At 35.2% G+C, this 1153433-nt stretch overlaps 1 protein-coding gene, 2 non-coding genes and 1 pseudogene across 5 annotated transcripts; 3 read left to right on the plus strand and 1 right to left on the minus strand.

Annotated features, from left to right (window-relative positions):
• The first annotated feature begins 47021 nt into the window (after positions 1-47021).
• LOC136319421 (nascent polypeptide-associated complex subunit alpha-like) lies at positions 47022-83790 on the plus strand (annotated as a pseudogene).
• Positions 83791-102267: 18477 nt separating this feature from the next.
• FSTL5 (follistatin like 5) lies at positions 102268-801817 on the minus strand. Of its 3 annotated transcripts, none has more exons than XM_066280011.1 (18): positions 801438-801817; positions 759283-759415; positions 749419-749560; positions 660318-660348; positions 541520-541768; positions 439742-439938; positions 424342-424462; positions 329197-329363; positions 275589-275709; positions 241108-241269; positions 235469-235603; positions 203358-203384; positions 197870-197988; positions 170452-170601; positions 162312-162419; positions 156388-156512; positions 102830-105465; positions 102268-102552 (listed from the first exon to the last, which is right to left on the minus strand). In XM_066280011.1, exons 3-17 carry the CDS (start codon positions 749542-749544, stop codon positions 104763-104765), a joined length of 2541 nt encoding a protein of 846 aa, XP_066136108.1. In that variant the 5' UTR covers positions 749545-749560; positions 759283-759415; positions 801438-801817; the 3' UTR covers positions 102268-102552; positions 102830-104762. The 3 variants fall into 3 exon arrangements, with proteins under 3 accessions (XP_066136108.1, XP_066136100.1, XP_066136102.1); XM_066280003.1 differs by having other exon boundaries at positions 660318-660351; XM_066280005.1 differs by lacking the exon at positions 759283-759415 and having other exon boundaries at positions 660318-660351.
• Positions 490083-490158, plus strand: TRNAT-AGU (transfer RNA threonine (anticodon AGU)). The gene has a single exon. It is a non-coding gene; the product is annotated as a tRNA-Thr (tRNA).
• A 101433-nt stretch (positions 801818-903250) lies between the features above and the next one.
• LOC136321410 (U1 spliceosomal RNA) lies at positions 903251-903414 on the plus strand. Its single transcript, XR_010728661.1, has one exon. It is a non-coding gene; the product is annotated as a U1 spliceosomal RNA (small nuclear RNA).
• The last annotated feature ends 250019 nt before the right edge of the window (positions 903415-1153433 follow it).

The following is a 1153433-nucleotide window of genomic DNA, read 5'->3' on the forward strand; positions in this document are numbered from 1 at the left end:
GTATAATTAACGTTAATATTTAAGTTAGATATTACATAAAAAGACTTCATATCTTTGTTGAGTATGAAATGACAAATAAACACAATTTTTGGTATGCATTTAGTATTATAAAAAATACAATGATCCAAAAAAAAATAAATGTTATATAGAGATTAAACATTAACTTTAAAAAATAAAATAATAGGAACATTATACTTTGAAAATATTAGAAAATGTTAGTAATAGTGTTAACCTAAAAAAATGTATTTTCCACCAAATTTAGTATATAGAATATTGTCTGAAACAATAAATTGACATTTTTGATTATATGAACTTTTTTCTTTTATCTCTTAAAATCAACAGACTATATTTTAATGACTGATAGAAGGAATATAATGAGAGAATATAAACAGAAAAAATAATAAAAATAATTTTAAAGTTAATTGATTTTATTTTTATAACACACTTAGCAAGAACTTTTAAAAATTAAGGTATCTGGCCCTGGCTGGTGGCTCAGTGGATAGAGTGTTGGCCCGGTACATAGATGTCCCTGGTTCGATTTCCAGTCAGGTAACACAGGAGAAGCAACCATCTTTTCTCCCCTCACCCTATCCCTTCTGTCCCCCTTCCCCTCCAGTAGCCAGTCACTCAATTGGTTCAAACGTGGCCCCGATAGCTCAGTTGGTCTGAGTGCATCAGCCTCAGGAGCTAAAAATAGTTTGGTACTCAAATCAAACATTGCTCCAGTCAGGGTTGCTGGGTAAATCCTTGTTTGGGCACATGTGGGATTCTGCCTGACAATCTTCCCTCTTCTCACAAAAAAAAAAAAAAAAAAAAAAAAAAAAAAAAAAAAAAAAAAAAAAAGATTAAAGTATCCACGATGGGTGGGCAAAAGTTGGTTTACATAATAATACAACAATTAATAAGAATAATTTCAGTCAGTTTCACATATTCACAATAGTAAACCTATTTTTGCCCACTCCACCCCTGTATTTAGTTATAAAAGCCAAGAGTCCTTATTTTTATTAAATTATAAACTAAACTTATAAAAAGGAAAACTAAGAGTAATTTGGTCTTACACCCTAGATACAAATTCTATTATTGTTTTTGTTTCTTTTATCCTAAACTTTATTCTGAATATGTACCTTTTAGAATCAATTAAAGGTTAGATAGTAAAATCTTGTGTTGATATTTTTACATATATTACAAAGTACATATGTTCAAAGTTATTTAAAATTAACTATAATAAGCATGAATTTCAGTTTATGGTTGTACCATAATATTCTCAAGCATTCCACAAATAAAGGATATTTAAGTGTCTTCAATTTAAATATATATATAAATATATATATATGTCAGTAGTATTTTAAACATAAAGGACTGGTTAAGGTAAAAGCAGAGGTGCTAGTACAATGGCAATAATTTACACACTGCCATTGTCACCTGAGACCTGTTCCTATTCTGTAATTCCGAAGGAGAGAAAATAAATTATTAAAGGTACCAGTGGGAATAAGGCCTAACCCGTTTACGTATAGAGAAAAGTGTAATGCATTTTCTAGCAGTGAAAAAGGAAGGAAAATACTCTACTTTGAAAATTTGGGAGGCCACAAATTTTAGCTCTAGTGAAGAATAAATGCATTGAGAAAGTGATAATAGAAGTATAAACTGAGAAAGGATATTCTGAGCCAACTTCTGGGAGCTTTATCACTTTCTCTTATCTGGGTGTAAATTAAATATTTTTAGGGCACAATATGATTCATCAGAATATTTACTTTCATTTAAAGATCACCTTTCCTTTTAAACCATGCTTTCTTCAAATAATTTTAAAATAGTTTCTAATTTTCACTTTATGAGTATACTTGAAATTAAAAATTAAACCACTGTGGTTTAATGATTATGACCTCCCTCCAAAGATTTCTTGTATCTTGTGAGAAAGCAGTAGCTTTCCAAACAGCATCCACTCACTATCATGCATCTATGATCAATCTATTCTTTGCTTGTTACAGAAGGAAAGGCATACACTACAGTGACCTCAGAGGGAGATAAGCACCAGTGCAGTTCATATACCTGACTTCTCTTCTTGCCTAGAGATAAATCTCTGCCAAGGTGAAGTAAGAAGGAAATAGGAAAGGAAGGAAAAGCCAGAGGAGACCCATTTCTCTTATCAATTCCATTAACAAAATACAAAGATGAGGAATCTGAAGTCAGTAGACAGTAAATCACTTCCTAGCAAACTTCATGCTCATAGAAGCCCTCTGAAAGATTAACATACAAGGATTCCTTTTACTGCACAAACACAGACCAGAGATAATGGCAAGATTTCTCCTAACCCCTTGCTGAAAAATTAATGAGTGTTCAGATAATAAGTCCATTTTCCCCCTAAGCCAAATCAGGAAGTTATTTTCTTTCACACTAGGAAGGCACAGTCCAACTGGAACCAAATATTTAACTATATCTAGATGATTTCAGATCCGTAACTGTTCAAATAAATATTTTGTTTGTTTTTTCCCCTCAGAATGGAATATCTTATTCATACCAAGCTTTGAAAGGAATGTGGAATAATGGATTCAGTTCAACTAAGGTTGTCCTTTTTGTTCTTTAGTTGAAATATGACGGTTGTTACAGGGATATCAGCAATGCTTAACATTGGCGAGTTAGGCTGAGATTTCTTAAGAAACTAAATAAAATAAATGAGATCAAGTGACATTTAAATAATTTTAAGAATATTTGGCCCTGGCCAATTGGCTCAGAGGTAGAGTATGGGCTTGGTGTGTGTATGTCTTGGGTTCCATTCCTGGTCAAGGCACACAGGAGAAGCAGCCATCTGCTTCTCCCCCACTCCACTCCCCTTGACTCTCTGTCTGGGTCTTTCACTTTGCTTCCTGCATCCATAGTTCAATTGGTGTGAGTGAGTAGGCCTCGGCTGCTGAGGATGGCTCTGTGGCCTTCACCTCAGGCGCTAAAAAAATGGCTCAGTTGCTGAGCAACAGAGCAAGGGCCCGATGGATCCCGGTCAGGGTGCATATGTGAATCTGTCTCTGTCTTTCTGCCTCCCTTCCTTTCACTACAAAAAAAAAAACCCTACAAAACAAAACAAAAATTGAAAATAATCTTATGAGATTGTTTCCATAGCAATATTTCAATAAAGTAGGAAAATGCCTTACTTTGAAATGTTTCAGAGGCATTTCTAAACTAAAAACTCTGGTAAATATTAATCATACACCACTTAATATCCTAAGTATAAATTAAACTTGCATTATATTATAATTTTGTTTACTCTTTCTGTTATAGTCCTTCCTTATTATCTATCTCATCTTTGAAACATTTCTAGTTTAGCTATTTTAAGTACTACATTGTTCATGATTATGAAGATACTCATATTTAAGCTTTATAAAAACACAAAAAATCTTTTGAAAGAAGTTATGTCCTAGTTAGTCTAATTATGTGAAGTCTAAGTCCAGACTCTGAAAAGGAAATGCTATTGAGGTGAGCTGATTCTCTCCCTTGCACCAGAGGTGAGCACACCATCCAGAATAGCCTTATTCTGTACCCTTGATCACAGTAATTGTTTCAGGAGTAGGAATGAGATTAAGTCACGGCACAGAATAATTCATTGTTCCTTCACTACTTTTAGAAAGAGACCCTCTCTCTTTGATCAGAAATATGAACAGAAGGAGAAATCTAGCCCTGATAACAATATTTTGACCAAATTCAGCTGTACTTGAAATCAGAAAACTTCTGGCCCTGGCCGGTTGGCTCAGCGGTAGAGCGTCCGCCTGGCGTGCGGAGGATCCGGGTTCGATTCCCGGCCAGGGCACATAGGAGAAGCGCCCATTTGCTTCTCCACCCCCCCCTCCTTCCTCTCTGTCTCTCTCTTCCCCTTCCGCAGCCAAGGCTCTATTGGAGCAAAGATGGCCCGGGCGCTGGGGATGGCTCCTTGGCCTCTGCCCCAGGCGCTGGAGTGGCTCTGGTCGCAGCAGAGCTACGCCCCAGAGGGGCAGAGCATCACACCCTGGTGGGCAGAGCGTCGCCCCTGGTGGGTGTGCTGGGTGGATCCCGGTCGGGCGCATGCGGGAGTCTGTCTGACTGTCTCTCCCCGTTTCTAGCTTCAGAAAAAATACAAAAAAAAGAAAGAAAACTTCTGGTCTTTTCGATTTAACTAAATCAACATATACACTATATATGCCTGCAAAATTTATTTGAATTTTTGTCTATTATAAATGAAATTATAATAGACATGGCTATAATTATTGTCTAATATAAAAGGAATTTTTTTATATAAATAAATTTTTATTTTAATGGGGTGACATCAATAAATCAGGGTACATACATTCAAAGAAAACATTTCCAGGTTATCCTGTCATCCAGTTCTGTTGCATACCCATCACCCAAAGAGAGACTGTCTCCCGTCACCCTCCATCTAGCTTTCTCTTTACCACTCCCCCTCTCCCTCCCCCTCTTCCTCCTTCCCTCCCCCACCCCCCATAACCACCACACTCTCGTTCATGTCTTTTAGTCTCGTTTTTATGTCCCACCAATGTATGGAATCCTGCAGTTCTTGTCTTTTTCTGATTTACCTATTTCAGTCCATGTTATCAAGATTCCACCATTTTGTTGTAAGTGATCCGATGTCATCACCTCTTCTAGCCGAATAGTATACCATGGTGTATATGCGTCTCATCTTCTTTATCTAGTCTTCTATTTTTTTACAGTGATTAAAGCCTTTAAGCAAACTCTTGGTCAATACAGCAAGAATCCATAAAAGAGTAGTGTCCTTAACATGTTCACCAAGTCCAAGTTGGCCCCATCACCATGACAAATCCCTGAAAAATGCAACCCAACATTACAAAAACCTAAATAAAGAGATAACAAATATAAAAAAGGACATTGAAATAATAAAAAAGAATCAGTTAGAAATGCCAAATACAATATCTGAATGGAATAATTCCAATGGAAGGAATTAAAAGCAGGATGGATGAAGCAGAGAATCGAATCAGTGAGTTAGAGGACACGATAAATAAAGGCATGGAAGCAGAGCAGAAAAAAGAAAAGAGACTCAAAAAGTCTGAGGAAACTCTAAGAGAGCTCTGTGACAACATGAAGAGAAATAACATCCACATCATAGGGGTTCCTGAAGAAGAAGAGAAAGAACAAGGGATAGAGACTTTGTTCAAACATATCATAGAGGAAAACTTCCCCCAACTAAGGCAGGAAAACATTTCACATGTTCAGGAAGCACAGAGAACTCCATTAAGGAGAAACCCAAAGAAACCAACACCAAGACACATCATAATTAAAATACCAAAGCTAAATGATAAAGAGAAGATATTAAAAGCTGCTAGAGAAAAAAGACTATCACCTACAAAGGAGCCCCCATAAGGATGACTTCTGACTTCTCAACAGAAACACTTGAGGCCAGAAGGGAATGGCAAGAAATATTCAAAGTAATGCAGAACAAGAACCTACAACCAAGACTACTTTATCCAGAAAGGCTATCATTTAAAATTGAAGGAGAAATAAAAAGCTTTACAGACAAAAAAAAACAAACCTCAAGGAATTCACTGCAACCAAACCAAGGCTGCAAGAAATGCTAAGGGACCTGTTGTAAACAGATCAAAGGAAAAAAAGAATATAGCAAAAGAGGAATACAGTTTTAAAGGAATTTTAAGTATAGACTTCCAGGAACATTGGCTGAGAAATATTTTTAAAGAGATAGTTTTCCTGATTTGTTTTGATTTAAAAACTGGCTCCTTCCTCACAAGATGTCTTAGTTAAATCATGTCAACGTCAGACATAGATTATTAAACTTTTGATACCCAATTATCACTCCTGTTAGACATCATCTATATTTCTAAATAAAGAATATCATTGTACCTCCTATATTTTGGTAAGAACAACTTCTTTTTGTTTTTTTTTGTTTGTTTTATTGACATACAATTAGCATACATTATATTAGCTTTAGAATACAAAATTTACAAAATGATCACCAGAATAAGTCTAGTTGCTATTCAGTCCCATACAAAGTTACAATTTTTTTGTCTTCTTAAGAAATGTAAAAATTTAATTTCTTAGCAATCTTCACATTTACAATATAATACTATTGATTATAGTCACCATGCTGTACATTAAATCCTCATGGTTTATATATTTTATATCTGGAATTTTGTAGCCCTTGATTCCCTTTAGCCATTTTGCCCACCCACCACCTCCTCTCCCCCCTGACAACCATCAATTTCTCTGTATCTGAGTTCTGTTTTGTTTGTTTGGGTTCACATATAAGTGAAATTACACAGTATTTGTCTTTCTCCGGCTGACTTATTTCATTTACCATAATCACCACAAGGTTCATTCATCTGGTCACAAATGGTAAAACTTCATTCTTTGTAATGGCTGAGTAGTATTACATTGTGAATATATACTACATGTTCTTTATCCATTCATCCATAGATGAACATTAAGGCTCTTTTTATATCTTGGCTATTGTAAATGGTGCTGCAAAAAATATGGGATACTTATATTTTTTGGATTAGTGTTTTTGTTTTCTTCTGGTAAATGTTCAAAAGTGTAATTACTGGATCATATGGCAGTTCTATTTTTAATTATTTTAGGATACATCATACTATTTTTCATCATGACTGCACCAATATATATATTCCTTCCAGCAGTGCACAGCAGTGTCTTTTTTTTCACATAAAGAAAGAAAAAATCATAGAGAAGGTGATCAGATGTTTCTAGATCGGACAGTCTTGCTACAAGGTTTCTTTTTTTCTTTTTTTTTCTTTTTTTGTATTTTTCTGAAGCTGGAAACTGGGAGAGACAGTGAGACAGACTCCTGCATGCGCTCGACCAGGATCCACCCGGCACGCCTCTGCTCCTCCGGGCAGGCTTCGCTCTGCCGCGACCAGAGCCACTCCAGCGCCTGGGGCAGAGGCCAAGGAGCCATCCCCAGCGCCCGGGCCATCTTTGCTCCAATGGAGCCTTGGCTGCGGGAGGGGACGAGAGGGGGTGGGGTGGAGAAGCAAATGGGCGCTTCTCCTATGTGCCCTGGCCAGGAATCGAACCCGGGTCCCCCGTACGTCAGGCTGACGCTCTACCGCTGAGTCAACCGGCCAGGGCGCTACAAGGTTTCTTGCTATGCTTAATTATGACCTGTAAACTATTTAAAGAAAAGATGAAGTAAGTCCTTGAGATTTAAGCATCTGCATATATAAGTAAGATTATACTAATGGAGAGGTGAGATCATAAGAATGAGACTGTCATAGTCATGCATCTAAATAGGTAAGGACAGCTTATGCACATAGTTTGGGGAGAAAATGAGACTTATCAAAGCATTAATATCATGTTTATACAGCCTAGTTTTTCAGTCAGAATTCAACCAAAGAAGCAGAATTATTCTGAATGTTGTAGAATAAGGGATTTATTATACTATCTGACCTTTTATATTTGTTGATGGAGCTCAGAAAGCAAATGCCTAAGAGGGGAATTATAGGGACAAAAAACTCACTAACAAATTAATCTGAAAAGACAAGCACATTCACCTTTAAACATGGGCCTGAGAAGAAGAAACTCAGGGTGAGATCTATGGGCAGCTGCTGCTTCCGAGCAGCTGTTGTCTAGATTTACAGCTAAGCATATGGTTGTGAGTTTAGGGCCTAGGTTAGTTACCAAGTACAGCTATTGGAAAGATGATCCAAAAGAGGAAACATGATCAAAAAGAGGTTGGAACTCATGTGTTTGTGACAAGCATCAGTAATGGCCCCTGCTTTAATTTTCTTTCCCAAATTTCTTACATACTTCTCTTTTTTCCAACTCTCACCCAGAACCATTCAAGAAAAGGGATTCTTGAAAACATACTTCCATCTTAACCAAGTTGGAAGTGCACAAAGCATGACCAAGATCTTGTTCACTTATAATATCAAGTTGTCTGAATCCATATTGGAATTTTAAGTAAATACAGGAGGAGAAACTGAGTTGCAAAGTTTTCATATTATATTTACCTGAGGGGAAAACATGCCCTTTTGGATTGTGAGGTAATGGCTTCACAGTGATACACTTCAAGTATCAAAGTAACCTGAGCACACGGACAATGGGCTGACCTTTAGTTTTGGTGTAAACTTGCCTCAATTGTCCCAGGTAATCTGCACTAAGATGACATATGTGCAAACATATTGGGCAGAAGAGCTAAGGAAATTGAAACAGCCATTATAAGTCACTTTTAATTATTATGTTTGAATTATATAAAGGAAATGTGATAGTACTTCTTGCCTATAAAAAAATGCAGCTATTTTGATTCTGCAAATTTAAAAATGGAAATAAGGGAAATTATTTTAAAATAAATCAGTTATTTGTGAATACTGACCCGTTATTTGTATTTTTTTTGCACTATCACGTCCATTTATATTAATAACTCTCTTATTTGCTATTGTTGATAGGTTTATTACACCCAGACTATGGTATTCACACTTGCCTCACTCCCTGGCATTTCTCAGTTTAAATTAATGCTTTTTATTTTTAGCAGCTCATGTTAATCTGCCCATATCCTGAGCAATGTAGGCAATATATTGGCGACCTCATATGCAGCAATTCATAGGCTCTGTGGCTAGTCTTACTGAAGACCTGGTATTTAGTGTGCAGAAAAACCCATGGTTATAGGTAAGACCACTGTGTTTTCCTTCTCCTCATCTCTGCCCCTCCCACTGCTGCATTACTACATCAGTGAAACTGGATCTCATCCTCCTGGATAACCTGTTCTTGGATGCAGAAATTCTGGCACTACACCAAACGAAAGCACGCTGGTTGGGGCCTTGACACTCAGTCTTTCTTTTGCCAGTCTGCGCACACTGTTACTTCATCAGTGGTACTTTTTTAAGCAGGCTGGTCACTATTTCCTGTCTGATTGTAAGTATAGCTTGGCACCTATTTTCTTACTGTATCATATCTCACCCATCTTACTAGGCCTCCTGAGTGCACAAGGCCCACCTGAACCAAGACAGAGTTAAGCATGACCTCTTAGAATCAGCAGAACTCTGAAGTATCATATTTTTCTGCCAAGCAGGACCTCCTTAAACAAGTTCCCTTCTTTGGTCGTTTTGCTACTCAATCTCATCCATTTAAGTGCCTCTTTTCCTTCTTCTGTTAATATTGCTACCTGAAAGCCAATCTTTTTTCTCCTGGTTATGATGTAAACATTTCAGATTTTCATCTCTGTTACATACCATAGATCTCATAAATCTCACACTCTTTGAGAGCAAGATAAGCAGTTTTCTAGTTATATTAAAGAACTTATTTAGGCATGTTTTTCTGGATGTGTAGTTTTTACAAAGGTGAATAATTATCTACAGATAGTATCAGACTAATTCACAGATTAGGAGTACAAGTATTATTGGTTAAAAAGATTCCTAAGCTGTCGTACAATACACACACTCTTTTCAGTTGTTAATTTCTCAAGATATCTTCTTAAACTGTTATTTCAGTGAAAACAAATGGCCTTACCCGAAGCTTTACATAGATCAAAAACATGGGATAAAGAAATGCTAGATAACCTCTTGTCTGTAATGCCTACTGGCTCCACATATATTATTCTTTTGAATAGAAAGCCCCCTTCTGATATTTTTACTGCTATTAATCATGTACAGTACTTTTTCTGTTTAAGATATATTTTACATACTGGGAATTAATGTTATTGATATATCGATATGTTAAAAAAATTTAAACAGGAAAGCATTTAAGAAAAAAAGTACATGATTAATGAATTCTTACTTGTTGAATATAAGTGCCCATTACCAAATAAATATTTGCATCATTTGAAATTAATCCTGTACATTTTATTTTATTGGGATTTTTTATATTTTAAAAATTTAATAAATGAAGAAAATAATTTGTATGTTTGTTTAAAGCCTGAAATTCAGTAAAGTTCAATGACTCCAGGATAATCCCTGATCTCACACACTTAATTTAGTATGTCTCAAAAGATAGTGCATTATAAAATGATAAATTGATCTCAGCATTTCATTACATTGTAAAACCATTTTATCTTCAAAATCACCAGAATATAAAACCCTCATAATTTTTTAAAAACCAAATAAAATATTCAATTATCTTTAAAGCAAATAAAACTACCTGAAAGTTAATATCCCTCCAAAAGACTGAGGATATTTTGAAAATGTATTTTCTAATGGAAAATTTACAAAAATAATTTATCTGTATAGTGGTACAGAATGAAAAATAGAAACTTTGAAATGTAAGTCTTTTTATCTAAATTCTACTTATTTTAAACTTGAAGGTAAAATTCAGAAACCACATTTATATTTAATATATTGTTAATTACCATTTTGACTAGGTTGCCCATATATTTTATTCCTTTTAATTCTATAATAATATCTATAGTTAATATAATGGAATTATCTGTAACTTGGATTCTGCAGCAATTTAAAAAAAAAGTTTTAGGCAACAAAAACAGATAAACAAATGAGATTATATCAAAATAAGAAGCTTCTGCACAGCAAAGGAAACCATCAACCAAGTAAAAAGCCAATTTGCTGAAAGGGAGAACATAGTTGCAAATCATATATCTATTAAGGGTTTAATATCCAAAGTACATGAAGAATACATAGAACTCAATAACAACAACAACAACAAAAACAATGTATTAAGATAAAGTGATCAAAAATTAATCTGAGTAGACATTTTTCCAAACAAGACAGAAAAATGACCAGCGCGAAAAGATGTTTAACATCACTAATGTTCAGGGAATTGCAAATTAAAACCACAATGATATATCATCTCACACCTGTTGGAATGCCTATTATAAAAAAGACAAAAAATAACATGTTGGTGAGAATGTGAAGAAAAGAGAATCCTTATACTACTGGTGGGAATGTAAAATTGGTACAACCACTAGGGAGAACAATATAACTGTTTCTCAAAAAAGAAAAAAGAAAACTATCATGTGATCCAACAATCCAATTCTGTGTATTTATTAGAGGAAAACAAAAACACTAAATAGAAAAGATCTATTCGCCCTATATTCACTGCAGTGTTATTTACAATAGTCAAGATAATTGAAGCAACCTACCTGTCCATCTTAGGATGAATGGATAAAGAAAATATGAAATAGATATAGATAGACATACATAATGGGATATTAAACAGCCATAAAAATAAATGAAATCTTGATAGTTCTGACAATATAAACGGAACTTGAGGTCATTATGAGGGCATTATGGTATGTGAAATAATTTAGACAGAGAAAAGCAGTATTGCATGGTCTTACTTATATATGGAATCTAAAAAAAAAAAGAAAGAAACAAAGGAAGCAAGTACATAGAAAAATAGAACAGATGAGGGTTTCCTGAGTTCATATGTGGGTGCTAACATGGGTGAAGGGGGTCAAAAGGTGCAAATGTCCAGTTATAAAAATAATGTCATGAAATGAAATGGACAGCATTTTGATTATAGTTAATAATACTGTATTGCTTATTTGAAAGTAGCTATGAGAATGAATCTTGAAAGTTCTCATAACAAGAAAAAAAAGTGACAGTGTTAAGTGAATTTATATTGGTGATAATTTTGCAATATATACAAATTTTGATTTATTATTTTGTACATCTGAAACTTATATAATGTATGTCAATTTTACTACATTGAAAATAATTAGCAGTACAGTTGTCTTTCTTTGTCTGTGTTTTGGTTGCTTAGGTTCTAGTTACTCATGGTCCGCTATGCTCTAAAAAAGTTAAATGGAAAATTTCAGAAATAATTCATTAATTTTATTTATTTTTTTAAAGACTTTATTTATTCATTTTAGAGAGGAGAGAGAGAGAGAGAAAGAGAGAGAGAGAGAGAGAAGGGAGGAGCAGGAGGCATCAACTCTCATATGTGCCTTGACCAGGCAAGCCCAGGGTTTTGAACCAGCGACCTCAGCGTTCCAGGTCGATGCTTTATCCACTGCGCCACCACAGGTCAGGCTAATTCATTAATTTTAAATAACACATCATTCTGAGTAGCTTGATGAAACCTCACACATTCTGGCTCCATCCAGCCTAGAATGCAAACCATCCCTTTGTTCAGAGTATGAGCGTTGTATACACTCCTCTCCTGTTAGTAGTCATCTCGGGTCTCCATTGTCCTGGTATTACAGTGCTATGTTCAAGTAGCCATATTTTATTTAATAATGGCCCCAGAGTACAAGACTAGTAATGCTGAAATTTAGATATGCCAAAAGGAAGCCACGAAGTGCTCTATTAAAGTGAACAGTTGGTGTTATCAAGATCCCACCATTCAGGCGTCCCCAAACTACGGCCTGCGGGCCGCATGTGTCCCCCTGAGGCCATTTATCCGCCCCCCCTCCCCCCGCTGCACTTCCGGAAGGGGAACCTCTTTCATTGGTGGTCAGTGAGAGTAGCACTGTATGTGGCGGCCCTCCAACAGTCTGAGGGACAGTGAACTGGTCCCCTGTGTAAAAAGTTTGGGGACCTCTGATGGCTGAGTAGTATTCCATAGTGTATATGTGCCACATCTTCTTTATCCAGTCATCTATTGATGGGCTTTTTGGTTGTTTCCATGTCCTGGCCACTGTGATCAATGCTGCAATGAACATGGGGCTGCATGTGTCTTTATGTATCAATGTTTCTGAGTTTTTGAGGATACGAAGTGAAATAAGTAAATCAGAAAAAACCAGGAACTGCATTATTCCATACGTCGGTGGGACATAAAAGTGAGACTAAGAGACATTGATAAGAGTGTGGTGGTTACGGGGGGAGGGGGGAGAGGGAGAGGGAAAGGGGGAGGGGGAGGGGCACAAAGAAAACTAGATAGAAGGTGACAGAGGACAATCTGACTTTGGGTGATGGGTATGCAACATAATTGAACGACAAGATAACCTGGACATGTTATGTTATCTTTGAATATATGTATCCTGATTTATTGATGTCGCCCCATTAAAAAAAAAAGTGAAAAGTTGAAAGGTTTTAACTTAGTAAAGAAAGAAAAAGAATTGTATGTTGAGGTTGCTAAGATCTACAGAATAAAAAATAAGGTTTTTTTTGAATGTGTATATATTTTAATTGAATTTTTGGTGTGACATTTGTTCACAAAATCATATAGGTTTCTATGACATTGTGAAGAAAGATTTTTAAAAAATGTTAGTTTTCCTGTTGCACATCAAAGTGCAAAAATTATGGTCACTGATTGATTAAGTGCTTAGTTAAGATGCACAAGACATTAACTTTTGTGATGGCAGACACAAAGAGAAAATGTATTTCAACTGAGGGCAACATGTTGTGCCAGATAGCATTGAGCCTATGTGGGGACTTCAAAAAGGACCTCCTTAGACAGGTGACAACAAACCATTTACTACAATTAAGGGATGTTAACACAGATTCAAGAATTGGTTTGGACTGAAAATTATAAAAATTACTGAAGAGAGAAAGAGAGACCACATTCACATAACTTTTATTACATATTGTTATAATTATTTCATTACTATTAGTCATCAGTATTCTTCTACTGTGCCTAATTTATAAATTTTATCAGAGGTATGCATGTATAGGAAAAAGTCTAAAATATTATATATAGGGTTTGGCACTCTGTGCCATTTCAGGCATCCACTGAGGAGTTCTGGAAATTACTCTCCATGAGTAAAGGAGACTGTAAAAGCAGTATGCGATGCTGTTTGTGTACCTTACAGTAAGCATTCATTTATGATGTGTCAGGTGCAAGGTAATCAGCAGTTTTATAAAAATTCTGACAATAATAGAAGATAAAAATATTAAAAAATGGTTTTAGCTGAAGAAGGGCCAGGTGTAATTGGAGGTATTTGAGTCTTGGAATAAACAGCTAACTGTGGTTTGGTACCATCCTTAATAACCTGCATGAACTTGATTATTCTTTTAAGAAGCCTGTTCTCAGATCTTCTCTAATATTAGGGAACTATATTAAAAAAATTTATATAGCCCCTTACAGCTGTAAAATCCTATAGTTCTATGATTCTGTCCTAACCAGTGCATTGGCAATGCTTTCTAAATGAAAAATCGGGGCATATGGTCTCACGTTGAAATTTTGTATTCTTTCCAGCTGTAAGAGGCAGTTTAGGAGATGTCAAATGATGCCAAAATGATATATGTGAGAAAAGTGATAGCACAGTGCCTGGAGCATAATAAGCACTCACAAATATTAGCTTCCCTTATTTTACACTCTATCTATACACATATGGCTGGAATGATCCCCTCACATAAGTTTTGATGGAGAGGGGACATGGCAGGGTAATTTGGGAGGAGAGGAGGCATTGTAAGAGAATCTTATATCTATTACATTGTAGCTGAAGATGTTCTCCACTCTTCATGGCTGACATCTATGTATCTTAATCCATTTGTTGTCTATGCCTATTATTTATTTTTTAAAAGTTATAAATATATTTTCTGCTTAAGTACAGCCTTGCACTGAAAACAGCACAGAAAGGCTTCACAGGAATTCATCCTCTGTAACACCAATATGATCTGGCTTACAGAAAAGACTCCTTAACAACCATAAGTCACCTGAGCAAAATATACTCATGAAACTTCTTGGGTTCAACAAAACCACTTTCTATTTAGGTGCATATCATAATAATCTTTATTGTTGTTTTTTTTTCTTTTCAAATGACAAGTACCCCTCTTAACCTTTCTGGTGAGTATATATGACACATTGCAGTCTTCTACCTTCTTTCTTCTGTTAATTATTGCTGGTATAGTATGATGAGAATAAATGTAACCTTCTAGTGAGGATAAAAGGCTAAAAATGTAGCATGCTGCTATATTTCTTGATTATTCCAACGGACCGGCTGGTCTTATATAGCTCTTCCCAATGTCCTAATATATCACCTTTTCAAAAATATATCATAAAAATGTGCTATATACAGCACATCCTTGAATAACATTTTAGTTCACTGTCATTCATTATCAAGTTGATGAATTGCTGTAGGAACTTAATTCTAGTTTATATTAGCCTATGGTAAAGTTGGTTTCATTATATGATGTTTTGCTTAAAGGTGCAGGACTTACTGTAATTTCCCGTTTTGATTTATTTATTAATATGGAGGCACTGTAAGTGGAACAAAGCAAACACTTTTTAAATTCCTACCATTTTCTATCTGGTTGAACTTGGTACTGCAGTATTCAAGGTCTAGGAAATAATTGTTATGTATATCTGCAGTTTAGGTCTCTATGAGAGCTACCAATACATGCAGTTATTTAAGACTATGTATGCTAGATAAATCTAATTTTTTTTCTTTTAGATTTCCTCAGAGTCAAATTAATCTAATATTTAAGGAATCTTGGTTGAGAAAATAAGACAAGACATATAATACTTTGTATATATCTATACATCAAAGAGAAGTTTTCAATAATATGAATGCAAAAATATTTTTAAAACAATGAGTAGGGAAGGAGATAGTAAGAATATAGACTAGAGATCCATCAAGCTTCTACCGTAGTCAGAAGAAATTTGCTTCAGAATTCAAGGACCACACATCCATGAGCAAGTCTCACTTGTTGACAAAATTAACCAGGTAAGTCACTTACCAAACACCATAGATTTTAACTCACTGAATATTTGTCGAAAGGATAAACAATATATATATATATATAATAAAAGTGTTATGAATAATATTTTGGCCCTTCTTATGACACTTGGACCACCAACATAAGAAAATTAAATATTTTAAAGGAGAGATATCATAGATGACAAATTACCCACAGTTGTTCAGCAGATAAACCCAAAATTCTATAACAGAAAATAAATATGTCATATTCTTTCACTGAGTAAGTTATGACCAAATTAATAATTTACTGAAAGAAGAAAAATTCTAAATTATGTTCCTAAATTATGAGAAATTTCCTTTCTGTCAAAGGAGTCAGGGTGACTTCCAAAATAAATAGCATTCTAATTTCGAGTATGTCTAATATTTGGACAAAATTAATTATTGTACAAGATATTTTAATCAAACAGGTATTAAAAGAAGTGATCAGATAATTCCTGAACTATATTCCAAATTATGGACTTTTGCATATTTTAGAATTGCAAGTTGATTATAATTACCTTGTCCGGGTTTTTTTTCTGCCTTGGGAGATATAGGAAATTGAAGGAAAACTGTTTGCTGTTATTTGGTGCCAGATTCTTTTAGGTTAAGCAGTTACCCTCAGCATAGACAGTCACTATTCCCTAGAATGTAAACCATGAGCCACTTAAGCTTACATCCTATGCAGAAGCTCACAAATGCTTAGGTTTCTCCTCTTGCTCTACTTTTCTTTGGCTCAGATATACAGAAAATTTGGTATGATAGTGCAGAAACAAATAAATCAGCTGAGATTCTGTTAGGGATTATCAAATCTACAAATTAATCTTTAAGTATTGCTATCTTTTATTATTATTATTAATTTTAATGGGGTGACATTGATCAATCAGGGTACATAGATTTAGAGAAAACATCTCCAGGTTATTTTGATATTTCATTATGTTGCATCCCGTCACCCAAAGTCAAATTATCTTCCGTCACCTTCTACCTGGTTTTCTTTGTGCCTCTCCCCTCCCCCCACCCCTCTCTCTCTTTTTCATACCCCCCACCCCCTCCCTCTTCCTCCCCCCAACTACCACACTCTTGTCCATGTCTCTGAGTCTCATTTTTATGTCCCACCTATGTATGGAATCATATAGCTCTTAGTTTTTTCTGATTTACTTATTTCACTCAGTATAATGTTATTGAGGTCCATCCATGTTGTAAATGATCCAATGTCATCATTTCTTATGGCTGAGTAGTATTCCAGAGTATATATGTACCACATCTTCTTTATCCAGTCATCTATCGAAGGGCTTTTTGGTTGTTTCCATGTCTTGACCACTGTGAACAATGCTGCGATGAACATGGGGCTGCATGTGTCTTTACATACCAGTGTGTTTGAGTTTTGGGGGTATATACCCAGTAGAGGAATTGCTGGGTCATATGGTAGCTCTATTTTTAATTTTTTGAGGAACCACTACTCTTTATAACCAAGGTCCATGAGTTTAGTACCTATGTTTTCTTCTATGTAATTTATGATGTTTCAGGTCTTATATTAGGTCTTTGATCCATTTTGAATTAATTTTAGTACAAGGGGACAACCTGTAGTTGATTTCATTCTTTTGCATGTGGCTTTACAGTTTTCCCAGCATCATTTGTTGAAGAGGTTTTCTTTTCTCCATTGTGTGTTGTTCACCCCTTTATCAAAAATTATTTGACCCTATATATGTGGTTTATTTCTGGGCTTTTTATTCTGTTCCATTGGTCTGAGTGTCTTTTTTTTCTGCCAATACCATGCTGTTTTGATTTTCGTGGCTCTGTAGTATAATTTGAAGTCAGGTATTATAATGCCCCAAACTTTGTTCTTTTTCCTTAGGATTACTTTGGCTATTTTTATTACATAGAAGAAAACATAGGTACTAAACTCATGGACCTTGGTTATAAAGAGCACTTTATGAATTTGACTCCAAAGGCAAGGGAAGTAAAGGCAAAGATAAATGAATGGGACCACATCAGACTAAGAAGTTTTTGCTCAGCAAGAGAAACTGACAACAAAATAAACAGACAGCCAACTAAATGGGAGTTGATATTTTCAAACAACAGCACAGATAAGGGCCTAATATCCAAAATATACAAAAAACTCATAAAACTCAACAACAAACAAACAATTTAATAAAAAAGTATTGCTATCTTAACAATATTAAATCTTCCAATCTATAAATGTAGAATAATGTTCTATTTGTTTTAAATATTTTTAATTTCTTTTAACATTACTTTTTAGATTTCAGAAAATAAGTTTGTACTTCTTTTGTTAAATTTATTCCTGTACAGTTTATTCTTTTTTTCTTTCTTTCTTTCTTTCTTTTTTTCTTTTTTTTTTTTTTTTTTTTTTTTTTGACAGAGACGGAGTGAGGGAGAGATAGGGACAGACAGCCAGGAAGGGAGAGATAAATAAGAATTATCAATTCTTGCTTGCTCCTTTATTGTTTGTTGATTGCTTTCTCATATTTTCCTTGACCGGGGGGACTACAACAGATGAAGTGACCCCTTGCTCAAGCCAGTGACCTTGGGCTCAAGCTGGTGAGCCTTGTTCAAACCAGATGAGGCCCCGCTCAAGCCAGCAACATCGGGGTTTCAAAACTGTGTCCTCCACATCCCAGTCTGATGCTCTATCCCAGGCATGGCCAACATAAGGCCCACAGGCCGATTCCAGCCTGCATAACGAGTTTATGTGGCCTGCAATTAAATTTTTAATATTCTCTGCTACTTGAAAATCTCACCTACTCAGAAGCGAAAGCATCTTTGATTATTGGAAATCAAGATATTTAAGAAGATAGTGATATGCAGAAAAGAATTCCACGTGTGACTAATGTAGGGTTAACTTCTAATAATTGGTCAAATGGATTCATGAAACTTATTTTTTAAAAAAATTCTATTATAAAGATTTACAACTTTTGTACTCGTCTGTACTCGATATGAACTGTTTGACATTTAGCGGCGATATGAAACCCACGTTCTTTTAGGCAGAGTTTGCCAGTGCGCACCCAAAGTCAAGCAATTCATTATTTTTGTGGTCAAGTGTGCTGAATCAAGTGGCATTGTAGCATAGACAATAGCTACAGTTGATAAATAAAAATGTGTCCAGGCTGTTTGTAAAATGCAATAATTATTTTATTAGCCATATAACCCCTTCAAGTCTATTCTATTAATTAAATTTTGTTTTGATTCATTGTGATATAGTTTGGATATTTATATGGTATGTAATTATATTTTTATTAAAGTAATATTGTATATTAAAATTTTTTTCACTCACATTTATTCATAAACAAATTACATAATAAAATTTTGTTTACTTAAATGAATCATTTTTGTATTTAACATTTTTTAATTTTAATATTTCATCTGGCCCATGAAAAAAGTTTTCTTTCAAATCTGGCCCAAAGGCAAAAACTGTTGGCCACGCCTGCTCTATCCACTCTGCCACTGCCTGGTCAGGCTGTGCAGTTTATTCTTTTAGGTGCTGTTAGAGGGGAAATTTTGTCTTAAATTTTTTTGGAATGTTTATTCTGAGTGTATAAATATACAATTCAGTTTTGTATATTGATATTATATTCTCTAATCTTGCAAATTTGTTTCTTCACTAATGTGTATGTGTATGTGCTTTTCAAGTGAATTCCTTAAAATATTTAAGATATAGGATTATGTACAAATAGAGATTGTTTTACCTTTCTTAAAAATATGAATATATTTTATTTCTTTTTCCTGCCTAATTTTTCTGTATAGAAACTCTATTTTAGGATTACATGGTTATTAGAGACACAGAACCAGTGGAAAAACAAAGTATGTGTGTGTGTGTGTGTGTGTGTGTATGGAAAGATGTCATTTCAAGGAATTGGCTTATGTGATTGTGGAGTCTGGCCAGTTTGAATCAGCATGGCTAGTTAGCAGGCTGAGAACTGGGAAGCAGAGGCAATCTTGAGGCAGAATTTCTTCTTTCTTGAGGAATCTCGATTATCTTTTAAACACTTTCAAATGATTGGATAAAATCAACCCACATGACAGAGAACCTCTTAACTCTCTGATTACAGATTAGCTACATTACAAAACACCTTCACTTCAGAGCATAAATTAGTGTTTGATCAAATAACTGCTTACTGAGCCAAGTTGACACATTAAAATAATTATTACACTCCATTCCTTGGCAACTTGACATACACATTACCTTAAATAACAATCTCCAAGTAATGATAAGAGAAAAATCATATAGCCACCTAACATGATACAGCTATCCTGAATACAAACAAAAATGTATTAACCCTTTTCCAGAGGAGGACAAAAATTTCTTGGGTGATATATTCTGTAATCTAAATACTATGATTTTGCTATTATCAATACATCTTATGTTATCATAAAAAAAACAAGAGAGGAAAAAAATTAAGTCAATCTGATATAAACCAGATTAACATAACCAGTCATAACAAAATAAGGAAGAAACACACATAATATTTATACCCCTAGTTTATGCAATTAATTATGTGGCATAACTAGGACTTATGACTACATTTCCCACTGCCCCTTCTATAATCCTGTTTCTCTCAGTAAGAGCCTCAGCTAGTTGTAAATCTTTACCTGATGGGAAGACCCAAACCAACACTCTTAAAGTAATTCTGTGACTTTGGTTGTTGAAATTCACCATTGACTTTAGTTTCAGAGTATATTAATAGTAAGAGACTCCTAAGTAATCTCCCCTATTTCAGACCTACTCTTCCTTACCTCCATTGTGCAGTAGCAACTCAGTTTCCCATTGATAATCATAGTTAATCACCCTGAGCAGTATAGTAACTCCCTGTTTTTGCCAATTCATATGGAGACATGAGGAGCCCAAAATGCCTGGGAGGCGGCCAGAACTTCCAGTTCAAAGAAATCATGATTGTGTCACCTGTTGGAAGTATTCTTTCCTTTAGAACTAATATCTCTGGACCAGCAATGCATAATATCAAAATGAGAAAAAGCAAAAGGTTTTTTGGTGGATCTCTAGGGGTAATAGTAAGTGGTGCCCCATTTCTACCATGTGGTTCTTGGACTCATAAATCCTGGCTATAGGAAAATCAGCACCAAAATTGGACACTGATTCAAAGAATACATGGCCTTCTGGAAACTTTGCCCCAGCCCTAAAGTGTTGCCAGCTAGCTGGTAATACATATTAGAATGACATTCTCCCATTGGGTTTGCTGGATCATATGTCCCAAGTATAAGAGCAGTTTGTGGAGTGGTCTGGATCTGTTGCAGAGCCTTCTCCTGTCATAGACTCACTCAAAACTAACAATTTTATTTATTTATTTATTTATTTATTTATTTATTTATTTATTTATGTATATATGTATGTATTATGTATTTTTAGTGTGAGAGAGAGAGAGACAGACAGAAGTGACAGAGACAGACAGGAAGGGAGAGAGATGAGAAGCATCAACTCGTAGTTGTGGCACGTTAATTGTTCATTAGTTGCTTCCCATATGTGCCTTGACTGAGGGCTCTAGCCAAGCTAGTGACCCCTTGCTCAAGCTAGTGACTCCTAGCTCAAGCCAGTGACCCCTTGCTCAAGCCAGCAACCTTGGGCTCAAGCCAGCAGCCTTTTGGCTCAAGCCAGTGACCTAGCACTCAAGTTGGTGAGCCAAAACTCAAGCCCGATGAGCCCACACTCAAGCCGGTGACCCCAGGATTTAAACATCCACATCAGCGTCCCAGGTCAACATTCTATCCACTGTGTCTCCACCGGTCAGGCAAAACTAACAACTTTTTAAATCACTTAATGAATGGCTCAGAGTAGCACTCAAATAAGAAATGTGTTGTCTCCAAAATCCAAAGAAGCCCAATGGCCCAATGGGTGTGGTGCCTCTTTTTTGGTTGTAGGCAAGAGCAGATGCAACAATTTATTTTTACTTCAAAATGGATATATCAACATATTCCACATGACTGGACCCTTTACAAATTTCACTGAGGTATAAGGCCCTGAATTTCTGCCAGATGCATTTCTCAACCCTTAACACACAAATGTATTACCAATAAATCTAGACTAGTAGATAACCTCTCAGTCACTAGATCCAGTCAACTTAAGGTCTTCAATACAATGGACCAATGCAAAAACTTGAGAGAAAGAGAAGTTATCCACGTCACTGTGGAATAAATGGGCATTATACCTTCCATATGAATTTTTATAAAAATTAAATATGATAAGGTATTCAAGGTTATTAACAAAACACTAAGCATATAAATAGCTGTTCAATAGCACACTCTATTTTCCATATGTTTATATTTTTCTCTATACAGTTATTTTAATTATTCCCTAATTTACATACCAGATAAATTTTTCCCCTGGTCAGTTCTTTACTATGTTTCTAGACTGATTTTATAACTTGGATTTTCTATAATCACATCTATAACTTTTTGATCAGATAAATAATCATAAAATTTTAATTCTATTTACTTACATATCCTATTTTTAAAAAGTTAATACACCCCTAACCAAAACACTAATACCTTTAGCAGAGGTAAATAAAATAATCATGGCATTTTACAATATAGTCCCTTTCCAAATTCTTCTTATCCTACAACTCATATCATAGGTCCAAATTTAAAAAGAATATTTACCATTTTCAAAGTGGTCATGTATTATCTTTAAAAGTCTTCCTACATGCTTTAGGTTTACTCCAACTGAAACATTTTATTTCAATCTGACCACTTATTCTCTTTTTAGAAGAGTTATTAATTTAAAATTGTACATTGTAATACCTATCCATTAAACCATGCATAAAAATGACAGTCTACCAAAAATCTATTCTATATATTTTAGATAAAAACTATTCATATTAGAAAGGCATTTTCTCTTGAAAGCAACACAACCATTTTCTCTCTGCCACTTAAGTCATTTTTTATTCTTTATTCTTTGAGAGAATTTCACCCAATAGCTTATTTATTTACTTTTATTGACTATCAGTCTATATTAATTTGAATGGAGATTTCTTAGATCAACTAAATATATGACTGTGTGAAGCTCTTACAGACATGTAAATTATAAATTGTGCTTTATAGGACATTGATAATATTAAATAGCACATTAATGCAGAGATAAGGTCAATGCCCTTACTAGAACAAACACTGAGGCTTCAATTTGAACTGAGTTGTGACTAAATTGAAGGTGACTATAACATAATGAGTATTGTTACTACAATGAAATGTAAATGAAGTTGAAGAGGATGAACAGAGAAGGAGATATGAAATGCAAATACAACAGTGAAGTAATAGATTGCATTTCAGTTCAGTGTGTGCAAATTATAATAGTTCTGGTACCATATTTTCACAAGCTAAAATATTTGTATCTATATTCATAGAGATATGAAAAACTCCAAAGTGAATTCAAATGACTATCAAAGCTAAATTCTAATACTGTCAAAAATGCATTTGATTCATTTTTTGTAGAGGCTTTTAATTCTACAAGTTTCAAATAACATATAGTATTAAACTGAAATAATCATATTTTAAAAATCATTCTTGTAAAATTTAGGTATAACATCTTCATGTTTATAAGACATAATGTTCCTTTCTCTCTCTTTATTTTTGAACTGTTAATTATATTATGTGCCTGTGTTTATAAATCATGATGTTACCAACTTCTACATAAACCACATACATTGCATGTCCTTGAGTTCATTCATCTATATTGCAACATACTGCAAATATATATGTGTCTCTGCAATAGCTCTTATTAATTATTTTTATATTAATTATTTACATTATGGCAGACAGATATCTGGATTCGTGGTTAACATAATTACACAGGTTTCAGGTGCCCGATTTTATAATACATCTCTGTATACCAGAAAAAATAAAGATTTATAAATTTGACTACATGATGTCAAGAGTATATTTATATTATAAATTTTTGATTACTAGAGAGAGAGAGGAAAGAAGAGAGAGAAACATTGATTCGCTTTTCCACTTATTTATGCACTCCTTTGTTGAGTCTTGTATGTGCTATAAGCAGGGATCCAACCTGCAACCTTAGCTTACTGACGTGAAACTCTAACCAATAGAGCTACCAGGCCAGGGCAACAGTATCTTTTTATTATTAACAGGAAAAAAAGACATGATATCAACTGGGAGAAAATATTTGCCTCATATACAATGAAAAAAAAAATTTAGTTTGGAATATATTGTATTCCTCTTTATTTCTTATAAAAGAAATATAAGGGCCATAACAGAAAATTAGGCTAAATTCATGCTCAAATATTTCACAATAAAAATATATAGCTAGATGACATAGATTTTAAAAGCTCAACTTCAGTATTAATCTGGTAAGTACAAACCATTGAATTAAATATCATTTCATTTCCACCAGATTGAAAAACAAAATAATAAACACCAAGAAAAAGTTTGGAAGAATATCAAGGGTTAGTAAAAGATAGAACAATTAATAATGTAGGCAGAGTATAACTTCATATTAACACTCTTGAAAACAATTTGAGATTACCAAGTGAGATTGCAGATATACGGCTTTATTCTTAGAAATATTTTTGCATAACTGTGCCAGTAGATATGTACAAGAATGCACATACCAGCATGATTTCTGAAAACAAATCACTAGAAAGAACTCAAATACCTATTAGCATTTGAATGGATAATTAATATTTTTATAGTCATATAAAGAAATGCTATTCAACAGTGAAAATTAATGAACTGCCTTCATATTCATCAACATATATGAACCTTATAAAGATATTAAAATATCAAGTCACAGAAGAGTACATATGCATAATTACATTGAAATAAAGATCATCTGTACAAAATTTTAAATTAAAGCTACATGCATATGCTGTAACACAGTGGAACATAAAAGAATAAATAACAAAATTTTGTATAATGATTTTCTTGGGCAAGAGGGAAATGGATGATCCCTTTAGACCAGAACGAACGAGAAAATTGATTACAATGGTAATATTTATTTATGTTTGAGGGTGGCTATAGGTACTCATTTCATTATTAAGTTTTGAAATATTCTAGGGTTTTTTGCATTCTTTTATGTATATTCACAAGAGAAAGAAGAGTAGTGAGGGGAAAAGAAAGAAAAATAATGAGCAGAAACATCAAAGCCAAATGGGCTAGATTCAAATTTTTCTTTTGTCACTTGGCAGTAGTAACTCTGGGCAAGTTACTAGAGTCCTCTGGGTATTTTTTCTTAAGTGTAAAATGGTTAAATGTCAACATTTCTCTCAGAGTTACTGTGAGAAATTAATGAATTAAAATATATAAGGCATTTTAGAATGGTGGCTAGCAGCTATTATGTACTGAATAAATGTTAGTTTTTACTTTTAAATACGGAGGAATGAAAATCTCACCTATGTATTTTGTGTTATTTATGTAAACAGTAACTTGAAAATAACACTTAAATTAATAAATATTTGTTTATTTTTAATGATATCATTTATTACGAGAAAAAAAAAAACTCTCAGCACACACACATACCCACAATCATGCCATGAATTCTCTGGCTGTTGCCTATCTTTCCAAACTCTTCAGAATAGAACATGACCTCCTGTTGTTCTTTAGATACAACTTCTGTGCGTTTTTCTGTCTTCATCTACATAGAATTCTCTTCTCCTAGCTCTTTACATTTTTGACTTACCCAAATAGGTTAATTCTAGACCAAATGTCCCTAAGGTAGGACAACATCCCTAATCAAAGTTTTATTTCATGTGAATTTGATTACACTTTTTCCATAGTATTTTTCACAGCAAGTCATAGGATTACTTGTTTGTTGTGTCCTTGTTCCCAACACACAATGATCTGAATTTTATGAAGTCAGAAGTTGTTCACCACTGCACCCTCAACACAGCTAGTACAGGGCATGTGCTCAACATGCATTTATTAAATAAGTTAATGAATATATGGCAAAACAAGAAAATAATTTATAATATGGCTCTTAATACTGTTAAATATTTAGCTGCTTAATAACATAGTTGTATAAATTGCCTGATTATGTTTTCTTCAGTTATCTGACTTCGTGCAAGCTATGACTTCTTTTTTGAGAATAAAGAATTTTTATTTGACAAATATTTTGCCAAATACAACAGTGATTGTATTAGCAGAATCTTTCACTAAAATATTTAAAAGCCAATATTGGTCTGCTTTATAGAATATGGAAGTATTATATTTCAGTTGAAATGTATAATCAATCAATTTTCTCTTTGGTTTATAAAGGCTCATTCAGACAAATAATTGTCACAGTATAACTTGAGGGGTGGTACCCTAGCCCATTTATAAAATTGTTTACATGGAGATGTTGTCCTCTGCAAGTGGTACTAAAACTTTTGGCAAAAGTCATATTAATAACATCTGCAAAGGGAAAACGAGCAGACTAAATCTTTAGAGAAATGGTATTAAACACAAAATTTACACTTCTAAACTACTTTTATATGATAATTAAACATGGTTAGTGCTTTTGAAACACGGTTAAAGCACATAAAAGAAATTTGTGACTATTCTTATTTTTAAATGTAGAGATTTAAATGTACTTAAAGTAGTCAAATTTGCCTTAATATGAAATTAGGGTAGGGAGTGAGAAGGATTTATAAATTGATGCAAATTTTGTATTACTTACATATTCTGCTTTCTACATTTCCATCTTCTCTCTCCTCATCCTCCGGGAAGCTATAACTACATTTTCACCCATCAGTGTTGTCCTTAAACAATGTGGATTGCAAAAGTATGAAGCATCTTCAACTGTTTGTAACTTACCAAAAATGGAAACATTTAATAAGGAAGTTAAATGTAAATATATGTACAATATAAATGAAAACTAACTTAAAATGGCCATACCAAAATGCAAGTAAATAAGCCAACTACCTTCCAATTAAAGAACCCAATAAAGATAAAGCTACCCATTGATCATTCCAGTCTGTCACTTGTTTCATTATTTTTTAAGACACACTTTATGGATTCTAAATAAAAATCTACAGCAAACTAGTGTTTAAAGAACAAAAACGATGTGATGAATCAAATTCCTTCAAGTTTAAAAATCAATATAAGAAATCTTCCCCACACAGTGCGTCTGTATGTAGTCAGCTATTTCAAATGGTCTTCTTCAAGAGACTGACAGCAGGGCACTCAGTGGGGAGCCATAGCCATCACTGACAAATCATTCTAGCTCATTTAGAGATGAGAGCTAGTAAAAAGGAATCAGAATTTAAACTGATTTAAACTTGGTATAACCAATATGGAAGAATATAGTTTTTAATGGCTCTATATCATTTAGAGCAGTGGTCCTCAACCCTTTTTTGGGTCACGGACCAGTTTAATGTCAGAAAATATTTTCACGGACCAGCCTTTAGGGTGGGACGAATAAATGTATCACATGACCGAGACAAGTGTCAAGAGTGAGTCTTAGATGGATGTAACAGAGGGAATCTGGTCATTTTTTAAAAATAAAACATTGTTCAGACTTAAATATAAATAAAACAGAAATAATGTAAGTTATTTTTTTTCTTTGTGGACTGGTACCAAATGGCCCACAGACCGGTATCGGTCCGCGGCCCTGGTGTTGGGAATCCTGAAATTACCTTAAAAAAATAAATAAATAACTTGTCACTAAATTTCTAATTTTCACAAATCATTACTTCTAACATAAAGAAACTCTTTGATATGGATAGCAGTAATGTGGGGGGTTTATCTTGTAATTCATGTCACATTTATAAGCAATAGCATATAAGCTTTCTACTTTTAATTAAGAAGTAGGCAGTTTAAGCAAATTCATTTTAAGGGTTATACTATGATGCCAAATAAATAGTGACTATTGATAGGTTATAAAATGTCTTAATAATAATATTTACTGATTTTGAGCATTTAAAGAGAAATTTTAAAAATAACTATTGAAGATCTAAAAAGCCAATTTTATTATTTATAAACAATAAAACTTGTGAACTTAGCAACTTTGCTTATCAACCTTACTTACTGAGCCAGCCACCTTGAGAATGAAGAAGAAACGGTTCCATTTCTTGATTTAACATATGTTTTAAAATGGAGTTCTGTAACTCTACCTGCAAAGTGGTCTCAGCTTTTCTTTAAACATGTCAAGTAATATTGACAAAACATTGGATACAAATAAAAATTATTGCAAATGCTAGTTTGAGTTCTTGTTTAATGAGAGGCAATTGCCTATAGTGGACAATATTTAAAAGGCATGGAGAACCTTAGAATAAGAACAGCTGCAACACTGATAAATTTTGAACTTTTGACCAGTAATCTTATTTAATTTTCTGTGCCTTTGTTTTCTCTGGTTAAGAAGATAGAAAGAAAAAAGAAGAAAGAAAGAAAGAAAGAAAGAAAGAAAGAAAGAAAGAAAGAAAGAAAGAAAGAAAGAAAGAAGGGAGGGAGGGAGGGAGGGAGGAAGGGAGGGAGGAGGGAGGAGGGAGGAAGGAAGGAAGAAAGAAAAGAAAAAAGGAAAGAAAGAAGAGAGAGAGAAAGAAAAGACATATTACATCATTACCACTATTGTCATTGTTATATTTATTGCTGTCAGATTTGTGAATCTTTAATATTACAAACACCATTGCTATGATAGAATGAAATTAAAATTCAATTTCTAAAGATAATATACACATAAAATGCATGTGGCCATACTCTAGCACTACAGATCTTTTATATATACTATAGTTTATAAATAGTTACATGTTGTTTTCAAAAGGTATAACAGCAGCCAAAACAAGGTATTTCTAAGAGCTTTCATATAAAACAAAAGAGCTCTCTCTGCCTGTCACACTTCTAGTGTCTAAAAAAAGGATTACCGGGATAAAATAAAGTCAAACAGCTTGCTCCATTGAGTATTTAAGGATGTCTATCATAACATCGATAAGAGTTAAGGATGAGTAGGGAGAGCAAACCTCTCAGGTAGAGTATTTAGAATAAACAAGAACACAGCTCTCAACCTGTCATGCTAAATGTTTTCCTAAGGGGCTTTTATTTTTGCTCTGGGCTTAACTGTCTAAAACACTCCTTTTCTGCACATAAGATAAGTCAAATTTAATATCACTCTTCCTATGAAAAACAAAACTAGAGAGTGAATGAAATAAAATATAGAGGGTATCTGTGCTTAATTTGAAATATTTGACAACAACAAAATGAATGTCTGAATGCTTTCCTGTGTCTTCTAAGTCTGCATGCTTGGCAGAATATTCATTTATAAACATAAATGAATATTGAAATCAAATCATAGACTGTAAACATTTAGTTAATTTAGTTGCTATCTTGTTTGCCTGAAACATATTTGGGAAGAAAATTATTCTCTGTAATTAAATAAAATTAGTTATAATGTATTCTCATGAAAACATCTTAATATATATATGTATGTATTAGAAATTGTTTTAAAGGTACATGCTAGAAAATATTTGAGCTTCCATTTGAATTTTTATTTCTCATTGAAAATTATATTTTTCCATTTCTACTACTTGTTAGGTATCTGTGGTTTGAAAGACTTTTTCTACTTCTAGTTACGGTCAATTTACAACACTCTATGAAAAAACAGACATATTCAAATAGAGTTGGAAAGATATTTTCCATTGGAGATTATCCATATAAGAAACAGGGCAAAGTTTTACTAAATAAATATGTATTAAACGAGGCTGATAAATTAAACAACATATTTATTTAATACATTTTATATGATAAAATATATTTGAACTGCTACCTACCTGATTTGATTACATTTAAGTTTTAAAAAATGTTTTACAGTAAAATTATATATAAATTAATTTAAACATTTTAAACATTAAAAATTAGGAATAAGAAAATTATGGTAAGCCTGACCAGGTGCAGTGGATAGAGTGTCCGACTGGGATGCAGAGGACCCAGGTCCGAGACCACGAGGTCGCCAACTTGAGTGCGGGCTCATCTAGTTTGAGTAAAGCTCACCAGTTTGGACCCAAGGTCACTGGCTCGAGCAAGGGGTTACTTGGTCTGCTGAAGGCCCACGGTCAAGGCACATATGAGAAAGCAATCAGTGAACAACTAAGATGTTGCAACGCACAATGAAAAACTAATGATTGCTGCTTCTCATCTATCTGTCCCTGTCTATCCCTCTCTCTAACTCTCTCTTTGTCTCTGTAAAAAATAAAATAAAGCTTGAAAATTACAGTAAAAGTAAATTCTGTTTATTGATAACCTAGAAAAAATTCTCTATAAACATTTCTATGTACATACTCTTATGTTTATTTTTCTATGAATAGAGATGGTTTATTAGAAAAATGTGGAGTTCTTTCCATTGAACTTATTGGGGTAACATTAGTTAACAAAAAATATACCGGTTTTAGATGCCCAATTCTACACCACCTCTCTATACCCTGTATAGTTTGTTCACTTGCCCCAACAATTCTTGTTTCCATCCATCACCACTTGTCCCCGTATACTCTCCTTGGCCAGGCTAAAATTTGATCAATAATATCAATGAGGTTCTCTCCCGAACTAACTTGCTGTTATGTGTTTGTTTTTCAAAAAAGCATTTATGATAAAATTAAATTATTTTAAAGAATCAAATACAAAATAATGAAAGTACAGTATTCAAATTTTGGTAAAGAAATTATATATAAATAAATACATTTTTATCATCTCTTACTGTCCTTTAGGAGATGGGAAACAGACATAAACATAAAAAGTTATCTTCTTCCATCCCCCTGGACCTCTGTAATGAAAAGGTTCATAACACCTCCCTGATTTCTGCAGGAATCTAACTTAAAAAATACATTTGAGCTTTTTTTCTTTTTTTTTTTTTACAGAGACAAACAGGAATGGAGAGAGATGAGAAGCAGCAATCATCAGTTTTTCGTTGAGACACCTTAGTTGTTCAATGATTGCTTTCTCATATGTGCCTTGACCGCAGGCCTTCAGCAGACTGAGTAACCCCTTGCTCAAGCCAGCGACCTTGGGTCCAAGCTGGTGAGCTTTGCTCAAACCAGATGAGTCCCCGCTCAAGCTGGCGACCTCGGAGTCTTGAACCTGGGTCTTCCGCATCCCAGTCGACGCTCTATCCACTGCGCCACAGCCTGGTTAGGCACACTTGAGCTTTTATAATCCTTTGATACTTGATAGAGGAAAACCTTAAAAGAGGGATTTTTGAAATATTTGGCTTACACCTCTTTCCTTTATGTGTAAAATGAGATCTTGTAAAGAATACTGAACTAAAGGAAAAAAAAACGGTAAGATGCTAGAGATGACAATGGAGACTCAGTGTGAGAGCATCTGTGATAGATTTGATCATTGTACCCTGTCTTTCACCACCTCTCTACTATTGATTATACCTGCATGTAATTTTGCCACTTACCTTTTCAGAGGCCACCAGTAAAGTAGATAGAGTATCTACCATCATCTTACTGACCATGTGGCTTGCTTGGACAATAAAATGCTAACAAACATGGTGTATAAATAGAGATTTTAAAGTGGACTGTTGTTGTTTAGCTCAGTCATTCAGGCTTCTACACTTCCCATGAGAAGAACATGCCCTGGGTGATTGTTGGTCCGCAAAATGTTGATGACAAATGAAGAAGCCTAGTGTCTGTCTATCTAAGCCCAGCTTAGACCACATAAATTTAGCTGAGATCAGCCAAACTGCAGCCCAAATCCATTAATTCCAGAAAAATAAATATTTGTTGCTGCAAACCATTCAGCTTTGGCAATTGTTTAAAACACAATGTTATCACAGCAATAGCTAAATTATAGTTTGTATGGCCTTGGTGAGTCATTCCGGTTCTGCAGCCACACTGCCTTTTAATTCTAACTACATTGTTTTGTAACTGAACGATACTGGTTAAGTTGCTGACAATTTACTGTAAGAAAATTTACTGTCAGATTCTCTTATAAGAAAAGGAAAATATAAATAAATTAAGAGTGTTTATGAGAATTGAATAAGTGCAGACATACAATGTCTTTAGACCAATATCTAGAAAATAGTTGTGGAGAAGTCCTGCCGGGGGTGAGGACAACGGAGATGCAAAGACCTGACTCCCGGGACCAGTTTCAGTGACGCAGATCCACTTCATTCAGGAAGTAAGCTAGTTTATATACATGGGTTCAGCCAATAGGATGTTACTGTGTGTCCTTCATAGCCAATGGTTGTAAAGATCAGAAAGCTATGTGGTTAGCGTGCTAAGTCACTTCCCTACAGCCCGCAAGCTCCCTTCTTGGGTATGCCCAGGAGGGTTCTGGGAGCTGGAGTATTCTCAAAGCATTGCATCAGCCACAGCTGCTAGGAATACGCTCTGAGCTCCATCCACAAATAGTAAATTCTCATTACATGTAAATATGCCTCAATTATTAATCAAGTCTAAAATTTCATATAACTTTACCTAGAATGATGATCTTTGGCTGAAAAAAAAAATCCTTCAATGTCTCTTTTTATGACACTAAATAAAATCCCATTGAGCAATTTTTGTCTAAACATCACATTTAGAATAATACATATAAGTGAACTTCAATTGAAACATGAAATATATCTAGACTCTATATTTTATTCTTTTATTTTTTAATATTATCAAAGTTTATGGTTTCATTCTTTTTGTTTTCTCCCTTGTATTCTAGATACAACCTTTTATTTTTATAGAGACTGAGGTAAAATACTTTATAATGTATTTTGAGAACATAGTTAAAGAGGAAAGTATGATATAATTATCTTTATAAAAATGTGACCTGCAGTGCATGAACATATAAAGAATTAAGAAAAGAAATCCTAATTTAGGACATAAATGTTATTTCTTTTAATCTCTTAATCCTCTTTTTGGAACTGTAGTATGAGAAAGAAGAAGATGTGAACGTTGGAGGGATCTGTTGCTATTGCAGTCACTATTGGGCTGTTGAGTCAGTCTTATTAAGTACCACTTGACAGTGAAAATTTTGGGTTCAAAATCCTCTTTTTCTCCCCTCATTGTGACATTTTTTAATACTTCATTCAAACGATTAGATTTAATATGCTATATTCAGTTTCATTTATTTTTTAAATGCTGAGAACATAGTTGACTAAAAATTATTTATTGGTGTGACCGTTCTAAACAATTCAAGGATAAATCCTGCTGCCAGAGGGCCTTTGCTAAAGAGAAGTAACAATGTCAGCCATGTAACCTTTCAATATTTCAGACACACAGACATATTGCTGTGGATTCTGGAGAATAATACAATACACCGGTTTTCTGAGCATTTTAAGGCTTTTAGGCCTGCAAATAGCAAAAGCTACATGATTTAAAAGGAGGCTACAATCACTAAAGTGTATAATAGAGCACTTTTTAGGTCAATAGAGTTTTAGCTCCTAAGCTGGCAAAATAAGGGCCATTACTGAAACCTATTCTAACCTTAAGGTCATTGCCCTTATTTTTTTTTTAAAGACAAATAATAAATTTTAAGGAAAATGGCTACCAGATAAAATTTAACTATAAAATCATTTGTCATGTTCTCAAATGACAGACCCATATTAAAAATATAGCTCCTCAAATTGCTTTTAAATAAGAAAATGTTCTATTCCTATAGGTCACTTAGAACACAGGGTTTTTGTCATATTTATGCAGTTGTTTCCTTTAATTTTTAAGATCCTCTAAGGGAGAGAGTTTCCTTCATCTGTTCTCAGCTAGTTCTGATCTCTCATGCTCTTTTCAAGTGTTCGTAACTCTATGGGGGCTTAATTTTATGGCTTTAATTTTCAGTGTCATGTTCTTTCAAAATGCCAGTAAAATCTAACTTAAAACACAAAAGCAAGACATAGTTGAAAGTTACTTTAATTGACCCATGGGAAATAAAAACAAACAAGTTACCCATATTTGCTCATTTTTGACCATGAAAATAGAAATAGTTGTAATGGTGAGATATTTATTCTTCCTCCTCATTAAATTCAAAATATACTTTAAATCCAAATATATCTGATGAAAATTTAAACTTTATTTTTTTTTTAATAAATTTTTATTAATGGTAATGGGATGACATTAATAAATCAGGGTACATATATTTAAAGAAAACATGTCTAGGTTATTTTGTCATTAAATTATGTTGCATACCCCTTGCCCAAAGTCAGATTGTCCTCCGCCACCCTCTATCTAGTTCTCTGTGCCCCTCCCCCTCCCCCTAACTCTCTCCCTCCCGCCCTCCCATGTCCTCCCTCCCCCCACCCCTGGTAACCACCACACTATTGTCCATGTCTCGTAGTCTCGTTTTTATGTTCCACCAATGTATGGAATCATGTAGTTCTTGTTTTTTTCTGATTTACTTATTTCACTCCGTATAATGTTATCAAGATCCCACCATTTTGCTGTAAATGATCTGATGTCATCATTTCTTATGACTGAGTAGTATTCCATAGTGTATATGTGCCACATCTTCTTTATCCAGTCTTCTATTGAAGGGCTTTTTGGTTGTTTCCATGTCTTGGCCACTGTGAACAGTGCTGCAATGAACATGGGGCTACTTGTGTCTTTACGTATCAATGTTTCTGAGGTTTTGGGGTATATACCCAGTAGAGGGATTACTGGGTCATAAGGTAGTTCTATTTTCAGTTTTTTGAGGAACCATCATACTTTCCTCCATAATGGTTGTACTACTTTACAGTCCCACCAACAGTGGATGAGAGTTCCCTTTTCTCCACAGCCTCTCCAACATTTGCTATTACCCGTCTTGTTGATAATAGCTAATCTAACAGGGGTGAGGTGGTATCTCATTGTAGGTTTGATTTGCATTTCTCTAATAACTAATGAAGCTGAGCATCTTTTCATATATCTGTTGACCATTTGTATTTCTTCCTGGGAGAAGTGTCTGTTCATGTCCTCTTCCCATTTTTTTATTGGATTGTTTGTTTGTTGTTGAGTTTTATGAGTTCTTTGTAAATTTTGGATATTAGGCCCTTATCTGAGCTGTTGTTTGAAAATATCATTTCCCATTTAGTTGGCTGTCTGTTTATTTTTATATCAGTTTCTCTTGCTGAGCAAAAACTTTTTATTCTGATGTAGTCCCATTCATTTATCTTTGCCTTCACTTCTCTTGCCATTGGAGTCAAGTTCATAAAATGTTCTTTAAAACCCAGGTCCATGATTTTAGTACCTATGTCTTCTTCTATGTACTTTATTGTTTCAGGTCTTATATTTAGGTCTTTGATCCATTTTGAATTAATTTTAGTACACGGGGACAGGCTGTAGTCGAGTTTCATTCTTTTGCATGTGGCTTTCCAGTTTTCCCAACACCATTTGTTGAAGAGGCTTTCTTTTCTCCATTGTGTGTTGTTGGCCCCTTTATCAAAAATTATTTGACCATATATATGTGGTTTTATTTCTGGGATTTCTATTCTGTTCCATTGGTCTGAGGGTCTATTTTTCTGCCAATACCATTCTGTTTTGATTATCGTGGCCCTATAATATAGTTTAAAGTCAGGTATTGTAATGCCCCCAGCTTCATTCTTTTTCCTTAGCATTGTTTTGGCTATTCGGGGTTTTTTATAGTTCCATATAAATCTGATGATTTTTTGTTCCATTTCTGTAAAAAATCTCATAGGAATTTTGATGGGAATTGCATTAAATTTATATATTGCTTTGGGTAATATGGCCATTTTAATTATATTTATTCTTCCTATCCAAGAACAAGGAATATTTTTCCATCTCATTGTGTCTTTTTCTATTTCTCTTAATAATGCCTTGTAGTTTTCGTTATATAGGTCCTTTACATTCTTTGTTATGTTTATTCCTAGGTATTTTATTTTTTTTGTTGCAATCATAAAGGGGATTATTTTTTTGAGTTCATTTTCTAATATTTCATTGTTGGCATATAGAAAGGCTATGGACTTTTGTATGTTAATTTTGTATCCTGCGACCTTACTGTATTGGTTTATTGTTTCTAATAATCTTTTTGTGGAGTCCTTCGGGTTTTCGATGTATAGGATCATATCATCAGCAAAAAGTGATACCTTTACTTCTTCTTTTCCAATATGGATGCCTTTTATTTCTTTGTCTTGTCTGATTGCTCTGGCCAGAACTTCTAGCACCACGTTAGATAAGAGGGGAGAGAGTGGACAACCCTGTCTTGTTCCTGATTTAAGGTAGAAAGTCCTCAGTTTTATGCCATTTAATATGATGTTGGCTGATGGTTTATCATATATGGCCTTTATCATGTTGAGATATTTTCCTTCTATACCCATTTTGTTGAGAGTCTTAAACATAAAATTGTGTTGTATTTTATCAAAAGCCTTTTCTGCATCTATTGATAAGATCATGTGGTTTTTGTTCTTTGTTTTGTTGATATCGTGTATTATGTTAACCGTTTTACGGATGTTGAACCATCCTTGAGATTCTGGGATGAATCCCAGTTGATCATGATGTATTATTTTTTTAATATGTTGTTGTATTCGATTTGCCAGTATTTTGTTTAGAATTTTAGCATCTGTATTCATTAGAGATATTGGTCTGTAGTTTTCTTTCTTTGTGCCATCCTTGCCAGGTTTTGATATGAGGGTTATGTTGGCCTCATAAAATGTGTTTGGAAGTATTGCTTCTTCTTCAATTTTTTGGAAGACTTTGAGTAGAATAGGAACCATGTCTTCTTTGAATGTTTGATAGAATTCACTAGTATAACCGTCAGGGCCTGGACTTTTATTTGACGGGAGGTTTTTAATAGTTTTTTCTATTTCCTCCCTGCTGATTGGTCTGTTTAGGCTTTCTGCTTCTTCATGAGTCAGTCTAGGAAGGTTGTATTGTTCTAGGAATTTATCCATTTCTTCTAGATTGTTATATTTGGTGGCATATAATTTTTCATAGTATTCTACAATAATTCTTTGTATATCTATGATGTCTGTGGTGATCTCTCCTCTTTCATTTTGGATTTTATTTATTTGAGTCCTGTGCCTTTTTTCCTTGGTGAGTCTTGCCAAGGGTTTGTCAATTTTGTTGATCTTTTCAAAGAACCAGCTCCTTGTTTTATTGATTTTTTCTATAGTTTTTCTGTTCTCTATTTCATTTATTTCTGCTCTGATTTTTATTATCTCCTTTCTTCGGCTGGTTTTGGGTTGTCTTTGTTCTTCTTTTTCTAGCTCCTTAAGGTGTGAAGTTAAGTGGTTTACTTCGGCTCTCTCTTGTTTGTTCATATAGGCCTGAAGTGATATGAACTTTCCTCTTATTACTGCTTTTGCTGCATCCCAGAGATTCTGATATGTTGTATTTTCATTTTCATTTGTCTGTATATATCTTTTGATCTCTGCCCTTATTTCTTCTTTGACCCATTCATTTTTTAGAAGTATGTTGTTTAGTTTCCACATTTTTGTGGGTTTTCCCCCCTCTTTTTTACAGTTGAATTCTAGTTTCAAGGCTTTATAATCAGAAAATATGCTTGGTACAATTTCAATTTTTCTAAATTTGCTGATATTGTCTTTGTGGCCCAACATATGGTCAATTCTTGAGAATGTTCCATGTACACTAGAGAAAAATGTATCCTCTGTTGCTTTGGGATGAAGTGTCCTGTAGATGTCTATCATATCCAGGTGTTCTAGTATTTCGTTTAAGGCCACTATATCTTTATTGATTCTCTGTTTGAATGACCGATCTAGAGCCGTCAGCGGTGTATTGAGGTCTCCAAATATGATTGTATTTTTGTTAGTTTTTTGTTTTAAGGTCAATAAGTAGCTGTCTTATATATTTTGGTGCTCCTTGGTTTGGTGATCTGATCACTTTATTTTACTTTATTACGGATTGTTATGTCTTCTTGATTCAGTGTCTCCTTAATCATTATGAAATGACCATTTTTGTCTCTGAGTACTTTTTCTGTCTTGTAGTCAGCATTATTAGATATGAGTATTGCTACACCTGCTTTTTTTTGGGTGTTGTTTGCTTGGAGTATTCTTTTCCAGCCTTTCACTTTGCATTTGTTTTTATCCTTGTTGCTTAGATGTGTTTCTTGTAGGCAGCATATAGTTGGATTTTCTTTTTTAATCCATTCTGCTACTCTGTGTCTTTTTATTGGTAAGTTTAATCCATTTACATTTAGTGTCATTATTGACACTTGTGGGTTCCCTACTGCCATTTTATAAATTGCTTTCTGTTAGTTTTGTATCTTGTTTGATTCTTCTCTTTTGTTTTTCTATCATTTGTTTTTGTTTGTTTGTGTTCCATACTTCTTTCCTCTGTTGCTACCTTTTTTAAGTCAAGTGTTTTTGTGGTGGTTTTTTCAAGGGTTGTTTCCATTAAGTAATGAAAAAGGTACCTACCATATTCATTGTAGAACCCTATCTTATGAGTATTTCTGCACTTCATCGTCCTTTGCTACTGTTAATCTCCATCCTCTCCCCCCTTTTTTTCCTTTGTTGTCACAGTTTAAGTTTGGTTTTATTGTGTTCTTGGTGGAGCTGTTACTTGTGGTGTTGTTTTCTTTTGTTCTTTGAATCTGGTTGGAAAACCTCCTTTAGTATTTCCTGGAGTGGGGGCTTTCTGCTGATAAATTCTCTCATCTTTTCTGTATTTGTGAATGTTTTTATATCTCTTTCATACTTGAAGGATAGCTTTGATGGGTATAGTATTCTTGGCTGAAAGTTCCTCTCTTTCAGGGCTTTAAATATTGGGGTCCACTCTCTTCTAGCTTGTAGAGTTTCTGCTGAGAAATCTGATGATAATCTAATAGGCCTTCCTTTATATGTTGTACTCTTCTTTTCCCTGGCTGCCTTGAGAACTTTTTCTTTGTCATTGGTTTGTGTCATCTTTATTATGATGTGCCTTGGAGTGGGTTTGTTGGGGTTAAGAAAACTCAGTGTTCTGTTTGGTTCTTGAATTTGAGGCTTTAGTTCTTTCCACAGGCTTGGGAAGTTCTCATCTATTATTTGTTTGAGTATATTCTCCATTCCATTTTCTTTCTCTTCTCCCTCTGATATACCTATTATTCTTATGTTATTCTTTCTGATGGAGTCAGACAATTCCTGTAGGGCTTTCTCGTTTTTTATTATTTTTGAGTCTCTTTCTTCTTCTCTCTGTTGTGCCTCAAGTTGTTTGTCTTCTATTTCACTAATCCTATCTTCTATCTGGGCTGTTCTGTTAGCTAAGCTTGTTACCTCGTTTTTCAGCTCGTGAATTGAGTTTTTCATTTCTGTTTGATTTGTTTTTATAGTTTCAATTTCCTTGGTAATATATTCTTTGTGTTCATTGAGTTGTTTTCTAATCCCCCTAAATTGCCTTTCTGTGTTTTCTTGTATATCTCTGAGTATTTTTAAGATTTCTATTTTAAATTCTCTGTCATTTAGCTCCAAGGCTTCCAATATGTTAAGTCTTTTCTCCATAGATTTTTCCACATCTATTTGTGTTACGTCTCTTTCTTTTGTATCCATAATATTCGATTTCCTCTTTCTTATTGGCATCTGAGGGTGGTCTTGTTGATAGCACTAATTAGAATTAATAAAGAGTAAAAAGTAAAAAAAAAAAAAAAAAAGGTAAAACACCCCACAAAAAAAAACAGTAATAATTTATTATTTCCCCCTTTTTTCTTTCTTCTCTTTCCCTCCTCTCCCCTCCTCAGGGAAATATCATGATGACCTGTGAATTATATTATGCTAAATGGAACAAAAACTGCCTATAATGGAGGGCCTGATTTGGGGTGAAGAGTTTAAGGGGCAAAAAAAGGGAGTAGGGACCTACTAAATGCAAAAAAAAAAAAAAAAAGGAAGAAAATTTTAGACAAGCATAAGATGATTTGCTTGTAAGTGATGGTCAACTAAGAGATATAATGAGAGGGATAAGAAGGAACCAGAAAAAAGGAGAAAAAAAAGAATAATAAAGAAGAAAAAAATAAAAATAATAATTAAAAATCTGTTGTATTAAGTGGAGCAAAGACTAAATACAATGGAGACCTTGGGTTGGGAGGAATGCTAGTGAGTTAAAAGGCAACGTAAAAAGTACCCAAAATGCCACAAAAATAAACAAACAAAAAAAACAAACAAAAACAAAAGCGAAAAAGAAAAATAAAACCAAAAAAAAACCTTGAGTCCCAAATTAACTAATTTGTTCGTGATTGAGGATTAAATGGGAGGAAAAGTAAAACGAGAAAAGAAAAAAGGAATAGAAAGGAAAAAATAAGAAAAAGAGAAAAACGAAGGAAGAAAAAAAAGGAAGAGAAAAAAACAAAATAAAGCAAAACAAAAAAAAACAAAAGAGGAGAGAGTGAGAGTTAAGCGTTTTGAAGTATAACCTTAAAGGAGGGTGAGGATGAAGAAAAGAAATAAAATGTAACACTCATGGGTAGTGTAGTTCAAGAAAAGGGAAGCATAAGATAGGCAGAGAATAAAAGGACTGAGGTGGAGGAAATAGAAATAATAATAATAAAGGCAATAAGATAGAAGAAACAAACAACAACAAAAAAAAATTAGTGGAACAAGTTGTAAAGTCTGTGGATTTTTCTTGATTTTGAGAGGTTAACTTCTTCCTTTTTCTTTTCTCTCCCTCTTCCTGGTCGGTGACTCTGTACCCCAGGCTCTGCCCCTGTGTCATACTTAGGTAGGGATTTGCAGTTGATGGGATTCTATGGCAATGTCATATAATTGGCTTTAGTCTTGCTGGTAGTCAAGGCTTGTTGGCGTTTGCAGGGTCCAACAATGAGAGAGTTTGCTTTCCTGGAGTCTCTCTCCTAGTCCCCCTTTCCTGAATTAGCAGCCTGGTGATCCAGCTATAAGGCAGCTACTGCTTCTGCCTGGGGAGTAAGTGGCTCTAAGAGCTAGGAAATCCCCACTCTATGCCCACTCAGCGCAAGGCTTTGGGAAAGGCTCTGGCAGTCAGAGCCTCCAGTGTAATCAGGCGGGGGTGGGAGTCAATTGTTGTCAAGGTGACTGTTCAGCATCTAGCATTCAGTTGGACCACTCAACCCAGGTTTTCCACTCTTTGTAGCCTGTTTTTGCTGGGAAGAAGAGGCACTAGTCTCTGCTTGCGACTAGTGTAGTATAGATCTTATTATCTGCCAAGTCCCTCTTGTTAGCGTTTATATGGAGGCTCTATCAATCAGAGGTTGCCTCCGCCCCTTTAGCGAGAGGCACTAAACAATATCACGCCTCTTGTCTTGGATCGCTGAACTGAGAGAGATCTTATCAATTAGAGCCCCGTGGGTGCACAGATTTCATGGGTTAAGCTAATTTCAGTGATTGGGTCCGCAGCTGTGCTCCCGAAGGTATTTCAGGCTGCCTGCGTGCCCCTCCCCCAATGCTTGATTGTTAGCTTGAATGGCTGGGTGAGGTGCCCCACCCACGGAGAGAATCTTCCAAGTAGGGAAGACCGCCCTGGTGCCTCTCCCGCTGGCCCCGCCGCTGGCGGCTGGGGCGCACCAGTTGCAGGATAATGGGGCACCCTGGGTGTGCGGGCCAGTAGGGTGCTCTGGGCGTGTGGTATGCCCAGGGCACACGCACGAATGGGGTGCTCCGGGCACCGGTGGCTGGGGACTCTCACTCGCAGTGTGCGGGCCGCTGGGAACGTTAGCCATGCTCACTCTGCAACCGGACTGGGCGCGCGCCGGCGGCTGCTCGCCGCTCCCGAGTGTGGGCCGACTCACCACAGGCGCACTCCCTCCGCGGCTTGAATGAACGTCTCTGTGGTAGTTAGCTTCCTCCACACCCTCGTCTCTCAGATTCAAGTGATAACAGTCCTTTCGCTTTTAGTTTGTGTGGAACTCCGGAATGCTCCGAGAATAAATTTTTCTGTTTCTAGTTGATAAATTTGTTGTGATTTTGGGGAGATCTGTTGGATGCGCTGCCATTTCCGTGACGTCACTCTTCGAAAATTTAAACTTTAAAAACAATGATTGCATACTACTCATATGTATTCTAATGAGATATGCTTATATATAAAACAGAATTTAAAATATAGTGTATATAAAAATATTTACAATACAAACTAATTTTCTCTTGCTCTCTTAGACAATCTGAAGTTAATTATGAAGAAAATAACTCTTTTATCTATTATTTTGAGAACCAGAGAACACAATTTTTTGTCACTATATTTTTTAATTCAAAAAGCTTAGCTTGATGGTATGATATAAAAAATTAATGAGTAATAAAACAGTAAAGAAAAAGCCGCAGAGCTTGAAAATACTTCTGTAAATCTTAAACATGCATAGTCATGACATTACCCAGATATATAGTTAGAAGGCTATATTTTGACAAAAGAAATTTAATTAAATAGTTTTGTCTATAAAATACTCTGCAAAATCATACTTTCCACACCATTCCATTACATTTCTGGAAATATATAATGAATACAAGTTTAAGGTTTTGCATGATTTATATCATAATATTCACAAACTTTCCATCACTTATTTTAATTCAGTTACAGAACCACTAATTCTATCTTTGATTAAACAAAAGAAAAATGTGCATGCATAATGCTGTGGTAAATCTAAACAGAATTGCACTCACTGTATCTGAAATATATGCCTCTTATTCCCAGTTATTGCTTTAAATTTTTTAAAATAAAAACTCCTGACTACCTTTGCACATTTTAATGTAAAACCAAGCTGGAAGAATTTTTGTTTATGCTTTCCCTAAACATTCATTTTTATTTTTCCAAAAAGTGTGTTGATTCTCCTGACACACTCTCTTACCTAAGGAGTACTTGCTCAAATTGTCCCTAATACCCCCCCCTGCCCCAGGATACAGTTTTATACAATGAAATCGAAACTATATTATCACATTATACGCTGATGTGAAAATGGATACAAAACTGTTTATTCTTCAGGTAGACTAAATTGATTTAGGCATGGTCATACACTCTAATTAAGTAACAGAATTTGAGTGAAAGTGTTGGGAACTATTTCTAGGCTTGACCCATGATATTTCCTGTACACAATTCTCCATGCCTTTGGCCTTTACTTGGACCTGACCCAACGCGTATGAAACCTAAGCACCAAAAACATAAAGACTCAAGCTAAAAGAAACCCTGATTTGTAAATCACTACTAGGAAGAATGACCCAGGCCATTCAGAAACACTGGATTTGGAATTTACCTGAATAAAAAATAAACTTCTCTCATGTTTACATCTTTGTACATTTATTTATTAAAGCAGCTACCATTACATGAGCTTCTACTTAAATTGGAAAATGAAAATGTCTCACTGCCTTTACAAGCACCTAGAGCAGTGGTCCCCAACATTTTTTGGGCCACGGACCAGTTTAATGTCAGAAAATATTTTCACGGACTGGCCTTTAGGGTGGGACGGGTAAATGCACAAAATAAAATTACGCGATTGACGTAAAAACTGTGGTATTTTTAAATATAATTGTCGAACTTACGAGACAAGGGTTAAGAGTGAGTCTTAGACGGATGTAACAGAGGAAATCTGGTCATTTTTTAAAAATAAAACATCGTTCAGACTTAAATATAAATAAAACAGAAATAATGTAAGTTATTTATTCTTTCTCTGCGGACCGGTTCCAAATGGCCCACAGAATGGTACCGGTCTGCGGCCCGGGGTTGAGGACCACTGACCTAGAGTATATGACATGACATTGGCTTAGTGGTTGGATGGCGGTGATAAAAAAATAGATATTGCAAATTAGAAAGCTGAAGACCTGTGTTTTAGAATGGCAAAATATTCATTACAACTACTGCCCTCAGAACTGTTGAAAATTTTGAAAACAGACTATGTGCCTCCTAAACCTGAATTCAGGTAAATATAGTTAAAACAAGTAGACTGTGGCCTGTCCAGGCTGTGGCGCAGTGGATAGAGCGTCAGACTGGGATGCAGAGGACCCAGGTTCAAGACCCCGAGGTCACCAGCTTGAGCATGGGCTCATCTGGTTTGAGCAAGGGGGTTACTCAGTCTGCTGAGGCCCACAGTCCAGGCACATATGAGAAAGCAATCAATGAACAACTAAGGTGTGGCAACGAAAAACTGATGATTGATGCCTCTCATCTCTCTCCATTCCTGTCTGGCTGTCCTTGTCTATCCCTCTCTCTGACTCTCTCTCTGTCTCTGTAAAAAAACAAACAAAAAAAAAAAACAAAAAAAAAACACAAACAAACAAGTAGACTGTGTATTAGTTAAGATTGGCAGTTTTTAGCAAAACATTCTCAGATAGGGGCCTGGGTAAGAATTGATTGTCTTTCAAATGTGTATGTGAATAGGGAAAACTTAGAAATAAAGTTGTGGTTTTGGAAAAGGCTTAGCAATAAAGGTTTAATAAGATTCCTTAGTTGGAAAAGTGTCTTAGTCCTGAGATAAAGATAATTCAAGCTCATACTGGCCTACTTGAATTGTTTTCTTCAGTTTATCTCAAATTAGCCAAATTGAATGGGAGGAGAAGCCTAAAATGAATAAAGCAAATAAAGAAAAAAAACCTGAGAATTATGCACCTAGAGAATTTTATCTGAATTTGCTGGCATATTTGAAATGACTGCAGGCATAAAGATCAGAAAGATACTATATTGTGCAGAAATTATTTTGTAAAAAAAACAACAAAATCAGAATAATAATAATAATAAAAAAAACCCTTTGACTGTTTATTTCAAACTGCTGTTCAGTGCTGCACAAGGAAGAATGCTACCAGAGGAAATAGGTCATTCTGTGGAGTCATGGGAAAAGAATTTCAGGGACGCTCATGGAGGAGTTTAAGAGATGGTGGCAAGGTTTGTTAAAGAAGTAAACTGACAGTGCACTCTTGGAGATGCATAGAATGGCCAGGGTAGAGGGCAGCAGCTGCCCTGAGGTCTTTGTTAAACTGCCTTATATTTCCTTGGGTTTGGGAAACAGTAGGTTTTCTTTCAAACTATCCTACTTCTCCCTTAGTAAGAGGAATTTCTCTGCATCACCTCCCCCCAATAGTTAGTCAGATGGACTCCTGGGGGTGGTGACTGATAAACTGTGTTTTCCTACTTAATCAGGCTTAATCTGATAGCTGGTTCCATTTGCTTCCTTCTCATTTGTTTGTATCTAACTAACACGAAGAACTCTGTAAAAACTCTATAGTACCAAATAGGTAATTTTTAAAATTTACACATACTTCAGCCTGATCAGGCAGTGGCGCAGTGCAGTGTTTTTCAACCAGTGTGCCGTGAGACATGGTCAGGTGTGCCGTGGGGAAATTAAACATGGGTCCCCAAACTACGGCCCACGTGCCAGATATGACCCACAGAGGCTATTTATCCAGCCCACTGCCAGCCGCCTCCATCTGAACATAAACATTTCCCTCACAATCCCTCCAGCTATCAGCGACAGGAAGAGTGGAGGCACAGGGAACGCTCACTGACCAATCACCTTCTAGAATTCATCCCACCACTAGCGATGAACCAATAGTAGGCCGCCTCTCATCCACACCCAGGAAGGTCCCCCGCTCCAGCTGCCACGCACTTGTCATTGTGTGGCCGCAGCGAGTAGTTGAAGCCGCTACTCCTCCCCATGGTCCCGATTTCTAATCCTGGTCAGAACTGGAAGTAAATGTTGCCACCACTAGATGAAGCCTCAGCCTCAACTGGTTATGTCTATCCTGATGGTGTATATAGATATTTGACCTTTTTCTTTTTAAAAGAGGCCCCTGCAGAGGGTGATATACAATGCATCACAATGTTATCTAACTTTAAAGCTAAAGGTTGCTGATCTTCCTTTGGACAGTTTTTGGTTATCTGTTGCCAAGGAGTTCCCCATTCTGGCCAACAAAGCTATTTTGACATTGCTCCCGTTTTCAACGACATATCTATGTGAGCTGAGCTTCTCAAGCTTGACTGCGATAAAAACTTAAAAACAGAGAGAGACTGAGAACTGTTGAGGAAGAGCTTCGTGTGTGTCTTTCTACCATTCCTGCCAGGATATCCCTTTTGTGTTCATCGAAACAGGTCCAGGTTTTACACTAAGTGAGTATAAATACATTTAGAAACTATATTATTAATTATATGTATAATATGTACTATGTTAGAGTGTCATTTTGGTAGGTGGTGTGCCACAGGATTTTGTAAATGTAAAAAATGTGCCGCAGCTCAAAAAAGGTTGAAAATCACTGGCTCAGTGGATAGAGCCTCAGACAGGGATGCAGAGGACCCAGGTTCGAGACCCCAAGGTCACCAGCTTGAGCGCGGGCTCATCTGGTTTGAACAAAGCTCACTACTTGGATCCAAGGTCACTGGCTTGAGCAAGGGATTACTCGGTCTGCTGTAGTCCCACAGTCAAGGCACATATGAGAAAGCAATCAATGAACAACTAAGGTGTCTCAACGAGAAACTAATGATTGATGCTTCTCATCTCTCTCCATTCCTGCCGTCTGTCCCTATCTATCTTTCTCTCTGACTCTCTCTCTGTCTCTGTAAAAAATAAATAAAATAAAATAAAATTTGCACATACTTCAGCTTTAGTGTTGGAGCATAGCAAACAAAGAAGAATCCATTAGAAAGAAGAGATCCAGTAATCATGAAGAACAATGAACAGAGAGGAAAATTCGAGGGTCCACTAAGGTGATTCTTCAAAGCAGAAGTTCTTACAATGCCTGGACTGTGGGACTTGATTATTGCTCTGGAAAAGTGATTTCAGTGTGCCTTTCATTCTGTACTTTTCCAGATGAGAATTGTCACTACAGTTTTCCAGCCTCTGCTCCTTAGTTATATAAAGTGAGACATCTAAAAAACAGATAAGATGTCATTTGATTTATAGGTTTTCAAACAACTGGGAACTCACCAAGGCCAAATAGATAGCTTAGAGAGCTTAAACTTTGAGTTCAGTGAAATAATTGGATGTTTTTGTTTATCTTCTTTAAAAACAGAGTGAATTTTTTTCTCTATTTTGGGAACAAAGGTGAATCTAATATTGTGTGACCAGATGAGTTTTCTTGTGGCAGACATATGTACTTACTAAACCCATTTCCTCTCCTTGGAGAACCTGTTTCAGAATACCTGCTAGACTCCCTTGCATTTGGATGTAATTGAATTATAACCAATATAATATAAGCACAATTGATGTGAACCACTTCTAAGACTATCCTCTAAAAACCTCCTATGTGCATTCTCCATAATATTTCTCTTTTGTCAAGTTGATTCAGATAAGCATAGCAACCTTGAAAAGCTTATTGAGATGTTGGGCCTAAAAAAGGGATCTGCCTTTTATGTGGAATTCTTATATGTGGAATTTATTTACAATCTAAGAGGTTTACCTTAGCTACTTCCCACAGGTCACAGCCAGATATATGAAACAATAAAATATACTGTATAATTTGTAGTTATGTCAAAATTTGCTTTTATGATATATTTATAGGTTTAACCTAGTTTGTTATTCCATAGATCATCCCAAATTAATCTTCTCAATTAAACAAATGGTTCTGAGTTACTATTCATGTATAACACCAGGCTAGTATTAGAAATAAACCAGTGAATAATACAGAAATCTTGTCTTAAAGATTAGAGTCCAACAGAATTCAGATAAATAAAAAATAACAGAATGTAGAAAATTGCAACTGTGAAGTGAGTAGGAAGGACATCTGAATAAGTGCTACCTGGTAGAAGAACTTCAGAGAAAAATGACTAAACCTAAGCGTGAAGAACAAGGAGGAGTCTGTCCAGGTGGTGGCACAGTGCATAGAGCATTGGACTGGGATGCGGAAGACCCAGGTTTGAGACCCCGAGGTCACCAACTTGAGCGTGGGCTCATCTGGTTTGAGCAAGGCTTACCAGCTTGGACCCAAGGTCGCTGGCTCTAGCAAGGGGTTACTAGGTCTGCTGAAGGCCTGCAGTAGGTCTGCAGTCAAGGCACATATGAGAAAGCAATCAATGAACAACTAAGGTGTCGCAACGAAAAACTGATGATTGATGCTTCTTATCTCTCTCCATTCTCGTCTGTCTGTTTCTATCTATCCCTCTCTCTGACTCTCTCTCTGTCTCTGTAAAGAATAAAATAAAATGAAATAAAATAAAAAAAATTAGAAAAAAAAGAACAAGGAGGAATTATCTACACAAAGTTAATTGGGAGTAGGAATGAGATGGTGCATATTAAAACCTGTCATTATAACAGAAAATTAGATCATGAAATATTTTATGCCATAGTAAAGCATTGTGAAGTTTTCTAAAGACAGGAAGACACTATTTACAGGTTAAAATAAGAAGAATAACAATATTAAATTAGTACTTTATTATTATTATTTTTTATTTTTTTATTTTTTTTACAGAGACAGAGAGTCAGATAGAGGTATAGATAGGGACAGACAGACAGGAACGAGAGAGATGAGAAGCATCAATCATCAGTTTTTTGTTGTGACACCTTAGTTGTTCATTGATTGCTCTCTCATATGTGCCTTGACTGCGGGCCTTCAGCAGACTGAGTAACCCCTTGCTCGAGCCAGTGATCATGGGTCCAAGCTGGTGAATGCTCAAGCCAGATGAGCCTGCGCTCAAGCTGGCAACCTCGGGGTCTCAAACCTGGGTCCTTCCGCATCCCAGTCCGACGCTCTATTCACTGCGCCACCGCCTGGTGAGGCTAAATTAGTACTTTAGAAAGATCATTTTAGGCCTGACCTGTGGTGGCGCAGTAGATAAAGCGTCAACCTGGAACGCTGAGGTCACTGGTTCAAAACCCTGCACTTGTCTGGCCAAGGCACATATGGAGTTTTTTTTTTTTTTGTATTTTTCGAAAGTTGGAAACCAGGAGGCAGTCAGACAGACTCCTGAATGCGCCCGACCGGGATCCACCCAGCATGCTCACCAGGGGGCGATGCTCTGTTGCAACCAGAGCCATTCTAGAACCTGAGGCAGAGGCCATAGAGCCATCCTCAGCACCCAGGCCAACTTTAGCTCCAATGGAGCCTTGGCTGCAGTAGGGGAAGAGAGAAACAGAGAGGAAGGAGAGGGGGAGTGGTGGAGAAGCAGATGGGTGCTTCTCCTGTGTTCCCTGGCCAGGAATCGAACCCAGGACTCCTGCACGCCAGGCCAACACTCTACCACTGAGCCAACCGGCCAGGGCCCACATATGGAATTTGATGCTTCCTTCTCCTCCCCCCCCACCCACCCTTGTTCTCGCTCTCTGTCTCTGTCTCTGTCTCTCTCTCCTCTCTAAAATGAATAAATAAAAAGAAAAAAACATGTTTTAAAAAAAAGAAAGATCACTTTATCTTTCTGTCTGAATTCAGGATACAAAGTAATATAAAAATTTCATTGAGAGAATATTATGTCTGTCTCAACGAAGGTAAGAATAGTGGGTAAAAGTGTAGTAGCAATATTTAAGAGTTGTAAGGAAGAAATATCAATGGAAAGTTGTTAAGTACATAACTGTGGGATAAATATGCTCAAGTTGGAAAGTAGTTAAGATCTAGTTTCTGGCATAACATTAGTCATTGAGTTAGAGAAAACAGGAGGTAGAATTGGTTTTGGAATAAAGCTGTCTGTTAATAATTTTTTATTTATTTAAAAATATTTTTATATTTGCTTTTATAAAATTAACTTTGTCAAAATGATATTGATCAATAAGAGTATGTAGGTTTCAGGTAAACATTTCTGTAGCATTTGAACTGTTGGTTATGGTGTATACCCATCATCCAAAGTCAAATCATTTTCCGTCACCTTATATTTGTCCTTCTTTACATCCTTCTTCTCTTACCTTTGGGGTCAAATTCATAAATTGTTTCTTATGGCCACGAGCTTAGTACCTATGTTTCTTCTATGAAATTTATTGTTTCAGATCTTATATTTAGGTCTTTGATCCATTTTGAATTAATTTTTGTGCAGGGGAACAAAGTGTAGTCAAGTTTCATTCTTTTGCATGTGGCTTTCCAATCTTTCAAGCACCATTTATTGAAGAGGTCTTTTTTCTCCATTGTGTGTTTTTGTCTCCTTTATTGAAGATGATTTGTCCATATATATGTGATTTTATTTCTGGGGTTTTGATTCTGTTCCCTTAGTCTGGATATCTGTTCTTATGCCAATACCATGCTGTTTTGATTATTGTGGCTCTATATTATAATTCGAAATCAGGTAGTGTGGTAACTCTGGCTTTATTCTTTTTCCTAACAACTGCCTTGGCTATTCAGGTCTTTTTATGGTTCCATAAAAACCTGGTGGCCCTGGCCGGTTGGCTCAGTGGTGGAGCATCAGCCTGGCGTGCAGAGGTCCCGGGTTCGATTCCCGACCAGGGCACACAGGAGAGGCGCCCATCTGTTTCTCCACCCCTCCCCCTCTCCTTCCTCTCTGTCTCTCTCTTCCCCTCCTGCAGCTGAGGCTCCATTGGAGCAAAGATGGCCCGGGCGCTGGGGATGGCTCCTTGGCCACTGCCCTGGGCACTAGAGTGGCTCTGGTCGCAACAGAGCAATGCCCCGGAGGGGCAGAGCATCACCCCCTGGTGGGCAGAGTGTCGCCCCTGGTGGGCGTGCCGGGTGGATCCCGGTCGGGCGCATGCGGGAGTCTGTCTGACTGTCTCTCCCCGTTTCCAGCTTCAGAAAAATACAAAAAAAAAAAAAAAAACTGGTAATTTTTTATTCTGTTTCTTTAAGAAATGGCATTGGGGTTTTGATGAGGTTTGCATTAAATTTGTATATTACTTTGGATAATATATTTTAACATACTAATTCTTTCAATCCATAAACATGAAATATTTTTCCATTTTCTTGTGTCTTTTTCAGTTTCTTTCAATAATGTTTTGCAGTTTTTAGTATATAGGTCTTTCACATCCTTTAAGTTTATTCCTAGGTATTTTTTTTGTTGTCGCTGCAATTGTAAAAGGAATTGCTTTTTTAAAATCATTTTTTGATGTTTCATCATTGGTGTATAGGAAAGCAGTGGACTTTTGTATATTTGACTTTGTATTCTATGACTTTACTGTATTGATTTATTGTTTCCAATAGTTTTTTGGTTGGAGTCTTTGGGGTTTTCTATATGAAGGACCATGTCATCTGCAAGAGCTAATACCTTTACTTCTTCTTTTCCAATATGGATGTCTTTTATTTATTTCTCTTGCCTAATCACTCTGGCTTAAACTTCCTGAACTATGTTGAATAAAGGTGGAGAGAGTAGGCAGCCTTGTCTTGTTCCTGATTTTAGAGGAAAAGCCTTCATTTTTTCACCATTTAGTATGATATCAGCTAATGGTTTGTCATATATGGCCTTTATTATGTTGAGGTACTTCTATTCCAATTTTATTGAGTGTTTTATATATAAAGTGATGTTGTATCTTATAGAATGCCTTTTCTGCATCTATTGAGAGGATAATATAATTTTTGTACTTTGATTTGTTGATATGGTGTATTACGTTATTACATTGATCAATTTCCATATGTTGAACCATCTTTGTGCTCCTGGAATGGATTCCATTTGATTGTTATATATTATTTTTAATGTGTTGTTGTATTCAATTTGCTAGTATTTTGTTTAGGATTTTTGTATTTGTATTCATTAGAGATATTGGTCTGTAGTCTTTTTGTGTGTTGTCCTAGCCAGGTTTTGGTATGAGGGTTATATTAGCCACATAAAATGTGTTGAGGAGTATTGCTTCTTCTTCTATTTTTTGGAAGACTTTGAGAAAGATAGGTACCAAATCTTTGAATTTTGTTAGAATTTACTATTGTAGCCATCTGATCCTGGACTTTTGTTTTTGCAGAGGTTTTTGATAGTTGTTTCTACTTCTTTCCTGCTTATAGTTCTATTTAGGTTTTCCACTTCTTTGTGACTCAATCTTGAAAGATTGTATAGTTCTAGGAATTTATCCATTTCCTCTATGTTATTGAATTTGGTAGCTATAATCTTTCACAATATTCTAATATGATCCTTTGAAGAGGCAGATTAAGGTCGATTGAGGTTCCGGGAACAAAAGAAAATATTGGGCCCCTTGAAAAAAGAGACAGACAGAAAAAATAAAAATATATGTTAACCATATTTTTAAATAAATAAAAAATATTATGTACTATTAATGTTAAAATAGCACATATGAAACCAAACTTGGTGTCATCAGAAAAAAGTGTAAAGTTGGGGTTTTACAGGGCCCTTCAGAAGTTGGAGCCCAAGGTGTGTGCCTGGTGCACCTGCTGTTAAATCTACCTCTGATCCTTTGTATATCTACAATGTGTGTGGTAATTTTTCCTCTTTCATTTTGGATTTTGTTTAACTGAGTCCTTCTTCTTTTTTTTGTACTGAGTCTAGCTAGTGGTTTGTTGATTTTACTGATCTTTTTAAAGAATCAGCTCTTTGTTGTATTAATTTTTTCTATAGTTTTTTGTTCTCTATTTTATTTAGTTCTGCTTTAATTTTTACTATTTCCTTTTTTCTTTTGACTTTGGGTTGCCTTTGTTCTTCTTTTTCTAGTTCCTTAAGATGTGACTTCAGGTTGTTTACTTGGGATCTCGTTTATTGATAAAAGCCTGTAATGATATAAACTTTCCTCTTATTACTATTTTCACTACATCCCAGAAATGTTGATATGTTGTGTTTTCATTTTCATTTGTATATATCTTTTTATTTCTGCTTTTATTTCTTCTTTGATCATCATTTTTTTGAAGTATGTTGTTTAATTTCTACATTTTGTTGGTTTCTTTACTTACTTATTACAGTTGAATTCTAATTTCAAAGCCTTATGGTCAGAAAACATGTGTTGTATAAGTTCAATCTTCCTTAATCAGTTGATGTTATTTTTGTGGCCCAGTGTATGGTTTATCCTTGAGAATGTTTCATGCACACTAGAGAAGAATATATAAACTGACATTTGGGATGAAATGTTATGTAAATGTCCATTATGTCCATTTTGGTCCAGTATGTTGTTTAAGGCTGATTTTTTTTATTGATTTTTCTGTTTGGATGATCTATCTAGAGCCATCAATTTTGTTTTGAAATCTCCAAATACGATTGTGTTTTTGTCTGCTTCATTTTTAGATCAGTTAGTAGATGTCATATATCTTGGTGCTCCCTAGTTTGATGCATATATATTAAGAAGTGTTATGTCTTCTTGATACAATGTGCCCTTTAGCATTCTAAGATGTCCATCTTTGTCCCTTGTTATCTTTGTTGTCTTGAAATCAGCATTGTCGGATATGAATATGGCTACACCTACTTTTCTTTGGATATTATTTTCTTGGAGAATCATTTTCCAACCTTTGATTTTAAATCTACTTTTGTCTTTGCAGCTTAGAAGTGTCTATTGAAGGTAGCACATGGTTAGGTTTTGCTTTTTGATTAAATCTTCTACTCTGTGCCTCTTTATAGGTGAGTTCAGTCCATTTATATTTAGGATAATTATTGACACTTGAAGATTTCCATAGCCATTTTATGTTTTGTTTTCTGGTAGCTCTGTGTCTTGTTTGGTTCTTCTCTTTTTTGTTCTGTCAAGTGTTTTTGTTTGGTAGTAGTCCATACTTATTTCCCTTGTTTCTTTTTTTTTTTAAACTATATGTTTCTATAGTGATTTTTTCATAGGTGGTTACCATTAGATTATTAAGAGAAAATGTTCATATGTACAAGAATCTTTTGTCTTATGAGTGCTTCTGCACTCCATCCTCCTTTGTTACTACAGATCTTTATCCTCTCCCCTTTTATGTTATTGTTGTCACAGACTATCCTTATTTTTATTGTCACCTTGTTGTAGCCTTCACTTGTAGTTTAGATTTTTGTTCTTTGCATCTGGTCAAATAACCCCCTTGAGGATTTTTTGCAGTAGGGGTTTTCTGTTGATAAATTCCCTCAGCTTCTCTATGTCTGAAGTTTTTATTTCTCCGTCATATTTGAAGGATAACTTTGATGCATATATTAGTATTCTTGGCTGGCAATTCCTCTCTTTCAGTGCTTTGAATGTTTGGGTCCACTCTCTTCTGGCTTGTACAGTTTCTGTTGAGAAGTCTGATGATAACCTAATGGACTTTCCTTTATGTTATGTTCTTCTTTTTCCTACTTGCCTTGAAAATCCTATCTTTGTTATTGATTTTTGACAATTTTATTATGATATGCCTTGGAATAGGTCTATTTGGGTTGTGGTAAATTGACATTCTGTTTGCTTATTGGATTTGAGTCTCTAACTCTTTTCATAGGCTTTGGAAATTCTCATCAATTATTTGAATAGGCTCTCCATTTTCTTCTCCCTCTCTTCTTTTTCTGATATACCCATTATTTTTATATTATTCTTTCTGATGGAGTCATATAATTCTTGTAGAGCTCTCTCAGTTTTTTTTTTTTTAATTCATGAGTCTCTCCTCTTCTCTCTGTAGCATCTCTAATTACCTGTCTTCAGTGTCACTGATTCTTTTCTCTATCTGGCTTGTTCTGTTAGCTAAACTTGCTACCTCAGTCTTCAATTCATATATTGAGTTCTTAACTCTGTTTTTAAAGTTTCAATCTCCTTGGTGAAGCATTTGTTTTGTTCATTAATTTGTTTTCTCAGCTCATTAATTGCCAATTGGTGTCTTCTCACATCTCATTGAATATTTTCAGACCTTCAATTTTGAATTCTTTATCATTTAACTCCAAAGTTTCCATGTGATTGAGATTTTTTTCTGGAGATTATTCATTTTTTTCTGAACTATGTCTCTGTATTGTGTAGCCATGGTATTTTATTTTTTCTTCTTTTATGGCATTTGAGAGTTGTATTGTTAGTAACCGTAACAACAAAAATAAAACTAAAAAATAAAAATTAAAATAAATAAATATAATAAAAAATATAAAATTTTAAAAATTATGACAAATAAAGAAGTAAAACCACAGAGAAAAAGATTAAAATCAAACCAAAAAAATAAAAAATCACCCACATAAAATAAAAAATATAAAAATTAAAGAAAATAAAATCCAAAAGAGAATAATAGAAAAAAATGGGGGGAAAAAGAAAAATAAATTTCAATTTTGAGAGGTTTCTTCCAGTAGATGTTGCTGTGTAACAACTTTAGCTCTATGAGGTTCCTGGGCTAACCTCTGCTGAGATGTTGCTATCACAATGATCTAGGTGGGGCTGCAGTTGCATTGGTGAGTGGAGTATGTTGTGAGGGCTTTATAGCTTCAGCTTTCTGGCTTTATGGCTCTAGCAATGTCAATATCAGGCTTCCAGGCACTCCTTCCCATGTCTCAACAGACCTGGGGACAGGGTGAGGAGCACTTTTGATCTTCAGTGGAGAGAGTGGCTGTGGAGACCTAGCTCTAGGGTTTGTCTGTGCCACTCTCAGTACTGCAAGGTGAGAGAGGTGGAATCTGGGAGACTGGGGGGGCTACCTTTTAGTTTTCTCTGTCTCTGCCAAGTGTGGGCCGCAAGCAGACCACCTGAGCACTGGCTGTGACCCCACACCCTGGCTGCTTTGGTTTATCTACCACTCTGCCCATCTATCCCACTGTTCCTCGTGGCAGAAGGAGACCCTGTCACTCTGAATTTCCCTCTCTGTACCCCTCAGACAAAATCCAAAAATCTTGAGCTTCCCTCCTCCCCACAGTACTGCAGAGGAAAAAAAAACAACAACCGGTCACTCCAGGTTTGTCTCCTTTTCTCTCCAAAGTTCACCGTAAATGCATTATATATATCTTTCACTCCACCCAACCTTTAATCCATTCGGTATGTGGATCTTTCAGGCACACCTGCGAGCCCAGTTGGGATTTCTTTGCTGTATTATAGTTGTTCAATGTGTTGAAATTTCAAAGAGAGAGATCAGGAGTATCTCTTATGCCACCATTAGTCTACTATCATTCAAGTTTTGGGCATACTCTGTAGAAGTACATATTAGCTCTGTATAACTGCTAACAGAAATTATGCCATAAAACTTAAAAATTGATCTTAATTCAAAATAACTATATACCATAAATGAATACACCAAGGGCATAGAAAACATAACACAGAAAACTTGCACAGTATGTTATCCAATAATATAATATTAGTGACATCCAGAAAATCAACATTATAAATTGTGCAACTAAAATGGTTTTCTTTTAAATTTAATACTTTAATTCTCATTCCTCTGAGCTTAATTTCATGAAAATGTCAAAGACGCATGTAAGAAAAAGTTTAAAAGGCAGCACTATGAAATTATGTGTTTTTATCTGTTTGCAGTAGTGTAGCACTTGAGACATTAAATACTTTCAAAAAGCATGATTTACTACTATGGGTCCTAAAATTTGCTTGCTTTGCAGTCCACACTGTTTTCTCTCAACCCAGCATTCTGACGTCTCTTGAACTCCAGTTCTAAATGATCTGCTAAAAATGTGTTGTAGATCTGTCTACTTTATGCATGATAGCCTCTAGGACAAATCAATGGAAGTGCAGTGTTTCTATCCTGTGTAATAATTACTAAAATTAAAAATGTCACTGATTATATACACTTAGTAAATGTGGTAGTGGCATGATGAGTATGTTTTCAAAACACTCGCTCATATTAAATGACATGAAGGGAAAGTTGAAAATTGTGAAGTTTTTTGCAGCAAATGCTAGCAAGTCTACTTTGCTTTGAGATCCAGAAATAAAAAATGTAGAAATAATTCAATATACTATATTTGAATTATGTGCCATAAAAGAAATTTTGCATAACACAGTTATTTATTTTAATAAAGACTTGACTTGGAAGTTGAACACACAAAACAATGTACAGAAATGTGTTGTAGAACTGTGTACCTGTACCTGTATAATTTTGTTAACCACTGCCACCCAATAAATTCAATTAAACATAAATTAAAAAAATGAAAGAGTTAATGCATTAACCAATTTTTATATCATACACAAAGCTATTTAATGTAATCATGAAGTCATTTGATAGTTTAAATACAGTGAGTTCTGGAAAGTGAAACATTTGTGGCTGCACTCAGACTTTTAGGCAGAACTACTCCATTGCCATTTTTTTTTTTTTACTAAACACAGGGATAAAGGCTTTACTATGAAGATTTATTTATTTTATGTGGTTCTAAAGTATTTCATCACTTATTTACTGTTTGGGTTGGCATTATGCATTTACTCTTATCAAAATATGCTTTTGCAAGTACTACAGTTTTATGTTTGGGGATCCTCCATATGTAACATGTGCTTAACTAATGACATAGTTCAGTTATATTATTCATAAGAATTTCTATAACCTACCCTTAATGAATGGTGAGAGATATCTATACAGAAGATAGAAACATGTTTATTCATCTCATCAGCGGAATTGCCTCCAAAGAATTTGAGAAAAGGTTATCCTATGCTTTATAGACTACAATAAAGCCTTTGACAGAGAAATGGGCATGCCTGTATACTTGGCTGTTCTAATACCTAACCTGTATAGTACTATTCCCATAAAAACACTGTAAGAATAGAATATAGAGAAACAGAATGATTTCCTATAGGCAAAGGTGTCAGACAAGGGTGCATTTTATCTCCCTATTTGTTTAATTCACAGAACATATTATATAAAAAAAAACTGGGTTACACTCAGAGGAAGTAGGGGTGAAAATTAGTGGAAGAAATATCAATAACTTAAGACATGTAGATGACCATGTCTTATTAGCAGAATATAATAAAGATTTGAAATAACTTCTTATTAAAGTAAAAAATAAAATGTTAACACAGGACTGCACTTGAAAGTCAATAAGTCAAAACTTATTATTACAGACAAAACCCACAAATTTAACATAGATAATGAAGATATAGAAATTATTAAATATTTTGTTTACCTTATTTTAGTCATCAAATCAAATGGAGACTGCAGCCAAGATATCAAGAGAAGGCTGAGACTTGGAATTGCAACAATGAGAGAACTAGGAAAGATCGCCAAGAGCAAAGATAAGTCATTAGAGACCAAAGCTAAGATCATCTGCACCCTTGTATTTCCAATTACTAGGTATTGACAAGAAAGTTGGACAGTGAAGACAGGAAAAAAATTAATTGGACAGGAAAAAAATTGATTCATTTGAAACCTGATATTGAAGGAGAGCTCTACAAATTCCCTGAACTTTCAGAAAGGCTAACCAATGGGTCCTAGAGCAAATTAAGCCTGAAGCATCTCTGGAGGCAAAAAAATAAGAAGCAAAAATAAAAGAACTGAAGCTCTCCTACTTTGGACACATTATGAGAAGGCAGTGTTCTTTAGAGAAACAATAATGCAGGGAGAAATAGAAGTCAACAGAAAAAAATTAAGACCAACTATGAGATGAATTGACTCTATTAAAGAAGTCCTAGGTATGAGACTCTAGGAGCTGAGCAGAGCTGTTGAGGGCAGGACACTCATTCCTAGGGTTGCAAGGAGTCAGAGCTAACTCAATAGCACTTAACACACACAGACCTGTCTGTAAATTACAATATTTTGATGACAAGTCCAATTTCTCAAAATAATAGAATGAAAACTTATGCTGTATTTGTGAAACTGCAGGAGTCTAGAAAAATTATAAAATAACTGTTATACATTTAGATACCAATATGACAGAAAAGTTATAAATATTTAAAGATTTTAAAATTAAAAATAAAAGGTAGAAAGCTTTGTGTCATATTCTGCACTTTCTTTATATCTGGCTTCACTTGTGGTATATTAATTGAAACATTCCTTTGAGAGCTATAATCATCAATATAGTTTAATTATTATTTTTCACTATCATATCTTTTCCCAATTTTCTCCATTCTTGAATTATCCAACCTTAAATATAATATAAACTTTAAAATGACTATTTTAGTCCTGGCTGGGTAGCTCAGTTGATTAGAACATCATTCTGATATGTCAAGGTTGTGGGTTGAATCTCTGGTCAGGGCACATACAAGAATCAACCAATGAATGCAGAAATAAGTTGGACAACAAATTGATCTCTCTCTCTCTTTTTCTCCCTTTCCGTATTTTTCTCTGAAATTAATAAATAAAAACTACATATATATATACTGATATATATATACTGATATATATATATTTAAAATGACTACATTAAACAGACTAATGGTCTGCCAATTTCTGTGTTATACCTATAAATTTTGTATTTTTGAAATGGTGTAATATCCTGTAATGATGCTAAACTCAGAAGTTATAACAGTGTCCAAATATTACTATAATAAATTAATAAGCTACTATAGGATATTTTTCTAATAATTTTTTACCAATGATAAAGAGCATGCATTATTATTTGTTATTTAAACTATAGTGACAGTTCCTGTAGGTCTTTTCTGAATCTTGAATCTGTATAATGTAAAGAAAAAAATCAATGTAGAATTAAAAGGCATAGGTCCAAGTGCTAACGTTGGGTGATTTAGTTGTGAACTGTCTCTTTTGCTCAGACTCATTTGTCAAGTGACAGTTACTGAAGTTAAGAAAACAGAAAATCATCACAAAGATTTCTTTCAATTCTAAAGTCTTTTTTTATGCAGATAAAACTCTCCATATATTTGGTTTTTAATCTGCTAATTTACAAATACACTCATATTTTTATAATTAGGGTTGATATTCTTTTTTTTTTTTTTTTGTATTTTTCTGAAGTGAGAAGCGGGGAGGCAGAGAGACAGACTCCTGCATGTGCCTTACTGGGATCCCCCCACCCCCATGGCAAGCCCACTAAAAAGAGTGATGCACTGCCCATCTGGGTTGTTGATCCAATCTGACCAGAGCCATTCTAGTGCCTGAGGTGGAGGCCATGGAGCCATCCTCAGCGTCCGAGCCAACTTTGCTCCAATGGAGTATTGGCTGCAGAGAGGAAGAGAGAGACAGAGAGGAAGGAGAGGGGGAAGGGTGGAGAAGCAGAAGGGTGCTTCTCCTGTGTGCCCTGGTCAGGAATCAAACCTGGGACTTCCACACGCCAGGCTGATGCTTTACCACTGAGCAAACCAGCCAGGGCCGTGGGGTTGATATTCTTTATTTTCAAATATTTTTCTTTCATCAGTTGATATATATCAATATTACTTTGGATAAGAATAAATATTATTCTGTACTGAGTGTTATGTAAATGTTTTACTTCTTTATAAATTTACCTATATGAGAAGCTGTATGAGAAAAAGGGAAACTAACCAAATGAGACATTTACTCACAGAACTTTCACAGTAGCAGAAAATAGATTTGGAAACACAGCACCTTAGCTAAAATACATTTACATAGAGGATGTCAATAGTCTAAAGCAGTGGTAGTCAACCTGGTCCCTACTGCCTATTAGTGAGCATTCCAGCTTTCATGGTGGGCAGTAGCAGAGCAACCAAAGTCTAAATAAAAAGATAGATTTAACTATAGTAAGTTGTTATATAAAGATTTATTGTGCCAAACTTAGCGGAAATCTGACATAAAGTACTTGGTAAGTAATTATTATTATAAATATATGGTTTAATTTGCTATAACTTTGCTTTATAAATTGTATAAAGTAAAGTTACTTCCCTACTTTATAAATCACCATTACTGTGGAATCAATGGGCGGTTAGAAAATTTAACTACTAACAGAGATACAAAAGTGGGCGGTAGGTATAAAAAGGTTGACTACCCCTGGTCTACAGCATCCTCTATAGTTTGTACTGATGACATAGAAAGCTGAGATCAAGTATGACTGAAATCTCAGAAAATATTTTGCAGAGAAAACATTTGAGCTGCAACTAGTAAATACTTCTGACATTCAGGGTTCTTTGGGACAGTGTTCTAATGAGAGGAGTTAACTGTTCAACCATCACTTGGCCGCCTAGTACCAAAAATATTGTGACAAAGTTCATAAGGGTAAAATCCCTAATGACTTTTATATATTTTTGATAACCTCAAAATATTGACAAGTATGAGAATGTTTATTAAGATTTGACAAGCTACACAAAGGAAACAAAGCTGTCAGATGATTTTTTTTTTTTTGTATTTTTCTGAAGCTGGAAACAGGGAGAGACAGTCAGACAGACTCCTGCATGCACCCGACCGGGATCCACCTGGCACGCCCACCAGGGGGCAATGCTCTGCCCACCAGGGGGCAATGCTCTGCCCCTCTGGGGCATCGCTCTGTTGTGACCAGAGCCACTCTAGCGCCTGGGGCAGAGGCCAAGGAGCCATCCCCAGCGCCCGGGCCATCTTTGCTCCAATGGAGCCTTGGCTGTGGGAGGGGAAGAGAGAGACAGAGAGGAAGGGGGGGTGGAGAAGCAAATGGGCGCTTCTCCTGTGTGCCCTGGCCGAGAATCGAACCCGGGACTTCTGCACGCCAGGCCGATGCTCTACCACTGAGCCAACCGGCCAGGGCTTGTCAGATAATTTTTTATGTAGGCAAATAAAATGATTTTAGCTGGGAAAGGTCATTATGAAAATGGAATCATGAATTCTCAGAATGGTGGGGAACCAGAGAAATCACCCAATTTAAAATTCTATTGTTCAGTAAAGAAATCTCCAAACCTTTGACATTTCAGCCTTATATTCTTACTCTTCTCAACTTGAAATTTTTTCCTGTAAACATAACTAGTTTGAAGTCACCTTGCAGTTTTCCGAAAATTTCATGCTGCTTCATGACTGCATATCTCTAACAAATTAACTCGTTAGAATATGGTGGCAACCTGGAATCAGAGGTTTTCTAGTTACAATTAGGAACTTTTACTAGCCATATACGGAACATCAAACCCACAAATGTCACCCAATAGATTAAATTTGTCACAGTGTGACTGTCTTCTCTAACTTTCTTTTAATTACTCTTCTCACCAATAACAGCAAAGCCTTAAAAAAATGGAAGATTTCTCTTGCTGATGATTATAATAAAGAGGGAGGGGTGACGTCATGGAAATGGCGCCGTGAGCAGCGCGTCCGACAGATCTCCCCAAAATCTCAACAAATTTATCAACTAGAAACAGAAAAATTTATCCTCAGAGCATTCCGGAGTTCCACACACACACTGAAAGCAAAAGGACTGTTGCCGAGGAGGGAATACACCTGTGGTGAGTCAACCCATACGTGCAACTGCCCGCCCACACTCGGGACGGCAGCCTGGACACTGGCGGCCGCCCCAGCATACCCTGAGAAACCGCACGCGCGCCCTCCCCCCCCTGTGCCGCGGTCCGACCACTGGCGTGACGAGAAACCGCGTGCGCCCCCATGCCGCGGTCCCCGTCCACTGGCATGCTGAGAAACCGCGCGCGTGCCCCCCGTGCTGCGGTCCCCGGCCACTGGAGTGCTGAGAAACCACGCGGGCGCCCCGAGTCCCGGTCTGGGAGAGGCGCCAAGGCTGTCTTTCCTAGTCAGGAGATTTTCTCCATGGGCGGGGCACCTCACCCAGCCATTCAAGCTAACAATCAAGCGTTGGGGGGAGGGGCGCGCAGCCAGCTCGAAATACTTTCTGGAGCACAGCTGCGGATCCAATCACTGAAATTAGCTTAACCCACGAAATCTACACACCCACGGGGCTCTAATTGATAAGATCTCTCCCAGTTCAGCGATCCAAGACAAGAGGCGTGATATTTTTCAGTGCCTTTCGCTAAAGGGGCGGGGGCAACTTCTGATTGACAGAGCCTCCATATTCAGGGATATACCTAACAAGAGGTACTTGGCAGATATTAAGATCCATAAAGCAAACAGCAACTAGTGCTTCTTCTTCCCAGCCAAAACAGGCTACCAAGTGTGGAAAGCCTGGGTTGAGTGGTCCAACTGAATGATAGGCGCTGAACAGACACCTTGACAACAATTGACTCCCAGCCCCACCTGATTACGCTGGAGGCTCTGACTGCCAGAGCCTTACCCAGAGCCTTGCGCTGAGTGAGGATAGATTGGGGATTTCCCAGCTCTTTGAGCCTCTTACTCCTCAGACAGAAGCAGTGGCAGCCTCATAGCGGGATCACCAGGCTGCTAATTCAGGAAGGGGAGACTAGGAAAGAGACTCCAGGAAAGCAAACTCTCTCATTGTTGGACTCTGCAAACGCCAACAAGCCTTGACTACCAGCGAGACTAAAGCCAACTATATGACATTGCCATAGAATCCCATCAACTGCAAATTCCTACCTAAGAGTTACACAGGGGCAGAACCTGGGGTACAGAGTCACTGACCAGGAAGAGGAAGAGAAAAGAAAAAAGGAAGAAGTTAACCTCTCAAAATCAAGAAAAATCCACAGACTTTATAACTTGTTCCACTAATTCTTTGTTGTTGTTGTTTCTTTCTTCTATCTTATTGCCTTTATTATTATTTCTATTTCTTCCACCTCAGTCCTTTTACTCTCTGCCCATCTTATGCTACCCTTTTCTTGAACTACACTACCCATGAGTGTTACATTTTATTTCTTTTCTTCATCCTAACTCTCCTTTAGGGTTACACTCCAAAACCCTTAACTCTCACTCTCTCCCCTTTTGGTTTTTTTTTTTCTTTCCTTTTTTTCTTCCTTCATTTCTCTCTTACTCTTATTTTTCCCTTTCTATTCATTTCTTCTTTTCTCCTTTTACTTTTCCTCCCATTTAAGCCTCAATCACGAACAAATTATTTAATTTGGGACTCGTTTTTGTGGGTTTTTTTTTGTTGTTGTTGTTCTTTTTTTTCTTCTTCTGCTTTTGTTCTTGGTTTTCCTTTATTTGTTTGTTTTTGTGGCATTTTGGGCACTTTTTATATTGCTTTTTAACTCACTAGCATTCCTCCCAACCCAAAGACTCCATTGTATTTAGTCTTTGCTCCACTTAATACAACAGATTTTTACTTATTATTTTTATTTTTATTTTTTTCTTCTTTAATTATTGTTTTTTCTCTCCTTTTTTCTGTTTCCCTCTCATCCCTCTCATTATATCTCTTAGTCGACCATCACTTACAAGCAAATCATTTTATTCTTGTCTAAGATTTTCTCCCTTTTTTTTTTTTTTTTGTATTTAGTAGGTCCCTACTCCCTTATTTGACCCTTGAACTCTTCACCCCAAATCAGGCCCTCCATTATAGGCAGTTTTTGTTCCATTTAGCATAATATAATTCACAGGTCATCACGATATTTCCCTAAGGAGGTGATAGGAGGTGAAGAGAAGAAAGAAAAAAGGGGGAAATAATAAATTATTACTTTTTTTTGTGGAGTGTTTTCCTTTTTTCTTTTTTCTTTTTTTTTTCTTTTCCTTTTTATTTTTTATTAATTCTAATTAACACTATCATCAAGACCACCTTCAGATGCCAATAAGAAAAAGGAAATCGAACATTATGGATACAAAAGAAAGAGAGGTAACACAAATAGATGTGGAAAAATCTATGGAGAAAAGACTTAACATATTGGAAGCCTTGGAGCTAAATGACAGAGAATTTAAAATACAAATCTTAAAAATACTCAGAGATATACAAGAAAACACAGAAAGGCAATATAGGGAGATCAGAAAACAACTCAATGAACACAAAGAATATATTACCAAGGAAATTGAAACTATTAAAACAAATCAAACAGAAATGAAAAACTCAATTCACGAGCTGAAAAACGAGGTAACAAGCTTAGCTAACAGAACAGCCCAGATTGAAGATAGGATTAGTGAAATAGAAGACAAACAACTTGAGGCACAACAGAGAGAAGAAGAAAGAGACTCAAGAATAATAAAAAATGAGAAAGCCCTACAGGAATTGTCTGACTCCATCAGAAAGAATAACATAAGAATAATAGGTATATCAGAGGGAGAAGAGAAAGAAAATGGAATGGAGAATATACTCAAACAAATAATAGATGAGAACTTCCCAAGCCCTAAAGAACTAAAGCCTCAAATTCAAGAAGCAAACAGAACACCGAGTTTTCTTAACCCCAATAAACCCACTCCAAGGCACATCATAATAAAGATGACACAAACCAATGACAAAGAAAAAATTCTCAAGGCAGCCAGGGAAAAGAAGAGTACAACATAAAGGAAGGCCTATTAGATTATCATCAGATTTCTCAGCAGAAACTCTACAAGCTAGAAGAGAGTGGACCCCAATATTTAAAGCCCTGAAAGAGAGGAACTTTCAGCCAAGAATACTATATCCATCAAAGTTATCCTTCAAGTACGAAGGAGATATAAAAATATTCACAAATACAGAAAAGATGAGAGAATTTATCATCAGAAAGCCCCCACTCCAGGAAATACTAAAGGGGGTTTTCCAACCAGATTCAAAGAACAAAAGAAAACATAACCACAAGTAACAGCTCCACCAAGAACACAATAAAACCAAACTTAAACTGTGACAACAAAAGAAAAAAAAAAGGGGAGAAAGGATGAAGATTAACAGTAGCAAAGGACAATGAAGCGCAGAAATACTCACAAGAAAGGGTACTACAATGAATATGGTAGGTACCCTCTTCATTACTTAATGGTAACCACCATTGAAAAAACCACCACAAAAACACTTGACTTAAAAAAGGTAGCAACAGAGGAAAGAAGTATGGAATACAAACAAACAAAAACAAACGATAGAAAAACAAAACAGAAAAATCAAACAAGATACAAAACTAACAGAAAGCAATTTATAAAATGGCAGTAGGTAACCCACAAGTGTCAATAATGACACTAAATGTAAATGGATTAAACTTACCAATAAAAAGACACAGAGTAGCAGAATGGATTAAAAAAGAAAATCCAACTATATGCTGCCTACAAGAAACTCATCTAAGCAACAAGGATAAAAAAAAATTCAAAGTGAAAGGCTGGAAAACAATACTCCAAGCAAACAACACCCCAAAAAAAGCAGATGTAGCAATACTCATATCTAATAATGCTGACTACAAGACAGAAAAAGTACTCAGAGACAAAAATGGTCATTTCATAATGATTAAGGGGACACTGAATCAAGAAGACATAACAATCCTTAATATATATGCACCAAACCAAGGAGCACCAAAATATATAAGACAGCTACTTATTGACCTTAAAACAAAAACTGACAAAAATACAATCATATTTGGAGACCTCAATACACCGCTGACAGCTCTACATCGGTCATCCAAACAGAGAATCAATAAAGATATAGTGGCCTTAAATGAAATACAAGAACAACTGGATATTATAGACATCTACAGGACACTTCATCCCAAAGCGACAGAGTATACATTTTTCTCTAGTGTACATGGAACATTCTCAAGAATTGACCATATCTTGGGCCACAAAAACAACATCAGCAAATTTAAAAAAATTGAAATTGTGCCAAGCATATTCTCTGATCATAAAGCATTGAAACTAGAATTCAACTGTAAAAAAGAGGGGGAAAAACCCACAAAATTGTGGAAACTAAACAACATACTTCTAAAAAATGAATGGGTCAAAGAAGAAATAAGCGCAGAGATCAAAAGATATATACAGAGAAATGAAAATGAAAATACGACATATCAGAATCTCTGGGATGCAGCAAAAGCAGTAATAAGAGGAAAGTTCATATCACTTCAGGCCTATATGAACAAACAAGAGAGAGCCCAAGTGAACCACTTAACTTCACATCTTAAGGAACTAGAAAAAGAAGAACAAAGACAACCCAAAACCAGCCGAAGAAAGGAGGTAATAAAAATCAGAGCAGAAATAAACGAAATAGAGAACAGAAAAACTATAGAAAAAAATCAATAAAACAAGGAGCTGGTTCTTTGAAAAGATCAACAAAATCGACAAACCTTTGGCAAGACTCACCAAGGAAAAAAGACACAGGACTCAAATAAATAAAATCCAAAATGAAAGAGGAGAGATTACCACAGACATCATAGATATACAAAGAATTATTGTAGAATACTATGAAAAACTATATGCCTCCAAATACAACAATCTAGAAGAAATGGATAAATTCCTAGAACAATACAACCTTCCTAAACTGAGTCAGGAAGAAGCAGAAAGCCTAAACTGACCACTCAGCAGTGAGGAAATAGAAAAAACTATTAAAAACCTCCCCAAAAATAAAAGTCCAGGCCCAGATGGTTATACTAGTGAATTCTATCAAACATTCAAAGAAGACTTGGTTCCTATTCTACTCAAAGTCTTCCAAAAAATTGAAGAAGAAGCAATACTTCCAAACACATTTTATGAGGCCAACATAACCCTCATACCAAACCAGGCAAGGATGGCACAAAAAAAAGAAAACTACAGACCAATATCTCTAATGAATACAGATGCTAAAATACTAAACAAAATACTAGCAAATCGAATACAACAACATATTTAAAAAATAATACATCACGATCAAGTGGGATTCATCCCAGAATCTCAAGGATGGTTCAACATACGTAAAACGGTTAATGTAATACACCATATCAACAAAACAAAGAACAAAAACCACATGATCTTATCAATAGATGCAGAAAAGGCTTTTGATAAAATACAACACAATTTTATGTTTAAAACTCTCAACAAAATGGGTATAGAAGGAAAATATCTCAACATAATAAAGTCCATATATGATAAACCATCAGCCAACATCATATTAAATGGCGTAAAACTGAGGACTTTCCACCTTAAATCAGGAACACGACAGGGGTGTCCACTCTCTCCACTTTTATTTAACGTGGTGCTAGAATTTCTGGCCAGAGCAATCAGACAAGACAAAGAAATAAAAGGCATCCATATCGGAAAAAGAGAAGTAAAGGTATCACTTTTTGCTGATGATATGATCCTATACATCGAAAACCCGAAGGACTCCACAAAAAGATTACTAGAAACAATAAACCAATACAGTAAGGTCACAGGATACAAAATTAACATACAGAAGTCCATAACCTTTCTATATGCCAACAATGAAATATTAGAAAACGAACTCAAAAAAATAATCCCCTTCACGATTGCAACAAAAAAAATAAAATACCTAGGAATAAACATAACAAAGAATGTAAAGAACCTATATAAAGAAAACTACAAGGCATTGCTAAGAGAAATAGAAAAAGACACAATGAGATGGAAAAATATTCCTTGTTCTTGGATAGGAAGAATAAATATAATTAAAATGGCCATATTACCCAAAGTAATATATAAATTTAATGCAATTCCCATCAAAATTCCTATGACATTTTTTAAAGAAATGGAACAAAAAAATCATCAGATTTATATGGAACTATAAAAAACCCTGAATAGCCAAAGCAATCCTAAGGAAAAAGAATGAAGCTGGGGGCATTACAATACCTGACTTTAAACTATATTATAGGGCCACAATAATCAAAACTGCATGGTATTGGCAGAAAAACAGACCCTCAGACCAATGGAACAGAATAGAAATCCCAGAAATAAAACCACATATATATGGTCAAATAATCTTTGATAAAGGGGCCAACAACACACAATGGAGAAAAGAAAGCCTCTTCAACAAATGGTGTTGGGAAAACTGGAAAGCCACATGCAAAAGAATGAAACTCGACTACAGCCTGTCCCCGTGTACTAAAATTAATTCAAAATGGATCAAAGACCTAAATATAAGACCTGAAACAATAAAGTACATAGAAGAAGGCATAGGTACTAAACTCATGGATCTGAGTTTTAAAGAACATTTTATGAACTTGACTCCAATGGCAAGAGAAGTGAAGGCAAAGATAAATGAATGGGACTACATCAGAATTAAAAGTTTTTGCTCAGCAAGAGAAACTGATATCAAAATAAACAGACAGCCAACTAAATGGGAAATGATATTTCCAAACAACAGCTCAGATAAGGGCCTAATATCCAAAATTTACAAAGAACTCATAAAACTCAACAACAAACAAACAATCCAATAAAAAAATGGGAAGAGGACATGAACAGACACTTCTCCCAGGAAGAAATACAAATGGCCAACAGATATATGAAAAGATGCTCAGCTTCATTATTTATTAGAGAAATGCAAATCAAAACTACAATGAGATAGCACCTCACCCCTGTTAGATTAGCTATTATCAATAAGACGGGTAATAACAAATGTCGGAGAGGCTGTGGAGAAAAAGGAACCCTCATACACTGTTGGTGGGAATGTAAAGTACTACAACCACTATGGAGGAAAGTATGGTGGTTCCTCAAAAAACTGGAAATAGAACTACCTTATGACCCAGCAATCCCTCTACTGGGTATATACCCCAAAACCTCAGAATCATTGATACGTAAAGACACATGTAGCCCCATGTTCATAGCAGCACTGTTCACAGTGGCCAAGACATGGAAACAACCAAAAAGCCCTTCAATAGAAGATTGGATAAAGAAGATGTGGCACATATACACTATGGAATACTACTCAGCCATAAGAAATGATGACATCAGATCATTTACAGCAAAATGGTGGGATCTTCATAACATTATAAGGAGTGAAATAAGTAAATCAGAAAAAAACAAGAACTACATGATTCCATACATTGGTGGAACATAAAAACGAGACTAAGAGACATGGACAAGAATGTGGTCGTTACCAGGGGTGGGGGGAGGGAGGACGCAGGAGGGAGCGTGGGAGGGAGAGATTTAGGGGGAGGGGGAGGGGCACAGAGAAAACTAGATAGAGGGTGACGGAGGACAATCTGACTCTGGGCGAGGGGTATGCAACATAATTTAATGACAAGATAACCTAGACATGTTTTCTTTGAATATATGTACCCTGAATTATTAATGTCATCCCATTAACATTAATAAAAATTTATATAAAAAAAAAGAGTAACATAAAAAATAAATAAATAAATAAATAAAGAGGGAGAACTTTGTTTTACTACTCTTTTCTTCCAGGAATCATCCCAAGAAAATATTGGCTCCTTCTCCTCCCCAGAGGAAGATTTGTTACTTTTCCAGCATTAAGAGAAGGCCTCTTTTTCTCATTTGAGGAGAGAATAAGTAGGTGACCAGCAGCCTTAGGAAAGACCAGCATTTCCTTATCTCTGAGCCCTTCTCTGTGATGCACCCAGTGCGTGTGCAGGTGCCATCTGTCCCTCACTGTCTCTGGTTGGGATCAGGGCTTAAGGAGCCAATGCAACATATTGCTCTGGGTGCTGCTTTTATCATGAGTTATCACTCATGTCTGCGAGATAGGGTTCTCATATTTTATTAATGCAGTTGACCCTTGAACAGCATACGTTTGACCTGTGAGGATCCACTCATATGCAGATTTAAAAAAATGAATACACTGGAAAATTCTTTGGAGATTTTCTTACTACCGAAAAGTAACCATATCAATTACACTAGGCTACCATAAAGCAATCACATTGCTATTTTTCATTATCAATGCATGAGTGATCATACCTGTAAATAAATATGAACTTATTTCTCACAATTATTTTTTCTATTTTGATGTCTCGTGTTAATAATACTTCTAAAATCTACCTGGCTTTGTATCATATAAGACAATATTGATGTATGAACAGACAGACAATTTGTATTGGAAACAGATGATATAAACTTATGGTATCAATAAATACAGCAAAATACTGTAAGTGTATGTTCTTCACCTCATGATTTTCTTAATAATAATTTCTTATCTAGGGCTTACTTTATTGTAAGAATACAGTGTATAATACATACAACATACAAAATATTTGTAGTCAACTATGTTATTAGTAAGGCTTCTGTTCAACAGTAGGCTACTAGTAGTTAAGATTTGGGGTCTCAAAAGTCATACTTGGATTTTTGACTGCATGGGAGGTCAGCACCCTTAACCCTCACATTATTCAGGAGTCAATGATATATATGTTAAACATTATGGTAGGCTCACATGTTAATTTTTAAGTAAGGGGAAATCTCAGACCCATAACAGGTTGTTTTTTAACACCTACCTTCAGGATACTTCTCAGATCCTTCCAGATGTGATCTTTCAGCCCGCTATGGCTTTCTCTCTTTATCCTCTAACCTATTTTTGTCATCGTTGTTATGATTAGTATATTCACATTGAACCTACTTCTGAAGAGTAAGCTCCTAGAAGGAGGAAGTATGGTGACAGTGAACCATGTCTCCTTCCTTTTGTGCTCACATTTTCTGGCCCATAGGAAACACTCAATAAATACTGAGTTCCATTAGTATAAATTGAACTATACTTGAAAATGTTTATTAAAAGTTGGAAATTATTTCCTACTTTGTTTTTGCCTCATTTAAACTTTTCTTTGAGTTGTAAGCATTCCGGTGTCACATTTCTTTATAGCCAGTACTTTTTTCTCCAAATACATTAAAAATTGCAACAGCAAGGAGTTTTGTATTTAGTAACATTTGTTCCAGAAGAATCATATCTGCTACATCTGTTCTTGTTTTAAATCAGAGTTAATGGTTTTCCATTCCAATCAATATTTTCGGCTGTAGCTATAATGTGGAGCTATTTTATCATTTTTTATTATCTAAATAGGTTATATATTTTTCTAATTTTTGTATTTTATACATTGTTTACATAGTTTTTAAAAGTGTGATGTGAATAAAAACTCTCTTATAAACAAATATGTTGCTATGAAAGGGATTGAGTGAGCTGCCTAGAAGGATTAATATAATATTTATTGACTTTAAGTGTTTTAGTAGTAACTTTTGACCAGTACAGTTTGCTTTATGTCAAAGGATATATCACCAAGCACATCATCATGCATCTTGTTCAATGCACATTGGGTCAAAAAGTCTCTGAAAAAAATAAATATGTGTACCTAAATGTATGATAATTCCCTCTCAAGATACTTTTTTTCTCTTTCATTTAAAAAAAAAAACCCATTAAGTGTATGTTTGACCTCCTGCTCATTAAATAGGTTGCTTAATCAAAAATTTAAACCACCATACATATATTGAAAGCAAATCTGAAATAAATCTTTAATCTTCACTCCATTTATGCACTTGCAAAATGCTATATCTTTTACATGCAAAAATGGATATCAATATTTTGCAAACATTTTCAATAATGAGTTAGCTTTTCATAAATAATATTTCAGTTTGCTTTGTCAAATTAGTTCCACAAAAGATAATTTAAAAAACACAGGCATTTGTATTTATGTGTATTTGATTATTAAGTATGTGTTTGTGAGTCATAGTATGTTATAGTATGTATGTTAATATGATATTTATATATGCACATATGTGTGTTTTACCTCTTTAACTAGCAAGGACTAAATTTTATATAGTGTTTGTTGTTGTCATTTGGTTAATATCTGAGAAATATATTTCACTTTAAGAATAAGTTACCAGGGCCCTGGCCAGTTGGCTCAGTGGTAGAGCATCGGCCTGGCGTGCAGGGGACCCGGGTTCGATTCCCGGCCAGGGCACATAGGAGAAGCGCCCATTTGCTTCTCCACCCCCCCCCTTCCTTCCTCTCTGTCTCTCTCTTCCCCTCCCACAGCCGAGGCTCCATTGGAGCAAAGATGGCCCGGGCGCTGGGGATGGCTCCTTGGCCTCTGCCCCAGGCACTAGAGTGGCTCTGGTCACCGCAGAGCGATGCCCCGGAGGGGCAGAGCATCACCCCCTGGTGGGCAGAGCATCGCCCCTGGTGGGCGTGCCGGGTGGATCCCGGTCGGGCGCATGCGGGAGTCTGTCTAACTGTCTCTCCCCGTTTCCAGCTTCAGAAAAATACAAAACAAACAAACAAACAAAAAACAACAACAACAACAACAAAAACAAGAATAAGTCACCAGGCCTGGCTGGATAGCTCAGTCAGTTAGAGCATCACCCCAAAGAGCAGAAGTTGCTGGTTTGATCTTGGTCAGGACACATACAGAAGTAGATCAATGTGCTGTGCTCTCTCCCTCCCTTTCTTTCTCTCTAAAATCAATACTTTAAAAAAATAAAATAAAAAAGAATGTCATGAAAAACTCATCACCTAATTTTAAAAATACTTATTTTTTTTCTAGTTCAAGAAAAATGTTACATTTACTAACAAAATTTTAATAATCAAGTTAACCTTTCATTTGGTTGGTTCTACTCGATGACCTAGTAAGAGCATGTCTTTTTTCTGAGTTTCTTAGGCTGCTGCTGTGTGAGTGGCCCTGAGTCTTCTACACTAGGGCTCTCTTTACTGATCAATTTCACCCCAGCTTAGATGTTCATGACTTCATTCCCAAAAGAGAAATAACATATTCTTACATCAAATTAAAAAAAGCTTGCTAACATCCCAGGAACTTTAACTTATTTAAAATAACATTCAGATATGATTCTTAAATTGGGTAAGAACAGTCATACAGAATTAATTGTGATTTAGGTTACTATAATTATAATAATAATTTACTTAAAATGCTTTTGTCAAGAAGAGTTGTAACCTCAGCTATCTGTATTTCTATACTACTCCTTTTTGTTTTAGTTTGATGATAATATACAGATTTCAATCTCTTCTAAATCCACTTTTTCCCTGGATTGCCATGGCCTGGGGTTATGTTGATCTGGCCCATGAAAGTATCACTATGCTGAGCATGCATTCTATTTGCCCAGTGGTCATCCAACCAAAAAGCCTCCTAAAAGCCTAACCTAACGAAAGGTTCTCTCACTGCTTAACTTTCCTGTAACTGTCAACTACTCTTCTCTTTCTCTCTTTTATTTATTTATTTATTTATTTTTTGGTATTTTTCTAAAGTGTTAAGCGGAGAGGTAGACAGACTCCCACATGCGCCCGACTGGGATCCACCCCACATGCCCACCAGAGGGGATGCTCTGCCCATCTGGGGCATTGCTCCGTTGTAGCCAGAACCATTCTAGTGCCTGAGGCAGAGGCCATGGAGCCATTCTCAGCACCTAGGCCATCTTTGCTCCAATGGAGCCTTGGCTGCGGGAGGAGAAGAGAGATAGAGAGGAAGGGGCGGGGGTGGAGAAGCAGATGGGCGCTTCTCCTGTGTGCCCTGGCTGGGAATCAAACCTGGCTCCACACGCTGGGCCGATGCTCTACCACTGAGTCAACTGGCCAGGGCCTCAACTGCTCTTCTCCTAATAAATTTCAAATATTTTTATGTTTGGAACCCTTAACTGATCCTTACTCCTTTCTTAACTGAAACTTGTGTTTTACAAAGAACAGTTTTTATTCTGCCTTCCTCTTGAGTGGATTTCTCTCTTCAGTCACATTGTAAGACCTGGAGAGGCTGCTAGCATTCTCTCAGTCTCCTGATCCATGAATATGGTATAAAGCAGGGGTAGTCAACCCTTTTATACCTACATCCCACGTTTTTATCTCTGTTAGTAGTAAAATTTTCTAATAGCCCACCGGTTCCACAGTAATGGTGATTTATAAAGTAGGGAAGTAACTTTACTTCATAAAATTTATAAAGCAGAGTTACAGCAAGTTAAAGCATATAATAATAATTACTTACCAAGTACTTTATGTCAGATTTTTTTTGCTAAGTTTGGCAGAATAAATCTTTATAAAACAACTTACTATAGTTAAATCTATCTTTTTATTTATACTTTGGTTGCTCTGCTACTGCCCACCATGAAAGCTGGAACGCCCACTAGTGGGCGGTAGGGACCAGGTTGACTACCACTGGTGTAAAGGAAAATGCTATTGTTTTCTTTTGCTTCCAATGCTTCACTTCTGAAATACAATATGTGATTTTTTTCCACAAATTAAGCAATTCCCTGACACCAGCTGGGTGTCACACAGTTTGACTCAGTTCTGATGCTCTCTATCTGAGTTAGCATCAGATCCCATGGGTTAAAGGTTCCACTCATAATTTGACCTCTCAATTGGTCCAGAACATCAGCAAAGCACATGATGTCATTTACAGCCCACTCCTGCCTCAGCAGGATGTATGACAAACACTATGAAATTGTCTCAGGCTAAAGGCAAAGACCCAGATCATATCCCAGTGTTAGCAGGATGTATGACAAACACTATGAAATTGTCTCAGGCTAAAGGCAAAGACCCAGATCATATCCCAGTGTTGCAAACAAATTAGCAAAAAATCAGTGAGCGCTTCTTGCCTTAGTGTTATGCCAAATATTATTTATACTTAAAGTTAAATTCTTCTTCATATACAGATTACTTACTATTCCTGTCACCATCACCTCAAAATAGCACTTTAGCCACAGTCGCACCTGTTGGTTCCCCCCTCCAATTCCCTTTCCTTGACCAGAACCAACATCATTGAAACTTCCCCTTGTACCAGCAGCAACGGCTCACAACTGTTTCTTAGAGAGGTCTGAGATAAAGAATACTATAAATTTATTATATTGAAAACTAGAAACAAATAATTAAGTACTATATGAGGGAAGCCAAATACTAAATAAAACAATTTTCTTTTCTTTGCAGTTAACTAATATCTCATACTCATGTAAACCTAATAGTCATTAACAAATTAGTTAACTTCCTGTTTAAAAAAAAAAACACAGGCCATTCGATTAAGAATTTTATTAGATTTTAAATTATTTTTATTCCAGCATAGTATAAAATCAACTCATCTAAGTACTCTAGAAATAAACTACTTCTACTCAGTTATATAAAATCTAACTCACACCGCATTTAGTCATAATGCATCTTTATTAAGTTAATAATATGCAATGTGGCTCTGGCTGGTTGGCTCAGTGGTAGAGTGTTGGCCCAGCACGTGAATATACTGGGTTCAATTCCTGATCAGGGAATATAGGAGAAGTACCCATCTGCTTCTCCCCCCGCCCCCTCTCACTTTTATCACTCTTTCTCTCACTCTCTCTCTCCGCCTCCTGCAGCCATGGCTTGATTGGAGTGAGTTGGTCCTGGGCACTGAGGATGGCTCCATGGCCTCTGCTTCAGGTGCTAAGAAGAGCTCAGTTGCTGAGCAATGGACCAGTGCCCCAGATGGCAGGGCATTGCCCCTAGTGGGCTTGCCAGGTGGATCCCAGTCAGGGCTCATGCAAGAGTCTGCCTCTGCCTCTCTTACTCTCACTGATTTATAAAAAAGAAAAAGAAAGGTCTGAGTTGCTGTTATGCAGGATTATTCTTTTGAGAGTCTGTACTATGATAATCTTAAACTTTTCATTTATTCCCCAGATATAGGGTTGATAGATTCTTGTCACAGTTATTTTTCTGCCTTACTTCAGTGTTTTTGTTTATTTTATTTTATTTTTATTATTATTATTCCTTTTACTCATTCAGCTTATTTAGAATCTGTTTAACAAACTCCCTTTCAATAACTTCATTTCAAATACCTAATTTGATTTCTGTTTTTCCTGCCAAGTACCCTGATTAATAAACTCTCCTGGCCCATGTATTTGCAATGGTGGATCACCTAATTTAAGTCTCTTGTTGGGTGAAAAAGAAATTGTACATTTTATAACTTTTTAAATAAGTATGGGTATAAGTACACAAGTGCATCTGCTTCTCACAGCCCGGATGAGAATACTACTCTGCAAAGCTCTCCTCTGCTCAGCCGAGAGCTGACAGAGCTGAAACCACGCTGGCTGGAAAAGTGAGGGAGCATACTATTGTGCCATATCTTGTGGGTTTTGGTCCCTCACATTTTTAACCAACACTGTGTATGCCCAGAACCTGTCAATAGTTTTCAACTTTTCAACAATAAATAGTAAAATTTGTGCCAATATCTCTATTTCCCCCATCAAACAACCTTCTATTCACTCTATCCCATTTTTAAAAATCTGAACACATATCCAAGATTTAAAAGAAAATTAGACATTACCAAGCATATTAACTATTATAATGAGTGTGTGTGTTTCCAAGTGTATTTGTGTGTGTGTGTATGTGTGTGGGAAGAATGGTGATTCCAAAATGTCTAGTAATATTTTCATTTTAACCAGTTCACCTGAACCACCTGATATAACCACAATGCACAGAATTGGCATCGCCATTTGCTAGTTCTGGGATTTTGAATAAACTATTCAAACTTTGTGCACTGTGTTCCAGTTTTCTCATCTCTAAAACAGGCATTTTAAAAGTACCCAACTTGGCCCTGGCCAGTTAGTTCAGTGGTAGAGTGAAAGCCTGGCATGTGGATGTCCTAGATTTGATTCTCATTTGGGGCACACAGGAGAAGCTACCATCTACTTCACCTCTTCCTTTCCCTCTCCCCTTTATCTCTCTGTTCCCCTCCCACAGCTATAGCTCGATTGGTTAACCCTGGGCACTAAAGATGGCTCTGTGGAGCTGTTCCTCAGGCTCTAAAAATAGTTTAGTAGGGAGCATGGCCCCAGATGGGAGCATCTGCCCCATACCAGGGTTGCCAGGTAGATTCCAGTCAGGGTACATGCAGGAATGTACCCTCTCTCTAAGTGATACCTTTTCCAAGTGATAACTTCCTCTCACTTGGAAAAGAAGAAAAAAATATTATCTAACTCAAGGACTCTGAGTTTAGTGAGTTAATACATATAAAAGCTTAGAATGGCATAGCCATATGGCAATTGTTAAATGAAAGACAGTTGGTTTGATTTCTATTACTCCTCCTATTTTCAAGACTGGCATAGCCTGGAGAAATATTACTAGAAAAAATTATATATATATAAAATTTCCACAAACTAGAAATAGTTTGCTCAAAAATACGGGAAGAACAAACTTCCCAGACAATTTCTTCCTGATACATGGTCTATGAAGTGGGTGGACAGAGCCTGTTCATTATATTTCACACCTCTGATGAAGAGAGTTGCTCAGGTACAAAAAGGTGAGAAAACACTGCCTCCCCCTCATTTCTCCCGTACCATATGTTCACGGAAGAAATGTGAAGGCAGATGCCAATATCATGTCCATTTTTCATACTTCTTGTAGGAAACAACAGCAGATAAAGTAAGATTGCTATGAAGTCTCTTTTATTTAGAAAAACTTCTCAAGCCTGTATTTTTCTAGTTTTTGGGGGGAAATGGAGCAGCACTTCCCCTTAGCTCCTACCACCAACATATATACTATTGGCCAGCTCTTTCCTGTGTTAGATTTCTCTGATACTCAAGTTTTATACATGTAAACTGTTTTTTAAGGTATAAATATTTTATATATTCTATTCTAACTTATCATGGTTATCCTTCTTCCTTATTGGTAATGGAGCTGCATTCCAGAAGCTGAATGCCTTAGTGAAGAGGTTGAACCAAGGCTACTCAGGGTCTCTCAATTCTTGGCCTAGCATCTTTCTGCTAACATCTAGCTTCGATGTTAGCAGGTTCCCCTGGCTATCCAAAAGTAAAGTGTTCCTATGAAATGTTTTGTAAGCCAAAATGGTACAAAACAAAGAAGCTGTTTTTACTTTCACCTTTTTTGTAAGAGTGAAAATCCTCTTTGGCTTTCTTTTGGTTAGCGATAGATAACAGGCTTTAATGTAGGTGTTTTTGTAGAAGTGAAGTTGTGTAAAGTGAACATTTGAAAAGCAAGAGGTACCTGTGTAAGTTTGTCCCTCATAAAGCAAGGGTCAACAGCTTTTATTAGCTTCATGTGTGGATAATTATTAAAAAGTTGGTAATAACCAGAATATTTAAGTACTACAAGAAGCTGAGGTTGGAACAGTGAAAAGCTTGGGGTCCATTACCATTAGAGGTGGTGAGCACATTTCAGGCCTCTCACACTATCTCCATTTACCTGTAAGTAATTCAGGCTGAAGAAGGCTTTCTATTTCTCACCTTCAATGCTGATCCTGCCTCACTGAGACTTCTTTGAGGATCAGAAGACAAAGTAGTCCAGAACAAATGTATAAACTTTATAAACTTTCAGTGTGGTGGAGAGACAGATTTGACAAAATACATCATAAAAGCTCAACTTTGGCCTGACCAGGCAGTGATGCAGTGGATAGAGCATCAGACAGGGATGCAGAGAACCCAGGTTCGAGACCCCAAAGTTGCCAGCTTGAGCACAGGCTCATGTGGTTTGAGTAAGGCTCACCAGCTTGAGCCCAAGGTCATTGGCTTGAGAAAGGCATCACTCAGTCTACTGTAGCCCCCTGGTTAGGCCACATATGAGAAAGCAGTCAATGAACAACTAAGATGCTACAACGAAGGGTTAATGCTTCTTGTCTCCCTTCCTGTCTGTCTGTCCCTATCTGTCCCTCTCTGTGCCTCTCTCTATCTCTGTCACACACAAAAGAAAGAAAACAAAAACCAAAAAAAACCCTCAACTTTGCCAATTGGGTTCTAATCATAGGATACTACTTTTTTAAATGAGAACATATTTTCTACTAAAAAATATGGCCAGTAGTTAGTTGAATGTGCTACATTCTTCTAGGAGTATATAACGTGTTGCAGAGAAATAAACAACATGCACCACCAGATCCATTCATAAGTCGTCCTGGAAAGTCCAAGACTGTATTTCTATTTCAGAAGAGAACTTCCTGGAACTGGTAGCCAACATACAACAGGGCAGGAGAAATATAAAGAGGAGACGTCCCTGAGTTCTCTTAGTCCTCGTTCAGTCTACAAAATAAATGAAAGAAAGAAAGAAAGAAAGAAAGAAAGAAAGAAAGAAAGAAAGAAAGAAAGGAGAAATAAGTATAAAAAGAGTGGAATCTACTTACGTAAATTGTCTCACAACATGATACATTTATTACTGCAATACCTGCACTTTAATCTAATGTGAAATATAAATACCTCTGGTGTTGATATGCCTTCCTTTTTCACACTGAAAATCAGTTATTGTGGTCCTAGAAATCTCTCTTTTTCTTTTCCCCTTTCTTCTTCATTTCCTCTCTTTCACATACTCCCTTTTCCCACCCTCTTTCTACATATCAAAAGTTTTCTCCATAATTTAAAGCATTTTTGATTCATTAAATTTATTAACCTTCTACCTGACAAAACAGTTTGCTCTTTCAAGACAATATTTCAATAGGTTTACTTAATCCTTCAGAACAGCAACCAACACCCTCAAAAGCAGGACAAAATAAAGCCCCTGTGAAGGAGGAAGTTACAGGGACACTATGTTTCCTAAATAATCCTTGTGTTTTTATTTGTTACTGATTCCTAAATTTGCCTCAGTCCATCCTGTTGATTCCTAATTTCTAGCAACTTCACCATGAAAACTGCTCCTGTAAAAGCTTGTATACATTAAAACCAAGGGAACTCTGAGAGTTAGGTATATAAAAAGCGTTTCTTGTGTTTTTTAAACAAAACTCAATTTATCAATTTGAGAGAGGCTAGAACATAAAAGTAAAGAATGTTGCCATATAAGTTGGAAATATATCCTCTATAACAGCTTCTGGGGCCGATCTGCATAGCAAGCTCTTGCTTTTTACCCAGTGTGAAAGCTAATAAATCTATTTGTGAGAATTCCTAAAAGGCAACCATTTTCAGAAAGAGCAAATTCTGGCAAAAGCTATTGTTTTAGCAAATTCAAATGCGAGTGCTTTAATATGACAACATTTGCAGTTCCAGGGGCACAGTACATTTTGGAATCATAAAAGCAGCAACACATTCTGTGTGGCAAAACATACTGTGTTTGAATCCGTCCTCCTGAAACTTGCTGCTCATGGCTATGCAGAGTGTATTATTAAAATGAGAAAGAGCCTGACCAGGCGGTGGCTCAGTGATAGAGTGTCGGACTGGGATGTGGAGGACCCAGGTTTGAGACCCCGAGGTCGCCAGCTTGAACACGGGCTCATCTGCTTTGAGCAAAGCTCACTAGCTTGGACCCAAGGTTGCTGGCTCCAGCAAGGAGTCATTTGGTCTGCTACAGCCCCCTGGTCAGGGAACATATGAGAGATAATCAATGAACAACTAAGGAGCCGCAATGAAGAATTGATGTTTCTCATCTCTCTCCCTTCCTTGTTTTTTCTGTCACTATCCATCCCTCTCTCTGACTATCTGTCTCTGCCACCCCCAAAATGATGAGGAAGAAAGATAAATTATAAACCTACATGATCTAGTCATTTTCCAAGAAAGTCTTGGTTTTCTTTTTTTATCTTTTCATCGTCGGTTTTAGTTATACATGCTTTCCAAATTGTTAGACACTCTACCTCTCAAGAGCTTTCTCACACAGTTTCTCCTTTTCTTTAGAGGGTATGCATTAGAGTTTCCAATAACAATAACTTTTTATATTATTGGTAGTATCAAATAAAATGTAATTGTTTTTCAATTTCTGAATTAAATTACATATATTCTTTATTTTATTATTATTGGGTGTTTTGTTTTGTTTTGTTTTTGCTATATGTAGTAAGTACTGACTCCAGATGCCTAGGAAGGTGAAATTCAGAAATTCAGTTTTTATTTAATTTACTTCTTCAGTAGCTATTTTGTTTTTGTCACTGGATACAGGACACCGAACATTGCGGGAAATGAAAAGTTGATAGTCTTTGCCCGGAAGTTTACAATCTGAGAATCAAAACTTGAGACAGACTCAAACTAAGAAAGCTGTAGCAAAATGAAGCAAACACTGTTAGATGTAAGGCAATAGAAGGGGAAGCAATATGCTGTGAACTCGGAAGAAGAGACTAAAGCTGTGTTTACTTAAGAACTGCCAATCTCTCAAACTGCATGTTACAAGACAAGCACTCTTCTAGTAAGCTTAGATTTTTTTTTTTTTTTTTTTGGCATGGGTTTATAGAGATAGCTTTTTATTTGACCTCTCTGATTCCTTCCCCAATGCATATTGCAAAAAATTGCCAGGAAAACTCATAAAATGTTCCTTCGCACACTGTAATTTGACTCCTTTTTTTCTGTCACATTTAATCTAAACTTGTCAACCAGTCTTTTACATTTCTCAATTATGTGAATCCACCATCCCTAATAGGTCCACCCTTCAAAAACTCTCAGTTACTCAGTTATGGAAAGGTTTGGTTGTGGAATGTCAGTGCCTGTCTCTATTGCACCCTCAACTAGAAATGTGCTGTCTCAGGAAATCTATGATGCGGCACAAGCTCATATCTCTTAAAATGCCCCATCTTTGCTATAATCTCAATACCAGTTGTTTGTGATTAAATGACAAATGAATAGCTAAGTTTCTTAGCCAAGTTCTTTTGTTAATAAATATATTGATTCTTAAGTATGTAAATATAACTGACAGACAAATAAAAGTGTGTTTTTATCTACTCTAAGTCTTTACTTTTTTGTTGTTGTTTTTTTGACAAAGAGAGTCAGAGAGGGGGCAGATAGGGACAGATAGACAAAAAGGGAGAGAGATGAGAAGCATCAATTCTTCATTGCGGAATCTTAGTTATTCATTGATTGCTTTCTCATATGTGCCTTGACCGGGAGGCTACAGCAGACTGAGTGACCCCTTGCTCAAGCCAGTGACCTTGGGCTTAAGCTTGTGAGCCTTGTACAAACAAGAGGAGCCCGCGCTTAAGCTGGTGACCTCAGAGTTTCAATCCTGGGTCTTCTGTGTCCCAGTCCAGTACTCTATCCACTGCGCCACCACCTGCTCAGACTAAACCTTTAGCTTTTATCCTTAAAAATGTGTTTGGAATATGAAATTTGTGTTTAAGATAGATTTTCACTGTAATGTTTTTCCTAATTTTTCTCCAAACAGTTCCATCTCATTAATGTGAAGATTGTGATGAAGTGTCTCTTATAATTTGCAGTTGAAAATAATACAAGTAAGAATACTGTGTATTCTTTTGAATATAAGCATACATACATGCACAAATATTAAATTTGGCTAAAATATTTTAATGATAAACTTTATGTTATAATTAGAACACTTCTATCAAACTCTTCAAAACTTTTTTCTTCATAAATAATTTTCATATGCAGGCACTTATTTTTTTATAAACTTAAATTATTTCAGTAGTATTTAACTTGATTTTTACTTAAATTCAGTAGTATTACTTGACGTATAATACAATATAGATTAATGAAAATTTTCCTGAAGTAATTATACTACTATAGCTAGTATTGTTTCTGTAATAAATACTATGTTACAATATTGTTGGTCAAATAAATTTGTAAAATATGATTTTTATATTTGCTTGCATTTATATTTTGCATTGGGAGCTGGGTAGTGCCAGATATATGTGGTCTGTGAAATTGCAAATTACCTTCCTGCTTGGGAAAGGCCATTGTTTTGGTAATGTTTGCTGGAGGAGATGTTTTCATGCCAGAAAGTTTTGAAAAGAGGGAGAAGAGGCAGAAAGAAACCATGTTTGCCAGGAGAGCAGAGAGAATGCAAAGTGCTGAAGAAGAAGCCATCCTGATAGGAAAAGAGGTGTGCAGATGGGGAACCAGAGGTGAGGGGCTTTGCGAGCTCCACTGAGACTGGTGGGAACTTTGATTCTAGGAGAAACCAGAGAAAATTATTCTGGTTGTGGAACCAGAGAATGTGTCAGTGGCTTTGGGAGCCCTGAGTGAAAGAGAAGTGTTTTCCCTGTGTGTTTGCTCTTTGGTTGGTGCAAGACTTTAATCAAGGAATGGCCCACCATAATTTTGCTCCACTGTTTCTTTACTATATGTCCAGATTCAATGAGAATTTGTATGTGCATGGCCACGAGGGTGACAGCCCCTATCCATACAAATATCAAAGGGAATAATCACATTTTTTTTTGGTATGTCTGGGGCAGAAGATGTTATAAAATGGGATTAAGGTCAGTCTGTTTTCCACTCCCTTTTTCCACTTTGCAATCTATCTTTCTGTTTTGTGTTCAAAATGATGAAGTGATAATAAAGAATATCTCATTTATATTAAGTTCTAACATATGTAATTACTCATAATTATTTGTTAGGTTAGGTTTTTTTCCTTACCATGAATTTATGTTAAATGATAAATAACATTATTTGTCTCTAGATCATAAAAAAATATGTAGATTAGACTCATTCTTGTCTAAAATATATTTCCTCAGCAATTCTCACATTTCACTTAGAATAAATTCAAACTCTTATTTACCTTTTATTCAACTTCTCCATTGCCATGCTTAAAGGCACCCTGTACTAGAACTAACTCAATTTTCTTACAGTTTTAGACAAAGACCTGATTTTTTCACCAATCTTATCGCCAGTGCTCTTCTCTATGCCTGGGGTTCTTTCTGTTGTCCTCATAATTGCTTAAGTAAAAGTTCTTTGCAGGAGTTTCTTTCTCACATAAAAAAAAAAAGAGTTGCTTTCTCTTCTTCAAGAAGTATGGGTCACCAACCCTCTTTCTGCCACCATCTTGGGTCCACATTCCCCTCACAAAATGCAGCATGAAGCGCAAAAACTGTCCCTGCTACAGACTGAGAGTAGCAATAGGCGTGGGCTGACACAGGGTCTGGAACACAATCTGACAGTGATGAATCAGCTCCAGAACCTGAGGAACAAGATTCCACACAGGCAACCACATAACAAGCCAGCTGGCAGCTGTGGCTGAAATCCATAAAGAACCAGTCACTAATGCAAAACAGGGCTGAGTGAAAAGAAATCATGGAAGGTTGTGTCCAAATGGGGTCTTCTATGGGTTCCAGAGGTCACTAGGGTCACTATCCAGAATTCTAAGAATATCTTTTGTCATCACAAAACCAGGTGCTGTAAGAGCCCATCTTCAGATACCTATGTAGTTTGGGGGGAAGCCATGAGAGAGGATGTATCTCAGCAAGCACAACGTGGCAGTTGTTCAGAAATGTAAAGTTCAAGGTGAAGCTGTCTGAAACATTCAAGAAAACACAGACTCCAATTTTCCAAAAAAGAGAATGAAGAGGAAGAGGTTGATGAAATAGGTGTGGAAGCTAAGAACATAGAATTAGTCATATCACAAGCAAATGCATTGAGAGCAAAGACAAACAGAGTCTTGAAGAACAACAGTAATGATACTATACATACTGTTATGAAATTAACAATGTAATCACCTACAAATAAAGACTTTTTTTGATATGTCAAAAGAATTAACAGTAAAACTTTTGCATGTAATCAGCTTCTTTTTAGAACGTTTTGTTGTTGTTGATGAGTAAAACTAAAAGGCAGAAACAGTGGGCTGAACCAAAAACACAAGGCGAGTGTATTCAAAAAGGAAATGTATTTTAAAAACACCTGGGTGCAAGCAGGCTGAGACTGGAATAGGGCAGCGTTTATATGGACTTATCAAAGGGCTTTGGGCAAAAGTGGCTGATGTTGCTGCATCTGCTGGTGCAAGACAGTTTCCTCTGTTTGTGGATGGGAGTGACACCACAGCTCCTCAAAATCTGACTGTACCCCCTGACTCATCTGTCCCTTATCAGCATGAGGCTGTTGGGGAGGTTTGAGCCAGGTTACTAAGTAAGTAAGTTCTTCTTCCTCCTTCAGGCCTGCATTGTTCTCGAGATGGCAACTGAGTAATCATTTTATCTATCTAAAACATAATCTCATTAGTTTATTTTTGTTTGGAAAGAAATAGAGTTCTCATTATAAATTCCTTTATAAATTCTCATTATAAATTCAAGGCACTTGGCATATATTTAAGATCCAGATAAAACACCCCTATGCTTGATCTTATACTACAGTGATCATATTTTATATATCCTATAGGTACAATCTAGATGTTTGTTTCAAATGCTACCATTCTCTTTGAGCCTCTTCCAGTTTAAAAGTTAATTTTATTTTACAAGTCTTGTATTCACACTTGTTTCTCAAATTCTCTGTTGAAACCATTCCCTGAAGTTGGTTCTTTTGTGAACTCAAGTCTCTCCCTGTGGGTAAATAGACACTTAGAGAGGACCGTTAGTACTTGCGGTGCATGTATCTGCTCAAACAACACACAAGTGGCTCAAAAACAGTGATGTGTCTGATGCCGAGTATAGTTAGAGAGCTTGACTTTGGTATAGAAAAGAAGAAATAATGTGCCTAGGAGATTATCTGCTCTCGCCCCTTGCTTTCAAGCAAGCACATGTAGAAGCTTCAGGACAGACTGTTTTCGAATTATTGTTCCGGATAGTTCATGTTTATTTTTTCTTTTCTTTAAAGTTACACAGAGCAATTGTTACAGTGCCATGTACCTGATGCTTTCTAACACTTTCTGCATTAAATGGTTCCCTTGGATCATTTTGTTGTTGTTAAGTATCCACTTAGCGAAAGTGAATGTATTTCATTAACTTTTTAAATTGAAATAAATTAGAATTCTACTGGTTTAAATTTAGATAGCAAAGATAGACAACAGAAAAGCAGAAACAAATTCTTTATTAAGAGTCAGAAGAGTGGCAATCTAGGTCTGCCATTGGAGCCTTGCTAGTTTGGATGCTTTCCTCCCTTGTTAAATGTTTAAAAATAATATCTACATTTGCCACCTCATTGGATTGTTGCATGGATGAAAGAAACCAATGCATCTGACAGTGCCACGTAATCTACAGGGTACTATTCAATTATAAGGCCTTTAATCATTTTCCTTTCTGTGTCCCTGGCCGAATTCTGTTTACAAAGCTATTATTATAGCATTCAAGAAGTCATTTCTTAGTACTGAATGTCTCTCCTCTGTTTCCCATCACCAAGGTTGTCAGCTTTCAGAAAGCAGAGGCTTTAATTTATTATGTTCCCTGAAGGTAAACAAATACAATGGTACAGATATAATAGTCAATAAGTAAGTGTGGAATAGACTAAATAAAATATACAGATTTCCCTATTGATTATTTACAATACTAAGATGTTACTATGCTAAACTGGAAACAGAAAGCAAAGACATAATGCAAATAGTTCACATTCTGTATTTCCAGATTTCAATGATATAAAACACCCATGATGTAAATCTGGACCAAAAATATTACCAACACAAGTATTTTTAAATTTATTTTAAAAATCCTTTTATTGAATTTATGAGGTGATTTTGGTTAATATAATTATACAGGTTTGCTAACACAAGTTTTAAAGAGAATATCAATGCTCTAATTCTTTTAGAAAGGGGTAATGCAATCCAAAAACTTTATATATAGGTCCTCAGGTTATGTACAGCACAGTTCCTTTACTATGACAGGGATGTAACCTGAATTTTGGTGTAAGTCGAAATACACCCTAGCCTAAGTCACTTACCTATTCTAACAGTTGTAAAATCATAATCTAGAACAAAAAAAAAAAATACAACTAAGTCAAAAATGGTGTAGGTAAGCATTTGGGGGATGCAAACTCCCTCACTCATATGCCATGTTACTGCATGTTCTTCCATGCAGTACCAAACATGCACAACCAAACTAGTTCACCCACATAATCCGTAAGTAAGACACTAACAGTGGAAGTCAAAACACTCACATATCAATTTTTTTTAAGTTTCTACGGGAGTGAGCATCATAAACTCAAAATGTTGTAAGTCAGGACTGTTGTAATGCACGGACCCCTTGTATTATCACTTGAAATTATGTCTATTTACAGTATCAAATCCAGTATATTTTACTCTAAAGGGTGATGAATACCAGGGTTCAAATATTAGGTCAGTCATATTCTAGCTGATTAGTGTTGTGAGGCTTCTATGATTCATAAACAACAGGATGTCTACTACTTAACTTTAAAGTATTGTGAAGTGTTGGTAGTGTTTTTAACCATCTCAATCCAGTTTTTCCAAGAGTCAGTCAATTTTTTTTCAAGAATTGCTTGAATTGGTGGTAATTTGGAAATTTAGATGCAAAAAATTCAGCAAAAGTAATATGTTGTGTCTGTTGTAGCTAAAAGACAGATAAAAACAAGTACTACTTAAAATATTTGAATACACTCTTATGTTCTCATCGTACCTGAGAGGAGTACTTTAAGTCAATATTACTTTAATGTTAATAAAAGGAAGAGATATGAACAGAAATCTTGAGGTACAGGAATATCCAGACGCTGACAAAATTATGATCTATAACAGAGAAATACTATCCTGAGTTTCTGCTTTCCACAGGCCATTTCTACTCTTATATGCAATATTAATCAGGACCCTGACAGGAAACAGATATGTGGTATATGTTTTAAGGAAAGTTCACACCATTTAAACAGACACAGGAAGGGTTTAGAAATAGCAGGAAGGGGTTGTGCAGTCCTCCAAATCTAGTCCCACGGGGGAGCCCATCTCCAGGCGGAAGTGGCAAAGCAGGGAGCATTGGCTGGGACCTGAGAGAAGGCTGAATGGGGAAGGCTTTCTAACACAACTGTGTTCTCTGTTAGAGTGGCAATCCCATGGCGATGCAGTAGATAAGAAGCCAGGAAATACCTGCATTTCCCCATGTATAAGACGCACCCTTTTTTGAAAAATTTGGGGTCTCAAAACTGGGTGCATCTTATATAGTGGTTGTGGCATTTCAAATGCCACAGATGGAACTGAGAACAAGGAAATATATGAAGACAGTGATTTGTCATCAGACACAGACGAGGACAAGCTAATGGATGAGAGTTTTGACAGTGATGAAGAGTTGTATGAATTTTATAATAAATATAACTTGAGTTTAATAACTTTAAGTAATACATTTTTTTTTCAAATTTGGGGCCCCAAAATTAAGGTGCCTCTTATACATGGGTAAATACGGTACATACCCTTACTGGTCTTCTGTGTGGTATTCTGGATCCCTACTGTGCATACAGAAGACTAGAGTCCCACTGTTTTAGTCCATGTGGTTCATCATCCCTGGACACAGACATCTGGGAAGACAAGGGGTGATAGGGTCAGAGAGAAAGGTATCTGCCACATTTTTTTGAAAACTTTCTGTCCCTCTTCCGCTCCTCTTTTATAAAAAAAAATTATACTATTGCATGTACTCTTTCTATATATACAATTAGCTCTGTTGAGCAGGAACGTTCTTGTTTAAATGCAGTTTTGATATCACCTAGAACACTATTGGGATCTCTTTTGGTAGTCATTTTATATTCTTCAAGAATAGAACCAGTTTTGCTACCAACCCTTCCAGGGCAGGGACACACACCAAAGGCCCTCTGCCCAGTGCCTTTCATGCCAGTAGAGTGAGACTGAATTTAGTAAAGTAGAAGCAGAAACTTTATTCTTTGGTTGAAGAATGGAGAATGGTGAGCTCATGCTCAAATGCACGCCTTCTCTCAACCAGAAAAGGATCTTCTGTATTTACAGGCTGTGATGTGGAGGGATTTAATTCTTTTAGACATTTGTAGTTATTATGTTGCACTCAACCCTTGTGCACACGTCCTTTTTGCACATAATGTCTCATCGCCATCTAGTGTTTTCACTGGGCACCTTGGTCTTTGCATTCAGGAATCCTTTTCAGTTCCTGGAAGCAAGATTAGCCTGTGACATAATTTAGGTATTGAGAAATGTTAGGATCTTGTAGATCATAGCCTGCTGACAGTTTCAATCAATGTTAAGCATCGGACTGGTCACTGTCTTTCCAAAAAAAGGACTACAGAACAATATTTATAGAAGTCATTGTATCCAAAAACTATAGACACTGCGGATAACTTTTGATAATTTTTTTTTCTGGAAGTTTCAGTCTCTGTTTGTGTCTTAAATATCACTGAATGATTAGGAAAGTTTGTTAACTTCATCAGAAACATCCTTTTAATGTGGTTTGATGGGTGTCCCCAAATTATATCCAGTTTAAGGATTTGGTTTGAACAAAATCGAAATAATTTCACATCTTGATGTCTCACTTTAAGTCAAATTTGGAAGTAATTATTCTAAAAATTTTGTTTCTTTTAAAATTATTTATTGATTGATTTGAGAGAGAGGAAGGGAGAGGGAGAAAGAGAAACATCAATTTATTGTTCCACTTATTTATATACTCAGTGGTTAATTTTTGTATGTGCCCTGACTAGGATCAAACCCACAACCTTGGTTTATCAGGTCAATGCTCTACCCAATGGAGCTACACAGCTAGGGCCTTTTCTTTCTTTTTGAGCAGCTTATCTTAGTGTAGCATGTGCCTTCTGAAAAAGAGAAGTCATTTTTCTACTTATACATTATATCATCAATGTTTTCTATCAAAGTATAGGTCATGAGTACCATAATCTGGCATGATAGATTATACTTTTTCATGCTACATTAGTATCATTAAAGTAGAATTCACCTTTTGCTAGGACAGACTTTAAAGGTTATCTGATCTTTTCATGAGTAAATGCAAAATTTTATAATAGCAAAACTTTAATGGGAGAAGCTACATTGAACAAGATCAATAACAGTGTATCATTCCCCAGTCAGCTGCGCCTTTCTCTGTGATTAAAAACAGAGACTCTGAGGCTGGGCATCCTGGATTTGTATTCTAGTTCTACCTTCAATCAGCTGTGTCACTTTGGTCAAGTTATTTAATCTCTCTGTGTTTCATTTTTCTTAATCAGTACATTGAATTTTAATAATAACTACTTCCTAGAGTTGTCCTGAACATTAAAATGGTTAAAATACTTAAAGCATGTAATAGAGTACCTAGACATATAAAGAACTATGTGTTTGCTATTCTTTCTTTTCTTCTTCTTTCTTTTCCCAGTGAGAGGAGGGGAGATACACAGACTCCTGCATGTGCCCCAACTGGGATCCACCCAGCAACTCCATCTTGGGCTAATGTTTTGCCCATCTGGGTCCATGCTCACAATTGAGCTATTTTTAGTACCTGAGACGTGGCTCCACAGAGCCATCCTCAGCACCTGGGTCCAATGTACTTGAGTCAATCCAGTCATGGCTACAGGAGAAGAAGGGAAAGAGAGAGAGAGAGAGAGAGAGAGAGAGAGAGAGAGAGAGATAAGGAGAAGGGAGAGGGAGGAAGAAGCAGATGGTTGCTTTCTCCTGTGTACCCTGACCAGGAATCGAACCTAGGATTTCCACATGCCAGGCTGATGCTCTAACACTAAGCCAACTGGCCAGGGACTACTATTATTATTATATGTAAACCCTTTGTACATATCATTTCTTTAATTGGAAGTCATATTTTCTTAGGTATTCTTAAGAGTTGGTACTGTTTTAAATGTTCTGCTACTTAGAGCTTTAGTAACATCAGAGGTTTCTGCTAAGTATGTCTTCATAAACCTGGGAGAAGGGAGGGCACTCTATACATCAGCAAGGTTTCAGCATTGGTTAAAATCCCCACACCACTTTAGCATTGGGCTACAATTCTCCCTACCATACTATTGTAATTTCACTATGAGACTCAGTACAGAGCTCGTCCTAAATGTTTGTAACTTTTCCTTCATCTTAGACTTTTACTCTCAGAACCTGGAAAGCAAAACTCTGCTCTGCACCTGCACCAGTAGAAGCCAGCCTAGGACAGGAACCTGAAAAGGAAAGAAATCTGCTTTGCACCTGCATGACCTATATATAGGCAAACCCCCGCTGTGTACTTGTGTGAAGACCTCAGTCCCATATTATAGCCAGACCAGGGCTATAGCAGTTTGGAGAGCCATAATCTTCACTAATGTGTGCTCCCTTGGTGCATCGAGCTCCCTCCCTCTCACCATCCCCTCCACCTTGTTTCAGTAAATCTCTTCCTTTGAATCTGTTTGGGCTCCTCTCTTGATTTTTATCTTGAGGGAGGGCAAGAACGCCTTTTCCGGTGACACCATGATCAAACTATTTACAGTGGCTCATTTGTACCATTATTTGTAAATTAATTCTACAGTTAATGATTTTAATGAGTAAGATTTGACATTTTAACTTGGAAGATGTCCAGTGGGTTGATTTTTGTACCTTGGCCTATGAAGAAAATGCTCTAAGCAGCTTAGTACCTGGCCAGGCAAGGAGTCAGTGACTGTAGGTTGCGTTGAGAACAACTTGCCGAGCTTGATAAAAAGGGCATTAATAACTATGGAGAACAGTTCCCAGGCTAGCTGTGTGAAATTCCATGTCTCATCTAACTATGTTTTAACTTAATTAACATCAGTATGTTTGTGTACCTGTGTGTCTCTCAACTTATATGCTTTTCCCCAGGGAGGTCTGTACACTCTGATTGAGAACAACAGTAATTAAAATGGAAATAATAGAATCACTTGGAAAGGGATAAATAACAAAGCACAGAAAATAGAAATGGAAATTGGCCAAAGTCTAGCTTTTGAAGCCACGAAGAATAGCAGCAGCACAGGGGCAAGGAGTCAAAGAGTTTAAACATTTCTTTTTTTTTTTTTTTTTTTTTTTTAGAAAGAGAGAAGGAGGAAGAGAGAGAGAAATATCAATTAGTTGTTCCATTTATTTATGCATTTGTTGGTTGATTCTTCTACGTGCTCCACAGGAATCAAACCTAAAACCTAAGCATATGAGAAAAATGCTCTAAAGCTTAGCTACCTGGCCAGGGCAAGAAGGCAAAGTTTAGAGAGAAGAAAATTTTGTCCTCCTGGCTCCCTACCATTACCCCCTATAAAGCCAGTATACACAGCCACCATCACAGCCGCCTGGCCCATGCAGGTTTGCATTGTATTCGGACAGAAGGTAATGAAACAACAGAGCCATGAACTGGTGGGCCATCATCTTAAATCCTAGCTTGCATCTGGTGGGCAAGTAAAAACACACAGTGGGTTCCAAAACCCACTCATTCAGTGCTCACAAAGCTACTGACTTATCTGAGTTTCCTAGAATCAAAGGTTTCTAGCTCATCAGACTTATTTACTTCTGTTCCCCATCTCCTTCTCTCTGCACAAATTCTGCACAAACTGGCTTCTCCCTCATCACTCCACCATCTTGACTGCTTTTCCTGGCCTCCTCCACGTGGCCTTTCCCTGCTCTCCTCTCTAATGCTAATTTCAGGAACAGAGAGAGAGAGAGAGAGAGAGAGAGAGAGAGAGAGAGAGCACTCCAGGTCTGCCCCACTTTATAGTGCAGAAATCAAAACCTTTAATCCAATATACAAAATAAGGAAGTCTCTGATACAAAGTCACTTATCTGAGGCATGATGGGATTGCACTACCCCACATCAAAAAGGGTGGGAAAGGCTTAGTCCTAAAACCAACCCCCAGGCTATAAGGATCCTGCCTGCCCACAGCCTGCCCCCAACACACATTAATATCACCGGGGCAACAGGCTTCCACATGGGCAGCACCATTCTTAACAAAGTGAGTGTTGGGCAGATAAAATGTATTATGCTCACTTGGTTAAAGATAACACAAGGAGGCCATCGCCCAGGTGATATTAATGTGTGTTGGGGTGGGCTAAAGGAAAGCGGAATCCTTGTAGCCTGGGGCTTGGTTTTGGGATTAAGCCTTTCCTACCCTTTTTGATGTGGGGTGGTGCAATCCAATCATGCCTCAGAAGGTGACTTTGGGTTGGAGACTTCCCTACTTTGTATATTGGATTAGAGGTTGTGAAGCTACAGTATAAAGTGGGGGCAAAACGGGATTTTGCTCTCTTGGTTCCTGAGGTTAGCATGAGAGAGCAGAGAGAGTAGAGCCAGCAGCGGAAGGAGGCCACGTGGAGGAGGCCAGGAAAAGCAGCCAAGATGGCGGAGAGCTGAGTGAGATGCCAGTTTGTACAGAGTTTGTATCTGGGATAAGGAAGGAGATGGGGAACTGAGGAGAATAAGGCTGGTGAGCTAGAAACCTTTGATTCTAGGAAACTCGGATAAGTCAGTGGCTTTGTGAGCACTGAATGTGACTGGGTTTTTGGAGCCCAGTGTGTATTTTTTACTTGCCCGCCGGGTGCAAGCTGGGATTAAAGGCTATGGCCCACCAGTTTTTGGCTCCATGGTTTCTTTACCGACTGTCCGAATCCAATGCGAACCTGCATAGGCCTGGCTGCTCTAATGGTGGCCTTGGCCTTGCCTCCTGGCTTTACAGTGAGCATAATATATTCCATCAGCTCCCCCCCCACTAGTACTCAACCCCTTTCAAGAAGAGTCTTTGCCTGTTTTGGTTGGGTATAACCAGTGCCTAGAGCAGGGCCTAGCAATAGTTGATACTTAATATGTGTATTATAAATGGGTGAACAAAAGAATAAAAGTAGCACGGAAAAAGCAGAATTTGAAGATCAATAAATCAATGTAGCTAGGGACACAGAAAACTGCTAAAAGAGTCAGGCTGCTAATATAGGCAATGAAATCAATAATAAATAATAATTAATTAAAAATAAAGTAATTCTTTGGTGATTTGGAGGAAGAAGCTATATAATATATAAAACAAAATAACATCACATTTATATAACACCTATTAGCAAGTGCTCAAACTAGCAGTGCTACAAAACAAAATTGTAAGCTATTATTTGACAAAGTTTAAGAGTTGCTGAACAACTTCAACATATTTATTTTATTTGGTCCTTGTTCTTCACCAGATTGGAAACTTTTTATGGACAGCAACAGTATCTCATTCACCTTGTTTCCTGGCAACACACAGTATCCGATTCTGAGTCAGCATGCCTTTATTAATTTAATTGAACTAAATCCCAAGAAACTTTCTCAGTAAAACAGACACCCTGACATATCAAATAAAGCCTGTCTTAATCTCTGTAAGAAGAGAATGCCAGTGTTGTTACTTTGTTAAATCTCCTGTAAAACCGGTAAGGTGAAGCAATTGCTCCTCTAGTGTGAAAGAACCATAGGATTGACACTAATTTGATTTTTTAAATGTTGTCCTTTCTGTAATCCCATCACTTGGAGTATGCTCTGAAAATCTGTCTTGTCAGACAGTTTGTTGCCACCCACTACCTGATAGAAGTCATAGAAGACTATGTATGACTCCGTGGGAGAAAGTGCATTTACACCTCTGTGATCCAATCAGTCGGTTTCGAAAAGCACCACTTCTAACAGAGCACGAGTGCCATTGAGGGAGAGAGCCTTGCTTTCTAGTCCCTTGGGTTACAATCTGATTTGTATTGAAAAATATTATCTATTGCATATGAACCAACTGAGATGAAGATAAGTGGTAGAGCAGGGAGTACAGGCAGACATAAATATTTTAAATAAAATGGGAGATGAGATAATGTATAGAAACATGGACCTTAAAGTGTTGTAATTCTTTCATTTCAAAGGTATATGAGCAATGTCACACAGATTATGGCCTAATAGGGATTACACAGATAAGAAGTACTAAAACAGAGAATGTATATTGGAAGCCGGATATCCTATGTGCTCAATCAGAAGGCTTGTTTCGACTAAGTTAATAGTTTCTTTCTTTTTTAAAAAATTTTAATGGGGTGACATTAATAAATCAGGGTCAAGTTAATGGTTTCAAATTAGAATTTAATGGCTGATTCTGTCAAATACGGAAGATAGTAGCTATATGTAGTTGACACCAAAATTTAAATTAAAATGCAATGAATGTAATTTAATTAACTTAAATTATATCTGAAATATAGTACTATTCCTCAATCACACTAGCCACATTTCAAGTGTCTACCAATCCCAGGTGACACGTGGCCATGCATAGGACAGTGAAGACACAGAAGTTCTCTTTGGAACAGGGCAATCTGTAGACATCAAAACTCTAAAGACTGTTTGCCTTCTGATGGCTGCATCATCATATCAAATGAAATATTTCTGCAAATTTCTTCAACCTAATATATTTAAATTTTACATATAATTTTATTAAAAAATACATACCCTGACAGGATAGCTCAGTTGGTTAGAGCATTCTCCTAATACTTCAAGTTGGTGTGTTTGATCCCTCATCAGGGCATATACAAAAATCAACCAATGATGGCATGAATAAGTCGTACAACAAATCAATGTTTCTCTTCCTTTCTCTCTGAAAATCAATCAATAAATAAAAATTAAAATTAAAAATGATATATAGTTTTAGAAAATATGTGACTATCACAGCCACCTCTTGGCTTTGGTTTCTGTTTCTTCAGGAACATAGTGACACTCATAATGACACTTATTCCCAGGGTTGTGTCACAAAATAAGAACCTACAGGACTAGACTGTAAATCAAGGTTTTCATTCTGGCAAATATATATTTTACTCACTACATTCATAATAGTTGACATTAATATAAATGTAGTACTCTATTTCAATATAAATGCAAATTTTAAAACACTTTATTTTTAAATAATTATAGATTCACAAGAAGTTATAAAGATATATACAGTAAAATCCTGCATATTCTTCATAGAGTCTCCACCAATTTTAACATCTTGCATACTATAAATGTATCATCAAAACCAGGAAATTACCTTTATTCAGAAGGTAGAGTTTATTTCTATCTCAACAGTTATACATGTATGTGTGTGTGTGTGTAGCTCTATGTAATTTTTTTACATGTATAGCTTATTGTAACCACCATTAATCAGGATACTTAACTATACCATCACAAATTCCCTCTGTTATAGCTCTATCCACTCCACCTCATTCCCAACCGTGGTAGTCAATAGTCACCCCATTTCTATAATTATGTTATTTAACAAATGTTATATAAATGAAATCATGCAGTATGTGTTCTTTTGTGATTGCCTTTTTCCATTCAGCTTTATTTTCTTGAAGGTCATCTACATTGTTGTATTTATCAGTAGTTTGATTTTTTTTTTTAATATTTGAGGAATATTCCATGATATAGAGCTTCCATGGTATGTGAAATCATTAACTCATTGAAAAGCATTAAATAAACTTTCTGGTTGGGGCCATTGTAAGTAAAGCTGCTATAAACATTCATGTTCAAAATTCTGTAAGTAAAAAGCTTACAGTTCAGTTCTCAGGGAATAAATGTTTAAAAGTGCAATTGTTGGATAATTTATTAAGGTCATTTTCAGTTAGTTCAGGGGTAGTCAACCTTTTTATACCTACTGCCCATTTTTGTATCTCTGTTAGTAGTAAAATTTTCTAACCGCCCATTGATTCCACAGTAATGGTGATTTATAAAGTAGGGAAGTAACTTTACTTCATAAAATTTATAAAGCAGAGTTACAGCAAGTTAAAGCATATAATAATAATTACTTACCAAGTACTTTATGTCAGATTTTTTTTGCTAAGTTTGGCAGAATAAATCTTTATAAAACAACTCACTATAGTTAAATCTATCTTTTTATTTAGACTTTGGTTGCTCCACTACTGCCCACCATGAAAGCTGGAATGCCCACTAGTGGGCGGTAGGGAACAGGTTGACTACCACTGGTTTAGATGATTTGCATACTATTTGTGGGTCATGTACTCTTATGCTGAAAACTTCCTTAAGAATTTATTTTAAGTTAGTTCTGTAAGCAGTATATAATTTCAGTTTTGTTTGTCTGGAAATGTTTCAATAAAGTCCTTTTTTTAAGGGTAACTTTAAAGTTATTTGTTCTTATGACTTGCTTCTCCTCTGCATAATATCTGGTTACCACTCTAGAATGGGAGGTAGAAACAGTGACACATTTTTCTCTGGGTGACAGTAGGCTGATGTAGTCTTTGGTCTTCTTGAATTTCCTTACTTTGACTGAGACTTCAACATGAAAATAAGTTGGGGCAAAGTTGAACACAGCTTCAGTATTTTTGGCTTGTCTAGACTAGGGTGGGTTTTCTGCCTTATCAGTGGGATGCTATGGACATCAAATTTTTGCTCAACATACTGGATAATATCCATTTCATAATGTATATTTTAGTAATTTGGTAACGTTGTCTGACATGATCAAGAGGTTAGTCTCTGCTAGCTGCCAGTAGTAAGCAAGAGAGTACTTTCATTTCAATAATTTTTTTCTGGCAAATTATTGACATGGAAACCTAAGGGAGGACTTAATAGAAGCTCTTCCAGTAACAATGAGATTACAGAATTAACACAAACCAAGTAGCAGGGTGCCTAATATTGCAACCCAAAACTTTTATAAATCAAATCAGCATGAATCTCATTACCAATAATGGTTATTTTAAAACTTTTTATAATATTATTAAACTGTGAACCTTAAATTTACTTACCTTGGATCTATAGGTAACCTTTCCTCATACCTTACACAGACTCTATGTATCTTCCTTATAATTTCTTCCACAGTCCTCCATGTTATGTGTATTTCTCCTAACTTGGACTATTAAACATAGATCAGCTTGGTTTTTATAAGTTAAACAAATATATCATAATAATGAGCTTTATAGAAAAGAATTAAGAGGATTTAAAAATAAAAAAACTTTTAGTGAAGAAAAATTGAGTGTGAAATTATCTGGGACAGTTTGAAATTACAATTCCTAAATAACGTACCTCAGCATTTCAAGTATAATAGTACATTGGTTATATCTTTTTATGATGTTTTGTAAACAGTATAATTATATTTGGATGGTGGCACTTGGTCCAAGTATTCATAACTAATAATATTAGCAAAATAGAAACTGAAACAATAATGGAAAGAAAGATTGAATATAGTTGGATAACAGTGAAAAGTATTGTGCATGATGAAAAAGAGTGAGAAATCAAGGCTCATTATTATATCATGTTGCATTTTGGGGGAAACATAAATTCATCAAATAATAGAAGTTTAAAAATACTTGTTGCCTGACCAGGTGATGGCTCAGCGAATAGAGCAGGGGTCCCTAAACTACAGCCTGCGGGCCACATGTGGCCCCCTGAGGCCATTTATCCCCCCCACCCGGCACTTCACTTCCAGAAGGGGCTCCTCTTTCATTGGTGGTCAGTGAGAGGAGCACATTGACCATCTCATTAGCCAAAAGCAGGCCCATATTTCCCATTGAAATACTGGTCAGTTTGTTGATTTAATTTTTACTTGTTCTTTATTTTAAATATTGTATTTGTTCCCGCTTTGGTTTTTTACTTTAAAATAAAATATGTGTAGTGTGCATAGGGATTTGTTCATAGTTATTTTTATAGTCCGGCCCTCCAACAATCTGAGGGGCAGTGAACTGGCTCCCTATGTAAAAAGTTTGGGGATCCCTGGAATAGAGCATGGGCCTGGGACACTGAGGACCAAGGTTTGAAATCCTGAGGTCGCTGACATGCACGTGGGCTCACCAGCTTCAGTGAGGGGTCGCTGGCTTGAACCCAAAGATCACTGTCTTGAAGCTCAAGGTTGCTGGCTTGAGCCCTAGGTCACAGGCTTGATCAAGGGGTCACTGGCTCAGCTGTAGCCACCTGGTCAAGGCACATATGAGAAAGCAATCAATGAACAACTAAGGTGCTGCAAAATATTTGATGATTCTCATCTCTTTCTTCCTGTCTGGCAGTCCCTATCTGTCCCTCTCTTTGTCTCTCTTTATATATCTGTTGCTAATTATACACACACACACACATATGTATATATATGTCATTAATTTCAACTATTAATGATAAAGTTTTGACTTGATGGATTCATCTTAAACAAGAAATACAAATTTTTATCTCAAAATATGCTGATATTTTTGCAGAATGCTATATTTTTATTTAATATAAGCATGCTTCTTGTGGCAAGGTTTATATATAAAGGATTATTTGCTTATAAATAATTAAAAGATGATGTATATTAATCTAGAGTTGAATATTATATTAAAAGAATTAATCTTTCAGAAAACAAGCATCATGTTTACATAGGCAATTACATTTAATTTGAGATGGCAAATGTTTAAAAAGACCTCATCTATCCAAATATTCATTATATGTTTATTAGCTATAATACACTAGAGAATTGGAGAATATTAAATAGAAAACACCTGCTGGAATGTTGCTACTTTTAATTATCACCATTTAATAACATTCAAGGCATTGCTATAGTGATTTGAGACTCTCCAAAAGTTAAACATACATTCTATAAAGACTAATATTTTGAGTTCAATTAAAATAGCACTTCAATCATATCATATATGTTTATTAACTATTTAATATGTGCCTACTACATACAAAGCCCTAAAAACCACTGTTTTCATTGGGTTGCATAATGTGAATGTGTTACATAGGGTTATGCAACTAATAAACAAATACACAGTAAATTATATAGCATGTTAGATGCTAATAAAATTGTGAAAATGAATATAGACAAAGTGGATAGGCATATTGAGAATTTTATGATTCCTGAACTCTACTATAAAATGACAAACGTTAAAACTTTTCTAATTCACCAACTATAGCTGTAAATTACTGTAGAATAGCTGTGCAGTGGGTACATTTTGCTGATGAATATTAGCCAAGCACTTTCTTCACTTACTAATAGGATTATGTGATGTATTAATTGCAAATAAATAAAACCATGCTAATATGCTCTTGTAAAGACAGTGTTCTAGGATGATGAGAAGGTAAATGTTTGGAGGAAATGTAAAAATAGACTTTTGATAGATACTGCTTTTGTTCTCATTACCCATTCATATTAGAACAGCTAAATGATAAATATTTATACATGGACAAGTGACCATGGACAAGTTCCTAGTAGTGTAATGTTGGGCTGTAAATTGTGATTTTACTTTAAATTATATTGATTTCCATGATGACAATATTTTTCTTACTATTTCTCTCACTTTAAAAATTTAAGTTGTCAGCCCTGGCCGGTTGGCTCAGTGGTAGAGCGTCGGCCTGGTGTGCAAGGGGTCCTGGGTTCAATTCCCGGCCAGAGCACACAGGAGAAGCACCCATCTGCTTCTCCACCCCCCCCCCCTTCCTCTCTGTCTCTCTCTCCCCCTCCGCAGCGAGGCTCCATTGGAGCAAAGATGGCCCGGGCGCTGGGGATGGCTCCTTGGCCTCTGCCCCAGGCGCTAGAGTGGCTCTGGTCGCAACAAAGCGATGCCCCGGAGGGGCAGAGCATCGCCTCCTGGTGGGCAGAGCGTCGCCCCTGGTGGGCGTGCCGGGTGGATCCCGGTCGGGTGCATGTGGGAGTCTGTCTGTCTCTCCCCGTTTCCAGCTTCAGGAAAAAAAAAAAAAAAAAATTTAAGTGTCTTCCCTGGCTGATTGGCTCAGAGATAGAGCGTTGGCCCGGCGTGTGGAAGTCCAGGGTTCAATTCCCAGTCAGGGCACACAGGAGAAGCACCCATCTGCTTCTCCACCCTTCCCTCTCTCCTTTTTCTCTGTCCCTCTCTTCTCCCACAGCCAAAGCTCCACTGGAGCAAAGTTGGCTCGGGGCACTGAGGATGGCTCCATGGCCTCCGCCTCAGGCGCTAGAATGGCTCCAGTTGCCATAGAGCAACGCCCCAGATGGGCTGAGCATCACCCCCTGGTGGACATGCTGGGTGGATCCCTGTAGGGTGTATGCAGGAGTCTGTCTGTCTGCTGCCCCCCACTTCTCACTTTGGAAAAATACACACAAAAAAAATTACATTGTCAGATATGATTGAACATACTATTTCATTTCGTAAAATTTTATTTAGAACTTTTTTAAAATTCATTTTAGAGAGGAAAGAGAGAGAGAGAGAAGGGGAGGATCCTGCAGGAAGCATCAACTCCCATATGTGCCTTGACCAGGCAAACCAGGGATTTTGAAAAGGTGACCTCAGTGTTCCAGATGAATGCTTTATCCACTGCGCCACCACAGGTCAGGCCATTTTGTAAACTCTTAACTAGTGAATGTAAAATTCAGTCAATTCACCTGTTTTGTTTTTATATAAACAAAATCCTGTAATAAACTTTTGAGTGGGATCTGAAAGGTGATGAGGTTTTAAATTGCATATCTTTTAAAAATGCTTTAATTTTACATCGATATAATTAAATAGAAAGTGGAATGACTTCTGAAAAATTACTTTGGTTTGTTATACATGATGACACTCTTTTAGAAATATACTCCCTTGCCCAGTATTTTAATTTGTCTTTTACTTAAATTTTTCTCTCACCTAAATCTGTTTCTTCTTCCTGAATTTCTTATTTCTATAAGGACGTTATGTTTGAGACCTTTCATGTCTGTCTCTGATTAATATTTATCCATTTGCCATTTTAAGTATGTTTCCTTCACAAGCCCTATTTTATAATATATAATTTAATGTATTCAATAATTGTCTTATATTAAAGATTATTAAAGACCATAAACTTACATTGTTGCAGTGGTCTCCCAATTTATATCTTGTCCTCTAATTCCCTTTTTCTTCATTCAAATCTTCATTCCAGTGTGGAGATTGCTGGGGTAGTGGGATTGAAGCAGGGAGGAAGTGGAAAAGGCATGGGGGTGATAAATAGTTGTAGATGAAGACTTGATTTGGGGGGATGGACACACAATATGGTTACAGGGATGTGTTGTAGAATTGAGCTCCTGAAGCCTGTATTAACCTGTGTTAACCAGTGTCACCTCAATAAGGGTCAATTTAAAAAAATAGATAAAAATTTATAATAATAAATTTAAAAGTGTTGTTTTCACTGCCATTTCCCTTTATTAAAAGTAATTGTTGAGTCCTTATTGTCTTGATTTCATTCATATTCTTTAAATTGGTTTTATTTCTCACCTCCTTCCAAAATCTGATGAGAACCTATTTTCTTACCTTATCTATATCACTTTCCTTATATAAATATTTACTTCTTCTACATCTTATTCCTATTCTTGGTTTCACATATTTTCTCATGTAATGCCCTTTGTTGCATCCAAAAATTATCATGAGGTAATTATATAGGGGAAAAAAATCATTTCAACATGTTTTATCACTTTATACTTTTTTTTTACGTATTAAAAATTTATTATTTGATGTTAGACCTCCTTGATAGAGTAGTTACCACATCATTTTATTATAGTTTTTTACACATTATTGATGAAATCATTATTTGAAATATACTTTTATCAGGATGTGCATATAATAATGCTGATGCTGTGTATGTTCGCTTTTACTTTCTTTCCCCCATCCTCAATAAAATAAATATCTACCTCAAAATATATGGTATTGCATCTGCTTTTTTCAAAGAATCACAAATGTCAGTTTTATTTTACAATGTTTAAAAGAGTGGCTAAGTATTTGTTTGGTTAATGGTATACAGATGTGGAAAGAAAAGAATTTCCCTTTTTTACTTTAGCTATTCCATTCTGTACTCATTCCTTTAATTCTTTGGGTAGTGAATTTTTTTCATGCTCGCTGACCCCCAGGAGTGAGTTGTTTTTCCAAAAATGAAATTAGTTCCAGTTCCAGTTTTATTAACTTAAAATCATCTTTGTGTGATAACCAATTTATGGAAACAAGAAAAACATACATTTTCCTTTTTTTAATGTTGCCTTACACATTTTTAAAATAAATTGATCGTACTCTGGATGGTCAGGTGGCACAAGGACGCACACGAACATTTGTACTACTCGAAGGGTTAATGCAGAAGAAAGGATTCTAAAAAATAGACACCAGAAAAAGGATAAATTCCTTGCTTTAAACATTGTATATGAAGGGATATAGCAACTTAGAATTGTTTATACAAAGACAAACTAAATTGCTTTTAAAATATGTTTATTAAATTTATTGGGGTGACATTGGTTAATAAAATTATATAGATATAAATCAGAGTATATCATCTGTTGATTGTATTGTGCATTCACCCCCCCCAAGTCGTCTCCTTCCATCGTTTATTCACCCTTTCCCCTCTTCTAGCTCCCTCCACCCCCTTTCTCTCTACTAATCACCATGCTCTTGTCTGTGTCTGAGTTTTTTTTCTTTGCTTAATCACCTCACTTTTTTCACCCAGCCCTCCAACGCCACCTACTCTATGTCAGCTGTCAATCTCCTCTCTGTATCTATGAGTCTGTTTCATTTTGTTTGTTATTTTGTTCATTGGATTCTGCACATAAGTAAAATTACATCATACTTGTCTTTCTGTGACTGGCTTATTTCATTTAGCATAATAGTCTCCAGATTCAACCGTGTTAGTGCAAAAGGTAAATTTCCTTTTTTCTTTTTTTTACAGCCTAGTAATATTCCATTTTATAAGGGAATAAATTATCTTAATTGATATTAATCACCCTCTACCACATCCTATCACTTTTTATTTTTTTTTATTTTTTATTTTTTATTTTTATTTTTTTTAATTTTTTTTATTTTTATTTTTTATTTACTCATTTTTTAGAGAGGAGAGGGAGAGACAGAGAGAGAGAGAGAGAGAGAGGAGAGACAGAGAGAGAGAGAAGAGGGGAGGAGCTGGAAGCATCAACTCCCATATGTGCCTTGACCAGGCAAGCCCAGAGTTTTGAACCGGCGACCTCAGCATTTCCAGGTCGACGCTTTATCCACTGCGCCACCACAGGTCAGGCACCTATCACTTTTTAAATAATGCAGAATACCAGACTGTTTGAAGCAATACAAGGAAAACCAAAACATTTGTCTGCACATTAAAACAATGGACTGAACTCTCAAAGATTAAAATGTAAGAGATTTATTCTCCTTTGATCAAGCAGCATCTATAGAGCGAGCATCCACATGGTGTAGGTATCAAAGAAGGAGTATGAGAAAGACTTACATTGAATTACATTAAATCATTAGATCACGGACACTTTATATGGTTCATGTTTACAAAGAAGGAAATTGCTAAAAAGGAAAGCAGCTACGTAGAAACATAAACTGACTTTTGTTGTTTATGAAATCTATCTCTGAATGTTTCCTTAAGCTAAGAAATCTATTGTATCACACAGTTCAGGATGCTATATACACAGAAGATATTACACACTATAAAATTTCAGGTTTCTAAGCAGTTTTACACAATTGAAACTTGAGTAAAATTTGTGTTTAAAAAAGACCTTCTTGGATTACCTTCAGTAAATGGAGGTCATTTCAACAGTCCATTAGCATTTTTAACAGCAACAAAGCAAAAAATTAAGTAAGTAGCTTCTCAAAATAAGTAAGCTATTGTTTAATTCTATAATTATCTGCTTATTTCAATAAACCAACTCTATAGATCTAATCCACTTCCACTGGCTTTATGTTTACCCCTAAAAAAAAAAAGAAATACTTTTTTACTTCTATGCAGTGTCTCAAATGAGAGGTTTAGTTAGGTTTCAAACTACAGCACACAGTTAGTGAGTGGGTCATTTAAGGATTATGAAGGAATTGAAGAGAAGTCATTTAGGGAAGTTATTAGAAAATAAAGTTTTTGGTAGGTTATATTTAAATGGCAAAGGCAATGCCATACATCTTTACTCATCACTGTGGAGCTGTCCCCTAATCCTAATTTGTAAACTAATTCCCCTAAACATTACTCATCAGTTCTCTAGCCAGTTGTCTCTCCTTCATGTTAATTTCCCTATATGGGGTTTACTCTAAGCAGACAAATAATGCTTCTCTTTTTAGAAATGAGATTTCCTGCTGATGCAACACTGGGCTACACGAAAAAAAAATCTATTCTGCTAATAATAAATATTTATAAGCAGTTGACATTCCAAATTTGCATTATAAACATAATACACTCTAGTGATTGAAAGCAAAATGAATAGTGAATACATTGCAAACATTTTTATATTTTCCTCCTATTTCCCCATTTTCCAAAACCTGCTGCACCATAAGTGTCAAATCGAATTCCTCACTTGCATACAACCTAAGGCCAATTTATGCCTTCAAATGATATTCCATTAAGCAAATGACTAAAGGCAGGATTTAGTGCAAGAGATGTTAAACATCTTTCTTTTAATGATGGGATGTATAGTTATAAGAGTGTTCATTATGCAGCTTTTAATTTTCCTTTTCCTCTTGTGACATTCCCTTCAAGGCACAAAAGATTATAAACAGTGAATGGGACAGAATATTTTGACTTAAAAATTTTAGGGTTGCACAATACCTTTTATTTCTGCTTTAAGCATACAAAAAAAAAAACCCCAGAGAGAAAAATACCCCCAAAAAACCAATAAACCACCCTTGAAGTAAAATGGTGCTGAAAGTCATCTGAAATTCCCTGCAATGGTTTAAGTACATAAATTCTTATTTTATTGGTTTAAACCATAATTATAGATAGAATTCTTGTGTTAATATAGTTTCTCATTAAATATTGTCTTAAAAATTTCTAATTAACCTATGTTACTAAGCGTATGTTTTCTTTATGCCAAAAAAAAACAAAAACAAAAAACCTGTTTGGGCCAACCAAGTTAGTTATGTTTGACTAGGATATAAACTTAAAAAATTAAGCTGTAAATTTAAACAGTGACTTAAGTGCAATGTACTGGCGAACTCTTCATTTGATAATTATCTAATTAGGGTTCCTAGGCATCGCCAACCCAAACCACTGTATTTCCTTTCTCAACTTCAGTGATCTCACAGTTTAACTTATTGAGTCGTCCATCTAGTATAAAGAGAGAGTCCTTGGAAGGTGTCATCAGATATTGCCCAAATAAGCCACTGTCCTGGATTTGCCGGTTCTTCCGGTTCCAAGGCCATTCTTCCGCCGTGAGAGGTTCCTTAAGGCTCTTGACCATCTTCACCTTCCCCGAGGAGAGCTCCACGAAGAGCACCGCAGTCTGTGTGCTGGAGCTGCCGTAGATGTTGTACTGGTGCGCTTCCGTGAAGGACGGCTGGAATGCCAGGTCGGAGATGTGCACATTCGTGTGGATATCAAAAGCCTCCTGTATTTCTCCTCTGATGGTAATGTACTGGACCCTGACAAGACCTTTAAGGTCATTAACGCTGACAAGATAGTGCCCATCTGGAGAGATATATGGAGTGCCCGTCACATCTCTGTTGAATCCAATGACTGAGTCGGTTACGCTGTCCACCACGAGCTGTGGGGGAACTGCTCCAGTGCTGTCGGGCTTGCAGCCAATAAAGAAATATCCTCCCAGGTGTGTGTACGCCAGCGACTGAGGAATACACTTATAGTCCTTCAGGTTAATTGTCTTGATATATGACATGGTCTCAAGATCAATTTTTTGTAATGCAGCTTCATCTTTGTGAAGAATAAATCCAAACCTGAAAAGATGAAAAACTAAAGTTAGGCAGGAAAACAGAGTGGTGACTGTAAAAAGACGCACGGTGAACAGGTGGAAAGGTCTGTCACACGTCCAGGTGTCTGCTGCCAGGCTGTGTAGCAACTTGTATTACATTGTGTTAGATTTCAACTTGAAAGTGTGTGGCCCGCCTCCTTACTCCAGGTTGTTCTTTCATTACAGCTGAACAATTATAATTCATGCTGTAGAGAGCAAAATAATTAAAAGCAATATATCTAGTTAATTGAAACAATGAATTTTAACTTTGACAAACACAGTAAGAAAGTAAACATTATTTCGTATGTCACTAAACTTTCTGATATTGAACAAGCTTGGTTAACTGGTACAAAAACGAAACAATAAAGAATGTGTATATATATTTCACTCACTTCCTTTACCTCTTCTACTGTCTTATGATCACCTAATAAATCTGAAACATAACTATTCATTTACTTATTTTTATTTTTTTAGTGAGAGAAAAGAGAAAGGAAGGGAAAGAAAGGGAGGGATGGGGAGGGGAGAAGAGAAGAGAAGAGAGGAGAAAAGAGAAAAAAGAAGAAGTGGAAGTGGAAGAGGAAGAGGAAGAGAAGAGAACAGAACAGAACAGAGAGAGGAGAAGAGAAGAGAAGAGAAGAGAAGAGAAGAGAAGAGAAGAGAAGAGAAGAGAAGAGAAGAGAAGAGAAGAGAAGAGAAGAGAAGAGAAGAGAGAAGAAGGGAGAGCAATAAGACACATCAACTCATCATTGTGGCACTTCAGTTGTTCATTGAAAATGAATTAACATGAATTAACCAGGCTCTCATACATGAATTAACCGGGCTCTCCAGCTGAGCCAGTGACCCCTTGCTCAAGCTAGTGACCTTGGTCTCAAGCCAGCGACCTTGTGGTCATGTTGATGATCCCAAGCTCAAGCCAGTGAGCCCACAGGGTTTTGAAACTGGGTCCTTAGCATCCCAGGTCAATGCTCTATCCATTGCATCACCACTTGGTCAGGCTAACACATAACTATTTAAATAATTATCCACACTTTTCTCATTGGATCTGTCTCACAGGACTACCTTAATAGATGCAGATATATTGTTTTCTGATTTACAACTATTAGACTTTTATATATTACATTTTAGGATCACCTTTATCATTTTAACACTTGTACATTTTAAATACTAGTTGTGTTTTTTACTCTTGCATGCTTATATTGCTATTGCTTTTAATAATGTACCTGCATTGTATTGATTATCTTATATTGAACAATATTAAACTTTAAAAGTTTCTGGCATTTTCTATTAAATTTAATTAAAAATACTTATTTTAAAATTTGTTTTAATGACCTCTTTAATTACTTTAATGTTTTCCAAAGCATTTGTCCTGAATACTAATTGCAAAGTATTAGAAGTCCCTGTGACAAGGTTAGATATATTTTGAAACCCTGACCAACCTCCAAACATTGAGGCTTCCTATCAAATATAAGTAGGTTAATAAGGTAAATTAAGATAGAAACTACTATACAAAATTATATCTAAAATACATACTGGCCAATAGAAATGTGAAGGACTTTTTATTTTTGTTAGTAATATTGATTAAAGCACCTCCTAATATTTCCAAAATATCTATAAAAATAAAAATCAGAAATATTGTTACATTTTTATAAATAAAAATAACTTCATTGTATTAAGACAAAGCAAAATAAAACAAACAAAACCTCTAAATATAGTCTATTATGTTGTCATCTGTGCAATTTATTTTCAGTATGGTAATCCATACAGTTTTTTTTTAATATTTTTTTATTTATTCATTTTAGAGAGGAGAGAGAGACAGACAGACAGACAGAAAGGAGGAGCAGGAAGCATCAACTCCCATATGTGCCTTGACAAGGCAAGCCCAGGGTTTTGAACCGGCGACCTCAGTGTTTCCAGGTCGACACTTTATCCAATGCACCACCCAGGTCAGGCCATACAGTTTTTTTTATGTAAAAAATAACCATTTCTATATATAATGTACAAATATGGATCATCCAGGGTAATAGCTTCTTAAAATTGTAACTATAAGCACATGTTAAGTTCGAAGTATAAATTTATATATTTTTAATTTATATTTTTAATATCAGAAAAATAAAGTGAATTTTCCCAAAAATTAGTTTTGTAATTGTGTAAGCAGGAAATGCATAAGCAAAAGTATTTTAAGAAAATAAAATTATAACTGCTATGTTTATACATTACACACAACTGGGTACCATATTATAATTTTAACTAAATGAACATTTATGAAGAAACTATTTGATATCAGAGAGTACAGAGTCTTCTATACAGAAGAACAACTAAAAGTGTATAGTTACTCCTTTAAAAAGATGTCCTTTACTCAAAGGTAACCACCATTGAAAAAACCATCACAGAAGAACATGAGATAAAAAAGATAGCAACAGAGGAAAGATGTATGGATTACAACCAAATAAAAACAAAAGATAGAAAAACGAAAGAGAAGGATCAAACAAGACACAAAACTAACAGAAAGCAAGATATAAAATGGCAATAGGGAACTCACAAGTGTCAATAATTACACTAAATGTAAACAGATTAAACTCACCAATAAAAAGGCACAAAGTAACAAAATGGATTAAAAAAGAAAATCCAACTGTATGCTGCCTACAGGAAACTCATCTAAGTAACAAGGATAAAAACAAATTCAAAGTGAAAGGCTGGAAAACAATACTCCAAGCAAATAATATCCAAAAAAAAAGCAGGTGTAGCAATACTCATATCGGATAATGCTGACTACAAGACAGGAAAAGTACTCAAAGACAAAAATGGCCATTTCATAATGGCTAAGGGGACACTGAATCAAGAAGACATAACAATTCTTAATATATATGCACCAAACCAAGGAGCACCAAAATATATAAGACAGCTACTTATTGACCTTAAAACAAAAACTGACAAAAATACAATCATACTTGGAGACCTCAATACACCACTGACGGCTCTAGATTGGTCATCCAAACAGAGAATCAACAAAGACATAGTGGCCTTAAACAAAACACTAGAGCAACTGGATATGATAGACATCTACAGGACATTTCACCCCAAAGTGACTGAGTATACATTTTTCTCCAGTGTACATGGATCATTCTCAAGAACTGACCATATCTTGGGCCACAAAAACAACATCAGCAAATTCAGAAAAATTGAAGTTGTACCAAGCATATTTTCTGATCATAAAGGCTTGAAACTAGAATTCAACTGCAAAAAAGAGGAAAAAAAATCCCACAAAAATGTGAAAACTAAACAACATACTTTTAAAAAATGAATGGGTCAAAGAAGAAAAAAGTGCAGAGATCAAAAGATATGTACAGACTAATGAAAATGACAATACGACATATCAGAATCTCTGGGATGCAGCAAAAGCAGTAATAAGAGGGAAGTTCATATCACTTCAGGCATATATGAACAAACAAGAGAGAGCCCAAGTGAACCACTTAACTTCCCACCTTAAGGAACTAGAAAAAGAAGAACAAAGAAAACCCAAAACCAGCCGAAGAAAGGAGATAATAAAAATCAGAGCAGAAATAAATGAATTAGAGAACAGAAAAACTATAGAAAAAATTAATAAAACAAGAAGCTGGTTCTTTGAAAAGATCAACAAAATTGACAAACCCTTGGCAAGACTTACCAAGGAAAAAAGAGAAAGAACTCATATAAACAAAATCCAAAATGAAAGAGGAGAAATCACCACGGACACCGTAGATATACAAAGAATTATTGGAGAATACTATGAAAAACTTTATGCCACTAAATTCAACAACCTAGAAGAAATGGATAAATTCCTAGAACAATACAACCTTCCTAGACTGAGTCAAGAAGAAGCAGAAAGCCTAAACAGACCTATTAGTAGAGAAGAAATAGAAAAAAACATTAAAAACCTCCCCAAAAATAAAAGTCCAGGCCCTGACGGCTATACCAGTGAATTTAATCAAACATTCAAAGAAGACTTGGTTCCTATTCTACTGAAAGTCTTCCAAAAAATTGAAGAAGAAGCAATACTTCCAAACACATTTTATGAGGCCAACATAACCCTCATACCAAAACCAGGCAAGGATGGCACAAAAAAAGAAAACTACAGACCAATATCTCTAATGAATACAGATGCTAAAATACTAAACAAAATACTAGCAAATCAAATACAACAACATATTAAAAAAATAATACATCATGATCAACTGGGATTCATCCCAGAATCTCAAGGATGGTTCAACATACGTAAAACGGTTAACGTAATACACCATATGAACAAAACAAAGAACAAAAACCACATGATCTTATCAATAGACGCAGAAAAAGCTTTTGATAAAATACAACACAATTTTATGTTTAAGACTCTCAACAAAATGGGTATAGAAGGAAAATACATCAACATGATAAAGGCCATATATGATAAACCATCAGCTAACATCATATTAAATGGCACTAAACTGAAGGCTTTCCCCCTTAAATCAGGAACAAGACAGGGTTGTCCACTCTCTCCACTCTTATTTAATGTGGTACTAGAGGTTCTAGCCAGAGCAATCAGACAAGACAAAGAAATAAAAGGCATCCATATTGGAAAAGAAGAAGTAAAGGTATCACTTTTTGCAGATGATATGATCCTATACATCGAAAACCCCAAAGAATCCACAAAAAGACTACTACAAACAATAAGCCAATACAGTAAGGTCGCAGGATACAAAATTAACATACAGAAGTCAATAGCCTTTCTATATGCCAATAATGAAACAATTGAGAACGAACTCAAAAGAATAATCCCCTTCATGATTGCAACAAAAAAAATAAAATACTTAGGAATAAACATAACAAAGAATGTAAAGGACGTATATAAAGAAAACTATAAACCATTGTTAAGGGAAATCAAAAAAGATATAATGAGATGGAAGAATATACCTTGTTCTTGGCTAGGAAGAATAAATATAATCAGGATGGCTATATTACCCAAAGCAATATACAAATTTAATGCAATTCCCATCAAACTTCCAATGACATTTTTTAAAGAAATAGAGCAAAAAATCATCAGATTTATATGGAACTATAAAAAACCCCGAATAGCCAAAGCAATCCTAAAGAAAATGAATGAAGCTGGGGGCATTACAATACCTAACTTCAAACTATATTATAGGGCCACGACAATCAAAACAGCATGGTATTGGCAGAAAAATAGACTCTCCGACCAATGGAACAGAATAGAAAGTCCAGAAATAAAACCACATATATATAGTCAAATCATTTTTGATAAAGGGGCCAACAACACACAATGGAGAAAAGAAAGCCTCTTCAATAAATGGTGCTGGGAAAACTGGAAAGCCACATGCAAAAAAATAAAACTGGACTACAGTTTGTCCCCCTGTACAAAAATTAACTCAAAATGAATCAAAGATCTAAACATAAGACCTGAAACAATTAAGTACATAGAAGAAGACATAGGTACTCAACTCATGGACCTGGGTTTTAAAGAGTATTTTATGAATTTGACTCCACAAGCAAGAGAAGTGAAGGCAAAAATTAATGAATGGGACTACATCAGACTAAGAAGTTTTTGCTCAGCAAGAGAAACTGATAACAAAATAAACAGAAAGCCAACTAAATGGGAAATGATATTTTCAAACAACAGCTCAGATAAGGGCCTAATATCCAAAATATACAAAGAACTCATAAAACTCAACAACAAACAAACAAACAATCCAATAAAAAATGGGAAGAGGATATGAACAGACACTTCTCCCAGGAAGAAATACAAATGGCCAACAGATATATGAAAAGATGCTCATCTTCTTTAGCTATTAGAGAAATGCAAATCAAAACTGCAATGAGATACCACCTCACACCTGTTCGATTAGCTATTATTAGCAAGACAGGTAATAGTAAATGTTGGAGAGGCTGTGGAGAAAAAGGAACCCTCATCCACTGTTGGTGGGAATGTAAAGTAGTACAACCATTATGGAAGAAAGTATGGTGGTTCCTCAAAAAACTGAAAATAGAACTACCTTATGACCCAGCAATCCCTCTACTGGGTATATACCCCAAAAACTCAGAAACATTGATACGTAAAGACACATGCAGCCCCATGTTCATTGCAGCATTGTTCACAGTGGCCAGGACATGGAAACAACCAAAAAGCCCATCAATAGATGACTGGATAAAGAAGATGTGGCACATATACACTATGGAATACTACTCAGCCATAAGAAATGATGACATTGGAACATTACAGCAAAATGGTGAGATCTTGATAACATGATACGAAGCGAAATAAGTAAATCAGAAAAAACCAGGAACTGCATTATTCCATACGTAGGTGGGACATAAAAGTGAAACTAAGAGACATTGATAAGAGTGTGGTGGTTACGGGGGGGGGGGGGGAGGGGGGAATGGGAGAGGGAAAGGGGGATGCGGAGGGGCACAAAGAAAACAAGATAGAAGGTGACAGAGGACAATCTGACTTTGGGTGATGGGTATGCAACATAATTGAACGACAAGATAACCTGGACTTGTTATCTTTGAATATATGTATCCTGATTTATTGATGTCACCCCATTAAAAAAATAAAATTATTATAAAAAAAAGATGTCTTATATATTCTAATACAAAGTACTTGGAATATTTTGGAGACCAATAAACTCCTGCTTACAATGAGTAGAAATTTTTAGTGATAAAAATTGAAAACAAGATAGTAACCAATGCTTAATTCTAGAATTATGCTATACCATTACTTAATTTAGTAACTATAACTTTTTCTATATTTACTTGCAATGGAATAAAGTAATAAGTTTGAAAGTAGTATTCCTAGTGTATTTTAAAATGACACTTAGCATTTCTGGCTTTTATCTTGGAATTTTCTCTTTTCCTATGTCCTTAATAATTATCTGTGTTTGCTCAGTAAACTCAGCCCATACCATACCTATTCAGGATAAAATTTTGTTCTGATTACAGTTACAAAGAAACATATTAACAATTACTTCTAAATGTTCCCATTAAAGTATTAATGCACAGTGGAGGTTTTAAATACTACCTAAATATTAAAGAATTAAAAAAAATACTCAAACTGAAAACTGAGCCCCATTTTTTGTTAGCAACAAAAACATCATAAAATGCTAAATATTATACACTCTCTTACTTGTCTTAATAAATAAGTAACTCTATTTAAAATGGATGCTTTTCCATTAATGGGCAGTCATTAAGAATGTGTGTGTGGATGTACGATTGTGTCTATTATTTGTGAAATTATAAATTATAATTAAATGTACTGTCTTTTTTTCTGTTATACATTGCAAATGTGTTCAAAGGCAAAAGCAGTAATATGCACATTTAATAAAAGTGATTGACCAATCAAGTTATGGCATTTCAATCCTCTTAACCTTAAGTCTAGTTCCTTTGGACAGTGGTTCCTGAACACTAATGAGGAAAAACCAGACACACTTTAACTACTGTTGAACTATTTTAACTCTGATACTAAAGAATGTACTTAAGTTGTGATATAATCCAACTTCATTTGGAAGTAATTAAAATGAAAAAGAAATGGTTTGGTAAAAAATGTAAAAACTCCATGTGGGTTGATAAAATTATCCCTATTTTGACATCCACACTGCATGCTCCTTTAGAATTAGAGATCTAGCTACATAAGCAGATGCATGAGAATGCCTTCAATTTTTCACTACTGATTTACTGGGTAGGAAGCAGTGTCTCTAATTCAAAATTTCCCTCTAGTACAGATTGATATGCAGAAACCTCCCACTGTTCATTAGTCTGTGATTAATATTTACAAGGCTCTAACTTTCATGCCTCCTTAGTATAATAAAATCCTGCATAGTGCTTGGTTTAACGTAGTTTGTCTAATATTTATCAGAATGTGTATAAGAAATTGCAGACTGAAAAAAATGAGAAAGTTTAAAGTTAATTTTGAAATCACTTATTTTATTAGGAAAAAAGAAACCCAACTAAGAGAATGTGGCCATTGCTCAGCATGGCATTAAGTAGAATTGTTGTTAGATTTGGTAAGGAGAATTAGAACATTTTGTTTTCTCAAATTATTTTCATTTTCTAAATGCTTAGAGCTTACAGCTGTGTGGAAGGATGGTATTGCAGAGTGGAAGGAATGAGAAATTAAAAAATAGATATAGAAAACTCATGGATACAGGCAACAGTGTGGTGATTGCAGGAGGGGATAGGGAGGAGAAATGGTGATGAATGCAGACTTGGGGTGGTGGACAAAATACAGTGTACAAATGATGTGTTGTGGAATTGGGCACCTAAAACCTGTATAATTTGATTAACCAGTGTCACCCTAATCAATTCAATAGAAGGGAAACATCATGTACTGTAAAAAAAGCTCAACTTTAATTATTCTTTTTGTGCTTTAAGGTGGGATGCTAAAATAATTCAGACACAGAGAAGGTGCTTTCAATAAAGTAAAGGTTTTCAGTCTAGGCTGATTTAGTTTCATGATCCAGTGTTCCACAATAACAGATACATGACCTTACATAATGTCCTTGACTTCCATAAGTTTCAGTTTTTCTCAGCAGGGTGAGCATAAAAGTACTAGCTTGCTTTGAGGATGGGAGTCAGTGTGTTTATTATTAGCCAAACAACACATAGAACTTGTCCTTGATTTACTCCTTAAGTAGCATCATTTTCCCATTCTGAGACAAATAAAATCCATGGATGAGAAAAACCAAAAAAAATTATTAATTTTCTGTTTAGCTACTATTCCCACAATGTTAAAAATAAACTTAGGATCAATCCCTACATTAGAAGCTGGGAAGGGCGCAATATATTCCCTCTCCATTCCTATATTATCTCTTAACTCAAATCCTATCACCTGTACTTCCCCAGATTTTAAAACAAGTCTTTCCATGTGTATCAATGGATGCAAATAGGAGACAGTGAGTGGAGACTAAATGTTTTGGGGCATTAAATTAGCCACTCTATCCTATTATAAAACAATATTACTGCAATCTACATCTAAAACAAAAACTTGTGAAAATCTATAATGAAAATCTAGGGTCAAGTAGTTAGTGTTTCATAAATAAAGGTGAGTAGGATTATTAATAGCTTGTTTTCTAATTGTACAATAAGTATCTTGTTATTCCAATTAGAAGGTAATAAATGACAGATAAGAAACTAAAAGTATAACTCTCTCACATCATCAGTATATAAACTCACATAAACAGTGGGCTCTTGCAATGACATCTTCCACTGTGTTACAGCTGACAGAGTTCTCATAGAAACACACCATAAATCTGACACGAGCTATCCATTCACTAGTTTATGAATTCTTTTATATTTAGTTGCTTTCTATTATCCCAGACTGACCCTTGTAAGAAAAGATTGAATGTTGTTCCTATTCAAGCACCAGAGGATTTAGTTTTATCTGAACTTCACATAAATAGCTCAGTAAAACGTAGCTGTTCATAAAGAGTGGTCACATTCATACTCGGGAGAGGGGAAGCACAGAGAAACAGAATTGACACATTTGGAGAATATTTATAACTAGAACAAGGACAGTTTCTGAATACTCTTAATGCTTAGATGTGTTTGAGATATGAAAGTACTTTGATTTTTTCTGTTTTCACATAGGTTGAAGAAACTACAATGGATCACAAGATGCCTTCTTACCTGATTTTTACAAGTATATCATAGAAATTCTATATTAAAGACTTTAGCTACATCACTTCTTCCCTACTTTCACTTTTAGGTTTTTTTTCCTTAAAAAAAGGTAGAATGTATTTCTGAATACTAAATTCCCTACTTTCTTTCTTCTCTGGTATCTTATTTCTCTGATATGTAGGAACTCTGTTTTTTTCTACAAAGAATTGAGTCATACAGGCATCCTTTAATTACAGTATATTCAAGACATCTAATTGCTTGACAGAATTAAGATAGTGCTCAAGTTCTATCACTTCTAGTGAGTAACTGGACATACATAAAAAGAATTATTACGAATTATATACACAGCATATACTTACATCCTATCTTTCAATGGTTTGACTTAAGATTTCCCTATTTTATGAGGGTATGTAGCCATATGCATTCAGTAAAAACTGTCCTTTGATTTTGAATTTTGACTTTTTCGTTGGCTAGCATTATACAGCACGATGCTCTCTCGTCACACTGGGCAGCTGCAGTTTACACAGCTCCCAGTGAGCCCTATGATTACAAGGGTAAACAGCTGATACTCCATGGTATCATATATAATGTATTTTCAACTTAATGATATTTTGAACTTTCTATGGGTTTATCAGGACATAATAACCCATTGTAAGTTGAGGAGCCTCTGTATACAACAAACTATATTTCAAATACCAAAAAGTTCTCCACCTCTTTTTGAAGAGCTAAGAGCCTAAGGGGGGAATGACATTATGCCCTAAGATGCCATTTTAAAAGTTTGGTGGCTCTTCTTAACTTGGCTTTCAGATTTATGAAAATCTGAAAATAACAGCCTCCCTGATCTCACCCATTTTTCTGATTAAGGTGTGTTTTACACTGGAGTTGATAAATGGATCAGAGTTGGATTCTCTGTGGTCAAATTCAGTAATTATTCCAAACATACTATGTTCAATGTGCTTTGTAAAACTTTATGAAGAAAATGGAGAATAAATAATAATTCCTATTCTTAATGTAACTATAGTCAAGCAATGGGTGCTTATAATTGTATACCCTGGACTTTCAAAGATCGTTTAGGAAAACTCTTCAGAGATTAGAGGAGGAATGAGTATAGCTACATCCCTGTTTCAGCTTTTTTGTCATGCTAAGCTTTCACTTGAAAACAGTTTATATTAAGCTAGATACCCAAAGGAAAAGGAGAAAATCCAATTAGAATAAATCAGGGAGGGTGAAGTAAAGAGATTGTTTACAGACTAATAGGAATTGATCACAAGGGACAGTACAGTAATACAAGGAAAGTAACAATAAGATTGTTGTCCCTGCTATTCCCTGGAGGGAAGGAGTTATGTGGGGAGGTGTCTCTTGTCAGGGGCTGAGACCTTTCTTCTCAAGAAATAGCTGGTCTCCTACAAATCAGCAGACAAGTAGCAGAGGGGTGGGGATGACATACTTCACTCCCATTGTCCTTCTTCATGCAGATCTCTTGTCAGGCTTCTCATATGTCAATCAAACCAGAGGCCATATTAGTCAGCTTCCTGGGACAGAAAATGTGATGGAGAATGATAGGGTGTGTACCTGAGGATACAATTCAAAATGCAAGCACAGACTTCCCTGACCAAAGTGTCTGAACAACTCAAGTCCGGTGAATATCCAAAGATACGACAGAAACTAATATATACATTTAGTTTCTAACTGGGATCATTGACACTCAATAAAGAGAAATATTGTAACTGCAAGTTGGAAGAAGAAAAATTCTTGAATTTTTTCTTCTTCTTTTTTTTTTTTTTTTTAACCTGATGTAATGCTGGTGGTTGAGGCCAGGCAGGTTCACAGTGAATTCGGGCAGACGGTAGAGAAACTGCAGAGTGTATGGCCATTCCTGTTTATTGGAGGCTCGAAGAGACAGGTGAGCAAATAAACAAAGGAAAACCAATTTTCCCAGTGGAGGGTAAGGGATCAGGAAAACTACCACCCTGAGGAAATCAGGAAACACCACCTTGCAGCGGCTGGTACTTTCTGGGAGAATCACCCCTGAGGGAAAGCACCCATAGCTTTGCATAGACAAAGACATCGCTCTCTGCCACGTGCTTACGCACTAATTGTGCAAAGTGCTTGCAGCCGGGTAAACCAGTGAGCAAGCCAATAACAGCTGTTTTCCCCGCACCTGAGATAAATGTTTTTCTTTTTTTCCTTTTAAGTAAGAGGAGGGGAGATAGTGATCCTGCATGCCTTCGACCAGGATCCACCTGGCAACTCCCATCTGGGGCGATGTTGGCTCAGTGGATAGCTGTCAGCCGGGTGTGCTGACGTCCTGGCTTTGATCCCAGGTCAGGGTGCACCTGAGAAGCAACCATCTGTTTCTCTCCCTCTTCCCCTCTTGTAGCCAGAGGCTTGATTGGTTCAAGCGTGGGGCCTGGGAGCTGAGGATAAATAGTTCTTTAAATAGCATGTTCTTACTTCTGGTAAAGTTATAGAAAATGTCTCTTTCCTTTTAGTTATAGGTAAAATAATTTTAATAACTGCTGTGTACTGAATGTTTATGCCCTCCTCCCTCACCACATTATATATTGAAGCTCTAAATGCCCAATGTGATGGGATTTAGAGGTGAACCCTTTGGAAGGAAATTAGGTCATGAGAATGGAGCCTTCATGAGGAGTTTAGTGCTTCTGTTAAAAATTGAGAGATGATCATTCTCTTGGCCATAGGAAGAGATAGCAAGAAAACAGCCTGCAAGCGAGGCCGAGGGTTCTCACCGTACCCAAGTGTGCTGGCATACTGCTCTCTGGCTTCCAGCCTCCTCTTAAATCAGTCCCTCTTACCCCTCTTACCTAAGGCACACAGTTCAAGCCGGCTGAACTGTCTAAGACAGAAACTGGTGCATGAAGGGAGCTGCTGCAGGAACAAACACCCAAAAGTGGGAAAGCAGCTTTGGAGCAGGGCGATAGGCAGAGGCTGGGAGTGTTTGGAGGTGCCTGCTAGAAAAAGCCGACCTTGTCTGGAAGGGGCACTAAAGGCAATCCTGGTGAGGGCTCAGAAGCAAGAGAGGAGAACTGGAGAGAAATACTCCATCTTCGAGAATATATAAATAATCATGAACAGGATGGGAGAAATGTGGTTGGTAAAGTCCGTTTTGATGAGGTCTCAGACGGTTATGAGAAGTCTGTTATTGTAAACTAGAGGAACAGGCAATCCTTGTGATAAAGTGGCAAAGGACTTGGTTGAATCCTATTAGAGTTCTAGTGTTTTTTGGAAAACAGAATTTGGGAGTGATGAAATTGGATATTCAGTTGAGGTTTGTAAGCAATGTGTTGAAGGAAGGGCCTTTTGACTGTTGACAATATAGCGCACAAAGAGAGAAATGAAATGAAGAAGAAATTGTTATGCAAAAAAAGAGTCAGAATATGAAGATTTCTAAGGATGCTATACAAAATTTCCTTAAAAAGTCACTCAGCATTCCAAGAGCTAAAGCTCTTGCCTCATGTTTGCATATGTCTCGTTAACATAAATCACCTGGTCAACATGGGAGTGGACTACCCAAAGGCATTGAGACTAGGAGATATTAGAGTACTAGCCATTCCTCATACAAGGTGGGTAGCAATAGTGGCCAACAAATATCAAAAGATTTAAAACTTCACAAATGATTAAGAAAATAAATTAAAGGTAAAACCTGAGTTATTTATTTCTACTAATCTGCAGGTAACAATAGTAAAGTGAGTTTAGATTCAATAACGGTAAGGATGTGATTAAATATGTTCTCTCATATACTACTGGTGGAAACATAATTGTTTTCAGCTTTTTGGAGTATAATTTGTTATTACCTCTGAAATTAAAATATGACTCTGATTTAATGAAGCAATGATGTCTCACAGTATCTTCCCTTAATCAATGCTCGTAAAATAACTACAAAGTACCATGCACAAGCATATTTATGCAGCACAAGTTGTAATAAGAAAAATTTAAAAATAATATAAATGTCAAACAGTAGAAAAATGTTCAAATAAACCATGATATATCCACCAAGTGAAATTTCATACTGCAGTTATAAAATAAAAATAAGAACGTATTAATGATGATACAGAGGTATCTTCAAAACTGTTCATTTTTAAATATATAAGTACATATCAGATTAAAAGGAATACTATATATTTTAATGCAGATATATGTAATTGCTTCAAGAAATTAATTGAAAGATTTTTATTCATCAATCTATTCTTCTAAAAAGAAAAGTGTTATGGATGCTTACAAAAGAAAATGTTCACTTATTACTATATATACTTCTGCATGGTTTGAATATTGTATTATATATGTGTACCAAAATATATATACTATGCAATCTTATTATTTTCAACCAAATAAAAGTAAAGCAGTGAGAAGCCATTTTATTTGACAAATTAGCAATGCATAATGTTAAAGAGTGTTTAATCTGATTGGCATTTTTCTATATTACTGTATTGCTAAGTGCAACTTGCATGTAGAAAACAGTGATTAGCATAAAAGATCATTCACATATATCTGCCCTTTTTAGTAAAAACTTGCTTCTTATTTGACTGTCATATGGGAAAAATAATAAATATAGTTAAAGGTTTAGGCACAAATATATTCATAGTAGTATTTACTGATAAAAGTTTGTAAATAACTCAAAAGTCCAAATATAAGTGAATATTTATGTAAATGATTATATAGACATGATGCAATACAATATACAACAGAATTAAGTAAAGCACTAATTTAGGATTAATGTATATTCAATATTCAATAAAATTATAAGAAAAGAGCACACTATTGTGTGAATGGTATGATTAAACCATTAAAAATAAAATAAGCAAAGCCCATGTTTGACTGAAGGTAAATATGCCTAAAAATAAACTAGTCAAGTTTGGAAACTAATTAAGCTCATTTTTGTCTGGTTTTAAGTTTGCAATCATTGTTCAAAAGTATTGTCTACTTTTTATAAAAACATATATATGTATTAAAAGAAATAAAACAATATGTAAGAACTCTAATTAAAAAGCTCAGGCAGCCTGACCAGGTGGTGGTGCAGTGGATAGAACATTGACTTGGGATGCTGAAGACCCAAGTTCAAAATCCTAAGGTCACCAGCTTAAGCTCAGACTCATCCAGCTTGAGCTTGGGTTCACAGACATGATCCATAGTCACTGGCTTATGACCAACGACATTGGCTTAAGCAAAGGGTCACTGGTTCAGCTGGAGCCCCCAGTCAAGGCACATATGAGCAAGTAATTAATGAACAACCAAGGAGCTGCGAGGACAAATTGGTGTTTTTCATCTTTCCTCCTGTCTGTCTGTCCCTCTCTCTCTGCCACTCACTAAATAAATTTAAAAAAATAAATAAATAAATAAAATGAAGCTCAGGTAACTCTCATGATAATTACTGATAGGGATTTTCTTGACTATGCACTTACTAAGGGTTCTGATAAATGTACAGACTGTGCTTGCTGCTTCAATAAAGAGACTAATCCATGGAAAGACTCATCAAAGATAGATAAACACAACAAAAAAATTCTTGAAACATCAAAATATGTTTGCATATGAAATGAAATGAAAAAAAGTAAATACAATGACTACTTATACTGAATCAACCAAGGAGATAATGAAACAATAAATTCATAATACAAGTAAGAAAGATGTAGTAACTAAATATTAGAGGACCACTGAGAAATGCTGTGATCTACAATATCAACAAAAATTAAAGTAGTAGAATAAAAGTAAAAGTTTGCTACAAGAAATTGCTTGCAATGGTGATTTCAGTAGATAGAAGGGTAAAGCAGAAAGAATTACATAGAACATTTGGAAATAGGAAAGCTTTCTCTTTTCAAGATGTCATTCTACAATATTAATCAGAGATTTTTTTCTTATATTTTTTTTATGTTTCTCTAAACTATTCTTTCTTTGAAACTCTGTTTTGAAATCCAACCTGGCATAACTGTTTTTTGTTTGTTTGTTATAACATCTGTACTCAAAATAGTTCATATTATAATTGTCTTAACACTCATTTCAACAATATTGAAAGATTTTCTATTTTAAATTTATGTATAATTTGGTGACTGCACATAAGAACGTGGTTTAATTGCAAAGAAAGAGAATATTTATTTCAGAGATTGAACCAAGCACACATAAGTTTGAAGTAGTTGAATTTGTATAACTATTTTGTTAATTCTACTTGAATATTTAATCTTACTAAATGCAGTAGCCTTGCACTGGTGAATTCTTTTAACTGGCACATACTTCTATAAAAACATATGAAGTTTTATGAGCAAGTTGGAACAGAAAAACCAAAGTGTGCTTGATACTTACGTTTTATATCTGCCCAAATACTATAAATTCTTTATTTGTATTTGTTTATACAGTTGTGATTATACTAGTTTATTCCCAGAATAAATTAGTTTGTTGTTGTTGTTGTTGTTGTTGTTTTTAAAGAGACAGAGAGAGTCAGACAGAGAGATAGATAGGGACAGACAGACAGGAACGAAGAGAGATGAGAAGCATCAATCATCAGTTCTTTGTTGTGACACCTTAGTTGTTCATTGATTGCTTTCTCATATGTGCCTTGACTGTGGGCCTTCAGCAAATGGAGTAACCCCTTGCTCAAGCCAGTGACCTTGGGTCCACACAGGTGAGCTTTTTGCTCAAACCAGATGAGCCCGCACTCAAACTGACTTGGGGTCTCAAACCTGGGTCTTTCCACATCCCAGTCCGATGCTCTACCCACTGTGCCACTGCCTGGTCAGGCAAATAAATTAGTTTTAAGAATCTCTTGAACCATCCGAAGAAAGGAAATAATAAAAATCAAAGCAGAAATAAATGGAATAGAGAACAGAAAAACTATAGAAAAAATTAACAGAACAAAGAGCTGGCTCTTTGAAAAGATCAACAAAATTGACAAACCCTTGGCAAGACTTACCAAGGAAAAAAGAGAAAGAACTCATATAAACAAAATCCAAAATGAAAGAGGAGAAATCACCACGGACACCATAGATATACAAAGAATTATTGTAGAATACTATAAAACTTTATGCCACTAAATTCAACAACCTAGAGAAAATGGATAAATTCCTAGAACAATACAACCTTTTTAGACTGAGTCAAGAAGAAGCAGAAAGCCTAAACAGACCTATTAGTAGAGAAGAAATAGAAAAAAACATTAAAAACCTCCCCAAAAATAAAAGTCCAGGCCCTGACGGCTATACCAGCGAATTTTATCAAACATTCAAAGAAGACTTGGTTCCTATTCTACTGAAAGTCTTCCAAAAACTTGAAGAAGAAACAATACTTCCAAACACATTTTATGAGGCCAACATAACCCTCATACCAAAACCAGGCAAGGATGGCACAAAAAAAGAAAACTACAGACCAATATCTCTAATGAATACAGATGCTAAAATACTAAACAAAATACTAGCAAATCAAATACAACAACATATTTAAAAAATAATACATCACGATCAAGTGGGATTCTTCCCAGAATCTCAAGGATGGTTCATCATATGTAAAACGGTTAACGTAATACACCATATCAACAAAACAAAGAACAAAAACCACATGATCTTATCAATAGACGCAGAAAAGGCTTTTGATAAAATACAACACAATTTTATGTTTAAGACTCTCAACAAAATGGGTATAGAAGGAAAATATCTCAACACGATAAAGGCCATATATGATAAACCATCAGCTAACATCATATTAAATGGCACAAAACTGAAGGCTTTCCCCTTTAAATCAGGAACAAGACAGGGTTGTCCACTCTCTCCACTCTTATTTAATGTGGTACTAGAGGTTCTAGCCAGAGCAATCAGACAAGACAAAGAAATAAAAGGCATCCATATTGGAAAAGAAGAAGTAAAGGTATCACTTTTTGCAGATGATATGATCCTATACATCGAAAACCCCAAAGAATCCACAAAAAGACTACTACAAACAATAAGCCAATACAGCAAGGTCGCAGGATACAAAATTAACATACAGAAGTCAATAGCCTTTCTATATGCCAACAATGAAACAACTGAGAACGAACTCAAAAGAATAATCCCCTCATGATTGCAACAAAAAAAAATAAAATACTTGGGAATAAACATAACAAAGAATGTAAAAGACTTATATAATGAAAACTATAAACCATTGTTAAGGGAAATCGAAAAAGATATAATGAGATGGAAGAATATTTCTTGTTCTTGGTTAGGAAGAATAAATATAATGAAGATGGCCATATTACCCAAAGCAATATACAAATTTAATGCAATTCCCATCAAAATTCCAAGGACATTTTTTAAAGAAATGGAGCAAAAAATCATCAGATTTATATGGAAGTATAAAAAGCCCCGAATAGCCAAAGCAATCCTAAAGAAAAAGAATGAAGCTGGGGGCATTACAATACCTAACTTCAAACTATATTATAGGGCCACAACAATCAAAACAGCATGGTATTGGCAGAAAAATAGACACTCAGACCAATGGAACAGAATAGAAAACCCAGAAATAAAACCACATATATATAGTCAAATAATTTTTGATAAAGGGGCCAACAACACACAATGGAGAAAAGAAAGCCTCTTCAATAAATGGTGCTGGGAAAACTGGAAAGCCACATGCAAAAGAATGAAACTGGACTACAGTTTGTCCCCCTGTACTAAAATTAATTCAAAATGGATCAAAGATCTAAACATAAGACCTGAAACAATTAAGTACATAGAAGAAGACATAGGTACTCAACTCATGGACCTGGATTTTAAAGAGCATTTTATGAATTTGACTCCACAGGCAAGAGAAGTGAAGGCAAAAATTAATGAATGGGACGACATCAGACTAAGAAGTTTTTGCTCAGCAAGAGAAACTGATAACAAAATAAACAGACAGCCAACTAAATGGGAAATGATATTTCCAAACAACAGCTCAGATAAGGGCCTAATATCCAAAATATACAAAGAACTCATAAAACTCAACAACAAACAAACAAACAATCCAATAAAAAAATGGGAAGAGGACATGAACAGACACTTCTCCCAGGAAGAAATACAAATGGCCAACAGATATATGAAAAGATGCTCATCTTCTTTAGTTATTAGAGAAATGCAAATCAAAACTGCAATGAGATACCACCTCACACTTGTTAGATTAGCTATTATTAACAAGACAGGTAATAGCAAATGTTGGAGAGGCTGTGGAGAAAAAGGAACCCTCATCCACTGTTGGTGGGAATGTAAAGTAGTACAACCATTATGGAAGAAAGTATGGTGGTTCCTCAAAAAACTGAAAATAGAACTACCTTATGACCCAGCAATCCCTCTACTGAGTATATACCCCCAAAACTCAGAAACATTGATACGTAAAGACACATGCAGCCCCATGTTTATTGCAGCATTGTTCACAGTGGCCAAGACATGGAAACAACCAAAAAGCCCGTCAATAGACGACTGGATAAAGAAGATGTGGCACATATACACTATGGAATACTACTCAGCCATAAGAAATGATGACATTGGATCATTGACAGCAAAATGGTGGGATCTTGATAACATTATATGAAGTGAAATAAGGAAATTAGAACAAACCAGGAACTGCATTATTCCATATGTAGGTGGGACATAAAAGTGAAACTAAGAGACATTGATAAGAGTGTGGTGGTTACGGGGGGAGGGCGGAGAGGGAGAGAAAAAGGGGGAGGGGGAGGGGCACAAAGAAAACTAGATAGAAGGTGACAGAGGACAATCTGACTTTGGGTGATGGGTATGCAACATAATTGAACGACAAGATAACCTGGACTTGTTATCTTTAAATATATGTATCCTGATTTATTGATGTCGCCCCATTAAAAAAATAAAATTATTTTATTTTATTTAGTTATTTATTTTTTTTAATAAAATTATTTTTAAAAAAAAGAATCTCTTGTCCCTGGCTGGTTTGCTCAGTGGCAGAGCGTTGGTCTAGTGCAGTGGTTCTCAAAGTGTGCGCCTGGGAACACTTGTGTGCCCTAGAAGATTTCCAGGTGCACCCTATGATATTCCAGAGAACTATATGCCTGTTGGGAACCAAAAAACCAACAGGGTTTTGGAGTTTAGATTTTTGGGGTACAGAGGTGTGGGGAATTGGCTGTAAGCTCACAGTCTGCCCAACCCCCCACCTCAGTTGCCTAATTAGGTTGCAAAAGGCCTTTAAGGTGTGGTGCTGGATTGTTTACACTACCCCCATCTCCTCCAGAAAGGCTGGAGGCAAGTTTCTTCTATGCTTTGTTTGGTGTAAAGTGAAGATGATATGTATGGTAGGGGTTTTCTGCACTCAACACAATTAAGAGTAAAAAGAGAGGAATTCTTCAATGTATTGACAAGGAAATGAGAGTTTGCCTTTCAAATATATGCCCAAACATTAAAGAAATTTGTAGGACACATCAGGCTCATGTTTCTCATAAACACAAGAGTGAAAAAACTTAACACATTTGCACCAGGACCTGCCAAAGTTACTAAATCTTACTAAGAATGTATCTATCTATATAAAAAGATAATTTTTGGCATTTTTTATTTTTAACCCCTTTTTTATGAATTCTAAAAAGCATAACTCAAAAAATGTAACAAAAAATGTTTTTCAATGTCAGAATAAACTTAATTTTGTCATATTTATTTCATTTAATTACTATAAAAGCATGCTTAGATTTTATATTTTTTAATATTTGACTTTATTTTTATAACATATTTCTTAGAAATTTGTATATAGTGTGCCTACAAATATTTGTAGGATTTTAAATGTGCCTCGATTTCTAAAAGTTTGAGAACCACTGGTTTAGTATGTTGATGCCCTAGGTTTAATTCCCAGCCAGGGCACACAGGAGAAGCACCCATCTGCTTCTTCCCCCTTCCCCCTCTCCTTCCTCTCTATTTCTCTCCTCCCTTCCTGCAGCCATTGCTCCACTGGAGCAAAGTTGGCCCAGGCACTGAGGATGGCTCCATGGCCTCTGCCTCAGGCACTAGAATGGCTCCAGTTGCAATGGAGCAACAGTCCAGATGGGCAGAACATCCCTCCTAGTGGGCTTGTGGGCAGATCCTGGTTGGGCACATGTGGGAGTCTGTCTCTCTGTCTCTCTGCTTCTCACTTCAGAAAAATACCAAAAAAAAAAAAAAAAAAAAAAAAAAGAATCTTAAAATTCCTAGGAAGGGCAAAGGAAAAGTATTTATAATAATGGTTATATTTCACTTAGATGGAAATTAGATGGTTGCCACTGTTTTACAATACTTGTCAAGGTTCTAAGGCTATTCAATTGGATGAAATAATTTCTTCAGCTGAGACAAATGGATATACATATGTAAAATAATAAAGTTGGTTCCCTACCTCATATCATATAAAAAAGTTGACTCAAAATAAGTTTAAAAATTCTAAGTATAATCTATAACTATAAAAAACTTAGGAAATTAGGTATACATCTTCATGATCTTGGATTTGGCAATGGGTTTGAACTCTAAATATTGACTAAGCTATAAATGATTAACAGCAAAAAAGTTTAAATTGACAAAAATCTAACTTAAGATAACTGATAAAATCAAAGACTCTGTCCCTGCTTTGTGGCACTTTTGAAGAGTAGTTTTACTACATCCTCAGTTCATTCTTAATTTTGGTTAATGGTTAATCAAAAAACAATAAAAATTAAACATCTCATGGAAGGTCACTGTAGTCATTAGATGTAGAAACAAAACAAAACAAAAATATCATCTATCTAATTTATGCACCTGAAAGAAGCAAAGAAAAATGCATTTTTAATGTATTCATTTAGAAATTCTCTGAATCTACCATAATCTAAGAGCTGTGCTTCCCAAATCCTTAGTGTAATTACCATGTTTATTTCAAAGGGATCATTTATTTATCATGGGAATATCAGTCAGATATTTTAAATCATTTTACTCCATATTTATATATGAAGACAACCTAAATAATTTTCTAATATGTCTAAGAATCATTAAACTCATCAAAAAAGGAAGAAAAGAGTGTTGAAGGTTAGGAAGAAACAAAAGCCAAACATAATTTAGAAAACAAATAAAGAGGATAATAATAAGCAATTTTAGAAGCATATTAACTGAAAATTCTGTTTTGGTTTTTTTTTTTTTTGAATCTGGAAAGTATTAACAAACCTGTTATTTTCTTCCTCTAAATATTAATACAAAATCTAATGTCAGGCAAGACTATTCCAGTGCAGGTACCTAATGATTGTGTAGTGAACAGGTATGTTTTAGAGTCAGGAGATTAGAGTACTGGTCTCTTATGTATTAGTAGTTTGTGATTTTGAATAAATTGCTTTATCTGAGCCTTTGTCCTTTTCTTCATTATATATTCAAAGATGCATAACCCATGAAGTTTAGAGAAATACATGTGTGAAGTCTGATATATTGTAAGTGCTTAGTAAATTACAGCTATTATCACTAATGATAATTACAAGATGTCAAGAAAACATATTAAAATTACAAATAATGCAAATATCAGTTATCAATTTATTTTATGTACAAATTTAGATAATCTCCCTGAAAAAGGAAGATGAATACATTTAAGAACTATGATCCTTTTCCCTTCAGCAGGTTTTCTTATGTGTTCACCTGTTCTGAGACTCACTTAGCTTTTTTTTACTTTAAAATAATTTCTCATCTTCTACTTACTCAAAAAGATACAAGTTGCTTTATGGGGGCTAAATACTCAGCATTTCAAAGCACCAGCAGCTCATTTGTTTTGATGTTATTCTTTATGTCTACAATGTGTGGGTTAATGATGGATAGCCTGCATAGATCATTTCTTTACTCAGAGAATTTAGCATCCAGATATTTAGAGATACTGAATGGTGAAATATTTCCACTTAGCACATTAAAGCATATGAGTCTGTTTACTTTACACCTAATTCTATATCTTTATTATTGATGAGGTTTTTGATGCCAATCTGTCAACATTAAAATATGCAATAACAAATGATTTTCTCTAAAGTCTAACAATCTAGTGCAATACATAATTGAATGATTATTCTTTCAAGGGAAATATTTTAAAGGTTCATCTGATAGGTCATTAAATATTTCTTTCTTCTGATGACTATGAGAGATCAAGTGTATTGTCTCGTTATCATGGCTAATTAAAATAAACAACTATTTAGAGAATTGACAGAGCCAGTGACTCTTCACTTACCACTCTGAATTGCTTTGTGCCATTAACAATTTAAGTTGTCATAATATATTTCTCACAAGTTTTTTCTGTTTTTGTTTTTTTTTAATTGTTTCCAGAGATGATTCTACCCTCTTATTGTTCATTTTATTTTATTCTTTTTTCTTTTTTTTTTTTGAAGTTAGAAGTGGGGAGGCAGTCAGACAGGCTTCCGTATGCCCACCAGGGGGTGATGCTCTGCTCATCTGGAGCATTGCTCTGTTGCAGCCAGAGCCATTCTAGTGCCTGAGGCGGAGGCCCTAGAGCCTTCCTCAGTGCCCAGGCCAACTTTGCTCCAATGGAGCCTTGGCTGTGGCAGGAAAAAGAGAGAGATAGAGAGGTAGGAGAGGGGGAAGGGTGGAGAAGCAGATGGACACTTCTGTGTGCCCTGACCAGGAATCAAACCTGGGACTTCCATAAGCCAGTCTGATGCTCTACTGCTGAGCCAACCAGCCAGAGCCAGGCATTTTATTTTAAATAATCTTGAAATCATTACCTGTTCTCTTACCAGGCCAAACTTTAGTTACATACAAAGTGTGGATTCACTAGCACTTTTCTTCTGAATTAATTTCTGTGAGTTTTAAAAGTATCCTGTATGAAACCATACCCAACAGTGGTGCCCTTTCTAGTCATATAAATTATCCATTTCCCAGATCTAGGTTCAAAAATAATTAGAATTACTTTTAACATTTCGTATGTTATACTAATATCTGTGTTGGACACTATCTCTTTTTATGCTGTTTATTTAGCAAAGATAAATAATACTATTTTAAATTTCAACAGTAGCCTAATTATGAAGCAGTAAATATTTATGTAACTGGTTTATTTGTTTGTTTTAACGCACTAGTAAATTTGACCCCCAACCCAACAACTCCCAATGGTCATACAAATTGCATGAATATTTCTACCTTTGTAATTAAAACCATCCAAAAAAATAATAGGTTCAGAATTACCCTAAAGAAAATAAAACTAGAAATCCAAGGGGCTAAAATTAAAGTGTGGAGGTACTAGGAAATCTGACATAATGTGAGCATGAAGAATGGGCTTTAAATCTGGCTGTATTGCCTACCCCTGAATTCTTCTGGTTGACTGTAACGGAAAAAAAAAAGTGATATGAGATTTTCCTTCAGGATTCCCAAGTGCTACTTTTCAAGTGACCTGGGGAGTTTATTTTATTTTTTGGAAATAAAATATATGTTAATGTAACACATTTTTTCCTGATATAGAAGCCATTGCATTCCCTTGGCAAGGACCTATGGACTGAAAACACATCACAGTGTATTACAATGTGATCACAGCTTCACTTATCTATTTGGACGTGGCATTTATATTGCGTTTATTACATAGTACATGTTAAAGCTATTTATGGAGACCACAAAGAAGAAATAATTTTTATGTTCCTTTTAGTTTGCTATAAATTCAGAAACAATTTTGCTGGAACAACTGATCTGTGAATTAATAATGAGAGACTATAACTTTTTTTCACTATGGCATATCAAGTACTTCCCTTGTGTTTAAAAATCGATGAGGCTCAAAACTCCATTTCTTTACATGAAACAGATTTCAAAGGCATGTGAGACAATCGCCACTGTCTTCATATGGAAAATTCTTTCCAAGATCATTTCTTGGCTGGTAAAAAATAAATAAAACCAGTTGTGCTTTGAGTTCAGTATGAAATAAACTATAATCTTTCTTTAAGGACTTCCTGAAACTATTCTGAAAAATATTGTGAAGAGTAAATTCTAGTAATGTATATCATACTTTATCTCAGAAATGTTGGCTATCTAAGGAAACACTAACTTATCTTTTATGCAATGTGTATATTCCTCATAATTGTTTTCACTGGCTCTTGTATGTCTGAATTTTGAAATGGAATCATTCACTCTACCATGTATTTTATTCAGTTTTAGCTTGAAATGATCAAGGCTAAGATATTAGTGAGCATTCTACCTTTGGGATAATTGGACAGATATAGTCCATGGTGAAAAGACCCTCTTTTCCAGATATGATATCTTCAGCCTGGAACATGGAAATAGCAGTTGAACTAAAGTCATCTTGAAGGTAACCTGAGACCATTGTCATAACCCAACATTTTCTAGTATTTTATATTGCTCATCATCAGATGGTGGGGAGTAGAAGCAATAAAGCTTGTGCTGAGGTTGAAAGATTGCCCTCATGCCTAGCCTGTGGTGGCGCAGTGGATGAAGCATTGACCTGGAACGCTGAGGTTGCCGGTTCAAAACCCTGGGCTTGCCTGGTCAGGGCACATGTGGGAGTTGATGCTTCCTGCTCCTCGTTCACCCTTCTCTATCTCTCTCTCTCACTCTCTCTCCTCTATAAAAAATTAATAATAAAAAAAGAAAGATTGCCCTCATTATCCATGCAGTAAAAGATATTCTTACAGTAGTTTTAATATAATTATTTTGACATTGGAAACAGAATGTTAATTTATTCAAATATTTACTTACTCTTCACTGGAGACATAGGTACAGCAGTAAATAATACAATGTCCTGAAGGTAAAGTCTACCTTTTGTGAGGTTTTATTTTTGAGGCTCAGTGAGACAATTTTCTAAATAGTGTCTGTTGAACACACACTTTCTTTTAGAGAAAAGTTTTTTTCCATTCAATCTTTTTATTCATTTTTTTCCTATAAAAAGGGAATCTTGCTTCCTTACTACTTTTCTGTAGGACTCAGTTTGCTGATAAATAAATGTGCAGTGTCTTTATAAATGTACAGTGTCTAAGTATCAAATTTGGAACTTAAATTAGAACGTGTCAGCATGCTATTTTGGATCTTTGCAGATAACTCTTCAAATGAACTTCAGTTTTAAGAAATTAAAAAATACGAAAAGGTCATATAGTAATAGAAGAATTTTTTGAGAGGTAGAAACTAAGGTTGGGGGAAGCTGGAACTAGTAAATAATTTATATATATATCATAAAATGTGTTGATGCAACATTTATATTTTCCTTATTTAGATATTAACTATACAAAACTATGTTAAATACCAAAATAGCTGTTAAAGCTATGTTAAATACCAAAATACCAATAGTGTCTATTGCTGGCTGAATGTCAACAAAATAGGTTGAGGCTAGAATTTATTTGCAGTTAAGGGTATATTGGCAATGTAGTAAATTGAATTATATTACAAATATCACAGATCTTTGAATGATTATACATTATATTTAATAGCTATTCATTGCCCAGGAAGTTCCTGTTCCAAAAAACATTTGCCTCCATTGAGAGAATTATTAACACTTGGTAGTTCTTCTATAATATCAGAAGGCATTTGAACAGCACAGAGCAAGATGTTCTTGTTTGAGGCAATCTTAAAACTTAGAGTTTGCTTTGGGCCTGGAGGGACTTTAGAGATGATCTGGTTTAATCCCTTTTTTTTTTACAGATGAAAATCTTGAAACCCAGTGAGATTAAAGGATATACCTGAAGTCACACAACTCACTTATTGAAGAGCTTGGGCTAGATCTTACCTTCTTAAATTCTAGTCTGCTCTTCACTCAGGTCAGGAGTAAGACAGTAGTGAACAGAGCTTAAAACTAGAGTAAGAAAATTTTATTTTATTTTTTTAGTTAGCACATAAAGAAAAAGGAAAGTTAACTATTTAGGAATTGATTGAAGATTCTAAAACAAGAAGTGTTCTCCAAAACATAATTAAAGGGAAAAAGTGTACTATCTTCTACATAGTATCTCAACTTATACTATTTGCTTAATATTATTCAGGTCGCATGAGTTATAAATATTTTGATCTACATCTTTACTGTATGCAGAGATAAAATTTACTGAAGTAGAATGAAAATTATATTCAAATAAGATGTACTTAATAACCATTTTCTGTTAGGTACTGCACGGAGTAAACTGTTTTACAAATTTTAATACCTTAACTGAAGAATATGACTAGAGAGTGCACAGATAAACAAAGTACTTTAATATAAAATACAATATGATAAATGTTGCAATAGCCGTAATCACAATCAGCTTTGAAAATATAGGGAATGCACAGAATATTACAGGTGCTGAAAGGGAATCTACAGGAAAAATCCTTAACTAACTGATACAATGTAATGTGGGTTTTAAACAAAAGACAGAATCCTATAGGCAGATGCAAATGTGTTTTTAGCACAGAAACTATTCTGATTTAACTTCTACCACATGACCTTTTTCCTCTCAAGTTTGAGGGCACAAATCTCTTTTTATTTATTTGTTTGCTTTTTCTGACAGAGAGAGAGAGAGAGGGTCAGAGAGAGGTATACATAGGGACAGACAGACAGAGAGGGAGAGAGATTGGAAGCATCAATTTTTCGTTGCAGCACTTTAGTTGTTTATTGATTGCTTTCTCATATGTGCCTTGACCCGGGAGGCTACAGCAGACCAAGTAACCCCTTGCTCAAGCCAGTGATCTTGGGCTCAAGCTGGTGAGCTTTGCTCAAACCAGATGAACCTGCATACAAACTGGCGACCTCGGGATTTCGAACCTGGGTTCTCCGCGTCCCAGTCTGATGCTCTATCCACTGTGCACCGCCTGGTCAGGCAAGGGTACAAATCTCTTAATAAAGGAAGGTAATTTTTTATTTTAGTTATGAAGAAGACAATCACAACCATACTTTTTAGTGATCTCTAGAGAAGGAATGCTTTTGTGGGGGTTTTTTCTCATATTGGTTGAGGATTTATGATCTGTAAATGACAGTATGGGCAAAAATTATGAAGGCAAAGGACTCTTTCATCCCACACACATCAAGGCTGATTAGAATGAGAATACCAGGCAAGTGTGCAAAAGAAATCCTCAATAAGGAGAATTGAGTAAAGGCAAGAGCATAGGGTGAAAAAATCTGTAGATGTAAGTAAATTTAACTCAAATAGCTGTTTATAAAAGTGAGATAATGTTGAGGCATCTCAACTGATTCTCTGCCTTTAAACGCGTTGGGCCATTTGAGGTGTTTCACTCTCATCTCTAAGTACGCCCAAGTCTATGCAGTACTGTTTTTTTTTTTCTTTATAATGTTTGTAATATTCCAGAGAGACAATAACAACTCAAAAATAAGTGAGCAGCTCATTGTACTGGAGGCACTTATGGTGAAAAAAAATATCCCATTTAACAAAAGCATATTATCTAAAATCTTTCATTTGTGGTCTTTCAATTTCCCCTTTTATTGCTTCCTGGTGATAAAAAAAAAAAGCTGCCTAATTAGCATCTTATATGGCTATGAAATGGTATCTTTACAATGTCTCATGGGAAAAAAATGTATAAAAGCCTGAAAAAAAACAGGGGTTATTTTTCAGTTCTCCAATTTATATATCTAAATGAATAAATTATAATTGAATGAAGTATATCATTACTAAACAAGGATTCAAAAGTAAAATTAAATCGATGAATCTAATATAATGTGTTAACTAATATAAACAGAGGCTTGAAAATTTTTACAGAATATTTAATTATCATATGTGAAATAACATTTTCAAAGAGACAAGCAATCAGCTCTGGTATAATAGATTAGAAACAAAAATCTATTTATTCTTTTCTTGGATACTTTTAATGGAGGTATATATTGTATCTTTTCTACAGCCTGTGGCAATACTAAAGCTCATATATAATTGATCACAGTTTTTAACATACTGGCAGCTATGAAGGAGGGTTTTAAATGATGATAAAAATAAGGAATTAACATGTTTATTTTCTAATAGAAGTAGAAAATAGTTTAAAAAGAAGAAAATTTAAGCATCAGTCCCATTTAATATAAACACTACCCATTTAATATAAAATACATATTTTAATCAATATAATTTCATAGTTTTATGTTCTATAATGTGATATACTATTTTTTTTTTGCATATTAACAATGGAAATCTCTCAAAGGACTGCCTGTAAAACCAATTTTAGAAATATATCTGACCAAATAATAGTTTCAACATCTCTCCACAAAACACAAACACAAATTACTAAGTAAACCAAATCAAGCATATTTTAAATGGAGATATGTGTTAGAGAAGCAGGGAAGCTCCAGGCATGGAATGCCATCACCAGACCAAAGTGTTGAAGAACACCCAAAAACATGCTCCAGCATGACTGCGTTGGCTTGTACACCAGCTCCACTATTTAATAATGGCATGATGTTGTTCATGCAATGGGAAAAGTATGGGAGTTATGATCAATTATGGGTTAAAACATTGCCTTGCACAGATTAAACATTAAATAAAGCACAGTTATTTGTGAACTGCTATTCAGAGTATTTGAGGACTGATAAGCTACAGGTACTTAACAATTAGTATGCATGACAGCATGGTGAACACCTGCTTAATACAGTTCTTAATTATTCAACACACATACACAAATGTGCAAATGTAAAATATATGTACAGACAGGGTGATCTGAAACCAACTGACATGCTTTCAAATTTGTGTTACTGAAAAATTGTTACATATGTACCAAAGCTGTAGAGATACCCTTTTGTGTCAGGTAAGTTCTCCAAGTAATGGCCAATTCCAGTTGGCTCTGAGGGAGGCATTTACTCATGCCATATTCTGGCATATTTTCTTTAAGTGACTGAAGGTGAATTATTGTTATTTTCAAAAGCTGCAGGTCTTGACAGAAACAGATAATGCCAAAGGATACAATATCTGCTAATATTATTAGTGTCATGGAGAAGAAAAAGAGGACTTTGCAGGTCATCTCGCAACGACAAGACAACTTTTGATTTTAATTTCCCTTTTTAAGCAGAAAAGAGAATAGCCATAATGTTCCATAGGAAGCACTGAAAAATGAGCATGTCACCATCAAGCATGTAACAGATTCACCAACCTACAGATAGAGATGTTTGTTACATTCGTTTTCTATTTTGTTTTATTTATTTATTTTGCAGAGAATGCAATGGATGCAATGGAGTAATCACATCTCTGGACTTGTTGGTGCAATGTTTATTTTCCTTCCCTCTACACCTCCAGAAAATTTCTGACAACCTCATTTTCAACGGAATGGGGTCTTGTTTTCCTCATGCTGTTCTGAGTCTCCTAATGTACATCTACCATGCCAGCGATTTGTTTATTCTGTTCAAAACACCGACCTGCCTCGGGACCTGCCAGATCACATCTCAATGACTCCTTATTTTAGAGATTTTTGTTTTTTACCACATTCTCTTTTCAGCTCTGTGGAAATGGAGGTCTTTATCATGGCTGTGATTTCAACCCCTAATGGTGTTTTACTTCAAAGGACCTGAGATGAGTTACGCTGTGGGACTGATGTTTACAGCGGCATATATAGAGCGTAATAGAAGTAACTGTGAGAGATTCTGTATTAATTTTTTTAGTACATACTGCTATTTTTAGTAAACTGAGTGATATATTTTAATAGAGTTCACACATTTATCTGCCTGATGCTCGTTAGGTAATAAGCATACAAAGTTTAGCATTTTTTTACTTTGATACTGGTATTAAAAAGAAATTATCCACAATTCCATATGAATTCTTCTATATCATCTTTTTGATAAATTGTTTTTTCTCAGAATATTTCTGGTTACAAATGAAGCACTTCACAGAGCTCACCATAGGAATGTGTGAGTCATCAGAGCTTGTGATTGACAAAGAAACAACTCTTCGGTTTTAAACCTCTTCTTATATTATATATTTGCTGAAGAGTATAATTAGCTTTCTCTTCAACACTAATATTAAAATTCTAAATTAAATTGAGCAAATAAACAAGGCTTTCCTGAGACTCATGAGTTAATACACTAAATGTCAATTGCAGACGGTGTTTTTCATTGTGTTACACTTTGATAAATTTCACTTAAAAAAGAAATATACTTTAGAGATACTAGCCATGGCAGAGGTAGGGTTCCAATTCACTTACAAAGCTCAGCAATTATTAAACATTGCTGTAAACTAGGTTGATAGTACATTAAAACTGAGACACTTACTAAAATATCCACTCCAATATACATTGTTTTGAATCAGTGAAAATATTCACTGAGTAAATGTCTCCAGAGCATTTTCAGAGAAACATGAAAGACATAAATCTCAAGCAAACAATCCAGGAGATTTATAATGAAATGTACCTGAGAAAGAAAGAAGTAGATTTTCTAACCTAAGAAGCATTATAATATTCCCAAGATTCAAGGTTTTGTTTAATCATAAGCTCTAGTCAAATCTTAAATAAAATGTAAAATTTCCCTTTGAGAAAAGACCTAGTCAATTTTCTTGACTCTCAGAGAAAAATGTGGATTTGTACAAGCCATAGAGATAGATAGATGCTCAGACTGAATAAATAAGTAGTCCCATCTCAAACTGTTACCATTTGCAGGACTCTGAGAAAACTCACAGATGGCAATCCTACAGCTTTGGCATTACTCTTGCGCTGAATCAAGTGATTCAAATATCTTCAAACTGAGCTGTCTCCATATGGTCTTACAACGGCTTGGTAAGTGGCAACTTTCTGGCTCCACCGAACCTATGGCCACGGAGACATTCTCAGTGAGCTACAAACTGGGATGTAGCTCACTGGATTTTTTTTTTTTTGTACAGAATCACCATGCAGACAGACATACAGAGAAACCTGACTAAATGCATTATTTTTAAACAAATATTTACTGAGTGCTCATAAATGATACCAGAAAAGAAAAAAAGTCGCATGATTTACAGTGCACTTGAGTTCAGCCAGGATATTGATATAAATTAAGAGATCTAAAGCAGAATCAGCATTTTCTGATTCTGATTCTATTTATCTTTAGAGAAGATAAATAGTTAAGGGGAAGGAAGAAAGTATGGGGGCTGCTCAGGTTTACATTGGCTCTACCACAAGATATATGTAGATTACTTTTAAGAGCTCAGACTGCTAATGGAAGCAGGTTCAGTGTAGTTTGGATTTAATGAATATGCAATAAGAAATATATTAAGTTTTTTTTTTCTTTCCAACCCATAGTTGTATCACCACAGCTCTAAACATAGAAAAATCAGTGGTTCATTGTTTAATGAATTGAAGTAGAATAGGGAAAATGAGAAGCATGAAGAAGCAGTAAAGTGTTAATTGCATTACAAAGGGGAGGGATAAGTGAACTCAGCCTAGGGCCGTGTCTGAGGGACAGGGGAACAGATTAATAAATAGACCTTATAGAGTTAGACATGAGCAGACAGCAAAAAATTACTGCAGGTTTTACAGGGACCGTAGACACCACAACTTATTTTTTCTCTGTCCCTTCTGAAATCATTTACCTTTGGAAAAGGAAAATCAAACTGATCTAAGTGATATAAAATACTGTGTTAACGGTCTCAAAGGAGTTCAGGAGCTAGTTTCCAATCTAGGTCGGTGTGAGTCTCAATGACAAGTGAAAAATAATAAAAATTGAAAATGCCAAAGGGACTCCAATTAGAGAAATTATCGCAAATTTTAGAAAAGGTGGTTTTGAGATAAGCTTTGAAGGATATATTTGGCAGACAATGAAGAAACAAGGCATTCTGCAAATAATTGCAGATAGGCAAGAAAATGGAGTGAGTGTAGGTCTGCAGGTAGTAGAGTTTTATTGCAGCAGAGGCACAGGAAAGCAAGAGAAGGGAACATCTTAAAGGAGAGCTTAGATTAATGTGGAGAGCACATCAGCATCAGGTTTTGAACTCTGAAAATGAAAAAAAAAAACCCACTTCAATATATTCTAATGTATTAAATGCTAAAACATTGAATTTAGGCAGAACTGAGTTTATAGCTGGTTCCAATACTTATCAGATAAGATTTTACCATATGTAGGATAGGGATAAAAATTTAGTAGGTGATCGTTTTAAATGAGACAGTGCATAATATATTCTTAGCTCAGTGTTTGCTTAGTAAGTGTTGGATATTTTTAAATTACTATTAACATATTACATAATAATGGAGGTAATAAGAAAAAAACTACAACCAAGGAATACAACCTGAAGGCATGTAAGTAGTACAGTAAACTCAGACTAGACTATAATTTATACTTTAACGTTATACTAAAATAAGAAAATTATAGAGAATTATTAAAATGACTATTGTATGTAGGACAAGAAGAAAGTTAGACAATTACTGATGAAACTCTACTAGAAAATATGAAAAGATGGTAGGGAATAGTTTGTATTTCAAGTAAATTTCTTAGATTCCTGGCCCATTTTTTCTTAACACTGCATTCCTTTATTTCCTGTTAAATTTAAATTCTTGGTTTAATTCTGTGTATAACTTTAAAAAGTCTTGAATTTATTATAATAAATAGTGAATCTCTTTACAGTATGTACATTGTCAGCTTACAATAAAATTAATGTTATTATGATATTTTTCACTTGTATAAATGCAATAAGAAAATTTTTTCTTAATGAATTTGAAATTTTAATAATGACTTGATGAATCAGAAGAATAAATATAATTTATCCTACTTTTGTAAACCCCAAAATATGGTGGTTCAAAAAGTGTTTTCAAGTATTTTAAAATAGTAAAAGATAAAATGGATGACTTTAAATTAGCTAAGTGGTGGTAACTTTAAAAGAATTTTCAGCATAAATGTTATGTTGGCAGGGCACAGGTCAGACTCAGAAAGTGAAAATATGATATGTAGGTTATTGTAACCTCTATTTTCATAAGGACTCTGATAATGATACCCAAACAGTGTATCTTTTACTTTATCATAACGTACATCTCAAATGACTGTTGCCAAATGGTTTCTATTCTACTATACTTCTATTCTTTTTTTTTTTTTTTTTTTTTTTAATTTTATAATTTTATTTTTTTAATGGGGTGACATCAATAAATCAGGATACATATATTCAAAGATAACAAGTCCAGGTTATCTTGTCGTTCAATTATGTTGCATACCCACCACCCAAAGTCAGATTGTCCTCTGTCACCTTCTATCTTGTTTTCTTTGTGCCCCTCCCACCCCCTATCCCTCTCCCATTCCCCCCTCCCCCCCGTAACCACCACACTCTTATCAATGTCTCTTAGTTTCACTATTATGTCCCACCTACGTATGGAATAATACAGTTCCTGTTTTTTTCTGATTTACTTATTTCGCTTCGTATCATGTTATCAAGATCCCACCATTTTGCTGTAAATGTTCCGATGTCATCATTTCTTATGGCTGAGTAGTATTCCATAGTGTATATGTGCCACATCTTCTTTATCCAGTCATCTATTGATGGGCTTTTTGGTTGTTTCCATGTCCTGGCCACTGTGAACAATGCTGCTATAAACATGGGGCTGCATGTGTCTTTACGTATCAATGTTTCTGAGTTTTGGGGATATATACCCAATAGAGGGATTGCTGGGTCATAAGGTAGTTCTATTTTCAGTTTTTTGAGGAACCACCATACATATACTTCTATTCTTAACAGTCTTTAGTGCTCAACAAAATCTCTTTAAATTAGATTTCATTATTTGTATGAAAGTAGAGGTTTTTGATGTCAAAAAGTCAAGCAAGTTAAGGCTGTATGCAAGAAATCAAGAAGGTGTGTTTAACCAACATAACGATACATGTATATATGATCTATTAAAAATATTTCTTAGCATCATATTCTTATGTAAATTGATCTAATTTAAAAATATTCTTATGTATCAACTAAATTAATTTTTTCAGGTTTTCTAATAAAATATCTTTAGGGATTCAAAATACGTTACGTATTTGATATTAATACAACTAAATGTTTAAACGGAATTTAAACTGTGTGTGTGTGTGTGTATAAATATATATATATATATATTTTTATTATTTTTATTATTTTTTTTTCTGAAGTTGGAAACAGGAAGGCAGTCAGACTCCCGCATGCGCCCAACTGGGATCCACCCAGCATGCCCACCAGGGGGTGATGATCTGCCCATCTGGGGTGTTGCTCTGTTTCAACCAGAGCCATTCTAGTGCCTGAGGCAGAGGCTACAGAGCCATCCCCAGCGCCCAGGCCAACTTTGCTCCACTGGAGCCTTGGCTGCAAGAGGGGAAGAGAGAGACAGAGAGGAAGGAGAGGGGGAGAGGTGGAAAAGCAAATGGGCTCTTCTCCTGTGTGCCCTGGCCGGGAATCGAACCTGGGACTCCTGCATGCCAGGCCGACGCTCTACCACTGAGCCAACCGGCCAGGGCCTAAACAGTATATTTTTTAACTAGTTCAAAATGTAAGCAGTTTTTTCCAGCATCCCTCAAAATTGATGAATAATCTTAATTTATAATTAGGGGGGAAAGTCTATGTTATTTTAAGATTTCCTTGGCTTAGTTACATAAAGCAGCAACTATTTTCATAGAATATGCAAACCCTGATTCCCTTTTGTTTCAAAGAAACTAAAAGCTATATATCCAAAGTTACATAAGCATAAAATAAGCCATGTTATTGTAAAAAATGAATTATTGTAATTTAAGTTGTTTTTTCTTAAAAATCAATTATTAATACATAAAAAGATATGTAAATATTTTATTATCCCTCCTTTTTTAAAAAAAATAAAGGAAAAATAAGAAAGTAAAAGTTTCCATAGTATAAAAATTTCACCTATACTTAGTCTACACATATACAGAGGAGATTTTAAGCATAACTAACTCAACTAGCAGTTAAGATTCTCTTTAGGCAAATTTCATTTTTATTTCCCTTGAAGCTATCTACTTTGATTATTGCGTGAGGTGTATTTACCTTACACCACTCTGGTGTATATACCAAAGGATAAAACATTGCTAGTTTGAGGTTTGTTGCCTAATAGTCTTAATATACTCCTGGGATTATGTGAAATATTTCTAATTATGACTAATGACAGATTTGACTCAATAGGCAGTTTCTCCATATTTCTACTAATTGGTGGGTTTCTCTTTTAGATTTAATTTTAAAGGTTCTTTGACATCTTTTTCCTGTACTTTAGTTTTGCCTGAACAAAATCTTAAAGAACTTTTAAACCTGACATTTATCTACACCATTTCTTTTTTAAAAAGAGAAGCAAGAGATAGAACATTGTAATCTAACAAGTGAATGTTAACAGTGAGCATTCTTACCTTAATTTAAACAATAAAGGATGAAGACAAAACCTCAGGGACACAGACAGCAGCATGGTGGTTACCAGACAAGAGGGGCAGGAGAAGGTAATAAAGGGTAAAGGGGTTAAATATATGGTGACGGAAGAAGATTTTACTTTGGGTTAAAAATACAATGCAATATACAGATGCATTATAGAATTGTGCACCTGAAACCTATAAAATTTTAGTAAGCAATGTCACCCTCATAAATCCTATAACAAAGTAATCAATTGATAACTAATTTACTTAAGTGAAGAAAAATATAAATACTGGAAAACAGAATGCATTTGTCCAAATAGTTTTTGATTGACTCACAACAAATTACTAATTTCTTTTTTCTATATGGATAGACATAGTGGGGCGATAGCTACAGATGTACAATAACTTAAAACAATACAAAATATTAACTCAGGCAGATTCAGAGTGGAAAATTTTTAGAGCTACAAATTATTTTCCAGACAGAGAATATCAGTGCCACCAATGTTGTCTACCTAAAGACACTCTCCACTACCAACATTAACTTTAAATTAACTTTGCCAAACAAAATAGAAAAGTGGCCAAACAACATTTAAAAGATATATAGGATATAGATATAGATATAGATAGATAGATGTAGATATAGATATAGATATATATATATATATAATAGTATTTAGCCACAGTCACAGAACATTTCCAAAATGGTCTATTGACTATTATCAATTTATACTTGTGTTCTCAATAACAAAATTATTTATTTAATAGAGTTGCTTTGTTGAGTTATAGTAGAAAAATTTCATTCAAAAGAAAGTTTTTTTACACTCAAATGTAAAGTTTTTGCATTTTAATAAAACACCATCAAGAAACATTTATAGATTCATAAAAGAAGATGCCATGGTAAAATATCTTCCTTCAGCAAAAAGATAATATATTCGCTTAGAGTTTAAATTAGAAACCTTAGTACACATTAGACTTCTGTGCACATGTTTTCTGAGAACTAGTTAATGCCTTATATCTTTGTATCAAAATACAAGGTGGGTCAAAAGTAGATTGACAGTTGTTCATATGGAAAATAATACACTAAATCATAATCCAAGAATAAAACTGTGTTTTGCATACTCACAACTGTAAAGCTACGTTTGCCCAACCCTATCTTATCGTCTAATCTATTAAATATATATGTAAAATAGGTTATGCAATGTGCATATTAAATTCATATAATAAACTGCTTAAGTTTTTAAGATGAGTTCTGCCCCTTTCTCATGATATATTGCATTATATCTTAAATTTTGGTGTTTTTCTTTGTTTATCTCAATTGTTATATGAGTTTGTTTTTACTACTGTTGACCCCAAGAATGAATGTACCTGTTGGAAAGGGCTCCTGGTGGTTCACTGAGTTCAAATGTATAAACAGAGCCTACCAGCCCTTGCTAAACAGGGTCCTCTCCTGCAAACCATGCTTCAGGGAGAAGCATTGCACAGAACTGCCTGCCAGTACAGTGTTTTGCGACCTAAGCCAATCCTTATAAAGAAGTTTCTAGAAACCTATTTCAGCCCAAAAGACTGAGACTTTCCAAGTCCAATTGGAGCATATCCTAATTAGCTTATCAAAGCAGCTCTGTTCCCTCCAATGAGGACAGTGCTTTTTGAACCAATCAAACTGTGATGATTTGGAGTCCTTATTTGCATGAGAATAGATAGCCAAGTGCCAGGATTGAGAACTTCTCATTATATACCATTTTTTTACTCCATAAGATGCACTTGACCATAAGACGCACCTAAGGTTTTCAAGAGGAAAATAAGAAAAAAAATACTTTTATCCAAATGGTGTTTTAAAATATTTAATAAAATATACCACAATAATATTTCAACAATGTAAACTCAACAGCATTATTAACAGCCATTAGCACTGTTATTAACAAATGAGAAGAGACTTTAATGTTCAAATACTCTTCCAGTTGTTCAGGAACCCCAGGAACTCATCATCACTAGTGTCAGAATTTAGAAGTTCAGTTGCTTACAGTCACTGGTGTCACTTTCTTCACTATTTTCATATATGATACCATCTTCATTGCCATTTAAGGCATTGCTAATGCCACATTTTTTGAATGACCATACCACGGTTTGATTCTTCACTGACTGCCATGATGTTTTCACCCATGCACAAACTTGAGTGATGGTGGGTCTCTTCATTCGTCTAGCTGCTGTCAGATCATGATTACCAGCAGCCTTACATTTGTTCCACTCTTCTCGCGTAAAGACTTGAAACGGTTTGGCCCTGGCTGGTTGGCTCAGTGGTAGAGCATCGCCCTGGCATGCAGAAGTCCCGGGTTCAATTCCCGGCCAGGGCACACAGGAGAGGCGCCCATCTGCTTCACCCTTCCCCCTCTCCTTCCTCTCTATCTCTCTCTTCCCCTCCAGCAGCAAGGCTCCATTGGAGCAAAGATGGCCCAGGCGCTGGGGATGGCTCCTTGGCCTCTGCCCCAGGCGCTAGAGTGGCTCTGGTCGCAACAGAGCGACGCCCTGGAGGGGCAGAGCATCTCCCCCTGGTGGGCAGAGCGTCGCCCTCTGGTGGGCGTGCCGGGTGGATCCTGGTTGGGCGCATGCGGGAGTCTGACTATCTCTTCCCATTTCCAGCTTCAGAAAAAAAAAAAAAAAGACTTTAAACGGTTTGTTAATGGAAACGTCGAGAGGTTGCAACTGGCTAGTAGGAGCCCAGGAGATCACTCAGCAGATGCCGGTGTTCCGCTGCTGTGGCAGGTATGATTATGCTCCGCTGGTGCTCATTCGACATGTTTACCAGCGCAGCACCCGCAGCAGCTAAAACAAAATAAACATTCGCTCCATAAGACGCATGGGCATTTCCCCCTCCATTTTTGGAAGAAAAAAGTGTGTCTTATGGAGTGAAAAATACAGTAAGTTCAGCTACCCTTTGCTCTGAGAGCATGCATTCCTTTCTATAGAACACTGTGTTTACCTGCTTGAAGATAAAATGTTGGAGAATTTTCACAAGAACAGAGAACAGAGCTAATGGAGCTGTCCTGTCTCCATGGGCCAAAGTGGAGCAGAGCAGAGCTAAGCTGTCTAGCCAGAGATGGAACTCATGGAAGGACCGCCTCTAGCCTGAGGGTCTCTACCCGCCCCTGCTCTCCCACAGCCTTGCTGTTTAATCATTGAGCTGTGACACTACTGAGCTGTTCCACAGCTGTGCTGCCCCACAGATGTGCTACATCATAACTGAGCTGTTTGCACTGAATCAAGTCCTTCACTGCTCCCTGAATTGGGGATTCTTGTTGGAATTGAATTGGTGCCGACCATCAGTTGACACTACTAAGCCGAGACATAGAATCTATGCAACCATATTATTTACTTGTTTAGAGTAAAATACATTTGAATTACCATTTCCAGCAAAACCCAAAATACTATGTGACAAAGGACAAAAACCCCTAGAAATTTACAATCTCTTAAGGAGATTACTGGATCCTATAAAATGGATGGCCTTATATTTTACTGAACACTTTGATGAGTTAGCATAAGGACCTCTGAGAGAAAACACAAGAGCTATTTTACTTTGCATAATAAAACTCAAGAGGCAAATCTTCACTACAGAGTGTTTCTAAATTATGTCATTAGTGCTCCATTGATGTTGTCAGTAAAAAATGTTGTAGTATCAATCTATTTGTAGGACTTATTAAATCTTAGAGCTTGGTGTCTAGTAATCACACCGGTACAAAACTTTTAACTTTTTAAACTAGGGAAATTTCCACACTTAGAATATAGCTTGCTCTTTAAATCCAACTTTGTTTTCTCATACAACAAAATATCACAAAGCAAATGCAGGCTACTCATCTGACTAAGTGATTTTCTGTCAAAAGAGATGCTGGCCTATTTGGCCTATTTGGTTCACCTACTTTGGGTACTAGGCTCTTTTCTTACAAGACTCAGAGCCCGTTAATACAGAACCAAGCAGGGAGGCAGACAGGATTCTCTAACTTAAGAAGTTAGAGATAACAAACTAAATATAACATATAGTACTTGACTTCAAGCAGTCAGTGGTTTTCTGTATAAGTATTTTACACTCAATGTTAGGCTCTTCTAACATGCTAAAGGTTAAAAGTACTGCTTAAAATAAAGGAAAATCCAGTAACCATAATGAAAAAAAAAAAAAAAGAATGACATTATAGATTAAAGCTTGAGGCTATGGTGTGTTTACTTTTTGTAGAAATAAGATGAAGAAAGTTCCCAGTTGTCGATGCAGAGGAAGCTCGGCACCAACGTAAGACTGCTGAAAGTTTTACCAGTAGTGATTTGCATATGTATGTACATATGCACTCATAAAAATAAGCCCTGGCTGGTTGGCTCAGTGGTAGAGTGTCAACCCAGCATGTGAATGTCCAGGGTTTGATTCCTACATAGGAGAAGCGACCATCTGCTTCTCTACCCCACCCCCTCCTCTCTCTTTCTCTTTTTCCCCTTCTGCAGTCATGGCTGGATTGGTTTGAGAGCTATTGGCCCAGAAACTGAGGATGACTCATGAAGCCTCTGCCTCAGGCACTAAAAATAGCTTGGTTGCCAGTATGACCCCAGATAGGCAGAACTTTGGCCCGAGACAGGGATTGCCAGGTGGATCCCGATCTGGGTGCATGCAAAAATCTATCTGCTCTCCTCTCACTTGGAAAAGAAGGGAAACTGTATATACTATTTACACATACTATTTACAAACATTCTCTTTTTCAGATAGAGAAGACCTTAGGCTCAGGGGATGTATGGATCTCAAGAAATAGCAGAACACTAACTTCTGACAATCTAGAGTTGTTGTTTATGCACAGTAGAAAGAGGGACTGACAAAGCAAAGAACTCAGGAGAAAGGAAAGGTCACAGTTTCAGAATCTACATTTCAGATATGCACCATTTGTGAGAATATAGATAGAGCTCTGGCGATGGGCTATTCAGAATCATTTTTTGGTTGGTTTGTTAGTTTATTTCTCCTTGTGGGAGGAATTAGCATATATATAAGTATGAATGAAAGAAAAATATTGAATTGTACTGAATTGTAATTTTTGTGAGATCTTTATCTGAGAACCATTTTTTGAAACAATTTCAATTGCAGCTTATTATCCTAAAATGATACTTTTTCTAAAAATGCATTGAATAATTGATATTTTAAATTTCTGATGTGCTAGGATTTCAATACAACCAGACAATTTCCGTGCTAAAATTGTGTCTCCATACACTTGGCCTGGCCATGAATCAAGTCACAGATATCTAGTTGTCTTGATATATGGGTAGCCATATATATAATTTTGCTTTAACATTTTTTGATAAAATATGAGGGAGAATGATATACTTTACTTTCACTTTCACTTTCACAGACTGTTTATTTTTCCCCTTGGAAAAGCTTTAAGGAAACATACATCAAGCCCAACCCCTTCTTAATCATTTCTGTGCTGTAATTTATAACAGAAGGAGTGCTCTAGTCTTCTCTCCAGCCTGCCGGAGTGGTGCCCGCTACTTATTTCCCTGTTCTTCATCTCTTGCAGTGGAGCCGCAGCCCCTGGCTGTCGGGACTGGTTGATCCGAAACAGGATAAACCCTTGTATCCTCAGTCACATTTGACTGCAGGCACTCTTATATTCTAAAGCTGTCCTACTTTGGGCACATCATGAACATGCAAAAATTTTTGAAAAAATAATAATACTAGAGAAAATAGAAGGCAGCAGGAAAAGAGGAAGACCAAATAAGAGATGGATTGATTTAATTAATAAAAGAAGCCATAGGAACGGATCTACAGAAGCTGAGCAGGGCTGTGGAGGACAGGACAGTGTGAACATCACTCATTCACAGGGTGTCCAGGAGTTGGAGCAGATTCAAGGTCTCCTACCTAACACACACATTGTTACATTATACTCTTAGCACTGCTTTGATGTTTGAGGATCCTACTAGAGTGCCTCCAGCTACCCTGCTCTTTTGCAGTTCATCCAAATTGAAGAGTAACACTAGATCCACTTTCCACAATATTTCTGAATTAGCCAATCAGAGATATTCATTCAACACTAACAAACAATGTCTTGGGGTAGGTATGTGGTGGGATAAGGCAGAGTAGTACAAAGAAATTTTGGAATCATTATTTGTATCTGCATTTGTTAATTTTGTTCAGCAAGTTAAGTGCAAAGGAGGAAAAAGGTATGGGACTGGCATATTCAAGATTTTCTATAACTGACTGCTGCTTTCAAGGCCTCCTTGTCACTGTGATTTACAGATATACTCTATTCATCTTATTGCTTATCACGTAATTATTGATTGAAATAAATAGGCACACACACACATCTTCGCAAGTATAAAGATTACTTTTAAAACATTGCAAAACTAACCAATCAACCCACAAAGAAAAATAACAATAAAAATAAAAATTTCCCAACTGCTCTATTTTTCTCTCAAGAAATGGGAGCATTCTGAAGGTAAGTATCTGGAAATTTAACCAAAAGAAACAAGAGGAGGAGTTTGAAAATCTAGGCAACATAATCAATAGTAGTGTGGGGTGACTTAAAGGGTAGGCAAGACTTTCAAAGCATCTCAAATAGCATCACCTAAGCTGACATCTTCCTTTCTACTTACAGAACTAGTCCTGAAATAGTATGCAAATTAGAAGTAATTTCCTTCTTGTATTTACTCTAAGTATCCTCTAAGGCAATTGACATTGGCATGCTTGAACTAGATGGAATTAAATGTGTCTCTAGTCACACTCTAACTTGAGAGAGGACAAAAGATGGAAGAGGCATGATTTGCAGATGTCACAAGGGTCAGGCTAGAAGTGGCACCTGTTTTAAATTGTATCAAAGATATGACTTAGTCAATGAAAATTTCAAACAATTTCCACTTATAACGTTAAGTAGCTCATGGTAAGCTCTTCTTAAGGTGAAAATATCTTGCTGCTATACTCTTCTCGACCTTCCAACCTTTTTTACTAATGACAAGTAAAAACCTCTAAGAAAGACCTGCTGATTTGTGCATTCGTTGTAGCTTATATTTTCTGGCCTTCTTGGAATCCTTCGCTAAGCTTTATCAAATTTCCTATCTCTGCATCACATTGGCCCCCATGTAGTTCTTACTTTTATTCCCCACTAACCAATAAGAAGTAGTCCTTGGAGGAATTATCAACAACTTTTCAAGGAAGGACCTAGGCAACCATTTCATCACCCATTGCTTTGGTATCTGCCTTGTTATATTCTCTTATTTTCTCAGTTTTGCTTATCCCTCTAATTTTTACGTAGAATTTACAACATGATAACGTGATAAACTATGGCAAACCAATTGTCTTTTCATTTCTTGTAGCACCCACAGAGAAAGTTGTATTCTTCACATAGATCATGACAAGAAATTGCCATTTCTTTTCTCTTCAGAGTGGCACCAAAAACATAATTATGCAAATGTTTATTTTTTATGAGATTTAAAATCACATTCACTTTGAAATTTAACCATACCATTATAATACAACCACTTAACACCACCAGTTTTTCTCAAAAAAATGTATTTTCTAATTACTTTTTAATTTCTGGCTAATTTAAAAATAATAACAAAACTCACTAAATCCTCCTATGAATTAGCCATATCATAAAAATTTAATAGTAGAACTATAATATTGCTTAAATATATCTATTTACATATAATGATACTATAATAACTTCATTCTTTGGATACAAATTATGAGTAGAATAATGAAATATTTTGCTTTATATTTGTAGAGTACTTTGATTAAAAATAATAAATTATCATTTAATTCTTATACCATTAAGTAGAAATAATTGGTTATTCTGAGTATTATACATGCATATTCATTCTAATAGTTTCTTTTAATATGACTTATCTGGATAATTTTTGTATATAGATTTAAAAAAATCTCAGTTGAAATTCTTTACATAAGAAATTTATATTTCTCATGTCATTACAAAACACAGTTCTTTTGCACAGTATAATCTCTTTTATTTTAGAATTATGATTCATGGTTTATGAATTACTTGCTGAAGTGTAAAATCTTTTATTTTATTTTTATTTTTTTATTTTTCTGAAGTTGGAAACGGGGAGACAGTCAGACAGACTCCCGCATGCGCCCAACTGGGATCCACTCAGCATGCCTATCAGGGGGAGATGCTCTGTCTATCTAGAGTGCCGCTCTGTTGCAACCAGAGCCATTCTAGCACCTGAGGCAGAGGCCATAGAGCCATCTTCAGCGCCCAGGCCAACTTTGCTCCAAAGGAGCCTTGGCTGTGGGAGGGGAAGAGAGAGACAGAGAGGAAGGAGAGGGGGAGAGGTGGAGAAGCAGATGGGCGCTTCTCCTGTGTGCCCTGGCCGGGAATCGAACCTGGGACTCCTGCACGTCAGGCTGATGCTCTACCACTGAGCCAACTGGCCAGGGCCTGAAGTGTAAGATTTTTAAAGAAAATTTCTTATTAACTGCAAGTCTGAAATATGACTACTTAATTAATACACATTGCCAGTTAACTGAAACGTGCAGCAAAATACTAATGTTAAAAAAACCTATCACTTATTAAATATTTGATGAAACTATTTCTGTGAAAATGAACAAAACGTGAGATATTAAATTTTTATTCTTACCTAAAAACAAAAAGTCATAAAATTACGGAGTGATTTGAATCAGTATACTTCGATAAGCATCAGAAAATCATCTGTGGCCCTGCTTCTCCACCCCTCCCCCTCTTCTTCCTCTCTGTCTCTCTCTTCCCCTCCCACAGCCAAGGCTCCATTGGAGCAAAGTTGGCCCAGGTGCTGAGGATGACTCTATGGCCTCTGCCTCAGATGCTAGAATGGCTCTGGTTGCAACAGAGCAATGCCCCAGATGGGCAGAGCATTGCCCCCTGGTGGGCATGCTGGGTGGATCCTGGTCAGGTGCATGTGGGAGTCTGTCTGACTGCCTTCCCATTTCCAACTTCAGAAAAATACAAAAAAAAACAAAGAAAAAAAAAGAAAATTATCTGTGTTTTTAACGGATTTTTAAGTGATTTAAACTTTCCCTAAATAATTGGGGAGTGGAAAAATCAGCTCACATACAGGTGTATTAAAAGTATCTACTATATAGTTTTAATGATCTCTAAAAATAAACTTAGTCAATGGACATTTATTCAGTCCCTTTAAGAAACTCAGCAAGTAGCTAGAACTACTGAGGAGACTGGAGTATGATGCAATCTCTCTCATCTGACGGGAAGTTTAATCAGTGAACGGTATTCACAAGTGGGGCTCACAGGTGCATGCTTTTGCATACTGGCCTAACCTGTGGTGGTGCAGTGAATAAGGCATCGACCTGGAATGCTTGAGGATGCCTCTTTGAGACACTGGGCTTGCCTGGTCAAGGCACACACAAGAAGCAAGTTGATGCTTCCTGCTCCTCCCTCCATCCTTTCTCTCTTTCTCTTTCTCTCTCTCCCTCTCTCCTCTCTCTAAAATAAATAAATAAAATCTTTAAAAAAATGGTTGTATATTACTCTGGAGTTTTTCTGCATTATCTCCAGGACAAACACTCATATTTAAAAAGAGGAAGTCGGGGACACAGGTTGGTTCAGTACTGGAATTCTACAGTTTTAGAAACCATTGTGATTTAGATCAAATACAGGCTAGCATTGATGTATCTGGTTTATCCCCAGCCTAGGGCTCAGGTAATCTGATTTCTATGGAAAAGTGAGGTATAAATAAAATTAAAAATGATATTTTTTCTAATAAGCTCTTACTTTATAGTATAAAATGGGAAAAACTTCATGTAGGCACAGGAATGGGCTGAATTTCAAGTCAGGAGCTGAATTAGTGGGTGAGTCCAGCCCTCATTCACAAATATTTTTCCCATCGTAAAATTAGTATCCTGAAATTCAAATTCCTCAGGCCATTCAAAAGGGACCTAAATTGGATTCTTAAAGATTTTTAAAGTGCTGAGAATTTCAAACTGTTTTGTGAAGATTGATTAGTTTTTTAAAAAAATATCACTTTATCTTTCAGTATAGCCTTATAAAGAAATTTTGTTCTCTATAATTCCTCAGGTCTTGCTATGTTTTACAGACTGGATTAAACAAGCTTGAGAATTATAGACACAGATAAATGGAAAAAAATAAGTGGAGAGAAAAACAAGAAGAAACAAACAGGGGAAAATAGAGACTTTTAGCAGCATTGTTTTAGCAACATTATGACAAGTTTGAACAACTATTATGGGTAATTTAATATTCAAACATTATTTTATGCCAAGACATAGGAATAAAATGAAGTAAGCTGGCAAATGTCACAAGAGCCAATGGCAAATAGTGTTGCCCGAACACTGAGGCTTAGATGTGTCTGACAGGATGGAAGTTCTTATTACCACTTTTCACTGCTGGCACAATTCATGCGCTCCTGATGCAGAGCTCACTGCATGTTTGATATTTTGTTACATGCTGAGAAACCCAGTAAGGTATAAAAATATATAGACCTTCCCTCGATACTATATATTCTGGTTTAGGAAACAGTATAGCACTTTCTTCCTTCTTTATCTCCATTCCTATGAGAAACGTGAATAAGTGCCTACAGGTTTTTAGGCACAAAGGATATAAAATCCTGACACTTGACCAGGAGCTTTGCAGACATAAGTTATTTGAAATGCGGGTGTAGCCATCTGAGAGAAAAGCAAATAAATGTGAAGAGGGATCAGAGGAAGAAAACTAATATTAATTAAAAACACATGTGTCTAACCTTCTGATTGACCTGGAAATATATATGTTGGGCAAATTAGTTTGTAAAATATGACTTTTGAGTTTGCTCACTTTTATTGTTAAACATAGCGCTGCCCAGGTGAATCTGCTAATTATCTTCCTGCTCAGGAAGGACCATTGTTATGCTAATGTTTGCTGGAGGAGGGGTCTTTGTGGGCCCAGGTAGTTTTTTAGAAGGAGGAAGAAGGAGAAGAGAAAGAAACCAAGATGGAAGGGAAGGAGAGAGAGGCCAGTTTTGCAGAGTAAGAAGCCATGTTGGCAGATGGGAAACAGAGGTGACTGAGCTGGTGGGGGCCTTTGATTCTAGGGAAGCCTGGAAAAGATTCTCCTGGTTGTGGAACTGGAGAATGTGTGAGTGGGTTTTGGAGCCCTCTGTGTATTTTTACTCACCAGCTGGGTGTGAGGCTAGAATAAAGGAATGGCCCACCAGCTTTTGGCTCCACTGTTTCTTTACTGTCTCTCTGAATCTAAGGGGAAGTTGCACGTGCCTGGCCGTGACAGCCGAGACTACTGGCCCTACGTCTAGCGTAGTTTGCGGCAGGATTTGGATTAGATTGGTATGGAGCTGCCACCACCCTTGAGGGGTGGAATACAGGACTGGTTGTTGGGGTTCCTGTTGGCTGTCCTTTTGAGGACCGGGAGCTGGCTGATTTTTACAGCCTGTGAGAGGAAACCGAGAGCTCTGTGCAAGAGGCTGCCTGAGGCCTGCAAACTGAGCAGCCGAAGGAGTTGGAATGGCCACGGGAGAAAGATGCAGATCCTGGAACTGGAGCAAGCGCTGGAGAAGGAGGCCAACCAGGTTTGCGAGTTGTACCTGGAAATGGAGGAGTGTCTGAAGAAGGAATTAGGGGTTTGTGAGTTGCAGTTTGCCCTGGAAGTTACTGAGAGCCGGCAGCTGCTAGAGCCTAAGATGGAGCCAGGCCGGCACAGTGACTCTGAGTCAGTGGGAGCCGGCATTTCCAACTCCTATTCTGAAGATGAGAAGGCTGGAATTGCCACCTGCAGACTCCAGAAGGTAACAACAGTCCAGCAGCAAAGAGGTTTGCTGCGGTTTTGGGACATAGGGGTGGATGGTTCTGGATCAGAGGTGGAAATGTTGGCTACCATTGTCCCATGTTCCTCATTGGGACAGCGTCTTAAGAGCTGCCAAGATGTCAGGGATGGGGGGGGGGGGACCTGAGGCCCCATGTGCGTGGACTGACTCTTGGATTGTGACCAGAGGGGGCACCAACTTCCTTGTTGGATGGACTTGCTTTTGGACAATGTGAAAGACCCTGATGGGGTGGGGCAGCTCTGGTGAAGGGCACCTTTGTAATTGTTGAAATTGTATGACTTGTACCATTGCTGTAATTTGTGTGATGTGCCTCATGTCCTGAACAGGAATGCCTGTGGTATGGATTGGGATTGCAAAGTGGACAAAAGGGGTGGAATGTTGGGCAAATGTGTTTGTAAAATATGATTTTTGAGTTTGCTCACTTTTATTGTTAAACATCGTGCTGCCCATGTCAATGGTGCTGCCCAGGTGAAACTGTTAATTACCTTCCAGCTTGGGAAGGGGCTTTGTTATGCCAATGTTTGCTGGAGGAGGAGTCTTTGTGGGCCCAGGTAGTTTTTTAAAAGGAGGAAGAAGGAGAAGAAGAGAAAGATGCCAAGATGAAAGGGAAGGAGGGAAAAGCCAGTTCTGCAGAGTAAGAAGCCATGTTGGCAGATGGGGAACCAGAGTTGACTTAGACTAGTGGGGGCCTTTGATTCTAGGAAAGCCCAGATGTGTCAGTGGCTTTGGGAGCCCTGAACGGAAAGGGAAGTGTTTTCACTCTGTGTGTTTCTTGCTCCCCAGGTGCAAGGCTAGAATAAAGGAATGAACCACCATTTTTGGCTCCACTGTTTCTTAACCATGTCTGAATCTAATGTGAACCTGCATGTGAATGGCCGCGACGGTGGCTGCTACTGGCCATACATTATACCAAGCCTAACTGTGAGAAAATGGTCTACATTCTGCAAAACACATTGTATAACAAAATCAATCGCAGCCACACATGTAAACATACATAAAATTTGTTTAGAAAGATATGATACATGAAATTGGTAGGAAAAAGATGGTATCTACCCCTCAGGTTTTCCTGATGTTAAATAAAACCTCATAACATTAAAAATTTTTAAGTATTGGACAGTTTACTTTTGTAAATACTTTTTTTAATACATATTCTTGTAATAGAAATAATTACTTTGAATTGCAACAGGAAATTTGATGACCATTCATGAAAATGATATCTATATGTAGGTAGGATTACTATAATTTAATTTAGTAGTCTTACAGGTATTGGCAAAACATACACATTTCACTATACATCTCTAAAAGGAAGAAAGAGTTAAGAATATCCCATGCCTACCTTTCAGACTTTTTTAATACTGCAAAGATATAACTAGAATAAAATTTTGTCTTATATGTGTTCACACTATGTGGATGCTCTAATTACTGTTAGCTCCAACTTCAGTTAGGTAGTAATCATTTTGACCCTAAACAAATGTTGTGTTCTGAAAGTATATCAATTATATATATTATACAAACAGAATTATTCATAGCACTTACTGTATCCAAAGTTAAACTCCTGCCTCTGGAAGCTATTACCATAATGCTACAATTTACTTGTTGTAAGGTAAAAGAAATACCTAAAACACTGTTAACCCTATTGGTTTCATAACCAAAGAAATTTTATCCTAAAAATTGTATTAATAGTGCATCTTTTAAGAAAATAAGCAAAGTTGATAATAGTATGTATATTAAATACAAAAATAGAGAATAAGAGAATGAAGTATACAGAAGCAAGTGCTAATAATAAATTATTGATTAGTAATTTATTAGTAATTTATCAATGTGAAAATAACAGAATATTTATTAATCGTAATACTCAATGCCAATTAAATAAAATTTTATCTTTGTCAAATAAGTATAAAAACATATTTTCTTAGGTAACATTCAAGTGGTACTATTTTTAGTTCATATGCTGATTTCTTTTGTTTCTGAACTATTATAGTGTTTGCAGCCAGACCTTAAAAATTACTTTGATGCAAATAATATACATTTCAGTTCTATTTATTTTCCATATAAACATGTAATAATTGTGATTTTTTTAAAAGATTTTATTTATTAATTTTAGAGAGAGGCAAGAGAGAGAGAGAGAGAAAGAAAGGCCGGAGTGGGGTGGGGGGAGGAGTGGGAAGCATCCACTCATAGTAGTTGCTTCTTATACGTGCCTTGACCAGGCAAGCCTGGGGTATTGAACCAGCAACCTCAGCATTGAAGGTCAATACTTTATTCACTGCGCCACCACAAGTCAGGAGAACTTTATGTTTTTTAACGACTTAATTACTGAGCACATAATAAGGATTCTGAAAATAATGGTCAACTTGAGAAATATATTAAGCTCTTTGAAAACACATACTTGGCCACACAAAAACCTGTCCTAGATCAAGTTTTGACTGTGAGCCATAATTCTGATTTATTAATCTTTCTTTTTATTTTTGCAAGTTGAATTTTATACACTTTTAGAATTCTTACACCTCCAATTTTTAGGTGAAATATTTTTTAATTTAATACAGAGAACTAAATATACACAAGAATCAAATAATGACATATATTTAGGGCAGTCCTCACTCATCAGAATTCACTTAAGAAACAGAACAAAATATTAGTTTGGTTCAGATTCACTAACACTGTTAAGCAATACTTTAAAATTTTTCAATACATTATTATGATACATAACACCAGAATTTGTGATATTTCCAAAGTCTCCCCCTTTTAGCATTTAAATGGCTTCTATAAAACTTTCAAGTGATGTCACTAGAAATTACTACCTTTTACCTCTTGTAAATATATAGAGATAGAACATGCCAACCACATGCTTTCTCAAAGTGCAGACCTCAAACATTTTATTTCAACCTAACTATATTTCCAAAAAAATTATATTAATTTCTAAGTGGGCAAAAGTGATGCAAGAATGTTATAGCAATGTATTAAATAGATTTCTGAGAGGGATCTTTTCTTATGTCAAGTTCAAATGTCAGTATTTGCAAAAGCCTTATAAAAAGACTCTAGTGAGTATTGGCAAAATACTAACTATACAGTTGATTAAAAAGGCAATTTTATCTTTATAAATTCACTTCTCTATTAGGCTTATGAAGAAATATATGACAGGAAATTAATCACTCATGTTGATAAATAAAAGTTCATTACGCATTTCAGACAAAACTGACTCCTGTGCACTTCTGTGTGTCTTTGTTGGGTAATTGAAATGTTTGGTATAGTTTCTCGTGGCTCTCTGTCAAGATCAGAGAGACATCTAAAGCTGATCGCTCATTTCAGCACTTACCTCATGTGGGTGATGAGGAGAGTTGTAGTGGGAATGAAGAAATCATCCACTCGGTCAAACTGTTTCCCCACTGGCTGGGTGTGGATGGAGTGGTGCGGCACGTTCCCACTGGCCATGGTTATGACCTACACGGAACACACCCTGTTTAGATCTTGGCGATGAATTCCCCTTAATAGTACCCACTTTCTTTAACTTGGAGAAGAAGAAAAAAATTCCTGGCACAAACTGTTTATTTCCACCCTCAAAATCAGGGTGACAGTTAAGCAAACTGAAATTATTATTAAGAAAACTGAAATTCTGTAATTACTTATTTTCAATGTATAAACTTCTGTGTCTACCAAAAAATTTTAAAAAAGAAATCAGTTTGTCTTGGACAGTTCCTTTCTAAAATATAAAATACACATGTAATCGACTGTATTATAACATTTTTAACTTTGGTATAATGAGAAAAATAAAAGCAAGCACACAGATGTAAAGAGAATGGTAGCTTTCTTTCATTTCTTTTTCCTAAAACATTTTGTGAAGATTAATTGACGTACAAACAACTGCCCCTCCTGTAGAACAGAAAGGGAAGTATAGCACAGAAAACTACAAAACAAAACAAAACAAAAATCGTATGAAATAGACTAGATCTTAGAAATTCTAGAATAGATAAAATCTTATTTTAAAATCCTTTCTTCCTAGACATTGAAAATAACAGATTTAAGTAAGTTTTAATCAGAGGTTTCTTCTTTCCAGTGATTCATCATTAATGGGTTAACAGAAAACTTTTGTAATCCATTAAAGAAAGGATAACTACATTTAAACTCTTTTATTTCTCATACCCCATTATGTACCTAATTCTATCAGTTATTTTTTCAGTTTCTCATACCTCCACATTTTTTTCTACTCTCTTTGCTGCATAAGCAGAGTGCTGTTAGCTTTTTAAAGGACATTCCTGTTCCTTCTCCCCTTTAAATCCTTTCCACGTACGGCCCCAAATCAAAGTTCCTAAGTACTGACTGACCCTCCAAGACAAACAGACTTCCCTTCTTTTACTGGGTGTCTTCCTTTGTTTTTTTATAACAGAAGCAAATAGCATTTTTATTTTTAGGAGTTTTTTTTTTCCCCTGAAAGGTTCATTATCTTTTAAGTGAGTATATTTTCATTGAGTTTCACTGAAAATTGCCAATGTTCAGTATTAATAAGTTAGTTATAAGTCAGGATAAGCTCAGTTATGTTACTGTTAAAGAAAAACAACAACAGGAAACAAAACTTTGAGTTTTAGTGGCTTAAGACATAAAGATTTTGTTTGACACGTGTCATTTTCCCTGAGCGTTTGGCAGGCTATCTACGGCTGTCATTCAGAATTCCATGCTGAAGGAGCCTCTGACCACCTGGAATATGTCCATAGGTAGCATACCTCATTTGCCAGAACTAATCATATGGCTCCTCTTAAAGTCACTATACCTATTCTGTTAATAAATATCAGTGAGAAAGTCAGCACTGGGCTGTAACCATTCATAAAGATCAACAGAGTAATAGGGAAGGAAATCTCCAAATTTTCTTCTCATTGGATTGTATAGAAGTGCTTAGCTCTCAAAATGCATATACTTGTATTCTAAATTAATACAACTTAGACTAACCACAGCAACAACAATACTTTCTGAGAGCCTGCTGGGTGTCAATATGTGTTCTAAGTCATTTACAGGTATCACAGAATTTAATAATTAAACAACACTATAATGTGTGCATTGTATCCCAGCCTTCCTAAACTTACTGTTACAAACATTTATGCCACTGAAGGAATATTAACTGATCATCACTTATGTGCTTGGCATAGTTAGCTTATAAAAAAAACCCCCACAACAGCACTGCCCTGTTCCCCTCTACCTGGACTTTGTTCCCTGGTGGTTTGGGGCCTCTCACTGCTGGAATTGAGCAGGAAGTGATGGATTGCCAAGCAAGTTCAGGACTGACCTGACTCAAAGCAAGGACGCACCAATTGATCTGATGCACCTTGATCGATAGACCCTATCTTTCAACAACCCCTGGCTCATTCCTAAAGGCATCCTGCCATTGGTCTCTTTACGTGTGTGTGATGCCTTCCACTGACCCAGAGCCACAAGCTCCCAATGTTATCCCCCCCGCCCCTCCCCCAGTCATGGCCTACTTCCTGATCAATTGCAAAATCTAAAGACTTTATTCCAAGTTGTTTCCTGGGAATGTTTTCCTCTCTAAGTGTGTGCATTTGAAAATATATTGCATAGAAATTGTAAAACTGTACTGATTTTAGAATAGCATTTAAAATTTTTTATCAGTTATGATGGGTTTTTTTTTCTCATACTTGATCTGACTAATCACATTACACTTTTCTGCAGAGGCCCAGGGGTCCCTCAGAGATACACATAAATGCAGTCCTATCCTTAAGGTCCACCCTCTGATTATAGGGGTAACTTGGGGCTTGATTTACTCACAACTTTCTAGTACAAAGCTTGGGATCAGAAAATCTGGGCTTGGTTAGTGAGTCTACCCTTAATGATCCATGTGGGAACTTGGGATAACCATTGTACCTTCTTTTAGTCTTTCAGCCTTCTGCTGCAAAGTGAAGACAGAATTCACTGTGATGATGTTTTTTAAAAAGAAAAAATAAACTATGGTAAATCTTTGAAAATTCATTTGAGAACACTAATTGGAAAAATCACTGTTTTACCTAACTAAAATTACAGTTTTAGGGTTTTTATTAGTTTGTTATAAAAATCACAGAATATAATATGTTTTGCTTTCATAATTGGCAAAGATTTACTTATAATTGAAAGAACACAAATAAGGAATATGGGTGGAACTTTCTGAACCTTGATAAAATGCTTTTACTCCTTCAAGAGTCAGTGGCTACCATTATAAGATATATAGCACTAGGGCAAAATAGTTACCTTCTAGCCTTTACATTCTAGCATCGATCTCTCTCTCCAATCTAACCTTTTAATACTGAGGCACAGAGACGCTTTAGCAAAAGTGAGAGGGCACCCATGTTTTTCACTGGGTGAATTTGCTTTCTCCAAAGGAAAAGTGTTCCCATTTTCAAACGCATCTTCAATCTCATTTTCATTGGGGATGTTTCCTGAGAAATCCATTGGGAGATAATTATCCATGAGTGTTTTGACATTTGTGCAGTCAGGTCATGCTGAGCAAAGGGCACTGGCAAATTTGATTAAAGCACGATGGCATAGTGAAAATGCCTTGGAAGCCAGAGCTGGTGTTTTGCTCCTGAGAGATTTAGAGACTAAGGTCTTTGAGTCAATTACTGCCATTCCAGGCTACTGAACTGTCCCTCCTTTCACAGGCGAGATTTGTGTGTATTCCAGAGTAATAATCTCTATCTCTCAGAGGGGAGGATGGGCTGATGGGCTGATGGGCTAGCAACCTAAAAAAATGTAGGGAGACATTTTCAGGGTGCTTTTGCCTGTAGTACAACTATGTTGCACAGACAGGGTAACATTCATCTCACCACATCACCCTATGGGGGTCAGGGCAACAGCACCGGCACTAACATGTCCTTCAGGTAAGAAATGGTCTAGTCTCTGACCATGGACCCTGTATCTGTCTGTCATCTATCATTTACATATATATCCATGTGTATATGCACACACAAATCACATCCTTCATGTAAATAAATCTTCTCGTATATACTATTTTAAGAGTATTTCTCTATTCCTAAATTTTACTTTATATATTTGGTATGTCACTCACACCCAGAAAATATTTTTCTAAAATTCACTAAATCTTATAAATATATATATATATATATATATATATATATATATATATATATATATATTTAATTCAGAGAAAAAGAATCCATTTTTAGATGGCTAGATAATATGAGGAAAGTTACTTATCACCTCTACAAAGCTTTTCTTCCTTTTCTGTATGATATTAAAGATGCTGGCTTAAAGTTTTGTTCATTTTTAAAAATTATACCTGTTTTATTTATCTTGTCAAGATTATATTTAAGTACAAAATACCAAATGATTAGAGGCTATGACTATATTGTAATGGATCACTCTAACAACAAAGACTGTGTTCCTTCCACTAAGAGATCATCTTTATTACTCCATCCTCCTGAATTTACGTAGGCATTGTAACTTGTTTCCATCAATAGGTTGTGGGGGAATTTACTTATGGAAATCCTGGAGCCCAGATTGTAACCGACTTTGCGACTTCCACTGTTTTGAAACCTGGTACCACGATACGGTGAAGATGCCAATCTAACAGATGAGCAGGCACATGCAAGAGACACAAAGCACTCAACTAAGCACCACACCATGTGACACATGTGGGGCCATTTAAGACCTTCTGGCTCTTGTTATCAAACGATTGCAGCCATGTGAGTGCTCCCTGATTCCGCCTGCAGAAATACCCAGGTTGCCAAGCCATGGAATCTGTGAGAGCTAAATCATCCTTCAATTTGAAGATCTCAAGTTTTGAAGTGGTTTGCTTTGTAACAATTGATAACTGAAATACTATATCATATTATAGATGTTTCAAATGACACATATTTCTAGTGAAATATAAACCATTAATTTCAATAGTTACTTTGAAATATTTCATTTCAATAGACTCAATCTTTGTAAGGTCAATACTATAATACTAAAAATGCTTTAAAAATATTAAAAGTATTGGTAGTGATGATTGATTAAAAATAACATTGTATTCAACGGAGTTATTGAAAATTAGCTAAAGGTTATGCATTTAGGACTATGTAAGAAGAGACATATACAAGGCAGAACTATAATCTTAAAGTGGATTGAGAAATAGATGAATCACAGTTTCAGGGACAAACATTCCTTCCCATTCTCTCTCTGTTTCCTCTTAAAATTATAATTCCAAAAATCTAAAGACTATGCCAAAAACTCATTGTTAAAGTGTCTACTAAATTTTTAATATATCTGTCAAGTTCTCACGTAAACAACTTTAAGACAGAGGCAAGTTTTCTGCAATTACACTACATATTTCTCAATTAGAAATGAGCCTGGCTCATATAGAAAAATTCTGTCTATTTGGAGAAAAACAGAGATCTTCTTTGAGACCATGTTTACCTCTCCTGGTCTTTATTTCATGTATCCCACCCTACAAAATGAAAGAAAAATGGAGCCCTGGCCGGTTGGCTCAGCGGTAGAGCATCGGTCTAGCGTGCGGAGGACCCGGGTTCGATTCCCGGCCAGGGCACACAGGAGAAGCGCCCATTTGCTTCTCCACCCCGCCGCCCCTCCTCTCTCTCTCTCTCTCTCTCTCTCGTCCCCTCCCGCAGCCAAGGCTCCATTGGAGCAAAGATGGCCCGGGCGCTGGTGATGGCTCTGTGGCCTCTGCCTCAGGCGCTAGAGTGGCTCTGGTCGCAACATGGCGACGCCCAGGATGGGCAGAGCATCGCCCCCTGTTGGGCAGAGCGTCACCCCTGGTGGGCGTGCCGGGTGGATCCCGGTCGGGCGCATGCGGGAGTCTGTCTGACTGTCTCTCCCTGTTTCCAGCTTCAGAAAAATGAAAAGGAAAAAAAAGAAAGAAAAATGGAAATAAGAAAATTGTTATGAAAATTGCAGGGAGACTTGTTGAAAGGTAAACTCTTATGAAAATTGCAAGGAGAGTTGTTAAAAGGTAAATTTTGACTTTTTAGTTTTGTTTTTGCTTTTTCCAAACAGTGGCTTTATTGTAGAGGTTATTCTTTGAGCATATACATCCAATTTTTGATAACTATGACCTACAGTATTATTCAATCCAAAAAAGAAATTACTGAGAATCAACTTTCTTTTACCTTTTTCTGTGCAGATCTGGATGTGATTATAGTTCTCAGATGGAAGAATATCATTGTTTAACGGTGATAAATATTCAATGAGGTAGTTAAAGGTTTAAAGCTCCTTATTTGCTCAGATGTCCTGAGATGGACTTACCTGTAGTGTCGGAGATGTCTTTTCCATTGTCCCCCAGCTTAGCACCCAGACCTGATCGTGTGACTTGTCGTAGTGTAACTTAACTGGAACAGGGTCTGTGCTTACTGCCTGTAGTGAACAGGAGGTGGAAAACAAAATGTTTTCAGACTAAACATTAGTTTATAACTTGGCCAGCAATTATAGAAGAATCCAAGAGTTTAGATGTCAGGTTAAAAATTTATATTGCCAATTTCTAATTTTCTAAACTTTTACTTGGTTAACTTGGAAATGTGATACTTTACTAAACATGCTTTTGCAGCCTTCTATAAAGTCTTATGTTCATTCGTTGCCTGTGAAATTGTGTGTCATGGAGAAGCTATTTAAAAACTCAAGATATAAGTGATTAAAATGTGAACTTTAATCATTTATTAAATACAAGTGAGAACTAAGTTTATACTTTAGTATTTTCATCCCAAAGCTGGTATGAGACTAGACTATCTATAATGCAAAGATGCAAATGATATGATATATGGCTGTAACTCTAGTAACAGATTACCTAATTTAGTTTCCTTAATGAGAAATCTAAAACCATAGACATGAGAAGAAGCATTTTTTTTTTTTTTTGGTAGCATACATGCTATGGTAAATGTGTTTTCCTGCTAATATTTATAATATATATTTAGTATTCACTTAAAATAAAACTTCCAAAAAACAAATTGCTTTCAGGCAGTTAGTTCACTCACCTTAGTTTCTGCTATTTATATTACAAGCTAACCCCCTTTTCAAATAATTTCTTGTAGTAGCATATATAAATTTTATAACATAAAATAAACTATATTCAATAAAACAGCTTTTATTCAATATTGAAATCATTTCTTTCCAAAGCTCTGTTGACTACTATCCATGGAGAATTTCCCAAGTGCTGGTTTGTAATATAATCCTTTTCTCAGTGGATTTAGCTTGAGGTAAATTACTGTTGTGGTTGAACATATGGATATCTAACATGTTGGCAATTTGGTCTTGCTAAAGTATTATTTTTCTAAAACCTTGCCCTGCATTGTATCTATATTTTTAGAATGCTGAAGTAATTTTTAGATTTCTGAAAATATCTGTTTAAGTATCTTTGCGTCAGTATCCCCATTTCTTTCTTCCTGGATACCAGAGCCAGGATGTTGTTTATGTATACATTAGATGAGCAGCAGTGTTCTCAGGGATGGTAAGCACCAGAGATTTGAGCAATGACTAACCCCACTTTGCTTTGACAAACAGTTTCCCAGCCTCTCCAGAAGCTGGAGATGGTTGCATAGCACATTCTAGTTTATAAAGATTAGCATGATAGATGATTTCCAAGAATGATATTGCATTTCCATCAAAAGAGACAAAAACAGGAGAGCCTTCCTTGCACCGCCCTTTCTCTTTCTTCTGGTTTTCAAGTTGTCCTGTGAGACACTTAAGCCTGAATATCCAAAGTCACTTTGAGGCCATAAAACAGTGAAGTGAAGAAGGAGAAGTCAACACTTTGAGGATTCAGCCAGAGAAAAATAAAAGGAGACTGAATTCTTGATTATAACCTTAAGTTGCTACACAGACTTAGACTAACTATCCTCAGGCTTAATGTTATTTGAAATAATTAATGACTTTATTCCTTAAGGAATAGTTAGTCTGGTATTTTAATTGTGCTCAAATGCATGTCAAATGTTTCATGTAAATTCTTCATGTGCTGATTGGCAATTTCAATGCACATGTAGGAAAAAAGCCATCACTGATTATTACACAACAACAAAGCAGTAAGATTTCTTTGATGTTTTTATATTTTCCCCTTAACATGTTACACTTGAGCTATGTATGAGTAAAATGGCCAGCCTATTTTGTATGTGGCTTAAAATAGAGTAACCTTCAGATCTTTAAAATATTAAAGATAAATAGTTCAATACAAAAAGAAACACAATAATAAAGACTTCATTGTCATTCAATTGTTCAGACCCACTTATAAAAATAACAAAATCTTTAAATACATTTGAATATTAGGAAACAATTTTAATATAGTTTCCTATCTCTCATAAGGTTCTTATCTTTTCACCAGGCCCTTTCATAAGCATTGTCTAATATGGGCATGTCACAGTTCACAAGTTATATGAAAATATTTTAAAATAGAATACAGAAACTGAAACTTTGTCTTACCAGTAGTCATCTAGTCAGTGATCTGCAGGGCTGGGATTTGATAGTCTGTGTTCCTTCCCAGTGTGGTAACCTCTTTGCACATAGAAGACCATCCCTCCTAGTTAATAGTTTAATTGCTGACAGTAGGTGGCCATGTCACCTTCTTATTTATGTCTCACCAATAAGAAATGTTCTTTTTTTTTTTCTCTTTGGAAGATGAAAAGAAACCCATGGGCTCAAATAAAGGCACTATCCTCTGTATAAGCAATACAGTTTAGTGGAGAATCACCATGCTTATGAGTAGGCACTCCAAAGCTGACTTCAAATCTTAGCATTCACTCAAAACAAATAAAGAAACAAAAATCACTTATACTTTAGAAAGTTACAAAACTTTCTTGTGGCTTAGTTTCTTCTAAAATACAATGAAGACAGCAATAATAGCAACTTGCAAAAGTTGCTGTGAAGACTAGGTGAGGTAGTAAGGGGTGTGCCTGGTAATAATAAGCACTGTGGAAGTACTACTACTACTACTACTAGAAAAATTAATTGAGCCTGACCTGTGGTGGCACAGTGGATAAAGCGTCAACCTGGAAACACTGAGGTTGCCAGTTCAAAACCCTGGGCTTGCCTGGTCAAGGCACATATGGGAGTTGATGCTTTCTGCTCCTCCCCCCTTCTCTCTCTCTCTCTCTCTCTCTCTCTCTCTCTCTCTCTTTCTCTCCCCTCTCTATAATAAATAAATAAAATCTTTTAAAAAAATTAATTGACCTAGAGATACCTTCACAACAGTTAGCATCATAGCATTTCAAAGTTAGAGATGTAATACCCTGACTGAGCAAATGATAAAAGTAAGACCGAGAAGAGAAAGTAAATAAACAGTCTTTGTCCTTGACAAATTTATAGGCTACTGTGTGAAAGAACTAAAATAACTTGCTGCATGTCACAAAATAACAAGGAAGGACAAATGCCATGAAATCTCAGAGGAAAAAGTACAATCCAGGGTGAGGAATAAGAAGAAGTGGTGATGCTATTTAACTAAGACTTAAAGTATGAATATTTTTATAAATAGGAACAGACACTATTTTTTAAAGTTAACTTATGAAAAAATGTTCCAGGAGCTTCAGAAGCAGTTCATGATTAATAGCTTTCAAGTAAAGTAAGATATATGTATTTGAAAGCGAAAACTATCAATCAATTTTCAAAATGACTTCAGAATTTAAAAAAATGTCTGTTCAGTGATCTCCAAATATTTTGAACATTTTGTGCTTCAGCATTTCAAAGGTTTGGTACAGAATTCAGTTTATCTTGGTGTTCAGTTATAAAAGCACACCAGAATTGAAAAAATAGGCAGCTCAAAATGGAGAAAAGTACATCTAACTTATTTAATTTGGAAACTGTTTAAGTCTTGGGAAAAATCTTTTACAAGTTTCAAGTGTGTAGGTCTAACACATTTTACAGAGAGAAAGAACATTTATAAGGTTTTCAGCAACAAAATCATATAACAACGACAAAAATATTTCTAAACAAAATTCTTCACACTAATTTTGCTATAACCCAACTTTCAGCCAAAAAAAACTCCAGATATTTTTCCTACTTACATCATCCACTTTTGAAAGGGATAAATTAGATACGTAGGGTTTTAAAAAATGCCTGCTAGCATGCTCTGGAAATTACTCTAAATGTTCAGAAAATTGAAACCATTAGCTTTTGTAAAGGAGAGAGGCAGCATTTTTGACATTTTTTAAAAGAGAGGTTTCTTTTCACAATTAAGCCTGTATGTCTCAGTGTTATGAAGGAGTTAAAATGGTTTATGAAACATTTTAGGAAAAGGATTGCAAAGATTCTATTATCCTGAGTGTCCTCATCCTGCCCCACCCCACGTGCTCAGGAAACATGAGTGGGTGGGTCTGCCTTCGAAGCAATAACCTCCTTCTAGCAACACCCCTGCTGCCACCACCAGGGAGCCTCTAGCATCTCTAAGCTCATCAGGTGATGTCTAACTTCCAACTTTATACTCCTCGACTTTCTCAACAACACATCTGTCAGATTTATTTATTTATTTATTTGTTTATTTTTGGTAAGCATTAGACAGATCATGGCACTAATCTGTTCAAAACACTATAGTGTCTGCGTATGTCACTCAAAATAAAACCTAAAAGTCTTTATAATAACAGCCAGGCATGACCTGACTTGTCACTCCACAGTTTTTGTTTTTGTTTTTTTTTCTTAAATGCCCTCACCCACTATTCTTCCTTTGATTCTCCAATCCAGATGCTCTTAGCCTCCTGGCCATTTATCCAAGGAGCTGCACGTACGTACACCATGTAGAGGGCTTGTCATGGAAATGGTCTTTCCAGATAGTTCAACTTCAGCCTCCTCAACACCTGCTGCCCTCAAAAGGCACCTTTGGGGAGCCAGTCTGACCATCCTATTCCATACTGTAAGCAGCCTTCCTTTTGTGTGCTTCCCCTCATCCTTAGCTTTTCCGTCACCTATCTTGACCATTTTACCTTTTTCAATAAAAACGACCACCTTACAGATAATTTAATTTGCATTTCAGTATTCTTATTTTTCATTGTTTGTCTCTATGCAATTGATTCTAGACTACAATAAAGCAAGCTTTTTGCATTTAAGTCAATGATATTTCCTGCGTTCTAAGAACAACATCTTGTAAATAGTAGTACATAGTATATGATTAATGAACCTCTAAATCTAGTTATTTGGAAAAAGCAAATTGAAAAATTGACAATACCAAAGCTTACTATTAAGAGCATCATTATTATTTTGTTTAATAAAAACAATTATATTTTACCCCAAGTTTATCTGATCACATCCTTTTTCTAAATATTTTACAAATAAAAATTATTTTCATTTAATGGTCACAACCATCTTTTTGTAGGGGTATGCACTTTTGTTATCCCCTTTGTACAGATAAAAGTAAAGATAATTTCTCCCTATCTGTAAAACTCCCACTTTCAAGACACCCTCCTGTCCACTATGTGTTAGGTCAACACCCAACGTGCCAGAAGAATCCAGGCCTTCAACATCAGTTCATATATTAAAGATGTTTCACTGCAACATGATTTTTTAAGATAAAAGGAACTATGAATGACATCGTAGAATTCCCTTCCCAATGTCTCAGGGGGAAACGGCATTCTCTATATGCTCATCTTTCACCTCAAAATTAACCTACCTAGAAAGTTCATTTGTTACTTAGTATACATTTGCATTTGATTACCAACATTATTTTGCTAAAATAATTGTTTTCAAACTTTGCCTTGAGAAGCCAATGGGAATAAGAATTATTTATAGCAGGTGATTTGAATGCTCACCAAAATAAAACAAAAAAGATCAGCTTTGACTTATTAGATAATTCTGTAAGACTGTTTAAATCAAAGGTTCTGATACTATAATTTGGAAATTTCTCTTCCATATCATAAACGATACACTGTACACAGAGCAGACTATGCCTGGCCTAGTGACATTCAGATAATTAAGCCACAATCTTTTATCCAAAAATTTATTAATGTATTAATCATTTTCATAAATATCTTTCAAATAACTCAATAGCTTATTATTATAATTCATGAATAGTAATGATCTAAATATTTACATCCTAGATTCTGTGTTCCTTAATCATCCATGTGAGAGTACCTTTTTCAGAGTGTTATCACAATGAATTAATTTCTTATCCTATTGCTTTGTAAAAATGTTTAAAATATGCTATATAATGTAATAATAAAGTTTTTTATTCATTGCAACTTTATAAATATATTGCTAGAAATATTTTTCTTTAATATGTTACAACATTGTTAAAGGCTACAATTTACTTACACTGTGTGGGTTTCTCTTTGTTGATTTGATCTGTAAACCTTAAATGCTTCAAAATCCCAACATAACTGCAGGCACACAAATTCATCAATATTTCTTGAGGGGATGCAACAAATACAAAAAATCTAAAATGCCTGCTCCGCTGGTCACGGACCCATTGTGTCAGCTCCTAAAAGGTGGCTTATATTGTAAGGGTGAAATACTGGGAGTAGCAGCAGATACACAGACTAGGGGTTTAATCTTGACAGAAAGGAACAGTGTGGCACAGCTTGTTTATCAGGCCGACAAGGAGAGTACCAGCTGGCTAATTAAGTGAACCTAATTTAAACTAATGATGTAGATTCTCAAGATAACATGCTAATGGCTGGAGGAGACTGCTGATGACACTTAAGAATACTCCTGAGGTGTCACAATAAGCCTCTTCTGCATCCAAGCAGAACCTGATTTTGCTCCACAGAAGACAAAATGAGGTCAGTTGCTTACTAGTTAATCATCTATAGAGCAAAACATCACCTGTATGACATTCTTACAACAATTTTAATAATGAGAAAAGCAATAGCCATTTGATGCTGAGATTCCCAGGCTGGAGATTCCATTTAAAAATTGTAACCTTTTACTTTAAAAGCTTCAGATTGAAATGACATTGTATGTCTAGCTAGATTAGAATACCGGGTCCCTCCTCTCTCCCCTTCTCTATGGAAACAGGCTTGCAATAGGAAACAGGTGGCCCTGGCTGGATAGCTCAGTTGGTTAGCACGTTGTTACACATGCTGAGGTTGTGGGTTCAAGCCTCAGACAGGGAACACACAAGAGATAACAATTGACAGCACGAATAAGTAGAACAACAAATTCAAAAGTTGATGCTTCTCACTCTCTCTATTCCTCCATCCTCTCTCTCTAAAAATCATGGAAATAAAAAAGAGGAAATGGCCTACAAAAGAAACAGCAGAGATAAAGAAGAATCAGTTCTAGCCAGTTGGAACACACACCAGGAGCAAAGCTGATCTATAGCTAATTATAATGTTATTATAATATTATTAGCATTGCAGATGGACCAGTACCCATCATGCACTGATGCCATGACACTTCCAGAAAGGACCAGATAAGAACAAAAGCTCACCCTCCTGTTGGGAGGCAGTACCTCACCTGTCCCACGTCAACTCTGCCCAGATCCACTCTTTCGTCAATTCCTCTCCACTAGCCCAAAATATAAGCCTATCACCCAAAACCTATGGAGGGCGGTGACTCACTTCTGGAGTCTTCCCACCCTCTCTTAACTGTTGTACTTTCACTTTAATAAAACTCTACTGAATCTGTCTCATTCTTGAATTCTTTCTTGTTGCAGGGACAAGAACCTAGACTCTGCCACTGGGTGAAGCTCTTTCTTGGCCTCCGCATGTGCCTCCGACATCACATTTGTTACTTCTATTTATCCATACCTCATAAAGCTATTTTAAATTTGTTTCCTTGGAACTGAAAAGCCATAGTTCTTAATAGTCAAGAGCCCAGACATTGGAACCACACTGCCTAGATGCAAATCCTGCACTGCCCTTCCTTGGTTGTTGTAAAGCTAAGTTCAAGTAGATTTCCCAAGTTGAAAAGTTTTGGAAAAGAGCAGGAAATGAGCACTTGGTGGCTCAAACCAAAATGGTTTTTGATAACCGTGTCCATAGCACTATTTGTAAGAGATAATTGTCTCAGTCTTTGACCTACATGCATATTAGTACTCATTTTATTTCTATAGTAATACTACTAAATTACTATTATCTAGTAAAGCCTTTAATTAACTCAGCCTTTGTTAAGAATCAAGTGAGAAAGACATAATACTGTTTCTGGGATGAAAAGTAGTGATACCTTAATTGGCCTCTGACTGGGACTATCTTTGCTCTGTGCAGAATAAACAACGGTAATAATGATTTTTCTGAAATTGGTCATGTTTAGCATGATGATGAGTTCACAGAATCAAATATTTGAAAACAAATGATATTTAAGTTCTTTAGTTCACTAGGCTCAAGGAGCAGAATGAGAGGACTGTTTGCAGACAGTGCATATGTTTTTTAAGTAATGAAACAAGTTATGAAAAAAATCAAATGGTAAAGCACAAGTTATTGGGTACAGACTATTAAAGTAAATATTTTTAGTTACTTTCAAAAGTAGAAAACATTCATACCTGGACAACTTTTTGGGACTGCACATCCACAATGAGGACTCTGTCCAAAGTTGGCTGTGCAACATAGATGAACTTGTCTTTGACATTAACAGCTGAGGCCCACACACATTTCTGAACTTCATCTCTTTCAGATTTGGGGCAGACTTCATCCTATAATTTAAAAAATAGAAAAATGAAATGAGTATCTTAAGTTATGAAGTGGGCATGGCCATATTCTGAATAAAATTAATTGATGTCATAATACTTTCAGCATCAAAAGTTAAATATAATAATTGATAAATATAAATATAGAATGAGGTAAATCAGTCAAAACAGTGCAACAACATACTTAAGCTTGTTAAACATTTATAGAAATGAATGGGACTATTAGGTAGTGATGCAGAATGGTTACTTAATTTCAATTTGGCATGAAGGCCAAAATTTATAAGAATTCTTTAGTCTGCCCAAGCTTTTTTAATCCACTCCTTTACCCTATAACTTGCCTTCTGGTTGAATATTGCACAGTGTGGACTGGATGACCATAAATGAGATAAAATATACCTTCTAGTTCTTCATTTCCTGCTCTTTGTCAATAAGTGAAAGTGGAAGGTATATATAAACCTTTGAGATTTGCACTGACAGGTACATTGTAAGCAAAACAGACGTCATTTAGCTCACTACTTTTGTTTCAGATTTTCCTTTTATTCACTGATCTATTGGTTTCATAATTCTCTCAGTGTACTTGTACTTAGAAAAACCTCTAAGAAGAGATTTGTTGAACTGTATATAAAATATATGTGTAATGATAAATATTTATATACTGATGATATGACAATAAACACAGGTTTATGTATTTCATTTGTTTAATGATATAGGTCGGATTATTGATTACTGAGATCAAATTTATTGATTTGTATGCACCCATAGTAACTCTTAAGCTAAATTAGAATACTCTTCTCTGATTCAAATAAGAAACCTCATTTTTTACAAGATTTCATTCATCATTTGTATTTAATAATCACAAAACGAAATCAGCAATTTTTATTATCAACACCACTAAGCATTGCTTTTAATTTGAAGATAATGCTGACAGCAGTAAAGCACATTTAGAATTTAATTATTAAATAAACACCTCAACAATGTAACCCTTCTCAGGCAGCTCAAACATAACAGGTGGTATTCCTGTTGGCATAAAACTTGAAAGATAATATAAAAACCCAAGAACTCTGGAATGAGAAGCTTAGTATGTGTTCTACTGTATTTGTTCTCCAAAATTCAGATCTGCTTCAGAGAGAACCTGGAGAGTCTTCTAATTTTTAAGATCCAGTCCAGTAAATACCAAATTCATCCAGAACTCCAGGAATATACAGCAGTAAAGTCCTTTAAACAATATTGATTGTTCTAGGCTTCCAGGATGTAAGCGCTCTCTCTCTCTCTCTCTCTCTCTCTCTCTCTCTCACACACACACACACACACACACACACGCACATGCACACACAAAGTCACAAAATGAAACGTCTAATGTATGCTTATGGTAGGTTTGCAGGTATGAAATTACCTCCATTTCATGCAATGTACCATAGTTATTCTAAGTGACTACCTGTGGGGACATCCCGAGTAGGGTCCATGGCAGGCAGCACAAATCAGAAGGCAGAAATCTGTCCTCAGCACGTGCCCAGAAATGGACAGTACAGCACTTTCATCCATCAACTCACTGACATGTTGTTTTCCATGGCTAACATTTTTCCTCAGAAGCATATTAAATATCTTTGACAAGAACCTATTTTGTGAGAATCAAACACTATTAAAATACGTATTTGGGAGGACTGAAGAGGTGAGAAAAAAGTGGGACCTACAGTTGATGAAAGGCTCAGAATGTGGGGAAATTGTTTACAAATTCTTTGCTGTTGTGTAAAAGCTACCAATGAAACCTGCCAATATCACAAAAAGTGTGAGTGACCTGACACATAACTGTCAGCCAAACAACTGCTGAACCAGGAGCAATTTCCACCCCTTTGTTTGCTATAAAGCTATTCAACAGTAAAATAAATGGATCTGCAGGGAATTATTAGCTATTTGTATGCTGTCCCCATAGGATGTCCCTGACTAGACTCACAATCATTTTCACAAAGCCATTAAAAGTTTTCTGACAGTCGGCCTGAATTTTCTTTGCTTTACTTCATGCCATTGTTTCTGATTATAGTCTATTAGAACTCGTTTTACAATAACACTCTTATTTTTCTAGATTGCATAGTTTAATATTTATTTCTGTGGATAAAAATTGTAGAGGAATGTTTTCTGCATGCATTACACATTTAATGGAATAAAAGAGAAGGTAAAATATAAGAGATGCAAAATAAGATTAAGATAATCCATACAGATGAGGAAAATTGTCAGGAATTATGTCAGAGTGTAACATTAAATTACTTTTTATATAAATGTATACTACCTCAGAAATGAAGACTACACTAAAAACAATTAATAGGCTGGATAAAGCAGTAGATTGAATCAGTGATTTAGAAGACAAGATAAATGAAAACATGGAAACAGAGCAGAAAAAAGAAGAGAATAAAAAAAATCTGAGGAAAATCTAAGAGAGATCTGTTACAACCTAAAGAGAAACAACATCTGCATCATAGGGGTTCCTGAAGAAGAAGAGAAAGAACAAGGCATAGAGACCTTGTTCAATGAAATCATAGCTGAAAAGTTCCCTAAATTGATGCAGGAAAAGTGACACAAGTTCAAGAAGCACAGAGAACTCCATTAGAGAGAAACCCAAAGAAATCCACACCACGATACATCATAAATAAAATACCAAAGCTAAGAGATAAAGAGAAAATATTAAAAGCTGCTAGAGAAAAAAAGTTTTTATCACCTACAAAGGAGCCCTCAGAAGGATGAAATCCAACTTCTCAACAGAAACACTCGAGGCCAAAAGAGAATGGCAAGAAATATTCAAAGTAATGCAAAACAAGAGCCTACAGCCAAGACATCTTTATCCAGCAAGGCTATCATTTAAAATTGAAGGAGAAATAAAGAGCTTCCAGGCAAAAAAAAACTCCAAGGAATTCATTACAACCAAACCAATGCTGCAAGAAATGTTAAGGGGCCTGTTGTAAACAGAACAAAAAGGGGAAAAATATATAGTAAAAGAGGAATAAAGCTTTAAAGAATAAAATGGCAATAAACAACTACATATCAATAATAACCTTAAATGTAAATGGATTAAATGATCCAATCAAAAGACATAAAGTAGCTGCATTATATGAAAACAGGACCCACACATATGCTGTCTACAAGAGACACACCTTAAAACAAAAGATGCACATAGACGTAAGGTAAAAGGATGGAAAAAATATTTCATGCAAATGGTAATGAAAAAAAAGCTGGGGTAGCAATACTTATATCAGGCAAAATGGACTTTAAAACAAAGGCTATAGTAAGAGATAAAGAAGGTCACTACATAATGATAAAGGGAGAAATCCAACATGAAAATATAACCATTATAAATATCTACGCACCTAATATAGGAGCACCTAATTTTATAAAGCAGACTTTGATGGATATAAAGGGTGAGATCAACAGCAATACTATAATAGTAGAGGATTTCAATACCCCACTAACATCACTAGATAGATCCTCAAGAAAGAAAATTAACAAACAGCAGACTTAAGGGACACAACTGGATTTAATAGATATCTTCAGAACCTTTCACCCTAAAGCAGCAGAATATACATTCTTTTCAAGTGCTCATGGTATATTCTCTAGGATAGACCACATGTTAGGGCACAAAAGTGATCTCAACAAATTTAAGAAGACTGAAATCATATCAAGCACTTTCTCTGATTACAATGGCATGAAACTAGAAATCAACCACAACAGAAAAATTGAAAAATTCTCAAACATATGAAAACAATATAGCATGTTATTAAATAACAAACAGATTAACAATGAGATCAAAGAAAAAATAAAAAAATTCCTAGAAACAAATGATAATGAGCGTACAACAACTCAAAATTTATGGGACACACCGTCAGAGGACAAGTGGATTTAAAAGCTTTGGTATATATATATATATATATATATATATATATATATATATATATATACACACACATACATACTATGGAATACTACTCAACCATAAGAAATGATGACATCTGATCATTTACAATAACATGGATGGACCTTGATAACATTATACGGAGTGAAATAAGTAAATCAGAAAAAAACTAAGAACTATATGAATCCATACATAGATGGGACATAAAAATGAGGACTCAGAGACATAAATAAGAATGTGATGGCAATGGGAGTGGGGGGTGGGCGGAGGGGGGATGGTGCGAGGAAGGAGAGAAGGGGTGGGGGAGGGGAGGGGCACAAAGAAAACCAGATAGAAGGTGACAGAAGACAATTTGACTTTGGGGGAGGGGTATACAGCACAATCAAATATCAAAATAATCTGGAGATGTTTTCTCTCAACATATGTACCCTGATTTATCAATGTCACTGCATTAAATTTAATAATAATAATAATAAAGAAAAAAAATTTATGGGACACAGCAAAAGCAGTTCTGAGAAGAAAGTTCATAACACTACAGGCATACTTTGAGAAGTTAAAAAAAGCTCCAATAAACAACTTAACCTGCATCTAAAAGAACTAGAAAAAGAACAACAAGTAAAACCCAGAGGTAATGGAAGGAAGGAAATAATAAAGATCAGAGTGGAAATAAATGACATAGAGGCTAAAGAAACAATACAGAGAATCAATGAAACTAGGAGCTCAATCTTTGAAAAGGTAAAAAAGATTGATGAACCTTTAACCAGACTCACCAAGAAAAAAAGAGAGGACTCAAATAAATAAAATTAGAAATGAGAGTGCAGAAATAACAACCTACACAACAGAAATACAAAATATTGTAAGAAAATACTATGAAGAACTCTATGCCAAAAAATTAGAAAACCTAAGTGAAATGGACAAATTCCTTGAAACATATAATCTTTCAAAAATCAATCTGGAAGAATCACAAAACCTAAACAGATTGATTACAACAAATGAGATCAAAACAGTTATCAAAAAATTCCCAACAAACAAAAGCCCTGGGCTGGATCGCTTCACGGGGAATTCTACCAAATATTCAAAGAAGAATTAATGCCTATCCTTCTCAAGCTATTTCAAAAAACTCAAGAGGAAGGAAAACTTCCAAGCTCCTTTTATGAGGTGAGCATAATTCTGATTCAAAAACCAGTCAAAGACAACACAAAGAAAGAAAATTATAGGCCGATATCCCTGATAAACTTAGATGCTAAAATCCTCAACAAAATATTAGCAAACCGGATCCAGCAACACATTAAAAAAATCACACATCATGATCAAGTGTGATTCATTCTGGGGAAGCAAGGATGGTACAATATTCATAAATCAATTAATGTGATTCACCACATAAACAAAAGAAAGGAGAAAAACCACATGATAATTTCAATAGATGCAGAAAAAGCATTTGATAAAATCCAGCATCCACTTATGATCAAAACTCTCAGCAAAGTAGGAATACAGGGAATATACTTCAACATGATAAAAGCCATCTATGAGAAACCCACAGCCAACATCATACTCAATGGGCAAAAATTAAAAGCTATCTCCTTAAGATCAGGAACAAGGCAGGGTTGCCCCCTTTCACCACTCTTATTCAACATAGTCCTGGAAGTCCTAGCCACAGCAATCAGAGAAGAAGAAGAAATAAAAGGCATCCAAATTGGAAAAGAAGAAGTATAACTACCACTATTTACAGGTAATATAATAGTCTATATAGAAAACCCTAAAGTCTCAGTTAAAAAACTACTCGATCTGATAAATGAATTTAGCAAAGTGGCAGGGTATAAAATTAATACACAGAAATCAGAGGCATTTTTTATACAATTACAATAAACTGTCACAAAGAGAAATTAAGGAAACAATCCCCTTCACTATTGCAACAACAAAAAAAAGTACCTAGGAGTAAATTTAACCAAGGAGGTTAAATATTTGTACTTGGAAAATTATAAAGCATTAATAAAAGAAATAAAAAAAAGATACAAACAAGTGGAAGCATATACTGTGTTCGTGGTTAGGAAGAATAAACATCATTAAAATGTCTATATTACCCAAAGCAATCTATACATTCAATGCAATACCAATTAAAATACCAAGGACATACTTCAAAGATATAGAACACATATTCCAAAAATTTATATAGAACCATAAAAGAACACAAATAGCTTCAGCAATCTTGAAAAAGAAGAATAAAGTGGGAGGTATCACACTTCTTGATATCAAGTTATACTGCAAAGCCATTGTACTCAAAACAGCTTGGTACTGGCATTAATAACAGGCATATAGATCAATGGAACAAAACAGAGAACCCAGAAATAAATCCATACCTTTATGGACAATTTACATTTGACAAAGGAGGTAAGAGCATACAATGGAGTAAAAACAGTCTCTTTAACAAATGGTGTTCAGAAAACTGGACAACTACCTGCAAAGAAATGAAACTAGACCACCAACTTACACCATGCACAAAAAATATACTGAAAATGGACAAAAGACTTTAATGTAAGTCGTGAAACCATAAGCATCTTAGCAGAAAATATAGGCAATAAGCTCACAGACATCTCTCGCAGCAATATATTTGCTGATTTATCACCATGGAAGTGAAATAAGACAGGGTAAACAAATGGGACTATATTAAACAAAAAAGCTTTTTGTTCAGCTAAAGACAATAAGAACAGAATAAGAAGACAAACCACATAATGGGAGAACATATTCAACAATATGTCTGATAAAGGGTCAATAACCAAAATTTATAAAGAACTTGTAAATCTCAACACCAGGAAGACAAACAATCCAATAAAAAAATGTATAAAAGAAATGAATAGATACTTCTCCAAAGAGGACATACAGTTGGCCAATAGACAGATGAAAAAAATGTTCAACATCACTAATCATTAGAGAAATGCAAATTAAAACCACAATGAGATACCACCTCATACCAGTCAGAATGGTGCTCATTAACAAAACAACACATGATAGATACTGGTGAGGATGTGGAGAAAAGGGAACCCTCCTGCACTGCTAGTGGGAGTGTAATCTGGTGCAGCCACTGTGGAAAACAGTATGGAGATTCTTCAAAAAATTATAAATTGATCTGCCTTTTGACCCAGCCATCCCAGTTTTAGGAAAATATCCCAAGAACACCATATCACTGACTAAAAAAAGAAATGCACCCCCATGTTTATTACAGGATTGTACACAATAGCGAAGAACTGGAAACAGCCCAAGTGTCCATCAGTTGACGAATGGATTAAAAAGCAGTGGTACATATATACAATGGAATACTATGGGACCATGAAAAAAAAGGAAATAGTACCTTTTGCAACAACATGGATGGACCTGGAAACTATTATGTTAAGTGAAATAAGCCAGGCAGAGAAAGAAAAATATCATATGACCTCACTCATTTGAGAAATCCAATGAACAATGAGAACTGAGGAATCGAATTGATACAGAGGAGGGATCGAAGGGACCAGAGGAAAAGAGGACAGAGGGAAAGGGGATGATGGGATGGGATAAACCTGAAGGGAAGGGGGGAGGGTGCTATTGGGAGGGGGACAAGGAAGATGTTGAAGGGAATAAAGGGGAGGACAGATGCATTCGGGGCAATCCTATACTTTATGTAAACACTATTAAATAAATAAAAATAAAAATAAGAGACTAAAACACACCCCAGTCTTTCTGATAAGGAGGCCAGAGCAGGGATAAGGGGCAAGTTAAATAGGTGAAGGGAGGCAAAAGTTACAAAATTCCAAGTATAAAAAAAATTAGTTATGGAGATGTAATGAATAGCATGATGATTTTAAGTAATAATATTGTATTGCATATTTTAAATTTGCTAAGAATGTAAATCTTCAAAGTCTTCACAAGGAAAATAACTTGTGACTATGTATAGTGACAGATGGCAACTAGACTTACTGTGGTGATGATTTTGCTGTGCCTGCAAATGTCAAATCATTATGTTGTAAACCTGAAACTAATATAATGATACATATCAATTTTACCTCAACTAAAAAATAATAAATCCATAAATAAAATAAAATTTAAAAGGGAGTTAGGACAGCTCACATGTATATTTCTCTATTTGACTAGAAAGACTGTATATCATTACTGGGAAAGCAGTAATCATTTTACTTTTACATTTTACATTTAAATTTTTACTATGCTAATAAAAAGAGAGAAAAGTTGTCCTGGCCTGTTCGCTCAGTGGTAGAGCATCGGCCTGGTGTGCAGAAGTCCCAGGTACGATTTCCGGCCAGGGCACACAGGAGAAGCACCCATCTGCTTCTCCACCTTCCCCCTTCCTTCCTCTCTGTCTCTCTCTTCCCCTCCCGCAGCCGAGGCTCCATTGGAGCAAAGATGGCCTGGGGGCTGGGGATGGCTCCTTGGCCTCTGCCCCAGGCGCTAGAGTGGCTCTGGTCACAACAGAAGCGACGCCCCGGAGGGGCAGAGCATCGCCCCCTGGTGGGCAGAGCGTCGCCCCCTGGTGGGCGTGCCAGGTGGATCCTGGTCGGGCGCATGAGGGAGTCTGCCTGACTGTCTCTCCCCATTTCCAGCTTCATAAAAAATAAAAAAAAGAGAGAGAGGGAAAAGAAAAAAAGAAGAAAGGGAACATTCAAAAATAAACCAATGAAGGTAGGGCATAGAGACTGGAGTTGGGGTAGAAAAGGTAGAGCAGTTAACAAAAGAAAAAAAAGACATGTATACTACCATTTACACTGAAAGGAATTAGTAAGATATTAGATGTAATGAGGATGAGAGTCAATAAGAAAATGACAATTTTAGTTCATAATTAGAACTTATTTCTTTTCCTTTGCGTTATTTCCATACTTAACAACATATTTCCTTTGTATGTATTAATCTTTTCCAAAATTTGAAAGTAATACCAGAGATATTACTAGTCATGATGGAAGTTTTGATTTAGCAATTAAAATTGTATTGACATACTTAATTTGCTAAATGTGAGTTGGTCAAATATATGAATATATGCACTCATCTTCTATAGGACGTTATTATTTTTATTTATTGCATTGATTACCTACTGAAAATACTTTGCCCTTAAATCTCCAAATTCCCATCTCTCTCCCCACCCCTTCCTCACCTTCCTGTTGTTTCTCTCCCTCCTCTTCCTCCTCCTCCTTTTCTTCTATCGTATAGTCCACATTTTAGCACATCTTGCATCATTCATGCCAAGGACAAATGGTATTTGTCACAAGTAGCTCCATTTTCCTTGCATCCAACTCAACAAGTTTCTGTCATCATTCCTTCCTCTCATCCTTCTTTAATCATAGATTTGTCCACCATACTTTGCTTTTGGAAAGATCGGCCCTACATGTCATTTATTACTTTAGTTATGTCTCCAAGTTCTCAGACATGCACATTCTGCCATAATTTAAGAATCAAACAATATTACTTGGTGTCAACTGCTTTCCCTTTTAATCATCTAATTATCCTCAGACTTTGCACAAACTGCCTAGAACTTTACTTCCGTTCCCGACATTTCACTAGAAATTGTTCATACATCGGAGTGGTTTTCATGCCACTATCTTTTCCAAAACAGATGTCTTGAAAAGTCACCAGTGGCCTCAGAATTTCCAATCATTCGACTCCAGTTCTTGTTGGGGAGCATTTATTGAGCATTTACTATGTGAAAGATATTGGGCATAGCTATGTTTGAAAATAAAAACATGAATATGAAAGAGCACCTACTCTCAAGTTGCTTATAATTTCTGCTGCATTTGAGTGTTTCAGACAACTGATTCTTCTTAAAATGTTCTTTATTCTTATAAGGCAAGGATCATCAAACAAGAGCCCCAGCCAAATTCAGCCCACTCTCTATTTTGGTATGTGGCTCAAAAACTCAAAATGTTTTAAAATTTTTTATGGTTGAAAGTTAACAAAAAAAATACTTTTGCAACATATAAATATTATATAGGATTCAGATTTACATAATAAGGATTTATTGGAACATAGTAACACCCATTTATTTAAATACTGTCTATGATTTCTTTCATCCTATAGTGGCACAGGTCATATGGACTGCAAAACCAATAATATTTACTATCTGGACCTTGGCAGAATAGACTGCTGCTTAACAGGAGTTCTAGGATATATCCAACCCTAGTTATCATTTTAATCCTATTGGTTAAAATTCTGTCTAAAATGGCTTCTTTATCTTCTGTTCTCTAATTGTGACTTTAAGAAATCTAAACCTCAGACTGTGGTTTTCTGCTCTATTTCCTTTACATTAAATTCTTCAGAAAAATCATTCATTCTTATTGTTTCATTATTGTCAAGGTCAGAGGACAGTTACCAAGGTCTTCCTTGTTCAGTCTCATTATAGACAAAACTGTTGAATAGGCAATTTGAAATGAAGATATAATTGAGGGGAAAGTATACTATATTAATGGGAGTAGTAAAGGTGATTCAAAATAGAAAATGAATCAAGAAAAGTTAAAATTCATGCTCACACCTATGACCACACATATACAGATAGAGGATAGATGCATTAGATAGGTAAGAGATAGATACACAGAAGACACAGAGGTACCTATCTAGAGGTAGATAACAAGGCTTGATTTATATTAGGGAAGTTTAAAATCCTAAGTAGTTCTATAATAAAATAAGACTATTAGATAGCAAAGCAATAATAGTAAAATTGACAATAATAATCATGTGTAAAACTATGTCTAGAATATAATTATAGTTGATTTGTAAAATATATTCTCTTTAAAAAAGTTTAAGAGTAGATTTATTAATCTAAGGAACACCAGGCCTATTTGCATGGGTAACGAAAGCACTTAAAAGGCAAGCTGATTAAACATTTTTAGGCTAGTTTCTCTAACACATAAAGAAAGTAAATATCTGATCTTCTACAAAATTTGGAATACAAATGCATTATATAATATACATAACTTTGAATGAAAACAAGCTAGCATTGGTGTTATAATGAAGGTAGTGATAAGTATGGAACAAATAAAGTGACCTAAGATGTACATACCTAGTTTGGGCACTGAACTAGGCAGCAGTGTAGATTCACTCAAGGTGGTGGAATAGACATTCCAAGATAGTGTCAAACAACTAGAAATGTATATTGAGTCAAAGAAAGGTAGAAAGAGAGGGGGTGATGTTTTGATAAATATGTAAATATAAACACTCAAGTTTGAAATACTTCCTTAGTAAATGTGTGTTTAAATTTTAACTGTCACTTGTCACAGCAAAAATAAAGTAAAAAATGTATATTTTTTTAATCATGCTATTAAACACTATGCCTTGTCATACAGAATTGTATCTTCTGTGGAGAGGTACCAGTTGGCATATTACTTATTATTGAGTGACAGTAATAAAAATTTTTAAATAATTTAGAATCTTTTATAGCAGTTTGACATTGCCATAATATCTACATGCATTGGCCCTATTTCCTTGAACAGGATTTGGACCAGTTTAGGTCCTGGCAAGCCTGCCTGGAGGGTGTCATGGGATAGAAATTATCTACTGGTTAAAAAAAAAGATGAGCAAAAAGTAAAGTAATTCTTTCCCACAAATAGTTCTAAAAGCACTGATTTTGACTTTGCTTTATTTTCTAGCTCTCTCTTTTTTTTGAATAGTTTCTCTTTAAATCCAATAGTAACAATTTGAGTCTGTTAAGATAGAAAAGTGAACAATAGAACACTTAAAAAATAATGGTTTTTAAAATCAAATACAATAGAATGTGAATAATTGTTCTTATTGAGAATTTGTTTAGTTTATCATGAATCAAGGCAAAAAACCCACAAGGGTTATTTTGTTCTGGATTGGAATGTTTAAGTTTGGATTCTCAGAATACTTTTTATAGCCACGTGGAAATACATATCATTAAGGTTGCGCTGTTTGTGAATATACTAGGTATATTAATATTCTTTTTATCTTGTTTTATAACATTTAAGAAACTAGATCTTACAATAATATATTAAACAATTTAATATCAATGGCTATCTCACTTATTCGGCCATTAGAAAAAAAAGACAATGAAGTAAAACTACTTTAATCAATTTTTAATTGCGATCACTGCTTATAACCCAAGTGATACAACTGCTCTTTTTTTAAAATTAGATATATTCAATTTATCTCATTCTATTTGCCTTTTCATTTATTAAAATGTCATAAAGCATCTAGTTCATATTAGTCAAAGTATAAGTAGTCATGGCAAATTAGAGGCTGATTTGCCTTAATCTAGCTTAACTGTCATAGCAGGATTTTGATTCTAGTATATCAAGGTACAAAGACCATATTAAAGACATTTCATCATTTCTTTTGACATAACAATAATGTATTTATGTCTTTCAGTGTTACAGTAAAAATGGAGCTAATAACATTACACTGACATAAACCAAGGACTGGTTTTCCTTTAGGGACACGGATTAGAGATGCTAAAAAACAGGCTTTTTAGGTGAACAAGACCTCAATGTAATATTCAGTTTTATACCCATATTAACTATTTTAATACTCTTTTTAATCTTTGTTTACCTCACTGGTAAAATAATAATACATAGGATTAGTACAGAGGTTAAATGAATCATATTTGAATGTGATCAACAAATGCTATCTGTTATTTTCATACAGAAAAGTCTCTATGGGCTACATTTCATGAAGACTATAACAATCTACACAGTTTCAATAATTTTTTTCTCAAATTGGCATGATTTTTTAAAGAGAATTTTACTATATATATATAAAATATTCAGAGAGTTACTTTAAGTATGGAATGGCTGTTGAATATGTGATGAGGAGAAGTGTTTTTTTTTTATAATTTGCCAGTTTTGTGACATTGAGCACACCACTTCACCTTTCTCATTTCTCCATCTGGATATTAAAAGGATTAACTTAAGATATTACCAGTTGTTTTAAATAGTAATTCAGAGCTATTAAAAGAAAAAAAAAGTTTTACCTACGATATTAGGTTAAAATAGTCAATTAAAAATAAATTTTCAGATGGTTAAATTTCAAATGCCTACAGAACATAAGAGAAGGAAACTCCAGACATTTTGTAAATACAGGACCAGGAGGTTCTTGCTCTCCTGCTTCTTGTAAATGAGTTGGAATCCTAGATACGGTTGGTCCAGATGCCATCGACCACTGAGAATCCCTGAGACAGGCACTTACTATCTGTTGGAGAGATATTCATTTGAATAAGGGGAGATCAAATTAAATATCAAGTGCAAAGTTTTAAGTTAGGTTGAAGAACAAGTAAATAGAGATTAACAAAATGTTGATTGAATTAAAAGCTAACATTAAGCACTGAAGTAATCAGATAATTATGGTGTATGTAGCAGAAAATGTAAATTATATGGACCCATAGTGTATGGTTGATCAAGTTCATTAAATGGTAGTATGTATAGCTGGAACTAAAGAATTAGTTTTGTTTATTCCCCCCAATATAATGAAGATTTGATTTGTATAAAAGCAAGGATAATTTCTCCTAACTTTGTTTTACAAAGTCAATTAATGAGTTAGTTAGGGTGGGGAAGTAGCTGAAGGTGGGCAAAACAGGAGGAAAAGGGGACTGACAGAAACTTTGCAGGAGGTGACAGACACACAACGCAGTGTGCAGATGATGTTTTGCTGAGTTGTAAACTTGAAACATGTATGTTTTTGTCAACCAATGTCACCCCAATCAATTAAATAAAAAAAAAAACAACACATTTTTTTCTTACCAAGTAACACATCAAGTAACTGAACCCTCACCCTGGGAAAAAAAAAATCCAGCAGCAGTGTGTAAACCTTTCTTTAATAAGATGAAAAGCTCATTTTAATCATGACCGCTATAAAAACTAATGAATATCATGGAAAGATAGGGCTTCCTTCTTCCAAATAGGTTCTATACTCTAGCTTCTTTAAGTAGTAGTGAATATTTACTCAAATGAACCCTTTCAACTAATGCTTAATAGATTCATAATTTAAAAGATCAATACAACATTTGTTTAAAGACTCAAAGTATATACATGCTTCTGTACAATTTCTCTGACATCTGGATATCTAACAATTTTTTATTTTAACTTTGAAAATAAGAAGACTTCTTCAAAAGGCAGATTTTAAAATTTTGGCTAATGAGCTTAACTCTGCCTTTTTATATCTTCCAATCATCCAGAACGTGGTTCTTCCTTTTGAAGCAACATACTCTATTCCAAATTTGACATAAAAGTCCATCACATATTTAAAGATAGTTTGTGAGTGTGGTTTAAAACATGGCTGTTAAAACTGAACTTCAGGTTTCTTACTTCAGTCCTTTGTTGTGAAATTCATTTCATTTGCCTGCTGGATTACCCAAATCATAGGTATGATTTATTTCAGAATCTATATTTGCTTTGGTAATATGAGCAGAATGCAGAGAAGTAATATCTATAAAAATACAATTGCTTGTTTTTAAAAGACATTTTAAATTTATTTGAATTAGTTTACATTGAGGCTTTAAAATTCTCATTTTAAAATGGAGGCAATTAAATTATTTCTTATTGTTACAAGTCTATTAGATAAAGAGAAAATAAGGGTACACTTTTAAGAAAAAAATAAAACAATTGGAATAGCATAAATGTCAGAATCTATGTAAGTTCATCTTCCCTTCTTTAAATGTTTATCTTTTCTTTAGGAGTAGGACATGAGTTTTGATAACGTACATTTTACACATTTCTCTTTTTAGGGAAAATAGTTGAGGAATGAAAAAGGTTTTAGGAATTACATTTGCAAGTATGCATATGTAATCTCTCCCTGTGAATGGCTTTATAACTCTGTCGTGTAACTTTAAATAACGTTAACATAAAGACATAAATTAAATTACTTTTATGATTGGATTATCTTCACTTGGTTTAATGAAACAGAATACATTTTTCTGAATTGAACTTTTTTCTTTAGCACACAATCTCACAATGAAGATGGTGATGTCATTTTGATTGAGTTTTCCCTTCTCATATTGTCTAACACAGAAACGAGCACCTTATTTGGAAGACAGGCTTAATAGTTTTTTGTAAGAATACTATTGACTGAAAATATTTATTCTGAAGTGTGATAGACTAATCTTCAAAAATTATAAGGCTGTTTATAGAATATCTATTTGAATTTCTATATTTAAACTTTATTCTAATTTCAACATAAGTTTGCTCCACATATAAATGCCTAACTAAAATAACTTTATACTGGACCTGTAAGGTCAACCTTTTTTAAAGTTTATTTTATTTTTTTAATTGCATTTTATTAGAGTGACACTGGTTAACACAATTATACAGGCTTCAGGTGCCCAATTCTAGAACACATCTAGAATACATTGTATTTTATGTTCACCACACCCCCTCCAGTCAAGTCTTCATCCATTATCATTAATCACCACTAAGCCCTCCTCCACATGCCCTGGCAATCGACACACTGTTTAGAGTTTATTTTTGCCTGGGTTATATTATTTATTGGTTAGTTATTATTGTAAATGACCTACATTATGTTTTTTTAGGAATATTTAATGAAAAATACTAGCAAATAATTTGTGCACACATGTATTTTGCTATGTTTTATTAATATAAACTATTTCATAGTGTTAAGTCATATTTTATCAATGTTTAGAAGTAAATATTACATTAAAATTATTTAGCTCTGCACATACATTGTTTATAGGTAGCAAAGATAAATAGACCAAAGGTCCATTTACTTTGTCCTTCCTCTTTAAAACTGTATTTTTATTTACTATATTGTCCACAGAATTATATTTTTTTCTTTGTTTCACTGACATATTAAGAAGGAGTTCTACCACACTTATCCAGTTCAGAAAATTTCTTGGTAATAACATGGAAACAACACTGAGGAAGAATTTACCCAACCACCTTTGTAACTTAGTACAACGCAAATCTTTAAAACTATATACAAATTATATAATGAGATATTATTTTAGTCTATCTTTAAATTTTCAAAACAATAAAAAAATGAACTATCAGATATGTTAAATTTGTGCAAGGTCATACTCATAAATAACTGTATGTTGAAATTTACATAGTAAAGAGTTATACTTTAATGAAAATAATACTAGCATATAAATTTTTAAATATGTTTAATTCAATTTCTTTTGCTCTTATCATAAGGAATACATTTGTCTTCTTAATATGGAAGTGAGATAGGACTGATTATTGTTGTCCTTTTTTCAGGATGGAAGAAAGAACACTTAAGAAGAGTAGGTAAATGGATCCAGTCTCTGAATCAAGAAATACTTTCCTGGTGATTTCAGGCAATTTAGTTTACTAAGGTCAGGAGCTGTGCCACTTCATCGTGCCTCACCTGACATTTTCTTTCAAGCTGGAAGGCTGAGATTTAAAATAGGATGAAATAGTTGCCTACAAACCTAAAGTTCTTGTAGATTTTGCAATTCATTTGTTAAGCAAGCCATTAAAATGCTTTAATAAATTTGAAAATAACTATTAAAATAGGAAAAAAGGAATTTTAATGGGCAATAAAATAGCAGCTTAAGTAACTAAGAGATTGATAGTAATTTTGGAATTTAAGTTTTGTTTTCTTTGTAATTCTTATTATGCAGTTGTATCTTGAATTTCAATATAGAAAACAACATCATAACATAATAAAATACAGTGTGTCCGTAAAGTCATGGTGCACTTTTGACCGGTCACAGGAAAGCAGCAAAAGATGATAGAAATGTGAAGTCTGCACCAAATAAAAGGAAAACTCTCCCAGTTTCATACCTATTCAGTACAGTTCGATGTGGGCTCATGCACAGATTTTTTAGGGCTCCTTAGGTAGCTATCCCATAAGCCTCTACAGACTCGTCACTGACTGATGGCCTACCAGAACGGGGTTTCTCCACCAAACTGCTGGTTTCCTTCAACTGCTTATCCCACCGAGTAATGTTATTCCTATGTGGTGGCGCTTCCTTATAAATGTGCCTATATTCAGTTGCATGCCCTTTGGTCATGAATTCGAATTTAGCAAGCCACAGAACACACTGAACTTTCCTCTGTACTGTCCACATCTCGACTGGCATGGCCGTGGGCTGCTCCACTGTATACATGGTGTTACATCATCATCTGCGCATGCACACATGCTGCCACATCGTCCTACAGAAACTGGGAGGGTTTTCCCTTTTATTTGGTGCAGATTTCACATTTCTATCGTCTTTTGTTGCTTTCCTGTGACCTGTCAAAAGTGCACCATGACTTTACGGACACACTGTATATGGAAAATACAAACACCGTTTTAAGTTTTCAGCAATAAATTAATTTTTTTTAACAATTCAAACTCTTAATAAAAACATTAATTTATTGTATTGTTTTCTTTTTTTTACTTGACACACAAGTTTAATTTGTTTCATGACCAAGTTCATCACTCAATTTGCTCATGCGTCAAATCGAATTTCCCCATTTAAATGAATGGGAATGCAATTAATCCATTCCAGCCCCCAAAAATCACATGAAGTTTTTGTTTTATATGCTTTTAAATAAGGAAATGTACTTTATAAATTGGATATATATAGGATATATATGGTTAGTTGTATATATATACATACTAAGAAAGAATATAAAGAAATAATCTGGTTTATTTATTTATTTTTGTGAAAGAGAGAGAGAGTCAGAGAGAGGGATACATAGGGACAGACAGACAGGAAGGAAGAGAGATGAGAGGCATCAATTCTTCGTTGCGGCACCTTAGTTGTTCATTGATTGCTTTCTCATACGTGCCTTGATGGGGGTCTAGGGGGACTACAGCAGACAGCATGACCCTTTGTTGGAGCCAGCAACCTTGGGCTCAAGCTGGTGAGCCTAGCTCAAACCAGACGAGCCCGTGCTCAAGCTGATGACCTTGGGGTCTCAAACCTGGGTCCTTCTTCGCATCCTAGTCCGATGCTCTATCTACTGTGCCACAGCCTGGTCAGGCAGAATAAACTGGTTTATGAAATGTATTTACCTTCAGGGTCAGGCAAAGATGCTGGTTGAGGAGACATTAGCATAACAATGGACCTTCCCAAGCAGGAAGATTAATTAGGAATCTCACAGACAGCCTCCCAGCGCCATTTTTAACAATAAAACTCAGAAAATACAAATTTTACAAACTCATTTACCCCAAACTCATCATTTTCTTCATTGACTTTTGGCTTTTTCGCAACACTTTCCTTGCTTTCACTTAGAGGCCATTTCAACAAAAACTTTTTCATGGAAGTTTTCTTCCTCCCTTTCAGAACGTTCGGCAGGCTATCTAGTGGACAGTGGAGAAAGCTCATGATTCAAATATTCGCTCGTGACTTAAAGCAAAAAATCCTGCCAGTGACTGCTCATTTCTCAAATTGCTAGCGATTTAAAGTGTTCATGTCTCATGGTACCACTGTATCTCAATTATTCATCTGAGTTTTATGACCTTTCTGAAATATAAATGATATGGAAGACATGACAAGTCTTCAGTATTAAACTGAAATTTTGGGAACAATTGTTAAAATATAAAATGTAAACAATGAGAAATAAATCAAGAGCTAAGAAAATTAAGGTTAAATTATAATATTAAAAGTTTCAAAAAAATTAAGACTAAGATTTAAATAAATCATTAACATTGTAAATCTAATCAACAAAAGCTTTAAAATAATTGCATGATTTGAATACTTTTAAAATAATAAAAATTAGAAATTATGTAAGTTAAATTATCATCTTTCACAGAGAAATCCAATAGAAAATATATAATATTGTTCACTAAAAAATATCACTACTGAGCACATTATTTAAAGTGAGTAAATGAATTGATTGCATAAAGGAGGGCTGGGAAGCATGAAACAAGAAATCACTATATTTTTAAATTAAATTTATTGAGATGACATTGGTTAATAAGATCATTTCTTACATTTCTATAATACATGATCTGTAAATTGCATTATGTGTCCAATACCCAAAGTCAAATCATCTTCCAACAACATATATATGACCCCTGTACACTTTACTACCTTCCCAACCCCTTCCTTCCAACCACCATGCTATTGTCTGTGTCTATGAAGTTTTTGTTTCCTTGTTTGTTCATTTTTTTCCCTGAAATTAGAAGTGGGAAGGCAGTCAGACAGACTCCCACATGTGCCCGACTGAAATCCACCTGGCATGCCCACCTGGGGCTATGCTTTGCCCATCTGGGGCATTGCTCCTTTGCGGCCTGAGCCATTCTAGCCCCTGAAGCAGAGGCCATAAAGCCATCCTCAGTGCCCGGGCCAACTTTGCTCTGATGAAGCCTTGGCTGTGGGAGGGAAAGAGAGAGATAGAGAGGAAGGAGAGGAAGAAGGGTGGAGAAGCATATGGGGGCTTCTCCTGTGTGCCCTGACTGGGAATCAAACCTGGGACTTCCACATGCCGGGCCGATACTCTACTACTGAACCAACTGACCAGGGCCTGTTTGTTCATCTTTTGCTTTCAGTTTTATATGCTACATAGGAGTGAAATCATATATATGGTTTTTAACTTTTACTCTCTGACTTATTTCTCTTAGCAGGATATTCTCAAGGTCCATCCATGTTGTCACAAATGGCAGTGTTTCGTCTTTGTTATGGCTAAAGAGTTTTCCATTATATATATATATATCTGTCAATCATCTATCAAAGGTCTCTTCAATTGTTTCTATGTCTTGGCTATTGTGCAAAAAGCTGCAGTGAACATAGTCATGCATATATCTTTGTAAATAAATGTTTTCAAACTTTATGGGTAGATACCCAGAAGAGGTGTAGCTGAGTCATATGTTAACTCTAAATTTTTTGAGGAACCTTCATACTATATTCCACAGTTGCTTACCAGATTACATTCCCACCACCTGTGAATTAGCTTTCTTTATCTTCATAACCTTTCCAACACATCTGATTGCCTGTCTTGTTGATAATAGTTATTCTAACCTGTTTAAAGTGGTATCTCATTGTAGATTTGATTTGCATTTTCTTAATAGCTAGTGAGATTAAGCATCTTTTCATTTATCTGTTAGCTAATGGTATGTCTTCTTGGGAGAAGTGCCTATTCAGGTTCTCAGCCCATTTTTTAATTGGATTATTTGTTTGGTTTTTGAGTTGTATGAGCTCTTTATATATTTTGGATATTAACCCCTTGTTGGAGCTGTTGTTTGTAAATACCTTCTCACATTTGGTTGGTTGTCTATTTGTTTTGTTGCAGGTTTCTTTTCCTGTGTAGAAGATTTTTGTTTGATATAGTCCTATTCATTTATTTTTGCCTTTACTTCCCTGACTTTAGAGTCAAATTCTTAAAATCTCTAAGACCAAGGTCTATAAATTTACTACCTATGTTTGCTTCTGTGTAATTTATTGTTTCAGGTCTTATATTTAGGTTGTTGATCCATTTTGAGTTAATTTTCATATAAGGGACAAATAGTCTAGTTCCATTATTTTGCATGTGGCTTTCCAATTTTCCTGGCATTATTCATTGAGAGGCTTTCTTTACTCCATTCTACGTTTTTGGTGCCTTTGTCAAAAATTATCTGCTCATATACATGTAGGTTTATTTCTGGGTTCTCAATTCTTTTCTATTGTTCTGTGTGTCTATTTTCTGGCCCACATTATTGTTTTGATTATAGTAGCTATGTAGTATTATTTGAAGACAGGGAACGTGATACCACAGGCTTTGTTCTTTTTTTCCTCTGGAATGCTTTGTCTATTTGAGGTTTTTTTGTTCTTCCATACATATCTAATGATTCTTTTGTTCTTTTTTTTAAATGTTAATCATATTTTGATGGAGATTGCATTAAATCTGTATATTGCTTTGGGTGATATGGACATTTTAACTATGTTGATTTTTCCAATCCATGGACACAGAAGAACTTTCCATTTTATCCTGTCATTTTCAATCTCTTTTAATAATGCTTTGTGGTTTTCAGTATATGGGTCATTCACGATCTTTGTTTATTCCTAGATATTTTATTCTTTTTGTTGCAATTGTAAAAGGATTTTTTTATTTCTATTTTTGAAATTTCATTGTTAATATATAGAAATGCAGTGGAATTTTTTCCATTGATTTTGTATCTTGCAACTTTACTGTATTTATGTATAATAGTTTTTTTGGTGGAGTCTTTATGATTTCCTATATAAAGAATTAAGTCATTTGCAAAAAGTGACACTTTTCTTTCTTCATTCCCAAATTGAATGTCTTTTATTTCTTTCTCTTGCCTGATTGCTCTGACTAGGACTTCCATTACTATGTTGAATAAAAGTGGTGAAAGCTGGCATGTTTATCTTGTTTCTGATCTTAGAAGAAAAGTTTTCAGTTTTTTTCTATTGAGTATAATATTAGTTGGGGGTTTGTCATATTTGGGCTTAATTATGTTGAGGTACTTTCCTTCTATACCCATTTTATTGAATATTTTAATCATAAATGATGTTGTATCATGTCAAATGCTTTTTCTGCATCTATTGATAAGATCATAGGTTTTTTTGTTAATGTTTTTTATTTTGTTAATGTGGTATATTACATTGGTTGATTGATTTGCATATGTTGAACCATTCTTGTGCCCCCAGAATGAACCCCACTTGATTGTGATGTACTTATTTTTAATGTATACTTGTATTCTATATTTAATCTAAGCATTTTCAGATTATTTTTACCATGCAAATCTGTTTCTTTAAAAGAAAATAGAACATTTTTGTGAGTAAAACTAAATCTTAAGCAGACAAGTTTAAGATCCATATAAGATAAATTTATATGATTATTTAAAATATCAAGTAAAAAATTTTGTTTAAATACATTTGTATGAAGAATTTTTTATGTCAAACAGTTCCATTTTACCCTTAAGAAGCTTCTATTTAAAAATCTATATTGTATTAAATTAGTGTAAATATGTTTCTTCCTATGGTGCATAAAATGCATTCTTATATGTATATAGTGAATCCTTATTACTCACATAAAAATGTTTAAAGTTATAGCAATAGATTATCTGGCACATACATCATTCTGGTCACATTTATTCAAATAACTTGGTTGGTACTTATTAATAATCTCTTAAAGAAGACTTAATATACTACTTTTGATAAAATTACATGACCCAATTAACATGCTATACAACTCCATTAAAATGCTCTTGCACAATTAACATCCTTCTCACTGTTGTTCTCCCAGCATTAGGCTTTCATAAAACCTAACAGAAGCACAAAATAAGAATTTTAAAACTGTGTGATTTTTAATAAAAGATGAAAAGTCCTCTTTAAGTCTAGGGCTTCAAAGACCAATTTTATAAATTTCTTTTAAAATCTACAGAGTAATCTTCTGAGAACTAGTTAGATGTAGTTTACTCTCTTTAGAAAGCTCTTTGCAGGATATCATTGCAACCACAAAGGGATGATAGCTTAAATTTTTATCATTCTATAACTCTTTTTAAGTGAAGTTGTGTTTGAATAGAGACCCACTGAGAAAAGAGTAAGTGGGAAAACATTTTTACTACCTTTCTACAACATACAGTGATATTGGATTCAAAAGGTAACTCGACGGCTTCATGGGGAAGTGCATTGTCTGCATCATACAAAGGGCCTGGTTTTTTAACAGGTATTTTTGCAGATAGAGTTTAGAGAAATAGTAATTAGATTAGAAACAGAATGAAATGCTGAAAAGAGAGATTTGGAAGTGTGACTAAGGGAATTGATGAATATCCTAAAAGATGCTTGAGGGGAGGGGAGACACCAACAGAGATAGAACGGGGACTGCTGTGTTCCCCATTTCTAATCTCTGTTTCAATTTATTGAGACCTAAGTATTCTGGATATTATGAAAATCTGCTCTTATTTACAAATTTCATTCTAATAGAACACTAACAGTATTTATTTCTGAAGGTAGAGTAATTTTCATATGTGAAAATCCCAAACCAAGAAAACAGACATTTTAGAGGTGATTTACATCAGATATTCTGTAGAAAGGATGTTGCTATGCAGTTTAGTATTATTTAGCATTAACGCCAAGAATAGAAGAACATCTGTCTCCTAAAATATAAGACCCAAGCATGGTAAGATGTGTGTGTCTCTGACTTAAACTCTTCTAATAACCATGAAAGCATATAGATAACAGCAGGGTATATGTAAGGAATAACAGCTATATCTACCTATAACAAGGAAACATAGAAATAATTGAGTTTAAAAGTATTAAAGTTTAAAAGAGTGAGAGGAAAGATGTCACAATAGTTGAAAACAAGAAGAGTACAAAGCTGGTAACCTTGGAAAAGCCTGTCTTTCTTGAGCCTTTAATTTAAACATTTTGCCAAACCCATTTCAATTTTAGTCCTGAATTCATAAGTCTGGAGTAGCATTCTATTTGCTTGAAGTTCATACTGCTGGTGACAAGATGAAATCGTGTGTACAACTAGGATAAATATAACAAGAATCTTATCTAGTAAGGCTACATTACAAACAAGAAAATAAAAAAATGAAAGTATAACTGAAAACATGTATGACTTCTTGCTAAATCACTATCAGAAGAATGAAACTTGATGCAATCTGACATTACACCAAAATTGAATTTTTATTTAGAGCAAGCAAACAGCATCTTCTGAGAGGTTTGATGGAAGATTTTATGTTCTAAATATTTCAGTTTTTATCTAAACTTTATTGACCTGTGAGTTATTTTGGGAATTGCACTGCTGCTCTCTTAATATCAACAGTGAATCTGAAAAAAATATTATATCCCTCTTTAGTCCTTTTTCTTGAGGAAAAAAAATATTGCAGAAGGTTCATTTCCACTGCTCACCCTCAAGAGATTTATCTTTTAAAATTCTGATGAACTAATATTGTTTTTATAGTGTAACTCCTAACTATCACATACAGAGGATTTGCAGATTACATTCTGAATATGTAATACTAAATAGACCCATGAGATTATATTTACTTTGAAACAATTCTATGATAAATTATTCTATGAAACATTTTTTACAAACACATAGAAAGAACAGTATTGTTTTGTGGGTATTGTAAAATAATGAGAGGTATTATGATGAGAAAGAAATTAGATGTATACATCTTTAAATGTAAAGACTGCATCAAAGAATGAAGAGCCCCCTTCTCTAAGCAACAGAATTTTCACTAAATTCATTAATCAAGTGGTGCCTGACCACCTGCCATGTGTAAGGCACTGTACTAAGCATGTTGGGAATATTACAAACACTAACTAAACAAGATCCTTGACTAATAGAGAGTAAGATGTGATAGTTAATTTTATATGGCCAACTAGTTTATGATATCCATGTGTTTGGTCAAACACTAATCTAGATGTTGTTGTGAAGGTGTTTGTAGAGGGATTAACATTTACAATTAGTTGACTTTAAATAAAACAGATCCCTAATCTGAGGGGGCTTGATCCAATCAGTTGAAGGCTTTAAAATTTAAGAATGAGGTTTCCCAAAGATGTAATTCTGACTCAGACTTTAGGATAAAAATACAGCTTGAATTTACAGCCTGCCTACATATTTCAGACTCACGAGTATGATAACAATTTGTGTCTGAGTTTCCAGTCTGCTGAGTTTAGCTGTGGATTTGAGACTCAAAACTGCAACATGAACTCTTACCTGATTTTCTTTTTTTTTCTTTTTCTTTTTTTTCTCTTACCTGATTTTCTTGCTGGCTGCCCTGCCCTGCAAGTTTCAAACTTACCATCCTTCCTATAACCAGCTGAGCCAATTTCTCAAAATAAAGACATAAACATAGAGGGACAAATACAGATATACATATACATATAAATAATGCTCTTTGCTCTGTTTCTCTGAAGAAAAATTTTATAAGTATTAGTTACTGAAGTTTCAGCTTTTGTGATGTAACCAACACATCTGTGTCAGTTAACTACAAAACTACTTGTCCTGTAGGAATCAGAGAGAAACTCTCTTATCAGATTATTTTGCTTTTACTTAGGTAGTAATTTAATGCCACATTTTTATACCTATGTGTTATATTAGATTTCTAATTTATAATTTTTATACAAATATGACTGGTATAAAATTGAATGATTTGCATTATCAGAAAAATATTTATAGTTTTATATATCTATTATTTAGACATGTACACACATAACTTATTCAAAATAGATTTAATTAGTATTGATATAATATGGTTATAAAACAAAATAAAATTAAATGTATAGGTTTTTTGTTTTGTTTGTTTAGAGAGAGAGACAAGGAGAGAGAGAGAGAAAAGGGAATATTAAGCTGTTGAACTGGCTACCTTATGCTCTTTGACATGTCGCTCCTACCCAGTTATCCAGCCAGGGCTTAAGTTTTTATTTATTGATTGATTTTTAGAGAGACTAAGTCAGGAAGGTAGAGAGAGGGAAGGGAAAGGAAAGCATTCATTTGTTGTTCCACTCAATAGTACGTTCATTGATTGCTTCCCGTGTGTGCCTCTACCAGAGATCTAACTCATCACCTTGTTGTTTCAAGATAACACTCTAACCTACTGAGCTAACTCACCAGGTTAGTTTAAAATGTTTTCTTATTTGTAAACTATAGCTTAAAAATGATAACAATACTATTTAGAATTTATCCTATAATTAAAATATTTTTCAATTAAACATGGTTTTGTTTTAAACAATCACAGACATATTGAGTTAAATTGTTTTATTATTTAAATTAAGAAGTCATTAGATTATTTTGTTCTACAGAATATCTGGAGGGATGCTGACCTATTTTATCTCACTCTCATAATTTTTTTCTTCTCATTTTAGGGCAAGACTTTTAAAGTATAAATTGTTATCTCCATACAGAGGTGGGCAAAAGTAGGTTTTCAGTTGTGAACACAGGTATATTTATTCTTGCAATATTATTTATTTTCATATTTTTATTTATTACAACTGTAAACCTACTTTTTCCCACCCTTACATATCAATATTCAACAACACTGTTTACTAGAAGGCTGGAAATAAGATTTGAAAATAAAGAATCTCAACTATGGCATTGATATTTATTTTAGTCCTATCTCATGGCCATGCCGACCTTATAAATGAGTACGAAGAGAGGGTTACATGACAAGGTCTGCCAGTAACTTATTTTTGATGTTTGGATATGTCTGAACTTATGTGACAACACGCAGGAACATAGATACTTTAGTGTTATATATTTTGGTATACTGGGGGTTCTTGGGTTATAACAGTCTCAACATAAGACGTTTTGAGTTTACAACACTCACTCCCACAAAAAATTTTTTTTTTGAGACTTGAGTGTTTTGGCTTATTCTGTTAGCATGATACTTACGGACTTCACGGGTGAACTAGTATGGTTGCACGCAGCAGAAGAACATGCAGTAACATGGCATATGAGTGAGGGAGTTGGTGTCCCCCAGTACACTTACCTATGCCATTCTGGACTGGACTGTTAAAAGTGCAAATATGTCATTTGTATTGCTTATTTTGGTGACTGATTCACCTGACCCAGTATCTCCAGCACCTTCTGCAGGTTCTCCTGCCTCTCCAGCTTCCTCCTCCCAATAGGTCACTCTCTCCCACCTTGCAATGTCCCTTCTGTGTACAAGCCAACCACAGGAATAAAGATAAGGAATTTTTTTACACTCAGTTTCTGTTATTTTTCCTGTTACTACAGTACAGTGTACATTACAATATATTTATGTCTTTTTCCTTTTTCTGTGGCTTACTTGTGTTTTTATGTTCTAGATTATGATTTTATACCTGTGTTAGGATAGGTAAGTGACTTAGGCTAGGATGCATTTAGACTTACAGCAAAATTCCAATTACGTCACTGTTGTAGGAACGGGACTGTGTTGTACCTGAGGACCCCTGGTATACGTATTTATGTGGCAATATGTATAGCTATAGCAGTGTAAAAATAATTATAATTCCTTGTTACATTGTAAAAAATAGCCTTTAATATATATAATCTCATGTAAGTTACACATAAATAAATAAATTCATATTTTCCATGTAAATCTTAATTTTTCATTTCATTGAGACCTGATAAAAAAAATGCAATGAAGAGTAAAAGGAAACCTATATTTATAAAACACTGAATATCCTCCAATTTTCTACCAGATTATTTACATGCTTTTTTCTTCCATTTTGTTAAAGTGAATTTTGTCTACCAAAATGGGAGATGTTCCAAATTAAGGAGCAGGTGAAGTTATTATGTTGCATTCAATTTTGGTATTTTGCTTCTGTTGCCTTTATTTTAATTATAAACAAATAATTAGGAATGCATACTATAAATATACTATTTTCACTTCAAATATAACAGCACATAAATAACAGCCAACATCATAGTTTTAATATTTTTCTCCTGACACATCTCACATATGTGCATATTTCATTATATTTCTAAAAATATAATTCTACCTAACAAAACTGTTGCATAAAATGCAAAAAAAAAAAAGTTATAAAGTACTTGCCTGAAATCCAAGGAGCTTTTCACTAGGCTTAATGTGCCTCTGAAATTCACACTCTATGGGTTGTATCACTTTGATTCCATCTTCATAAAAAACATAGAACATGTTTCCAATTCCCAGGCCTTAGAAATAAAAACACATTCAAAATGAAATCATCAGAAAACTTTACAGTCGATGCTGGGTGCCCCTCTTGTTGCTGACAGATTAGTTTGTGAAGTCGTGTAATGTTAGTAAAGCAAACCATATGGGACCTTTATCCGTTGCCCAAGCACCTTTGTGATAGTATCTAGACATTCTGCTTTCTTCTCCCGAATCTGCAATTCAGTGATTTCTTTAATATGTCAATAAAGTTTTCATATATTTAGAATAATTATAAATGGAAGGAATAAACTCTTTGATACATAGGTTATGCCTGATACCTTTTCCAGTTAATTTAGGTGTTAAGAAATAAAAGTACCTTTTAAAGAATAGGATATATATTCTAGTACTTTTACTAGAGTTCCCTAGAGAAAATAAGATTTTATTCTTTCTAGGAGTATAGCTTATATAAGCAATTTAGAAACAACAACAACAAAAATACAAGTCATTCAGATTTGAGGGAGATATATATTTTCTTAAAGTCATATATATATTTTATGTCATTTTTTTTATCCTGGCAGTATTTGGGGCCTATTTCTACACTTTAAAACTTGAATTAATTTAAGGTTTTAGAGAAAAGCTCAGTGTACTAATTTAGAACATACCTTTATTTTTTCACATTAGACATCTAACTAAGTGTGTGGCATCTGAGGATTTCATATCGCTTTATAAATACAAACCTAACAGGTGCAGAACACTAGACATGAAATACCTGGAATGCAGTGGGGGTTCACTGAGGCCTGCACCTGGGGAACTTCTGCATATTCTTGCACACCTGCTCTTTGCATTTCTTCTGCTTATGCCTTGTTCCCACCTGTCTAGAGATCTAGCCTCATGTAGTCTCTCCTCCTCTGATCCTCACCTGAATAGCTCCCTTTCCCAGTTCTGTTGGTTTCCACAACCATCTTTATTCGCTCTAATTATACTGTACATTTTTCAGTGATAGCACGTGTTCTTTAAAAGATAACATTGACATAGAAATCTTGATACTTTGGAAAGCCAAACCATTGTTGCTTGAAATGTTTAAATTCCAAAAATATCTATAAACAGAAAACTAATTTATTTAAGTAAAAATAATTCTCTAGGCATTATTTTTATCTCATGTGAAATTATTTCTATCTAATTTTACATATACATTTTAAATGATTCCAGATTGTTTTGATGCATCTTTATTGTTTTATAAATATTTTACAGTACTTATATTTTAATACATGCCATCTTTATCAATTCATTAAACATTTTAAGTCTAGAGAGGATTTCATTACAGTGGGATAGAGAGTCCTGAATCATAGTAAAAATGGCAAGAACTGAATTCAAGTCATCTCTTTTAAAAAAATAAAATTTAATTGTTGTTAGCTATTCTTTTTGATCATAGTTGTGCAAAAAGAACTATAAATTCTATGCCCTATGGATAAGATAAAAAAAAAAACCACATCAGTTTTTATGCAAAACATTGATTTGTATCAATAAGCTTCCAGTAAAAATTAACCTAAGATTGATCAATGACTATCAGTTTAACATTAATTCTTGTTGAATCTTATGAACATAACCAAGTAGTAATGTGGTATCTGACCGACAGTTGATAGTTACATACTGTGTTTGAGGCTTATTACAAAGCGCATAACACTTTTGAATGAACATCAATCACTGTGTTCTTCTTCAGCTGTGCAAAATTGTACCCCACAATTAGGAATGTGAAGAAGTTTAAACCTGACATTACTATAAATTGAGACTGTAAACTTTCTTGAAAAATTCCTGCTCTTTCTTATTATGTTACTTTACCACATTCTATACACAATACAGTCAGTGGGATTCCACTGTATCATTGTACTGATGAAATTTCTGAGCTGTATTTTCCTCTAAAACCCAAGTAATCCAACCAAATCACCCTTTTCATCTGGGAGACTATTTGCTTACTTTTAAAAATATGAACGGCACATCAGCATTTTTACAAAGCATAAGCTACTTTTTAGGTTAGATGTTACTGAAGAAATACAGACATCATTATGTACGGTTTAGTTTGTTTTTGCATTTTGTTGTTTTCAGCAGGGATGTAACTCCTTAGTGTTTATGAAATAGTAATGTCAGCAAAATAGCATATGTAAATATCTACTTCAAATAATAATTATAAAGTGAACAGCTATGTATCAATCACTCTCCTGGGTAATGAAACTTTATCTACAATATACTTTTAACATCAGCTTTGAGTCCCTTCCCGTCCACAAGAGGCATATTTTGCCATTATTTCTTTGATAGATAAATTTTATTCATCAAGTTATAGTTGGGTTTTAGAAGCTAAATTTTTATATGAATATATGATGAATCTGTGTTTCTTTAAAATTTGCTGCTATAATTTTTTACATATATCCATTTATTATCAATAGAGTAGGCAAAGAACAATATAAATTACCTGATGATAGAGATGTTGGTAATTGAAGACAAATACAGATTTTCATTTGGGGCATTCATTCACTTATTTGTGAGGAAGCAATGACATATTTGTATATATTCATTACAGCTATTAAGTTTCTATGTCTTAACTTTTTTTTTGAGAAGGGATAGGTGGAATATAACAAAGGGAGATCAACTCCATTCTCTGGATTCATACAGTTCTGGGACAAATCATGACTGTAGAACTTTCTGGTGTATCAAGGAAAATTTAGTCTGTGTCACTATTTCCCCCTCTTTAATTTGGAGATAATAATACTCCTATATCACACAGCTGTTGTGAGGATTAAATGAGATAAAGAATTTAAAACATTTAGCAGAGTGACTGACACATAGAAAGATTTCAAGAAACAGTAACTGTCACTATTATTATAATTGACATAATCTCTTCTTTGGAACATCAATGAGGGAACTATTGGTGAAATGTATATCACCTAAATATGATAACTGCCCTCATGTTTTCCTCAAATCCATATGGTGAGATATACTGCTAAGTTTCAAGTTCCTGTGATATCAAATTCTATGAATCCATGAACTATGAAAAGTTCAAGCTGATTTTTTAGCAGAGCAGTTCTCAAAGTTGATCCTTTCAGTGAATTTACAAAGTCAAAGCTATTTTCACAATAATACTAAGATATCCTTTGTGTTTTTCCTTGTTAGTCTTACAAATTAGATTCTCACAGAAGTAGAGTACAGTTTTCTACAGGTTATATGACACACGATGTCACAACAACTCAATACAGAAACAGGTACAAGAATCCAGCATTTCTTATTCAGTCAGATTTTTAAGATTTGAAAAATATAAAACAATGTGAGTATCCTCATTCTTTTCTGAAACTATAGATTTGAAAATAATGTGTTATTTATGGATACATATAATCGGTTTATTATGGTTACTTTTAATAAATTAATAAATACCCATTTAACCTTTTTGCCTTACTTTCTATAGATAATATGGTAAATAGAAGTAAGTGGCTGAAAATAACCCCCATAGGCAAAAGCTTTTGTGTTCTCAAGAATATTGGAAAGTGTAATGCGGTCCTGAGACCCAAAAGGTTTGATAACCATGGAGCTGTCAGTTACAGTTCTCTCTTTATTAATGCTTTGTATTGTAGTATATTACAAAAGTTCTTGATTTTTGTGAAAGCTACACAGCTCTAGTCACAGTGAAGACTGGGACTATGTTATGTGCAGGTTGCTTGTTTTTCTTTCCCATCCCCTGGTGAAGCCAGACACTTGTACTTTATCTCTTCCAGGTCGATTGTTAATCTAATAGAGTGTAGTGGCTCCAGAATGTGATCCATAATTTGTTTGTTCCTTGTGAGCTTTCTTTTTGCTTTGTTATTCTTTCTATACAGAAAGAGGACATAAGCAGGAATTGCTTGCAGTCTCCTAAGAAAGAATTATTTTTCCAGAGAATTTTCTAATCAATATTGCACCTTTAAATACATACAATAGACTGAGAAAAAAGTAGATGTAATGCACATTCTTGTCTCAATACCTTGAGAATAGCAGCTCAATAATGATAGTGTATCATGATAATACAATTATATTATTCATGAGATATAGCAAATATTTTATGTAATTTATATCAACAGTAAATTTTGGTTAATTTCTGGTTACTGGATGAATATTTAAGTCAATAACAAAAGAGATTTTGTGGTGATAATGGTCTTTCTCTGACTTAATTTTACATTACTGTACCATTTATGTTTCGGTCAAGAGCAAATTATAATTCTGAAATGCAGTGATTTGGTAACCAGAAGTGAGTCAAAAAGATTTAGTGTTAAATAAAGCTCTTTACAGATTAATGCTATTATTTTTATTTTCAAGTGATTCTAAACTCATTCATCTTTATTTTGAAATATAGAAGAAATCTTTTCCTTTCTTAGCTAAAGATAAACATAGAAAAGAATAGATTTTACACATTGCATTTCTCACCTTGAGTAACTCAGCAGGGGTAGAGTTTTGATTCATGATGATTTCATCTTTTGTTTTATTTTGTTTTTTGTATCTATACTTTGGAGCTAATAATCTTTTCACACAGAGTAACATCACACCATTGTACCTCAATAAGATCTTTATATCACGTCCACTTAAAATAAGACTTACTCTTTCATTCTTACTAAATAGTTTTTGAGAGTGAATGAGTCAAAATCTTTACTAGGCAATAGTAATCTAAGAAAAAACAGTTCTTCTGAGTCAGTATATAATTCCCTTAACTTCTAAAAGTATGCTGGAAACTGAATTTGCATGATTAAGTTCACATTTAATGATTAACCTAACAAAAGTTATACTATAATATGGTGTTTGTTTGCTAAGTAATTACTATTAGTAATTATATATATATGCACATGTGTATGTATACATGTGCATATGTATATATACATAGTATATCTGCAAATAGATATCTCTTGTCCTATCAGAATGCATTTTTAATAAATAAAAATAGTTTCAAATAATAAATCTTTATTACATTTGTAGTTAGCCTGAAAAATATTATATTATTATTGCATATTCACAACACATTTTCTTAAGTAATCTGTTACATTTCCTAGGTAAAACAATGGTTTTTGTAATTTTTCTTTTTCTAACCTAATGAGGAATTACTATGTAAATTATGCTTAACTAAGGTTGCTTTTATTTTTAGACTTAATTTTACACTCTTAAATGCATATCAGTATATTACAATTTAATTTTCTGATTATATATCCACTATCAAATATGATACAAGCTAATGAGAAGAATTGATGTTTTTAATGGTAGAGGTTTTTATAAAAATGTTGAAATATAATCCAAAAAATATTAAATTAAAATAAAAACTGGTTATTAAAACTGATAACCAACAAATCTAAAAATTAAGCAAAATAATCACAATAATATAAGAATTAATAGAATCTGGTACCTTCTTCTCTCCATAATATGTTAGCTACTGCAGCATGTTAAAAGGAAAAAGAAGAGAAAGAAAAATGAGTAAAGAGGGTTTCAGTTGCACAGTAATACAAGTAACTATTAAATAGGTCACAATCTCTGAGATAAAGCATGTACCTCAAAGTAGTGAGGTAAATTCAACAAACTAACAAGACAGTAAAAATTGGGACTAAGTAAAAATGTTCTGTTCGTTTCTTGAAATAGCCTATTCTTCTTTGGCATAAAGATTTTGTTAATAAACAAAGAACATTTTATGCATCACTGAAAAGAATGGGATTTTTAAGTTAATTGTATTGAAATAGAGCTTTAGAACAAGCGTTGGTAATTAAACTATTAATTTATTTGACAGTAGAGTTAAAAGTTACTAATTGAAAAAATTATATTTAAAACATTTTTAATCATCAAATATGTAATATTCCTACATAATATGTGATATTACTGAGCAAGAATAGATCTTATAAACACAAGATTTTAAACACAGAAGTAATCTATTTTTAAATAAAAATAATTATATAATTTAACTGTTTTATATAAGAAAATATAATTTGATATTACAAGTGTATTACAGACTAAGCCTAATATAAATACTCTTAGTGACCATAATGATGACAAAAATAGCAAACAATGAAAAAATAAATTGTAAGTCAAAACTGTGGATTGTGATTGTCATGAGAAATTAATTTTGTATGAACTGGACAATTCATTGAGCCAAGAAACAAATATAAATTGTATGAACAGTATAAATCAGAAAATAAAGTAATCAAAATTGAAAGATACAATAAGTCACAAAAGATTAAATAAGTACACATAAAGTTAGTAAGAGTTTACTTAGGTGACAAGAAAAAGATAAATATACACAAATCTTTATACTTATATAAAAATTAAAAAATACAATAGAGTTTATTTATAATAGCTCAAAGCATACTATTCTATATCAATGATTTACTAAAAAATAAAACAATAGCAAATCAAGTGTAACATTTACTAAAAATTTGCTGAATAGAAAGCTATATTATTCCTAGATCAAGAGAATATTATTATAAAATTTATTCTGAAATTATTTAATTTATAAATTGCATATATTGTTATTTAGAATGCATTCCATTTTATTGTGTAAGTTAAAATATGCAATACAATTTTTAAAAAATTCTTTGAATTTAATTCAATTATGCAGGTATAATAATAAAATCTCTTTTCCTTTTTATATTTATGTCTTCTTATTATGTTTTTGAGTTTATGTAAATGTTAATATATATCAAAAAGTTTTTGATACAATATATAAATATGTAATAAAAATAATTTTAAAATATTTATTCATTTATCATAAATCTAATCTCATCTTTACAGATACACTGTTAAACATTTTGCATTAATTTGTCATAAGGACTTCTTTTTTTAAAACTATTACTGTTCATTTTCTATTAATTTAAACTTAATACTTAGATCAGAAATTAGTATAAATTATAGATAACTCAATAAATAATGTTTACTTTGTCATATAGATGTATGTGTATATAAATATATACATGCATGTGTATGTTCACTCTGATGGCTATCTTTTTTTTTTCTTTTTTTAAGTGAGAAGCAGGGAGGCAGAGAGACAGGCATGTGAGCCCTCTACCGGGTGATGCTCTGCTTATCTGAGACTGTTGCTCCATTGCTCAGTAGCCGAATTATTTTTGTGCCTGAAGTAAGACCATGGAGCCATACTCAGTGCCAGGGGCCAAGTTGCTCCAATTGAGCCATGGCTGCGTGAGAGGAAAAGAGAGATTGGGGGGGTGCAGAGAAGCAGATGGTCACTTCTCCTGTGTGCCCTGACCAGAAATTGAACCCAGGACATCTACATGCCAGGCCTATGCTCTACCACTGAGGCAACTGGCCTGGACAAATTGCCATCTTTCTATGTAGCATATACATCTTTACATGAGGTAAGGAAACATGTAAACTCACTGACACATCTTGCCGGGTTCATTTTTAAAAGGTTGCTACAGCACCACCAAGAGTCTTTAAAAGTAGTCATCTCACTATTCTCAAGGTGAACTATTACTGTATATGTGTATGCATGCACTTGTGCAATAATTTACTAATGGAAAAATAGATATTATAATATATATGTATATGCACTATGTATATGTTTGTACATAACATATATGTTAAGGTGTAACAGGATATAATTAATATAATTGACTATAAATTAAATATGATAATTGCAAATATTTAAAAAAACTTTTCTTCTATTTATGTCTTTAACTCATTATTTCAACTGAAATATTTTTAATGCAAGATAGAGAAGGGTATCTTAACTAGCTTGTAAAAATTTATTGAGGCCAAGTAGTTTGAAAATGATCATTCTAGGCCCTGGCCAGTTGGCTCAGTGGTAGAGTGTTGGCCAGCATCTGGTTGTCTCTATCTTTTCAGAAGGTCAGGGCACACCAGAAAAGTGACCATCTGTTTCTCCACCCATTCCGTTCTCCCATCTCTCTCTCTCTCTCTTCTCCTTCCGTGGCTTGGTTGGAGCACTTTGGCCCTGGATGCTGAGGGTGCTCCATAGCTGCGCCTTAAGAGCTAAAATAGCTTGGTTGCCTACCAACAGAGCAATGACTCCAGATGGGCAGAGTATTGCTCCATAGAAGGCTTGCTGGGTGGATCCCAGTTGGGCAGGCATGGAAATCTGTCTCTCTGCCTCCATGTTTCTCGGTTAAGAAAAACAAAAATAAAAAATAAAGGAAGAAAACGATAACACTGGGGAACAAAATTTTTGTTGCATCCACAAAAACACTTGTTCTTACCTAATTCAAGTGTGCTGATCTCAAATCTGAACATTAGTAGTTTCTCTGTAAGCTACAGTTTTTTTGCAATTCAAGATTTTAGATTTTCATCTTATTGTAAAATTTTCAACATTTAGTTTAACATAATGAAGTAGAATGTCTTCTTGGGCATCATCTTTGTGAAAATATAATAATTTATATAATGCAGTAAATACACTAATACACTAAAAGATATGTTTGTATCAGAATTTGTCTACAATTATGAAATAGAACATATTAAAACACTTATTTTATCATAAAATTTGTGCAAAACTTATTTAAATTCTATTCAGATAAAAATTTGCATTTGTAGCTCTTGCGTTTGTGTACTTGTTGAGGACAATCTTGTTTGATGCTCCAACAGTAGTCTGCTCATCACAAAAGCTCAAGATTTTTGAGAAACTTATCAAGGTGACTGTTCAGGAGGTGAATCTTAACACCCATATTACATCCAATGTCGTGGAAAGCCAACAGCATCCTTTGAACCAGAAGTTCATAATTTTCTGCTTTTTTGTTGCCAAGGAAATTCTTTGTAATGGCCACAAAAGACTGTCATGCTGCTTTCTCCTCCTTATTCGTCTCCCTGGCAAATTCTTCATCACGTATGAGGGTTCGAATTTGAGGTCCACTGAATACACCTGCTTTTATCTTCTCAAAAGACAAGGCAGAAAAAGCAGAAATAATATGTTGAAAGCATTCACTTTCTCTATTCAAAGCCTGAAAAAACTGCTTCATTAAGCCAAGTTTGATGTGAAGTGGGGGAAAAATGATCCTGTCTCGATTAACTACAGGTTCATTCATAATATTTTGCATCTCTACTTCCGGAGCTTCACGTTTCGGCCACTCCTTCTGTGTCCAGTGTTTCTCCCAAGCTCAGCTGTCCCACAGACACAGAAAGCAAGGATACTTCGTGAAACCTCTCTATTGTCCTAGCAGGAAATTTACCATTTTAAGATCCACACAAAAGATCCAGTTATGCTCCTCATGCTTCAGAAAGTCGAGGACAATTTTTATGTCATTATAATCTTTTCGTCAATGAGTTGAATAACCAATTGGAAGCACTGAAAATAGGCAATATATGCACGTGTCACAAATGATGAAATATTGCCCCTTTGACATTGAAGTGTGTAACAGCCACATATATAACAGGAGGTATCAGGACTATTCTTACATTTACACCTACTCGAGAAGCCATGATTCAATCTTAAAACAAAATAAGAGGGTGTTTTTATCAGATAATATTTTTTTTACATTTAAAAACAACTACAATTATGTAAAAGTGATGTTTGTAAAACATTAATTGCCTTGTGGTTATGTTCAATCTAAGAGTCGTTGCCCTTTAACTCCAATTTAAAAACCAATGCATGCTATTAACTGTAACAAAAAGAAATTAAAATTGCATGAAAACTAGAGCATGCACCAAAAAAACAGACTTCATATTTGGAATCAGCGATGAAGAAATATATAGGAACAGTTCTGAAACCTCATGCAACAGAAAATGAAAAATAAATTGTTCCCCAGTGATTCTAAGAGCAGACAACTTAAGCGTAGAGGCAGAAATTATGCTAGTATTATGAATGAGCATACTGGATGTTCAATTTCTTTTGTAGTAGCAAATCAACTACACAAATGTCCAGATAAACCAAGAGCTTTGCCCTCCCCAAATTTCCTCCTCTTTCCCTTTCAGCTCCAGCCATCCCTCACCACTGGAAACCTTTCCCTTTTCTACAAAATGTGAAGAGGGTTGAATAAGGTTGTAACAGTACACACTTTCTGCTACACCAAAGAGATCAATATAAGACCAATATAACCATTTTTATGAATAGAAGTATCAAAAATACATGTTATTTTTATATTTTTAATATGTTAATAGCTATTTACACAGGGGAATGACTTTGTTATATTAATTTATACTTCATACAATATAAACAGCTACTTACACTCAATTCAGGTTTCATAATGCACTCATATGCTAAAACACATAATGCATGCATAAATGTGTGTGTGATTTTGTGCAAGCTCAAAGTCCTCAGGTTTTCCATGATGTTCCTGTCATTTTAAACTCACATTCCAAACATCACATCAGTTTGAATCTCTTATCATTTACTTATATGTTAAATATGATAGTAATATTCTTAGCATAATTCTTCATATAATTTCCCCCTGGTTTTTCTTTAAACCAGCTTAGTTTTTTTCTATAGTTAGCTTGTGTAACCAAGAGTTCAGGCTAAGTGACTTTATTTCTTTATATGTGGAATCCCGTAAAATATAAATTTTATTCCTTAATATGCCATAAATGAATATTTTTTCCTGAAAGCCTTTACTTATAATTAAACAGTAAAATTCTCAAAGTTACTGACCCTCAGTAATATAGTACTTATGACAACTTTAGTGTAAAATTCTTTCTGAAGATAGCATATGCCTTATAATGAAAATGTGGTTCAATGGCACAGATGCCTGGACACTAATAACAGAATCTTTATGAATACCTTTTTTATAAATTGCCTTATTTTATGTATTGTATACTTTCAATTATATTCAAACTGAGGACTCTCATATTAAATATGCTATCACTGTGTAGAAGTGCATGTGAAAAGTTGAATATTATATAAGCAACAGTGATAAGAATTAACTACATAGCACATGCTCTAGTCCTGAACAGCTATTTTTCCTGACAACTCATATGTAAACTACTTGGCTTTTCAACTAAATAAGTTCTGTTATTTGTCCTTGTCTCTGTCTGAAAGGGTAAGATTTTCAGCATGCTAAATATTTTTTTATAGGTTACATTTTTCTAAGGATAACATTTCAGCTATATGTTTTATTGACTGCTTTGCCTTTAGATCTGGGAAATTGACAACTTTAGAAGGCACATGAAAAAGGGCAACATTTAAAAATGTAGATATAATTTAACATCTGAAAAAAAGTGTGGTTACTGTTATGGTAGCTGAAATTTCTGTGAATGTACATATGGAGAATGAAGTGAGACATTTAAAATATACTATTTTTAGTATTGAAAGCTATATAATATATATCAAGTACATTGCTTTCCATATGCCAAATTCAAAATCACTTTTAAGTGAAACTGTCACTGTTTTGGCACTAATTGAAGACAATTGTCCTCTGTCACTACACAGATGTCCAACTTAGTGTCTAACATTATATGATTAAGTTATAGAGCCCAGCTTGCACTAGGGTGTACAATCTAGACACTGGTTAGGGATTTATGGTTTAATTTCTATAAAGTTATAAGTTGGGATAATCAGATATTTTGGGGGATAACTCAAATCAAGAAATCATGCTAGAAAACAAAAGGCACAGAAAACCAGAATGGTAAAAATGTATAGCTAAAGGCATTGTAATGTAGAGGCAGGGCTATGAAAATTTGTGACAATGCACAGAAGGACTCAGGAAGACATGAAAGGCAGAAAGTAACTGTACAACTTATGGGAAATCAAGAGAGCCAGCATTTATACCATGTCAGATTCTGGCTTCTGAAGGTGGATACATCCCTGACTGCTCCACATTACCCGTTTAACATTCTCATCAATTCTACAACAACTTGTACCTGACCAAACAAGTCAAGTACAAACAAATCTAACTGGTAAACAAACAAGTCTAATAGAAACAAATACTACATAAGGACTGTTGTCATGTAAAAAATTAAAAGCATCATGCTAAACAGTAAAAACTCTATCTGTTTTTTGTTCCAGTGCCAAACAATATGCGCATATTATTTGCAGTGATTATTGCATGATGTGTAAAAAAAAAAATCTCAAACTTAGTGATTCTAAACAACAAAAAACATTTATGGTTTTTGTGTGATAGTGTGGCTAATAAATAAATGGTGATGGAAGGAGACTTGACTTGGAGTGGTGAATGTGTGATACATTGTACAGATGATGCATCATGAAATGGTGCACCCAAAAGCTATGTAATTTTATTAACCAAAATCCAATAAATTCAATTTAAAGAAAAAGGGTTCTGATTTGGGTTATCTCCTAAGAGTAGTCATCTAAAGGCTTGATGTAGGCTAGAAGGTCCACTTCCAGGTGGCTTACTTGTGTGCAGGAAACTTGGCGCTGGCTTTTTTTTGTGTGTGTTATTCCGAAGCTGGAAACGGGGAGGCAGACAGACTCCCGCATGCGCCCAACCGGGATCCACCCGGCACGCCCACCAGGGGGCGATGCTCTGCCCATTTGGGGTGTCGCTCTGTCGCTACCAGAGCCACTCTAGCACCTGGGCAGAGGCCAAGGAGCCATCCCCAGCGCCCGGGCCATCTTTTGCTCCAATGGAGCCTTGGCTGCGGGAGGGGAAGAGAGAGACAGAGAGGAAGGAGAGGGGGAGGGGTGGAGAAGCAGATGGGCACCTCTCCTGTGTGCCCTGGCCGGGAATCGAACCCGGAACTTCTGCACGCCAGGCCGTCGCTCTACCACTGAACCAACCGGCCAGGGCTGGTGCTGGCTTTTGATAGAAAGCCTCAGTTCTTTATTCATGGGACTCTCCCCAACCTGCTTAAATGTCCTCAAATACTGACAATTGTCTTCCCCACAATGAGTGAACCAAGACAGCAAGGCAGAAGCCATAATGCCTTTTGTGATTTTGGCATATGCCTCCACCTTCATCCTACTTTCAGGGTTATAGATACTTACTTCAATAGTGGAAGACACCACAAGGCTGTGAATAACACAAGAGAATGGTCATTAGGACCATCTTGGACACCACATTGTGTTAGTTAACAGACTAAGAAAATTTTTCTAGGTAACAGCCAGACCATCAATACCTAAATTTTGTTGTTGTTTTTAATATGAAGGTCTTAAGCCCACCACTCAAAGAAGTAACACGATTTTGATAATTCTGCATACAAATGAGTAATTATGATTTTACACGATGAACAATAAATAAGACATCATTAGAAAATTGCTGTTAATTGGCTTATATAGGGGAAAAGCACTGACTTCTAACTCATTCATATATCCTACCATTATAAGTAGATGACAAGCAAAATTACCTCCTCTTTTCTTTTAGCTTTCTCATCTAGAAAATACATGACAGGGTTATTTAAATAACTACAAAATAAAATGATTATAACATACATTTTTTATTTATTTATTTTTTATTTACAGAGACAGAAAGAGAGTCAGACAGATGGGAATGGATAGAGATGAGAAGCATTAATCATCAGTTTTTTGGTTGCTACACCTTACTTGTTCATTGATTGCTTTCTCATATGTGCCTTGACCATGGACCTTCAGCATACTGAGTAATAATACCTTGCTCAAGTCAGCGACCTTGGGTCCAAGCTGGTGAGCTATGCTCAAACTAGATGAGCCCGCGCTCAAGCTGGTGACCTCAGGGTCTCGAACCTGGGTCCTCCGCATCCCCGTCCAATGCTCTATCCACTGTGCCACCGCCTGGTCAGGCATAACATATATATTTTAAGTAATACCTGGCACACAGTGAATTGCTCAATAGATATTGATTATGTAATTTTTATAAAAGGCTATTATTTTTAATAATTTTTATTACTTCTTTTGTACTCTGAACTCGCTATTTAATCTGTATTTAACTATATATACTTAATATATGTATGTTATATAGAATGTTACAATAAATATAATTATATTTAAATATAGTGTAAATAAGAGATCAATTTCTTTGAAAGAAATTGACTCTTTTAAACATTATCTTTAAGATAAACAAGAATTTTTAAATAAATACGTTGTGAGTTAAATTACAATTATAATTTAAGCCTTAAATGCATTAAATATCTTAATATTTAAAGCATTCTTGGTAAAAATAAAGTTTATAATTCTGTTAAGTTTGTTTACCTTTAAAGAAATTACTAAACAAGACCCTCGCCGGTTGACTCAGCTGTAGAGCATCAACCCAGTGTATGGAAGTCCCGGGTTTGATTCCCAACCAGGGCCACACAGGAGAAGCAACAATCTGCTTCTCCTCCCTTCCCCCTCTCCTTTCTCTCTATTTTTCTCTTTCTTTCTCGCAGCCACAGCTCCAGTGGAGCAAAGTTGGCCCAGGCGCTGAGGATGATGACTCCATGGCCTGTGCCTTGGCTCAGATTGCAGCGGAGCAACACCCCAGAGGGGCCGAGCACCACCCCCTGGTGGCCATAACGGGTGGATCCCGGTCAGGCGCATGTAGGAGTCTGTCTGCCTACCTTCTGCTTCTCACTTTGGAAAAATACAAAAAAACAAACAAAAACAAAAACAAATTACTAAACAAACTAATAGGGCAAAAAAAAAAAAAAAAAAGCATGAGACACCTAAACAGCATAATCACTGCAGTAAGCCATAAACTTCATATCTGAAGTTTCTAGTATTCACAAGAATAAAAGGAAAGTATTGCATTTTACCCTGACTGAGAAAGTTATTCATGGAGGAAATGACATAATGTCTCTAAAACAATATGACTCCAAGTTAAGATGAGTTAAGTTCTTAAAACCTATTTCTGAAGAAATTACATGAACTAAAATAGACAAATTACATAGTATGATTATTTTATGAGCATTCAATGAGTTAAAAATTTTAAATTTCTTAAAACAGTACCTGCGCAAATATTTAAAAACATACACAAATGTGTATATGCACATTTGTTTGTAAGCACACACATATTTTTGAAAACAAAAACATTTTTACTAAACAGAGAAACATATCTTCAAAGATATGAATTTTATATTGTGACTCAAATATGAAGCAACTTGCAGCAATAATATAGTCTATATATCTTTTTTTAATGAAGAAAAATAATTTTGTGAACACAGTGTTGAGGAATAGATACCAAGAATGTCCCTTCAGATTTTCTTTGTCAAATACTAGAAGCTTCAGCAGGCCAAGGACAAGTTCTGCAGTAAATTAAAAACTTTTTTTTTAATGCTTGAAGTGTTCATAATGTGTTTATTAAAGTGAATTCCATATTGCTTTTGGTTTGCTTTTAGACATAACAAGCACCAGCATTGGCACTCTGTTACAAAAAATGTAAAGAACATTCTCAGTCTGTTAAATTCCCATCCTATATCAATATGGTCATGTGTAATTGAATTAAAGAGATGACTGAGATCGTCTTCCCCCAAATCCTTTATGTTAGCTCCTATACAGTTTCAAGACAGAGAACCCAGGTGTCTGTGTTATGCAGTAAGAATTTTGATGTCAAAGAAATAACTTTCATGAAAAAATGTAAGCTTAATGAGGAAAGAACTTGCAGTCTTAAGTTAGAAAGAATCTTGGTGGTCCAAAGAACATGAGTTAACTCGGCACTGCATGTCTGATTTGCTCACTGAGTGTCTGATTTGCTCACTGAGTCATCTGGTTGAATAGGCTTATTCTGCACTGACAACTCAACTTTAGTCTGAGGTCTCTGTGACTGTATTTTTTCTTCTCTATTACTTAGTTATGAAAGGAGTACTTACTAAAAAGAAATTAGTCTCTTTGTTTTGCTTGCATTGGTAGAGAGGAAATGGCAGGTTCTGCTTAAAATGACATCATCAATTCTAGGTGCTTTGTTGTCAACACTTCACGATATTGTCACTTACTAGTCTGCATTTTTCTGAAAGTCTTGACTGATATGTTTCTAGTTATTAAAACTTACCTACCAGCTTTAAAATAACATTCAGATTAACTAAGTGAAAATCATGATGTTTTAAATATCATACATCAAGAATCCATTTAATAGTATATTTAAAGAGAAAATAAAATAAAATGGAACCAGAAAAATGTCTCAAGTCATCCACAATTTTTCTTTACAACAGCTAACATGCTTTTTACATTGCTACATTAAAACTCCTGGCCATAATACTACCCATTTTTAAATCTCCAGTCTTCAAGAGCTTAAATCCTTCCCTGTTAAATTATTGTCATTACTGCTGTTGAATGCCCGTTAATGAGTTTGAAAACCACAATTCTTTCTCATCGTTAGAAAGGAAAATTAAAGCAGGAAAAAGTGACATCAATGTCTAAGATTTGGTAAAGAAGGCAAAAGGTATCTATCCTACCACTACAAGCTAAAATTAGGAATCTGGAGCAACTGCCCCTATTACTTTAACACATACTGTCCTCATTATTTGAACATGATTGCTATTACTGGGAGCTGAATCACTATTTCAAATTATTACAATGTAGAAGCAAGTGTCAGAACATCATAAAAGGAATAAACTGCTCAGGTCTCTCTCTAATCCTATCTGTCCTCTCTCCTTCTCTTTCCTGTCCCCACCACCACACAATACCAATTCTGTGTTAATAAGAGAGAACAATGCCAGCTGCTCTTCTTCCTTCCATTGTGCACAATGCACAAAGGGCAGGACAAAAAACAGGCATCAGTGATACTCCAGCAGCTACAGTTACTGGCACAGAGAAAAAGTAAATGGGGTCAAAGATGCTCAGCAGAGAAGTGACAAGGAGAGCAAAGAAACTGGGCCAAGTAGCAGAAGTGTAGCCAACCATAGCTGTGGTAAAATGAATGCCGGCACTGAAATGTGTGAGCATTTTCTGCTGAAGTCTTCTGATAGCACTGAGACGCCACCAATGTGCAACCCTCAATTACTGCTCACTCCTGAAAATAACACATCTGATCCTCAAAATAGTTTGCTGTTAAATATAAATGTATCTAATTTGTAACTCCTGACTAGTCCCATATCTAGCACAGGGTACTATCACTGTTACTCAGTTTTAACTGTTTACATCATTTTCATCCATTGTTCTATATATATTTAAAACATTAAAGCTAATCGTAATAGCCCCAGAAGAATAATAATGGTAATCAGAACAAACACTTATTTAGCCCTCATTATATGTTAAACACTGTGCCAAGTATTTCAGAGCATTGAAGCCATTAAAAGTACATTGCTACAAATGTCTCTAATTGAGTTCATTTGTATGCCAGTTTAATCTAAACCAGAAAAATAAAACAAGTATGTGTTAAAAATATAAGTGGCTAATCAAATAATGTGGAGTAAAATAATGTTCTAAAAACAAATTGATGAGCAGAGCACCACTTGTTTAAGCAGCACACAAGATGTTTTCACATTAGGCTCAGTAGTCAGAATCCAACATTGTACCAATGGTATATCCTGCAAGAGGTAAAAGCTGCTCAGGAGGCTGAAAAAGTGTGAAGTTAACAGATTATTTTGTATCTATCATTATATTTATTATTGTAGATGAAAGATACAGTTTTTTCATAGAAATTTAAACAGGCTGATGACTCAGTAGCCATTTGGGCTATGCCAAATTACTCTTCAAAAGTTGGGTAAAGGAAGATAATAACTCCTCACATCAAATGCTCACACTAATTGTTTTCCAGAAGCCCGCTGTGATGATTTTCCACAATATGTATTCCATTTTGAGATTAAATGGTAAACATATAAGACTATTTGTTGGGCATTCAAATTTGGTTAATCCTACCCAGGCAATAAAACAAAACAAAACAAGAAACACACCTCAAATGCCTTCTGTATGTTAACAATAAAATCCAGCTCCAAAATGCTTATTTTGATATTTCTAGAATAAACACTAAATAATGAATATGTAGAAATTTACCTATGCAGAAATATAACTTGTAAAGCACTCCTAATCTAGCTGTTTCTGTTGACCAAGTGTTTTTGTTTTTGTTTGTTTGTTTGATTTTTACAGAGTCAGAGAGAGGGATAGATAGAGACAGACAGACAGGAACGGAGAGAGATGAGAAGCATCAATCATTAGTTTTTCATTGAGACACCTTAGCTGTTCATTGATTGCTTTCTCATCTGTGCCTTGACCATGGGGCTACAGCAGACCAAGTAACCACTTGCTCGAGCCAGTGACCTTGGGTCCAAACTGATGAGCTTTGCTCAAACCAGATGAGCCCGCACTCAAGCTGACAACCTCGGGGTCTTGAACCTGGGTCCTCAGCATCCCAGTTTGACACTGTATCCACTGTGCCACGGTCTGCCTGGTCAGGCTCTGTTGACCAAGTTTAAAACCTCCCTTAATCTGGTTCTACCCAACAATTCATGTTCCCCAGACATTGCAGATTTTCAGCAGATAGATATTTGTATGATTATACATACTTCTCACAAAAATTAGGGGATATTTTATTGCTTCACATTTCTTTTGAAAATTTCCCTAATTTTTGTGAGCAGTATATTACATAAAGTCAACGAAATCTAACATGGACTTCGTGTGTCTTCCCTGAGTTTGAAATACTTTTAGGTCTCTAGCTATGCAAGTATGAATACATCCACCAAATGCCATCTCACATGTGATCATCTCAATAAAGATTACACAGCTCTGTTAGAATTTGATATTTCTGTGCCTGTGATCTTATCACATTTGGCTTGTATGTCTATTACAGCAATTATTTTATTCTACCATGTATTATGGCTGCCCTTTCTGAACTACATTAAAGACTTTCTTTTTTTTTTTTTTTTCTTTTCATTTTTCTGAAGCTGGAAACAGGAAGAGACAGTCAGACAGACTCCCGCATGCGCCCGACCGGGATCCACCCGGCACGCCCACCAGGGGCAACGCTCTGCCCACCAGGGGGCGATGCTCTGCCCATCCCGGGAGTCGCCATGTTGGGACCAGAGCCACTCTAGTGCCTGAGGCAGAGGCCACAGAGCCATCCCCAGCGCCCGGGCCATCTTTGCTCCAATGGAGCCTTGGCTGCGGGAGGGGACGAGAGAGACAGAGAGGAAAGCGCGGCGGAGGGGTGGAGAAGCAAATGGGCGCTTCTCCTGTGTGCCCTGGCCAGGAATCGAACCCGGGTCCTCCGCACGCTAGGCCAACGCTCTACCGCTGAGCCAACTGGCCAGGGCACAGACTTTCTGACAGGCCAGAATTATCTGATTCAGTGCTATCCATATGCTAGCAACATGGTTTGTGTTTGTTCACTCCTCAATAAATATTTAATATGCGAAATCACAAATGAACAAACCTAATGGCCCCTGTAGATTTTTTTGTTCTCCTCACAGTGAAAATTCTTACTTGTTTATAAATTTTGGAACCTTCTTTTTTTAATAGAAAAGAAACAAATAGTTAAGTTTGGAGTAATACTTGCAACAGTAGCTAGCTTCACACACATTTAAATTACATAAACCAAATTACAGCCATTATAAAAAGTATTTGAATTAAGTTAGTTTGGTTACCATGGAAATAGGGAAGTAATTAAAAGGCAAATTAAAAAGTAATTATAAATTATAACAAAATATTAAGTACATGGCAGATTCTTCCTAAATAATTTGATTGTGTGGCAGGTCAATGATTCACTTCTATTTGTGATTGCTGACTTCTATAGCATATACAAAATCAACTAATAGATAATACCAAAGTATTTTCCACAGGGTGGTGAACCGACATTCCTACTAGCAATTAATAATGACTCCTATTTTTACAAATCTCATCAGATCTTGGTATGATGCAGCTCTTTAACTTTTGGTATTCTAGTGCATGTGAAATGGCATTTCTCTGTGATTAAAGGCATGGTAATTGATAAGTAAACCTCACATTGAATGCTCATGAGGATTAACATCTTTTGATAATGTATATTAACATTTTATTTTTCCTTATCTCTGAAAGGTCTTTTTTTTTTTTTTTTTTTTTTTTTCATTTTTCTGAAGCTGGAAACAGGGAGAGACAGTTAGACTCCCGCATGCGCCCGACCGGGATCCACCCGGCACGCCCACCAGGGGCGACGCTCTGCCCACCAGGGGGCGATGCTCTGCCCATCCTGGGCGTCGCCATGTTGCGACCAGAGCCACTCTAGCGCCTGGGGCAGAGGCCACAGAGCCATCCCCAGCGCCCGGGCCATCTTTGCTCCAATGGAGCCTTGGCTGCGGGAGGGGAAGAGAGAGACAGAGAGGAAAGCGCGGCGGAGGGGTGGAGAAGCAAATGGGCGCTTCTCCTGTGTGCCCTGGCCGGGAATCGAACCCGGGTCCTCCGCACGCTAGGCCGACGCTCTACCGCTGAGCCAACCGGCCAGGGCTTGAAAGGTCTTTTTAAAACTATGCCTTAGTTTTCTTTTGCATTATTTCACTTATATCTATCTGTCTGGTTATCATGTATGTATCTATCTAGCTCTGACAATAAGTTCTTGTCAACTTTTTTATTTTGACAGTATCTTGAGAATAAATATTTATGACTCAAACGTCTTAAATTTAATGTAATCGTACTATTATATCTGATGTGTATTCTGCCTTGAAACAATCTTACCATTATATTTTGGTATTAACATTAGTATAATCACTGCTTGAGAAAAATTAAATCAATCAATCAATACAATTATTAATTTTTATTTAATAATTGCTGAATATTATTTAATAAAGGGGTTATACTAAAAACATTTTAAATAACAAGAGAACAATTCATATAACTTTAGAAAAGACAAAAAATATTTATTTAGTATTTGTTCCAGACATTCACATATTAGTAAGCTTGTTATAAAATAAAATGCACTTAGCATAATCACGGATCCATGTCAAGATTACTCATAATTGATAAGCATTTATTATTTATATATAGTCTTTATTTAAATATTATCATAATTATATTAGAAAGTAACATCTTTTGTCTTTAATCTATAGTATCATTTCAATCTTCTGAATCTAAACTATTTCACAAAACTCATTCTGACTTTCTAGTAGGACATGTTTGAGATAAGAACAGAAACTGTTTATTTACAAATAATGTATTTATTTTTAAAGTTTCACTATTGCCAAAATGTTTCCAAAACTTTTATTATTATTTATACTAGAATTTCAAATGAAGATATATATTAGAAAAATAATGGATAAGTATAGGGAATGATATTAAAATTGGCACACAATTTTACTGCATGAAATAGAAAAGTTTTTTCCTATAAACTCCACATTTAATAAAATTTTCTATGTAATGTTATATTTCACATGTAACACAAATTTGCAAATGTGCACAATGTTAGAAACTAAAACACATATAAAACAGAACAATAATCAAACTTTCTGACTCACTCCTTCTGGCATATTCATTTTACAATCAGTTGTATCAGAATTCAGAAATCTGGGCAAACAGAGCCCAATAGGACACATAGCTGTATAATCTGAGCTCTTTGCACACAGTTGATAAAAACAGACCACCCGAAACTTTAAGAAGCATCTCACTTCAGTCCTTTACCTCAATGCACGTATTTGAATGGCACATTTGTTCTATTATCCTTCAATCTCCTCATATATTTATAGTATTTTTTGACTGAATTCCTAAATCAGAGGACTCTAAGAAAATCATGGAGTGATGATAATTCTAATTTCTTTTGGAATCTAAGTACACAGTTATTTTGCAATGTATTTACCAACAATAAAGTCTTTAGAATCGTGGAATCTTAAAGTGATTTCTAACATTTTCTCCTGAGCACCAACAACAAAATATCAGTATGTAGATTTTCTAAAAGCTTCATGGAGACTTCGTACTTAGTATTGTCAGTCTATAAGCTTATTTAGTCTGCATGCCTGAAGTAATATGAATAACATGTCACCATCATTTGATTAATTTTAGCATAAATTAGACAAATTAGTATTGTATAATCTGAAATCAGATAGTGATATCTACCTGAAGGTATATAATGCCTTACAGACAAAATGTAGATAATAAATCAAAATAAAAAACTTTAAATCTTATTTTGTTTTGTAGGCAACAGAGATGCTCAATTTCTTATGATGCTGTAAACCAATAAATTCCATATTCAGATTACATAGCAACTTGTTAGTTAACAAAGTTTTATTAATGTGCAAAAAATGGCAATGTCTTACAAACAGATCTATTTCATGACACTGAAAATGATGTTATTTAAATATATAGCCTTCAGAAATAAAAATCATAAGGCAGATAATTTCAGCTTGTTTTGGGTCAAAAGAGGAAAAGATTTATGTAACAAGTTACTTCACAGCTTGCGACAATGCTTTGGCCAAATTGCAAGCATGAATATTTGAATTTATAATAAACAATCAAAGCACATAAAATAATAAATGCTAATCAAGCATGGTGAACTTTGACATGAGTCTTATCATCCTAAGTGCATTTTATTTTGTAATAAGCTTACTAATGTGTAAATGTTCATGACAAATATTAGTGCTTTTTTTGTGTGTATCAAAAAAATGTGAATTGTTTATGCTGATTGAAAATGTTTTTACTATAACCTCTCTATTGAATAATATTCAGTGAATGTTAAATAAATATTAAGCATATTTTTCATTTAGTAATATATTTAATTTTTCCTCCAGTATTTGTTTTTACTTTATTACTTGTTATTCTAGCACTTAGGTCATAACTATCAGAATGAAAATCTCACCCCAGCTATGATAGCCACACTTTATTTTTAACTATGGATATTCCATATTCTTAATTATTCTATTCCATGCTGGCTAAATATAAAAAAATTGATCAATTATTGCTGTATTTGGCTTCATCTATCCTTTTTTATAGACTATACTAGTCATAGATTTGTATTATCTTCCCAGCCTCTGTAAACATCAAGATTCTACTTTAAAAAAATCATTAAATCTATACAACTGCCCATTTGAAGTAAATATTTTCTCCATTTTTAAAACATTTTATTTATTTATTTATTTATTTATTTATTTATTTATTTATTTGAGAGAAGAGAGAGAGAGAAGAAGAAGGGGGAGGGGGGGAGGAACAGGAAGCATCCACTCCCAGATAAGCCTTGACCAGATAAGCCCAGGGTTTCAAACTGACAACCTCAGTATCCCAGGTCAACGCTTTTATCTACTGTGCCACCACAAGTCAGGCCTCTATTTTTTAAAAATGGGAAGTAAAAGAAGCCTAGGGGTTAATTACTTTGTGTTACCAAAATATAGTTTACTTCCAAAGTTGGCAATAACATATTCAAAGTGCCTTTATATATAAAAGGCCATGTTTTAACTTATTTTAAGACACTTTCCTCTATTTCGAAAATAGGCAAATATTTATTAAGCACTTATATGTCTTTTGCAATATTAAGGTAGAAATAGCTACATTTAGCATATTTTTAAATTTATGTATTGTGAATTATACCCATTGTATTTTTATAATAATTATTAATTTATATGAGAATAATATAATTTGTTCATTCAGTAATTTTGTTATAAAGTTTAACACATTTAAATACTCTTTTAAGGAATCTTATAATTAATTTTATTTCATAATGCCAAACAATATTAATTTATTGAAGTTAATTCTTAAATAAGGATTGTTGCAATAGCCCAATATTGCCAAATGTAATGCTGTCTGTGACAATGATAAAAAGTTTCATATACTATCATAATATAATATATTCAGACACTATATTCCAATATTTACTAAGAGCTAGCTTGATCATAGTCCTTACTAAAACCTAACAAGGTGTGAGATAATCTGTGCTCAGTGCTTAATGCAGCCAGTAGCTTAAAAGCTTTCAACAGCAGCCTGTATACACACCACTTCATATTAACCTTAATACTGAAGATGAATGTTATCATCTGGGAATTGACTCCCCTTGGGAATGAAAATGTAGGAAGTGCTTATACTTCATGCAAGATGTTTTCAAATAAATAATATTTACTCTATCTGAAACACCAAACATTTTCACATCATCTTCTTCTACTCTGTCACAAGCATCACACAATCCCCTACGGGCCATTCCTACTCTTCTTTACATTTAAATCCTCCCTATATATCACTTCATTAAATCTTACTTATCAAACCTTATCTCCACTGTAACTCTAGGAGTTTATTATTTTGAAGCACTTTTTCATAGTTCAATTGGCACATGAGAAAACTTGCAAGGAGGTCCGTTGACAAATTTGGGCACTGTAACTCCAGGTTTCCTAATTCAAAGATTAGGATACACGCAAAACATGAATTTTTTAGTCATATGATGCTTTGCATTAATCATTCACTCAACGGTATCATATAGCTGTGAAATATAGTGTAAGAAAAAATGATTGATATTATAATGATTGCTCTACTAAGTAGAAAATACCTGCATGATTACTCACCAGCTGTAGCTAAACAAAGTAAGTCTGTGCTGTGTTATTTAGCTCAAAAGTTGTAAATCTGTCCTCATTTTTATTGCTATTTACATGGAATTCAATACCTCTCTTCTCTACATCTTTTGAAAACAGAAGATCATTAGGCAGAATATTATAAATATAATAAGAATGTAACTCACCAATGTAAAGAGAACATAAAGTATAGTTTTGTTTTGACTCAATGATAAAAGTGGGCTCTGACAAAAATTCTGGTCTTTTATTTAAAATATTTTAATAGCTTCATTTAAAGATGTATACTGTATTCTAATCAGCTGAGTCTATTATTTTTAAATGTGAAGAGAAATAATAGTATTTTATAACTGGATATACAATAGCATAGGTGGCCATATATCCTCATATCTATATATACATATATAGATATCTCTACCATCTATCTCTACATTTATCTCTATATCTATATCAATTTCTGTTTCTCTCTATACGCATCATTCATGTTCACAACTCTTTGATTACTAACAATTAAATAGCCTGGAGGCTAACAATTACTTCAGTCTCCAGGCTATTTAAAAATTATTTGTCAACGTTTCTAGCAATATAAAAGTAATTATTTTCAGAAATAAGCACGAATAGAGGAAGAGCTGATTTATGTCTCACACTGTAGTGAGTGCTTTATATATCTGCACAGAAATCCCCTAGTGAGTTAAATTTATTCCATATTAGCAATAGGGAAAATAAAGCTCAGTTAGGTTATGTAATAGCCCCAAACCACCGAATGATTATGTGGTAGAACAATAATTCTAACTCAAGTCTTATTGCAGAGTTCATGTTCTACTATTATACCACTCTGCTTTTTAGATATACAGTGTATCCCATTGTTATTAAAATGAAAAAAAGGCCTCTTAGATTATTTTTGTGAACATGGACAAGTCAATAAAATTTTAATATGTACAAATAAGAAGAGTAAAGTCATTCTTGATGGGTTTGTGACTGTTTTCTTTGAGTTTTTTTAAAATAACTGTCAAAATTTATATGTGCCTTGTTAAAGTACATAGTCCATGGAATTATCAGATAGGAACACAGAGCAATCCTTAAAATGTGAGTTACAAAAGGCCTTAGTTTTTCCTAAAGCAATCTCCACCTGATTTTGGTTTTATTTTTGCTATATAAAACTCTGACAGCTTACTGAGTACTAGGAAACACAACAAAGGAAACTGTTTTCTACAGCATAGATATTCTTACTTTTTCAATTTATTCTCTTCTGTAGCTTCTAATATTCTATTCAGTTGGATTACTTATTTAGTATTATCCTCATTGGAATTATGTATATAAATTTCTTTTAAAAATCAGCATTTTGAGATCAACAGCTATGTAAATACAATATATTCTTAATAACCAGTGTAGCATATTTGTGGGAAAAATGTAAAAGTTAAAGACCTTTATTTAAATGAGAGGTAAATTTATTATTTATGTAATGAGAGGTAGAATATGTATTTGCATGCCTATAAACAGGTAGAATATAAACAATAATTTGTAGTACTTGAGACTTCTGGTTTGCAAATAAAATCTGTTAATTTCATTGTCAAGATCAATATCATGAAGTTTATTCCATATTTTCTTATAGAAGTTTTATAGATTCAGTTATTATATTACTTTTTGTGTATGGCATAAGTCGGGGACCTAATTTCATGCTTTTACATGTGGATATTCAGTTTGCTGATACTATTTCTTGAAAAGACTCCTTTTATTACAATGTGTATTCTGGCATCCTTATCAAAGATCAGTTGCCTGTGTATTTGTGGGTTTATTTCTGGGATTTCTATTGTGTTTCCTTGGTCTATATGTCTGTCTTTATGCCAGTATCATACTGTTTTAATTGCTAGAGCTTTGTAATATATTTTAAAATTAGCAAGTGTGCTGCCTCTGGTTTTTTTTTTTTATTTTCCCCTAAAGATCACTTTGAATCTTTTGTTGTTCCATATAAATTTTAGGACTATTTTTTTTTCTATTTCTATAAGATGTCATTGGGATGTCAACAGAAATAGCTCTAAACCACAGATTACTTTGGATAGTAGATATTTGCATTTTAACAGTATTAAGTGTCCTAATCCCTGAACATAAAATGTCTTTCTATTTTTTTGTTTTCAATTAATTTCATCCATGTATCATAGTTTTTCAATGTACAAGTCTTTTAAGCTTATTATCAGGTATTTTATTTGTTTGATGTTATTGTAAATGAGATTCATTTTTAACTCTCTTAGACAAAACTTGAATAGTCATTTCTCTACAAAACTATACACCTGTCCAACAGGTATATGAAAAGTTTTCTATATCAGTAATCATCAGGGATGCAGATAAAACCACAATGAGATATCATCTCATACTTGTGATGGTTACTATCAAAATAACAAAATATAAAAGTCATGGCTTGGTTGTGGAGTAATGGGAACCTTTGTACTCTGTTGGTGGGCATGTAAAATGGTGCAGCCATTATAGACAACATTATGAAGGGTCCTCAAAAAATTAAAAATAAATATATCACATGTTTCAGCAATCTCACTTCTAGATATATATCTAAAATATTTGAATTAAGAATCAAAGAGATACTTGCATTCACATGTTCTTTGCAATAATCACAATATCCTAGATATGGAGACAACTCAGATTATCTATTAAAAATGAATGAATAAATAAAATGTTGTATATACATATAATGAAGTATTAGCCTTAGAAAGTAGGATATTCTATGACTTGTGACAACATAAATGGACTTAGCAGAAATTGTGCTAATTGAAACAAGCCAGTCACAGATATACAAATACTATATAATAGCACTTATATGAGATGTCTAAAAGAATCAGAAATCATAGAAACAGAAAAAACAGAGCAGTGGCTGTCAGGGGATAAGGAGAAGTGAGAAATGAAGAATTGTTCAGTGAGTATAAAGTTACAGTAGTATAAGATGGAAAAGTTCTGAAGATCTGCTATACAATTTAGTACCTGTAGTCAACAATATGGTTTTGTGCACTAAAACATTATTAAGAGGGTAGAATTTATAAGTATTCTTAACAAAATAAACTGGTTAATTTAAAAAATAAAATGTATTTGTTTTCACTCTTTATCCTTGAAAATGTCACATAATTGAACCCTTGGAGTAGTACAAATGTTCATGTATGTCTTTGGGCCTCCTGAGTATGATTGTACCTATGTAAAGCAACATTAAAAAATGCAAACATATGTTCTTCTTGTTTCCATAAATTGGTTATCAAACAAATATGATTTTAAGTTAATAAAACTGTAACTGGAACTAATTTAATATATTGAAAAAATACTGCTGGGGGTCAGCCAGCATGAAAAAACTCACTACTCAAAGGATTAAATAGAGAAGAAACGTATAAATATAAATATTTTATGTCTAGACATAGGAAAAATTTCTTCATGGCTTTGAAAGTTCTGTATAGATATAGTAATACCTGTACCACTATATATCATAAAAATGTTAATTCTGTTTTTAACAGCATGCTACTAATTTAAATGTGTTATTTTGACTTTTATGAGTTCAATGTGAGAAGTAAAAAGAAGTGAAAACATAATTTCAGAAACTTTATAATTAAACAAAAACATATACATGACTAAATATATGAATAAAATTATATTAAATCTTTCTTTACAATTTTTCTCAAATTTATATGCTAGTATATAATGATTAGTTAATCAAAGGAACTATGACAAGATCCCTTAATGTTGTAAACAGAAAAATATGTTAAAAAATACATGACCAAAATTAAAAGAAAATCAAGATACAAAGTTGAAATTAAAATCTGTTTTTCAAATGTCATCATAAAGAACAAAGAAAACTAAAGTCTTCAATTACTTGTCACTCTAAAATGAATATTAATAGGAAGTGAATTGCAAATTGGTATTTAGCAGAAATACATAAGATACAGAAAACAATTATGGTGGAATTTCTTCAGGTCATTAAATCTAGCTTTTTTTTTTTAACTTTTCAACCTTTTCTAAAGAATATTTGCTTGTAATGATGGCTGTTCTAACCAGAACAAATATAGAAGAAGATAACTTGGTAGTCAAAAAGATAAGATCCTCCTTCCTCATTAAGTTCATTCACATCTACATGTGCTCATTAATTTAAAAAATAAAAAAGAAGATTCCTGGACAAAGCTTTAGCATTGTTCAAAAACTGGATTTGGAGAAATGGGCATACCATTGTAGAGGACTTTCAAAATGTCAGAGTCCTGCCAATACTTATATTAATGAAAGTTTAAATGGGTATAAAAAATCAGACATCAGAGCAACAAGTCATTCTAAGTACAGGTGAACTTGAACAACACAGGTTTTAACTGCAGGATCAACTTATAGGTGGAAAATTTTCAATTAATACTGAAACTGTATTGGTGCTTTCTTATGACTTTCTTAATAACACTTTCTTTTCTCTAGCTTACTTTATTGTAAGAATACAGTATATAATACATATACACAATATATAAATTGACTATTTTTATTAGTAGTTAAATTTTGGAAGATTCAAAAGTGGCATGCAGATTTTCAAACATGCAGGGGGTCAGTATCCCCAACCTCCATGTTGTTCAAAGGTGCACTCTCCATCCAAACTTAATGTCAAATAGCCCATGTGGACCAGAGGAAGAAAGTGCCTATGGGCTTGCTTATAGAGAGCTCATTTGATAAATGTTATTACAGTACTTCGAGTTCTGAGTAATTCAATGGTAACCCAAAATCCATCTTTAGTATCCTGACCCCATTCATAACCAAGTAATAATTTTAAATAAAGAACAGTCATTTTTCTTATTATTTCATGATTAAACCAGAAGACATGTAGAGTGATGACAAAAGACTTTTAGCACTAAACAAAGAACAGCCCTTGGAGTAGTGCCAGGTCAGTGCGTGTCACGTGGTAGCAGGAACCACAGTGCCCACTGCAGGGAAGCATTGCTCTACAGCTATCATGCGACTGACTGCAATGCAACTGAGAGAAAAAGATAAATACTAACTTATTAAACCTATAGGATGTGCCTTGGCTCTATTTTGTGTCCTTAAATTCTCCAAGTCACTTGGGAGAGAGATTCTGCAAGGAATTTGAATTCCTTCATGAGCAAATGAGAAGACAGGACCTGAAACATTTCATGTACACTTGCAAAAGAAACAGAATCATTCCAGTGTTGTGTTAAAAAATTTCACGCTAGATGACGTCAGAGTAAGGGCGGAGTAGGAAGCGATACCGATAAATCTCCCCCAAAACTCAACAAGATCTTCAACCAGAAACAGAAAAACCTATACTTGGAGCTTCCAGATTCTTCGCAATACACCCAAAGGTATGATTGAGTGAAAAATTGGCTAAATATATAACCAAACCCCGAAGGAAATAGGGAGTAAGAAATGCTCCGCCTTCCTCACTAACCTAAACAGGGCGGCTTTCTCTGGTAACTGTGAATATAGAAACTGAGGTGGGCAAAGGGGGTGAATAGATCCAGGCCGCCGCAGCAAAAACGGCCGAACCAGGCTGTGGCTCAGAGATCCAAGCCGAGGAAAATCTGATCCTGTGGCAACCCGGGCAATACAAGCTAACACTCGCGCCAAACCCAAACAAAGAAAGACAAGCGGAGCGGCCATTTTACCCGGTCTCCTGGTCGGTGCGCAGTTAGTGGGCGAGAATTTCTTCCTAAGCCCCAGAAGTGGGTGTCCGTGTTGCCTCACGGAGAGGCAGGGTCAGAGGCCTTTCTGTGGGCTGAGGGCAGAGTCTCTGGGCAGCCCCAGCGCCCTGGGAAAGCCACGCACGGGAGGGAGTGAGAACTAATCCCAACGGTGGAGATTTTCCGTGCTGGAGGCTGTTTCACTCAGAGCGAAACGCTGCCGGCCTCATATCCTGGTTTGCGCGCGCAGATAAGGAGTGAGCGATTCCTCCGAGTGCCTCGGCAGTGCGCGCCCGTGTTATCGCACAGAGGGGCAGAGTCAGGGGCCTTTGTGTGGGCCAAAGCGGAATCTCGGGCCGCCCCAGCGCCTTGCAAAAGCCGCACACGGGGACGGAGCGAGACTCAATTCCAACGCTGCAACTTTTCCCTGCGGTTGGGGGTTTCACTCAGAGCGTGAGACTGCTGGCCGGATATCCTGGTTGCAGACAGTGAGTGAGAGTTTCCTCCAAGCGCCCCGGAAGTGGGCGCCCGCTTGTGTTACCGGATAGAGTGGCAGAGCCAGAGGTCTTCGAGTGGGCGGAAAGCCCGCCTGATTATGCTAGCAGCTCTGACTGACTGAGCCTTACCCAGAGCCCTGTGCTGAGTGGAAATAGAGTGGGGAGTTGCCAGCAATTTGAGCCTCTTACTATCCAGGCAGAGGCAGCAGCAACCCCATACCTGGACTATCAGGCTACTAATTGAGGAAGGAAAGACTAGGAGAAAGGCTCCAGGAACACGGACTCTCTCACTGTCGGAGCCTATAAATGCTAATGAGCCTCGACTCCCAACGAGAATAAAGCACAATACATGACATTGCCATAGAGACTTATCAACTGCAAACCTCTACCTGAGCGTGCCAAAGGGGCAGAACCCGGGGTACAGAGTCACCGACCAGGAAGAGGGAGAGAAAAGAAAAAGCAAGAAGATAACCTCTCAAAATCAAGAATAATCTGCAGACTTTATAACCTATCCCATTTTATTATATTTGTTCGTTTGTTTCTCTTATCTTCATTCTTGAGACTTTTTTTTCCTCCTCCAATTTGGCCGATTAACTCTCTACCGGTCTTACTCTCTCCTCTCCCTGAACTACACTACCCATAAGTGTTACATCACCCATTATCATTTCTCTTCTCTTCCTTTCTCTCTATGAGGGTTGCACTCCAAAACCCTTAACTCTCTCTCTCTCTCTCCTTTCTTTTTTCTTCTTTTAGTGGTTCCCTCTTTTTTTCTCTCTCTCTCTTTCTTTTCTCCCTCTATATTAGTTTCTTCCTTTCTCCTTTACATCTCCTTTCATTCAAACCTCAATAACAAACAAATTATCTTATCTGGGACTCAAACCTATGTTTGTGGCATTTTGGGGGGTTTTTACTTCACCTTTTTAACTCACTAACAGTGCTCCCATCCCTGGCTCTCCATATTATCTAGTTCTTGTTCCACTAAATACAATAGTAAGTTTTTAATTTGTCCCCCCATTTTTCCATTTTCCTCTTATTCCTCTCATCATAACTCTTAGAAAACCAACACCTAAAAGCAAATCATTTTATTCTTGACCCAAATTTTTTCCTTATTTGCTTTTTGTGGGTCCATACGCTCTTTTTTTTTCCTTTTTTTTTTTTTTTTTCTTTTTTTTTTTTTTTTTTTTTTTCTTTCTCTCTTTTTTGCCCCTTTATTACTTTTCCCCAATTCAGGCCCTCCATCACAGGCATTGTTTGTTATAACTCACAGTCCACCACAAGATTTTCTCAAGAAAGAGGGGAGAGGAGAGGAGAGGAAAAAAAGAGGGGGGGAATAATTTCCTTTTTTAAAAAATTTTTATTTTATTTTATTTTTCTTTATTTCATTATTAATTTTTTTTTAAAAAAACAACTCTTTTCGATTTGTTATTTTTTTATTTTTTTTAACTTTTTATTCTTTATTAAATCTCATTAATACTATCAACAAAACCACCCTCAGATGCCATTAAGGAAGAGAAAATCGAATATCATGGATACAAAAGAAAGAGAGGTAACACAGCTAGATGAGGAAAAATCTATGGAGAAAAAATTTAATATATTGGAAACCTTGGAGCTAAATGACAGAGAATTCAAGATAGAAATCCTAAAAATCCTCCGAGATATACAAGAAAACACAGAAAGGCAATATAGGGAAATCAGAAAACAACTCCATGAACACAAAGAATATATGTCCAAGGAAATTGAAACTATAAAAACAAATCAAACAGAGATGAAAAACTCAATTCACGAGCTGAAAAACGAATTAACAAGCTTAGCTAATAGAACAGGTCAGATAGAAGAGAGGATTAGTGAAATAGAAGACAAGCAACTTGAGGCACAACAGAGAGAAGAAGAAAGAGACTCAAAAATTAAAAAAAATGAGATAGCCCTACAAGAATTATCTGACTCCATCAAAAAGAATAACATAAGAATAATAGGTATATCAGAGGGAGAAGAGAGAGAAAATGGAATGGAGAACATACTTAAACAAATAATTGATGAGAACTTCCCAAGCCTGTGGAAAGAACTAAAGCCTCAAGTTCAAGAAGCAAACAGAACTCCAAGTTTTCTTAACCCCAACAAACCTACTCCAAGGCATATCATAATGAAATTGACACAAACCAACAGCAAAGAAAAAATTCTCAAGGCAGCCAGGGAAAAGAAGAATACAACATATAAAGGAAGGCCCATTAGATTATCATCAGATTTCTCAGCAGAAACTCTACAAGCTAGAAGAGAGTGGACCCCAATATTTAAAGTCCTGAAAGAAAGGAACTTTCAGCCACGAATACTATACCCATCAAAGCTATCCTTCAAATACGAAGGAGAAATAAAAACATTCACAGATACAGAAAAGATGAGGGAATTTATCATCAGAAAACCCCCACTCCAGGAATTACTAAAGGGGGTTCTCCAATCAGATACAAAGAACAAAAAAAAACAGAGCCACAAGTAAAAGCTCCAAGAAGAACACAATAAAACCAAATTTAAACTGTGACAACAACAAAAAGAAAGAGGGGGAGAAGATGGATATTAACAGTAGCAAAGGACGATGGAGTGCAAAAGTACTCACAAAATAGTTTGCTACAATGAACAGGGTAGGGACCCTTTTCATTACTCAAAGGTAACCACCATTGAAAAAACCACCACAGAAGCACATGAGATAAAAAAGATAGCAACAGAGGAAAGTAGTATGGAATACAACCAAATAAAAACAAAAGATAGAAAAACGAAAGAGAAGGATCAAACAAGACACAAAACTAACAGAAAGCAAGATATAAAATGGCAATAGGGAACTCACAAGTATCAATAATTACACTAAATGTAAATGGATTAAACTCACCAATAAAAAGGCACAGAGTAGCAGAATGGATTAAAAAAGAAAATCCAACTGTATGCTGCCTACAGGAAACTCATCTAAGTAACAAGGATAAAAACAAATTCAAAGTGAAAGGCTGGAAAACAATACTCCAAGCAAATAACATCCAAAAAAAAGCAGGTGTAGCAATACTCATATCGGATAATGCTGACTACAAGACAGGAAAAGTACTTAGAGACAAAAATGGCCATTTCATAATGGCTAAGGGGACACTGAATCAAGAAGACATAACAATTCTTAATATATATGCACCAAACCAAGGAGCACCAAAATATATAAGACAGCTACTTATTGATCTTAAAACAAAAACTGACAAAAATACAATCATACTTGGAGACCTCAATACACCGCTGACGGCTCTAGATCGGTCATCCAAACAGAGAATCAACAAAGACATAGTGGCCTTAAACAAAACACTAGAGCACCTGGATATGATAGACATCTACAGGACATTTCATCCCAAAGTGACTGAGTATACATTTTTCTCAAGTGTACATGGATCATTCTCAAGAATTGACCATATGTTGGGCCACAAAAACAATATCAGCAAATTCAGAAAAATTGAAGTTGTACCAAGCATATTTTCTGATCATAAAGCCTTGAAACTAGAATTCAACTGCAAAAAAGAGGAAAAAAATCCCACAAAAATGTGGAAACTAAACAACATACTTTTAAAAAATGAATGGGTCAAAGAAGAAATAAGTGCAGAGATCAAAAGATATATACAGACTAATGAAAATGACAATACGACATATCAGAATCTATGGGATGCAGCAAAAGCAGTGATAAGAGGGAAGTTCATATCGCTTCAGGCATATATGAACAAACAAGAGAGAGCCCAAGTGAACCACTTAACTTCCCACCTTAAGGAACTAGAAAAAGAAGAACAAAGACAACCCAAAACCAGCCGAAGAAAGGAGATAATAAAAATCAGAGCAGAAATAAATGAATTAGAGAACAGAAAAACTATAGAAAAAATTAATAGAACAAGGAGCTGGTTCTTTGAAAAGATCAACAAAATTGACAAACCCTTGGCAAGACTTACCAAGGAAAAAAGAGAAAGAACTCATATAAACAAAATCCAAAATGAAAGAGGAGAAATCACCACAGACACCGTAGATATACAAAGAATTATTGTAGAATACTATGAAAAACTTTATGCCACTAAATTCAACAACCTAGAAGAAATGGATAAATTCCTAGAAAAATACAACCTTCCTAGACTGAGTCAAGAAGAAGCAGAAAGCCTAAACAGACCTATCAGTAGAGATGAAATAGAAAAAACCATTAAAAAACTCCCCAAAAATAAAAGTCCAGGCCCTGACGGCTATACCAGCGAATTTTATCAAACATTCAAAGAAGACTTGGTTCCTATTCTACTCAAAGTCTTCCAAAAAATTGAAGAAGAAGCAATACTTCCAAACACATTTTATGAGGCCAACATAACCCTCATACCAAAACCAGGCAAGGATGGCACAAAAAAAGAAAACTACAGACCAATATCTCTAATGAATACAGATGCTAAAATACTAAACAAAATACTAGCAAATCGAATACAACAACATATTAAAAAAATAATACATCATGATCAAGTAGGATTCATCCCAGAATCTCAAGGATGGTTCAACATACGTAAAACAGTTAACGTAATACACCATATCAACAAAACAAAGAACAAAAACCACATGATCTTATCAATAGACGCAGAAAAGGCTTTCGATAAAATACAACACAATTTTATGTTTAAGACTCTCAACAAAATGGGTATAGAAGGAAAATATCTCAACATGATAAAGGCCATATATGATAAACCATCAGCTAACATAATATTAAATGGCACTAAACTGAAGGCTTTCCCCCTTAAATCAGGAACAAGACAGGGTTGTCCACTCTCTCCACTCTTATTTAATGTGGTACTAGAGGTTCTCGCCACAGCAATCAGACAAGACAAAGAAATAAAAGGCATCCATATCGGAAAAAAAGAAGTAAAGGTATCACTTTTTGCAGATGATATGATCCTATACATCGAAAACCCCAAAGAATCCACAAAACGACTACTAGAAACAATAAGCCAATACAGTAAGGTCGCAGGATACAAAATTAACATTCAGAAGTCAATAGCCTTTCTATATGCCAACAATGAAACAACTGAGAACGAACTCAAAAGAATAATCCCCTTCACGATTGCAACAAAAAAAATAAAATACTTAGGAATAAACGTAACAAAGAATGTAAAGGACTTATATAATGAAAACTATAAACCATTGTTAAGGGAAATTGAAAAAGATATAATGAGATGGAAGAATATACCTTGTTCTTGGCTAGGAAGAATAAATATAATCAAGATGGCTATATTACCCAAAGCAATATACAAATTCAATGCAATTCCCATCAAAATTCCAATGACATTTTTTAAAGAAATAGAGCAAAAAATCATCAGATTTATATGGAACTATAAAAAACCCCGAATAGCCAAAGCAATCCTAAAGAAAAAGAATGAAGCTGGGGGCATAACAATACCTGACTTCAAACTCTATTATAGGGCCACGACAATCAAAACAGCATGGTATTGGCAGAAAAATAGACACTCAGACCAATGGAACAGAATAGAAAGTCCAGAAATAAAACCACATATATATAGTCAAATAATTTTTGATAAAGGGGCCAACAACACACAATGGAGAAAAGAAAGCCTCTTCAATAAATGGTGCTGGGAAAACTGGAAAGCCACATGCAAAAGAATGAAACTGGACTACAGTCTCTCCCCCTGTACAAAAATTAACTCAAAATGGATCAAAGATCTAAACATAAGACCTGAAACAATTAAGTACATAGAAGAAGACATAGGTACTCAACTCATGGACCTGGGTTTTAAAGAGCATTTTATGAATTTGACTCCACAGGCAAGAGAAGTGAAGGCAAAAATTAATGAATGGGACTACATCAGACTAAGAAGTTTTTGCTCAGCAAGGGAAACTGATAACAAAATAAACAGAAAACCAACTAAATGGGAAATGATATTTTCAAACAACAGCTCAGATAAGGGCCTAATATCCAAAATATACAAAGAACTCATAAAACTCAACAACAAACAAACAAACAATCCAATAAAAAAATGGGAAGAGGATATGAATAGACACTTCTCCCAGGAAGAAATACAAATGGCCAACAGATATATGAAAAGATGCTCATCTTCTTTAGCTATTAGAGAAATGCAAATCAAAACGGCAATGAGATACCACCTCACACCTGTTCGATTAGCTGTTATTAGCAAGTCAGGTAATAGCAAATGTTGGAGAGGCTGTGGAGAAAAAGGAACCCTCATACACTGTTGGTGGGAATGTAAAGTAGTACAACCATTATGGAAGAAAGTATGGTGGTTCCTCAAAAAACTGCAAATAGAACTACCTTATGACCCAGCAATCCCTCTACTGGGTATATATCCCCAAAACTCAGAAACATTGATACGTAAAGACACATGCAGCCCCATGTTTATTGCAGCATTGTTCACAGTGGCCAGGACATGGAAACAACCAAAAAGCCCAGCAATAGATGACTGGATAAAGAAGATGTGGCACATATACACTATGGAATACTACTCAGCCATAAGAAATGATGACATCGGAACATTTACAGCAAAATGGTGGGATCTTGATAACATGATACGAAGCGAAATAAGTAAATCAGAAAAAAACAGGAACTGTATTATTCCATACGTAGGTGGGACATAATAGTGAAACTAAGAGACATTGATAAGAGTGTGGTGGTTACGGGGGGGAGGGGGGAATGGGAGAGGGATAGGGGGTGGGAGGGGCACAAAGAAAACAAGATAGAAGGTGACAGAGGACAATCTGACTTTGGGTGGTGGGTATGCAACATAATTGAACGACAAGATAACCTGGACTTGTTATCTTTGAATATATGTATCCTGATTTATTGATGTCACCCCATTAAAAAAATAAAATTATAAAATAAAAAAAAATAAAAAAAAAATAAAAATAAATAAATAAATAAATTAATTAAAAAAAAATTTCACAAGCTTGTTTTTTAATTCTTAAATCTATTTTTAATATTTCAACATGCCTATCTTGCATAAGACATTTTTCTAATATATTATTCATTTCTTAGAATTTTCTGGTTCTTTTGCTCTTTGAAAAAAGCTTGATTGTAAAGCTGAGTACATTGTATGTATGTATGTGTGTGATGGGGTACATACGGGTCTTTCTAGCAGAATCTTCCACAAAAAGAGAAGAGATGTCTTCATCCACTCCTGCTTCATTCTTTGCGATACAAGTGTATGCTCCTGTATCCTCATAGCGCACGTTGCTTATATGAACCTCGCTGCCATTTGCTGAAAACCGAAAGCAAATGCAACTTGTAAACTACTATTTCAGTTTTGGTACAGTGCTTTCTGATTATACAGTCAAATGATTCTCTTAGTTTGTCCTAATTAAACTATTTTCCTCCTTACTTCCATGCTTTGGAAGCATGCCAAATTATTCCAAAAGCATTCAAGTGTTTCATAAACTGTGCTGTCATTATATTACAAAGAGCCCAATACTCAATATCAAATGCACACACTTTATATTTGATATTTATTTCCCATTTTCCTACACTGTATAAGGAGCATTTCACATTGAAAACTATAATTTCATTCATTTATTAATTTTTAATATTTATAATCTACTTTGCCTTGAGATTTCACAAATGTTTTAAGTAATAATTTATAGAAGGATGCATACTAAAAATTCATAAATAAATATCATGGAAGTATAATATGATTGCCACTTATCAAGCTTGTTATTAAGTCTTTATTATATATCTAGAGTTATTAGGTAAGAAGAACAGAAAGATTAATGAGACATAATTTGTCTGCAAGATTTTTATTCTTTTGCAATAAATATACCTAAAGTAAACAATATTGTAATATGGAAATTGATATAGTCAATGTGTAACCAAAGGGCTAAGGGAATTAATTCAACTTTTAAATCTTATAAAATAATATCTTACACTAATTCCTAAATAATGAGTTGCATTTCCCAGTGTGGAAACCATGATATAATTAACTACTTATTATATGTTTGCCATATGGAAGATACTTTCACAAACACACACACACACACACACACACACACACACACATATATATATATATATTGTATATTTTCTGAAGTGAGAAGCAGAGATGCAGAGAGACAGACTCCCAGGTATGCCTGATTGGGGTCCACCTGGCATTCCCACTAGGGAGCAATGCTCTGCCCACCTGGGGCATAGCTCCATTGCAACCAGAGCCATTCTAGTGCCTGAGGCAGAGGCCATGGAGCCATCCTCAGTGCCTGGTCCAACTTTGCTCCAATGGAGTTTTGGCTGCTGAGGGTGAAGAGAGAAACAGAGAGAAGGGAGAGGGGGAAGGGTGGAGGAGCAGATGGGCACTTCTCTAGTGTGCCCTGACTAAGAATCTAACCCAGGACTTCCACATGCTGGGCCAATGCTCTGCCACTGAGCCAATTGGCCAGGGACATATATTATTTCTTAATCATCTCAAATAATGTTTAATTTTCAGATAAAGAAGCTGAGATTCTGAATGATCTTATCCAAGTCACTCAAATCAAAGGGAAAGTCTGGACCCAGGCTTTATCAGACTGTGTTTGTTGCACTCATTTGTATAGAGTTCTTTCATGCCCTTCCCCCTTCCCCTTTCCCTTCCTTTTCCCTTCCCTTCCTTTCCCTTCTCTTCTCTTCCTTCTCTTTTCTCTCTTCTCTTCTCTCCCTTCCTTCTCTTCCATTCCCTTCCCTTCTCACCCACTCCCTTCCTTTATTTTACCTTCCCTTCCTTTTCTTTTCCTTTCCTTTTCTTTTCATTTTTCTTTCTGTATGTGTCTCTGAGTGTGTTTGTGTGTGGGTATTCCACATTATCCATTCACACAAATGCTATGCATCGAGTGTAGTAGAAAGGAACATGACTATGTGACAGGACATAATAATCGGTGCGGCCGTTTGGGGAAAGAAAGCAGGGAAGCACTGGGGGAAGCTCTTGAGTGCCGTCTCTAAGGATGTGAATGGGATATGGAGAGGCAGTGAGTGTTTGAGGAAAGGTAATCATTCACGTCACCTGCAATTTTTTCTCAATTTATAAATATAACTGCACACCTTCATTCCTCAAATTCTTTGTAGATAATCTTGTCCAAAATACTGATTGGCAGTGGTTTGTTTCTGCCTTTATTTTTGCTGGAAAAGGCCAGATAGTAAATATTTTAGGCTTTGTGGGTCATACAGTCCCTGTGACAACCATTCGCCTCAGCAATAGTAGCATGAAAACAGCCATAGATAAAATTTTTATAAATAAGTGTGGCTGTGTTCTGAAAACAAAAACAAAAAACGGGCAAAAAATTGCTTTATGTATAAAAATAGGAGGCAGCTTTCCAAACTTGGCCTGGGCGCCTTAGTTTGTAGTCCCCTGCTATAACAGATAGGTAGTAGGTGATGTATTTAAGCCTGCATCATCTTCTTGTTTTAGGTCTCCACAGAACATTTCTTTCAAGACTCACAACCTAACCTAAATTCCCCAGAGTTTTTGAAACAGCAAGTCAATGTATTCCATCTTCAAATTCTCTCTTCTCAATAATCTCATATGATTCACTTGCCATTCTAACCCCAGAATTCGGACAAGCTGACATATCTGTACAGCTAGTGTTCCTACACCTAGGTTTTGACATAAATTATAAGACTACTGCATGAGCAAATTCAGAAATTTGCACATAGTTTTCAATTCGCAGTATGTTCCATACAACCTGATATTCATTTCACTGGACAATTACAGTTAGATGTCTTTATGTCCTACTCTGCCTTTATTTTGAGTCTTTAGTCTTTGTTTGCTGTTTCCCATTGTAATACTTACATCTCACTCTAAAGAGTAAGTTATCTTGCTCTTTAAATCATGAACTACAAAGAAGTGATTAGGAAGTGTACCTAAATAATTTTGCAAAATATATGTGCATCAAATCATCATATACTTTAAACTTTAACAATGCTACCTATCAATTATATTTCAATAAAAATCTGAAAAACAATAAACCCAAACCATCCTGTTTTGATCTATATCTTCACCTTTATTTACTTCTCAACATAAATTTTCTGTTTCCCGGCAAATCTTCCCTCTTTTCTTGATTTTTACAACCTCTTTGTTTATTCTTCCTCTCCTCCATTATCTACAGATCTTTCTCATTATTGATATTCCTTTAAACTGATAAATCATCCAAAGAGAAAGAATCATCTTCATTAGTCCTAACCTTTTCCAATAGCATATATCACTTTACTTTTTTTTTTCCTCCTTTCAAAAGCTGGAGATTTTTATGCTTTTTACTTACTTTTTTATATCTAAACTGATTGTTACCAATGCTGTTTTTCTAAATGTCACATGTCAAACGAATGACCTAACACATGGACACATTTAATGACCTTCCTTGACCTTTCTATGAATCTGACATTATTAAACGTTTTGCCATCTTTACCGTTCTTTTTCCTTCTGTAGCATCACATTGCTGTCCTATATCGTCACTGAGTGTTAGTCTGTTGTGTTATCTGTCTTGATTTGCTTGCCAATGAAATATTTCTGCTTTCCTTGGGTTTTGCTTCCTGTCATTACCATTAGTATCCTATCCATGACCAGTTATTCAGTTAGTGCCTAGACATGGACCTTACATAGGGTGCTAAATAAGCATCTAATAAATAAATGAATAATTAAGTAGCTACAGTATTAAATAATATACAATTGTATATAAAGCCACATGGAATTTCATACTCTACACCCAGATTTATCTCTTAGGTTGTGCTCTTCATTCTGCTTCTGTTATTTACCATAAAGTCTCAAAGCTCGACCTGTTTTACCTTGTTTTTAAAATGGCAATGGCTATTTTATAAGGGTTCCCACTTTCAGTGTGGAGTCTGGAGTGTAACCAACTCCCTAAATTTGCTTCCTATATATTCCTGGAAATAAACATATATTTTTTAGGGTTTACCTCTATTAAATGGGGAAGAAATGACAAAATCAGAAGCTAATTAGAATTTTCTTCACTTTAATTTTTGTTAAGTAGAGCAATCTTCTCCTCAGATTGTAGACAGCAAGATGTAATCAGTCAATGTAAACATATAAATTTGTTGGGCCTGCTTATATCAGTAGAGGTTGCTAAGATGCAGGTTTTAAAGGTCAAAACCACTTTCACATGTCATTTTGACGTGCAAAAATATATAAGTAAATGTTTCAAAAGATGTATTTAAAAATTTTGATAAAACATATTCACCATTAAACTGGAATAAGATAAGTTTCTACTTACAAATTTTGTGTGTGTGTGTGTGTGTGTGTGTGACAGAGACAGAGACAGAGAGAGGAACAGATAGGGACAAACAGACAGGAAGGGAGAGAGATGAGAAGCATCAATTTTTTGTTGTGGCACCTTCATTGTTCATTGATTGCTTTCTCATATGTGCCTTGACCAGGGGGACACAGCAGACTGAGTGACCCCTTGCTATAGCCAGCAACCTTGGGCTCAAGCCAGTGAGCCCTGCTCAAACCAGATGAACCTGTGCTCAAGCTGGCGACCTCAGGGTTTTGAACCTGGGTCCTCTGTATCTCAGTCTGATGGTCTATTCAGTATGCCACCACCTGGTCAGGCTGCTTACAAAATTTTTAAAAAATAAAAAAATACTTATTTTAACAAGAACTACATGATTCCATACATTGGTGGAACATAAAAACGAGACTAAGAGACATGGACAAGAGTGTGGTGGTTACCAGGGGTGGGGGGAGGGAGGACATGGGAGGGAGGGAGGGAGAGAGTTAGGGGGAGGGGGAGGGGCACAGAGAACTAGATAGAGGGTGGCGGAGGACAATCTGACTTTGGGCGAGGGGTATGCAACATAATTTAATGACAAAATAACCTAGATATGTTTTCTTTGAATATATGTACCCTGATTTATTAATGTCATCCCATTACCATTAATAAAAATTTATTTTAAAAAAAAAGAAACTAAACAAAAAATACTTATTTTAAAAAGTATAAATTGAAGGAATTTAAAGGTATGAATAAAGAATAGAATGTCATGCAACAGATATTCTAGTAAAATGGCTTGTGTGCTACCACTGACAATGGAAATAAGATTTGTACATTTTCTCACTTGCTAGTGTAATCAACATATGTATAACTGCTTTTTCATTAGATTATTTAACATTGCAAAGATTTTTTTTTGTTTTTCACTTACCATATATTAGTTACTGTAAAATTATGTATATATATTAGAATCTTAGAACAAGTAGAATATTTTAGGTATGAGAATACAATAATTTAACAATCTAACACAATGTAAATGTGAAACATTTAGTAACATTTTGATTTATTCTCCCTTTATTTGCAAAATGTGCTGCAAGACATTCACTAAAGAACTTCTATGTTATTGACTCCATCATATGTATTTTAATGTATGATTTAAACACTTAAACAGTCACTTCAGAATTGCATTCTATGAAGAGATCCAATTATTCTGTTCAGCATATCTGATATAATTCAGAAGACAAGTGTTTAAAAGATGTATAATTTAATGTTTTATATATCACCAAAATTATGACCCAATTTATCATCATAACAAGACTATTATATAAAACATTAAATATATAAAAAGACTATTTCAAATATAATATCTTTGGGACAACCACATTTTCTTCATATTCATGACATTTTTGTTGACACCAAGATTCATTTTCTTTTCTTTTCTTTTTACCAAATGATGTCAAATGTAATATAAATTTGAGTATAAAATGTCTACATGGTCATTTAAGAGAAAAAAAGCAAATAAAAGCACCTTGAAGCGTGAGTTGTTTGGACAGCTTTGGCGTAATATCAATTCCATTCTTCAGCCAGCCCAGCTGAGGGTTTGGTATGCCCTCGGCGTGACACCTCAGACTGGCAGTTACCCCAGGCTCTCTAGCCTGACTCTCTGGGTACACCCGGATTACTGGAGGAACTAAAAAAAAACATGAAAAAGAAGTGAATTAGGAATCCATCCTTGATTTTCTAAAACAAAGAAATAAAAATTGCAATATAAGAAAAATTAAATAACATATTTAACAATACTGCATATTTTTACAGATCTTAGTTTTCAAATATCATTATCTACCAGAATATACCAGAGATCTTTGGATAAATGGGCACGTGCCTTCCTGGTATTTTACTACACTTTTTTGATATATTTAGCACAGAGGAATTATTCACACATTTATAATATAGGAAATATATATAAATAACTTTTTTTTTGTATTTTTCTGAAGTTGGAAATGAAGAGGCAGTCAGACTCCTGCACGCGCCCAACCAGGATCCACCTGGCATGTCCACCAGGGGGCGATGCTTTGCCCATCTGGGGCATTGCTCTGTTGCAGCCAGGGCCATTCTAGCACCTGAGGTAGAGTCCGTGGAGCCATCCTTAGCGCCCGGGCCAGCTTTGCTCCAATGGAGCCTTGGCTGCAGGAGGGGAATAGAGAGACAGAGAGGAAGGAGGGGGGAAGGGTGGAGAAGCAGCTGGGCACTTCTGTGTGCTCTGGCCGGGAATTGAATCTGGGACTCCTGCACGCCAGGCCGATGCTCTACCACTGAGCCAACCAGCCAGGGCATATATAAATAACTTTTAAAAGAAATTTGTTAATATATTTCCAGCAAAACCACATTCATCACTAGATCTGGAGTAAAGACACTATTTCAAATACTCACACCTAACCGCTAATCTTTTAACAATATGGACGTTAAGAGATGAGCTTCTTTTTTTAAAATTTATTTTAATTTATTGTGTTTGCATAGATTCTAGTGTCACCCTGAATGCATTCCCCCCTCCCCCCTCCCCTGTGTTCCCCTCAACATCTTCCTTGTCCCCCTCCCCATAGTGCCCTCTCTCCTTCCCTTCAGGTTTATCCTAAGAAGACACATTTAATAAAAGTAAATGTATCTTCCCATAGAATTTATAGACAAAAGAAGTATCAATGCTTCTTGCAACATTCTTTGGAAAAGTAAAAAACTAAAACAACCTAAATATATTTGACAATTAGTTTGAAAGGAAGCACCTCAATCAACACCAAAATAATAATGGATTCTTCATTATTCATATTAGAAAACATATTGTAGATATTATATTAGTCACTGCTACTCCCCAAAAGACAACTTCTTAAATAAGATGTTTAATTTTCCTTGGCATTCCTAGTTGTTTCTACATTACTGAGATACTTGTGCACAAACTGAAAGAAAAACAGTGATTAATAATTTTTGTCATATTGAACTTTTATACCCAAATAGATAATATATATTTTTAAACAAAAAAGTACTCTCATAGAACATACTTCTCATTTAGTGAATTGTTATCAAGTGATCACCTGAAAAATCTCTCCATGCACATAGAACTGAAGAATAAGTGATTGGCATAACAACTATTTAACCTCAGTGACAAGCTACACATTTAAAAAGTAGGTTATTTTTCCCAGGACACATAATATGAAATATAAATGAGGATTGATGGCAGCATGAATTAAAAAGTCAATAATCCCCCAGAGAACATTTCAAGCCATTTGTTCCAGTCATTTATAGTTAGGAAGTGCACTCTATAAACTTGTCTTTGCTTCTTATTGGCAGTGCATGGGAAAAGGAACTGATGAAGAACACCAAAGTGTTTTCAATTGGATTCACAATCGAATTTGTGTGTAGTATCATGAAATATCTTTAAATAAGACTCCTAATACTGTATGCAAGAGGTGATATTTAAAAATAAGTGTCTGTATACTCTGAGAATTTCATAATGACTTTCAATGTCACTAAACTAACTCAGAAAACAGTTTTAACTAGTTGGCTTTATTTGACAAAATATTTTCAAGAAAGGTCAAATATTATTATTATAAAATAATATATAATATTTGTGCATCTATACACAAATATTTAGTAAATAGTTGAGATTACATATTATATCATTTTATTCTATAAAATATAACCAAGAAGTTTCTGTTACTTAAGATAGAATACAAGAACATGTGAATATATAAATTTCATTCATGCATAAAGTTTTTTGTTTTTTATATACATAAAGTTTAAGAAAAGTATAAAATCTGACTTGTTTATTTCAAGTTTTAAAATAACAATTTACAAATATTTTTTGAGAAACTGCTTCATGTCACACATTGTGCTAGGTGACTTTCTCTATCTCACATGCTCTCTTTTATATATTGTCCTTCTGTAAGTGCTCAATTCAGGTTTTGAAATTAGCCAAATAGAAAATTGAAAAAAAAATGTATTCTTGGTCAAAATTTTCTTAGCTGGTACTGATTATAAAATAAATTTTCCCATTGCAGTATACACTTGGAATCTAATATAAATTTTTGAATTAGGCTTTTAACAATAATATATAAAGTATATTTGAGATCCTTAAAAACTGTGTTTAAAAATGTAAAGGTCACATAAATGATCAATTCATTTAGAGTGTTTTGAAGAGGTATTAATAATTCATCTCAAATAGATGTATCTTCCCAAGGAAGATTAATTATTTGTTTTCTATCATCCAGTTAAAATAAATAATAACACCATGTGACTAAAAGAAACTAATATAATACAATTATATTGAATTTATCTAACTGTGGAGCATAAACTGTAAATAATTAGATACTATATATGGAAGACTAGTTGCCCCCAGAATACATACATAAAACTAATGCTCTTTGACTGGGCTTAGAAATTAGAAATGGAAAAGGGGTTGTGATACTAAAAATATTAAATTGAAAGACCAAGAAAAGTTGATGAGTTACAGAAAATAAAGTATAATTAATATAACTATATTTTCTTAGGTCTTTCTTTCTGGAAACTTTGGGGTTTATATGGAATCAGTTGTAAATATTTCTCAGTTCAAAACCAAGAAATATTTAATAATAATAATAATAATAATAGATAAATATAAAACTGGGTTAAGATTGATGTATATATTTATTTTTTAGATGCTTATTTTATTAATTTTAGAGACAGAGGAAGGGGAGAGAGAGAGAGAGATGTTCCTGCATGTGCCTTGACTGGTTGTTGAATGACAACTTCTGCACTTTGGGATGATGCTCTAACCAACTGAGCTATCTGGCCAGGGCACTAGATATGTTTCTTGAAACCCTATAATAAAGATATTGTATTATAACAAATCAGTGTGTTTTTCTCAGTATTTGGATGGATATACTAGAATTCTTTTAATATAATAACCCTTTTAATCAAATATTAGAAAGGGTCTAGTGGAAAAATAATAGATCTCTATAGCAGTAGTCCTCAACCTTTCTTGGGCCATGGACTGGTTTAATGTCCAAAAATATTTTCACGGACCAGCCTTTAGGATGGGACGGATAAATGTATCATGTGACCGAGACAAGCGTCAAGAGTGAGTCTTAGACGGATGTAACAAAGGGAAACTGGTCATTTTTTAAAAATAAAACATTGTTCAGACTTAAATATAAATAAAACAGAAATAATGTAAGTTATTTATTCTTTCTCTGCGGACCAGTACCAAATGGCCCACAGAACGGTACCGGTCCACGGCCCAGGGGTTGGGGACCACTGCTCTATAGTATCAAATCTTGTTGGTTTCCATCTTTCAACTTTCATTCTGCAATCTTTCCTTAGAAATTTCTGCACTATTGCCAGAAAGTATGAAAACAACATAATCTGGATAATTTAAAAGCCTGATTTTAGAGTCAGGGGTCAGAGATCACTGACCCAACACAATGACTTCATTCTAACTGAAAACAAAAATAAATTTAAGAATTGTGTGGTCAGAAGTATGTAAACAACTGAACACTGGATACTTTTTCTCTTTTTCTTGATGTCATTATCTTGTATTCTTTTGAAGGATTCTATCACTGCTTTTCCACAAATTATTCACACAGCTGCAACTGTGAGAAAAGGTTCTAAGAAAGCTTGAGGGCAAGAATATAAATGTGTCTGAAGTAGTGCTGACTCACAGCGGCATCTGGATTGTTCTGTTTGTATTATGATTCCTTTGTCATTTAAGCAACTTTCCTATGAAAAATTACAGACTGGGTTTAATAAATATTTTAAATGCTACTGAGCTTGTCCAATGCCTTTTGTCTGTGACATTATTAAAGCCATCAATTTCTCTTTAACTTTGTCCCAAAGCAGTCTTTTTATATTCATGACTTTCACACTGCCTCTTGTCAATATTACAGAACTCTCTGATCACATTATGCAGCCTTTATAAAAGTGTAGAGGATGCAACAAATGTTGGAAGAAAAATATAAATTAAAACAATATCCTTATGGGCACAAACTTTTGTGATTTTTTTAATTTGTGTTCCCATTTATCTTATGGTATTGTAAAATCGCAAATCCTTCTAATCTCTTTTGAAAAGAACAGTGGTTTGTCCTAGTTTAATTAACCTAAATCTACCTTTTTAAGGATTCTGTGGATTCTTAATGTTTGTGATTCTTTTAATTCCCAATTATGAAGTTTCAAAAACCATCATTTTTAGAAATGCTCTCTGAAACACACACAAAAAAATAACAAAGGCATTCAAGGTAATAATATAAAAGATGTTGTTTTTCTAAACCTATGGGGAGATAAACAAGAATTAATAAAATGAATGCATACATTAAAAAGTACCTGCATTTAAAACTGGACAGATAACATTAGACCACTTTGCTAATATTTTGTAGAAATTCCTTTTCCCCAAACTAAGCAATATATGTGAAGGTCCATTTTTTCCACAAACTCATCTGAAATAGATGTTACTAAACATTTTATTTTAACAAATTATTTTTCACTTTATATAAATTGAATTTTATTGATTGCTAAATATATATGATTCTATACATACATTAGTCATTTTGAATCATTCCATGAGTGGCCAGTCTTTAGCCTTTACCTAATTTTTTCTTATTTAAATTTAAAGACATTTTCAATGTTTATTTATTCAACAAAGAATGTACAATGATTTTTTATTCCTTAGTCATGTTGTAAATATTTTATCTGATCTATTATTTGGAATAATTACAATACAGAATATTTTTATTTAATGCAACCTATCAAACATCTATTTTTTTACTACTGGATTTCCTGTCTTGCTAAAGAAATACACCACCATCCATCAGTTGTATAAATATTTTCTTAAATAATAGTGTCTTAATATTTAATTTATTTTTCTTTTAACACAATTATATTTAAGATTAGATTACAATTTAGTTTACCATCCAATTTCCAGTTTGATTTTTAAATATTTTATGTAATGTGTATAAAAATATAATTTTCTTTCTGTAGTGCTAATTATTTTTATACATTACCCATGAATAAAACAATGTATTCTCTATACTTTGATATTCTTTCTTCATCATACACTATATTTAATAATTTTTCAATCACTATATATACTTTCATTATAAATTTTTTTAATTTTTATTTTATATATCATCCAAATATGTACATATATACCTTCACACCTAAAATAATTTTACATATATATCAATTGCATCTCTTCCTAGTATCAATTCTATCTACCCCATGAACACAGATCATATTTTTTGGTTAATGTGGCTCTAAAGTATAGTTTAATATTCTTTACAATAAGTTCATTCAAACTATTGTGTTTATTTTATCAGATACTTTTTAGAAATTTTTCTAATCTAATTATTTTATTGGAAGAAAGTGGCACAGAAAGAGAAAAGGAGATGTAGAAAAGAAAGAAAAAAAAACAAGAAAGATAGGAAAATCAGATCTTTTTGAATTCTGTTTGAAATTGTTTTAAACTTGTAATTAGAGAAAGTGTGCAATTATTTTAACATAGAATGTGTCCCAATCTAGGAACATGGTATATTGTTCCACTTATTTGCATTAGTTTTAAGCCTTTTTATAAAAAGTTATGTTTTTTATGGTAGAATCTGAATTTTCCTGCTGATCCTTTTCCTTGAATATTATACAAATATATAAAAAAGTTGTCTATTTGAAAATGGTGTATTAATTTTATCAGATACTTCTTAGAATCTTATTATTATAAGATTTTTTAAAAATCACTCTCATTGAGGTAAAATATGTAATTTTTTTAAAGATAAAGGGAGAACACTGATGCTAGAGCCATCCAGCCATCTGTCAATTTTGACATCTGTCAGTCATCTAAACACAACATACTCATCTAAATTGAAACATACTCAATGAATATTTAAACTTTATTTTTGCATAGATTTTACTCAGTTTATCTGTCAAATTCTTTTTTTAGTTGATTGAAATCCTCATTATTATAGTTTTTGATATCAAGAAATCCTTTGATTTTTATATTTTACTTGGGCACATGAAAGGTTTTGACTTTTATAAGCTCTTCATATGTTCTTTTTTTTTTTATTTTATTTTATTTTTTTCATTTTTCTGAAGCTGGAAACAGGGAGAGACAGACAGACTCCCGCATGCGCCCCACCGGGATCCACCCGGCACGCCCACCATGGGGCGATGCTCTGCCCACCAGGAGGCGATGCTCTGCCCCTCCGGGGCATCGCCATGTTGCAACCAGAGCCACTCTAGTGCCTGAGGCAGAGGCCACAGAGCCATCCCCAGCGCCCGGGCCATCTTTGCTCCAATGGAGCCTTAGCTGCGGGAGGGGAAGAGAGAGACAGAGAGGAAAGCGCGGCGGAGGGGTGGAGAAGCAAATGGGCGCTTCTCCTGTGTGCCCTGGCCGGGAATCGAACCCGAGTCCTCCGCACGCTAGGCCGACGCTCTACTGCTGAGCCAACCTGCCAGGGCTCATATGTTCTTTACTATGAGAAAATATATTTCTGTAGGCTAGGCAATAGGTTTAAAATCAATAAAATTCAGCAAATTTAAGTATACCACTCTTGGCTTTCTATATAAGTATTGACTAACCACTTCATTACTAACATATTTATCATTTCTTTATAGCTGTTTCTTACAAATAATACATAACTAATTTTTTAAACTTAACTTTTCAATATGATGCTGACATTCAACCCACATATATCAATCAAGATAAATATATGTTTTAATTTTGCCATATTATTATATACTTATAATGTATTGTACACTGCTGTTGTTTCCTGTTTTTTTTCTTTTTCTTACTTGTAGTACACTGATAAAATCTCTTTGTATTCCTTTCCCTTCTTTCTGCTATTGTGTAATTCTTATTTTAACTGTTATAGGAAAACCTGATTGTCAAGTTACATCCAAGAATTAAAAAACAGCTACTTCCTACCAATTATATGAGACAATCTCCATCCAAAACAGAATTTCCCAATTTCTTGGCTTACTTCTTTTTTGTTTCCTACACCCTCTCCTAACCCTGAAAAAAGTAAAACAGCATGAGCAAAAACTTTGTCATATGGTGGAGCTGGGAGTCATTTTTTTTTTTTTTTTTTTGGCCAACCTACATATTAGAATGCAAAGATCCACATATTTTCCAAAGAAACAAATAAGTAATTATAAACTGAAGTGGTCCAATCTGAAACTACACAGATTATGTCTCTCTCCCTTCACCTGCTACTTACTATAAAATCATATTCATAGATGGAGACTTCTCTCTTTTGTTAATGTTAATATATTATCCTCTGTCATAAAATTATTATTGATTTACATCTCACAGCTGTAATCATGTAGAAAAAAAATTATCCCATAGTGGATGTAAACTTAAATGCAGCGTGAAAATAATAAAACTTTGAGGAGAATACGTAAGAAAAGGTTTTTATTATCTAAGACTCTGCAAAAAAAATTAGACTTGACATCGAAAACACTATCCATAAAAAAGAAAAATTGGAAATGGACTTTACCAAAAAGAAGAAAAAAAGCTTTTGTTCTGAAAAAGGCTCTGTGTAATGAATTAAAAGACGAGCTACAGAGTGGAAGAAAATAATTGCAAATCATAGATGCAACAAAAGACTATTAACTATACTATCTAAAAAACTACCTAAGTAAATGCAAATTAATATGATAAGACATTTTTATACAACTATCAGAATAGCTAAAATAAAAAAAGTAATAATGTGAAATACTGGCAAAGATGAAAAAATACTGAATCTTTTCTTCATTGTTAGTGATAATATATAATAATACAAGTACTTTTGTCAGTTTTAAAGAAAAGTAAACATACAACTACAATATGACTTAGCAATTAAAGTCCTGAGCATATGGAAGAGAAATGAAATTTTAAGTTCACATAAAAACCTCTACATGAATATTTTTTTACAGCTTTATTTGTAATAGCTAACACCCAGAATAAACTCAGGTGTCCTTCAACAAGTAAATGGTTAAACAAATCAGGTGTATCTCCATCATAAACTACTATTATCAATAAAAAGGTACAAATAATCTGCAGATAATTGTGCTGAGTGAAAAAAAAAAGCCAATTCCAAAAGAATACAATGTATTATTGCATTTATATGTCTTAAAATAACAAATTATAAAAAGGAAGAACACATTAATAGTGGCTAGGTGTTAAGAAGGTGGTGAAGACAGGAGACTTGAGTGAGGATATTCAGGCTTTCTGTTGCAATGGGCCTGTTCTGCATCCTGTGTCCATTTCAGTATCCTGGTTTTTCGTGTTGTACTATAGTTTTACCAATGAGAGGAAATAGCGAGAAGGTTCAAAGGGTCTTTTTGCATCATTTCCTAAACCCATGTAAGAATCTAAGTTATCTGAAAACGAAAAGCTGAATAAAAACAGTGTAAATTCATTTTTAAAATGATAAGTTATTTCAGTAGTGGAGAAAAGTCCACCCTGAGTAATTCAAAGGAAATCAGTCTCCTGACTGGGACCATCAAAATGGCATTCTATCATTCTCAGGCAATTCCTTATTCCTGGTCCCTCACACTCTGCATCCTCACAGCTCTGGTTCCTTAAAATCTTTCTTCAGACATCTCACTACTAATATGTGTCCTGACTAGACAACAGTGTTTGTGTTTTTGTTTTGTTGTTATTGTTTTTTTGCACCTTGGTGAGGGTTTCTACCCACAACTCCTGTAGGTTACCTCTGAAGTTAATGTCGCATTCTCCACAAAATGGCACGCTTTCTGTAAGTTTATTTGAAAATAATGTTGCCACCAATATTAACAATATCTAGCCAAATGAAAAGACTAGGATTCATCTCTGTTTCGTCCCTCTAATTCATTAACAATACATAATATAACTATTTGCATTAATATATATGTATTAAGGTATTTAGATAGATAGATGATAGATAGATAGATAGATAGATAGATAGATAGATTTTTTTGACAGAGATAGAGAAAGAGTCAGAGAGAGGGACAGATAAGGACAGAGAGACAGGAAAAAAGAAAGATGAAAAGCATCAACTCTTTGTTGTAGCTCCTAAGTTGTTCATTGATTGCTTTCTCATATGTGCATTGACGGGGGGTGGGGGGGAATACAGCAGAGTGAGTGACCCCTTGCTCAAGCCAGTGACCTTGGGCTCAAGCCAGAGACCTTGGAGTTCAAGCCAGCTACCTTTAGGCTCAAGCCAGCAACCACAGGGCCTATGATCCCATGCTCAAGCCAGTGACCCTGCGATCAAGCTGAATGAGCCCATGCTCAAGCCAGGGACCTCAGGGTTTCAAAGCTGGTCCTCTGAGTCCCAGTCTGATGCACTCTCCATTGTGCCACTGCCTGGTCAGGCTACCTTAATATATTTTTAATTTTTCTTCAATTTTATCTCCTCTTTTCTACCTTAAATGTAGGATTTTAACTAAGCTTAAAAATACCCTACACTTAAAAAGTTCACTATTTCTAATCTCTCAACTGGCCTTCTGCCCCACAGCCCTGCTCATATCTATTGTCCACATCACTATAGAAATTATCTTTTCATTGAAAGAAGGATGTTGCACATCATCTACTAAAGGTCCTCTATTATACTATCCTTTTTTTCCAGAATAATATCCAAACTCCTTAAGGTATAATGCCCACCTTTATTCGGTCTGCACTTCCTTTTCAAAATTTATATCTCGCCATCCCTTTCTTCAATGCCTGTGAGAATGTTTCCAAATTATCATGTGCCCCTTTCATTCTGTTCCTACTTCAGGTCTTACTTTCCCTTTTTATTTATCCTTTCTCCTCCTCTTTCTCTTCTTCCTTTCCTTCTGTTTTCTCTTACCCTGTCAACTCTTTCCTTTTCCTCTCTCCCCTTATATTTTCCTTATTAGCCTTTCCTTTTTTCATCTTCCAATTTTTCTATTCATGTTTTAGTTGTAAATTTTTCACTCAATGTCACAATCTACATATATATATAGCTATTTTCATAGATAGAATTTTAATTATATATATTACATGTAGAATCTATCTATCTATCTAACTATCTATCTATCTATCTATCTATCATCTATCTATCTATCTATCTATCTATCTATCTATCTATCTATCTATCATCTATTTGGACTTGTTATGTGAATTTGACCTTACATAATTCTATTGTCTGAGCTAAATAAACAGCCTCTGTGAAGCTGTTGTCTTCTCGTCTAATTCTGGAGTTTGAAGTCCAGAGGGCAGACAGTCAAAAAGAGAAGGTTGACTGAAAGTGTGAGAATAGGCAAATCCATAGAAAGAGAAGTAGATTAGTGGTTGCCAGGGGCTGGAGAGTTGAGTGTGAATGCCAAGTGACTGCTAATTGATTCAGGCTTACTTTCTGAGGTGGTAAAAATACTGTGGAATTAGTGGTGATATTTGTATAACTCTAAGACACCACTGAAAAACCACTAAATTGTACATTTTCAGAGGGTGAATTGTATGGAGAATTATAGCTCAAAAATATAAAGCAAAAAGAAAAGAAAGACAACAGTGAGTATAGTATGTGCTCATCTGTGTGAAGACAGGGTAAAAAGGAATAATGGTTTATAATGTTTTAATTTGGCTTAGCTGAACTATACTTCCAAGAATTCCCTCTCTAGCATGTTTCCAGTTAGGATGATAATGTTACTTTATTTTTAATTTTGTCCAAGGTTTCTTAAGCAGAAGTAAAGCTATTTTTGAATGTTTCGGCAGGGTCACTGTGATCATGTAGTTCACATACATAGTTGCTTATCTGGGGTTCATGTGGTCGATGTGGGGTAGCAGCCAGGCCTGCAACTGCTCCAGCTTCCCTTGGGCTTTGTCAGTCCATGGGGAAGGTGAGCATCTGTTCTATATAAAACACAGCCAGAATTTCTGAACAATAAACTCATCAAATTTGGAGGCAGTGAGAATTGACATGAGTTCTAGCCAATCATGTGAACATCCAGTTCAAGTTCACATGTTTGCATTTTTCCTTGTCCTTCCCCATTTAACATTTATGTTCCCATCTCCAAATCTCTCAATTCTGTCTCATTGATCTACATGCAGAGCTTAGGCCAGTATCCCACCACCTTGATTTTTGTAATTTCATAGTCACATTCATATTTAGCTCATCACAAACTTCACTATTTATTTTATGATCAATCCAATGGCAGAAAATTTTGCTTTTTGTTTTTATTTTTGTTTTTTTTTGAGAAAATCGCAGCTTATTCAAGATAGGGGAGGTTGTGCTAGCATGAAGAATAACAGTAAGCTTTTCAAAGAATATAACAATTGTCTGTTTACTGTTGATTCTTTATCACCCAGCTGAGTACATAACAGATCTCAACCTACAGTTATAAAATAGATAAATTACACAGGTATGAATAAATGAATGAACGAGAACTTAATATCAGCTTTGTGTCTAGTAGTCACCATCATAACATGCCAAAGTTAGCCTTGATTTCACCTCAGCCTCCATTTTAATTCCTCCCCATTAAAGCTGTGCCTGTTTTCATAGTTTTTGCTCTTGTTAATCACACGGTTCCTCTGCTGCACTTATTAATGCTCTTGCATGTATCACATGCAACATATAATATTGTCATACCCTAGAGGTCAATAAATATTACCCTCACTTTATTGCTCCTTTCTTTTGTCTTGTCCCTTTCTTTATACATGTCTTTAAAAATATAACTCTTCTAAACAGAAAGCACACAGATTGTTCTAGCCACATGTACCATAACCAAATTTGAAAAAAATAAATCAAAGGTATAATTTTTAAAAATTTTTATTGAACTTATTGGAGTGATATTGCTTAATAAAATTATATAGGTCTCAAGTGTGATTTCACTTATATGTGGATTTTAATCCACAAAGGTATAATTTAAAATTATAGAAAATAAACAACATAATTTGAGTTTTTCAAATTGTCATTTATTATTATATATATTATTGAACCAAAATAAAAAGAATATAAGAAATATTAAGAGATATAGTATGATGCTAAAAGTTAAATATGCAAAATTTTACATTTTAAAATATTTTTCATATTAAAATAGAATGAATAAAAAAGTGACAGTGCAGTGGCCAGGACATGGAAACAACCAAAAAGTCCAGCAATAGATGACTGGATAAAGAAGATGTGGCACATATACACTATGGAATACTACTCAGCCATAAGAAATGATGACATCGGAACATTTACAGCAAAATGGTGGGATCTTGATAACATGATACGAAGCGAAATAAGTAAATCAGAAAAAAACAGGAACTGTATTATTCCATACGTAGGTGGGACATAATACTGAAACTAAGAGACATTGATAAGAGTGTGGTGGTTAAGGGGGGGAGGGGGGAATGGGAAAGGGATAGGGGGTGGGGAGGGGCACAAAGAAAACAAGATAGAAGGTGACAGAGGACAATCTGACTTTGGGTGGTGGGTATGCAACATAATTGAACGACAAGATAACCTGGACTTGTTATCTTTGAATACATGTATCCTCATTTATTGATGTCACCCCATTAAAAAAATAAAATTATTAAAAAAAAAAGTGACAGTGATCCATCTTCTTCCATATAGGTATTTATTGTTTATTTTTTTGGCAGAAAGTATTTAATATTAAATTTCATTTCCTTCAGTGATTAAATGTATTATTAGTCAAATAAACGACAGCTTTACTTAAACTAACTAATAACTGATATTTATTATTAGAAATATTACATTATTACATATACACATACGTACATATATAAGGTCTACTGGAAATATCACACAAATATCACATATATACATATATAAGGTCTACTGGAAAGTTCTGTTCGTTTCTATCACAACAAGTTTCAACACATAAGCACGTTTATTTGGCGCATGTGTGCCTCTCTATTTTTATCACTTAATGTATACATACTGACATAGCAAATTAACTAAAACAAAGTTGATTCATGTTAGTCTTATGTGTGAAGCGATAGTGTACCCATGGCTACTGATAAAGTTCATTTATGCCACTGTAATTTTTACGAATTTCAACAAGAAAGAAATGGTACAGAAGCATGTCTGTCACACCCACCATATTCCCTGGACTTAGCACCCTCTGACTATCACTTGTTTTTGTCCTTACAAAATTTTTTGAAGGGCAAAATATTCAAAAATGATAAAGATATCAAACAAGCACTGGTTCAATTTTTTGCATCAAAAGATAAAACATTTTTCAAAAATGGGATATACAAAGTGCCCTCATGCTGGCAAGAAATCATTAATGATAATGGCAATTATATTATTCAATAAAGTTTATTGACGATAAGAAAAATTTGTATTTTGTTTTATTCCAAAAATGGACAGAACTTTCCAGTAGACCTTTTACATATGCACATATAAAAATACATCTTTTTAATATGGTCCCAGTATTCAATGTGACATAATAATTTTAAATAATCACAAAATAAGGAGTTATTAGTGTTTTAGAAATATATTCCTATATATTTGAAAGTTTTTGATTTATTTAATAAGAAACTGTAGTTCTCAATTTTATCAATAGATGGCACTACTATTTACCATATTTTTTGATACACTATAACTTAAAATATTGCTGAAGTATATCAGTAGATTAAATAATATATTTTCTTCCCTCTAAAAGCCAGTACTTTCCATAAACAATTTATTATTTCTTTGACATAGTGATATTACTTTAAGAAGATTTACTATCAAAGTGACACTAACAATTTTCATATGTAATTATTATATAATACATTGTTATCATCCGTAAAATTTCCCAGATATTTGTTAATAAATCTTTTTATATTTTCTTAAGACATTGTAACTTATAGTAGAGTTTATGGGGAAATCACTTTTTAGTTGTGGGAGTGTTACTATGATTTCAGTGTTCTGATTGCATATTACTTTTTTTTTTTTTAAATAACCAGTGGTCTCAAATTAAAAACTGAATTGGAGGAAACTCAAAATTTAATAGCATAATCCATTAATAGTGATAGAGCACTAATAGCCAAAAATGATATATTTTCTACTGTTAATCTTGTGTAAAAAGAGAGACAAAATTATCTACATTTTGTCGTGAAGTGTACTCCCAAGTTGCCATTATTAAGATGCCAGTGTATTGCAAATCTCCTACTCACACCCTCTGGAAAAGCTTATTTAAACAAACTTATGTTACCCAGAAATGTAGAGCCAAAAGCAAAGAAGAGATTTTTCAGAACCTTACTAACAATAAAATAACCAAAATCTCCTGCTCACACTCGATTTCTCTTCTTTTGGCAGGGTATGTTTTGTCTGGCATCATCATCATATCATAATTAGCAATGATTACAACATTATTCAGCACTTGATCAATATGGAACATCTATTGGCATTAAACGTTTAGCAGTATGTTCCTAATAATCTGAACAAAATTAAAATACCTTTTTTTTTAATGTATTCTCTCTTTTATTTTTTTTATATTTTATTTTTTTAAGTGAGAGGAGGGGAGATAGTGAGGCAGACTCCTGCATAAGCTGCAACCAGGATCTACTTGCCAATCTCATCTGGGGCCAATATGCTAGCACCAAGCTATTTTTAGAACCTGAGAATGATGTGCTCCAATGGAGCTATCCTCAGCACCTGGGGCCAAGCTTTAACCAATCTGGTCACTGGCTGTCAGAAGGAGAGAGGGGGGAGGAGAGGCAGAGCGAGAGGGGAGAAGCAGATGGCTGCCTCTCCTGTGTGCCCTGACCAGGAATTGAACCTGGAACATCCAAATGCCAAGTCGATATTCTATCCACTGAGCCACTGGCCAGGGCCATAATGGTTTCTCAATAATAAGTATACTGAAATAAATCAATCTGTAGGTTTTTGAGGAGAAAATGCTGTTTGCCTAACCACATCTTTCTCCCTCTCATCTGTAATTATTTATCTACATGAGTGGCAGTCTTGGTTTTCAGAGAACATAGAAGTATACCAACAATGTTTCCTTGGTCTATGTTAAAACAGTTTTTCTTTTGCACATCACACATAACTTTTGGAATTGTCTGAAAACTCAAATTTCTTTTTTTTTGAATATTTATTAATTTTAATAGGGTGACATTAGTAAATCAGGGTACATAAGTTCAGAAAAAAATCTCCAGATTATTTTGACATTTAATTATGTTGCATACCCATCACCCAAAGTCAAATTGTCTTCCGTCACCTTCTATCTGGTTTTCTTTATGCCCCTCCCCTCCCCCTCTCTCTCCCTCTCCCCACTCCCTCGCCCCCGGTAACCACCACACTCTTGTCCATGTCTCTTAGTCTCGTTTTTATGTTCCACCTATGTATGGAATCATGCAGTTCTTAGTTTTTTCTGACTTACTTATTTCACTCAGTATAATGTTATCAAGGTCTATCCATATTGTTGTAAATGATCCAATGTCATCATTTCTTATGGCTGAGTAGTATTCCATAGTATATATGTACCATATCTTCTTTATCCAGTCTTCTATTGAAGGGCTTTTTGGTTGTTTCCATGTCTTGGCCACTGTGAACAATGCTGCAATGAACTTGGGGCTGCATGTGTCTTTACATATCAATGTCTCTGAGTATTGGGGGTATATACCCAGTAGAGGGATTGCTGGGTCATATGGTAGTTCTATTTTTAATTTTTTGAGGAACCACCATACTTTCTTCCATAATGATTGTATTACTTTACATTCCCACCAACAGTGGATGAGGGTTCCTTTTTCTCCACAGCCTCTCTAGCATTTGTTATTACCTGTCTTGTTGATAATAGCTAATCTAACAGGTGTGGGGTGGTATCTCATTGCAGTTTTGATTTGCATTTCTCTAATAACTAAAGAAGATGAGCATCTTTTCATATATCTGTTGGCCATTTGTATTTCTTCCTGGGAGAAGTGTCTGTTCATGTCCTCCTCCCATTTTTTTATTGGATTGTTTGTTTGTTGATGAGTTTTATGAGTTCTTTGTATATTTTGGATTAATTAGGCCCTTATCTGAGCTGTTGTTTGAAAATATCACCTCCCATTTAGTTGGCTGTCTGTTTGTTTTGTTGTCAGTTTCTCTTGCTGTACAAAAACTTATTAGTCTTATGTGGTCCCATTCATTTATCTTTGCCTTCACTTCTCTTGCCTTTGGAGTCGAATTCATAAAATGCTCTTTAAAACCCAGGTCCATGAGTTTAGTACCTATGCTTTCTTCTATGTACTTTATTGTGAAAACTCAAATTTCAAAAAGTTTGTATTGGTTGGAACTGTGTCTTTGCTTACGTCACCAGAACATTTAGTTAATGACCTAACCTGCTGTGAGATTAGTCTAAGTGCTGACTTCATCACTGTGGGGATAACAGATCTTAAGACACAGGTGCCATGAACAAACCCAGAGCAACCTGCTTTCAGCAGTCCACATACCCTTTTGTTGATTATTTACTTTAGCATGTTAAAAACATTTTCAGTTCAATTTAAAAAAAATGAACAAAGATTTGTTTACTACTTCCTGTTTATGAAATACAATATTAAGCCTATAGAGAAAGCAAAGAACTTATGACATATAACCCTTGTTTTTGGATATCTAATATAAAGTTTCATATACATTAAAAACCTAAAAGGAAAGTGGTATAAAAATCAAATTAATTACTTTTAATGAAAAGAAAGCTAGTAATGCAGGATGTCTCAGGTGGAAGATGGCTGTGAGCTTCAGTGTTCACTGATAATTTCATGTAAAACACGGAATGTGAATCAAGCTTTAGAACATGGATCTGACTTAACCAGGCCAGAGAAAAAGAGACCTCCTCATAGCAGGACTCGTGCCTTGAGAACTTTAAGATTTAAGGTGTGCTATAAGTGTAAATTGCATTAAAAAATAAAAAATGACTAATGAAAATTATACAAATCAATTATAATAATCAATCATATGTATAAGAAAGGCATAAAAAGGTATTAACTTGGAGAACTAACAGAAGCTTAAATACAGAATACATATAAATGCAATCCTCTATTTTCTCAATGTTCCAGAAAACAGTACTCTATTGAGTGAATTAGTGCTAGCAATAATGTTTTGTTTCATTGTTAAATTAATTTCTCAAGCTTTTTTTTTTTTTTTAATTTGGTCAAGTTTTAAAATGACGAACGTATCACAAAATGAAATCAAATTTACTGATATGTTGTATGGTAGTGAAGGGTACTAAATGGCAAGCAGGTTAGTTAATGGTCTAGTCACGACTTGTCATAAACACCTAAATTACACTAAGTTATTGTTTTGCAATTTTAAATTGGTTTTTCTCTTTTGACTTGAACTATAATCTAAGCACAATATGGGAGAAGTTATCATAAATAATATACATCAAATGAAAAATTCAAGAAAACACCATCGCCAGTAACAGTAAAACAACACAGGGAAAGAGAAGAGGCAAATTCACTAATTTAAATGAAGTAAAATTTATTTTTAGAACATATAGACTAAGAAGTACACATGCAAATTCCAAAAGGTGCTTTAAATCCAATTAAGCTATCTTCAGAGTGCCCTTATGCTAATTCTTTAAGATCAAGCAAGCCTCATTATCACATTAACCTTCTTTCGACTCTTGTTATACAAGTGTCACTACATTAATTAGCCATTACACTGTTCTTTAAGTGCTGACCACATTGTGAGTGTTTTGTAACATTACCCAGTACTTGTATACACAGAAGTAATCTGTGAAATATCACTGCTATCCACCTTTGTAACCTAATCCAGTAAACCAAGTCATGCTAATTTCAACATGTAGATATAATCAAATCATAATTTTATATTAAAAACTATAAAAACTATAATTGTAATATTAAAAAAACCCAAAATTCAGTGCATCCACTTACCCACAAAAGTACACAAGTATATTTAGTTACAACATAAAAGAATTCTGGCTAACTGCGCCCACTGTCGTTGAATACATAACAGTAGTAGCTGAGAATGAGTCATCTACCCGGGAGATTTGCTCCTATTAAAAAACACTCCAGACACTTCTTTGATTCGACTTTATCTCTCCCCAGACCATATACTAAGTCCAAAAGTAAGAGGAGAGACATTTTCAGATGTTAGACATTTTGAGATGTTTGGGTGTTTTGAGAAAGACTGATCATATTCTGCTCATCTCTTCTTACATTTTGGGTCTGCCTGCAAAGATGATGCATTCTCTTCAGCTCTTTTGGCAAAATGAGTGATATTGGCTCTGTCTCTATGTACTGAAGTCAATAGCAATGTTCATGATGTGGTGGGTAAATTAAATCATGGCAGTTAAATAATCACCTTATATTTCAACCCTGCTTCCTAAGCAGCTTTTCGGTAATACAGAAGGTATTTTCTTCTTTATGTAACTGTCTACTGAATCTTTCTCTAAATTAGTTCTGAAGACAAAATCACGAGAGAGTTTCATTTACTGATCTCTGAAATGCCCAATATGTGATGCTTTTAGGAAGCCATGCAAAATTCACAAAAAGTGTGGCTGACATATTAACACTAGGAGAAATTGTAGCTTTTGAAGTGGCTCCAGTGGATGTATGCCTCAGAGCTGATTTTTTTTTTAATAGTAACAATATTGGCTTTTATATGCTGCTGCCTCAACACATGGTTTCAGTGTCTAAGTTTTAATAAATATGAGCTAATTTTATTTTATCTCAGTGGGTGACATATTTTCCCATAAGTGAATAGTTCTGTTTATGCAGGAAGAGCTCTGTTTAACAAATAGGAAGCAGATCACCCTGTGTATGAGCTGTCATAGTTCAACTTTAAATTACGCAGGCACACCTCATTCTGGTATTTCAGTGGAGGCTAAAACAGAGGTAGGTTGTCCATTAGGTATCAGTAAGTGGCTTTTGCTATGTTATTCAACCAGGTCTGTGGGAAGCAATTTTATGGGTTTTTTTCCCTCTAATGCACAAGCAGCTAATTTCTGTTAATGTTACAAAACACTAAGTGTAGATTATGGCTTTAAGTTATTAGTAGCAGCCCTAGGGAGGCAGTATTGTATTGACTACCCAAGTTCCATTAACTACCATTAGTTACAAAAAAGGGATCCTGCTGATGTAATTTTCTCTAAAGTGGGGCTTGTTCAAAGGCTCTTGGGTACCACTCTACGTGGTAACAAGTACAAGTACCACTACTTTTCAAAAGTTCACGTTGCACCGCTTTGCTTTTACAAAGGACCTCCCGCAGTACCTTTTTTCCCTAATTGTCACAGAGGCTGCACACACCCAGCACAGCCAGACCAGCCCGAGAAGCTCCTTTCCTGGGAACTACACTCAACATCTCAGCATCAAGCACCAGAGCTTTGAACTGTGTCTGTGAGCATCTGTGCCTCAGCTCCATTTGTTTTGTGCATCTGTTAGCTAGATCTGTCCTAAGGTAATTGTGTGTACATTTGACATCATTTCCGTTTATGAAAAGTTTAATAGGAATCCTTGCAGATAGCGGGGGAAACCTGGACTCTGGTTTCCTCATTTATACAAACTTTAATCATGGCTTTAAATCGTGAAGATTAACAGTGTGTCTTCATCCAAACAAAAATGACATACAGGATTCATAAACAAATACAACATAAAAGGCCTCTGGTTTTAGAGAAACACAGCTCAAGGGCTAGATAGAGACAAACCTTCAAGCTTAAGACAGCAACTAAACTTCTATACCTTCACTGTCGCTAAGAATTAGGTTTGCTGAGGACGTTAAGGAGGAACTGAAGTGGTTTAAAACATATTCTTCAATTTCTATCAGTTATCAGTAGTAGACAATGAGAATAAAATAAAGAAAGAAAGGCTGATCAAACTAGAAAAAAAATTTTTACTTAGAGGGGCATCTTAGAGGACAGAGAAGTCAAATATGAAAAGGAAAGTTAGATCTTAAATTCCAGTTCTCTCTCTCTCTCTCTCTCTCTCTCTCTCACACACACACACACACACACACACACACACTATAAAGCAGAGGCTCTTAAAAAATTACTATTAAGTGAGGGCCATGGCCAGGTAGCTCAGTTACTTAGAGCATCATCCCAATATGACAAGGTCATTGGTCCTATCCCCATTCAGGGCACATACAAGAATCAACCACTGAATACATAAGTAAGTGGAACAACAAATCAATCTCTCTCTCTCTCTCTATCCACCCCTACCTTCTTTTCTTTCTAAAATCAATCAATTTTTTAAAATGAGAAAATGTTTTAGTTACCTATTTAATAAAAGCATAGATCACCCTCAGCAACCTGACAGTAGAGAATATTTCAGATAACCAACTCGAGTGATTCTTCAATGGGATCCCGGACCGACCAGGAACTACTGAGAAACATTTGTTCACCTATCCATGTGCAAATATTTATAGAGTCATAACTATGTGCAAGGCACTGCACTAGGCATCTAAAAGAAGGGACAGAGAGAGAGAGAAATATAAATGAGGGGGAGAGAGAGAAAAAGAGAAGGAAGAGAAAGAAAGGATTTCTTTTAGTGAGAGAGATCTAAAATAAGCTATAAACATATGTTCTTAATTAATTAAATCTAAGATGCTATTATTTATATACCACTAACAAAAAAAACAAATTATGCCAGTTTAATAAATACATTGCGTTTTTTTTTTTGTTTTTTTTTTTTTGGTTTTTTTTTTTTTTTTTTTTACAGAGACAGAGAGGGATAGACAGGGACAGACAGACTGGAATGGAGAGATGAGAAGCATCAATCATTAGTTTTTCATTGTGTGTTGCAACACCTTAATTGTTCATTGATTGCTTTCTCATACGTGCCTTGACCGCGGGCCTTCAGCAGACTGAGTAACCCCTTGCTTGAGCCAGCGACCTTGAGCTCAAGCTTGTGAGCTTTTTGCTCAAACCAGATGAGCCCGCGTTCAAGCTGGCGACCTTGGAGTCTTGAACCTGGGTACTTGGCATCCCAGTCCAACGCTCTATCCACTTCACCACCGCCTGGTCAGGCAATACATTGTTTTTTATAACCATATATTGTAGAATGGATGCCTTATCAAAGATGTTAAAATATGAAAGGAAAAACCTAGTGTAAATAGCATATGCAACTTGATAGAACATAATGGTACTATAAAGTTCAGAGAGACTTCAAGTGTGTAAGGTGGGCACTAGTTGTAATGTTCAATTGTGTAGTCTGGGTGGGCTTCATTGAGAAAGGGACATTTCACCACAGAGTTCAAAGAAGTCAAAATTGAACCATATAAAAATCTGGAAATGTTTTTTAGGCAGAGGGAATAACCAGCTACAAATGCTTGTTATATTTAAGAACAAAACTGCAGTGAGCATTAAGTGGAGTGGGAGTCAAGTTTGCAAAGGGGCGAATAATAGGATATAAAGATACTGCAAAATCAGAACATTTCTAATTTTGAAGAGCACTCAAAAGACTGGCTTTTAATCTGTGTAACACTGGGAACCACAACAGGCTTATAAACACGGGGAGGATGTGACCTGACCTCACGCATGTGAAGTTGGTATGCACAAAAGTAAGACTGATATTTCCAAGATCTTTACCAAGTATTTTCACAAATTGTGAGAAACAGATGTGTTAGAAAAACAGAAGAACAGTAGAAAATTCTCATGCCATTCCTGGATATATTTCAAAGTGGCAGTAATTACAGGTAGCTATAGAGCTATCCTCTGTAGCTAAGGGCATATGGCCAGGAAATCTATGGAATTAAGACTCTGAGGAAAATCACAGGCAAGATGAAACACACTAAAAGGAATCTAGGCAAAATACTGATGGATCATGTACTGACATAGGTTAGATTGGGTTCTAATATAAGAATAGCCCCTGGGTGGGATTGCTCAAATCAGTAAGGACAAGGTGGAAAATATTTTTTTTGAACTGTGAATGTTTTTGGCAGAATAAATGCAATATTTTCAAATCTCTCACTATGACAGATCCCACAGGACAACATATAGAGAAATGCATTAAAACAAAAATGTTTGGGGCCAGAAAGCGGAGAGCAATAAAAAAGAAGGAAGACAATTATTTCAGCAGACTGCCCTATCAAAACTAAAGGAGAGTCCAAATCAAGAATATGATTAAAGTGACCAAACCATCCTGAAAGAAACAAGGGAAGAATTAAGGGGAAGAGTACTTTAGAAGCAGGAGGGAATATAGCAGAAATAAATATAGCACCAGGTCTAGAAACTTTCTAAACTGAGAAAATGGTCATTGTGGAGCTCACAGTGAGGTCTGGGTCTCTGCTATCCCCCCTTGAAGGTGTACAGTATTCATATCACAAATCACCATTTTAGTTTCAGGATCAGCAAAAGTATACAGGCCCATTGAAACAATGTTGGTGAAATCCCTAAGGGCCTGGTTCCACAAATGCAAGTGATTCCACTGTGGCATTCAGTCCAAAGTGTCTGTTTCCAAAGACAACGTGGAATGTTGTCTGCAGAAGAGGTGGCAGTCTGCATGGTTCGCTCTTTCTCCTAGAAAACTGAAGAGCACATGTTCTTGTGGTAAAATCAGACTAGGTGTACACTAAATGTATTCCCTCTTCTTTCTGAGCCCAGAGCTAGCTTATTTTTCTCAGACTCCCTTACAATAGAATATACTAATTGTTAGCAGGCTAGCAGGCAAGAATGCCATCTGCTACCTACCACAAGGCCTGTCCCAAATATCTAGGCAATTCTACACACATTGTCTCTTCTGTTGTCACTTAAACAAACACAGAGGATCCCCTGGGGGACTCCAAGGCCTTAGCGGGTGGTTTTAGAACTATCTGTTGTAGGGATCTTGTTTTATTTTCTCCCATTCGATTTCTACAGTTATCATAAAATAAGATCACTTATATAGGTGATGTAGCAGTAAGAAATTACTATAAAACATTTTTTAAAGCCTATTCATAAATTCTATGCTTTACTTCATGAACAGATAATAAATAGTTCACAGATTGGGGTAAGGACATGGATAAAACTCAAATATCATACTGTTAAAGGATGTTTATTAGTCTAAAGAACAATTCAGAAATTTGGAGTTACATGAAAGAATGAGATGGCTCAGAAAGGCTAAATGTAATAATCTTGTGCACTTATTTAAAGAAGAATTATGAGAAATTTTCAACTGTTTAAAGCAAAAATAAAATAATGTATATGGGGTTTATAACATATGTAGAAGTAAAATGTTTGCCAATATTATCACAAGAAATAGAAAGGAGAGATCAAACTATGTTCTCTTAAGATTTTTATTTTATATATCAAGTGGTGATATTTGAAGATACATGGTAACAGGTTTAAGTTGTATATTGTAACTATACCTTACAGCTACACTTTAAAAATAAAATAAAAAAAAAGCACAGCTAGTACATCAACGTAGAGAGGAAATAAAATTCTAAAAGTTATGCAACCGAACAGAAGAAAGAATACAAGGAATTAATGAATATAAAACTAATATAACCATTTAAAAAACAATAAAAAATGATACACTTAGTCCAATGAGAATTCGCCCACATACACATGTTGAAGTGATCCTGAAGCCACAGACTCTTCGAGGACCTGTCTCACCGAAAAGGAAATCAGAGAAGAACTTGATTCTTTAGAATTTATTTGTACTTAAAATTTTCGGACTTTCTTTAAATTTTATGTAGCAGGAGCAGAAGAATTTAATTTTGGATAGTAATTACTTGGGACTAATTTATTTGGAACTTTAATCTTTGAAGTTTTATTTCTCTCTGGGAATTTAATAAATTACATATTAAATTTTGAGCATCTCTATGCTCTCAGTATTGCATAATTGAAGTATCTTGATGTCATGAATTAATCTAATTGCAGAAGATCTGAAGAGCTCTACTGAACAGCGTTAACTGGACATAATTTAGCATGAGAAATAATAGAAAGAATTTTTAGGCCTTGGAGTTAATAAATTAATGTACTGTTCTATCATATTTCAAAGCCTTCTGGAAGCAAGCATATAGTGCCCACCAGTAGTTCTCAGGGGGCAATAGTAACTAAGGGAAGGACTTTTCTAAGTTGGAGTATCCCCAAGAGCAGCTCTGAGAAAAGAACTTAAGTTCAGATAGTTGATTTGGGAAGTGATCCCAGGAAGCCCAAGTTAGAGAGCAGGAAAAATAAGATAGACGTTAAGAAAAACAAGAAAGGAAAGAAGGAAGGAAGGAAGGAAGGAAGGAAGGAAGGAAGGAAGGAAGGAAGGAAGGAAGGAAGGAAGGAAGGAAGGGGAAGTGCAAGGTGCATTCATGAGATTCATGAGCATGTTATCACTATGAGCAAGAAAGGCTCAATTCCAGATAGTGTGGACCTTCTGAAAAATCATGTACAAGGCAGCTCAGCAATTCCCACAGAATAAGTGGGAGGCTGGGCTGTTCATTGACTTGTGTTCTTTTTTGGTTAAGGACTGTCCCAAGGGGCATTAAATTCCTGGCACAGCTGAGCTACCTTGAGTGCATCTGGTAAAGTTTCCTGTGTCAAATAAAGTTCTAAAAAGGAATGGCAGAAAGACAGGTTTCTATAGTAACAAGCTGTCAAAAGACCACAACCACCGCTGAGGCAGTCAGTGAGTGATGGGTTTGGAGCAAGACATCAAGATTATTTGCTGTAGGACCTCATGAAGGGGAAGACTGACTTAATAGATATCTGATCTTATTGCCTTAAGGAAGAGCCATTCTCGGAGATCACAATAAGCTTAGCTTCAAATCAAAATTAAAAGAATAAAAGTAGAGAATGTGAAGAAGGAACACATACCCCCACTTCTCATGTTTCTAGCCAATAGAATTATTAGAGTAGTAGTCTCAAACTTCACTGTCAAAACCATCAAGAGGGTTTGTAAAAACCCAGGTTATTCTTTTACCTCACGCCCAGAGTCTCTGCTTGAAGTGGGGGTGGTGCATACTGCCCTGGCAATTTGCACTTAAAACAAATTGGCGATGCTGGTTGACCAAGAACCACCGTTGGAGAACCACTGAGCCACAGTAACCTTCAAGGCTTCTCTTCTTGTCCTTTAATAACGCACAGTGGGAAGAGGAGAAAGAAGAAAGGAGGCCTCTGACTCCCTGTTTTCTGGATCATACTGTTTGCAGGAGGGTTTTATTCCCATCCACACCATGCAGAAAGTTTGGCAGCGTGTACAGGTAAGGCTGCCTGGGAATGGACAAGAAATTTCAATTCTATGATGCAAACAAAGCTGCCCATTGTTACCTTTGGTTTAAGCCACTTTCTAATCTTAAAGTGGTATTCTATATGTTATCCAACAGGGGACCTGGCCCTTAGGGTCTGCCTAGGGCCAGTCCATGATGCATGGGATCTGAGCTTTGTGCAGGAAAAATTTCACAACAGGAGTCCAGGTGATCTTAAAAGAAAGTTTATTAAAGCTGGGGACAGTGAAACAAGGAAGGGCCTAGAATAGGAAAAAAAAATAGAAACAAAACAAAAACCAACAACAGGAGATCCCAGGCTGGGTGGCCTTGGCTCTCTAGAAACCTTATTGGAAAGAAATAAGCAGCATAAGGGGGCCTTAGAGACAGAATCAAGGGGTTAGCTCATGGCAAGCTGCCGACTGCCAACTGCTCCCCTGGTTGCAAGTCTCATGAAGACCCTTACGATTTAGGAGATGCACGCCTATGGGGGGAGGGCAGAAAAGAAGGAGAGAAAGAGGGGCAGGTGCGGGCGCAGGTGCAGGCTTACTCCCAGACTGCAGAGTGTGCACCCTGGGTCCTTTGTTTTGAGGATTTTTTAAAGACTGAGAGTTAGGAGTGGTCTTGGGGAGTACTTCAAGAGAATATCCATCACTTTTTCAGGTGTGATCTCCCAACTCACCCAGGGCTGCAGCGATTAGCCAGCCACAGGGAAGGGTACCATCAGCCACAGAGGGATCACTTTGCACCTGGGCCTGGAGCCAAAACACAATTGCGGCCTAAATGTCATTTCTAAGGAGGTGAAACTCTGTATCTGGCTGTAAATTGCTCAGCCCATTTATTCAGTTTTCTGTCTCAGTTTACCCATTCTATTTGCCAAGCAATTTTCCTAGCTTCTTACTATCCTGGCTCATATATATATAGCCATCATATAACCAGCAATTTTGTGTAGAAATTTCTGATACGAGTAGGAAAAATAAAATGCACTTGATATGATGTGTGAGGCCTTAAAACAACGTGAACAAGAAACAGCAGTATACTATGGGTCCATTGTGAATATTGACAAGCTTTCTGCCCAGAGGGTGGTGTAAACACTGAATAACTTTTAAAATTTCAAACATTCCATATCATAAGCTGAAGATCGAAAGACAGTTTACTTTATATAAACAGTAAAAGAAAAGCATGAAATGAATTCCACTGGTAGAGTCAAGCTCCTTTGATTTCTACATAATATTTCGTCTGACAAGGACACAGAGGCACTCTCATATGTCAATGATCTAGTTTTGCATTGTTTGGAAAAAAGGGGGAGGGCTATTCATAGACTTTTATTTGATTTGCACTCTAGGCTATTTAAATAGACTTTGCACTTCAAAAACACTCTTACACAAATTCTATTAACTTATGATGTTTTCAGAGCTTTTTTATGGTAATCAATGACATATTTTATTTTTATAACTAATTGACAAATTGTTAAGATAAATATATTAAATTTGCTATGAAAATCTAATTTCCTAAAGGTCTTTTTAACCTTTTCTGAAAAGTGTATGGAAAATGGAAAATGAGTTAAACTAGTTTTAGAGATTTATTGGGCCCATAAATGTGCTACTGGTTACTTTGCATTTTCTTGCATTTTCATTGTGTTTCTCCACTATAAAAGCTCATTCCTAACAGTTTTTTTGTGAGTGGACTATAACAATATTCTGAGTGATCTCAAGTTTACTATACTTATTTATACATAAAAACATATGTTTAAAGTTTTGCCAAATATAAAACATCTTAAAACCAAAGGAAAGGGAAACAAAAAAAAAAAAAAAAGGAAGAAATAGCTTGTTTAGCAAATTACTTGTAGAATGGCTACTTTACAGCTAATTCTACTACTTCAAAATATTTTATTAGAAAGTGTCGTGGTAAAGAGAAAATCCACAGGTTTAAAATAATGTTATTTGTGCTAAACCTAGATTTAATACCTGAACTAATTGCAATTTGAATCTCTCAGAAATATAATCTTAATCAGTCTGGAATTTTTGGTCAAGCACCAGTAAGATAATTTGTCAGGTGGACCTTCACCATCCCCTACAGAAAGAAGAGGTAATCTGCATGTTTAAAAACTTTTCATGTACTCTTCCCCCAAAGAATAGATGTCCTGGCCTCAAAATAATGCAATAATTCTGTCTTTCTTTAATAGCTCACTTACCTCACCCTTCTTTCTATAAGAAGCTTCCATTTTGTCCAAATCCTCCGAGTTCCTTCTAATTGTCAGATGAGATACTGTCTTATTTATGAATCACTTAACATAGCCAATTAGATTTACAAATTTAATTGGTTTAATTTTGTAGGTTAGAAGTCCTTTCTCTATTACTGTTCTGCAAAATATTTTTTCATACCAGACACTTTTGTGGCAAAGATAGCTAGTTACCTACAAAATTTATCCCCCCTTTCTTCCTGTTCTTGTAATTCATTTAACCCTTAATTGTTGTAGATTAAGGTCACAAAATGTACATGACAATCTCTGCATTTAATGAGGAGCAGTGGAAGTTATCAGTGCTTCCACTAAAGTTCTTTTAAAAGTGCCCTCTCAGGTGTCCCGTGCACTTTTCCTTCCTCTCTTCCTTTTTGAACATGATCAAATTTTTCAACACCATTTGGAAAACAAGGGATGACATTGAGAAGGGAAACCATGTGCTAACCACAATAGAGGAATCCCAGGACAATGATGACATTATGGAGTGGCCATCCTGACATTGGGGCTTCTTCCATGCATAAAAAAACACATACCAGTATCCTGCTACTTTGGGTTGCTGTTATAGCAGCTAAAGGCAATCTCTAACAGATACATACATAATATATTTTCTACAGCTTGCTGCCTCTTCAGATAGGTTTAGATATTCAAGATGATTCTTGAAATGCACTTATTGTCTTTCCTCATTGATATAAATACATCAGAAAAAGTTTTTGGTCAATTATGTTTGAATTTGATAAATTTGTATTATATATACTTCATTTCTTTTTTCCAGTTAAAGGCAGAAGTAACAAGTTAGATTTAGAAGTGCTATACTGTCTAAACATTTTTCATTAATTTATGGTCCATATCTTTTTTATACAGAATTAATATAATCAAAAGTATTTCTTATAAACAGAAATCATAAGATGCTTTAAGGAAACACTTTGGGTGAAGGGATTGCATTTCTTTCTTGTACCTCACTCTAATAGTAGCTGACCAATTTGGAAGTTACAATCAATTTTTCAGCTCATTTCACATTTCTCATGGTCTCACTTTTTTCCATATCTTGCCACTTACTCTATGGCACCTTACTGTAATCCTTCTCTTATAAATTTGCTTAACTTTCTTTTGCATGTCTCTCTCCTACTTAGCTGACAAAATAAAATGCTGGTTAAATCCAAATTGCTTCTTTTTATTATGCAAAATCACAGCCAACCACAACAGAATAAAAACATATGAATATATATCTTCTACAGAATTATGAAAGATCAGCACAACCTACCTAACAACTATATACTACTACTTCCATCACCCTCCTGTCTTGCAAGATAACTATTTTTCATCCCTTCCCCTCTTCAAACCACTAATGTTCTCACAAATTCCTCATTTCCAATGATTGGCTTTCCTCACTGCATTGAAAAAATCCAAGTGATGTAAAGAGTGATGTGCTTCCTCCTGCCTTGAGCACCTGTTCCTACTCTGTCTTGCTCTGTTTCAACAGAAGAACTATTCTTTTTTTCAAACACCAATTCTTTCTTGGTATAACTACATTACATTAACTTTTTAAGGTCTTGACTACTGCAACTATCCCCTTTTCTCTTAAAAGAGCTGCTTTTCATCTTCACATAACTGCATAGAAACTTCATTTCTTTTCTCCTTTCTTTCTATTTGATTCAAACTGGCCTTGTCCAGCACCCTGACTCATCTGCCTCCTTCTTCTTTGCACGTCCATTCCCTTAATCATTAAGCAATCAGAGAAGTGAGGTTCTGGTCAGCATCAAATAATCTTAAGAGGAAAGTTTTGGGTTTGTTGACTCCAGACAGAGACAATTTCTGTCACTCTAGAGATAACATCTAGGCCTCAGTTGTGCTTTAGTTCCAAGTCCAGAAAATTAGGGAAATGAAACAAGGGGATGCTATGGCTGACATCAGTCGTGACTGGATGCCCTCTACCCAGCGATGGGATTCAAGTAATTTAACAACCGGTTCTCTGCCCTAATGACCATTTCAAGCGTAAAAAAATTGATATACTGAATGGTAGCTTATTATTTCATGTATTTAATACTTAAGAACAATAAAAGAAGTACACAAAACTAGATTATGTTATAAGACAAAGTTTTAAAATAATAATGAAAAAATGTTAAAGAATACCTGACAAAAGCAATAAAACTGTTATTTAAGATACTTCTGTATTGCTTCTTGATTGGTATCCTCACTTACAAATTTTTTCACCTATGAACAGAATGAAAATTACTAGGGGAATTAAGAATATGCTGTTGCACAGATGAACATTAAAAAAGAGTAAGGGGCCTGACCAAGCGGTGGCACAGTGGATAGAGCATCGGACTAGGATGCCAAGGACCCAGGTTCGAGACCCCGAGGTCGCCAGCTTGAGAGCGGGCTCATCTGGTTTGAGCAAAGCTCACCAGCTTGGATCCAAGGTCGCTGGCTTGAGCAAGGGGTCACTCGGTCTGTTGAAGGCCCGCGTTCAAGGCACATATGAGAAAGCAATAAATGAACAACTACGGTGTTGCAATGCACAATGAAAAACTAATGATTGATGCTTCTCATCTCTCCATTCCTGTCTATCTGTCCCTATCTATCCCTCTCTCTGACTCTCTCTCTGGCTCTGTAAAAAAAAAAAAAGAGAGAGAGAGTAAGGGATATATATTTGTGATTTCCACATTGGGTGGCTGCCCAGGCACCCATCTTAGAGAGAACCCTGATTACAAGTGCCATTTTAACAACCGGTTTGGCAAAGCAAACAAAGAATTAGGTATCAGTTCTGCTGAACCGGTGCAAACCAGCTGAATTCCATCACTGTCTCTACCCTAATACTAACCAGTCAAGACCATGGTCCTAGCCATGACAGTAAGTCTCTTAGTCATCATTATTAATGGCTTTTTCCCCTACATTAGTCACCCCCTGAAAACTATCTGGGAGCCAGGTCTTTGAACATTAGCTCACCTAATCTCCAGGTGTGGACCACTTTCTAAAAATAAATCCTTACTTTCTTTGCTGCAAACTCCTGTTCATGTCTTACTGGATTTTGATGCATGTATGCAAATGGACCTCTTTAGCCTGGTAACATTTACTGGATTATTTTCCCTAGCATAAAAGATGATCACACCTCTAATTTTATAAAACTCCCTCCCCTGACCTCACATCATTCGCCAGCTACTGCAGAGGTCTCTCTCTGTTCACTTTCACCTCATGTTCAGCAATGATAACATAACCATTTCTCTTTCCAAACCGCATTGCTCATGAAAAATATTTACACCAAGGATTGTGAGGCAGATCACATGTAGTAGGAGATAATATTAAGGACTGGTTTCTCTCCCAACTTCAGGGACCTTTCAACAAAAGGAAAATCATTAGTGCTCAGCCTAGACAACCACTCCTAATGCAGTAGTATCCCCTTCTCCACAGTCTTATTTACTGCAGTTTTAGCTACCTATGGTTGTTGGGAAAACAAGTATGTTAGGCTTGCTTGCTTGCACTGTTTCTGATTGGTGCATGAGCACAGGCAGCACCATGTGTGTATATTCTATGTAAGGCTGCAAATGCTTGCCCTCGGACTGGCAGATTGTAGATTGTGCATTGGCTGCCACCATTGGGAGGGGCCATTGTTCGTAATTGTTTGCTGGAGAAGAGGTTCCCCTACCCACAGCCGGTTTTAGTTTGTGAGTGCAGAAAGAGAGAGAGAGAGGGAGAGAAGCAGTTTTCCCTGTCCACTTGTTCATCTGTTGTTGCAAGACTCTAGTAAACAAAATGGCCCACCATTTTCTGGCTCCACAGTTCCTTTACTATCTGCCTGAATGTGAACCTGCATGGGCAAGACACCGGCCTTACAATGGTCAACTGAAGCCAAAATTTTTAAAAGAAAAATTCCAGAAATAAACAATTTATAATTTTTAAATTGCACATAATCCTGAGTAGCCTGATGAATTCTCTACTAGTCCTACTACACCTGCTCAGAACAGAAATCACCATTCTCCAGGGTCTCCACGCTCTGTATGCTCTCTGACCATTAGTCACTTAGTAGCAGCCTTGATTATCAGATCTACTGTCACGGTATCTAAGTGCTTATTTTACTGAATAATGTCCCCGAAGCACAATACTAGTGATGTTGGAAAATCAGATATGCTGAAGAGATATCATAAAGTGTTTCCATGGAGTGTAAAGCTGAACGTTCTCAATTTAATGAGGAAAGAAAAGAATTGTGTGTGGAGGTTGATAAGATCTACAGTAAGAATCTATTTTCTATGCACGAAATTGTGAAGAAGACAAAAGGATTTCTGTTAGTTTGGTTGTCACACCTTAAACTGCAAAAGTTACGGTCACAGTGCATGATAAGTGCTTAGTTAAGATGGAAAAGGTATTAAATTTGTGGGTAGAAAACATGAACAGAAAACGTGTTCCAATTAGGGCAAACACTGAGCTTGTACAAAGACTTCAGCAACAGATACCGAGACAAATGACTATATTCACATAACTTTTATTACAGTATCCTGTTATCATTGTTCTATTTTATTATTAGTTATTCTTGTTAGTCTCTTATTGTGCTTAATTTATAAATTAAACTTTATCATAGGTATGAATGTACAGGAAAAAACATAGATAGTATAGATAGGGTTCAGTACTATCTGCACTTTTCAACATCTATTCTCTGCAGATAAAGAGGGGTTACTACATTGAATTTCTCTTAACTAATTCATAATGTTAAGTTTGATAGTGGGGGAAAGGGAGCTCTGAAACCTTGTTATTCTTTTATTCTCACATTCTACATCAGAGAAACCTGAGATCAGAAAATAAACAATTCACCCAGAAAAGGATGAAATAGGAAGCTGCATTTCCCCAATGCAGCTCAGGGCACATCTTGCAACATAAAAGCCTGAAGTTTGGCTCAACGTCTTCCCCCTGCACCTCCCAGCTGGAGCACGACAAATGAGTGAGGCATCTAAGAAACCCGCAGCAGACATGGATGAGGAGCAGAAACCCCTGAAGAACGGCCATGTACAAATGTTTCTTAGGCTTCACTAGGCATCACCATTACGCGTGAAACTTGTCAAACTGTAAATTTCAAATCAAATTTCTAGAGGGTGCCAGTGAAGTCAGGGTTCTACATTTTTTATATATATTTTTTGACATGATTCTCATGCAAGTAAAACATGAACCATGCACTGTTTTACAAACTACCAAGAACTCTCACATGGGTTGTCCTTAGGCTGGAAGAACCAGAACTGGAAATAGGGTTAAAAGATAAAAGACAAATTACCCCATCACACCCACCAAATTGCAGAGTATTACCTTTGTCTAATAGGTCATTAGTCTGTATACAAGCACAACAAAGAGGGAAGTGAGGACCAGACTTGCACAACAACCATTTCCCCATGGATGCAGCACCTTGATAAAGAACCCCCCTTATATAGAATTGTCCTCTAGTAAGAATATTATGTATCCTCAGGTTCAAATGCTTTGAAAGTTCAACTCCAACTGTCTTAGACCAATTTGAACCTTATTTCACCCCTAGATTAGGATATCTTATACACCCATGTTCCCTCTGAACCTCTCTTTAATGTGGGGTCTGTAGCTCTCTCATACATATGTCTCATTAAATTTGCTTCATTTTCTTTTTGTTATGCTCATCTTCCTCATGTCTATTTGACTGTTAGATAAGCCACAAGAACCTTAATAATAGAGGAAAGTTTGTTTCCCCCATACATCCTTCAAAGTCCTTGGGTTAATTTTTTTCTTAAGTTCTCTTCTTTTTATACTAACATACCATTCTTCAGTGATATCATCAGATCTACTTTCAAAGTATTTACAAATGTGATCACTTCTTTACATCTTATCTATTAAACTATATTTTAAACCACCATTATCTCTTCCTAGACTATGAAAATATTTTTAACAGATCTCAGTTCTTCCAGTCACCTTAACACAAATCGGAATGTGCCACATTAGACACTAAACACTTTGAGAGCTTCCCACTACACTCAGAATGGGAATCTGCTATCTAAGTTCACAGCGCTCTATGAGACCTGTCCCTAGTCCCCCTCTCCAAATTCCTACTTGCCATTGTCCTCTTAATTCATACCAACCACATTAGCCCTCTTTCTGCTCTACACAGAGCCAAGAAAGTGTCAGCCTCCCTATTGTAAATCATCAAGTAAATTAACATGGAGAGTAGTATAAAAACGAATCAGTGTGTATTAATCAAATGTGCAACCATATATCATCAATTCAACTAAAAAATTAAAATTTGAATTAAATCAGAAGTAAAACAAAGCTCTGATTATAAGAATGATATCAGCTTCCTTGGACAATGTTCATAGCCATTAAGTCAACCACTAAAAACATAAAATTTACTGTAGATAACAACAGTTTTTTATATCATTAATAAGATGATCTAATTAAATGTTTATATATTTTAGTTTCCAAAATTGTTATGGTCACTTATTTGTTAATAGTCTTAAACTCAAAAAGCCATTTCAATTTTCTATTCTTTAATTTTTTAATTAGAATGTATTACTTTCCAATGACTCATGATGAGAAAGTGGTACAGCTTTACAGTACTTATTCAATTTAAACACTTTTTTTAATTGAAAAAGGTTTTGCATTAAGACTAAGTCCCAAGACTAAAAAAAAAAAAAAAAAATGAAGTGTTGCTGTCCCAGTCAATTAAGATATTCTGAATATCTAGTGAAGCAAAAAGTAATTATAACAACACACAGTTCTTACCATTCACTTGGAAGATGTGAGTCTGGTAGACTTGTTCATAACCATCTGCATAGCAGGTATAATTGCCCATGTGAGTTGTCGTAACCTTAGTAATATACAAGGATCCATCATCTCCAAAGTCCTATAGAAAAAAAGTAAAATTTAAATATATTAAATATAATAAAAATACATTAAATACAAAGAGGTCAATTTGTATTTAATATATTTTTTAACAATTTACTTTTTAGCAGTGTGTGTCCAGGAACAAAGTAAATAGAATAAAATATTGTTTTCAATTATAAAAATAATCATAGTCCTATAAAGTTGGAAGATCAGTAATTATCATTTTTGTAAGACATGTTTTATTTAAAAAGTAGTTTCACTCATAAACACAGCTTTTTTAGTATTTATTTAAAATACATAGATTTATATGTAAACTAATTTTCCAGGTGTTTTCTCTAATTCAGTTTACATTTTTAATTAATAAAATTGTACCATGATTTTTTTCTTATTTGTAGCTGAAATGTAGCTCTTTATTACATTCTTCCCACTTGTAATTGCTCATTATATTGTAGTTTATATTTACCCAAAAAAATATTATTAAACCAGTGCCTTCTCAGATAAAATTTATAGCTATATTGATAGAACAGAATATTTAAACTCAGAAACAAGCAAAACATTAAAAAATTACCATAACATTTTAAAACTTTAGGGACAATTGCATAACCACTTTGAAAAAAAAAAAGAAAAACGTTTCAGACTTATTTGTCAAAATCAAATCCAAGAAGCACTTTTGGAACAGTAAAGACCAGAAAACCTTCTCTCTTGCAAATTCAATGAATATAATAGCAAAATTATCAAAAATAAACTTTTGCAGAACTTTGGAAATAGGCAAATGCTCAGACCAGTTAGAGACCACCAATTGTAGTAGTTACTTCACAATATAGGTAAATCAAAATGCCATGTACATATATCCCTTATTTCTACAAAAACAAAACAAAAAACAACAACAACAAAAACTGGTGAAGAAAAGATTAGAGCTGAATCTAAGACAGACAGTGGGATTTGTGCCATCCTTCTCTCCACAACTGCCTTCAATGCCGGACCCACCAGCTTCCTAACTCATCATCCTTGCGGACATGAGGAGTAAAAGCAAGGAAACAAGGTTAGAACTCCTCCAAGGTCTCATTTGTAAACATTTTTATCTCTAGAGTCTTCATTGAAAACAAAAAAAAAACAACAAAAAACCAGTTGTTTAACATTACATATAGCTTCTTATGATAGAGTTGTTTACTAGTTGTGGATAATAGATACAACAACAAAAAGAAAAACAAGAATGAGATGTCCATGGAGAGATTTGAAAAGACCTGTAGATTGCTAGGAATCTAGAAGGCTATACAAATGCATGCAGGGTTGTATGCATGACCAGAAAAGATGTATTTTCTTTATGTATTTTAGGATTACAGCTAAGGCAGACTTGTACGTGCTTGTAGGAGATTCCAGTGCATGAAAATTAATAGATATAGAGCATCTCAGCAAAATCTGGAAGACTTACTGATTCAAGGTATTTAATTAAATCTCTGTTTGACCATTAGCTCACCAACAAAATAACTGAGCAAAGATTTCAGTGACTACATACAGCAAAATAAGAAAAAATTAACAAATCATAGTTCATCAAAACTAAAAAGTTTTGCTTTCCAAAGGGCACAATAGGAAAGTTAAAAAAAAAAAACTTCACAGAATGATAGAAAATAACTGTAAATTATTTGTCTTATATGGTTCTTGTTCCAAAATATATAATGAGTACAACTGAACAATAACAAGACTAATAATCCAATTAAAACAATGGTAAAGGATTTGAATAGATATCTCTCAGAAGATTTGCAATGGGCAATATAAGCACATAAAAAGAGGTTCAGTATGATTAGTCATTTGGGAAATGCAAATAAAAACCACTAGGAAATACCAGTTTACATCTTCTAGAACAACTTAAAAAAAATACTGACAATACAACTGTATGATAGGATTTGTAAAAACTGAAACTTTCAGCTGTTGCTGGTAGGAATATTAAATGTTATGCCTACTTTGGTTAACACTTTGGCAGTTTCTCAAAATGTTAAGAATCATTAATCATAAGTCTAACAATTTAATTCCTAGGCATATACTCAAAATAATAAAAGAAACCATATTTCTACACACAAATTGTACACGAATGTTCATAGTATCATGATAATAACCTAATAATTAAAACAACTCAATACCTACCTATTGATAAATAGATATATACATAGTGGTATATTATTTACAATAAGATATTACTTGGAAATAAAAGAAAATAAACTAATGATATATATTGCAATATAAATGAATCTTGAAAACATTATGTTAAATGAAAGAAGCCAGGCACAAAAGCCATAAGTTATTTAAGTCTATTTGAGTGAAATGTTCAAAATAGGCAAATTCTATAGAGATAGAAAATAGAGTAGTGGTTACCAGGAGCAGAAGAAAATGAGTGATAGAAAATGACTGCTTATGGATATGAAATACCTTTTAGAATGATGGATATGTTCTGAACTTTGATAGTTATGATGGTGGCACAAATTTGTGAATATAATAAAGCCACTGAGCACACCTTAAGAGGTTAATTTTATAATATGATGATTATATTTCAATAAAACTGGTATTACTATACCTATGGGTAATAATACTTAAATATAAAAAATAAGTATGCTAAAATAAAACTATCAATTGAGCCTATGAAATATTTATTGAGTATAAAAAATTTCTTAATATATATATATATATATATTTTAAATGGAGTGGGAAGAAGCATCAATTCTCAGTAATTGCTTCTTCTATGTGCCTTGACCTGGCAAGCCCAGGGTTTCAAACAAGTAACCTGAGCATTTTAGTTTGATGTTTTATACACTGCGCCACCACAGGTCAGGCTGAGTATGAAAAATTTTAAATCAAGAAAGTATTATCAATACATTTATATAAAGAAGAATAACTTCTGCATTATAAAACATTATAACACAAAAAAGACAATAACAACAGATTATCTATGCAAAGTATTTTTTAAATTAAAGCATTTTGATCCTTATTTACATTGCACTTATATGCCAGAGACCGCTCTGAGTCACAAATAATGACTTATTTGATCCATTTTTAAACCCATGCAAAGAAAATCTCTTAAAATGTTCTCATATTATAGCTGGGGTTAGATGTTAAATAATCTCCTCGGTTTCCCTTGGCCTGTAGTTTGTAGAGCTAAGATTTGAAACCAGAAAGCTTACTCCAGAGCCTATGCTGTAAACCCATATACCATGCTGCCTTCTTTCTTGATTATGGACTGAACTAGGCATAAAGACAAGAGAAGGGAACAAAGAAGAAAGTCAAGACAAAATGCCCAAGATAAAAGAAAGTCAAATACTCATATAGGTCTGAAGAAAACAAGCTAGAAGTATAATGAGAATACATATGGAAAAAGAAGAAGGAAAGCTGGATCAATCACCTAAGATCTGAAGACAACAGCATTTTAAAACTTAATTTAACAACTGGCTCATTTCCCTATCTAATAGAAGAGAATAAAGATGAATATGAGGCTACTGTTGTACTCATTCTTCTTAAGCTATAATTATAAAAATTTCAATCTGTTATTATAGGTATTATTAAAAGTTCTTTTTTATATTTCTGGTAAAAACTAAGATTTACCCTCTAAGAATGATTTGTTTATTTTTTCTTCTAATTTTAAAATTTTGAGTCCAGCATTTTTTATGTTGATTTTCAAATATTTTAATGTATTGCTTTTCTTTTAAATTTGTGTAAAATATTTTGGGTTTGGAGATTCTTTTTATTTCTTATACCAGCTTTATGAATAGAACACCCTTTCTCATTCTGATATAAGTATTTCCCGATAATGCCTTCTCATTTTCTTATGTTTGTAAAAATTGTATCTAATTCTTTAATATTTCACATATATATATATATATATATATATATATATATTATAAAGTGAGTATTCACCTTTTTTTTCTAAACTGTAATCATGCCAGAATCATTTGGTCAAGAAAACATTTTTGCCCCATTTATGACTTTTTATCTTTTTACCTTCAAAATATGATTGTACACAATGACTTACCAATATTCACACATCAGTGCTCTAAAAGTACACCTTATAATTTTAACATATTCATACTATGTGCATTTCTGTTAAAAATAGCTTTCCTCTACCTGATACTCAATACAGATTGATTGCAATCAAGAAAATTACTATCAGGCTATCAAATCTGGGGCTGCAAATAATGTTCTTTCAGTCAAGAGAGAGAGAGAGAGAGGAGAGAAAGAAAGAGGGGAAGAGGGGCAAGGAAAGAAGAATAAGAATAAAATATGGAGTTAGGAAAGGAAGAGAAGGAGGAAGAGAAGCAGAAGAAGAACAGGAGGAAAGAGGAGGAGGAAAAGAAAGAACAAGGGTGATGAGATGATCAAGGAGGAATGGAAAAGGAGCACCCAAAAGTTAGGGTCAAGAGGAGAAAGGGCAGAAAGGAAGAAGAAACATACTGTATGCTGTGGTCATCATGTTATTTAGTGAAGAATAATATTTCCTTAGCAATTATCAAAATAAAATTCCTCAACATCATTCCATATAAGATTAATCATACTAAACATTTCTGCAACTCCCAGGGAAACTTTCTGGAGTCCCAGGAAAATATCTCATGACGTGCATAAGAGGAGAGGATTTGGAGCTTGTACCCAAACAAAGAAGTAACTGTGTAAAGCAAATGTGTGATAAAACTCCTTGCATTACCACAGGCTACCAGTAAAACCACTGTTTTTAGAGAAGAGCATTTAGGCTAGAGAACAGAAATTTCAAACAGAAAGACTAAGGCAAATAGTTGACATTGGGTAGGTTATAATGTTGGAAAGCCAAACTTCTGGAAAATGTTACTTCAAATGATTATATTTAAAAATATTTTGAGAAAGATTATGAGCCAGAAACAATCATTGATTACCTACACTAGCTAAGATATCCAGTTTGTGTAAGGTAGACAAGCACACTGGGTGTGCTCATACAAGAAAGACTCATCACCAACAGAGCAAGTCATGGTCTGAATAGATGAATCCTTCACTGGACAAGAATAATTGGAAATCATTGTAAAAACCCAAAGTATATCTGGTATTTGTAATTATGTTCATATTCATATAATGCCAAACTGTTAGTAAGTATATCAAAGAAGATATTCAAAAAATCCTTTTCAAATCTCCATAAAATCAAAAATAAATGTGTTGTCCTGTAGAGCTACCTAGACAGCATGGTCCTTCCCTATTTACTATAATAAAGATTTCTTCGCTGAACAATTTTGAAAATTATCAAAGAATATAACCTTGAGAATGTTTATTTTAATATATGTTATTGTTATCTGTGTTATTTTACCATATGAAATCTCTTTAACTTAGATAGTCTCTAAATTAGCGTATGCGTGACCTTTTCTAATCTATATATCTTTATTCATGTTTTATTCCTCTTCTAAATAGAAGCACTATCTTCCAGCCTCAATTTCTTCCAATATACAGCTTTTCTGAATAAGCAAGACTAATGTTCTTTTACAACTTTGAATAAAGCATGAATCTTTTTACTATACTTATGTTAGATTCAAGGGGTACTGACATGCTGGGGCTGCCAAGAGTGTACAAGGTCCCTGTGATGCTGAGAACAAAGAGTTCAGCAACATCCTGCATTGAGTCAGAGACCCTTATCAGAAGTTTATGTTTGAAATTCTCCACTGAGCAATACCCCCCCGTAACTGCGCACAACCTCCCTAGCCAATAATTAACAGCCACATCAGCTTCTGTATGATGCTTGCTCATCCTAGATAGCCACCCTATAAAAAGGAGCCATTTTAGAAGCTCGTGGCTTCAGTGCTCCAGTCTTTTCGGAGGCGTGGGTTGCCTGCAGTCCCTGCGCAGGTTTGGGGGGCTGCAGTGCTCCAGTCTTTTTGGAGGCGTGGGTTGCCTGCAGTCCCTGCGCAGGTTTGGGGGGCCGCAGTGCTCCAGGATCTTCAGAGGCGTGGGTTGCCTGCAGTCCCTGCGCAGGTTTGGGGGGGGCTGCAGTGCTCCCTTGCATGAGTTGCCTGCAGTCCCTGTGCAGGTCTGCAATAAAACTTATAAAATTTACTTTGTGTCTGCTGTGGCCTCTCTTGCTGGGATGTAACACTTAAAGTAAAACCCAATAAATAATTATTGAACCCTTAAATACACCAGGCACTATGCTAAATAATCAGATTTTATCTTTCAAACAACCTTTTCAAAATGCACTATTATAAGTCTCATTTTATATATAAGCAAACTGAAATACAGTGATGTTAAGCTTGAAATCACTAACTGCTATGGTCTGAATGTTTATCTTCAACTCGTCCTTTGAAGTCCTAATGCCCAATGTGATGCTATTAGAAAGTGGTGGGGGGTAATTAAGTCATGAGGATGGGGCCTTCATAAATGGGATTAGTGATCCTTTAATTGAAACTCTACAGCGATCCCTCTTGCTCTTTTCACCATCTGAGGACACAGGGAGAAGGCACCAACTGTGAACCAAGAAGAGGGCTCTCACTAGAATATTAATGTGCTGGCATCTTGATCTTGAACTTACCAGGCTTAGAACTGTGGGAAACACATTTCTGTTTATGCTATCTGGTCTGCAGTATTTTGTTTTAGCAGCCCGACAGAGTAAGATACCAACCAAAGCAAGTGTCTAAGATTAGCATCCAAAGGATCAGACTGCAGAATTGATCTACTCTTGTTATTATGCTATTTTTAAAAAATTGACATTTTTCCAGATTCATTATTTTAGCCAGACCCCCAAAATACCTGTTTTTAAATACAAATGTATCAATCCTGCTTTTTATTTCCATCCTGATTCAGCATTTTAAATCTTTTAATCTTTCATTTCAGCATCTAAATCAAATGTGCAATTCTGATGCTAAGTGTGGTTGAGTGTTATGGCCTTGGAACAGACATCCCTGAATTCAGAGACAAAATCCAACACTTACTCTGAACTTCCATTACACCTTTATAATCTTGTTGCCAATAGATATACTCCATAAAGATATCTTCCCCACTTAAATCTTTATGAGTTTCTACAGCATTAAAAAGTTGCCTCAAGGCACTGATGTTCAGAAAGTCAACAGAAAAACAAAATCATTTATTTTGTTGAGTTGATTGCTTAAATTCTCTTTAAGGCAGTTCAACAAGGAATTGTGGAAGGAAAATTTGTAGCACATTTCTAAAATTTTGAAAATGTTATGACTGCTATTGACTATAATGGATTGTATAAAAGTAATAATCAAAGCATTTAACTACCTATATGTGAACACTAATTAATCAAAATATACAAGGCAATAAACATAGTTATGATTATACCAGAACACAATAGCTGAATTCAGGCCTATATTTAATCATACGCACTTGTCTCAATTTAAAAGATAAGTCTTGTCCATTAGGAATTGTGAATTTTAAATTTAAGCTTACTTTCCCATTCATATTATGTTTCTTCTCATAGTTCTAAATTCCATGATGCTAGTATCACTGTACGTTAAATGAGGTTTTCTGCATAGTATGCATTGTTTTGATGTGTACTGACATTAAAGTAATTTCCTTTCTAGTTTTGAATATGCTAGTATGCTATTACTTTGGAACATTATTGTGAAAGCTATTTTTCTAGTCTTTTAAGTATAAAAAATATATTTTCACAAAATAGCAATAAAAGTCATTTAAGCAAACATTTACACATTAAAATTGACTAAAGTATCGTTATCTCAAGATTTATTAGATTTTCTAAAAACTGAAAGTTTTTCATGAGCTTATTTATTTAGATATTTAATCAATCAAAAAATAGCACAGAGAAATATGAAATTAAACAATATAAATTAAATTTTATAAATATATTATTTTAAAAATCATTTTTCTAAAGTAAACCATTTCATGTATTTAAAAAAATTTAATAAGTATACTAATGCAGACTAAAATTATTATTTCATATTAGTAAGCCTACCAAAACTCAAGCAACTATATTTTTTGGTAGTAAAAGTAAAACTAAAATTATAAAACTATGAGTAACAATATTATTTCATAGCATATGTAAATAATCAGGTTAATCATATTTTATTTCACTTAAGAAAAATCTTGCTAATAAAAGTTTTCATAAATACAATAGTAATAAACAAATTAAAAATGTATCACACTGATAGAGCTAGTATTCAGTGTTTTACATAGATTCAGAACCAGATTTTTCATGAAGCTGATAAAGTTTAAGTTTCAGAGCTCCTCTTTGTCCACCAAGGATCTGTAGGTAGCCCTCTTATGTATATCTATGGTCTTATATTTGTGCTTTAAAACTTCAAGAGCCGCATCACCTTGAACCACCCTGACTATTTTAATTCTTTACAGTTTGACAGTGCTATGTTTTACAAGAAAACAGAAGTCAGAAAGGTTAATTAACTTATCCATAAAGGCTAATGATCCAATATTCAAAACTAGGTCATCTGGCTCTAGAGTCTATGTTTTGAAAATCCCTACTTCATAGATACTGGTATCAACATGCATGAACCCCCAAACACAATGCAATATATATATATATAGATATATATCTATATATCTATATATATATATATATATATATAATGCATTATATATAAAGTTTAAGACAGGAAAAGTAAACTATGTTTTAAGTATATGTACATTTATATTAAAATAAAAAGAACAACAAAGACTTGATAAACATATAACTCCTAGTAGGATTATATTTTTAAAAAAGGAAGATAGAATGAAGAGCAGCCTACAAGGGGCTTCCAATTTGTTGTCATTTCTATATTTTTTTAAATAGTTACTAAGTTTATAGTTATCAGTGTATTACTATTCTTTAAATTTTATTTATAGATACTCTTGTGATATGTATTATGAAATATAAAAAAAATTAAAAATTATATTATACCTTAAATCATGTATGTCAACATACATAGTTTCTAGGTATATGTGGAAAGTCCCAAATCTCTTTCTTATTACTCTAAATACAAGTATCACATGTCTTAAAAATTTAATGAAAAAAGTATCATATAGATATTAAACTATATTTTGGCATATTTTGAAAGTGAATTAACTCTTATTTTTGATTCATCAAAAATATTAATAACAGAATACCAAAGGTACCTGGAATCTTGGTAACATATAATCCGTGGATTTATAATGAGTATTACAGAATTGTGGCTCTTTTTAAGGATAGATTGATAGAAAGAGTGTCATACCTATACAAACAACAAGAAGCTGGTCAATGAAAATCATACTGATCTTGAACCCATCAGAGTGCTGGCTTCGGATAGCAACTGAAGATGTTAAAATATGAGGAAAGGTGAAGTTAGCCTCCAGAAAGAGACAACATAATAGTATAGGTATTCCCTATAGAGTGTAGGAAATCACCCACATATATTAGTGCATTGAAAGAAAAAAAATCCCAGCTGGTTGGCTCAGTGGTAGGGTGTAGGTCAGGTGTGTAGATGTCCCAGGTTCAATTACCAGTCAGGGCATACAGGAGAAGCTACCATCTGCTTCTCCACCCTTCCCCCTCTCTCTTCTCTCTCTCTCTCTCTCTCTCTCTCCACCTCCCGCAGCCATGGCTCAATCAGTTTGAGCACATAGGTCTCAGGTGCTGAGGATGGCTCTATGGTGTATCAACCTCAGGCATTAAAAAAAGCTCAGTTGCTAGCATGGCCCTAGATGGGCAGAGCATTGGCCCCAGACAGGGGTTGCGGGGGGGGATTGTGGTTGGGGTGCATGCAGGAGTCTGTCTCTCTGCCTCCACTCCTTTCATTTAGAAAAAGAAGAAAAAAAAATTTAAATGAAAGAAAAAATAACTAGGCAGTCATAGAAACAGATGAAAAATAAATCAACTAACTTAAAAATTTGCTAAAAGCGGAACATGTAGAACTGTGAGAGTACAGAGTTCTGGGAGCACAAATACTTGCAGCCTCTGTTCCATGAGCCTCATTGTTTACTCATGAAAAGGACTAGGAGCAGGGAGATCAGAGAAAGCATCCCTCTAGTGTAGGTCCCTTGCTGTGTGACAGCTGCTGCAGAGAAAACAGAACAACTCTTACCTGGATCCTTCTCCCCAGTGGAATAAACCTCTTAAACTGCTTAAGAAAGGCAGCAAATCTTATCACTTTGAGTGGATGAAAACTCACAGAAAAAGAGAGACAAGAACTCCTCTTAGTTGCACAAAATTCCTGGTCCTTTACCAATGGGGGCAAGCAGGATCACTGAGAAAACTCAGCTCTAAAAACTCAGACAAATGCACTGCCTAAGGCTGAGGCCAAATGAGAAAAAGGTAGAATGCTTGCACGCTCCTCACAAGAACCAGGGAACAAGTAACAGTAGGCTGCCAGCAGTGAAGAGACAAGCTTTTGGGAACAGGCTCACAGGGAAAACCTAAAACCGAAGGTGGACCAAGAATTTGCTCAGATAGTCAATCTAGATCCAACGCTAACCACAAGGTGCCACTGGAGGAATTTGAAGTTGGTGTATTGAATGAAGGTAATCATAGCAACCAACAAAAATTAAACAGCACAACTCATCAGTAGAGGCCTAGCAGAAAAAGAGGCATGTCTATTTCCAGGCATAAATATTATTTACCTCAGTCTCTGCTACCCTACATACAATATGTAGATTTCAACTAAAAATTATGTATCACACAAAATGAAAAGGAATGATAATCTGTTGTTGAGAGAAAAAACAATCAATAGAACTAATCCCAAATATAAATCTTTTGTTGGAGGAGTCATACAGGGGATTTAAAAGGACTATGATTAATATGTCTCAGCCTCTTGTGAAAAACTAGAAGACAATAATGAATAGATGGGTAATTTCAGAAAAAAAAAGAAATAATAAGAAAGTGTCAAAGGACATGCTAGAAATAAATTTAAACACCCACAGTACCAGACATGAAGAATGCCTTTGGCAGGCTCATCAGAAGGAAAGACTCAGTGACCTTAAATATAAGTCAGTAGATATTACTCAAATGGAAATACAAAGAGGAAATTAGTGGGGGAAAAAACTGGAATGCAAGAGATATAGGCCAAAATCAGCCTAAAATATGTAATTAGAATCCTAGAAGGAAGAAAGTGGGAGATTGAAGAGAAAAATATCTACAAATGAATCAAGAATCAAGAATCTTCCAAAAGGAGCAAATTTAAAATCAATCTAGAAACGAATTCATACTACTGAAGACAAAAGATAAGGAGAAATACCATAGAGCGTCAGAGAAAAGTCCACAATCATCTTCAAAAAATGAAGTCTTCCAGGTCTTTGATACAGGTAAAACCAGGTAGAGCTATCAACTTACCTAAAAAATATTATGTATAATTTAGAAGAGTGAATGATCTACCAAATTGTTTAAGAAAAGTCAGAGAAGTGAGGTAACAATGTCAATTGCCCAGCATAAAAGATGCTTTGTTGGGCTAAAAGAATTTGAGTCAATCAGTCATCTATAGCCTTATTGTAGAATTCAATCAATCAATTATATGAGCATGTATAGTAACAAATATAACTGTAAAAGGAAATAATCAATCTGATGTTATTATATATTGAAATGCTAAAACTAATTTTCTCTTGATATTTGAATTCAAATAGTATTCATTTCTTTTTCTCTCCCTAATATTAATTTCTGATAATTTCTTTTCAAGAACATTTGTTTCTTACTTCTGATGTAATTTTGATAATTATCTTTTCAATATTTTCTTGGGTCGAATGTAATATTTAGTTGAGTTTAAAATATTCATTGATAGACATTTAAAATGTATGGATTAAATCAGTAAATAATATTATGCAAAAATCTACTCTGTATTATCTTCATGAATCATCAGTCTGGTATTTAAAGAACTCTGGGAACCTGAAGAATGCAAACACATCATTCAGGAACCAACTAAGAGTCAGAAACCAAACATTAATTTGAACATTGAAATTTTAATTAAAAACTATTAACTATAACCGAAAACTGGAGTAATGGATGACTGTCTATTATAAAGGATACTCTAAAGAATATAGAAATAACAGATAGAGGGGCAACCTGCACCCCTAGAGAAGAACAGTGAACCCAAGATAGAAATGCCTCTCTTGTCGTGTTGACACTGAGACCTCTTTGTAGAGGGTGGAAAAGGTCACAAGAGGGTCGGGAAAGAAATTTTAATAAGAGGTTCCCTGCTGAAAACCCTCCACTGAGAAGTGTAGTTGTGGTGTTGTTACCAGAGATGTCTGCAGTGGGGACTATCCTGTAAGTCATGCACTTTGGAAATAAAGGACTACAGAAGTTGAATGCTTTGCTAGAGGCTAGGTACTAAAAATTTGAACACAGTTCAGGAGCCTGCCTAGAAAAGCACACTAGAGTTTGAAAGGGAAACTCCTTTCCTACTCTAGTATTCCTCTGGTACTCTACTAACAAAGCCACCTGCCACAGAAGAAATACTTATAAGTGTGTGTATATATATATATATATATATATATATATATATATATACACACACACACACTTGCACAGCAGTCATTCAAGTGTGATTTGGGGAGGACAGCCAATTCATCCATAACTAGTATATCAATTTTCAATATTTCTCAAGAAAAATGCCAGACCAAGGAAACAAGTGGCCAGCTCTCTGGCAAATGTAGGCCACGTGATTTGTACTACACCCACTTTATACCTTAATCATCCACCAATAATAAGGGGAATAAGGGGAAAGGGGATATAGAGAATAAATTCAAAGGTGTCCAAGTGAAATAAGCCAGTCAGAGAAAGACAAGTAACACCATATGATTTCACTCATATGTGGAATCTAATCAACAAAATGAACTAACCAGCAAAACAGAGACAGAGTCATAGATAGAGAGCAGGATTATAGCAGTTCGAGGAGGGCCTGGGGGGTGCGTGGAGGGATTGAGCAAGGATGAAAAAACGAGAGAAAAACTCATGGACGTGGAAAACACCATGTGGCGATTGCAGGGGTGGGCGGGCATGAGGGGCATGGTGCCTGAGGGAATAGGGGAGACAAATGGTGATGAACAGAGACTTGACTTAGGGCGGTGAACTCACAACTCAGTGTACAGATGGTGTATTATAGAACTGTGCACCTGACGCCTGTACAATTTTGTTAACCAGTGTCACCTCAACAAATTTAATGAAAAGGGAAAAAAAAATAGTGTCCCAGAGCTGATTACATTAGTGTTTGCAATCTTTTGTAAACTCATCAAGCAATAAGCTTATAGTTTCTGCACTTGTCTGTATTTTTTTATATTTCAAGAGAAATATAAAACTTTTAAAAACATAAAATTTTTAAAACATCCATGTTGTATAGTTTAATATCTGATCATAGTTCACCTATACAGAGCATATCATAGAATTTATGTACTAAGTCCTATTGACACAAATTTCTCTATAATTGCCTACTTAATTGCAATGATTATGAATCAAAAAACAATTTTTATAGGTTCTGGAAAAGGTTGACAAATTGAAGAACAAGTTTATTTTGGAAGTAAAGACTTTTCAGTCATTCAAAACATGTTTCTTTTATGATTTCTTAGAGGTCCTTAGTTTATTTCTAAATAAGGATAATTGCCATTATAAATGGTATCTGGAAGCTGCTTCCAACAGTATTCTTTTGTGGTAAAAACCAAATGATCCTCGTTTCATCCACTAAGTTCTTGCCCTTTACTGAAATTTGCTAGTTGGATGCCAGCTTTGCCCCAAAATTGAAATGTCTTTACTCTTTAATAGAGAATGATTCCATGTCTTAGAAGATTTGTCCTTTTAATGGTGTTGTTAACAAATAAAGCATCTTTTATGGAAGACTGATTCTATTGACGATCTCAATAATCACCACAAAATGCTTTGCTAAACAATACCATTTGCTCTATAACTTTCTAGTTCTCTTTGAGCATAAACTTTGCTATGTTACTAGCTCTTGCCAAAGTAATGTTAGTAAATGTGATGTAAGTGGAAACACGAAGGAAGAAAAGTGCATTATTCGACATGGCCTGCTTTCTTTTGGATCCTTGATATCAACATGAGAATACAGCAAGACTAGCCTACTAGAAGGTAAAAGATCACATGAAACAGAGGTAACTTATCTTAGCCAAGATCAGTCAAGATCTAGCCAGTTCAGCAGGACCTTCAAGCTGACCCAAGACCTTGTGAGAAATAATGAATGGTTGTGTTTTTAAGTCATTAAATTTTGAAGTAACATGTCATGGAGATTAAACTATTTATATCTATCTAGCATATGTTTTTAACTGACTGAAGTTTGCTCTTTCACTAGATCTTTTTTTTTAATTTTTAAAATTTTGTTTTGTTTTATTAAGAAATAATGTTCAAAGCAGTTCACTGGAGTTACTACATAGGCAAACTAAATCAAAAACAAACCAGAAACAAAAACAAAACTCAGATTTTCACATGAGGCTACATGACTTTCTTAATAGCTAGAGGCCATTTTTCTTCACTAGAAATTACATTACAATGAAAATATAAAACATTGTATACCATGAATATCAGATGTCTGATTGTTCTGTCAGTTATACAATAAAGATGAAATGATGCACACACTGAACAGCCCTATGTTCTGAATCATTCTGGAAATTTGGGATAACTAATTTCATGATTAGTCAAGAAATATAGTTGATATGAAAAATTTTATGAATGTTCCTTCTGTATGCAGCTACACGATAGGTACTGTTGTCGGCTCAGCTGTCTTTTACAGGTCAGGAGAGAATTGGGGAGTATTCTTCTAATTGCATGCACCACAGCTAAAATATATATGTCCTAAATCAATGATTCCTTTTTATATTAATGTTACCTGTCTGTTTCTGAGATAAGAGTAAATAAGAATCATAAAACTGAATCCCATTAAAAACCCTAAGATAATTTATTTTCTCAGGAAATGTTGATTGGGTACCCCTTTTTTGCCAGTCACTGCGAATCTCAGGCAAAGACTGCAGAGAGGGCTTTTCAGATGTGCTAAGGGATGGGATGATTTCTTTGTAACTAAATCCAAAGGGAAATATGTAACTGGCGTTGAGGACTGGAATAAAGCCAGCTGATTCTTATTCTGTTCCTAATCTTAAGTAATTTTCAACTCTCAAGTTTAATGTATGTGTATATAGAAAAACAGATATTTCCAGTATTAATAGCAAGCTGATTATTATATTTAATTTTTTTTCCTCCTACTTCTCTCCCTGCTTGCTTCAGGTATGCTAGATGATACTACATCTCCACATGTGCATAATACCTTCCCCATCAAACCTGTGCTTCTTAGAGAAGTCTTGTTGCTTTTGTTAGCTCTGCAACACTTCAAATCCAATTACTCATTTAGGTCATCAAGTTTATTAAAAATAAAGACTTGGATTTTGAAACCCAGCTTTGTCACTGACTGGTTTCAAACAGCTCGAGAAAGTTGTTTCCCCTTCCTCAGTTTCAGTTTCCAAATATGTACAAAATGGAAATAAAAACATATGCTTACTTTATCTCACAAGTAGATGTAAGAAGAAAACTAAAACAATGTTTTGGAAAGAACTTTGTAAATTACAATAAAACGTGAGACAATTAATTACCTTCCTGGTAGGGAATTAATATTTTGTATATTGGCACATCTAATTTTGCATGCATACGGGTCGGCTTTTAGTTCAGTGGTTCTTTCGAGTTCACTTGTCAATTTTGTATGCATTGCAGATTCCTACATGGGAGTAAGTTTGTTAAAGTAATAAAGACTAAAATTTTCTAATTACTTTTGGTAGTTTACCCCAACATCAACAATCAGTAAATTTTTCGTGTGGCTGGTGAACCTACATGCTCGGAATTTCTTCTGTGGGTGAAACTGGGTATGCTTCCCCATGGAAGCATTGCCTCGCTAATCATCTCTTTCCTTCGAGATGCACGTGTGCTGATAGCTTCATTGTTCAGATAATAGTTTCCCATGCAGGGAAAAATGGGGGGGAGTAATTGAAAATAAGGCTATATTTCATAATTAGGTAATTTTGTACACATTTTTTAAATCATGAAAAATAATAAAGTAAAAGTCATGACTGATTTTTTTAAACTTATTGATTTGAGAGAGAGAGAGACTGATTTGTTGTTCCACTTATTTATGCGTTCATCATTTGATTTTTGCATGTGATTTGTGTTCAAGGATCAAGTATAATGATTATAAGCTTTTCAATATTGTGTGAATATTTTTAATTCTCCAGTTCCATAGCCTTATCCATGAAGGCAGATCCTGTGTGATTCACTATGTGACCTTCAATGTGTAATGTAACATAATGTCTTAATACAGGAAGTATATAATGGGCAGTGAAATAAGTTAAATTATAATTATTCCTTTTTAAAGGCATTTAATTGCAAAATAATTCATTATGAACAAAATTTTAAATATATATAATGCTAGAATTTTTATCTTTGACTAGATCTGTTATTAAGTGGTATAGCAATAATTTAGATTTATCAGACATTCTTATATAACACTTTTCCAAATGTTTGTTTTTATTTGTATTATTATACAATGTTATGGTGCAGTATTCCAGTTTTAAAAACAACAAATTCACTTAAACATTTAAATGATTTATTTCATTGAACAGCATAGCAAAAATAAAATGCATTTAAAGATGGTTATCAAAATTAAATTCAACCTTGATATATAAGGTGGCTAGTTTGCTGAATTAAGTTCAATTCAAGCTATCAAGAACTGTGAATGGCCTGACCAGGTGGTGGCGCAGTGGATAGAGCATCGGACTGAGATGCGGAGGACCCAGGTTCGAGACCACGAGCTCACCAGCTTGAGTGCAGGCTCATCTGGTTTGAGCAAAGCTCAGCAGCTTGGACCCAAGGTCGCTGGCTTGAGCAAGGGGTTACTTGGTCTGCTGAAGGCCCATGGTCAAGGCACATATGAGAAAGCAATCAGTGAACAACTAAGGTGTCACAACAAAAAACTGATGATTGATGCTTCTCATCTCTCTCCATTCCTGTCTGTCTGTTCCTCTCTCTGACTCTCTCTCACTGTAAAAAAAAAAAAAAAAAAAAAAAGAATGGTGAATGATCTGATGCATTTTTCTACTCACAGGCTAAGTAAGCCTGCCACAGTTTTACAAATGCTGTTAGAAGACATGAGATTCCTGGATCAGAGACAAAGGTCTTGTTACTCCTGGCACAGCAAGCAGCATGAGCTTCATTCTCGCATCAGTTTCCCTGTCCCCTGAGTCCTATGGCAGTGAGGGAGAGGTGTCTGGACGAATGATACAAACATTAAACAGTGTCTGTTTTATAGGGAGATACTCTTTTTATTTTCAGACCTTGTACTACACAAAAACTTCGAACAATATAGTCCAGAACAAAACTGCCTCTACTTGCAAGCCATGCAAAATATTAGAGACTCATGAAAAACTATATATTTCCTAGTATGTTCTTCTCATATTAATGCAAATCTTGCATTTTTTATTTTGAAATAACCTCTTTATTAATTTTTCAGAGTTTATGTATGTGTCACTTATAATTTTTATATTTCAATTGGCAACTTTGATCCCACTCTATATTAAACCAATTAACAAGTATCCTGGTTTACTGATACTCTTTTTGCTAATAAAATGGATAACAATATGAGGTTTTAAGAATATGTATTGAACATTGGCTTCCCTTCTCCTAGATTCTATTTCTAAATTCCACTGGGAAAGTTCTCCATTGGATGGTGTCAGAGTGGCATATTCTCTAATCACAAAATGACAGTTTTAGTAGAGAATCCTTAAACTTGCAGCTGCTAAGAGATGATTTAGAGATGCAGACCATGTTGAACATCGAAAATCAGCTCTACACCTTTTCCATTCTCAACATGTGCTGCTAGCCTCTGAAGACAACTGATTCTACTCCTTATATAGCCCAGTTTTGCTTTAAATTTGAGAAACAAAAGGTGATAGTATGACTTAGGTCAATAAAAACAGTTCAGTTTTCCAAAATCTAAGTCAGGACTGGGACTGCTCTAAACAGGAGAGTTAGGAGGACCCTTTCAGTACAAACAACAATGCTTATCTAGTGGAGACCTAAATTAGAAATTAAATAATAAAGAGTTGAAATAAAAAATTCTGCCACAATCTTTTTTCTTGATATAATATAGCAGATTGTTTATACATTGATATAGAATTACTAATTATTAAATCATTTTCTTTGAAATTTATTTTCTTTGTACTTGGTTGTGGGTAAAGTTTTTGTGAAAATTATATGTGCCATAGTTTCTCTCTGGTAATTTCCTGTACAATTTGAAATAAAAAATAGACTCTAATTATATTGTATTCTCCTTAGCCCCTTTACTCACTCTAAGACAAAATAGGCACCATAATTAAAATTTAAGGTTATAAGATGAAGATATAGAATTACTTGTCTAATAATTCAGCATACTTATTTCAGGAAGGAATAAACTGACATAGACCTGAATAATTTGACGAAGGTCAGGGCATGTGAAATCAAGAGATGATAAGATACAAATATAACTTCCTAGAGCAGTCAATTATTTCAATCACCATCTTAAGGTCATTTGTGTTTGTAATTTAAATGCTAATACTCTTCCAAGAAAATTGAGATAGGCTTAGGTCAGTGTATCTTCTAGTATACTACCAATAGCTAGATAGGCCATTATTGAATCAGAAGTGTAAGAAGTAAGCAGAGTGACAAAAGTGAGAATTCTGAAATCAGGGCCTTGAAAAGAATTTTAATGTCATTCTGTTCTTGCTGTATATGTTTCACTAGAAACTGGCTTCATTGATTAGTAAGAATAAAAATGCTTATGTTGCATGATGCATGCACATCGAGTCCCTGGCAAATTGCAAGCAATCACTATCATTGTCATTTATAATTATATCCAACCATCTATTCTCACTAATAAATCTTCTACCTATGCTCTGATAGCAAATTAGTCCTGTATTCCATCCATTATATAATGCACTATGTTTAAAATAATTTTGTTCTCAGGGACTAAGTACTCACAATCATTAAAAATTCATCAATACCACTTATCATTTGATGGTTGACAATCCCAAAAATATTGTAGTAAAGGAGTATCTCAATTTTAATATAGACTGCAATCAGGTTTCCATTACTATTGCTTATGGGCTTCAATTAGGGGGAGTCATTCAGATGACAGAAATTGTAATCAGTCAACACAGATGAAGTTCTCAGGTAAAATAAATAAAATTAAAAGCCTCCTGAATAATTAAGAATTTATATATTTACTTCCTCCAGCTCTATATACAAAGACTACACTTTTTCTTTTTGGTTTTGGCATTTTTTTTTTTTTTTTAGCTTTCTGTTGCTTGTAGCGATAGTCAATCCCTAATTAAAACAATGGATTGATTTAATCTAATACTGCTTTCATTGTATTTAATTATTTTGATATTTCCAGTGTAGGTCAGGTATATTTATTGTGCATCTTTGCTCTATTTTTCACAGACATTCTGTTAATATCATATGTAGCATCTGGAAATTCTGGCTTTGGGTACAAATTGATCAAATATATTATATTATATATTTATATATAATTATAAAATATGTATTTATAAATTAACCTATAACCATGATGGCAAACCTTTTTATAAGAACCACCTACTTTTGCAGTGCTGGTCAACCTGGTTCCTCCTGCCCACTAGTGGGCATTCCAGCTTTTATGGTGGGCCAATCATGGTGCTATTTGGTTGCTCCACTACCCGCCCACCATGAAAGCTAGAACACCCACTGGGCGGGATGGACCAGGTTGACTAGCACTGCAAAAGTGGGCAGTTTTTATAAAAAGGTTCGCCATCACCGACCTATAAGCTAAAGAAGAAATCACAAGTGAAATTAGAAAATATTTCAAACTAAATGATGCTGTGTTTCCCTATGTGTAAAACATATCCTTTTCCAAAAAATTTGGAGTCTAAAACTGGGTGTGTCTTATACAGTGTTTGTACATTTTTTACTTGCATTTCCCACTTTTTCACATGTTTTTGTGTTCGTTGTTGAAGACAGTGATTTGTCAGCAGGTACAGATGAAGACAAGCTAATGGATGGGAGTTTTGACAGTGATAGGAGTTATATAAATTTTATGATGAATAAAACTTGAGTTCAATAACTTTATGTAATGCATTTTTCAAATTTCAAGCCCCAAGATTAAGGTGCATCTTATACATGGGAGTATCTTATACATGAGAAAATACGGTAATTGCAATATAAGATTTTAAAATGTGTGGGTTGCAGCTAATATGATACATATAGATTTAAATGTTTTATAGAAAAGTAAAAAATGTTTAACCTAAATTAGCTAAGAGCTCACCTTAAGAAGGTAGGATAAATTAACAAATTAAACTTATATTAAATTGAAGGGAAGATGATAAGGACAAGAGCAGAAACTAATAAATTAGAACAAAAACAGAAAAATTAACAAAGGTTAATAAAATGGATAAGCCTCTCATAGATAATGAAGGAAAATAAAATAAACCTTCCATATTATGCCAGAATTTAAATAGTTGCTATTCTCACAGATCCTAAATATATTAAAATAATAGTAAAGCCATGCTATTATAATACTTTTCCAACTTTTATTATTTTTTTAATTTTTATTTTCAATTACAGATAACATACAAAATTATATTATTTTCAAGTATCCATACAAGTGAATAGACACTGTATAACTTACTAAATGATCATCCTGAGAAATCTTATACCATGTGACAGCATATATAGTTATTAGAATATTATTGATTATATTCCCAATGCTGTATTCTACATCCTCATGACTTGCTGTCACAACCAATTTGTTCCTCTTAATCCCTTCATCTTTTTCACCCAATCCCCCCATCCCTTCTTCCACCTGGAAACTGTCAAAATGTTCTCTGTGTCATCGAGTCTGTTCCTGTTCTGCTTGTTCATTTACTTTGTTGTCTTTATCAACAAAGTAATAAACAAAGTAATAAGACACAACATTTAACTATTTTCAACTCTCATTACAACAAAATTCTCTGCATATTAGGAATAGAAGATAACTACCTCAATCTGATAAGACGTATCTTGGCCATGAAAATAAATCATGACCAAATCACTTTATCCAGGAAACCAAGTTTGGGGTATATTATAAAAATCAACTAACTGCAGTGAAAGATTAAAAGGGAAAACTCATTAGACCATTCCAATAACTTCTGAGAAAAAAAACCCACATTTAACATAAAATAACCAATGAAAACACTTAGTGTAAACATCATACTTAAGAATCAAACCCTGAACAACCGGTTCCTTTTGGAATCTGTAGGTAGTGTGAAAATTTCCCATTATCATCACTTTCACTCAACATTGTACTGGAATTTTGAGGAGGCGCAATGAGTCAAGGAAAATGAATAAAAGCATAGGGACAGAAAAGGAAAACCGTGTCAATATTCAAATATACTAGGACAAACTAATGAAGAAGTTTCAACAAAGTGTCACGTACAAATACATCTAACTAACAAACTTAAGTCTTTGACATAAAAAAATATTATATACATCAACACTTAAAGATTTTTTAAAATCAGTAAATAGAATTTTGAGATTGATATTCTCAGTTTTATTTCTAGCTTTATTTCTTGAGTTTTTGATGTCCTGCACAGAAATATCAAGCATCACAAGGAAAGGTGGTTAAAATTATACTTAAATACATGCATATATACAGCTGTGCTTGGGTTATATCTGGAACTAATTCTTGACTAGGGGTTTTCTAAACTTTTGTTTCACTTTTTATTTTATGTATAATGGATTAAATGAGAGGTTATGCTGTTAATAAATGCTATTGTCATCTCATTCTCAATTTTAGCAACAAAAATGACAAAAAATTTGAGGCCCTGGCCTGTTGGCTCAGTGGTAGAGCATCAGTCCAGCATGTGAATGTTCCAGGTTGGATTTCTGATCAGGGCACACAGAAGAAGTAACCATCTGCTTCTACACCCTTCCCCTTCCTCTTCTCTCTTTTTATCTCTCTCCATTCTTCTCCCACAGTCATGGCTTGATTGGTTTGAGTGTGTTGGCCCTGGGCACTGAGGATGGCTTCATAGAGCCTCTGCCTCAGGTGCTAAAAATAGCTTATTTGCAAGCATGGCCCCAGTTGGGCAGAACATCAACCTTAGTCAGGGGGTTGCTGGGTGAATTTCTGTGGTAATGATTAAATTAATGACTACCAAATGGTCATATATTTTAATTTTGTGTTAGACTTCTTATAAACTATATTATAATTATTGGCAGTAAGGATTGTTTACACTTTTCATATTGGTTAAATTAATCTGTCAGAATTTTATAGTGAAATTTTCCTTTATCAATAAAACCATTCTCTATGTAATTTTTTATAATATTTTACTATAAACTAGTTTTAGGTTTAGCTTTTACCAGTTCATTCTTTTTTTTCTTGTGAGATATTTTCAATAAAATAAAATAATAAAATCATTGTATTGTACATCCTACGTAAAATTACTGATTTCTGGCATATGATATTTTAATTCAATGACAGTTCTCTGTTTATTTCTATTAAAGAAGGCTGCCACTTTTCTTCATTAGCTAAAACTTCTAATTATTGCAGAGTCATGCAGAATATTTTGCACGCTTTGCTCAGAAAGCTGAAATGTTATGTATTTGAGATATTTCACATGGTAAAACTCCCCAAAACAATTTACTGAATTTCAAATTTATTATTTCTTTTTAATTAAATCACATAAGCTCTTAGGCAATTAAGTTTGTAAGAGAAATTTTTAAGTGATAAAAATGATTATAGGGTTGGAAGTGAAAATGTACAGTTTTCCAATACTGGCTATGTACTATTTTATGTAAGACGAAGACAATGGGAAAAATAAGTGCTTCTTTGTAAGAGATAAAATAGCTATTACCAATTAAGAAAATACATTTGAAGCAATTACCAAAAAATAACAGCAGTTATCCTACTTGTAGTTTGAATTCCCCTTGCCTGACAAATTGAAGTGTAGACCTCTACTCCATAATTTATTGCACTAAATTTGCTTAACTTTTTCTTTTTATTACATTAATAGAACAATATGTATGCTAATTTTTGAAATCCTAAATTACTCCTAATTCTGAAATTCAGAAATAAGCACTTTTATTTTGATATTTTAATATTTCTCTATATGTATATTTCCATAGATATATCAATATATTTTGCTTTAAAAATTGAAATTCAGGATGTCTTCTGATATAGTAATTTAGAGAATAATTAGAGAACACATAAAATGATGTGCACTTCAAATTTCATGATTATATACTGTATTTCAATCTCATAGATACTTATTAAAATTGCTGTATATTATAAACAGAGCTATAGATTTTCAACAATAGGTGTCTATTGTTTTTTTAACTATAACACATTAAAAAATTTCAATGTAACGTAATTGTTTTCTGTATCTTTATTATATTAAATTCTTATAGACCTCCATTTCACAAAAAGAAAACTTCGCACTGCTTGAGAAAACAAAATGTCATCTACTTGACTGGATAAAGAAGATGTGGCACATATACACTATGGAATACTACTCAGCCATAAGAAATGATGACATCGAAACATTTACAGCAAAATGGTGGGATCTTGATAACATGATACGAGGCGAAATAAGTAAATCAGAAAAAACCAGGAACTGCATTATTCCATACGTAGGTGGGACATAACAGTGAAACTAAGAGACATTGATAAGACTGTGGTGGTTACGGGGGGCGGGGAGGGGGGAATGGGAGAGGGAAAGGGGGAGGGGGAGGGGCACAAAGAAAACAAGATAGAAGGTGACAGAGGACAATCTGACTTTGGGTGATGAGTATGCAACATAATTGAACGACAAGATACCCTGGACTTGTTATCTTTGAATATATGTATCCTGATTTATTGATGTCACCCCATTAAAAAAATAAAATTATTTAAAAAAAAATGTCATCTACTACTCTGTAATAAGCATCTAGGACAAGAAAGAGGGATGCTATTGCAATACTAAAATAAATATTTTCACTTCTAATCTGCTTTCTCACATTTGTGTATATTTTTTATCTGTATCAGTTTCTGCAGTATAGATACTATTGAGTTTAGACGTACTTACTTGCTCTAGACAAAACTTTAGTTTCAATGCAGAAGTCCAATGTAGTTTATTTATTTTTTGTTTCTTATGTTTAATTTAAATTATTTTCCTATTAGTGAATTGATTGGAGTGACACTGTTATCAAAATTATACAGATTTCAAGTGCCCAATTCTATAACACATCACCTGTACACTGTACTGTGTGTTCAACACTGCAAGTTAAGTCTTGTTTCGTCAACATTTGTCCCCCTTATCCTATGTCTCCACCTCCCTGCCACCTCTCCAGCAATCACCACACTGTTGTCTGTGTCCATGAGGTGTTTTTTTTTATTTTTGCTCAATTCCACCCCCACCCAATCTCCCCCCTACCCTAATAACTGTCAGCCTCCTATGAGTCTGTGTCTGTTTTGCTTATTTCATTTTGTTCATGAAAACAGCAGAGAAGCAAGTGATGCAGAGAATCACATATTCACTGTGTTGTGGGGCCCATTTGGACAGCAGCTACCATTGGGGGCTGCGGTAAGAAACACCTGTTTGTCATTCTAGCTCTTCTGTGACTGTCAATAGCATATCTTATTTTTCATTAATGGAATAAAAAATAAAGTATTCATCATATGAAGATAATAACTTTGAAAAAGTACTTTTTAGTCACATACAAATTTTAAATCTTAGTAAATTAACTATTTTCTATGTTCATTATTTTTAATACCAGCATTCCTAATAATTTAAGGTGCCTTTTGTGAAAAATACAGAAGCTCAAAAACCTTAATGGTTAATTATATGGAATTAAGTTTTGCTAATTTGTCATATTTTTATATTACTTAATAGAGTACATAGGCAAGAGTAGTGCACAGCCAAATTTTTATGTAAATATTATCAAATATTTTCTAAAATATTAATAAGGAAGTAATTAAAGTTACAGCATTTCTATTCTATATATAAAAATCACTTAATTTCATATCTGAAATACAAATTACTATTTAGAACAGTTTGAATTTATATTGATACTATCATACAAATATACACTTTGAAATAGTTTTATAATGGCAACTTCTGCAAAATTACTCATTTTTAATTTAAATCTAATACACAAGGAAGAATTATTCATTATTTATCTACTGAATTTATTGGGGTAACATTAGTTAATAACTTAGAAGTTATTTTTTTACTTATGAGTTTTGCCTTATGAAGAACATTTTAGTTAAAGAAAATTGTGACAAAAAAACACTGAGTTTAAAATAGCAATGGATCTTGATAAGTCTACAGGTGTAAAAGCAGAAATATGATCACAATGATAAAACTACTTAAAGGAAACATACAAATGGGAGCTCTATGTTTAAAATTATGCCCAAAGAAAAATTAATATATAAAACATAATATCAGAGTGTAATTATTTTACTTCCTTGGATTAACGAAAGTTGAATGACAGCCATATTGCTTTTAATGTGCAGAGAGATGCCAGAAAAGGACATTTGAAATCACTTTAGTCCATTAAGTATAACATTAAATCCCAATGAAATTTAAGTTTGAATTTTATAATGCATCTTAATCTGAAACCTCCACTTCTAATTGGCAATTTATTCCTTTTGACTTCCTAGGAGGTTGGCCTTGCCAATATTAAGTCCTCAATCACAATCTGTCACTTACTCATTTCCAGTGCCAAGATCCAGACTACTAATGGAAAGCCACAATGAACCAAAAAGTCACTGATCCCCAGAAACAAAAAATCTCTCTATATTATTGATTGTTTAAAATTGTCAACTTGATAATATTAATTGGAACCTGTATTCCAATAACTTCAATTCAGAATAAAAATTAAATCATGAAAAAATATTAATTGGGAACTTCCTATGCAGCTATCATCTTGGTACTTATGATATGGTTAGCCAAATATGAGTTAAAATATACTGCTGGTGAGCAAAGAGTTTAGAATTTAGTGAAGGAACCAAGGCAGTATGTGTATAGATATTTGTCAAAGTAGAAAGAGTTGACTTCAATAAAACATTAGTTAAATCTAAGTTTGATATGTCAGGGCAGCGAAAGCCTATGGACGTCTATTCTAAGTCCCAGCACAAGTACTTTCTCCTCTACCATTTTTTAAGTGGCATTTGAAACTATAAGACAACACCTCACCACCACTTGTTTTCTATCCCAAGTTATAATAAACACTTTCTAAACATATATTTTATTAGTAAAGAATAGTAAAATTATGAGATTATAGGAATATCAATAAAGTTAAAAGAAATTTACCAAAATTATTTTAATGAGAGCAGTATCTCACATTAAAACATACATAATTTTTTTTCAAGCTATGCAAGTGTACATTTTGGTTTGAATCAGTTTGAGCCCAAATGATTGAGATATCTGGATCCTGGTCAAAAACCTCTGTGTGATCTCCCGGGCCTGACCACGGGTAATATCAAAGATTTGATTTGGCAGGCTTTACAGGGGAACGCTGCTGATTCCACACCAGACGTGGTGTGTAGCCAATGCTTTGCCATCTCTGAAGGGAGAAACAGACAAGGATTCGGGACCCCTTGGCCCACTATGTTCTCATGTTCTGTGTGTCATTAGCCCAAGCACCTCCAATAGGAGGCATCTTCAACAGGAACCTATGGCAGAGGCTTTCTTGAGATCTCTTTTGGAGAAAAGGGGTGTTGGGAAACCTGAAGGCACTTTTTCTTCTCTGACAGTACTTTGTACTTTCCCCTGGCCCTTACACTACCTCCTCTTCTCCCCGCACACCCATAAAACTGCAGGATCCTTTTGTTCAGACCCTCCTGGCAATGAGATGGCTGATTCACCATATCTGAGTGGGAGACTACAAGTAGCACAGCTCATGTAGTTCGAGGCTTAGCAAAAGGCTAAGTTCTCCACTCCACCACCTCTATATTGCCATTGAAGCTGAGTTATTTGCACTCATCCCATCCCCCACAATTCACTTGCTTGATTAAGTTGCTAGAAGCAATTTACAAGCCCTTCCTCCCACCTTTTGTTTGTTCTAATGTTGGTTGATATCAGTTTTGCAAGATGGAGGGTTTCTGCACTAGGGAGAATTCTTGGGTTTCCTTGAAGATATGTGACTTTGTATCAGAGACTTACTTATTTGCATATGGCTATATAATAAAGCAAACTGGGGGGCTGTTTTGCTCTGACAAGCTGAAGGCAGTGCAGAGGATTCCCAGTCCCATCCTTTTTCTCTTCCAGTCTATTTTGTTCATTCTGCATCATTCTCACTCAGGACCTGGAATTACTAGCTGCACTGGTTCCCGGCATATCTGTACTGATCCACCTTACTATTTAACTGGTGACTTTTCATGGGGAAAAAATGGAACAATGGGAGAGTCAGCTCATTCTCTACTTTAGCTCCTTGCTTATATTTTCTGCATTAAGTCACTAAAGGTTTGTATGTTATTTTCATTTTGGCTTGTGGTGTCAATCAGATACTATGACACCTGGCAGCTCACCTCTGTCCAGTTCAGCTTAGCTCTTGAAGTCATCTACCTTCTTTGAGCCATTCTCATTGGGTAAACTAGGATAGCAATACCTTTCTCATCATAAGTATGTGAGATGGTATAAGTAGATTTCCTAGGATCAAACTGGCACTCAATAACATCAACCTCAAAATCATAATCATAACTGGAAGCCTGAAGGATCTCCAAAACAGCCAGTAACAGTAATTGAATATATAAATTGTTTTATACTTTGGTATATACATTTTTATAAATAAGATAATAAATCTGTGTCTACAAACTACACATATTTTCTATAGGAGGTCACTCAAAAATTTCAAAGTCAACATATTTACATATAAAAACCATATTCTATTTCCCACAAGAAACAAATGATCTGATCCTTCTATTTTTACCAATAATACTATTATTCTTTAAGTTAGCAGGTCCCAAATTTTTTAGTGTTATTTTATGTCTGCTTTTCCCATTACCTCTTCACAGGATGTGCCTATATATTCACTTGTGATAAAAGCAGACCCTTACCTGCTACGCACCTGTTCTCTTAATAGACACCTGACACAAAATATTACCATGACTATTGGAACATTTCAGTAATACATTTTTGCTCAATTACAAACAAAAGAGCAAAAGTTAAGCAAATGAATTCCTTACAGGCCAAGTTAAGAATTGATAGATGCACCCAAGAATTTTTCAGTATTAATTCAGACCTAAGATAATTTAATTTCACACAAATTTTATACTAAGAGTAACTATGGTGATGGGTTGGATGATTCTGTGTCGCCTGAATATTATTTATCTATTTCAAACTTCATAAAAAAATGTCCCTACCATTAAAGTTTCTATGTATTTCTTTAGAACTATTCTCTTACTTTTTATATTTCAAGGCCAAAATTAGAATGTCCCCAATAATTTTCTGAGTCCACTAATTCATAATCTCTTCTATCAATAATTCATGTGACCTATAACACTAATTTGGTACCTGATGCTATATTTTATTTAACAGTATAACTATGATTTAAAGTGACACATAGCTTCATTAGGCACACATAATTACTACAACATTTTCACTAGCCAATTCTAATAACATTATAATTCTTAAAGTGTATTTTAATTATTCATTTAACAAGTATAAGTTTAATATTTTACCTAAATATATTTGGTAATTAAAGCAAACTGTGTAAGGATATTAATTTAGTTGCAACTCTGGTAAAGCATTCCAATTTGTGTTGATTTATTCTTGATTAATTCTGTTCTATTGCTTCTCCTTTAAAGTTACCTTTAATTTAGAAATATATTGAGTTTGAAGTTGGTACAAATAAGATTTATTATTACTGTGTGGTAACATCAGCTCTAACTTCAATAAAAAACACTTTTCAACTCAGCATCACACTGCACAGGGGTAAGTTTATTATTTTTTTTCTAAAGAGGAAAATAGATTCAAGTATACATGGTGGCAATGATATATTTAGACATCAGTATGTACTTTTTTGAAGTCCTGAAAATTTTTATTCTTTAAAGGATAACATCTTTTTCTTAGTAAATTACATGACCACATATACTTTTCTGTTAAAATATTTATACTCTTTAGACTATTCCACAGATTGGAGCTTCTGCATTCTACTCTATGAATTTTAATCAGGCAAACATATTTTATGAATATTAAGAGTTTGAGATATAAAAAACATTACTTTCAATTATTTTTATATTTTTATTGAGAAAGGAAGTATTACATGTTCTTATAAAACATGTTTTGGAGTTTTTATATACCTTTTTTACATTTATTTAAAAGTTGATTTTTTTCAGCCTTATATTTAGATATAATAGAATAAAGCCGTATGAACAAATGAACAAAGGAATTTAAATTAGGACAAAAGGAATAGAGTAAATATTCCAGTGACAGAAGGAAAACTAAATCTTATTTATTTATTTATTTTTAGTATTTATGTGGTATTAGTCTAAAAATGTATGCTTCATTTAATATAATTTTTTTCACAGATCTGTGTGGTGAGTTGCTGGGATGTCTTTTATTTTCTTTATAAGATTGTTGGGAGTTAGAGGGATTTCATGTCTTGCCAGCATCCAGGTCCCTATGAAATAACAGAGCAATGACAGATGTTTCATGGGTACCTCTGTTAAGTCAAGAATTATGTTAAGGTCTCTAAATGTCTTAAAACAGTAGAAACATTTAATTTTTTCACTCCCACTCTACAAAAAGAATTGTTTCTTTTTTTTGTTGTTGTTGTTGTTTTTGTTTTTTTTTTGTTTTTTTGCATTTTTCTGAAGCTGGAAACAGGGAGAGACAGTCAGACAGACTCCCGCATGCGCCTGACCGGGATCCACCCGGCACGCCCACCAGGGGGCGACGCTCTGCCCACCAGGGGGCGATGCTCTGCCCATCCTGGGCGTCACCATGTTGCGACCCTCCTGGGTGTCACCATGTTGCGACCAGAGCCACTGTAGCGCCTGGGGCAGAGGCTACAGAGCCATCCCCAGCGCCCGAGCCATCTTTGCTCCAATGAAGCCTTGGCTGCGGGAGGGGAAAAGAGAGACAGAGAGGAAGGCGCGGCGGAGGGGTGGAGAAGCAAATGGGCGCTTCTCCTATGTGCCCTGGCCGGGAATCGAACCCGGGTCCTCCGCACGCTAGGCCGACGCTCTACCGCTGAGCCAACCGGCCAGGGCAAGAATTGTTTCTAATGTCAAATATTATCACTAAATAACAGCTGCCTCTTTTCCTCAGATAAATTGCAGGAAGTAAAAAGTTCATCCTATAAAATACTATGCTGGAATGTTCAGGAACCACAAAGGTATGGTGGAGCTTAAAGTATTATTGAAGTGTAATTTTAAGAGTCGGCAATTCTCATACCAATATAAAATGAACATGACAAAAAGATTTATTTAGCTTCTTAATAAAGAAATCAGAAAGATAATAAAGTTACTTCAAAGTCCATTTGAGGAGCAGAGATTTCTATAATTGAAGAATCGCATGCCGAAATGTTTGCCATTAAACACCAAAATGGTTAATGCCTTACAGGGCAATAAAAAAATTATTTTGGAGTTATCTTCTCTATAAAACAAATAATTTGCATCCTTTTTGCACAATATATGTACAATTAACATGCATGACCTCAGAGTCAGTGCCCTCATGAGCAAAGTGTTAAACCAGGGGTACCCAAACTTTTTACACAGGGGGCCAGTTCACTGTCCCTCAGACCATTGGAGGGCTGGACTATAAAAAAAACTATGAACAAATTCCTATGCACACTGCACATATCTTATGTTAAAGTAAAAGAACAAAACGGGAACAAATACAATATTTAAAATAAAGAACAAGTAAATTTAAATCAACAAACTGACCAATATTTCAATGGGAACTATGCTCCTCTCACTGACCACCAATGAAAGAGGTACCCTTCCAGAAGCGCGGCGGGGGCTGGATAAATGGCCTCAGGGGGCCGCATGTGGCCCGCGGGCCGCAGTTTGGGGACCCCTGTGTTAAACCATACTCCAATATGGCTTTGAAAGATATGACATTGTTACATATCTCTGTGAGGTCACTGATACATTGTGTTAAGCAATTAACTCTAAAGCATTAGCCAGAAAATGGCCCTCTAATAACCCACCCCAGAAAATTAACTAATATATCATTGCAACCATGTTTATTTCAGTTTGTTTCTCTCAAAAAAAAAAAATAGATGGTCCTTGTTCATTTTATACACATAGTGGCAAACCAATAAAGATTATCTTTATATTTGATACCATAATTTTGTTTTGCATAAATTAAACCTTATATTTGTAAACTTGACAATCATAGATTATAAAATATCACCCCCGGCCATAAACTCATACATATTAGTTGAGTCTTTATAACCACTCATTGATAAGTTTTGAAGAAGCACATTTAAGTTCAATTATTAGACTTCAATATGTTACTGTGGAACAGAAATGATTAAAATAAGAGAGAGATTAATACTCTCCTTCTGAATAAGAGAGGAATTAATATTCTCCTTCTGAACAATTGTTGGTTTATTCTTTTTTTAAAAAAGTCATAAAATCCCAATGCATTTTCTCATAGAACAAAGGTTTTATGAATCTTAATAATGTCAGTATAAATACACTTGTACATTGGTTATATAAATTTGAGAATGTTTACTAGAGTGACCTACAATATCATAAATGTAAATTCTAAGAGGAAAATAATAATTTATAAGCAATTGCCCATTATAATGCTTCACTAATATAACTTTGATTTCACATACCTCTGCATCAGGCTCCTTTAGTGAGCAAAAAAAGTGTTCTTTATTAATAGTGTTTTTTATTGTTTTTTGGGGGGGGGGTTGTATTTTTCTGAAGCTGGAAACGGGGAGAGACAGACATACTCCCGCATGCGCCGGACTGGGATCCACCCAGCACGCCCACAAGGGGGCGACGCTCTGCCCCTCCCGGGCATCGCTCTGCTGAGACCAGAGCCACTCCAGGGCCTGGGGCAGAGGTCAAGGAGCCATCCCCAGCGCCCGGGCCATCTTTGCTCCAGTGAAGCCTCGGCTGCGGGAGGGGAAGAGAGAGACAGAGAGGAAGGAGAGGGGGAGGGGTGGAGAAGCAGATGGGCGCCTCTCCTGTGTGCCCTGGCTGGGAATCGAACCTGGGACCTCTGCACGCCAGGCCGACGCTCTACCATTGAGCCAACCAGCCAGGGCCTATTAATAGTGTTTTTATTTACTTGTCTAATTCTAATAGTTTGCACTGTTTGAAATATCAATAAAATATATGATAAGTCTTTTATTTCTGCCAAAAACTTGCTAATTGAACAGAAATAATATAACAAATCCCTGAAGGAATAACAGAATTGGGTATTTTACAACTTTTTTCTTTTTGGTTAATCAACTCTAACAACTTTATAAATGTCTCACTCTAAAATATTGAGCAGTCAGAAGTATAATTTTTGATAGATTATATGGATATTGTGAACATATCAAGAATATTACAATACTCTTTCTTCATTTTAGATCAAACTATAACTTTTGCTACTTGAACAAAAGGAGATAAGGAAAAGAAGAGTTAGCAATTACTGTTGTCTTTCTATATTAAAAATTCTCCACCTATTATGCCTTTCTTTACATAGAAGATTTTTATTTTATACCCTATGATTGTTGGTATTTGGAACCAATTTTCACACTATAATTTTCCCTTTGTATTTTAAAAATAATTTTGTAGTGGATATATCTCTCACAAGCTGGGCATTATTTAAAAGGTTAGGAGAAAATTAGTAATAATTAGAGGGCAATGGAAAGTCTATGGTGAATGGAATTGTATGTATTTTAAAGGATTTGTAAGATCATTTGGCATAAATAATAGAGCCTTCAAATGTAGCCTACTTTCTCTGTTGCTATGGAAATGAAAAATTGCTTAAAATTTTATAGTTGTATTGTTTGTTTAAATTAAAGTTCTACCTGTATATATGAACTAAAGTGACTAAAGGAAAATAAACTACAAAGAGATTGGAAGTTACTATTTTTTTTTTTGACATAGAAAGTCAGAGAGAGGGACAGATAGGGACAAAGAGGAAAGAAGAGAGATTAGAAGCATTGATTCTTTGTTGTGGCATCTAAGTTATTCATTGATTGTTTTCTCATATGTACCTTGACCAGGGGGCTACAGCAGAGTGAGTGACTCTTTGGTCCAGCCAGCAACCTTGGGCTTCAAGACAACGACCATGTCTATGACAGAGTCATGTCTATGATCCCATGCTCAAGCCAGCACTCAAGCTGGTGAGTCCACACTCAAGCCGCCAACCTCAGGGTTTCAAACCTGGGTCCTCTGCATCCCAGTCTGATGCCACCACCTGGTCAGGCTGAAGTTACTATTGAAATTATACAGTTATGGGTATAAATGTGCTGGTTTACTTAGGTCTTGTGTTGAGAAATAAATGAGCTAATATATTTTTTATGTGACAAATTACAATGGTATATGTTAAATATTCATCAAATGTTATCATTATGTTTGTATTTTGCTATAAATGTAAATGTATAGCTCTATAATCAAGTGCAAAAACCTAGTTTTATATAATACTGGGTTTGGCAAAAGTAAGTTTATAATTTTTCATATGGAAATAATGCAATAATTAATTAATGATAATACAAGAAAGAAGAAACTGTTTAGTATACAATTGTAACCTACTTTTGCTCCACCTGTATATTCAAACTCTTTATTAATCTACTGTCTTTGCTTACTCTTAGACAGACTAAGTTACTTTCATTTCACTGAATGCACCATACTATCTCAATATCTCACCCAGGCATGTATATTTACTCCTCCTTCATTGCCTATCATCTAAACTCTGAGATTAGTCTATTTGTAGAAGTCCTCTATAACTCTGGAAATTTAAAATACACTTCCATTTCCTATTCTTTATATATTTGTATATAAAGGAGACATTTATGAAAGTTTCATATTGTGTTATTAAGTGTAATGCAGCTACTTTCTTTTTGATTGCTTTGATCATTGAGATTCTGAAGACTGAAATGATATTTCATATTCCTCAGCATTTACCTGAGTGCCTGAAAAAGTGTAGCAATTAAATCAATATTTGCTGAGTGCATGAAAATTAAACAATAACCAAATATATTTCTCTTCATGTTTTGCTTACCCTTCTTATTGTATATAGTAGAAGATTAAATTGAAATTGTAGCAAAAAATCAATATTCTTAATGAGAAACATTATTAAGGAAATTGAATCTGGAAATTGTTGAGCTATACTAAACTTAAAAGATTGATTGCCAATAAATATCAGTTGATTTATAATTCTGCATGTGGTTACAGTAAGTAAATAAAATTCCTCATAAAGTTTTAAATATAAAAATGTATTCAGATATACCATACATAGGAGTATCTCTTTATCTTCAGTTTCAGTTTCTTCAGTTTCTGTTACTCACGATCAGCAACCATTCAAAAATATTAAATGGAAAATTCAAGAAATAAACAATTCATAAGTTTTAAACTGCATGCCATCTGAGTAGTGATGCAATCTCATGCCTGTCCACTTCATCCTGCACAGCGCGTGTATTATCTCTTTGTCCAGCATATGCATGCTGTTATGCTACTGACCCTTTAATCAATTAGTAGCTGTCTCCATTATCAGATTGACTGTCACAGGATAGCAGTGATGGTGTTCAAGTAACACTTTCTTTCATAATAGCCCCAAAATTTAAGAGTGGTGATTCTGGCAATTTAGATATGCCAAAGAGAAGCTGTAAAGTGCTTCCTTTAAATGAAATGATGAGTACAATAAGATATTGTAGAAGAGACAACATTCATATATAACTTTTCTTCAGTATATTGGTATAATTGTTCTATTTTATTATTAGTTATTGTTGTAAATCTCTTACTATTCCTAGTTTTATAAATTGAACTTTATCTTAGATGTGTATGTGTAGGAAGAAAACACAGTATATGTAGAGTTTGGTATTGTCCATGGTTTGAGGCATCCACTGGGGACCATGGAACTAAGCAAATAAGGGGGGGCTATAGGAATGCATATTGGCAAATGTAAGAAATATTACTATGCCATTAGACATTTATGCATTTAAAAACTATCTCATATGTGTCAGTATAGTGTTAGCAACATAACACAAAATTGAATAAGCAAAGGTACTTAATGCTAAGAGTTTCTACAAGTACTATAGTTCCCCCCAAAAGAACTTTAAAACATCAAATTTAGTCATAAATAGAATTTGTTTATTCTTAAAGGAAACAGTGATCTTGGTATATGAAAGAGACAAAGAAAACTTTGCCCATAGACACAAAAATGTGTTCAAGAATGGTAGGAGTAACACAATTTAACATAGAGGATAGCGAGAATTTTGGAGAGGCTGTAGTAAAGAGTGAATATGTGTGACTAGTAGGAAAATTTAATAGAGAAACAGGCTTTCTAGACCAAGCCAAACATTTTAACATTTTTTTCCCTGAAAGATACAAGAAGCCATTAAGGTTTTTTGTTTGTTTGTTTTTTGTTTGTTTGTTTGTTTTTTCTTTTATTAATTTTTAGAGAGAGAGAGAAAAGGGGGAGGGAGGAGCAGGAAGCATCAACTCCCATATGTGCCTTGACTAGGCAAGCCCAGGGTTTTGAACCGGTGACCTCAGCGCTCCAGGTCGATGCCTTATCCACTGCGCCACCACAGGTCAGGCGCCATTAAGGTTTTAAAGAGGAAAGTGAAATAGCAAGATGTAAATTTATGAAGATAGGCTGGCTCTAAGAAGTGCAGGTTTATTTATTTTTTAATATATATATTTTACTAAAATTTATTGTGTTCCATTCGTTAATTAAATACATTTCAACTGTATAATTCTGTGTATAATGGAATATCTGTATACTGCATTGTGTGTTCACCATCCATAGTATCGTCTCCTTCCATCACCATTTACTAACTCCCTTTCTACTCTCATCTACCTGCCTCACCCTGCTTTCCCATGGTAATTACCATACTGTTGTCTGTGTCTATGAAGTGGTTTTCTTTCCTTAATCCCTTCACCCATTTTATCCAGCACCTTCAACCCTAACAGCTGCCAGTCTATTCGCTCTGTAACTATGTCTTTTCCTATTTTTTTTTTATTAGATTTAACTTGTAAGTGAAATCATATGGTGTTTGTCTTTCTCTGACTGGTTTGTGTCACTTAGCAGAATGTTCTTCCAATCCATCCATGCTGTCACAAAAGAGTAAGGTTTCTTTTTACTTCTTCTTCTTCTTTTTTTAAATTTTTTAAAATTTTTTATTTTTCTGAAGTTGGAAATGGGGAGGCAATCAGACAGACTCCCACATGCACCTGACCATGATCCACCTGGCATACCCACCAGGGGGCGATACTCTGCCCATCAAGGGCATTGCTCTGTTGCAACCAGAGCCATTCTAGTGCCTGAGGCAGAGGCCATAGAGCCATCCTCAGCATCCGGGCCAACTTTGCTCCAATGGAGCCTTGGCTACGGGAGGGGAAGAGAGAGAGAGGAAGGAGAGGGGAAGGGGTGGAGAAGCAGATGGGTACTTCTCCTGTGTGCCCTGGCCAGAAATCAAACCCGGGACTCCTGCACACCAGGCCAACACTCTACCACTAAGCCAACTGGCCAGGGTTTCCTTCTTATTTTTTTTTTAACAGCTGAGTAGTATCCCATTGTGCAAATGTACCACAGCTTTTTTACACTCATCTACTGATGGGCACTTGAGCGCGGATTCCAAATCTTGGATATTATAAATAATGCTACAATGAACATAAGGATATTCATATTCTTTCAAATTAGTGTTTTAGGATTCTTTGGATATATTCCCAGAAGTGGAATCACTGGATCATAAGAAAATTCTATTTTTAATTTTTTTTTTTATTCAGTGAGAGGAGGAGAGGCAGAGACAGACTCCCACATAGGCCCCAACTGGGATCTACCCAGTGAGCCTACTGGGGGCAACACTCTGCCCATCCGAGGTATTGCTCTGTTGCTTGGCAACCAAGCTACTTTAGCGCCTGAGGTAAGGCCACAGAGGCATCTTTAGTGCCCAGGGAAAACTTGCTCCAATTGAGCCATGTCTGCAGGAGGAGAAGAGAGAGAGAATAGAGAAGGGGAAAGGGGAGAAGCAGATGGGCACTTCTCCTATGTGCCCTGACCAGGAATTGAACCTGGGACATCCACACACTGGGGTGATGCTCTACCAACTGAGCCAACTGCCCAGAGCCCATTTTTAATATTTTGAGAAATCTCCATACTGCTTTCCACAGTGGCTACACCAATCTGTATTCTTGCCAACAGTGCACATAGGTTCCCTTTTCTCCATATCTTCACCTACACTTGTTTGTTTATTTATTTGGTGACAGCCATTCTGGCAGGTGTGAGGTGTTATTTCATTATGGTTTTAATTTACGTTTCTCTGATGATTAGTGATGTTGAGCATTTTTTTTATAAATCTAGTGGTCATCTGTATTTTCTTTGGAGAAGTGTTTATTTAGGTCCTTAGATATGTTTTTATTGAATATTTTTTAACATTGAGTCGTTTGAGTTATTTATTAATTTTGGGTATTAACTCATTATCAGATGTATCATTGGTAAATATATTCTCTAATTCATTGGGTTCTTTTTCATATTGTTGATCTTTTGCTTTGTTGTGCAAAAAGTTTTAATTTAATATATACCATTTGTTTATTTTTTCTTTTATTTCCCTTGCCTGATGAGATGTATCATCAAAAATATTGCTACAAGACATGTCTGAAATTTTAGTGTTTATGGTTATTTCTAGAATTTTTATGGTTTCAAGTCTTACAGTTAAGTCTTTAATCCACTTTGAATTTATTAATGGGTATAGTGTGAGTTTGGTCTAATTTCATGTTTCTGTCCAATTTCCTAATATGACTGCCTTTGCTCCATTGTATGTTCTTAACTCTGTTATCAAATTTAATTAACCATAGAGGCATGATATACCACATAAACAAAACAAATCATAAAGATCACATGATCATATCAATAGATACAGAAAAAGTATTTAATAAAATCCACATCCTCTTATAACACAAACTCTCAGCAAAGTGAGAATAGAAGGAACATGCTTCAACATAATAAAGGCCATATATGACAAACTGATGGCTAACATCATACTAAGCATTTCTCTTTATATTGGGAACAAAACAGAGTTGTCTGATTTCACCACTGTTATTTAAAATAGTACTGAAAATTCTAGCCACAGCAATCAGAAAAGAAAAAAAATAAATAAAAAGCTTTTGAATTGGAAAGAAAGTAGTAAAACTGTAATAATTTGCAGATGATATCATACTGTCTATAGAATACTCTAAAGACTCTACAAAAAAATACTAGAACTGATAAATGAATTAAGTACAGTAGCAGGATACAAAATTAATATTCAGAAATCAATTTTATAGAGTAATAATGAACTACCAAATAAAGAAAACAAAAAAATAATTCCATTAACAATTACAACAATAACAATAAAAAAAATAAGGTACCTGGAAATAAATTTAACCAAGGAGGTAAAAGATCTATTCTTGGAAAATTTTAAGATACTGAAGAAAGAAATAGAAGACAATATAAATAAGTGGAAGCATATTCCATGCTTATGGACTGAAAACATTAACATGCTTAAAGTGACTATACTACTCAAAGAAATCTATACCTTTGTGCAATTTCTATCAAAATATCAATGGCATATTTCACAGGACAAATACTCCAAAAATTTATTTATTTTATTTATTTTTATTATTAATTTTAATGAAGTGACATAGATCAATCAGGGTACATAGGTTCAGAAAAAACATCTCCAGCTTATTTTGACATTTGATTATGTTGCATACCCATCACCCAAAGTCAAATTGTCTTCTGTCACCTTCTCTCTCTTTCTCTTTTTTTTTTTTTTATGACAGAGACAGAGAGTGTCAGAGAGAGGGACAGATAGGGACAGACAGACAGACAGGAAGGGAGAGAGATGAGAAACATCAATTCTTTGTAGTGGCTCCTTAGCTGTTGATTGCTTTCTCATATGTGCCTTGATCGGGGGCTACAGCAGACCAAGTAATCCCTTGCTCGAGCCAGTGACCTTGTGCTCAAGCTGGTGAGCCTTGCTCAAACCAGATGAGCCCACACTCAAGCTGGTGACCTCAGGGACTCAAACCTGGGTCCTCCACATCTCAGTCTGATGCTCTATTCACTGCGCCACCACCTAGTCAGGCCTATCTGGTTTTCTTTGTGCCCCTCCACTCCCTCAACCCCCTCCCTCTCTCTGCCCCACCATAACCAACACACTCTTGTCCATGTCCTTGAGTCTCATTTTTATGTCCCACCTATGTATGGAATCATATAGTTCTTAGTTTTTTCTGATTTACTTACTTTACTCCATATAATGTTATCAAGGTCCATCCATGTTATTGTAAATGATCCGATGTCATTATTTCTTATAGCTGAGTAGTATTCCATAGTATATATGTACCATATTTTCTTTATCCAGTCATCTATTGAAGGGCTTTTTGATTGTTTCCATGTCTTGGCCACTGTGAACAATGCTGCAATGAACATGAGGCTGCATGTGTCCTTACGTACCAATGTTTTTGAGTCTTAGGGGTATATACCCAATAGAGGGATTGCTGGGTCATATGGTAGTTCTATTCTTAATTTTTTGAGAAACCACCATACTTCCTTTCATAATGGTTGTACTACTTTACATTCCCACCAACAGTTATGAGGGTTCCTTTTTCTCCACAGCCTCTCCAACATTTGCTATTACCTGTCTTGTTGATGATAGCTAATCTGACAGGTGTGAGTTGGTATCTCATTATAGTTTTGACTTGCATTTCTCTAATAGCTAATGAAGATGAACATCTTTTCATATATCTGTTGGCCAGTTGTATTTCTTCCTGGGAGAAGTGTCTGTTCATGTCCTCCCATTTCCTTATTGGATTGTTGGTTTGTTTGTTGTTGAGTTTTATGGGTTCTTTGTATATTTTGGATATTAAGCCCTATCTGTACTGTTGTTTGAAAATATCATCTCTCATTAAGTTATCTGTTTGTTTGTTTTGTTGTCAGTTTTTTTTGTTTGTTTGTTTTGTTTTGTTTTGTTTTTGCTGTGCAAAAGCTTCTTAGTCTGATGTAGTCCCACTCATTTACCTTTGCCTTCACATCCCTTGCCTTTGGGGTCAAATTCATAAAGTGCTCTTTATAACCAAGGTCCATGAGTTTAGTACCTACGTTTTCTTCTATGTAATTTATTGTTTTGGGTCTTATATTTAGGTCTTTGATCTATTTTGAATTAATTTTAGTACAAGGGGACAAACTGTATTCAAGTTTCATTCTTTTGCATGTGGCTTTCCAGTTTTCCCAGCACCATTTGTTAAAGAGAATTTCTTTTCTCCATTGTGTGTTGTTGGCCCCTTTATCAAAAATTATTTGACCATATATATGTGGTTTTATTTCTGGACTTTCTATTCGGTTCTATTGGTCTGAGTGTCTATTTTTCTGCCAATACCATGCTGTTTTGATTGTCATGGCCCTATAATATAGTTTAAAGTCAGGTATTGTAATGCCCCCAGCTTTGTTCTTTTTCCTTAGGATTGCTTTGGCTATCTGGGGTTTTTTATAGTTCCATATAAACCTGATGATTTTTTGTTCCATTTCTTTAAAAAATGACATTGGAATTATGATGGGAATTGCATTAAGTTTGTATATTGCTTTGGGTAATATAGTCATCTTGATTATATTTATTCTTCCTATTCAAGAACAAGGAATATTTTTTCATTTCATTGTATCTTTTTCTATTTCCCTTTACAATGCTTTGTAGTTTTCATTATATAGGTCCTTTACATTCTTTGTTATGTTTATTCCGAGGTATTTTATTTTTTGTTGCAATCATGAAGGGGATTATTACTTTTTTTTAGTTCATTTTCTAATGTTTCATTGTTGGCATATAGGAAGGCAATGGACTTTTGTATATTAATTTTGTATCCTGCAACCTTACTGTATTGGTTTATTGTTTCTAGTAGTCTTTTTGTGGAGTCTTTGGGGTTATTGATGTATAAGATGATATCATCTGCAAAAAGTGTAATCTTTACTTCTTCTTTCCCAATTTGAATGCCTTTTATTTCTTTCTCTTGTCTGATTGCTCTGGCTAGAACATCCAGCACTACATTGAATAAGAGTGGAGAGAGTGGACAACCTTGTCTTGTTCCTGATTTTAGGGGAAAAGTTCTCTGTTTTATGCCATTTAATATGATGTTAGCTGATGGTTTATCACAAATGGCATTATTATGTTGAGATATTTTCCTTCTATACCTATTTTGTTGAGTGTTTTAAACATAAAATGGTGTTGTATTTTATCGAATACTCCAAAAATCTATATGCAACCATAGAAGACCCCAAATAACCTCAGAAATCTTGAGAAAAAAAAACAAAATAGTTGGAGGTATCATTCACAATAGCTTATATCAAAATATACTACAAGGACAAAGTAACAAACACCATGGATCTAGCATAAAAACAGACACATAGTTCAATGATAGAAGAAGTGCAGGTTTAATGTGAAGATGCTGCCTGACCAGGTGGTGGTGCAGTGGATAGAGCACCAGACTAGGATGCACAGGGTCATTGGCTTGAGCCTGAAGGTCGCTGGCTTGAAGTCCAAGGTCACTGGCTTGAGCAAGGGGTTACTCAGTCTGCTGTAGCTCCCTAGTCAAGGCACATATGAGAAAGCAATCAATGAACAACTAAGGTGCTGGAACAAAGAATTGATACTTCTCATCTCTCTCCCTTCCTGTCTGTCAGCTCCTATCTATCCCTCTCTGCGTGTCTTTGTCTCTGTCACAAAAAATAAAATAAATAAAAAATGTGAAAGTACTATTTTAGTAGAGAAGGATAAAGTTTGAAGGTGAGAACTAATAACAGCTTAAACTAAAACAGCCATAGTAGAAATGAGGTGAAAGACTGGATTTAAAATCAATTTAAAAATTAAATTTACAGGCCCTGGCCGGTTGACTCAGCGGTAGAGCGTCGGCCTGGCGTGCGGGGGACCCGGGTTTGATTCCCGGCCAGGGCACATAGGAGAAGCGTCCATTTGCTTCTCCACCACCCATTCCTTCCTCTCTGTCTCTCTCTTCCCCTCCCGCAGCCAAGGCTCCATTGGAGCAAAAGATGGCCCGGGCGCTGGGGATGGCTCCTTGGCCTCTGCCCCAGGCACTAGAGTGGCTCTGGTCGCGGCAGAGCAATGCCCCAGAGGGGCAGAGCATCGCCCCCTGGTGGGCAGAGCGTCGCCCCTGGTGGGTGTGCCGGGTGGATCCCGGTCAGGCGCATGCGGGAGTCTGTCTGACTGTCTCTCCCGTTTCCAGCTTCAGAAAAATACAAAAAAAAAAAAAAATTAAATTTACAAGGTTTTGTGGAAGGTCAGATTTGAGAAAAAAGTGAAAGAGAAATCTACAGAACTCAGTGTTCTGCTATGTATATTGAAGAAGAAACACTGCCAATGTTGTAGGTTTGGGAATAAGAATATTGCTTTGAATTTTGCACATTCAAATGGGAAAAAAAAGGTACTGAGTACTCAAGTGGAAATATAACTTAGAATGTATCAGCTTAAACACAGTAATTAAATCCATGGGAAAAGAGACATAATAATAAAAAAACAGAAGAAACATGTTTCATCAACAAGAATCTGTACAGTTATTTAGCCAAGTTTTTTACTAAAATATTTATATAAAAAGAGAATGCCATAGTGAAGTCATGTTTTCATATGAATAGTCCTTATAAACTTATTTAATCAATATGATCTGTCATAAATTTGAAAACTAAACCTAAATTATCAGCTACTCAACAAACTAAAATACATTTTTTTTTTTGAGGGAGAGGCAGGGAGAGAGAAGGAGACAGGAATGTCCAGATGCTCCTGTCTGTGCCCTGACTGGGGAACCTGAACCGGCAACCTCTGCACTCCAGGATGATGCTCCAACCAACTGAGCTATCTGGTCAGGGCTTAATTTCTTTTGATTTATTGTTGCAGAGAGACAGAGAGGAACGGAAAAAGAGGAGTGAGGGGAAAGGAAGCATTAATTTGTTGTTCCACTAAGTCATGCATTCATTGGCTGCTTCCCTTGTGTGCCCTGACTAGGGATTAAACCTGTAACCTTGTCATTTCCGGACAACGCTTTTAACCAACTGAGCTAACTCACCAGGGTTGAATATTTTCTTTCATTCACTCACTTGGACATTTCATTTTACCTACTTTTATTTTCTGGAGTAAGTTCCAAAAGAATATAGCCAAAGACTTAAAAATATTTTTTAAATTATTGATTTTAAGATTTATTTGAGAAGTGAATTCTAATATGCAGTGCTCTGTTTATGCAGAAAAAAACTAATTTAGGAATAATATTCATTTTAAAGCAGTACATTGGCAATATTTATGATCACATGCAATTTCACCAATTTAACAATTAGTATTGAAACTGTATAACATATTTATGTAAAAAAATGAATGTTTGTTGCATATTTTATATTTGTAAAAAAAAAATTCAACTTTCTCTGCCATGAGATTGCTTCCTGTTTTATTTGGCTTTGGAGAATTTGAATCATAAATATTCTCTGATTTGACTTGGATTTTAAAAGGCACAATGGCCTCAGGCTTATATTAAAAATGAATTAGTGATAAAAATTACATGACAAATGATGTATTATTTTACAAATGTTCACATTTTTAGTTGAGGAGGAAAAGCAATGGATTTTTTTAGAGAAGAAAAATCAATAACTTTCATTTTAAACAACTAGTTTTAATGATGTACTCATATGTTTTATATTAAAAGGCAATATTATAGGTTTCTAAAAAGTTAAAATGAATTTGTTAATTAGATTGTTTTTATTGGTAATTTGTGTCCTGCTATTAATGAATAGCTTAAAGGGTAAAAATGGTCCTTTCCTTTACATGATTTCTTTAATATTTAAGGGAAAGTGTTGAATTTTCATACTGCTATCAATGTGAAAATTGAGTAAGAAAGTCAGAATTTCCTACTACTAAAATCAATCCTTTCAGTCTTTGAGAATCTACTATGACCTAGAGACTTCAATATTTGAAGCATAGCACATATCATAAAACAATTTTTTATAAGAATAAGATAGAATATTCTTTATTAGGTATTAAATGGCTTTAAAAAGCCAGACATATAAGGGAAATTTTATTATGCTTTAGCTGTTATCTCCCTGAGCTTGTTTTCCCAGATTTGTACCCAAGAACCTACCACTTTAAAAAAAAACCTGGTAAACTGCCACACCTATAATGGGATTTGGATTTGAATTAAAATAATTATTTCAATTGTTTTATTGTTAGTGAATGTATGGGTTTTTTTTTAATCAACAGAATGCTTTGTTTTAAGTAGAGTTCAACTGCACATTGTGAGAATTACTTCAAAAAATTGCAGGGATAGAACTGTTTTAAGAATGATCAGAACACTCATCAGACTAGATGCAAAAAAGAAAACTATAATAGTTAAGTAAAGGCTTATAAAAAGCAAGATAAAACAATCAAAGAAATAAATTGAAGGCTGGCATGATTGCTGGGGAAGCCAAAATGGTATGCAGAGCTGCTTAGATTTGAATTCAGATAGATAATCATATTTTATCAATGCAGAAAAACAACAAAAAATGTATAAAGTTGAAGACTCTATATCTTGTTGGATGGCCTTTGATAGAGAATTGGAGATTGCTCTCCTGTGCCTCCTTTGTAACAGATGGCTGAGCAGTGTGCCTACCTGAACGATTGTATTTACCAGCCTCTCCAAGCACAGTTATTGCCGTTATTGCTCAGCAGTGACCCATAAACAGGTGTGGGACTTCGAGGAATAAGTACCATTTATCTTTCACCTGCTTCAATCTGCCATGCCCTGGATTACAGATTGATGGAATATAGATTGGTGGCTGGAGATCCAATAGCCCTCTTGAACCCTGAGATGACCTTGAAGATGAAAGCCATGCTCTTGGAATGCCAAAAAGAAGAGTTTGAGTTCCAGCTGCTTTGTGGAGCAATCAAGCCAGCTGTGGACAGTATGTTTTATGGAAAAAATTAACTCCTGTGGATTTAGTTTACTGGGTTTTTTTTTCAGCCTTTTCTACTCTTGTGCTGACCATGACTGCTAACACAGGTTAGACAGATGTAGAAAACATCACAGAACAAATATTGTAGTAAGAATAAAAAAAAAATATGAAACTGCAAAGGAATGGATTAAACTCATGTGAATGGGTCAAACTTTTCACCTCAGTGATATAAAGCATAGTGTCATTTGCAGGAAAGTGGCTTCATGTTATATTTGAACTTATTTGAGTTTAATGAAAATAGAGTGCCAGACTTAGCAAATAAAATATGACACCTAATTAAAGTTGAATTTCAGATAGACAAGAATAATTTCTGTATAAGTATATGCCATGCAACATTTGCTATATACTACTTATAGTTAAAAAGTTATTTATTGCATACCTGAAAATAAAAAATTACCTGTGTTCTATATTTTATATAGCAAGTTTATCTGTAAAATTGTTGAAAGTTATAATGATATATTTTACATCAGGTTATTTTCAAGGAAATGGTATTTTCAAGGGGTTTTACATTTGTTATTATAAATGATCAGCAAAGCCATATTGAATCAAGCTACTGATACTGATAAAAGAAATAACATATTTTATTGAACATTTGGAATGTGCCATTGGATTTCATGGTAATCCCTCCCTTTACAGATGAAGAAACAAAAATAATTTGGTTCAATCAATTCATTGTGTTACATATCTAATAAATTATACAACTGGAATTAAAGTCTAGGTTAGTATGACATCATTTGACTTCACTGTTGAATAAAGACCAGATTACAATATAACAATAAATGGTGAAAAACTACAGGTATTATAAATAAGATACAAATTATAATGGCTAAGATTTTTAGACTCAGGAAAAAAAAAGTAATCTCTAATATCCAAAGCCTTGCTGAAAATTTTCTTGGTAAAGTGAGCATGTCTGAAATAGTGCTGTATTTTAATTCCTCTCATTCTTTCACTCTTGCCTGCCAATCTTGTCAGCCAAATCTATTTTCTAAGGATGTTTCTTTCAAATCTTTATCTTTGTCTCTACATCTGCTTTGCCTTCCTTAATTCAGCTTTCCTAAATCCAGCTTCCTGGAGTTGGCAACCAGGAGCAGCTGGAAAGTAGTAAGATCAATGGGAGAGCCATGTTTATGCCTCATAGCTCTTCATCTGCATCCTTGGTCATAGCTGATCAGACCAGGATCAGGACTCAGGTTCAGCCACAGTAACACCAGAATAGCAGTTTGCTGACTTCTACTCCAAATAGGCTGATCAAAATAAATCAACTCTCTTTTTTCAGGAATTTGGGCAGAAAGAGGATTGAAGACAACCCTACAAAGGAAATTAGATAAGTGAATTTGCATATCTTTACAGCAGGGATTAATATCAGATTGCTAATGGGGAGATCAATTTCATGATTACGAAAGATAGATTGAACAGAAAAAAGTCTTCCAGTTTTAGTGGTTATAATTGGATAAAATTTGGTCTGATGTTTTCTGTGAATTTCCAAACTTCCTTATTGCTAGATGTATCCTAACATTGGATTTCTTTTGTTTTAGACAGATTGAGTATATCTTTGCTCCTTGAAACACATATTAGAAGAAAGAAAAAAGAAGAAGAGGGAAGAAGAAAAGGAGGAAAGAAGAAGAGAGGGAAGAGAAGAGAAAACAAAAATCCTAGTTTACTTGAACATTTACAGTAACCTTCATAAAGTGTAACCAGTTTAAAAAGGCTTATCTCATTAGTTCTCACACACAAAAAATGAGATTATTCTATTCTTAGCTTCAATTATGATTAGAAGGTTGGGGGCATAAGAAAGTTAAATAATCTGCTTGGGGGCACACCATTCCCAAGAGACTGTATATTAATTGAAATCCAGACGGTCTGTAACCCCAGACCTTTCTGCAAACCACTGTGTCATATTCTCTGTAATAATTCAGTGATGTCCTTTTATTCCTTTGGTACAAAACAGAAGACAGGTGAAAGGAAAGGCTTCAAACATCAACTGGATATCAATCAGTCCCACACATGATAGAAAAAAATTAAATCTATTTGTCATATATAAGGACCAAAATTATTTGGAATATATGTTCCAAAAGGCAACAGAAAACTATAGAAATCTCACTTCCATGCAGAAGTTAAGTTTAGGATGTAGTTAGTGTCCATCAGGTTCTGTAACATCCCAGCTATACCACTTATTAGCTCAACAACCTTGGGCTCAACTCTCTTCATATAAATCCCTACAGTGTAAGTGAAGGATAGCATTCCCTGCTTCATGGAATTGTTTTTAGGGCTAATGAGATAATAAGGTAGTGAGATAATAATGAGTAGTAATCTGAATCTATTCTATTAAATAAAATTGTTTGCAATTCACAAAAGGGCTATCCTTCCACATGTAAGAATGGGAATAAGTGGATATAAAAGATGAGAAGTGGTTATGCTATTTTTATTTAAATTTATATTATTTTTCTTTTGGAATTAGAAGGTATTTATGCATTACCTACATAAATATATACCAAACGCTATCTTATGTATGTTAAAGAATCAGAATGATCAGAATGACTATTGCAAGCTGTCACTGATGCCCTTTGATAAGAAAGGCACTTCCAATTTTAACTTCACATAATTTAATGGGAATTCATCCCACATTTTGTGAAAATAGATAAAATAATAAAAGGGTATAAAAACTGATTCAGATCTGAACTTTTTAAAAATCTCCGTAGTTTATAAACAAAGTGAAAATGTCATTTACCACAGTAAAATCACCTTGATCTTTCAACTGAAAGATCTGAAATCCACATCTAACAACAACAAATACATCTTAAGGAGAGAGATTTATAGATTTTTTTTAACATAGATAGTTCCAGGAAAATAATGAGACCATTCTTAGTGCCAAGCAATAGAATGCATTCTTGCTTGTTTAAGCAGAAAAGGAATTTAATGAAGATATTAGGAAACTCATAGACTATCCAGGAAAAGCGTGTCGGCCTCAGGGAAGGAGAAGCCAGGAACGGCAAACAGGCAGCACAGTGAGGCCCACAAAGCTGAACGCCGACCACTCTAGAGCGGTTATGACTGATGTTATTTATATGGTGAAGGCCTCATTTAAGCAGGAATAACTACAAACCAAAACACAATAAGTAATATTTTCTAACTGCTTTAGTTCACATTTTAACAATATTGATAAAGATATTTAATACAGTAGTTCTCAAAGTGTGCACCAGGACACACTGGTGCACTCTAGAAGATTTCTGGGTATGCCCTATGGTATTCCAGAGAAATATGTGCCTGTTGGGAACCAAAAAACCAACAGGGTTTTTGGAGTTTAGATTTTTGGAGGACAGAGGCGTGGGGAATTGGCTGTAAACTGACAGTCTGCCCAACTCCCCACCTCACTTGCCTCATTAGGTTGCAAAAGGCTGTTAAGCTGTGGTGCTGCATTGTTTATACTACCCCCCATGTTCCCCGGAAAGACTGGAGGCAAGTTTCTTCTAGCCTTTGCTTGGTGTAAAGTTAAGATGATATGTATGGTGGGGGTTTTCTGCACTCAACACAATTAAGAGTAAAAAGAGAAAATTCTTCAATATATTGACAAGGAAATGAGAGTTTGCCTTTCAAATATATGCCCAAACATTGAAGAAATTTCTAGGACACATCAGGCTCATGTCTTTCATAAACATTTGCACTGGGACCTACCGAATTTACTAAATCTTACTAAGACTGTATCTATCTATCTATCTATCTATCTATATATATATATATATAAAAAATTTTATTTTTTTATTTTTTAACCCCTCTTTATTATGAATTCTAAAAAGCATAACTCAAAAAGTATAACATAAAAGTGTTTTTTAATGTCAGAATAATTTTAATTTTGTTGTATTTATTTGTTTAATTACCATAAAACCACGCTTGGACTTTATATTTTTTCTTTAATATTTGACTTAATATTATAACATATTTCTCAGAAATTTGTATATAGTGTGCTTACAATTATTTTTAGGATTTTAAATGCGCCCTGACTTCAAAAATTTTGAGAACCACTGATTTAATGTATTTCAATGCATTAAATCTATGTAAGGTAATTTAACAGTTGATGTCATAGTACTTAACAGAAAACACGAGGGTTATATTGGAAAATGGAATAAATGTACCTTTTTAAAATATATCTTTGGATATGCTCTGCAGTTTTATTTGAAAGGCTGGTAGTTATGTGTACACTATAGACTATGAATGTTGAGTCAGTTTAATTAAATATGGTTTGAAATAAAATTGAAGCTTTTTAAGTATTGGAAGTGTTTCTAAAATTTTCATAATTTACTGTATGGAATGAATCCAAAATAACTCTACCCAATAAAAAATCAGTTTATTAATTTGAGAATTTTTTTAATATTTACATATATTTTAAAGTTGCATATTATCATTTTTCTAGAAATCTGAAGTTTCTAGAACTGAATCAAGAATTAGGAAGTAAGCAAATTAATTTACAAGATCCCTGTTCAAGAATAGGCCTACTTTTAAGCTTTTTAAAATTTTTATTTATTGATTTTAGAGAGAGAGAGAGGAGAAAGGAGGAAAGAGAGCTCGTCAATTGTTGTACCACCACTTACTTACTCATTGATTGCTTGACTTTTGTATGTGTCCTGATGGAGGATCAAACTCACCTCTTTAGCATATAACCTTGGTTTAGCAGGATGGTTCTCTAGTCATCTGAGCTAATGGCCTAGGGCCAAAGACTACTTTTGAAAGTTGGTCACAGAATATCACACATAGCATAATCATCCTTACTTTTGAAAAAATTTAAATACAGTGGTACCTTGAGATATGAGTTTAATTCATTCTGTAATTGAGCTCATAAGTCAGTCAACTCGTATATCAAACATATTTCTCCCATTTAAGATAACTGAAATAGATTTAATCCGTTCCAGCCCTGTGAAACATCCCCAAACCATCCTAAATTATGAAAAAAGACATGTTTTTAATTAACAAACACACATGTATACTTTACCAATGCATAACAAATTCTATGAAATAAAAGAAAAAGTGTTATTAAGTACTGTATTCTTGCCTTAGAGACAGATGAGTGTGGCTAACGGAGGTGAATGGTGGAGGAGGAGGGAGGGAGGAAGGGATGCAGGCACTGTAGACACGTAAACTAAAACTTTACTTTCTTAACACTAAATGTAAACTAAAACCACATTGTCTTTACTGTAAACAAAACTAAAACTGCACTTTATTTACTTAAAATGAAACCACAAAAACTTAATTTTAAAAAAATGCACTTTCTTCACTTTAAACTTAACCTAAGCTTAACATTACATATAATATTTTTCATTTAATCATCACCTGTTTTTGCCTTTTTGGCTGCACTTTCAGCACTTTCACTTGTAGGACTTTTGAATAAAAATCTATCCAAAGAGGTTTGCTTTTGCCTGCCTTTTAAAATGTTATGGAAATGTGACAAACAAGTGTCATTAAAAAGTGCTGAATCACGACCAGTTAAAACTTTTTCTGGGTGTTTCTTTTCACTGAAACTTGAAAGATTTTCCCACATTGCCAGCATGTCTTTAATTTCACTTGTAGGAATCACTTCCTTTGACTCTACCTCCTCCTCACTACTAATCTCTTGCAGAAGCTCCATATGTTGCATCATCTGTAGCTTCTTCAACTCCTCGGTTGAGAGTTCCTCCTCATGTTCCTCGATGAGCTCGTTTACATCACCCTCATCTACCTCCTGACCCACTGACTTTCCGAGGGACACAATCTCCTCCAACGCTTCTACCTCAGTCTCAGTCTCTGGTTCGAATTCTTCGAAGTCCCTGTCTGCAACCACATCAGGCCATAACTTTTTTCATACTGAGTTTAAGGCTCTCTTGTAACCTCTTGCCATGCTAAGTCAATATGCGTAAACATATTATGATGTTATAGTGATCTTTCCAAAACTCTCAAAGGGTTAAATTTGTATTCTCAGTCACCTCAAAGCAGCAGCGGAACAAGTGCTTTGTGTAAAGCTTTTTAAGTTGGAAATGACCTGCTGATCCATAGGTTGCAAGACTGAAGTCATGTTAGGTGAGAGGTAGAGGTCTTTCACGAATTTGAACTTATCGAGAATGTCATCTTCAAGACCAGGTGGGTGGGCTAGAGCATTTTCAAGGATTAGTAATGCTTTCATCGGGAGTGTATTTTCTTCAAGATATTTCTTCACTGCAGGACCAAACACAAGATTTACCCATTCAATAAAAAACTGCCACATAACCCATGCCCTAGCATTGATGCACCACATAACCTGCAGTTTTTCTTTAAGAATCTTGTGAGTCTTAAAGGCTTGAGGATTTTTGGAATGATACACTAGCAGTAGCTTTACATTATAGTCACCGCTAGCATTTGCACATAATGCATGGGTCAGATGGTCTTTCATGGGTTTATAGCCTGGCAGCTTCTTCTCCTCTGCAGTAATGAAAGTTCTCCGGGGCATTTTTTTCCAAAGCAATCCTGCTTCATCACAGTTGAACACGTGTTGGGGGATGTAGCCTTCCTTTGCAATAAGGACAGCAAAATGTGCAATGTACTCCTCAGCTGCCTTAACGTTAGCACTTGCAGCTTCACCATGCCTCACCACAGAGTGGATGCCAGATCTCTTCTTGAAATTTTCAAACCAGCTGTGACTTGTCTTAAATGTATCTTCTTCTGCCTCTTTTGAGGTTGATGGTTCTTTCTTCTTCAAGTCGCTGTAAATAATACATGCCTTTTCTCATATTACAGTCTTTGTCACTGTATCTCCTGACAGGTCTTTCTTTTCCCCCCACATTAGCAGAAGTTTCTCCATTTCTTCATGGATATTTGTCCTTAATTGGGACAAATTATAGTTCCTTTCACTGGATTTGCACTTTTGATGGCATCCTTTTGTTTAAGGATGGTACAAATTGTAGATGTACTGCGGTCCTTGCCAGTTCAATCACTCGTACACCACTCTCATGTTTTTCTATTATTTCTTGCTTTACTTCTGTTGACATCATTCTCTTTTTTTTCTCACCACTGTCCTTTACACTCACTTTCTTTGGCCCCATGAGAGCACACAAAAATGTTAGTAAAAAATGCAAAAATGATGCAAGAACAAGTACAGTGCACAAGATTTGACTTGACTCTGTGGGCAATGCGTGACAAAGAACGAGATTTGCTGGTATTGCTGCCAATACTGGACCTGTGCACCAATGCACCAACTAGCAGCAGCTTCCCGAATCACAAATCGTATCTCAGAATTTCACTCAGATATCGAACAAAAATATGGACTGAGCTGCAGCTCGTATCTTAAAAATTTGTATGTTGTCTGCTCGTATCTTAAGGTTCCACTGTAAGTGTATTTTGAGATTTTTCAAACTACAACATCTTAAAATACATGGACTTCTTGAAAATAGTAGTTTAAAAGTTGATAATAAGAGTAGAGATATAAAATAAAAGGTAAAATGTAGACATAAAAAGGCATAAAGCAAATCCCAGTTGATTTTGCTAGCCAAATCTCTCGAAGAATGTTGAAGACTTCTGAGACTACAACTTTCTATATACTACAATGTTCTCGATAGCTTGAATTAATCACTTTTCTCCATATACTCTCTGAGGAAAGTTCCAAGGTAAGCAAATTTAGAAAAATTTTATAAAAATAAAATTGCAGAAACTTTCTGTTTTTTCAATCACTCAAGGACACTACTTGAGAAAATTAACTAGTAAGAGGCAACAAATAAAATTAAATCTCTTGATCTATGTTAGAAGCTCTTTATCAAGTAGCAAAGAATAAGTGACTGTTTATAAAAAAAATAAGTAAATCTTATATGCAAAGAGATCAGAAAACTCCAAAATCATTAGGGTAAAGGATTGACCCTCTTCCTTTCCATAGAGACACTGTATAATATAAAGTTTTTATTTCTTTTCAATGTCTAGGATGATGTTCACTTTTTGATGCTCAATTTCAGGGAATAGCATGGAAGAAACAGATAAATATCATGAAGTTTGTTCTTCACCTTTGGAGCTGTATCTTAATTCAGATTCTGAATTTCTAGAAATGAGCCAGAGTGAAGAAGAAACACATCCTTTTCTTCTAGAAAAGTAATTCTTTTATTTGTTTGAGTAATATTTACTGTTTCTGACATATTATACAGTATTTGAAGCAAATTAGAGAAACTTTAAAAGTCAGACCGTTGTGGTTTAAGTTGATATGATTTCATATCCATTACGGTGCTTCATACCTGTTTATACCACATCTATGCAAGAATTTATATAATTTAAATTATTTCAGAAGATCTATTCTGTAGTACACTTCCCAATCAGTAGAATTGATAGAGCTATGTTTCAATAATGCTCTTCTACTCTACATCTAACATGCATCAAGCGCTTAAGACTTCACAAAGTCTATGTCACATGAAATATACAAATTACATAACAACGTCTATTATGCACTCACATTGATGTCTTCCAAATCTAAGCTATTCAGAATGATATTGTTCCTCTTCCAGATGATGGGAGGTCGCAGCGCTCCCTGAATGGCACAGCTCAGAACAGCACTTTGCCCAACAGTTGCAGTTGTAATACTTAATTTCTGATCTTCAGGCAAACTCAACTGGATAACCTCTGTAAAGATAAAGTGTCAGTGTCAGTAAATGTTGATGAGCACACAGTTTTGTAGAAAGTTTTAAAATATTAGCAATTAAGGCTTATAATTTAAATAAAATGGAAAAAAATAACTTGTGATGACATGAAAAAAAAGTAAAGTGTTTCCAATAAAAGGTCAGAATGACATTTCAATTTAATTGATTGACAGGCATCCTCATGAGGCAAAGAACTATTAAACATGAAATGAATATCAGAAGTAGAGTTATAATAAGTCTGGCAGTTGCACCCAGAAGAGAAATAAATTATTTAACTGCCAAATCGACATGTAGTGTGTCATTGGCATTGAAATAAAAATGATGTTGTTTATTCACTGATAGATTTATATTGTAGGTGAGGTGAGATCATTTCTGGCTGGCTTTAGAGAACACTAGCATAGCTGAATAGATAAAAATGCATCATTATGCTGGGAAACATAAACTGACTCTAAAGGAATAAGATTTATTTGTAAAGTGAAAGAAGAAAAACAATTTCACCAACCAAACAGCAATTAAGTGAAATTCTGTCAGCTGCCTTGATCAGATAGCGTTGGTACACCCGCTTCCTGATCTTTAAATTTTAAAGTACCGTATTTTTAAGCTAACCATTGAGCACATTTCTTCTAATAATTATGCTGAACCAAAAAACATAATTTTTAATCAGATCTGCTTTCTTTTTCAGTCTTCAGACAATCCTTACCAACTATGGGAATTAAGAACTCTGTCTTCCATTATCTGGAGAGATAACTCAGATAATCTTACCAGGTGTTTTCAGCCAGGTGAAAAGTACCCTTTAGCTGACATTCACAGATACTTTAACTTCCAAACCATGACTGAGTCTTGCATTTTGAATTTGCTTAATCTTAGCCAGGTTATAAATATCAAAAATCACTATTCTATCTTAAATTTCTATAGTGGTTGGGTACACAATAATTATCCTTTGTTCTTTTGTTGTAGTTGATTATATTTTTCATGGGGCAGGTGTTGTGTGGAGAAAGAAGTGGCTTATAATTGGTACTAATTATGATCAGGTGCAATGATTGCTGCTCCATATTCCCCTCCATTCCCTTTCATGATTCTACCTTCTTTTCCAATTTCTGACTTCTTTCTTCCACTTGAAGAGGAAGTGAAACACTAGCCAAATAAATTTTATAAAATATTTACAAAATACTCAACAAACAGTGCTTTATTATTTGTTATTGTTACAAATAATGATGTTAAAAATGGCACACATCTTTGTAAGAGAAGCGCAGGGTAATCTCCCACATACATATGTTAAATTAATGTTGTGATTTCTCTGTCATGGGTCACTAGTAACCACACCATGATCTGATGAAAGTAAATAGAAATAGACTGACTCTTATAGTTATTCATATGAAATCTAGTCTCTAAATTTAAAAGCCAAGCTTATCATGTTTTGTGTTGTCAAAAGAAGGGAATAAGCATGCTTTGAAAATAGTAAAACCCTATAAAAAACCTTCCACCCAAATTAAGTTTTTTGGTTATCATATCACTGAAAAAAATGAAATGGGTAAATAGCATCTTGCTCAGTCATTTGAATTGACAGTTAAATGTATCCTAATGACATTTATCCATATTCACATTTTCTTTCAGTGTTTCCTGAATAATAAGAACATAAATATTTTCAATCTGTTTTTTAAAATACTAATTTTGTCATATATATATATATATATATACATAATATCACTAAAATAAAATATAGTTGACCAGTTAATAATACAGCTAGTGCTCGACTTATGACTACGGTTGGTTCCAACAGACCAGTTGTAATACGATTTGGTTATACGTTGAGTAGGCTATATGTACAGTACTGTGAAATGATGTTATAAAAATCTTTGTCATATTTTATCATAATTTTCTTTCATTATTGTTATATATCATAATTTTCTTTGTTCATTTAATGCCATTTGTATCATCTCTACACTATTTTGTTTCTTATTTTTACATTCATCAGGTTTAAGTAAAACACTGCATTACCAGAATAACTGGTTTAATATTTGCAAAGACAATTTCTTTTTTGTAGACATCTTGGGAGGAGTTTGATGAAAAATATTCAAGACACAAAACACAGATTGCTGTACCGAGTCTGGGATAACAGTTGATGGTGCACGCAGAGATGGTAGTGCTGCTGGAAGCTGGTCCTCACTGTCGTACGCCCAGCTGGGCAACGCTTGCGCTGCCAGATGTGGAGCAGTCGTGACTGGCAATTGTGGTTGTAAAGTCGAATGGTCGTAAGTTGCATAGGCCGTAAGTCGATCAATATTTGTAGAAATTTTGAAATTTACAGACACAGTTTCTTCATATATTTATATATTATACACTATGGGAATGGCATTATAAAAGTCATAATACTATGCACCGTATCATATAAAAATTATTACCAATAATTTTTCAATAACATTTCTAAATTTCAGCTTTTGGTTACCATAAAATTATGTAAGAGATAATGGAACATTTGGTTCTAAAAACAGCATATTCACATTGCCTATTCTGACATTTAAAAATACAATTGCTATTAAGCCACCACCTTGGAATACATTCCCTAACCTTGTGCATCTGGTATTAGATCCCAGGCCATTCAAACTGCTTGTAGTTACATATGACAATGATAATTAGATAATGTGAACATGTTAGAATAAATGCTGAGATTTGGCATAACATTACATAGGGCATCTTTCTAAAATGTAATTTTTTGAGAGGATGCATAATTAGAAATAAGAATTACTAATATTCACCCAGGGAATATTAACATGCAGAGAAAAGCTTTTTCCTTAATTTGGAGATTGCATTTTGAAATGATTTATAAGACTATTTCAGTAATGTAGTATTAAATAATGATTTGCATTTTGAAATTCTAAAATTTTTTTTTTCTTTTTTTTTTTTTTTTTTCTTTTTTTTTTCTTTTTTTTTTCTTTTTTTTTATAATTTTATTTTTTTAATGGGGTGACATCAATAAATCAGGATACATATATTCAAAGATAACAAGTCCAGGTTATCTTGTCGTTCAATTATGTTGCATACCCACCACCCAAAGTCAGATTGTCCTCTGTCACCTTCTATCTTGTTTTCTTTGTGCCCCTCCCATCCCCTATCCCTCTCCCATTCCCCCCTCCCCCCCGTAACCACCACACTCTTATCAATGTCTCTTAGTTTCACTATTATGTCCCACCTACGTATGGAATAATACAGTTCCTGTTTTTTTCTGATTTACTTATTTCGCTTCGTATCATGTTATCAAGATCCCACCATTTTGCTGTAAATGTTCCGATGTCATCATTTCTTATGGCTGAGTAGTATTCCATAGTGTATATGTGCCACATCTTCTTTATCCAGTCATCTATTGATGGGCTTTTTGGTTGTTTCCATGTCCTGGCCACTGTGAACAATGCTGCAATAAACATGGGGCTGCATGTGTCTTTACGTATCAATGTTTCTGAGTTTTGGGGATATATACCCAGTAGAGGGATTGCTGGGTCATAAGGTAGTTCTATTTTCAGTTTTTTGAGGAACCACCATACTTTCTTCCATAATGGTTGTACTACTTTACATTCCCACCAACAGTGTATGAGGGTTCCTTTTTCTCCACAGCCTCTCCAACATTTGCTATTACCTGACTTGCTAATAACAGCTAATCGAACAGGTGTGAGGTGGTATCTCATTGCTGTTTTGATTTGCATTTCTCTAATAGCTAAAGAAGATGAGCATCTTTTCATATATCTGTTGGCCATTTGTATTTCTTCCTGTGAAAAGTGTCTATTCATATCCTCTTCCCATTTTTTTATTGGATTGTTTGTTTGTTTGTTGTTGAGTTTTATGAGTTCTTTGTATATTTTGGATATTAGGCCCTTATCTGAGCTGTTGTTTGAAAATATCATTTCCCATTTAGTTGGCTTTCTGTTTATTTTGTTATCAGTTTCTCTTGCTGAGCAAAAACTTCTTAGTCTGATGTAGTCCCATTCATTAATTTTTGCCTTCACTTCTCTTGCCATTGGAGTCAAATTCATAAAATGCTCTTTAAAACCCAGGTCCATGAGTTGAGTACCTATGTCTTCTTCTATGTACTTAATTGTTTCAGGTCTTATGTTTAGATCTTTGATCCATTTTGAGTTAATTTTTGTACAGGGGGAGAGACTGTAGTCCAGTTTCATTCTTTTGCATGTGGCTTTCCAGTTTTCCCAGCACCATTTATTGAAGAGGCTTTCTTTTCTCCATTGTGTGTTCTTGGCCCCTTTATCAAAAATTATTTGACTATATATATGGGGTTTTATTTCTGGACTTTCTATTCTGTTCCATTGGTCTGAGTGTCTATTTTTCTGCCAATACCATGCTGTTTTGATTGTCGTGGCCCTATAATAGAGTTTGAAGTCAGGTATTGTTATGCCCCCAGCTTCATTCTTTTTCTTTAGGATTGCTTTGGCTATTCGGGGTTTTTTATAGTTCCATATAAATCTGATGATTTTTTGCTCTATTTCTTTAAAAAACGTCATTGGAATTTTGATGGGAATTGCATTGAATTTGTATATTGCTTTGGGTAATATAGCCATCTTGATTATATTTATTCTTCCTAGCCAAGAACAAGGTATATTCTTCCATCTCATTATATCTTTTTCAATTTCCCTTAACAATGGTTTATAGTTTTCATTATATAAGTCCTTTACATTCTTTGTTATGTTTATTCCTAAGTATTTTATTTTTTTTGTTGCAATCGTGAAGGGGATTATTCTTTTGAGTTCCTTCTCAGTTGTTTCATTGTTGGCATATAGAAAGGCTATTGACTTCTGAATGTTAATTTTGTATCCTGCGACCTTACTGTATTGGCTTATTGTTTCTAGTAGTCGTTTTGTGGATTCTTTGGGGTTTTCGATGTATAGGATCATATCATCTGCAAAAAGTGATACCTTTACTTCTTTTTTTCCGATATGGATGCCTTTTATTTCTTTGTCTTGTCTGATTGCTGTGGCGAGAACCTCTAGTACCACATTAAATAAGAGTGGAGAGAGTGGACAACCCTGTCTTCTTCCTGATTTAAGGGGGAAAGCCTTCAGTTTAGTGCCATTTAATATGATGTTAGCTGATGGTTTATCATATATGGCCTTTATCATGTTGAGATATTTTCCTTCTATACCCATTTTGTTGAGAGTCTTAAACATAAAATTGTGTTGTATTTTATCGAAAGCCTTTTCTGCATCTATTGATAAGATCATGTGGTTTTTGTTCTTTGTTTTGTTGATATGGTGTATTACGTTAACCGTTTTACGTATGTTGAACCATCCTTGAGATTCTGGGATGAATCCCACTTGATCATGATGTATTATTTTTTTAATATGTTGTTGTATTCGATTTGCTAGTATTTTGTTTAGTATTTTAGCATCTGTATTCATTAGAGATATTGGTCTGTAGTTTTCTTTTTTTGTGCCATCCTTGCCTGGTTTTGGTATGAGGGTTATGTTGGCCTCATAAAATGTGTTTGGAAGTATTGCTTCTTCTTCAATTTTTTGGAAGACTTTGAGTAGAATAGGAACCAAGTCTTCTTTGAATGTTTGATAAAATTCGCTGGTATAGCCGTCAGGGCCTGGACTTTTATTTTTGGGGAGGTTTTTAATGGTTTTTTCTATTTCTTCTCTACTGATAGGTCTGTTTAGGCTTTCTGCTTCTTCTTGACTCAGTCTAGGAAGGTTGTATTGTTCTAGGAATTTATCCATTTCTTCTAGGTTGTTGAATTTAGTGGCATAAAGTTTTTCATAGTATTCTACAATAATTCTTTGTATATCTACGGTGTCCGTGGTGATTTCTCCTCTTTCATTTTGTGAAATTCTAAAATTTTATTCCTGCATATTTCTTGCTACATATTTCACCTCTTCCCTAATATATTATATAAAATACACACACAAATTCAATTATGCTCACTTGTTACTTATCAAAATCAAGTGGTTCTTCTTTAAATATATTAGTAGTAAGATTTCTTTTACCTACATAATGGTCACGCTCATCTTTACCAGTTCTCCTTATAGTTATTAACAGGCAAATACCTCATCTCACAAAATTAAAATGCTAAATGTTTTCATTCTTAAGTTCTAAATTTCATTAAAACATATAAAACATCATATTTATACATTTTATCATTATCTTGTTTTTAGAAGAATGATGATTATGTCTAGAAATGAATTAATAACCTGAAATAATAACTTGACTTTATAAATGAATTTAAAAGTGATATTTAAGAGCTATTAGTTGTTTAGTTGTTTCTGAGTTTTTGTGTATATTTGGGTAATTATAGTTGTTAGTTTAGAAATATAAGTGTCAAAGAAAAATACTGAAAATAATTCTTTTTTTTTTTCCTTTCTGTATTTTTCTGAAGCTGGAAACGGGGAGGCAGTCAGACAGACTCCCGCATGTGCCCGACCAGGATCCACCCGGCATGCCACCAGGGGATGATGCTCTGCCCATCCGGGGCATTGCTCTGCTGCAACCAGAGCCATTCTAGCACCTGACGCAGAGGCCACAGAGCCATCCTCAGCGCCCGGGCCAACTTTGCTCCAATGGAGCCCTGGCTGCGAGAGGGGAAGAAAGAGACAGAGAGGAAGGAGAGGGGGAGGGGTGGAGAAGCAGATGGGCGCTTCTCCTGTGTGCCCTGGCCGGGAATTGAACCCGGGACTCCTGCATGCCAGGCCGACACTCTACCACTGAGCCAACTGTCCAGGGCCTGAAAATAATTCTTTATCAATGATGGTTAATTTATATTTTAGAAATATACATTAATGATAGTATATTTTATTTTATAGCATTATACCAACAATTTTTATGCTGGTTATGTAAAGACATTTTTTGGAACAAATAATATGAATAATTTTTTTACCCTTCCCTATCTCTTTAGCTCCAATGATAATGCATGTTTAAAAGCTCTTTAATTAAAATCATGTATCACAGAATACCAAAAGTAATCTGATGCCCTGAAAAAGCTAAGAACATACCAACTAGGCATAATAGATAATACTAAGTTTTTAAAATACTTTAGTACTACTTATAATATATGAGTTTTGCTTCCTATTAGAGGCCATTTCAAGTATTCAAGGAAATAGCTCAAGCTATGGTGTTTCCTGTGATCTCATGTTATGAATAAAAACTCTTAATACCATTTCCACACCAGATTTTTTCTTTTGATTACTTAGGAAGGCTAAGAGCAAGTAAAATAGTTTCTCAGTGTGGATCCCTTTCACATTTTCACAACTTGGTTTAGAAGAATATTAAGAGCTCACTTTAAAGGGATAAATAATTGTAAGTCTCCTCGGGCAGAATCTGAAGCCAAATAGACAGGTACAGTTGAGTACAACTTCAACCGCAGAAGGTAAGTAGTGATAAAACATTTATTCTGACAGTCACTAAGTAATAAAAATAGTAATTGGAACTTGGGTAAAAATAGTATGTAACTTTAAAATAGAACAGAATGGAAACATAATTATATGAATTGTGATATACCAGTTGAAAAGAAGATAATTTTAGTAACTTTGATTGAAAATCAATTATTTTAAAATCATGAGACTAATTTATCATAAACAGAATTGTTTCTCTAAATACTTACACTTTTTCAAGTTCCTAAGTTCAGATTAATGTTGACTATTTCATTTAATTTATTTAAATACTAGTCTCATCATCTTATTGCTCTGATCATGCTTATAACTCTCATTATAAGTATGAAACCTAGAAGAAATTTTATCAGTAATATTTTTGAATAACATGTATTTTCTCCTTCTCTATTTCATTAAAAGAAATGCCTAATTAAAACCAGATAATAATAAAATAATAAGTCAGAAACACATCACAAAAAAAGGGCAATTAGGAATCTTAGATGAAATAAATTAGTTATTCTTATAATAAGAAAATGACAGTTTTTCAAAGAAAAGCTTCTTAACTAATTGGGATATTCTGACAGTATCTTTTTTCAAGAAGTAATTGATTTCAAAATAAATGCTAATGCTTATCTAATTTAGAGATGCCAAGATATATATAAGGTCTACCAGAAAGTTCTGTCCATTTTTGGAATAAAACAAATTGCATATTTTTCTTACAGTCAATAGACTTTATTAAATAATATAATTGCCATTATTATTAATGATTTCTTGCCAGCATGAGGGCAATTTGTATATCCAATTTTTGAAAAATGTTTTATCTTTTGATGCAAAAAATTGAACCAGTGCTTGTCTGATATCTTATTCATTTTTGAATTTTTTGCCCTTCAAAAAATTTTGTAAGTACAAAAACAAGTGATAGTTGGAGCTAAGTCCGGGGAATATGGTAGATGCAACAGATATGCTTCTGTAGCATTTCTTCCTTGTTGAAATTCAGAAAAATTACAGTGGTGTAAATGAACTTTATCAGTAGCCATGGGTACACTATCGCTTCACACATAAGACTAATGTGAATCAACTTTGTTTTAGTTAATTTGCTAAGTCAGTATGTATACATTAAATGATTAAAATAGAGAGGCACACATGCGCCAAATAAACATGTGCTTACGTGTCAAAACTTGTGATAGAAACGGACAGAACTTTCCGGTAGACCTTATACTAAGTTATGATAAAATATCTAGAACTTTTGATACCAATTGCTTATCTATAAACGATCATATGTTTGTACTAAAATTTGTTTTATAAAAATAAAAATATTTAAATACTGATAATTTATTAAGAGATCTAGAAACTTTTTTTTTGTTAACAATGGACTGGATAAATTAGACTAATTCTTCCAATAAAGAAGTAAAACAAACAAACAAACAACATTGGATTGGATACAAATAATATATTTTAGCACATGTGCTGCTAAAGTGAGCAAACAAACAATATATTTTAAAAGCATGAAAGAGATAACAGTACAGTAAAAAGTTGTCCAGCTAATGTCTTAAAAGGAACTATAACTTAGAGAAAGGAGATTGTACCTGGAGTCACACATTACTTTGGGAATTTTCCATCTTGACAAGATGACTAAGGAGGCCAAAGTGCCATTATGTGTCACCTTGTTCCTCCAGACACATGGGATAGGTACAATAATGAACTTCCTCCATCTTTGTGCTAGGAATTTAAGGTGCTACAATCTGCAAGTTAATGTATGGAGTGCAGCTGACCTTTATCCGGTGTCTCATAAAACATAAAGCATCCTATTATATCAGAGGTTCTCAAACTTTTTTAAAGCTGGGGCGCATTTAAAATCCTACAGATAATTGTAGGTGCACTGTATACAAATTTCTGAGAAATATGTTATAATAATTTAGTCAAATATTTTTTTAAAAGTCCAAGCATGCTTTTATAGTAAATGAAATAAATACGTAAAAATTAATTTCTTTTATTCTGACATTAAAAAACATTTTTATGTTACATTTTTTGAGTTATGCATTTTAGAATTCATAAAAAAGAAGGGTTAAAAATAAAAAAAGACAAAAAAATTATCTTTTTATATATATAGATACATTCTTAGTAAGATTTAGTATATACGGCAGGTCCCAGCGCAAATGTGTTAAGTTTTTTCATTTTTGTATTTATGAGAAACATGAGCCTGATGTGTCCTAGAAATTTCTTCGATGTTTGGGCATATATTTGAAAGGCAAACTCTCATTTCCTCATCAATACATTGAAGAATTCTCTCTTTTTACTCTTAATTGTGTTGAGTGCAGAAAACCCCCACCATAATTATCATCTGAACTTTATACCAAACAAAGGTTAGAAGAAACTTGCCTCCAGTCTTTCTGGGGAACATGAGGGGTAGTGTAAACAATGCAGCACCCCAGCTTAACAGCCTTTTGCTACCTAATCAGGCAAGTGAGGTGGGGGATTGGGCAGACTGGCAGCTTACAGTCAGTTCCCTACACCTCTGTCCCCCCAAAATCTAAACTCCAAAAACCCTGTTGGTTTTTTGGTTCCCAACAGGCACATATTTATCTGGAATACCATAGGGTGCACCTGAAAATCTTCTAGGGTACACCAGTGTACCCTGGCGCACACTTTGAGAACCACTGTATTATATAGTAAAGTACTATCATACTCGTCATCTCATAATTGTTATAAACTATTTTTTAAATACAATATCAAGCAAATGACCAGGGATGACATGGCACATAAAGAAATGAGAATACAGAAATAACTTGGAACAGTAAGACTCCCACCTGGATTGTAAAATTTATGTTCAAGAAAAAAAATTTAGTTTAGAAAATTTGACAAAAAACTTAACTCTGTAATCATTAAGCATTATAAGTTCATAAAAAAGCTAACTAGAAATTATATAAATAAATTAAATTAAGAATTAAATTGATATACTTATGAGCAGATTAAATATAGCAAGAAAGGGAATTAGTAGACTGGAAAAGAGATTATGGAATGGAGCAGAAGTTCATAGATTTGAAAATACAGATGAGAATAACAATAATAAGTTTATCTGAAAACTGAGAAGGACAAAACAGAGAGAAAAAATACAGTAGCTGAGAATTTCCCATAAATGTTGGAAGATCCCAGTCAATAGATTAAAGAAGCTCATCAGATTGCCCATACACAAAAAATGAAAAACTAGAATAGACCACACCTAAACACTGAAAAAAAAATAAAGAAAAAAATAAATCTTAAAATCATGCAAATAAAAAAAAAATACAATTACTTTCACATTAAAGAGAGTTGGGTAACTGATATCTTAGCCAAAACAGAAATAAAAAGCAAGTGGAAGTGAAAGAAAGAAATAAAATCAATCTTAGATTTTTATACTCATAATATAAAATTAAAATAAAGTAAAAAAATTAAATATTAAAAAAGAAACAGAAAATTCAACTTCAGTAAATTGTCTTAAGGTAAATTCTGAAGAATAGTCTTAGTCAGAAGGAAAATGATCTTAGATGAATGCTCAAGATGCAAGAAGGAAAAGAGAGGAAAGGTACTTAACTATACTAAATTTTAAGATTAAGCTCCAATCCTTCAAAAATGCCTGATAATATGTGAGAATATCTTAATACCTTGAGGAAGAGAAAGCTTTCTTAAACAAGGCACAAAAATTCACCATAAAGAAAATTATTTAAAAGTTTCACTACTTTATAATTTAGATAGTTTATTCCTAAAAAGATATTATAAAGAGACCTAAATGGAAGCCACCTAGCAGGAAAATATAATTTTGTGCCATTCATAAAACTAACAAAGACCTTGTAACCACACAGAAACTTTATTTCTTTAAAATGAACTTTTGTCCATTCTTTCCTTTTGATTCAAACTCATGCAGCACCTTGACTCACCCGCCTCCTCCTTTTTACAACTCTCCCTTAAACATTAAGTCTTCAGGACAGTGAGGTTCTAATAAGCATCAAATAATCTTAGAAACAAAGCTTAGGAGTCTGTTGACGACAGAGACAGAATTTCAGTCAAACTAGAAGTAACATTTAGGCTTCAAGTATGTTTCAGGTTCAGGCCCAGAAAAGTCTGGATTAGAAACCAGAAAAAGGGATGCCATGATTGATAGAAAGACCAGATACATTGATCAACTGCTCCCTATTCTAGTATCAAACAATCAGTAGAGACCAAGACCCTGACCACAACTCTAACTCTCTTAGTCACCATGATTAATGAATTTTCTTTTATATAACCCATCCCTTATAAGCCACTGGAAAGCCAGGTCTTGGAGTACTAGTTTACCTGTGTCTCTGGGAGTGGGCTTCCTAAAAGTTAACCGTTACTTTCTTTCCTGCAAGCTCCTGTTGCTGTCTTATTGGGCTTAGATGTATCCAGGCAAACAGACCTCTGTAGTCCAGTTACAATTTTATATGCACAATTAATAAAGATCTCTAAAAAATCAATAAGGAAAATACAAATAACTCCAAAGAACCATCAAAAAAAAAAAAAGTCTTGAACAAATGCCCATGACTAGGTAATCTATTTAATTTAAAAAGAAATCTAAAAAACTACTTAACCATATGCATCATGAAAGAGATGCAAATTTAATCCAAATCTTTCAGATGGGCATAAATTACCAAATCTGGTGATAGCAAGCATCAGAAAGAGTATTAAGCAACATAAATTCTTATATACCTTGAACAAAAGTGTAAATTCATATATAAACTTTTCTCTATTGGTAAGTGATGCCTATTCTAGACGAACTTGACCTGCTAGTCCATGTTTCCAGAACCAAGTTATTCACAAGCTTTGCAGAAGCCTAGAATATGACATAGAGAATGTAGAGTATTTGGCTATTATAAAGAGTGTCAGTAGTCATGCATAAATTTTCAAGCTGTCTTTAATTCACTGAGACAAGAAAATCAAGAGATCTAAATGGAAAGAGAAGATCTGCTAAGGAATGGGACAAAGGAATCCTGAATCTGTCCTGAAGAAGAAAAGCTAGAAGAGAAGAATTCCAAGAATAAGAGTGAGAATAAAATTATTTCTGCCACACGTTCTAAGAGACTTGAGAAGGACTTAGAATCACAAGCATAAATAAAAGTGTTTAGTCATTAGAACAAAAAGGTCATTTTTTCTTATGTCATTGGTGGAATTTACAAGTTATGGGAAAATATATAAAAAGACTTCAATGAAAGATTTTCTGTAAAATAATGAAGCAAAGGTTCTTGTGCAAAATTGGAACTTCAATTTTTATTCTCTTTATAACTCTGTAATAAGGACAATAGAGTATAATAGACATGACCATATTTTGATAATACTTGAAGCAATTTTACATGTTAACAATAGCGAGTCTCATTTTCTTTTTTTATTCATGACTTTGACATTCTTTCTGTGGTCTTATGAATATAGTACAATTACCTTTCAGCTTTTCTGCTCAATTTTATTTAATTCCTTTCTTTCAAATGAATTATATACATTTGAATTTTAAACTGAAATTTATGAAGAAGAAGTCTCTTCATTCAGTGATATCTATGATACTAGCAACTGGAAACTAATTCCTTTTTATGAAGAATAATTTCCATTTGACACCTGACTTAACACAATTGTATTCAACAGAGAATGAGGTGGCCACACAAAGTAGTAAAGTTAACTTTAAGTTTATGATTTGGAAAACTTCAAAGGTGAATACAGCCGAATAATTCTAACATTATAGGTGCATAGGATGGAAAAATAAGGCACTGATAGTTCAAAGTATATAATTTCAAGTGTAACATTTCTTTAAAAGCGACTTGCTTCTTATAGGATTAAAGTAAAAAGGAATAATTGTCATATTTACTTAGCACTATTTTCAGCTGTCATTCTAAGTATTTATTTTATTTAGTCTTCAAAACTACATGATGCAGTAAATGCTACTGTAATCCTGATCTCTTTTTTTTCCCCTATTTCTGATGCGATTATGTTATAAAGATCCACAGAATAGACTGAGAACCGTCAAAGGGGCCCTGGATTAGGGGGATGGATAAAAGAAAGTGAAAGGTTTAAGCAAAAAACAAACAAATATATATATATTACCACTCTGTTGTTTGTTTCTTTGTGTTTTATGGACACAAACATATATGAAACAAACACACAGAAACAAACAGCAGTGTGGTAATAGCCAGAGGGAAAGAGGATGGGGGAAGGTGGAGAGGGCAAAGGGAAAGAAAATGGAGACAGGGAGAGACGTTGCTTATAGCAATGGGTGTATGAGGCAACAACGTGCAGATGATGTTTTGAGTTGTACAGTTGAAACCTGTGTGGCTTTTGAACCAATGTCACCCCAATAAATTCAATTTAAAAGAAAAGATATATTGAAACTTCACCAGCCATCTTGTGATTGGATAGGAACTTTCCCCAATGTTTAAAGACATAAAGGGTGGCTAATGCAAAGATGGAAGGAGTTCAGGACCTTGACCATAATTAGTCAGAAGAGAAAATGCCTCTTATCTTTGGAATCTTGTAAAACAGTCATCTTAAAAAGATACAGGCTATTAACAATGAAGTCTGAATAGTATGAAGGATAAAAGCATGAACTGTATTTTCAATAAAACCCAGATTCAAGACATAGTTTTGATGCCTGCCTCAGCTTGATTTCCAATGCAAACTACTTGGAAGGCTTTTATAAGTTATTTAAACTCTATGACTTAACTCTTCTATTTTTAAAATAAAGAAGGTTTCCTTTAACAGTATTGTGAAGACATTTTAAAATTCCTATTACAGTGCCTGGCCTTTAACAGACTCTGAATACACTGCAGTTGTACTAACAGTACACTATTAAAGTGTTTGTAAGTTAAGACAGGCTCCATTTCACCATGTTTAGGAATATAACATTATAATCATTTGAGAAAGGCACTGTTTTTGTAGAATCATATTGTTTTCGCTTTTATAGATAATACTTAGGCATGAGAAGAAAAACTCAGGCTCATGACTCATAAGGCTGCTTATGCTATTCCTTAGTTCTATTCTAATATGTAAACTAAATATCCTAGAGGTTGTACTTAAATATATGCATATCAAAAAATAAAAGTATATAGAATATAGTGATAATCACTCCCCTCTTGCTTAGAAAAATAATCATAAAAAGTATCAATGAAATGTTGAAGTAATCAAGTCTTTTTCCTGTATGAGTTGTTGGTATAAATACCATACATAATTTGAGAAAATGTGGTGTTATACTCTGTATGCCTGAATGACTGAATACATAAAATACTGAATGAATTTACAGAGGCATGGACACATGGAAGAGATGCATGGCTGTCAGATGGGAAGGGGGGTGAGGAGACTGAATGAAAGAAGGTGAAGGGATTATCCAAAAAGGTATATACCTAGCACATAGACACAGACAACAGAGTGGCAATAACCAGAGGGGAAGAGACAGTGGAGAAAGGGGAGGAGAAACAAGTGGGGGAAATTGGGACTGAAAAACAGTTTGCTTGGGGTGGAGGGTGTACAATATGGTATGTAGATGGTGTTATATTGAGTTGTACACTATCTCTAATATTTTTTTAAAGTTTTAGTGTGATTATTTATAAATGGAATTCAATGTAGTAAATGAGGAAGAGAAGTTGCATAGACCTATGAAAGAGAGAATCTAACCTGAAGAGTTCACTGTGCATCCTCATTTGTCATTCAAGGTAAAACAATCAGCTAATCAATATCCATTTCCTGTATGTTAACAGTGTGCTCAGTGGTGTGGTAAAAAGCTATTAGAGTAAAAAAGGACAGAATGTTAGCCTTCAACTTACTTCTTCAATTTATCTGAAGGAAACCCCACAATAGCAATGTTGGAGTCAATCAAGTGACACATTATTTGCTCTGTCTTCAATAAATTGAAAAATTCTCACGATTTTTAAGATTACTGACAGTCACACAGAGCTTAATGAATGAACTAGTCCCTGCATTCAGTGTGATAGGATTTGAGCATTTCAGACTGAAAAAGATTCTATCTAGTATTGTCTGCCTAATGAAAACAACACAGATGAAAGAAACTGCTACTTGCCATAACGTGCTGCTATTGCTCATGGAACCAAACAGGGATCCAGCCTTCACTAGACTAGGAAGTTTTACAGTTCGAGTTTCTTTAATATTTCACAGCACATAGGTATGAAAGATGGGGAATTGGACACTGGCTGTTGTGTGCCCCTCTGGCAGCTCTTCAGTCTCTGACGATAGGGTCTCAGCTATGCAAATCCAGAAACAAATTTAACAATTCATCCAGAATTAATTAGGCTACTGGGGATTTACTGAACTAATCAAAATCACAGGGTGTCTTTGTTTATACTGGAATGCCAATTTATTCATTTACATTTTGGAAGGCATCAGGTTTAGTCAGCTGTGAGCCTGGGAAGCTCCCTTCTAATGCACAGGTCAAAAGCTTCTCAAGATTGATGAACAGAAAATTACAAGAGAGTCGGCTATTCTCAAGCCAGTCAAGCTCTAATCAGCTAATGAATTGCCCTTTTCAACTCTAAAGACATTGCTGTCTAGATAGCCTTTCTTTCTCTTGTCACTTCCAAGTTTATTGACAAATTCTTAGTCCTTGGCCTCCTTTTTGCTACAACATGTGCATCACCCACATTTTTGCAAGTAGAGCATTAACTCAGGTAAGCTATAAAAGAGTTGAATACTGTATACTAGAACTTATTCACATTAGCAAATGTTCCCATAGTCCTGAGTTTAGCATATGCCCAGGAACCAAATCTGGCCCATCACCACCTGTTTTCTTTTATTATATATAGTAGTATTAGGACACAGCTATACCCATTTATTTCTGTATTATTTATTCTGTAGTCTATGGTTGCTTTCAGCTATATTATACTCTATCTATATAATGGTTTTTCAGCCAACGATGAACTGAATAAATGCTGTGGTCTGTAAGATTATACCATTAGTTTATGTGTGCAGTAGGCTTTACCATCTTGGTTTGTGTAACAACTTTATGAGGTTCACACAACAATGAAATCAACTAAAGACAAATTTCTCAGAACAGTCTCCACTGTTAATGCATGCATATTTGTATAGGCAAGAGTTGAGCAGTTGTTACCGGAAATTTTTGGTATGCAAAGCCTAATAACATTGCTCTCTGGCCCTTTATAGAAAGTTGCCTAGTCTTTGAGACACTTCTTTGCTGGTTTTTACATTCCTTGCACATGCTTTGGTTGTTTAAATGAGATCTATTAAATTATGCTCATTGTCTAGGTTCAGAACACTAAGCATAAGGTAATTTCATACAAAATACATAAAATGGCTCACATTTGTAAATAACATAAAATTTCTCTAATAATTATGATGGTTGTTATTCCTAGAGTCCAGTGCAACGTAAGTTAAGTTTGTGCTGTCTAAATGCAATTTCTTTTCTTTTTCTTTTTTTTTTTTTTTTTTTTTTTTTTTTTTTTTTTTTGAGTGAGAGGAAGGGATAGATAGACAGACTCTCACATGCACCCTGATCAGGATCCACCTGGCAACCTCCCTCTGGGGCCGATGCTCAAATCAAATCTACCTAGCTATCCTCAGCACCTGAGGCCACTGCTTAGATCAATGGAGTTATTTTCAGCCCTTGGGTTCAACACTTAAACCAATTGAGTCACTGACTGTGGGAGGGAGAGAGAGAAGAGTAGAAGAAGGTTGCTCCTCATGTGTGCCTTGACCCAGGACGTTCCCATGCCTGGCCAATGCTCTATTCACTGAGCTAACCAGCAAAGGTCTAAATGCAATTTCTTACTCCCTGACAATAACATCATATTGGGTCTACCTTCTACAAGTTTATCATGTAGAACAGTTATTCATTCTCCCTTCTTAACATCCAATGAAACTACTAATTCCCAGGGCACATTTCTCAGCCAGAAGGAAAGCAACCTGATTATCTCATGTAAATTGTTCACAGTGCTAATCTGTGAACAAGCTTGATTTCCAAGAGAGTATTTATATTTTAATAGGGATCGTTTTAATTCAAATGTACCTTTAACTACCAAAAGTCTTAGAAGAAATGCTTTGGAGAAAGGAAATCTTCCAAGGGACACTTGTCAACTCTGCTACCACTTTCCCTAAGAAATCAAAGGTGACCAGGATCTGACAGAGACAGATTTAATGTTTCCCTCCGTGTGACTAAACTGTACACAAAACCTGTCCAGATTATAAAACTCTGATTACTCTTACTTTAGAGCAGGGGTCTCCAAACTTTTTACACAGGGGGCCAGTTCACTGTCCCTCAGACCATTGGAGAGCTGCCAAATGCAGTGGTCCTCTCACTGACCACCAATGAAAGAGGTGCCCCTTCCAGAAGTGCAGTGAGGGCTGGATAAATGAAATGGCCTCAGGGGGCCGCATTGTGGCCTGTGGGCCCGTAGTTTGGGGACGCCTGCTTTAGAGCATTTATTTTAGCAAATTTGCAATTGTAAAAACTTTCTCTACCCCTTTGAGATATAAATCTTCTCCCAGATTTTTGTCAGTTTCACAACCTTAAGGTCTTTCTGGAGGATGGGGAGCCATACCTCTGCAATGTAATCAGTAAGATAGTGCCCTATGCCAGTCTTTAGGAGAGGGTATGTAGGCCCAGTAGTCATGGCCATCGCAGCTGCCCTCACTGCCAGGCAGGTGCAGGTTCCCATTAGATTTGGACAGATGGTAAAAAGACAACAGAGCCAAGCACTGGTAGGCCATGCCTTTATTCTAGCCTAGTGTTGGGCAGAAAAGATATATTTTGTTCATTTTGTTAAAGATGGGGGTGCCCATTGCCCAGGCAATAATATTAATGCCCTTCTTGCTTGGGAAGGGGCATGGTTGTGCTAACATATTGGGGAAGGGCTTTTGTGCCAAAAGGTTTTAAAAGGAGGAGCTAGGAAGCCATTTTGGGGAAAGATTGATTATGTTCTTGTAGAGAGGAGGAGCCCAGGCTGGGAAGGAGCACAGCATAGGGAAGCCATGTGGACGAGGCAGCCCAAATGGCGGAATGGGGGAAATAGAAGCCAGTTCATGGAGGAGAAGAAAATGGGGAACAGAGGTGAATAAAACTGGTGAGGTAGAAGTCCTTTGATTCTAGGAAAACTCAGATGATTCAGTAGCTTTGTGAGCACTAAATGAGTTGGTTTTGGAGCCCAGTGTGTGTTTTTACTTACTTGCTGAGTGTGAATCTAGAATAAAGGAAAAAGGAACACCAGTTTTCAGCTCTGTTGACTCCTTACCATCTGTCTGGATCAAATGCAAACGTGCATTGGCCAGGCGGCTTTGATGGTGGCCACGGTTACTGGCCATACACCTCGCAACTAGCCAGTGACCAAAAATACACAGAAAGTGCACCAAAACCCACTCACACATTCTTCGGTTCCACAACTAGGGGAATCTTTTCTGGTTTTTCCTAGAATCAAAGGCCCCCACCAGTCTCAGCAGAGCTCGCAAGAGGCTCACATGTTCCCCATCTGCACATGTTCTCCCTTCTACTCTCTGCCCGAACTCTGCAAAAACATGACTACCTTCTTCTTTCTTTCCTCCTCACAAATTTTTCTTGGGGTGAAAAGCCCTCCTCCAGCACACATTCACATAACAAAGCCCCTTCCCAAGCAGGAAGGTAATTAGCAGTTTCACCTGGCAGTACAATTTACGTGGGCAGCAGCCATTTTTAACAAAGTGAGCATAAAAATCACATTTTTCAAACTTATTTGCCCAACAGCGTAGAAGCCTCAGTCTAAAAATTGCTAGTTAGCAGACACCTTAGCCCTAATCAAGTTGACTAACTTCTCATCTTCACCCCATTCTTTTTCAGTATTTTCTATTTGCTCATTCCATTGCTTAATAACTCTGCTAGCTTTTGTTTCAGTACAGTTGAGTTCACTCTCTATTTCAGTAGTCTTAACTTCTGTATTGAAAGAAACTTTTCTTTAACTTGTCTTATGTGGTTTTTTATTGACAATCTGAAATCATTTTGTTCTGAAAAATCACCACTATTTGCTTACTTTCATTTCTTCTCACTCATATTTAAGAGACAGGGAGTTTATGAAGCATTAATAAGAGAACAAGTAACATTTATATATGGTTTGTAACTCTAGAAAGGTGTAGACTTGATGGGGAAAAAATTGTCCTGATTTATTCACACCTGTCCCAAAATAAAATAAATAAATAAATAAATAAATAAATAAATCAGGTTTAAAAGCCTAAATTTAAGGATCTTTATACACCTATGTTAGTTCCACACAACGATGGGTTTATATCACTTATAAAGCTGAGGATACAGGCCCTGGCCAGTTGGCTCAGTGGTAGAGCGTTGGCCTGGCATGCAGAAGTCCCAGGTTCGATTACCGGCCAGGGCACACAGGAGAAACGCCCATCTGCTTCTCCACCCCTCCCCTTCTCCTTCCTCTCTGTCTCTCTCTTCCCCTCCCACAGCCGAGGCTCCATTGGAGCAAAGATGGCCCGGGCGCTGGGGATGGCTCCTTGGCCTCTGCCCCAGGTGCTAGAGTGCTCTGGTTGCGACAGAGCGACGCCCCCAGAAGGGCAGAACATCGCCCCCTGGTGGGTGTGCCGGGTAGATCCTGGTCCGGCGCATGCGGGAGTCTGTCTGTCTCTCCCCATTTCTAGCTTCAGAGAAATACAAAAAAAAAAAAAAAAGCAGAGGATACATATTCTCGTATATAAAATATATTTTTAATTACTTAAATTTATTCCCCTTAGGATTTAATTACATTAAAATGTATTTCTCTTAGAATTTCTAGGCATGATATTAAACAATATCACTAACTTGAAAATTACAGGTCTTTACAAATCCTATGTAAATTACAGTACAGTTGGAAGCTCTGGCAAATAAAATGTTATCTACATGCCTAAAAGCTTGTATTTAGGTTCATTTGTCATCAAAACAACAAAAAAATGTGAACGTTACACATTTAACTCAGTGTGAATAGATGCTCTGTACATTGATTACTAAAAGTAATGTACTAGATTTAAACTGCATGTATTGAAAATGTATTTAGGCCCTGGCTGGTTGGCTCAGTGGTAGAAGGTCCATCTGCCATGTGGATGTCCTGGGTTTGATTCCCAATCAGGGCACACAGTAGAAGTGATCATCTGCTTCTCCGCCCTTCTCACCACTCCTCTTTCTTTCTCTATCTTCCACTCCCTCAACCTTGGCTTGATTAGTTTGGGCACATAGGGGCCCTGGGCACAGAGGATGGCTCCATGCAGCTTCCACCTCAGGTGCTAAAAATAGTTCCGTTGCATGGTCCCACTTGGGCAAAGCATGGGCCCCAGATAGAGGTTCTAGGTAGATTCCAGGCAGGGCACATGCAGGAGTCTATTTCCCTTCCTCTCATTTGGAAAAGAAAGAAAAAAAATGAATATGTATTTATATAAATTAAAACTGGCATGGCTTTAATTTAAATTTTATAAGTCAGATTTGCTATGGCTCATTTGATTTGAGAATCCAATAAAATAAATATTAGAATCTATATTTTGTGGCTTTTTTTAACATAAAACTTTCAGTCTTTTATGTCAACACAATATTTGTAGTAAATTTCTCAACTTTGTGGAGATTTTACTAATGTACTCTATTTTTATCTTATTCATTTGAAGAAATTTTGTGAACAGCACTAACTAGAAAAATTTAATGTTTTTCTTTTTAAAAGAAGTTCTGAGGCAAATCCAAAAGCATTTTTATAATCTTGGAAAACAGTAAAGCTTAAAATATTGCATCATATTAAAAATAAGACTTATTTTTGGATAAGTAGGGAAAAATTGGTTCAAACTTATATGATAATGAATTCTAGCCTCTGACATTATATTAATTTCTTTATAATAAATCTATGTTAACAGAGTATATAATTCAATTATGAAATGTCACTATTTTTATATTTAAATTTGAATTATGTTTTATTAATTTGTGATAGAAAATACATAATTTATCAGTTGACATTTGTTTATATTTTAAATAAGTATCAATTAAGTAATAGCATATATTCTTTAAATTATGTGGAAATATTTTATTTGTATTATTTCTTCCATAGGAAATTTGATAAAACAGATTAGATTTTATATGATTTTTGAATATTGTCTATAAAGTGTGTCACATCACATTCTTTAAATATACATTTACTAATATTTCACTTATGTTATAAATAGAAATAAATATAAACACATAGAACACAATATTTTACCAATATTGCTTAATTATCATTTAAATATTACTTTAAACATTTCAGATAATTAGATAACACACCATTTTTTTAAAGTGGCAACCCAGCAGCACACTAAGATCCTTAGCTAATTTCTATTATGCTCATAAAGGCAAAGCTTTGTAATTAACAGAGTTAAACAGAATGTATTTTCTACCATCCATATTTTTTAATCAAAATTCTAATTTGGTAGTTTTACAAAGCATGAATTTAATATATGATTATGAAAGCAAAAAGTTAGATATAGTAATGCTCCAAGAGTACAATATTAAAACTCTAGTGAGACGAAAAATATTATAATTTTTCCCCTTAGGGAATGTTATAAATTAGATTTTAATACATTGCAAAGAAACATTTATATAAATATGCTTTTTTAAAATAGTGTTTAAACCTAAACCTGAATCATATAATATATATTATATCTCACATACTTGGAGATAATTCAAGTGACCGGTGTATACAAACTTCCATCATAGAATTCCATTAAATTAGTTAAGGGTATGATTATTGAGAAGGATTAAAAGGTATTGTCATAAATATTCTCTCTTGGTTTTCCCTCATCAGGGAAAATAAAATGTTTACAAAATATTTCCAGCATTTGGCCCTATTTTTTGAGATATTTGGGCTCTAAGAAATGCAACAAAAGAATTACAAACCAATTTTTGTAGTTTCTATAGTGCACATTCTTTCAAGTTTTGTTTTTATCATTATTACTACTATTACTAACATAAATTATACAAATAAATCATTTGAAATATAGAAAAAGAATATTCTAATTAAATGAATCAAGTTGAATTCATAGTGTGTTGTATCATTGTGTTTTATCAACAGAAAGAAGAGTATGTATTTATCAGGGCTACAGATACATTATCAAAATAACTTGCACCCTGTGGAGGGTGGAAAGAATTTTCAGAGTGATGAAAAGTGAGAAATGGGAAAACAACAATACAAGACAAGATTTAATTTAGATAAATGTAACGGAAAACTCAGGAGTGCCAAGAGAAAGAAGCAAATTCAAGTGCATTGGTTAGAGAACATGGTTTGGAGATTACCTATGGATTAGTATGGGAGAGACTTTTCTATATGACAGTAAAATAACTAAATAAAATATGACTTGTTATATATTAAAAGTATTATTACTTTCTAATCCATACAACTAGGATCCATTTTTAGTAAACAATAACTTTAAGAACAATAATAATTTTAATAGCTAAATTTTATTGAACACTAAGTACGTGCTAGGCATTGTATTAGATTTTTATCTTAATATTCAAGTGAATACTGAAACAAGTACTGTTATCCACATTTTAGTGATGGTTTTAATCTTAGATTAAGTAATCTTTAAAGGTGGTATAGTTGTAAGTAGTAAAGCAAGGATAATATAAAATTTGAAAACTTACATCATAAAATGTACAGAAGAAAAAATAAAATTAATATATAAAAATAAAGGGTTTTGGTAAAACAATATTTTTAAAAATCACAATAGTTATTAATATACATTGAATACTTACTATGTGCTACATACTGTTTTTCATGCTTCGCTAGTTTTAATTATTTAATATTCACAAATTATATGAGTTATAATTATCATTCTATTTTGAGGTCAGGAACAGCAGAGAACAATTGTGTAATCTGCCTAAGGTCACAGAGCTATTAAATAGCAAATGAATCTAGCAGTACTCACCCCCATTCCGGGAATGTGTTACCATTATGCTATGCTAGTCTTAGCATTTGTAAAAAGGGGCAAATACAAGTAGAATATAAATTAGAAATAATTCAATTGCAAAATATAGGAATTACTGAGAAAGTATTTTCCTGGTCATAGTGTGATAATTAATAAATGTTTGTTAAATGCATAGATAATAACCTCAGTGAATTAGGAAACATTTGGAATAATAGCTTGTTGAGAAAATAAAATGGTAAACCAAGATAATCTCTTACTTCCTTCATTGACAATATTTATTAAGCACAGACTCCTCTGCTCTTTACACACTTTTAGAACAGAGATAGTGCTGTCTTCACAAAATTATATTCCAGAAAGTAAAAAAAAAAATTACACCAAGCTTAAAATACTTATACTTTTATTCCTAATTATAGTCTTCCAATTAGTTTTGAATAAAAATTACATGCTATAAAGTTATATCCAATTAAAATTATTTTCTATGAATATTTATTTATGAAAAAAATAATATGTTAAAATGAATATTATCTAGTTTTCAGTTTAGGTACCTAGAACTTTAAGATTCAAGTTTACTAGACTCAAACGTGATTCTAGATCCAAAGTCTTATCTTATGCTTGTCACATCACACACATTCTGAGCTCTTAATCAAATCAGTGTCTTATATGTGCATTGTTCTAATTTAAAGCTATTTTTGTCCCTTCCACAATACATTTTCTCCTTCAACCCATCTATCCCCTATTTCACTTTAGGTTCACTAAGGTTCATACTAAGACTTACTATTTAATCTTTTTATAAGAACTAGCCACATACAGTTGAAGTGAAATAGTAACTTTAATATTTCTGCTTTTGTTTTTGTTTGTTTCTTTTTTTTCTCTGTCATCTTCACTTGGAGATCAAGGATGTGGTATAAACATTCACTTGCCAATTGATATAAATGATGCCACCTTCCCAATTTTTAGAGTCTGTTTTTATTTTAAATGTTTTTTTATTTCTATTACATAGAAAGAAAATTGGTGGAAGAATTACAATAAAGTATATATTTTTACATATATATATATATATATTTCTAAGTTTCTCCTGGGAAACAATGTCTCTAAAACAAGTATTTTTCTCCACCAAGAAATTTACAAATAATTAAGTAACAGTTTTAGGCAAAACACTAACAGTAGCATTATGGACGCCTGAAAATATGAGATACCAAAAGACTGAAAATAGTTATATTTGAAGGAATTCTAATTTTTCTCCTCTCCCCTGTTTGTAAATCCCTCTCTAGCACTAAAGAAAAACACATTAAATCATTCAGTTCAGTGAAGTGGAACACTGCAAATGGTAATAATGTGTAGACTCATCTGAAAATCAAACTGAATTAGAGTCAAAGCAAAAGTTTCATTCCAGAAGGGAGTAACTATGGAAATCAATTAATGAAGCAGCTAAATCCAGCCCTGGGTCATGTGAATCAAATAAAAATAGACTCCCTCTCTCTCTCTGATTTAAAAATGATCTTCATCAAACAGAAATGATTCTACTAACAATGTTTAAATATTTGGATAGCACACTTTAGGGCACTATTGTTTTTGTTTGTTTTCTCTTTTATATAAAAAAAAATGTCCACTACAGAAACCACATCACAGGAAATTTGAGAATTATAACATCTAATTAGGAGGCAAACTAGCACACATCAGAAATAGTTTGGTACATTTCTTTTAAGCTCTTTTTCAGTTTATGGATGAATGCTTGTGGGTTTCAGCATGTTTATGTCCTCACTCTAAATTCAAAAGTAGAATTAAAGGTCAAAATTAAGAACTTTTTAAAGACTTGGTACATATTTTCAAATTGCTTTACAAAAAAAATCATACAAAGATTATATATGTAAAATATGCTGCTGCTTCCACATTTTAATAATTTTATGATATATTAGATATAGCACATAATTTTTATAACTTATAGAAAAAATGAAAAAAAAGGTACAAAATAAACAAATGGGACTATAGCAAATTAAAAAGCTTTTGCATAAAAAAAGATACCATTAACAAAGTAAAAAGACCACCCACACAATAGGAGAACATATTAATTGATAAGTCTGATAAGGGGTTAATCAAAATTTATAAAGAACTTTTAAAATTCAACACCAGGAAGGCAAACAATCCAATTAAAAAATGGGCAAAGGAACTGAATAGATACTTCTCCAAAGAGAAATACAGATGGCCAATAGGCATACCAAAAAATGTTGAATGTCACAAATCATCAGAGAAATGTAAATTAAGACCACAAGGAGATATCAATCACCTCATATCTGTCAGAATGGCTTTCATTAACAAATCAACACAAAACAAGTGCTGACAATGGTGTGGAGAAAAAGGAACCCTCCTGTACTGCTGTTGAGAATGCAGATTGGTGCAGCCACTGTAGAAAACATCTGACATTTCCTCAAAAAATTAAAATGGAACTTCCTTCCGACCCAGTTATCCCACTTTTAGCAATATATATGAAAAATTCCAAAATACTGATTCAAAAAAAGATATGCACCTCATGTTTATTGCAGCATTGTTTACAATCGCCAAGATCTGGAAATAGCTCAAGTGTCCATCAGTGGACGAGTGGATAAAAATGCTGTGGTACATATATACACAATGGAATACTATGCAGCCACGGAAAAGAAGAAAATCTTACCTTTGAAATGGCATGGATGGACCTGGAGACTATTATGCTATATGAAATAAACCAGGCAGAGAAAGACAAATATCATATGATCTCACTTATATGTGGAATCTAATTAACATGGTGAACTGAAGAACAGAACAGAGACAGAGGCAGGGTCACAGGGAGCAGAGGAACAGCTGTCAGAGGGAAGGGGGATGAGGGGATGGGATCAGAGAAGGTGAAGGGATTATTGAAACTATATATACATAACACTGAGATACAGATAACAGGACAGCAAATTGCAGAGGGAAGGGGAGAAGGATTTAGGAAGGGGGGAGAAGAGGGTATAATGGTGGCATGTTGTTCGAGAGTGAGGGTGTTATATTGAATGGGCACTTGGAATTCATGTTAACACGATAAATTTAAAATTTTAACAAAAATATTTAACTCAAAAAAAAAATAAATGATGACATAGTGACATTTAAAATAACATGGATGGACCTTGAGACCATTATACTGGGTGAAATAAGTAAATCAGAAAAAGCTAAGAACTGTATGATTTCACACATAGATGGGACATGAAACTGAGTCTCATGGACACAGATAAAAGTGAAGTGGTTAGTAGATGGAAGGAGATGTGGGGGAGGGGTGGGGAGAAGTGGGGGAAGGATGTGAAGAGGGACAAATATAAGAAACTGGTTTGACTTTGGGTGATGGGTATACAACATAACCAACAGTTCAAATGCTATAGAAAAGTTTAACTGAAACCTATGTACTCTTTTTGATCAATGTCACCCTGTTAAAGTTAATTTTCTAATAAAATTTTAAAAAGAAAAAGTACATATTAGAAAGTTCTACCCTGTTTCTATAGTGTAGCAATTATCACATTTGCCTCACATGCAAAAAATATTCATCCATAATCCTCCTATAATGAAATATTTTATACACATACCAAATAATTGTATAATGAGATCTAAATTGTGCTAAGTATGTGTATGTATATGTGTGTATAGCAACATTTAAGTATATGTATACATACTATAATATAAAACATACAAGGATATTGCTGTATCTTCAAGTTTGTAAGCTTTTCCTCAACATTATATTAGGCAGAAATTTATATCATTACCCATATTTATTTGTCTTCTTTTTAATACTTATACTATGTTATATTCTATAGATATAAAATATATTATAATATTGGAATCTTGGTAATTTCTATCTTTATTATAATTTATTCTAAATAAACCAAACATGTACAAAAGACAGCCTTTTTAAAAAAAATAAGTTGATTAATTTCAAGATAAATTTTTAGAAGTAGAACATGTGAAAAAAATTTGTGGCAATTTTTTTTATTAAGTGAGTGGTAGGGAGGCAGGGAGGCAGGGAGGCAGGGAGTCAGAGAGACTTCCACATGCACCTCGACCTGGCTCCACCTAGCAAGCTCCCTATAGGGGAATGCTCTGCCCATCTGGGGCTATTGTTCTGTTGCTCGGCAACTAAGCTATATCAGTGTATGAGGCGAGGCCATATAGCTATCCTAAGTGCCCAGGGCCAATTTGTTTGAACCATTTAAGCCAAGGATGCAGGAGGGGAAGAAGGAGACAGAGACAGAGAGAAAGAAAGGGGGAGGTGGAAGAGTGGAGAAACAGATGGTCACTATACTTGCGTACCCTGACTGGGAATCAAACTTAGGACTTCCACACACCAGTCCAATGCTCTACTGCTGAGCCAGCTGGCCGGGGCATTTTTGGTAAACTTAAAATTTACATTTGAAACAAATACCAAGTTTTCTTTTTTTTAGTGAGACAGAGAGAGGGACATATAGGAACAGACAGATAAGAAGGAGAGAAATGAGAAGCATCAATTTTTCATTGTGGTACCTTAGTTGTTCATTGATTGCTTTCTCATATGTGACCTGGGGGACTACAACCCAGACTGTGACCCTTGCTCAAGCCAGCTATCCTTGGTCTCAAGTTAGTGACCATGGGGTCATATCTATGGTCCCACGCTGAAGTAAGCGACCCTGTGCTCAAGCTTGTGAGCCTGTGCTTAAGCTGGTGACCTCAGGATTTCTAACCTGGGCTCTGTCCCAGTCCAACACTCTATTCACTGTGCCACCGCCTGGTCAGCCTGAATAACAATATCCAATCTAATAAATTGGACAAAGAATATTTGTTATTGGTCTTAATAGAATGTTGAAAAATTGACCATGGCATTCTTCTACTAAAAACTCTTAATGGTTTCTATTAATTTATAAAATAAAATACAGTGGTACCTTGAGATACAAGTTTAATTCGTTCTGTAACTGAGCTCGTAAGTCAGTCAACTCATATATCAAACAAATTTCTCCCATTTAAAATAACTGAAATAGATTTAATCCATTCCAGCCCTGTGAAACATCCCCAAACCATCCTAAATTATAAAAAAAGACATTTTTAATTAACAAACACACATGTATACTTTAACAATGCATAACAAAATATATGAAATTAAAGAAAAAAGTGTTAATTAGTACTGTATTCTTACCTTGGCTACAGACCAGTGCGGCTAACAGAGATGAATGGCGGAGGAGGAGGGAGGGAGGAAGGGATGCAGGCACTGTAGACACGTAAACTAAAACTGCACTTTCTTAACACTAAGAGTACACTAAAACTGCATTTTTTTTTACTTTATTTTATTTTATTTATTTATTCTTTTATTACAGAGAAAGAGAGAGAGTCAGGGATAGGGATAGATAGGGACAGACAGAATGGAACAGAGAGAGATGAGAAGCATCAATCATCAGTTTTTCGTTGTGGCACTTTGGTTGTTCATTGATTGCTTTCTCATATGTGCCTTGACTGTGGGGCTATAGCAGACCGAGTAACCCCTTGCTCAAGCCAGCGACCTTCGGTCCAAGATGGTGAGCTTTGCTCAAACCACATGAGCCTGCGCTCAAGCTGGCGACCTCGGGGTCTCGAACCTGGGTCCTTTGCATTCCCAGTCCGATGCTCTATCCACTGCGCCACTGCCTGGTCAGGCGCATTTTCTTTACTTTAAATAAAACTAAAACTGCACTTTCTTTACTTAAAATGAAACCACAAAAACCTAATTGTAAAAAAATGCACTTTCTTAACTTTAAACTTACCCTAAGCTTAACATTACATATTTTTCATTTAATCATCATCTGTTTTTGCCTTTTTGGCTGCACTTTCGACACTTTCACTTGCAGGACTTTTGAATAAAAATTTTTCCACAAAGGTTTGCTTTTGCCTGCCTTTTTAAATGTTATGGAAATGTGACAAACAAGTGTCATTAAAAAGTGCTGAAACACGACCAGTTAAAACTTTTTCTGGGTGTTTCTTTTCAATGAAACTTGAAAGCTTTTCCCATGTTGCCAGCATGTCTTTAATTTCACTTGTAGAAATCACTTCCTCCGACTCTACCTCCTCCTCACTACTAATCTCTTGCAGAAGCTCCGTATGTTACATCATCTGTAGCTCCTTCAACTCCTCAGTTGAGAGTTCCTCCTCATGTTCCTCGATGAGCTCGTTTACATCACCCTCATCTACCTCCAGACCCATTGACTTTCCGAGGGACACAATCTCCTCCAATGCTTCTACCTCAGTTTCGATCTCCAGTTCGAATTCTTCACAAAGTCCCTGTCTGCAACATCAGGCCATAACTTTTTCCATGCCGAGTTCAATGTTCTTCTTGTAACCTCTTGCCATGCCAAGTCAATAATGTGTAAACATATCACGATGTTGTAGTGATCTTTCCAAACCTCTTGAAGGATTAGAATTGTATTCTCACTCATCTCAAAGTAGCAATGGAACTAGTGCTTTGTGTAAAGTTTCTTAAAGTTGGAAATGACCTGCTGATCCATAGGTTGCACGATTGAAGTTGTGTTGGGTGGGAGGTAGAGGACTTTCACAAATTTGAACTCATCGAGAATTTCATCTTCAAGGCCAGGTGGGTGGGCTAGAGCAATTTCAAGGATTAGTAATGCTTTCATCGGGAGTTTATTTTCTTGAAGATATTTCTTCACTGTAGGACCAAAGACAAGATTTACCCATTCAATAAAAAGTGGCCATGTAACCCATGCCCTAGCATTGGTGCGCCACATAACCTGCAGTTTTTCTTTAAGAATCTTGTGAGTCTTAAAGGCTTGAGGATTTTCGGAATGATATACTAGCAGTGGCTTTACTTTTGCACACAATGCAAGGGTTAGACAGTCCTTCATGGGTTTATGGCCTGGCAGCTTCTTCTCCTTTGTGGTAATGAAAGTTCTCCAGGGCATTTTTTTCCAAAGCAGTCCTGTTTCATCACAGTTGAACACTTGTTGGGGAATGTAGCCTTCCTTTGTGATACGCCCAGCAAAACATGTGATATGCTCCTCACCTGCCTTAATGTCAGCACTCACAACTTCATCATGTCTCACCACCAAGTAGATGCCAGATCACTTCTTGAAATTTTCAATCCAGCCATGACTTGGCTTAAACATATCTTCTGCTGCCTCTTTTGAGGGTGATGGTTCTTTCTTCTTTAAGTCGCCATAAATAATACATGTCTTTTCTCACATTACAGGCTCCATCACTGTATCTCCTATCAGCTCTTTCTCTTTCACCCACACTAGCAGAAGCTTCTCCATTTCTTCATGGATATTTGTCCTTAATTGGGATAGAACTGTAGTTCCTTTCACTAGATTTGCGCTTTTGATGGCATCCTTTTGTTTAAGGATGGTACAAATTGCAGATGTATTGCAGTCGTACAGCCTTGCCAGTTCAATCACTCGTACACCACACTCATTTTTTTTTCTATTATTTTTTCCTTTACTTCTATCGAAATCATTCTCTTCTTCTTCTCACCACTGTCCTTTACACTCACTTTCTTTGGCCCCAAGATAACAGACAAAAAAAGTTAGTAAAAAAATGCAAAAACAATGCAAGAACGTGTACAGTGCACGAGATTCGACTTGATTCTGTGCATAACACGTGAGAAAAAACGAGATGATGGTGTTGTGCTGCTGATACTGGACCCGTGCACCAATGCACCAACTAGCAGCAGCTTCCCGAATCATAATTAATATCTCAGAATTTCGCTCGAATCTCAAACAAAAATACAGACCGAGGCACAGCCGTATCTTAAAATAAAAAGTATGTTGGTCTGCTCGTATGTCAGGGTACCACTGAACAAGCTGTTTTATGTCTTTGGGATTGTTTTACAACACTTCGAGGGTGAATAAACCAATATTTAAATTTAAAAATATTTTTAAATCAAATGAAAATTTAAGTCTACCTGAAGTTGATGAGAAGAGTGATAGGAATATTACACAGTGATAGTCATTTGTTTTTAAATACCAAATCAATCTAGTTCATTTAAATTCTTTTTAAAGTTATCTCTCCTAACACTTCTAATTCCTCTGCCAGTCTTTTAGGAGCCTCATAGAGACATAGCAACTTATTAGTGGTCATTTATGCATGGGTTGTCACGTGGCCATCCCCCCAAAGGAGTGCCATACCAGAGTAACAATTTAGAGTAAACTGAGTATTTTATACCCTCTGCACTTCATTTCACATTCTAGAGTGAGAGAATAAGAATAAAATCTTTTCATAGTGAGATGGTGATAACAACCACAGACATGTCTAGCTTCAAAGGTAATAAACATGTTTCTTTGGCCACCCCTGTTGTAAAAAGCTAGAAGAACCACCTTCTATTAAGCAACTTGTCTTGTCATACCACTGATGTCTCCAGCCAGATCCACTTTGCTATTCTGACTTCTATAAAGAAAGACGTGTGACCTAACTGGTTGCTAAGCCTGTGTTTCTTTGTGACAGAAACCAACACAAAGCTGAACTCTGCTTCTGTTAGTCCTTCCTCACAAAAACAATTGACACATAGCTGTTATGGACTCAATTGTGTTCTCAATTCCTACTTTGGAGCCCTAACCCCTACTACCTTAGAACATAAGGTTATTGAGAAATAAGACTTTTAAAGGAGTAAATACCTTGAGATGAGGCCAGAATTGAGGTCCCTACTCTAGTGTGACTGGTGTCTTTATAAAGAGAAAAGAGATACACCTGGGAGTCTTGTACACAGATTGACAGACAATGGGAGAACACAGTGACAGGTAGCCAACTGCAAACAAAGAGAAAGGACCCAGGAGACACCAAACCTACTGCCCCCTTGATTTTGGACTTGTGGCCTCTGAAACTGTGAGAAAATAAACTTCTGTGGTTTAAGCCACCCAGTCTGTGGTACTTTGTTATGATAGTCCTAGCTGCCTATATTCTTTCTTGTCACAGCAAGTTAGTAAACCTAAATTTGCTGGATTTCAGATTTGTTCCTGGTGATCTTCATCTGGTGGGTTTTATCATCCAGCTCCTGAGGTTCAAACCCATCTTTTTGGTCAAGTAATAACATGAGAAACAAAAAGTCTATGACCTCTCTCTTTTTAAGTTGACATAGTTTTATTCCCTCTATGTGTGTAGATTTTTCTAATAATGACCTAATGGTTGCCTGTAAGACAATGATAGCCATTTGACAATTACTCTATTTTTGACACATACATACGTGAAAAATCTCAGACCAAATGTTGCTGAATAACTAACAGAAGAAGTGCTATCATTTTAACACTTCATGATGAATTCACAGGACAGACCATCGTGAAATAGAAGTTGATTTCTCAATTACTTGCTATAACATTGAAACTTACAATACAATGATCTAACTCTATCTTCATTTCAGTCATAGGACTTCCCTTTCTTTGAACTTGAAAATGTTAACCTGGTATGTTAAGATCACAAAGAAGTTTTTTTATATTGAATACACACCTTAATTTTTATCTAACCCACAATTTACTAAGCATATTCAACCATAAAACTCCCTCTTCACATATTATTTACACTATATAAAAATGCACTTTGGGAATGTTAGAACTGATTGCTAGCTTTGGTCAAAGTTTTATTGCAAACTTGCAACAAGGAACTGACATCCAAGAAAAACAAGTTTTGTTTTTTTCTAATCAACAATTTTTAATTTAAAAAATTGTTTAAAAAATACTGGTAAACTATGTACACACAAAAATATAGAATCTTGTTAAGAGTAATAGGGTCATTATAGACCCTTGTTTACCTAAGCAGTTTAAAGACAAGTTCATCAGTCAATTGCTTAATTCTACTTTCTGAAAAGCTACCTGTTGTTATTCGTATGACAACAAAATTTCATCCCATCTTATCTTTCTGTGACTTGAGACCATCTGCTCTCTCATTATGAACCACTAGATTGTTTATTTTTCTGTGATTTTCTTAATATTGTTGTCCCTGACACTTTCTTAACTGACTTATTTTTATTCTTAGAATTCAGACATCACTTACTCTTCAGACACAGTCATCTAGCTTTTGAAAAAAATCATGAATGAAGTTCAGATTGGGTTTCAACATTTGTTTACTCTGGAAGCCCTATTCACAGCTGCACTGTGGTATTTAAATATTTTATTATATTTTTAAATCAGATCATATTATTTTGCAATAATCTTTCCCAGTAAGTTTTATACTCCTCAGATACAGATATGACATAGTATTCATTTTACAACTCTATAATTATATATAAATTAATTTGCACACATATTTATATATTTATATTTATAGCTCTACAGTAAACACTGTAAAATAAATTAATGTTGAAATAGGATAAACCTGTCCATGACAACCAATTAGAGGAGATGAAAATATGTATTATTATGAGGTATGAATATATTTTTTCTTACAAGTAAATTTATATGAGTTGTACCATCTACTGTCACAAAAAAGTAGCAAACAAAACTAAAATTAACAGAAGAATTGATTCTGAAAAGAAAGAGACAGCTCATTAGGAAATTATAGAAAAAAAGTGTCTTTACTATGTTAGAAGAAATATCTATCTCTACTTAAATGATCCAGTTCACATTCAAAAGAACAATAAGCACACTATTAGATACTATAAAGAGAATTCATTTTTGGCCTACAAAATAAAGACCTTGACCTAAATTCCAGGCCTAACCTTGGACTGCTTTGTGTCTGTGATTTGGTCAAATCATATCTTCTGAATTTCAGTTTGCTCACCTATAAAATATTAAAGATAATACCTGCTTTGCTAACCTCCTTGAAAGAGTTACTGGGACTACTGAAAGTTAAAAGTTATGTAACACACCTCACTAGTATTTAATATTTTTAAATATTAGTTCAGTTATGGTTATAAAAGCAGTTACATTTTAATAAGGGTGAAGGGAATATACTTTTTTGATAATGGGCTTATGATGCTATCTATTATGAATCACTGAATTTATGTCTTTGAGTTTATTTATTGATATTTTAGAATAAAAAAAGGATAAAAAAGAAAAAAATCTCTTACTCAACTGGCACCTTTTGAAATATACCTGCCAGCATTTATAAAAACATTAGATTAATATAGAACTGAACATGCAATAAAGTACAAACAGTAAATATATGGAACCCAAATAAGCAGCTGTCTGAAAGTAAGTGATAATTTTTAAATTTTATAATTAAAAGAGATGTGGTCTTTGTAATTTTTTTTTTTACAGAGACAGAGAGAGAGTCAGAGAGACGGGTAGGTAGAGACAGACAGACAGGAACAGAGAGAGATAAGCATCAATTATTAGTTCTTTATTGCGACACCTTAGTTGTTCATTGATTGCTTTCTCATATGTGCCCTGACCGTGGGGCTACAGCAGACTGAGTAACCCCTTGCTCAAAACAGCAACCTTGGGTCCAAGCTGGTGAGCTTTGCTCAAATCAGATGAGCCCGTGCTCAATCTGGCAACCTTGGGGTCTTGAACCTGGGTCCTCTGCATCCCAGTCCAACGCTCTATCCACTGTGCCACTGCCTGGTCAGGCAGTCTTTGTAATTTTTTGACAATTCGTTATTTAGTAAATCAGTTGACTTCAGGATCAGGAATAACTCATCATATTTTTTTAAATTTTTATTGAGAATGTAGTTAATATCTAAAAATATTACTGACTTATCCAAGCTTGTGGATTTAATAAATGTTTCAAAAAAAAATAGAACATAAATGCCCGATTATCAATCTAAATTTTTTTTTATTAGGATAACTTCTACAATATAAAATATAGAAAAATTAGAAGATAAACAGGACATTTGCTAATACTGAAATGTCTCTTTTATTCTTCTTCTAAATGTTGTATTATTTAAAAAATATTTTTGTAGATTAAATATGATTTATAAATATTTTAACTAACTTGGTTTTAAAAGTTAAAACAGAAAAAAGGTACATGTAATTAATTTGGGGGAGATCACAGTTATTGCTACCCCAAAGAGATAAATCTAAATTAGATTGTTTAAATTAATAACTATCATCCGGGGTAATCCAAACCTTACCTTCTGACCTGGGGTCTCAAAAATTTTTTTTTTCTATTTTTACTGAGAGGAAGGGACATAGTTAGACAGATTCCTACATGTTCCCAAACAGAATCCACTCAGCAACCCTGTCTGGGGCCAATGCTCGAGTCAACTGAGCTATTTTTAGCATCTGATACCAATGCTTGAACCAATTAAGTTACTGATTGTGAGAGGGGAACAGGGAGAGAAGGTGGAGTGGGAAGAGGAGAGAAGCATATGGTCACTTCTCACATGTGCCCTGACTGGGAGTCAAACCCAGGACATTCATATGCAGATCAACACTATAACCATTGAGCGACTGGCCAGGGCCTCAAAATTATTTTTTACAGATCAAAATCATCTGATTAGCAACATCAACATCCAATTAGTAGGGCATAAAAAATTAAATATTTATATACAGTTATTAGTCATAAATTCATAAATTAACATTATATTTATATAGATTGTAGTTAGTGCTACAAATATAATTTACCTTACTGTACACCTGTTCTAAAGCATTAAACAAAAATATCTCAGCAAAAAGTTAATTTGTTTCCATCTATAAGTTAATTTGTTCAGAGAAAAATACCTTTTTATAAATACAAATTGCTTATAATTACTACTAGTTGAAGGATACTTTTCACTTCTCAAGCAAGAAGTTTAATTTTCACATGTAAGAAAAACCTCATATTGAAATGAAGTTTAAATCTAGTTTCTTGGTCAAATGCCTATTATAGGAGCTAGACATGCATTATTGAGAAATTGTGTTTATACTGTTAATGACTAGGCTACTTGGCTATTAACCAAGTTAAAAATTATTATGATACAATTATTAGAAGATACATGAGTTGAAAAAGAAAAATACATAAAATTTTGAAATTTTATATTATTTATTATGTGACAATTGTCTCAATGGCATAAAACTTTTTAAAGCAAGCGTAAAGAATAAAATATATCCTACCTATAATGTTTTAAATAAATTAACAAAACTTATTAGTAAAAATGAAATCATTTTTCTATTCCAAAATTTTACTTCAAAGTTTCCTCACAAAACCTTGCTATTTTAATCTTATTCTGCCAAATATAATTTGTTTTCTGAATTTTGTAAATTTAATTTTATTACATAATGGGAAACAAGTATTACTGATGTCTTTAATGGTGACATAAATAAGAGGATATATTACATTGAACAAATAGAAAAGAAAAAATCTTTGACAGAATTGGTCTCTAGACAGTCCCTTTATTTCAATGATAGTTGGCTTTTAAACCTGATAACAATGAAACAGAAAAATATAGAACAAAACTTTAGAAATGAATAAAAACTTATTTTCCCTGCAAAAATACTTTCCAATTTTTGTAAAGATATAATTTATCAGTTGCAGAAATATAATGTCTGTTTATAAAAATTACAGATTTTAGAAAGTCCAAGTGAACACATTTTATTACAATGTGGAAATTAATAAATGAATGGAGTTCTTATTTTCATTGAACTTAAGCACTGAAAGTTCCTAGAGTCTACTCCCAAATTCAGGGGCAAAGGAAAAATTGTATATCTTTGCTCCTTTGTGACATGTCTAGATCTCTCTTCTATTACATTTTTTCTCTTGTTTACTTAAGAAAAGAACAGACCACTTAAAGCAGTAGTCCCCAATCTTTTTTGGGTCACGGACCAGTTTAATGTCAGAAAATGTTTTCACGGACCAGCCTTTAGGGTAGGACAAATAAATGCACAAAATAAAATTATGCGACCGGCATAAAAACTGTGGTATTTTTAAATATAATTGTCAAACTTACGAGACAAGCGTCAAGAGTGAGTCTTAGACGGATGTAACAGAGGGAATCTGGTCATTTTAAAAAAGTAAAACATCATTCAGATTTAAATATAAATAAAATGGAAATAATGTAAGTTATTTATTCTTTCTCTGCGGACTGGTACCAAACGGCCCATGGACCAGTACCAGTCCGCGGCCTGGGGGTTGGGGACCACTGACTTAAAGCTTAAGCTTACATAAAATAAATTAATCCTCTGCATCTATTTACTTAGAATTTATCTAAAATAACAGATACTTGTTTGATAGTTTATATTTGCACTCAATATAATAACACTGTTCTTTAACAGAATATTTGTCATACCTAATGCATAGTTGTACTTCAATCTGTTACACATTCAGAGCAACAACATAAAAATAATTAAAATAATAAACCCACAATGACTTGAACAAGAGTGAGCCCTGAGGAGAGAATATCCTTCTTAAAGCTGTTTATGCCATATGTATCATTTAGAGGCTATATTTTTTCAAAATTTATTTCTATCAAATAAGGTCACTTACATAAATTATTTGTTTTCATATAAATAAGTATTACCATTTTAAGTTTGATTCCTTTCTGTGCCTATGAAATTGTTGTCTGACTTTCTTCCTCAGTTCTAATAACTGTATTGTTTTAGTAACTGGGGAAAGGGATATGAATTATATAGTAGAAATAAAACTAGTAATTTTTTTATTTTCTTACTAGTCATAAACACAATGTCAATTCTAGATCTAGGAAAATTACATTGAGTATTTTTTCTAAATAGATTTTTTTCTGTGAACTTACATAAAACAGAGTAGAGTATTATACAGAATAGTTGTAAAATGTGAAATTTAAGATAATATTAATAATTTGCTGATTTACTTTTTCTTTGCATCTTATTGTAATATCATTTATGCAAAAATTCCACTATGCATTGATTATTCATAATCTAAAGTGACAGAAAAACTGGACACTGTTTATCTTCAATATGTTAGTTGCTATTTTTCATAATATAACTGGAACAATTTCAGTGGTCCTGAGACAACTTTTATTTTATAAATAAAAATTTATCTCACTTTTATTACTTACAAAGTTTAACATATTTCAGAAAATATTTCAAAAGCTAATTTGATACATAACTTCAAATACACAAATAAGTATGAATTTGAAAAAATGCATCTTATTTTTAATATAATTGGATTGTCATCAAATGAAGTATTTAAATTATATTACCTTCCATTTATTTAAAAATCTTTGTGTAGAATATGTGTTTATTTTATTTTATTTTTTTAAAATTTTTTTATTTTATTTATTCATTTTAGAGAGGAGACAGAGAGGGACAGAGAGAGACAGAGAAAGACAGAGACAGGGGGGGAGGAGCTGGAAGCATCAACTCCCATATGTGCCTTGACCAGGCAAGCCCAGGGTTTTGAATCAGCGACCTCAGCATTTCCAGGTCGATGCTTTATCCACTGCGCTACCACAGGTCAGGCCAGAATATGTGTTTAAAAAGGATAAAATATCAACAATAGATGCAAGAAATTCTCAAATATATGTCTAACAAATAATAATATTGAATTAGAAAAGTAAAAAATTGGTTATATTTTATTATTTGAACCTTCAGAGTAGAACAGGAAATGGAAAACAATATGAACATTTTAATGGGAATAGTCATGCCACTAACAGTAAAGATCACCTTAATATTACTTATTTGAAGAACTTTCAATACTTTATATACTTTTTAAAATATAATGAATAAATAGTAATTATTAGATAAGTTTAAGCACAGCAACATATCAGTTATTTTATTTTAATTTTTGTTGTTGTTCTACTTATTTATTCATTGGTTGATTTTTGTATATGACCCAACTGAGGAGTTGAACCCACAACCTTGGCTTATCAGAACAATGCTCCAATCAACTGAGCTACCCAGCATAGGCCACCAACATATCAATTACAGTTAAATAGTAAACCTAGCTCAAAATGGTTTGTATGATAATAGTGCTTTATACAAGGCAGTCAGGACTACTTTTGGTCTGACTTTAGATGTTGATTGTTCAAAGGTCCTAAACAATATTATCAAATCAGGGTAATTTTACTTTATGGCTGTCCCTCTTGCTGTATTATCTGCTTTATAAGGCAGTGTGAGCAGCGCCAGGCTAATATTATTCTTAGTACTAGAGGGTTCTATAGAAAAAGAACCCTTGTTTTTCTCCCAGTGATGCCAAAATCAAAACAAAACCAAAAAACAACTCACTGTGTCATTGGTCCTTATTGTCATATTTCCATTAGTATGGAGGAAGAATGTGATGCTCAGATTAGCCAGATGAGTGATTAATATGCTACGAGGGGAGACTAAACAATTATTTAAATTAGTAGTTCTCAAAGTTTGTCTTGGAAATGCAAATCTTGGTCACACAGTGATCTACTTGATCAGAACTCTAGAGATGAGATCCAGCAAACTGATTTTTAACAAGCTGTTCAGGTAATTCCAATACCTAGTCAGGTTAGAGAACCCCTATCTTAATATAAAATATGGGTTATGGAACAAGAAAAACAAATAGAGGTGATGGGTGGCAAAAACAACAGGTATCCATAATAATTTTTCAATAAAATATTTGTAATATATATACTGTATGTATGTGTATGTGTGTACTTTTATTATATAATGTTTATTGAGTTATCTGAGAGATAATTGAACATAATTCTTTTCAGTTATATCAGTCTTCTGTATAGAATTATTGAGCTTTATTTCTACATTATTATAACTATGTTTTTGATTAAGATAAAGTCATACATATTGTGAATATATAAAAATCATGAGACATTCACTTTCTTCCTTTCTGTGTTTTCCTAAACAATTTTTTGAAATGCTGCAAGGAGTGCACTTCAGGAATGGCAATGTAAGAGGTCCATGGACACCTCCCTTCTGAGCAAAATAACCACAACTGGTAAAAGTCACTTTTAAAGAATAAAAATTCTAGAAATTGTCATAATGGCAGGCAGCACATGGTAGCACATCTATTCTGGAAGAACAGAGGCACATCAGTTAGAAGTTGAACTAGGACATCAGGAAAGAAGAAGTCAAAGAGAGTTCTATAACCACTGACATGTTTTGGGGTCCAAGGTGAACGTGTGCATACTCAAGAATAAGTCGTTGGAGTTGCAACATCACAGGCTGAACATTTTTCTGTAGGGAAAATAGACTTTACTTAAATATTATGTCCAAATTTCTAAATAAAAAAAAAAAATAAGCAAAAACGCAAGCAACAAAAAGCTCTAGAAAAGGAAATCAATATTTAGAGTCATTATAGTATATTGTCCAAATGACCACTTTCCTTCTCAATGCATTCCATGCAGTCATATTATTCTAATATAAATATTGGACAATGAAAATACAAGAAAAGAAAATTACATAGCAGTATCTCTTACGACTACGGATGCAAAATTTTTCAACATGATACAGCAAACCTGATTCAGCAATATATAAAGAGAACTATAGATGATGTGGAATTTAGTCCATAAATCTAATATTGGTTCAATGTTAGAAAATCAATTTATGTGATACACAGTATCAATAGAATTAAAAAATACATAATTATTTGGATACAGAAGACATATTTGACCTGATCCAAAACCTTTGTGATAACAAGGCTCATTAACTAGAAGTTTAGGGGAACTTCCTAAACCAGATAAAGAATAGCTATGAAAATCCCACAGCTAACATCATGCTTAATTTGAAAGACTTAATGCTTTCTTCCTAAGAGTAGGATGAAGAAATAATGTTTTCAAAAGGTCTTTCTTCTCATTTGAGGTAGATGTAGTCTGACTACCAATGGAAAAGGCATTTCTTTCTGAGATTGTAGAAATGTTCCAAAATTGATGTTGGTGTTAGTTTTACAACTCTGCAAGTATACTAAAGAGAAAAAAAAGCCTAAACTGTATACTTAAAATAGGTGAGGTGAATACTATGGTATATAAAATACATCTTAGTAAAAGCATTTTTATATAAAAAAAGTAATGTGTAGGGTCAAGAATTGCTGTAACAGAAAAAAATGCTGGTTAAACATTCCTAAATTCAGTTAGGATCAAAATTCTTCCTAGTGTCTGTGCAAGAACCATCATAGATGTCATAAAGGAAATGAAGGTCTCATCATAGAATTAAACTAAGACTGAGGGTTTTTACCCTGGTCGGATAGCTTAGTGGGTTAGAGCACTATCCCCATGCACGAAAGTTGAGGGTTCAATCCCCAGTCAGGGCACATATAGGAACAGATCTATGTTTCTGTCTGTCTCCTTTATTCTCTCTCTCAAATCAATAAATAAGTTTTTTTTTAAAAAAAAAAAAGACTGAGGATCTTTGAAAATGAAAATTAGAATATCAATGCCAGTAGTTGCCTGATGCTAAAAAACACTCAGAAAAGGTGATTGTTTTCAAAGCACATACAGTTATCATGTCTAATTGAAGTGTTTACAGAAATAAGTCTGAACTTCCCCTAAACAACTCTGATTTAAAGCAGTACCTTTTTTTTTCTGGTGAACTTGCTCTAAATAGAAACATTTATACAGTAAATTATGACTAATAATAAATAATGTGAGGGAAAACAAAATAGCAAAACGTATCTTCTTCCTAGGCATGTTCTTACTAATTCTGCCAGGAATGGAAGAGGTGGTGCTGCACAGAAAATTGAGGAATGGAAGTTTCAGAGAATGTCCCTCAGACCATGTTTTGTCTAGGCAGTTTTGTCAAAAGAGGTTTTCTGGTTAACTAATTTAGAGGAAAAAAAGAGCAATGCAAGATTTTTGGCTTTCTTTCTTTCTTTCTTTCTTTCTTTCTTTCTTTCTTTCTTTCTTTCTTTCTTTTTTTTTTTTGCTCTGTGACATTACTCTGAAAAGATAATATTCACTATAACTTTCAAACTTTTCTTTCACAGAAAACCCTTATTTTCATAGTGAAAAACATAATGCATGCCTTATTTAAAAAATGAAAAGGTGAATATAATCTGAAATCCCACAAACGCAGCAACAAAAATATATTCATTATCCATTTAGAATCACTACACAAAAACACACATCTCTATGAATACACTCAAAGATATTTAAAGCAATCAATTTATTACATTATTCTCTATAAGATATTACATAATTTCTCTGAGCATTACAAAATAGGTGTATTTTCATATAAATATCTTTACATTTAGTTAGCCTTTGTTTTTGTTTCTATAATATATTATAATATATTCTTTTTTTTTTTTTTAAGAGACAGTGTCAGAGAGAGGGATAGATAGATAGGGACAGACAGGAACGGAGAAAGATGAGAAGCATCAATCATCAGTTTTTTCTTGCGACACCTTAGTTGTTCATGGATTGCTTTCTCATATGTACCTTGGCTGTGAGCCTACAGCAGACTGAGTAACCCCTTGCTCAAGCCAGCGACTTTGGGTCCAATCTGTGAGCTTTGCTCAAACCAGATGAGCCCGCGCTCAAGCTGGCAACCTCGGGTTCTCGAACCTGGGTCCTCTGCATCCCAGTCCTACACTCTATCCACTGCGCCACCGCCTGGTCAGGCTATAATATATTCTATTTAACTTGTCCACTACTAATGAGGTTAGGATTAATTTATATTTATTCTACTTGGATTTAGAATAGATTATTAAAGGTTACATATAGATTTTAACTTTTTGACTTTTAGTGCCGGATTTCATCCCAGAAATATATGATTTACAGTCCTAGGGAATGCAATTTATTCATAGTTCTGAAAAGTGTTGTTACTTTTTTTTTTCAAACTATTGCATTTTTTTTTTAATTTTTTTATTTTATTCATTTTAGAGAGGAGAGAGAGAGAGAGAGGAGAGAGAGACAGAGAGAGAGAGAAGGGGGGGGAGGAGCTGGAAGCATCAACTCCCATATGTGCCTTGACCAGGCAAGCCCAGGGTTTCGAACTGGCGACCTCAGCATTTCCAGGTCGACGCTCTATCCACTGCGCCAGCACAGGTCAGGCAAACTATCGCATTTGTAAATGTATAAAATAATCTCATCATTTAAAATTTTCTTTATTTACTAGTGAGCTGAAGAGGTTTTCTTTTTTTTTTTTTGAAGAGGTTTTCTTATTTGTTGCTTGCATTTCTACTTTTTAATTTACCTCTTTTTCCAAAAATCTTTGGTAAAAGCTATTTCTGGTGCTTCTCTTCCAAAGAGGTGATGACGCAGAGGGCACGCAGAAATCTAATTGAAGTACGTGACATGTCTGAGGTCATCTCCTGACATACTTTCTCACGTGAAGAGAAAGTCAATAGAAGCCTAAAATTCTTACTCAATGTACTTAGAACTAGAATACATATAAGAACATTATATTCTGAGTCCTCTGGGGAGTTTTGTCTTTTCTGTGAAAAGTAAGCTCCATCTTACTTAATTCTACATTAATTTCCTAATTAATGATCAGACATAAAACATTTCATAAACAATATATACAATGAAGGCTATTGTAAAGAATTAAAAAGGGAAAGAAAAAAATGGAATTCAAATCTCCTAATCCTTTAACAAATCTTCTAATCCATTAGCCATTCTTGTGCAATCAATGCTCGCTCTGCGATCAGGATTTGTAGGGCCACCCACTGGATTCTCGCTTCCTGCCTTAAAGTCTGATACTGTCACCTGCTTAGTTTGGTGGTTATCCCATTATCACATTTACATACTAACTAGTTTCTTCTAAAAAAAAGAAATCAGAAAAATATAAACTCTAATTGAAAAATGTTTGTTTTCCATATAAGCCATGGTTTCTGCACAGGAAAAAAATTAGTTTGCTTCATTGTTGATGATCTTTTGATGATAAAGGCAAACAGGTGCAGCTTGATTTCGGAGCAGGTGTAGATGAATTTGGACTTCTTTTTGTGCAAAGAGCCTAAGATTTTTTTCTTTTCTCTTCAATATGTAGTAGGTATAAAGACTAGTAATTTCAGTGTCAGTTTAAAATAACTTCTTTACTCTGTGTTCAAAGCCATTTTAATAAGAGTACATTTAATGGTTTTACTAATTTTAAAGCAATACTATTTTTGTAGTAAAACAGACTAGATAAAATGGATATCTAATATTTTTTGTTATGTATACTAATTAATATTGCTATATTGTGAATACAGCTCTAATTGAGAAAATGAGCAACAAACATTTTGAGGAATAGAATGGTGAGGGAAAGCAGGAAATACCATGAGAGCCTACTATATACTTCTGAGGCATCCAAAATATTTGTAGGTTTTCCCCTCCCTTGAAAATGGAAACTGAAAGTCAGAAATTTATGACTATCCAAAATAGCGATATATGACCAACAACACAATTTCACATAGTTTAGAAAATAATGCAGTTTTTTTCTAATGCCCGAGTACTTGATAATAGTCAATCTTTCTCGCCTTAATGAAATACTCTCTTCATCTGGTTTTCAAAATGATACATTTTAGTTTTGTTCATTTCTTTCCAGCTTCACAATTTTACTGCCTACTTGTTTTTGTCTGTTATTACTAGAAGGTTTTTATTTTTTTGACTTTTATACTGTCCAGTACAGTACCCTTCACAACTCAGAATATTCATGTGAACTCCTCACTCTTCATTAAAACCTGCTCTATGGTGAGACTATCTCTTATAAATGTGTACTTTCCAATTTATACTTTCATCGTCAATCTCTCTTCTAAGGGCCCACTGAGCATCTCCACTGAGATGTCTATAGGTATCTAAACATAACATTCTCAATCTGGTCCTTCCCTAGTTTTTTCTATCTGGGGAAGCAACAATTCCATTTGTCCAAGTGTTCAGAGCAAAATTCTAACAGCCATCCTTGACATTCCTTTTTCACCTACTGTACATTCAATCACGAGATGTTCTAACTTTGAAATATATATATGAATATAGCCTGGACTAAGTCCAGAACTACTATTCCAGCACTTCACTTCCATGCTGTTCTCCCTTTGTTCCATAAATTGTTCTTTACAGAGCTGTTAGAGAAAGTCCATTAAAAAAGTACAGTTGGCCTGACCTGTGGTGGCACAGTGGATAAAGCGTCGACCTGGAAATGCTGAGGTCGCCGGTTCAAAACCCTGGGCTTGCCTGGTCAAGGCACATATGGGAGTTGATGCTTCCAGCTCCTCTCCCCTTCTCTCTCTCTGTCTCTCCTCTCTCTCTCTCTCTCTCTCTCTCTCTCTCTCTCTCTCTCTCTCTCTCTCTTCCTGTCACATTCAGAATCAAATCCAGTATTTTTCCAGGGTTCCAAAAGATGGAATGACTGCTTCTCTGAATGTATTTTCTATACCCACCCTCCTGGTGCAGTGGTCTCCATGTTGATCCTTGACTAGACAGAGCACACTCTCGATTTAGGAATTTTGCACGTGCCCTTTATCTGATAACACTGAATACTGCCCACCCCACCACAAATGTGTGATGACCTTTTCTTTTACTGCATTTAGGTCTTTCTTCTTTGTCTCCACTTTCAAAAGATCTTCCCCAAATACTGTATATAAAATGATGCTCTCTATCTCTCTGTAATCTCTTACCTTTTTAATATAATTTTCACATGATATTTTATACATTTCTCCCCCCTCTCTCTCTCCCTGCACACACCCATGCTACAGAATGAGAGTTCTGTGAGACTTTATGTACTTTATTCCCTTTTTAAATTCTCAGTGCGAAGTACAAACTTGGCAAGTGATTGATATACAATACCAATAATACAATAACTGAATGGATGAGATTATTTCTTATGTCTAGAAAAGAGGTTATTTTGATCTTATTCAAGTCAGGGCATCAAGGATAGCAAGAAACGGTTACATAAAAATATCTGTGCAGAAGTTTCAATATAGAATTCAAAGTGTTTTGAAAACTTTTATGGCTAAACTAGAAAAAAACCACTAGGTTAGCACTATACATATTGTTTTTATTTTTATTTGAGATGGAAATTCTCTATGTTGGAACAGACTTTTGCTTTGTTTTGGAAAATTGCCTTTATTAAACCCTTTGGTTCTTGGGTAAGACATGAATGTAGTGACATGACCTTAATACCCATAATTCAAATTAAAATTTAAATAATTTTTTATTAACATATATTGGCAGATCTACATGTATGTAGATTATATTTTGTTTAGATATTTTCTTTCCTAAACAAATATTTATACAATGTTGGGGACTTAAGACTGTGGAACTCCTATAGCTGAGTAGATCAAGGTGATTTTTTCCTCTTTATCATGAGAAACTGTTACTGGTTTCAGTGGCAGTAGTATGCCTATATTAATGTAGAATTTAAAGTGATAGCAGGCCTTAACCACCCTGGCTTATGTCCCAGTAGATAGCTTTTTAAACTAGACAGATGTAACATCAAACACATACCTTTCATGTCAATGTTAAATGAATACACGTTCAATCATTTCCATCTCAAAAACCCAATAAGGTGAAATAAATAGAATTGATCTTTTTTAGAAAATTGGTACCTTTGATTCTTATAATTGTGCAAAGAACAGCCACTTAGTGGAAAAATGCATTTCTTGTGATCATTTTTATATAGGTTGTTAAATATGATTTTTAGATATAACAATGTAATCCTTTGGTCTTTTTAAAATCTTAATTTAATAAGATTTAAAAATGTGCCTTCAAAAATAGAAACAGAGGCTTAGATGCATGGAACAGACTGACAGTTGTCAAAAGGGAAGGAGGTTGAGAGGCTGAATGAAAGAATGTGAAGGGATTAGTCAAAAAACATATATACACAACACATAGACACAGACAATGGTGTGGTGATAGACAGAAGGAAAGAAGGAGAAGAGTAGATGGAGGTGGGCAAAGTGGGGGCAAATGGGAATGGCAAGAGACATTGCCTGGGGCAGAGGATGCATAAGGTGTGTGTTGATGGTGTTGATGATCTCTCATTGAGTTGTACATTTGAAACATATAGTTTTGTGAACTAATGTCACCCTCATAAATTTGATGAAAAATGTGTGTTTTTATTGTTATCCTATATATATATTTCAAATTTCATTTTTGATTAAGATATAATTTTAAAAAGATTTTTACCAATTAGATATTTACATATGTAAAGATATACCCATTTTCCTATTAAATAGGTTACATACTTATTTTAGTCTTTTAAAAAATAACATATTTGACTAATGTAATCAAAAGTATGTACTTCATCAATTCAATCTGGGAAATATTCATTTTAAAATGCTAAAAACTTTTACTATATGTTATGAAATCTACCAGAAAAAATAATCTACATTTATTACCTGATACCTAAAATGATTGCTTTTTGTATCTTTCAAAGTCAATTTGCATGCTTTTAAAATAATTGTGATATTTATAAGTAATGATATTAAATTTGAAAAATTTGTTTTAAAACAAATTCCATTAAATATAGTGGATTTGTCTAATTTTAATTTCATAACTGAAAAAAAGAAATGGGAAATTATTTGTACCATGTTTTTAGTTTATTATCAATGGTATTGGAAGTTTTAGAGATAACTATATACACTACATAAGAATTCATTCAGAATAATGCCCTTTGTTAATCTATGAGTAGCATCTTGAGTTAATTTGACAAAATCAGAATTATTATCATTTATGTTTCTCATTAAACTATTTGATCTCAAAGTTTGTATTTGTTATATCCCCATCTCTAAATCATGGTATATTAAAGTATAAATTAGACAGTAAGCATTTACAAATGAAAGCACACTAAAGCATTTATACACCAGCAGCTATACTCTACCAAGTAAAAGTGTTGAGAGTTTTATATCACTATATGCTCTTTTTATTTCTAATACTTGTTTACTTGAGATTCAAATTAGTTACTAAATTTTACTTTGAAAGATAGAATGATTAAATCAAAGATCTTTAACATTTCTTTGGAAACCAGTTGAAGTTGAAATCCACAGTTTGCATTTGGGAAATAATGACACCAACAATCCATGTACAAACTTTCATTTAGTTACATCAAAAAACACCACAATCTGACAGAGGGGATGACAGGCCTGCAGACAAACCACACCTACTTAGGAGGCCACACCCACTGGACTCCAGTGGCCAAACTCTTCTTTTACACAGTCAAAATGAGAAGGCGGAGAAATGCAACACAAATGAATCCAAAGAAATCCCCAGAAGAGAAACTGAATGAGTCAGATATAACCAAATTACTGGATGCAGAGTTTAAAATAATGATTGTTAGGATACTCAAAAATCTTAGGACAACAATAGATGGTCATGAACACCTAAATGAAGACATAGCAAATATAAAAAAGGACATTGAAATAATAAAAAAGAATCAATCAGGATGGCAAACACAATATCTGAAATAAAGACCACAATGGAAGAAATTAAAAACAGGATGGATAAAGCTGAGGATAGAATCAGCGAGTTAGAGGACACGTTATATGAAGGCACGGAACCAGAGCACAAAAAAGGAAAAAAGACTCAAAAAGTCTGAGAAAACTCTAAGAGAGCTCTGTGACAACATGAAGAGAAATAACATCCGCATCATAGCAGTTCCTGAAGAAGAAGAGAAAGAACAAGAAATAGAGACTTTGTTCAATCATGTCATAGCTGAAAACTTCCCTAAATTAATGCAGGAAAAAGTCTCACAAGTTCACGAGGCATAGAGAACTCCATTAAAGAGAACCCCAAAGAACTCTACACCAAGACACATCATAATTAAAATACCAAAGCTAAGTGATAAAGAGAAAATAATAAAAGCTGCTAGAGAAAAAAAGACTATCACCTACAAAGTGATAAGGATGAGATCCGACTTTTCAATAGAAACAATTGAGGCCAGAAGGTAATGGCAAGAAATATTCAAGGTAATGCAGAACAAGAGCCTACATTCCAAGACTACTTTATCCAGCAAGGCTATGGTTTAAAATTGAAGGAGAAATAAAAAGCTTCCCAGACAAAAAAAAAAAAAAAAGATACTCAAAGAATTCAGTGGAATCAAACCAATGCTGCAAGAAATGTTAAGGGGCCTATTGAAAACAGATCAAAGGCGAAAAAGAATATGGTAAAAAAAGAATACAGCTTTAAAGAATAAAATTGCAATAAACTACATATCAATAATAACCTTAAATGTAAATGGATTAAATGATCCAATCAAAAGACATACATATGCTGTCTACAAGAAACACACCTTAAAACAAAAGATGCACATAGACTGAAGGTAAAAGGATGGTAAACTGAAGGTAAACAGGACCCATACATATGCTGTCTACAAGAGACACACCTTAAAACAAAAGATGCACATAGACTGAAGGTAAAAGGATGGAAAAAAATATTTCATGCAAATGGAATGAATAAAAAGCTAGGGTAGCATTACTTATATCAGACAAAATGGACTTTAATACAAAGGCTATAGTAAGAGATAAAGAAGGTCACTACATAATGATAAAGGGAGCAATCCAACAGGAAGGTATAACCATTACAAATATCTACACACCTAACACAAGAGCACCTAAATATATAAAGCAGACTTTGATGGATATAAAGGGCAAGATCAATAGCAATACTGTAATAGTAGGGGATTTCAATACCCCACTAACATCACTAGATAGATCCTTAAGAAATAAAATTAAAAAGGAAACAGCAGACTTAAAGGACACACTAGATCAAATGGATTTAATAGATATCTTCAGAACCTTTCACCCTAAAGAAGTAGAATATACATTCTTTTCAAGGGCTCATGGTTCATTCTCTAGGATAGACCACATGTTAGGGCACAAAATCAGTCTCAATAAATTTAAGATGATTGAAATCATATCAAGTATTTTTTCTAATCACAATGGCATGAAACTAGAAATCAACTACAACAGAAAAACTGAAAAATACTCAAACACTTGGAAACTAAATAGCATGTTATTAATAACAAATGGGTTAACAATGAGATAAAAAAAGAAATAAAAAAAATTTTCTAGAAATGAATGAGCATACATCAACTCAAAATTTACAAGACACAACAAAAGAAGTACTGAGAGGGAAGTTCATAGCATTACAGGCATACCTCAAGAAGCTAGAAATATCTCAAATAAACAACTTGATCCTGCATCTAAAAGAACTAGAAAAAGAACAGCAAGTAAACCCAGAGGTAGTAGAAGGAAGGAAATGATAAAGATCAGCGTGGAAATAAGTGACATAGAGGCTAAAGAAACAATACAGAGAATCAATGAAACCAGGAACTGGTTCTATGAAAAGGTAAACAAGATCAATGAACCTTTAAACAGACTCACCAAGAAAAAAAGAGAGAGGACTTAAATAAATAAAATTAGAAGTGAGAGTGGAGAAATAACAACTGACACAACAGAAATACAAAATATTGTAAGAAAATACTATGGAGAACTGTATGGCAAAAAACTAGACAACCTAGATGAAATGGACAAATTCCTTAAAACATATAAAAACATATAATCTTCCAAAAATTAATCTGGAAGAGTCAGAAAAGCTAAACAGACCGATTACACCAAATGAGATTGAAACAGTTATCAAAAAAAACTCCCAACAAAGATAAGTCCTGGGCCTGATGGTTCACTGGTGAATTTTACAAAATATTCAAAGAAGAACTAACTCTTATCTTTCTCAAGCTATTTCAAAAAATTGAAGAGGAAGAAAGACTTCCAAGCTCTTTTTATGAGGCGAGTATAATTCTGATTCCAAAACCAGGCAAAGCCAACACAAAGAAAGAAAATGATAGGCCAATATCCCTGATGAATTTAGATGCTAAAATCCTCAACAAAGCAAACCTGATCCAGCAATATAAGAAAAAAAAAAATCATACATCATGATCAAGTGGAATTTATTCTGGGGAAGCAAGTCTGGTACAAAATTTGCAAATCAATCAATGTGATTCATCACATAAACAAAAGGAAGGAACCCGATTAGGCAGTGGCACAGCGGATAGAGCATCAGAATGGGATGTGAAGGACTCAGGTTCGAGACCCCGAGGTTGCCACCTTGAGCATGGGCTCATTTGGTTTGAGCAAAGCTCACCAGCTTGGACCCAAGGTTGCTGGCTCGAGCAAGGGGTTACTGGGTCTGCTGTAGCTCCATGGTCAAGGCACATATGAGAAAGCAATCAATGAACAACTAAGGTTTTGCTACAAGAAACTAATGATTGATGCTTCTCATCTCTCTTTGTTCCTATCTGTCTGTCCCTATATATCCCTCTCTCTGACTCTCTCTCTGTCTCTGAAAAAAAAAAGGTAGAAAAACCACATGATAATTTCAATAGATGCAGAAAAAGCATTTGATAAAATCCAGCACCCATTCATGATCAAAACTCTCAGCAAAGTGGGAATACAGGGAATATACTTCAACATGATAAAGGTCATCTATGACAAACCCACTGCCAACATCATAATCAATGAGCAAAAATTAAAAGCAATCCCCTTAAGATCAGGAACAAGGCAGGAGTGCCTCCTTTCACCACTCTTAATAAACATAGTACTGGAAGTCCTAGCTACAGCAATCCGATAAGAAGAAGAGATACAAGGCATCCAAATTGGAAAAGAAGAGGTAAAACTATCATTATGGACAGATGATATGATACTGTATGTACTATAGAAAATCCTAAAGTATCAGTCAAAAAACTACTGGACCTGATAAATGAATTCAGGAAGGTGGCAGGATATAAAATTAATACTCAGAAATCAGAGGCATTTTTATACACCAACAGTGAACTGTCTGAAAGAAAATTAAGGAAACAATCCCCTTCACTATTGCAACCAAAAAAAAATAAAGTACCTAGGAGTAAATTTAACCAAGAAGATTAGAGACAGGTACTTGGAAAATTATAAAACATTGATAACAGAAATCAAGAAAGATACAAACAAGTGGAAGCATATACCATGCTCATGGTTAGGAAGAATAACCATTAAAATGTCTATATTACCCAAAGCAATTTTAAAATTCAATGCAATTCCTATTAAAATACCAATGACCTACTTCAAAGATATAGAACACATATTCCAAAAACTTATATGGAACCAAAAAAGAACATGAATAGCCTCAGCGATCTTGAAGAATAAGGTGGGAGATGTCACACTTCCTGATATCATGTTATACTACAAGGCCATTGTACTCAAAACAGCTTTGTACTGGCATAAGAATAGGCATATAGATCAATGGAACAGAACCCAGAACACAGAAATAAACCCACACTTTCATGGACAACTGATATTAGACAAAGGAAGTAAGAGCATACAATGGAGTAAAGACAGCCTCTTTAACAAATTGTGTTGGGAAAATTGGGCAGCTACCTGCAAAAAAATAAAACTATACCACCAACTTACATCATTCACAAAAATAAACTCAAAATAGATAAAAGACTTAAATGTAAGCCGAGAAACCATAAGCATCTTAGAAGAAAACATAGGCAGTAAGCTCTCCGACATCTCTCGCAGCAATATTTTTGCCGATTTATCTCCATGGGCAAGTGAAATATAGATAGGATAAACAAATGGGACTATATCAAACTAAAAAGTTTTTGCACAGCTAAATACAACAAGAACAGAATAAAAAGAAACTACACAATGGGAGAACATATTCGATAATACGTCTGATAAGGGTTAATAACCAAAATTTATAAAGAACTTGTAAACTCAACACCAGAAAGACAAAGCAGGATGACGTCAGAGTAATGGCGAAGTAGGAAGCGATACCGATAAATCTCCCCCAAAACTCAACAAGATCTTCAACCAGAAACAGAAAAACCTATACTTGGAGCCTCCAGATGCTTCACAATACACCCGAAGGTATGGTCGAGTGAAAAATTGGCTAAATATATAACCAAATCCTGAAGGAAATAGGGAGTAAGAAATGCTCCGCCTTCCTCACTAACCTAAACAGGGCGGCTTTCTCTGGTAACTGTGAATATAGAAACTGAGGCAGGCAAAGGGGGTGAATACATCCAGGCCGCGCACAAAAGGCCGAACCAGGCTGTGGCACGAAGATCCTAGCGGAGGAAAAACTGTTCCTGTGGCAAGGTGGGCAATACAAGCTAACACTCGCGCCAAACCCAAACAAAGAAAGACAAGCGGGGCAGCCATTTTACCCGTTCTCCTGGTTGGTGCGCAGTTAGTGGGCAAGAGATCTCTTCCTAAGCCCCAGAAGTGGGTGTCCGTGTTGCCCCACAGAGAGGCAGGGTCAGAGGCCTTTCTGTGGGCCGAAAGCAGAATCTCTGGGCAGCCCCAGCGCCCTGGGAAAGCTGCGCACGGGAGGGAGCGAGAACTAATTCCAACGGTGGAAATTTTCCGTGCTGGTGAGGGTTTCACTCAGGGAAACGCGGCCGGCCTCATATCCTGGTGTGCGCGCGCAGATAGGTAGTGAGCGATTCCTCCGAGTGCCTCAGGAGGGTGCGCTCGTGTTATCGCACAGAGGGGCAGAGTCAGGGGCCTTTGTGTGGGCAAAAACGGAATCTCGGGCCGCCCCAGCGCCTTGCAAAAGCCGCGCACGGGGACGGAGCGAGAGCGAATTCCAGCGCTGCAAATTTCCATGCGGTTGGGGGTTTCACTCAGAGCGTGAGACTACTGGCCGGATATCCTGGTCTGCGCGCGCAGATAGTAAATGAGAGTTTCCTCCAAGCACCCCGGAAGTGGGTGCCCGCCTGTTTTACCAGACAGAGTGGCAGAGCCAGAGGTCTTTGAGTGGGCAGAAAGCCCGCCTGATTATGCTAGCAGCTCTGACTGACTGAGCCTTACCCAGAGCCCTGTGCTGAGTGGAAATAGAGTGGGGAGTTGCCAGCTCTTTGAACCTCTTACTATCCAGGCAGAGGCAGCAACAACCCCATAGCTGGATTATCAGGCTACTAATTGAGGAAGGAAAGACTAGGAGAAAGGCTCCAGGAACACGGACTCTCTCACTGTCGGAGCCTATGAAAGCTAATGAGCCTTGACTCCCAACGAGACTAAAGCACAATACATGACATTGCCATAGAGACTTATCAACTGCAAACCTCTACCTGAGCGTGCCAAAGGGGCAGAACCTGGGGTACAGAGTCACCGACCAGGAAGAGGGAGAGAAAAGAAAAAACAAGAAGATAACCTCTCAAAATCAAGAATAATCTGCAGACTTTATAACCTATCCCATTTTATTATATTTGTTTGTTTGTTTCTCTTATCTTCATTCTTGATACTTTTTTTCCTCCTCCAATTTGGCCGATTACCTCTCTGCCAGTCTTACTCTCTCCTCTCCTTGAACTACACTACCCATAAGTGTTACATCTCCCATTATCTTTTTTCTCCTCTTCTTTTCTCTCTCTGAGGGTTGCACTCCAAAACCCTTAACTCTCTCTCTCCTTTCTTTTTAATTCTTTTAGTGGTTCCCTCTTTTTTTCTCTCTCTCTCTTTCTTTTCTCCCTCTATATTAGTTTCTTCCTTTCTCCTTTACATCTCCTCTCATTCAAACCTCAATAACAAACAAATTATCTTATCTGGGACTCAAACTTATGTTTGTGGCATTTTGGGGGTTTTTTACTTCACCTTTTTAACTAACTAGCAGTGCTCCCATCCCTGGCTCTCCATTTTATCTAGTTCTTGTTCCACTAAATACAATAGTATTTTTTTTAATTTGTCCCCCCATTTTTCTGTTCTCTTATTCCTCTCATCATAACTCTTAGACAACACCAACACCTAAAAGCAAAACATTTTATTCTTGACCCAAATTTTTTCCTTATTTGCTTTTTGTGGGTCCATAATGCCCCCCTTTTTTTTTCTTTCCTTTTTTTTTCTTTTTTTTTTTTTTGCCACTTTATTATTTTTCCCAATTCAGGACCTCCATCACAAGCATTGTTTGTTATAATTCACAGTTCACCACAAGATTTTCTCAAGAAAAAGGGGAGAGGAGAGGAAAAAAGGAGGGGGGGAATAATTTCCTTTTTTAAAAAATTTTTATTTTATTTTTCTTTATTTCATTATTAATTTTTTTAAAAAAAAACAACTCTTTTTGATTTTTTATTTTTTTTAACTTTTTATTCTTTATTAAATCTCATTAATACTATCAACAAAACCACCCTCAGAGGCCATTAAGGAAAAGAAAATTGAATATCATGGATACAAAAGAAAGAGAGGTAACACAGCTAGAAGAGGAAAAATCTATGGAGAAAAAATTTAATATATTGAAAACCTTGGAGCTAAATGACAGAGAATTCAAGATAGAAATCCTAAAAATCCTCCGAGATATACAAGAAAACACAGAAAGGCAATTTAGGGAGCTTAGAAAACAACTCAATGAACACAAAGAATATATGTCCAAAGAAATTGAAACTATAAAAACAAATCAAACAGAGATGAAAAACTCAATTCACGAGCTGAAAAATGAAACAACAAGCTTAGCTAATAGAACAGGTCAGATAAAAGAGAGGATTAGTGAAATAGAAGACAAGCAACTTGAAGCACAACAGAGAGAAGAAGAAACAGACTCAAAAATTAAAAAAAATGAGATAGCCCTACAAGAATTATCTGACTCCATCAAAAAGAATAACATAAGAATAATAGGTATATCAGAGGGAGAAGAGAGAGAAAATGGAATGGAGAATATACTCAAACAAATAATAGATGAGAACTTCCCAAGCCTGTGGAAAGCACTAAAGCCTAAAATTCAAGAAGCAAACAGAACACCGAGTTTTCTTAACCCCAACAAACCTACTCCAAGGCATATCATAATGAAATTGACACAAACCAACAGCAAAGAAAAAATTCTCAAGGCAGCCAGGGAAAAGAAGAATACAACATATAAAGGAAGGCCCATTAGATTATCATCAGATTTCTCAGCAGAAACTCTACAAGCTAGAAGAGAGTGGACCCCAATATTTGAAGTCCTGAAAGAGAGAAACTTTCAGCCATGAATACTATACCCATCAAAGCTATCCTTCAAATATGAAGGAGAAATAAAAACATTCACAGATACAGAAAAGATGAGGGAATTTATCATCAGAAAACCCCCACTCCAGAAATTACTAAAGAAGGTTCTCCAATCAGATACAAAGAACAAAAAAAAAAACAGAGCCACAAGTAAAAGCTCCAAGAAGAACACAATAAAACCAAATTTAAACTGTGACAACAACAAAAAGAAAGAGGGGGAGAAGATGGAGATTAACAGTAGCAAAGGAGGATGCAGTGCAAAAGTACTCACAAAATAGTTCGCTACAATGAACAGGGTAGGGACCCTTTTCATTACTCAAAGGTAACCACCATTGAAAAAACCACCACAGAAGCACATGAGATAAAAAAGATAGCAACAGAGGAAAGATGTATGGAATACAACCAAATAAAAACAAAAGATAGAAAAACGAAAGAGAAGGATCAAACAAGACACAAAACTAACAGAAAGCAAGATATAAAATGGCAATAGGGAACTCACAAGTATCAATAATTACACTAAATGTAAACGGATTAAACTCACCAATAAAAAGGTACAGAGTAGCAGAATGGATTAAAAAAGAAAATCCAACTGTATGCTGCCTACAGGAAACTCATCTAAGTAACAAGGATAAAAACAAATTCAAAGTGAAAGGCTGGAAAACAATACTCCAAGCAAATAACATCCAAAAAAAAGCAGGTGTAGCAATACTCATATCGGATAATGCTGACTACAAGACAGGAATAGTACTCAGAGACAAAAATGGCCATTTCATAATGGCTAAGGGGACACTGAATCAAGAACACATAACAATTCTTAATATATATGCACCAAACCAAGGAGCACCAAAATATATAAGACAGCTACTTATTGACCTTAAAACAAAAACTGACAAAAATACAATCATACTTGGAGACCTCAATACACTGCTGACGGCTCTAGATTGGTCATCCAAACAGAGAATCAACAAAGACATAGTGGCCTTAAACAAAACACTAGAGCACCTGGATATGATAGACATCTACAGGACATTTCATCCCAAAGTGACTGAGTATACATTTTTCTCCAGTGTACATGGATCATTCTCAAGAACTGACCATATGTTGGGCCACAAAAACAACATAAGCAAATTCAGAAAAATTGAAGTTGTACCAAGCATATTTTCTGATCATAAAGCCTTGAAACTAGAATTCAACTTCAAAAAAGAGGAAAAAAATCCCACAAAAATGTGGAAACTAAACAACATACTTTTAAAAAATGAATGGGTCAAAGAAGAAATAAGTGCAGAGATCAAAAGATATATACAGACTAATGAAAATGACAATACGACATATCAGAATCTATGGGATGCAGCAAAAGCAGTGATAAGAGGGAAGTTCATATCACTTCAGGCATATATGAACAAACAAGAGAGAGCCCAAGTGAACCACTTAACTTCCCACCTTAAGGAACTAGAAAAAGAAGAACAAAGAAAACCCAAAACCAGCCGAAGAAAGGAGATAATAAAAATCAGAGCAGAAATAAATGAATTAGAGAACAGAAAAACTATAGAAAAAATTAATAGAACAAGGAGCTGGTTCTTTGAAAAGATCAACAAAATTGACAAACCCTTGGCAAGACTTACCAAGGAAAAAAGAGAAAGAACTCATATAAACAAAATCCAAAATGAAAGAGGAGAAATCACCACGGACACCGTAGATATACAAAGAATTATTGTAGAATACTATGAAAAACTTTATGCCACTAAATTCAACAACCTAGAAGAAATGGATAAATTCCTAGAACAATACAACCTTCCTAGACTGAGTCAAGAAGAAGCAGAAAGCCTAAACAGACCTATCAGTAGAGAAGAAATAGAAAAAACCATTAAAAACCTCCCCAAAAATAAAAGTCCAGGCCCTGACGGCTATACCAGCGAATTTTATCAAACATTCAAAGAAGACTTGGTTCCTATTCTACTCAAAGTCTTCCAAAAAATTGAAGAAGAAGCAATACTTCCAAACACATTTTATGAGGTCAACATAACCCTCATACCAAAACCAGGCAAGGATGGCACAAAAAAAGAAAACTACAGACCAATATCTCTAATGAATACAGATGCTAAAATACTAAACAAAATACTAGCAAATCGAATACAACAACATATTAAAAAAATAATACATCATGATCAAGTGGGATTCATCCCAGAATCTCAAGGATGGTTCAACATACGTAAAACGGTTAACGTAATACACCATATCAACAAAACAAAGAACAAAAACCACATGATCTTATCAATAGATGCAGAAAAGGCTTTCGATAAAATACAACACAATTTTATGTTTAAGACTCTCAACAAAATGGGTATAGAAGGAAAATATCTCAACATGATAAAGGCCATATATGATAAACCATCAGCTAACATCATATTAAATGGCACTAAACTGAAGGCTTTCCCCCTTAAATCAGGAAGAAGACAGGGTTGTCCACTCTCTCCACTCTTATTTAATGTGGTACTAGAGGTTCTCGCCACAGCAATCAGACAAGACAAAGAAATAAAAGGCATCCATATCGGAAAAAAAGAAGTAAAGGTATCACTTTTTGCAGATGATATGATCCTATACATCGAAAACCCCAAAGAATCCACAAAACGACTACTAGAAACAATAAGCCAATACAGTAAGGTCGCAGGATACAAAATTAACATTCAGAAGTCAATAGCCTTTCTATATGCCAACAATGAAACAACTGAGAAGGAACTCAAAAGAATAATCCCCTTCACGATTGCAACAAAAAAAATAAAATACTTAGGAATAAACATAACAAAGAATGTAAAGGACTTATATAATGAAAACTATAAACCATTGTTAAGGGAAATTGAAAAAGATATAATGAGATGGAAGAATATACCTTGTTCTTGGCTAGGAAGAATAAATATAATCAAGATGGCTATATTACCCAAAGCAATATACAAATTCAATGCAATTCCCATCAAAATTCCAATGACGTTTTTTAAAGAAATAGAGCAAAAAATCATCAGATTTATATGGAACTATAAAAAACCCCGAATAGCCAAAGCAATCCTAAAGAAAAAGAATGAAGCTGGGAGCATTACAATACCTAACTTCAAACTCTATTATAGGGCCACGACAATCAAAACAGCATGGTATTGGCAGAAAAATAGACACTCAGACCAATGGAACAGAATAGAAAGTCCAGAAATAAAACCACATATATATAGTCAAATAATTTTTGATAAAGGGGCCAAGAACACACAATGGAGAAAAGAAAGCCTCTTCAATAAATGGTGCTGGGAAAACTGGAAAGCCACATGCAAAAGAATGAAACTGGACTACAGTTTGTCCCCCTGTACTAAAATTAACTCAAAATGGATCAAAGATCTAAACATAAGACCTGAAACAATTAAGTACATAGAAGAAGACATAGGTACTCAACTCATGGACCTGGGTTTTAAAGAGCATTTTATGAATTTGACTCCAATGGCAAGAGAAGTGAAGGCAAAAATTAATGAATGGGACTACATCAGACTAAGAAGTTTTTGCTCAGCAAGAGAAACTGATAACAAAATAAACAGAAAGCCAACTAAATGGGAACTGATATTTTCAAACAACAGCTCAGATAAGGGCCTAATATCCAAAATATACAAAGAACTCATAAAACTCAACAACAAACAAACAAACAATCCCATAAAAAAATGGAAAGAGGATATGAACAGACACTTCTCCCAGGAAGAAATACAAATGGCCAACAGATATATGAAAAGATGCTCATCTTCTTTAGCTATTAGAGAAATGCAAATCAAAACAGCAATGAGATACCACCTCACACCTGTTCGATTAGCTATTATTAGCAAGACAGGTAATAGCAAATGTTGGAGAGGCTGTGGAGAAAAAGGAACCCTCATACACTGTTCGTGGGAATGTAAAGTAGTACAACCATTATGGAAGAAAGTATGGTGGTTCCTCAGAAAACTGAAAATAGAACTACCTTATGACCCAGCAATCCCTCTACTGGGTATATACCCCCAAAACTCAGAAACATTGATACATAAAGATACATGCAGCCCCATGTTTATTGCAGCATTGTTCACAGTGGCTAGGACATGGAAACAACCAAAAAGCCCGTCAATAGATGACTGGATAAAGAAGATGTGGCACATATACACTATGGAATACTACTCAGCCATAAGAAATGATGACATCAGAACATTTACAGCAAAATGGTGGGATCTTGATAACATGATACGAAGCGAAATAAGTAAATCAGAAAAAACCAGGAACTGCATTATTCCATACGTAGGTGGGACATAAAAGTGAAACTAAGAGACATTGATAAGAGTGTGGTGGTTACGGGGGGGAGGGGGGAATGGGAGAGGGAAAAGGGGAGGGGGAGGGGCACAAAGAAAACAAGATAGAAGGTGACAGAGGACAATCTGACTTTGGGTGACGGGTATGCATCATAATTGAACGACAAGATACCCTGGTCTTGTTATCTTTGAATATATGTATCCTGATTTATTGATGTCACCCCATTAAAAAAATAAAATTATTTAAAAAAAAAGACAAAGCATCCAATCAATAAATGGGCAAAAGAAATGAATATACATTTCTCCAAAGAGGACATACAGATGGCCAATAGGCATATGAAAAAATGCTCAACACCATTAATCATTAGAGTAGGAGTCCCCAAACTATGGCCCTGAGGCCATTTTTCCGGCCCCCACCGCACTTCCGAAGGGGCACCTCTTTCATTGGTGGTCAGTAAGAGGAGCATATTGACCATCTCATTAGCCAAAAGCAGGCCCATAGTTCCCATTGAAATACTGGTCAGTTTGTTGATTTAAATTTACTTGTTCTTTATTTTAAATACTGTATTTGTTCCCATTTTGTTTTTTTTTTTATTTTAAAATAAGATATGTGCAGTGTGCATAGGGATTTGTTCATAGTTTTTTTTATAATCTGGCCCTCCAATGGTCTGAGGGACAGTGAACTGGTCCCCTGTGTAAAAAGTTTGGGGACCCGTGCATTAGAGAAATGCAAATTAAAACCACAATAAGATATCACCTCACACCAGTGAGAATATCGCTCATCAACAAGACAACACAGAATAAGTGCTGGCAAAGATGTGGAGAAAAGGGAACCCTCCTGCACTGCTGGTAGGAATGCAGACTGGTGCAGCATCTGTGAAAAACAGTATGGAGATTCCTCAAAAAATTGAAAATTGAATTGCCTTTTGACCCAGCTATCCCACTTTTAGGAATATACCCCAAGGACAACATAGAACAGTTCCAGAAGGAGAAATGCACCCCCATGTTTATGGCAGCATTGTTCACAATAGCGAAGATCTGGAAACAGCCCAAGTGTCCATCAGAGGATGAGTAGATTAAAAAGCTTTGGTACATATATACTATGGAATACTACTCAGTCATAAGAAATGATGACATCGGATCATTTACAATAACATGGCCATCCTTGATAACATTATACGGAGTGAAATAATTAAATCAGAAAAAAACTAAGAACTATATGATTCCATTCATAGGTGGGACATAAAAATGAGACTCAGAGACATGGACAAGAGGGTGGTGGTTACCGGTAGGGGGAGAGGAGGGGCACAAAGAAAACCAGATAGAAGGTGATGGAAGACAATTTGACTTTGGGCGATGGGTATGCAATATAATCAAATGTCCAAATAACCCAGAAATGTTTTCTCCGAACATATGTACCCTGATTTATCAATGTCACCCCATTAAAATTAATAATAATAAAAAGAAATAGAAAAAAAAAGATGTATTAACATAGATGCATAGAAACAATGAACAGGGTTTTACTTAAGGCAAAGATAAAGTCTTTACTAAGGGTGCCTGGGGCGTGACTGCCCACCAGGACTTGCCCAGTTAGGAATTTAAAAATAAAACAAACAAACAAAAAACCCCACAATGTTTAAATGAATAAAAGCTGATCAGGAAGTCCAAGTCCCACAGACAAGGTTTTCCAAGCTCCCTATAAAAAACTTCCAGCTTTTTTTTTTTGTAGTGCAAAGTCTCCAGGACTCACATTTTGAAGACTATGACCTCAGGTACTAAGACAGAAGATATTTTGTGTCAGAAAAAAAAAGTGACAGAGAGAGAGAGAAAAAAAAAGCACCATTCATGTAGACAAATTTTTCTTTGGAAAAAAGCTACGTAATAAAAAAATTTCCAATTACTCCTTTGGTGATGATTAAACCAAACATAATGAGTGAATTTCAAAAGAGTTTGCAAAGGGTTAGTGTAAAGCAGCATAATCAGGTATCATTAGACTGGTGAGCCATGGGTCAAAGTAATTGAATTGTAAAGAGTCACAAAGGATAGCTGGTGAGTTAAATCATATTTAGAGAGTGGTAACATCTTATTCATAATATGGAAGCAAATATAAATTTAAAAATACTTTTAAGACGTCTTATTCTTTCATTTCTCTCTGAAATAACATGTCTAGCACCTACTTCCTTGTTCTAAGGATTATGTGGGTGTCTGGGATTAGTTCTCAGATATGTTAATATTACATTATGTTCAACCTCTCACTGATATAAAAACACAGCTGGGAAATTAAATGCAAACTCAAACATTTTCCTTAGTAAAGTTCTTTCTACACTTTTAAAGATCTCTTGTATCTATTTGTGTTAACAATGAGTCTTATTCAACATTTGTCATTAGGTTTTCATTAATTCACAACATGGATTGGATTCAAAGTCAATAGTTAGGGCATCTAAGTCTTTTTTTTTGCTCTCCAGGTTCATTTTCACTATAAAATTATTGAATTTTAAATATCTTTCCTCCCACTCAGGAGATGAATCTCATTTGATATTCAGCTCACATTTCATAAATCTCCGTTAAGTTCATTTATTTTAGGTGTTTTTTTCCTACTGGTGTTTCCAATATTTAAATATTCTCATGTATGTAAATTTCAATGATGCATTTTTTGTGTAATGGCACTGCTGTTCTGCCTATATGCAGAGCTAACCCCAGGAACTTACCTAGTGACTTCCTTCATCAAGACAACTTCCACTGTTATCATACTCACAGGCTATATTCACTGAAATATATTGAATTATACTTTTAGCCAATTTTTTTAAATGGCATGTCTCATAAGGTATGATTGATTAGCTTTCAAAGCTAAATTTACTGTCACTAGAAGTAAATCATAGAGGTACATTAATCCTTTTGGGCCTTTGGAACACCACTGAGGATTCTGGTCCCTGAATAGCTACTGTTAAAATATGTCTTTATTAAAAATAGTCAGTGTCACCTTTATAAGTGTCACCTTTACATTAACAGAAGACCAGACCAGCTACATTGCTATCAATGTACATATAATTTTATAAGAACAGAAATCTGCAAGTACATATAATTTTATAATAACAGAAATCTGCAAGGCCAAGTCAAGAGGCTAGCCAAAAAATACATTTCTGAAATAAGAAGGCATTTTTATAATTAATGTGCACATTTAAGGCATAGTTTGACCTACTGAAATGCTACTTGTAAAGAAATGGAGAAATATAGCCCTGGCCGGTTGGCTCAGCGGTAGAGCGTCGGCCTAGCGTGCGGAGGACCCGGGTTCGATTCCCGGCCAGGGCACACAGGAGAAGCGCCATTTGCTTCTCCACCCCTCCGCCGCGCTTTCCTCTCTGTCTCTCTCTTCCCCTCCCGCAGCCGAGGCTCCATTGGAGCAAAGATGGCCCGGGCGCTGGGGATGGCTCTGTGGCCTCTGCCTCAGGCGCTAGAGTGGCTCTGGTCGCAACATGGCGACGCCCAGGATGGGCAGAGCATCGCCCCCTGGTGGGCAGAGCTTCGCCCCTGGTGGGCGTGCCGGGTGGATCCCGGTCGGGCGCATGCGGGAGTCTGTCTGACTGTCTCTCCCTGTTTCCAGCTTCAGAAAAATGGAAAAAAAAAAAAAAAAAAAAAAAAGAAATGGAGAAATATATACATAGAAAGATTTTTAGTTATAAGTCAAGTTTATAAACACATTTGATTAACAGCCCCCCCATCTATAAAAATATAGATAAAAAATTTTAAAACAAAACAGCCTGATAAGAAAATTTTAGCAGAGTCTAGAAAGGTCATTTAATGACTATAAAATTGACTGTACTTGACAGAGAAAAAAATTCTGTAGACAATTTACGCTTTTGATAAAATAGGTAACTTGTTCTTCTTCATTCTGTCCTCGAAGTGGGAGGTCAAGGACTTGTACCATACAGAATATTAGGGAGGTGCAATGTCTTTAGGGCATCCTATATAGAGAGACTTTGCTTCCCTTTGCTTTCTGTTTATCTTTCTATGTATATTTATAAAATGAATATTTAAAAGTCATTTGGAAATTTGGGGAGCGGAATATTAAAATGCACTAAATCCTCAGAAGTGAAATGGCTTCAAAAGCTAGGAAAAGGCTGGCAAACTAAGATCTGGGCTTAGAGGTGTGAACATCAATAAACACATACACCTATTTCTCTGCAAGTGGATGTTAACTGCCAGGGAGTGCCTTCTGCAGAGGACCAACATCTACAGACGTCTGGATTATGAAGACTGGATTTAAGAAAGAAACCAACAAAACAAACCAACACAAGATTTTGAAAGTGGTTCATAATCAGAGGGAAAAAATACCCAAGGAGATAATTTTATAGGAAAATAAGTTACTGTTTGGGTATTGACTGAAATTCAAAATAATAGGAAAATTATAAAGGAGATAAAGGCTATATGAATATAGTATTTTTGAAAAGATATAAAGGTGAAATGAGAGTAAAATTTAGGATTGAAATGAACAAGCTCTTAAAAAAGATCCAAAAAAAGCAAAACAACTTCAGGAGAATTTAATAAGAACTAAAATCAAAGCAGAAGAGCAGCCTTAATCATGTAAATCTCAAGTGAGTGATTTGGTGAAAATGTGATAAAATTTCTCTAAGTATCTAGAAAAAATAAAATAAAATACAAATGAACAGGGATGATGGAGAAGGAGGAGAGAGATCAGGCCAAACGTAAATATTAGACATGCTCCTGAGAAGATGCCGGAACAATCAAATAAGCATTTTTAATGTTATGCAAATTTTAACAGGAAATAAATCTTTCTTTTTGAGAGCTTGTTTGGAGGTTCTAGCAGGGGAACCAGCTACTCTAATACCTTTGACCGAAGAATGGTCCTCTCTTCTACCTGGGAAGGTAGTCCTCTTCAACCAGGAGCACAGTTTTGGGAGGGACGCAGGCGGAGCAGTGAGGGAGGGAGGGGACATCCGCCTAGCCAGTCAGATCAGCTGAATTGACCCTGGCGATCAATGGGGTGACAGACGTCACAGCCAGATCGCCCTTACATCCAAAATCTTTCTTTTTGGAACGACAAGAAACATACATACATAGATTACAAAAATTCATCACATTCCAGACAAAATGATTTTCAAAGTAAACGAAAAGATATCTATATACAGATAAAACATTCACACATCTATGAATGTGTGTGAATATACTTTATTTATGAAAGAATAATCATAATATATAATTACAAGAACTTGCTGGTTTTCAGCTGTGTGAATTTTAAATAGTTAAATCTAATTTTAGAATTAAAAATATTTGCCATATAAAATGTTGCTTGACATGTAAATAGAATGTCTAAACTATGTTTAAAATGTCATGTAATATATATAATTAGTATATAAATGTATTTATGAAGAATATAGAAAGCATTACAGGTAATGTGATTTGGTACATTTGTGAAAAAATAACTTTTATAATTTGAATAAAAATTGAAAATAGTCTCTACTTCCATCCTTGGAGCCATCTGGATATTCAAGGAGAAAGAGTACTTAATTCTTAGGAATAATGATAATAGTTACTGAGTTAGTACATTGGGCAACATTCTGAGCACGGTATATAATATATTAATTAACTCAGTTTACTTCCATTACAACCCTAAGAGGTTGGTAGGATTATAATCCCCATTCATAGCTGAAGAAAGAACACACTCTGGGTAACTAATTTGCCCAATGTAAAAGAGCCAGTGAGCAGCCATGTCAGGATGCAAACACAGGTTCTCTGGTCTTATAGCGCTTTTGAAGTGATTCAAACTGGAAAGACAATGTAGTGACGTAAAAAATGTTGATGAGATGATAATTGAAAAATATTAGAATGTAACTTTCACAAAATATCTAATCTAATTATGGAGGGAAAACCCTAAATGTATAGGGTGGGACAAAAAATAGGTTTAGAGTTGTTTGTATAGAAAATATTACAATAATTAATAAATAATACAGGAAAAAATTCTGTGTACTCAAAGCTACAAACCTTTTTTTGCCCCACCCTATATATATTATAAACATAAAAGCTAGAAGAAAATATTAATAGAGGTTTAACTCTATAGGCATCACCTATGATTATTATTTAAAACATATTTTATAAAGAGAAATTGTACAGTTATTCTTTTCATTATCATAAATGTTAAAAGTATATTATTCAAAATTAATAGGTAACTAATTTGCTAACTGTTTAGGTAAAATGAGCAACTGAAGGTTGATATTTTCAAAATGCTACAGACCAAGGAAGTTATTTTCAATCAAGGAATTCTAACCTACCAAGAGTCCATTACTGGTCTGGCAAAGGTCAATGCACAGAAAAGTTTTGCATGTAATTTTTATAGTGTCTGTGTCTAAATAAAGAAAACAATGTACCAGGAAAGCATGATAATTTTTTGTGTCCCTATGCAGATACCCAAGCATAAATCTGAAAATGGCCTCAAAAATCAAAGAAACCTGCCACAAAAGCATGGTCAACCTAGGACCACTTTTCGGAAATATTACAACAGAAGCCAGTTTGTTGGGAAGCACGTACAGCCTGCCTCTCCATCTCAGTCCTCAGTTCAGAAAACAGCACTCATACTCCACGTGTGCCTTCCTGTTGTTTCCTTTCAGTCAGACTGAGTCCTGTTGCCTGCCTCCAAGTCCAGATAGCCCATCGGAGAGGGCTACTCAAATAACAAAATGTGTTGATAAATTTAGTTTTAAGGAAGTTTTACTGCGTACTCTCTAGCCTACCCCCTCCATTTTTATAACCTCCAAATTACTCTCATAAAAATGAATGTTTTACTGTCCTCTACCCGTCACTTCCCTGTAGTGCAAGTTTAGAAGTGTGTGGGACCAAGTGCTACCAGCAGTTGAGAATATTTTATGATGCTGAGCGTGTCACATTTTAAGCTTCACGGGTTTTAAACACATACTTCTGAATCACTCTGTCCTCATACCAGATCTTTCTAGCCCAGCAAACTTTAAAAAGATGACAATTACCACTTCATCATGTTCACTGATATCCTTTTTCTTCTTTTCAATGATTTAAAGATTTGGAAGGCAGACCACAAATAGATATTTTAAAGAAAGGTAATTCTGAATTATGAAAATCGATTGAAAAGTGGAAGAAATTATTTCCTTTAAATTAAAAAAAAAAGTAAAGAAAAATCTTATTTTTCTGTATACATGTATTCATTTATTTCCATGGGTATTTGTGATGAAGTTGGGTGGCAGAAATTAGTCAGTGATTAAAACTGAATTCCAAGCAACTTCAGATGCATGAAGATAGCAACAATGGAGAAGGATCCTGTGTTCTTTTACACAATACAGAGGATTTGGAGGAATAAACCAGTGATGGACTCCTAGATATATGACAGGCCAGGCAACGGGGATCATTACCTATATCTACAATATATATATAACTATAGTGTTTTTTAATGTATATGATTATTTTTCATAAGAAATTAGAAGTGATTCTGACCTAAAATGTTGTAAACAATTGTTGAAATTGTGGGTTTGTGTGTTTCATTCAGCTTTTAGAAGATGAATGTTTTTGTTACTTTGTCAATATTTTTTTAATTGAATTGTATTGGGGTGACACTGGTTAACATAATTATACAGGTTTCTGGTGCCCAATTTTTCAATATCTCTGTACACTTGTACTGAGTGTTTAGTCACTGAAGTCAAGCTGTCGTTCATCACCATTTATCCCCCATCCCCCCTTCCACCGCCCCCCTTCCTCAGCCATTACTACGCTGTTGGTCGCGTCCATGAGGTTTTGTGCATTTTTTTTTATTTTGTTGCTGGATCCCTCCACCTTTTCACCTAAGTACCCTCCCCCCAATGCTGTCAGCTTGCTGCGTGTATGAGTCTGTTTCTCTTTTGCTTGTTAGTTTGTTTTTGTTCATTAGGTTCCACATATGAACTTCATGTCTTGAATATGATTTATGCCAATTTTACCATTTCTGTCTTTTTTGGTGGCTCCTCCTCCTCCTTCCCCTCTTCTTCCTTCTTTATTTGCACATATTGAATTATATGGCAGAAGAGCTTTGTATAAAACTAAAATTCCTTTAAGAATTGTACAGGATTCATATTATATTGGAAACTTTGGTTGTAGAATACAGTCTCAAAAGAATTATAAATGTTTTAAAACATTTTCCAGGTATACAACACTTTCTAAACCCATTTACAAAAACTTGCACCTAAATCAAAAACAATTTCTTATAGAGGAGATATTTTACATTTGTTTATATTTTGTTCATTTAATCTACAATACTTTTATTTAAGTAAAATTTATTTTTATTATTTTAAATATATTTAAAATAATTTTTCATATAGAATGTATTGAGCAAATTGGGATTTTCCTACAATAGTATATCCTTAATAAATGGCCTTTACTCTTCATATGACAAGCTAGTGCAAAATGTTTGTCACTGTCAGAATCAATCTTCAGGTGTTGACCTTTCACTTTCCCTTTCAGCCAGATTCTCACAAATCTAACCATTCTCCCAAATGATACATTGCCTCATTAAGCCTGAAAACTGGATCTAAGTGTCCATAAATTTTGCTCAATACTAATTTACATTTTTTTGCTTGTCCTTGAATCTAGAAGCCACAGAAATTTGGAAGGATTTCAGATTTGCTGCTGAATTTTGAATTACTAGGAATCTTATGGTAGATAATAAAAATTGTTAATGAAAACACTATTATTCAAAATAGAAGAAACTGAGAATTTGGGATAAGTATCACCTCAAAACAAGCTAACAAAAATAATATGTGGTGAGTGCTCATCCAAAGGAGAAAAACATATATATGTAAATATATGTATATTAATTTTGAAGATCATCTATGATTATTATATTTCATTTTATTTTCTTTTTACTTTTTTTTTTTTTTTTTTTTGTATTTTTCCAAAGCTGGAAACGGGGAGGGACAGTCAGACAGACTCCCGCATGCGCCCGACTGGGATCCACCCAGCACGCCCACCAGAGGGCCATGCTCTGCCTACCAGGGGGCGATGCTCTGCCCCTCCGGGGAGTCGCTCTGTTGCAACCAGAGCCACTCTAGCACCTGGGGCAGAGGCCAAGGAGCCATCCCCAGAGCCCGGGCCATCTTTGCTCCAATGGAGCCTCGACTGTGGGAGGGGAAGAGAGAGACAGAGAGACAGGAGAGGGGGAGGGGTGGAGAAGCAGATGGGTGCTTCTCCTGTGTGCCCTGGCCAGGAATTGAACCCAGGACCCCTTGCACGCCAAGCCGACGCTCTACCACTGAGCCAACCGGCCAGGGCCATTTTATTTTCTTTTAATGCGAGGTAGAGAGACAGAGAGACAGACTCCTGCATGCATCCCCACTGGGATCAATACAGCAAGCCCCCTAGAGTGATGTTCTGCTCACCAAGAGATGTTGCTCTGCAACCCAGCTATTTTTAGCACCTGAGGCATAAGCTCCAGGTAGCCAACCTCAGTGCTGGTTTGCCTCCTGCTCAAAGAAATGGAGCCATGACTGCGAGAGAGGAATGGAGAGAGAGAGAGAGAGAGTGAAGGGTGAGGGGGAGGAGTGGAGAAGCAGATGGTCTCTTCTCTTGTGTGCCCTAACTGGTACCAAACCCAGGACAACCACATGTTGGGTGGATGCTCTACCACTGAGCCAACCAGTAATTGCCTATTATTTTTTACTTTAATTTTTCAGAGCAGGTTTAGCTTTACAGCAAAATTAAGAGGAAGTTATAGAGATTTCCCGATAAACCCCTGTGCTGCACATGCATATTCTTCCTCACTATCAACCTTCTGCACCAGAGGGGGCATTTGTTAGAATTCATGAATCTACATACATTGATACATCACAATTACCTAAACTCCATAGTTGACATTAGGGTTTATTTTTGGTGTTGCACATTCTATGAGTTTGAGATCATTTATTTTTATTTTAATTATTTTTTACTTATAATTTTCAGTCAGTACCAAATGAGTTTTATTTATTATTATTACTTTAATTGCTATATCAAAATTTACTTCTTATTGAGATAAAATCAATGTAGACTAAATTGCATATATTTGAGTAAATATATTATTTGATGAGTTTTCATATATGTGCACATCCATGATTATTCCATATAATGAACATACTCATCTCTCCAAAAGTTTTAATGTATCCTCTTGTAATCTCTTCATTGGATTCCCCCCACTTACAATCTTACACCATTCCCAGGGAAACACAGACTCTCTTTCTGTCTCTATAGATTAGTTTGCATTTTCTAAAATATTATAAATGTAGTCTAATATATACTTTTTCCCCCCTGATTTCCTTCACTCAGCATAAATATTTTGATTTATTCATTTTGTCTTGTGCATCAGTAGTTGATTCAATAAATTGTTACTAGACTTATTGTGGCAATCACTTTGTAAGGTATATAAATATTGAATGTTTCCATCTCCCTAATGATAAATAACATTGAACATTTTTTATATGGATTAGTTTTCATTTATATATCTTTATTAGTAAAATGTTTATTTACTTTGTCTGTTTTTAAAATTGAGGTTTTTCTTCCTATAATCAGGTTGAAAGAATTCTTCATAGTTTCTAAATAATGTCCTTTGTTGGCTATATGATTTTAAAATATGTTTTTATTCTGTGGTGGTCTTTTTATTTTTGTCGTGGGGTTTTATTATGAACCTAAGTTTTGATTTAGATGAAAGGCAATTTTATTATTTATTTCTTTTGTTGTTGGTGTTTTTTATATGTATTTTACAAGATCTGCACACCCAAGGGAAGTAATTAAAATTTAAAAAAATTATTCTATATATTTTTCAAGGTTTGATAGTTGTAGCTCCTCAATTTACGCCTGTGATACACTTTATGTTAATTTTCATCTATGGCTTTTGCTAAGGGTCAAAGTTTATTTATTTTGCCTGTGCATATCCATCTGTTCTAGCAGCATTTGTTGAAAAGATTGTTCTTTTCTCGTATGGCATTTACACTTTTGTCAAACATGAATTGACCATATACATATGCTGTTTCCTGGCTTTTTCTTTCTATTCCATTGTTCTATATGTTTATATTTATATTCATACAACACTATTACTGCAGCTTTATGATATAGTTTTAAATTATATGCAAATCCTCCAGGTTTTTTTATACTTTTGAAAAATATGTTTTCGCTCTTTATGACTATGGATATAGGAACTTATGTGGTATGTGTGTACCAAAAGTTAAATAAAGATTTTCCAAATGGATTTCTGATGAAGAAAAAAATTCTCTGGAGAAACACCAGAGAACAGGAAGAGCAAGGAAGGTTAGTAACCCGGGAAATTTACAAGGAATCACTATTAACTCTGTGGGTGCTTCAACTTTGGTTTATGAGAAATGTCATATCTAAAGTTCAGGTTTTTCTTTTTCTATTTCAATGTATAATTCTCCCTGGCATAATCCTTTACTAACACTCGGCATGTCTGTAGAGCATTGTGCGTCAGTTTTGTGGAAAATAAAAAAAAAGGTGGAGGGAGGGGAGAGAAACAAAGCATGGTCTTCAATCAACCTTTTGAAGTTTCATACTAAGGAAGATCGAAACAACCATAACGATATGTCAAAACTGATCCTATAGTAGACTAGGAATCACAGAATATAGGACCACTGTTTTTGTAGAACTACCGTCCTACCTTATAAATCCATTCTGCAACAGCCCTGGCCGATTGGCTCAGTGGTAGTGTCAGCCTGGCATGTAGAAGTCCGGGGTTTGATTCCTAGTCAGGGCACACAGGAGAAGCACTCATCTGCTTCTCCACCCTTCCCCCTCTCCCTTCTCTTTATCTCTCTCTTCCCATCCTGCAGCCAAGGCTCTATTGGAGCAATTTGGCCTGGGGGCTGAGGATGGCACCATGGCCTTCATCTCAGGTGCTAGAATGGCTCTGGTTGCAATGGAGCAATGCCCCAGATGGGCAGAGCATCGCCTCGTTTAGTGGGCTTGCCACAGTGAGGGGGGATCCCAGTAAGGCGCATGCAGAAGTCTGTCTCTTTGCCTCCTGGAGCACTTCTCACTTAAGAAAAATACAATCAATCAATCAATAGATCCATTCTGCAACAACAATATGGAAAAGCATTAATAACCTCACTGCTTGTCATCATCCTTTAATTACCAGTTGGATACTGATATGAAGTAGCTCCTGAAGATTACTTTTGGCATTCTTATGTTAAATTTAAAGGATAACAGGGAGATCAAGAATCAAAGAGAGCAGTACTTATAACTAAGCAAAGTTGATGTATTTCCAAACAGAAATATCACTTTTTACTTTTTTTTTTTTTACTTTTTTTTTTTTTTAATTTTTCCGAAGCTGGAAATGGGGTGGCAGTCAGACAGACTCCTGCATGCACCCAACCGGGATCTACCCGGCATGCCCACCAGGAGGCAATGCTTTGCCTCTCTGGGGTGTCGCTCTGTTGCGTCCAGAGCCATTCTAGCGCCTGAGGCAGAGGCCACAGAGCCATCCCCAGTGCCCGGGCCATCCTTGCTCCAATGGAGCCTCGGCTGCGGGAGGGGAAGAGAGAGACAGAGAGGAAGGAGACGGGGAGGGGTGGAGAAGCAGATGGGCGCCTCTCCTGTGTGCCCTGGCCGGGAATCGAACCCGGGACTCCTGCACACCAGGCCGAAGCTCTACTGCTGAGCCAACCAGCCAGGGCCTCACTTTTTACTTTTAATATATGATAACATCAATTACTGACTTCTATTTATTGATTTGTTTTTAAGAAAAATGATAAAAAGAAGCAGGCATTTTTTAGCTTTCTCAGAGTAAACTATTTCATAATATGCTTTATAACTTTAAATAATAAATGGTCAAATATCATGTAAACATAATCATTATGATTAATTTTAAAGAATCAAATTTTAAGACCAATCTTTGAAAATTTCAGTGCCAGTTTTTGAGCATATGATGAGCAGATAATCATATAGATTAATACTGTGAATAAAAATAAGGAAACTGCCTTTCCTGGTTTTCTAAATGATTATGGATATAATATTTTAAAGAGGAAAGTCATTATTTATCTGCTAAAAATTAAGTTATAATTTCCTCTTGTTATAGTGAACAGGAATATGTATTCTTTTATGACTTACAAACTATATATTCTGGACAACAATTTTCTTCTGAATGTGTTTTACCTGAGAAAATAAGAGAGAAATGGTTCATTTAACAAGATCTTGTATTCAGAAGTAGGCCTTAATCTCTAAATAACCCTAACAATGCATCAACTAATATGCTGACTTTTGGAGACCAAAAAGCCTTTATAATACACATGATTTGGCTCAATCATTGTTAAATCATGGTTCAGAATATACTTAGTAATAATTTTTCTCATTGACAAAATAGAAAGGTCAAGAATGGACATTGGGAGAGTATGCTCATTCACTCTTCCAGATAACATAAAAAGCCAATATGAAAAGTATGGTGTGTCCTGGCTGGATGACTCAGCGATAGAGTATTGGCCTGGCTATGGAAGTCCTGGGTTCAATTCCCAGTCAGGGCTCACAGGAGAAACAACCATCTCTCTCTCTCTCTCTCTTCCCCTTCCACAGCCATGGCTCAAATGGATCAAGCAAAGTTGACTCTTGGCACTGAGTATGGCTCCATGGCCTGACCTTGAGTGCTAAAATAGCTCAGTTGCCAAGCAACAGAGCAGCAGCCCAGACGGGCAGAGCATCACCTGGTAGGGGGCTTGCCAAGTGGATCCTGGTCAAAGCGCATGCCAGAGGTTGTCTCTGACTCTCCTTCTCTCACTATAATAATAGTAATAATAATTAATAATAATAATAATAATAATAGAAAAGTATGGTATAAATAGGAATAAATATCAGAAAATCTGGCATTAAAACAGCCAGAGAAAAGGATAATTACTCATATAATAAACTGTGATCAAAGTATAGCTGGTATTATGTCAGAGCTTGTCAAAATGAATAAAAATATGAGAAAACCTATTTGAAAGGCAACAAAATTAATTTGTGTTAATAAAACTTAAACACTAAAGCTTTACCTACTTGGAAAATTATATGCTAAATCAAAACTTTTTAGTTTAAGAAAATATTAAACTACAAAACAAGCTTTTGATTATTTTCAAAGGTTTTGATAACACATAGAACACTTAACTTGTGTTTTCTATTATCATTTATTTGTGTATTTTGGGTGAAATACAATTTTCTTAATAAGTTATAATCAAGCTCTTTTGTAAGTGTTCTATTATTTCTGAAATTTTCATGGAAAAACACTCTTTTCCAAATCTTACTTAAAGTAGTGTTTATATAAGAAAATCTCAACAATTGAAGTATTTAAAATGCTTCAATTATTATTTTTATTTTTATACTTCAGTTATTAAATATGTGTATGATATGACTCTTTATGTTATGGGTTGGACTGTGTATTCTCAAAATTCATATATTAAAATTATAACTCCTAGTACCTGAGAAAATGAACTTATTTGAAAAAAGGATTTATTGCATATGCAATTAATTGTTAACACTGGATCATTAGAAGGAGCCATCATCTATTATGACAGATGTTCTTACTAAAAGAAGAACATTGGACACAGGTATGCATATAGAGAGAATGTCATGTGAAAATAAAGATGGCATCTTATAACCCAAAGAAAGAGGCCTCAAACAGATCCTTCAATCAGCCCTCAGAAGGAACCAATCCTACTGACACTTGCATTTTGAACTTCTAGTCTCCAGAACTGAGAAAGTAAATTTTTGTTCTTTTTAGTCACTATATTTGTGATATTTTGTTACAATAACCCTAGCAAACTGATACAACTTGGTTATATCACTTTATCCCTAAAATATTCAGTACCTATTTAACTACCAAATTTACTCACAGTGACTCAAACATTTTTACAAACCGGACTTAAATGAGGAGCAATTACATAGAGAAGGGCAAGAACAGACAGGGTTCTCCTCAAGGTCCAGTGCATCTAAGAGACACACACTGAGACAAGGGCCTGGAGTCAGGGACTCGTCCTAGATCGGCACAAAAACAAGGTGTTCAATAAAAAGCGAAGGGAGGACAGGAATAAAAAGAGTTTGAAACAAGTGAAAAATATAGCCTTTGTTTAAAATGTAAACACAAACAAAGCAAAAAGGACAAAAAAAACCCTCATGCATACAGACAAGTGTGTTATGGATGCAGAAGGGAAGCTGGGGAGGGCAGAGGCAGGGATAGATGGGGACGTATGGAGACTTGGCATGGGGGGAACACATAATATAATGTACAGAGATGTGTTGTAGAATTGGGCACTTGAAACATGTAAAAAAATAATTGTTAACCAGTGCCATCTCAATAAAATTAAATTTAAAAATAAATAAAACACACACTTTTTTTCTTTTTTTGAAAACTAGGTATTATTGAACTCCATAGAGGCAAGAAAAATTTGTCTTGTGTCTCTTGTAGACTATATTACATCTTAAACCGTCCTTAAATTTAAAGTCAAAACAAATAATCTCGGATAACAACGCAAGTGTCGAAAACAGTATAGTGTCCCCTTTTGGTTTTGATTGACAACATTCTAATTGTGAATGAGATTTAAGAAGAGATTTTAAATGTACTATCTAATTTGATTTTTACATTTTTATGGGGCAAGCATGTCAGTCTCTATTTCAAACTCCCATGTGTCAATATAAAAGCAAAGCAAACCAAGAAAAAACAACTTGAATCTCAGAAAGAGAAATTAACTTTTCTCAAATCAGGAATAGTAAAAAGCAGCACTGAGACAAAATGCCAGACTATCCTTTCATTTCCATGGTATTTATATTATACCATAGTGTACAGACTCACACAGTAGAGCTATGTCTGTGCAGTGATTTTTCATAGGTATCACAAAAACATTACATTTCATACCAAAATTAAAATAGTGGTACTGATTATCTTTTGAAGTTTATAGAGTGATTACTATTTCAGTCATTAAATATATATTTAGAAGATACTATCTAGTGTGGTAACTATCCTTACCCTCTTGCAAAAGATGTCCATATCTTAATCCTCAGAACATGTAAATATATGAGGCTACATGGCAAAGGGGAATTTAAGTTACAGATTGAACAGAGATTACTAATCAACTGATTTTGAAATGGGGAGGTTATTGGGAATATTCAGGAGGCCCAAAGATATCACAAGGACCCTTACCAGGAGGAAAGTGAAACTCAGGAATACCTATGCCAGATTTTGACTCACAATGACTTAAAAATAACACATTCTTGTAGTTTTAAGCCAATAATTTTATATTTTTGGTAATCTGTTATGGCAACAATAGAAAACACATGTAGATGGTATACCTGATCAAAGGCATGCTACAACCGGCGAATTCTGAAAAACAAACGAAATCACAGCAGACTGTAGTAAGTGGTATAATAGAGAAATATGAATTAGTATAAGAATACTTAGGCAAGTCCACAAAACACAATGCAGGGAATGGGAAGGAAGTGGGACATGAAGGATGAATGAGTTGTAATTCACAAAAGTGTGATTTAGTGTCATGGCTTAAGGTGAATAAACATTGATAGAAAGACTAAAATCAAGAAAAATGTGGCATTTTGGGATTGTAGTTTGGGATGGCAAGTTTTGGCTCATGAATAAACAAAACAGAAAAACAAGAAAAAAAACCTCCAAATACAGTAGGCGAAAGAAGGACAGATAAATGCAGTGAGGAGGGTGTACTTGGTATCTTCAAGGAATTGAGAGTCCTTTAAAAATGATTCCAGGATGAGCTTTGTATTCTGGTAGAAGGAAACAGATTAAGAGGAAGCAACAATGGACACAGGGAAATCATGTAGAAAGCTGCTGCATTTTCCATTTAGAACTGGTGGTGGCCTGAACTAGGAGGCTTGTAGGAAGAATAGAGAAAAGGGATCAGATTGATTTGGATTTTTTAGAAAAAAGAGTTAACATGAATTTTAGATACCTTGAGGAATAAAGTCAAGAAGAAAAATACATTTTTATTACTCTAGTAACAAGGTATATGGTGATGTTATGCTCTGAGACACAAACACAGAAATAGGAGTAAACTTTTACATGAGACACACAGTAAATTTAGGTTTGAACAAATGGTATTGAAGCACCAGAAAAGAATCTATGAGATAGCATCCAGGGGGCCAAGGATAGGCTGTAGTTCTGGTGAGAAGTCCAGCCTGGAGGTACAGGACATAGATCATAATCTCCAAAGGAGAGTGAGTTGGACAAGATGAAGGAAGTCACAGGGGAGCACTAGGAAGAACTTCAGCCTTAATGTGGAGACTGAAGGAATGCATCATCGAAATGAGGAATGACTCCAAACAGATTTCCAGGAATAAAAAACCAGGGAAAGCAAACATTTGAGTTGGAGGGAATAAATAGTAAGCAATTCCACATACTGAGGAGACATCATCAAGTAAAATAAGGTCTAAAAAGATTGCATTGGTGCAATAACAAACAAATTACTGTTGACATTGGCAGGTACAACTTCATTGGAGTGGCAGCCTGGGAATTAGGTTGTGAGGTAAGTACAAACAGTGAATATTAGCAACTGCGAAAGTTTGGATGAGAAGAGAATACAAATATAATGACAGTTGACAGAAAGTATGCTGTTTAAAGGGGAAGAGAGTTGACATCCTTAGAATTATTAATGTAAGGTAGTCATCACCATGTGAGAGATAAAAAGTATACTGTAAAGAAGAAATCACTTTAGACTCAGATCTTAGAGAACATAGTTAAAAAAAAAAGGATACAGAGAATATCATGAAATATAGACTTGTGTCCCTAGCTTATAACTAGATATAATATAGCAAAGTGAGTGTGATACAGATCAAAGGATGAATTTGTCTTGAAAGTATGACCTCTCTTCTTTTACTCTTTGGGGAGTTCCAGCAGTGCACTAATTGATGCCAATAAACTAAAATTAACAAAACTGACTCATAATGAATAGCTAATTGCTTCTTGGACACCTCAGGCAACAGTAGAAAGCTTTTCATTCTACCCAGCAAATAAAAATTTTGGTAGCAAAAGTCAATATATCCTTTGCTTATTTGCATATACTTGACAAAATATTTACAGATACATTTACTTTTATCTCTTTCCATTGTAATTAAATATATATAATGTAAAATTTACCATTTTAAGCATATAGGTGTACAATTCTGTGGTAGTAGGCACATTCATATTGTTGTAACTCCATCATCTTCACTCATCTCCAAAACCTTTCATCTTCCCCAATTGAATCTCTGTATCCATTAACACAAACTATTATTTTCCCCTCCTCTCAGCTCCTGATAATCACTGTTCTATTTCCTGTATCTTATAGTTTAACTGGATATTTCATATAAGTGGAATCATATAATATTTGTCCATTGGTGAATGGCATATTTCACGTAACACAATGTCTTCAAGGATCACTTATTTTGAAAGATGTGTCATAATTTTCTTTCTTTATAAGGTTGAATAAAATTTCATTGTCCATATATATCACATTTTGTTCATTCATTCATCCATCAATAGACACTTGGGTTGCTTCCACCTTTTGCTATTGTTAATAATACTTTTATGACTATGGGCATATAAATATCTCTGCAGTTCCTGCTTTTACGCTTTTGAGCATATGCCTAGAAGTGGAATGGCTGAATCCTATTGCAATTTTATTTATTTTATTTTTTAGATTTTATTTATTCATTTTTAGAGAGAGAGAGAGCTGGGGGGGTGGTAGTCAGGAAACATCAACTACCATATGTGCTTTGACCAGGCAAGCCCAGGGTTTTGAACTGGCGACCACAGCATTTCAAGTTGACACTTTATCCACTGCGCCACCACAGGTCAGGTCATAGTGCAATGCAGTTTTGTTTCATTTTCTAACGTATCACTAGAATTTTCTATAGCAGTTGCAGCATTTTATATTCCCCCCAGCAATGCAAACTGTTCTGATCTCTCCACTTGCCAACACTTATTATTTCTTGATTTTCTAATACTAACCATAATAATGTGAAGTATTTTATTATAGGTTTGATTTGAATTTCCTTAATGATTACTGATGTTGAGCATATTTTTATGTGTCTATTGGCCATATGCCTATTTTCTTTGGAAAAATGTCTATTCAAATTCTTTGTCCATTTTTAATTAAGTTGTTGGTTTTGTTATCCTTGTTGTTGAGTTGTAAAAGTTCTTTATATATTCTGGATATAAATCTTTATCAGATAATTGTTATGAAAATATTTCTACCAATCCCTGAACTGCCTTTTCACTCTGTTGAGGATTATTTTCACAAAAGATTTTAATTTAAAAAAAATCAATATATCTATTTTTGTTGTTGTTGCCTGTACTTTTTGCATCATATCCAAGAAGTCATTGCCAGGCAAATCTAATGTCACAAGATTTTCCGCTATATTTTCTTCAAATAGTTTTATAAGTTGGGTTCAGATTTTCATGTCATTGATCGATTTCATGTTATTTTTGTGTATGGCATATTTATTATTAATATTTTTAATGTGGATATTCAGTTATCCCATTCCACTTGTTCAAAAGACTGTCCTTTAACTATTGAATGATCTTGACATTCTTGCTGAAATCAGTTGACCATGCATGTGAGGTTACTTCTGGGCTCTCTATTCTATTCTATATGCCAGTATTTATGCCAATGCCACACTGCATTGACTGTGGCTTTACACCAAGTTTTAAAAGCAGAAAGTGTGAGGCCTCCAACTTTGTCTTTCATTTGCAGGATTATTTAGACTATCCAGGGTCCCCTGAAATTCTTTATGAATTTTGGGTTTAACTTTTTAAAAAACCAATCAGATGTTGTTAGAGATTACATTGCCTCTGTAGGTCATTATAGGCTGTACTGAAATCTTAACTATATTAGGTTTTCTAATCCATAAACATGAAATGTCTTACCTATATATTTTAAATTTTTAAAACGATTCATTGATTTGAGAGAGAGAGAAATATTAATTTGTTTTTCCACTAATTTATGCATTTACTGGTTGCTTCTTGTATGTGCCCTGACCAAGGATAGAACCCACAACCTTGGAATATTGGGATGATGTTCTAACCAACTGAGCTACCTGACCAGGAGACTTACAAATATATTTTAAATCTAACATGTTTGTAGGAAAAGTTATTATAATATAAATATATTTTGCTTTCAAAATTGTAAATTTTACAGGTCATTTCTTACACTGATAGATGAGATAATAAAGATCACAAGATTTTCAAAATGAAGAATTATGCAGTTGCATCTGGGATGGATTTTTAACTGAAACTTATTATCTTTTTAAAGTAGCACACTTTTAGAACAGAACATACTTCTTATCTCCCTCTAGTAGAATCAAGTTGATATATTTAACTTGCTTAGACTGCTGACAGTTTCAGAACCATTAAATTTTATGCTAAACCAGGTGCAAAGCCTTCAACTATTATAAAAACATGACAAATACAAGTTTTGTTTTGTTGTTGTTAGTAAATATTCTTTTGTTTCACTAATAGATGGCTTGTTCACATTACAAACAAGAGTAGTAAAAGCATATGGTCAGGGATGCATAAGGAATGAGCAAGTCCTGTATAGAATTTTTTAGATAGTAACAATCTCTGAGAATCTTATCCAACTAATTTTAGAAACCTAGCTGCACCAAAAGTTTCTGACTATGATATACTCCTATAGATAGATATCAGGGGCTATTTAACAGGTAGAGTCAAAGTTGACACACTCCTTCCCTTCCTACAGCTATTATAATGTTGGGTTATATTTTGTAACATTATAAAATAGATTAGCAACAATAATATGTAACTTTATCTCTAATTATATCTCTTTGTGTTAAAACAAAAGTGTGATAAAAGGTGAAAGCAAGTCGCATACTAAATTTCACATTGCATACGAACATTTATATAACACTTGGGAGCCAAGCAAGCAGTTTCTGTTAGGGAGGTGTTATAATGCATTCATTCTCCTCTATGTGAAATTTCTAGTAGACACTACAAGAAACAATAGTTTTTAATGATCAAATTGGCATAGGTCTGTTCTTAACACTCTAAAATTATGTCTCAACTAAAATAAAATTTAAAAAACAGATAAAACTATTTCAGTTCAAATCCACTTACATTTTTAAAGCTACCTATCTTCTAAAAATAAGGATACTATCTCAACTGATATTGTTTCTATGGAGAGAGCTACATACTATTAAAATCAAATTTTCATACTTTTGGGTATTAGTATTTTTTAAATAGCTGCCCATACATATAAAATGGTAAACGACCAAATAACATAATTATAAAATGAGTTTTAGAGACAGGAAATATCAGATTCAATGTATATTGCTTTATTGCAGTCAGCAACAGCAAGAGCAAGTAGTTTATGAAGAAAAAAATGCAATTCTTTGCTCAAATGGCAAAGAAGATGACTGTGTAAACTGGGATTTTGAAGAATAATTTCAGTTAGAGTTGATAAATTCTATGATCTCCATAAACTATCATATATCAAAAATTCTTATATTTCAGCAAGTGATAACTTGACAAGTCAAGTTTGAAATAAAAGTGAGAAAATGAGGAAGTGTTCAAAATCCCAAAAGACTGAAAAATATTGACGGAAGAGGAAGTGTAATCTCATATGAAATCTTTTATAGGCACTGTTTATTTTTTATATCTCTCTACATATGTGTGTGTGAAAATATGGTCATGCAATGCTGATATAAAACTATTTTCAAACATGATTCTAAAATTAAGTTGTTTAATTACAATATGGGATGATAACAAGTGAATATTTATAGACAATGGTGTATATAGCACTTTTATCTGTTGTTTAAACATAGTTAAAAGGTATTAAAAATTTTAATTATACATTTTTATTTGAATGTCAAATGTCTGCAAAGGGCAAGATAATAATCTACACCTTTAATGAGACTTTACAAAAGTAATATTCTTTATATAAAAAAATGTGTCAACACATAAGTAATAAAAACAACAAAAAAACCCACAATACAGCAATAAGAGAAAGTGATCTCAAAAGGAAATGTTACCACTCATATATTCTAGCAAAATTCAATCATTTAAAAAAGTGTAAAGTTGTCACCTTTGTGCTTTTCAGAATGTTAATATAGACAGTTCTTTGTAAAGTATTATTCTAGTAATTTTAATTGTGTCAATGGAAATATGAATAGCACATATACCATTAAACACAATCATTGGTACAGATCTTTACTTTGCTCAACTAATTTAGTTTATCATTTCAATTTCCATTTTCCATCAGTAAGAAAATAAGCTAAACTTTTCTTACTTGAGTCACTCAAAGATTTTGCAACAAATTTCTCAAAACTTCTTTTAACTAACAAAAACCACTGCATTACACATGTACATTACACATGTCTACTATAATAAAAAGTTATATTAAAATTTTCAGATATATCGATAATATTTTTTCATTTGAAGTTTGGACAAAAACATTTGATTGCAAAATACATATAATCTAAGAATCTTTTCTAGAAATTATCAGCCTTATCCTTCACCAAGCTTTTTGGATATTTTCTCTTAATGTTTTTCTATACCCACACCTTCTTATCTACCCAATTATCCTGTTCAGTTGCTCTAAATTTACCACCTAGAGAATTGCAGCCTGGAGTCTGCATTCTTGTAAATGTTTGAAACCAGCTCTCTGAGGTGAACAATGTAAGTCAGGGGTGGGGCTGTAACTTGTAGACAGTTTTGCCAATATCTGTGGTGTAAAGATTCCCATATGGGCCAATTTCTAGTTTGTAATGTGACACCAAGTTGACAGCAACATTTCTGAAAATTTAATCATGGAATTTAACACTCCATTGATTGCAGTGATCTACTGCTGTCTCTGCTTCTGATCTTGCTTTATAACGACATCTTGTGCTCAGCTTCATGAATAATCTTTCCAAATTTAGATCTGACATTCCATATTGCTGCCAGAATCTTGCCTATTATCTCAGTTTCTCAAAATTGTCGTCATGCATTTTGAGAGCTATGCTACCTCCCTCTTAAGCCTCTCTTCACTAATTTCATTTTGCACTTCTATCTTGCTCTAGTATCTAACTGCATTCAGATTTCCACACCTGTGTCTTTTCTGAGACATTCTCATTAGCAGAAAAGCTTTGGTTTCTGACTTTTTTCTTAAGAGTTTCTATATTCACAGGTATACTTAATTCAGAAGATATTTCTGCTCAGAATCCATCTCTGAGAATGGTCACATTTTTTGTTACCTTGTCAGATTTAATATGTCACTTTTTTCTCTCACAATGTTATTTCATAATTGGCTTTTCCTGTTTAATTTCCTAGAGTTGAGAATAGAAACGGCTTCTTATCTATCTTTATATTTATAGTGACTAGCTTTGACAATATCACATAAGAATACAGCAAATGTTTGTTGTTTCATATACAGTTAATCATTATGACTTGAAATCTTAATTTAAATATAAATAAGTATGTAATTAGAGCACTGAACTATTCATAAATTTTAAACTGCAAAATACATACACTAAACCACACTTCTTATTAGCCTGGATTTCTTCTGTCTCTTCAATATCTTTACTTTCTGTTTCTCTATACCTACTTTTCCATTATACCTTGTCTTTCTGACTATTTTACTTTTTTTTGAAGGGATGAAGTAAAGAAAAAAAAAACTTATAGACACAGACTATAATGTGGTGATTACAGGAAGAAATGGGGTAAGGACACAGAAAAGCGTCAAGGGCAGAGAAATTGTGATAGAAGGAGACTTAATTTGGGTTCTGAATACACAATACATTATATAGATGATGTATTATAGAATTGTACATATGAAACCTATAAAATTTTATTAACCAATGTCACTTCAATAAATTCTGTTAAAAATAAATTAAAAAATAAAATAACTTTTTGAAATAGACAAGTACCGTATACCATATACAAAGATGTCTAACGAATATGTTAATTTATTCCAGCATTATTGTCACTAATGTCTAGTTATAGCAACATCAGAAGAAAGACAGTAATCATCTGATGTTCTTCAAGCAGTCACTCTAAATGTGCATTACCTCACAAGACGATCTGTAATCTGTAATATCTGTAATGCCTTCAACATCATAAATGCCTTTCTTTAATCCTGCCTGGACACCAACAAGGGTCTGTTTACATTATTTGAACGATTGGTAACCAGTTTACTGCAATTTTCTTCTCTTCTATTAGAACAATTTTCCATTAAGATAAACACATTCACAGTGAGTACATTGCAGATGGTAAACACTATTTTGTGTCTCACAACATTCTCAGTCAAGCAGCTAAACAGCCTTTGGTCTGAATGCTTCCTTTTCATTTCTGTTGAGAAATTTATTTAACTTCAATCTATTTTTAAATTGTCGCCTAGTGACAAATATTCATTAGAAATATAAGATAAATATACTTTTTATATTATAGAAAATGATCATTTCAAAATTTCCTAAGGATGATAGTAGTGGTAGATTTAACTAAAGATTTCACTCATCAAATTGCACTGCAGAAATAGAGGTCTATTATAAAGAAAGGAAGAGAGCTGTAAAATAATTTTCTTAAGAGATTAAACTTTGTTATTGGACTAAATAGAGTACGACAATCAACAGGGAATTACTACAGTGTCAGACATATGTAATTTAAATAGCTAAAATTTATCAAAATAATTAGTTGTATAAAGTTTAAAGATGGAAAGAAGTATATTAATGACTCAGTCTGTTAATTCTTAAAATGTTTGTTAAAAACTAATTTGTTACTGGTTTTAAATATATGTAAAAGAAATCACCATACAAAGCATGATTACTGAATTAAGGCATGTTAATAAGGTACTTTGCACATATTTTGTTAACATAAATACATATATATGTACATGCATTTCTTTTCATTGTGATGACCCTGAGGCATGACAAAATATGTCAGTAATTCCTAACCATTAAAACATTATCAGGTTATGTTCAGGGTAGTACATAAGTTTCTTTAGAGTTCTGAGCAGTAGCAATAGTCCAGAGCCATTCTTAATAGGTAAAAAAAAATAATATAAAACACTAATCTTTTGGTATAAAATATGTTATAGGCACCTTAAAAGTGCTTCACTGCTAATTATGGGACTGAAATAACTCAAAACGGGTAACACTTATTCTCAGACTGAACAATTTCTCACTAAAAAATTTGCAATAATTGGGGAATTCATTCTAAAGCATAGGGGAAAATTAGTTGTACATTTAAAAGAAAGATTATTAAAAAATCAGAAAATATATTTTTAAAGATGTTAACTGTAAGAAGGAGCTACATGATTTAAATGATCAATGAATAATACATCATTTGAGAGACACTGGAACAAGATAGCGTTAAATACATTTTATTGAACTCTGTTTTTAAAATTAACATTTATGTTCAGGGTGTATTAGATGATTAAGTTTACCTTATACATGTGTGTTATTCGGGTTTCCTGAAAAACAGATGTGAACATAAAGTTCATACTATGTTATTTTTGCATAACTGGAATATGTGCTTAACTTCATATTTCAAATCACTAAAATAAAATTGTACATAGATTTTTTTTTTACCTCTCTAATATTATACTCTCCAATGTGATAGCCAGTAACTCTATATGGCTATGAGACATTTGAAATGTGGCTGGTCCAAACAGAAATATGCTATATGTGTAAAGGACATGCTAGATATCAAAACTTAGTAGGAAAACCTGTATTTTTTAAAACTTTTTTAGTGATCATATTTGTTATATGTGATAATATTTTTGGATATTTTGGGATAAATAAAATGTTATTGAAATCAATTTTACTTATTATCTTTTATAAACTACTGTAAGAAAATTAAAATGATTAAGATGACTAATAATTTTTGCTTGTATTATATTTTAAATGGGCAGGGTAGGTATTTAAGGGGAGAAATGATAGGTTGGGAATAGTAATAAACAGTGTTATAATAAAAATTATAATTTTATAATTATGGTACCTTCAACAATGCAAGTCATTAAAACATAATGTTAAACTTTATTTATTCAAGCTGCGGTATGTTCCCAATATTTATTTAAAAAGGTAAAATTAAAAGAAATTTTGAAGCTATAAACTAATATAGTCACATTTTCATAAAATATGTGTACTTATATATATCTCAAAGTAATTAAAACTGAATGATAGAATTAAATTTGATTCCTATTTATTCTTTTTTCTTAAACTTATACAACAACAAAAAATAAATAGATGTTAAAAAGGGTATTGCATTATGGAGTATTAGTTTATAAAAAGCAAAGGCTTTTGGCTGATTTGGTTAATATGTTATTTGGCTTAAAATTTATGAAAACTCAAAACTTCATTTCTCTTGTTTGATTAATTTTTTTTCCAACAAGATAGAATAGACTGAATATAATGTTAAGTACTCAATTTAAATATTATGATTTTTATATGCAATGGATAAGACCTATTTTAAGCTTCATGTTTGACCTGATTATACTTGTGAAAGTGCTAGAACTCTTTTAATCAAGAAAGTAGACCTCTATCTGGTTAAAAAGAAAATGTAGAGAATAATAACTATGTAGTAAAGTAATTTAGGCAAATGTGTATTTTCTAATTACTAGCTTCCAAATTCTTGAATTTTTAAAAATTTATTTTTTACAGATAAATAGCTTACACTTGTATAATTATTTTATAGTATATGTTTAAAAAACACTTGATACTATATTTCACAATAACAGTCACGTGGTAGATATATGTCTCCATAAAGGATCGCTTGACAGAGCAGAAGCTCATAAACATTCAACTGAAAAGTGTAAATAAAATGCACTTTTTGTACAAATCTAGAGAAGAAATTCAGAAAAAAATCAAGCAATCGAAACATGATATATTACATTCAACTTGTCTTGAATTGTTGAACAATAGTTGGCAAATTAAAAATTAAATACCATTAGTAGAAACTCAACTGGGAAATTTGAGATATATTAAAATGAATCTAATGAACAAAATAAAATGACAAAATTGAAACAGGCATGGACACATGGAACAGACTGACAGCTGTCAGTGGAAAGGGGAAGTGGAGGGCTTGAGGCAAGAAGGTGAAGAGATTATATATATAATTATATTATATATAAATATAACATACACACAACAGTGTGGTGTTAGTTAAAAGGGAGGGGGGGAAGAGGAGGCGGGCAAAGGGGAGAAATGGGGACAGAAGGTGACTTTGCTTGAGGCGATAAGCACACATCGTGCTGTACAGATGATGTTTTCAGTGACACATTTGAAACCAGTATGGTTTTCTGGACCAGTGCCACCACAATAATTTTTTTTTAAAAAGGAAAATAAATAAACAAAATAAAAGGAATCTAAAGCTTCATTAAGTTGGAGCAACCTGCCACGGCCAAAGGACTTGGATCTGGGCAGCAATGTAGCTGGCCATCTCCACAGAAAAGCTTTTATGAAAGGGATATCTTCTCGATGAGATTTTAGAACAACACAAAGATAATGCAAGGCTGAATTTAAGGAGTTTCTGAGAAATTGGTATAAAGAACCTAGAGTTTAACAAAGCAAAGGTACCCAGGTGATTTTGAGAGTCTAAAAACAGTTTTGTGCAATCTTTATGCCAAACTAATATGCTGAAATCGAGAGAAAAACTTTTAGGTCAGATGTACTAAGTTATGATTGATAAGATATGGCACAACATGTAAAATAAGAATGATTACTCAATTCTCATTTTATTGCTTTTCATTTTTATTTATTTATTCATTTTAAGTGAGAGGAGGGGAGGCATGCAGGCAAAGACAGACTCCTACATGTGCCCCAACCAGGATCCAGTCGGCAAGCCCTGTCTGGGACAATGCTCTGGCCATCTGAGGCCACAGCTTTGTTGCTTAGCAACCAAGCTATTTCAGCCCCTGAGTTAAGCCATGGAGCCATCCTTAGTGCCCAGGGACAACTTGTGCGAACTATTTGAGCCATGGATGTGGTAGAGGGAGAGAAAAAGAAAGAGAAGGGGAGGATGGAGGAGCAAATGGTCGCTTTTCTTGTGTGCCGTGGCCGGGAATCAAGTCCGGGACTTCTACACACTGGGCCAACGCTCTACCGCTTTAATTTCAATTTTATTTTGTTTCAAATAAAGCCCTTACTTCCCATATCTATATGTCAAAAGAGTCAACACCCTAAGAAATATATAGAATATATCACTTGAAATAAAAGAGAAGCTGTAATATCTAATTGTGTCTGCTTTTAAGAGGTACAAATAGGTCAGCAAACAAAATTTACCAGTGAGAATCAGAGTATGAAGAATGCCAGAGGCTTCAGGTAAAAAGAGAAATAAAACAGTGCACCAGCTACTACACATTATAATAATCTCAACAATGAGGAGGAAGGGTCTTCTAAAAATAAGAAGAATTTAAGACTTTTTCCTTTTCTAAGTTATAGTTCAAATTGGCACTGTCTTAACCTGTTCTCTTTCTATTAACAGTATGTAAAAATAGCCAATCTCTTTCAAGATAAAAAATAACTGTCCTTTTGGAGCACATATCTATAGGTTGGGTCTCAATAATCACCTTTTGGACAGTCCCCAGTAAGTTGTAAAGAACAGTAACAATATCATAATGTGGAATTTACCTGTAAGCAAATGGTGCTGATCTGTATTTCCCAAAATTGTCAGGGCAAGTTTTTATAAACTCTAACAATGAAAATTATAATCATATAAACAAATATGTAGATTAATTTTGTAATCACACTATAGAAAAAATATTTTCTCAATGGGCCAAATAAATTTTCTGCAAGGTTTTATATAATAATGATCTGTGTATTTTTAATTAAATAAGTAGCTATATTTATGTCTAACACAGTATTTCCCAAATCAGTGTCAAATTTTTAATAGAGTTAAAAAATAAAACATTACCCGCAATGTTGAAGGCCACTTCTCACCTGTGTTCTCTTTCAACTTTTCCAAAAGCAACCATAATACTAACTACTAAAACCATAGATGAGTTTTACTTATTTTGGATTTTGTAGCAACATATACTTGCTATATACTTCTGTGTTCTGTTTTCTTTGGTTTTTCCCAATTCTTTACATCTACCTCTCAACCTCCAGTACTTTTGCTTCTATTCCCTTCCTCTGATGAAAATGTTATGAGCAAAGTCACCAATGACTTTCTTCTTGCTATATCCAGTTGCCATTCAACTGTCGTAAACTTTCTTGTCTTGAATACAACCTTAGAAATTATTGATCAATAACTCTTTATTAAAAACTATATACGCTATCTGCTTTTGGTTTTCTTTCTACTTTTCAAAATAGTTTGTGGCTTAATTTTAGCTTCCTACTGCTCTTTTCCTCATCTCTTTTCTCTTTATATAAATAACCCACTGCTTCTCAGAGAATAAAAGTTTAACTACATGTATCATATTTCTATGTGTGACCCAGTGCTCCCACTTGAGCTTGAGGCCATAAAATTTTCTAACCAAATGCATCTATTTAAAAATGTCAATATGTCTAAATTTTTTTCACTTTAAAATTTTTTTAATTGGGTGACATTGGTTAATAATATTATATAGGTTTCAAGAGAACAATTCTATAATAGATCATCTGTGCACTGCACTGTGTTTACCACCCCAGTCAAGTTTGCCTCCAAAACCATCATCTATCCCCCCTCTATCCTCCTCGGTCCCCTTACTCCTTTATATTCATTTTTTTTACAAAGATTTTTATATTAAGACAGGTATGGCAAATTAAATCCTAATAAATGTTTATCAAAGATGTATAATATTGAATTTTAGTTCTTACATTATTTCTCATTTAACATATAGATAAAATCATAGCTAGTCCTAAAATTGCCAAACTGATAGCAGAAATCCTAGTACCTAGACCAGAGACACCGGTTTTTTGTGGAGGAATATACTTTGTTGTGCAATGCTAGAAATTTCCGAAATGAGACTGACTTCATTGATGACTTTAACTGCAATATAGAATATGGTGCCATTTTCTTTCTTTTTTTTTTTTACAAATTTTATTTAATGGGGTGTCGTTAATCAATAAGAGGACATAGGTTTCATGTGAACATCTCTATAGCATTTGAACTGTTGATTGCATTGTGTGTCTGTCACCCAGAGTGAAATCACTTTCTGTTGCCATATATTTGTCCCTTTCTCCCCTCCTTCCCCTTCCCCCGGGCAACTGCTTCACTTTTATCTATGTCCATGAGTCTCAATTTTATATCCCACCTATGTGTCTTAACTTTATATGTCTCCAGACTTGTTTCTCGCCCTGTGTTCCTTACTTTGATACATAGCATCATTGTTCAGCATGGTATACAAGCTAGATAACTGGACATTATCCTTGGCTCTACATTCTCCCATGCATATGTAACCACTTATCAAATCAGGATTATTCAATTTATAAGTTATTTTTAAAGTGTGGTAAGTTCTAACATATTTGCAAGTAGTACTACTATTGCATTATTACTACTGTTTCTCCATTTCTGGCCCTATCACCTTTGACATGTATTACCGTAACAGTCTTAATTCTGGTCACTAACTCTATTTTTCTCAAAATAAAGGTCTTTCATATACTAATGATCTAATATTTACATATTTTAATGTAATATTCATATTTTATTTCTACAGTTATTCGATGGTCCAATAAGTAATATTTTATTATGGCAATTGGATAACTTAGAAAAATAATTTTTTTCTTTATAATGTCATTATCAAATCTATATTCTATTAAGATGCATTCCATATAAAGATGACATTTTGAATACAATCATGAATAGTTAGGTGATTTAAAATTACTGTTCCATTTTTTAAAATATTGTTGAACTTTAGAATCTTAATTACCTATGCTTTTCAAGAAAGACATTTGTTTTAATATAAATGCTCACAGTTAATACATTATGCCTGATAAGAGCTAATTATTTTATTTTTAGTAGAAACACATCTTTGGATCTTTCCACATACAAAAATCATTTTGAATTGATAAAAATTTATTTAAGTGTGACATTAGAACTTGATCTACTAGAACACATACACATCTTAAAGTACACACATATGGTTTTGAAAACTGCAATTCATAACAGTTTAATAGGATTTCAAGAATTTATCAGAATTACACAAACTCCTCATTTTATATAATTTTAAGGTTTAGTACCATAAAGTAGTTTATGATTTAAGTCAAAAACAAAAGTTACAGAGAAAGCATTTTCAAAAGGAATAACCTTTCTTTGATTGTTCAGTTTGGTTGTCTAGAAATTCTAAATTAAAACAAAAAGATTCCTAAAATCAATAATCATATATTAGCACCTTATCATAGCAATGATAAGTATATATAAACCTTTATTTGAACAGCACTTCTAAAATTAAATGTCTGAATTCATATATGGTCACCTTGTCTGATGGCAACTCACTTGACTTATCTACTGATTTAAAACAAAAATACAGTCTTCCATGCAAATTAAAATAAAACAAATTTTAATTTAATTTTGAATGGAAAGAAAATAAAACAATGAGTTGTTATATGTTCATATAAGTCCTTGTGGTTAATAAGGGCACTAGTAACTCATTTTTAACTTTATTAAAAACCTTTGCACAAAGAAATCTACTCACTTTGCTAAAATATTTAAATTCACTGCATTTATTATAAATAACCACCATAAACATAACCATATTATCTTCTAATAGTTAATAAAAACCATACACATTTTCTATCCAAACCTATAGTTCCTAGCAAAATGTAGCTACTTTATAACCAATGTTTTATTACTTTTCTATTAAGTACTTTTTTTAATGATTCAGATTTCAGTAAAGCTTAGTAAAAAACACACAGACTTCAATTAGTTTGATATAGTTTGATTATAAACTCAGCTCTTAGTTCTTAACTTCTTTCTGTGTTTCCATTTTCTCATTTAATAAGGAAGAATAATGCTGCTTTCTTGTTATCTTTGAAAAGTAGTCTAGCAAAGAATAATTTTAAAGAATAAGTTTCCTGAGTCATTTTGTGTTGCATTCTGCCTTGTCATTTAAAGTAGAGATGCAATTTAATTGAATGTGAAGAGCACAGTGATATCTTGCCTTAAAGCTTGTAATGTGTAACTAGTTCACAAATAATTTAACTTGCTTATATCAAGTATTACATAAAATATAATTTAATGTTTTAATAGACATAATTATGTGATAGAGTAAATTAATGGTCTCATATGGATTTTCAGAGATTTCAGTAAGTTTCCACAATATCAGACCACTGATAGATGGCAGAGCCATAATTTAAAAAATATTTTTATTCCAAGGACAAATTCTATTTCTTGCCTTTTTGGAAAGCTATATGTATGCAATATACATATTTGGGAAGCAATATGTAATGCATGTATATATAGCATATTGGATATGTGTATATATATTTTTAATATATAATGCATGTGTATATATAAAATAATGGTTTCAAGTACTGAAATAAATCTCATTTAACATGGATTGTTTGGTGGGTTTTTCAATATCAACCAATTATTTTTCTATTTTTTGTACACAGCTCTTAAACATTTCTGAATTTTGTCTCATAGTTGTTTCTTTTTTTATAGAATAAAAGAATACCTTAATAAAATTTTTTTTAACAAATCATCATTACAACTCTGTTTTATAGCCTGACCAGGTGGTGGCGCAGTGGATAGAGCGCTGGACTGGGATGCAGAGGACTCAGATTTGAAACCCTGAGGTCGCCAGCTTGAGCACAGGCTCATCTGCTTTGAGCAAAGCCCACCAGCTAGAGCCCAAGGTCACTGGCTTGAGTAAGGGGTCACTCGGTCTGCTATAGCCCCCTGGCCAAGGCACATATGAGAAACTAATCAATGAGAAACTAAGGGGCCACAATGAAGAATTGATGCTTCTTATCTCTTTCCCTTTTATTTGGTCTGTCAGTCCCTATCTGTCCATCTCTCTGTCTCTGTCACACACACACACACACACACACACACACACGAAAAAAATAACTCTGCTTTATAAAGCTCAAAAAGTCAACTTTAAGCAACTGTTTAAGCAATTTAAATAATGAAATTATTCCAAAGGAACTTAATAAATATAATAAATATAATATATAATATAAATATAATAAATAAATATGATAAATATAAATATAATAAATATAAATTTAATAATAAATATAATTAACATATTTAATAAATATAAATAATATAATTTTCATGCTTATGTGAATTATTGTATTTAAAAATATATGATAGAGAAGATGTTATACACATTTACAATGGAGTATTACTCAGCCATAACAAAATATGTTATTTGCAACAACACAGATGGACCTTGAGAATATTATGCTAAATGAAATAACCCGCCAGACAGAAAAAGTTAAGAAGCATATGATTTCACTCATGTGTGGGCTAAATGTGTAAGCAGCAAATGAATAAACAAAAATCCCCAAAACTCATAGGCACAGACCACCATATGAAGGTTACCAGAGGCGGGGGTAGTAACGGGTAAAGGGGGTCAAATACATGGTGCTGGAAGATGATTTGACTGTGAGCAGTAGGCAGACAATGCAATATTCACATCATGTATTATATAAGTGTACCCATGAAACCTATGTTAATCTTATTAACTGATGTCACCCTAACAAATTTAATTAAAAATATAAAAACTTCTATTAATCTGCTTTGGTTTCCTAATAAAGTCAGTGAGTAAATAATCAAATTGTTTTTGCTACATGAGGACAGATAGCTGGTCAGGCGCTGCTCCTAGTCTAAAACAACATTGAAAGATGCATTGTGGATTCAAGTCTTAAACTAGAATCAGGGTTACCAAAAGTTCATAGCTCTTCATTTTAGAATGACTAACTCTCTTAGCTTATAAGTGTGTCTGTAAAGTCATGGTGCACTTTTGATCCATCACAGGAAAGAAAAGAAGATGACAGAAATGTGAAATCTGCACCAAATAAAAGGAAAATCCTCCCAGTTTCTGTAGGATAATGTGGCAGCATGTGCACATGTGCAGATGATGACATAACACCATGTATACAGTGGAGCAGCCCATGGCCATGCCAGTCGAGATGTGGAAAGTACAGAGGAAAGTGTGTTCTGTGGCTTGTTAAATTCAAATCCGTGACCAAAGAGCAACGTGAATATCTGCGCATTTATAACGAAGCTCTACCACATAGGAATAACATTACTCAGTGAGATAAGCAGTTGAAGGAAACCAGCAGTTTGGTGAAGAAACCCTGTTCTGGTAGGCCATCAGGGGTCCCGAAACTTTTTACACAGGGGGCCAGTTCACTGTCCCACAGACCGTTGGAGGGCCACCACATATAGTGCTCCTCTCACTGACCACCAATGAAAGAGGTGCCCCTTCCAGAAGTGCAGCAGGGGCCGGATAAATGGCTTCAGGGGGCTGTACGCGGCCTGCGGGCCGTAGTTTGGGGATGCCTGCTAGAGGCTATACAAGATAGCTACTTATGGAGTCCTAAAAAATCTGTGCGTGAGCCCACATCGAACTGCATTGAATAGGTATGAAACTGGGAGAGTTTTCCTTTTATTTGGTGCAGATTTCACATTTCTCTTGTCATTTGTTGCTATCCTGTGACTGGTCAAAAGTGCACCATGACTTTATGCACACACTGTATATATATTTCAATACACTGACCACTTATTTTATCTCAATTATATGACATCTCTTTAAGAAACAGCTTATATTTTAGATCAAGCAACCATACCCTTATGTGTAAATAAACAGAAAAAAAAGTGGAATTACAAAATAATACTTGTACTCACGGAATGTTCTATAAAATTCTTCAAGAGACAGATGCTTGTCAGAGTTAAAATCATCGAATTTCAGTAGATCATACAAAGTACAATCTGAAAGATCTTTGCCAAGTTCTTCCTGTTTTATCACCTGCCAAGAAAAGTATAACCATACAATTATATCTGTGTCTTGATATTTCTATAGTATTATTAATTATAGGTAATAATTAATTAATAGATCATTTTCAGTGTGCAAACTAAATCTTAAAAAAATTGGGTTTTCATTTACTGGGCAATTATCTCGAACCATTTTAAAGATTTAAAGTAATAAAGTTAAGATAGATACTTAGAATTTAGTCTGCACTTCTAAAACAAAAATCTCACAGTAGGACACAGAAAATCTGAACATTAAAAGGATATTTTTTTTATTTCACTGATTCCCTTTGCTTCATTTCTACTGACTCAAGAAAATACCTCCATATGAAAATAGCCTCCTAGGTCTTAGTGTCCTGCGTCAAAAGAAAATAAAACGGGGCTCTTTTCCTACAGAACAAGTGAAATAGTTTGTTCCAACTTTTGTCCTTGTATTATTTGTGAAAAATAAAGTTAGACTTTTTATTCTCCTTTTATTAAACTCCTCCTGCTGGAGGGGAAACTGGGATTGTGCATTAACTCCTTTGGTCACTAAGGAGCTATTAAGCAAATGACTGTTTCCAGGAGCCAGACAGAATTAATGCACTGCTTGATGATGAAAATCTATCCAAGCATGGGTGAGAAAAATCATCAAACTGCTTTCTACTGTGTGCTCTGTCCTATGGATTCAGGCGGTAGTTTTTTTTATAATCTACTGCTTTTGACTATTGCCTGTCATAGAATGGAGCTCCCCAAGATTTTTCAAACATTCCTATTTATTCTGGGTAGCTGCATAGCTGCTTCATGGGCTTTCACAGTCTCCCACAGATAGAGGCAGCAGTTCATACTGCTTGGAGCTGTGCATCACAGTGTGTGTTTTTCAAAAGGTTATTCAGTGTAATCAGAAAGCTCAGGCTCTGCAGTCAGCCCTCTCTGGGTTCAGGTCCTGCCAGTGCCACATAACAGCTCTATAATTTCTGGCAAATCATTTAACCTTTCCTCAATTAGAAACTGAGGATAGTAACAACTATATCTTTTGGTTGTAATAAAAATTATACTCAAACACACACATTCAGTCAGAGGCAAGACTTAACACAAAGTACGTTCAAAAGTAACCATTTAAAGTTCAAAATAATGACTTTTATAAATAATGTTCTTCTTATTGAAATAATCCACTGCAGCCTGACCTGTGGTAGCACAGTGGATAAAGCGTTGACCTGGAATGCTGAGGTCGCCGGTTCAAAACCCTGGGCTTGCCTGGTCAAGGCACATATGGGAGTTGAAGCTTCCTGCTCCTCCCCCCTTCTCTCTCTCTCTCTCTCTCTCTCTCTCTCTCTCTCTCTCTCTCTCTCACTCTATCTCCTCTCTAAAAATTAACAAAAAAAAGAAAAAAATTTAAAAAAAAGAAAGAATCCACTGCAGATTTCCACACCAGCTTGTGCAAGTCATGGTTGTGCGTTCACAATGTATTACTGCTTCTTTTGGTAGGACAATGTTTTCAGTCTTTCTTTGTTATACCAATGACAGATTTATGATTCTACTTTCTGAAGATTCTCAGATATATTTGAGTTGGGTTTTTTTTAACCCTTTTTGGAATATTCCTTTGTTAAAAGTTCATGCCTGAGTGTGTATAAGGTGTAGAGACAGCTCTGAAGATCTGAAGAAGAAGCTTAGCTTGAATCTCTAGAAAGTCCAGCCCGATCTTGAGCCACCTGAAGAAAGGTAGGTAATGAAAGCACATACACTACTAAATATAGCTTTGAGAACTTAATGGAACTTTGCTGTTCTTATACCATTGTTTTCAACTTTCATTGGTTAAACTGAAATTCCCTGCCTATGGATCATGGGGAATTCATATAAATAGGTATTGTTGATAGTAAGTATCAAGCCCTACACTTGAGGACAGTACAGCTGGAGAGATTAACAAAACTACTTAATGGCTTCAGCCATCTCTTATTAGCCTAATGAGAAAGCAAATATTGCTTTACCACTTAGAAAGCAACAGAACTCTCAGTCATTCTCTACTTGTTATTTGCTAGATCATGGAAAATGACTTTCTTTGGGTGGGAAGAGAAACAATGTATTTGATCTTACATACTTCACTAAGCTCTACCTGAACATTTGTAATGCTATTGTGATAATTTTCCCATGCATTGACACCAGGGTTTGGTAAGGCATTTTAATATTTTTAGTGGCTTTTATTCTCATGCTTTTTTGTAATGTGATGAAGATGAAAGAGGAAGTTGAAGGGACACTTTTCATCATTTTCAAGCTCATATCTATTTGTTTAAATCTTTCACTCCAATTAAATCCATGTGTTAGACCTAGAGAACACACCTCCACCTTTTTCCTGAATTCTGGCTCTGGCATAAGACTGGCTTGATTTTTATTTGATTACAATTATAGAACTTAAGTTGGGCATGCTATTTTAATGAGAGTGCCCCAAAAAGCTCATGGTCTGGCCAGTTATCTTTCACAGAAAACCTTACTCATCTACACTGAATCATGGCCATGTACAGGAGAGAAGTGATTCATTCCCTCATTCATCAGTATTATAAATACAGGTTTTCCTCATTTGTTCTGTTTGTGGTCAATAAAGTAGCCTACTTACAACATAATTCCTCAGAAATTTTTCTCTCCTGTAAGTTTTCTGATGGGACTTTTGTAAAGCCTGGGGTGTTTCACATGAGGGAAGCACTTTCCACTGAGCTTTCAATAGCAGGAAAAATTGCTTTAAATATCCAGAGTTTTGTTAACCTTGCAGTGATGAATATTTGACTACTGGGAAGACAGCATTCTAGAAAATCTAAGTAGATTTCTTTCCCCACTGTATAGTAATACATTAAGCATTTTTGGGGGAGGGCAAAGGGGATACAAACTTGTAGGTCTTTGATAATATCTTGAACTTCTTTCATATTGTCTTTAGAATACATTTCAAAAACTCCCCACTCTAAGCTCCACAAAACATGTTATTTACTTTTGAATTAATAATTCATGACAGGACTAGAGTCATTGAATAATCTGGCATTTAAGTATTTATGATGCTTCAGTCTAGTAGGCTACTCATAATTTTATGTATTCTGTTGTAGAATATTAAAGATGTTTCCTAAACTTACCAGTGCTTTGGTGAATTCATTAAGATGACAAAAATAAAAATTTTTATAATTTTTTCTAACTAGACATCAAGTAGCATGAATCTTGGGACTCCGAAGAGGTTAGAATCAGTGTGACAAGATAGAAATAGTAGCAGAATGTATGTCACCCAGGGAAATCAGATACACAGCATTCAAGAGGGGGTACATTAAGCATCAATGTAACCAAACTGTCAAAGTTGCATGTGGAATTGTAACAACTCAGAGATGACTCAATATTTTGATACTAGATTCTTTTTGTTCCAAAGCAGAAAATTAAATTTAAAAAAAAATTTCTTCCCCAAAATAAACTACTTCCCTTAGTATTCTTTTACATTAGTTTATTCCATCATCCATTCAACAAATCATTTTTGTCTATTATGTGTCAGACACTTTCTTAATCCAGAAAATGGCTAACAGAAAGACATACAAAAATCCTGCCCATGTAAAATTTACATTCCAGTGAAGGTAAAGCAAAGAAATATACCAGTTAAACATAGAGTATGTCAGTTGATGATAAGTTTTCTAAAAATAAATAAAACTGGAAAGAGAAATAGAAAGTGTCAGAGGTAGCTATAGAAAATTGTCTCCTTGCTATAGAGATGTATGAGCATTAACTCTCTGGAGATATGGCATGACTTGGAAATTGAGCTTATTATACTGGCATTCATGAAAGGTATAATATACATGGAATTGATTTTGATGGTCTCAAAGCAGGTCACAGTGATGAAATTATATATAGGTGAGAGAGTATAAGAGGACAGAAGAGTGGAATCTACCAGTACTATGTCCCTTTTTTTTTGCTTGTTAAGGACAGATGAGGATGGCAACTGTGAACTAATGGGCATATATGCCACTCATATGTTCAAGTTATCTGATCTCTTTATCATCTAAACTATTTTTCTCAAATTAATTATCACCATGTCGAAGTCTCAATGATCTTAGTGAAATTAGAGCTCAGAACTCTTCTATTTTAAAGAAATTCAATCATATTTGTAAAGTTGAGAAGAGGCAGATATATTCCTTTTTGCTTGGCAAATGTGTCTATTACCCCAAAGCCAAAGAATCAGAAAATAACAATATTCCTTTGGTAGGAATAACCATCTCTAGGCATTAGCTTTAAGCTTCCCCTTCACACTCAACATGGGTTAGCTCCTCTATTACTTAGTCTGAACACCTTCTTGTACACTTTCTCTCTTCTTTTCTCCTTCCTTCTTTCTTTCCCCTCTATTATTTTTTTGCAAGAAAATGTGAATGACACTGTTTTTGTTTCATAGAGATAGTATTCTATAGAGGATGAATAGGAACACGTAATCAAATAATTAAATAAATGAGATAATTAATTGTCCACAGTATTCCAAAAGTAAACAAGATGTAAGGATAGAGTAAATAATTAGTATTATAATTTAATTATTTAATTGTATATAACTGATGTCATCCTACAATAGATACAAAGATTAAATAAAAATATTTAAAAATTTAGAGTTCTCTTTTATGTTAGAAAGCATTAAAAAATAATATAGAGGCAATATTAATTTTTTTGAAAGACCAGCTAAAGAAATAACATTATTAAATACCTAGTGAGAAAAAAAGTATTTTTTTTATTTTTAAAGCCTTTTGTGAGCTCACAGGGGTCCTCTGAGCATGCATGCCAAAAATTTGAATCCACCTTGACATCCTAAAGAATGATGCTACAAATTATATGCTCATAATTTTTTCCAAAAATAATTTTAATTTTTCAGTTGTCTTGTGCATATTATAAACAGCATTTCAATATATTTAAAACTAGTTTTAGCTTAGGCAGTTAGTTACTAACAAAGGAAGGGATCAAATGGACTCAGACATTAAGCCTGATTATGGAGGAAGTGGAAGCTTTGAAGCCAGGAGAATTAGGGGTGGGGGAGAGAACCAGCAAGGAGAATTCTTCTCCAGAGACATGCACAATATGGCAAGCCAAGATGGCACAGGGGGAGCCCTTCTGCTAAGTAGGTGTGCAGCAGAAGTCAGATAACAAGGCAGAATTATGAGGCATGCACAGTAGGAGCTAAAATGGCCACCATAAAAGGGAGGAGTCTAGCCTGAGAAAATCTGGGAAGAAAATCAGATAGGATAAGTGCAGGAAACCCCAGAAGGTCCAGGAAAGGCATTGCATAGTTCAAAGAAAGCCTACTCATCCCCAAGCCCAAGGAAATATAACCAAAGCTTAACAAAGGTTAAATATCCTCTCTCTTTTTCTCTCTCTCCTCCTGTAGCAGCCCCGCAGGCTTGGGTGTGGCAGCCACATGAAAAAAGTGGGCCAGAGAGGAACAGAGACTGAGCTAGTTTACTGAAGCTTTGGATGCCGATGTCAGGTTAATGGCACAGCATCTCTGGCCCTGGCCTCCCCCTGGGTGTGGTGGGCCCATGTGCAGTCTGCAGACCCAGAGAGTGAATTTATATCTTGCCCAGTTCTGGATGAGGAAGTACAAAAGCCTCTTCTGGGACATCTATGCCCCGTGCACCCTTCTACTAACTCTTGTCACTACTGCTCAAATCCTCTTACATGAGTTTCTGAAATTCATCTCCTATGACTTAGCAAGAACTTATGTCCAGACCACTCTACCTCTGGCAATAGTTACTTATGTTTCCAGATACAATTGAAAGTAATGCTTTTAAACTGTTGCCCAAAGCTGTACAAAAATCTACTATTATAGGCCGCCTCTTTCCCTAAATGCTAACTGTTGCTGTTATTATTACTCTGAAATCTCTAGTGATTGAAAGGAAATTCCAAGTACTACTAGGACCAACTACTGGCATCACCAATGCTGTTCTAACTCAAACACCTGGTTTCTATGGCCTTCTTCTGAATACTGATTGGTTTATGGGCTTTTAAAATGTTAAATAAGATTAATCAACATGGCATTTCCTGGAAGTTCTCACTTATCATTCTTTTCTATCCATAGAAGTGCTTATTTAGTTGTATTTAATGTGTTCCCAGGAAGACAGCTCTTTATTTATGAGACAAAACAATTCTTACCAACCTCATAGTGTTAAACAAATACACTGACTAGACATTAGAACCTTTTACAAAAATCTTTAAAAATGTAATAGACTTAATAAACTCAAAATAAAGATTAAAGGTCTATTCCCATGTAACATTTCTTATATTGTTTAAAGAAAATTGTTATGCATGAAGGTTGCAAAAAATTACCATTTCCATGCCCATATTGTTAGCTTAAAAATATTTAATCTTATGTATTCCTGCTTTTTATTTAATTTTATAAATGTATTCACATATGGTAGTCATTGAACAAATGGCTTTTTAAGTCAAATATGTATAACATAATAATCTAAGTCCTGTGAACAAGTAGTTCTTTTTATTATTTTAATAAAGAGTTGGCATGTGTGAACATTAGGGAAATATTTCATTCTAATATGCATTCCTAATGTGAATCGGCTAATTAAGATGACAAAATCTAAATGAAGAAAAAGCTAAATCAATATACTCAATACAGATGCTTATTTAAACTCAGAAATCATGAGAGAATGATTTTGCTTATTTAAATTCTGCGGATGGTTATTTTATAAAATGGAGAGAAACCTAAGGAGTAGATTTTCCAAGCTGTTAATACCATTTCACCTTATGGATTTTATATTTGCTGCTTTTAAATTAATTAAACAAGGAGGCCATAGACTGAGACAGCTCTAATGCAGAAGTGCCTACATAAGCAAACCGAAAATCTAAGCCTACAAATGCCTCGAGGTTACCAACTTGAAACCTAAGGGCAGCCAATCGTGGCCATGGAGGTTCACATTGGATTCGAGCAAACGGTAAAGAAACAGTGGATCCAACAAGTGGTGGGCTGTTCCTTTATTAAAGTCTCACACTAGCCAATGAGCAAACAGGCAGGGGAAACACTTCCCTTTCACTCAGAGCTCCCAAAGCCCTGACACATTCTCTGGTTCAGACAACCAGGAGAATCTTCTCCAGTTCCTTCTAGAATCAAAGACCTCCCCAGTCTCAGTGGAGCTTGCAAAGCCCCTCAGCTCTGATTCCTCATCTGCACTCCTTCTTCTCTCTCTGCAAAACTGGCATTTACTTCACCACTCTGCATTCTCTCTGCTCTTCCTGCAAAACTGGCTGGGTCCACAAAGACCCCTCCTCCAGCAAACATTAACAAAACAATGGCCCCTCCGAATGCAATCAACAATTTGCAATCAACTCCCCTGCTCTGAGGGCAAGCACACACATGGCTGCCCAGTGCCATTTTTTAACAATAAAAGTGAGCAAACTCAAAAAATACAAATTTTACAAACTCTTTTGCCCAACAGCTGCCCATTTTGAAATGATCTTTCTTGACATAAACTCTTAAAATTTTAATATGCCTCAGTTTATCTTTTAATAGTGCTAACAAAATCAAGGGTGCCATTGCACCAAGTGTCATCAGCCGGTGTGTCCTCTCATCTTTCTCTGAGGATCACAATGTAAAAAATAGTTGTCCAATCTTCTCCAAAAAGCAATCTGGACAAATTCCTTTGTGTTTCGTTTTCTGGTTTACCTCTGAGAGCCGATGAAATCCACGTCTCCTCGTGTGGCTGTGCACATTTCCCAATCTGACCCAATCTCCATTCCTTTCCAACTCAAACCTATCAAAGTGCCCCCTGAGAATCCTGCTCTGATCAGGGCATTCTCTTCTGTCATGTCTTGCTTATAAAACATGTTCTTCACCATATTGATTTAAAAAAATTCTGGCTTTCTCTCAAAAAAACCATTTGTCCAATAATTTTAACAACTGGAGGATAATTTTTACTCAGATCTATACTCTCAGTGCAAGGATGGTAAATAACTACATGCCTCCCTATTTGGCTATTATTTCCTCTTTCCAAACCAGTCTTCACCAGATAGATGAATGGATGGATGGATAGATGATAGATGATAAATAGATAGATAGATGATAGATAGATAGATAGATAGATAGATAGATAGATAGATATAGATATAGACTGATGATAGATAGATCTTACTTTTTGAATCTCAAGTCATTCAGCTACATGATTCTTTCCTATTCTTACCCCATAATTAATGAATGAATAAAACTTCTGATTCACAATATTTCTGTCCACTTCTATTAACTCTTTTAATGTTCTCAGTGACTTTAATATTCACGTGAATGAAGCAGATGTGCTCTATGCTCTCTTTCACAACAAATGTTTATTAACCTTTTCTCCTCCAATGACCTTTTCCTATGTGCCATCCTGCTAGGAGGAACAGGTTCATATCTTAGATCAGTAATCCCCAAACCCGGGACCGCAGACCGGTACTGGTCAATGGGCCATTTGGTACCAGTCCACAGAGAAAGAATGAAAAACTTACATTATTTTCATTTTATTTATATTTAAGTCTGAACGATGTTTTATTTTTTTAAAATGACCAGATTCTCTCTGTTACATCTGTCTAAGACAGAGTCCCCAAACTTTTTACACAGGGGGCCAGTTCACTGTCCCTGAGACCGTTGGAGGGACGGACTATAAAAAAAACTATGAACAAATCCCTATGCACACTGCACATATCTTATTTTAAAGTAAAAAAACAAAACGGGAACAAATACAATATTTAAAATAAAGAACAAGTAAATTTAAATCAACAAACTGACCAGTATTTCAATGGGAACTATGCTCCTCTCACTGACCACCAATGAAAGAGGTGCCCCTTCCGGAAGTGCGGAGGGGGGCCGGATAAATGGCCTCAGGAGGCCACATGCGGCCTGCGGGCCATAGTTTGGGGACCCCTCATCTAAGACTCACTCTTGATGCTTGTCTCAGTCACATGATACGTCCGTGAAAATATTTTCTGACATTAAACTGGTCCATGGCCCAAAAAAGGTTGGGGACCACTGTCTTAGATGATATCATCCTGAAATTCTGATTTTAGGAATTACACGTTCAGGTCTGTTTTAAGAATACCAATATTATATGTTTTGAAGACCACAATTGTGCTATTATGGAGCTGAGTGGCCGACCACACTAGTCATCCATAGATCATTTAGGGGAGATACCAGGGTGCCCTTGTCATTCATGTTTGTGACCATGCTTCAAAGAAAGAAGTCTTTACCTGTTTGTTGAGAATTTTGCAGTGAGTTATTTTGAGATATGCACTGAAAGATTCAACAAATTTGGAATATATTGCTACCAGAAATATTTCACTGCAGTAAGTGTTATTAAAGTTCATATTTCACAGTAGGCCCAAAGAGAGTGTGGAATTCTTACTGATGGAGAATACAGTTTCAGGAAGAAAAAAAAAAAAAAAGAGAGAGAGAGATCCAGATAGCATATATGAACCTGATACCTATTTAGATTTAAAAAGCAGAACTAAAGTAGAGCACCAAACAAGTAAGTTTTCACCCCTTATCAGAATGGTCCTCAGGAAGAGCCAGAACATTTGGTTTTGTATAAGAATTGCATAAATCTTCTCTAACATAAGAATTGGTGACTGGCAGAGGTCATTCAGTTTGATGTCTTAATTTTGAATGGGATCCAAGCAACAGGGCACAGACTTGAGAAAAGATGTAGGGCTTCTTATGACTACATTAAATATCCATAAACTGTTTTCCAGTAAAGGGACAACAGAGTTTTAAAAACAAACGTGCACTAAACACCTTTAAATGTTATTGAAATCTTGTCTGGCACATAGAAATTAAGACAGTTATATGGGACTAGAGACAATAATAATTTGTTTTATTTCTGTAAAAAAACAAGATTTGATAGATATCTCACAGTACTCTACCAGCCAACTCTATACCCTTTGAGGTGGTAGAAATTCTCAGCCAATGGGTAAAAGCAGGTCTGATACACAGGAGAAAAGTGAGAAATAATGGGATTTTACTGCTCTCAGAGGGTGTAATAAGTGTGACAGAAGACAGAGGCTGGGCAGCGGTAGAGCGTCGGCCTGGCGTGCGGGGGACTCGGGTTCGATTCCTGGCCAGGGCACATAGGAGAAGCGCCCATTTGCTTCTCCACCCCCACCCCCACCCCCTTCCTCTCTGTCTCTCTCTTCCCCTCCCGCAGCAAAGGCTCCATTGGAGCAAAGATGGCCTGGGCGCTGGGGATGGCTCCTTGGCCTCTGCCCCAGGCGCTAGAGTGGCTCTGGTCGCAGCAGAGCGACGCCCCAGAGGGGCAGAGCATCACCCCCTGGTGGGCAGAGCGTCGCCCCTGGTGGGCTTGCCGGGTGGATCCTGGTCGGGCGCATGCGGGAGTCTGTCTGACTGTCTCTCCTCGTTTCCAGCTTCAGAAAAATACCAAAAAAAAAAAAAAAAAAAAAAGAAGACAGAGGCTGGGAAGTTCTCCTAGTCTCTAGGACTGAAGATATGTTTCTTCCTTAGGAAAGAATACGACAGATACCAGTTTCTGATATTCTATAACTTTCCATTAGTTTTTAATAAAGGTAAATGTTGGCAATTGTGAATTATTTGTTTATGCAAATTGAGGATAAAAATCTAAAGTAGAACCATATTGTTTTGCATAATTAGGAATTTGGAGCTTGGGATAAAGTGGAAGCATTGAAGTTGAGAGATAAATTAGACGCAAGGCACAGCATGGACCAAAATGAAGCAAGGGAAAAGTGTAGAAAGTTCATCGGAACGATTTTAATTTGTGATTTATGTAATATGTGATGTAAACCCAACTACTGACTCCTTTACACATCTTAAATGAAGTCCACATTGCTCTTGGCAAATGAATATTTTTATTTGAGTGTGTGTAACTCAAAGAGAAGTAAAAAAGGGACAACATACATTACTATATCCAACAAACGTTGAATATAAGATAATACTGTTAACTATTACTATTACTACTAACATAACTGTAACTCAGTTAATATATATTTTATTTCTTATAATTTAATTTTGTAGGCAAGAAAAAACTGTGTTAAACTAGGTATTGCACATTTTGATATAGAGAGATATTTTAGTATATATCATCTGAAAATAAAAAAAATAGATAATTCTTCAATTAAACATTGTATCTGTAAAATTATGGGCACTACATAATCTGGGGGGAAAATTTCCAACATCACAGGTTGCAGAACCACATTTACTTGTCTCTAATATAGAATTCAGGATTTAACAGCACTCATGCTAGCTTTATGAGATAAGTAGATGAGTACTTCAAATGACGAGCAAAATAAATAACATGACATTATCATTTTATCCTTGATTTAGTGAAATATCAAAACTATTAATCTTCTTTTGCAAGACATTATTTTAAATTGTAAAACTTGGTATTTTAACTCTTTGCATGCTTAATAATGTACATATAGATTTTCAGGTCATATTGAATGCTAACTAATGATATTCAATTTTTTCTCACCTACCATTGAACTGTAAGCATTAAAAAATGCAAAGGCTGAATATGATGAAAATATTGATCAATTATTCACCTGCTAATCCAAGCACATGTGCCATCTTTATTTCATTTTTATCACAATGTTCTCACAAATAATTAGATTTGAAAATAAAATTGTCACTAATAATTACATTACGCTTTCTAGCTGCTAGTTATGTATGTAAGAACCTTTCATATTCTAAATAATATAAATATCACATTAAATTTATATATTAGGTACTGTTAACATTGTCAATATATAGAAAAAGAAACTAAGACGGAGTTTAAGTAATCTGCCGAAACTTACAAAGGTAAGTAGTGGAGATGTGATTTGAATCTAGGCTTTATAATCAAAGTTCTTAACTACTATGCCATAATCATAAAAAAGATCAGTTTTGAAAAATATCCATAACCGGTTGGCTCAGTGGTAGAGTGTCCACCAGGCATGTGGAAGTCCCAGGTTCAATTCCCAGTCAGGGCACAGAGGAGAAGCGACCATCTGTTTCTCCATCACCTCTGCCAGGCATCCCCAAACTACGGCCTGCGGGCCACATGCAGCCCCCTCAGGCCATTTATCTGGCCCCCTGCCGCACTTCCAGAAGGGAAACCTCTTTCATTTGTGGTCAGTGAGAGGAGCACTGTATGTGGCAGCCCTCCAACAGTCTGAGGGACAGTGAACTGGCCCCCTGTGTAAAAAGTTTGGGGACCCCTGCTCCGCTCTCCCTTCCACAGCCATGACTCTAAACATGATATTAAAGACCTTATTCTTTTTATCTACTGCTTTCTGCTATTTCTCTTTTTCTCTCAAGTAGACAAGCCTCTAGGTTCTAATTTACTTGAAAATCTTCAAGAGCAACTCTAGAATATGTACTCCTTATGTAAAGTTAGAACAATGTGTGCAGCCAGCATTCACACTGCATTTAGAAAACCTCACAGCCAAATCATGTTCTTTAATTTTTACTTGTCATTGGCAGTATCTTAGGTTACATTTTCTGTTAATAATGGCTTGTAAATTATTAACATACACCAGTAAGATCCTTTCTCTTTACTCTAAATTAAAATATTTTTATATTTTAGATGAAATTATGATATATGTTTCTAAGTTTATAAGTAAAGCTTATATTTATTGACTATAAAGTGATATATAGGCTCTTAAAAAGTACTTGCAACTTAAAAATACAAAAATCAAAAACAATAATTGTGCTATAAATAGCTAGATATTTATTATATCTTCTCTAGTGTGCCTGTTATAACTTTCTCCTTTCATAGTTGATTGCTGATGGATGAGATAGTAAGATTTCCACTATTTGTTTATGAAACAAAGAGTGCCTTATGTGATGTGGGATATACATAGAAAGAAGTCAGTGACATTACTTCCCCCTGTCCTTGCATGCATGTTCCTCATAGATGGCCAAGATATCAATGGGATTCAGAAGACAATTTCTGTTCTCACATCATAACTTTGAGATGACTTGGAAGGACACTTTTCAGAAATAGCAAGTTCCAATCAAAGGTTAAAAAAAAACTAAACTTTGTAGGTGATGAACTTTATTACAGGTTAAATTGTGTCCTTCTAAAAGATATTTTAAAGTCCTAACCCCCCGTACCTCAGAATGTGGTCTCTTTTGAAATAGGGTTGTTAAAGATGTAATAGGACCTATTCAGTGGTCAGCAAACCACGGCTTGTGAGCCAAATGTGGCTCTTTGGCCCCTTGAGTGTGGCTCAAAGGCCAGTTTAAGAGTACTCTAATTAACAATGTGCCTACCTATATAGTTTAAGTTTAAAAAATTTGGCTCTCAAAAGAAATTTCAATCATTATACTGCTCATATGTGCTCTGTTGACTAATGAGTTTGCTGATCACTGTAACAGGTCATTTAAGATGAGGTCATGCTGGAGTAGAGTGGACCCTTATCCAAAATGACTATTGTCCTTTACGGGGCAGGATGATATAAAGACAGACACACAGAGAAGGCAGAGTGACACAGAGTGATGTTATGTATAAGCCAAGATATGCCTGGCTAAAGAGGCTGAAAGAGACAAGGAAAAGTCTTCCCCTGAGGCTTCAGAGGGAGCAGGCCTTGCCAACATCTTGTTCTGGACTTGGACAGACTGAGAGAGAGGTTGTTTTAGCCACCCAGTTTACGTATTTTGTTATGGCTGCTCTATGAAACTAATACAAACTTGAACGGAGCAGACATTTCAAACTTGTGCAGGGGAAGGGCTACCAATGTCCTATAACAACTAGCAATTTTCCTTTTGGCTTTAGATATGAGTATTATGATAAAAACTAGATTTGGTCAGATCATATTTTGTACCTAGTCAATGATTACAGTGTTATAAATGTTAATAAAACAAAAAGTATTACAAAAATAAAAAATGAAAATAATCAGTATATTCAAATGTGTCAACACACATAGATCTAGGCTGTATGTATTGATTATAAATTAATTTTAAGGAAATAAATTTGTTATTATTACTATAAATACAAAATTCCAAAAAGATTAATTCCTAAAAAAAGAAATCAAAAGGTATATGAAAACACAGAAATCATAATTAAAAGTTTTCTAATTTTACCCTAAAATTCTAGAGTTTAGTTGCTTAAATCCTACTTAGTAACTACTAAGGGACTTAGTAACTACTCAATAAATGTAGGTTGAATTATAAAAGATAATGAAAATGATGTATATTTTAATTAACTGGAATGACAGAAACTATGGTCAATTTGCTCACAAGGTCACTTTAATATGAAGTCTCTAAACTAAGTTTTACTATTTCAAAGCTTAGAAATACTTGCATAAAAAGACCAATATTCTATAATGGAAAATTTTAAAAATAAGGCATAAAATTAACCATAAAAGATGAATGGTATAATGTTATGGAAGTAGATTATTGATTTTTAAAAAAATTATATTAACTGCTACACACAGCAGTAAAATATACCTGACGTACACTATACGGATAAGTCAGCAAAATTCCTTGGTGCTATTATCTTCCTAGTTACTCTACATTGGTTTTCTCTCTATTTCTTCCTAAAACCTATACATATTTCCGGAGAAATTATATGTCCCTTATTTTATATTTACAGTACTATCTCCAAAACTAGTTTAGGTTCTGTTTCCTTACAACTAGTCCATTTATTTCAGTGACAAACATACATAAAACTATTTTTACTTTTCCAAATGGCTCACATAAAGGCTTTTTGTTTATTAATATAGTCTCTTTAATAACAAGTTTTTTGACATGTATAAATATTTAAGTGACAATTTTCAAAGACATGAAATTTAATAATGTGGACTTCATATTAAATAAAAACTAAATATATTATAATTGATCCTTGGTTATTGAAATAAGTACTGGGTTATGTCCACCATTCAATATTATCTTAAATAATTTATTTACATTATGTTATAGATGTGCTTAATTGCTGGTCAATAGTTACTTCGAATACTGAATAAACAAGGTTTTATTGACTGATACAAAATTAAATATTATAAAGGGTCCAAAATATACCTGAAAATATTTATAAATTTTATCAAAATGATAACTGGTAAGTCTTTTATGTGTTTAAGGTATAGAAATCTGTCTAATATATCTTTGTTAAAAATGTAAAATATAGCAAAATTACTTGAAATTAACATTGCTTCCAGAGTAGTCAAATTTTACTCTTAAAAATTTGGTATGCCCATAACCTCAAATAATGTAGATTTAAACATATCATACAATTTATTAATATAGGATAAGTTAATATAAATATAAATGTTATAAGCTATATTTAAATAAGCCTCTTAATAAAATCATTAAACATACCTGAATTAGTTCATTAATATCTATAAGTCCATTACTGTCAGCATCAAAATATTTAAACATTTGATCCACCAACAACTTCTTCTGCGATATGTTATCATCGTTAGGGTTTTCATTTTCTTGTGTAATGTATTTCTGACTTTGTAAATCTAAAAGCATGCTCTTCATCTTGTTGTATTCCGTCATCTTGCAGTTATCTCCTGTAACAAAAGAACTAAGTTATTTTCAAGCAATATTATTGAAAACAAGCCATGTATTTTTTTTTAATGTGTAGAAGCTGACATCTTACAGATAACATACTTTGTACATAATTTCTCTAGGTTTCTCCTTTGCATATTTTACAATTTGTGCAAGAAAAAAAACCCAGGCATTTTGCATGGCAGAACAGACATTTTTCATCAGTATCAAATTTAATAACAATATAATTACTGTGTATTTTCTCTATACCCAAGTCATTGGGTCTATGTAGGACATAGAAACACATGATAGCTCTCATTGAGTCCAGTTCTCAAAGATATCACCTTAGTTTTAATCTTCACAATACATCCCTACATTGATAGTTTCACAGGTTTTGAACAGGAGGCACAGGAAGATGAAATGGTATGCCCAAGGCAAAGGGCTTGTGCTGAATTTTGCACTTAAACACATATATATCTGGCTCCAAAATTCTATAGCACATTTTTAATTGGAAGTATGTTCTCAAATTAAAAAAAAAATTATTGATTGATTTCAGCTAGAGAAGAAGGGGAAGTGTGTGTGTATGTGTGTGTGTGTGAGTGTGTATGTGAGTGTGTGTGTGTGTATGTGGGGGGGGTAGGGATATTAACCCATTCCTGTATGTGCCTAACTGGGGATCAAACCAGCAACCTCTGTTCTTCAGGCCGATGCTCTAATCAACTGAGCTATCCAGTCAGGGTGCTTTTTAATTTTTTTAAGCATTCTTTTCCATTGATTTCAGAGAGAGAAGCATTAACTCGCTCTTCTACTTAGTTGCTCCATCTAGTAGTGCACTTATTGCTTGCTTTCCAGGGATTAAACCCATCCTCTCAGTGTGCTGGCACAGTGTTTTAACCACCATGCTACCTGGTCAGGGCTGAAAGTATGTTTTTTATATTTAGGTTTATTTTTGAAGAAGCTTCTATATGTGTCTATATTTACATTTTTTTCTTAATTCTATTTATAATTCTACTAAGATCATAATAATAATCTTCCAAAGTCTTTACTTATTTATTGATATATATTTATCTCTCCTTTTGGAGCACTCAGTGTATGACATAATATATATATATATTTACATTTTCTATCTTAAAGTTTTAACTTTTCCAATTTCATCTTCACAACTAAAGTTTAAGTTTATACTTTTATATTGCATACCATTGAGAGCAAATAGGACATAAATTACAGTATATTACAGAAAATACAGTGCATAATGCAATTTCTAAATAAAATAGTAGGTATATTATCTAAGAAATGTTTACAACATATTTTTAGGGAAAAATCTAACTTTATAATTGTGGTCAAATTTGACAATTTTGATTTGAAAGAATCTACAATTTTAAAAGAAGAGTTCTAAAGAATTTTAAATATATGTCTAAGAAGTCAGAGTTGAAAAGCAATATTTGAAGTCTTATTCTCTTTTAAGACAAGATAGAAAACAATCTCTGCTAGAGAGATGAGAGACTACCGTATTTTTCAAAGACAGTGAAATGACTACTGTCATTCATCAATTTTATTGGTTAGAAATCTTGTCAGGAACTACCTTTTATTACACCAAAATGTAAACTTTGTGCTGCAGATTAAGTCAATTTTACATTATTCTCTTCTCAGTAAAGAATAATAATAAGAACATATTTTCTTCAGAGCAAAGAAATCAGTGACAGAAGAGATAAGAAATCAAATCTAGAAGGATAAGCAGCAATTTTGGTGTCCATGAAAACAGCAGAAGCCCTCGAATATGTTTGTGTAGGTGTGTGTATACACATTGTATGTGTGTCTGTGTGTGTGTATGCACATGTTGCTGTGCTTCAGGAAGAAAAAGAAATGTGTATTGAAAGAATGGGAAAAAGGATAAATGACTCTCCAGGAGCTCCTCATGGGATCTCAATGATTGCCCCTGGAACTAGTGTATATGTCCTTTCATTTGACTGATATGGGGAGCAGAGCGGGGGTGGAGTTTGGAGGTGCTGCCCTGTGATCATAGGCAACCAGGAATTAGAATGTTGGTGCGAGGTAGATGAAAACTAGAATTTAAATGCTGAAAACACTTTAACTAACATTAACATTTCAGGGAAGAATATACAGTTTGGGTTGTTGCATTCTCATTTTGCTCTAATCAAATAATGTGATCTCTCTAATAGTACTTTTGTTTCCATATTTTAAGTTGCCTAAGTTTAAGCATTGAGGTATTACTGGCCATCCAAAGATGATATAAATAAAAACTTTGAAGTTAAGACATATATATCCTACAGAAATTTATAATTAATAGTTAAAAATTATATAAAACTTTTTTGTAGAATTTATAAATTTAATAATAAAAATTTCTCACAGTTTTTTTTTAAAGTAATAGATACGAGCATCTGTTAATAATAAAAGATTACATGTAATGCAGGCATCCTATGTACCAGGAACTTTGTACCTATTAAATCCCTTAACTCTCACAACAATCCAAAAAGATAAATAACATAATTATCACCATTTTACAGATAATGAGCCAAGGCTCAGATAGTTTATATAACATAATCAAAGTTAAGGAACAAGAAAGCAGCAGAATGATTTTATACACAAGCCATATCTTTACTATTCATTCATCTCTACCTCTCTTATCTTCAGAACTGAGTTTTTAAATTAACTTATACATAGATTCAGTAAGTTTGTCAAAGGATTATCTTTAAAGTGAAAAATAAATGTTATAAAAAATTCAAGGCGATACTGCTGCTTAAATTACAGGTATAGAAAGATGAACCCGAAAGAAAAGGTAGTGTCTGAGAAGTAAAGAAACTATTATACCAAGGTTCTCAAGAGGAAACTAAAGGAAAAAAAAATTTAGAATAAAAGTAAGATAAACAATAAAACACGTTCATGACTTTGCTTATATTAGAGGTAATTGGTGATTTTAAAGGACAATTTTAGTGAATAAATAGAACAGAATTAAAAATTCAATGGGCTAAGGAGTAAAAACAAAGTGAAGATTTGGAAATATTATATATTTCTGACCCTTTCAATAAATTCCAACCCTGTCAATAAGTGAAAAGAATGGATATTTAGAAATAAACATCAATAGATATTCAAAAAGCATGACTTCATTCAAGAACAACATCAGATAGGAAGGTAAGATATTTTGGGTTGCTTGTTAGCATGCTTTGATAGGACTCCCTTCTCACTTAATCTAACTGCCTGTGCTACATTGGTGTTGCTATGGGAAAGAAATACTTTCTTGATTCACTTTCTGCTTGGGAGACCAGTAAGAAATCTCGGCTGATGCTCTTCTAGACACTGAGGACAAGACAAAGGAAGCCCCTATGTAATACTGTCTATATCATCTTTCTTCCTATGTCACTGCCATTGTGCTGATTCTTGACTCAGAATGAATCTTCAAGGGGAGTTGAAATCCATCTGTCCTTGTGGGGTCTGGAAAGATGCAGAAACTCTGTTATTCAAATGGCCCCCATTGTATAGCTGGCAGTGGCTCTCCAAGTATCCATGGAACTGAAGATAATTGCATTTTATATATCTGATAATATAGTCATTACTTTTGAGTACAGAAATGCTAAAAATTATAGAGTATATCAATTATGCTTACTATTAAATTTTTCAAAGGCTGTCATTTGTTTCCTTCTCTTTAAAATTACACTTCTTCTCCAATCCATCAATAAAAAGTACCAATTTCCTTCAGTACAAAAATATACAAATCTAAGTATATAAGAATACAATTTTTCTTTTTTTAACATTTGTATTTAGAATTTTATTTAGAGGGATTTTTTTTTATTAGATGAGAGGTGGGGAGAGAAAGAGGAAGAGAGACAGACTCCCACATGCACCTGACCGGGATCCACCCAGCAAACCCACCAGGGGGTGATGTTCTGCTCATCTGGGGCCACTGATCCATTGATTGGCCCTAGGCCTAAGGTGAGGCCATGGAGCCATTCTCAGTGCCTAGGGCCCACTTGCTCAAACCATTGGAGCCACGGCTGTGGGAGAGGAAAAAGAGAGAGAGAAAGTGAAAGAGAGAAAAAAGGGGGAAGGGTAGAGAAGCAGATGGGTGCTTCTCCTGTGTGTCCTGACCAGAAATCAAACACAGGAGATCCACAAACCGGGCCAAAGCTTTACAGGCCAGGGCTATATTTAGAGTTTGATTAACTTAATTTTTATATAAGTTGAAATAATAAAAATTTAAAGAATAAATATTGAATGATTTTATTTTACTGTCAATTCTACTCATTATTGAAAAGTATATTGAAACTATCTCATTTTTCAAACCTTTCAATAATTACTAATAGAATTATTTTATATACTTTTAGACATATTTTGTATTTATAGCAAAACAGCATGTCAAAACTAGTATATAGATTTAATAAGCTGATGTGAATCAAATTAAACATACAGCCTGACCTGTGATGGTACAGGGGATAAAGCATTGACTTGGAAAGCTGAGGTTTCAGGTTTGAAACTCCAGGCTTGCCTGGTCAAGGCATATATGGGAGCTGATGCTTCCTGTTCTTCCTCCCCCCCCCCCTTTTTTTTTCTCTCTCTCATCTCTCTAAAATGATTAAATAAAAAATTAAATATCAAAGACTACTATATTCATATTAAGATGTCAGTTGTTAAACCTGTGTATGAAGTAATTAAAATTATCTTGGTTAAAAGCAGTCTGAACAGATTTAAAACATTTTTTTTTGTATTTTTCTGAAGTAAGAAGTGGGGAGGCAGAGAGACAGACTCCTGCATGTGCCCAACTGGGATCCACCCAGCAAGCCCATTGGGGTATATGCTCTGCTCATCTAGGGCATTGCTCTGTTGCAACTGGAGCCACTCTAGCGCCTGATGGGGAGGCCATGGAGCCATCCTCAGCACCCAGGCCAAGTTTGCTCCAATGGAGCCTTGGCTGCGAGAGGGGACAAGAGACAGCGAGAAAGGAGATGGGGAAGGGTGGAGAAGCAGATGGGCGCTTCTCCTGTGTGCCCTGACTGGGAATCAAACCGGAACTTCCACACACCAGGCCAACACTCTACCACTGAGCAAACCAGCCAGGGTCCAGAGTTAAGACAAATTTTAACTGAAATATCTATTTAAATGTTAAAATGATATGGGTGGTTGTAAATTATTTTGTGTTTCATGAACTTCAATTAAATATTCTTAAAAAGTATATTATAGTTATATATATATATATATATGAATCTACTATATTTCAGATATTATTCAAATTCTGGGAATTTGCTAGTACAAACACATATACAGATTTCACTTTTAAACCTCTTTGGGTAAATATTAAATAGTGTAATTTCTTAATCGTTGGTGAGATTACACTTAGTTTGTATGAAACTGCTAAACTGTCTTCCAAAGAGACTGTACCATTTTGTGTTCCCATCAGTAATGTATGAGATTCTGTTGCTCTTTTTTCTCACCAGCATTTTGTATAGTCGATGCTCTGGGTTTTGCCATTCTATCTAATACATGTGTAGTGATATCTCCTTTCTGTTTTACAGAGAATTTTTTAAAATCAATAATAACTATATTTTACAAGAGACATTGGTTGCTTTACCCTCCCCTCACTCTACCACATACAAAATTTGATTTGGATTAATTTATTATCTCCTTAAACACTGTTGAATAAAAGAAACTAATTAAAAACAATCAGATGAGCATGCTTACTTATTAATTTTGGAAATTAATCTTACTGGAAATAAAAGGAAAGTACTCTGAGTTAAACATTGATTCTCCAAATACTTCACTACTGATGATATACTTTTGTCACTTATATGACATTGTCACCGACAACTGTCTAGATCTACTTAGGCTGTAGTAAAAAGAAATAATGGTTTGATTTTCTTATTTTTTTTAGTGAGTGGAGGGGAATCAGAGAGACAGACTTCCCCACACGCCCGGGCCACTAGGATCCACCAGGCAAGCCCACTAGGGGGCATGCTCTGCCCATCTGGGGCCCTTGCTCTGTTGCTCAGCAACTGAATCATTTACTTTTTTCAAGTGCCTGAGGTCGAAGCCAGGGAGTCATCCTCAGAACTGGTGGCCAACTCCCTTGAACCAATTGCACCAGGCTAGAGGAGGAGAAGAGAAAGAAGGGGAGAGGGGGAGAGAGAGACAGAAAGAACAGAAAGAGAGAGGAGGGGGAGGGGTGGAGGAGCTTGTTTCTCCTATGTGTCTTGACTGGAATCAAATCCAGGACATCCACATGCTGGATTGATGCTCCACCACTGAGCCAACCAGACAGGGTTGATTTTCTAGTTTAGCAAATTATATTATGTATTTGAATTTCAATAAAGGTACACTAGTAACCAAGTCACTTTGCTCTCTTAACCCTGGGAGAACATTAATTAAAATGTTTTGGGGGGCAAGATTAGGCACTTTATCCTCTGTTTTCAACTCTATTCTTCAAAAGGGTGACACATATAGGAGTAAGTGCACAGCTTAGTTGTAACTTACTGTTTCCACCTTATCGCATCATCCTCCCAAACACAGGCACATATTATAAAGTAAACATGCAGAGAATGTTGACAGAAATCACCACAAAATAAAATAGAGCACAGCACAATGGTGAAATTGATTATTTAAAATGCTTGAAAACATAAATGAAAAATGTAAATTTATCTTACCAGATATAAATACAACTTATAGCATTAATTATCACAACTGGTCAAATGTGTTATTTTGATGTTCAGTGAATTTACCTCTTTTAAGTCACTATCTTTAGAGTAAAAACCTAGAAGATACATACTTCACATGAAAAAGTGTATCTTCTACAGAATATATAGAAGCTAACCTGAAATCTATGTAATATTATTGATCAATGTCACATCTTTAAATATAATTTTTTTACATAAATTGTTTTTAAAAAGCTACTGTTAAGCAGTGTGTGAATTTTTTTTCTAATGATTCATTTTTTTCTGGCAACCCACCTACAAAACTTTATACATGATATGTCAGCCTTCAATCTTCTTATAATCTATAATTGCTATTAAAAGGTGAGTGCATATTGTCCAAAACATTGTACTACATAGATCATATCATTCTTTATGTAGTAGCCTATGTTTTATATAGGTTATAAATTTTGATATATATTACTTGGGTTTATATTAATCCTAGGAATAAAAATATATAAAATGTTTTCTTTAATTTTTAAATTTGTCCAACATTATGAAAAAAAATTAACCAGGTTACAAAAAAGTAATTATCACTGCATCAAATATAGTAAAAACTAAGAGGTCACTTCCTTAAGAACAGGTCTCCTTTGCCTGGAGGTGGTGGTGCAGGGGATAGAGCATGGGACTGGGACACAGAGGACCCAGATCAAAACTCTGAGGTCACTGGCTTGAGTGTGGGCTCACCAGCTTGAGTTCAGGGTGGTTGGCTTGAGTGTGGGATCATCAACACTACCTCATGGTCATTGGCTTAAACTCAACAAAGAATTAATGCTTCTCATCTCTCCCCCTTATCTGTTTGTTCCTGTCTGTCCCTCTGTCTCTCTCTGTCCCTGTCACAAAAAACAAAACAAAACAAAGCAGGTGTCCTTCGAATCCCGGTCAGGGCACACGGGAGAAGTACATCTGCTTTTCCACTCCTCCACCTTCTCTCTCTCTCATACTCTCTCTCTCCTCATTCTCCTGCAGTCATGGCTCCAAGGAGTTGATGTCAGGAGCTGAGGATGGCCACATGGCCCCTACTTCAGGTGCTAAAAAAAACCATGGCTCCAGTTGCAATGGACCAATAGCCCCAGTTGGGCAGAGCATTGCTCCTTAGTGGGTTTGCTGGGTGGATTCTGGTTGGGGTGCATGTGGGAATCTCTCTCTGCCTTTCCTCCTTTCACTAAAAAAAAAAAGAAAAAAAAAGAACCGGCTTCTTAGTACTTTTGAACACTACGTGTTGTGCAAAATTTTATCACATCACTCAAAATGTGGTTTGTAATGAAAATTTTATTATTTGTATTAATATTTATAGAAGTTATACTCTTTATATCTGTGAAGTCATAGGAATATGACTTAAACTTACAAAGCAATTATTATATGCTGTAGTGTTCTAAGATTTATAAATAACTCATTTAATCTTTATAAAGACCCTATAAAGCAAGTACAATTACCATATCATATTTTTAAAAACAAAGACAGCCCAATAATAGGCTTGAGATTTGACTGTACATGAAAATTTGAGGAACTTCTCACTCTGGAATTATAAGCCCATCACTCATAAATTAACAGAATTTTCTGATAAAGTATATAAAACCCACCACATGCATCTATTGGTTTCTTGACAAGAAAAAACACTTAAACTGTTTTTTCTTCTGTGTTATTCTAAAAGAGTGTGTGAGTGTCTATTTTTCTGCCAATACCATGCTGTTTTGATTATCGTGGCCCTATAATATAGTTTAAAGTCAGGTATTGTAATGCCCCCAGCTTCATTCTTTTTCCTTAGGATTGTTTTGGCTATTCGGGGTTTTTTATAGTTCCGTATAAATCTGATGATTTTTTGTTCCATTTCTTTAAAAAATCTCATAGGGATTTTGATGGGAATTCCATTAAATTTGTATATTGCTTTGGGTAATATGGCCATTTTGATTATATTTATTCTTCCTATCCAAGAACAAGGAATATTTTTCCATCTCATTGTATCTTTTTCGATTTCCCTTAACAATGCTTTGTAATTTTCATTATATAGGTCCTTTACATTCTTTGTTATGTTTATTCCTAGGTATTTTATTTTTTTTGTTGCAATCGTGAAGGGGATTATTTTTTTGAGTTCGTTTTCTAATATTTCATTGTTGGCATATAGAAAGGCTATGGAGTACAACCATTATGGAGGAAAGTATGGTGGTTCCTCAAAAAACTGCAAATAGAACTACCTTATGACCCAGCAATCCCTCTACTGGGTATATACCCCAAAACCTCAGAAACATTGATACGTGAAGACACATGTAGCCCCATGTTCATTGCAGCACTGTTCACAGTGGCCAAGACATGGAAACAACCAAAAAGCCCTTCAATAGAAGACTGGATAAAGAAGATGTGGCACATATACACTATGGAATACTACTCAGCCATAAGAAATGATGACATCAGATCATTTACAGTAAAATGGTGGGATCTTGATAACATTATAAGGAGTGAAATAAGTAAATCAGAAAAAAACAAGAACTACATGATTCCATACATTGGTGGAACATAAAAATGAGACTAAGAGACATGGACAAGAGTGTGGTGGTTACCAGGGGTGGGGGGAGGGAGGACATGGGAGGGAGGGAGGGAGAGAGTTAGGGGGAGGGGGAGGGGCACAGAGAACTAGATAGAGGGTGGCGGAGGACAATCTGACTTTGGGCGAGGGGTACGCAACATAATTTAATGACAAAATAACCTAGACATGTTTTCTTTGAATATATGTACCCTGATTTATTAATGTCATCCCATTACCATTAATAAAATTTATTTAAAAAAAATAAAAATAAAAACAATAAAAGAGTGTGTGGAGTTTTGTCGAGAACTTCAGTCTTCTGAGGGCTACCTTCATGCACGACATAAGATCTGATATGCATAATCAATAATAAAGCTTTTTCCCCATCTTGTATATTGAGAGAGAAGTGTTTTGGTTGGTAAGATTTTTAATTTTTCCTACTTTAATCAGGAACACTGCACAATAATGATGTGAATGACTCAGCAACCCTGCCTAAACATTATGATTATGTATGCATACAACATAACTTCAAACAATGTAAATCAAATGGTGATACAATTTCCAGGCAAACTTACTGAACCACAGTTAGAGAAAAAAAACTGTAATACTTCTACAAGGGAAATATAGATCAAGCAGCAATTAAAGATAGTGTCTTGGTCTGAAAAAAACGACGACAACAAAAAAATATACTCTTATAGGAACATAATATTCTTCCTTAAGCATTATGTTTAATACTCATTTTATAGTAGAAACCTGAGGTTGAGTTCATTTCTTTCTGAAGACTATTGATAAGCCCTGGGTTTAGCTGGTTTGGTGTTAGAAATTTCTAGTTATCAGCATAATCATATGTTTTTTTCTAGTCATTGAACATTTTTATCAGTCAAGAGTTCAGATATGTTTTACCTCAATTTATGTCAGCTATTCTTTGTTTTATTTATCACAGAAAAATACAAAAGTGATAGTGAAAAATAGAATTTCTTTTCTGATATATTTTCTAATACAAACATACCATACACACATACATGCACACCACATAACTTATTCTTGTTTTGCTAAGCAAGCAGGGTAGATGATAGTCGTGGATGGGCATTAACCTCTGTCCATGTATTGATCCTATCAAATTTAACATTGAGAAATATTCTTTTCAAAATAAATCTAATTTTAAACAACTATACATAATCAAATACCACCATATACTAAACATCACAACAGCAACATTCATAGCGTAGTTGGTTTTGTTTTACGATAGATATTTTTGTAAATCTTAATTTTAATGCCAGTTATAATATATATGTATAATATATAATTAATATATAATATATTATATTAATAAATTAATATAATATATTATATATTAATAAATTAATATAAATATAAATTATACATATAATTTATAGCTTGTTAGATTTGAGAAGAAATCTCACGTATTTTATGGATGTGGGTTATTTCACCTTATAAAATTTTCTTATCTCAATATAATTATCATGTATTCATAATTTATCTAAATAAATGTCACCTGTCAAAAATCATATCCCTGTGGTAGTCACAACTATGTGTTAATTGTCATTACTTCTTTTCAGTATTTCTGACTGTCAGGATATATTGTCATATGTGTGTCCTATGACATTTAACATTTTGATTGGTCATAGTATGTATGCTAGCCTCAATAACCTCCCACTATCTCCAAACCAACCAAATAAACTCAAATAATTTTAACAGTCTGTGTTCCTCTGTAGATGATTATTCAGTATTCTCAAATAAGTCCTGGTTTATTTGTTAAGTAGTTAAATAGTCAAGAGGAGACTTTTTCAGTGAGATATGGATCAGCTGTTCTGTCCTATTTAATGATTCTAGATATTATCAAGTAGACTTCTATTTTTCTCTGAAATTTCAGTAACCCATATAGAAAATATTATATATTAAGGACATTTGGTTATATAAAACCTATGTGCAATGTACATTATTTTATTTTATGGAAGATTATAAATGTTAAATGTTGAAGTTGTCAGCATTACATATTGCCGAGAAATATGACACTATTTGCTATTTTCTTTTAATTCATACATAGTCACAAAAGCAACAAATATTGCTTTAGTCATGCACTTTCTTATGGATATGCATTATGTTTCCACAATGGCCTATCATGATCTTGACCAAATATATTTAGGACTTAGATTGGGCTGGGGACAAACTATATAAGGCAAGTTCTCCATTCATAGTATTAGTAGGTAAGTCAGGACTTTTTATCATTCTTCTGATTCTGGGAAACTTTAATTTTCTAACTGCTTAAACTGTAACTCTCTCTGCTTTTAATATTGCCAACTACAATCTAATTAGTGTTAAAGTAATGTATAAGTTAACATTTTCAGGTGTCTTTTCTACTTTAGACTTTTGAATAGCTCACTATTCTTTCTATGTTGTCTAAAAAGAAACATGATGCAGCCCTGCTTTCATTAACCCACTAAACCCTTCAGGTCTAGTGTAGTTATATCAAATCCTTTGAAATGTCTGACAGCTGACTGCTTATTGGCTGTTCTATTTCTTTCATCGAAGATTTCATACTGTGTACTTAGTGGGGTCATGGTACAAAAAGCTTATTGAAGATGCACAGTAAGCATTCTGTTTCACTCAAATTATTTAAATGTCCATACACATAATGAAATTATTATAAATTGGGCACTATAACATTCTGGGAACTGCTTAATGATATTCAGTATAGCACTTAATTTTCCAAGAATAGTTTGTTTATGTTAATTTTGTTTTAATCAGGTAAAACACTACTCTTTATCACACTGACACTATTAGCTATTCTTGCATGAAAATGACAAGTCTTCTCCAAAATTAGGAATTAAAATTAATTTTGGCCAAACAACTGATCCATTCTGATGATTAAGTTTCAATTATTAAGCACATGAAACACTCTTACAAAAAAAATGGATTTTAAAACAAAAGGTAGATTCTGTTTTATGAACACTGCGTTTATTAAAGGATTTCAAATAGATTTTTAATGACTGCATTGCTATTCAGAATAAATAACAAAGTCTATTTGGTGCTTCATTAATAAAGTGTTTTTCAAGAATTTTTCATCAGAAATGTTTCAATTACAAAACTGCCAGAAATATTTAGTTGAATTAAAAATATAAAATCAGTGCAAAAATTAAAAAAAAAAAACATGTTAAACTGAGATTTCAGTTTCATTTTGACATTTGATTGTTATGTCCATCATTTCTTACCAGGTACTAAACTCTCCTAGAAAACATTTTACACTATGTAAAGCATAATATCACCATTAAAGTAAAAGCTAAAACATATATACCCTCTGTTGTATATATTTTAAGTGATGTACACAAATTATTTTATAAGATATTAAAACTACCTAATGAGTTAGATCCTGTTATGGTTTCATACTTTGTGTCAGAAAACTATGCACATAGAGGTTAATTAACTTAATTAGGGTGATAGATTTAAGAAATGGTAGACTTGGAATTTGAATTTCAGGTAATTTGGCTCAGAATCTGTGCTGTCTAACTGACTGCCTGGTGATGGTGATCAACATGAGACAGTGGTAACTGACAAACAGGATCACAGCCTCCTGCTCCACAAAAGCCTCCTTTCTAGTCTATAAAACATAGAATCATATCAAATTGTGATAAGGTATCAAAGAATTGAAAAAATTAATATTAATATTTTAGAAAGAAGGGTCAGGTTTTTTACCCCCTCCTTTCTGTGGAGAATGGAGGGAGAAGAAAGTGGGAGCTTCCTGGCTTACAAGGATGTACTACTATGTACTGAGATAAGAAACCCCTTTTTACTAAAAGGCTTAAAAGGCATTTTATGATTTAAGCCAAGCATTCAGAGAGATTTTGTAAATATGATTTTTATACTTGTGTGTGATTTACATCAGCTCAAGATGGCCAATTGCATTCATGCTTAGGAAGGACTATTATATTGTAAATAGAGAGGTTTTTGTACTAGGTTTTGAATGGAATGGAAGGAGATTTGGACCCCCTCTCTTCCCCACACCTGTGAGGAAGAAGGTAAACAGCTAGCCAGGAATGTGGGAGAAGGAAGAAAGATTTAGGTAGCCCTTTCCTCTCCCCTTTATTTCTCCTTAATGGGTGATTTACAAACATTTATCTTCTGACATCATGTAAGCCTGCTCCTTTTCCTCCCAACCTGTATGTGATTAAGTGTATATAACTAGCCTCAGAGCTATATTTGAGGCTACACGATTTGGGTCAGCTATACCCCATGTAAGTCATATGCAGCTGGCTTATTAATAAATCTCCTCTTAAAAATTCTTCTGTATCCTGCCTTGCTGGCTCTACATAACCCGTGGAATTAAGGTACACTACTTTACAACAGAATAAATGGAGAAGAAAAAAAATACTCTTAGAATCAAAAGTTTATCAACCTCTACCTACTATCGATATTCTGCTAAAGTTTTCTCAATGGTTAAAAATACAATGTTAATGTTAATGACTAAAAAAGGTATTAAACATACATAGGAACATAGTGATCAAAAATATTTTTAAAACTGTACTATATTAATCTTTACCAGTGGTATCACACTGTAGTTGAAATGCAAATTCTGAGGCCCAATCAATACTTAATGAATCAGAAACTCTAGGTATATGGTCCAAAACTTTGTGTTTTAACAAACTCAAGTTTTAAACACATTAGTTGTTACAACAATATAATCCAGTGATGAGGCTTATTTGAAAACATAAAAAAAAAAAAACCCACAAAATTTAAGTACATTAGAAATGAGCTAAGCCAATCTTTCAGCATGACCTGTACTAAATGCAAACTCTTTTTTTGTAATAATCTGAATTAATAAAGAAAAAATTTAACTTCTAAACTGAATGAAATGGAAAGAAAGTAGAAATCATGGAGGCAGGATGCAGGGTGAAATTTGGACTCGAGTTAAATTATGATGGACTGTGAGAAGTTATTACAGTAAATTCTAATAAAAGGTAAAAAAGTGAACCTTGGGTTAGGTTGGATGTTGACACCATATATTATTTAATGACTGTTCTCAATTACCAAAAGCTAAGGTGTCTAGGTTAAGAACTTAACTCTAATATATACCAGTTGTGAAAGTGTGAATGAGTCATTTGATATATCTATGCCTTAGGATTCTTATTTAATATAGTGATATCAAAACCTAACTCATGCATTTTTAAAATGATAAAATTATATATGTGAAGAGCTCACCACAGTTTATGGCACATAGTTAAGCCCCTCCTCTCCAGATGTTAGATTTTTCTTTTAATATAACCAAATACATCCCAATAAGTATGAGAGATCAAATAAAAAATACTTATAGTCTAGTTACAACTGTTTGGGGTTAAATGTTAGTGATATTAATTCAGTTTAAAAACATTCCTTTATGATGTTCTGATATTTGAAAAGATAAAATATACATTAAAAAATAAATATTTTTTGTCTCAACTGGTTTGAGGGATAGATATTTGTCTCTATCTCTGTTCGCCACTAAAGATTCTGTTCACATAGTCTATAATTTATCATAATGCATGACTTGCCTGACTCCAAAAAGAAAATGGGGAAGTAAACCTAATGAACACATAAATGCCAACCAATTATAATTGAATATTTACCATGTTATAAGTACAAAGCTGAGTATTGACACTTTTAATCCTTGCAAAGTATATTATAAAATAACTATCTATTTTTCATGGATGGATAAATTCTGTCCATAGGGTGTTGAAATGTTGAGTAAATCTCCAAAAAAGTTATAGTTAGTGGATAATGGAGCTAAGTTATCAAATTAGGCAATAAAATACCAGAGTCTGTGTATTTAACCTCTGTACTGTGATTCAAGCCACTTGAAATGAGGATGTTTACAAAGTAATATTGAGTCACAGCCATACTAGCAATTTAAATATTGACATAAGACCCAGGACACTTTCCCAACAGCATTTGTTGAAGAGGCTGTCTTTACTCCATTGTATGCCCTTACCTCCTTTGTCAAATATCAGTTGTCCATAGAGCTGTGGGTTTATTTCTGGGTTCTCCATTCTGTTCCATTGATCTATGTGCCTGTTCTTATGCCAGTACCAGGCTGTTTTGAGTACAATGGCCTTGTAGTATAGCTTGATATCAGGAAGTGTGATACCTTCCCCTTTATTCTTCTTTTAAGATTGCTGAGGCTATTCGTGTTCTTTTTTGGTTCCATATAAATTTTTGGAATATGTGATCTATATCTTTAAAGTATGTCATTGGTATTTTAATTGGTATTGCATTGAATTTATAAATTACTTTGGGTAATATAGACATTTTAATGATGTTTATTCTTCCTAACCATGAGCATGGTATATGCTTCCACTTGTTTGTATCTTCCTTGATTTTTTTATCAATGTTTTATAATTTTCCAAGTACAAGTCTTTAGTCTCCTTGGTTAACTGTACTCCTAGGTACTTCATTTTTTTGGTTGTAATAGTGAAGGGGCAACCTGCAAAATATGAAACTAGACCACCAACTTACACCAGTCACAAAAATAAACTCAAAATGGATAAAAGACTTAAATGTAAGGCGTGAAACCATAAACATCTTAGAAGAAAACATAGGCAGTAAGCTCTCCGACATCTGTTGCAGCAATATATTTGCTGATTTATCTCCATGGGCAAGGGAAATAAAAGACAGGATAAACAAATGGGACTATATCAAACTAAAAAGTTTTGCACAGCCAAACACAATAAGAACAGAATAAAAAGACAAACTACACAATGGGAGAACATATTTGACAGTATGTCTGATAAGGGTTTAATAATCAAAATTTATGAAGAACTTGTAAATCTCAACACCAGAAAGACAAACAATCCAATCAAAAAATGGGCAAAAGAAATGAAGACAATTCTCCAAAGAGGATAAACAGATAGCCAATAGGCATATGAAAAAATGCTCAACATCATTAATCATTAGAGAAATGCAAATTAAAACCACAATGAGATATCACCTCACACCAGTTAGAATGGCGCTCATCAACAAAACAACACAGAATAAGTGCTGGCAAAGATATGGAGAAGAGGGAACCCTCCTGCACTGCTGGTGGGAATGCAGACTGGTGCAGCCTCTGTGAAAAACAGTATGGAGATTCCTCAAAAAATTGAAAATCGAACTGCTTTTTGACCCAGCTATCCCACTTTTAGGAATATACCCCAAGGACACCATAGAACGGTTCCAGAAGGAGAAATGCACCCCCATGTTTATGGCAGCATTGTTCACAATAGTGAAGATCTGGAAACAGCCCAAGTGTCCGTCAGAGGATGAGTGGATTAAAAAGCTTTGGTACATATATACTATGGAATACTACTCAGCCATAAGAAATGATGACATCGGATCATTTACAATAACATGGATGGACCTTGATAACATTATACGAAGTGAAATAAGTAAATCAGAAAAAAACTAAGAACTATATCAACCCATGCATAGATGGGACATAAAAATGAGACTCAGAGATATGGACAAGAATGTGATGGTAACAGGGAGTGGGGTGGAAGGGTGGGGAGGGGTGAGGAAGGAGAGGGAGGGAGTGGGGGAGGGTAGGGGCACAAAGAAAACCAGATAGAAGTTGACAGAGGAAGATTTGACTTTGAGTGAGGGGTATGCAGCATAATCAAAGGTCAAAATATTCTGGAGATGTTTTCTCTGAACATATGACCCTGATTTATCAATGTCACTGCATTAAAATTAATACAAATAAGATTAAAGAAAAAGACCCAGGACATTTGTTCAAATTAGGTTCCACATCATACAGATATTATACAGAATTCCATAAGCAGGCAAAGATTAAACTTGGCTAACTGATTATTGAAAAAGTGATGTTTCACCTTAAAGCATTAATTATACATTTTATTTTTATTGCAAGATAAAATCCCTTTCCCATCTCTATTTTATTTGCTTCTGATCTGAGGATCTGAAGAAAAGTTTACCTATTACTTTTAAGTAAATGGTTCAAGAGAAGAAAAGTATGCTATAAACTTTGTCTCCAGTGATTAATTATGTTAAATGGAAAATCTAAGTGAATAACATAAAACTCTCTCAAGCCAGAGAGAAGCAACTCTTAAAGAAGATGCTGAGAGGAACATTTCCAAATATGACACTTATTTTCTTCTTTCTATGTGAGCACTAGACAAGTGGCCCTGTCAGCAGCTTTACCTACATGGTCTGGCCAATTTCCACCTTTCGATATTTATGTCAAAGGATATTTCAGACCCTTCATGTAGACTAAATTTAAATTTTAAAAGAAACGTTAAAAAAAGAAAATCTTCCTCAAGTTGACAGATGGAAATGAATATACAAAGACTATCTTTTTCTCTTGATTGAGACGGAATTGCTCTGTCTTCTTTACCTCTTAAGTAATGTTAACTTTTAATTTAGATTATGTCAAATACAACTTTGATTAATTAGTACTTCTAAGTGACTGAGATAGCAATTTGAAATTAAGGAATTCATTTCTATTAAGGTTTGGTCAAAGTTTTAATTTAGACAGTGTCTCAAAAAATGATTGGTTTAGAAAAATGTGAGCAATAAACTGTGTCAACATGACCAGAACAAGTTGTTCTGCACAAAGTATAAATACCTTAAAAATAAACAACTATTTTATTTAACTTTCATAAGAGCTTACACAATCCCTGATAAAATAACAGAATTAGTGACTACTATGAAATATAGTTTGGTCACACTTTTAAGTAGTTGATAAGTTTGTAATAGGCTATATGACTACATTAATTTTAGTTCTTTAGATAGGAGTGTGGAAATACTGAAAACCATTAAAAATAATGATAAATGACGGTGAGTATGTTTCATTAAGCAGCTGTAGGGAATGGCATTAGGTGTTGAAAAGTGCTACACTTGTCACTTTATAGAGATAAAAACTAAATAAAGCAGCATTTTTGCAGTCCCAGGTGTTTCTTTTTTAACTGTTGTAAACATCTTAATGTTTAGATTTTTTGTTGTTCATGCATGTTTTGTAAGGGTAGTAGTGTTTCTGGGAAGAATAATGTGCAAACTATATATTTTCTATATGACCTATATTACTACTTCTTCCTAATCTTTTCACGGCTAGGATACAGCATAATTGGAAAACAGTAGGGGTTCCATTTGGGTTTATGTATTCACTCAAAGCACATTTATTTTGTGGAAAAATGAACGGGCTCTGGCAGCCGTTCTCAGCCGTATGCTTTCTAGGGTTCTGGGATTCTTCTTTAGAGGAAAAACTCCTCAGAGAAATATGAGAAAGAATTATTTCTGCACTATCAAGAATTCCTTCTGTTTTATCACTAATTGAAAAGAAAAAAATCCTCTCCTCTTTCCATACATTCTAGGTCACAGATTTAAAATCTCTTACCTAGCACATTCCATTTTAAGTACACTAGAATCAGAATTTTCAATATGACTGATAAATTCTTGTGAAATTGTAGTTGAATATATCATTTCATTACTGTATTATATATAAATATTTATAAGTACCTTACCTGGCTAATAGCACATAGATAGTAACAACATGCCAAAAAAAAAAAAAAGCTTTTTTAGAGAAAAATGTCTCTATATAACAGGAATTTCATCAAGTTTCTTGAACACCCAATGAGCTGTGATTGAAATGTATGAAGGAGAGAGATTTCTATTGTGCCTCTAGTACTAATGTACTTCCTTCTCCCCAGCAAATAAACTATAAGATATGGCATTCTTTGAAGATGTCTTTTTCCTTTTTTGCACAGTATCCAAAGATAAAATTTTACTTTATAGTAATCCATGATCAGGGAATAAAATCATGCAGTCATTGAAAGTTATCATGTGTGTGTATACTAAGATATTATATAGATAGCGTTTTATTCTTTACATGCAAAAAGGAGTATTTTGGTTAACCTTTGGTATTTCCTTTATTAGGAAAATAATAGAGTCTTTGGATTCTCTTTTCATATGTTCTTGAAGATATAATCACATTACACATATACTCTTTCTGCTATGTTGCTAAAATAAGGATAGTCGTTGGTCATGATACGGAAAAAGGTTAACTAACTGTCTCCCACAAAATTTAGTTCTGGAATGTTAATTATAGTCACTGTAGTCTAAACATTTCTATAGCCAGTCAATGTACAGTCACTGTCTTTGTGTGTATGTGTGTGTACATATTGGTAATATTTTCTGAATATAACAAACTGAACATATTTGGAATTTTTCAAACCAAGGGATCCTGGCAAATGATGAGATAGAAAAAATGATATGGAACTCTCACTTTGCTCTACTCCAATATTCGTTCATCTAGTTAGGTATGAAGAGATAATAAACTTTACTACATGAGCAACTTTATTAAGCCCGTATGGTCCATCCTTTAAATCCGATGCATTAATTATCTTTATTATTCAATCAATACCTAGAATGCTCCGGTGTATTTAAGTACAATTTAATGGCTGCCAAGTACTATACATCAAAGAGTGTCTTATATTCAAGTTTAGCTGCTGGGAGAGCACAGGAGACTAAGAATACAAAAGCTGTTATTGAAAGAGGAAACGCTATTCATATATGAATGAAAAGACTTAAAAAAAATCATTTGGTTCCAACACTAATAAAATCATGACATTATTAAATAGAAGGATACTCCTGAATTTTATACTTGAAGAAAGCTGAGTTGAATAAATTTTGCAGCAATTCCTTGAAAATAATTTTTGAAACTTAATAATTCACTATCTGTGAAAAGTTATTTTCCTCTTATGATTATGATAAGAATCTACAGAGAGAATTTAAAGTGCAAGTATCAGATATTGAGCTCTGAGTTTTTCTGGTATCCTAGTACCCAGTGTACATGACACGTGGTTTACAAATTCAGTAAAGAATTAATTTGCTGCTATGGTAAAAAGAATGCTACATGACTTCTGCATAAGGCTTCCCAAAAATTGCTTAAACCTTTATTCTATTTTTTGTGCATGGCAGTGCTCAGTGTTTATCACTGGCTTCATGATTGATTAACTAGGTAAAATTAATCTGGTAACATAATAAGTTTCAGAGCATGCTTGAAATCTATCTAAACTGGCCATATAAATAAGGCATTGGAATGTAATAGCCTATACCTTCTTGGTAAGAGGTAATACAATCTTACCGTCTTTTAATATCTACAAGCCTGTAAAACAATGCTGATCAAATATTCTATTACTAACTCTTCACAATAATCAAATTTCAAAGTTTCAAAATATTAAAAATTCCTAGTGATTGTGAATATTATTTTACTACATTAAGTTTGCATAAAAAGATGCTTTTTATATGCAAAGATACTTATCAAAAATTTACATAAAAAGTATAGTAGTAAGATTTCATTAACTTTGGATTGCTTCCCTAAAAAATATTACTAATTCTGTGGTTTATAACAACTCAAACTTCTTATTCCACAGTTTCTCTGGCTTGAATAACTGGTTACAGCATAGTTCCACTGGGTTCTCGGCTTTGAGTTTCCCAAGGCTTAAATTAGGGTGTTATCAGGGTCATCTTCTTTACTGGAAACTCTAGAGATAAATGTTTTCAAGACCATTCAAGTTGTTGACCAATATATGTGTTTAAAATTGTAGGACTAACCCTAGCAACTACATGCATGAGGCCCCTACACCTCAGTACCAGCAATGGCAAGTTAAATTCTTACGCTTCAACTCTCTGATGTTCCCATCTGTTCCATCTCTCTGACTTTAGCAGGAGTAAGCTCATTGCTTTTTAGGGCTCTTGTAGTTAAACCCACCCAGATAATGCAGGTTCCACACCATAATGATATCTACAGTGTTCCTTTTGTTGTGTAACATGATATATTAACAGATTCAGGGGTCAGAATGTGGGTATCTTTGGGGGTGGAGGACAGTTTCTGTCTACCACAGATATTTTTGAGTTATTTTACATATTCTATTTTTCACTATTAAATAATTTAAATTGCATATTGTTTTCAAATTCTACTCACTGTTGTTTATTTAAAAAATTATGGCCAAATTATATTTTGAGCAATTTTTCATATAATCAAATATTTTCTGTACAATCATTTTTCTTCAGAACAAAAAACAGCTATCATACTTGCCCTATTTATGAGATAATTGCTAAAAATATGGGTGTATTTTATCATCCTTTAAGTAAAAATAAAGAGGTATATAATAAAAACTTGATGATTGCCATAGATGGCTGGAGAGTTTTGAGCAAGTGTATCTATATAAATTTCAATAATTAAATTTAGTTTCTAAACAAAGATGAAGGTTCATTTGGTTAAGTATCAGATGAGACAGAAGAGAAAATCATAGTCAATTATGAGCAAAACTCTTAAAAATACCTAAAAATTTGGGGACTTCTAACTATGGAAATCCTAAAATCAATGAACGCTAAGCTAGTCAATGAAAGGTTACAGAGGCCACTCCTGATCACTATAGTTTATAGATACTACCATGTGCAAAGCACTGTGTAGCACTTTGTGTACACTAAGTCCTAGGAGGTCATCTAATCCTTAAAATATGTTACAGATAAGAAACGAAGAGATTTATTCACATTACACATTAAAGAATAGAAGTGCTTGAATAAACAATAAACATTATTTTATATAAAATGTTTCTGGAAAGTCTGTTTGTGCATGTGCCCCCTTTTCCCAATGCCATACAACTGCTGGGAATGTAATTTACCAAGAATTCAAAGAAGAGTCAAGAGTAATTGGAGGGAAACATAGAATGTGTCAATTCAAGTTAGAAAGGCTTGGGAAAATAAGTGTCCAACAGTGAAAGACAGATATTCTTTTCTTTTTAAATTTTATTTGGAAAATTAAATTTAATGGGGTGACATTGATCACTGAGTACACAGTAAACACTGAGTTCAGGTAAACATTTCTATAGCATTTGAACTGTTGAACATGTTGTATGCTCATCACCGAAAGTCAAATCACTTTCTGTTACTGTATATTTGTCCTTCTTTACTTCTCTTCCACTCCCAAATTCCTCCCCCAAACCCCATTCCCCTGGTAACCACTTCACTTTTATCTATGTTTGCCCAGTCAAAGCACATAGAAGCAGCTACTACAAGTTGATGCTTCCTGCTCCTCCCCCATCTCTCTTTCTCTCTCCTCTCCCTAAAACCAATACATTTTTTAAAAAAGGACTGAAATTTTAAGTCTAAGTAAGAAAAAGACCAATAATGGTTGTCAGACACTAATAACTATAAAAATGCCCTGAAATGGTAGAAGTAAGGCCAAATTGCAGTTGGTCAGAACCTCAGTTGATTAGAGACAATAGAAATATTTGAATTGAGATGTTGGTTCAAGGGAAAATTTATGTTTTTATATACCATAGATTTTATATGTATTCACACACACACACACATATATACATATACACACATACATACACATACATCCATGCACACACACACACCTATGTACACATATTGGAATGTTTAACCCTTTGAGTAGTGAGTTTTTTGTTAACCCTTTGAGGATGTACATGAATGTTTGAACTACTCAAAGGATTAATTGGTAATGAGAAGAGAAGAAATTAAAGTTAAGAAGAGATAGAGTTATAAGAAAAGTATCTGAAAACCAGAAAGGGATTTAAACCTGGTTGTAGGAAGACAAGTCATGCCTGGGTTAGAGGAATATCTTCTATTTTAATAGGAGGTATCTAAAGCAATGGGCCTAGATATGGACTAATCACTTGCCTTAAAAGTATAACATTGATGTCAATGTTTTTCACATTGAATGATGATTGAAGATCATTCACTAAGAGAGTATAAAGAAAAGGGAGACCATCTGGAATTGAAACTGTGGTACATGGACATAGACATTACTCAGAAAATGTAGAAGCATTGCTTAGCAGAATTCATATCCTAGTCGTGGCTGAAATTGTGATGGTGTTATTTTGCAAAACTTGTGTTACTATAATGGCAAGGTCTGAAAATATTTTCTGTAAATATTGGACAGTAAATTAGGATTGTGGGTCATAGATCTCTGCAGCAAATACGTCATTGTTGTTTTAACCTAAAAGCAGCCATAGAAAATACATAAATACTGTAAATGGGCATGGCTGAATTCCAATAAAATGTTATTTCCAAAAAATGATTGTGGATTGGATTTAGCCCATAAACCAGAGTTTACTAATTGTTGCTCTGCAGAAATGTATATCCAATTAGTTGTAGACAATGCTGCAGAAACTTGTATTGCCACTGAGTAGAAGTTGCTACCATCTCCAAGAGCAGGTACCCTTCAGAGGCATGGAACATTCACTGTGTGACTCTACCAGACCTCTCCAAAATATGTTGCATGAGTTTTCTCTTTAAATCCTTGAAAATCTCTGGGACCTATTGTTGCTCATTCAAAGTGGGTAAACTGAGAAGAAATGAGAGATGTGGAAAGTGTCTTAGAGAACACCATTTTTGTTGAACAGTGAGCAAGATGATTCAAAGAAGAGACAACCACAGTGCCCACAGCGGGACCGAACATGTACAGTTTCACTAAAGTTAAAGCAGAAGAGAGTTACAAATATATAAACTACATATTTTTTGCAGGATAATAAAATTGTACCATTATTTTATAATGAAATTTTTTAAATGTCTTCCCTTCATGTAGATGCCAAGCACTTGAATTATTGAATGACTTGTACATTGTGACAGCATTTTAATGGACTTTCTATATACACTACAATTGAATCTAAATTCCCCTCACTCAGCTTTCACTGAAACAAGCTACAGAGTTAATCTTAAAATGACTCTGCTGAGAAGGAAGTGAATTTTGCATAGTATACAAGAAAGACGTCTGAAAGCACAGAGATGAAATCATAAATGAAATGTTGACCCTAAATTCTATTTGATGTTTAAATCAAAACACAGCTTGAAATATATATACATATACATACATACATACATACATACATACATACATATACATACATATATATGTCATTAATCATGGTTAATCTATGAAATCACCAAAAAAATAATACTACACAGAGATGCCATCATTATGTTGTAAATCAGCAAATTTCATAAATAATTCATCTAAATATTTAATGTTACACATAATGTGCCTTAGCTTCAAATACTTATCTTAGGAATTAAATGTAAACTTAGAATATATCTAAAATAACAAAAATTTCTAACTGGCTCTCAGTTCTGCATCACTGAATACAAGTTTAATGTTCTAAGCATCACTATTCCTAAAACTACTTCTAGGACTACGCTAAGAGTGTTTCTAACCAGGGATTTAATGTAGAAGTGATACTTGACAATGAGAGTCAGAAAATAGTTGAACAAAATATAAATATTAATGAGAAATGTTTCTTTCCTAGAATCCTAGAATCTCTGTTTTTATATTAAACTACATAAAATGGCAATGTAGCTGAAAATTTAATAGTTGGTAGAGAGATTTGTTCCCAAACTGTGTTTTAGGCAACATTAGTTCTGTAAAATATTTCATTTAAAAGAAAAACAGTGGTCCTGGCCTGTTGGCTCAGTGCTAGAGTTGGCCTGGTGAGTGGATGTCCTGGGTTCAATGCCCAGTCAAGGCACACAGGAGAAGCACCCATCTACTTCTCCACCCCTACCCCACCCATCTGTCTCTTTCTTCTCTTCGCACAGCCCTGACTTGATTGGTTTGAGTGCATCTGCCCCAGCACTGAGCATGGCTCTGTGGAGCCTCTGCCTTAGGGGTTGAGCTTTTTTTTTTTTTTTCCCCAGAGACAGAGAGAGAGATAAACAAGGACAGACAGACAGGAATGGAGAGATGAGAAGCATCAATCATTAGTTTTTTGTTGTGCATTGCGACACCTTAGTTGTTCATTGATTGCTTTCTCATATGTGCCTCAACCGCGGGCCTTCAGCAGACCAAGCAACCTCTTGCTCAAATCAGCGGCCTTGGGTCCAAGCTGGTGAGCTTTTGCTCAAACCAGATGAGCCCACACTCAAGCTAGGACCTCGGGGTCTCGAACCTGGGTCCTTCCTCATCTCAGTTCGATGCTCTACCCATTGCACCACTGCCTGGTCAGGCTGCCTTAGGGGTTGAAAATAGCTCAGCTGGAAGCATGGCCCCAGATGGGCAGAGCATCTGCTGGGGGGGGGGCTGCCATGTGGCTCCTGGTTGGGGCGCATGCGGCAATCTTTCTCTTTATCTCCCCTCCTCTCACTTAGAAAAGCAGAAAAAGAAAAACATAATAATAGAAAAAATAGTTTATGAGACCAATATATTGGGAAAATATTGAAGCAAACCTCTTTAAAGAGATTTTGTAGACCTTTTATAAAAGCACTGTGAATTTTCAAGAAAGGATCACCTAGATGCAGCTTTCCCCAATTTCTTTGAATAGAATCAGTACACAAGTAATATGGAAGAGTGGCCAAGAGCTGAACTCTGTGACCATACTGATGGAATAAAGCCCTGCTATGCCATTGTTTAGGTATGACTTTGTGCAAATTGCTTAACATCTCTGTGTCTCACTTTTCCCATCTAAAATTAAGGGGAAGAAACACACGCACACACAAAGCAATAAACAAAATGATTGCATGAAGTTTTTAAAAAGACTAAAAATTAATATTTTGAAGATTTAAGTGGTATCTCATCCCTAGGAACCCCCCTATTGGTAGTGGGCTGTCATAACAATGTGTTATGAATTGAATATTTGTGTCACTCCTTCCTTGAATTCATATGTTGAAAATTTATATCCAATGTGGTAGCATTTGGAGGTGGGGCCTTTGGGAGTTAATGAGGTTATGAGGGTGGAGTCCCCTTACAAAAAGAGAAAGCATCTTGAGGACTTTCCCACTCCCACTTCTTTAACTTGTAAAGCTAGCAAGAAGAAGAGGGCTATCTGCAAACCAGGAAGAGGACCCTCATCAGATACTGAATCTGTTGGCATTTTGACCTTGGACTTTCTAGTTTCAGAAATGTGAGGAATAAATATTTGTCATTTAAGCCACCCAGTTCATGATATTTTCATTACAGCAGCTCAAACTAAGACAGTATGGTTCCTTGGAGTATCTCTGATGAGCAACGTACTAATGCCAAATCCTGTTTTAGGACATTTCACTACTATCCTATTCCACATTTTTATAACATTAGCATGGCCTTTGTTATTTTTCATGTTATAGAGATGATACTTCAGTAGGTTATTTACTTACTTATTTTTTGAGTGAATGTAGATTCAAAATTTAAGTGTAAGGGAACACTTTCACTTAAGATTCAAAATCTCACCCCAAGGGATTCTGTTTCAGAAGTAGTAAGAACCAATAATAACATACTTCTCAGGTCAGCGATGCTGTTTGAATGAGTCATGGACTCTAACAGGTGTTCTAACAAGATTAGGAAAAAGGTGATATAAAACTAATGAATGGCGTAAGGCCACATTTAATAAATATGTTAAACTGTGAATGATTAAAAGATTTACATTGAATAAAATGTTATTAGAGGCAGCACATTGTAGTGCAAAGAGAATGTGATCTCAGAATCAACCACTTGCTTACAAAGTGATTGTGGGAAAGTTATTTATTTTCCTCGAATCTTAACTTTCATTCTGAGGTTGTTGTGCTAATGGCTAGTTGGTGTTTCTCTTCTGTGACCTTCAGTATCTTGTGGGTTATGCACTGCTACGCTATAGAGCACGTGGACTTAAACTTGTGACACTTAGGACACTCTACAGACAAGAAATTTTGGCTTTAGTAATTTATCTAGCTGAACTACTTACAAATCACTTTTAGCAGAGTACAGAGAGATAGTGTATTCTTATTATACAGAATTATGATTATTATTTTATTTCAGGAATTGGTAATGAGAGAAAAAAGTTTTCAGGAAGATCTTTGACTTTCACAAAGTAGAAATGGAAAGAAAAGTCAAGTAAAAGGCATATCATATTTTAGTTCTGTCTCTCTGTTTAAATTTTAGTTAAATAGAAAATGTAAATTACATCTAAAGCACCTATTCAATAAAAAATTTGTCTCTGTATATTGAAAGGCTAAGGAAGGAATACAAAGGAGGAAAAACAGATTAGCAAATGAATGAGTAAGGCAAAGGCAGCCGGAGGAACAGAGAGTGAACAAATTGCAATAAGAAGAAGAGAAAAGCAAAAGAAGGAAAAGAAAATGAAAAGTTTGAGGAAGATAAAGTCAGATAGGTGAAGATATAAATATGTACAAAGATGAGTAGAAGGAAGAAAGAAGGACTAGAGAAGAATAAGAACTATAAAATTAGAGTGAGAACTAGCATGTAAATAAGGTATCAGTGCATTTGCTGCTCTGTGAAAGTCTGATAAAATAATCCTGAATCCTGACATCTCCAGTCAAGTTATTATATATATTATAGTTTTATACAATTATTCAATTCAGCTCTAGCCAAGAATGTACTGTTATGATTTGTGTAACAAATCTAGGGAGGCTCAAGCTATCCTGAACAGGGGGTTATTTAGCTCACTTATTTATTTTTTTATTTTTTATTCATCCAATAAACATGTTTATTGTAGTAAAACATATATAACATAAAATTTATAGTTTTAAACCATTTTAAGTGTTATTAAGTGTATTCATATTGTTGTTGCAACCATCAGACCATCCATCGCCATAACCTTTTTATCTCATTTGATAAATATTTATTGAGAATCTACTATGTGCCAAGCTCTTTAGGTTGCTCCAAATTTAATAGGGGAGATAGATAAGAAAATTAACAACTCTAACCCAGTGGAATAAATGCCATAAAAGGCATAAGGTGCTATGGCAGTACAAAAGGGCTCAGCTGGTTGAGGGGAGGAGACTTTCTGAAGGAAGCTATTACTTGAACTGAGTCTTGAATGAGGACTAAGAATCAATCAGAACATTAGAGTGAGTTGAGATGGTGCCAATGGGAGAGATGAAGCAGTGAGTTGGCAGAGAGAAATTCTTTTTTTATATACATTTTAATTTATTGTGTTTACGTAGATTCTAGTGTTGCCCTGAATGCATCCTCCCCTGCCCGTATTCCCCTCAACATCTCCCTTGACCCCCTACCCATAGCGCCCTCCCCCATTACCTTCAGGTTTATCCTTTTCTATCATCCCCCTTCTCTCTGTTCTCTTTTCCTCTAGTCCCTTTGATCTCTCCTCTATCTTAATTCTGTTCCTCAGTTCACATTGCTCATTAGATTCCTCAAATGAGTGAGATCATATGATATTTTTCATTTTCTGCCTGGTTTATTTCACTTAACATAATAGTTTCCAGGTCCATCTATGTTATCAGAATTGGTAAGATTTTCTTCTTTTTCATGGCCCCATAGTATTCTATTCTATGTATGTACCACTGCTTTTTTTTTTTATTTTTATTTTATTTATTAATTTATTTTATTTCTTAATTTCAATGCAGTGACATTGATATATCAGGGTACATATGTTCCAAGAAAACATCTCCAGATTATTTTGACATTTGATTATGTTGCATACCCCTCACCCAAAGTAAAATTGTCATCGGTCACCTTCTATCTGGTTTTCTTTGTGCCCCTCCCTTCCCCCACCACTTCTCTCTCCTTCCTCTCCCCTACCCTACTCCTCCATCCCACCCCCTGTTACCATGACATTCTTGTCCATGTCTCTGAATCTCATTTTTATGTCCCATCTATGTATGGGTTCATATAGTTCTTAGTTTTTTCTGATTTACTTATTTCACTTCATATAATGTTATCAAGGTCCATCCATGTTATTGTAAATGATCTGATATCATCATTTCTTATGGCTGAGTAGTATTCCATAGTATATATGTACCAAAGATTTTAATCCACTTATCCTCAGATGGACACTTGGGCTGTTTCCAGATCTTCGCTATTGTGAACAATGCTGCCATAAACATAGGGGTGCATTTCTCCTTCTGGAACAGTTCTATGGTGTTCTTGGGGTATATTCCTAAAAGTGGGTTTACTGGGTCAAAAGGCAGTTCAATTTTTAATTTTTTGAGGAATCTCCATACTGTTTTTCCACAGAGGCGGCACCAGTCTGCACTCCCACCAGCAGTGCGGGAGGGTTCCCTTTTCTCCACATCCTCGCCAGCACTTATTCTGTGTTGTTTTGTTGATGAGCACCATTCTGACTGATGTGAGGTGTTTTCTCATTGTGATTTGAATTTGCATTTCTCTAATGATTAGTGATGTTGAGCATTCTTTCATCTGCCTATTGGCCATCTGAATATCCTCTTTGGAGAAGTGTTTATTCATTTCTTTTGCCCATTTATTGATTGGATTGTTTGTCTTTCTGGTGTTAAGATTTACAAGTTCTTTATAAATTTTGGTTATTAAACCCTTATCAGACGTATTGTCAAATATGTTGTCTCATTGTGTAGTTTATCTTTTTATTCTGTTCTTATTGTCTTTAGCTGTGCAAAAGCTTTTAAATTTGATATAGTCCCATTTGATTCTCCTGTCTTTTATTTCACTTCCCCGTGGAAATAAATCAGCAAATATATCGCTGTGGGAGATGTCAAGGAGCTTACTGCCTATGTTTTCTTCTAAGATGCTTATGGTTTCATGGCTTACATTTAAGTCTTTTATCCATTTTGAGTTTATTTTTGTGAATGGTGTAAGTTGTAGTCTAGTTTCATTTTTTTGCAGGTAGCTGTCCAATTTTCCCAACATCATTTGTTGAAGATGCTGTCTTTAGTCCATTGTATGCCCTAACCTTCTTTGTCACATATCAGTTGTCTATAGAGCTGTGGTTTTATTTCTGGGTTCTCTGTTTTGTTCCATTGATCTATGTGCCTGTTCTTATGCCAGTACCAGGCTGTTTTGAGTACAATGGCCTTGTAGTATAACTTGATATCAGGAAGTGTGATACCTCCCCCTTTCTTCTTCTTTTTTAAGATTGCTGAGGCTATTCGTGTTCTCTTTTGGTTCCATATAAATTTTGGAATATGTGATCTATATCTTTAAAGTATGTCATTGGTATTTTAATTGGTATTGCATTGAATTTATAAATTGCGTTGGTAATATAGACATTTTAATGATGTTTATTCTTCCTAACCATGAGCATGGTATATGCTTCCACTTGTTTGTATCTTCCTTGATTTCTTTTATCAATGTTTTATAATTTTCCCAGTACAAGTCTTTAGTCTCCTTGGTTAAAGGTACTCCTAAGTACTTTATTTTTTTGGTTGCAGTAGTGAAGGGGATTCTTTCCTTAATCTCTCTTTCTGAATGTTCATTGCTTGTGTATAAAAATGCCTCTGATTTCTGAGTATTAATTTTATATCCTGCCACTTTGCTGAATTCATTTATCAGGTCCAGTAGTTTTTTGACTGAGACTTTAGGGTTTTCTATATACAATATCATATCATCTGTAAATAATGATAGTTTTACTTCTTCTTTTCCAACTTGAATGCCTTTTATTTCTTCTTCTTGTCTGATTGCTGTGGCTAGGACTTCCAGAACTATGTTGAATAAGAGTGGTGATAGGGGGCATCCCTGCCTTGTTCTTGATCTTAAGGGGATTGCTTTTCATTTTTGCCCATTGAGTATGATGTTGACTGTGGGTTTGTCATATATGGCTTTTATCATGTTGAGGTATGTTCCCTGTATTCCACTTTGCTGAGAGTTTTGGTTATGAATTTGTGCTGTATTTTATCAAATGCTGTTTCTGAATCTATTGAAATTATCATGTAGTTTTTCTCCTTCCTTTTGTTTTTGTGATGAATCACATTGATTTCTTTCAAATATTGTACTAACCTTTCCTCCCAAGAATAAATCCCACTTGATCATGGTGTATGATTTTTTCCATATATTTTTGGATCCAGTTTGCTAATATTTTGTTGAGGATTTTAGCATCTATATTCATCAGGGATATTGGCCTATAATTTCCTTTCTTTGTGTTGTCTTTCCCTGGTTTTGGAATCAGAATTATGCTCGCCTTATAAGAGGAGCTTGGAAGTCTTTCTTCCTCTTCAATTTTTTGAAATAGCTTGAGAAGGATAGGAGTTAGTTCTTCTTGAACATTTTGGTAGAATTCATTTGTGAAGCCATCTGGCCCAGGGCTTTTCTTTGTTGGGAGTTTTTGGATAACTCTTTCGATCTCATTTGGTGTAATCAGTCTGTTTAGGTTTTCTGATTCTTCCAGATTGATATTTGGAAGTTTGTATGTTTCAAAGAAATTGTCCCATTTCATCTAGGTTGCCTAGTTTTTTGGCATACAGTTCATATTATTTTCTTACAATATTTTGTATTTCTGTTGTGTCAGTTGTTTTTTCTCCATTCTCATTTCAAATTTTATTGATTTGTGTCCTCTCTCTTTTTCTTGGTGAGTCTGGTTAAAGGTTCATCAATCTTGTTTACCTTTTCAAAGAACCAACTCCTGGTTTCATTGTACCTCTGTATTGTTTCTTTAGCCTCTATGTCAATTATTTCTTCTCTGATCATTACTATTTCCTTTCTTCTACTACATTTGGGTTTTACTTGCTGTTCTTTTTCTAGTTCTTTTAGATGCAGTGTTAAGTTGTTTATTTGAGCTTTTTCTAGCTTCTGAAAGTGTGCCTGTAGTGCTATAAACTTCCCTCTCAGTACTACTTTTGCCGTGTCCCATAAATTTTGAGTTGTTGTATGCTCATTATCATTCATTTCTAGGAATTTTTTTTTCTTTTTTTTATTTCATTCTTAATCCATTTGTTATTTAACAACCTGCTATTTAGTTTCTATGTGTTTGAGAATTTTTGAGCTTTTCTGCTGTGGTTGATTTCTAGTTTCATGCCATTGTGATCAGAGAAAGTGCTTCATATGATTTCAATCTTCTTAAATTTGTTGAGACCACTTTTGTGTCCTAACATGTGGTCTATCCTAGAGAATGTACAATGAGCACTTGAAAAAAATGTATATTCTGCTGCTTTAGGGTGAAAGGTTCTGAAGATATCTATTAAGTCTAGTATAGTTGATCTAGTGTGTCCTTTTGTTAATTTTCTTTCTTGAGGTTCTATCTAGTGATGTTAGTGGAGTATTAAAATCTCCTACTATTATAATATTTCTGTTGATCTCACCTTTTATATCCATCAAAGTCTGCTTTATATATTTAGGTGCTCCTATATTAGGTGCGTAGATATTTATAATAGTTATATCTTCCTGTTGGATTGCTCCCTTTATCATTATGTAGTGGCCTTCTTTATCTCTTACTATATTCTTTGTTTTAAAGTCCATTTTGTCTAAGTATTGCTACCCTAGCTTTTTTTTCATTTCTATCTGCATGAAATATTTTTTTTCATTCTTTTACCTTACGTCTATGTGCATCTTTTGTTTTAAGGTGTGTCTCTTGTAGACAGCATATGTGCAGGTCCTGTTTTCTTATCCATGCAGTTAACCTATATCTTTTGATTGGATCATTTAATCTATTTACATTTAAGGTTATTATTGATATGTAGTTGTTTATTGCCATTTTGTTCTTTAAAGCTATATTCCTCTTTTGCTATATTCTTTTCTCACTTTGATCTGTTTACACCATGCCCCTTAACATTTCCTGCGGCATTGGTTTAGTTGTAATGAATTCCTTGAGTTTTTTTTTTTGTCTGGGAAGCTTTTTATTTCCTCTTAAATTTTAAATGATAGCCTTGCTGGATAAAGTAGTCTTGGTTGCAGGTTCTTGTTCTGCATTACTTTGAATATTTCTTGCCATTCCCTTCTGGCCTCAAGTGTTTCTGTTGAGAAGTCGGATGTCATCCTTATGGGGGCTCCTTCATAGGTGATAGCCTTTTTTTCTCTAGCAGCTTTTAATATTTTCTCTTTATCACTTAACTTTGGTATTTTAATTATGATGTGTCTTGGTGTAGGTTTCTTTGGGTTCCTCTTTAATGGAGTTCTCTGTGCTTCTTGAACTTGTGAGAGTTTGTCTTGCATTAATTTAGGGAAGTTTTCAGCTATGATATGATTGAACAAAATCTCTATCTCTTGTTCTTTCTCTTCTTCTTCAGGAACCCCTATGGTGGATGTTATTTCTCTTCATGTTGTCACAGAGCTCTCTAAGAGTTTTCTCAAACTTTTTGAGTCTCTTTTCTTTTTTCTTCTCTGCTTTCATGCCTTCATTCCAGTTGTCCTCCAACTTGCTGATTTGATCCTCAGCTCTACCAATCCCATTTTTAATTCCTTCCATTGTGGTCTTCATTTCTGATCATTGTATTTGTCATCTCCTACTGATTCTTTTTTAATATTTCAATATCCTTTTTTATACTTGCTATTTCTTTATTTAGGTGTTCATAATGACCATCCATTATTGTTCTAAGATCCCTATGCATCCTTACAATCATTATTTTGAACTCCGCATCTGGAAGTTTGGTTATTTCCATATCACTCAGTTCATTTCCAGTATGTTTCTCTTGTGTTTTCATTTGTATTGCACTTCTCTGTCTTTGCATTATATCTGTGTGTTTGGGTGTTTTGTTTGTAGAGCTGGTTGAGTCTAGGCTTGGTGTTGTCTGCCTCCACTTTTCAATTGTTTTAGCTCACTTATTAATGTATTATTTCTTTTTAAATATTTGTAGTGATTTTTCAGACATCATAAAATACTTTAAATAGACAAACTCCAAGTGCCATCTTTATAAAACATCTTTGAAACAGAAGAAGATTTCTCTCCATTCACTCTGGGTTGCAGTGGATTCATGGAAGTGTGCTAGAAAATGTTGCTTTATATAAAGAAATTATTATTTCTTTGCTGCATATGATGTTGACTTTTTATGGCATTGATTTTAAAGCTAAAATGTTTTCAAACTCTTGTTTAAAATATTGAAATATTTTCCACCTCAAAGGCTTTTGTATACTTATATTTATAGATGTAACAGCATATAGTGAGTCCTCCCTCACCTGTACATGGATACAGATATTTGTTTACATGCAGGCAGGGCCAGGTATCTATGCAAAACTTTTTTTGAGTTTGGATCTTATAGAATATTTAACAGAACACTATACAGTTATTTATATAGTTATTTATTTTAGGAGATATAAATATGTTTAATTTTTATTGACATTGATGCTTGAAGCTTAATTCCCATAGTTTTATATCTTTATTTATAAAAATTCAAGTAGCAATTAAAATACTTGTGGGTTATTCCCACCCAGACATAGTAGCATTTTCCCATTATATAGACATGTCTTTCAAATGAATTTTTTTAGTTTATAATTTTTCTAGTTTAACTTAAAGATATTATTTGCTTACCTTGTTCCTTTTCACACAGGAACAAAGCCTCTAAGAGCTGTACCTGAGCAATTAAATAGGAATGAGACACAGAAATCTTTAGCCCAGGGTGACAGATAGTCTTAGAAATTAAATAGACAATCCAAGTAAAAATAAATTTGCAATTCAAACAGAATAGAGAGATAAATCATGAGAAAAAAATTTAAAGGATAGTAATGTTGATGGACCTTAAATTATTCTTTATGTTATTTTTATAGAGAGGCTAATGAGTACAGAGAATTTTTAGGAACAGCTATCTGGTCTAATATTGTGACATTTTTAATCTATGTCTATCTGCTTGTCCTTCTCACCTGTGACATATAATAGTGCCTTTTATATTTCTCAGCACTATAAGTACATTTTGACTGATTGACTTCTTAAGGAGATAGACAATATTAAAGTAAATAATTTTATAAATCAAGTATATTGCAATATTAAATAAATGATTTGACATATCACATATATTAGCCATGCTTAATTTTAAAGATGCTAACTTACTTAGAATGGAGCTATAACCACATAGATATCCCAATATGAGGAATCATGTAAGGATATAAGCCAAAGTTGTAACTTTCTCATCAGTGTAGTAATCAGAGAAAAATAAAGGGTGTGTCATTGTTATAATCAAAGTTTAAAAACCAGACATATAGAACAAGTAAAATGATTACATTCACAATGAATATCGAAACAAAACAGAACACCAACAACAATAAAATTCGCAATGCATTCAGGGCCAAAGTGGAGGTTGGAAAAAAAGATTGTGGAAAATTAAATTGAAAGGCAAGAACAAATTTAAACTCTATAAACTAATTTCGAAAAGCATTTCAGAAGCTGGTCTTCAAAAGGCTTTCAGAAACACTGTGGACACACAAATATGACAGTGTGTTGTAAATGACAGAAAAAATGTTTAATAGTTCTTCAGAATCACTTAGAGGTGAGATAAAAATGTAACTCGGTAGAAATATAGCTTATGTCAAAAAATAAAAAATGCATTTTAAAGAGGCATTGAAGGAGTAAATAAAGCATAACAAAACCACTGGGCAGCAAAAGGAGGCCAGCATAAACCAGTGGATGTAAGCAGTGGCCATTTAACAATGGCCTGGGATGAAGCATTGACTTGGTTCTACAACAACAAAAAGAGACATTTGATCGAAATTTCTGAACAGAAAGATTACTTGTCTTCTTATTTTCAAAACAAATCTCAACACTTTTTAGCAGTTTTATTTTCAAAGTGTTTAATTCTATTCATACAGTACAATTTTCTAGTTTTCTAGAAATTTAAATGTTGATGGTCACACCCAAAAATTAAATGTGACATACTGTGTGTGGGGGGGTTGGGGGGTGACTTTCAGATGTAAAGATCTGGGATCACAAGTACTTTTGAGTTATTTCAATTATGTCAAATAATTGGATCTTAGTGTGCCTTGTCAATCTTAGAGTGACATATTACTTTACGAGGCAGGGAATAATCCCCTTTCCTCTGAGGACTCTCAAAATTTGCATTATAATATGAGCTCATGGGAGTTACTCCAAAACTAAAGTATTTCTGTTCACTAATTACAACAACTACTTTTGCTTTATGAGTTTTATATCTACTAATAGGTGCCTCTTCCTCCCCATTTACTTATTAGTTTTTGTTGGGTATATTTCTCAAGAAATTGTAACTTCCTTAAATACTAGATTTTTTTTAAGTGAGGAACCACTTTGAGTAATTTACTCTGTTCCTCACATTCTTGAGGCTTAATACAAACTTTATTTTGTGATGAAAAATAAAATGAAATTCACATACTGGAAAAAATAAAATTTATTGTACAATTTAACCATTCTGTATAATAATGTATACGGCTTTACACATTCATTTGCCTATTGCAATAAAATATATGATTATCCTTGATTTTTATATATAAATATATAAAGTGATGTGTTTACTTAAAAATAATTATCAAATTGATGATCTTTTGGTGAAATATATTCTTTGTTTTTTATTATAAAACCTGAAGGACTAGAATATTTTAATATTCATGGAGGATTAGGAATGTCTATTGGAAACAAGCAATAGCTTTCTTTGTCAAAAAACTTACTTAGCAAACAATAGGCAATTTGTTCACTGAGTTGGTTCCATTTATTTTATGCAGTGTTAGTCAAAATAGTTCCCTGAAATTTTATTTTATATAACTAAGATGAAGTAAAGAGAGCCTGCAGTTTCTCAAAATTAATCTTCACTTTCCAGTTTTCATAATCTTCCTGTCTCTCTATATGGATTTCAAACATTTGAAAATATAGTAGTATTTGCATTTTGATATATACATAAGTGATTTTTTTTTAGCAAAAATATATCAATCAGAAATACTGTAATTTATTTTAAAGCCATTACATCGGATGGGGGAAATTTTAGACTAGGAAAGAAAATCCAAAATTAGTCTTGATCATCTAATAATACAGTTAAACTATGGCAATCTTCCTTAAAATTTAAGCATGAATAGTATAGTCTGATAGTTTTCATGAGAAATACATAGTTAATTCATACACTTCAATAATATTAGCTCAAGAACACTTAGTTCACATCTTCTGAATCAATCATTTTAAAAATATTATGTCTGTATCAAAAGTTGATATTTAGATTTTTTGTCATAATATAAAGGAAAAACAAATAATCATTTAAGTATTTTTTTATACTTACACAGTCATTTTCTTTAAAGAACATTGAAGACTTTTAGTTCCATTAAATTGCCAGAATCTTTTATCTTTTACTCTCTGATGGGATGTTTTTAAAGTGGAAAATAAGTAGTGTATCCTGGAGCTTTCCAAAACTAGTTCTCAAGAATACAGAAAACTATGTACAACAATTTACCAGAATATTCCTTTTACATTGATATTACTGTTTCAAGTAATATCAATTCATAGAATTAAATTTTAACTCACAAACAAGTTTAAAAAACACTCTTGAAAGAATATAGAAAGTGATTTACTACCTATGTTTCCTCTATATTCAAGGTAGAATACTAATGGAAACAATAAAGGAAGGGGAAAAAAAAATCAAGATCACCACTAAGAATGTTTCATTATTCTCAGAATTCAAAAGATATATTTTAAGAATTAATTCCAACATATAGGCAAACTAATATTGTGTATACATCCACACACACACTAATTTTAATTATAAAATAGGTCATTAAAACACACAATGAACAACTGCTCACCAAACCAATATCTTTTTCTTCCTTCCTTGATTCACAGGAGTGTGCATTTTTCAATGTTTCATGTTGTAGGGTGTGGCTGAGTGCAAAGATTTTGCCAGTGGAAAATGAGCAGGAGCTGAATGTGTTAATTCTAGGATCAAAGGAGCCTCTTGTAAGTGGTCCCCAATGCTCATTTCCCTCATGGCCCTGAGGCTGATGAACAGAGGCAATTTAGAAGTCATATACTGAAGACAATGAAGCCTATATAAGATGGAAGAAATCTGAGTCCCTGATTTAGTACTTGGAGGAGAATTAGCAGTCCTTCAGAAACATGTTTTAGTTTTTAGATAAACAAGTATAAGGTTACTATATATGAGCCATCGTGATGTTTTTGTTTATTTGTTACAACACCCTAGCATTCTTTAATTAATACAGTAATATTTCAAAGATTCTATTGAAATTCAAAGAGTGGTTTACAAAACAAAGGCTTTGCAAATGAAAACTGTATGTTTGTAAATATTTTAGAATAATGATATTTGATTAAAGACAGGTTTATTTAAAGACAATGAAAAAATAAAGACAATGAAGAGTTAGATAAAGAACATTTGATCAGTTCTTTTGGTCCATATTAATACTCATTTTAAAATGATGTTTTTAGAAGGATGTTTTTGACTATAACAAAAGCATTGACTGTTTAGAAAACTTATTTGACAATTTTAGAATCTATGATTTCTCCCACCTGGCTACTGAGAGTAGAGTCGTACATTATTAATCTTTCTAGGTCAGAGCTCAGTTATATTTAGCAAATAGCAGCTGTTCCATACATTTTATTTAATTATTGAGTAAATGTATGCACTTTTTATCAAATTTTTCCTTAACGGTTGTATTTATTGTATATAATTAGTACAGTACCTGCTTATTAGCCCTTCAATGTTTTATAATTATGATACATATAATTATGATATGCATGCAAACAAAAAAGACCAACAGCTCTAGTTGTGGAGAGGCACCAATTCTAGTAATCTCAATTTATATCACAGTCAATGACAGTAGAAGAAAATATGAAGCGTTGTTCTTCACCAGGCAAAGTTTTGAGATGAATAAACCTTTAGGACTCTGCACTTTGTGTCAAAGGTAATGAATTTGGGTTACTTGGGAAATAAACTCCAAAGGAAAAAACCCAGACAGAGTTAAAAAAAAGTTTTGGTCCCACGAGAAATCATGAGAGAGAGTAGCCAAATGGACTACATCAAGGTCAGAGTCCTTGTCCATTTCATATCGAGTGTTTTTCTCTGATTAAAAAAAAATCCTTATAATACACGTATACCTTATAGATATATTAAACGTGGGTTATATAATATATATTTTACATGAACACTTGTTTATAAGTGCATATTTATAACTGATTTCGTAGTTAAGAGCAAAAGCTCTTTATAGTATAAATTATTAGTCCGCATATGAAAATATTAACATTTTTCAATTTGTGAATAAAAGCTAAAAGAAAAAAAAATCAAGCAATCATTTTTTTCAGAAATGTCAATGAATAGAAGAAATTTTTTCAAAACAATAGCAAATCAAAAGATAAACCAAGAGGGGACCAGATATTTTAAGCTAGAAATCAACGCAAATCACATTATGACAGATGTATACAGTTAACTATGACAGTATGCATTTAATTTCATACTGATTTTTCTTTAGAATTACCTTCTTTTAACCATTTCTTATGAATAAGAAATAATTTCCTTTTCTGTTTTGAGTCATCAAATAACAAACACCTTGTAAATGAGATGGAAACAAGAATCTATTTGGCTACTGCGCCAGGAGGGACCCTAACAGCAGGTGATTACAATAAAACCACCTTGTTGTTATATAGTTAACATCTGTGCTTTCTAAATGGTAAAGTAAATGAACATAATGGATATAGTTTTGGATTCACATTTTGCCACCTGCCTTTACACAGTGTAAGCAAAGTGTCTTCAAACCACAGAGCCAAAATTTCAGATACATCCTGCCAATTTCCCTTAAATGATTGTATGCATCAATGACAGGGAACACACACATTTTGCAATTTTGTTTCTAAGAAGAGAGCAATAATTAAGTTTATAATAGTGAGAGGCTGGAATCAGAAGCATTTCTGAGATGAATAAGGACTAGAAAGCGAATATCCAGTGAATTTCCAAATTATTTTTTTCTAAATGGTTTTTAAATATATGTATAAATATAACTGATTTTAAAAGGAACAAATATCTGTAAATTTTCTTCTGATGTATTAACATTCATAGACTTTTAATTTAAACAAAAGTATTTGGTATTTTACAAGTAGAATTCTCTATGTGATTACTTGAAGTCTTTAGTTATAATAGAGCAATTGGCCAATTGTGTATAGACTATTTTTTTTTAACTTCTGGCACACCTCTATATAATATTTTTAAAATGTGTACTTTGATATAAATGAACATATTGCCAACTAGTTCCAAAGCTTTTGCTACCTGTCATGATGTACTTTAAGGTTTTAAATTGAAAAATTAATAGTAATGATTACTATAATTGGATTTTTTAAAATATGAATGTTTATTGTTTTTGTCTATAACATTTAACTTGACAAAACTTATTGTGCTTTGCTTAAATTAAGATTTTAATTAAAAATGAAATTGTGTTTGCAGGTTTATTTTTTTAGTGGGAAGAACACTTGGTTATGAGTGAAGAGAATCCTTGCTCCTCAGTTCATTTATATTGTGGCCTGCAGAAAGTATTTGAAGTCTCTGGTCCTGAGATCATCTGTCTATAAAATGAAGGAACTACTATTGGTAGTATTACACTCAAGATGCTCTTGACTGGTTCAAAAACATAAAATTAAATGAGAAGTGTCCCTTGATAAAGTGTTTGGGAAACAGTCATTCTAAATCTGTCCACATTGAACCTCACAACTCAGAATATTAAAGACTTCAAGAAATCTTGATGAAAAATCAAAATCAATCAATCAGTCAATCAGTCAGCATTTCATCTCTCTGACCCCTAGGGTGCTGCATTGTTATTTTGAGAAAAACAGTTGTATAAGATGACATGTGGCTACCTATTAGCAATAAAGTGCTGATGCCTAGTATATTTAAAACTAACAATTCTTACATGTTTCTAAATTTGAATGAGACTTTCATGATTCAGAAACAAAAAACATTTTGGCTTTTTTGTCATTCTCTAATATCTAATCAATGGACATATTGTAAATTCTGTTTCAACATTTAAATTTAATTTTCCCCTTTAAAATATATCTCATATTGTGTATCTGATATGACAAGCGAGCACCATCTGCTTGCTTTTTAAATTGACATTTTTTACCACCTGAATGCATTTCTTTGTGCCATTTTTGGGAGGAGAAAATTCAAAATTTGGAAGTAAAATGCAAATTTTCACATTTTCAAGACTATTGTCTGTTGTTAGAAAGTACATATAAGTAATATAAAAACATTTTAAAATGCTAATATTTTGTTTAATTCTCAATTTCAAAAAGATGCTTTATAATATATTTGAGATTAAACATGACCAATTAAAGTTAAATTTCTTTTACATATATTTAAAATCAATGTAATATTTTATTCTACTGTGTATTTCCAAAGATTTTAGTTCTAAAACCTAACAGCAGTTTGGAATATTTCCTAAAGTAATGTCATTTATTAAATAATTTCTATTGTACTCAAAAGATAAATACCTATGAATAGCCTATTAATGTATCTGATAATAGTATAAATAATTATGTCATTATTAAAATAAAAACAATTCTTATGGTTTTAGAGACAATTTGCCAAAAGCTGTATTCTAAAATCATTAGAAAAACTAATGATTTACGATTTTATTAACCTTTAAGTGATTTGGATAATTGTAGGAAACATAGTCCAATTAAGATCATTAATTCATTGAATAGATTGGTATTGCCTCCTGTTTAGTATGTGTCAAATATAGGTAGTTTAGAGATGAAGATGCCCAATAGTAAGGCTGGTGGAAAATCACAACACATACAATAACCACTATAATGCAACATGGTGTTAAAATAACCTTAGGCATGGTTGACATTTGTAGGAAACTTCAGATAAAGGGATAACTAATCAATTTTTGTTTCAGGGCAAGGACAAGGGAATAGTTTGTAGATGATATGAAAGCTGAACTAAAACAATGATCTATACAATAGAATAACGTATGTTTTGTGAGGAGAAATAATCATTCCAGACAGCCAGAATACAAGAAGAAATCCATGGAGGTGGTAACAAGTTAGATGAATTCCTGTATATGCATAGAGTGCACCATTCCTTAGGTAGAACCGCTGATGGCGTCTGGTGGCTAATGAGCTGTTCATGGAGACTCTTGTAAGCTCTTCTAATGAGTTTAGACTGTAGCTGGGAGGCTATGTTAAACTAGGCTATTATATAATCAAGTTTGGAAGTTGGCAAATATACTCTAGAAGCAATGTTGATAATAGGCTGCTGAGAAACAATTTTAGGTATTGTGAAATATTGGATTAAAAAACTATTTTCAGATAGTAAAATAAAACATGAGGGTGGACATATATAAAGGAGATACAATGAAGATATAGTTAAGAGGGCAGAAAGAATTTCATAAAACCAAAGCTGGAATATTTTCTGATTTAAATAATGAGTGGATATTGATTCCAATTTTGAGATAGAATAAAAAGAAGGAACAGTTTTCATGAAACAGTAATGAGTCAGTTCTGGATAGACTGAGTTTGAGATACAATTGGGTGACTCCCAGTTGCAGGTGCTAACTGTGTGTTTAGACCTATGAATCTGGAAGCTCAAGAAATATTTACTATTTAAGAGTTAATTAAAATTCAGGTACTATTTGAAGCCATCAGAAAATTATTATTTATTTAAACCTAGGTTGTCAAATGAAAAGAAAATATCCTTTGGAACTCAGCAGAGGTGATGTTGAGGTTATCCAAAGAGAGTTTACTATAGAAGAAAAAAACACTAAGTAAGGGATTTGAGAAAGACTCTTTCTTAAGATCAAAGGAGAAATGGGAGCACACAAAAGAGACTAAGATGCTATTAAATAAGTTTTGAGAAAAATTTAGAAAATAATACTATGGAGTATTCCCAGATACTATTTAAAATGCTTCAATATTGCAAATATTATGAAAAATTAAATCAATCCTGAAAAATGCTATTTTATATGGTATAACTAAGTAGAATGCCTCTCAAATTAGGCAAAGAAATTTCAATGGATTTTAGGAAACAGACGGCATTAGATCATTTGAGATGAAGAGACAGGAAGGAATTGAAATAATAAATTAGACAAGATATTGAAAACTATATAAAATATTTATATTATTAGTGAAATAAAAGTATTACACTATGTAATCTGTGAGGTCCTGTTTACCTTTGTACATCTATGATTCAAGAAGAAGACAGTCCAATTACACACCAAGCCCTAATATTTGAAATACCATAAAGAAAAACAAAACACTTTATAAAGGTTAACTTTTACTGCGGCATTGAATAAGGTTAAAGACACAGTCTATGGCCTATGCATTTGATGCATATTCTCCATTATGCTTTTAATGCCTTTTACCTACACACAGAAGCAATGCTGACTGGTTTGAAATTATGAATACTTCTTCATCTATAAAATGCAGATATGTTTGACTTTCAAGGTCAATAAAATAAACACTAATGTATCATTATGCAATTCACAGAATGTTAACCACTTGATAATTTTTTCACCTCCTTTATTGATAAAACAAATGAAAGGGAAAGGAAAATGTGAGCTCTACTGTTACAGTTTCTTAGTCATGTATTTATATCTTTGTAGGGCCAACATGGTCTATGTATTGAAAATAAAATGATGGCAACATTGGTCATAAACAAAGTGTGAAAGCAGGAAATATCCCAGTCTTCTATGAATGAAAATTTTCTAAGTTTTATTTATTGGGTAATTTCCTAATTGCACTAAAACAGAACAGGAAAAACAAAAGAATGTATACCTCTCCATCTGGTAATATTAAAATTATTTAAATTATCCTTTAAAATTGGTTCCATTTTATATGTACAAAATATGTTCTAAAGCATTCTTCTATAATATTTGAGGCCAAAATCCCATGGATAAAAACATGGGGATGATTTCTATTTATTCAATAGATATTTATTGGACAGCATTCAAGGAGATGGAGATGTATTGAAAGAAAAAAGAAATATGGTTACTGCTGTCATAGAGCTTGTAATTAGGTGAGAGGATATAGGCAACAAATAAACAAATTACATACATAAAATTGTAGGCAGTGTTCACTGCTGTTCCTGATTCTTTAAGGGAGTTATTCAATAGTTACTTCAAGAACAGAAAAGTGACCAGTGCAGTCGAAGCATAGTGAATAAGAGTGTGTTTGATGTTTTAGTGTGTATTCTTCTCATTGGCTCTTCAATGACTGTTTTTGATGCTGATGAGGCTTTGGCACTCACATAATGGGCCTGAAGATCTGCTCCCAGCAGGGTGCATGTCTGTTCAGATTTGATAGTGTGCTGGCACTGAAGGATTTGGGGTTGCCTTGACAATGAGCTTCAGGAAAAACACTAAGGGACTCTACATGGTGTCAACTGAAGGACTCCAGTGGAACTAGGACACCTTGTGACATCAATATAAATAGCTGCACATTGACAGCTGGTACCAAGTAATCAAAAACAGGTGGCTAAATGTGAACTGAAATGTGACAGTGATTATTGTATTTTGAAGGTAAAGTCTGTGAATCTCTGTGTGCAATCAGGATGGCTGTTTGCATAAAAGCTGTAAATTTATTCCAATGTGTATCTGTGTCAGCTTCCATATTTGTTGATACAATTTTATTTAAAATATTTTAATTTTATTTTATCATGCTATCCATATTTGTTTATGCAATTTTAAACATCTGTTCATTTGTACTGTTCGCCATACAGTTATGGAGAATTGACTATGAGCCTAAAAATGCTCTTCTAAAAACCAGTATAATCATTCTTCCAGGTGATTTCTCAAATTAAAAATGATCCAAAATAAAACAAATACTCTCACCCAAAATAAAATTTCTCGCTTTATGTTTGAAAAATGGGCTACTTAAAAACATGCTACTTAATAACTACTATCTATTTTAAGTCTATCCTCTATTTTAATTTCAAACTTATTCTTAATGTCAGTAAGCAAACAAATGTATATTCCTTTTAACAATGTATTACATTCAAAGAACCTTTAAAAATTTATTATTTCTCTTCTCCAACAAAATGTTATCCTATCAAAGAGAAAAAACAATCAGCTATTATTGTTTTTTGACAAATCCAAGTGGTTTCTTGATATCATTTATTTTTGTACTAAACAATTATAATTTATAATTATCAAAAAACATAGACATCTGTCATAAAACAAAATAATTTTCTGAGACCTTATTTACTTTAAACTCTCCTGAGTTCCCCAGGAGAATCACTAGTGTTCTCAATAATTCTTTCTCTATTACCCATACGGAGGTCAGAATAATTTGAGTACATATTTTCCAACTTGACTGTTTGCTCTACTGTCTTTTTAACATTTTTATTAATTCATGTGATTTAATATTTCTTTATTAAACTCTAAAGATAATGCAAAATAAGATCAATAGTTTTTCCAGCATTATTGAGATCTTACTGGCATAATATGTAACTTTAAAGTGTACAATGTGATAAAGTGTACAATGTGATATATATTGAAATTACATGATATTACAATAATGTTAGCTAAAACTTCTATCCATTCACTTACCATTTTTTGATGATAACATTAAAAATCTACTCTATCTACTCAAGCCACCTTGCCCATGCAGGTTTGCTTTTGATTCGGACAGATGGTAACGAAACAACAAAGTCAAGAACTGGTGGGCCGTTACCTTTAATCTTAGCTTGCACCTGGTGGGCAAGAAATACACACAGTGAGAAAACACTTTCCTTTCCATTCAGGGCTCCCAAAGCCACTAACTTATCTGAGTTTCCTAGAACCAAAGGTTCTATCTCACCAGCCTTATTCACCTTTGTTCCCCAACATCTTCTCTCTGCACAAACTGGCTTCTCCTTCAGCATTCCACCATCTTGGCTGCCTCTCCTCTGCTCCACGTGACCTTCTCTGCTCTCCTCTCTAATGGTAATCTCAGGAACCAAGAGAGAGCAAGCTCCCAGTCTGCCCCATTTTATAGTATAGAAATCAAAATCTTTAATCCAATATACAAACAAGGAAGTCTCTGATACAAAGACACTTATCTGAGGCATAATGGGATTTCTCATAAGAGTGCACCACCCCCTATCATGCAACAGTCAATGATGGGAAAGGCTTAGTCTTAAAACTAAGCCTTAGGCTATAACGACCCTGCCTGCTTACAACCTGTTTCCCACACCCAATGCAAACTATAAGTGAGCAAACATATATATCATATTTACAAACTTATTTGACCAACATGTACAGAAGGAGGAGAAACCAGAAAAATGCTGTGAAGAGAGGGGCCTACAATAACTGGGGTCTTAAGCTCCAGCCTGTGACCTCAGTGTTCTTGACTGAGGGAACAAAAGCAGACAGAAAAGTTTGAAAAATAACAAACCACAGGTGTAGACCTTGCTTGTTATCAGTTGAAATGATCTTGCCAGTCCAGTAAGAAGAATGAATGATAGGATTATCAAGGACAGGCCCTCAGGTCTCCTGTCTTCTTCCCCTTCCTAAGACACTAAAGTCACATAGGCCTGCAAACAAAGAAGTCATAGAAATCAGGCATTTGTCACGTGAAAGCTAAAGCCGTAAAAATATATAAGATGTAAGAAATCTAACTTTGGGGAGCACTTGTTTTGTTGCCTCTTGTAAAATCAGTAGCCATGGCCACCATCACAGCCGCCTGGCCCACACAGATTCGCATTTGATTCAGATAGATGGTAATGAAACAACAGAGCCATGAACTGGGGGGCCATTACTTTTAATCCTAGCTTGCACCCAGCGGGTGAGAAATACACACAATGGGAAAACACTTCCTTTTCCATTCAGGGCTCCCAAAGTCACTGACTTATCTGAGTTTCCTAGAATCAAAGGTTCTACCTCACCAGCCTTATTCACCTCTGTTCCCCATCTCCTTCTCTCTGCACAAACTCTGCACAAACTGGCTTCTCCTTCAGCATTCCACCAGCTCAGCTGCCTCTTCTCTACAATGCTCATCTCAGGAACCAAGAGAGAGAGAGAGAGCCCCTAGTATGCCCCATATTATAGTGTAAAAATCAAAACCTGTAAGCCAATATTCAAATAAGGAAGTCTCTAATACAAAGTCACTTATCTGAGGCATAAATGGGATTCCTCATAAGAGGGCACCACCCCACATCATGCAACAGTCAAGGGTGTGGGGAAAAGCTTAGTTTTGAAAAGACCTTAGTATTAAAAGGGCAAGAAAGATTTAGTCTTAAAACTGAGCCTTAGGCTATAATGACTTTAAAGGCTTACAAAACTGTCTCTCACACCCAATGCAAATGATAAGCAAGCAAACATATATATCATATTTACAAACTTATTTGACCGACACCTCTTTTGGGGTCATGCAGCTACACCAGCCAAATAAATCCTAATTCCTTCATCAAGTTTTCTGGGTGTTTTTGCCCTCCTTTGATTCCTGCAATAGTACATTAGGTCCTAAGACTTAATCATATTAAAATTGGAAGTTTGTACCTTTTGATGACCATCACCCCACACCCCCAGTTTCCAGTACCTGACAATCATTATTCTATTCTCTAATTCTCTAAGTCAGATTCTTTTAGATCACACATATAAATGAGAATATAAAGTATTTGTCTTTCTCTCTATCAGTGAATAGAGTCAGACTGGTATACAGAATACCCAGGTGTTGGGCAGATAAAATATATTATGCTCACTTTGTTAAAGATGGTGCTGCCCATGTGGAAGCCCAGGTGATTGCTTGGGATGGGCGTGATTATGTTAATATGTGTTGGGGGAGGGCTTTCGCGCCATAGGTTTTAAAAGGAAGAGAGATCATGTTTTTCGGGAGAAGAATGATAACATTCTAGGAGGAGCCCATGCTGGAGGACAGCAGAGAAAGGCCACATAGAGGAGGCCAGGAGAAGCATCCAAGATGGCAGAGTGTTGAAAGAGAAGCCAATTTGTGCAGAGTTTGTTTAGAGAGAAGGAGATGGGAAACAAGAGGTAAATAGGGCTAGTGAGTGAGAAACCTTTGATTCTAGGAAACTTGGATAAGTCAGTAGCTTTGTGAGCACTGAATAAGTGGGTTTTGAAGCCCAGTGTGTGTTTTTACTTGCTTGCTGGTGCAAGCTAGGTTTAAAGCTAGTGGCCCACCAGTTACTGGCTTCATTGTTTCATTACAGTCTGTCCGAATCTAATGCGAACCTGCATGGGCCAGGTGGCTGTGATGGTGGCCGTGCCTACTGGCTTCACAATTGATTTAAAGGCTTTAATTTCTAGACTGTTAAATAAGGCAGAACAGGAGCTGTACAGCCAGTACCCACGGCCACCAACCCAGCCACCTGGCCCATGAGGTTCGCATTTGATTTGGACAGACGGTAATGAAACGACGGACCCAAGAACTGGTGGGCCATTACCTTTAATCCTAGCTTGCACCCAGCGGGCAAGAAATACACACAGTGGGAAAACACTTCCCTTTCTATTCAGGGCTCCCAAAGCCACTGACTTATCTGAGTTTTCCTAGGATCAAAGGTTTATACGTCACCAGCCTCATTCACCTCTGTTCCCCATCTCCTTCTCTAGAGCCAGAAGCCACGGCCACTATCACAGCTGCCGGGCCCATGCAGGTTCGCATTGGATTTGGACAGTCGGTAAAGAAACAACGGAGCCACAAACTGGTGGGCCATAGTCTTTAATCCTAGCTTGCACCCGGCAGGCAAGTAAAAACACACACTGGGCTCCAAAACCCAATTACATTCAGTGCTCACAAAGCCACTGACTTATCCAAGTGTCCTAGAATCAAAGGTTTCTAGCTCACCAGCCTTATTCTCCTCAGTTCCCCATTTCCTTCCTTATCCCAGATACAAACTCTGTACAAACTGGCATCTCACTCAGCACTCCGCCATCTTGGCTGCTTTTCCTGGACTCCTCCACATGGCCTTCTCCCGCTGCTGGCTCTACTCTCTCTGCTCTCTCATGCTAACCTCAGGAACCAAGAGCGCAAGCTCCTGCTTCGTCCCCATTTTATAGTGTAGAAATCCAAACCCTTAATCCAATATACAAAATAGGGAAGTCTCTAATACAGTCACCCTCTGAGGCATGATAGGATTGTACCACATCAAAACGGGTGGGAGAGGCTTAATCCCAAAACCAAGCCCCAGGCTACAATGATCCTGCCTGCCCCCAACACACATTAATATCACCTGGCAACGGCATCTTTAACAAAGTGAGCATAATACATTTTATCTGCCCAACACCTTCTCTCTGCACAAACTCTGCACAAACTGGCTTCAGCACTCCACCATCTTGGCTGCTCTCCTGGCCTCCTCTATGTGGCCTTTCTCTGATTGCCTCTCCTGCAGGGGTTCCTCTGCCCCACTTTATAGTGTAGAAATAAAAACCTTTAATCTAATATACAAATAAGGAAATCTCTGATAAAAAGTCACTTATCTGAGTCATAATGGGATTCCTCAAAAGGGTGAGAAAGGCTTAGTCTTAAAACCAAGCCTTAGGCGATAATGACCCTGCCTGCTTATAGCCTGTCCCTCACACCCAATACAAACTATAAGCAAGCAAACCTATATATCATATTTACAAACTTATTTGACCAACAGGAGCTCTCTCGTTCAGATCTGCCATCAGGATTGCAGAGGAGAGGCAGCTAAAATGGCAAAGTGCAGAAGAAAAAGCCAGTTTGTGCAGAGTTTGTGCAGAGAGATGGAGATGGGGAATAAAGGTGAATAAGGCTGATGAGGTAGAAACCTTTGATTCTAGGAATACTCGAATGAGTCAGTGGCTTTGGGAGCCCTGAATGGAAAGGGAAATGTTTTCCCACTGTGTGTATTTCTTACTGGCCAGGTGCAAGCTAGGATTAAAGGTAATGGCCCACCAGTTCTTGGCTCCATTGTTTCATTACCATCTTTTCGAATCCAACGCAAATCTGCGTTGGTCTGTCAGCTGTGATGTTGGCCATGGCTACTGGCCATACACTATTTATTTGATTTATTTCTGGGCTTTCAATTCTATTTCAATTATCTATATGTCTGTTTTTATTCCAGTACTGTAGGGAATCATCCATTTAACCTTGAACCCTCTATGACTTGGATTGGGAAACTTTAGTTAAAAGCCCTGAGTGAATGAATGTCTCTTGGATGCAAATACCGAGAAAGTGTGACTGGGTGACCTCTGTGCAGACACAAAAGAATGCATGTGAATGGGCTTTAAAAAATTAGGCCAGAGGTTCTGGATGGCTTCTTCCTTTGTGCTTTTGTTAATTAGCAAAAGAAAAGAAATGTTCTGACCAAATTAGCCCTTTTTCCATGTCAGCCAAAAGTCCATTAGTCATTCTTTTCCCTGGTCACCTGTCCTCCCTCCCCTGTGATTCGGTTACCTCTGTTCTGCTTCTGATAATAAAAGCTGAGGGAGGCCCTGGCCTGTTGGCTCAGCGGTAGAGCGTCGGCCTAGTGCGCGGAAGACCCGGGTTCAATTCCCGGCCAGGGCACACAGGAGAAGCGCCCATTTGCTTCTCTACCCCTCCGCTGCGCCTTCCTCCCTTCCCCTCCCATAGCCAAGGCTCCATTGGAGCAAAGATGGCCGGGGCGCTGGGGATGGCTCTGTGGCCTCTGCCTCAGGCGCTAGAGTGGCTCTGGTTGCAACATGGCGACGCCCCAGAGGGGCAGAGCATCGCCCCCTGGTGGGCAGAGCATCGCCCCTGGTGGGCGTGCCGGGTGGATCCCAGTCGGGCGCATGCGGGAGTCTGTCTATCTCTCCGTTTCCAGCTTCGGAAAAATGCAAAAAGCTGAGGGAGAAGGAGATTCAGGAGGTCTCTCTTTGGCTCCCTTGGCAGGCCTCCCCCTCTTCCTCTTGAAATAAGTTTGTGTCTTGAGTAGGTTTTTCCACAGGACACTGGTAGCTCCCAGCGGGCTGGAGTACTGTACGCACAGGACCATACAGTTTTGATTAGAATGGCTTTGTAATCAAGTTTGAAATTAGGAAGTATGATGTCTTAAACTTTGATCTTCTTTCCTAGGATTGCTAAACCAGATTATTGATGTTTGTTGAGTAGTAGCATTTTTCTGTAAACACATTTTACACACTTTGTAGATATCCTCTTAAAGGCCTGGGCTGAATAATTATCGTATTATTTAAGTAAGCTATTTTGTGCTACTATTCTTCATCGTTTATTAAGAATTAGATGACAATAACATACCTGTGAATTTGTTGCTTGATTTCATATTTATAGAATGTATGGGATCAGAGAAGGTAAAGGGATTAGTGAAATTATATATATATACATATGAATTATATATGATAGATATATGAATAACGGGACAGCAAATCCTAGAGGAAAGAGGGGAGGGAGGTAAATGGGGTATAAAAAGGGACACAGGGGTGGGGGAGGGGGAGGGAGTTATACTCAGTGGAACACTTGAATCTATGTAAACACATTAAAAATTAATAATAAAAAATACAGAACAGGAAAAAGAAAACATTGTTTTTAATATTTCAACCATACTATACTACAGTATTTTTTTATTGAGTTTAATGTCCAGATCTTTAAATTACCTGTCTGAGAAACTATGTAATATACTTCAGTAGTACAAGCTATAAAATTAATGTACTTTTTTAAATTATAATAATTGATTCCTATATATTTTAAAGCCAAGTAAACACATTTTTTTTCCCTTTTGGTGTGTTTTTTTTTTTAACTAAGGCTATTGCCTCTTTTTATTTATGCTGTCATTTTTGCTGTGGGAAAGGTAATGTTGTGATCTTAAAACAAGAATGAACATTGTGTGTCCTTTAAGTCTGCAGAGCATTTAGGAGCTGCTTCGCAACCCAGTTTCCAAGTCACACCAGAAATCAGTCTTATTCTTTAATAGAAAATTCTGCAAATGATATCGAGATTGATCACTCATTTTATTCACCACGCATAGAGTTCTACTTTAAAGAAAATATATTTACCACTACTGAACATATTGGAAACATTTTGATTTAGGATTCAGATGAAATTGCAAAAGATAAACTTAAGACATGTTTTCAGAAATGTCAATACCTTTACATTGTGATTTGATAGTTGAAGTGTATTAGTGTATAATGTGACCCACTACCTAATTAGTTCACAAATCTCTAATGTTATTTTTTGCAGTTATTTTTAAGGGTTTTTTGGTGATGTTAATAACAGTTTGTGTGTGTGTGTGTGAGTGTACTGAGATAAAGGAAAGATAACTTCTAGTCTGTTTATATATAACTGAAATTATATGGTACTTTTCTTTCCCTGACTTGGACAATTCGTAGAGGGCATGGGTGTTGGGGGCCTGGGTGCAAAATGTGTGCATGGCCTGTAGCCATGGCCACCAACACAGCCGCCTGGCCCATGCAGGTTCTCATTAAATTTGGACAGATGGTAATGAAACAACGAAGCCAAGAACTGGTGAGCCATTACCTTTAAACCTAGCTCGCACCCAGCGGGCGAGAAATACACACAGTGGGAAAACATTTCCCTTTCCATTCAGGGTTCCCAAAGCCACTGACTCATACAAGTACTCCTAGAATCAAAGGCCCCACCAGCCTTATTCACCTCTGTTACCCATCTCCCTCTCTCTACACAAACTCTGCACAAACTGGCTTCTCCTTCAGAATTCTACCAGCTTGGCTGCCTCTCCTCTGCAATGTTGATGACACTATCTGAGCAAAAGAGCCCCTGGTCTGCCTCATCTTATAGTGTAGAAATTAAAGCCTTCAAGCCAATTTATAAATAAGGAAGTCTCTAATACAAAGCCACTATCTGAGGCATAAATGGGATTCCTTATAAGAGCGCACTACTCCCTATCAAGCAACATTCAAGGGTGTGGAGAAAAGCTTAGTTTTGAGAAGATCTTAATAATAAAAGGGTGGGAAAGGCTTAGTCTTAAAACTATGCCTTAAGCCAGTGGTTCTAAAATATTTTGAAGTCGGGGTGCATTTAAAATCCTATGTAGGTGCACTATATACAAATTTGTGAGAAATATGTTATAACAATTAAGTCAAATATTAAAGAAAAAATATAAAGTCCAAGTGTGCTTTTATGGTAATTAATTGAAATAAATACAAAATTAAATTTATTCTGACATTAAAAAACATTTTTATGTTACATTTTTTTGTCATGCTTGTTAGAATTCTTAAAAAATAGGGGTTAAAAAATGAAGAAAAAAAAAGTGTTATATATTTATATAGAGAGAGACATTCTTAGTAAGATTTAGTAAATTAAGCAGGTCCCAGAATGAATGTGTTACGTTTTTTCATTCTTGTGTTTCTGAGAAACATGAGCCTGATGTGTCCTAGAGAAATGTTTGAGCATATATTTGAAAGGGAAACTCTAATTTCTTCATCATAAAATTGAAGAATTCCTTAATTTTTACTCTTAATTGTGTTGAGTGCAAGAAACCCGAACCATCCATATCATCTTTATACCAAACAAAAGATAGAAGAAACTTGCCTCCAGTCTTTCTGGGGAAGATGGGGGGTAGTATAAACAATCCAGTACCACAGCTTAACAGCCTTTTGCAACCTAATTCAGCAAGTGAGGTGGAGGGTTGGGCAGACTGTCAGCATACAGCCAATTCCCCACACTTCTGTCTCCCAAAAATCTAAACTCCAAAAACTTGTTGGTTCTTTGGTCCCCAACAGGCACAGATTTCTCTGGAATACCATAGGACACACCTGGAAATCTTCTAGGGCGCACCAGTGCGCTCTGGCGCACACTTTGAGAACCACTGCCTTAGGCTATGAGGACCTTGCCAGTTTACAGCCTGTCTCCCACACCCAATGCAAACCACAAGCAAGCAAACATATACATCATATTTACAAACTTATTTGACTAACAATGTGAAAGGATTAAACAGAGGAATAAAATTCACAGATACAGACAACAGTATGGGCATGACAAGAGAGAAAAGGGGGATAAGAAAGGGCAAAAGAGGGATAGGTGGTGATGGAAGGATACTTGACTTGGGGTGATAAACACACAATACAACATACGGATGATGAATTATAGAATTGTGTGCCTAAACCTATATTTTAATTAACCAATGTCACCCTGTTGGTCAAATAAGTTTGTAAATATGATATATATGTTTGCTCACTTATAGTTTGTATTGGGTGTGGGGGACAGGCTGAAAGCAGGCAGGGTCATTATAGCCTATGGCTTAGTTTTAAGACTAAGCTTTTCCCCACACCCTTGACTGACTGCACGATGTGGGGTGGTGCACTCTTATGAGGAATCTCATTATGCCTCAGATAAGTGACTTTATATCAGAGACTTCCTGGTTTGTACATTGAATTAAAGGTTTTGATTTCTATACTATAAAGTGGGAAGACTGGGAGCTTGCTCTCTCTTGGTTCCTGAGATTAGCATTAGAGAGGAGAGCAGAGAAAGGCCACGTGGAGGAGGCCAGGAGAAGCAGCCAAGATGGTGGAGCGCTGAGGGAGAAGCCAGTTTTTGCAGAGTTTGTGCAGAGAGAAGGAGATAGGGAACAGAGGTGAATAAGGCTGGTGAGCTAGAAACCTTTGATTCTAGGAATACTAGGATGAGTCAGTGGCTTTGGGAGCCCTGAATAGAAAGGGAAGTGTTTTCTCATTGTGTGTATTTCTTGCCCACCGGGTACAAGCTAGGATTAAAGCTAATGGCCCATCAGTTCTTGGTTCCATTGTTTCATTACCATCTGTTTCATTTCAAACGTCAACCTGCATGGGCCAGGCAGCTGTGATGGTAGCCTTGGCTACTGGCTTTACACACTCCAATAAGTTCAAAAAAATTATTTTCAAAGTGACATCTTTGTTCAGAGTTTTGAGATTTTACCATATATTTACCATATTTTAAAATCCTAAAATCATATATGCAGTAATTTAGTATCTAGATTTGATATAAACTTTTGTCATTGATCAAAAGCTATAAAAATGAATGTCTAACTCTTAAATTTAAATTTATTTTAGATTTTTTGTTAAGATGTCATGCATTTGTAGGTTTTCATTAGTACTCAAACACTGGTGACAGTGATTTCAATACTAGATTACCCTAGTAAACACCATATGGATACTAACTCCATAAATAAGTATAAGGAGAATTCAGAAAGATTAACCAACAAATTTATTCTACCGAGGCTTTATTTTTATTTCATTTTGTTCTAAAAACCACAAGATCAAGTAGGTTTTATATTATGTACATTATAGAGATATGAAAACTAAGGCATTGAAAATTTGAGTATTTACACAAGTCAACAAGCTAAAGTTGAATAAAAGATTAGAATCTAAGCGTTTACCTCTACATTAACAATAGTTCATTATAAATCATGAAGTCAGATATTATCGAGTCAGGAGTCTAGTGTGATTTTTTAATACTTTATTAAGAAAATATATTTTTAGATAAAAATAAGTTAATGTGTGCATATATTAATATATCATTTGAATATCTTTTGAAACATATATTTAACCTTTAATCTTAATCTCTAGTTATATTTCAGTGTTCTAAAAATTTATGTTAGATTTACTATTATTTCAAAGAACTGGTTGGAAGTACTTGACAGTATTATAGGTTAATCCCTTTAAACTCATACAATCTTTCAAACTAGAGTAATAAATATTTAATGTCAGAATAGTTATATTACTTTTATTTGTGTTTAATTTAGATAATATCTGTATTCAATAAACTATTTAGAAAACATCAATATCAAAGGAAAGAAATGGCCACACAAAATTAAATTCAAAGTTTTATAAAAGAATTACTATAGAGAAAATGATGAATTGGTAATTCTTCTTATGGTTATAAAAAATAACTTTGGTTGAGTGATTCCAATGTACAAGTTATAGTTCTAAGTATTTTTCATGGATTAGCTCAATTAATACAACTCTTTTCTGCGACAGATGCTATTACTATCATTTCACAAATGACGAAGCACACACAGGATGGTTGAGTACCTTGCTCAAGGTCACATAGATATTAAAGTGGCAGAGCTGAGATTTAATACCAGTTAAAATGTCTCCAGGCTGGCTCCCAAGCACCACAATTTCAGTACTTACTCTTTAGAGCCAAGACACATCTAAGATCACTGGTAGTTGCTTTTCAGAAAGCAGTTGGGTTTTTTTTTTAGGTTTTATTTTCTCTCTTTCTCTAAGTAGAATTATAGTAAAAACAGAGTAACTTCCAATTTTACTTTAGTATTTGTAGATATACCTTAACATTTTAATTTCAGCATAATATTAAAATACCTTCTACTTAAAAATCCAAGAGCTATTATACAGCACACATAATTTCATTTTTATTTTTGATATTTTGTCTTAAGAAAAGACAATAGTTTCAGCATTGCAATATCACAGTAATGTTAGGCTATTGAAATGACTTACTATTTTTCAGGAATGTATCACTGCTGATTGTAAACAATTAAAGCCGAACATCTGTATAAATTTGGAGAGGAGTAAGGATTAGATTTTTGGTGGTTTGAGTTAAATTACCCATATCTTCAAGAACAAGAATAATTCAAGTAAAAATTGGTCTACTCTAAAAATTATTGTTCCCATCAGTTGCACATGACAAAATTGAAGCTTAGAAAATGTAAATTCCTTGCTCACAATACTTTAGCTAATAACTGATAGAGTTAGAATTTACACTGATCATCACAACTCTAGAGTTCTTTTTTTTACATGAAATATAAAGAAACATAAAAGCTACATTCTTAGTAAGATGTTTATAACATAAATATAGATGTGAATGTTGTTATTACAGTATCACTATGAAATTTAGCTGGAGTAGACAATCTTCAGTTATATCTGTGAATGCCACATCATACAAACACAGGCATGCACAATAACAAGCAATTTGAAAAACACAGGTTCAATGTTTTCCTTAGTGACACAGTACCAAAACAAAACAAAAGGTTTGTGTCTATATGCATACATAATATATATATTTGTGCATACATGCCCTGGCCAGTTTGCTCAGTAGTAGAGCATTGGCCAACCCAAGGATGCCCTGGGTTCGATTCCTGGTAAGGGCACACAGGAGAAGCGCCCATCTGCTTCTCCAGCCCTCCCCCCTCTTACTTCTCCTCTATCTCTTCTCCTCCCTTCTTGTAGTCAAAGCTCAATTAGAGCGAGTTTGCCCAGGCACTTAGGATGGCTCCATTGTCTCCACCTCAGGCGCTAAAAAATGGCCCTGGTTGCAACAGAGCAAGAGCCCCAGATGGGCAGAGCATTGCCCCCTAGTAGGCTTGCTGGGTAGATCCCGGTTGGACACATGTGGAAGTCTGTCTCTACCTTCCCTCCTCTCACTAAATTAATATATATATATTAATTATATTAATACCAGCATAACATTTTATAGTAACAGAAAAATTAAATGTTAGTTATAGTATATTTTACTTTGTAAGTTACCTTATTTATAACTTTGATTTCTCTCAGTTAACTCTATTAGGAATACTTTTACTTTTTTATAATCATTTTAAATGACAAGAAAATAGTATAAAAATCCTGTTTAACACATACACACACACACACACACACACACATACGTGCATGCTCACATACCCCACAAACATGATTTTTAAAAGCATTTCATTTACTTTAGTTGTATTTTGACTTTATGAGCATTTTATTTTTATGATGGTTCAATAACTTTGTTAAGCTATAATATTATCAGAAAACTCATTATAAATTGGTTAATTATATTCTTTCAAACTTACCCAAGAAACATATTCAAAAATTGCCATAGTTTAACTCATTTTGTTAAAGAAAGCTAGTAATATGACCCTCAGCCTTTCAAAGTGTTTATTCAATATACTCTTTTATCACAAGAAAATATAAAATATATTCTTGAAATAGAAATTATACACATAAATTCTAAAAAAAAAAAATCAAATATGAAACAGCCTAAAATAACTTATTTAAAGATTATAGAATATAATCCAAAACAAAATAAAAATAAATAAATAAATAACTCTGCTGAGCATTTTACCCTTTAGGATAAACAAAGGTGAAATTAAGAATTTCTTGGTTTGTTCTCTTTTCATAATTTACATCACTTATGTATTATTTGTACCATTGTAATAAGAAGACAAACTGGTTTCCTAATAGGTTCCCTGAAGAATTCAATCAAATTAACTGTGTCTCATTTTTTCCAGCCCAGCCATTTTCTATCTATTACATCAATATAATGTAATTCACCCTTAGGGAAGTTGTACTGAAACCAGACAACTTAATCATCTAGATGAATAAGTGTTAAGTGATTTACTGGTTTTTAAAAAAATACACACTTCACTTTTAAAAGGGAAAGCTTTAATTGTTCCTAAAATTTAATCACTTATTTGTTGTTTTTTCTTGGGTATATGTTAATTTCTACGGGCATTTTTATACTCTTAATAGTTTAAAATTATTAACATGGTTAGGAGAGCAAAGTTAGTTCTTAGGTAGATATTTACTATTCTTCATCTTGGTCAGAAAAATACAGAAAAACTGATTTCATATTTCCCTATACATTTTAACATGGTTTAATCAGATTCTAACAACAACAAAAAATATATATATAAGAAAATAGAAGTTCTACCACTCAGTTTCTCTGTAACTTTAGATAAGCTACAACTTTTGAGACTCACTTTCTTCACCAATACAATGAAACTAGTAGTAATCTAACAAGATATCAAATAGCAAACTATCAAAAGAAGTCATATTTATAAACACAGATCTTAATCTGTATATATGCTTTGTAGTTATAACATTTTTTTAATTTATTTTTTTAATTTTTCCATTGATTTGAGAGAGAGAAGAAAGAAGAGAAAGATAGAGGGGAAGGAAGAGGGAGGGAGAAGCATCAACTTGTTTCATTTAGCTGTTCCATTTAGTTGTATACTCGTTGATTGCTTCTCATATATGCCCTGACCAAGGGTTGGACTCATGACCTCTGGCACACCAGGATGATGCTGTATTCACAGGGTCATAACTCTTATGTTAAATACAAACATTCTAGAACTGAGCTGGGTAAGGGTGAGGCTGGCCAGTAGAGGAGAAAGCCTTTTGCTGAGGTCCTGGAAGGGCCTGGTGTGGATAGGAGTAACTCAGGATGAGTTGGGCAGTTATATGTACTGTGCATTATGGAAACAAACAAAATAATGACCGACATTCATTTCCCAACTGAGAAGAATCATTACTCAAAAAAAGTGCATTCCATTCTTAGCAGGGACTTCTTGTATGGAATGAGTTTTTCAGTAGACAATTCAGCACGTAGCACAGAGGTTGCTTGCACAGGAAAGAGTTGTATTAGTTTTTTTTATGTTTCTTTTTATTTATTCATTTTTAGAGAGGAGAGAGAGAGGGAGAGAGAAAAACAGAGAGAGAAAAGGGGGGAGGAGCTGGAAGCATCAACTCCTATATGTGCCTTGAACAGGCAAGCCCAGGGTTTTGAACCAGTGACCTCAGCATTTCCAGGTCGACGCTTTATCCACTGCGCCACCACAGGTCAGGCCTGTATTAGTTTTTGGGTAAGTGCTGTGGTCTACTGGGGAGTCCCTACACAATATTCCTCCTGGCAGTGTTTTGATTAAAAGCATTCAAATTCATTGGGAATGATTACATGACTCTTAAGTGGCCTCAGAGAACAAAAGATATTTGATTTCATAGTGGTGATGGGGAGTTTAGTTCTCCATGGGGATTACTCATGCTATTCCAACAAAACACCAATTTCATAGACAAGCACACACTTCCCAAGTCAAGGAGTTTGACTCAAATGAGAAATACTAGGAATAAATGAATTATGTTAAGCTACTGTGTAAAACAGTAGTTGGTAAACTAGAATAGATGAAATTCAATATATGCTGCATGGTATTTATGTATATCTTAAAAACAATTTTAAAAACAGACATATATTTACCATATAGATGTATTCAAATATATTACTAAAACAAAATTTAAAAATATTTTAAACAAAATAAAAGCCAAATCATTTTACTAAATCTAAACCTGATAATAATTAACATGTACATAACAACATAGCTAAGCCAATTTTCACATTTCTTCTGAGAAATATAATTTCAAGTTTGTTGTTTTTTTCATTCTAGTCTTGTTACTACTAACTTCTATAGCTTGGATAAAAAGATTGAGAATATTCTTAGGAATCTGATGCAAAGTTTTAATATTAAAGTGAAGAGAGTCCAATTAAGCTCTAATTGAGCTATTGGTGGTAAATTAATTATATTGCAATACATTTGAAGATTAAGATTAGCAAAGTTTGATGCCCTGGCTGATGTAAATACAGGGCAACACTGCCATAAATTATCTTTGAAGAGCTTTCAAAATGACATAGTCAGAGCTCCTTTCCCTTGAAATTTTCAATCCCTTGAAATTTCACAAGAGAAGAAAATTATATATACAGGTTTATAAGGATTACATGGAAACAAAACAAGCCTCTCCTTTGAGCATAAACGAACTTATTTATTCAATATAATGTCAGTGTGCTTGTTTGCAATCAGAGTACTGAATCACATTTGTGTCATAATTTAAGTTAGATCGGAAATTCACAGAAACTCACAGAAATCTGTACCTAATTATTTATTACATCAATATCAAAGTAATATAGGAAGTGCAGGAAAAAGATAAAGAGAAACAATGGTTCTAGAACTATATCTGAGACTTATAGAAAAGGTTAAAACATCTATCTACTCTGAACATTGTTTAATAGTTTCCTCTTGTCCTGATCAGATAGCAACTTGACTATTGTACTAATAGAGACATCAATCATATCACACGAAGTTAATTCAATAACATTTAACTTTCTCAGATTGCTAAAAGAGACAACTCAAAATTAAATGCAATCTTATATCAATGAATATATTTTTTAACTAGTACTTATTGAAGTGTGCATAATTTGGGCTGGATTGGGAAGAATTGTTCACAGAGGAAACGAGAAGACACTATGAAACAGCACCTAGGTTTGAATAAGAAATAAGGTTCACATGCAGCTCCATGTTCATTGCAGCATTGTTCACAGTGGCCAGAACATGGAAACAACCAAAAAGCCCGTCAATAGACGACTGGATAAAGAAGATGTGGCACATATACACTATGGAATACTACTCAGCCATAAGAAATGATGACATCGGATCATTTACAGCAAAATGGTGGGATCTTGATAACATTATACGAAGTGAAATAAGTAAATCAGAAAAAAACAGGAACTGCATTATTCCATACGTAGGTGGGACATAAAAAGTGAAACTAAGAGACATTGATAAGAGTGTGGTGGTTACGGGGAGAGGGGGAAAAGGGAGAGGGAAAGGGGGAGGGGGAGGGGCATAAAGAAAACTAGATAGAAGGTGACAGAGGACAATCTGACTTTGGGTGATGGGTATGCAACATAATTGAAAGACAAGATAACCTGGACTTGTTGATCTTTGAATATATGTAACCTGATTTATTGATGTCGCCCCATTAAAAAAATAAAATTATAATTAAAAAAAAAAAGAAATAAGGTTCAATAGAATAATAAAAATATTTTTATAGCCTTGATGTTTGTTTTTGGTTTGCTTATTTTGATTGTAAAATATGTACTCAGACAGGTAAACAAGTAAACAAGTAATGTAAACTCAAATATTAGTAATTACCATAAAAATAAAAGGGGGCTAGTAAGTTCCGGTGGCAGATAAAGAGCTAAGGATGAATAAGTCCAGGACTAAGAATAATGACAAATAAAATGAGACTTGCAAACACCTGAACAAAGAAGGTTTAGGCAAAGTACTCAGCGCCCTGAGGTCAGAATGAGGTTTTAATGCTAAAGGAATGGAAAAACAGACCAAATAGACAAAAGGAGAGCCAATCTGGGGAGAAAATGATGGGAGGAAGTGCAAGATTGATGAAGAAGCCAGAGACACTGTCTTTGTGCGACATTTGGGATTTACTCTTAAAATCACTTGAGAATTCATTCATTGGGATGTTCAAAAGTGGCTTTGGCATGATATGATTTGCCTTTTTTAGAAGATCATTCTGAGTGCAAAGCTGGAAACAGAGAAGTAGTGTCTAGAAACCTGCTACCTTACAGGTGAGAGATGAAAATGGCTTGGACACAGTAGCAGTGGAGGATGTGATGGGAAGGGATCAAATCTGATACGTATATTGAAGATGTTGGCTATAGGACCAACTGAGAGATGGAATGAGAGACAGAAAAGCAAGAATGGGGTAAACAATAGTTTCTGAGTTTTAATCTGAGTAGCTCAGAAAAAAATATATTGCAATTTATGTAGAACTATATTTTTTTGTAACATCTCCAAAAAATTATTCTGAGGGGGGCAATTATTTGTAACATTCTTAACTGCTGCATTATAGTTACCTGCATGGAATGCTACCACCTCTCAGTTTCACATCCCTTTCATCAGTCTAACTCAGAAGTTCTCAACTTGTGGGTCGCGACCCCGGCGGGGGTCGCCATCGGAAATGACATATGGCTATAGGCAACCCCTGTGTTTTGGTCGTTCTACCTCCGCTGGGGTCGTGACCCACAGGTTGAGAACCGCTGGTCTAACTGCTGCTTGTTCTTTCTACTCAGAATAAATATCTTTCAACAGATTATTTTTCTGCAAGTCTACATAAGAATTAAGACATTTATCTCAGTTTTTATTACTCATTTTTTTTAATTTAACAATTTAAAGTTTGGATGCCTGTTGGGCAAATAAGTTTATAAAATGTGATTTTTATGTTTGTTCACTTTATTGTTCAATATGGCCACTTCCCGGGTGAATGGTGCTGCCAGGTGAAACTGCTAATTACCTTCCTGCTTGGGAAGGGCAATTGTTATGCTAATGTTGCTGGAGGAGGGGTTTGCATGCCAAGAAAAGTTTGTGAGGAAGAAGGAGGAAGAAGAAGCCAAGATGGAAAGGAAGGAGAGAAAAGACAGTTTTGCAGAGTTAGAAGCCATGTTGGCAAATGGGGAACCAGAGGTGACTGAGCTGGTTGGGACCTTTGATTCTAGGAAAACCCAGATGTGTCAGTAGCTTTGTGAGCTCTGAATGAGTGGGTTTTGGAGCCCTCTGTGTTTTTACTTGCCTGCCAGGTGCAAGGCTAGAATAAAGGAATAGCCCATTAGTTTTTAGCTCCGCAGCTTCTTTACCATCTGCCCAAATCTAATGGGAACCTGCATGGTAGCAGCGAGAGCCACAACTACTGGGCCTCCAATCACCAATTAAAAGTTTGAGAAAGTCAGGGACTGTATCTGCTATGTGCACAGATTATTCTCAATAGTAGGATCTTGTAATGGAAAGTCAATACATGTTTTATTGAGGTACTAGGTACTTTTCACTTGTCTCTCCTCCTATTTTCTCCAGGCCTTTATATGCTAGGATACTTTATATCCTAGCATCTGTTTCTATCAATTTTTGTCTCTTCCATTGACTGTCAAGTGCCAATCAGTTAAATATTGGGAGGAAGAGGTTTTTAGCTTAATTGTTAGTTAACTAACAATTTAAAGTTCTTCTGAGTAACCATTTATACCCTACTCTGAAAGTCAATGATTTACATGCATGACTCACTATCATAAAACTGGATTTAGGGAGTCCTTGCTATTGCTGGGTATTATAATAGGCACTGAGTATAACATATTGAGCTAGAGAAGACAGAAGTTCTGCCATCATACAAACCAAATTCAAAGGAAGAGACAGATTAATCAAATAATTCCATAAAATACCCTGACCTCCAGTCTACCCTAGCTTACCTCTTCCATATACACTGCCTTGAAAAGTTTTAGCCTGGAATTCTAATTCTTTATATATATATTCTATATCTATATCTATATCTATCTATCTATCTATATATATATATATATTCTTTATAAATATATATATATATTTTTTTATTTTTTATTCTTCTGAAGATAGAAACGGGGAGAGACAGTCAGACAGGCTCCCGCATGCGCCCGACCGGGATCCACCTGGCACGCCCACCAGGGGGTGATGCTCTGCCCACCAGGGGGCGATGCTCTGCCCCTCCGGGGCGATGCTCTGCCGCGACCAGAGCCACTCTAGCACCCTGGGCAGAGGCCAAGGAGCCATCCCCAGTGCCCAGGCCATCTCTGCTCCAATAGAGCCTCGGCTGAGGGAGGGGAAGAGAGAGAGAGGAAGGAGAGAGGGAGGAGTGGAGAAGCAGATGGGCGCTTCTCCTGTGTGCCCTGGCCGGGAATTGAACCCGGGACTTCTGCACGCCAGGCCGACGCTCTACCACTGAGCCAACCGGCCAGGGCCTGGAATTCTAATTCTAATTCTCATTTCCAATCCACAAATTCTTCCACCTTTATCATGCTACTGGCTCAGCTATGTAAATACACTGAGCTAGCTGGTACATGGCCACATATTTTACTACTAGAAGAGTGCTTTGCTCCTGGCTTCATCCCTCTCTCTTCCTTTGTTATCCCATGGGGCTACCCTCTTGCCTAGAGCTTTATCTCTTTCAACTCTGCCTTCAGCCACAAATTTTTACTAAACCCCAATCTGTAATACAGTTACATAGCTTTCATTTCTATGTCAATGGGTGCATCTGAACAGTGCTAGAGAAAATCTAATAAAATGTTTAACTGGTGATTTTGCAAATGTTTAGTTTCCCATCTCCATTGGGACCAATATTGTTCAGGAGACTTTTTGTGTGTTCCTTATCAGCTCTTTCTCATTTCCACCCTCTCTAGGAATCTTCCTTAATATTGTTTCCTAGTCTCAGCCCTGGCCGGTTGGCTCAGCGGTAGAGCGTCGGCCTGGCGTGCGGGGGACCCGGGTTTGATTCCTGGCCAGGGCACATAGGAGAAGCGCCCATTTGCTTCTCCACCCCCCCCTCCTTCCTCTCTGTCTCTCTCTTCCCCTCCCGCAGCAAGGCTCCATTGGAGCAAGGATGGCCCGGGCGCTGGGGATGGCTCCTTGGCCTCTGCCCCAGGCACTAGAGTGGCTCTGGTCTCGGCAGAGCGACCCCCCAGAGGGGCAGAGCATCGCCCCCTGGTGGGTGTGCCGGGTGGATCCCGGTCGGGCGCATGCGGGAGTCTGTCTGACTGTCTCTCCCCGTTTCCAGCTTCAGAAAAATACAAAAAAAAAAAAAAAATTTGTTTCCTAGTCTCTTAGCAGATTTTTTTTTTTTAATTTTTGGAACATTTGGTGTAGCACAAGTGAAACTTTTGACTTATTACTCTGGTCCCTGCATACTTACCTATCATCACAAACTTCCCCACTGCCTTCATTTCTATTCTAGTCGAATAGATGGATACTTCCCCTCTCCCTTCGCATCATAGCACTATATTTATGGTTTACACAAGTGCTACCTTACAAGCCTCATAAGTGCTTTCTCAGCTCATAAACTTTTATTTTTGAGTCATCATACATTTTACCACCAGATTAACCTTATAAAACATATTACATTGGGTTACATCCATGTACAAAAACTTCCAAAAGTCACTTTAGACCTTCAGTATATTTACCAATTTTTTCATCTGGATACTTAAAACTCTGAAACCTAACCTGATAACTATAGTTGTTTTCTTTATAACTATTATTATAACAGGAACTCCCAATTAATAGATCTTTTGATTTTTCCCCAAAAATTCTGTTTTGTTTTATTTTAAAACTTATTTATTCAGTTTCTTAAAAGTGTTATTTATTCATTTTTAGAGAGGCTGGGTAGGGGGAGAGAGAAAAGGGCAGGAGAAGGAATAAAAAACATCTACTCCCATATGTGCTTTGTCCAGGCAAGACCAGGGTTTTGACTGGCGATCTAGCATTCCAGGTTGATGCTTTATCCACTGCACCTCCACAGGTCAGGCCAATTTTTTAAAAAATGGAAAAGGAATTCAAATTAAGAATTCAACTATATAAAGTCATAACACTAAGTGTTGAGATGAAAATAATGAATTAAGCAGGTCTGTTATTTATCAATACTAGGCTTTCTGCCAATTTGAAGAAGCTGATGTCTACATATAATCAATTAAACACTATCACATGCAGGTACAGTGGGCTATACACTATATTAGAAGGAAATAAAACCCAGAGTGATTTGTTAAGGTGAGATGTCAAAAAAGGGTTTAAAGATTAAATACCACTTAAATTAAAGGCTACAAAATAAAAAAGACTGTACCAATTAGAAGAAAGATGTCAGTGAGGAAAAAACAATGACTACAATGCTTTTCTGAGATGCCATAATTAGTATGGGGTTTAAGCTCAGATTTGGCCAAAATGAAGAGTAGAAAGTAAAGATGGATGGGAAACAAAGTTGAGTAAGTCATAATGTTACTGTATGCCATGATTGGAAACTTTGATGTTTTACAAAAGCATGGGGAAGTCTTGAAGAATTAAGAAATATTAGGGTCAGATTTGATTTTGGGGTATGGATTTAGGGTAGAGAAAGTTTCCAGGGACTTAAACAAGGAAGTGAAGAACTAAATTTAAAAAAAATCCATGTAAAAGATAATGGCAACATATAGCAGGGCAGAGCCACTGGGGCTATAAAATACTCTACCCTTTGGATAGATAAAAATTAATTGAGCCATTTTCCCAGATTTGTACATTTATATTCTATCTGGGGAATCTCTAAGAAGAGAATAAAGTATACAATATTTCTTACATGTATTTCCCTTCATTTTTTTTCCTACAGAACATCCCATAACATTATATTTATGTGGCATACACTTCAAGAGATGCTGACGAAATGTTGTTTAGCAATGGGTAAATGCTAAAGTATACATCCAAAGCAATACTAATACTATCTTCATAGCCCAAGGGACCTTGGATGAATAGTATACATTTATTACTACCAAAAACCCCCACAGAATATTATATTCTCAAAAATACAACATTCAAGTAAATATTACCATTAAAAATGGTATGTGCTATATCTGTAAACATTTCTGTTGCTATCATCTCTTTTTTCTGATTCCACTGAAGTCTGGTATATCCTCTCTCTTTTCTTGTCAGAAATACTAAATAATAGTTGGGTGTTATCAGTCAAATTTCAAGAAATACTCTGATATTGACCCTCATTCAAATATGAAACCAAAAATTCAGCGGGCCAATTTAAGGGAAAAAATAAAGATAATGCTATATTTTTTATGGGTAGAGGTGACTCTTCCTTCTGGACACTTGTTGGAGAAGACGGTGAAGAATTCAGTGGGAAAACTTAACTCATTTCAAGCAGTCTTTGGAAGTTGCTTTCTCACTTTAATTCTCTGATGATAAATGTAGTATAATAATAGTTGACAGCAAGATGGTAAGAAAATATATAAATACATAGAATAAACTACTCACAGACAATCTGATCAATGCATGTGTCTGTGGCTAAGAAATAATTTCTCCCTTGATGCAAATTTAGTTCATTCTTTCTCACTGAAAAGTAATCTAACATCATTAGTCTTTCCTCACCTGGTAAAACTAACATATCATATGCAAGAGAATTCAATCCTCCTCTTGAACTGCTATACATAGATCAAATTAACTCTCAGTGAGAATAAATTACTTATACAAATACTTCCCATTTGATAAATACTATAAAAAAGCATTTAAAACAGCTCATTTAATTATGTATATAGTAAATGTATTTAATAACTTTATAAAAATACATATATATTTAAAGTGTGGTATTTTGTTTTTGCTTTCAATAGTTAAAAAAACATATAACCTAAAAATGAATAATTGTTTTATTTAAGAATAAATATGAATGATAGACTTGAATCCATAATTACCAGGTAATTAATAGTTTTTGGTATAATAAAAATAGTTCAATATTTTCTATTACACTTTTATTTTTAAAGAATTAATATCATCACTATCAAAATCTAGCATGTAATATCTTGATATCAGAAAGATACCATATTCGCCTGACCAGGCAGTGGTGCAGTAGATAAAGTGTTGGCCTGGGACACTGGGGACCCAAGTTCGAAACCCCCAAAGTCACTGACTTTAGCACAGGCTAATCTTGCTTGAGTGCAGGGTCACTGGCTTGAGCACTGGCTTATGCCCAAAGGTCACTCGCTTGAAGCCCAAGGTCACTGGCTTGAGCAAGGGGTCCCTGGCTTGGCTGGAGCCCTCCAGTAAAGGCACATAGGAAAAAGCAATCAATGAACAGCTAAGGTACTACAACAAAGAGTTGATGCTTCTCACCTCTCCCTTCTGGTTTGTCCCTGTCTCTCCTTCTCTCTCTTTCTCTCTCTCTCTTAAGAAAAAGATAGCATATTCAAATACGCAAGGATTATCTATAAGAATTCAGTGTAAGGAAACAAACTGTAAAGAACTTAAAAATTCTGAGTGGTTGTCCTTTTATCTTTTCTGAAAATAAGTGGAGAGTTTACAAATGCACTTCTATTGTAATCCTAACTATCTGAAAAATAAAAATGATAAGGCTATGAATAAGTGAAGAGAAGTATGTATCATCAATTCTCTCTTGAATACAAACTATTCTCTGTACCAAATGACAGTGATAACAGCACAATTTGATTTGATTAAACTGTTCCTTCATACATAATAATTTTTAAATACACATTAACCCGATTTTATAGAATTCCCTGCTCCTCTTGTTTTACTATTGTCAATGATGTTTAGGCATGTATATTTCAATGGAAATATAAATCCTGTATATTTTGATATTGTTGCAGGCATATTGGAAGAATCATAAAAGGGCACGGTGTTAGGAAATGGATGGTTGTGCTTAGAGATAAATAAATGATCCTGTTAGATGTAAACAGTGAATAATAATGATGAAAAAGGTAGGTTTATGTCAGAGGATAGGAGCCCTTGGATTGCAGACCGATTTTTACTACATGTGATAACAGAACAGGTTTATTTTATCAAGGGGTTTCATCATCAAAGCGGCGCAGGAGGATGAATATTTGCATTCAGGTCTTGGAGAAAGTCAACACAGAAAGAAAGTAAAGCAGGAAAATCAGTTAGAGGTTGTTTCTACAGTTTTAACAACAGAAATGGAAAACATTGAGAGGCTGAATGAGATGTGAGAGGCATGCTGGTGGCAGAACTGACAGATTGGAAATGATGCAGGCAAAATAAAAAGAAATAAGGTGACAGATATTCAGCTGGGATCGAGGAATAAGAAATTTAGCTGTTTCCAGGTCTTGATTTCCAAGTGAAGTGATTTACCTCTCTCTCACTTTTACTAGCTTCGCTCTTGGGAGGTAGACTTTATCTTGTAGGCAAATTTACAAAGTATAACTTGGCAACCTTGTCGCAGATCCACTCCCTCATCTTTCCCAGGAGATCCGCCCCTCTCCAGGACTGAGCCAACTCAGTGGCTTCTGCAGAAGCTTTGATTCTGCTGGGGAAGGACTTGAGCACCTGGGGATAGGTCTGGCTAATTCTGTGGTTAGGATTTTTAACACCATTAGGCTCACAAGTATAAAGCCATGTCTTTCGATCTTGATTTTATCAGTGGGGTTGGGAGGAAGCCTTTGTTGTTGAAATTTCTTGTCGCCCAAGTGAAGAGGAAGGGGTCCTATTTAGCTGCCTCCAAAGACGGCAAGAGCAGTGTCAGTGTTACTTTTCTGTAGGTTAGCTTAATATCAAGCAAGGTATTTCATACTCATCTTTTAGAAACAGACTATTTCAAACTAGATCCTGAAATACCTTTTAATTGAAGCAGTTACATAGAATCCCGAGGGCACTAGGGGAATCACAGAAGGGTGTAATGAGAGGGTAACATACACATTGCAGTTTTATTCTGACAGAGGCACGGAGTGGTGGCTGAGATTGGGAGTCATTCACTAGCTTTGGAATTATGATACTTTATTAGCTGTGTGGCCACATTCAAGCCAGCTAAGGCATGTGAAGCTCAGTTTATCCATCTATATAATGGGCATACTATGATTTACCTCAATGGTTGTCATGAGAATTAAATGACATAAGTGTCACACTTAGTCCAGAGCAGGGCATATAGATTAAAGACAGTTATTAATAATAAATGGAAGGAGACAAGCTGAATGTAGGGGAAAAGTTGTGCAATAAATCAGAATGAACTTATTTTAAAAGCACTAGCGAGGGTGAATAATGAGTTCAACTTTGGTTATATTATAACATTGGTGGAATAACTCAGAACAGCTGTAAAAGTTGAATGATACAGAAGTAAAAAATTGAATGATACAGGAACCACAAATACACAAAGATACATAGAGATGCACCATGATAAGAGTAAAACTTACGGATTGTAAGTGGACCGAGGGCATGAGCATAACATGAGTTGAGAATAAACCCCCTTCCCACCAAGAAGACTTATATCTAGCAAATGGAAAGTGAGAAGGTGAAACCAACCAAAATAAACAAACAAACACACAAAAAAACACAGAGCTCAAAAGAGAACTGCAGAATGACATAGTCACAAAAAAGGCAAGAGGGTGTCAAGATATGAAAAGGTGATGAACCATTCTTAAATACTTTCACAAAAGCAATTATAATAAACACAATGGGGAAAAGTTTACATATCATTCATCCAGTTTAAATGAATTGTGTTTTCTAAAGATTATTAGTCACTTGAAAACCAGCTACAAAATCATTTGGTGCAAATCAGAAGTTAAAGAATAAATAGTCCCACATTGTATGATTCCATTCATAAGACATTCTAAAAAACACAAAATTATAGGAAAAATGATGAGATCAGGAAAGCGTATGACTACAGAAACTCAACTAATATGATTTTTAGAAAGTAAGAAAACTTCTGGCCCTGGCCTGTCGGCCTGGCGTACAGAAGTCCTGGGTTCGATTCCCAGCCAGGGCACACAGGAGAAGTGCCCATCTGCTTCTCCACCCCTCCCCCTCTCCTTCCTCTCTGTCTCTCTCTTCCCCTTCTGCAGCCAAGGCTCCATTGGAGCAAAGATGGCCCAGGCGCTGGGGATGGCTCCGTGGCCTCTGCCTCAGGCGCTAGAATGGCTCTGGTCGCGACAGAGCGACGACCCAGATGGCAGAGCATCACCCCCTGTTGCGCCTGCCGGGTGGATCTTGGTCGGGCGCGTGCGGGTGTCTGTCTGACTCTCTCCCCGTTTCCAGCTTCAGAAAAGTACAAAAAAAAAAAAAAAAAAGAAAACTTCTTTGTATCTTGATTATAAAATTTGGCTGTATGGCTGTATACTAATGAGGTGAAAAAAATAAATTTTACTGTGTAAAATTTTAAAATATCAACCTTAAAGTGTTCCATAATGTAATACAGTAATTTGTAATATTGCTGAGGGAGAAACTTAATTCTGACAACTGTAAAAAAAGCATATGATGTAGCTATTTAATAATTCCATGCAATCATTTAACAACTGAATTTGGATTCAATATTTTGTCCTCTACTCACCACACACATGTGCGCATACACACATACGTACTTTTTTGGTAGCTGGGTTAAATTACATACTGAAGTTGTATTAGTAAACTTTAGGACTTGGGAATTCAACAGTATTCAGTAAATATATTTTTTCTATTTTTGCAAGCACCATAATTATAATTACCTGGGACACCATATAAAACAATTGAATAAAAAGCAAACAGCTATCTCTGTCATTCATATTTAAGTTATAGAAATCACTGTTTAAACTATTGCTGATTTTTCTAATCCTGACAATTGAAACTCAGCACAGTTTTTGCTGATTATTATTATTATTATTATTATTCTTTCTTAAATTTATGAAGTCAGCAGTGGCCTGATGTTTTAAATACCCAAGTGTAAAAAATGCACAAGTCTTAGCATTCTACTAATTGCAGGAAAGTACATAGGTCATTGTCTTTTTTGGGGGTGGGGGGATTGTTCTGCTTTTATGAAAGAAAATTACTTTCACTTACACAGGTTTATCTAGGGCCATCTGGCATCATTACAGTCACAATAGAGGTTACAGGCAACATAATCCTCTGATATCAATTGTTACATTTGGGGTCAGAAAAGATTTACTTCTCTATTTCCATGGTTTCTCCTCATGGTGTCTTGTCCCTGACTATAGCAATTTCTTAAATGTAAATTTGTGTTTTCTCTCAAAGATTATTTATTAAGCATGTCAGCAGGTATTGGGGGATTTTATAAAATTACCTCAGAATATCTGATGTTAGTAAATCCATACTCATTTCTGTCTGATCACTTAAAATTCCTTTTTGATCAGTCAATTTGAACACAGAAATATCTAGTGGCTTTACAAATGATCAAAATAATGTTTTAATATTTGTTATATTTTATTAAATACCATTTAATTATATTCAAGTCCTTTTTTCTCAGTTTTTTGTTATCTTCATCCTCTTTTCCACATTTTTTCAGGCTCTGTAAACACCAGTTATATATTTTTCCTTTTTAAGTCCTCAGCCAGCCATAATGGACTTTAAGCTGATCCCCTGTCTTATCTTAAATTGTTCCTCTAATTCAGGATTTTCTAAAATCACTAGTGACCTACTACTTGAAAACTCCAAATCCCCAACTAATCCCTGACATCAGATTATTTAGAAACTTCATCTGTTGTATCAAAACAAAGTTGTAATATTTAGAAAATTGAAAACATTCACACATCTTTGGCATCTGTTTTAGTTAAAAGATTTTCTTTTCTGTTTGCTATTTTATACTTGTTGATCCTAATAATACTATTTAAAATCTAGGATAAATATTTCAACCCAATGATATTATTCATAAATCTAAGATAATCATAGCAAGTGCTAGCTAAGGAAAAAAATTTAAAAATAAACCCTTAAATAATGATAAACAAGAATACTATTTTCAGGATATTTCTTATTTATACAGATCAAAAACACTAAAAAGTAATTTTTAAACATGTTTCATATGCATTTTCTCTTCTACATATTTCCATTTTTATGTCCCACAGAATAATCATTTTATAGAATTCAAGGTATCTTTCCAGTTGAGGACAGAGCCATAGACTACATAAGAGAACAGGCAGTATTATCAGTAGGATTCTCTGGTCATCTATCCATGAAGCTTACTTAATGCTCAAAGGTTCACTGAAATGTAGGAATAGTTTGATCTCACTTTGTCTTCAAAAGATATTTCTCCAACATGCTAGTATAATATCCCTTTTGGGTCAATATAAAATTATTAAGTTTCAGGGAAATAATTGCTAAAGAATATACATCTTCTCTATTTGTGGGTAAAGACTCTTAAAGATATGTCTTAGATATTTGGAAAGGATATATTATTTAGTAAGATGTGATTTTTTTTCCTGTCTAGGCCACAATATTAAAGTTTGAAAACAGGAGGTAAAAGATAAACTTTGAAATAGCATAAATGGACTTCTAGTTTTCAGTTTCTCATGTAAGGGTCTTTTTAAGTCACCAAGCTGTCATAATTGTATGCTTCCCTGTCCCCTACCTTACCATCAAATTAGTAAAGGCCTAAGTACAATAGTTCCTTTTATCCAGGATATCACTTCTGGCTATCATAAAAGACTTACATAGCATACGCAAAGGCAAAGGCAAAAAAAAAAAAAAAAATGAAAAGAAAAGAAAAGAAAAGAAAAGAAAAGAAAAGAAAAAGAAAAGAAACAATTTGAGAGATGACACAAGAATCGAAACCACATACTTGCAGAGATGTTAGAATAATCAGACTAGGGATTTAAACCATCTCTATTAAATGATAAGGGCTCTAATGAATAACATAGTATACAAGAACAAATGAGTAATGTAAGTAGAAATGGAAATCTTAAAAAAGACCCAAAGAAATTCTAGAGATGAAAAATACAGTAACAGGAATGAAGAATGCCTTTAATGAGCATTTTAGTAGACTGGACATGGCTGAGAGTAGAGGATATGCCAGTGGAATTCTCGAAAACTGAAAAGGAAAGCAAACAAGGAATCAGGAAAACAAACAGAATGGAATATCCAAGGACAGCGTAATAACTACCAAAGGTGTAACATTCAGATAATGGGGAAAAGAGAGGGAAAAAAACCAGAAGTATTTGCAATAATGATAACAGAATTTCTCCCAAATTAGTATCAGACATCAAACTAAAGACCTGGGAAACTGAGTGTACACCAAGACAAGAAAACTAAATGCCAAAAAAATTAAACTGAGCCATATAATTTTCAAATTACAGAAAAATCAATTTTAAAGAAAAACAATTCTAAACAAAAACAGAGCTATAAAGCATATTGCCTAGAGAGAAACAAAGATATGAACTATGTTCAGTACATCCTCAGAAGCCATGCAGCAAGATTAGCTGAGATAACAAATATGGAAGATTGAGGCCAGATTTAGCCCATATCCCCATATCAGTTTAGAATGTTAGCCTCTCTTTTCTCTTCCTCTATTCTGTCTTAGGAAACAAATTTGATAGAAAACAGTGCAAAACGGAATCTAAAATTGAGTTCACCTTCTACAGAAAGTAAAAGAGCAATAGAAAAATGGTTTAAACAATATAATTTAAATATTTGCTGGCCTTAAGCTTATAACACCAGTTAATTAAATTGGGCTTTCATTTACGTGCGGCCACTTATGGAAAATGTAATGTTTCAGAAATGAGATAAATTTATAAACAAAAACATTTTAATAAAGTATTCTTTTTTTTTCTTTTATTATTATTTTGTTTTTGTATTTTTTCCGAAGCTGGAAACGGGGATGCAGTCAGACAGACTCCCGCATGCGCCCGACCGGGATCCACCCGGCATGCCCACCGGGGGGTGATGCTCTGCCCATCTTGGGGCGTCGCTCTGCCACAATCAGAGCCATTCTAGCGCCTGAGGCAGAGGCCACAGAGCCATCCTCAGCGCCCAGGCAAACTTTGCTCCATTGGAGCCTTGGCTGCGGGAGGGGAAGAGAGAGACAGAGAGGAAGGAGAGGAGGAGGGGTGGAGAAGCAGATGGGCGCTTCTCCTGTATGCCCTGGCCGGGAATCAAACCCTGGACTCCTGCACACCAGGCAGACGCTCTACCACTGAGCCAATCGGCCAGGGCCAATAAAGTATTATTTTTAAAGATATTTAGAACATACCACATTTCTCGAAACCGACATTTTTCATTTTGATTAAAAATCTCTAGAGTGTTTATTATGCTATAAAAGCCTTGGGTTCTTATCAACTTCATATTCTGTACTATACAAATGTAAGAAACTATTATATCACCCTGGCCAGGTGGCTCAGTGGATAAAGTGTTGACCTGGCATGCCAGAGGTCACAGGTTTGACTGCCTGTCAGGGCACATAGGAGAAGCAATCAATGAGTACACACTAAATTGAACAACAAAGTGAAACAATAATTTGATTGCATCTCTCTCTCTTTAATAATGGAACTTTTTACAAAATTACTATAACAAAAACATTCTGAAAGTATTAAATATTAACAAAAGTCTTTTCCTTTATGTCTCTCCATGTTACTAAGTGTATTTTATTGAAAGAGAAATATATTATCAACACTGTTCTCACTAAATAAGAATTTTATAAAACAATTACAAAAAAAAAGATTTTTATCTCAGCTAAATGGGTAAAATACTCTTTGTGTGTGTGTGTGTGTGTGTCTTTTTATGAAGTGAGAAGTGGGGGAGGAAGGCACAGACAGACTACTGCATGCACCTGACCAGGATCCACCTGGCATGTCCACCAGGGAGCAATGTTCGGCCCCTCTGGAGCATTTGCTCCCCTGCAACAGAGCCATTCTAGCACCTGAGGTGGAGGCCATGAAGCCATCCTCAGCACCAGGCCAACTTAGCACCAATGGAGCCCTGGCTGCAGGAGAGGAAGAGAGAGCCAGAGAGAAAGGAGAGGGGAAGGGTGGAGAAGCAGATGGGTGTTTCTCCTGTGTGCCCTGGCCAGGAATCAAACCCAGAACTTCCACACACAGGACTGACTCTCTACCACTGAGCCAACTGGCCAGGGCCAAATACTAATTTTTAAAAAATATCTGAAATTTCTCCTTGTCCTGTTTTGAGCTAATGGAGGAGTTATTGAAAGAAATGATAGTAGGAGTTATTGAAAGAACTTAAAAATAATATAACTGGCCTGACCTGTGGTGGCGCAGTGGATAAAGCGATGACCTAGAATGCTGAGGTCGCCAGTTCAAAACCCTGGGATTACCTGGTCAAGGCACATATGGGAGTTGATGCTTCCTGCTCCTCCCCTCTTCTCTCTCTCTCTCTCTCTCTCTCTCTCTCTCTCTTCCTTCTCTCCTCTTTAAAATGAATAAAGTCTTAAAAATAAATAAATAAGAAAAAAAATAGTTAGAAGTCTTAACCTGTTCTTTTTTTTTTAATCAACAATTATTTAATACCAACTCTTAGGCTGGACATGAAGCAACAGCAATGCTACAAAAATTCTCTCTTTAAGAAAATTGCTCAATGCAATGTACAGATGATAGATCATAGAACTACACACTTGAAACCTATTTAATTTATTTAAACAATGTCACCCTAAAAATGTGGAGGCTAAATAGATAATTAAACAAGACCCTTAATTTATTGTCTATAAGAGACTCACCTTGGATCGAATAACACACACAGACTGAAAGAATTAAGGGGTGGAAAATGATACTACATGAAAATAAAAACAAACATAAAGATAAACTGAAGTAGCAATATTTATACCAGACAAAACTTTCTTTAAAACAAAGACTATCAGGGAGACCTAGAAGGACTCAGCAGTTCCACTTCTAGGATTTTATAAAGAAACCCAAAACACTAAATTGAAAAGACATATACACCCATACATTCATTGCAGCATTATTTATAATAGCCAAAGATATGGAATCAATTTAATCATATATCAACAGATGACTGGATAAAGTAGTGAATATATACAATGGAACCTTACAACCATAAAAAAAAATGAAATCTTGCCATCTGCAACAGTATGGTGAATCAAGAAGGTATTGCGCTGAGTGAAATAAGTCAGATAGAAGAAGACAAATGCCATATGATATTACTCATAGGTTCAATCTAGGAAGGATAAATGATAATGGAAGGGACTTAATTTGGGGTGATGAGTGTGCAGTGCAGTGTACAGATGAGTATCATGGAATGGTACACCTGAAACTATCTAATTTCATTAATCAATGTCACCTCAATTAATCCAATTAAAAATAAAAGATAAAAAACAAAATAAATGAACAAGCAGAACAGAAACAGATTCATAGATATAGAAAACATTTTGGCAGTTCTCAGATGAAGGTTTGAAAACATGTGAAATAGGTGAAGGGACATAAAAGTATAAATTGATAATTACAATACAATCATGGGAATAAAAAGTACAGCATAAGACATAGTAATATTATAATAACTATGATAGACAACCACAAATGAGTATATCTCCATATGATCTTTGTTACCTGTATCTTACAGTAAATTAATAATAATTCATTTAGCATAACATTCAGTATATTCTGAAAGGTTCACCATCTTTGTAGTATATTCTGGGGTTACATTTCTAATGTAGAAGAAAAAAAGCATGCTCTGTTTTAGGTTACACACATGCTATATCTGATCTTCAAACACATCAGAAATATTTGATTGGCAATTCATGAATCTCTCTGGGTTGGTCATCAACAGAACACTTCTGATATAAGCTTTCTCTACAAAGATTACAGTATTGATGAAACATTTTTGTGTTTAAATATATTACTCAAGCTTGGTCAATTTGAGCTTTAAAATAAGTAAATTTATGATGGCTAGCATTTTATTGGCTTCATAATTTACAGGTAATGCAATATTTAATGGATCTGAAGAAAGCCTGTGCAGCAAATTCTCAAATCCCAAATCCCATAACAGCATTAGCAGGTAAGGCTGAGAGTCATTTAACCTAAATTAATGTTGCATGTTTTTAAGGGTATCAGACAGTTATTTAAGCACAGATAAATTAGCATTCAGACTACTGACCAAGAAAGAAAAATAACAGCAGTAAGAACACCAAAAACTTAATGCTGTTTCATACACTATTGCCAAGCTTGTCTCATCACAATTCAGGCACATTTAGGATCAATTATGATTGTTTCATAACTTAGTGTTTTCATCTACTGTTGAGCCTTTATGTACCATCTATCTATCTATCTATTTAACTATCTTATTTATACTATATTAGGCTCTTTATTTCCTTAAATGTTTCTAAGACCTTTTTATCTTTTGCTATTACATCCTTAGTGGTAACTATAGCATCTTTTAAACATTTTTAAGATCCATCTCGCTTAATATTTTCTAAGATTTAGTCTTCTTTATCTTCTAGTATTTTCTACTTTAATACATACATTATTAAAACTGATGAGCAATATCATTTATTAGTTAAATATTCACTCATATTCAACTGGTAATCTTCCAACTTAATTAAATTTCTCTTTAAAACTAGTCTTCATAAGACTGATTACCTACCATTAATGCTCAGTAGTAAAATGTTCAGCAGGGACCACACCTACTAATAATTTATTAACAAGTGAGACAGTTAAGTTTAGAAAGGATAATACTTTGTCAAGATATCAAGATTCATTTAGTCCCTATGTAGTAATATTCACTAAAGTTTATATTTCTTTGTCTCTTTTTTCCTCCCATTAATTCATTGACTTCACCAAAGTCCAACTGGAAGTTGTTTCAGTAACATAGACAGTGAGAAAAGATTCCAGCTGCCTGGTGTAGTACTGAATCATGTAAGATTTAGCAAGTTGATACAGTTTCATTGTTATTCATCTTTGCCTCCTGTGTCAGCAAATGGAAAGGAAACTCAATTTTGATGAACGGCATGAGCTGGAAAGCTAAGGAAGTTCATATGCCACAGTTTGTTTGATGGCACCCAGTAATGTACTTTACTAAGCTATAGGTTGATGGTACACTGAATTTTAGATGTAAGATGATGTCAGATATCACACAGATCAAGTTTGAATGGACCTTAGTAGATGTCCTTTTTTTCTCTGTTAACTTCTTTCTCTATTAATGTGAAACAAATCATCTTAAAAAAGATATCTATTCGCCTGACCAGGCGGTGGCGCAGTGGATAGAGCGTTGGACTGGGATGCGGAGGACCCAGGTTCGAGACCCCAAGGTCACCAGCTTGAGCACGGGCTCATCTGCTTTGAGCAAAGCTCACCAGCTTGGATCCAAGGTCACTGGCTCGAGCAAAGGGTTACTCGGTCGACTGAAGGCCCACGGTCAAGGCACATATGAGAAAGCAATTAATGAACAACTAAGGTGTCCCAATGAAAAACTGATGATTGATGCTTCTCATTTCTCTTTGTTCCGGTCTGTCTGTCTCTATCTCTGACTCTCTCTGTCTCTGTAAAAAAAAAGTACCTATTTATTTATTTCCAGTATTATTTTGCATAAAATGAGAAAAAAATGAGTGAAAGTACTTTGGAACCAGTAAAATGAAGAAATATTCATATTCACAATCTGTGTCCTTTTATCTTTTTCTATCAATTTGTCACCCTTTTTGGTTGAACATTGAAATTATATGTTGTGTCTCTGATGCAAACAGCTAGTATCAAATAGGACCCTGATAATGCTGAATTCATAGATGAAATAGTTGGTGTTGCTTTAATCTTCCTTCCCTAGAACCTCATAATCTTTTCAGTCTAAAATTCTATAGTTTCCAAGTTACTTTAATCAATTTTAGTTTTTATCTTCATTAACTATGATATTGTCAATATTTGGAGTTTCAGTTGTTAATTCTGTCTGTTCCTTACTGCTTCTAAAGTGTTTACTCTGTATTTACACTTCTTTATTCTATTTGGTTTTATTTGGTCAATTAAATCTCCCTTTTCAACTCATTCATTGTTTCTCTATGCTATTCTTTTTTTTTGTATTTTTCCGAAGCCAGAAACGGAGAGGCAGTCAGACAGACTCCCGCATGCGCCCGACCGGGATCCACCTGGCATGCCCACCAGGGAGCGATGCTCTGCCCATCTTGGGGCATCGCTCTGTTGTGACCTGAGCCATTCTAGCTCCTGAGGCAGAGGCCACAGAGCTATCCTCAGTGCCGGGGCCAACTTTGCTCCAATGGAGCCTTGGCTGCGGGAGGGGAAGAGAGAGACAGAGAGGAAGGAGAGGTGGAGGGGTGGAGAAGCAGATGGGCACTTCTCCTGTGTGCCCTGGCCGGGAATCGAACCCGGGACTCCTGCACGCCAGGCCAACGCTCTACTACTGAGCCAACCGGTTAGGACCTCTATGCTATTCTTAAGAAATTAATTCCTGATTATAGAATTTTATTTTCTTAGTTTTGCTATTGTTCTTTCCTACCCAGAATAGGATTAAGAAAATTCAAAAAGCTCTGTTATTTTCATAAGAGGCATAATGTTATTCTATTTGCAAGAGTATTAGGAAAATTTCAGAAAAGACAATTTACTTGCCAGGAGAAGTACTCTGGTAGTATAACAGTAATACTTACTAGTATAGTATAGCATTATAAAATACTATAACTATTATAGCAATAATAATAGCTAAAGATGATTTATACATTTGATTTCAAATCTCTATGTCACTAATTACTTCAGTTACTAGATGCTGATCTTATTCAAGTAATTATAATCTCATAAGTAAAATAACCTCTTGTAAATTAAATGTGGTAATACCACATAATCTATGATGGCATTTTATGTTTTAAGCAAATCCACATTTATTGGCATACTGTCAGAAATCAATAAATTATAGATGTTTTATCAGTTATTTGGTGGAACTTTTTGAAAAAATAAATATTCCATCTTTATGCTACTCATCATTATGATTGAATTAGCACTTTACTAATGTTGTACAGTTTATCCCATCTGAGATTTTATAAGCCCAACTATTAAGTAATGATACAGAAATCTGAACTTGTGCTAAAATTACAGACCTTGTTCTGCTCAGACAGATGATAAAAAAAATGTAGCCCTTCTCAGATTTCTCTACTTACCTCAGACTCATTTCCTTCTCAATACCTAAAGCTAATGATACTACCCTCTCTCTTCCACACAAGTTTCTACCGACAAAGAAGCCATTTGAATGACTGACTTTGGCAGTGTAACTTCAATGTGTTTTGACCTGGAAGTATTACTTCCAGTCCTCATTAACCATCTGTGTCCACAGAAGATTTTGTTTCTCTTATATGCTTGTTCTTGAGTATCTTACACTTGAGTGTTTTACACTCTAGTATCCTGAGATTATAAATTTCTGTGCTTTCATTTTATTCATGTCATTATTTAAAATACCCCCTGAAAGTATAATATGACTACCAATAATTTCCTTATTTTGTACTAAGTTCTCAACATACACAAGCTTTTGTTTGTTTCTTCTTCTAGTGACAGTCTCATACAAACTGAATGCTTGCTTTATTATGCAAAGAAATCAATCATTAGTCACATTATTTTAGTTATTAAAATAATTCAAGATGCATTACACTCTGTTCATAAGTCTTGGTTTTAAAAAACAAGGGTCAAAGTATGTAATTTTGTGTAATAATTTGTAATTCTCAGTTCACATTCATTACTACAGGACACCACCAAAGTTTTTTCTTTGCCACTGAAATTATAATCCTAGCTGTCTTCTAAATATATAAACCTTGTAGGTCTACAGTTTCAAATATATATAAAATATATGCATCCATATATTCTCACAGCTTTTAAAATGTGAAGAATTAACCCAAAATTAACTCAAGGTATTTCATATAATTTTTTGACAATTTTTACATCATACTATAAATTCATTTACTAACTTATACACATATAGAATATCATCAAATATATATCATATTAAAATGTTAATAAATGTTTTAGGTCTGTTATTCTGATAATTTAAATTAATAGTTAAAAAGAATACAAATGGAAATAATTTAGGTTTGTTTAAAAAATATGTCAGAAATTGAGTAACATTTTGTACCAATATTTTACGTTTTGTTTAACTTTTCATTAAAATAATTATTGCAGTATTTCCATGAATATTAAAATACATTTGCCATAATGTTGCATCCTCATGTTGCAGATATTTAAATCTTTTTCTTGCAAAAAAAAACAAGAAAAACTATTTTTAGTATCATACAAGTCTATGTTTTTCCACCATAGCTAAAATTTCTGTTTTAACATTTAGTCATACAGTAAAAAAGATGAATGTATTCCCTTTACAGCCATTTACCATCTGGTTAAGCAAATACACTTAAAGATACTTCTGCAATTGTGATCAAGTAACAGCAGATCTAAGAGCAGGCAGAGCTTGGACTCTAAAATGATTGTACAGCTGTAGTTGGCATCATTAGAGACCAATAAAATCTTTATGTTCCGTTTGGATGGCAAAGACCTTTATCAAAGAGAAGCTTGAATGGCTAAATAACAGAGAAATGATCCATTTAGCAGTTGTTTTAAATTTAAGATAGATAATGGAACTTCTAAGTCATAATTAGCTTTTAACACTGGAAAGATTGTTTTCAAATTCTATATTCCATTCTAATATTTTAAACTTGTCATCTCACTATAATTTGTTGGTTAGGGTTTGCTTCATTTTTCTAATGTTGTCATCAGGGTAAGCTAAAGCTATCAAATTATCCTTACAGCTAAGCCACTGGAATTATCAGAATGTTTCCATACTATTTCTAATTAAATAGCACATTAAAAAAATGACTAAAAGTCTTTTGCCTAGTAAAAACTAAGCAGACATGCATTTTTTTTTCTTATCAGGTAATTCAGAATTGTTTCCCAACATTGGATATATTTATTGCATTCTCTGTTAAGAGTGTAATTCCAAAGTAGCTATATAAAGTCTATTAAAAAAAACCAAATGAGCACAGCATACTGCTGACTGATTTGCAGTATCAGCAGTAATCCCTCAGAAATCACTCTTACACCTTTCCAGTGCTCTAAGTTGACATCGGCAATTTTTGTTAATTGGTATTTTTTCCCTTTCTCTAAAGATTCATATTCTAAACCGGAGGGTAAAAACAGCTTTTTACTTCATTAGTCAGACTTTTCTAAAGAATGCCTGCAGAGATTCAATTCTCTCTGTTGTAAAAATAAATAAATAAATAAGTAAAGGTGTTCTGAATTCTATTTCTATAGGCTAAATTAATAATATTTTTGAAGTTTGGAGCTAGTATACAGTTCTAAGTTTTAGAATTTTACATGAAGAGGATATTACTACTCCTTTAACTCGATGTAATATCCATGGATGAGGAAAGTTAATGCTAATTTGAGTGCTTAGAAAATTCACACAGTAAGAGGTGGAACATAGATTGATATCAGGCCTCCCTGATTCCAGAATTCCAGTTCCTCTTCATCACGCTATCAAGTAATTAATCCTGGTTTTAGAAAAATCAGAATTCTTCATGCTCATATAACTACAGGATCACCACCAATGTCTATTTTAATGTAGTATTTGAACAACTCAAAAATTTTTATTTTTGGTCATCTTTCTTTCTTTGTGGACAAAGATACACACACTTCTTTGAAATGTATTTCAGTAGACACACATGCATACTCGCAAACTAATTCACGTGGTGCATATTTACACTATATCCCATGTTGATCATGAAGCTTCTGTAGACAGGATATTATTTTCTTCAAGAATATGCACAATATTTAGCAAAGCTCTCTTAGCTCTATCAGTACTTGTGAAATGTAAACTGAAGCTTAGAGAAATCATTCTAATTATAGTTCACAAGTTGCTATATGACATACATGCACTGTGGTTTGTCAGTTACATGCATCAGTGTTCAATTAGCACAGCAACCTTGTAGGGTAGGAACTGTTACTATCTCCATCCATATTTCAGATAAGAAATTTCGACTTGAACTTCTAGCTAACTTGCTCACCATTGCACAGCTAATAAGTAGCGGAAGCACAACAAGCCGACCACAGTGCCCATTCTCTTACCACTTAGCTACACTGTGCTTCATTGCTATTATTTCAGAATTATGTTAGAAATACCTTTTCTGCATGAATAAGAAAAAAATCTATTGTTACAGTTCTTTCTATCTTTCAATTAAACATTAATTTGTAAAAAAAAAAGGTATTATGCATCATTTTTTATTTAGAACCAGTTTTTTTTTCATTCTTTTTTTTTATTTTTTTATTTTTTATTTTTATTTATTCATTTTAGAGAGGAGAGAGAAAGAGAGACAGAGAGAGAGATGAGGGGAGGAGCTGGAAGCATCAACTCCCATATGTGCCTTGACCAGGCAAGCCCAGGGTTTCAAACCAGCGACCTCAGCATTTCCAGGTCGACGCATTATCCACTGCGCCACCACAGGTCAGGCTTTAGAACCAGTTTTTAAGTGATGTTTATGACTAACATTTAACTGAGGAGCTCAGTTAAGTTCTAAGACTTGCCACAGTGTTAGAAAGAAGCAGAAATTGAGCTCAGTTATGAGAGAAATATGAAGCTAAATTTACACAGATTATTTTTGAGTTGCCTGAGAACTTCTCCACAGCAGTTGTGATGATAATGTGATATATGATATGTCAGAGCAGAAATATAGCAAGAAGCAAAAAAATAAAATAATAAAGTGAATAATTTCAAATTACTTTAGAGCATACTTAACTTTGTAACAAACACTGTGATGAATACACTTATACATTCTAGTGTTTTAATCTTCACTAAAGTCTACTGGGATTATTTTTCACATATCACATGTGCACAATATTTTTTTTGTGTGTTCTACTCATTGACCAGAGAACCACTGACTTCTAAGTGACAGTGGTGGGATTCAGAAGTACTCCAGATTTCAGAGTTTGTACTTTCCATGCACCACCAACTAAAATACAATGTGACAATATTGGGCTTTATAAAGGACACCAGACTGCCATCTGAATTACAAGAGAGTAGTAGTTTTCTTTTCATCTACATGGCCATGGAAACATACAGTAGATACATATAATCAGTCTGTGTCAAGATAATTAATACATCAAGTACTAAAGCCTTAATATTTTTGATATGTTAACATAGCTTCTGAATTGTATAATAATGCTAAACTCTCAAAAATAGTGCCAACAATTTTATAAGCACCTTTTTTTTTGTATCTTCACTGTTTTGCTCCCAGAACTAGTTCATTCCATGATGAATGGTAAAAATGATAGGTAACATGTTAGATTGAAACACAAAATTGTTTTTTTAGGTGAAAATGGTTGAATATTAGCAATTTCTTCAAACTAATAATATTCTATTTTTTAAAATGTCTGTGTTAATCTTAGTTATTAGGTAATACTTTTCTTAATTATTCTCCACCAATATTCTAATGCTTTATATGAAATTTTTATTTAAATTTTTTATTTAATGTTTGAGAGATGTTTACCACCCCAACACACACTCCCAAGTTATCACTAGAAAAGCAGATTAATGCAACTGGGAAAAGTTCCTATTTTCAATTTTGTTTTATATAATATTAAGAATTAGTTTTCACTTCTCAATAAACATTAATGATTATAATATATAACAGAGAGTTTGCATTTAATAATGCTGCAGCTGCAGAAGCTAATAATACAAGAAAATTTTAATATCTTAAACCAGAGAACTATTAAAATTTTCTAATTAGATAATCAGGTACTTACATAATTTCATAAAAAATGTCCTTATAAAAAAGATTGCATTTTTATTTCTTTAAGACTTTTTGGATTATAGGGAATTTTATTTTGTGTATTTACATTTTACCTTTTTAATTCCAATGTGCAAGCACATACAGATAGATAAATAGATAGACAAATAAATACCTAAAAGACACTGTAAAATCAGTTTAACATATAGAATCACAGGCTTTTTAACCTGATAAATAGTATTTATTCATCTGAGTTCAAAAGTGAAGACAAAGATTCCCACAGATATGGTTTTCTGTATAGATAAGCCTTAGCCAAATTACTTTTCTCTGTTTTACACAATGATAGAGATAAGTGTTTTAATTTTTTTAATATATCTTATTTTAAATGGTCAAGCAAGGGGACATAAACTTGCCCACCAATATGAAGTTTACAGATGTTTAAATGGTGAGGTCTAATTGGTCAGCAAAGTTGTGCTATTCACCCTAGTGAAAGGTGACAACTGTGTGTAATAAACACCTGTTCAGATTTTGTGTGTATGTGTTTTCAATAGGTGTTATTCAGATATCAAATCCTAAGTACTAATACTTTCTTATAGTTCATTTCTCTTTTTTTCTTCTTTTAGTCAGGTTATTAACTCTTCTATAAATTTCTCTCCTCATCTTATGCACCATCACTTTTAACAAATTTAAAAGACACTGTTGATATGACCGGCCCTAAGTGTTCTATTTAAATATGTTCATATCCTTTTAGCATAAAAAAGATAATTATAAAAAACTTTTTTTTCTAGACCTCTAAAAAACCATTATACTTTTGTTCTTTTAAAAGAAGAAAAATTAGAAACATTTTTTTTCCATTCATTTCTTCAAAAATTATGTATGCACTCACTTTTCACTTTGTTTTACCCTGTCCTCAGGTTAGGTATAGCTTATTAAAACACCTTTATTATAACTATATTAGAATTTTAGAAAAATGTGTTTTTTAGCAATAACAAACATATAACATAAATTATATGTATAGTGCCAAAGACTTATAAAAAATTCTTATCAAAGGTATCTTTGTTATTAAAGTCACATTGGACTGTGTCCCAAATTAGATTTCAGTGTTTACTAAGGTTCATGGAACATTTTTTTTTTTTTTTCATTTTTCTGAAGCTGGAAACAGGGAGAGACAGCCAGACAGACTCTCGCATGTGCCCGACTGGGATCCACCCGGCACGCCCACCATGGGCGACGCTCTGCCCACCAGGGGGCGATGCTCTGCCCATCCTGGGCATTGCCATGTTGTGACCAGAGCCACTCTAGCACCTGAGGCAGAGGCCACAGAGCCATCCCCAGCGCCCAGGCCATCTTTGCTCCAATGGAGCCTTGGCTGCGGGAGGGGAAGAGAGAGACAGAGAGGAAGGTGCGGCGGAGGGGTGGAGAAGCAAATGGGCGCTTCTCCTGTGTGCCCTGGCCGGGAATCGAACCCGGGTCCTCCTCACGCTAGGCCGACGCTCTACCGCTGAGCCAACCGGCCAGGGCTCATGGAACATTTTTTGCTTTAGTCATAGGCAATATGTCACTTTGGGGGAAAAATACATGAATTTTCCCAAAACATATTTAGTTTTTTTTTTTTACTTCAAAATCCAGAGTTGCGTAGATTAATCACTAACTAAAATTCAGATACTAAATGTCCTTGGCCACTGAAGCCCTTACTGTGTTACTGTGGATCTCACACCTATTATTAAAGTCCTCAGTTCTAGATAGTCGAAGGTGAAAGGCAGAGTTATGACAGTGACCAAAACTATGTTACTAGACAAACTCAAGAGTCAAACAAGGGGCAGTGGGGGAGTTGGTGGGGGAAATCAATCAGAAAAATGAAAAATTTCTTGAAATGTCCTAAAATGCATTAGAATAGTCCTGTATGGAATAAAACTGATTTTTTAAAATAAACTCAAATTATAAAACTTTAAATATTTTTTAACTTTCATTAGAATTTATGGATTTGTTAACTTAGAAATTTACAAAAAAATAATATTCTGATAAAAGGTGTCAAATTCATGGGCGTTGGTACTTAAATGCCAATCTCAGCATGAAATTGAAGGTGCACAACATACAAGGTGCACAATATACGAGAGATGATTGTGTGTCTTAAAACACAATTAAGGATTAAAGAAAATCATTCCTTGAGTGGCTCACAATTTAGTTTATTCAAGTGTTTTAGGATTTGATAATTAGAAATGTTTGTTATCTCAAAATTTTACCCATTATTGATTAATGCTTAGATCTAATTATTTAAAATATTTTATTCATCTTTTTCACAGAATAAGTAAAATATATTGTTGAAAATTTCCTTCATTGTAAATTATTTATATAAAGCAATACTGATAGTGTTTAGTTTATACAAATTTTTCTTTTTCTTTTTCTTAGCAGTAAAGGTATGTTTGGTATACAGCAAAAATTCAGACCATAAAGAATGCTTATATGCTATTCTTAGAAAAACAACAAAATAAAATAAAACCCCAAATACACACCCATTTTTACTCAATAAAAAAAATGTTAAAGTAATAATGATTTGACTATAATATGCATGTTACTATTTCTGTTCATATAATTTGTTACTTTACGTTAAAATCACTGCACTTCCGGCTAGTCAAGTTTTGAGGCACATAAGCATAACAGAAATGCTATTCAAAAAAGTCATTGTTGCCCTGGCCGGTTGGCTCAGCGGTAGAGCGTCGGCCTAGCGTGCGGAGGGCCCGGGTTCGATTTCGGCCAGGGCACATAGGAGAAGCGCCCATTTGCTTCTCCACCCCTCCGCCCGCCTTCCTCTCTGTCTCTCTCTTCCCCTCCCGCAGCCAAGGCTCCATTGGAGCAAAGATGGCCCGGGCGCTGGGGATGGCTCTGTGGCCTCTGCCCCAGGCACTAGAGTGGCTCTGGTCGCAACATGGCGACGCCCAGGATGGGCAGAGCATCGCCCCCTGGTGGGCAGAGCGTCGCCCCATGGTGGGTGTGCTGGGTGGATCCCGGTCAGGCGCATGCGGGAGTCTGTCTGGCTGTCTCTCCCTGTTTCCAGCTTCAGAAAAATGCAAAAAAAAAAAAAAAAGTCATTGTTCAGGCCCTGGCCGGTTGGCTCAGTGGTAGAGCGTTGGCCTGGCGTGCAGGAGTCCCAGGATCGATTCCCGGCCAGGGCACACAGGAGAAGCGCCCATCTGCTTCTCCATCCCTTCGCCTTTCCTTCCTCTCTGTCTCTCTCTTCCCCTCCCGCAGCCAAGGCTCCATTGGAGCAGTTGGCCCGGGCACTGGGGATGGCTCTATGGCTTCTGCCTCAGGCTCTAGAATGGCTCTGGTTGCTACAGAGCAATGCCCCAGATGGACAGAGCATCGCCCCCTGGTGGGTATGCCGGGTGGATCCCAGTAGGGCGCATGTGGGAGTCTGTCTGACTGCCTCCCTGTTTCCAACTTCAGAAAAATACAAAAAAAAAAAGTCATTGTTCTATTGTTATACTATCTAGAAAAATAAAGATTACTAATGTTACTGTAAATGTTCAAGTTTTATATCAATATGTATACATGTACCTATACATTACTATTTTTAAATTTATATTTGTAAATTAATTCTTGCTTAGTATTATACATTTATTGTATGACTATCACAGTAATGAGCAAGTTGAGTGCTTTGATCACACTGTTATATAAAATTTACTTTATAAGAAAATCAGATAAAAATAAGTCACCTATATTAAGATGTGTAAAATAAAAACGTAAAATAATTAGAAATTTACCTTATAATAAAGTAAACTAGAAAAAACATATTCGTCAAATAATAAGCCTTTTATGGAAGATGTTCTTTCATATTAGAGCTGCTTTAAAATTTTTTTTAATCTTTTTTAAAAAATATTTTTTGTTTATTGCTTTTACAGAGAAAAGAGAGAGAAAGAAAGTGAGGTAAGCCCAGGAAGCATCAATTTGTAGTAGTTGCTTCTTTTACGTGCCTTGATGGAGAGACCAAGGTTATAAACTGGAGACTTCAGCATTCCAAGTTGATGCTTTATCCACTGTGACATCACAAGTCAGGCATTTTTTGTTAATTATTTAATTTAATTACAAGCATCACAAACAATTTTAGTGAACAATAACATGTATCTGTAATGCAACTTCATGTGTAACAGGTGATGTTCGGTCAGAAACAACGGGAGTTTGTATGTTTACCTAAAGATACTATGACTACATCACCAACATTCTCTGATTAAGAAAGATTCTCTTGTATGGCTTGTTTTTATTAATAGTCCTCTCTTATCTGCAGAAGATATTCTCCAAGACCTACAGTGGATGCCTGAAACTGCAGACAGTACTCAAATCTATATGTTTCTTTCCTATACATTCATACCTATAACAAAGTTTAATTTATAAACTAGGCAGAATAAGAGATTAACTACAATATCTAACAGTACAGAACAATTATATCAATACAGTGTAATAAAAGTTATGAGAATGTGGTCTCTCTCTCAGCAAACTAGCCTAAATTTCTTTTTTCTTCTTAACAAGTTCACAAATAGAAAATTTGTTCTGATCTTAGATCTAACCAACCTCAGCATGAATTTTTTCCTTTTCTTAAATTGAGAGTTTTTATAATTCCAGATAATAGAAGCACTTTATGGTTTCCCTTTGGCATACGAAATGACAGCATCACTACTCTTGGGCTTTGGGGGTATTGTTATATAAAATAAGGATTACCTGAACACAAGCACTGTGATACCACAACAGTGGGGAGCAGCTAAGCATGGGCATGCTAGATAAAGAGACGATTCAGCTCCTGTGGGACAGAGTGCCTGCCGAGAGATTTTTGTCACACTACTCAGAATGACTGGCAAAGGAAAACTTAGGCGCTGTTGATTTCTGGAAATTTCCATGTAATATCTTCAGAATGTGATTGAACAGCAGGGTAACTGAAACTGTGTGAAGCAAAGCTAAGAATAAGGGAGGACTACTGTATAGGAATATAAAGCTAACAGGCCACGTTTATTTTGAGAGAAGATTATTATCATATGTGTAGCTTAGATAAAGCAAAGAAACAATGAAACATTGTTTCTCCTGTTGATGGGAAGACCCTGGGGATGTACAGGTAGGTATGAATGAAGAATATAACCTTTGCCACTGATATCCAAAACAAGGGGCATATGATAGAGTGGACTAGTAGAGTCCCAGCTGAAATTTATTGACTATTAAGGACACTGAGCATTCAAAGCACAACCATGCAAAAAAAAAAAAAAATGAGGAAAAGACTGGTTTGCAAAAAAGGCTTTTTTCTACTCCAGATTGTGGCTGAGCCTGGAAGCTTCTGCAGGACCCACTTTGGATAAGGTTTTAACTGATGTTTTTGGCATGGGAATTCTGATATTAGAGCCCCACGTGTGTAAACCTATGATAAGTTCAGACTCAAAATTTCTAAACTCCTGAGTCAGTATAAGAGACAGAATGTGTGATAAAAGAATAGAGAAGAGATTTGAGTATCCCGAGGAAAAGACATTTCTAACTGTTGTAAGAAAATGACAAGAAACCAGCCACAGTCAAACAGATCTTAGGAATGCTCACTGACATCATTCAGATGAACCGTCGTTTTCTTCATTACCAATTGCTGATGGGGACATGAAGTAAAGAGATTGCACCAATATCAAGGAGTTAGAAAGAAATGACAGCTGGAGAATGACAATGACAGAAAGATTCAGGCTAGGCACTGTGGTAAAAAGAAGATAGATTTTTGAAAAAGCTAAAGGCCATGGCTCAAACTGATCCATTCACTCTAATTTGAACGGAAATAAGGTTGGAATAGAAGCTACTTTTTAAGCACTTAACACTTTGGCTCTCCTGAGCTTCTTTTAAGAAACAGGGTCAAGGATTGGAATATAAATGGGGTCAATGCCGTGGTCCCTTCCAAAAGCCATAATGTAATGACTTATTTGTGTCAGGACCACTACTTTCAAGTCTCAGACAGCAATGGTCCCTTTGGGCCAGGGGATGAGGAGGAATGCTGAAGGAGATGGGCTGAAAAGAGGCTTTGTCTCTGAGAAACAAACCATCTTCTGTAACTGCAAGTAGAGCTTCTAATTATTTAGGATGACTTGAGTCAAATATAGCCATGTTCTATGCCCTGTGCTTATAAGGTAGTATCTGTATATCTACATACAATTTCTACTTAAATATTTGTTTTGTGTAGTATTCTGATGTTGAAATAATTAGCATCACATAGAAATGGCCTGGCATAATCTTTCTGTCATATATTTATAAGTATGTTTAAATGAAACACACTTCTACCCCCCCACCCCTCTGCTTCCCGTAGATGTCAAGGCAACAGTGACAAATTTAGATGAGCCAGTGTGCTTATTTATTGTGGCATTAATGAACAAAGCTGTTGGTATGTTGCATACTAGCTGTTCCTGAGCTATGCAGATTGTGCCAATGTGTCATGTAAATGTTTCCACTTGTTAAAAATTTTAAAGGCCAAAACATGTGCTATCTTATTCAAACATATTTTTCCAAGGATTTGAAAGTAATTTTGACATAAATTTAATTAAGCCCCAAAATCACACTCTTATGTTTGTAGACTGTCATCACAGCTAAGTGCCTTATTTATTATTCTGAATACTGGAAAACACTCTCATACCAAACTGCATGTTCTTTTATATTCACTAAAACTTTCGCTGATGTAGGCCTATTAGTATTTTTCAACTGAAAAATAAACAATGATCAGTTGTGTCTTATATAATTAACTTATACCCACATATCTATTTTGAAAATAAGTAAATAAGGAGATTCATTAAATAAATTATGGCTTTTGATAAGGCAGAAAAACTCCACTTCAAGCTAGAGCTCTCAAGTACTATTCCGTTTGGGAATAGATGAATGTCCAATGACCAGATAGCTCCAATGCAAATGAGTATCTCCAAAACTGTTTCTCCTCCTTATAGTAGTCAGTCAAAATATGCCATGTTCCACATACACAGTCATTAGGTTCTCAGGATTTTAATATGTATATCTTAGCTTCAGGACTACACCTTACCTGATACCATAACTTTTCTGAAAGTAGAGGGAATGAACAGCATCTCTTAGATTGGTAGAATAAACTTAGTAAGGTTGAGGATGTAAACTCTTATAAAGGATCCTTGCCTGTTTATAAAAAAATGTTGTCCCATCTATGTATGGAATTATATAGTTCTTAGTTTTTTTCTGATTTACTTATTTCACTCAGTATAATGTTATCAAGTTCCATCCATGTTATTGTAAATACATAAAAACGAGACTCAGAGACATGGACAAGAATGTGATGATTACCGTGGGGGGGGGAAGAAGGAGGGGGTGAGGGGAGGGAAGGGGCACAAAGAAAACCAGATAGAAGGTGACAGAAGAGAATTTGACTTTGGGTGAGGGGTATGCAACATAATCAAATGTCAAAATAATCTGGAGATGTTTTCTCTGAATATATGTACCCTGATTTATCAATGTCACCTCATTAAAATTAATAAAAAAAAATAAAGAAAGGAAAAAGAAAAAAAAACATGTCATCATGCCTTTCAAAGCTATTGGAGTTAACATACATGATAAGAATTTGAAATTGTTTCTTTACATATTTCTTTTGAGTTTTAACTTCCCAGTCCTTGTTTTCTTAATTTGATTGTCTCATTTCTTGTTGAATAGGGTTCTCAGGGATCTCTGCACTCTATAATTTGGACTTCATACTCAGTAATAATAAATTACCAAGGGTAAACACTAAATGTCCATAAACAACAATGAGCGGCAATGGTGCCACTTACTCATTACAGGAAAAATGGGTTTCACTCAAGAAAAGGTAGATAGAATTGTTCTGATATAGAATGAGTTCAGTGCACCTGACCATAAGTACATTTCCTAATCATACCTAATCACAAGATTTTTTTTCCAGCGCTGGGGAAAACACCATTGGTCATTAATTGATTGGTCTTGCTACTCAACTCTCCCCAATTGGCAAAGTTAAGGACTGTATCATCTTCATCTTTAGATAGAGCCTTCAGAATGGGTCTGCCACAAGAATAGGTGTCAATAATAATCAGCGAATAGTTAAAAAATTATATTTGCACATACATACCATCCCATATGCATGTATTTTATTTCTCCAGTTACTTTACATCAATTATTACCTGAAGCCTTTCAACAAGCATGTAATTGTGAGCATTTTTAGAATTAATCAAGCATAGATAATATTATTGCTTTAAATTAATTAGACTAATGCTCAATTAGATTCACAAAATGCTTATGCATCTTTCTCAATTTTTAATAGCATTTTCTTTCTTTTTAAGAAAAAAAAGTTTCAAAAAATGAATTAAATGCCAACAGTACTGGAAACATTCACACTAAGTTAATCTATATTTCAACATTATCAGGAACCAGGTTGATTAAAACAGATAAAATAAATTGAATCATTTTAAATGTAAAACTATTAGGGTAGAAAATACCTGAGTGCCTCAAACTTTTAAATAATTTGCTTAACCAAATAAAGCAGTTTCATTTGTAAAAGTGCAACTTCACTACAATAGTTATTCTCAAAAACACTGACTGACAGCTTCCCTATAGAAGTAATATTAATGATATTATTAGATATGTTTCCAGATAATTTCTCATGTCACTATGCCCATCATGATGACTGCTAATTGATCACAGAGATGGAAAACTATTGAAATAAATCAGCTATTCCAGGCCTATGTGCTTTCCAAATAGCTTGGAGAGGTATGGCTTGACAAACTCATTTAAACAGATTTTATTACTGGAAATTTTAACTAAGAGGCACAGCTGTAAACTGAATGTTAGCATTAGGAATTTAAGCCAAAATAAGTAATATGATTTTCAGATTGTAGAAATGGTTGGGAAATCCATTTTGGTCTATATGCAAGCTGAGGCAAAAGATACCCACCAGGCGATCTCTGAATAGTAGAGTGGGTATACATAATAAAGCATAGATAGCATAACTTACTGCTCCTGAGAGAGATAAAAAATGTGACTTTGAACTCTTTCTTTATCTATAATTCTTTCCTGGGAAAATAAAAGTCCTGGTTAAAACCAATTCTTCATCTTCTTAATGCCTTAATCGGAGCAGCTGACTATATTTATAAAAAATACACAACCACAAAAGACTCCTCTCACTTTAAATTTATGAGCAGAGATATCATATGTTTTTTTTAAACTGTTGGAAATCCTACTATATCCCCTTAGTCTTTTCTCTCTCTTTCCTTGTTCATTATTTCATAACCTTTTATTTGTTTGTTTTTTCTTGAATCTCTATAACTTTTTTCTGTCAATTTAACGAATGCTTCATTTCTCATGTCATCATGAAAATATAAGGAACCAGATGATGAGAACAACACACTTTTATATCATGAAATAGGTCCATTTACCTGCACCTGAAAGTGCTTATTTTGCTTTCTGTTTGAATCCACATACTCTCACCTAAGTCGATCCAAACTTGCCCCTTCTTTATTGGATTGCATTCTTTCTATCTAAAAGCTCTGCTCTGGTCAATTGCCTCCTCTTTTTCTTGCCCTGTAAATTTCTCCCTCTGTTTTATTATCCTTATTGCCATGTCTCCCTCCTGACCCTATATGTGTGCCTATATCTACAAGATATATTCCCACACATATCTGCTCTTCTTCAGAGAAACACTTTTTCAATAAGCTTTCTGTTCTTGCTATCACACTTCCTCAACTTCTCTGTTTTCTCTTACATATTTTTACCAAAGTTAACTTTGGCATTAATCTTCGCAAATATAATGATCATTTGCTAACCCTCATCATATCATACTGATCTCAGCAACATTTAATTCAGTATGTCATTTTGTCCTGCATCAAACTTTCTTACTTAGTTTCTGTAAATCTCTCTACCTTGTCTTGGTTTTCCTCCTTTGTTACTGGTGACCAATATTTATTTCCTTTGCTTCTTCTTTGTCCAACTCCTGACTTTTTAAAAGTTGAAATACAACTGAGTTGTAGTCTCAGCTCTCTGTTTTCCAATGTGTACTCATTTTAGAGTTTATGTCAACTATATAGAGTAAACTTGCTTTGTCTCTTTATTAATATACTTATAACTACTAAATGTATGTATCCTGCTCCAAACTCTCCTTTGATTTTCTGACTTATGTCCAACTGCATAAGTGACATCCTCCCTTGCTTGTCTAAAAGGAACTCAAATTTAACTAAACTTAAGTTCATATGCATTTGTATAAATATTCTTTTATACATGTATATTCTTTTATACATGTATTTGGAAGTGTATATATACACTTCCAAATCTATGTGTCCCCAAATGTTTCACATTTTAGTAAGGGACTCCTCAGATAATTTTTTATTTTTTGCTGAGTTTATTTTATTAATACTCTAAACTCCATTTCCAAATCACAGGGAATTGTTTAAGACAGACAGACAACTTGTACCACTGGCATTTTTGTCACCTTGATTCAATTCACTATTTTCTCAATCTCTTTTATTGGGCATTGGCAATAAGGTTCAAATTGACCTTATAGCTTCCTCCTTGCTTTTCTGTGCTGTTAAATTCTAGCTTAATCTAAAATCAAAACAAACAAAAATATCTAGCTTTGGCAAAACTTTTCTACTTCACTGTTCTATGAGTAAAACCATTTTAATTATTTTTCTATAAATTCACCAAGATCTTTAATTTATTATTCTGACCTCAATTGTAAATTTTGATTTGGCTGCCTGTTACATTATGATCTTCCTCTTGATTCCCTGACCTAAAGATAACTAAGTTGTTATCTCTATCTTTTAAGGGTTACTCACAAATAAATGTCTACACTTTCACTTATGTACTTTTGAGGCACAGTATTATGATTTAAATGAATGACAATCATCAAGGAAAATATATCTGGGACTTAAATTATTCTGAATCTTTGGGAAGTTTTTTTTTTAAAAAAAAAAAAACAGTATCAGTTGTTTCATTACTCTGCTTTTAAAATTATTTCTTTATGTTAAATTATTATGGATTTTTGAAAGTCATTGATTTATAGTAGAAACAAAGTAACAGTTTACATTTAGAAATTTCCAGTATTACTACACAGTGTTATGTTCGGACAATTTGTTACTGCCTTTTTTTATGTTATTTTGCATGTTATAACTCTGAAAAGAATTAGAGATAGCCCTGGCTGGTTGGCTCAGTGGTAGAGCTTTGGCCTGGCATGTGGAAGCCCCGGGTTCAGTTATTGCTCAGGGCACACAGTAGTGACCATCTGCTTCTTCATCCCTCCCTCTCCCACTTCTCTCTTTTTCTCTCTCTCCCTCAGCCATGGCTGGAATGGTTTGAGCATGTTGGCCGCAGGCACTGAGGATGGCACCGTGGCCTTGTCTCAGGGCCGAAAATAGCTTGGTTGCCGAGCAAAGGAGCAATGGCCCCAGAGAGGTAGTGCATCACCCAATAGGAGGCTTGCCAGGTGAATCCTGGTCTGGCGCATGCAGGAGTCTGTCTCTCTGCCTCTCTGCCTTTTACTTAATTAAAATTAAAAAAAAAAAGAATTAGAGATAAATGCATTATACAGGATGCATATTAAAACTATAATCACATTTTGGTTAAATATTATTTCTACATATCACAGATTTTAGTTCAACCTTGGACTGGCAGGCAAATCTGTGTGCAAACAATGGAAAGTTTTGCATCACTGTGTTTTTGCTAAAAAACTTACCAAAGAGGTGAAATCAACTACATTGAAAAATAATAGTTGTTGAAAAAAGTTTTTCACTTTGTAAGTTACATAAATATCACATTCAGCATTTGAAAATAGGGTACTGAGGAAATAAACATGATAAGTGAAGGTGTCAGTGAGAGGTAATGACTGATACAATATTTAAACAGCTTCAAGATAGAAGACAAATTATCTGAACTAATGTTCTCATTTTTTCTGTCACTACTGATTATTGTGCTTATAACTATTAATGAAATATTCATATAGCTGCAGAAAATATGAAATAAAATATTAAACTAAAATATTTAGTCTATAACTTGAAACTGAAGAAAAATGATATAACATAAAAATGTAAAACTAACATAAGTCTATGTATTTGAAATTTAAGTTTAATTTTTATATGTCACAAATGGGAAAATTTGACAAAAATTAAATGCAGTAAGAAACCAACTTAGTTAATAAAGTTGTATTTAGGGGGTGGGGGAGTAAAATAATTTTGTTATAGCTCCACTGATATTCTATTTAGATACTAAATAGAATTATATGTTATTCTATTATTCTATTATTGCATTATTCTATTATTCTATTATGCATTGTTCTATTATTCTATTAGATACTAAATAGAATTATGATTATGCATTATTCTATTTAGATACTAAATAGTATAGTGTTTTATTATTCTAATAAATAAAAAATTTATATAGTTTTGAAGATGATATTGTTTCATAAAATATATAAAAGACTGCACATAAAATAGAAGCTTTACAAGGTACCTTCCCCCCAAAATAAAATGCAATCTAAAAGCTAATGTGGATTAGCACACTACATTTACTGATATATTTTAAAATATTATTGGTAGACTAGTGTTTAAGCTTAAATTCTACAAGACTTATCTTAAAGAAAATAAAAAGTTAGAGTAAGACAACTAATTTTAAAAAATGAAATAAGAATGTCTCTTCAGATAATACCAGGGAAAAACAACACAATGTCAGCTCTCATTCAAAGAGCACACATATAGCCATAAAAGCAATATTTCCCAAGTTGTTATTGTTTGTGATGCACATTTAAGTGCACAGAACATTTGCCTTTATGGCAGTTTTATTCTCAGCACAGTAAAGCAAAAGGGTTTCTATTCAATTGACTTCTCATAAAAAGTTTAATTCCCTATTTGGCATGGGTTACATCTTGAGTTTCTTACTCCAGCTAAGATCTATACTCTGAGTAAGTAAATTCTGCTGTATGTAACACACTGACCTGGTGTCAGGGAGAGAGGAAATTGTACCTATTAAAAGTGACGTGGGATCGCAGCAGCTAGCGAGCCCTTTTCAAGGTGGGAGTGGGGATGAGAAATGACACTGAGACAAAACTGTCATAGTAAATAACAATACATCACATAAAAAGAAAGTATTATGCTGTGTTAAGTATCACCATAAAGTATTTCATGCCAATAAACAAATACTACAATAATGTATACCTCACTATAGACAGGTTTTTTAGTAATCAGATAAATATGAAAAAAAAATTAGAAAGATGTTATGTTAGTAATGTATTGTATGTTTTAGCTAGAGTTGTACAAATCATAAACCAGAAAGATAATTCTTAGTGAATTCATGTCTATATTTAAGAATCAGTAACAGTAAATGTTAAGCATATAACAGAAGTAGTAAAATACTTAACACAAAATAATGTTATATATAGTTTTAGATAGAATTATAAATATATAGAGAGATAAAAATATAAATATACTTATAGTTATATATATATTTTTAACCGAAGATTTTAATCTTAAATTTAAAACAAAGAATCAATATAAATGATTATAAAATATAATCTATTTTTCAAATTTAATCTATTTTAAATATTTAAGTATAAATACTAAATATAAATCTGATAAATTCATCATATAAAATAAATAGAACTTACTTTAAAGTTGAAATAATTATAAAAAAGAGAAATCTTACTTTCTTTAAAATTGTTTTCAGTTTCTGCTATATTTTTTCAGTACTACCTTTTTATTATTTTTTTTTATTTTGAGATTATTGTAGTCATGTGTTACAAGAAATAATACAGAGAGAGTCCACATATCCTCTTCTCAGTTGCTACCAATGGTAACATTTTGCAAAACTACACAGGTAGGCAAAAAGGAGTCAACAGTTGTTCATATGGAAAATAATACAATGATTATAAAGAATTAAACAAAAATAAACTCTGTGTTTTATGTACTCACAACTGTAAACCTACTTTTGCCAACCCCTGTCTAATATAATATCATAACCAGGATATCCACTTCAATACTATCTAGTAATCTCTCATTAATTTCCTGTTTCACTTATATCCATTTGTGTATCGGTGTGTGTATTCTACTCAATTTTATCATGTGTGTTTGTCCACCACAGCCAAGGAAATACAAAAGAATACAGATTTGCAAACATTTTAAAAAATGAATTAAAAAAAAGGAATTTAAAGCACTAGTAATCTTTTAAAGCAGAAGTTAACAAACTCTTTTTGAAAAGATCCAGATAAAGTAATTTTTAGGCTTTGCTGATCAAACTCTTGCTGTAACAACTACACAATTCTCCTTTTGTAGTGTAAAAAATCCCACAAAACAATTCTTAAATAGGTGTGGTTGGTTCCAACCATACTTGATTTAATTTGTTTCTTCCTTTTCACCATTACTGGTGAAAACTATTACTGGAAACTATAAATAGCTGAAATTCCACAGAAAAAGTTACAATCACAAGAATTTATTTTAGCTATCACAACAATGTCAGGCCTTTACCTATATAGAATCCTCTTTTATGCCCCAAAGTTGGCCAACTGTACACTTCTAAGACAGGCAATTTATTGTTTTGTACTCTAATACTTACTTCTGCTCTGCTGAAATAAAACCCTTTGATGGGTGATATATATGTTAGGCAAAACACCAAAACAAACAAGCCAACAAACAGCAGACTCACAAATTTTAAGACCCGGGAAATGTGCTAACTAAGTCAGAAAAATAAATGAAATTTTAATACTATATACACTGAGAAAGGGTTTTGAAGCCACTGCAGACCTAATAAATATGCTTAGTACAAGATCGAAGGACCAAAGTTTTCAAAGCATTGTGTATAATCTCATAAGAAAGGCAACATTCTTAGCTATATCCAGTTCATCTAGCTCCATGCTGATTTACATATTGAGTTCCATTATGCCTAAGCATCTAGCAATAAAGCAGAAATTTAAATACACCAGATTTTTTCTAACGTGGTATGTAATATCATCTATTTCCATATAATCAATTCTCTAGTGTCAGCTGGAAAAAATCTCTGCTGGAGAATATGATTCTAAATTAACTTAATAGCATATATTTACATAGTTTTAAAACATCATGCATCAGTGAAATAGAACAATTTCCACTGCATCATCTCAGGTCAAAATTATAGAAAAAAATATTCGTGTATGTGCTGTAAAGCACAATGCTAATAAAATCAATTTTAGTTATTTGTAAATAGATTTGATAGAAGTGAGGGATCAGTTGAACTTAAAACCAAACTAGCTGTTCATTCTGTCAGGGAAGAATATCTAATTTCATAAAATCATCTGAACACTAAGTAAAATGCATACAGGTCATACTGGTAAGAAAACTACCCTTAATTTTTTTCTTCCTCTATAGTAAAATGTTTCTAGTAGCCACAGCATTTTATTTGTATTATTTAAAAGCTCTGTGCATAATTTCTTTCATCACCTTAGAAACAATACTTTATGTATTCTAGCAAATTTGAAAAAGGACGAGGTTTAATAGTCACTTACCTTCATTGGTGAGCAAATGAAGTGTAACAACATGTTGTGAGCATAAATTAAGCTAGGAATTAAGACACCCAACAGATTTTTAAGTGTAAATATAGTTCAGGAATATTTTGAGAAATAGAGCCAAGGATTAGTAGTAAGGTTGATCACTGACCTATTCAAATAATAAAAATTCTATATATTTAACACTTCAGAATTGCAATCTGCATTATGAGTGTCAACAAGAGAGTATTCTCACCAGGACAAGTAAACAACAACAACAAAAATAACAAAATAAATTTAAACATAAATAAATCACTGAAGCTGTTCTGTGATTTATTTATATGACGTATTTAAAAAAAATGTCAAATTATTAAGTCAGCAGTACATTTCCACAAACAAGGACCAATGATTTTGTGTACCATGAAAATAAATACTAATACTTTCAAATTTTAAATTACAGTTGTCTCAGATTTACTAAATAAGTTTAGTATGGGTTCTAAGTCCTGTTTGCTTATTATAGTGGGCATTTCTGGGTTCTATATTGTTTGAATTATGTGGTATGAATGAAACCATTCTTTTTAATAAAGAGGAAATGAGATGTTAGCACAACATGACTTGGCATTCACTATTCCCTCAGTCCCACTCCAGGTGCTTTTCTCTGGGTGGATATGGCCTGTTGACTGAATTGGACAACCACCCCATGTCCCTAAGACAACAGCATGCTCGGGAAGCCATCTGGTGCAATGCTGTAAGCTATATTAAAATTTGAGTCGTATTTTGGCCAGCTTTGTTCACATAACTGAGATTCAGAATTATATCCACGTAGATTTCTACACACTTGCTGCTTACTGGCGTATCTGAGCTCACATTTTTTTTCCTATCATTTTTTAGACATTTGCTGATATAAAAATTATGCTAGAATTTTAATTTCAAAACGTTAATTGAGAGGAGAAAAAAATAGAGAGGGTGACCCTTTAGGTCCCCCTGCATTTACCTTTGAAGAAGCAGTCTTCATTGTGAACGATGGTAATCTTTTGTTTCTTCAGGCAGGCTGCTCTGTGCACCTCACAGTGGTTTTCATAGAATTCTCCATCAGATCCACACACAGGTTTGTAGTGCCGTTTGCAAAGGTTCATGCAGGTGCATTCTGCTTGCCCTGTCTCTCTGCTGATAACACAGTGCCTTCCCAAACCACAGTATTTATTTTCACAAGATCCCAAAGCGTCATCCTGAATATGGAATCCTGAGGGTAAAGAACAGAAAGTTTTTTCGATTTATATGTCCAAATAATATATATGTTCTGTTAAAGTTTCAAATTTTAAAAACTGTCTATTTAAGGGCAATCAGGTATCAGTTGTACTCAGTGGAGAACACACTTAAAATCGGCAGATGAACCTTTTCAGAACACTCCCGTCATTCTTCCCTTCCTCCCCTTCTCTCCTTGAGCTTTCTTCTTCTTCCCTAATGTGTAGTTTGGTCCATAGAACAAGGTCTCTAAAATTAAACTGAGTTCAAATCCTGGATCTACCACTTATTAGCTTTATATTCTTGGAAAAAATTACTTCTTTGTGCTAAACTGTCCATTTGTAAAAAGGGGATAGACCATCCCCTAGAATTGTATAAAATATCTAGGCTCTGTCTCATTGGCTCTATGGTAGAGCATTGACCCAGAATGTGGAAGTCCCAAGTTCAATTCCCGGTCAGGACACACAGGAGAGGCAATCATCTGCTTCTCCCTTCCCTTCTTTTTTTTTCTCTTTCTCTCTCTCTTTTCCTCTCCCAAAGCCATAGCTCAATTGATTCAAGTATGTCAGCCCTGAACACTGATGATGGTTCCGTTGAGCCTCTGCCTCAGGAACTAAAAATACCTCAGTTGCGAGCATGGCCCCAGATGGACAAAGCATTTACTCCAGCCAGTTACCAGGTGGATTCCAGCCAGGACGCATGTAGAAGTCTGTCTCTCTAACTCTCCTACTCTCACTTAAAAAAAAAAAAAATCTATACTCTCTGACACTATATTCCAATTGTTGAAAAAAATATTACATAAAATTTAAAACAAAAAATATAATTTATTGAATAAAGCTTTCTAAAAGTGTGACTTAAATAACTTATAATGACTTATTGAGATATTTTAGGATATTTTGAAAAATGCATTTAATTCAGTAGTTCTTGAAGTTTGGCATGCAATAGAATGCACCAGAGAAGTTGTTAAAGCATAGATTCTGCCTCTACTCAACTTTAGAGTTCTTGAGAGAGTAGGTCTGGGTACATCTCTAAATTTGTGTATCTGAGATTATAGGTGATGATGATACTGTTGCACTTGGTATCACTCTTCTGGATTTTTGACTTACTGAAATTCCAATTTACAATTAAAATAAATATAATACAGAGAAAAAGACCAGGTAAATAATTATAAAAGCTCTTTCATAGATGAGAAAAGATAAAATATTCATGTTATTATTAAAGCCACATATTATTGACTGCAAATATTTAGAAGAAATGAGATAAGATATGAAAAAATGATATGGAGCAAATGTTGCTGCCGTTATATTATTACTTTTTAATGTGCAATGTAGTACATTAAAAAAGAAAATCCAAAATTCTATCAATCATAATGATACAGTAATGACCAATTTTAATTTGGAATATCATTTTCCTTATCTTTATAGCAGTAGTTATAGTATAGTTAGTATAGTTATAGTATCTTTATAGCCAGTAGTTGATCTAATGCTTATAGGGTTCAAAATGAGGTTGCTATTATAACATAGGAATTTGACTCATAGGTGTATTTTGTATAATTTTATATCTAATATTTTCTTTATTTTACTAACAAAGATTTTCTTGCTTTTAAATAAAGAATTTAAGATTATCAAAACCAATTTATTTTTTATTGTCACAGAATGAGTTGAGGAACACTCTGCTATGAAATGAAGTCCTTTCTGTTATATCTATATGGTGAGCATCTCTCCTAGAGATGCTTCTCTTAATATTTTAATATCTCTCTTTTTAATATTTTTCTTCATAACGCTTTTACTCCAGTTCAGAGATTTATATTAGAGTATTGGCTATTTTGGAGAAGTTAATAAATTATTTTACACTAGCTAGAAGCTGTTTGTTGCACATAGCTGCTATAATTAAAGAAAATTTAATTAATGTAGATGTAATCCAAAAGAAAACTCATGTTATATAACTGAATAGCTAGATGTATCCTTTCTGTCAGTAATTATCCATGACTAATGCTGAACTTAAGTTTCAATCGAGATTAAATTAATCTGATCAACAAGTCAAAAATTTCTTTTACATAAATTCAGTGAGGTAACATGCTAAATGGATTTTAACCAAGCATTTATATCCTGCTATCTCATAAGTTTAAAAAATAATATTTGTTCCCACAAAAATGCTATATTTATATATTTTTTTTCATTTTTCCGAAGCTGGAAATGGGGAGGCCGTCAGACAGACTCCCACAGGCGCCCGACCAGGATCCACCCGGCACGCCCACCAGGGGGCGATGTTCTGCCCCTCTGGGGCGTCACCGCTCTGTTGCATCCAGAGCCATTCTAGTACCTGAGGCAGAGGCCAAGGAGCCATCCCCAGTGCCCGGGGCCATCTTTGCTCCAGTGGAGCCTTGACTGCGGGAGGGTAAGAGAGAGACAGAGAGGAAGGAGAGGGGGAGGGGTGGAGAAGCAGATGGGCGCTTCTCCTGTGTGCCCTGGCCGGGAATCGAATCTGGAACTCCAGCACGCCAGGCCGACGCTCTACCGCTGAGCCAACCGGCCAGGGCCAAAAATGCTATATATTTACCAAGTATATGATTTTATAATTTTTATGCCTTCAGAGGTTTACAAAAATCCTCCACCAACTTTCAAACAAACAAAAAGTACAACTTCATAGTTACAAAACAGTCTTGGGGATGTAAACTAAAGCATAAGGAAAATAGTTAAGAATATGGCAGAAACTATCTATAGTGCCAGGTGGATACTGGAAATACCAAGGGGGAACAATTATAAACTATATGACTGTCTAACCACTAAGTTGTACACCTGAAACCAATACAAAATAATATTGAAAGTAAACGGAAATTGAAAAAAAATACCTTTTGAGTCACCTAAAATATAAATAAAAAAAATAAAAAAAATAAAGCATTAAAAAATGAAAGATGTCAATTCATAAAGTAAAATAATTCTGCATAATTCTAAAAATAGTCTTTTTCAGATTCTAAATCATAAGTATATTCTCTTTGAGTTATTGATATAATATACTCTATCAATTAGGTATTTAAAGTGAATCTAAATTGAAACAAACTTTAATAAAATGTAATTATTTTTATGTGTAAGGTTGATACAGAATAGGTAAAAAGAATGGTCATTGACACTTTTTCTAGTGGCTCACACAGGGCATAAGACAGAATTTGAGATTGGCCCCGTAGAAAGACACAGTTTTAGGGGCACAGAGGAGAACGATATGGATTATATCAGGTAAGACCTCACAGATAATGTGTGAAACCACAGTTGAGTTACGTTTGAGGAATGAATTAGGAGTTCAGAGGATGATAATAGGAATAGACAGGGTAAGAAACAAACTGATGCTGAATTTAAAACACTAACAACAGAGAGAGGGAAGAACCAGAGTCTGATGAGGTAACTACCTGGAATAATTATAGTAGCAATAAATATAATTGATATAAAGTGCCAAGTTATTTGAGGTATTGTCTCGTAAAAATAAGTAGTAATAAAGTAAAAAATGTGAGCATTGTGTTAACTTTGATTTGTAAAAAAACAAAACAAAACAATTTCTGGTCAGAGAATAGGACTATAGTCTTTTATAGTCTTTGCTTTTCCACTTTATATTTGTCTGACCCCACCTGGGTATGATATTCAAGTGGTAAAATAAGAAGGAACTAATAAATCATCTTTGTCTTTACTTTCATACAAACAATGCGTTCATTCAAGAATGCTTGTCAAAACATAGCTTTCTAATAAAAGCTAATTTTTGAGAAATATATTTAGTTAGCTTTCTCTAGAATGCCTAATATTTAAATTTACCTCCACTGGACAACTCAGAATTCTCTTAATTTTAATATTTACATACTCTAGAAAAAGCCGCAACTATACTAGATGCAATATTATTTTTAACTTGGATTTTCTAAATTGATTTTTTTCCCCCTAGGATTTTGTCCTTTATTTTATTTTCATATCAGGTTAAAAGTTTAAAAAATGGCCTGACCAGGCGGTGGCACAGTGGATAGAACGTCGGACTGGGATGTGGAAGACCCAAGTTCCAGACCCCGAGGTCGCCAGCTTGAGCCCAAGGTTGCTGGCTCAAGCAAGGGGTCACTCGCTCTGTTGTAGCCCCCGGTCAAGGAACATATGAGAAATCAATCAGTGAACAACTAAGAAGCCGCAACGAAGAATTGATGTTTCTCATCTCTCTCCTTTCCTGCCTGTCCCTATCTGTCCCTCTCTCTGACTCTCTCTGTCTCTGCCACAAAAAATAAATAAATAAATAAATAAAAATAAAAGTTAAAAAAGTGAACTTTCACATTAGGGTCTTTATTTGTATTCCAACTGTCACTACAAGTATGATTACAGGCAAGTTAGAAAAACACTAAGTCTCTGTTTCCCCATCTAATGAGAACACAAAAAAATGTATTATTTAGATGAGTAAATAAATGGAGAAAATAATAACCATATTATCACATTGTTGTAGAGAAGATTATGTGAGGTGATGCAATAAAAGTGCTTGGCATAGACTATGTGTTAACAAATATTATTACTAAGAATTAACATTTAATCTGAATTTGGCATGTAAAATATGCTGGCTTAAAAACATCAGAATAAAGAGCAGCCTTTGACAATTCTAGATTCTGTTAAACCCATTGAAATGTATTTACAGGCCCTGGCCGGTTGGCTCAGCGGTAGAGCGTCGGCCTGGCGTGCAGGGGACCCGGGTTTGATTCCCGGCCAGGGCACATAGGAGAAGCGCCCATCTGCTTCTCCACCCCCCACCCCCTCCTTCCTCTCTGTCTCTCTCTTCCCCTCCTGCAGCCAAGGCTCCATTGGAGCAAAAGATGGCCCAGGCGCTGGGGATGGCTCCTTGGCCTCTGCCCCAGGCGCTAGAGTGGCTCTGGTCGCCGCAGAGCGACGCCCCGGAGGGGCAGAGCATCGCCCCCTGGTGGGCAGAGCGTCGCCCCTGGTGGGCGTGCCGGGTGGACCCCGGTCGGGCACATGCGGGAGTCTGTCTGACTGTTTCTCCCCGTTTCCAGCTTCAGAAAAATACAAAAAAAAAAAAAGAAAAAGAAAAAAGAAAAAAAAGAAATGTATTTACAGACATTAAAATGTGTACGTCCAAATAATATACTTAAAATTTTCTAAGGTATTCACTGAGATTTTTCCTTGTCTGTAAAAGAAAAGGAGAAGAAAAAAAGGCTCACATTTATATTATAATTTATTTTGATTTAAAATAAGTCTAATATTTTGGTAACATCACAGTACCCACATATGGAAAAGTTGTAAAACTCCACAGTAAATCCAAAATACAAATGCCTGTGGCACACTGTAAACTGTAACAAAACCACATTCAGTCCTCAAAAACATCATGCCAAGTGACGTTCAAGTAAATACTCCAATGCTGCAGAATACGGAGCCCAGTATGATATTTTTATGACCTTTGATGATTGGGTCATGTATTGCCTGTTGCTAATTTGTGTGTCAGTCAAAACAAGGCTGACTTACTAAAAGTTTTCAAGTTGTGCCCCTACTGAAAGACAGTTTAAATGATACCATATCTGTAGTTCAATGAATTTGGAATCATCTTTCTGGTCTTACTTCATACAATCCATTAGACTTCTGCAAACTCCTGCATGTAATTCGGCCATCAGATTTATTTTTAGAAAAGCAAATATAGGCCGGGGCTGGTTGGCTCAGCAGTAGAGCGTTGGCCCCATGTGTGGAAGTCCCAGGTTTGATTCCCAGCCAGAGCACACAGGAAAAACTCCAATCTGCTTCTCCACCCCTCCCCCTCTTCTTCCTCTCTGTGTCTCTCTTCCCTTCTCGCAGCCAAGGCTCCATTGGAGCAAAGTTGGCTGGGCGCTGAGGATGGCTCCATGGCCTCTGCCTCAGGCACTAGAATGGCTCTGGTTGCAACAGAGGGATGCCCCAGATGGGCAGAGCATCGCCCCCTGGTGGGCATGCCAGGTGGATCCCTGTTGGGCACATGCAGGAGTCTGTCTGACTGCCTTCCTGCTTCTAACTTCAAAAAAAATACAAAAAAAAAGAAGAAAAAAGTAAATATAAATAAAGGCTATGCAAGAGTCAAGGATTGATTTAGTTAAGTTTCATCCATTCAAATTATACTTTTTAATAAAAATAAATTTTTGCTAATATTGATGAATATTGATGTGTCATTTTAAAAAGTTTGATGATTTAAGATCATTATCTACTACGACATTTACTGATATTCTTTTTTTTTTTTTTTTTTTTTTTGTATTTTTCTGAAACTGGAAACGAGGAGAGACAGACTCCCGCATGCGCCCGACCGGGATCCACCCGGCACGCCCACCAGGGGCGACGCTCTGTCCACCAGGGGGCGATGCTCTGCCCCTCCGGGGCGTCGCTCTGCCGCGACCAGAGCCACTCCAGCACCTGGGGCAGAGGCCAAGGAGCCATCCCCAGTGCCCGGGCCATCTCTGCTCCAATGGAGCCTTGGCTGCAGGAGGGGAAGAGAGAGACAGAGAGGAAGGAGGGGGTGGGTGGTGGAGAAGCAAACGGGCGCTCCTCCTATGTGCCCTGGCCGGGAATCGAACCCGGCTCCCCTGCACGCCAGGCCGACGCTCTACCGCTGAGTCAACCAGCCAGGGCCTACTGATATTCTTAACTGCAGAATTATTTTAATTATGACAGCAGAATACTAAAAGAGCCTAAGATACATTCTCAAAACTTACTTCAACCTCAGTCTGTGACATTTGTGAGAAAATACACAAAGATTTTTTCCTAATCATTACTTTTCTCCTTTCCATGTGCCACCTAGGAGCCAAAATTCCTCTATTAATTTAGCATCTCTAGCTTATTGAGGACTTAGAATAGAAAGTATGGTTACATGCTTAACAGATAAAAATACTTTCATCATTTGTGTGACTTATCTCATTTAATCATTTTACTTAGTAAGTGGAACTGCCTTGACATTACAGATAGATCAGGTAGATAGATGAACAAGCAGGTTGATAACACACACAGATCATAGTTGAATACATGGCATTTAAGACCTTCTTTGAGATGACTGTGATTATTAAAAGCAAAATATTCTAAACTTCTTTCGTCCTGTAAATGTTTTGAGTGATTTTAAAAGCATCTTATTTCTTATTTAAAGCAGTAGCTAGATAATTCTTAAATAATGTAGATATTTTCACACAATGGTAAAAATATTAAAACAGGAAAATAAAAATATTTAAGTAAAAATCAAACATTATAGAAGGGTAGATTTGGTTAGATGATCCTCATATCATAATAATGGTGATTGTTAGAGTCAGACCAGCCATATGGCTAATAGGAAACCGAGAAGAGATAAAGACATAGCAATTTCTGTTATGATTATAGAAACACATGAGTGCTAGAAGAAAATTGCTTTTGAATTTAAATGTTTGAATTTTAAAATCTACTTAAATTTATTATTTTTATGCTTTATTTCTTTTGAAAAAAATTTTTGTTATCAAAGTATTTTTAATGCCTTCTCTCTATCTCTCTTTTTTTTAATTAATAGACTTTATTTGTTTAGCACTATTAAGTCCACAGCAAAACTGAGTGGAAATTATAGAGAGGTCTATACGCCAGTTACAAAAGGACAAATACAGTATAATTTCAGTTTTGTGAGATTAAAGTAGAGAAACCATACAGACATAAAGTAAAAATTAGAATGAGTTTCATCCCCAAAATAATCACCTTCCCCTTCTTCTTACTAGAAGCAGGAGACACAAATAGGTGTTTTGCAGACATGATAGGATGCAAAAACAGAAGCTACAATATACAAATAAATGCAGCAACATTGTACACTCACTGGAGAGCATCCATTGTTTACTCCCACAATCACAAGGCAGACTGGGCACTGTGGTTTTCTGCCACTGCCCAGCATCCTGAAAGTATTGTACCACGTGTTGTAAGTTCAGGAAAAGCTCAAATCTTAATTTAAATACAGTTTATACTAAATGCATATTGCTTTGTACCATCATAAAATCAAAAACTGTAGGTTGAACCTTTGTTAGTCAGGGAATATCTATCTATCATCTATCTATTTATCCATCATCTATCTATCTATCTATCTATCTATCTATCTATCTATCTAAAATCTCATCTGGCCTATGTCTTGTGATGATTTCTAGTCTTTGGTCTTATTGATTTATTTCTGTTCTTTGCTCTGATTGATCTCTCTATTCTGTAGCTCTACAAACACTTTGTCACTCTGTTTATTATATTCCACTTTTTGAAAAACCAAGTTGGTTTTTCAAGTTATTCTATGTTTATGACTTTTACATATTTGGGACTCTTCATTTTTCCACAAAATAAAATCAATATTTTTTACTTACTCAAATGAAAGCTTTTTCAGTTATTTTAAAAGATTATTTCATTGATTTTATTGGTTAATTGAGCAGTTTTCTCAGCCTTCTGAATATTATGATACTGGTATTATTCCCGTCATTGGTTTTTGGTTAGTTTTAAACCATTAATAAACTCTCTACAAGTTACAAACAAAACACTACAATACATTGAGACATTTTTATAAATCTTTTAATTTTCATATGATTACTTTTTTTACATACACCTTCATATCATGTATAATTTGCTTAGGTAATAATACTGTGTTTCCTTCACTTTACATGCTGGCAGGCAGATGTGACAGTTTTAGTGGAAGTGTACAAATTATTTCATGATTTGGCATCTCATTCTCTCTATCTGCCAACATATTTGGCATCAAAGTTCCATTCCAGGGGTTTCTCTCATTATGCCGCTTAGGCTGCAAGTCCACTGGATCCCACTGAACTGATATTTTATGGTGTTTATAACTTGGTGAATATTCTCGTTTGTTCTCTGCACCATTGCCTTCTGCAATACAGAGATTATGCTATAGAATTCTCTACACAAAGGCAATCACCTAATTACTAAAAAGTATATAAGATGCACATCATTTGTTTAGGTTCAAAATAGCTTTATATAATATCAGAGATATGAGAAAATTAAAACAAATACTTTATAAAGTAAAAAAGTAATGGGAGATATAAAGTTATATGAACTTTAGAGGAAAAATACATTGATTTTGAGGAAAACATACAACCATCCTAATAGAAGTCAGATTTGATCAGGGTTTTAAAAAATGGTTAGGATTTTGACAGGTAGAAATTGATTGAAAAAGGAAAACAAATTAAAGACAGGAGAGCAATACTTTGATTCCCATAAAACTCAACTCTGCTGTCATTTATAGTACCCAGTCAAGGGATTTTAGAGTGATACTTTCCTAAATTGTTAAGGCAATCCTTATTATTCCAATAAAGGAAATCTAGCAAAACCCACCATATCTCTTCTTAAAGAGTTTATTTTTAAATAATTACGTACCATATATTTTTTTAATTATTAAAAAGCAGCACCAATACAGTTAATTCTTCTATGTGGTTAGTTCTTTGAGTGGTAGCTCTGAAGTGGAGAGGAATAAAAAAATCTCCAAATCAATATGCTAAATAAAGCATTTTCATAAGCATTTTTCCTAAGTATTTTCTCTTCTTTGATCATTGTAACAAACATTTGAAATAAGTGCTATTTGTTTCTTGTTTTATATATAATGAAGAAACTAGCTGAAAATGATTAATTGTCATGTCTTAGGTAACATAACTGGTAAGTGATAGTTTCAAGGTTTCAAACTCATGTCTGAGCAATTAACCATTAAGTATTCTATCTGGATTTTGTTTCTATTCATTGTTAAAATTCTGGTGGGATATATAAGAGATATACTGTAGAAAATGGTAACTATTAAAATGAGCTTAGTAGAAAGTAGAGGGCCTTGGCCAGATAGCTCAGTTGGTTAAAGCATCATCCCAAAGCACAGAGGTCACTGGTTCAATTGCCAATCAGGGCACAAACAGAAACAGATGAAAGTTACTGTCTCTCTCTCTCTCTCCTTTTCTCTCTCTCTAAAATCAATAAAATAATAAAATAAAATAAAATAAAATAAAAGAAAGTTGGAATCTGAATATGACAACCATCCACATAAAAAAAGAGATGAAGTTATAAGTGAATGTGTTGTAAGAAAACAAATATATATACAAGGGCAAGTTCAAAATAGCAACTGGCCTTTGGAAGAGCTTTCAAGAGGATTGGGAATACCTTCACCCTTCATTATAGAAAAACTGGAACTAGTAACTTTAAAAAATGTCATTTACTCACTAGTGGTTAGAAGCATTGGACCTGGAATCCTATAATCCTACCGCATGGGTTAAAACCAGGTGCCATCAGTAACTGGTTATGTAATCTCGGAAGTTTTCTTGTTCTATTTTTTTTTTTTGCTTTAGTTTTTTCATCAATAAAATATATGGTAACAGAACTGGTTTCAAATAGTTATTATAAATTAATACATACACACCCCTTAAAATAGTACCTGTTAAATAATAACTGAAACATTCATGTTAGCCATTATTAATATCAATATAATTGTTACTGTTATTTTATATTATTTTAATAAGCAACCCAAAAAAAGTAGGTAATTTTCAAAGGAGTTATAACTCAAAATCCATGTGCTATTTAATATTCATTGAAACTATTTAATATGATAGGCCCCCAAGTTAGCCCAAAACTCTACTTAGCCAGCAATGATTCAATAGTATGGTATCATATTGCTGATACTTTTAGAAAATAATTATTGGCCCTGAATGGTTGGCTAAATGGTAAAGTGTTGCTCCAGCATGTAGATGCCCTTGATTCGATTCCTGACCAAGGTGCACAGGAGGAGTGCCCATCTGCTTCTTCACTCTCCCCTTTCTTGTCTCTCTTTCTCTCTCTCTCTTTTCTCCTCCTGAAGCAAGTTGGCCTCGGGCACTGAGGATGGCTCCATTGCCTCTGCCTCAAGCTTTAAGAAAAGCTCAGTTGCTTAGCAATAAAGCAACGCCCAGATGGGCAGAGCATTGCTCCCTAGTGGGCTTTTCTGTGGATCCCGGTCGGGGCGCATGTGGGAGTCTGTCTCTGCCTTTCCGCTTATCACTGAATAAAATAATAATTTGTTATTATTATTATTATTTATGAAATGTTTTTAAACAAATGGGGCCAGCTATTTAACTTTGGCGCTCACGACCATATTTTTTCTTATGTAGAAAATTTTCAGTCCAAGTTGTCAACTTATCAAATAATGAAAGTGACAACTCTTCCAGTTCTTACTTAATGATTCTTTTTGGCACAACAGCTCCAATTCGGCAGGGCATTTGTAAGAGGTCAGTAAAGAGAAGAATGAGAACATTAAGGTAATAGGAAGACAAACACTGGAGACTAATTGTTCCTCTCAATTTTTAAAATATTTTATCTATTGATTTTAGAGACAGGAGAAAGAGAGAGAGAAAGAGGGGAGGAGCATGAGGCTGTGGCCTCTTGTATGTGCCCTGACCAGGCAAGACCAGGACCTCGGACCAGTGACCTCAGCCCTCCAGGCTGACACCTTATTCACTGTGCCACCACAGGTCAGGTTTTCCTCTCAAGTTTGATTCCTAGAGAATTTTGGTTTATAATTTATTCTCTGTTATTGGGTACACAACATCAATGGTGCAGAACTTCTTGCCTTTCCTCAACAAGGAGTATACAAGGTCAAGCACCCCATGATGTCTTTCTAGTAAAGGAAATCCTATTCTGTGTCATAAGCATCTGATCATCAATGACTGTCCTCACAGACCTAAGGAAGTTGGTGGTCACTGAACGCATCTCTTTAATCAAAGTTCTGATAGACATCTGGAGCTACACAGTTAAAGCCATCTCTCTATCACCAAGAAGAGGTAACTAAAGGTTGGCTTGTTCATAGAACAGGCCCTACTAGAGTAGATTAGGACTTTTATCAAGCTTCTGGGTATCACATTCTGCCTTATTTGCACATGACTTCGTTGCTTCTGAGTTTCAGTCTTTTTTTTTACATATATTATTGTAGTTTCCTTATATTCAACTTCTGTCGAATGAGGCCCAATTAACAAATTTTCTTCTGACATTATTTAAAAAACTAAAACGGAAACTACTTTCACCTAACACATGGCTTCCTTTAATTAAATATAGATTAAAGTTTCTGGGTAATTGTTACTTTAGATGTTGTAGAAATTAAGGAAATAATACTTTCTTTTTTTACATATATTTTAGACACATATAATATATGTAATCTAAGTATATGTATGTTTATTTAGGGTAGGTAATTTAAGTATGTATTTGTTCACTATAGTATTATATATTATATATACACTGGTATACTTATTTTTTTCTATGTGCACTTCTGGTTTACTTCAGCATGTTTAACATCATTTGGCTTACTGCTTAAATCCATCAAAACTTCTAAAAAGTTATTTTAAAAGGTGTATATAAGGATGAGAAGAACTAGAGAAAAGAAAACAAAATGTTGGAAGTCTGAAAGTATATAGCTAAGTGGGAACTGACTTAGCAGCCCTAATAAAGATAAATTTAAAAATTCAGAAGATAATCACAAAAATCTTATTTACTGTACAGATTCCTCCAAAAAGTGCATAAACAAGCAATACCAACTACTTCAGGAAGTGAGAGTGACAGTGATTTTAAAACAAGAGGCATGCTGAAACTGAGAAGTTGTTAAATTACTAGATCTTTTCCCCTGCATGGCCCTGTTAGAAGCTGGAGGCATTAACCATATGAGATCTGAATACTGAATGCTGAATGCAGAGGATCAGTTCCCTCCCCCAGTGCTTTCTACCCAAGCATCAGCAAACACATTGACAATTATAGGCATAGCTTTCAGACAAGTAATTCAAACTCTTGGGGGGTGGGGGTTGTACCCAGGGAGTTATCTAAAAGTGATCCACCCAGGTCATCCACAGTGAAGTCTAAATTTGTAAATCTTACCCAGCCTGACTGCAGTGGCGCAGTGCATAGAGCTTTGGACTGGGATGCAAAGAACCCAGGTTTGAAACATCAAGGTCGCCAGCTTGAGCATGGGCTCATCCAGCTTGAACACGGGCTCACCAGCTTGAGTGTGGGATAATAGACATGTCCTCATAGTTGCTGGATTAAGCCCAAAGGTTGCTGGATAAGCCCAAAGGTTGCTGGCTTGAAGCACAAGGTTGTTGGCTTGAGCCCAAGGTTCCTGGTTTGAGCAAGGGGTCACTTACTCTGCTATAGCTTCCCCCATAAAGACACATATGAGAAAGCAATCAATGAATAACTAAGAAGCAGCAACAAATAATTGATGCTTCTCATCTCTCTCTCTGTCTATCCCTATCTGTCCTTCTCTTTGTCTCTCTCTCCATCTCTGTCAGAAATAAAACAAAACAAAACAAAAAACCTTACCTAGTGCTCAGAAATTGAAATCAGCTATTTGATGTTCTTTCTCTTAATAAAAAAAAACAGAAAACCAGTAATAATTGGACATCTGGGTAAACTGTATAAGATGGAAAATAAAGCTAAAATAAACAAATAGATAAAACCAATATAAAATAAAAAATATTCAGGGAGAAAAGCATCATAAATAATCCAGTATTTATACCCTCATAGAAATAAAGTTAATTCCTGAAATAAGAGTAAAAAGAACCTGTATTAAAAATAAAGAACAATTGGAATTTAAAAACCTGATAGTGGCCCTGGCTGATTGGTTCAGTGGTAGAGCATTGGAGAGGCATGTGGATGTCCCAGGTTCAATTCCTATCTGCTTCTCTACCTGTCCCACTTCACTCTCTCTCTCTCCTTCCTGCAGCTATGGCTCAAAGGGTTCAAACAAGTCGGTCACAGTCTCTGAGGATGGCCTCAGGTGCTAAGAAGAGCTCAGTTGCTAAGCAACAGAGCAATGCCCAGATGGACAGAACATCACCCCCTAGTGAGCTTGCCAGGTGGATCCCTGTCAAGGTGCATGTGGGAGTCTGTCTCTGCCTCTCCTCCTCTCTCTGAATAAATAAAAGGAAGGAAGGAAGGAAGGAAGGAAGGAAGGAAGGAAGGAAGGAAGGAAGGGAGGGAGGGAGGGAGGGAGGGAGGGAGGGAGGGAGAAAGAAAGAAAGAAAGAAAGAAAGAAAGAAAGAAAGAAAGAAAGGGAAAGAAAGAAACAGAGAGAGAAAGAAAGAAAAAAGTAAAAGAAAAAATCTGAAAAGTTAAAGAGGAAGTCTGGACAATAAAGTTAAGACTATCTTACTGAAAATAATAAATAGAAAAAAAATGATTACACATCAGAATAAAAATATAAAACAAAAAAGATATTACTTCCAGAATATCAAAGTCCAAAGAAAATAAGGTCCAGATGGACAAGGAAGTAAAACAGATGGTAGGAAATAATTAATAAAATTATTAAAATATTTCCCAGAATTAAAGGAAATGAATTACCAAATTCAGAGTTCACCCAGTACCCAGTAAAATGGATGAGAATAGACTCAAACAATGACATATTGTAAAATTTTAAAATATTGAAAACAAAGAGAATTTTCTACAAGTTTCCAAAAAGAAAAACAAAATGTTCAGTCATACAAAATGGATTAATTATCTAAATTCTCAATGACAGGGAAAGCCAGAAAGCTGAAAACCAAAAGCTTGTGGTGGTGAAGTCCACGAGCCTGCTATCCCTTCTACGTCCTGATCCTGGAGACACATTTCTCTGTCTTTGGATGTATTTCTGCTTTGATTTACTTTTGAGAGCTGAGGGTATAAAATGATAACCTCAGAAGCAAAAGAATGCAAAGACCTCTCTCTGGAACTATATGACTGCTCTACTTGACCCCCTGATTCATACTATAGCCCTGCCAGTTGTCCGACCTATAGCAAATACCCTGGCCTTTTTATCATATTCTGATATGGTGACTCTTCTGAAATCATCCCCCCTTTCTACCAACAAATCTAGATTCTTTGTCTAACTCATGCTTATCATATAGGTTTTATATTACATGTCTTCTTATCTAAAAGACTTAACTTATACCCTTCCTTTATAGCTCTCCTCACACTACTTCACTACTAGAGTATATTGCACCACCACCACCAGCAGCAGCACTCCTAAGTATCAATGAACTTTTGTAGAACTTTGTGTTTTTCTCCATAGCATCTAAACAAAACTGTGCTATAAGGTTACTTGTTGAAATCTGTGTCTCAATAATTTGTCTTCTAAGGGAGCAAATACTATTGGTTTGTTCAACAACTGTATTCTCAGGACTTAGCAGAGTTTCTGGTGATGTTTAGTAAGTGAATAAGTGAATACTTGATATAGTATATGATGTTATACGCCAAAATGTAAAAAATAAATAAATAAATAAAAATGCATCATTAAATTCTACTATATTATTAAATTAAATATATATATATAATTTTAAAGTAATATATATTATAGATAGATATTCAGCAAATATGATTCTACAAAATTTCTATAGTTGGGGTACAAATTTTATCTCTGAGAAAAATTACATAAGAAAATCTGCCATGTAAAACATTGGTACATATTTTCATCTTTTCTGTGTCACGGCTGATTAAAATATACCATCAGTAGGCTAGAGTAGTACAATGTTTAATGTTGAGAAATAATAAACTGATTAAATAATACAAGTTTATTAACATATTTATTCCTTTGACATAGAATTGATAGTAAAGAAAAAATTACTTGGCATGAAAGACCATAGTCTAATAGATCAATAGGAGATGAAATGACAAAAGTGACAAGAGAAAAATTCTGAGATGCCCTCAATTAAATTACAGCGAGCAGAAGAATAAGAGAAAAACAAAACAAAACAGGGTATTTCACCTGTTAATAGCTGGGGGTCACCTAATAATAGACTGGTCCACATTCCTGCATGTATATTGAAACTCGGAATCAAGTTCTGTAGGGACCACCCCATGCCACTGCTCCCTGCTTAGGCATGAATTTACAGGACTATTGCTCACAACCAATCAAATGCAGTAAACATTTCTGTCTTATGAACTGTACACCTATTTTAGAACTGATCCCCCTCTACCTTTTCCCATCCACCCTATCTGTAGCCAATAAAAATTCTTTCAAGAAAACTTACATCTTTCTTTCCCAAAATATAGTTTCTAAAAGAGCCTATCAACTCCAGGAAGGCCCTGTGCCCTGCTGCTGGTTGTTCAGACTGCATGCCCAGGACCTGGTCCTTTTCTGGGTTGCATTTAGCTCAATAAACATTATCTTAAAAAAAAGCTGTTGGCCATGGAAGCTTTTGTCTAACAAAGTAAACAGGCAAAACCTTTCTAAGTGCTGATTTCTATGCCTAAAATGTATCACTAGAATCAAAAAAAATATTTTTAATATTTTATAATATATATTATATAAATATAGCTGACATGAATTTTACTTCGTAAAATATGTTGTATATCCCTAGGTTCCTTTCCCAAATCCTCATCTCCAAATTATCACTTTTATTTAAAATTATCTATTATTTATCATTTGTGACACAGAACATATGAAAAATAAAGATTTATAATATTTATGAAGGGGAACAAAATAGGGCATCCTAAAATATTGATTATATTAAACTGGTTTATTTTTAAGAAACAGCAGACAAAAAGAGAACATTTCAAAACAAGTAGAAGTTACCCTTTTGTACAAGACATGTATGTATATTTACAGGGGGACTCTCTATTTGTAAGGGTGTCTCCCTCCCTGTACCAGGAAGAGAAGGATATTTAAATCTCTAGAAATTTTTATTAAAGAAGAAAGCAAGGTCTTAAATCTACTTATCGACCTAACCTTTGTTTACTATGCCTTTCCTGGTAATCTTCCATAAGGGGCCTAAAATCCTATGTTTTTAGCTGGAAGTGATATTTAAGGCTGTAAGTTGGACAGTTCAGGGAGTTCCTCAGTCTTCCTGGGTCTCTCCCATGTATTCAGAAGGCATACATATTATAAAATTTGTTTGTTTTTCTCCTGTTAATCTGTCTCTCACTGAGGGGAGTGAGGGATTGTCTCAGCTAAGAATTTAGAAGGGTAAAGGTAAAGTTATTTTTGTCCTCCTCTACACTAACTAATTTCCAACCATGCTGGGAACAAATATATAATGAAACAAGAGTGTCTGCACAACCCAGATATGATGCTAACAGCAGGAAAATAATTTGGAAAACTCTAAACACTCAGTGATAGAGTTGGGGAAACTAACTCAGTCCTGTCTTTCCATAGTATTTATTTCAGGTGATGCTTTTATTTGTATGTAGGAGAACTTGATTCACTGTTTCATGAAATGCTTTTATTTGTATGTAGGAGAACTTGATTCACTGTTTCATGAAATATTTTGTTGTTGCTATTAAAATAATCTAGCAACAAATGTTTCTGATTAGTCAAAGAATGGCAACTATTACAATATTTTTCAAAGCCAAATGCTGCATTATATGGGATATATTTCAGGTAAAATTTACCTTATATTAAACAACAAGATTGCTAATTTTTAGATTTTTTATATGAGGGAGAATTCTATACACATCATTTTCTCCTTTCCTAATACCATAAACTACAAATGAGGAATGAAAATTCCTGAAGCAGGATGGCACAAAATTATCAGGGTCTGAAATAAGAGAAAGGTATAAACAAAAAAAATGAAACTCTGAAACAACAGAGACAGAGAAAGAGAAATTTAAGACTATTTCACACTTTCATATCATAATTTTAATTAAAAATTTTGCTAACAATCTTTTCCTGTTTCGATCAATATTATCAAAATTACATATGGATAAAATATTTTAGTATATATTTACACAAAATGATATAACCTAAGCTTATCAGTGGTTTCTTTATAGACTCATATACTGCTCACAAAAATTAGAGGATATTCCCAAATTAATATTAAGTGATAAAAAAGAAGCATTTGATTTCTTTAAAATTAAACAAGAACATCAGAAAAGCAAATGACAAGTCAAAGTTGTTCGATTATGCAAATGAACACAAAACCAACTTTTATTTCATTGGTGACAATGCACTATACAGAAGGCTGAAAGCACTGGAGTATCTGCACGTTCCCTGATCCCCTAATTTCTGTGAGCAGTGTATATTTCCTCCTGCACACTTTAAACCACATTTCAAATTTCTTTGTCAGAACTATTTATAAACCACTCTAATGTGTTCATTTATTGACTTATTTTTGAAATGACATTTATAAATTTCATGGCCTCCAATTTTGTCTGGTGACTTTCAAACTTTCAGTCATACCTGGTTAATTTAGTATTCATTAATTGCTATCCTTCACCCAATTATTTCTATTAATATGGCTCTGAAGATATAAAGTGTTAACCAAATCGTTGAATAAGATAGCCCTCTAATGAGCAAATCCAGAGCATTATGTTTTTAAGTTAATTAAACAAGGAGGCCATCAGACTGATGAGATTCTGATGTTGTGGCAGCCTACATAAGGAAACCAACATCTAAGCCTGTGAATGCCTTAACATTACAATCAAATCATTTCTTTTCTTTGCTGCCACACTTTTTCCATATCTCCTGGCTCCTGGTGGTGGGGAGCTTCACTCCCGTTCGGTTGCTGCCTGCTTGGTTTTAATTTTTGCATAAAGAAAACCTTAACATTTTTAATATGCTCAGTTGATCTTTTATTTTTATTATTATTTTTATTGATTTTAATTTATTGTGTTTACATAGATTCTAGTGTAGCTCCGAATGCATCCCCCCTCTCCCGTATTTCCCTCAACATCTCCCTTGCCCCCCTCCCCATAGTGCCCTCCCCCCTTCCCTTCAGCTTTACCCCATCCTATCATCCTCCTTCCCTCTGTCCTCTTTTCCTCTTGTCCATTTGATCTCTCCTTTGTCTCAATTCTGTTCCTCAGTTCATATTGTTTATTGGATTCTTCAAATGAGTGAGGTCATATGATATTTTTCTTTTTCTGCCTAGCTTATTTCACTTAACATAATACTTTCCATGTCTATTCATGTTGTCACAAAAGGTAAGATTTCCTTCTTTTCCATGGTCCTATAGTATTCCATTGTATATATGTAAGACAAACTATACAATGGGAGAACATATTTGACAATATGTCTGACAAGGGGTTAATAACTAAAATTTATAAAAACTTCTAAAACTCAACACCAGGAAGATAAACAATCCAATCAAAAATGGGCAAAAGAAATGAATAGACACTTCTCCAAAGAGGACATACAGATGGCCAATAGGCAGATGAAGAAATGCTCAATATCACTAATCATTAGAGAAATGCAAATTAAAACCACAATGAGATATCACCTCACACCAGTCAGAATGGCGCTTATCAACAAAACAACACAGAATAAGTGCTGGCGAGGATGTGGAGAAAAGGGAACCCTCCTGCACTGCTGGTGGGAATGCAGACTGGTGCAGCCACTGTGGAAAACAGTAGTGAGATTCCTCAAAAAATTAAAAATCAAACCGCCTTTTGACCCAGCTATCCCACTTTTAGGAATATACCCCAAGAACACCATAGCACTGTTTCAAAAGGAGAAATGTATCCCCATGTTTATGGCAGCATTGTTCACAATAACGAAGATCTGGAATCAGCCCAAGTGTCTGTCAGTGGATGAGTGGATTAAAAAGCTCAGTTGATCTTTTAAACATGTTTTTCATTTGATTCTGCAGAGACTTCCTGGGCATCGCAGAGTTGGTATAAAGATTATTTGAACTAAAGACAATTGAGAGTCAACAGATGTAAAAAGAAGCCTCCAAGTTTCCCTTATGTGACAAATACCAGCAACTTTTGGAAAAGAATGCTGCCATAATTTCCCTCTTCAAGGCAGTATACTTCCAGAAAGGAAAACAAGAATAAAACTACCATTGGCCCTCGCCAGATTGCTCAGTTTGTTAGAGCATCGTCTTGATTGCAGGTTCAGGCACATACAGGAAGGAACCAATGAATGCAAAAATAAGTTTAACAACAGAGTTAATGTTTCTCTCTCTCTCAAATCAATAAGTTAAAAATAAATAAATAAACCTATCATAAAGCTATGAAGAAGATGGAAATACCATTATCCTGTATAAACAAACTTAATTGAAGCTTTATTTTATTCTTGTTCTCCCAAAACCCACTGGTCTTAAACAAACCTTTTGTTTCTTTTCTTCCCATTCCTTTCTCCCTACTACCATTAGGTATGTGAAGTCCTTACTTTATTTTTTACCCAGCCAGCTACTTCTTTGGTTGGTTCCACTGTGAATAATATGCATATGTATAAACATTTTTTCCTGTTAATCTTTGTTAGATTAGTTCCCAGGCTCCCTGATGCCAATCATAAACCAGCAGAGAAAAGTGCTTTCCTCTCCTCCACTTCAAAGCAATACTACTATGATTTTATGCTATTCTCTTCAAAGTGGGTATGCTTTTAAAAACTGAGTTATCTAACACAAGATATTTATTGAATTACAGATATTTTGATGAAATCAAATAGCAAATTTAAGTGAGTTATGTATGTTTTTGTTTTTTAAAGATTTTTATTAATTGAGGTATAACTGATATATAGCATTACATTAAAATCAGATGTACAAAATTATTGACTTGATATTTGTATACTTGTGAAATGATCACCACAATAAGTCTGATTATCATTGTAGGGGACAATGAAACTATCCTCTACACGCAGGGTTCTAATAATCAAATGGAAATGATTTGGAAAGAGAAAATTACCAAATTTAATACACACATATGTTTGGAAACCACACATACATGAGAGAGTCTGAGGCCCCATGTGCAGGAGAGGTTCAGAGATTGAAATGAGGATTGAGGTATACTTTTTGAAATATTGTTAACTATACCTCAATAATTTTAAAGAGCACTTTGGAATATCCATTCTTTGATCTTTGATCATGTTCTCATTTTAAACTTAAAATTCTTTTAATTTGTAAATTCACACCATTAAGAAAAAAAATCATCAGTTGACTGTTAATCATGTTAGCATAACTTCCGTGCAATCCTCAAAGTGTTTTAGGGTGCACATCTGGAAAGGGGTACGAGTGTTTGGACTGTGCTTTTTACACACAGTTTTAACTAATTTTTGAATTTTGAACTTTACATTTGAGAACCTTTAGAGATGAATCTATATTCCAAGCCTAGAAAAATATAGGAAATACATTTATTTTGTCATTTTGTTTTTACTACAGTAGGATCTGGTCTGTACAATGTAATTTAAGAACAGTGTAACTGGGCAGAAACTCCATTTCTATAACATGGCCCTTTCTTCTTTCTGTCTGTCCACTTCCTTCCTTAATCATTAAAGCCTCAGGATATTTGATTCTGGTCAGTATCAAAATGTCTTAAGAATAAAGTCTCAGGTCTGTTGGCCGCAGAAGCAGTTTCCATCAAGCTAAAGATAATACTTTGATTTTGTGTTTCGGTCCCAGGTGCATGAAAGGTGAATGACCCTATGGTCCACATGCTCATGAAATCAGACAGAACATTGCCATGGCTGACGTTAGAAACTGGTATAGTGATCTACTACTCTCTATCTTGACCCCAACCAATCAGTAGAGCCCACAAGCCCAACTCCTTTAGGCAACATGATTAATGATTTTTCCCCTATGTAACCTATCTCCTGGAAGCCTTCGGGAGCCAGGTCTTCGAGTGCTGCCTTATTAGTGACTCCAGGCTGGCCGCTGTTTTCTCAATTAATAAACTCTTACTTTGGCTGAAAATTTCTGTTCTTGTTTGATTGGGCTTTGATTTGCATAGGCAAATGGACTCCTTCAATCTTGAAAAAAAAATGTGGATATGAGATGTTACACAAATGCCTTCAAATATAAATGTGTGCACCTTGACTATATTTTAATTGAGAGAACACCCAACCCAAATACTGTTGCTTAGAATTTTTTTACCTTTAATTTGGAGTTAAAACTGAGAGTCTACTAGATGATTCCTATATATAGTAGAAGAATGTGGGCTTGTCAAGCCTTCAGTAGAGAGCATGGGCAGCTTTCTGCTGAGTAATGGGCAGTGGGAAAGAATGTACTATCTGGATATATTATGAGTCTATGGATCCCAGTTCCATCCCTACCTGAAGATCAAGTATAGTTTTATATCATGCCTTTGGTTGGTTTCCTGAAATAAGCACAATTCTTTTTTTTTTTTTTTTTTGACAGAGACAGAGAAAGAGTCAGAGAGAGGGATAAATAGGGACAGACAGACAGGAAGGGAGGGAGATGAGAAGCATCAATTCTTCATTGAGGCACCTTAGTTGTTCATTAATTGCTTTCTCATATGTGCCTTGACCAGGGAGCTACAGCAAACCGAGTGACCCCTTACTCAAGCCAGTGATTTTGGGCTCAAGCTGATGAGCCTTGCTCAAACTGGGTGAGCCCACACTCAAGCCAGCAACCTTGAGATTTAGAACCTGGGTCCTCCATGTCCCAGTCCAGTGCTCTATTCACTGCTCCATTGCCTGGTCAGGCTAAGCCCAATTCTTAATTCACTTGTTCTTGTTATTACTTAAAACACCTTAAGTTGAATCCTGTTCTTGCAAATATAATTCTAAATAAATAAAAACTATACTAATGTAGCTATGGAAAAACAATTCTTGATATTATTTTTTATATATAAGTAATATTCTTTAAGTTCAGCATACTGACAGGACATGGGATATAAGTGAAGAGAAATGGTTGATGTCCTACTGCTTAATATACATAATAGATATAGAATTATGGGGCACACATAAGAATGTTCAAGGACTAATGGATTACCTTTTAGCCTTTCTATATAAGCAATTTTGTTCCAGGTGTCTCACAAAGGCACACATGTTACTTCTATTGCTATACCCAAGTGGTTGCTTAAACAAGTTTTACATTGTTTTAAAATTTTACCCACAAAAGTTCACAGAAGACATCACAGCAATTTAGGTTTTACTGAAACATTAAAATGCATGTGTTCTTTTTCAGAGAAAAGCTAGCTTTATTTTTTAAACTATAGATGACAGATGTCATATATTTATACCCATATGAATGTGCATAAATATATAGAAAAATACATAAATAGTCATAAATGTTCATACTAGTATTATGGCATTTATTTTACTCAAAATTAGTTATTAAAATTCAAGGTGCGTTTTTCTTATTTCCACATTAAGATTATTATAAATAGCTAAAGATAATTATGGCTGAAAATATGGGTGTATTTCCAGCAATTTTTTCAAGAAAAGACAGAAAATTATTAATGTGGAACTGTTCCTTGAATTTCCCTTGCCATAGCCCACCTTTTTTTCTTCCTTAAGAGCAAGGGTTTGTGTTTGTTAGCACACATGTGAGGGGATGTTCACTTTATTTCATAATTAGTGGGTAGAGAGTAGTGGGAAAGAGAAAGGGGAAGCTCCTGACCAAGGTTTGTGTGAAACATTTACACAGAAAAAATTCAAAGGATAGTGGCAGTTGCCAGAAAATTTGAGAGTACTTAGAAAGGTTTGGGGGAGTGTCAGTGAAGATTTTGAATAGAGATGATATTAGTCACACTGTTTTTACTTGTAACTAAGAGGAACCACACTCAAACTAGCTGTATACAACACAGAATATCTGGCCTTGTAACTTGAAACTCAGGGTTTTTTTTGGTTTTAGACATGGTTGTTTTCTAGGTACTGGTACATGTCATTGTGATTTTTGTTATATATTTTCAAACTTATTATTATTGTTGGCCTCATTTTCTGTAGTAGCCTTTCCACCCAGCAGCAAGAGGACTCCAGGCTACTCTAGAGTTCCATCTTATCTCAAGAGGAGATGTTATCCTTTAGGACAGTGGTTCTCAAACTTTTTGAAGTAGGGACATATTTAAAATCCTACAAATAATTGTAGGCGCACTATATACAAATTTCTGAGAAATATGTTTTAATAATTAAGTCAAATATTAAAGAAAAATATATAAAGTCCAAGCATGCTTTTATGGTAATTAAATGAAATAAATACAACAAAATTAAACTTATTCTGACATTAAAAAACATTTTATGCTATATTTTTTGAGTTATGCTTTTTAGAATTCATAAAAAAGATGGGTTAAAAATTTAAAAATGACAAAAAAGTTATCTTTTTATATATATTGATACATTCTTAGTAAGATTTAGTAAATTCAGCAGGTCTCAGTGAAAATGTGTTGTTTTTTCATTCTTGTGTTTATAAGAAACATGAGCCTGATGTGTCCTAGCAATTTCTTCAATGTTTGGACATATATTTGAAAGGCTAACTCTCATTTCCTCATCAATACATTGAAGAATTTCTCTCTTTTTACTCTTAATTGTGTTGAGGGTAGAAAATCCTAATTCACATAAATAGGGTGTTGAAAATTGTAATAAAATGTTCAAAGCCTTTTTAGATATTGCCACATATTCTTCTTTTATAGAAATCTAAAAGGCTTCAAGAGACAATTCCTTATGTTTAATCATCAACCCAAAACCCCCACCATACATATCATCTTAACTTGACACCAAACAAAGGATAGAAGAAACTTGCCTTCAGTCTTTTCAGGGAACATGGTGGGTAGTGTAAATAATCCAGCACCCCAGCTTAACAGCCTTTTGCAACCTAATCAGGCAAGTGAGGTGGGGGTTGGGCATCTGTCAGCTTACAGCCAATTCCCCACACTTCTGTCCCCCAAAAATCTAAACTCCAAAAACCCTGTTGGTTTTTGGTCCCCAACAGGCACATATTTTTCTGGAATACCATAGAGAGTACCTGGAAATCTTCTAGGGCACACCAGTGTGCCCTGGAGCACACTTTGAGAATCACTGCTTTATGATCTGGCCTGTTCAAAAGGTTGCTAATTGGCCCTAACTGGATCATGTGCTCATCCCTGGTTTAATCTATACCAGGGGTAGTCAACCTTTCTATACCTACTGCCCACTTTTGTATCTCTGTTAGTAGTAAAATTTTCTAACCGCCTACTAGTTCCACAGTAAAGGTGATTTATAAAGTAGGGAAGTAAGAATCAATGTAAACACAATTAATTAAATAAAAAAAAATTTTAAATAAAAACTAAAAGAAAATAAATAAAAAATAAATGTGAATTTCAAATTAAATAAATACCAGTGGTAAAATAAGTAAATAAAATTTATAAAGCAGAGTTACAGCAAGTTAAAGCATATAATAATATGTACTTACCAAGTACTTTATGTCAGATTTTCACTGTTTGGCAGAATAAATCTTTATAAAACAACTTCCTATAATTAAATTTATCTTTTTATTTATACTTTGGTTGCTCCTCTACCACCCATCATGAAAGCTGGAACGCCCACTAGTGGGCGGTAGGTTGACTACCACTGATCTATACATTTAGAACCAAAAGGGTAACCTAAGCAGTCAGGCGTGGTGGAATGCATTCTTTAAAGCAAATCATGGGAAGGTGGCTAAGTAGCTTTACTAACTTGACCCAAGCAATTTTAAAAAGTAATTATTATCATCAGGTAGGAAAAAATAAACAAATAAAAAACTATGCTATTTTCTTTTAAGGGTCTTTAGAGACAGAAGGAACGAATTCCTTTAATTATTTATTCCTGTTTAATTTTTTAATTTACAAAGATTGAGCCATGTGCTTTCTCACTCTGAGAAGGTTTATGTTGCATAGACAACTTAGAAACAATACTAAGCTGAACCAGAAGGATGAACTTTGTGACACAGTAACATTTCTTGTGAGATCTGGGATAGCAATCATAGAGCAATGAGAATGAAGGAATAAAATGGTTTTTCGGAAAGCAATCTCACCCAATATTATTTCTTTAATATATTTAAGGATATTATATAGTTAAATATGGATTTTTTGTTTATTTTAGTGAGAAGAAAGGAGACAGAGAGACAAGACTCCCCCACATGTACGCCGACCAGGATCCACCTGGCAGGACCACTAGGGGGCCATGCTCTGCCATTGGGCGCTGTTGCTCAGTTGCTCAGCAACTGAGCCATTTTTTTTTTTTTTTTTTTTAGCACCTGAGGCGGAGACCATGGAGCCATTCTTAGCCCAAGGCCAACAACTCGCTCCAATTGAGCCATCACTGCAGCGGCTGAAGGAAGAGAGAAATAGAGAAGGAGGAAGGATAGAGAATAGATGATCACTTTTCCTGTGTGCCCTGACCAGGAATCGAACCAGGACATCCCCATGCCAGCTGATGCTTTACCACTGAGCCAATCAACCAGGGCCTGGATGTTTTGACTTATATATTTATCTTGTTTTGAGATAGTATTTATATATCAATAAATGCATAGATTGAATTATTCAGTTTTGACAATCTTACATACTTGATATAAACATTATTCATAACAAGAAATATAATATTTGCATCACTGTATCACATTCACTTCTGGACTTTCCTTGAATTTCCAAGCTGAACTGCCCACCCTAGAGAAGGAAGTACTATTCTGATTTCTGTCCAGATAATAGTGCTCATAACATCCTTAGGGGTCCGTGGAAATGATTTATATAGTTTAAATTAGAAAGGACAAATAAATGTCAAGTAAAAAAAAATGTTATATATTTGTCATCATTATACTGATAGAGTCATAAAGTATATATAATTGTGTGTGTGTGTGTGCGCGCGCGCGCGCAAGCTCGCACGTGCCCCCCCCCCCCCCCCCCCCCCCCCCCCCGCACTCTTGCCTGCAGGAGAAGTTGTTAATTATGGCAAATGTGCTTAAGGCTCACAAAGACATAATGGAATCTCAATTTCTATCACAATGGAAAAGTTTTGTTTGCTTTGGGTCTCATGTCAATAAAATCAATAATAAAGTATATGTTCTTTTTAAGTGTGGCATCTTTCATTCAACATAATTTTTTTGAGATTATAAATTTTATTATGTATACTATCTGTTCTTTCATTTTCAATGCTGAGTAGTATTCTCTTATGTGAATATATCAATTTCTTCTTGCCCATTTACCTATGGATACTTATTTGAGTTGTTTCCTGTTTGGAGTGATGATGAATAAGGCTGCAAGGAACATTTATAAACAAATATTTTTGTGGGAATATGTTTTTATTTTTTTAGACAAATATTTATTGGTAGTATTTCTTTGTCATATGGTTCATTTGCAATTAATTTTATAAAATACTGCCAAACTATTCAAAGTGGCTTATTATATTATACTCTCACAGGGAAGTCCACCATGTGCTATAACTTTCTTAAATGATTTTAGTCAATATAGTGGGCATGGGATGGTATATCATTATATTAATTTTAATTTCAATTTTACTGGTAAATGATGAACATCTTTTCATATAATTATGAGGCATTCATATTTTTTTAATTAAATGAGAGTCAGGGAGGCAGACAGACAGACTCCTGCTTGCATCTCAACTTAGATCCACCAGTAAGCCTCTGACAGGGAGAGTCTCTGCCCATTTGGGGCCACTGCTCCATTGCTCGGCAACTGAGCGATTTTAGTGCCTGAGGTGAGGCCATGGAGCCATCCTCAGAGCTCAGGGGCCAACTTGCTTGAACCTTTCTAGCCATAGCTGTGGAGGGGAAGAGAGAGAGAGAAAGAGAAAGATAAGGGGGAGAGATGGAGAAGCAGATGGCTCTTCTCCTTTGTGCCTGACCAGGAATTGAACACAGGACTTCCACACACTGGCAAATGCTCTACTGCTGAACCAACCAGCCAGGAGCAGTATTCATATTCTTGTTTATCAAAGTTTTTGTCCATATTATTGGATTATATATCATTGTATGCTGATCGTTAGATGTTCATTATATACTCTAGTAGCTGATATATCATATATGTTATGTGTGTGCATGTGTGTATGTGTGTATGTGTGTTTTATAAGGGCTGTAGTCCAACATATGGTGAAAGCCTTGAAAAAAGTCTGCTTTGGACTTTTCTATTCCTCCGCCATTTTTAGTCTTCAGTACTTCAGACTCTGAGAAGACACAATGTACCTAAGAGGAATTGTTCTCATTTCATCCTCTACACAGCCTGTAATAGCAGTTATGCCTAATATTTCCAAGGTTCAAGGATTTACCTGTTTATCCTTTAATAGTTTATCTTAATTTTTCTCCCCACCTCAATGTGCAGCAGCACAGCATTCTAGTTAGTTAAATCTCAGAATGCTTCAGTTTGGTTTTTCTCAACTATCACGTCTTAAGCCTTCAATGGCTCAAGAGCCTTAGGAAGGTTCTCAGCGCCACTCTTCTGCTCTGTCCTTGACGTTTTTCCTACAACTCTGGCTCTCAGTGAAGACTTCAGAAAGAGTAGGCAGGTAGTTAAAAACTTGATTGGAGGTTGTGGCCCTTTAGAATTTTAAACCATGTCAGACAACCATTGGCTATTATTATTATTATTATTATTATTAATGCATTTTAATTTTGGTTTGTTTCACCTTACCCTGTCCTCTGGAAAATTTCTCTATGTTCATCCACTCCACCAGGGATGAAAGAAGACTTATCTCTCTTTTCTCCTAGGAGAGGTTTATCACTTAATGGAGTTTAGTTTACTAGGGTTTATGAATGACCCCTTATATCTCTGATGGGTTTTTCGAACTATGATTTTGTCAGTCTACTTGATTCCTATTATTATGAGAGTGAAAATAGTATTCTCTTGTAGCATCCTTTGTCTCACCAAAACACAGAAGTCTGCAATGCTTAATGTTAAATGTATAGTAACTAATCCTGAGCTAATAGCATTTCTTCAAAATTAACTTAGTCATTAATATTTAAATTACCATATCTATTAGCTACTTTAAGACAATAGTGTAAATAAAGTTAAAAATTCAAATGCCATAAGGTGTTAAAATTTATAATTTCTTTTTTTTGTGTGACAGAGACAGAGAAAGACAGACACGATGGAGGAGAGATAAGAAGCATCAATTCTTCGTTGTGGCACCTTAGTTGTTCATTGATTGTTTTCTCATTTATGCCTTGACCAGGGCTACAGCAGACCAAGTGACACCTTGCTCAAGCCAGCAAACTTGGGTTCAAGATGGTGAGCTGTGCTCAAACCAGATGAGCCCACACTTAAGCCGGCGATCTCACAGTTTTGAACCTGGATCCTCTCTGTCCCAGTTTGATGCTCTATCCAATGAGCCACCGCTTGGTCAAGCTAAAATTCATAACTTTTTACTAAAGAGTCTTTTAGTCATTTTTCTGAAATTTTAGTGAAATATAGTTTGAGATTTTAAATTTATCTAATTTGTAGCTTGAATTTTTATCTATTATTGTGCTCTTACATGGAAATGCAGTTTTTATTTTTAAAATAGAATTATGTATGATTTTAGAATAATAACAATGGGAAAATAATTACTTTTATAGAAATGTTTTAATGTAATTCCCAACTCAGTTATATGCATACAAGAAAGATATGGATGTCTGTACAATCAAATTCACTAACTCCTTATTTAGTTGAAATATATATATATAGCTTTCAATCTATCATATGTTTACCCATTGAAGGTAATGAAAATATAAGCCCTTAGAAAGAACATTAAATTAAAAATAATCTCTGAGAAAACAAAGCTTTACAGAAATATAACTTGACAAATAACTAACGGTGTTTAAGAGTTGAAAGTGGTGAAATAATGGATCTTCCTTTTTAATGACACCATTCATCTTACTAGCTTTGATCAGACTTTTGGTATTGTTCTCTTGTCTTTCATTTTTTGCTAGAAAAGACTTTTGACATTTGTCAGACACAATCAATAGTTCTTTTCTGACCTTATTGAAAAATATGCCTCAGGAGAACTGGAGATGTAATGTGAGACAGAGATAAAAATTCAGACAAGAAAAGAAAGTGATGCTGTGGTTTTTGAATGGCCATTACAGACTGATTTGAAGTCATTGAACAATAGTTTAACTTATCATACAATAATAAGAAAAAAAATATCACATAGTACTTTTGGCCAATACCATGTGAAATATCAGAAACTTTTAATTGAGATTTGTTTTGGATATAAGATAGCTACTTTAAAAGTATAAGAAATCATCTCTGGGATTTAAACATTCTTGTGCAGTGACAGGATGCCACCTTGCTTTGGAAATAAACATGGTTAAGGTATTAGCTTCATTATAAAACTTAACTAATTCATTAAATTCATTTATTTTTTAAACAAATACTTAAGGAAAGCCTAGGCATGGTACTAAGCTCAGAAATAAAATGATTAAGGTGTTAATTGCTATGTTTTAGTTTCTATCAAGCCAGGTAATAGGAATCTCACTTTTAACTGCTTCTGAAAATGCTGTTATATAACTCAAATTTAGCCATTACAGTCATAACTTTAAGAACTATCATTTTATTAAATATATAACCATGTACAAAAATATGATAGGTTTATAGAGAACTAAGCACATATTAAATTATATGACCATTTACTCTTCGCTCAAGGCAAGGTCCCTTATCTTCAATAATACAAGACAGGAATGATTTAGACATTCATCTGCCTGAAAGTCCTGAAGATAGATGGCTGATCAAAGGGTTATTTTAGTTCCATTTTCTCCCTAAGAATGTATTATCACAGGTATTCTAAGTAGGTATTTTAGAGCATACTGTAAAAATATGACTGTTTGCTTTCTACGTTTTGAAGATTTGTACTCTAATCTACAGTATAATGTGTGAGTTTGTGGATTCAATTTGAGTACACAACTTCAGGAATAGAACTGTAAGTTTTTCTGTTACTTTTACAATTACCTCATGTAAAACTTTGTAAGATTACATGACTATAAAATATAAACTTTCTGAAACTTTTAGATTTATAAGTAGAAAATGTAACTCTATTCCATTAATTTGTGATAAGTTACACTTAAACAACTTAAAAACTATTATAAAATATAGAAAGATTTCTTTATGGACAATGCATTTATTTTATATATAATATAAAAGATATATAGAAGACACAGCTAATTTGTCAACTCTGTGTCCATGTGAATTCAGCTGACAAATTAGTTATGCATTTCATAGAACTGACATACTTCTTTAAGTTGGTAGGTTAATTTTGCTTTGATAGTTAAATAACAATAATTTCATGTTATCTTAATAAAATTGGACAATTGTAGTTCAACACAAAATTAGCAAACACACCTCTTCAAAAATTGGGTAGACATATTTCAAGTCCAGAGGGAACAACAATGAAATTGTTTCACATTGCATATCTCCAACACTATAATTATCCCACAGAAAGGTTTTTTTCACAATGACTTTCAAATGCTTTCTATATAATTGTATGATATATAAATTAGACATAAAACTTTAGTAGAGTTTGGTAACAGTTTCAAAGAGTACATTAAAATTTCAGGTTGGTTTGGCAAAGAAAACTATGTCCCGTACAGAGAAGGTAAATTCTTCTTTTATGTCTAAGAAACAGTTATAAAAATTGATTACATACATACATACAAAGGAAACCCTAATTTCATAAAGAAGAGCTCTTCCATACTACATTATTTGACCTCAAGGCAATAAAATGTTAAATAAATAATAAAAGAATAATCTATAAGTGATATAAATAAAAATATGTTTTAAATATTATAGTCTATAAAAACTAAAGTTAGAATTTTTAAAAAATATAACATTATATAGCAATACTTAGAAGATATAGATATTTCAGACACAAAAATATTTTCCTTATATATTCCAATATTAAGTAAAAGTCTTGAAATAGGTTAATCTAAGTATTTGATCAAAATGAGCAACAAAACACATTAAAATAGAATGTCCATATGATACACAACTAATGGGTTGAGTTGTTCTGCAAATAGAATCTGCATTTGTAATATGCAAGAGAGTCCAGCTGAGGATATTTAGTATCTGTAACCCTTGTGGATAGGGTGGTCATATGACATTGTTTTTGATTAATAATAAGAGAAACATAAGAGAATTAAAAGTTTTGAACAACATGACTGACAAAGCGGTGGCGCAGTGAATAGAGTGTTAACCTGGGATGCTGAGGACCAACATTTGAAACCCTCAGGTTGCTGGCCTGAGCACAGGCTCACCAGCTTGAGTGCAGGGTTGCTGACTTGAGTGTGGGATGCAAACATATAGGTTCTCTACTAAAAACTAAGAATAGAAAAATAGACAAAGAAAAAATATAAAAACTGATATGACATACAAAATGACATTATACCTCACTATAGGAAAATACAAAAAAAATGAATAAAAAAATTTAGGGATACATGCATGCCTATTTAATTGCCTCAAATTGAAAAGGAGGATATTGATAGATTGTATCAAATATAATTTAGATACCTTTTTATAATAAAAAAGAAGAAAAATATTTGCAACATATTTAACACACTAAGAAAAGGATTAGTATCTACAACACATAAATAATTACTACTGACAAATAATGGCATAGTTTAATTTAAAAAGATGTAAATAATACTGACAAACTACTTCATAGAAGGAGAAACAGAAGTTAATATAAAAAAAACTGAGACTCTCTAATGATGACATGCAAAATAATGCACTGATTTTTCAGCCATCAAATTGGCTAAATTTTTAAATGTTAAATAATGAATATATTTTGAAGAAAATATATTTAAAATGGCATCTCAAATAGTGATAATGTCTGTTTAAGTAGGTACTATTTATTAGAGTGATGTAAGACTACATAGCAAAATTTTAAATACGTAAAATTTATAACTAAGAAATATTTTTAAAAAAATCTATTTACGAAAATATAGCTCGGCTGTATTAACCTAGACCCAAGGGTATTTGTCATAGTATTGGTTTTAATAGTATTAAAAAATGTCCATGAGAGAAGAGTAGCTATATAAAGTGTATCTCAAATTTAACATTTAAAAACTAAATTAACTTCTTATAAACTGATGTAAAAGATATAAAAATATCCTTGGACTATAAACAAAAGCATGATTTTTTAAAAACTCTGTAAATACTTGATTGAGATTGAATGTGTGATTAGAATGGTGTCTTATTTTCAATTTTTAGTTCTGTGGACAAATGTAATTTATAAACTTATAAATAAATATATGCATATTACCTTTGAATGAATGTAAAATTAAGTATTATGCTTTCATACAAACATATTATTTTTTTCACTTTATATTGTGGTAATAATATTTGTACTCTAATGTCAGTCTCAAAACAAAAGTGTAATACACTTTATTTATTTATTTTTTTGCTCCTCCCATTCATGTGACTTTTTTTAGCTAGTGGAATATTAGAAATAAAAATGCAAACAGAGACTTGAAAAAGTCTTATTCTCTTGATTCTTTTGCTTCTTAATAAATAAAAAAATGCCTAGGATAGCTACTAAAAGAAAAGAGAGGTGTGAGGGGAAGGCCTAGTTCATCCTAGACAAACCAAACAAAATATATTTTTTGCATAAAATAATAGATTTAAAATAACCATTATAATTTAATCTTCATTGTTTTTTATTTTAATAGCTTTAGTGAGATATAAAAGATCTGAACTTAACTACATATATTTGCAATGTACAATTTAAATTGTTCTGAAAATTTGTGTTTTAAAAATTTATAAATAGAAGTATGATTTTTTTGGTCATTATCTTTTTTCAAGATAATATGAGTTCTCTTCTTTGGCCTTAAAGTATAATTTTTGATATACATATACACTTATGTTTACTTTTCTAGCCTTTAGAGATTGCTGAGCTCCATGAATATTAATTTATAATTTTTACCAAATTAGAAACAATATTCAGGGCTCTAATTACACGTTTGATTTCCAGGACTTTAATTATACATATTAAATTAAGATGCTTGAAGTTGGCCTATAGCTCACTAATGCTCTTTAATTTGTTTAAACTTTTATTTCTATCTTTGTTATGTTTTGGATAATTTTTATTAGTATGTCTTCAATTTTAGCAATCTTTTTCTGCATTGTCTGATTCACACTTAATTCCAATTTCTCCATTGTATTTTTTCAACTTGTATTTTTACTTCTAGCCAAATTGTATTTTCTATTTCATGTTCTACTTAATATCTTAAATCTTTCCTCTAGTGACAAATTTATGGAATACAGTTATAATCTTTCTTTTAATGTCTTGTTTACTAATCATATCATCTCTCTCATGGGTTGCTTTTAATTGATTGGTATTTCTTTCCATTGTGTGTTGTAGCTTCTTTATTATTCTATGTCTGTTGAATTTTGATTGAATAGAAGGCATTGTAAATTTTACTTTTGGGGTGCTTTATACACACATTACTGATTGTTTAGGGAGACAGAGAGTAAGAGAGTGTGAGGGGAGGAGGTAGGGAAGCACTCAGTTGTTGTTCGACTCAGTTATACATTCATTGGTTGCTTTCTGTGTGAGCCCTGACTAGAGATTAAACCCTCAACCTTGTCACCTCTGGACTATGCTTTCAACCAACTGAGCACCTGCCAGGGCCACTTCATTTTTTTTATTACTATAAATACAACTAAAATTTTCTCCTGGGATAAAATTAAAATTTTTGGAAGCAGTTGGATCCTTTTGCAACTTCCTTTTAAGCTTTGTTAAAGTGAGTGCTAAATTTCATTCTCTTCTCATGTAAAAACTCCTTTGAGTACTGTTGGGCAAATTAGTGCTATAGGCTTGCTCACTTGCACTTTGCCTGATTGGTGCATGAGCATGGGGCAGCACCACGTGTGTATATTCTATATAAAGCTACAAGTGCTTGCCCTCAGGGTAGCAGATTGTAGGTTGCAAATTGCCTGTCGCCATTGGGAGGGGACAATTTTGCTAATGTTTGCCAGAGAATGGGTCTCCCCCACCCCAACCCACCTGTTTGCTTGTCAACCCTAAGAGAGGGAAGTGATTTTCCCTGCCTGCTTGCTCATCTGCCATTGCAAGACCCTAATAAGTGGAATGGCCTGCCATTTTTGGACTCCACAGTTCCTTTATCACCTGCCTGAATCCAAGGTGAACCTGCATGGCCACAGCCAACAGCCCTACAAGTACTCTATCCTAGGTTTTGCTTCTTGAATTGTGAAGTATTCTACTTTGGATTGTAGGAAAAGAAACTAATTCTAGTCCTATGTGAGTTCCAAGAATTGTTCCCTCTGACTCCTTCAGCTTCTTTCTCCTATCACAGATCATTTCCTCACATTTCCTCACATGCATATGCTATTCAGAAATCTCAAAGCCCCAAAAGAACATTTCTTTACATGTCCAGATGTCCAGATATAATTTTTCTGTGCATTTCCCTCCTTTCCAGTACTCTGTTCTTTAAACTCTAGCTGTGTTAGTTCTGTTTATTCCATTAGGAGACTGGATCCTCTCCCTGTTCCTTTATCTTGGCTAGAAGTATAAATTTTGTAATCTTGAACTTGTACTCTTATAACACTATTATTTTATGCCATGTGACAAGAACTTTTTTTGTAGTATGTTACACAAAGACATATATGCAATAAAATATACCCATTTCATTGCAAGTAAGATGCACATTTTCCCCAAAATTGACATAGATGTTAAATGAGTGTTGAACCAGGATTTTATTTTTTGTAGTATCTAAATAGTCTTACAATGAATAAATGGCATTCTACATTCACTGTACTTTTTTCTCTCAGTTGTGCTTGAAGTAAATAATTTTTTACTTAATGCATACTGACTATATTTTATGTTAAAAATAATATATACTCTTACATAACAGAAGTTATAATAGCAATTGAGATAATAACAATGGCAAGAAGTTTAGTCAAGCTTTTAATTAGTACATTAATAATAGGAGTGATATCTAACTACATTAATACAAAGTAATATATTGTGAGAAATACTATATATTTAGATTAGAGGTATTTCTTGGTATAAAGATGATTTAGAAGATTTTTTTCAATAATGTTTCTAACCTCCAGAGTTCTGTGCCCTAAAATTTATTGGGTGAGAATTGGTTGACTGAGAAAGCTACTTCAGAGGTGTGTTATTGAATTAGCCTTTCACACAAACAGTAATTCACTAAGTGGCGTCCAATTGCCTAGAAGAATGAACTATGCCTTAAATTTAAATCTAGGGAGCAATTGACACAGAAGACTAATTCTGACTTCCTGTATGCTAAGCATGACAAAGTTAGCATTTCATTTTTTTTTTATTAAATTTAATGCAGTGACATTGATAAATCAGGGTACATATGTTGAGAGAAAATATCTCCAGATTATTTTGACATTTGATTGTGCTGTATACCCCTCCCCCAAAGTTAAATTGTCTTCTGTCACCTTCTATCTGGTTTTCTTTTTGCACCTCCCCTCCCCCAACCCCTCTCTCCTTCTTCAGCCCATCCCCCCTCCCCCCACCCCCCACCCCTGTTGCCATCACATTCTTGTTCATGTCTCTGAGTCTCATTTTTATGTCCCTTCTATGTATGGATTAATCTTAGTTTTTTTTCTGATTTACTTATTTCACTCCCGTATAATGTTGTCAAGGTCCATCCATGTTATTGTAAATGATCTGATGTCATCATTTCTTATGGCTGAGTAGTATTACATAGTATATATGTACCAAAGCTTTTTAATCCACTCGTCCTCTGACGGACACTTGGGCTGTTTCCAGATGTTCGCTATTGTGAACAATGCTGCCATAAACATGGGGGTGCATTTCTCCTTTTGGAGCCGTTCTATGGTGTCCTTGGGGTATATTCCTAAAAGTGGGATAGCTGGGTCAAAAGGCAGTTCGATTTTCAGTTTTTTGAGGAATCTCCATACTGTTTTTCACAGTGGCTGCACCAGTCTGCATTCCCACCAGCAGTGCAGGAGGGTTCCCTTTTCTCCACATCCTCGCCAGCACTTATTCTGTGTTGTTTTGTTGATAAGCGCCATTCTGACTGGAGTGAGGTGATATCTCATTGTGGTTTTAATTTGCATTTCTCTAATGATTAGTGATGTTGAGCATTTTTTCATATGCCTATTGGCCATCTGTATGTCGTCTTTGGAGAAGTGTCTATTCATCTCTTTTGCCCATTTTTGGATTGGGTTGTTTGTCTTCCTGGTGTTGAGTTTTACAAGTTCTTTATAAATTTTGGATATTAACCCTTTATCAGACGTATTGTCAAATATGTTCTCCCATTGTGTAGTTTGTCTTTTTATTCTGTTCTTGTTGTCTTTAGCTGTGCAAAAGCTTTTTAGTTTGATATAGTCCCATTTGTTTATCCTGTCTTTTATTTCACTTCCCCGTGGAGATAAATCAGCAAATATATTGCTGCAACAGATGTCGGAGAGCTTACTGCCTATGTTTTCTTCTAAGATGCTTATGGTTTCACGGCCTACATTTAAATCTTTTATCCATTTTGAGTTTATTTTTGTCAGTGGTATAAGCTGGTGATCTAGTTTCATTTTTTTGCAGGTAGCTGTCCAATTTTCCAAACACCATTTGTTAAAGAGGCTGTCTTTACTTCATTGTATTTCCTTATCTCCTTTATCAAATATCAATTGTCCATAGAACTGTGGGTTTATTTCTGGGTTCTCTGTTCTGTTCCATTGATCTATATGCCTGTTCTTATGCCAGTACCAGGCTGTTTTGAGTACAATGGCCTTGTAGTATAACTTGATATCAGGAAGTGTGATACCTCCCACTTTATTCTTCTTTTTTAAGACTGCTGAGGCTATTCATGTTCTCTTTTGGTTCCATATAAATTTTTGGAATATGTGGTCTATATCTTTGAAGTATGTCATTGGTATTTTAATTGATATTGTGTTAAATTTATAAATTGCTTTGGGTAATATAGACATTTTAATGATGTTTATTCTTCCTAACCATGAGCATGGTATATGCTTCCACTTGTTTGTATCTTCCTTGATTTCTTTTATCAATGCTTTGTAATTTTCCGAGTACAAGTCTTTAGTCTCCTTGGTTAAGTTTACTCCTAGGTACTTTATTTTTTTGGTTGTAATAGTGAAGGGGATTGTTTGCTTAATTTCTCTTTCTGACTGTTCATTGTTGGTGTATAAAAATGCCTCTGATTTCTGAGTATTGATTTTATATCCTGCCACTTTGCTGAATTCATTTATCAGGTCCAGTAGTTTCTTGACTGAGACTTTAGGGTTTTCTATATACAATATCATATCATCTGCAAATAATGATAGTTTTACTTCTTCTTTTCCAACTTGAATGCCTTTTATTTCTTCTTCTTGTCTGATTGCTGTGGCTAGGACTTCCAGGACCATGTTAAATAAGAGTGGTGAAAGGGGGCACCCCTGCCTTGTTCCTGATCTTAAGGGCTTTTAATTTTTGCCCATTGACTATGATGTTGGCTGTGGGTTTCTCATAGATGGCTTTTATCATGTTGAGGTATGTTCCCTGTATACCCACTTTGCTGAGAGTTTTGATCATGAATGGGTGCTGGATTTTATCAAATGCTTTTTCTGCATCTATTGAAATTATCATATGGTTTTTTTCCTTCTTTTTGTTTATGTGATGAATCACATTGATTGATTTATGAATATTGTACCAGCCTTGCCTCCCAGAGTAAATCCCACTTGATCATGGTGTATGATTTTTTCCATATATTGTTGGATCCGGTTTGCTAATATTTTGTTGAGGATTTTAGTATCTATATTCATCAGAGATATTGGCCTATAATTTTCTTTCTTTGTGTTGTCTTTGCCTGGTTTTGGAATCAGAATTATACTCGCCTCATAAAAGGAGCTTGGAAGTCTTCCTTCCTCTTGAATTTTTTGAAATAGTTTGAGAAGGATAGGAGTTAGTTCTTCTTTGAATATTTGGTAGAATTCCGTTGCGAAGCCATTGGGCCCTGGACTTTTCTTTGTTGGGAGATTTTTGATAACTGTTTCGATCTCATTTGTTGTAATCCGTCTGTTTAGGTTTTCTGATTCTTTCAGATTGATTTTTGGAAGATTGTATGTTTCAAGGAATTTGTCCATTTCATCTAGGTTGTCTAGTTTTTTGGCATACAGTTCTTCATAGTATTTTCTTACAATATTTTGTATTTCTGTTGTGTCAGTTGTTATTTCTCCTCTCTCATTTCTAATTTTATTTATTTGAGTCCTCACTCTCTTTTTCTTGGTGAGTCTAGTTAAAGGTTCATCAATCTTGTTTACCTTTTCAAAGAACCAGTTCCTAGTTGCATTGGTTCTCTGTATTGTTTCTTTAGCCTCTATGTCATTTATTTCTGCTCTGATTTTTAGTATTTCCTTCCTTCTACTACATTTGGGCTTTACTTGCTGTTCTTTTTCTAATTCTTTTAGATGCAGGGTTAAGTTGTTTATTTGAGCTTTTTCTAGCTTCTGAAAGTGTGCCTGTAGTGCTATGAACTTCCCTCTCAGCACTGCTTTCGCTATGTCCCATAAATTTTGAGTTGTTCTATGCTCATTGTCATTCATTTCTAGGTATTTTTTTATTTCTTCTTTGATCTCATTCTTCATCCATTCATTATTTAACACCCTGCTATTTAGTTTCCATGTGTTTGAGAATTTTTGAGCTTTTCTGCTGTGATTCATTTCTAGTTTCATGCCGTTGTGATCGGAGAAAGTGCTTGATATGATTTCAGTCTTCTTAAATTTGTTGAGAGTACTTTTGTGCCCTATGATGTGGTCTATCCTAGAGAATGTACCATGAGCACTTGAAAAGAATGTATATTCTGTTGCTTTAGGGTAAAAGGTTCTGAAGATATCTATTAAATCGAGTTGATCTTGTGTTTCCAATAAGTCTGCTGTTTCTTTGTTTAATTTTCTTTCTTGAGGATCTATCTAGTGATGTTAGTGGGGTATTGAAATCCCCTACTATTATAGTATTGCTGTTGATCTCGCCCTTTAAATCCATCAAAGTCTGCTTTATATATTTGGGTGCTCCTATATTAGGTGCATAGATATTTATAATAGTTATATCTTCCTGTTGGATTACTCCCTTTATCATTATGTAGTGGCCTTCTTTATCTCTTACTATATCCTTTGTTTTAAAGTCCAAGTTGTCTGATATAAGTATTGCTACCCCAGCTTTTTTTTCATTTCCGTTTGCATGAAATGTTTTTTTCCATCCTTTTACCTTCAATCTATGTGTGTCTTTTGTTCTAAGGTGTGTCTCTTGTAGACAACATATGTATGGGTCCTGTTTTCTTATCCACGCAGCTACCCTATGTCTTTTCATTGGATCATTTAATCCATTAACATTTAAGGTTATTATTGATATGTAGTTGTTTATTGCCATTTTCTTCTTTAAAGGTGTATTCCTTTTTAGCTATATTCTTTTCCCACTTTGATCTGTTTACAACAGGCCCCTTAACATTTCCTGCAGCATTGGTTTGGTTGTAATGAATTCCTTGAGTTGTTTTTTGTCTGGGAAGCTTTTTATTTCTCCTTCGATTTTAAATGATAGCCTTGCTGGATAAAGTAGTCTTCGTTGTAGGTTCTTGTTCTACATTACTTTGAATATTTCTTGCCATTCCCTTCTGGCCTCAAGTGTTTCTGTTGAAAAGTCAGATGTCATCCTTATCGGGGCTCCTTTGTAGGTGATAACTTTTTTTTCTCTTGCAGCTTTTAATATTTTCTCTTTATCGCTTAGCTTTGGTATTTTAATTATGATGTGTCTTGGTGTAGGTTTCTTTGGGTTTCTCTTTAATGGAGTCCTCTGTGCTTCTTGGACTTGTGAGAGTTTCTCTTGCATTAATTTAGGGAAATTTTCAGCTATGATATGATTGAACAACATCTCTATTCCTTGTTCCTTTTCTTCTTCTTCAGGAACCCCTATGATGCGGATGTTATTTCTCTTCATGTTGTCACAGAGCTCTCTAAGAGTTTCCTCTGACTTTTTGAGTCTCTTTTCTCTTTTCTTCTCTGCTTTCATGCCTTCATTCCAGTTGTCCTCTAACTCGCTGATTCGATCCTCTGCTCTATCTATCCTGTTTTTAATTCCTTCCATTGTGGTCTTTATTTCTGATATTGTATTTGTCATCTCCGACTGATTCATTTTTATACTTGTATTTCTTTATTTAGTTGTTCGTAGTGACCATCCATTGTTGTTCTAAGATCCCTAAGCATCCTTACAATCATTATTTTGAACTCTGCATCTGGAAGTTTGATTATTTCCATATCACTCAGTTCATCTCCTGAAGGTTTCATTTGGATTGCACTTTTTTGTCTTCTCATTATTGGTGTTTTGTTTGTAGAGTTGGTTGAGTCTAGGCTTGGTGTTGTCTGCCTCCAGTTTTCAGTTGTGTTATTTCTAGGTCTTCTTGGGTTGGTCTCAGCTATTATTTGTAATCCACTTTTGGATTTGGGCAGCTTTGAAGTCTTGATTTGTTTGTTTTCTTAACAGGTGATAGTCTTGTTATCTGATCTCAGCAGGAGGCTTCCTTGAAACTGTATCCAGGAATGCTGTTGGTGTAACCTGAGACTCTGAAGGTCTCTTCCACCAACTAATCTCACTGGGGGCAGGGTTTTTTCTCAGCTTCAGTAGGGGGAGGTGTATCTCAGATCTCCATGGAGACCTGAGTTACTGCCCCTCCTCCCCACTTCTTGTTTTCAGCTGTGTCTTGTTGCGCTGATTGGAGCTGGATAGATGTCCGGAGATCTCTGATCTGGAAGCACTTCAGCTCTGTTTTGTGAAAGGTTCAGTCCCTCCCCCAGCTATGGCTGCCTCCTGCATGAATGAGTCAGCTTTTTTGTTTTGTTTCCTGCATTCCTTAGCCCCTCACAGTCTCTCCCTCTCCCTGTCCTTTCCACTTGGGAGATAAGCTGGTCTTTTCAACCCACCTCGCTCCCAGGTAAGTGGCTGTGAGCAGTAGTTTCTGCTCTTTTTCCTCTGTGAAATCCTCTCTGGGCTCTCAGCCTCACCCCCCCCCCTCCGTTCCTGTAAGCAGAGGAGATTCAGGCACTCCTTACCAGGATTATTGTGGCTTCCTCTTTGCTCCTTGGTTTTTGAGAGCTGTTCTTGCAGTTCAGAATTGGTTTTTCATGCTGATTTTTCCTAAATTGATTTGTATTCCAGTTTGGTGGTGAGAGCTGGGTGTCTGTGCGTCCGCCTACTCTGCTGCCATCTTTGAATCCTCCAAAGTTAGCATTTCAAAGCATTACCAGATCCCAAACTAAAATCACACAGAAACTCCAAATCAAGTCAAGTAAGGTAGATACACACTTATTGTCTACAATGTAATTAAATACAAATAAATTTCAACACCTGAATGTTCAGTTACCTTATTTATATTTTCTGTATTTATTCTTATGCTAAAACATAAGTAGATAGGTTGAAATATACAGAATTTTAATATATAGTAACCAGTAAAATTTATATATATATATATATATATATATATATATATATATATATATATATAGTCACCACAAAATAAATGAATGCCTAGATGTGTCTAACCAATATGTTGGGTCATTATGTAGAAAAATATATGCTATGTAACTGGCAAAAATTAACTAAGCTTTTTCAAATTATTTAACTATACTACTCTTCTTGTGTATATCAATGTTTGTTATTTATTTCAATATAGAAGTGAAACTCCTGCTAAATTATCTGCTTTCCACCAAATGCAAGCCTGTTATAGCTTTAAAATATTAAGAAGACGTTGAAAAGACAGTTTACAGTAAAAATAACTTTAGAAGGTTCAGTTTTGTGTGGGAAAACTAAGTTAACAATCCAAGATTGGAAAGAGTCATGAGTCATAATGAAAATAAGCAAGGGAATGCAGAGAGTTCATTTGTTTTTAAATATGAAAACTTCTTATTTTGAATTATTGTTCTACATGTACATCTCATTAAATATAGCCACTAGTGAAGGTTCCTTATTTGTACTCTTTAGATTATATATGCTTTTAATATGTTTTATTTAGGTCTTTATTTTGAAAAGGAAAGTGAACTTGAAGAGTAACTTTGGATATAACATATCTTAAAATTCTGAACGATACCACTGCATATTTAGTAACTTAACTGGTATACGTGACCCTAAAGAGAAGATAAGCAAATAAATAATGTGGTAAATACTTCGCTTTAAAGTGGAAGCATAAATACACACACATACACACACAATTCTGAAGGACATCCTTATTGAATATATTATATATTATTTCATATTAAATTGAAGTTCTCTTAACCTTGAAAACTGTCTTTTCATTCCCCAACCTGACTGTTAGCAAAAGAGATCTCTGTAGAACAGAATAATATCAACATTTTTCACATTGAAATGTGGTGTTAATTAGCTATTATAAAATTGTAAATTCTGGTTATTACCTGAATATTATTAATAAAAAGATGTTTTTCTGGCCAACTTCAATTAACAATCGTATCAGTATTCTTGTCTTTATTACATGACTTAATTCTACCATAATAATTATTAAAATTCATAAAACAGATACTGTAATTATATATTTGCTTATTGCCCAAATTGGGTGATCTTATGTAATTCTGAACAAATTACTTTTCTACTAGTAGTTCAACATGTATTTTAATTATGCTAATATGTGTTGACTATAATATTATAAATGTTAATATTACCTCATGTTATATATTTATTACAAAAGAATCTTTATTTTATAAAAATTGAGCACTAAATACTCACAGAAAAAGTCAAATATGATTAAAATCTAATAAACTAAGTATCTGTGTATCCAACTCTCAAATTTAAAAACTTACATTATTCAAAAGAAAGTTACATAATAAAAATCAATGGTTTATATAAAGATTCCTAAATAGGTTGTAAATTCCATGAGAGTACAGCCTTACTTGCTTTTTAAATATTTTGTCTCAGATTCTAGCATTATTCTCAATATGTAATTATTTTTTCACAAATTAGAAAATCTTTTCTGCTTGCCACTCTAGCCAAGTGTGTTCCCTTTCTCAAATTTAATAAATGCCTTTTCCTCTATGGTAACCCTCGAGAATACTCTTATTTGTATCATCTTGTTAACTCAGGAATAATTGCCCATCTGCTCATTTGAAAATGGAATTATAGGCATTGTATGATAGCATCTTCTATTATTACCTTTACTGATGGTCATCTGTCATTTAATTTTCACAACTCAATACCCTGCCCTCTAAGTCCCTTTAAGGTAGGCACCACGAATTATATTGAATTTTGTCAATGAGACAGCTTATTAACTTAGTCCTAATACTCTTTAAACCACTACTATTTAGATAATCACAAGTGCAATTTAGGGCATGTCCCTAGGACTACAGAAATTTTATTTCTCAAGGCACTTGAAGGACTATCATTTAAACACATTCATTTTCCAGCTGAGAAAAATGGATGTGAAAATTTTATATGCTAGATTTGTCATTTTGAGCTCAGAATTCATTTTTTCTTTCTTTCAACTAGCTACCTATTACTATAATTATGGACAAAGTGGCCATTCTTCTAAAAGCTGAATTTTATCAATAATAGTAATATATATTTTTATAAGTAGATATATAATTAATAAGTATTAAAGTATTGGTTGTTTTCTATATACAAATACTTATTAGAGATACTATTTAAATATATGTAAGTTTTCCTACAAAAAAATGTTTAGCATGCAGTGAAAGAATATTTTAATTTACAAGAATATTTCAAAGGAAGATATAAGTGTGTGTAGGTATTTTGGCTTGGGGTTTAGAATTCAGTTTGGATTCCAGATATGCCACTGGCTAACTGTCATTTGTTTAGCCCAATTTACTGTAGTAGAGAGGCAATACAATAATGACCTCACAGATTTAATGTAGTTTAAATGAAATTATTAAAGTAAAATATGTAGAATGCCTGACTACAATACATGACAGTGATTGTTTTTTTCCCTTGTATTTTCTTTAAATGGATACCAAATAACTATAAAATAAAAATAAAAAGACTCCCTTTGTTCAAAGCAAGTTCATAGAGTCACCCTAAAGTCACAGAATGTTCTTTATTAAAATGATACATTTTTAAGTCTCCCATATATTATCTATACTTATAAGAAGAGAGTTTTTAAGAAGTAGCTTTTGAGTTTTAAAACAAATCAAAAACAATTGAAACATGCTTACCTAGTATCCTCATTTGCAGGGTTATTTATTGTGTAAAATTTTTGTTGTGATTGAAATACTACAGTAGACTTGGTTCCTCCTTAAATAATCCAACCCTCCTTTAATAAATGTTTAATTTACAAAGACTCAGACATTTGTTGAAAAACCTTATATTAGGATATTTGTTTGAACACTCATAAAAAGTACCAAAATAATCAATGAACAACTAAGACACAACTATGAGTTGATACATCTCATTTCTTTCTCTTTCTGTTTTCCTGTCCCTGTCTGTCCCTCACCTTTTCCCTTTCCCTCTTTCTCTCTCTCTCTCTCTCTCTCTCTCTCTCTCTCTCTCTCGCTAAAACAAAAACAAACAAACAAACCAACAAAAAACACACCAAAATATAAAAATGAGATTTCCTTAAATGGTATGTTTCTATGAACTGTTTGTTTCTAACGTCTTTTTGTGAATGATTGATGCAATTTAGTAGAAAGAGTTCCTAAAATTTACTTTTTCACAAAAGTTTGCCCCCTATTTTTTTCAGCATAATGCACATACTTACTATTATCATAACTGAATGGCCCTTCCTAAGTATTAATATGATACTAAACTCTGTTTTACAAATTCAAAAGGCTTTTTCCTGCTCATCATTGACACATGTCTAATTGGAAAATATACTGAGTAATCATTTAAATAATTTCTGAACTTAGTAACAGACTTTGAAAATTGGTTATAATAGTGAGCTTATGAGAATACTTGCATTTCAAAATATATCTCCATGAATTCTAAATTATATACACATTTGTATTACTGGGACAAAGATTTCAGGAAATATAATAAAGAATAATTTTTAAGCAATGTCCCTTTTCCCCTAGTTTTATTTAAACATTATGAATGTTAAATACTGACTACTCATACTTGCAATGATTTAGGCCTCTATTGAATTCTAAATGTGGCCCTGAATTATAATGGATATTACCTAAAGCTTCTGCATTGAAGGTGGTTTTATTATAATTTAAAGAATATCTTTGAGAGTATGTTCTGGATTGGCAGTCATCTGAGTGAGGTGGAAAATTTCAAGTCATATTTCACCTCTAGCAGAAAATGACATCTTCACACTTCAGCTCACCGATATTTGGTTTTGATTATTTAATTAACAGCCAATTTATCAAATTCTCTATTAGATTCTACAGAGCTTTGCAACAGCTCTCTAAACACAACTTGCAAATTACATATAGATTGTTATGGTCTTCCTCTCAAAACCACATAATACAATAAAGCTATATTATGTTGAAATAAAAAATACAATGTTTTAGCTAAAATTCTAGGGAGTAACTGTTTTTACCTCAAATCTCAAGCTCTTGCATGTAGCAAAGTGGGAATTTTAATATTATCAGAGGTTAAGTACTTTAAAGACCCCTTGTTGTTTTTCTTTTTCTGTTACCATAAGAAATTATCTGATGGGTTTTGATCAGTTTACTGTGCTCTTCTATAAAAACAAGAAATATTTAATTTATAATGTTTGCTTCATTCATAGTCTATAAATATTAATAGCTTCCTATGTTTGCCTTCTAGGAAGCAGCATGACAGTAATAGAAATCTGTAAAACATGATTTTAGTTTTCTAGTCTAAAAAGTTACATTTTAGAATAAAATACTTCCAAATTTTGTAACACACAAGGTCACAATTCTTCAGAATTGTGTTCCTTTGAGTTTGTAAAAAATATATAATCATTTCTTTGTAACAAATAAGTCTCTCTTTAATTGCTGGTTTATCGTTATATTGCTTCATTTTTTTCTATAGCAAAATAATACTTATCTAATTAATAAGAAGGCAGTCAGAGTTGATATAAACCTATTAATATGTCTCCTCAAGCATTATTTCAGGTAAAGGAGAAATTATCAGTAAACATACATTAATTGTTTTGAATAATTTTCTAAAACATATGTTTATTCATGAGAATGTTTAATTTTTTATTATACTTTATCCTTCATATCTCTAACAGGTCCACTCCCCTTTATATTCAAGCTTAACTTCATTTGAACATTCATGATACATTTCAAAATTATATACAGGATCTTGGACATATGATCACCTTCTAGACACTTTTTTTAAGTGCTCTAAATTCATACAACTAAAGAACAGTTCTATCATTATATATTTTAGAGACTTACAGCTTCTAGTTATCTTATTTGAACCTAAGGGAGGCTAAAGAGTTTTGAAAGCTTCACCCTAGCATGGTAAATAGAAGTTTTATCTGGACTAGAGAAGGGATGAATATTAACTGGTATCTCTTATCTTTTACTTTTAATGTAATGTCTGTGTGAACAAACTATATATTATTTTAGAGACTTTAAGAATTTCAGATGGATTTTGTCTTGAGACATGGATTTGCTATGGCCCAGTAGAAATAAATATGGGAGGATTGTGGCCTACATATCTACTGTGAAGGCCATTGTTATTATTATTTGCATTTTTAAGCTTTATTTAAAGGCTTTTTTAAACTTTATTTATTCATTTTAGAGAGAGAGAGAGCAAGAAAGGGGAGGAGCAGGAAGCATTAACTCCTATATGTACTTTGACAAGAGAAGTGCAGGGTTTGAAAACAGCGACCTCAGCGTTCCAGGTCAATGCTTTATCCAGTGCACCACCACAGGGCAGGCTATTATTTGCTTTTTATACTCTTTTATACACATATAAGAAAGTGGTAATTCCCAACTTGCTTAATACTGAACACTGTAACTCTCTTCAGGCCTTTGTTCATGCAACAAACACTAGGCTGAAGTATTTAAAAGATAAAAAAAGATAGAGACTTGTCATTTTCTACAGGCATATTTAATAATTCACTTAGATTCCTTGAAAATAATATTATCCTTTCACTAATTATCAGTAGACCATAGATAATTTGTCACATTTATAAAGTTCCCACATATTTAGTTTATTAATTTAAGGAAAGTTCCTGACTAGATAGACTCTATGCAAAACACCTGGGACAATAAATTATAGTATATTTGTGAATGTGTGTAAATTTCTCATTTTGTTTTTCAGCATGTGTTTAATTTTTTTATTGGCAAACAGATAACTGAGTTAAAATAACATCTTGTGGTAGAAAATATGTATGTAGCTAGAAAAAATATAGATATTTTTATTGATTCAAACTAATCAGATGCATGAGATTGGGGAAGTTCATGTAGATATTCAGTTTATAGATCTACAACTGGAGAACATCCTTCTTAATTTTGTTTATCTCTAGCTGTTCATTCTATACTTCACTAAGTCCTCACTTTATATGGCTCCATATAAAAGAGACACTAACAAAATTACTCCAAAAATCTTCTTAAGTATTTTTATAAGCACTTAATAAAATACTTAAAAAGAATCAGTTATTAACTGAATTATCTCCCTTCCCAAAGTTAATTTACCCAATATTTATATGTTGAGATCTTAACCCCCAGTACTCTTAATGTGACCTTATTTGGACATAGGATCTTTATAAAGATAATTATTTCAAATAAAGTCATTTGGTTCACCCTACTTTAATGTGACTAGTGCCATTGTAAGACAAGCAAATGTGGATGCAACATATGGATAAAGGGAAAACAAGGTCAAGACACAAGCTGCTGATAGCCAGCTATAAACCAAGAAAAGATCCTGAAACACATCCATCCTTCCTGGCCCTCAAATTTTGAAGTTTCAGCCTCCAAAATTGAAAAACATTAATCCCTATTATTTAAATCACCCAGTATGTGGTACTTCACTATGAATGGCATGCTTAACAAGTATATATAAAACCTTCCTTTCATGTTTGGGTATCTTTTTGGAGGGGCACATCTTATCCATCTTTATAAAATAATGTTTTAGTTAACTCAAATTAAAGACTGACTTTTGCTTGATGTGCAAAAATATCTAGATCTTCAAGTGAAAATATTTTACATAAGGTAGACTTACCTTATGTAAGTCACAATGACCTTACCCATAACAAACCTGATAAACCTTTCCATGTTAAAAATAATACAAGGTTAATTAACTTACTTTTTCTCCTCCCCTCTTTTGCTCTGTATAGTAGAAATGGCTCTATAAGCATCATGAGGATGTCATTAAAATACAATAAAACACTGTTTTAGAATTGCCTTTTTGAGTTATATTTGAATAATTTTATAACATATCTTAATTAAATTATTTAATGAATAAAAATATTATTTTATACACATAATCTAGTATTTTATGTAAATTCTCAGGTTTCCAAAAGATTATTGATACACTGAAAATGACACAAATAAACTATTTTGAAACTAAAGTAGCTTAATTCTTTTCCAATTTTTAATTTTTATAAAAAACAATTTCAAACAAAGTTGACTAATTTAATAATTGGAGATTTAGATCTCATTCAAAAAATTGTCTTATAAATATATAATGTTGAAAGTTGATTGAGCTAGATACAAGTAGCTCAGCTCCTTATAATCTCAAGAAAATCAATACTTTCTTGAACATTAAAACCAAAAAAACTAATAAAAAATAAGCCATAAAGAAAGAAAGAGAAAGGAGGAAGAGAGAAGAGAAGAAAATTTAAAGTAAAAAGAAAGAATAAATTAAAGAAAAGAAAACCCTAAGTAAGAAGAAAGTAATAAAATAAGATGGTCCTAGATCTAAGGAAAAGAGAAAAAATATTCAATCATATGAAATGAAATAATTTTGCAAGTTGCTGATTTGTTAAGTGAAGTAAAGCAATAATAGACAAACAAAATATAAAGATATAACAGCCAGACAAAATACGTATCCTAGCTATTATTTAGGAATTACAGTTTGTGTTGTTCTTTTAAAAAATCATTAATCATTGAAAGTAGTTGGTTAAAAGAGCCTCCTATTTATTCTGAAAAAAGGAGTTAAATTTTAAAAAATATATATTCTTTCAGAAAAATTAGTAAAGAAAGTATTTCATACTAGAAATAAAAAATTTTTTAAGAATTTGCTTTAAATGTTTTCTGTGCTTACATATGCTTTAAGAAGAAAATAAAATTTTCTTTGTTATTTGATTTAAATGTATTGTAGTTAAGAATAAGGATTACAGATTGAGGAAGATGGCTGCAGAGTAGGCAGATGCACAGACTCTCAGATCATACCACCAAACTAGATTACAAATTAATTTAGGAACAATCAGGGTGAAAACCAACTCTGGACTACAAGAACAGCTCTCAAATACCAAGGAGCAAAGAAGAAGCAACGCTGAGGCTGGTATGAAGTGCCGAGGAGCGGTGAGTCTCCCTTGCTTACAGGAATGAAGGGGGGGTGAGGCTGAGAGCACAGAAGAGCTCTCATTCCAAGGAAAAGAGTAGAAAATATCACTCACAGCCACATGCCTGGGGACCTGGAACCAAGGTGTGTTGAAAGGGCTGGCTTATCTTCCAAAAGAAAAGGGGGGAGAGAGAGACAGGCGGTGATGGTGATGGACAGAGGAATGCATGGGAGGACCTGAAAAGCTGACTCATCCAGTGCTGGAGGCAGCTATAGCTGGGGGAGGTGATTCATCCTTCCAAATAACACAAGACAAGTGTTTCTGGATCATTCATCTCAAGATATCTCTCCAGCACCAATCAGTGCAACAAGACACAGCTAAAAACAAGAAGAGAGAAGGAGGGGCAGTAACGCAGGTCTCCATGGAGATCTGAGATACACCACCCCCTACTGAAGCGAAGAAAGCACCCCACCCCCAGAGAGAGTAACTGGCAAAGTAGGCCTTCAGACTCTCAAGTTACACCCACCACATTCCTGGATATAGTTTCAAATAAGACCCCTACTGAGATCAGTAAACAAGACTACAACCAAGTTAAAAAATACTGAGAAGAAAAGAAACAAATCAAAACTTCAAAGCCGCTCTACTAGAAAAGCCAAACCCGACAGTGGATTACAAACAACAGTTGATGCCAATCCAAGATCATAGAAATAGCACAACTGAAAATTGGAGGCAGACAACACCAAACCTAGACTTAACCAGCCCTACAAACAAAACACCCAAACACACAAAGACATAAAGAGTAGACAGAGAAGTGCAATCCAAATAAAACCACAAGAGAAATCTCCAGAAAAGGAACCAAATGATATAGAAATAAGCAAACTATCGTATGCAGAGTTTAAAATAATGATTGTTAGGAGGCTTAGGGATCTTAGAACAACAATGGATGGTCATTATGAACACCTAAATGAAGAGAAAGCAAGTATAAAAAAGGACATTGAAATATTAACAAAGAATCAGTCAGAGGTGACAAGTACAATAACAGAAATGAAGACTACAATGGAAGGTTTTAAAAGCAGGATAGATAAAGCTGAGGATTAAATTAGCGAGTTAAAGGACAAGATGAATAAAGGCATGGAAGCAGAGCAGAAAAAAGAAAAGAGACTTAAAAAGTATGAGGAAACTCTAAAAGAGCTCTGTGACAACATGAATAAAAATAACATTCGCATCATATGGGTTCCTGAAGAAGAAGAGAAAGAACAAGGGATAGAAACTTTATTAAATCAAATCATAGTTGAAAACTTCCCTAAATTGATGCAAGGAAGGGTCTCACAAGCTCAAGAAGCACAGAGAACTCCATTAAAGAGAAACCCAAAGAAACCTATACCAAGACACATCATAATTAAAATACCAAAGCTAAGTGATAAAAAGAAAATATTAAAAGTTGCTAGAGAAAAAAAGACTATTAGCTACTAAGGAGCCCCCATAAGGATGACATCCGACTTTTCAACAGAAACACTTGAGGCCAGAAGGGAATGGCAAGAAATATTCAAAGTAATGCAGAACAAGAACCTACAACCAACACTACTTTATCCAGCAAGGCTATCATTTAAAATTGAAGGAGAAATAAAAAGCTTCCCAGACAAATAAAAACCTCAAAGAATTCATTAAAACCAAACCAATGCTGCAGGAAATGTTACGGAGCCTGTTGTAAACAGATCAAAGTGGGAAAAGAAAATAGCAAAAGAGGAATACAGCTATAAAGAATAAATAAATAATAATAAATAACTGGCATTAAAAAAACCTATATATTAATAATAACCTTAAATGTAAATGGATTAAATGATATAATCAAAAAACACAGGGTAGCTGCTTGGATAAGAAAACAGGACCCATATATATGCTGTCTACAAGAGACACACCTTAAAACAAAAGATGCACATAGACTGAAGATAAAAGGATGGAAAAAATATTTCATGCAAATGGAAATGGAAAAAAAAAAGTTGGGGTAGCAATACTTATATCACAAAGAATGGACTTTAAAACAAAGGATATAGTAAAAGATAAAGAAGGCCACTACATAAAAATAAGGGAGCAATCCAACAGGAAAATATAAACATCATAAATATCTACACACTTAATAGAAGAGCACCTAAATATATAAAGCAGACTTTGATGGATATAAAGGGTGAGATCAACAGCAATAGCATAATAGTAGGAGGTTTTAATAACCCACTAATATTACTAGATAGATCCTCAAGAAAGAAAATTAACAAAGAAACAGAAGAATTAAAGGACGCACTAGATCAACTCGACTTAATAGATATCTTCAAAACCTTTCACCCTAAAGCAGCAGAAAATACATTGTTTTCAAGTGCTCATGATACAGTCTCTTGGATGGACCATATCTTAGGGCACAAAAGCAGTCTCAACAAATTAAGAAGATTGAAATCTTATCAAGCATTTTCTCTGACCACAATGTCATGAAACTACAAATCAACCACAACAGTAAATCTAAAAAATACTCAAACACATGAAAAAAAATAGCGTGTTATTAAATAATGAATGGGATAACAATGAAATCAAAGAAGAAATAAAAAAATTCCTAGAAACAAATGATAATGAACATAAAACAACTCAAAATTTATGGAACACAGAAAAAGCAGTCCTGAGAGGGAAGTTCATAGCACTACAGGTATTCCTTGTTTCAGATGAAGGGTTTATAGCACTACAGGCATTTATTCTTTTAGATGAAGGGTTAGCTCAAATAAACAACCTAACCCTTCATCTAAAAGAACTAGAGATGACATCAGAGTAATGGCGTGGTAGGAAGCGATACCAATAAATCTCCCCCAAATCTCAACAAGATCTTCCATCAGAAACAGAAAACCCTATCCTTGGAGCCTCCAGATGTTTTGAAATACACCCGAAGATGCCATTAAGGAAGAGAAAATAGAATATCATGGATACAAAAGAAAGAGAGGTAACACAGATAGAAGAGGAAAAATCTATGGAGAAAGAATTTAATATATTGGAAACCTTGGAGTTAAATGAAAGAGAATTTAAAATAGAAATCCTAAAAATACTCAGAGATATACAAGAAAACACAGAAAGGCAATTTAGGGAGCTCAGAAAACAACTCAATGAACACAAAGAATATATTTCCAAGGAAATTGAAATTATAAAAACAAATCAAACAGAGATGAAAAACTCAATTCACGAGCTGAAAAACGAGGTAACAAGCTTAGCTAATAGAACAGGCCAGATAGAAGGTAGGATTAGTGAAATAGAAGACAAGCAACTTGAGGCACAACAGAGAGAAGAAGAAAGAGACTCAAAAATTTAAAAAAATGAGATAGCCCTACAGAAATTATCTGACTCCATCAAAAAGAATAACATAAGAATAATAGGTATATCAGAGGGAGAAGAGAGAGAAAATGGAATGGAGAACATACTCAAACAAATAATAGATGGGAACTTCCCAAGCCTGTTCAAAGAAATAAAGCCTCAAATTCAAAAAGCAAACAGAACTCTGAGTTTTCTCAACCCCAACAAACCCACTCCAAGGCACATCATAATAAAGATGACACAAACCAACGGCAAAGAAAAAATTCTCAAGGCAGCCAGGGAAAAGAAGAATACAACATATAAAGGAAGGCCCATTAGATTATCATCTGATTTCTCAACAGAAACTCTACAAGCTAGAAGAGAGTGGACCCCAATATTTAAAGCCCTGAAAGAGAGGAACTTTCAGCCACAAATAATATACCCATCAAACCTATCCTTCAAATATGAAGGAGAAATAAAAACATTCACAGATACAGAAAAGATGAGGAAATTTATCATCAGAAAACCCCATTCCAGGAATTACTAAAGGGGGTTCTCCAATCAGATGCAAAGAACAAAAAACAAAAACAAAAAACAAAGCCACAAGTAAAAGCTCCAAGAAGAACACAATAAAACCAAATTTAAACTGTGACAACAACAAAAAGAAAGGGGGAGGCGAGGATGGAGATTAACAGTAGCAAAGGACAATGGAGTGCAAAAGTACTCACAAAATAGTGCACTACAATGAACAGGGTAGGAACCCTTTTCACTACTTAAAGGTAACCACCATTGAAAAAACCACCACAGAAGCACATGATTTAAAAACGATAGCAACAGAGGAAAGATGTATGGAATACAACCAAATAAAAACAAAAGATAGAAAAACAAAAGAGAAGGATCAAACAAGACACAAAACTAACAGAAAGCATTCTATAAAATGGCAATAGGGAACTCACAAGTGTCAATAATTACACTAAATGTAAATGGATTAAACTCACCAATAAAAAGGCACAGAGTAGCAGAATGGATTAAAAAAGAATATCCAACTGTATGCTGCCTACAAGAAACTCATCTAAGTAACAAGGATAAAAACAAATTCAAAGTGAAAGGCTGGAAAACAATACTCCAAGCAAATGACATCCAAAATAAAGCAGGCGTAGCAATACTCATATCTGATAATGCTGACTACAAGACAGCAAAAGTACTCAGAGACAAAAATGGCCATTTCATAATGGCTAAGGGGACACTGAATCAAGAAGACATAACAATTCTTAATATATATGCACCAAACCAAGGGCACCAAAATATATAAGACAGCTACTTATTGACCTTAAAACAAAAACTGACAAAAATACAATCATACTTGGAGACCTCAATACACCACTGACGGCTCTAGATTGGTCATCTAAACAGAGAATCAACAAAGATATAGTGGCCTTAAACAAAACACTAGAGCACCTGCATATGATAGGCATCTACAGGACATTTCATCCCAAAGTGACTAAGTATACTTTTTTCTCCAGTGTACATAAATCATTCTCAAGAATTGACCATATGTTGGGCCACTAAAACAACATCAGCAAATTCAGAAAAATCGAAGTTGTACCAAGTATATTTTCTGATCATAAAGCCTTGAAACTAGAATTCAACTGCAAAAAAGAGGAAAATAATCCCACAAAAACTAAACAACATACTTTTAAAAAATGAATGGGTCAAAAAAGAAATAAGTGCAGAGATCAAAAGATATACACAGACAAATGAAAATGACAATACGACATATCAGAATCTATGGGATGCAGCAAAAGCAGTGATAAGAGGGAAGTTCATATCACTTCAGGCATATATGAACAAACAAGAGAGAGCCCAAGTGAACCACTTAACTTCACACCTTAAGGAACTGGAAAAAGAAGAACAAAGACAACTCAAAACCAGCCGAAGAAAGGAGATAATAAAAATCAGAGCATAAATAAATAAAATACAGAACAGAGAAATGATAGAAAAAATTAATAAAACGAGGAGCTGGTTCTTTGAAAAGATCAACCAAATTGACAAACCCTTGGCAAGACTTACCAAGGAAAAAAGAGAAAGAACTCATATAAACAAAATCCAAAATGAAAGAGGAGAAATCACCATGGACACCATAGATATACAAAGAATTATAGTAGAATACTATGAAAAACTTTATGCCACTAAATTCAACAACCTAGAAGAAATGGATAAATTCCTAGAACAATACAACCTTCCTAGACTGAGTCAAGAAAAAGCAGAAAGCCTAAACAGACCTATTAGTAGAGAAGAAATAGAAAAACCATTAAAAACCTTCCCAAAAATAAAAGTCCAGGCCCTGACGGCTATACCAGCGAATTTTGTCAAACATTCAAGGAAGACTTGGTTCCTATTCTACTGAAAGTCTTCCAAAAAATTGAAGAAGAAGCAATACTTCCAAACACATTCTATCAGGCCAACATAACCCTCATACAAAACCAGGCAAGGATGGTACAAAAAAAGAAAACTACAGACCAATATTTCTAATGAATACAGACGCTAAAATACTAAACAAAATACTAGCAAATTGAATACAACAACATATTAAAAAAATAATACATCATGATCAAGTGGGATTCATCCCAGAATCTCAAGGATGGTTCAACATACGTAAAACGGTTAACGTAATACACCATATCAACAAAACAAAGAACAATAACCACATGATCTTATCAATAGACGCAGAAAAGGCTTTCGACAAAATACAACACAATTTTATGTTTAAGACTCTCAACAAAATGGGTATAGAAGGAAAATATCTCAACATGATAAAGGCCATATATGATAAACCATCAGCTAACATCATATTAAATGGCACTAAACTGAAGGCTTTCCCCCTTAAATCAGGAACAAGACAGGGTTGTCCACTCTCTCCACTCTTATTTAATGTGGTACTAGAGGTTCTAGCCAGAGCAATCAGACAAGACAAAGAAATAAAAGGCATCCATATCGGAAAAGAAGAAGTAAAAGTATCACTTTTTGCAGATGATATGATCCTATACATCGAAAACCCCAAAGAATCCACAAAAAGACTACTAGAAACAATAAGCCAATACAGTAAGGTCGCAGGATACAAAATTAACATACAGAAGTCAATAGCCTTTCTATATGCCAACCATGAAACAACTGAGAACGAACTCAAAAGAATAATCCCCTTCACGATTGCAACAAAAAAATAAAATACCTAGGAATAAACGTAACAAAGAATGTAAAGGACTTATATAATGAAAACTACAAACCATTGTTAAGGGAAATCAAAAAACATATAATGAGATGGAAGAATATTTCTTGTTCTTGGTTAGGAAGAATAAATATAATCAAGATGGCCATATCACCCAAAGCAATATACAAATTTAATGCAATTCCCATCAAAATGCCAATGATATTTTTTAAAGAAAATGAGCAAAAAATCATCAGATTTATATGGAAGTATAAAAAGCCCCGAAAAGCCAAAGCAATCCTAAAGAAAAAGAATGAAGCTGGGGGCATTACAATACCTGACTTCAAACTATATTATAGGGCCATGACAATCAAAACAGCATGGTATTGGCAGAAAAATAGACACTCAGACCAATGGAACAGAATAGAAAACCCAGAAATAAAACCACATATATATAGTCAAATAATTTTTGATAAAGGGGCCAACAACACACAATGGAGAAAAGAAAGCCTCTTCAATAAATGGTGCTGGGAAAACTGGAAAGCCACATGCAAAAGAATGAAACTGGACTACAGTCTCTCCCCCTGTACAAAAATTAACTCAAAATGGATCAAAGATCTAAACATAAGACCTGAAACAATTAAGTACATAGAAGAAGACATAGGTACTAAACTCATGGACCTGGGTTTTAAAGAGAATTTTATGAATTTGTCTCTAAAGGCAAGAGAAGTGAAGACAAAAATTAATGAATGGGACTACATCAGACTAAGAAGTTTTTGCTCAGCAAAAGAAACTGATAACAAAATAAACAGACAGCCAACAAAATGGGAAATGATATTTTCAAACAACAGCTCAGATAAGGGCCTAATATCCAAAATATACAAAGAACTCATAAAACTCAACAACAAACAATCCAATAAAAAAATGGGAAGAGGACATGAACAGACACTTCTCCCTGGAAGAAACACAAATGGCAACAAATATATGAAAAAATGCTCAACTTCTTTAGTTATTAGAGAAATGCAAATCAAAACTGCAATGAGATACCACCTCACACCTGTTAGATTAGCTATTATTAACAAGACAGGTAATAGCAAATGTTGGAGAGGCTGTGGAGAAAAAGAAACCCTCATTCACTGTTGGTGGGAATGTAAAGTAGTACAACCATTATGGAAGAAAGTATGGTGGTTCCTCAAAAAACTGAAAATAGAACTACCTTATGACCCAGCAATCCCTCTACTGGGTATATACCCCAAAAACTCAGAAACATTGATACGTAAAGACACATGCAGCCCCATGTTTATTGCAGCATTGTTCAGATTGGCCAGGACATGGAAACAACCAAAAAGCCCATCAATAGATGACTGGATAATGAAGATGTGGCACATATACACTATGGAATACTACTCAGCCATAAGAAATGATGACATCGGATCATTTACAGCAAATGGTGGGATCTTGATAACATTATACGAAGTGAAATAAATAAATCAGAAAAAACCAGGAACTGTATTATTCCATATGTAGGTGGGACATAAAAGTGAGACTAAGAGACATTGATAAGAGTGTGGTGGTTACAGGGGGAGGGGGGAGTGGGAAAGGGGCATAAAGACAACTAGATAGAAGGTGACAGAGGACAATCTGACTTTGGGTGATGGGTGTGCAACATAATTGAATGACAAGATAACCTGGACATGTTATCTTTGAATATATGTATCCTGATTTATTGATGTCACCCCATTAAAAAAATAAAATTATTAAAATAAAAAAATAAAAAAATAAAAAATAAAAGACCTAGAAAAAAACAGCAAGTAAGGCCCAGAGGTAGTAGAAGGAAGGACATAATAAAGATCAGAGCAGAAATAAATGACATAGAATCTAAAGAAACAATATGAAGGATCAATAAATCCAAGAGCTGTTTCTTTGAAAGGGTAAACAAGATCGATGAAACTTTAACAAGACTCACCAACAAAAGAAGAGAGAGGACTCAAGTAAAATTAGAAATGAGAGTGGAGAAATAACAAACAAAACAACACAAATACAAAATATTGTAAGAAAATACTATAAAGAACTGTATGCCAAAAAGTTAAACAACCTAGGTAAAATTGACAAATAGCTTAAAACATATAATCTTCCAAAAATCGATCTGGAAGAATCAGAAAACCTAAACAGACTGATTACAACAAAAGAGATCGAAACAGTTATCAAAAAGCTCCCAAAAACCAAACCCCTGGGCCCAATGGCTTCACCGGTGAATTCTACCAAACATTCAAAGAAGAACTAACTCCTATCCTTCTCAAGCTATTTCAAAAAATTCAAGAGGAAGGAAGACTTCTAAGTTCCTTTTATGAGGCGAGCATAATTCTGATTCCAAAACCAGGCAAAGACAACACAAAGTAAGAAAATTATAGGCCAATAACCCTGATGAATGTAGATGCTAAAATCCTCAACAAAATATTAGCAAACCAGATTCAGCAATACATGAAAAAAATCATACTTTACGATCAAGTGGGATTTATTTTGAGGAGGCAGGGATGGTACAACATTTGTAAATCAATTAACGTGATTCACTACATAAAAAAAAAAGAAAGGAGAAAAACCACATGATAATTTCAAAGATGCAGAAAAAGCATTTGATAAAATCCAATACCCATTTGTGATTAAAACTCTTAGCTAAGTGGGAATACAGGGAACATACCTCAACATGATAAAGGCCATCTATGACAAACCCACAGCCAACATTATAATTAATGGACAAAAAATAAAAGCAATTCCCCTAAAATCTGGAACAAGGCAGGGGTGCCCCCTTTCACCACTCTTATTCAACACAGTACTGGAAGTCCTAGCTATAGCAATCAGACAAAAAGAAGAAATAAAAGGCATCCAAATTGGAAAAGAAGAACTAAAATTATCATTATTTGCAGATGATATGATACTGTATATAGAAAACCCTAAAGTCTCAGTCAAAAAACTACTGGACCTGATAAATAAATTTAGCAAGGTGTCAGGATATAAAATTAATACACAGAAATCAGAGGCATTTTTATACACAAACAATGAACTGTCAGAAATAGAAACTAAGGAAACAATTCCCTTCACTATTTTAACAAAAAAAATAAAGTACCTAGGAGTAAATTTAACCAAGAATGTTAAAGACTTGTACTTGGAAAATTATAAACCGTTGATAAAAAAAAATCAGGGAAGATACAAACAAGTGGAAGCATATATCATGCTCATGGTTAGGAAGAATAAACATCATTAAAATGTCTATATTACCCAAAGCAATTTATAAATTCAATACAATACCAATTAAATTACCAATGACATGCTTCAAAGATATAGAACACATATTCCAAAAGTGTATATGGAATCAAAAAAGAACACGAATAGCCTCAGCAATCTTGAAAAAGAAGAATAAAGTGGGAGGTATCACACTTCCTGATATCAAGTTATACTACAAGGCCATTGTACTCAAAGCAGTTTGGTACTGGCATAAGAATAGGCATATAGATCAATGGAACAGAACAGAGAACCCAGAAATAAACCCACATGTTTATGGACAATTGATATTTGATAAAGGAGGTAAGAGCATACAGTGGAGTAAAGACAGTCTCTTTAACAAATGGTGTTGGGAAAACTGAACAGCTACTTGCAAAAAAATGAAACTTGACCACCAGCTTATACCATGCACAAAAATAAACTCAAAATGGATAAAGGACTTAAATGTACATCGTGAAACCGTAAGCATCCTAGAAGAAAACATAGGCAGTTAGCTCACCGACATCTATCGCAGCAATATCTTCGCTGATTTATCTCCACAGGCAAATGAAATAAAAGAAAGAATAAACAAATGGGGCTATATCAAACTAAAAAACTTTTGCACAGCTAAAGACAATATAAACAGAATAAATAGACAAACCACACAATGGGAGAACATATTCAAAATACATCTGATAATGTATTAATAACCAAAATTTATAAAGAACTTGTAAAACTCAACACCAGGAAGGCAAACAATCCAATCAAATAATGGGCACAAGAAATGAATAGACACTTCTCCAAAGAGGACATACTAATGGCCAATAACAGATGAAAAAATGTTCAATATCACTAATCATTAGAGAAATGCCAGTTAAAACCACAATGAGATACCACCTAACACCAGTCAGAATGGCAATCATTAATGAAACAAAACAGGATAGGTGCTGACGAGGATGTGGAGAAAGGGGAACCCTCCTGCACTGCTGGTGGCAATGCAGACTGGTGCAGCCACTGTGGAAAACAGTATGGAGATTCCTCAAAAAATTAGAAATGGAACTGCCCTCTGACCCAGCCACCCCACTTATAGGAATATATCCCAAGGACAAAATATCACAGACTGAAAAAAAGAAATGCACCCCCATGTTTATGGTAGCGTTGTTCACAATAGTGAAGATCTGAAAATAGCCCAAGTGTCCATCAGTAGACGAGTGAATTAAAAAGCTGTGGTACATATATACAATGGAATACTATGGGGCTATGTAAAAGAAGGAAATATTATCTTTTGCAACAATATGGAGGGACCTGCAAACTATTATGTTGAGTGAAATAAGCCAGGCAGAGAAAAAAAAATATCATATGACCTCACTCATTTGAGGAATCCAAGGAATAATGAGAACTGAGGAATGGAATTGAGACAGAGGAGGGATCAAAGGGACCAGAGGAAAAGAGGACAGAGGGAAAGGGGATGATAGGATGGGATAAATCTGAAGGGAAGGGGGGAGGGCACTGTAGGGAGGGGGGCAGAGGAGATGTTGAGGGGAATAGGGGGAAGGGAGATGCATTCGGGGTGACTCTAGAATCTATGTAAACACAACTAATTAAATTTAAAAAGAATAAGAATCATGTGTATTTCTGATTTTTAAAAAATCTAATTCCTCTCCTATTAATTATGAAACAATAGGAATTAGTTTATTAAACTGCTCATCAGTTCACCCATGTGTAAAATGTGTTGTTCTTAAAATTAAATGATATGATATAAGCAAAGTTCAGTGTGTAACAAAAATGTTACAAAGAAATTGATTTAGGAAAAAATACACTTTAATTATTAGTTAAGTCACTGAATAAGATCAAATACAAGTATAAAATGTAAATTCAATGTTCTTAAAAAGTGTCGTTTTACCATTGAAATAAATTATATAATCTATAAAAGAGATAAAAACACATATAGTTGAAAACCAGTGTATTTGTAAATTACATAGGTACATTATTTCAAATATGCAGTACTGCATATAACTTACATGGAGAAATACAAAATAAAACATGATGTTTCCCACAGTACAAATTTAAAACAGAATTCCTCCACTTAATAATTAAGCTAGTCATTTGAGAAGAAGATATTAAAAAGAAATAGGTAATTTGGGGTTTACAAGGTGCCTCAGAGAAATTCTAAAACCAGTTATCTGATATTTAATCTTGTTCAAAGCATTTTAGAAAAACCATCTTTCCATCCATGTTACATAGACACCTTTGTAACAATCAGCACTGCATATTGCCAGGCAAATTTGTCTCTAGAATCTCAATTATTCAAACCAAATACTAATATTTGGTTCACATAGAGCCAAATATATTCACTTTAGCCTCTAATTAATAATTCTTTTAGATTTTAAAAGAAAGGGCATGCCACTCTTGTCATAATAGACTCTAAATTTAAAAAAGCCTATTATTATGCTTCCCATTAACACCTATAAAACAATGCATGTGCACGCACACACACGTGATCTCTTATTCAAGAGAAATGTTTAAAGACTAGGAACCAAGAAGTTGACTGTGAAACTTTTTACCACATTGACTGATATCCTGTGCATGATTTCTAAGGGGAAGAAGACTGCATAAGTCTTTTTTAAAAGTATAGGCTAAATAAATGTGAAAAAAAAGGAATCCATGTTGAGTATTAGTAGAAAGTGTAGCTATCAGTTCATCCACTCTATCATATGACCAATTATGTGTGGACAAGTAAGTTTAATTCATACTCTTTCTGCTGCTTACTATTTCCTTTTCCTATATTTTCAAAGTGTTTTCTTCACCCTAGTGTTAGAACTAACATCTTTGATCTGATTATACAAATCTACTTCGCCAAGTTATTGATGTTTGAGGTTTTGCAATAGTTACACAGTTTATTTTCTATCAAAATGGCATGATATGTTGAAACTCCACAAATATTTAATTTGTAATCTAAAAATATGCAATAATATAGAGTCACAAATATCCAAATTGCTTTATCTTGCTTTTATTTTAAAAGGAGAATGCATTTGTAAGAAAATATTTTAATGTGTTTGGGTTCTATTTATCATTGGAAGAGATGTGTTAAAAACATGGAGTATAAGATATATAATATAATTAAATATCACAGTTCTTTCAAGAAACTCAGACTCTAGTCACTGAAAATAAAAATATACCCCAAGCACAGACAACATATTTCAAATGGTTAAAGACAAAAGGATAAACAACTCGACATAAAGGTACTGTAGATAGAGATGTTGGTGAAATGGAAAACGTAGTGAAATTTGAGAAAACAATCATACACAGAATATGAAAATTATCTTTCTAATATCAAAACCTTACCCTCAGAGTGGTGCCAAGCCGATTGGAAAGTAGAATGGAAAGATAACAATGATTATGTTGATAGTATACAGGGCAGTGCATATAAAAAGGTGGAGGGTACGACCAAAGCAATAGACCCTCAACCTGAAGGAAACGATGTAACAATAAAATAACCAACAATATTTGGTTGCAATTTTGAGCATTTGAGGATAGATAAAAATAAAGTTAAGATTATATAAATGAGGACAGAAATCTGTTTATAGACTCGTAAAAGTTTTAGATTGTAGTTGTAGAAGGATAAACAGCAGACTTTTTAAGGAGCACATCGGTATTTTGTTTTAGAAGAAATCAAGTAATTCTATTTCCTACATAGTAGGAAGTTAAACTGAAGGGATCCAACATACAGTTCAAATCTAAAACAACCCTTTCCTCTATTTCATTGAATCTAAAATACAACCAATTGTCTGATACACCTTTATTTCCAGTTCAAGAAAGAAAGATAACAACTGTCCATATGAATGTATTACAGGACCTTGGAGGGAAATAGGAGAGAGATAACTGAGTTTTAGGATGAGTAAGGACTTTTTTGGAGAGGGATTAATGAGCTCAATCTTTAAAATGAATAGAAAAAAATAAGGTATGTATTGATAATAACACTACAAAGGCAAAGAGGGAGGATCAGAGATGATAAAATGTATGGTATGAGTTTGAATAATTGAATTAGTTTATTCTTTATATAGTGTAGAAGAACACGTTTATAAGTTGAGGAAGCTGGTGTGAATAAGTTCTTGTGTGCTGGATTATGAAATATGAATTTGATTTGATGGGAATTCAGAGAAATTATTTGATTATTAAAAATTTTAAGAAGAGTTATGTTAATGAATAAGATGTTTCTGAGTGTGGAATAGTGAAATAAAAGATGGTTTTCTAGTATTAAAATAGTTTAGATGGAGATAATAAGGGCCTGAAGCAAGACCATGGCAGTAAAAATAAAAAGGTAGGAATAAATTTAAAAAAAAACGCTGAAGATTTATAATCACAGAACTTATTCTACAGTTGATAAGTTTATCTTAACTATATCAGTAACAATATTTTCCATTTTTTTGCAGGATGGAAAAACCTTAGTTGATTCTGAATATTAATTAATTTGTATTTAGGAAGTAAAGAGCAGTGAGAATAACACAGATTTGTGAAATATATTGTTTAAAAATGCAATACTATGGTGATAACTGAAGTTTCATTTAGGCACATTACATTTTATTCAAGATATAAAAATTTTAAAAATACTTAATTCACATAAAATTATATTATTAAAGACAGGTTGGTATCCAAATCAAACTAAGAAAAAAAGGGGAAAATTTATGGAGAAGGCATCTATCTATACAGTGGAAACTGATTTTCTATCCTGCACAAAACACTCTCAGACTGGAATATTGAGCAGAAATTTTTCTAAATTGTACAAAATTTTAATCCTCATTTAAGGAAAATATTAGAAAGAGAATATTAGAAATAAAATTCGCATGATAAAGCATGCAAATATTCAGAATACAGCCTTGGCAATGTAAAAAGAGTAATATGATTTCAACAGATGATTGAAAATTAATTTATATTCTCAGCAACTCTGCATTAGTTATATTTGAACAATGTAATTCAAGTGAATAATGTAGAAATTATAGTTAATACTGGCTATGGATTTTATTTCATTTGTGTACTTTCTGAAGGTGATATAATTGCATAAAAAGAGAGCTAGCTCATCATTAGAAATTACTTTTCCATCTGGACTTATAAATTATTATACTAGAAAATGATAATTTTATATTAATGCATAGATCAGTAACTACCATGATATAACATCAATAGTAAATACTAAATGCTCATTTATTTTGTATACTTTATTAATGTAAAATGACAGACTGGAGAGTTCATGATACAAAGTGCAGTTCTCAAATGAGATAATAGATTTGATAATAAGTTGTCAGTCAACTCTGACTGTGTGGTGTCACACTGAAGCACAAAAATGCTCTTTTTAAAGGGTCACAAACTGAAATATCTACAATTTCATCTAGTTTCACTTTAAGACACCAGAAATTAATTTTACAAATTACATATTAAAGTATTCTTGTTGTACTTTTAAGGATGCTAACATATTTCTTATAATCCTGGATTATTTAAAATATACCTATTAAATATATCCACAACTTCTCTTTCTCATAAAACCAGAGAACAATCCTCACGCATGAATACATTAGTTTGAGGTGATCAGGAACACTGAATAAGAATTGTGTTTGTCTCAGTATTCCTGGGGAAAATATTTAAATCAATAATATAGATTTCTTCTTTGAAAACTATAAATTTCCTTTGTTTAAATATCAGAACACGAAAGATATCAGTGTCATTATTTTTACAAAAACAATGCACAAAAATATAGCTATAAACTGTGCATGTCTTAAACAAAAAAAGCCAAACAAGCAATAATATAAATATTGATTTATATATCAGTAAATACTAACATATTTCTTCTAATTTATGGCCAAAAATTCTTGAAATCATTTTCTTACCCTTACTTTATCTAATTCATTACCAAGATGATGATACTGTTCATTTTTCTCAACAATTTGTCTATACTACTTTCCATCAATTGTAACTATATGAAGTTAAAGTTACTATAACAAAGATTCTAAAATGGTCCTAAATGTTCCCTGTAGCTGACATTCACTCACCAGTATAACTCTTCCTATCTGCCCCCTACTCTCCACTTGATTGTGGGAGGAAACTGACTCTCTTCTTAACAAGAGAGCATGAGAAATGGACTGATAGACCATAAAAGGTTGACATCTGTCTCCTAGCAGACTCTTTCTCTTGCTGACTTTGCTAAACCAAGCACACATGTCCTTAGTTGCCCTGTGGAGAGAATCATGTGGTTAAGATATTGATGATGGTCTCTGGTCAGCAGCCAGCAAAGAACCAAGGCCCTCAAGTGAAGAAACCTTTGATCCATCAGGAGACTTGAGTGCTGTCCACAACCAAGTGAGCTTGTAAGTGAATCCTCCCCAGTTTAGATGAGACTCCAGCTATGGCTGACACCTTGCTTGTAAGAGATCCAGAGGTAGAGAATCCAGTTAAACTCTGCCCAGCCTTTTGACTTATACAAACTGTTAGATAAAAATGTGTTTTATTTTAAGCTTCTATGTTTGTAGTATTTTATTACCATAAATAGAGTTACCACAGTAACCATCATTCTCACATGCATTGCTAATATTTTAATATCTTCTCTCTGGCACCATTGAAAACATTCTCCACCATTCAGCAATAGTTGTGTGTACAAAATGTAAAACTGATCACTACACTTTCTTTTTCTGACCCCATATACTGCTTAAAATTCTTTAATAGCTTCACACTGATCATAAGAAGTTGATATTTTTTTAATATGACCTAAAAATAACTTGCATATATGGCTTTTACCCATTTTTTCAGCCTCTGATCTTTTTCTCTAGGTAGTATTTTTTAGATCCTCTTATTATTAATGTAGTCACAGTCATTTGCTAAATTGTCTCATCTTTTGTATTATTTATAGAAAATTATGTTTAATGATAGTTTTAGTAGGCCAGGTATCACCATAACATGTGGACAAGTCCTGCAGGGGGTGAGGACGAAGGAGATGCAAAGACCTGACTCCGGGGACCAGGTTCAGTGATGCAGATCCACTTTATTCAGGAAGTAAGCTAGCTTATATACACAGGTTCAGCCTATAGGGTGTTAAACCATGTCCTTCATAGCCAATGCTGAAAAGATTAGGGAGCTGCGTGGTTGGTACTAAGTCACTTCCTTATAGCCGGCGAGCTTCCTTCCTGGGTATGCCCAGGAGGCTTCTGAGAGCTGGAGTATTCTCACAGCATTGTATCAGCCACAGCAGCTAGGAATGTGCTCTGTGCTCCACCCACAGCTCCCCCTTCTCTTTTAATTAAGGCCAATTAGACTTAATGAATGACAGCTTGCTGTTGTAGCTTCTGAATGCTACGCATTATGCAACGGAACCCTAGTAGAACTAAAACAACTATAATACCTATTATACTATATATATATGCTAATAGATTAGCTGGATTAAATAATGAGGCAAGCTTCCGTAATGTCTGACTATATACGAAACAGAACGGGTATCTTAAACAGGGGATTACTCCGAAGGGTCGGGATGTCATTTTCCTCCCATTGTGTTACAGAGACCTTCTAGGTGCTGTTAAACACAGTTCCATTTTGATTGTAAAAAATGGATGTAGGTCCATGCATGCCCCTTCCCACAAAGGTCCCAGTGTCCAAACACAGAATGGATGGCTTGCCGTGGGTTGCGTACTGCATATGGTTGCAAGGCACATTACACAAATTAAAACAACATGACAAATCATACAATTTCAACAATTACAGAGATACACTTCACCAGTCTCTGAGTACTTTGCCAAAAGTGCAAAATGTCCTTGGCCTTCTTTCTAGCCATGGGAAAAGCTTCCTGGGACAGGGGAAGGGCCTCTAGCAAAGCTGCTCCCCACCCCCATCAGGGTATTTCACATTGTCCAAAATCCGTAAATCCATCCAACAAAGGAGCCACTGCTCACTCAGGTCGTAGACCAGGAAATCAGTCCATGCAATGAGGCCTCAGCTACCCCCCTCATCCCTGCTGTCCTGGCAGGTCTTACACTGTTCCAAAGAGGAGCACATGGCAATGGCAGTCAGCATTTCCATCTCTGCTCTGGAGAGCATGATGGCATTCACCCCTAAGTCCCAAAATGTCAGCAAACCCACCAGCGGCTTAGCAGGGACTCCCTGCTATTCCAGCGGCCACTCAGTGATGCAAGCCTGGCTTCCGGGATGTCTGTTCATCCTCCTGCCGCAGCTACCGCTGTTTACCTTCTGGAGTCTGTGAATCGCAACTCTGGCCCAATTCTCCTCACCCTCTAAGGATGAATGGAAAACACCAGCTTGCGCTGCTAGGCTTGAGCCCCAGGTCGCCACCACCTGTGTCTGGGAGTCAGTGGTTACTATAGCACACATAAGCAAGAACAGAGCACCAGGGCCTGGGGGCCCATCAGGGGCAATTCTCTGGGCCGCCCCACCAAAGCCTCCACATCCCCCCAGGTGATGGGGCGCACACACCAGCCATGAGATCTTCTTCTGGAGCGCTGAGGACCTCCTCCCCTCAGGCATAGTCAGTGTGGAGAAGGCCAGGGCTGTGGCTTTGGATGGGTGAAGACTAAACCACTTAGTGGGTGCCCAAGAAACCCTGTCAAGCAGGTTGGGGGGTTCCTGGGATCCAAACTGGCTAAAAAACACAAGTATAACCTCTCCCTTGTGTTAGAAGAGGGTGTGGTCCCCGCCACTGTGCCATGGCTGGGTCCTTCCAGCGTCATTTCAGAGAGAGAGGCGGGGGAGAGAGAAAGCGAGAGATACAGAAAAATAAGACAGACAGAAAGAAAGAAAAAAGACACACAGGGGCGTATAGGCTGGCCCATGGGTCTGCAGCAGGAACACGTTTTTGAGAAGATGGCATTTGAGAGGTTGAGGTGGGGCACTGAGCCCTGGCAGGGAATGCGGAAGTAGCGACTTCCGCTTTTTCCGGCAGCAGAGCTGAGGGCACAGTTTGCAATTCGGTTGGTTTCGTTTCTGCACGCTCAGCCATGATTTTGTCAAACTTGGAGGCTAAACTACTTTCCTCCTCAGTGGAGGGGGGCAAATAGGAAGGTAGGGGCTCCTCAGAGAGAGAGGCAGCCTGCAATATTTTTGGCACCAGCAGAGGGTCCCCAGGAGGAGCACTGGTCAGGCAGGCATGTATCACTAGCAGGGCAGGAATGAGGCCGAGGGGAAAGGTTTGTCCCCCATGTACTTCAGCAGAATGGACATGCTGGAGAGCTCGGGCCCAAGTATTCGGGTCTTAAAGAGGCACGTCCTGGAGCCAAGGATTAAAACCAGAAAGAATCTCCCAGTAAGTACAGAGATCCTTTTCACAAACTTCAACTCACCTACTCTGCAATAGGGCATGCAGAGCTCTAGCCTGTGGGGCTCGAGAGTGGGGGAGAAGGTTTCCCATTGCAGAGGGTCACTCACCCGTCCCTTGGATGCCAGTTAGGTCCTTACCCCAAGATGGGTGCCAGTTATGGACAAGTCTTGCTGGGGGTGAGGACGAAGGAGATGCAAAGACCCAACTCCGGGGACCAGGTTCAGTGACGCAGATCCACTTTATTCAGGAAGTAAGCTAGCTTATATACACAGGTTCAGCCTATAGGGTGTTACAGCGTGTCCCTCATAGCCAATGGCTGAAAAGATGAGGTAGTAGCGTGGTTGGCGCTAAGTCACTTCCTTATAGCGGGCGAACTTCCTTCCTGGGTGTGCCCAGGAGGCTTCTGGGAGCTGGAGTATTCTCACAGCATTGCATCAGCCGCATCTGCTAGGAATGTGCTCTGCGCTCCACCCACAATAACATATAAAGGTGATTCAGGCATATTTAAATAGTGTCAAATGAAGCTGTGGTGGTTATAAAGATATTACTGAGTCTTAACACAGGCCCTATTATGTTAAATATTTTGACAATGTGGCTAAGGGAAATGAAAAGTAATACACAATTTACAAATAATACAAAATTAAGGGGGTAGTCAATACACAGAAAAATGAAGTATTTCAAAATATTCAACATTGATTCAACAAACCTGTGCTTTAGTTTCTTCATTGCAATAAAGAGTTCAGCATTAGCAATATAAATGACACTTTACATTGTGGTTATGTGTAACCCATAAGGTTATGCTGAAGATTAAGTGAATTTGTGGTTAGAAAGCACATAGTTGTAAGCCAACTGCAGAGTAATTATTTAAAAAGTGTTCAAATATTCTTCAGGAATATGTAAAGTACTCCTATTTGTGGTAGTGGTAGAGAAGTTAGGCAACTGAGAGGGGACCGCCCAATTCTGATGATAAAATTGGGGAAAAACTTTGTGTGTATTGTATTCAGACTCACCTTCTAGAACTGAACAACCAAAAAACAGAGGGGCTAAATGGAGTCACTTGATTACTTCTTTGCATTTCATCCTCACCCACATTCAACTGGAATGGAAAACTCAAGACTGTGACAGTGTTCCCCTTTAGTATAAAGATTGGTATTAGGGGAAAGGAAATAGATACTAACTACTATTTATTGCTTTGTTCACTACATCCAATCATAAAGGTCTGTCTTTGATGGTTTTGTATTATGGATAATTAATTCAAATATGCATAAAGGTTGCTAAAGGAAGATTGAGATAAGCTGTTTATCAATAAATAAATACCAAAATTTCTTGGTGCAGGACTCAGGCATGAATATTTAGTGCTTATCAGGTGACTTGAAGGTGCAGTTAGGTTTGAAAAATATTCATGAGTCTTGCTAACCCCAAGGGACCTCTGAAACAGAAGAAAGTCTTCTACATATGAGAATTACAAATTCAAGTGAGATTGTATCTCCATGATTCAACCTTTAATACTACCCAGATAACCTATTTTCTCTAGAAATGAACACCATATTTTCTGTTTTCCTTGGGGACTATTGTGGCTATTTTATATTATTCATTCAGACAGAGCAGTTACCAAAGTCATAAAGTTTCAATCGTAAGTGAACTCATCATCTCTTTATAATGGGCCATACCTCTCTAAACCAGAATTTGGCTGACCAGAAAGTTTCATATATTTAAAATTCTTTATCAATTAGAAATGAGAATCCATAATGCTTATATCTCTGTTACAATACTTCAGGAATTACCATTTAGAATCTGTAAGTTATTTGATGCTATCATAATAATTTGAAATCCATTTATTTCTTGTTACTGCCCTAAGAGTATCAAAAGGTAATTAATAGTACTATTTTTTCTACTTTTACTTAAATTGTAAACCTCCAAAAGCAACTTTTATTTATTTATTTATTTAATTTTAATTTATTGTGTTAACATGGATTCAATTGTCCCACTCAATATAATTCCCTCACCTCACCCCATTACCCCCTATTATACCCCTTTGGCCCCCCTCTGCCAAACCCCCTCCCCCCTTCACTTTGGGAATTTGCTGTCCTGTTATCTGTAACTATATGTTATGTATATATAATTTCATTAATCCCTTCACCTTCTCTGATCCCATCTCCTCAACCCCCTTCCCTCTGACAGCTGTCCCTCTGCTCCCTGTGACCCCACCTCTGCCTCTATTCTGTTCTTCAGTTCATTTTGTTCATTAGATTCTACATATAAGTGAGATCATATGATATTTCTCTTTCTCTGCCTGGCTTATTTCACTTAGCATAATAATTGTCAGGTTTATCCATGTCATCGCAAAAGATAAGATTTCCTTCTTTTTCATGATCATGTAATATTTCATTGTGTATATGTACTACTGCTTTTTAATCCACTCATCCACTGATGAACACTTGGGCTGTTTCCAGATCTTGGCTATTGTAAACAATGCTGCAATAAACATGGGAATGTATATTTTCTTTTGAACCAGTGATTTGGTGTTCTTAGTATATATCCCTAAAAGTAGGATAGCTGGGTCAAAAGGCAGTTCAATTTTTAATTTCTTGAGGAAACTCCATACTGTTTTCCACAGTGGTTGCACAAGTCTGCATTCCCACCAGCAGTGCAGGAGGGTTCCCTTTTCTCCACACCCTCACCAGCACTTATTATGTGTTGTTTTGTTAATTAGTATCAATCTGACAGGTGTGAGGTAGTATCTCATTGTGGTTTTAATTTGCATTTCTCTAATGATTAGTGACATTGAACATTTTTTCATATGCCTATTGGCCACCTGTATGTCCTCTTTGGAGAAGTGTCTATTCAGTTCTTTTGCCCATTTATTAATTAGATTGTTTACCTTCCTGGTGTTGAGTTTTTATAAATTTTGGTTATTAATCCCATATCAGATGTATTGGTGAATATGTTCTCTCATTGTGTTGGTTGTCTTTTTATTTTGTTCATGGTGTCTTTTGCTGTGCAAAAATGTTTTATTTTGATATAGTTCCATTCATTTATTTTGTCCTCTATTTCACTTGCCTATGGAGATAAACTGGCAAAAATATTGCTACTAGAGATATCAGAGAGTTTACTGCCTATCATTTCTTCCAAGAAGTTTATGGTTTCACAACTACATTTAAGTCTTTTATCTATTTTGAGTTAATTTTTTTGTGAATGGTGTAAGTTGGGGGTCTAGTTTCATTTTTTTGCATATACCTGTCCAATTTTCCCAACACTATTTATTAAAGAGACTGTCTTTACTCCACTGTATGCTTTTACCTCCTTTGTCAAATATCAATTGACCATAAAGATGAGGGTTTATTCTGGGTTCTCTGATCTGTTCCATTGATCTGTATGCCTGTTCTTATGCCAGTACCAAGCTGTTTTGATTACTATGCCCTGTAGTATAACTTGATATCAAGAAGTGTGATACATCCCACTTTATTCTTCATTTTTAATATTGCTGAGGCTATTTGTGTTCTTTTTTGGTTCCATATAAATTTTTGGAATATTTGTTCTATATCTTTAAAGTATACCATTGGTATTTTAATAGGAATTGCATTGAATCTATAAATTGCTTTGTATAATACAGCCATTTTAATGATGTTTACTCTTTCTATCCATGAACACGGTATATACTTTCACTTGTTTTTATCTTCCTTGATTTCTTTTATCAATGCCTTTTAATTTTCAGAGTACAAGTCTTTTACCTCCTTGGTTAACTTTACTCCTAGGTACTTTATTGTCTTTCTTGTTGCAATATTGAAGGGTATTGTTTTCTTAATTTCTATATCAGACAGTTTATTGTTGTTGTATAAAAATACCACTGATTTCTAAATATTAATTTTATATCCTGCCACTTTGGCAAATTCATTTATCAGGCCTAGTAGTTTTTTGACTGCAAAAACAACTTATTGTGCCTGTTTAATGTAGTTTGTATGTAACAACCATTAAAAATAATGGCTATTAAGAGTTCTTACTAACAATACACAAATCATGATAATTTCCTAGACATCAATTATATTATGTATGTCTCATTTAAGAAAATTAGAATATAAATTATTCAAATGTATATGTATATATCTATATTTTATCTTGTGAAGCTATTGATAATAAAATGTAAATGTTTTCTAGAGTGTTAAAATAGCTTTCAATAAAAAAAATAGAGAATGCTTATAGCTATTCAGAAATACTTATTCTTCTGTTTTTTGGAGGACAAAGCTAAGGAATACTTTTTTCAAAATATGAATTTCTATGGATACCTTTAATATAAAGCCAACATCATGTATTTTTTAAATCTAAAGGCCAAAATATTTTCTAAACTTTGTTTTTCATCCAAAAAAAGAAATAAAGAAAGTTTAAGGAACTGAGTGAATTATCAAGAGACAAATAGATTTAAAAAGAAATATGGTGAAAGAAGTAGCAGCTGCTAAGACTAAAGAACAAATGACAAGTTACATCATAGCACCTGTTTTTTCTGTTTCCTTTATTTTTAAATATGACAGCTTTTCTTTCCTCCTTATCTCTTTCGTTGCTTACTGTAATTCTTTGCATTTTTACCTTCTCTTTTTTTGTTATAATCTTATATTTAACTTTTTGGCTGTCATTATCATTAGTATCATGTAAAATTACAGGAACATTAATAGTATTTTTAGACTATAGCTTATTCTATAAATTTATTCCAGGCACCAATCTCTTTTCTAAATAAAAAAACTAATTTAATGATAAACATGATGTGTTTATACTTTCATCAAGTAAGTTTTGTAAAACTTAGCTTGTATAAAATATTTAATCTTATTTTCTGCCAAAAGCAAAATAATACTTAATAGTTTGAAGGTACATATTTTTTTGAAAAATCAGTATAGAAAAAGATTTGATAAGACAACTGACTAAATCATGTGTTACCTCTTTACTAAAATACAGATATAAAACCCTTAGCTTCCTCAATTGAAAATGACTATTATGCACAGCACACATTCTAAATCATAAGTTAGATCTATTAAAAGATAATGAAAATGCTTTACTGTTATAATGATTTTGCATTTGCATTTTATAGTAACTTTCCAATAAGAAATCAGAGTAGAGAAGAAACTTTCAGATATTTTCTAATTAAGCTCTTTGTTTTTTGATTATCTACAATAAAAATATAACAGTTTCATGTTTTCATGACATTGCGTAATTTGGAATTACTTATTTTAATTCTGGAAGTATAGATAACTGGTAAAAATGCTACTAATGTTACTAAACACAAACACACACACACACACATGTACCCAGAATCATCAAGATTTTTTACATATTTTCTTCTTTTATCCTAGTGATATTCCATTATAGTTCTTTTTGTTTTTAGAATAATGAATATTACAATATCACGTCAGAGCACATGACTAGTTCATTACGATACTTCGAAACAAATATAGTTTTAGGTTTTCCTTCTCAGGTACTAAGACTTAGTCTTCAACTTGATATTTGAGCATTTAAATATAATCTTTATTTTTTTATTCTTATACATATGTATACGTATTATGTGTTGACATTAAAATAAGCTCTTAAAAATTAATATGTATTTTACATGTTTAAATTGCACAGTTAGATATTAATTGTGAACACGATTTATATAAAAATCTATAGATTCGTTAAAGTCTGTCCTAGTCTTCTTCAGTTAGAAATAGATATATTTTGATATATGTTATGTTTAACTTTTATAAAACCTTCAATAGAAAAGGTTAATTCTGATTTGTTTCTCTTTGATTCACGTAATTTTACAGCCTGTTTTGTGAAGCTATGGCTTTAGTGGTTATTCCAGATCAAACTAAAGGTACAGCAATTGTGTTAAAAGCTAGGCCATGATTTTCAAGTATTACCTATATTTTCATAAAGAGCAACAGAAATAACAGATTGAGACCTGGTCTGAGTAAACAAAGGAAACTGTGTGAGGTGTTCCGTTATGAGAATCAGTTACAAAGAATCAATCTGCTCAATTGATTGTTTATTTGGTTTTAAAATTTGCTTTTGAGAATTGCTCCTCTACCAATATTACTCACAGGAAATTGAAGCTCAAATGGTAACACTGTCTACTGTAAAGAGAAAGAGGCACATAGCAATTAGAAACAGAATGGTTCTCTAGGTATAATTGTCATTTTTTTTCTGCAATGTAGTTATGGACAAGAGAAACATACAATGCTTACAAAAAAGAATGCTCTCCCTTCCTTGTCTTTTTGTTGAAGTCTAACTTTTTGTATAATCATGGCCATGTTCATATTATATAGTCTTCTGTTTAAGAAAACTATCCATATACCTATAAATGACCAATTCTTTTAACACATTAATGATATTTAAATAATGCTTAAATTAACATGTGACGTGGGAATGAATATAGTGTTCATTTATAGGCATGAGTAATTATGGTGATAATAAATTAGGAAAATTACAAAAGACATTGCCAGGTTTTTCATTCATTACTTCATTAAAAAGTATTCATGAAAAAAAAAAGTATTCATGAACTCATTTCTGTGTAGTATTATTTTGTCTTTCATAACAATTTTATAATGCTTATAATGTATTAATTATATTATAATGCTAGATAACCAGAACTTTCCCAGTAGCAATTTTTTTGAATTGCAAATAAACACTTATTACTTCTCAATTTGGCTTTTTATCTTTATATTAACATGACTCACAGAGGTTTTATTGTGACTGTTGTTTTAATTATTTTGTCTTCATAAAAGCACTTCTGTAATCCAAATAAATGCATCTCTTCTAGTAGTTTTAGAAACAGTTAACCAAGGAGTGATAGAGTTAGGGACAGGAGAAAAAGCTTTCTAAATACAGGGAAGGTTTATAATTCTTAAGTAACAACCCAAATATTATAGAAAAACAGAATCCACTAGGTTTACCAAAGCTAATAAGTGAAGACAGAATCCAGAGGAATATTGCAACTCAATGACTCCAACAAATTCTAACCTGTGGTTGAGAGTTTTTATGAAGGATGCCAGACCTGAGCATACCTTCAGTCGAAATACCTCTTGAACAAAAAAGATTTGGCACTTTTAGCTTGATTTTGAGAGATCAGTAAGACTAAGACTACTAGAGATAATCCAATTCATGGTATACCTAGTCCAACTCATCATTTTACAGACTTAGAAAGTGAGTCTCAGAGAAGAAAGAACCTTAAGTTATTACAGTTTGAAACTTCAAACTGAAGGTACAAAGAGACACTACAAATTTTATTGTGTGAGAATGAATTATTAAATTTAAAAACTGCTAAAAGAGCAACAGAGGAAACTCATGGGTTTGGTCTCATTGGGTAATTAGCAACATATCTTTGTTTTCATAGCCTACAAACCACAAAACATGAGGGTTAAAATGGGGAAGTCACAGACAGGCAACTTGATCAAGACATACCCATTGTATTTCAGCTAACAGTATTATTGAAAAGAGAAGATGGATCATTTACAAACAAAAAGGTGATACAGGCAAAACAATAACAACAAACCTGGGCTATGTGTAAATGAATTTTAAGGATAGTTAATATTTTTCAAAAAGTTGCAAAAATCTCAAAAAGAAAAAAAATTGATGAAAATTAAAGCTTGAAAAATTGTTTATCAATTTAAAACTACCACATTGCAATTTTTAATAGAAGCTAATTGGATTTATTAAAATATGAAAACCTCCCAGGAAAGGCAAATCCTTTTAATGCATGTTCTTTTCAGATTAAAAGACAATCAAGAATATGATAAAATTTGGAAAATATCTTTCTGCATACATATTTAACAATTTATAAACAAAGAAATTATTTCTCAGATGTTTTAATTTTCTTCCTTTTTCTGGTGATTTTTTATACATTAAAATTTTTTTTTCTATTGATGATGGGGAAAGAGGAAGCAAGAGAAAGAGAGAAAGAGGGGAAGGAGGGAGGGAAGAAAAGAGAGAGAGAGAGCTTGTCCTACTTAGTTGTTCCATTTAGTTGTATACTCATTAATTGCTTCTCCTACTTGCCCAGACTGGGGATCAAACCCTCACCCCTGGTGTGCTGAGACGATGCTTTATCCACCGAACCACGTGGCCAGGGATCTAGTGATTTATTTTAAATTAAGGAATATGGAATGCTAAGTCCGTTAAATTTAAAGTTGCAGCAGAACTAATTCTAATAATGAAATAAGCCTTTACAGCAAGTCTGTATCATTAGAGGATTTTCAGATAATTTCTTGTGAATGTAAACAAGATAATCATAGAAGTGCATATATTAAGTAGACCTTTCTTCAAACACTAGTGGTCATATTCAACAGAATGCAAATATTGACTTTTCTGATAACAATTGGATTAGATTGAAAAGTGTCTGATGGAAAACTATAATTATTTTATAGAATGTGGCAATGACCTTTATGCCCTTTACCAAGGGTATATTCTACCTGAATCTCTGATTCCACTAACCTTTAAACAGTTTTTAAAACTTGAGAAATAGAGCAGACAACTGGAAAAGGGCATTCTCTGCTGGTGCAATTAAGGGTTGGAGGAAATAAACAGGCCTCGGGTCTCACAATGTTTCTCACGGGGGCCAAGGCAAGAAAGCCTAAGATTGCAATTGACTTCTCAAAAAGACAAACTAGCACATGAAAAGCTTCCTCCCTCTGAACACACTGAGAAAAGAAAAGGTCAGTCAATTGTATACCAAATAATCAACATGCCCTAGTAATATAACACTTAAAGTCAATTTGAGCTAATGTTTCAAAGAGGAAAATATCTCAGAATCTTTCAATCCAGATATTGTTAAAAATATTACAGTATGTTTTACACTTCATAAATGCAGTTTATCATACTTTAAATACCAGCCAAAGCATATCTATAGAATCAAAGCTTAAAAAAATATACCTGACTATAAATTGACTTTTACATACTCTAACAAATACTACTTTGTTGAAATAGTAAATGCATTAGATAGAGTAAACATGCCAGTCCAATCTCAAAGGTTACATAATGCATGATTCCATTCATATGTTACTCTGGAAAAGGTGAAGATGTAAGAACAGAAAACAGATTAGTGGTTGGCAGAGGTTGAATGGGGAGGACTAAACTGTAGAGAAAAGTCATTAGGAAGTGTTACTGGGTGATTAATCTGTTCAGTATCCTGATTTTGGGGATGATTACAAGATGCTAAATAGGTCTTAAAACTCACAGATCTGTGTATGAAAAATAGAAAATACTAATAAATTTTATAAATATGTATGTAGACAGAATATATATTTATAGGTATAGATATTGATATAAATAAAAATAAATACATACATGTATTCATATATCTCTCGATTATGTTGATGGTGGTTGTATGTGTGAATACGTCATCAAATTCATAGAACAAAACTTGTACATAAATTTTAGAGGAGCTTTATTCAAAATTTCCAGACCTTACAAGCAACAAATATGTCCTTTATTAGTTACAGGGATAAATGTGATTTATCTAGACAGTGGAGTATTAATCAACACTAAAACAAATGAGCAATCAAGCCATGAAAGGATGTTGGAAAAAACGTAGATGTATATTATTAAGTAAAAGAAGTCAGTTTAAAAGGGCTACATGCTGTATGACTCCAACTATATGACAGTCTGGAAAAGGTGAAACTATATAGAGACAGTAAAAAGATCAGTGTTTTTAGGTTTTCAGAGGAAGGAGGGTGAATAGGCAGAGCATAAAGGAATTTGAGGGCAGTGACACTATTGTATATGATATTATAAGGGTGAATATATGTCACTAAAAATATTTAGGTAACACCTATAATTTAATTATACCTCAGTAAAGTTGGTTTTGATTTTGATTTTTTATCATTGATTTTAGTGAGAGAGGAAGTGGGGGAGAAAGAGAGACAGGAACATCTGTTGAACCAGCAACTTCTGCGCTTCAGGACGATGCTCTAACCAATCGAGTTCTCCAGCCAGGGCTCAATAAAATTGTTTTGAAAGTTATATTAAATAAATTTAGATTACAAAAAGAACAATTCTGGAGAAGCTATTCCCATAATTTTAACTAAAGTCAAATATAAATACTCAACAAAACAAGATGAAACTGGTGGTGTTCATTCAAACTAGTTATAACGGGTACTTGTTTAAACAGCTCTGTTTTAGAAAACTAGACTACATAAAAAATATTAAAGCAGTTTTTATGTTGTCATTTCCAAATAAGATTATAAACTATGATAGATTTTTGAAAATCTAAACACTTCTAAAATAAAAACCACTCAATTTTGTTTATATTCAGTTTTTTGCATTTGACAATAAAATGGTGCTATGAAATCATGATCAACAAAGTTAATTTTAAATACTTTTAAATATAAATGAACTAGAAATAATACTACCTTTTAAAAACATATACAATAAAAAATTAAGGTAACATAAGTGAAAATATAATAAAACATATTAATTCTGTTATAAATTTAATATTATCATATAGTATATAATTTATTTTATACAAATCAATTGAATAAATTTCTTTATATAAATTTCTATTTATTGTATCTCATTAAGAAGTATAAAAAGAAATATTAGATATGAAAATTCATAGGATGATAAATATATACTACACTGAAAGTCTATTTTGCTTTTCAAATGCAATATTATTCTTTTTCTGTGTAAACATTTTAGCTTAATTTACTGTGAAGCATCATAAGTTTTGTTAGAAGTAGACTAAATTAACAATTCACTCCTCACCTCTTCCCAGAGAATGAAATGTGTGAGATACAGCACAAAATTTTAGGTACCAAATCATTACTCTCTCTAGTTAGGTGTTAGATGTACATGCCCAAACCTGCTGCCTTTAGCACCTGGAGACCAAAATATAGCAGTTACTAACATCATGTTAATAATAAGGTCCTAGAAGTAACCTAGGAAAATAGAATTTGTGATAAAAAAAAAATCCTCTAGATGTGGACCAAATTCCCAACACTAATTTCCTAACAAAATTTATCACTCTGTTCAATTGATTTGAAAATACCATCAAGACATAAAAATAAATAGGTTATAAGAATATGTATTCAAGTTGGAATACCATGTTTTAATTTCAAATAATTTTATATTTTGTGTTAATGTAAATTAGTTCACATAGTTAACTGATTTGTCTAATACTTACTGAACAATCAATGATATTGCCTAATCTCTTCCCAGTTTTATACCAGGAAAAATTGAACTTGGGGAGAAGTAGAAAGAACTGAGTTCCAGGAAAACTAGAAGAACCAAAGTTATGAGATGATTTGTCCCTCAGCACCAATTATCCTCAACTGTGTAAGTTCTTTTTCTCACTTGATCAGTTCAATATTTCTACTGGAAGATAATTATTTGGAGAAACTTTCTTCTGTATTCTATTAAAGACTGTAAGATATAAATACAATTCAAACCTTCACATTATTACCTTATTGAAAAATATTTTCCCAAGATATATTATCTACTAATATTTGACAGACAAGCTGGACTATAAAGACCCAAATTGATGAAATTTTGTCTTCAGGTTGCTCACATTTTAGTGAGGGAGGCCGACAATAAACAGGATAAATTCATAAAATATCAATTTTGAGGACAATGATAAGGCCATGAAGCTTGAGAAAGCAGGGGTAAAAGAAAGGAATTGCTAAGGGAATGAAAACTTTCAGTTTATTTTTGTTGTTGTCATTTAGAAATTTCAGGGTGTTTTTTTGTTTTGTTTTGTTTTGTTCTGTTTTTTCTTTTCCAAGTGAGAAGAAGGAAGATACAGAGACAGATTCTCATATGCACCCCAACAGGGATCAACCCAGCAATCCCCAGCTGGGGTCAATGCTCTGCCCATTTGGGGCCATGCTCCTAACCAAGCTATTTTTTAGCATCTAAAGCAGAAACTCCATAGAGCCATCTTCAGCACCTGAGTCAATGCACTTGAACCAACTGAGCCATGGCTGTGGGAGAAGAAGAAGGAAGAGTGAAAGAGAGAAGAAGGAGGAAGGCAATTAGTTTTTTCTCTTGTGTGCTCTGACTGGGACATCTACATGCTGGGTGGACGCTCTACCACTGAGCAAACTGTCCAGGGCCAGAAATGTCAGGTTTTAATATGGAGGTCAGGGAGACCTCATGGAGAATAGAGCCTTTACACATGAGCATCAAGGATAAAAGGGAATAAACCTTGTAAACAACTAAAGAAATAAGGTTTCAGAAAGAGAGGGGATACAGTGCAGAAACCCCTGAAAGAGACCACCTAATGTGTTCTTGCTCAAGGAGCAGTAAGGGGGTAGTCTGGCAAGAACAATGTGAATGGGAAGAAATGAGGTGGAGGCCAGTGAGTGAAGAGTCAGAAACGTGTCCTAAAGGGACTTGTGAGTAACTGTAAGGTCTTTCACCTTTGTGCATGTCAAGTAAATAGGCTTAGACTGGTTTGAGCAGAAGAGTGACTTTATCTGAATCACTCTGGCTGCTGGACTAAAAAGAATTTGAAGGGCAGGGTACAAGGGGAGTAACTGGGATATCTTCTAAGAAGAGATCATAGTGGCTTGGAGAAAAAGCAATAGAAGCTGAGGATGTTGAGCAACTTAGAGCTTATTGAATTAGTTTGGAACATAGAAACTGATTTCCTGGTAAAAAATAAAAAAAAAATGAGGGTTGACTGCAAGATTTGGCTGGCTATTAGCTGAGAAGGAGATGACAGCAGGAGGAGGAAGAAGTGTTCTGTTTTGGATAGAACAATATTAAGATATCTTTAGTTACTCAAATATAGATATATTTCTTTGTGTGTGTGTGTGTGTGTGTGTGTGTGTGTGTGACAGAGAAAGAGAGAGACAGAGAGAGCGACTGATAGGGACAAACAGACAGGAAGGGAGAGAGATTACAAGCATCAATTCTTTGCTGTGGCACCTTAGTTGTTTACTGATTGCTTTCTCAGATTTCTTTTTTTTTATTAAGTGAGAGGTGGGGGGGGACAGAGAGTCAGACTTCCCAATCGGAACCCACCTGGCAAGCTCCCTACTGGGAGATGCTCTGCCCATCTGGGGCTGCTGCTCCATTGCTCTGCAACTGAGCTATTTTAGCACCTGAAGCAAGGCTGTGGAGCCATCCTCCATGCCCAGGGCTAACTTGCTCAAATCAATTGAGCCATGGCCACAGGAGAGAAAGAGAGAGAGAGAGAAAGAAGGGGGGGAAGGGTAGAGAAGCAAATGGTTGCTTCTCTTATGTGCCCTGACCAGGAATCAAACCTGGGACTTCCACATGCCAGACTGACATTCTACCATTGAGTCAAGATATATTTGACTCTGGCCAAGGCTAGATATATTTTAATATGTTTCATAGGTGGTGTGCATGTGTTTATTTTGTTTATAAAAACATAATGCCTTATGTGATATCAAGTGGTCATTCCCATGACTTTAAATGTCAAATGCAAATGAAGATTTGAAAAGAATGTATTTTGTCGATAATTATGTATTTTTCAATAATGCAGTGATACGGTTGGTGCACAAACTAAAAAAATCATGATACTGTTTTATTACTGCACTCCATTCCAAATGCACTAATAAACAGTGTTATAGTTAAAAAAATTAAAAGGCTTATGAGTTAACTTTACTACTAAATGGCAACAAGGTCCATTAAAAAACATATATTTATCAGTTACTGAGAAGGCATAAAATAAATAGTGCATAATCTTTGAAAAATTAGATTTATAGTTTATAACTGGAAATACATATATGTCATCAAAACTATATATAAAATAAATTTTCCCTTTTTTTGAGTTTTAATCATCATGTAAATTACTCAAAAGTACATGGAAAAACAATAAACTCTTATTCTTCTGTTGTGTATTGAAATCAAAGACTTTAAACCCATGTAATTATAGGAATTTGTCTTACCTTATTACAGGCTCGTCAAAGAGACTCAAGAAACCAGCTTTTGAACTAAGAATAACCCTAGTGTAGATTGAGAGAAGTGGGGAATGGCAGTGAATAAAACCAACAGCAAAATTCCATTTACCTGATTTTCAGCATTTGTGAATGAATTCGTGTATATGCACATGCCTATGTGTAAGACAGTTGTTTCATACAGAATATATAATTGACTCAAAATAATTTGTGCAATAAAATTTTAGGTCATTAAGAAAGGACTACTCTGATGGGATACAAATTTAGGAAGAAAAATCCAATCTTCACCTTGAAGTTAAAATCAATGATGATGATAAAATAATGATGTTTTGTGTGTCATATGCCAGGCTAATTACCTATAATTGTACATACTTCTATGTGCACAGTGTTGGTATCACTCATGATTATTCTCCCAGATAAATCAAGAATTATTTCTTTTTACAAATAAGAAAAGTATGAAGGGAATTGACTTGCCCAACTTTACATAGTGAGGAAGCAACAGAATCAGGATTTCAAAACAGAAATCAGGAGTTCAAACCAGTCTAACACAAGAGGCTGTGCTTGGCTTACTATTAATGTCTCAAATATTTATGTATCTATCACCTATAACTTTTGGGAGAAAAACCTTCTCGGAATTAATGCTGTCTAGTACATAAGGGTTTTTATCAGCCTTAAGCAGATGGACCAGTGTTATTCATATCTCAATACCTACCAATACAATAATTAGCACTTTTGTACAAAGGATACTGTATCACATCAAAAATATAAATTAGGATACAGAACATTAAGTTGTTAATGAATTATTAATTAATATTCTCTTACTATTTCCCTAAATATGTTGATAGTTACCCAAAGGATTTATTAACATTTAATGAGCTCTTTTGTAGTTGGATTTTTATTCCCTTTAATAGCCAAGAAAAGCACACTACTTCTCTGAGTTAGCTAGAACTCCCTGGGGACCCACACCACTATTCAGATCACCTCTCAGAATCCTAGGGCCTGTTGCTCTCCTAAACAAAAACTGTCCGGTAATCTTAAACTGCAGTCACCTCACATAAAACCACTTTCTTAGTGATAAAGAAGTATACTGGAGTGAATGCAGTAACACAATTATGGGTGAACCAAATCCCCAAATAACAAAGGTAACATCTGTTAATAAATTTAATCCTGAGAATAATTTTATAAATTAGTGATTATAAAATCTGTATAATATATCAAGAAAATAACACTCAAGATATTAAACAAGTTGCCCAAGGTAAACACTGCTTATGTCCAAACCATATTTTAACCATGAACTATGAGATTTCAGTGTTAAATTTCAGGTGCCTGCAGGCGCCTTTAACTAATGATGTTCACCAGTAAAATCATTTTACTCTCCAGAACGTGCTTTTCTTTCAGGATTCACCTTCGCAATGTCTGGCAAATATCCAGGCACTTCTAAGTCATCCGAATGTTCACCACTGACTCTAACTCCTTCATATATCTTAACAACACCCGCCCAACACACACACGCTCAAACTTGATTACTATTGCCATAATTTAGACATTCATATTTCTCCCAAGCACCCGTCACCTGCCTTTTCTATCTCCTTTGTTTAATCTGTGCACCACATAGCTGCTGATATATTCATGCCAATATATAATATATATAAAACTCATTGTATTTAAAATCATTCAAAAGCCTTTGCCTAAAGCATCAATTTTTTTTCCCTTAGCATCCTAATGCCTGCCATTAGGTACCACCCCGTTTTCACTCTCCCCACTTTGGAATAAGTGGCCCAGATTATTGTCTGATAAGTCTGCCAAGTATATTTGCTTTTTATGTGGTTATATTTTTGCATGCCTTGAGAGTTTGATTTTAAATAAGAACATCTGTACTTAAGAGTATCTATTGCTAATTAGGAGATACTTTTAACATCACAATAATCATTCTCTTGGGATAGATGTTATGACAGGGGAATCTTATTTTTATAGTAAAAATATGTACCCCATTTCAGTAGGCAATTATATTTAAAGTGTGAAATCACCACTTCAATAAAATTTATGAGTACATTCAAAACACATGCTAATTAGGTCTTTTATAAAATGAGTCAGACAGATATATACTTGTGTTTTTATTTCATAGTTTTATCATGTTTTACTTAAGCTTTTACTATTATTTTTTATGGAACAAATAATATCCTCAGAGATTAGAAAAATAAATACAATTGAAGCATACTTTTCATCACATTATTTGATAAATTAAACACAATTTACTTTTTTATATAAAGATTTTCTTTTATATCTATTTTCTTATTGTTTTAAGATACACTTTAAGATGTGTAGCCTAAGTAGATACAATTAAGAAAATATTAATCTGAAACATTAAGTAAAAATACAAAATAAACACATATTCATTATCAATCTTAAAGAATTTATACAACCTCTGTAAAATTCCTAAATATCTTCTGTATATATAGCAGTATTATATATAATAGTGTTGGTATATATATGCTCCTTATTATAAATAGTTCTTTCAATTGAAGGTAAGTCAAATATACTGTAATACAAATAATAATGTTTTTAAATTCTCTTCATTTCTGTGTGTGCATGCGCACACTTGTGCATGTGAATGTGAGCATAGATTACAGGTCTGTACCACCCACAACAGTCATAAATGAAGAAAGAGTGGCCTCAGAGGTCTCTCGTTAGACCACACAACAAACAAAGTTGGAAGTCTATAATAATCCTTCATCTAAAATTATTCAAAGGAAGAGACTGTCTACTTTTAGAAGAATTTCCACTAGCAACTTAAGTGGCCATGATAGCTTTATGATTTCTCCCATCTTGACTAAATTTTAAACAGGCTTTTTCCTGACTAGATATCTGGATTCTATTTTCTTACATAATTTATGTTAGAAAAATTTCGATTATATTTTTTCTTTTGTGATATAAATCTTTTAAAACCTAGGGGTGTCTTTTTTAAGGATCTGGGAGCCCTCTTTTGGAAATGTAGTCATCACGATAGTACCCTTACCTTCACATCTTTGTGGGAAGTAGAAGCCTAACTTTGATAAACAACAATTAGCAAAGGAGGTGGCCTAACCATAATGACCAACTATTAAAGGAAGACTTTCCATATTTTTCCAGTAGCTCACTTCATCAGTTAAAATCCTCATACCTTTTGTTTTGGTGGAGTTGAATTCAATCTCTCTCCCTATTGTCATAGTCTAGACCAGGTGTATTCAACCTTTTTATACCTACCGCCCACTTTTGTATCTCTGTTAGTAGTAAAATTTTCTAACCACCCACCGGTTCCACAGTAATGGTGATTTATAAAGTAGAGAAGTAACTTTATAAAATTTATAAAGCAGAGTTACAGCAAGTGAAAGCATATAGTAATAATTACTTACCAAGTACTTTATGTCAGATTTTCGCTAAGTTTGGCAGAATAAATCTTTATAAAACAAGTTACTGTAGTTAAATCTATCCTTCTATTTATACTTTGGTTGCTCCTCTACTGCCCAGCATGAAAGCTAGAACACCCACCGCTAGTGGACGGTAGGGATCAGGTTGACTACCACTGGTCTAGACCCTTATTGTAATAGTCCTTAATAAAATGTTCACATTTTAAAAAAATGTGCTGTGCAATTTTTCTTCACCTTAAATAATCAATATATGTAGCCAAAAGAGTATTTGAATTGCTTTTGGATCAATAACAAGTCACATTCAATTGATTCATTCATGTAAATGGGGCTAAATAGCTAGGTCATTGACTTATATAAAAGAAAATATACAGAGAAATTTAAATTTGCTTTTAAAAAACGAACAAGTTGAGTAATATGTATTTTTATTCCTAGAAATAATAAATATGGAATTACTGTATTTATATATTAAACAAAATATCAATATTCTGTAAGAGTAATAAAATATTTTTAAATAATTAGGAAAATTTCCAATGATTAAATCTTAACAAAAATAATATAGGTCAATGTTATTCTATTGCTTTCAAAGCTCAAGACTTGTTTTTAAAAAATTAACAAAGTGATCTTTAGCTAAAAATGTAAAATGCTGATAAATAAATTTAACTGTTAAAAGAAGTGGCATACTGGAAAATAATGTTGTGAATTCAAATTTTACCAGTATAGGTGAAATCAGTACTTTTTAGTATATTATTAAACAAAATAAATTATAACAGTCTAATTGGTAAGAAAATATTTATAATAAAATTAGACTCTAAATTTATATTTATGTTGCTCCTGCTTCACAGTTGCATTTTAAAATAAATGTTATCTTGCTTTATTTTGTAGAAAATTTACTTTTTAAAATATTTACTTAAAAAGATTTTATCCCCATCTCATTAAAATGTATTATTATATTATGTATAATGTATATTATAATGACATAGAATTGAGCACCTGAAACCTGTATAATTTTATTAACTAATGTCACCTCAATAAATTCAATTAAGAGATTTTTAAAAACCAATGCACAAAAATCCACTGCATCCTTATACACTAACAATAAAATTTCAGAAAAATATTTTTTTGTAATTGCACGAAAAGACAAAATACCTAGGAATACACTTAACATGAGATGAAAAGGACCTATATATTGAAAATACAAAGCAGTATTAAAAGATATTGAAAAAAACACAATGAAATAGATATTCTTTGTTCACGGATTAGAAGAGTCAACACAGTTAAAATGGCCATATTACCCAAAGCAATACACAAATTAATGCAAACCCCATTAAAATCCCAATGCAATTTAAAAACAACAAATCACAAGATTTGTATGGAATCATGATACACCTTGAATAGTTAAAGCAATCCTGAGAAGAAAACAACAAACCCAGAAGTAGCTTACTACCTGACTTGAAACACACTATAAAGTGAGAATAATCAAAACAGCATGGTATAGGCAGATAAATAAATGCACAGACCAGTGAAACAGAAATGAGAGCCCAGAAATAAACCCACACACATATAGGCAAATAATGTTCGATAAAAGAGACAGAAAGACATAATGGAGGAAAAAAAGCCTGTTTAGTAAAATGGTGTTGGGAAATGAAAAGCCACATGCAAAAGAATAAAACTAGATCACTATTTGTCCCATGTACAAAAATGAACTCAAAATGGATTAAAGACCTAAATTTAAGACCTGATAAACAATAAATTACATAGAAGAAAGCATAGGTACTAAACTTATGGACTGTGATCTTAAAGCCAATTTTATAATTTTGACACCAAAGGCAAGAGAAGTAAAGGCAATAAATAAATGAGACTATATCAAACTAAAATGTTTCAGTAGAGCAAAAAAAAAACCAACAGCAAAACAAAAGGCAATAAACCAAATGGGAGAAGATATTTGCAAACAACAGCTCTGAAAAGGGGTTAATTTCATATATATATATATATATATATATATATATATATATATGACCATACAACTCAATTGCAAACAATTAAACAATCTAATTTAAACAATGGGCAGAGAAGCTGAATAAACACTTCTCTCAAGAAGACACACAAGTGGCCAGCATATATGAAAAGATATTCAGCCTTGTTAGCTATTCAGGAAATGCAAATCAAAACTACAATGAGATACCACCTCACACCTGTTAGAAAGAATGGCTATTGTCATAGACAGGTAATAACAAGTGTTGGAGCCTGACCAGGTGGTGGCACATTAGATAGAGCAGGGATCTGGAAACTTTTTGGCTGAGAGAGCCATGAACGCCACATATTTTAAAATGTAAAATATTCCGTGAGAACCATACAACAACCCATGTACATTACGCATTATCCAGTAAAAATTTGGTGTTGTCCCAGAGGACAGCTGTGATTGGCTCCAGCCACCCGCAACCACGAACATGAGTGGTAGAAAATGAATAGATTGTAATACATGAGAATGTTTTATATTTTTAACATTATTTTTTTATTAAAGATTTGTCTGCGAGCCAGATGCAGCTATCAAAAGAGCTACATCTGGCTCGTGAGCCATAGGTTCCCGACCCCTGGGATACAGCATTGGACTGGGATGCAGAGGACCTAGGTTCAAAAGCTCAAGGTTGCCTGTTTGAGCCCAGGCTCAGCCAGTTTGAGACCAGGCTGATCTGGGTTGAGCATGGGGTCGCTGGCTTGAGAGTTGGATTATAGACTTGACCCTGCGGTCACTGGCTTGAAGTCCAAGGTTGTTGGCTTGAGCAAGGGGTCATTCGCTCTGAGGAGCCACCCCCTCCCGCTATCAAGGCTCATATGAGAAAGTAATCAATAAACAAGTAAGGTGAAACAATAAAGACTTGATGCTTCTCATCTCTCTCCCTTTCTGTCTGTCTGTCCTTATCTGTCCCTCTCTCTGTCTCTCTCTCTCTGTCTCTGTCACAAAAAAACAAAAACAAAACAACAACAACAGCAAAAAACAAGTATTGGAGAAGGTGTGGAGAAAAGGAAGCCTTATTCACTGCTGGCAGGAATGTAAACTGGTACAGCCACTATGGAAAACAGTATGGAAGCTCCTCAAAAATTCTAGATTAAAGTTACCATATGACCCAGCAACTCATCTTCCGGGCATTTGCCTGAAAAAATTGAAAACATTTCTTTGCACAGATATATATACCCTTATGTTCATCACAATATTATTCACAATGGCTAAGACATGGAAACAACTGAAGTGTCTTTGGCCAGATGATGGTATGTATATGCAGTGGAATACTACTCAGCCATAAGAAAAGATGAAATACTGCCACTTGTGATAACATGGATACATATTAAGAATATTATGCTAAGTGAAGTAAGTCAAACAGAAAGAGTAAGACCCATATTATTTAATTTGTATGAGGGATGTAAAACTGAACAAATGAACAAATAAGAAAACCAAACAAAAACTGATAGATCCAGAAAACAGTATCATGCTTGCCAGAGGAAAGAGGGTGAAGGGTAGTGAAGCATAAAAGGGGTCAAATATATGATGATAGAAGAAAATTTAACTTTGGGTGGTGGGCACACAATGCTATATACTGATTATGTATCATATAATTGCATACTTGAAATCTATATAATTCTATTAACCTGTGACACTCTAATACATTTTAACTAAAATATAAAAATTAAAAATATACTGAAGATAATATAAAAAAGAATATTAACTTTAATCTGGTAATAAAATTGATATTGATAAGAAAACAAATTCATTTTGAAATTGTCTTGTTTTCTGCATAGTAAAATTCTTTCAAATTAACTATGGATAGTAAACACTTCATGGTGCCATTAAGATATTTGGACTCATTAGCAAATAGATTGTCTACAAAAATCTAATAAGAAAAAAATTACCTTTTTCTGGAAAAATTATAATGCATTATGTTTATCTAAATAATCATTTGATTAAGATACTTTAATATGGCTGAATTATCACCATAATACCCAATACATTTTATTTATGCCTTAATTATACATTAAGTTTAGAAATAAAAATTTAAATATAATCCATGACTTCTATACATTTAGTAGCCTACATAAAGAACAATGCCAAAAACAAATTTGTCCTCATTTCTCCTCAATTTCTGTGGAAACCAACAAAAACATCTCTATTCTAGTCAAAAGTGAGAAAAGGTTTCAGAGGTTGATCAAACTCAGTTCTGATTCCCAGGTAAAACGCAAGAAGATTTAAAAATACAAGTCATCGTTTTTGCTGGATTTTTCAGGCATCATAAGGTCAGCCTGTACTAAATGATTGAAGACTGAAATTGACTGTGATGAGGTGATATGTTCTATTGGATTTGAACCTCTTTTGCTTAGGGGCTATCAAGAGAACAGACATCAAGAGATTTGACTTCTGGTAGCATCAGCCAAAATCTCTGTGGTTATACTCATGCCTACCAGGCACAGAGACACAAGTCTCCAGAAGGTTGAATACTTTATGCTTTAAAATTGAAGATTAAATATTTCTCTTTTCCATTGTACCACCTACACTCATAAAAAACTGAAAATTCTATACTTCTTACTAGTAGATATATTATTAAACATCTGTGAAATAAAATAGCAAAGCTAAGGTTAGTGTTCTTGGATGATTGCACAAAATCCCCTCTGTACAATGAGCTTTCTAATCTAATGGGAGATTAACAAATCATGTTAGTAAAATAAATGCTATTATTTTCTACAGAGATATTCACAATTTTAAACTACCGTACAGGAGTTGTTAAAGTGGATGCAAAATATGAATCACAAGAATCACAGGCCTTGGTATGAAATAAAGAAACAGTTAAATAGAAGGAGAGAGAGAGAAGAATAGAGAAAAAGAGAAAAAGAATGTGCCCAAGAATGCCTGTCAAGGTATTAATACTAAAACTGCTATTAATGGATTACAAACAGTAGCATATAGTTATGTAAAAACAATGATTTTTTGATATCTCATTGACTCAGACATATTAGAAACTATGTATTGTAAAATAAATGTATTGGCAAGTGTATTGGTCTTTAACTTGATTTCCAAAATATATCCAAACAACAACAATAATAACAATAAGAAGTCCTGAGATTTTTGTAATTTTGATTTAGTTTTATAATAGCAATAAGAATTAGCAGCTACCAATTATTATCTATCTACTACGGGTATATTTTTATCAAATTCATTAAAAAAATTTTTCCCAATTGAGAGAGAGGGTGAGAAGGAGAAAAGAGTGGGGAAGGGAAAGAGAGAGAGAAAAAACATCATCTTATTACACTTAACTGTTCAATTTAGTTGTGCACTCATTGGTTGCTTCACCCATGTGCCCTGACCAGGATTGAACCATGGCCTGGGTGCGCCAGGACGATGCTTTAAGCCACCCAGCCAGGGCCTCAATTTTACTTTTTTAAGAAGAAAACTTTTCAACGTATTTTTAGTGCATTGAATACAATGTAAGTAAGCCATCTAGTTAGAACATTATATTGTTGTATTCCCTTTAGAGAAAAAAAAGTATTTTATGTTTGTGTATGAAGAATATCATATATGGAGTGGAATTGAGGAATCATTTAAAAGCTAGAAAGAATTACAAAAAGAAGCCATTGTTGAATAGTAGTCAAGAGTCACACAGTTCTATATTTGAATCACAACTCAAGGGTCTAATAGTGGGAAAAAAAAAATATATATATATACACACACATATATATATTATAATGCATTATGTTTACACAAATGATCATTTGATTAATACACTTTAATGTGGCTGAATTATCACCAGGATAACCAACAAATTTTATTTATGCAATTATATTTTAATTTTAGAAATTAAAGTTAAAATGATAATTCAATAATTAAAACTGACTTCCTTGTGCAAATAAAGAAATCATATTTCTTAAGGCCCAGTGTTATTCACTGTTCTAAGAGGCTTAATAATAATAATAATATGTATATGTCATGAGCCGTCAAGTAGAAAATATACACATGGCTCCATCTAATAAGTGTATAATACTGTGTGTGCTTGTGTGGGTGTGTGTGCCTGTGGATTGTATATATACATGTATAACATTCAAAAAGTGCGGGTACACATGTTTAGTATTTCAAGAAATAATAGTGCTATTTTTCAGTGTTAGCACTAAGCCCAGGGTTATTTTTATACCAAAACAAGTGTTCCCACTGCATTAGTGCCAAAGCCACACAGTTCTCATTCTCTTGCTGTTTGAAGCAGATTAAAAATAATGAATTTGTCTCCCTTTTCCCTATTTTTATTTTAAATTTCATATTTAATTGGAAGTTATCATTTCAGGTATTGTGGTAGTTCACAGACATCTAAGGATAAAGTGCTTAACCATTGGGAAAATTTTTTAGGTTAAAAAAGGAAATCATATAGACATGACCCCAGGATTGCTGGTTTGAGTCCAAAGGTCACTGGCTTGAGACCAAGGTCATGGGCTTGAGCAAGGAGTCACTGGCTCAGCTGGAGCCCCCAGTCAAGGCACATATGAGAAAGCAATCAATGAGCACCTAAAGATCCACAACTATGAGTTGATGCTTCTCATCTCTCTCTTCCTGTCTGTATGTCTGTCTGTCTCTCACTAAAAAAAAAAAAAAAAAAAAAAAAAAGTGCCTTCAGAAAAGTAATCATAATTTTATATTGTTTAAGAATCAGTTGAAATTGCTTATACTATAATTTTCTTAAAATGGCTTGACCTGTGGTGGCACAGTGGATAAATCATCGACCTGGAACACTGAGTTCTCCAGTTCAATACCCGGCACTTGCCTGATCTAAGGCACATATGGGAGTTGAAGCTTCCTGCTCCTCCCCCCTTTCTCTCTCTCTCCTCTCTAAAATGAATAAATAAAAAATATTTTAAAAAAATTTTAAAGTAGTAATTATTTTATTTAATCAGTTGATATGGAATTTAACATTTTATATAGGAATATTTATTGTATGCAGATGATATGAAAAAATTTCAACATTTGGACTAACTATAAACTCAAAAAGACTGTTATTTTATGATTTTATGTGCAATTTTTATATTAAATGAGACTATCTGCTCCATTGCATAATTGTAACTAGTATACTAATACAAAAATTAGTGTTTCAAAATAAATTCAGGGGAAGTGATATATGCTAAAATTCTCTAAATCCAGCCTTCCATCTCATGAAATATGAACTGGTGCTCATATTTTAGGTATCATATTAATGGTCACATCCTCTGGTAAACCCTCTACCAATCTAACCAAAGTAGGGGCTTCTGAGGATACAAATTCCTGCTAGGTGTGGCCTTAACATTTTGCCTTGTCCTATCAATGATTTAATGGCAATACTTACTTTAGTTTGTTAACTATAGGATTATCTGTATTTTGTTGACAGGTCTATTTACTGAGCACTTAAATTCTGATGTCTTCTTTGGTAGCGGAAGAAGTTTCTCCCAACACAGTGGTAGCAGCTTCCCAGCCCATGGTATCAACATCTCCACCTACTTCTGAGGGGTTAACCTTACATTGCTTAAGTAAACTGAAATAGACACGATGGGGCAGTTGCCATTCAAGGCAATCCCATTTCTCCTCAGGACCCATCCCCCACCATTTCTTTTTGCTTTTAGACCTAAACTCATGTCCCAGCAGACACTTAAATGTGACACACATAGATAGTATGACCCATGAGGTGGTTGGTGTACTGCAATCAAAAAACAAACGAAGAAAATAAAAACAAAACCCTTGAGTTTTCTCATTTATAGTGATAAAAATCTGAGAACATGTGTGGGAATGGATGGTAAGGGTGTAGGAAATACTAGAAGAAACATAATGTTAAATCAGGTTGAATTTATTGGCGTGAGTTCAGTAAGGAAAGATTGGGTATTTAATGTTGCAACTCTAACCATTAGAATTAGAAAAGGCTTCAACAATACTTTGGATTGGAGGGCTGAAACATGGACCAAAAGGTGGTTCACTGTGAGTGAATCCGAAATGCTAGAAACGCCTCGGTTTAATGTAGAGGAAGGGATTCAAAGTCTTAAAGAGACTGAAAGATTACAATGGTGAGGTTCCAGAATACATAGATAGCATGTTTTCTGCAAATACGGACAGTGTGGTTTCTTCCTTTCTGATTTGAAGAGTTTTTGTTTATTTATTTTTATTGCCTAAGTGTTCTGGTTAGAACTCCCAGTACTAAGCTGAATAAAAGTGGTGAGAGGGCACCCTTATCTCATTCTTGATCTTAGAGGAAAAGCTTTCATCTTTTACTGCTGAGTAATATTAGCTATCCGCTTGTCCTACATGGCCATTCTTATATGGAGGTACATTCTATCTATATCATTTATATAACTTTAAATATAAATTTCACACAGAAGTCTTCCATTCACTCTCTAGGTAAGGCTTTTATGTTTGTCTTTAGTGTTCTCATAACTCCTTTTGCTTATATGTCTATTTTCTGACTTTAGTTTAAACCATAACATCAGTAAATCATGTTCTATCTATCACTATATCCTTGGCAGTCTCTTTCTGTCTGTATTATTTCGTTATTTAATGCTTTATTAAATAGGTGAGTGGTAGATAAAAACATGTAATTGAATAAAGTTACATGAGAGAATGACTAAAAGTCCAGTGAGATGGGAACAGGATTTCAAAAACCTTCAGCATTTGAGAGGAATGCAAAGCCAGTGAACAGGCTGGGAAAGTGAAGAGAATAGAAGAGTCAGAGGCAGAGAACACTGCAAATGCAGCCCTTTCCTCTCTCAGTCCCTTCATTTTATCTGTTTTGGGAAATGGAGGAACACTGTTATAGGTAATATGTGGCTGGCACAATTCTAACTACTTTCTCCATATCATGACATTTATTATGCAGTATGACACTGAGGTATAGGTACTGTTTACACCTCCACTAAGTCAGAGATAGGTTCAGTAACTGTTCTAAGGAAGTGCTTCCAGTAACTGGGACACCACCATCATCATAAACATACACAAGTAATTGAAGGTAGCTATACCTACATTTTAAGCCTTATGAATTCTCATGGGAAAATCAAATTTAACAGAATTTTATTATTGAATAATATAGTTCAGCACTCTAAAAAAGAGTGAGATGCTATAGTGTCTCAATGTAGAGGCAGAAATTATATTTGTACATAATTCATATTTGTCTGGGGAGGTTCCTGCCACTTTTATCATATCACATTTGATTTCATTATTGGTTATATTTCTATTTTAGTAAATGCAAAAAAAGATTTTCCTGTCTTAGTGTAAACATAAAGACCTAGATCCCTTTAAAGTCAGAGAAAAATGAAATAAATTAGGGTTGTAATAGAATATTAAAAAATAAATTTCTGACCTGTAGTTGAAATTAAACTAGTAAAACTCAGTGGTTATGATGCTTAAAAATAGAGAGCCAGAGAAATAAATAAATAATATAAAAATTAGAAAATACAAGTTTTCTATGTTTTTTTTTTTTTTTTGTAAGGAGAAAATTGATATGTTGTTGCTATACCAGTTTAAAAAGTTGTGGTTAATGTCAACTGTCCTATGTTTTTATAGTAGAACAATTATTCAGGAATTAGAACTAGTGTTCTTTTAGAAACAAAAAATCATATTTCCTAAGTTCTTGTGTTATTCATTGCTCTAAATGGCTTAATAAACCAACATAATTTCTTTTATATTGTTAAAAAATGGTTTTCCAAGTAGGATTTCTGGCTTTGACAATTATTCAAGTCCTGTGGATCTTATTCAATTTTCTATATCACAATTTTCTATTTTTTTGTGGTAGATTTTTTTTCAAATAATGTACAGTCGTAAAAATAATAAAATAGTCTTATGGCTTTATGATGGGATTGCCCAAGTCTTTAAATTATTGGATCAGTTAATATTACTTTTAATTAACAAATTAAATGTGTAAAACATCTGCTAACATCCTATGTCAGTTCTTGTGATATTTTGACTTTAGATAGATAATCAGTATTTTATTTTCAGGTGGTTACAATCTAAGGGGTTTAAAGGGATGGCAACCTTTATCAAGCCCCAAATTAACAAACAGGATATAAGCAATGTTTAATAACCTATTACTTATCATAAAAAAGGTGAAAAATAAGATAATTCTATTCCCCAACACTCTGAACCTATTTATGTAGAAAACTATAAACCAGGGGTCCCCAAACTGCGGCCCCCTAAAGCCATTTATTTATCCAGCCCCCGCCGCACTTCCGGAAGGGACACCTCTTTCATTGGTGGTCAGTGAGAGGAGCATAGTTCCCATTGAAATACTGGTCAGTTTGTCGATTTAAATTTACTTGTTCTTTATTTTAAATATTGTATTTGTTCCCGTTTTGTTTTTTTACTTTAAAATAAGATATGTGCAGTGTGCATAGGGATTTGCTCATAATTTTTTTTATAGTCCAGCCCTCCAACGGTCTGAGAGTCAGTGAACTGGCCCCCTGTGTAAAAAGTTTGGGGACCCCTGCATAAACCATAGTATATGCAAGTACCACGTTTACCAAAATCAGGAAAGTGTATTTTTCAATTAAAAATTTTAACATAGAAAAGTGTATAATAAGAATGTATAAAACCATTAACTTTTTGAATACTTCAGCTTTTTGGAAAAATGGAGGACTGAAATATTTCATGTGGTTTGTCAGATTTTGAATTGTGGTTAAGTATATCTTATTCTGTTAACTTTGCAGGACCTAGAACCCCTATTTCACTATGTTTCACTCATTAAAGAAAAAAGTGTAGCCTGAACATGTGGTGGTGCAGTGGATAGACCATTGAACTTGGATTCAGAGGACCCAGGTTCAAAACCCGAGGTTGCTGGCTTGAGCATGGACTCATCTGGCTTGAGCACAAGCTCACCAGCTTGAGCACAGGGTCACTAGCTTGAGCGTGGGATCATTGACATGACCCCATGGTCATTGGCTTGAGCCCAAGGTCATTGGCTTGAGCAAGGGGTCACTCACTCTGCTATAGTCCCCCGGTTAAGGCACATATGAGAAATCAATAAATGAATGACTAAGGTATAGCAACAAAGAACTGATGCTTCTCACTTCCTGCCTCTCTGTCCCTCTCTCCCTCACACACACAAAAAAGAAAGAAAAAAGTGTAGTTTAAATAGTATAGTTTCAAAAAATATCTAAAATTGGGTCTGAATCAATGCTTTGTATCAGTCAAATACTGGTTGATAGCCCAATGGATAAGCACATTGCGATGTATTCACACATTGAATACTATATAGCTATAAAAATGAATAAACTGCAGTTTCATAAGAAATGTGTGCATAAATATTTTAGAATGTTGATCACAAAACAATTAAATTATTTTAGTTTTATACAGTTACAGTTAATAAACAGGTAACATTAAACTTATTTTCAGAAGTCATAATTGTGGTTATCTTTGAAGCCACTAATGAGCGAATGGTAATATTCTGTTTAGTGATCTGGTATACATCAAATTATATTCTTGCAATTTATTTTTCTTACATAAAGGTGATTTAAGAGAAAGTCATCTTTGATTTTTTATCTTAATCTAAAGATGCTTAAAACTCATGCACTATTCAGACAGGGACAGAAAAATCTTATTTGATGTTTTTGTTCCAGAAAAACAATGACATAATCACTGTGATGTTTGCTCATATTTTACAGGAATAAACAATGAGTTATTAAACACAATTTCAGCTGTGTTTCAGGAGATAGACATCATTATCCAAAAGACAATAAAACTAGATAGAAAAAATGCTGGGCTTTGACCTCCTTTAGCATGAATGATTTTAGGTCACATTTTTTCTTAATATTTAACATGGAGGATAAATTGCCTAAATGCAGGCTTGATTTACATAGTTCTCCTCAAGAATAGTAATTTTCATTATAGTATTTTAAATTAAACAGATTTAGTTACTCAAGAAGCTATTGAAATGCCAGAATTTTTCTTTTATCTATTTAGCTTACATAAAGGGATTTGATTTTGTAGAGAAATTAAATTGAAAAGACAAAACATAAATAAAAAGAGGAAATGAAAAATTGAACTTTGATTGACAGAAGCTTCTAACATTCTACAAAAAGTGTCCAATAATTTCACACATTTAAATCATTATAGCAATAGATGTGTTCTCCTTTAGTGAAGCCTTCCAGAAATGTCATTCTTTTAACAATAATCAGAACTGACAGCCTGGTCCACCTTTTATGATAATGTGGCATGCAGCCTTGTTAATCTGACCCATTGAAATAAATGAAAAAATGTACTAATGCCCCAGTATAATTGTTGGCAGCAGCATTTTAGCAGGCTTTAATTTGCACTTCACTGTAACATCGCCTCTCAAGGCTGATGTAAATGTTAAACAGAGCTGGCACTATTAATAGCCTGCTAGGATCTGGGGCTGGGGCAAAAGGTGTACTTGGAGTGAACCAGAACATAACCCTAATTGTTAATGAAATGCAACATTCTACAAAAAGCCAAAAACACAAAATAAATACAATAATTGTTTCAGTAGAAACCTGCATAGCGCAAAAGGCTACAATTATAAAATACTTCACCTTTGACAAAAACACTCTTTAGATTCAGATTTCAAGGTTATAGAGCTCTGATTTGCCTTTAAATTACCAGTGGACAATATAAGAGAAAATAATGCATCTTAATATATAATTAGTAATATTTAAAAGCATTAACTCATAGATAAATTAAATAGATATCATAAAAATAATTAAACTCTATACACAAAAATTAAGATTATTTTTTTTATTCCTAAATTATTCTGTGCATGCATTAAGATTTCAATATCATTTAATATTTTGTGTTTCTTCCTAGGTACTTTATGTGAATCTTTTAATTCAATATACTTCAGACCAGCTTTCTACAAATTAGGTGGCATAGTGGCATGCCGTAAAGATACAAAGTAGCACTCTGCATTATATCAGCCATAAGTGACCTCTGAAAATCATTTGCTATCCACTTGACCCAGAAAACCCCACAAAATCAAGCAAATCAAAAGGTTCAAGCCTTGTTCACTGTAAGAACATTCGTGAAACACCCCAGGCCATCAAACATATGCATATTCTCAGAGACACCAAGTACCTGAAGGATGTCACTTTACAGAAGCAATTTGTGCCATGCCTTCATTACAATGGTGGAGTTGGTAGGTGGGCCCAGGCCAAACAGTGGGATGGGCACAGGGTTGGTGACCCAAAAAAGAGTGTTAATTTCTGCTGCATATGCTTTAAAACGCAGAGAGTAATGCTGAATTTAAGGGTTGAGTTGTAGATTCTCTGGTCATCGAGCACATCCACATGAACAAAGCTCCCAAAATGCAAGACATAGAACTTTACAGAGCTGATGGGCGGATGAACCTTTACATGAGCTCTCCCTGCCTCACTGAGAGGATCCTACTGAAAAAGAGCAGATTGCTCCTAAACCAGAAGAGGAAGTTGCACAGAAGAAAACGATATCCCAGAAGAAACTGAAGAAACAAAAGATTATGGCCCAGGAGTAAAATCAGCATAAAATCAATAGTAATAAAATTAAAAGCCGAGTATAACTGCAGTGTTGTTTACATGGTTGATAAGGTTGCGGGTTCAATCCCTGCAGCTAGGTGAAGCCAAAGCATCCTGTGGTGTCTTTCTCTGTTCCTATATCTAAAAAAATTTTTTTTAGTTTATAGAATAAGGAGTTTTGTTTTTTATGTGTGATTTTAAGCACACTGTCTTGGTATCTTTTGTTTCCTTTTATTTTGTTTTAAGAAATAGAACCTAGCATATTTTTGAAAATGTTCTTAAATCTTTACTAATACAGAATATAGACATAAGTGGTGGTTCTGAACCATTACTTGATGCTTTGTTTCTACATATAGGTTAATTTGCTTTTAATAGAGTTCAGCACACTAAATTTAGGAGTTTAGGAGATGACACTATTTCAAAATAAAAAGGTTGTATCATACAATATATCTCAGAACCTTTCTTCTGTTTCTTAATGCATTTGTACCCCTATAAAGTTATATATTTGTCAAAGCACTGAAGGTGATGATGTATTATTGTTAAAGATCATAGAGAAGTTAAATAAACTGTTATAGTCTTGGATAATAATTTGTATGTTATAAGGATAAAAAATCATGGAGAATTCACATACCATACAGCTCACCCATTTTTTTTAGATTTTATTTATTTATTTAGATAGACGAGAGAGAGAGAGAGAGAGAGAGAGAGAGAGAGAGAGAGAGAGAGAGAGAGAAGGGGAGAGGAATAGGAAACATCAACTTCTATATGTGCTTTGACCAGGCAAACCTGGGGTTTTGAACCAGCGACCTCAGCATTCCAGGTCAACGCTTAATCCACTGTGCCACCACAGGTCAGGCACTCACCCACTTAATGTAAAGAATTAGTGACTTTTACAATATTAAAAGGATATTACAACCATCACTACAATCTAATTTTAGAACATATTCTTCACTCCACAAAGAAACTCCATACCCCCTATACATCTTTCCTCCTACCCCTCTTGCCCTACAACTACTAATATACTTTCTGTATACATGGATGTGCTAATTCTGGGCATTTCACATAAATGCAACTATGCAATATATAGCCTTTTGTGTCCGGATTCTTTCACTTAGTGTTATGTTTTCAAGGTTCATGCATCCGTGTTGTAGCACGTACCAGTACTTTATTCCTTTTCTTTCTCGGTTTTTTTTTTGTATTTTTCTGAAGTGAGAAGTGGGGGAGAGAGACAGACTTCACATGTGCCCAACTAGAATCCACCTGGCAAGTCCACTAGGGGGCAATGCTCTGCCCATCTGGAATGTTGTTCCATTGTGACTGGAGTCACTCTAGCGCCTGAGGCAGAGGCCATGGAGCCATCCTCAGCATGTGGGCCAACTTTGCTTCAATAGAGCCTTGACTGTGGGAGGCAAAGAGAGAAAAAGAGAGAAAGGAGAAGGGGAAGGGTGGAGATACAGATGGGCACCTCTCCTGTGTGCCCTGAACACGAATCAAACCCAGGACTTCCACACGATGGGTCGATGCTCTACCAGTGAGCCAACCAGCCAGGGTCTCATTTTTTTTTAATTACAGAATAATATTCCATGGCATTAAACCAAATTTATTCACCTATTCATTAGATAATAAACATATAGATTGTTTCTTTCTTGCTTGCTGTTAGGGATCATTGGTGTACAAGTTTTGTCTGGACATATGTCTTTCATTTTTTCTTACATATATACCTAGGAGTTGTATTGCTGGGTCATATGGAAAGTCTGTGTTTAATTAGACTTTGAAGAAGTGTTATATAGCACCATAAAGCCAGGAATACTAGAACAGTTTATAGAAGCCCCCAGGATTGTTTCAGCCCTGGCTGGGTGGCTAAATGGATAAAGCATCTTCCTGGCACGCAGAGGTCATGAGCTGTACCTTAGTCTGGGCACATACTAGAAGCAATCAATGAGTAGAGGAAACTTCTGCCTCTCCTGATGTTTCCTTCCAATATGGAGGGACTACAATAGAATAACAAAAACCTTTCCCGGCTTATTTCATTCTTCCCTAGGGAGAAGGCAGGACTACTGTAAGAGTTGAATTTCAGGGGAAAAAACAAAATATTGAGCTTATTCTGTTTAGTGCCTTTTAAAAAAAAAAGAAAAGATTATATTCCACTCTCTGTGATTTAGGCTTTACAGGCTAGGGTCATGGCACATGGCTCTACTAGACATTAGTAAACAAAAGTCTTTTTGTTTGTTTATGTAGAAGCTTAGTTCAGGCCGTGTAAATGAATTTTAGGCTGTCAATAGCCTTAAGTCCAACATTTGCAATTTATTTTTTTGCCTTGGCTGATCATTGCAGCTTAAGAAAGAACTTGTCCATTGGCAATTTGTAAAAGTGATATAATGATATGTCTGCAAACACCAGGCCTTAAGCAAAAGTGCACTGACCTTGGCAATGATACCAGGCATTCTGGATTTAAGCAAAAAAGAAGCTATATTGATCTCAGAAACCAGAAGACACTGTGTGTTGGCAGAAAATTCCTTAGCATATCCAAAATCCTCATAGGGGCAATCCCAGGGACTCCTGGCTCTGAGTGCAGTCTGTGGTAGCTCCATTTGCACCATCTTCGGGCATGTGTTGGTGGTGCCAATGGGCTACAGAGACCCAAGTCATCAGATTTAACTGAAGCAAGAGTCCAAGTGTTTGGAAAAGGGAATCTCCTTATATTCCTGCCTACCACTGAGACTTTAAAGAGCAGAACAGTTATTTGCCATTTGCATTTTGATTTTCAACCTTGTCTACAGGGAATGACTTTTATACTTCAAGGCAGCTGGATTCCAGGTTTGCTATATAACACTAAAGAGGTTCTGGTTTTAAATTATTATTGCCAGCCTTAGGTTTGATGCTTCAAATTTTATTTTGCATTCAGGGCAAAAGAGGAAATGGTGGAAGAACTAGGCTTGAATTCATGAAGTTAATCCACATGCCTGAGATTTTAAAAGGTAACAAAATAGTGTGAGGTGATGAAGTTACAGTTTGTTAGCTATCCAGAAATTTGCTGTGCCTTGAGAGAACATGTTTGATAAGTTTGTGGAACTGAGACCATAAAAAAAATCACAGCATAAGAGAGACATATGTCAAGAAGGCAGATGGGATGATGATAAATTCAGTCCATGCTGTGGTTAGATGGCAGTATCTCCTGGATGGGATTATCTAAGCCAAGAAAGTAAAGGGGCACAAGAGTTGTTTAAAAAGTGGGTGTATTTGGTAGACTCAGAACAACATACTGAATCTAAAGTCTTAATAAATAAATAAGCTGGGCAGAAACATATAATGGTAAGAGAAGCGAGGCATTTGGATTCAAGAAATAGCAACTTTTTTACAGTTAGAGAAGGAAAGTGATCAAATTTATAAACAGATAACCAATGCCTTTTCTAAAAAGAGTAGAAAAATAAAACAATAGAATTTTTTATAACACATTTTAATTTTTTTAAATTTTATTTATTCATTTTAGAGAGGAGAGAGAAAGGGAGAGAGAGAGACAGAGAGAGAAGGTGGGAAGGAGCTGGAAGCCTCAACTCCCATATGTGCCTTGACCAGGAAGCCCAGGGTTTCGAACCGGCGACCTCAGCATTTCCAGGTAGACGCTTTATCCACTGCGCCACCACAGGTCAGGATAAAAGAATAGAATTTATCTCTCATTATTACATAAACACACCTGCTTGAAATACTATTCAAGATCTAACATTCAAATTATGAGTGATAGTGACTTGAAGAACTCAAGAAAGACTTAATGTCCTCACTGTGTTCATACTGTAAATTCTATCATTAATAATAGGTTCAAGTTGGAAATTTTCTGAGGATGTCAGAACCAAAATAGGAGTAAAATCTTTCCCAGGCGTTAAGACTCATATGTCTAAACTGTTCCACAGTGATCAGGCAGTACAATGAGCCTATTAAGAAAAGGCACTGTAACTTTGGGTCCACAGAGAGGACGGAGGCTCCATCACTAAAAAGAGTCCACATTCATTAGATGGACCAGAAACATAGGCTTCAAGGGAAGATAAAAGATAATGCATTCAGTTTGATTGATTACTCCAAGTTTGCCTACTTGTTTGGCTTCCTGATTCAACCAACAACTCACGTGTGTTCTTAGTTATATAGTCAGTGGCCACTGCCCTCAGTATAGACCATGGGGACTGACCTTATTCTCCGATGTCCATGTGCATACCCCAGTAGCATATGCTACACCACACCTTGCATCCTGAGGCACCAGATCCAGCTGAGCATGCGCAGGCATAAACCTGACAGTGTGGGGCAGTGAGTGCCACCCTGGCAAGCTTTGACTAATAGACATGGAGGACAGTGGATAAGTTGAGATAATTTTTTCTCCTTTCATTGCCATTGCTAAAATATTTACAGATGAGTAGCTTTGTACAGTTTCATTAAAGATGTCTTGTTGGACCAAATAACTACTTTGTCGCAATGTGTGATGGCCAGCTTTGTAGACCACTGCATCTATGGCTCTCCAATATTCATTTTCCTTCTACCTTATTTTATGCTCCTCCTAGGGATGTACTTATGATAAAACAGTAGCACATAAGCCTTTCCAAAGGCTGTACTCTTTAGGGAAATTCAGTAGAGACAGGAAATGAAAAGGTTTTAATATGCTGGATGAGGAAGAAAACTATATGAATTAAGACTTGCTAAAGCCATTTTATTGTACATTTATTATATATTGTATACATATGTTATTATTGTACTGCAAATTTCATACTCCAAAAGAAGGTGGTCCTGTCTTAATAGCAATTATCTGAGAAAGGGAAGAGTGTTTATAAGAGATTACTTTTCTCCCAGTTATGGCAAATATTGTGTCAAAAGCTCCGATGAGAGTCTTTTTCTGGTTAAATTACTTCCAAAGTTAACAGATATAGGCAATGGACAAAGAATAACTGGCATCCTAGAATGGCTGAAATAAGGCATATTTTTACTCTCTATCCTCATTTTTCAGATAGCATTGAGGTTCTGTTTTAGTCTTTGCCAAACTTAAATCGTAGGTTCTCAAAACATAATTCTGATTGAAATAACTTCATCTGGGTCCTAGAGATTAGGCTTTTTATGAAATTTTTGGATAAGAGTATGAATTATGATCATCTTTGGACTCTCTAAAAGACAGGAACATCAGACTTGGTATTTATCTAACTGAGACGTTGATTTGAGAGCCATACCAACCCCGGAGAAACCAGATGCCAGATGCCCATGCTGCAGCTGCTGAGGAGCCATATTACAACCAGCCTCTGACATCCCACAGGCTAAGAAGTGAAGAAAAAATTCTTTTGTAATTAAAGGGGCTAGAAATGTTTATTTTGGTGTTGTTGGGTTTGTTTTTTTTTTAGTTTAATTTGTTTGAACTTTTATACCTCTGATTTTAACTTACATGGGGATTTAGCCTTTTGATTAAATTTCTTTAATGGCTTCCCCAGGTTTCAAACAAAAATGAGATTTATAATTATATCTGAGGTTTGACCTTTTTTAGAGTTTGTTTATAATTTTATATAATATTTTTAAATTAATATTAATGAGAGAGAAAAGAAAGAGAGAGAGAGAGAGAGAGAAGTATTGATCTGTTCTTGAATGTGCCCTGACCGGGGATTGAACTGGCAACCTCTGCACTTTGGGACAGTGCTCCAACCAACTGAACTATCCAGCCAGGGCTTATTCTATATAATCTTGATATATAACTTTAGATAAAATATAGTTCATAACATAGCAGGGCATAATTTAGAAAAGGAATAAAAACTGAAATGGATTTTCCAATTTGAAAGGAGTTGTCTGAAAATTAAAGCTCGTTTTTCTGATTCATTTGAGTGTCTTCCAGGGGGAAAAAAAATCTACAGTAATTATCAGTACATCAGAGGCCCTAGTTGACACTGTCTTTGTGACTTCATGATCTCCTATAACTGCCTTGGTAAATTCCAGGGAGGAAGCTTCCGCTGCAGACTGAATTTAGGCTTAATCACTTAGTTAAATAGTTTAAAAGCAAAGTTTTAAGAAATGTAGATAAAGAAGGTAAAACTCTTTTTCTTCTTATTCATCTAGTAATTTTCCTTTCAAGTCAGTCTTTTGCAAGTGTCTGTGTGGACACGGGTGCAAGTTCCTCCTGCTGTGATTGAGATAATAGGGCCTGGGGTGTGCAGACGACATGCCAGATGGGCTGTATGCTGTCATCCTGTAGATTATCTGCCAGAATGTTCTTTCCAGAATGACCAGACAGTAGCCAAACTTTGCATCATCTCTACCAGACCGCGTTTCTATTTGGTTTGTTTTGTTTATCAGATTTCACTGACAACTCAGAGCCCTAAAATATAAGTGGAAGTATTTTTTTTCTTACAATTTCTCCTGATATTTTCAAATTCTATTACATCACATTAAAGATATTATAAAAGATGCCTGTTTCCTAAGAGATGATCACGTAAAGGGGAAGTTATGTTTGATATGCAATGGAGGAACTGTGACTCAAAATACAGTTTCCATTGCCATTTTAAAGATTAGTTTAAAGCAGACTAATTTTTTCTTTCTCTTTTTTTTTTTTTTTTTTTTTACAGAGACAGAGAGAGAGTCAGAGAGAGGGATAGATAGGGACAGACAGACAGAAACAGAGAGAGAGATGAGAAGTATCAATCATCAGTTTTTCATTGCAATACCTTAGTTGTTCATTGATTGCTTTCTCATATGTGCCTTGACCGTGGGCCTTTAGCAGACTGAGTAACCCCTTGCTTGAGCTAGCGACCTTGGGTCCAAGCTGGTGAGTTTTTTGCTCAAGCCAGATGAGCCTGTGCTCAAGTTGGCGACCTTGGGGGTCTCGAACCTGAGTTCTCCTCCTCATCCCAGTCCGTTGCTCTATCCACTGCACCACTGCCAGGTCAGGCATGCAGACTAATCTTAGATCAGCAACAACGTTGGTCTACTGGAAGGAATATGATTCTCTGCACCTTTTAACTATGTATTTTTATATGTTCAGCAGACTTATGAAGTCAACATAGTAGAATCAAAAGAGGATGAAGTCAACAAGAACTGGAAAATATTTTAGAGAATCAAACAACAGTGGATAGCAGTTTTTCCTAGTATAGAAAGATTTGATAACAAGTTCACAAAATGCTCAAGGTTTTCAAATTGTGGATTTATTCCAGGTAAGCCACTATTTCTCCAAATGTAGTACCCTTTTTTAAGTTTCCCCTAATGCAAATTTTTCTATTTGGTACATGTTTCTTAAGTGCCATTTTTCATCTCACTATAACTTCACAAGCAATATTGACTGGGGCTAGATGGTTGGATTCCCGACTTGAGCCCTTTAATTTAAGGACACCCTTGGCCCTCCTTTGACTGTCCTCCTCTTGGCAAGGCAAGCAGTTCATGGAGCTAAGTCCAAGATTTTGTTCTGCTTCCTTCTGGACCTTGTTGCAGGTGAATGGACCCTAGAATTTCCTAACAATGGCCCCAGGCCTGCTTCTAGAACTTGTGCAGGCCATTTCTCAGTGACCAGTTTTTTAAAAAAAAATTCCTGCCTGACCTGGTGGTGGCGCAGTGGATAGAGCATTGGACTGGGATGCAGAAGGACCCAGGTTCGAGACCCCGAGGTCGCCAGCTTGAGTGCGGGCTCATCTGGTTTGAGCGAGGCTCACCAGCTTGGACCCAAGGTCGCTGGCTCCAGCAAGGGGTTGCTCGGTCTGCTGAAGGCCCACGGTCAAGGCACATGTGAGAAAGCAATCAATGAACAACTAAGGTGTTGCAACGCGCAATGAAAAACTAATGATTGATGCTTCTCATCTCTTTCCTTTCCTGTCTGTCTGTCCCTATCTATCCCTCTCTCTGACTCACTCTCTGTCTCTGTAAAAAATAAAATAAAAAATTCCTAAGGGCTTTTTATCTTTCCCTCCACTTCCCTCACTCAGTCCCCCCTCCCCCGACTGACAGCAGTCAGCCTCCTCTCTATGCATTAGTGTCACCCTAATAAAGTAAATAGGAAATACGTAAAATAAAACAATTTACAGAAAAAAAAATTATCAATGGGTGAAAGGGTAGCAATATATGGAGAAAAAAAGAAGACAAAGACAAACCAAGGTGTGTAGGTAGAGTGTTTTATTTGCTCTCTTGGTCCAGGACCCACAAATTTTAGATTCTGGCCTATTGAAAACATGCATTAACAAAGACAATGCAGATTGGTGTAGGTTGAGCCAAATTTTTGAAATCTTAATGATGCCTAATGTAGTTAATTTGTGACAGTAATTTAATAATTGCTTTATTGGTAGTTAATTGCTTCCCTATTTTGCAGCATATTGGGTAAAAGTAAATCTTGAATAATTATAAGATGCTCTTGTTTATATAAGGTCTACCAGAAAGTTCTGTCTATTTCTATCACAAGTTTTGACACGTAAGCATACGTTTATTGCATGTGTGCCTCTCTATTTTTATCACTTAATGTATACATACTGACATAGCAAATTAACTAAAACAAAGTTGATTCACGTTAGTCTTATGTGTGAAGCGATAGTGTACCCATGGCTACTGATAAAGTTCATTTACGCCACTGTATTATATACAAATTTCAACAAGGAAAAAATGCTACCGAAGCATGTAGAAATTTATTGAAAGTGTTTGGTGAAGGTATAGTTTCTGATAGGACATGCAGAAGATGGTTCAAAAAATTTGGAACAGGTGATTTTGACCTTTCTGATAAGTCATGTTCAGGGCGACCATCTTTGATAGATGACGATGTTGTTAAGACCATGTTGGAGCAAGATCCTTTTCTGACTACATCGGAGATCACGGAAAGGCTTAATTCAGCTCAGCAAACCGTTTTGGACCATATTCAGAAGATAGGATTGGTGTGGAAATATATTATTTAATAAAGTTTATTGACGGTAAGAAAAATTTGTATTTTGTTTTATTCCAAAAATGGATAGAACTTTCCGTTAGACCTAATATATTCCTGGAAACCACAAATACCATTTAAGTGATTCTCCCTTCATCCCTGTTGGTATTAAAGCCTGCTTATCGTAGGTTTTTTTGTCTACTTGTATATTTCCCTGTGTTTTGTTCCTAGTAGGTTTGCAAATATGGAAACATACATTCTCATTATAAATTATAAAATGAATTCATATCTTGATCATATGTTATGTTTAAAAATCAGTGCAAACTTCTTATTTTATAAAATGCTTTAGGGATTATACATGTATTATCAAAATTCTATTTTCCTCAGATGAGGAAAATATGTGCCATATTCTAAAAATTACTATATTTTAGATTCAGAGAGAAAGGTGGTTTTTTTATTTGTTTTTTATGCTGACTAAAAAAGTCAATTTTACAGACCAAAATATTTTGAGTAGCATACTTCAAGGGCTAGGAAACCAATATTAAGAAGTTATTTAAATCTTTGACTAGGATAAAGCTATTTATGATAGATACCAGTGGATTAAATACTCTAGCCAAATAAAAAATATGTGAACCAGTTAGACTTTTACAGATTGTTTGTTTCTATGTTTTGTTATTAAAAAATATTATTCAGTATGGGATTGATGGACATAGTTAGTAAAGAAGACAGAGCTGTCTAGACTGAAATGAAAGAAAAGAAATATGTAGCACCATCAAAATGAAGCATTAACTGTGGAGCCCCAAAGAGAACAGAAACTAGGTCTTATGTACAATGTTTTCTCTAGCTTTCTGAAATTTGAGAAGGAACACTGAAATAGCAGGTAGCACTATTTTTTAAATTATAAAAATGTAAAACTACTAGGAAAAAAACACAGGGAAATATACAAGTAGACAAAAAAACCTACAATAAGCAGGCTTTAATATCAACAGGGATGAAGGGAGAATTACTTAAATGGTATTTGTGGTTTCCAGGATGTACTAGAATATATAAACAAGAGCATCTTGTAATTATTCAAGATTTACTTTTACCCAATATGCTACAAAATAGGGAAGCAATTAACCACTAATAAAGCAATTATTAAATTACTGTCACAAATTAACTACATTAGGCATCATTAAGATTTCAAAAGTTTGGCTCAACCTACACCAATCTGCATTGTCTTTGTTAATGCATATTTTCAATAGGCTGAAACAACTTTCTTTGACTTGTTTGTTTTTCTTATGTTCTTATTCAATAAAAAAAACAAATGCTTTTTTTTATTGCTTCATATTCATTTTGAAATATCCCCTAATATTTGTGAGCAGTTTATATTAAGTTTAATAGTACACCTAACATGAACATTATATATGTGTATCTATACAAGTATCTACATATATTTATAAACAGAACTTTGGTTAAGATTTAATTAGCATTCATTGAATACTTATGAAATTCCAGGTAATGTGCTATGTACTTCTCATATATTACCACATTCATTCTTTTATTTGACTCACAAAAAAATTAAAAATATCAAAACTGTATATAAGAAAAGTGGACACTAGCAGTATCCACTACTAGTTTTTTCTTCTATGAAGCTCCATACATCATAATAAGAGCTTAATAATAATAATTTTTAGTCTAAGAATAAATATGACAGAACACCTAGAGGTTACTTAATATCAATAGGTCAGGTATCTCCAAGTTTAGAAAATAATGTGGATTATAACCTATAACTATGAAAAATAATGAGGCAAAATAAAGTTAACATATTCTGACATCTAATATTAACATTTGATAAAAGTAAAGCTTTTTTTTTTTTTTTTTTTTTTTTGTATTTTTCTGAAGCTGGAAACGGGGAGAGACAGTCAAACAGAGTCCCGCATGCGCCCGACTGGGATCCACCCGGCACACCCACCAGGGGCGACACTCTGCCCACCAAGAGGGGATGCTCTGCCCCTCCGGGGCGTCGTTCTGCTGCGACCAGAGCCACTCTAGTGCCTGGGGCAGAGGCCAAGGAGCCATCCCCAGCGCCCGGGCCATCTTTGCTCCAATGGAGCCTTGGCTGCAGGAGGGGAAGAGAGAGACAGAGAGGAAGGAGGGGGGGGTGGAGAAGCAAATGGGCGCTTCCCCTATGTGCCCTGGCCGGGAATCGAACCCAGGTCCCCCGCACGCCAGGCCGACGCTCTACGGCTGAGCCAACAGGCCAGGGCAAAATTAAAGTTTTTTAAAATAAATATGTTCCTACCATAATGTATTTAAACTGGTGGCAGACATTTCAAAAATATATTGAAGTAAAAACTCACATAAACCAAGAGTTTTTATTTTCCTCAAAATGTTCATATATTTTAACTCATTTAATCCTAAAAATAGCATTTTGTGGTATATTTTATTTACACTACAGGTGATAAAAGGAGATTGAGTCCTTCAGTGGGGGATAAATAATTGAGCCTAAGTATGCTGAATCTACACCCCATGATATAATTTGGAAAGTCTAATATAAATCAGTTCATCTCAGAATGTGGTTCTTGTAACTCTAGAGCTTTGAATGAGAATAGCTATTTCTTGAAAATAAAGGATTAATGGAAGGCAAAAGATCCTTAGTCAGTACAATGAATATCCTTAATGAAGCAAAGATAAGTATCACTAGAGGATTATAGAGAAATTTTGCAATATCACAGTCCATAATTGACCTATTTTCCCTCATTTTCCAATGTTCCATGGATAAGGTTTTCATAGACCAATAATTTAAGAAACAATAATATTAATCTTAGGATGATAATAAAATTTTCCAGTAAAAACATTTACATCTTATCACCAAATAATTTTAAGTGTTACTTATATAATGAGTTAAGAGTATGAAATGCATCTTACAATTATTTAGAAGTCAAATTACTTGGTCTTTGACACAGTAACTAAAACTCCAAGTTAACTAATTCATTATAGCTAGACAAGCAAATGTACATCAGCTTGGCTCACAGAAGTCACTAAATATAGTATAACTTACAGAGTTAAAAATCCCTTGTATATAAAATTTAGATCCTTCATACTTCAATAAATTTTAAATAACTTACAAAATGCTTAAATACTATTACATTAAATGTTAATTTAAGAACTTGAATAAGTAGGCAGAAGTATTTATTTTAAAAACTCAAATAAAATACTTTCTTTAATATAGTCAAATTTTATGTTGAAAATTGCCTGGGGAGACAAAGCAAAAAGAAAAATCTGATAGCAAAAATTTAATCTGAAAATTTAATCTTTTTTGGTGGATAATACAGGGACTTGTGTTAAAAAAAAAAGTGATTTTCATATGACCATTTCAAGAACTGCCCTTTCACAAAGGCTAACCAGTGGGAGTAAGTGAAGTTATTTTGTCAAGCTAAATAAATGAAGTCATCAAAAACATATTGGTTTATCATTTAACATTTTTGAAACATGATGTTCAACTATTTTAGGAGACAGTTTGTGAAATTTTTAAAAAACTTATTCAGAAAACCATTTAGCTCTATTAAAAGTCTAGAATAAAGATATTCTGTATTGATGATTAAAGGGAAGATCAATGTTGAGTTGTTAGTTGGAAGGTATAATAGTACTGAATTACATTTTAAAAAGCCAATGAACAATATTCATTTTATATTATAAAGAGCATTAATCATTATTGATTCAGAAAAAAAATTAAATCCAGTAATTCTGGGTTGTTTTCCCCAAATCATCAAACCTATTATGCATTGATTTCTTTTAGATAGCACTGCCTCCTGGTGGGCAAAGTGAGCTTCAAAATTAATCATGTAGAACAAAACAAATGACCCATTGTTTGAGATGAAATGGGGGGGAGAGCAATGATGAGTGTGCCTTAATATAAATGGAGCCTTTTTTGACATAAATGAAAAATGCAATCAAATACTTTTCTGAAACTTTCTGGGTGATGATAATAGCATCATTAAGAACAGAGGGATCTGTGTTCTGTTGATTGTGGCAGGAGGACATGCATCAGGATCATCTAAAATTGTGCCACATTGTTTAAATAATTATTTTAATTAAAGGAAAATAAATATTACCTTAAGTCTAAGAAAAAGTTATTACTTTCAATGAAATCTACACTACTTAAAAGTTATTGAATATGACAACTGAAAGCATCATTTAGATTATGTCCAGTAATATATTTCTATTAATTTATTTTTCTTTCATGGAGTTATACATTAGACCATAAATTGTTATATTTCTGAAAGTCTTTCAAAGCAACAATTATTCTCCAAATAAAATGATATTTAGTGATTTCTAAAATTTGCAACTATGTATTATGTTTTCAAAAACTCACTCATATTACAACAAATATTTATAAAACATCACTTGAATAAAGAAATGTGACCATATTTTAAAAGTAAAAGATTATAAATGTAACGGATGTCAGTGACTAAAATCAGAAAAGTCTGAGAACGTGTTTATAATAATTGAACATTACATTTTTAATTGATTCATTGCTCAACAATCAATTTATATTCATTTTGTTAAGTTAGGTATATAGTAAAAGGAACTGAAATATTTGAGATATTCACGCTAGTAAATAAAAAGTTGCCAATCATATATTATTAAGTTGTATATATGTGACTTTTTTTTTTTTTCATTTTTCTGAAGCAGGAAACAGGGAGAGACAGTCAGACAGACTCCCGCATGCGCCCGACCGGGATCCACCCGGCACGCCCACCAGGGGCGACGCTCTGCCCACCAGGGGGCGATGCTCTGCCCCTCCGGGGCGTCGCCATGTTGCGACCAGAGCCACTCTAGTGCCTGAGGCAGAGGCCACAGAGCCATCCCCAGCGCCGGGCCATCTTTGCTCCAATGGAGCCTCAGCTGCGGGAGGGGAAGAGAGAGACAGAGAGGAAAGCACGGCGGAGGGGTGGAGAAGCAAATGGGCGCTTCTCCTGTGTGCCCTGGTCGGGAATCGAACCCGGGTCCTCCGCACGCTAGGCCAACGCTCTACCGCTGAGCCAACCGGCCAGGGCTATGTGACATTTTTGTTGTTGTTTTTTTGTATTTTTTTGCTTCAAGGTAATCAGTAATCACTTATAAGATACAATTTTCCCTCATTTAATTTCCAAAATATATTTTAATAAAAAAAATAGTAAAAATTGAATTGTTATGACATAATTTTATTGCTATGCTATAAAATGTATATAAAACACTATTCCCCCCATACATTCTTTTATATTTAATTATTTTTAAGAATTATTATCAGAAAACTTCCAGAGGTACTCTTGTCTGGCATTTATTCATAATTAATAATTATTGTTCACCAAAGAAAACATTAAACAAATCTATCAGTCCTTTGGTTGGCATTTTCTAGAGGTGAACATTCTTGTCTTTTAGGTAATTAGACTTCCTAAGGATTATAACTATTGAATATAATAAATAAAACACATTTCTTATAAATCCTACAAACAATTGTTTGTCCCAGTAATAGCTTTCTAAACTAAATACCGAAGAACCTAACATTCATAATGTATGACATTTCAATCCATTAAAAATATAGTGACTGTGAATTTCATATATTTCCATTTCAGGTGTTATTTATTATACTAGCTATATTTTATTTCTGGCTAAATATAAAGACAGGAAACAATTAAGCAGTCTCTTAGAGGGCTCATATCTATGAGCTACCATCATTTAGTTTTACATAATATTTTCATTTGCTAATGTAAGGTATCCAATGGCCTTTAGAAATAAGTCTTTGAAGGTCCATTCCTATGCACTGACTGTTCCTGACTAGCTACCTGACCTTGAAGGAGTGAGCTAATATCAGGAACTCTGTGAAATTATTCTAGAGAAAAGAGCTTTGACTCTTCTGGAAACCTAAAATAGGAGTTTAGCATTCCAATCACAATAGTGTCCCCCTTTGGCCTGGTATATATATCGCTGTACATATCAGATCGTTTTTAGTGGCCTTGGTGGTCAATTTGCGAAGTAGGAAATAAAAGAAAATCTGAATGCATGGTTGTATAAGAATTAATAGAAAATAGGGTGTATGTGCATTTGTATGCTCGTATGTGTATATGAATGAGTGTAAAAAATGCAGGCTCCATAGTTTTTTAATAGCACTTATTGTCCCAAACATGCCTTTTTAATTTGATTAGGTAGGGTCTTCTTTTTTTTTTTTTTAGATTTTATTGATTGATTTTTTTGAGTGAGAAGAGAGAGAGAAAAAGAGTGGGAGGAGGAATGGGAAGCATCAACTGGTAATAGTTGCATCTCATATGTGCCTTGACTGGGCAAGCCCAAGTTTTTGAACTGGTGACCTCAGCATTTCAGGTCGATGCTTTATGCACGGCACAGCCACCAGCCAGGCTTGACTAGGGAGATTTATAACATTAATATTTTCCTCCATTGTTAAATATATATTAGAATGTATGTACTTCAGGAAGAAAGATAGTGCACTTTACCTTTTTCATATACACAATGGCATAATGTATGCCATTGGTACATATGGCATCATATTTGCAATGTAGAACCAATTGAGGATAATAGAGGTTTGAAGCATAAGTGTTTGTAACAATAGCATTGTCCAATGTCCTTACTTATAGAATAATAAGCCTTGGGATATTAGATATGAAAAGGATGTTTATATTATAAGGTATGATATTGTAACATTTACCATAAAAAAGACATTACTTCTGGGGGTATAAAACACTCATCCAAAATTACACATATTTAGTGAATCAGCTGGCAAAATTCTTACATATGTCCTGTAGAATATTACTGTGCCACATATATAATTATCTATATTTTTCTTAAAGTTAAAAAGCATTAAGCAGTATTTATATAAATTGGCAGTAGGCAAGATATTTGTAACCATTTAAGAAAAACAATAAATAAATAATAAAATGTATGTATGTTTTATAGAAATTTCCATATATATCAGTGAAAATGTAAAAAGCATTGCTAATAAGAGTATGCTAAATTCACCTAATGTACAATCAATGATTGGTTAAATAAAATACAACCAAATTTATAATAGAACAAAATGATGACATTGATCTAAATTATTTACTTTGGGTGTCATTTTTTTTAAATGGTGAAATGTTTGAATGCTACATCTTAATAATGTATGTTTGAGCACTATAATGAGATAACATATTTTATGTATAAAGCTCAGTACACTGTCCAACATCTGTTAAATATTTAATAAAATATAAGTGTTAATATAACATGCAAGTGACTATTAAGGACCTTACGGTAGGCCAGCCTCTATATTCCCTAATCATTAAAGACTTACCCAAAATTTAACTAGGAATGAAAGGAGAATGTATATTTTTTATCAATTCTAAATGGGAAGAGCCAAGAGTATACACTCAAAAGGAAAATAGGGGAAAAAATGTGTGATGAAAGTAAGTGGATCTTTCTATTGAATGGACAAATAAACTTTTATTCCTTTTGCTGTGCAGAAGCTTTTTAGTTTGGGGTAGTAGGGAATAAAGGCTGGCAAATTAAGATGATGGAAGATGATTTGACTTTGGGTGATGGGCACAAAGTAATATACAGATAATGTATCATAGAAATGTACACTGGACACCTATACAACCCTATTGACCACTGTCACCCAACAAACTTAATAAAAAGTAAACTTTTATTGACAGAGAAAGAGTAAAGCTGACACTTAGGAGCATGCTACAGCATAACCATAGCAAACTTGCCACAGTGATATTATCCTTCTGATTGTAGTAAATATTTTAAACTATTTTGGAAAATTAAAAACTCAACCAAATTGAGCCTGACCTGTGGTGGCATAGTGGATAAAGCGTCAACCTGGAACACTGAGGTCGCCAGTTTGAAACCCTGGTCTTGCCTGGTTAAGGCACATATGGGAGTTGATGCTTCCTGCTCCTCACCCCTTTTCTCTCTCTCTCTCTCTCTCTCTCATCTCTCTAAAAATGAATAAATAAAATGTAAAAAACATCTCAGCCAATTTATGAGAATTTTAAGCTATTTCCTCAAAACTTACTACTGTTTTATCATTGAGAACTCTAGAGAGATGCTCATAAAGATAAATATATAACCAATCACAAATTAAAATATTCCTTTGTGAAATATTTGAAGAGAATAATTGATTGTTTTGTGCTCCTTATATTAGAACCGTTTTCAAAGAGAATCATTTCCTCCTAATGTGTATAAAATTCTAAATAGATTTAAAGAATATAATGTACTCTATTTTAACCTATCTAGAATGCCACTGAAGAATACTGTAAAATATGTCTTCCTGAAGAGTGGATCCTTCTTTAAAACTATGAGACTGTCTTCATTTCCCTGCTATTATCTTCAATTCTGCTTGAAGAAAGGATCTCAAACAACTGTAAACCTCAAAATTGCATACTAAATAGATTAGGTATAGCCCACAATTCACTTAATTTCTCACAATTGTTTTTCTTAATATTGACATTTAAAAATATTTTAATGGCTTATTCATAATATCCACTAAGATAACATTTCAAGAGGACTCCCATAAATGGTCAAAAATGTAGAGATATTCCAGGTAGAACTAAGCAACAAGCAAAGGTGGACTTAATGGCGGGCTCACCGGGCGCACGTCCTGAGCCCTGACTTCTGAAGGGCCCCGCAAAACCCCAACTTTACACTTTTTTCTAATGACACCAAGTTTGGTTTCATATGTGAAATTTTCACATTAATAGTACATAATATTTTTTATTTACTTAAAAATATGGTTGACATGTATTTCTATTTTCCCTGTCTCTCTCTTTTTTGTAAGGGACTCAATATTTTCTTCTGTGCCCAAGGTCTCAACCAACCTTAATCCGCCTCAGGCAACAAGTCCTGATGTAACCATGTACCACTGATTTACTTAGAATTCAGTAGTCTGGAAGCCATAGTGTAACAGTTAGGAACCATGTGCCAACCAGTAACAGTGAAAAGCAATGACAAGTGTCACCTTGAAAATTTTAGTACATTATAAAGCAAAACATGTTCTTAGACAGCAGTCGAAAAATAATTTCTACTCTTTCAAATGTATGATTTATGTACCCCACAGCAATAAAGCATCAAGAAGAAAGCTACACTCAACTTATTTTAACTATAATAAAATTATAAATATGACTTAAGAATAACCTGAAATAGTAGGACCTTTCATGAGGAGGAAGATGTGTACTCATATGCTTACAATGCTTATACTATTTAAATGTTGGTCACCCAGCACATCTTGGAATAGAAATTCCCTTTTATAACACAAAAGCAAAAAACTGAGTTATAAGCGTTTTGAGAAAAGACAAGTATAATAATTTCACATATAAAATAACAAGCCATACTTTAATTTTCTAAAAAATAACATGAAGTTTGATAAGATTACAACCTACCTAGAGTCATTTATTACCTCAATGAGCAAACTTCAAAACTTATCAATGTCTTTGTAGAAAAGAAAGTCTCCCTATGTCTGACTAGAGTTGACTAAGGTACATTAAAACCATTTCCAATTTTAATATAGAAATAAATTTTCTGTTACTTTTTCATAGCAAATAAAACAAGACAGCAGTGACTAAATAATTACTTCTCTGTGACTATATATTTGAACAATGTCATCTGCTAAATCATAAATGGGACAGAACACCAACTCTTATAGACAATGCTTGGTGGAAGAATTCCATGAGAATAATTCAGGGAACACACAAAAATTGTGTTAAAATTCCCAAAAGGGCTCACAATGGCTTTACAATCACACTGAAGATTAATTTTCACTGTTTTCTCAATTTTAGCTATATTTTCAAGGTGGCATAAAAAATTTAATATTTCTTCTTCTATGATTTCATGAATTAATGAGACTATAATCTTAAAACAATCATTCCTTACCTTTGATTCTTGAACTTTCTTGACTTTTTTCCTGCTGGAATTAAAACAGAAATCAATCAAAATCTGTGCATATATGTTCAACAGACTGATATAAAGTGTCAGTATAACTAAAGACTTATCCAAATATTTTGTTGCACATATACCCAGAAGTCATTGTAATACAATTCTTACCTTATCAAATACTTATGTCAAAATTTTTTATTAGAGTACTAATCATTCTTAGGGGACATAAATTTCTCTAGAAAACCAATACATTATATGAATATGAATTTATAAAAAATGAACAAATGGCTAATGAATAAAAAATAACTTGTCATGCCTCTCAAATGCCTTAGGCTATTCTATTTAATTCAAACAGATTATGAATGATGTCTCCAGAATTTGCTTTCAACATCTCCACATTAATCATAAATTGTTGGTGAGAAAGTTTAAGAGCAAACAGTGGCAAATTCACTAAAAAACACAAAAGATGTTTCAACTGTCTTTCCTTCAATTTAACTTAGAATTGGTTCCTATCTCATTTTTCTAAGGCTAAAGTTGACAACAATTCCATTATTTATTCAAAGGCTGCTTCAGTCAGACCTGTCTTTCAATTTGACATACTCCTTGTTAGTTACCAGGCAACCTCAAAAGAATTAGCTAGCTTTTGGTTTTTAAGTAGAAATTGTGCACTCTATGACTTCTCAATTAACATTCATGCAGTTTACTCTGTCTAAAAGTTTCAGGGTCTCAAACTAAAAATAACTTTAAAATATGTTTCTAATATAAAGTGACAATTACATATATGTATGTATGTATATGTGTGTATATACACATATACATACATACATTCACACTGGACTGCAGAATTTTATTAATTTCAATAAATTTTGGTAAAATTTATACACATAGTACAAATATAAAAAATTTATTTTGTTGTAAGCATTAATTTCAGAGTCAGAATTTGAGAAAATGCATCTGGATAAATGTTATTTATTGGACCAACTAATCCAATGTATGATTCTATTAGACTTTAGCACTTTTGTGTTTTCATTCTTTTATCCTAACTCATTCAGCTTTTCTGTTTGAATGCTATTCTATCCTTTGTTAATTAATTGAGTTTTCTGGTTATTATTTATTTTTAATTTAGAGTATCTACTGTTCAAATAAATTACAATTGAAATATAAATTACTTGCCTTAAAAATACATTCTCCTTATATAATTATAGGATGAGCAGGTTTACATTTTTCATAGAGGTATTTGTTAATTAAAAATCTCTGTCTCTCTCTTTCTCTTTTAGCATTTACATATTTATTTAGTTATTCAGTCTTTCAACAAATATGTATAATAACTTTTATATGCCCGATACTGCTCCAGGTAGTAAGAGATAAAGGATGGACAAAACAGAAAATAAAATATGTCCTTATGGAATATACTGCCCAAATGGTACTAAGTCCTATTTATTTATTTATTTTTGATTAAATTTATTGGGGTAACATTAGACTTATATATGGAACTGTATTTTTGACATCTCTACTTGGATATCTAATTATAGCTGAACTGTAATATCCCAAACAACCTCAGATCTTCCCTTACTTAGCCATCCTTCTCATGTTTTTCATCTTCTTCATCTTTCCACCCTTCTAGGTACTCACTTAAAGCAATGCTTGTTTACTCTGCCTCTTAGTAGATAAAGAGCCTGGAAATTTATGCATTTGATATTGGATTTTGACTTTACCTAAATATCACATTGAGGATGCAAAGTAGCAAGACGAATAAAATATCTGGAACTGATGGGCAATATCTCAACAAGGCATATCATTTTAGAAATCATTTAGCTTCTGTATAAATCATCAGTACTATATCTGGAAAACAGAGATGAATTAGCTAAAGGAAGTATTGGAAACAATATGAGAAAAACAGAAGGTTGAGTCAGCCAACTAAGAAAATGAAAAATGAGACAAATCATGAAAGAAAACCTGGGAGAGAATGGAATCATAAAATCCCAGGGGATATATTATATAAGAGGGAAATTTTCAACAATATAGAATTCTTCTGAGAGGTCAAATCCAATTATGTCTAAGACAATGTTCATTGGATATATTGAATTCAACAGAATAATTAACTTCAAAGAAAAGTCCTTTCTGGTGGTGTTTTGGGCTTGGAAGTAAAATGGATGTTTTTCAAAAAAGTACAGGTCGATTGAGAAATGTATAAAGTGGTAAAAATAAAATTGGAGAAACAACATGAGAACTAAAAAGCCCTGGAATCGTATGTAGCTGGAAAGGAAAGTCAAGTCCATAGAGGTAGTATTTTTTTTTTGCTTGTCTTTTGGTTTATTTTGCTTAGCTTTATAATATATTATTTACACTACTGAGAATTGAGAATATCTAAATGATAGGAGATACAGAATAGATATTAAGAGGATTAAGTTAAAAAGGAGAGATGACATGCATGATTTTATAAGGGTATTAAAATGGCAAATGTAATACCAAACATCAGTGGGGGCAAAATTTAGGTAGGAGAATCAGTTCCTGTAATGGACCCGGTGGGCACAGGAAAGCACGGCCATAGGTGCAGGTTTGTAGGTTTGATATGCTGAATTAAATATATTCAATCAGTGATTTATTTCCTTTATTAAACAAAAAGAAAGTCAGCTAAGTAGTATAGAATGAATTGTCTGAAATCTGAATAAACAGAGTAAATTTTAAATGCTCTGCTACTGTGTGTGTGTGTGTGTGAAAGTAGGTGAGTAGAAGAATAGCTCAGTGTTTTTGAAAACCTAAGTTTCGCCATCATAAATTTATGATGATATGAATCTTAGCCATATTTTAACTACAGTCAAATAGGATTAACCCTCATGGATATTATATTTTATTGCATCTGTTTCTCAAAATATAATTTTTTCCTTACACATTTGCATATACTTATGAATTACCAATAAAAATATCTTTAAATATCATACAAACTAGAAATTATACAGAAGACTATACTTAAAGAAGATAAATTAGTTATTCATTTATTGGACTGGGAAGAATGAGAACAGACTTGTAAAGTAAGAAAGAAACAAGGATAAACTACTCCATTTACTTCCAGACTTGTATTAGAAATCTGTCAGTAAAGACTTACATACATAATTTCATATTTGAAAAGTAATATCTGTTTTTCAACTTGCTTCTATGACTATGTTGCATTATTCACCTGGTGAAATATATTTTATTCTACAATTTTATTTTACAAACTGTTTTAAATGGTAATTTTAGACAAGGTGCAGCATGTTCAGAATGATATGTTCGTAGACTAAATGGTAATTTTAATGAAGAAATGTGAAGGAGAAAATTGTGATTATTTATTTATATGAGAACTCTTAAGTGATCAGGAAGATCTGTTATCCTGTCTGCATGGTATATTTGAAAAATATTCTTATATTGGAAAGTCTTAGTTCTTTTTCATAATAGCAGAATGCCAATCTCTTGGTATATAACTCAATTTTAATATTGCTTCAAAAGTTTTTCTAATAAAGTGATCTTTGCTTAAAATAAGAAATATATTTTAGCCATGTATCAAAGCCAAATAATAGCAAACCATTCATGTTTTGCTTTGTATCATTTCTTGGAAGACTCCCAAAGTGTTATATTAATTACATAAATAGAGTCCATGAAATTTAGCTCAATGGTAGAAATGAAAAAATAGATTCATGCAGGCAGTATAATAAAGATGAACAAAGACAAGCTGTGACGAAGAGATTCAGAGGAAACACACAATTGTATGATAATATTTTTTAAATGTTAATAAGTCTTTCTTTTTTTAAAATTAAGTGAGAGGCAGAAGGCATAGGCATAGACTCCAGCATGCACCCTGACCGAGATCCACCTGGCAAGCACCCTACCAGGTGAGGCTCTGCCTGTCTGGGCCGCTGCTCTGCTGCTTGGCAACTGAGCTACATCTCCATGGTGGAGGCTGTGGAGACATCCTTAGTGCACAGAGCTAACTTTGCTCAAACCATTCAAGCCATGGCTACCGTGGGGAAGAGAGAGAGAGAAATGGGAGAACGGGGTGAAGAACCAGATGGTCGCTTTTCCAGTGTGCCCTGACTGGGAATCAAACCCAAGACTTCTACATGTCGGGCCAACGCTCTACCACTGAGCCAACTGGCCAGGGCCAAACTTATAATAAGTTGATCTTAGCTAAACCAGTTCAAAATTAAGTCAAGTTGAGGTTCAAAGCAGTTTTTAAAGTGATATGGTATTCCTAAAGCATCCAGGCAAACTGAAGTCTAGCCAAATAACATCAATATGCAGGTTGTTAGTTCATTAAGTTTGCAGAATGTATAACTCTGGAAGATATTAAGAGTTTTTAAATCTAGCATTTGGATTTATAAATGACATTTATTAACATCTGATGATGGATATCACATAATAATTTATTTCTTATGATAAAAAGATTAAGTCTAGATATGTAGCCTGACCAGGTAGTGGCACAGTGGAAAGGACATCGGGCTGGGATGCTGAGGACTCAGGTCAGTAAACCAAGGTCACCAGCTTGAGTGCGGGCTCATCCAGCTTGAACACAGGGTTATTGGCTTGAATGTGGGATCATAGACATGACTGGTTTGAGCCTAAGGTTGCTGTCTTGAGCAAGTGGGTCACTGGCTTGAGTGAAAACCTGTGCTCAAGGCACATATGAGAAAGCAATCAATGAACAACTAAAGTGGTGCAACTACAAGTTGATGCTTCTCACCTCTCTCCCTTCCTGTCTATCTCTGCCTGTCTCTCTCTGTCTGTATCTCACTTAAAAAAAAGACTATATATCTTACTACAATAATTTCAAACATAGTTTACCTGGTTTCTTCTTTCTCACTATGAAGTTTCTAGGAAGAGAAGCAACCATGTAAATTCTAAGTGCATCATACCCACCAAGACAACATTGAGTTATAAGCATTAGATGATCAGCAAAATGTCCTCCTATTTTGTTCTATAAAACTTAAGTCACTTTAAAAAAAATGTATCATACCCAAACAGGTACGCTTCCTTTCTTTTTTTTAAATTGATGAATGAATAATAAACATATACAATTAAATGGAAATTTTGGGGGCAAAAAACTATAAAGATATAAATTACTAATTTTAGTAGTCTGCTTAGCTTAAATTACTTTTTAGAACTCTTGCCTCATCTTTCATATAATTATGTTTCCTAGAAAAATACCACCAAACAAAAATTGCAGTGTTAATTTGCAATAGAATAGTTATGCTTAATATATATATGTATATATATATATATATATATATATACACATATATATATATATTAGGATTCCTATGTGCTAGGTGATGAAAGTAAAAAATATTAAAATTTTCATATTTGTTACAACCCTTAAATAATATGGGTTGTAAATTCAGAATAAGAGACTATTTCAGTAGAAGCAAAATGAAATTGAAACAAGAATGGGGAGAGCCACTGTCTATGCTGAGTGTGGAGCAAAGGAAGAATTCACAGTGACGAGTTCCTTGAACTAAGAATTAAAGGATGGTAAAATAATTTGCTGGGGAAGTCTGTGCAAAGGCACAGAATTATTAAATATTTAATCTTTAGGGAGAAACTGTGAATAGCTAAGCATAGGTCAATTGTATACTTTTTTACCTGTAAATAATATATGAAAATATATTCAAGAAAATTTTTTCTTATCTCCAGTAGAAAATTTATGCCCACATAAATATTATAACTGAAGCTATTGGTAAAGAGCCATAGAAATTAAGTTAACGTGTCAATTATTATAACAGTTTCTACAGTGTGTTTTTGGGGTGTGGAAAATAATGATGATTTTTTTAACACAAATCACCAATTAAAGAATTTGGGATAAATATAAACCACTAATTAATGATTTTGACATGGAAATTAGTGGAGTATTATAATTTAAAATGAAGACATTTCAATTAGAATTCTTGGCATTTTGTTTATCTCAATAAATTTGGATTTGGAATTAAGTCTGTAAATAGACTAAAAGTAATAATTATTATAAGAACCTAATGATTTAATTTTTAAATTTTCAGTGATCTGGAGCATAGTATGCTTTTTCTAACATAAATTTTACAGATGCTACTAATAAACATTTATTATTAAGAATATATATATTTTGTTTAAAAAAAGCTACATTCTGCAGTTAGACAATACAAAGATTTATAGCCAAGTATCCCAAATGAACCTAAACTAATGCGAGGTACTCTGGGCTCAGGCAACCAGGGGCTTAGTTAGGAAGATGAGTACAACAGAGATCAACAGCACGAGTCTAAGTGTAAACACACTTAATGCCCTTCCCAATAGGCAGAGAGATTCATTGCAAGTGTTTATAAAAAGATGATTGAGGCTTGGGGAATAAAAATAAAAGAAGAAAAACAACAACAAAGAGCAAGAGAAGAAGAAGAAATTAGGAAGGACTTGGAGTACAAATTTATACTAGTAAAAATGACCACAAAATTTCAAGAAATAAAGTGTTTACACTTTGGCAGTGCTTTAAGATCTTTTATAGCTCAGAAGTTTTCATTTCTAGAATGGAGTTCCCTCAACTCATGGTACATAAGGTTTCCAAAGACAGAAATAAACAGAAAACAATCTAAATCCAAACTTATAAAACACATTTGAATGTCAGTGGAAGCAACAAGAGAATTATGCTGCCTCAAATTTCAAATATTGGGATTACTGGATATAGAATAAAAAAGAGAGGAGATTAAAAATATTTAAGGTGATGCAGAGAATTATGAGTACATAAGTAATTATAGCACAGACCCTTTTAAATACAATGACTTGCATAGTTCAAAATAACCTAACCAGTTAACAAGTTGAACAGCACTGACCTGAATAGAACTAGAGAAATAGAAGACAAATCTGAACAAAGATTTGTCCATCAAAGAAAAGGGAATCAGTCAATGCAGACGGCTTTCACCAGATGATCAGAAATGTTGTTTGAGAAAATTAGTAAAACTTTTCTAGAGTCATTTGTGAATATCAGCTACACTTGGATATGCAAATATCCATAAGATAGCAAACTCACTTTTAATAATGTATTCAAGAATGATTTGTGCATGAAGGACACTTGCAAAAACATGTAAGAATGTTCCTTGGGGAGCTGTATGTATTAACAAAAATTTGGAACAAACTATCTCTCATAAGGTGGCTATGGAAATTTATAAGTTGTGCATTAACTACAGAGAAAATAAATAAATTGCAATCACTATAAATAAATGAATCACTATTAATTATACTGCTCACAAAAATAATAGGGGATATATCAAAATGAATATGAAGCAAAAAAATATCCCCTAATTTTTGTGAGCAGTATATTTATAAACATATTCATACATTAAACATAAAAAATAGAATTCCATGCTTAACCCAAAATTCAAGAAAACAGTTACTTTTGAAGAGTTGTTCAGGAAAAGATATGGTTGTGGAAAGGTGCAGAAAGGCTTGAACAATACTTTAAAGAATTTTTTCTTACTTTGGTGTTAGATTCAGGAAGGTATATTAAATTATTTTTGTATGTTATTGTCTGTTAGAAATACAGTCTAATAAACTCAAGGACAAAGAAATTTATTTAAATGGAAAATTCTATCAAACAAATACAAGGACTTAAAACATCTGCTGTTAATTTCATTATCATAAAGAAAAATACGTTGATACATAAAAACAACTAATAGTGTGCATCTCCACAGGCATATGATTAAACTGCTATGTAGTATAAAAAGACCTCTGTGCAGCAGGTTGTAATAGGTCCTGAGAGACAGGACAGCCCAGCTGCAGTGTGTGGCCCACCTGCCCAATTAGCACAAAGGTTGAAAGCTGCTGACAAGCAGCTTCTATTTTTATCTAATCTTTCAATTCCAGGAACTTCATTTCACTAAATCATAGCTTTATAGTAGGATTGTAAATGCTTTCCCTCTGCTTATTTATTTTTAACTCAATTTCCCTGAAGAACTCTACTCATAGATGGCTACTCTTCTGATAAATTCTCTATATCCTCTGCTATCACATCATTGGAAAAAAAATAATTCCCCTAAGCTGAAATTAAAGTAAAAAAAAAGCAGCTAAGACTAATTGACTAATTTTTCATACTGTTAAAAATAAAATTTTAAAAAGATCTTAGCATTAATAATTTTCAATTATTTCTAATGTCTTTGTTATATGCAAAATGTAGGCCAGTATGCAATTTAAATATATTTACAACTATTTGGACAACTTTGCTTTAAAAGGCAATAAAATACATCTATCTATTTATTAAACATTCCCGCAATTGCTCTTTAAAACTTAGCTTTATTTCACTTAACAGTCAATGTACTTTTATGTTTGAAAGATACACTGCTATGGTATTGGCAATGACTAAGTAGTATGCCATGAATGCCCTCTGAAAAAGTGTGACATATTATGAGAAAATTTCAGTATTTTACAAATTACACATGTGTATGCATTCTTAATTGAGTCTATCAATAATTATCAGTTAGATGTGGGAGACAGCAAGCTGGCAAAGCCCTCACAGTTTAAGACAGCCAAAGGTTAAGCTCTTCCCCACAGCTCCATATTGGCTATGAAGCTGAGTATTTCTACTCCTCTCATCCTCCCACCTCACTTGCTTGATTAAGATGCTAGAGGTAATTCACATACCCTTCCTTTCACCTTTGTTTGTTCTGATGTTGGATGATTTCAGTTATGCATGGTGGGGGCATTCCTGTTTATACCTTAAATGGATTCCTGGACTTAAGAGAATTTATGTCTTAGATGTGTGACTTTGAATCAGAGACGTCCTTATTTGCATATGGCTCTGCACTATATAATAAAGCAGACTAGGGGTTTTGCTTTGCTCTTCCAAGCCATCAGCTGTGCAAAGAGACCTCCCAATCCCATCCTTTTTCTCTGAGTTTATTTTTTCATTCCACACCATTCTCACTCAGAACCTGGACAATTATTAGCCATGCTGGTCCACAGTAGTTAGATAAGGTACATATGTACAATTATTGTGAAGATTAGTGTAGGTAATAAGTGAGATACATGAGAATAAAAACAGTAATAAATGAGGAACTCATATGATCTGTTCTTTGACATAAGTGATGAGGAAGCAAGTTTATTTTCTAAAAGTCTGAGAGATATCAGAAGTCTGAGAAAATCTAAAACTAATGGGTGTTTATATTACACTATATGTTAAATGGCTAATACTTGTGATAAAATAGAGGTGGATATAGAAAAGAGAAAGACCAAAGAATAATATTTTAATTTCTTATACTTGTTGATAGTCAAAATATTTTATTTATCACCACTGAAATATTAGCCATAAAATATCATGCATAGAAATAATATCTTCTTTTATAGCAGTGTTGTAGCTGTGTAAAAGCATTTATATTTTAAATTTATTTTAGAGAAAAAATTAAATTGCAATAGAATAATTTTATTAGGTTCAAAAGTCTAATTTAATAATTTTCAACCTTTTTTATCTCATGGCATGCATAAGCTAATTAATAAAACTCTAGGACACACCAAAAATATATTTTTTGCCAATCTGACAAAAATACACAAAATTTGACTCTTAACATAGCAGCGGAGTAAGCAGACACACAGACTCACAGCTCACACCACCGAACTGGATTACAAACTAATTTAGGAACAATCAGCGTGAAAAACCAATTCTGGACTATAAGAACAGCTCTCAAAAACCAAGGAACAAAGAAGAAGCCACAACAAACCTGGTAGAGAGCACCTGAATCTCCCCTGCTTACAAAAACAGAGGGAGGGGAGTGAGGCTGAGAGCCCAGAAGGGCTCTCACTCCAAGGAAAAGAGTAGAAAATACTGCTCACAGCTACTTGCCTGTTGAGTAGGGAATGAGGTGTGTTGAAAGGGCCGGCTTTTGTTCCAAAAAGAAAGGGGGAGAGAGAGAGACGGACAGTGAGGGGCAGAGGAATGCAGGGGATGACCTGAGATGCTGACTCATCCAAAGCTGGAGGCAGCCATAGCTGGGACAGGGGCGGATCCTTCCACAAAACAAAAGGCAAAAGTGCTTCCGGGTCACAGATCTTCAGACATCTCTCCAGCTCCAATCTGTGCAACAAGACACAGCTGAAAACAAGAAGTGGGGAGAAGGGGCAGTAACTCAGGTCTCCATGAAGATCTGAGATACACCTTCCCCTACTGAAGCTGAGAAAACACCCTGCCACCAGAGAGAGTAACTGGCAGAAGAAGCCTTCAGAGTCTCAGGTTACACCCACCACATTTCTGGATACAGTTACAAATAAGCCCCCTGCTGAGATCAGTAAACAAGACTATCAACTGTTAAGAAAACAAACAAATCAAGACTTCAAAGCAGCCCAAATACAAAAGTGGATTACAAAAAATAGCTGATGCTCACCAAAGAAGACCTAACACAATGTAAAACTGGAGGCAGACAACACCAAGCCTAGACTCAACCAGCTCTACAAACAAAACACCCAAACACACAGACATAATGAGAAGACAAAGAAGTGCAATCCAAATGAAACCAGAAGAAAAATCTCCAGGAAATGAACTGAGTGATATGCAAATAACCAAACTTCAGGATGTGGAGTTCAAAATAATGATTGTAAGGATGCTTAGGGACCTTAGAACAATAATGGATGGTCATTATGAACAACAACTAAAGAAATAGCCAGTGTAAAAAAGGCTATTAAAATATTAATAATGAATCAGTCAGAGATGACAAATACAATATCAGAAATGAAGACCACAATGGAAGGAATTAAAAACAGGACAGATGCAGCTGAGGATTGAATCAGCGAGTTGGAGGACAAGTTCAATGAAGTCATAAAAGCAGAAAAGAAAAAAAAAAGACTACAAAAGTCTAAGGAAACTCTTACAGAGCTCTGTGACAACATGAAGAGAAATAACAACCGCATTATTGGGGTTCCAAAGAAGAAGAGAAAGAACAAGGGATAGAGACTTTGTTCAATGATATCATAACTGAAAACGTACCTAAATTAATGTAGGAGAAACTCTCACAAGTTCAAGAAGCACAGAGAACTCCATTAAAGAGAAACCCAAAGAAACCTACACCAAAACACATCATAATTAAAATACCAAAGCTAAATGATAAAGAGAAAATATTAAAAGCTGCTAGAGAAAAAAAGGCTATCACCTACGAAGGAGCTCCCATAAGGATGACATTCGACTTCTCAACAGAAACACTTGAGGCCAGCAAGGAATGGCAAGAAATATTCAAAGTAATGCAGAACAAGAACCTACAACCAACTACTTTATCCAGCAAGGCTATCATTTAACATTGAAGAAGAAATAAAAAGCTTCCCAGACAAAAAACAAAAAAAAACAAAAAAAAAAACTCAAAGAATTCATTACAACCAAACCAATGCTGCAGGAAATGTTAAGGGCCCTGTTGTAAACAGATCAAAGTGAGAAAAGAATATACCAAAAGAGGAAAACAGCTTTAAAGAATAAAATGGCAATAAACAACTATATATCAATAATAACCTTAAATGTAAATGAATTAAATAATCTAATCAAAAGACAAAGGGTAGCTGCATGGATAAGAAAACAGGACCCCTAAATATGCTATCTACAAGAGACACACCTTAAAACAAAAGATGCACACAGACTGAATGTAAAAGGATGGAAAAAAACATTTCATGCAAATGGAAATAAAAAAAAAGCTGAGGTGGCAATATTTATATGAGACAAAATGGACTTTAAAACAAAGGAAATAGCCCTGGCCAGTTGGCTCAGTGGTAGAGCATCGGCCTGGCGTGCAGGAGTCCCAGGTTCGATTCCTGGCTGGGGCACATAGGAGAGGTGTCCATCTGCTTCTCCACCCCTCCCCCCTCCTTCCTCTTTGTCTATCTCTTCCCCTCCCACAGCCGAGGCTCCATTGTAGCAAAAAGATGGCCCGGGCACTGGGGATGGCTCCTTGGCCTCTGCCCCAGGCACTAGAATGGCTCTGGTCACGACAGACCAACGCCCCGGTTGGGCAGAGCATCGCCCCCTGGTGGGCGTGCCGGAGGGATCCCGGGTGGGCGCATGCGGGAGTCTGTCTGACTGCATCCCTGTTTCCAGCTTCAGAAAAATACAAAAAAAACAAACAAACAAAAAAAACAAACAAACAACAACAACAACAAAAACAAACAAAGGATATAGTAAAAGATAAAGAAGGCCACCCAAGATAAAGGGAGCAACCCAACAGGAAGATATAACTATTATAAATGTCTATGTACCTAATATAAGAGCATCTAAATATATAAAGCAGATTTTACCATAATAGTAGGGGATTTCAATACCCCACTAACATCACTAGATAGATTCTCAAGAAAAAAAATTAACAAAGAAACAGAAGAATTAAAGGACACACTAGATCAACTTGATTTAATATCTTCAGAACCTTTCACCCTAAAGCAGCAGAATAAACATTCTTTTCAAGTGCTCATAGTATATTCTCTAGTATAGATCACATGTTAGGGCACAAAAGCGGTCTCAACAAATTTAAGAAAATTGCAATCATATCAAACACTTTCTCTGATCACAACGGCATGAAACTAGAAATCAACCACAACAGAAAAACTCAAAAATTCTCAAACACATGGAAACTAAATAGCAGGTTGTTAAATAACAGATGGATTAAGAATGAGATCAAAGAAAAAATAAAAAAATTCCTAAAAACAAATGATAATGAGCATACAACATCTCAAAATTTATGGGACACAGCAAAAGCAGTACTGAGCGGGAAGTTCATAGCACTACAGGCATACTTTAAGAATCTAGAGAAAGCTCAAATAAACACTTAACCCTGCATCTAAAAGAACTAGAAAAAGAAAAGCAAGTAAAGCCCAAATGTAGCAGAAGGAAGAAAATAATAAAAATCAGAGCAGAAATAAATGACATAGAGGCTAAAGAAACAAAACAGAGAACCAATGCAACTAGGAACTGGTTCTTTGAAAAGGTAAACAAGATCAATGAACCTTTAACTAGACTCACCAAGAAAAAAAGAGAGAGGACTCGAATAAAATTAGAAATGAGAATGGAGAAATAACAACTGACACAACAGAAATACAAAATATTGGAAGAAAATACTATAAAGAACTGTATGCCCAAAAACTAGACAAGCTAGATGAAATGGAAAAATTCCTTGAAACATACAATCTTTGAAAAATCAATCTGGAAGAATCAGAAAACCTAAACAGACCAATTACACAAAATAAATTCAAAACAGTTATCAAAAATCTCCCAACAAAGAAAAGTCCTGGGCCTGATGGCTTCATAAGTGAATTCTACTAAATATTCAAAGAAGAACTAACTCTTATCCTTCACAAGCTATTTCAAAAAATTCAAGAGGAAGGACGACTCCCAAGCTCTTTTTATGAGGCAAGCACAATTCTGATTTCAAAACCAAGCAAAGACAACACAAAGAAAGAAAATTATAGGCCAATAATCCTGATGAATATAGATGCTAAAATCCTCAAAAAAGTATTAGCAAACCAGCTTCAACAATATATAGAAAAAATCATACACCATGATCGAGTAGGATTTATTCTGGGAGGCAAGACTGGTACAATATTCGCAAATCCATCAATGTGATTCATCACATAAACAAAAAGAAGAACAAAAACTACATGATAATTTCAATAGATGCAGAAAAAGCATTTGATAAAATCTAGCACCCATTCATGATCAAAACTCTCAGCAAAGTGGGAATACAGAAAACATACCTCAACATGATAAAAGCCATCTATGACAAACCCACAGCCAACATCATACTCAATGGGAAAAAATTAAAAGCAATCCACTTAATATCAGGAACAAGGCAGGGGTGCCCCCTTTCACCACTCTTATTCAACATAGTCCTAGAAGTCCTAGCCACAGCAATCAGACAAGAAGAAAAAATAAAAGGCATTCAAGTTGAAATAGAAGAAGTAAAACTATCATTATTTGCAGATGATATATAGTGTATATAGAAAACTCTAAAGTCTCAGTCAAAAAACTATTGGACCTGATAAATGAATTCAGCAAAGTGGCAGGATATAAAATTAATACTCAGAAATCAGAGGCATTTTTATACACCAACAATGAACTGTCAGAAAGAGAAATTAAGCAAACAATCCCCTTCACTATTACAACCAAAAAAATAAAGTACCTAGGAGTACATTTAACCAAGGAGATTAAAGACTTGTACTTGGAAAATTATAAAACATTGATAAAAGAAATCAAGGAAGACACAAACAAGTGGAAGCATATACCGTGCTCATGGTTAGGAAGAATAAACATCATTAAAATGTCTATATTACCCAAAGCAATTTATAAATTCAATACAATACCAATTAAAACACCAATGACATACTTTAAAGATACACATCACATATTCCAAAAATTTATATGGAACCAAAAAAGAACAGAAATAGCCTCAGCACTCTTAAAAAAGAAGAATAAAGTGGGAGGTTTCACACTTCCTGATATCAAGTTATACTACAAGGCCATTGTACTCAAAACAGCCTGGTACTGGCATAAGAACAGGCATATAGATCAATGGAACAGAACAGAGAACCCAGAAATAAAACCACAGCTCTATGGGCAACTGATATTTGACAAAGGAAGTAAGGGCATACAATGGAGTAAAAACAGCCTCTTTAATAAATAGTGTTGGGAAAATTGGACAGCTACCTGCAAAAAAATGAAACTAGACCACCAACTTACACCATTCACAAAAATAAACTCAAAATAGATAAAAGACTTAAATGTAAGCCATGAAACCATAAGCATCTTAGAAGAAAACATAGGCAGTAAGCTCTTCAACATCTCTCGCAGCAATATATTTGCTGATTTATCTCTACGAGCAAGTGAAATAAAAAACAGGATAAACAAATGGGACTATATCAAACTAAAAAGCTTTTGCACAGCTAAAGACAATAAAAACAGAATAAAAAGACAAACTATACAATGGGAGAACATATTTGACAATATGTCTGATAAGGGGTTAATAACCAAAATTTATAAAGAACTTGTAAAACTTAATACCAGGAAGACAAACAATCCAATCCAAAAATGGGCAAAAGAAATGAATAGACACTTCTCCAAAGAGGACATACAGATGGCCAATAGGCATATGAAAAAATGCTCAACATTACTAATCATTAGAGAAATGCAAATTAAAAGCACAATGAGATATCACCTCACATCAATCAGAATGGAGCTCATCAACAAAACAACACAGATTAAGTGCTGGTGAGGATGTGGAGAAAAGGGAACCCTCCTGCACTGCTGGTGGGATGCAGACTGGTGCAGCCACTGTGGAAAACAGTATGGAGATTCCTCAAAAAATTAAAAATCGAACTGCCTTTTGACCCAGCTATCCCACTTTTAGGAATATACCCTGAGTACACCATAGAACTGTAACAAAAAGAGAAATTGTTCCCCCATGTTTATGGTAGCGTTGTTCACAATCACGAAGATCCGGAAACAGCCCATGTGTCTATCAGTGGATGAGTGGATTAAAAAGCTTTGGCACATATAACTATGGAATACTACTCAGTGATAAGAAATGATGACATCGGATTATTTACAATAACATGGATGGACCTTGATAACATTATACGGAGTGAGGTAAGTAAATCAGAAAAAAACTAAGAACTATATGAATCCATACATAGATGGGACATAAAAAATGAGACTCAGAGACTTGGACAAGAATGTGCTGGTAACAGGGGTGGAGGGTGGGGAGGGGGTAAGGAGAGAGAGGGGGTGGGAGTAAGGGAGGGGCACAATAAAAACCAGATAGAAGGTGATAGAAGACAATTTGACTTTGGGTGAGGAGTATGCAACATAATCAAATGTCAAATAATTTGGAGATGTTTTCTCTTAACATATGTACCCTGTTTTATCAATGTCAATGCATTAAAATTAATAATAAAAATTAAAAAATAGACAAAATTTTTATTCATTCACACTGGACAGCTATTGTTGTGTTGACTATTGTCATTTTTAAAATTTTACAATCTAAAGAAAAAGAAGTCAGTGCCCCCCTCCGTGACTAAATAGGTTTTTTATGTTTTAAAGCATTTCCTAGGACACCAGTTGAAAATAACTGTACTTTATAACCTCATATTGAAAATTGAGGAGAAAAATAATATAAAGATAATTTCAATTATTGTTTATTTAAACGGTCTACTAATTATCATCAGTATTTTCAAGTACATTGTGGAAACCACATTCTGTTTCAGATTATTATAATATTATATTATATCAAGTCAGTGCACAAACAACCACAAAGGTCAGGGAAAGTCACAAGTCACAATGGAATGGGAATGCTAATAATAGTCTATACATAGTATACCCTATAACTCAAAGCAATGAGAAGGGTATGTCCATAAACAATGGGAAGACAGGGCAAGAACACACTCAAAATTCAAATTGACTGTGGGGAAAGCTGGGCTACAAAGACAATCAAGATTAAGAAGCCAGAAAATTACACACATCAGTATGACTCATATGTCTGAAAAAAAGTTTCAAATTTCTCAAATTTTAGTGTGTTTAAAAATCACTGGGGCCCTGGCCAGTTGGCTCAGTGGTAGAGCGTCGGCCTGGAGTGCAAGGAGTCCTGGGTTCGATTCCCGGCCAGGGCACACAGAAGAAGCACCCATCTGCTTCTCCACCCCTCCCCCTCTCCTTCCTCTCTGTCTCTCTCTTCCCCTCCCGCAGCCGAGGCTCCATTGGAGCAAAGATGGCCTGGGCGCTGGGGATGGCTCCTTGGCCTCTGCCCCAGGCGCTAGAGTGGCTCTGGTCACAACAGAGCGACACCCCGGAGGGGCAGAGCATCGCCCCCTGTTGGGCAGAGCGTCACCCCCTGGTGGGCGTGCCGGGTGGATCCCGGTCGGGCGCATGCGGGAGTCTGTCTGTCTCTCCCCATTTCCGGCTTCAGAAAAATACAGAAAAAAAAAAAAATCACTGGGGGCCCTGTTAAACTGCAGACTTCCATGGGTTCCAATTCAAGACAAGTGAACTGATTTAATACGTTTAATCTAAAATATCTGTAAAATAGATTCCTTATAGGAACCACTTATTATAATTTTCTCCAAATTACGTTGGAAATGTGGAACAAAAACATCATAAAAGCACTTGTAATCAAAGGCTAGAATCTTTAGGCTTATGTTTCTGTGGTATTAAATCAATTCCTTAATTTTAGTTTTGCTAGTTTTTCTTGTCCCTAAATGTCTTTCATTTCATAACTCGGTTAAAAATTATGGTTGAGAGATCAAGATATTAGAGGAAGACCTTGAGCTCATCTTCTCCTACAAACATACCAAATCTACAAACACATAGAGAGTCACTATTGCTAAGAATAATCTGAAGATGTGCAAATCAAATTTTCCACAGATATAAAAAAAAAAAATCCCCGTAGAGATAGATTGGAAGGACAGATCAAGTCAAGAACAAAGCCCCTGAAGATGCAGTGTACAACTAGGAATGATAATCACAATTGTAGAGACCTTTCCTGAAGAATGATGGGTCATATTCCTAAAGAAAATAGAAAAAAGACCAGACAAAGCACAAAGTTATGGAAAAAGGAAATAATAAATAGCAGAGCAGAAATAAATAATATAGAGACAAAAAAATAGAGAAGTTTATTGCAACGTAGAGCTAATTCTTTGAAATAATAATCAAAATAGACTAACCTTTAGCCAGACTTTAAGAAAGAAAGAGGTGGCTCAAATAAATAAAATCAGAAATGAAGAGAAGCAGTTACAACTGACACCACAGAAGTACAAAGAATTATATGAGGATAGTATAAACAATTAAGTACTAACCAATTGGACAGCCTAGAAAAAATTGATAAATACATAGAAAAATACAATTTCTAAGGCTCAATATTTAAAAGAATCTTTACAGAGGTCTAAACCAATTACTAGTAATAAGATTGAATTGAGAATCAAAGAACATCAAACAACAAAAATACAAAACTGAGGACAATACGGTTTCATGGTTAAAGTTTACTAAAACTTTAAGTTAGAACTAATAACTATAGTTTTCAAACTGGAACCATGAAAGACCCAAATTTCCAAAACAATTGTGAGAAAGAACAAAATTAGAGCCATTTTACTCTCTGATTTCAAACTGTACTACAAAGCTATAGTAATTAAAAAAATGTGGTTGTTGCACAAAAACAGAAACATAGATCAACGGAACATATTAGAAAGCCCAGAAATAAAGGCATGCTTAAATGGTCAATAACTCTTCCCCAAAGGAAGCAATAATATCCAATGGGGAAAGACCATCTCATCAATAAAAATGTGAACATTCCAAAAATTGAAATACCTAGACCACTTTCTCACATAGTTTTTAAAAAATAAATTCAAACTGTAAAAAAGACTTAAATTTAAGGTCTGAAAATATGAAAAAAAATACAGGCAGTGAACTCTTCAACATTGGCTTTTGCAATATATTTTGGATATGTGTACTGGGTTAGGATAACAAAAGGGATAAACTGAGATGACATAAAATACAAAAATCTCTTTTAGAGAGAAGGAAACTATCAACAAAACAAAAAAGCAAATTACAGATGTGAGAAGACATTTACAAATGATAATAGATCTGATACAGTGTTAATATTCAAAATATATAAAGAACGCATACAATGCAACTCCTAGAAAACAATCTAATTAAAAAATGGGAAATAAACCCAAATATACATTTGTCTAAGAAGACATACAGATGTTCAGCACACACATGGAAAGATACTCATTATTACTAATTATTAGGAAAATGCAAATCAATACTACAATAAAGTATCACCTCACATCTGTCAGAATGGGTATTATCAAAAAGACAACAAATAGCAAAGTAATGACAAGGATGTGGAAAAAAGGGACCCTTGAGCCCTGTAGATGTGATTATACACTGGTGCAGCCACTATGGAAAACAGTATGAAGTTTCCTCAAAAATAATTAAATACAATCTATTAGTTCCATTTCTGGATAATTATATGAATAAATAAAAAACACTAATTTATGAAGATATATGCACCCTGTGTTTGTTGCAGCATTATTTACAATAGCCAGGATATAGAGGCAAACGAAACACCCCTCAAGAAATTAACGGAGATGTGCATGTCTATTTGTGTGTGTGGGTGTATAATAAAATATTACCCAGCCATAAGAAAAGGAAAATTTAGGCCTTGGATGGCTGGCTTAGTGGTAGAGCATCAGTATGGCTTGTGGAAGTCTCTGGTTCGATTCCCAGTCAGGAAAAAAAGGAAAAGCAACCATCTGCTTCTCTCCCACTCCTTTGTCTCTCCCACCTGCAGCCATGGCTCATTTGAACAAGTTAGCCCCAGGCACTGAGGATGGCACCATGGACTCACTTCAGATGCTAAAATAGTTTGGTTTCTGAGCAATGGAGCAATGGGCCCAGATGGGTAGAGTATAGCCCCATAGTGGGCTTGCCAGGCGGATCCTGGTCAGGGTGTATGCGGTAGTCTGTCTTTCTGATTCCCCGCCTCTCACTTAATTAAACAACTTTTTTTTTAATTTAAAAAGGGAAATTTTGACAGAAGGTGATCACTTCATAATGTATACAGGTATTGAACCATTATGTTATATATGCCTGAAATTAAAATAGTATTGTATGTCAGCTCTAATAAAACAAAACCTGTAGGTGAAATATTTTGTTGCAAAATTTTGAAATAATTGTAGTCTTATTTTAGATTTAAACAGTAATTGATAGGCAGATAAATGACTGAAACTACAAGCATCATAAGCATCATAGCATAGCAGAGCCAAATATTTTCTCTGATTTTTGGAATAGTGATTGGATTTCTCTAATATAACAGTGGGGAAAAAAATTTTTGTTGCATCCATAAAAACACTTGTTCTTACCTAATTCAAGTGTGCTGATCTCAAATCTGAACATTATTAGTTTCTCTGTAAGCTACAGTTTTTTTGCAATTCAAGATTTTAGGTTTTCATCTTATTGTAAAATTTTCAACATTTAGTTTAACATAATGAAGTAGAATGTCTTCTTGGGCATCATCTTTGTGAAAATATAATATCTAATTTATATAATGCTGTAAATACACTAATACACTAAAAGATATGATTGCATCAGAATTTGTCTACAATTTTGAAATAGAACATATTAAAACACTTATTTTAATCATAAAATTTGTGCAAAACTTATTTAAATTCTATTCAGGCAAAAATTTGCATTTGTAGCTCTTGCGTTTGTGTACTTGTTTAGGACAATCTCGTTTGATGCTCCAGCAGTAGTCTGCTTATCACTAACAGCTCCAAGATTTTCGGGAAACTTATCAAGGTGACTGTTCAGAAAGTGAATCTTAATGCTCATGTTACATCCAATGTCACAAAAAACCAACAGCATCCTTTGAACCAAAAGTTTATAGTTTTCTGCTTTTTTGTTGCCAAGGAAGTTCTTTGTAATTGCCACAAAAGACTGCCATGCTTCTTTCTCCTCCTTATTCATCTTCCTGGCAAATTCTTTATCACATATGAGGGTTCGAACTTGTGGTCCATTGAATACACCTGCTTTTATCTTCTTCAAGGACAAGGCAGGAAAAGCATAAATAATATGTTGAAAGCATTCACTTTCTCTATTCAAAGCCTAAACAAATCGCTTCATTAAGCCAAGTTTCATGTGAAGTGGGGAAAAATGATTCTGTCTTGATTAACTACAGGTTCATTCACAATATTTTGCATCTCTACTTCCAGAACTTCACGTTTTGGCCACTCCTGTGTCCAGTGTTTCTTTCGAGCTCGGCTGTCCCACAAACAAAGAAAGCAAGGATACTTCGTGAAACCTCTCTGTTGTCCTAGCAGGAAATTTACCATTTTAAGATCCACACAAATGATCTAGTTATGCTCCTCATACTTCAGAAAGTCGAGGACAATTTTTATGTCATTATAATCTTCTCGCAGATTAGTTGAATAACCAATTGGAACTGCTGCATAAACATTATCATTGTGTAGGAGAACACATTTCAGACTCCGTTTAGAGCTGTCAAGAAATAGCTGCCATTCTGTTGGACTGTAAGTGGTAACACCTAGCTGACTGAGAAGACTAATGATATCATGACGGTAAATAAAGTATTTGTCTTCGCAAAAAAAGTCCACAAAAATTTGTTCACGCTTCCTGAAATGGGATACTTTAGCTGACCAATAAAGTACATTTTTTTCTTGAAGCCTGGAGGCTAATAACTCAGCTGCTTTCTTTGATAGGCCAAAATCTCTTACTAAGTCATTCGATTTGGGTTGGCTAAACTGCTGAAGGGTTAATGACTGCTTGGCATCAGAAGAAGACCCTTCTGATTCTATAACCATTTCCTCATGCATCTTATCAAAATACACTTGATCACCATGTTCACTTTCTTCATCCTTAGAAGAAATAAAACCATTAAAAACTGGAACCAGGAGGGTCTCAGAGTGTGGGATAAGTCGTATTGCTGAAGGTATACTAGGATATGCAATCATATGCCGTTTTTTCAGATATATTTTTTATCAGATAATAATTTTTTACATTTAAAAACAACTGCAATTATGTAAAATGATGTTTGTAAAACATTAATTGTCTGTGGTTATGTTCAATCCAAGAGTTATTGCCCTTTAATTCCAATTTAAAAACCAATGCATGCCATTAACTGTAACAAAATGAAATTATAATTGCATAAAAACTAGAGCATGCATCAAAAAATGGATTTCAGATTTGGAATCAATGATGCAGAAATATATAGAAACAGTTCTAAAACCTCATGCAGCAGAAAATTTAAAAGAAACTGTTCCCCAGTGAATCATAGAGAATTCTCCATAGTTTCCAATAGAATAAAGCCAGCTTAATATTTATAACTCTATGCAAGCTTATAAATGCATTACTAAATCATTTTTAAATTTATTTTAAAATAATAGTTAACACAAAATATTATGTTAGTTTCAGGTATAAAACATAGTGATTAGACATTTATAGACCTTACAAAGTGATCACCCTCATAAGTGTAACAACCATCTGTTACCATATATATTTATTGCTATATTATGGACTATATTTCCTATGCTGTGCATGAGATCCCTGTGACTAATTTTATTTTTTTAATTTACTGATTTCAGTGAGAGAGGAAGGGACAAATAGAAAGGGACATCAATCTGTTTCTGTATGTGCCATGATTGGGACCGAACAGGAAACCTCTGAGCTTTGGGATGATGCTCTAACCAACCGAACTATCCAGCCAGGACTTTCTGTTACTAATTTTATAACTGACAGTTTGTTCTTTTTTTTTTTTTTTTTTTTTTTTTTTTTTAAGATTTTTTTGTTTATTCATTATAGAGAGGAGAGAGAGAAAGAGAGAAAGAGAAGGTGGGGAGGAGCAGGAAGCATCAACTCCCATATGTGCCTTGACCAGGCAAGCCCAGGGTTTTGAACCGGCAACCTCAGCATTTCCAGGTTGACACTTTATTCACTGCGCCACCACAGGTCAGGCAACAGTTTGTTCTTGTTGATCCTTTTCACCTTTTTTTTGCCTATCCTCTCACCTTCCTTCATTCTGGCATCCATTCATTTGTTCTCTGTGTCTATAAATTTGTTTCTGTATTGTTTTGTTTGCATTGTTTTTCAGATTCCACATATAAGTAAAATCATATGATATTTGTCTTTCTCTGACTTATTACACTTAGCACGAAATCCTCTAGGTCTATCCATTGTTGCATATTTTACTGGAGGTAACACTCATTTTCTTTACTTTTTGCATTCTGATACTTGTCATATTTTAGATCTGAGTAATATCTGCCATCATGTCAGATTTCAATAAGCAGTGAGCCTATGAGCTGTCTTCTTACCAAAAAAAGACAGGATGGTATAGGCTATTTAACAAAGCTACATAACACTATGATACTGTAAGTCAGAAAACGACTGTAAAGCAAAAGATTCTATGGCTATAGTGTGGTGTCTTCAACCATAAAACAAATTTTTAGGTGGCCAGAATCCCACCATGGTTACTTCAAGACACTTAACCCTAAAAATTACTACAATGCAATAGAAATATACTCTCAAAATACTTTTTCTTAAATGTTTTGAATTGAAATTCTTTTACAGTTCAATATTGAAAAATATGACCATTATTATGATTTTTCTTCCTTTTTTGATGTGAAATGACTTTATTTTTAACTAATGGCTATAAAATAATTGTTTTAAGCCATAGATTTTCAATGTACCAAACAAAACAAAAAATACAATGTGCAGTCATAAGTTGTACACTTTTTCAACTCTAACTCATCTAGACCAATTTTACTTTCAAAGAGAATTTCTTCCTAATCTGCAGCTTCTCAGTTGGTGCTGATTATAATAGTCCTGTTTTATTTCTTAAAACACCTTTGCCCTTGCTTTCTTTCTCATAAAATGAGACCTATAGGTGCCACTTTTGTTCTTTTGTTTGGTTTATAAGCCTTCCTCCTATTACATTGTTAAAATTCTCTGGATTTACATTGGATTTTTGTTATTTTAAATTTCCTAACACTTATTGTCTTTCTGCAGCTTATGAGGTACACCATGTTACTTAAGAACATTTTAAACATATCTGACCCTACTTAAATATTGTAGAAGCTAAGTGCTCTTTTATTGATAATTACCTAAATGTAATAACATTTTAAAAAAGATATTCTTGCCCTAATATAACCATGTCTAGTTTCTCAGAATCAACATTATCAATCAGTTAACAAAAAGGATAAGATACAGTGGTGCTTATCTATCACAGGGGTTAGGTTCCAGAACACCCCGCGATAGGCAAAAATCCTCCAAGTAGCGACCTTATATTTATTTTATTATTTATATATATTTAAAGGCTTTATAAATCTTTCCCACACTCTTATAAACACTTTCTATGCTCTTAAAGACTCTCTACACTCTTAAACCTATGTAATTAAACAACACATAAAATTCTATATGGGTACTCACCAGTAAATATACTACAACTTGAGTGATGAAGATGATGATGAATTAGCTGTGCAGTACTGATAACAACGAAGGTGATGACAATGAGATGAGTGTACTGCACAGCCAAGAAGAGCACGTGGGCAAACTAGCTCAAGTGAAAGTGGTCATAGCTGCGATTTCCATACATGCGAGTCTTTGTCTACCTCCATTACCTCCTGCTGTATGCTATGTATTTTATTTTGATTTAATATTCTTTTAATATGTTTTAATTAATATTTTTATATTGTTCTCAATTTTTAGGCTAGAAAATGCTTATTTTACACAAAAATAATTCAAATAATAAATATATAAAAATACCTATATACCATAAAATCCCACAATATAGTGAAAAATCCATGATACAAAATTGTATACAATTTAAAAATCTGCGATACAGTGAGACCGCAAAAAGTGGACTGTGATATGGCGAGGGATGACTGTATTGCAGTTCATATTTATAAACCTACACTTTTTCTATTCATAATTTATTTTAAAATAAGGACCAATCTACATCAGAATAAAGTACTAAAAGAGTGTTTTTCACTTTTTTTCCTTTCAATGTTAATTTTCCTTTTCTCTTGTTGGCATGTGTTATAGACTCAACTGTATTCACGCAAAACAGATACAGTACTATTGGAATCCTAAGGCTGAGTACCATAGAATGTCACCTTAATTGCAGATAAAAGTTTTTACAAAAGTAATGAGTTCATTGGGGGGGACATATTCTAATATAAGTGGGGTCTTTGTAAAAAAGGGAAACGGATACATGTGCAGAGGGACTATGATAGGAAGGTACAGAAAGGATACTATAACCAGGAACACTGAAGATTGCCACTGAACTAGAAGAGAAAGGAGCAAAATCGGCAACAGATTATCCTTCCCTTATCTCAGAAGAACCAACTCGGCTAATACCCGATCTCAGATGTTTAGCCTCCAGAGCTGCTAGATAATGCATTTCTGTTGTCGTCAGTCATCCAGTTGGTGGTATTTGTTATTAGCCACTCTGGCAAACTAATCCAGCATGTGACCATTATTATTAAGTGGAACAGTAGTCTACTTGAGCAAACTTGTGGCTTGACATATAAAAAAACTAACATTATTTCTGGCATAAATATTATTGAGAGCTGACACACTCTCCTTTTAAATACTCTTAAGTTAACTATTGGTTTGTGTTTATCCAGGGAATCACTTAGAATTCAATTTATGCCTCTGTAACAAAGTAACTTTTCTATGATTAAATTGAACTTTGAGTATATTGGGAGACTGAAGACCAGCAATGTTCCTCCACTTCAAAACACCCATTTCACATGAGTTTAGTTTTTATATATGCTTTGTGGGTTTTGAGTTCTTATTTTGCCTGCTTGTTTACTTGTTTGTAAGGAAAATGAAGGCTCTGATTCCAGATAAAAGGCAAGAAGATGCTACAATAAAAAAGGCAGGAAAACATTTAAAGAAACAAAGGAAGAGAATGAAAAAAATGAGTAACAATGAGGAATATAAGAAATGATGAGAAGAAAGAGCATTACTTTCTCTTTTTTCCATTACTCTGAGGTAATGGAGGAAATGTGACCACAGTCTCCTCACTGCCCAGGAGACACAAAGGGAGGAGGAATTGAAGGCACTACTTTCACGGGCAATTATCTGAGGCTGTGTGTTGGAAGGCAGGTGACATACGCAAGGAATCATCATCTCTATTCTGGGGCAACAGACAAGATGCCTCAGGCACCGACTGTTGGGAGTTGATGTGAGGTGCAGCAAGGGACATCAGGGCCATTTGTCCCTATTTGGGCTCTTATGGAAAGGCAAAAGCAGCACAGACCACACACAGAGGACTCCCTGGAATAAATGAGGACTGCCACCCCAGGACTCCCCGAAATAAATGAGGCTTTGTGTCCTGAAGACAGGGTCAGCTACAAAAGCAGCAGGTCTCAGTGCAGCAGAAACATGCCAGGCCTCTCGTTCAAAATTAAGAATTTTAAGATAGTGACAGCAGCATTTAAATACAAACAGTGGCCTTGTTGAGAATGGGTTCTCCCACAAGGTCACAGGTCTTCAAGCCACCTAACCTTGCCTGAATAGGACTCGTGCGTAAGTGGAAAGGGGTAAGAACTGATATGTTACAGTATTATAAACATAATGAGAGTATGGTTAAGCATGTCATCAATTTCCTCCAATTCTTCTATACTGCTACTTGCACATGTAAATTTTAGTTTTCTTTTTTAACTGATTTCAAAAACTAAAATGGTGAATAAGCTGAGCACATCCCTCTCGATAATGTACATACAAATATTAAACAAATAAATGGCTTACTATTTTGAGAGCTTTCCAGTTTTTATTCAAATGCTGACTTGATCAAGAAGTGTTTTCTAAACTCTGAATTATATGCATGAAGTCAAAACATCTTCCTAGTATATATATGGCAGAGTGATTCAAGATACTTATGTTGCTTTTTGCTTATTTAAATTTTCAATAGAACTTCCACAAGGAAATTTAAATCTTCTCATTATGGTTTCTATCCAACAGAGTAGTTGCTTTTATTGCTTTAGTAAATGCTTATAAACACTTCATATTTTTTCTATGTTTCTTCTTGTAACACTTTACATTCACACACCTGACATTTCCATCATTTCATATTCATTTTCATACATCTTCTAAAGAAATTGATTTGAAAAATATTCCAAATTCTTATAATTACATTTTAAAGAATATTTTTGTTTTCTTCCTCAGGTACTCTTTTGCAATTAAAGGTAAAGCAAATTAAGTTTAATTAAAGAATTTTAAAAAGCCTGACCAGGTAGTGGTCAAGTGGATAGAGTGTAGGACTGGGACATAGAGGACCCAGGTTAAAAACCCTGAGGTCTCTGGCTTGAGCATTAGCTTACCAGCTTTAGCGTGGGATCTCTGGCTTGAGCGTGGGCTCATAAACATGAACCCATCATCGGTGTCTTGAGCCCAAAGGTTGCTTACTTGAAGCCCAAGGTCATAGGCTTGAGCCCAAAGTCTTGGCTTGAGCAATGGGTCATATGCTCTGCAGTAGCCCCTCAGTCAAGGCACATATAAGAAAGCAATCACTGAACAACTAAGAAGCTGCAACAAAGAATTGATGCTTCTAATTTCTCTCCCTTCCTGTCTGTCCCTATATGTCCCTCTCTCTGACTCTGTCTCTGTCAAAAAAAGAAAAAAAAAAGAATATTAAAAATACAATGAGTCCTCACTTAATCACATTGATAGATTTTTTGGAAATTGTGACTTTATGTGAAATGACATACAACTAAACCAATTTGACTATAGGCTAACTGATATAGATACGTTCTTATGGCATATTTCTGGTCACAGAAAATCACCAAACTTTTAAATAAAAACACAAAACACTTTTAATATTAAACATTGAATAAAATGTGAGCTACAGTTACATTTAAGAAAGATGAATAGGCCCTGACCAGGGCCTCTTGAGCAATGGATAGAGCACCCAGGTCACAGGTTTGATTCCTGGTTAAGGTACATCTGAGAGGCAACCAATGAGTACAAAACTTAATGGAACAAATGGGACGACAAATTGATGCTTCCCTCTCTCCCTTTCTCTCTCTCCCCTTTTCAAGTCAATGGGAACAAATAGAAAAGAAGATGAGTAAAAACAAGATAATTTTTTTCCAACACACTTTCCTGTTCCAGATTTTAGTGGCCAGAGCCCATCCCAGCAGCTCAAGGAGCAGCTCAAGCAGCTCACCTCACCCTGAAAATGATACTCTTTCATCTCAAGTTGCCCCTACACACACCATACTCACTCAGATTGGGACAGTTTGGACACTACAATTCACTTTATTGGCACATCTTTGGAAATGTGGCAGGACACCAAAGTACAAGTAGAAAAGCTACACAGGGGTGACATCACGGAAATAGTGCCGTGAGCAGCGCGTCCGACAGATCTCCCCAAAATCACAACAAATTTATCAACTAGAAACAGAAAAATTTATCCTTGGAGCATTCCGGAGTTCCACACAAACTGAAAGCGAAAGGACTGTTATCACTTGAATCTGAGAGACGAGGGTGTGGAGGAAGCTAACTACCGCAGGGACGTTCATTCAAGCCGTGGAGGGAGTGCACCTGTGGTGAGTCAGCCCACACTCGGGAGCAGCGAGCAGCCGCCGGTGCGCGCCCGGTCCGGTTGTAGAGTGAGCACAGCTAATGTTTCCAGTGGCCCGCGCACTGCAAGTGAGAGTCCCCAGTCACCAGTGACCGGAGTACCCCATTCGTGCACGTGCCCTGGGAATTCCACGCGCCCAGAGCGCCCTACTGGCCTGCACACCCAGGGTGCCCCATTATCCTGCGCCCGGTGCGCTCCAGCCGCCAACGGCGGGGCGAGCGGGAGAGGCGCCAGGGCGGTCTTCCCTACTTGAGAGATTCTCTCCGTGGGCGGGGCACCTCACCCAGCCATTCAAGCTAACAATCAAGCATTGGGGGAGGGGCGCGCAGGCAGCCTGAAATACCTTCGGGAGCACAGCTGCGGACCCAATCACTGAAATTAGCTTAACCCATGAAATCTGCGCACCCACGGGCTCTAATTGATAAGATCTCTCTCAGTTCAGCGATCCAAGACAAGAGGCATGATATTTTTTAGTGCCTCTCGCTAAAGGGGCGGGGGCAACTTCTGATTGATAGAGCCTCCATATTCAGGGATAAACGCTAACAAGAGGGACTTGGCAGATAATAAGGTCTATACTACACTAGTCGCAAGCAGAGACTAGTGCCTCTTCTTCCCAGCCAAAACAGGCTACAAAGTGTGGAAAGCCTGGGTTGAGTGGTCCAACTGAATGCTAGGCGCTGAACAGTCACCTTGACAACAATTGACTCCCACCCCCGCCTGATTACACTGGAGGCTCTGACTGCCAGAGCCTTTCCCAAAGCCTTGCACTGAGTGGGGATAGAGTGGGGATTTCCTACCTCTTTGAGCCTCTTACTCCCCAGGCAGAAGCAGTAGCAGCCTTATAGCTGGATCACCAGGCTGCTAATTCAGGAAGGGGGGACTAGGAGAGAGACTCCAGGAAAGCAAACTCTCTCATCGTTGGACCCTGCAAACGCCAACAAGCCTTGACTACCAGCAAGACTAAAGCCAATTATATGACATTGCCATAGAATCCCATCAACTGCAAATCCCTACCTAAGTGTGACACAGGGGCAGAGCCTGGGGTACAGAGTCACCGACCAGGAAGAGGGAGAGAAAAGAAAAAGGAAGAAGTTAACCTCTCAAAATCAAGAAAAATCCACAGACTTTACAACTTGTTCCACTAATTTTTTTGCTGTTGTTGTTTGTTTCTTCTATCTTATTGCCTTTATTATTATTATTTCTATTTCCTCCACCTCGGTCCTTCTATTCTCTGCCCATCTTATGCTTCCCTTTTCTTGAACTACATTACCCATGAGTGTTACATTTTATTTCTTTTCTTCATCCTCACCCTCCTTTAAGGTTATACTCCAAAACACTTAACTCTCACTCTCTCCTCTTTTGTTTTGCTTTATTTTGTTTTTTTCTCTTCCTTTTTTTTTCTTCCTTTGATTTTCTCTTTTTCTTATTTTTTCCTTTCTATTCATTTTTTCTTTTCTTGTTTTACTTTTCCTCCCATTTAATCCTCAATCATGAACAAATTAGTTAATTTGGGACTCAAGATTTTTATTTGGTTTTATTTTTCTTTTTCGCTTTTGTTTTTGTTTTTTTTGTTTGTTTGTTTATTTTTGTGGCATTTTGGATACTTTTTACCTTGCTTTTTAACTCACTAGCATTCCTCCCAACCCAAGGTCTCCATTGTATTTAGTCTTCATTCCACTTAATACAACAGATTTTTACTTATTTTTATTTTTTTCTTCTTTATTATTCTTTTTTTTCTCCTTTTTTCTGGTTCCCTCTTATCCTTCTCATTATATCTCTTAGTCGGCCATCACTTACAAGCAAATCATCGTATGCTTGTCTAAGATTTTCTTCCTTTTTTTTTTTTTTTTTTTTTTTTTGCATTTAGTAGGTCCCTACTCCCTTTTTTTGCCCCTTGAACTCTTCACCCAAAATCAGGCCCTCCATTATAGGCAGTTTTGTTCCATTTAGCATAATATAATTCACAGGTCATCACAATATTTCCCTGAGGAGGGGAGAGAAGGGAAAGAGAAGAAAGAAAAAAGGGGGAAATAATAAATTATTACTGTTTTTTTTTTTTCTGTGGGGTGTTTTACCTTTTTTTTTTTTTTTACTTTTTACTCTTTATTAATTCTAATTAGTGCTATCAACAAGACCACCCTCAGATGCCAATAAGAAAGAGGAAATCAAATATTATGGATACAAAAGAAAGAGAGGTAACACAAATAGATGTGGAAAAATCTATGGAGAAAAGACTTAACATATTGGAAGACTTGGAGCTAAATGACAGAGAATTTAAAATAAAAATCTTAAAAATACTCAGAGATATACAATAAAACACAGAAAGGCAATTTAGGGAGATCAGAAAACAACTCAATGAACACAAAAAATATATTACCAAGGAAAATGAAACTATAGAAACAAATCAAACAGAAATGAAAAACTCAATTTATGAGCTGAAAAACGAGGTAACAAGCTTAGCTAACAGAACAGCCCAGATAGGAGATAGGATTAGTGAAATAGAAGACAAACAACTTGAGGCACAACAGAGAGAAGAAGAAAGAGACTCAAAAATAATAAAAAACAAGAAAGCCCTACAGGAATTGTCTGACTCCATCAGAAAGAATAACATAAGAATAATAGGTATATCAGAGGGAGAAGAGAAAGAAAATGGAATGGAGAATATACTCAAACAAATAATAGACGAGAACTTCCCAAGTCTGTGGAAAGAACTAAAGCCTCAAATTCAAGAAGCAAACAGAACACCGAGTTTTCTTAACCCCAACAAACCCACTCCAAGGCACATCATAATAAAGATGACACAAACCAATGACAAAGAAAAAATTCTCAAGGCAGCCAGGGAAAAGAAGAGTACAACATATAAAGGAAGGCCTATTAGATTATCATCAGATTTCTCAGCAGAAACTCTAAAAGCTAGAAGAGAGTGGACCCCAATATTTAAAGCCCTGAAAGAGAGGAACTTTCAGCCAAGAATACTATACCCATCAAAGCTATCCTTCAAGTATGAAGGAGATATAAAAACATTCACAAATACAGAAAAGATGAGAGAATTTATCAGCAGAAAGCCCCCACTCCAGGAAATACTAAAGGGGGTTTTCCAACCAGATTCAAAGAACAAAAGAAAACAACACCACAAGTAACAGCTCCACCAAGAACACAATAAAACCAAACTTAAACTGTGACAACAAAGGAAAAAAAGGGGGGAGAGGATGGAGATTAACAGTAGCAAAGGACGATGAAGTGCAGAAATACTTATAAGATAGGGTACTACAATGAATATGGTAGGTACCCTTTTCATTACTTAATGGTAACCACCCTTGAAAAAACCACCACAAAAACACTTGACTTAAAAAAGGTAGCAACAGAGGAAAGAAGTATGGAACACAAACAAAAACAAATGATAGAAAAACAAAAGAGAAGAATCAAACAAGATACAAAACTAACAGAAAGCAATTTATAAAATGGCAGTAGGGAACCCACAAGTGTCAATAATTACACTAAATGTAAATGGATTAAACTTACCAATAAAAAGACACAGAGTAGCAGAATGGATTAAAAAAGAAAATCCAACTATATGCTGCCTACAAGAAACACATCTAAGCAACAAGGATAAAAACAAATTCAAAGTGAAAGGCTGGAAAACAATACTCCAAGCAAACAACACCCAAAAAAAAGCAGGTGTAGCAATACTCATATCTAATAATGCTGACTACAAGACAGAAAAAGTACTTAGAGACAAAAATGGTCATTTCATAATGATTAAGGGGAAGTTGAATCAAGAAGACAAAACAATCCTTAATATATATGCACCAAACCAAGGAGCACCAAAATATATAAGACAGCTACTTATTGACCTTAAAACAAAAACTAAAAAAAATACAATCATACCTGGAGACCTCAATACACTGCTGACGGCTCTAGATCTGTCATCCAAACAGAGAATCAATAAAGATATAGTGGCCTTAAACGAAATACTAGAACACCTGGATATGATAGACATCTACAGGACACTTCATCCCAAAGCGACAGAGTATACATTTTTCTCTAGTGTACATGGAACATTCTCAAGAATTGACCATATGTTGGGCCACAAAAACAACATCAGCAAATTCAGAAAAATTGAAATTGTACCAAGCATATTTTCTGATCATAAAGCCTTGAAACTAGAATTCAACTGCAAAAAAGAAGGGGAAAACCCCACAAAAATGTGGAAACTAAATAACATACTTCTAAAAAATGAATGGGTCAAAGAAGAAATAAGCGCAGAGATCAAAAGATATATACAGACAAATGAAAATGAAAATGAAAATACGACATATCAGAATCTCTGGGATGCAGCAAAAGCAGTAATAAGAGGAAAGTTCATATCACTTCAGACCTATATGAACAAACAAGAGAGAGCCGAAGTAAACCACTTAACTTCACACCTTAAGGAGCTAGAAAAAGAAGAACAAAGACAACCCAAAACCAGCCGAAGAAAGAAGATAATAAAAATCAGAGCAGAAATAAATGAAACAGAGAACAGAAAAACTATAGAAAAAATTAATAAAACAAGGAGCTGGTTCTTTGAAAAGATCAACAAAATTGACAAACCCTTGGCAAGACTCACCAAGGAAAAAAGGCACAGGACTCAAATAAATAAAATCCAAAATGAAAGAGGAGAGATCACCACAGACATCATAGATATACAAAGAATTATTGTAGAATACTATGAAAAATTATATGCCACCAAATACAACAATCTAGAAGAAATGGATAAATTCCTAGAACAATACAACCTTCCTAGACTGAGTCATGAAGAAGCAGAAAGCCTAAACAGACCAATCAGCAGGGAGGAAATAGAAAAAACTATTAAAAATCTCCCCAAAAATAAAAGTCCAGGCCCAGACGGTTATACTAGTGAATTCTATCAAACATTCAAAGAAGACTTGGTTCCTATTCTACTCAAAGTCTTCCAAAAAATTGAAGAAGAAGCAATACTTCCAAACACATTTTATGAGGTCAACATAACCCTCATACCAAAACCTGGCAAGGATGGCACAAAGAAAGAAAACTACAGACCAATATCTCTAATGAATACAGATGCTAAAATACTAAACAAAATACTGGCAAACCGAATACAACAACATATTAAAAAAATAATACATCATGATCAAGTGGGATTCATCCCAGAATCTCAAGGATGGTTCAACATACGCAAAACGGTTAACGTAATATACCATATCAACAAAACAAAGAACAAAAACCACATGATCTTATCAATAGATGCAGAAAAGGCTTTTGATAAAATACAACACAATTTTATGTTTAAGGCTCTCAACAAAATGGGCATAGAAGGAAAATATCTCAACATGATAAAGGCCATATATGATAAACCATCAGCCAACATCATATTAAACGGCATAAAACTGAGGACTTTCTACCTTAAATCAGGAACAAGACAGGGTTGTCCACTCTCTCCACTCTTATTTAACGTGGTGCTAGAAGTTCTGGCCAGAGCAATCAGACAAGACAAAGAAATAAAAGGCATCCATATCGGAAAAGAAGAAGTAAAGGTATCACTTTTTGCTGATGATATGATCCTATACATCGAAAACCCGAAGGACTCCACAAAAAGATTATTAGAAACAATAAACCAATACAGTAAGGTCTCAGGATACAAAATTAACATACAAAAATCCATATCCTTTCTATATGCCAACAATGAAATACTAGAAAACGAACTCAAAAAAATAATCCCCTTCACGATTGCAAGAAAAAAAAAAAAAAACCTAGGAATAAACATAACAAAGAATGTAAAGGACCTATATAATGAAAATTACAAAGCATTGTTAAGGGAAATCGAAAAAGATACAATGAGATGGAAAAATATTCCTTGTTCTTGGATAGGAAGAATAAATATAATCAAAATGGCCATATTACCCAAAGCAATATACAAATTTAATGCAATTCCCATCAAAATTCCTATGACATTTTTTAAAGAAATGGAAGAAAAAATCATCAGATTTATATGGAACTATAAAAAACCCCGAATAGCCAAAACAATCCTAAGGAAAAAGAATGAAGCTGGGGGCATTACAATACCTGACTTTAAACTATATTATAGGGCCACGATAATCAAAACAGCATGGTATTGGCAGAAAAATAGACACTCAGACCAATGGAACAGAAAAGAAAGCCCAGAAATAAAACCACATATATATGGTCAAATAATCTTTGATAAAGGGGCCAACAACACACAATGGAGAAAAGAAAGCCTCTTCAACAAATGGTGTTGGGAAAACTGGAAAGCCACATGCAAAAGAATGAAACTCGACTACAGCCTGTCCCCGTGTACTAAAATTAATTCAAAATGGATCAAAGACCTAAATATAAGACCTGAAACAATAAAGTACATAGAAATAGACATAGGTACTAAAATCATGGACCTGGGTTTTAAAGAACATTTTATGAACTTGACTCCAATGGCAAGAGAAGTGAAGGCAAAGATAAATGAATGGGACTACATCAGAATAAAAAGTTTTTGCTCAGCAAGAGAAACTGATATAAAAATAAACAGACAGCCAACTAAATGGGAAATGATATTTTCATACAACAGCTCAGATAAGGGCCTAATATCCAAAATTTACAAAGAACTCATAAAACTCAACAACAAACAAACAAACAATCCAATAAAAAAATGGGAAGAGGACATGAACAGACACTTCTCCCAGCAAGAGATACAAATGGCCAACAGATATATGAAAAGATGCTCAGCTTCATTAGTTATTAGAGAAATGCAAATCAAAACTATAATGAGATACCACCTCACCCCTGTTAGATTAGCTATTATCAACAAGATGGGTAATAGCAAATGTTGGAGAGGCTGTGGAGGAAAAGGAACCCTCATTCACTGTTGGTGGGACTATAAAGTAGTACAACCATTATGGAGGAAAGTATGGTGGTTCCTTAAAAAACTGCAAATAGAACTACCTTATGACCCAGCAATCCCTCTACTGGGTATATACCCCAAAACCTCAGAAACATTGATACGTGAAGACACATGTAGCCCCATGTTCATTGCAGCACTGTTCACAGTGGCCAAGACATGGAAACAACCAAAAAACCCTTCAATAGAAGACTGGATAAAGAAGATGTGGCACATATACACTATGGAATACTACTCAGCCATAAGAAATGATGACATCAGATCATTTACAGCAAAATGGTGAGATCTTGATAACATTATACGGAGTGAAATAAGTAAATCAGAAAAAAACAAGAACTACATGATTCCATACATTGGTGGAACATAAAAACGAGACTAAGAGACATGGACAAGAGTGTGGTGGTTACCAGGGGTAGGGGGAGGGAGGACATGGGAGGGAGGGAGGGAGAGAGTTAGGGGGAGGGGGAGGGGCACAGAGAACTAGATAGAGGGTGGTGGAGGACAATCTGACTCTGGGCGAGGGGTATGCAACATAATTTAATGACAAAATAACCTAGACATGTTTTCTTTGAATATATGTACCCTGATTTATTAATGTCATCCCATTACCATTAATAAAAATTTATTAAAAAAAAAAAAAGAAAAGTTGCACAGATGTGAGAAAAGTGTGCAAACTCTACACCAAGAGTATCCCCAGACAGAAATCTGTTATTTTTTTCATCAATGTTATTATAAAATGACATAGAAGAACACAATATTATTCAAGCATCTGCTTGTATATATATTTAGGCACAAACCTTAGTTGGAAACTCTAAGCAACATTTTCAAATTTTTTCATGTTTTTTAAAACCATGCAATAATAGGCTGTGGCCAGTTGGCTCAGTAGTAGAGCCTCAGCAAGGCATATGGACGTCCCCAGTAAAGCGACCAACTGCTTCTACACCTCTCCCCCTCTCCTCTCTCTCTCTCTCTCTCTCTCTCTCTCTCTCTCTCTCTCTCTCTCTCTTTCTCAGTCTCTCTCATCCCCTCTTGCAGCCATGCACACTGGGCACCAAGGATGGTTGCATGGCCTCGCCTCAGCAATAAAATAGCTCGGTTGCCAAGCAAAGGAGCAATGGCCCCAGATGGGCAGAGCAGAGCTTCATCCAGTAGGTGCTTGCCAGGAGGATCTTGGTCAGGGCACAAGTGGGAGTTCATCTCTCTGTCTCCCTGCTTCTCACATAAAGAAAAACAAAACAAAACAAAAACATGCAATAATAACAGTAATAAAGACATACGATTCTCAGAGATGTCACAAAGAACCCTCACATTAAGTTCCTCCATAACTCAATGCTGTCTTGTCAGAATTCTATCAAATTTCATTGAAAGTGTTTTTTCTGCCATGCGTTCATTCTCTCGAGAGACTTGTGTTAAATTTCTAAATTCACCTTTGATCGCTCAGATCTAACAAAAAGAGATAAACTAAGAAATACATTTCTTTTTCTCTTGTCCAATGTTACCTTACTTACATTTTCTACCTTTCCTTTTATTTCTTCATTATTCAGCTATTTCTCCATTAGTATTTTCATATTCCTTCTCTTGATCTCCCTGTATAAATTTCTTCAACAGCTTTTATTATCTCACCAGCCTTTCGGCTCATCCTCAGGCCAGTTGTTTCCTTCTTAGAACAGCGATACAATGCACTGATGCAGAATTCTTGCTCAACACTAACCTTTGTACACCTGCATGATGTGTTGCTGATTGCATCTGTGGATTGTTGCTAGAAGGAGTGAACTTTTATCAACAGATGGTATATGTAATGGTTATTTTTATGTGTCACCCTGACTGGATCAGAGTGTCCAGACATTCGTTCTTACAGTACTCTGCGATTGTCTGAGAGATGGTTCTGGATGAGATTAACACTTGAATCAGCACACTGGGTAAAGCAGGTTGCCTGTTCTAATGTGGGTGGGCCTAATCCAAACAGTTCAAGGCATAACTAGAACAAAAAGGCTAACCCTCCCTGAAAAAGACATAATTCTTTTTGTCTGATTCCCTTAGATCAGTGGTCCCCAACCCCTGGGCCGTGGACCAGTACCAGTCCATGGGCCATTTGGTACTGGTCCACAGAGAAAGAATAAATAACTTACATTATTTCCGTTTTATTTATATTTAAGTCTGAACAATGTTTTATTTTTAAAAAATGACCAGATTCCCTCTGTTACATCCGTCTAAGACTCACTCTTGACACTTGTCTCGGTCACATGATATATTTATTCATCCCACCCTAAAGGCCAGTCTGTGAAAATATTTTCTGACATTAAACCAGTCCATGGTCCAAAACAGGTTGGGGACCACTGTCTTAGATCATAGATATCGACTTTGGCTTTTCCTTGTCTTTTGGACTTGAACTGAAACACTGGCTCGCACTGTTCTCAAGCCTTCCATATGTTTGGACTCCAACTACACCATTTGTTCTGGTATTAAGGCCTTCAGTCTCTCACTGACACTACACCATTACTCTCCTGGATCTTTGTTTGCTGACTCACTCTGACTCCAAAAGTGTCTGAGCCAATTCTTTGTAATAAATCTATTCTCTAGCTAGCTAGCTATAGTTACATATCCTATCATTCTCTTTCTCTGGAGAATCATGATTAACACAGAATGCAAATATACATTTTATTAATAAATTAGTATTAATCATTATGCTTCTATGTGTGCGTGTGTGAGTCTGTATGGGTATAAATTCAATATAATCATTTATTTCATTTAAAAATGTATTTTACAGCTTAGGAAAGTCACCTGTTTCTTGTTTTAGTAAATTATTTGATTGATTAACCTGCAACAACATAGTATAGCTGTTTATATGTTTATATAAAGGCAACTGTATATATGTTTCTGTGATATATATTTTTATTCAGTCTTTACAAAAGTAGAAAAATTCTGCATCAAAATATATTTTAAGAAGCAGAAAAAATGTAGGATCTAAGCAGCTGTAGTTTGAAAATATGATTCTGATTAGAAAGTATATAGAATTTTGATTATAATAGCAAGTGTAAAAAATGAATATTTGTTGTATACCAGTTATAGTTTATTTTGTTTTATTAATTTTTGTCAAATTAGTATGTAATGGGTACAACTGTAGAAAAATTAATGTATCTAAGTAAAATATCTACTTATTTTGGAATTTGTACATGCAATAGTGAATATTTTTTTTAATACTTCTCTTTTACAGTAATAAGATAAGTTTGATCAGGACATATTTGTAGTAGTTGCAAGTCTTTGCCAATGCAATGCAAATGCTATCTCCAGAGAATTTTGAGATTTTTGAAGCAAGGAATTTTAAAAATAAACATGATCCATTTTATTGCTTCAGCTTGCCAATGAGAAGTCTTGTATCCTAAAATGTAACTTTTTACTTGCATTTCTAATCTCAGTTGTTCCTTGCTTACGAAAACTCTTATTTTACTATAAAAAGAAATTAAATTAGTTCAGCACAATTAGCCACCACAAAATCAGTTGGATTAGACACAGTTACTTTCCAACTTTTGGTGATTCTAAATTATGCCTTTTGCAACTTCAAGCAATTCCCCAGGCACAAGTGTTTTGCTCATCACTTAGTAATTTACAGATTTATCATTTTACCTATCCTAAGGAGATTTTAAAATGCTTTTTCTGCCAGCTACACTTATTAGCATTTAATATCATTGTTGTGCAGTTTCCTATGAATATTTACTATTGCTTAAGTGGTGGTATTCTTAGTAATGCTTGCTAAGTTTTATCCATTTTTAATTTGAATCATCTGTTTAGTACAAAATTTATCTATATTGATTTTACAACTGTGACCAAAGCATTTTTTCAGTATAGACTGTACATTTTAATATGGAGTACTAATGGCACCATATACCCAAAGCTTAATGACTATTTGTTAAATTGACATTAATGTATGTATGTATGTAGGTATACAAAGAAACTTAATTATTAAGATTAAATTCCATAAAATATAACAGACTTAATTGTCCTTCCTACTATATACACATTGCATGATTGTTATAATCAGTGTCTATCTTACCATGACATGACCTTCCTATAAGCAAGTTCCATATATTTTTCTTTTATCTTTTATTCAATGCGAAATGATCAGCATCAGAAATGAACAAAAGATATTAATTTAATAAAAAGAAGCCATTATTTTTATTTTTAAGTATGTGGGAAATTATCCCAGCAGAACGTTTCCAAAGAATTCATGTTTTCCAAGTAAGACTGCATAGAGTTTACATCATCGCCTCCCACTGATTTGATTCATATCTGTGTGAAAACTGTCCAAAACTGATCAAGAGAGTTGTTCTTTAATGAAATTTGACATCAAATAATCTGGTAATAAGAATAAGAAAACAGTTTTAAATAGAAAGTAGAAGGAAAATATCAATTTTCCACCAGACAAAATTGAGTGTCGATAAATAAGGGCAAAGAAATATACTATGCAATGTTAAGTGGGATGAAACGATTAAAATAAAGGTAATGTGGATCCTAACTTCAGACCTATTAGACACACACACACTCACACTTCTCCAAAAACACATAAAAATTCTGGTAAAAATGCAGCAAATTTCCATTCAAATGCATACTTGAGCTTTTAATAAGAAAGAAACAAAAGGTACTAGAAAAAAAGTGAAAATCAAGTTGCCACAGTCAAAACTAATGCTGCACATTCTATAATCTGCTGGCACAGCAATTCTGGAACTTGAGATATATTACCCATTTATATGAAGAAGGAGATGAAACATTGAGCTTCCAAAAACTGGTTTATATCTGTGATAATTTTAAAAGAGCTGCACCTTCAGTGGGCTGTCCCCTTAGTGAAAGTCTGACTAAAAATTCTAAAGTAATAAGAAAGCTGTCTCTGATTTATTTCTGGGGGATTGAAAAAATCTCTGAAAACACATAATATTAACCAGAAGCCCACCAGGGTAGGTTTTAAATATGAAATATCTGTGTAATATAAAAACCCAGGAAAAGATATTAACATAAAATTTGGCCCTGAATGAATGTATTGCAAAGGCCCCAGGTAGAATCAAAACCAAATTCTTTCCAGAGGGATATACCCTAGGATGTATCCCATAGATTGTATTCCTTAACTTTCTTATCTCTCAACTTTCTGCCCATACTGTTGGTTACATAGACTGAAATGGTAAGATTTATATTTCTCAAACTTTGTTTTTCATGAGGGTTTGCTTCTGAGTTGAGTTGTCCAAATTAGAGACACTTGCGTGCGCTCTGGAACACAACCATTGAGGCAGAGGTTACCTTCCTGATGTATTGCTCCCAGAAAGCATTGTGGTTACACTGAATGCTAGAGACAGTTGAGACACACACAATTAGCATTCCAGTATCCAGCAGTCATTTCCATGAGGATCTAAGGCAAAAGACACAGACTGATACGATGTTCCAGAGTCTGGTCATCAGGTTCATGGATATGAGTCAGCTGTAGTAGCAGCACCAATACCTTCTTGATGACAAGAATTAAGAAGTATCTGAACATTTACATAACTTGTAAGCTAACATGTTTTTCCTCCACATTATCATGGATGCTGGCAGAATATACCAGTTTCCTAGATCATAAGCAAATTACATTAAAACGATGACAGAGCTGAAAGCATGAACCTCATGCACATTCTGGTTTCCATGTCTGCTCATATCTCACTAGGGCAATGAGGAGATTCCCATGAGGATACTGCACACCCCTTTAGTTAGGTACGGCCACATGTGGAGACAGATTCATAGCAGAGATATGAAGGCTGCCACACTTGTCTCAAGTCGGACCATCCCTAAAAGACTATCCCTGTAGGGTCATCTGGAATCTCTGCTGTAATTTCATTGCAGTTTAATTTCTTTGCCTGATCCTGCTTCCCTAATTACTTAAACTTGACTTACTCAAGAGAATGTCCCAACTGTACATCTGCACCTAAATCTCTACCCCAAGTTCTCTTTCTAAGACACCAAGTTAAGATATATATTACAGCAGGCAGGAAACAAACTATTCTTGGTATTTCAAGCACAAATATTTGAAAATTGGCATTAAAAGCTTACAAGATAATTGGAAGGTCTGCAGAAGTAAAAATCTGAAGCCAGAACAGGACTATTAAACCCAGGAACACCCTATCATAAGTAACATCTCAAAGTCCCATGGTTGGGACACAGTTCTCCATGGGTTTCGGATGTGTCTACACATTTTGTGAGCAAGGCATCAAATGCCTTCTTTTTCTGAACTATCTTGTCAAAGATGTTTGTATGGTGCCCAGTTTTTTTATTTTTATTTTTTTGTATTTTTCTGAAGTTGGAAATGGGGAGGCAGTCAGACAGACTCCCGCATGCACCCGACCAGGATCCACCCGGGGGCTATGCTCTGCCCATCTGGGGCATTGCTCTATTATAACCAGGGCCATTCTAGCGCCTGAGGCAGAGGCCATGGAGTTATCCTCAGTACCTGGGCCAACTCTGCTTCAATGGAGCCTTGGCTGTGGGACGGGAAGAGGGAGACAGAGAGGAAGGAGAGGGGGAGTGGTGGAGAAGTATATGGGCGCTTCTCCTGTGTGCTCTGGCCAGGAATCAAACCCGGGACTCCTGCATGCCAGGCCGACGCTCTACCACTGAGCCAACCAGCCAGGGCCAATGCCCAGTTTTGAAATTCAGAAATCCTCTTTCTCTCCAGAGTAGAGACCAGGATAGTTTTTATTCAATATAATAAAGATAGTATTTATTATGTTTATGCAAAGCTTTCATAGGTTTGTTGAAGCCCATTATAAAACATAAAGCATCTCTAATTTCTGGATTACTCATCTGTAAAACAAATCCATAAGGATTTGCAGGACAAATAAATACTTAAAGATCATGTGGCATAAAGGGCCAGTTGGAAGCAAGTCATTGGTGGATAAAGTATCTGCTCAGGTACAACATTGTGAAGGAAAAGAAGAATATAAAAATGTGGTTGGAGCAGTGGTTTCCCTGGAATAAACAGTGAAAATTATAATGTAAGGCCATCACATACTCAGATGAGAGGATCAAATAGGTTATATAATTTCCCTAAAATAACATCTTCTACTTTGTAGACAGAAGGCTGATGTAGCCAAAAATTAGTTGCAGAATCTAACCTTATAGATTTCTGAATTACAACATAAATTGAATTTTTAACTTCATCCTCCCTCTTAAAAGACAAATGGAAAGAAGTAGGTCTCTGAAATCTGGAATAGATTTGAATAGATATAGATATTTTGAGACATGTCCCACAGAGCCTCCACTGTTAGTACAATCAACTCAAAATATGCCTAATCAAAGTACTCCTGCCATACTTACAGTCATTATAATAATCTCACTTGCAATAATGTCCGAACAATGGCATTCCAATATTTTCCTGCCCCATTCTTAGCTCTCAGTGTCAGATCCAGCATGCCCTGGAACAAGTATAAAACTTGCCTGAAAAGGAAACGACTCACACACCAAAATAATTACAAGATGTTGATAATTTATACCAGCAAAAACCTGATGGATATATATGGGAATAAATTCTAAGAGTAATGGATTAGATAGGAAACAAAAGACTGTAGGTAAGATTATATTTATCAATATGGATGTGATTATGAGTGTTCTTGGTTTATTAGGCTAGTTTCAGAATATGGCATTTGATTCTTTTGTTTGATTTATTAACCAAAATTAGATTACTCAGTAGTACCTTATACTAAATGTTGAGAGTCTTAAATTTATCTGATATAGTTCAAAAAATTAAGTTAGAATACTTGAAACTACAGGCCCAGGCTCTTTAATAATGTCCCCTGAAAGGCCAGTGTCTGTCAATGCACTAGCGATTGATCACCAGTACCTTTGAAAAGCACTATGGTTATGCCAACAGAAAAGATCAACTCTAAATCCCTGATATGATGTGTACCAGAGGGACCAGCCAATTACCTGTGGCAGGTTGATTATGCTGGTTACATTGCATCATAGGATTGGTAGATATTTTTCACACTAGAATAGACAGTAATCTGATATGAATTTCTCTTTTCTGGCAGCAATATTTCTGAAATTGTCACCTTCTTTTGATTCATCAAATACCTTTTTTTACTGCCATATATCCCACACAGTATTCATGCTGGACCAAATAAGTCAACTCATTTTCATATAAAATAAGTATGACATTCACTAGGCTTATCACAAACCCCAATACTCAGAAGCAGCTGATTTTGCAGATAAGTGTAATAGCATATTTTATTGAGTACTTAGATATGTTGCCACCTAGTAAAAATAATTGCTTGTGAATCAATGATTCAAGATGAAATAGATATTATAAGTTGGCAAGTAATATATAATGTTGTCCCCCCAAATCCCAGAATACCAAGGAACAAAGGGGGTGGGAGAAGTATTTCTTACTATTTCACTGAATAACCTACTCACGAATTTTGCTCATTCTTTCTTCAACTGAAAATTCTGCTGCTTTAGTATTCATGGGAGGAATGTTCCCACTAGGTCACACACAAAAAAATCTTCCATTGAATTGGATGTTTAAATTGCCACTTGACAGCCATATATCTTTATGCAATTGAAGCAATGAAAAAAATTGGGAGACTGACTATTACTCTTAAAAGAATAGTGTTGTGGGTACTGGCATCTGGTGTGAACTCAGAAGATCCTTTGTACTAACTCATAATATTTTCACATGCATCAGTATATATTGATAGCCAGTTATAGCAAACTAATACAGAAAAATAATCACAAAAGACTCAAGTTACCTCAGAAAAAAAATGTGAGTCTACCCTAATGTAGAACACAACAGTAACAACGGAACTCTAAATGCTTACACATTCCCAAAAGATCCAGAAAACATGAAATAGTGAAGGATATTATAACACCAGATATGATACTGTGATCAGTAGAGAATTACAAACTAAAGAAAAAAACCTGTGGTTTTTGCCTTTTTTGCATTCTGTGCTTACTATAAATATCAGCCAATGTGCTTTCATGTTAATCTACCTTTCTCTTATGGTTTTACACAAGGTATTATAGGTGTTGGTTGACGTACTAATGTAGCTTTCAAGTTAGAGCATATCAAGTTGAGATTATGAATGAATTAGTACAACGAATATCAACCCAAGGGTATTCCATGACGAATAGAGCTCAGTGCATCCCCCTCTGGGTACACAGATCTGTGCTGGAAGACAGGTAGCTACATCACATTATAGGGAAAATAGCTTCTGAAGATGGAGAAGAATGTAGGAATGGGGAGAGAGTCTTCAGGTATGTCTGGGGATTTCCTCCCATTTTTAACAGAAAGATATATGAAAAAAACCTGGAAAAATGTTAATGCCTCATTAGATGGTTCAGAGCACAGAGTTTCTATGATATATTCTGTAGTATTACATGTATTTAAAGGTTATTTTTTTTTTCAGCCTGACGAGGTGGTGGCACAGTGGATAGAGCATTGGCCTGGGAAGTAGAGGACCCAGGTTTGAAATCCCAAGGTCACTGCCTTGAGTGCAGGCTCACCAGTTTGAGTACAGGGTCACTGGCTTGAGCATGGGATCATAGACATGACCCCATGGTCGCTGGCTGGAGCCCAAAGATCACTGGCTTGAAGCCCAGCATTGCCTGTTTGAGCTCAGGGTTGCTGGCTTAAGCAGGGCATCACTGGCTTGACTGGAACCCCCCAGGCAAGGCACATATGAGAAAGCAATCAATTAACAACTAAAGCGCAGCAACAAAGAATTGATGCTTCTCATCTCTCTCTTCCTGTCTGTCCCTATCTGTTCCTCTCTCTGTTTCTCTCTTGCTCGCTATTTTTTAAATAAATAAAAATAAAGTTTTTTTTAAATCCAATAAAAATCCAAATATAAAACGGATGGATTCCTATTTATTTTCTCTTAAACTTGCAAGTGTAAATATTTGGATATGACACAATTATCATTTAATTGGTAAATTACTATATGTTCCTCAGGATAGGGGCAAGGCAACTTCAAGACCCTTTAATTCACAAAGAGAATAATTATACAAATGAGAATGGAAGCAGGATTTAGGAAACTTTATAGAAAATGGAAGAATAGAAGAAAATATTGTTTAATAAGAACATGCAATACAACTGAATTGTGAGGACTTTTTAAGATAATAAATAACAACTTTGAATTTGATATAATGCTAGTGTATAGTATGGGGGGAAAACTATTATTTGTTTTAGGAACACAATAGACTGGGTGAATAAAAACGATTGTATTGTATATTTTAAGAAAATAATAAGGAATCATAAGCAGACCAGAAATGATAGTAACTAATGGAAAAGACGATGTGTACATTCCTGAGGGTATTATAATTTGTCAAAAAGTAAAACGCCATAAACTGCAATCATGAAAACTATACCACCCTCCCCCAAAATGACATGTTCTGTGCTGCTCCACATAAAACTCTAAATATTCTATCTTTATTGAGCTGTTCTGTTTCCGACCTGGGCCGGTTCACCCCTCCTTAGGCAACCTGGTGGTCCCGCGCTCCTGGGAGGTCACCATATTGATGCCGAATTTAGTGCGGACACACAATCAGCATAGTGCACTAGAGCCCAGAACTCCTGGGCTCAAGCGATCCTCCCGCCTCAGCCTCCTGAGTAGCTGGGACTACAGGCGCGCGCCACCACGCCTGGCAAATAGTCTGTCTCTTTTAACCACTCACTGAGCAGCAACTCTTGAACTGATAACATATTGAGATGCTTTGTGTGTCGGGTTCCCACTCCCCTTCAGATACAATTTATTTCAAGTACCCTTAGGATAATTTTATTTAGTTTTTTCATTATATTTATTTTCATGGCAAACTGTGTAAGAATTTATTTTGAATATACTTAAAATGTCTCCAAATAGTGGCATATATATATAAAAAAAAACTCATGTTGCAGAGTTCAAGTTGGTTGCGAGATGGTTTTAAGGAAATATTTTTCCCTCTGTGCACAAAACTGTGCAATGACAAATTAAAAGAGAGGGGGCTGGGTTGAGAATCTGCTGTTGCTTACTCTGTAGGTTCTGAAGCAGGGTACCAATCTGAAAAAAATCTACAGAGAAGGCTCATTCTAAAACCCATAGGTTGGTATTTTCCCTAAAGTTTATTATAAAACAATCCATTTTTCAAAGTTTTACTCTTTTTATATCTGATATATTTCATTATCTTGTCTCTAAATTATTACTTTTTAGTTTGAATATCAATATTTTAAAACTGAACTTGAACAAAGTTCCCCGATTCCAAATTTGCATGTGTTCTATTTGTCATTAAAGTTTTTAATGTGAATTTGACAAACTCTGTGCAGTAGATTAAATATGAGTTTCTAAAGCACATTTTGTTTCACTGAAAGTTCTAAATAAATTGACTAAAAGGGCCCTAGGGTATTTAAATTGCCAACATGTGAAAACATTACTGTGAACTAAGCATAAATAAACCTTGTTGCTTTAGACAAAATTATTCTGTATAAATTATTTTAAGGGATTTATTTTTTTGGAAGTATGAGCTAAAATTCCAAGATAGGAATCCAACATCAGGTTAAACTGAAAAAGTACATTTTAGTGCTTATTTTTATTCCTTTTCTCTAAATAATCTTCAGTTCAGGAGCATTCTAATTTTTAAAGACAGATATTTAATCATTCCTCATCTATCCCAACCTCAAAGATTGGCAATATTAGAGTTTACACAAAATCAGAGTTTTCCTCAGTCAATGGTACCAAAGTGCTTTTAACAAGCAAAGTTTCCAATAGAGCAGATCACAACTGCCAGGAGTTCAAAGGACCACTGTGGGAAGGCCCCGTGTTAATGAAGCAGATCAGAGGCAATACCCAGTCGAAACATGTTAATTCTCATTTATTTCTGGCATGCCATTTGGTTAGTCAAAGGACAATTTGTAAAGCAATTTCTCCCTGTCTAGAAAATGAAACACAGCCAATATTTTGTATTTGCCCTTCCAAAGATATATTACATATATAATACATAGAAAACAAATTTCACACTTTTAATCAGGAGAGTCAAACAATATAATATATAATACAAGAAGATCACTACAAACATATTCCATTTATTATTTAACAATGCCATAGATCTAATACAATAATTTGATAAACAAGTACTCATTTATAGTATGGAATCTTGCCCATAGATATCATAAACAAAAAATTTGTATATGAAAATAGAATTAGGAAGAAATTACTTGAGCCTCTTCTTTCTTTCTCCATACCACATACACACATACACACATATACACATACACACACACATACACACATTTTCTTAGGTAGACAGATTTACAAGAATATACACTTCAAAGATTTCTAAACAGATTTCAATCACCTCTAAGCAGCCTTCAGTTCTAATGACATGACATCTTAACTGAAAAGTATACTTTGCAAAATTATTTTGAGCCCAAAATATTTTACAATATGTTTAAATTAATTTCAACATTTAAAAATTAAGGTATTTCATTCCAAAATTAAAAATGGAAAATTTTAAAATCCCATTGGTATTATTTGTTTTTTATAAGTTAGATACTATAGTTAAGAATTCAAGCCTGACCGGGCGGTGGTGCAGTAGATAGAGCATTGGATTGGGATGCGGAGAATACAGGTTCGAGACCCTGAGGTCGCCAGCTTGAGCACGGGCTCATCTGGTTTGAGCAAAAGCTCACCAGCTTGGACCCAACGTCGCTGGCTCAAGCAAGGTGCTACTCAGTCTGCTGAAGGGCCACGATAAAGGCACATATGAGAAAGCAATCAATGAACAACTAAGGTGTCCCAATGAAAAACTGATGATTGATGCTTCTCATCTCTCTTCATTCCTGTCTGTCCCTTTCTATCTCTCTCTCTGACTCTCTCTGTCTCTGTAAATAAATAAATAAATAAATAAATAAATAAATATTAAAAAGAAAAGAATTAAAAAAGATGGCTCAGCAGTGCAACCATCTGGTTCTGGTGCCTTTATCAATATTGATCTCTAATCTCCTTTTTAATGTCTTTTATAATAGTTAGAGATTAAGTTTTTTATTTACACTTGACTTGATTTTAAAAATGTATTTTTTGCAGGAAATCATCAATTTTGCCTAAATTTCTAAATTGCTACCATTGAGTTACAGTAAGAATTGCTTTTTTTATTAAATGAGAGAGATAGGATTGTGAGAGAGAAAGAAAGAGACAGAAAGGGAGAGAGATGAGAAGCATCAATTTACAGTTCCATCATTTTAGTTGTTCACTGACTCTCATATGTCTTTTGACCAGGGCTCCAGACCAGACAGTTGACACCTTCCTCAAGCCTTGGGCTCCAGCCGGCGAACATGAGATCATGTCAATAATCCCACATTCAAGAGGACAACCCAGTGCTCAACCTGGCACTCAAGCTGGTGACCATATGGTTTGTCCCAGGTTGACACTCTATCCACTGTGCTACCACCAGTCAGGCTCTTCTGGTATTTCTTATAATTGTTCAAATATTTTACTGGTCAGCCTTAAAAAATAATAATACATTTCATTATCAAGTTAAAGAAACAGCATTTGAAAATATTTACCTGTTCTACTAATTTTTCTCTAGCATATTATTTTTTGCTTTTACTTTATACATTTCTTATTCCTAATTTTACTTGATTTTTACTTTATCCAATTTTAAGATAAACAATTACATTTTTATATTTTCAGAGCTACAATAAATAAGGTGTTTAATGATATCTCTTCATTTTAGTAATCTAGTGTCTTGCAATGCTCAGCAGGTCCAGTTCATTCATTTATACTACATATTTAGTTCCCAGAAGCATTTGAGTGTACAACTCTGGAACATCAACACATTAACTAGGAAGACTCACAGGTTACAGAATATTAAAAATAAAAATCTGTATCTTTTGATAACACAGTCATATTAAATTTAATCCATACCAGTTCAAGTTCAGGACACAAAATATATTTTTTTCTTTTTATTTTTTTGAAATAAAGTGAAACATACTTTTATCCATTAAACTTCATCTGGCATCCAAACACACTCAGAAACTAACCAATGAGGCAATGCTTCAGTCAGTACAGACTACAGAGTTAGATGGTGATTTTGAAGGTACCTCACAGTGGGGAATTTTATAAGCTTGTTAAATGGGTGAGATCAGTAGAAGCTACTGCCAGTTTTTAGTGCTTTCTCAAAGGCAAATATTTGTAAGACATTTGTTAGGAAAAGAGCCTATAGTAAAAATATTCATGTCTAAGATAATATACTATTTTATCCCTTTTTACACTGTGAACAAAATGGATGGACATGATCTTTTGCAATATTGAATTGATATGTTTCTATTAGAAACATGCAGGGAACATATGGCTACTAACAAATACTTGATGATTGCTTTGTATTTAATGGTCAAGCAAATGGAATGAAAGTCTTCAAAATGTTGAATCTTAAAAAATAATAGGACGTCAGAGTAATGGCGGAGTAGGAAGCGATACCGATAAATCTCCCCCAAAACTCAACAAGATCTTCAACCAGAAACAGAAAAACCTATACTTGGAGCTTCCAGATTCTTCGCAATACACCCAAAGGTATGATTGAGTGAAAAATTGGCTAAATATATAACCAAACCCCGAAGAAAATAGGGAGTAAGAAATGCTCCGCCTTCCTCACTAACCTAAACAGGGCGGCTTTCTCTGGTAACTGTGAATATAGAAACTGAGGCGGGCAAAGGGGGTGAATAGATCCAGGCCCCCGCAGCAAAAACGGCCGAACCAGGCTGTGGCTCAGAGATCCAAGCCGAGGAAAATCTGATCCTGTGGCAACCCGGGCAATACAAGCTAACACTCGCGCCAAACCCAAACAAAGAAAGACAAGCGGAGCGGCCATTTTACCCGGTCTCCTGGTCGGTGCGCAGTTAGTGGAAGAGAGATTTCTTCCTAAGCCGCGGAAGTGGGTGCCCGTGTTGCCCCACGGAGAGGCAGGGTCAGAGGCCTTTCTGTGGGCTGAGGGCAGAGTCTCTGGGCAGCCCCAGCGCCCTGGGAAAGCCACGCACGGGAGGGAGTGAGAACTAATCCCAACGGTGGAGATTTTCCGTGCTGGAGGCTGTTTCACTCAGAGCGAAACGCGGCCGGCCTCATATCCTGGTTTGCGCGCGCAGATAAGGAGTGAGCGATTCCTCCGAGTGCCTCGGCAGTGCGTGCCCGTGTTATCGCAGAGAGGGGCAGAGTCAGGGGCCTTTGTGTGGGCCAAAGCGGAATCTCGGGCCGCCCCAGCGCCTTGCAAAAGCCGCGCACGGGGACGGAGCGAGACTCAATTCCAACACTGCAACTTTTCCCTGCGGTTGGGGGTTTCACTCAGAGCGTGAGACTGCTGGCCGGATATCCTGGTTGCAGACAGTGAGTGAGAGTTTCCTCCAAGCACCCCGGAAGTGGGCGCCCGCTTGTGTTACCGGATAGAGTGGCAGAGCCAGAGGTCTTCGAGTGGGCGGAAAGCCCGCCTGATTATGCTAGCAGCTCTGACTGACTGAGCCTTACCCAGAGCCCTGTGCTGAGTGGAAATAGAGTGGGGAGTTGCCAGCAATTTGAGCCTCTTACTATCCAGGCAGAGGCAGCAGCAACCCCATACCTGGACTGTCAGGCTACTAATTGAGGAAGGAAAGACTAGGAGGAAGGCTCCAGGAACACGGACTCTCTCACTGTCGGAGCCTATAAATGCTAATGAGCCTCGACTCCCAACGAGAATAAAGCACAATACATGACATTGCCATAGAGACTTATCAACTGCAAACCTCTACCTGAGCGTGCCAAAGGGGCAGAACCCGGGGTACAGAGTCACCGACCAGGAAGAGGGAGAGAAAAGAAAAAGCAAGAAGATAACCTCTCAAAATCAAGAATAATTTGCAGACTTTATAACCTATCCCATTTTATTATATTTGTTCGTTTGTTTCTATTATCTTCATTCTTGAGACTTTTTTTTCCTCCTCCAATTTGGCCGATTAACTCTCTACCGGTCTTACTCTCTCCTCTCCCTGAACTACACTACCCATAAGTGTTACATCTCCCATTATCATTTCTCTTCTCTTCCTTTCTCTCTATGAGGGTTGCACTCCAAAACCCTTAACTCTCTCTCTCTCTCTCCTTTCTTTTTTCTTCTTTTAGTGGTTCCCTCTTTTTTTCTCTCTCTCTCTTTCTTTTCTCCCTCTATATTAGTTTCTTCCTTTCTCCTTTACATCTCCTCTCATTCAAACCTCAATAACAAACAAATTATCTTATCTGGGACTCAAACCTATGTTTGTGGCATTTTGGGGGGTTTTTACTTCACCTTTTTAACTCACTAGCAGTGCTCCCATCCCTGGCTCTCCATATTATCTAGTTCTTGTTCCACTAAATACAATAGTAAGTTTTTAATTTGTCCCCCCATTTTTCCATTTTCCTCTTATTCCTCTCATCATAACTCTTAGAAAACCAACACCTAAAAGCAAATCATTTTATTCTTGACCCAAATTTTTTCCTTATTTGCTTTTTGTGGGTCCATACGCTCTTTTTTTTTTTTTTTTCTTTCTCTCTTTTTTGCCCCTTTATTACTTTTCCCCAATTCAGGCCCTCCATCACAGGCATTGTTTGTTATAACTCACAGTCCACCACAAGATTTTCTCAAGAAAGAGGGGAGAGGAGAGGAGAGGAAAAAAAGAGGGGGGGAATAATTTCCTTTTTTAAAAAATTTTTATTTTATTTTATTTTTCTTTATTTCATTATTAATTTTTTTTAAAAAAAAAACAACTCTTTTCGATTTGTTATTTTTTTATTTTTTTTAACTTTTTATTCTTTATTAAATCTCATTAATACTATCAACAAAACCACCCTCAGATGCCATTAAGGAAGAGAAAATCGAATATCATGGATACAAAAGAAAGAGAGGTAACACAGCTAGATGAGGAAAAATCTATGGAGAAAAAATTTAATATATTGGAAACCTTGGAGCTAAATGACAGAGAATTCAAGATAGAAATCCTAAAAATCCTCCGAGATATACAAGAAAACACAGAAAGGCAATATAGGGAGCTCAGAAAACAACTCCATGAACACAAAGAATATATGTCCAAGGAAATTGAAACTATAAAAACAAATCAAACAGAGATGAAAAACTCAATTCACGAGCTGAAAAACGAAGTAACAAGCTTAGCTAATAGAACAGGTCAGATAGAAGAGAGGATTAGTGAAATAGAAGACAAGCAACTTGAGGCACAACAGAGAGAAGAAGAAAGAGACTCAAAAATTAAAAAAAATGAGATAGCCCTACAAGAATTATCTGACTCCATCAAAAAGAATAACATAAGAATAATAGGTATATCAGAGGGAGAAGAGAGAGAAAATGGAATGGAGAACATACTTAAACAAATAATTGATGAGAACTTCCCAAGCCTGTGGAAAGAACTAAAGCCTCAAGTTCAAGAAGCAAACAGAACTCCAAGTTTTCTTAACCCCAACAAACCTACTCCAAGGCATATCATAATGAAATTGACACAAACCAACAGCAAAGAAAAAATTCTCAAGGCAGCCAGGGAAAAGAAGAACACAACATATAAAGGAAGGCCCATTAGATTATCATCAGATTTCTCAGCAGAAACTCTACAAGCTAGAAGAGAGTGGACCCCAATATTTAAAGTCCTGAAAGAGAGGAACTTTCAGCCACGAATACTATACCCATCAAAGCTATCCTTCAAATACGAAGGAGAAATAAAAACATTCACAGATACAGAAAAGATGAGGGAATTTATCATCAGAAAACCCGCACTCCAGGAATTACTAAAGGGGGTTCTCCAATCAGATACAAAGAACAAAAAAAAACAGAGCCACAAGTAAAAGCTCCAAGAAGAACACAATAAAACCAAATTTAAACTGTGACAACAACAAAAAGAAAGAGGGGGAGAAGACGGAGATTAACAGTAGCAAAGGACGATGGAGTGCAAAAGTACTCACAAAATAGTTCGCTACAATGAACAGGGTAGGGACCCTTTTCATTACTCAAAGGTAACCACCATTCAAAAAACCACCACAGAAGCACATGAGATAAAAAAGATAGCAACAGAGGAAAGATGTATGGAATACAACCAAATAAAAACAAAAGATAGAAAAACGAAAGAGAAGGATCAAACAAGACACAAAACTAACAGAAAGCAAGATATAAAATGGCAATAGGGAACTCACAAGTATCAATAATTACACTAAATGTAAATGGATTAAACTCACCAATAAAAAGGCACAGAGTAGCAGAATGGATTAAAAAAGAAAATCCAACTGTATGCTGCCTACAGGAAACTCATCTAAGTAACAAGGATAAAAACAAATTCAAAGTGAAAGGCTGGAAAACAATACTCCAAGCAAATAACATCCAAAAAAAAGCAGGTGTAGCAATACTCATATCGGATAATGCTGACTACAAGACAGGAAAAGTACTTAGAGACAAAAATGGCCATTTCATAATGGCTAAGGGGACACTGAATCAAGAAGACATAACAATTCTTAATATATATGCACCAAACCAAGGAGCACCAAAATATATAAGACAGCTACTTATTGATCTTAAAACAAAAACTGACAAAAATACAATCATACTTGGAGACCTCAATACACCGCTGACGGCTCTAGATCGGTCATCCAAACAGAGAATCAACAAAGACATAGTGGCCTTAAACAAAACACTAGAGCACCTGGATATGATAGACATCTACAGGACATTTCATCCCAAAGTGACTGAGTATACATTTTTCTCCAGTGTACATGGATCATTCTCAAGAATTGACCATATGTTGGGCCACAAAAACAATATCAGCAAATTCAGAAAAATTGAAGTTGTACCAAGCATATTTTCTGATCATAAAGCCTTGAAACTAGAATTCAACTGCAAAAAAGAGGAAAAAAATCCCACAAAAATGTGGAAACTAAACAACATACTTTTAAAAAATGAATGGGTCAAAGAAGAAATAAGTGCAGAGATCAAAAGATATATACAGACGAATGAAAATGACAATACGACATATCAGAATCTATGGGATGCAGCAAAAGCAGTGATAAGAGGGAAGTTCATATCGCTTCAGGCATATATGAACAAACAAGAGAGAGCCCAAGTGAACCACTTAACTTCCCACCTTAAGGAACTAGAAAAAGAAGAACAAAGACAACCCAAAACCAGCCGAAGAAAGGAGATAATAAAAATCAGAGCAGAAATAAATGAATTAGAGAACAGAAAAACTATAGAAAAAATTAATAGAACAAGGAGCTGGTTCTTTGAAAAGATCAACAAAATTGACAAACCCTTGGCAAGACTTACCAAGGAAAAAAGAGAAAGAACTCATATAAACAAAATCCAAAATGAAAGAGGAGAAATCACCACGGACACCGTAGATATACAAAGAATTATTGTAGAATACTATGAAAAACTTTATGCCACTAAATTCAACAACCTAGAAGAAATGGATAAATTCCTAGAACAATACAACCTTCCTAGACTGAGTCAAGAAGAAGCAGAAAGCCTAAACAGACCTATCAGTAGAGAAGAAATAGAAAAAACCATTAAAAACCTCCCCAAAAATAAAAGTCCAGGCCCTGACGGCTATACCAGCGAATTTTATCAAACATTCAAAGAAGACTTGGTTCCTATTCTACTCAAAGTCTTCCAAAAAATTGAAGAAGAAGCAATACTTCCAAACACATTTTATGAGGCCAACATAACCCTCATACCAAAACCAGGCAAGGATGGCACAAAAAAAGAAAACTACAGACCAATATCTCTAATGAATACAGATGCTAAAATACTAAACAAAATACTAGCAAATTGAATACAACAACATATTAAAAAAATAATACATCATGATCAAGTGGGATTCATCCCAGAATCTCAAGGATGGTTCAACATACGTAAAACGGTTAACGTAATACACCATATCAACAAAACAAAGAACAAAAACCACATGATCTTATCAATAGACGCAGAAAAGGCTTTCGATAAAATACAACACAATTTTATGTTTAAGACTCTCAACAAAATGGGTATAGAAGGAAAATATCTCAACATGATAAAGGCCATATATGATAAACCATCAGCTAACATCATATTAAATGGCACTAAACTGAAGGCTTTCCCCCTTAAATCAGGAACAAGACAGGGTTGTCCACTCTCTCCACTCTTATTTAATGTGGTACTAGAGGTTCTAGCCAGAGCAATCAGACAAGACAAAGAAATAAAAGGCATCCATATCGGAAAAGAAGAAGTAAAGGTATCACTTTTTGCAGATGATATGATCCTATACATCGAAAACCCCAAAGAATCCACAAAAAGACTACTAGAAACAATAAGCCAATACAGTAAGGTCGCAGGATACAAAATTAACATACAGAAGTCAATAGCCTTTCTATATGCCAACAATGAAACAACTGAGAAGGAACTCAAAAGAATAATCCCCTTCACGATTGCAACAAAAAAAATAAAATACTTAGGAATAAACATAACAAAGAATGTAAAGGACTTATATAATGAAAACTATAAACCATTGTTAAGGGAAATCGAAAAAGATATAATGAGATGGAAGAATATACCTTGTTCTTGGCTAGGAAGAATAAATATAATCAAGATGGCTATATTACCCAAAGCAATATACAAATTTAATGCAATTCCCATCAAAATTCCAATGACATTTTTTAAAGAAATAGAGCAAAAAATCATCAGATTTATATGGAACTATAAAAAACCCCGAATAGCCAAAGCAATCCTAAAGAAAAAGAATGAAGCTGGGGGCATAACAATACCTGACTTCAAACTCTATTATAGGGCCACGACAATCAAAACAGCATGGTATTGGCAGAAAAATAGACACTCAGACCAATGGAACAGAATAGAAAGTCCAGAAATAAAACCACATATATATAGTCAAATAATTTTTGATAAAGGGGCCAACAACACACAATGGAGAAAAGAAAGCCTCTTCAATAAATGGTGCTGGGAAAGCTGGAAAGCCACATGCAAAAGAATGAAACTGGACTACAGTCTCTCCCCCTGTACAAAAATTAACTCAAAATGGATCAAAGATCTAAACATAAGACCTGAAACAATTAAGTACATAGAAGAAGACATAGGTACTCAACTCATGGACCTGGGTTTTAAAGAGCATTTTATGAATTTGACTCCAATGGCAAGAGAAGTGAAGGCAAAAATTAATGAATGGGACTACATCAGACTAAGAAGTTTTTGCTCAGCAAGGGAAACTGATAACAAAATAAACAGAAAGCCAACTAAATGGGAAATGATATTTTCAAACAACAGCTCAGATAAGGGCCTAATATCCAAAATATACAAAGAACTCATAAAACTCAACAACAAACAAACAAACAATCCAATAAAAAAATGGGAAGAGGATATGAATAAACACTTCTCACAGGAAGAAATACAAATGGCCAACAGATATATGAAAAGATGCTCATCTTCTTTAGCTATTAGAGAAATGCAAATCAAAACGGCAATGAGATACCACCTCACACCTGTTCGATTAGCTGTTATTAGCAAGTCAGGTAATAGCAAATGTTGGAGAGGCTGTGGAGAAAAAGGAACCCTCATCCACTGTTGGTGGGAATGTAAAGTAGTACAACCATTATGGAAGAAAGTATGGTGGTTCCTCAAAAAACTGAAAATAGAACTACCTTATGACCCAGCAATCCCTCTACTGGGTATATATCCCCAAAACTCAGAAACATTGATACGTAAAGACACATGCAGCCCCATGTTTATTGCAGCATTGTTCACAGTGGCCAGGACATGGAAACAACCAAAAAGCCCATCAATAGATGACTGGATAAAGAAGATGTGGCACATATACACTATGGAATACTACTCAGCCATAAGAAATGATGACATCGGTACATTTACAGCAAAATGGTGGGATCTTGATAACATGATACGAAGCGAAATAAGTAAATCAGAAAAAAACAGGAACGGTATTATTCCATACGTAGGTGGGACATAATAGTGAAACTAAGAGACATTGATAAGAGTGTGGTGGTTACGGGGGGGAGGGGGGAATGGGAGAGGGATAGGGGGTGGGAGGGGCACAAAGAAAACAAGATAGAAGGTGACAGAGGACAATCTGACTTTGGGTGGTGGGTATGCAACATAATTGAACGACAAGATAACCTGGACTTGTTATCTTTGAATATATGTATCCTGATTTATTGATGTCACCCCATTAAAAAAATAAAATTATAAAAAAAAAAAAATAATAATAATAATAATAAACAAGCATTACCACATGACATACTCTAGTTCACTCATGGATGAATATTATGCACATCTCTTCATCAAAGCATAAGAAAACTGAGATTTGCCTCACTTTAAAAGATGAGTTTGTTGTCTGATAAACATATGTTTTTATTCAACTAAGTTGTGTAAGACAGCAGAAACTTATAGAAAGAAATTAATGAGTCAATGCAGAGAAACATCTTTTGAAAGACATTTTCTCCCTGGAAAACAAGAGTGTCAACTAAAAATATAGGAGAACTAATAGGAGAATATAAGAAAAAATTAATTACAAAAATCTAGATCATTTTCAGATACTTTAAAAAAATAATTTAAAACATTAAAATAGACTAATTTACAATAGAAAACATGTAAAACTCTTAGAAATCAACATAACAAAATGTGCAGCAACAGTATCAGGGTAACTATAAATATGACTAAGAGATATAATGAAAACACCAATTAAAAGAAAATATGTTTTTTCTTTTTAAAAATATTTTAGGTTTTTATTACAGAAAATAATTAAATTCACTATTATTGTCAAAGTAAAACTGATATAATGCCAACAAATATTTGATACAAAAATAAGTTTATAGATCATTTTAATGCAATACATCAATAAATCATTCTGCAAATTACCAAATTATTCTAACACACACGGAAGAAAATATCAATAGGTAGAAAAAATTCTGAAAAGTATTATTATATCAAGGAAGAAGTATGACCATTCTGATATTAAAGAATATCATAAAATGCCTGACCAGGTTGTGGCACAGTGGATAGAATATCAGCTTAGAATGTGGAGGACCCAGGTTCAAAACCCAAGGTTGCTAGCTTGAATGCAGGGTTTACCAGCTTGAGGTCAAGATTGCCAGCCTGAGTGTGAGATCATAGACATAAGCCCATGGACACTAGCTTGAAATCCAAGGTCGCTGGCTTGAGCAAGGAGTCACTGGCTGGGCTGGAGCCCCCCAATCAAGGCACAAAAGAGAAAGCAATCAACGAACAGCTAAGATGCTGTAACTAGGAGTTGATGCTTCTCATCTCTCTCCCTTCCTGTCTGTCTATTCCTGTGTGGCTGTCTCTCTCTCACTAAAAAAAAAAAGAAAAAAGAAAAAATATCATAAAGCTATATACTGTTGAACTCATGCCAGAATGAATGAGAATATATGGCAATCATATAAATTATAAATTAAAGGCAATAAGTGTCACAGGGCTGATTGTTAGTTGATAAATACATGCAACAGGTCTTCTGAGTGGTCAATGCCCATACCATGCTTACTGTAAAATATTTAGAATATCATTTCCTGGTTTCATTTGTATCTAGAAATTTAATTTGTGACCAAATAGCATTATAAGTTGTTGGGAAATATGAATAACTTACAAATAATATTTAAAAAGATGCTTAATATTTGAAAAAGAGAAATAAAAGTTCTGCACACAAAATTAAACAAAAAAGCAACAATAAGATGTTTTCCAAACTGTTTGGAATGTATATTTACATTTTTTATCCTATTTAAGTGAGAAGTGAGAAGGCAGAGACAGACTCTCACATGCGCCCAGACCGAGATCCACTCAGCAAGCTCTTACCAGCCAGTGCTATGTTGCTCTGGGGCCACTGCTCTGTTACTAGTAACCTAGCTATTTTAGCGTGTGAGGCCAAGGCCATGGAGCCATCCTCAGTGCTGGGGGCCAACTCTGCTCAAACCATTTGAGCCATGGCTGCAGAAGAGGATGAAGAGGGAGGGGGGAGGAGGGGAGAAACAGATGGCCACTTCTCCTGTGTGCCCTAGCAGGAATTGAACCTGGAACTTTCACCTGCCAGGCCGATGCTCTACCGCTGAGACAATTGTCTAGGGCCTATATTTACATTTTTAAATGTAATCATAGAATTAAATTAATCTTACAAGAAATATTTCAGAATGTTTTATCTTTGGCACAGTGCCAGAATGGGAAAAAAATAAACTATTGATAAATAACAGTTGTCATAATGACTAAAATATTGGAAATAATTGCTATATAAGTAAAATAAAATATTTTAAAAACATAAAAGAATTTAATATTACCAGTAAATATTTGAAGGTTTTTTTTTTTGTTTGTTTGTTTTTGTGACAGAGACAGAGAGAGGGACATATAGGCAGGAAGGGAAAGAGATGAGAAGCATCAATTCTTCCTACGGTTCCTTAGTTGTTCATTGATTGCTTTCTCATATGTGCCTTGACCGGGGGACTGCAGCAGAGCGAATGACCCCTTGCTCAAGCCAGCGACCTTGGTCTCAAGACTGAGACCAGGGGGTCATGTCTATGATCCCATGCTCAGCCAGAGATCCCGTGCTCAAACTGGTGAGCCCGCTCTCAAGCCAGCGACCTTAGGGTTTTGAACCTAGTCCTCTGCATCCCAGTCTGACACTCTATCCATTGTGCCACCGCCTGGTCAGGCTACTTAAAATTTTTGTCACTTAAAATACTCTTCACTAAAAATTTTTGAAGCTATATGACAGACTAAAAAAAAAAAAACCTGTAATAAATAGGGCCTAGATGTTAATGTCTTTATAATAGGAAGCATTATTAGTATATGTTAATAAAAGTTAAAATACAGTGAAAAAGAAGCAAAGAAAATTTAAGTATCTATTAAATATTTAAAAATTTTATCATCTCTTTAAATAAAAGGTTACTTTTAGCTTTAGTATAGAAAAATTTGAGAAAGATAATTTTTAAGAAAAATTAAATATATAAATTTTAGTTTCCTATAATTATATTATCCAGTATAATTTTTCTATCTATCTTTAATGTATTCATATATGATCATTAGCCAGACACTGAAACACCAGCTTCATTAACAGGAAATGTTATCAGGGGAGGATGTGAAAAAGAAAGATGATAGTACTTGTATATTTGGAGTGGGGCACCAAGAATTCCTGCCTTGTCATGGTGGATCGGCTATTAAATAGTTCTATTACTTGAATGATGGTTTATTCTTCCTCTAAGGATTTAGTCTCCCAGATACTAAAGTGCAGAACTTTGGATTTGGTAACTTTGAAATATCCACTTCATGCTACATGATTTTGTTCTATAAAATCTTGTAATTTAATTTACATCACAAATTGTCATAGTTACATTAAGTAGAGATTCTTGAAGCTAGTTTCTTTTTTTTTTAAGTAAATGTAATCATTTTTTTTCCCAAAAAATTACAGCATGTAAGGCAGGTGGTCTTTGAATTGAATCTGTTATTAGCCTCAGGGCATATTCAATGTAGGCACTAGATACAATATTTAATACTTTTTCCTCTTTCCCCTTAATATTTAATAAATGTAATATGTTCTTATTCAATCCTTATAAAAATATTAACTTTAGGTATTTAATTTCTCAAGCCACCAGGCTAAATTAAAACTTCTGTAACAGAGGTAAAGAGAATATACTCTCACAATTTTTTTACATTGTTTCTACCTCACAGTCTCTGCATTACTTCATTTCTTTTCTCTTTCTTCACTTTCCCTCTGTTTGCCTCTTCCTTTCTTTTTGCTAGTCTTTCTCAAATTCTAACTTTGACAATAGAATCTGTTTCCTCATTTATGTCCTGACCTTGTATTCCACTGGCAACATTAACAATATATAAGGTATTTATAAACTATCAGCTCTGGAATAATGAATATGTAGCATGCTGTTATTTTTTAAAGCTTGATGACTCTGTGGCATGCTTTTGAAAACTGACACTGTCTAAAATGTAATTCCTTTTTATTACTTTTTTAATGCGGAATTTGTGGCAGTCTTTGTGGTCTAATCCAAATATAGTTTTGCCAAGGGCTTTATTTTTCCTCTTTTGCTTTCCTTGTCTTTCAAAATGTTTATTGATATGAGAGCTAAATTTTTGTCTTTTTTCAAAGACTTAAAACTTTATTCCTTTGCACTCAATAAACTTTTATTTAGAAAAATAATTTTAGATTTTGCAAGATGAAGTATGTGCAATGGTTAAACAGAATAGAGGCTATTTGATTATTTGGTAAAATCCAAGTGTATAAGTAGTAGCATTATAGATAGTCTTGTGAATTACCAAGATGACCATTTTTTGAATATTCTGAAGTGATCTCTTGTTTCTGATAGAAAAATTCCTTTCATATGTATCCACAAAGATTTAATTTACTGATGCGCCTTTTCTGAGGAAATTCATGAGAAAAAGCAGCTTTGTTAGTATATAAAATGCAGTAAGTCAGAGTTTGGAATTTTGTAGATTTCCTATGTTCTTGACTATCATGACTGCCTTACCTCTGAATGAAAAAAGGTAATTCAAGCCTGGCCTGTGGTGGTGCAGTGGATAAAGCATCAACCTTGAACTCTGAGGTTGCCAGTTCAGAACCCTAGGTTTGCTTGGTCAAGGCACATGTGTAAATTGATGCTTCCTTCTCTCTTGCCTCTCTAAAATGAATAAATAAAGTATTTTATAAAAAGAAAGGGCCCTGGCCAGTTGGTTCAGCAGTACAGCATCAGCCTGTTATGTGGAAGTCCTGGTTTTGATTTCCAGTCAGGGCACGTAAAAGAAGTAACCATCTACTTCTCCACTCCTCCTTCTCTTCTTCCCTTCTGCAGCCATGGCTTAAAAGGTTCAAGAAATTTGGCCCTGGGCACAGAGTATGGCTCAATGGCCTTGCCTCAGGCACTAAAATAGCTTGGTTGCTGAGCAACAGAACAACAGCCCCAGACAGGCAGAGCAAAGCCCAGTAGGGGCTTGTCCTTGTCCTGTGGATCCCAGTTGGGCACATGCAGGTGCCTGTCTCTCTGCCTCCCTCCTTCCCCACCTCTCACTTAATAAAAAAAGAAAAAAGAAAAAAGAAAGGTAATTTAAATTTAGCCAGATGAAATACTGCAATGATATTTTTTATAGTGGCTTATATAAGACTCTTCTAATTAATGAAAGTTATGTAAAGTATCAATGTCTTTGGGTATATATTATATTGGTTTATAACTTCACTTGCATCTGGGGAAAATTTAGCAGATGACAGGTTCTCTGTTTCATTATGATTGCTGTGCAAAAGAAAATATCATCAGTATTCTTTTACTTTGTTTGGAATTCTGGTAAGATAATAAAACCTCAGAAAAATATTGGTAAAAGGTAAAAGCCCTAGATGACTAAAAGAATTATAAAGACTATTCCTGTTTCAATCAAATGCCATGGTTTCAATGAATTCCATCCATCCCTCTCCCCAATCACCAAAAACAAGCACAGATATATCAAATCATACCAAAAAAAAAAAATGTTCAAGTTTAGTTCTGAACAATTTTCAAAAGCAATTATTATTATTTTTTTACAGAAACTGAGAGAATTAAATAGAAGGACAGATAAACAGGAAGGGAGAGAGATGAGACGCATCAGTTCTTTGTTGCAGCTATGTACCTTGACTATGGGGCTACAGCAGAGCAAGTGACCTTGGGCTCAAGCCAGCAACCTTGGGCTGCAAGCCAGGGACCTTGGACTTCAAGCCAGTGACCATGGGTTCATGCCTATGATCCCATGCTCAAGCAGCGATGCCTTGCTCAAACTGGTGAGCCTGTGTTCAAGCCTGAGACCTTGAGGTTTCAAACGTGAGTCCTTCTACTTCCCAGTTCAATGCTCTATCCATGGCCTCACCACCTTGTCAGGCTCAAAAGCAATTATTGAACAACATGCTTTGGATGCCTACAAACTAAGGGTCTTATATTTTACTAATGGGTAAAATAAAAGTCACTGTATACTAACATTTTAATTCTCTTTTTGAAGGTTATCATAAGGGTAGATGAATAGATCTTCATTTCACATTTTATAATATGCTATGGAATTCTGAATTACATGGTTGATCCTAGAACAATTAAGTGTCCTTACATCTATTTGAATAATCATTTGTATGTGCAATGCCTACGATTACGTCAAAATTTTATAATTTGTGTTCATAGCCTTAGATACTATCATATACACAAAAATTATATATTAATTTGAAAGTAACATAAATACAAGTGGCAATAATGAATAAAACAATAATTTTAATCTTTAATAAAAATAAAGGTAAGATAATGATTTAACTCTCAAAATACAGAGTCTACCAAATTCACAATAAAATGGCCTGACTTAACAAAGTATAGAAAAGAAACAACTCTACCGCAGCCACCCCAAAATAACCCACAAAAACTGAACACATGTGCCTGACCTGTGGTGGTGCAGTGGATAAAGCATCGACCTGGAAATGCTGAGGTCACCGGTTCGAAACCCTGGGCTTGCCTGGTCAAGGCACATATAGGAGTTGATGCTTCCAGCTCCTTCCTCTCTCTCGCTCTCTCTCTCTCTCTCTCTCTCCTTCTCTCTCTCTCTCTCTTTCTCTCTCTCTCTCTCCCTCTCTCCCTCTCCTCTCTAAAATGAATAAATAAATAAAAGAATTAAAAAAAACTGAACACATGTAATCTGATTCCAGATTGTTGATTCTAGTGTACCTAATGAGAGTTATCTTTAATAAAACAAAAAGGAGCAACTAATTTATTATTTATAACTAAGCATTTTGACACATATGTCATACCCAGAAGGAAGTTTGAGTGTAGTTGAGGGAAGATCACACCTAGAGTTCCGGGTTGTATTACAGGAATCAGCACACTTCACAGGGAAGGAATAAAATGGACTGCATTCAACAGAGTAAGAAGGCAGAGAGACTGAAAGCCAAGTCATATAAATAATGACTTGAGATATAAATAAAAACCAGAAATGCTCCATTTGAGATACAGAGCATTTTAAGGAATATGACAGCCATATTTAAATATTTCAAGGGTTTCTCTGTGGGGAGAATAACTATTTTATGAATAATCCACAAAGCTGAATTAGTACCAGTAATTTTAAACTGTAAGGACACAGATTGTAGCTCAATACAGCCTGTCTTCAAAGCTGCAACAAAGTTTTATCCACTTATTGGTGGTTGCAAGTTATTCAAAGTAACTTATGATAAAGCTAAATGACTTTAACAGGCATATATGAGAGGATTCAATCAAAAAAGAGTAATTATCAGGTAAACTAGATGCTTTTTAATATATCAAAAGATATAACATACTATACTATCTTATTGTTTGTTAAGAAAAGAAACAATTATTATTTAAACACATAGATACCTATTAGAAATTTTAACTTAATTGTGGGTCAAAGGGACTATTTTTATGTTAAAATGTTCAAGTGAAGAAGACTTGAAGAAACATTTTGACTTGGATTTGCCCTTAAGGCAATAATAGTTCTTAAATTTTATCATGAGTTGTAATTATCAAGAAGGCCAATTTAGTAGAATTGGGTGGAATTCTAGAATCACACTTTCTGAACCACTGTCTTAAGCGAGTTTGGAGTATCCCTGCTGCTAACTTCCAAGTTCATCATTAAGCTTCTAGCCAGACGCAATTTGAGCTTCAGGCTATTGTGCAGAATCGCTAGCTTCCCAAAGTATGGTGAATGAAAGCATGATAAAAATTTGCTTCTTTACAAAATTATCTTTATTAAAAAGTATTTTATTAATCTTTAAAGTATATGAAATTACCAACTATATATTATTTCTTTTTCTTAAACCCTTTCAATTGACTTCTTCTCAATCCTAGAATAATATTCAAAACTTTTACTATTATTTACAGTACTCTCCCATTACCTCTCTGCTTCTCATCTTTTTAAATTGAGTCGTGGCTTCTGCCTATTTTCCTATATGTTGAAAGCATTCAATTTTTGAAAACATTAAATTCATTCTCAGAGTTTTTGAATATATGTGTGTGTATATGTGTTTATACATATACATATACAGTCTGTCCGTAAAGTCATGGTGCACATTTGACCTGTCACAGGAAAGCAACAAAAGATGATAGAAATGTGAAATCTGCACCAAATAAAAGGAAAACTCTTCCAGTTTCATACCTATTCAGTGCAGTTCACTGTGGGCTCATGCACAGATTTTTTAGGGCTCCTTATGTAGCTATCCCGTATAGCCTCTACAGACTTGTCACTGACTGATGGCCTACCAGAACGGGGTTTCTCCACCAAACTGCCGGTTTCCTTCAACTGGTTATCCCACCTAGTAATGTTATCCCTATGTGGTGGCGCTTCCTTATAAACGTGCCAATATTCATGTTGCACTTTGGTCATGGATTCAAATTTAGCAAGCCACAGAATACACTGAACTTTCCTCTGTACCATCCACATCTCGACTGGCATGGCCGTGGGCTGCTCCACTGTCTACTCTACACGGTGTTACATCATCATCTGCACATGCACACATGCTGCCACATCATCCTACAGAAACTGGAAGGGTTTTCCTTTTATTTGGTGCAGATTTCACATTTCTATCGCATTTTGTTGCTTTCCTGTGACCGGTCAAAAGTGCACCATGACTTTACGGACACACTGTGTGTGTGTGTGTGTAATATATATATCTTTCCTCTTGCTTAGAAAACTTTTACTCCTTCTTTTTACTAAGTAATATGATTGTTTCTTCTGAGTTTCAACTAAATTGTTTCTTCACTTAGGATACCTCCAAAACCAAGCTGAATGACCATCATGTGCCCTTCCATTGCACTCTGCAGTTACTTCAAGATTTGCTTACTAAATTATCTATCTCTTCAAATATCTAAGTTTTCTATACTGTTAAAATATCTGAACTAGTGAGGTTTTAAATAAAAGTATACTAATATTGGGAAATTTTAAATATCTAAGCTTTAGATAAGCATCGTGCTTAATAATCTTAACTATTATCAGTGACGATTAAAAACAAATATATTTTCTTAATGATGAACAGAACTAACCTGGCCTGAACAAAGTGTTGTCTCCATCTGAGATTTCCTTCATTATGAGTTATCATTAAAAGTCTCTATGCATCTTTTCCCAGCCAACCTGGCAATTAAAGTGATGGTGCAAATAATCCCTCTGAAAGTTCTGTTCTTATTATTTGTTCGGAGTTCATAATCCCAGATCCTGTTTGTAGCTCGAAAGATTATAGGTGTGATTTTCCTCCTCTAATATCACATTCATTTTATACTCAACTATCCTCCTATTGCATATGACACTTACATTTCATCTGCTTAATGTTGTTGCATTATTATTTTCTTTGGTCTTCCAACATTTGCAACCAAAAATATTTGCAAATATTTTGAAAATATTTGCAACCTGCACAAAGTTTTCTCCAAAATGATTTTCTTTTATATAGAACCATTCTTCTTTATTAGTTATATTCAAATTATATATCTATATTTATATATGTATCTTTTATACATATATGTATATTTAAACAAAATATATGTATATTTTATACATATCTTTTATACATATCTCTTTTATGCACATGTATATATTTATATAAAATAGATATATGTTTTACATATATTCATACCATACACAAATGTGTCTATTTTATACAAATATGTATATTTTATACATACATTTTAAAATTTAGAAATATTAGAAATTCTAGACCTATGCTAGAATTCTACATTCTTTCTCCATATCATCTTGCTATATGACTTATTACATATAATTTCTAAGTTAAAAATGCTGAATACTGCTTTTTAAACACAAATCAATACTCTTATGGCTTTTTAACATTTAATTCTTGCATACAGAACTCTAGTCATCAGTATAAAGCTCATATACCCTGACCACACTTTAGAATCATTCAGAAACTCTTATAAATAACCATGTGTGGGCCCAATCTCAGAATCTCTAATTTAATTTTTTAAGGGAATGGGCCACACACATGCAATTTTTATGCTCTCAGATGATTCTAATAATCTGTCAAGATTTATAACCGTGGTTTTAAAGACCCTTAAAGTCAGGTTATATCTATAATTCTTGAAATATTCTTAAATCATCAAAACGAAATGAATCCAACAAAAATACAAAATCTTTCTTGGAAGGTTTATATTGTATTTCACCCATAAGATACTAAATATGAGTTTTCTGTTGAGAGTCAGTAGTATGTGTTATCCTTCACACCAAGAATAGGTAAAATTTCCAATAAATGACCATTTTCTTTGACAATCATTTAACTGGCTTACATTCTTGATAACAACAATAACACAACAATGGGAGTAAGTAATTTTGAAATTATTGCTATTGAATATATATCTGCGTTCCCCAATGTTCATGTGTTGATGACTAATCTCTGCTAATAACATACATACAATAGTCATTTAATGGTGCCACCATTGGGAAGTAATTAGGTCATGAGAATGAAGCCTTCATAAATGAAATTAATGCCCCTATAAGAAGCCTGAAGTGCTTGTTTCCTCTATCTCTATCTCTCCTGAACACATGATGACGATAGCAGTAAGCCAGCCATGTATGGATCAGAATCAGAAAGAGTACTCTCACCAGATGTTAGACCTACTGGCACCTTGATGTTTGACTTCCCAGTCTTCTGACTTGTGATAGATAAAATGTTTGCTACTTAAGTCACCCTGTCTTTGCCACTGATGTTACACCAGCTCAAACTGATTAAGACAATTATTTCCTTACAGGTTGATAAAGAAAAAAGAAGCTAGATTAGTTTCTTTTAGACACTTGGTAATTCTAGCAGTTGTCACATAGTTAAAAAAAGATCTGAGTCAACATCTTCCAGTGGCATAAGGGCTTATAATACCTTGTAAGCTTACATATTGAATAATTTCAGTACTACAGTTAATAGTGATAAGATTATGAGAAAAAAATAAGATATCCACAAAGTAAATATCAAGTAGCACTCAATATTGGAATGCACAAGAAGTACTGGTAGAAAAATGTGATAGTAATGTAAGACTTGGCATTCCAATGAATACAAATGAAAACCACCAAAGCATGCAGTGCTCTTTTTTTGTTGTTAATTTTGCTTTGTTGATTTTAACATTGCTTTAGTAAGCTCAGACTCTTAGCTAGTTCCTTACTTCTGGAAAATTTGGACTAGCCTAAGAACTATTGGTAAGTCAAATGCCAGTTCAAAAATCTCAAACTTCTCTCATATACAATGTCATGCTTTCCAGTGGCAAACCGCCATTCAGAAAAATGTTTCTATAGTAAAATTTTGTTTTACTAATTGTCAGCAAACATTACAAAAATAAAATGTTAAATTCAATCCTTGTAGGTATTGAGGAGAGATAGAAGCTGTTTCAATGTTTTATTTTAAAGACCATAATTATGCAATATCATACCTAAGAGACTGTTTTATATTAAATAACTTATTAGAACCTTTTTTGTTTATAATATGTACAAAGGCTATAAGAAGTTTAAATTGATAGTTAAAGTTTCCAGACATGTTAACAGAGAAAATATCTTAGAGAAAAAAATATAAAGTTATATGATCTCTTTATTATTAGGGTAAACTCATAATTAAAGAATGATCCTTTTTCTGAGTCAGATATTGCATACTTGTTTGAATTGTTTTAAACTTTCAAAAGGAAATTAGTAAGAAATTTTGGAGGCTCAGATTTTAGTAGTTTTTTTAATCTCCTGAAAGATGAATATTCAGTCATTTAATCATCCTGTAATTGTTTTGCTCAACATTTGTCAGCAGCAGCAATAATATAACATCTGCTCACATCTCATTTCTTTTCATCAAGGTAGATAAAAGGGAGATCTGGAATTAGAAAATTCCTAAGAATGATTCTGAAATATTTTACAACAACAAATATGCTGGCACAAACACTTTGGGAAACTCTTTGGAATTATCTATTAAAATTAAACATATGCCAACCTATGACCTTAGAATTACAGTCCATGAGAAATGAGAGTGTATGTCTAACAAAAGGCACACACATAGATGTCATAATAGCACCCAAATGGAAACAATTCAAATATTCATCAGTAGTGAAATGCATAACTAATTGTGAATTTTGTGTAGTAGGACACTGTAGAGTAATAAAAACACTACATTTCTGCTACATTCATCTTTAACATCATTAGCTTCAGGAGAAGCCAAAGTCAGCTGATATTTATAGCAGGATTAACAATAAAAGCAGAGTTTCCTGAATTGTGTTTCTCAAAACATCAGAAGGTGTTCTAAATTTTCAATAGTCCATTTTGTTGGGAAATTCTAGGTTAAGCAAAGTTTAGAATATTTCCCAGACTTTAATATACTTTTGTGCATTGTGGATTTCCACAGAAGCATAATAGGCAGTTTTCTCCAAATGACTTGGTCATTAGAATCCATTTTCAGCAGAGCATTTCAGAGAAATAATGTTCTCAGGGGCAATGAATATAGACTTCTCAGTTGTGAATAAGTGGCTTTATTATAATAATCAAAAGGAAAATTTATGAGATATTGAGGAACAGTTTCCAAAGAAAGGGACACTGATTTCAACAACAAGTTTTGAACTATAGCACAAAAGAAGAATTTTATTTATGTTAAATGGGGTGTGCTTTATTACAGTGAAGGATTTAAATAATAGGTAAGATTTCACAATGAGAATTCAAAGGTATTGCTTTTAGGGGAGAACACATAGCCATCTGGAATATCCAGTGTTGAAAGAAAAAGTTTCTGTATAAGAGCTGTAAACCCATTGGACTTGGTAGAAATATGCTGTGATGGAAGTATTTATATGTATGATACATACATGTTGCATGTACGTATGTCTTATGATAGAGTATTTTAAACACATATATTATAAAGAATATTAATGTATTGTGTCCCTATCTACGCTTTGTTAGGAAATCAAAATGTTATTCCCAAATCTATTACTACTTGATTTTGCAACTTGAGCATATAACACATAGGGCTTAAATTTCTTATTAGCAAAATGAATATATTAGACTTCTAGACAGATAAGTTATATTTCAACTTTATTGCTATTGTAAGAAATATCTAAATAAATGCAATTATGCTTCTAAGCAATTTCATTCATCTCCTAGAAAAAGGTTTTATCCTTGATGTTTAAAAAATATATTTATTTCTAGCTAGTTTTATGCTTTTGAGATAAATTTGATTTTTGGAACTATCTAAACCATTTGAAACCATAATTCACAAAATTACTAGGTAATTAAGACCATTTATTTCAATATTTTAATTTTTTTTTTTTTTTTTTTTTTGCACTTTTCTGAAGCTGGAAACAGGGAGAGACAGTCAGACAGACTCCCGCATGCGCCCGACCGGGATCCACCCGGCACGCCCACCAGGGGGCGACGCTCTGCCCACCAGGGGGCGATGCTCTGCCCATCCTGGGCGTCGCCATGTTGCGACCCTCCTGGGTGTCGCCATGTTGCGACCAGAGCCACTCTAGCGCCTGGGGCAGAGGCCACAGAGCCATCCCCAGCACCCGGGCCATCTTTGCTCCAATGGAGCCTTGGCTGCGGGAGGGGAAGAGAGAGACAGAGAGGAAGGCGCGGCGGAGGGGTGGAGAAGCAAATGGGCGCTTCTCCTATGTGCCCTGGCTGGGAATCGAACCCGGGTCCTCCGCACGCTAGGCCGACGCTCTACCGCTGAGCCAACCGGCCAGGGCTAATATTTTAATTTTTTAAGCAACAAAAATATTTCACTCAAACACTTTATTAATCAAAATATATAAAAATAAATCATAAATGTTATAGGTGAAGTGGGAGTAGAATTAAATGGGCTTTATGTTTAACCTGCTTCCTTTCATTTTCACATATTATTTTGGTTATGTCAAAGCAACCTTAAAGCTAAGCATAAAATTGAATGGAGATAGTAATCTGCTGTAGTAACTCATAGATGCCTACATACTCTTTCTCTCAGGATCTCTAATATTTATGTGTGTTCTCCATTCTTAAGAAAGGAATAGTTCTATGAACAAACAATATAGCCTTACATATATTCAATATAATATTGCTTTAAAATAACAAGTTTAGTATGAGTTGCAAAATTTATTCACATACAGCACTATCTTTAAGTATCTATAAATCCAAAATAAAATATAAATACGAAAATATAAAAGCTACCCAATTGATGAAATAGAATTTATACAGTGAGGAGTATATTGTTAAAATTATATTAACACTTTTCGCATGCCTAAGGTACTGACAAGAATGTAGAACTCAATAGAATTGAATATCTTTTACTTTCTTATTCTTCAAAGATAGAATAGTACTTCCTTTTTAAGATGTTAAAACTAAAATATAACATGAAAAAGCAAGAGAAATTTTTAATTATAATATTTATATGTTCTTTCACTCTTTTCATTTCTAACTGAAGTTTTAATTCCTTCTTTTCAATGTTATTTTTTCTATTTATGGTTTGCAAATCATTAATCCTCTCAGAAAAATGAGTTATAGAGATGATATATTAGGAAAATACTGTTTTAGATCTTAAATTAGGTGTGACTGATTAAATTTAGCAGCTCATAAACTAACTGCTATAGATGAATTTCTAGGTATTTTTTTCTTAAGTGAGAATTGAGGAGGCAGAGATACATACTCCTGCACATACCCCAACTGAAATCCACCTGGCAAGCCCTGTAGGATCAAAGCTCTGCCCCTTTGGGGCCATTGTTCCATTACTCAGCAACAGAGCTATTTTAGTGCCTGAGGCAAGGCCATGGAGCCATCCCACTTCTAGGTGAAGTGGGAGTAGAATTAAATGGGCTTTATGTTTAACCTTCTGTTTCCTTTCATTTTCACATATTATTTTGGTTATGTCCATGCAACCTTAAAGCTAAGCATAAAAATGAATGGAGATAGTAATCTGCTGTAGTAACTCATAAATGCCTACATACTCTTTCTCTCAGGATCTCTAATATTTATGTGTGTTCTCCATTCTTAAGAAGGGAATAGTTCTAGGGACAAACAATATAGCCTTCCAAACAATATAATATTGAATGGCCCCAATAACCTCAATGTGGAACACTTGAGGCCAATGTGTTCCAATAGAGCCATGGCTGCAGGAAGAAAAGAGAGAGATAGAGAGAGAAGAGGGGGAGGGGCAGGGTCAAGAAGCAGATGGTCACTTCTCTTGTGTTTCTTGATTGGAAATCAAACCCAAGACATCCACACACCAGGCCGATGCTCTACCACTGAGTCAACTGGCCAGGGCTGAATTCCTATCTTTAATAATGAAACACTGGTAAAATAAATATGATGTTTTATAATAATATATGTATAATTTTAGATATATATATACATAACATAAATATATACATATATAAAGGTAATATGTATATATCTTCAGGTATATTGTAATAAAATATAGCATTATTTTAGTCCTATCTAATTTGTGTTAGAAGTTACACTTTCAATTATTATTTAGAACATTTAAAACTTCTACCCAAATGTGGATTGCTTTTATTGTCTTCACAATGTTTTCTATGAAATCTCACTAAAGCGGCTCAAAGTAGCTTTATCTTATGTGAAATTTTACAAAGATATAAATGTTTATTAATTCTATTACTTTGAAGTATCAAGCAATCATAAAACATTTCAACAACTGAATAAAATAATATTACAAACAAGACAAAATTTATGAATGACTAGTATACAAAAGAAAAAATGTTTAGTGCCACCAGTCATCAAGAACATTCAAATGAAAGATTCAGGGGATACTATCCTTCAGAATGGCTAAAATTAAAAACAGAGAGGACAGAAAATATTACAAAAAATGTGAAATATCTATACATTTCATGCATTAGTTTGCAAAGGGCAATTTGTGTATCTAATTTGTAAAAAGTTCTGCTAGTTTCTTAAGATTACCGCTGCTAGGTATTGACACAGGGAAACTATAATATATCTCCCCCAAAAAAGACTTGAACAAGTAGGTTCATAGCAGCTTTTTAAATGAAAGTTTCAACATGTTTCCAACAATAGGAATGTGGATTAAAAATGAAACACATTGTGGTATATTCATATGAATAAATACTAGTCAGCAAGAAAAAGAAATTAAACTATTGAGAGACACAATAACAAAATGTACTGATAAGCAAAATAAAGACAGACTCATAGATAGAGAACAGGTGAAGCTGTCAGAGAGTACTGAGGGACTGAGGAAAAAAGAAAAAGAGAGAGGATAGAAAAACATCATGGACACAGACAACAGTGTGGTGACTGTGGGTGTAGTGTGGAAGTGGAAAGGGGACATGTTGGAGTATGGTGGTATAAATGGTTATGCAGGGAGACTTGACTTGGGATGGTGAATGCACAATGAATAAATCAGTGTACAGATGATGTGGATGGAATTATGAACCCGAAACCTGTATAATTTTGTCAACCAGTATCACCCAATGAATTCAATAAAAAGGAAATAAATAGATGAATCTCAATAGCATTATTATGAATGAAAGGAGTATTAAAACAAATCTTCACTTATGCTATGATTTCATTTACATGAAATTTTAGGTCAAAGAACTAGACTACGGTATAAAATATTAGAACATTCCTGAGCTCAGAGGGAATAAGGGAAGAGATTGACAGGAAAGAGGCATGAGTACACTTCTTGAAGGATAATCACATTCTATAAATTGATACATCTATAGTTTAATGTCTGTTATGCAAGTTTTCACATTTGGAAAAATTCAGAGAATAAAGATATAGATCTGTGTTTTCCAACGTATATAAAATATATATAAAACTACATAAAAAATTTAAATATATATTTCACTCTAGTTCTTGCTATACACCAAAATATTTAAGAAAGAGTTTAATGTCTATAATATAATTTGAAATTTAAAAAGTACGATGGATAAATATCAAGGGGAACAAATACACAAAACAATTTACACATACTTAAGAAACAATCAGAGTAAAATATTTATTTAGGTATTGGTTACATGGATACTAACTGTAAAATTCTAATTTGCTATGTGTTTAAAATTTTATGCTAAAATTTTAGAAAAATAAAATATAAATTTAAAAATTTGTTGCATTTTTGTTTCTTTGCTTTAGTATTATTTATTTGTAGTGTTGTCAGAATACTCATTTTTGTGAGTTTTTTTTATAGATTTATACAAACTTCATTGGCAAACATCCTGAGAACTGGGCAAGTAATAGAATTATGTTGTTCTGAAATATTATATTATTTGGATCTTCCAATGACTGACCTTAATTTAACTACTCTAATCCATAGGGAATTTTCAGTAAACTGATATCATTAAAATATTTGTCAAAATAAATAGTTTTTTAATTTTTAATTTTTTTAATTCATTTTAGAGAGGAGAGGGAGAGACAGAGAGAGAGAAGGGGGAGAGGAGCTGGAAGCATCAACTCCCATATGTGCCTTGACCAGGCAAGCCCAGGGTTTCGAACCGGCAACCTCAGCATTTCCAGGTCAACGCTTTATCCACTGCGCCACCATAGGTCAGGCCAAAATAAATAGTTTTTTAAATGATTGAGAGATCTTATGGACATCAAAAGAATAATAAAAACTATAAACGATTATATGCTTAGACATTCAATAATTTACATGATATATACAAATTTCTTGAAATATATAATCTGCCACAAATTACATTAAAAAATAGGCAATCTGAATAGATTTATATGTGTTAATGAAATTTTATCAATAATTAAAATAGAAAGTGCCAGAACTACCCAGACATGTTTACTGGTAAATTCTACCAAATATTTCAGGAAGAAATTTTACCAGTTCTCTAAAATCTATTCTAGAAGATTGAGGCAGACAAAATACTTCCTAACTTATTCTATGAGGCCAGTATTACCCTAAAACCAAAACCAGACAAAGGCATTACAAGAAAACTAAAGACAAGTATCTCTCATGAACATAAATACAGAAATCCTCAATAAAATATTAGCAAATTGAATTCAACAATGTATAAAAATAATTATGCATCATGAACAACTCAGATGCATATTAGGTATGCAAAGTAATTCAACATCAAAAAATAAACAAACACAATCCGTGGTATCAGCAGGTTAACAAAGAAAATCACAAGATCATATTAACAGGAGAAAAGGCATTTGACCAAATTCAGCACCTATTCATGATAAAAACTCTCCCCCAATTGATAGAAAGAAAAACTTTATCAACTTGATAAATAACATCTAAAACAAACAAAACAAAAAACTTAGTTAACATTACAATTAAGGGTAAAGAACTAGAAGCCTCATGCAAAGATCAAAAAAAGGCAAAGATATTCTCTCTCACTATTATTATTGACCACCATGTGGAAGACTTAAATAATTTATTAATATAAGAACATAAAATAAAAAGTATATAGATTGAGGAGAAGGAAATAAAACTTTCTTTGCAGATGACATAATTAACATTTGAGAGATTTGACATAACTCTTGGAACTAATAAGGGATTTATAGCAAATTTGCAGGATACAGATTAATATACAGAAGTAAATCAAATCTCCTAATACCAACAATAAGCTTATTGAATTTGAAATTAAAAGCACCATATCATTTTTATTAGCACACCCCAAAATAAAATCCTTATGTATAAATCTGACAAAATATGCAAAAGATGTACTGGAGGAAAATTACAAATCCATGATGAAAAAAATGCTACAAGAATTAGATAGATATCTCTAGTTCATGGAAAGAAAGACAATATTGAAATATCATTCTTCTTAACTTGATCTATATATTCAATGCAATCCAACCCAAACTCACAGCATCTTATTTTGAGAATATTGATAAACTAATTCTAAAGTTTTTTGGAAAGGCAAAAGACCCAGAATAGCTAACACAATATTGAAGGAGAAGAACAAGGTTGGAAGATTAACACTATCCCACTTATGACTTACTATAAAGCTATACTAATCAAGAGTGTGGTATGGGTGATAAAACAGAAAAATAGATGAATAGAACAGCATAAGAATCCCACATAAATATAGTCAATTGATCTCTGACAGAGATCAAAATAAAACAAAACAAATATGATCGAGCAAAGGTAGCCTTTTCAACAAATGGTGTCAGAACAATTGGGCATCCATTTGTAAAAAAATGAATCAGACACAAACCACCTTAAAACTTTCATAAAAACTCAAAATGAATCATAGATAGAAATGTAAAATATAAAACTTCTTGGAGTAAGATAGGAGAAAACCTACATGGCCTTGAGTATGGCAATGACTTTTAAAATACACCAAAAGTATACAATGCATGAAAGAAATACCTGATAGACTGAACTTCAATAAAATTAAAAACTTCTCTGTAAAAGACAATGCCAAGAGAACAAAAAAATAAGTCAGTCAGGAAAAAAATATTTTCAGGAGACACATCTGAGAAAATGTTATTCAAAATATATGATAAATTTATGAAATACAACAATAAGAAAACTAACAACCTAATTATTAAATGGGCAAAAGACCTGAGCTGACACATTTAAAAGGCTATACAGATGACAAATAAGTATATAAAAAATACTTATTTATGTATAAAAATATTATGTATATTCAGTAAATTGGAAATGAAAATGACAATGGGATATCAGAATGTATTTACTAGAATGGCCAAAATCCAAAAACGTGACCCCACCAAAAGCTGAAGCACGTGGAACAGGAACTCTCATTCTCTGTTGGTAGAAATGCAAAGTGATACAGCCACTCTGGAAGATAGTTAGCACTTTCTTACAAAACTAAACATCTTCTTACCTTATTATTCAGCAATTGTGCTCCTTGGTATTTACCCAAGTGAGCTGAAAACTTATGTCCAAACAAAAACGTGAACACAGATGTTTATAGCAACTTTATTTATAATTGCCAAATCAAACAACAAAGATATCTTTCAGTAGTGAAAAAATAAACTGTGTACATCTAGACAAGTGGTATAATTTAGTATTAATAAGAAATGAACTATCAACTCATGAAAATATATGGAGGAATTTCTATGTATATTATATTAAAAAGAAGCCAATCTGGAAATGCTATACACTGCATGATTCCACCTATGTGAAATTTTGGAAGAAGCAAAGTTATGGAGACAGTAAAAAGATCAGTGATTTTGGAGGTTAAAGATGAAGGGGGAATGAATAGGCAGAGCAAAGAGGTTGTCTAGGAGAATAAAATTATTTTTATGATATTACAATTGTGGATACAAATCATTTGCATTTGTCAAAATCTGTAAAATGCATAACATCAAGAGTGAACCCCTAGGGTAACTTATGGACTTTGGGTGATAACGATGTAGGCTCATGGTGTGTAACAAATGTTCAACTCAGGTGCTTGATGTTGGTAGTGAAGAAATTTGCATAGGTGTAATGCCAGGAGAGGGATCTAGGGAACAATCTGTACTCTTGGCTCAGTTTTGCCATGAACCTAAAGCTGGTCTAAAAATAAAAATAGTCTATTGAAAAACTGAGAAAGTGTGAAGAGGCCTCTACCTCAGAGAAGATAAAACCACATTGTCAGCATTTCTAATAGCACATTTAAACAAACTTCTAACTGTTAAACCTAATCCGGAGGGACCCAAAACATTGAAGACACGAACAAAGTCCGTCGATTACACACCAAAGCTTTCTTGTCTAGCTTGGCCAAGTGGCGGCAACTCAGACAGAAATCTGAGGGAGAGTGTGCTGGCCCTTTGTTCAACTTAGTTTTTATAGTTTTGTAAGTGGGAAGTACAGAAGCAAAAATTGTAATTAGGAGCCCCTTACCACTATTGGTTATAGTCATATGTCCTTTAACATGATAGGACCACGTTCAATTTGCAAGCCATACATTATTTTGGAGAAAACAAAATTTACAAGTCATTGCTATAAGAAAAGGTTTATTTTGGCTTTTCTCTTCCTGTACCTGGCTAGCCATTCACCCCTTTCCCCACAGGCGTGGTGGAATGTCTGGGAATCCATGTTTTCCTCCCCTTTGCATTTACAATGCCAAGGGTCATCCTGGTCATGCCAATCACACAGTACAGGGACTATTTCTCACAATTTCTATACACACTTTAACCCAAATTAATAAAATGTTCTTCAAGCCTCCCAAAATATTAATATTAATTCTGTAGCTTTTGGTACTTTACAACACCTGCGGGTGAGGTGGCGCAGTGGCTCCTCACTAACAGTATGTTTAATAGAGCATTTTTTGTTGTGTTTCCACTCATTGATAGTATGGTGATTGACATCCCCATCTTGGACTGGGCTGTTTGTTTAACCCACACAGCTGATAAACTTGCAATCACCTTCAGACAACCTGGTGATTAGTTCCACATTATAATTAAGCATCTTTTTCTAGTGCTTACTTCAGCAAATATACTTAGTCATCCCCTTTTGCCTAGGTCCTAGAGTGCAAACTTTACACTGGCTCTCTCTGAAGAATCATTGCCTGGTTGCACATTTAAATAAGGTCTTGAATAATGTTTTCAATCAATTCATTTGAGATGTTCGCTTTGCCAGTAATCAGAGGCAAATAAATGTGTGTTTAAGAACTCAAATTATTTTGCTCAGTACCTTGTGTGCAGTAGGTACTTAAGTACTTGTTGAAATAATGAATGAATGTATTTTTCTGTTGATAAACACTGAACTTAAAGAAAAGTGTTAATTTATGGGGCAGTGCGTTAAAGGAAAACAGAGCTGTTCCAGAAGACGGGAAATTTAATCTTAGCTGAGCAGTATCTGGTTGTGTGAGCTTCACCAAAGAACTTAAGTTTCATTTCTTTTTCTAGGTTCTAAGTTTTCCCTTCTCTATTATGTAATTTCTTAATGAATTAAATATTTTCTACTATCTTATGGCTCTAAAAACACTAACTCAGTTTAAATATAGGGGAACTGGTGCCAGAAGTAAGCAGTGAGTTATAGTAGTTAAAAATAACACGACTCCCTTCCACTGTAGTTTCTATACTACGAGGGTTTTATCTCCTAAACATGTAAAATGTCAACCTCATAAATCATGGTATTTCATCTGTAAAACAGAACTTTGGTAATTGAACTCATAATAGAATTTTAATAATAAAAAGATACAAGGACAACTTATAATTAATTTAAACATTGAAGTAATGAATGCAAATGCTAGCTTGCCAATTCGTTAATATTAATGATTAGATAAATGTATTTTTACTTCCTTCACTTGTTAAAAACAACCACACTTTTATATTTTGAATAGGAGTTAGCTGAATGTACTTAATTAATGTAGGTGTGAGTGAATTAGTAGTTTGTTATTCTTTAACAAACTGAAATGATCTAGCACAAGCCTTCCCAGAAAAAGGGGGAGAAAAAAACAACTATATTGAAAAACAAGAAGGCTTTGGAAGTCAATCAAAAGAAAAGGAACAGTAAAGAAAAACTGTTTAATTGCATGTAGATCTTAATATCTTGGTGCTTCTCTATCAGCAAAAGGACCAAGGGAACAGAAATAAAGCCATATATTTTTTTAACTATCAAGATATATTTTTTTAAATTATTGAGTTGTTATAAAGAAGCTCTGTAACTGAGATCACTTAAAAATCCACATTCAAGTGTTAAAAACATCCTACTTGCTCAAGCCTGGGACATAACTAGAGATTTCCAGAATTCTGACAAGCCTCTCACTAAAGTAATAAATGAATTTTCTCTTTATTTGACTACTTTGTCTTGTTTTTAAAAATAGATGTAAATAGAATATTAATGTGTCACATTTTAAAATTTTCAAAACAGCAAATCTTCACTAAAAAGCAGCTCTATTATTCTGAGCTTTAAGTATTGTACTTTTAAAACTTTATTCAAATATTTTTAAACAAGGTCAAAAGGTATAGAAAAACATCCTTTTTGCATATCATCCTACACATCTCTAGTAATAGTACTACTTTGAGATTCATTCCCTAAGGGATAAAACAATTTTCTATAGTAGATCCTTCTCTTAACAATTTTAGAAGTCAGAGATCTTCCTTTAGTGACACTTTTGTTAAGCAAAGTGATTTAGTCCACTGCATGCTAATCTTACCCAGATTAGCAAATATACCATTTTGAATAATAAACATGCAAACTATTTGTTCAAAGGTCAACAAATATTTTTTTCTCTTTAAAGTTGTTGTTTTTTGTTTTTTTTTTTACAAAGACAGAGAGAGAGAGTCAGAGAGAGGGTCAGACAGAAAGGAATGGCGATGAGAAGCATCAATCATCAGTTTTTCGTTGCGACACCTTAGTTATTCATTGATTGCTTTCTCATGTGCCTTGACTGTGGGGCTACAACAGATCGAGTAACCCCTTGTTCAAGCCAGCGACCTCGGGTCCATTGAGCTTTGCTCAAACCAGATGAGCGCATGCTCAAGCTGGTGACCTCGGGGTCTCGAACCTGCGTCCTCCACATCCCAGTCTGACACTCTATCCACTGCGCCACTGCCTGGTCAGGCAGTCTTTAAAGTTCTAAAAAGGACTAAGTTAACCAGGGAAAAGGTACAAAGATGCTATCGTCATGTACTGGCTTTCAAATCAACTTTAAAATCCACACAGCATTTAGTTCTGGCTTTTGACAGATTTCATTAATGGCAATTCTGATTCCTGTAATCAGGTGATACTCTCCAAATGAACTGGGAGACAGTCTTCCATGGTGGGCCCCTCGTGTTTCTGCACATTCATGCACAGAGACACTGACTGCATTTTCTCTGAAATATCTGTTCAAGGCTGTTTGAGCAAACAGCCTTGGAACATAAAAATTATGGTCCCTCTGGAACCAAGGGCAAGTGCATTTACAGCTTAGAAAACAGAGATTGTATCTTTATTCAGACCAAAGGGCCGGGCTACTTACTGTCCTGTATAATAAAGACAATGTTTCCTTCTGGTGCAAAAACCAGGCATGCTTATGGCTCATACAACTGAACTGACATTCTTCAGCTGATAGGTTTCCTTGTGTAATATATACCCCATGGTGTGAGCTGGTATAACTTGGCCCTCCTTGCATTGCCCTATGTAAACTGGGCTCCAGGAACCAGCTTAAACTCTGGCTACTGCTATTGTTATGAGCAATAAACCTTCCTTTATCTCTGACCCAGGAGTCTTGTGTCTTCTGTCACTGTTCATGAAACTATGCATGGCAGGCTAACATATTAGCTTGCGAAAAGGAAAATATCTCAAACCACTCACAGCTCTTGACAGTATATAAAGATACTCAGTGAAACAAAAGTTCCTCACACATTTCTCTATCCTACTAGTTTTGAGAAGAAGAAATGGAAGCAGGTAAGCTCAAAAGAATAACCCCTTATGAATAGAATCATCATTATAACATGGAGAGTCCTTTTTAGGCATTTAGGTTGAGACTAATAACATTAAGAAAGCAACTACACCATCTGAAATCTAAGTGCTGGGCATTTCTAATAAAAAAAGAGTTCAATAAAAATCTTTGTGTGTTGATTTTTGCCTAAAACTCTTACAGGACAAAGAAAGCATTTCTGCTAAAATTCATAAAATTGCTTAGATTAATTTCTCCTAGTTATAAAGAATTTGGAACTCTTTTATGTTCTTTGATTTTATTAACCTCGGGCTCCCATTTCTAAATTACTTTTCAATAGTTCTTGCACAGTCTCAAAGTGGGGATGAGTTGGGGTCAGAGAGAAAACTAGGATTTTATTTTCCAGTAAAAGAATTTCAAAAGTGTTTTTTATTTTTCAAATGATTTACAGTAGTAGAAAAACATTTAAGATTTATTAATAGTATTTATATTATGATATATACAGAATAAATATATTAATAAATAATAATTAGTATATTCCTTAACATTTAATTAGTTAATTTTTTACCATTACCCACTTTACTCCTGTCATCACCTCCATTTTTGCTTGCAGACAATGGTCTGAATTGCTTTCTGACCTCTGAAAAATATATGAACGTTTTAAAGGGTTTTGCCCTGAACATGCTTCAAGCAGTCGGGCATTTCAGATGGAATGACACAAATTTTCTTCAGTCAGAAAATAATGCTCCTGGGTTTGCCTGAAGGTTCCCAGCCTCTAAGCAGTCACAGCTTTCATGACTCGTTTAATGCGTGTCTCTTTCCCTGGAGTTACCTCCTGCCACTCTTCACCAACCCACATCTATCGTTTGTTTTTTTTTTTTAATACTAAAAGTAAAAATCACCTCCCACAAATGACTTACTTGAATTATACTGTACTATGGTGCATAGCAACACCCTCAAGACTTATTAAATTATACAAACTCTTTGGCCCATTTGCACAGTAACTACTCTCACAAATAAACAATTCGATTTAGGTAGTAAAGGAGTCGCAAGGCAATTTTTGTTTGCCCGGAATAGCTCTGCATTGTAAAGCTAGAGATAGCATTCTTCAGTCACATAAAGATGTCAGCATGTTAAGGTCTTTAAGTGGTTCAACCAGGTATACTCAAAGAGCACTCCTACTGTCCTAATATTTTCCCTCAAGCCTGACTTTATCATTCTCAGCTAACAATGCAGCAGTGTGACCAGTGCTGAAAGTAAGAAAAAGGATGTAAGATATGGTATCGAGCCAACAGGATTTACAGTCAATCAATGAAGGTATATTGTAAAAGCAGACATATTAGTACATTCATATTGCAGGGTTATCAATATAGCAGGATGTTAAATTGGGATGGGAAATTATGACCCAGCAAGAAACAGAAGAAAGGAAAAATGGAGAAAAAATAAAGAATAATACAATCTTGAACGGGGCAACTGAAAGTCAAGATGGTACAGAAAAAGGAGCACAGGTTTTTGTGGTTAGGTGATATAAATTTGAATTCTAGTTTGTCTTTATTGGCAAGGGTATACTATAATTATGCTGAGATAACAAACAACTTAAGAATTTCAGTAGTTTAAAACACAAGTTGTTTTTTATCTCTCCTTTCACATTTTGAGAGAATCATTAATTGCCTGCATGTTTATTATCCTACTTATTTAGACACTTGGGATTTAATATTAAGCCATCACTATCTTGATCAGATGTTAGAGGTCAAAGAGAGTTCAGGGAGATTTTACGATGGTAATCAAACATTCAGTCCAGATGCATTGCATGGCATTTCTCACTACTGTTTGGCCAAAACTTGACATATATTCTCATTCAACTACAAAGGGACCAAGAAATAAAATTTGTCTTATTGCCATGTGATCAGAATGAGGGGAGAATAGAAACTATATGGTATGCAGGTCAAATTACTACCAAAGATGCTCACTGTTAAAACTTTTGTTAAATTTTATATTATGTATATTAAATCCTAAATCTTGCTTCCTAACTTGTTCAGTATGTGATATTACGCAAATGCTACATACACATTTGTAAATCCCAGTTTCTTTATCTATAAAACAGCAATTAAGTCACTTATCCCACCTGACCAGGTGGTGGTGCAGTGGATAGAGCGTTGGACTGGAATGTGGAAGGACCCAGGTTTGAGACCCCAAGATCGCCAGCTTGAGCGTGGGCTCATCTGGTTTGAGCAAAAGCTCACCAGTTTGAGCCCAAGGTCACTGGCTCCAGCAAGGGTTTACTCAGTCTGCTGAAGGCCCGCGGTCAAGCACATATGAGAAAGCAATGAATGAACAACTAAGGTGTTGCAACGCGCAATGAAAAACTAATGATTGATGCTTCTCATCTCTCCGTTCCTGTCTGTCCCTGTCTATCCCTCTGACTCTCTCTCTGTCTCTGTAAAAAATAAAATTAAAAAAAAGTCACTTACCCCATGGAAATACTCGAAATTAAAATACCCAAGGTACAGAATGAATCTAACCGAGCACCTCATATACACTAAATGCCTGATGATAAAGCATCATCAGGCATTTAGTGTATATACCTGATGTAAAGGCTGCTTTGAGTCCACAATTCTCCCAAAGGCTCAAACTTCCAGAGACTTTGGAAGTTTTTTATCCATCCACAAGGCAATGAATAGTTACAACCCTATGCTCAACACTCAGATTCCTAGCTAGAGATGAGCAGGTAGGGTGGTAACTATTCATTTCTGGTGAGTCTTCATTGAGAAGTTGGCCTTAAACCAGAGAGCTACGGCAACCTTCAGGAGAAGACATTCCTGTCAGTCTGGTTGAGAAATGAATATAGAAATACTGCGGTTGTGCTTAGAGTGAGGCAGGAAGATATCAGGGTGATTTATTTTCTGGTTGCTTTTCCCCATCTCTGGCTTACCTTTGCTTTTATCTGACTCTGACTGATCTAAATTCTGTCTCTTCCCTCTCTTGTGCTTGGAAAAGTTACTTCACCACACTGGGTTTTAATAATATCATTTGGATAAACATAAATAATATTCCCTGCATCCCAGTGTTAGGTTTAGGTTCTGGGCTCCTTTAAATCCAGAGCCCATTTAAAACACAAATTCCCCTCACCCAACTTCCCACTAGGATAACTTCTTCATTCAGCATCTCCCTCGTCCAACCTCCGCCTCCCATTTAGCAACTCTCCCCACCCTGGGAAAGTTCTGAGAAATGTCTTTGGGTCAAGGCCATCATGAAGGACCTGAGGGTTGAGAAAGGGAGACAGTCTGTAACCAAGGCCACAAACCAGGATATGCTAATCTGGGCATGTCCAGGTGCAGGTAACTCCATGCCAGCAAATGCTTACAATAACCCCTGTATCTAACACTCCCACCCATAGTTCTAGGCTGACACCCTTTGCTATTCTCAGCCTGCTTGCATTCAGGCTCTTTTGAAATAAACTTTCCTTTTGGAACAGTAGCATCCTGTTTTCAGTTTGGCCCATGGTTTCTGCCTTTCACCCAGGACTGTTATAAGATTAATTTACAACAATTAATGTATATGAAGCACTTAGCACAATATAAGTGTACACTGTTTATTTTTAATAATAAATAAGATAACCACTTTGAGGATTTAAATTTGGAAACTGTATTTTTCAATTCTAGAGCGCTAATGAATTTCTACATTTGGTATTCCATAAATGCTTGTTGGATAAACACATTATATGAAATATGTATATGATTAGCTCTTTCAGACACATACTGTGGACAATAATTAAGATTTCTACAATTATAATGATGGATTTATATGTTACTGGTATTTATCTTGAGACACAAATATATTTTCAATTATTTATATGTGTAATACCTATTTGCAAGTGTTATAAATATGTACATATATATTTATATTTAGATCTACAATATGCCTATGTGATCTCAGAAGTAAGTCTCACATTTTACCTTTCGCTCCCAAGAGGGAATTCATTACACAGTGGTACAAAAATATTTGGTAAAAATGTGTTCTATAGATATATTTTTTGTTAAGATTCAAAGTACTAAGAGTTCTCTGGGGAAAATATGGGAAGTGGCTAATCAGAACTGGAGATCAATTGATGTGGTTTTGTGCTGAGTGGGACACTTAAAACCTTGTCAACACAATAAATTCAGACAAGACCCTACCTTGGCATCACTTAGAGCTGAATAAATTATTTCTGGAAAATAAATATAATTAGGAAGATTTTCTATACTTATGGTATACTTTTCCTTAATATAACCAATATGAAATGATATACCAACTATACCTAAATACATTTTTATGTATTTATTCATTTTAGAGAGAAGAGAGAGAGAGAGAGAAGAGGGGAGGAGCAGGAAGCATCAACTCCCATATGTGCCTTGACCAGGCAAACCCAGAGTTTCAAAACGGCAACCTCAGCGTTCCAGGTCGACACATAATCCACTGTGACACCACAGGTCAGGCCCCTAAATACATTTTTTAAAATTGTATTTATTATTTATGTTTTAGTTTTCTAGTCAGTAAATAATACTTAAAATTAGTGAAACCTAATCCTAATAAAAAATCTCCTGTGCATTCCATCAGTTTTGTAGACATTTATACTTTTTGCAATTTAAATAAAACTATGTAGATTAAAAAATAAATAGGAAAAAATAATTTATTTAATGCTATTAAAATAATTTATATAAAATTATTTTAAGCTTTGCTATGTTGATTTATTCTGATAAAATAATAGAAAATTATGCCTAATTAATTTATTAATTTTAATTAATGATATATAATTATAAGAGAATTTATAATTAATTATATAATACAATTATGTATAATTAGCTATAGCAGAAATATATGTCATGTTTTTTTAAATTATATTTATTTATTGATTTTTTATTTTTTAAAGAGAGGAAGGGAAAGATTGATTTGTTGTCCCATTTATTTATGTGTTCATTGGTTGATTCTTTTTCCTTTATTTTACTGGGGTGACACTGGTTAACATAATTATACAGGTTTCAGGTGTCCAATGCTAAAACACAACTCTGTACACTGTATTGTGTGTTCATTGGTTGATTGTTGTTATGCCCTGACCTAGGATTGAAACTACAACCTTGCCATATTGGGACAATGCTCTAACCAACTGACCTATCTGGTCTGGGCCCATAAGTCTTTTTCACTTAAGCCTTATTCTTGTCAACAGATAAAGTCATTCATTTCAAATATATTTATTAAATGTTTCCCATCAGCCAAACACTGTTCTAGGTGCTGGGGTACAGCAAGATGAATATTAGCTTGCATTTTAATTGAAGGAAACAGCCAATAAACTAATAAGTGAAATGTTTTTGAGGAACTGTGATGAGTTCTACAGATGAAAATAAAAAGGAGAGACCGGTAATGTTTATGGCTGTTCTATTTTCTTTTTCTTTTTTTTAAAGATATTTATTTATTTATTTACAGAGACAGAGAGAGGGATAGATAGGGACAGACAGACAGGAACGGAGAGAGATGAGAAGCATCAATCATCAGTTTTTTGTTGCGACACCTTTGTTGTTCATTGATTGCTTTCTCATATGTGCCTTGACCATGGGCCTTCAGCAGACCGAGTAAACCTTTGCTCGAGCCAGTGACCTCAGGTCCAAGCTGGTGAGCTTTTGTTCAAACCAGATGAGCCGGAGCTCAAGCTGACGACCTCGGAGTCTTGAACCTGGGTCCTCCGCATCCCAGTCCGATGCTATATCCACTACACCACTGCCTGGTCAGGCGGCTGTTCTATTTTCAATTATGGTTTGGGTAAGCCCCACCAATCAAGAGGCATATAAGCCTAAGTAGAATGACAATCAGTGGAAAAAAGAATGACCAGATATTTCTGAAATCGAAATAATGACTGATACAAGTAAAAATTAAAGGCTATAATGGATATTAAATGTCAAGGTATTGGGTAAGGAAAGGTAGTTCCCAGTGGTCAGGTTGGTGTAGGTGTGAGTGTAAAGTATCTGGTAGTTCTTGCAGGGGCTTGCATAATGGAAGGTGCTTCTTTATTCTTGTCATATACACACTTCCACATGTTCACAGCCACACATACTCGCAGAATGCCTCCTAGCTTAATTTCTCTCCCAAATTATCTCAAGTTAAGTGAACTTCTCTGCTTCTCTGGCTTTAAATACCAGCAATCATGTATTATTTCTAATTATTTAAACTAATGACTTGCAGAGATTCAATTGAATAGTATCTACTGTGTTCACAACATAAGAATAAAAGGAGTAGAAGGCATAGTTTTGACCTCAAGACACATAATTTGTTTATAAGAAATCTTAAAAAATATATTTTCTATCATAATTAGCATGCATTTCATCTTTTTTTCTACTTTCTATGAAAACTATAATGTTTTATAAACTTTTATTTGATTTAATATTTACTTGAGTTTATGTTCAGTATCATGATCTGTTATTAAAATAAAAGCACTAGTTTAATTTCCTGTGTGTACGCCCTTGCCGGATGGCTCAGCGGTAGAGCATTGGCCTAGTGTGCAGGAGTCCCAGGTTCGATTCCCGGCCAGGGCACACAGGAGAAGCACCCATCTGCTTCTCCACCCCTCCCCCTCTCCTTCCTCTCTGTTTCTCTCTTCCCCTTCCGCAGCTGAGGCTCCATTGGAGCAAAAATGGCCGGGCCGCTGAGGATGGTTCTGTGGTCTCTGCCTCAGGTGCTAGAATGGTTCTGGATGCATCAGAGCGACGCCACAGAGGGGCAGCGCATCGCCCCCTGGTGGGCGTGCCACGTGGATCCTGGTTGGGTGCATGTGGGAGTCTGTCTGACTGCCTCCCCATTTCCAGCTTCAGAAAAATGAAAATAAATAAATAAATAAATAATTTACTGTGTGTAATATATATAATTTATAATATGCCTAAATGTCAATTTATTTAACATAAAAGAGTATTTATTGAACATCAGACAGCCCACAATTATGATTATTTGATAAAATTAAAATGTTTAATCATTTCTACAAAAACTAATCCTATACCAACCTATATATTCCCACATAGTTTTAGACATCTGTTTTTTCTTATTATCTTTATGGGGAATTTAAGAACATAACATATTTGCATTAGTTTAAAAAGTTTCAAACTAGCCCTGGCCGGTTGGCTCAGCGGTAGAGCGTCGGCCTAGCATGCGGAGGACCCGGGTTCGATTCCGGCCAGGGAACACAGGAGAAGCGCCCATTTGCTTCTCCCCCCCTCCGCCGTGCCTTCCTCTCTGTCTCTCTCTTCCCCTCCCGCAGCCAAGGCTTCATTGGAGCAAAGATGGCCCGGGCGCTGGGGATGGCTCTGTGGCCTCTGCCTCAGGCGCTAGAGTGGCTCTGGTCGCAACATGGCGACGCCCAGGATGGGCAGAGCATTGCCCCCTTGGTGGGCAGAGCGTCGCCCCATGGTGGGCGTGCCGGGTGGACCCCGGTCGGGCGCATGCGGGAGTCTGTCTGACTGTCTCTCCCTGTTTCCAGCTTCAGAAAAATGCAAAAAAAAAAAAAAAAAAAAAGTTTCAAACTAATTAATGTGAAAATAATAGAAACTATCTGGTTGATTAGGTCTTAACATATTTACTTATTTTTATAAGTTCATTATAATTATTGCTTGTTAGCATTAATAGTTTTAAGTGAGCCAGCACTATACTTTGTCAAAAAGCATTTACTCCTCAAAATTATTATTTATATTATTTGCATTTTCATAATATGAAAATTATATTCTGAAACAGGTGCTTGTGAATGAATAATAAACTGAACAACTAATAGTTTAGTTCCTAATTGCTAGGCACTATGAGAAAATTCAGAATGGTGACTGTACCTTGTGTCGCAATCTTATTAGAGGTTGATAGAATTTAAGGCCATATCCTGCTTCTTTGCTTGGCCTTCCTTCTGATTCCAAAAATATGAATCCAAGAAACAAAACAGCTGACCAGCACTTGAACATCCTTATTGCTTTTCACCTGTGAGAATTAACATTTTAAATAATCAGAAAATACATTATATATTGAAGAAATGTATTAAGAAGTATTAAATAACACAAAGAAATCTTCACAGCCATTGTGAACTGATTCCAGAATAGGTAAGCATCTCCAAATATAGATGATCATTTCCCTCATTGTAAGATATACTGTTTGCTTTTTTCACTCATACAGCCCTACACAATACTTAGTAAGTAGAATATAGGGGTCAATACAAATGTATTGAGAAGAAAATTAATAAAAGTAGATTTAAAGAAAATTTTAGAAAGAAAAAGAAATATTAAACCATGGATAGCTCTTTAGCCATCCACACAAAATACAATTATCAATATATGTATAAATCTGGAATTTGTCTCTGAGTATGTTTGGTGAATAATGCTTAACAAAACTATAGTTATAATTCACTAGTGAAAAATTGGTGAGATGTTAACAAGAGAGTGTACTACGGTTGGTAATAAACTAAGAAAAGAAATTGTGCTGATGGGTTATATTAAGTTATAAATACATTTTCTCAATAGTATCTAAAAGCGCATTTCTTTAAGTAAAAAATTAATTAACTAAAAAATAAAACAGGATTTTCTAAAAAATTACTTTATAGGTGCTTTAAACAAAAAATCCTATAACTCTTTTCAACATTCTATATTCTTGGATATAGCAGAAAATTCTAAAATGGCATAAATTTATTATTATATAAATGCTAAGCCCTTTTACAAACAAACCTATTCCTCAAGTTCAGTTATATTTCACTTCACCAGTTTTACCCAACACATATTTGTACCTATCGTGACAATAGAGGAGCTCTTTCTCCTCCTGAGCCAATTTGTACATTTGACTTCTTGAGTAACTTAACCAATTGATTAACCCTGTTAGTAAAGAGTTGTATATTTCATTCTGTCCATTGTCCGGCCATAGTCTACTTCAGTCATTTTCTATGTGTAACAGTTCCTTTTTCAAGAAACAGTCACTTTACTTGGTGTTTATGACACCTTGTCTTCAGTTGCTATGGAATTAATGAAAATCTCTCAGTATTTTCTGTTAATCCTACTCCTTTACTTTGTTATTAAATATTATGTTTTATTGAATTTCATGGCTAGTCATTTAGCCTAGGTTTTTTGACATAGCCTATAGTTTTAAATACATGTATTGCTTTCCACCTAATTTCCAAATTGGTAGAGCTAGCCTACTTAACAGCCCATCTTTATGTTTCAAATACATCTCCTCATAGTATACATACCCCCCACATAAAGACATGCTTTCACAGATTTTTCTTCATCTATTTATTCAAGCAGAAATCAATGACAGACATACTTGACATGTTTGGTTCCCTCACCTCTTATACTAAACCCGTCAGTAAGTTCTGTTACTTCTACCTTCAAAATATATCTCTCATTCTGGCTGGTGTGAGGTGATATCTCATTGTGGTTTTAATTTGCATTTCTCTAATGATTAGTGATGTTGAGCATTTTTTCATATGCCTATTGACCATCTGTATGTCCTCTTTGGAGAAGTGTCTGTTCATCTCTTTTGCCCATTTTTGGATTGGATTGTTTGTCTTCCTGGTGTTGAGATTTACAAGTTCTTTATAAATTTTGGTTATTAACCCCTTATCAGACGTAATGTCAAATATGTTCTCCCATTATGTAGTTTGTCTTTTTATTCTGTTCTTGTTGTCTTTAGCTGTGCAAAAGCTTTTTAGTTTGATATAGTCCCATTTGTTTATCCTGTCTTTTATTTCACTTCCCCATGGAGATAAATCAGCAAATATATTGCTCCGAACAACACAGAATAAGTGCTGGTGAGGATGTGGAGAAAAGGGAACCCTCCTGCACTGCTGGTGGGAATGCAGACTGGTGCAGCCACTGTGGAAAACAGTATGGAGATTCCTTAAAAAACTGAAAATCGAACTGCCTTTTGACCCAGCTATCCCACTTTTAGGAATATACCCCAAGGACACCATAGAACGGCTCCAAAAGGAGAAATGCACCCCCATGTTTGTGGTAGCATTGTTCACAATAGCGAGGATCTAGAAACAGCCCAAGTGTCCGTCAGGGGACGAGTGGATTAAAAAGCTTTGGTACATATATACTATGGAATACTACTCAGCCATAAGAAATGATGACATCGGATCATTTACAATAACATGGATGGACCTTGATAACATTATACGGAGTGAAATAAGTAAATCAGAAAAAAAGCTAAGAACTATATGAATCCATACATAGAAGGGACATAAAAATGAGACTCAGAGACATGAACATGAACAAGAATGTGATGGCAATAGGGGTAGGGGTGGGGGGAGGGGGGATGGGGTGAAGAAGGAGAGAGGGGTTGGGGGAGGGGAGGGGCACAAAAAAACCCAGATAGAAGGTGACAGAAGACAATTTAACTTTGGGGGAGGGGTATACAGCACAATCTAGAGATGTTTTCTCTCAATATATGTACCCTGATTTATCAATGTCACTGCATTAAATTTAATAAATAAATTAAAAAAATAATAACTCTCAAACATTCGTTTCTCTCCAAGTCTGCAGTCACAACCCTAGCTCAACCTATCAGCACTATCTCTTCCTAAATTTCCCCAATCCCATTCTTGCTATCCTTCTACATTTATGCATATGAACCTCCCATTCATTTTCCACACAAAAGCTTTAGTGATCATGACAGATCCAAAAATCATGAGGTCATTGCTCTTGTCAGTAATTTTAACATATACTCATTTAACTATAAGATAAAAACAAAATTACTGATATAGCCTACAAGTTCCCACAGAGCCCAGGCCCTGCACGCCTTTCTCATCCTCTAAATCTGTGTTCTTCAGCCACACTAACTTTCATTCAGTTCTTTAAATTATTTTGTCCATTCCTACTATCAGCTTTTGTATGCTATTTCCTCCACTTGAAATGCAACCTTTTCTCTATCCCGTTTATCATCCAAAGGCCATCACATAACAAACAAGCCCCACAACACTAAGCCTGGGTTAGAGATTTTAGTCACTCACAATCATAGGTCAGTTTTCCTCTATTTCAGAATATCTGTTTATAATTATACAATATTAATATGATTGCTTGAATGTTGGCCTTCTTCACTAGATTAAATATATATCTATTTTCTCTTTCAAACTGCATGAATGCAGGGTTATGGAATGTGTTTTTTCTTTCAGCATTATATCATGTGGGTCTAGCAAATCAGCTTGCACTTACTAGATATTCAATAAATAAATGCATAAACGAATGCCATCTTGCATTCAGGGTTAAGAGGGATCATGTTTTCTTGTATTCTGACAATGTTGAATGGAATCCTTATTTTTACTAGTATTACAAGACATCTGAAAACCAACCTGAGAAAACTAAATATTTTCATTGTAATTCATCACTTTGCTGTCACTTTGATATACGGTCTAATCCTTCTCTCAGAGGTAAATATGTGTTTATATGACAAATGAAAGGAAAAGTTTGAATTCAAGATAGAGCCCAAAAATAAAGCAAATGGGAACAGCTCAGGTGAAGGAATATTTTCTCAGGTATCTGAATACTATGCTCCTTCTGTCGTCAACAAGGAAACAGAGGGAAGAGACATGCCAACAGCTCTGTTCCCAGATGACTATGGATAAAGGTAAGGTCGTAAATTTCCTAGAATTCTCTTATTTCTCATGGAAAAGTTTCTCTTTCTTTCTTTCCCTCTTTATCTCCTTTCTCTTTTTCTACACACACACACACACACACACACATGTGTATGTGTGTATATATATGTATGTATATATTCAAATATATACATATAGGGCTGAAAATGTTTCATCTAATGTAAAATATACAGCAAATTAACAATTTATTTTAGTAAGTGACTAAAAAACTTATGAGCCTTGGGTGAGTGAACTTCTATACATTGACATTTAGATCAACTGTCTACTGAAGTATTTCTCTGGCACTCAGCTAGAATATCTGCTTTAAGAAATTTCACAAAAAGTCGATAAAAATAACTAAGTGTGTAAATCTCGGATGCAGTATATGCAACCTACTTGTACTACTTTAATTGACTTCTCTTATCTTGTTAACAACGATTAATTTCTTCATTGATAGTATTTTGATTTCCAAGTATAATATTTCTTAGTAAAAGAACTGTACAAAAATAAAATGTAATATAATTTTTTTATTTCAGCAAAAGCTATGAGACAATTGAAATAATTTACTTGGTATCACAGATAAACTAAAACAGAACTAATATTAAAAATCAGATCACTTTTCTTTTTTTTTTTAGAAGAACTCTGATTTCTATTACAAATAGGCATTTGAGTGCAGTGGTGCACTGTTAAACAAGACAAAGGACAGTTTATGTGTTTATTTTATATAAATAGCTACTTTGCAAAAGTGTCTCCATTAAAATATTTCTAAGAAAAATAATTGAATCCAATTATATAGCTATCAATTAACAACCTAAACACTCATGCTCTTTTTTCATGGAAGCTCGGAAACTAATTATCATCTTCTTGGTTCTCTTCAGCTACAGGATCCAAAGGTGTCATGATTTCATCTATAAAAGTTTACGTATCCACAGAAGGTGTTCTGGAAATTGTTTGTAAATCAGCAGTAATCAATCCCTTGATACACAGGCTGGTAGCTCACTTTTCAGTATAGTAACCTCTGACAACCTGAGAAGTTTTTATAATTAACTGGCAGATTGTTGACAGCTCAGTAAGAACCCACAAAAAACATATGACTAAAACAAACCAGCTACAACAGATGGTGAAATAACAATCTTATGACTTTTCCTTGTAACCTCAACATTTATATGGAGGCACGAAAAAAACACCCTCATTATTAACTTTGAGAAGACAAAATGCATAGGTATTTAAAAAGTATCTGCCTAACATTAAATTTGACAAAATTAGACTTAAAAATGATAAAGGGGATAGAGAGTTCTTTTTTTCAAAAATAATATATTTTTTAAACCAAATGGCATTCTACTACATATTGAGGTAAGATTTAGAGTAGTGATGTTATTTAGTAAATTAAAATTTGAGAGATGTTGGTTTGTTTACACATTCTCTAGCATCTCACTTCTTTTCTTTTCTTTTTTTTTTCTTTTTTGTATTTTTCTGAAGCTGGAAACGGGGAGAGACGGTCAGACAGACTCCCACATGCGCCCAACCGGGATCCACCTGGCATGCCCACCAGGGGGCGATGCTCTGCCCCTCTTGGGCGTCGCTCTGTTGCGACCTGAGCCACTCTAGCGCCTGGGGCAGAGGCCAAGGAGCCATCCCCAGCGCCCGGGCCATCTTTGCTCCAATGGAGCCTCCGCTGCGGGAGGGGAAGAGAGAGAGGAAGGAGAGGGGCAGGGGTGGAGAAGCAGATGGGCGCTTCTCCTGTGTGCCCTGACTGGGAATCGAACCCGGGACTTCTGCACGCCAGGCCGATGCTCTACCACTGAGCCAACTAGCCAGGGCCTTTTTTTTTCTTTTTTGTATTTTTCCGAAGTCAGAAACGGGGAGGCAGTCAGACAGACTCCCATATGCGCCCAACCTGGATCCACACAGCAGGCCCACCAGGGGGTGATGCTCTGCCCATCTAGGGCGTCGCTCTGTTGCAACCAGAGCCATTCTAGTGCCTGAGGCAGAGGCCATGGAGCCATCCCCAGCTGGGCAAACTTTGCTCCAATGGAGCCTTGGCTGCAGGAGGGGAAGAGAGAGAGAGGAAGGAGAGGGGGAGGGGTGGAGAAGCAGATGGGCACTTCTCCTGTGTGCCCCGGCTGGGAATCGAACCCGGGACTCCCACACGCCAGGCCGACGCTCTACCACTGAGCCAACCGACCAGGGCCTCTAGCATCCCACTTCTAATCATGTGTGTGTGTGGGGGGGGGGCGGTGGGGGGGGGAAATTAAGAGAGTTAAAGTATTGCCTTAGGACAAAAATGTAGCATTTGAGATCGGGAAGGATGTTGTGGTTTCATGCCTATGATTGGAAAGTATGTCAAGATGAAACAAATTCCCTACATCATCAACATTATCAAATGTTGCAGAAAAGTCAAGTGTCCTGAGGATTTCATCTGGAGTACCCTCACTGGCTCTTACTCTATACTGGAAAACTACTATAGTTTTTTTAAGAGAACTCCATTCACTTCTTTTGTGAAACCTCAGTCAATCTCACACAGACTTGTTGTTCCCTGCTTCAATTTTTACATATCTCCCTTATGTGACTTTTTTACTTTGCACTGTGGTTATTGATTTAAAAAAGGCTACCACCCTTATATAATATATAGAAAGAAGTACACTAACATGGTTCTGTCACAATATAGTATATTTCTTACCTTGCACAGACCTCTTTCTGCTCTGTTCTGTAATGCGGAGGTGACCTGAATGATCATTAGTGCCCTCTTCTTTTTGATATACTATAAATTCTATGCGACAGAGAAACTAACTTCTAGCCTGCCTGTGTCATACAATATGGACTAAGCAAAACCAATTGCTTTAGTTAGGCCCCAACTGTAGGAAGAATTTATGACCCTCTATAGTCTAGCACCTGTACCAGCTTATTGATTTGGAGTCAACTCATTATTCTGCAGAAGATATGGAAGAAAACAGGTTTGAGAGAAAATAGTACAATTTGTTTTTTGAGATGCCTTCTGGTTGCCCAACTGGAAATATTATATAGGTATTAGAACACAGGAAACAAGTTCAGCAAAGAGGCATGGACTAAAGATGCCTCTTTAGTTTTGGGTTCTTAACATTGACATGTCATCTAATCTATTTATGAGGAGGAAAGAGGTTATAGGGGAGAAGAGGTCAAATTGTAAGATTAAATGCTCATAAGAAGTAGAGAAACTAAAAATAGTAAAATGATAAATTTGGAAAAAGCAATGATGGAAATTTTTATTGGAAAGGAATGACTGGAAGCTACAGCTCTTATTATCATCTGACCTACTATGTTTTTACTGCTTTGTTTCCTTACTCTCTGCATCCCACCTGAATATTAACTCCATAAATTCAGTACTTTGTTAATCACTTGTGTGAATTAGAGCAGTACCTAGCATACAGCATGAGCTCAATAAATATTTTTGGATAATTAAATGGATGAATAAATTAATGGTGATAAGTAATTAATTTGAAATGGTAGGTATACATTAAAGGATTGTTAATATTCTTCATGTAATTGAAGAAAATCATTAAAACTGACTGTGAAATCAAGCTAGAAATTAAGTTGCACTTATCACAAAAAGCTTTTCTGTTACATTTGGATCAAAATTGGGCTTTCAATGGAAAGTCCCTTTGTCGAAGTCTACCATATCAAGAACAGACAGCCTTGTCATTTCTTGGCTGAACTGAAATTGGAAGAACCAGAGAGACTTCTTTTATATCTATCAGGCAAGTCAGTTATAGAAACTGTTTTCATCTTTTATCTACTCAACTTTACACCCATTTTTTTTAACTCTGTGGATAAATTCTATCATGACATCCCTTTTACAAAAACTATTTCCCAAAGAACTCAGTTTTATTATGAACAGTGGATTATCTTTATCAATTTACTCACCTTAAATGCTCATTCTAATAAGAGTACAAAACAAAACATGAAATCTAAGAGTCATTGCCTTCATGTTATATAACCATAAAGGATAACAGCAAAAGAAAAAAGGTCATATATAACACACTAGACATACTGGGATGATAGGTGGTGGTATTTAATTATCTAAAAATATTTTCTTATAGGTACGATTGCTTATGCTAAATCAATACTTGAAGAAAGACGAACATATCAAGGTAAAGTGTTCAAGTTTAGAAAGCTAGTTATTGTCACAACTGGTATCTGAACCCAAGGCTGACTCCAATCAAATTTAGCCCATGGTTCTGTCATATAGTTCTACTTTTAAGACACACATAATTTATAACACAGACAATATCAATAACATGGTAATAACTATGTATAGTACCATGTGGGTACTTGAAATATTGGTGGAGGGCAATTGTTCAGTGTATAGAGTGTCGGCCCAGCATATGATTGTCCTGGGTTCGATTCCTGGTCAGGGCACACATAAAAAGCAACCATCTGGTTCTCTCTTCCCTTATCTTTCTCTTCTCTCTGTCTTTCCTTCCATAATCAGAGGCTTGATTGGTTTGAGCGTGGCCTCAGGCATGGATGATAACTCGGTTCGACTGAGTGCATCAGCCTCAAGCACTAAAAATAGCTCGGTACTCCAGCATCAACCCCAGACAGGGTTGCCGGGTGGATCCCAGTAGGGGCACATCCAGGAGTCTGTATCTCTGTCTCCTCTACTCTCACCAAATAAATAAATAAATAAATAAATAAATATCAGAGGGAGCACTTTATAAATTATACGATTGTCTAACCTCTACTGTACATCTGAAACTAATACAAAGTAATATTGAATGTTAAGTGTAATTGAAAAATTAACAAGAAAAGACATACATAATGATGCAGAAATAATGAGACAGCCTATAAGAAGTAGTCATGGAGAAAAACAGCTAATTTTGCAGCCTGGATACTACTGGAAAAGAGAATCTTTCACTTATATTCACTTGAGATCAAGCTAAGTGAAGATGCAGGGCAAACAAATGCAATGATAACAAGAGAGCAATAACTATGGGACTTCTATGTGCAGATTGCATGAGGAAGAGTTTCCCAGATCTACATGGAACCAATAGCAAACATGAAAGTTTCTTTAGTTCTTTATTATATGCTTATTGGTTCATATTGTGAGTGTCCACAACTTTTAAATATAATACTCTATGTTGAAAAATTATAACATATGCAGTACACTTCTTTTCTCAACATCTGAGATAAGAGAAGAATTAAAAGTGTTAAATAATGAGAATTATGATCACTAAATTAATTTCACTCTTTCAAAGAAGGAAGAACTTTAATTTCAATGACATCTGAGTTATTAATTTGAATAAACAAAACTGTCCAGATTTTAATCAAGTATACCTTTCAATAGCCAGTTTAATCTGAAGCTGAAAGACGACGCTAAATGTAGATAAAATATATTCACTGACATTTCAGAGGGACTGCAGTGAAAAATGGAAAATTTAAACTTGCTTTGGGAGAAAGTATTTATGCTGAATTTAATTTAATTTTTTTTATTATTAAGTGAGAAGCCAGAAGGCAGAGACAGACTCCTGCATGTGCCCGACAGGAATTTACCTGGCAAGCCCCTTACAGGGCACTGCTCTGCCCAGCTGGGCCACTGCTCTATTGTTCAGCAACTGAGCTATGTTAGCACCTGAGGTGAGACCATAGAGCCATCTTCAGTGCCTGGGACCAACTTTGCTCCTTCCAGGCCATGGCTGCAAGAGAGGAAGAGGGGAGGGAGGAAGAAGGGGAGAGAAGCAGATGGGCTCTTCTCCTGTGTGCTCTGACTGGGAATCAAACCCAGGACTTCCACACGCTGGCCAAGGCTCTACCACTGAGCCAACCAGCCAGGACTATTAAATTTTTAAAAATATGTATATACACTGCTTTTAACAAATGAAAACTCCATATTATGAAAAGGTAGCAAATATTTGTATTACAAAACCATCTTTGCTTTGCACAACTATTGATGTTAAAGTTATATTAGTATACAGGGTTGGGCCAAAGTAAGTTCATAGTTGTACATATACAAAATATTACAATATTTGGTGAGTACAAAAATAAACTTTGTTTTCTATCCTCATAACTGTAAAATTACATTTTAAAATTATTTTAAATTTAGCCTGACCTGTGGTGGTGCAGTGGATAAAATGTGACCTGGAATGCTGAAGCCGCCGGTTCAAAACCTTAGGCTTGCTTGGTCAAGACACATATGGGAGTTGATGCTTCCTGCTCCTCCCCTTACTCTCTCTCTCTTCTCTCTAAAGTGAATAAATTAAAAAATGAATAAATAGAATTATTTTAAATTTAACTTTAAATAAAATATTTAAGTACATATAGAACACAAACAACAGAACTAAAAAATATACCAGAGACCTAGCCTAGTCTCTTCTTTTTATAGGGGAGAAAAAGAAATCAATGAGAGAGAAAAAAAAGTGTGTTGGTAATGAAAATAGGAGCAGGCCTCAAATACAGCTGTTCTGATTCCACATATAGCTTTTTTTTTTTTGTATTTTTCTGAAGTTGGAAACAGGGAGGCAGTCGGACAGACTCCCGCATGCGCCCGACCAGGATCCACCCCGCACGCCCACCAGGGAGCGATGTTCTGCCCATCTGGGGGTGTTGCTCTGTTGCAACCAGAGCCATTCTAGCACCTGAGGCAGAGGCCACAGAGCCATCCCAGTGCCCGGGGCCAACTTCGCTCCAATGGAGCCTTGGCTGCGGGACGGGAAGAGAGAGACAGAGAGGAAGGAGAGAGGGAGGGGTGGAGAAGCAGATGGGCGCTTCTCCTGTGTGCTCTGGCCGGGAATCAAATCCGGAACTCCTGCACGCCAGGCTGACACTCTACCACTGAGCCAACAGGCCAGGGCCGCTTTTTTTTTTTTTTTTTTTTTTTTTTGATATTGCAAAATGCCTGACCAGAATCCATTCACTGTGGAAAAAACAAACATACAAGTACTTTCGTGTCTAAGGGATTGTTCATATGCTCCATCTCTGTGAGCCCTGACAACTTTGTATTTACTACTCACTAGAGCTTTGAAAAATCCACTGAAAGAACATTAGTGTTTCCATATTTATAGAATCATATTGCTTAAATACAATTTTTTGGAAAAAATTTTGTGCATTTTTTTCATCACAATGCTTTTCACGGGGGAGACAGATATTTATTTATGGTTAAAGGTATATATAGATGTTACAGTTGTGCTTTTATAATTGCAATTATACAGAAACTTTATATATTTATTTAATTTTTTGTAAATATCTGTTTATGTATATAAAACGAGAGATATATAATCATAGATGTTTATAGTTACAGTTATATACAGATAGTTATATATAGTATAGAATATTTTAAGGAAGCTTTAACAACTATAAAACAGAAGGAACTTTTGAGTCTAGCTGATTTAACCAAGGAAATTTTATAAATTGTATAACCTGCAATAGGCTGGGTTTCAAATTGTCTACATTGGTGCCTCAACCTTAAAGAAAAGGTAACACAACATACAGGAACTCATATTCAATCTCCCTAAAGACATCCCCAGACTTCAGAGTACATGCATGATTCAACAGTCAAAAGGTATATTATGTGTAGCCTGAAATTAAATTAAATACCTAGATCTACTTCTTTGATGACCTGCAACAAAAAATATTTAAAAATAAACTTTGTTCAATTCTTCATATACAGTTTATTAAATCACCTGCTGTCAGTTTCTTTTTCAAATAATCTAAGTTATTTAAAAATAAATTTGAATTTAGTACTATGGATTATATATGTTGGTACATATTTATAATGAATCATCAATCTTTCCCCTTGCTGAAAGCTGTGGTCTGTGGCAGAATGCAAAATGATTGATTAAAACCATGTTGTAATATGGCCAAGATAACATGATATATCTCAGCGTGCTATACTTAGCTTTTCTCTACTGTATGCTCACTTGGCTTATGTGTGACTAGGTCAAAAAAAGATGTGACTGCAATAGTTTTCTTTTATTTTTGGATGCAATTTATCTCGCGTTGAATTTCTGAGCTTGGGCTTATATTTTCACAGAAATGTGACATCAAACAGACTCTTTTTCTTCTTGTGGTTGATAAACTGAAAATATATATATTTCTAAAAAACTGTACTGACAGTATTTTTAATGTTGAGCAGAAGCAAGCTATAGCAGAAAGAACAATAGGTTTAAAGTCCAAAGATACAGATTTTAAAAGTGTTTGTGTTCATATACTAATCTTTTTAACATATTACAGTTCTCAACCTATACATTCCAGTTTCTACCAACTAATCTATAACAACTGCTTGGGCAGAAGTGAAGCATTTACTTAACCTCTCTCCCTTCAGCTTCAATCACATAATATTGTCATGATTTAATTTCACCTTTCTAGCCATTTGCAGTCTCCTTTTCCACTTATTTTTCACTCTTTTAAAGCTGATACATCATTGTTTTAATAGGTTAAATTCATAAAAAAAATTTAATCCGTAAAATAAAGATTTTTTTCTTTATAGCTTTTATTTTCAATATTATAAGTCAAGGAATATTTAAGGAACAACATCTCTAGTCATGGTAATATAAACTGAAAGTTATAAAAACTACTTAATTCTTTTCAAAGTAAGTTACAAATGGAAGTAATTATGCACACTAAAAGTTATCAGTCACATAGATCTTAGTTTTGTGGTTTTTTAAAAATTATTTCCTCCTGAACATGATGAGTGTAATTTATTGCACATTGTAAAATTTTAGCTAAAGATTAACTCTTAATATATGGTTGGCATGAGAGACCTGTTACCCTACTTTGTATCTAAACTGCAATAACTTTGTTTGACATAATATGATAGAGATGCTTTAAATTTAATAATAATAATGTATGACCTTGAAGATATTGCCCTAGTCAAGAGAAAAGAAAATCATTATAGGTTCTGTCCTCTGAATTCATTGCCATCTATCTTGATGAGCACTTAAAATGTAAATTAAAGAAGAATGCAGCTCTTAGGATTGACTCTGCCTAAAATCCCAAAGGTACTACGTTAACAATTTTATTTGCTATAAAAAAAATTATTGAAACTTTGTCAATGTCAGGCAGATTTTAAATTCAATCTATTGCATACCAAGGTTTCTAGCAGCCTATATTCCTAAAATCAAGACTAGTAAAATCAAGACTATGTTTATTGTATAAGGAAAAGAGTTCTGTCACAGTTAAGTAATAAAATGAGACACAGGGAACAACTTAATCTGTATTTAAGGCTGAAATCCCATAAGGAAAACTGCCCCTTTGTTCAGGTCAAGAGCCTCAGTGGTATGCTAGCTCACATTTAGAAAAGCATGCGGAAGTTCCAAGGATGAAGTCCACAGTTACCAGTAAAAGTCACTGGGATACAAGATATTTTCCTGAATGACTTCATGACTCCCCAAGAAGAGAGATGTAGGCCACCCTCTTGTGCAGGAAAGCTATGTTAATGTCACCTAGTTCCATATGAGGATTTTCATAATGTTTTTCGGAATCAAACTAGAACCTAACCAGGAGTTAGCCCAGTGAATAGAGCATTGAATGGGGACAATGAGGACCCAAGTTCAAACCCCGAGGTTACCAGATTCATAACCCCAAGGTTGCCAGCTTGAGTGTGGGGTGACCGGCTTAAGTGCGGAATCATAGACATGACCTCATGGTCACTGGCTTGAACCCAAAGATCACTGGAGTGAATCTGAAGTTGCTGGTTTGAGCAAAGGGACACTAGTTTGGCTGAAGCACACCCTTTCAAGGCCCATATGAGAAAGCAATCAATGAAAAACTAAGGAGCCACAATGAAGAATTCATGCTTTTCATCTCTCTCCCTTCCTGCCTGTTTGACCCCTGTCTGTCCCTCTGCCTTTCTCTCTATCTCATAAATAGATAGATAGATAGATAGATAGATAGATAGATAGATAGATATTAATATCAAGTAGAGAGTAAAAGCAGACACATAAAATTCAGCTATGTCAATTAAAAGACAAGCAAATTCTTATTGATTTGAATCAATAACAGACAAGATCGTTGAAACTTTCCAAGAAATTCCCAACAGGAATTAAAAGGAATTGTTTCATCTAGTTCTGTGGATAACAATGACCAGTCATCAAAATACAAGTCATGAGAAAGAAACATAGCAAAAGTTGTTAGTTTTCAGAAAGTGACAGAAGAGAACTTACATTTTATTTTATACCAGTGTTTCAAATTTAAAAAGTAAACTGCGAGTAAAAGATTGAATATTTTTCAAATAAATTAGATCACATTTGGAAAGAAAAAGAAAACTGGAGATGCAAAACAAAAGCAGAAGCATAATGTTTTATAATATAATACTAAAAAGTATTTATTGTATATTTATCATGTTCCAGAAACAAGTATGCCACTTGCTTTTGGTACAGGAGCCCAAGGATTTGGTAATAGTTGCTTTTTAATTGTAATGAATAGGAGATATATAAGGGTTAGGAAATAGTTAATCTGCTTGCTATTCTATCTTAATGACTCACTGGCCTTTACTTTGAAATACAGCAAAAAGTTTACGTTTATAGGATGTTGGGGGTAGGAGGGGGTTTAAGGCTGGTGGCCATGGCCATAAAGGTTCAAGTAGATTCAGGCAGATGGTAAAGGAACTGTGGAGCCAGAAAATGGTGGGCTATTCCACTTATTAAAGTCTTGCAACGGAGGATGGAGGACTAGCAAGCAGGCAGGCAAAACCACTTCTCTCTTTCACAGCTGTTGAACAAACAGGCCAGGGGAAAAAATACTACTCCAGCAAGCAATAGCAAACACAGCCCCTCCCAATGGTGGCAGCCAATCACAATCTACTATCTGCTGCCCTGAGGGCAAGCACCTGCAACTTTACATAGACTAGATACACATGGTGCTGCCCCGTGCTCATGCACCAATCAGGCAAAGTGCAAGCGAGCAAGCCTAACATACTTGTTTGCCCAAGAGGGGGGGCAGGTGCTTATATTTGAAAGGGAAGCTTAAATCATAATACTGTAGTTGTTTGAAAGAGCCCAGTCACAGGATTTACTGTAAGAGGGGAAGGCCTATAGATTAATTAGAAGCTTAATTTACAAACTTTAATCTTTACTTTGTTGCCTAAGAAATACAGGGAGTTCTTTTGCAAAACGTTTGCAGAGGTGCCAGACCCTGGCCAATTTGGAGTAACAAGGACACCAAATAGATCTGTGCCAGTGTCCAAAGGACACTCTGGAGAGGCTTCCCTGTGAACTGGACTTCCACCTCTGGCACACTGCTACATGACTAACTGCATGCTCTATGATGAGTTACTAACCTTGCAAAAATATATCAACTGACCAGTAAGCCAAGATTGTTAAGGCAGTTCTTTTGGACAGGAATCTCCTGACTGCTTGAGTTGCTGCAATTTGAATTAACGATGCTCGTACACCTACTTGGTCCCAGTCTCTATGGAAATTGGTAGAAAAGGTTGACAGACAATAGGAATTCTGGCTTGTTCCAGTAACATTTTCACATACCTGAGAACAATCTATCAACACAAAATCTACTAAATTTGGTAGACTAGACACGGGAGTCCAGGCAATATATCTATAATATCCTCTAGATTATATATCTTTTGAAGCAAAAATGTCTTTTCTAGAAGAAAATAAAAACATGGACAGATACCAGTTTGATCTCTGAGACTCTCACATATGAGACCTTTCTGTATAACTCCTTCTAATTAACTAGGGACAAATACTGAATGGAAATTAACTACATATAACTGTAACAAAAATTTAGTAGCAAAATTCAAACCACAGATGACCTGCTTCAGGATACTTGCAATTCTGCAAAATTCACAGTAACCCTGAGAACTAATTTTTAAAGCAACTTTGGTTCTCTAATTTCTCTTTTTCTCAGGGTAATGAATATAAATTCCAATAGAACTGTTTGGGCTTATAATTGCTAATAAAATTTATCTTCCTTTCTCTGTTCTCACTGAATTAAAACCAGAAATGACCAAAATGATTTCTTGCAGCTGGAGGCTAAGAGAAATGCCTCAAGTTCTTTTAATAAGGGTATCTATTGCAAAAGGGGTCCTTGAACACCCAGAGAGTAGCCAAAAAAATACTACTAGTTTGAAAAGCTATCAAAACTTCCCTGAAGCACACTAAAATGTTTCTTTTATTTATTTTTCTTTCTTTTTTTAGGTCTTATTTATTGATTTTTTGAGAGAGGGTAGAGAGAGAGAGAGAATGAGATGGTGAGATAGAGGGGCTAGAAGTGGGAAGCATCTACTTAAAGTAATTGCTTCTTGTATGTGCCTTGACTGGGCAAGCAAGGGATTCAAACAGATGAGCTCAGCATTCCAGGTCAATGCTTTATCCACTGTGCCACCACAGGTCGAGCTATTTCTTTTCTTTATTTTTAATTTATAATTTTTATTTAAGTGTAGTTACTATACTATCTAACATTGGTTTTAATAAGGTTATCTATTGCAAAGGGTATCTATATTAGTTTCAGGTGTAAAATATCAGGATTTGACATGATTATACCTTACAATGGGATCATCTCAGTAATTCCAGTAATCATCTGTTTCTTTTTTTTATTATTTTTCTTGAAAAAAAAGGTAAAAACTTAACTAAGCTCACTGAGTGTCCTACAGTAAACACAAAAAGCACTGAGGCCAATATTAGAGGGCAAACTAGAATATAAAGAATGGATGGAAACTGGTTCAGGGGACACTGCTTCCTTTCCTCAACTATAGTGTCTTTATTTTATTTTATCATTTTTTTTATTTTATTATTTAATGATGGGAGGGGAGATAGAGAGACAGATTCCCACATGCACCTCAACTGGGATCCACCCAGCAACCCCCATCTGGGGCCAGTGCTTGAACCAACCCAACGATCCTCAGTACCCAGGGTCAAAGATGAAACCAATTGAGTCACTGGCTGTGAGAGGGGAAGAGAGAGAGACTGAGAAGAGGGAGAGGTAGAGAAGCAGATGGTTGCTTTTCTTGTGTGCCTTAACTGGGCATTGAACCTGGGATTTCCACATGCAAGGCCAATGCTCTATTCACTAGGAAAACCAGCCAGAGACTTGGTTTCTAAACTTATATTTTTAAATAAAGTTTTAGTTATTTTTTCACTTTTATTTTTAATTATAATGTTTACAGTTTTTAATTATAATGTATACAAATTCTTTGACATGTTTAATGGTTGGTAACAAAGCTATAATGTTTAAGAAAACACCACACCTTCACAAAAATATTCTCACATTTTCATCCAAAGTTTTTCAGTTTAGTTTTTTAATTGATTTTAAAAGATTCTGAAGATCATGCTTAATTTTATTCTACTTGTAAATTTTATTTTATTTTTACTTTTATTTTTGTTCTACTTAACTATATATATATGTATTATTATTAGTATTATATTTTTCTGAAGTTGGAAATGGGGAGGCAGTCAGACAGACTCCCGCATGTGTCCGACTGGGATCCACCCAGCATGCCCACCAGGGGGCAATGCTCTGCCCATCTGGGGTGTTGCTCTGTTGCAACCAGAGCCATTCTAGCGCCTGAGGCAGAGGCCATAGAGCCATCCTCAGCACCGGGGCCAACTTTTGCTCCAATGGAGCGTTGGCTGCGGGAGGAGAAGAGAGAGACAGAGAGGAAGGAGAGGAGGAGGGGTGGAGAAGCAGATGGGCACTTCTCCTGTATTCCCTGGCCGGGAATCAAACCCGGGATTCCTGCACGCCAGGCCGATGCTCTACCACTGAGCCAACTGGCTAGGGCATTAACTATATTTTCTAAAGAAGTTTATTGGATTTAGCATTCTGTTTTGGCTAAATGTTTTGGGTTTCCTTGTATCTGTAGAAATTTTTAAAATTCTCTATTTGATTACATTAACCTATTGCTTGTTATGCAGATGCCACAGATCATAATTAATAGAGTTTGATAATAATCCTTGATATTGGGTAAGAAAAATTCTTGTTTTTCTCTTCTATATTCATTTTGAAGGAACACATAAAATTCTTCATCAGAGCTGCTTGTGATTTATATCTGGAATTTATGTAATCCATAGTCATTGCTCACAGATGAAGAACAAGAGTCAGTGTGACATAGAGCTGAACATGATGGCACTTAGCTAATTACTTCTCGTAATATGTCTAGAATATTTCTAGATGCATGTATAGGAATATGACTGTACATAAAATTGCCTAATTCTTATATTTCTTTTCTAGATATATTGAATATTCTACTCAAATCATGGTATATTATTATTCTAATATTATAAAATATGTAGAAGAAAGATACTTATCTTAAGAAAATGGGACAGCCCTGGCCAGTTGGCTCAGTGGTAGAGCATCAGCTTGGCATGTGGATGTCTTAGGTTCGATTTCGGTCAGGGCACACAGGAGAAGTGCCCATCTATCCCATCTATTTCCCTCCCCCCCTCTTGCTTCTCTTTTTTCTTCCTATAGCTATGGCTTGATTGGAGTGAGTTGGCCCTGGCACTGAGGATGGTTCCATGGCCTCCACTTCAGGCACTAAGAAGACCTCAGTTGCTGAGCAACAAAGCAACACCCCAGATGGGCAGAACATCACCCTTTCGTGGGCTTGTTGGGTGGATGTCGGTGAGGGTAAATCCGGGAGTCTTCCTCTGCCTCCCCTCCTCTCACTGAATAAAGAAAAAATAATTGGGACAATGCTACTGGTAATTTCTTTGTCCTAATCTTACCATGTGTTTTGTTAATTAGTATGCAAACTTCTGTAACAATGTTTGTAGATGCATTTTTTATCATTGTGTAAAAGACTTCATATACAAGAGATTGGTCACACTGGCAGCATGTCATCTAGTAAAATTTAGCTTTCATACTTCATTGCTTAAGACTTGATCTGTTTTATGTTTAATTATCTCATTTGTTTTGTACAAATCCACAATTTACATGAAGTATAATGTTTTGAACATTATAATGGTGATTTATTATTGTTTATATTTTAAGTTTAGAAAATGTCTCCCAGAAAACTCAACAGAAATTTAATATTTCCAAATACATCTCAGCAAGTTTTATGTTTTTCACAAAAATGAGTGAAAAAAAACCTTTATGGTGCACTTGATATTAAATAGCAAATTCTTAATTAAGTCATAGGCATCAAATATATTAAGAAAACATTATTTGCAGTCTGCCCCAGAGAAGAGTTTTAAAACAATACTGTGTAACTGTGAAAACTTTCAAAATTGGCTTTGAACTATTAAATCACAACAGCATTAATAAAAGGTGTCTCTCAGCTCCCTGTTTAAAACACAATAAAATATAAATAAAACAACCTGCTAATTTAAATCAAATAATTTATATTAAATAAATTCTATTAAAATATTAAATTAAATTTTATCAAATTTAAATATTTAAATTAAATTACATATTATAAATTTAAATATAAATAAAAATAATTTATATTTTATATGAATATTTTTATACAGGTGTTAAATTTAAATAACTACTAGTAAAACACAGTTTTCCATGTTTTATAGCCTTGGAGGTAGAACTCAAATACCTCTACTGTGAGGAGAAGAGAGGAAGAGCTTGATCAAACACAACCTCAATTCTTTCCAATTCACTCATCATAAGGTTTAGAATATGCTCTTTGTAAGGGCCACATGCTAGCACTATAAATCCATTTTACAAAGACAATCTGGTGAGATTACAAATATGAAGCCATTGAATTCTGAGAACCTGGAAGGACAAAGTCCACACAGGTATTGAACATTTTTCATTTCCTGAAATCATACTGCCATTTTAAGCAACAGACTGAAGGTCTTGTAAAATGATTGTATTGTGCACTCTGAACACTTGATAGAGTTTAGGAAAAAAAAAATTGTGTCTGGTCTTTGAAAAACTTTGTTTTATGTTTTCACTGACCATATGAGTTCATTCCTGGGAAGAAAGAATATTCCTATATCCGTAAGTTTAGTATTACCTGTATAAAAGTTTTCATCATAACTATAAATTCACCCCTCATCAAGTGCATAATAAATAGCTTCATGAGTTTGAAAATTATAGTCTTTTCAAACAAGCTCAATCAAGCTTGAACATTGTAAGCAGTTTCTATGCAACTGATCAGGAAAACTCGTGAACTAAACCTCTCTGACCTATGTAAACAGAAGCTTATTATCTTTACAATCATATTTTTAAATGACTGATTGTCTACATAAAAGAAGAAAAAGCTCCAAGTGAATGTGGTTATTTTTTCTTACTTGCTTTTTATACTTGTATAAGCTGTGCTAGCTCAGAGAGAACTATAGCAAAAGCTCTTCCAGGTATGCTGAGCCCTACTGAGTTAAAACAATATAATAATAAAATAGCAAACATTTGCTGAGTTGTCATCTTAAAGGCTTTATGTTAAGTACATGGAATGACTAATTCCATTTGATGTTATGAAAACAACTAACTTAGACTGATGTGTAGTGATTTTGGCTCATATTAAGGATTTGGATTCTTGTTATTCACGATGCCCCAAAATCAAGAAATTATAAGTAATTATCAATTTACTATGGGACAGGTACTGATTATATTTTTTAAACATTTATCAGCTTATAATATAAACATTTTTATACTATAGATATGGTATATAGTATTAAATATGGTAAAAAAGTATGCTACAAATATATTTCTATATTTAGTTATTTCCTTAGACATACAGATTACTCCTTGTTTATACATGTATATGAATCCTAATTGTGGTAGCATCAAGCCACATTACTCATTAGATATGTGAATAAATGGAAAGAAAATTACTTTTAATTATCTATTATTTTAGAGAGTAATATTTTCTAACCCAAAGATATATAGCTTAGGCAAACACACTATCTGAATTAGAATACAACTTGTATTACAGCAAATGTGGTGGTTTAGTGGGTTTAATATCATTTTCTGATGTGTATTAACCAACAATCACAGTATTAAAAGACATAAGAATGAACCTAAACAAGTAGGAACACATTACTACGCAGTCACCTTTTAAATTAAGTAGAACTAGAATTGCAGATATTATCTGGATAATTTGATCATAGAATGTGAGTTCTCAATAAAGAGAGTGGGGTGATTTGTTATTTTTGGGCTAATAAGGCTCTATTAATATTTTATATTTAATAAATGAGTCATTACTGGATTTGTTTGACCTTACACAGTGAAAAATATTTCTAACTTAACTATATGATGTCACTCATACATAGAATATAAAACTGAAGCTCACAGACGCAGACCATAGTACAGTGGTTACCAGTGAGAAGGGAGCTGAAGGTGTACTTAAGGGTAAAGGAAGCTAATTGTAAGTGAACAGAAGATGGTTTGACTTTGGGTGGTAGGCACACAAGGCAATATACAGATCATGTAGGTAACAATGTATACCTGAAACCTATATCATCCTGATAACCAATGTCACACCAACATACTTAATAAAAAGAAATATATATTAATTGTGGTCATAACAAGCTTGCAAATGTTCAATTATCAAAATCAACTAGATTTTAGACTGTGGGGACCCTTTGGACACTTTGGTACAAGTTCACTGACTTCTCTGCAATGGGCCATCTGGTGGCATCAAATCGAATTAAAGTCACATTCCAAAAGATGTACTCTGATTCTCCGGAGCACATGGCTAAGCCATTCAACTCTTTACTGAGATTATAGTAATCAAATGTCACAATGATATAAAATTATTGTATGGAATTGGAGACTACCTACAACAGCAGGGGTTTCTCACTGAGAGAAGATTCCCTGGGCCGGAAGGATGCTGACAGAATCTGAAATAAAGTCCAAAGCTTGATGTGCAATGAGAAGGCCTCCAAGTGTCTGCACGGACACTGCTCTATGCCATTCCCACCTTACTGACTCTCCTAGCCTTCCCCTCCCTTTCCTAGCATTCAGACCAGGATGCCTATAACTATCAGCTTTGGATGGGCAAGAAAAGTTAGATAGGGAGTCCTTGTTAATGGGTCTCTGGTCCAACAAAAAGATTCTGACTTCAGGGTTTTGGTATGAGATACAAGAATCTGCATTTTAAGGCATCATAAGGTGATGCCAAACCTGGTGGGACAGAGCCTTATACTTGTTAAAAACTATGCTATTTGCTATACTTATGTAAGAAATATATTAACCTCCAAGAATATAAATTAAACTTGCATCCAAGGTCTAGCAAAATAGTTGTGGGTAATTATTTTTGCTTCTTTGATGAAACTGACTGTGGGATTTCAGTCCCTGAATATTGGTTTTGTTCTTGATTTAAGCGGGGCCAGGCAGACTTGAATCTATTTAAGTACCTTCATTTACAGGGCTAAGGGACAGGGAAAAAAAATGTTAGGATTGCAGTGCTCTATTAGAGGTAAAATACTGCACACTTTAGAATTTTAAAAAATCTAATCTTTCTAACCTGAGATAAAATTGTTAGTGGCATCAAAAAAACTGTCTTGCAAATTGTTTCCAAGAGTTTACCAATAGAGTATCTTTGCTATAGGTGACATATGAAATGATCTTCAGAGGCATGACGGAGAAGTTGTAATCAAGAAGATTGTAGTCATTTATATTTCTCTTTGAGGTTTTGCTATCTGCTCTCTTAGAGGAGCTAATTCTAGCTTATCCTCTAGAGAAGGAAGTTGTTTGGCTCCCCGATTATCAACCTGTGAACCCTTAATTTTTTTAAAAAAAAATTATTTATCACTTTTAGAGAGATAAATGAAGGGAGAGACAGACAAACAGACAGAAAAAAGCATTAATTTGTTCCACCTATCCATGCATTCCATGGTTGATTCTTGTATGTGCGTTGACCAGGGATTGGACCTGCACCTTGGCCTATCGGGAAAATGCTCTAAGCAACTGAGCTACCCAGTGAGGACAACCTGTGAAAGTTTGTATACTATTAAGTGATTGTAATCATTTTCTTATTTGATTTTTTAAAAATATTAGAAATATATAGATCAAAACCATCTCAATGAATAACAGAGAAGTTGTAGTAAATAACTCTATAATTTAAGATTTGCTCTGAAGCTCAGAGTGTTGAACTAAAATTTTTTATATGCATTTCAGCTTTTAATAATATGTGATTCTCAAAAACACTAAAAGAAGGGGTGGGATGAGTGTTTGGTCTGCAGCATGCAATTGAGCAACTGAGACAGAACAGGGAGGTGCCTTCTCTGAGGTCACATAGAAAATTAAAAGGTCACACCCTAAATTTCAGGTCCCATGTTTCCTACTCTTGTTTTCTACAGGACACAAAGCAGAAGAGGCAGATGGCACCATGTTTACTGATGGCTTTTTCTCAACTCCCTAGGCTTCCTCTTCTTCTTCTCACCTCCACCTTTTGTTTTAAAGGCCTTCTATGTAACATTTCATTTTAATATAAATATTAAAAATATCCAGGTCCTGGTTAATTGGCTCAGTGGAGGAGCATCAGCCCAGCCTGTGGAAGCCCTGGGTTCGATTCCCTGTCAGGGCACACAGGAGAAGAGACCACCTGCTTCTTCACCCTTCCCCTACACCTCTATTTATCTCTTCCTCTCTCGTAGCCATGGCTCAAATGGTTTAAGCAAAGTTGGCCTCAGGAGCAGAGGATGGCTCTATGGCCTTGGACTCAGGTACTAAAATAGCTCAGTTGCTGAGCAATGGAGCTGTGGCCCAGCCGGGCAAAGCATTGCCTGGTAGGGGCTTGCTGTGTGGATCCCAGTCGGGGCGCATGCAGGAATCTGTCTCTGCCTCCCCAACTCTCATTTAACTAAAAGAAGAAAGAAAAAGAAGAAAGAAAAAGAGAAAGAAAGAAAGAAAGAAAGAAAGAAAGAAAGAAAGAAAGAAAAGAAAAGAAAAGAAAAGAAAAGAAAAGAAAAGAGAAAAGAAAAAAGAACAGAAAAGAAATATCCAGTCACTTTAAAATGCAGCCCTTCTCTCAGACTGGGTCTCCAATTTTGGCTGGTGTCAGGCATTTGGTAGACTCAATAAATATTTGCATAGTGAAGGCATAAAGCTCTGTCACAGGTCATTTCCTTGAAATTATGAACCTTTCTAAATTCAGGATAATTGGTATCATAAAGAGATGCTTTATTTCTTCTGTTTTTGCTTTTTAAAGAACATTAAGTAAGCAGCTCTGAAATATAAATGACAGAGCTTGGAATGCACATTTACCCCCTTTTTTTCTGTGAGGGCCCTAATGACCAGGGTGCCTTGCCACCAGTTCTCTGAGGTTCTCTGACTGCTTTGCCTCAGAAGAAACTGGACTGGTCCTTGCATTGGAAGTCACCTAACCCTGAGAGCTGGGGAACTGGGATCAGCTCCAACTTGGTGCCTCTCTGCGGAAATGTTGAAATTGTTTTGGTGTGTTTCAGTCAATCATGTACCTAGAATGAAAGATCTTCATGGTTTCTTTTATTTATTTATCTATTTATTTAGTTATTTATTATTTTATTTTATTAGAGAGAGAGAAACAGACAGAAAGAGAGAGATGAGAAGAATCAACTCATAGTTGCAACACTTTTAGTTATTCATTGGTTGCTTTCACATATATGCCTTGACTGGGGGGATCCAACCAAGTAAATGACCCCTTGCTCAAGCCAGCAATCATGGGATCATGTCTGTGATCCCACACTCAAGTCAGGAACCCCACACTCAAGCTGGTGAGACTGCACTCAAGCTGGCAACCTCGGGGTTTCAAACGTGCATCCTCAGCATCCCAAGTTGATGCTTTATCTACTGTGCCACCGCCTGGTCAGGCAGATCTTCATGATTTCTTCAAGTTCAAAAGACTTATTTCTATTTCATAGCTCTGAATATTCTCTCTATTTCTGTACAGTTTATTTCCTCTTATGTTGATCTCTGGGACTCCACATCGTAACATACTGAGGAATAAGAATTATCCTGGCCTGATGAGTGGTGGTGCAGTGGATAGAGCATCAACCTGGAATGCAGAGATCTCTGGCTGGAAACCTGAGGTCACCAGGTTGAGCCTGTGTCACTGGATTGAGAGTAGTCACCAACAGAATTCCAAGGGTGCCAGCTTGAGCCCAAGTTTGCTGCCTTGAGCACAAAGTTGCTGGCTTGACCCTGAGATCACCGGCTCTGCTTGAGCCCAAGGTCACCAATCCAATCCCTGGTCAAGGCACATTTAAGAAATAATCTATGCACAACTAAGTGGGGCAATGAATAAGTTGATGCTTCTCTCCCTCTCTCTCTCTCTCTCTCTCTCTCTCTCCTTTCCTTTCTGTCTCTCTCTCCCTTCTTCCCTCTCTCTCAAAATAATAATAATAATAATAATAATAATTATAATCCTGAACATTTTAAACATGGTGATATTTGAGCCTAAGGAGGCTTGGGTCAAGTGTGCTAGAGAAGAATAATTTTAGTCAGGGGACCTAGTGGTATATTCAGGAATGCAAAATATTCAATTTTTAAATCCATGATTACACTGTCCCTATAGTTTCTCATCTTGCACTAGCAATTACACTTTTCTGTTAAATGACATAGCAGACCACCTGAGAATATTTCAAAAATGTTCTCATTTGTTTATGAAGTGTATCTAAAAGAAGAAAAAAAAAACTTAGTAGCTCATTGGTTTCCAAGATGTATTATTTCCCAATGCAATAACTTTAAAAGAAGTTTACAACTTAACCCTTTTTCCATTAGCTCCTGGAGATGATCATTCTATAGTCCCTCTAACGTGCTGGAAGGAAGGGAGAACAACGAGGAACTTATTCTGCAAAAGCCTTAGAAGAGTTGTTTTAATAGAATGGAATCATGACTGCTGATCTCATTTTCCCATAAATGCTCACAGCTCAATCTCATGGAATGACTGCGGATACCACCACTGATGTTTATAATCAGTGTTAACATGAAAAACTTGGTCAGCCAGCCAGTCAGTCCTTTTCTTTTCTTGTTAACTGGGCTTGTTATTACCATTTCCTCCATTTCCTGGAGGATTCATGTACATAATCATGGCAGCTACTAAACTGGTGGGAATTGAAGCTATTCTACATTTTGAAAGCAAGCATTAGCATGTGCCAACTTAAAAGCTACATAAATTAAAGCCTCATACTTCACTTTTTTAAAAACTTAAAGCAACTTTAGTTCTTTGGTCGCATGTGTTTTGTCAGCATAGTACAAGTCAAATTTTAGCAATTATCTATTTAATTAAATCATTACAGAGCCAATCAGAATAATAAAGTCATTAAAATGGATTTACTCAGATTGTGTTCATGTTATTATTTGTTTGAATCATTTTGTTAAGCCCTTTATGTTTATCATATTATTATTCAAAGAGAAATTATACTTCCATTTAATTTATGGTTAAAATGTAATTAATAATTTATTAGAACAGAGTAATTTATTTTTTCCGTTTCACATAATGTATTTCATTAGTATAAAAATGATATATCTTAATCATAGGCATTTGTAAAAACACATGAGAAACAGTGCCATAAAATTACTTGTAATTACACAGCCCACAAACAAAATAGTTAGTATTTTGGTGTAACTCAGTTTTTTTCTGTATGCACATTCTCTAAAATAAATGCCCTACTGTACAACCCATTTCAGCATAACTTCTTCCACTACTGCTTCAAAAAAGTTATCTCACTGAGTTTTTTACACACTCATTGTTGTTAAATATAATGAAAACATGTAAATACTTTATCTGTCTTGCCTTTTTGTAAGTACTTGAATATCATTGTATATATATATATATATTTTTTTTTTTTCATTTTTCTGAAGCTGGAAACAGAAAGAGACAGTCAGACAGACTCCCGCATGCACCTGACCGGGATCCACCCGGCACGCCCACTATGGGGCTATGCTCTGCCCACCAGGGGGCGATGCTCTGCCCATCCTGGGCGTCGCCATGTTGCGACCAGAGCCACTCTAGCGCCTGAGGCAGAGGCCACAGAGCCATCCCCAGCGCCCAGGCTATCTTTGCTCCATTGGAGCCTTGGCTGCGGGAGGGGAAGAGAGAGACAGAGAGGAAAGTGCGGCGGAGGGGTGGAGAAGCAAATGGGCGCTTCTCCTGTGTGCCCTGGCTGGGAATCGAACCCGGGTCCTCTGCATGCTAGGCCGATGCTCTACCGCTGAGCCAACCGGCAAGGGCCTCATTGTATATTTTAAGCTCTGTGAGGTCAGGGACCACCCCTACCTTGTTTATAATCGTCATCAAGTGCTAATACAGTATGTGTCACATAGCATGGCTCCTTGGGTATTTTGTTAAATAAATGGTCATGTTCTTTATCTTCAAACAATACCTCCACTTTCCTGCATTGCAATAAACCATCACTTAAACGAAAGGGTGTTCAAAACCATTTATATTCTGTTGTTCCTTTCTGTATACTTTTAATGATAGTGACTTTCAGTTCTACATCTTCATCTTTTATACTCTACCTAGCTTTCCATGCACTCTTGTGATTTCAGCTGTCATTCTAGAGGGTTATCTTTTCTAAATCTAAATCCATCACAGATCTTATCTTCTTGGATTTATAAATGTGACAGCTTACTGTAGTTTTCCACATTGACACTACATATATAGCTCAGAAAGAACATGTCTTAAGTAAAAAACTTACCCTATTACCTCCCCCAAAATAACAACATCTCTCTGTGATGTCTTTAAGGAATTGTTATAACTGAAATGGTCTTGGCTGCAACAGACAATGAGACCCCAGTTGTGAATGAAATAAGAGAGGAACTGAAGACAATCTGGAGGAATAACGTGCCTATGTTGGTTACTTTTGAGGTAACCAAACAACAAACCAAATCAACAAACCAAATTATTTACTGAGAGTGTGACAAATTTAGGATTCATATCTGTAGTTTTGGATGAGTTGTGGATATAAGAATTCCTACCAGATGGGTTGGGCTTAAGAGGGAGACTTGCTTAGAGGATTAACAAAAAGCCTACAGAGAACTCTAAAAAAGTTGACTGAATGAAGGAGCCAAATGAGTTGTAACTCTGTACCAGGAAATCCGGCCTGTGAATATAGCCATTTTCACAAAAAGCCACACACCAAAAGAAGGTTAATCCAATTTACAATATTAATGTAAAATCATGCATTTCTTACACAAAGTTGTATTTACCAAAGTGAATTCCATAGAACACTAGTGATATATTAATTGTATTTATATAGAAAGGAAACAGAGCTATTGTTAGTTTTAACTAAATTAAAATTAGTATATTATGCTACAAACATAAAATAATAGCTAACATCACAAATTAATCCACATACATTTTCAAGAAGAATAAGAACACATTTAGGGATAGCAGATATTGAAATACATGTCAGGGATCACTGTATCCCCATGAACAGGAAGATTCTTTGTTGCAATGAACACTCAGAGGGCTTAGGGGGAAAGTGGGATAAAACAAAAGAAGGAAAGCCAAGATCTAATGCAAACTTGAAAATTTTACTTAAGTCTCTAATAGCCAAGGAACACTATTTTGAGAGCAGAAATAATAAAAAGTATACATTGGTTTGTATGTGTGTGTGTATGTGTGTGTATATATATATATATATATACACTTTATACATACACACACTTGAACACAGACACAGTAGATATAACTAAATATAGCATAAGCATTCTCCCTTTTTTTTTTTTTTCTTAAGAAGCTGGAAACGGGGAGAGACAGTCAGACAGACTCCCTCATGCGCCCGACCGGGATCCACCCGGCACGCCCACCAGGGGTGACGCTCTGCCCACCAGGGGTGACGCTCTGCCCACCAGGGGGTGATGCTCTGCCCCTCTGGGGTGTCGCTCTGCCGAGACCAGAGCCACTCTAGTGCCTGGGGCAGAGGCCAAGGAGCCATCCCCAGCGCCCGGGCCATCTCTGCTCCAATGGAGCCTTGGCTGTGGGAGGGGAAGAGAGAGACAGAGAGGAAGGAGGGGGTGGGGGTGGAGAAGCAAATGGGCACTTCTCCTATGTGCCCTGGCCAGGAATCGAACCAGGTCTCCCGCACGCCAGGCCGATGCTCTACCGCTGAGCCAACCGTCCAGGGCCAAGCATTCTCTCTTTTTAAGTGTCCTAGCTAATATATGTAGTCTAACAATCCAGCTCTAAGCTAAATATAAAGCAAGATTTTTTTGAGAAATCACAGTGTAATGAAAAGAATAGTTCAGAATTAACTAATTTGATTAATTGGATTAATGTTTACTATAACAACACATTTACAGATTAAAATATAATGGTGGTAATATTGGAACTCATCTTCACTTATGCAGGTATAATTCCTTGATTAAATTTAAGATAATTTATGATAAAAAGTAAACTTTGAACAAACTAAGACTAAAAGATAAGTTAATCTAAGAAATGAAAGTATTTTGCCTGACCAGGCGGTGGCACAGTGGATAGAGCATCAAACTGGGACTCAGAGAACCTAGGTTCAAAACCTCAAGGTCACCAGCTTGAGTGCAGGGTCACTGGCTTGAGCCCAAAGGTTGCTTGCTTGAAGCTCAAGGTCACTAGTTTGAGCAAGGAGTCACTTGCTCTGCTGTAGCCCCCAGTCAAAGCACATATGAGAAAGTAATCAATGAACAACTAAAGTGCCACAACAAGGAATTGCTGCTTCTCATCTCTCTCCTTTCTTGTCTGTCTCTGTCCCTCTCTCTGTCTCTGTCACAAAAAACAAAAAAGAAATGAAACTTTTTAAAACTAAAAGAAAAAATGTTAAGTATCACATATACTGAAGTAATTCTAAATAAGAACAACAGCAAAAAAAAATGTTTGTTATTATCATTATATTTAGAATTGTACTGGGGTTCTAGTCATTGAAGTTAAAAAAAGAAAAAAGAAATAAAATCTATAATTGAAATGTATAGGTAAAACTCTATATTTAATAATGTGATTGTGTACGTAGAAAGTTTCAAATGCATTTTTCTTATTAGAATAAATAAAGTTTGCTGAACCAAAATAAAAAGGTTGACATTCAACACATAATTGCAATTCTTTAGGCCAAAACATTCAATTAGAAAACATATGTTTTAAATAATTAACATTTAAAGTGCCAATTAAAAATACATAAAACAGAACAGATTAAAACATTATATTGAAAACATTAAACAATATTAGGTAAGTGATGATTGACTATATTTTGGAAAGGAGAACTCTCTACCATAAATACATCAATATTGCTGGAACTGAGCTATAGAAATCAGTGCAATTCCAATCAAAATCCCAGCGGGGTTCTTTGAACTTGATAAGCTGCTTTTAAATTGCTTATGAAAGAAAAAAGAGCCAAGACTTTTGAGAAATCGCTGAAGAAGGACTAGTAGGGGAAATTGACAAGTGAAGAAAATGTTTGAAGGGTGAAATGATAGACTATAGCAAATCAACTAACAGTCTGAGCACACTAAGAACTAAAAACTGAGCAACATTTTTAGTAATTTGCATGACACTGCTGACTCCCACAGGTCTAGATATTAGGAATCAGTAAAGTGTATTCAAGAGAGGATATATTTGAAGAAAGAAATTTGAGAGAATAAGTAGATATTGCTTTTTAAGGAATCTGCTTTAAAACAAAGGGGAGAAAGGAATGATAGCTGAAAGATAATCCCAGGCAACAGAGTTTTGCTTGTTTATTGGGTTTACAAAAGGGGAAAACTGCAACATTCTTTTATGCTGATGAAAATAATCCAGCAGAGCTGAACAAATTGATGAGGCAGAAAGGGAGGAGAGAATCCTTGGAGCAATGTCCTTGAGAAGCTAAGAGAAAATGTGACCCAATAATTGATATATTCTAAAGGTATTTCAGAAGTAGAATATGAAAGGAAAAGCATTCTCAATCACAAATATGCATATCTGTGTGAACTTTATTTTGACTTTTTGTAAGGTTGGTGGCCGTGGCCATGAAGGTTCACATTGGATTTGGGCAGATGGTAACGGAACTGTGGAGCTGGAGGGTGATGGGCCATTCGGTTTATTAGAGAGCCTGGCAAGGGCAGACGAGCAAGCAGGCAAAGAAAACCACTTCCCTCTTTCCTGGCTAATGAGCAAACAGGCATGGGAGGGGGACCCCTTCTCTCACAAACAATAGCAAAACATGGCCCTCCCCAATGGCGGCAGGCAATCCACAATCTACAATCTGCCGCCCTGAGGGCAAGCACCTGGAACCTTACACAGACTACACACACGTGGTGCTGCCCCGCGCTCATGCACCAACCAGGCAAAGTACAAGTGAGCAAGCCTAACACACTTGTTTGCCCAAAACTTTTGTTGAATATTAGCAACATGAATTTAATCAAATTATTTAAACTCTCTCTATTTCAGCTTTTACTGGTGCAATCTTTCCTTCATAAGACTATTGTATAAATTCAATAACATAATGGATATAAATAACACCAAAAAATTTGCTTTGACACACGTTTTGCTATCAAATAATTATTATTCGTGTGCTGATTTTTTTAATGAGAAAATCAACTTCTTCATCTTTAAAATATTTCTTTAATTTTTATCATTATCTGAAGTCTCAGAGATAGTATTGACTATTATCTGAAGTCTCAAAGATAGTTTCTTAACCGTTTCTTAAAATAGGATATGTTTTGCTAAAAAGCACTCTGGTATTGATGGTAGATTAAATAACACTTACTTTTCATGAGTAATAGTCTGTAATTTATATTGAATTTGGTCATTTTGTTTCTAGTATAAGGTATTAAAATATAATAATTCAAAAATACCACTTTAAGGGCTGTTGAGTAGCTTGATTTGCATTGACATTTATATATGCTTTCTAAATATAAATTATATTAAATTTAATTTTTTAGTTTTATTTTATTTATAAATTTTAATTACTAATTCACTTTATCACTTACCTATATTCTCTATATAATTTCAATCTGAGAGTAATTGATTGTTTTTTAAGAACAGAGACAATCATACATATGTTTAGTGGTCAACATAATTGCTAATGTTCTTTGTTAAATGCATATGTAATTGACATCATTACTAATTTAAACATCCAAAATATATTATTTTCCTTCCATTTTTTAAAAATGCAATAGTTCTTTGGCCTCCATAATTGTTATAAGCCACACAATTTTTTGAGTACCAAGATCTAAGATTTTTAAAAAACTGAATCTTAGAATCTCAGATTCTAACAGCAAAAGTGACATTGCCTCTTGCCTCTACTTCTATCTTACACCACACACACACACATCCCAGAAGAAGCATGCTTTTATAGAGTTTCTAAGCAGAATTTTCTGTAAAGTTTTTTTTTTTTGTTATTGTTGTTGTTTTCCCTCAAACCTACACCATTGGGGTATGAACATTACTGTTCGCACAATATTGTATACAGAGTCAAAACTATTTGCCGGAAAAATTCAAGACATTAAAACTCCCAGGGTGATGCCCCAATTTCATTGCTCCCATGATTTTGTGTAAAACAAAACCTGCTGGCAGAGTTGAAAGCTTTAGTTAAAGTATTGTAAATGCAATGAAGAGTGGCAAAGGGCCTTGAGTGGTCTCAGTGGGGAAAAGGACTTTCTTAGTGACTGGTTTGTATGAGATAAACAAAACATATTCTAATGTGATCCAAAGTTAATGAACTTTCAAGCGTGCACGAAAGGGACAAAATTCAAAAGCACACATCAGTGATTTATATAGCTATAACTTAATTATTTGGGAGGAATTTCCATTTGTGTTATATGCTCTATTATCGATGTAACTCAATTGGATTGCCTTCTTATATTTGCATTTTAATGTACTAAGAGGATTTAATTTGAACTTTTCTCCCACAAGGCTATTCCAAATGGAAATTTATTTCTAGGTTACTATTGAAGCTGTATTCCATTCATTACAATCGAACATGTCAAAGAACGCTATGTTGCATATAATCACTCAGAGTGTGTGATTAGTATGGAATCAAACTTAATATTTTAAACAGTCTTGTCAGCTCTGGGGGCACAAGCCAAAGTTTTGCTTCCTCATTATAAGGTTGTAAACATCAGGACAATCATGGTTGTTTTGAAAATTTGATTATACAAATGTAATAATAAATAAGAAAAAAGTGGATGCCTATTATATCAAGGAAATAACAGAAAAAAACAAGAATTAAGTAAACTCTGATCTCTATATATTATAGTAACCTGGTTTATTAAATCAGTTTTAAAATTCTAATTTTTGGTTGTAATCTCCTTATAAAAATGCTTATAAAAGTGTTTATTTTAGAATGTGAAGCTAATTTGGGATAGTAAATATCCATACAAAATTATTATTTATATTGATTGTGATTTAAGAAGTGAGAATTTTCAAAATATTTAAAAATTTCTGTTTTGTACAACATTTTAAATAAACATCCAGCCAGTTCTGCAACCACACACACACAGAGAAAACACACTAACGCAAATCCATACAAGCACGCATCTTTACATATATATCACAGTTATAAACATATAAAATAGGAGAATTTATTTTTAACAAATAAAAATATATATCATAATTATCATAACAATGGATTTTAAGAGTAAAAATCAAAATAGAAACATTTATAAAAAATGTCTATGGAAAATTACCAGTTGCTATAATAAAAATAAAAAATAAAACTTTATTTTCAAAAATTTATAAAAATCAAAGTTTATAGAGGTTTTTCTTTTCTTTTAATTCACTCTTTTCAATTTTATTTTTTAGACTTTATTTATTCATTTTTAGAAAGAAAGGAGAGAGAGTGAGAGTGAGAGAGAGAGAGAGAGAGAAAGAAGGGGAGAGGAACAGGAAGCATCAACTCCCATATGTGCCTTGACCAAGCAAGCCCAGGGCTTTGAACCAGCGACCTCAGCGTTCCAGGTCGATGCTTTATCCACTGCGCTACCACAAGGTCAGGATATAGAGGTTTTTTATACATTTTTTATTGTCAAGATTGTCTAGGTTACACCATAATTTCAAAATTTTAGGAACCTAAAAAAAAATCTGAAGAACCTATTTTGTAAAAAGTACATTTTTATCTGTGCTATACATGTGTATATAATATATATATATACACACATACATATGTGAAAAAATGTTTTTGTGGAGTTATTAAAAAAATGGTAATGTGTACCAGTTTACACTTATTACATCATCATCCTAACATAGGCATAGACTATACTGTTGCAAGGGAAGAAATTATAGAGAATCAGACACCAGTTATTAAACACTTCCAGAGAGAAGTGACCCTACTGTGCCTACTCTTTTCACTGGCCAAACAGGTCACATGACCATATCTAGTTCATAAAGATAAGGCGGTGCAATCTTTCTCTATACATTCATTTAGTGAGGAGTCTAAGAAAGTTTTGTGAAATAATTTCTACCACAGATCAGTTCCTTTACTAATATTCTAATATATATTATAATTTTCCAAGGCTGATAGTAGGACTATATTAAATTGTCTAAACTTCTTGAACATATTTTGAGTTGGATATTTTTGCACTAATTTTCTATGAACATACCTTAAAATAGTTCACGTTATATGTTAACTTAAGTACAAAAGCTAAAAATATTTCACAATTGCACTATAGTAGTTAAGATTTTGATATGTTACTATTAAAATATATCTAATTATGACAATTTCTTATTTAGATAACATAATCATGAAGAAAATATAACTATTTTTTGGAACCCAGACATTAACCCATTCAATATACAAAGTTATTTTCTTTCTAACACTTGAATAAAGATATTTACATGTCAATATCATCTCTACCTATATCTCTATATATGTGCATATGTATGTATGTATATATGTATGTATGTATGTATCTATATAAAGAATAGCTCCTCTTTAATTGAAATTCCTTTGAGATTGGGGTGAATCTAATAGAAGGTTCAAGTATAGAACTTTCTTTCCAAATTTCTTAATAACATCTGTCATAGTTTCTATGTTCATTATAAAAAGGATTGCAAATGTATGTGTAAATCTAAGGTTTTCTGATAACAGAAAATTACTGCTCATTCACAAAATAAATTACTATATCTATAGCTAATGTAGCCTTTTTATCACATTTTCTTATTTCCTACATTTTAAAATATTTTTATATTTTTGTAACTTTTAGATTTGCAGTAGTTACAAAAATAGTACATAGAGCATATGCTAAGTAGTAATCATATATCCAAAACCTAGTTAAAATTAATAGACATTTTACATTAATATGATACATTTGTCAAAATTAATAAACCAACACCAATAAATTATTATTAACTAAAGTTCATACTTTCATGAAGTCTTTATTTTTATCTAATGAGCTTTTTCTTTGCCAAGAGTTCACTGAGGACTTCACATAACATTTAGTCATCATGATTCTATTGGTTCTTAACTGTAATCTCACTTGTTTTCCAACTTTACAATATTTTGCAGTTACTCTTATTGGGAAATTAGTTTTAAATTTATCTATATCTTTTAGGACACTGTCCCTAGCTTAACATAGAAATGTTGCGCCTGACCTGTGGTGGCGCAGTGGATAAAGCATTGACCTGGAAATGCTGAGGTCGCCAGTTCAAAACCCTGGGCTTGCCTGGCCAAGGCACATATGGGAGTTGATGCTTCCAGCTCCTTTTCCCCTTCTCTCTTTCTGTCTCTCCTCTCTCTCTTTCCCTCTGTCCCTCCCTCTCCTCTCTAAAATGAATAAATAAATAAAAAAAAGAAAGAAAGAAATGTTGCTTTCCAAATAATGTCAATCAAGTCTAACATCAGGAGACATTTCACAAGAAGCTAATCTTACAATAATAAGCAAATAATGAATTTTTAATCTATAATAGTTCTTTGGTGCTTGGTTTTCCAAGCATGTTCTATAATATAAGCTATAGGGATTTTCTGTGTTATAGAATTACACATTCACTCCATGGATGTGAGAAAATATGAAATAGAGTAAAAATTTTAAATCAGATTCAAATTTTTATATACCATTTAAGTTAAAATTCTACCTGAGATCAATATCTTTTCTATGGATAAAGAGATATTTTAGAAGCACTTTTTATTATTTATAGTTTCCTTTGTCAATTATTTATTAATTTGTATCTACAAAGTTAACATTCAAACTATGCAGACTTTATAGGTAAATAATAGGCATTTATTTATACCTGACTGTCAGACCCACCTTCATTACATAAATCACAATCTCTGTTACCTACATCTGGTAGATAACTGGTCAATATTTAATACAATTTGATATATAAAACTAATATATAAATATGTTAACTTTGTGGCTATCAGAAGCTTCCATATTAGATGTGTTTGTGAACAAATTAGACTAATTTATAGTGACTGACCAATTTTTTTTATTAAACTTACTGAGGGCATTGGTTAATAAAATTATATAGGTTTCAATTATATAATTCTGATACATCATTTGTACATTGCATTGTGTGCCTGCCACCTAGTGAAATCTTCTTTTGTCACCGTCTATTTGATCCTTTTTACCCTTTACTACTCCCTTACACCTCTTCCCTCTGATAACCACCACAATATTGTCTCTGTCATGAGTTTTGGTTTGTCTTTTTTGTTCATTTGTTGCTTTCAATTTTATATGCCACATATGAATGAAATCATATTGTTCTTGACTTTTTCTGTCTGACTTATTTCAGTTGGCATGATAATCTTAAGATCCATCCATGTTAATGAACAAAATGAATTAAAAAGCAAAAGAGACACCAAATCCTACACAGAGAGCAGCCTGACAGCTATCAGGGAAAGGGGCAGAGGTGCTGGGCAAAGGTACCAGGTGAGGGCCTGACCAGGCGTGGTACAGAGGACCTACGTTCAAAACTCCAAGGTTGCTGGCTTGAGCGTGGGCTCACCAGCTTGAACACGGGAATCTCTAACTTGAGTGTGGAATCATAAACATGACCCCAAGGTCACTGGCTTGAGCAAGGGGTCACTGGCTCAGCTGCAGCTGCCCCTTTCTCCAGGTCAAGGCACATATGAGAAAGCAATCAATAAACAACTAAGGTCCCACAATAGTGAGAAGAATTGATGCTTCTCATCTCTCTCTCTTCTTTTCTGTCTGTCCCTATCTGTCTCTCTCTCTGTCTCTGCCTGTCTGTCTTTGTCTCTCTCTCTCTCTCTCTCTCATTAAAAAAAGGGGGGTACTGGGTGAGAGAGGTGGAAGGATAGAGCAAACCATGGACAAAACAAAACATAACAAACAAAATACTCACGGACAAGGACAACAGTGTAGTGATTGCCAGGACACAGGGAAGTGGAATAAGGGAGGGGGCATAAAAGGTGATGGACAAAGACTTGATTTTAAGGAGTGAACACAATATGGTGTACAGAGATGTGTTGTAGAATTGGTTACTGAAACCTGTATAATTATGTTAATAAGAGTCACCCTAATAAATTCAATTAAAAAAATCGATGTTGTTAAAAATGGAGTTATTTCATTGTTTCTTATGGCTGAGAAGTATTTCACTGTGTGTGTGTGTGTATATATATATATATATATATACATACATTGTATGTATATATATACATATATATATGTTCAACCATGAAATTTCAGAAAAAGCAATGGTAAAACAATTCCTTTTGCAGCTACAACATATAGAGTAGAATACCTAGAAATAAACTTAACAAAAGATGGGAAGAACCTATATACTGGAAACTACAAAGCATCATTTAATAAGATTGAAAATGACATACAGAAATGGAAAGATATTATATGTTCCTGTGTTGGAAGAAGCAACATAGCTAAAATGGCCATATTACCCAAAGCAATTTACAGATTTAATGAAATCCCCATCAAAATCCCAATGGCATTTTTCTAAAGCAATAGATCAGATTTGTATGGAACAACAAAAGACTCTAAATAGCCAAAGCAATGCTGATAAAAAAAAAAAAGTACAAACCCAGGTAGCACAATTCCCTGACTTCAAATTATATTGCAGAGTGAAGATAATCAAAACAGCATGATATTGGCTAGAAAACAGATACACTGACCAATGAAACAAAATAAAGAACTCAGAAATAAAACTACATGTATATGGACAAATAATTTTTAACAAAAGAGCCAAAAGCATACAATGGAGAAAACAAAAGCCTTTTCAATGAATGGTGCTGGATAAATTGGAAAGCCACATGCAAAAGAATGAAACTAGACTACTCTTTGTACCCATATATAAAAATTAAATTAAAATGAATCAAAGACCAATTCTTTTCTCCAATATCCACAACTATCATTTAAAAATTTGTTATTAAGAAATTTACAAACCTAATTCAAAATAAGTTGAATAAAATGCACTACTTGTATTTTTTATTTGATAATTATTGTGTCATTTTAAATTCTTTTTATACTTTGAATTTGAAGCTTTATTTCACTTTCATCCATTATATATATTATATGCATGATTCTAGTGGATCTGCAACTTTAAATATATCAACATAATACTCAATTGATAATATACTTATCAGTATATTAATAAGTATGATAATTCCAACTGATTTAAAAGTTTTAGAGGATTTATATATATCATAAATTATTAAAAGAGAATATAACATATTTCAAGGTAAGGATGATTAAAGTTAATTACTATAAAAATAAATTATCATATATAAAGTTATGAAGACAAAAAATTTTGTTCAATGCAAACATGCAAAATTTTTCTACAATATAGCTACAAAGTAGCTTGAAGTGTATGTGATTTATTACTATCCTTTGGTTTTCTGAATCAGGCATTATTAACTTGCATTTCAAAAAGGAATAATCTACCAAACTATTTATCAAATCAATACAGCTTATATAATTGGAAATGAATTTTGAGTGCTTTAATGATTACAAGAAATGAACCCTTCAGAAGTACACATTTAGTACTCAGCCTTAACAGATATTCATAGAAAAGAAAACACAAAAAACAACGTTTGATGTTACTCTCTGCATGCAAGCTTGTATGAGGAAAAACATGGTAAAGTCAAAGTCAAAACCTTCTGTCTGTATCATTTACCATGTAACCATAGTTATAAGGCTCCTAAAAGCAGTTTTGTGTTCAAAGTTATTACAATAAACCCCCCAAAATTAAGTGTCTGAATGTGTTTGTTCAAGATTAGATGTAAAAATCTGGAAGTGTGGAATAATTGAAATGAGACCCATACACAGTTGAGTCTAAACCCAATTAAAATAGCTTAATTTTAGTTCTGCTTATCAAATTTGGTGTTAAAGATTTCTGCCACTAAAAAAAAATCAATGTAAACTCATTCATTTATACAGAATTTATATGCACATTGTTGTAGATACACAAATATCTAAATATGTATTAGAAAAATAGAACAACTTTTTAAAATATTTTTTTCTGATAAAAAATTCTACTTATTTGTAAGTCAGTTTCAATATTACATTTAGTTTAAGATCTGTTTCTAAGATAAAAAATTTGGAGAGTGCCAGAAGTAGAAGTCCTGGGATTTTACCATTTAGGGATAAGATTTAAATGAAAACAAAGAGACAAAATTGTATTAATCAAATTAGTTTTATGTCCTCTATAAAATAGAGAATGTTTTCATTTATGGTGCTTCTGCTTTTAGCTAACAATTTATTTCTTAATTAAAATAATAAATAATCAGGATTTCTTTTCAATAATATATCTTTGTTTAGAATCTTAGAATCTCAAGAGGTGAGTCACTTTGAAGAAACACTTATGTACTTAAGAAACTTCAATGATTTTCAGAAAAAAACATAACAGGCATAATGTATTTATTTTGAAGAATCTAATATTGGGTGTAGGGAAAGTTTGCATGGAAAATATGACACTAAAATTTAAGGGTATTAAATATATAGTCATGCAGCATTGGTTTTGAGCTTGGGAGGCCATGTGTGATTCCTTTCCTTTCTTTCTTTCTTTCTTTCTTTCTTTCTTTCTTTCTTTCTTTCTTTCTTTCTTTCATCAAGTGAGAGAAAGGGAGGCAGAGACACAGACTCCCACTTGTGCCCAGACCAGGATCCACCCAGCAACCCCAGTCTGGGGCTGATGTTCTGTCCATCTGTGGCTGTGGCTCCGTTACTAGGCAACTGAGCCATTTTTAGCACCTGAGGAGAGGCCATGGAGCCATCTGCAGCACCCAAGGTCAACTTCCTCATTGAAGCCATGGCTGAGGGAGGGGAGAGAGAGAGAGAGAGAGAAAGGGGATGGAGAGAGGGAGAGAGGTGGATGGTCACTTCTCCTGTGTGCCCTGACTGGGAATCAAACTCAGGACTTCTACACGTGGGCCCAACACTCTACCACTGACCCAACCAGCCAGGGCCTGTGTTGTGATTCCTTTCTGTCTGTGACATTGTGACCTTTAACTTTCTCAGAAGCCTTGTGCTCAGCCTTGGTTCTACCTTAAAAGATCTAAAGTTTTAGTAAAATAAAGGCCCAATCAATATTCAATAAACCATTATTATTATTTCATAAAATCTAATTTTCATTAATTATGTAAAATCAAGGCAAGATTTCTCTTAGATTAATAGCCAAAGTACATACAAAGAAAATTTATAACAGAATTACTTCTAAGAAACATACTAAAACATTATATTCACTAATAAGCAAATGTAAATAAAAATCAAAAAAATGCAATTTTTATTGTTAAATTAACAAAATCAAAATATGCAACACTATGGCCAAATATCTCAAATATTACTAGCCTAAGTGGATTGATGTATCATTATAGAAAATAACATCATATTAGCTATTTCTGCTCATAAGAACAATCCAGGAATCTTACTCAGTATTTTAAGTTCTGGGAAAATTGTATAATAATAAAAACTTTGAATGGATTTCAAATATGCATCTCAAAAGTTAATAGATTGCTCATCATTCATATAAAAACTCCATGTCAAACAATAGTAAATAACGTGTAAAGTTTACTAATATGCAAATTTAATAAGATCTTACTAAGTCACATATGCTGCTATTGAATTTAAGTGTCTTATATTTTAAAAAACCAATTAAATCTGAAAATGTTATTATGCAAGAAAAGAACATATTAATTTAGTTTAAATCAGGACTAAATAATACTACCACACTGAAACAATATTAAGAAGTTAGTAATAAAAGTTTGCTTTGTTTTCAAGAAAGTTGCAATTTAATAGCTCATTCTCACAGCACAGTAGGTTTTTATTTCAGCCCTGAGGGTATATTTGATACTCTCTGATATATAAAAAAATAAAATTTTAATTGGAAAAGTGTTTAAATGAACATCTTTTATATTTTCAGCAGACTAAAAAATCATGTAGCAAAAGCCTAGTAAACATAACTTGAGATAGTTGCTACTTTTAAATTTATATAGCAATGCTATTATGATGTTGCTAACTAAAAACAAGAGTTTCTGGGCACTGCTCTTAGTTTTGTGCTAGTTTTCAAATGTTTGGAAGGGTGTTGCTATAGCTACTGGGGTAAAACAAAAACTGTGTTTAAGTCCAATGTATCTAAGCTAACATAAAATTTTAGGGTATGGTGTGACATATTTGTACAACTATCACAGACTTAAATCTAATTATCTTTTCTATAAGTGCCTTGAATACAAGCATCCACTTTTCATGTTCTCTGTTCTGTTCAAGACCCCTGTACTAAGATCTAACAAACTGAGGCAATTAAAGCCTTAATATCACAGAGGGTCGGTCTTCATAAGTGTTTGAAAAATTTATAAACCAAACTCTTTTTTCTTCTGTAATAAATAGGGAAAAGCAATTTAAAGGGAAGTGGTGAAGGTTCATCAACTATTTGAATAGTCAAGAATTTAACAACTTGAGAAAGATCATTTTGCACTTAAAAATATCTTTATATTTCCTACACATAAAGAAGACTATTTTTGAAGAAAAGCATGGTGACATTAAAAAGCTAGGATCACCATATCCTGAATGCCCTACTGAATTGTAGACTGTTGTTAACCTAACCGAGATGTTCAACAAAACAGGTAATTAATGAGATGTCCAGTCGAGTGCTAGCATTGAGAGCCGTTTTCACAGCTGGCCACACAGTTCTACTCCAGATATTATCAATTAAGTTGTATATTTGTACAAAGACAGGGAAATAAATTCAGTGTAAGCTTTTCACCTTCCTTAGGCCTCAAGACAAAGAGAGAAATAGAGCACTTGGCAAAAGAAAATAAACAGTTGTACAGGGTATTTATTGAACAGTTTGTTGCCATGAATTATAAATATCTAGGCTTAACATGCAAAGCTTTCTCTAGAAAATTTTCTCTTTCACTTTTTAAATTTTTTACCTCAATTAATTATGGTTTCCCAAGAAATGTTACCAAAAAACCCCCAAGAAACAATTCAGGCAAAGCTCTGGCAAAACTTGTGTAAGTTCTTTTAAGCCTTACTTTTTTGTCAATGCACTAACTTTTGAGACTCTGCCAAAGATTACAATACTGTGCATCTAATAGTTTTTATTTTGGAAAGTTGTGAATGTATTTTATTATACTCATTTTCTTTAGATTTTTATGGTCCCATGATGTCACAGTTTTGTAAAAAAATAAAAATGCAATCGCATAATAACTAATAAACACTGTGGTTTCTCAGGCATGTGCACAAACCCAAAAGGCATTCTAAGCATTTTTCTTTCCCTGGTAATGCCACAATGTCTGTGATAATGGATCATTTGATATAAATACTAGTTCACTGGATCACTGACTCAAAGGAACATAGATTTTCGAGCACTTTAGTTTTCTATGAAAGAAGGTGAAGGTCTGAACAAATAAACTGTACAATGCACAAAGAACACAAATTGATTTTCATAAATTAGCCTTAAATCCCAGATTAAGTTGCAACCTCTTTTGTATAGTGTGATTAAAAATGAAAATAAAAATTTACTTAAATAACTTGTTTTAATTATATTATAGTGTCCAATGAGGGAAGCTAATATTCCTTAAAAAGAAAAATCACAACTTATCATTTCTTTCATGATGGAAGCATTTTGGTTTTTGCCAATAACTTGGCATTCAGATATAAGAGAAGCACTCCAAACAACACATACATGTGGTCAACAGGTATATGAAAAGTGGCTTGACATTACTAATCATCAGATAAATGCAAAACAAAATCACAATGAGATATCACCTCACACCTGTAAGGATGGCTATCATCAAATAAATTTTTTAAAAACGGTAAGTATTGGTGAGAATGTGAAAACATTGGAAGCTTTATGCTCTGTTGTTAGAAATGTAAACTGGTACAATCATTATGAAAAGCAGTATGATGTTTCCTTATTTTTTTTTTTAATCTACCATCCATCACTCTTCTGGGTATTTACCCAAAAGAATGAAAGCAGGATCTCAAAGACATATTATCATTCCGTGTTTATTGAAGCATTATTCACAATAGTCATAGTTAATGTTAACTTATCAGAAACTACTTCCTGGGTCCCTCAGAATGACAAAGTTGGCACCTAAGATAACCTTTACCTAAGGTAGCACTCATATCCATTAGGAATTCTTTACCTGTCTTACTTCTCATTATAACACTTATCAATGTCAGGCATCATCCTTTGTCTTTCTCGGTTAATTTATCGTCTGTTTTCTCACAGAAAAAGTAGAGAAGAAACTTTGTCTCTATCATTCCCGCTCAATCCCCAGCACCCAAAGGGTACCTGAACATAGAAAGTCCTTAATTCCATCTTTACTGAATTAATACTCTCTAGTATAATAAATATGATTATTCATTTTAAAGTATTGTTTATTAAATTTAAAAATTGGATATATACACTAGTTAAATTATTTTAGGTTTGATCAAGATAAAATTACCTTAATTATATTTAAACTATAAAAGATATTTTAATGAAGTTTTTCTGTATATTTAATGTTAGTAAAGTAGTCGCCAACTAGTTTCCAATCTTTAGACAATTAAATGAGAACAAAATTATTAGTGCTATCCATATGATATTCTTTTGAAGATATTCTTTAAAATATAAAGTTTTCTTTCAAAGTAACTATAAATTTCTTGTACTTTCTGAATAGTAAATATAAATATTATTTTGACTTTCTATATAACTTCTATGTCATTTATAAAGTATCATATTAAATATGATTTGCTGATTTGCATGAAAAGATTTCATGTTATATGAAATAAGAAAATAAAATCCCTTTGCATGGTTTGCAATTAGAGAAAAACAAAAATGTGAAATCAGAGTAGATTAACAAAATCTAAAATCTAAAAACATTCATCAATTCATGAGCAGACATCTATTATATTCTTATACATCCAAAACACTACACAACTGAAGCAAACATAAAAAGGAATGAATTTCAATGAGAATTAAATATGTATATGAATAAATTCTAAACCACAAAGTTCTGTACACAGGATAAAATCCCTAGGCCTTTTCTTTTAAAAAGAGATTAAGATTAATTAGGAAAAATAGCCTAAGAGACATTTTTAAAATTCCAAAAGCAATGACAGACTGTCACTGCATAGTTCAGGTCATTCATTTCTGGGGAGGAGAGAAATGAGCTTATTGGCATGACAGCAGTGGAGAAAGACTCTGAGGTTCAAGTAGAATTTGAACCAGGTATGTAGGTAGAATTCTCACATGAATCTCAGTGACCTACTCTTACCTTGTGCGTAGGTAGACCGACCCCTTAACTTGCTTTTGACAAAAGAATACTGCAAAGGTTATGTAACATGCTCTTGCAATTATGTTATGTTATATGGCAAAAAGGAGAGATTTTAAGATGTAATTAAGGTTCCAAATCAGTTGATTTTATGGATATTCAAAAAGTGATAATTCTAACTGCCCTGACCTAATGAGGTGAGCTCTGTAAGTGCAAATCTAGAGGTCAGAAACTGAAGGAGTCACTGAGAATATTATCTGGCCTTGAAGAAACAATCTTCCGTGGATTCTGAGCTGCAAAGAAATACTAAAAGCTTGATTTGAAATTTTGAATAGAGAGTCTATTCTCTACCTACCCTTGTGACCCATGGAAACTATGAGATGATAAATATTTAAGCCACTCAAGTTATGTTGATTTTTATGTAATAAAACAAATATATACATTTATAAAAAATGTACATTTTGGTGATATCCACAGTGACACTGACACACCATTTGTTGCAACAACATTATAGACTCTGAAAAGCACATATGAGCACAATATGATTTCTTCTATGAGAAAACTTGTCTGGAAACAGGAATGATGTGTAGGTCGGGATTGCTGAAAATACAACAGTCCAGACAGGGCATTGTGTTGATACAGAAAGAAGGAATCATACTTTATATATTGACTCACACTGTTTTACTTATGCACATTGCATATATGAGAAAATTGAAAATCAGACTGATTACTTGCAAGCAGTAGAATCAATTAGAATGATCTTAAAAACAAGCAGAGAATTTCAACTTAATATAGTAAAAAGTAGAGATCCACTGATGATTTCTGAACACTGTGACATTTGAAAGCTTACTTTAATCAAGAAGAATTTAGAAGAGGTTTGAAGTCTGTACCAGCAGAGCATAATGATTATGATCACGCAGCTGGTTTCAGGCAGAGCTTGGTCTGAGTCCCAGCTCTGCGGGCAACCTATCTCTTTAAGCTTTGGTTTCCCAATATCCACCTCATAAGGTGTTGCACATGTAAAATAAAACAATGTGTATAAACACTGAACATCTTTCATGATGCATTATAAACCATCGATATTTTAGTTGCTATTACTATCATTTATTATTCCAGCAGAAGAAACAAGAACTGGAAAGATCAATGTAGAGAATGTCAGAATAATTCTGGCTGAAACGGGACAGGCTGGGTCCAGATTAACTCAATAAAAGGAGAGAATAGAAAACAGAGATTTAGGTAAAGTGACATGATAAACAAAGGAATGTCCAAACTTGGGGAATCGTTACACATAGTATAGTAAGAATGCTGTAAGTTTAAAACATCTATGAAGTTTTAGACCTAGGTGAATGAAAAAAGAGCAGGTCTAATTTACAGGCAGAAAAATTAGGGTGCGGGACCATGGTAGGGATGAGATGATGAGTTAATGGAGTTTTGTTGTCACCATGAAATCAGAGTTAAAATTTCTAGCAAACCTTTGTAAATATATTAAATGAGTTCAGGTCTGGGCCAGAGCTATAGAATTGGAAGATATCTATGAGGAGAGAATAATTGTAGCTGTTGGAATGAATGAACTTCCTGCAGGGCTCCTCAGAGAATCGGGAACAGTGAGTTTAATAAATTGTATACAAAGTGGCACAGAAATTTCAAGATTAAAAATGTTTATACCAGACTTCATTTCAAAAGTAAAACACTGGGTATTGCTAACCAATATGTAAAATAATATAAGCCCATATAAACTTACTGCACAAATTAAACTTTTCTACCTCCTTTAGGATTCATCTAATAAGGACAACCCAAAAGTTGGATAATGAGGATTCACTAGGGAATCTGATGCAACTCTGTGTCTCGCCCAGGAGCTGTGTTATAATTACTGCCACCAGTGCTCACCCCTTCTACTCAAACTACATGCTACATGAAAACAAAAAGTATCATCTAGTGGTTAATATTTCCTTTTGTATCTCAAACAGAATAAGAAATAAGAGATTATTTAATGTTTCCTAAGCATTCAAGAGATTGCCTCGTTTTGAACTGTATTTTAAGACTACTAATTTTATTTTGGTTACGTTATTTGATCTCTTAGACTATTTGAAATATTAGCAGCTAATTAGTCTGAAGGGTTAAATGTGAGTAGTGTTTGATAACGCAGGTGCTGACTGATAAAAGGAGGCTGAAGTTTCAACATGTTTTTATATTTGAATTTGGTGTCCAGTAGGACCTTTTAAAGAAATAAGATCCTTAAACACAAACCACTCTATTATATTTTTTATTCTACTTGAGATACAAAGATAAATATTTTCTCCTGCTAATACTTTAAATAGTCTATAAGATAAATAATATATACCTCTCTAACATTATATACAGAGAACAAAAAACTCCTTAAGACTTTAGTATTGTGGCCTGACCAGGTGGTGGCGCAGTGGATAGAGCATTGAACTGGGGTGTAGAGGACCCAGGTTTGAGACCCTGAGGTCGCCAGCTTGAGCGAGGGCTCATCGGTTTGAGCAAGGCTCACCAGCTTGAGCCCAAGGTCGATGGCTCGAGCAAGAGGTCCCTCGGTCTGCTGTAGTCCCCTACCCCGGTCAAGGCACATATGAGAAATCAATCAATGAACGACTAAGGAACCGCAACAAAGAATTGATGTTTGTCATCTCTCTCCCTTCCTGTCTATCTGTCCCTATCTGTCCCTCTCTCTGACTCTCTCTGTCTCTCCCACAAGAAAAAAAAAAGACTTTAGTATTGTGCATTCTAAGTTAGGATACTAAGAAATATATGTTATATAATAATTTCAATACAACAATAATTAAGAAAAAATTTGGAGATGTTCACATTTAGCAAAGAGAGTATCATAGAAAAATAGTTTTAAATAAGACACACCCGATTGAATATTTGACCTAAACAAAGGTTCTAGAAAGTGCAGTGTGGGTAAAAATGAGTTTAATTAAACTTGGTTTAACTGATTCACCCACTTGTTCCTAGTTGTGTGACCATGGGCTGGAGGTGAAAAGCTTTGATCTGAGGGGTTTTTTCCTTATATCTAATATGAAGACAATATAACCTTTTACATGGTTATGTAAATGTTACATGATGCAATATGGATGAAATGTCTTAATATGAATAAACATATAGTTAAACATATATTTGTCTGTCTTCTTCCTCTTCACAGATGTGTCTCAAATCAAGGCTTAAAGATCTTATGCCCAAATATCAATAGGTAATCTATCATGAAATAGGAAATGTGTTTATGAGTAGCAATTCACTGTGAATGGGACCACCTTTTTAATCCTAAATGAGGCAGTTCAGAGTCTGGTTGACATCAAAATCACATCAATTATGGTGACTGTGAGAAAAAGGGCCACATTATCATGGAGTGCATGGGGGCATTTGTCTCTTCATAAGAGCAAGAACCATTACTTAAGCTTTTAGAAATTGGAAAAAATAAGTCCCTGGTGGGGATTTAAAAACTACCTAATGTGTTTGGTAGATCTGGTCCAACCATGAAAAGTAAGTTGTTTCCATTTCATCATCATCTTTGGGGAGCATAGTTCAGGTTTGTATGCTTTAATTGCTACAGTATGCATGTTTTAATCACTACCTTAGTTATACCTGCATGGAGAAAATATATATATACTAAAGTAATATTCTCTTAATTGCCAATTACACTGAATATATTTAAATAAAACTCAATGAAAAAAGTATTTTCAAATCTTTTGCATTGTGCTTGAGAATTACTGGCAGTGCTGTGAACAAGTTATGAGTTGGGAAAATATTCTCTGTATTGATATGCAAATGAACTCACTAAGCAACCACTTTTCTTTCGAGATTTACATAATTTGATACCAAAAGCCATATTAAATTAATATTAATTACTTGGTTTTAATTAAAAGAAGTTTAGAGTTAAGTTGTTCTTCCCACATTTCACCACCTTTATGCATGAAAATATTGATTCACAAGAAATAACAATGTTAAAGAAAAAAAGAAATAACACTGTTTTAGATGTAGGGATATCCAGGCTCTGTTCCTGAGCAGTATATGGCTTATACCAAAGATGTGTAGAAAGTAAACCTAAAGTGTGTTTTGCAGAGAATAACTTTCAGAACTCATATTTTCTCAAAATCAATGTAGAGCTCATAAACTCTTAATTATGCACACATCTTTTTGCTTTCTTATTCCTGGCACATTTTCTTTTCCAATTGTCCCTTCCCTTGCCAATCAGCATGAGAACTTCTGAATGATACCTTCATGACAAAAACCTGGTGTATGCTCAAGCATACTAGTCTAAATAAAAAATAACAATAATTAGAAGACACATTTGCCACTATAACATATATTTTTATAGCTTATTATGCAAATTATTTCTATATTAAGCAGCATTTGTTGAACTTAAATGTCCCAAATCATTCTTATTGCATGCTTATGGTAGAGTAGAAACTATTAAAATTATACACAAACACACACACTCGTGCTTATACTATTATTTAATTTTCTCTCAGAAAACCCATTGGAAGGCTCATAGGAATCTTGGAATTCTGAATTTATCATAAACACTACCTCACCCATTACAATAATATTATCTTCCTCAACACCAAGGTGATTAAAGCACAAAGGGACCAATTGTTTTGTTGTGTGGTGACCAATTTGATGGGAAAGTAAAGATATTCCACAGGGGACCATGCAGCTCACCTTAGGTAGACTATGCCCAAAGGACACTGGAAGTGTTGAAACAGAAGTGATTAAGTCTGTTTGGTAAAGAATAACTGGTCACATAGCTGTTACAATGAAGTTAACAACAGAAAGTACTTTTTTCTAGCCTATTTGTCCACAAAGGTCTTTTGAACTTGGTAATATATTAATTAATAAAAAAATTATTAAAGTTATTATGATAATTTGGGGCAAATATAAAGAACTAATAGGAACATCTTTTTCAAGGTCTTTGGTCCTATTGATAAATGAGACTTAAACATTAAAAAATGTCCATTATTCAAAGAAAATTGTCAATAAACTATTACTTGCATAATTTTTAAATATATAAAAGTTACTGTTAAAAAGTCAATTCACTCAAATATTTTATCATATTTTAAGCTTATTATTCTTTTAGTATTTCTCAATTGTACATGTTAGTACATAAATAAAAAAGTAATATGTAGCCTTGATAACTTAAATCCCAAATTGTTTCTTTTATATTAAATGCCACTAAACACACACAGTTACCCATCTTATTTGTAAAAAAAAAAAAAAAAAATACACTTGTCCAGCAACATTTTTAACTTTTATTTTTGGTCTAGATTAAAGTGTCCTAAGAAACTGAGAAACAATTAAGAAAGATAACATATAAACTAATTAAATTATTTTAGTAATTTTTCTATGGACTGTAAAAGTTCAGCATCTTAAGGTAAAAAGTGCTATATACATTTGCAGTGCCTGTGTAATGAAATGAATACTTTAGCAGGCTATCCTGTATTATATTGAATATGCCTTTGAATTTCACATGAACAAGTTATAACTCCAAAATATGGTCATTTCTTGGTGACACAAAGAATTAATAAAGGACCATCATATTTAAATATTTTATAGGTGTCTTCAAAGATGGCAGTTTTATTTGTTTATAGTAAAAAATATATGCTGTATCCAAATAATATTTTGTATAGGCTAAATTTGGGCTAATTATGGTCAACTAATTTTATCTCTTCAGAAGTAAAATACAAAACTCAAATGTGATAAAATAATTAAGAGAAAATACTTCCAATATTTTAAATTGGCAATCTCATTGACTCTAGCTTTGGCTGATTTCATTATTACCAGCATTGTATTTTGATTTTAGCATCTAAGAATCAAACCCTAACAATATTAAACTTCACCTGAAAGAATTCCAGATTGGTAGTATAAACTAACTGTTCATACTCAAATAAAGACATACATCCTGGAAAACTTTATGCAAAGATAAGTCAATGAAATTCTCATACAGTTGGGTGAATATAATGTTTATCTATGCTAAAGCCTTTTAAGTAATTTATAAAATAAAAATATATGCTGATGTTTCCATGTAATAAAAAATAAGACAAAGCTAAAATGAAAAGAAGCTATAATTCTATTTGAAATTCCATGTCTGAGTACTTATACCAAGTTAATTAACTTTAATTTTAAAATATATAGAAGGAATGTTTCTATATACATTGATAGAAGTCTGGTATAAGCTTCATAGCTCAGTATTTTACATATTTTATTTTGTTCCCCCACCTGCCTAGTCTTTAAAATTTTATAGCAATATTTAATGTAAGATCACATGACTGACAAATCCTACAAAGAATATGTGGTTAGGGTAAAGCATGGGAAAACCTTAAAGAGCTCTAGTATTTGCAGTAATATCCATGTTTTGTAGCAATAACTCTAATGTAGGACTGTGCTGTAATAAAATAATCACTACCCAGAGGAATTATTTTAAATCATAAAATCTAGAGCTATAGTTCATCCTTGTAAGTACAATGCAACTAGCTTAGAAATTTTTTATGATAATTAAAAATATAAAAAATATTTATACTTAGAGTATTCTTTAATTGCTATAGAAAAAAAAAAGAAAAACAGCCCTAGTCACTTATTAACTCTGCAACAGCTTATATTTTACCCATTTCTATTAATATAGGACATCTGATTGCAACCTGAACCCTCTCCCATAGAAGGTAAAGGAACCCCCATTCCAACGTTTTCCCAGCCATCATTTATACTTAATTTAATGTCACTAAATGACATAAATGAAAGATCATAATTCTGTTTGTCAGACAAACCATCATGCATCTCATATAGAGTCTAATACTAACAAGAAATACACAGCACCAGCTAACTTCTATCATTAGGATTGTTCACTATGAGAAGTACTATTCTGTGGTTTTCTGCACTGAATTTTTTCTCCAAACACACTAAAAAATACACTGCCAATTGACAAAAGGAACACAGCTTCAAAAGAAAACCTCCTAAGTATAGAAAAGCTCTCTGTTATACATGCAAGAGGTTAAACATTGCTGAAATAGCGAGACATTTTCTCAGCCCACGCTTCCCAGTTTCATTCAATTACCAACAGCAGTAGAGACTATAATGCAAGCTAAAACTGTATTATTAAATCAGAGCTTCCTATTTACATCCAACTCTGACCTGAGGGGGTAGAAGGGAATGATATTTACTAGTCAATAGCAGAACAAACAGCCCCAAACTTGGAAATACACATGACCTTGGGGTGTAGAATTTTCAGACAGAGTTTCACAAGTTGTATTTGGATCTACTGCATAACAATACCTCTAAATGAACCCAACTTGGTATATATGCTCCTATCCCTAGCATCTCCCCTCCAAAAATGTTAAAAAGAGCTCAGCACTTTGTATTCAGTGCTTTAGATACCAAAGAATTAATCAGAGATTGGTCTACTCAAAGATTTCTTTAAGATTACATTTGTTTTAAATAACTTGGTTTTTGATTTATTTAATGTAATTTACTAACATATTTGGGGGTTTGCACTGAATGGATTCTGTCCCTTGAGCCATGCTGGAAGTGTTGCTCCACAAATGTTTATATTTATAAAGCAGGATGTAATGTGATGACATTAACTTCACAAAAAAACAAAGCCCTCAACTTCCCCTCTAGAATTCAATGCATAATCACTAATACATGGTCTTATAATAATAATAATGATAACAATAATTTAAATAATTATTACAATCATTAGCAAAAGTCCCCGTTTCAAATTATAAAAACAATCATAACTTGTTTTGAAATTTTGAATGGCACTCTGCGCCCCCTCCCATTTGTAATAATTTATAAGAATATTTTTTCTTACCTTATTTTAACAGTCACAAAAGTCTCCCAGAAAGATTCCTAAACGGTGTGTAAATATAAATTACAATACAAACAATAATTTTTAAAAAAACTAAAAAGAATCTCTCAGCTGGGAAAAGATGAAAATAGTTTGGTCTAAAACTACAGAAATCTCCAAAGTCACGCCTGACTGGGCGCCCAGGTGGCAAACAGAGGACTCTCTCCCACGTCCGCTACCACACTCCTTTGTCAAGTTGATATAGTCCTGCTGGTGAAGCGGTCCAGCAGGGCACAGAGGGTGCCAGAGGGCGTTGCCTCGAGGTACTGGAAGCAAGCGGTCTACTCGCGTCCCAGGTTCAGCACCGGCAGCGCAGTGGACAGCACCAGCTCCTCTCACCTCCAGTTTGTCTCAGTCACTGAACCAGGCTGATTCTCGCGCCTCCTCCCTAAGCAAGAACTGCTGCCACTCAACCGGGCTTGCCCCGCCCCCCACAGCTGACGTAACTATTTTGCATATCAACTCCCAGGGAGGTGCTCGGGGCCACCCTCTTGACTCGGCTTCTCTTAGGGTCAGCTGAGGCAATCCAAGCGGCAAGGTCCAGGTTTCTGATGAGCGTGGGCATCATTGGACCTCACGCTCCATTCACAACCAGTCCCAAAGAAACTAAATGCTTTCGGTCTCGCCCGAGTCTCTGCCTTCGCTGGGACTGTCGTTTGTGGGCACCTTAAAGACTGCTGCTGGCACAGCGCGGGCAGGAAGGCGGGCGCGGGAGGGGGTGGCGAGCCCGGCGAGGAGGGGCTGGGCAGGCGGTGGGGAAGGGGCCGGGGAACACAATGGATCTGTCCAGCCACTCCAAAATTTCCCCCAATCCTTTTGATCTTCCTGCGCAAACTTTCCTCCTCCTGCCTCGGTTTGTTGACTGGAGAGGATGTGTTCAGTGTTCCGTTCCCTGTTTCTCAGTTCACGGAACAGGAGGCGCTGCAGCAGAAACTTGTTTTGGAAGAAAACATGTTTTGGGTGCTGGGGAAAATGTGAAAGCTTGCAATGCTTATTATCATTCGTAAACAGCATCTCTTCTTAATGTTTGATATGAGTGCTGCATAGTGTATTTTAGACTTTCAGGTGCGTTCCTGTAAACTGTGCAGAACCCTCTTGCTTCATTCTCCTGGTTTATCTATATATCGTCAAGCCAAATGGATTTGGAGAAAACAGGGTTAACATAAAAATCATTTTATAATGAAAAAAGTGAAAGTTCTCAGCTTCAACTTTCACTGCTGAAATCCTGAAAGTTGTGCAATATTTATTATGTCTAATCTATCAATTGTCCTGTGAAAGATGGGATATACTGGAAGTATTTCATAGCCTTTAGCAATTCTCTCGATTTAAGTGTTGTTTCTTATCCCAGGAAGGCTCTAAGAGCCCTGACAGCAAGGAAAGGGGATACGATGTCAGCAGATTTTTAACTGCTTAAACTTGTAAACAGCAAACTGACATGATCAACCATCCAAAACTGTAATTATTCATATATTATCTCTTATGTCCCACCTGCAGCCATCAAGACTTTATTGTACAAAAGGGGAGGGCCAAATAAAATTAGGCCTACATTTTTTTAAGTTGGTTAAAACATTTTTCATGAAAAGTTCATTCAAGAAATGTTATAGCAATCAATATATTGTTTCCCCCCCAAAAAAATGCATACATATGATCTGTGTTGTATTCCTAGAGACTAATATAGTTTTGCACTGGATCTGCTCATGAGATTTTCATGAACTCTCTTGAAATGAATACACTTTTTCTTCTATCAGAAAAAAGATTTAATAAATTTAATTTTCTGCAATGTTTAAGAAATTATTTGATGAAGCATATTTACTTTATATATATATATAAATTCCTTCTTAAGAGTCACTTAAAGAGGAGCAAAATTGAAGGAAAAGGGTAATTTTGCTTCTGAGGGAATTTTGTTTTTCTGCATTACATCCACATAAACCTTTCTTTTTTAACTTTTGTCTAGAAGTTGTTTGTTACTTTCCTAAATATCCAATTTCCTGGGAACATTTCTCCAACATGTAATATCATATCACACCCAGGTAATCTGCAATGTTTTATGCTCTCTGACAATAACTGATTTCATATAAGTATGTAAATGATTCGTGTCATACCTTTCTGCACTGCTTATTACATAGATGTAGTCATATATACACACATATTCTAAAAGCACCTCAATTCCCAAAGTGATTTTAATAATGATTTCCCTCACCATGGTAGGGCACAAAAAATGACTATTGAAGGCAGATGGGCCTTTTGCAGCTACAATAGAGCTAACTGTATAACTGGTACTTAAGCTGATCAAAGCACAGATCTCTGCTTCTTTTGGAAATGCCACACAGCATCTCTTGTTCTGCTTCATGCCAATATGCCAAAATGTCAGCAGGGACTTAAAAGTTCACTGTGGAAATATATAGAGTGTGTTATAAAAATTCTCATAAAATTTCACCAAAGTCTGGGTCATACATTGTTTAATAGACATTACTACTCAGTTCACTTCGGTGATCATATTGCTTTGGGCTAGGAATTCAATTAAGGCAGACATAACATTATTCAAAAGCCTAAGGGGACGAAACTGGTGAAAGGATTACTCAAAACATATGTAAACACATAGATACAGACAACAGTGGGGTAATAACCAGAAAGAAAGTGTGTGTGTGTGTGTGGGGGGTCATTAGAGGTAAGGGGTGGAGGGTAAATGAGAGGCAGAAATGGGGACAGAAAGAGATTTAGGGGTGGAAAGTATAGGGTGCATTGTGTAGATCAGTGATAGTCAACCTGGTCCCTACTGACCACTAGTGGGCATTCCAGCTTTCATGGTGGGCAGTAGCAGAGCAATCAAAGTATAAATAAAAAGATGGATTGAACTATAGTAAGTTGTTTTATAAAGATTTATTCTGCCAAACTTAGTAAAAATCCGACATTAAGTACTTGGTAAGTAATTATTATTATATGCTTTAACTTGGTGTAACTCTGCTTTATAAATTTTATAAAGTAAAGTTACTTCCCTACTTTATAAATCATCATTACTATGGAACTGGTGGGCGGTTAGAAAATTTTACTACTAACAGACATACAAAAGTGGGCAGTAGGTATAAAAAGGTTGACTACCCCTGGTGTAGATGGTGTGACATGGAGTTATACACTTGAAACCTCTATGGTTTAGCAAACCATGTCATCCCAATAAATTCAAAATAAGAACATTAAAAAACACTATTTTCCCTAAAATTGTTTCAAATATAGAAAGAAAGGCAGACAATTTTTCTAAAAGAGAGAGAGAAATAAAAGAAACAGAATTGTTTTGAAAATAATGCACTATAATGCACACATGCCAAAAAGTATTGGGATGACTGTACTTTCTTATGAGATTCAGACTTATTTTTGTCCTAACTGGCTCTGTGACCCAAGGCCAGTTATTTAATAGCTTTCATCACAATTATCATTTGTAAAATTTTGGAATTGCACTAAATTATCTCTAAAATCCCTTACATATCTGTCATTCTATATTAGAATTTAAAAACCTCAGAAATTTCTACATTAGAATGCAAGACCTTAAGTACTTCCCCCTATGGTGCAATAGATTGGCATCTGGTTACTGAAACTCAAAATTAGACCTTAGGGCAAGTAGTTTGGGAAGTGTGGAGAGGGGATGAGTGTCTAGTACCAAGATGAGGCTAATGATGTCAAAAATAAGTTTTACCTACCCAGGACCAAACAAATAGATGACTGAATGGATCTGTTACAGTATTCACTTATTTTTATATAAGCAATATTATAATATTCTCAAAGATCACACATTTAGTTACTGCTCAGGATATTTAAAGTAATTATAAAGCAATAATGAAATGTAAGAAATGCAGAAAGTGAGTAAATGGATTTTTAGTTGTAAATTGCCATTGGAAAGATGACCAAAATATTAAGTAAATGTACTCAAGGAAAACATCTTCAAAGCTGAATGACTAACAATTACTAAAGGATTTTAATTTAGGTAATTTACATGAGCATATTAAAATGGAATACACAGAAATTATGAAGTTCATTTGTTGTTGTCTTATGTGCTTATATGTGTATATTTATACTTGAATGAAAGAGTTACATCACTCAGCCTTCAATTTCTTTATTTTTGGACTCCTGTACTGGCATCAAATTTTACAAGCTGCTTTTAAATAATAATTATTCTAATGTATTTGTACTACATTCAATTAAAAATACTCAAAAGATAATAAAAGTCTGTGCTTTCTTAATTTTTTGACTCAATGATAAGGAGGTTTGCTGCAAATTAAGAAAATACTTATTTTGAAAAGCAAGTGTTCACAGCTTTCTCTAGGTAATTTTCACTCTTAATTTTAGAAGATTAAAATAAAGTAGAAGTGGGAAAAATGTCCTAGCCAAAAATGACCAAGTCTTCCTTAATTAAAAAGAGCAATATGACTATAATATATTTATTTTTTAATCATGAATGCACCATCAAAATGGTACATTTCATAAAAGATCTGCAATTGTTTTCAGAAATACCATACTAAAACTTGGACATGACTCTTTATTCTATCCTTGAAATTCTCAGATCAATGGACATATGAACTCTAGTTTCCAGTGTGTAAATGGGCTTTTCAAATTCCACAGAAACCTGGCAACTATATAATGTGATAAAAGTTATAGGTTCAAGAAATTGGTTGATGTCAATGGAGGTAATATTATATAAAGGAGAAAACATGTAGTGAATGCTACTTAACTAGAAAGCTAAAACTAAAGCATTAAACAGAACTTTTGGTTTTTAAGGAATAGATTTGTTCATATGGTCAATAATTTGGAGTTCATTATTGTCAGTCATTATTAACAATGATATGGTGTCAAATTCAAATTCTGAATTTGGATTCAGAATGAAATCTTAATGGACCATTCAAGGGACCACTGTTGACTACAATGAAAGGTTTTTGCCGTGGGTGCTATGTGTGGAAAGACCTATATAAATCTAATATTTTTCTTATGATAACCATGTATCCTTAACTGGTTTGTTTATTTATTTATTTATTCATTCGTTTTAGAGAGGAGAGGGAGAGAGAGAGAGAGAGAGAGAGAGAGAGAGAGAGAGAGAGGAGAGACAGAGAGAGAGAAGGGGGGGAGGAGCTGGAAGCATCAACTCCCATAGGTGCCTTGACCAGGCAAGCCCAGGGTTTTGAACAGGCAACCTCAGCATTTCCAGGTCGACGCTTTATCCACTGCGCCACCACAGGTCAGGCTCCTTAACTGTTTTAAGTTTTGTCTTCTAAAGTGAAGTGAAAATGAAAAATGGCTCTTTACCTAAGCCTATTAAGAGAAATGAACATTAACAGACATATATACCCAACTCAGTGTTGTGTTAGCTAATCTAGTTTTCAATATCTCATGTGTTTTTATCTCCTTAAGGACATACTTCCTCTGATTTCCAAGTGATACAACTATGAATTTTCCCCAGGGCTATACTTGGCATTTTAGTTTTGGCCTGGTAAAGTCTTATATATTTTAGTTTGGTCTTATATAATTATATGTCTATAAGATTTGGGATCCCCTCATTAGGAAGATGATAGATATGTACATGATATGTCCTGCAAGGAATAATTTGGTTCTAGGTGAAAAACAAACAAACAAATAAAACATCTGGGAGTAATTTTTTTATGAAGTGAAGAAATATAGAAAACATCGTAATTCCATTTTACCAGATATATATAACAAATATATCTGAGTAACCTTTTTTTTTCTATGAAAAAACTTTAACATTAAAAATCTAGAAGTAGAGAACTATAGTTAAAATAGCTTCCATTAGTAGAGCTAAGTGTACACTCTATGTTATTAGAAAATGATAGGAATTGTAGTAAAACCAGAAATATTTAAATGCATCAGCTTATTCAAGCAAAATTAACCTTATAGTGATATTTATGCACTATGGTTTTGGCTGCATTTGTTGAAATTAGAAATAATCAATTTAAGTGTTTTAGCCTTATCACAGCTTTCACTATAGTTTTTAAAAATCAATTCCGGACATTTTTTCTTTTCTTTCTTCTATTATTTTAATAATCAGCGTTCAGGGAAGGCAGTTTGGTATTTTATAATCTTAGAAGTCTTTGGAATCTAAAAAACGTGCCATTTCACAAGTATAATTAACTATGAAAATAAAGCATAAGAACTTACTGATGCTCGGATAAGTGATATTACTTCTTTGAGTTCTTGTGTTTAAGAGATCTCTTAGGGCATCTATTGGTCAATGTTAGTATTGCATATGAGAATTTGAGTACAGCCCTGTGTACTCTCAAATTCTGTGTTTCAAAACAATTATTTAAATGCATAATAATAAAGAAATTTATGATGAAAAATGGTAATGCTTATTGTTATATTTAAAGTATTAAGCAAATACATGAAAACAAATATGGTATGAAACAGCTTTATAAAACTTTTGTAATATATTTACATTTCAACATTTTCAGAATTTACATTGTCTCTTAGAATCTGTATGTCACTATTTGGATTAGTTGCTTTCAGTCTTTAATTGAAAAGACTGAATTTTCTAGGAATGTCAAAATAATTGACTTTTTAAATGTCAAAGGAAGCACACACAGTATCATATTTTACATTATGATCTTTGATAGTAGAATATGTAAGGATATTGAGACTATGGCTATAAATCTCAAGTTCAGAAAGGTTGTAAGAGGTATAAGAATATATACTGTTAGAAGTGAATATAATCTGTATATTTGGCAAGATGGAGAGGTAATTTTTCCCAAATTGTCATAGCTACTTGCTACACATCAAGCACACTGATGAGAAAGGATGGAAAAGGATCTGGATCTTAAGGTCCAGCATATGTCTAATATATATTATAAATATATCATGTATTAAATAACATAAAAACTAGCTAAGATTATATAATTGATATAGAAATAAAGAGTAGAGGAAGTATATGAGAAAGATCACAGGTGAAAATTAGTAGTGAAATATCAAAGGTAGAAAGTTCTAAATCCTGGAATAGAAGTAAAGATGAGTTTGAAGAAGTAAGCAATTGTTACTTATTTTTTCTGTGTGATTTTCAGCCTTCCCCATATGTAACATATTTCCAAGGCACATGGGCCGAAGCAGCTGTCCCAGTTTGTTCCCAAGAATGGTACCAGCAGTATCTGGAAAGAAATACACTAGGGAACAAGCCGACATATATTATATATGTTAGTTTTCTTGCAGTCTCACTCTAATAGTGTCTATTTCTATGTTTAGTAAGATTATACAGAAATGATTTAAACTTAAAAAAAATCAAACAGTGCCCATAAAAAAACTTGGAAACAATTTGATATAATAGATTAGAATTTCACACTGTATTTCTGTGTTCATTAATGCTGCTCATTCATAATCCCAATTTTCCTTATGAATGTGCTTGAATCACATTTTATTGTCTCCAGAGTGGAGCCAGGTATCTACTACTACTCTACATAGAATTATTTGTAGAAATTATATATGCCACTTCTGTGTTGAAAATATAGCAATATCTTTTAGCATTTCTTTCTTCTATATATATAAAAAAGGCAACATTTGGGATTGTAGCTGCTCAGTTAGCCTGGACTCCCGAGGGACAGCCATGAACTGAGAGGTCACTGCTCACCTTAATTTTATGTACCAATCTGACTGGCTGTGGGGATGCCCAGATAGCGGGCAAGACAACATTTCTGAGTATGGTTGTCAGGGTGTTTTTAGGAGAGGTTAGCATTTGATTTGGTAGCCTGAGTAAAGAAGATGTCCCTCACCAATGTACTGAGCATCATTAAACCCATCGATGGCCTGGATAAAACAAAAAGGCAGAGGAAAGGAAAATTCACTCTCTCTTTGAATTAGAAAATACATCTTTACCTGTCCCCAGACCAGAGGTTCTTGGGCCTTTGAACTCAAACCAGATATTACACCATTGCTCCCCTTCTTCCCAATTCTCAGGCCTTCAGACTTGTACCAGATTACACCAGCAGCTTTTTGGTTCTCCAGCTTGCAGACAGCAGATCGTGGTGCTTCTTGGAGTCCATAATGGTGTGAGCCTATAACATTATCTATACATCCATCCTTCCACCCATCTACCCATTCATCCATTTCTCTCTCTCTCTCTCTTTCCATCCTTTGGTTCTGTTTCTCTGAGAAACCCCAAATAATACACTGACCCATGATGGACATGGAGCTTGAGCAAGAAATAAATCTTGATTGTTTTGAGTCCTAAAATTTGAAATTTGTTTCAGGTTGGAGCTTGGAGGTTTGTTAGTCTGATACCACACCATAAATAACTTAAACCAATTGATAAATATCAGTAACTGAGTTGATTTTGAAATAGTTATATATGCAATAACCCCTTACAACACCTTAATTACATATTAGCTGACTTCTCTAGCTTCCTAAATAAAACATGTCACTAAAACATGTCACTGATTTCCTCATATATAAGTTTATTTATTCCCTAGGTTGTATCTTTATTTGAAACTAAGTAAAATGAATGTTATCCTCTTAAAAATCTATTCTAAAATAATCTTAGATTAGGCTGGCAAAATAATGTTTCACTGTATTGACCTGAACCAAGATAATTTTTCTATTATTCTCATCCAGATACATTACTCTAGAACTAATGATTTGGCTTTTTCTACACTTTTTATAATGGCTAAATGTTTTTCAGGTAAAGATTTCATTTTCACCTACCCATATTTCCTCCAAATAAGAACCAAATCTCTTCCTAGGTGGTTCTTTCAAAATATCCCCTCAATTATCCATTCAACAAACAGAAATCAGTTTCTTACTCTGAAACAAGTATGATGTAAATTAGATATACAAAAACAAGGAATATGTAATACCTTAAATAAGACCCATCTAAGTCATTACAATGCAATGTAATAAGTACTAAAACAGTGTAATATGCTTAGAATCACTCCAGTCCATCCAGTAGGTGCCTTATGATTGTTCATACTAGAGACTAAAGTTCTGTTTTTTAAAACTCATTCTGAAGCACTGGCTGATATTTTCCAAGGACATTGCTTTCAGATAGAAAATACGTGATCTCTGAATCTCGATGTACTGCTTGCCTGTATTTTCTACTTCCATCTTTCACCCACTTGATTAAGTAACAGCTAGTTAAATGCATAATATCTTATACTACTTAAAATTGATAGTGAATTACTTGCTTCTTTGAACGTTGTGACTTACCCAGCTGGCTGAATTTCAGCAGCCTCCTTGCTTTTTAAAGTTAGCGTGCTGGTCTCCTTTTGTCAAATCTTCTTCTGTTCCTCCTAGACTCATCTTAGTTCAAAATCATTATGATTAAACTTACTACTTAATGTATTTCTAAGGAATTTCATCTAGAGATCTAGTGAAAATTATAAGGAAGAGAATTAGCATTAAATGAGAAAACATTTTTCATCAGACACCGCTAGATTCTTTAATAATCCACTATACTTTGAGTTTATTATGACTGTCCCCAATTCACAGTTCAAGAATGCAGAGAAGTAAATTAATTTGTCCATTATTGAAGATCAAGTAAAATAAAATAAACAAAAATTAATCCAAGCCTAACTCAGAAAGTTTTTCTACTTCATCAACATAATCTCCATAACCTTTATTACTGCAAAATTGTTTTGTTAAGGTGTGATATAAGGAGTTAAAGAAGAACAACTTCTAATTGGACAAAAAAGGAATTGCTTCACAGAAGGCTAAAAGTATTCCAGGCAGCGGAGTGGAGGGGGGGAATGTGGAAAACAAAGTAGGGCATGAAAGAGCTCATTTTTTTGTTTTATAAAAGTAATCTAGTCTAGAAAAGTATAATGTGGTGACTGCAGAAGGAGGTAGAGGAGTGTATGGTAGGGTTAAAGGGTGATTATTGGTCGAATAAGTTTGTAAATATGATATATATGTTTGCTCACTTATAGTTTGTATTGGGTGTGGGAGACAGGCTGTAAGCAGGTCAGGTCATTATAGCCTAAGGCTTAGTTTTAAGACTAAGCTTTTCCCCACACTCTTGACTGATTGCATGATATGGGGTGGTGCACTCTCATGAGGAATCCCATTATGCTTCAGATAAATTACTTTGTATTAGAGACTTCCTAATTTGTATATTGCATTAAAGATTTTGATTTCTGTACTATAAAGTGAGGCAGACGGGAGCTTGCTCTCTTACAGTTCCTGAGATTAGCATTAGAGAGGAGAGCAAAGAAAGGCCACGTGGAGGCAAGGAGAAGCAGCCAAGATGGCAGAGTACTAAAGGAGAAGCCAGTTTGTGCAGAGTTTGTGAAGAGAGAAGAAGATGAGGAACAGTGGTGAATAAGGCTGATGAGCTAGAAACCTTTGATTCTAGGAAACTTGGATAAGTCAGTGGCTTTGGGAGCCCTGAATGGAAAGGGAAGTGTTTTCCCACTGTGTGTATTTCTTGACCGCTGGGTGCAAGCTAGGATAAAGATGATGGCCCCACCAGTTCCTGGCTCCATTATTTCATTACCGTCTGTCCAAATCTAATGCGAACCTGCATGGGCCAGGTGGTTGTGATGGTGGCCATGGCTACTGGCTTTACAGTGATGGATGAAGCCTTGGCTTGAGGGTTGAACACACAATATGGTATACAGAGATATGTTGTAGAATTGAGCACCTATAACCTGTATAATTATGTTAACTAGTGTCACCCCAATAAATTCAATTTAATAAACTATAATATCACCTCATTACCATTAAGTTAATCACTATCAAAACATTAAAAACAAAAATAAAAATAGAACAAAAACAGAAAATGTGTTGGCAAAGTTATGAAGAAATTGCAAGACTTGTGTACTGTTGGTAGGCATATAAAATGGTATAGCTTCTCTGGAAAACAGAACTGGAGTCACTTGACAAATTATCATATGTATATTTGTATACATCAGATATATAAGCAAAAGAAATAGTTGATATCTCTCTTCAATGTACCATGACATAATAGCCAAGAGGTGGAAACAACATAAATGCTGATAAATGAATGATTCCATTAAAAAGGCCTCACTTCTCTTCACAATCCCCTCTTTTCCCTGATCTTATTGTTACCCTCTATTTAGGCATGATTTTTTTCAGGTGTCAGTTTTTTTTGTAAAATTATTTTTTTCTTATTCAGAGGAACATGATGTTTATTTTCAGGATTACCTCAAACATTATTTACTAATAAACCTGGCATTTAAGTAACATTAACCTGTTAGTGTGTTAGTATAATTATCCTGCTATTTCAACAAAATGTACAATATATCAGCACCATTGATGTGGTGACTTGATTGTAGAAATCTAGGGCTTCCCTCCTCTACTATATATAATGTTGATTGTGTGGGAACACATGATAGACACCATAACAACCTTTAAAAATACTGTTTGTGCTGATGGAGAGAGGCTTGCTATGCAGTATAATATAAACAAAAAGGGAAAAAATTAATTGTGAAAACATTGAAGCATAGAGTTTTTATGTTAATATAGTTTTTAGAATCAGCTGGACCCATATTAGTGACCTGCAGAGCTAGAGATTTTTCAGACAAATATAAATTGGCATCTTGGTACTTAAAGTAGAACAACTTATAGGAAAACATTAACTGAGAAGATTCATAATAATTGAAGCAACTTTTTCAAAAGGTAAATATATAAAAATGCTTCTGACCAAGAACAGTCATGGTGCCATTCCCATGTGAATGGTATCTGTTGGGCAGATAAAATATATTATGCTCACTTTGTTAAAGACAGCGCTGCCCACGAGGAGGCCGTCGCCCAGGTGATATTAATGTGTGTCTCTGTGGGCAGGTAGAATCCTTGTAGCCTGGTGCTTGGTTTTGGGATTAAGCCTTTCCCACCCGTTTTGATGTGGGGCGGTACAATCCAATCATGGCTTAGAGAAGTGTCTTTGTATTAGAGACTTTCCTATTTTGTATATTGGATTAAAGGTTTGGAATCTACACTATAAAATGGGGGCAGAATGAGAGCTTGCCCTCTTGGTTCCTGGGATGATTAATATGAGAGAGCAGAGGGAGCAGAGCAGAGAGCAGAAAGAGGCCATGTGGCCAGGAGAAGCAGCCAAGATGGCGGAGTGCTGAGTGAGATGCCAGTTTGTGTAGAGTTTGTATCTGGGATAAGGAAGGAGATGGGGAACTGAGGAGAATAAGGCTGGTGAGTTAGAAACCTTTGATTCTAGAAAACTCGGATAAGTCAGTAGCTTTGTGAGCTTTGAATAGGAGTGGGTTTTGGAGCCCAGTGTGTGTTTTTACTTGCCCGCCGGGTGCAAGCTAGGATTAAAGATGATAGCCCACCAATTTTTGGCTCCATTGTTTCTTTACCGACTGTCCGAATCCAATGCGAACCTGCATGGACCGGGCTGCTGTGTTGGTGGCCATGGCTTCTGGCCTTACAGTATCATATTCTCAAGAATTTAAGATACAAACCACTGGTAATTCCTCAATCTCCCTCATAATAAGTACTTAGCATTCAAATCCTATTTGTTTTATAGCTGTAATGCTGCTCCAATTGGCTTATAAGGTATATTCTCCTTTCCTTTCTATTGTCATTGTCCCAGTTCAGATTTCCAGTTGTAGCACTCCACTCTGCTGGGAACGACCAGTGTCACGTGGAAAAAATGTACTCAAGACACAAACTGATGTCAAGAGGAAAAAAGGGAGGCCTGCCAAGGGATGCAAAGAAGACCTGAACTTCCTTCTTCCTTAGTTTTTATTGATCAGAAGTAGAACAGAGGTAACAGGATTACAAGGAAGGGAGGCCAGGTGGTAAGATAAAAGAATGACTAATGACCATTTTGCTGATATGGAGAAAGGGCTAATTTTGGCCAGTACATTCTTTTTCTTTTGCTTATTAACAAGCACAAAGGAAGGGGCTATCTAGAACCTCTAGGCTAATTTTCTGAAGTCTGTTCATATGCATTCCTTTTTGTCTGCACAAAGGTCACTCACTCACACAGTGTTTTGGTGTTTGCATCCAAGAGACATTCACTCAGATATTTTGGCTAAAGTAACTCAATCTAAGTCATACAGCAGGGGTCAGGAACCATTTTGGCTGATGATAGATATATGAATTTACCAGGACTTCCAACTGCCCTTTGGTTGTTCCGCCTGGCTGCCTGACCTCACCCTTACTTACTGAATAATCGCCTCTGAGGCAGAAGAGTTCCAGAAACAGAAAGCTGATCAACTGCCTCAAGAAGGAGCATTCCAGAAAACCGAAATCCTAAAATCGCAGATGGGAACATACCAGAACTTCTGACTCAGTACCCCCTCAGGCTCTCCCAAACCCTATAAAATTTGCCTCATAGTCTGTAACCGGTGCCCTTTTCCCCAGAGAAGTGCCCAGCAGGGTTCCTTTCTTCCTTTTAATAAAGCCTGTTAATCTGGTCTTTTCAGACTCTCATAGATTCCAAGAGCTGAGAGAGCCATGAACGCCACATATTTTAAAATGTAATTCTGTGAGAGGCATACAACAACCCATGTATGTTAAGCATTATCCAATAAAAATTTGGTATTGTCCTGGAGGACAGCTGTGATTGGCTCCAGCCACCCACAGCCATAAACATGAGTGGTAAAAAATGAATGGATTGTACAATGTGAGAATGTTTTATATTTTTAATGTTATTATTTATTTTTTTTATTAAAGATTTGTCTGTGAGCTAGATGCAGCCATCAAAAGAGCCACATCTGGGCCTGACCTGTGGTGGCGCAGTGGGTAAAAGTGTCAACCTGGAATGCTGAGGTTGCTGGTTCGAAACCCCAGGCTTGCAAGGTCAAGGCACATATGGAAGTTGATGCTTCCTGCTCCTCCCTCTGTTCTATCTCTTTCCTCTCTCTATCTCTTTCTCTCTCTGTGTCTCCTCTCTCTAAAAAAATGAATAAATAAAAATGTGAAGAAAAAAAAAGATTGAAAAAATAAATAAATAAAACCTCATTCAAGGCAATTAGTCTTTAAAAAATAAATAAATAAATAAATAAAGAGCCACATCTGGCTCACAAGCTATAGGTTCCCAACCCCTGTCATACAGGGTTGAAGGTTAGATGGGTGATTCCCTACATCCAATACATTTACTGAGATGATCGAAACTGGCACCTAATTGGTTTCTCTGCTTCTGGTCTTTGTATCTTCACTCCTGTCTACACAATTCTTTCAGATTAATCTTTTGAAAGCATGGTCCACATCATCTCATTATCCCACTAAAAAACCTGTCATGGTTCCACAATGCTCCAGAGATCAATCTGTCACCCAAACAGGAAGACATTGGGGAGTGAAAGAGGCACATTGATAATCATCCTCATTTAACAGATGTAAACCAGGACTCTTCTGGCTGGATGGAGAGTCTGGTCATTTACCCATTTGTAAAGCCAGTATCGAGGTCCACCATCACAGCCACCTGGCCCATGCAGTTTTACATTGGATTTGGACAGTCGGTAAAGAAACAACAGAGCCAAGAACTGGTGGGCCATCATCTTTAATCCTAGCTTGCACCCAGTGGGCAAGTAAAAACACAAACTGGGCTCCAAAACCCACTCATTCAGTGCTCACAAAGCTACTGACTTATCCAATTTTCCTAGAATCAAAGTTTTCTAGCTCACCAGCCTTATTCACCTATGTTCCCTACTCCTTCCTTCTCCCTGCACAATCTGGCTTCTTCTTCAGCACTCTGCCATCTCGGCTGCTTCTCCTCTTCTCCACATGGCCTTTCTCTACTCTTCCCTGTTCTCTAATGCTAATCTCAGGAACTCAGAGAGCAAGCTCCTGTTCTGCCCCCATTTTATAGTGTAGAAATCAAAACCTTTAATTCAATATACAAAATAGGGAAGTCTCTAATACAAAGTCACTTATCTGAGGCATGATGGGATTTTACCACCCCACATCAAAAAGGGTAGGAAAGGCTTAGTCCTAAAACCAACCCCAGGTTACAAGGATACTGCCTACCCACAGCCTGCCCCCAATACACATTAATATCACCTGGGCGACAGGCTTTCCTGTGGGCAGCGCCATCTTTAACAAAGTGAGCATAATATATTTTATCTGCCCAACACCATTGCCACAAACCACCATTATTATCTCCAACCTATTTTTTCATGTGTAAAGCCAGTAGCCACGGTCACCATCACAGCCGCCTGGCCTATGCAGGTTCGCATTAGAATCGGACAGACGGTAATGAAACAGTGGAGCCAAGAACTGATGGGCCATTAGCCTTAATCCCAGCTTGCACCTGGTGGACTAAAACCTTGCCTTGCACATATAAAAGCACACACTGGGCTCCAAAACCCATTCATTCAGTGCTCACAAAGCTACTGACTTATTAGAGTTTCCTAGAATCAAAGTTTCTACCTCACTATCCTTATTCACCTCTGTTCTCCATCTCCTTCTTTCTGCACAAGCTCTGCACTAACTGGCTTCTCCCTCAGCACTCTACCATCTTGGCTGCCTCTCCTCTCCTCCACGTGGCCTTTCTCTGCTCTCTCCTCTAATGCTAATCTCAGGAACCACGAGAGAGCAAGCTCCCAGTCTGCCCCACTTTATAGTGTAGAAATCAAAAACTTTAATCCAATATTCAAACAAGAAAGTCTATGATACAAAATTACTTATCTGAGGCATAAGAGGATTCCTCATGAGAGTGTACCACCCACATGAAAAATGGTGAAAAAGACTTAGTGTTAAAGCTAAGCCTTAGGCTATAATGATCATGCCTGCTTACAGCCTGTCCCTCCACATCCAATGCAAACTATAAGCAAGGAAACATATATCATATTTAAAAACTTATTTGACCAATATCATGCAAAATGTCACATACATTTTAAAACAAACAGAATTGCTTTATATCCTGACTACTCATTTCAGTTTTCACATCTGTAAATTATAACTTTTTAGCTCATATTATTTTTGTGAGAATTCAAAAAAGAGTATACAAACATTGAACATATCTGGTACTCAAGTACTATTACTCTGTCTTATCTCATACATATCATTTAAAAATGAAGACTATCTACTTTCAACATACTCTCAAGTCTGAACACTGGCAATCAATGTAGGTAGTTTTACTTCATTTTACAATATTAAACTATAATTAATTAGCATGGTGTTTAAAATTGTTTAGAGAAGCCTCTGTAGAACTTTTCATTGTTTATTTTTACCTTTTAACTATGGTAAATATAATAGATTAAATAATGGTTATTTTGAATGGGGCAAATAAGCCCATTATAATTCATTGAGAAAATTGTTATTTTCCTTATAATTTTGAAACATGCATACATAATTCTATTTTTAACAGTGTTGTATGTATAACATAAAAAATGTAAATTTACATTTAAGTTTAGCTATAACATAATGTTCTTTAAATAATTTAGAATTTGACTTTCCTGAAGACTTATTGTTGGTCAAATAAGTTTTTAGATATGATATACATATATATGTTTGCTCGCTTATAGTTTGTATTGGGTATGGGGAACAGGCTGTAAGCAGGCTGGGTCGCTATACCTAAGGCTTAGTTTTAAGACTAAGCTTTTCCCCACACCCTTGACTGATTGCATGATGTGGGGTGGTGCACTCTCATGAGAAATCCCCTTATGCCTCAGATAAGTGACTTTGTATCAGAGACTTTCTTGTTTGTATATTGGATTAAAGGTTTTGATTTCTACACTATAAAATAGGGGAAGACCGGGAGCTTGCTCTCTTACAGTTCCTGAGATTAGCATTAGAGAGAAAAGGGCAGAAAAGGCCACATGGAGCAAAGGAGAAGCAGCCAAGATGGCAGAGTGCTGAAAGAGAAGCCAGTTTGTGCAGAGTTTGTGCAGAAAGAAGCATATGGGGAACAGAGGTGAATAGGGCTGGTGAGGGAGAAACTTTGATTCTAGGAAGCTCAGATAAGTCAGTGGCTCTGGGAGCCCTGAATGCAAAGGAAAGTGTTTTCCCACTGCTGCGAGTTAAGATTAAAGCTAATGGCCCACCAGTCCTTGGCTTCATTGTTTCATTACCATCCATCTGAATCAAATGTGAATCTGCATTGGCCAGGCAGCTGTGATGGTGGCCGTGGCTACTGTCTTTACACTTATCTTATAATCAGATATGACATTTTATGTCTCCTGTATAACCAGAGACTGCCATCATGCCCATTCACATGCAGGTTCTCATTGAACGAAACAACGGAACCAAGAACTGGTGGGCCATTACCTTTAATCCTAGCTCGCACTAGTGGGTAAACCCTTTCCTTTGCTTTCAGGGCTCCCAAAGCCACTGACTCATCTGAGTTTTCCTAGAATCAAAGGTTTCTAACTCACCAGCTTTATTCACCTCTGTTCCCTATCTCCATCTCTCCGCATAAACTCTGCACAAACTGGCCTCTCCTTTAGCACTCCACCATCTTAGCTGCCTCTCCTCTGCAATGCTGATGGCAGGAACTGAGAGAGAGAGCCCCCTCCATCTGCTTCATTTTGTAGTGCAGAAAATTAAAGCCTTTAAGCCAATATACAAATAAGAAACTCTCTGATACAAAGTCACTTATCTGAGGCATTTATGGGATTCCTCATGAGAGTGCCCCCCCCTCATGCAACAGTCAAGGGTGTGAGGAAAAGCTTAGTTTTGAGAAGATCTTAGTATTAGAAGAATGTTGAAAAGATCTTAGTATTAAAATGGTGGGAAAGGCTTAGTCTTAAAATTAAGCCTTAGGCTATAATAACTTTGCCAGCTTACAGCCTGTCTCTCACTCCCAATGCAAACTATAAGTAAGCAAGCATATATACCATATTTACAAAGTTATTTGGCCAATATCTCCTTCATCAAACTATTACAGACAGGTTAAATTATATCTTGATTAAAAAGGGAAAGAAATAAACCCTTGTCTACAGAAAAGAATATCTCTGGCATATCTCAAAAAGCTATTTTGCGATTTATCCTATAATCAATTCATAATTTCATAAATAGATTTATTGAAAAGTCTCCAATGAAATAACTTTGATCTAATTTAAATTATATTATCAGTGTATTATGAATCTGGCCTATATTCAAGTTTCATTCTCTACAGATTAAAATCAAATTAGTAAGAGTATGTTTTCTATATTTTAATTTTATCAAGTTGAATTTGGTAGTAAGGGCATTTTTTTATTTTGTTCTGTTTCCAAGACATTTAATATAGTAGAATAAAATTGACTTCTAGTATCTTATTTTTCTGTTTACTGTTTATCTCATTATCTACAAATTAATGGATCATTAATGCACAATGATATTGCAATTCTACATTTTTGTAGAAAAGAGATTTTATGTGTTTTGTTACCTTTGCTTATTATTTCAATTATATTTTATGTTTGTATTTAGTAAATTGTGAGTGATACTGTAAGGCCAGAAGCCACCATCATGTCCATTCACATGCAGGTTCCCACTGGATTCGGGCAGACGATAAAGAAAATGGTGGAGTTGGAGGATGGTGGCCCATTCTGTTTATTGGTGTCTCACCAAGACCGGCAAGCCACAAGAGAAGCCAAGTGAAAAGCAGAAAACCTGCTTTTCCCATGGAGGGCAGGAGCTCAGGGAGGCCTCTGCAATGGTGATAGCAGAAACTGAGAGAGTGAGCCCCCGGTCTGTCCCCATTTTATAGTGTAGAAATCAAAACCTGTAATCCAGTATACAAATAAGGAAGTCTCTGATACAAAGTCACTTATCTGAGTCATAATGGGATTCCTCATAAGAGTGCACCACCCCCTATCATGCAACAGTCAAGGGTGTGGGGAAAGGCTTAGTTTTGAAAAGACCTTAGTATAATATTAAAAGGGTGGGGTTGGTTGCATTCGCAGGAATTTGGAATGGTGTTGGTGCCAACTTGGACTTGGTGAACATGTTAAGGACACTACTCTTTTATGTATTCTTGTTATATTGGACAAGAATTTGCTTAAAGGCTTTAATCACAGTTAAAAATATATATATATATGACTGGATAAAGAATATGTGGCACATTTACACTATGGTATACACTCAGCTATAAGAAATGATGACATCGGATCATCTACAACAAAATGGTGGGATCTTGATAACATTATACAGAGTGAAATAAGTAAATCAGAAAAAAACAAGAACTGTATGATTCCATACATTGGTAGGACATAAAAACGAGACTAAGAGATATGAACAAGAGTGTGGTGGTTATGGGGGGGGAGGGAAGAAGGGAGAGGGGGAGGGATAGAGGGAGGGGCACAAAGAAAACTAGATAGAAGGTGACAGAGAACAATCTGACTTTGGGTGATGGGTATGCAACATAATTGAATGACAAGATAACCTGGACATATTTTCTTTGAATATATGCACCCTGATTTATTGATGTTACCCCATTAAAATTAATAAAACTTTATGTATTAAAAATATTAAAAGGGCAGGAAAGGTTTAGTCTTAAAACTAAGCCTTAGGTTATAATGACTTTGCCAGCTTACAGCCTGTCTCTTACACCAAAAGTGAGCAAACATATATATGTCATATTTAAAAACTTATTTTATCAACAGATACTATAATTTTGTAAAATTTACCACTATTTATCTAATGATGAATATTCACACAAAATTATAAATAAGTATATTTTATATGTATTATTTAAACTGTGTCAACCTTTAAAATCCCCTAAAAGATGTACTTTTATTCACTGCAGAGAAGCATAGTCTATCATAATTTCTTGTCAAATCTACTGTATTGTATATGTAGAGGTTTATTGGTTGTTGTGTTTTTTTCTCGTGTGTGTGTGTGTGTGTGTGTGTGTGTATCCTGACTGGGGACTAAACCCGCAACCTTTGTATATAGGGACAATGCTCTAACCCAGTGGTCCCCAACCCCTGGGCCGCGGACCGGTACTGGTCCGTGGGCCATTTGGTACCGGTCCCCAGAGAAAGAATAAATAACTTATATTATTTCCATTTTATTTATATTTAAGTCTGAACAATGTTAATTTTTTAAAAATGACCAGATTCCCTCTGTTGTATCTAAGACTCACCCTTGACACTTGTCTCGGTCATGTGATACATTTATCCATCCCACCCTAAAGGCCGGTCCGTGACCCAAAAAAGGTTGGGGACCACTGCTGTAACCAACCGAGTTATCCTGCCAGGGCTAGAGATTTTTTCCTATGGTACTATTTCTGAGAGTAATGTATAATTATACTGAAAGCTCTTACCTGTGCACAGTGGATCCATTGTGTAAAAACCAAGTCTCCTTCTGACTCCTTTATTTTTCTTTAGGCACTCAATCTGTTTTGCACTTGTGATCTGTCTTTGTTGTTCCTACTACAGGTCCAATGACACTTTGGATTTACCAGGGTGGTCAACCACAAAAATTTCTTTGTAATTCTGGCTCTCGATGCCCTTCCTCACAAAGCCCACAAACTGATAAGAATCAATATAGCAATGTGAAGGGAATTGGTCTAGCCAGGCCCTCCTCACCGGGCTTTCTTAAAGGATATCATGAAACTGTATAAATAATATTTGATTTGTTAGTCACTTTCTAAATTATAGTGAGTAATACTTTCCTAGAAAGTATTTTCTATAAGCCCTTTATATAGAAAGGAAGATACTGTTACTGGCTTTTAATATTTTATGTTCAGAAAAATAAATGTGGTATTTTATACAGGTGTGAAATTTTAAAAAGAACCAATATTCTGTAGGTAGACTCTGCAGACACTAGTGGGTCTAACCACTTTATTTAATATTACAATTTTTTGTGTGTGTGGCAGAGAGAGAGAGACAGGGGACAAACAGGAAGGGAGAGAGATGAGAAGTATCAATACTTCGTTGCATCTCCTTAGTTGTTCATTGATTGCTTTCTCATATATGCTTTGAGCAGGGGATTACAGCAGAGCGAGTGACCCCTTGTTCAAGCTAACAACCTTGGGCTCAAGCACGTGAGCCAGCACTCAATCCTGCAATTGTGGGTTTTTTTATCTGGGTCATCTATCCCAGTCTGACGTTCTATCCACTGCGCCACCACCTGGTCAGGCTAATCAAATTTTGTATTACAACTGCTTTATTTACTACAAACAATATATTTTATTTACTTTTTTTATTTTATTTTTGAGAAGGAGAAGAAGGGAGATATATTAGAAGCATCAAATTGTAGTTGTGTCACTTTAGTTGCTCATTGATTTCTACTTACATGTACCTTGATGGGGAGGTGGCTCAAGCTGAGCCAATGACACCTTACTCAAGCCGGTAATCTGGGCTCAAGCCAGACACGTTGGAATTATATTGATGATGCCATGGTCAAGCTGGTGACCCCATGCTCAAGCCAAATGAGCCCACACTCAAGCTAGCGACCTCAGGGTTTCAAATCTGAAACCTCAGCTTCCCAGGTCTAGGCTTTATTTACTGTGTCACCACCAGTCAGGCCAAACAATATTTTTACAGAAAAAGGATTTTTAGTAAATAAAAGTATTACTACTATATTTACTAAATTGATATGGATACCGAATAATAATATTAGACATTTTTGCCATTAGTTGGTAAAGAGAAATACATTCACTCAGGATATTATATGGTGATGAATTTTCTTGTATATGGTATATTATTCACCATTCAATACTGAGTAGCTCAAAATCTTCCATTTTGAAAAGAATAAAAGTATATAAAATATACTGTTGAGATTATTTTTAAAATTAACAAGAGCTGGCTTCACTTATGCAGTAATAAAAGTGTCACATTTATTTATTCATTCTCAATGTTTATACATTAAACAGCATTTATCACACTATAGATAGATGACAGATAGATAGATAGATAGATAGATAGATAGATAGACAGATGATAGATAGAAAGATTACCAAATCACAGTTCAGGATATTGAGGATTTAGGAAGCATATTGATTACCTAAAAAGTAATTAAGGTCTTCTGAGATCAGATCAGATCAGGTGCATTCTGGTTAGTATGAACTTAGACAGGATTAAGGTCTTTAAGTGGGCCAATACAAGTTGAGGACAAGAAGTAATAATTTTACTGTCTAAATATGCATTCTATTACTGATTTTATTATTACAGCTTTCCCTTTTTGCTCAAATCTGAAGAGTGATATTTTAATTCATTCCTATGTCTACTACATGCTTATTTTGTTCATTTGGACATTTCTTGGTGAATAATTAAAATGTTTGCAAATCCTTATGATGTATCTATCAAGATGATTATTTAAACTTTTCAACTGTGAATACATACGGATTTTGTGTGCATGTTGATGGTGTTGGAATATTCTCATTTTAACTTCATGTTTCCTTAGAGAGAAATTGTGTCAGTATAGATAGGAATTGGGGTGTGCATAGAAGCACACACATGAATCTGATGCTTGGGAGTTGTACTTTGTAGGAAGGTCATACCTGGTACTCAAACTTTATTGTAATGTTAATGTTAAATTTCTTGAGGGACAGAGTGATCATTTTAATATCTAATATTCAGAAACCAACTGCTAATATTTTCTGTGTAGTGAGAGTAAATACATCCAGAAGAACCAATAAATCATTTATTAAACAAACATTTAACAAATGCATTTCTTTTTCTAAGCATTATGAATATCTAAGAAGATAGCATTTTTCTCTTAGATAAAAAAATTAATAATAATGCAACATTTTTTTTAAATAATAGGTGTCTGCATTTACAGTTAATAAAAACTGAAATATTTTAGTACTTTTTCTGTGGGAGCCAATCTATCCCTTCTATACAGAAGAGGAAGCTCAGGTCCAAGAATCTGTTTAATTAGCCAAAATTCATACCATGTGAAACTGAGATATGTGTTCATTCTCCCTGCACTATCTTCTTATACTTTAACAAGTGGCAAAGAGAACCATAGATTAATAAATCACATTATTATGACTGATAGGCTATAAGCATATGAATAATACATCTCATTTGCATAGATTGGTAAATTAAACTAAATAAATTTAAAAACAAGTACATATAAACACTACAATATCTTTTTACCAATAAAGTTAGTAAGAAAATGTAATTTTTAATGTTTCCAAATGAGTGTCTGGAGATTATCTTCCTATCCAGCTATACAAATTCTTTCCCTATTTTTTCTATAAACTCTGGTTATGAGAAGCATCTACATTATGTCCCTCCAGAAATTGACACAAAGTTTAAATTGCTAAAAGAGATGTGTAGGTATTTTAAATCACTAATCACTCTGTGCTTATAGGCCAAAGTTGTTTTTATCTTTTGTTTTTTCCTAATTAGGTTGAAATGTACTGGTAACAATTTATCAAGCAACACATGCTTTAAATGATAAATTAGCATCGGCCTGGAGTGTGGAAGTTCTGGGTATGATTCCCAGCCAGGGCACACAGGAGAAGCTCCCATCTGCTTCTCCACCCTTCCCCCAACTCCTTTCTCTCTATCTCTCTCTTCCCCTCCGGCAGCCAAGGCTTCAGGAGAGCAAAGTTGGCCCAGGAGCTAAGGATGGCTCCGGTTGCAGCAAGGCAATACCCCAGATGGGCCAAGCAACACCCCCTGGTGGGCATGCCGGGTGGATTCCAGTAGGGCGCATGTGGGAGTCGGCCTGTCTGCTGCTCACCCCTCCTTCAGAAAATTAAAAAAAAAAAGATAAATTATTCTGTGCCTTTGTGCTGTAGATTAGATTTTATTAAAATATTTTATAAGCCATTTTGTAACACTCTTAAGAATATGAGAAAAATACTATTAATATTGTTATCTTCTTAAAAACAATAATTCATTAAAATTATATGATACCTAAGCAAGTTTTTTTGTTTCTTTGGTGGGTTTTTTTGTTTTGGTTTTTTTTTTTTGGGGGGGGGGGTTTGGTGACAGAGAGAGGAACAGATAGGGACAGTCAGACAGGAAGAGAGAAAGATGAGAAGCATCAATTCTTCATTCTGGCTCCTTAGTTGTTCATTGACTGTTTTCTCATATGTCCCTTGACCAGGGGGCTACAGCAGAATGAGGGACCCCTTGCTCAAGCCAGTGATCTTGGGCTCAAGCCAGTGACCATAGGGTCATTTTTATGATCCCATACTCAAGCCAGTGACCCTGCGCTCAAGCCAGATGAGCCCATGCTCAGGCCAGCGACCTCAGGGTTTCAAACTTGGGTCCTCTGCATCCCAGTTCTATGCTCTACCCACTGTGCCACCACCTAGTCAGGCAATACCTAAGCAAGTTTAAGGCAACTATTTGTAAATTTATGAAAGACATGTTAAATTATAATACTTTTGCTGGTTTGCCCTTTCTTATTTAATCCAAGAATATCTTTTTTTTTATAAAGTTACCAATGAACATCTTACATTAATAGAAAGCAGCTTAATTGGTCATTGGCAGTATGCCTCTTCCTGCTTATCCTTGTTTGTGACTTGAAAATAAATTATTATTTTTCTTTTGGTATGGAATATCAAATTAACTTTTTGCAGGCCTCCATTTGATCAATTTTAATTACACTTAACTTCTGGGTTATGTGGCTCATGTGCTGTAGACAGGGCTATTTTTTAATGTGATAAGTTATATAACTGCTTTCAGGAAGGTGTTACTTTTGTTAAAATATAAAAGACAAACATGAAATAATGTTTCATTTTTATTTGCATCCTTGTGAGTTCTAAATAAACATCATAAACCAGAGCATTAGTTATAAATGCTAATTATCTTACAACCAGGGAATGTGAAAACTAAAAACATTCCCTGCACTTGAGCTTATTTATCTGTTTAGTGATTCAAGTAATTAAAGGGGACTTATTATGTGACAGACAGGAGAAAAAGAAGAAATGCCTTTACTCTCAAGAAACTTAGATGCACACACACAAAATGGTAGGTGCTGATGAATGCTATGACTAAAAATAAAGCAGAGAGAAAGATTGAGAAGAATGATTATTTTAGATAGGGTGACAAGGGAAAAACACTTGCATATGAAACACTTCAGTAGAGCTCTGGGGTACTGTGAGTCAGAGTCTCAACATAACTTTATCTGGAGGGAAACAACTTAACCTATAACAAACACTTAAGAGTAGAATGGTTGGCTCACATGGTAGGAGTGAGAGAGTGCGTGTGTATAGCTTTCTATAGATAGCCAAGTTGTACCACTTTACATTTTCATTCCCATAAAAAATGAATGAGAGTTCCAACTTCATATAGCTGCTCTAGCAAGGGTAAAATGATATTGAATTTTTATTATCTCTCCACTTACTGGTGTGTTCTTTAATTTCTTATATCAAAGGTTAGTCATTTTCAGTGTAAATGCCAGGCACAATATGAATGGACATTGCTATAGTAATGTCATTTGTGTCAAAGGAACTAAAATGAAGCCAAGATCCCATGAAGAAGCTTGACTTACGCTCATCCCACCCATGAACTTTTGGACTTTTGAACCAGCAATACAACCACATCCTGAACTTTGATTACTCCTTATCATGGCAACCAGACTGTCTGCACTCTTCACCTTGACAGTAGCCAGTCCATTTTACATGCCAGCATCCTTCATTTATACACAGGACCTACCGGAGTTTTAGGCTCTTGGACTTTTGTACTTGCTATAGAACCATACCCTGGTTCTTGGCATGGCAGATTAAGTCAGATATGGGGTGAACTAGTTGTACTGGAATAATGCTGAGAAGAACAGCAAAAGACTGAAAGAAAGAAAGTTGGTTCTGCATTTATATTGCTTTCTAATATCCGTTATGCTTCAATTTATAAAAAAATAGCTGGACCACCCTGTCCCATTCACTTTCTGCCAGAGTGCGCTTCAGCCAACTCATCCCACAGCACCAGTGGCTAGCTCTCACAAAATACAGAGGCTGTCATTTCTTCCAGGTACAAAAGGAGCCCTAAGCTGTGCTTCCAAGAAAAACTGTCTAAAGAAGTAGAATTTAAATCCTAACTGCCTGGCCCCAGCAGTATGTACATAACCTGCTTAAAATGTTATATGTAGAAGATGGAGTAATGGGTTAAATTCTTGTAACTGCAAACCCACTGAGGACCAATTACAGTTCAAACTATGGCAAAACCCTCTATCAGATAACAGGAAGGTCAAGGATCTTTGCATGCTCTTCCTGACCTTTGGCTTATTTCAGGAGTCCCCAAACTATGGCCCGCGGGCCACATGTGGCCCCCTGAGGCCATTTATCCAGCCCCCGCTGCACTTCTGGAAGGGCACCTCTTTCATTGGTGGTCAGTGAGAGGAGCATAGTTCCCATTGAAATATTGGTCAGTTTGTTAATTTAAATTTACTTGTTCTTTATTTTAAATATTGTATTTGTTCCCATTTTGTTTTTTTACTTTAAAATAAGATATGTACAGTGTGCATAGGAATTTGTTCATAGTTTTTTTTATAGTCCAGCCCTCCAATGGTCTGAGGGACAGTGAACTGGCCTCCTGTGTAAAAAGTTTGGGGACCCCTGGCTTATTTATTTTTCCAACAAATATGTTCTGTGATTGTATACCAGGTCATGCTATATTTAATATGAAATAACTGTTTTTATTAAACATTTCTGTATATTGTTTTATAGCTGACATATAAAAGGGCTTTTCATACTAAAGATATGTATTTATATTATGTGAAAAATTAAATATTATGTCAGTGTTCTTCACAACTAAGTAGATCTTTGAGAGGAGAAAACAATAAATGTAATTAGGGATACATACCAGCTGTTGTACACTTAAAAGAAACCTATATGGCCAATGTTTTAAATTGAATTTTTGCCCATGTGCAGTATGATTTATTTAATAGTGTATTTAAAATCAAAAGATCACTTAAGATTTTAGCATATATGCACTCTCATTTATGGAATTGAAAAGTAAGAAATCTATCCTCAGGTTTTTTCAGCATTTTCCTGTTAATTAATCTGTCATAGACAGTTATAGTCTTAGTCTTGGCTAATTTTAAAATGACAGTAATTCTAATTTTATGAATTGAATATAGGATATTTTTAGTAATATATATTAACTGTAGTGATCTTACAGTTTTAATAGTCAAGTATTTGAAGATATACCAGTAATATTAATTATATTCAACTTTTGAAATCACTATTATGAAGCTCTAAAGCTATACAAGTACCTAGAGCGATCTTACCAAGATTCTATGGATATCTTGTTTATTAATCCTTATTGGAAAATATTCATGAAAAGTTATATTTTTATTGTATCTCACTTAGTTTTTTTCATGCAAGCAACATTTGATTTAAATAATTCTGATATGCATAAATTTTAGTTACCAAGTTTAGTTAAATAACATCAGCCTCCCAACAACATTTTCCAGTTTTAGTTACCATGGTCCCTTAAGTAGATAACTATGTGAAGTACAAGATTGACTTCTACCTCTTCAGTCCACCAATCACCAAGTAAATAATAGACACACATAATGCTCTGCAACCAATTACGTCACTTTTTTCAAAGTCCAACAGGAATTGGTCCCTACACATGTTATTCAGCTCACACACAGTCAGCAAAGCATGCAGATGGGTTGCCTCCTTCTCTCTCAGTGATGAACCCATGTGTCATTTCCCAACATAGATGATAAAAAAAGGAAATGGACCACTAAGATGAGAGTGCAGTAAAAAAAAAAAGTGCAATAATGTGGGAAGTGAAATTGAAATCAAACATAAATTAACTTATAAAAGAAAGAGCTGGGTATGGGGATGATGGCAATGCCCCTCTCCAAGGGACTCCAGATAAGCAGCTAGATTGACTAAATAGGCTTAGTCAAATAAAAAATGGAAATAAATAATAAAAGTGATGGTGATGAAAACGATAAAGATGTCTCAGAGGGAGTGATGCTACAGAAACTACATTAGAACACTCTGGAAGATATTTCGTGACATTGAAAACACAAAGGATAAAATGTTGGAAGCTGATACAAACTTAGGCACGTGAAAGACATTTTCTTCTGGATGTGTTGTATAATGGAAAGAAGGAACAAAAGACTGTTGATGCTACTCTCGATAGTTCTTTTTACAAAGAAATGTTACTTTCATTCTAAATGTTTCTAATGTTTAAAATTAGAGTGTGCTATAGAAATAATAATTAGTACCTATGTTTCATTCTTGTTTTATCCCTAGCACCTAGGCCAGTACTTTACCTATCATTATCCAGCTATAAAAAATGTGATGGGTAATAATGTGTTTCTAATGGATATTCTCAAAATATGGTAAAATAAATAAGTCTTGGTGTTTCACCTTACAGATAAAGATTTAATAATTGAAAGATGAAAAGAAATATATTAAGTAAAGTACTTTCTAAATTTACATAGAATAATGTACTCAAGGATTCCATATAAATATGTGAATGTGACTGGCCCTGCACAACACACAAAAAAAACTAGTTTGGGCAACTGATTACGAAAGATGGTCATAAGGGAAGATGCTACATATTAATTCATTGATGAAAGTAACTATTTTTCCTCTTAAATAGAGGAGTGTTAAAAAAAGTTTTACTACTCTGGAACTAATAAGATTTTTCTTATGTTTTCAATTTAAAAATAAATTAAAGGTAAATTAAATTATAATTGGCATTTAAAGTCCATCAGAATACAATGAGAACAAATATAAAATGTAGACATGTTTTACGTTCTCTCTATAACTAGATATTGATGAAGGTGTTGTTCAACAATTATATTCCCAGCTACAATAAAGTCAATCAATGTGTAAGTCTTACTCAATAAATACTTGACAGATTTAGAAAAATTAAAATGTATTTTAGCTTTGTTAAAATAAAGAAGAAAAAATTATTTTCAAAGCATGTTCCAGTGTCAAACAGAGAAATTTGGGCAGTAGAATAGGTAAGTGTTGTTCATTTGTATATATGCATTTTAATGTTTGAAATGTTTAAACTTCCTTTGCTGGAATGCATTACTTTCCTGTTTGTTGCAACATAATCAAAATTACCCATGCATCCTGAAAGGGTTGCAGATACTGAATTAAATGGTCCCTGCATTTTAACAAGCAGATTATATTAAATTAGATAACTTTAATTCTGTATGTCTGGGTGTAAAACAATATGATTTAAAAGAGTTTTGGTTTCTAAAAATGTCTATCAATTTTTCTAGTTTCATTAATGTACACATTCAAAAGAAAATGCTGCAAAAATTATTATTTTTTTATAAATAAATTTTAATTTTAATGGGGTGACATCAATAAATCAGGGTACATATATTCAAAGAAAACATTTCCAGGTTATCTTGTCATTTAGTTCTGTTGCATACCCATCACCCAAAGAGAGATCGTCCTCCGTCACCCTCTATCCAGTTTTCTTTGTACCCCTCCCCCTACCCCTACCCTTCTCCTTCCTTCCCTCCCCCCACCCCCCGTAACCACCACACTTCTGTCCATGTCTCTTAGTCTCGCTTTTATGTCCCGCCAATGTATGGAATCCTGCAGTTCTTGTTTTTTTCTGATTCGCTTATTTCACTCTGCATAATGTTATCAAGATTCCACCATTCTGCTGTAAGTGATCCGATGTCATCATTTCTTCTAGCTGAATAGTATACCATGGTGTATATGTGCCCCATCTTCTTTATCCAGTCTTCTATTTTTTTACAGTGCTTAAAAGCCTTTAAGCAAACTCTTGGCCAATACAGCAAGAATCCATAAAAGACTAGTGTCCTTAACATGTTCACCAAGTCCAAGTTGGCCCCATCACCATCCCAAATCCCTGAAAATGCAACCCAAACACAGTTCAGTCTGTTAGGAGCTGGCACAGGGAGCAGGAGTCCAGGAAAAGTCCACATCCAGGAAAAGTCCGCATGGCACTAGAATTGTTGTCACCATTCTATACTTTGCAGCTCATGTCCAAGTTCCAATGACCACTGCTTCTAGCTGGTAATGATTCAGGTAGACTGGAAAAGCTATTTGCAGCATGTGTGGATATGGAGCTTCTGTTCTCCTCTGCCTGGAGAGATGAGACCAGGTTGCTTTTCCCTGGAGCTCTGCAACTGTGGCATGGTAAAGAGAACCTTGGGATACACTAAGCTGGGTGGCAAAGGTAGATTCATAATAGAAGTTGCCAAAAGGGGGAAAGAGAGCTCTAAATTAGGAGTAGGTTCCAGTCTGAAATATGAGTGGGGCACTGAGGTAGGAGGGATAAAAAAAACACTATATATTAAGCAAAGCAGCAGAAAATAGGACTATCAACACCCACAACAGAGATCTTTGAGGGAAGAATAAAAAACCTGACTATTCAGGCAAACATAGTTAAGTGGCCCTTGTGCAAATGAGATCAGTTTACCTGCTTCTTGGAAGAAATACCCTAGGCTCGTCCACATTGTTGTAGATGAGGCCGACGGCCCTGGGCACCTTCAGCCTTCAGTGGCAAACCCCAGCTTTCTGGGCAAGGTTAGGTCATAGGTGGCTGGAGCAGGGCTGGAAGAGACTGAACCCTCCCTTAGAGGAGCAAGGGGGAAGCCTACCTTCCAGTGTCCCTGTTTCCTCACAGCAGAGGCATGTAAGCCTGGCAGGCTTTAGCTCAATGACCTTCCTTTCCACTGTTGAAGCAGTGCCCAGATGGCATCCTATGAGACCCCTTTGGGGTGTTGGAGCCTTTAAGGGTATATCCTAAAAGCTGGTAGTTCCCCTGATCTCTATTGGGCTTTTTCTGCCTCTAGGTATCTTAAAAGCCATGCTCAGAAGATCTCGCTGAGGGGTTTGAGGATCCCCATCCGCCTATATAAATCTTTTCCATATATCTGGAGCTATTTGGAAAAAGACAAAACAGTGTTATTAGCTGGATCTAATAAAGAAGGTAGTATTTTGCAGGCGAAAAAGATTTGGTGTCTCCTGTTCATCAGCATTCAAAAGAAATGTAAATTTTTTTTAAGTAAAAAGCATGATATGGTAGACCTGTAGAAGTTCCAGGATATGACTACCCCCTTTTAAATTTTTTTTAATTGACCTTAAAATGTTTGCTGAGTACACTTTAACAATACCTTAACTTTAAAGATTGTAAGCATGACAAAATACAGTGAATGCTTTTGCTCCATATGCAGGAGCATTTTCAGTTTAGCCAGTTTAGGAAATCCAATAATAGAACAGTGCATACAGACAATGAGCTATAACATGCTTAGCAGCCTCTCCTGTTCTGACAGAGGTTACTATAGATCCGGAATATGTATCCACTGTAATGTGGACATACAACTGTTTGCCAAATGAAGGTATATGAGTAACCTCCATCTGCCAAAGTTGTCCTGGTAAGGGGTCCTTGAGGGTTAGCTCCAAATGAAGGGGCAGTATAGGGCCCCTTGGACAGGATTTCCCAATCTGCAGTGCTGCTTCTCGAGAAAGTTGAAACTATTTACACCGAGCTGCAGTGTTCTGGTGATGAATAGTATGAGACTGACTTGTTTGGTCTGTCATGGTTGCTCCATATAATTTTTTGGGGGGTAGCTTGATCAACAAGGGCATTTCTAGGCCCTGGCTGGTTGGCTCAGTGGTAGAGCATTGGCCTGGTTTGCAGGATTCCCGGGTTTGATTCCCAGCCAGAGCACACAGGAGAAGCGCCCATCTACTTCTCTACCCCTCCCCCTCTCCTTCCTCTCTGTCTCTCTCTTCCCCTCCTACAGCCAAGGCTCCACCGGAGCAAAGCCACCCCGGGCACTAAGGATGGCCCCATGGCCTCTGCCTCAGTCGCTAGAATGTCTCTGGTTGCAACAGAGCAACACTCCAGATGGGCAGAGTATTCCCCCCTGGTAGGCATGCCAGGTGGATCCCAGTCAGGCGCATGCGGGAGTCTGTCTGATGCCTCCCCATTTCCATCTTCAGAAAAATATAAAAAATAAATAAATAAAAGACAAAATACAACAACAACAAAAAAGGGCATTCCCTTGTGTTAAAGCTCCAGGGAGCATGGAGTGAGCGTGAGTATGTCCTATGAAACATGGAGCTCAATGTTGACATATAAATCTTTGAAGAAGGAGGAACTGCTGAAATAGTTCATCAGCATTTGTACCTAAGACAGCAGTCTTTATAGTGGAAACACCATAAGTAAATATTGCTGTCTGTCTATAGATTAAAGGGGGAATATGGCAAATGCTGAAAAGCCATGATCTTTGTATCCCTCCCCTTCCCCAAACCCCTCCCTCTCCTCCCCCCACCCTGTAACCCCAACACTGTTGTCCATGTCTCTGAGTCTTATCTTTATGTCCCACCTATGTATGGAATCATATGCTTCTTAGTTTTTTCTGATTTACTTCTTTCGGTCAGTATAATGTTATCAAGGCCCATCCATGTTGTTGTAGAAAATCCTATGTCATCATTTCTTATGGCTGAGTAGTATTCCATAGTATATATATATACCAAAGCTTTTTAATCCACTCGTCCTCTGATGGACACTTGGGCGGTTTCCAGATCTTTGCTATTGTGAACAATGCTGCCATAAACATGGGGGTGCATTTCTTCTTTTCAAACAATGCTATGTTGTTATTGGGGTATATTTCTAACAGTGGTATAGCTGGGTCAAAAGGCAGTTAGATTTTTAATTTCTTGAGGGATCTCCATACTGTTTCCACAGTGGCTGCACCAGTCTGCATTCCCACCAGCAGTGCAGGAGGGCTCCCTTTTCTCCACATCCTCGCCAGCACTTATTCTGTGTTGTTTAATTGATGAGCACCATTCTGACTGGTGTGAGGTAATATCTCATTGTGGTTTTAATTTGCATTTCTCTAATCAATAGTGATGTTGAACATTTTTTCATGTGCCTATTGGCCATCTGTGTGCCCTCTTTGGAGAAGTGTCTATTCATTTCTTTTTCCCATTTTTGGATTGGATTGTTTGTCTTTCTTGTATTAAGTTTTATAAGTTCTTTATAAATTTTGGTTATTAACCCCTTATCAGACACAATGTCAAATATATTCTCCCATTATGTAGTTTGTCTTTTTATTCTGTTCTTATTGTCTTTAGCTGTGCAGAAGCTTTTTAGTTTGATAAAGTCCCATTTGTTTATCCGGTCTTTTATTTCACTTGCCTGTGGAGACAAATCAGCAAATATATTGCTGCGAGAGATGTCCGAGAGCTTACTGCCTATGTTTTCTTCTAAGATGCTTATGGTTTCACGGCTTACATTTAAGTCTTTTATCCATTTTGAGTTTATTTTTGAGAGTGGTGTAAGTTGGTGGTCTAGTTTCATTTTTTTGCAGGTAGCTGTCCAATTTGAAGAGGCTATCTTTACTCCACTGTACTTCCTTACCTCCTTTGTCAAATATCAGTTGTCCATAGAGCTGTGGGTTTATTTCTGGGTTCTCTGTTTTGTTCCATTGATCTATGTGCCTGTTTTTATGCCAGTACCATGCTGTTTTGAGTACAATGGCCTTATAATATAACTTGATATCCGGAAGTGTGATCCCTCCCGCTTTATTCTCCCTTTTCAAGATTGCTGAGGCTATTCATGTTCTCTTTTGGTTCCATATAAATTTTTGGAATATGTGTTCTATATCTTTGAAGTAAGTCATTGATATTTTAATTGGTATTGCATTGAATTTATAAATTGCTTTGGGTAATATAGACATTTTAATGATGTTTATTCTTCCTAACCATGAGCACGGTATATGCCTCCACTTATTCATATCTTCCCTGATTTATTTATCAATGTTATATAATTTCCTGAGTACAAATCTTTAATCACCTTGGTTAGATTTATTCCTAGGTACTTTAATTTTTTTGATTGCAATGGTAAAGGGGATTGATTCCTTGATTTCTCTTTCTGAGAGTTCATTATTAGTGTATAAAAATGCCTCTGATTTCTGAGTATTGATTTTATATCCTGCCACCTTGCCAAATTTATTTATCAGGTCTAGTAGTTTTTTGACTGAGACTTTAGGGTTTTCTACATACAATATCATATCATCTTCAAATAATGATAGTTTTACTTCTTCTTTTCCAATTTGGATGCCTTTTATTTCTTCTTCTTGTCTGATTGCTATGGCTAGGACTTCCAGAACTATGCTGAATAAGAGTGGTGAAAGGGGGCACCCCTGCCTTGTTCCTGATCTTAAGGGGATTGCTTTTAATTTTTGCCCATTGAGTATGATGTTGGCTGTGGGTTTGTCATAGATGGCCTTTATCATGTTGAGGTATGTTCCCTGTATTCCTACTTTGCTGAGAGTTTTGATCATGGATGGGTGCTGGATTTTATCAAATGATTTTTCTGCATCTATTGAAATTATCATGTGGTTTTTCTCCTTTCTTTTGTTTATGTGATGAATCACATTGATTGATTTGCGAATATTGTACCAGCCTTGTCTCCCAAGAATAAATCCCACTTGATCATGGTGTATAATTTTTTTTGTATATTTCTGGATCCGGTTTGCTAATATTTTGTTGAGGATTTTTGCATCTAAGTTCATCAGAGCTATTGGCCTATAATTTTCTTTCTTTGTGTTGTCTTTGCCTGGTTTTGGAATCAGAATTATGCTTGCCTCATAAAAGGAGTTTGGAAATCTTCCTTCTTCTTGAATTTTTTGAAATAGTTTGAGAAGGATAGGAGTTAGTTCTTCTTTGAATATTTGGTAAAATTCACTTGTGAAGCCATCAGGCGTAGGACTTTTCTTTCTTGGGAGTTTTTTGATAGCTGTTTCAATCTCATTTGTTGTAATTGGTTTGCTTAGGTTTTCTGATTCTTCCAGATTGATTTTTGGAAGATTATATGATTCAAGGAATTTGTCCATTTCATCTAGGTTGTCTAGTTTTTTGGCATACAGTTCTTCATAGTATTTTCTTACAATATTTTGTATTTCTGTTGTGTCAGTTGTTATTTCTCCACTCTCATTTCTAATTTTATTTATTTGAGTCCTCTCTCTTTTTTTCTTGGTGAGTCTCGTTAAAGATTCATCGATATTGTTTACCTTTTCAAAGAACCAGCTTCTGGTTTCATTGATCCTCTGTATTGTTTCTTTAGCCTCTATCTCATTTATTTCTGCTCTGATCTTTATTATTTCCTTCCTTCTACTAGCTCTGGGCTTTACTTGCTGTTCTTTTTCTAGTTCTTTTAGATGCAGGGTTAAGTTGTTTATTTGAGCTTTTTCTAGTTTCTTGAGGTATGCCTGTAATGCTATAAACTTCCCTCTCAGGACTGCTTTTGCTGTGTCCCATAAATTTTGAGTTGATGTATGCTCATTATCATTTGTTTCTAGGAATTTTTTAATTTCTTCTTTGATCTCAATGTTAACCCATTTGTTATTTCATAAGCTGCTATTTAGTTTCCAAATGTTTAAATGTTTTTCAATTTTTCTATTGTGGTTGATTTCTAGTTTAATGCCATTGTGATCAGAGAAAGTGCTTGATATGATTTCAATCTTCTTAAATTTGTTGAGACCGCTTTTGTTCCCTAACATGTGGTCTATTCTAGAGAATGTACCATGAGCGCTTGAAAAGAATGTATATTCTGCTGTTTTAGGGTGAAAGGTTCTGAAGATATCTATTAAATCGAGTTGATCTAATATGTCCTTTAAGTCTGCTGTTTCTTTGTTAATTTTCTTTCTTGAGGATCTATCTAATGATGTTAATGGGGTATTGAAATCCCCTACTATTATAGTATTGGGGTTGATCTTGCCCTTTAAGTCCATCAAAGTCTGCTTTATATATTTAGGTGCTCCTATATTAGGTGCATAGATATTTATAATGGTTATATCTTCCTTTTGGATTGCTCCCTTTATCATTATGTAGTGACCTTCATTATCTCTAACTATGGTCTTTGTTTTAAAGTCCATTTTGTCTGATATAAGTATTGCTACCCCACCTTTTTTTTCATTTCCATTTGCATGAAATATTTTTTTTCCATCCTTTTATCTTCAGTCTGTGTGCATCTTTTGATTTAAGGTGTGTCTCTTGTAGACAGAATATGTATGGGTCTTGTTTTATTATCCATGCAGCTACCCTATGTCTCTTGATCAGGTCATTTAATCCATTAACATTTAAGGTTATTACTGATATGTAATTGTTTATTGCCATTTTTTTTATTTAAAACTGTATTCCTCTTTTGCTATATTCTTTTTTTCCTTTGATCTGTTTACAACAGGTCCCTTAGCATTTCTTGCAGCCTTGGTTTGGTTGTAGTGAATTCCTTGAGTTTTTTTTTTTTTTTTTGTCTGTAAAGCTTTTTATTTCTCCTTCAATTTTAAATGATAGCCTTGCTGGATAAAGTAGTCTTGGTTGTAGGTTCTTGTTCTGCATTACTTTGAATATTTCTTGCCATTCCCTTCTGGCCTCAAGTGTTTCTGTTGAGAAGTCAGAAGTCATCCTTATGGGGGCTCCTTTGTAGGTGATAGTCTTTTTTTCTCTAGCAGCTTTTAATATTTTCTCTTTATCATTTAGCTTTGGTAACTTAATTATGATGTGTCTTGGTATTGGTTTCTTTGGGTTTCTCTGTAATGGAGTTCTCTGTGCTTCCTGAACATGTGAAATGTTTTCCTGCCTTAATTGGGGGAAGTTTTCTGCTATGATATGTTTGAACAAAGTCTCTATCCCTTGTTCTTTCTCTTCTTCTTCAGGAACCCCTATGATGCAGATGTTATATCTCTTCATGTTGTCACAGAGCTCTCTTAGAGTTTCCTCAGACTTTTTGAGTCTCTTTTCTTTTTTTGCTCTGTTTCCGTGCCTTTACTTATCATGTCCTCTAACTTGCTGATTTGATTCTCTGCTTCATCCATCCTGCTTTTAATTCTTTCCATTGTATTCTTTATTTCAGATATTGTATTTGTCATTTCTGACTGATTCTTTTTTATTATTTTAATGTCCTTTTTTATATTTGTTATCTCTTTATTTAGGTTTTCGTAATGGCCATCTATGGTTGTTCTAATATCTTTGAGCATCCTAATAATCATTATTTTAAACTCTGCATCTGGTAATTTGGTTATATCTGATTCACTTAGGTCCTTTTCTGGGGATTTCTCTTGGTTTATTTGTGTTGTATTTCTCTGCTTCTGCATTTTCTCTTCACGGGAGTGGCTATGATCACGCGCTCGGGTGCACAAGCATTGGTGGCCTTGGCCTTTGCCCCGCCCTCGTGTGTGATGTTATGCTTGGTCCTGAGGGCACTGGCGAGCACCTTTGCTCAGTTGTGGGTCTCTGCCTGTTTCCGGACTTTTGCTCTGCCCTTGCAGCAGGAGCCCACTCGAGGAACGGCTGCTAGCCTTGGCTCTACCACTGGGCAGGACTGCGTGCCCAAGCTCAGCTCAGTAGTGGAACTCTGCCTCTTTTGGGCTTTTGGCTCCACCTCCATGGGAAAAGCCGGCTACGAAGTCAGACCGCAAGCCTGGGTTGCACAGGCGGGGCAAGGCTGTGCTCCTCTGCCCTTGCTCAGGGGCTGGTCTCCACCCTATCTGGGGTTCCCGCCCTTCTCCCGCAGGCTGGATTACAGGCTGCCGGCAGCTGGGCTTGACCGCTTTTGCACGCCCCCTTCTCCCCAGCCTGATAAGATTGAGCTCACACCTGAGCTCAGTGGTAGCCAGCTGGCTTCTGACTCTGCTAACAGAACAGCGCTTTTGTCTCCTGCTGCCACCTGCCCTCTGGCGAGCCCTCAGCCATGTGGGTGGGGGCGTTTCAGCTCGGACCCTAAGACTCACTACTGTAGACCCAAAAGCTCCCTCCTTCTATGTGACTCTGCTCTGAGTGCCACAGGGGAGCTTGTTTGGCTGCTCTCCTGCTTCCCTTTTCTGGTATTGCTGTTTCCGGGGGAAATATTCACTTCAGCTTTGGGGAGTGACTCGTCCCAGGGGTTAGGGTGGCTATCTCCCAAAATGTTTCTCCCTATACCTCCTAAATTACACTCTCTTCCTGTTACTCTGGTCCTCTCCTCTCTCCCCGTCCCCAGGAGCCCCGGGTGAGTGGTTGTGAGAGAGATGTTCTGTGTGGTCCCTTTAAGAAGGATCCTGGGGCCCTGGCCAGTTGGCTCAGTGGTAGAGCGTCGGCCTGGTGTGCAGAAGTCCCTGGTTTGATTCCCGGCCAGGGCACACAGGAGAAGTGTCCATCTGCTTCTCCACCCTTCCCCTCTCCTTCCTCTCTGTCTCTCTCTTCCCCTCCTGCAGCCAAGGCTCCATTGGAGCAAAGATGGCCCGGGTGCTGGGGATGGCTTCTTGGCCTCTGCCTCAGGCTCTGGAGTGGCTCTGGTTGTGGCAGAGCAACACCCCGGAGGGGCAGGGCATCGCCCCCTGGTGGGCAGAGCATCACCCCCTGGTGGGCGTGCCAGGTGGATCCCGGTCGGGTGCATGCGGAAGTCTGTCTGACTGTCTCTCCCTGTTTATAGCTTCAGAAAAATACAAAAAAAAAGAAGAAGAAGATGGATCTGGGTCAGTATCCTGTCTTGTTTCCAGCTAAATACTGTCCATACACCTCGTCTAGGCTCTGGGGCTGCAGACTAGGGCTTTGTTCCTGGGATTCAGGTCCCTTCCCTCTCTGCTAAACTCACTTCCCTCCACGTGAGTCTCTCCTGGCTACCATTCACTCCAGGGAACTGGGCAGCCCTCTCCGTGTTTCTGCTTTTCCTACCAGTCTCGGTGTGGCTTCTTCAGTGTTCCTTGGTTGAAGAGTCCTCTTAGTTTAGTCCAAAGTTGGTTTTTCCAGATGATAGCTCTTAAAATTAGTTTGTAATACACTTTGGTTCTGGGAGGTAGATGTTGGTACGTCCGCCTACTCCAGCAACATCTTGTCTCCCCTGCAAAAATTATTAATAAACTATCAAGTACTAAAGTGTCTTTTTCAAAATGGTTTCTGCATCTTTTTTATGTATATCCTTTCCTCTCTCTTTACCCCAGTGTATGCCTTCATAACCTTACATTTGCTTTACTGTAGTAAACGCCACTAAACTCCTTTTGTTATTGTTAGCCTCCAGTCATACCACAGCTACACTTCCCAGTATATCATTTCTATATATCATAGAAAATTTTTGTTGGCTTTGTTTAAATATTTATTTTTTTGATATGCATATATTATATCACTTATCTTCCTGTGTAATATCTTTGCTTTGTCTTTCAGTTAATTAATTCTCTCTTTCTCTTTGTTTAATCTACCAGGTTTTTACTTTCAAGGATTTAATTTCTATTAAGGTTTAATATGGTTTTTCTTGGTTCTTTTTCAAAAGTGTCACTTTTGATACCTGTTCCTTCCTTCCTTATGCTTCAAATATCATTTTTTTTATTTCTTTAAACATAACAAATAGACTTTTTAAAAAATATTTTATTTTTGAATGCAGTTTTAGGTTCACCACAAAACTGAGTGGGAAGTACAGAGATTGGCTATATACACTCTGCCCCTCTCTACAGTGTAGCTTCTCTCTTTACAAGCATTCTCCACCAAAGTAAGGTATGTTTGTTTCGATTCATGATCTTGCACTGACACACAATTATCACCCAGAGTCTATCGTTTACATTCGAGTTTAATCTTTGTGTTGTATATTCTATAGGTTTGACCATAGTTCTAATGGTATATATTCACCATTATAATTTAAAAGAGAGTAGTTTCACTACTTTAACCCTCTGTGCTCTGCCTATTCATCGCTCCCTCCTCTCTTACACACTGGCAGTCCTGATCTTTTCATTGCCTCCTTAGTTTTGTTTTTTCCAGACTGTCATATATTTGGAATCATACAGAATGTAGCCTTTCAGATTGGTTTATTTCACTCAGTAATATATGTTTAAGTTTCCTCCAAGGCTTGATAGCTTATTCTTTCTATATGTCTATCTTCTGGTTTTTATTCACAGTGGTTTGTTTCTTTTTTTTTTTTTCATTTTTCCGAAGTTGGAAATGGGGAGGCAGTCAGACAGACTCCCGCATGCACCCGACCGGGATCCACCCGGCATGCCCACCAGGGAGCGATGTTCTGCCCCTCTGGCGCGTCGCTCTGTTGCATCCAGAGCCATTCTAGCACCTGAGGCAGAGGCCACAGAGCCATCCCCAGCGCCCGGACCAACTTTACTCCAATGGAGCCTTGGCTACGGGAGGGGAAGAGAGAGACAGAGAGGAAGGAGAGGGGGAGGGGTGGAGAAGCAGATGGGCGCTTCTCCTGTGTGCCCTGGCCGGGAATCGAACCCGGGATTCCTGCATGCCAGGCCGATGCTCTACCGCTGAGCCAACCGGCCAGGGCCACAGTGGTTTGTTTCTAAGATTACTTGTAATTTTCTTTTGGTATGGTTTTTCTATTTGTATCTGTAGCAATACTTTCAGGCCTATATTTTTAAAGTATCTAGTTCTGCCTTAGGCCTTGGCTACTATCAACCTGAAACCACTTTTAATTTCTTCTGTCTTCATATTTTTCTGTTAGTACTTGGAGAACCATAAGGTAAGAATCTTTTTTTATTTTTTCACTTTTTTCCGTATTGATGTGCTTTTGTTTTTTGTTTGCTTGTTTGATTGTTTGTTTTTATTTACTGTGTTTTCTACACATTATGAACAAGGCAGAGGCAGGTAAATATCTCCATAATTTCTCTTAAAAATTATCTAGTTCTCCCACTTAAGGTAAAAACCTTTATGATAGATATAAAGTCTGATCGTTTCCCTGTTTTGGCATTTTTTCCAGGGTATTTCATGTCTTTTAGGTAGGAGCTCATTAAAGACATGGCTGTCAGCCACCTAGAAACAGCAAATAAGACCATGTAAATGGCAATTTCCTTCCTTGAACCAATTATTACGTAAGTAGAACCAATTATTCCAAATTAGTTCAAGTTTCGAGTTTCACAAAATGACTTCATAATATTTTAGAAAAAAGTTGCAGGTGATATCTATAATAAAGCCTGTGTTCATTATTTTTTAGACATTGTGGAGATATAGAAGAAAAATTATGACAGGAAAATATAACATCAATGGTTTAAAAAAGATATGAGAAGAACTGGTATGGATATAAATATCAGGGTTAAAAAACTGAGTTAAAAGTTTAAGTATACTTCTGTGGGAGCTGAGAAATTTGCTGCATTGGGAAAGTAAAAGAAATGGTTAGTAATGAACAAGGTCTAGAAAATATTAGAAATATATTTTAATTAGATAAATCTACATGATATAAGTATTTGTTAGGGAATTTGTTTGCTTTTATAACAGTCTAATAGAGAAAAACAGATCAGTTGACTCTATATACTTGAGCATTATGCCACAACAGCTGTAGGTTTAAATAGTTAGGGAGTTAAAATTTTTTTAAAAAAATTATGAACACAGAGTTTAAAAAAAAATGGCAGTTCAAATTAGATGTCACTCACAGGACTCCTTTTTAAGATGAAAGCAAAGTATCATTTGAAAAGTGTTACCAGACCTTTCAAAAAATATATAGTAATATTCTGGTGCCAATGATTGTGTATTCTTATGATCTACTATCAAGTATTAATTTCCTTTAGCTTTGACATTATTAAAAGAGAAATACACAATTTAATAATAATAATTAGATAGTCAAGAGACCTGAAGCCTGACCTGTGGTGGCGCAGTGGATAAAGCGTCGACCTGGAAATGCTGAGGTTGCCCGGTTCGAAACCCTGGGCTTGCCTGGTCAAGGCACATATGGAGTTGATGCTTCCTGCTCCTCCCCCCTTCTCTCTCTCTCTCTCTCTCTCTCTCTATCCTTTCTAAAATTAATAAATAAAATAAAGACAAATTAAAAAAATAAAAAAAGAGACCTGAAGATGGCAGCAGAGTAGGCGGATGCACAGACACCCAGCTCTCACCACCAAACTGGAATACAAGTCAATTGTAGAAACAATCAGTGTAAAAAACCAACTCTGGACTACAGAACAGCTCTCAAAAATCAAGAAGCAAAGAAGAAGCCACAACAAACCTGGTAGAGAATGCCTGAATCTCCCCAGCTTACCGGAATGAAAAGGGGGGTGAGGCTGAGAGCCCAGAGGGGATCTCATCCCAGGGAAAAGAGCAAAAAATACTGCTCACTGACACTTGCCTGGCAACCAAGAAGCAAGGTGTGTTGAAAAGACCAGCTTATCTCCCAAGTGGAAAGGAGAGAGAGAGGGACAGACTGTGAGGGGCTAAGGAATGCAGGAGATGATCTAAAAAAAGCTGACTCATCTGTACTGCAGGCAGCCATAGCTGGGGGAGAGAATGATCCTTCCCCACAAAACAGTACTGAATTGCTTCTGGATCAAAGATCTCCAAACATCTCTCCAGCTCCAATCAGTGCAACAAGACCCAGCTGAAAACAAGAAGTGGGGAGGAGGGGCAGTAACTCAAGTCTCCATGGAGATCTGAGATACACCTCTCCCTACTGAAGCTGAGAAAACACCCTGCCCCCAGAGATATTAGTTGGTCAAAGAGGCCTTCAGAGTCTTAGGTTACACCCACCGCATTCCTGGATACAGTTTCAAGGAAGCCCCCTGCTGAGATCACTAAACAAGACTATCACCTGTTAAGAAAACAAACAAATCAAGACTTCAAAGCTGCCCAAATCCAAAAGTGGATTACAAATAATAGCTGATAACAACCCAAGAAGATCTAGAAATAACACAACTGAAAACTGGAGGCAGACAACACCAAGCCTAGACTCAACCAATTCTACAAACAAAACACAGACAATGAGAAGACAATAAAGTGCAATCCAAATGAAACCTTCAGGAGATGAACTGAGTGATATGGAAATAATCAAACTTTCAGATGCAGAGTTCAAAATAATGATTGTAAGGATGCTTAGGGATCTTAAAACAACAATGGATGGTCATTATGAACACCTAAATAAAGAAATAGCAAGTATAAAAAGAATCAGTTGGAAATGACAAATACAATATCAGAAACAAAGACCACAATGGAAAGAATTAAAAACAGGATAGCTAGAGCTGAGGATCAAATCAGCGATTTGGAAGACAACTGGAATGAAGGCATGAAAGCAGAGAAAAAAAAATAAAAGAGACGCAAAAAGTCTGAGGAAACTCTTAGAGAGCTCTTTGACAACATGAAGAGAAATAACATCCGCATCATAGGGGTTCCTGAAGAAGAAGAAAAAGAACAAGGGATAGAGACTCTGTTCAATCATATCATAACTGAAAACTTCCCTAAATCAATTCAGGAAAAACTCTCACATGTTCAAGAAGCACAGAGGACTCCATTAAAGAGAAACCCAAAGAAACCTACACCAAGACACATCATAATTAAAATACCAAAGCTAAGCAATAAAGAGAAAATATTAAAAGCTGCAAGAGAAAAAAAACTATCACCTACAAAGGAGCCGCCATAAGGATGACATCCAACTTCTCAACAGACATACTTGAGGCCAGAAGGGAATGGCAAGAAATATTCAAAGTAATGCAGAACAAGAACCTACAACCAAGACTACTTTATCCAGCAAGGCTATCATTTAAAATTAAAAGAGAAATAAAAAGCTTCCTAAACAAAAAACAACTCAAGGAATTCATTAGAACCAAACCAATGCTGCAGGAAATGTTAAGGGGCCTGTTGTAAACAGATCAAAGTGAGAAAAAATATAGGAAAAAAGGAATACAGTTTTAAAGAATAAAATGGCAATAAATAACTACTTATCAATAACCTTAAATGTAAATAGATTAAATGACACAATCAAAAGACATAGGGTAGCTGCATGGATAAGAAAACAGGACCCATACATATCCTGTTTACAAGAGACACACCTTAAAACTAAAGATACACATAGATTGAAGGTAAAAGGATGGAAAAAAACATTTCATGCAAATGGAAATGAAAAAAAAGCTGGGGTAGCAATACTTATATCAGATAAATTGGACTTTAAAACAAAGGATATAGTAAGAGATAAAGAAGGCCACTACATAATGATAAAGGGAGTAATGCAACAGGAAAATATAACTATTATAAATATATATGCACCTAATATAGGAGCAGACTTTGATGGATTTAAAAGGCGAGATCAAGAACAATACTATAATAGTAGGGTATTTCAATACCCCACTAACATCACTAGATAGATACTCAAGAAAGAAAATTAACAAAGAAACAGCAGACTTTTTGGACACACTAGACAAACTCAATTTAATAGATATCTTCAGAACCTTTTACCCTGAAGCAGCAGAATATACATTCTTTTCAAGTGCTCATGGTACATTCTCTAGGATAGACAGCATGTTAGGGCACAAAAGTGGTCTCAAAAATTTTAAGAAGATTGAAATTATATCAAGCACTTTCTATGATCACAACGGCATGAAACTAGAAATGAACCACAACAGACAAGTTCAAAAATTCTCAAACACATGGAAACTAAATAGCAGCTTATTAAATAACAAATGGATTAAGAATGAGATCAAAGAAGAAATGAAAAAATTCCTAGAAACTAATGACAATGAGCATACAACAACTCAAAATTTATAGGACACAGCAAAAGCAGTACTGAGAGAGAAGTTCATTGCACTACAGGCACACTTTAAGAAGCTAGAAAAAGCTCAAATAAACAACCTAATCCTGCATCAAAAAGAACTACAAAAAGAACAGCAAGTAAAGCCCAAATGTAGTAGAAGGAAGGAAATAATAAAGATCAGAGCAGAAATAAATGACATGGAGGCTAAAGAAACAATAGAGGATCAATGAAACTAGAAGCTGGTTCTTTGAAAAGGTAAACAAGATTGATGAACCTTTAACTAGACTCACCAAGAAAAAGAGAGAGAGGACTCAAATAAATAAAATTAGAAATGAGAGTGGATAAATAACAACTGAAACAACAGAAATACAAAATATTGTAAGAAAATAGTATGAAGAAATGTATGCCAAAAAACTAGACAACCTAGATGAAATGGACAAATTCCTTGAAACATACAATCTTCCAAAAATCAATCTGGAAGAATCAGAAAACCTAAACAGACCGATTGCACCAAATGAGATAGAAACAGTTATCAAAAAACTCCCAACAAAGAAAAGTCCAGGGCCTGATGGCTTCACAACTGGATTCTACCAAATATTCAAAGAAGAACTAATTCCTATTCTTCTCAAACTATTTTAAAAAATTCAAGAGGAAGGAAGACTTCCAAGCTCCTTTTATGAGGCAAGCATAATTCTGATTCCAAAACCAGGCAAAGACAACACAAAGAAAGAAAATTATAGGCCAATAGCTCTGATGAATGTAGATGCTAAAATCCTCAACAAAATATTAGCAAACTGGATCCAACAATATATGGAAAAAATCATACACCATGATTAAGTGGGATTTATTCTGGGGAGGCAAGGCTGGTATAATATTCATAAATTAATCAATGTGATTCATCACATAAACAAAAAGGAGGAGAAAAACCACATGATAATTTCAATAGATGCAGAAAAAGCATTTGATATAATCCGGCATGCATTCATGATCAAAACTCTCAGCAAAGTGGGAATACAGGGAACATAACTCAACATGATAAAAGCTATCTATGAGAAACCCACAGCCAACATCATACTCAATGGGAAAAATTTAAAAGCAATCCCCTTAAGATCAGGAACAAGGCAGGGGTGCCCCCTTTCACCACTCTTATTTAATGTAGTCCTGGAAGTCCTAGCCACAGCAATCAGACAAGAAGAAGAAATAAAAGGCATTCAAGTTGGAAAAGAAGAAGTAAAACTATCATTATTTGCAGATGATATGATATTGTATATAGGAAACCCTACAGTCTCAGTCAAAAAACTACTGAACCTGATAAATGAATTCAGCAAAGTGGCAGGATATAAAATCAATATTCAGAAATCAGAGGCATTTTTATACACTAACAATGAACAGTCAGAAAGAGAAATTAAAGAAACAATCCCCTTCATTATTACAACCAAAAAAATAAAATACCTAGGAGTAAACTTTTCCAAAGAGACTAAAGACTTATACTCGGAAAATTACAAAGCATTGATAAAAGAAATCAAGGAAGATACAAACAAGTGGAAGTATATACCGTGCTCATGGTTAGAAAGAATAAACATCATTAAAATGTCTATATTACCCAAAGCAATCTATAAATTCAACACAATATCAATTAAAATACCAATGACATACTTCAAAGATATAGATCACATATTCCAAAAATTTATATGGCATCAAAAGAGGACACGAATAGCCTCAGATACCTTCAAAAAGAAGAATAAAGTGGGAGGTATCACACTTCCTGATATCAAGTTATACTACAAGGCCATTGTACTCAGAACAGCCTGGTACTGGCATAAGAACAGGCATATAGATCAATGGAGCAGAACAGAGAACCCAGAAATAAACCCACAGCTCTATGGACAACTGATATTTGACAAAGGAGGTAAGAAAATACAGTGGAGTAAAGACAGCCTCTTTAACAAATGGTGCTGGGAAAATTAGGCAGCTACCTGCAAAAAAATGAAACTAGATCACCAGCTTACACCACTCACAAAAATAAACTCAAAATGGATAAAAGACTTAAATGTAGGCTGTGAAACCATAAGCATCTTAGAAGAAAACATAGGCAGTAAGCTCTCGGACATCTCTCAGAGCAATATATTTGCTGATTTATCTCCATGGGGAAGTGAAATAAAAGACAGGATAAACAAATGGGACTATATCAAACTAAAAAGCTTTTGCACAGCTAAAGACAACAAGAACAGAATAAAAAGACAAACTACACAATGGGAGAACATATTTGACAATATGTCTGATAAGGGGTTAATAACCAAAATTTATAAAGAACTTGTAAATCTCAACACCAGGAAGACAAAGAATCCAATCAAAAAATGGGAAAAAGAAATGAATAGACACTTTTCCAAAGAGGACATACAGATGGCCATTAGGCATATGAAAAAATGCTCAACATCACTAATCATTAGAGAAATGCAATTTAAAACCACAATGAAATATCACCTCCCACCAGCCAGAATGGCGCTCATCAATAAAACAACACAGAATAAGTGCTAGCGAGGATGTGGAGAAAAGGGAGCCCTCCTGCACTGGTGGTGGGAATGCAGACTGGTGCAGCCACTGTGGAAAACAGTATGGAGATTCCTCAAAAAACTGAAAATCGAACTGCCTTTTGACCCCGCTATCCCACTATTAAGAATATACCCCAAGAACACCATAGAACTGCTCCAAAAGGAGAAATGCACCCCCATGTTTATGGCAGCATTGTTCACAATAGTGAAGATCTGGAAATAGCCCAAGTGTCTGTCAGAGGACGAGTGGATTAAAAAGCTTTGGTACATATATACTATGGAATACTACTCAGCAATAAGAAATGATGACATTGGATTATTTACAATAACATGGATGGACCTTGATAACATTATGCGGAGCAAAATAAGTAAATCAGAAAAAACTAAGAACTATATGAATCCATACATAGATGGGACATAAAAATGAGATTCAGAGACATGGACAAGAATGCGATGGCACGGGGGGGTGGGAAAGTGGGGGAGGGGGGAGGGGGCAAGGAAGGAGAGAGGGGGTGGGGGAGGGGAGGGGCACAAAGAAAACCAGACAGAAGGTGACAGAAGATAATTTGACTTTGGGTTTGGGGTATACAGCTCAATCAAATGTCAAAATAATCTGGAGATGTTTTCTCTCAATATATGTACCCTGATTTATCAATATCACTGCATTAAATTTAATTTAAAAATAATTAGATATTTAAATACCTTACTTTCAGAATGGATAGCAAAAAATAAACTGAAAGTCATCAAGGAAAATTATGACTTGAGGATCACTGTAAACCATGTAGACTTAACATAAATTGACAAAACACCTAACCTAGAAATATCAGAAAACAAATTCTTCCAAAATTTATTGGAATATTTTTAAGAATAGACCAGTTTATTAGGCCTTAAAAAGCCATATAAAATTAAAAGTATTTAAATCATAAAATGTATGTCTATTTATAGAAATTAAAACAAAAACTGATCTTAAAATTTATAAAGCAATATAAGAGAAACTGAATAGCCAAAAACAACTTCCAAAGTGAACAGAATAAGTGTATTCATAGTTCCTAACATCAGGGCTTAGTATGAAGTTGTGGTTCTCAAAAAATATGGTGCCAGATACAGAACTAAAGTCAATGGAATAGTATTGAGATTCAAAAAGTAAACCCTTATAATTACTGCCTATTGAATTTTACTAGAGTTTCAGGGAAATTCAAGAATAGTTTTTTTCAACAAATAGTGCAGTACAACTGTATATTCACATGCAAAAAATAAGAAATGAAGCTGGACCCATATTTTACCCAACTGCAAACATTATTTTAAAATATGTGATGTGCCTGACCAAGTGGTGGTGCAGAAGATAGAGAGCCAAATGAGATGCAGAGGACCCAGGTTTGAAACCCTGAGGTCGCTGACTTGAGCAAGGGCTCATCCAGCTTGAGTGCAGGGTCACTGGCTTGAGCATGGGATCATAGACATGACCCCATGGTCTCTGGCTTGAGCAGAGTCAGTTGCTTTGCTTCCCAATCAAGGCACATATGAGAAAGCAATCAATGAGCAACTAAGATTTTACAATGAAGAATTTATGCATCTCATCTCTCTTCCCTCCTGTCTGTCCCTATCTGTCCCTCTCTCTGTCAAATTAATTAATTAAATACATGATACATGTGAATGTATAAGCTAATACTATCAAATTCTTAGAAAAAAAATACAGGAATATATTTCCATGACCTTACAGCAGGCAGTAGTATCTTAAATATGACATCAAAAGCATAGATGACAAATGAGTAGATCAACTCAACTCCTTCAGAATTAAAAACTTTTATACTTTCAGTATAGAAGTAAAAATATAGCCCATAGAATGGGAAAAATATATCTGAGAGGGCTCTAGAATCCAGATTATATGAAGAACACCTACAACTCAAAAATAAAATATAATTCAAATATGGGTAAAAGGTTTAAATAGAGATTTCTCCAAAGAATATAGACAAATAACCTATAAGAATATGAAAGGATGCTCAATACAAATACTCTCTAAAGACATGTGAATAAATACCTTTACATTTTTTTGTAAATCAAAAATGAAAAATAGATCTAATATATTTATATATATGATTCAACAGTTCCACTTCTGAGTGTTTATCCAAAGAAAACAAAAGTATTTATTCAAAATATCTATGTACTCCCATGTCTACATAGCATTATTTACAATAACCAAGATATAGAAACAATGTAACTGTCCATCAATGGATGGATGGATGGATGGATGGATGGATGGATGGATGGATGGATGGATGGATGGGTGAATGGGGTAAAAATGTGATTATATACACACAATGGCATATTATTCAGCCACAAAAAAGAATGAGATCTTGCCATATGCAACAACATGGATGGACCTTGAGACTATTTTGCCAAATGAAATAAGATAATACAGACATAGAAAGACAAATGCCAGATTATCTCACATATATGTGGAATCTAAAATAAACAAGCAAATGAAAATACCAGCATAAAAATACCGAGAACGGGTTGGTGGTTGACAGCTATGGAGGTTAAGGAAAGGGCAAAATGGGTGAAAAGGGTCAAATGGTACAAACTTCCAATTATAAAATAAATAAGTCATGGGATGTAATATACAACTTGGTGACTATAGTCAGTAACAGTGAATTGTATATTTGCAAGTTGCTAAAAGAATAGCTCTTAAAAGTCTTCATCACACACACACAAATTTGTAACTATCTATGGCAATGGATGCTAATGAAACTAATTATGGTGATTACTTTGCAATATATACAAATACCAAATCATTATCTTGTACATGTCAAGCTAATATAATGTTATGTATCAATTATACCTCAATTTAAAACAAAACATCTCATTTGATTGCATCCTGCTAGGAATAATACCATCCATGGTATACCCACCAATGCATTATTTTTTAAATGTTTCTAGCTTTACATCTTTCTCCCCTGCCCCATTTTATTTTACTGTTTAATTAAAGCTATTTCAAGAGAATTATGCATGAACAATTCAAATGCCGTCTCCAGTCCCCTGCCCCCAAAACTCCCTCTGTTGGCCGCAGTGTGGCTGAGCAGCAGCCTTCTTGAGCATGGCTGGCAAGGTTGCTCCTGCTGGTGCCAGTGTTTAGAAAGAAGCTAAATTCATTTTTGGTAAGATGTTACACTTCACCTGTACTCAAGAGAAATGTGTGTGTTATTTTAGTTTTGTAATGGTTAAACTTATGTTGTTATATATTCTTACCAAAATGATATACTTGAGAGCCTATAATTTTTTTAACCAAAAATAAGTAAAGATAAAAAAGTAAACAGAAACAGAAAGAAGCTCAGTGAGATGCCACTTAACATTAGGATAAATTTTTTCTTTTAAGCAAGGCAATAAGTATTGTTGAAGATATAGAGAAATTAGAGAACTCATATTTTGTTGAAAGGAATATAAAACGCCCAACCACTTTGGAAAATAGTTTAGTAGTTCCACAGAAAGTTGAATGTACTGTTACCATATGACTCACCATACTGCACATATCTTATTTTAAAGTAAAAAAAAGAAAAAAACAGGAACAAATACAATATTTTTAATAAAGAACAAGTAAATTTAAATCAACAAACTGACCAGTATTTCAATGGGAACTATGCTCCTCTCACTGACCACCAATGAAAGAGGTGCCCCTTCCAGAAGTGCGGCGGGGCCGGATAAATGGCCTCAGGGGGCCTCATGCGGCCCACGGGCTGTAGTTTGGATACCCCTGGGTTAGGAGAAGGGGGAACACAATCAGACCTTACATGCAAGGTTTTTATTTTTGCAGTGATAAAATATTATAAAATCAGCCTGACCAGGTAGTGGTATAGTGGTTAGAGTATCAGACTGGGACACAGAGGACCCAGTTTCAAGACCCTGTGGTTGCCAGCTTGATTGTAGGCTCACCAGCCTGCATGTAGGGTCATTGGCTCAAGTATGGGATCATAGACATGACTCCATGGTCACTGGCTTGAGCCCAAATGTCACTGGCTTGAAGTCCGAGGTCACTGACTTGAACCGAGATTGCTGGCTTAAGCAAGGGTTACTTGCTCTGCTGTAGCCCCTGGGTCAAAACACATATGAGAAAGCAATCAATGGACAATGAAGGTGACACAACAAAGAATTGATGCTCCTTATGTCTCTCCCTTCCTGTCTGTCTGTCCCTATTTGGCCCTTTCTCTGTCTCTCTATCTCTGTCACAAAATAAATTTTTTAAATCAGTTACAATGTGGTATAACTCAGTAAATATAGTCAAAGCCATTGAATTATACAGTTTAAAAGAGTGAATTTTATATCATATGTAAATTATATATCAAAGCCTTTAGGGGAAAAACTGTACTCAAAGAATTTATTCTAGGAACTGAAGTGTATTTGAAAACTGAAATGTTTTTACTGCTTACATGAATAAATTTTTCAGAGTAGAAAAAATAAGGTTAAGATATATTTCCTCATATTGATCAGGAGAAAATTTGAACTGATCTATGTAAGACAATAATCAAACTTTTTGTATGGCCAGTAGCCACGGCCACCATCACAGCCGCCTGGCCCATGCAGGTTCGCATTAGATTCGGACAGATGGTAATGAAACAATGGAGCCAAGAACTGGTGGGACATTAGCTTTAATCCTAGCTTGCACCCGGCAGGCAAGTAAAAACACACACTGGGCTTCAAAACCTACTCATTCAGTGTTCACAGAGCTACTGACTTATCTGAGTTTCCTAGGATCAAAGTTTTCTAGTTCACTAGCCTTATTCACCTCTGTTTCCCATCTCCTTCTCTCTGCACAAACTGCACAAACTGGCTTCTTGGAAAGCCAGTAGCCAAGGCCACCATCAGAGCAGCCCGGCCCATGCAGGTTCGCATTGGATTCGGACAGTTGGTAAAGAAACAATGGAGCCAAAAACTGATAGGCCATTTTCTTTAATTCTAGCTTGCACCTGGCAGGCAAGTAAAAACACACACTGGGCTCCAAAACCCACTCACATTCAGTGCTCACAAAGCCACTGACTTATCCGAGTTTCCTAGAATCAAAGGTTTCTAGCTCACCAGCCTTATTCTCCTCAGTTCCCCATCTCCTTCCTTATCCCAGATACAAACTCTGCACAAACTGGCATCTCACTCAGCACTCCGCCATCTTGGCTGCTTCTCCTGGACACATGGACCCTTTCTGCTCTCTGCTCTGCTCCCGTTGCTCTCTCATGCTAATCATCCCAGGAACCAAGAGTGCAAGCTCTCGTTCTGCCCCCATTTTATAGTGTAGATTCCAAACCTTTAATCCAATATACAAAATAGGAAAGTCTCTAATACAAAGTCACTTCTCTGAGGCATGATTGGGTTGTACCACCCCACATCAAAACGGGTGGGAAAGGCTTAATCCCAAAACCAAGCCCCAGGCTACAACGATCCTGCCTGCCTTTAGCCCACCCCCAACACACATTAATATCACCTGGGCAACGGCCTCCACATGGGCAGCGCCATCTTTAACAAAGTGAGCATAATACATTTTATCTGCCCAACACTTCAGCACTCCGCCATCTTGGCTGCTTCCCTTGGCCTCTTCCATGTGGCCTTTTTCTGCTTTCCTCCAGCATGGGCTCCTCCTAGAACATAATCATCTTCTCCAGAACAACATGATCTCTCTTCCTTTTAAAACCTTTTGGTGCAAAAGCCCTCCCTCAACACATATTAACGTAATCACGCCCATCACCTGGGCAACGGGCTTCCATGTGGGCAGCACCATCTTTGACAAAGTGAGCATAATATATTTTATCTGCCCAACACTTTTCTTTCTTAGTTTTTTTTAAAATTTTTTAAATTTATTTATTCATTTTAGAGAAGAGAGACAGAGAGAGAGAGAGAGAAGGGGGAGAAGCAGGAAGCATCAACTCCCATATGTGCCTTGACTAGGCAAACCCAGGGTTTTGAACTGGCGACCTCAACATTCCAGGTCGACACTTGATCCACTGCGCCACCAAAGGTCAGGCCTTTCCTAGTTTTTTGATGCCTTTTCTAAAGCTGTTTACACTAGGATTTTGTTACCACTAATGAGTGTTTTCTTATATTGATTTTTCAGAGATGGTATTTTATTTGACATATTAAAGACCTTATTCAAGACTTCAAGCTCCCAATGTTGTTGTAATGCAGGCTTGAAAGCCCAGTAGTCTTTTTTTTTTGCAAGAAATACAGAAACATAGAAAGAGACAGAGAGAGGGACAGATAGGAACAGACAAACAAGAAGGGAGAGAGATGAGATGCATCAATTCTGTATTGTGGTAACATAGCTGTTCATTGATTGCTTTCTCATATTAGCTTTGACCAAGGGGCTCAAATCAAGCCAGTGATACTTTGCTCAAGCCATAAAGCTTGGGCTCAAGCAAGTGACCTTGGGCTTCAAGCCAGTGACATTTGGGCTTAAGCCAGCAACCATGGGGTCATGTCTATGATCCCATGCTCAAGCCAGCTACCACGCGTTCAAGCTAGTAAGCCAGTGCGCAAGCCAGATGAGCCCACGCTTAAACCAGCAACCTTGAAGTTTTGAATGTGGGTTCTCCATGTCCTAGTCTGATGCTCTATCCACTAAGCAACTGCCTGGTGGGGCATCCCAGTAGTCTTTTATGAATCTTTTTTTCTCTTGCCTGTCACGAAGTCAATGACTACTCAAAGAACACATAGCATGCACCGAGGGACCTAGGGGAGACTTCCTCACAATCCTCTATACAAGTTTTATGAGACAGTCCAAACTCCAGTCCTTATAGGTATTTATTGATACACACAAAATAGAAGCAGGAAAAAGAATGAGAAAATCAGAAAGGGGAACTTCTTTAGAGCAGATTTAAGGACAAGGAAGTAGCCCAAATGTCCCCAGCCACGGATTCATCAGATCTGCTAATTCTATTCCTATTGTGCTGTGTTCTGCACAGTACTGCATTCAGTACTATTGTCACTGTGACCTTTGCCTCAGGGCACTGAACTTTGTCCCAGATTTATCTTCCCATTCAGGGGCTATACACTTTTTTTTTGTCCGATATAATGGAAAATTTGTTTATTAATTATTCTCATGCATATAGGTGTTCCGTATACAAGCATGATCAATATGAAAGAAGTGGGTACAGATAAATAGATCAGAGCTCTCAATATAAGTATATACAAGGGCTTCTGTTGGGCAAATAAGTTTGTAAAATGTGTTTTTTAGTTTTGCTTGCTTATATTTTGCATTGGACTGGGCAGGGCCATGTCTATGTAGTCTGTGAAAGGCTGCAGTGCTTGCCCTCAGAACAACAAGTTGTAAATTGCAGAGTAGCTTCCTGCTTCAGCGGGGCCACTGTACTGCTAATGTTTGCTGGAGAAGGGATTTTTTTCCCCCAGCAAATAAATTTTTAAATAAAAATTAAAAAAACAGTTTGCTGTTTAAAAACTATTCTTTTTCATTTTGCAAGAACTAGTTCGAAGTATGCACACTGAAATCCTAGACAGATGAAAATGCTGAGTTTGAGGCTTTTTAGGGGTTGGGGAAGGGAGATACAGCCTTTAAACTTCATGACAGTAGGTCTTTTCAGGTCTGTTTTGCACATTAATCACATCGTTGCTGCTTAACACATAAATACTAGGGAAATCCAAATTAATTTTAGTAATAACCCAGGCAACACAAATTGTGACTAATAATTGAAGATAAGGTGTACAGATGTGAATCTGGAGCTGAGGGACTTTGGGAGCTCTGCTGAGGCTGGTGGGGGCCTTTGATTCCAGGAAGAACCAGAGAAGATTTTCTGGGTTTTGAAACTGGAGAATGTGTCAGGGATTTGGGAGCTCTGAATGAGAGGGAAGTGGTCTTCCCTGCTTGTTTGCTTGTCCCGCCCATAGCAGACTTTAATAAATGAAATGGCCCACCATTTTTTGGCTCCACTGTTGTTTCTTTTAATTTTTTTAATTTTTTTTAATTCATTTTAGAAAGGAGAGAGAAAGGAAGAGAGAGAGACAGAGAGAGAGAGAGAGAGAGGAGAGAGAGACAGAGAGAGAAGGTGAGGAGGAGCTGGAAGCATCAACTCCTATATGTGTCTTGACCAGGAAAGCCCAGGGTTTCGAACCGGCAACCTAGGCATTTCCAGGTCGACGCTTTATCCACTGTGCCACCACAGGTCAGGCGTGGCTCCACTGTTTCTTTACTGTCAGCCTGAACCCAATGAGAACCTGCATGGCAATGACGATGGTGGCCACTGGCCATATGTTAGTCAAATAAGTTTGTAAATATGATATATATGTTTGCTTGCTTATGGTTTGCATGTACTGTGGGAGACAGGCTGTAAGCTGGTAATGTCATTATAGCCTAAGGCTGTTTTAAGACGAAGTTTTTCCCTCCCTTTTAATATTAAGATAATGTTGGGCAGATAAAATATATTATGCTCACTTTGTTAAAGATGGTGCTCCTCATGTGGAAGCCCGTCGCCCACATGATTGCTTGAGATGGGCGTGATTATGTTAATATGTGTTGGGGGAGGGCTTTTGAGCCAAAAGGTTTTAAAAGGAAGAGAGATCACGTTGTTCGGGGGGAAGAGTGATTTTGTTCTAGGAGGAGCTCATGCTGTAGAAGAGAGCAGAGAAAGGACACGTGGAGGAGGCCAGGAGAAGCAGCCAAGATGGTGGAGTGCTGAAGGAAAAGCCAGTTTATACAGAGTTTGTGCAGAGAGAAGGAGATGGGGAACAGAGGTGAATAAGACTGGTGAGCTAGAAACCTTTGATTCTAGGAAACTCAGATAATCAGTGGCTTTGTGAGCACTGAATAAGTGGGTTTTGGAGCTCAGTGTGTGTTTTTACTTGCCCACCAGGTGCAAGCTAGGATTAAAGCTAATGGCCCACCAGTTCTGGCTCCATTGTTTCTTTACTGACTCTCCGAATCTAATGCAAACCTTCATGGGCCAGGGGGCTGTGATGGTGGCTGTGGCTACTTGCCTTACAGATAATTTCAACATCCTTCTAATACTAATATCTCAAAACTAAGCTTTTCCCCACACCCTTGACTGTTGTATGATGTGGGATGGTGCACTCTTATGAGGAATCCCATTTGTGCCTCAGATAAATGGGTTTTGTATCAGAGTCTTCCTTATTTATATATTCGCTTAAAGGCTTTCATTTTTTTCCCCAAACTTTAAACAAATTTATTTCTAAGTCCCCAACCAATTATAAGTACATCTTTTTTTATTATTATTTATTTATTTATTTTTATTTTTTTATAATTTTATTTTTTTAATGGGGTGACATCAATAAATCAGGATACATATATTCAAAGATAACAAGTCCAGGTTATCTTGTCGTTCAATTATGTTGCATACACACCACCCAAAGTCAGATTGTCCTCCGTCACCCTCTATCTTCTTCTCGCTGTGCCCCTCCCCCTCCCCCTTTCCCTCTCCCATCCCCCCTCCCCCCCGTAACCACCACACTCTTATCAATGTCTCTTAGTTTCACTATTATGTCCCACCTACGTTTGGAATAATACAGTTCCTGTTTTTTTCTGATTTACTTATTTCGCTTCGTATCATGTTATCAAGATCCCACCATTTTGCTGTAAATGTTCCGATGTCATCATTTCTTATGGCTGAGTAGTATTCCATAGTGTATATGTGCCACATCTTCTTTATCCAGTCATCTATTGCTGGGCTTTTTGGTTGTTTCCATGTCCTGGCCACTGTGAACAATGCTGCAATAAACATGGGGCTGCATGTGTCTTTACGTATCAATGTTTCTGAGTTTTGGGGATATATACCCAGTAGAGGGATTGCTGGGTCATAAGGTAGTTCTATTTTCAGATTTTTGAGGAACCACCATACTTTCTTCCATAATGGTTGTACTACTTTACATTCCCACCAACGGTGTATGAGGGTTCCTTTTTCTCCACAGCCTCTCCAACATTTGCTATTACCTGACTTGCTAATAACAGCTAATCGAACAGGTGTGAGGTGGTATCTCATTGCCGTTTTGATTTGCATTTCTCTAATAGCTAAAGAAGATGAGCATCTTTTCATATATCTGTTGGCCATTTGTATTTCTTCCTGGGAGAAGTGTCTGTTCATATCCTCTTCCCATTTTTTTATTGGATTGTTTGTTTGTTTGTTGTTGAGTTTTATGAGTTCTTTGTATATTTTGGATATTAGGCCCTTATCTGAGCTGTTGTTTGAAAATATCATTTCCCATTTAGTTGGCTTTCTGTTTATTTTGTTATCAGTTTCTCTTGCTGAGCAAAAACTTCTTAGTCTGATGTAGTCCCATCCATTAATTTTTGCCTTCACTTCTCTTGCCATTGGAGTCAAATTCATAAACTACTCTTTAAAACCCAGGTCCATGAGTTGAGTACCTATGTCTTCTTCTATGTACTTAATTGTTTCAGGTCTTATGTTTAGATCTTTGATCCATTTTGAGTTAATTTTTGTACAGGGGGAGAGACTGTAGTCCAGTTCCATTCTTTTGTATGTGGCTTTCCAGTTTTCCCAGCACCATTTGTTGAAGAGGCTTTCTTTTCTCCATTGTGTGTTGTTGGCCCCTTTATCAAAAATTATTTGACTATATATATGTGGTTTTATTTCTGGGTTTTCTATTCTGTTCCATTGGCCTGAGTGTCTATTTTTCTACCAATACCATGCTGTTTAGATTGTCGTGGCCCTATAATACAGTTTGAAGTCAGGTATTGTTATGCCCCCAGCTTCATTCTTTTTCTTTAGGATTGCTTTGGCTATTCGGGGTTTTTTATAGTTCCATATAAATCTGATGATTTTTTGCTCTATTTCTTTAAAAAATGTCATTGGAAGTTTGATGGGAATTGCATTAAATTTATATATTGCTTTGGGTAATATAGCCATCTTGATTATATTTATTCTTCCTAGCCAAGAACAAGGTATATTCTTCCATCTCATTATATCTTTTTCAATTTCCCTTAACAATGGTTTATAGTTTTCACTATATAAGTCCTTTACATTCTTTGTTATGTTTATTCCTAAGTATTTTATTTTTTTTGTTGCAATCGTGAAGGGGATTATTCTTTTGAGTTCCTTCTCAGTTGTTTCATTGTTGGCATATAAAAAGGCTATTGACTTCTGTATGTTAATTTTGTATCCTGCGACCTTACTGTATTGGCTTATTGTTTCTAGTAGTCTTTTTGTGGATTCTTTGGGGTTTTCGATGTATAGGATCATATCATCTGCAAAAAGTGATACCTTTACTTCTTCTTTTTCGATATGGATGCCTTTTATTTCTTTGTCTTGTCTGATTGCTCTGGCTAGAACCTCTAGTACCACATTAAATAAGAGTGGAGAGAGTGGACAACCCTGTCTTGTTCCTGATTTAAGGGGGAAAGCCTTCAGATTTTTGCCATTTAGTATGATGTTAGCTGATGGTTTATCATATATGGCCTTTATCATGTTGAGATATTTTCCTTCTATACCCATTTTGTTGAGAGTCTTAAACATAAAATTGTGTTGTATTTTATCGAAAGCCTTTTCTGTGTCTATTGATAAGATCATGTGGTTTTTGTTCTTTGTTTTGTTGATATGGTGTATTACGTTAACCGTTTTACGTATGTTGAACCATCCTTGAGATTCTGGGATGAATCCCACTTGATCATGATGTATTATTTTTTTAATATGTTGTTGTATTCGATTTGCTAGTATTTTGTTTAGTATTTTAGCATCTGTATTCATTAGAGATATTGGTCTGTAGTTTTCTTTTTTGTGCCATCCTTACCTGGTTTTGGTATGAGGGTTATGTTGGCCTCATAAAATGTGTTTGGAAGTATTGCTTCTTCTTCAATTTTTTGGAAGACTTTGAGTAGAATAGGAACCAAGTCTTCTTTGAATGTTTGATAAAATTCGCTGGTATAGCCGTCAGGGCCTGGTTTTTATTTTTGGGGAGGTTTTTAATGGTTTTTTCTATTTCTTCTCTACTAATAGGTCTGTTTAGGCTTTCTGCTTCTTCTTGACTCAGTCTAGGAAGGTTGTATTGTTCTAGAAATTTATCCATTTCTTCTAGGTTGTTGAATTTAGTGGCATAAAGTTTTTCATAGTATTCTACAATAATTCTTTGTATATCTACGGTGTCCGTGGTGATTTCTCCTCTTTCATTTTGGATTTTGTTTATATGAGTTCTTTCTCTTTTTTCCTTGGTAAGTCTTGCCAAGGGTTTGTTAATTTTGTTGATCTTTTCAAAGAACCAGCTCCTTGTTCTATTAATTTTTTCTATAGTTTTTCTGTTCTCTAATTCATTTATTTCTGCTCTGATTTTTATTATCTCCTTGCTTCGGCTGGTTTTGGGTTGTCTTTGTTCTTCTTTTTCTAGTTCCTTAAGGTGGGAAGCTAAGTGGTTCACTTGGGCTCTCTCTTGTTTGTTCATATATGCCTGAAGCGATATGAACTTCCCTCTTATCACTGCTTTTGCTGCATCCCATAGATTCTGATATGTCGTATTGTCATTTTCATTAGTCTGTATATATCTTTTGATCTCTGCACTTATTTCTTCTTTGACCCATTCATTTTTTTAAAAGTATGTTGTTTAGTTTCCACATTTTTGTGGGATTTTTTTCCTCTTTTTTGCAGTTGAATTCTAGTTTCAAGGCTTTATGATCAGAAAATATGCTTGGTACAACTTCAATTTTTCTGAATTTGCTGATGTTGTTTTTGTGGCCCAACATATGGTCAGTTCTTGAGAATGATCCATGTACACTGGAGAAGAATGTATACTCAGTCACTTTGGGATGAAATGTCCTGTAGATGTCTATCATATCCAGGTGCTCTAGTGTTTTGTTTAAGGCCACTATGTCTTTGTTGATTCTCTGTTTGGATGACCAATCTAGAGCCGTCAGCGGTGTATTGAGGTCTCCAAGTATGATTGTATTTTTGTCAGTTTTTGTTTTAAGATCAATAAGTAGCTGTCTTATATATTTTGGTGCTCCTTGGTTTGGTGCATATATATTAAGAATTGTTATGTCTTCTTGATTCAGTGTCCCCTTAGCCATTATGAAATGGCCATTTTTGTCTCTGAGTACTTTTCCTGTCTTGTAGTCAGCATTATCCGATATGAGTATTGCTACACCTGCTTTTTTTTGGATGTTATTTGCTTGGAGTATTGTTTTCCAGCCTTTCACTTTGAATTTGTTTTTATCCTTGTTACTTAGATGAGTTTCCTGTAGGCAGCATACAGTTGGATTTTCTTTTTTAATCCATTCTGCTACTCTGTGCCTTTTTATTGGTGAGTTTAATTCATTTACATTTAGTGTAATTATTGATACTTGTGAGTTTCCTATTGCCATTTTATATCTTGCTTTCTGTTAGTTTTGTGTCTTGTTTGATCCTTCTCTTTCATTTTTTTATCTTTTGTTTTTATTTGGTTGTATTCCATACATCTTTCCTCTGTTGCTATCTTTTTTATCTCATGTGCTTCTGTGGTGGTTTTTTCAATGATGGTTACCTTTGAGTAATGAAAAGGGTCCCTACCCTGTTCATTGTAGCGAACTATTTTGTGAGTACTTTTGCACTCCATCGTCCTTTGCTACTGTTAATATCCATCTTCTCCCCCTCTTTCTTTTTGTTGTTGTCACAGTTTAAATTTGGTTTTATTGTGTTCTTCTTGGAGCTTTTACTTGTGGCTCTGTTTTTTTTTTTTTTTGTATCTGATTGGAGAACCCCCTTTAGTAATTCCTGGAGTGGGGGTTTTCTGATGATAAATTCCCTCATCTTTTCTGTATCTGTGAATGTTTTTATTTCTCCTTCGTATTTGAAGGATAGCTTTGATGGGTATAGTATTCGTGGCTGAAGGTTCCTCTCTTTCAGGACTTTAAATATTGGGGTCCACTCTCTTCTAGCTTGTAGAGTTTCTCCTGAGAAATCTGATGATAATCTAATGGGCCTTTCTTTATATGTTGTATTCTTCTTTTCCCTGGCTGCCTTGAGAATTTTTTCTTTGCTGTTGGTTTGTGTCAATTTCATTATGATATGCCTTGGAGTAGGTTTGTTGGGGTTAAGAAAACTTGGAGTTCTGTTTGCTTCTTGAACTTGAGGCTTTAGTTCTTTCCACAGGCTTGGGAAGTTCTCATCTATTACTTGTTTGAGTATGTTCTCCATTCCATTTTCTCTCTCTTCTCCCTCTGATATACCTATTATTCTTATGTTATTCTTTTTGATGGAGTCAGATAATTCTTGTAGGGCTATCTCATTTTTTTTAATTTTTGAGTCTCTTTCTTCTTCTCTCTGGTGTGCCTCAAGTTGCTTGTCTTCTATTTCACTAATCCTCTCTTCTATCTGACCTGTTCTATTAGCTAAGCTTGTTACTTCATTTTTCAGCTCGTGAATTGAGTTTTTCATCTCTGTGTGATTTGTTTTTATAGTTTCAATTTCTTTGGACATATATTCTTTGTGTTCATTGAGTTGTTTTCTGAGCTCCCTAAATTGCCTTTCTGTGTTTTCTTGTATATCTCGGAGGATTTTTAGGATTGCTATCTTGAATTCTCTGTCATTTAGCTCCAAGGTTTCCAATATATTAAATTTTTTCTCCATAGATTTTTCCTCATCTAGCTGTGTTACCTCTCTTTCTTTTGTATCCATGATATTCGATTTTCTCTTCCTTAATGGCATCTGAGGGTGGTTTTGTTGATAGTATTAATGAGATTTAATAAAGAATAAAAATTAAAAAAAATAAAAAAAAAAATCGAAAAGAATTGTTTTTTTTTTAAAAAAATTAATAATGAAATAAAGAAAAATAAAATAAAATAAAAATTTAAAAAAAAAGGAAATTATTCCCCCCTCTTTTTTTCCTCTCCTCTCCTCTCCCCTCTTTCTTGAGAAAATCTTGTGGTGGACTGTGAATTATAACAAACAATGCCTGTGATGGAGGGCCTGAATTGGGGAAAAGTAATAAAGGGGGGAAAAAAAAAGAAAAAAAAAGGAAAAAAAAAGAAAAAAGAAAAAAAAAAGAGCGTATGGACCCACAAAAAGCAAATAAGGAAAAAATTTGGGTCAAGAATAAAATGATTTGCTTTTAGGTGTTGGTTGTCTAAGAGTTATGATGAGAGGAATAAGAGGAAAACGGAAAAATGGGGGGACAAATTAAAAAGTTACTATTGTATTTAGTGGAACAAGAACTAGATAAATTGGAGAGCCAGGGATGGGAGCACTGCTAGTGAGTTAAAAAGGTGAAGTAAAAACCCCCCAAAATGTCGCAAACATAGGTTTGAGTCCCAGATTAGATAATTTGTTTGTTATTGAGGTTTGAATGAGAGGAAATGTAAAGGAGAAAGGAAGAAACTAATATAGAAGGAGAAAAGAAAGAGAGAGAGAGAAAAAAAGAGGGAACCACTAAAAGAAGAAAAAAGAAAGGAGAGAGAGAGAGAGAGAGAGAGTTAAGGGTTTTGGAGTGCAACCCTCATAGAGAGAAAGGAAGAGAAGAGAAAAGATAATGGGAGATGTAACACTTATGGGTAGTGTAGTTCAAGGAGAGGAGAGAGTAAGACCGGTAGAGAGTTAATCGGCCAAATTGGAGGAGGAAAAAAAAGTATCAAGAATGAAGATAAGAGAAACAAACGAACAAATATAATAAAATGTGATAGGTTATAAAGTCTGCAGATTATTCTTGATTTTGAGAGGTTATCTTCTTGCTTTTTCTTTTCTCTCCCTCTTCCTGGTCGGTGACTCTGTACCCCAGGTTCTGCCCCTTTGGCACGCTCAGGTAGAGGTTTGCAGTTGATAAGTCTCTATGGCAATGTCATGTATTGTGCTTTAGTCTCGTTGGCAGTCAAAGCTCATTAGCATTTATAGGCTCTGACAGTGAGAGAGTCCGTGTTCCTGGAGCCTTTCTCCTAGTCTTTCCTTCCTCAATTAGTAGCCTGATAATCCAGCTATGGGGTTGCTGCTGCCTCTGCCTGGATAGTAAGAGGCTCAAAGAGCTGGCAACTCCCCACTCTATTTCCACTCAGCACAGGGCTCTGGGTAAGGCTCAGTCAGTCAGAGCTGCTAGCATAATCAGGCGGGCTTTCCGCCCACTCAAAGACCTCTGGCTCTGCCACTCTGTCCGGTAACGCAAGCGGGCGCCCACTTCCGGGGCGCTTGGAGGAAACTCTCACTCACTGTCTGCGACCAGGATATCCGGCCAGCAGTCTCATGCTCTGAGTGAAACCCCCAACCGCAGGGAAAGTTTGCAGCGTTGGAATTGAGTCTCGCTCCGTCCCCGTGCGCGGCTTTTGCAAGGCGCTGGGGCGGCTCGAGATTCCGCTTTGGCCCACACAAAGGCCCCTGACTCTGCCCCTCTGTGCGATAACATGGGTGCGCACTGCCGAGGCACTCGGAGGAATTGCTCACTCCTTATCTGCACGCGCAAACCAGGATATGAGGCCGGCCTCGTTTCCCTCTGAGTGAAACCTTCTCCAGCACGGAAAATCTCCACCGTTGGAATTAGTTCTCACTCCCTCCTGTGCGTGGCTTTCCCAGGGCGCTGGGGCTGCCCAGAGACTCTGCCCTCGGCCCACAGAAAGGCCTCTGACCCTGCCTCTCCGTGTGGCAACACGGGCACCCACTCTCGGGGCCTAGGAAGAAATTCTCGCCCTCTAACTGTGCACCGACCAGAAGACCAGGTAAAATGGCCGCTCTGCTTGTCTTTCTTTGTTTGGGTTTGGCGCGAGTGTTAGCTTGTATTGCCCGGGTTGCCACAGGATCAGATTTTCCTCGGCTTGGATCTCCGTGCCACAGCCTGGTTCAGCCGTTTGTGCCGCGGCAGCCTGGATCTATTCACCCCCTTTGCCCGCCTCAGTTTCTATATTCACAGTTACCAGAGAAAGCCGCCCTGTTTAGGTTAGTGAGGAAGGCGGAGCATTTCTTACTCCCTATTTGCTTCGGGGTTTGGTTATATAGTTAGCCAATTTTTCACTCAATCATACCTTTGGGTGTATTGCGAAGCATCTGGAAGCTCCAAGTATAGGTTTTTCTGTTTCTGGTTGAAGATCTTGTTGAGTTTTGGGGGAGATTTATCGGTATCGCTTCCTACCCCGCCATTACTCTGACGTCATCCAGGCTTTCATTTTTTACACTATGAAATGAAGCAGACCAAGGGCACTCTTGCTCAGAGACCCTGTCATCAGCATTGCAGAGGAGAAGCAGCCAGTATGGCAAAGTTCTGAAGGAGAAGCCAGTTTGTGCAAAGTTTATGCAAAGAGAAGAAAATAGGGAACAGAGGTGAGTAAGGCTGATGGGCCTTTGCTTCTAGGAATACTCAGATGAGTCAGAGGCTTTGGGAACCCTGAATGGAAAGGAAAGTGTTTTCCTACTGTGTATATTTTATTGCCCACTGGGTGTGAGCTAAGATTAAAGGTAATGGCCCACCAGTTCTTGGCTCCATTGTTTCATTACCAACTGTCTGAATCAAATGCAAACCTGCATGGGCCAGGTGTCTGTGATGATTGCCGCAGCTACTGGCCATACACCATACATCTCATGTAGTCAGTAGGATTCAGATCAAATCAGTATGGAGCTGCAGCCAACCATGAGAAGTTGTGTAGAAGACTGGTTGTTGTTTGATTCCCCAAGGCTGTCCTTTTGGGGACTATTGGCAGGCTTTTTTTTTATAGCCATGCAAGAAGAAACCAAGAGCTCTGTGCAGTAGGCTGCCCTAAGTCTGCAAACTGAGCAGCAACAATGGAGAAGCTGGAATGGTCACAGAGAAAGAGCTGCAGATCCTAGAATTGGAGCAAGCTCTGGAAAGGGGGGGCTAACTGAGTTCACGAGTTGCAGAAGCAGTCTGAGCACCAATGGTGGCTGGAACTAGAATGAGCTCTGGAAAAGGAGGCCGCATGGGTTTGTGAGTTGCAGTTGCCCTGGAAGTTGAATGTTGGCAGCAGCAGTTGTTGAAGGAACAACTGTGGGTTCAGCTACAGACCAAGAACCAGCAGCTGCAGGAGCCTACGATGGAGCTGTGCCAGCAGAGTTGCTCTGAGTTGGCGGGAGCAGGCATTTCTAGCTCCTCTTCTGAGGAGGCTTGGGCTGAAGCTGCCATCTACAGACTCCAGAAGGAAAAAGCCCAGCAGCAAAGAGTACCTACTAAGCCCCTGGTAGGTTTGCTGTGATTGCAGGACATAGAGTAGATGGCATCATGCTCTCTGGAGCACAAGTAGAGATATTGGCCACTGTTGCGACATGCTCCTCCTTGGGGCAGTGTCTTTAGAGATGACAGAATGGCAGGGATGAGGGGGGAGGACTGAACCCCATGTGAATCTAGTTGCCTGTAATGGATCTTTACCTTGGTGATTTGCACAGACAGCTGGGCTGTCTATCATGGACTGACTCTTGGACTGTGACCAGATGGGGGCACTGGCTCCCTTGTTGGATGGACATGCTGCTTTTGGACAGTAGGAGAGACCCTGATGGAGTTTGGGGGGCAGCTCTGGTGGAGACCCTCCTGCACCAGCAAGCCCAAAAGTACTTGTAAGGTTTCCATGGACACAGCCCTGAGGCCCTCTCACCTAATGTGGAGTAGGGGGCTAGAAATGAGCCTCCAGTTTGCGCTTTGGGCAAAGTGCTCAGAGAGACATTATGAAGGGCGCCTTTGTAATTGTTGAAATTCTATAACTTTTGCTGTTACTATAGTTTGTATATGTAGTGTACCTCATTCCTTGCACAGGAATAACTGTTATAGATTGTAAAGTGAGAAAAAGGGGTAGAATATTAGGCAAATAAATTTGTAAAATGTGTTTTTTAGGTTTGCTCGCTTACATTTTGCATTGGTCTGGGCAGTGCCATGTGTATGTAGTCCAGGCATGGCCAACAGTTTTTGCCCCTGGGCCAGAAAGAAAAGTGTTTTCATGGGCCGGACAAAATATTAAAATTAACAAATGTTAAATACAAAAACGATTCATTTAAGTAAACAAAATTTTATCATGTAATTTGTTTATGAATAAATGTAAGTAATTTAGTACAACAAATTAACAAAAGAACTAATGTGACTGTTGAGGCGCTTTGCATCACCTATTATTTTTTAATATCTGGCTCTATACTTGTAGTAGCTATTCTTAACACAGCCTCCAAATGTAAATCATTGAACCTTGATCTTGTTGTACTTTTATTTAGATTCATTAAAAAAAAAGTTTGTTCACAAATATAAGTTGAGCTGAAGATTACTAAAGATATCATAGTTTATGTATAACGATTTAAAAGTACCACTTATTTCATTTCCACAGTGCATAGTGCAGAGAATATTAAAATTTAATTGTGGGCCACATAAATTCACTACGCAGACCTGATCTGGCCATATGTTGGCCATGGCTGATGTAGTCTGTGAATGCTGTGGTGCTTGCCCTCAGGGCAGCAGATTGCAAATTGTAGACTACCTTCTGTTTAGGAGGAGTCATTTTATTGCTAAGGTTTGCTGGAGACGGAATTGTTTTCCCAGCCTGGGTTTTGCAGGAAAATAAGAAGGACTGCAGATGTGGAACCGGAGCTGAGGGGTTTTGGGAGCTCCTCTGAGCTGGTGGGAGCCTTTGGTTCCAGGAGGAAGCGAAGAATATTTTCCAGATTGTGGAACAGGAGAATGAGTTGGGATCTCTGAATGAGAGGGAAGCAGTCTTCCCTGCCTGTTTGCTCATCCTCTGGTACAAGACTAATAAACGGAATGGCCCAACATTTTTTGGCTCCACTGTTTCTTAACTATGCCCAAATCCAATGAGAACCTGCATCGGCCACTGGCCGTACAGCTTCTCAAATTGAGAACACTGTAGGATAAGCAAATTTAAAGGGGAGTTCTTCTTTGGACTGGCAAATTTGAGATGACATTCTGATGATGATATTGAGTAAGCAATTGAATATATACATATAGAATTTGGGGAGAATTTTCACTGAAAATATACATTTATGAGTTGACTCAGTATAGCTAATTGATATTTAAAGCCATGAGACTAGAGAAGATCAATGAGGGTATGACTGCATTTTTTTTTAAATTTTTATTTATTGATTTGAGAGAGCAAGGGAGAGAGAAAAACGTCAATTTGTTGTTTCACTTATTTATACATTCATTGGTTGATTCTTTTTTTAAAATTAATTTTAATGGGGTGACATTGATAAATCAGGGTACATATGTTCAGAGAAAACATCTCTAGGTTATTTTGACATTTGATTATGCTGCATTCCCATCACCTAAAGTCCAGTTGTCTTCCGTCACCTTCTAACTGGTTTTCTTTGTGCCCCTCCCCTCCCCTAACCCCCTCTCTCTCTTCCCCCCCACCCCATAACCTCCACACTCTTGTCCATGTCTCTGAGTCTCATTTTTATGTCCCACCTATGTATGGAATCATATAGTTCTCAGTTTTTTCTGATTTGTATTCATATTTTTCAAATTGAGTTGCTGCATTTTTGTTTTGGTCACATTTGGCTTCGTATGTTATAGATGTTGGAATCTCTGTAGAAGATCTTGGGTTTTCAAAATAGCTAATATTTACTGTCATAAAATTACTTTTGAATGTACAGCATATGAGTTTAAAATTTTTAGAAAGTCAAAAACATATAACACAATTTTAGAATACTTATGTCATTTACTTTGATCTAAATATTTAACTGTATATGTTATTCTGACATTAACTATTCAACCAGCTATTACTAAAGCTATCACTGAAAGTCTAAAATGGGAGAAATTTTAATTCAGTTTCAAAATCTGATATTTTGATCTAATGTTGCAGCTAACAAAATAATCAACAGCTTTCTTCAATTGTTTTTTATAGGACTTGATAATATGTATTGTAATCACTACAAACTCCAGATAATCTCTCTAAATATATTGAAAGTGACTGAGAGAAATCAACTTTTTTACTTTTGAATCCATTTTTTAATAATTAATTGTTTACATCTTAATAAAATCAGAAGTTTAATCTATATAAATGACATATAAATTGTATAAATACTACAGTAATTGAAATAGTAGACAGTTGAATGTCAATAATTTACACTGGATACCAGTACTCATTACCTGTATTTTCTTCTGAATACGTGGTCTAATATGGCCATTACATCTGTTGATTTTGTCCATTTACACTAGTAACTTTATTTTAATTAAAGGCTAGATGAAACTTTCTTAATATAGAATTCTCCTAACTTGCAAAATTATTGACTTACTTACTATTAAGATAAAATAAAACAAATTAATATCTAAAGCCTTGATTGACCAATAGTTTTACATGATTATGGGATTATGTATAAATCTCATACATTATTTAAATCTTTTGAATATAATTTAAGCTTTAAAATGAGCATATGAATAATAGACTCAGTATTCACTCTGTGCCTTGCATGTAGAGGAGACTGTCATTTTCTTACTCAAACCTCTTAACAATGCAGATAATTATTTTCTTTTTTTTTCTTTCTCTAGCAAGAGAGACAGAGAGAGGGACTGATAGGGACAGACATGTAGGAAGGAAGAGAGATGAGAAGCATCAATTCTTAGTTGCAGCACCTTAGTTGTTCATTGGTTGCTTTCTCATATGTGCCTTGACGTGAGGTGGGTGGTGGTACAGTAAAGCCATGACCTCTTGCTCAAGCCAACAACCTTGGGTTCAAGCCAGCGACCACGGGGTCATGTCTATGATCTCACCCTCAAGCCAGCTACCCTGTGCTCAAGGTGTGAGCGTGCTCTCAGGCTAGATGAGCCTGCACTCAAGCCGGCAACCTCGGGGTTTTGAACCAGGGTACTTGGCGTCCCACGCCGACACTCTATCCATTGCATCACTGCCTGGTCAGGCTGCAGATAATTATTTTTATTCATTTATTTAAAACAAGGATACTGAATATCATAAAACATAAGCAATTTGTTTAAGTTTAACATAGTAATGAAAGCCATAACAAAAATTTTAATCAGAATCAATCTGATCAGAAGTTAATCCCCCGTCCTTTTTGTGAATAGGCCTATTTCAACTTGTAAAGATTAAGTATGTTGTAAATGGCTGTATTCTTTTTTTAAGAATAGATTTTTTTAAAACACATCTTTAAGAAGCTATTTATTCACTGATTCAGTCAGGAAGCATTTACTGAGTGACTACCCCATTCATCAGGTGCTGGTAATATAAGTAACATATAACATGGTCCCTGGTCTTAAGAGAGTACGCTCTCAAGGGGCAAGACTTCTTTACTCAACAATACACAATGCATTAGAATCAGAAAAAGGATAATGTAGTTAAACTCCAAAATGTAGGAACATTCAAAGAATAAATGAGTCTGTTTAATATTTAGAAATTATCCAGATAAAGAAATAAAAAATATTGATAAAATCATTGCATTCAAAATGAATCACATGTGTGAAGACGTATATGAAGTATTTGATAAAAAGTCTCATTTGGTCAGCCAAGAGTAATTTTAAAAAGCTGTATATAGTGTGTATACTATTAGGAAAAAAGCAGGCCATGAGGCTGGAGATATGGACATGGACCAGATGATGAAAAGCTTGGGTCCTAAGCAAGGGACTATAAATATATACTTACAGTTTCTATATAATTGAGCTTTAAAATATGAGATATGTAATACTTAGAACTACACAATTATAAAAAGCTGACTCTAAAGCAAATCTTATGTGTCAAGAGAAGACTCTACAATGATTTTAAATTGTTCTACAATGTCTTCCTATTATTTCCAAACACCTTTATGGAGTAATATGCATACTGGGAAAAGTTATCAGAGTAAAATATATTTGGCATACTGGATTGTCTTGGGTGTATATAAGATTTTGATAAATAATCAGATCTGTATTCAGAATTATAATGATTATTTCACAAGTAGAGCTCATTACTATGTAGGTTTTCATAAAAAAATAAATCAAAAAGAATTATGAAGATTTTTTTAAGGTGCTTTCTAATATTTTGTTTTGAGCAGCCATGTTACATGTGGTGTGTTTTATGATGTGAGGAACACAGACTGTTGCACGTGAATTTTTTTTTAATTTTATTTTTTTTTAAGTAAGTTTATTTATTTTTTATTTTTACTTTTTTCTTTACTGGGACAGAGAGAGAGAGAGTCAGAGAGAGGGATAGATAGGGACAGACAGACAGGAACGGAGAGAGATGAGAAGCATCAATCATCAGGTTTTCATTGCGACACCTTAGTTGTTCATTGATTGCTTTCTCATATGTGCCTTGACTGCGGGCCTTCAGCAGACCGAGTAACCCCTTGCTCTAGCCAGCGACCTTGGGTCTAAGCTGGTGAGCATTTTTTAATTTGCTCAAGCCAGATGAACCCACGCTCAAGCTGGCAACCTCAGGGTCTCGAACCTGGGTCCTCGGCATCCCAGTCCAATGCTCTATCCACTGCGCCACCACCTGGTCAGGCCCCATGTGAATTTTTTAATAGAAAGTCATAACACACACATATTAGAGTATTCATTAGAGTACATAACTTTTAAAAGAAGAATTGGTGACACAAAAATGTAAGGGTGGGGCCCAAGGTCACAAACAATTTAGTGAAAAATTCAGGTTTGGGACACAGATCTTCTCAGTTTTACAGTAATGGTTTTACCTGCACCCTACCCCCTCCATGACTTAGTTTGATTTTTAAGTATCTTACCTTAGATACTGTTTTCCATAAAATTAGTAAGATTTCAAGAGTCATCTGTCAAAGATGGGTACCGTGAGGAGAAATTTTATGCTCCTGAGGGAAACAAATCTCACAGTATGCTCAAATGCCGAGGATTGTATTATATTTAATTTCAAAGTATTTTTGTTAGGTAGGAAGATGAAAGATATTATGAAATGATAAAGTATGTATCATTTCACTCTCACTAGCAGCTGGGAAGATATTCACACCCTGACTCTTCAGTTTTCCGCCTGGTGGGAGGGACACTCCATGCCTGGACACTCTGGAGTGGCCTTCCCCTTGGCTGTGGGCAGGTCTCAATTCACTGCCTCTTCAGTTTAGGTCTTTTTTCTTCCTTTAATTCATGAATTCTAAACAGGTGTATAAGTAAACATTTTTACACAAAAAGAAAAATAAAACACTATGTTAGCAGTTTATTAGGAAAGATCTTTCTACCTATAAGTGTTTTTTATTTGATTAATTTTGTAGTGCAATCTCAGAAGATTCAGAATTTGTTTAGTTTGTCCAAAATGCTGACTGATAATCTAAACAAATGGGATACATGAAGATTGCCTGAAGACATTACAAATTGCTTTGCTTTTCTCAAAATTGTTGGTGTTGTATTTTTAGTTGTTGTAAACCCCAGAAATATAGTTGTATAGAAATTTTTAACATAAATATTAAGTCTCTATTGCCATTTAAAAAATTTTTTAAATAATTTGGAAAAATTTGACTTAACTAAAATAATTTCAAAATCACTTTTATCCTGCCAAATACAATTTCAATGTAATATTGAATTAACATGGTATAATGATAATTAAAAGTATCTTTTTTTTGCTTTTGAGAAGAGTACTATTTTATAATTGCATCTATTCAAAAGTATTAATTATTAATGGTTATTATTTAAGATTTTCTAAAAGTATGAATCTTTTGTATGAAGATCTAATAATTACTTTTAAATCATTTTTGTTAAAAATTTTAAAAAGTGTGTACAAATATAAAAAAAATGAACTCACTGAAAAAGATTTGGGAAAAGGTATTAACCTAAGTAATTTTGGATTCTATTGAAATATGTCAGGCTAAAGGCAAAAGGACTGTACAAAAGCACATGACTCTACTTGATATAGTACTGGTTTTCCACAGGGTTTCAGATTGATAATTCTGATACCATTAAACATGTATACTGGAATGGAACAACCATGTAAGTGGATGGTGGATAGTAGGAGCCAGATTTCTCACTGTTGGATTGAGAAATTTTGAAAAAACCAGAAAAGGAGTCTCCAATAATCTATGTAATAATGTATTAGAATTAGAGGTATCAGTGTTATTCATGTTCAGCTTTATACATATACAATAATTAGATATAAGAATATTTATAGAGGCATGTATATACACAGTTGGTAAATAAATATAGAAGCAATGACTCCCCTACAGCAATAAACAAACATAGCACTAAGAATTGGTGTTCAATACTATTCTCTAATAAAAGAAAGCAGGGTTCTCTGGGAAATGGCTAATTTTAGGTCCAAAGAAGGAAAGCACTAGAAAGCACAGACAAGTTAAAAAAAAAAAAGAAATCCACAATAGAATCTATACTAACGTAGATAATGATTACAAGTAAATGGGGAAGAAAAGACAAACGCCTCATGCAGAATTTCATATGATTTATGTAGATACTCTACTCTCAGGAAAGAGAAGCAAAACCTCCCATTGCTAAGTATGGACTTTGCATAGTGACTTTCCTCTAAAGTTTCCATAGGATAGCCCTGGCTGGGTAGCTCAATTGGCTAGAGCATCATACCCATATCCCAAGGTTGTGGATTTAATTCTTGCTCAAAGCACATTAAAAAAATCAACTAATGAACACATAAATAAGCAAAATAACAAATTGTTTTTTTTTCACTCTATCTCTTTCTATCTCTCTCTAAAATCTATCAATAGGAGGAAAATCTACCATAGGAGAAAAAATAGAAATTTAAAATAAACTTTGCGAGCACTACACAGCCAGGGAATCAAAGTCAATTTTTGACAGTGAAAATCATGCTCAGAATATGTACTTTTAATATGATACAATGAAAATGGCACTTTGCCTCCACTGTGTTCTTCCCCAAACCCCATAACTTCAATCTAAACATGAAAAACACATCAGAAAAATCCCAATTGATGGACATTCTACAAAATATCTGACCAGAATACCTCAAGATGGTCTAGGTTATCAAAAACAATAAAGTCTGAGAAACTTTTGCAGTCAAGAGGAGCCTAAAAAAACATGATTGAATTAAAAATATTAGTAAAAATTTAATTATTAATTTTAATTAATAACAATGCAGATATATCAGTTCACTTATTGTGATGGATGTACCACAGTAGTATAAGATTTAACAATGGGGAGACTGAGTATAAACATATGGAAACCTTTGTACAAATCCTGCCAGATTAATAGAAAATAAGTATATTTTATTGATACTATAATAATGATGATTATATAAATGATATCAAATATTTACTAAAACATTTTATGTCAGTCACAGTTCTAAATGAGTTAAATGATTTTTTTATTTCATATAATTCTGTAAAATTTTTAGTTTTATATATGATAATTATGGTAATGTCTTACTTGAGTTAGTGTTGAGTTTTCCCTGAGACTTATTTATGTTTCTACTTCAATCTTTCTCTTGCATCCAAGTAAAACTGTTCAATACTACTGAGTCTCCAAGATTCAACCATCATTTACATCTGATGACATCATTTCAGCAACTTACCCTCTTCTGAATTCCAGATTGGTATTTACAACTGCCTATGGAACATTTTTTACATTAATACATCCCCTAATCTTAAGATTTCCTTATAGAAAAGTAAAACCAAACTAATTCTCTTCTTCCAAATCTACATACTTATATTCTCCCTCTGGATATGAGCATTGCCTTCCACTTAATCACCCAAGGCACAAACTGTTGCATCAAGTTTGATTCCTTCCTCTTTTTCCACACAGCACACACCCATTTCCTCTCCATCAAGAGTTTAGGTAGGCTATGTCATGATACTGTTGCCTCCATTTTGTTTTGCCAGGCAACCTGCAGGGATCTTAAATTGAGCCTAGCCCCTCTTGCAAACACATGCTCTCGATAGCAGCCACAGAGTCAACTGCAAAATAAATTCTTTCTTTGACTTCTCCAAAGGTCTAGTGATTAACAGTCTCCCTGCCCTCTATGACTTTCCCATTATACTCCCCTTAGATAAAACTCTCTGTGGCTTACCAAATTGAATTGACGAATCTGACCTTAATCAAGGAACTCCAGAACATTTCTACCATGGACCTTAACAAAGGCATGTGCCCCAGGGCTCTCCCTGCCTGCACTCCGCTCTCACCTCCTCATGTGAGCCTTCCATATATGTCAAATACTTCCTCCAGGACCTAAGAGGAATAAACTTCTCTATTTCAATTCCTCTAGTAGTCTGTTATTAAACTGGGTTTTATCATCTGACACTCTGTGCTTCACTTAATAAGTGTTAATTTGAAAAATTCATAACAGTTGCTTTGAACCATCTTTTCAACTTTTTTGTCCTCTTGCCAGTTTTAGTAGACTTTTCTTAGCTTAAATCCATGCATTTCTACCTTCGAATTTCTTTTCCCACAAATTCAATATTTATTTTTCTTTTTTCTTTCTTTTTTCTGTTTTTCCTTCTCTTCCTTCCTTCCTTCCTTCCTTCCTTCCTTCTTTCCTTCCTTCCTTCCTTCCTTCCTTCCTTCCTTCCTTCCTTCCTTCCTTCCTTCCTTCTTTTCTCCCTCCTTTCCTTTCCTTTCCTTTCCTTTCCTTTCCTTTCCTTTCCTTTCCTTTCCTTTCCTTTCCTTTCTTTTCCTTTCCTTTCCCTTCCTTTCCTTTCTTCTCCTTTCTCCCTCCTTCTCCTTCTCCTCTCCTCTCTTCTCTTCTCTTCTCTTCTCTTCTCTTCTCTTCTCTTCTCTTCTCTCCTCTCCTCTCCTCTCCTCTCCTCTCCTCTCCTCTCCTCTTCTTCCCTTCCCTTCCCTTCCCTTCCCTTCCCTTCCCTTCCCTTCCCTTCCCTTCCCTTCTCTCTCTCTCTCTCTCTCTCTCTCTCTCTCTTTCTTTCTTTCTTTCTTCTTTCTTCAACAGAGGCAGGGAGACAAAGGCAGGAACACAGGAAAACCAAGCTACTTCTGTATGTGCCCTGATTGGGAACCAAACTGTCAACCTTCATGCTCCTGGACAATGTTCCAACCAACCAAGCTATCTGGCCAGGGCACTATAATGCTAGTAGCCGCGGCCACCTTCACAGCTGCCTGGCCCACGCAGGTTCGCATTTAATTCGGACAGATGGTAATGAAACAACGGAGCCAAGAACTTGTGGGCCATTAGCTTTAATCCTAGCTTTCACCTGGTGGGCAAGAAATACACACAGTGGGAAAACACTTCGCTTTCCATTCAGGGCCCCCAAAGCCACTGACTTATCTGAGTTTCCTAGAATCAAAGGTTTCTACCTCTCCAGCCTTATTCACCTCTGTTCCCCATCTCCTTCTCTGCACAAACTGGGTTCTCTTTCAGCACCTACCGTCTTGGCTACTTCTCTTTTCCTCCACATAGCCTTTCTCTGCTCTCCTCCAACATGGGCTCCTCTGCCCCATTTTATAGTATAGAAATCAAAATCTTTAATCAATACAAACAAGGAAGTCTCTGATACAAAGCCACTTATCTGAGGCATAATGGGATTCCTCATGAAAGTGCACCACCCCACATCATGCAACAGTCAAGGGTGTGGGAAAAAGCTTAGTTTTGAAAAGATCTTAGTATTAAAAGGGTGGGAAAGGCTTATTCTTAAAACTAAGCCTTAGGTTATAACAACCCTGCCTGCTTACAGCCTGTCCCTACACCCATTGCAAACATATATATCATACTTACAAACTTATTTGACCTACAGGCACATACAATATTTTATTGATTCTTAGAGACAGAAAGAGAGAGAGAGAGAGAGAGGTGGGAGAAGGGAAGCATTCATTTGTTCCACTCAGTGGTGCACTCAATGGCTTCTTCCCATGTGTGCCTAGATCTGGAATCAAACCTGCAAGCTTGTTGTTTCTGGATGACACTCTTAACTAACTGATCTAACTGGCCAGGGCCCCAACATTTAGTTTTATTAAATAAAAATTAATACCTTAGCAGATATCTGGATATTTCCTTAATGTCTCAAATCTAAACTCCTTAGTACGTCTTATCAGCTGCTTTAAACTTGTTTCTAGAGAATCCTTGGTTGGACTCTGTTATGGGTTGCATTGTGTCTCCCCAAAAGGTATGTTCAAATCCTGATCCTGGTACCTCTAAATGTAATTTTATTAGAAACTTTACAGATGTGATCAAATTGAGACAAAATCTTATAGACTTAGGTTGGGCCCTAAATTCAATGACTGGTGCCCTTAAAAGGATAAAGAGATTGGAACATAAGAAAGTAGAGGACACAGGAATAACAGCAGATGGTTATAGAGGATTGGAGTGATGCAGCTATAGGCCAAGCAATGCCAAGGACTGCTGGCAACCCCCAGGAGCTAGGAGAGGCAAGAAAGAACTCTTCTCTAGAGGCTTCAGAGGATAGGCTCCTTCCCTGATTATATACTTTAAACCTCCAGAGATGTGAAAGTAAATTTCTATTGTTTTAAGCTACTCAGTTTTGTACATTGTTAAGGCAGCCCTAGGAAGCTGATGCAGACTCCTGCCCATTCCCAAGGTAAACAATGTGTTTAATGTGTCTTAGATTCTAGTCCTTCATAGAAATATCACATTCTGCATTGCTCACATCATAGCTCAGTTATTAGTCCTGAATAAATTTCCATGACTCTTTAGGTGGAATTATTGCATGTATCCGTATTTCTTAGGAAACATTTACAATCATTTACTGAAACAACAGAAAATATTTATTTTTTCATATATTTCACTGGTGTCACCTTCTCCAAAAAATATTTCATTCTTAGCCCTTAAGCTAAGTCTTGTGCACAAAATATCTATCCAAGAAATTTTAATAAATGACTGAATAAATAGCATTTCAATATTCTACATGTGTTTTTATGTGCTTTATGAACTGGCCATCTATACAGACACTTAACATTTTGAAATAAATAATCATGTATAATTTATAAAGCATAAATTTAGCACATTTAAAAAATTACATGTTAATTGTTTCAAATAGTCTAATCTATAATTTAATATTTGTTAAGTGCTATTTAATATTTAATATTGAATTCAATATTTAGAGCATTAGTTATATCCATCCCATTAAAATTAATGGATTTTGTATAGCAAAGGTCTGATTCTTTTTCTCAATTTAAACATGAAACAACATATGTTTGCATAAATAATATTGAACTTCCTATTGGAATAGTCAAGAGAAGTAAAAAGCTTCCAATCTAATAAGATACATTAACATATAACTGTAAACAGATGTTAAGAGAAGCCACAGAAAGATAATTGCTCTTTCTTACCAATTTAGCAATCTTTCCTGCTCTAATTAAAAGGGAAAATAAATGATCCCATGAGGGCACTACCCAGAGTATTAATAGTGCAAATGCCTAATTTAAATTATTTAGAATATGCCTTATTCTGTATCACACTAAACAATCATCACAAGTTTAGACAGAATCTAAATAGTTTTAGGAAAATCACACACAAAAGGGAAATAATGTTTACCATTGATTAAAGGGGAAAATGAGAGGAGTGAATTATACCAAAATTTTGTTATCTCCTGTTCCCAGTCTAAATAATAATGAGAAAAAGAAGAAAATGAATAAAACCAGACACAAATTGCCAAACGTTCATCAACAAGAATATAAAGACAGTGATACAAGGACATACTTGAGATAATCAACCGAATGTCAGATAGAAGGGGAACACTGCTAATCTCACTGCTGCGATGAACAATTGATTGTTCAGGGCTCTGCAGGGAATAGCTCAGCACAAGAGGAATACAGATTAGGTCTCCCCGTAGTTCAGATATCTACATGCCCCTTTCTCACATGAAGGAACAGCCATAAATTTGAAAATGTCTTTAAATTTGTTATTTCATTCCATGCCCATTTCATAAAACAAAGCAGGGAAAACATCCCCAGCACCTGGAGTAGGTAAATAAAATGATAACAGTGGGTGGCAGTTAGAGAATAAATTAGGATGATGAGAGAGACACTGGCAAACAGTGCATAATAGGGATATGAACCTCAGGAGTTTTAGGAAAGTAAACAGTAATTGGAAGAAAATGCAGAAGACTCATGTGAGTTTGATGTTTACAAATCCAGTTGTTTTCCCTCTGGCCTAAAAGTTAGATGTGTGAGTAAAAGACCAATAAAAAATTAATTGGCTCTCTCTCGCATGACTGTTCTCCTCACTTATGTAAACTATAGAAAAAACATTAGAGAATGCATGCCATAAGGGGATTCTCTTGGTACACTAAAAACAAGAGGGTGCTACCAATATCCTGACTAAACCTACAATGGAAAGCAATTGGGGTCCTGGCCAGTGGTTCAATGGACAGAGAGTCAGCCCAGCATATGGATGTCCCAGGTTGAATTCCCAGTCAAGGCACATAGGAGAAGCAACGATCTGCTTTCCTCCCTCTTCATCTCTTCCTTCTCTCCCTTCTTCCTTCTCAAAGCCAGTGTCTGAATTGGTCCAAATATGGCCCTAGGCACTGAGGATATATCTGTGGAGTGCATCAGCCTTAGGTGCTAAATATAGCTCACTAATTGAGAATTGGCCCCAGATGGAGTAGCCAGGTGGATCCCAGTCATGGTGCATGTGGGAGTCTGCCTCACTATCTCCCTTCCTCTCATCTAAATGTGTGTGTGTGTGTGTGTGTGTGTGTGTGTGTGTGTGTGTGTGTGAGAGAGAGAGAGAGAGAGAGAGAGAGAGAGAGAGAGAGAGAAGAAAAAAAGAAAATGATTTGAACTGTTGGAAAACCTCAGGAGATCCCATGAGGCAGCCTGAATTTGCAAATGCCAGGAGGGTATCCTGCACACAGTTAGGAGGTTGTTTCTCTCAACAATGCTAATAATGTTAGAAACTTGAGGAAAGTTTTTTTTTTTTAATCTACAAATAATTTTGATTCCTATATACACATTCCCTCTAAGTATGATATAGGATGGAAGCAGAAAACATTTGGATTAGACCAGGATTTGAGCACCAATTCCATTATTAACTAGCTTTAGCCCTAATCAATTACACTGGGGAACAAAATTTTTGTTGCATCCACAAAAACACTTTTTCTTACCTAATTTGAGTGTGCTGATCTCAAATCTGACATTAGTTTTTCTCTGCAAGCTACAGGGTTTTTTTGCAATTCAAGATTTTAGGTTTTCATCATATTGTAAAATTTTCAACATTTAGTTTAACATAATGAAGTAGAATTTCTTCTTGGGCATCATCTTTGTGAAAATATAATAATTTATATAATGCAGTAAATACACTAATACACTAAAAGATATGATTGCATCAGAATTTGTTTAAAGTTTCAAAATAGAACATATTAAAACACTTATTTTAAAAATAAAATTTGTGCAAAATTTATTTAAGTTCTATTCAGGCAAAAATTTGCATTTGTAGCACTTGCGTTTGTGTACTTGTTGTGTACAATCTCATTTGATGCTCCAGCAGTAGTCTGCCATCATATTTCCGTCCCATCGCCCCTGAAAACACTTTCATTGTCTTCAGATCTTGATGAAAGCACTCTCCCTGCTCATCACTAATAGCTCCAAGATTTTCGAGAAACTTATCAAGGTGTCTGTTCAGGAAGTGAATCTTAATGCTCATGTTACATCCAATGTCACGGAAAGCCAACAGCATCCTTTGAACCAGAAGAAGTTCATAGTTTTCTGCTTTTTTGTTGCCTAGGAAGTTCTTTGTAATTGCCACAAAAGACTGCCATACTGCTTTCTCCTCTTTATTCATCTTCCTGGAAAATACTTCGTCATGTATGAGAGTCTGAATCTGTGGTCCATCGAATACATATGCTTTTATCTTCTCGAAAGATAAGGCAGGAAAAGCAGATATAATATGTTGAAAGCATTCACTTTCTCTATTCAAAGCCTGAACCAACTGCTTCATTAAGCCAAGTTTGATGTGAAGTGGGGGGAAATGATCCTGTCTCGATTAACTACAGGTTCATTCACAATATTTTGCATCCTTAATTCCAGAGCTTCATGTTTTGGCCACTCCTTCTGTGTTCAGTGTTTCTCCCAAGCCCGGCTGTCCCACAGACACAGAAAGCAAGGATACTTCATTGAAACCTCTCTGTTGTCCTAGCAGGAAATTTACCATTTTAAGATCCACACAAATGATCTATTTATGGCTCCTCATACTTCAGAAAATCAAGGACAATTTTTATGTCATTATAATCTTCTCGTAGATGAGTTGAATAACCAATTGGAATCTCTGCATAAACATTACTGTTGTGTAGGAGAACACATTTCAGATTCCATTTAGAGCTGTCAAGAAATAGCTGCCATTCTGTTGGACTGTAAGTGGTAACACTTAGCTGGCTGAGAAGATTACTGATATCATGACAGTAAACAAAGTGTTTGTCTTCTGAAAAGAAGTCCATAAAAATTTGTCCACACTTACTGAAAAGGGATACTTTAGCTGACCGGTGAAGTACATTCTTTTCTTGAAGCCCGGAGGCTAATAACTCAGCTGCTTTCTTTGATAGGCCCAAGTCTCTTACTAAGTCATTCAATTCAGGTTGGCTAAACTGCTGAGGGGTTAATGACTGCTTGGCATCAGAAGAAGACCCTTCAGATTCTACCACCATTTCCTCATGCATCTTATCAAAATACACTTGATCACCATGTTCACTTTCTTCATCCTTACAAGAAATAAAACCATTGAAAACTGGAACTGGGAGTGTCTCAGAGTGTGGGATAGGTCGTATTTTTAAAGGAATATTAGGATACGCGATCATATGCCATTTTTTCTTGCTGATTCCCTTTGTATGGACCAGAAAGAAATAACAGTCACTGCTGTGGTCCTTAGGTTCACGCCAAACCATGGGAATACCAAAAGGTATTTCTTTGCTTTTTTCTTATGTCCAGTCATGAAGCATTTCCTCACAATAATGACACACAATATGAGAAGCCCAATTCTTATCTTGATCACCAAGGGGAACTTGAAAATTGGCAGTATATGTATGTGTCACAAATGATGAAATATTGCGCCTTTGACATTGAAGTGTGTAACAGCCACATATATAACTGAAGGTGTCAGGACTATTCTTACATTTACGCCTACTTGAAGAAGCCATGATACAATCTTAAAACAAAACAAGAGGGTGTTTTTATCAGATAATAATTTTTTACACTTAAAATAACTACAATGATGTAAAAGTGATGTTTGTAAAACATTAACTGCCTTGTGCTTATGTTCAATACAAGCATTGTTGCCCTTTAACTCCAATGTAAAAACCAATGCATGGCACTGGCCGGTTGGCTTAGTGGTAGAACGTCAGCCTGGCATGCAGAAGTCCCAGGTTCAATTCCCGGCCAGGGCACACAGGAGAGACGCCCATCTGCTTCTCCACCCCTCCCCCTCTCCTTCCTCTTTGTCTTTCTCTTCCCCTCCAGCAGCCAAGGCTCCATTGGAGCAAAAGATGGCCCGGGCGCTGGGGATGGCTTCATGGCCTCTGCCCAGGCGTTAGAGTGGCTCTGGTCGCAACAGAGCGACGCCCCCCTGGTGGGTGTGCCGGGTGGATCCCCGTCGAGTGCATCCGGGAGTCTGTCTGACTGCCTCCCCATTTCCAGCTTCAGAAAAATACAAAACAAACAAACAAACAAACAAACAATGCATGCCAATAAGTGTAACAAAAATAAATTAAAAATGCATAAAAATTAGAGCATGCACCAAAAAACGGACTGTGAATTTGGAATCAGCAATGCAGATATATATAGAAACAGTTCTAAAATCTCATGCAACAGAAAATGAAAAAAAAAAAATGTTCCCCAGTGTTATCTTAATTTTGTGAAACTCAATGTTTTCATTTATAAGACAAGGATGCTAAAACCCTGTCTCATGCCTGCATTAGCTTAAGTGACATAATATTTGTAGAGGACAGTATCTTGCCTGGTTTATTGTTAGCATTAAAAAATATAATATATTAGATGTCTGTATGGCTCCATCCACTTAAAACATTAGGATGCACAGCACCTTTCTATGGGTAATAGATCCTCCTAGTGTTGACAAGCTGTTTAATATTTATTTGTTATATTTTGTTTTATTCAAAGATCATTACATATGCTAGTAGATAAAAAAGGTGAGGCACTATATCTATTTAAGAAAGAAGAATAGCAAAAGTCTAGAGACCATAATCTCTGAGGCTTATTTAAAGCAACCAGGTCTGGGAGGAGCATGCTTTACTTAAAAATGCTCCTGCTTAGATATCACAAAATCATGGGTTTTCACCTGGAATGTCTTCAGAGATACGTAGTTCATCTTATCGATTCATCCTTTTCTTTCAATTCTCTAAAATCGATTTGGATAGAGTTTGTTTCAATTATCTCTATTTAGAAAGAAGCTGTTATCTAATATTAAGTTGTATATATTTACCCTGAAAACTAGGAAAACAATAAAAAGTAGGTTGGCAAGCTAACGTACTGCATTCGTTCAGATCACAGATTTTGAAGGCAGACAAATGTGCATGCAGGCGTCCCCAAACTACGGCCCACGGGCTGCATGCGGCCCCCTGAGGCCATTTATCTGGTCCCCCACCGCACAACCAGAGGGGGCACCTCTTTCATTGGTGGTCAGTAAGAGAAGCACTGTATGTGGCAGCCCTCCAAGGGTCTGAGGGACAGTGAACTGGCCCCCTGTGTAAAAAGTTTGGGGACCCCTGGTGGGTATGTTAACTATATTCCATGTGACACAGTTATCTCATTGTAAAATGTGGATGTCAGTAGTACCAAATTCACAGCTGGTGTAAGAATTAAATATAGACAAGTTTAAGTTAAATGGCAATAATGATAATATCTACTTCACTCAATTGTATCAGTGATATAATTCATTTATACCTACCTTACAATGTACATGTAAATATAATAACCAACTCATAAAAACCTACACTACTGTGCTGCCCTTCTCTATTTAGTGCAACTTTGTCCTTATATGGATTTGAACTTTCTTCTTTTTAATTGGTACACATTAAATTTTTCTTTAATTTAGTAATTAATATTTTTAATATAGTGATGGATTTATGTTGTAAGTATCCTTTCTGTAGTTTTTGAAGAAAAATTTCTTACAGATCAACTTAACAGTTCCAAAATCCAATAATTTATTGATTCTATATCTTCATTGTATTTCCCCAAATCTATTTAAAAATTTTGTCTGTTATGGATTGGTTTTATTTTTAATTTTTAAACAAAAATTTTTGGAGCCATATGATTTCACTCATATATGGGATATAAAAGTGAAACTCATAGACACAGACAATAATATGGTGGTTACCAGGAGGAAGGAGGCGGGGGTTGTTAAGGGTAAAAGAGTAAACTATATGGGGATGATTTGACTGTGAATGGTGGGCACAATATATAATATATAGATTATGTACCATAGAAATGTGCACTTGAAACTTATATGAGTTTATTAACCAATGTCACCTCAATAAATTTAATTGAAAACATGAACTTTCGTCTTAAGCAAGGTGAGTGGTGACTGGGACTTGCAGCACTTTTTGTCAGTTTCCTTTATTTTGAGTAATATTATGATGCCAAGTTGTGTTCACCATTATGCCATTTGAGTCTTGAGTTTTCTTCGGAAACAATTTTGTGAATTGCAGGAGTGCGTGCTTGTGTGCATGCATGTGTTTGTCCAAAGTTTTTATTTCTTTTTGTGTAAGTTTTGGCTACAGTTGTTTTTCTAGGAATGTGTTCATTAAATTTATATTGTTTAAATTTATTCCACAGTGTGGTTTAGAGGACTATTTTACTAACATTATAATAACTGTAGTTTCTAAAGTAGAGTTAATTTTTATCTTTTACTCTTATTTATTTTATTTAGAAATTAAATTTAATGAGGTGACATTGGTCAATATGAATGTATAGGTTAAGCCTGACCTGTGGTGGCACAGAGGGATAAAGCATCAACTTATAACACTGAGGTTGCCAGTTCAAAACCCTGGACTTGCCTGGTCAAGGCACATATGGGAGTTGATGTTTTCTGTTCCTCCACCTTCTCTCTCTCTCTCTCTCTCTCTCTCTTTCTCTCTCTCTCTCTCACTTGAAAAAAAATTGAATAAATAAAGTCTTTAAAATTTTTTTAAAAAAGAATGTATAGATTTCAGGTGAACATCTCTATAACATTTGAGCTGTTGATTGCATTGTATGTCCATCATCCAAATAACTTTTTAAATACTGATATTGCTTCTGCATTAGTTTATCTCTTCTTGATACATTTCTGGATTTGTTTCTATAGATACATTAATTAGTCTCAAAAAACAATTTTGGTTTAATTACTTTATGTGTGTAGTATATTTATTTTAATAATTTCTTCTACTTTATTATTTCACTATTTCCACATGTTTATTTTAATTTGCTATATATTTTTCCAAATATTATGAAGAATGCTTAGTTCATTAATTTTCAGTCTTATCTATTATATGCTTTAAAAGATTATCTTCACATTGTCTTATTTAGCTGCATCAGTCAAGTTTTGATGTGAAATGTTTTTATTAATGTGCACTTCAAAATATTACTTAATACATGAGTGTACTGCTTAATTTCCAAGTATTGAGTATTTTCTAGTTTTCTTTTTGTCCCTGGTTCTAACTTAATTCTATTTCAAAGGCACACTCTCTGTGCCTTATACCTTTAAATTTGATTGAGAAAGTAAGCTTAGCAAAATGAAATTCAATGGAAACAATCAGCCTGAGTCTGACTTCTCAAGAAAATGAAACAGTGTGTGACACTTTCAAAATGCTACAAAGAAATAAGCTGTTATCCCAGAATTCTCATTCTATAGAAACTACCTTTCAGACAAAAAATACCAGGAAATTCATCAGCAACAGACCCACACTAAAGTAAATTCTAGACACTACTTCAGATAAAAGAAAACACTCAGTGCCTTGTAAAGTGCTTGATGTATTTATAAATTGCATTTTTTTTAATATTGTGGCATTTGGAAGAATGGGATTTAGGGCCTCCTTGCTTTGTAGATAGCTCCTTGTACTACTTCTAGCCAAAGATTGTAGGCAGAAAGTATGCATATTACTTGCTGAACAGAGCATTTACTTGACAGGTAATAAGATTTCATGTGGCTTTTAATGCTTTTCTTTTTAAGGGGAAAAAAAAAAAACTATTGGCCTGACCAGGTAATAGTGCAGTGAATAGAACATCAGCCTGGGACGCGGGGGACCTAGGATCAAAATCCCAAGGTTGCCAGCTCGAGCATGGGCTCATCCATTTGAGCGTGGGCTTATCAGCTTGAGTGCAGGGTGGCTGGCTTGAGTGTGGGATCATAGACATGACCCCATCCATGGTCGCTGGCTTGAGCCCAAAGTCATTGGCTTGAGCAAGGGGTCACTTGCTCTACAGTAGCCCCCCCCCCAGTCAAGGCACATATGAGAAAGTAATCAATGAACAACTAAGGTGCCACAACAACAACAAAAAATGGTGTTTTTCATCTCTCTCCCTTCCTGTCTGTCTGTCTCTTATCTGTTCTTCTCTCTGTCTCTATCTCTCACTAAAAAAAAAAAAATTTAAAGGAAAAAGAAAGAAAAAAATAACTATTGGAAAAAATTGATATGATATCTTCTTAATCAATTTATGTCTAAACGATTTTTTGTATAGAGCTTTCCAAGATGTTTTTAATAGCTTTGACAATCCTGTTTTTCTTCTTAATAGTTGCTGATTTTTTTATTGTTAATCAAAAGTTTCAAATAAGAATCTAATCAGTGGTTTCTGTTTTCACGTTAACTTTTCCAACTATAATATAATCACTAATTTCTGTTGCATCTTCTGTGTTTTTTAAATGCAAAAGTTTTCAGTAGTACATCTGTAATACTCTTTTCTCTGCAACTTTTTGATAGTTTCTTTCATTTTGTGGATCCTAAGAGACTGGATCTCACAGCATCATTAATTGTTCATTTAATAATTTTGTGAATAAATTTCAAGACCAGAACAATAAAGAACGACTTTAATCTTTTTTATTTACATACCTGGTACTTCTGTCTGTTCCACAGGTAAAGGTAGATTGTTATGCAGAATAATTATGATTGTTTTGGACATTAGAAATAAACTAACTGGTGTTCCACATTTTTTGTTGGTATATTAGTTAGTCTTTATTTCAAGAATCAAAACTAGTCTATCCACTTGATTGATTCAGAGAGAGAGAGAAAGAAGCACCGTGTTCCACTCAGTTGTTCCATTTAGTTGTGTACTCAATGATTGTTTCTCATACGTATCCTGTACAGGCCCTAAGTGTGGGTTGAACCCATAACTTCAGTGCAATGAAAGGACGCTTTATCCATTTTATCTTGGCAAGGGCCTAATCAAGGCATTTTAAACAGAAAGATATTTAACTTCACAAAACCTTTGGTAAAATTAGGTAAGTGAGAAGCAGGTAGCCATTGCTGAAGCTACTGTCCCAGGTCTAAGAAAGAGGATAAGGGGGCTGTCACGAAATCTACAGTTCTCTTACACACCCCATGCAGGTGCTGACTGAAATAGGAGACACCTATGTCCTCATAGGCTTTGTTTGCTAAATACAAGAACAAAACACAAGCTAGATGATATCACTTCCCTGTACCTAATAAATCTTTATTTCATAAAATTATTAAAACCTAATTTGCATCTAGATCATCTAACAAGAGATTGTTGGAAAGGTAGTTTTTTGCATTACTGTTTCTGCAATACAGTATGGCACATAGGTGGAGCAAATCGATGTTGAGAACTGAGCAAACATATCAAACATAATCTAAATGTCTTCACTTTAATGAGGAATGCTTCCATTTTAAAAACAGTTGTTAGTTATTTTTTTTCCATTTTGGAGAAAAAAAACCCATTTAAGGGTGATGATTTTCCAAATTTGGTAATCACTCGTAAGGATGTTCATCAAAATCTTGCCTTACATATACACTGGACTTTGTTCCAATTGCCTACATTCTTCTTATTTCATTGTTGTAATATTATTAACTATGTGCTCTACTCTAGTCAGAGGCTTGCGATTAATTTTATGTTTTGATTTATACATAGCACTATTACAATCTTCATGCAGATAGCCAATGACTCTGAGTCTAAATATAGCTGAGGCAAATCAATCGTATTCCATGTCTGGCTACCTGTCACTATTTTCGTGGTATAGTTGATTATTTAATGAAAATTTATTTGGTATTTTTATGATCACTAAAGTGAAGATCTTTATGATTTATTGTCTTACTTTAATTTTTTTCTCAAAATCCATTTTTGCTGGATTTGCAGCAATTATTAGGATGACTCCATGGATTTAATAGTTATGGGAACAGAGAGTATAAAGATATGGAACTATGAAGGACCATTATGTAATAAACCATTTTTACTACAGGCTAATTGATATAAACTATATTAAGTTCCCATTGCATCTCATCAATGTTACAACAAACAACAATGAACAAAATGACATTATTTGTGGACTGATGTACATCATTTGGTGACAGATTAACCCATAATTTTGAAATAACATAGGCTATTCCCAAGAGCCTATATACTATTTACTGGGCTCTATGTTTTTTCCAGATAGTTAGAATATCCTTCTCCATCCTAGCCTTTCAAGGATTAATTTACTTCTAAGTGGATAACTCTTGGGATAATGGATCTCACTACTGGTAAGTGACTTAGTCTCAGGTTCAAATTCCCCATAGTGTAATCTTACCTCAGCCTTTATTTATTTTTTTGCTATTTTCATGAATTCTGAGAGTCTGAGATAAGGAGCTTACTTAGAATTTACTTTACAGATTTATAAATTGGTACATGGTTATACATTGTTTAATAGTATCTTATAAGCATATTTCCCATGTGGGTTGTATTACAATATTAGAGAGGGAACAAAGGCAAAAATACTATTCTTCCTCTAATTTATAATATGGCAGAATATGCAAGGAATATTACGTGCAACACCTCATTCTACTTGCTATATTTCATTTATATATTCTTTATCACGTTAGCTTTCTTTTGGGCTTTCTGTCCTACACTAATAATAAATGACAGGGGAAGGTAGTAATGGAAGTCTGGCAATGACTGTGAATGTGCATATCAACCTGAGAAAAAGTAATGTGAAGTGACTGACTTAGGATTGTAATGAGGATGGTGTAATTTAGTACTATCTTCTTGCCTTGTTAAAAGAGATGGATTTTATACCATACTTAGCTTGTTATAATTTTGTCATAAAAATGATTCACTGAATCATAGTGGCTAAAAACATAGCTTGATTTTGAATTATGCTTCTACTGCATGCTGTCCTACTCTTAAGTTTAAAGAAAATTCCCAGTTGATGTGCAAATAAGTCTGTCATTCAAGTAATTGAGAATAAATTTCCTAGGCATATAATTTCAACATAAATAACTTCTTTAAATTTTTTTCATGTTTTTAAAAATTAAATTTGATTGCAAATGACCTTAAGTATACTTTTTTTAACCTAATTGTCCAAATCTATTTAAAAATGCATGCTGCTAGATAACTAATTTCACAGAAGTTGAATATTTGTTGTATTATTTTGATATATACATATATACATAGTCATTTTATATTTAACAGAGGTTGTCTTGTGATTTTTGATACTTGGAATGATGACACATTTTATTCATTTACTCTTTCAAGATATAATACTGAAGAATTTCTTAGTACAAGGCTTTGAAAAATGTGCTAGCAAGGCTATAGAGATGATTTTGACATAAAGCCTGCTCTAAAGGAATTTATAGTTCAGGAAAGAACTTATCGCTGAATAGAACACTTTAAATAAGCTTTATGTTATAAATTGATAAAATACCTTTCCAAGCGGTATAGACGGCCAACTTATTATTAAAAAAATCTACTATAACTTTTCTAATTTTTAATATCCGACAGCATTCCTCCAGTATATTTTAAGCCTATAATAAATTTAATTCAAATGTGTAATAAATATAAAGTTAAAAACATAAAATTATAAATTCATAAGGTAATGATATTCTTTACTATGTCATTTTTTTCTTAAGCAAATCTATTTTCTTTCTCGTCATTTTAACAGTCTCCAACCCAGACACAATTTTCTCACTAGCTTTCAAACAAATGAATTATAACTTTTATAATAATATTTTTTATCCTAACTCAAAAAAATGACAATGGTTTACCAAGTATAAAGAATTATGAATAGCAATATTTTTTAATTTTACATATTCCTCAAATTTATTTCCATATCCCTTAGCGTAAAAAGGTTGTAATTTTATACCTTCTTATCATTTTAGTACCAGGATCTTCCCTCTTCAAGCTGTTAAGACTGTTGGCTTTGATGCTTCATAATTTAGTTCTCTGGGAATTTATTTTTGTAAGAGAGTAAAGCCTTATCAAGTAACTTCAAGGGTTCATTAGCACACAAATGCTCCAATTAGTGGAGATAAACTATGTGAAGGTTTGGAAGTTCTGATCCCATCATATAGTAGAGATTTTCAGGGTCTAAGAATAAGGATCATGCCAGGATATCCCTCCAATTAAAAAAAAAAACCCAAAAATGATAGCTTCATATTTTCCAACCCAACATTAAGAAAGAATCACTAAGTCTGTTAGGCCTCTTTAGCTTTTGAAGGCAGAGTTTTCTAAATTTGTCAATATATTGCATCCCATTTGCCAGCTGACTTGGAAAATTTCCACATTTGAGTTTGGGTCAGTGTAAGAAAAGATTGCAACAGTTCTAGATAGGCCATAGTAAAAACAGCCTAGCCATTTCATCCATATGACCTGATAGACCTTATATCACCACAGCCATCACTAGTTAAAAAAAATACAAAAAAACCCCTTTCATTATTCTAATATTCTCTGGTAGCATCATAGGACAAAGTGACAGTAGAACCAGAACTGTCTATCATGAGCTGTATTTATCAGGCCTCATAAGATCCAGTAAGCCTAATGAAAATTCATCACATAATTAACATGGAACATTCAGGATGCATAAATTGCACTAAAACACACAGGCATGTACCTTGCATTATTGGTTGCCTAGATCACTATGTCATCCACCACAGTTGTGCTAGAGTCCCTTCTTTAGTTCAAACTCTTAGCTGCATTGGGGTATATCTTCTATTCCTCCTTAAAAACAACTGAAGGAGGAGTAAAAATTTTTGAGCTGGCTCACAGAGGGGTCAATCCTGAAAGACAGTAATAAAAGAATAACTTTCCAATGGCTAAAGCTTTGAGTCTTCTACTTAATTATCCAATTTTCACAGAAAAGGACAAGGTAAGAATAAACATCTACTCTTGGGAAATGGCAAATAAATGTGGATTGTTGGATGGCCAGGGTGAGAAAGGTTGGAAGATCATAAACAAGGAAATCCCTGAAAAAGTCATGTGGTTGGATTTAAGAGAATGAATTTGAAATCTGATCTATGTGCATTCCTGAGAGCATCAACTACATAGAAGACACTAGACAGCTAAATAGCAGGCATTTGAAATCAAGCAACCTTTGACATCAGTCCCCACAATCTTCCCACAAAAACTCATGGAGGAAGTAGAATTTCTGGCAGGTATTTAAACTATATACAAATAAGCCCAATAGTATATGTTTGTACTCACCAATGCTACTCTAACTACTGCCATACTTGAATGCCCAGTATACTAGCAAGAGTTCAACACTGAATGGTCACTAGAACATCATCTCTCCAAGTGGCCCAGAATCTTCTTTGTGACAAGTAGTCTTTAACTCTGGAATAGCCAGAATTTTGTTTTGGTTGGAATAATGTATATTCTAGATACGCTTGCATGTTCCTCAACAGTATTATCTGAACACTTATAAAGTACTAGAAAGCCCGGCAGTCATACGAAATGACCGCTGTTCTAGGTATTATAAATTGTAATTAAAATGATTTGTGCAAAGGTGTCTGCTAATTCAAACTGAATTACCCAGGGCAGGCGGCAAGGATGCCCCTTTGCTTACTGCCCCACGGGGTTTCCCCCTTCTACTTGCTTAATTGCTTAAAGTAGAGTGCAATGAAGGAAACCACTGGTAGTACATTTCTTAAGAGCCACCGCTAGCTCAATAAATAAAGGTGATTTAAATAATAAAATGTTAATTCACATGTCAAAGATCTCTTTGTACACAACATTTCTTGTGTAGATCTTTCCATCATTTTTAAGCTCACCTTGCAGAGGACCATCAATTATTTTTAATTTTACGTTCGTTCTTTCACAAACTCTTGAACAGGCAACATAAAGTTGACCGTGTCCAAATGCAGGCTCAGGTAAAAAAATGCCAACACGCTTAAGCGTTTGGCCTTGAGACTTAGCAAAGGCAAGTTTTAAAGGAAATTGTCTACGTCTCAATTGAAACGGCAACCCTGTTTGAGATGGAGCCAAATCAATTCTTGGAATGACATGTAATTCACCTTTAGAGGAGCCAGTCAAAGACTTAGCTATTATGACATTATTTTTCAATTGGAGAACCTCTAGTCTTGTACCATTGCAAAGACCCCTTCTGGTGTTAAGATTTCTTAACAGCATAATAATTGCTCCAATCTTTAACCTCAATTTGTGAGGTGGCATGCCAGAAGGCGGGACTATTTGAATGCCGTGGCAACTTCACCCCATTGGCTAGTACAGTTACGCAAGCAACCAATAAGCTATCTGCGACAAACAGACACTTAAGCCGCATATAATAAAGATGCCAGCCTGATAGAGAATGGATGTGTATCTAAGGATTGAAGATGATATAATACCATAATTATGGGGTTCCATTATTAAGATGTGACATACATCTTAAATCAATAATAATTATAAGTGTTCTGTGTCCAATTGGTAGAATACACACAGAATCTGGAGGCAAAAACAATGTCAGTTACCATCACTCCAGTATCCCCTGGGGGTAACTCTTGCTTTCCACCTCCACATACTCATGCAATTTATGTCTAAAGAGCATGGGTTCAGAGGAGGATCCTTGCTTCCACTTGGAAACACATAAAATACTCTATTAAACTGTAAGCTATGACTACGATCTAGTCACATCAGGATTCTTGTGCCAACAGATGAGCAGACAAGGAAAGAAGTCACCAAACTAGAAGGGTGACTCTGATCATCCGGAGGTAGAAGAGTTGAAACCACCCAATGGCAACAGGAAACACACTTGGCAGCCAAGTGATCTCTTGGACAGTCAGTCTCTTGGCCTTTCCTCTGCCAGTTGTGATTGCAAATGGATAAGTGCTGCAGTTACCACCTGAAATATCAAGATAATTACTAGTTCAGATGCCTCAAAATGAGTCTAGTGTTTTAAGTCAAAATACTAAACCAAGGGTTAAGTTGTCAGATTGGTTAGGACAAGTGTGAGACACTGAATATCAATTGTAGCCTTGAAGCCACTTCCAGTGGCTTGCACTGTGATGTTGTCACACTTTACTAGCCTACTTTTAATAGGTTTCTTTTTTCATTTTACTTGATTTTTTTTTAAAGGATAATTTTTTTAATTTATTTATTTTTCTAAAGCTGGAAACGGGGAGAGACAGTCAGACAGACTCCCGCATGCACCCGACTGGGATCCACCCGGCACGCCCACCAGGGGTGACGCTCTGCCCACCAGGGGGCGATGCTCTGCCCCTCCGGGCGTCGCTCTGCCGCAACCAGAGTCACTCTAGCGCCTGGGGCAGAGGCCAAGGAACCATCCCCAGCCCCCGGGCCATCTTTGCTCCAATGGAGCCTTGGCTGCGGGAGGGGAAGAGAGAGACAGAGAGGAAGGAGGGGGGGGTGGAGAAGCAAATGGGCGCTTCTCCTATGTGCCCTGGCCGGGAATCGAACCCGGGTCCCCCGCACGCCAGGCCGACGCTCTACCGCTGAGCCAACTGGCCAGGGCCATTTATTTGATTTTTTTAAGATGTTATTTATTCATTTTACAGAAAGAGGAAAGAGAAGGATGGGGAGTGAGAAGTATCAACTTTTTTTTTTTGCTTCACTTTAGTTGTTCGTTGATTGAATGCTTCTCATATGTGCCTTGACTGGGCAAGCTCAAGGTTTCAAATAGTGACCTCAGCATTTTAGGTCAACACTCTATCCACTGTGCCACCACACATCAGGCTTTTTGTGGGTTTCTTTAGGGATATAAGTGGATCCAAGCAGTGCCAGGGATAACCTGTACTTGTACTGAATGTTATGGTAAGCTACCCCATGCATGAACAAGAAACTTTTTGTTGTTGTTCTTTTTTAGGGGGAAGGTTCATTTTCCAGCTGAAAATTTTTGTCGCTAATGGTTTACAGCTGAATTTTTCATCAGAGATTTGACTGAAGTGTTGTCTTCAGGCAGTTGATAACCAAACACTGATTGACATGAGTGTACAAAGCCTGGCCCCTTTGTCTATCTTAGGGACACCTCTGAAAACCTCAGAAGGCCCTTCCCACTCCTGTGGCAGGTGCATAGCAGTTCACTTTTGCTCTCTGCCCAATACTGCTTCTCTCATTCCTTTACTGGTATTATTCCCAAAGCACTCTCCCAAAACACATCATAAATTTCTGGCTCAGAGTCTGTACCTTGAAGGACTTAATCTAAAAAAATCTAGTGACTAACACATTTTTTTGTTTTATAATATTGTTTCATTTTATAGTTTAGAAACAATGACATCCCAAAAGGTCTTGAATATTTACACATATAATTCAAATGATGCTGGGAGAATATATATATATATATATATATATATATATATATATATATTAGATAGATAGATAGATATGACATTTTAGCTAAACTGAAAGCAATAGCAACATTTTTCAAGACAATACCCATTTTCTCAAAACAATTCAACAAGCTTATTTTATACATATATTCTGTGTGAAGTATATGATGTAGTTTTATACTTAGCAACTTATTTTTATTTCTAAATATTTTCCTCTGTATTTATTAATTAAAATTATATGCAATTAACTGTTTTGTGGGGTGAAATTATTAAAATATTTTGATTATTAAGGGGTTTTGTTGCTTTTATTTCATGGAGGGTAGTGTATTTAGCTTGATATCTAAAACCAGAAAGGATAACACTTGCTCAGATGCACTTCAATCCTCATTATAATTTATGAGCACCATTGAATAATACTTAGCTATATTGCTTATGCATGCTTTGTATTTTACATTGGCTTTTTTGGTTTCTTTTCTAAATTAGAATGCATCATTCTTTACCTTTACCACGCACAACCTTCTCTTCCTCTTAAACTGGCTAATGTGTGTGTGTGTATGTTTGTGTGTGTGTGAGAAAGAGAGAGAGAGAAAGAGAGAGAGAGAGAGAGCGCAAAAGGAACAGACAAACAGGAAGGGAGAGAGATGAGAAGCATCAATTCTTTGTTGCTGCTCCTTATTTGTTCATTGATTGCCTTCTTAAATGTGCCTTGACTGGGGGGCTCCAGGAGAGTGAATGACCCCCTTCCTCAAGCCAGCAACCCTGGGCTCAAGCTAGTGACCTTAGGCTTCAAGCCAGTGAGCTCTGGGCTCAAGCCTGGCTAACTTCTTTATATAATTATAAATATTGTTAAAGTGACAACACTTACAGGAAGACTTCTCTGTTCATTTTCTTCATGCTGGGTCATTTACCTTAGTCTCTGCTTATCTTTTTTTCAGCAGATGTTATCAGAGATAGTGAAATGATCTGTTAATAGCAATGCCTACCTTACAATTGTGTGAATAAATTGTGATTTATTTATTCATCTGTGCCCATTCTTCCTCCCTCCAGGTTAGCACTATGATCATCATATAATAGATGTTAGGCAGCTCCGATAGGAATGGGCAAGGCCCAGTACTTAAGTAGCATCAAGATATCATGAATTGAAGTTATTAAATCCTATAAAAAAATAAATATTTCTTCCCTGATGTTTTTCTGGATTATGTAATATTATCCTTGTCAGTCAACCTGGATTTTTAAAATTTATAAACACACCCTTTCAGTGACAACCTGTACCTTTATTATCTTTGAATATTTTCACTTTTCCTTAGGTGATAAAAATTTTATGTTTGTGAGAATTTGTCTATTGAGGGGACCCAGGCCATTAAACTGTTGAATTTATGAGATTCTCACAAAGAGAAAATATAAAAACAAGAGAGAAGACCTGGTGGAACAAACATTTCCAAGTATAAGCAAAATTTTACAGATTGTTAACCTTCTCCCTGATTAGGTTTCTGGTGGTTATGGAGATGAAAAGGTGCTGAATCTTTTCGAGGTTTGTAAATTAGTAGAATAATTAGTACTAATTAGTAAATTAGCACAATAAATAGTTTATTTTCTAATTTATACAAAAATCATAATATGATATGCTTTAAAGTGCAGACAGGAAAATTAAAGAATCCCTACCTAGCTATGGAGGAAAAGGTATCAATATAAGAAAATGATTTTATATAAGTATTGATAGAATTTTATTGAAGTATCATATTAATAACATATTACAAAGTATTCATGAGACAGGAAATATAGGAATACCTAAAAAGTTAGTTCGATCACCTCCTCCCACAATGCATTCATCAAATAACTGGAAATGAACAATGGAAAAGCAAACAATGTAGTAACTTCTTAGTTAAGTATCTAGCACCAGAATATAAAAATAGCTGTGTCACATATATAGTTGAAAAAGTTCTTCCTCTTGCACCCATGCCCACTACAACCACCAATATATAAATTCAAGTAATTGAAATTGACACTTCAGAGGCATAAATATTGCCAATAGACAGAAAAAAAATCAAGTGACAAACTAGCAAAATTTGTCCCTGATTTTTTACCACAGAGCAGGTTGAAACTGTACACTCTAGACCTCTTCAGATTACAGCACAGCCTTTGACTTGATACTAAAAAAAATGCTCCAATATTTCTTCACAGAGAAATCATCTTGGGCTACTAAGTAAGTACTGCTGGTTTTTGCTATTTTGACCACTAAAAGCAAGAGAAAGAGACCAATCTCAGGATCACTGACAGTCTAGCCTTGTTAAAAGTTTTAATACTCAAACATTTAGCCCAATATGTCCTTCAACTGATTGATTCATGATAATCCCTCTTCGTGCATGTAGAAGTGATATGGCAAGAGACATATAAGATCTTTTTCTGCCTAGTGCAATTATTTAGAATTCAATATTTGTTAGCTAAGCAGAATAGATATTCTAAGTCTTCCAAATCTACAGAAATAAAACAGACAGATAAATAAGTGTACAAGAAGGCACAATACAGTGTTCTAGTAGCAATGGTGTGGAAACGGCTGGATTTTCCATTGCGATTTAACATTGTTGCTTTCTTTGTGATGGGGATGCATAGTAATACTTCAGGAGCTGTGTCAGCTGAAGGTAATAATAACAATCCTAAGATCAAAATGATATCTTCAGTTGATGTACTCCTGCAGCAGTTTCACAGCTGAGAATTTTATTTGGAGAGTGTTCATTTGTCAGAAATCTGAGGTACTTTATTTTCTCCTTGTCAACATCTGATGTCCACTGCTGCACTCGTCTCCAAAGACTATTTATTTAGTAACCTTGATCAATTTTAAGCTTGTTGAGTACATTGCACATTAAAGGTGGAAATCAAGAAGATAAATGCTAGGTAAGGGCTCACTGAAGCTGATAGCAATCATTTATCTTAACAGCATGATAGTATAATCACATTCTGATAGGGCATAGGAGATTCTAGAAGATGACTTTATAGACAAAGTTCAGGAAAACTGACAATTTCCAAATCCAAAGGTCTTTTCAAACTTGTACCTATTTCCCAAAGAGTTGATGTTTCTCCTTTGGAAATATATCAACAATCCTTTGTGTCCAATAATGTATGAAGCATTACACAAAAGCTAACTAACAACATTATGAGGTATTAAAGATTATATGCAATTATATTCTTCCAAGGTAAGCAATGTACAATATAGGATATTTATATATATTCACCACTTACACTAGTCTTTTTTTTCAAAATTCCATATTATTTACCTTTTTTTCACTTTTTTTACTACTTTGCCTATAGAGCATTATATAACTCATGTTGCAAAATGTGCACTGTGATAAGCACATAAAAATAAGTATATCAGTAAAGTTTTATATATAATTTACCATGTTAATTCCAGTTAGATTTCTTTTGGGACTTTCTAACAGTCAAAGTATTTAGTTCTGTTTATTTAAAGATGCAGAAGCATATGGTTATCCTATTTAAAATATCAAATTAATTTTTTTAAACATCAAATTTTGTTTTTTTATGATTTGAAGGGCAAATAAATATAGAAATAGGTAAATGTTTAGAATTTGGCATATCTTATTAATTCAACAAAATAAAGATTTAAAAGGTTTAAATATTTGAACTATTTTATACAGACTTTCAGAAATTATCAAGATTTTGGGGTGATGGCTCATAAAGCAGCCTCTTCTGCTCTTTGCAATTTATAATTTGAGACCTTAATTTTCCAATGTCTTTTCTGATCTTACTGGTATCAGTTATTTTGTACATTTATAAATTACAGAATACAGAAACATGAACTCTGACTTTTAAACATCGCCACATAAATTTGGATCTTTTCTTGAACAAATGAGTCATAGTATGTAATAAAAAAGCTGTTTTGTTTTTTCTCTCTCTCCTATCCTAACTTTCAAATGCATGAGTTGGAGCCAGCTCTTCATCTTCTCTTGGAAGAAGACTCAGGCCCCTTCTCTGGTCACTCATGATTAATACAAAGTGGTTTATTTAAGATATAGATAAAGATCTGATTCAGTACTTAGAATCCAGTCATAATTATTGTTCAAGATTACAGCCTTATAGAAGACTGCAGTCACTCCTGCTCATGCAAAGGAGCTTGTTTCAGGCAAGAAATTTCTAGAATATTTCTTTGGTCGGTCTAGTTTTCTTATTTGCACCCTTCCTCTTACATTGTGTTCTCATAGTCTCTGACCCTTCAGGGATGAAGCAAGAGAGAGAAGATAGGTAAGAAAAGAGAGAAGTTCTTAATCAGTATTTTCATAAATCACTGCTTATCTTAGGGATCTGACTGACACTTTCTTTTCAAGGGCTTGTTCTTAAATCAAGTCAACATCTTTTTGTTTGGCTTCCTGCACCATTTCAATTATTGTTTCTGCCCAGAAACTAGTTAAAGACCCCAAGGTCATTCCTGGTGATCCTCTTGGATATAATTTAAAGTCATCCCAGCTAGAGATCATTTTCTGTCTAGAAATATAGTTTCTAGACCTCAGGTACATTTCTATGACTCTAAATAGGTGTGTATTCATCAAGTTTGAACTGTGCCTTGATACATATTAATCCTTCCCCCAAAAAAATCCCAAGTAATTATGCTCAAAGTAAAAATACATATATTCTTTTGCTGGTATCTAGATATTTTGTTTCACATATATTTCTAAACAATATTGATGATCAGAACTTAAAATTTAAATATATAGTATACATTTGTACAACCTGAATTTTCACGGATACCAATGCACTTAGAATATTTGGTTATTCTTACAATGTATAAAGAAAATACATCACTGATTTATTGACCTATCTTATTCATGAGTTCATGAGGTCCTCTGAACATTCATTGGAGAAAGGAGGAACATAGAAAAATGTTCCTACATAGCTTTAGTCAAGCTTTACATAGAAAACTTAATAAAAAATTTTAGAGTTGCTATTTCATTCTGGGTGACTTCACAGCAATAGATTTCACACAATTTTATAATGCTTCCCAGAAAATGTCTTTACTTAGATTAAGTGCTATGGGTATCTTTTGCAGATAGGCACTTAATGTTCCACTTGAGACATAAACAGAAGGAAGTATGCTATGGAACGAACTACTTGAGACTGGTGAGTATTTTGTTTGACTTTTTTTTTAAGTACAGTAACTTTTATTATACCAAGTTGTTATTTTAGTTAATTTGTTTTGTGGAATATTTTAATATTATATACCTGTCATGTTTTGTTATTAAAAATAGAAAACTTCTACTTTTGTTACATTTTTAGCTTATTAATAGTTCATCTTAGAAAGTAATAGAAGACTCTTACTATGTCAGAAATATAAAATAAATCTCTAAGTAGCAATTTGTTAACATCCATCTTGTAAACATTCTAGTAGAACGCTCTGCTGAGAGATGTAGGATATTCTGGTTTTGTTCTTAGAGTTGAAAAAAATGTTTTAAAAAGAAAACAAATGAGAAAAATTATTATATGCTACTTTGGTTGATTCATTAATTTTTTTTCTTAAATAATATTGCAGCTCTTTGTTGAACTATAATATGACATATTACTATTTTATACATAGAAATGTGCTCTTACTCATGTCATGAAATAGGAATTTAAATTGCAGCAATATTATTATGGAGAATATATTCATTATACATTTTATTATGTTTTATGATATACATGAAGATATCAAAGTATATTAACCATTCAGATAATGACTAGATATTTTGCTGTGTAGAATTTTAATGAATAAATTGCTTTTACATTGGTTATTTATCTACTCTTTTATTTCAGGGAAGTATGCCTGTATTAGTTACCAAGGGCTAACACTTTATCACTTTCTACAGGCACAGTGAAGGCATTGGTAGGTTAAAAAGACAAATCAGAACTCTTCTACAAGCCTTTCTCTATTACTTTGGAAGATTTAGAGAGTTAGAGATGTTGCAGCTACATTTGTAACAAAGGAAAGAAAGATGGATCCTATACATGCATGTGTACTCTGAAGCTTAAACAACATTGGTTCAAAGCCTGACTCTGACTTCTAATAACTTAAGAGTTCTTGGCATATTACCTTCTTCTGCATTCTCACAATGATCTCTTCTGTAAAATGTTAATGACAGCAACTAAATTATAGGTGGTATACAAAACATTTAGAAAGTGCCTGGCACATAGTACATGATGTATAGTGTTATTATTACTATTACTATCTAGATTGGCTCGAATAATAAATGGGACATTAGTTGCCCTATACTTTTCATCGCCCTGATTTTACATACATCATATTCCATTAACACTGTTCCAAGTGGGCGTATGTAGATTAAGATAATTTCTGCACCATTCAACTAGCCTTGTCACAACAATTTTCCTCATGACGTCTCTTTGATTTTGGTTACCCACTGCCATTTTATTGCCCTATTGCTGTTGTGTGGCTCTACGTATACCAAAGGCAATTCTGAAAAGAAGCTCCAGGTGTTAAGTAAGCCAAAAGCCAAACACCCGTTTTACCAACGCTTTATGAGGAAAATAAGAGTGTATCCACACACAAAAACAGCACATAGCCTAATGATGAGCAAAAACGACACATACAACCTGAATTACATTCAAAACAACAAATGGGCCCTGGCCGGTTGGCTCAGCGGTGGAGCATCGGCCTGGCATGTGGGGACCCCGGTTCGATTCCCGGCCAGGGCTCATAGGAGAAGCGCCCATTTGCTTTCCACCCCCACCCCCTCCTTCCTCTCTGTCTCTCTCTTCCCCTCCCGCAGCCGAGGCTCCGTTGGAGCAGGGATGGCCCAGGCGCTGGGGATGGCTCCTTGGCCTCTGCCCCAGGTGCTAGAGTGGCTCTGCCGCGACGCCCCGGAGGGGCAGAGCATCGCTCCCTGGTGGGCAGAGTGTCACCCCTGGTGGGCGTGCCGGGTGGATCCCGGTTGGGCGCATGCAGGAGTCTGTCTCTCCCCATTTTCAGCTTCAGAAAAATACAAAAAAATAAAAATAAAAAAAATAAAAAAAACAAAAAACAAATGGCAACTATGAGTGAGAAAAGGATGTCAGGGGTCCTCGGAGCTTAGAGAAGGAAATGTTTATACTAGGAAGTGTTACGGAGAGAAAAACAACTATGAAAAATAAGCATGAGTTGAGTAAAAGAATTAGGAGGTGGTGCTTCACACAAGGGGAGAGTCTGTTGTGAAGAACAGCATCTAACAGGGTAATATGTAGATTAGTTTATATGAAATTAAGTGATCATTGGAAATGATGGGTTTAGAAATTTTCCCACTTATGTATTCATGCCAGGTATAGTTGTCAGAGCTGTCCAATTATAAACTAATATAGTCATTAATAACAAGCACAGGAAAGGTGGTATGATTATATTACATAATATCATACAAAGTAGACTTCAAGACCAGAAATGCCATTGAGATAAAAAAGAGGAATGTATCATAAAGTTAAAATATGAAGTCATCAGGAAGAAATAACCCTCTGTGTGAATGTCTCTAATGACTAAAATGTAATTAATGAGAAAAATCTAAAAGAATTATGGTTGAAACAAATACATTATTAAAATTTGAGATTTTGACCACTCATCTTCAATTAATTGAGAGAACAAGTAGAAATAATTTCAGTAGACATATAGACATTTTGAACAACATTAGAAACTAATTTATCTAATTTATACTTATAGAACACAACACAATAATTACAGAATAACATTTTAACAAGTGCATATTGATTATTCTCTAAGATAGACCATGTGCTAGGCCATTAAATAAGTAAGTTTGAATAAATTCTACAATATTGAAATCGAGAGCATGTTCTCTGAGCAGAAGAGAATTAGATTAGAAATCAATAACAATAAGGTATGGAAAATATAAATATATTTGGAAATTAACCGTATACTTTTATATAAATTAAATGTCTAAGAAGTAAATTATGAGGAAAAATTAAATTATTTCAAACTGAACAGAAATTTAAACACAAAAAAGTAAAAATTTATAGGATGTACTAAAGGAACGTTTAAAGAAAAATGCTTAGTTGTAAATGTAATTCTTTTTAAAATTGAAAAATATTGGAGTGATGCTGGTTAACATAATTACACAGGTTTCAGGCACCCAATTCTATAATACATTTCTGTACACTGTATTGTATGTTCACCCCACCCAAGTCAAGTCTTCATCCATCACCATGCAATCTCCTACATCTTCTTCCACCTCTGCCCCCTAGCAATTCTTATATTGGGTAAAAAAACTATTAGTGGTAGAAAAAAAGAGAGATAATTATTTTCTATTATCAGGGATGAAATAATCTTATTAGAGACACTGTATATAAGGACACAAACATAAACAGATAATTTTAAGAACTTCATGCCTGACCTGTAGTGGTGCAGTGGTTAAACTGTTGACTTGGAATGCTGAGGTCAGTGGGCTTGCCTGGTCAAGGCACATATGGGAGTTGATTCTTCCTGCTCCTCCCTCTGTTCTCTCTCTCGTTCTCTAAAAAAGAATAAATAAAAATCTAAAAAGAAATAAAGAAAAACTTCATATCAATATATTTAACAACTTAGAAGAAATAATCATTTTGAAAAACAAACTTATCAAATCTAAAGAAATTTAATTGGTATGCTTACCTGGAAGAGGAGATACCATGATCAGAGAGGCAGATTTCCCAGGGTAAGCCATATCAATTGCATTCTGAATGTGTTGACCCCAGCAATTTCCCCAAACTTGGGAAACTTGACTGCATAATTTGTGGTAATGGGCGACTGGGTTTGCACTCTACCCTGGCATAAAAAAAAAGAAATTGTAAATTAAAGGCAAACAAACAACAAAAATCAAACCAAAGAGAAAATGTCTCTTGAAGGAAATTTCAGGACCAGATGACTTCAGAGATGTTTTTTCAGTATTTATGAAAAACATATTATTTTTATATAAAAATTTTAAATAATAAAAGAGAATAGAGAAATTATCAGTTTATTTGAAGAGAATGGAAATATTATCAGTTTATTTGAAGAAGCCAATATAATACCATGATGAACTTGACCAGGAAAACAGAAGAAAATAATTATATGTCAGTATTTCTTACAAGTGGTCAAAATCCTATATAAGATAGTAGCAAACAAAATCCAGCAATACAGGGGTGGGTCAAAAGTAGGTTTACAGTTGTAAGAATGTAAAACAGAATTTATTTTGTATTATTATTTATCAATTATTGCATTATTTTTATACAAACAACTGTAAACCTACTTTTTCCTCACCCTGTATGTAAAAAGTTACACATCATGAGCAAGTGGGGTTTATAACTGGAGTGAAAGTCTATTTCAGCATTGAAAAACAACTTAATTTACTACATTAACAAATAAAATAGAAAAATTATTTGATCCTCCCAATAACTGCAGAAAATGCAAAATTTACTAAGTTTACTACTCAGTGGAAATGTCAAGAAACTGGGAACAAAAAGTACATCCTCAATCAGATAAAGGACATTGATTAAAAAAAAGATTAACAAATATCAATAACAAATATAAAAAGCTAATAATATTAATATCTATAAATAATATTTCTATTAAAAAACTAAAAACAATAATAAATAATAATTAAACATTTATTTTAAAATAGTGCTATTTACTAAAGCTTTCCAAACCATAATGAAACAATGAATAAATATACCGCAATATGTTGCAGGCCTCTACATTGAAAACTACAGATTATTGATGCTACTGAGTGGAGTCAAAGGAGAACTTAAAAAATTGAGAAATGTTCATGAGTAGGACTATAAAATCTATTTACATGTTAGCTCTCCCAAAATTGATCTATAGATTCAACACAACCCCAATCATATTCAAACAGGTTTTTACTTTTTTTTTCCTTTGGTAAAACTTAACAAGATGAGTCTAACTAAAAAGTATAACAAAATAAAGACATCTTAGGTCAACATGAGCAACTGGAACAAGTTAAGGCTTAGTCTCAGGTTGTTAATAATTGTAGTACTTCTAGGGCTTAACCACATGTTCAAGCATCAAGGGAACCTCTTTCTTGATGAGTGTCTTTTCTCTATTGAATATTATTTGAAAGTTGGGAAATAAAGATATAACCAGTCCCTGTCTTGAAGCAATAATAGTCTAGTGAAGTAACATTAGATTACACTTCAAATAAATGTTGTATAAACTTTATAGAAAATTATCTTGGGAGCACAGATAAACAGCTGGTTAAAATAGCTACCGGGAGATAATCATTGACTTCAATCTTGATATGTTAGCAAGGATTCTGCAGATGAGAATAGACCACAGACAAAGAAATCAACAACTGTAAAAAATACACAAATAAATATGAGAACAGAAAATCAGTCGGTTTAATCATAGTGTTAAGCATATATGTTAGGGATTGATTCAAGAGATTATGTAATTGAGGCCAACCTGGGGGAATAGTGGCTCTTTTTTCCTTATGTTGAATTTGACAGCTGAGTATTCTTGAGCTGAATTTTAATGACAGATATTTTATTGCCTTATTAAATGTGTTTAACAATTTCTGGATTAGTTAGAAACATTTAGACCTTGGGAAATTTCTCATAAAAATCAAACCGCCAATCTTGATTTTAAAAATCAGAATATCGAGCAACACTATTTTTCCAGAATTTGATAGTAGGAACTAAATAATGTTTATTCTTTTAAGGTAAAGTGTACACCCCTCACTCTCTATTAAATGGATCCTATTAGTCATTTATGTTACTAGCCAGGCATTTATTGTAATTGTGTCATTTTTCCTTGGTGTGCATAATAGGTAGTTAAGCAAGCTAGTAAATAAATTATTCAGTAAACAGATGCATTTAGAAGTAAAGTTTACTGGTGACAATATTATGAGTACAATAATTTAATTAAGACCTAATTCTGGTTTGTGATAGGGCAATATCATGGAATAAACAGGAGCAAATGGACTCCCAGAAATATATATGACATAGAATAAATAGAATATCATATATCATAGCTATTTCACAGGTATCTACAGTATTAAGAAAAACTATGGTTAGGTTAATGCTATATTCAGACATGTCTTTAGATGTAAATTAGTCTTTGCACCATTAAATATATGGTATAAGTCTTTAAAACTCTGGATAAAGGAATAGACAACATAGGAAAAAACCTTCCAAAAAAGAAAAATAAATGAATAACAGAGTAAAGAGGAAATAAAGATATTACACAAATGGAAGATGTACACTTCTTCATTAACAACTTACATCTTGGTCTCTTCTCTAGGGACTAAACTTGAAAATAATGAGTTTAAAATTGTAGAGAGAATATTTTGGGACTTCCAGTCACTTCCCCAATCATAGTTAGAAGAAACTGAAAAGTCACTGGAGGAGACTCGTGTTGGCTGTGCTAAAATTTCTACATTCTTTGTCCAGTAAACATAAGCATACTATTCGTTAAGGTTTTATTTTTGGCCCATGTAGGACATGCAGGGATCCAGATGATTCAGATTGCCTTTCTGTAAGGATGTAAAGACAGTGTGGAAGTCGGTGGACTTGTTTGTAAGTGGCTAAGACAGAAGGTGGAAGCTTCGATGAGTGGGGGCCCTATGACTCAAGAAAAGATAATGACCTTCTGCCACGGGTGCTGCAGAGCACTCCAAAAGCCAGATGGGACCAGTAGTATCTTGGCAGCTAGCAGTTCAAAGATGATCACAGCACACTTCTTCAAAGATGAAAGGACAGAATTCTGTATTATCAGCATAGATGTCTCCTTTTCTCCTTTGCACCATAATAAATACTTTATATATTTATTATATATACACTTGCCATTCTGGGAAGAGGAAAGAGGGAAGGGATAGAGATAAGAAAGAAAACTCTGATATTTAAAAGACACGGAGGTATATATGTAAGTCTATTTACAATTAGAAAAGAATAAGGAATAGCCCTGGCCAGTTGGCTCAGTGGTAGAGCGTCGGCCTGGCGTGCAGGAGTCCCGGGTTCGATTCCCGGCCAGGGCACACAGGAGAAGCGCCCATCTGTGCCTCTCCTTCACCCCTCCCCCTCTCCTTCCTCTCTGTCTCTCTCTTCCCCTCCCACAGCAAGGCTCCATTGGAGCAAAGATGGCCCCTGGCGCTGGGGATGGCTCCTTGGCCTCTGCCCCAGGCGCTAGAGTGGCTCTGGTCACGACAGAGCGATGCCCCGGAGGGGCAGAGCATCGCCCCCTGGTGGGCAGAGCGTCGCCCCCTGGTGGGCGTGCCGGGTGGATCCCGGTCAGGCGCATGCGGGAGTCTGTCTGACTGTCTATCCCCGTTTCCAGCTTCGGAAAAATACCAAAAAAATAAATAAATAAATAAAATAAGGAAGTATTAAGTTAACATATAAAGTTAAATAAAAAGCAACAAACACTCATTTATTTATTTTAGTTTTCCCTACAATTACCAGGATAGGGATTTGGAAGGGTGACCTGTGAGAACAATAACATTAGTTGTAGAAAGTAAACAAGCTATCATTTCTTTGTACATGAGATAGAACATACATCTTCAACCCGCTAGGGCTAAAGGGCTGATAATAATGCTATATATTTGATGAATGCTTAGTATGTCCTAGAAACAATATAAGTACATATTTATTAAATTATTTGCTCCTCATAGGGAGAAAAAATCAACCTTTGAAACACATCCTGACATTATCACTGTTCGTGGACTAAACAATGGCAGTCGAAGGAAAATAAGTAGCTTGTTAACAGACAACATTAAGTAGCAGATCTAAATTTTGAATAGTGACAGCTGGAATTGAGTGCCTAAATTTTTGTTTATTCTCTTAGTTCATTCCTCTAAGACAGTAAACATCAGAGGAGTGCCAATTAGTAGGGAACAAGAAATGGGTCTGGTTTTCATTGCCTGGTTTTAAATTAATTCCCTTATGTAAAATAAGAATGTACATTAAACCCTGAAGAAAACACCATAGAATATGGATTTCCAAAATATTTTCTTCATTAGAATATAAATGTAGCTGAAGTCATGAAGATATAAATATAGGAGAGGAGAGGATTTCTTTTCCTTGCCCCTGTGTTGGATGACAATGGCATGTTAGGGGTGGCAGACTGCATACAGAAGTGTTTATGAATAGTTAATAACAGCATTCAGGTAAACCAGTAATATGTTCCTTCTTTAAGAACTTAAATCAATGGATCATCTCCCTTGGGAGGGGCAATTAAAGTGCAACATCATTTTATAGGAAAACATTGATTTAGCCATGAGGAAAACATGGTATCATTTTATAGTCACGTATATTGCTCTTCAATAAACAATCTAAAAACTTAGATTCATAAAATATTAGTACTGAGATAGACTTCAGAGACTTTTTATTCTAAGACAAGTTTAGGCCTTAGAAATGCACAAAGTAAACCTGATTCTACATACTCAGAGGGAATTTGGCCAAGTAATTAAAAACTAAACAAGGAACTACAGCGACATCCAAATGAAATACTAAAAATACATCCTTACTCAGAGATTTACAGTGTATGGAGGAAGAGAGTAATTAGGGTTTTCAGGAACTCAAGATGAGATCTACTGCCTTTTCCCTTAAGGTAGAATAATGGCCTGGAAAACTTCCCAAGTAGCCAGCATTCTCAATTCAGGTAAAACCAAGCATAATCTCAGAAATCCAAGTTGGAAATTGGAAAGCAAGAAAGCCTTAAAATTTTGGTTCCTGGTTGTGGTTGTGTATGTTTCTAAAAAATTGAAAAGATTTAAATAGCCAACCAAGAAATAAAATAATATAAACTGAAAAACCCTCTTAAGGAGCACAATAAAAGTTTTTCACAGAGAACTTCAGAACAAAGTAACTAAATATTATACTGTATTTTACTTTGACTTTCTCAAGAATTTGGAATCATTCTATTTTCTTAACTCAGCTGTGAGCTAAGCTCCATGTTCTGTGTTTGCAGATGTGTTTGGCTGGGGAAAGAGTAAAATGTGTGAGATGACGTCTTTGTATTTTTACCACTATTTTCAATCATGGCAGTACCAAGTTTATTTAACTTTATGTTTATTCTTTTCAGTAATGTCTAATTAAAACAAAGATTTCATAGAAAAATTTTAAAAAAACAATCATATTGAGTAAACTGCCAACCAACCAACAATGTGAATTTTTATTACCCAGAGATTTACAACTGTCCACTTTTTAAATTTTATTTATTTATTTATATTAATTAATTTATTTTTTCTGAAGTGAAAAGCAGGGAGGCAGAGAGACAGACTCCTGCATGCATCCAACCAGGATCCACCCAGCATGCCCACCAGAGGGTGATGCTCTGCCCATCTGGGGAGTTGCTCCAGGACAACTGGAGCCATTCTAGCACCTGAGGAGAAGGGCATGGAGCCATCCTCAGCACCCGGGCCAACTTTGCTCCAGTGGAGTCTTGGCAGCAGGAGGAAAAGAGAGAGATAGACAGAAAGGAGAGCAGGTAGGGTGGAAAAGCAGATGGGTGCTTCTCCTTTGTGCCCTGGCCGGGAATCGAACTCAAGACTTCCACACGCCAGGCCTATGCTGTACTGCTGAGCCAACCAGCCAGGGCCTCTCAACTACCCACTTGATTTTTATCTGACTTACATTATAGGTGGCACTGTCTTGAAAAAAGACATACGCACGTCCCCCCTCCCCCCCACACACAAACACACATACACACATTTTTACCACTTAATGACACTTAAAAATTTTTGATGTGTACTTTTGAGAAATATAAATAAAATATTTTCCCTTTGTTTATTGTACTTAGTACTTTAAATCAATGATTTTCAACCTTTTTTTATCTGATGGCCCACATAAACTGATTACTAAAATTTTATGGCACACCAAAGAAAATATTTTTGCCAAATTGATAAAAAGATTGCTATAATTTTGATTAATTCACTGTGGACAGCTGTTTTTGGCTGTCTTTTTTTTAATATGACAATCTAAGAGAATAGAGGTGAGTGCCCCTGACTAAGTTGTCAGCTATTGCATGTTTTAAAATTTCTTGTGACACCGTGGCTGAAAATTACTGCTTTAAGGCAATGTTAGTTTTCAGTTTTAAAAAGTGCAATTTTTTTGTTTTTTAATAAGAAATCTGAAGTTAGGTAAGGAATTTTTAGGGTAAGTATCTACAAAAATATATGAACATATGAAGTTTCAAATATTATAAACAAAACCCATTCATTTTTTTCAGATCAAATTTAATATAATCAGTTATAGTTGATTTAATAGTATAACATATGTAAATATAGCATAAGTACATATTATATAATATTATATAATACAAATATATACAGTGTGTCTGTAAAGTCATCATGCACTTTTTTTTTTTTTGTATTTTTCTGAAGCTGGAAACAGGGATAGACAGTCAGACAGACTCCCGTATGCGTCCAACCGGGATCCACCCGGCACGCCCACCAGGGGGCCACGCTCTGCCCACCAGGGGGCAATGCTCTGTCCCTCCGGGCGTAGCTCTGTTGTGACCAGAGCCACTCTAGCACCTGGGGCAGAGGCCAAGGAGCCATCCCCAGTGCCCGGGCCATCTTTGCTCCAATGGAGCCTCACTGTGGGAGGGGAAGAGAGAGACAGAGAGGAAGGAGAGGGGGAGGGGTGGAGAAGCAGATGGGCGCTTCTCCTGCGTGCCCTGGCCAGGAATCGAACCCGAGACTTCTGCACGCCAGGCCGACACTCTACCACTGAGCCAACCGGCCAGGGCCAGTCATCGTGCACTTTTGACGGTTCACGGGAAAGCAACAAAAGACAATAGAAATGTGAAATCTGCACCAAATAAAAGGAAAACTCTCCCAGTTTCATACCTATTCAGTGCAGTTCGATGTGGGCTCACACACAGATTTTTTAGGGTTCCTTAGGTAGCTATCCCATATAGCCTCTACAGACTCGTCACTGACTGATGGCCTACCAGAATGGGGTTTCTCCACCCAACTGCCGGTTTCCTTCAACTGCTTATCCCACCGAGTAATGTTATTCCTATGTGGTGGCGCTTCGTTATAAACATGCTGATATTCATGTTGCACTTTGGTCACAGATTCAAATTTAGCGAGCCACAGAACACACTGAACTTTCCTCTGTACCATCCACATCTCGACTGGCATGGCCGTGGGCTGCTCCACTGTATACACGGTGTTACGTCATCATCTGCGCATGTACACATGCTGCCGCATCATCTTATAGAAACTGGGAGGGTTTTCCTTTTATTTGGTGCAGATTTCACATTTCTATCGTCTTTTGTTGCTTTCCTGTGACTGGTCAAAAGTGCACCATGACTTTACGGACACACTGTATTTGTAGGATTTATTAAATCTTAGAGCTTGTTGTAATCACATCTGTATAAAACTTTTAATTTTTTAAACTAAGGAGATCTCCGCACTTAGAATATAGCTTGCTCTTTAAACCCAACTTTGTTTTCTCATGTAGTTCATATAGAATATATTGTTTTGGGTGCCTTCAGCAAATGCAAAGCTACAGAGAATGTCCGGCCATGTAGCTACTCAGGAAATTATTGATAGGCTGCCAAATAAGCCAACTTTTCTCCTGGCTGACACAATCTCTCCAGAGTCACAAATGTAGACTATATGCCAGGACTTTGTGTTGTTTTTTAAAAACAATATTTAATTTACAATAACATAAAACCTTACAAGGTAGATGCAACCACATTGGACTCATACTACATATAAGAAAACTGAGGCCCAGGGAAGTTGAATAAATTGTCCAAGATCATCCAGTTAGAAAATAGGAAAGCCATGAATCCAAATGAATCTAACTGAAGTCAGTGTACAGACACATGTAATATAGCTTACATCTTTCCTATCACCCAATCAGCTTCTAGAATAAATGCAAGCTGGTTTCAATAACAAATGAGTAAGAAAGAAAGGTTTCTTTATTTGTGATGTAAAAAGTCTTCATTTTGATTTCTTTTCGACCAGCTGTTGAATGCTCTATATTTGTGACAAATAACAGTTTTTTAAATAAAAAGATGTGCCATGATCTTAGATAAATTAATTAAGAATGACTAGGAAACATTTAGAGAACAATCTAAGCAAATGACTTTGAATGTATTTTAAAAACTATATAAAACAGAATCACTGAAAGATCTTGCCACTATTTTGAAAACACACACACATACACACTCACACAATTGCCCCAGTTATTATCATTTATAATAGTTTTATTATTTGAATTTGTAATGTTATGGTTCAGCATAATTAGCCCATGAATTATGAAAGATTTCTTGGGCAAAGAGGTCAGCATATTGGTTAAAGAGAAATAATAAATTTAGATTATGCTGGCAATGATACTATTAGAAAGTAGGGAGCAGAGGGCAAGGGGAAGGGAGAAAGATGACAGTGAGCCCCCCTCCAAATAAGTTATAGTTACTCTTCCTGCTTGAGGCCTTGGAGAAGTACATGGGTATGTGTGTTTAAGGAGGAGTAAGCATAAAACACATACTGTGTTGACAGGATAATCTGAATCACAAGAAACAAAACCAATGAAGATGATGGTGATAAATCTAACATTTGTTGAACAATTAATCTATGCCAGATTCTATGTTAGGCTTTTCACATGACTTTTTATAGATTTAAAAGGAATAGAGTTGAAAATAAATGACACTGGTTTGTAGATCAAAGATGTTGTCATTTGATTAGAGAGAAAAAAATGTTAAAAATATATTTATATTATGTTTTTATAACATATATATTTACATGTAAGTATAACATATAAAAAACTATGTATCATATGACAATAATAATGAAGCCATGCATACATTTTTTGTGCTTATTCCATGCAGGCATTGTTCCTAAGAGGTTTAAATACATTATTAATATAATACTTACTATAACTTCAAAAGGTGGGACTTTACTTATTTCTCTTTTACCAATGAGTCAACTAAAGCTTAGGAAATGTAAGTAGCTCATGCAACTAGTTGCCATGTTTAAAATCAATCTGTGAAAGTAGCTAAGAGAATGACTTTAGGGCCATTCCTGTAAGAAGTTCATGTCCCTCAGTCACTTCATAGTCACCTGAAGAGATTTTTAAAGAATTAGGCCGTTTTAGAAGAAGACAGTAATTAAGAATCCCATTTTAATTAGAACATAGCCAATGCTCATTACATAGGGCATTATTTATCTAACTATCAGCAATACACTATATTAAAGCCATATGCTTTCATGGGAGTGACAGAGTTCCTGTTACAGAAATGGAGATTACTCTAATTGCCTATGAACACACTGGAGGGGTTATCAACAATGAAAAATGGAGCCTAGACGATTTAATGTTTTGTTCTTACCAAAAAAAAAGTTTTTAAGCTAAGGGGCCAATTATTGAGCAACACTAAAATAAAAGTTTTTTCTCTAAACAACTTTTTAAAACTTAGAGAAAATAATTAGATCCCTGATAAAAATATTTATAAAACCCCATTTTTTCTGACACCTGTATTATTCAATTCAATGGACATATATTTTATATATAAGTAACATGTAACTCATAGATATATATCTAAGCAATGGTATATGTTATACAATGTTACATATATCTTCTCACGTTTAAAATGTATATCATATGCTTGATCAGTGGTGGTGCAGTGGATAAAGAGTCAACCTGTAACACTGAGGTTGCCAGTTTGAAAACCCAGGCTTGCCTGGTCAAGGCACATATGGGAGTTGATGCTTCTTGCTCCTCCCTTCCCTCTCTCTCTCTTTCTCTCCCTCTGTAAAATAAATAAATAAAATCTTAAATATATATATAATTAATTAGTTATGTTGCAGTTTTTCAATTTTTTTAAAGGTAAGTTTTTAGTCATTAGAATTATAGACCAAAACATGATAAAAAGACAGGAAGGACAATTAAATTTCAGTCATTGTTGCCTGAAGTGAAATCTCCTGCAATCTATAGGAATAGAAAAATAATGCTGAACAAATTCTCCCTATAGTAAAAATTTCTTTAAATACAAAATGCAACATGGGGATAGCAATAAAAACCTTCTGTCCATCTCTGGCATGCCAATCTAGAGTTCACATATTATTCCTAAAGATGTCAAATACTATAAAATATATGAAGAGTAAGGGAAGTTAATTTTTCTTGTCCCATACTCTCTCAACTCCTCAAATCTTTTCTTTCCTTTTATTATTTTTTTTTTTGTATTTTTCTGAAGTGAGAACTGGAGAGGCAGAGAGACAAACTCCCACATGCACCTGATGGGGATCCACCCAGCATGCTCACCAGGGGGTGATGCTCTGCCCATCTGGGGCATTGCTCCATTGCCATTGCAACCAGAGCCATTCTAGCACCTGAGGCAGAGGACATGGAGCCATCCTCAGTGCCAGAACCAACTTTGCTCCAATGGAGTCTTGGCTGCTGCAGGAGGGGAAGAGAGAGACAGAGAAGGGGCAGGGGAGAGGGTGGAGAAGCAGATGGGTGCTTCTCTCTGTGCCTTGGCCAGGTATCATAACAGGACTTTCACATGCCAGGCAGATGCTCTACCACTGAGCTAGCCGGCCAGAGCCTCTTTTCTTTCTCTTATTGACATAATCATCACTGATTACAGAAACAACTAAAATTATAAATGTAACTAGGATGATAACCAGATTAACCTATGTCTTCAGGGAATAAAAATGGAAAATGGCCTATATTATAAATATTTCAGAGAACAAAACTAAGATGGTGATGATGATATAGATGTAGATTAATGTCATTTTCAGGTACATATGGTGGTAATTAAATTTTGTGGAAATATCAAAAAGCTACGCATAAATTTGTAGTTAAAAGGGAAGACTATAACATTGTCTTGAAAGGATTAGTGTGGGTGGAGGGCAGAGCACATTCCTAGCAGCTGTGGCTGATGTAATGCTGTGAGAACACTCCAGCTCCCAGAACCCTCTTGAGCATACCCAGGAAGGGAGCTCGCCCACTATAAGGAAGTGACTTAGCGCCAACCACGTAGCTCCCTGATCTTTTCAGCCATTGGCTATGAAGAACATACTGTAACATCCTATTGGCTGAACCCATGTATATAAACTAGTTTACTTACAAAATAAAGTGGATCTGCATCACTGAACCTGGTCCCCGGAGTCGGGTCTTTGCGTCTCCGTTGTCCTCACCCCCGCAGGACTTGTCCACAACTGGCGCCCAATGTCAGGCAGGGACCTAACCAGCATCCAAAGGATGGGTGAGTGACCCTCTGCAATGGGAAACCTTCTCCCCCACTCTCGAGCCCTGCAGGCTTGAGCCCTGCACGCCCTATTGCAGAGTAGGCGAGTTGAAGTTTGTGAAAAGGATCTCTGTACTTACTGGGATATCCTCTCTGGTCTCAATCCCTGGATTGAGGACGTGCCACTCTGGGACCTAGATACTTGGGCTCGAGCTCTCCGACGTGTTCTTTCAGCCAAGGTGCATGGGGGACGGGCCTTCCCTCTCGGCCTCACTCCTGCCCTGTTAGCGGTACATGCCTGCTTGACTGGTGCTCCTGCTGGGGACCCTCCACCGGTGCCAAAGATATTGCAGGATGCCCCACTCTTTCTGGGGAGCCCCTACCTTCCTATTCACCCCCCCACACTGAGGAGGAAAGTAGTTTAGCCTCCAAATTTGACAAAATCGTGGCTGAGTGCGCAGAAACTAAACCAACTGAATTGCTAACCGAGCCATCAGCCCTGCCACCTGAAAAAGCGGGAGTCACTACTTCCGCATTACCTGCGGGGGGGGGGGGGGGGGGGGGGAGGCTCAGTGCCCCACCCCAGCCTCTGAGATGCCATTTTCTCCAACACGTGTTCCTGCTGCAGACCCATGGGCCAGCCTATACGCCCCTATGTGTCTTTTTTCTTTCTGTCTGCCTTGTCTATTTTTTTGTATCTCTCGCTCTCTCTCTCCCCCACCTTTCTCTCTGAAATGACGCTGGAAGGACCCAGCCATGGCACAGTGGTGGGGATCACACCCTCTTTTAACACAAGGGAGAGGTTATGCTTGTGTTTTTCAGCCAATTTGGATCCCAGGAAACCCCCAACCTGCTTGACAGGGTTTCTTGGGTACCCACTAAGTGGTTCAGTCTTCACCCGTCCAAAGCCACAGCCTGGCCTTCTCCACACCAACTATACCTGAGGGGAGGAGGTCCTCAGTGCTCCAGAAGAAGACCTCATGGGCCGGTGTGCACGCCCCATCACCTGGGGGGATGTGGAGGCTTTGGTGGGGTGTTCCCAGAGAATTGCCCCTGATGGGCCCCCAGGCCCTGGTGTTCTGTTCTTGCTTATGTGTGCTATAGTGACCACTGACTCCCAGATGCAGGCAGCAGCAGCCCCGGGCTCAAGCCAGCAGCGCAAGCTGGTGTTTATAGTTTATCTTTGGAAAATGAGAAGAATTGGGCCGGAGTTGCGATTCACAGACTCCAGAAGGTAAATGGCGGCAGCTACGATAGGAGGATGAACGGAAGCCAGGCTTTCATTGCTGAGTGGCTGCTGGAATGGCTCGGAGTGCCTGCTAAGCCGCTGGTGGGTTTGCTAATATTTTGGGTCATAGGGGTGAATGCCATCATGCTCTCCAGAGCAGAGATGCAAAAGCTGACTGCCATTGCCACATGCTCCTCTTTGGGACAGTGTAAGACCTGCCAGGATGACAGGGTTGAGGGGGGTGGCTGAGGCCTCATGTGCGTGGACTGATTTCCTGGACTATGCCCAAGTGATCACTGGCTCCTTTGTTGAATAGACTTACGAATTTTGGACAGTGTGAAATACCCTGATGGGGGTGGGGACAACTTTGCTGGAGGCCCTTCCCTTGTCCCAGGAAGCTTTTCCCAAGGCTAGAAAGAAGGCCGATGACATTTTGTGCTTCTCACAAAGTGCTCAGAGACTGGTGAAATGTACCTTTGTAATTGTTGAAATTGTATGATTTGTCATGTTGTTGTAATTTGTGTAATGTGCCTTGCAACCATATGCAGTATGCAGCCCACGGCAAGCCATTCGTTCCATGTTTGGATGCTGGGACCTTTGTGGGAAGGGGGCATGCATGGACCTGCAACCATTTTTTACAATCAAAATGGAACTATGTTTAACGGCACCTAGAAGGTCTCTGTAACACAATGGGAGGGAAATGACATCTCGATCCCTAGGAGGAATCCCCTGTTTAAGACCCCCATTCTATTTCCTAACTAGTCAAACATTACAGAAGCTTACCTCCTTGTTTAATCCAGCTAATCTATTAGCATATAGTATAATAGGTATTATAGTTGTTTTAGTTCTACTAGGGTTCCATTGACTTCATTCATCAAGTCAAATTGGCCTTAATTAAAAGAGAAGGGGGAAGTGTGGGTGGAGTGCAGAGCATATTTCTAGCAGCTGTGGCTGATGCAATGCTGTGAGAATACTCCAACTCCCAGAACTCTCCTGGGCATACCCAGGAAGGGAGCTTGCCCGCTGTAAGAAGGTGACTGAGTGTCAACCACGCAGCTCCCTGATCTTTTCAGCCATTGGCTATGAAAAATACTCTGTAACATCCTATTGGCTGAACCCATGTATATAAACTAGTTTACTTACTGAATAAAGTGGATCTGCATCACTGAACCTGGTCCCCGGAGTCGGGTCTTTGCATACCATCATCCTCACCCCCAGCAGGACTTGTCCACAGATTAGCAAACATCTCATTTCTGACATTGTTGCTTTGGGAATTTGCCTTCTAAGAATCTCTTTCTAGCTAAGGAAATGTGCTATGCTGATTGGATGAGATCAATCATTGCTTTTTTGGAGAATGGCAAGGTGGGAACAGCTATGTAAATTAAATAGGTGGTTTCCCAAAGGCAATTTTGGAACTACTTAACCCAAATTAGGAGAAAAAAATAACAATTATTATTAATATATTTATATAGAATTTTAATTATTTGAGAAATAATGGTATTTATGAAAAAAACATTTGAAAGACATTCAGTAAACCACCTCAAAATCATAATTTAACCAGGCCAGCAGAGACCTTAGTTTTTGTCCTGTAGGAATGCCCTTAGGAAAAGTTTTTGTCAAATACAAGGAGTCATTTTTGGGAGGAAGTTAGAAGAAAAACATCAGTGTTTATTATAATACTGCTGTTAAAGGCATTGCTAATCACAGTAGTGTATTTTTTTACTGATAACTTCTACAAAGCATTTTCTCACCTTTAGGTGAGAAATTTTTCAAGAAATTATTTATTGATTTGAAAGAGAGGGGAAAGGCCAGAGAGACAGAAGCACTGATCTGTTTCTGAATGTGCCCTTACCAGGGATTGAACCTGCAACCTATATTTTGCTGTCATTGTGCATTATTAATCTTCTCAATTCCTCTTTTTATTGCAATTTCCAAAATTTAGTGCCAAATCTACAGTCCATTCTCTATTTATATTGGATTTATAGTTCACCATTTGTGTTGACTTAATTGATACACCATTTTATACCCCTACTCCTCTCTTGATGATTACCTTACATTACCTGCAGTTTTTATAGATTTTATGATCAACTTGAGGGAAATGCAGGATGTAAAAATATAGTTAAAGTATAGGCTGTTTGTGATCTAAGATAGTTTGTGGAATTTGTGCTCAGTTTAGGGTATATTTTGATATATATATCACCCATCTTCCATCATAACTCAAAAGGCTAGATTATTATGATTTCTGTGACTAACCCAAGAAAATGAAACATCATTTTAGTAAGAGAAATGTGTTTTCTCATGTGTTACTCATGGATATAAGTACTCTAAAAGCCTTACATTATGTTTTTTCTAAAAGAATTTTATAAAAGATAGAGGCTAAAATAATGAAAAAGCAAGGGCCTTCAGATTTATTTCCCAACTACCTTGATGCTTCTCACAGATTTGGCATTATATGAGCTATATAAAAACATGCTATCAAACAGGTAATAAATTCATAGATTTACACATACATGCATACACAAACACATACACAATGGAAATTTCAATTTGAACATTTCAGTGTGCATCATAAAATCAGGTATATGTAAGTGGAAGAATTTAAAATATTTCAGCACAAAGTATACAAATCCTATCTTATTTTCCACAAATCGTAGTAGTGCGCTGGCATATAATTGCACATATTTACATTTAATTAGCTGTCAAAACACCTATGGCTGCATTTATCCACTTTATAGTGTAAAGAGAAAGCATATAAAAGGAGCTTGTATACCACACTTGTAGAATACACACTGTGTCTGCTTTTGCCATTTAATATTCATGTTCTTAACAATAAAACTAAAATATAGGAGGCTTATTACTGGTTTGTTCCAAAAACATAAATAACATGCTGTATTGTAATTGCTAAGGATGAAAGAAGAAGAAGAAGAATCAAGATGGAGAAATAATAAATGCATCCTTATTTTTCATTTTAAAGATTTCTACTTATTTGTTCCATTGAGAGACAAAAATAAAAAGGAGAGAAAATTTTTAAAAAATTAAATATTGAGAATATAGGATAGAGAACACAGTGAATGATAGCAAGAGCCTTAAACTGAATTAATTTAATGTTCATAATTAATTTATTTAGGACTTGTATTACTACCTCTTATCGATTTTCTATATTGCAACCTCCAAAATTTGAAATAAATATAAAGTTATATATGTAGTAAAGTAAGTGAAAAAAGAAAGTGTTATATCTCTAAGCATTATAAAATGAAGTGTTTCTTATTGAAATATAACCAACATTAATGATTTTATTATATGCACATTAGTTACTTTTTATAATCCAATGTATATAAGTGAATTATTACTTTGAATGAACTGTAATTTGTATGCTTATCTAATTACTTATATAATTTTCTCAGATCATTGTCCCTTTGACAGTTTCAAATAAAATATCCTATTTTAAACTATACTTTATTATGTTTTTGTTTTGCCTGTTTTATTACTGTAGAGTAGTGGTCCCTAACCCCCCGGGCCACAAACTGGTACCAGTACATGGGCCATTTGGTACTGGTCCACAGAGAAAGAATAAATAACTTACATTATTTCCGTTTTATTTATATTTAAGTCTGAATGATGTTTTATTTTTTAAAAACAACCAGATTCGCCTGACCTGTGGTGGCGCAGTGGATAAAGCATCAAACTGGAAATGCTGAGGTCGCTGGTTCGAAACTCTGGGCTTGCCAGGTCAAGGCACATATGGGAGTTGATGCTTCCAGCTCCTCCCCCCCCCTCTCTGTCTCTGCTCTCTGCTCTCTCTCTCTCTCTCTCTCTCTCTCTCCTCTCTAAAATGAATAAATAAAAGAAATGGCAACAGGGTTAAAAAAAAATGACCAGATTCCCTCTGTTACATCCATCTAAGACTCACTCTTAACACTTGTCTCGGTCATGTGATACATTTATCTGTCCCACCCTAAAGGCCGGTCCATGAAAATATTTTCTGACATTAAACCGGTTCATGGCCCAAAAAAGGTTGGGAACCACTGCTGTAGAGACACTCCTCAATTATAATGGGTATGTTTGAGGAAGGGGATATAACTTTGAAGAAATATTAATAATAATTGAATGAGATTATTATATTTAAATATATAAATTGTATTGTAATAGATTATTCTTCAATTAAAAAAATGAATGAAAATTTAACAAAATGGCCCCCAGCAACCTATATTCTCTAAGCTTTATTCACTATTAGATATTATAGTATGTAACTTAAAATTTTTTAAAAGATCACTTTGTGAATGTTATAAAAATTGTGTGGCAATATAGTATATATGTCAAAGTGGTGGCCTTTCTGTTATGTTCTTGGCAATTATATATTTTGAGACTGATTTCTCTTATGCCCAATCTCTAACATTATATCTCAGTCATTCTCTGTTCTTAGACTAGCTAGTGTGAGAAACGGGAAAGGAAGGCGGAAAGCCCTAGCGTCAGTGAGGGAGCTCTAAATAGTTTCTGTCCTCCAGCTTAAAGATTTCCCACAACTAACTCTACTCACTCTACTATACGTATTCTACAATACTTTCTACACTTACTATATTTATTTTAGCCTAAGTAAGATTAAGAAATAGGAGGTGAGCCTGCCCAGGCAGTGGCACAGTGGAAAGAATGTCAGACTGGGACACAGAGGACCCAGGTTTGAAATCCCAAGGTCACCAGCTTGAGCACAGGCTCACCAACTTGAGCGAGGAGTTGCTGGCTTGAGCACGGGATCATAGACATGACCTCATGGTCACTGGCTTGAGCCCAAGGTTGCTGGCTTGAGCAAGGCACTCTGCTGGAGCCCCTCATCAAGGCACATATGAGCAAGCAAGCAATGAACAACTAATGTGCCGCAATGAAGAGTTGATGCTTCTCATCTCTGTCTCTCTCCCTTCCTGTCTGTCTATCCCTATCTGTCTCTTTCTCTGTCCCTCTCTCTGTTTCTGTCACACAAAAAAAGAGAAAGAAATAGGAGGTGAAAAGGAGAAAAATAAAAAGCCCATGTTGAAAAACAAATTTTACTTTTTTATTCTAATAAGATATATATAACATAAAGTTTACCATTTTAACATTTGAAGTGTTCAGTTCAGTAATATTAAATACATTCATATTGTGCCACCATCACCACGTCCCATCATTGCTCCCACACACCAGGCGCTGGTAGCCACTGTTCTACTTTCTATGAATTTGACTATTCCAGGTACCTTATATAAGGGGAATTATGCAATATTTGCCTTTTCATGTCTGGCATATTTCATTTAGCATGATATCCTCAAGTGTTATCCATGTTTCAAAAATGTAGTAGCATGTTTTAAAATTTTATTTATTCTGTAAGGACATTTGATTTCTGTCCATCTTTTGCTTATTATAAATATGCTGCTATGAATATTGGTGCACAGATACCTCAGTTTCTGTTTTCAATTGTTGTGTGTAAATGCCGGAGTTGGAATTGCTATATGTTATAATTCGGTGATTATTTTTTGAGGAACCCATTTTAATGCTATTGGTTTGTCTTTTATTAAACTATGAAGTCAGATTGAAATTTTAAAAGGCTATCTTATAACTGAATTTCTTAAAAGTAATTATATATGCTGTCAACTCACACTTAATACTATGTGGCCAATAAATATCTTTATCAAACTCTTGAACTGTCCTAACATAAAATATGTGTTGTGTATTAATATATGTAAAATAGAGAGTTGAAAAAGACATGATACAGTGCAGTTTGTATTTGGTCTAACTTACAGACTTCATGGAAAAAGAGGTTAGTAAAAGTAAGCAAGAATAGAGTAGTCACTTTGAGAAAAAGACTGTATTATATAAACAAGCCTGGAAAGTAAAGACTACTAAATTTATTTTTTTGTATTTTTCTGAAGTTGGAAACGAGGAGGCAGTCAGACAGACTCCCGCATGCGCCCAACCGGGATCCACCCGGCACGCCCTCCAGGGGGCGATGCTCTGCTCATCTGGGGCATCGCTCTGTTGCAACCAGAGCCATTCTAGCGCCTGAGGCAGAGGCCATAGAGCCATCTTCAGCGCCCGGGCCAACTTTGCTCCAATGGAGCCTCGGCTGTGGGAGGGGAAGAGAGAGACAGAAAGGAAGGAGAGGGGGAGGGGTGGAGAAGCAGATGGGTGCTTCTTCTGTGTGCCCTGGCCATGAATTGAACCCAGGACTCCTGCACGCCAGGCTGACGCTCCACCACTGAGCCAACCAGCCAGGGTGACTACTGAAAATTTTAAGTAAATCATACTCTATGTTTAATACTGATCACTCAGGGGAAACTCCCTTCTACTTATCTAGCTGACTTATTGTGTGTTTGTTTTTACCTATCACTCAGAACAGTTTCTTCACATATAAGAGATTTCATTATGTTCTAGATTTTACAGCAAATTGGCACATAATAGACCCAAGGTCTATGTCCAAAATAATGAAAAGTGTATGGTAAATTACTCTCTTGATTTCTCTTTGTATTGAGTGCTATAAAATTAATTTCACAATTTCTTTATAAAAATAGTTAACATTGTTAAATAACTCCCTCTTATTTATATGTTTTATTAAATTCTATGTAAAACTTTACATGACAGTACTTTTTGTGGTACCTGAAAATAATACTTTTCCATTAGAAACACTGAACACAGTAAATACATGATCTTTAGTTTGCATTCTGTAAGTTCTCAGACAAAAAAAAAATTTTATGAAGAGTACTTTGATTGCTGGTAAGTCATTTTAATTACACAGATTAATCAGAGTCTGTACTTGCATTCATATATTTGAAACATACATTAAATTTCTATGTTGTCAGTTATACTCGTATTTAATAGTTGTAAAATATTAACTAAGAGTTTTCTTAATCTTTTTGGTACAAGTATGCTGCCAACAGAATATTTACTGATCATCAATTTTCTTCCCTTACTGTACATGTTCAGTCCAACTGATGTATTAACCAATGATATGTAGATATATATACATCGACTCGGTATTGTTTTTAAGTATGAGCATTATCATGCATATGCAAGCTCTTCACAGATAGCAATTGTTTCTCTTGTGATTAGTAACTGATACTTTGAAGATTGTAGGAGGTTGGTTAAATGAAGAATAATAAATCAAGTGCAAGAAACAAAACACAGCTGTAAAAACAAATCTCAATTTTCTGTATTAAAGAAAAATTAAAAATTATATTCAAATTTGTCTAAGAAGACATACAACTTGTGAGCTGTCTTAAGGGCCATAAAAATTACACTTGTAGCTATTTTTTTAACAAAATATGTGTGTATAAATTAAATCAGTTGTTCTTAAGTTATTTACCACCATAACCTCATTCCATTTTTCTCATATAAAACATTAAGTACTGAGGGGTGTTTTTGATTAAACAATAGCATGTGTGAAGTAATAACTAAATAACCTTTCTGTTAATCAAAACATATCATTTAGAAACTATAATCACTGAAGAAATTCTTTCATAATATGAAGTTAAAATCTTTGCATCTAAAAGTAAACAAAACTCTAAAAGTTTACCTTTATAACAATATTTTGATTTATATATACTTACTGAGCTATCAAAAGTTGTTTGAGAATATAGTACAGTTCTATTAATCACTTGAATGAATTATAGGAGGCTGAAGGCTCCAGGCTCAAAATCAGTTGAGTTCATACTCATTTGCTTGAACAAGCAGTTCAAATTTTAAACTCTGTTATGATTGCCCTGCTGCTTTTTTTAAATTCTCAAACTCATTACCAATTATAGCATGCACATAAAAAGAAAACATGTTTTTAAGAAAGAAAAAAAAACCCAGAAAGTAAGTCTGGGATAAAAAGAGATTATTGATATATAGATTTATTTTAATAATTGAATTATTTTAGAGTGACACTGGGTAACATAATTACACAGGTTTTGGGTGCCCAATTCTACAAGACGTGTCTGTACACTGTAGTGTTCTCTCCGCAAGTCAAGTGTTTGCCCATCACCCTTTACCACCCTGGTACTCCCCCATCTCGTGGCCCTGCCTGGGAATCACCACACTTCACTTTCCCAGTCTTTCACTCCTGTTCATACTCTCAAAAATTACCACTCTTTGTTCCATCTTTTTGTTCACAGTATCTTCTTTTTTAATTTATTAAACAGAACTTTTTTAAGGTATGTTGGTCAAATAAGTTTGTAAATATGATATATATGTTTCCTTGCTTATAGTTTGCATTGGGTGTGGGGGACAGGCTGTAAGCAGGCAGGGTCATTATAGCCTAAGGCTTCATTTTAAGACTAAGCCTTTCTCACCCTAAGTGACTTTGTATTAGAGACTTCCTTGTTTGTATATTGGATTAAAGGTTTTTATTTCTACACTATAAAATGGGGCAGAGGAGCCCATGCTGGAGAAGAGCAGAGAAAGGCCACTGGAGGAGAGGAGAAGCAGCCGAAATGGCAGAGCGCTGAAGGAAAAGCCAGTTAGTGCAGAGTTTGTGCAGAGAGAAAAAGATGGGGAACAGAGGCGAATAAGGTTGCTGAGGTAGATACCTTTGATTCTAGGAAACTCAGATAAGTTAGTGGCTTTGGGAGCCCTGAATGGAAAGGGAAGTGTTTTCCCACTGTGTGTATTTCTTGCCCGCCGGGTGCAAGCTATGATTAAAGCTAATGACCCACCAGTCTTGGCTCTGTTGTTTCATTACCATCTGTCAGAATCAAATGAGAACCTGCATGGGCCAGGCGGCTGTGATGGTGGCCATGGCTACTAGCCAAACATTTGGCGTAGTCTGTGGCAGGATTCGGTATAGATCAGTATGGAGCCACCATCACCTTTGAGTGGTGGAGTAGAGGACTGGCTGCAATTATGGTTCCCCATGGCTGTCCTTTTGGGGGACATAGGCTGGCTGACTTATACTGCCATGCGTGAAGAAACCGAGAGCTCTGTGGAAGAGGCTGCCCAGGACCTGCAAATTGAGCAGTAGAAGAAGCTGTCACAAACATGGGAGAAACAGATGCTGACCCTCAGCAGTGGCAGGAGGCCAGGGCTGAGGACAGATCTGGAGCTGCAAGGCCAGCAGAGCAGAAGGCAGAGGTGGCCCATGGCTTAAGCCTGGCAGCAGGAGCTGATGTTTTCAGTTCCTCTTTGGAGGATGAGGAGAAACGGGCTGGAGTTGCAATCTGCAGTCTCCAGAAGGTGAGAGCCCAGCAGAAAAGAGTACCTACTATGCCCCTGGTAAGTCTGCAATTTTGGGACACAGGGATGGATGCCACCATGCTCTCTGGAGCAGAAATGGAAATGCTGACTGCCATTGCCTTGTGCTCCTCTTTGGGACAGTGTAAGACCTGCCAGGATAGCAGGGATGAAGGGTGTGGCTGAGGCCCCATGTGCGTGGACTGATTCCTGGACTACGACTGGAATGGGCACTGGCTCCTTTGTTGGATGGACTTACGGATTTTGGACAATGTGAAATACCCTGATGGGGTTGGGAGGTGGCTTTGCTGGAGGCCCTTCCCTTACCCCAGGAAGCTTTTCAAATGGCTTGAAAGAAGGCCGAGGACATTTTGTGCTTTTGGTAAAGTGCTCAGAGTCTGGTGAAGTGTATCTTTGTAATTTTTGAAATTATATGATTTGTCATATTGTTATAATTTGTGTAATGTGCCTAATTTCCATGTGCAAGAACACCTGTGCTTTAGATTGTAAAGCGAGCAAAAGGGGTGGAATGTTGGTGAAATAAGTTTGTAAATATGATATATATGTTTGCTCACGTATAGTTTGCATTGGGTATGGGGGATAGGTGTAAGCAGGCAGGGTCATAATAGCCTAAGGCTTAGTTTTAAGACTAAGCCTTTCCCACCCTAAATGACTTTGTATCAGAGACTTTCTTGTTTGTATATTGGATTAAAGTTTTCAATTTTTATACTATAAAATGGGGCAGAAGAGCCCATGCTGGTGGAGAGCAGAGAAAGGCCACTGGAGGAGAGAAGAAACAGCCAAGATGGTGGAGTGCTGAAGGAAAAGCCAGTTAGTGCAGAGTTTGTGCAGAGAGAAAAAGATGGAGAACAGAGGTGAATAAGACTGCTGAGGTAGACACCTTGGATTCTAGGAAACTCAGATAAGTCAGTCGCTTTGGGAGCCCTGAAGGGAAAGGGAAGTGTTTTCCCACTATGTGTATTTCTTGCCCGCCGGGTGCAAGCTAAGATAAAGATTATGGCCCACCAGTTCTTGGCTCCGTTGTTTCATTACCGTCTGTCTGAATTAAATGCAAACCTGCAAGGGCCTCTGTGATGGTGGCCCTGGCTACTGGCTGTACAAGGTATAAGGAGCATACCATTCAATTTACTCATGTAAGTATAATATTTAGTAATTATTAGTAAATTTCTAAAGTTGTACAATCATCAAACCGTTCAGTTTGAAAACATTTCCATCCACTCCAAGATATGCTTTCTGCTCATTTGCAGACTACCCGGATTCTCACTGCCCACCTCTGCAGGAGACCACTAATCTACTTTCTGTTTCTGTAGGCAGACCTTTCATATAAGTAGGACCTTATGCAATATGTGATCTTTTCAGTGTGGTTCCTATTAGCATATTATTTTGAAATTCATGCCTATTTTGACAAGGAGAAAATTCTGAGATGGCCTAAATTAAATCAGAACAGGCTAGAGGGTAGAAAAAAGAGACAAGAGAGGTTAATCAGCTAACCACTGCAGGGCAAAACCGACAAAAGACTGTATTTCAGAATACATGTTGAAATTGTGAATGAAACTCCAGATGGCTATTTCAACAATTATTTAAAGAGAATAGCCAGGTGTCACCGACCACTGGGTGCTCTGCTTCTTGCTTACATATGAACTTTCTAGACTGTGTCCACAACCAATCCACAGAGACAAACCCTTCTTCCTTATTGACTCTTCACCCATCCCAGAGCTAGCCCAGCTTTACCTTCTCCCACCACTTTTATTTATAGCCAATAGAAAACCTATCAAAACAACTGACATCTGTCTTCTCCCTTGCTCATGTGTGGAAAAAGCCCGTCAACTCCAGGAAGGCAGACACGTTGCTCTCTCCACTTAGCCCTGTGGCTGCTGGTTTAGCCTTTGTGCCCCAGGACCTGGTTCTTTTCAGGCTGACATATGATTCAATGAACCCTTTCTTCATGAAAGTGTTTTTGTTTATACATTATTATATGTCAGAAGTTTGTCTCTTTTTACGCTTGCATGGTATTTGTGCCACGTGTGTGGATTTTCTAGGGCTGCAGTAACTAAGTACCACACCCTAGTTGGCTTAGAAGAGCATGTACTTTTTCTGGTACAGTTCTGAAGGCTAGAAGCCTAAATCAAGGTGTTGAAAGAGCCATGCTCTCTCTGAAGGTTTTAGGGGAAGATCCTTCCTCAGAATATTTATCAAATTCTCAGGTGTGTCTTTTGATATGCTGACTCATCAAAATGAGTGTCTAGTAGGGTTTGGAATCATTTTATGGTCAGCGTCACCTTTATCTTATATTTGTCTGGTTCTAATTGAGTTTTGTGATTAAGTCCCCTAACTTTATCAGTTCTTGGGTTTGGATGGCACTAATGGCAGTAATTGGGTATCTGTTATCTGCGTCCCTGACTAGGGTGATTTAAGCTACTGCTTTCTGGTTGGGGATGAGAGATTTAAACCGTTTGCTCCTAAGTGTCTTTGATTAAAAAAGATAAAATCCTGTGATTTATTAGTTGGCTGCTAAGGCACTACTGTTTATATAACTATTTGTCTCAGTTTCCCCATTCCACTTGCCAGGGAATTTTCCTAACTTTTTCTATTTTGCCTCACAACCAGTATACGCATTTTGTTTATCTCTTCACCAGTTAATGGACATTGTGTGTATTTTAAGCTTTTGGGTATTATTAATAATGCTGCTATAATTATTTGCATACATGTAGTCATGCAGATATATATTTTCATTTCTCTTAAGTAAATACCTAGGTGTGAGATTGCTGGGTAGTATGAGAAATTTGTGTTTGATTTTAAAACTTTAAGATATACAAAAAGCATCTAGCTACTTAGGTATCTTGGTACCAGGCAATACGTACCATTTTTCTGTGCATTATCTCATTTAATTCCCATAAAAATCAGCCAAATTCTTTCATTGCATTGCAGGAAAAGGAGAGATGACCAACTGAAAAAGTCTTTACTCCTATGATCATACCAGAGAAACTGAAAAGAGAAACTTAGCAGACTCCAGTGTACTATAACAAGCCAAAAATCAAATTGAAAAACTACAGTCTACAGATGACAATCAGAGAGACTCTGTTTTATGGAGGAGAAATTGGTCAGATGCTGGAAATAAGGGTGAGACTGTTCTATGAAGAGGAGTCTGAGGTAGGAAAAATTAGACAACTTTCACAGGAATGGGCAAATTGGGACAGAGATTTTTTATATAACACATTAATAAGAAGGAGGCAGAAAATTCAACACTGACTCAAGCAAAATTAATGTTTATATTCTTTTTTAAAAACCCAGAGTACAGAAATTTATGCTTGCTTCATTATTATTTTTATTTTATTTTTTTATTCATTCTTAGAGAGAGAGGAGAAAGAGAGAAAGAGAGAGAGAGAGAGAGAGAGAGAAGGGGGGAGAAGCAGGAAGCCTCAACTCCCATATGTGCCTTGACCAGGCAAGACCAGGGTTTTGAACCGGCAACCTCAGTGTTTCAGGTCGGCGTTTTATCCACTACACCACCACAGGTCAGTCCTTGCTTCATTTTTAAATGACTTTCCATGAATAGCTAGTGGCTGATTAAGATAGGATTAAGAAGCACCAGGAGGTTCTTGGCCCTGGTTGGTTGGCTCATTGGTAGAGCATTGGCCGGGTGTGTGTATGTCCTGGCTTTAATTTCCAGTCAGAGCACACAGGAGAAGAGACCATCTGCTTCTCTACCCTTCCCCCTCCTCCTTCTCTCTATTTCTCCCTCTCTCTTCCCCTCCCACAGCATGGTTCAATTGGGTTGAGCACATCGGCCAGGCACTGAGGATGGCTTCATGGAACCACCACCTCAGGTGCTAAAAATAGCTCAGTTGCAAATATGGCCCCAAATGGGCAGAGCACTGGCCTCAGACAGTGGTTGGTGGGTAAATGGGTGTATGCAGGAGTTTGTCTCTCTATTTCTCCTCTCACTTGGAAAAGAAGAAGAAGATAAAAAAAGAAGTACCAGAAAGTTCTTATCATATTTGTTTAAGCTTCCTGGAGACTAGCAGGAAAATTAATCAAAATAATTTTAAGGTAATTTGACTGCATACAGTCTGAGGCCACCATATAGTCACAATACCCTTTGTTCTAACACCTTATGTCTGTGTTCTTATTATGTAAAATAATTAATCATATCATATGATAGTCTTTTGTTCTGAAGTCCAAGATTTCTACTTTCTTGCATATCCCCTTACCATTTCAGCATCCGAAAAGTATGGGTAAGAGACACTAACAAATAAGAAATTAAGTTTATATATTAAAAGCCACAAATTCATGGTAGTTTAGGTTTCTATTTTAATTTAATTCTAATTTAATTTAATTATATTTAATTTATTTTATATTATTATTTTATATTATCATTTATTTATACTTATATATTATACATTATTAAATAATATTTAATTTATTAAATATTAATGTTTATTTCTATATTAAATACTAAAAATATTTTAATTTAGTTAATTCCCAAGTTCAGTGTGCTAAACAGATTGAAATGACAATTTGCATGTTGACATAGGTTTTTCTCTTTTTCTTAATAGAATAGAGATTAGCAGAAAAATATAGTTAGATTAAAAAATTACAATAATTCTAATAACACCTTCTTTCCCAGGACGCCAGAACTTCTCTAGAGTCACAAGAATAATTTCTATTAATTTGATTTTAAAAAGTTAAGTAACATTTTACTTCAAAATCCTAATTTCAAATTAAACAGTGTTTTAAAAAATCAGGTCTGGTGGTGCTTCTTTATTCTAATACCACAAATCTATAAACTTTTTTCTTTTCCAGGATGGCTTCAGAAAAACTGTGTATGATTCTTACATACATGCTGACCTCTATTAGATTTCGGAGCTCCAGTACCCTTTGCCTTATCTGTTTTCTTTTCCCCAACATAACAACATTCTGAGACTGACTGTTTTTAAGTTGGTGTTTATATTTTACTCGGCTTCAGATCTTCTGCCTAATTATGAGTTGGTTTTATATTATAAAATCACTTTTTCACTCTACATACGAGTGACTTTTACACGAAGAGCTATTATATTATTCCACAGAATTCTCCCACCATGCACATATTTTTCTTAAGCCAATATTACCTGCTAACTGCTAGTGCAAATAATGCTAAAATGGAACTAAACACAGGCAATTTCTTAAATCAAAGTCAATTAATGCTCACTCATGGACAGATATAGAGGAACTAAAATGTGATCTTCATCTTCTAGAAAATTATATGTAAAAGAATCCCATGAATCAAAATAATTGATTTTTTTCAATGGTTGTAAAAACAAATAGAATAGTAACAGTATGTTCCATCAGGCAGAAAATCTACTGAATGAAGTCAATGACATTTGGTTCCACTTCACCACATTCTGAAAAATTACATTACATATCTGTCAAACATAAATACCAGCCAAAATGCCATGTTTGTACAACAGCAACAATCTTAGTCAAGGTGAATCTTGCCTTACCCTAGAACCTCCAAGGCTGAGCTTCATGTAAACTTGAGTCATTTAGGGATGAATCATTCTTCATGGTAATTTAAACTTTCTCCAATATAAAGCAGGGATAAATGCTATTACCTTCTCATTGATAACTCCACAGAAAAAAGTAAACAGCATATTTAATTATTTTCAATAATGTTAACTAAAACTAAATCAAAATTTCCTTTTCTTAAATGAAGAAATAAATAATCCATAATAGTTTATTTTAAAAAGTTAGCTTAAGGGCAAAAAGTATACAAATTTTTTATTTCACTTGTAAGCATGCCAAGTTGATTTTGTATCCTTGGAATGCAGCTCAGAATGTATTTCTTTTCAATTATAAGTTTTAAAGTCAAAGTTTTGGAAGTTTTGTGTTTTCATGCCTTTTAATCTAAAATTTCACCCTTAGAGTATTTTTTTTTTACCCTGACCGGTTGGCTCAGTGGTAGAGAGCATCAGCCCTATGTATGGATGTCCTGGATTCTATTCCTGGTCAGGGCACGCAGGAGAAGTGTCCATCTGCTCCTCTACCCCTCCCCCCTCCCCTTCTCAACTCTTACTCTCTCTCTCTCTCTCTCTCTCTCTCTCTCTCTCTCTCCCGCCTCTCCTCCTGCAGCCATGGCTCAATTGAAGCAAGTTGGCCCCAGGTGCTGAGGATGGCTCCATGGCCTTATCTCAGGTACTAAGAAGAGTTCAGTTGCTGAGCAATAGAACAATGCCACAGATGGGCAGAGCATCACTCCCTACTGGGCTTGCCAGGGCTTGCCACTGGTCAGGGTGCATGTGGGAATCTTTCTCTGCCTCCCCTCCTCTCACTGAATAAAAAAAAAAAAAAGAATAATTTTTTTCTGCTATACTTACCACATACATAATTGCTTCACTCTGAATGTTCATCCACCAAGAAAGAATAAGAACAAGGTATAGGGCATATAGAATTTCTTGTTTTTCAAGTCATTTACTACTCCTTGTTTGTATAGAACCCATTTCCCATCTATTCTGCCTCCTTATTTTAGTCACTGGATGTTGACCTTGCGTGGTTTGTTTGGGTTGGACTTCTGACTGCCCTTTCCTGCATGAGCCCTGTTCCATAAGATTAGTTTAAATCACTGACAACTCACTCAGATGTTCTGTCTCTGATCTCCCAATTTTTTTATTACTTATAAACCTGGATTTATAAAACAATAAAAATACAATATCTTCACAGCAAGTTAAAGGAAGAAACTTTTGTGTAAGTGCTTGACACATAGACAACTTATCCAAAAATATTTGTTTAATAAATGTATTAACTTATTTTCCTAGATTTAATTACTGCCTCCACTTAAATACATTTCTACCAAACATGACTTGTGCAAGATAGCCCAATAATATCCTTTTTTTTTCATCAGTTCCACTTGGTCTGGACTACTTACTAGCCGTCTATTACTTGTTATGGAAATAGAAGACAATTATTGTCTAAGGATGAAATATCAATTTAAAAAGCATAAAAGACACAAAATTTCCAAAACTTTAACCTTAAAACTTATAACTAAAGAAAATAAATCACACAAAAGCAATTATTTGGCTAAAACTCAATGTTCCTCTAGTTGATAGTATGAAAGCATTTCCCCTTTAACTCATATTTTATCAGATGGATTACATTGGGAGATTAATTTGAAAATAAAACTAGTTCACTTTAATGGAACTGAAATACATGTGAAGTGTTTTTATCAAATACTAAAATTATGACTGATCTGGAGATTTTAACAATCCATCCTTTCTGTATTACTTATGATATTGAGGATTGTGTGTTTTCTAAGAGAAGAGAGGTGTTTTTCAGAGAAGAATAGCTAAAAAGAGCTCTGTAGTAATTAACTCTATATATTAAAGACCATATATGCTTACAGTAATTTGAAAGTTTTAATAAACACTAGCTTAAGCTTAAGTAACATTTTCTTAGCTCAACTTAATAAGCCTTCATTTTATGTACCCAGGGAATTTTTATGCTTACTCTCTTCAGTGCCTATGACTTTGCCTGACCCGTAATTATTCATATCTGAGAAAATACACAAAATAAAGCAAAATAAAAAATTGCTTATCAGGGCAAATCAAATGTATTGCCCAGCTCTTTCAGAAACCTCAAGAATATATTCTTAATGACCAGGTATTCTTTGTTCTCTTATTTAGTTAATGTTTCCCCAGCTTTTCATGATTGTCCTTACTTATCTCTCATTTACCATTTCTCTTTTTTTCTACCTGCAATAATCACCACTTAAAAATAAACTCAGGCCCTGGCCGGTTGGCTCAGTGGTAGAGCGTCCGCCTAGCGTGCAGGAGTCCCAGGTTCGATTCCCGGCCAGGGCACACAGGAGAAGCGCCCATCTGCTTCTCCATCCCTCCCCCTCTCCTTCCTCTCTGTCTCTCTCTTCCCCTCCTGCAGCCAAGGCTCCATTGGAGCAAAGTTTGCCCGGGCCCTGAGGATGGCTCTGTGGTCTCTGCCTCAGGCACTAGAATGGCTCTGATTGTGGCAGAGCGACGTCTCAAGATGGGCAGAGCATCACCCCCTGGTGGGCGTGCTGGGTGGATCCCGGTCGGGCGCATGCGGGAGTCTGTCTGACTGCCTCCCCATTTTCAACTTCGGAAAAATAAATAAATAAATAAACAAACAAACAAACTCAGTGTATTAAATAAAACTAGGTATTGTCAAGAATTATACTAATATTTGTGAGCAGCCAACCCACATACTAACTCAATTAGTTTTCATCAGATCTATGTATACTTTCTGTCTTAAAGAAAAAATGTTGACAATTAGAATAAGGAAATGATTTTTTTCCAGATCATTTATTTAATAAAACTGAGCTTAAAACCACCCATTATTTGAATTATTTCTATTCCTTTTTATATCCCCAATGCTTGGCACAGTGTCTAGTGTACAAAAAGAGCTTAAATACATCATTTGATAAATGATTAAACAGATATATGTTTGAATAAATATTTCTGAAGTTGATACTTTTTCCATAAAAGATACTGCATGTCTTTGTATTATATATATTTGCAGAGATTCATAAATGTGCAGTGGCCAATTTATTTAGTGGCATAGTGGAACTCTAATTGTAAGTCAGTAGAGACCCAGAAAAACAATTTCAAATCAAAAGACTTTGCCATTTTACCACTATTCAACTATTGATCATATTGACTAATATTTAATGCTGACATTCTCAAGCTTACTTATTTGTGTGCTCATGAAAAACTGTACTTTCTGATTAAATATATGCTTACTGCAATTTTCTTTCTTTTAACCACAATTTTCTTGATATGATCTCATTTAAGCTAGTTATATTTATAACTGTAATTTAAGGAAATAGCATATAAGCCAATGGGGAAAGTAAAAAACAAAAGAATATCTATTTATTTGAAATTCTGTGAATTTTATAAATTTGAGTAGTTGTATTTATTTTATAAATGAAAATATCAAAAATATAACTAAATCTAAATAGAAGACACAAAGTATAAATACTAGAGAAAAAAGTGTAGAAATATAGAATGATTCTGAATACAGCTTACTTTGCCACTGTCTTTAGAATTATGGTCAGCTTAAAGAATCTAACTGAATATTGTAGGTATATATTAATTATTGAGATCATACCACAGGGATCATTGACATTACAAAACTGACTAATGAATGAATGCACTTTTTTATGTTTTAAATTAAAAACATTTAATATATATAGTATAATTTTGTAATTATTCCTCCTAGGGCCAAGGTCTTTCCTTAAACAGCTAAATATTGATCCCAACAAACTTAAAGTTAAATTGTCTGATAAGACATTCATTGGAATATGAGAGGCTACATTTAACATAAAAGAGAGTTATGGAAATAGGAAGACCATTTAAGATACTTGACAACTACAGAGTAAAAACTAGTATTGTGCTTAAAAATTTTAATAGAATCCAGTATAAAAGGATGTGGGATTACATAACTAATCTCTTAATGACAGTTTATGAGTCTGTAACTACAGGGAAGCAAATGATCTCTCTATTTTGGCATATAAAGTATTAAATAAAAGAACATTTTTTTTCCTGAGGAAAGTAATATAAAAAACTAGAAATATAAGCTGCTTATGACATGGAATCAGCTATAACTAAGAAAAACTAGAAAACAAGGTGCTTTTGCATAAATATAAAAATCAGATGCTATGCTGTCAAATATCTGCCACAATACAATAAATAACTTAGACTAACTGTTAACCAATTAAGATAAAGTTTCCATATAAGATAAAATTGACTGTGTTTTGTTTATTCACAATGGGCATATTACTCTATTGGCTTTACCTGCCATTCAAGGTAATGAAATAAGAATATTCTTATCATCAGATTATTAATCCTGTTAGTACCTATACTTACAAATCCTAATCCTATATTCCTTAGACTTCTATTTATCCTAGTGGCCAATCATGTAATTATGTAGTTGATAGCAGTTCAATCTCTTGTTTAATAGTTAAATAACACTGGGGAACAATTTTTTTTCATATTCTATTGCATGAGGTTTTAAAACATTTTCTATATATTTCTGTATCACTGATTCCAAACCTGAAATCTATTTTTTGGTGAATGCTCTAGTTTTTATGCAATTTTAATTTCTTTTTGTTATAGTTAATGGCATGCATTGGTTTCTAAATTGGAGTTAAAGGGCAACAATGCTTGGATTGAACATAAGCACAAGGCAATTAATGTTTTACAAACATCACTTTTACATAATTGTAGTTGTTTTTAAATGTAAAAAATTATTATCTGATAAAAAAACCACCCTCTTATTTTATTTTAAGATTGAATCATAGCTTCTTCGAGTAGGCGTAAATGTAAGAATAGTCCTGACACCTTCAGTTATATATGTGGCTGTTACACCCTTCAAGGTCAAAGGCACAATATTTCATCATTTGTGACACATGCATATATTTCCTATTTTCAAGTTCCCCTTGGCAATCAAGACAAGAATTGGACTCCTCATATTGTGTGTCATAATTGTGAGGAAATGCTTCATGACTGGACAAAAGAAAAATGCAAAGGAATACCTTTTGGTATTCCCATGGTTTGGCTTGAACCTAAGGACCACAGCAGTGACTGTTATTTCTGTCTGATCCATTCAAAGGGCATCGGCAAGAAAAAACAGCATATGATTGCATATCCTAATATTCCTTCAGCAATACGACCTATCCCACACTCTGAGACACTCCTGGTTCCAGTTTTAAATGGTTTTATTTCTTGTAAGGATGAAGAAAGTGAACATGGTGATCAAGTGTATTTTGATAAGATGCATGAGGAAATGGTGGTAGAATCTGAAAGGTCTTCTTCTGATGCCAGGCAGTCATTAACCTCTCAGCAGTTTAGCCAATCCGAATTGAATGAGTTAGTAAGAGATTTGGGCCTATCAAAGAAAGTAGCTGAGTTATTAGCCTCCAGGCATCAAGAAAAGAATGTACTTCACCGGTCAGCTAAAGTATCCCAGGAAGCATGAACAAATTTTAGTGGACTTTTTTTCCAAAGACAAACGCTTTGTTTGTCTGTCATGATATCAGTAGTCTTCTCAACCAGTTAGGTGTTACCACTTATAGTTCAACAGAATGAAGGCTATTTCTTGACAGCTCTAAATGGAGTCTGAACTGTGTTCTTCTACACAATGGTAATGTTTTTGCAGCAGTTCCAATTGGTTATTCAACTCATCTGCGAGAAGATGATAGTGACATAAAAATTGTCCTCGACTTTCTGAAGTATGAGGAGCATAATTGGATCATTTGTGAGGATCTTAAAATGGTAAATTTCCTGCTAGGACAACAGAGAGGTTTCACAAAGTATCCTTGCTTTCTGTGTCTGTGGGACAGCCGAGCTTGGACACAGAAGGAGTGGCTGAAACGTGAAGCTCTGGAAGTAGGGATGCAAAATATTGTGAATGAACCTGTAGTTAATTGAGACAGTATCATTCTTCCTCCACTTCACATCAAACTTGGCTTAATGAAGCAGTTTGTTCAGGCTTTGAACAGAGAAAGTGAATGTTTTCAGCATATTATTTCTGCTTTTCCTGCTTTGTCTTTTGAGAAGATAAAAGCAGGTGTATTCAATGGACCTCAAATTTAAACCCTCATACATGACGAAGAATTTTCCAGGAAGATGAATAAAGAGGAGAAAGCAGCATGGCAGTCTTTTGTGGCAGTTACAAAGAAGTTTCTTGGCAACAACAACAACAACAACAAAAAAACCCAGAAAACTATGAACTTCTGGTTCAAAGGATGCTGTTGGCTTCCTGTGACATTGGATGTAACATAAGCATTAAGATTCACTTTCTGAACAGTCACCTTGATAAGTTTCTCAATAATCTTGGAACTGTTAGTGATGAGCAGGGAGAATGCTTTCATCAAGATCTGAAGACAATGAATGAGCGTTATTAGGGGCAATGGGACAAAAATATGATGGCAGACTACTGCTGGAGCATCAAATGAGATTGTACACAACAAGAACACAAACGCAAGAGCAAGAAATGCAAATTTTTGCCTGAACATGTTTTAATATGTTCTATTTTGAAATTGTAGACAAATTCTGATGTAATCATATCTTTTAGTGTATTAGTGTATTTACTGCATTATATAAATTATTATATTTTGAAAAAAGATGACATTCTACTTCATTATGTTAAACTAAATGTTGAAAAGTTTACAAGATGAAAACCTAAAATCTTGAATTGCAAAAAAAAAACCTGTAGCTTACAGAGAAAAACTAATTTCAGATTTGAGATCAGCACACTCGAGTTAGTAAGAACAAGTGTTTTTGTGGTTGCAACATTTTGTTCCCCAATATAATCATTATATTAAGTGTTTCTTTTTCAAATTTCTGTTTTCTGAGTGGACAGTGATTGATTGCTACAAAAAATGGACCTTATTTATTTCCTTAAGTTGTTTATACTTCCATATCAACTTTAGAATTGAAATAATTAAAATGATACCTTTTTTTAAAGTATGTCTTGATTTTCATGGGGATAGTTTCAGATATATCTATATATCATATTTTTGTTTGATTGATTCATATATACTTTTGTTTCATTTACATTTGTTGAATACATATGTGTTTATTTTTATATTCAGATTAATATTTGCCATTTATTATTCACTATTCATCCCTGAAGCTTAGAGTTCTCATCTGGAAAAATTAATTCAATCTTAAGTTTAACATTCCTCTTTTATAAAGTCGATCTGCAGCAACAGCTTCTCTTAGATTTACTTTATTTAAATCCATTTCACTTTTTTTTCTTGTAGTCTTATAAATTATTGTTCACTCTCTTTTGGCCTCCATGGTGAGCAGTCACAGGTTATAAGAATCAAGTTGTTTCTACATTTTATGTGTATTGTATTTTAATTGATTTCAATAATTTCTCTTAATGTTGGTTTTTAATAATTTGACTTTGATGTGCTTGAAACATGTGTGTGTGTGTGTGTGTGTGTGTGTGTGAATTTTTTAAAATTTATCAGCTGCTTTATTTATTTATTTATTTATTTATTTGTATTTTTCTGAATTTGGAAACGGGGAGGCAGTCAGACAGACTCCCGCATGCCCCCAACAGGGATCCACCCAGCATGCCCACCAGGGGGCGATGCTCTGCCCATCTAGGGCGTCGCTCTGCTGCAACCAGAGTCATTCTAGTGCCTGAAGCAGAGGTCACAGTGCCATCCTCAGCACCCGGGTCAACTTTTTGCTCTAATGGAGCCTTGGCTGTGGGAGGGTAAGAGAGAGACAGAGAGGAAGGAGGAGGGGTGGAGAAGCAGATGGGCGCTTTTCCTGTGTGCCTTGGCTGGGAATCGAACCCGGGACTCCCGCACACCAAGCCGATGCTCTACCACTGAGCCAACTGGCCAGGGCCTTTTTTTTTTTTTTTTTCAAGTGAAAGGAGGGGAGATAAAGAGACAGGCACCCAGACCTGGGACTGATGCTCCAGTACCAAGCTCTTTTTAGCACCTGAGGCTCATATGTTTGGACCAACCAAGCTATCCTCAGTTCCCAAGCCACTGGCTATGGGAAGGGAAAAGAGAAAGAAGAGGCAGAGGAAAGGGGAGAGGCAGATGGTCACTTCTCATATGTGCCCTGACCAGGGATCAAACCCAGGACATCTGCATGCCATGCCAATGCTCTATTCCCTGAGCCAACCAGCCAGGGCCTGCTCAGCTTCTTAAATACATAAATCTATGTTTTTCTCTAAAGTTGGTAATTTCCAGCAATTATTTGTATACTTTACTTGTTCACTTCTCTCACTTTTCTTCTTCTGGCATTTCAATTACCCATATGCAGATAAATAAATGAGTAAAATTGTCAAAGCATATGGAGAAAAAAAAATATCCCACAAATTTCAGGGCTCAAACAATCTTAGTCATTAATTTTTCTTTCTTTTCTTTAGAATGGATGCTATTACCACCACTAATCTATCTTCAAACTTACTGGACCTTTTTTTCTGAGATCAGAAATTACATTTTTTCTATTCTAAATTTTCTACTTTAAAAGCTACTTTCTATTTATTTGAGACAGTTCTTTGTGTTTGGTTCATTTACCTTGATGACAAATATTAAGAGCTGCTTTAAACTTTTTCTCTGATAACACCAGCATCTGAGTCTTACTGGTAGCCACTGCTTTTCTTTGCCTTGAGAAATGATTCAATTTACTTGATTTTTACATGTTAATTTGAGGTTTTATCCTGGACACTGTGAACATTATATTTTGGGTATTCAGAATTATCAATATTTTATATTGTTCTAAAGGAAGTGAATGTTTTGTCTAACAAAATCTAGATTGAACCAAATACTGCTATACTCTTGGTGGGTAAGAACTCACATCTCAAATCAGACTAATTTTTAAGTTTTTCCTGCACATGCATCCAATCTTGACAAACTCACACACAGATTTTGGGGTTTGTTTCTCTAGGTCTCTCCTTTCCAGAGTTCCCTTGTCACTTGCTGGTGACCCTGATTTCCCAGGCTTCTTTCTTTGGTTCTTCCATCTGGAAATAACAGCTATACTATTGGTATTTTACTACATGTCCCCTGAAACAGAAAACCCAGTCACGTGGTTACTTTCTTTAAAGCTTAACTCCTTTCCAAATTTTCCCATTCTTCACTCATTAGATCCCTTGGGTAGTTTCATTTTAAATTTTGGTCAGAGTTTATGATTATTCCTTTGTTGTCCAGATTAATCATGACATGATCATTTTAGGAAGCAATACAGATGAAATTTAAAATAAGCAACACATGATTATTGATATTTTTATAACCAATAAAGAACATTTATTTTAAAATTAATATCCTTGTTTAATATTAGTGACCTAAGAAGTGTTCACAATGACAAAATAGTGGATTTAGAATACTCATTTTGGCATATTTCTATTAAAATCATGTGTAAAGTTAATGTACATATGACCCTTGTATGTTTATTATTCATTCATAACTCCTATATATTTTAGTCTAAATTTTATTTTTCTTATGATGACAAAAGATTATTCTGTAATAATAATCTTTAGGGTTAAATATATTATTCACATTAAATTATACAAGTAAATTTTACTGAAAGTAATTAAGTTATGAATTAAATGTGCATCTACCCATGTTTTGAGAATCCTAACTTATTATTTAAATAATGCTTTAGTGGAAAATACTTAGCAAGTGGTATAAAGAACATTCGTTTTCACTTTGAGACTTTGAAAGAACCTAATAACTTGAAACTGCCTCATTTGCGGTATGTATATTTTCTTAAGAGAAAGGCCTATAAGACTTGTTGACATTGATTCTAATAGTATACAATTTTAATTGCCTTTCATATTTTATTGTAGCTTTCAAATATATAACCTCTGTCAAATACCAAGCTCAGTTCGACATCTCTCCATGGTAATCATAAACTCTCTTTTTCTAACCTAATTCCTTAAACTGTATCATAATATCCTTCTGGTCCTGCATTCCTGCACCTGTTGGTAATTTTCAAACATTCAGATGTCAGGTAGTTGGATTTGTTAGCTGGGAAGGCTTTTCATCTTACTGTGGGTAGTGTTTTGCCCATTACTAGGTGTGCTTTTTATTTTTTTATGGGCAGGATAATGATATTCATGGGAAACTGTCTGCCAGAGAACTAAGCTGAACATTGCAGCAAATCTGCATCACAATGCACTGCCTTCTTTTTACTGCTGAGAGAGAGAAGTACAGCTTTAAGGACATTTCCTATGACCTTACTGTGTACTCCATGTAGAAAATTGGTTTGGGATCTGATTATTTAGGAGGATATCTCACAAGAATATTAATCAAGTAATAGCATGCATACTTTATAACTTGCCATTTTTTATGCCTGACAAAGTCTTCAGCTTCTTTTTTACTCTTCTTTTTAAAAAATATTTTCAATTTGAAAGTTAAAAAAGAAACGGACAGGTGCAGACTGATAACTTTTGCAGGGACATGGTTTATGCTGACATAAGAGGGATAAGGCAGTGAGGTTAGGAAGAGGCAATGTGAAAGAAGAGAGAAAGCTGTTTGATTGTATTCTGACCTGGTACAATCACTGGTGAGTAACCTAATGATAATTCAGTACATTACTTGGGGTCCCACACAACAGTTTCAGGACCACAGTCATAAATGTTAAACCACGCTATGAGGGCAACTGTAAACAGCTACCAAACCAGTAAAAGCTCAAGATTATTTTTCAGAAAAAAAAATTTATCAGTCAACATATATTGGTTGATTTCCAGGCAATTCATTATAACCCAAAATTCAATGGTAGGAAAACAAATATGAGTCCAGGACATACAAAGCTTACAGTCCTGTGCAATAAACAGAGAGTAATTCAATAATACAAAATTTTCAATTGGAAACTACGCTAAATCCTAAAAAATAAATGCACAGGGAACCAGGTATAATAAAGGTTCCTTTGAGGAAGTTACAGTGAGCTGTGAACTGAAGGTCAGGTAGGAATTAGCCCAGAGAAAACGGCAACAGTAGCCATCCATATAGAGAGAATAGCAGTGTTATAAGGACTTGAAGAGCCACCAGGTACATCACTTTTGAGAAGCCTCTAAAATGTTGTTGTAACTAAAACAAAAGGAGCATATGGAAAATAAACTCAAATTGGCCAAATAATACAAGACTTTAAAACAATATTAAAGTTTATACCTTTATCTTATGAGGCATGAGAAAGTTTTGAGGAGTTAAAAGAAAGGCATTGCCATGTTCACATTTGCATTTTTGATGTGATCTCTGTGGTATGAGTGTGGTGACCATATTGAATGAGACACATGATATAAGGAAACTACCTGGCCAAGTTGCTCAACTGGTTAGATCATCGTCCTGATACATTGCCCTGATCGATCAAGGTTACAGGTTCGAGTCCTAGTCAGGGAACATATAAGAAAAGAACCACTGAATGCATAAGTAAGTGGAACAACAAATAAATGTTTCTCTCTCTCTCTTCAAAAAATTTAATAAATTGGTAAAAGAAATTACTTAGGAGATTATCAGCTTTATTATTAGCTTTAAAAGGAGATCTGCCGGCCCTGGCCGGTTGGCTCAGTGGTAGAGCATCGGCCTGGCGTGCGGAAGTCCCAGGTTCGATTCCCGGCCAGGGCACACAGGAGAGGCGCCCATCTGCTTCTCCACCCCTCCCCCCTCTCCTTCCTCTCTGTCTCTCTTTTCCCCTCCCGCAGCCAAGGCTCCATTGGAGCAAAAGATGGCCCGGGCACTGGGGATGGCTCCTTGGCCTCTGCCCCAGGCGCTAGAGTGGCTCTGGTCACGACAGAGCGACACCTGGATGGGCAGAGCATCGCCCCCTGGTGGGCGTGCCGGGTGGATCCCTGTCGGGCGCATGCGGGAGTCTGTCTGACTGCCTCCCCGTTTCCAGCTTCAGAAAAAAAAAAAAGAAAGAAAGAAAAAGAAAAAAAAAAGGAGATCTGCCTTTCGGAAAGTTTGAATTAATGTCGTATTACTGTAAGTGGAAAGAAGTTGACTATCTGAGATATATTCAGTTAATTAAATACAATGAACTTGCTGATAGAGCAACCGTTCTTTAAGCAGACTGTTACTGAGAGTGATAAGGTTTCTAACATGAACAAGAATTGGTTAAGTCACTTTCACTTAGATGAGAAACACTTGCTCAGTTTCCCTTATTCATGTAGAGTTTTAGCTACAGTGGATGTAAGGTACTATTGAGATAGTCTAGAGATAAGGTGGAGGAGTCCATTGGCTAATCTGGAGAAATCTGGAGGGGAGATATAAATTTGAGAGTCATTCGGGTATAGGTGGTAAATTAAGTCATGAATGTAAATGAAATCTACTTCAATATTCTGTCTCAATTTTAAAAACAAGCCAGACCTGCCTGACCAGGCAGTGGAGCAGTAGATAGAACATCAGACTGGGATGAAGAGGACTCAGATCAAAATCTCGAGGTCGCTGGCTTGAGCATGGGCTCACCAGCCTGAACATGGGGTAGCTGACCAGAGCATAGGATCATGGACATGAACTCATCATTGCTGATCTGAGCCCAAAGGTCACTGGCTTGAGTCCAAGGTAGCTGGCTTGAGCAAGGGGTTACTCAGTCTGCTGTAGCCGTACGGTCAAGGCACATATAAGAAAGCAATCAATGAACAATTTAGGAGCTGCAGTGAAGAATTGATGCTTCTTATCTCTCTCCCTTCCTGCCTGCCTGTCCCTATCTGTCCCTCTCTCTGTCTTTGTCTATTGCTAAAAAAATATATAAATAAATAAAATAATAAATAAAAACAAGCCAGACCAGTAGAAGAATTTAAAGAAACAGTAAAAAGAAACAAGTCTTACAATATGTAATAACTAATTTTACTCTCTTGAAACTGTGAAGTAACCTGAAGAAACTGATACTGAGAATATAAAATTCAGTAATAATTCTTCACCTTAAACCCTATAGTGTAGTGTAATATATATATATATGTATTTATATATACATAATAAATATATTTATAATTGTTTATATATATAATATGTATATCATTGCTTCATGAAGTAGGTATTTTTTCTGTTTCACTAGAAATTAGTCGCTTTCAAAATGTTGGCCGTATTTAAACAACTTTTAAGTTTTCAACATTTTATTTTGAGTAGTTTTCAAAGCTCAAGTATACAACAACACAAACTTTGGATCTTCTTGAAATTATTTATAACAAGTTTAAAAGTTTGCATACAAATAGGAGATATAGGTATAAACTGTGCTGTTTAACATAATTTTATAACCAATGACCAATTTCCAAGGGAAGTATAGATACAATACTGTTCAAAGAAATCTAAGAAACATCTAAAAGTATAGGTAGCAGTGTAATTTCTATGAGGGCTAAGTTTCACAAGCAGTGTTGCCTTATGCATTACATTCAGTATTTTACCTGTGATTATCATACTGACAGAAATTGCAGGTTGGTTTATCTGCGGTCAAAAATATCTATACTGCTAGGCCACTATGTGGGTTTGTACAATTCAAAACTGTTTTAAGTGAATGCAATTGCCTTCAACTTCAGACAAGCTAGATGTGTCTCAAAATGTAAGACAAAAACAGAAACACTAATTATAGATATGTGTTTCTGCCTGACCACAAACCTGATTAAACTGATAAGCATTTTATCAGAATATCAGAAAACCATGATAAGCCTAAAATTGTTCTAACCTTGATGGAAATGGATAAAGTATAAAGTCATGTCAACTCAATCATAATAATATTATCTCTTACTTAAAAGCAGCTTTCTTCTTTGTAACAGGATATATACACTTTCTTGGGATTTTGATTTAATGTATTAATAATTAATAAAATGAAAAAATATTAAAAACGTACCTTTATTGTTGTTACCAACATCAGCAATAATGGGATATCATTAGCATTACAACAAAAACAAACAGGATATTAAACTAAAATATAACTATTAAAAGCCACAATTTGGGTCCTGGCCAGTACACTCAGTAGTAGAGTGTCACCCTGGCATATGGATGTCCTAGATTCGATTCCCAGTCAGAGCACACAGAAGAAACTATCTGGTTCTCCACCCCTTCTCCTCCTCCTTCTCTCTCTCTCTCTCTCTCTTCTCATCCCACAGTCATAGCTAGATTGGCTTGAGCAAGTTGGCCCCAGGTGCTGAGGATAGCTCCATGGAACCTCTGCTTCAGGTGTTAAAAATAGCTGAGTTGTGAGCATAGCCCCAGATGGGTTGAACATTGCCCCTAAGGGCTTGCCAGGGTAGATACCCATAGGGGGAACATGCAGGAGTCTGTCTGTCTCCCTTTCTCTCACTTAAAAAAAAAAGCCACACTTTGGCCCTGGCCAGGCAACTCAGTGGATAAAGCGTCAGCCTTGTGTGCCATAGGTCACAGGTTAGACCTCCCAGTCAGGGCACATTGCAGAAGCAATCAATGAGTGCACAAGTAAATGGGATAGCTAAGTGTAACAAGTTGATGCTTCTCTCTCTCTCTCTCTCTCTCTCTCTCTCTCTCTCTCTTTCTCTGTCTTTTCCTCTCTCTCACCCTCCCCTCTCCTCTCTTTCTTTCAAATCAATGAAAAAATTAAAATTAAAGAATAACTTTTAAACCACACTTTCTAAAGATAAAATCAATAGCCAAGTTTTTTTTTCTAGGTATGTGCACAACACTAAAAGAAGACCAAACAAAAAGAGACATTCTTGAATTATAGTAGATACGATTTTTATCAATTCAGCTTTTTCCTCAGGGAGGAGTAAAATATGCAGCTCAGTGTTTTTTATCTCACACCACAAAAATAAAACCACCTACACTGTATGAGATCAAATTGCCCCATGGGCACAAATATATAAATAAATGGATAGATAAAGTGCTGATGTTACTAGCATCTCCAGAGGAGTTTTAGGAACATTTAAAATAAAGGGCTGAATTTCTGTTATGACTTGGTACATTCATCAGCTGTTAAACTACAATATAGGTACATAGATTCAATGCTTATGCAGGTAATTGGTAAATATGATATTTCTATTGTGTTCAAACTTTACTGCAGCTTATTACTTTATTTTCCTTTTTCTGTTTAGAAAAGGATAATATCCTTCCTAAAATAAGAAAGATATTCTATGACAAATGAGTAAATCAATGGTGGGCACTACAGTCTCTTGATAATTGTTTACCTAAAAAGCTTCCATTATTTCTATTATAATTAATAGGTATCATAATTAATCAGTAATTTCAAAATTCAATATAACCTGGTAGATTACCTATGTCAAAGTTTTTTAAAAAGGTCTTTGATATGCCAGATCAAATCAAGTCAAAAATGCAATTTGATTATTTTTTTATTTTATTTAATTAACTGCAGAAATTATGTTAATCCTACATAACAAATATAAAGATTTTTAAACTATGTTTATTCAAATATTAAGATATATTTTCTGCAAATATTGAACTTAATTACTAGAAAAGAACAATTTTCGTGCCAGGTAAATATATCATACTTGTCAAATTGTAAAAATATTTTCTTTATTATATATATAAAAAATGACTGTCCTCTATGATAGCATACAAAAAAATCAGATACAATCATTTCCTTTGTTAATCTAGAATTGATTTATTTTCTTGATATCTTGACAAGTATAAGCAGTTGACAGGTTAATGTCAATAATCCATTCCTGAAAGCCAGAAGACCAACCGCAGCTATTTGTTGCTATTTTAGTTGGGGGGAGGGGGCAGTTATGTTACATGTTAAATTCAAACCCTGAAAGAATTTTCTGATATTTAAGTAAAACACAGTAAATACCTATATATGACATTTATCATGCTACAATGCAAAATACCTTAAAAAATAAACATTTTCTGTTCATTAAGCAGTTTTGTAAACAAACACTTGTTTTTCATTCAGTAACAGATGATTTTCTACTAGGCTGTCAGACAATAAGCAAGTAAATTATATAAATTGATAATTACAAGTAGTAGTAAGTCTTATAAGAAAACAGAATTGGGATGCATTTGGGGCGACACTAGAATCTATGTAAACAAAATAAATAAAAATCAACAAAAATATATACATATATTAATGAAAAAAATATAAAAACAGAATTAGCCTGACCTGTGGTGGTGCAGTGGGTAAAGCGTTGACCTGAAACACTGAGGTCACTGGTTCGAAACCCTGGGCTTTCCTAGTCAAGGCACATATAGGAGTTGATGCTTTCTGCTCCTCCCCCCTTCTCTCTCTCTCTCTCTCTCTCTCTCTATCTTTCTGTCTCCTCTCTCTAAAATGAATAAATAAAAATAAAAAATAAAACAGAATTGGTTAGTGAATAAAGAAAAGATTAAGACACAGTAGAAGTGCTAAGAGAAATGTCATTTAATGAAGAATACATTTTTGGCTTTTAATAAGAACTATTCTCTTGGACTATGGTATAGCTTTACACATACTGTTATTTAGGTTATAAAATATTTGTAGAAAGAGCATTACTTTATAGATGAGGCAATTAAGGCACAAAGAGTTTTGTTTTTGCTTTTGTCTATGTTTTTTGTTTTTTAAACTTCTACATGTAGAGAGCTCTCCCAACAGGTTTGCTGTGAATACAATATTGAAAGAACTGAAATTATAACATTTGGTTTAGAATTGAAGACTTTAGAGAAGGGAACTACAAAATAATAATAATAATGTCAGAGTGGAAACTTCAGAGTATATAGTTGAAGTGGCATGGAAGTAAAACTTACTGATCGTGAAAAAATAGTATTTTTGATGAGCTGTCCATATACTTTGAATTTTTGTGAAATTTTGGAAGAAACTGGTTTTAGGATAAAGTAGGTGAGCCAGGTAGCTAAATATGAAATTAAAATTGAAATAAAAAATATAGCATTTGGAGGAATAAAATACATAGAATAGTTTTTATAAGCATGGGTTCTCAAAACAAATTTCTTAGATTCAAATCTTGACTTCATCATTTTCTCATTTGACCACATTATTTACTCACCGTACACCTCAGATTCCTCATTTGTGAAATGGGCACAGAAATAGTAATTACTTCTTAGTATTAAACACATCAATCAGTATGTGCAAAGTACTTAGCATTTCACTTGAATTAATATTAAGCATGGCCTTAGTCATTTGGCTTAGTGGTAGAGCATTGGCCCAGAGTGTGGATGTCCCAGGTTCAATTCCCAGTCAAAGCACACAGGATAAGCGACCATCTGCTTCTCTTTCTCTTTTTTCTCTCTTCCCCTCCAGCAGCTATAGCTCGATTGGTTTGACTGAACTGGCCTCAGGCGCAGAGGATGGCTCCATGGCCTCTGCCTCAGGTGCTAAAAAATGGTTCTGTTGTTGAGCAATGGAGCAATGACCCCAAAATGGGCAGAGAATTTCCCCTTAGTGGGCTTGCTAGGTGGATCCTGGTTGGGGTGCATGCGGGAGTCTGTCTATGCCTCCTCTCCTCTCACTTAAAAAAAATTAAATATACACACACTCACACACATACACACACATATATTAGGCACTCATTATTAATACTATAATTATTATTACTGTGTTTATAAGCTCAGATGGATTTCAAAGAGGTTGCATTAATAGATGGTTGGTTGCAATATTAGGGGTTGGAAAATAGGTTAGTAATACAGATGAGTGAAAATTTTCCTGGCTCCATATAAAAATATGTAAGAATGAGAAAAATTTCTTACTGAAATTAGCTTAAAGAAAGTGGATTCTGTAGGAGAGATTCAGGTATCAACAAGGTATGTACAAAGAGTTTTAAATAAAAGCTGTTGAAAACATTTAGCAAACATTTTAATTTTAGGATTCACAAATTTTAAACATGATATTAAAAAAAGGAGAACAGAAAGAAAATCAACCTAAATACACTGAAATAAAATGAAAAAAAATCCAAAATAGAAAAAAATTTAAATAATATTCAAAGGGGAAGCACAAATATAGTTGTAATTATACAACTATATTTGAGTAGAAGACTTTAAAAGAAGAAAAGTTGAATCTATAGTTGAATAAAGTTCTTTAAAATTCTGAGCAAACTTGCAAAACTACACTTTTGAACTTGGTAAAGTTTTACACAAGAAGAATTTGGCTGAACTAGGCATGCCTGGAAAAGGAAAACTAAAAGAATTTGTCACGAACAGATTTTCACTGAAACAACATCTAAACGATGCTTCTCTGGAAGAAGTAAACTGAACAAATATATAAGTAAATATAATAATGATGACTAAATCTGAAAAAAATTTAAATATGAGATTAATATATTGCAGAACGGCAGCATAAAATGGCAACAGAGTGATCTCATTGAACTGATTTTAAGATCTATATGTTACTCAGGTGGAAGAAAGAAATAGTGATTAACTTTCAACTATATGGTTGAAAAACCCTATATACATATTGATAGTAAAATCTTAAAAAGAGAGAGAGAATGAATATATATATATATATATATATATGTATATATATATATATATTTTTTTTTTCAATTACATGGAAGGCAGGGAGGCAGACTCCTGCTAGCACCCCAACAGGGACCCACCTGGCAAATCCTCTATGGGGCGATGCTCTGACCATCAAGGGCTTGCGCCGTTGCTTGGCAACCACGGTATTTTAGTGCCTGAGGTGAGGCCATGAAGCCATTAGTGCCTGGGGCCAACTTGCTGGAGCCATTTAAGCCATGGCTGCGGGAAAGGAAGAGAGAGAGAGAGAGCAAGAGAAAAAGAAGGAAGACGGGGAGGAGTGGAGAAGCAGATAGTCACTTATTTTGTGTGTTCTGAATGGGAATCGAATCTGAGACTTCCACATGCCTGGTCAATGCTCTACCACTGAGCCAACCAACAAGAGCTAGGAATGAATATTTTTTAAAAAGATAAAGCAGGTAAGTGGAAAGCACAAAAGAAATCCAAGGAGAGTAGGAGTCACATTATATATATATAAATGGTCTAAAGCAGCGGTTCTCGACCTGTGGGTCGCGACCCCGGAGGGCCTAAAGCCAAAACCCCTGTGTTTCGGTCGTTCGACCCCCACCAGGGTGGCGACCCACAAGTTGAGAACCGCTGGTCTAAAGTCATGTTTTAGACCATCTCAGTTGGATAAATAAAAGAGAGAAGGAATTATCAGTATATGCATTTTACTAAGCACTTGCTCAAAATAAGAAAGAACTTACAGTAAGGGGAAAAAAAATCAACCAAGGAAGAGCACACATACCTATATTATGCAAAAGTAGACATGAATAGAAAGTAAATATTATTAGAGATATAAAGCTTTATATAGTAATTAATTGTATTCTTAATAATATTGTGTAACAATGGACTATGACAGAAAATATATAACAAATCTCCTTCCATAATTAGAGATATTAATATACTGTTCTCTTTAATTGAATGATCAAATAAATTAAAAAGCAAATAATTTTAAAGTTTTTTAAATAATAATTTAACAAACTTGTTTTCCCAAAAGTAAAATATAGAAATTTGCAGCTCCAAGTTTCATAACACAAAGTTGCGTGTAATTTTAATAAGTATTGACCATGAACTAAAATTCAAATCTTATTGAAAACCTAATTTTCATTCTAAGATTGCTTTATAATTATTTGGTTAAATTAGAATTTGACTACAAAGTTGACAAATAGTCAATAAGAAAGCAAGTAGCTTCCATAATGGAAGATGCACAGTTGATGAGGGACAATAACAAACCGGAAATAAACAGATTAGAAAGTCAGAAAGGAGAGGAAAGGCCAATGTTTCGCCTTTAGGATGTGACAAGATTATGGAGTGAGAAACATAGCTAGAACTATTTAATCTCAAACATCCTTGGTTCACCACAGAATATTTGGTAGCAGAATTGAATGCTGGATGTGAATAATTTCTAGGATAGCTTGTGGAAGCTGGTTTACTTGTGTAGGACAATGATGGGAGACACTGTAAGAAGAATGCAACTCAATTGAAAAGTACGAATCATCAAATGTGAATATGTGAATCTGGCAAAAACCTGAAGTTCTATTTTGGGATGCATAGATTATTAGTATTACCATCTCAGTAGAGACATTGTTACAGTTGGATTGGGGAGTTATAAGGTCATTTTCCTGTTCATTATGAAAGGATTAGAAGTTCTAGGCCAGGGGTCCCCAAACTTTTTACACAGGGGGCCAGTTCACTGTCCTTCAGACCGTTGGAGGGCCGGACTATAAAAAAAAAACTATGAACAAATCCCTATGCACACTGCACATATCTTATTTTAAAGTAAAAAAAAACTAAACGGGAACAAATACAATATTTAAAATAAAAAACAAGTAAATTTAAATCAACAAACCGACCAGTATTTCAATGGGAACTATGCTCCTCTCACTGACCACCAATGAAAGAGGTGCCCCTTCCGGAAGTGTGGTGGGGGCTAGATAAATGGCCTCAGGGAGCTGCATGCGGCCCACGGGCCATAGTTTGAGGACCCCTGTTCTAGGCTTTCAGAAGAGTTAGAATTTTTTTCTGCTTAGCGTCTGTGCACTAAAAATGTGAGGAGCTTTATAAATCCACAGAGTGCATTAAACAAATTCAGAATCAATTTTTTATTTTCTTTGACCACCATTTATCTGCCCTTAGCCTTATGTTTCTTCTTATGTTTTGAGGCTACTTTTACTGTCTCTGGTTTTCATGCACATGTAAGAAAAGAGCATAAGGGATATACTGCTGAATTAAAATTGCCTCCTACCTTGACACACACCAACTGACACTGAAAGTATTTTTTGTAGCAGGCCAGATTTATCATGACTTTATATTTTATTTTTTAAAAATAAGACAGATATGTAATAATCAAAGCTTCAAATAAAACACCTTTATTTTTCTGCAAAGAATATTATATATTATGACCCAACTTTCCTAGCTCATTCTTTCATATAGCATTCCTTAAAAAACAGTACAATCAAAAATCACTCCTTGTGTATACAACATACCTAATTTTTAAATCCTTCAATATCTTATATTTAAAACTAAATATATAACATAACACATCTGTTGTACACGTTCAAATAAAGCATACACGCCATCCAAGGCTCAAACTTACAACCTCGTCCTTGAAAAATAACTTGTATTTTCTTTAGAATGGAAAGTGACATCGTCTGTTCCTATACAAAGCAATGATGAATTTAAAATTACGTATTTTAACCTGCCTACATTAAAGTATAAAGCAATGTATTTATAAGTAAAGGTAAAAATAATTTCTACAATGAACTCATTTGAGAATGTAATGCTTAATTTTAATTAATTGGCCAACTTATAATTATTTCCCTGACTCTTGGCTTCTTAAATGGCTGAGCTGTTGTTGCACATCCCAAAATTTGTGTTTCACAAATTGACTTGCAAGTTTAAAATACCATAAATGAAGAATTTAGGACTGATAAAGCCTTATTCATTGATTTAAATATAACTGCTTGTTTAAAATAATATATATATTTTTAATTATCATGTGATTTGGGATTGGTTGGCAAGGGTTCAAAGTATGAAATATCTTTCCAATAAAAAATGTTTTCCAATTTAAAACTAATAAAACATCTACGTAAGTTTAAAGATGAACAAGTAGCAAATAAACAAGTAGTGCTTTTTTTTCTGTGAAAAGATGTTTTAATCATTTGCAGAGGCAGCATAGCCTACATAGGATAATGAATTTAGGCCCTCACATATTCTTGTTACCAAAGGAAATAGATGCTGTGGTGTTTTGGAAAAACAATTTCAGGGATACTCAGATAAGAGGAGTTTTAAGCAATAGTGGCAAGATTTTTTTTTATTATTTTTTTTTTGTGTGTGTGTATGTAGCAAAGACAGAGAAAGTCAGAGAGAGGAACAGACAGACAGGAAGGGAGAGAGACGAGAAACATCAATTCTTTGTTGTGGCAGCTTAGTTGTTCATTGATTGCTTTCTCATATGTGCCTTGACCAGGGGGCTACAGCAGACCGAGTGATTCCGTGCTTGAGCCAGCGACCTTAGGCTCAAACTGGTGAGCTTTGCTCAAACCAGATGAGCCCGCACTCAAGCTGGCTACCTTGGGGTCTCGAACCTGGGTCCTCTGCATCCCAGTCCGACACTCTATCCACTGCGCCACCATCTGGTCAGGCTAGTGGCAAGACTTTTTAAAGTAAAAAGCAAGAATATACTCTCGGAGAGACAGACAGTGGACAGGCTAGATGGCAACAGCTCCTCTCAGGTCCTTGCTAAGCTTCCTTATATTTCTATTTCCTTGGGTTTGGGAAAGAGCACTGTTTCTTTCAAACTATCAAATCTCTTTCCTGGCTGTTCCAGGGCCTGTGCCCTTTCCCTATCCATTCCTTTTCCCAAATTTTCCCAGACCTGTGCCCTCCCCCTTTTATGGTCTCCATTTTGACTCCTACTGCATGTGCTGAGTGAAAGGAATTTCCTTCCCATTTTCTCCCTCCACCCCCTTATTCAAGTGGACTTTCCTTGGATGACAGAAAAGCTGTCCTTCCTGCCTAATGGGATGTCTAGCTCTCCTCCATTTGGCAAAATGATGTCGTTACAGCCCAGGATGGCTGTAAAGATGTATTTTCCTGTTTAATCAGGCTTAATAAGATATCTGGTTCTGTTCACTCCCTGCTCTTTTGTTAATATCTAATCAACTGCTCACTCTAACATTCTGACAATTCATAGGTCAATATCCTCATCTGTGAAATGTTGATAATAATTGTACGTGCTTCGTGGAGTTTTTATATGGATTGGAAGAGTTAATACATGAAAAAGCACTAAATGGTTTCTAGCAGATAGTAAAAAGTTAACGCCAGATATAATGCACAGGGTGTTCTGTTTAGATAGTTTTGTCTTTAAAATAAAACTGCTTATATAAAAGGGTACCACAGGAGAAGCTCCTTAGTAATGCTTGAGCAGCTCTATATTTTGATTGTGGTGGAAATTCCATGAATCTTGAGTGATCAAATTGCATAGAGCTACACACAGGTGCATGAGCTATACATACACACACACACACACACACAACTGAGTTCATGTTAAAACTGGTACATTATCAGTTTCTGGATTTTGATGCTGCTCTATAGTTTTATGTACCATGTTATTACTAGGGCAAGCTGGGTGAAGGGTGCACATGGCTTTTCTGTATGAATTTCACAACCCTACATGAGTCTATAATTATTTCAAAATTAAAAATTAAAAACATTCAGACTCAAGAAATCTTTCCAGTTCTACAAACTCAATTCCAATTGTCTTCATTATCAGAGGTGGCAACTTAAAGGAGGAGCAGGACAGACTATATAATTGGAAGAGCCCAATGAAAAATTAAAATGCAGGGCCTCTTGTTCAAAACCCTTAAGGATTTCAAGATGGCAACAGTGAAGATTCGAACCACATGTGCAGCCCTTCCAAAGATGGAGCCCTGGGGCATTGTACAAGTCACATGACCAAGAAGCTGCCCCTGGGAGCTAGAGACACTTTGATCCTCGAATGACTTTTGTTAAATAAATAAATTATAAAGTAATTTTATCTAGATGCTTAGATGAACAGCAAATATATGAGTTTGCCTGAAGTTTTCTGGACATCTAACTAAAGCAGAGAAAGTATTAATCCAGAAGACAAAAACAAAGAGCAGAATCTCCTTCTTTGAGGTGCATAACTTACAGGATATTTTATATATAAATCCTTAGTAAAGTGGCTTTAACAGCAGCAGTTCAATTTGGGCCCATTTTACCTACAAGGACTGTACTGAATGATAAGGAATATGGTAGGTACAGTCCTTTTGAATATTTTTATACCTTAGGTTAGAACAGATTTAGATGGCAAATATTTGATAACTTTTTAAAGAAGTTATAATAAAATAAAGCCTCTTCTCCATGAAATTTTTCTGGGTTTTCTCCTCACTTTGATGCTTCTGCCATCTTCAAAGAGATAGATCTCAGTTAGCTCTAATCTTACACTCATCCATTTTATACTTGAAAAGCTCTCTTATTAAGCTTACGCAGTTATTCAATATGGAAATAAGAAATGAATTTCAAATTCACTCCAGAAATACTTTTTTTTTGAAGAATATAAACTTTACACCTCCATATAGCATTTAAAAAATGTCAGAAGACATAGAAATGGGTGTACAATTACTTAAATAATTTATAATATTCGATTTACTGTGAAATTTACTATAAAGCTAACTCACTTTGAACATCATCTAAGAGATACTTAGTTTCAGAAGCATCAGATAAAAGCTTGTCTTTATTAAAGTACCAGGCCAACTTACTAACAGGCTGAAGTGAGAAAGTTTATGTCTATAACTACATATCTGTGAATCAGCATTTAACCATTATATATTTTATTCTAATTTTCTGATGAAAACTCTAAATTGTGATTTTTAAAATTAAATAATGTAAAAGACTTGCTTCCTTTATAACATTTAATAGTTCTTTGTCCCGATATAGCCACTTATTTAATCCATTAATTTAAACATGTATATAGAAAAATACTGTCAGCTACTTTACATTGTAAAAAATATGACAGAAAAATCTATGAACATATTTTTGTAAATGTATTTATTTGTATGTGTATGTATATGTGTACGAAGTCACTAATTGGGCATTTCTGGAAGTGACAAATATTTATAGCAATGTCAATTAGGGGGAAACAAATGGATCCAGATCTAGGATCCTTCTAAGTATAGTCGATAAATTATTATTATTTTTAATATATATATATATATTTGTATTAAGTGAGAGGCAGGAGGCAGGGAGGCAGAGAGGCAGAGAGGCAGAGAGGCAGAAAGACAGACTCTTGCACAAGCCAAACCAGGATCCACCTGAGAGCCCACTAGGGGGCGATGCTCTGCCCCTCTGAGCTGCTGCTCCATTGCTTGGAACAGAGCTATTTCAGCACTTGAGCAGAGGCCATGGAGCCATCCCCAGAACCCCGGGCTAAATTGCTCAAACCATTTGTGCCATGGCTGCAGGCGGGTAAGAAAGAGAGAAAAGGAGAGAGGGAGAAGGGGAAGGAGTGGAGAACCAGATTGTCACTTCTCCTGTGTGCCCTGACAGGACTTCAACCCGGGACTTCCACACACTGGGGTCATGTTCTACTGGTGAGCCAACCGGCCAGGGCTGAGTCAATAGATTTTTTTTGAGTAAAAACACTACAAATATGAAACTTTTGCCCAGTAATGAATATATAAATCCATTGTCATCATTTTGACCAATACATCTTACCTTTTAAGTATATCATGATTAATTTATCCAGTCTCCTACTGAAAAACATTTAAGTTTCTTTCTTTTTCACTGATATACAGTAAACCAGTGGTTCCCAACCTTTTTTGGGCCACGGACTGGTTTAATGTCAGAAAATATTTTCACGGACCGGCCTTTAGGGTGGGATGGATAAATGTATCACATGACCAAGACAAGCGTCAAGAGTGAGTCTTAGACGGATGTAACAGAGGGAATCTGGTCATTTTTTAAAAAATAAAACATCATTCAGACTTAAATATAAATAAAACAAAAATAATGTAAGTTATTTATTCTTTCTCTGCGGACTGGTACCAAATGGCCCATGGACTGGTACCGGTCTGTGGCCCGGGGCTTAGGGACGACTGCAGTAAACTGCTTCAGTACATCTTTATAACCAAATTTTAACACACCTACCCATTATTAGCTGAAGAGAATTGCTGGAAGTGGATTGCTAAAACAAAGTCTATGAATTTTGAAGGCTTTGATAATAAAAGACAGTTTATGTTTCTGAACTATAATCCATGATAGTGACTTTCATTTATAATAGAAATTTAGCAGGTAAAATTATATTTTTATTTAATTTGCTTTTGTTTGTCTACAATATGGTCAAATATGTTACATGTGTTTATTTGCCCTTTATATGATTCTTTTTATAATTTATAAATTTAATTTCTAACACTTCTGACATTTTCCTTATCATGCAAACTTTTAATATTGATTCATAAAATCTTATTTGTTAAGTATAATCATCTTAGCCTGTGATACTGGCTAAGTATTTTTAATTTTTCTTATTTTATGTTTGATTTTTCTTTAGGCTTCTCTTTGTGACAGAGACAGAGAGAGACAGAGAAAGGGACAGACAGACAGGAAGGGAAAGAGATGAGAAGCATCAATTCTTCATTGCGATACCTTAGTTGTTCATTAATTGCTTTCTCATATTTGCCTTGACCTGGGGGGCGGGTTACAGCAGACTGAGTGACCCCTTGCTCAAGCCAGCGACCTTAGGGTCAAGCTGGTGAGCCTTACTCAAGCCAGATAAGCCCATGATAAAGCTGGCAGCTGGCAACCTCGGGGTTTCGAATCTGGGTCCTCCATATCCCAGTACGATGCTGTATCCACTGTGCCACTGCCTGGTCAGGCTCTTCAGGTGTTTTGATTATAGTAGCTTTTTGCTGTCAAATATACTACTTTTATTCATTATGTATTTATATTTGTGTTGTTTTGCTAAGAAAATAATTTCATAGCATTTTAAAACAAAAATGCACCAAAAATTTTTTCTGATGATTGTTATGTTTTATTTTATATTTTATAAATATTCTTGTTTTAATTTTGATTCATACTGAATTCACTTTGGTTAAAGTTGAGAAAAAATCATATAACTTTGTTTTAGATACCGCCGTCTCACAATTGCCTTGTTTCATTTTTAAATATCTAATTCTTCTTTTTATAAATGTCAGACTTGTGTTTTGCAGATTCTCATTTGTTTCTTTGATCTCAGTGTTTATTCAAGGGCCAATATCACATTAGTTTAACAGTGTAAGACTATATAGAACAATGTCCCTCTCATTTCTCTATTCAGAAGGAATAAGCTAAATTAGTCCCATCCATTTCTATTTCCAAACTTATTGGCAGAAAGAGCCTCTTCTCGCCCAACATATCTTGTAAGAGGTAAAAATATAAGATTCCAAAAGACTCTTTACCAGAGTAATTTTCATATTCCATCCTTATGGGACTCAACATTATAATAGCATAAATTCTTTTCAAATTAATTTCTAATTCAACCCACTTCTAATTGACATAAGTGGACTATTTTAGAGATAAAAATGTAATTCTAATGGTCATATGAAAAATAAGTTAATGTAAGTATTTATTGTTTATTTTACAAAAACATGTTGAGCATAGTGCAGGGGTGAAAAAGTTCATTGTAGAGAAACATTTTTAAAAACGCTCTAATCTTGAACCACATATGACAAATAATCTTAAAGAAACGCAGATGCTATTTATAAAAATCTTACTGGTAAAGTTAGTCAAGTATATGGAGTTAATTTGTGTAATTTTTACCTGGCTTCAGGTATATCACTTGGAAACAACACTACCTTAACTGAGGTATTTATTCCCTCTAAAGATAAATTAAAAATTTCAGAGTGAAAATTATTCTTTGAGATAAATTATCAGATGAGGCACTAGAGGTCTGGAGAATTTAAGTGACTTTCCCCAGGACACAATACTATTTAAGTGCTTAACAGGGAGTAGCAACCAATTTCTATTGTACTTCTCATGCCCTTTCCACTTATCTTTCATATTACTCCCCCCCCACCCCAGTTTTACTGTAGCCATGCTGAGAACAATTTTTTTTTTAACCAAGATAATTCAGATACAGTTGGGTAAAGAGGACAGAATCATGTGTGATTAAATGCCTCAGGTACTATGATAGTTATTAGAATCGCTTGCTAGATATTAAAAAAAAAATTCCCAGTGAAAAACAGAATCTTGGGCAAATAGAAAACCAATCTCAAATAAGGCTGATGAAGTCCCTTGAGGAATTTATTAAGAAGACATCCCACTGCACTCATATATCAACTCCTTGGATTCTTTTAAAATATATTTGCAAAGTGGTCAAAATGATCACTTTTCATCGATTATAATTTTAACAGCTGGAAAACATTCAAATGAAATCTAGTATATACCTTTATAGAGCATAATGTACAGTTTTTTAAATTATGTTTTGAAAAGAAGTAATGGCAAGGAAAAATATTTTTGATAAAAATCACAAATGAAATAATGTTACATTATTTTATTTTCCAAAAACATATATATGTGCATATATGTATATATCTGACATACCTGTCGGTATTGCAAGAAACATATAGGATATTTGTTAGCTTTGGTTATTTCTATGCATTTTTTATTCAGTTTCTTTTTTATGTTTACTGATATCTATAATTAGCATAAATTTTGTCCATAAGAAAAATGATATTAAAAAATATTTTCTCACTTGTGTCACAGCAGAGCTAGACTAACACCTTGACAGTGTTTTATATTTGAATAATACTATAAAGTTTATAAACATTTTCATATGTGCTAAATATTCTAGAATTGAAGGAAGATTAATCTTGTAACAAACAGCATGTTATTGCTTTAGGTCAGAGATTTTCAACTGGTGTGTCATAGCACACTGGTGTGCCACAGAATTTTAAAAATATGCAATGCCTGACTATTTAGTCAGGGGCACTGACCTCTTTTTGCCTAGATTGTCAAATGAAAAAATGGCATCAGCCAACACAGCAATAGTCATCCTGTGTGAATGAATCAAAATTGTACCTATTTTTTTGTCAGATTTACGAAACATATTTTTTTAATGTGTCACAGAATTTTAGTAATTAGTTTGTATGAACCATGAGATGAAAAAGGTTGAAAATTGGCCCTGGCCGGTTGGCTCAGCGGTAGAGCGTCGGCCTGGCGTGTGGGGGACCCGGGTTCGATTCCCGGCCAGGGCACATAGGAGAAGCGCCCATTTGCTTCTCCACCCCCCACCCCCTCCTTCCTCTCTGTCTCTCTCTTCCCCTCCAGCAGCCAAGGCTCCATTGGAGCAGAGATGGCCCGGGCGCTGGGGATGACTCCTTGGCCTCTGCCCCAGGCGCTAGAGTGGCTCTGGTCTCAGCAGAGTGAAGCCTGGGAGGGGCAGAGCGTCGCCCCCTTGTGGGCAGAGCATCGCCCCCGGTGGGCGTGCCGGGTGGATCCCAGTCAGGCGCATGCGGGAGTCTGTCTGACTGTCTCTCCCCATTTCCAGCTTCAGAAAAAAATACAAAAAAGAAAAAAAAGAAAAAGGTTGAAAATTGCTGCATAAAGTAAATCGGTTAAACCTTAGTTAATAAATTCAAAATACAAAAAAAAATAGTCTATCTAGGGAAAACTAGAGCTGAATTAAGAGAAATATCAATAGTTGAATAGTACACAGTGTAAACACTAGAAAAGTAAAATTTCTTTTCTCATTATAAAAACAAAATTTTGTTTAGTTTTATTTTTAAATGGCTGAAATGATAAAAATCAGTTGTTATTTTTTTTCTAAATATATTTGGTGAATGTAAAAGTCAGAAAATGCTTAATAAACATCATCGTACATAGACCTAAAATCAATTAAGGCATTAATAACTAAATAGAAAATCAATCAGAAAGTGCTCACACAAATTTCAAGAGATTTGGATTCATATCAATGTATATTAATTCAATCCAGAATGTAATTCTCCTAAGAAAAATAATTAATTCCTTGTTATATCAATCTCATGTAATTTGGGGGATAATTAAATGAGGCAATGCATATAAATTGCTTATCAGAGCACCTAGCATATAAGTATTCAGTTCAATATATTAGGTTATCTTTAAGACAACATCATTATTATTATCCATGTGTGTATGGGTACACACATGGATCATAATCTATTTTTGCTCAAACCATAATAATCTTGGCTATTTCACTGTTTATATGAAACTTGTTGGAGAAGTGAATCATGTAAGATAGTTTGTATCAAAATACATATTATTTTTCCTAACAGATTTAGGTTTTTAGTATAATTTTCTGCATGTTTTATTCTTTTTTCTGTGTTTTCACCTTTTAATTAATGATGTATTTAAGCTTTAGAAAAAATCTCAGATGAAAAAGAGAAAACTTTTGTTTTTCTCCACCATGAGCTAAATATTCCCTAAAACAAGCAAATTGAAATGATCTCAGGGACTTGCAAATTTTTTAAGGACTTGAACTAAAAGAAATAATGTTTATTTTTTAATGACCATTTTAATTGCCTACCACAAAACTCTCCTACATAGTTCTCAAGGTCCCATACATCAACGTGGCACCTTCCAACTTCAGTAAACTCTTGTCTGTATGGTTGTATTATTGTATCAAGATGTGCCCCTGACATTGCTGCCATAGCACTCAATTTGGTCAGAATAGATGAAAAAAGTTTTACCTTCTGCCTTGTGGTTGTTTTAAAATATGTCTACAAATTTAAATCTTCCCATCAATAGGTGGCATTTAAGTCCTTTTCCCTGATAGACAATGACTGTGATGGGCTTCTAATAAATAAAATATGATGGAAGTCATTGTGTGTCCCTTTGGAGACTAAATCACCAAAAGCTTTATGGCATTCTCGTTTCTCTCTCACAGATCACTCACTCTTTAGAAAGCCAGCTGTCATATCATGAGGTCAACCAATCAACCTTACAAAGAGACTTATTAGAGATGGTTACACTAAGTTACAGTTTTTCCCTGCCTTATGCTTCATTTTTATGTTTTTGGTTTTTTTACTGAAAGCACTTTACTCATATATAACATTTTGATTCAGTTAGTGTTTCATTCTTATAGTAACTCTTTTCAGTTTGCTGATGCTTCTGTTTCTTTTATAATACTTTGAGCTTTCATGAACTAACAATAACAGATGTGTTTTCATTGGAAGAGGCTTGAGGCATCTGACCATGTGTCTTTCTGGGATTCACCATTTAAGATGACTCTTTTGTTGATATAGTGAAATAAGGTTCATTAAGAGGTGTCATCTTTTTTCTTTTTTTAAGAAAACAAGAATGACTTATGATTCTGTAATTTTCTCCTATCTCTGCAGGACCTATAATTTTTTCAGCGTACTTTTTCCCATTTCAAACATTTTCCTCCAGTAATGCCTTTCTCAGACTGTTAGCCCTGGTCATGGACAATTTCCAACCTGCTTCACTACAATTCCCAGAAGTCAGCATTCTGATCTGCCATTTCCTTTAACTGTTTTGAGTTTTACCCTACTCACTGTGGACTTGGCTTCCCAGGAGAATTCATTTTCCTTTGTCCCCATTAGGTCACCGATACCCTTGATTCTGTAGTAGTCATTGTGTGACTCTCCAGATCAGTATGAGTTCCAGACAGGTTCTGATAGTTATGGAAGTTTATTCCCTTGTTTAAATGTAAGATCACATTTGTATCATTCTGTATGTCCTGGTCATCTTTCAAGCATACATTCTTTGTGTTTTGAATTCCCTATCCCTTTGCTTATTATGTACATAGTTTTGGAAAATGTATAGACATATTTAGTTTTGAAGTCCTCATTTTTCTACTTATTTTATTTTCTCTTCTATTTTATAATTGTTTTTAATATTCATTTATTTCAGTTTCAGTTTCTTATACAATAAGAACACTTTTATTATAACAGTTATCATGGGCATATTTTTTTCTAAATAATACAGGCTAGGATATGATGTGTTTTTCTCATTATTTTCTAGATAACTATTAAATTCCATACCATAAGGGGAAGATTTAAAAATATGTGACTAGCTTTTCTTTGTCCTCAATTGAAAGGTAGCTTGAGTTATCTAGTTAATTAGGAATAAAAATAGAAATCTGAAGCTAAAAGTTTAATCAATGCTATATTTTTGTAAAATTTTTAATTACTACCAGAAAAAATATAATTGCATTATGTGTAGTTTGCCATTTTATTCATTCTCTTTATTTCTTTAAGGAGCTCTGAGTTCAATAAAACATTTTAATTATAAATCCCTCAGGTAAGCAGACAACACCTACATTTTTAGCCTATATTCACTGAATAATAAGCAGAGTGCCTTAATACTGTATTTCTCTATATAAAATCCATGTGGGAAAGACATCAAAATCAGAAGTATTGAGCTATACATTCATACCATCTACCTTTTTCTTAATTAATATCTATGGGATCAAGCCTCTTCAACAAATGGTGTTGGGAAAACTGGAAAGCCACATGCAAAAGAATGAAACTCGACTACAGCCTGTCCCCGTGTACTAAAATTAATTAAAATGGATCAAAGACCTAAATATAAGACCTGAAACAATAAAGTACATAGAAGAAGACATAGGTACTAAACTCATGGACCTGGGTTTTAAAGAACATTTTATGAACTTGACTCCAATGGCAAGAGAAGTGAAGGCAAAGATAAATGAATGGGACTACATCAGAATTAAAAGTTTTTGCTCAGCAAGAGAAACTGATATCAAAATAAACAGACAGCCAACTATATGGGAACTGATATTTTCAAACGACAGCTCAGATAAGGGCCTAATATCCAAAATTTACAAAGAACTCATAAAACTCAACAACAAACAAACAAACAATCCAATAAAAAAATGGGAAGAGGACATGAACAGACACTTCTCCCAGGAAGAGATACAAATGGCCAACAGATATATGAAAAGATGCTCAGCTTCATTAGTTATTAGAGAAATGCAAATCAAAACTACAATGAGATACCACCTCACTCCTGTTAGATTAGCTATTATCAACAAGACGGGTAATAGCAAATGTTGGAGAGGCTGTGGAGAAAAAGGAACCCTCATTCACTGTTGGTGGGACTGTAAAGTAGTACAACCATTATGGAGGAAAGTATGGTGGTTCCTCAAAAAACTGCAAATAGAACTACCTTATGACCCAGCAATCCCTCTACTGGGTATATACCCCAAAACCTCAGAAACATTGATACGTGAAGACACATGTAGCCCCATGTTCATTGCAGCACTGTTCACAGTGGCCAAGACATAGAAACAACCAAAAAGCCCTTCAATAGAAGACTGGATAAAGAAGATGTGGCACATATACACTATGGAATACTACTCAGCCATAAGAAATGATGACATCAGATCATTTACAGCAAAATGGTGGGATCTTGATAACATTATAAGGAGTGAAATAAGTAAATCAGAAAAAAACAAGAACTACATGATTCCATACATTGGTGGAACATAAAAATGAGACTAAGAGACATGGACAAGAGTGTGGTGGTTACCAAGGGTGGGGGGGGGAGGGAGGACATGGGAGGGAGGGAGGGAGAGAGTTAGGGGGAGGGGGAGGGGCACAGAGAACTTGATAGAGGGTGACGGAGGACAATCTGACTTTGGGCGAGGGGTTTGCAACATAATTTGATGACAAAATAACCTAGACATGTTTTCTTTGAATATATGTACCCTGATTTATTAATGTCATCCCATTACCATTAATAAAAATGTATTTAAAAAAAAAAATGAAAAAAAAAAATCTATGGGATCAGGTCCAGTATTTTTCATTACATTTAACATCCAAAATAGAACCATATGTTCATTGAAAGTTAAGGGCTACAATGTAACAACAGTTCATGTAGGAGAAACAAGGTATGACAATAAAGGGCAAATGATGCTACACCTAGTAATAATGGTCTTCTCTTGTCTTCCTTCTCTTGACTATATCTCACCCAATCTTCTTACAGTCCTTACCCAGAACAATGATATTCGGCACGCCCCTGAACACTCTCCCATCTCCATTTCCTCACCTATGTACCAGGAAGCACAGGCATGCTTGTCATGCATCAGGTCAACTGTGTGGTGTTGGCAGCATGAGGCACAACTACTGTCTTATGCTGCTCAGCATGCACACAGGCTGCTGTTATGTGGCCAGGTCTCCACTGGGAACCACAGTGGGAGACTCATCATTAATGCCAGCTTTGACATGACAGCAGTGAGGAAACACTTCAAAACCTCGATAATAGCCCTAGTCTTGATGGTAGCTTTGATATCTCCAAGGTCCACATTGTGATGAGGTAAAAGGCAGTAAGGAGTGTACCTACCACAGCCAACGTTAAAGATCAACATCTAGTTTGTGCCTCAAAGCAAATGATTGCCATTTCTGCCACCACAGTTCATTTTAGGCTTCTTCAGCAGATATAACTGGAACTTAACATACCAGAGGGAGATGCTATAGGAATTACTCTATGTACCAGAGAGTTACGAAGTTCTGTTAGATCAGCAATCGGGGTACCATCAGATCTGAATGAAGCACTTTGTGGTTAGTGAGGCAGCAAACCCTTGTATAGCTTGTGTAAACCTGGTGTAAAATTAGGTTCTACAACATTGGCAAGATGGCCACATTTCCTACCATCAAGAAAAAAATCTAATTTCTATAAAATAGTGTGGATGGTGAGGACTGAGCTATAGGTTGGAAATGTGGACAGCTGATCAATGAACTTTAGCTTGAGCATCCTGCATAATCAACAGAGGAAAGTTTAAATTAGTAGGGGAGCCAACCTAGAACCATTTCTTCCACTACAGCAATGTCTCACCAGACAACAGATGGGCCGGCACCATTACTTTGGACCTCTTAACATCCAGAAGTGTGAAAATAAATATTAGTTGTTTAAACCACCTGAAGTATGGTATTTTGTTACAGATTCTCGAACAAGTTGAGCCAATATAGCTGAGGTAGCCAAATTTCAAATAGTCCAGTCCTACAGTTGGCTGAATTTAAAAACTCTATCCCTGGAGGAACAGAGTACATTTCCTGATTAGTGAATTAGGGACCAATAAATACTATATGCTCCCATTTGTTTCCCATTGATTTCCTCTCTGGAATGGTACTACTTAAGCTCGGTTGCTTCTCAAAGTAAGGCTCATAAGTGGTTGGATGTCTGACTAATGACAGGAGCCAATAGGTGACATATTATTTATTTGGTTCCTCTCAAAATGTCCCAAACACCAGCAGAATCACGAGTTTTTTCTAATATATATGAATAATATATTGGGGACCTTTTTTGAGAATACTAGATTTGGCCATATTTGTGGGTAGAGAGGCTAATAAAAGAAACCTTGGATTCTTATGTGGTCTGGTAGTCATTTGCTTGTTTGAGAAGCACTTGGACTTCATGTTGACCTATGATAAAATTGAATCTGGATGCTAAAAATTAATCTGTACTATGTAATGGGAATAATCAAAGGAGATGGAAATGTTAGTAGAGTTTATCATGTGAATTTTATTCAATTATCGCCTCCCATATCCACTGAGAGTCCTCTTAAGATAGCTTTATAAAAGTGTACTGGTGTAGGTGAGTGGCGATATGAGGAAGTTGTTATGTGTAATTTGAAGATGTAGGTGGGAAATTATGCCATTAAACAGGGCTTCCTGATTTAAATGAAAATAAGATTCTCAGGTGGCTGAAGCAGTTATTTACCAGAGGTAATTAAGAACAGAAAAATAGCAATAAATATCAAATCATAGAACACTCTTAACAGAATGTCGATGGCATCCCTAGGACAATTTCTGCTAGATTTATAAACAGAGAAAACTGCACATCTGGCAATTACTGGGCTGACGAAGGCCACTGTGATAGATAGTTAGAACCCTTTCCTTTTTCCAAATGCGAACTAAAGCACCGTGTGCTCCCTGAGAGAAGCGGAGTATGCATCCTCTTAGGGAAGGATCCTGCTGTCAGGTTTCATATGTACATCATGATATGTTAATAAATGGATTTTAGGCCTGAGTCTGCCTCTTCATCAGTACAGCAGGACCCTAAAGCCACAGAATGATTGACTTTCCACCTCTAACCATGAAGTTGGAATAGATATTTGGGGAAAAGGTAGAATTCATTCATTGTTTCCATGGTATTTGGCATAAAGAATATACTTTATATATATATATATATATATATATATATATATATATATATATATATATATATATATATAAAGGGCCAAGTTAATGTGGTCAGAAATAATCTCCCATATCAAAAGAGTAAGAAAAAGCAGTTGCATATTCTGGGACAAGCATAGTGTTAGAATCACATCAAAAATTTAAAATTTTAAGAAGTGATTATGCCTATCATATCACCATTTAATCTAACTATTCACACTTTGAAAAATATGGATAGGTCTTAAAAATAATCATGGATTATTATAAACAATAGGATGAGTATTAAATTGCAAATTTTGTCAGATATAGTCTCTTTATTGGAGCAGAGGGTGTATGCCTTACCACCTGAGATAAAGCTCTCTTTATCAAAATCACTAAGCAGCAAACAAAAGAAGCATTTCTCCTGGAAAGAATAGCAATGCACATTCTCCATCCTGTTTCAGGGCTACATTGATTCTCTGTGTGTGTACCATAATTCAGTCTAAAGAGAGACTCATTCTCATCAGTCCACAAGACTTCACAGCATTTCAGGATGTAGAGTTTGTACCAAACCATAGCTGCAGGTGCTCAGTAACATACTTGATCATAAGATGGAAATGGTAGACACAGGGATCATCTTCATACGGGCCCCAAAGGAACACATTCCTAGTGTGCCTCTTTTTACCTCACCACTATTATTTCCCTCATTGCACTGCTAGGGTCTAATGAAGAAGTTACTTATAATGTGCTGACTGAGGGTGAATTACATTGATGAGAGTTATAGGTGGCTCTGTACAGCACATTGGCAAAAGCCAGAAAGAACTTCTGGAGCCCCTCTGCTTGGGTCAGTGTGATTTGAAAGGCAGTGGAGAAGATAAATTATTACAGGGCATTCAGATGCATTTCAGGGTCTACTTTATTTGGAGAGTTGAGCACCTAACGTATTTTAGACACTGAGTTCTACTCTTATTGAGGATTTTACCAAATATGTTGATGTGGCCATCTCACCTTCTAAAAGTATAGATGAGAGTGACGTCACGAAAATGGCGCCGTGAGCAGCGCGTTCAACAGATCTTCCCAAAATCTCAACAAATTTGTCAACTAGAAACAGAAAAATTTATCCTCGGAGCATCCCGGAGTTCCACACACACACTGAAAGCAAAAGGACTGTTGCTGAGGAGGGAATACGCCTGTGGTGAGTCAACCCACACGTGCAGCTGCCCGCACCGCGTCCTGGGGACTGCCGGCAACCACCAGCGTGCTCTGAGAAGCCGCACGCCCCCACCCAGCCGCGTCCCGGGGAGTGCCAACCACTGGCGTGCTCTGAGGAGCCGCGCGCCCCCCCCCAGCTGCGTCCCGGGGCATGCTCTGAGAAGCCACGCGCCCCCCCCAACCGCGTCCTGGGGAGTGCCGGCAACCACCGGAGTGCTCTGAGAAGCTGCGCGCGCCCCGAGCCGCTGCGTCCCGGGGAGTGCCGGCAACCACCGGTGTGCTCTGAGAAGCCGCGCGCGCCCCGTGCTACAGTCCGGGAGGGGCGCCAAACCTGTCTTTCCTAGTCAGGAGATTCTCTCCGTGGACGGGGCACCTCACCCAGCCATTCGAGCTAACAATCAAGCGTTGGGCGAGGGGCGCGCAGGCAGCCTGAAATACTCTCTGGAGCACAACTGCGGATCCAATCACTGAAATTAGCTTAACCCACAAAATCTATGCACCCACGGGGCTCTAATTGATAAGATCTCTCCCAGTTCAGTGATCCAAGACAAGAGGCATAATATTTTTCAGTGCCTTTCGCTAAAGGGGCGGGGGCAATATCTGATTGACAGAGCCTCCATATTCAGGGATATACCTAACAAGAGGGACTTGGCAGATATTAAGATCTATATAGCAAGCAGCGAATAGTGCATCTTCTTTCCAGCCAAAACAGGCTACAAAGTGTGGAAAGCCTGGGTTGAGTGGTCCAACTGAATGGTAGGCGCTGAACAGTCACCTTGACAACAATTGACTCCCAGCCCCACCAGATTACGCTGGAGGCTCTGACTGCCAGAGCCTTACCCAGAGCCTTGGGCTGAGTGAGGATAGAGTGGGGATTTCCCAGCTCTTTGAGCCTCTTACTCCCCAGACAGAAGCAGTGGCAGCCTCATAGCTGGATCACCAGGCTGCTAATTCAGAAAGGGGAGACTAGGGGAGAAACTCCAGGAAAGCAAACTCTCTCTCATTGTTGGACTCTACAAACACCAACAAGCCTTGACTACCAGCGAGACTAAAGCCAATTATATGACATTGCCATAGAATCCCATCAACTGCAAATCCCTACCTAAGCGTGACACAGGGGCAGAACCTGGGGTACAGAGTCACCGACCAGGAAGAGGGAGAGAAAAGAAAAAGGAAGAAGTTAACCTCTCAATATCAAGAAAAATCCACAGACTTTATAACTTGTTCCACTAATTCTTTGTTGTTGTTGTTTCTCTCTTCTTTCTTATTGCCTTTATTTGTATTTCCTCCATCTTGGTCCTTTTATTCTCTGCCCATCTTATGCTACCCTTTTCTTGAACTACACTACCCATGAGTGTTACATTTTATTTCTTTTCTTCATCCTTACTCTCCCTTAGGGTTACACTCCAAAACCCTTAACTCTCACTCTCTCCCCTTTTGATTTCTTTTTGTTTTTTTATTGTTTTTTTCCCCTTTCCTTTTTTTCTTCCTTCGTTTCTCTCTTTTTCATATTCTTTCCTTTCTATTCGTTCCTTCTTTTCTCCTTTTACTTTTCCTCTCATTAAATCCTCAATCACGAACAAATTATTTAATTTGGGACTCAAGTTTTTTTTTGTTTTTGTTGTTTGTTCTTTTTTTTTCTTTTATTTTCTGCTTTTGTTTTTGGTTTTCCATTGTTTGTTTGTTTTTGTGGCATTTTGGGTACTTTTTAAATTGCTTTTTAACTCACTAGCATTCCTCCCAACCAAAAGTCTCCATTGTCTTTAGTCTTCACTCCACTTAATACAACAGATTTTTACTTATTATTTTTATTTTTTTCTTCTTTAAATATTATTTTTTCTCTCCTTTTTTCAGTTTCCCTCTTATCCCTATCACTATATCTCTTAGTCGACACTTACAAGCAAATCATTTTATGCTTGTCTAAGATATCCTCCTTTTTTTTTTTTTTTTTTTTTTTTGCATTTAGTAGGTCCCTACTCCCTTTTTTGCCCCTTGAACTCTTCACCCCAAATCAGGCCCTCTGTTATAGGCAGTTTTTGTTCCATTTAGCATAATATAATTCACAGGTCATCACAATATTTACCTAAAGAGGTGAGAGGAGGGGAGGAGAAGAAAGAAAAAAGGGGAAAATAATAAATCATTACTTTTTTTGTGTGTGGAGTGTTTTTCTTTTTTTTTCCCTTTTTATTCTTTATTAATTCTAATTAACAATATCAACAAGACCACCTTCAGATGCCAATAAGAAAAAGGAAATCGAATATTATGGATACAAAAGATAGAGAGGTAACACAAATAGATGTGGAAAGATCTATGGAGAAAAGATTTAACATACTGGAAGCCTTGGAGCCAAATGACAGAGAATTTAAAATAGAAATCTTAAAAATACTCAGAGATATACAAGAAAACACAGAAAGGCAATTTAGGGAAATCAGAAAACAACTCAACGATCACAAAGAATATATTACCAAGGAAATTGAAACTATAAAAACAAATCAAACAGAAATGAAAAACTCAATTCACGAACTGAAAAACGAGATAACAAGCTTAGCTAATAGAATAGCCCAGATAGAAGATAGGATTAGTGAAATAGAAGACAAGCAACTTGAGGCACAGCAGAGAGAAGAAGAAAGAGACTCAAAAATAATAAAAAACGAGAAAGCCCTACAGGAATTGTCTGACTCCATCAGAAAGAATAACATAAGAATAATAGGTATATCAGAGGGAGAAGAGAAAGAAAATGGAATGGAGAATATACTCAAACAAATAATAGATGAGAACTTCCCAAGCCTGTGAAACAAACTAAAGCCTCAAAATCAAGAAGCAAACAGAACACCGAGTTTTCTTAACCCCAAAAAACCCACCCCAAGGCACATAATAATGAAGATGACACAAACCAATGACAAAGAAAAAATTCTCAAGGCAGCCAGGGAAAAGAAGAATACAACATATAAAGGAAGACCTATTAGATTATCATCAGACTTCTCAGCAGAAACTCTACAAGCTAGAAGAGAGTGGACCCCAATATTCAAAGCCCTGAAAGAGAGAAACTTTCAGCCAAGAATACTATACCCATCAAAGCTATCCTTCAAGTACGAAGGAGATATAAAAATATTCACAAATACAGAAAAGATGAGAGAATTTATCATCAGAAAGCCCCCACTACAGGAAATACTAAAGGGGGTTTTCCAACCAGATTCAAAGAACAAAAGAAAACAACACCACAAGTAACAGCTCCACCAAGAACGCAATAAAACCAAACTTAAACTGTGACAACAAAGGAAAAAAAGGGGGGAGAGGATGGAGATTAACAGTAGCAAAGGACGACGAAGTGCAGAAATACTTATAAGATAGGGTACTACAATGAATATGGTAGGTACTCTTTTCATTACTTAATGGTAACCACCCTTAAAAAAACCACCACAAAAACACTTGACTTAAAAAAGGTAGCAACAGAGGAAAGAAGTATGGAATACAAACAAACAAAAACAAATGATACAAAAACAAAAGAGAAGAATCAAACTAGATACAAAACTAACAGAAAGCAATTTATAAAATGGCAATAGGGAACCCACAAGTGTCAATAATTACACTAAATGTAAATGGATTAAACTTATCAATAAAAAGACACAGAGTAGCAGAATGGATTAAAAAAGAAAATCCAACTGTATGCTGCCTACAAGAAACTCATCTAAGCAACAAGGATAAAAACAAATTCAAAGTGAAAGGCTGGAAAACAATACTCCAAGCAAACAACACCCAAAAAAAAGCAGGTGTAGCAATACTCATATCTGATAATGCTGACTACAAGGCAAAAAAAGTACTCAGAGAAAAAAATGGTCATTTCATAATGATTAAGGGGACACTGAATCAAGAAGACATAACAATCCTTAATATATATGCACCAAACCAAGGAGCACCAAAATATATAAGACAGCTACTTATTGACCTTAAAACAAAAACTGACAAAAATACAATCATACTTGGAGACCTCAATACACCGCTGACAGCTCTAGATCAGTCATCCAAACAGAGAATCAATAAAAATATAGTGGCCTTAAATGAAATACTACAACACCTGGATATGATAGACATCTACAGGACACTTCATCCCAAAGCAACAGAGTATACATTTTTCTCTAGTGTACATGGAACATTCTCAAGAATTGACCATATGTTGGGCCACAAAGACAATATCAGCAAATTTAGAAAAATTGAAATTGTACCAAGCATATTCTCTGATCATAAAGACTTGAAACTAGAATTCAACTGTAAAAAAGAGGAGGAAAAACCCACAAAATTATGGAAATTAAACAACATACTACTAAAAAATGAATGGGTCAAAGAAGAAATAAGTGCAGAGATCAAAAGATATATACAGACAAATGAAAATGAAAATACGACATATCAGAATATCTGGGATGCAGCAAAAGAAGTAATAAGAGGAAAGTTCATATCACTTCAGGCCTATATGAACAAACAAGAGAGAGCCGAAGTAAACCACTTAACTTCACACCTTAAGGAGCTAGAAAAAGAAGAACAAAGACACGCCAAAACCAGTCAAAGAAAGGAGATAATAAAAATCAGAGCAGAAATAAATGAAATAGAGAACAGAAAAACTATAGAAAAAATCAATAAAACAAGGAGCTGGTTCTTTGAAAAGATCAACAAAATTGACAAACCCTTGGCAAGACTCACCAAGGAAAAAAGACACAGAACTCAAATAAATAAAATCCAAAATGAAAGAGGAGAAATCACCACAGACATCATAGATATACAAAGAATTATTGTAGAATACTATGAAAAACTATATGCCACCAAATACAACAATCTAGAAGAAATGGATAAATTCCTAGAACAATACAACCTTCCTAAACTGAGTCATGAAGAAGCAGAAAACCTAAACAGACCAATCAGCAGGGAGGAAATAGAAAAAAATATTAAAAACCTCCCCAAAAATAAAAGTCCAGGCCCAGACGGTTATACTAGTGAATTCTATCAAACATTCAAAGAAGACTTGGTTCCTATTCTACTCAAAGTCTTCCAAAAAATTGAAAAAGAAGCAATACTTCCAAACACATTTTATGAGGCCAACATAACCCTCATACCAAAACCAGGCAAGGATGGCACAAAGAAAGAAAACTACAGACCAATATCTCTAATGAATACAGATGCTAAAATACTAAACAAAATATGGGCAAATCGAATACAACAATATATTAAAAAAATAATACATCATGATCAAGTGGGATTCATCCCAGAATCTCAAGGATGGTTCAACATACGCAAAACGGTTAACGTAATACACCATATCAACAAAACAAAGAACAAAAACCACATGATCTTATCAATAGACGCAGAAAAGGCTTTCGATAAAATAAAACACAATTTTATGTTTAAGACTCTCAACAAAATGGGTATAGAAGGAAAATATCTCAACATGATAAAGGCCATATATGATAAACCATCAGCCAACATCATATTAAATGGCGTAAAACTGAGGACATTCCACCTTAAATCAGGAACAAGACAGGGTTGTCCACTCTCTCCACTCTTATTTAACGTGGTGCTAGAAGTTCTGGCCAGAGCAATCAGACAAGACAAAGAAATAAAAGGCATCCATATCGGAAAAGAAGAAGTAAAGCTATCACTTTTTGCTGATGATATGATCCTATACATCGAAAACCCAAAGGACCCCACAAAAAAATTACTAGAAACAATAAACCAATACAGTAAGGTCGCAGGATACAAAATCAACATACAAAAGTCCATAGCCTTTCTATATGCCAACAATGAAATATTAGAAAACGAACTCAAAAAAATAATCCCCTTCACGATTGCAACAAAAAAAATAAAATACCTAGGAATAAACATAACAAAGAATGTAAAGGACCTATATAACAAAAACTACAAGACATTGCTAAGAGAAATAGAAAAAGAAACAATGAGATGGAAAAATATTCCTTGTTCTTGGATAGGAAGAATAAATATAATTAAAATGACCATATTACCCAAAGTAATATATAAATTTAATGCAATTCCCATCAAAATTCCTATGACATTTTTTAAAGAAATGGAACAAAAAATCATCAGATTTATATGGAACTATAAAAAACCCCGAATAGCTAAAGCAATCCTAAGGAAAAAGAATGAAGCTGGGGGCATTACAATACCTGACTTTAAACTATATTATAGGGCCACAATAATCAAAACTGTATGGTATTGGCAGAAAAATAGACACTCAGATCAATGGAACAGAATAGAAAGCCCAGAAATAAAACCACATATATATGGTCAAATAATCTTTGATAAGGGGGCCAACAACGCAAAATGGAGAAAAGAAAGCCTCTTCAACAAATGGTGTTGGGAAAACTGGAAAGCCACATGCAAAAGAATGAAACTCGACTACAGCCTGTCCCGTGTACTAAAATTAATTCAAAATGGATCAAAGACCTAAATATAAGATCTGAAACAATAAAGTACATAGAAGAAGACATAGGTACTAAACTCATGGACCTGGGTTTTAAAGAACATTTTATGAACTTGACTCCAATGGCAAGAGAAGTGAAGGCAAAGATAAATGAATGGGACTACATCAGAATAAAAAGTTTTTGCTCAGCAAGAGAAACCGATACCAAAATAAACAGACAGCCAACTAAATGGGAACTGATATTTTCAAACAATAGCTCAGATAAGGGCCTAATGTCCAAAATTTACAAAGAACTCATAAAACTCAACAACAAACAAACAAACAATCCAATAAAAAAATGGGAAGAGGACATGAACAGACATTTCTCCCAGGAAGAAATACAAATGGCCAACAGATATATGAAAAGATGCTCAGCTTCATTAGTTATTAGAGAAATGCAAATCAAAACTACGAGATACCACCTCACCCCTGTTAGATTAGCTATTATCAACAAGACGGGTAATAGCAAGTGTTGGAGAGGCTGTGTAGAAAAAGGAACCCTCATACACTGTTGGTGGGACTGTAAAGTAGTACAACCATTATGGAGGAAAGTATGGTGGTTCCTCAAAAAACTGCAAATAGAACTACCTTATGACCCAGCAATCCCTCTACTGGGTATATACCCCAAAACCTCAGAATCATTGATACGTGAAGACACATGTAGCCCTATGTTCATTGCAGCACTGTTCACAGTGGCCAAGACATGGAAACAACCAAAAAGCCCTTCAATAGAAGACTGGATAAAGAAGATGTGGCACATATACACTATGGAATACTACTCAGCCATAAGAAATGATGACATCAGATCATTTACAGCAAAATGGTGGGATCTTGATAACATTATAAGGAGTGAAATAAGTAAATCAGAAAAAAACAAGAACTACATGATTCCATACATTGGTGGAATATAAAAACGAGACTAAGAGACATGGACAAGAGAGTGGTGGTTACCAGGGGTGGGGGGAGGGAGGACCCAGGAGGGAGGGAGGGAGAGAGTTAGGGGGAGGGGGAGGTGCACAGAGAAAACTAGACAGAGGGTGACGGAGAACAATCTGACTCTGGGTGAGGGGTATGCAACATAATTTAATGACAAGATAACCTAGACATGTTTTCTTTGAATATATGTACCCTGAAATATTAATGTCATCCCATTACCATTAATAAAAATTTATTAAAAAAAAAAAAAGAAAACAAAATAAATAAATAAATAAATAAAAGTATAGATGAAAAATTACTGAATTTGTTTAATTTATATATTGAGTTGATAATATAAAGTAGATTAGAGGCAATACAAAATAGATAATGAATATTTAACTTTCTATACTTTTAAATTATTCCAGCAGATATTATAATCTTGGTATTTACTGAAAAGATCAAATTATATTTAATTTTAGCAATTTTCTTTAGGTTATATGTGAATAGAATGCTATTTAAAATTGTTGCCTTGGAGTGACGTCACGGAAATGGCGCCGTGAGCAGCGCGTCCGACAGCTCTCCCCTAAATCACAACAAATTTATCAACTAGAAACAGAAAAATTTATCCTCGGAGCATTCCGGAGTTCCACACAAACTGATAGCGAAAGGACTGTTATCACTTGAATCTGAGAGACGAGGGTGTGGAGGAAGCTACCGCAGGAACGTTCTTTCAAACCACAAGGAAGTGCGCCTGTGGTGAGTCAGCCCATATACTTGGGAACCGCGAGCCGCCACCGCGAGCAGCCGTCGCGAACCGCCACCTCGAGCGGCCGCCACGAGCCGCCGCTGCGAGCCGCCGCGAGCAGCCGCGCGCGCGCCCGGTCCGGTTGAGCACCGCTGACGTTCCCAGCGGCCCGCACACTGCGAGTGGGGGTCGCCGGCCACCAGTGCCCGGAGCACCCCATTTGCGCGTGTGCCTTGGGCATTCCACGCGCCCAGGGTGCCCTGCTGGCCCGCACACCCAGGGGGCTCCATTATCCTGCACCTGGTGCGGTCCAGCCGCCAGCGGCAGGGCGAGCGGGAGAGGCTTGGGAGATTCTCTCCGTGGGCGGGGCACCTCACCCAGCCATTCAAGCTAACAATCAAGCGTTGGGGGAGGGGCGCGCGCAGGCAGCCTAAAATACCTTCGGAAACACAGCTGCAACACAATCACTGAAATTAGCTTAACCCATGAAATCTGCGCACCCTCGGTTCTAATTGATAAGATGTCTCTCAGTTCAGCGATCCAAGACAAGAGGCGTGATATTTTTTAGTGCCTCTCGCTAAAGGGGCGGGGGCAACTTCTGATTGATAGAGCCTCCATATTCAGGGATAAACGCTAACAAGAAGGACTTGGCAGATAATAAGGTCTATACTACACTAGTCGTAAGCAGAGACTAGTGCCTCTTCTTCCCTGCAAAAACAGGCTACAAAGTGTGGAAAGCCTGGGTTGAGAGGTCCAACTAAATGATAGGCGCTGATCAGTCACCTTGACAACAATTGACTCCCACCCCCGCCTGATTACACTGGAGGCCCTGACTGTCAGAGCCTTTCCCAAAGCCTTGCACTGAGTGGGGATAGAGTGGGGATTTCCCAGCTCTTTGAGCCTCTTACTCCCCAGGCAGAAGCAGTTGCAGCCTTATAGCTGGATCACCAGGCTGCTAATTCAGAAAGGGGGGACTAGGAGAGAGAATCCAGGAAAGCAAACTCTCTCATCGTTGAACCTTGCAAACGCCAACAAGCCTTTACTTCCAGCAAGACTAAAGCCAATTATATGACATTGCCATAGAATCCCATCAACTGCAAATCCCTACCTAAGAGTGACACAGGGGCAGAGCCTGGGGTACAGAGTCACTGAACAGGAAGAGGGAGAGAAAAGAAAAAGGGAGAAGTTAACCTCTCAAAATCAAGAAAAACCCACAGACTTTACAACTTGATCCACTAATTTTTTTTTGTTGTTGTTGTTGTTTGTTTCTTCTATATTTTTGCCTTTATTTCCTCCACCTCGGTCCTTCTATTCTCTGCCCATCTTATACTTCCCCTTTTTTGAACTACACTACTCATGAGTGTTGCATTTTATTTTTCTTCTTCATCCTCACCCTCCTTTAAGGTTATACTCCAAAACACTTAACTCTCACTCTCTCCTCTTTTGTTATTTGTTTTTTTTTGTCTTGCTTTATTTTGTTTTTTTCTCTTCCTATTTTATTTCTTCCTTCGTTTTTCTCTTTTTCTTATTTTTTCCTTTCTATTTGTTTTTTCTTTTCTCATTTTACTTTGCTCCCATATAATCCTCAATCACGAACAAATTAGTTAATTTGGGACTCAAGGCCTATTTTTGGCTTTATTTCTCTTTTTTGCTTTTGTTTTTATTTTTTTTTCTTGTTTGTTTATTTTTGTGGCATTTTGGGTCCTCCCAACCCAAGGTCTCCATTGTATTTAGTCTTCGCTCCATTTAATACAACAGATTTTTACTTATTATTTTTATTTTTTCTTCTTTATTATTCTTTTTTGGTCCTTTTTTCTGGTTCCCTCTTATCCCTCTCATTATATCTCTTAGTTGACCATCACTTACAAGGAAATCATCTTATGCTTGTCTATTTTTTTTTTTTTTTTGCATTTAGTAGGTCCCTACTCCCTTTTTTTTTTGCCCCTTGAACTCTTCACCCCAAATCAGGCCCTCCATTATAGGCACGATATTTCCCTGAGGAGGGGAGAGGAGGGAAAGAGAAGAGAGAAAAAAAGGGGGAAATAAATTATTACTGTTTTTTTTTGTGGGGTGTTTTACCCTTTTTTTTTTTTTTTTACTTTTTACTCTTTATTAATTCTAATTAGTGCTATCAATAAGACCACCCTCAGATGCCGATAAGAAAGAGGAAATCGAATATTATGGATACAAAAGAAAGAGAGGTAACACAAATAGATGTGGAAAAATCTATGGAGAAAAGACTTAACATATTGGAAGCCTTGGAGCTAAATGACAGAGAATTTAAAATAGAAATCTTAAAAATACTCAGAGATATACAAGAAAACACAGAAAGGCAATATAGGGAGATCAGAAAACAACACAATGAACACAAAGAATATATTACCAATGAAATTGAAACTATAAAAACAAATCAAACAGAAATGAAAAACTCAATTCACGAGCTGAAAAACGAGGTAACAAGCTTAGCTAACAGAACAGCCCAGATTGAAGATAGGATTAGTGAAATAGAAGACAAACAACTTGAGGCACAACAGAGAGAAGAAGAACGAGACTCAAAAATAATAAAAAACGAGAAAGCCCTACAGGAATTGTCTGACTCCATCAGAAAGAATAACATAAGAATAATAGGTATATCAGAGGGAGAAGAGAAAGAAAATGGAATGGAGAATATACTCAAACAAATAATAGACGAGAACTTCCCAAGCCTGTGGAAGGAACTAAAGCCTCAAATTCAAGAAGCAAACAGAACACCGAGTTTTCTTAACCCCAACAAACCCACTCCAAGGCACATCATAATAAAGATGACACAAACCAATGACAAAGAAAAAATTCTCAAGGCAGCCAGGGAAAAGAAGAGTACAACATATAAAGGAAGGCCTATTAGATTATCATCAGATTTCTCAGCAGAAACTCTACAAGCTAGAAGAGAGTGGACCCCAATATTTAAAGCCCTGAAAGAGAGGAACTTTCAGCCAAGAATACTATACCCATCAAAGCTATCCTTCAAGTATGAAGGAGATATAAAAACATTCACAAATACAGAAAAGATGAGAGAATTTATCAACAGAAAGCCCCCACTCCAGGAAATACTAAAGGGGGTTTTCCAACCAGATTCAAAGAACAAAAGAAAACAACACCACAAGTAACAGCTCCACCAAGAACACAATAAAACCAAACTTAAACTGTGACAACAAAGGAAAAAAAGGGGGGAGAGGATGGAGATTAACAGTAGCAAAGGATGATGAAGTGCAGAAATACTTATAAGATAGGGTACTACAATGAATATGGTAGGTACCCTTTTCATTACTTAATGGTAACCACCCTTAAAAAAACCACCACAAAAACACTTGACTTAAAAAAAGGTAGCAACAGAGGAAAAAGTATGGAACACAAACAAACAAAAACAAATGATAGAAAAACAAAAGAGAAGAATCAAACTAGATACAAAACTAACAGAAAGCAATTTATAAAATGGCAGTAGGGAACCCACAAGTGTCAATAATTACACTAAATGTAAATGGATTAAACTTACCAATAAAAAGACACAGAGTAGCAGAATGGATTAAAAAAGAAAATCCAACTATATGCTGCCTACAAGAAACACATCTAAGCAACAAGGATAAAAACAAATTCAAAGTGAAAGGCTGGAAAACAATACTCCAAGCAAACAACACCCAAAAAAAAGCAGGCGTAGCAATACTCATATCTAATAATGCTGACTACAAGACAGAAAAAGTACTCAGAGACAAAAATGGTCATTTCATAATGATTAAGGGGAAGTTGAATCAAGAAGACATAACAATCCTTAATATATATGCACCAAACCAAGGAGCACCAAAATATATAAGACAGCTACTTATTGACCTTAAAACAAAAACTAACAAAAATACAATCATACTTGGAGACCTCAATACACCGCTGATGGCTCTAGATCGGTCATCCAAACAGAGAATCAATAAAGATATAGTGGCCTTAAACGAAATACTACAACACCTGGATATGATAGACATCTACAGGACACTTCATCCCAAAGCGACAGAGTATACATTTTTCTCTAGTGTACATGGAACATTCTCAAGAATTGACCATATGTTGGGCCACAAAGACAATATCAGCAAATTTAGAAAAATTGAAATTGTACCAAGCATATTTTCTGATCATAAAGCCTTGAAACTAGAATTCAACTGCAAAAAAGAGGGGGAAAAACCCACAAAAATGTGGAAACTAAACAACATACTTCTAAAAAATGAATGGGTCAAAGAAGAAATAAGCGCAGAGATCAAAAGATATATACAGACAAATGAAAATGAAAATACGACATATCAGAATCTCTGGGATGCAGCAAAAGCAGTAATAAGAGGAAAGTTCATATCACTTCAGGCCTATATGAACAAACAAGAGAGAGCTGAAGTAAACCACTTAACTTCACACCTTAAGGAACTAGAAAAAGAAGAACAAAGACAACCCAAAACCAGCCGAAGAAAGGAGATAATAAAAATCAGAGCAGAAATAAATGAAATAGAGAACAGAAAAACTATAGAAAAAATCAATAAAACAAGGAGCTGGTTCTTTGAAAAGATCAACAAAATTGACAAACCCTTGGCAAGACTCACCAAGGAAAAAAGACACAGGACTCAAATAAATAAAATCCAAAATGAAAGAGGAGAGATCACCACAGACATCATAGATATACAAAGAATTATTGTAGAATACTATGAAAAATTATATGCCACCAAATACAACAATCTAGAAGAAATGGATAAATTCCTAGAACAATACAACCTTCCTAGACTGAGTCATGAAGAAGCAGAAAGCCTAAACAGACCAATCAGCAGGGAGGAAATAGAAAAAACTATTAAAAATCTCCCCAAAAATAAAAGTCCAGGCCCAGACGGTTATACTAGTGAATTCTATCAAACATTCAAAGAAGACTTGGTTCCTATTCTACTCAAAGTCTTCCAAAAAATTGAAGAAGAAGCAATACTTCCAAACACATTTTATGAGGCCAACATAACCCTCATACCAAAACCTGGCAAGGATGGCACAAAGAAAGAAAACTACAGACCAATATATCTAATGAATACAGATGCTAAAATACTAAACAAAATACTGGCAAACCGAATACAACAACATATTAAAAAAATAATACATCATGATTAAGTGGGATTCATCCCAGAATCTCAAGGATGGTTCAACATACGCAAAACGGTTAACGTAATACACCATATCAACAAAACAAAGAACAAAAACCACATGATCTTATCAATAGATGCAGAAAAGGCTTTTGATAAAATACAACACAATTTTATGTTTAAGACTCTCAACAAAATGGGTAGAGAAGGAAAATATCTCAACATGATAAAGGCCATATATGATAAACCATCAGCCAACATCCTATTAAACGGCATAAAACTGAGGACTTTCTACCTTAAATCAGGAACAAGACAGGGTTGTCCACTCTCTCCACTCTTATTCAACGTGGTGCTAGAAGTTCTGGCCAGAGCAATCAGACAAGACAAAGAAATAAAAGGCATCCATATCGGAAAAGAAGAAGTAAAGCTATCACTTTTTGCTGATGATATGATCCTATACATCGAAAATCCGAAGGACTCCACAAAAAGATTATTAGAAACAATAAACCAATACAGTAAGGTCGCAGGATACAAAATTAACATACAAAAGTCCATAGCCTTTCTATATGCCAACAATGAAATATTAGAAAACGAACTCAAAAAAATAATCCCCTTCACGATTGCAACAAAAAAAATAAAATACCTAGGAATAAACATAACAAAGAACGTAAAGGACCTATATAATGAAAATTACAAAGCATTGTTAAGGGAAATCGAAAAAGATACAATGAGATGGAAAAATATTCCTTGTTCTTGGATAGGAAGAATAAATATAATCAAAATGACCATATTACCCAAAGCAATATACAAATTTAATGCAATTCCCATCAAAATCCCTATGAGATTTTTTAAAGAAATGGAACAAAAAATCATCAGATTTATATGGAACTATAAAAAACCCCGAATAGCCAAAACAATCCTAAGGAAAAAGAATGAAGCTGGGGGCATTACAATACCTGACTTTAAACTATATTATAGGGCCACGATAATCAAAACATCATGGTATTGGCAGAAAAATAGACACTCAGACCAATGGAACAGAATAGAAAGCCCAGAAATAAAACCACATATATATGGTCAAATAATCTTTGATAAAGGGGCCAACAACACACAATGGAGAAAAGAAAGCCTCTTCAACAAATGGTGTTGGGAAAACTGGAAAGCCACATGCAAAAGAATGAAACTCGACTACAGCCTGTCCCCGTGTACTAAAATTAATTCAAAATGGATCAAAGACCTAAATATAAGACCTGAAACAATAAAGTACATAGAAGAAGACATAGGTACTAAACTCATGGACCTGGGTTTTAAAGAACATTTTATGAACTTGACTCCAATGGCAAGAGAAGTGAAGGCAAAGATAAATGAATGGGACTACATCAGAATTAAAAGTTTTTGCTCAGCAAGAGAAACTGATATCAAAATAAACAGACAGCCAACTATATGGGAACTGATATTTTCAAACGACAGCTCAGATAAGGGCCTAATATCCAAAATTTACAAAGAACTCATAAAACTCAACAACAAACAAACAAACAATCCAATAAAAAAATGGGAAGAGGACATGAACAGACACTTCTCCCAGGAAGAGATACAAATGGCCAACAGATATATGAAAAGATGCTCAGCTTCATTAGTTATTAGAGAAATGCAAATCAAAACTACAATGAGATACCACCTCACTCCTGTTAGATTAGCTATTATCAACAAGACGGGTAATAGCAAATGTTGGAGAGGCTGTGGAGAAAAAGGAACCCTCATTCACTGTTGGTGGGACTGTAAAGTAGTACAACCATTATGGAGGAAAGTATGGTGGTTCCTCAAAAAACTGCAAATAGAACTACCATATGACCCAGCAATCCCTCTACTGGGTATATACCCCAAAACCTCAGAAACATTGATACGTGAAGACACATGTAGCCCCATGTTCATTGCAGCACTGTTCACAGTGGCCAAGACATGGAAACAACCAAAAAGCCCTTCAATAGAAGACTGGATAAAGAAGATGTGGCACATATACACTATGGAATACTACTCAGCCATAAGAAATGATGACATCAGATCATTTACAGCAAAATGGTGGGATCTTGATAACATTATAAGGAGTGAAATAAGTAAATCAGAAAAAAACAAGAACTACATGATTCCATACATTGGTGGAACATAAAAATGAGACTAAGAGACATGGACAAGAGTGTGGTGGTTACCAAGGGTGGGGGGGGGAGGGAGGACATGGGAGGGAGGGAGGGAGAGAGTTAGGGGGAGGGGGAGGGGCACAGAGAACTTGATAGAGGGTGACGGAGGACAATCTGACTTTGGGCAAGGGGTTTGCAACATAATTTGATGACAAAATAACCTAGACATGTTTTCTTTGAATATATGTACCCTGATTTATTATTGTCATCCCATTACCATTAATAAAAATTTATTAAAAAAAATAAATAAATAAAATTGTTGCCTTTACCTACATTATTAAAGGAACATAGAAAATATTATTATTTATATCTCAACTAAGTTTTAATATTTGATGTTAGTTATACTGTGAAATAAAAGTATGAAATAAAGCCAGTAATGAGAGTTTACAAAGGCATTTTTATCTACTAAAAATAAAAAGCACATAATTAAAAAGCAGGTTTAAAAGATTAGCAAAGACCAATTGTTTTTAAGAGGATGATCCAACATAGAAAAAGAAATACATTCATTTCTTTCTAAGCTTTAATATCATTCATTCTTATTCAACATTGAAAACAATTTTTTTTAATTTTAAACCGAAAAAAAAAAACCATCTTTCAATTCTCAATGTGAAAAAGAGAATTATTTTTCTGATTAAGCTTTGGTTATTAAGACAGAATTATTCATTGTACATTATTATTATAAGGCACCTCAGGGGCATCAGTGATACATAAGCCACAGGATAAACGTATTTTCTTTGCTTCAGGCTTCCCTGTTATGCTCCCATAGAAGCAAATAAAAAGCTTTCAAATCACCTGTTTTTCAGAATTTATTTAGCCTATTTTCATAAATCACATGTAAGAGGCCAGATACATTTAAACTCATGAAGGACAATCCTTTCATAGGTTTACATAGGACCCGGAAGGAAGGCAATCTATTTGTGCCCTAAGCGAACAATTGTTTTATTTCTTTCCCATAACTCTACTCTTACACTCATAACACACAATAAGCTAGAAACTAAACACGGGTTTCCATCACTGACAGGAATATCAATAGCCTCGTATTCAAGTTGTACATTTGGCCAACGTATTACCTCAATTTAAACAAAGCATGAAGAAAACTGCTGAGAGAAGGCAGTCGGGTGTAGTTGTTAAGTGAGCCAGCATGGCTGAGAGAATTCCTGGTGCCCACCTGTCCCCACCGCCAGCTAGCTTCACCAGGTCAGGCCGTCCTCTCAGCCACCATTTCCTCTCCTGTACAGTAAGAAAAATAAGAGCTCCTACCTCAAGGGGTTGCTGTAAGGATTAAATGAGATAATGCATTCTAACAACTTCAGACAGAAGTCAATAACTGGTAGATATTTACTTGGTTTTTCACTACATTTTGGAGAATGGAATTAAAAAAAGAAATCACATTATACTTTTTTTTTTTTTTTGGATAGAGACTGAGAGAGAGAGTCAGAGAGCCAGGGACAGGTAGGGACAGACAGACAGAAAGGGAGAGAGATGAGAGGCATGAATTCTTTGTTGCGGTACCTTAGTTGTTCACTGATTGCTTTCTCATATGTGCCTTGGCTGGGGAGCTACAGCAGAGCCAGTGACCCCTTGCTTAAGCCAGTGACCTTCGGCTTCAAGCCAGTGATCATGGCGTCATGTCTATGATCCCACACTCAAGCCAGCAATCTTGCGCTCAAGCCGGATGAGCCCACACTCAGGCAAGTGACCTCAGGGTTTTGAACCTGGGTCTGCCGCATCCCATCTGATGCTCTACCCACTGCACCACTACCTGGTCAGGCAAAATCACATTATCTTTTAAAAAATAAATAAATATATCAGCATGCTACCTAAGGATCCAGATACAGTGATAATCAATTGCCACTCCCTTTAATTATGAGATTTGTTACAAAAGCTAACATTTAAAGTCCTTCTACTATTTATGAGCATGCTTAGTTTAAAAAAGTGCTGAATTATTTATGATAATTAAAATTGTTGATGCTTCATTAAAGTTTTCATACATCACAGTTTTACAGGGATAAGTAGAGTTGTTATTTATTAGTCAAACTTTGTACAATGGCAAAGTTTTGGTCTGATTGAGCAAATGAATTAAAATGAGGAAAATTAAATAATAGACTTACTATACATTGCATAACCCTCAATGCTGTGTCACAATTAACAAACTATTACTATGTAACTGGAAATGATTTCATAAAGGCCTCTCTTATCCTCTAAATATACTCATCATTAAACTAATTATTGTTTTGTAGATCTCTGATTATACTCACTATATATATATATATATGTAGTTACAGATATACAAAAGTGATATTTGTCTTATAGACATCTCTTTGCTAAGTTTGTTTTTGAATAGGGGGAAGGCAGTATAGTTTCAATAGGAGGGAAAGTGAGGAGTAGAATTCATGTACCCCAGTAAATATTGATAAACAATATTCTATAGTAGATAATCTCAAAGATTTTCACTTTCCCAACCAAAAACCCTTTGATAGTCTACCAAGGTCAACAATATCAACTCTTTCTAAGACTTGCAGGAAACTTCAGGAGTGTTGGTATTCTGTAATGACCAACTTTTAAGAAAAGATCATCCGGTAGTCTTTGTGTTGTTACAGAGATTATGTAGAGTGAATGCATGCAGGGTGGCAAAGTGTTCTAGAGAAGACAGACTTAGTAAGTGGGGAGATAACTGGACATGGATTTGAGAACTAACTGGGCTCACTGTGAATTGTGACAACTCAACTTCCATCAGTTGTCTATAAACTCTCATTGGAATCTGTGAGAAGGTAACCTTTATTAGCCCTTTTATATAAAAATTAGAATAGTAATCTAATTTCTTGTTATTTTCTACTTTGCCTATTTAATTGGCTAAGAACAATGTTTTGATGTATAAACTATGTTACATAGTAGACATCATTGTTTTACTTTTGTCTTCTATGAGAGAAAAATTCCAGCATTTTACCAGTAAGTAAGATATTTCTGAAAGTGTCTGGTAGATATTGTTAGCCATGATGAGAATTTTTTTCCCTCTACACTAAAAGTGCTTCACTGCTACATAATTTTACAAATGTTATTTCACTTACTTGCTGAAGTAATTAGTATCATTATCCCTGATTTCCAGATGAAAAAAATGAGGCTCAGAAAGATTTAATGAGCATCAACTTAATGAAACTAGTTAGTGGGGCCAAAAATCAAAGTAAGAGGTATAAATACCATAAAATTTCACTGTAATATAAAGTACTTCCTTACTCCAGTTTTCTATTTCTAGTTTCCCTCTTTTACAATATATTCCACAACTCATAACCCTATAAAGCTTTCAAAGATAGCACTTTCATCACATCATTATTTATTTTCAGAAATCGCCATTGAATATTGTTACCTTTATAATGAAATGTTTTCTTCTTATATCAACAAATCTACTAGTTATTGTGTATCCTAGGCACCTGGATCTCTTTTGTTTTCGTCCCTGTTAGAAATGTTCAGGCCACTAAATAAAAATAACATGCATAAACAAGCTCTGTATTGTTCATACATTTACAATGATGTTTCTTATCATTTTCTTCTATTCTTCAGGGTCAAAAGTTTAATATTTTTTGTTCCAGATGTCCTAGCAGCTAGAAGTAGCCATATGACATAATTTTAGCCAATAAGAATAGTGAAAAAGGTTTTGAGTATAATTTCTTGGAAAGCAGTTTAAAAGAGACAGTACTAGTTTAGTACTGTATTTTCTTAGAACATATTAATATTTGTCAATGAGAGTTGATTTATCTTCTTTATCAAGGTTGACTTAGCCATCTTTGCAAGTGAACACTTTCCTGCCACTTTAGAATAAGATGGTCAGCCCTGGCCGGTTGGCTCAGCGGCAGAGCATAAGCCTGGCGTGCAGGGGACCCGGGTTCGATTCCCGGCCAGGGTACATAGGAGAAGCGCCCATTTGCTTCTCCACCCCCCCCTTCCTCTCTGTCTCTCTCTTCCCCTCCCGCAGCCAAGGCTCCATTGGAGCAAAGATGGCCCGGGCGCTGGGGATGGCTCCTTGGCCTCTGCCCCAGGTGCTAGAGTGGCTCTGGTCGCGGTAGAGCATCACCCCCTGGTGGGCAGAGCATCACCCCTGGTGGGCGTGCCGGGTGGATCCCGGTCGGGCGCATGCGGGAGTCTGTCTGTCTCTCCTCATTTCCAGCTTCAGAAAAATACAAAAAAAAAAAAAAAAAAAAAAAAAGAATAAGATGGTCAAATGTTTCAGAGTGCACAGATAAAAAAATCTTGCTTTAATTGTATTAATAATATGTCTTATTTTCAGAAAACTGACATAGTAAATGTATAAATATTGCTATTCAGCCCTGTATATAACATACTTTTTCAGGCCCTGTCTGATTGGCTCAGTGGTAGAACATCAGCCTGGCATGTGGATGTCCTGGGTTTGATTCCTGGCCAGGGCACACAGGAGAAGCGACCATCTGCTTCTCCACACATCCCCCTCACCTTTCTCTCTTTCTCTTCTCCTCCTTTCCTGCAGCCATGACTCAATTAGAGTGAGTTGGCACTTGGTACTGAGGATGGCTCCATGGCCTCCACCTCAGGTGCTAAAAAATGGTCCTGGTTGCAACAGAGCAAGGGCTCCAGGTAGACAGAGCATCACCCCCTAGTATGATTGTTGGATGGATTCTGGTAGGGGCACATGCAGGAGTCTATCTCTGCCTCCCCTCCTCTAACTAAAAAATAATTTTTAAAATATATATATATATACTTTTTCATTTATTTAAATATTTATTACTTTATTTATCTGTTTTACTACTTTATTACAGTTGTACTTCAAACTATAAAAGTTTTAGCTCTTTATTTTAGTTCTTCGATATTTTATATTTTGGTTGTTATTATGAGTAATATTTTTTTAAATATAATGTTTACTAGTTCATTTTGGCTGCTAAAGAAAAAGTGATGTTCAGTAGCTGATTCTTTGTCCAATCATCTTAAGAAACATTTTTAGGAGAAGACAAGATTGTGATGGAGTAGGCAGACGTACCAACTCCCACCTTCCAGAACCAAAGTGGATTACAAACTAATTTTAAGAACTATCATCTGGAAAAACCAACTTTGGACTAAACTAAGAGGACTCTTAAACCAAGGAACACTGAAGAACCCACACCGAGACTGGTAGGAAAAGTGGAAACACGGAGAAGGCTGCCCGGTTCCCTGGAGTGAACGGCAGCTGGGAGAGACTCACATGGAGGGAAGTGAGTTTAGCAGAGAGGGGAGGGACCTGAATCCCAGGAACAAAGCCCCAGCATGCAGCCCCAGAGCCTAGACGAGGTGTATGGACAGTATTTAGCTGGAAACAAGACAGGATACTGTTTATGAGAAAGAGACTGATTTCTCAGACCCAGGATTCCTCTTAAAGGGACCGCACAGAAAACCTCTCTCACAACCATGCACCCAGAGCTCTGGGAGATGGGGAGAGAGGAAAGGACCAGAGTAGAAGGAAGAGAGTGTAATCTAGGAGGCACAGGGAGAAACATTTTGAGAGACAGCCACCCTAACCCTGGGACGAGTCACTCCCCAAATATGAAGTGAATATTTCCCCTGGAAACAGCAACACCAGCAAAGGGAAGCAGGACACCAGCCAAATAAGCTCTCCCACAGCACTCACAGCAGAGTCACTTAGAAGGAGGGAGCTTTCAGGGCTACAGTATTGAGTGTTAGGGTCTGAGCTGCAGCACCCCCACCCACACAGCTGGGGGCTCGCCGGAGGGGGGGGTAGCAGGGCACAGAAGTACAGTTCTGTCGGCAAGGGCGGTAGCCGGCTGGCCACCAATGGGTCCAGGTGTGAGCTCAGTCCTGCCTGGCTGGGGAGGAGGGGGCATGCAAAAGAGTGATCAAGCCCAGCTTCAGGCTGCCTGTAATCCAGCCAGTGGAAGAAGGGCAGGAACCCAGAAAGGGGTGGAGTCCAGCCCTTGAGCAAGGGCGCAGGAGCACAGCCTTGCCCCATCCACGGAACAGAGGCTTGTGGCCTGACTTGGGAGCTGGCTCCTCCCGCAAGGGTGGAGCCAAAAGCCCAGAACAGGTGGAGTCCCACTACTCAATGTGGGCACGCAGTCCTGCCTGGCCTGTGGAACCAAGGCTTACAGCCATCCCACGAGCGGGCTCCTCTTGCAGGGGCAGGGTGAAAGCCCAGAATCAAGTGAACAAAGGTGCTTGCCACTGCCTCAGGGCCGAGTATAATGCCACCCACAGAGGTGGGGCGAAGGCCAAGGCCACCAAGGCTTGTACACCTGAGCACGTGATCACAGCCACCCTGTGAAGGAAAGGCAGAAACCACAGCAACAGCCCCAGTGGGAAGGCACCGGCAATGCCCAAACCCAAACGCCCTAGGCAGCAACAGCAGAGGGGGTGGTGGGCCTGCAGACAGACCATACACCTAGGGAACAGAGGCCACACCCAGTGGACTCCAGTGGCCAAGACGTTCTTTTACACAGAGAAGATGAGAAGGCAGAGAAATGCAACACAAATGAGTCAAGAGAAATCCCCAGAAAAGGACCTGAATGAATCAGATATAACCAAATTACCAGATGCAGAGTTCAAAATAACGATTGTTAGGATGCTCAAGGATATTAGAAAAACAATAGATGATCATTATGAACACCTAAATAAAGAGATAGCAGGGATAAAAAAGGACATTGAAATAATAAAAAAGAATCAGTCGGAAATGACAAATACAATATCAGAAATGAAGAATACAATGGAAGGAATTAAAAAAGCAGGATGATTGAAGCTGAGAATCAAATCAGTGAGTTAGAGGACACGATAAATAAAAGCATGGAAGCAGAGCAGAAAAAAGAAAAGAGACTCAAAAGTCTGAAGAAACTCTAAGAGAGCTCTGTGACAACATGAAGAGAAATAACATCTGCATCATAGAGATTCCTGAAGAAGAAGAGAAAGAACAAGGGATAGAGATTTTGTTCAAGCATATCATACCTGAAAACTTCTCTAAATTAAGGCAGGAAAACATCTCACATGTTCAGGAAGCACAGAGAACTCCATTACAGAGAAACCCAAAGAAATCAACACCAAGACACATCATAATTAAAATACCAAAGCTAAGTGATAAAGAGAAAATATTAAAAGTGCTAGAGAAAAAAAGACTGTCACCTACAAAGGAGCCCCCAAAAGGATGACTTCCAACTTCTCAACAGAAACACTTGAGGCCAGAAGGGAATGGCAAGAAATATTCAAAGTAATGCAGAACAAGAGCCTACAAAAAGACTACTTTATCCAGCAAGGCTATCATTTAAAATTGAAGGAGAAATAAATAGCTTTCCAGACAAAAAAAATCTCAAGGAATTCACTACAACCAAACCAAGGCTGCAAGAAATGCTAAGGGCCCTGTTGTAAACAGATCAACGAAGAAAAAGAATATAGCAAAAGAGGAATACAATTTTAAATAAAAAAATGGCAATAAACAATTACATATCAATAACCTTAAATGTAAATGAATTAAATGATCTGATCAAAAGACATAAGGTAGCTTCATGAATAAGAAAACAGGACCCATACATATGCTGTCTACAAGAGACACACCTTTAAAAAAAGATGCACATAGACTGAAGATAAATGGATGAAAAAAATATTTCACGCAAATGGAAATGAAAAAAAAACTGGGGTAGCAATACTTATATCAGACAAAATGGACTTTAAAACAAAGACTATAGTAAGAGATAAAGAAGGTCACTACATAATGATAAAGGCAGCAATCCAACAGGAAGATATAACCGTTATACTTATCTACACACCTAATATAGGAGCACCTAAATATATAAAGCAGACTTTGATGGATTTAAAGGGTGAGATCAACAGCAATACTATAATAGTAGGGGACTTCAATACCGCACTAACATCACTAGACAGATCCTCAAGAAAAAAAATTAACAAAGAAACAGCAGACTTAAAGGGCATACTAGATCAACTCGATTTAATAGATATCTTCAGAACCTTTCACCCTAAAGCAACAGAATATACATTCTTTTCAAGTGTTCATGGTAAATTCTCTAGAATAGACCACAAGTTAGGGCACAAAAGCAGTCTCAATAAATTTAAGAAGATTGAAATCATATTGAGCACGTTCTCTGATCACAATGGCATAAAACTAGATATCAACCACAACAGAAAAACTGAAAAATACACAAACACTTGGAAACTAAAGAGCACGTTATTAAATAACAAATGGATAAACAATGAGATCAAAGAAGAAATTTAAAAAGTTCTTCCTTATTTTTTAAGAAAAATTCTTATTTTTTAAGAAATTAAAATATATCATTGTTCCTAGAAACAAATGATGATGAGCATACATCAACTCAAAATTTATGGGACACAGCAAAAGTAGTCTAGAAAGGGAAGTTCTTAGCATTACAGGCATACCTCCAGAAGCTAGAAAAAGCTCAAATAAACAATTTGATTCTACATCTAAAAGAACTAGAAAAAGAACAGCAAGTGAATCCCAGTGCTAGTAGAAGGAAGGAAATAATAAAGATCAGAGCAGAAATAAATGACATAGAGATTAAAGAAACAATACAGAGGATCAATGAAACCAGGAGCTGATTCTTTGAAAAGATAAACAAGATCGATGAACCTTTAACCAGACTTACCAAGAAAAAAAGAGAGAGGACTCAAATAAATAAAATTAGAAATGAGAGTGGAGAAATAACAACTGAAACAACAGAAATACAAAATATTGTAAGAAAATACTACGAAGAACTGTATGCCAAAAAACTAGACAACATAGATGAAATGGACAAATTCCTTGAAACATATAATCTTCCAAAACTTAATCTGGAAGAATCAGAAAACCTAAACAGACCAATTACAACAAATGAGATTGAAACAGCTATCGAAAAACTCCCAAAAAAGAAAAGTCCTGGGCCTGATGGCTTCACAAGTGAATTCTACCAAATATTCAAAGAAGAACTAACTCCTATCCTTCTCAAGCTATTTCAAAAAATTCAAAAGGAAGTAAGACTTCCAAGTTCCTTTTATGAGGTGAACATAACTCTGATTCCAAGACCAGGCAAAGGCAACACAAAGAAAGAAAATTATAGGCCAATATTTCTGATACATATGCATGCTAAATTCCTCAACAAAATATTAGCAAACCGGATCCAGAAATATATGAAAAAATCATACACCACGATCAAGTGGGATTTATTTTTGGGAGGCAAGGCTGGTACAATATTCACAACTCAATCAATGTGATTCACCACATAAACAAAAGGAAAGAGAAAAACCACATGATAATTTCAATAGATGCAAGAAAAGCATTTGATAAAATCCAGCACCCATTCATGATCAAAACTCTCAGCAAAGTGGGAATACAGGGAACATACCTCAACATGATAAAGGGCATCTATGACAAACCCACAGCCAACATCATACTCAATGCCAAAAATTAAAAGCAATCTCCTTAAGATCAGGAACAAGGCAGGGTGCTCCCTTTCACCACTCTTATTCAACATAGTCCTGGAAGTCCTAGCCACAGCAATCAGACAAGAAAAAGAAATAAAAGGCATCCAAATTGAAAAAGAAGAAGTAAAACTATCATTATTTGCAGATGATATGATATTGTATATAGAAAACCCTAAAGTCACAGTCAAAAAACTACTAGTCCTGATAAATGAATTTAGCAAGTTGGCAGGATATAAAATAATACTCAGAAATCAGAGGCATTTTTATACACTAACAATGAAATGTCAGAAAGAGAAATTAAAGAATCAGTCTCCTTTACCATTGCAACCAAAAAAATAAAGTACCTGGGAATAACTTTAACCAGGGAGATTAAAGATTTGTACTCAGAAAATTATAAAACATTGATAAAGGAAATCAGGGAGGTACAAACAAGTGGAAGAATATACCATGCTCATGGTTAGGAAGAATAAACATCATTAAAATGTCTATATTACCCAAAGCAATTTATAAATTCAATGCAATACCTATTAAAATACCAATGACTTACTTCAAAGGTATAGAACACATATTCCAAAAAATTATATAGAACCAAAAAAGAACACAAATAGCCTCAGCAATCTTGAAAAGGAAGAATAAAGTTGGAGGTATCACTTCCTGATACCAAGTTATACTACAAGACCATTGTACTCAAAACATCCTGGTACTGGTATAAGAACAGGCATATAGATCAATGGAACAGAACTGAGAACCCAGAAATAAACCCACACCATTATGGACAACTGATATTTGACAAAGGAGGTAAGTGCATACATTGGAGTAAAGACAGTCTCTTTCAACAAATGGTGTTAGAAAAATTGGACAGCTACCTGCAAAAAAAATGAAACTAGACCACCAACTTACACCATTCACAAAAGTAAACTCAAAATGGATAAAAGACTTAAATGTAAGCCATGAATCCATAAGCATCTTAGAAGAAAACATAGGCAGTAAGCTCACCGACATCTATCGCAGCAATATATTTGCCGATTTGTCTCCACAGACAGGTGAAATAAAAGACAGGATAAACAAATGGGACTATATCAAACTAAAAAGGTTCTGCACAGCTAAAGACAATAAGAACAGAATAAAAAGACAAACTACACAATGGGATAATATATTTGACAATACGTCTGATAAGGGGTTAATAACCAAAATTTATAAAGGACTTGTAAAACTTAATACCAGGAAGACAAACAATCCAATCCAAAAATGGGCAAAATAAATGAATAGACACTTCTCCAAAGAGGAAATACAGATGGCCAATTGGCAGATGAAAAAATGCTCAACATCACTAATCACTAATCATTAGAGAAATGCAAATTAAAACCACAATGAGATATCACCTCACACCAGTCAGAATGGCACTTATCAACAAAACAACACAGAATAAGTGCTGGCGGGGATGTGGAGAAAAGGGAACCCTCCTGTACTGCTGGTGGGAATGCAGACTGGTGCAGCCACTGTGGAAAACAGTATGGAGATTCCTCAAAAAATTAAAAATCGAACTGCCTTTTGACCCAACTATCCCACTGTTAGGAATATATCCCAAGAACACCATAGCACTGTATGAAAAGAAGAAATGCACCCCCATGTTTATGGCAGCATTGTTCACAATAGTGAAGATCTGGAACCAGTCCAAGTGTCTGTCAAAGGACGAGTGGATTAGAAAGCTTTGGTACATATATACTATGGAATACTACTCAGCCATAAGAAATGATGACATCAGATCATTTACAACAACATGGATGAATCTCGATAACATTATACTGAGCGAAATAAGTAAATCAGAAAAAACTAAGAACTATATGATTCCATACATTGGTGGGACATAAAAATGAGACTCAGAGACATGGACAAGAGTTTAGGGGTTACGGGGTGGGGGGGAGGAGAGGGAGGGGGATGGGAGAGGGAGGGGCACAAAGAAAACCAATTAGAAGGTGATGAAAGACAATTGGACTTTGGGTGATGGGAATGCAGCATAATCTAATGTCAAAATAACCTAGAGCTGTTTTCTCTAAACATATGTACCCTGATTTATCAATGTCACCCCATTAAAATTATTTTAAAAAACACAAAAAACTAATAAATAGATATTTTATGAAAATAAAAAAAGAAACATTTTTATCTGTTCATTCTTTTAAGTTCTGTTTAGATGATCATATCACATTAATTGTCATGCTTTTTACACATTTTCTTATAGCTTTACCTATCCCTTGTAGTAATGTTAAACATTACAGGAGATAATATAATTGTTAATGTATTAAATTAATTATATTAATAGAAATGTGCCCCAAATCTATTAAGTATAATATTTATTGTCTGCCAGTGATAGACTTTTTACAAAAATTATATAAGATACCATACATTTTTAATATTTATAAATTAAATGGTTGTCTTTTTTTCCCACTTAGCATACTTAACTAGGTAATAAAATCAGCTGAACACTTCACGTTTTCCTACAGTTAACTTCTTTTACAGCATAATGATTATTTTTTCATCACAAATTTCATTAGAGATTTCACTGCTAATGTCATGGACAATAAATAATATAGCCCCAAAATATTAAAGTAATAATAAAATATTAAATTATGCTTGTTACTTCTCTTAGGAGTTGATATATGAGTGAGGCAAGAAAATGAAATACATATTGTTTGATTAATCCAAGTATAAAGCTTTAACTAATGGTTATAGAGTACTGCATACACCTAAAGAAAAAAATGCATGTTTGTATTAATCACTATAAAAATTTGTATTTGCCATGAAATCATGTAAAATGTCTTATTATTTCACAAAAAATCAAAAACAAAAAAATGTGTTTAACAGTGCAATAAAATAGAAATTAATAATTCTTGCTTAATTACAGCAAAAAAAACCCCAAATGTTTGCATACTAAATAAAATACAACCTACTCTTTCATCAGAAGAGGAAACAATAAGGGAAATTAAAAATACTTAGAACTGAAAGCCAGTGAGAACATGAGATGCCTGATTTTACAGGATACTGAAAAAGTTGTTTAGAGAGAATTTTGTAGTTTAGGCGCATTTATGAGAAAATACAATAGAGGAATAAAATTAATGAACTAACAACCATTTCAAGAAGCTGGAAAAAAATAAAATTGAGAAAAGGATTAAAATAATAAAATATAAGCATAAGAATAGTAATATAGAAAACAAAGAATATATAAATAAGGTTTACAGACCCAACAGCAGGTTTTTAAATAGAATAAATGGGCAAGGAAAACTTCTAATGATATTGACCCAAGAGAAAGGGATGAAAAGATATAGAAAACTTGGACAGACAGATATACACTAAAGAACTTGAAATGAAGTAAAAGATAATACTTTTTATTTCTGAAAGAGACAGAGAGATGAGAAGCATCAACTCGTTGCTCCACTTAGTTGTGAAATTGATTGCTTCCCATTTGTGCCCTGACCAGGGTCCCAACCTGCAACCTTGGGGTGGAGCCTGTGACCACAGGATCAAGTCTGCCACCTCTGCACTCTGGGATGATGGTCAATGCACAGCACCATCAGCTAGGTCCACCCTTTTTAAAACACATTTCATGCATGTGACCCATTCATGTTAGGCAGAATAATAGCGTCCCAACAATGTCCAAGTCCTAGAACCTGTGAATATGTTATACATGAAACCACTGACATTGAATGGGCTTAAATAAGTGAAAGGGGAGGCAGAAGAGCCAATGGGAGACATGCAAGAAAGGAAGAAAAGGTAGAAGAGATTCTAAGTATGACAGGATGTGGCTCATCACTGTTGGCTTTGAACTGGAGAAAAGTGATCTAAACCAAGGAACCTGGGTAGCCTCTAGTCTAGACAAAGACAGCCATCTAGGAAACAGGGACCCACAGTGCTAAAACGGTGAGAAACTAATTTCCTCTAACAACTCAAATGAGTAAGAGAATGGATTCACCCTCAGAGCCTCTATAGTAGAAAGCAGCCCCACTGAAACCTCAAAGTTAGCCTTATTGTCAGACTTTCTAACTATAAAATTCTAAGATAGCAAGTCCGTGCTGTTTCATTAAGTTTGTGATCATAATTTACAGGAGAGGTAACACACTAATATATAATTTGAACTTATTTCAGCCTTTATTTCTTTCCTCTTCTCAAAAATCCTATGCTCCAATTATATTAATGTATTGTACTTGCAGTATCACAGATACCTTATAAATAATGAGTTTTAAGCTTGGATACTTTTAAAAAAGTATTTTTTCTTTAAAATCCCCTCTACAAGGAGTGCTGCTTAATTATCAAGCAGAACAAAAATGACTCTTCTTTGTAAAGACTTCTCTGATTCCCTGCTCTGCAGTTCTACTGCCTCTCTTGTCTACTCTTTAGAAAGAAAAGAAAAACATAATACAACTCTGATTTAGATAGGACAAAAGCTGTATCTTATTTAACTTTAAATTTCTGGCTCAGAATCTCACAAATAGGAAGAAGTAACAAATAGTTGTTTTATGAATGAATGGCACATTGGAAGGAAATCCTGACTTCCTAAATCTAGGGAGTCAATCAGCATATATGAAAAAGGAAACAAATTTCAGGGTACACAGAGCCAAAAAGAAACATAGAAAGAGGTGTTGGAAACATTTTATAAGTATCCAACACTGAAAAAAAAAAAGAAAGTCAAAATGGATAATACTTAGATGTACATTTCCCCCCTGGAAACTATCTTTCTGTTGATTCATGCTTCCGTCAATTCACTTTGACTAATAGCCTCCTGCATCAATAGTGACATATCACTAAACTCTGGTACACATTTTGGACCAGAGGAAACATCTTGGAAATTATTTCCAGGATTGCCTGACTGCCTACATGTCCTCATCTTTTAAATATTTTATTTGTGGTGTCTGCACAAATACTATCTATCTCTAAAGGAAAATTCTCAAGGGTAAATACCAGGTTTATATTTGATTTATCTCTCAATATTTCTTTTTTTATAGCATGAAGCAGAGTATTCTGCACCTTATATACATATAGATAAACTAAATAATTTTTTTTAATTTAGCAAATGAAATAAACATGAGTTCACTTCTCTCTAGATTTTTTCCTTATTAGCAAAGTGAGTCAATCTGCCTCTCTCTGTGCTATGCACCTATGTACACAGACCAACAGTCATTGTTCAATGCTCAGAGCACTCTGGATGACTTTCCAATTATGAAAACTGCAACCGGAAGTTTGGTTGAGCTTATCTCTTGATTACACTTCAATCTGGGCAGCTGAGATATTCAGATGACTGTGCATTGCATATGAATACCTTGATATGTATCATGTGTTCTATTTTTTTTAATTTCATATAATTTGTTGAAAATAATATTTTAGTTGAAATAAAGTAGAATCAATGTTAGGCTGAAAATTAATTTCTATTTTCATTCCTTGATCATTCATAAAGATTTTTTAAAATGGCTGTTTACATGAGTATGATAAATCACTAAAGAAAGAACTGACAAATAAAAAATCTATTTTTAATGTCAAATTTGCAAAAATAAATTGAAAACAAAATACTATTGATTTCAAACAAAACTGCCTGTCTTAAGCAATTTATCACATTAAAAATTATATTTAGGCCTGACCTGTGGTGGTGCAGTGGATAAAGCATCAACCTGGAAATGCTGAGGTCGCCGGTTTGAAACCCTGGGCTTGCCTGGTCAAGGCACATATGGGAGTTGATGCTTCTAGCTCCTCCCCCTTCTCTCTCTCTCTCTCTCTCTCTGTCTCTCCCTCTCCTCTCTAAAATGAATAAATAAAAAAAACTAAGCTTTAAAAAAATTATATTTAGAACTTTCCAAAATTAGACAAGATATATAACATAAAATTCAGTACAATGCTGATCAACCTTTGACTTTTCCAGTGTTTCTAATCTAGAAACTAAAAAAGAAATAACATAAAACAAATATTTATTTTGAATCCTTATGACAATAATACCCCAAAAAAAGCAATATTATAAAAGTCATGCAAGATTAGCTACTGTGGTGACACAGAGATATGGTGCCATGAGGAGCGCTACCAATACCTCTCCCCAAAATTTCAACAAGTTCTTCAACCAGTGACAGAAAAATCTATCCTTGAAGCATCTGGAAGTCCCACACACTGAACACAAAGGTATGATTGAGCAAAAAATTGACTAAATATATAATCAACCCTGTAGAAAATAAGACAGAGAAAGGAACACTCTGTCTTCCTCACTAACCTGAGCAAAGGCTGCTTTCACTGGAACTGAGATAGAGTGAGGGCTGAGGGTGTGGAGGGAGCAGGGCTGTGCCACAGATGTCCAAGCCAAGGGAAGAGTATGCCTGCCATGACTGAGCCCATGCAAGCTAACGCCCGCGCCTGACCCCGGCAAAGGTGGATGAGCAGTGGCCGCCATTAGCCCGATATTCTGGTCGGCAAGTGTAGATAGTGTGCAAGAGGTTCCTCGTAGTGCCTGGGAGTGGGCGCCCGTGTTCCCGGACAGAGGGGCAAGGTCAGAGGCCTCTGCGTGGGTTGTGACCAGAGTCTTGGTGTGGTCCCTGCACCCTGAACAGCGGTGTGCAGGGAATGCGCAAAAGCAAACTTCCCTACACCTAGACTTCTCTGGGCGGGTGGGGCAACTCACCCAGCCATTCAATCTAACAGCCCCGGGAATAAAACAATATATATAAAAGCATTAGGGGGAGGGGCGTTCAAGCAGCTTGCAATCTGACTCAGGAGTAGATCTGCAGATCCATCCACTGAAATTAGCTTAACCCACAGTCTGCTCACCTCCCAACTGAACTATGCGGCTCTAACTGACAAGATCTCTCTCAGTTCAGTGATCTAAGACAAGAGGTATGATATTTTTAGTGCCTCTTGCTATGTGCGTAGGGGTGGGGGCAACTTCTGATTGGCAGAGCTTTCATACTCAGGGCTATATGTTAAAAAGAGGGACTTAGCAGTTTTTAAGACCTCCTGTTCTGCAGGCAGTGATTAGGGCATCTTCTTCCCAGCCAAAATAGGTTATAAAGTGCAAAAAGCCTGGAGAGAGTGGTCCAACAGAGTGCTGAGGCATACTGGACACGCCTGGAGGCTCATAGAAAGACACCTTGAGAGCAATTGGCTCCCAGTCCTGTCTGATTACTCTGGCAGCTATGACTGACAGAGCCCTGCACTGAGTGGGGATAGAGTGGGGATTTGCCAGCTCTTTGAGCCTCTTACTCTCCAGGCAGAGGTAGTGGCAACCACATAGCTGGATCATTAGGCTGCAAATTCAGTAAGGAGAGACTAGGAGAGAGGCTTCAGGAAAATGGACTCTCTCATTGTCAGATCCTGCAAATGCTAACAAGCCCCGACTACCAACGGGACTGAAGCCTAATATATGACATCACCATAGAGACTCATCAACTGCAAATCACTACCTAAGAGTGCCACAGGGGTAGAGCTTGGGGTACAGAGCCACTGACCAGGAAAAGAAAGAGGAAAGAAAAAGGAAGAAGACAACCTCTCAAAATCAAGAAAAATCCACACTTTATAACTTTTTACACTTTTTTTTGTTTCTTTCATCTTCTTGTTTTTATTTTTTTTTCTTCCATCTTGGTCCTTTTATTCTCTGCCCATCTTATTCTTTCTCTTCTTGAACTACATTGCCCATAAGTGTCACATTTCCCATTTTCTTTCTTTTCTTCTTCCTTTCTCTCTATGAGGGTTACACTCCAAAACCCTTAATTCTCTCTCTCTTTTTTTATCTTTTTTTATTTTTTCTTCTTTTCTTTTTTCCCTTTTTCTTTTTTTTCCCTATTAGTTTCTTCTTTCCTCCTTTACTTTTCATCTCATTCAATCCTCACTCATGAACAAATTATTTTATTTAGGACTCAGATTTTTTCTTTGTGGCATTTGGGTGCTTTTCCAGTCTATCTAGTTTTTGCTCCACTTAATACAATAGTAATATTTTTCTTTTTTCTGTTTCCCTCTTATCTCTCTCATTATATCTCTCAGTCAACCATCACTTACAAGTAAATCATTTTATTCTTGACCCAAATCTTTTTCTTTTTTGCATTTCGTGGGTCCCGACCTCCTTTTTTGCCCCTTTATCATTTCTCCACAACACAGGCCTTCTGTTATAGGTAGTTTCTGTTCCATTTAGCACAATATAATTCACAGTTTATCACAATATTTTCTGAAGGAGCAGGGGAGAGGAAAAAAAAGAAATAAAAAATTTTCTTTTATTCTTTTTCTTTTTTTACTTTTTATTCTTTATTAATTTTCATTAGTGCTATCAATAAAACTATCTTCAGATGTGATTAAGAAAAAGAAAATCAAATATCATGGATACAAAAGACAGAGAGGTAGCACAGATAGATGAGGAAAAAGAATATGAAGAAAACATTTAATATATTGTAAACCTTGAAGCTAAATGACAGAGAATTTAAAATAGAAATCCTAAAAATATTCAGAGATATACAAGAAAACACAGAAAGGCAATTTGGGAGCTCAAGAAACAACTCAACAAACACAAAGAATATATTACCAAGGAAAATGAAACTATAAAAACAAATCAAACAGAGATGAAAAACTCAATTCATGAACTGAAAAACGAGGTAACAAGCTTAGCTAATAAAACAGGCCAGATAGAGGGTAGGATTAGTGACATAGAAGACAAGCAATTTCAGGCAAAACAGAGAGAAGAAGAGAGAGACTAAAAATTAAAAAAAATGAGAAAGCCTTACAGAAATTGTCTGACATCATCAAAAAGACTAACATAAGAATAATAAGTATACGAGATGAGAGAGAAAATGGAATGGAGAACATATTCAAACAAATAATAGATGAGAACTTCCCAAGACTGTGGAAAAAACTAAAGCCTCAAATTCAAGAACTAAACAGAACACCGAGTTTTCTTAACCCCAACAAACCTATTCCAAGGCACATCATAATGAAATTGGCACAAACCAACAACAAAGAAAAAATTCTCAAGGCAGCCAGGGAAAAGAAGAATACAACATATAAAGGAAGGCCCATTAGATTATCATCAGATTTCTCAGCAGAAACTCTACAAGCTAGAAGAGAATGGACCCCAATATTAAAAGTTCTAAAAGAGAGGAACTTTCAGCCAAGAATACTATATCCATCAAAGCTATCCTTTAAATACAAAGGAGAAATAAAAACATTCACAGATACAGAAAAGATGAGGGAATTTATCATCAGAAAACCCCCACTCAAGGAAATACTAAAGGGAGTTTTCCAACCAGATACAAAGAACAAAATAAAACAAAACCACAAGTAAAAGCTCCACCAAGAACACAATAAAACCAAATTTAAACTGTGACAACAAAAGCAAAAAAAGAGGGGGTGGGGAGAGGACAAAGATTAACAGTAGCAAAGATGATGGAATGGAGTACAGAAGCACTCATAAGATAATGTACTACAATGAACATGGTAGGTACCCTTTTCATTACTTAATGGTAACCACCCATGAAAAAACCACCACAGAAGCACATGACTTTAAAAAGGTAGCAACAGAAGACAGAAGCATGGAATACAACCAAACAAAAACAAATGATAGAAAAACAAAAGAGAAGAATCAAACAAGATAGAAAAATAACAGAAAGCAATTTATAAAATGGCAATAGGGAACCCAGAAGTATCAATAATTACACTAAATGTAAATGGATCAAACTCACCAATAAAAAAATACAGAGTAGCAGAATGGATTAAAAAAGAAAATCCAACTGCATGCTGCCTACAAGAAACACATCTAAGCAACAAGGATAAAAATAAATTCAAAGTGAAAGGCTGGAAAACAATACTCCAAGCAAATAACATTCAAAAAAAAGCAGGTGTAACAATACTCATACTGAATAATGCTGACTACAAGACAGCAAAAAATGGTCATTTCATAATGATTAAGAGGACACTGAGTCAAGTGGAAATAACAATTCTTAATATATATGCACCAAAGCAAGGAGCTCCAAAATATATAAGACAGCTACTTATTGACCTAAAAACAAAAACTGACAAAGTACAATCATACTTGGAGACCTCAGTACACCACTGATGGCTCTAGATCATTCATCCAAACAGAAAATCAATAAAGATATAGTGGCTTTAAACAAAACACTAGAGCAATTGAATATGATAGACATCTACAAAACATTTCATCCCAAAAACGACAGAGTATACATTTTTCTGTAGTGTACATGGAACATTCTCAAGAATTGGCCATATGTTGGGCCACAAAAATAACTTCAGCAAATGCAGAAAAACTGAAATTGTACAAAGCATAATTTCTTATCATAAAGCCTTGAAACTAGAATTCAACTGCACAAAAAAAGAGAAAAACAACCACAAAAATGTGGACACTAAACAACATACTTTTAAAAAATGAATGGGTCAAAGAAGAAATAAACACAGAGATCAAAAGATATATACAGACAAATGAAAATGACAATATGACATATCAGAATCTCTGGGATGCCGCAAAAGCAGTAATAAGAGGAAAGTTCATATGACTGCAGGCCTATATGAACAAACAAGAGAGAGCTCAAGTAAACCACTTAACTACACACCTTAAGGAACTAGAAAAAGAACAAAGACACCCAAAACCAGCCGAAGAAAGGAAATAATAAAAATCAGAGCAGAAATAAATGAAATAGAGAACAGAAAAACTATAGAAAATATTAATAAAACAAGGAGCTAGTTCTTTGAAAAGATCAACAAAATTGACAAACCCTTGGCGAGACTCACCAAGAAAAAAAGAGAAAGGACTCATATAAACAAAATCCAAAATGAAAGAGGAGAAATCACCACAGACATCATAGATATACAAAGAATTATTGTAGAATACTACAAAAAACTATATGCCACCAAATTCAACAATATAGAAGAAATAGATAAATTCCTAGAATACAACCTTCCTAGACTGAGTCATGAAGAAACAGAAAGCCTAAACAAATCAATTAGCACGGAGGAACTAAAAAAAATTATTAAAAACCTCCCAAAAAATAAAAGTCCAGGCCCAGATGGCTATACTATTGAATTCTATCAAACTATAAGAAGACTTGGCTCCTATTCTACTCAAAGTCTTCCAAAAAATTGAAGAAGAAGCAATACTTCCAAACACATTTTATGAGGCCAACATAACCCTCTTACCAAAACCTGGCAAGGACACCACAAAAAAAGAAAACTACAGACCAATATCTCTAATGAATACAGATGCTAAAATACTTAACAAAATACTAGCAAATTGAATACAACAACATATTAAAAAAATAATACATCATGATCAAGTGGGATTCATCCCAGAATCTCAAGGATGGTTCAACATACGTAAAACGATTAACGTAATACACCATACCAACAAAACAAAAACCAAAAACCTTAGGATCTCATCAATAGATGCAGAAAAGACATTCAATAAAACACAACTTTATGTTTAAGACACTCAACAAAGTGGGTATAAAAGGAAAATATCTCAACATGATAAAAGCCATTTATGATAAACCATCAGCTAACATCATATTAAATTGCATAAAACTGAGGACTTTCCCCCTTAAATCAAGAACAAGACAGGTTGTCCACTCCTTCCACTCTTATTTAACATGGTGATAGAAGTTCTTGCCAGAGCAATCAGACAAGATAAAGAAATAAAAGGCATCCGAAGTGGCTCGAGCAAGGGGTTACTCGGTCTGCTGAAGGCCCATAGTCAAGGCACATATGAGAAAGCAATCCATGATCAACTAAGGTGTCACACGTGCAATGAAAAACTAATCATTGAGGAGGATCTGAAGATGGCAGAAGAGTAGGCAGATGCACAGACTATGAGCTCACACCACCAAACTGGATTACAAATTAATTTAGGAATAATCAGCGTGAAAAACCAACTCTGGACTAAAAGACCAGCTCTCAAAAACCAAGGAGCAAAAAAGAAGGCAAACTGAGCCTGGTAGGGAGTGCCAAGGAGCGGTGAGTCTCCCCTGCTTACAGAAACAAACGGGGTATGAGGCTCAGAGCCCAGAAGGGCTCTCAGTCCAAGGAAAAGAGTAGTAACTATCACTCACAGCCACTTGACTGGGGACCTGGGAATGAGGCGTGCTAAAAGGGCTGGCTTATATTCCAAAAGGAAAGGGTAGAGAGAGAGACAGATGGTGACTGGCAGAGGAATGCACTGGAGGACCTGAAAAGCTGACTTAATTAGTGCTGGAGGTGACCATAGCTGGGGGCGGGGTTGATCCTGCCACATAATACAAGACCAAAGTGCTTCCTGATCATACATCTCCAGACATCTCTCCAGTTCCAATCAGCGCAACAAGACACAGCTGAAAACAAGAAGTGGGGAGGAGGGGCAGTAACTCAGGTCTCCATAGAAATCTGAGATACACCACCCCATACTGAAGCTGAGAAAGCACCCTGCCTCCAGAGAGACAAACTCGCAGAAGAGGCCTTCAGAGTCTCATGTTACACCCACCACATTCCTGAATACAGTTTCAAATAAGCCCCCTGCTGATATCAGTAAACAAGACTACAAGTAAAAAACCACATGATAATTTCAATAGATGCAGAAAAATCATTTGATAAAATTCAGCACCCATTCATGATCAAAACTCTCAGCAAAGTGAGAATAAAGGGAACATATCTCAACATGATAAAGGCAATCTATGACAAACCCACAGCCAACATTATAATTAATGGACAAAAATTAAAAGCAATTCCCCTAAAACCAGGAACAAGGCAGGGGTGGCCCCTTTCACCACTCTTATTCAACATAGTCCTGGAAGTCCTAGCCACAGCAATCAGACAAGAAGAAGAAATAAAAGGCATCCTAATTGGAAAAGAAGAAGTAAAACTATCATTATTTGCAGATGATAAGATACTATATATAGAAAACCCTAAGTCTCAGTCAAAAAACTACTGGACCTAATAAATGAATTCAGCAAGGGGGCATGATATAAAATTAATACACACAAATTAGAGGCACTTTTATACATGAACTGTCAGAAAGAAATTAAGGAAACAATCCCCTTCACTATTGCAACAACAAAAAATAAGGTACCTAGGAATAAACTTAACCAACGAGGTTAAAGACTTGTACCCAGAAAATTATAAAACATTGATAAAAGGAATCAGGGAAGATACAAACAAGTGGAGGTATATATCATGCTTATGGTTAGGAAGAATAAACATAATTAAAATGTCTATATTACCCAAAGGAATTTATAAATTCTATGCAATACAAATTAAAATACCAATAACATACTTCAAATATATAGAACACATGTTCCAAAAATTTATATGGAACCAAAAAAAGAACACAAATAGCATCAGCAATCTTGAAAAAGAAGAATAAAGGGGGAGGTATCACACTTCCTAATATCAAGTTATACTACAAGGCCATTGTACTCAAAACAGCCTGGTACTGGCTTAAGAACAGACATATAGATCAGTGGAACAGAACAGAGAACCCAGAAATAAACCCACATCTTTATGGACAACTGATATTTGACAAAGGAGGTAAGAGCATACAATAGAGTAAAGACAGTCTCTTTAACAAATGGTGTTGGGAAAACTGGACAGCTACCTGCAAAAAAAAATGAAACTAGACCACCAACTTACACCACACAAAAAATAAACTCAAAAAGGTTATAGGACTTAAATGTAAATCGTGAAACCATAAGTATCCTAGAAGAAAACTTAGGCAGTAAGCTCACTGACATCTATCGCAGCAATATCTTTGCTGAATTATCTCCACAGGCAAATGAAATAAAAGACAAGATAAACAAATGGGACTATATCAAACTAAAAAGCTTCTGCATTGCTAAAAACAATATGAACATAATAAAAAGACAAACTACACAATGCGAGAACATATTCGACAATACATCTGACAAGGGATTAATAACCAAAATTTATAAAGGACTTGTAAAACTCAACACCAGGAAGACAAACAATCCAATCAAAAAATGGGCAAAAGAAATGAATAGACACTTCTTCAAAGAGGACATACAAATGGCCAAAAGACAAATAAAAAAATGTTTAACATCACTAATCATTAGAGAAGTGCAAATTAAAACCACAATGAGTTATCACCTCACACCAGTCAGAATGGCAATCATCAACAGAACAACACAGAATAAGTGCTGGTGAGGAAGTGGAGAAAAGGGAACCCTCCTGCACTGCTGGTGGGAATGTAGACTGGTGCAGCCACTGTGAAAAACAGTATGGAAACTCCTCAAAAAATTAGAAATGGAACTGCCCTTTGACCCAGCCATCCCACTTATAGGAATATATCCCAAGGACACCATATCACTGACTGAAAAAAAGAAATGCACCCCCATGTTTATGGCAGCATTGTTCACAATAGCAAAGATTTGGAAAAAGCCCAAATGTCTATCAATGGACAAGTGGATTAAAAAGCAGTGGTACATATATACAATGGAATATTATGTGGTTATGAAAAAGAAGGAAATATTACCTTTTACAAAAATATGGAGGGACCTGGAAACTATTATGTTGAGTGAAATAAGCCAGGCAGAGAAAGAGAAATATCATATGACCTTACTCATTTGAGGAATCCAAGAAATAATGAGAACTGACTAATGGAATTGAGACAGAGGAGAGATCAAAGGTCCTAGAGGAAAAGGGGCTGATGGGATGGGATAAACCTGAAAGGAATGGGGGAGGCTGCTGTAGGGAGCGGGCCAAGGGAGATGTTGAGGTGAATAAGGTAGAGGAGGGAGGCATTCGGGGTGACCCTAGAATCTATGTAAACACAATGGATTAAATTTTAAAAAGGAAAAAAAAGCATCCATATCAGAAAAGAAGAAGTAAAGGTATAACTTTATGCAGATGATATGATCCTATTCATCAAAGACTCCACAAAAAGATTACTAGAAAAAATAAACCAATACAGTAAAGTTGCAGGATATATAATTAATATACAAAAGTCCACAGCCTTTCTATATGCCAACAATGAAACATTAGAAAATGAAATCAAAAAAATAATCCCCTTCACGATTGCAACAAAAAAAATAAAATAAAATACCTAGGAATAAACATAACAAAGAATGTAAAGGATCTATACAATGAAAACTACAAAGCATTGTTAAGGGAAATCAAAAAAGATACAATGAAATGGAAAAATATTTATTTTTCTTGGATAGGAAGAATAAATATAATCAAAATGGCCATATTACCCAAAGCAATATACAAACTTAATGCAAATCCCATCAAAATTCTAATGACATTTTTTAAAGAAAGGGAACAAAAAATCGTCAGATTTATATAGAACTATAAAAAAACCCGAATAGCCAAAGCAATCCTAAAGAAAAAGAACGAAGCTGGGGGCATTACAATAACTGACTTCAAACTATATTATAGAGCCACAACAATCAAAACAGCATGGTATTGGCAGAAAAATAGACACTTAGACCAATGGAACAGAATAGAAAGTCCAAAAATAAAACCACATATATATGATCAAATAATTATCGATAAAGGTGCCAACAACTCACAATGTAGAAAAGAAAGCCTCTTCAACAAATGATGCTGGGAAAATTGGAAAGGCACATGCAAAAGTATGAATCTCGACTACAGCTTGTCCCCTTATACTAAAATTAATTCAAAATGGATCAAAGACCTAAATATAAGACCTGAAACAATAAAGTACATAGAAGAAAACATAGGTACTAAACTGATGGACCTGAGTTTTAAAGAGCATTTTATGAATTTGACTCCAAAGGCAAGAGAAATGAAGGCAAAGATAAATAAATGGGACTACATCAGACTAAGAAGTTTTTGCTCAGCAAGAGAAACTGACAACAAAATAAACAGACAGCCAACTAAATGGGAAATGATATTTTTAAACAACAGCTCAGATAAGGGCCTAATATTCAAAATATACAAAGAACTCATAAAACTCAATAACAAACAAACAAACAATCCAATAAAAAAATGGGAAGAGATATCAGCGATGACGTCACAGTGATGGCGCGGTAGGAAGCGATACCGAAAATCTCCCCATAAACTCAACAAGTTCTTCAACCAGAAACAGAAAAACCTATCCTTGGAGTCTTCAGATGCTTCACAACACACTCGAAGGTAGGATCGAGCGAAAGATTGGCTAAATATATGGTCAAACTCCGGGGGAAATAAGGAGTAAGAAATGCTCCGCCTTCCTCTCTAATCCAAACAGGATGGCTTTCACTGAGAACTGAGAATATAGAAACTAAGGCGGGCATAGGGAGCGAATAGTTCCAGGCTGCGGTACAAACAGCCAAACCAGGCTGTGTCACGGAGATCCAAGCCGTGGAAAAACCTGGGCAATTCAAGCTAACACGCGCGCGCCAAACCCAGACATAGAAAGACAAGTGGGGCAGCCATTTTAAACATCTCCTGGTTGGCGTGGTTAGTGGGCAAGAGATTCCTACGAACACTTCAGGGGTGGGCGCAGCCCATGCTAACCCACAGAGAAGCAGAGTCAGAGGCCTCTGTGTGGGCAAAAAGCAGCATCTCCTCGGAGCCCCAGCTCCTGAGGGGACCGGGCACGGAGAGGGAGCTGGAGCCAACTCCAATGGTGAACTTTTCTGTGCGGGAGGAGGGCTTTCATGGAGCGAGAGGCGGGACCCGAGCCTCATAATCTGGTCAGTGTGCACGCACGCAGAGTGGGCAGGAGATTCCTCCGAACTCCTCAGGGGTGGGCGCCCGTGTTTTCCTTCAGAGGAGCAGAGTCAGAGGCCTATGAGCGGGCCAGGAGTGGAAGCCCCAGCGCCCTGGGAAAGCCGCACGGGGACAGAGCGAAAGCGAATTCCAACCCAGTAACTTTTCCGTGTGGGCAGAGGGCTTTCTCGGCGTGAGAGTCATCCCACCTGAACCTCATAATCTGGTCAGTGCTCACGCAGGAAGAGTGGACAGGAGATTCCTCCGAACTCCTCAGAGGTGGGCGCCCGTGTTTTTCCCACAGAGGAGCAGGTCTGTGAGCGGGCCAGAAGCGGAATCTCAGGCAGCCCTAGCCCCTTGGGAAAGCCGCACGAGGATAGAGCGAAAGCCAATTCCAAAGCTTGATCTTTTCCGTGTGGGTAGGGATTTCACTCAAAGTGTGACCTGTCTGGTCTGACATCTTGGTGGGTGTGCACAGAAAGTGGGCAAGAGATTCCTCCGAACACCTCAGGAGTGGGCACTCGAGTTATCCCACAGAGGGGCAGAGCCAGAGGTCTTTGAGTGAGAAGAAGTCATGCCTGATTATGCTGGCAGGTCTGACTGACTGAGCCTTACTCAGAGCCCTGTGCTGAGTGGAAATAGATTGGGGAGTTGCCAGCTCTTTGAGACTCTTACTATCCAGGCAGAGACAGCAGCAACCCCATAGCTGGATTATCAGGCTTCTAATTGTGGAAGGAAAGACTAGGAGAGAGGCTCCAGGAACACTCTCACAGTGAGAGATCCTCTCACTGTTGGAGCCTATAAACACTAATGAACCTCGACTGCCAACGAGACTGAAGCCCAATACATGACATTGCCATAGAGAATTATCAACTGCAAACCTCTTCCAGAGCGTGCCACAGGGGCAGAACCTGGAGTACAAAGTCACCAACCAGAAAGACAGAAAAGAAAAAGCAAGACGACAACCTCTCAAAATCAAGAATAATCTGCAGATTTTATAACCTATCCCATTTTATTATATTTGTTCGTCTGTGTCTCTTTTCTTCATTTTTGATTTTTTTTTTCTACTCCAATTTGGTCATTTAATTCTCTCTCAGTCTTACTCACGCCTCTCTTTGAACTACACTACCCATAAGTGTTACATCTTCCATTATCTTTTCTTTCCTCCTCCTTTCTCTCTTTGAGGGTTGCAATCCAAAACCCCTAACTCTCTCTTTCTCTCTCCTTCTTTTTCTTTTTTCTTTTTTAAGTTGTTCCATCTTTTCTCTCTCTCTCTCTCTCTTTTCTCCCTCTATATTAGTCTCTTCCTCTCTCCTTTACGTCTTCTCTCATTCAAACTTCAATAATGAACAAATTATCTTATCTGGGACTCAAATTTAAGTTTGTGGCATTTTGGAGGGTTTTTACTTCACCTTTTAACACATTAGCAGTGCTCCCATCCCTGGTTCTCCATTTTACCTAGTTCTTGTTCCACTAAATACAATAGTAATTTTTTAATATTCCAGCCCATTTTCCTGTTCCCCTCTTATTCCTCTCATCATAACTCTGAGTCAGCCAACACCTAAAAGCAAATCATTTTATTCTTGACCCAAATTTTTTCCTAATTTGCTTTTTGTGGGTCTGTACTGCTCCCCCCTTTTTTATATATAAATATTTTTTTCTTTTATTTCTTTTTCTTTTTTTTCTTTTTCCTTTACCCCTATATTACTTCTCCCCAATTCAGGCCCTCCACTACAGGTATTGTTTGTTCTATTTAGTACAATATAATTCACAGTTCATCACAAGATTTTCTCAAAAAAGAGGGGAGAGGAGAGGAGAGGAAAAGAGGAGGGAAAGAAATTATTCCCTTTTTTTCCACAAATTTTTATCTTATTTTATTTTTCTTTATTTAATGATTAATTTAAAAAAACGCACAATTTTTTATTTTTATTTTTATTTTTTTATCTTTTTATTCCTTATAAAATCTCATTAATACTATCAAGAAAACCACCCTCAGATGCCATTAAAGAAGAGAAAATCGAATATCATGGATACAAAAGAAAGAGAGGTAACACAGAGAGATGAGGAAAAATCTATGGAGAAAAAATTTAAGATATTGGAAACCCTTGAGTTAAACGACAGAGAATTTAAAATAGAAATTCTAAAAATACTCAGAGATATACAAGAAAACACAGAAAGGCAATTTAGGGAGCTCAGAAAACAACTCGATGAACACAAAGAGTATATCTCCAAGGAAATTGAAACTATAAAAACAAATCAAAGAGAGATGAAAAACTCAATTCATGAGCTGAAAAATGAGGTAACAAGCTTAGCTAATAGAACAGGCCAGATAGAAGAGAGGATCAGCGAAATAGAAGACAAGCAACTTGAGGCTCAACAAAGAGAAGAAGAAAGAGATGCAAAAATTAAAAGAAATGAAATAGCCCTACAGGAATTATCTGACTCCATCAAAAAGAATAACATAAGAATAATAGGTATATCAGAGGGAGAAGAGAGAGAAAATGGAATGGAGAACATACTCAAACAAATAATAGATGAGAACTTCCCAAGCCTCTGGAAAGAACTAAAACCTCAAATTCTAGAAGCAAACAGAACTCCAAGTTTTCTTAACCCCAACAAACCTACTTCAAGGCACATCATAATAAAATTGGCACAAACCAACTGCAAAGAAAAAATTCTCAAGGCAGCCAGGGAAAAGAAGAATACAACATATAAAGGAAGGCCCATTAGATTATCATCAGATTTCTCAACAGAAACTCTACAAGCTAGAAGAGAGTGGACCCCAATATTTAAAGTCTTGAAAGAGAGGAACTTTCAGCCACGAATACTATACCCATCAAAGCTAACCTTCAAATATGAAGGAGAAATAAAAACATTCACAGATACAGAAAAGATGAGAGAATTTATCACCAGAAAACCCCCACTCCAGGACATACTAAAGGGGGTTTTCCAATCAGATACAAAGAATAAAAAAAAAAAACAAAGCCACAAGTAAAAGCTCCAAGAAGAACATAACAAAACCAACTTTAAACTGTGACAACAATAAGAAAGGGGGGGAGAGGATGAAGATTAACAGTAGCAAAGGGCGATGGAGGGCAAAAGTACTCACAAAATAGTGCACTACAATGAACAGGGTAGGAACCCTTTTCATTACTTAATAGTAACCACCATTGAAAAAACCACCACAGAAGCACATGATTTAAAAAAGATAGCAACAGAGGAAAGATGTATGGAACACAACCAAATAAAAACAAAAGATAGAAAAATGAAAGAGAAGAATCAAACAAGGCACAAAACTAACAGAAAGCAATCTATAAAATTGCAATGAGGAACTCACAAGTGTCAATAATTACACTAAATGTAAACGGATTAAACTCACCAATAAAAAGGCACAGAGTAGCCGAATGGATAAAAAAAGAAAATCCAACTGTATGCTGCCTACAAGAAACTCATCTAAGTAACAAGGATAAAAACAAATTCAAAGTGAAAGGCTGGAAAACAATGCTCCAAGCAAATAACATCCACAAAAAAGCAGGCGTAGCAATACTCATATCTGATGATGCTGACTACAAGACAGCAAAAGTACTCAGAGACAAAAATGGTCATTTCATAATGGCTAAGGGGACACTGAATCAAGAAGACATAACAATTCTTAATATATATGCACCAAACCAAGGAGCACCAAAATATATAAGACAGCTACTTATTGACCTTAAAACAAAAACTGACAAAAATACAATCATACTTGGAGACCTCAATACACCGCTGACGGTTCTAGATCGGTCATCCAAACAGAGAATCAACAAAGACATAGTGGCCTTAAACAAAACACTAGAGCACCTGGATATGATAGACATCTACAGGACATTTCATCCCAAAGTGACTGAGTATACATTTTTCTCCAGTGTACATGGATCATTCTCAAGAATTGACCATATGCTGGGCCACAAAAACAACATCAGCAAATTCAGAAAAATTGAAGTTGTACCAAGCATATTTTCTGATCATAAAGCCTTGAAACTAGAATTCAACTGCAAAAAAGAGGAAAAAAATCCCACAAAAATGTGGAAACTAAACAACATGCTTTTAAAGAATGAATGGGTCAAAGAAGAAATAAGTGCAGAGATCAAAAGATATATACAGACAAATGAAAATGATAATACGACATATCAGAATCTATGGGATGCAGCAAAAGCAGTGATAAGAGGGAAGTTCATATCACTTCAGGCATATATGAACAAACAAGAGAGAGCCCAAGTGAACCACTTAACTTCACACCTTAAGGAACTAGAAAATGAAGAACAAAGACAACCCAAAACCAGCCGAAGAAAGGAGATAATAAAAATCAGAGCAGAAATAAATGAAATAGAGAACAGAAAAACTATAGAAAAAATTAATAGAACAAGGAGCTGGTTCTTTGAAAAAATCAACAAAATTGACAAACCCTTGGCAAGACTTACCAAGGAAAAAAGAGAAAGAACTCATATAAACAAAATCCAAAATGAAAGAGGAGAAATCACCACGGACATCGTAGATATACAAAGAATTATTGTAGAATACTATGAAAAACTTTATGCCACTAAATTCAACAACCTAGAAGAAATGGATAAATTCCTAGAACAATACAACCTTCCTAGACTGAGTCAAGAAGAAGCAGAAAGCCTAAACAAACCTATTAGTAGAGAAGAAATAGAAAAAACCATTAAAAACCTCCCCAAAAACAAAAGTCCAGGCCCAGACGGCTATACCAGCGAATTTTATCAAACCTTCAAAGAAGACTTGGTTCCTATTCTACAGAAAGTCTTCCAAAAAATTGAAGAAGAAGCAATACTTCCAAACACATTTTATGAGGCAAACATAACCCTTATACCAAAACCAGGCAAGGATGGCACAAAAAAAGAAAACTACAGACCAATATCTCTAATGAATACAGATGCTAAAATACTAAACAAAATATTAGCAAATCGAATACAACAACATATTAAAAAAATAATACATCATGATCAAGTAGGATTCATCCCAGAATTTCAAGGATGGTTCAACATACGTAAAACGATTAACGTAATACGCCATATCACCAAAACAAAGAACAAGAACCACATGATATTATCAATAGATGCAGAAAAGGCTTTTGATAAAATACAACACAATTTTATGTTTAAGACTCTCAACAAAATGGGTATAGAAGGAAAATATCTCAACATGATAAAGGCCATATATGATAAACCATCAGCTAACATCATACTAAATGGCAAAAATCTGAAGGCTTTCCCCCTTAAATCAGGAACAAGACAGGGTTGTCCACTCTCTCCACTCTTATTTAATGTGGTACTAGAGGTTCTTGCCACAGCAATCAGACAAGACAAAGAAATAAAAGGCATCCATATCGGAAAAGAAGAAGTAAAGGTATCACTTTTTGCAGATGATATGATCCTATACATCGAAAACCCAAAAGAATCCACAAAAAGACTTCTAGAAAAAAATAAGCCAATACAGTAAGGTCGCAGGATACAAAATTACCATACAGAAGTCAATAGCCTTTCTAAGAAATACAAATGGCCAACAGATATATGAAAAGATGCTCATCTTCTTTAGTTATTAGAGAAATGCAAATCAAAACTGCAATGAGATACCACCTCACACCTGTTAGACTAGCTATTATTAACAAGACAGGTAATAGCAAATGTTGGAGAGGTTGTGGAGAAAAAGGAACCCTCATCCACTGTTGGTGGGAATGTAAAGTAGTACAACCATAATGGAAGAAAGTATGGTGGTTCCTCAAAAAACTGAAAATAGAACTACCTTATGACCCAGCAATCCCTCTATTGGGTATATACCCCAAAAACTCAGAAACATTGATTTGTAAAGACACATGCAGCCCCATGTTCATTGCAGCATTGTTCACAGTGGCCAGGACATGGAAACAACCAAGAAGCCCATCAATAGATGACTGGATAAAGAAGATGTGGCACATATACACTATGGAATACTACTCAGCCATAAGAAATGATGACATCGGATCATTTATAGCAAAATGGTGGGATCTTGACAATATTATACGGAGTGAAATAAGTAAATCAGAAAATAACAGGAACTGCATTTTTCCATACGTAGATGGGACATAAAAGTGAGACCAAGAGACATTGATAAGAGTGTGGTGGTTATGGGGGGAGGGGGGAGAGGGAGAGGGAAGGGGGAGGGGGAGGGGCACAAAGAGAACTAGATAGAGGGTGACAGGACAATCTGACTTTGGGTGATGGGTATGCAACATAATTGAACTTTAAGATAACCTGGACATATTATCTTTGAATTTATGTATCTTGATTTACTGATGTCACCCCATTAAAAATAAACACAATAAAAAATAAAAAAAAAAATGGGAAAAGGACATGAACAGACACTTCTCCCAGGAAGAAATACAAATGCCCAACAGATATATGAAAAGATGTTCATCTTCATTAGTTATTAAAGAAATGCAAATCAAAACTGCAATGAGATCCCACCTCACACCTGTTCGATTAGCTATTATCAGTAAGACAGGTAATAGCAAGTGTTGGAGAGGCTGTGGAGAAAAAGGAACCCTCATTCACTGTTGGTGGGAATGTAAAGTAGTACAACCATTATGGAAGAAAGTATGGTGGTTCCTCAAAAAACTAAAAATAAAACTACCTTATGACCCAGCAATCCCTCTACTGGGTATATATCCCCCAAACTCAGAGACATTGATATGTAAAGACACATGTAGCCCCATGATTATTGCAGCATTGTTCACAGTGGCCAGGACAAGAAAACAACCAAAAAGCCCTTCAATAGAAGACTGGATAAAGAAGATGTGGCACATATACACTATGGAACACTACTAAGCCATAAGAAACGATGATATTGGATCATTCACAACAAAATAGTTGGATATTGATAACATTATATAGAGTGAAATAAGTAAGTCAGAAAAAACTGAGAACTGCATGATTCCATACATAAGTGAGACATAAAAACAAGACTAAGAGACATGGACAAGAGTGTGGTGGTTACCAGAGGAGGGGGAGGAGAGGGAGAAAGAGGGTCACAAAGAAAACCAGATAGAAGGTGAGGGAGTACAATCTGACTTTGGGTGATGGGTATGCAACATAATTGAATGAAAAGATAACCTGGACATGTTTTCTTTGAATATATGTACCCTGATTTATTGATGTCACCCCATTAAAATTAATAAAAATTTATAAAAAGATTAACTAGTTATTATTCATCTTTTGGACGTAAGGAGAATGTGGCTTATATAGGTTATTTAAAAATAACCTAGTATTTTCAGTGTCAAATTCAAATCCTATCAATTTACTCCACAGCCAAACAATGTAGCTGCTATTTATTATACTTCCCTTTCTGAGAATGGTAAAAGTAAATGTGACTGTCTCTTATTTATCATATAAGTATCAAAGTATAGTAAATTTTTATGTAAAATAGTCCTCATTCTGCATAATCGTGTACAAGATTATTTACAAAAAAAAATATGCCAAATACAGTACCTGCTTTAATTAACACTCACTGATAGCTTCTCACACTGTATTATTGCTATTTATGTTGCATCTCTATTTTAGAGATTTTAAAATATTGAATTCAAGAACCAAGTAATTTTCCCCTAAATAATACAGACATTAAATGGCCGAGTAAAAATTTGAAAGCATATTGTTTTTTGCTCTGTTTAATAGAATCTACCAAACCAAATCTGCCGATTATCAAGTGTACAAGCCCAAGAAAAATCACATCCTAGAATATTCTTATTTCTCAGATCATCACATCTTGATAGCAAATACGTCACCCAAGTTATGTGTTTGGCCCTTAAAATTTTCTTTACATGATTTTAAACAAATTGCTCTCCTATCTATTTATTTTGCAAAAGTAACCCACTAGCCCCAACAGCTTTGTCCCTGAGCATATAATACTTTTGTGTATTTATCATGGCACCAGAAATATGTAAGACTAAAATTTTAATGTTCATTGCTATTTGTACAAAACACTGTGTGGCTGTCACTATATGCTGACACACACACACACACACACACACACACACACACACACACACACACACATTGAATCCTAATAGCAATCATCTGGAAAAAAATAAAATGAGAAGACAAAAATATTTTACTTATCAATTAAGTTTGTAGTATATAAACAATATGCAAAATACATAGATAGGAAATATCGGAGCAGCAACTTGAATCAGATTTTTTAGATTCCCCAGGCATTTTCTTTTCTTTTCTTTTCTTTCTTTCTTTCTTTCTTTCTTTCTTTCTTTCTTTCTTTCTTTCTTTCTTTCTTTCTTTCTTTCTTTCTTTTCTTTCTTTCTTTCTTTCTTTCTTTCTTCTTCTTCTTCTTATTTTTTTAGATTTTATTTACTGATTTTTGGAAAGATTTGAGAAGAGAGAGAGAAAGAGAGAGAGAGTGAGAAAGAGGGAAGAGAAGTTGGAAACATCTACTGGCTGTAGTTACTTCCAGTATGTGCCTTAACCTGGAAAGCATAGGGATTCGAACCAGCAACTGCAGCATTCCAGGTTGATGCTTTCTTTATCCATGGTGCCATCAAAGGTCAGGCCCCAGGCATTTTCATTTCACTCTGTTCTCCTGATCTTCTTAGGAGAGGCAAGATTCCAAAAATTACACTGAAGCTGCTCGTAACTGATGACAGAGACTGAATAGATATTTAATACTATTCTCTTCTTAAATTGTCTTTTAGTTTTTTTTAAATAAGGGAACATATTAAATATGGAAGAAAGAATAAAATATCCAAAGATCTCTTTTTGTTATAGTCATTTCATACTCATTAGAAATAAAAAATTTGTAAAATGTTTACATTTCCATGAGATAAATTTCTTCTATGAAACAAAATTGTAAGTTTTCTATTAATGTACACGCTTTTCCATCTATAGTTAAATATGGAAACACACTATTTTGTTCATATCATGGTGGTATTAAAAGTGAAATGGCTAAAAAAAAGTTATCTAATTATCATTTCTAACTTGTTTTGTTAGACTTCTTGTATCACCATCATTTAATCTATTACTTTCAGAATTATTGACAATTTTTTAGCCTTGTATTTAAGTAGATTAAAAGTCTTATCTTCAAATGAAGTACATGTGATTTAAACTTAGTGTAATGCCATTTGACTTTTATATTGAAATTTATATTAAACTACATTTGTATGGAATAGGAAAGAAATATTGTACATGTCAATTGACTACTGTTTTATTAATTTCCATTGATTTAAAATGTCAAAAGTAAAGGAAGCAGTTAATCTAAAGCATAAAGTTAAGTTTAAAAACCTAATGAGGTATGAAGTTATATTATTTATAAAAAGTTTTATTATATAAATCTATAAAAGCTTCTGTCGTGATTTTAAAACCTTTATTCTTAAATTTACAACACCTTAAATTCCTTAATTCTTGGATGATAAATTTGAAGATTCAATATTTTTTTCTGACAATAAAAAAAACCATATTCTACTTTACTGAATTTTCTTTTGACCAGTCTCTAAAATTAACTATCCAAGAATGTATGTGAGCCCATGTAGACTGACTTCTTTACCACTTGTAACATCTGTTCTTCTATTTTGTGTTATGGCCTCCCTGGTCTGAGAACATATTTGATTCCTAAGTTTCTTACTATCTGCAGTTCAAAATTGAAAGTTAAAATGTCACTGGATGCTGATTGGGATGTATTGTTTTCCATTTGTTTTTGTTCTAGTTTGTATTGTATATATTTTTAGAAAAATACATGATCTATATATAGAAGATAGTATAACAGAGTCCCATATGCTTACATATGGGACTGAGTGTTAACATTTGTCATATTTGATCAAACTGCTTTTTGAAAACAAAAAATATTATAGACATGCCTGACTAGGTGGTGGTGTAGTGGATAGAGCATGGGACTGGGACACAGAGGAACCAGGTTCAAAACCCTGAGGTTGCTAGCTTGAACACTGGATTATCTGGTTTGAATGCAGCCTCACCTGCTTGATTGAGCGTGGGGTTCCTGGCTTGAAGCCCAAGGTTGCTGGCTTGAGCAAGGGGTCACTCCCTCTCTGTAGTCCACCGGTCAAGGCACATATTAGAAGGCAATCAACAAACAGCTAAGATGCTGCAACAAAGAATTAATATTTCTCATCTCTTCCTTTCTGTCTGTCTGTTCCTATCTGTCCCCCTCTCTGTCTTTGTCATAAACACACAAAAAAAATATTATAGACACAGTTGAGAGTCTATGTAATGCTTCACAATGCAGTTATTATCATTAATCTTTACTCACAATAACAAACTCTACCCAGAAGATGTGTTTTTTATATCCATAAATCTTAGAATCATATTACATATGCATGATTTCACCAAAATATTTCATTTTTAGTATGCTTATTTAATTTTTTCATTAAATTATTGGGGTAACATTGGTTAATGAGATCATATAAGTTTCAACTGTATATTTCTATGACACAGGATGTGTATATTGCCTTGTGTGCCCACCACCCAAAGTTATATCATCTTCCTTCACCATATATTTGGCCCCCTTTACCCTTAATTACCCCTTAACCCTACTTCCCTGTGGTAACCACCATCTGTGTCTCTGAGTTTTAGTTTTATATAACACATATGTGTGAAATCATATGGTCTTAGCTTTTTCTGATTGACTATTTTGCCTAGCATAATATTTTCAAAGTCTATCCACATTGTCACAAATGGCAGTGTTTCATCCTTTCTTATGGCTGAGTAGGATTCCATAGTATATGTCTACTACATCTTTATCCAGTCCTCTAGGACACTTTGGTTATTTCCATGTCTTGGCCACTTTGCATAATGCAGTGAAATAGGGGTGCATATATCTTTGCAAATATTTTTTTTAAGTTTATATATATTGTTTCTGAGGTATTATGCTTTAGTTAGCTCTCTTTTCAAAAATATATCTTTTTTTAGATTTATCCATTTGTTATATGTTGGTAGTACAAGTTCATTTTCTGTCACTTTTCTATCTATTTAAGCATGTAAATACATATGCCCAGAAATATTTATTCCCATATTGTAGTTGTTTCCCATTTTCACAGTTACAAACAATTAATACACTTCATAATAATCTTCCAAGTACATGTATGCTTGTTAAGTGTAGTCAAACATATGCCTATTTTAACTTCACATTTTTAAATGCTTTCAAATGTAGTTGCATCCATTTCTCCTGTCACCAACAGTGAATATTTCTTTAGCTACTTTCTCACCAATATTTGAGGTTGGCAGATTTCACATGTCCTCCAATCTGTTATATCTTAAATTCTATCTTACTCTCAGTTCACTTTAGTGAGTAATCAGAGGCTAAATGTCATTTTTTATGTTAGTCAGTTTCTGAATTGATCATTAATAACCTTTACCCATTTTCTATTTAATTGTTCTTTCTTATTGATTTGTTGGCATTTTTAAAAACACATTTTGTACATTCTTTCATTGTTATTTATTTCCAGAGGCCATGATTATACCTTTTCCTTGAGGATAATGTATTACCTGGCACAGTAGTTTCACCTTTTGCATTTTTTAATTTAAAATTTGTTAATATTTTATTAATTTTAGAGAGAAGAAGCAGGGAGGTGGAAAGAGAGAGGGAAAGAAACATCGATCTGCTCCTATATGTGCCTTGCCCAGGGATCAAACCAGTGACCTTTGCACTTTCCGATGACACTGCCACCACCCAGGCTGTCTGGCCAGGAAAGTGCCTCCTTTTAATCTAATCAAACTCTTGAAGCTATTTCTTGCTGGTTTATCCACTTATCAAGCTATCAGAAATCAGCTTCTGAATGCTTTTATTCTAGCCTGAAAATTTTGTTTTGTTTTATATTTTATATCTAAGTGTTAAATATACCTGAAATAGATTTTCTCATACAGGTGAAGAAATAGCCCAATCCTGTATCTTTTTTTACATAAGAATAAGCAATTTCCCAACCGTTTTCCTTCTTTCCCTACATGGAGTAATGATTCTCCTAATCTTACTCTACACTATAGATTCAGAAGTAGTTTGGGGGTGTCTCTTTCCAATCAATAATCTCCTAACAGAAACCACTGTTTTTATTTTTATTGTATATTATATGTGTATGTATATATATGTATATTATATATATATAATACAAAAGCAATTATATACTATATATACAGGGGTGGGCTAAAAGAGGTTTACAGTTGAGTGACATTCTTTTAAGTTAATAAACCGGCCTGACCTGTGGTGGCGCAGTGGGATAAAGCGTCGACCTGGAACACTGAGGTCGCCGGTTCGAAAACTTGGGCTTGCCTGGTCAAGGCACATATGGGAGTTGATGCTTCCTGCTCCTCCCCCTTCTCTCTCTCTCTCTGTCTCTCTCTCTCACTCCTCTCTCTCTAAAAAAATCAATAAATAAAAAAAAAAAAAAAAAAAAAAAAAGTTAATAAACCTACTGTAATAATCTCAACCTGCATGTCTTTTTCATATAAACAACAGTAAACTTCCTTTTCCCTCCCCTGTATATGTGTTTGCATGTGTGTATATGTTTTTCTAGATGATTACTATTTGAGTTCAATGTATACATCAAATATGAAGATACAGTCATATATCTAGTAAGCACAGATTTGTTATCTGAGATATCGCTTTATCTGTTAAATCCTCTCTGTGCCACTTATCATACCACTTCCTTGTTTCCTGAGGATGTACTTGGTGCCATTCTTGTATATTCGTCCCCATTGAAACTGACATAGTGGTCCTGACAAACTATAAAACTCCCTTGGGGTAATTTTCCCATCTTGTTGAACAATAGCACGTGCTCACAGTGGAATAGCTCTATTACCATATATTGTCAAATCCAAGCACTTCAACTACCTTTCTCCTTTCTGTCCCACCTTTGTCCCCGTCAGTTCAAACTGGCGGAGTTTCTGCTTATACCATCCCATAATCTCCTTATTGCGCAATAGTGTATCCACACCGTTGGTGTTCTTTACATAATATGCTTTCTCTCTCTCTCTCTCTCTCTCTTTTTTTTTTTTTTTGTAATGAAAATAAACTAAAATTTTTCTCAATCTTTTAGTTTTGGCTCCCTTTTATTTAACATTTCTTTCTCCAATACTTTTCACTATAGGCAGTCAGGAAGAACAAACATTCTCCAACCCCTTTCTTAGAAATCTCTCAGCTAAATATACAACTTTATTACTTTAAAGCCTTACCTTCTACCAAACACTAGAACACAGTTCAGGCAAGTTCATTGCCACTTTATACAAGTATCACATTTCCTTCAGTTTCCAATAACATGTTCTTCATTTCTGTTTTAGACCTCACTAAAACTGTCCTTAATGTCCATATTTCTAGCATGAACCTCAAACTTTTCCAGCCTCTAGCCATTACAACTTTGAGAGCTCCTTTCACGTTTTTAGGTTTCTGTTACAACAGCACTCCATTCTTAGTGCCAAAAGCTATCTTGAGCTGCCATTAAAACAATACCATAGACTGGGTGGTTAAACTACAGAATTTTATTTTCTCCCAATTCTGAAGACTGAAAGATCGAGGTACTAGCATGGTTCATTTCTGGTGAGAGCTCTCTCTCTCTGTTGTAGATGGCTACCTTGGGGTGTGTCCTCACATGGCAGAGCGAACAAACAAGCTCTCTGGTGTCTCTTCTTATGACGGCACTAACAAGCATGAAGGCCCCACCCTTGCAATCCCATGTAAATCTAGGCTATCTACAAAAAGCCCTTTCTCAAATACCACCACATTGAGGGTAGGCCTTCAACATATAAATTTTGTGGCTTCACAGTTCAGTTCATAGCATGGGTACTGAGTAATGAGGAATAATTAGATATCTTGACAATTGTTATACACTGTCTCTAACTCACATAGGTTTTTGGACACCAAAAACATCACTGTGGTCCACTAAGTTAGAGTTGGGGCAGAGGACATTCAGGTGATCAATCGAAATTTTGTCTAAGGTTGGTCTCTTGGTCAGTTGAATGCATCTCTGATCCCATCTCGTAATCATCCCAGTTCTACAATACTTACTGTCAAATGTCAAAATTTCTTACATTCGTTCCTTGACACATGATATGAGGCTAATCTTGTAGTGAAAAATCCACAGATGTGACAAGAACTTCCTCCATTTACTGAAACAGCAAATCAAAGCAGATCGGTATTCCTGAAAAAAATTCGATACTAGGGCCACAGCCCAGGGCTTGAAAGAGGTGGGAAGTAGTAATTCCTATCCCCTTCGCAGCTGATGTGCTTATCTGAATTGTGCAGAAGAGAGATGTATTTTGAGTAATAACAAATTATTGTAAACTTAAATAGACAACAACTTTAACTGCAGTTGCTAATCTTGGTATACTTTCCTTGCTTGCACAAATGAACAAATCCTCAGTATGCAGCTACTGAACACAAAAACATTTTTTTCCTCTATACTTATGAATAAATATCATCAGAAACAATTTTCTTTCAGCTGGTATGGCCAGTAGTTCATCTTTACTATCACACCTCATGATTATATCAACAAACCAGGCTTATAGTGTAATATGGTCACAAGGAATTTTATCCTATCTCCTTTCTACAGAACATCAAGTTAGCTTCTTAAATTTATGGTATTATGCTGATTGGATCCTGATAAGCAGGAAGTAGCAACTATAATAGACATATTAAAAAGACCCAAGCAGACCAGAATGTGGGAAATAAAAATCACAAAATACAATGGTATGTCACTCAGTAAAATTTCTAGGTGCTTATTGGTGTTGGACAGGGTTTGGCAAATAGTTTTTTAAGGGGCAAATTGGTAAGTATTTTAGGCTTTGCCATACAATTCTATCACAACGACTCAGTTCTCCCATTGTGACATGAAACAGCCACAGGCACTATGTAAAGACAGAAATGTGACTGTTTTCCAGCAAAACTCTCTTCACAAAATAGGCAGTAAACTAGATTTGGCCCACAGGTTGTGATTTACTGACACTTGCTATAGGGCTTACTGTGACATCCTTTCCAGAGGAAAAGAAAAGTTGCTAAATTTGTCCTTTCTACAACAATTTCCTGTGGCTTCTTCGCAGTTGGGGAGCATCATATAACTCATCTGGGCACAGTCCCACAATCCATTTTTAGTATCTTGAGAAGCAGCTAGTTTTGAGGGAGCTCGCAACAAAAGACTATCTGCATTGGTTCTAGACTCCCCTGAAAGGGGCTTGGCCTCTTGGGCTGTATGAGTCAGTGGATACAATACTACCTGGAGTTTATATGGCAGATAGAAATGCCATGGGGCACCATGAAAGACAAATTAGGTGAATCACAGCACATACAGCACAAACCCTCAAGGTGTTGAAAGAAAGCAAGTCTTTCCTCTGCTGTTAATTTTTTCTCATTTGGAGGAGGCTTCATACTAAGCTTTACTAAACACTAAATCATTGGCTAGGTGACAGCAGGCTGCAATGCAACCTGAGTTGCCCCCATAAACAAGTGGCATCTAACCCAACTAACCATAAATTTGAGCATACACAGTTGCACACCCTTGTTAAATGAAGATAGGCTAAATAGCATCAAGAATAACCCAGAAAAACAAGAAAATTGCAAGATCAAGTGACATAGATGTGATTCAACAGGTAAGAAATGGATCACCACCCAAAGTTTATATATTTGATTCTGATATTGGTGATAATCATTTTGGTATTTTATGGTAGTTTACCACTCTTGGGATATATCCAGAATCTACCATTTCATATCATCCTTAATACTGCTACTCTGTGCCTAGCTGTCTTTCTCATAAATTAACTTAATAACCTCCTAACTAGTTTCCCTTATCACCATGGAACTAATTCTCCACCCAGCAGCCTGAATGTTTTATTTTGTTTAGTTTTAATGTAAGCCACCATCCATCACTTTTCTGATTAAACTAAAAAATTATTGTTCAATTTACTTTGTGTATTATTACATTGTATGTAGCTTAAAACAGTCAACTGGTACCAACATTTCACTACTTAGAGTAAAGTATAGAAACCTCATTTCCATTTAGTTTTTCTTACTTCTTCCAATATTAAGTATTATATTGGGGATCACATGGCATTATAATTTTTATTTAAATCATCAATAATGACTTATAAATTATATATTCACATACTCATACAAGTTTACATAAAATAGTTTGTATAAATTAGTAATTTCTTAGAAAATTGTGAAAATATAAGAAACAGAATAGTCTGTTGCATGTACCCATATTCTGCTCTTTCCACTGTTTATACTTTCTTCCTGATCCTCTTAGATTCCTTCTTTTATTATTGCTTTTTTGTTTGAAGAGCTTCCTTTAATCAATTTTTAAGAGTATGTCTGTTAGCTACAAGTTCTTTCAATTTTTCTTTGTGTGGGAATGTTCTATTATCTTCAAAAAAATAATTTTACCAGCTGTAGCATTTCTGGTTGACAATTCTTTTATTTCAGCTTGTAGTCATATAATATGCCACTTCTTTCTGGCCTCCATGGATTCAGGTGAGAAATAGAATTTCATTTGAATTGCTTTTTCCTTGAAAATAATGGATCATTTCTCCCTGATTGCTTTTAAATTTTATTTTTGTTATTTGTTTAATGTTTTGGTATTTTTAATTAAAATATTTTATTTTTAAATACTTTTGGCATACAACAATATATTAGTTTCAGATATCCAACATAGTGATTAAACATTTATATAACTTATGAAGTGATCTCTCTGATAAATCTAGTACTTAACTGATATTAGTTTTTAATAGTGGGCAATGACGTCAGAGTAATGGTGGGGTAGGAAGCGATACCGATAAATCTCCCCCAAAACTCAACAAGATCTTCAACCAGAAATAGAAAAACCTATACTTGGAGCTTCCAGATGCTTCACAATACACCCAAAGGTATGATTGAGTGAAAAATTGGCTAACTATATAACCAAACCCCGAAGGAAATAGGGAGTAAGAAATGCTCCGCCTTCCTCACTAACCTAAACAGGGCGGCTTTCTCTGGTAACTGTGAATATAGAAACTGAGGCGGGCAAAGGGAGTGAATAGATCCAGGCCGCCGCGGCACAAACGGCCGAACCAGGCTGTGGCACGGAGATCCAAGCCGAGGAAAATCTGACCCTGTGGCAACCTGGGCAATACAAGCTAACACTCGCGCCAAACCCAAACAAAGAAAGACAAGTGGAGCGGCCATTTGACCCGGTCTCCTGGTCGATGCGCAGTTAGTGGGCGAGAATTTCTTCCTAGGCCCCGAGAGTGGGTGCCCGTGTTGCCCCACGGAGAGGCAGGGTCAGAGGCCTTTCTGTGGGCCGAGGGCAGAGTCTCTGGGCAGCCCCAGTGCCCTGGGAAAGCCATGCACGGGAGGGAGTGAGAACTAATTCCAACGGTGGAGATTTTCCGTGCTGGAGGGTGTTTCACTCGGATGGAAACGCGGGCGGCCTCATATCCTGGTTTGCGCGCGCAGATAAGGAGTGAGCAATTCCTCCGAGTGCCTCGGCAGTGTGCGCCCGTGTTATCGCACAGAGGGGCAGAGTCAGGGGCCTTTGTGTGGGCCAAAGCGGAATCTCGAGCCGCCCCAGCGCCTTGCAAAAGCCGCGCATGGGGACGGAGCGAGACTCAATTCCAACGCTGCAACTTTTCCCTGCGGTTAGGGGTTTCACTCAGAGTGTGAGACTGCTGGCCGGATATCCTGGTTGCAGACAGTGAGTGAGAGTTTCCTCCAAGCGCCCCGGAAGTGGGCGCCCGCTTGTGTTATCGGACAGAGTGGAAGAGCCAGAGGACTTTGAGTGGGCAGAAAGCCCGCCTGATTATGCTAGCAGCTCTGACTGACTGAGCCTTACCCAGAGCCCTGTGCTGAGTGGAAATAGAGTGGGGAGTTGCCAGCTCTTTGAGCCTCTTACTATCCAGGCAGAGGCAGCAGCAACCCCATAGCTGGATTATCAGGCTACTAATTGAGGAAGGAAAGACTAGGAGAAAGGCTCCAGGAACACGAACTCTCTCACTGTCGGAGCCTATAAATGCTAATGAGCTTCGACTGCCAACGAGACTAAAGCACAATACATGACATTGCCATAGAGACTTATCAACTGCAAACCTCTACCTGAGCGTGCCAAAGAGGCAGAACCCGGGGTACAGAGTCACCGACCAGGAAGAGGGAGAGAAAAGAAAAAGCAAGAAGATAACCTCTCAAAATCAAGAATAATCTGCAGACTTTATAACCTATCCCATTTTATTATATTTGTTCGTTTGTTTCTCTTATCTTCATTCTTGATACATTTTTCCTCCTCCAATTTGGCCGATTAACTCTCTACCAGTCTTACTCTCTCTTCTCCTTGAACTACACTACCCATAAGTGTTACATCTCCCATTATCTTTTCTCTTCTCTTCCTTTCTCTCTATGAGGGTTGCACTCCAAAACCCTTAACTCTCTCTCTCTCTCTCTCCTTTCTTTTTTCTTCTTTTAGTGGTTCCCTCTTTTTTTCTCTCTCTCTTTTTCTTTTCTCCCTCTATATTAGTTTCTTCCTTTCTCCTTTGAATCTCCTCTCACTCAAACCTCAATAACAAACAAATTATCTTAACTGGGACTCAAACCTATGTTTGTGGCATTTTGGGGGGTTTTTACTTCACCTTTTTAACTCACTAGCAGTGCTCCCATCTCTGGCTGTCCATATTATCTAGTGGCCTTAAACAAAACACTAGAGCACCTGGATATGATAGACATCTACAGGACATTTCATCCCAAAGTGACTAAGTATACATTTTTCTCCAGTGTAAATGGATCATTCTCAAGAATTGACCATATGTGGGGCCACAAAAACAACATCAGCAAATTCAGAAAAATTGAAGTTGTACCAAGCATATTTTCTGATCATAAAGCCTTGAAACTAGAATTCAACTGCAAAAAAGAGGAAAAAAATCCCACAAAAATGTGGAAACTAAACAACATACTTTTAAAAAAATGAATGGGTCAAAGAAGAAATAAGTGCAGAGATCAAAAGATATATACAGACTAATGAAAATGACAATACAACATATCAGAATCTATGGGATTCTGCAAAAGCAGTGATAAGAGGGAAGTTCATATCGCTTCAGGCATATATGAACAAACAAGAGAGAGCCCAAGTGAACCACTTAACTTCACACCTTAAGGAACTAGAAAAAGAAGAACAAAGACAACCCAAAACCAGTCGAAGAAAGGAGATAATAAAAATCAGAGCAGAAATAAATGAAATAGAGAACAGAAAAACTATAGAAAAATTAATAGAACAAGGAGCTGGTTCTTTGAAAAGATCAACAAAATTGACAAACCCTTGGCAAGACTTACCAAGGAAAAAAGAGAAAGAACTCATATACACAAAATCCAAAATGAAAGAGGAGAAATCACCACGGACACCGGAGATATACAAAGAATTATTGTAGAATACTATGAAAAACTTTATGCCACTAAATTCAACAACCTAGAAGAAATGGATAAATTCCTAGAACAATACAACCTTCCTAGACTGAGTCAAGAAGAAGCAGAAAGCCTAAACAGACCTATCAGTAGAGAAGAAATAGAAAAAACCATTAAAAACCTCCCCAAAACAAAAGTCCAGGCCCTGACGGCTATACCAGCGAATTTTATCAAACCTTCAAAGAAGACTTGGTTCCTATTCTACTCAAAGTCTTCCAAAAAATTGAAGAAGAAGCAATACTTCCAAACACATTTTATGAGGCCAACATAACCCTCATACCAAAACCAGGCAAGGATGGCACAAAAAAAGAAAACTACAGACCAATATCTCTAATGAATACAGATGCTAAAATACTAAACAAAATACTAGCAAATAGAATACAACAACATATTAAAAAAATAAAATTCATGATCAAGTAGGATTCATCCCAGAATCTCAAGGATGGTTCAACATACGTAAAACGGTTAATGTAATACACCATATCAACAAAACAAAGAAAAAAACCACATGATCTTATCAATAGATGCAGAAAAGGCTTTCGATAAAATACAACACAATTTTATGTTTAAGACTCTCAACAAAATGGGTATAGAAGGAAAATATCTCAACATGATAAAGGCCATATATGATAAACCATCAGCTAACATCATACTAAATGGCAAAAATCTGAAGGCTTTCCCCCTTAAATCAGGAACAAGACAGGGTTGTCCACTCTCTCCACTCTTATTTAATGTGGTACTAGAGGTTCTAGCCAGAGCAATCAGACAAGACAAAGAAATAAAAGGCATCCATATCGTAAAAGAAGAAGTAAAGGTATCACTTTTTGCAGATGATATGATCCTATACATCGAAAACCCCGAAGAATCCATAAAAAGACTACTAGAAACAATAAGCCAATACAGTAAGGTCGCAGGATACAAAATTAACATACAGAAGTCAATAGCCTTTCTATATGCCAACAATGAAACAACTGAGAAGGAACTCAAAAGAATAATCCCCTTCACGATTGCAAAAAATAAAATAAAATACTTAGGAAGAAACATAACAAAGAATGTAAAGGACTTATATAATGAAAACTATAAACCATTGTTAAGGGAAATCGAAAAAGATATAATGAGATGGAAGAATATACCTTGTTCTTGGCTAGGAAGAATAAATATAATCAAGATGGCTATATTACCCAAAGCAATATACAAATTTAATGCAATTCCCATCAAACTTCCAATGACATTTTTTAAAGAAATAGAGCAAAAAATCATCAGATTTATATGGAACTATAAAAAACCCCGAATAGACAAAGCAATCCTAAAGAAAAAGAATGAAGCTGGGGGCATAACAATACCTGACTTCAAACTCTATTATAGGGCCACGACAATCAAAACAGCATGGTATTGGCAGAAAAATAGACACTCAGACCAATGGAACAGAATAGAAAGTCCAGAAATAAAACTACATATATATAGTCAAATAATTTTTGATAAAGGGGCCAACAACACACAATGGAGAAAAGAAAGCCTCTTCAATAAATGGTGCTGGGAAAACTGGAAAGCCACATGCAAAAGAATGAAACTGGACTACAGTCTCTCCCCCTGTACAAAAATTAACTCAAAATGGATCAAAGATCTAAACATAAGACCTGAAACAATTAAGTACATAGAAGAAGACATAGGTACTCAACTCATGGACCTGGGTTTTAAAGAGCATTTTATGAATTTGACTCCACAGGCAAGAGAAGTGAAGGCAAAAATTAATGAATGGGACTACATCAGACTAAGAAGTTTTTGCTCAGCAAGAGAAACTGATAACAAAATAAACAGAAAGCCAACTAAATGGGAAATGATATTTTCAAACAACAGCTCAGATAAGGGCCTAATATCCAAAATATACAAAGAACTCATAAAACTCAACAACAAACAAACAAACAATCCAATAAAAAAATGGGAAGAGGATATGAACAGACACTTCTCCCAGGAAGAAATACAAATGGCCAACAGATATATGAAAAGATGCTCATCTTCTTTAGCTATTAGAGAAATGCAAATCAAAACGGCAATGAGATACCACCTCACACCTGTTCGATTAGCTGTTATTAGCAAGTCAGGTAATAGCAAATGTTGGAGAGGCTGTGGAGAAAAAGGAACCCTCATCCACTGTTGGTGGGAATGTAAAGTAGTACAACCATTATGGAAGAAAGTATGGTGGTTCCTCAAAAAACTGAAAATAGAACTACCTTATGACCCAGCAATCCCTCTACTGGGTATATATCCCCAAAACTCAGAAACATTGATACGTAAAGACACATGCAGCCCCATGTTTATTGCAGCATTGTTCACAGTGGCCAGGACATGGAAACAACCAAAAAGCCCATCAATAGATGACTGGATAAAGAAGATGTGGCACATATACACTATGGAATACTACTCAGCCATAAGAAATGATGACATCGGAACATTTACAGCAAAATGGTGGGATCTTGATAACATGATACGAAGCAAAATAAGTAAATCAGAAAATAACAGGAACTGTATTATTCCATACGTAGGTGGGACATAAAAGTGAAACTAAGAGACATTGATAAGAGTGTGGTGGTTACGGGGAGGAGGGGGAATGGGAGAGGGATAGGGGGTGGGGAGGGGCACAAAGAAAACAAGATAGAAGGTGACAGAGGACAATCTGACTTTGGGTGGTGGGTATGCAACATAATTGAACGACAAGATAACCTGGACTTGTCATCTTTGAATATATGTATCCTGATTTATTGATGTCACCCCATTAAAAAAATAAAATTATAAAAAAAAATAGTGTAATATGATGTGTTCTGGTGGGGTTTTCTTTGGGTTTATCTTGTTTGTTATATAAATGATGAAGATGTTATCTTCTAGGAAACTACTAATTTATGATATGGTAACACAATTGGTTTGATAAGAATGAGATAATGAAAATGGTAATGAAGAAATAAAAAAAGATGCCTGAGGAAGTTTAATATAAAATGTAATAAATTTCACTTGGATAAAGTAATTTACTATAGAACAAGAAGTAACTCAAATTGCTGGCATACAGAAATTGGAAAAAGAAAGGCTAAACAAAAGACATAAATGGCGTGGACATATTTTTTATTGTATGTTAAAGAATTTGGTTGGTCTTTGTTTCTGGTTCCAGGGAGGAGGGCGTCTAAATCTCTAGGATTTCCCAAATATTAGAAGTGTTTTTGTTATTCATGGCATCTTCTAATTATTTTTGTTAATAAAGTGACTCATGGTAGACCCTTGATACTTTATGTTAATGGGATGACTCAAGATGCGGGCTGGTCATGCCGGAGAGACAACAGTGTGCTTGATAGGAAGGATATGGCTTTGAGCCACTTGATAGCAGCTTCACCTCAAGAAAGGGAAGGGAGATATGGATTGAGTCTAATCACATGCCAGTGATTTAATCAACCACATCTACATCTACATAATGAAACCACAATAAAAAATATCTAGACTCCAAAGCTCAGATGAGGTTCGCTAGTGAACAATAAATACCCTGTGCATATTGCTACAAATTTAAATGGAAGAAAAATGACAGGGTCTTTTTTTTTTAAGTGAGAGGAGGAGAGATAGATGGATTCCCACATGTGCCCCAACCGGGATCCACCCAGCAACCCCCATCTGGGGCTGATGCTTAAACCAACTTGGCTGTCCTCAGCACCTGGGGCTATGCTTGAACCAGCCGAGCCACTGGCTGCGGAAGGGGAGGAGTGAGAGAAGGGGAAGATGGAGTGGGAAGAAAAGCAGATGGTTGCTTCTTTGTGTGCCCTGATCAGGAACCAAACCTGGGACATCCATACGCTGGGCCAATGCTCTATCCACTGAGCTAATCGGCTAGGGCAACATGTTTTTGAAGGCATGAAAGCTTCATGTTTAGGACACTTATACATGTATCTCTTATTTTGGCTGATATTGATTTATACACTTACTGCTTTAATAAAACTGTAATTATATGTATAGTGCTTTCAGCAAATTCTGTGAGTCATTCTAGCAAAGTATTGAACATGAGGGTATAACAGAAACTCTCAAATGTGTAGCCACCTGGTCAGGAGTGTGGTTGTTTGGGAATCCCCAAGCTTTCATTTCTTGTCTGAAGTGAAGGAAATCTTGAGGAAGAATGTGACCTTAACACATAAAGTTTCGCCCAACTCTAGGCATTAACTTAAGTCATTAAGTATCTAAAAGTGCTGTTTTTAGAAATGTTATTAAGATAAATCTTGTAGTTAGATTTTGCTATATTCCAATCTGCAGATCAAGACAAAATTCTTAGTTATTCATATTTGTGTCTATTTTGCATTAAAGCATTATAATTTTTATTTTCTGTGCTAAGGGAGTTTATGTGCTAGTAAAATATTGATTGTTAGGGCAACAATGAATAAATGAATTGTTACAATCATTACAATATATTTCACAATTTATATAAGTTGATATTTTCTATTTTCAATCAAGTTAAGGTTTTCAACAGTCATAAAGAGACAATAGACAGAGCAGTCTTCATTTGATTTTCATGATCTGTTTATGTGAAATAAATTGCATTATAAGATACACAAACCTTTGATTTATTTTTGTGTAGTGTGTTCCATATTGTAATACCATATGCCCTTTTTTAAAATCAATATTTTATTTTTAGGAATAGAGCATTCAATTCAGTACCATTATCAAAACAAACTTTGAAGTAAGAGAACTTTCTAAAATGCTACTCTTTCTGCAAATTGATTGCAATCATGGTGAAGGTTTTGAGCAGGCACTGAATGATTCAAGTAAAATTTCAAGATGCGCTATAATATGCTTTTACCAAAAGCTTTTTGCTTGAAGTACATGATCAAAGGAAGTATTACATGACAGAAAAGCTGACGTTTGCATCACAGCCTAATTTCTAATGGATTTATGCTTGAGAACTATAGAAAATAGGTGTAATATAAAGCAATATAAAATAAAATAAATACAGGGAAGATTGCCTACTACTATCAAAGCCAAGGTACAATCAGTACTCTTATAAACGTCTCTAAGTATAAGAGAAGGTATCATGGAAAGAGAGAAGAATTTTGCACTTCACCAGGGGTGGTGTAAAGCAGTTTTGGAAACACTACTACCTCAATGCATTTCTGAGGGTGCACAGGAGACACAAGCGGCAGAAGCAACAGATACACCCGAGCACACAGAGCAGCGGCAACACCGTTAACACCTGCACTTCCTAATGTGGCATCAACATGTCTGAGTGGAGGTGTGCATGGAGATAAAAAAAAAAAGGTCCCATTTCTGCCAGGTGTAACTCCGCCATGGCTGAGTGCTGAAACTGGCACAGAGCTGGCAGAAAAGCACCTAGCAGAACAAATGTATTTGTGAAAGACAAATGGGGTGCGTCCTGGGGCCTCCAAAAAATCCTTGAGCAAGAAAAGTAAAGAAACCTTTGGGGGAAATATAAAACATACAAGCATACAAGGAGCCTCCATGATAAGTTATAGGGCACATGAAAACCAGGGGTTTCATATCAATGTTGCTAATGAATCCACAGACACTTGAGATCTGGCAAATTTCAGGCTATATATAGGTAACATTTTTATAAATTATATTTTTACTCTACTATATAGTAAACTTGTAATTATGAAGAATGGTTTATTAAACAAAATATATTTAAGTAGTTTGATAATTTCTTGAGTTGTTTTTGCTGACTCATAAATGCTGAAATAAATTTTCATACATACCGTGAAATATTTTAAAAGTTATGTTTATGGAGATGAAACAAACTTTACCCATTACTTAAAATCTAGCATTTTCCGTGGTTCCTCAAAAAACTGCAAATAGAACTACCTTATGACCCAGCAATCCCTCTACTGGGTATATACCCCAAAACCTCAGAAACATTGATACGTGAAGACACATGTAGCCCCATGTTCATTGCAGCACTGTTCACAGTGGCCAAGACATGGAAACAACCAAAAAGCCCTTCAATAGAAGACTGGATAAAGAAGATGTGGCACATATACACTATGGAATATTACTCAGCCATAAGAAATGATGACATCAGATCATTTACAGCAAAATGGTGGGATCTTGATAACATTATAAGGAGTGAAATAAGTAAATCAGAAAAAAACAAGAACTACATGATTCCATACATTGGTGGAACATAAAAATGAGACTAAGGAGTGACGTCACGGAAATGGCGCCGTGAGCAGCGCGTCCGACAGCTCTCCCCTAAATCACAACAAATTTATCAACTAGAAAAAGAAAAATTTATCCTCGGAGCATTCCGGAGTTCCACACAAACTGATAGCGAAAGGACTGTTATCACTTGAATCTGAGAGACGAGGGTGTGGAGGAATCTACCACAGGGACATTCTTTCAAACCGAAAGGAAGTGCGCCTGTGTGCTATCAATAAGACCACCCTCAGATGCCGATAAGAAAGAGGAAATCAAATATTATGGATACAAAAGAAAGAGAGGTAACACAAATAGATGTGGAAAAATCTATGGAGAAAAGACTTAACATATTGGAAGCCTTGGAGCTAAATGACAGAGAATTTAAAATAGAAATCTTAAAAATACTCAGAGATATACAAGAAAACACAGAAAGGCATTATAGGGAGATCAGAAAACAACTCAATGAACACAAAGAATATATTACCAAGGAAATTGAAACTATAAAAACAAATCAAACAGAAATGAAAAACCCAATTCACGAGCTGAAAAACGAGGTAACAAGCTTAGCTAACAGAACAGCCCAGATTGAAGATAGGATTAGTGAAATAGAAGACAAACAACTTGAGGCACAACAGAGAGAAGAAGAAAGAGACTCAAAAATAATAAAAAACGAGAAAGCCCTACAGGAATTGTCTGACTCCATCAGAAAGAATAACATAAGAATAATAGGTATATCAGAGGGAGAAGAGAAAGAAAATGGAATGGAGAATATACTCAAACAAATAATAGACGAGAACTTCCCAAGCCTGTGGAAGGAACTAAAGCCTCAAATTCAAGAAGCAAACAGAACACCGAGTTTTCTTAACCCCAACAAACCCACTCCAAGGCACATCATAATAAAGATGACACAAACCAATGACAAAGAAAAAATTCTCAAGGCAGCCAGGGAAAAGAAGAGTACAACATATAAAGGAAGGCCTATTAGATTATCATCAGATTTCTCAGCAGAAACTCTACAAGCTAGAAGAGAGTGGACCCCAATATTTAAAGCCCTGAAAGAGAGGAACTTTCAGCCAAGAATACTATACCCATCAAAGCTATCCTTCAAGTATGAAGGAGATATAAAAACATTCACAAATACAGAAAAGATGAGAGAATTTATCAACAGAAAGCCCCCACTCCAGGAAATACTAAAGGGGGTTTTCCAACCAGATTCAAAGAACAAAAGAAAACAATACCACAAGTAACAGCTCCACCAAGAACACAATAAAACCAAACTTAAACTGTGACAACAAAGGAAAAAAAGGGGGGAGAGGATGGAGATTAACAGTAGCAAAGGATGATGAAGTGCAGAAATACTTATAAGATAGGGTACTACAATGAATATGGTAGGTACCCTTTTCATTACTTAATGGTAACCACCCTTAAAAAAACCACCACAAAAACACTTGATTTAAAAAAAGGTAGCAACAGAGGAAAGAAGTATGGAACACAAACAAACAAAAACAAATGATAGAAAAACAAAAGAGAAGAATCAAACTAGATACAAAACTAACAGAAAGCAATTCATAAAATGGCAGTAGGGAACCCACAAGTGTCAATAATTACACTAAATGTAAATGGATTAAACTTACCAATAAAAAGACACAGAGTAGCAGAATGGATTAAAAAAGAAAATCCAACTATATGCTGCCTACAAGAAACACATCTAAGCAACAAGGATAAAAACAAATTCAAAGTGAAAGGCTGGAAAACAATACTCCAAGCAAACAACACCCCAAAAAAAGCAGGCGTAGCAATACTCATATCTAATAATGCTGACTACAAGACAGAAAAAGTACTCAGAGACAAAAATGGTCATTTCATAATGATTAAGGGGAAGTTGAATCAAGAAGACATAACAATCCTTAATATATATGCACCAAACCAAGGAGCACCAAAATATATAAGACAGCTACTTATTGACCTTAAAACAAAAACTAACAAAAATACAATCATACTTGGAGACCTCAATACACCGCTGACGGCTCTAGATCGGTCATCCAAACAGAGAATCAATAAAGATATAGTGGCCTTAAACGAAATACTAGAACACCTGGATATGATAGACATCTACAGGACACTTCATCCCAAAGCGACAGAGTATACATTTTTCTCTAGTGTACATGGAACATTCTCAAGAATTGACCATATGTTGGGCCACAAAGACAATATCAGCAAATTTAGAAAAATTGAAATTGTACCAAGCATATTTTCTGATCATAAAGCCTTGAAACTAGAATTCAACTGCAAAGAAGAGGGGGAAAAACCCACAAAAATGTGGAAACTAAACAACATACTTCTAAAAAATGAATGGGTCAAAGAAGAAATAAGCGCAGAGATCAAAAGATATATACAGACAAATGAAAATGAAAATACGACATATCAGAATCTCTGGGATGCAGCAAAAGCAGTAATAAGAGGAAAGTTCATATCACTTCAGGCCTATATGAACAAACAAGAGAGAGCCGAAGTAAACCACTTAACTTCACACCTTAAGGAACTAGAAAAAGAAGAACAAAGACAACCCAAAACCAGCCGAAGAAAGGAGATAATAAAAATCAGAGCAGAAATAAATGAAATAGAGAACAGAAAAACTATAGAAAAAATCAATAAAACAAGGAGCTGGTTCTTTGAAAAGATCAACAAAATTGACAAACCCTTGGCAAGACTCACCAAGGAAAAAAGGCACAGGACTCAAATAAATAAAATCCAAAATGAAAGAGGAGAGATCACCACAGACATCATAGATATACAAAGAATTATTGTAGAATACTATGAAAAATTATATGCCACCAAATACAACAATCTAGAAGAAATGGATAAATTCCTAGAACAATACAACCTTCCTAGACTGAGTCATGAAGAAGCAGAAAGCCTAAACAGACCAATCAGCAGGGAGGAAATAGAAAAAACTATTAAAAACCTCCCCAAAAATAAAAGTCCAGGCCCAGACGGTTATACTAGTGAATTCTATCAAACCTTCAAAGAAGACTTGGTTCCTATTCTACTCAAAGTCTTCCAAAAAATTGAAGAAGAAGCAATACTTCCAAACACATTTTATGAGGCCAACATAACCCTCATACCAAAACCTGGCAAGGATGGCACAAAGAAAGAAAACTACAGACCAATATCTCTAATGAATACAGATGCTAAAATACTAAACAAAATACTGGCAAACCGAATACAACAACATATTAAAAAAATAATACATCATGATCAAGTGGGATTCATCCCAGAATCTCAAGGATGGTTCAACATACGCAAAACGGTTAACGTAATACACCATATCAACAAAACAAAGAACAAAAACCACATGATCTTATCAATAGATGCAGAAAAGGCTTTTGATAAAATACAACACAATTTTATGTTTAAGACTCTCAACAAAATGGGTATAGAAGGAAAATATCTCAACATGATAAAGGCCATATATGATAAACCATCAGCCAACATCATATTAAACGGCATAAAACTGAGGACTTTCTACCTTAAATCAGGAACAAGACAGGGTTGTCCACTCTCTCCACTCTTATTCAACGTGGTGCTAGAAGTTCTGGCCAGAGCAATCAGACAAGACAAAGAAATAAAAGGCATCCATATCGGAAAAGAAGAAGTAAAGCTATCACTTTTTGCTGATGATATGATCCTATACATCGAAAACCCGAAGGACTCCACAAAAAGATTATTAGAAACAATAAACCAATACAGTAAGGTCGCAGGATACAAAATTAACATACAAAAGTCCATAGCCTTTCTATATGCCAACAATGAAATATTAGAAAACGAACTCAAAAAAATAATCCCCTTCACGATTGCAACAAAAAAATAAAATACCTAGGAATAAACATAACAAAGAACGTAAAGGACCTATATAATGAAAATTACAAAGCATTGTTAAGGGAAATCGAAAAAGATACAATGAGATGGAAAAATATTCCTTGTTTTTGGATAGGAAGAATAAATATAATCAAAATGGCCATATTACCCAAAGCAATATACAAATTTAATGCAATTCCCATCAAAATCCCTATGAGATTTTTTAAAGAAATGGAACAAAAAATCTTCAGATTTATATGGAACTATAAAAAACCCCGAATAGCCAAAACAATCCTAAGGAAAAAGAATGAAGCTGGGGGCATTACAATACCTGACTTTAAACTATATTATAGGGCCACGATAATCAAAACAGCATGGTATTGGCAAAAAAATAGACACTCAGACCAATGGAACAGAATAGAAAGCCCAGAAATAAAACCACATATATATGGTCAAATAATCTTTGATAAAGGGGCCAACAACACACAATGGAGAAAAGAAAGCCTCTTCAACAAATGGTGTTGGGAAAACTGGAAAGCCACATGCAAAAGAATGAAACTCGACTACAGCCTGTCCCCGTGTACTAAAATTAATTCAAAATGGATCAAAGACCTAAATATAAGACCTGAAACAATAAAGTACATAGAAGAAGACATAGGTACTAAAATCATGGACCTGGGTTTTAAAGAACATTTTATGAACTTGACTCCAATGGCAAGAGAAGTGAAGGCAAAGATAAATGAATGGGACTACATCAGAATTAAAAGTTTTTGCTCAGCAAGAGAAACTGATAACAAAATAAACAGACAGCCAACTATATGGGAACTGATATTTTCAAACGACAGCTCAGATAAGAGCCTAATATCCAAAATTTACAAAGAACTCATAAAACTCAACAACAAACAAACAATCCAATAAAAAAATGGGAAGAGGACATGAACAGACACTTCTCCCAGGAAGAGATACAAATGGCCAACAGATATATGAAAAGATGCTCAGCTTCATTAGTTATTAGAGAAATGCAAATCAAAACTACAATGAGATACCACCTCACTCCTGTTAGATTAGCTATTATCAACAAGACGGGTAATAGCAAATGTTGGAGAGGCTGTGGAGAAAAAGGAACCCTCATTCACTGTTGGTGGGACTGTAAAGTAGTACAACCATTATGGAGGAAAGTATGGTGGTTCCTCAAAAAACTGCAAATAGAACTACCTTATGACCCAGCAATCCCTCTACTGGGTATATACCCCAAAACCTCAGAAACATTGATACGTGAAGACACATGTAGCCCCATGTTCATTGCAGCACTGTTCACAGTGGCCAAGACATGGAAACAACCAAAAAGCCCTTCAATAGAAGACTGGATAAAGAAGATGTGGCACATATACACTATGAAATACTACTCAGCCATAAGAAATGATGACATCGGATCATTTACAGCAAAATGGTGGGATCTTGATAACATTATAAGGAGTGAAATAAGTAAATCAGAAAAAAACAAGAACTACATGATTCCATACATTGGTGGAACATAAAAATGAGACTAAGAGACATGGACAAGAGTGTGGTGGTTACCAAGGGTGGGGAGGGAGGGAGGACATGGGAGGGAGGGAGGGAGAGAGTTAGGGGAGGGGGAGGGGCACAGAGAACTAGATAGAGGGTGATGGAGGACAATCTGACTTTGGGCGAGGGGTTTGCAACATAATTTGATGACAAAATAACCTAGACATGTTTTCTTTGAATATATGTACCCTGATTTATTAATGTCATCCCATTACCATTAATAAAAATTTATTAAAAAAAAAAATCTAGCATTTCCCAAGAAAAATGATGAATAATTTATCTGGGTTAAATTCAACAGTTTTTTATAATGTATATAAAGCCTTATTTTATAAAAATACCTTATCTTTCAAGAATATATGTTCTTTGTCTTTTTATAAAACACAAGTGTTTTTTGAGCCACAATACTGAGAAATATTGTCAAAGAACTTGACCCTGATATATGGAGTCCTTAGGTTGTGAATAATCTGTGTGCTGAGAGTTCTTGTTTATTCAGCTTATGCAATTTGAGTGCAGAAATGCATGCTCTCACATAATCAATGTTATTAAAAAATAGTCCTCAGTGCAAAACATCACTTCTACCCAATACTCACAACACCTGAGAGGAGCAACAACTAATTGGTAGTAATAGAAAAATGGCAAGATTAAAAAATAGTAATAATTGGAATAAGGACCACCAAATTACTTTCCTTCATGAACTCCATGGACTACCGTGTTGAATACCCCTTGTATTCCATTGTATTCCTTTACTTAACAGCTTTAACATTGTTATTTCATCCTCATACCCTCCCAAACCCACTTAAGCCCTGTTTCAGGTTCCAGGGAAAGTTACTCTGAAAACCTACCTCCCTACTTTCTCCTACGTGTGGAAGAGAACGATAGGAAATTCTTCAGACTTGCTTTCAGGATTAGAATGAAGTGTGGAGGTGAGAGTATCAGTATCTGCCATGCTGAGGTAAACCTTAGCATACTGCCCACAAAAATAAGGGGATATTTCAAAATAAATATGAAGCAATAGATTATCCCCTAATTTTTATGAGCAGTGTAGCAATTCAACAAAAGTGAGATGACACAGACACATAAATTTCCATCACTTAGTTGTACACTCTACATTTGGTTAGGCTCCATCACAAAGGTACCATTTCTATGGTAATGGATTGCTACTGCACCACCTAAACTTAGAATTTGGCATGACTGACACAGCAAATTCACATGGGTTCGCCTGATCCCATAGTCACTCACTGTCCTGTGGTCAGGTGCTCCGCCTCTCCTGGGACTTAGTAAGCGTATCAGAAACTGCTGGTTTTCCACTACTGAAATCACAACCTCTCTCCAGAAATGTAGGAATCCTCATTGATATTCAACTATTATTGTTTCCAGAAACAATACAACCTGATTTACCTCCAGCATTCTGGGTCTATCACATGAAATGACTGAGCTAAAGAACTGCTTGCCCCAGAGCCCGGACCTGCTGTGTTACACTCTGAGTCCACTAAAAATTGGAAACCTTGAATCATCTAATAAATAGATTGAGGCCGTATTCCAAAAAGGATCAACATTCTGCTGCAAAATCCAAAAAAGACTATAGAGTGTGGTTCTTTTTATTGGTGGTAGGAGAAGTACAGGTAATAATTTGTCCTTCCATTAAAAGAATGTCCTGGAGTCTCCAGATAATCACAGCCTTGAAAGATTCAACAATGTACAGGTCTTTGAATAATGAATTGCAAGATTTATTTTCTACTATTTGGTGCACATGAATCTCACCAGGGGAGTGAAAGTACTTGTTGATACCAACTTGTCAAGTCCCCTAATGTGATTGATCAAAAGAGTTAACTAATCTGTTCTAAGGAATAACAAAGGTGATCACATTTCCTTTATATCTATTTGGAAAGGTAAAAAAAAAGTTCTCATAGCTCTGGGGAAAGACACTAAATGTGTACTGGTTCAGATCTTCCTTCCTAATGGCAATTGAAAATAGCATGCCACCAGATCATTAGCTATATACCAATTTTCAGAGCTGATTAAATCTTTTCTAATAAAGATATCACACCCACCCCAGCAGCCACCCTCGGAACGACGACTTCATTATGTTTAGGCAGCCCACTGTCTTCTGTCAATATCCATTTGTTTTCCACAGTGGTTTTATTTGTGAATTAAATAAAATGTGATGAGGAACCAGTAGCACTGAATCACTGAAGAAACTAATTTCTAGCATTCCACATGGGACATGACACTGATTCTGAATCACTGTCTCGCTAGGAAGAGGGAAATGTTTCAGAGACTTCCATCTGGCTTTTCTAACCATAATTGCTTTCATTTCCTGAACGAGAAAACCATGGTCAGAATTTCTGCCAGCTTCTCATTATATTGATCTCAACAATACAACTATGGACTAGAGAAATAATTGCAAGTTTGGTCTGCAGAAACATATGACACCTAGGAGATGGAATTGTGAAGCATGTCACTGATCAGCTGGCCTTTTTATATCTCTACACTAAGTGGACAGGGGCCATAATGGTGTTCTATGGCAGCTGAACCCTGCAGCTTTCAAAAGAGCATGCTTTCCTTTTTTTTTTTTTTTTTTTTTTTTTTAATGTAGTAACTTTGATAAAAAAATTTCAGGTCCCTTTGGGGAAATTTTGGCCTATATTCAATTTAAACACTTGTAATGAAATTAAAGGGCCCTTCCTCAAGGGAAACTGATCTTCTGTTCAATTAATGAGTTCTAGGTCTAAGAACCAGTTAGATCTGGAAACTATCTGAGAGAGAATGAGTTTCCATTCTAGCAGCTGCCATCATTATGTGTCTCAATGACTCAAATTTTGGGGTTTGTAAATGAAATATTGCCGGGCGTGGTGGCGTGCGCCTGTAGTCCCAGCTACTCGGGAGGCTGAGGCGGGAGGATCGCTTGAGCCCAGGAGTTCTGGGCTGTAGTGCGCTATGCCGATCGGGTGTCCGCACTAAGTTCGGCATCAATATGGTGACCTCCCGGGAGCGGGGGACCACCAGGTTGCCTAAGGAGGGGTGAACCGGCCCAGGTCGTAAATGAAATATTATTGTCCTGGGCTTCCAATCTGCTGTGTCCTAGGGACACCATGACTTGTAAATGACCATCGCAGATCCCTGTAAGTTAGCAAACCAACCTTGCTTCTTAGTGACACCTCTTATTCTCCACTGATATCACAGAGCCTTGCTCTAGAGCAGCGAATGCTATTATCACTTGTAGCCTCAGAGGGAGGTTGTATGAGTGGCCCACAGGTACAATGAAGTAAAAAAAAAAATTATCAAAATGACAACTCCTTCCCATGTCAACTCCCTCAACACACACAAACCCTTAGAAGAAATTTAGGAGGAGGAGAAGGCCATGAGTGGAGAAAAAATAAAAAGAAGAAGGGGAGAAAGGAAGAGTAGAAGTAGGGAAAGAGACATTATTTAAATATCTGATGAAAAGATCAACTCTCTCCTATGAGATAAAAAACAAAACAACAAACTCCAGATTGAAACTGGTATCGGAGTTTTCAATAGCAACATGTTATGCTAAACAAAGTATAATACATTGCGGATTGCTAAAAATAAAAACATAAACCAAGGATTTTATTAAGCTCAATTGGTTTTCAAGTATAAGCTGCAGCTATTGGGAAGAGGAACCAAGCGCAGCTCAAGCTCAGAGAAACAAAACGACTAGGCAGACTCTGACAGAAAGTCTCACTGTGAGCAGGCAACACAAACTTGCAACAGCCCCAAAGCGAAATGAGGGTTTTAAGACAGAGAAACTGTGGTGTGCAGTCTATATGCTCTGCTAATTAAACATATAGCTACTTACAAATGGGTGAAATGAGGAGTATATGTGATAAATATGCAATGTTTTTTGAATCATAATGGTTGTACTGGTATTGGTATTGGTCAGTGTTGGGATTCAGCTGCTTTGCTCCAGTTCGGCAGAACCAATACCTAATTTTTTGTTGGGTTTGGGAAACCAGTTGTTAAAATGACACTTGTACTTGGTGAACAACTTGGACTTGGTGAACATGTTAAGGACACTACTCTTTTATGGATTCTTGCTGTATTGGCCAAGAGATTGCTTAAAGGCTTTTAATCACTGTAAAAAAATAGAAGACTGGATAAAGAAGATGGGGCACATATACACCATGGTATACTATTCAGCTAGAAGAAATGATGACATCGGATCACTTACAGCAGAATAATGGAATCTTGATAACATTATGCAGAGTGAAATAAGCGGATCAGAAAAAAAAAGAACTGCAGGATTCCATACATTGGCGAGACATAAAAGCGAGACTAAGAGACATGGACAGGAGTGTGGTGGTTACGGGGGGTGGGGGGAGGGAAGGAAAGGGAGGGGGTGGGGAAGGAGTACAAAGAAAACTGGATAGAGGGTGACAGAGGATGATCTCTCTTTGGGTGATGGGTATGCAACAGAACTAAATGACAAGATAACCTGGAAATGTTTTCTTTGAATATATGTACCCTGATTTATTGATGTCACCACATTAAAATAAAAATTTATTTATAAAAAAAATGACACTTGTAATCAGGGTTCTTTCTAAGGTGGGCACCTGGGCAGCTGCCCAATGTGGAAATCACAATTTTACATTCCTTATTCTTTTTTAATGTTCATTGGCACAACAGCATATTCTAAGCTCCCGTAGTAATGTTCATTCCATTCGTAGGTGAAAAAAATTGCAAGTGAGGACTCCAATCAAGAAGCAATATGGAAATATCTTAAGTAACACTTTTACTATTTTTTGTCAGGTATTATTTAATATTTTTTCATTAATATTTTAAGATCCTTTCTTATAACATAATCTAGTTTTGTGTATCTCTTTTATCATTGTTATTTAACTATTAAATGCATAAAATACTGACCTGTGGTGGCGCAGTGGATAAAGCGTCAACCTGGAAATGCTGAGGTCGCCGGTTCAAAACCCTGGGCTTGCCTGGTCAAGGCACATATGGGAGTTGATGCTTCCTGCTCCTCCCCCCTTCTCTCTCTGTCTCTCTCCTCTCTCTCTCTTTTCTAAAATGAATAAAATAAATAAATAAATGCATGAAATAATAGACTACCTTATTATATATATATATTTTTTTGTATTTTTCTGAAGCTGGAAACGGGAGAGACAGTCAGACAGACTCCCGCATGCACCCAACCAGGATCCACCCGGCACGCCCACCAGGGGCGACGCTCTGCCCACCAGGGGGCGATGCTCTGCCCCTCCAGGGCGTCGCTCTGCGCGACCAGAGCCACTCTAGCGCCTGGGGTAGAGGCCAAGGAGCCATCCCCAGCGCCCGGGCCATCTTTGTTCCAATGGAGCCTTGGCTGAGGAAGGGGAAGAGAGAGACAGAGAGGAAGGAGAGGGTGTGGGTGGAGAAGCAAATGGGCGCTTCGCCTATGTGCCCTGGCCGGGAATCGAACCCGGGTCCCCCGCACGCCAGGCCGACGCTCTACGGCTGAGCCAACCGGCCAGGGCTATATATCATTTTTTAATACTTAAAATGGTTATTAGAGCAGAGAACCAGTTGTTAAATTATTTGAATCCCACCATTGATACGTGTTAAGTAAAAATAGTGCATAATTACATGAAATTCTAATTCTGTTACCTTCTCTGTCCTTGAAGCTGGAATCTTCAGTGAAAATAAAGGGATACAGATGTATCTATAGCAGAAAACACAAGATGTATCTAGAACACCTTGTCAAACAACATAACAAGGAAACTCTCAAGGGTTAGTGCTATATCAAAAGGTGAACAGGCAATGTTGAAGGTTTAGGAAAAGATAACATTTCTTTTTATTTCATAGATCTTCAACTTGAACTTAAGCGATCAAGTAAAATGGGAAATTAAGGTAAGGTAGGCAGGCTGTAGTGTCTGTCACCGTTGGACATAAAAGATACAAAATACAAACAAAAATGAAGAGCCACACTTTACAAAAGTGGTTTTCTTACTGTATAATGCAATTTAAACAACCTAACACATTTCTAATCAGTATCTTCATTTTCTTGTAAGAGCAAGAGTGAGTTAAAATATTTATAGACATCAATATAGTAGACACCAAACCATCATCAAGGATATCAGCTGCAGTGATCAGGTGGTGCCACACATGGGCAGCCTGGCTAAGAATACACTTCATATATTTAAGAACCACACTGATCTAAAAGCACACTAAGACAGAAAAATACGAGAAAATAATTCATTAATATCAGTAATATAGCACATAATAAACATGTGAAAAAATTACTTCAAATCCAACCATCATCTAAATAGTGTCCCTCTTACTCTCCATATGAAAAAGGAAATCAAGGCTCAAAGAGTTTAAGTGACTTACCCAAAGCCACAAGGTGGAAAATAGAAAACCCAGATATCATTTCCTTTCAGAGTCTCTGAGGTTTTTCTTTCTTTCTACTATAAAACTAAAGCATTTTTCACTATATTATGTGCCAAAATGTTTCATCTGAATAAAACTTTTTAATTAAAAACTGATTAAGTAATTATAACTTATTTCCTGATATTTATCAAAATAATTTGCTGATATTTCTTCATTAACTATTAAAATAACATTTTGTCAATATTTTGTGTTAAAGTGGAGATTAATATGATTAATATTATCATTCCATTCTGAATAAGTTAAGATTCTAAATTACAAGCTACATAAAACCATATCTCTCTGATTATAGAATAAATGCTTCCAAAGATGAATTTAGTTAGTTCACATAACTGTTTAAATAAGTAGAAAATTAAGTTTAAGAATACACAAATGGAAAAAATCCACCAAATTTGCACTTTGACTACATCTAAGGACAGAGTTGTCACAACTGATAAAATGCTAAATACTGAACTAGAACGGCCAATTCTACATTCCTAGAAACCAGTGCTGCTACTGATACTTAGGAAACTACTTCCTAGAGAGATCCCTAGGTCATACATACTTGCACACTAGATTCCCAGTTTTATTCTAGATGAATGCATCTCATTGGTACAGTTTGAGTCATGTGCTTATGTCTTTGCTGCAAAGGATAATGGGAAAGTGAGTTTCTATCACTTCCAGTCTCCAGAAAGTGGCACACTCTGCATTCCAACACACTTTACATGGTGGAGAATGCCCCAAATGTCAGAGAAGGCTTAGATGCTGTATCACCAAAGGACTGGCAGACCATCACCGTAGCCATGCTTCCTGCATTTTAAATAATATTGAACTTTCTAATACTTCTACATTTTTTCTTTAATCAGTTTATTTTGAAAAACTATAACTACTTGCAGTTTAAATAGTTTGTAAGTTAGTTCCTTGCACTTTTCATTTATTTATAGAATGATACATTTTAACAAAATAAAGAATATATACCTTCATTTTAATTAATAGATAATTCTCTTTTATTTCCTGTTTTTAAAACACTATAGACCAAGGATATTTAACTGCAAAGAAGTACTAATCTCACAAATACACTAGGATTAGCAAAGAACAGTGCTATTTCCCTAGAAGAACCCCAGGAGTTTAATTCTATGTATGCTAAAGAATACCTTTGTCTACCTTATATCTCCCAAAGCAATTTCAAGTAGATGGGACCATTGCATTAATTAGATTATTTGTATTTACAAGAAATAGCAAGTAATGAGGTATAATTGCTTTACATTTTATGCAAATGTTATTCAACTTAATTTAAAAAGCAAAACTATTTTATAATAATAAAACACTTCTAAATAAAGAGATCAAACTCTTTTATGACTTTCTTCCCATGAATTATAAAATACTCTTTATATATAAATGTTAGGCAGGTATTAATTATGATTTTATTTATTTTACAGTTGGGAAATATTAAATATAGAAAAGGTTGTCTTACTATAATAATTAGCAATTTGGAGGTGGAAAAGAGAAAGGCAAGCTCTTCTCACTGTCATTGGCTTTGATCAAAAAGTTTTGGAGAATGATGTTCCTTACATTAACTAATAAAATTCCAAGACATATTTTGAACTCATGTAAGATAATTTTTAATAGAATTATGCCAATGATAGCCAATATACATCATTTTTTGGTTGGATGTATAATTGAATAATCTGATAAGTATTAAGGTGAATACTATTTTCTAGTACTAGGGCTGATTTAAATCATGAGAAATTCCATTGGTGAGATTTCAAATCACCTTCCCAAATATGAGAGCTAAAATGAGGTGAGTTTTTCTATCCCCTCTGGCATTTCACCTCAACAATGATTTAGTTGGAGTACCAAACTCAAATACCTGGATGGAATGAGAGGTTAATCAATGTTTGAAACATCAACTGACACAGCAGCCACAGGCTGCAATATGAAAAAGCATTACAAGAACCTAGTTATTTTTTTGTGTGTTAGGCAAATAAACAAAACATGTTCATGGTTTGGAAGGTTATTATTTGTTACCTCCAGGTTTGGATCCATTGCTGCATTGACAGTGATGTTCCCGGAGATGATTCTGTGTTCATGTCTTTCATATGAGTTACAGAAAAAATATTTAAATTTTCTTTGTGTTACATCAAGAATATTCATACTTTCTTATACATAAATTAATTTCTAAAATTATCTTAAAATTCCAACACATGGATAAAAGAATATGTAGATTGTATTCACTTTCTCATATTTTGAATTATGATGCATAGTTTTAATTACCTAAAGAGCTTGCTTTACTCTTACAGTATAATATATGTATATATATATATATGCATATATATGATGCATCATCACTCTTTTTTTTTTTAAGTGAGAAGAGGGGAGGCAGACAAATGGGACTCCCACATGTGTCCTGACCAGATTCCCCCTGGCAAGCCCCCATTGCCCAGAAACCAAGCTATTTTAGTGCCTAAGGCAGAGACCATGGAGCCATCCTCAGATAGAGGCCAACTTGCAGGAACCATTCGCATGATGGCTGGGGGGGGGGTGATAAAAGAAGAGAAAAAAAGAGAGAAGGTGAGGGAGAGGGATGGAGAAACAAATGGTCATTTCTCCTGTGTGCCCTGACTGGGAATCAAACTCAGGACATCCACATGCCCCCCAATGCTCTACCACTAAGTCAGTGGGGCCAGGGCACATCTTTAGTCTTAAGAAAAAAAAAGAACTCAATTTATTGTAACTTTTAGGATGAACACTCATTCCATACAGCATTTCTGACTGATATGTACTTGACTATGATACAGAACAAATGATTACTGGCTGATTGGATTCAAGTTTACAAAAACAATAATTCTAGTACTAATTCAGACTTTTCATTGAGGCATTTAATAGAGGCATGCTGCACTTCATTAACACTAGTGCCTTTTCCATGCCATGGCTCAGGTGCCATCAAATAGGAAGATGGCCAGCAAGCCGACAGAATGAGGAAGACGGAGGGGAGGGTGTGGATAAATCATAAAATGGGTAATTAACCCTTGAAATAACCCAGAGTTGACAGCTGTGAATAAATGATAGTGCCTTGTTATAGTCAAAGACCCTAAACACTTCAAAAGTTCAATAAATAAAGTAGGTCCTTTCTGCATAATATTTCAGGGATAACTATTCAAGCACACTGCAGGTGTTGTTTGATGTAAGTAAAATATTCATATCTATTCAATTGTGACCTAATAATTGTAATACTTTAATACTATAATTAGGAAAGAAGCAATTCAATTCTACACTTAAAAGACTCCAATTCTGCTACCAGACACAGCATGTATTTCTGATTTTTGCACTTTGAGGGGAGTATTTTTTATTTATGTAAATTATAATATTTAGCATTCTGCCCTCTAAAATATTCAAGGGAAAATACAAAAAGAAATGTAATGTACGTGATCAAAATTGCACAGAGGTAAAAGATGAAAAAAAGTGAAAATGCAGCATGGTGTTCGTACATTTTAAATACTAGCAGTATAAAATCATACACTGTAACCATTGTATATTCTATTATACTTATTTTTGGATGCATAATACAGAAGTTTATAGAGAATTTTCAAGCTATTTTGTGTATTCCTTTGCATTAATTATACTGAAGAAGCTAAGGTACAATAATTTCTGACATCCTTATATTTACCTTTCACGTGACTCAGCTGCAGCACATTAGCAACATGGAATAAAAATAGGTTTCAAAATTGAATATAATGAAATAGAATTTAAAGAAGTTGCTCTGCAGTATAAATTATAGAAAGTTAATAGATGTGTGGTAGAGCAATAATATGAGAACACTGATAAATTCTGCTCTTCTTCAAGTCTCTTCTGTTGAGATTGTGAATTTAATAGCACAACTTATATGCCAAATAATTGGCTTCTAAGTTAAAAAAGAAAACATTTTATTTATAATTAAAATATCATGCAAACTGCAGAATAATTTTTATCACATACTCCGAAATCTCGAAACCTCTCTTCCATCAGAACAAAACAAAAAATAAAAATACTGACAAATTTTTGTAAGCTAGAATACCGAGAGGAACACTAACATAAAGGAAAATTCAGAAGCAAGCACCCATGCACTACTGAGCTGTTAGAAGAGGTGAAGGAGAGAAGATGCCCTGTCTCCGGAGCACGTAAGAGAACATCTGATACCATGATGAGAAGGGCGTAGGTAGAGAAAACACAAGATCTGAGCCAGCTTAAAAAGAAAAGAACGCAGAAAAAATATTCTTTTTTTTTCCACTATTGATAAATAGATTAAGGAGTAGTATTTTAAGGAAGTGAGACGTTAGGTCTCCAATTCCACTAGGAGGTTCAATATCCTAATGGGCATGAGGGAAAGCTGAAAGAAAAGAAAGAACCTTGGTAATGTAATGTGCTCATATCTCCAGTGTCATCTCCTCCATCTCTTTGTCCACATTTGACAGATCGAAATAAGTGGGCATGCTATCTCATGTCCACTCTGGTCCCCTTTATATTGATTTTCCCTCTTAAATAAACATTTTTTTTAGCAGAATGTGGCCACACAAGAATAGAAATTCATGTAGTCCAGTGTTCTCTCACCAACAAAAGTCTAGAAGTCCTAATTTTTTTGTGTGAAATCTGTTCTCAATCATGCCAAGTAATCATTTCTCCCTTCCTTTCTCTTGTATCTGTTAGGGTTAAGTCAAATGGACACATGAAATGAACAATCACAGAAGGTATGTTGGTATTTCTTCTAAAATTCCCATCACTCAAACTTCTTGCCTTCATGCATCATATACAAACTAAAATATCCGTGGTACATGGAGCAAGCAATTTTAGCAAAACAAGGGTCAACACCCTTTCCAAAAACGTCATCATATCTTTGGGATATTTTAGACCTAAGAGATTAAGGAGGGTTAAATTTAACATTGAAATATTGCTTAGTATAAAATTTTCTGGCCTGACTGAAGAAGCCTAGTGACTCCCATAAGGTATGAAATATTTGTCTCTCAAGGATATTGAGGGTGTTCTATTATAATTCTGTCTGCTTCCTAAATGATTAGTACTTTAATAGACCATGTGAAATCTTTCTGTACTTACTTTTTGTTTCAACGTTTTAACAACTGATGATGTACATTCAGTAAAATGAAGCTTGATATTGCTGATTCTAATTCCTCAGGGAATTTAAATTACAACAGAAAGATAAATTTCAGTTACAAAGATTAGTTATCTTCAGAAGAAACTATAATAAATCTTCTTTAAATACCTATAGCTAATTCCTTTGTAAACAAACATGTTTATTATTTCACAGATATATCCTTTATCAATATTGCCAATTAATTAATCAAAGTTTTCCAATAATCAAAATTTATTGCAAATGGCTTTACTGTGGTAAATCTAACAGTACAAGCTTAAGCCTCCCTTTATGTTTGTTTTAAAATAAAAGAGAATTGCCCTGGCTAGATGGCCTGGTTGGTTAGATTGTCATCCCAAAGTGCAGAGGTTGCTGGTTTGATCCCTGGTCAAGGCACATACAGGAATAGAGCAATGTTCCTGTCTGTCTGTCTGTCTCTCTCTCTCTCTCCCCCTTTCTCTCTCTCTTTATAATCAATCAATAAAAAATTTAAAAAATAAAATAAGAGAGACTTTGGGCAGTAATCTAAATAGTTATACAAAAAATGAGGTGAAACATAATGATTGATTTATATTTAAAGAAGGAAACATGTACTGACTCATAAAAGATTGATTTGTCCATTAAATAACTTTTTAAAAATATTTTTTGGAATTTTATTTTTCCCAAGTAGTATTCAGATACAGATTCATTTATATTCTTGCTTTCTTTGGCAACTGAAGTAAGAACCTCTTTCTAATTAGACATAAATCAGACTTTATTGGCTCAACTCCACAGACTGCAAGCCTGGAATCATGACGTGGTCATGATTCTCAGCCAAAGGTGTTTATGTCAGTGCAGATTTATGTCGAGGTCGTCAAGAGAACTACTAAATTTTCCAGAACATATAATGTCCTAATAGTGCGAGAGTCAAGGAAGATTAGAAATATGGCATAAAGGTTTTTACAGATTGTGTGCCCTTTTCAGGAAGGTGCAGACAGGATAAGCCCCAAGTTTTCTAAGCCTCAAGTTACATTCATGGCTTTAGTTATGACTGCAGAATGTGTTATGTAAATTTAAATGAAATGTGGGGTTTTGGCACTTAGTATCTCTGACTTTTTAAGTGGGAGATGCTTTTCTCCTTTTTATCATCTAAGTCTACTATAAAAGTAATTTTTAATTACTAACATGATCTACAAAAATTCTGTTGGATTTAATTGTTTACATTAATCTGACATTTCTATTGTATTCCCCTCTAGTCAGTCTCCCCATTATTTCCTCATACCACTTTAGATGGAGCAACTACAATTGGAAATGATATGATGACAGTACAATATTTTGCTTTTTCCTCTGAGGTGGATAGGTATCTGCTGAGATAAAACTGGTAGAAAGTAGAACTTTTCTATCACTGTTTTTTTTCTTATCTTCAGTGAAACTCAACATGACAAGAGGCCACTGATAATCCAAAAGTGTTCAGTGTATTTACTATCCAAAAAAGGCAACAGCCTCTACATGTAACAAATGGTTATTGGCCAATAAAGTTTATAGATCTTTAAACTACTTGTATATGAAAAAAGAGGGAGGAGGAAGTGTCTATGATGGTTACAAAACTGGATAAACATCATGATAGGATATTACTTTGGAGGAAAATTGAATTAAAGTAATTACACAATGATGAAAAATATGAAATTATATTCAATTAGCAATAGAATCATTAAAAATTATTCAGGGATCTCTAATGAAGTGATTAGAAAAATTAAGATGTAAATGCACTCTCAAAAACATTGTAAATCTAATGAACAAAATGAACTTACAAGCAAAATACAAACTATACATCGTGAGCAGGCTGACAGCTGTGGAGGAGGGGTGTGGAGAGATGGAAGGATAGAGCAAAAGAGAGCAAAAGAAAACAGACACTCATGAACATGGACAACAGTAGTGATTGCGGAGGGGAAGTGTAGGAGGGTGTAGGGGGATAAATCGTGATGGATAAAGACTTGATTTGGGGGAGTGAATACATAATACTGTGTTCAGAGATATATTGTGGACTTGGGCAACTGAACCCTGTACAACTAGGTTAACCAGTGTCACCCCAATAAAAGTCAATTAAAAAGAGAGTTAATTGATTTTTTTCAAGAGTATTAGTGATATGCTAAATTTCCGTATTTCTATTCTGTCTAAAATATAGGTCAGTGTTTAGCAGCCCATGGTGACACTAACTTTCCTCCCTCTTTGATGTTTTTCATGTCTTCCATGTGGTACTCTAAGGGAGTGAAGTCAAAGGATAATGTGAGTTGAAAATTATTTTAAACATTATTGATCTCTGAGCAAATTATAGTACTTGATATTAAATTATATGTTTCATTTTCAAAAATATTTTTTTCTGTGTAAAATATTAGCCTGATTTTCCTTTTTCCTGGAATCTATTCTGAATTTAATTTGAATGAAAATCAGTTGGTTTCCAAAGTTCTAATGCGAATGCATTTATCTCCTTGTCCTCCATTTGAGTCTCTCTGTGCTTGATTTCCAGCTCTGTGTTTGACACCCGACCTTACAACTTTCATCTTCTACTCTTCCAAAGATAATTGAGATATCTGCAAAAGGATGTCCCAAATACTAAAAGTCACCATAAACTTAGTCTTTTCATGTGGAGTGTAGAACATGATTAGCTAACCAGGGCTGCCCACCCAATCCATTTCACTACCTATTCTGTATGACTTATAAGCTAAACATGTTCTCTTTTGTTTGTAAATGGTTGAGGAAAAAAAGTAAAGAAAAACAGTATTTCATGACACTATCAAGAACATTATATAAACAGAAAAACTATAGAAAAAATTAATAGAACAAGGAGCTGGTTCTTTGAAAAGATCTTATTCTTTATTAAATCTCATTAATACTATCAACAAAACCACCCTCAGATGCCATTAAGGAAGAGAAAATCAAATATCATGGATACAAAAGAAAGAGAGGTAACACAGCTAGATGAGGAAAAATCTATGGAGAAAAAATTTAATATATTGAAAACCTTGGAGCTAAATGACAAAGAATTCGAGATAGAAATCCTAAAAATCCTCCGAGATATACAAGAAAACACAGAAAGGCAATTTAGGGAGCTCAGAAAACAACTCAATGAACACAAAGAATATATGTCCAAAGAAATTGAAACTATAAAAACAAATCAAACAGAGATGAAAAACTCAATTCACGAGCTGAAAAACGAAGTAACAAGCTTAGCTAATAGAACAGGTCAGATAGAAGAGAGGATTAGTGAAATAGAAGACAAGCAACTTGAGGCACAACAGAGAGAAGAAGAAAGAGACTCAAAAATTAAAAAAAATGAGATAGCCCTACAAGAATTATCTGACTCCATTAAAAAGAATAACATAAGAATAATAGGTATATCAGAGGGAGAAGAGAGAGAAAATGGAATGGAGAACATACTCAAACAAATAATAGATGAGAACTTCCCAAGCCTGTAGAAAGAACTAAAGCCTCAAATTCAAGAAGCAAACAGAACACCGAATTTTCTTAACCCCAACAAACCTACTCCAAGGCACATCATAATGAAAATGACACAAACCAACAGCAAAGAAAAAATTCTCAAGGCAGCCAGGGAAAAGAAGAATACAACATATAAAGGAAGGCCCATTAGATTATCATCAGATTTCTCAGCAGAAATTCTACAAGCTAGAACAGAGTGGACCCCAATATTTAAAGTCCTGAAAGAGAGAAACTTTCAACCACGAATACTATACCCATCAAAGCTATCCTTCAAATATGAAGGAGAAATAAAAACATTCACAGATACAGAAAAGATGAGGGAATTTATTATCAGAAAACCCCCACTCCAGGAATTACTAAAGGGGGTTCTCCAATCAGATACAAAGAACAAAAAAAAAAACAGAGCCACAAGTAAAAGCTCCAAGAAGAACGCAATAAAACCAAATTTAAACTGTGACTACAACAAAAAGAAAGAGGGGGAGAAGATGGAGATTAACAGTAGCAAAGGACGATGGAGTGCAAAAGTACTCACAAAATAGTTTGCTACAATGAACAGGGTAGGGACCCTTTTCATTACTCAAAGGTAACCACCATTGAAAAAACCACCACAGAAGCACATGAGATAAAAAAGATAGCAACAGAGGAAAGATGTATGGAATACAACCAAATAAAAACAAAAGATAGAAAAACGAAAGAGAAGGATCAAACAAGACACAAAACTAACAGAAAGCAAGATATAAAATGGCAATAGGGAACTCACAAGTATCAATAATTACACTAAATGTAAACGGATTAAACTCACCAATAAAAAGGCACAGAGTAGCAGAATGGATTAAAAAAGAAAATCCAACTGTATGCTGCCTACAGGAAACTCATCTAAGTAACAAGGATAAAAACAAATTCAAAGTGAAAGGCTGGAAAACAATACTGCAAGCAAATAACATCCAAAAAAAAGCAGGTGTAGCAATACTCATATCGGATAATGCTGACTACAAGACAGGAAAAGTACTCAGAGATAAAAATGGCCATTTCATAATGGCTAAGGGGACACTGAATCAAGAAGACATAACAATTCTTAATATATATGCACCAAACCAAGGAGCACCAAAATATATAAGACAGCTACTTATTGACCTTAAAAAAAAAACTGACAAAAATACAATCATACTTGGAGACCTCAATACACCGCTGACGGCTCTAGATCGGTAATCCAAACAGAGAATCAACAAAGACATAGTGGCCTTAAACAAAACACTAGAGCACCTGGATATGATAGACATCTGCAGGACATTTCATCCCAAAGTGACTGAGTATACATTTTTCTCCAGTGTACATGGATCATTCTCAAGAATTGACCATATGTTGGGCCACAAAAACAACATCAGCAAATTCAGAAAAATTGAAGTTGTACCAAGCATATTTTCTGATCATAAAGCCTTGAAACTAGAATTCAACTGCAAAAAAGAGGAAAAAAATCCCACAAAAATGTGGAAACTAAACAACATACTTTTAAAAAATGAATGGGTCAAAGAAGAAATAAGTGCAGAGATCAAAAGATATATACAGAGTAATGAAAATGACAATACGACACATCAGAATCTATGGGATGCAGCAAAAGCAGTGATAAGAGGGAAGTTCATATCACTTCAGGCATATATGAACAAACAAGAGAGAGCCCAAGTGAACCACTTAACTTCCCACCTTAAGGAACTAGAAAAAGAAGAACAAAGACAACCCAAAAGCAGCCGAAGAAAGGAGATAATAAAAATCAGAGCAGAAATAAATGAATTAGAGAACAGAAAAAATATAGAAAAAATTAATAGAACAAGGAGCTGGTTCTTTGAAAAGATCAACAAAATTGACAAACCCTTGGCAAGACTTACCAAGAAAAAAAGAGAAAGAACTCATATGAACAAAATCCAAAATGAAAGAGGAGAAATCACCACAGACACCATAGATATACAAAGAATTATTGTAGAATACTATGAAAAACTTTATGCCACTAAATTCAACAACCTAGAAGAAATGGATAAATTCCTAGAACAATACAACCTTCCTAGACTGAGTCAAGAAGAAGCAGAAAGCCTAAACAGACCTATCAGTAGAGAAGAAATAGAAAAAACCATTAAAAACCTCCCCAAAAATAAAAGTCCAGGCCCTGACGGCTATACCAGCGAATTTTATCAAACCTTCAAAGAAGACTTGGTTCCTATTCTACTCAAAGTCTTCCAAAAAATTGAAGAAGAAGCAATACTTCCAAACACATTTTATGAGGCCAACATAACCCTCATACCAAAACCAGGCAAGGATGGCACAAAAAAAGAAAACTACAGACCAATATCTCTAATGAATACAGATGCTAAAATACTAAACAAAATACTAGCAAATAGAATACAACAACATATTAAAAAAATAATACATCATGATCAAGTGGGATTCATCCCAGAATCTCAAGGATGGTTCAACATACGTAAAACGGTTAATGTAATACACCATATCAACAAAACAAAGAACAAAAACCACATGATCTTATCAATAGATGCAGAAAAGGCTTTTGATAAAATACAACACAATTTTATGTTTAAGACTCTCAACAAAATGGGTATAGAAGGAAAATATCTCAACATGATAAAGGCCATATATGATAAACCATCAGTTAACATCATACTAAATGGCAAAAATCTGAAGGCTTTCCCCCTTAAATCAGGAACAAGACAGGGTTGTCCACTCTCTCCACTCTTATTTAATGTGGTACTAGAGGTTCTAGCCAGAGCAATCAGACAAGACAAAGAAATAAAAGGCATCCATATCGTAAAAGAAGAAGTAAAGGTATCACTTTTTGCAGATGATATGATCCTATACATCGAAAACCCCAAAGAATCCACAAAAAGACTACTAGAAACAATAAGCCAATACAGTAAGGTCGCAGATACAAAATTAACATACAGAAGTCAATAGCCTTTCTATATGCCAACAATGAAACAATTAAGAAGGAACTCAAAAGAATAATCCCCTTCACGATTGCAACAAAAAAAAATAAAATACTTAGGAATAAACATAACAAAGAATGTAAAGGACTTATATAATGAAAACTATAAACCATTGTTAAGGGAAATCGAAAAAGATATAATGAGATGGAAGAATATACCTTGTTCTTGGCTAGGAAGAATAAATATAATCAAGATGGCTATATTACCCAAAGCAATATACAAATTTAATGCAATTCCCATGAAACTTCCAATGACGTTTTTTAAAGAAATAGAGTAAAAAATCATCAGATTTATATGGAACTATAAAAAACCCCAAATAGCCAAAGCAATCCTAAAGAAAAAGAATGAAGCTGGGGGCATTACAATACCTGACTTCAAACTCTATTATAGGGCCACGACAATCAAAACAGCATGGTATTGGCAGAAAAATAGACACTCAGGCCAATGGAACAGAATAGAAAACCCAGAAATAAAACCACATATATATAGTCAAATAATTTTTGATAAAGGGGCCAACAACACACAATGGAGAAAAGAAAACCTCTTCAATAAATGGTGCTGGGAAAACTGGAAAGCCACATGCAAAAGAATGAAACTGGACTACAGTCTCTCCCCCTGTACAAAAATTAACTCAAAATGGATCAAAGATCTAAACATAAGACCTGAAACAATTAAGTACATAGAAGAAGACATAGGTACTCAACTCATGGACCTGGGTTTTAAAGAGCATTTTATGAATTTGACTCCACAGGCAAGAGAAGTGAAGGCAAAAATTAATGAATGGGACTTCATCAGACTAAGAAGTTTTTGCTCAGCAAGAGAAACTGATAACAAAATAAACAGAAAGCCAACTAAATGGGAAATGATATTTTCAAACAACAGCTCAGATAAGGGCCTAATATCCAAAATATACAAAGAACTCATAAAACTCAACAACAAACAAACAAACAATCCAATAAAAAAATGGGAAGAGGATATGAACAGACACTTCTCCCAGGAAGAAATACAAATGGCCAACAGATATATGAAAAGATGCTCATCTCCTTTAGCTATTAGAGAAATGCAAATCAAAACGGCAATGAGATACCACCTCATACCTGTTCGATTAGCTATTATTAGCAAGACAGGTAATAGCAAATGTTGGAGAGGCTGTGGAGAAAAAGGAACCCTCATCCACTGTTGGTGGGAATGTAAAGTAGTACAACCATTATGGAAGAAAGTATGGTGGTGGTTCCTCAAAAAACTGAAAATAGAACTACCTTATGACCCAGCAATCCCTCTACTGGGTATATACCCCAAAAACTCAGAAACATTGATATGCAAAGACACATGCAGCCCCATGTTTATTGCAGCATTGTTCACAGTGGCCAGGACATGGAAACAACCAAAAAGCCCGTCAATAGATGACTGGATAATGAAGATGTGGCACATATACACTATGGAATACTACTCAGCCATAAGAAATGATGACATAGGAACATTTACAGCAAAATGGTGGGATCTTGATAACATGATACAAAGCGAAATAAGTAAATCAGAAAAAACCAGGAACTGCATTATTCCATACGTAGGTGGGACATAAAAGTGAAACTAAGAGACATTGATAAGAGTGTGGTGGTTACGGGGGGGTGGGAGGGGAGAATGGGAGAGGGAAAGGGGGAGGGGGAGGGGCACATAAAAAACAAGATAGAAGGTGACAGAGGACAATCTGACTTTGGGTGGTGGGTATGCAACATAATTGAACAACAAGATAACCTGGACTTGTTATCTTTGAATATCTGTATCCTGATTTATTGATGTCACCCCATTAAAAAAATAAAATTATTATATAAAAAAAGAACATTATATAAAATCCAAATGTTAGTGAAGGTAAATAACAAGTGTATTAGGAAATACACATGGTAATGTGTTTAAATATTGCCTTTGGCTGGTTTGTGCTACAAAGACACCTCATGTCCAGAAAAACCTAAATATTTGCTATCTGGTCTTTTACAGACTATCTTTGGTAACCCCTGATGTAGACTATAAAGTACATAAGGATAATAATTTCTCTGCCTTATTCATGATTATACATCAAGTACAATGGCAGAGGACAGCATAGTCCACTGAACAAAGGCAATGTACTTGTCTGCTCTCAAAATTACTTGTTCAAAGGAAAAGGTAGATACAACAAATCTAATTTTCTCTCTCATTTCTGCATTTTATATTATGAACCCTTTAAACTATAATCTATACTAGGTTATTATATTAATAAATTCTGCCTCTTTTTAAAATTTCAATTTTTGTAAAAGTCTTGTTACTTCTATCTGTGCATTTTGTCTCACGGTTTTCCTCTCTATTTTTAATTTGCATTGCCCTGGTGTTAGCCAGGCATATCATACTTGTAACATAATCATTAAATGTCACTGCATTCACTTGCTATCCCCATGAGAACACCTTATGTAGTGCTGTGCTATGTTACTCTTTTGCTAATTAGCACATAATTTCCTTCATTGAACAAGCATAAGATAGAAGAGAAGGGGAAGAAACAGATCTAGGAGGAATAAAAGGGGATAGAGACACCGATCATTTATTGAGCCCTTACAGTGTGCTAGTCATTTTCTCTATTCTTCACAAAGATGCCACCTGAAAAATACTCTATGCCATACATTTCAGGTGGAAAAAAACCTGTTGATCAAAAAAATACTATTTACCAAATATTGCATATCATATAAACAGACATGTTCACAATTCATAACCAACTTCCCTTCATCCCAAAGCCTTTAGGTATTTTTAGTTTCTAAACAGGCAACTAATGGAAAAATACTCCTTGTTTATGAAATACACCAATTAGTGGAAAATTCACTGACAGTAGGTTCAGGGCGATGATTGACACATGCCACAGAATCAGCACCATGTATCCAGAGGGAAAATGACACATGATCGCCAGGAAGAGTAGACTAGAATGTGTTTTGTTAAGCTTGAAGACATTCCAATCAAAGGTCACAGTCACGGCCAGCAAAGGGCATCACTGTTATTCAAGGACAAGTGAGAGGAAAGAAATCATGATTGCACAGCTACCAGGAAGCTTGAGAGGAAATAAAGCCTGTGACAAATATATAAAATATCATATATAATTACTAATTAGATGCCAAATTAATGGGCACAGCCAACAGGTATTTTTAATAATCACAATGGTTCTCTCCCTGATTTTTTATATGATCCAACATATATTACCTGTTGTTAAGTTTTCAAGAACATAAGCAGTGCTTATTAAACTATAATTAATTTGCTTGTTTGGTCAACTTCTTTCCACTGTGCCACCACCTGGTCAGGCCCTGTTTGGTCAACTTCTTAAATGTCCTTGCACACCCTTCAAAATCTATAAAATGTTGCTGTTTCATTAACTGCTCTATATGGCAGCCCCAAGTTCTTCATACAATTATTTGGTGAGTTTTGAAATGCTGATGATCTCACTTACATGTTGAATCTAAAAAGTTAAGCTCATAGGACTAGAAAGTGAAATGGTGGTTGCCAGGGGCTGGAGGTTGGAAGAAATGGGAAGATGTTGGTCAAAGGGTACAAGTTGTATGTTAGTTATATTATAAGGAAGTTCTGAGGATATAATATACAATATGGCGATTATAGTTAATAATACAACACTGTAGTCTGACCTGTGGTAGAGCAGTGGATAAAGCATCGACCTGGAATGCTGAGGTCACTGGTTCAAAACCCTGGGCTTGCCTGGTCAAGGTACATATGGGACTTGAAGCTTCCAGCTCCTCCCCCTGTTCTCTCTCTCTCTCTCTCTCTCTCAATAAAAAAATGAATAAATAAAATCTAAAAAGATAATAATAATACAACACTGTACTTAAAACATGTTAAAGAAGTAGAATCTCAAGTGTTCACTCACACAGGTACACACACACAACCACACACACATACAAAGGTAACTGTGATGTGATGAATATGTTCATTAACATGAGCATGACAATCATCTCACTATGCAGATGTATATTATATTATCATATTATGTATTTTTTAAATCACATTGTACAACCTAAATATATATACTTTATATTTCAGTCATACCTCAAGTAAGTTGGAAAAAATAAAACAGATCTATGACCCTCAATGTTTTTTTTAAAACTAAGTTTTAAAACCATTTACTATAATAACTAAAAAGCATATCAAAAATGATAAATGCACTCATAAATTGTATTTTCTTATTACATATAAACTTTTCTCCTCACCACTTAACTCATAAGTGGTAAACATTTTCACATTAGGCTATATATCATGTTTGTCAACTTTTCGCCCATCAGAAATGAATGCTTTCAAACAAAGAATTTCATAAAACATTTTATCAAGACTGTTTAGTTAATTAATGTATTCTACTTTCTGTATATGGTCTGGACCCTGGCAGTCTAGTTTAAGAGACAGACTTATAATCAAAAATCACTGTTTAGGTGCTATTATAAATCCAGTGCTGTTAAAGGACAATCGGGCACACCAAAGTCAACAGTCAATAGGAAAGTTTTTTAGTTATTTGTTCCTTAATTCTAACCTATCCCTACAGATGTAATTTTGTTTTAAGCTAGCCAGTTTAGACCAGCATTCTCATTTGGACGACTGCATGAGTAGGATGTGGGGTCAAAGAGGAAAGGGGGTAAGGGAGGTAGATGAGGATAAAGGAGTGTCAGAGGACATTTGACTTCGGGTGGTGAGCACACGATGTGACACACAAGTGATGTCTATAGCATTGTACATCTGAAACCATCTAATAACATTAATCGATGTTACCCCAATCAATTTGATTAGAACAGAAAGTCTAGAAAATTTTTAATTTTACAAGCAACTGGTTTTACAGATTCTAATTCTTTTCACCTTCATTTACTCTAGAGATGTGCAACTTACCAAAATTGTTCTGTGTTTTTAATATGATGGCCCCTGAGTGAGCACCATGAATTTATACTTGAAACAAAGAAAGAAAACACCTTGAACTTGAAAGATAGATAACATACCTTGTGTTTGAGAGTCGGCCTTGGCCTCACATTGTGCTTAGACTGCAGTTACCTAGGAAGAAAACGGTAAGTGTTTGCCCATTTCTTTACTCAGGTTACTTTTGTTGGATTCACATGACATACCTCCAACATTTGTATACTTTCTGTTTAAATATTGATTGTTTACTTAGCATATTAACAGGAGTGCGTTTTTTTGTTTGTTTATATATTTTTACTTATTGATTTTAGCAAGAGAGAATGGGAAAGAGAAAGATAGGAACATTGATCTGTTCCTGTATGTGTCCTGACCAGGGATAGAACTGGCAACCTCTGCACTGTGGGACGATGCTCTAACCAACCAAGCTTTCTGGCTGGGGCTTACTAACAGATTTAAGAAAAGATAAATGCTCACTCAATGGTGATGTCTATAAAATACTTACTTGAGCCTTCTCAGACTTTGGGTGGAACAGAGGAGCTGGCAAAAAATAAAAAGTTCAAATGTCATATAATCTGCAGAACGATACTACAGACCCTGTAATACTACATATTTTTCACATTCAGAAAAACAATGATTCAATCCCATAGCTACCTTGGCTCTCTGCTGGAGCATCATGACAGCCTTCAGGGCTATGTAAACTCCACATCTTATATAAAACCCTACTTTCAATGACTTAATGATATTATTTTGCCATCAAAGAAAAAAATCATCACTCTCATTTTCTGCCCACACCCAAGACCTATAGTCTTCTTAATAAACTCACTTTTTCCACTCAAAGGAGAAAGGTTGCGACTCTTATTTTGTGTCCACAGTGTATTTGTAAAGGATGAGGTGCATGAACCTTTGCATTAGGACCTGATTTTACCAGTTAAGACACTAATAACATTGAACAGAGTTTAATGCAAACTTTCCTTGTTAAGCACTCATTTATTGTCAGATAATAGCCCTTAGAACCTATAAGAAAAAAAAGCAGGTTCTCCATAACAGGGCTCATATTAAAAATTCTGCTAATTAGTGGTAGTTTCATAAGATGGTTATTAGATTACAAGAAAAACATCCTTGTAATATGATTACTAGAAAGATATCTGCCTTAAAACAAGAGGAATATATTAGATCATATTGCTAAGTAATTTTTCTTGCTGACAGGGGCAATTTTTCAGCAACAGCACTATATTTAAAAGCAGCAACATAATGGGAGGATAGAGCAGATGCGAAAATTTAGTCAGACATAAATCTTCTTCATTTATCTCCTTTGCAATACAGAAAAGACAAGAAGAAAAACAAATGGCCCAGAGAGCAAACAAATGATGGGTGTCTCAAGGAAATGTAATACCCCAATAATGAGATCATGTACATGTTGCAGGATTGACATCTCGAAAAATAAGTAGTGTTTAATTACATAAGATGACTATACACAAACATCTGGTTCTTCTTTCCAAGTATCAATAGGTAACAAGCACAGGAAGAAAATGATACTTAGCCTTCCTTTTATTTATTTATTTATTTTTAATTTTTAGATATTTATCCTTCTTGATAAGCTCTTCATACAAGCAATTATCCAAGTTCTTGTTTATATATTCACCCATGGAATTTATAGACTCAAAAATACTTCCATTTATTATATAAATTAAAATGTAACATTTATTTAAAACTTGACCCAGAATTACATCCTTGACAAATCTTATTCCCTCTGAGATCACACTAGTTCTTAGCCTTTTTTTTACCTGTATTTGTTCACATTGGGTCATAAGACCCAAGGTCACATAGAAAACCCCACTTTCTGAATGAGACTTTATTTGAGCTATACTGATTTTTTTCTATTCTAAACTCTGATTAAATTCCTAGTCATTAATCATACAACTAAGTACAAATGAATTTCAATCTTATCTGGATGTAGCTTTCACTCTCCAACAATATTTAACTCCCCATTTTTTGAAGGCAGCTTGCTATTTTAAATATTTTTTGTTTATTTAATATTTTTCCAATATATAAAATAATAGAGAATGCATAGCAAGATTGTTTTTCTTTTAGAAATGTTTATTCTAGCTTTTAAAATCATGCTTTATATTGAAAAAATCTCAAAAGAGCTTGCAAAGTAGAAATCACGTAAACCCACTTTCCAAACCAAGGTTAACATTTCAGTAAGCCCTGGCTAACCTCAGTGGTAGAGCATTGACTCAGCATGTGGATATCCCAGGTTCGATTCCTGGTCAGGGAACACAGGAGAAGCAACCATCTGCTTCTCCACCCCTCCTCCTCATCCCCCCCCCCTCACTCTCTCTCTTTCTTCTCCTTCTGCAGCCATAGTTCAATTGGTTCAAGTGAGTTGGCCTTGGGCACCGAGGATGGCTCCATGGCCTCTGTCTCAGATGCTCAGCAACAGAGCAAGAGTTCCAGATGGGCAGAGCATTGCCCCCTAGTGGACTTCATAGGTGGATCCTGGTCCGGACACATGTGCAAGTCTGTCTCTGCCTCCCTGCTCTCACTAAAATAACTTTTTTTAAAAAATATAAAACACATTTCAGTTAACACACTATAGTCCCACTGTCCTCTCCCTTTCTCCCTCTATACTTATGTCTCTATTTATATTTTGCATAGAGTATAAAATAATGTTTTTCAATAATGTATATTAAATGAGTTGGTCATATTTAATTATTAAAAATACATATTTATGTGGTTTTTTTTATCTTTTTTAAATTTAATTTTCTGAAGCTGGAAACGGGGAGAGACAGTCAGACAGACTCCCGCATGCGCCCAACTGGGATCCACTTGGCACGCCCTCCAGGGGGCGACGCTCTTTTGCGACCAGAGCCACTCCAGTGCCTGGGGCAGAGGCCAAGGAGCCATCCCCAGCGCCAGGGCCATCTTTGCTCCAATGGAGCCCCGGCTGCAGGAGGGGAAGAGAGAGACAGAGAGGAAAGGGGGGGGTGGAGAAGCAAATGGGCGTCTCTCCCATGTGCCCTGGCCGGGAATTGAACCGGGTCCCCCCGCATGCCAGGCTGATGTTCCACCGCTGAGCCAACCGGCCAGGGCCCATATTTATGTTTTAATTTAGGGTGAGTATATATACATTTTTTTTCTCTCTCTCTTTAGCTCAGGGCTGAGAGGAAGGGGGAATGGAGAGCTACTGTTCAATGGATATAGAGTTTCAGCTTTGCAAGATGAGAATAGTTCTCAGAAGAATGCTGGTAACAGTTGCACAATAATGTGAATGTGCTTAATACCACTGAACTGTACACTTACAACTGGTTAAGATGGTACATTTTATGTTCTGTACATTTTACCACAATTAATAACAAACAAAAAAGAGAATGAGTTTAGACATTTCAACTCAGATGTTTATATTAGCTTGGCTTCATGAAGAACTGCAGTAGTTGGTTCTAACTAAAAAGAAACTGTTCCAGCCTCCAAATGAATCTCAGTTATATGGTTCTCAGTATCTCCAATAGACTAAGAATTTTAAACATTGTTTTCTTACAAAGAGGCAAAACAATTAAGTATGGTTGTTACTTTAAAAATGTCTGTGATTACAGTTAGAAAAACAAACAAATATTTTGTGAATTAAAATATCATTTTTCCTCACTAAATAAACAACAACTTATATTTGTAAAGGTAAATGTAGATGACATTTAGGATTTGACTTTGAAATGGGGTGAAACAAGACAATACTTTTTATTTATTTATTTATTTATTTTTATTTTTTAAAGACAATACATTTTAGTAGGACTCTTTGGTAGTAAAAGACATGAAAAAAAACAACAGCCTGATATTGGCTTATCCATTCAGGGAAACTCATTTCCTCAAGGAACTAAAAGTTCAAGTTCAGTTTAATCAGGGCATGGTTCATTTCTCTGTGTTTTTTTTTTCTCCCCATTTGTTAATTATATCATTTGGTTATAATTCCTGGACTTGTACTAAAAGGCAGACAGAATACCAGACTTCATAAACAACAGCCCATTACCCAGAAGGAGGTTGTCTGTGTGCCGTATTTCCAGCCAGTGTTCTGAACTTCATTCTAAAATAATTACAGTTGCCAAGTAAATGCCATGGGCTGATTGACTTAGCCCTGCATTAACTAAAGCAATCACTATGAAAGTGTAAATAAACTTATCATGCTTGTTTTATATCAGTTCAGACTTACTCTTATAATTGGGTATATTTGTGGAGTAGTATGAAGTCTGAGGCCAGACCAGTGATGCAAAAAATAAGTCCCAAATTGGAAACATAATTACAATTAAGAGATGCAGCCAAGAATAAGATATTACAGCATCATCATTTTAATATGGGGGCCACATGGGGGCAAACCAGAAGGCTTTATATCTAAGAAGATTACTTGAAACTTCACTGAGGACCCAGTATTTAACAAAACAGGTCAGAAGAGCATTATGCATGGGAACAAATGGCTTCATTCTTCATTCGTTCATGAAGCAAGTATTATTTTAGTTTCACTATGTACCAGTCTCAAGTGATAGTACTGTAAAAAATAGAAAATAAAAAAACAGATTTCTGCCACGGGCACATACATTCAAGTGGAAATGAGGCACAAAATAAGTCAGGGAGATAAGAAGTGCCTGACAAGAAGCATGTCTTGTCATATTTTATATGAGATGATTGATTATGGCCTTACTCAGAAAAAAATATTGGAGCAAAAATATGAAGAAAGCACTCAAGGCAGGGAAGACATCATGTACCAAAGCACTTGAGTGGGAGCTTGTTGAACATGTCTAAGCATCAGCAAGGTCGCACAATGGGTGGAGGAGATTGTGTAAGGAAGAGACTAGTAAGGCAACATCAAAGAGGTAAGACAGCCAGAATCCGCAGTGCCTTTTTCGCTATTGTAATGGTGTCTTTTTGGATAAGAGGAGGGATATTTGAAGGATTTTGAATGGAGAGGCAACATGATATCATTTATGTTTAAAAGAATCACTTTTTCAGGTGAGTTGAAAATAATTTACTACAAGACAAGAAAAAAAAGCAAGGATATTAAATAGGACTCTAATTGAAAGATAAAGACAGTGTGGACAAAAGTGGTAACCATGAGAGCTATACAGAAAATGTCACATTATTCCTATTGATGATAGAATAAGCAGAATTTGCTGTTAGAATTAGATGTGGAATATAAGAGAAAAGGAGAAATCAAAGATAACTCCTTGTGTGGCCTGGACATCTAAAAATTCAAATTTATTCTGAGATATGTTAAGTTTGATGACTATTAGACATCTCTATTCAGATATTAAATAGGTAGCTGGTGAACAAATTTGTGGTTCACACAAATAATTGGAGAATTTAAAGACATAGCCTTTGGTTGACACATAATCTATAGGCTGAATGATATTACCAGTAGTATGATCATAAAAAAATAGTGCCTGAGACTCTCCAACATGTTCAGCTTACAAAGATGAAAAGCAACAGCCAGATGAGAAATGAAAAGGGGCAGAATTTAAACAAGAGGTTTAAAAAAAATGGCTCAAAGATAAGAGATCATTTCAGATACCACTGATGAGTCAATTAGGATTAGAATTGGGACTTGCCTCGTGGATACATCCATGCAGCAGTCATTGGAGAATTTGACAAGAAGTGCTCTGGTGCATTTGTAGTGGCATAAACCTGGTAGGGGTGGGTTTCAAGAGAGAATTATGAAGCAAGGTGGAAATAGCAAGTACTGCTCATTACATATGCGCATGTCTGCTTTAAAAAGTTAATAAAATGAATTTGAGGACAATAGAGATTATTGTTTGTTTTCAAGTGATGTCATAGCAGGGTGTTTGTGCGTGGACACCATAGTGAAGGGGGATGTGTGAGCAAAGGGAGGGAGAAGAGGAAATGTGTGGTAGAGAGCAAGGAAGGGGAATGCCCTGGGCTTGGAGCTGGGAGGATTTATTCATCAACAGGCTTTCAACTTAAGGACTATGCAGTCATTCCTATTAAATGTGAGAATGTAAAGATGACTTCCTTCAAAAAGAGAGTTTATAAGTCAGAACGTAGTCAATAACATTTCATAATGTTATTTATTCAATACAAGTAAATATTTTAATAGGTGAGTGAGAGAAACTTAAGACTGAAAGAAATAAAACATAAAAAGATTTCACTCGTATGTGCACTCTAATGAACAAAATGAACTAAAGCAAAATAGAGACAGACTCATAGATCAAAAGCAGGCTGACAGTGGTTGGTAGGGGAAAGCTGGATAAAGGAAGGGAGAGAAATTGAGCAAAAAAGACAAAAAGAGAAACTCATGGACACAAAGGACAGTATGGTGACCACCAGGACAAGGGGGCAGGAGAAGTGGGGGGGAGAAGAGGAGGTAAAGGGTGATGGAAGGAGACTTGACTTGGGGTGGTGAACACACAATACAGTGCACAGATGATGTGTTGTAGAATTGTGTACCTGACACCTGTATAATGTTCTTCACCAGTGTCACCTCAATAAATTCAATAAAAAGGAAAAAATGAATTAATAAAAGCAAATCCAACAGAATTTGAACAAAGTAAAACAGGCTGTTAAACGTTCTACTAAAACATGACAATGAAATTATTCTATTCATGTGGGAGAACCCTTGCAAATAAAGGGAAAGATTTTTTTGTGTTACGTTAAAAAAATGACACATATAAACATCATTGAATTCAAACTATTTACTATTTGGCCCTTTGCAAAGTCCATTTGAAAGAAAAGATGGCCATTATCTTGGGCACATGTTCTTGAATAGCAAGGCATAACAAAACAAAACACTCTAAGAAACCCTCAATTATTAACGGCTGCTGTCATCTGTCACTAATTTGGCTTGCAGCTACTATCCACGCCTAAAAGGTAGAATGAAATACGTAACTAAATGTAGTTGCTTTACAATACACATCCAGTAGATAAAAACCGGAGTGGACAGAAAATAGATAACCATGGTTTTGGCATACTGCACAGTTCTTAATACACAAGTTTATCATGAAAAGACCCAGCTTTGAATCCTCATGTCACCCTTAGTAGTTTGTGGTCTTATACCATGTCTCTTAACAAGTTTTTAAAAGTATGTTATTTTAACTATAACATGGGGATAAACCTATCTCACAGTATAGTGGCCAAAATTCAGTAAGGAGAAATGATGGGCCTAGCATATACTAAAGAATACATAAATACTAGCCATGAATAGATAAGGCTCAGCTTCTTGTGAGCTGTAATTTAGTACTTACGAATACATCCATGGTTACCTCCACGCACAGTGGAAAAGCTGGAGCATAGGCTGTAAGTGTTATTCTACCTCTACAGGTACATGGTGATACTAATGTGAACCAATAAAGACAAATAAACCTATCTGCTAAATTTTCCTGTACTTGTCATTCTCCTCCGAGACATGAAATCCCATATGTCTAATGTACTATTAAAGTCACTATGAAATTTTTATAAAAAGTAGTTTCTATAAAAAGGTATTTTTTGATTATTTAAGATAAAAATTATTTACTGGAACCTGACCAAGCAGTGGCACAGTGGACTGAACACCAGCCTGGGATGTTGAGGATGCAGGTTCAAAACACTGAGGTCGCCAGCTTGAGTGCAGACTCATTTGGCTTGAGCATGGGCTCACCAGCTTGAGCGTGGGATCATAGACATAACCCATGGTCACTGCCTTGAGCCTAGAGGTCATTGGCTTGAAGACAAAGGTTCCTGGCTTGAGTCCAAGGTTGCTAGCTTGAGCAAGGGGTCATTCGCTCTGCTGGAGCATACCACCACCCCCGTCAAGGCACATATGAGAAAACAGCCAATGAACAACTAAGGTGCTGCAACAAAGAATTGATGCTTCTCATCTCTTTCCCTTCCAAACTGTCCCTGTCTGTCTCTGTCATTCTCGTGCACGCGTGCACACACACACACACAAAAGAATAAAAACACCTAATATAGAAAATTTCAGTTCTAAATTGTTAGTATTACAAGTCACTCATATTGCTTATCTAAATAAACACTGGAAGATAATCAACAGAACTGTATTGTTTGAGTTCTACCTTGGTAAACCTCATGATTATTTAAACATTCAATATTAAGAATTAAAGAACAGGACATCAGAATGGCTAAATCATTTCTGGTGAGTATCCACATGACCTGCCCAGGTTAATCTTCAGGTGTGTGTGGCTCCAAAGTTGGGGCTGTGCTCCTTTGGCTGCAACGGCCACTTTCAATGGTGAAATAGCGAGCGATGACAGCATCTAACACTGCCTGGAGTAGTTAATATAATATTTGAGGGGAGTTGACCAGGGATTCTTTTGAGATTTCAATGAGTCTTCTGTACTGGAAAATACACAAAAATCTCCACAGTACATAACATATCAGGAACAACTTGAAACTTCCAAAGGCACGTTAAGTGAAAAATCCCATTTCTAAAGATTACAAGTCTTGAATATCTTCTATCCTTTTCCACAACACTGTGAGGAAGGAGTGTGGTCTTGTACATATCTAACGACAAAGAAATGGAGACAAACTATTAAGTAACTTTCTGAACTTCACACTAGAAAGTGGTTGAGTCAGGGACTAAACAGAGTACTATGCCAATATATCCTTTGCTGTTGCATGAATACCAGGTTGTCTGACATGCACAAAATTATTTGATTAATAACTTTTTTTACCATGAGAAAATTATCTGGATCTAATTTTATAAGATCTCCTAGAAATGTCTGAGGAGTTTTAAAAGAAATATCTCCAACAGGCCTTTTAGTTCCTTTGTTACCCATTTCAGCCTGGGTAGTGAAATATTTTCTAAAGGAGACAATTGTCTGCAGCTAGCTAAATGGAGCGGTAGCCTTCCCAATGCAGACAGAGCAATATACACTCTATCTCCATCACAGAAGAGCAAAATTGCATGGGCTATGAAGTGGTAAATGTTGCAGTAAAATGAAAAAGAAAGTGATGACAAAAAAAGGAGTGACAAAATTTTTCAGCAACCCATTTATTATTTTCAGAAGAATGATTTCTGGGGTAAGGAAATATTTCATCAACTAAATTTCATCAACTAAATATTTCATCGAATAAATTTCTTTTAAATGAAATATTTAGTTTCTAGTATGAAGTAGCTATTATGTCAATCATACTCCAGAGGGTGTCATATGGATGAATAGTGGGGAGATTTGAACATATATCAAGACAGGGCTAGAGAAGTTAACAATCAAGAAATATTTTTGAAACAAATATAATTGATATGATCATAAGTCAAATATAACTTTAATTTGATTCAATGAAAAGACAACTACAATTAAATTTTAGTATTGTGATTGGTAGAGGCATTATCTAAATAAGTGAGAACTAATGTACTTAAATGAAAAGTTCAAATTATTAATATTTTAAAATAGCAATGTGTTATCAAAACAGTTTGGAAGAGTTTTAATGTGATTCAGAATGCCAGTTCTTATTGACATATCTCAAACTGTCTAGTTAGCTTCACCACTCTGCCAGCCCAGAGGTCCAAGCTACTATCTTTGTGTAACATAACATAACAGCCCTCTAATTAGTCTTCCTGGCAACCAGCTCTTCCCTCCTACAATCTATACTGCAGTCAGAGTTATCTTTTCAAAATGAAAATGGAATCATGTCAATTATTTCTAAAACCCTGTACTGGTTTCCAATTGCTTTTGGAAACAGATGAAAACTCCAATATCATGTATCAGGCTCTGCAGACTTCCTTTTTTTATCTCCCTAGTCTCAGCCCAAACACATTCCACCCTATCCATAATCTAGCTAGAAGCACCTTCTTCAGATGTCTAGAATGTCATGTTCCTCCCCATTTCAGAGTCTGCATAATTTGTGCCCTTTGCTTGGCATGACATCCCTCCAGCCACTTACACATAATTAACAATTCCTGATTCTTCAAATTTCACTAGAAAGAATTTTCCTAGGGATGTTTTTGTTATTCTCTCAGGCAAGTACTTCTCTTCCTCTTCTTGCCATTGTTATATGCTCTTAAATTTATGTTCCTCTCTACTCCGGGTGTGTGTATCTGTTTGTAATTATACATTCATTTGTATGATTATATGATTAATGTCTGCCTCCTTGTCCCAATAATAAATTAAGATCCTAAAATCTGTGACTGTCTATTCTTATTCATCATTTTTTCTTCATCTTTGATCATAGTACTGGGTACATCATAGACATTGAGTACACAATGAACAAATGACAGAAAGCATTAACAAAAAATGATTAAAACGTAAAATTTCACAAATTGAAATTCTATTTTTTTAACTTGTGTTTATATTCAGGAAGAAATGTTCTCTTATGTTTAAGTAACATGGTTTATATTCAGGTAAAATGGTCTTATATTTACTACTCTATTGTTGTTATACTCTAAGAAGTGTATGAAATATTATTTCCAGTACCTCTCATAATTAGATACTTCTATGTGCCTGGGCTGCCTGGGTATAGGGCCTAGAGACACTGGAATTCCCCCCTCACAGGTAAAGTGAACAAGGAATTCAGCCTTTGGTTTGTACCTTGTCATGAATCAACCTGAGTGAAACACCTCATCCAGCCATCAAATCCAATGCCCGTTCTCCTTAAAGAAACTGCTCATACCAAACTTGATATGCTAATTATCCTTGTTTCCAATAGCCAACCCTTAAAATTTAAACCTCCGACTACTCCATTTTTTATGTTTCCAGTGGCTTTGCACGTTCCTGAGTCCAGTCTTCTACCTTTTCTTTTCTTCGAACTCAACCCTTCACCACTGTGTCTCTCCATCCTTCGCAAACTTGATTATGTCAGGGAATTTCCCTTGGCTTCCAGTCATTAACTGGAAATCAACTCTATTGTAAAATTATTTTCTTTCCAGGTCTCTCAAATATATTTCAGACTTCTGCACTATTACTTTTTCAAGCAATATGATATGGTGACTATACACATAGGTTCTCCTTCTGTCTACTGGGGTTTAAATCCAAATACTTACACTGAATAATTAGTTCATCTCAGGAACCTAAATGAGGTAATCTATATATAGGTCTCAGCAAAGTTCCTAAAATACAATATTAGCATTCATGTAGAATAATACTATCATTCCAGACCATTGCTACCTCACCCTTGTTATTACTGATGAGAAATTAAAAAAAAAATAATAAAACCTAATCCATTGAGGCTAATATAATTTGAAGACATTATACTGTGTCTTTGCTTTTTGCTTTTAGATACTGATGTAGCAGTAATTAATTTATTCATTGAACCTTTAATATCTGCCTTAGTCAACCTTCTGTCTTTTTTTTTTATTATTCAGTGAGAGGAAGGGAAGCAGAGAGACAGATCCCCACATTTACCCCGATGAGGATCCACCTGGAAAGCCCACTAGGGGCCAATGCTCTGCCCAACTGGGGCATTGCTCCATTCCTCAACAACAGAGACATTTTTTTAGTGCCTGAGGTCACTGAGCCATCCTCAGCGCCTGGGGCCAACTTGCTCCTATCGAGCCATAACTGCAGGAGGGGAAGAGAGAGAGAGAAGTAAACGGGGGAGGGTTGGAGAAGTAGATGGGCACTTCTCCTATGTGTCCTGACCAGGAATTGAACCCAGGACACCCACACGCCAGGCCAACACCCTACCACTGAGCCAATCGGTCAGGACCATCAAACTTTTATCTTAATCTTGCTATTTCTTCAGTGGTTTCAATATCCAATTAATTGAGACACCCAATAATTGAGCTTTTCAATTCTTTAACACATTCATCTCTAGTGATTTATTCTTCTGTAAACTATACTTGATTAGTATTTTCATGTAAGAATTTCCTCCTGAAATTTCTTATAGAATTAATATTTTACCAAATTTCTCCATCAATAAATTAGAAAAAAATGGAAAAATGAATTATAATTCTGTTGAGAGAATTAAAACATAATGGTCAACCTTGATATATTTCTCTTGAAAATATCTACTATGTGAAGCAAAAAGCAAAAGTAGGACACAGTGACACATAGGCTAAACTTTGACACAGGGGTCCCCAAACTATGGCCTGCGGTCCGTATGCAGCCCCCTGAGGCCAATTATCCAGCCCCCGCCACACTTCTGGAAGGGGCACTTCTTTCATTGATGGTCAGTGAGAGGAGCATAGTCCCCATTGAAATACTGGTCAGTTTGTTGATTTAAATTTACTTTTTCTTTATTTTAAATATTGTATTTGTTCCCTTTTTTTTTTACTTTAAAATAAGATATGTGCAGTGTACATAGGGATTTGTTCATAGTTTTTTTTTTATAGTCTGGCCCTCCAATGGTCTGAGGGACAGTGAACTGGCCCCCTGTGTAAAAAGTTTGGAGACCCCTGCTTTAACACTTCCAGTAACATAAGGACATGTAGAAGAATGATTAAGTCCATGATCAAATCAGACTAGTTTGTAGCTGCTGCTATGTTATAAGTGTGCTTATGGCAACACTTACAGCTAATTGTGAGTCCGTCCTGCAAATAAAATACATATTAATGGCCTTTGGGCTTCTGCTTATGATGTAGAAAGATTTTTTTAAAGCACCATATCTACTTTAAGAATAAGAAAATTGAACAATCTACCAAATCATAACTTTTATTGAAGTTACCTGAGATCTGAGTTTGGACAGTCCCTAAAATCCTACAAGAACAGTTCTTGATACAGTCATTAATGATTTTCATACCACCCAAGTCAAAGGTTATCTTTTGGAATTTTTAAAATATCTTTTCTTTAAACACTTTCCTCTTGATTTCATTGCATTAAACTCTCCTTTTAGCCCCTTTTTCGCTGCTGACACTCCTCAATCCCATGCAGTGGCATTCTCCTTTAACTATTAGGTTTTTTCCAAGATTTACATGTGAACCTCTCCCATTGTTATTATATATACTCTCTTCCATTATCTTGTTTTTCTTTTAGATGACTTCTAATCTCTCCAGTCCCTTACTTGGTAGTACTATACTCTATATCAAATTCCTACAAGAGATGTCATCATATTGATTTCACTTTGAGAATGTTCAAAACAAAACCCTTGACTTTCTACAAACGTTCTGATCTTTCCACAAACCTTACCCTTTTTGATCATTACAACTAATTGCTCAGTTCTGCATTCTAGAAACCCAAGGTTTCTTTTTGAGCCTCTGAACTATGCTATATCCAGTAATTCTGATCTCCAAATTATATACCTAAATTCACTACCAAAACCATAGTTCAAGCTCTATCATTCCATCTTCATTGAATATTATAATACTTTAAAAACAAGTTTGTGGAAGCTAATGAACAAAATAAACTGACAATCAAAATAGAAACAGCCATAGATATATGAAACAAGACTAACAGCTGTCAGAGGGGAGAGGGGTTGGGGCTGGATAAATGAAAATGAAGGAAATAAACAAGAAAAACATACATATAACACATAGACACAGACAACAGTGAGTGACAGATAGAGGGAAAAGGGGGATGGGTGGAGGTAGGCAAAGGTGGGGGAGTAGAAAGAGAATTTGTCTGGGGCATTGGGTGCACAATGCAGTGTGTAGATGATGTTTTATTCAGTTGTATACTTGAAACCTGTAGGATTTTGTGAACCAATATCATACCAATAATTTCAATTTAAAATGCAAATATATAAAAAAGTTGCCCTTCTAAATACCTATTATCAATATAAAATCAGGAATTCTAAAAACGTATAGTGAATAGAGGTATTTTAAAAAACAGAAGTAGAGAAAAGGATAGCAGACAGGATAGGATATTAAGAAAGAGGTAAAAAATATATAGAACTTCCTAATAGAAATCACCAAATGCAACTTGAAGCAATAATTTTTAGAGATTAGAAAGTCTTTTAAGTAGTTGACAGTGTTTTTATGTCATAATAATAATTATGACCTCAAAGAAACTTTGAAAGGGCTCTTAATCTTAAACTTCAGAGGTACCAAAAAACATTCAGAGAATCTCTACATATTTGATTTGCACACAAATAATATCTGACATATGAGGCAGAATAATAACTGATTTTGTCTTGACCTTCCTTCTTCTATCATTCTTCCCAATGAGCAGAGGATCACCAAGCACAATTTCCAATAATTATATTTTGTAAAAATGTCTCTAAATCACAATTGTCCAGTCTAAGATTTAACTTAAATAATGTTTGGGACAGGATGGAGATAATAACTATTAAAACTGTAAATGATAATATACAGTGTGTCCGTAAAGTCATGGTGCATTTTTAACTGGTCACAGGAAAGCAACAAAAGATTATAGAAATGTGAAACTGTACCAAATAAAAGGAAAACTCTCCCAGTTTCATACCTATTCAATGCAGTTCGATGTGGGCTCACGCACAGATTTTTTAGGGCTCCTTAAGTAGCTATCCCTATAGCCTCTACAGACTCGTCACTGACTGATGGCCTACCAGAACGGGGATTCTCTACCAAACTGCCTGTTTCCTCCAACTGCTTATCCCACTGAGTAATGTTATTCCTATGTGGTGGCGTTTCGTTATAAACGCGCCAATATTCACTTTGCATTTTGGTCATGGATTCAAATTTAATGAGCCACAGAACACACTGAACTTTCCTCTGTACCGTCCACATCTCGACTGGCATGGCTGTGGGCTGCTCCGCTGTATACACGGTGTTACATCATCATCTGCGCATGCGCACATGCTGCCATATCATCCTACAGAAACTGGGAGGGTTTTCCTTTTATTTGGTGTAGATTTCACATTTCTATCGTCTTTTGTTGCTTTCCTGTGACCGATCAAAAGTGCACCATTACTTTACAAACACACTGTATTTGCTGAAGTACAAAACTAACATTTTCAATATATATATTTCCACTTAGGCTACTGCATCCCTTTTTTTCTTTTCATGCTAGTTGATGAATTATTTACATATAAAAAATTAATTAATTTTAAATATATAGTTCAATGATTTTTCCTGTTTTAGAATTTATATAAATGAAATTATACAATATGGACTGTTTTGTATTTAATTTTTTTCTCAACATATCTCCTTTTAGTGTATGTGTGTGTATATATATATACATAATAAATAATCATTATGTAGTATGTGTGTGTGTATATACATACATATACATATACACACACACTACATATATATATATATATACACACACACACACACACACACACACTACATAATGATTATTTATTCACCTGTAGAAAGACATTTAAGGCTTCTGTTTTTGTTTGGATCAAGGCTCTTTTAGAGTCAAACCTTTTATTTCTTATTATATTACAAGACCAAAAAGTAGCTTATTTTTAACTTTAAAACAAAAACTCTGCTAAAATATTTTCCAAGGTAGTTTTACCATTTCACATTCTCATAAACATCACAGGATATTTCCAATTGCTCCATATACTTGATAACACTTTATATTTTTAAAATTTATTTTAAATTTTAGCCATTGTTGTGTGTATATAGTAATATTACAAATCATCTTTAGTGATATGTCTGTTGAAATATTTTAAAATTTGACTTAATTGTCTTTCTGTTATTGAGTTTAAAGTGTCTTTTATAAATTTTAGATATTTATTTTATCCAAAAAGAATGTTGCAAATATTTTGTCACAATATGTGCCTTATTTTTCTTTAAACTTTAAAATTCAAGATTATTTTCTAAGAGGTGCACTTTAATAATTTTTTGATTCATGTGTTACAATAAATTTTGCTTAACCCAAGTTAGTATAAGTGATATACTGTGTTTATACTTTCTTCTAAAAATTTAAAATTTTTTACTTTTACATTTAAATATATAATCTACTTCATATTAGTATTCTTTTTGGTTTTTGTTTGTTTTGGTTTAAGATAGGAATTGAGTTTTTTTTTTCTCTCTTATTGAAATATCCAAGTATTGCAAGCCATGGGTTAAGAAAGAATCTATTTTTTAGATTTACTAAATTGGAAGTCCAAATAAATTAAGCTTATATATGTGTGTCCATTTCTGGATACTCTCTTTCATTCATTTTTTGAACCACTAGCCAATGCAACCACATCATGGTTACTGTAACTTTAAAACAATTCTTGAAATATAATAACGAATAATGTCCAACATTATTTTACTATTTTAAGATTATTTTTATTTTAAATATTTTCTACCCCTATAAATTTTAAATTCAGCTTTTCAAATCCTACTGAAATGAAATTATGCAAGAGTTTTAATTAGGATTGCATTCAATCTATAGATCAACGTCAGGAGCCCTGATCACTTAGAACTCAGTTTTCCATTATACGAACAAAAATGCCTTATATCTTTATGTTCTTTCTTAAATAGGTGGTGTCAGGAAATTGGCAAAATCACTGAGAGAAAAAATATTGATGTCATCTAATAAGTTAAACACATACATGTCCTAGGAATATACATAAAACAAATATACAATATGCTACCCAAAAGTTTTGTCCTTGAAATTTTTTTACATTATCCATAATGTACAAAGGTGAACACCTTAATTTATATAAACAATAAAAATGTGCATTTAACTTGTGGAATATTCTTAAAATATTATATCATATCACAATAAAAAGAAATGAATTCCTGCTTTATCTAAGAGCATAGCTGAATCTTTCAAAAATACAATGGCATGAAAAAGGCCAATTACAAAGGGATCCATATTACACAATTTTATTATTTTAGGTTCAAACATACTCAAAATACTGATCATTGGTTTTAGTTAAGATAATATCACCTGTTGATAGGATCCAGGGCATAGTAATCTTGAGGAGATAGGATGTTTCTGATATAGATAATATTTTATTGGGCAGTGTCTAAAATAATGAGTTAACATTGTTTTAATCTATTGCTATCTCTACCTAGGATCTATAAACCTTATTTGTCTTCTACATCAATAAAAATATTTGTTTTATTATTTTTGTTTTGTTTTGTTGTTTTTATTTCTCATACTGATTTTATTCCAGTAATATTGTGGATGATGACATGTTCCAGAGATAAAAGGAAACTTTAGGTGACTTTTCTGAAAATATAACAATGATATAATATTCAGTGATGAATGACCCTGCTTTGAAGTAAACAATGGTCACTGTTCCTGAACTGTACTGAATGTCTTCCTCAGGGAGGACTTAAACTGTAGTTCTCCTGATCGCCAGTTACTGGTCCTATGTAAAGATATTCTGCATTGAAAATAATCTGTACATTATCAACACCTGTCTAATGGTCCTAGAAAGTGTATTACTAGCTGCCAGTGAGATCTGGCTCTATTCTTGCACATCTTCCTAATTCCACATTTATGTTGACGGTGAGCCTCACTTTTTTTCACAAAGCATTTGAAATTCAGAAAAGTATTTTGCACTGATTTTGATATTTGGAATTTCTTTCCAGAAGTATGACTGGATATTGTGTATATTAAGAGTTCTTATAAGATGATATAAACTTGTATAAGGAAAGGTACTTTAGAGTTTTTAAATCTTTGCTGTTTTTATCTCTCCTTTATGCTTCTTTTGAAAAACTCATGTATATTTCATATATGTTTATATTTTTCCTCTCTCTATGCATAAAATTTTCTTGCTCTCAAACTTATTTCTCTCTCTGCTTTCCACTTTCCCTCCTTCAGGGCGATCCTTCTTTGAAAGTACTTCACTATTCTTTTTCTCTTTTAGATACAAAGATCCCAGTCTTCTTAAATCTATTATTCATATTTTAGTACTGACATTAACATATCTAATTTAGTTCCACTAACGTCTCTAATTCTCCTTTTTCATTCTGAAAATCCACTCTCTCTTTACTGGGTCCTGATTTATCTGCTAATTAATCTTCCATTACACACAATTTTATTTCTAACAGCTTCATTTCCTTATGCATGGAAGGTCTGGTACATAGAAACAAAGCTATTTTCCAAGGACCTGCAATTATGCATGAAAATCTCCTGTCCCACACACACTGTGTCAAGCTGTGCTGGTAATATGGTCATATTCACTTCACTTTTAGAAATCATCCCAATATTCCACTTTGAGTTAGTAAAATCTATAAGCCTACCCATTATCATTTTATTTCTCCGGAATTCTAAAATATTAAATTTTTCTACTCCAAAATATGACATCATTCTAGTCATCTTAGGTTATTTTTCATAGGTTTAATAATATGCAAACTTGTTTTTCATTTTACTTGTTACTGACATACTTCTTGATGTATCATGACTTAACTCAAATTTGTCATTATTTACACTCAGTTATGATGGACACGCACACATGCAATGGGATTTGTGTCCTTGCTTGTTTTAATATTGCCTATCATGTTCAGACGGTTGTATTTTTATACCCACAGCTTATTCACTATTTTTATACTCTAAATTACCACCTACCTTTTTGAATTTGCATGATTATTCAGGTAATATTTTTCTGTGGCATATGGTATATGGACCACTCAATTCTGATTTTGTCTCTGGTATTTCTTATTGTTCCACTCAGGTTTATGACTTTAATAAAGGCATCTCCAGTTACTATCTTTTTCATTTCTGTCTGATGTATTTTCCTGTCTCATTTTGCATCCTTCCTACCTGGAAGTCTCATGGTCGTATTCCTCTTTGCTACCAGTTTCTTCTTTTTTGAATTACAGGACAGAACTAAGACAGCTTTCAGATACTTTATTGCTTATTCTGCCTTTTTTTTTCTGTATTTTTCTGAAGCCAGAAACGGGGAGAGACAATCAGACAGACTCCTGCATGCGCCTGACCGGGATCCACCTGGCACGCCCACCAGGGGGCGATGCTCTGCCCCTCTGGGGCGTTGCTCTGTTGCAACCAGAGCCACTCTAGCACCTGGGGCAGAGGCCGAGGAGCCATCTCCAGCGCCCGGGCCATCTTTACTCCAGTGGAGCCTCGGCTGCGGGAGGGGAAGAGAGAGACAGAGAGGAAGGAGAGGGGGAGGGGTGGAGAAGCAGATGGGTGCTTCTCCAGTGTGCCCTGGCCGGGAATCGAACCAGGGACTTCTGCACGCCAGGCCGACGCTCTACCACTGAGCCAACCGGCCAGGGCCGGTTCTTCTGCTTTATAAAACTCAGTAGTTTCAGAAATAAATTTTTGCTCTTTTTATTTTTGTTATTTTTTTCTTCTCTCTATTTTCTCATCTGCTAATGAGGCTTCATTTACTCTTTTTATCTCTATGGATATGAAAGAGAGAGGAAGGGGGAGAGAGATAGAGAAGCATCAACTTATTGTTCTACTTGGTTGTGGCTTCATTTATTTTTTTACATAAAGTTATTCTGAAATATGCTCTTTCATCACACATCTGTCTTAATATAGTATTTCAAAATTTTCAGGGTTATCTAAATATATATCTGCATTATTATATATTTTGGAGCCAGTGAGAGCAGGATTGGAATCCTGCCACTTGGTCTTTAATAAGTAAATTATTTGACTTTTTAATTGTGCTGTCTTAAAAGGTGAGATAACATCTTCTTCATAACTTGATGACAAGATAATTAAATATTTTAACACATATGAGTACTTACCACAGTACCTAGTATTGTTCAAAATTTTCAAAATACTTGTTCTTTTTCACTGGTAATATTTTCACACACTCGTTTTATGTTTAAATATTTACCCAGAGAAGATTAAGAATGTTAGCATTCTTGAAAGGCAGGATAGGTATAAAGTTATCCACATAATTTTATTTTTCCTTTTACTTTTCAAATGACTTGATAATTATTTAAATATTATTGAATAATTCAAACATGTAATGCTTAAAAAATTCAAAGGTTCAAAAGAATGGCTGATAAAATGTTAAAGTAAGCCTGTATTTCTATCCCAGTTCCCTTAATGAGAGCAATAACCTTAGCAGTTTCTTTTGTATCTCATCAGAGACGTTATGTGTGGGCACACACATTTATACTTACTTCTATGTCTCACAGAATTAAATATATACATAATGTGTATGTTATATGGTATGTACATATCACAGGTATGTTATATGTGTTAACTACTTGACAGCATGTGTGTTATGAATTTTAATATATTTAATAACTGCTTTTAGAAATATAGGTAAAGATATTTCCAAATAATCCTTTAGACATACCTTGCTAAGCTAATATCAGAAACAGGCTTAGGAATTAGAATATAGTCTTAGGTTCTATTAACACTTTCATGTGCACATTTTAAAGAAGGCTGTGTCGCCTGACCTATGGTGGCGCAGTGGATAAAGCATTGACCTGGAAATGCTGAGGTCGCCAGTTCGAAACCCTGGGCTTGCCTGGTCAAGGCATATATGGGAGTTGATGCTTCCTGCTCCTCCCCCTTCTCTCTCTCTGTTTCTCTCTCTCACACACCCTCTCTCTCTCTCCTTTCTAAAATGAATAAATAAAATAAAAATAAATATTTAAAAAAAAAAAGAAGGCTGTGTCAAATAGAAAGCTCAGAAATAAAACCACATATATATGGTCAAATCATCTTTGATAAAGGAGCCAAAAACACACAATGGAAAAAAGAAATACAACAAAACAAACAGACAGCCAACTAAATGAGAGATAATATTTTCAAACAATAGCACAGATAAGGGCCTAATACCCAAAATATACAAAAAACTCACAAGCTCAACAATCAACAAGCAAACAATTCAATAAAAAAATGGGAAAAGGACATGAACAAACACTTCTCCCAGGAAGAAATACAAATGGCTAATAGATATATGAAAAGATGCTCATCTTCACTGGCTAGTAGAGAAATGCAAATCAAAACTACAATGAGATACCACCTCAAAACTGTTAGACTATCTATTATCAACAGACAGGTAACAACAAGTGCTAGAGAGTCTGCGGAGAAGAAGGAAGCTTCATTCACTGTTGGTGGAAATGTAAAGTAGCACAACCATAATGGAAGAAAGTATGGTGATTCCTCAAAAAATTAAGAATAGAATTACCATATGACTCAGCAATCCCTCTACTGGGAATATACCCACAATATCAAAAACACTGGTTCGTAAAGACACATGCAGCTCCATGTTCATTGCAGCATTGTTCACAGTGGTCAAGACATGTAAACAACCAAAAAGCCCTTCAATAGATAAATGGATAAAGAAGATGTGGTACATATATACTATGGAATACTACTCAGCCATAAGAAATGATGACATAGGTTCATTTATCACAACATGCATGGACCTTGATAACATTATACTGAGTGAAATAAGTAAATCAGAAAAAAATTAAGAACTATATGATTCCATACATAGATGGGACGCAAAATTGAGACTCATGGACACGGTAAGAATATGGTGGTTACCTGGGTGAGGGGAAGGGAGGAGAAGGAGGCGGTGGGGGGAGGGGAGGGGCATAAAGAAAACCAAATAAAAGGTGACAGAAGACAATTTGACTTTGGGTGATGGGTATGCAACATAATCAAATGTCGAAATAACCTGGAGATCTTTTCTCTGAATCTATACACTCTAATTCATCAGTGTCACCCTGTTAGAATTTATTATCTAAATAAAATTTAAATAAAAAATAAAAAAGAAGGCTGTGTCAAGTAAGTTTAATTTTAACCAGTATTATTAAATATTCAGAACTTTAAAAATGCTAGCTCATTTTCATTGGTAATATTTTAACACACTCATTTTATGTTTAAATATTTATCCAGAGAAGATTAAGAAAATTAGCATTTGTGTGTGTGTGTGTGTGTGTGTGTGTGTGTGTGTGTGTGTGACAGAGACAGAGAAAGAGAAAGAGACAGGGACAGACAGAAAGGAAGGGAGAGAAATGAGAAGCATCAGTTCTTCCTTGCAGCATCAAGTAACCTCTTGCTCAAGCCAGCGACCTTGGGTTCAAGCTGGTGAGCCCGTGCTTAAACCAGACGAGCCCACACTCAAGCTTACGACCTCAGGGATTCGAACCTGGGTCCTCTGCATCCCAGTCCAATGCTCTATCCACTGCATCACCACCCGTCAAGCAGTAGTTAGCATTCTTGAAAGTCAGAATAGGTATAAAATTATCCATGTAATTTTACTTTTGCTTTTCAAATGATTTGATAATTACTTAAGTATTATTGAATAATTCAAACATGTAATACTTAAAATTATAAATGTTCAGAAGAGTGCATAACCAACATAACCAGACAAAATATCTATTATTTTCACAGAATATCCTAGAAAAGTATAATAAAGAAATATACATGGGCACACTAATAAACAAACACTACATTAAGAAATTTAAAATAACAGCCTGACCAGGCAGTGGCGCAGTGGATAGAGCGACGGACTGAGATGCAGAGGACCCGGGTTCGAGACCCCGAGGTCGCCAGCTTGAGTGCGGGCTCATCTGGTATGAGGAAAAGCCCACCAGCTTGAACCCAAGGTCGCTGGCTCCAGCAAGGGGTTACCCGGTCTGCTGAAGGCCCGCAGTCAAGGCACATATGAGAAAGCAATCAATGAACAACTAAGGTGTTGCAACGCGCAATGAAAAACTAATGATTGATGCTTCTCATCTCTCTCCGTTCCTGTCTGTCTGTCCTTGTCAATCCCTCTTTCTGACTCACTCTTTGTCTCTGTAAAAAATAAATAAATAAATAAATAAATTTAACATATCTCAGAAAGTAACATTATTTCAATACTACTTTCACCACTGCTTAAAAATACACATGCACACTGCTCATAATATCATTTTTGTAGCAGTAAATCTGGTAATCATTTACATTTTCAGAAACAAGAAATTACATAAATAAAGCATAATATATTTGTTTTATGGGTACCATAAAACCATTATAAAAATGAAATCGATCTTACATAATGAAAACCAAAGGAAAACCAAGGGAAGTAAATAACATTTTGTAAGTAACAATCCTTAAAATACAAAAACAAACAAAAAATCTCATGAATTTCTTAATACACTTGATAGTCAAACCAGTTTCATTTGGAAAATCTTCTGTTCAGATCTTTTAAGCCTAAAGTATTAAGCCTAAGAAAGAGATTTATGTATACTGCTTCTGGAGGTAATTGCTTCTCTCTCTTAGATTGAAATAACTATAATATACTAATTTAATATATTTGCTGTATTTTCTAAACTTCTAGAAATAACACATATATGGTGTAGTAGGCAATGACATTTTAATACTAAAATTGTATATTTAAGAAATGCCATTTTTATATGCTAAATGTAACTCTGTACCTTTAGTATGGGAGCCATAAAATACATTGTCCCTCACATTGTCTTCAGATTTTAGTGTTGTCTGAAAACAACAAGTAAATAATCTAATAAGGCAGTGTACTTAGCTAAAGTATCAGAAAAATGTATGACCATTTTGTTGCCACAGTGTTTATTCTGTTCAACTTGGGTCTCTAATGAAAACATTTATTTTTCTCCTTTAATTATTTTGTGTTTTGTTTATGTGTAAGAGCAAACTTCTTCATAACACTATCTCAGGTACTATTATAATAGGAAAACAACATTTTTAACTAAATTAGATAAAAACAATACTAGCTAAAGTCTATGTCCATGCTGTACAGCTTAATAAATATCTCAAAATATCTATAATATAGATATATCAGAATATATAGAAAAATAAACACATTTGAAATACCATTTAAATTTTGAAGGTAATATTATTCTACAAGTTGTTTAAAGGTCATATGTGAATGCAATGAAATAAAACCAAATAATGGACTTAAGTATAAGTGAATTGTAGTTAATATAATACACTTAGATTTGTTAGCTTTACTAACTGCTGTAATATATCTCTGACACTTTCTAAAATTCAGCAGTCATGTAAATATTTAAAAAGAAGAAACTCAAGTGTATCATATTTTCTTTTTTAAAATAAAAATATTGTTTTGATGTATTTTTTATTAATTGAATTTATTGGGTGACATTGGTTCACTAAACTATATAGGTTTCAGGTGAACATCTCAATGAAATATCATCTGCACACTACATCGTGCATCTATCACCCCAAGCAAGGTCCCTTTCTGTTCCCATTCCCCCTTTTCCCACCCCCACCTAGTCCCTATTCCTTTTTCCCTCAAAAGTGTCACATTTTCTATTTTGAGGATTGACCCATATTCTCTACATTATGGCAAGGGCTTGAATAGCAGTTCTTCATATCACAAAGAAGCGCATAAAAGAACTTTCAGGGGTTACCTAAACAAGCTTCAAAACAAATTTAGAAGTGAGCTGTGAAGGAATAAATTTCTTATAACAAAGAAGCCCGGAAGACAGGCAGAATTAGACTAAATCCTAGAATAACACACGGCTGTCTTTCTTCCTCTTTCTGCATCCATCATGCTACACTTTCTATTATATTTAGACAGACGTAATCGAACATGAATCACAGTCAACAAACTTAGGTAGACAAGATACACACTGTAATTTTTTTTTATAACTCAACTTGTTTTCTGACTATGAGTTTACATTCTTCAAGACTGGCAAGAAAAATTAAACTCAACTTCTACTAGATTTAAACTTGCTTGCTCTTAGATTTTCCCATTATTATGTTATCTTTTGCAATTTCAACTTGTGAGCAGTAGTGATGGTTAATAGGGTTGCTGACCGTTAGTTTTCTCTGTATACTTTTATTTTTTCTGGTCCTATAACCTAAGTGCAGAATCTTCATCTTTGAAGTTGAGCACGTGGTCTCATGTGCATTGGAACAAGTTATTTGTCTTAGGAGTCTTGTGGCTGTCAGCAGTGGTACAGTACTTGTCCGGCTGTGGACTGGTAGCCTGTTTTCACTCTTTCCACCCATCCATATTTCTCTTTCTCTCAATCTAAGAGAAGCTAGTAATATTATGGAGAAGTTGCTTTTTCCAAAACCACTATATACATATTTATTCCTGAGGATGCCTAATCCCTTATGACATCCAAAACCAGAAAAGATGTGTGTGCTACTCATGTTCTGTCTAGTGTGTCACAGATTTGTCTGAAGCTGACAGGCAGAGTCAGCATTTCTATATGTTTTACAAAATAATGATTTGAAAAATATACCAAAAGAAAAATAAAAAAATAATAACAATATCCAGCCACATATATTAACATTATACATCTATATCAGTACTATCACACCCAATTTAGCTTAAATGCTTGAAAATATTTAAAAACAGGTGGAGACCAATATGCAATCTCTGGCACATTTCGTCAACTCCAGTGTTTTTCTGGAAACTCTTATTCAGCTGCGCATTTTAACCAAATGGACTCTAATCAGTGTTTCTACAATTTTCTTTCATTTTACATGACGAATGGTTTTCTAAAAATATTCCAAACAAAATTATGCATGCATATATTTAAAAGTCAAAGAAGAACAAATGCTCTGTATATTCTGAAAAACAACAGAATCCCTTCCTTTTGAACACCGACCCCAAATCCTACTTTCCTGATGCTTTCTTTCTTAACCCCCTTGAATTTTCGGATATCTCTAACATGCTTATGCAGCTCTTGTATGGATTTAGCAGTTCATGCTACCTTTCTGTCCTCTTCTCTCTTCCTCTCAATATCATTTTTATTAATTATCTCAGTGAATAGCACTGTGCTGTTGGTGCAGCGTCTGTCTGCCCCATGTCATCAGGAGGAGTAGGACAGGGGCATGGAAGTGTCCAATGGTATGTCAATATAGAAACCTCATTCCTGTCCTATTTCTCATTTCTTTGTTCCAGTGTTTCTAACATTTAAGTTCTGAACTTCCCTGTGGTTTAATAAATATTAGTCCCCTTTCCACGTGTGGCCTTTTCGTCTCATGTTGTAGGCTACAGCTTCCTCTTACCTGCTCCATCCAGTTTTCATTTCTACGATATTTACCTTCCCCACACATATACGTTCTTCTCTTCTTTTTCCAGAAATATTTATTCTCTGAATACATTTTCTCCCATTCTTTTATTTCGTTCATTGCTACTGACATAACAAAACAAGAAGTAAAATCAACTTACACACACACACAAATTAATATTTATAAGCATCAGAATTTAGTGAATTTTCTAGAAAAAAGATATGAAGATTTTTTATTAATCTGCCTTTTGAACAACCATAATTTTTAAAATATTTCTTTAGCTACATTCATTTCACTACTCATCTCTTTTTTTCCCAACATTGTCATTTTAGATGACTTTAAAAAAGCCAGAAACACTGTTTGCTGTTCTCTTTGAACAATATGATGTGTTCACATGCATATTCTTTCCCACAGAATAGCCAATGTTAACATACAGAAAAGCATCTAGAAGTATACAGCCACAATTTACATATAGAGAAGCAGGGTGCCTTACCAACTCATTCAGCTATCTAGTTTCAGGAAGATACTTAAAAATACAGATTAACACACTAGAGATGTTGTGCTTACTCACAAATTAGTCATATCAAAAGTAAGTGAGAAAAATTGTTAGTCAGCATGAAGATCATTAAAAACCAATAGGAATTAAATTCAGTACCCAAAATTACAAAACAAAACACCTACCGTGTATTTAGAATGCAGACCCATGTGTCTACTGCTTAATTTCCTTTAAGTCTGGTTTTGTTTTTCTTATTCTTTGTGCTTATTTTTCTCAAAATTCTAGAAAAGTCCTTTACAAACTGTATGTTGAATAAAAAAAGTGTAGTACATTGTAGCATTTTTAAATGAAATAAATAGAATAAATTGAATAAAAATAATCACAACACATTATGTGGTTTCTTAGCAAGAACTTCAAGACTCATTGCAATAAACGGGTCAAGATGTAAATAGTATTTCTTACTGTACATTTTTAAAAGGCTGTAAAGAAAAAAAGCAGTGGAAATATAAGATTTTATTTTAGAAATATATGGGTACAAGGCAAGTAATTTTTTTAAAAAGGAGTTTTGTTTTCCGAGATTTTCTTCCCACCATACCCCGCCCATCATAAGTGAAAATGACATTAGGCCTCCTAAATCAGAATATATATATTTCTTTAATTTCTTTTCTTTTATCTTTTTAGAAAATCTCACCCCAATATTAACTCTACAATGACTAAAAAGCCTATATAATGCTGTAATCTTCTTTAAAATAAATTATTTTTACATATCTTAACTGACATGAAAAATCTAAATCTAATTTATGTAAATGCTCTATTTTAGAATTAGAAAAAGATATAACTAAAAATATAAATAAGAATTATTTTGAATTCCTAGTTCATCTTTTTGGTTGACTTAGAAACTCTTTTTTTCTATGGGAATTTTTGTCCTCTACAGCTCTCTCCCCTCTCAGTTTTCACCATCAAATCTACTTCCAGAGATTTAAAGAGATACATAGCAACTAATATAAAGCTAAGCACTCAGTGGAAACTCCATAAATATTTGCTGATAATTATAAATTTGCCTTGCCAGATTGCTCAAAGAATTGCTTTAGATTTCCTGTGATAATTTAGTTACACTGTGTGGAATCTGGCATGTCAATTAGAAACAGCCTCCCTAAATTTGCATATAGGCAGATGATGTCTTTCATCAAATTAATTTTGATCCCTTTATAACAGATCATGTCAATATTTTGAGATCCAAAATGTACTAATTATTAAAATATTCAGATATATCATAACTAACCGTAACTGTGCTATAAACTCTTTTTTTATTACATCTGCATCTGGAATATTTTAGGTTTGAGAATATTAAATCAGTAAATTCATTATTCCATCTGCCAAATGTCGATAAAGCCTAAAACCACCACCAACTATGTTGTAAGGTAGACTTCCAAAGTTTGCCTACAGGAACAAGGAGGTAAGTGAGAACCCAACAGAAAGTCATCCATGACTCACTTTTTCTGCAGTGAATTTGGTTTGTTCTTTAAACATATACACCATATATTTTTTAACTTTAAAATTCTCTCTGTATCTTCCATGAATCTATAGCAAATAATATAATCTGTAGTATTAGGGCTTTTTTCATCTCTCCCAGAGACAAGCATTTAAATATATTTTTCTTCTTTTTTTCCTTCTTTTTGTAAACTCAGAGTATTCAACTAAGTAAATGTGACTGCACATTCAAAAATTAAAAAAAAAGTAACAGGAAACTTAAATAAAATATACATTATACAAACACGATTTTATCTAGACCCTCTTAATTTCTCTTGCTTTTCTATTATCAAAATTTCATTTGGGATAATTTTATAATTCTTTGTTAATGCAGAGTCCTTCCGTGAATGCTATTAATTAAAAAAAATTAAGACTCTTCCAAGGGTCTCAAATATCTCATGCAGGAAATTATAAGTAATTTGGTGACTAGAGGAACAATCACCTTTGTAAAATACATTTCTGGAGAGAACATACTTTCTCTAGAGGCCAAATTAATTCTGTTATCAAAGCAGCTCAGCCACTGAGCAGAACTATGTATATATGGAAACTTCACAGATTGTGGAAGGGCTATCTCTGAAGTCTGGTCACACTGAATCATTCCTCACTCTATCCTGAACACTGAGGAGTGCAGAGCAGATCTGCATTATCCACTGGTGTGCACTCAGAGCCAGAAAGTTCTGCTTCTGCGTGAAGTAACACTGCAGTGTGGCACACACTGTAGCTACATTAATAACCTTTCACATGTGAACTAGCACAGCATTTTTCTGCTTCTCCTCTAGTTAGTGCTGATACACGGCTTGCGTGTGTCTTCCCCACCTTCATATATATTTCATTCTGTCTTTCCTATGTCAAGGCATCTGAAAATGTACAACTGAAATCTGAAAAAAATTATTTTCTTCATCTAAACTTATCTCAATTTAAAGTGTTCTATTATTTAAATTCATCTATCTCTTACTTCTTTTCACCCTCATTTTGAAATCAAAATTAGTCATCTTTATAAAGTGATAGTCATTTTTACATATATTTTAGAGGTAAAAACAAAATCAGGTTGTATGTATTCCAATTTTTTTTCAGTAGATGCTTCTATAAACATCAAATTATTTTTATATCTCTTTTTTTTTTTTTTTTGCATTTTTCTGAAGCTGGAAACAGGGAGAGACAGTCAGACAGACTCCCGCATGCACCTGACCGGGATCCACCCGGCACGCCCACCAGGGGCGACACTCTGCCCAACAGAGGGCGATGCTCTGCCCCTCCGGGCATCGCTCTGTCACGACCAGAGCCACTCTAGCGCCTGGGGCAGAGGCCAAGGAGCCATCCCCAGCACCCGGGCCATCTTTGCTCCAATGGAGCCTTGGCTGCGGGAGGGGAAGAGAGAGACAGAGAGGAAGGGGGGGTGGAGAAGCAAATGGGCGCTTCTCCTATGTGCCCTGGCCAGGAATCGAACCCAGGTCCCCCTCAAGCCAAGCCGACGCTCTACCGCTGAGCCAACCGGCCAGGGCCTATATCTCCTTTTGTATGTGAGTACATTCTAAGTTTATTATTGCTTTTCTTTTCCTCAAAAGACCTTTGAAATTTTTTTGTTTATTATACACTTTTATATTCAATGTTCACTAAATTTGTTGCATTGCCTTCTAGTTTATTTAGTTTTCAACAAATTTATTGAATTGACATTGGTTAATAAAATTACATAGGTTTTAAGTATACTATTCTATGATACATGTATTGCATTGTGTGCCCACCACCGAAAGTCAGATTTTATTTCGTCACCATATATTTGACACCTTTTCCCCTTTAACACCCTCATCCCCCTTCCCTCTGTTTGTGTTTATGAGTTTTTGTTTGTTCTTCTTGTGTTTTCATGTAATAAAATTGACAAACCTGTGGCTAGATTCATTAAGGAAAAAAGAGAAAAGACTCAAATAAACATAATAAAAAATGAAAGAGAAAGTAGCACAGACACCACAGAAATACAAAGGATCGTACAAGAATACTATGAAAGACTATATGGCACCAAATTCAATAACCTAGAAGAAATGGATAGTTCCTAAAAACACATAACCTTTTTAGACTGAATCATGAAGAACTGGTCAATCTAAATCAATCAATCAATCAACAGTGAGGAAATTTAAACAACAATCAAGTACAGCATAGAAAATACAATCAATAATATTGCAATAACTATTTATGGTGCCAATTGGGTACTGGAAATAACAGGGGGAACAGTTTGTAAAGTATCTAACCACTATACCATACACCTGAAACTAATACAAAATAATATTGAATGCAAACTGTAATTGAAAAAATGAAAATATAAAAAATACATCTCTCGGAAAGTAAAAGTCCAAGACCAGATAGCCTCACTGGTGAATTCTACTAACATTCAAAGAAGATTTAATACCTATAATTCTCAAAGTCTTTTAAAAATCTGAAGAAAAAACACTTCCTAACACATTTTATTAGGCCAATATAAACCTAATACTAAAACATGGCAAGGATAACACACTGAAAAAAAATGCAGACCAATACCTGTGATGAATACAGATGCAAAAATTATAAACAAAATACTAACAAATTGAATACAACAATGCATGTTAAAAATGATACATTATAGTCTTGAGTTCATTTCAGGGGCACAAAAATGGTTCAAAATATGCAAATCAATCAATGTAATATACCACATTAACAAAATAAAGAGTAAAATTTATATGATTATATCAACAGATACAGAAGAGTCATAAGATAAAGCATTTATTTATAACTAAAACACTCAATAAAATGGGCATAGAAAGAAAGTATCACAACATAATAGTGACCATATATGACAGCGGTTCTCAACCTGTGGGTTGCGACCCCAGCGGGAGTCGAACGACCAAAACACAAGGGTTGCCTAAAGCATCAGAAAATACATATTTATTATACAATACATTTTTAAATAAAATACATATTTATTATACATTTTTAAATAAAATATGTATTTATTATACAATACATTTTTAAATAAAATATTTTTAAATTTATTTTTAAATTATAGTTGACATAAAATATTATATTGGTTTTAGGTATACAACACCTAAAAATTTATATACCTTATGAAGTCATCAACCTAATAAGTCTAGTATCCATGATGCAATACATAGTTATTACAATGTTATTGACTTTATTCTCTATGCTGTACTTTATATCCTGTGACTGTGTTTTATAACTGACAAGTTGTACATCTTAATTCCTTTCACTTTTCACCCAGTCCCCCAAGTCTCCTCTCATCTATTAAACATTAATTTGTTATTTGTATCTATGAGTTTTTTTCTGTTTTATTTGTTCATTTGTTCTGGGGTGGTTTTCTTTTGGTTTTTTGTTTTTGGATTTCATATGTAAGTGAAATCATATGGCATTTATCTCTCTCTATGTCTTACTTACTCAGTTAACACAATGTCTTCTAGGTCCACCCATGTTGTCTCAAAGGGCAAGATTTCATTATTTTATGACTGAGTAATATTCCACTCTATATACATTTAATTTTTAAATTTTTGTTCAAAAACTCTAAGAATGGCATAATTCTATTTCTTTTATAATGTATTATTAAAAGAGCTAATCACATCTCTATAGTCTCTCAAAAATAATAAAGTAAAATACAGTGAAATAATACAGTCACTATTTACTTTTTGGTTTCTTCTAAAGCATGTCTTCACTCATCAGATATTTAGTACAGGCCTATTATGTGCAGCACAGTGAAAAGTGGTAGATTCTCAGTATCAACAAATTAGGAATATTTATTATTACAAAAACATATGGACATATTCATTTATACAATGAAATTATTGAAGCCAAGTTTGATGCCTCAAGTCAAGAAAGTCTGGAGACTTGGGTTCTGCCATTTCTGGACTTAGTGTCTGGACCTCAGTTTCCTCCTAAAATAAAAGAATTGACTTCAGCACAGATCTGAAATTTCTGTTTTGCATAGATTAAAGTTTTCTTTTCCCATTACTAATACTGTCAATCAGCAATCTTTTTAATCTTGAGATATGTAAAGGTGATAAAACTCATAAAAATATTAAGTCAAGAATGCCAATGTGTGGTTATAGTGCACATGTTTTTATGTTATGTATTTTTTATAACAAAGAACTTTTACTATGATTGACAGTAAAATGCTCTGTCACCCAATAGTGTCTATTTTCCCCAAAACATATCTCTCAAATTCAGTCTATCCTCTCCATTCACCTGTCACTACTTAGGTCTGGGTCATCATCATTTCTCCCTTGGATGATTATAATAACGACCTCATAACTCTCTTACCTGACACCCCATTTCTCCATCAGTCTAGCTCATTTTCTATACAGCTGTCAGAATTATCTTCCTAAAAGTAAAATGGCTCATACCACCCAGATGCTGAAGAATTTTATTACATATCATATAAAATTCAATTTCCATACCTTGGCAAAGTCAGTTTGCAGTCTATTTGCTCATTTTCATTCCATATCCACACCTTGCAGACCCAGCCCCCCACTTCATGGCTCCTACCACAGTTTGAATATTCAGTGTATTCCAGCTGTTGCAACACATTGCCTCATGGATCCCTGGAGGTAGGCACTCAATAACTAGTTCTTGAATGAATGAATTTATATGTTTTTGTTTTCACTTGGTGTATACAACTTTCCGTGTCTTTTTCAAGTACAAGTCATTTTTTTAAGTTCAGTTTAAATATCATTTCTGCATCTCCCTCAACTTTCCCAGTAAAAGCACATCACTTCAGTAAGTCTTCAACAGCACACAGCACTAACAAAAATTCTTACTTATCTGTTTATTTCTCTGTGTGTGTGTGTGTATATATATATATATATATATATATATATATATATATATATTTTTTTTTTTTTTTTCTGAAGCTGGAAATGGGGAGAGACAGTCAGACAGACTCCCGCATGCACCCGACCGGGATCCACCCGGCATGCCCACCAGGGGTGATGCTCTGCCCACCAGGGGGCGATGCTCTGCCCCTCCGGGGCGTCACTCTGCTGCGACCAGAGCCACTCTAGCGCCTGGGGCAGAGGCCAAGGAGCCATCCCCAGCGCCCCGGCCATCTTTGCTCCAATGGAGCCTTGGCTGCGGGAGGGGAAGAGAAAGACAGAGAGGAAGGAGGGGGGGTGGAGAAGCAAATGGCCGCTTCTCCTGTGTGCCCTGGCCGGGAATTGAACCTGGGTCCCCCGCACGCCAGGCCCACGCTCTTCCACTGAACCAACCGGCCAGGGCCTATATATATATTTTTTAATTTTTATTTTTGACAGAGACAGAGAGAGTCAGAGAGAGGGACAGATAGGGCCAGACAGGCAGGAATGGAGAGAGATGAGAAGCATCAATTCTTTATTGTGACACTTTAGTTGTTCATTGATTGATTTCTCATATGTGCCTCAACCAGGGAGCTATAGCAGACCGAGTAACCTCTTGTTCAAGTCAGAGACCTTGGGCTCAAGCTGGTGAGCCCTGCTCAAACTAAATGAACCCACACTCAAGCCAACGATCTTGGGTTTTTGAACCTCGGTCCTCTGTGTCCCAGTCTGATGCTCTATACACTGCGCCAATGCCTAGTCAGGCTTATCTGTTTATATTTAAATCAGATTTTAATGATATTTATATATATAACATATACATTATATATGTAGAGAAAGAGAGAGAAGAAACTTAATTCAGTATCCTCCTAAGAGCATAGAAAAACTTAATAAATGTTGAATCAATAAAATACATATGAAAACTTTAAGAAATAAAAAATATATCTTTATTAAATTATAATTGACAGAGTAGTTTCCCATTATCTATGAGTAAATATAATAAAAGTATTATTTCAATATCTGGCATTGAAATATTTAACTTAAGCATAGCATTATATATAGATTAATAAAGTATAGAGACAGAATAGGGTCAGTAACTAAAAATGGGAAAAAATAAATCCATGTAAATGTCCGTAAAGGACATATTAAAATAATAGGAAACCAATGATTCTGATAACCACAGTAACAAAACTTTTCTAACCTTAAAGTTTAAGATTATTTGAAGAAATTTAAGATATGTTGGTGGAAACTACATTATATTTAATTAATAAGTTTAAATTTTACAGAATCATGGCATTGAACTTTTACTTTAGTTAATAATACAATATTATAAGTTAAAATAAACACCTATTTTTTGGTAGGCAAGATTTAAAATTAAAGTTGCAGCAACATTTAGTATAGCAATTTGTCAAAGTGGAAGTATAAAACACAAGTTCATGGATTTTTATGATTATCTTTGTTTTAATAAAGGATTTAGTAAATTCCAAATCTTACTATTTATGACCATTTTAAAATATTTTATAATGGTGCCTCAATAAGTCACTATTTCCTTTAAATCATATGCTGAAATGACCCTTTAATAAGAAAAATATATATATATTATTTCAAGTCATAAGTTCCACCAAAATAAAAACAGAAGAATTTTCACCAGACTTTGATGTATGCGTGTACCATAAGCATGTTGCTTGTAATTATGAAATCATACAGGTAGCAGAAATCATTGTCAAAGCAATTTTTACACAGGCATTGAAAAAAATAAATATTTTCATTATTTTAAATAAGTAAAACTACCAGTACTATATTCTTTATGATTTTGGATATGTGGATATTTTTCTAAAAAAAGTTTGCATGTATTGTAACCAAATTCAATAAATATCATTCAAAATCAAAAAGCAAAACTATGGTTAATCATATTTTTATCAATACATATAATTAATCTTTGGTAAAAGTTATGTTATATATGATAAAGGTGACCTTTAAGTTAGTCTTAGTATAGAAGGTGGATAAGATACAAAATGGAATGAGGAAAGATCAAAACAAATTTTAATAAGAATTTAAATAAGAAAGAGATTCTATCTAATTGGAGAGAAGGAGTGAGGTTCAGAATTAGAAGGGAAAGAAAATCCTAAGGAGATGGATAATATTTCTTATAACAGGCAAGGAGAAAGAGATTATGCTAAGTATACGTAAGAGGATTAACAAAAACATTGAATAAAAATGCCAGTTTAAATGACTAAAATGATATAGTTCATCTATATAGTGGCCTAAGAGATTAAAGTGAAAATAGGAGTAAGACTGAATACATAAAAATTATTTAGTTATTTAATCAAGTATACTTTCAAAAGACCTTCAGTTTCTTTTGTTGCTTGTACCACAGTGGATAAGAAGTAAGCTTATTCTGTCAATAAAGTCCTTACTTTTGGAATTTCTATCAGTGCTTATATTTCAGACACTGTGTAAACAATTTGTGCCTAGTCATGATTAGATTGGGTGGAAACATATCACTCTTTGTCCCTCATATTTTACCTATCTATTTCCTTTAAATCCAATATTAGCTGTATTGTTAGGGACGTTATTCACTCTCATTTTAAAAGGTAAAAGAAGACTACTTGGTAAAGAAGATGAAGGGAGTAAAGGTAACAAAGCGGGAGAGATGATCAAATCATTTTACTTCTTCTATTTGCTTAAAAATCCACAAGATACAAAAAAGGTGAGAAAATATATAATAAACAATAATAATTATTATTATTATAAGCATCGGTAATTATGCATCCTTGCTATCCTTATTTTGAAAGGATAAGGAAGCAGGCTCTAATAGACATAACTGATGAATTAAGGAATGGAAGACTTTGAGAATAAGTAAATTTTCTGTCTCTGTAAGTGTGTAAACAGAGGCACAATAACAACCTTGTAAAGATGGTCAGGAAGGAATTCAAGATGGTTTCCTGTATGAATGAGCCAGTTGCAAAGGATCCCTGTCCCACATTGTGAAGGACACTGTAATCAGTTTAATGCTGTGCAGTCACTGTCTTGAAATTCTTTATTTCTTGGACAAGAAACCCCATATTTTTATTTATTGCTGAACGTCACAAGTTATACAGTCAATGCTGAGTATCATACTAATAAAATACACAGTAGACTCGTCAAGACTCTTCTGATACTGAATTCCTTTGATTCTATGTGTTTATTCTGGGAATTTAGAGTGAGAAACAGACTTTGAAAAATAATGTTGAATGATACCTTATGGAAATATGGGGATTAATAGCAAGAAATATGAAAGAAATAAAATAAATAAATCTGTCCTTACGAAATCAATATGATAAGCTATAGAGGACTATGACTTGGACAAAATGGAATAGTCTTAAATTCTTAAAATAGATTTAAAGAAATACAATAAGACAGTTGTGGAGGGAAATGGGCAGGATATCTAATTACTGCTATGACATCTGGACAAATTGAAACAGGCAAATAGGCAATTAATGATTCTAATAGTAATGGCAATGCAGGGCATGATGGCATGGACCAAGCAAGCAATTACTTGTGCAAATGCCAGAGGCTAAATAGGCTATTAGCTGTATACATGGCCCACTTAAAACTGTGAATTGTAGTAGATATTATATGTATCTTTTTTATCAAAGTAGGGTTATTTTTTATCTTGCTGCTACTTTAAATATTTCAAAAATTGCATTTATACATAACAGGCTTTCCTCAAAAATTCAGTAAAATTGTTGCAATTCTCACGTATCCTCACATATCTTCAAAGCAAACAGACATCTCTGAAAGAGAAAGCACCGACATTAATATTGTCTTGATCCTCCTCCTTAGATGTCTCAAAGACGCTCCGCTGTGGGTGTGCGCAGTTTATTTCCCTTGACCCTTCTGAAATCCCCATTTGTAATACAGTGAAGTCTGGAAAGCCCATATGGCTCAATGCAATTTTCTCATAGAAAACTCCTGCTAATAACACTTTCTCTGGAGTCCCTGGGTGAAATGCAAAGCTCCTTTATCATCAGAGGTTGAGAAAAATGAATCAAAAGAAGAGAGCAAGGTCATTTAAGAAAAAAGGAGGATTCTACAAAAACACCTCAATTTTCAATTTCAAATTTAACTTTTAGTTTACATTAAGTTTCAGGTCACGTTCGCAACTCAAATGAAAATAAGGTAGTACCTATTTGTGTGAGATATTACTCAACTTATTAAAAATATGAAGATTGGAAGAGTTAGTTTCAAGGAAAGTATTAAAAGTATCTTTTACTAACTGTGAAATTGACAATATTTTCTGTGTTAGTTAGCCAGAGAAACAGACCAAACAGATTTTGTATATATACTATATGTAATAGGTATGGCATATAAATATAGTATGTAACATTGTTTTTAAATTTTATTTTTAATGTTTTTTAAAAAAATATTTCTTGCTACTAATTCCCAAATCTACATAAGGTCTCATTCAACATTATTATTCAAAGATTGTGTGTTTGTGTGTGTGTGTGTTTGTGTGTGTGTAAAGAGCAAGAAAAAGATTTAAAGAAATTGGTTCGTATCATTATGGAGGCTTTATAAATCTAATCTTGCAGGATAGGCCAGCAGGCTAGAGACCTAGGAATGAGTTTAGAGGCTAAACAGTCTGCTGACAAAATTTCTTCTTACTCTGGAAAGGTCAGTCTTGGTTCTCTTAAGGCTTTCAAACTAATAGGATGAGGACCACCACGCATGGAGGACTGCTATACTTAGTCCATTAATTAAAGTGTTAAATCTTACCCCCCAAAAAAAAAACTTTCAAGGAAGAGAGTAATATTTAGTCCCATATCTGGGCTCCACTAACCAGACAAATTGATACATAAAATTACACATCATACTTCCTTAACGAGTTTGTGGCTACTAACACAAGTTTTTGTGTGTTGTTTTTTTTTTGGGGGGGGTTGTTTTTGTTTTAATAAAAATAAAATAAAAAGTGGCAGGAGAAGATTAGAGGGCAGGATGAAATAATGTGAAGAGATTAAGCAAGAAAACGTGTGTGGCCTAACCTGTGGTGGCGCAGTGGATCAAGCGTCCACCTGGAATGTTGAGGTCGCTGGTTCGAAACCCTGAGTTTGCCCGGTCAAGCCACATATGGGAATTGATGCTTCCTGCTCCTTACCCCCTTCTCTCTCTTTTCTCTCTCTCTCTCTCTGTCTCTCTCTGTCTCTCTTCTCTAAAATGAATAAATTTTTTAAAAATTTTTTTAAAATAAGAAAATGTGTGTGTGTTAGTGTGGAAATAAATAACACGTAGTCATAGACCAAAGTGTGATGATAGCCAAAGGAAAGGGGGTGAGGTAGGTAGAAGTGGGCAAAGAGGGAGGTCGGAAATGGAGATGAAAGAGGCTTTGCTTGGGGTGGTGGGTACACAATGCTGTGTGCAGATGATATTTTGCTGAGCTGTACACTCAAAACCTGTATGATTCTGTGAAATAATGGCATCCTAATAAATTCAATAAAAAGTCACAAATATTAATAAAATATCCATATAGCAGTAGCTACATTTCTGCATAATCCACCATCTTAGAGAGCTTTATGAAAAAAAGATTTATTTTTTTTTTTGTATTTTTCCGAAGCTGGAAACGGGGAGAGACAGACTCCCGCATCGCGCGACCGGGATCCGCCCGGCACGCCCACCAGGGGCGACGCTCTGCCCACCAGGGGGCGATGCTCTGCCGGGACTAGCGCCTGGGGTAGAGGCCAACGAGCCATCCCCAGCGCCCGAGCCATCTTTGCTCCAATGGAGCCTCGCTGCGGGAGGGGAAGAGAGAGACAGAGAGGAAGGAGAGGGGGAAGGGTGGAGAAGCAGATGGGGGCTTCTCCTGTGTGCCCTGGCCGGGAGTCGAACCTGGGACCCCTTGCACGCCAGGCTGACGCTCTACCACTGAGCCAACCGGCCAGGGCCAAGATTATTTCTTAATTCCAAAAAACTTTGCATTAATAAAAAAGCTACACAGTTTTCAATTACTTTTCTTATATTTTTTCTGAATGAAAATCTCATTGTTCAAGTCCTGCTTTCTCAACCTGAAGAGAACAACTTTATCTTTAGAATAATTAGGTTCAGATTAGCCAAGGAAAGAAAATGTAGAATTTTTTTAAATTAAACATATAAATACAGCAGAAAAAGACTAAATGATGTACCAGGACACAGTCTCATAAAACATAACAATAAAAATATTCAATAATACAATAGTTGAAAGAAACAGAATACAGAGTCAATTGAGTCACTAGGTGATGACTATTGAATAAAATAGTGTCATATCTAATGGCAGAAAATATTTTTCATGTTAGATAGCCTAGGAAAGGAAAATACCAATAATTATTACTGAATTATAAAGACCCACTAGTTTATAGACTAGGACCTGAATTTAACTCTCAAAGGATAAATGCATGTGGAATGTTTCAAGAAATGTAAATCTTAAAGAGAGCACAGAAATATTGTCCCCAAACATCTCCACCTTACTGGTAAAGATATAGAAAAATCTGTTTCAAATACAAATTAATTTGATATGTATATTATCATATAGAAGTACTAAACCACAATGAAAACAATAAAATTCAGAGAACAGTATTAGAGTTAAGGTGAAGGTGACTCAAATATTTTTGTAAGCCCATGTTAAGTGGTTAAGTGTATCTAAAAATACTAAAGCCTATACTTTGAAAGCTCTGTGTTGCTGGCAACAATTAGCTCTGCAGATAGATGAATATAAAAATGTTTTCTTATTAGAAGAGGATCTCTGAACAAAAATGCAATCATAGCTTCACTAACTCTAAGGAAATATTTCTAGATGCATCTCTATTTAAATTTCATGCAGCATAAACTATGTCCAATCGTTCCCCTCTTTCATCTGAGATGTATTCCAGGTCAGAGTGTTAAGTCACATAAGTGAATTAGTTCTAGATTTATGCTAAGGCTCGGATTTGCTCAGAGCATATCATATGAAAGGCAAAACCTGAAGCATAGAGAATTGCATAAGAAAATGCTTAAATGTTCAGAGTCTAAGATGTACGTTACAGAAATGTGTTATTTAAGTTCTATTTTATTCAGTTTAACTTGCTGTGAGTTGACAGTTTACTTCATTACTCTGGGATACCATGTTCACATTCTTATAAAATTAAGGCTTTGGTATAAATCATCTTTAATGAATAAAGAATAAAGTTCTTTATTCAGTAAAACTAAGAAGACAAAACCGTGAAAGCCAAGAACTTTTAAATGCATTTAGATTCTAGTGAAGAAAGATGTTAAGAAATTAAAATCATTCATGCTTACACAGGAGTTTTATCCCCCAATAGATATGTGTCAAAATAAAAGATTTATAAATACATGCACGCCAATGCACTTTTACCAAAAGAACTGGAATGTTATTTCATCTGAGAGACAGAGACAGAATGATGAAACAATTTGTTAGTCTTTGTCCCTTTTTTGTATTAAAACATGAAATTATCAAAAATAGTTTACATATAGATTAGACATTTGATATGAAACTTGAAAGTCCTATTAAAAAGACAAATTCTATGGTGACATACTTCTTGAATTTCTCTTTAGACATCAAACCCAGAGTTTCTGTTTACAGAAGACAAGCCTGAAAGATCCTCAATCAAAGCAAGATATGCAAATCAAAAGTGCATGGTTCCTTTTGAAGGTTCTTGAGGAAGATCTGAACAACCATGTTGCTGCTGCTTTTGTAAGGAGAGAATCGTGTATCCTTTTTCTCTCCTTTTTAAACGAGAGGATTTTTAACTCTAGAGGGTTCCTATAAAAATGAAATATTTTATGTACTCTGTATATTCCCTTGATGTACCAGGCTGGAATAGGTTTAATTTCCATTACTGCTGTGGACGAGGGGAGGCCTAAAGAGGGAAAAAGGCAACCGAGAGCAGAAGGCAGCTTATTGTGAAATTGATGTTTAGTTCAGTGATCCAGAACATAGCATGAGTGAGAATCACTGAGTTATTGATACATAAGGCATTTATTGCCACACCTTTATGCCATTTACACTCACATCGAAGAGAGAAGTTGGTGATACTGCTCTAAATTAGAAGATAGTAATATTAAAAGAAAGAATTGTTGATTTTGGATTTGTAAGTTTTGGAGAACTATAGGTATATAACATTAGGGGGGAAAGCAAACATCAAAGAAATCTTATCTACTGTTGCCTAAATTATTATGATACTATTTTTATTCTTTACAAGACATGACTATGAAAAGTTATTTCTACATGTTATTCGCAGAATATGGGAAATTTATTCATTTTAGGTATGACTCTCATAAATGGAATTTATAGATTTTAACTATTATGCTCGATGAGTTTTGACAAACAAATATACCTGAGTAACCAATGGCCAAATTAATGTAAAGAACATTATTACTTATATTACCACAAGTTCTCGTATGTCCTTTTCTAATTTAGAATCCTCTTAACCCTGGAAACCACTGTTTTAATTTCTATTACTATAGCTTAGTTTAACCTATTCTAGAAGTTCGAGAAATCTAGACATTGTGGAAAATATTAGAAAGATGATTTCTGTTAAATGCTTCATACGAGTACTGAGTTGTATTCTAGCAAATAAATTACCATATTAATGAATAACTCTGAAATTGTGGACTTTGTTTACATGAGTCTATTATTTCATTGTGTGAATAATCCCAGGTTGAACTCCATAGTCTTTGACTTTCAGGCTCTAGTTCTTTGGGTGCTTTGAAAACAAAGTCCAACTTCTATACCAGTCCTCACCAATGTGGTGGCTTCAAATTCTAAACAGTGCCTCCTTTGCATTGAAAAGCAGCCGAGATATGGTTCCCCTCTTTCAGCATATTGTCTGCTGTTTCCTCGGGACTCTGAATTCTCATCCTGACATGCACAGTCCACTGCTCAGCTAAGATTTGAGGTAAGTTTCTACACAGTGTCTGGGTTCCGCATTGCTCCTCGTTTCTTTTCAGATCTCCCTTAGCTTCTCTATACAGTGGCTCTCTCAACTTCTCTGACCCTTTCACCAGTTGTCTGACACTATCTTCGTGCATTCTGTTCACCCATCTACAGACAAGGAACCTTGGGGGAGGAATGCTACACACCTGAATTGCCCCAGTATGGAGCCCTTTGTTAGAGGGTAAACATATCCCAGTTTCTGAAGGCTGTGGTTCACCCTCCAGTGTCTTATAATAGCTCCTTTAAAAATTCGATCCATAGTTTGAGCACTGACCAGGCACAGTGCATAGAGCATTGGACTGGGATGCGGAGGACCCAGGTTCGAAACCCTGAGTTCACTAGCTTTTGTGCAGGCTCATCTGGTTTGAGTAAGGCTTACCAGCTTGAACCCAAGGTCTCTGGATTGAGCAAGGGGTCAATCGGTCTGCTGTAGCCCCCCGGTCAAGGCACATATGAGAAAGCAATCAATGAACAGCTAAAGTGCCGCAACAAAGAATTGATGCTTCTCATCTCTCTCCCTTCCTGTCTGTCTGTCCCTCTCTCTGACTCTCTCTGTTTCTGACAAAAAAAAAAAAATTCTATCCATAGTTTGAAAACATTTATAGCCGTAAAATACTATTCTGCTCATCAAAGCCAAAATTTCTGTTCTGTCATAATTTGAAATATTTGTTAAATAAAAAAGTATTGTGCTAACACTTACTTTATCAAAGCCCTTATGATATTGATTTGATTAAAGAACAATAACATGTAAACATAATATGTCTCCAAAAGAAAAACAGATTTATGACAGAAAATACAAGAAACAAATAATTTAGATTCGGTTTTATAAAGTATCTATTTGGGATATTTGTGGGATAAAGATTTGTCAGATAATAAGGGATAAAGTGTGGTTTTCAAAGGTAGAACAGAAGACATATGCACAAGGAAAGAGATGATTTTACACAGAAAACTGAAAGCAGGTCAGTGTGATGTGAATCTAGTGAACAAAAGAAAAATGGACAATAAAAGTGTACAATGGTGCAGGGTCTCATTTTGGGGTAAAAAGCTTTTATAGTCTCTACACTTAGCCATGGCTCGGTAGCTTGATTGATAGAGTATTGTCCCAAAAATACCAAGGTTACAGGTTCCACCTCCAATCAGAGCAGGTCACATATGGGAAGTGACCAATGAATGCACAACTAAGTGGAAGAACAAATGGATGCTTTTTTCTTTCTCTCTCTCTTTCTCTCTCTTTCTTCCTTTCTGTCTTTCTAAAATCAGTCAATAAATTTAAAAAATAATAGTACACTCATCCATGAGTCCTCTTCCTTCAGGGACAATAAATATAGAAACTTGTACTGAGATGGGGCCCCAAACCTACAATAGGCTGGCATTCTTTCTCTTTGGAAATAGCTATTTCCTCTATTTTCAAATATATTCCTTTCTATCTCAAAAAGAAAAAGAATGGAGAAAAAATTTAGAATAGTAGAATACTGACTATACATTTAAGTAAATATCAGGGTAAGATTTTGAAAATAGCTTTGGGGAGTTTTAATAGTGTTTAGTTTGTTTTTTAGCCCTAAAAACTGGATTATTAATCAATTATTCTAGATTAACAACTATGTTTTAGGGTCATTATAATACTACCTGAGTTTTACTGACAGTACTATTAGCCTTTCAAAAACTATTCTCCCTTTTTCTTATTATAAGGATTTTTATATTTGCAGAGTAGAAATATACCCAAATAAATATTTGGTTTCCCAAGATCCTAGAAAGCTAGCTACATAACATTTTAGAATAATATCATTTCTGTTATTAATGTGCTAAAACTCTCCTTTTATTCTCAACTAAACACTCATTTATGAGTCTCACTGATCATATTTTTTACATATAACATAGCCACAACATGTAGTCCTGGTGAATGAAATATGAGTGGAAGGTGCTGGGCTGGACTTTTGGACAAGCTATTTAAAAAAGAACAGGTTCAGCTGACTTCTCTCTTCACCTCCCACACTCTGCTCATCATCATTTGCCCTGTTCCTGGCGACCTGCCCGGAGGACAGATGGGATGACCAGAAGGGAAGCAGCAGATGACAACTGTGAGGAGAAGCAATCATATGCTAAAGATGGCAGAAATGGATGGGTACCCCACCCCTGAACCAGTTTTCCCTGATCTTACTAATACGCTAAGAAAATAAACCTTTTATGTATTAATTAAAATAAGTTGTTGTATATCTGTTCCATGTAGCCAAAAGCAATGACCACCTTATTTACTATTCTCTGCACAGTGTGGGGGAAATTAAACCAGCTTTTAAATCTACTAACATAGTAACAAGTCTTAGAAGTAAAGTGCTTAGATAAAAATAAATATAATCATGCTTTTCACCCTTCCATTTCTCACTCCTTCTTTCATTTCTCACTCCTTGTAGTTGAGGAAGGTTTAATCACAATGGGTGATTTCAGTTGAGAAAAAGTTCTAGATTCCATAAAAAATACAAAGTATATTTAATGCATATGAAATCATTTTAATTTATTAATATGACACACAGCCTTTAGTAAGAACATACACTGGTGATCATTAAGTAAATTGAATAAAACCTTGATTGTTATAGTGGATCCTTAGTTTAGTTATTGTATAATCTTAGGCAAGTTGTTTAAACTTTCTAAACTTTGGTGTCCTTATCTGTATAACAGTAATAGCAATATTTATTTTGGAGGGTTACTATAATGACTAATGACCAGAATTTCATAACAAATGCTCAGTAACCTATATTTGTTAATTTTTTATCATATATTTTCAGGTACAGGTATTATTAAAAAGAGAAAAATTTCTAGAGAGCCCAGCTTTGCCCTGGGCATAGAGAATTAATTTGATTTTTTGAACAATGTATCATTTTTACAAGTCTGATTATTCATCAAGGAGGGAGAATTTTATTGTTTTTAGGAGAGATAATAAGACCTATTTTTATTGAGTGTGCTAGTATAAAATGGTGTAACAAAAACATGGACTATGTTTTACCTAATTCTAGAGCTATGCAGGGAAGGGAAGAAATTGAGGCTATAGAGAAAATATCACTTTCATACTTGGAATGGAAATACATTGCATGTTGTCGCACTGATGTTTAGCGTTCATGCTTGACAGCTCTAAGCATCTAGAGGATCTGGAAAATGAACACTATATTTCTCAGATGCTTTTATAGGTAGGGTTCTTGATCTGTATAATAAACTAGCATTTGTATGTCCTTCCATGAGATAAAATGTAAAAATAAAACAAAATTCTCTGCATTTACATTTGGTTACTTTCTTTTTTGCAAGATTTTTCAGATGTGGGAATTTTTTATAGTTATCCCTGAAGTGTCCAATCTATAGCTTCGTAAGTGTTTAGAGACCATTTTTTGTATTGATAACTCACAAATTCAGTGGTAAATCTTTATTTTATTTTTATTTTTTTATTATAATTTTATTTTTTAATGGGGCGACATCAATAAATCAGGTTACATATATTCAAAGATCAACAAGTCCAGGTTATCTTGTCTTTCAATTATGCTGCATACCCATCACCCAAAGTCAGATTGTCCTCTGTCACCTTCTATCTAGTTTTCTTTGTGCCCCTCCCCCTCCCCCTTTCCCTCTCCCTTTCCCCCCTCCCCACACTCTTATCAATGTCTCTTAGTTTCACTTTTATGTCCCACCTACCTATGGAATAATGCAGTTCCTGTTTTTTTCTGATTTACTTATTTCACTTCGTATAATGTTATCAAGATCCCACCATTTTGCTGTAAATGATCCGATGTCATCATTTCTTATGGCTGAGTAGTATTCCATAGTGTATATGTGCCACATCTTCTTTATCCAGTCGTCTACTGATGGGCTTTTTGGTTGTTTCCATGTCCTGGCCACTGTGAACAATGCTGCAATAAATATGGGGCTGCATGTGTCTTTACGTATCAATGTTTCTGAGTTTTTGGGGTATATACCCAGTAGAGGGATTGCTGGGTCATAAGGTAGTTCTATTTTCAGTTTTTTGAGGAACCACCATACTTTCTTCCATAATGGTTGTACTACTTTACATTCCCACCAACAGTGGATGAGGGTTCCTTTTTCTCCACAGCCTCTCCAACATTTGCTATTACCTGTCTTGTTAATAATAGCTAATCGAACAGGTGTGAGGTGGTATCTCATTGCCGTTTTGATTTGCATTTCTCTAATAGCTAAAGAAGATGAGCATCTTTTCATATATCTGTTGGCCATTTGTATTTCTTCCTGGGAGAAGAGTCTATTCATATCCTCTTCCCATTTTTTTATTGGATTGTTTGTTTGTTTGTTGTTGAGTTTTATGAGTTCTTTGTATATTTTGGATATTAGGCCCTTATCTGAGCTGTTGTTTGAAAATATCATTTCCCATTTAGTTGGCTTTCTGTTTATTTTGTTATCAGTTTCTCTTGCTGAGCAAAAACTTCTTAGTCTGATGTAGTCCCATTCATTAATTTTTGCCTTCACTTCTCTTGCCTGTGGAGTCAAATTCATAAAATGCTCTTTAAAACCCAGGTCCATGAGTTGAGTACCTATGTCTTCTTCTATGTACTTAATTGTTTCAGGTCTTATGTTTAGATCTTTGATCCATTTTGAGTTAATTTTTGTACAGGGGGAGAGACTGTAGTCCAGTTTCATTCTTTTGCATGTGGCTTTCCAGTTTTCCCAGCACCATTTATTGAAGAGGTTTTCTTTTCTCCATTGTGTGTTGTTGGCCCCTTTATCAAAAATTATTTGACTATATATATGTGGTTTTATTTCTGGACTTTCTATTCTGTTCCATTGGTCTGAGTGTCTATTTTTCTGCCAATACCATGCTGTTTTGATTGTCGTGGCCCTATAATAGAGTTTGAAGTCAGGTATTGTTATGCCCCCAGCTTCATTCTTTTTCTTTAGGATTGCTTTGTCTATTCGGGGTTTTTTATAGTTCCATATAAATCTGATGATTTTTTGCTCTATTTCTTTAAAAAATGTCATTGGAAGTTTGATGGGAATTGCATTAAATTTGTATATTGCTTTGGGTAATATAGCCATCTTGATTATATTTATTCTTCCTAACCAAGAACAAGGTATATTCTTCCATCTCATTATATCTTTCTCAATTTTTCTTAACAATGGTTTATAGTTTTCATTATATAAGTCCTTTACATTCTTTGTTATGTTTCTTCCTAAGTATTTTATTTTTTTGTTGCAATTGTGAAGGGGATTATTCTTTTGAGTTCATTCTCAATTGTTTCATTGTTGGCATATAGAAAGGCTATTGACTTCTGTATGTTAATTTTGTATCCTGCGACCTTACTGTATTGGCTTATTGTTTGTAGTAGTCTTTTTGTGGATTCTTTGGGATTTTCGATGCATAGGATCATATCATCTGCAAAAAGTGATACCTTTACTTCTTCTTTTCCGATATGGATGCCTTTTATTTCTTTGTATTGTCTGATTGCTGTGGCGAGAACCTCTAGTACCACATTAAATAAGAGTGGAGAGAGTGGACAACCTTGTCTTGTTCCTGATTTAAGGGGGAAAGCCTTCAGTTTAGTGCCATTTAATATGATGTTAGCTGATGGTTTATCATATATGGCCTTTATCATGTTGAGATATTTTCCTTCTATACCCATTTTGTTGAGAGTCTTAAACATAAAATTGTGTTGTATTTTGTCGAAAGCCTTTTCTGTGTCTATTGATAAGATCATGTGGTTTTTGTTTTTTGTTTTGTTGATATGGTGTATTATGTTAACCGTTTTACGTATGTTGAACCATCCTTGAGATTCTGGGATGAATCCCACTTGATCGTGATGTATTATTTTTTTAATATGTTGTTGTATTCGATTTGCTAGTATTTTGTTTAGTATTTTAGCATCTGTATTCATTAGAGATATTGGTCTGTAGTTTTCTTTTTTTGTGCCATCCTTGCCGGGTTTTGGTATGAGGGTTATGTTGGCCTCATAAAATGTGTTTGGAAGTATTGCTTCTTCAATTTTTTGGAAGACTTTCAGTAGAATAGGAACCAAGTCTTCTTTGAATGTTTGATAAAATTCACTGGTATAGCCGTCTGGGCCTGGACTTTTATTTTTGGGGAGATTTTTAATAGTTTTTTCTATTTCTTCTCTACTAATAGGTCTGTTTAGGCTTTCTGTTTCTTCTTGACTCAGTCTAGAAAGGTTGTATTGTTCTAGGAATTTATCCATTTCTTCTAGATTGTTGAATTTAGTGGCATAAAGTTTTTCATAGTTTTCTACAATAATTCTTTGTATATCTACGGTGTCCGTGGTGATTTCTCCTCTTTCATTTTGGATTTTGTTTATATGAATTCTTTCTCTTTTTTCCTTGGTAAGTCTTGCCAAGGGTTTGTCAATTTTATTGATCTTTTCAAAGAACCAGCTCTTTGTTCTATTAATTTTTTCTATACTTTTACTGTTCTCTATTTCATTTATTTCTGCTTTGATTTTTATTATCTCCTTTCTTCGGCTAGTTTTGGGTTGTTTTTGTTCTTCTTTTTCTAGTTCCTTAAGGTGTGAAGTTAAGCTTGGGCTGTCTCTTGTTTGTTCATATATGCCTGAAGTGATATGAACTTCCCTCTTATCACTGCTTTTGCTGCATCCCATAGATTCTGATATGTCGTATTGTCATTTTCATTAGTCTGTATCTATCTTTTGATCTCTGCACTTATTTCTTCTTTGACCCATTCAGTTTTTAAAAGTATGTTGTTTAGTTTCCACATTTTTGTGGGATTTTTTTCCTCCTTTTTGCAGTTGAATTCTAGTTTCAAGGCTTTATGATTAGAAAATATGCTTGGTACAACTTCAATTTTTCTGAATTTGCTGATGTTGTTTTTGTGGCCCAACATATGGTCAATTCTTGAGAATGATCCATGTACACTGGAGAAAAATGTATACTCAGTCACTTTGGGATGAAATGTCCTGTAGATGTCTATCATATCCAGGTGCTCTAGTGTTTTGTTTAAGGCCACTATATCTTTGTTGATTCTCTGTTTGGATGACCGATCTAGAGCCGTCAGCAGTGTATTGAGGTCTCCAAGTATGATTGTATTTTTGTCAGTTTTTGTTTTAAGGTCAATAAGTAGCTGTCTTATATATTTTGGTGCTCCTTGGTTTGGTGCATATATATTAAGAATTGTTATGTCTTCTTGATTCAGTGTCCCCTTAGCCATTATGAAATGGCCATTTTTGTCTCTGAGTACTTTAGTTGTCTTGTAGTCAGCATTATCATATATGAGTATTGCTACGCCTGCTTTTTTTTGGATGTTATTTGCTTGGAGTATTGTTTTCCAACCTTTCACTTTGAGTTTGTTTTTATCCTTGTTACTTAGATGTGTTTCCTATAGGCAGCATACAGTTGGATTTTCTTTTTTAATCCATTCTGCTACTCTGTGCCTTTTTATTGGTGAGTTTAATTCGTTTACATTTAGTGTAATTATTGACACTTGTGAGTTCCCTATTGCCATTTTATATCTTGCTTTCTGTTAGTTTTGTGTCTTGTTTGATCCTTCTCTTTCATTTTTTTATCTTTTGTTTTTATTTGGTTGTATTCCATACATCTTTCCACTGTTGCTATCTTTTTTATCTCATGTGCTTCTGTGGTGGTTTTTTCAATGGTGGTTACCTTTAGGTAATGAAAAGGGTTCCTACCCTGTTCATTGTAGTGCACTATTTTGTGAGTACTTTTGCACTCCATCGTCCTTTGCTACTGTTAATCTCCATCCTCTCCCACCTTTCTTTTTGTTGTTGTCACAGTTTAAATTTGGTTTTATTGTGTTCTTCTTGGAGCTTTTACTTGTGGCTTTATTTTTTTTTTTGTTCTTTGTATCTAATTGGAGAACCCCCTTTAGTAATTCCTGGAGTGGGGGTTTTCTGATGATAAATTCTCTCATCTTTTCTGTATCTGTGAATGTTTTTATTTCTCCTTCATATTTGAAGGATAGCTTTGATGGGTATTGTATTCGTGGCTGAAAGTTCCTCTCTTTCAGGACTTTAAATATTGGGGTCCACTCTCTTCTAGCTTGTAGGGTTTCTGCTGAGAAATCTCATGATAGTCTAATGGGCCTTCCTTTATATGTTGTATTCTTCTTTTCCCTGGCTGCCTTGAGAATTTTTTCTTTGCCATTGGTTTGTGCCAATTTCATTATGATGTGCCTTGGAGTAGGTTTGTTGGGGTTAAGAAAACTCGGAGTTCTGTTTGCTTCATGAATTTGAGGCTTTAGTTCTTTCCACAGGCTTGGGAAGTTCTCATGTATTATTTGTTTGAGTATGTTCTCCATTCCATTTTCTCTCTCTTCTCCCTCTGATATACCTATTATTCTTATGTTATTCTTTCTGATGGAGTCAGATAATTCTTGTAGAGCTATCTCATTTTTTTTAATTTTTGAGTCTCTTTCTTCCTCTCTCTGTTGTGCCTCAAGTTGCTTGTCTTCTATTTCACTAATCCTCTCTTCTATTTGGCCTGTTCTATTAGCCAAGCTTGTTACCTCGTTTTTCAGCTCATGAATTGAGTTTTTCATCTCTGTTTCATTTGTTTTTATAGTTTCAATTTCCTTGGACATATATTCTTTGTGTTCATTGAGTTGTTTTCTGAGCTCCCTAAATTGTCTTTCTGTGTTTTCTTGTATATCTCTGAGTATTTTTAGGATTTCTATCTTGAATTCTCTGTCATTTAACTCCAAGGTTTCCAATATATTAAATTTTTTCTCCATAGATTTTTCCTCTTCTATCTGTGTTACCTCTCTTTCTTTTGTATCCATGATATTCGATTTTCTCTTCCTTAATGGCATCTGAGGGTGGTTTTGTTGATAGTATTAATGAGATTTAATAAAAAATAAAAAGTTAAAAAAATAAAAAATTGAAAAAATTTTTTTAAAAAAAATTAATAATGAAATAAAGAAAAATAAAATAAAATAAAAATTTTAAAAAAGGAAATTATTCCCCCTCTCCTTTTTTTCTCTCCTCTCCTCTCCCCTCTTTCTTGAGAAAATCTTGTGGTGAACTGTGAATTATATTGTATTTAATGGAACAAACAATGCCGTAGTGGAGGGCCTGAATTGGGGAAAAGTAATAAAGGGGCAAGAAAAAATAAATAAATAAAAAAAGGGGTGGTGGTATGGACCCACAAAAAGTAAATAATGAAAAAATTTGGATCAAGAATAAAATGATTTGCATTTAGGTGTTGGTTGACTAAGAGTTATGATGAGAGGAGTAAGAGGGAAACAGGAACATGGGGGGACAAATTAAAAAATTACTATTGTATTTAGTGGAACAAGAGCTTGATAAAATGGAGAGCCAGGGATGGGAGCACTGCTAGTAAGTTAAAAAGGTGAAATAAAAAACCTCCAAAATGCCACAAACATAAGTTTGAATCCCAGATAAAATAATTTGTTATTGAGGTTTGAATGAGAGGAGATGTAAAGAAAAAAGGAAGAAACTAATATAGAGGGAGAAAAGAAGGGAGAGAGAGAAAAAAAAGAGGGAACCACTAAAAGAAGAAAAAAGAAAAAAGAGGAGAGAGAGAGAGAGAGTTAAGGGTTTTGGAGTGCAACCCTCATAGAGAGAAAGGAAGAGGAAAGAAAAGATAATGGGAGATGTAACACTTATGGGTAGTGTAGTTCAAGGAGAGGAGAGAGTAAGACCGGTAGGGAGTTAAACGACCAAATTGGAGGAGGAAAAAAAAAAGAAAAAAGAAGAAAAAAAAATCAAGGATGAAGATAAGAGAAACAAACGAACAAATATAATAAAATGGGATAGGTTATAAAGTCTGCGGATTATTCTGATTTTGAGAGGTTATCTTCTTGCTTTTTCTTTTCTCTCCCTCTTCCTGGTTGGTGACTCTGTAGCCCGGGTTCTGCCCCTTTGGCACGCTCAGGTAGAGGTTTGCAGTTGATAAGTCTCTATGGCGATGTCATGTATTGTGCTTCAGTCTCGTTGGCAGTCAAGGCTCATTAGCGTTTATAGGCTCCGACAGTGAGAGAGTCCGTGTTCCAGGAGCCTCTCTCCTAGTCTTTCCTTCCTCAACCAGCAGCCTGAGAATCCAACTATGGGGTTGCTGCTGCCTCTGCCTGGATAGTAAGAGGCTCAAAGAGCGGTCAACTCCCCACTCTTATTTCCACTCAGCACAGGGCTCTGGGTAAGGCTCAGTCAGTCAGAGCTGCTAGCATAATCAGCCGGGGCTTTAGCCTACTCAAAGACCTCTGGCTCTGTCACTCTGTCCGGTAACACGGGCGGGTCTGCACGCGCAGATCAGGATGTTAGACCGGAAGTCTCGCCCTCTGAGTGAAACCCCCCGCTTGCACTGAAAAGTTCCAATGTTGGAATTGGCTCTCGCTCGTCCCCGTGTGCCGCTCTTTCAAGGCGCTGGGGCAGCCCGGGACTCTGCCCTCGGCCCACACAAAGGCCCCCGACTCTGCCCCTCCGTGGGACAACACGGGCTCCCACTCCAGAGGTGCTGGGAGGAGTCTCCTTCCCACTCTCCGTGCACGCAAACCAGGATGTGAGGTCGGAGTCTCACCCTCTGAGTGAAACCTCCCGCCCGCACTGAAAAGTTCCAGTGTTGGAATTAGCTCTCGCTTCCTCCCCGTGTGCGCTCTCCCCGGGTGCTGGGGCAGCCCAGAGGCTTTCGGCCCACACAAAGGCCTCTGACTCTGTCTCTCTGTGGAGTAACACGGGCGCACCCTCCGGGGGCTTTGGAAGGAATCTCTCGCCCACTATGTGGCTACCAGGGGATCAGGTAAAATGGCTGCCCCGCTTGTCTTTCTTTGTCTGGGTTTGGCGCGAGTGTTAGCTGTATTGCCCAGGTTGTCACAGGAACAGTTTTTCCTTGGCTTGGATCTCTGTGCCACAGCCTGGTTCGGCCGTTTATGCCGCGGCCTGGATCTATTCACCCCCTTTGCCTGCCTCAGTTTCTATATTCACAGTTACCAGAGAAAGCCACCCTGTTTAGGTTAGTGAGGAAGGCGGAGCATTTCTTACTCCCTATTTCCTTCGGGGTTTGGTTATATATTTAGCCAATTTTTCGCTGGATCATGCCTTTGGGTGTATTGCGAAACATCTGGAGGCTCCAAGGATAGGTTTTTCTGTTTCTGGTTGAAGATCTTGTTGAGGTTTGGGGGAGATTTATCGGTATCGCTTCCTACTCCGCCATTACTCTGACGTCATCTCCCAGTGGTAAATCTTTAAATACAGAAGTTTCTGTGGCAGCTTTCTGATACCCTCTTATTTGTGTTTTAGGTTAAAAACTCCTCTGTTCATCATTTCAAAGGGTTCTGGGAGTGCTTCCAGGACAACCCAGACTAGAACCCTTCCTGACAAATGACACTGAATTTGTAAGCACCATGTGGTTCTGGTTCAAATACTTAGAGTGGTTGGTTTCCCCTACTGACCCTTAGTGGAGATAACCTATTAACTAGAAAACAGAATTTCAATTTCTTTTTCTTAACAGTTAAGAACTTTTTTCTTCCTCTCCTTTTTAAACTCTTTTGTTTACTATCAATCATTATCTGACCATTATCTCATTAACAGCATAGTTTTGTTTAAAAAACATTTTAAGCTGTGAACCCTAACACTTTCACTTTTTCTGTAATAAGTACTTTTTCCCTATATCAAACAAGCTTATTTTAACTCTAAAGAGATATTGCTACACATTTCCTAGCAAATCAGAGTTGTCATGGATGGCTTAAGGGAAATAAGAAGTCTAGGAAGGCTTTTATTCTAGATATTGCCCTCTGTGATGAGAAGATACTATTGTGTCAGTGAATAATAAACAGTTTTCTCTGACAGTCTATTTCCAAAAGTTTTAATACTATCCTAATCAAGGAATCAGATATTTAAAATATATTTATGCTTATTTGTGCATTTCACTATTTTGGTCATGATGGATATTGACAAGGTAGAAAGAAGGAAGGAAGGAAGGAAGGAAGGAAGGAAGGAAGGAAGGAAGGAAGGAAGGAAGGAAGGAAGGAAGGAAGGAAGGAAGCAGGGAAGGAGGGAGGGAGGGAGGGAGGGAGGGAAGGAAGGAAGGAAGGAAGGAAGGAAGGAAGGAAGGAAGGAAGGAAGGAAGGAAGGAAGGAAGGAAGGAAGGAAGGAAAATATATAAAGAAAATATACTGAGTAGAAAGATAGGGTGACTACAGTTATAGGAAAAGAAATATTAAACTTGACATATTTTACATACAAAATTAAGTATGAAGAGGCCATTGTATAAATATATAACCATCCCATAAAATGTATCTCTCCATTCCCACCAGCTACTCACTATCCTGGCATAATTATCTTCTCAGTTATACCAGGATAAGTCTATAGAAACTTCCTGCAGTCAGCTCTACAGAAGAGCTCTTAAATAGACTGCCCAGACCTTCAGTAACTGCAGCCGCAACTGATAACTGAAGTTCCACACATAGGAGACACTGAGCCACAACTGCCCACCCTGGATACCTGACCCTTAGATACTATGTGAAATAATTCATATTTTCTCCTAAATTTTGAGGTAATTTGTTACACACCATCAGATCACTAATGGAATATATAAATATATAAGTAGATATATTGTTATATATGTATGTGTGTGTGTATATATATAATATATATATTTATATTAAACTTGAATGAATGCTGCTGGTTAAGTTAAATACAACAATTTCAAATCAGCATTGATTTCAGTGCAATATTGGAATAGATGGCCAAATTCCTTAAAGTAACTTAAAATACAAACTCCTACTGCCATCTATTGGTGAGTTAAATAGCATCCATGATTTTTTAGTATATTTTTTCTACTGTGAACTATATTTTGAATATGTAAGTATATTCTAAGCTCTTGAATTAGTGGTTTAACATCAGAAAACATTTTGTTTTTCATATTAGCTAGTTAAGTAACTTGTTCTAAGAAAAATACAGGGTAAGCAAAAGGAGTTTTACAGTTGTTCATGTGGAAAAAAAGACAGGCAGGTTATGATTATCACAATAGCTTTATTACCTCTGTGTTTCATGTAGTCAGAGTTGTAAACCTAATTTTGCCAATGCATGTGATTATTATTATTATTATTATTTAAAGTTTTAAAAGTGCTTTTTTCTAGATAATTTCTGGGGTTTTTTTTCTTTTTTGTATTTTTCTGAAGCTGGAAACCGGGAGAGACAGTCAGACAGACTCCCGCATGCGTCTGACCGGGATCCAACCGGCACGCCCACCAGCGGCGACGCTCTGCCGCGAGCGACCAGAGCCACTCCAGCGCCTGGGGCAGAGGCCAAGGAGCCATCCCCAGCGCCCGGGCCATCTTTGCTCCAATGGAGCCTTGGCTGTGGGAGGGGAAGAGAGAGACAGAGAGGAAGGAGGGGAGGGTGGAGAAGCAAATGGGCGCTTCCCCTGTGTGCCCTGGCCGGGAATCGAACCCGGGTCCCCCGCACGCCAGGCGGGTGCTCTACCGCTGAGCCAACTGGCCAGGGCTGGATAATTTCTGTTTTAAGTTCAGTCTTCTTAAAGTACTTTATTTAATTTTATGACAACTTTCTAAATCATTAATAAAAAGAAACTTATTTTCAACTAAGCTTTAGTATAAAGTGCATTGCACTTTTACCCTAAATCCTAAAAAGTTTGATAAACTGGCAATGGCTATGAGTAACAAAGAGATTGATCATTAGCCAAATTCATTAATCAAAACAACTATTAATTAATGGACTCTTTTCTACTGAGTATATTGAATATATAATTTGTAGTCAGTGATGTTTATGAGTTACTAATAGAGATATCATAAATAGACAAATGTAATGCTCACCTTAACACCTGTAATAACATTAGACATCACTTTCACAAAACTTTCTGAAGATAGTGAAATGAAATCGACTCACGGCTCCTCATTCTATTCCCTGCCTCAACTTTCTTAAGAAACCAAAAGTAATAGAAGGCAGTTACCGATTTTTATTCTACATTTCATGCAGAACTCTTACCTTTTACAACTGCTCTGGTGATACCAAAAAGTTTATATCCCCTGGTATCAAATTACTATTTTTTTTCTTATGCTTTATCTCCTATATTTCTTTAATTTTATGCATTACTTATCACATTTTAAGTGTTTGTTAAGTGTTACATAATGGTGACAATGAGTATCTCAGCAAGAACAAAGCAAGATATAATTGCATAACAGAAAGTTGACAGATGATGATGATAGATACATAGATGGATAGATAGTTCACTTGCAAGACTAGACTAAAGACTCTAAAAGCAGTGCTAAGTCCAAGTTGGACAGATCAAATTTGAGGGGGCCAACTTGGACTTGGGGAACATGTTAAGGACACTACTCATTTATGGATTCTTGCTGTATTGGCCAAGAGTTTGCTTAAAGGCTTTTAATCACTGTAAAAAAAATAGAGGACTAGATGAAGAAGATGGGGCACATATACACCATGGTATATTATTCAGCTAGGAGAAATGATGACATTGGATCACTTATAGCGGAATGGTGGAGTCTTGGTAGCATTGTGCGGAGTGAAATAAGCGAATCAGAAAAAAACAGGAACTGCAGGATTCCATACATTAGTGGGACATAAAAGCGAGACTGAGAGGCATGAACAGGAGTGTGGTGGCTATGGGGGGTGGGGGGAGGGAAGGAGGGAGAGGGGGAGGGGAGGGGGAGGGGTACAGAGAGAACTGGATGGAGGGTGGCAGAGGACGATCTCTCTTTGGGTGATGGGTGTGCAACATAACTAAATGACAAGATAACCTGGAAATGTTTTCTTTGAATGTATGTACCCTGATTTATTGATGTCACCCCATTAAAATAAAAATTTATTTATATATTAAAAAAAAAAAAATTTATTCTTTTGTTCAACTGGCTTCTCCAACTTATAATCTTTCTGTCTCAGTGGGCTAGTCATTATAGATAATTGGTTAGTGTGTTATTTCCATGCTGTGTAGAATAGTTATGTCACTAAAAGCATTTTATAGGCAGTATATTGACATGCATAATTTAAGAAAAATGAATCTCATAAAACACCTGGTATTCATTAGTACTTTTTACCCATGTATTTCCTCTTCAATATTTTGATCACTTACCCCCTTCTGTGTAACTGACAGAATAAAGCTCTCTCACAAGTCATAATTTATTTTTATCAGCCCAGCATAGAGTGCAACACAACGCATTTATTTTTCTACTATTCCTCTTTAATGCTAAAGATGAGACAGAACCAGTAAAGTATGTCAGAAAGTGCTGATTGAGAAGAAATTTATGACAAACCAGTTGGCATTATCTCATTTTTGTGTTACATTTTCTGCCATCTTATGAGAATCATGGCTGAATCTGTCAAAAAGAAATTAGCAAAGACTCAGGGATAATTTCTTAATGTACAATTAATGAGCAGTTTTCTTGGTTGGCTCTTTAACAAGTGTTGTATGATATAGGAAATCACCCCCTAAGGAAACTCCATTCTCCTGTTTATAATTAACATGAACTTTGTTAGCAAATATTTTCTTGCAATTATACTGACCTTACATATTTGTGTTTGAAAACCATGAAGAAAATGTTTTAACAAGAGTTTATTTTGTACTCATCAGGAGCCAAATGACAAAAATATAATCATTTTTTTACATCAAAATGGCTTTGTATAGTTTCTTATGTTAAAATGAGATGTGGAGATAATTTGCTATAATACACATTTTATTACAAATTATACAAATGAGTGCAAACATATATAAACACAAACAAGTAGTACTTATTTCTATAAATTGCATATCATAGTCACACAAATTCACCAACAACCTTAATACCTATAACTGGTAAATTGTCACATCTAGTCTTTTAGTTTATTCTAATTGTTAATTCTATTGTGTTTTGTCAACTAATGTGTATTTAGAATAAGAATAATAGTAGGGAAATTGCTGTTGATTAAGAAAGTCACAGCTCTAATTTAATTTGTTTTATTTATTAATAGGTCAGACATGGTACAAGAGACTAACATATTTGCAGTGAACACACAACCCAATACTTGCTTAATCAATGGTGACCCTATCGAATTTAATATATTTCTTCAGAAAATGGAAATTGGTATTCTAGAGAAATAGACTAAGTTAGAAAATTAAAGTTAGAGAGTCTTTGAGGCTCTATTAACACATGAGAGCTTGGAAGAATTACTTTGATCATAAAATGACAGCAAAGGAAAGGAAAACAGCTATAGAGAGGGAGGTAAAAGAGGACAACAGCAAAATGTTCACATTAGAAAGTGTAGATGAAAGAAATATATTCCCTAACTATACCTATATATCCTATCTTACTTTGTTAATTCTATAGTATAAAAAAGGTTAGATGAGTCAAAGAACTGAAGACTATCATGGGAATCAGATTGTGGACTGAGTTCTTTGAAAATTAAGTGATTACTTGGCACCCACTTGTTCTTTACTTTTTTATTTATTTATTTAATAATTGTGTTTAGTACTTTCTATATTCTAGCCACTATTCCAGGCAGTATTTCACAGTTACCTAAATAAACAACACCTGCCCTCATTGAGTGAAGTTTGGTCTGGTATTGTGTCATGCTGCAAGTTTCACATGTCATGTGTGATTAAATGTTTACCCTAAAAACGGTAATGAGGGAGGATTCTCCCATGAGCATGTGCCTAGGTACAGTGTCATTACAACAATACACATCTGATTGGTACTTAAGATTTGCCTCCAAACTTGGTTAGTTACATTAGTTGCAATACTTTTTCTACTTTGGGATTTCTGATAACACAACACCTTAGTGACCGTTTTGTCAATTTTGTTTAGGGACTGTTCTTTGTTTGTTTGTTTGTTTGCTTGCTTGCCATGAGTCATTTTCAAGCAGACTGCTCTCAAATCAATATCTGACATTTTCTTTTATTGAACACCTATGGATTAATATTGGTCATCTTCATTTTTCTCCTAGTAATGTCCTTGATGTCAAAAAAGATAAACAATGGTACTCAATAGAGGCACAGAAGAAAGGCTTCTTCCATAATTCCTACCCTCAAAGTGGAAGAATCTTCACAGTGAGGGAACTGGGAGATACGTCTCATGTAAAGATTTTCAGAAGACCCATCAGTATAGATTCCCAATCATACACACACCCTCCCATGTTCTGGTCCTCTTGACTGGTAGATACCACTGCAAGTCTAAAGGTATAACTTCTATCATAAGCTAGTAAATGGCTCTCACCTCTATTTCATTGCTCTAAGTTTAGGAATATTGACCATTCAACTTTACCAGCACTCTGTACTTCCCCAAAACAGTAATAATTAAGAAATATATTCAACTTTTTTTCAAACTCCTTCTACTACTATTTTGTGTTCAGGAAAATGGCTTACTGCAAAGAACCAACCATCATCTTTCATTATATGACTTAAATAAGACTCATAACTTCATAAATTTCACAATGAGTCCGTTGTTTGCCTGGGACAAAGCCAAACACAGTTCTTTCCCTTCTGCTTGAATATGCTGACACGGTCAGACACAAACCATCAAACTCCCCATTCTTTGTTGGATGAATGGTTAACTGAGATTAGAACTATTTGTCTCATAAAACTAACTGGACACAGAGACAGCCATTTCCTATCTCCTGACTGGGACTTCCTCTGATTGCAAAGCAATCCCAATTCTAAACCATACTATCCCAACTTTCTTCACTTCTCCCTACAAAGCCTAAGGTAAAACCATGATGCTTGAAACTCTGTGATCTTCATATCTAGGGTGAGCTCTCTATTGTAATAGCATAAGGAAAATCAATTTCTAACTTGTATTTTTACCTTGGAAAATATTCTTCACCAAACTTTATCAGTCTGAATTATCTGTAGATGTTAGTGCTAAATGCATTGCACATCAATAATAATATTTTCCCTTGTGCAACTCCAAGAATGATGAAGTATAGCTAATTCAATGAGGTGAAATGTATGTAGCCTGAATGTAGGCAATACTATATGTTTATGGCTAGAAGTAATGACTGAAGAAGGACAAATATACTTTTATTTTAACATTATCACCCACACCTATGCTCTTTATTGAATGTTACTCTAATATCTAATACCTATCTAATATCTCTACTGACTACTCTAATGATGCTGATTTCCTTCTACATTATTCAAATAAACTTTCTATGTTTAAAGAATTATCTGTGCCTGAATTTTACTCCAACCCATAGTTACCACTGGCATTTGACAATGTAGTAGGACAATCCTATTTTGAGATAGTATCTAGTGAAAAAAACTGACAATAGAGAATCATCTCTTCATTTCTGCAAATTGTATAAATTATTTATCTGGCACTCAGCAACCTAAGACTAAGTACAGAAAACAATTCTAGAAGCAGAGATCCAAAACTGCATAATTTGTCCTAATAGTATTGAGCCTGGTCACCTGGAACCAGAATTGCTCTGCCTTCTGATGTATAATCATCAAGGACATTTAGCCGCCATCAAGTTTCTACAAAGGATCCTCTCCTCTTTTGTGTTCACATGCTCTGCGTTCTGAGATTCGATAGGAAAGGCTTTAGGTGCTTCATACCTACAAAAAATAACTGTTTCCCATCCCACATGCATTGCCACCAAACTACGTCCACATTTTCTTAAAGGATCTGCTTCTTATAACCACACTCACTAATAGGGTGTTTGTGAGGGTTAAACGATAAAATAGAAGTACAGTATATGCAGGAATAGTGCTAACACATAGTATCTTTACAGAAATAATTAGTCCTATAAATATGTCCTCCCCTTTCTTTCTCCCCCTCTCTCTCTCTTTCCCTCCCTCTCTAATCTTTGACATTATTTTTGCAAGCAAAATAATACCATTGCTGTCATTTACTTTATCGATCTTTCAAACATCCCTGCAGCACCTGCCTGTTCTCTTCCATCTTAATGTTCTCAAAACATAAAAGGTCACTTAATATTAATAAATTATATCGACAGAGCAAGGGGGAAGACATTTGCTTTGGGTTATTAGCTCATGTTTATCCAAGTCACATTCAGATGCAGTTCCTTCTACAAGTCATTGACATTTCTAGATAAATGAGATAACCAGTTTCAATGAATACAGGGAAAGTCAATGCTCCAGAGGCTAGAGTGAAGGATTATGGGGAAATTTATTTTCCTCATCTGCTGCCCTTCATTAACAAAAACGAGGAACTGAGATCATTAACGAGCTGGTTGAGAATTAAAGAGGAAAATAACATTGTTACAATAAAGCAAGTCTTGAAGAAGAATAATAGGATAAATAATGTAATACTAAATAGGCTTATTGCTTCTAATCCCCATTAAAGCACAAATCTTAGCACTGAGAGTTCTAGCAAGATATTTGGCAAGACAATTACTGATTGATTTTTTTTTTAGTTACAATGCCTTTTGAATTAGACTTATTTTTGCAGTAAAATTTTTAAAAAGATGTTTGGAAAACATGGCAAAATATATATTCTTTCTCAGGGAGTAAACTCGAGAGAAAAAACTCATCAGAATACTTTACAATACTACCATTCTATCTCAAATTCTAAAATCCCATAATGTCAATACCTAGAGAGAAAGGACTAGTAAATAAAATATGCTTTGTTCCATCTAATCACATGAAAATAGCTTGCTTTGTGTCACTTGGTTGAGATCTTTTCTAGTAAATTGCAAATCCCTCGTTCTTTGTAATATTCTTCCCTAGTCTACAAAATGGATAAAAAAATAGAAAACTCCAGTATTGTCCTGAACTATAAAGTCTACTGAATTATTCCTAGTACCTTAGGTCACAATAATACGATTTGAGTGACAGGTTTTAGAAATCTCTATAAATTAAATTAATGACATATTTTTGCATACTTTTAATGTATGTTCAATGCAAGACTTCATAACAATAAGTGTTAATCAGTAAATAATAATCATATTCTGTACATATATTTTTTCTAAGTTTAAATGTGGCATAACTAATGATGCTATTCAAATTCACCAGCATGAATAAATGTGTCTACAAAGTTTGGAAATAAATATAATCCTGGAGAAAAAAAAACAAATAAGCAGGGCATAATAGATAAAATTGGTTACTTTGATAAAGTGCCAAAGAATTATTGTAAATGTATCATTGAGTAGTTTAAGAAACAAATATTTTAGCCTGACCGGGCAGTGGTGCAGTGGATGGAGCGTTGGACTGGGATGCGGGGGACCCAGGTTCGAGACCCCGAGGTCACCAGCTTGAGCGCAGGCTCTGAGGTCACCAGCTTGAGCGCGGGCTCATCTGGTTTGAGCATGGGCTCACCAGCTTGGATCCTTGGTCGCTGGCTCGAGCAGGGGGTTGCTTGGTGTGCTGTAGCCCCCCGGTCAAGGCACATATGAAAGGGCAATCAATGAACAACTAAGGAGTCACAACGGAAAACTGATGATTGATGCTTCTCATCTCTCTCCGTTCCCATCTGTCTATCCCTGTCTATCTCTCTGACTCTCTCTGTCTCTGTAAAAAAATTAAAAAATTTAAAAAAAAGAGACAAATATTTTAATCAGAATGAATTGAGGAAAGTATGAAAAATTAAAATCAAAATGAATTGTTTTGAGTAAACCTATGTTTATGAAAAATAAGTTATAACAAAAGGACATGTTATTTTCATATAGAAAAGAAGAACTTGAAAAATACATATTTTACAAAATTTTTCTATCACTGACCAGGGAACAGAAAGAGAAATAGATAATTTAGTAACCATAGCTTGAGTACTTAAAAATGTACTAGGGAGAGTTCATTAGTCATTTTTAAAAACCTAGACAAGATTATTATCTCTTCAACTACTACATCCTTTTCTCTGATTCCTGTCTTGTCAATTCATCTTTTTATCAATATTTGGAATTCTCAAGTAACAGGGTTCTAGAATGAGTGGTCCCTAATTTGATTTGTTCAAAGAGTATTTCCTAAACACTTAACCCACTATATGCAGGCAGTGATGAAACAAAAAATAATCAGAACTAATCCTTGTGATTCAGGGTTTTTAAAAATTAGAATATATATATATATATATATATATATATATATATATATATATATATATTCACACACATAAAACGGCATAGAAATTGTTGATATTCTAAGTTTCATTACAATTGTTATTCTTATTAATATATAAATTATCCCAGCTACTTTCAATGGAAAGTTTCAATTTGGATCCTAAGTGTTTTGAAACGCAAATGGTCTTGATTCCCAGCTTTATTGAGATATAAATAACAACTAAAAATTGTATGTATTTAAAGTATGCAAATGATGTTTTGATATATTCACTAAAATCAAACTAATGAAAATATCCATCACCTCACATAGTTATAATTTTCTTTTCTATCTTTTTGTGATGAAAACAATTTAAGATCTATCCTCTTAGTAAATTTCACATATATAAAAAAGTCTGTGATCCACAGTTCACATTGCTGTTAATTAAATTTCTAGAATTTATTTATCTTCCGTAACTGAAACTGTTCCCTTTGACCAACATCTCCCTATTTGCTTCCCAGTACTCATGGCAACTGCCATTCTACTCCCTGCTTCTATGAATCTGACTGTCTTAGATTCTACGTGTAAGTTAGATCATGCAGTATTTGCTTTTCTGTGTTTTATTTTATTTGCGTAATGTCCTCCAGCTTCATTTATGTTGTCACAAATGTCAGGATTTCCTTTTTCAAGGCTGAATAATATTCCACTGTGCATATATATATATATATATATATATAACTTTATTTAGAATGTTTTATATTCAAATATTGCTTTATTATTCAAATATATTCAAAATTTTTATCTTTTCATCTGTCAATAAGCATTTCAGTGCTTTCTATATCTTGGCTTTTGTGGGCAGTGTTGCAATGAAAATGAGAATCAGGTATCTCTTTAAGAAAGTTATTTCAATTTATTTGGATTTTGTACCCAAAGGTGGATTTGCTGGATCATATAACAGCTCTATTTTTATTTCTTGAGGAATAGCCATACTGTTTTCCATAATGGCTGTACTGGTTCACATTCCCACCAGCAGTGTAAGGGCTTCCCTTTTTTCCCCATGTCCCTTTCAACACTTGCCTTCTTTGTCTTTCTGAAAACAGCCATTCTAACAGGTGTGAAGTGCTATCTCCTTGCAGTTTTTACTTTTAATTTCCCTAATAATTAGTGACATTGAGCACTTTTCCATATACCTATTGGTTATTAGTATATCTTCTTTTAATTATTTTTTTTTTTTTTTTTTTTTTTTTTACAGAGACAGAGAGAGAGTCAGAGTGAGGGATAGACAGGGACAGACAGACAGGAACGGAGAGATGAGAAGCATCAATCATTAGTTTTTTCGTTGCGCATTGCAACACCTTAGTTGTTCATTGATTGCTTTCTCATATGTGCCTTGACCGCGGGCCTTCAGCAGACCGAGTAACCCCTTGCTGGAGCCAGCGACCTTGGGTCCAACCTGGTGAATTTTTGCTCAAACCAGATGAGCCCACGCTCAAGCTGGCGACCTCAAGGTCTCGAACCTGGGTCTTGAGCATCCCAGTCTGATGTTCTATCCACTGCGCCACTGCCTGGTCAGGCAGTATATCTTCTTTTAGATATGATTACATGTTCCATAAATTAAACAATGCATCATCATTACTTTTAAGTTGCTCATTGTCTTTTACCACAATTAGAAAGTAAGACATAAATTTCATTTCTACTTTGTAACACATTTACTCACAAATTTATCATTTCCAGCACTGTATGTATGGATCCAAACATCCATTTGGTATTATTTTCTTCTACCTTACAAATGTTTTCCAATAGGCCCTGGGCAGTTAGCTCAATGGTAGAGCATTGGCCTGGCATATGGAAGTTCCATGTTCGATTCCCAGTCAGGGCATACAGTAGAAGTGACAATTTGCTTCTTCACCCCTCCTTCTCATTTCTCTCTCTCTCTCTCCTCCCCTCCCACAGCCATGGCTCAAATGGTTCAAACAACTTTGGCTGTGGCGCTGAGAATGGTTCCATGGCCTCACCTCAGGTGCCAAAATAGCTTGGTTGCCAAGCAATGGAGGAGAGGCCCAGACAAGCAGAGCGTCACCTGGTAGAAGGCTTACTGGATAGATCCCCATCAGGTACATGTGGGAGTGTGTCTATCTCTGCCTTCCCACCTCTCACTTAATAAGAAAAATATATATTTGCTAACATTGTTCATAATACATGTCAATTTTAATGAGTTTTCCTAGTTTTTGTTCTTTATAAAGAAGTCTTATGTGTGAAAACTCTTCCCAGTTTCAGCTGCTATTAATAAATTGCCTTGCCACAAATTCCAGGGAGTGCTTAATGGCTATCTTTTTTTAGTTTTCTTATTTTTGGATCCCCTGTTTCTTATCTCAGCTTCTTTCTAAATGGATTCTCATATTATACTGATCTTGTTGCTATCAATGGTTTGCCTTCACTTTGGGAGGCTCTGGGAGAACCTCACTTATCTTTATTGTAGATATCCATGGAATTTTAGTTTCATTGCCCTTGTAACTCTGTCAGCTTTAACAAAGAGTTTGGGAAAATTTAAAAACACAGCATTTTCCCCTGCATTTCTCTCAGGTTTTTAAGCCCTAATGTTATTATTGGACATAGATTAAATGTATACATTAAAATACATATTAAAATACATTTTAAGTATGTATTAATATATTAAAATGCATCAAAGATACATATATATATACACATAATTTATTGCAGTGACATTGGTTGATAAAACCGTAAAGGTTTCAAGCGTACAGCTCTATTACACATAACCTGCATCCTGTATCCAGCCCTTACCATCCAAAGTCTCTTTCCACCACCATTTGCTCCACCTTTGTCCTCTTCCACCTCCCCATCCCTCTTTCCCTCTGGCAATCACCTTACTGTATTGTTGTCTGTTTCTATGTGTTTTTCTTTCTTCTTAATCCCTTCGCCTGTTTTTACCCAGCCCTCAGACCCCTCCCTTCTTACAGCTGTCAGTCTGTTCTCTGTATCTATGAGTCTGTTTTTATTTTGTTCATTTCATTATTTTGTTCTTTAGATTCCACATACGAGTGCAATCATATGGCATTTGTCTTTCTCTGACTGACTTATTTTACTAAGCATATTTTCCCAGGTCCATCCATGCAGACACAAAAGGTAAGATCTCCCACAATATATAACAGGACTAGGGTTTGAAGCTGCAGGGCAGTGGGTGGTGAATAAGACCTTTCCCCTCTATACACATCCATGTCATCTGAAAATTTATAAGCAAGAATGTATAATGTATTTCTTTCCTATTAAAAACTTAAGAATTACACATAAAATAATAGAGATGTTATAAAGCCAATGTTTATAATTTTCCTATCCATAATTAAAAGTCAATATCTATCACTGCTATAATCCTGGACCTGTACAAACACAAGTGCATATACTCCCAAACAGGAGTCATACGTGTACCCTGCTTAGATTAGGAAATTCGGTTACAAAAATGCAGGGATTTTCTAGCTCTAATCCCAGTTCACATCCCTGTCCATGCACTCAATGTTTGAGAAGCAGGAAACTACTTTTTGTTTGCCAAATATGCCACAGTTGCTCATCAGCCTTAATTTATACTGTTCGTTCTGTCTGAAGCATCCTGTCCTATCCCTTTTTTCCTAAAGTTTTCAGAAAAAAATACAGGACATTCAGTTAAATTTTAATTAAAAATACATTTTAGTATAAGGATGTCCTATGAAATATATGTTTTGGATAAATATATTCTGAAAAACTGTTTATATTTCCCTGAAATTCTAATTTGACTGAGCCTCCTGCATTATTTGTGATATCTGACATTTCTCTTTTCCCTATCACTGAAAATGGTTGTTGTTTTTGTTTGTTTATTTTAGTGAGAGGAGGAGAGGCAAAGAGATAGACACCTGCATTTGCCCTGACCAGGGTCCATCCAGCAAGCCCCCTAGGGGGCAATGATCTGTGCATATGAGGCCATTGCTCCCTTGCAACTGGAGGCATTTTTTAGCACCTGAGGCGGAGGCCATAGAGTCATCCTCGGTGCCCTGCCCAACTCACTCGAGCCAATCAACCATGGGTGTGGGAGGGAAAGGGGGGGGGGTAGAGAAGCAGATGGGCCCTTCTCTTGTGTGCCCTGACCAGGAATCAAACTTGGGACATCCACACACCTTGCTAATGCTCTACCACTGAGTCAACCAGCCAGGGCTGAAAATGGTTTTAGGAGTCACCGATGCTAAAAGGAAAAGCATTCTCTGAATCTCAAGGTTGAATATCAGGTCTCTCTTATGTAAAACTTAAACTCTGAGTAGATATCTAAACACACAGTGGGTATTTACTGAATGAATCTGAGCATGCTTACATAGGTATTAGTAATTTTTTTTAAAGCCAAGATTTTGAATAGTCACAAAATTATTAAAAAGATAATGCTTTGAGGTCTCATATAATATTTGGTAAACATATATTTTAATTTTAAAAGCCTTTTAAAAATAAGCATATTTATCCTTTTGAGTTAGAAGCACAACATTTTTGTCCAGAGCTGAGCATGGTCAAATCTAAGTGCAATTTTCTTCAGTAAGAAAATTGTTATTTTTCAGCAACTGACAGATTTTAATATATGTATTCTTAATATCTTATATGCTGTGTTTTTAAAGTATATATTCTCATTTATAAGCAGAAAATGGCCATGAACTTTATAATACATGGTCTAAAAGCTAATGCTTTGGGAACTGAGTAGGACCACAAATAATCTGAATTGACAATGTGTTCCTATTCTATAATATTTCTTTTAGAGCCGTCACTGATATTGAAGTTTGTTTTCAATTTAATTGAATAATATTTTTCTATCACAGGAGAACATTTTCAAGGTTCAACTATTTCTTAAAAAGAAAGACCAGTTTTCCCTGAGGCCTGAGTTTTGCATGAGCATAGTTTCCTATATGCACACTATACTGTCAATATATTTATACACAAATGAAGACAAATAAAACAATATGCATTTGGAGTTGTAAAAAAATAAGAAAATTCAAACTCCATTAAATATTGAGAAGAAAAACAATGGTCATAGTCAAGTCACTTTTGAATTCTATTCTCCAAATATTATTTATTTTCTCTCTCTCTCTCTCTCTCTCTCTCTCTCTCTCTCTCTGTTGTTGTTAAGAGAGAGAGACAGAGAGACAAGAAGGGAGAGAGATGAGAAATATCAACTCGTATTTGGGGTACCTTAGTTGTTCATTGATTGTTTCTCATATGTGCCTTGACAAGAGGTTCAAGCAGAGCCAGTGACCCTCTGCTCAAGCCAGGGACCTTGGGCTCAAGCCAGGGACCTTTGTGCTCAAACCAGCAAGCTTGGAATCATTTTGAGGATCCATGCTCATGCCAGCAACCTTAGGGTTTCAAACCTGGGACTTCAGTGGACCAGATAGATGCTCTATCCACTACACCACCACCAGCTAGCGAAATACTTTTTCTGAGTGAAGAAAATCGCTGAGCTGAGTCGTTCTATAAAAAGTTGTTATATGATATAGACAGTGGAATCAAGTATCTTGACAGTATCCAAGCAATGATTATAAGTTTAGGAAAAAAACAATAGTAAAATAAATTCTACTAAAATGTTTCTGAGTTTGATTTCTAACAAAGCTTGACTTGAAATTTAAAAAAAAAGTCATGGTTTGAGGGGATGATTGCTCTAACATTGAAGAAGAATTTCATAATCAGGTCTATAAGTACACATTCTGCTGATGGGAAAAATGATACTGTCAAGAACTGATGAATAAACACCACCCAGTGGACTCTGCTGGTCAGGCACAGTCTGTCTAGGAAGAGCAAGCTGTTAGATTTATGCAGGAATTTGGGGAAGCATTATGGTCAGAGACTGAGGGAATAACAAAAGACTTATATAGGCTGATATGAGTTGTCAGAATGTAGTTACTTTGATAAAGTTGTTGTCAGTTCGTTGGCACTCAAAAGTGTATTTATGAGAGTGAGTCTATTTCTACTTGATTGACTTTCCAAAGTAAATATCTGTTACTGATTGGTTTGCTTGTATAAAAAGTTATCATCAATTGAATGAGTTAAAACCCAATTTGTGTGACTACTTGATAGTTGTGTAATAATTACTTTTTTCTTAGGACTGTGGAAATACTTTATTCCCAGTTTCATATTTTAGTTTGCAAATAAAATCTTTAGTAAAGGCTAGCATGGATTGTCCATACCTTCACTACTATTGTTGAAATGAAGTCACATTAGCCAAGAAATATTTTTCAGTTTGAGAATCATCAATCAGCATGGTTTCATCATAGTTTTGTTATTGAATTACTTTGGGTCGTCTGATGAGACAGTGCCTATCCAGAAGCATTTAAGACTTTTGGGCAGCAAATATCAAAGAACTCTAAGGTGAAAAAAAACAAACAAACCACAATTGTAAAAGAAAGAATAAAAATCATCCTAGAACAATGACCTAAAACTTTCCATGCCTGACAGAGAAAGCAAGTCCCAAAGACTTCCTGTTTTACACAACTAGGGTCTCATTTCTCTAAGGTTATGCATAGATGATTTTACATTCCTGGTTCACATGAATTGTTTGCAATGGTACAGACTCTCCTTGAACAACAAAAAGAAAATCCAAGATTAATCTATTTTTCATAAGCACTTATCCTGAAGAATTCAAATTGGTTTGTGCTGCCCTAGAACTTGGGCTGTATTATTCATTTTGTGAAAAGTAATAAAATAGTTGAAACCAAGTGAAATCTCTACAAGTTTGAACCCTCCAACTTTTATTAATGGAATTAATACCCTTAGATGTTTCTTTCACTCATTGTTACTTGTACCCTTAGACAGGGCAATATTTATTTAAACCAGAGGTCTCCAAACTTTTTACACAGGGAGCCAGTTCACTATCCCTCAGACCACTGGAGGGCCGGACTATAAAAAAAAACTATGAACAAATCCCTATGCACACTGCACATATCTTATTTTAAAGTAAAAAAACAAAATGGGAACAAATACAATATTTAAAATAAAGAACAAGTAAATTTAAATCAACAAACTGACCAGTATTTCAATGGGAATTATGGGCCTGCTTTTGGCTAATGAGATGGTCAATGTCCGGTTCCATATTTGTCACTGCTAGCCGTACCAAGTGATATGATGCGGTTCCTGAGCAGTGACACGTGCGTCCCACATCACCAGAAGTAGTACTGTACGGGAGGGATGCCTTGCTTTGCGGTGCCGCCACATACAGTGCTCCTCTCACTGACCACCAATAAAAGAGGTGCCCCTTCCGGAAGTGCGGCAGGGGCCGGATAAATGGCCTCAGGGGTCCACGTGCGGCCCTCGGGGCCATAGTTTGGGGACCCCTGATTTAAACCCTTGTAATGAGACATCATCTACTTAGGGTACTGAAAAGTTATTCATTTGGAATAGTCTATTAGCCACACAAAATAACTAGCATTGGTTCTAAGTTACCACTGTAAAGTTTGATTTCTGTATAAAAAAGAGACTACAAACGTTGAAAAGAAGATATGATCATCTTTAATGCAGCTATAGACAGGTTATGCCTGGTGTTGTCATGCCAATTATTATTGTATCTTTCTTCATTAATGTATCATCTACCGTGAACCTCATTATTAGCAGTTTTAGTGTAATTTTCTGTTAATTTGTAGGAACACTAGGATTTTAAATTCTTTGGGGGAATTTACTACTATAACAGAAACACCATGAACAACTCCAAAAGGCTCCTACTTAACACTAATTAAGTAATTATTATTAATTATTAAATAATTATTAAGTAATTAGATTTATTATTTGAAGTTGGTAGGTTTTACATTATTGAATAAAATCTTGCAAACCTCATTCTCTAAAGTAAAACTAAAACTCAACAGTCTGAATTTAATTAGAATATAGAGCAACACAATAATTTAAACATGGAAAGTTCATATAAATAATAATCTGTAGAATAGGAGAGTCAGTGTGAAGATAAACAGACACCTGGTAAGGAGCCCAGGGTTGAAGCAGAGCACCCAAAAAAGTGGAGATCTGGACCAGGCTGGGATTGAGAACTTGTTGGGGAAGATGGAGTTTGCAGTCCATGAGGTGGCTGATAAACTTTACGGGTTTCTGGGGCCAGAGCCGGCCCACAGTCACCACACTAAAGGAAAATGACTCTGTGCTGTGGTGAGTGGAGCTTAATGGGCAGGCACACAGAGAGTATCAGAGCACTGTGGTAAGAGGCCTGGAGTGGCAGATGTCTGTGTTGAAAGTGGACGTTATAATTGGCAAGTAATTGTAACTGGCAGCGCAATTGGCAAGATGGCCATTATAACTAAGCGGATCTGTAGTGTCACCAAGAGACTGCTAGCAGAACACTACCGCATGGATATCTCACACATGAACCGCAGATTCAGGAAGCAGCCGACCAGAGAAACTAAAACAGGAATTAAAAACAAAAGCCTTTTCACCGGTAACATCCCTTCAGCGCCCTCTGCTGACAAAGTAGAACAGGCTCACCACAGAGAAGAAATGCTAAGGCAAGTCCATTGTCACAGAGCAGACAATGCAGGGAAAATTTAGAGCTCAGAGACTGTAAATTGGTAACTAGCTCAAGGAGGAACAGATAAATTAAAGCTGTTTTAGTTAATATAAAGTGAAATATATTTAAACAATTTTATTATAAAACGGATGCAATAATTAGTTGGTTAATCAAGAAAAATTAAGGAATTTCTAATACATAAAAAATAAACAATCTAAATATATTAATATATTTCAGTAGAATAAATTAAGAACATTGAATTTATTAATTTAATGAAATTCTTTGAGTTATTTCATAGAAAAAATTACTAAACTAAAAATATATGTAATAAAAAAAAAAAACTACAGCTACATTTACAAACATAACGGAGTGAAAATAGCAAGTTAAAGCATACAAAAAATGACCCTGGCTGGCTGGCTCACTTGATAGACCGTCGGTTCCACGTGTGGAAGTCCCAGGTTCAATTTCCTGTCAGGGCACTCTGGAGAAGCAACCATCTGTTCCTCTACCCTTCCCCGTCTCCTTTCCCTCTCTCTATCTCTCTCTTCCCCTTCTGCAGCCATGACTTAGTTGGAGCATGTTGGCCTGGGCCACTGAGGATGGCTCCATTGCATCACCTCAGGCTCTGAAATAGCGTGGTTGCTAAGCAACAGAGCAACAGCCCCAGATGACTTGCCAGGTGGATCCCTATCAGGGCACATGCAGGAGTCTCTCTGCCTCACTGCTTCTCACTTAAAAAGAAAAATAAAATACAAAAAGTATGAGCCCACTTGTATGATGCTTAAAAATAAAAGCAATAAAGACACAAAAATATGCAAAATGACTTTCAGGTATGTATGCATGAATTTTGAGAGAAGGGACAAGGAGATTATTGGGAAGCAGGAGAAAAGAACTCCTATCAACAATTATCTAATCAAAATTAAATGAATTTTTTAAAAGTCACACCAGAATCTAGAAAATTTGGAAAAAAATATAAACTAAAATTTTAGCACATTATCAAATTCAAATATAATTTAAAACATGCTCAGACATATAGTGTCTCAAACAGATTAGATTCATTTTCGAAAGAAAATGAAAAGTGTGCCCCACCAAAATAAAGGAATGTAAAGGGAAGAGATTAATGTCTTTTGAATATCAATAGATTATACCAAAATTTTAAAAAGTTAAAAATTATGTTATAATTTCATTATTTCAAAAGATGACAACAGTTCAATTCAACTGAAATCTATAAGCCTCCGTTAATAAAACTAGAATAACTGCTCACAAATTTCAATCAGTGTTTAGCATAATTAGAGTGAAACTTGAATATGACTTGAAAGTTTTTCTTGTCAGTGTAGAAAGGTGGGCAAAAGTAGGTTTATAGTTTGGCATATGGAAAATAATACAAGAATAAACTTTGTGTTCTGTGTATTCATAAGTGTAAACCTACGTTTGCCCATTCCTGTATATTTCATGGCAGAAAGACACTTTTAACCTTATTTCTTATTGCATAAATCACCTTTATAACTTTATATCCCTCTCAATGTCTCTATTTTAACTTTCCTTCCTCACTATGTTCTCTCATCCACAGTGTAGATTCCATACTAAGATTGATTTTTCTTTGCACTCTAAGGAAAGTTCTGCTCCTATGTTCTCCTCTCTATTCTTTTACTTTTTTTTTATCTTTTTTTTTTCTTTTTTGCTGGAGTTCTTCTTTAAAGCTTTTCTTAGTCAAAAGAAGATATACGAATCAATAGTTCTGACCTTTTGCTCTTTGGAATACAAAGAAAATAATTTTATTATTTCAAGTGATTGGTAATTTAACTAGACAAAGAATTCTAATTTTACGCCTGACTGGTGGCTCAGTGGATCATGCGTCGACCTGGCACAGAGGTTGCTGGTTGAAAACCCTGGGCTTGCCTGGTCAAGGCACAAATAGGAGTTGATGCTTCCAGCTCCTCACCCCTTCTCTCTCTCTTCTCTCTCTTTCTCTCTCTCTCTATCTCTCTCTCTCTGTCTCTCTTCTCTAAAATGAATAAATAAAAATAATTTTTAAAAAAAGAATTCTAATTTTAAAACAACTTCCTTAAAGGCATAAAAACATAAGTTTATTGCTTCCCCCATGTTATACTGGTGATGGCAAGTCTGATAAGTCCTCAGTGAGAGTTGCATTCTCTGTTCACATGTTTCTATATATTTTCTTTCCCTTCTAGAAGCTTTCCAATCTTTATATTGGTGACTTGAAACTTCAAAAATATATCTATAATTGCAATTACTTGAGTGGGGGGTGTTAATCTAATTTTTCACTTGTTGAGTCCTTCAATAATAATTTATATTTTTCCTTAGCTCCAATAAAGTTTATATGATTGTTTCTTTTATTATTTTTTTACCCAGCCCATTTTTTTGTTTCTATTTTGAAGGATTTTAAGTAGGAAATTATTAAACTTTTTTAGATTAATCTTCCATTTTGCTATCTGTTCTCTTCTTTATTCTATTTTTTTAATGTTTTGTAAATTTGCTGCAGTGTCTTTTACATCCTTTCTACTGGTGCCTCATTATCTATGGTTTTTAAAAATTGTCACAATTTTTTTTCTTGTTTTTCAAGTGCTCCTTTTGTGATCTTTTTTGGCTGAGTTATAAATCTCTCTGAAGCCTGACCTGCGGTGGTGCAATGGGTAAAGCGTCGACCTGGAATGCTGAGGTCACCAGTTCAAAACCCCGGGCTTGCCTGGTCAAGGCACATATGGGAGTTGATGCGTCCTGGTCCACCCCTCTTCTGTCTCTCTCTCTCTAAAATGAATAAATAAAATCTAAAAAAAAAAGTTGATAAAAAAATTTTTTAAATCTCTCTGATAAAACATGTGATTTAATTGATTTAATTTCCTATTCTATTCTCTTTATTTGTTCATTAAGCAAATTTTATTTAGAGACCAGAACTTTCCAGACATTGTTCTAGGACCTCTGACTATGTTAATAAGTTTGACAAGGTCCCTGTCTCTCTTGATGAAAGTTACAACTTAAGACCCTGAATGATATGTGCTCCCTCCAGGTCCATTTCTCAAGTTTTCATCTTTGTCCTACTCTTTTATTCTGTTTGACTCACTCAATTTTCAACTAAATATTGGCTGTTTGTTCATTATTTAAGATGAAAAATGAACTTTGCTTAGGTGTTAAGCAAATACATTTCCCCTGGTACAACTCACTCCTAAAACGGAATAGAGAATAAGATCTCCATGTGTGTGGGCAGCAAATGTCACCAGTTGGGCTTGAATTTAAGATACACAGACAGGATATTAGAAGGTAGGCAACTAACTCACGTTCTGTAATATTTCAGGCTTTACTCTGAGTCACGAAAACCTGCACTAAAATTTTCCATTTCTTTCCAAACAAGGAAGGTTTCATTTTTAGATAGAATATATGCAGAGGATGCTTAACTACACGTTCCACTGCGTTTTTAGAATAGACGAGAAGTTACAGTTTGGTTCTTCTGTGAATGACTCCTTAACTACCCATCTCCCACCTGACCCACTATCCACTCTCATGTCTACCTGATCCCGCTCTGATTAGAGTGTCTCCTGGGACCACAGGGCACGCTGCCCTCTCTGCTGTGCTCCTCCAGCCTTCCTCCCGAGTGTAAGGACTCCTGCATAGCTGGCACTGTTTCTTCCATCCACTGCTCCTAGCCACTGTCCACTACCAACGTTCTGTCATAATATCCTTACATTGGTGACGAACTGCTATGATCATCTATCTCCCTGTTATATGTCTGTGACCTTTGCCTGCCTTTACTGGCAATTTGATGAGATTTTGAAAAAGTGAAATAAATGGGTTGCTTAAATCTCATACTGAGCTATTTCAGATGTTCTCAATGATTCTTATGTATACTCAGCTTAACAGCATCAATGCTCCATGTAGAGTATTTACAGTCAGTATTATTTATTTAAAAATTAGTTTAACATATAGTAAAAATAGGATGATCATTTGCATAGATATACAGTGTGTTCATAAAGTCATGGTGCACTTTTGGCTGGTCACAGGAAAGCAACAAAAGACGATAGAAATGTGAAATATGCACCAAATAAAAGGAAAACTCTCCCAGTTTCATACCTATTCAGTGCAGTTCGATGTGGGCTCACACACAGATTTTTTAGGGCTTCTTAGGTAGCTATCCCATATAGCCTCTACAGACTCATCACTGACTGATGGCCTACTGGAACGGGTTTCTCCACCAAAGTGCCAGTTTCCTTCAACTGCTTATCCCACCGAGTAATGTTATTCCTATGTGGTGGCGCTTCGTTATAAACGCACCGAAATTCACATTGTACTTTGGTCACGGATTCGAATTTAGTGAGCCACAGAACACACTGAACATTCCTCTGTACCGTCCACATCTCGACTGGCATGGCCGTGGGCTGCTCCACTGTATGCACAGTGTTACATCATCCTACAGTACCTGGGAGGGTTTTCCTTTTTTTGGTGCAGATTTAACATTTCTATCGTCTTTTGTTGCTTTCCTGTGACCGGTCAAAAGTGCACTATGACTTTACAGACACACTGTATATACCAGGCAGTTTTCATATTATATGGTGGTGGAGAATCTTAAAAATAACCATGGAAGTTGAAGCCATGCAAGGTGATCTGCATAATCAATAGAAAAGCTTATGTCAGTAAGTTCATCTTCACTAAGTTTCTCTGACAGTGTATCTGAAATCTCTCCTTGATAAGGTTAATACTCCAAAGGTCAGCTATTTCTTTTATAACTCCATTATATTTGTTTGAATTACTCTCATTAATCTTTTTTCTTTGTTTTTACATTTCTCGGAGGGGTTGCATGTTTATCCTTGTCATCCAATTATTTTCAATTACCCATTTTAGTAAAATAGTCCATGGTTCCTCACTGGGAGACAAGGAGGCAACACAACTACATGCTTTGCTCTTTGTGTGTGAGCTGAATATGAATATCAAATGTGCAGCAACTAATCAGACTTCAAAAGAAGCAACACAATTAGCAATTAGCGAGTCAGCTATATAGGGATTTGTGGACTGAAATGCTAAGTGTGAGGTTTGTCCATTAAGCGACTTTTCACATTGAACAGATATCATGGTAGCTAAAATTTATATATGATCGTTGGGGGAACAGGTGTTATTGAACAAATGATAGTAACTAAAATCATTGCATATGGGAAAGTGTGATGTGGAGATTGCTGGTGATTTTTAAAAAAGTAAAGAGTATTTCTAAAATAATTTTAAGTAATAAAAAATTGGGAAATTGTAGAATAAGAAAATAAGTAACTAATACATAAAAAAAGGAAAATTCTATGTAACTAATATACTTGCTTAGAAAACCACAACTCATTTTTCAGATGAGTACACGAATAAGACACAATGTCTATGAATGTTTTGCTGTGCAGGGGTGAAACATTTTTGCTGATAGAGAAAATGAGAAATAGCTGAGTTTCCTATGAAATGCACAATAATAAAAATACAAAAATTCTATATCTAGGATGGTCTACATAATTGTCAAGATTCAATATGAAAAAAAACTGTGGGGCCCCATTTTCAAAACTGACAAAGAATTTCATGACAGCAACAGCAGAGAATTAAAGAAACGTCCTCTGAGAGTGGGGACCAGTGTGACTGCACAGCCTCCATGTCCATGAAGCCCACATAGCATGTATCAACTTAAGTTAGCAAATCGTTAGGTAGCACGTTGGCATGTTTCTGATTGCCTGTGTAGTCGGCTTTACTTATTTGTTTGTTTGTTTATGCAGACTGCTTTAAACAGTTTGTCTTGGTGTGATTACTTCTAATACAGCTTTCCCTTTTAAAGTTGTCTCACTTAGATTCTGAATTTTATAGTCACTCTGATAAGAAGGAAGGATGTTAAATCCAAGACACTCTTGAAAAAAGAAATATTGTATCATTTTTATTACTGGTACTGATATTGATAGGTCATAGATATGATGTGCTTTACACAGGATAATGACACATGTCTGTTCTCTTACTGAATCTGATCGACAGGAAAGCGATCTGGAAGAAAGGGGACAGAGTTGAGGTGGGAAAGGACATCCTGTGGTTGCAGCCATAGCTCACTTGGGGGAGGAGAAAATGAGCAGCAGTGGCTCCGCTGTAAAGAGCACCAGGATCTGTTCACAGCCCTGCCTTCCATGTTTCCTCACAGACCGAGACAAAGTGAAACTGGTGACAAATGATGAATAACAAATAACACAGCTCTCTCTGTATATATGGTATCAATATATTTTTGGAACTCATTAATATATAATAAATATATCAATATTTATGTATTTTTATATATAGTGCACATATATTTTACATAATATACTATATAGAGAACTACATTATTTGTCTAGTGTATACTATATAATATATATTGGTGTGTATTTTAAAATTAAAAAATTATCTGTGACTCATTATTTTTACTAAAAATGATTTCTTAGGATTGTGGTCTAATATTTATTTTTTCTAAACTCTTCTTGATGATTAACTTAAGAACAAGGGAAGTTAAACTCTTTTGATTATTTCTTTCTATAACCACTTGGTGGCAGCAAAGTATAAGAGCACATGCACAGAATTCCTGCAATACAAGGAATTACTGCAAAACAGAAACCTCTCAATACTGTTACAGAGCAAGTGTACAGTTACAGAACAGTCACGGAGTATAAAACTGAGTTATAGTCTGTGGGTTTTTCAAAATATAAACTTTATTGAAATTCAACTTTCTTGTTTTTTTTTAATTCAAATTGTTCAATAATGTAGCCATCAGAGGTTACTGTGTTGACTATAATGCACCTTACCCATACTTTTGGATTTATACTTTAAAAGTAGTTCCCATATGTGGGGGGGGGGGTGAATTCGGGGCGACACTAGAATCTATGTAAACACAATAAATAAAAATCAATAGAAAAAGTAGTTTCCATATTCTACAATCAGTTTCAACTTTTCTCTACATATAAATTTATTTTCCTACCCTTATTATTATTACTGTAGTCATACACATAAAGATTCTCTCTAGATATAGATCTCTCTTTATAAATATATATATAAATATTCTCTTTATATTATTACTTTTAAAATACATTTTATTTCTTTCCATGTAGTGCCTGTTCCAACTTGTGACCTAAATGCCAGAGTCTGTGACTGTCATGCCAAGGTCAAGAGTACATGGTACCTGTCAGCTGCCATACAGCATGAACTCAGTGATGGTATCGTAGGGCTGGTGTCTGACCACTGCAAAAACTTCTATCTGAGATAGTCCACCCTTCGTGTTCCCTATCAGCTGCCTTACAGCACGAACTCGGTGATAGTATCATAGGGCTGGTGTCTGACCATTGCAAAAACTTCTATCTGAGTTCACCCTCCAACTCCCTGGAAAATGGCCTCTAACTACTTTCTGCCTTTATGAACTTGTAGAAATATACTTAGTTGGTAGTGAGATACTGAATATATAAACAAAAGTCAGACCATATATAATAATCTAACTATAATCCACAACCTGAGCAACCCACCTGGGAATCCAACCCTTTATTTATAATAATATCCCAGGAAGTCAGCCTGTTGAGAGTCAGATTTGTAGGAAGTCAGACTACTATCCCTAAAATAATCAAGAAAGTTAAACAATAACTTCTGTATAAATCTGCTCAAATGGCCAGCTCTTTCTTACTCTGTGATGGCTTCCCTCCTTTGTGTCCCCATTCCCCATTTACAGCCAACAAGAGAAAGCTGAAGACGCACCTGTAACCAATCACATGGGATGCTCTGCTTCTGGTGACCCCAGCTCTGCCTCCCTGCGCCAACAGCCTCCAATCAGAGCAGACCTGAAGCCTTTCCTTTTCTCCAGCATGAAGCATTCCCTTTTCTCTGCCTGCCTTTGAGTCTGTCCAGCAAGTGATAGTGACTGACTGGCTCTCTTGCTGTAGCAAGCTCAGAGTAAATAGTCTTCGCTTTTCTCCTTCGGTTGGTCTTCATCTATTTCTAGAGTAAAATTGAAGTTCACCCAGACCACATGGCAAGGGATGCAAGCAACCCAAGTGCCCACAAAAGGAGGCCAAGTCACAGAACTCAGTAGAAATTGATGTCTTTGTAAACTCAAGCTGCCAACCATTCCTCTCAGGCTTCTCAATATCCAAGCACACTTTTCTACTTATTATTGCAACTCTTAATCATCTCCTTGGAAACAACATTAGTAAGAAACACTGCTCTCTCCTCATATAATGCAACTATGTTCTTACTTGCTTTCTAAAACTTGAGACCCAAACTCATTAGCCACGATCAATCTCTATTGACTATCTAGTCCAGGGGTCCCCAAACTATGGCCCGAGGGCCGCATGCGGCCCCCCGAGGCCATTTCTCCGGCCTCCACTGCGCTTCTGGAAGAGGCACCTCTTTCATTGGTGGTCAGTGAGAGGAGCATAGTTCCCATTGAAATACTGGTCAGTTTGTTGATTTAAATTTACTTGTTCTTTATTTTAAATATTGTATTTGTTCCCATTTTGTTTTTTTACTTTAAAATAAGATGTGTGCAGTGAGCATAGGGATTTGTTCATAGTTTTTTTTATAGTCCGGCCCTCCAGCGGTCTGAGGGACAGTGAACTGGCTCCCTGTGTAAAAAGTTTGGGGACCCATGATCTAGTCCACCTTCTTGATACCCACCAGTAATACCCCTTATAAAATAATATGGAAAAGTATTATGAAAAAGATAGAGAGAAAATAAAGCATAATAAGTCATGTGCATATATGTATAGGTGCATCTGGTAATGAAGCCCTGGATAGAAACTGTATAACTTTCTTCTCAGTAACCATTACATGCTACCTTTGTCCTCATCCAGTTCTCCTTGTGCTGAGGTTCTTTAACTGAGGTATGACACAACCTTTCCATTTTGAAGGTATTAGTTTCTCTGCCTGTTATGTCATAATTTTCCACTAAATTTAACCACTAACACAAAAGAATTAGGAGGCAATCCAGATGATCCCTTGGGCTTCGCATATACTCTGTTTTATTGTATAACCGAGCACTAATTTCACCTGATAATCAGGACTGGTGCCTGTTTCTGAGACATCTGGGACACCACTGTTGTATATCCTTGTACTCTTGTACCTATTTTGTTCTTTGGAATCAAAACCTCTAAACCAGTAGTAACCTCAATAGTGGCGTTGCTGAGCAATTATTTTGTGTGTGGATTATCAAGGGTGATAGTGAGAAAAGACCTTTCTAAACCTAATCCTTGATTTTCAGATCCACCAATGGATCTGGGCTATACAATATCTAGCATATGTGCAGATCCCGCCCTCTAGCGGTATACATTATAAATGTTGGTCATAATTTCTAAGATATGATGTATGATAATCATAAACAAATGTCAGAAATAGACAACAATTACCAAATTTGTCTGTTTAAAGTTTTCAAATTGCTCTATATATCCTGAGCCAACCTGCCTTAGACATTTCAAAAGGTAATATTTCTTCTCAGTTAAAAAAAAATTCAATTATTAACATAAATTATTAAACATAAAACTCAATTATTAGACAATTCTACATATCCTTAGGAATCAAGAGACTTAGTAGTTAATAATACTATAATAAATGTAATCAATCATTTTATTTTTATTGTAATGCATTTTAAAAATATTAAGGTACAATAAAATTTGGATTCCTGTAATATTAAAGAAAATATTTAAGATATATAAAGGAAAGTAAAATAGAAGGAAAATGAGAAGTAACATTTCACTGTACTTCTAAACTATTTGAAAATCTGCAAAAGACTTAAGTGAATTAACATTCTAATGCTTTATTATTAACTACTTCAGGCTCAGATAGCTTCAATAATTAGACAAGATCAAGAGCATATAATTCAAAGTGACCTGATAATCAAATCATCACTGAATTTTTTATATTTTCTAAATTATGGGAAGTTTTTTATGTATGTTTATATATTAATAATATTAAAACAACTTTCAACATGTTATAAAAAATAATACTTTAAAAATTCAATATTTCACACATGATGATAGGCTCAGACACATCAAGAATGGATTCTGAATCTCATTCCATAGAATTTAGTGGACACATTGTACCATTGGACAGAGAACTAGCAAGGACAAGTCAGCTGATATCTCCGGGAACTTTCCAATGGGCTGAGCGAATCACTCACCAAAGTGCTTTCACTGAATTGCAGAGTACCCTTTCATTGCACTTCTGTTCTTCACAACCTACTTTTATGTAGTGACATCAATTGACCTGGTTGTGCTTTTAAAACCATGTGATTTACTTGTGAAATCAACTATAAAAATGAATGTCTAAGTCCTAGTGTTTCAGCAAGGGTTAGGAATATTAAGAGCAAGATGATGGTGATGATGATGATCGACAATAAAGTCACCATTGTCAACTTGCATTAAACAACCATCAAAATAAAGTTAGTGTCTTACTCAAATTCATTAATTTACTTATCAACTCAAAAAACATTAATTTTGGGCAAAGAATTGGGACAAATATTTAAACATTAATGAATTGAAATCATCTGGTCACATTTTGTTTCTCACTTTGTGCTCCTCAAGAAATATTTTTTTTTTACAATTTTTTAATTTTTTTAATGGGGCGACATCAATAAATCAGTATACATATATTCAAAGATAACAAGTCCAGGTTATCTTGTCCTTCAATTATGTTGCATACTCATTACCCAAAGTCAGATTGTCCTCTGTCACCTTCTATCTAGTTTTCTTTGTGCCCCCCCTTTCCCTCTCCCTTTCCCCCCTCCCCCCCATAACCACCACACTCTTATCAATGTCTCTTAGTTTCACTTTTATGTCCCAACTACGTATGGAATAATGCAGTTCCTGGTTTTTTCTGATTTACTTATTTCGCTTTGTATCATGTTATCAAGATCCCACCATTTTGCTGTTAATGTTCCGATGTCATCATTTCTTATGGCTGAGTAGTATTCCATAGTGTATATGTGCCACATCTTCTTTATCCAGTCATCTATTGACAGGCTTTTTGGTTGTTTCCATGTCCTGGCCACTGTGAACAATGCTGCAATAAACATGGTGCTACATGTGTCTTTACATATCAATGTTTCTGAGTTTTGGGGGTATATACCCAGTAGAGGGATTGCTGGGTCATAAGGTAGTTCTATTTTCAGTTTTTTGAGGAACCACCATACTTTCTTCCATAATGGTTGTACTACTTTACATTCCCACCAACAGTGGATGAGGGTTCCTTTTTCTCCACAGCCTCTCCAACATTTGCTATTACCTGTCTTGCTAATAATAGCTAATCGAACAGGTGTGAGGTGGTATCTCATTGCAGTTTTGATTTGCATTTCTCTAATAGCTAAAGAAGATGAGCATCTTTTCATATATCTGTTGGCCATTTGTATTTCTTCCTGGGAGAAGTGTCTGTTCATACCCTCTTCCCATTTTTTTATTGGATTGTTTGTTTGTTTGTTGTTGAGTTTTATGAGTTCTTTGTATATTTTGGATATTAGGCCCTTATCTGAGCTGTTGTTTGAAAATATCATTTCCCATTTAGTTGGCTTTCTGTTTATTTTGTTATCAGTTTCTCTTGCTGAGCAAAAACTTCTTAGTCTGATGTAGTCCCATTCATTAATTTTTGCCTTCACTTCTCTTGCCATTGGAGTCAAATTCATAAAATGCTCTTTAAAACCCAGGTCCATGAGTTTAGTACCTATGTCTTCTTCTATGTACTTTATTGTTTCAGGTCTTATGTTTAGATCTTTGATCCATTTTGAGTTAATTTTAGTACAGGGGGACAAACTGTAGTCCAGTTTCATTCTTTTGCATGTGGCTTTCCAGTTTTCCCAGCACCATTCATTGAAGAGGCTTTCTTTTCTCCATTGTATGTTCTTGGCCCCTTTATCAAAAATTATTTGACTATATATATGTGGTTTTATTTCTGGACTTTCTATTCTGTTCCATTGGTCTGAGTGTCTATTTTTCTGCCAATACCATGCTGTTTTGATTGTCGTGGCCCTATAATAGAGTTTGAAGTCAGGTATTGTAATGCCCCCAGCTTCATTCTTTTTCTCAAGAAATATTTTGAAGAATATAGTTTTATTTACATTTTAAGGTAGTCTTCATTTATTTAATAGAAAAAATTGTTTTAAGATCCACTCTGACAGTTCTAGTAATAATCATATAGTTTAGATCCCAAAACAAATTCTGTGTAATCATGTAAAATAACATTAATCACTAAAATATTAGAATTTCAAAAATAATTTTAATTACCTTCAAAGAAATTGCATGTGATTAAACTATATTTTCATTAGAGGAATGTGTAAGTACATTTTATACAGTAATATATATCCCAAACTGGAATATAAAATTTCATAAAAATAAAGCACCACAATTATTAGAAATAAAATATTGGAAATAATTATATAAATTCTTTCCAACACAGCTCAGAAAAAACTGTTTTTTAAAAGTATTGAATAGAGAACTGCAATCCAAATAAGCATTTCCTAAGTTATATAGTTATTATTTTACAAAAATTGTTTGCATATCAATTACTGGGAAATTAGAATATATTTTTCAGTTGGGCAATACCATAAATAATCATCAATTTCACTAACTAGTTTATGAAACTTTCTGAACTTAGTATTAAAGTAACCAAGTAAAGTTTATAATGAGCATTCCTTTTTTTAAAATATTTATTGTATTGATTTTGGAGAGAGAAAGGAGAGAGCAGGGGAGAGACAGGAGCATGTTACTGTACATGCCCTGATGGGGATCAAACCACCACCGTCTATACCTCCAGACGACGCTCTAACCAACCAACCTACTCAGCCAGGGCTACAGTGTACATTTCCGTAAGAACTGTTCAAGAAAATGCCATTGCTGAGAGATCTGATGCTTGTTGAGCTGTATTGTAGTTTTTCTAGGAGCATGTTAAAATTAAGTTTATATAGACATACTCACAGCTGGCCGATAACTTAGAGTCCTAACATAGGCTAAAGCTGCTGGTGTAGGAAGTGAATAATACAATATTCAAAAGATTAAACAGGAAGCTAGCATATATACCAGCTCTTGGGCAACACTTGGCTATGAATTAGCTAGGCGACCTGTATTGAGGTCTTAGCTGCAGGACAAGTGATCAGTAGACAAAAATTCCAAAAGGACGATGCTAAACCAGTAAGTACCAACCAAAATCCTAACTTGTAAGTTCAGATCCTTACAAAGTTTAACCCTTCAGGCTAAAGTTCTCTGTGAATTTAGATTTCATATAGTACATAAATCTAATTTACTATCTTGATCACATCAAGGTTTGATGATTAAGAATAACCTACTATAGGCCCTGGCCAGTTGGCTTAGTAGTAGAGCATCAGCCTGGCTTGTGGAAGTCCCAGATTTGATTCCTGGTCAAGGCACACAAGAGAAATGATCATCTGCTTCTCCACCCCTCTCCCTCCCCTTTTCTCTTTCTCTCTCTCTTCCCCTCCCACAGCCATGGCTCAAGTGGTTCAAACAAGGAGGCCCCAGGTACTGAAGAGGAGCCTGGCTTCAGGCACCAAAATAGATCAGTTGCCCCAATTCTAAGAAACCAATTATTCATCCAAGTGGAGATATTAAGTAACCAGTTGAACACATAAATCTCAAGTTCATAGAAGAAATCTGCTTTGGGGACATATACTCATGCATATACTTTTAGACTACGATATTAGATAAAAAATAATTTAGATAATAAAGGAAGTTATAAAAAAAGACTATAGTGATGTCTATGGACTGAGATCTGAAACTTGTCAAAATTTAAAGGTCTAGCCTGACCAGACGGTGGCACAATGAATAGAGTGTCAGACTGGAACTCAGAGGACCCAGGTTGGAAACCCTGAGGTCACTGGCTTGAGTTCAGGCTCATCCGGTTTGATCAAAGCTCACAAGCTTAAGCCCAAGGTTGCTGAGTTGAGCAAAGGGTCACTTGGTCTGCTGTAGCCCCCCAGTAAAGGCACATATAAGAATGCAATCAATGAACAACTAAGGTGCTGCAACAAAGAATTGATACTTTTCATCTCCCTCTCTTCCTGTTTGTCTGTCCCTGTCTCTTTCTTTGTCTCTCTCTGTCTCTGTCACACACAAAATATTTTTTAAAGGTCTGGAATATGATAAAAAAAATCAGTGGGGAGGCTGAGAGAGTTACAAAACATGTAAATATAGAACCAAAAGGCAGTAGGACCCTTAAAGACAAGTGAAGGCAGTGTTTCAATAAAGATTGGTGGTTGACTACATCTAGCGCAACAAATAACTCAAGTTATTTAGCTCCTATAAAATAACCAGTTAATTGGTAACATGGATGCCATCAATTGCCTTTTTAAAAAGCTATTATACCAAAACGATAATAAAAAAGTTTCTGTTTGAAGAAGGTCCAAGAAAAATACAAAAAGGTATGAAGTGAGTATAATTTGCATTAACAAGTCTAAGGATGTTTTGCTATAAAAGGAAGTCGAGATATGTGGGCAGATGAACTATTTCTAAAGAGGGATGATATTTTAGCTTTTGTGTGTTAATAGAAATAATGTAGTGATTGGTGATGCTGGAGAAAAGGAACATTTATAAAGGAATATCTTTGCAAAATTAAAATGTAATTGAGTTGTATTTGATTTGCTAGTATTTTGTTTAGTATTTTAGCATCTGTATTCATTAGAGATATTGGTCTGTAGTTTTCTTTTTTTGTGCCATCCTTGCCTGGTTTTGGTATGAGGGTTATGTTGGCCTCATAAAATGTGTTTGGAAGTATTGCTTCTTCTTCAATTTTTTGGAAGACTTTCTGTAGAATAGGAACCAAGTCTTCTTTGAAGGTTTGATAAAATTCGCTGGTATAGCCGTCTGGGCCTGGACTTTTATTTTTGGGGAGGTTTTTAATGGTTTTTTCTATTTCTTCTCTACTGATAGGTCTGTTTAGGCTTTCTGCTTCTTCTTGACTCAGTCTAGGAAGGTTGTATTGTTCTAGGAATTTATCCATTTCTTCTAGGTTGTTGAATTTAGTGGCATAAAGTTTTTCATAGTATTCTACAATAATTCTTTGTATATCTACGATGTCCGTGGTGATTTCTCCTCTTTCCTTTTGGATTTTGTTTATATGAGTTCTTTCTCTTTTTTCCTTGGTAAGTTTTGCCAAGGGTTTGTCAATTTTGTTGATTTTTTCAAAGAACCAGCTCCTTGTTCTATTAATTTTTTCTATAGTTTTTCTGTTCTCTATTTCATTTATTTCTGCTCTGATTTTTATTATCTCCTTTCTTCAGCTGGTTTTGGGTTGTCTTTGTTCTTCTTTTTCTAGTTCCTTAAGGTGTGAAGTTAAGTGGTTCACTTGGGCTCTCTCTTGTTTGTTCATATATGCCTGAAGTGATATGAACTTCCCTCTTATCACTGCTTTTGCTGCATCCCATAGATTCTGATATGTCGTATTATCATTTTAATTTGTCTGTATATATCTTTTGATCTCTGCACTTATTTCTTCTTTGACCCATTCATTTTTTAAAAGTATGTTGTTTAGTTTCCACATTTTTGTGGGATTTTTTCCCTCTTTTTTGCTGTTGAATTCTAGTTTCAAAGCTTTATGATCAGAAAATATGCTTGGTACAACTTCAATTTTTCTGAATTTGCTGATGTTGTTTTTGTGGCCCAGCATATGGTCAATTCTTAAGAATGATCCATGTACACTGGAGAAAAATGTATACTCAGTCACTTTGGGATGAAATGTCCTGTAGATGTCTATCATATCCAGGTGCTCTAGTGTTTTGTTTAAGGCCACTATGTCTTTGTTGATTCTCTGTTTGGATGACTGATCTAGAGCCGTCAGCGGTGTATTGAGGTCTCCAAGTATGATTGTATTTTTGTCAGTTTTTGTTTTAAGGTCAATAAGTAGCTGTCTTATATATTTTGGTGCTCCTTGGTTTGGTGCATATATATTAAGAATTGTTATGTCTTCTTGATTCAGTGTCCCCTTAGCCATTGTGAAATGGCCATTTTTGTCTCTGAGTACTTTTGCTGTCTTGTAGTCAGCATCATCAGATATGAGTATTGCTACGCCTGCTTTTTTGTGGATGTTATTTGCTTAGAGTATTGTTTTCCAGCCTTTCACTTTGAATTTGTTTTTATCCTTGTTACTTAGATGAGTTTCTTGTAGGCAGCATACAGTTGGATTTTCTTTTTTGATCCATTCGGCTACTCTGTGCCTTTTTATTGGTGAGTTTAATCCGTTTACATTTAGTGTAATTATTGACACTGTGAGTTCCTCATTGCCATTTTATAGATTGCTTTCTGTTAGTTTTGTGCCTTGTTTGATTCTTCTCTTTCGTTTTTCTATCTTTTGTTTTTATTTGGTTGTGTTCCATACATCTTTTCTCTGTTGCTATCTTTTTTAAATCATGTGCTTCTGTGGTGGTTTTTTCAATGGTGGTTACCATTAAGTAATGAAAAGGGTCCCTACCCTGTTCATTGTAGCAAACTATTTTTTGAGTACTTTTGCCCTCCATCGCCCTTTGCTACTGTTAATCTTTATCCTCTCCCCCCCTTTCTTATTGTTGTCACAGTTTAAAGTTGGTTTTGTTATGTTCTTCTTGGAGCTTTTACTTGTGGCTTTGTTGTTGTTGTTTTTTTATTCTTTGTATCTGATTGGAGAACCCCCTTTAGTATTTCCTGGAGTGGGGGTTTTCTGGTGATAAATTCTCTCATCTTTTCTGTATCTGTGAATGTTTTTATTTCTCCTTCATATTTGAAGGTTAGCTTTGATGGGTATAGTATTCATGGCTGAAAGTTCCTCTCTTTCAAGACTTTAAATATTGGGGTCCACTCTCTTCTAGCTTGTAGAGTTTCTGTTGAGAAATCTGATGATAATCTAATGGGCCTTCCCTTATATGTTGTATTCTTCTTTTCCCTGGCTGCCTTGAGAATTTTTTCTTTGCAGTTGGTTTGTGCCAATTTTATTATGATGTGCCTTGAAGTAGGTTTGTTGGGGTTAAGAAAACTTGGAGTTCTGTTTGCTTCTAGAATTTGAGGTTTTAGTTCTTTCCAGAGGCTTGGGAAGTTCTCATCTATTATTTGTTTGAGTATGTTCTCCATTCCATTTTCTCTCTCTTCTCCCTCTGATATACCTATTATTCTTATGTTATTCTTTTTGATGGAATCAGATAATTCCTGTAGGGCTATTTCATTTTTTTTTAATTTTTGAATCTCTTTCTTCTTCTCTTTGTTGAACCTCAAGTTGCTTGTCTTCTATTTCGCTGATCCTCTCTTCTATCTGGCCTGTTCTATTAGCTAAGCTTGTTACCTCATTTTTCAGCTCATGAATTGAGTTTTTCATCTCTGTTTGATTTGTTTTTATAGTTTCAATTTCCTTGGAGATATACTCTTTGTGTTCATCTAGTTGTTTTCTGAGCTCCCTAAATTGCCTTTCTGTGTTTTCTTGTATATCTCTGAGTATTTTTAGAATTTCTATTTTAAATTCTCTGTCGTTTAACTCCAAGGTTTCCAATATCTTAAATTTTTTCTCTCCATAGATTTTTCCTCATCTCTCTGTATTACCTCTCTTTCTTTTGTATCCATGATATTCGATTTTCTCTTCTTTAATGGCATCTAAGGGTGGTTTTCTTGATAGTATTAATGAGATTTTATAAGGAATAAAAGGATAAAAAAATAAAAATAAAAATAAAAAATTGCGCATTTTTTTAAAAAAAAATTAATCATTAAATAAAGAAAAATAAAATAAGATAAAAATTTGAGGAAAAAAAGGGAATAATTCCTTCCCCTCCTTTTTTCCTCTCCTCTCCTCTCCCCTCTTTTTTGAGAAAATCTTGTGATGAACTGTGAATTATATTGTACTAAATAGAACAAACAATACCTGTAGTGGAGGGCCTGAGTTGGGGAGAAGTAATATAGGGGTAAAGGAAAAAGAAAAAAAATACAAGAAAAAAATTTTTATATATAAAAAAGGGGGGAGCAGTATAGACCCACAAAAAGCAAATTAGGAAAAAATTTGGGTCAAGAATAAAATGATTTGCTTTTAGGTGTTGGCTGACTCAGAGTTATGATGAGAGGAATAAGAGGGAAACAGGAAAAAGGGGTGGAAAATTAAAAAATTACTATTGTATTTAGTGGAACAAGAACTAGATAAAATGGAGAGCCAGGGATGGGAGCACTGCTAATGTGTTAAAAAGGTGAAGTAAAAACTCTCCAAAATGCCACAAACTTAAGTTTGAGTCCCAGATAAGATAATTTGTTCGTTATTGAAGTTTGAATGAGAGAAGACGTAAAGGAGAGAGGAAGAGACTAATATAGAGGGAGAAAAGAGAGCGAGAGAGAAAAGATGGAACAACTTAAAGAAGAAAAAAGAAAAAGGAGGAGAGAGAAAGAGAGAGTTAGGGGTTTTGGATTGCAACCCTCAAAGAGAGAAAGGAGGAGGAAAGAAAAGATAATGGGAGATGTAACACTTATGGGTAGAGTAGTTCAAAGAGAGGTGAGAGTAAGACTGAGAGAGAATTAAATGACCAAATTGGAGTAGAAAAAAAAATCAAGAATGAAGAAAAGAGACACAGACGAACAAATATAATACAATGGGATAGGTTATAAAATCTGCAGATTATTCTTGATTTTGAGAGGTTGTTGTCTTGCTTTTTCTTTTCTGTCTTTCTGGTTGGTGACTTTGTACCCCGGGTTCTGCCCCTGTGGCACGCTCTGGAAGAGGTTTGCAGTTGATAATTCTCTATGGTAATGTCATGTATTGGGCTTCAGTCTCGTTGGCAGTCGAGGTTCATTAGTGTTTATAGGCTCCAACAGTGAGAGGATCTCTCACTGTGAGAGTGTTCCTGGAGCCTCTCTCCTAGTCTTTCCTTCCACAATTAGAAGCCTGATAATCCAGCTATGGGGTTGCTGCTGCCTCTGCCTGGATAGTAAGAGTCTCAAAGAGCTGGCAACTCCCCACTCTATTCCCACTCAGCACAGGGCTCTGAGTAAGGCTCAGTCAGTCAGACCTGCCAGCATAATCAAGCGTGGCTTCCTCTCACTCAAAGACCTCTGGCTCTGCCCCTCTGTGGGATAACTTGAGTGCCCAATCCTGAGGCGTTCGGAGGAATCTCTTGCCCACTCTCCGTGCGCACCCACCAGGATGTCAGACCAGACAGGTCACACTTCGAGTGAAATCTCTACCCACACGGAAAAGATCGAGCTTTGGAATTGGCTTTTGCTCTATCCTCGTGCGGCTTTCCCAAGGGGCTAGGGCTGCCTGAGATTCCGCTCCTGGTCCGCTCACAGACCTGCTCCTCTGTGGGAAAAACACGGGCGCCCACCTCTGAGGAGTTCGGAGGAATCTCCTGTCCACTCTTCCTGTGTGCGCACTGACCAGATTATGAGTTTCAGGCGGGACGCCTCTCACTCCGAGAAAGCCCTCTGCCCACACGGAAAAGTTACTGGGTTGGAATTGGCTTTTGCTCTGTCCCCGTGCGGCTTTCCCAGGGCGCTGGGGCTTCCGCTCCTGGCCCGCTCACAGTCCTCTGACTCTGCT

Source organism: Saccopteryx bilineata, chromosome 1 (assembly GCF_036850765.1).
Source record: "Saccopteryx bilineata isolate mSacBil1 chromosome 1, mSacBil1_pri_phased_curated, whole genome shotgun sequence".
Lineage (NCBI taxonomy): Eukaryota > Metazoa > Chordata > Mammalia > Chiroptera > Emballonuridae > Saccopteryx > Saccopteryx bilineata.

Excerpts from the sequence above, each read along its gene's own strand:
- FSTL5 (XM_066280005.1), bottom strand. The coding sequence starts at position 749,544 with ATGTTCAAGTGCTGGTCAGCTGTTTTGTTTCTTGGATTCATATTTTTG. Across the intron at positions 541,769-660,317 it reads AGAAAGTTCAAGAATCAAAG|GATTCCATATTCAGGATGAC; the intron begins GTAAGGAATGAT and ends CTTTACCCTCAG. Across the intron at positions 203,385-235,468 it reads AGATTCTGCTAGAAAGACCC|TAGCTAACATATTATGGAGA; the intron begins GTATGTACCCCA and ends AACATGCTGCAG.